General features: G+C 45.1%; 6 protein-coding genes across 8 annotated transcripts; all 6 read right to left on the bottom strand.

Moving 5' to 3' along the window:
• Window positions 1-55,857: 55,857 nt before the first annotated feature.
• LOC115465935 lies at window positions 55,858-92,851 on the bottom strand. Its single transcript, XM_030196821.1, has 4 exons — window positions 92,778-92,851; window positions 90,734-90,916; window positions 66,893-71,347; window positions 55,858-56,213 (listed from the first exon to the last, which is right to left on the bottom strand). The coding sequence occupies exons 2-3, from the start codon at window positions 90,904-90,906 to the stop codon at window positions 66,910-66,912; spliced, it is 4,611 nt and encodes a 1,536-aa protein (XP_030052681.1). The 5' UTR covers window positions 90,907-90,916; window positions 92,778-92,851; the 3' UTR covers window positions 55,858-56,213; window positions 66,893-66,909.
• Window positions 92,852-94,183: 1,332 nt separating this feature from the next.
• Window positions 94,184-170,754, bottom strand: PRKAG1 (protein kinase AMP-activated non-catalytic subunit gamma 1). Its single transcript, XM_030196820.1, has 13 exons — window positions 170,665-170,754; window positions 135,504-135,555; window positions 131,965-132,071; window positions 120,764-120,845; window positions 120,563-120,621; window positions 120,277-120,322; window positions 113,868-113,922; window positions 113,307-113,433; window positions 112,724-112,889; window positions 112,473-112,510; window positions 99,608-99,754; window positions 99,417-99,510; window positions 94,184-97,178 (listed from the first exon to the last, which is right to left on the bottom strand). Exons 1-13 carry the CDS (start codon window positions 170,671-170,673, stop codon window positions 97,162-97,164), a joined length of 999 nt encoding a protein of 332 aa, XP_030052680.1. The 5' UTR covers window positions 170,674-170,754; the 3' UTR covers window positions 94,184-97,161.
• A 17,950-nt stretch (window positions 170,755-188,704) lies between these two features.
• Window positions 188,705-780,342, bottom strand: KMT2D (lysine methyltransferase 2D). The gene is made up of 55 exons (XM_030196818.1): window positions 779,909-780,342; window positions 772,971-773,054; window positions 682,560-682,674; window positions 682,104-682,336; window positions 681,875-681,984; window positions 681,431-681,593; window positions 680,865-681,030; window positions 673,598-673,712; window positions 642,923-643,104; window positions 609,985-610,142; window positions 590,688-590,777; window positions 589,597-590,558; window positions 548,877-549,005; window positions 548,504-548,614; window positions 548,298-548,402; window positions 547,958-548,139; window positions 512,680-512,844; window positions 512,396-512,505; window positions 512,223-512,270; window positions 511,098-511,307; window positions 510,818-510,967; window positions 463,960-464,076; window positions 463,710-463,834; window positions 463,075-463,255; window positions 460,873-460,950; window positions 447,558-447,680; window positions 434,929-435,013; window positions 434,316-434,542; window positions 434,004-434,077; window positions 433,840-433,890; window positions 431,888-433,702; window positions 400,994-401,164; window positions 374,218-374,366; window positions 371,425-373,550; window positions 370,584-370,707; window positions 334,286-334,373; window positions 333,329-333,395; window positions 332,608-332,840; window positions 301,499-304,012; window positions 299,708-301,189; window positions 299,215-299,355; window positions 298,816-298,980; window positions 298,268-298,421; window positions 250,652-250,733; window positions 250,366-250,541; window positions 249,993-250,156; window positions 247,156-247,294; window positions 246,923-247,062; window positions 244,239-245,391; window positions 243,796-243,932; window positions 243,413-243,543; window positions 242,840-243,125; window positions 228,603-228,676; window positions 206,303-206,411; window positions 188,705-190,810 (listed from the first exon to the last, which is right to left on the bottom strand). The coding sequence occupies exons 2-55, from the start codon at window positions 773,017-773,019 to the stop codon at window positions 190,718-190,720; spliced, it is 16,527 nt and encodes a 5,508-aa protein (XP_030052678.1). The 5' UTR covers window positions 773,020-773,054; window positions 779,909-780,342; the 3' UTR covers window positions 188,705-190,717.
• A 17,156-nt stretch (window positions 780,343-797,498) lies between these two features.
• Window positions 797,499-865,673, bottom strand: RHEBL1 (RHEB like 1). 2 transcript variants are annotated; one of them, XM_030195250.1, is made up of 8 exons: window positions 865,304-865,673; window positions 864,203-864,274; window positions 859,897-859,964; window positions 858,986-859,068; window positions 858,169-858,225; window positions 857,922-857,969; window positions 857,753-857,837; window positions 797,499-797,715 (listed from the first exon to the last, which is right to left on the bottom strand). In XM_030195250.1, the coding sequence occupies exons 1-8, from the start codon at window positions 865,353-865,355 to the stop codon at window positions 797,704-797,706; spliced, it is 477 nt and encodes a 158-aa protein (XP_030051110.1). In that variant the 5' UTR covers window positions 865,356-865,673; the 3' UTR covers window positions 797,499-797,703. The 2 variants fall into 2 exon arrangements, with proteins under 2 accessions (XP_030051110.1, XP_030051109.1); XM_030195249.1 differs by lacking the exon at window positions 797,499-797,715 and adding an exon at window positions 852,964-854,312 and having other exon boundaries at window positions 865,304-865,671.
• Window positions 865,674-960,221: 94,548 nt separating this feature from the next.
• On the bottom strand, window positions 960,222-1,026,133 carry DHH (desert hedgehog signaling molecule). Its single transcript, XM_030195248.1, has 3 exons — window positions 1,025,738-1,026,133; window positions 965,732-965,993; window positions 960,222-961,482 (listed from the first exon to the last, which is right to left on the bottom strand). Exons 1-3 carry the CDS (start codon window positions 1,026,035-1,026,037, stop codon window positions 960,812-960,814), a joined length of 1,233 nt encoding a protein of 410 aa, XP_030051108.1. The 5' UTR covers window positions 1,026,038-1,026,133; the 3' UTR covers window positions 960,222-960,811.
• A 56,868-nt stretch (window positions 1,026,134-1,083,001) lies between these two features.
• Window positions 1,083,002-1,147,975, bottom strand: LMBR1L (limb development membrane protein 1 like). Of its 2 annotated transcripts, XR_003941480.1 has the most exons (18): window positions 1,147,727-1,147,975; window positions 1,131,438-1,131,522; window positions 1,129,130-1,129,163; window positions 1,121,424-1,121,563; window positions 1,119,885-1,119,988; window positions 1,119,657-1,119,783; window positions 1,114,701-1,114,769; window positions 1,112,880-1,112,944; window positions 1,112,399-1,112,471; window positions 1,112,227-1,112,310; window positions 1,107,220-1,107,296; window positions 1,101,443-1,101,520; window positions 1,101,023-1,101,096; window positions 1,100,220-1,100,310; window positions 1,098,466-1,098,532; window positions 1,094,812-1,094,973; window positions 1,093,738-1,094,577; window positions 1,083,002-1,083,013 (listed from the first exon to the last, which is right to left on the bottom strand). XR_003941480.1 is itself a non-coding variant. In XM_030196817.1 (17 exons), the coding sequence occupies exons 1-17, from the start codon at window positions 1,147,790-1,147,792 to the stop codon at window positions 1,094,528-1,094,530; spliced, it is 1,446 nt and encodes a 481-aa protein (XP_030052677.1). In that variant the 5' UTR covers window positions 1,147,793-1,147,975; the 3' UTR covers window positions 1,093,731-1,094,527. The 2 variants fall into 2 exon arrangements, 1 of the variants encoding a protein (XP_030052677.1); XM_030196817.1 differs by lacking the exon at window positions 1,083,002-1,083,013 and having other exon boundaries at window positions 1,093,731-1,094,577.
• Between the last annotated feature and the right edge of the window lie 5,458 nt (window positions 1,147,976-1,153,433).

Genomic DNA, 1,153,433 nt, shown 5'->3' with positions numbered 1-1,153,433 from the left:
CCTGACAGCCACCTCAGTCAGGCAGTCCTGAAAATTTGTTCGGTGTCTAGAATCCAACTCCACCCCCATAGGTCCAATTTGCTTCAGTTCCAGGCTGCACCTTCACAATTAGTGTATGAATAGTTTCAAGTTAATTGACTTTGAGCCTGGTACTAGGGATTCCCAGATGTGAAGATGTGAGAATACAGAAGGCATGCTTGACCTTGAAGAAAGTGAAGTAACTCACCTGTAGCAGAAGTTCTCCAAGGACAGCAGGCCAAGTATTCTCACATACTCGCCCTCCTCCTCTTGGAGTTTTATTCTTCACCTTTTTTCATGACTGAGGGTCCCATGCTCGCATATCAGGCAGAAAGGCACCAGCGCATGCAGCACGATAGGATGCTGCTAGAAATGTCTACAATCATCTCGCTAGTCAGCATCAGCACCGGGCTGTGTCAAATGATGTCAGCCAGATGTGAGAATACTTGGCCTGCTGACCTCGAACAGCTGCTAAACTCTGGAATTCATTGCCAGAGAATGTGGTAAAAACAGTTATCTTAGCGGGGTTTAAAATAAGGTTTGACCCATTTTTTAAAAGCAAAGTCCATAAGCCATTATTAAGCTGGCCTCGGAAAATCCATTGTTTATTTCTAGGATAAGCAGCATAAAATCTGTATTACTCTTTTGGGACCTTAAGTATTTGGACCTGGATTGGCCACTGTTGGAAATATGATATTGGGCTTGACGAATCTTCAGTCTGTCTCAGAATGGCAATGCTTATGCTCATATGTTCTTATATGGATACATATCTACTGTACCCTGAATGTAACTCACCTTGAGTTAGAACAGAAAAAAGGTGTGAGGTAAACCCCCCCCCAAATCCTTCCCCATCCTCTCTTTCTCTTTTTATACAATCATATTCTCTCTCTCACACACACACAGTTCAGAGACTTAGGTCACACCTTTCTTCTGTTCTAACTCAAAGTGAGTTACATTCAGGGTAGAGATGTGTATACCTATCTATGTTTCGCTCTTCTGAGAGAGAAGTTACTTTACTAGTAGATGACACTGTGAAACTACACCTCTGAGTATTCTTGCAAACACCTGATGCAGCCCTTGAAATGGTGAAACATGACCATGTTGGGTTTTTAAATATTTATTTACTTATTGTTCTAAGTGGTGAATAAACTGGATTTTTTTTAATCTTTGTGGTCTGCTATGTTATTTTCCATTCTGGATCTTGTGGATTGTTTGCCTACCCATTTTCTGGGAATCATAAATGCAAATTGATGCACATTGGGAAGAATAATCCAAATCATAGTTACCTGATGCTAGGGTCCACCACAGGAGTCAACACCCAAGAAAAAGATCTAGGTGTCATCGTAGACAATACACTGAAATCTTCTGCCCAGTGTGTAGCAATGTCTAAAAAAGTAAGCAAGATGCTAGGAATTATTAGTAAAGGGATAGAAAATAAGGCAAAGAATATTATAATGCCTCTCTATTGCCCCATGGTGTGATCTCACCTTGAGTACAGCATGCAATTCTGATTGCTGTATCTTAAAAAAAAAAAAGATATAGGACAATTAGAAAAGGTTCAAAGAAGGGTGATGAAAATGATAAAAGGGATGGAACTCTCTCATATGAGAAAAGGCTAAAGAGGTTAGGGCTTTTCAGCTTGGAAAAGAGATGGCTGAGGGGGATGTGACAGAGGTCTAGAAAATCCTGAGTGGTGTAGAATGGGTAAAAGTGAACTGATTTTGTACTCTTCTAAAAAATTACAAAGACTAGGGGACACTCAATGAAGTTATATGGTAAACTTTTGAAAACAAATAGGAAGAAATATTTTTTTTTCACTCAATGAATAGTTAAGCTCTGGAACTGGTTGCCTTGCCAGAGGATGTGGTAACGGTGTTTAGCATATATGGGTTTTAAAAAGGTTTGGACAAGTTCTTGGAGGAAAAGTCCATGGTCTGTTATTGAGATGTCAAAAATACAGAAGAAACCTGTCTTCGCATTGCTAGTGAACGCTAACGCTGGTGTGCAGCTATTCTAGTGAAATATATATATATATTTCTTGGACCAGAGTCTTCTATAACGATTATTGTTAAATCGTGCACACAGCCTTTTTAAAGGTAGAGTGTTTGTGAATAAAGGCGCGTCCAACTGAATACCCTTCAAGGACTGATATCCAGATAATACATACATGGTGTAACAGACTCCTGACGCAGGCCAGTTGGGCCGAAACACAGCTGTGTCGAGTCATATCACCTCAATAAATCCATTTAGTATTTTTTCATTTTGCTTGTGTCGTCTCCTTTTTTGATGTTTATATTTTATTTATAATTTTGTTTTATATTTTTTCTCCCTTCAGTATATTTTGCATTCTTTACTTTTCAGAATTTTCCTGTTTCTACTGTTTTTTTGTTCATTTTTGGTTCTTCTTCATTGTTTTCTTTTTTTCCCCTTCTTTTGCGTCATCTTCGCTGTTTTTGACTGTTATTGAGATGAACATGAGGGAAGCCACTGCTTACCCTGGGATTGGTAGCATGGAATATTGTTATTTGGGTTTCTGCCAGGTATTTGTGACCTGGATTGGCCACTGTTGGAAGCAGGATGCTGGGCTAGATGGACCATTGGTCTTACCTAGTACAGCTGTTCTTATGTTTTCACACACAGTTTGAAAAAAAACTATATGAAGCTTGTTTTCTGCATAACTGTCAAAACGACCAATTTCAATGACATTTGGGATACATCATCCTGAATAAATTTGCAATAAGCCTACATTCACACCATCCCAAATTTTATTGAAATTGGTCAAGTTTTGACAGAGGAAAATGTGTTTTAGCAGCCTCCAAAATCTCATATATTTGATGTACAATTGGCTGAAATGAAGAAGCACTCAACACACTTCCCTCCGTGTTTTAAGGATGGGGTTCTAGTATACTGCTGAGGAAGCAGCTGTCTGGGAGTGCATCAGAGAAAGGCAGTACCGATACTAAATCAACTTCTTTAAGCTGGATCTAGGTCTCTCCCGGTGCGAGGAGCCCAGGTGCAAACACTAAGGAACTGTCCAGCATCATGGTGCTGAAAGCTCTGGCGAGCAAGTCACCTCACCATTACCAGGGCTGTGGCGGCGCCTTGGGTTGGGAGGGGGAGTTACAGCTCCGAATTTTCTATAACCCTCAAGAAGAGTGAAGCAGGACGGCTCCTGATTTTCATTGTACTGTTTTCCTGGGTGATCAAATTCTGGATGAAAGGACTCCCCCTCTCACCAAATTGACTGAAATTGGTGTAAGATCAGGAGATGATCCTCCCCCTCCCCCTCCTCGCTGTTTTGTGTCACCGGAAAGGACACGGGGTGCTCAGTCTGCCTGCCTTCCCCGCCTCAAAACCAACACAGTTTACAAAAGATAGGTGCAGGATTTCCAAGAGGGCGGAGCGAAGGAATCCTTTGCAAACCGGGATCTTAAAACTCAGGAGGGAAGAAATGCAGCGCGTAGGAGCAGATCTCCCTGCTTGAGACTGTAAAAAAAGGACAAAACGACCTCAAAACAGGTGTGAAATCTGGAGCAGGCCTTGCCTTAGCATTAAACTATTAGATCATGCAGCGGGTTTATTTCTGTCGAGCTGTGGTCTCTGCTCCTTGACAGTGTTATAATAAGCATACTCACATCAGGGTAGGCTCCTCCTCTCTCTTGGGTGTGGGAGAGCGACCTTGCCCCTCTTTTCCTAAAATAAAGCTGTGTGTTTCAGCACTTTGCCACCTGCTTTCAATTAGACCCGGGCTGGAGTACAGTAGCAGATCCTTCACCCCAAGCCTGCAGGGGAAGAGTATTTCTCCTCTCATATATACTGTGGTTTCTGGGGCGCTCCCAACCTCCCCACAAACACGCTTAGCACTGGGAAACCAAAGCGATTCACCAGCCGTCTCTTTATTTTCAGAAGCAGCAGCTTCTGGGAGAGATATGCTTCGCATTTTCCAGGGCCTGACTGAGGGGCGAGGAACCTGTAATTGTGGGGTAAAAGTTCAGCTCCCGTCTTGCCATGCTGACAGCACCTTGGACGCCAGCAATTCTGAGAGAACTTGCCAGCATTCGTTTAACATGAAGCTGACTGCAACACCAAGCCCAGGCTCTCATCTTTTGTAAAGTCAGATCTGACCTATAGCATGTTAACAGGTGCTGCACCGTCGCTTTCTGAAGTATTTAGCTGGAGAGGTGTGGGAATTATTCTCTCTCTATGCAGGGCCGACTTAACCATTGGACCAGGTGAAGCTGTGGTCCAGGGTGCTGCCAATTAAGGGTGTCAAAATAAACAGCCTCTGACCTCAGCTGGTCTACAGGTTAAGCCTTTTCTTCCCCTCCATCCTGTCCAGTCTCTTCCTTTCTATCTTCCCGCCCCCAGGTCCAGTCTCTCCCCTTTTCTCTCCCCCCCCCCCCCCAATATGGCACTGCTCCCTCACTTCTCTCACTCCCCTGTGGTCTTACAAAGTTTACCTGGGTCAGTAGAGGTGGCAGCAGCATAACAGACTGCCTTCAGCCAGCCCTGGAGTCTGCCCTCTGCTGCAATTTTCTGTGGTTTGGGCACGACAGAGGGCAGACCTTGGGGCTGGCTGAAGACCGCATGTCATACTGCTGCTGTTAGCGAGTAATGTAAACTTTACAGGACCATGGGGGAGAGAGGTAAGGGAGCAGTGCCAGAACCACAAGGAGAGGGGATAGAGGAGGGGGAAAGAGACTGGACTAGGGGAAAGAGATGCCAAACCCATGGGTGGGGCACTGGAAACAATGCAGTGGGGGGGGGGGGGCACCACCAAAGCAAGTTGCCTCAGGGTGCCACTATCCCTTGAGCTAGTCCTATCTTCAGGGTTCCTCTGAACAGGATGATCAAGAGAGGAAGAGGAAGGCAGGAAGAGTTGAGGGGCAGAGATGAGACTGCCAGCAATCTGATAAGAAGAGGATAAGTATAGAATTTGGATAGAATATGGCAATGCAAAAGTATGTGGAAAAGTTTTTTAAAATTTGTTTTTGCTAGAATTAGGAATATTTTTAAACTGCCAGTTTTACACGGGATCCAGTTCCTCAAGGTATTTCCAATTGCACATCCGAGAACTTTGGTTCCCTGTTTAATCCAAGCAGCCATATAAAAAGAATGAGGGCATCATGCCACTGTGTGTCTGTCAGCGTGAGTGATAAACAATTAAGGCATGACAGAGGTCACTGAAAAGGCCTCACAACCCTGACACACTGCACGGAAAATAAATGATGTTTGGTCCAAGCCTGTCATTTAGCCTGGAAACACGCCAAAGGACACCACCTTTTCCTGCTCAGACTGACTTCTTTCTAAATTCTGTAAAATAAATAAAATAAACCATTTTTTTTTCCCTGTGGTGACGAGCAAGAAATATATAATAAGGTTCTCAGAAGTTACTCAGTTTTTCCACCAGGGAACATCACCTCTGCCAGGCAGTTGGCAAAGAATCAATAAATCGTCCAGGAGCAGAGGCTCCAGCCCTAGCCCTATGGGCCAGATTCAAAATGGGAGAAGGGGGGAATAACTTTTAGTACATCTATAGGGGAAATGCATAGTAGGTAGGACCCCCTTGTGCCTACTAGAACAATGCCTGAGCCCTCTGAGTCAGTGGCTGTAAATGGCACGATAGAGCATGTCATGTGTTAAGAATCTTAGTAAATGGCAATTTCTGGAAGGAAACCAAGGAGACCATCTTCTTCTGTTGATTTACAAATTAATTTAGAACAACAAATCCAGTAAATAAAAAAATTGGCATGGACTGGCTGAGAAATCAGAATATAAAAGACCTGAATTCTAATACACCACTTTGGGTGAATTCCTTCATCAAGCCTATTAACTAAATAAATTGATTGATTGATTGATTAATTGATTGCTTACTGGTTTGTTTGGAATGCTAGAAGAGTAGTAGTAGTACAAAGACAGAAATAATGCTTCCAACATAAAGGGCCATTTTATTAAGCCATATAGTAAGCACTGCTGCACACTTACCACAGCTTAAACTAGCATATTGTGAGACATCCTGCCGAAACTGCCAAATTCACATGCGTTAAAAAATACTTTATTTTTTCTTGGAGAGGGTATGTCAGGGGAATGTGGGCATTCTTGTGCTAATCAGTTAGTGCTGCTACATTACCATGTGTTAACTCATTAAGTGCGGGAAAAACCCACACGATGCACTAAAGGCCACTTTTTGCCACAGTTTAGTAAAGGACACCTGTCAATTTGGGTGGAATAGCTGCCTAATGGTTTCAGTGATAAGCCAAGTTCAAATCCTGTAATGGCTTCTTTTGGCCTTGGCCAAACCACTTAACTCTCTATTGGCTAGGGATGGTGTTGGCAATCTGCCTTCCCCTTAAGGCCTGCCATGGAAACCTTCCAGTTAGTGGTGCCCCCATAACTCATGTGCAGGAGAACCTGCCATACCCTAAGGCAATTTAGAGTCCTCTTCCGAAGATAAAGGGAATTATAAATGGGACTATGAAACATAAACAAACAGCACTAAAATTAGTGCTTACCTATGCTGGGACATGCAGGCTCATTTTCGAAACAGACATCCATCTTTCAACATAAATCAGAATATGGACGTCCATCTCCCAGAGACGTCCAAATCAGTATAATCGAAACCCGATTTTTGGACATTTCCAACTGCAGTCCATTACAAGGATGTCCAAATTTCAAGGGGGCATGTTGGAGGCGTGGTGAAGGTGGGACTTGGGCGTGCCTAAGACTTGGACATCATTGAGCCATAATCGAAAAAAGCAGGGACGTCCTAAAGTAAAACTTGGACGTTTTCACCCGGACGTGTTTTTTTTCTGAATAAGGTACAAAAAGGTGCCCGAAATGACCACCAGAGGGAATCAGGGATGACCTCCCGTTACTCCCCCAGTGGTCACTAACCCCCTCCAACCCTCATAAAAATCTTTAAAAATGTTTTGTGCCAGCCTCAGATGTCATACTCAGGTCTATGACAGTGCATGCAGGTCCCTGGAGCAGTTTTAGTGGGTACTGCAGTGCACTTCAGACAGGCGGACCCAGGTCCATACCCCCCTACCTGTTACATATATGGAGGAAACAGTGAGCCCTCCAAAACCCACTACAAGCCCATTGTACCCACATATAGGTGCCCCCTTCACCTGTAAGGGCTATGGTAGTGGTGTACAGTTGTGGGTAGTGGGTTTTGGGGGGGGGGGGGTTGGGGGGCTCAGCACACAAGGTAAGGGAGCTATGTACCTGGGAGCATTTTATGAAGTCCACTGCAGTGCCGTCTAGGGTGCCCGGTTGGTGTCCTGGCATGTCAGAGGGACCAGTGCACCACAAATGCTGGCTCCTCTGGATGTCTTTGGTTTCAAAAAATCACCAAAAGTCAAAGACATCCATGTCTAGGGACGTCCAAATCTAAGGACGTCCATGGTATTTTCGAAACGAAAGATGGACGTCCATCTTTTTTCAAAAATACGCTTTTCCCCCACCTCCAGATTTGGATGTTTTACAGGGACGTCCAAATCCAAACATGGACGTTTCTTTTGAAAATGCCCCTCATGGTATTGTTGCCCCATGACAACATTTCAAGATTGTATCCTCTCTACCTTGACTATTTTGCTAATATGAAGCTCTCACCTCCCTACCCCACTTTTCTGCACTTAATCTTCTGTGGTGTTGGCTAGTTTCTAGTCCCCAGTCCCATAGTTCCCAGCCAGTTTGTATGAAGAAGAGCCAGAAACAATTCCACTCCTTTCCCCCTCCTAGGACTCATCGATTCTGCTGAGTAGACTCAACAAAGTTGTAAGTTGCAGGAGGAGAAGCAGTATCACCTTGAAAAATGTTCCCTCCCACATCCCACATTTAGCGGGGAGGGGAAGGAAGAGCAAGAGAGGCAGCCACTCCTGGGGTTGCTCTGCCAGTCCTACCATTCAGGATTCAGTTCTTACAGTTTTACTGCAGCTACAAAGTGAAGCTGGCAAGCACAAAATGAACATTGAATGATCATCACTTTTTTATTTATTTGTTATATTTGTATCCCACATTTTCCCACCTATTTCTAGGTTCAATGTGGCTTACATAGTTCCGGAGAAGCACTTGCGGACTCCGGTGTAAACAAATACAAAGTGGTGTTGTGATTAAACAGTTAAGATAAAGCTAACGTGGCACAACCACATTAGGGGATCATGCAATGGAAGATTTGTGTTATGTCCATATCGTGCTTTGGTAATGTTGTGTTGCAGAGATCGGGCGTTTATGTTGGATCGATGGGGTATGCCTTTTTAAATTTTTTATGATTTTTATATCTTATGCCTTCCATATATTGTTATCCACCATCAACCCCCCAACCGCACTGAACCTGCTATTGAGCGGGAAAGGGAAAGGGGTATAAATGCCACAAATAAATAAAATAAAACACTGGGGTATAGGAAGAATATTGATGTCTTTAAATTAAGCTTCCCCTTTGGCCAGTTATCAAAGCACAAACCAGTCATAGTGGGCAAAAGGGGCAGTTGCTCAGGGTACACCAGTTTCAGTGTACCACTGTTGTGTCAAACCTTGCAAGTCAGATTCAGTAATAGAAAACAAGGCATAACTGCATCTCACCCAGCATAAATAGTGAGAACCACCATCAAGACGTGACTATTTACAAAACTGTTACAGTTTATTAACTGGGTGAGCATCAGATATGGGGAGAGGGAGAGCAAGAAGAAGGCTAAGCAAGAAATGAAATTGGACTATATTTTAAAATGTTTTTTTTTGTGCATTCTATCTCTGACCCAAACCATGCTGATCAACTATCACATGTAACAAAGTGTACTCTTGCCCTCAAAAGTTCATGTCTCTATAAAGTGCCAGCAGTTTGTCAGGAACCATTTCTGAAACGTTTGCCTCTACATTTACACATAAGGAAATCATTAGGGATGGGCACCCAGAAAGTTTTTATTTTCGTGTTCATTTTGTTTTCAGATCGAATTGAATGTTGTTAAAAGTGCACACTATCAGAAAATCGTATGCACTCTCAATGGTGAATGACACAAATTGTGTTGACATTGTAAGTAGTATACTATGCCATACTTGTATTGTTATTTGAATATTTTTACTGCTGTAATTGCCTATTGCTCATGTTTGATCTATTCTTACTGTACACCACCTTGAGTGAATTCCTTCAAAAAGGTGGTAAATAAATCCTAATAAATAAATAAATTTGAAACAACTGCCCATCCTTATAAATCATCGGTTGGCCTGGATATTAAGACACTGTCACTGGGACATCACAGTATGCTCTTAAAAGTAAGGCCAGGGTAGCCAATTCCAGTTCTCACGAGCCCCAGGCAGGTCAGAATTTCAGGATATCTACAATGAATACACAGAGATAGATTTGCGTAGCAAGGAGGCAGTGTATGCAAATATATCTCTGCATATTCATTGGGAATATCCTGAAAACCGGACCTGTCTGGTGATCTTGAGAACCAGAATTTCCTACTCCCGCACTAGTCTATACTTTGTCTAAGGCAGTGATTCCCAAACCTGTCCTGGGGGAACCTCAGCCAGTCAGGTTTTCAGGATATTCACAATGAATATTCATGAGTTCAGTTTGCATACAGTGCCTCCTTGGTATGTACAAAGAATGCACCATTTAGGCATTAAGAACACATGTAGAATGAATGCCAGTATTCTGACCAGGGTCGCCAAGAGATGAGCCAGGGCCCAGGGCAGTTTTAAAAGACCCCTGCCCCTAGTGTGATAGTCACTTACTGCGACTTCTCCCTCAGTCTGGTCTTCTCTTTTGTGCTCCTGTGTGCCGGGACCTGGGTTATTACATTAATGCATAATCTGCTCTGCCGCTACAAGCCCTTCTTCCTGCCATGTCCCCTCCCGCCTATGTGGGCACAGGAAGTACGTCACACAGGATGAGGTGGGACAGGGGTGAGGGGGGGGGCCTTATGATTGTTTGCCCTGGGCCCTGGCTCATTTCTTAGGGTCCTGGTCAGACCACTGGCATTTATGCGAATGTGTACAGTTGTTCTGCTCATTCTACATGTGTTCTTAATGCATAAATGGTGCATTCTTTGTACAATTACCCCCTTTGTGCACAACATGACTCACCACTTCATGGAATACATGATAAAAAAGAAAATTAGAAACCTAATAAAAATTACAAAGGATGAAGAAAATTGCTAAAATTAACAAAAAGTTCTAACATTCCAGGTGTCAACATTACCCCTGCACCTGAACTGTGGCATTGATCCAAACTAAATGCTCGCAGGTCTTACTTCCTGCACAAGAGCCAGACAGGTTGTTATGTGGCCTGTTCATGTGCATTCATTTAGTTCTTGTGCTCACTCACAACCTTCTGTTATGCTAAGGACCTAGTCCCTGCAGCTTTTCTGTGCTGCTATGAGGAGAGAAAGGGAAGGGGGGGGGGGGGGGGGGGGCGGGAAGCAAGAAGAGAGGCTGTGAATTCAAATGGCATGGCAAAGTTCTTGAGCCACATGAAGAAGGGAGGAAGTTTACTAGTACTAGAGATGCTACTAGTCTGTAGATTACTGAGAATTATATCACCAGCTGAAGGAGGCATAGACCGAAGGCCAGCTTTTCGGCCCCCTCCCCGGTTTCTGCCCTGGGCCCCTGAATGTCTAACACCAGCCCTGGTTGGATCTACAAATACATAATGCGCATGATTGTTTAAAAGCACTGCTTCCCAATCTTTTTCTGGCTGTGATCCCATGATTGTCACCCCCCTGGAGGTGCAGAATACTACTACTACTTATCATTTCTATAGCGCTACTAGATGTACACAGCGCTATACACTGTACAATTCTCCCTTTACCTACTAATCAAATTAAAAGCTTAACATAAAATCTTTTTAAACACATCTTCACAGATTCATTCCTTGGTCTTCATGCCAAGTCCTCAAGGGCCACCAAGTCAGGTTTGCAGGATTTTCTTAATAAATATGCATGAGAAAAATTTGCAAACCTACTACTTTCATCAGTCATTTTTTTGGAATGCTTTACCTCTACAAATTTAAAAGAGAGTTGAAGTCCATTCTCTTCCAGCAGTCATATGGGACAAATGAAGACTTTAACCGATGAACTAATTGGACTAAGTGGCATGATCTGAACTGGGCAGTTTTTGGAATTATAGAAGGTCTGACGTTTGTTATTTCAGTTGGTTTTTAGCTCTTTTAGACTGTGTATGTTGTATGTAGTGCTCTTAGAATATTAAGATATATTAAGATGAATTTATTGATTTAAAAAATTTATAACCCATACATCTACAACACCCTGAGAGGGGAACAATTTACAGTGATAATAATACACATTTCACAGACATATATCAAAACAATATCTGCTAAAAAAAACATCAGAATCTAACAATATCCAAACAGTCCAGGACTAACCCCTAAGAAGAGGTATCAAACGCTTGCTGAAGCAGAACAGTCTTCAAAAGCCTTTTATAATTCCTCCATATTTCGTAAGGCTTGAAGACGAGCAGGTAAATAATTCCAGAGTTTTGGTCCTGCAATGTAAAAGATTGAGTTCCTGTACTTATCCAGAAAAAACAGCGTTGAAAGGAGGAACATCGAGCATGTTAGAAGATCCAGACCTCAAGGAGCGAGAAAGCTGATGCAAGTGTAAACTTGCCGCAATCCCTGGAGAAATGTTATCTGTTATCACTTTGAATACCAATAATAAGATTTTATATTGCACTCTACACACAATGGTCAAACAGAAACACTAGGAGCCATCAAATTCGGGACACAGATCCTTTAATTGTATAACCTGAACACAAATCTTTCCTTAATGACCCAACATGACGCCCGTGTTGGGTCATTAAGGAAAGATTGGTGTTCAAGTTATACGATTAAAGGATCTGTGTCCCGATTTTGAAGGCTCCTAGTTTGAACCCTCTCTGTGCTGACTCTGTACACAATGGGCAGCCAATGTAAAGAAACAAGAGCAGGGATAATATGTTCAAAACAGCTCATTCTCAAAAGTACACGAGCGGCAGCATTTTGAGCAATCTGTAATAACTATAAGGCATAATTTGGTAACCCTAAAAACAAAGCGTTACAGTAATCAAAGTGAGGCAATACTATGCTTTGAACCAGTAAACAAAAATTCTCAGAGATAACATGGGATATAAATACTTGAATACAAGTATGCAAATCTCTCTCCTTCATATACATTAGAGCAGGCGTTCTCTATCCAGTCCTCTGGACATACCCAGCCAGGCAGGTTTTTAGGAAATCCAGGATGAACATAAATGCGATAAATTTGCATACACTGCTTTCAGTGAATGCAGATCTTTCTCATGCATATTTTAATTGTGGGTATCCTGACAACCTGACTGGCTGGGTATGTCCTGAGGACTGGGTTGAGAATCCCTGCATTAAGGGTATCCTGTAACCCTTGGCTCTATTCATCTACCACAGAGACGCCAAGTTACACAGTTCCAGAAGGGAGATTTTATGCCAGTCCTGGATTTCTGACAACTTGGTGCTTTATGGGATCCTCAAGATGGATTTCAGTGAGCAGAATCAGTGACTATAAATACCAGACTGCTTTGGAATAGAGATCAAAAAGGTACACCAGACCTCATTATATGTACAGAGTCAATGCTAGAGGTGTACTATGCATAGTTTTTGAATGCATATGCTACAAAAGATAAGGTTTTTTTTAATGATCAATTAATGACACTTGGAACCATTGCAGTACAGACTCAATGATTTTGAAATGTAATATCTCTGCAAGGTTTCCGAGATCATTTTTCCTCCTGTAATAATAATATATAAATAAAATAACGAAGTTTGAGTTTCTTAGTGTTCAATGGAGATTTGATTTTGGTCTGGAGCTCTAGCAAAATCACATCAAAATGACAGACATTCCTAAATGGCCCAAACAGTAATTGACTGCTGGAGTACAAAGCCAAACATTTTATGATCCTTTAGAAAATAATAATTATTTCCTGATGGGTACTTCAGCTTAAATTGAAGGCTGCTTACGGAGCACAGTTTTATAATGGAATAATTTCTTTATAAGTTTTCAAAATTCTGGTGGTGTATAAACTGTCCAGGAGTTCCTCTCCCAGACTACCACATGAAAGAGGGGGGAGAGAAAGAGTGGGAGAAGCGAGATGTGATAAAGACATTGAAATATCTCAGTATAAATGCAAAAACAGCAAGCATTTTCCAATGAAAAATTCTAGAACAAGAAGTCATGATTTGAGGTTCAAAGAGCAGTAAACTCAGGTACAACACTAGAATATTTCGGAGTGGAGGAGTGGCCTAGTGGTTTGCGTGGTGGACTTTGGTCCTGGGGAACTGGGTTCAATTCCCACTGCAGGCGCAGGCAGCTCCTTGTGACTCTGGGCAAGTCACTTAACCCTCCATTGCCCCAGGCACAAATAAGTACCTGTATATAATATGTAAGCCGCATTGAACCTGCTATGAGTGGAAAGTGTGGGGTACAAATGTAATTAAAAAAATATTTAATATCTGTATACAGCAGAAGAGTGGATGCACAGCACAACTTGCCAATTGAGGAGGTACAGACCAAAACAGTAACAGAATTCAAGAACATCTGAGATAAGCAGAGAGAAGCCTTAGCCAGTAAAGCCCAGGGACCAGTGTTTTCATTTGCAACCTCCCCACCCCCCCACCCGAGCCTCCAAGTTACCCAATTCCAAGATGCAGATTCTAGGCCAGACCTCGATTTCTGAGAACCTCACCCTTATCCTGCAGCACTGATGTCAATGGGTACAATCAGAAACACTGCTTTGGGATGTTAAATTTAAAGCCAGGACTAGCCAAAAAGTCTTTCAGGAACTGAGTAACTTGGCATCTCTGCAAAGGCCCTGTGCTAAGATGTACTGAGCCAAATTGACAAACTAAAGTGTAGTAAATCACCTGGACCAGATGGTATGCATCCTACAGTACTGAAAGAACTCAAACATGAAATTGCTGATCTGCTGTTAGTGATCTGTAACCTGTCATTACAATCATCCATAGTACCCAAAGATTGGAGAGTGGCCAGTGTAACACCAATTTTTAAAAACAGTTTTCAAGGGGGGGCACATGGTGCAGTGAGCTGAGAAATAGCATTTTTACTCAGCTCCCAGCTTATCCACACAATATCATCCCTAGCGACCATCATCAGAGTGCTTCTTGCCCCGTAAGACATTGTGCTTTATGGACAAATTCTCGAGCAGAACTGCAAAGTAGTAGTCTACCACAGCTGGAAAGGAGGAGAAGGAAAAGGTGAGGCCTACAACTTCAGCTGATGAAAAGATAGCAGCTGGTCACTCGGAGACTGGAAATATTCAACTAACAATACAGAGTATGGCATGGTATACTATTTGCAATGTCAACACAAAACGTAATAGAACATTATAATTGATAGGGAAGGGTAAGACAAAGTTTTAACATATAGATGGGTAAGAAAGTAGGAAGAGTTAGAAAGTAAGGTGACTGATTTGAAGAAAGTTGCACATGAGGTCAGAGAGATGGTTAAATATTATCGCAGTTAGGGTAGGAGTGGGTAAACATATCCCGCTGCAGTATGTGCAGCCCCGGTCACTCCTTGTGTGTGTGTGTGCGTGAGACTAACAAGTTAGTTACTTCTTCCATTAAAGGCCTGGTTGAACAGCCAAGATGTCACCTGCTTCCTGAAGTAGAGATAGTCTTATGTTAAGCGGAGACTTTCAGGCAATGCATTCCAGAGTGTAGGGGCTACTCCAGAGAAGGCTCACTTGCTGGTATCATATCGTGTAATGTCTTTTGGAGAGGGTGTGGTTAGTGAAAGTCCTTGGGAGGACCTTAGTGTCCTTGGCGGTGTGTGGAGGATCATCCTATTCTTCAGATACTCGGGACCATTTCCTTTCAGGGCCTTGAAGATCAGGCATAGAGTTTTAAATTTAGCCCTGTATTGTACTGGTAGCTAATGAAGTTTTTGCAAAAATGATGTGATGTGGTCATGTCGCTTGCAACCTTCTATGAGTCTTGCTATTGCATTCTGAATCAACTGGAGCTGGTGTAGGCCCTTTCTAGTCAGACCATTGTATAGTGCATTGCAGTAATCCAGTCTTGATGTTACCATGGCATGCACAACTGGGATAAGATTTACCTTCTCAATGTAAGGAAAGAGGCAGTGTAGCTGTCACAAATAGTAGAAGAAGCTCTTGAAGGTTGCTTGGATTTGGTGAATCAGAGTAAGTGTTGAATCTAACTGTATTCCAAGGTTCTTGACTTGTGATTTGAGGGGGAGTTCATACTTCCCAAAAGGGATTTTGATGTCAGGTATGTATAGGGTTACCATATGGCTCCAGAAAAAGTAGAAAAACAGCAAAAAAGTAGCGAGATCAACACGACACTCCCAAAACACTGTGGGTACGAGTAATAAAATGTTTAATTAAATGAGAATTTAAAAAGACACGGAGCCGTGTTTCGGCGAAAAAGACTGGTCTAGGTTCTATTTATTTGAATGTATTATAAATACTGTATATACCTCTCTTGACTTGTAGACTACTGAAGCAGGCATTTTTCGCCAAAACACAGCTCCGTGTTGAGTCTTTTTTAATTATCATTTAATTAAACATTTTATTACTCGTACCCACGGTGTCTTGGGAGTGTCGTGTTGATCTCGCTACTTTTTGCTGTTCTTCTATTTTTATCCACGTAGCAGATCCTGTTTCACCACTCTTTCTTGGTTTTTGTTTTCTCCAGAAAAAGTAGGACAGATTGAGCCAGTCTGGGTTTTACTTCCATTGCTTTCAATGGAAGCAAAACCTGGACTGGATCAATGTGTCCTCCTTTTTCTGGAGCCATATGGTAACCCTAGGTATGTATCCACTTGTGTTAGGGACCCAGAGAAGCTCAGTTTTACTTGGGTTCAGGCAAAGTTTGTTGTGTTTAGCCCATTCTTGAACTGATGTTAGACAGGTAATCAGTTTATTCAAGGCTGTAGGTAAGTTAGGTTAAATGGGTATGAGTAGCTGCACGTCATCCGCACAGATGTAAAACTGAGTGTCCATTGACCGAATCTGCTCAGCTAGTGGCTTGAGGTAGATATTGAACAGAATAGGTGACAGTATCAATCCTTGTGGTACCCCGCAGGTCAGTGTCCATGGTGGTGATGAGTTGCTGCCAAACATTATGGATTGTTGCCTGATAGATAGGATCTGAACCAGGCATGTACTGTTACATTGATACCTGTTTCTGTCAGTCGTGCTAGCAAGATATCATGATCCACAGTGTCAAAAGCTGCTGAGAAATCTAGCAGTACTAACATTGAGGCAAATCCCTTGTCTCAGTTTCTGTGAAGATCATCTAGCAGGGATACGAGGGCTGTTTCTGTTCCATAACTGGGTCTGAATCCAGATTGACATGGATCTAGCCAGTTACTCTTTTCTAGCCATTCATTAAGTTGTTCTAAGAGTTTCCCTAGAAATGGGATGTTGGATACTGGCCTGTAACTTTCAAGTTTGTCCTGGTCAAAGTTGTTTTTCTTCAGCAGAGGGCGAACCACTGCCCTTTTTAATGCTGTTGGTAGTTGCCCATTAGAAAGAGTGGTGTTCACAATTTTTGTTGCGCCTTCTATAAGGCCCATACTTGCCTGCTGCACTATCTTTGATGGGCAGGGATCGAGGAAGCAGGTAGTTGGTTGAAGATCTCTTAGGATTTTGTCAAGGCTCTCCTCTGTCATTAGGTTAAAAGTGTTCCATCTGTCTCTGTTAGGAGGGGGCAAGTTTGTGCACCGCTGGTTGACTGGTGGGGGCTGGGTGGGATTGCCTGTAAATCCTGGTGGAGACTTTTAATTTTGTTGGCAAACTGTGCAGCAAAATCATTGCAGTTCAGTTTAGTTTTTAGGGCTTGCCTGAGTCTGAAGGAAGGTGAGCTCATTGGAGTTTTGGAGAAATGGCTCACATCCTAAGAGGAGAAGAACCAACTTCTACAGAACTTGGCACAAACAAAAAAGAATACAGTGGAGATGACCAGCAATTCATCATGCACAACTTACTTAGCTTCACAGGTGACTCAACATGGGTTGTGTTTCAGCTTTGTATCGGGAGTCTAGATTCACAAATGACTCGACACAGGCCATGTGGGATGAGGTGCAGTACATCAACACAATGGGGAAATGGGCAAAAGAGTTCATCCATACCATTACATTTTATATTTCTAGGAACTAAAGGAGCCATCTCCAAACATCAGGGGACAGCAGAGCAACAAGGAAGAACACCCAGTAATCCAGAGCATCATAGGAGAGTGAAGACAGTCAATAACATGGAGGAAAAATAGGCAGGTTCCAGACAGAGCAAGCTTACAGCCATAGACCTAGGGCCAGAGGAGCACAGTTCTATGTCCTGCTGCTCCATCCTCTTTCTTCTGACTCTCCGCCTACCCCCTGCCCCTTCCTCCCAAGCTGCTAAAGGAGAAGTTACAATATCTCCCCCTAGTGGCTAGCACTCTGCAGCATTGCTACCTGCACTGCCAGCAAGCTCAAAATTCAGCGAGAGCACAGATATGCTGCAGAGCTGTGAACAGGGACAGAATGGACCCCACACTCAGCAAACAGAATGAGCACCAGAATTATAGGTGGAGGAGTGCAACAGTCCTTCACCCCCCACAGCCAGAAATAAGATGGAGAGGGGCTTGGGTCCCACCCAGCCCAGTGGGAGTGGTAAATGGAGAAGTGTGTTTGCAGAAGGCTGGGAAGAGGTAGAATGATGGGCTCAGAGATATCAGCTAGAGGCTGGTGGAGGTCTGGCCTAAGTAAAGAGCATTAGGTTTGGGAGGGAGGAGAATATGGAAACTGAGGCACGGGAGGATATGCTGAGATTGGGAGAAATTACTAGGCCTAGGGGGAAGGAAGGGGTAGCACTGTAACTGGGAGAGACTGGGGAGATCACTAGGGTCAGTAAGGGTAAAGTGCTGGGGTCATGATTGGTAGGGTGGACAGACTTTCAGACTGCATGTATGTGTAAGTGATTGGGGGAAGGTACACAGCTTGTTCTGTTACATGTTGTATATAGAATGAAAATGCATTTTTCATGTGGCCACAGATCCTAAATTACACCAACTTTTAAGTTGGGGCCACTGTAGATCCAAATGAGCTCAAGGAGAGATGCCAAATATCTCTCCATGCAGAGCTGTGACACTGCAGACCAGAATGTGTCAATCACATCCATCTGTACCAAGTCATCTTCAAACTTTTCACTATGGTATTTTCAAGGAGGTTGGCATTTCATGCATTCTCGTCTTCTGTTGAAAAATACCTTGTCCTTCAAACGTACAGCTCTTGCCCCATCCACTTCCTACTTTCTGCCATGAACTTGAAAAGAGAGGCAGAGTGTAGTGAAGAAAGAACAGAATGATAATGGGAACAACCCCAGAGGTCTTCAGGGGTCGCCGTTGGCCCCCAGCCTTGAAGAACCCTGTTATAGAAAGACATCTCATATCACAGTCTCCAAATACTGCTTCATTCCAAAGCAACCCACACACCTCCCCCTCCCCCTATCTATCTCATCTATTTGGAAGTTACCTGAAGATGCAACAGGTACAGACTGTGTTGCCTGGGGTCTGTTATACAGCTGTTCCAGCTTTCTTTAGCCTGTCTGGGGCTCTGGTGCCACCAAGTGGGCTGAAAGTGAAGTGTCAAGACCAGCCACCACGCCGTGAGCAGCTGAAAACGATTACTCGCTACTATAAATTTTCTCCATAGTGAAGGGTCTGAGAAAAACAGTTTGTGGGAAGAATATCCTCGCTGTGGGTACAGCAAACAGCAGCCTAAATTTTTTTGACTTCAGTTGTCAGTAAATACTAATAACAGTACTATTTATTCGGGAGTTTATGAGGCAGAGCACTGCTGGCATCCCAGCTGGTACTGACACTTCTATGAGAAAATTAATTTAAGAAAGGGGAGAGGGGAAGAACTGATCACCCCTAGAAACAGCATGGAGAATCTAGAGTAGACAAGTTACCTTAAAATTTGGTGGTTTACAGTTACTGGCCTGGTGAGCATGTTCTTGGAAGAAGTGCAAGGTCCAAGGGAAGGTGAAGGAGTCAGGAGTGCAGTGGGCGAGATGCCAGCTGGCTCCTGCCTTGGGTCATGTGGTTTCCTGGCCCTGAATCTGTGCTGTGGCACCGACTCAGTCTCCGTCAGCGCTATCCGCTCAAACATTTAATTGCTTGCATTCGTGGCCATGAGTTCCCGAAGATGGATAGTTCTGAGAAGGTAAATCTGCAGCACACATGGGAGCCACATGTGATGCACAGCACCAAAGAGGGGAGCAGAAGAGAGAGAGCAGAAAATGGCAATGTGTCCTCCCTGCTCCCAACCCACCAAACTACTGTCCCACCACACCGGGTTATACTGGCAGCGTGCAGAAAGAGGCTTTATACCATAGAAACAAGCTGCAAGGGACAGAGACAGGGCAGGGCTTGCACTGGCTGCCCTCTGTCTAATCGACAGATGAGATGATGACAGTCACAGGCCCAAATACTGTCTGCATTAGCGCCAGGACATGACACGGAAATGGCTCCTCTTCACTTACATTTCTCAAAGCTGTTTCAAGTTCCAGGAAATAAATAACTCCCAGATGTTGTGTGCTGGGCATATCATTAGGTATGGGGTTCAGGCACTAGGGGTCATTTACCAATGACCAGCCCATTGGGAGCCTGGCTGGCATCAGGGCCCTTCTGCTGATTTCCAACTTATTGCCAGCAAAGGGAGGTTGATGATAGGAATCCAACCATGAATTCCCAGGTATTATCACCAAAGGCCCCCTTGACACCCAGGGGTGAAAGGAGGAAGGACAGTAGGGAACCACAGGGAACAGGATCATGAATCACGCATTCCTGTGGTCCTGGCTTCACCCTCTAAATCCTTCACATTCCAGGAAAATAGTTCAGAGGCTGAACTGGGAAGGGAGTGGTGAGAGAAGAGGTTGGGGAACCAGAGCCATTATTAACTCATTCAGTACCAGAAGTAGGCTGAACTCTATCGGTGCGTATTAAACCAAAAAAAGGGGGTATGCAATCTGGTAAGTGAAATGCAAAGCTCTCTCTCTTTCTCTAGATATAAAGTGGGAAGGAAAACGTCTTAGGTACAGAAAGGATGGTGATGTGACAGGGAGGGAGCTATTGGTGGGGAGGTCTGTGTTGCATATTAAAATATAAAGGGACCAGAGCACTGCCTAAATGACTTTATGATCAGGATTAAAATAAAAAAAAACCTAAAATAATCCAGGAACATATGCCTTTTGAAATTACAGTGATCAGATACTTTGGAACAGATAAGACAGGACATAAAAGATCTGGGCTTTCTAACACATGATGAACCATAAAATTCTAGTGTCTGTCATCTCCTGATCACCATCAAACTCCCTCCAACGCCACTTTTCCCAGTTACACTATTATTGGAATGCTTCTCATGATTCATTTATATTATCTGTCACTTGCCATCTTTTGCTCATTCCTAAAGTTAGTCAAAAACACATTGCTAGCACCTCCTTATAGATTTGATTTTATGAATTAACCTTTATTTCTGTGCAGGACTCAAAGGGTGGCAGACGTTACCAGAACCTCTGTTGAATGGGACAGGAAGGAGGTTGCAGATGTTTCAACTACTTTTCTAGGCTTAAGTAACTGTAAAATAGATTATTTTTCTAATCCTTATATCTGTTATCTCAGTAACTAAAGGGTATGACGGAGAAGCAGAGAGAACAGTCCCAACCACAGGACTGAAACCAGATCTGGCCCTGAAGCACTTCCACTGCAGGGGTTCTCTCTTACTCATCTTAGGGCATGGACCCATCTGCGGTCAGCGGTTTAACATCTGGATAGTCCTGAACTGTCTCATCACAGAAATGACACCTCAGCCCGGGTCAGCAAAAAGACAAGCCAGCCAGAAGCTAAAAAAAAAGTCTCCAGTTCACAGGGAAGACTGCCCTACAGGGAAACTTATCCTAAGAGCACACTGCCTTCTAGGGTAAGAAATGAGTAAGTAAAAGATGCAACCACGTTAAATAACCTCATGATATATAAACAATACATCCCTATACTGCCTGTGAACGCCACAACTTCCAATGCAGTGACCAGTATAAAAAAAAACTGCAATACCACAGCAAATTCAAAACTAAAGTTTCAGTTAATTACATTATTTATTATTATTTATTAGGATTTATTTACCGCCTTTTTGAAGGAATTCACTCAAGGCGGTGTACAGTAAGAATAGATCAAACATGAGCAATAGGCAATTAAAGCAGTAAAAATATTTGAACAATACAAAGTATGGCATGGTTTACTACTTGCAATGACAACACAATATGAACTAGAACATTATAATTGGTAGTGAAGGGTAAGGCAAATTTGTAACATATAGATGAGTAAGAAAGTAGGAAGAATTAGAAAGTAAGGTGATTAATTTGAAGAAAGTTGCACATGAGGTCAGCGAGATGGTTAAATATTATCTCAGCTATTCCCAAAAATGAGCAATTCTTGTAATTGGCTGAGATACCTCTGCTTTTTTCATGTCATTTATGGATGGAGGGGAGGGAGATTGTACGTAAGAGCGATTTCCAGGTGTCAGTTGAAGATATAATTTTCTGTTTGGGGGCCCTTTCCACTGGCAGAAGGTACTTCCATTGAGTACGTTGGGTCCCTGCTGCCTCTCCTGGCCAGGCTACTGTGCATATATTTTTTTATTTATGTGATATAATCAATCAAAATGGCTTACAAATTTCAAATAAAACAATAAAGGAAATAAGAACAAAGAACCAGAAAAACCAGTAACATCATTCGACATGGACCATCATAGGCCCAAGAAAACAAGTAGGTCTTCAGGCTCTTCCTGAAAGAAAAACAAGGAACTACTTGCCTTTGGAGCTGAAGGAACATCAGTCCTTGTTCCAACAGTGAAGGCCAATAATCCAATCTGGCCCTCAGGCGCTTCCATTGCAGGGGTCTCTCTTACTCATCCTAGGGCATGGATCCTTCTGTGGTCAGCGTTACGGTCTTATCACAGAAATGACAAAGGTAGCAGAATGGGGTGAGTCACTGGGGCCTTAGCCAGACCAATGTTTTGCTTCAAACAGCACCAGCAAACTAGGGAGTTTGGAGAGACAGGCCGGATGCTGGTTTGTTTGGTCCCCAAAACCAAAAAGGTTGTTTGCTGCTCCTGTCAATAATCAGGCCTATGTGGGGACTGGAAGATCATTCAAGGTTCTCTAAGTAGACTTCTACTAATCCTAGTGCTTCAACTGCATTTTATGCACAGAACACGCCAGCAGGAGAGAGGCCCTTGACTAGATGAGGTACGGGCTGAAGGTACACTGTCACCATGGAGGGCTCACTGCATCCCAGTTCCTGCTTATTCTCCTGTGGGTCTTTTACCAGATCCCACACTCCTCTTTCCCCAGGGCTGGCAGAAGCACTAGACAGCCACAATTTTGGGAGCAGCAATCGAGGTGCTGTGAGAGGACTTCCAGAGCAGGACAGAACTTCACTGGTAAGTTATTTGCTGGGAAATTGTTTCTAAACTTGGGGGAAAGGTAAACTGAGTTAAATAGGTAAGTGCAGTGTCTTTATTTTTAAGTTACTTTGCTTATTTAGCAAAGGCAATTTAAGGAATAGGGTGGGCCTTTTGGGGGTTTTTTCTTTTGTTTGTTTAGCATTTAAAGTCTCTATTACAGTTTCATAGACTAGCAGTTGACTATTCTAGAGTTTACCATAACATAAGCGTAGAGCAGAGCCGATAGTCAAAGGAAACCTCAGTGTAGAGTTTAATTCCCTCCTGTCCACTCCTGGCATGAGCTCCAATTTATAGGTCCTTGAACCAATTAGAAGACTACAGTGGACTAATGGTTAATGCAGGAGGGAAGGGTTAGGACAGCCGTATTAGTTGGAGATTCAATCAGTAGGCATGTAGATAGCTGGGTAGCTGTTGGACATGAGGATCGCTTTGCTAATTGCCTGCCTGATGCAAACATGGCGGACCTCACACGTCACCTGGATAAGATTTTAGGCAGTGCTGGAGAAGAGCTAGCTGTCTTGGTACATGGGGTTACCAATGACACAGGAAAATATGGGGATGTAGGTTCTGGAAGCCAAGTTTAGGCTCTTAGGTAGAAAGCTTAAATCCAGAACTTCTAGGGTAGCATTTTCAGAGATGCTCCCTGTTTCACACACAGGACCCAAGAAGCAGGCAGAGCTCCAAAGTCTCAATGCATGGATGAGAAGACGATGGAGGAGGGATTTAGGAACTGGGCAATATTCTGGGGAAGGGGGAGCCTATTCCAAAAGGATGGACTCCACATTAACTGGGATGGAACCAGGCTTCTGGCATTAACATTAAAAAAAGAGACAAGAGCAGCTTTTAAATTAAAATGGGGGGGGGGGGGGGGGGGGGGAGCTGACAGTGGCTCAGGAGCACATGGTTTGGACTGAAGTATTCTTGAAGGAAACTATTATAACAGGACATTTAGGGAATCCCAACAGAGAGGTTTCAACAAAGGTGGAAAAGCCAGGAGTGTTTAAGGGTAGAACAGAGCAAAGGTTGCAAATTACCCCTGCCAACTTCTAAGCAGCTTGTAGATGCAAGGAAAAAACACACTTTGAAGTGTCTGTAAATAAATGATAGAAGCCTAAAAAATTAGACACTAGAGTTAATAGCACTACATGAAGAGGTAGATATAATAGGTATCTCAGAGACCTGGTGGAAGGAGGACAATCAATAGGAAACTGTGTTACCAGGGTACAAATTAAATTGTACTGATAGGGTGAATCAAATTGGAAGGGGGGTTGCACTGTATATCAAAGAGGGAATTGAATCAAACAAAACAAACTTCTGCATGAAACAGCAACATGGAATCCTTAAGGATAGAAATTCCATGTGTAATAGGAAAGAATATACACGTAGGGCTATACTACCGTCCATCAGGCCAGGACAATCAGACAGATGAAGATATGTTAACAGAAATTAGAAAAGCTAGAAAATTTGGCAACAGTGTAATAATGGGTGATTTCAATTACCCCAGTATTGATTGGCTAAATGCACATCAGACAGAGCTAGGAAGGTAAAATTCCTAGACGTAATAAATTACTATTTCTTGGAGCAACTGGTCCAGGAACAGACAAGGGGGTGGGGGGGGGATATTTTAGATCTAGTCCTTAGTGGAATTCAGGACTTTAATACAAGAGATAACTGTGTTGGGTCTACTGGGAAAGAGTGATCATAACATGATCAAATTTGACTTAATAACTGGAGTGCAATTACTAAGGAAACCTACTGTAGCTGGATTAATCTTCAAAAGGGTAACTATGTTAAAATGAGGAAAATGGTTACAAAAAAGCTGAAAGGCTCAGTGGCAAAGGTTATGACTTTAAATCAGGCATGGATGATGTTTAAATTTACCATTTTGGAAGCCCAGATCAAAAGTATTCCATGTACTAATAAAGGTGAAACGAAGAACAAATAACAGCCAGCATGGTTAAAGAGAGAAGTGAAGAGGGAGGAAGTGACGTCACGAGGCTGAATGGCCGCTTAATCCCGGAGCTCCGTTCTTACCTCAAGTAAATAGGCAATATTCGCTATAAATTAACCTCTCACTACATTCGCACGAACGGCGAACTGTTGCTGAATTAACTGACTCCAGAAAGATGAGTAAAAGAAGCGGCGCGCCGCATCGGGAGAGCGAGCGTCTGTCGGCGAAGCAGCCGGAACGAGGCCTAGCGCACCCCGTCTCCCCCAAGGTATGCCGACTCCCGGAATCGAGCCAGAGTTCGACTCGTGAAGAGCGCCACGAATCCACCCCCACTCAGGCTCCCTCACAGGACTTGACTAAATGCTTGGAGGCACTCAGGGCTGAAATTGTGGCGTCAAAAGAAGAAATCCTTGAGCACGTGGATGCCCTGAGCGTCGACTTGAGGGAGCTGGGGGGGAGGGTGGAAGCTTTAGAAGAGCGCGCAGATGAGCTGGGGGAGAGACATGACGAGACAGATAAACGCCTGCAAAAATTGACAGACCAGACAGAAGATCTGCGTTTGAAATTAGACGACCTTGAAAACAGGGGGCGCAGACAAAATCTTCGCTTTCGAGGAGTTCAGGAGAATGGAGATCAGGAAGATGTCCAGACGGTGGTGCGAGCCATATGTGCACAATTGATGGGCCCAGAGTTTGATGTCAGTGAGATAGCAATGGACAGAGCACATAGAGCGCTGGGGCCTGCAAGGGACAACAGACCGCGAGATATTGTGGTGCGTTTTACCACCTACGCCTGCAAAGAGCAAATTTGGCAAAAAGCTCGACAATCCCCCAACCTCGAGTTCAATGGAGCACGTGTTGCAGTCTATCAAGATCTTTCCTTGTACACCTTGACCTTGAGGAGGAATATGAAGCCGGTCATAGAGATCTTAACCAAGGAAAAAATTTTCTACAGATGGGCATTCCCGTTTGCAATCTGCTTCGAGCTTAAGGGGGAGAAGCTCCGCTGTCGCACTGTGGCGGTAGCATGGAAGAGCCTTTATGAGGTGGGATTAACATCTACAGAAAGTCCGCCGACAGAGCTGGCTCCTTCCACAAAAGCACGGCTGCAGAGATGGAAAAGAGTTGAAAGTGGAGCAAAGAAATCACGACCACAGACCTGAGAAGCAACAGCTGGACAGCGTGGTGAAAAGTTAGTTTTGGAGTTTAAAGCCCCAATGGGGGAAGAGACGAATTTATGATTAAGTGAGAGCGATTTAAACGCTATCATATGAAACAAAATAGTGGACTTTCATGTGTAACTGAGAAGAGAGGTGGAGGTGGGAACGTGAGAAGGGGGGGATTGGGGGGTTCTGTTTAGTTTTGGTAAAAACGTTGTAGTAAAGAAGTTGAGATTCAGCTAGTGGGGTTACTTCTTCAAAGTCCCAAGCAGTACTGTATGGTGCTGGTTGGTGGGTTATTAAGAGGGGAGGAAAGGGAGGGGGGTTGGAGGAGAGAAGGAGATAGGGTGGGTATGGGTGGGAGGGACGGGATAGTAAGAGTAGGGAATAGTAGGGGAGGGAGGGAGTTAGAGTTAGGGTCGTCTTCCCTGGTTTACTTCTTGTTGTTCTCTTTTCCGAAGTATAAATGGTGGACTTTAGGGTTTGCACATACAATATAAAGGGGCTGAACTCTCCATATAAGAGGCATGCCTTGATGCGGGAATTAAATTTGATGAGACCGCAGGTTGTTTTCTTGCAGGAAACTCATTTTCACCGAAGGCATGAGGGGCTCTTGACTTCTAAACAATACCAGCAAGTGTACTGCGCCTCTGATGTGGCTGGTTCTAAAAAACGAGGTGTGGCTATAATGTTTCATAAAGACACCCAGGTACAAGTCATGCACTCTAGAAAGGACAAGGAGGGCAGATTTTTGTTATTGCACGTGATGTTGGAGCAGGAGGAATACACACTGGCTAGTGTATATGCCCCGAACGAGAGGCAGGATAAATTTTTCATGCGCCTGCGGAGGGAATTACAGGCTTTTGTTAAGGGTAAATTGATAGTGGCTGGTGATTTCAATGCCACCATGCAGCCAGATTCGGATAGGTCAGCTCCTCCTGCTCTGACTGACCGTAAAATCTCTCGCGCTTTAAACTGTTTGGTTGATGAGATGGGTTTATATGATGTCTGGAGAATTGGGAACACTAGGGGGCGGGAAAGCGAATGCTACATACCTGTAGAAGGTATTCTCCGAGGACAGCAGGCTGATTGTTCTCACTGATGGGTGACGTCCACGGCAGCCCCTCCAATCGGAAACTTCACTAGCAAAGTCCTTTGCTAGTCCTCGCGCGCCCGCGCGCACCGCGCATGCGCGGCCGTCTTCCCACCCGAAACCGGCTCGAGCCGGCCAGTCCAGTATGTAGCAAGACAATACACTTCAAGGGAAGACACAACTCCAAAGGGGAGGCGGGCGGGTTTGTGAGAACAATCAGCCTGCTGTCCTCGGAGAATACCTTCTACAGGTATGTAGCATTCGCTTTCTCCGAGGACAAGCAGGCTGCTTGTTCTCACTGATGGGGTATCCCTAGCCCCCAGGCTCACTCAAAACAACAACCATGGTCAATTGGGCCTCGCAACGGCGAGGATATAACTGAGATTGACCTAAAAAATTTACCAACTAACTGAGAGTGCAGCCTGGAACAGAACAAACAGGGCCCTCGGGGGGTGGAGTTGGATCCTAAAGCCCAAACAGGTTCTGAAGAACTGACTGCCCGAACCGACTGTCGCGTCGGGTATCCTGCTGCAGGCAGTAATGAGATGTGAATGTGTGGACAGATGACCACGTCGCAGCTTTGCAAATTTCTTCAATGGAGGCTGACTTCAAGTGGGCTACCGACGCAGCCATGGCTCGAACATTATGAGCCGTGACATGACCCTCCAGAGCCAGCCCCGCCTGGGCGTAAGTGAAGGAAATGCAATCTGCTAGCCAATTGGATATGGTGCGTTTTCCTACAGCCACTCCCCTCCTATTGGGATCAAAAGAAACAAACAATTGGGCGGACTGTCTGTGGGGCTGTGTCCGCTCCAGATAGAAGGCCAATGCTCTCTTGCAGTCCAATGTGTGCAGCTGACGCTCAGCAGGGCAGGAATGAGGACGGGGAAAGAATGTTGGCAAGACAATTGACTGGTTCAGATGGAACTCCGACACGACCTTTGGCAGAAACTTAGGGTGAGTGCGGAGGACTACTCTGTTGTGATGAAATTTGGTGTAAGGGGCCTGGGCTACCAGGGCCTGAAGCTCACTGACTCTACGAGCCGAAGTAACTGCCACCAAGAAAATGACCTTCCAGGTCAAGTACTTCGGATGGCAGGAATTCAGTGGCTCAAAAGGAGGTTTCATCAGCTGGGTGAGAACGACATTGAGATCCCATGACACTGTAGGAGGCTTGACAGGGGGCTTTGACAAAAGCAAACCTCTCATGAAGCGAACAACTAAAGGCTGTCCTGAGATCGGCTTACCTTCCACACGGTAATGGTATGCACTAATCGCACTAAGGTGAACCCTTACGGAGTTGGTCTTGAGACCAGACTCAGACAAGTGCAGAAGGTAATCAAGCAGGGTCTGTGTAGGACAAGAGCGAGGATCTAAGGCCTTGCTGTCACACCAGACGGCAAACCTCCTCCAATGGAAGAAGTAACTCCTCTTAGTGGAATCTTTCCTGGAAGCAAGCAAGATGCGGGAGACACCCTCTGACAGACCCAAAGAGGCAAAGTCTACGCCCTCAACATCCAGGCCGTAAGAGCCAGCGACTGGAGGTTGGGATGCAGAAGCGCCCCTTCGTCCTATGTGATGAGGGTCGGAAAACACTCCAATCTCCACGGTTCTTCGGAGGACAACTCCAGAAGAAGAGGGAACCAGATCTGACGCGGCCAAAAGGGAGCAATCAGAATCATGGTGCCTCGGTCTTGCTTGAGTTTCAACAAAGTCTTCCCCACCAGAGGGATGGGAGGATAAGCATACAGCAGGCCCTCCCCCCAATCCAGGAGGAAGGCATCCGATGCCAGTCTGCCATGGGCCTGAAGCCTGGAACAGAACTGAGGGACTTTGTGGTTCACTCGAGATGCGAAGAGATCTACCAAGGGGGTGCCCCACGCTTGGAAGACCTGGCGCACCACTCGGGAGTTGAGCGACCACTCGTGAGGTTGCATAATCCTGCTCAACCTGTCGGCCAGACTGTTGTTTACGCCTGCCAGATATGTGGCTTGGAGCACCATGCCTTGACGGCGAGCCCAGAGCCACATGCTGACGGCTTCCTGACACAGGGGGCGAGATCCGGTGCCCCCCTGCTTGTTGACATAGTACATGGCAACCTGGTTGTCTGTCTGAATTTGGATAATTTGGTGGGACAGCCGATCTCTGAAAGCCTTCAGAGCGTTCCAGATCGCTCGTAACTCCAGAAGATTGATCTGCAGATCGCGTTCCTGGAGGGACCAGCTTCCTTGGGTGTGGAGCCCATCGACATGAGCTCCCCATCCCAGGAGGGACGCATCCGTGGTCAGCACTTTTTGTGGCTGAGGAATTTGGAAGGGACGTCCCAGAGTCAAATTGGAGCAAATCGTCCACCAATACAGGGAGTCGAGAAAACTCGTGGACAGGTGGATCACGTCCTCTAGACCTCCGGCGGCCTGATACCACTGAGAGGCCAGGGTCCATTGAGCAGATCTCATGTGAAGGCGGGCCATGGGAGTCACATGAACTGTGGAGGCCATGTGGCCCAGCAATCTCAACATCTGCCGAGCTGTGATCTGCTGGGACGCTCGCACCCGCGAGACGAGGGACAACAAGTTGTTGGCTCTCGTCTCTGGGAGATAGGCGCGAGCCGTCCGAGAATCCAGCATAGCTCCTATGAATTCGAGTCTCTGCGCTGGGAGAAGGTGGGACTGGATAATTTATCACAAACCCCAGTAGTTCCAGTAGGCGAATAGTCATCCGCATGGACTGCAGGGCTCCTGCCTCTGATGTGTTCTTTACCAGCCAATCGTCGAGATATGGGAACACGTGCACCCCCAGCCTGCGGAGTGCCGCTGCTACCACAGCTAGGCACTTTGTGAACACCCTGGGCGCAGAGGCGAGCCCAAAGGGTAGCACACAGTACTGGAAGTGGCGTGTGCTCACCTGAAATCGCAGATACTGTCTGTGAGCTGGCAGTATCGGGATGTGAGTGTAGGCATCCTTCAAGTCCAGAGAGCATAGCCAATCGTTTTGCTGAATCATGGGGAGAAGGGTGCCCAGGGAAAGCATCCTGAACTTTTCTTTTTCGAGATATTTGTTCAGGGCCCTTAGGTCTAGGATGGGACGCATCCCCCCTGTTTTCTTTTCCACAAGGAAGTACCTGGAATAGAATCCCAGCCCTTCTTGCCCGGATGGCACGGGCTCGACCGCATTGGCGCTGAGAAGGGCGGAGAGTTCCTCTGCAAGTACCTTCTTGTGTTGGAAGCTGTAAGACTGAGCTCCCGGTGGACAATTTGGAGGTTTTGATGTCAAATTGAGGGTGTATCCCTGCCGGACTATTTGCAGAACCCACTGATCGGAGGTTATGAGAGGCCACCTTTGGTGAAAAGCTTTCAACCTCCCTCCGACTGGCAGGTCGCCCGGCACGGACACTTGGATGTCGGCTATGCTCTGCTGGAGCCAGTCAAAAGCTCGCCCCTTGCTTTTGCTGGGGAGCCGCGGGGCCTTGCTGAGTCGCACGCTGCAGACGAGAGCGAGCGCGCTGGGGCTTAGCCTGGGCCGCAGGCTGTCGGGAAGGAGGATTGTACCTACGCTTGCCAGAAGAGTAGGGAACAGTCTTCCTTCCCCCGAAAAATCGTCTACCTGTAGAGGTAGAGGCTGAAGGCTGCCGGCGGGCGAATTTGTCGAATGCGGTGTCCCGCTGGTGGAGAGACTCTACCACCTGTTCAACTTTTTCGCCAAAAATATTGTCCGCACGGCAAGGCGAGTCCGCAATCCGCTGCTGGAGTCTATTCTCCAGGTCGGCGGCACGCAGCCATGAGAGCCTGCGCATCACCACACCTTGAGCAGCGGCCCTGGACGCAACATCAAAAGTGTCATAAACTCCTCTGGCCAGGAATTTTCTGCACGCCTTCAGCTGCCTGACCACCTCCTGAAAAGGCTTGGCTTGCTCGGGGGGAAGAGCATCAACCAAGCCCGCCAACTGCCGCACATTGTTCCGCATGTGTATGCTCGTGTAGAGCTGGTAAGACTGAATCTTGGACACGAGCATAGAGGAATGGTAGGCCTTCCTCCCAAAGGAGTCTAAGGTTCTAGCGTCCTTGCCCGGGGGCGCCGAAGCATGTTCCCTAGAACTCTTAGCCTTCTTTAGGGCCAAATCCACAACTCCAGAGTCATGAGGCAACTGAGTGCGCATCAGCTCTGGGTCCCCATGGATCCGGTACTGGGACTCGATCTTCTTGGGAATGTGGGGATTAGTTAAGGGTTTTGTCCAGTTCGCAAGCAATGTCTTTTTTAGGACATGGTGCAAGGGAACAGTGGACGCTTCCTTAGGTGGAGAAGGATAGTCCAGGAGCTCAAACATTTCAGCCCTGGGCTCGTCCTCCACAACCACCGGGAAGGGGATGGCCGTAGACATCTCTCGGACAAAGGAAGCGAAAGACAGGCTCTCAGGAGGAGAAAGCTGCCTTTCAGGAGAGGGAGTGGGATCAGACGGAAGACCCTCAGACTCCTCGTCAGAGAAATATCTGGGGTCTTCCTCTTCCTCCCACGAGGCCTCACCCTCGGTGTCAGACACAAGTTCCCGAACCTGTGTCTGCAACCTCGCCCTGCTCGACTCAGTGGAACCACGTCCACGACGGGGGCGTCGAGAGGAAGACTCCCTCGCCCGCATCGGCGAAGCTCCCTCCGCCGACGTAGTCGGGGAGCCCTCCTGGGAGGTGGCCGCGGTCGGCACCGCACGCGGTACCGACGTCGGGGACCTCAACCTGGGCGATGGGCCAGCCGGCGCCACGCTCGACGGTACCGGAGGCGCAAGCACCGCCGGTACCGGAGGGGTAGGGCGCAACAGCTCTCCCAGAATCTCTGGGAGAACGGCCCGGAGGCTCTCGTTCAGAGTGGCTGCAGAAAAAGGCTGAGAGGTCGATGCAGGCGTCGACGTCAGAACCTGTTCCGGGCGAGGAGGCTGTTCCGGGCTGTCCAGAGTGGAGCGCATCGACACCTCTTGAACAGAGGGTGAGCGGTCCTCTCGGTGCCGATGCCTGCTGGGTGCCGAATCCCTCGGCGACCCAGAGCTCTCGGTGCCGACACGGGGAGGAGACCGGTGTCGATGCTTCTTCGATTTCTTCCGAAGCATGTCACCGGAGCTCCCCGGCACCGACGAGGAGGACGTAGAATCCATCCGTCGCTCCCTCGGGGCCGAGACCGAAGAGGGTCGATCTCGGGGGGGCTGTACCGCAGGAGCCCTCAGGGTAGGAGGAGACCCACCCGAGGGCTCACCGCCACCAGCAGGGGAATGGACAGCCCTCACCTGCACTCCACTCGATGCACCACCGTCCGACGACATCAGGAGACGAGGTCCCGGTACCACCGACGTCGATGCAGCTATCCGATGTCTCGGCGCCGATGCAGAGGCCCGATGCCTCGATGCACGGGCGGCCGAGGAAGATGGTCTGGACGCTGACGACGTCGATGCACTCGAAGATCCCGGTGCCGATGCCGACGAAGAGCCCGAGAACAACACGTTCCACTGGGCTAGTCTCGCTACCTGAGTCCGCCTTTGAAGCAGGGAACACAGACTGCAGTTCTGAGGGCGGTGCTCAGCCCCCAGACACTGAAGACACGACGAGTGTCGATCAGTGAGCGAGATAACCCGGGCGCACTGGGTGCACTTCTTGAAGCCGCTGGAAGGCTTCGATGTCATGGGCGGAAAAATCACGCCGGCGAAATCAAAAGCCGAAATGGCGAAAATTGAAGCACCAAAATTTAGAGGGAGAAAAATCTCGACCGAGGCCGAAAGAGGCCTACCCCGACGACGAAAGAAAACTTATCGGGGCAAAAAGCTGGAAGTACGGGGAGGATTGACACGAAACCCGGGGAGGGTTTCCGGAGCACTTCCCGCACTAGAAGAAAGCTTTTCCGAAGAAAAAACACGCTCAAAAAAAACTTTGGACGCGCGAGGTCGACTTTCCGGGGCTCGACACGGCGAAAAAACGACCGTACCGAGTGCGGACAAAAGAAGACTGGCCGGCTCGAGCCGGTTTCGGGCGGGAAGACGGCCGCGCATGCGCGGTGCGCGCGGGCGCGCGAGGACTAGCAAAGGACTTTGCTAGTGAAGTTTCCGATTGGAGGGGCTGCCGTGGACGTCACCCATCAGTGAGAACAAGCAGCCTGCTTGTCCTCGGAGAATATACCTTCTATTCAACAGTACACCTCTCCTACTCCAGAATTGACTACATTTTTTTGGATAAGACACTGTCAGTTGGGGTGGGGGGGGGGGCAATATAGGTCACATCACGATTTCCGATCACGCTCCAGCTTGGGTCAATATCCCATCTCTGAGGGAAGAGCAGCGTGATAGGAGATGGACGATTAATAATTCCTTATTACAAGACCCGGAGCTAGTGGTGAGATTTTTCCCAGTACTAAAAGAGTATTTTGATATTAATATGGACTCTGGACCATCACTGGGTACAGTCTGGGATGCTTTTAAAGCAGTAGCGAGAGGGTATTTCCTTAAGCAGGCTGGTCAAAGGGCTCGAGTTCATAAGGAACGCCTGTCCAAATGTATGGACAAATTGGGGGATTTGGAGCTTAAATATAGAGAGACGGGGTCGGTGGCCGACTATCGGAGACTGCAGGCTATGAGACTGGAAATAACTGCCCTGCATGAAGATAGCTTGAAATTTGTACATGCAAGGGTTAATCAGGTGTATTATGCAGGTACAAATAAACCAGGTAGATTACTGGCCACTAAATTACGAAAGTTGAGATCTGACCGACACATATTAAGGATGAGGGGTGCTAGAGGTGAGGTGCTGCACAAATCCACACAGATCAGAGATTGTTTTGCACAATACTATGAAAATTTATATCGAGAGGATGCTGCTGTACAGACGGACAAAATAGATGAATATTTGGAGGCGAGGGGTTTGATGGCTCTTTCTGAGACACAGAGGTTGGACCTAGACCGGCCGGTGGGAGTAGATGAAGTGATTAAGGTTATCAAGGCACTGCCAACGGGGAAAGTGCCGGGGCTAGATGGTTTTACAAACGAATTTTACAAGGCCTTTGCAACCCAACTAGCGCCCTACTTGACTCTGATCATTAACTCGGTACGTGAGGGAGCTTCTTTGCCACCGACGATGCTGGAGGCATGGGTGGCAGTAATACCAAAGCTCGGTAAAGACAGAACTGAATGCGCTTCGTACCGGCCCATATCGATACTCAATACAGATGTTAAAATTTTGGCTAAGGTTCTGGCCAACAGGTTGGGGAGGGTGTTGCCTTAATACACCCAGACCAGGTAGGCTTTGTGGCTACCAGGCAAGCTATGGACAATATCCGGAGAACAGTGGACCTAGTATATGCAACCCAGACGAGGGCTAGCCCGGTGGTTCTCTTGGGGCTGGACGCTGAGAAAGCCTTTGACCGGGTCCATTGGGGGTTCCTTGACAAGGTCCTAGCTAGGGTTGGGATAGGTACTCAATACAGAAACTGGATTGGGGCATTGTACATGGGGCCACGAGCGTGTGTGAGGGTGAATGGCGGACACTCGGCGATGTTTCAGCTAGGTCGAGGTACGAGGCAGGGTTGCCCGCTGTCTCCCTTGCTCTTTGCCCTGGCAATGGAGCCCCTGGCGGAAGCGATTAGAGAGCACCCAGACATTGCCGGGGTGAAGGTGGGAGAACAGGAATATAAAGTAGCGTTGTTCGCGGACGATGTCCTTATGTCATTGACAAATCCGCTAATCTCCTTACCTAATCTCATGAAAGTGATAGGGGAATACACGGAAATTTCAGGGTATAAACTCAATGCTAGTAAGTCTATAGGAATGGCGGTCGGGGTACCTTCAAATGTAATGGAAACGTTGAAGACATCCTTTCCTTTTAAGTGGGAGGAGAGTGCTTTGTGTTATTTGGGGGTGAAGATTACTAGTAACATATCTGCGCTGTTTGACAATAACTACCTAGCCCTTAAGAGGGAGATACAGAGGGATTTGGACCGGTGGTTGAATATAGGTCTGTCATGGTTCGGGCGCATTGCAGCCATTAAAATGAACATTTTGCCCAGACTGCTATACTTGTTCCAGGTCTTGCCTTTGAGACTATCTAGGTCTTTCCTGTCTGGGCTTCAAGATGCTTTGATCCGGTTCATTTGGAACCATAAAAAACCACGATTGCCCCGAACATTGTTATACAAGAGCAAACGGGAAGGAGGTCTAGGAGTTCCTAATCTGACGTGGTATTATTGGGCGGCGCAGGCGAGAGGGGCTATTGACTGGTTTAGAGGGGAGGAACATAAAAGATGGGTGGCTATTGAGCAAGCTCTGGTGGGTTCGCGGCCCCTGGGTCATTTAATGTGGTTACCCAGTAAATACAGGGGAAGGACGGACAGATTTCCTCCCACAGTCCAGGCCACATTCCATTATTGGGATTCTATGTTCTCGGATCGCCAACCGATATTATCAGGTTTAGCCCCAATTGCGGATAACCCCTTCTTTGAACCAGGTATGGGCAGTAGACCCTTTAGTGAATGGGCAGCCGCAGGCCTGGATTTGTTAGGGCAACTGCATGTGGGCGATAGGGTGGTCCCTTTTGAGAATTTGAGGAAGGATTATGGACTTGGCTCCAGTGACCATTTTGCCTACTTGCAGCTTCATCATTTTCTTAAGGGGCCTGTTTATGGTGCATGTTTAAGGCGTGACACACACCCGATGGAGGAGGTGTGTGTGGACACGAAGCGTACAAGGGGTCTGATATCTTTTTTATATGATTACTTAATGAAGATTTCAAAACCATATGTATTACATAGACAGAGATGGGAGCAAGAGCTACAATTCACACTTCCAGAGGCTAACTGGTTGACTCTGGAGAAGAGTATTAGGAAGGCGTCAGTGGCAGTGGCCTTACAAGAAAATGCGGTTAAGGTGTTTTACAGATGGTATTTGACACCTGCTAGATTACATCACATGAACGCCCAAGTATCACAGAGTTGTTGGCGAAATTGCGGGGAGATTGGAACGGCAGGGCACATCTGGTGGAAGTGCCCGAAAGCACAGGCTTATTGGAGAGGAATTCAGGCACGCCTTCAAAGATGGACTGGTAGGTCTGTGCGGTGGCATCCCTCAATCTTTCTGCTGGGGGCACGGCCCGAGGGTTTCGAGCCCCATCAGTGGCTTTTGGTGCGTGCTTCTCTGAATGCGGCACGGGTGAACTTAGCTCAAAGCTGGAAATCCCCCTTGGTTCCCCCAATGGTAAGATGGATAACCAAGGTCCGGTACATTTGTGAAATGGAAAGGTTGACTGCTGTAAAACAAAGAATGTTGCCCAAATGGCAGAGAATTTGGGAACCCTTTTTGGCTAAGTGCGCAGAATAACTGAAGTTTTGGATGATAAAACAGTGGGAAGACGGGTGGGAGGGAGGAGGGAGGTTTAGAGTTTAACAGAGGGGGGTTGGGGTACAAGGGTGGGGTAGTTTCAACTGTAAAACTATAAAATGTTTGAAGTATGCTGAGCTGCATACATGACAATGTTAATCTGTTAGCAGTGTTGCTTGTTACATTGATTAGATTGACCTGGATTGACAGTGAACCACTATATTTTACTTGTATTATGTAAAGATGGTTAATGCTTGTATTTGATTGACAATACTGAATAAAGACTTCTATAAATTAAAAAAAAAGAGAGAAGTGAAAGAGGCTATCAGAGCCAAAAGAACATCTTTCAGAATATGGAAAAAAGATCTGGATGAAGATAACAAGAAGCAACGTAAGCACTGGCAGGGTTAGATGCAAAGCACTGACAAAGAAGGCGAAAACAGAATATGAATAGAAACTTGCCTCAGAGACAAACACTCATAGTAATAACTTTTTCAGGTATATCAGAAGCAGAAAGCCTGTGAGAGAATCTGTCGGACTGTTAAATCATCAAGGAGTGGACAGGGCCATAGCAGAGAGGCTGAATGAATTCTTTGACTCAGTCTTTACTGAAGAAAATGTAAGAGATCTACCTGTACCAGACATAATTTTCAAGGGTGATAATGCAGAGGAACTAAAAGAAATCTCAGTGAACCTGGAAAATATACTGAGCCAAATTTAAAAATTAAAGAGTAGTAAGTCACCTGGACCAGATGGTATACATCTTAGGATATGAAATTGCAGATCTGCTGTTAGTGATCTGTAACCTGTCATTACAATTGTCTGTAGTATCTGAAGATTGGAGGGTGGCCAATGTAATACCTATTTTTGATCCAGGAAATTACAGACCAGTAAGCCTGATGTCAGTGCTGGGCAAAATAGTGGAAATTATTATAAAGAATAAAATCAGAGAACAGGCACATAGGAGGAATAGGAGGGGTGGTAGGTGAAAGAGTGACAGAGGGAGGAAGGAAACAGCAAGGGGCTGGGGAAGGAGGGCGGTTGGGGGAAGGAGACATCAAGAGGCTGAGAAAGGACAGTTATGAGGGGCAGTAAGGGAGAGGAAAAAGTAATGGAGGGGGGAATGAGACAGGCAAGGGGGTGGGAAAGGAAGGACCATAGGAAGGAGAGGTGAAAGTCATGAAGGGGAGGAGACAGCAAGGGGCTGAGGAAGAAGGGAAAGGAAGGGTGGTGGAGGGGAGGTGAAAGTCACAAAAGGGGGAAGGAAACAGCAAGGGGCCAAGGATAGGAAGGACTAGGGAGAAAGCTGAAATAATCATGGAGGGGGGAAGGAAACAGAAAGGGGCTGAGGATAGAGAGGGTTGGGAAGAGGTGAAAGGGTCATGGAGGGGGGAAAGAAAAATCAAGGGGCTGGGGACAGGAGGGGCAGTGGGGGGAAGAGATGAGAGATGGGGGAAGCCACTGCTTGCCCTGGGATCAGAAGCATGGAATCTTGCTACTATTTTGGATTCTTCCAGCTACTTGTGACCTGGATTGGCCACTGTTGGAGATGATGGGCTAGATGGACCATTGGTCTGATCAAATATGGCTATTCTTATGATTTTAACATGGTTTAATGGGACAGAGTCAACATGGATTCAGCCACGGAACACCTGTCTCACTAATTTGCTTCATTTATTTGAATGTGTTAATAGACATGTGGATAAAGGTGAGCTGGTTCATGTAGTGTATCTAGATTTTCAGAAAGCGTTTGACAAAATCCCTCATAAGACACTCCTGAGACCCATGGGATAGGAGGCAATGTTCTGTTGTGGCTTAGGCAAATAGATGGTACAGTAAAGAGGATGAATAGTGGAGTGGCCCCAGGGATCTGTACTGGTGCTACTTAACATATTTATTAATGATCTAGAAGTGGGAATGGCAAGTGAAGTGATTAAATTTGCAGATGAAACAAAACTATTCAAAGTTCTTAAAACGCATGCAGATTGTGAAAAATTGCAGGAAGACCTTAGGAAGTTGAGAGACTGGGCATCCAATTGGCAGATGAGATTTAATGTGGAAAGAGCAAAGTGATGCACATTGGGAAAAATAATCCAAATTATAGTTACTTGATACTAGGTTCCACCCTAGGAGTCAGAACCCAAGAGAAAAATCTAGCTGTCATTGTGGACAATATGTTGAAATCTTCTACCCAGTGTGTGGCAGTGGCCAAAAAAGCAAAGATAATGCTAGGAATTATTAGGAAAGGGATAGAAAATAAGACAAAGAATATTATAATGCCTCTGTATCACTCCATGGTGCAACCACACTTTGCATATTGTGTGCAATTCTGGTTACCATATCTTAAAAAGGTATAGAATAGTTAGAAAAGGTTTAAAGAAGGGTGACCCAAATGATTAAGGGGATGGATTTCTCATATGAGGAAAGGCTTAAGAGGTTAGGACTCTTCAGCTTGGAAAGGAGACAGTCGAGAGGTGATATGATAGAGGTCTACAAAATACTGAGTGGTGTAGAATGGGTAAACGTAAATCAATTTTTAACTCTTTCAAAAAGTACAAAGCCTAGGGAAGACTCAAGGAAGTTACATGGTACTACTTTTAAAACAAACAAGAGGAAATATTTTTTCACTCAACAAATAGTTATGCTCTGAAACTTGTTGCCGGAGGATGTGGTATCAGCGGTTAGTGTTATCTGGGTTTTAAAAAGGTTTGGACAAGTTCCTGGAGGAAAACTCCATAGTCTGCTATGGGGAAAGCCACTGCTTGTCCCTAGGATCAATAACATTAATCTTGCTACAATTTAGGATTGTCAGAGACTTGTGACCTGCCACTGCTGGAAACAGGATACTGGGCTAGATGGACCATTGGCCTGACCCAGTATGGTTATTACGTTCTTCCATTGGTCCTACTTCATCATTCATGGGCAGTATGCTGGTAAATGAAAGGAAGGTTGGGAAGTCACTGCTACTACTGCTATCAGCAGCTCCCTTCCCCCATCCCATTGCACTGTGCTCTGTCTAGCACCCGGGGCCTGGTTGCAGCTACCAAAGGAGAGACTTACATTGTGCATCTGAACAAGAACACAGGAGCTGCGCTGCGTTCATGGTGCAATGCTAAAGGGTAATGGATTTGATATACCGCCTTTCTGTGGTACAGCCAAAGTGATTAACATTTATAATATGCAGATACTCTCTCTGTCCTTGGTGGGCTCACAATTTAAGTTTTGTACCTGGGGCAATGGAGGGTGAAGTGACATGCCCAGGATCACAAGGAGATACAGATAAACCAGGGGAACTGGGCTATCATTTCATTTATCGATAATTGATTCTGAAATATACTGCCTTATTTGCGATTTGCAAGTCAAAGTCGATGATATGCAGATTTTGTATGCCTGTTCTTCTGATACTACTGATTCTTCACCTTTAAACATCTGTTTATCTGCAGTTTCTTCCTGGTTAGAAGACCATAAAATCTTTCTTAATGTGGCAAAATGTGAATCCATTTGTTTTCGAAATTCCTTTTGCTCTGACCCCCCCACCCCCCCCCCCCCCCACCATTCAACAATGTATTTTATCTTACTTTGATAAAATTAGAATCGTAGGTGTAATTTTTTTGATCAAAAACTGACATTTAAAAATCATACTGACAAAGTCTTGCAATCTTCATTCTTTGCATTTCAGCATATTCATTCAGTTAAGCCATATCTACCTGTATCATGTATTCTCACATACATTACTGTAACTCATCATTCACTGGTCTTCCACTTGCTTCTGTAAAATGTTTGCAATTGGTTCGATCCACTGTGGTCAAACTTCTGATGGGGCACATAAATTTGATTATGTAACACCATTACTTAAGAATGAACACTGGCTCTCAATCTCAGCATACATTCAGTACAAACTCCTTACAGTGGTTTATAAAGGACTAAAACCTTCTGCTCCTGCTTATCTTTCAACTTCCATCAAGCCATATCGCCCCTCCCATACTTTACACTCTTCTCAGGGTCAGCTTCTACAACTCCCATCTTCTGCACAAACTGGAAAATACCCACGGGACTACCTTCTCTTATGCCATTTCTAAGCTATGGAATATCCTACCTTTTGACATCAAATCTTAACTCTCTTACCCAGTTTATATATATAAAAAAAAGTCCTCAAAACCTGGTTGTTTGTACTTTTAATATATATATTTTTTCTTTTCTCTTTTATACATTGTAAACCGCAACTGGCAACCTATCAAGCCTTTGTAAATAAATAAATAAAGCGGTTTACAATGTATAAAAACAATGCATAAGAAAGGAACTCCATAAAATAACAGAATACACAGCCATAGAGAGCTTACTATCAAAGTTTCATCCAAGATTCTGAGGCAGGATCTTTGAGCCATCAGTGTCTACAGCAAGGCAGTCCATTAAAGGGCAAAACATGAGCAAAGTAACAAAAAGAGGGACGGCTACTTTGAAACTCACTACAACCTTCGTTTGCAAAAGCAAATTTAAAAAGATAAGGGCTGATCTAAACCAATTGTAGGAGGTTTCCGCTTGTAGAGAGCGGTAAATTATTCCACAGTGCAGGTTCCAGAAAAAAAGAAGGCACTGTGCCTGGTGGACTCCCAACAAGCATGGGAGGAACCAGGGATTACCAAGCCTGTGATCGTTGACAGAGTGAAGAGGATATTAGTGCTGACCTGCTTAACGATTAATGTAACTGCGCGAGCGAAGCATGTCGTGGGGGTGCACAACAAAACAGCGGACTCTCTCCCCCGCTTCAAGTGGACCCAGAGGAGGACCCCACTGGAGCGGCAATCCCGGACCATCTGTGGCTAATCGCACTTCAGAGGCATGGGAGCTGCTCTGTCTGTCCATCGCTCCAAGCACATGGAGATCCTACTCCTGTGGCTACCAGCGGATAAAGAGTTTTGCGCTACAGGATGGAAGGGAGGCCCTTTGACAGAAGGCATGACAGTGGACTTCATCACCTCCGAGAAGAAAAATGGCTCACCCAGAGGGAGGGTTTCCTCCCACCTGTCGGCAGTTGCATTCTTTGAGCAGACGGAAGGGCACCCCAATCCCACAAAAGGGTTCTGGGTAAAGAGAGTTATGGCAGGCTGGGCGAAGGAGACAGGCCTTCACCCTTCGATAAATGGGGTCCGATTACACATAATATACTACTAGATATATGGATAGCCATGTCACAGGTGGGCAAGAGTGCCTTTGAGACATGTCTGTTCCGCACAGCCTTCTCACTGCCTTCTTCGCAGCGCTAAGAGTCAGCGAGCTAGTATCGACAACAAAGTCAAAGGGGGCAGGCAGTGGGCTGTTACTACTACTACTACTTATCATTTCTATAGCACTACTAGACGTACACAGCGCTGTACACGAACATGAAGAGACAGTACCTGCTCGACAGAGCTTACAATCTAATTAGGACAAACAAGAGATAAGGGAATATTAAAGTGAGGATGATAAAATAAGGGTTCTGAACAAATGAATAAGGGTTAGGAGTTAAAAGCAGCATCAAAAAGGTGGGCTTTTAGCTTAGATTTGAAGACTGCCAGAGATGGAGCTTGACTTACCGGCTCAGGAAGTCTATTCCAGGCATATGGTGCAGCAAGATAAAAAGAACGGAGTCTGGAGTTAGTGGTGGAGGAGAAGGGTGCAGCTAAGAGAGATTTACCCAGTGAACGGAATTCCCAGGGAGGAGTGTAGGGAGAGATGAGAGTGGAGAGGTATTGAGGAGCTGCAGAGTGAATGCACTTATAAAGTCAATAAGAGGAGTTTGAACTGTATGCAGAAATGGACAGGAAGCCAGTGAAGTGACTTGAGGAGAGGGCTAATATGAGCATAACGACACTGGCGGAATATTAGTCGTGCAGCAGAATTTTGAACAGATTGAAGAGGAGAAAGATGGCTAAGTGAGAAGCAAGTTGCAATAGTCTAAGCGAGAGGTGATAAGAGTGTGAATGAGGGTTCTGGTAGTGTGCTCAGAAAGGGCGAATTTTAGTGATATTATACAGGATGTGCAGTTAGAGGAGGACATCGTGTGCTTGCGTATTAAAAGATCTAAACAGACCAATTAAGCAAGGGCGTAGAGTTAGTACTGCACAAGGTGCAGGAGTTGCAACCTGTCCAGTAGAGAATGTCAGAATGTATTTAGCGGTAAGGCCATCATCAGGAGAGCAGCTGCTGGTGCATGAATGTGGCACACCCATGTCCAAATTCCAGTTTGTCACAGTCCTAAAAAGATGCCTAGGAGAAATGCGGCATGACCCACGAGCATTGGGAAGGCACTCATTCCGGATCAGGTCAGCCACAGCAGCAGCAAATAGGGGTTTGCCACCAGCCGCAATACAACGCCTAGGTAGATGGAAATCAGACACCTATACAAGATACACGTAAGGAAGGGCATATAGACTTTCAAGTCTGTGTTACCCTAACTGCTCTCTGTTCTCTTCCCACAGGACATGCACTACAAGAAGGGACGGTGTGGATCATAGGCCATTCTTATGTGGCTTGGGCAGGCAAGCAAGCTGGGGAGAGACCCTATTGCAGCCAGCTTGGTCTCACTGGTAAAAAGGTGAAGGTCTATTGAATGGGGCAAGGGGGAATGCAGTGGCCCCAGGTACTTCCTTTCCTCAGAGGGTACCACAAGGAGATGGAGCGGCCAAGGGTCATCATTATTCACCTCAGAGGCAATGAGCTAGGGGGAGTGGTCATATGTCCAGCTCGAGCGAGCTGCCAAGCAGGATCTCTCCGAGATCACTTCATTATTTAAAGGTACACACCTGATGTGGTCCGACATCATCCCTCGTTGGTGATGCATGCACCTGAAGATGTGGGGGCAAGGAAGAAAGAAAGAAGATAAATAAGACAGTTGGAAGTGTGGGTTCATGGGTTGGGAATCTCACACATCATGCATGAGTGGGGGGACCCCAAGTGTGAGGGGCTTTACTGGAAAGATAGGGTGCACCTGTCAGAGATAGGTAACAAGCTGTTTAATAATAACCTGCAGGAAGCTTCAGAGGTGGTATTATTGTAACCGGCAGCAGGATACAAGAGGTTGGGGGGGGGGGGGGGCAACGGTATAGTTGCATGCACACAGGCTGCAGCTAGTTATGGGGGAGCCCGGGGCAAATCCCCTGAACTATCCCAGGTTGGTGGTGGTAGTACCCGAGCCAGAAAGGAAATGGATGGACTAGAGAATCATATTGATTGAGAGGGGTGCCCTGTTCTCAGGGCCGGTGTACTCCTAGAAGAATGGACTGCTCATGCTTGAGTAGGTGCAGGACGGGGCCACCTTGCTTCATGGCTGGTGCTACCCACTTCCCCTCCCCATGCAATAGTAACAGAGGGCCTTGCTGGATAGTATGGTGTACCTACCTGATGGATAGATCAAAGGTATCAGATGGCTCAGGTACTAAGTTGTTTTAAATTGCATGCTAATGTATTAATAAAAGCTGTGGCCTAATGTTTTACAATCAATACAACGATGTGGCTGACCATTTCTCCTGGAAAGCTAACTGCCGCTTGTTGAGGCAGACAAGATAGGCAAGAAGCAAAAATAACAGGGCTGCCATGTTATTGTAAGGTAAGCTAAGTAATTGAGGACTCCAGTATGTAAAGCTTTGAAGCTTTAGGCTATTCCTCCACTCCTGTGTTGCAGCCCTTGCTAAGAGGAGTGGTGACCTCAAAGAGGATGTCATCACAGCATATCAGCACCCAACCAGACCCATAGTGTTAGTGCTTCCGATGACCCTGCCTGAGGCCTCAGGTGAGAGAAGGGTTGTGAAGCCTGTGGGTACGTGCTCCTGATAGGAAAGATAGAGGGAGAACCTGTATGTAATATGTAAGCTGCTTTGGATGTAGCACAGAAAGGCGGAGTATCAAACAAACATACTTAAGCTTCTTGTGGGGAAGGGAGGAGACTGCTCCTGAGGCTGGGAGACAGTGGCTTTGAGGGGGGGGGGGGGGGATATAGCTTAAGATCTGCCCTTATATTATCCCTACAAGTACAAGCTAAACAATTATTTTTAAAAGCACAGCAGAAAGAGGTGTGACAAACAGCAGTCTTATTAGACATTTTTAAATCAATTGGCCTAGCAGTTTCCAGCTTGGGACCATACTGGGGGAAATTAGAGCCTTCATTATCCACTAGTCAGGAATTTGTTCAACTCCTCACCACATACACTTTACCTTTGCCAATGGCAGGCACAGTTGACCAGGGACAGCAAACTGGCTCCATCAGAAATCCAGTGCTTGAAACCAGTCAACAGGGGTCCTTACTGCATAACGTGCACTCCTTCTCCATACTATATGGACACTGCTTCTGCAGTACTCCCCCCCCCCCCCCACATATATTGAATTGTTAACTAAACCAGCAGGTTTGTTACAAGTTCCTTCCTTGTAAAGTTCAAATGGGGGGGGGGGGGGGGGTGCTGGCTCTGTGCAATTATCTTGTATTGGACTAATGTGATAGAACAGCTCTGACACCCCACCATCCCTTTTGCAAGGAACAGGAGGGGAGAGGGGGACTCTGGCTGCAGAGAGACACATTGACTGTGAGGAAGAAAGCTGCATTACCTGGGGGAGGGGGGTGTTTTCTGCCAAGTGTATATGTTAATAGAATGAGCTCCTTTTTCCTGGAACAGTTTTATAAAATAACATGAGTTGGGAGCCAAGTGATTCCTGTTGTTCTAATTTTACTGTAGGTCTGTCTGTGCCTTTGGGAAGGGCCCGTCCAAGCGGAGGTAGAACCCCTGCAGCTCAGGGCTCGCCTACCCCACCCCACCTGTGTCATCCTCCCAATAATTATAGGGCTCCAGTTTAAAATAAGCTACAAATTGCCGTTTTTGTTTTGCTTTTTCATTCCAGTAGGGGATCCCCCCCTCATGTGGGGGAGGTGATTTCCGGAGTTCCACAGGGGTTTTCTGGGCTGATTCACTGAGAGGAGACAGGAAGGAGTCCTGGTCACTGAAATGTCAGGCAGCACAGAGAGAGAGAGGCTCAAGGTTAAGGTATCAAAGCAGCCAAAATAGCCAGGAAACAAGGGGGACAGGAAAGTGTACGTCTTCTACTTCGGTCATTGCGAGAACAGGGCTAAGAAACTAATCCTAGTACAACTCTGAAACTCGAGACTGATGCTGCTTAAGTACAATTTGCTTTCCTCCCTCTCTGCCAGAAACTGAGGAAGGTCTCTCTCAAACACCCAACTGCCTTATTGTAGACTAGAGCAGAGCTTCCCAAACTTTCATCCAATATAATCCCATTTTATACTTGAAATTTGAAATTAACCCAGATGACAACCAAAACAACAAACCTTTACTCTCCCTTCCATTCAGAGCCACTGAGACACACAGCTGGGCATAGGACAGGACCACCATGCACGCCCGCCCCCACCTGGGCCACCGCCGCGCCTCCGCTCCCCCACACTCGGGCTGCCATCCCCGCACCTTTCTGTCTGCTCCCTTGCTCTGTCCTCTCCTGCACTGTTCCTGTCCATGCTGGGAGTCAGATGATAGCATTAATGCAATATTGTGTTAAATGCAATCATCCGAGTCCTGGTGGCATGCAGGAGCAGGAAAGTCCAGGCCCGGGGAATTTTGCAGCCCTGCTTCCATTCCCTCCTCACACTCATCAAAAGCAGGACAGCAGTAGTAATCAGGGCATGCTCACAGCACCTCAGCATTTCCACTATGAACAGAAAGCCTGAGCAGGAGTAGGGGCAGCATCTGGGATCTGCACCTGGACCTGTGAGTACTTGCCGGTTCCAGGTACCCTTGCTTCTGTGACCCAAGAGTTTGGGACACTCTGGATTACAGAGAAAGAGGCTCTCCTGTCATTTTACACTGTGTGCCCCAGGGCTGAGAAAGGTAATAGATAGTGGAACCACTTCCTTCCTTTTGATTCCAGTAAGCACATGCTGCCCATTCAAATCCTAAGACCCCAGCGTCCAATTGCCACTGGACCCCCTTCTTCCCATCCTCCAGCCCAGATCTAGTAACCTGATGGTGTGGCAACATCTATCTTTATGATGCAGGCAATCCCATACACAAAGACTCCCACTCCACCTTGGAGATATTTCATGAAGTGCTTCCATTGGATTCAATCACCTTTCAACATGAGAGACCTTAATGGTAGAGAATGATACGAGGATGGGGACCCACAGTTAACCGCAGTAAATCCGCGGTAGCAGTAAAACCTTTAGAAGAATTACTGTGGATGTGGAAGCAAAACTTTTACTACCCCTTAGGAAGGGTAAAAAGCCTTGTTCCCACAGTAAAGAAACAAACAAAAACATATTTACCACCGATTACCACTGGTCCGATTCTGCCCCCATCATGTTCGATTTCCCCATCTACAAAGGAAACAGAACGAATCTATATCCTCCTGAGGAGCAGGGTGCAGGGGGTGGCATCATCTGCAGGATTACAGTCTCCAATCCTGGCTGGGGGGCAGTAGGGGTCCCAGGTCTTCCGATCATCACAGGACTGCCCCCCCCCCAGCAGTATGAGTATGCTGAGCCCCTGCTGGGGAACCAGGGATTGTCTCTGAATGGGCTTCAGAAGCTCTTCTGGCACTGTGTGCGCCCTCTTCCTGAACTCTGGGTGTCGAGACTCTGTCTCCTGCTGCTCCAGAGGATGGGGAGACAGAGACTTGGGCTGTCTATGCCTTGATGGAACTCTCTGGTATCTGCCTGCCTTCTCTCTCTTCACACACAGTATCCCTGCCCTCCAATCATGTCATCACACAAAGACGACCCTGGTCTCTTCTTTAGGCTACATTGCCCACCACTGCCACCACACAGCTAGATAACATGCTGCGAAAGCGTGTCATTTTGTGGGTTTCAGTGTACAGCAAGTGGCGGGCGAATAGTGGTAGTGAATGGCAAGTACAGAAACAATATATTTCTGTGGTGAGCAGAGCAACGGAGAAGGAAGGAGCTGGAAGGATCGCGGTCAGAGACCAGACAGTAAGCTTTACAGTGACTGACCCTGTATCTTAAATGGATTTGTCATAGGCACCCCCTAGCCCTGTCCCCAACTGTGACCTTCCTCCCAGCTCGGTCATTTCCTTAGTGTCTATTACTGGTCCTTGATAATCATCTTCCACCTGGTATAACAAATGTTAAAAGTCCTCTCAGATTCCCATTACCACTACTCCCGTACCCTTCCCAACATGAGACCACAGAAGCATTTGATGCTTTTCCCCTTTAAAAGTTTCTGATTAGCAAAAGCAGCATTTGTTTTTATTATGTTGTACATTTACAAATTTCCTCTTGATTTCTGTTATTGCTGTATGCCTTATATTCTATAGAGTGAAAGTACAAATATTTTTAATTCATACAAGATTAACTTTGCGCTATAGTTATGTGCCTCAGAATGGCAGACTTGCAGCGCCCTCTAGTGAACAGTTGGTGGTATGGCTAAGGACCAAAACATTTCTTAATTTTCTGTCCCAGCCCTGGAAGAAGTATCTCCTTAATTCAGGAATACGTACGTCACTTCCAGAAAGATGCATTGTGAAAGTAGTGGGACAAGAAACATACAGCAAATACAGAGCTGGAGGCAACTGCAGCCTGTGCCTGGCGCCACCGTGGTCACCATGCTTTCAAGGTAGCTGCCGAGACTTTCTGCGGTAGTCTCGCAGAGCTCGGTGGCCATTTTTATGGCACGGTGGTGCTGGGCGTGGGTGGAGTGGCAGCGGCGGGATTCTTTCCTGCCCCCGTGGAGGCCGCTGGACCGCCAGGGCCTTTCAAGGTAGGACTGCCAGGGAGGGCTGTGGTGTGTAATACCGGGAGGCTACTGGGCAGAGCCTCTGGGCCTTTGGGCACTGTCCGGTTGCCCGGTCAGTCCATCCCAGAGCTATATGGGTTGAGAATAATTTTAATACATAGTCACAGACAGTGAGGCAGTGATGAAACATGGTATATGAGATAATTATAACACAGGGAGAATAACACACACATTCCCATTAAAGTTGTGCTCTAAACACAATGAGATCATGTTGGAAGAAATCAGTGTGGATAGTTTGATAACTCTGTCTAAAAGGGTAAAAGAATCCAACCTGGTAATTGTTGATAGAGCTGTTTTAGGAATGAATTACGAATTGAGGCAATTTATAGATCTAATTGGATTAGGCTGAGCAATAGGTGGGAATGGATATGATTAAGTTGAGTGGCCCTGGTGTGAGCAAGGCTTAAAATATTCATCTTGGACTGAGAGGATGGCCCAAATAGTGCTCTGTGAATGGAGGTTGTCTATTTTATATTTGAGGGGAGACCTAAAGGGTTGTTTATTAATTCTACATGTCTATTTAGTTGGGGTGATATAATTTGTGCTTTGTTAAAATTCTGTGCACACAGCTTCTTTGGACTATTTGAGTCAATGAAAGTGTTTCATAAGCAAAACTAAAATCAGCTTATTCCTTATGACATGGAGCCAAGCGGTAATGTTCAGGGAAATCTGTCCTGCCCGGCTAACTTGATACTTTCTTTAAAAAAAAAAAAAAAGAATACCAAGGTAGGTCATAGATTGCTACAACAAAAAAATAATTTCATACGGCATCTTTATAGGAATTTTGATGCACAGAAATATGTGAGAAGTTAATATGGACCAAATAGCAACCCCCACATTCTATTATCTTGTGTGCACAATTTTATGCTTAGCATGCAACACTGCATGCACAAGTTACATACCTTAATTGATAAATTAGGCACTAATTGACACTACCAATACTTGGTTTAAATTGGTGTTAATTTGTAGTCCATAACCTTAGTGCTAGGGGGTTGTGGATGTGTGAGGGGCATACCCAGCACTCATGATCACTTTTAAGGCTTTTAGGACTGGCTTACCGCTTGACCTCTCTTCTCTCACCATTCCGTACTCTTCGCTCTCTAAATGACCACAGACTTGTCCTTCCTGGCCCTAAGCCTACCAGACATCAAGCATTCTTCTTTGCTGCCCCAGCCATGCAGAACTCTTTGCCTCTTACTATTCGCTGTAAACTGTCCCTTAAAAAAAAAAATTCAAGACTTTGGTTAAAACATGGCTCTTCCAGCAAGCCTTTCCATCATCATTCTAGGTGTTGTGTCAGTTTTTGCAGTTTGGAGCAGCCCTCTCCCTCTTGTTACCTCCTTATTCTCTCTTCCATCCTTTCTGTCGTTGTAATTCCAGTTAATGTTGTCATGTGTGCAAGGTTTCCTTTGTTCTTTCCTATCCACTATTGTAGTTCCTTTCTTTACTTTGATACTGTTTTTTGGAGTATTGTACATCACTTTGAACTGCTCATTGGCAAAGGCGGTATAGCAAGTATTAATTAATGAATAAGTACATAAATAAATAGGTTCAGCTTTGTTATCAGGTGCTAGCTTAAACCACCCACTGACCTGAGCCTTACTATTGAGACAGAGGGCAGATAATAGTAGGGGAGTGGTGAAAAGAAAGGAAGCTGGATTCACAGTGTGTACAGTGCTTGTATGGAGATACAGTGATAGGATGTTTACAAAAAATGACTGCAGCAGGAGGAAGTGACATTCTTAGGTTATCCATCATAACTTAATGCATGCCAGAAGAGATGCCGTGTGCTCTAGAATGTTTATTAATACTTAATTTTATCCCCTATTGTAAATGCCAGAGTCAAGTTAAAAAGGCAGTCATCAAAATCCTCTAAAACACAAAACTAGCTCCCCATTTTACAATTACATCATAACAGCTTAATTTCTACCATGAAAATAAAACTTCATTTCCCATCACCGTCTCCTGCTGTTACCAGCAGGCCGGCCAGTCTTGAAAGGGAGGTATGCCTTTGCTGATGGGTGACAAGCACACAAATCTATCTGTAGATTTTATTTAAATTATCTGGAGAAAACCGGGTTGTTTAAATTGCTAAACAGCCAGATTTTAATACAGATAAGAGGCTAATTTAGTTTAGGAGAGGGCAGAGGTGACACTGGAAATTCTGTTCAGCAGTGATATTCAGCCAGTAAATGGATAAGGACGTTCTGGTTCCTTTTGAGGGAAGCATAAAGGGAGAACACTTTTGTTTCATAAAATGAGTCTCCTTGCCTGTCAATGTGTCTTGCAATTTTGGACAGCAGTAATGTCTCCCAATTACTGAAATGGACAAACCACCTGCATTTGCTGATTACCTAGGAGGCAAAAGAAGCATGGTGTACCCCTAAATGTAAAAGACACTTTCTGCTAGTCTGGAATTCTTATTTACAACATTTGACCCCACTTGGGAGAAGTTTAATTTTAAACACCTTACGAGATACATTATAATTGCCCTGGCTTGAGACACATTAGTGGCTGCACTTAGATACCTTCCTGTGTGAGGTGGGGAAGGGATTAAGACTGTCTCAGGAGGCCACAAGAACCAAGGCCTTCTTAGAATGTAATTCTTCGATGGGGGGAAAACTTGGAGAGGAAGGGAATGAGTAGGGTTACCATTCGTCCGGATTTCCCCGGACATGTCCTCTTTTTGAGGGCATGTCCGGGGCGTCCGGCGGATTTTGCCTGCACCCACGTTTGTCCGGATTTCTGGACAAACGTCGGCGCGGGTGCGGGCAGGCGCGTGCGTGTGGGCGGGCGATCGGCGCCGTGGTAACCCTACTCCCGTCCCCTCCCCTTCCTTACCATGTTCCCTGGTGGTCTAGTGACGTCTTCGAGGCAGGAAAGAGCCCCCTCTTTCCTGCCTGGAGCGCTGCCTCCCCTGTCTATCATCCTCCTCGGTCTGGCTGGGGATTCAAAATGGCCGCCGAGAGTTGAACTCTCGCGAGGCCACTTCAACTCTCGGTGGCCATTTTGAATCTCCAGCCAGACCGAGGAGGATGCAGCAGGCAAGGACAGGCAGCGCTCCGGGCAGGAAAGAGGGGGCTCTTTCCTGCCCCGAAGAGAAGACCCTACTAGACCACCAGGGCTAGATAGTAAGTGAGGGGGGGAACCATGTGACGGGGGGCGGGGAATAGAGGGGCGGAACGAGGACCCGAAGGGGGCGTGGCGGGGGCGGGGTATGAGGCGTGGCGTGGCGGGGTATGAGGCGTGGCGGGGGCGGGGTAGGGGGCGTGGCATGTGTCCTCTTTTTCAGAGGACACAAAATGGTAACCCTAGGAATGAGGAGTCTTTGAGAGGAGGGAAAGGGAAATGGAACTTGATATACCGCCTTTCTGAGGTTTTTGCAACTACGTTCAAAGCGTTACATAAATTCAGGTACTTATTTTGTACCAGGGGCAATGGAGGGTTAAGTGACTTGCCCAGAGTCACAAGGAGCTGCAGTGGGAATCAAACTCGGTTCCCCAGGATCAAAGTCCACTGCACTAACCACTAGGCTACTCCTCCACTCCAGGGATAAAATGATATATGCTGCTGTACATCTGTTCTCTTTTATGTGCAAGTTATAAAATTTCAATAAAATTGTTTAAGTTAGCCATTTAGTTAAAGCCTGTGGAATCATGTCATGAGCCATGGGACCAGCAGGCCTCAGCAGATATTGCCAGTATGGTCACCAGCCACCACTTATCATGTATATTCAGTATTCCTATTTATATTGTTAGAATTGCTGAATATATATATTAAGTGCCAATGGTCAACTTAGAATAGGGATCCCACTAGCTCAATATCAGCCCCATTCTTTTTACCAATAGAGTTCCCACACCAGTCTCTTTTAAACACCTCTTTAAATTACTGTCTCTCTGCTTCCTTATGAAATATTAATAAATCCTTATCCTGTTGAAGCTCTACAGGACTTAAACAGCAAAAGCATGGTCTCTAGTATACTGCATTGTGACCAACAGTGCTTGAAAAGAGTGCCACTGCCTTTTTGGTACACAGTAGTCTCAATTATCCAACCTTCGCTGATCTGACCATCCAGCATATCCAATAGACCTCTGGTGACATCACTGCATTGCAGTTAAGAAGTGTGCGGCTTCTCTTTCTGTTTTTCGGAGTGGCACAGAGGGACGTTTTGCACCTGACACAATTAGTTTTGAACCCTGGGCCCTACTTTTAATTGTTAAACAATTCTTGAAAATCGGAAACTCTATGCCTTTCTTTATGCCCTGAGGGGGTTACCATTGTTTTCTGTATTATCTGACTTTTCACTTATCCGACAACGGGTCAATCCCGCTTACGTTGGATAATTGAGACTTTACTGCATAAGGTATTAGCAAGAACAGTAAATAATGTGGACCATTATGATACAATATTTTGGATACCAGGCACATCATCTTAAAATGGACCCTAAACTCAATAAGTAACCAGTATAAAACATAACACGGGAGTCCCATGATACCATGACTTAGTACCAGTTAACATTTTAGCAGAGGTATTCTAAATCCACTAAAAACACAACTGAGCCTTAGGAAGGTTACATTACAAACTATTGTAGTATCCCAACCTAGTTATTAAGGAATGGACCATCATCACTAACTCCTTCTCTTGTAAACATTTGACATATCTAGCATAAAAAATGAAGGTTAGCATTACATACACAAACAACTGGGCTGACTTGTTTCTCTAGGGGTACCTCCTAAACGCCTGTCTGCTCCACCTTTGGGCTCAAGACCCCTTCCCCCAATCTTTGTTTTAACAGATAAAAGGTCTATTGCATTAACTAACCCACATCACTTTACATTTATCCAGGTTTTACTTAAGCCCAGGAAACTCCAACCAAATCCACCAGGGAACCCAGACCGGCACACTTGCAAACTAGACAATCCGCTGATTGATCCAAATGTATAATCAATCAGCTGCATATCATCCACAAAAATGGGGTAATGAATTGTAAATTGCTTTGTCATCTAATGGTCTGCATTTAAACACACATGAATAAAAAGAACAGTAATAGTACTGACAACTGAAGGAAACCACAACTTATCAAAGGAGGAGCAGAACGACTCCCATTCCACAATTCAATCACTGCCAAAACCACGCCCCAAAAATCCCATTTCAGCCAAACTAGTAGGCAGTAAGGCATGATCCACTCTATCAAAAGGAAGGCAGGTCCAGGAAAACCAAGAGTCCTGATCTTCATCTGCACCTCACTCAAGACATTAAAACAGAGTCTGTGTCATGCCCTTTCCTAAATCGAAACTGGAGGAGAAACAAAACCCCTTCATCTTTCAGGCACAAACCTTTCCCATGAACTTTCCTAAAAATGCAGGTTTGATACTGGTCAACATCAATGCACCTAATCTATCATTAATCTTTTTTTCTTAAAAAGTAGTTTCACTATTTTCTGTTTAACAGACACAGGAATACATCCCTGACTCAGAGATAAATTTACAGATTCTGAAGAGGTGGAACAGGTGGTCTTTACAACCTTTCGCCAGAAGCGGATCCAATTCACAAAAAAGCGAGCTGAACTAGTCAATACTGCCATGACATTTAGGCCCAGATGCATCAACCATACGTTAAAAAATCTAAAACGTTAAAGTCCTTAACGAATTTGAAAAAACGAAGCATGAAGCAAAAAAAGAAGTCGCACATGTTTGGTGCAGTACTGAAAAGTACAATGTGTCAAAGATTCGTAATCCCCGTCGGTAATCGGCCCCTAAAGCATGCGCAGAGCAGCCAAGCGTTATGCTGGCTGCTCTGCGCATGCCACAAACGTCCAAAACAGCAACAACAACAAAAAAAAACCAAACAGTGGCTCCCCGCTTCCCTCTGCATAAAATAAAAAATGAACACAAAATCAAAAAAGGATCGGGAGGGGGCAAAGGCGCTCGTCAGAAGCGTCCAGTATGGATGGCCTTGCCCCCCCCCCCCCGAGGTCGCCGCTGCTCCCCGCTTCCGCTCGTATAAAATAAAACATTAAAAGAAAACTAAAAAGTTTAGCAGCCCCGGTCCCCCTCCCTTCCTGTCTCTCTCTGTACTCCTTCTCCCATAGCTCAGCCTCCCGGCATCCTCTGCTCCCGTGCCCCGCCCCCTGAGCTCATCGCCGTCACTCCCCCCCCTCTGCTTTACCGACCCGCGCAGCACCTCTCACCTCTGTGTGAAGGCGCTGCATGGGATGGAACAGCTGATTGGCGATCACTGCAGCCTCCTCCGACGTCTCTCTCTGTTCTTCCTGGGCCCGTCCTCCTCTGATGTTAGTTATCTATTTTATGCAGAGGGACGCGGGGAGCTAAGTGTCTTTTTTTTTATCTCACTTTTGTTTTTAAATATGCCAGCTTGGATTTTCATAGTGCAGGGGGAAGCGGGGAGATAACAGCTCAGGCCTTAACGACAAGTCTGAGCTGACGTTAAATTTCTCTCGGAAAATGATTCGTTGCAATCGTCGGTATGGTTAGTGCATTCCAAATTGTCCACATTTCAATGGTAGTTTCTTGTTTGCATTCCGTTTTCGTTAGCTGCTAGCGTCGTCGGAAAATGGCCTTTAATGCATGCTACCAGGGGCGTAGCTACGGGTGGGCCAATCTCGCCTCAGGCCCACCCAGTTTATGCACCGAAGTGCATAGTCTTTCTTCCGCAGCTCGGCCACCAAGTCCCATCTGCTTTTAGGCAGCCGGCAGCTCACCCAGACGGTCCTCTTCCTCCTACCTTCCTGAAATGTTCTTTTTTTTTTAGTGCGGTGCGGGTCGGGTCCTGAATGCGGAAGTCTCAGTACGCCATTAAGCGCTGCTACTCCCTTGCCAATTTCCGCTTTGTAAGCTGCTCTGCCTTGTTCCTCCCTGCAGTGCCGCATAGGAAAGGCTTCAGGCTGCCTAACTCCCGTCCGGTTTGGTAAGATTCTCTGCCTCGTTGCTCTTCGCAGTGCCGCATAGGAAAGGCTGCCAGCTGTATTGCGGCTCCTCCACTGTGCCGGATCATGGGTGTCCTCGCTGGATCAAGTTATGATCAGCCTTTTGTTATTGATCGATTTCCCCCCCCCCCCCCCCGCGGCCCCACAACAAGCACAGGAGCCAGCATGTGCACACATGGAGTGTAGCACAGTGCTCTGCACCATATGCAAGCAGCTACCAAGGTAAAATAAATGTGCCGGGGCTGGTGGTTGGGCGGCGGGGATAGTGCTGGGCAGACTTATACAGTCTGTGCCAGAGCTGGTGGTGGGAGGCGGGGTTGGTGGTTGGGAGGCGGGGATAGGGCTGGCCAGACTTATACAGTCTGTGCCCTGAAGAGGACAGTACAAATAAAAAAGTAGCACATAGGAATTTATCTTCTTGGGCAGACTGGATGGACCGTGCAGGTCTTTTTCTGCCGTCATCTACTATGTATGTTACTATGTTACGTTACTATGTTATTTTTAAATTTTAACATGAACGGAGTGTAATCAAAATGAATGCTGGCTGGTGGTGGGCTTCTGGGTGGAGGGTGAACTCTTCACTGCCTAGGGCAAAGAAAAGTATATTTAATCATTAAATACACCTTTGTCCTAGGCAGTGAACAGCCCACCCCCACCCAGAAACCCACCAACAATAAATTTTAATAGTGTTCAGGTTACATTTTTAAAACAGATGGCAAGTTTTTTTGTGTGGGGATGGTCTGCAGTGCCGGGTAAAAATTTAAAAAGTTTTAAATTTAATGTAGGTGGGTTTCTGGGTGGAGGTGGGCACTGCAGTGCAGCTGTTGGGTACACTACTTAGAAATCCATCATCAACTGCATTCTCAAGCATTATTTTGTAGTATTCCAAGAAACACTACTCATACTTTTATACACAGTGCCCACCCATATTAGCTCTGGGCCCACCCAAAATGTCAGGTCTGGCTAAGTCACTGAATGCTACGTTTCAAATTTTCCTCATTAGAGGGTCGTTAAAGGGTCGTTAAAGTTTTGTGCATCTGGGCCTTAGTGTTAACTGGTTCATTGGTGCTCTATAGTAAGTTACTGAATACTTCATAATACCTCTTCTACAATAATTTACCCAAATGGGATCACTAACCATACCTTTTAAAAAATATATATTACATATCATAACAGCAGATGCAATTCTTAAAAGAGTAGCAGATATATGCTGCTAAAATCAATCAAGGTGAACATGTTTATATTTGTTTGATCAACGGGTGCCATCAATGTGTGTACACAACAAAATTATCCCTACAAACTCCAAGAAAACAGGCACAGAGGAAAGATCTGCACACACTGGAATCCAAGGGAATGCTTCATTCTCCCAAAACTCTCCTGCCTTGAAGACTGAAGGATCTGTCAACCTGTGAAACAAGATAGACACAAGCGTTAGAGAAATGCTGCTAGGACTTCATCTGCCTCACCCACCAGCAACTTCTGTCTTAACGCTTTTTGCTCTTAAGGATTATTTTAATAGGTTTCTTGTTGCCATGTGTAGTAAGAATTTCAGGGAATTCAACTGATAGGGAGAAAGAAAAAAAAAAAACCAAGACTGACTCCAGGCTTAGAACTGGTGAATGAACTTGGCACATATATCATTCATACATGAGTTTATCACTCACAGTCTGATATGTGATCTAGAAGTTTCCTCTTGTTTTCTTTCTTTTCTTTTTAAAATATTTCCAGCTCTGTCAAGGACAGACATCTGGTTACATAAGCCTTTATTCACAACTGGGATTTTACACTACTTTATATCCTCCCTTTGGTCTGGTCATAGAACATTGCTGTCATACGAAGAGCCATGCTGAGTCAGACCAAGATCATCGAGCCTAGCATACTATGTCACAAATACCCAGCAGACCAAAAAAAGTAGATCTACTTCTCATAGCTTATTTCCAAGGATGAGCAATCTCTCCCAAGTCTATCTGGCTAATAATTTTCATAGACTTTTCCTCCAGTCAAGGGTCCTGAATCCAGCTATTAGGTGTCACCATTAAGCAATAACCATGACTCTTTCCCTTTGGGGAAGGGGGAAATGCTGCCTGTGCAGCAGCCCTAGACTCAGCTGACCCAAGCACTGGCAGACCCAATGGAGGGACTGAGCCACAGGACCTTTAGATGGATGTGGACTGTACGTACCACCTGAGCCACTGGACCAACCCAGTTCAGATACTTCTGTAACTGTAGGAGGTGTTCTTTGTGGACAGAAGGATACAAATCCTCACAACATAGGTGATGTCACCCATGGAGCTTGGTGTGGGATTGAAAAAGATGTAAGCTAAATCCAAAATCATTACTTTCACTCCCCCTCCCCATTTTAGCTTAGTTTCTAGAAGCTTTTGAGAAGGCCCTTAACCTTTTTCTGTCACATGTGACCACTTCAGTTCATTCTTGAAGCTTATTATAGAATACAACTCCATGAAGTGGGAGGGTATGCAAGGACTTGCATCGTGCTGTCCCAGAAGAACATCTTCTACATGTAAGTAGTTTGGTTTTCTCAAAGGACAAGCAGAACAGCAAATTCTCAATATGGGATTCCCTAGCTCCAGGTTGCCTTTAACACAAAAACAGGCAAAAACAGAACTAATGGTGCTGCTACAGGATGAGGCCAAAACTGTTTTTGGTGGCAGCAACCCCTTTCTAATATTTTATTACCTTTTTTTTCAGAAGGCAGCCTGGCACTGAAAGAAATGTGCCTCCTTGGGCTGCAGTTGGGATGCTAATCCACATAGATATTCTGAGGAACTGATGGGCCAAACCTACTGCCGTGTTGGGAGTGCTTTTCCAAACAGCAGTGGGCTGCGACTGTATGAGAAAACGTTCACATTGCAGCTCTGCAAATCTCCTCCATGGAGGCTAATGTCAAATGGGCTTCCAATGCTGCCAAAACTCTGACATGAGCTGTGTTGTGACCCTTAGGAGTCAAACGTGTCTGGGTGCGAGTGAAAGAAATGGTCTGCTAGCTAATTAGAAACTCTGCATTTACTGATGACAGACTCCAGCCTGTTAGGCTATGTTCATGTGGAGGCAATCAAAATCCTGCCCCAGCTTTGGCTGCAGAGCTGGCTGAGGCTTTTGGGCCCTCTGCTGTCTGGAATGAGAGCGAGAACCCTGTTATGCTTGAGATGAACAAGAGGGATAAGGATACCTTTGGAAGCTGTAGGATCCCCTTTGCTCTCCATTCCATCTTCTAGAAGAGGAGGTTGGGTTGGAAGTGAGAATGGAGACGGTTTTAAGAGTGTCATTATGCTGCTTGATCAAGATAGCAGCTTCTTGCAACTTAACTCTGAAGAAAATATTTCTATGGCACAGTATGTCTGCAAGCTTTTCTTGCACATCATAATTTAGGTCTAAAGCTTGAAGCCAAGTGAGTCTCCAGATGCCAATAATCATTGCAGATGCTCTCAATATGGTATCAAAAATATATATCAGGAGGATATATATTGGTTGGATATATATATATATGTTTTTTGTTTTGTTACATTTGTACCCCGCGCTTTCCCACTCATGGCAGGCTCACCAAAAATGGAGTTCATTGGCCCTCTCCAGAGTGTGTGTATCAGGAAACTTCATCACACTGTGAGAACTTATGTGGGCTGTAAATATAGCATTCTGAAAAATCTTCTTCCCAAAAGACTCCAATGTCTGAGCTGCTCTCCCCAGAGGCACCAAGGAATGAATGGAAATACTACAGATGAGCAATTATTAAAGTGATAAATTTTCAGTGTTAGCCATACAAAAGGAGACAATGAAGAACTAAGTGAGTCACTAGGCTGTGTACCCAGTGTGAAAAAAAAGTCACTACTGAGGCTTCAGTATAGCTAAGTGTTTATTCCATCTATACCAGGAAGTGAACTGTTCATTAACAAGTTGTATGAGCGCTGGGCTTTTGAAAATACTAGGATTCAAATATAATCAGCTGGCCCAAAGGGGATGTTTAGTTTTTTTTTTTTAATTTTTAGAAGTCTTTATTGTACTGATTTAGATACAGGACAAAATATAAACATCTGATAACATTTCCAAATTGTAACGGTAATATTGATACAGAAATAAACAGTGATCTCAATTCGTATCAATTCTAACTGAGATCCTCAAGTAACTTCAACTTTTTCATGTTTATACAGAAACTACTCCCTCCCGACCTAACCCCCCCCCCGTAACCCCCCGCCCCCCCCTCCCTCCCCCCATACCATACTGTAATACTCCCACCTATAGTCGGTCCAGTGACGTTCCCCCTACTTGGCATTCAGGAATGGTAGCCATATTCTCTCCCACTTAGGCAAGACCTTAGATTTAACTGCAGTCAATCTCTCCATCTCACACACATATCGCAATTTGGTAAGCCAGCGTATCAGTGGTGGCACCAAAGGCGACTTCCAACTCTGAGCCAGATTCACTCTTGCTGTCTGTAAGGCTCCCCTTGTCAGAAGCCATTCATGTTCTCTGAGACCTTCTGGTCGCTGACCCAATATAAATATTAGTGGATGCCACCGTACAGGTCTACCAACCCATTTTTGAAGGCGCGCCTGCACCGCCTTCCAGTACGCTTTTGCCTTAGGACATGTCCACCATATGTGGCCCATTGTACCCACAGCCCCACACTTCCTCCAACACTGTTCGGTAACCTGCGCAAACATATGGTGCAAACGCGCCGGAGTGAGGTACCAGCGAAAGAAAACTTTAATTGCATTCTCTTTCATGGACACTGACCTCGCTGAACGCATAGCCCCCCTTTCCAGCTGTAACCATTTTTCTTCCGTTAAAGTAAAACCTAATTCCTGCTCCCACCTTCTCCTATGTAGCAGTGAAGGCTTTTGGTGGGCGACCAAAGCCGCATATAGAAAGGTGATCATACCCCTTGTACTATGATATTGCACACACACTTCTTCCATTGGGTGCGTTTCCCTCTTAAGACAAGCTACATAATCATGCCCTTTCAAGAAATGTCTCAGTTGAAAATACACATAGTAATCACTTTGCCGCAACCGAAAGTCTTCCTTCAGGGTTTCAAAGGAAATCACGTCTTCTCCTACATGCAACTGGCCCATCATGTCCAATCCGGCTTCCGCCCAGCGCTCTAGGACAGGGTTCCCAATGCTCGGTCCGAACAACGGGTTGTTAGCTATAGGTGCCAGACCCGAGACAGGTGGTTGCCGTTCAATAAACATACGATCCCAATAATAAAAAGTGGCCTGCACAGTCGGAGGAAACCGCTCAACCCGCCCTCTATATTTATTGGGTAGCCACATTAAATTGCCCAGTTTGCGGGACCCCACCATGGATTGTTCCAAATGCACCCAGAGCTTATGGTCCTCCCCCCTGAACCACTCTACCGCCGACCTAGCCTGAGCAGCCCAGTAGTACCAACACAAATTCGGCACTGAGAGGCCGCCTTGATTTTTACTCCGATACAAGATAGCCCGTGCCAGACGGGGCCTCTTCTGATTCCATATAAAGCGCAACAGGCGATCTTGCAAACTAGACAAATAAGACCGGGGCACCCTCAAGGGGAGGACCTGAAAAAGGTACATTAGCCGAGGTAGGATGTTCATTTTGATCGCCGCTATCCGGCCCAGCCAAGACAGTCCCATATGAGCCCATCTATCCAAATCACTGTAAATCGCCTTCTGTAGTACCGGGTAGTTAACAGAAAATAACTCCGACTGTACCGCAGGAATCTGCACCCCTAGATATTGTATGGATCTGGTTGACCACTTAAAAACAAATGACGTTTGCAGCGTTTCAGACACTCTTAACGGCACTCCCACCGCCATACCTTCTGACTTATTGGCATTAAGCTTATATCCTGAGACTCGCGAATAGTCCTCTATTTCCTTTAATAGATTAGGCAATGAGGTTAACGGATTAGTTAGAGACAATAACACGTCATCCGCAAATAACGCGATTTTATATTCCTGCCCCCTCACCTCAACCCCGGATATGTTCACGTTCTCTCGGATGGCTGCCGCCAGTGGCTCCATTGTCAAGGCAAATAGCAATGGAGACAGCGGACATCCCTGTCGGGTGCCCCTCCCCAGCAAAAACGCACCCGAGTTCCCACCGTTGACCCTAACACACGCCTGTGGTTGAGTGTAAAGTGATTGGATCCAAGATCTAAACAAGGGCCCTATACCAAATCTGTGCAGCACCCTATCCAGGAACCCCCAGTGGACTCGATCGAAGGCCTTCTCCGCGTCCAGTCCCAACAGGACCAACGGACAGGCCCGCGACCGAGCCCAGTGCATCAAGTCCAGGGTTCGACGCACGTTGTCCATGGCCTGTCTCTTCGGCACGAATCCCACCTGGTCCGGGTGGATCAAGGTAGGCAACAACCCCCCTAAACGATTAGCAAGCACCTTAGCCAAGATTTTTACATCCGTGTTCAAAATTGATATGGGACGATAGGATGCACAGTCCGCGCCATCCTTCTGAGGCTTAGGTATTACCGCCACCCAGGCATCTAACATAGTTCTTGGCAATGCCTGCCCGTCTCTAACCGAATTGATAACCAATGTCAAGCAAGGCGCCAGTTCTCGCGCAAACTTCTTGAAAAACTCATTAGTAAAGCCGTCCAGGCCTGGCGCCTTGCCCGTCGGCAAGGCCTTAATAACCTGCAGCACTTCTTTTAATTGCACTGGCTCATCCAGTTCTCTTTTCTGCTTTTCAGATAGCTCAGCCAGCCCTCTGTCAGCTAAGTATTGGTCTATCCCCCCAACCTGCACGGCAGCATCCTCCCTGTATAGAGACTCAAAGAACTGAGCAAACCGCTCTCTAATTTGAGCAGATTTATACAACATTTTCCCATTCACATCTTTCACACGCACAATGTGTCTATCAGCTCTCAGCTTTCTTAATTTCCGAGCCAATAACCTCCCTGGCTTGTTAGTCCCTTCATAGTACACCTGTTTCAATCGTGCATGAACAAACTTCAAGCTCTCCTCATGTAACGCAGTCAATTCCAATCTCACATCTTGCAGCTTGCGGTAGTCTGCCACCCGACCAGATGCCCTGTATTTTATTTCTAGGTCTCCAATTTGCGCCATACATTTCAGCAGGCGCTCTCTGTGGGTCCTGTTTTTGTGACTAGCACACTTAATAAAATGTCCTCGTGCCACCGCTTTAAAAGCATCCCATACCGTGCTCAAGGATGGCCCTGAGTCCATATTGATCTCAAAGTACTCCTTCAAGACCGGAAGGAAACCCGCCACAATCTGAGGATCCTGCAATAAGCAATTGTTAAATGACCACCTGAGGTCTCTTCGCTCCCCCTCTAAAGAGGGAACGACAACCCATGCCGGGGCATGGTCTGAAATTGTAATATGGCCAATGGCGGATTCCCCTCCCCCGTCCGAAAGAGTCTTGTCTAGGAATACATAATCTAGTCTAGAGTAAGACAGGTGTGCTTGAGAATAAAAAGTGTAGTCTCTGCCTCTCGGGTGACATAGTCGCCACCAGTCACACAGACCCATTTCTTCTACTAAATTCCGTAAAGCCCGTGAAATGTTATAATCAGCTTTAGCAGGAGGAGCCGACCTATCCAGTCCAGGTTGCATGGTTGCATTGAAGTCTCCCGCCATGAACACCCTCCCCCGGGAGAAAAGTTGCAATTCCCTGTGAAGGTACTTAAAAAACCTTTCCTGGTGTTCATTAGGGGCGTAAATATTGGCCAAAGTAAACTCCTCCCTCTCAAGCTGCACATGCAGAAAGAGGAAACGCCCCGCTGTGTCTCTCTTCATATGGAGAACCTGTATGTGAACATCCCTATGAAACAGGATAGCAACTCCTCTTTTTTTCCCCCCTTTAACATCAGAGGCACAGTATACTCCCGGATACATTTTGGAAGCCAATAAGCCCTCATGCTTTGGTAACATGTGCGTTTCCTGTAAAAACACCACCTTCGGGCACATTAAGCGTAGCTCACGCTGAAGGGCGTGGCGCTTGTATGGAGAATTAAGCCCTTTGACATTATATGTAAGCACTTTGAAATCAGACATTAAGCTTACTCAATATATCACTCCTATAAAACAAAGCAAGATTAACACTCAGACCCTCATATACCCAAACCCCCATCTCTCCTTCACTGAACCTTCCGCAGATAGTATAACTCTTCATCCTCCCTTCTTTACCCCGTAACACATACATTACCTGATAGAAGACCCCCCCACCCCCCCCCTATACTCCCTCCCCCCCTCCCCCTCCCTCCCCTAATTCCACTAGCGAGGATTTTAATCCCCCGTCTAGGAATGTGAAAGGAAGAACCCATTAACCCAATCAGCTACCCAGAATCCCTCCCTCCGCCCCCTCCCCATCCTTACCCCTACTCATCCCTCTATGTTCTCTCCTCTGTATTACAAAACCCTCCCCCATATGAAAATAAATCGCCCTTTTCCCACTTCTCCTTTCATACCTTTCATATTTTCCTTCCCCCTTCACTCTTAATTATATAATTATGTTCAACATAAACAGGTTAACACGACTCTCATCTATAGATCACCGTACAGGATCATACTGTCAATTCAGGTGCCTGTCCGAGTCTTTTTCACCTTGCCCTGGACACGCTGCCATTTTTGCAGCTTGGCTCTCGTTGTCGGATCCAGTTCCGCTGGTGGGCCATCTGTGGTTACCAGCCCCTCGGATCGTAAGGTCTTCCACACTTCCTCCAGGGACCGGGCTCGATACAAATGCCCTCCCGTGGTGAAGCAAAGGGCAAAGGGGAAAGCCCATCTGTAGGGAATTTTATGTTTCGTTAGGGCTTCCAATGCTGGCTTCATCCCTCTCCTCAGTGCCAAGGTGTGTGCCGACAGATCCTGGAAGACTGTAATTTGCGCGTCGTTATACTCAATATGCTGTACTTGGCGCGCTTTCTGCAACACCTGCTCCTTTATGGTGAAAGTGGAAAAACAGACCACTATATCTCGTGGTCTGTTATCCGACCGTCTTCCTAATGCTCTGTGTGCGCGTTCAAAGGTAATGTCCAGAGAGTCTATCAGCTTGCTACAAAGCAACTTTACAATGGCGCCAACATCTTCTTGTTCCCCCGCTTCCGGAACTCCGCGAAACCGCAAATTATTGCGGCGCCCTCGATTTTCCAAGTCATCTAATTTAAGTTGCATTTCAGCATGCGATGCAAGTACCTTAGCCAGACGAGTCTCAGTATCAATCAACTTTTCGGCGTTCTCGTCAACTCTCACCTCCAAGTCTTCCACGCGGCCTCCCATCTCCCGGAGATCCACGCTCAGCACGTCCATCTTTTCCAGGATTTCCTCCTTTGACGCTTTGATTTCTTTGCGGATCTCCGATAGAAATCTCGCCAAATCTTTGGGCAGGCTCCGCTTACCAGATGATTTACTCGACTCACACAGCGAGGGAGCTGAATCCGAGTCTGAATGAGAGGCGGGTGCAGATGAGAGCACATGGCGTCGCGTGGTCCGGAGCGCTGGCTTCTCTACGGTACGATCACTCTCCTTCCGAGCCGTCGCCATCTGTTTCGACGGGGACTTTCTCTTTATGTTCCACACCCCACGGGGAACGTTATGTTGCCAAATTTAGCCCGTTTGACAAGCTGAGGAGCGCTATTATAGCTCAATTACAGAGGGTGGCGTCGGAGCTAGATCCCTAGGCAGCCATTCAGGTCCGTGACGTCACTTCCTTTTTTTTGGGGATGTTTAGTTTTAACCATCACATCTCATGAAGCAATAAGTAGCTGGGAAGAAGTAATCTAGTAATTAGAGCACTAAATCAAGATTCAGGAGACATCTTGAAACATAAATTTAAGATCACCTTATCCATTATCACCTCCAATTAAATCCCTTTATCTCCCTATGTTATTAGGCACTAGCTGAAAGCAAGATGCTTGTCTTGATCAGGCTTTCCTAGACAGCAAATTAATTTAAAATTATCGGTGGCCTTATGGTCTTCTTTCAAGCCTTCTGTTTTCAACCAGCAAAAATACAAACCAGAATTGCCAGGAATACCCCATGAGCCACTACTTGTCAATCTTTTTGTGGCCATAACCCCATGATCATGACCAAATAAAATTGTGTGAATCTCTGGAGGTGCAGAATAGTGATGCACCTATGGAGAGCCCACCCAGGTCACGAACCAAACATGAGCTTTGTTACCCCCATTTGGGTCCCGACACACAGTTTGGGAAGCTCTGCCATGAGTGTTATTTATTTTAAGACAACAGTAATGAATCTATATAATATGCTTAGGATCCTGGAAGATGGAGTCTATTGGGACCAATGATGTGCCTGGGCCCAATGCAGTGCAAAGACAATCCTATATAATAATTCTCACCTCCAACGTTCTAATGTGCCTGGTACCGTGGCTCCCTTGGAGGTGGTCTGCTAGACAGTTTAGAATGCACTGACGTCAGTGATGTCACTGACAGCTGATTCCAAGGCAAGGGGAGGAGTAGGGAACACGCAGAGCGTGTTTCCCTACTCCTCCCCCTGCTTGGGAAACAGCTGTCAGTGCCCCCCCCCCCCTCAGCGCAACACCCAAGCCCCTGCCCTGCAAAACCGCGAGCCAGGCAGGGGGAGGAGTAAGAAAACACGCTACTCCTCCCCCTGCCTACCAATCAGCTGTCAGTGCCCTCCCCCTCGGCACAACACCCAAGCCCCTCTGCCCCGGCGCACCACCCAAGCCCCTACCCCCCCCCCCCCCCCCCGGGCACATCAACTCCCTCGCCACTCGCAGCCGCCAATACTAACGCTGTCCGGCCGCTGCTGCTTCTCCTGTGGAGCAGCAGCGGCTGGTACAAAAAGAAAAAAGCCAAAAAAAGATTTTTAACCTGAAACGCGGCTCCGTAGACAGCCATCTGGCATTGGTTGTCGTCACTGCAGCCGCTCCTCCTCTGCCCGCCACGTCACTGCCCCTGCAGGAAGACCCCGGAGGAGCGCAGCGACGTCAGAGGGGAGAGGAGGAGCTTCTGCAGAGATGACAGCCAATGCCAGATGGCTGTCTACGGAGCCGTGTTTACTACTACTACTTAACATTTCTATAGCGCTGCTAGGGTTACGCAGCGCTGTACAATTTAACATAAAAGTACAGGCCCTGCTCAAAGAGCTTACAATCTTCAGGTTTAAAATCTTTTTTTGGCTTTTTTCTTTTTGTACCGGCCGCAGGAGACGCAGCAGCGGCCGGACAGCATTAGTATTGGCGGCTGCGGGTGGCGAGGGGGTTGATGTGCCCGGGGGGGGGGGGGGGGGGGTAGGGGTTTGGTTGATGCGCCGAGGGGGGAGGGGAGGGTCGCTGGACATGGGTGGCTGGAGGGGGGCAGGGGGAGGGGAGGGTCACTGGACATGGGTGGCTGCAGGGGGAGAGGAGGGTCGCTGGATATGGATGGTTGCGGGGGGGGGGGGGCAGGGAAGAGAGAGGTGGGGAGGGGATCCTGAGACCAGATGGGTGGCTGCAGGGGAGGGCAGGGGAGACAGAAGGGACGCTGCAGGGGGAGAGGAGGGTCACTGGACATGGGTGGCTGCAGGGGGGCAGGGGAGAGAGGTGGGTCGCTGGACATGGGTGGTTACAGGGGGGGGCAAGGGGAAAGGAGAGGAGGGTTGTTGGACATGGGTGGCTGCAGGTGGGCAGGGGAGAGGAGGGTCGCTGGACATGGGTAGCTGCAGGGGGAGAGGAGGGTTGCTGGACATGGATGGCTGCAGGGGGGGCAGGGGGAGAGGAGAGTCGCTGGACATGGGTGGCTGCAGGGGGGGCAGGGGGAGAGGAGAGTCGCTGGACATGGGTGGCTGCAGGGGGAGCAGGGGAGAGAGGAGGGCCGCTGCACATGCGTGGCTGCAGGGGCAGAGGAGGGTTGGTGGGGAGGGGGTCCTGACCAGATGGGTGGCTGCAGGGGGGGCAGGGGAGACAGGAAGAACGCTGCAGGGTGGGATTACCTTGCTAGCGCCCGTTTCATTGCCTACCGAAACGGGCCTTTTATACTAGTATGTTATAAAGGCTTGGATAAGGCAGCCCAACATGGTGATAATTTTACTTGGTGACTGTTAGTGTATTAATAATACTAGTAGTAATAATATACTGTTACCTTTGTAGACATTCTCATCACTGGTTGCTACTTTCCCCTGCAGGTCGTTGGGTTTCAGTCTCCAGGGCTGTAGCATGTTCCTCCTCCCGATGTATTCCAAATAGCTCAATTTCCGCCTGGGTCAGCTCCTCCAGAACTTGCTCAATGTAGCTGCTAAGGTCTGCTCTTTGTCCGCCATTACCTGTCTGTGTATATATGTCCAGATCTTCTGATCTAATGCCTAACTCCCTGCAATACTGAGAGTCTTGTGTGGGTTGTACCAATTCTACTGGAGGCTTCAATGAAATTAGCTGCTCAGAGTGGCTGCTATTCTGGGATTTTCCTTGGAAAGGTTCTTCAGAGTCCCTCAATCTTCCTAAAGTATCGGGATCTGTGCCTTGAATTACTTGCCCTGGTGCATGTTCTCTGCTGACATCTCTGGTCACACTACACATAATCACAGTAACATCAGAATCATAACTGTCAGAACTGTTGGAGACAGTGGTAGCCTTCTCCTGCCCTTCTTTCCCAGTCACATCATCTTCTGATGTCTTTTCTATCATACTCAGAGATTTTGTATCTTCATCCTCATCTGTGGATGAATCAGGAGCTGTGTGGCGCCGAATGCGGGAAACAGCCTCTTGCAAATCCTTGGCATACAACCCACGTTTCTTGGTATAGTGCTTTAGTGGTATTCTTTCACTGTTTGGCTTGTATTTGCTAAGATTCAGTCTCCAGTCAGCCTCATTGCTAGCTTCCTGTGAAAGTTTGAACTGAGGCCAAACCCTAGATTGCATGGAGAAATGATCAAGATCATTATCTCCAGGGCATCTACTGGACATCTTTATATGGCTTCCCAAACTATGGTCATGTGAGAGTTTGCCATCACTGTAGAGGCCTGACTTTGTGTCAGCCCCACTGTTTTTTTGATCTTCAAGGAGTTCTAATTGAGAGAAAACCTTTTCCTCTAAGGGCACTGGGCTAGCTCCAACGCCTTCAGGTAGTCCATCAGCCAGCTCACTTGCTTCAAATGGATCAGTGATCTTACCTTTGCCAAGACTTTGGTCTTTAGCACAATCATCAAAGTTTTTCTCCACTGGAAGCACAGTTTCGGCAAATAACGCCTTCTTCATAATCAATCTATCAGCTACCTCATGTACTAGATATGGGCATGAGGTCTTCCTATCTATGGCATAATTTGGCTCCTTTTTGGCCTCTATATTTCTTATATGTTGGGAAGATTCCATCTGAGTGCAACCAAATTCCTGAAAAGGCAGGTCAGATACAGTTCTTGCAGCTGAGTAACTAGCCATCTCTTCTACCACCACAGGATCCATGATGTTTTCTTTCAAAAGGTTTGGCTCTTCCACTACATCAATATTGTGTTCTTGGAGATTAGTTTGAGAATGGACTTTCTCCCACACATTCAAGTTTGCTTCACCCACTACAGGTAATGTACTGTCCATTGATTTAGGACTTCTCACAGCCCACTCATCAGCTGATAAATCATTTACAGTACTGCTGCTTTTTCTGTCTATTGCATTTAGCTTTGGATATCTGCATCCTTCACCTTGTTGATTATTCACATCAAGTGACGGCTTGTACACAATCCCCAGACAGAGAGAATATTTTGTGGGAGCCGCTTGATTATTTAGATCTTCTACAAAAGAACTGCAAGTCATGGGATCTTTTAGCCTAAGGTCATCTTTGGTTTTTGTCACCTGGCTCCAAACATCAGCCAGACCCTGATGAACTATGGAATCTTTCATGGTTTGAAGTGGTTCCTTATTCTCTTGCCTGTGAGTGCTATCATTCTGATGTATGTTTGCTATGCTAGTTGCATTGCTGTCCTGTTCTGCTTCCAAAGGGTTCAAGTTTGTAAGGGAAAGACTTAAAATCCTAGTTGATTTTTCCTTCACGGTCTTAGTGCTTGGGTGATGGAACATTTGCAATTTATGTGCATGACCATTTCTTGGGATACCAAGCTCTCCGTACATACTTTCACTGTTGCTACCATGTGGAAGTTTGTTCACTTGATGACTCTGATGGTTCCTTAGAACCAGCTCCCGCTGAGGAGACCTCAGAGGAGGTCTGTCATAGATCTGCTCATTCTGTTTATGAAGAGATTCTGGAGAAATTTCCTGGGTCTCTGTTGCTCCATATTCCTTTGCAACTTGTTCAGGATGTAAATATTTTACCCATTGTTTCCTAGGTGGGAAAATATATTCAGCCCTAACAATCACACAAGTGGCATCTATGATAAACATTCCATCATTCTCCACTGAAGATGCCTGAGGTGTCTTCTTTGGCTTTTGAACTAGTTCATAATGCTGCTCTGCTGAAACCTGTGGCACACTTGAAATGTCAGTTTCCTGGGTTTTGGGACTGCCACTGCTTTTCTGAAAATCTTGCTCCAAGCCATGCTGCCACCTTGAGTCTTGGGTTGGAAGACTGTTAGCTGCCCTGAGTTCTTTCCACTTTGGTAAACCAAAGGTCTGAGCATGTATTGATATTTCATGTTCCTCACCAGCCCTGATCATATTATTCTCACTAGGAAACAGATTTTCTTTTTCCAGTCCTGACCTTTTTCTATCCCATGAGCCCCATCTCATCTCAGTGTCCCTCAAGTGTTGTGGGATGCTTTGCTTGGGCAATGTATGGCTGGCATGCTGGAAGGTCTCATCACATGGCTTGCAGGAAGTTTGATCTTGGAGTCTAGCATCATTTGCATGACGTGCCTTGAGATGACTTGTCCATTCAGGCATCTCTCCATCATAGTGCTTCTGCCGGTCTACATTCTTAGATACTGTTTTCTTATCCACAGGCTGCCAACGATTAGCTGTGTAGCTGAAGCCCAACCTATAAGGCAACTTATCCTTGTGTGCATTATAGGATTTATCCACAAAAGGGTTAGAGGGGTTTTCTTTGATTTTATCTTCTTTTACAGCATCCTGGTTTTGTACATGATGGGTATTTGGTATCTTATTCATGCTGCTTCTCTTTTTCTCCTTGGCCCTATGTTCTGCATCTGGTCCACCAGCCTTGGAGGGCATGTAACTTTTCAGCCCTGCTTTTGAAGGTAAAACTAAATGCTGACTTTCTGCTTGGAATCCAGTAAGATTGATCGGTCCAGGCTTCTTGCCCATTCTGACATGGCTCTTCATCAAATTTGCTTTCTTGAGTTTTTCCTCTAGAGAATTCTTGGACTTTGGTGGTGGCCTTTCCCATTCCACAGTCTCATAAATGTTTTCTACATCTTCTTGCATTTGAGATGGTGGTGGGGCATTCTTTCTCTGGGATGTATTATCGTCAGGCTCTTGGTGTTTTAAGAATTTGCTCCACGTGCTGAAGCCTTGAGGAAACTTCCAACCAGACATTACATTTCTGTAGGTCTTTGGGTCAAACTTTATCTTCTTTTCAGTACCCGAACTGGTCTCTTCCCTTTTGGTTTCTACAAATCTACTCACATGTTCTTCAGTGATATTCTTCATGGCACGACAGGGTTTGTTTTGTTTTGGTTTGAAACACTCTACGTACTCTTGATCTTCACCCTTTTTGCTCCTATTAGACTCCTCCCGCTGAAGTCTGGATCTCATTGCTGTTCTTTCATATAAACTGGCCTTCCCCAGCTTTGCCCCTTTTGAAGGTTTCTGAACTGACCTATCAACTAGAGTTTTCTTTACTTTAAGAATCCGATGCTGAGCTTCATATGCGGGAGGTGGGATGTAAGGTGGGGGCAGTACCCATTTTTGTGGAATTTTTTGTTCATTTTCCTTTAGACTGTCTGACACACCCAGCTCTGACCTGCTTCTCATCATCATACACATCTCATAACTTGGTAGACCCTCAAACCCGTTATAGATCTCTGCATGCTCGGACCATCCTTGAGGAAATTCTTTACCATTCCTAGGTCTTTGGTACTGAAATTCTTCTTTCTTTCTCCCATCTAATCCAGATGGCGGCTTCTGACTGTGGCCCCATCTTCTGCCAGACTCCTGGCCTAATGTGGCTTCTTTTGCTTCTGCAAACTGTGCCCAAGGTGGATAGGTTAAATCCCTATCCCTATTATGCCTGTGATAAGGGAGTTCCCATCTCTCATATACAGAGTCAGGATCTTGGGACCACTCACTAAATTCTTCTCTTCTCCTGTGCTTCCCAGATTTGCCAGGGCTTCTCCAATCCACCAGTGTCTCAGAAGGTCCCTTCCTCCGTTTCCTGACTGGGTCCTTCACTTCCTTTCGAGGTTTTTCCTTGTTCTCTGGTGGTGCTGCTGCCTTTCTGTCTCCTTTTTTCACACTTTTAGTTTTCTTTTCATTCCTCCTCTTCCACTTTTCCTCCTGAATGTTTCTTCCTGAATAAGTGTGCATAGGAGCAGACTGCCAGCTGGAAGAATCCTGCATCAGTTGAGGACTGTGAACTCTAGTACCCTGGACCGGTCTGTATGGCAAGTCGGTTGTATACTGCATTTCAAGATACCTGGAAATAAAAGGAATATGTATATTAGTCCACTGGATTGTCTGCTAATCCTTAATAGGTCGAGTGAAAACCAATCATCCATATGTTTCATACTCTGCCATCTAAAATAGAGCTCATAGCACCTTACAGCATGTTATACTATACATCCAAAATACATTTATTTTAAGCTACACATCCTGGAGAAAGTCAAAACTACATCAGAGAAGGAAAGGCAGGGTGAAGTTTTCTACGCAGACAAACAGAAGAGGTGCAGGCACACTGTATAGTGATGTGTACAACAGATCCAATGAGCTGGTACTCACCTCTAACTGAAGAAGAGCCTTTTGGCTTCTTGTGAGCATGCACAGGTATTCCTGGGCTCAAACTCCCCCTCCCCTCAGTCTACCCTTTTTGCGCATTCAGACCAGTTGTAGTTCTCCACCTCTCTCCACAATTATACATACAAATTAAAGAGTAGGAAACGTAAAATAAAATAAACAAAACAGATAATTGCTTTCTGGGCAGAGATGTGAACAGAAGCAGGGCATCAGCACTGTCTCCAAGAGTTCCAGAAACCGATCCACTGCAGCAGCCCTCCCGTCCAACAGGGTGTACCATTGCTCCACCTCCACCCTGCCCAAGCACATAGCAGGTACAGGTGCAGCACTCACCAAGGAGTAGTGACTGGCCTGCGTGGATCAGCTCTCACTTACACATTCCAGTATGCCTCCTCTCAACCCCCCCCCCCCCCCCCGTGCTGCCCAGCCCAAGGAGCAAAAGGAAAGCTGAGGCATTGTAAACTGGAATTTGGGGGGGGGGGGGGGGATCCTACCAACTACTAAGGGGGAAATGGACCCTCTTCCCTCAAGATTGGGACACTGATGCCCCTCCCAAGCTGAGGCTTTCAGATGCCATACCTCTGCTACCTAGCAAACTGGGAAGACTGATCTCCACCTCCCCGCATTTCCTCCTGCTACCATGCCTCCTCAATATGCAAAGACTCTGATGCCCACAACTGGGATGGGCCAGATGATTACACCACCTTCATCAGACATAAGAATAGCCACACTGAGTCAGACCAATGGTCCATCTAGCCCAGTAACCCGTTTCCAACAGCGGACAATCCAGGTCACAAGTACCTGGCAGAAACCCAAATAGTAGTAACATTCCATGCTACCAAACCCAGGGTAAGCAGTAGCTTCCCCATGTCCATCTCAATAACAGACTATGGACCTTTCCTTAAGGAATTTGTCCAAACCATTTTTAAACCCAGATATGCTAACCACTGTCTTCTGGTAACGAGTTCTAGAGCTGACCCATTCATTGACTGAAAAAATATTTCCTTCTATTTGTTTTAAAAGTATTTTCATATAACTTCAATGGGTGTCCCCTAATCTTTGTACTTTTTGAAACAGTAAAAAATCAATTTACTTCTACTCATTCTACACCACTCAGGATTTTGTAGACCTCAATCATATCTCCTCTCAGCTGTCTTTTTTCCAAGCTGAAGAGCCATAACCTCTAACCTCTCCTCATATGAAAGGAGTTCCATGCCCTCCATCATTTTGGTTGCTCTTCTTTGAACCTTTTCTAATTCTGCTATATCTTTTTTGAGATACAGCGACCAGAACTGAATGCAATACTCAAGGCGAAGTCGCACAATAGAGAGATACAGTGAAGACATTTACCTGTAGCAGGTATTCTCCGAAGACAGCAGGCTTCACATTCTCACAAGTAGGTAGACAATCCACGTCGCCTGGGGTTGGCATGATAGCAGCAAAAAAGTTTGCGAGAGCCTTCTGGAGTGTGAGGGGTGCCCCAATGCGCATATGCAGAGTGCCTTCCCGCTCGCAAACGACTGTGCCTTTTCAGTTAAGTACAACAGCATAAAAATGAAATAAAAAGTGAAGAGAACAACTCCAAGGGGAAGTGGGCGGGATTGTTAGAATATGAAGCCTGTAGACCTCGGAGAATACCTGCTACAGGTAAGTATCTTCATTTTCTACGAGGATAAAGAGGCTTACATTCTCACGAGTGGGGAATCCCTAGTATCCAGGCTCATCCAAAACAACAAACATTGATCAATTGGGCCTCGCAACAGTGAGGACTTAACGAAGATTAACCCCAAAACAATATACAACTAGATGAGGGTGCAGCACTGACTGCCCAAACCAACTATTGCGTCGGGTATACTGCTGAAGGCAGTAATGAGATGTGAATGTGTGGACTGAAGACCACATCGCAGTTTTGCAAATCTCTTCAATGGAGGCTGACTTTAAGTGGACCACTGACGCAGCCATGGCTCTAACATTATGAGCCACGATATGACCAAAGTCAGCCCAGCTTGGGCATCAGCGAAAGAAATGCAATCTGCTAGTCAATTGGAAATGGTGCTTTTACCCATGGTGACTCCCCTCCTGTTGGGGTCAAAAGAAACAAACAACTGGGCGGACTGTCTAAAGGGCTTCGCCTGCTCCATGTAAAAGGCCAACACTCTCTTGCAGTCCAAGGAGTGCAAGCTGCTTTTGCAAGGATGGGATGAGGTCGGGGAAAGAATGTTGGCAAGACAATTGACTGGTTCAGATGGAACTCTGACACCACCTGCAGCAGGAACTTAGGGTGCGTGCGGAGGACTACTCTGTTATGATGAAACAGTATAAGGTGCATCCACTACTAAGGTCTGAAGCTCACTGACCCTATGAACTGAAGTAATAGCCACCAAGAAAACGACCTTCCAGGTCAAGTACTTCAGATGGCAGGAATTCAGTGGCTCAAAAGGAGCTTTCATCAGCTGGGTGAGAATGATGTTGAGATCCCATGACACAGGTGGAGGTCTGACAGGGGGCTTTGACAAAAGCAAACCTCTCATGAAGCGAACAAATAAAGGCTGTCCAGAGATAGGCTTACCTTCTACAAGCTGATGATAAGCAATAATTGCACTAAGGTGAACCCTTACTGAGTTGGTCTTGAGACCAGACTCTGATAAGTGTAGAAGGTATTCAAGCAGAGTCTGTGTAGGACAAGAAAGGAGATCTATGGCCTTGCTTTCACACCAGACGGCAAATCTTTCCTGGAAGCCGGCAAGACCTGGGAGACACCCTCCAAAAGGCCCAAGGAAGCGAATTCTAGGCTCTCAATATCCAAGCCGTGAGAGCCAGAGACTGGAGGTTGGGATGTAGATGCAACCCCTTGTTCTGTGTGACGAGGGTCAGTAAACACTCCAATCTCCATGGTTCTTTGGAGGACAATTCCAGAAGAAGAGGGAACCAAATCTGTCGCGGCCAGTAGGGTGCGATTAATCATGATTCTGGGGTCTTGCTTGAGTTTCAACAAAGGTTTTCCCACTAGAGTTAGAGGATACGCATACAGAAGGCCTGTCTCCCAATGAAGGAAAAAGGCATCTGACACTAGTCTGTCATGGGCCTGAAGCCTGGAACAGAACTGAGGGACCTTGTGGTTGAGCTGAGTGGCAAAAAGGTCCACCGAGGGGGTGCCCCACGCTTGGAAGATCTTGCGGGCTATGCTCATGTTTAGAGACCACTTGTGAGGTTCCATTATCCTGCTCAGACTGTTGGCCAGGCCGTCGTTTACACCTGCCAGATAAGTTGCCTGGAGAAAAATGCCATAACGGTTTGCCCAAAGCCACATATGGACGGCTTTGTAAAAACCCTGGGAGGTGACATGAGGCCAAAAGGCAATATGCAGTACTGAAAGTGATGTGTTCCCAGCCAAAATCGAAGATACTTCCTGTGAGTTGGAAGTATCGGGATGCGAGTGTATGCATCCTTTAAGTCCAGAGAGCATAGACAATCATTTTCCTGAATGGAAGAAGGGTGCCCAGGGAAACCATTTCGGACCATGAATTTGTTCAGGGCCCTTAGGTCTAGGATGGGACACATCCCCCCCCCCCCCCCCCCCCAGTCTTTTTCTGTACAAGGAAGCACCTGGAATAGAATTCTTGCCCTTCCTCCCCTGGTGGAATGGGTTCAACTGCATGGGCCTTTAGAAGGGCAGAGAGTTCCTCGGCAAGTATCTGCATGTGCAAAGTACATAAGTATTGCCATACTGGGAAAGACCAAAGGTCCATCAAGCCCAGCATCCTGTTTCCAACAGTGGCCAATCCAGGTCACAAATACCAGGCAACATCCTAAAAAAGTACAGAACATTTTATACTGCTTATTCCAGAAATAGTGGATTTTCCCAAGTCCATTTAATAATGGACTTTTCCTTTAGGAAGCCGTCCAAACCTTTTTTAAACTCCGCTAAGCTAACCTCCTTTACCACATTCTCTGGCAACAAATTCCAGAGTTTAATTACACATTGAGCGAAGAAACATTTTCTCCAATTCATTTTAAATTTACTACATTGTAGCTTCATCGCATGACCCCTAGTCCTAGTATTTTTCGAAAGCGTAAACAGACGCTTCATATCTACCCGTTCCACTCCACCCATTATTTTATAGACCTCTATCATATCTCCCCTCAGCCGTCTTTTCTCTAAGCTGAAGAGCCCCAGCCCTTTATAATTTTCGTCGCCCTTCTCTGCACCTTTTCTAATTCCACTATATCTTTTTTTGAGATGCGGTGACCAGAATTGAATACAATATTCGAGGTGCGGTCGCACCATGGAGTGATGCAAAGGCATTATAACATCCTCATTTTTATTTTCCATTCCTTTCCTAATAATACCAAACATTCTATTTGCTTTCTTAACCGCAGCAGCACACTAAGCAGAAGGTTTCAACGTATCATCAACAACGAAACCTAGATCCCTTTCTTGGTCCGTGACTCCTAACGTGGAACCTTGCATGACGTAGCTATAATTCAGGTTCCTCTTTCCCACATGCATCACTTTGCACTTGCTCACATTAAACATCATCTGCCATTTAGACGCCCAGTCTCCCAGTCTCGTGAGGTCGTCTTGTAATTTTTCACAATCCTCCCGCGATTTAACGACTTTGAATAACTTTGTGTCATCAGCAAATTTAATTACCTCACTAGTTACTTCCATCTCTAGGTCATTTATAAATATGTTAAAAAGCAGCGGTCCCAGCACAGACCCCTGGGGAACCCCACTAACTACCCTTCTCCATTGAGAATACTGACCATTTAACCCTACGGAGTGGAGGAGTAGCCTAGTTGTTAGTGCAGTGGACTTTGATCCTGGGGAACTGAGTTCGATTCCCACTGCAGCTCCTTGTGACTCTGGGCAAGTCACTTAACCCTCCATTGCCCCTGGTACAAAATAAGTACCTGAATACATGTAAACCGCTTTGAATATAATTGCAAAAACCTCAGAAAGGCGGTATATCAAGTCCCATTTCCCTTTTCTATCTTTTAACCAGTTATTAATCCACAATAGAACACTACCTCCTATCCCATGACTCTCCAATTTCCTCTGGAGTCTTTCATGAGGTACTCTGTCAAACGCCTTCTGAAAATCCAGATACACAATATCAACCAGCTCACCTTTATCCACATGGTTGTTCATCCCTTCAAAGAAATGTAGTAGATTGGTGAGGCAAGATTTCCCTTCACTAAATCCATGTTGACTTTTTTTTTTTTTATTATTTCCATTTTGCTCACACCTTTTTCAGTAGTAGCTCAAGGTGAGTTACATTCAAGTACACTGGATATTTCGGTGTCCCAGGAGGGCTCACAATCTAAGTTTGTACCTGAGGCAATGGAGGGTTAAGTGACTTGCCCAAGATCACAAGGAGCAGCAGTGGGATTTGAATCGGCTACCTCTGGATTGCAAAACCGGTGCTCTAGCCATTAGGCCACTCCTCCACTCTCATTAATCCATGCTTTTGAATATGCTCTGTAATTTTGTTCTTAATAACAGTCTCTACCATTTTGCCTGGCACCGATGTCAGACTCACCGGTCTATAATTTCCGCGGATCTCCTCTGGAACCTTTTTTAAAAATTGGCGTTACATTGGCCATCCTTCTGGTACCACGCTCGATTTTAAGGATAAATTACATATTACTAACAATAGCTCCACAAGCTCATTTTTCAGTTCTATCAGTATTCTGGGATGAATACTATCCGGTCCAGGAGATTTGCAACTCATCAGTTTGTAGAACTGCTCCATTATATCCTCCAGGTTTAGAGAGAATTCATTAAGTTTCTCCGACTCGTCAGCTTCGAATACTATTTCCAGCATTGGTATCCCACCCAAATCTTCCTCGGTGAAGACCGAAGCAAAGAATTCATTTAATCTCTCCGCTACGGCTTTGTCTTCCCTGATTGCCCCTTTTACCCCTCGGTCATCTAGCAGTCCAACCGATTCTTTTGCCGGCTTCCTGCTTTTAATATACCTAAAAAATATTTTTACTATGTGTTTTTGCCTCCAATGCAATCTTTTTTTCGAAGTCCCTCTTAGCCTTCCTTATCAGCACTTTGCATTTGACTTCACATTCCTTATGCTGTTTCTTATTATTTTCAGTCGGTTCCTTCTTCCATTTTCTGAAGGATTTTCTTTTAGCTCTAATAGCATCCTTCACCTCACTTTTTAACCACGCCGGCTGTCGTTTGGTCTTCTGTCCTCCTTTTTTAATACGCGGAATATATTTGGCCTGGGCTTCCAGGATGGTGTTTTTGAACAGCATCCACGCCTGATGTAAATTTTTGACCCTTGCAGTCGCTCCTCTAAGTTTTTTTTTTTCACCGTTCTTCTCATTTTATCATAGTCTCCTTTTTTAAAGTTAAACACCAATGTATTTGATTTCCTATGTATACTTACTTCAAAGCTAATATCAAATCCGATCATATTATGATCACTGTTATCAAGCAGCCCCAGCACCATTACCTCTCGCACCAGATCATGCGCTCCACTAAGGACTAGGTCTAGAATTTTTCCTTCTTTCATCTTCTCAAGTGGAGGAGTAGCCTAGTAGTTAGTGCAGTGGACTTTGATCCTGGGGAACTGGGTTCGATTCCCACTGCAGCTCCTTGTGACTCTGGGCAAGTCACTTAACCCTCCATTGCCCCAGGTACAAAATAAGCACCTGTATATGTAAACCACTTTAAATGTAGTCGCAAAATACCAGAGAAAGGCGGTATATCAAGTCCCATTTCCCTTTCCTGTACCAGCTGCTCCATAAAGCTGTCCTTGATTACATCAAGGAATTTTACCTCCCTAGCGTGCCCCGATATTATATTTACCCAGTCAATATCGGGGTAATTGAAATAACCCATTATTAATGTGTTGCCCAGTTTGTTTGCGTCCCTAATTTCCTTTAATATTTCTGCATCTGTCTGTTCATCCTGGCCAGGCGGACAGTAGTACACTCCTATCACTATCCTTTTCTCATTTACACATGGAATTTCAATCCACAGTGATTCCAAGAAGTGTTTTGTTTCCTGCAGAATTTTCAATCTATTTGATTCAAGGCTCTCGTTAATATACAGTGCTACCCCTCCACCAATTCAATCCACCCTATCACTATGATATAATTTGTACCCCAGTATAACAGTGTCCCACTGGTTATCCTCCTTCCACCAGGTCTCAGAGATGCCTATTATATCTAAATTTTCATTTAGTGCAATATATTCTAACTCTCCCATCTTATTTCTTAGGCTCCTGGCATTCGCATATAGACATTTCAAAGTATGTTTGTTGTTCCTATTTACATCATGCTCAGTACTTGACAGTATTAATTTGCAATCTTTTGTCTGATTTTTATTTTTATTTAAGGATACCTGATCTACTACAGTCTCTTTTGCAACCTCACTATCAGGATACCCTATATCTTCCCTGTTTTGGTGATATCTTTGAAAGATACCTTATCGCGAACCATGCACTTTTGAGCGACTGAAAGAAAGAGCTCTCGGGGGGCAATATGGAGGTTTGGAAAGCAAATTGAAGGTGTATCTGAGCCAGACTATTTGAAGAACCCACTGGTCGGAGGCTACCAAAGGCTACCTTTGATGAAAAAATTTTAACCTCCCCCCGACTGGCAAGTCTTCCGGAACGGACAATTTGATAGCGGCTATGCTCTGCTGGAGCCAGTCAAAAGCTCGTCCCTTGCTTTTTCTGGGGAGCAGCACGGGCCTTGGGCAAACGCTGTTAATGAGAATGAGTGCACTGGGGCTGAGCCTGAGCAGGCTGGAGAGCCGCAGGGGTTGTACCTACGCCTAGAATAGAAATAGGTGGCACTCCACGCTTACCAAAAAACCTCTTGGACAAGGAGATAGCTGCAGAAGACGTCCGGCAGGAAAGACAAGACATAGCCTCAGTGTGCTTCTTAATCTGGTCCGCAACCTATTCAACCTTCTCTCCGAAAAGATTATCCCCCCCCCAGGCAAGGGGCATCTGCCATCTGCTGCAGGTCCGAATGGTCCAGGTCAGAAACACGCAGCCAAGAGAGTCTGCGCATTGCTATACCTTGAGCAGAGATTCTGGGTCCCTGGCCAAGAACTTGCGACACGCCTTCTCCTACTTGAACTGACAAAAAGGCCTGCTCCGGTGGGAGCGCACTGACCAAGTGTGACAGCTGTCTCACCGAGTTCTACAAGTAAACACTCGTGAGGAGCTAAGACTGAAAATGGGCGATGAGCATAGCAGCCTGATACACCTTTCTCCCCAAAGTGTCCAGGGTTCTAGCTTCTCTGCCTGGAGGAGCCGACGCATAGTCCCTAGAACTCCTGACTTTTTTGAGAGTGGCATCCACCACCATGGAGTCATGGGGTAACTGAGGCCTCACCAACCTAGGTTCCCCATGGATCCGATATTGGGTATCAATCTTCTTAGGGACCACAGGAACAGAGGGGACACCCAGCCCCTAACGAGGAATTCCTTGAGTACCTCGTGGAGAGCAGGTGTAGTCCAGGACCTCGAGCATCTTGGCCCTGGGCTAATCCTCCACTTCTACGGGGAATGGGATGGCCTCAGCCATTTCCCGAAAAGAGGTGAAGGGAGGCTCTCTGATGGAGACAGTATCCTCTCAGGTGGACCGGAAGGCTCAGAAGGGAAACCATAGGACTCATCTGAGAAGTACCTGGTATCCTCCTTTGATTCTGATGAGCCTTCTTCTTTGGTATCGAACAGTACTTCCCTCAGTGATGTCCAAGACTGAGCCAGCCTTGGCGTCGAGGACCCATGCCCTCAAGAACGGCGTCGAGGAGCCGGCTCCTGCCTCAACTCTGGCAAAGCTTTCTCCACTGACGTTGGAGTACCCACCTGGGTGGCAATCAACACCAGAGCCGCAAGCGGCGTCTGAGACCGCACCACGGGCTAGGGGCCAGGCAGGACCACAGCGGAAGGCATGGCAGGCGCAGGCCGCCCCCCCCCCCCGATGCACATCGCTGCACCAATCCCTCCAGAAGCTCTGGGAGCAAGACCCGGATATGCTCATCGAGCGCCGCCATTGGTAAAGGCTGAGGGGCCAGTTGGAGCTCAGGTTGCAAATCTCTCGGGATGTGGGAGCAGGATCTCAGCTGCTGGGAGAGATACGTATCAGCATCTCTTGAATGAAGGAGGAGCAATCCTCCCGGAATCAACACTTCTCGGGGGCCAAGTCCCTCAGTATCCCAAAGCTCCCAGCACCGTGCATCGAAGGAGATCGGTGATGGTGCTTCTTTGTCTTTGCCTGATGCACCTCACCCAAGCTCCTCGGCGTTGATGAAGATGACGTCAAATCGTCTTGTCTCCTCAGGGTCGAGTCCAATGAGGGATGGTCCCGGTGGGCCTGCACAGCAGGAGGCCTTGAGGCAGGTGAAGACCCACTCTATGCCCCACTGCTCCCAGTGTCTAAGTCTCTCAGAAGCCATTTCTACCTCGACTCCCAATGTCGATGCTTCCCTCGACGTCGCCGACCTCAATGTCAATGTTGACATCGAAGAACCAGACCGAGCTCCAAGAAGTTTCTCACGTTGAGCTTTTCAGGAAATTTGGGTCCTTCATACAAAGACAAAGGACACAATTTGCCAGGCTATGGTCGGGCCCGAGACACTGATTACACCAAGAGTGTGTATTAGTACCCGAGATGGTCCGGTTGCACCGAGTACATGAAGCTGCTTGGAGTCTTCGATGACATGGAAGGAAAAATGGCTTTGGTAAAATCAAAAGTTGCGATTGTGCCTGAAAAAAAGAAAAAGGGCACAAAAAAGAAGGGAGACCCATGCAAGCAGGCCTGAAAGCAGCCCACACCAAATAAAGAAAGGAAACTAACACAGGCCAACAAACTACGAAATAAGGGATTTTTTTTTTTTTTTTAAACAAAAGAAAAATAATAATGAAAAAATAGTGCTGAGGCACAAAAAGGCTCTTTCCTGGGTGCATGTGAGGAGCGATGAGAAGAACACCGCCGTTCTTTACACAGAGAAAAAAAAAGAACTGGACCTAGTCTAATCCCTGTGGCATTCCACTATAAACCCTGCCTCACCTCTGAAGGGAAACGACCCAGACGAACAAACGGAGAATGACTACTACACATTTCTACAGAACATTTCCAAACTTCAGGAGCTTGACTCCACAAGACACCGTCCAACAAGCAAAGTTTTCTAAAGATACTTCAGTTCTGCAGCACTCCCAAGCAGATCATGATCCTACCTATCCATAAGATTCTGCAAGACCTACAGCTTTGAATCTGGCAAATGCCACTATCTATGCAAGCAACTTCTAGGCATTTAGAACTCAAGTACAAAGTCAGTCAGGTTCCAGGACATGACCTGCCCCACTGCTCAGTAGTCTCAAAAGCTGTGGATCAAGAAGTCCAAGCCCTCCAGAGTGCATGTTAGCATGCTGCCCAGAAAAGACCAGAAGATCTTTGACACCATAGACAGAAAGGCCTACCAAGGCACCTTGCTCACACTAAACATTGTTGGTCACCAAAAGAAAATCGTACATTATCATCACTCACTTCTACTACAACTCAAGGAAGCCTTAACTTCCACCTCAGCCGACGCCCATGACAAACCTCAGCTACATGTCACTCTGCAGGAGTCTCTTTATAATCTCATTTGCAGAGTCAAGGCAAGATGTGGCTTTTGGCCAAACAGTACTAAATAACCTCTTTGCTTATTGATTTTCTCTGTCCACCCCATCATTGTCTGGATTACCCAGTAGGCCACCAAACACCCTCAGCTTGGGAATAGCCATAATGTGTGCCTGCGCTTCCCTTGCTTTTCTGCAGAAAAAGCAGAGTTGCCTACCTGTAATAGGGGCTCTCTGTTGACAGGACAGAAATACAGCTACACTTTCCCATCCTCCATCCACAACAGAACAGTATAAGGTCAATAATTATAAGGTCAATAATTGCACTAGGTAGCAAACATATAGATTGAGGGGAGGAATAGCTCTACCGAGCATGCTCGCAAGAAGCCAAAAGGCTTCTCTTCAGCTAAAGGAGAGCACCAACACACTAGATTCATAAGAGATGTCACCTATGGAGACACCCCACCTTCCATTCCCATTGCGAAGTAAGCAACTCTGCAGTCAACTGACAGCCTAGTAGTAAAAACTTAATATATATAAAGATAATAGTGTAAGTAAAGGGAAACAGTGTGTAGACAAATAAGACCTAAAAGAAGATAAAATATTTGGATCTTGCTCACACCTTTTTCAGTAGTAGCTCAAGGTGAACTACATTCAGGTACATTTACAGTGATCAGGAATAGGTTTTGCTACATATAAGACAGCCTTCTAAGGACCAGGGAGTGCCATCTGAGATGTAGGCCTTCCTTCTGTTTATGGATCAAAGGTCACTTCAAAGAGGGTTTTTTTTTTTTTTTAAGTAGATTGGATGCTAGTTTGATTTCCAACAGAAGGGAGTTTCACAGGGTTGGGACTAATCCAGAGAAAATAATTTTCTAGTACTTGTGAGATGCAGGTCTTTGGGTGTTCACACAACTAGACTGGTCTGTGGCAGTCAGCACAAAGCCAGGAAGGAAAGTATGGGAAAAAACAATAAGTGAGATGAAGTGGCGAGAACAAAATTTGTATTCACTGAATCTTCTCTCTACATCAGGTGTACTTGGCCAGCTAGTTTCCTGGAAATCATACTGGGAGAAGTTTGTCAGGGGTTGAATATGATAACTATATAATACAGGGATTTAGATACTGAGTCAACACAAACTAAAACCACAACTGGTATTTATGAGTTCTACCAGAAATGACTGAAGCCATGTCTTGTCTCCCTTACCAAAGCCAAAGATATAATAACCACAGTGATACAAGGTCAAGACATCAACTTGTTAAATGTTATAAACACTGGGCCTCGTAACTTCCAAAGTAGATGTTACTCCAATGGCACATCTCCCATGAGACAAACACAATGAAACAGTAAAATCAAATCACTCAAGGACTTAAGGAGATCATCTTTATCGTGGGGCAGCCCATAAGTGAATGAATGAATGTTGCTGTTTGACACACCACCCCTTCTAATGCAAAATCAGAATGGTTTATACAACTGTCCAGCAATAAAAAAACATTAGACTCATACAATCACAATTATATACAATAAAATATCTTAAAACTACAAAACGGCTAAAACACAGCAATTCACAACCCAAAAGAGAGTCAATCCATTTCACAGTGTGCCTGCATACATCCTCTGACTGTTTATGAGTCCAGAACGGCCAGAATGAAAATATAAGTCTTAAGTCCCTTTTTTGAAACATCTAAGATGTTATTTCATCCAGAGGTGCTGAGGAAGAGAATTTCACAATGAAACAACTAAAGAAAAAAAAGCTGATTTCCACGTGGAATCCAGTCTAGCCTGCAAAGGGCTCGAATTACAAGGCGGTTCTGGTTCTGTGACTGCAGAACACAGCCTGGACTATAGGAGATCAGCTCGTTACTGAGGTAACCCTGTTTAAAAGGCCTTATGAGCTAGAACCAGAGTACTGAATTTCATATGAAAAAGAACATGGTAACCAGTGAGCCTCTTTCAAGTATGGTGTTACATGATCAAAATGCCAAGTGCCTATAATGAGTTTAATGGCAGTATTCTGAATCGTTTGTAGAAGATTAATAGCTTATTTCTGGAGACCATTAAAAAGTGAATTTCTATAATCCTATCTACTAAGGACTACAATGTGGAGCAACTTATGCAACAATTGCTTATCTACAAATCGACATACAGCTCTGGACAAGGCGCAGAGCTCCAAAACAAATGCAAACAACAGAGGAAATGTGCAGTTCAAAGGACAGACACAAATGCAAAGTGACCCCTAAGATTTTTAAGGTGGAGTATAATGGTAAAGTGTGCCAACCAGAAGGTAGAAAGACCCAACTGATCCATCCTATTTGGCCAATTACTCCTGTCCACTCTGCTAAGCATATATCCCACCTGCTAGTCATAGAGGGTGACCACTTGTAGGACATCGCTCCTTTCCAAGACAATTTTCGCCATCTTCTCCTTTGCATGGAGTCACGCATGATCACCTATGTAGTTCACACACAGCATCCCTCCTTGCTTAAGTCTAACCATAAAGCATTGTAACAAGGTAAAATAACTAATAACAGCACAGCTGTCACTCAAATACCTGGCTTCCTAGGTTCTTGTCATCAACACTGAGCCAGTCAACATAAGGCTTATAAAGTCTGCCAGAAAGATCTAAATATGTGAGCACCTGCAGTAATGATTAGGGAACTTCTAGTTGTTTGCCAGAATCAGCTACCAGTTAATTCTACTGTAGCCTGCCAGAGAGACCTTGATGGTGTGGTTGCCTGCATTTGCTAGGACTTTCAATATTCTAACATTTCATATTCCTTCATGTTATCATTCATTACAACACCACCATTTTTTTAAACTGTTTTTGTACGGTACTTTAAAAAAAAAAAAGGGGTGGGGGTACTTCCACTATTTCTTCACATTTTTGAAAATCAAAAATCTCCATCTTGTTGAAAGCTGTTACTGTTTTAGCCTCCACTACCTGGTCTTGGTGGCTCTCCCATTCCAAACTGAGTAGGGATTTACCCTTCCAAATTCCTATTCACCAAATTACCTTAATTATAGAAACTTTCAACCTAGGCTAGTGGGGCTTACCTATAAGGGTGTCATACCTAGAACCCCTTGTCTCTTCAGCAGAACAGATGTGCACATCGACCTGAAGTTACAGACTCGAACCTTCATCTCCTTCCCTCATTCTTGGGGATTTTAACATTCATGCTAATGATCCCTCTGACTCTTATGATTCACAGTTCCTTGCCTTAACATCCTTTTTCAATCTTCAGCTGTGCTCCACTGCCCCCACTCACCAGAATGGCCACTGTCTTGATCTTATCTTCTTCTCAAACTGCTCACTCTCCAGTTTCTGTGCCTCAACTCTTCCCCTCTCTGACCATCATTTGATAACTTTCACACTTAAACACCCTTCTCCCCAGTCCCATCCAATCTTAACCAATACATTTAGGAATCTTCAGGCTATTGACCCTTCTACTCTGTCCACCAATGTTTCAAATCTCCTCTCTACCACTATGTTATCCAAGTCTGTCAATGAGGCTGTCTCTTCCTATAATACTATTCTGTCCTCTGCTCTGGGTACTCTCGCTCCTCCCATTCCCCCGTTCTGTAAAACGTACCAAACCCCAGCCTTGGCTGACCTCTAGAATTCGCTACCTACGTTCCTGTGCCTGCTCTGCAGAACACCTTTGGCTGAAATCCCGTGCCCATGCTGACTTCATACATTTCAAATTCTTGCTGACCTCCTTCCAGTCTGCTCTTTTACTTGCCAAACAGGACTATTACATCCAGTTGACAAATTCTCTTAGCTTAAACCCTCAACGTCTCTTTGCCACACTGAACTCTCTCCTCAAAGTGCCTTCACCTCCAACTCCCCCTTCACTTTCTCCCCAGATTCTGGCTGATTTCTTTCATGATAAGGTTCACAAGATTAAACTTGAATTCTCAACCAAGTTACCTCCAACTCTCCTTCCCTTAGTCCATTCTCTCAACCCTCCAACCCCTGCCTCCTTTTCTGAAATCACTGAAGAGGAAACTACACATCTTCTTTCCTCCTCAAAACTAACTACCTGTTCCTCTGATCCTATTCCCACCCATCTACTTAACACTATCTCTCCTACTGTCATCCCCTTTATCTGTCATATCCTCAATCTTTCACTGTCCACCGCGACTGTTCCTGTTGCCTTCAAATATGCCGTAGTCACACCACTCCTTAAAAAACCTTCATTGGATCCTACCTGTCCTTCCAACTATCGCCCCATTTCCCTCCTCCCTTTCCTATCCAAGATACTTGAACGTGCTGTTCACCGCCATTGCCTTGACTTTCTTTCATCTCAAGCTATTCTTGATCCACTTCAATCTGGCTTTCGCCCCCTTCATTCAACTGTAACAGCGCTTGCTAAAGTCTCCAATGATCTGTTCCTGGCCAGATCCAAAGGTCTCTATTCTATCCTCATCCTTCTTGATCTATCTGCTGCTTTTGACACTGTTGATCACAGCCTACTCCTTGATACGCTGTCCTCACTTGGATTTCAGGGCTCTGTTCTTTCCTGGTTTTCTTCTTATCTCTCCCAGCGTACCTTTAGTGTATACTCTAGTGGATCCTCCTCTACTACTATCCCACTGTCAGTTGGTGTACCTCAGGGATCCGTCCTGGGACCTCTTCTTTTCCCCATCTATACTTCTTCCCTTGGTACTCTGATCTCATCCCATGGTTTTCAATATCATCTTTATGCTGATGACTCCCAGATCTACCTCTCCACACCAGAAATCTCAGCAGAAATCCAGGCCAAAGTATAGGCCTGCCTGTCTGACATTGCTGCCTGGATGTCTCAGTGCCATCTGAAACTAAACATGACCAAGACTGAGCTTCTCATCTTTCCCCTTAAACCAACCTCTCCTCCTCCCCCACTCTCTATTTCTGTGGATAACAATCTCATCCTTCCTGTTTCATCAGCTCGCAACCTTGGGGTCATCTTCGACTCCTCCCTCTCCTTCTCTGCATATATTCAGCAAACTGCTAAAACCTATCGTTTCTTTCTCTATAATATCAGCAAAATTCGCCCTTTCCTTTCTGAGCACACTACCAGAACCCTCATCCATACTCTCATCACCTCTCGCTTAGACTATTGCAACTTGCTTCTCACAGGTCTCCCACTTAGCCATCTCTCTCCTCTTCAATCTGTTCAAAATTCTGCTGCACGACTAATATTCTGCCAGTGTTGTTATGCTCATATTAGCCCTCAAGTCACTTCACTGGCTTCCTATCCGTTTCCGCATACAGTTCAAACTCCTCTTATTGACCTTTAAGTGCATTCACTCTGCAGCTCCTCAGTATCTCTCCACTCTCATCTCTCCCTACATTCCTCCCCAGGAACTCCGTTCACTGGGTAAATCTCTCTTATCTGCACCCTTCTCCTCCACTGCTAACTCCAGACTCCATTCCTTTTATCTTGCTGCACCATATGCCTGGAATAGACTTCCTGAGCCGGTACGTCAAACTCCATCTCTGGCAGTCTTCAAATCTAAGCTAAAAGCCCACCTTTTTGATGCAGCTTTTAACTCTTAACCCTTATTCACTTGTTCAGAACCCTTATTTTATCATCCTCACTTTAATATTCCCTTATCTTGTTTGTCCTGTTTGTCTGACCTAATTAGATTGTAAGCTCTGTCGAGCAAGGACTGTCTCTTCATGTTCAAGTGTACAGCGCTGCGTATGTCTAGTAGCGCTTTAGAAATGATAAGTAGTAGTAGTAGTAGTACAGACTGTTCTGAAAGCTTTCCAGAATCACTTGGCCAACAAAACTGTCTTAATTCAGACAACTAGGTTTTTTTTTTAACCTGAATAAGCAGAAAGGATTAAGTGCTGCCATCCTGTTTCAGGAAACTGTCAAGGTGTGGAACTGGGCTATCTCTCATAGGATGACCATAAGACTTCTCTTGTCAGCTATGTGGGAAAATTCTGGCAGAGTCAGTCAGCTGACATCTGAATTCCCCACAAATATTCTCCAAATCAGGTTATGGACAACACTAGTGTGGCACACCCAAGACAGATCTGGCTATGACAGCTCATAAAAGGTATGTGTTTTATGTTCTAAGAGATTATAAGATAGGTTAACAGCAGTCACCTTTTCCCTTCACTAGGCAACAAACATATCCTCCTATACCCTCTGGAGGCAAAAACTGTGACAAAACCCAGAACTCATTAAGGACCTAGGGTAGTCATAGCTCTTTTTTTATGACTGAGACAGATCTTTGCTCCTATGGAACCTATCTGTGAAGAAACTGATAAAGTTTGGAGATTGCCCAAACCTGGTCATCCAGAACAAAAAACACTGCTTCATCACAACATCCACTCTCTGGCCAGTGATGATTTTATAGCAAGAGAGGGCACCAGGTAAGAAAACAGGTGGCATCCACTTCGCATGCCAGTTGTGGCATAAAAACAGCACGTGACATCAGTTGAGGGGGACATAAGATGATCCCTCAGTCTGTCTGAAAGACTGTCAGAAGTCATTCTTGTCTTCTAAAAAGGAACATACTAAAAAATTTTAGTTTTCATTGAAAGAAACTTTCTATATAGTGGTAAGGCAAGCTTCTAGATTCCTCCTCCTGCCCCACATAAACACTTTCAGAGCTCTCAGAATCTTGCATCAATATCAATTCTGTTTTGAGAATTCAGCTCATTGCAAGTGGTGCCCTTGTCAGCCTCTGTCACATTTGCGTGGGGTCTGTTGCAAATAAAGCCCCCATCAAGCTTCCATCACTGTCATGGGACGTCAACCTCATTCTGACCCAGCTGATGAAAAACACCTCTGAGCAATTACTGTTCTGGGCTCAAGTTCCTGATCAGGAATGTCACATTTTGGTGGAACTTACTTCAGGCCAAGTTCCAGGCTCTAGTGACTTATCTGCTCTCTATCAGGTTTCATCACTAATGGGATGCAGCTCTGGACATATTCCAAATACTTACCTAAGATAATGGATTTCTGCCTTAACCAGTTAGCTTTTCTTCCAAATTCTGTTCCCCCTACCCCCAAAGCCAAATTTTCACAAAGAGACTCTTCATTCCCTGGTTTGCAAGAGTGTTGTTGCCTTCTGTCTGGGGCTGTTTAAAGTCCACAGAATGTTCACTCAATATTTTGCTTTTTGTTTTTCCCCAACAGCCATTATTTTTATCTGGGTACCAAATTGCATCTTGTTTTGTTATATCTAAGCTGATCTGACCTTACAGGGACAAGTTAAGGCCCAGATTATTAGGGTCACGGTGGTGGTAGTTGCCATCTTGGAATTACCTACACCGAGAAGATTCTCAAGGCTGCAATAATGAATTTAGTGCAACCATTCATATCGTATTAGTGTCATTATCTCATTATTGTTTTGACTGTCCCTTTCTCCATGGCCTCTATGCGACGAGCACAACTCCACTCCCCTAGAACCAGTTACACTATAATATTTCAAGTTGTATTACAAGTTATAAAAATATAAAAAAGGAAAAAAAAACAGAAAAGGGATTTTTCCCCAAAACAAAAAGAAATCCTCTTGGTGGCTCTTGTATCTCTCTCTCTCTCTCTATTTAAGCTAACTTTCATCAGGGAACCCCCGCCCCTTGTATGACTTTTGGAACATGTATTCAGAAAAACAAAGCGGCCCATCTGTAATGTTTTCCCTAAAAACATCAATTCTTCTATCACACAATCTCTCTCTCTTACCCTGTAGAGTTGTTTGACCTCCACTCACAGCTGCTTCATGAAGCTGCAGGACCACAGAATTCTGGGTACTGTCACTCCTGCACAGTGAAAAGTCTCTAAGCCCTTTCCAAAAAGATCCATAGAATCTGCACATTCAGTACTGAATAGAGTCCTATAACTCACTTGTGAGACTGATGAACTGATGTCTTCAGAGAACACCTGTTACAGAAAAGTAACTTTGGTAAGCACAACATCCCAAGGGGCAGCACATGATTTTATGTATTCTCACTGAGGCTACTTCCAGCCTGGCCCAGAACCCCAGTTGCCATTTGATATAATAGGGCAATCTGAAGTCCTATGCATACAAAATTGGAATCAGAATACAGTTCCTAATATCCCTACAAGTCCCTTCCTGCAATCACATATAGCATCCACTAGAATGCCAGTCTCAGCAAAAGGTCAGGGCTCAATGGTTACAGAGCCCATACTTTAGCAACTCCACTTTGAAGGAAGTACCAGCAAGGACACAACAGCAAAATGAGGCACAAAAGAGACAAAACTACAGAGTGGAGAACAAAACACATCCCTCAAGAATTCAAAACAAGTGAGCAGTGTGTCTCATGCACAACAGACACAACCAGCAAACCCTCCTCTTCAAAAATGGTGACAAAAAGCAGGTGGTAAATCAGTCCTTTGAACTCAAGTGGCAGCATAAAGTGCATAGCAATGATATGAATATTAAAGGAAGCCGAGGTTCTGTTTGAATAAAAAGTTATACGTATTTTATCATTACTGCTTATACGTACTTTCCTGGCATCTCGCTGTCTGTGATCGGAACAGTGTTGTACTTCCCCAGTGTCTCGTAGTCTGTGCCCGGCACAGTGCTGTACCTCCCTGGATCCTCCCAGCCCTTCCTTGGCATCTTGCTGTACTTCCCTGGCACAGTACCATATCTTCCCGGCCACCTCCTAGAGTCCATTCTGCTGCTGCTAGAAGATAAAAAATATTGTCATGTCAGTAAACCATCCGATTTTCATTTCTTTCACTGAACAGTAACCTAACATAAACATATGTTTTACACAGTCTACAAACTTACATGATTACAGAATATCTGCTGTTCAGTAGTTGCTGATGAGGTGTTTCTGTGCTGGACTTTTCTAGACTTACAAATCCTTCTGTACTATAACTGTAAAACAGATGTCTGTATATTACGTGGTTTGTATCATATACACTCATCTCAGCTGCAAGGAGAGCACTACAGTTAGTCTCAACAGACGGATTTCCTCTGAGCTCACAGCCCTCCATCTCCTAACATCGGGTGCACTGCTCGTGGCGACCTCCGAACTCACCTGCAGCTCACTGAGATGGCCACACCTGACCCTCTCTACCCCACCCCCTTTAAAATTAACCAATCACATGACAGTAAAAGAATTGCCATGGAAACCGCTTCAGCAGCAGCACTAGATCTCACTGTGACTAAGTGAGTCTTGTTCTGTGCTGACGCCTACGGGCAGCCCTGCAAGAAGCTGAACACAAGGCATCAACAAAAACAGAAGAAAAAACCCTCCCCCCAGTCACTTTAGAAAAAAAAGAAACAAGAGAATCATCCTTGGCTAAAGCAACGGTGGGGACTCCTGCTGATTTATGCAGACTCAGAGAAACTGATGGCAGATAGTGTTGCACAACTTGGAATGTGCAACGTGTCACTCCAGTATACAAAGTAAATCAGGTACCTCTGTGTGAAGAATCCCCTAGCTTAAGCAACTGGGGTTTCCCAGGTTAAGGGGGGGGGGGGGGGGGGAAACAAAAAATACTGTGCAGTTAGAAGCTCCCAAGACATGATTGTTGCAGCACTCTTTCAGGGTGTAAAGACAAATAAAATCTTACATGCAGAGCTGGCCTGGAGACTCAGTGTCTGTGCTATGCATTTCCATTCACAAGACCTGGTTTGGGCTGGCCAGGGCATCCAGAATAAGGGACTCCCCTCTTCATTACACACTGGATTCAGGGCCCAAGCCTACAGGATTGTGGAAGGAGCTCTTATGCATAGCCCTGGCTGAGCACTGACACTGCAATGAGAAAGCTAAATAAGCTGGGAAAGGATATAAAACAGTGGAAAAAATCCCCACTGTTACTGTGCATAACAGCTGATGGCATCAGATCTTGGACCTGGTTCTGACAGAGCAAGAGGCAATTTAAAATTGCACAACGCTCTCCTGTTATACACAGCACATACAATCAACAGGATAGGAGCAAAAATATTGTTGTACTGTCAGCTTTTGATAGCATTAATCTGTTCTTCTCTTCACCTCACCACACGTTACACTCACTAATCCCTATCTGCAGAAGTTGGAAATACTTACAAGTACCAAGAGACTGACTTTTCTTCCACTGCTCTTTCCACCCCTTTAGCACTAAGAGACTGAGCTCTTTCTTCTATCACCCTCTCAGTAAGACTGAGGTGCTGCTCTGCTCTCAGGCCTCATTTTATACACAGCCTACATAGACTTACCTTATTGAGTACACATTCATCAGAAGCTTTGCCTTCTCCTAGCTGTGGCAGTATTGCTGGGAGATTGTCCAAGCCAGTCTGAATTTCAGGATATCCACACTGAATGTGCATGACACGCATTTGTACATACCAAGTCTCCAAAGTATGCAAATCTCTCTCAATCATATTGGGGCTATCCTGAAAACCTGACTGGTGGTAGGTTCTCCAGGACAGGTTTGGGGACCACTATACTAGAATGCCACAAAATAACTAGACTAGCCCCCTTGGTATTGCCATCTCATGCAGCGATTCTCACTTACAAACAAAATCTGTCTCGGACAGGTATTTCTTCCACTTACCTGTTGACAGTCTGTGGCTAACAGCGTCTCTCACATCCGTAGCCTCTCCCTGAAGAAGATCTGGGATAATGAAGCCCATCCAAGCTGAGAATTTGGAGACTGCCTCCTAAAGGATGGGAATGACAGGCAGCTCAAAGACAAACAGTCCCAGCTCCAAAACTAATTAAACAGAAATAAGAAACGCTGAAGTCTGAAACTCCCACAACACAGAGAATGCAAATCCCCCACTCCCAATTTTGCAGGAGAAACAGCAGCCTTCCAAGCTTAGTATCATCCCAAACACTGCATTCACTGACACACAGGACCTTTTCAGCCTTTTCCCTCTAATATCCACTTTCTCCCACCTCTGAGAGCAGAAAAGGTCTAAATGTCTCAAGGATTAACCTTTAAATGGAAATTAACTGCCAGGGCCCACATTATAAGTGCAGGCAGAGGCCATTGAACTGGATTCCCCCAAGCATCTAAGGAACAGTAATTTAGATTGGTTGTTTTAGTAAACCAAAGATCTCGTAGGTGGAAGGGTTCATCTTTTCTTCTCACTCTACAGATAAAGGCAATGTACAGATTACAGTTTAAAAAACACAGGGCCTTACCAGTTACATGTTGCCCCAGGGTAACGGTTTCCAGGCCAGGTATATCCTCAGAGAACTGCAGGATCACCATAGGAATTCGGTCTCTATCCACTGTGGGTACGAATATCCTCTCAGGGTGAGAACGACAGGGTGCTGGCTCCAGACCTTGCAGGCATTCTTCTGTCCTGAGGCTTTCATCTTTTCACAAAATCCATCCAACAGGACAGAGGACTCAGTAAAGGCCACACAGCTGCTGTCTACACACAATAAATTTGCCCCCTATTCCCTAGAATATAGTGGACCTTCTCCTTCCCTTCTTTTCTCACAAAACCCAGCCCCCATTCCCTCCCTTCTCCCAGGTCCTCAAATTATAAGAGTCTTGATTGAACAGCAAATTTAAACAGCTTCAAGTTTCCACCTAGTAAAACAACCTGGTAGAGGCCAAGGGATCAAAATCTCAGGGCTGCAACAACTCCTATATCTCAGGGGCTCCCCCTTCAACTACAGAGTGGTGACAACATGGCCAAGGTCAGCAAAGGAACAGGACTCTTGCACATTTCTGTGAACCTAAAGAGTCACTTGGAGTTTATGTAACACAACAAGCTGGGGCTCCAGAGACCACTACCTTGCTATCAGGATTGAATTAAATTCTAAGTTTTCTAAATAAAACACATTCCATGTATCCAAATGTGTAAGTATTCCCATGTTTTTGAAGGACTCCTCCCTCTAATACTTTCCCACTGTTTTTGGCTGACTACAGGCCTATGTGCTGCTGGACCACTCCTACAGATATTAAATCCACAAAGTGCCATCAGGGAGGCAGAGAAACAAAGATAAAGCTTTTTCACTTTAATTACCAAATCACAATTGACAATTTGTGCAAAAGATGAAGTTTTGACATGTGTTTATAGGCTGGAGTTCATAAGAGAGGTTTAACAGCACCACAATCTTCAAAGACATAATCTGCTATGACATGGCACATACAGAAAAAGAAAAAAGGCTGCACCACATACGGAAAAACACATCAAGACCGTTCTGGATGCAGCCTCGCTCCGTCCATGACATAAAGAATAAAAAATAAGAATACAGATTTTAAATACAAAAATATGTGAAATTTTAAAAAGAAAAAAAAAAAAAACATTCAGAGTCTGAGGCTTTATACTTTGTTAAAAGTGCTCCTCTCTCAGCATGTCAAGTGCTTCAGAGGTCTTAGCTGGTGAGGAAAGTAGGGAGTAAACACTTTTTTCAGAAAAAAAAAATCCAGAAAATTCAGGATAATATCCAGGGAAAAGCATCCTCAGAAGCATCCATGGAAGAATTAGAAGGGACAGGATTATTTTTATAGTTAGGGTTATCTGGTGGACCACTGCTGGGATGTATTTGGTTTTGTATTTGCTCCCTTGAGAATGGTTAAATCTGCAAAAGGATTCTATAGTTTAGACCATGCCCAGTCAAGTTATTGAAGGAAAAAACAGATTTGTGATCTCTCTGGGTCACAAGGTTGGTGAACCAATCTTTGCAGGAAGGTAGTTTGCCCAAAATAATGGGACAAATGATTTTGTAGCCACTATTGAAGGGAAGAAAACTAGGTAATAAACTATGTTCTATAAGCCAATGGCAAATTTACTGTTTTTGGCAAAAGTAACAGAGGGGTAGTAATACCCAATTATAACATTTGATGGATTTTGATTTATTGGATAGATCTCAACCTGGTTTCCATAGTCTCTTCAGCATGAAAACAGTATTAGCTGCTTTGTTAACAGAGCTGAGGATCCTTATAGACAAAGGGGAAACAGGTGTTTGTTATACAGTTAGATCTTTTGGCTGTGTTTGATTTTTTTTTATTTATATGGATTTAGCTCTCTCATGTGTACATGGTATCATATTACTCCATTTAGGTGAAGATGGAATCACAGGATGTGTCTTGGATCAGGTCAAAGGTTTTTTTTTTTTTCTTTTAACACTAGAACTTTACAGATAATTTGTAAAAAATTATCATCAGACACTGGCACTATGAGCAGGGAGTCCCTTCCTGGATCCCCCCTTTCCCCTATTTTATTCATTTTATCCTTAAGATGAATGTTAAAAGTCTATGGAGCTGTTACATTGCTCTTATGCTGATGACATTCTTTTGATATTCAAGACTTTACAGAAAACGTATATCCACATGACTGACATTTGACTGTATACAAAATAATGGATTAAAAATGAACCCTGAGAAAACTAACATCCTTATGGATAGGCGGCAGAAATGATGATCTGCCTCAGACTGACCCAGTTCTGGCAGGATCCATTGTTTCACTGCAGAATGAAATTAAGACCTTGGGAGTGACCATTAATGCTAAACTAACCATGGAGCCTTACACTGGTATGGGAGTAAGGAAAGCTTTCTATTACTTGACGATGATCCAGAGGATCAAAGCATTTTGGAACCTAAATACCTACAAATTGTACAGGCTATGGTTTTTCCAACCTGGATTCTGGAATATTGTCCTGCTGGGTATGCTACATAAACAACTGCACAGGCTTCACACTACAAAATGTAGCAGCCAAATCTGTATCGGGGGAGGGGGGGGATGACACTCCCAGTTAAGGCAAAGATCATTTTTAAATTATTGCGGTTTATTTTTAAAATCTTTTATGGTTTGGCTCCTGAATATTTAAATCATTTTTTATGTTATATTCTTTCTCATCAGCTATAATCAGTAAATGAAATTCAGCTGTTGTTTTCATCTGCTTTTTGTATTAAGTTGCAGAGTACAAGAAAAAGGACAATTGTAGGTAGTGGACCAATAGCGTGGACTTCTTTGCCAAGTATAGTGATGGATACAAATAGGAAATTCTGAAAGGTGTTAAACATCTGGCTTTTCCGCTAATATCTATCAGAATGAGACTGCCAGATATTGACTGAACAATATTGTAATATTTTGTACCTGAAACCATCCTTGAATCAAGATGTAGTAACTGTGGATTGTTAGCTTTAATTGGATGACCAGGGTGACCAACGTCTGTAATCCGCCTTGAACTAGAGTGGCAAAGTGGAATATAAATGTCTATATCAAATTAAATTAAATCATCCACAGATGCCTACTGGATTCGAGGAGAGTAGACAGTGACCAGAGGGCGTAGATAGGACAAAAAAAAAAAACAATCATCAAAATCTCAAGGGCTACAAATGAATGAAAGGAGAAACCCTACCTGCACTGGTCCATGTATAGGCAGGAATACTGAGTGCATTTGTTAATTATCATGCACAGATACTAAGATTCTAATACCGATAGATGTAACCAGCGCTGGCTTCCTTCCACCTACCCACTCATCCCTATGTGAAATCAGAGATTCTGCCAAGGAACAAACATGGTGGATCTTTCAGCTTCCAGCATCACTTTCAACAAAAGGAAACAAAAAATGCATGTGTCAAGATGCCTTCCTGCTCCACCAGGTATCCACATCCCCCCTTCTCACAAAAGGAGATCTGAGGAGTAGCAAATACAAGACAGAGAGGGGGGGGTTGTATTCAGAAGGGTCTCTCCCTCTCAAGAAGATGCTGGTATTACCGAAGAGTCTCTCCCTCTTAGCGAAGGGTGGTACTGAAGAGCAGAGTCTCAGAGGGATGGGGTATGATACAAGAAGATACGCTCTCCCCTGTTCTCCTCTTATACGGTGGTCTTGCTGTCTCTTGCTTTGGGAGGGGCTCATTCTGCAGGTAAGAGTTTATTTTGGCTTTGTGCTGCTTTTCCAGGAGTGGATCTAGAGGCTCCACAGCAACGAGCTCTCTGGGGGTGGGGGCAGCAAGTCCCTGTACTTTTCCTTCACAAGGTATTTTCCCCTGGAATGAAGGAAAGAAGTAAGATCAGCAGGAGGCAATGCAGGATTGAAGCTGGAGGGGTACCAGTCACATGCAACCTCTCCTCAGTTAAAGCAGTGCTTATGAACCCTTGTCCCCTCCACATGACTACCACCAGGAAGGGCTGCTTTAACCACACAGAGATCTTGGGTAAACTTTTCTGGATTACTCCACTTTTATTTCTTCCAGCTAGCCCTTCCTCCAAATCATGCATCCAGTAAATGTGGAATCACCTCTCAAGGAACACTTAATCTTTACTTTTTTTTTTTTTTTTTTAATATCAAACATCTTGAACTGGAGAAGCATCCAGTACAAAGATGTTAAACAGCCAGGACAAACATACTGTGAAGCATTCAATATTTCACTTATCCCTATCTGGAAGTGCAATCTGGAGTTTGTACAGGACAGTACAAACCTCAGATTTAGTTCATAATTCCCCTACTTTAATATGCAAAAAAGTAAATACATAAATAAAATAACATTTCAAATTCTGATGTGAACTTAGTTAACAGCAACATCAACTCTATTCGTTACACAAGACACTGAGAACGTATATAACAAACCTCACATACAAAACAGCACCAACTGCCAAGACTCAAATAGCAACAACCTAACCTATGAAACACAATACTACAACAGGTTTCTTTTGGAACTCAGAAACAGGTTGGTTCTGCTACAGAGCCCTACACAATACTATATGCTAGCAAAATCCTTTACCTAGGTTATATACTGAACACGGACAGATCACACACTAATACAGAAATGGAACCACAAATTAAAAATAAATATTCAAACACAACCTGAAATAGAAACCTCAGGAAGCAAGACTATGAGCCATGTAATACTGGAAAAAGAGAAACAGACATACATTTCCTCCTCTGCTTTATAAAAAAAACAAACGCAGTAGATATGCACATTTCACAAGCCTATTTGTGAGCATTTCACAATCCTCACATAATCCAATCCCTAAAAAACTGAAAACTGAAAATAAATCTAATTTTCTACCTTTTTGATTTTTGGAGGTATTTTCTTCTTTACTAATCAGGTTGGTCTCCTTTCCACTTTATGTCTGTCTTCATCTAAGTTCTTTTCCAGGATCTCTTTTTTATTTCTTCTTCACTTTCCTTTCCCTTTACATCTGCCTTTGACACTGATCCTTTCTTTTCATCCCTACATTTCCACTTATAGTTAGACTTTACTCATCATCCTCCCTTTCTCTCACCATTCTATCCTCAAGTCTCCCTTTTACACCTCTCTCCTACCTACAGGTTTTCCATTTTCCTGTTTTGCTTCTTCCCCAGCCCTCATTTATCTTCTTTGTTTACCAACCCCACTTAATGACATCTAGCCTCTTCCTTAGCTTCTCATTCCCCTCTCACCCACTTCACAGGTGTGTCCTTTTATGCTGCCTGTTAACCCTTTTTCAGCCCCTCTCTCCAAACACACTTTCCCTTCCTAACCTTTTCCCTCCCTCCACTCTTCCCCTTTTCACACCTCCTCACCCTCTCACTCCTTCTACTTTTTCCCCTTCTCACCAACTCCCTTCATAATCTCTTATCTCCTTCACTTCCTCCCCTATGAACCTGTCTCACCCTCTCCCCTCCCTCCTTTCCTCCCTGCACTGATCCCCTTCTTACCCCTGCTGTCCCTCCAGACACTCTGACCCCTTCTCACTCCTTCCTTCTCTACCACAACAGTCTGAACCCCTTCCTTCCCTTCACACCCCTTATTGCCATCCCTCCTCTCTCCAGAAGCTGATCCTTCACCCTCCATCCCTCCAGACACTGACCCCTATCTCACCACTTTTCTCTTTCCCTCTTCATCCACTCTGACCCACTCTCCCCCTCCCCTCTTTCCCCTTACTTCTCCATCCAGATTGTCTTCCCCATGTTTTTCCCTCCACTATGACCCCCTTCTTACCCCTCTTTCCCTCCAATCTGAGCCCCTTCTCACCCTTTCCTTCTTTCCAAAGGCTGATAACCACCCCTGGTCTTTCTAGTCACTCAACATAGCTGTCCCAGTCACAATCCCCCATCTGACATACAACAGGAGATGTGCTTAACTGCAGTCACCTGCTGCTGCTGTGAAATCTGACCTCATAGTCACCTATGAAACCCCTGTTATGAACAGCCCACAGCAGCTGCCCCGTTTGCCCCTGGATAAAAGCAGCCCTGCTGACAACTGCTGCTAACACTAAGGAAAGACCTGCCTTAAACTTACCACCTACAGTCAGAACCAAAGCCTGCAGGATGTCTGAGAGAGAAACTATTCCTTTCACCACTTCATTCTCATCCACCACAACCAGCCGGTGTACCTGGCAGACAGAAGAGCGGGAGAGAATGAAAGACATCAGTAGCATACTCAGCAGCATTGAGAGATGCTCTTCACTGAAGTGCTGCCACTAGCCTCACCTCTGCTTCCACTAAGCGATCAATAATGGTCTCCAGGGTTTCATGCTTGAAGCACTTGAGCACACCCTCAAAATACTGGGAACGATGACGCAAGGCCTTCGTCACAGTCACATCCAAGTTATTGTAGGTCTTTTCAGCAGCCAAGTTCTAGGTGCAGTACAGAGTGGAAAATTAAAGTGGAACAACAAAAACTAAAGAAATTAAAAGGAGGTGAGGGAGGAGAAACAAGAATGAAGACAGGAAAGGCAGAGGCAGGCACAGAGACAGAGAGGGCCAGTGTAATCAAGTGTGCAAAGCTTAGCGGTCTGCTTTACTTCAGGTTAGGGATATTTTTTTGTGCAATAAAATTACCTTCTATGTAATAAGGATTTAATGGTGCAAAAATGTGCACTACAGGGGAAGCAAAAGAGTGAGCTACTTTTAGCACACTCTCCAAGACAATGTGTAGATATGAGCTGCATGTGCAATTACTTCCAATGCAGCAAAATGTGCTATAAAATTCACACTATTTCATCTCAGGAATAAGTAAAACAGCAGTACTCAAAAGGAAATCAAATATTAACTTCCATTTACTCAAAAAAAAAAAAAAAAAAGAAGAAGAAGTCAGTCAATCAGAGATCTGGAGACCCCTGAACAAAGGATTACCAATTTGGGGACTTCCAGACTTGAACCCTTATGCCTACATTTCACATCTTTTCTGGAATAATAAAATTAAAAAAAGAGTGCTGCTAACAGCTTTCTTTCCATCCAGTGCCCCACAGCTCCTGATAATGCTGCAAATAGGAGCTATCCCTACCCTCCTCAGCTACAGTGAGCTATAGCTGCTGGTTGTGGGCCGAGCTTATCATATATATATTCATTTATTCCCAGATTTGTCAATGAAGGGGGGGGGGGGGAACAATCCCTGTTCAGAATCTGAATGGGAACTGGTCCCTTCTTTGACACGGCAGTGCATACATTAACAAGTTGGAGAAACTGAATGAAATCTCTACAGACCTAGAGGATGTAATGGGGCAATTTGACAAACTGAAGAGCAGCAAATCTCCTGGACCAGATGGTATTCATCCCAGAGTACTGATAGAACTGAAAAATGAACTTGCAGAACTATTGCTAGTAATACGTAATTTATCCTTAAAATCAAGCAGATTGGAGGGTGGCCAATGTAACGCCGATTTTTTAAAAAGGTTCCAGGGGAGATCAGGGCAATTATAGACCGGTTAGTCTTACGTCGGTGCCAGGCAAGATGGTAGAGACTATTATAAAGAACGAAATTACAGAGCATATTCAAAAGCATGGATTAATGAGACAAAGTCAACATGGATTTAGTGAAGCGAAATCTTGCCTCACCAATCTATTACATTTCTTTGAAGGGGTGAACAAACATGTGGATAAAGGTGAGCCGGTTGATATTGTGTATCTGGATTTTCAGAAGGCATTTGACAAAATACCTCATGAAAGACTCCAGAGGAAATGGGAGAGTCATGGGAAAGGAGGTAGTGTCCTATTGTGGATTAAAAACTGGTTAAAAGATAGAAAACAGAGAGTAGGGTTAAATGCTCAGTATTCTCAATGGAGAAGGGTAGATAAGTGGGGTTCCCAAGGGATCTGTGCTGTGACCGCTGTTTTACATATTTATAAATGATCTAGAGATGGGAGTAACTAGTGAGGTAATTAAATTTGCTGATGACACAAAGTTATTCAAAGTCATTACATCGCGGGAGGATTGTGAAAATTTACAAGAGGACTTTACGAGACTGGGCGTCTAAATGGCAGATGACATTTAATTTGAGCAAGTGCAACGTGATGCATATGGGAAAGAGGAATCCGAATTATAGCTACGTCATGCAAGGTTCCACGTTAGGAGTCACAGACCAAGAAAGGGATCTAGGTGTCGTCGTCGATGATACGTTGAAACCTTCTGCTCGGTGTGCTGCTGCAGCTAAGAAAGCAAATAGAATGTTAGGTATTATTAGGAAAGGAATAGAAAACAAAAATGAGGATGTTATAATGCCCTTGTATCGCTCCATGGTGCGACTGCACCTCGAATATTGTGTTCAATTCTGGTCACCGCATCTCAAAAAAGATATAGTGGAATTAGAAAAGGTGCAGAGAAGGGTCGACGAAAATGATAAAGGGGATGGGACGACTTCCCTATGAGGAAAAGCTAAAGCGGCTAGGGCTCTTCAGCTTGGAGAAAAGGCGCCTGAGGGGAGATATGACAGAGGTCTATAAAATAATGAGTGGAGTTGAACGGGTAGATGTGAAGCGTCTGTTTACGCTTTCTAAAAATACTAGGACTACGGGGCATGCGATGAAGCTACAATGTAGTAAATTTAAAACGAATCAGAGAAAAATTTTCTTCACTCAATGTGTAATTAACCTCTGGAATTCGTTGCCAAAGAATGTGGTAAAGGTGGTTAGCTTAGCATAGTTTAAAAAAGGTTTGGACGACTTCCTAAAGGAAAAGTCCATAGACTATTATTAAATGGACTTGGGAAAATCCACTATTTCTAGGGTAAGCAGTATAAAATGTTTTGTACTTTTTTGGGATCTTGCCAGGTATTTGTGACCTGGATTGGCCACTGTTGGAAACAGGATGCTGGGCTTGATGGACCTTTGGTCTTTCCCAGTATGGCAATACTTATGTACTTGAAAGCCTAGGACCTCAAGAAGGAGTTATCGGAGGAGTGGTGGAAGATAATTTATGAAGCAGTAGGGAAAATGCCAGTAGTGCCCTCATAAAAGAAAACACATATAAAATTACTTCTAGGTGGTGCTTAACTCCAGAAAGGATTTGCTCCATTTATCCTGTGGTGTCTAATCAGTGCTGGAGGGGATGTCAAGGGACTGGAACTCTTTGGTACATTTGCTGGACCTGTCCCCAGGTATAAAAGTTATGTAACTGTGTGATAGATGAGATAAAGGAGACTGCAGGAGTACAGTTAAGGAAGTACCTGAAGGTCCAGATGTTAGCGGTGCTTTCAAAGACATTGGAAATGGACAAAATGAAGTTAATTAGGTGGGGAATAGTAGAAGCATGCTGTACGCTGGCAACACACTGGAAGAGGACTCAGGCCCCCTCGTTGAACCAATGAGCTGTATTAGTCACATGGTGTTGACAGAGGTGTAACAGGAAAGATAGAGGGTGGAGGCGGAATCTAGAAAGATTTAGCAAAATATTTGGGGGAGGGCAATTATGAATGGGAAAATGGGATCTTATAATAGAAGCAAATTAAGAGAAGGTGGGGGAGGGCGGTGTAGGAGGACTGCAATGTAAAGGTGGCTGGTATGCAAGGGGGAAGAGGGAGAAGGGGAAGCTGAAGCTATTTGAAGGGGTACAGATAGCAGGTAATATGATGAGTGAGGCATATAGAAAAGTACATAAGTAATGCCACACTGGGAAAAGACCAAAGGTCCATCGAGCTCAGCATCCTGTCCACGACAGCGGCCAATCCAGGTCAAGGGCACCTGGCGAGCTTCCCAAATGTACAAACATTCTATACATGTTATTCCTGGAATTGTGGATTTTTCCCAAGTCCATTTAGTAGTGGTTTATGGACTTGTCCTTTAGGAAACCGTCTAACCCCTTTTTAAACTCTGCTAAGCTAACCACCTTCACCAGAGTTAAAAAAGGGGTTAGAGAAGTTAAGAGTTAGTATACATCTACCACGATGTGCGGTGGTATACCAACAAGGACATGGAAGGAACATTGCTCTGGGTATTGTCATGGGGTGAAACAAAGAGATTATCTGTAACATAAGTTTTACACAGAGACGGAAAGGAGGGATCACAGGTGTTATAGGGGAAGGGGGTGGGGTTTCTGAGAATTTCAGACAGAGTCTGGGGGTCAAAAGGATAACCACTGGTTATGTAAGGTATATTTCACTGTACAGCACTACATTATACAGTTAAATGGATGGAATATGTTTTATTGAAAACAAAGTTAATACATTTCCAAGCACACTTTGATATGCTGCATGTAATTTACAGATATGGGTAAAAAGTGGGATGTTTGACCACGGAAGGACCAATCCTGGAGATAATATCTTAAAAACGTCTTTATTGATAAAAAGACTTGACACAACTGTTGTGTTTCGGCAAACAGGCCTGCATCAGGAGTCTATAAAAACATATATATAATCAAAATAAATCCTTCAAACAAATACATAAACAAAATCAAATAGACAAATAAACCATTGAAATAATGAATGTACAATGAAGAATCAACAAGTGTTAAGAACAATGAAATATAAATAAATAATGACATATGCACAAATTGTGTTGTAAAATCACCCAAACATTACATAAAGTGAATGATACATACTTGTAGCAGGTGTTCTCCGAGGACAGCAGGCTGATTGTTCTCACGACTGGGTGACGTCCGCGGCAGCCCCCACCAACCGGAAGAAACTTCGTGGGCGGTCCGCACGCAGGGCACGCCCACCGCGCATGCGCGGCCGTCTTCCCGCCCGTGCGCGACCGTTCCCGCCAGTTGAATGACAAGCAAAAGATGAAAACGCAACTCCAAAGGGGAGGAGGGAGGGTAGGTGAGAACAATCAGCCTGCTGTCCTCAGAGAACACCTGCTACAGGTATGTTTCATTCACTTTCTCCGAGGACAAGCAGGCTGCTTGTTCTCACGACTGGGGTATCCCTAGCTCTCAGGCTCACTCAAAACAAGAACCCAGGTCAATGGAACCTCGCAACGGCGAGGGTATAACAGAAATTGACCTACGAAGAACAACTAACTGAGAGTGCAGCCTGACCAGAATAATTTCGGGTCCTGGAGGGTGGAGTTGGATTTAAACCCCAAACAGATTCTGCAGCACTGACTGCCCGAACCGACTGTCGCGTCGGGTATCCTGCTGGAGGCAGTAATGTGATGTGAATGTGTGGACAGATGACCACATCGCAGCCTTGCAGATCTCTTCAATAGTGGCTGACTTCAAGTGGGCCACTGACGCTGCCATGGCTCTAACACTATGAGCCGTGACATGACCCTCAAGAGCCAGCCCAGCCTGGGCGTAAGTGAAGGAAATGCAATATGCTAGCCAATTGGAGATGGTGCGTTTCCCGACAGCGACCCCTAGCCTGTTAGGGTCGAAAGAAACAAACAATTGGGCGGACTGTCTGTGGGGCTGTGTCCGCTCCAAGTAGAAGGCCAATGCTCTCTTGCAGTCCAATGTGTGCAACTGACGTTCAGCAGGGCGGGTATGCGGCCTGGGGAAGAATGTTGGCAAGACAATTGACTGGTTAAGATGGAACTCCGACACCACCTTCGGCAGGAACTTTGGGTGGGTGCGGAGCACTACTCTGTTGTGATGAAATTTGGTATATGGAGCATGAGCTACCAGGGCTTGAAGCTCACTGACCCTACGAGCTGAAGTAACTGCCAACAAGAAAATGACCTTCTAGGTCAAGTACTTCAGATGGCAGGTATTCAGTGGCTCAAAAGGAGGTTTCATCAGCTGGGGGAGGACGACGTTGAGATCCCATGACACTGCAGGAGGCTTGATAGGGGGCTTTGACAGAAGCAAGCCTCTCATGAATCGAACGACTAAAGGCTCTCCAGAGATGGCTTTACCTTCCACACGATAATGGTAAGCACTAATCGCACTAAGGTGATTCCTTACTGAGTTGGTCTTTAGGCCAGACTCTGATAAGTGCAGAAGGTATTCAAGCAGGTTCTGTGCAGGGCAAGAACGAGGTTCTAGGGCCTTGCTCTCACACCAAACGACAAACCTCCTCCACTTGAAAAAGTAACTCTTTTTAGTGGAATCCTTCCTAGAGGCAAGCAAGACACGGGAGACACCCTCAGACAGACCCAACGCAGTGAAGTCTACGCCCTCAACATCCAGGCCGTGAGAGCCAGGGACTGAAGGTTGGGGTGCAGCAACGCTCCGTCGTTCTGCGAAATGAGAGTCGGAAAACACTCCAATCTCCACGGTTCTTCTGAGGACAACTCCAGAAGAAGAGGGAACCAGATCTGACGAGGCCAAAAGGGCGCTATCAGAATCATGGTGCCGTGGTCTTCCTTGAGCTTCAGTAAGGTCTTCCTCACCAAAGGTATGGGAGGATAAGCATACAGGAGGCCGGTCCCCCAATGGAGGAGAAAGGCATCCGACGCCAGCCTGCCGTGTGCCTGTAGTCTGGAACAGAACAGAGGCAGCTTGTGGTTGGTCTGAGAGGCGAAAAGGTCCACCGAGGGGGTGCCCCACTCTCGGAAGATCTTGCGTACCACTCTGGAATGAAGCGACCACTCGTGCGGTTGCATGACTCTGCTCAGTCTGTCGGCCAGACTGTTGTTTACACCTGCCAGGTATGTGGCTTGGAGGAGCATGCCGAACTGGCAAGCACAACGCCACATCCCGACGACTTCCTGACACAAGGGGCGAGATCCGGTGCCCCCCTGCTTGTTGGTGTAATACATTGCAACCTGATTGTCTGTCCGAATTTGGATAATTTGGTAGGACAGCCGATCTCTGAAAGCCTTCAGTGCGTTCCAGATCGCTCGGAGCTCCAGGAGGTTGATCTGCAGATCCTTTTCCTGGAGGGACCACAGACCCTGGGTGTGAAGCCCATCGACATGAGCTCCCCACCCCAGGCGAGATGCATCCGTCGTCAGCACTTTCGTGGGCTGCGGAATTTGGAATGGACGTCCCAGGGTCAAATTGGTCCGGATGGTCCACCAGAGCAGTGAAGTGCGGCAACTGGTGGAGAGGCGGATGACATCTTCTAGATTCCCGGTGGCTTGAAACCACTGGGAAGCTAGGGTCCATTGAGCAGATCTCATGTGAAGGCGGGCCATGGGAGTCACATGAACTGTGGAGGCCATATGACCCAGAAGTCTCAACATCTGCCGAGCTGTGACCTGCTGAGATGCTCTGGTCTGCGAAGCGAGGGACAGGAGGTTGTGGGCCCTCGCTTCGGGAAGGAAGGCCTGAGCCGTCTGGGTATTCAGCAGAGCTCCTATGAATTCCAGAGACTGTGTTGGCTGGAGATGGGACTTTGGGTAATTTATCACAAACCCCAGCAGCTCCAGAAGTTGAATAGTGCACTGCATAGACCGGAGGGCTCCCGCCTCCGAGGAGTTCTTGACCAGCCAATCGTCGAGATATGGGAACACGTGCACTCCCAGCTTGCGTAGGTACGCCGCTACCACCACAAGGCACTTTGTAAACACTCGTGGGGCAGAGGCGAGCCCAAAGGGCAGCACACAATACTGAAAGTGCCGTGCGCCCAGGCGGAATCTGAGATACTGTCTGTGAGCTGGCAGTATCGGAATGTGCGTGTATGCGTCCTTTAAATCCAGGGAACATAGCCAATCGTTTTTCTGAATCACTGGCAGAAGGGTGCCCAAGGAAAGCATCCTGAACTTTTCTTTGACCAGGAATTTGTTCAGGCCTCTCAGGTCTAGGATGGGACGCATCCCCCCTGTTTTCTTTTCCACAAGGAAGTACTTGGAATAGAATCCCTGCCCTTCCTGCCCGGGTGGTACGGGCTCGACCGCATTGGCGCTGAGAAGGGCGGAGAGTTCCTCTGCAAGTACCTGCTTGTGATGGGAGCTGAAGGATTGAGCTCCCGGAGGACAATTTGGAGGCAGGGAGGCCAAATTCAGGGCGTATCCGCACCGCACTATTTGGAGAACCCACTGGTCGGAGGTTATGAGAGGCCACCTTTGGTGAAAAAATTTTAACCTCCCTCCGACCGGCAGATCGTCCGTTACGGACACTTTGAGGGCGGCTATGTTCCCGTGGATCCAGTCAAAAGCCCGTCCCCGGCTTTTGCTGTGGAGGCGCAGGGGGCTGCTTAGGTGCACGCTGTTGACGAGAACGAGCACGCTGGGGCTGTCCCTGTCGAGGCCTTCGGGCCGGCTGGGTGTACCTACGCTTTGCAAAAGAATAGGGCACAGCCTGCCGGGCCCGGGAAAAACGTCCACCTGCTGAGGTGGGTGCTGAAGGCGCCCGGTGGGAGAGCTTGTCGAGGGCGGTTTCCCGCTGATGCAGTTGGTCCACCAGCTGCTCGACCTTCTCACCAAAAATATTATCCCCCCGGCAAGGGACGTCGGCCAGTCTCTGCTGGGTGCGGTTGTCCAGGTCAGAGGCACGCAGCCATGAGAGCCTGCGCATCACTATACCTTGGGCTGCAGCACGAGATGCCACGTCACAGGTGTCATAAATACCCCTGGACAGGAACTTTCTGCACGCCTTCAGCTGCCTGACCACCTCCTGATAAGGCCTGGACTGCTCCGGCGGGAGCTTATCGACCAGGTCTGCCAGTTGCTTCACATTGTTCCGCATGTGGATGCTCGTGTAGAGCTGGTACGACTGGATGCGGGTCACGAGCATGGAGGACTGGTAGGCCTTCCTCCCAAACGAGTCCAGAGTGCGAGACTCTCGTCCCGGGGGCGCCGAGGCGGTATCCCTCGAACTCCGTGCCCTCTTGAGAGCAGAATCCACGACCGCCGAGTCATGGGGCAATTGGGGCCGCATTAACTCTGGGTCCGAGTGGATTCTGTACTGGGACTCTGCTTTCTTGGGAATGGTGGGATTAGATAATGGTCTCATCCAGTTCCGAAGCAGTGTCTCTTTGAGGACATTGTGCAACGGCACCGTGGAGGACTCTCTAGGTGGTGATGGATAGTCGAGGACCTCGAGCATCTCAGCCCTCGGCTCATCCACAGAGACCACGGGGAAGGGAATGCAAATAGACATGTCCCTTACAAAGGAGGCGAAGGAGAGGCTCTCAGGAGGCGAGAGCTTTCTCTCTGGTGAAGGCGTGGGGTCCGAGGGAAGACCCGCGGACTCCTCTGAGGAGAAATATCTGGGGTCTTCCTCTTCCCCCCACGAGGCCTCTTCCTCGGTATCGGACATAAACTCATGTAGCTGAGTCCTTAACCGGGCCCGGCTCGACGTCAAGGCACCGAGGCCTCGGTGTCGTCGAGCGGTGGACTCCCGCGCCGGCGGGGACGAAGCTCCCTCCATCGACGTCGACTCCACCTGCGTGGCGGTCGAGACCGGCGCCGCAAGCGGCGGCGGTGTCGACGGCCTCGGCACCGGGCTAGAGCTCGCCGGCGCCACAGTCAACGGCGCCTAGGGCGCAAGCACCCCCGGCGCCGGCACAGCCTGGCGCATCAGCCCTTCCAGGATCCCCGGAAGGATGGCTCGGAGGCACTCGTCCAGGCCCGCTGCCGGGAAAGACGGGGGGGCCGGTAGAGGTGTCGGTGCCGGAAGCTGCTCGGGTCCAGGAGACTGCACCGAAGTGCTGGGACCCTGACGCGTCGGTACCTCTACTACCGAAGGGGATCTCTCCTCTCGACGCGGATGCTTCGGCATCGACTCCTCGCCGGTACCGAGAGCCGGATGCATCGAAGGCGACCGATGACGGTGCTTCTTAGATTTCTTGCGGTGCCCGTCATCGGTGCCAGGTGGAATGGAGGAGGAGGAGGTCGATCCCCCTCGGTCTCGAGGAACCGGGTCAGACAGGGTTCGGTCCCGAGGGCCATGGGCCGAGGGAGTGACCGGGGCCGATTGCCCACGCGGCCTCTCACCCCTACCCTCACCGGAGGACCGGTGGGCCGACGGGACCTGTGCTCCTGGGGTCGATGCCATCGGTGCCGATTTCGCGGGCATCGATACCAGTACCGAAGAGCCGGCCGTCGATACCGATGCCATCGAGGTCGACGTCGAGGGGCCGGCGCAAGTTCCGAAAAGACGGTCCCGTAGAACTTGCCTTGCAACCTGAGTCCGTTTCCGGAGACCAAGACACAAAGAACATGACTTGATATTGTGCTCCGGCCCGAGGCACTGGAGGCACCAAGCGTGGGTGTCGGTCTGCGAGATAGGCCGGCCGCACCGACCACACTTCTTAAATCCACTCGGGACCTTCGAGGACATCGACGGAAAAATCGCGTCGGCGAAATTAAAGGCATCGATGGTGGCGGTAAATCACACCTCGAAAAATAATCGACCGCGCGGCCACAAGGCCGCAACGCGACGCCCCCGCTAGAAAACGAGGGAAAACAAGCGCGTTCACACTTTTTTTTTTTTTTTTTTTTTTTAAGAAAAGAAAAAGGGTCCGGAACGCGCCCAGAAACAAACAAAAAACTAAGAAAATTCACGAAAACGCGACGGTTTTTCGGGGCTGAACAAGAGAGAGCGGCGACGCACGACTCTCTCCAGCGCGGAAAAAACAAGACTGGCGGGAACGGTCGCGCACGGGCAGGAAGACGGCCGCGCATGCGCGGTGGGCGTGCCCTGCGTGCGGACCGCCCGCGAAGCTTCTTCCGGTTGGTGGGGGCTGCCGCGGACGTCACCCAGTCGTGAGAACAAGCAGCCTGCTTGTCCTCGGAGAAAATAATCGTATAAGGGAATAATTATACGTCGTATAGTTTCTAATTCATCTTAATCTATTGTTTTTCATATTAGCATATTTTGTAAGGCAGTGCAATCTACTCATATAGTTTTGAATGTTTAGTCCCTTTTATGATTAGTCCCTCTTATAATTATTCCCTTATACGATTATTTTATGTAATGTTTGGGTAATATTACAACACAATTTGTGCATTTGTCATTATTTATTTATATTTCATTGTTCTTAACACTTGTTGATTCTTCATTGTACATTCATTATTTGTTTCAATGGTTTATTTGTCTATTTGATTTTGTTTATGTATTTGTTTGAAGGATTTATTTTGATTATATATACGTTTTTATAGACTCCTGATGCAGGCCTGTTGGCTGAAACACAACAATTGTGTCGAGTCTTTTTATCAATAAAGAAGTTTTTAAGATATTGTCTCCAGGATTGGTCTTTCCGTGGTCAAACATCCCACTTTTTACCCATATCTGTGTCTTCCCGTGGGGCATTCGAGTTCTCCGCTTGATCGCGGATTTTCTTTGAGCATGTAATTTACTACATCTTATGAACTCCAGGAGGCATCTCTACTTGGCCAAAAGCAAATGCTGAGACATGAATTAGCACCTCTGTTCAAACTTCTGCTCATTTGGGGCACATGTATTGGACATATGCGCCAATCAATGTCTTTTGGACTGACCTGAGCAGACATGTCTCCCAAATTTGGAATCATGTATGGAGACTAACTCCCAAACAACTGTTTGATCTCTTTGAGATGCAGCGGCCTGCCCCAGCAGGATTTACAGCATTCTTGAAAAGAGCAGTATTAAGAGTGTCATATTGCAGCTGTGGCTGGTACCAGACCACCCGAGTATAGAACATTGGAGGTCCGCAATGATTCAAGCATGTGCCATAGAGAAGAAAGGTATAAGAGACTTAGCCTCCAAGAGAGGTGACCAATTTTGCTGCACCTGGTTTCCATTCTGGGACACTCTCACTCCAATGGCAAGAAGCAAGATACTGAACTCTTGAAGTTGTTTGGCGGGGGGGGGGGGGGGGGGGGGGGGGGGAATAGGGTTAGAGGATATAAGGGGGGAAAGGGTGGGCAGGGTTGAGTTTGGTAAATGTTAAAAATTTTCAGGCAAGCCAAACATTGTGCTATAACTTTCTTTTGAGCTGTTTGAATATGTTGAATTGCCTTGAAATAAAAAGGATTTGAGAAAAAAAAAATTCTGCTGCACAACAGTTCTTTCACCAGTGTCGCTACACTCACACGATCCTTCTCTTTAAGTCTCTTCATTGGATCCGTATCCGCTTCCATATACAATTCAAACTCCTCTTACTGACTTACAAATGCATCCATTCTGTAGCTCCTCAGTACCTATCCACTCTTTATCTTTCTCTATACCCCTCCCCGGGTGCTCCTTTCATTGGGTAAATTTCTCTTATCTGTACCTTTGTCCTTCCAATGACAACCAGACTCTGCTCCTTTCATCCTGCTGCACTGTAAGCCTGGAATATACTTCCTAAGTTGGTATGTCAAGCTCAATCTCTGGCTGTATTCAAATCTAGGCTAAAAATCCACCTATTTGAAGCTGTTTTTAACTCTTGACCCTATTCAGTACCCGTGTCTGTAATCATCATTCCCACAATAACTCCCCAATCTCTTATGTGTCCTCTTTGTCTTGATAAGATTGTCAGTTCAGTTGAGCAGGGACTGTCTCATACATGTTTTATGTACAGCGCTGCATACAACTAGTAGCACTATAGAAATGATAAGTAATAGTAATAAGTGAAATACAGATATCTCCCACATACCCTGGTTCATTCCTGTCATTTTATGTGCTAACCTAAACCATTTGGAGATATTACCCAGGTTTAGTGAGCTCAGCTGACCCAAGTGCAACTTTTTAAATTTGGTCAACTGAAAAGGGAAGAATGAAGGGTGAAGAAGTGCAGAGTGGGTTATTGGGTGTGGTATCAACTAGACAGCAGGATGCATTACTGGGTTTGGGGCAGGTCAGTGGTGTGCATCAATGGACTGGAGACATAAAAAAAGTGCGATATTTGAACCTGGCAGTAGATTTGGGGCTCAGTGGAGTGTGCCAGTGGGTTGGAGGGCTTCATGGATGGACTGACTGCATGTAATTCAATGGCTAGGGCTACTGAGTTAAACTTAGCTTCCATTTCTCAATACTGAAGTTAACACATTTTTCTTTTTATAAGCAGTTAAAAAAAAAAATCAGCAGAGACATAAGCAGGAGGGAAGGTACAGACATAGCAACAGATAGAGGAATGGAGAATGAAGGAAAGAGAAGACTGAGAACACTAGCATGAAAACATTAACCTGAGTCCTCACAGACCACAAGTGGAAGTGGTGAATTATAAAAAGCTCTTCGCTGCTTCCAGCCTTTCTTCACACATCCACTGGCTCCCCTTTTATAATCTATCAGCTTTAATGTGACAAAATACTATTTTTGCTCTACTGAAAATGTTTGAGGGTTACTTACAATGACATCAAACTTGGAGTAGATATCAACCACTCGACCTGAAATGAGTGAAAAAAAGAGATACTGAAATGAAGATGGAAAGAGAGCGAGAGAGACAAAAACATACCAAAGGAAGCACATCTCACAGAGGCTCAGCGCCATGAAGTGGTCTATGTACTCCTTCTGGATAACGCAAGAATACTGCCAAGCTCACAGACCCAGCATGCCAGGTCTCTCGTGGCCTCTGTGCCCTCTCCCATCTTTCCCCTCACCTGACTCATCCACCACAGGCAGCGCAGACACCCGGTGCTGCACGAAGATCCCTAGTGCCACATACACGGGAGTGGTGGTGCGCACTAGTGCAATGTTGTTGTACGTGCCAATGTTCAACTCCTCCAAAGATTTAGACAGAAAGGCTGGTTTTGCTAAGTCAGCTATCTACAAAGAGAGGTGGGGTGAGTGGCAGACAGAGACAGACACTGAAATGACACTGTTATTCTACCTAAAAACTCAGAAAGTTGATCAATGGTGGTTCTCACAATTGGAACAACAGGAAGGAGGGTGATTGGATAGAAGAGAGGAAGCAGACAGAGACAAAACAATGGGGGGGGGGGGCAATATAGATAGGGCGGTGTGAGGTGATATTCACTGTAGAGAATGGACAAAAAAGGGGTGGGTAAGGATAAAGCTACATGAATAGGGTGGAAAGACATCAGAAAGAGGGAGGAAGAAGAGTGGGAGATGAGGGACTGTTGAAGTAGTGAGGAACAGAGAGGTATGTGGAGGTTCAAAGAGTGATTAGATGAGAATGTGTCACAGGACTGTGCAGGATAAGGCAGGGGATCAGATACTCACAAAAAGCTTCAAGAACTTGAGAATACGTTTGTGCGTTAGGATGTAAAGAGTATTCCCAGTATCTGGGTCAATGACAGGTAAACGGTGAATTTTGTTCTTGATCAGCGAGGACACGGCATCAAACAAACTGAAGGGGAAAAAGAGAGTATTTGTGAGACACTGAGATTAAGTGTATATATAAGAGAGAGAGAGAGGGGGAGAGAAGGTGTGTACAAAAGAGGGAGGGCGTGAGTGGGAGAGGGAGCATAAGCAGGACAAATGGAAATCTGAGCTTTGCTAGGGATCTGGGTAGAGATGCTTTAAGTTTATAGTCTTCATGAGGGGAAGAGAAGTGGAAGGGTACCAGTAACCTGAGATCCAGACCTGTAGGAAAACAGAGGCACTCTGTAGTTCCCTCTCAGGGGAAGCTGCTAATGTATAAAAAAAAGAATCATCATCTTCATCATATGCAGACTGGGAAAGAGGGAGGCCAAATGAGAGCCCCTACATCCTCCCTGTTGATCTCTGGGGCTGCACTTTGAGAAAGGAGTGGCATGTTTGTAAGAACTAAGCAGGACTCACCTGGCACTGGGGGAGATGCAGACCAACGGCTTAAAGGAATCTTGTAAATACACCTCTGGAAATGAACAAGAGAAAACCACAACACAATCATTCGCACGTGGACTACTGAGAAAAGTAAAAAGCTGTGTCCTCTTAACATCGATGGAAAGTATAATACTGGAAATTTGGGCTTACTCCTCAATTCCTGTTATGTTAGTTCTTTACACTCTTCAAATGGATTAGTTTTTTTGCACACCATGATAAGAAAAAACTGCTCTCCTAAGCAAGAGTATGTCCAGTCTAGAGATAAAGGTACTTCCCTATCTCTTCAAGCACATCACGCACTCACACATATAACACATGTGCTATATGTGTAAAATATGGTTGCCTTCTGCCAGCATTGGGCTCTCCCTGCAGTTCTCTGCACATCTTGCATCTCTCCCTTTCCCTTCCCCTCTTTCCCCCCTCCACCTCTCCCGTTCCCTTCTTCTCCTCCCCCCCCCCCCTCCTCACAGTCCTCCTTATTTCATTTCTATATCCGATTCAGCAGTGATCCAGACAGGCAGCCTTCACCAGCATCGGGAGCCTTTCCTCTGGTGTGTTCTGCCTCCTCTGTCACTTCCTGTGTCTTCACCAGAGGAAAGGCCCCCAATGCTGCTTGTCTGGATCATTACTGGATCACATACAGAAACAAAGTAAGGAGGAATGTGGGGAGAGCAGGGAAAGACAGAAAGGGAGAGGGAGAGACACAGGACATGTGAAGGGTGAGGGGTGGAGGAGGGGAGAGAGATACTGAATTCAGGTGGCCATGTAAAAAAAAAAAACTCATATAGCATGCTCATGTATATGGTGCACAGGGGAGTCTCCCAGTTTGCAAAAATGCATACTTTATATGTGTGAAAATATGGTACTGCCAAAAGCTTTCATAGCTTTGGTAACTGCAATGAGAATACACATAAAAACAAACTAATACCCTCTAATGTAACTCAGTATCAGAGAGAACACCCAGATAAACAACAGGCCTCTGGGCAGGTTTGTCCAGATCAAGATGACAAATTAGAAGCCAGGATTTCTATTGTTTTATTCTCCCCATCGGCCTGGACACAAGGGACATACCAGGTGAGAAGCAATACAGCCTGGATAACCTTCCTGTCAAATAATAATGCTTGGTAAAATTATGTAGAAAATTCCAGACTCTACAGAGACCTTTGCCTTTTCTGCAACTGATATAACAACAGCATGCATTGAGTGAGTGCCAACAAATTCAGGAGACACACTAACAAACCACCTAGGCCTCTACAATGTCCAAACAACTTATAAAGCGGCATTCTTGAGACTAGTAATTCTCTCTCATTGGTGGTATACAAAACAAACCACCAATTTAACTTTAGAAGCATTTTTGATGTGTTCAAATAAGAATTTCATGTTCTCTTTGTACTTTCTTCATGACAGCAGTAGCTTCCTTGCCTATAGCCTTCACAAGATCCTTTTGCCATCAGACCTGGGGTAAACGGGTGGCCTTTGTCTGTGCTGCTCTCAAGAGTATTTCCTACAGTAGTGTTATGTAATCAAATTTATTTGCAGGTCAGACTGGAAGCAATAATTGTCATATCATCTATTCAATGACCTATGATGGAGGCATTACACCAAAACACAAGTTGTGCTGGGTTCTTCAATAAAGCTTGATCCCTTCAACCCCTTCTTGTGGCCAATTACACTTCTTTGTTTTGTCTTTCGTGTTGACTAAAAGAGCAGACAGCTTTGGGTCCTTCAATAAACCACATATGGTAGTGTGGTAATTCCTTTCCTGCAGCAGTATCCATGTATATATCCAGGATAGACACCTTTCGTTCCATCTAAATATCCGTCAGCAAAAATTTCCAAGATCAAATCCACAGAAACCTATCATGTCGTCTTGACATCATTAAGTGAATGCTCACCAAACACTTTTTTTTTTTGCTTATATCTTTATTAAGCTCAACCATTTTAAATACAAACAGTACAAACACAACACAATCAATAGTAATACAGATGGGTGCATTGAGCCTGCCATGAGTGGGAAAGCGCGGGGTACAAATGTAACTAAAATAAATAAAATAAAAATAAATCTGTACCAATAAAACACTTTATAAACTTCAGTCTTCCTGGATATGGATGAAAAATGGGTTCCTGTCTAAGGATTCCTTCTGATAGTAGTAGATGGAAATATATATGGCTGAGTTTACTGCCAAATCTGAGCCAGTGTGTCTATTACTATTCACCGCAGATCTAGACATCTACTATAAAAATATGCTAATTTTATTTTTAATTATAGCAGACTGCTATTAAAAAATAAAAACATGCTGCAAAAGGAAAATAGTGCTTTACAATTCAATATTAGACATAACGTAACTTACTTTGAAAGACTATACTATATTATTACTGATAAATTTCCACTGGCTGCAATTCTCATTCGCCTGGATCCAAAATCTCTCAGCTCAGCTAGTTCATGCAAACATTATTCTTTCCAGGAATATGCATAAGTATGTTCTTTATTTAGAAGTTTTTTTTTTGTTGTTGTTACATTTGTACCCCGAGCTTTCCCACTCTTGGCAGGCTCAATGCGGCTTACATGGGGCAATGGAGGGTTAAGTTACTTGCCCAGAGTCACAAGGAGCTGCCTGTGCCTGAAGTGGGAATCAAACTCAGTTCCTCAGTTCCCCAGGACCAAAGTCCACCACCCTAACCACTAGGCCACTCCTCCACTCTCTTCAGGACCCACCTGTTTGACATACATGAGCAATAAAAAAAAATACCAAATCTTATTTAAAAATGAGGGGGAGGGGGCAGAGAACGCTATTAAAGCTGTAAACATAATGTCGATGAAAATTTGGTTTTGCTTGAAAAATTTATAAAACTATCCTTGAACTACAAGCAAATGTTGGAAACGGCTCTCATTTCCTGTAAAGGGAAGATTCCTCTCCTTTGACCATCAGCCTTACAATAAAGTTCTTGCTCAGGATGAATGTCATCCTGCATGACTCACATCCACAATCAGAAGGATAAACTGGATGATTCCCAACAGTTTGCCTTTTCAGTGATTCTTATCTTCAGTCACTTATTTTAAAGACTCCTTTACTACTCCTTTACTGTTGACAGGGCCAGTTTTAACTTAAATACCTAATCACATGCCTGAAATATTGTCCGGCAGTCTTAAACAGCAGGTATGTCAACAGCAGATTGCAAGAAAATGTGTTCTCCGACACTAAAGATAATAAGGATACAGCAATTAAAAAATGCAGTGTAATCTAAGGGAAAGGCAAGGACCTAGGCTATGAGTACTTTGAAAGTATGCAATATTAGAATATGTTCTCTTGGTGGGGAGGGAGGAGTTCTAAGTAGAGGAAAGGACAGTATGCCAAACATTCAAACTCCCATGATTTCAATAAGTTGCTGTAAAGCAAGCAGCAGCTGAAAGCACAGTTATCTCCCCTCTACCCCCCACCGCCTCCCTTATAAGGTAAAGGGGTGTCCGGTTTCCTATACAATAGGTTCCTGATGGACAGACAAGGAGGCAAGTCTAGGCATCAGGTAATAAATACAAATAAGTCAATTCCAGACCCAAACCAAGGCTCAATGAAGGCAACAGGCAAGTAGGACCAGCCTAGGAGCAGCAACACAGGTACAATGCAGGCAAGTAGGTCAAATCAAGTCAGAACACAGGATTGAAGTTGGGAAGCCTTTGGGTTGATGGGAACACTTTTTTCTACTGCTACAACCAATCTGATTCTTCAGGGATGTGGGCACTGGACCCTTGAGGCTATTCTCCCTGGGGTTCTGGTCTTTTCCTAGGTTCTCGGTTAGTCCACTAGGTAAGGCACCTGTCCTCTGACTGAGCTGTCCTCAGTTCAAGAGGAGTGTTCTGGCATGAAGTGTATTAGAATTAGCTGGCTAGAATATAGTACAGAAAACAGTTTCATGTTCAAAATAAGTTTTATTTTGACTAACATTGATTTGTAAAGTGTTTTTTTGGCAGCATATTAATTTTGAAAATTGTGTTTTAAAAGATGAATTAAGAAATCAATTTGATCAATGAAGTAGTTTACTTTTCTCTCTGATGGGCAGAATTAGTTTGCATTGAATGGTGGTTTTCCCATGCTGGTTTTATGTCCTCTGGTCTCTCCCATTCGCCTTTTAGGAAGAGATGTTAGTGCCCTGCAGAGGCTTTTGGAAAGGTTTTGCTGGGGTGGGAAAAACCCCAAGGTGAGATGGAGTTATCTGAGGGGCAACTGGAACCAAGGGGGGTTGGGAGTGGATCCTGGGCAATTGTCTATTTACAGATGTCACATTTGAACATATTTTATTTCTTTGCATCTTAATTACCTTATCTCACCTACCTCGGCTGTCCACCCAAGTGTGCCCACTTTGGTATCTATGGAGGAAGCTGCTTCGCTTTTGGCATCACTTGTCTACTCTTTCCAAAATACTAGGACTAGGGGGCACGCAATGAAGCTACAAAGTAGTAAATGCAAAACAATTAGAGAAAATATTTCTTCACTCACTGTGTGTAATTAAATTCTGGAACTCGTTGCCAGAGAATGTAGTAAAAAGATTTTCTAATAATAACAGATACATTAAAAAAAAATCTAGATCTGAACCAGGATTGGTGTGCTCTCAACTGTCTGGAATCTGGGAAGAACTTCACAGCACTTATCATTCTCTTTCTTGCTTTGAGGGCTTCCTTCGGTGAAAGCACTCTAATTAGCACATTCTTCCAATATAGAAAAAACAAATTATTCTTCAGTCCTGACTTTTGCGATGTGGAGCTATTGTTTTTGTGAATGTGTCAAACACACTGTACATCTCGTAGCACCATCCTAATTATACCACCCTTGGTGAAGATATTAGTATGAAAGGGAATGTTTTATACCTACAATGCTCTTTTTCCAGGATGCAGAAAACTTTTGATGCAATTCTGATTATGGAGATTAGCACCTTCTGTCCGGGGAGTATAAAACAATATTCCAGGCGCACTACAAGAATGTCAGCAAAGACTCCATTTTGAAGTGCTACTTTTCCATGTAGTTCAAAGTACAGGACTGGCCACAGACTCCGGGCAGAACACAGTCCCTTGAAATTTTCCTGTTCCAGGACCTAATAGCAGCATTCACTTTTGAAATGCTTCACTCTCTGAAGAGCGGCTAAAGCCTTCTCTGCATATCAACCAACACTGTTGCAGGATCAGAGTTCTAAAATATAGTAACATAGTAGATGGTGGCAGATAAAGACCCCTAAGGTCCATCCAGTCTGCCCAACAATATAAACTCATTAGATATGGTACGAGTGTTACATCATATGTATGCCTGCTCTTGATTTATCCTTGCCATTTTTAAGGCACAGACCGTAGAAGTCTGGCTGGCACTGGCCTTGTTCTAAAATTTCTGAAGTTGTTGTCAAAGCACCCGAAAAGCTCCACTCTGGCCCATCCAAATCTACTCAGCCTCCATCTGGGCACAGACCGCAGAAGTTAGCCCAGCACCTGTTTTCCTACCTAATCCCCCCTAAGCTTCTTTGGATCCGATTCTTCTAAACAGGATTCCTTTGTGTTTGTCCCACGCACTTTTGAATTCAGTTACTGTTTTCATCCACTTCCAGTGGGAGGGCATTCCAGGTATCTACAGTAACTGTCATTGATTGACTTCCAAAATGTTCACAACTAACTTGCCTCCAACAATGGGGTCCTGAAAGGTTTGGAAAGTCAAATTCTGTCTGTTGAACTTAGTAGAAGGAGAGAATTTTCACTTTCTTGATTTTTGTTGGAGTGTCTAAGAACATGAAATCTATGAGAAAAGACATCCTTAAAAAGTCTCTGACGTTACCCTGGTCTAACCCTGTATAAGTGATATATATATATATATATATATATCACTTATACAATTTTATTTCCTCTTTAAAAGGATGTTCCTTAAATTTGGCAGCATATAGGCTAGCATAGTGGCCCCCACAGCTTTACCCTTTATTTGCTGGGAAAAACGATGCTGAAAACAAAAGTAGTTCTTGGTCAGTGCTATCCTAGCCAAATTGACAATCGGATGATTTGGAACCCTAGGATATGTAGATCGTTTTTTCAGTTTCTTTATTGATAAGGTTTCCTCCTGAGGGATGTTAGTGTAAAGGGAATCTATATCCAGAGTAACCAGAATGATATTGGGTAAATCACTATCAAAATTTTTGAGTATATTTATCATGTGAGCTGAATCCCTAACATACGATTTATTTTTGGAACAAATGGTCTTAAAAATTGTTGACAAAAATGGATAACGGTTCAAGATCATTTAAAATATATTTCTATGTAAGTTTTATGCATTTTTTTTATTACCTGCCTTTATTTTTCTCTGTTATCTGTTATACAAGGGAATACATATGCTATGTGTACACAATAGATATTCACCTCTCCATGTCTCTATCTTATGTTCCTCTAGCTCATAAATTTGCACCTGCAAACAAGAAGCAGAAGAGTGGTTATGGTTAAGAATATATCACCCAGACATTTGAGCCCTCTTCTAAGGTCTTAGGTTTCAGTGGGTTGCAGCTCCCATTAAAAAGAGCACAAGAATCCATCATATCCACCAAAGCAAAAGCACAGAAGCCCCTCTCCCATACAAACACATATACAATGCTTCTTCCAATCAAAACCCTGGGCACCTCTCCCCTGTTAAACACACAATACTTCTTACCATAGAAGACTTATAGTAGCGATGAAGAATATAAATGAAGTCTGTAATCGTCAGCATCCCTGAAGAGTAAAGCAAAGCTCAGGTTTACATGGGATTGAGGTTGTCTCCCCAGCTTTACATCTGCTTCACTGCAACCCTCTCCCCTCCCTCTTGCTGGTGCTACATGTCTTAGTATTATAAGTGACCATGGGTGGCACTTACCCACAAAGCCTTGTTTTTTGCTGTCCCACAAAGGTGCGGCTCTCACTCCATTAGTGACCAGCGCAAAGAAAGCCTTCTTCACCTGTGCAAGAGAAAGAAGATTCGGAATACTCAGTGTATATGCACCATTATGTACATGCAGGTGCTCCATAAGTATAATGCGAACAGTGTGCTGAAACGGGTGAAAACCCACAACCTTTCCTGAACCCAATTTTGTTAGGGGCTCCTGTGTGCCCCCAACAAAACTGGTCACACACCTGACATCAAAATCCCTTTTGGAAGCTACAAACATCCCTTTAAATTACAGGTCAGAAACCTGGGGGTACAGCTAGACTCAACACTTTCACTGATCCCCCAAATCCAACCAACCTTCAAGAATTTCTTCTATCATTTGCAACAACTATGCTACCTCTCTTCATACATTGAGAAGTCAAGTCTTGTCATAGTGGTTCAAGCCAAAACAACATCAAGGCTGGATTACTGTAATGCACTCTACACTGGTCTGACTATAAGGAGTTTGCATCAGCTCCAACTGATTCAGAATGCTGCAGCACAACTGATAGAAGGTTGTAAGCAATGTGATCATATTACACCATTTCTGCAAAAACTTCAGAAGCTACCAGGGCAATACTGGGCTATTTTTTTTTTTTTTTTTAACTCTATGCCCGATCTTCAAAGCCCTTAACAGAAACGGGCTAGAGCAGTGATTCTCAACCCAGTCCTCAGGGGAAAATTCAGCCAGTCAGGTTTTCAGGATATCCACGATGAACATGCATGAGATAGTTTTGCACTGCCTCCACCGGGCTAAAGTAATTAAAGAACAGGACCTCCTAGAATTGATTATACAGGGCTTTTTTCTTCAGTACCTGATGCAGGGATAGGATCATACAATGTCTGACCACGTCTCAATGTGGTGTTCTCTTGATCTTGGAGTCTCTGGAGATAAATCATATCATTGGAAATGTTCTCCCCTTCTTTACTGGGACTCAGAATTCCAAGAATAAATACTGCACAAATGGGCGGATTATCAGCTTAATAATGTTGGTCATGTGCATACACCGGTACTTTTTTTGGGAGGCTGTTAAAAGCAGTGCTCCGGGGGAAGATTCTGGCATATACTACCTGAAGGGAAAGGGATTGGGAGATTTTGAGATTAGAGAAACAGCTGGTTAAAACACGGATTCACTATGAAACTCACCCTACCCCACAACAAAGAAATTCACTGTTTGCGCTTCAGGCCTCTCTCAATGCACTTCTTCATGAGAGAGCAGTGAAATCTTTGCAATATTACAAGTTTCAGTTCCATCTTCATGGTAATAAAACTGGGAAACTTCTGGCCAAGTTAGTTAAACAGTCTGCAGGGTCTCAAATTATTTCACAGGTAGATAAGGGAGATGGAGTATTGGTCAGAATCAAAGAAGAAACTGTGGCAGTCTTCAAACAATACTATCAACATCTTTACGCTCAGCTACTAGTGAAGGATTTGGAAGGTGAGGTGTAATTGGATAGTTTAGATTTGCCACAGCTTGCCAAAGCTCTAAAGATACACTTAATGCCCCCATTACTGAGGAGGAGGTAACTTTGGCCATTCAGGAAAGTAGTTTATACAAGATGCCGGAACTAGATGGATTCCAGGCAGAATATTACAAAATCCTCTGTCCCTTAAAGACTGTAGAGTAGGAAAAATTATTTATACAATTTGTGACAGTTGGTGGCCTACCGCGTTCGATACAATTAGCACAGATCATCTTGCTCTTGAAACCAAGTAAAGACCAGTACAGCCCTCTTCTTATAGACCTATTTCTCTTTTAAATGTGGACACTAAATTTTTTGCAAAAATTTTAGCCAATCATTTGGCACAAGTGATTCCTTCTGTGATAGCTGGCCTCAAGTGGGGTTTGTTCAAGGCCACACTATAACTCAAAATTTACATAAAATTCTTATCTTGCTGGAACAGGTGGAACGAACATATATGTCTTCTCTGTTAGTCAGTTTTGACGCAGAGAAGGCCTTTGATCATGTAGCCTGGGTTTTTTTTTTATTTGCCACATTGCGTAGGTATGACATTGGGTGGATTTTCCTGGACACCATTTGGGCACTCTATATATCTCCTTCACAACTGATCCAGGTCAATGATGTCTCTTCCCCGCCTTTTGAGATTTATAGAGGTACATGTCAAGGTTGTCCATTGTTCCCCTTACTGCTTGTCCTATCCTTAGATCCTTTGATTTGAGAGATTATAAGTAATCTGGACATCAAAGTTATTTGGATAGGTTTGTAGGAATTTAAGCTTTCTGCATTTGCAGATGATCTGTTGATACACATGGTGGAGCCCCAGGTGTCTTTAAGGATGCTGATTGAGAGCTTTGTGAAATATGGTGATTTTGGGGGATTTTAAATTGAATTATAGAAAGTCTTTGGCATTGTCAACTGTGAATTCAGTATGCAAGGGATGGCAGGGCCCTTTCCTTTGCACTGGGAGTCCATTTCTTTTTATTATCTGGGTATCCAGTTGCCTTATAAAACTTTCCTGTTTTATGAGGTCATTTGATGGGTTTATTGGATCACACTAGAACTTGTTTGGCTAAGTGGTTACACCTCCCTTTGTTGGTCCATTGTCAAATTCATCTTTTCAATATAGTCCCTTTTCCTAAATTGCTTTATACTCTGTAGTTATGATTGTTGAAGCGCAATTTAAATTCTTTGTGTAGGCTTCTCTCTCACTTTTGTTGGGTGGGCAGGAAGCCGAAAATGTCCTTTAAACATGTGCTTGGATGTTGGAAATATGGGGCTATGGGCTTCCCAAATTTACGTATATACAATCAAGTTTGTTTACTTCAGTACCTGAGAGATTGGATTCTTGAAGAGCAGAAAGCGAAGATACATACCTGTAGCAGGTATTCTCTGAGGACAGCAGGCCAATTGTTCTCACATGTGAGTCGATGTCTGCGGCAATTTTGCCAGCAAAATATAGAAAAATTTACCCAGAGTCTTCTGGCGCGTGTGCAGCGTGCATTGCGCTTGCGCGGCCATTTTCCCACCCGTTGCATGACCGTTCCCGCTCAGTTTAATCAAAAAGCGTACATAAGTATTGCCATACTGGGAAAGACCAAAGGTCCATCGAGCCCAGCATCCTGTTTCCAACAGTGGCCAATCCAGGTCACAAATACCCGGCAAGATCCCAAAAATGTACAAAACATTTTATACTGCATATCCCAGAAATAGTGGATTTTCCCCAAGTCCATTTAATAACGGTCTATGGACTTTTCCTTTAGGAAGTCGTCCAAACCTTTTTTAAACTCCGCTAAGCTAACTGCCTTTACCACATTCTCCGGCAACGAATTCCAGAGTTTAATTACACCTGAGTGAAGAAAACTTTTCTCTGATTCTTTTTAAATTTACTACATTGTAGCTTCATCGCATGCCCCCTAGTCCTAGTATTTTTGGAAAGCCTGAACAAACGCTTCACATCTACCCATTCAACTCCACTCATTATTTTATAGACCTCTATCATATCTCCCCTCAGCCACCTTTTCTTCAAGCTGAAGAGCCCCAGCCGCTTTAGCCTTTCCTCATAGGGAAGTCGTCCCATCCCCTTTATCATTTTCGTCGCCCTTCTCTGCACCTTTTCTAATTCCACTATATCTTTTTTGAGATGAGGCGACCAGAATTGAACACAATATTTGAGGTGCGGTCGCACCATGGAGTGATACAAAGGCATTATAACCTCCTCATTTTTGTTTTCCATCCCTTTCCTAATAATACCTAACATTCTATTTGCTTTCTTAGCCGCAGCAGCACACTGAGCAGAAGGTTTCAACGTATCATCGACGACAACACCTAGATCCCTTTCTTGGTCCGTGACTCCTAACGTGGAACCTTGCATGACACAGCTATAATTCGGGTTCCTCTTTCCCACATGCATCACTTTGCAGCACTTGCTCACATTAAACGTCATCTGCCATTTAGATGCCCAGTCTCCCAAGTCTCGTAAGGTCCACTTGTAATTTTTCACAATCCTCCCGCGATTTAACGACTTTGAATACATTTGTGTCATCAGCAAATTTAATTACCTCACTAGTTACTCCCATCTCTAGGTCATTTATAAATATGTTAAAAAGCAGCGGTCCCAGCACAGAGCCCTGGGGAACCCCACTAACAAAATCAACCGGCTCACCTTTATCCACATGTTTGTTCACCCCTTCAAAGTAATGTAGTAGGATTGGTGAGGCAAGATTTCCTTTCACTAAGGTAAAATTATGTATCACACCTGATAATTTTCTTTCCCTTAATCATAGCCGATCAATCTATAGACTGGTGAGTTGTGTCCATCTACCAGCAGGTGGAGATAGAGAGCAATCTTTTGCCTCCCTATATGTGGTCATGTGCTGCCGGAAATTCCCCAGTATGTTCTCTATCTCAGCAGGTGTGTGGTCACACATCAGCAGCTCTGGCTAGGTCTCCAAGCCTAATTCTTTAGGTTTTGTTGAGTACCTGGGGTTGAGGGCTCTTCGTGAGCAAGTGCAAACCTGGTGGTGCCAGGTCCCTCCTTTTCTTACCCCTCCCGCTGGCTCCGTTAAAAAAAAATATATATATTTAAAACGTTCAAAAAGGACGTACATTTGCAGCTGCTCACTGGAACAAGTCGTCGCTGCTCGGAGCAAGAAGCAGGTAATTTTTACCTTTTACTAGCGGGCAGGGGGTTCCCCGAACGGTCTCCACGTGGCTATGGCCTTGGATGGCAAGGACGCGAAAAGACGTTCCCCGGAACGCGTTCGCGTGCCTAGCGGGGAAGCGTGGGGCTCGAAGGTAGAGTCGTCCTTTTTGGGCGCCCTTTCGAAGCCGGGAGAGTTCACCAGTTTTTCCTCCGGCGGCGGTGGCTTTTCCTGCCTAGAGGCACCCTCCATCTGCACTCCCAGTAGCGGGGGAGAGGCGTCCAAAATGGCGTCCGGTGCGAAACTCCGAGAAGGAGCCGCGCGGGAAGAAGAGCGTTTTAATTTCGCCGACTTCTTACTGTCACCCGATTCAAGGGCGACCAAGCTGTTAACGTTTCCCATCTCGAGGGCGGCCCAAGAAGAAGCCGACCAAGCTGCGTGGCCGGTCACGACCGGTAGGGCGGCCAGCGGGGAATGGGCGCCTAAGGCAGGAAAGGCCACCGCCGCCGGAGGAAAAACTGGTGAACTCTCCCGGCTCCGAAAGGGCGCCCAAAAAGGACGACTCTACCTTCGAGCCCCCCGCTTCCCCGCTAGGCGCGCGAACGCGTTCCGGGGAGCGTCTTTTCGCGTCCTTGCCTTCCGAGGACATAGCCACGTGGAGACAGTTCGGAGAACCCCCTGCCCGCTAGTAAAAGGTAAAAATTACCTTTTTCTTGCTCCGAGCAGCGACGACTTGTTCCAGTGAGCAGCTGCAAATGGATGTCCTTTTTGAACGTTTTAAATATATATTTTTTTTTTTAACGGAGCCAGCGGGAGGGGGCAGAAAAGGAGGGACCTGGCACCACCAGGTTTGCACTTGCTCACGAAGAGCCCTCAATCCCAGGTACTCAACAAAACCTAAAGAATTAGGCTTGGAGACCTAGCCAGAGCTGCTGATGTGTGACCACACACCTGCTGAGATAGAGAACATACTGGGGAATTCCGGCAGCACATGACCACATATAGGGAGGCAAAAGATTGCTCTCTATCTCCACCTACTGGTAGATGGACACAACTCACCAGTCTATGGATTGATTGGCTTGATGATAGGGAAATCCATGTTGACTTTGTCTCATTAATCCATGCTTTTGAATATGCTCTGTAATTTTCTTCTTAATAATAGTCTCTACCATTTTGCCCAACACCGACGTCAGGCTCACCGGTCTATAATTTCCCGGATCTCCTCTGGAACCTTTAAAAAAATCGGTGTTACTTTGGCCACCCTCCAATCTTCCGGTACCACGCTCGATTTTAAGGATAAATTGCATAACACTAACAGTAGCTCCGCAAGCTCATTTTTCAGTTCTATCAGTACTCTAGGATGAATACTATCCGGTCCAGGAGATTTTGCTACTCTTCAGTTTGCTGAACTACCCCATTACGTCATCCAGGTTTACCGTGAAGTCAGTAAGTTTCTCCGACTCGTCCGCTTCAAATACCATTTCCAACACCGTTATCCCACCCAAATCTTCCTCGGTGAAGACCGAAGCAAAGAATTAATTCAAACTCTCCGCTACGTCTTTATCTTCCTTGATCGCCCGTTTTACCCCTCGGTCATCCAGCGGCCCAACTGATTCTTTTGCCGGCTTCCTGCTTTTAATATACTGAAAAAAATGTTTGCTATGTTTTTTTGCCTCTAATGCTATCTTTTTTTCGTAATCCCTCTTGGCCATCTTTATCTGCACCTTGCATTTGCTTTGATACTCCTTATACTGCTTCTTGTTATTTTCAGACGGTTCCTTCTTCCATTTTCTGAAGGCGTTTCTTTTAGCTCTAATAGCTTCCTTCACCTCACTTTTCAACCACGCTGGCTGTCTTTTGGACTTCTGTCTATCTTTTCTAATTCACGGAATATGTTTAGCCTGGGCCTCCAGGATGGTATTTTTGAACAGTGCCCATGTCTGTTTTTCTTTTAACCGTTCTTCTCATTTTATGAGACTCCTTTCCACTGACAGGACCTTCCTTTATGGATTAGAAACAAAGACATACAACCAGTCTGCACTGGAAAAGATTCAAAGACTGGAGTTACTTCAGAAGGCTGCCCAAGATGTCCACACTTTTTTTTTTGCTAAAAGGTGGCTGGTAAGTCGGATCCTGGCTTGTTTCACAGACGACATATGAATAGAGGCTATTGGAACCAAAAGATCCACTAACCTCGCTACGCACAGTCCACCAGGGACTCCCTCTGAAATGTGAACAAGGGAGATCATGTGGTGTTATGATCGGAGCTAGACGCGGGTGACAGCTGCTCCGTTCCTCGGGGTTCCCCGCTCCCTGAATATCGCACCTTCACTGATATTTTTCAAACTCAGAAGAAGCGCTGAAGTAGGGGACGCGCAAGAAAGTTGTTATTAATTCTCGGAGGGAGAAGATGGCAGCGAAATCCTCCCAAAAAGAAAAGGCACGAGGAAAAGACAAAATGGCGGCGCCATCCAGCCCGGCGGGCTCCTCGATATCATCTGCTTGGGTAGCGGATATAACAGCCAAAATGTCAGTGGTATTTGAGGAATCGTTGGAAAGACGATTGGCGCCTATAGACCTGAAATTGGAGACTCTAAGTGGCCAATTTGGTGAGTTTACCAAGGACTTGGTGAGCTGTCAGGAGCGAATGAACGCGGTGGAAGATCGCGCTACAAAGCTGGAAGGAGGCCACGAGCAGCTGAAGAAAACAGTAGCAGCCTTGGAAGCGAAGGTGGAAGACCTCGAGAATCGCTCGAGGAGAAACAACTTGCGGTTAAATTGGTTTGCCTGAAGAGCTGGAGGATAGAGATTTAATATCTTTTCTAGAAAAGTGGATACCTAAAGAACTGGCCCTGGCTGGGAACTTTGAATCTCTGCAGATCGAGAGGGCACATAGAGTGGGTCCACGAGGCACGAGGTCAGAGGCAAGGCCTAGAGTGGTTATTCTTCAGCTGTTGAATTTTCGCCAGAAACAGGAGATTTTGCAGGCGCTGAGGTCGGGGAAAACGCTGACATATCAATCAAAAAAAATTCTTTGCTTTCAAGATTATTCGGCCGGAGTGGCGGCACAACGCAAGAGGTTTGCACCGATATGTACACAACTATTTAAGCAGAAGGTGCGGTTCGCTTTGGTATATACCCGGCAGTGCTGAGAGTTACCTGGAATGGGACGGCACGTATCATGCATTCGGTGGAAGAAGCTAAACACTTTTTGGAGCAGCTGGACAGCAGTGGACATGCTACATGAATAGGACATGAGGGCTGGTATGACCGGGGAATATCAGGTGCAGCTGAGGATTATTGATGTAACAAGTCAATAGTAGAGGTTGGGGAGAATAAGGGAGGCGGTATGTTCGTTATGGGGTTATTGGGATTGCGTGGGAGAGCTGGATGAAGTCCAGTAAGGGGTTAATAATGGGTGCTGGGAATCGGTTTATTGTTTGTTTTCAATTTGTGTGGGGGGGGGGGGGGGACCTGGAGAGGCACTAGATGTGACATTCCAGATGTGTGCTCTGGAACAAGGGAAAGGGAGGAATAAGGGGCGGGGGAGGGGGGTAGTTATTTGATATGTCTGAGGGTTGAATGTGACGAGTGGAGAAGAGTGGAAATCTGGAGTGGGGCTAGAAAGAGGTGGAGTCTGTACAGGAGGGGGTGGAGGCTGGGCTACTTCTTCCCAAATTCACAGAGAAGATGTGTTGATATGCTATTTTGGGGTTGTTGGCAATATGGGTGCAGACCCCCATCTGTTTCCGTAACCGCTAGTATAGTCTAGAACAAAAGCTGCAGAGTTCTTCTGATGTCTTCAGGTGAGGAAGCAACTTCTCATCCAATTATTTCAACCCCTTCCAGAGGAAGGAATAAAATATCAGTGAACCGGGGGGGGGGGGGGGGGGGGAGGGAGAGAACTCGGATTCTGAATATCATCCTTGCTCTGTTTTGGAGCTTAAAGCCTCAAGTGAGGTACATCTATGCTCAACAAACCCCCGCCTCTCCAGCTGGGACAGTAGCTGCTTGGTCTGCCCAACACCATCCGCTGGAGACACAGAAATAATGAGCATCTAAAGCTGCATGATGCCCTTATTGGATGAAGCATACAAGACTTCTCTTCCCCTCTGTATATATCTGCTGGTCAATGGGCAGAAGCCACAGGTTCTTGACTGGTCTGGTGAAGACACTAAGGAAATCTGGTGCTCCTGATGTTTGTTTTTTGTGAGGAGGTTTTTGTTTGGTTGGTTTTTTAATTTAAATCTTTTTATTTCAGTTTTTCATTAATATTTTATTTTCCAAGAAATAAAAAATATACATATATATATTTTTTGGTTGCTGTCTACTGTTCCCGATATCCGTTGCTCCACAGATGGAATGTAGTGGAAAAATCCTGAGGTTAGAATATTTTAATACAGGGGTTGTGGCAAAGGGATGAAATAGCCTAAGTGTATTTAAACAAATAACAAAGGCAATTCCAAAGTACACTCATCAGCTGTTAGGCAGACTGTGAATACACATAACATTTTAAATTGTCTTTATGCACATATCAGAAATCTAAAAAAAAATATATATATTGGAAAGGTTGAAAATAGAATGAATGACATGAAGACTGGAAAGACTGACAAGAGAACGAATGACATGAAGACTGGAAAGACTGACAAGAGAACGAATGACATGAAGGTTCCTAAGTATTCTTCCAGACACAAAAAAGGCTGATGCAGTAAGCTGCACAACTCACTAGTGCAGCAGTTTACACTCAACTTTCCCGTGTTAATCTTACTCCTGAAAACGGCCAGAATCAGTGACAGTCGAGGATGATGTAGGAATACGGACTGTGCTGAAGCAGATGGAACAAATTGCTGAGCTAAAGTGATGGACAATGAGGACTCTGCTAGAGGAAGACAAATTAGATACAAGTGTACAGCGCTGCGTACGTCTAGTAGCGCTTTAGAAATGATAAGTAGTAGTAGTAGTAGATACAGTGGAAGATTAAAAAGTGAAAATAAAACTTTCTACCGAGTCTGGGGCAGCTTATTTTACGGAAGAGACGTTTTGCATTTAGATATTAATTGAAATGTGATAAAAAACACAGGTGGAGATACACTGAACCCAGAACAGAACCGGAAATGAATGGACCACCCAGGTGAATGAAAATAGAGCACATGAGTACCATGGACCTGCGCATGAATAGGACAAGATGAAAGAATGGGGTAGTAAAAGAGGAGGGCGCACGATGGAACGAAGTCGAGTCAAATCCTAATGTCTTACCATCTGGGGAAGGTAACCTCAAGGATGGATTGGAAGATAGATGCTAACCAAAACCAGTCGTTTTGGTTCCGGCCAAAACTGAATCTGTGTCTCAGTTTCAACTGAAACAAAATACGTTATGTCTGCCACATCCCCACACGCCCCCTCATGCTATCTCCCCCCCCAAGAGCATCAGCAGGCCCTACCTTAACAAGCCATGGTGATCTAGTGGCCTCTTAGGGGGCAGGAAAGAACCCCACTCTTTCCTACCCAGTGCCGCTGCTGCCTTTAAAATGGTTACCGAGACTGCGCAGGAGGTCCCGGTAGCCATATTGAGATTGCTGTTGCTTATGCCTGTGCTAATCTCCAATTGCTCTTGCTTGTTCCAGTACCTCCCGTGACAGTCTTCCAAGGCAGCCGCAAAAAGTTTTGGCAGCCATTTTAAAGCAGCACCAGGCAGAAAAGAGTGGGTTCTTTCCTGCCCCCAAAGAGGTCCACGAAACCACCAGGGTTTGTTACGGTAGGCCTGAGGAGAGCCTACAGATGGTCATGGGGGCAAGGTTGGTGGGGAGACTTATTTTCTTCGGGGGTGATCAGTCAGGTGGCCGGGGGGGGGGGGGGGGGGGGGTGGAGAGGGTGTGTGTCGAGAGTTTTGGTTTCACATTAAAACAGTGACACATATATGACAGCAAGCATTTATAGATCTAATGAGAATCATGCTGCCTTCTTTAGGGACCTCAGTGGCATTTGCTAAGGGAGCACACATTATGGAGGGGGAGTGGTGGGGGGGGGGGGGAGACAGAATGTAGATATAGACTTCTTAGGAAGGAACAAGGTTTGTCCCTGCTCAAGTGAAAGTAAATACCTCTCATTTGTTATTATTATATTACATTCATCAACACAGAGATTAAGGATCCAGGATAGCCATATCAAATTGTTCAATATAATGTTAGCTTTGGGTGTCCAGCTAGCTATTCCTCACTGGAAAGACAATACTAAACTAAATACGTAGGAATGGTGGGGTCACTTATGTCTCAAAAGGAAACAGATTTCAAAGTTGCAGCTTCTTCATAACAATGTTTCTTCTATTTTCAAACACCTCTGCCAATATCATTTATATTTCTAAATATTTATAACACGTGAAGGATTAGAATATTGCAACTCAAAGGAAACTGCACAGACAAGATGGCCCTTAGATCCCTATCATCACAATCTATTTCTTGCTGTCTTTCCTAGCGGGAGAGAAGAGGGCTGCATGTTGTGGTCTTATTCGCAGAGGGTTTCAGGGGATGCTGCACATGGTAGCCTTACCTGCAGAGAGGTGTCAAACACAACCAGCTTGGAGCTGGTGGGAATCAGGTCATAGCATCGATGAGACTTCATGAACCGAGTGTAAACACTGTCTTCAGACTCTAGGGCTATATAGAACAGAAACAAGAAGGGCCAAGACAGTCATAGACAGATTGATACAGACATGCCATTTCAAGGTCGATTCTATGGTTAAGAAGAAATATTCCACATTTCTCGGTCTTTTGCAGGACAACACTTACTGAATCAGAAGAAGCCATATTCGTTGTTGTTTTATTTCAAATAAGGCATTTATTTGTATAAGCATTTAGCTTGCATATTTTTCCAAGGTGAGTTACGTTACGGACATTAGGTATTTTATGCGTGTCAAATACATGGCTTCTATATGTATCTGTTAAGCATATTAAAAACGAATGGTGAAATTAGGCCTTACCTGCTAATTTTCTTTCCTGTAGACCCTCCAGACCGGTCAAGACGCTTGGTTTATGCACGCCTACCGGCAGAGGGAGACTAAGAACACTGAACTCTGAACACTGCATATGTAACCTGTGAGGAACCCCGACTAGCCAGTATGCCGATAACAAAGCAGAGAAAAGACAAAGGAAAAAAAGAAACACTCACAGAGCCCTGTACATGGAAACTCTAAATAAAACTGTGCTTCTGCAGACCGAATGCAAACTAGCACTCAGAGCTGCACCAGTATAGTGCCAGAAACCTAACAACTGCTAGACCGGAATTGCATAGAACATGCTACTCATCAGCCACAGCAAAACCTGGGCTCAAAGCCAAATCAGAAATATCCATAAATGCTGAAGACAGGGCGGGTTCTTGACCGGTCTGGAGGGTCTAGAGGAAAGAAAATTAGCAGGTAAGGCCTAATTTTCACCTTCCACAGCAATCCTCCAGACCGGTCAATATGCTTCGGAAGTACCAAAGCAGTACACATCTAAGGGCGGTGAAATGGAAAAGTTTTAAAGATTGTTTTTCAAGCTCTGCCTGTATGACCGATAGTGACTTTCTCTCATTAAAAGTAATGAGAGAGTAGTGGATGCTTGGAATGAGACTAAACAATAGAACGTAGCAGTGATACTGGAAAAAATGGTAACCTAATACTTAAATAAAGTTCCAGTAACGATGAGTGTACTTATTAATAAATGAAGAAAAAGCCCTCAGAAACCGCAGGTAAAATACCTTAGGTTTAGTGTACGGTCATATAATTGTTGATGACACGTATCACGGTTCGATCACAGGGCTAAAAAAACTTCATTTTGTAGGGAGCCTTAAATTTCTGGCTTCTTACTACAGTGTGAATTCTTTTAAAGAAAAAGTTTTTTTACAACAATCTATTTCTTTTTTCGCTATACAATCTATTTCATTTTTTGCTAAAAATGATCGTTTAAATATTCAATCACTTAGCTTTTGGATTTGTTTCGAATTCGGACGCTTTCATTAAGCTGATCACAGCATTAAGCTTGGAATACTGCACTCTCCATTTAGCAAAAAATGAAATAGAGTGTATAGCGAAAAAAGAAATAGATTGTTGTAAAAAAACTTTTTCTTTAAAAGAATTCACACTGTAGTAAGAAGCCAGAAATTTAAGGCTCCCTACAAAATGAAGTTTTTTTAGCCCTGTGATCGAACCGTGATACGTGTCATCAACAATTATATGACCGTACACTAAACCTAAGGTATTTTACCTGCGGTTTCTGAGGGCTTTTTCTTCATTTATTAATAAGTACACTCATCGTTACTGGAACTTTATTTAAGTATTAGGATGCTTGGAATGCCCTCCGCGGGAGGTGGTGGAAATGAAAACGGTAACGGAATTCAAACATGCGTGGGATAAGCATAAAGGAATCCTGTGCCGAAGGAATGGATCCTCAGGAGCTTAGTCAAGATCGGGAGGCGGGGCTGGTGGTTGGGAGGCGGGGATAGTGCTGGGCAGACTTATACGGTCTGTGCCAGAGCCGGTGGTGGGAAGCGGGGACTGGTGGTTGGGAGGCGGGGGTAGTGCTAGGCAGACTTATACAGTCTGTGCCAGAGCCAGTGGTTGGGAGGCGGGGCTGGTGGTTGGGAGGCGGGGATAGTGCTGGGCAGACTTATACGGTCTGTGCCAGAGCCGGTGGTTGGGAGGCGGGGCTGGTGGTTGGGAGGCAGGGATAGTGCTGGGCAGACTTATACGGTCTGTGCCCTGAAGAGCACAGGTACAAATCAAAGAAGGGTATACACAAAAAGTAGCAAATATGAGTTATCTTGTTGGGCAGACTGGATGGACCGTGCAGGTCTTTTTCTGCTGTCATCTACTATGTTACTATGTTACAGAGCAAGGACTAAAAACGGTTTATAGCCAAAGGCCACAGAAGAAAACCAATGGAATCCCTAGGGCCTACCAGACTGCAGTCTACCCTCTGCTGGAGACTGAGAAATACTGGCTAGTTGGGGTTCTGCACAGGTTATATATACAGTGTTTAGAGTTCTCAGTCTCCCTCTGCTGGTAGGCGTGCATAACCCAAGCATCTTCACTAGTCTGGAGGGTCGCTGAGGAAATGTGAATTTTATACCGGCAGATAGTACAACCAGCACAGCACCGAAACACTCAGGTTTGGCAAAGCAAGTGACCAAGTGGGCTGAACCTTCTTTACAATAATTGTGTAACACTGTCCAGTTCCCCAGGAGGGCATTAAAGGGCAGGGTGGTGGAAATGCTCCTCACCAGAGACCAGGGCTAGATTAACCATTGGACCAAGTGAGGCACTGGCTCAGGGCACCAGGTGATATAAAGGGTGCCAAAATCCTCAGCCTCTGACATCACCACTAGTGCCTCACCTAGTCTAAAAGTTAAGCCTTCCCCCCTTCCCAAGAGACCGGCATCTCCCCCCCCCCCCCCCCCCCCCCCCCCCCCCCCCACGATCCTGTACACTTTATCTTGGTTCTGGCAGCAGCATCAACAGATGGCTTTAGATTTGCCACTGCATCTTCCCTTCTGCTGCATCCCTCCTCACATGAAATGCATCAGAGGAGGCAGGACACAGGAGAGGGAAGACACAGGGGCAAGCCTGTTGCTCATGCTGCTGCTGGCAAACAACGTAAAGTGTACTGGACTGTTGTGGAAGAGGGAAGAAGGGAGGGCGTGATCAGACCACGGGGGTGTAGAGAGACACTGGACTGAGCGAGCAAGGGAGAAATGCCAGAACTGTTGTGGGTGCCAGGGACAGAAGCAATGCAGGAGAGGGCTCCAAAGCACATTGGCTTAGGGTGTCATAATTCCTTGAGGCGGCCCTGCTGGAGACTGGTCACCAATGACAGCAGGAGTGATCCTAAGGGGAATGCAGCAAGTGAAAAGAATAGCCTCAAAAACAATACTAATACTGGTAGCACATACAACATCTTTTGCATACTGACACATATCCTGTGCTGGAGTGGTTTGTGAAGCATCTTGTTGGACCTGAGTAAGACATGAACACATCCAACAGGAATAGTGTGTGTACACTCAACTTGCTTTTGTTCACTTTTTGAAAAAATATGACATTTTAAGCCTCTCACCTTCCAGGACAGAAGCACATTTCTGTGGTAGAACTTCAGCTTCAACACACACCTGCAAACACAAGGAAATTTAATTTTTATTTATCTAAAAAATATCTACCTTTTGTTGAAACTTAAGGTTTAATGACATATAATGCTCTAAAAATCATCATCAAATGAAAACATTACACAATACAAAAACCATCCTATAATAAAAATAAGCAAGCAGCAGTCAGCACCTGAGAAACACCTAAGCACAACAAACTTAAAAAAATGGCAGTATCCACTTGCCAGTCAGTCCAGCTAAGCAATATACTCAACTTATCTATCAAAATATCAGAAAAACACCCGTTTTCAAAGTAGTTGTATCTGTCAGGATCCTAATTTGGCTGCACAATTTACTTCCATTCCACTGGGACAGCAATTGAGAACACACAGCTTCTAGATTCCAAAAAATGAATTTTCCGAACAGCTAGAATAGTAAAACTGCATTCCTCTGAGAATAAAGAACCAACTGGCTGGTAAATTTTCATAAAGAAGATAAATAGGGGCATCATTTTGTAAAGCTTTTTGCACCAAGGTAAGATCTTAAACTTAAATCTACATGCTATACTGGTCTAACTACAATGGGATTTGCACCAGATCCAATTGATTCAGAATGCTGCAGTCAACTGAAAGAAGACTGCAAGCAATGTGATCACATCACACCATTTCTGCAAAACCTTATCTGGCAAACAGTATAATACAGGGCTAAATTTAAAACTCTATTCCCATTCTGTTGTATTTTGTTGCTAAGTTGTTGAACATTAACAGTGTGGTAGGCCACAGATGAAATGACGAGACAGAGACAAAGATTGGAGGAAGCAGATATTATTGGACCCAACATGGCCATGTTTCGGCAAATTTGATTTATTAGGATTTATTTACCACCTTTTTGAAGGAATTCACTTAAGGCATTGTACAGTAAGAATAGACCAAACATGAGCAATAGGCAATTACAGCAGTAAAAATATTCAATTAACAATACAAAGGATGGCATGGTATACTACTTCTCTATTTTACTTATGGGGTCCCTTGGTTCTAAATCTACCTCTATACCGTTATGCCAAGAGAAACTCAAGTGTTGTTCTCCCAGCGTGTGTCTGCCTTAGCTTCACTTATTTTAATTTATTTTAACTGGACCTCAATGCATCCACCCTTGGCACTTCACCTTTAAGGCGAGCAAGCCCTTTCATTACAAAAGGACACCAAAGTTATCAGAGCTGATCCTATCACAGGTCCTTTTTTTCTTTTTTACCCCGATCAGTAGTTCAGATACCAATGTAAAAAAACTCCTTTACTGAGAAAAACCATTGGATATCCTACTATCTGTCTCCTTGCAAATAGACACCCTGTGAGAACAAAACACGTTATAAATTGTGAACTCTAACTTTTCTCAAATATAATAACCGCGAAACCTTCCCTGAGGATCTTAGCACTTCTACTGCCCAACATCAGCCCTGTACTTATCTGATTACGCTGCTTTTATAACACTGCACTGTCCTTCATTGTTCCTGTTGCAGTCTTTTCAGTTTCTCCCAGCCGGCTGGTGCGTTCCTATCAGACTCTCTGTGCTGAGTCTTCCTTCAATGGGCATGCACAATGTTATTGTTTCTTCTCATACATATCTGTTCCTCTGATGCATTTCAGAAGGGACGCAGCAGAAGGAAGATGCAGTGGCAGACCTAAAGACGTCTGTTGATGCTGCTGCCAGAACCAATATAAAGTGTACAGCATCACAGATGGGTAAGAAAGTAGGAAAAGTTAGAAAGTAAGGTGACTGATTTGAAGGAAGTTGCACATGAGGTCAGAGAGTTAAATATTATCTCAGCTAGGGTAGGAGTAGATAAACATGTCCCGCTGCAATATGTGCAGCCCACGTCACTCCTTGTGTGTGTGAGTGAGACTAACAAGTTAGTTACTTCTTCCATTAAAGGCCTGGTTGAACAGCCAAGCTTTCACCTGCTTCCTGAAGTAGCACTAGTCTTGTGTTAAGCGGAGACTTTCAGGCAATGAATTCCAGAGAGTGGGGGCTACTCTGGAGAAGGCTCGCTTGCGGGTATCACATCGTGTAATGTCTTTTGGAGAGGGTGTAGTTAGTTAAAGTCCTTGGGAGGACTTTAGTGTCCTTGGCGGTTTGTGGAAGATCATCCAGAGGCAGCGTAGCTGGGACAGAGGCAGCATAGCTGTAGCAAATAGTAGAAGCAGCTCTTGAAGGCTGCTTGGATTTGGGGAATCAGAGTAAGTGTTGAATCCAACTGTATTCCAAGGTTCCTGACTTGTGATTTGAGGGGGAGTTTGTATTTCCCAAAAGGGATTTTGATGTCAGGTGTGTATTCACTTGTGTTAGGGACCCAGAGAAGCTTGGTTTTACTTGGGTTCAGGCAAAGTTTGTTGTGTTTAGCCCATTCTTGAATTGATGTTAGACAGGTAATCAGTTTATTCAGGGCTTTAGGTAAGTCAGGTTCAATGGGTATGAGTAGCGGCACATCATCCACATAGATGTAGAACTGAGTGTCCATTGACCAAATCAGCTCATTAGTGGCTTGAGGTATAGGTGACAGGTCAGTGTCCATGGTGGTGATGAGTTGCAGCCAAACATTATGGTTTGTTGCCTGTCTGATAGAGAGGATTTGAACCAGGCACATACTGTTCCATTGATACCTGTTTCTGTCAGTCGTGCTAGCAAGATATGTCAAAACCTGCTGAGAAATCTAGCAGTACTAACATCGAGGCGAATCCCTTGTCTCGATTTCTGTGAAGATCATCTAGCAGGGATAAGAGGAACATTTCTGTTCCATAACCAGGTCTGAATCCAGATTGACATGGATCTAGCCAGTTACTCTTTTCTAGCCAATCATTAAGTTGAACACAGACTGTTTGTTCTATGAGTTTCCCTACAAACGAGATGTTGAATACTGGCCTATAACTTTCAAGTTTGTCCTGGTCAAGGTTGTTTTTCTTCAGCACAGGGCAAACCACTGCCCTTTTTAATGATGTTGGTAGTTGCCCACTAGAAAGAGAGGTGTTCACAATTTTTGTGGCGCCTTCTATAAGGCCCATATTTGCCTACTGCACTATCTTTGATGGGCAGGGATCAAGGAAGCAGGTAGCTGGTCGAAGGTCTCTTAGGATTTTGTCAAGGCTCTCCTCTGTCATTAGGTTAAAAGTGTTCCATCTGTCTCTGTTAGGAGGGGGCGAGTTTGTGCACCCCTGGTTGACTGGTTGGGGACTGGGTGGGATTGCCTGTAAATCCTGTAATTTTGTTGGCAAAGTATGCAACAAAATCATTGCAGTTCAGTTTAGACTGGGCAGGCTGGTTCTGTTTTGGAGGTTGCAGTAGGCAGTTTACTATACTGAACAGCTGCTTGGTTGAATTGGCAGCCTGTACAATGCATAGAGAGAAATACTGCCAGCGTCAGGGGTCTATACACATAATACACATAAATATATTAAAATAGCATGCCAAACACAGATTATAATAATAAAATGTATTATGTCATATGGCATCACATATAATAAATGATATCACATTGGAAATAAAAGCTGAAAATAAATACCAGAATGTCATTAAAGTCAAGAAATTCTTGTGAGTCCTAATTGCTCATAAGGCAGGGGTATAAATATCAAATGACTACAAAAACCCATCTTTCATAGGTTATCGAAAAGTTGCCTCTTTAATACAGGTCCTCAGTAGCAACTTTTTTCACATGAGGAACACATCCTCATGACTTGCTAAATTCATGTCACGACCCCTTGTCGCTCTGGGACGTTAGCTCTCTCCGGTTTCCTGTGTTGACGGCTGGTGGCATCCTTAGGTGCGCATGTGCATTAGTATGCCTTTTCTGAGTGCTGCGGAGGGAGAATAAGTTGGACATGCCAGGCTGACATCAGCCCTCTGTGCCCATTTAGGGTGATGGGACCTTTCCTGTCACTGTCTTTGCAACAGGTCTCTGCCTTGAGTCTGCCTAGTCTCGTTTCAAGCCAGCCTTGCTTGCCCTGCATCCAGCTCCAGCCTTAACCCAACTGCTGTCCAAGGGCTCATCTTCCTTGAACTGTGACAGATTGCGAAGGCCATGAGCTCTGACGAGTCACCAGCCTTACGGCTCCTCCAGCAAGTGGCTCTACAGCTTCAGCACTTGTCTAGTTCTGTCCAGGATCTAGTTTTTTGCACAGACCAGTTCTATCAACTTGCAGAGATTGTTCAGACTCTGTCTGAAAGCTTGGACCACCAGATGTCTATGGCACCCCAGGTCTTGGCCTCTGCTTCTCCAGACCCTGCTCCAGTGCTCGCATACAGAAATCCAGGTATTCATCTCATGGTTCCACAGAAGTACGACAGGAAACCCAAAGACTACAGAGGATTCATTAACCAGTGCTGGATAATATTTTAACTCCAAACTAGAGATTTCTCCTCTAACAGGGCCCGGTTGGCCTACATTATTTCCTTGCTGTCTAGAAAGCCCTGGCGTGTGCATCTCCACTCTGGGAATGAAACGACCCAATGCTCGATGACCTCCATAGTTTCTTGGGACAGTTCAAGAGGGTCTTTGAAGAGCCTCGGAAAGTCACATCAGCAGGGGACGTAGACCCTGGGTAATTATGCTACACAGTTCTGCACCTTGGTTCTGAACTAAGTTGGAACGAGAGACTTGTTGCAGCCTTCTGGCAGAGGTTGGCCCCCCCAGATCAAGGATGAGCTGGACAGGCCGGGACCTCCCTACTGCATTAATGACTTAAATTGGCCTCTGTAATATGGTGGATATCAGATTCCAGGAGCGGGCCCAAGAGTGGCGATCTCCAGAAAAGACGCTGATGAGGGTGTTAGTTACCAGAAAACTCCATGTACTCCCAGGCTGGGAGAGGGCCTGCCTCCTAATCTTGAGGAATCTATGAAGGTGGACTGCTCCCCCATCTCTGTTCAGGAGAAACAGAGGTGTCGGGCCTTGAATTTATGCCTCTACTGTGGTGAGAGAGGACATTTCGCACTTAAATGCAACAATAAATCTGGATCTTCAAGCCTAGTTGTGGCCTGGAGTGCAGCGTTCGATCCACCCCCAGGGCTCCTAGTGCTCAATTTCTAATTCCAGAAGTACTCGAGTTGGATCAAGAGAAGAAAAGCATCAAGGTTTTCCTGGACTCCAGAACAGGGGGGAACTTCACAGACAAAGCTCTTGTCTGGCATTTCAAAATTCCTACCCAACAGTTGTCCAAGACCATTCTGGTCTCTTCAATCTATGGGACTATTCAAGGACACCTGAAAACCCGGACAGTTCCAGTACGTTTGTGTATTGATGACCACAGGGAGGATATCACTCTATATGTCCTCCAGATATCCATGAAGCCTGTCTTGGGTTTACCCTGGCTACAGAAACACAACCCGACTTTAAACTGGAAGAGGCGCAACATTACCACTTGGAATAATATCTGTCACTAATGTTGTCTGGATTCCGAGATATTTACTGTAACCCTAGCCACTACTGGTCTTCTTGATGATGTGCCCCAGGCCAGTGGGATCCAGGTCAAGGAGTGCCTCGAGCAGGAAGCAGAGATGTATCATCCCCATTAGAAGAACAAGGGGACTGTGGATCTCCTACCGGAAGGGAGACTTCTTCAGAGTAAGGCTTGCTTGCTCTTAGCATCCAAGATACAGGTTGTGGTCGACAACATGGTTAGAAACCTACAGAGGAAACCTTCCACCTTCCATGCTGTGGCTGAAGAACCGAACTATAGGGACATGGTTCCAAGAGTGACTTGTTCAAACCCAGACCCAGGAGGCGAGGGCCTTTGAGGAGGAGGTATTGTCACCTTGTCACTCTGGGACATCGCCTCTCTCCGGCTTCCTGCATTGATGGGCGTCAATGTCCTTACGCGCACATACGTGCATCAGTATGCCTTTTCTGAGTGCCCTGGTGGGAGAGTGGGTTGGGTGTGCCTGGCTGACATCAGCCTCCGGGCTCATTTAGGGTGACAGGATCTTTCCTCTCACTGCGTTCACCACAGGTCTCTGCCTTGAGTCTGCCTAGTCTCACTTCAAACCAGCCTTGCCTTGTTGCCTTGCCTGCCTGCCCCCGTCTCCAGCTCCAGCCTTGCCTGCCCCCTCTCCAGCTACAGCCTTGACTGCCCCCTCTCAAGCTCCAGCCTTGACCACCCCCCTCTCCAGCCTTGCCTCCAGTCCAACCTTGCTTACCCCATCTCCAGCCCAGCCTTGCCTACCTTGTCACCTGCTCTCCAGTTCCTGCTGAGTCTGGGCCTTGCCTGGGTGACACGCCTGCTGTCAGTTGGGGCGCGGCTAACCCTTGGGTCGATCGGGCAGTGCTAACCTGACTGCAGCCCTAGGGCTCACCTTCCTTGAAATGTGACAATTCATCATCGGTCCAACAATATCACTAACTTATTTACCATACTCCTTTCTTAAATTTTGAAATGCTTGATAGAAATTATCTGCATAGCTTCCCATGTGTAAAATTTAAATCATATAACTTATCTCAATATTACTTTCTTCATCAGGACCCCTAGCATAGGCAAAACACGGCCTATGTCAGCTAGGGGTCCTGATGGAGAAAGTAATACTGAGATAAGTGATATAATTTAAATTTTACACATGGGAAGCTATGCAGATAAATTTTGAAATGCTTGATAGAAATTAAGAAAGGAATATGGGGCTTCTTTTACAAAGCTGTGCTAGCGATTCCCGTGCGGGAAATGAGAGGAAACCCATAGGAATTGAATGGGTTTCCTCTCATTTGCCGCACCGAGCATCGGTAGCGCAGCTTTGTAAAGAGGCCCATGGTAAATAAGTTAGTGATATTGTCGGACCAATGATGAATTTAGCGAGTCACAAGGCTGTGTTCCTCATGTGAAAAAAGTCACTGCTGAGGTCCTCTTTTTCGATAATGTATGAAAGGCACTGGGTTTTTTGTAGCCAGTTAAAGCAAAGCAAAGCTTACAATTTCAGTTACAAAGTGACAGAATAATAGTATGAAATAAACTATAAGAAAAAAAATAAAGCAGTCTAGTATTTAATGAAATACAAAACTTATATTAAAGCATATTAAACATGACCACAGGGTACATAAATCCTATTGTATTCTGCTTTAAATAAGAAATCCTATATAATAAAACGCACCTCCAACATTCTGAAGCTGACTGCATGGCTGAGGCATTCCTGCTCTCTGTATCCATCTCCTGAATTGACATCACGTACTTCCGGGTTCGTCACAAGCAGAAGTGACCAACCACACGAGGTTTCTCGGCTTTAGAATGTTGGAGGTGCATTCTATTAAATAAGATTGGTCAGTTCATTGAAGCACAGCCAGAGCTCAGCGTCCTGCACAGTAACGCTCAGACACCAGAGAGAGGGGGGGGGGGGGGGGGGCTGACACCGGAGGGAGGGGGGCATCTCTGTCACACACACACTCTCTCTCTCACAGTCAATGTCTTTCTCTCTCTCACACACTCTATGTCTCACACTATCACATTCACTCTCTATGTGTCACACAGTCACTCACACACTCTCTTGGTCTCATACACTCAGTCTCACAGACAGTCTGTGTCTCACATATGCACTTGCACACACTCTCAATCTCACACACACACACTCTCTCTCACAGACACACTCGCACCCAGACTCACTCTCTCTCACATACACACTCTGAGGAAAACCTTGCTAGCGCCCGTTTCATTTGTGTCAGAAACAGGCCTTTTTTACTAGTAAATCAATAAAACCAAAAAGACAAAAAAACATAAAAATACATACAATCAATAATGATGTTTTACTCTAAATAGACTCCCCAAGAACCACAGTGACTGATAATGAACAACACATGTACATAATCATGTAAAAAAAACTCAATGAAAAGTGCATTAATATTCTATTGTGAAGGGAATCACTCCTCTTATAGCTCATATAGCACAGTGCATTGTAAGCCAGCATGGGTAAATGGAAACCTTTTTTATATTTAAATTCTTACTGAAAAACAAAGTTATTTAAATTGCAATATGAATGCATTATTTCCTGGGACACAAACATGAATGAAAATGGTCTCAACTGTCAATATGATGTAAAACCTCAAAGAGACGTATCAACCTCAATCATTTACGAAAAACATACCAATGTGAATAACTGCACACTTGGTACCAATAAAATGTGTGATGCTAGAGTAAACGCTACAGAGAGCTCAAGTGTCTCTGTTCTAACACCATTAACTGAATTTTCGCACAAAACTTGCTCGTCAATCAACTTTAAGACATAGAAAAATGAGCGGCAATAAAAATCAAAAAGCGATGTCAATGTAAGTAGATACTGCTCCAAAATGTAAAACATTTACCAGTAAGAAGCTAATTTTGACATCTTTACTGCTCGATTCAAATGAAACGAGACCACCTTTGGAAGAAAGGAAGAGAGACTGCCCTCTTTAGAGAAGAACAAGGACTACAATTCAGACACCCCACATACTGAAGCAATGGCTAACAAAAATACTGTCTTCAAAGTGAGGTCTTTCAAGGAGGAACTTCAAAAAAGGCTCAAATGGAGGATCTGACAAGACATTCATATAACCAAGTTGTTACCATTGCAGTAGAACCAAGTTGACCAAGGAACAAAACTGCTTCACCCTGTGCAAAAAATGCTGCACCACTAGGGAGACCCCAAGAACCTTGCCCCAGTAGCAAGCAAGAGTCACTACCCAGAACTTCAAGGAACTAAGGGCCAGGCCCTGTTCCAGGCTCCACTGTATAAAAAAAACAAACAAACAAGGATATAATGGACTTGCATCCACCAAACAGAAAAAGAGAGCATTCTACACACCAGCACTTGATGATATGCCAGACTTATAAGCCAGGAACGTAGACTGCTCTTAGGAGGGCATTTGGGCGTCCTTAGTTTCCATTATCGCTGAAAATCAGAAACGACCAAGTCTAAGGACGACCATCTCTAGGGACGACCTAAATGTCAAGATTTGGGCGTCCCCGACTGTATTATTGAAACGAAAGATGGACGCCCATCTTGTTTTGATAATATGGGTTTCCCCGCCCCTTCGCCAGGACGTCCTCAGGAAAACTTGGGTGCCCCTTTCAATTATGCCCCTCTACATCAACTGGCTCACCTTTGTCCACAAGTTTATTCACGCTTTCAAAGAAATTAAGCAAATTAGTGAGTCAAGACTTCCCTTGGCTGAACCCATGCTGACTCTGTCCCATTAAACCATGTTTGTCTACGTGTTCTGTAATTTTATTATTTATAATAGTTTCCACTATTTTGCCACGCACAGACGTCAGACTTACCGGTCTATAATTTCCTGGATTACTCCTAGAACCCTTTTTAAAAATCGGCGTCACGTTGGCCACCCTCCAATCTTCAGGTTCCTATGGAAGATTTTAACGACAGGTTACATATTACCTACAGCAAATCAGCAATTTCATACTTGAGTTCTTTGAGTACCCTTGGATGGATGCCATCCGGTCCAGGTGATTTACTACTCTTTAATTTGTCAATTTGGCTCAGTATATCTTCCAGGTTCACCGAGATTTCTTTCAGTTCCTCTGCATCATCACACTTGAAAAACAATTCTGGTACAGGCAGATCTCTTCCATCTTCTTCCATAAAGACAGAAAAAAAGGAATGTATTTGGTTTCTCTGCTATAGCCTTGTCCTCCATGAGCGCCCCTTTTGCTCCTTCATTATCAGTCCCACGGATTCCCTCACAGGCTTTCTGCTTCTGATGTACCTGAAAAAGTTGTTACTGTGAATTTTAGCCTCTGTGGCAAGTTTCACTTCATATTCTCTTTTAGCCTTTTTTTATTAATGCTTTCCATCTGACTTGCCAGTGCTTATGTTGCTTCTTATTTTATTGATTTGGGTCCTTATTCCATTCTTTGAAGGACAATCTTTTAGCTGTAATGGCCTCTTTAACTTCACCTTTTAACCTTGCAGGCTGACGTTTTCTCTTCTTTCCACCTTTGCAAATACATGGAATGCATCTGGACTGGGTTTTCAAGATGGTATTTTTGAATAACATCCAGGCCTGATTTAGTGTTCTAACCTTTGCAGCTGATCATTTTAGTTTCTTTTTAACCATTTTCTTCATTTTATTACAGCCGCCCTTTCGAAAATTAAATGCAGCTACAGTAGATTTTCTTTGCGGGTTCATCCTAGATAGTAGCTTGAACTCTTTAACATATAGCACAGCCCCCCCCCTCCCCCCAATTTGATCCTATCAAATACGATACACAATTTGTACCCTGTTAATAGTGTCCCATTGATTGTCCTCTTTCCACCTAGTCTCTGAGATGCCTATTATATCTACCTCATCATTTAGTGCTATATATTCTAACTCTTCTATCTTATTTTTTAGGCTTCTAGCATTTGTATACAGGCACTTCAAATTGTGTTGTTTCCTTTGATCTACAATCTGCTTAAAACTTGAAGGAGATAATGTGCACCCTTTATCCTGCTCTCTCATTAAGCAAACCTAGCTTACTTTCAGCATTGTTGAAACCGCTCTACTGGGATTCCCTAAATGTCCCGTTTCAATAGTATACTTCAAGGATACTCCATACCGAACCATATGCTCCTGGGCAACTGTCAGCTCCCCCCCCCCCCCCCCCCCCCAATTCTAGTTGCTCTATCTCCTTTTTAAAAGTTAGTGCCAGCAGCCTGGTTCCATCCCAGTTAAGCTGGAGCCCATCCTTTCAGAATTGTCTCCCCATTTACCAGAATGTCACCCAGTTCCTAACAAATCTAAATCCTTCATCCCTGCACCATCGTCTCAACCATGCACTGAGCTCTGCCTGCCTTTTGGGTCCTGCACATGGAATGGGGAGCATTTCTGAAAATGCGACCCTGGAGGATCTGGACTTCAGCTTTCTACCCAGGAGCCTAAATTTGGCTTCTAGAACCACCCTCCCACATTTTCCTATGTCACTGGTACCCACATGTACCAAGATAGCCAGCTCCTCTCCAGCATTAAGATCCTGACTAGGTGACGCGTGAGGCCAGCCACCTTCGCAACAGGCAAGCAAGTCACCAGGCAAGCCTCACGTCCACCAGCCACCCAGCTATCTATATGCCTAATAATCGAATCACCAACTACAACAGTTGTCCTAACCCTTCCCTCCTGGGCAGAAGCTCTTGGAGACATATCCTCAGTGTGAGAGCATAGTACATCCCCTGGTGGGCAGGTCCTGGCTACAGGAGTACTTCCTACTTCACTAGGGTGATGCTCTCCTTCTAGAAGACCTACCTCCTCCAAGACAGCACAGATCTGTGTACCTGGGGTAGCAAGGCCAATCCAGGATCTACCCCAGATCTGTGTACCTGGGGTAGCAAGGCCAATCCAGGACGATCAAATGCACCATGAATGGATGTCATACTATCCTCAGAAGAATCCTCTCAACTAACAGTCTAAGGGAAGATGTAAAGAGGTTCCTGCTGGGGCCAGGGCTGCATCAAAGCATTGATCCCAGCTGAGCTGCTCCCTCTCCTGCAGCAGAAAAGTTTAACTTTCTTGACATTCTGACAAAATGCATCAAGTTGGACCACGGGGAGCCCCAGAAATCCACCAGGAGCATAAACATGAACAGGCCCAACTTTCACTCCCCTGAGTCCAGTGTGTTCCAACTTAGAAAATCCACATTCTCTGTCCCAGTGATGTAAGCCACCAAAATCAGAATCATAAGCCTCAGCCTTGCTGCATATGCCACCAGCCTCCAGGGCTACAGAGCCCTCCAGTGCCTTCCTTGCTTGCTGATGTATGCTACCACCATGCCACTGTCTAAAATTACATAGATTGTCTTACCCTGAACCAAGGGGAGAACTCCTAGTGCATCAGGCGTACGGTCCTCACCTCCACACAATTGATGGGCCACCCTGATTCCGACCAGGGCCACTAACTGTAGCAATTGATTCCTGACCCCTTAGACTTGCATTGGTGGTTACAACTATCCACTCAGGAGGATCCAGAGGGACACCCTTGAGCAAGTGTGGAGAATTCTATTACCATGCCAGGCTCCAACACAGCACTCCTGAGATGGAGAGCCATTCCTTGAGCTCCAGAGACGAAGGAGCCTAGCGAGAGAGCAATGCTGATCCAACAGATACACATGAGCTCTGATCCAAATCACTCCCCTCTCCAGGGTTGCTGTCATGGATCCAAAGAGGTGCAGGTAGTCCCAAGCCAGAGAGGCCCCTTGGACACACAGAGCTTGCTTTTGAGACTGTAGCTTTTGCATCCGTTCCTCAGGGAGGTTAAATATATTGATCTGATTATTAATCCACAAGGATAAGACAGGTTTTATCAAGCACAGAAAATGTGAAGATAATGTCTGAAAGGTGTTGGGAATAGTAGAGCACTGTACTAGGGGAGGGGAAAAAAAACCTCAAGGCCTTCCCAGCATTAGATGAAGAGAAGTTATATGACAAGGTAGGGTGGCTGTATTAACTTCAAGTCCTAGAAACTTGTATTTGTGGCCCTATATTCTTAAGGGTAATCAAGACACTTCACAGCACACCAACAGCAAGGCTCAGGAATAATGGTAGACACTTCCCTGAATTTGCCCTGGGAAAAGGTACAAGATAGAATTATCACCTTTCGCTCTTACTGATTGATTGGATGTTAAAACCCTTTGCCCAAGCTAATAGGCTGAACAGAAGCATAGAAGGTGTTAGAATTGTAAAAGAGCAAAAGATAGCCTTATACACAGACAATACTCTATTCTTTTCAAGCACCCAGAAAAATCTCTAGCAAAATTTATGAAAGTCTATGAAGCCTTTAGGGGGTCTTTTACAAAGCTAAACTTTTAGACTGTGGTAAAATCAGCTGACAGTAAACGCCAAGATGCCCATTATGGGCGCCTCAGCATTTACCGCCAGCTGATTTTTACCGCAAGCTAAAAACACTAGCGCAGTTTTGTAAAAGGCCCCCTTAATAAAGTCTAAGGATACAAGAATGAAAAGTGGTCAACCATTCTGTCCATGTGCTTCCCCTTGGAGGATGAAGACAGAATCTGACAGAGATTTCCCTTTCAATGGAAGTACATATTACCTAGGGGCGATTATACTAACTAGCCTGCAGGAACTATAAAAGCTATTTTACCACCTATATTGGAGAATATTAGAAAAGATTTGGATAGGTGGAGGTCCCATAGCATCAATGCTTATAATAAGAATCAATATAATAAAAGCTATTTTATGTCATATATATTTTTCATGATGCTTCAATGTGAAATCCCTAATAGCTTTTTTGTTTTCTTCTTGCACAAGTTAAACATACTAATCTTTAGATATATTTGGAATGGTAAGTTGACCTAGAGTTAAACTTTACACACTCGTGGTTCATAGGAGTCAAGGTGACTTTCCCTTCCCAAATTCAAGGCCTATTACAGAGCAGCCCAAGTTAGAGCAGTATACTACTTGTGACAGTGTAATTTAGATCAGCACTGAATACAAACAGAAGCAGCCCAGATGGGCCCTGATGAGATGAAACTTTCCTATTTTTAAAGAATTATGGGTTGAGGGGCAGTAAAGAAAAGCCACCTACCGAGTCCACACTTAGTTTATGGGGAGAGTAGCTCTAAAGCTATGCTATGACCCCTTAACATCAATACAGTCATCAAGTTGACACAATTCTGACTTAAGAACATAAGAGTAGCCATACTGGGTCAGACCAATGGTCCATCTAGCTGAGTATCCTGTTTCCAACAGTGGCCAATCCAGGTCACAAGTACCTGGCAGAAACCCAAATAGTAGCAACATGCTACCAATTCCGGGGCAAGCAGTGGCTTCCCCCATATCCATCTCAATAACAGACTATGAACATTTCCTCCAAGAACTTGTCCAAACCTTTTTTAAACCCAGATACACTAACTGCTGTTAGCACATGCTCCGGCAGCGAGTTCCAAAGCTTAACTATTCATTGAGTGAAAAAAATATTTCCTATTTGTTTTAAAAGTATTTCCATTCAGTGTGTCCTGGTCTTTGTAGTTTTTGAAAGCATGAAAAAAAATTGATACACTTTAACCCGTTCTACACCACTCAGATTTTATAGACCTCAATCATCATCCATTTCTTTTCCACGCTGAAGAGCCCTAACCTCTTTAGCCTTTCCTTATAAAGCCAAGAATGTTTAATCAGATATTGCAGTGTAATATAACCAGGTGGTAAATTTTATCCACAAAGATAAAGTTTTATTGATCGCTGAGATATATGAAAGGTGTAAGGTAAAGCCTCACTTTATTTCTTTGTTTCAACTCAAGCATTACTTAAAAAACAGGAAGAAAGTGTTCAAGGCCACAAAATGTGCTGTTAAGGATTTTTTTTTTTTTAAGTAAACTGTGCAAAGGTGCTGGCCTAATTTTTGCTATACATCCCCGTCAATCTGGCTTCAGGTCTCACCACAGTACAGAAACCATCATGGTAGCGCTTAACAGTGAACTTCATTTCCACTTGGACCAGCATAGAAAGGTACTGGCAGTCTCGCTACATCTTTCTGCCGCTTTTGATCTGGTTGACCATTCCCTCTTACATTTATCTTCTTTAGGCATCACTGGTACAGTTTTATCTTGGTTCGCTTCCTTAGTGGAGGACTAGCCTAGTGGTTAGTGCTGTGGACTTCGATCCTGGGGAACTGAGTTCAATTCCCACTGCAGGTCCTTGTGACTCTGGGCAAGTCACTTAACCCTCCACTGCCCCTGGTACAAAATAAGTACCTGAACATATGTAAACCGCTTTAAACGTAGTTGCAAAAACCTCAGAAAGGCAGTATATCAAGTCCCACTTCCCTTTCTAACTCATTGCACATTTCAGGTCATTCTCTCTGACATAACATCTGAGTGGAGAGAACTACATTTGGGTGTACCCCAAGGGTCTACACTCTCCCCTTTTTAATCTCTTCTTGAGTCCCCTCACTGCTCTCATACAATCCTTCAGAATCTCTGCTTATCATTATGCTGATGAAATTTTGCTGCTCTTTCCTATCACCTCTTCCTCTCCTTCCCTTACTCCTTTACAGATCTATCTTGACTCAGTTGCTAGCTGGCTAAGTGATCATCAGTTAGTGCTAAATCCAGACAAGACAAATTGCCTGTTGGTTCTCTGGTTCAACTCTCCCTCCTCCATTCCCCATCACTCTATTTGGCACATCTATTACACCAGTACCTACCTTTCATTATTTAGCTATTATTCTCAATTCCTCACTTTCTTTTATGCCACAGATCTCCCACTCGACTAAAACTAATTTTCTAGTTTTCTGCCAGCTACGTGCAATTTGTCACCTCTTTGCTACTTCACAATTCCATGCACTTGTACAGGTCTTTTTCTGCCGTCATCTACTATGTTATGTATGTTACTAATCCTCTCTTTTTTTTCCCACCCGTCAATTATTGTATTGCTGTTTATGCTGGTCTACCACATCACACACTAAAGAAACTTTAATCGCTCCAGAACACAGCCATCTGATTACTCTGCCATGCCCATTGCTATGATCATACTTCACCACAGCTGAAACAGTATCACTGGCTCCCCGTTGAGCAAAGGATCACTTATAAAATTGCCACCCTCACTTTAAAGGCCTTTAGACTTGGTATCCCTGGCTATCTCTCTTGTTTAACTATTCCTTATTGCCCCTCCAGAACCGCTCCATCCATTAAACCCGCCTAGTTTTGCCTTCTCCAAAATGTGGCCACTTGGAAATCAACCCATCACAGCGCATTCTTTTTCCTGGCTCCTCATAACTGGAAAAATCTCCCCCTTTCTATCTATCTATCTACCTATCTATCTATCTTTGCAATAACTTTCTATACCACTCTAGCTGTCTGGCAGAACAGAGCGGTGTACAGAGTGGTATAGAAAGTTATTGCAAAGATAGATAGATAGGTAGATAGATAGGACCTACAGCGAAATTGGTCAGCCAGTCGAAGGGGGAAGCTGTGGAAAAATACCCATTGAGCAAGCTCATTTGGACTAGAGACTTGCACGGGAACGGGGTCCATGGGATTCCCGCGGGGACGGAAGCAGTTCTGCGGGGATCCCGTGGGGACAGAAGCAGTTCCTGTGGGTTCCCATGGAAGTGTATGCTGCACTTGCACCAGCCTCTCACCTACCGAGTACCAAGTTCTTTGAGTGCTGTCTCCTCCTCCTCCTTGCTTTAACAGCACAGATGTGGAAAGGCTCCATTAAGGAGGTGGTAGAGATACAAATGATGACGAAATTCAAAAAGGCATGGGACGAACACAGAGGATCTCTATTTAGAAAATGGAAGTTATAAAAAAACTAAACTTAAATGGCTGCATATGTGTGGATGTGTCGCGTGACACTTACATGGTGACTCTGGCTGTGAGGAACTAGGACTGATACCGGGAGACCTGTATGGTCTGTGTCTCATATATGGCAATCTGGTTTTGGATGGGCTGGAAAGGGTTTAGACAGCAACTTTAGTGGCTGAAACATGAAAACAGTTCTGGGCAGACTTTTACAGTCTGTGTCCAGCAAATGAGAAGATGAATAGGCTGAAGTGTGCTTTGAGGGCAACTCCAGTAGTTGGAACATAAGGATAGGGCCAGGCGGACTTCTATGGTCTATGTCCCAGAAACGCCACAGAAAGACCATAATCAAGTATATAATATCACATTCATTGTTGATTTAATCATGAACTGATAATGATTGTGACTATTGGGCAGACTGGATGGACCGATCCGGTTTTTATCTGCTGTCATTTACTATTAATCCTCTCTGCTTCCGGGCTGATGCGCAGATCTCAGCTCTGACATAAGCATGAGCATCAGATGTCACCTGACCTACTGGCATGTGCATGTGGTGATCTCTTAGCACACAGTGCCAGTGAATCAGAGAAGTCTTACGTGTGCGCACCAGAGTGTTCCAACTTCCGTTCCTTCCTTGCCTGCAGCGCTGCGGCTCAAACCCAGAGACTGAGAGAGCTGACAGGAATTTTTTTTAATGTACCATTAAATTCTTGTGGGTAAGGACAGGTTAAATTCTTGCGGGGACGGGTAAGATTCCCCACGGGGACGAGTTGGATTTCTGTCCCCATGCAACTCTCTAATTTGGACACTCAGTATACAATCTTCAGGATGTACTTTACCTGCCACACCTCTTAAAATTGAGCAATTGCTGATCTTTGTTGGAAGGGTTGTGGTAAACAAAGGACACATCATATGCTATGGGATTGCCTGAAAGTAAGGCCATATGGGAGCAGGTCTTTGATGTTGCTTGGATTTTCAGAGAGGTCTGACACCACTCTACTGAATAGGACTTCTACTTGGATTTTAGCAAAGCCTTTGACACGGTTCTGCATGGATGACTGATAAATAAACTGAGAGCCCTCGGTATGGGACCTAGTGACTAACTAGGTTAAAAACTGGTTATATAGAAAGAGACAGAAGGTAGTGGTAAATGGTGTTTGCTCTGAGGAAAAAGATGTTATCTGCGGTATACCGCAGGGAACAGTACTTGGGCCGGCTCTTTTTAACATCTTTGTGATTGACATTGTGGAAGGACTGTCTGGTAAGGTTTACGGATGATACCAATAGGGTGGACACACCAGAACATGTGGCTAGCATGAGGAAAGAACAAGCAAAGCTTGAAGAATGGTCCAGTAATTGGCAACTAAAATTTAAGGCTTAAAAAATGCAAGATCACGCACTTGGGTTACAAAAATCCAAGGGAATGGTATAGTACTTGTACTTAGGGAGTAGAAATCCACGTGAGAAGTATGTGTTAGGCCGTGAGAGTCTGATATGTACGGACGGGGAGAGGGATCTTGGGGTGATAGTATCTGAAGATCTGAAGGCGACGAAACAATGTGACAAGGCGCTGGCCGTAGCTAGAAGGTTGCTAGGCTGTATAGAGAGAGGTGTGACCAGCAGAAGAAAGGAGGTTTTAATGCCCCTGTATAAGTCGTTGGTGAGGCCCCACCTGGAATATTGTGTTCAGTTTTGGAGGCCGTATCTTGCTAAGGATGTAAAAAGAATTGAAGCGGTGCAAAGAAAAGCTACGAGAATGGTATGGGGTTTGCGTTACAAGACGTATGAGGAGAGACTTGCTGACCTGAACATGTATACTCTGGAGGAAAGGAGAAACAGGGGTGGTATGATACAGACGTTCAAATATTTGAAAGGTATTAATCTGCAAACAAACCTTTTCTGTAGATGGGAAGGTGGTAGAACTAGAGACCATGAAATGAGATTGAAGGGGGGCAGACTCAAGAAAAATGTCAGGAAGTATTTTTTCATGGAGAGAGTGGTGGATACTTAGAATGCCTTCCTGTGGGAGGTGGTGGAAATGAAAACGGTAACGGAATTCAAAGATGCGTGGGATAAACATAAGGGAATCCTGTTCAGAAGGAAAGAATCCTCAGAAGCTTAGCCGAGATTGGGTGGCAGAGCTGGTAGTTGGGAGGCGGGGCTAGTGATGGGCAGACGTCTACGGTCTGTGCCCTGAAAATGGCAGATACAAATCAAGGTAAGGTATACACAAAAAGTAGCACATATGAGTTTATCTTGTTGGGCAGACTGGATGGACCGTGCTGGTCTTTTTCTGTCGTCATCTACTATGTTACAATGAGGCATATTTTCAAAGCACTTAGCCTTCCAAAGTTCCATAGATTTCTATGGAACTTTGGAAGGCTAAGTGCTTTGAAAATATGCCTCTATGTGTACGAAAGGAGAGCAGGACTTGGGGGTGACCATATCTGATGATCTTAAGGTGGCCTAACAGGTAGAAAAGGTGATGGTCAAAGCCAGAAGGGTGCTCGGGTGCATAGGGAGAGGAATGACCAGCAGGAAAAAAAAGAGGTAATAGAGCCCTAGTATAAGTCTCTGGTGAGGCCCTATTTCGAATACTGTGTGCAATTCTGGAGACCGCACCTACAACAAGCAAACAAGATGGAGTCAGTCCAGAAGGTGGCTAGAAAATTGGTCAGTGGTCCCTGTCAAAAAATCATATAGGGACTTATAGACCTGGAAGAAAGGCAGTACCAGGCAGACTTCTACAGTCTATGCCTTGAAAATGGCAACGATAGATCAAGATCAGGTATACATACGAAGTATCAGATTATACTTTTTTTTTTTGTTTTTACAATATTCAATACAAACAAACAAGAAAGGCAAACATTTAACTGTACAGCTCTTTATCTGCTGACATCTACTATATTACTATGTCCTCAATATGTATAAACTGGAAGAAAGGCGGGAGACGGGATATGATAGCGATACTTAAATACCCCCGTGGCATTAATATACAGGAGGTGAGCCTCTTTCAAATGAAGGCAAACTCTGGTATGACAGGGCATAGAATGAAATCAAGAGGTTATAGGCTCAGGAGTAATCTAAGAAAATACTTTTTCACAGAAAGGATGGTGGACACATGGAACAGCCTCTCAGTGGAGGTCATGGAGACAAAAACTGTGTCTGAATTTAAGAAAGCATGGGACAGGCAAGTAGGATCTCTTAGTGGTTGCTGTGGATGGGCAGACTGGATCGGCCATTTGGCCCTTATCTGGTGTCATTTGTATCTATGTTGGAAAATGGCAAAGGCAGGTTAGGATCAAGTATACATTTTTTTAAAATCATACATAAACAATATGCATAGAAAAACAAAAAGTCTACATCAAAGGAAGAACTGAAGAAAAAGAAAAGAAATCAAACTGAAGTAATCCAGCAAAAATTATGTCCTGCTACATCAGCACCTACACAATTTAGCCTATTTTACTCTCATCTTCTCACCTGACAATACAAACATATTACCCAGTATCAAAATTATTTAGTTTCTTTATCTATACAAAAACATTCTGAGAAGGATCAAAAAAGATATAACTTAAATCAAAGAGCTCCAATATGCACTTGCAGGAGAACTTTAAAAAGAAAGTTGCCTCTATTACAAGCACACGAGACTTTAATTGAATAAATTGTTTCCTACGTAATTGTGTGACACAAGCCACATCAAGGAATATTTGAAGTTTACACAAAACAATCTTTCTTCTTAAAATAAGACTTCAAAATCAACAATTTATCCTTTTCAGATACAAAAGAGACCAAGAGGGTAGCTCGCTCCATGAAATTACCCCAAGATGTTTCAAGAAACTGAGTTAAAAGATTCATCTGGGCCTATAATCAGGCTTGCCATTCTTCTTGGAACTTTGTTTCATAGAAGAAATGTAATAGCACAGAAAAATTATCAGATTCTGGAATTACTAAGACTTCTTTCAAGTATTTCCGGAACAGAATTTCAGAAGACAGCAATGAATAAACTGGAAAATTTAATATTCTTGTTCCTATTTCTAGCCCGATTCTTCGTGGTCTTAAGCTTCCTATGAAGAAAAAGTTTATCCTTAATGTCAGAGGATCCACCATCTTTCTATTCCAGCAAATTTCTTATCCACGGCATTCACCGTTGGCACCACTTTGAAAGGAAAATTCACATAGCTGAGACACTGGACCCGAAAGGAGATTCTCTAACCCCTAACAACCCTCCATATATCAACCAAAGTCACTTCTTGAGGAGTAATCTCATATGATAAAGATCCTCTCCACAGTACTGGTTGTAAGGAAATGGAGGGGTCTTTTGGAGATGTCATCAGGAGAGCGTTAGAGGAAGAGGATTTTTCCCTCAGAAGATCAGGGTAACCTGATAAGGTATCCTTAACAACTTCTGGACTCAAAGAAGCCATAGGTGGGGGTGGGGTAGGACGTTCCCCACTGCTTAGTGAAACTCCCAACTGAGGAGCCGAGGAGGAAACTGCTAACGATTCAAATGGGCCCACCTTCACATGATTGTCCATAGGACCAGATGGCTTAACACCAACCTGAGCAAGGGACCTCAAGAAGCCTTTCCTATTCCCATAATAAGGAAAAACAGTACCTTGGAAAACTTTCTCCTGGCTCCTGGCTACCTTGGCTTCTCTTTTGGGTCCAGACCGCACCACAGAAGTGGTTGCTTTAATCTTCCCGGTCGGCCCAAAAGATTATGTCACAGGGCCAACCACGCTGCTCCACCGAGCTCTCTTGGGTTGGGTCTTCCACCTCAGGTAAGTGCTAAAGAAACCTCCAGCTCTCCACCCGAGCACAGAAACAGCTGTACTTTAATCTTCCTGGTCGGCCCAAAAGATGATGTCACAGGGCCAACCACGCTGCTCCACCGAGCTCCCTCAGGTGGGGTTTTCCACCTCGGGTAAGTGCTACGGAAATCTTCAGCTCTCCCCAAATATACATATTTTATATCATATTTATATCATATGTTATGAGTGTGTGTGCTGTGGATCTCAATTCGGGAAGGGAAGACATCTTACAATTAAAATTAGAGAGCAGGAGGAGTGGCCTAGTGGTTAGGGTGGTGGACTCTGGTCCTGGGGAACTGAGTTTGATTCCCACTTCAGGCACAGGCAGCTCTTTGTGACTCATGGCAAGTCACTTAACCCTCCATTGCCCCAGGTACAAATAAGTACCTGTATATAATATGTAAGCCGCATTGAGCCTGCCATGAGTGGGAAAGCGCGGGGTACAAATGTAACAAAAATAAAAAAAATATCATATGTTATGAGTGTGTGTGCTGTGGATCTCAATTCGGGAAGGGAAGACATCTTACAGTTAAAATTAGAGAGCAGAATTGTTAATTAGGAGTATGGTTAGATTGTTAGTTTAATCATGTATTGATAATGAATGTGACTATGCTGAGGCCATAATAAAGCCAACTATTGGCATGGTGTCATGATATCGTGGCATCATATATAACTGCCTATATGTGATTGGCATGGTGACAAATTGCCAACTGCTCTGAATTTGGATGTTAACGTCCAATCATTAAGGAGTATAAACTGCACAGTGGTGGGTGTAGCTCTGGTCACTTTGTTGGGGGAACTGGATAGACCATGCAGGCTTTCATTTGCCATCATTTATTATGTTACTGTATAGTTACATCCCTAAGGTGAAACTCAATTCCAGATGAATACAAATCAAAATCAGTTAATTATTACACTTTCATTCAACTTTATGATCGGGAATCTGATGGAAAAGAAGTTTTTGATCATTGACTAAGTAGATGGCTATTATTCTATAAAAGGTAATATACCCTCATTAAAGACAGCTGCTTGCTGTCAGGCCTGTGAGATTATGTCAACCGAGGGCAGTGCGTTCAGTTTTCTTTCCAGATCAGTTTCATGTTATAGTCCAAATGATAATCCTCTCTCATATTGATTATTGCAGTATTCCGTATGCTGGTATACATCAAAAGCTTCTAAATAGGTTCCAATTGATGCAGAACAGTGCAGCGAAACTGAGATATAGATGTAGAAAGTATGATCACGTATCCCCATTGCTGAGAAAACTTCATTGGTTGCCGGTGAGAGTACAGGTGGATTTTAAGGTGGCTTGTCTGGTTTATAGGATCATTACGGGCTGTTGCCATATTTCTCATGCCCAGCTGTAAACTTTCCCTTGTAGTAGGGTAATGGCCTGTTTCAGATCTTTGTTGAGGCTAGGTTTCCCTTCAGTTAAAGATGTATACCTTAAGCACTTTCATGATAGCTTGTTCACATATCAGTCTTGTAAGATTTGCAACAATATACCTGTTTTCATTCAGATTATCCCCATTTATTTCATGATTAGGAAGGCTTTGAAGTACTATTTGTTTGGCAAATATCTAGGTCCTGTTTAAAATTTTGCAATATTTTTTTATGTAACCTGCTTTGATTCCGTAGTTGAGATATAAGCAATGGAATGGAATCTACAATGATTAGCAGAATCACTTTTCTAAGATCCCATTCCTCCTTTAGTAATTAAAACTTGAATTACTAGGGTTTTGAAATAATTTTCTCTATACATATTTAGAGGTATTTTGATCTCTGTCTCACATATGGAGCAAATCTGGATGGTTTTATAATTTATTTGGATCTCATTGATTGTTCATCCACACCTATTCCTTGTATTGTTCTTAGGAGTATAAGTACACAAAGAAGATGAGTACCTAGGACTTTCACATATCATGATGCATAGAGGACATGGGGCAGAAACAGGCTGTTGTGGAGCAGCTGGCCAGATGATAGGAATACAAGTTCAGTGCCACACTGCAGAGGAAACAGATCAACAGAGAGAAGTAGAGAGCATACAGAAAAGAAAAATATATTGCATTTATACATTTTTGGAAAGGCACAGAGGGAGAGGGAAAGGGAAAAAAAGGGAAGAAAAAAAAGCAGTAGGGTAGGAATTCAAAATATCCCCAAAACATGGGTGTAGGTTTTTTTTTTTTTGGGGGGGGGGGGGGACAAGAGAAGGTATTTCCCCCACCCCCCCAAACAAGCTGCCCCTACCACAGGGGTAAGGAAGAAAACTGTCCTTCTCCCCTGCAAGTTCAGCATCCCTCCCATCACCCCCCCCCCCCCATGAAGGTCCGGCACCTCTTCATCACCCCCATCCTGTTGGTATGCAAACGAGGTTGTCGGCAAAGGAAGCTGAATACGGGCTACCTCTGGCCAGCCTCATCAAGGGTTTTCGTGTGCCGTGTCCCGAGTTAAGTTTGCCAATCAACCCCTATCTTCATTTTGCATCCAAACCGCTTACTTCTGACTGAGATAGCTCTCTGCATCAGCCTCAAAATGCTCCCATTGCCAGGTATAGCACCTTAAACCTGTCCATACCCAGGCTCTTTCACCATCTACTTGCCCAGTCTTTCCAAGTTAGCCTGTTAATCTTTCATATCCTTAACAGTAGTGGGCTTGCAACTTTCTTTTGTGGTTGTAACAAAATAAGCAAAGTTTCAGCAAAATTTTGAGACAGTTAAAAAAAACCTAAATATGAAAAGTACCAGCATCAAGGAAATGCTGCAAAACAACTTAGGCCAGGGGGTGGCCAATCCAGGCCCTCAAGGGCTGCAACCCAGTCAGGTTTTCAGGATTGCTACAATTAATATGAATGAGATCTATTTGCACACAATGGAGGCAGTGCATTCAAACAGATTTTGTGAACATTCATTAGGGAAATTCTGAAAACCCAACACAGTTGTGGTCCTTGAGTACCAAGGTTGCCCACCCCTGACTTAGGCAGCTCAGACATCACCAGAACAGCCAACTACTGCTTCCTAAAACAAATCTTTTATGGTGAGCAGAGGCAGGGCTGAAGAAACAAGCATTGTCCATATAAGCACTTTAAAGACAAGCAGCTTTTCATGAGCTGGAATCACAAGGAAGGAAACTCGTATCTTTTAATATAGATTAAATCAATTATTGACTGTGTTTATTCACTGAAAAGGCAAAGAGAGAGACACTTTGCCTTAGGTTCATTGTAACTATATGTTTATAATGTTTAATATTGACTGTTGGTTTACAATACAGAATTAGAGTGGAGATAGAATAATATTTGGAATCAAATTACTACTATTTGAATTTACATAGTAGAAAAGAGCTCATGGGTTAGTAATGAAGCACTTTTAGTGAAACGGGGAAGCTCTGTAGAACCATAATTTGAGCCATGCTGTGAACAATGACCAGGAGAGTGTTGTGCATCACCAACAAATTAATAAGCTAAGTCTTTGCTCTTTGCTTGTTATGAATTGCGCTGCGAGTGTCTCTCTCTTTGCCTTTTCAATGAATGAACACAGTCAATAATTGATTTAATCTATATTAAAAGATATTTTATTTGAGAAAAAAAACTTTAAAAATTCTACAAATATTATAAATAAAAGGAGGTGGAGGTTTTCCTAAAGATGGTATGTATCAGTGATCTTATACATTGGTAATTTACCATATAAGCACTGACTACTGAAGTCTTTTCCTCCATGTAATCTAACTAGTGAACAAATAGCTTTGTCGTTTTTACTATAGTAGTAGATATTTATAAAGCTATTAGCCACAATTTTGTAGTTATACTAGCAGATTAAGTAGCAACATACCTACCATCAACCCTATCTCCAGACTCATATTCATCCATAATCATTTGAGGATAATTCTGTACATGCTAAGCGCAAATTCCAGAACGATAATTATGCACATAATTGTCACTATAGAATACTAGCTTTAAGTCTACATTTACTCAACTACTTTTAGGTGCAGCCATTTTATGCCATGTCACAGGCTAATGTAAATATATGCTACGGTTATAGAATACTGTTTCCAAGTTTTATTAAAGCTCTTTCTAGGAGATTTCAGAGCAGTTCACAAAATGTTAATAAAACAGAGAAAAGGAACAAAGGAAAATTAGAGTGGAACTACATTATATGGGAAAATTAGGTTCTTACCTTGGTAATTTTCTTTCCTTTAGTCATAGCAGATTAAGCCATTACATATGGGTTGTGTCCATCAACCAGCAGGGGGAGATAGAGAGCACTCAACTTTTCACAGTGCCTCATGGCCAGCTAGCTCCACTGCCTCTTCAGTAGTTGAAGCTTCCAAAGCAGTATGGCAAACCACAATGGGAATAACATGAACTTTCCTCACAGCGAACGATGGCCCCTTAACAAGGGCATGAACTCAAAAAAGGAGGGAATGAACTCATCCTCCTGGAGGGAATAAACTCGTCCTCCACTTTGTATAAATGGAGGGAATACTTGCATCCTCCTGGAGGGAATAAACTCATCCTCCCAAAACATGAACTGGAGGGAATGAACTCATCCTCCTATAACTGTAACAAGAATCCTGAAGACTGTTTTCCGACCCCCCATCTTCAGGAAACAAGAACAGCACCTGAAATCAGAATCACTGCAATACAAACAGGGTGGGAACAAGCCACACCACGCGCTAGCACCTGTGCTCCAAAACGCGCATCCCTCCTGGCAGCCACATCCAGCCAGTAATGTCGGGCGAAAGAGAGCTTAGAAGCCCATGTTGCAGCACTGCAAATCTCATGAAGAGATAGTGCTCCAGTTTCCGCCCAGGAAGAGGAAATCACTCTTGTGGAGTGTGCCTTAAAGGCTGCAGGCGGAGCCCAGCCAGACAGCAGATATGCTGAAAAGATAGCTTCTTTGAGCCAAAGGGCAATAGTGGCTTTAGATGCTGAAGACCCTCTGCAAGGACCTGCAAACAGCACAAAAAGATGATCAGAGGTCCTGAAAGAATTTGTAATTTGCAGATACTGCAACAGAGTCCTGCGCACATCCAAAATGTGCAACTGCCCAAATGAATCTGGAAACTCCTCCTCAACAAAGAAGGGAAGAAAAACAGGCTGGTTTAGGTGAAACGCTGAAACCACCTTAGGCATGAAGGAAGGCACGGTCCGAACCGTGACCCCTGACTCTGAGAATTGCAGAAAAATGTCTCTACAGGACAGCGCCTGGAGCTCTGACACCCGTCTCGCCGAGGTAATGGCCACTAAAAAGACGGCCTTCAGTGTCAAATCTTTCTCTGAAGCACACCGAAGCGGTTCAAAGGGAGCCCCCCTGAAGGGCCTTCAATACTAACCTCAGGTACCAAGCTGGACAAGGTGCCCGCACGGGAGGACGGAGCCGAAGCACCCCTCTAAGAAACCGTGCCACATCTGGATAAGCAGCTAAGGACACGCCTTCAACCTTGCCACGCAGGGAGGCCAATGCTGCCACTTGCACCCGCAGGGAATTATAGGCCAAGCCTTTGTGTACACCATCCTGCAAAAAGTCCAGAATCGGTGAGACAGGAGCCCGTAACGGAGAAAGTGCTCTTGAAACACACCAGACTTCAAACTAGCGCCAAATCCTGGCATAAGCCACGGAAGTGGAGCGCTTACGGGCCTGCAGGAGTGGAAATTACCTTATTTGAGTGGCCTTTGTCTCTCAATTGCGCCCTCTCAATCGCCATGTCATAAGACCAAAACGGCAGGCGTCCTCCATGGCCACTGGATCCTGTGACAACAGGTGCGGAACCAGATGTAACGGAAAGGTAGCCTCCAACAGCATCTGTCGGAGGTCCGCATACAAAGGCCTCCTGGGCCAATCCGGGGCGATGAGCACCACTTCTCCTGGATGCAGCCAAATCCGCAGGAGCACTTGCCCTAACAAGGGCCACGGAGGGAAGACATACAGCAAGCCCAAGGGCCAGGGATGAGCCAAGGCATCCAACCCGGCAGAGCGAGGATCCCTCCGTCTGCTGAAGAAGCACGGGACTTTGGCACTGGAACTGGTCGCCATAAGATCCATCACTGGCTTGCCCCATTTGGCACATATCTGCAGGAATACATCGTCTGCTAGTTCCCACTCCGCTGGATCGATCTGATGCCTGCTTAGTCGGCTTGCACGTTGCTCTGACCTGCAATGTGAGCTGCTGACAGGGACTGTAGATGCAGCTCGGCCCAGTGGCAAATTTGTTCGGCCTGTGCGGCTAGAGCTCTGCACTGAGTTCCGCCTTGTTGATTTATGTAGGCCACTGCTGTCGTGTTGTCCGACATCACTCGGACAGCCAATCCTTCGAGGGTCACTTGAAAGGCCACAAGAGCCAGAAACACCGCTTTCAACTCCAGGCGGTTGATAGACCACTCCGACTCGTCAGGCGTCCACAGACCCTGGGCATGCTTCCCCTGGCAATGTGCGCCCCAGTCCTTCAGGCTGGCATCTGTCACCACCAGGCACCAATCGGGGAGCGCCAGCGGCATTCCCCGCCGCAACATGCTGTCCGAGAGCCACCACTCCATACTGAGGCGGGCCGCAGGGAGCCAAGAAAGTCTGCACTGATAATCCTGAGATACTGGAGACCATCGTTGAAGTAGAGAATACTGTAGAGGTCTCAGGTGCGCTCTCGCCCATGGCAACACTTCCAAGGTGGCCGTCATCGATCCCAACAGCTGGACAATGTCCCAAGCTCGCGGGCATGGCATCCTCAGGAGCAGACGGACCTGATTCTGAAGCTTGCACCGTCTTTGCTCAGGAAGAAACACATAGCCCAAGACTGTGTCGAACCTGGCCCCCAAATATTCTAGAGATTGCGAGGGGGTCAGGTAACTTTTGGCCACATTGACGACCCAGCCCACAGATTGAAGGACTGAAACCACTCTGGCTGTAGTTAGATGACTCTCTTTTTCTGAGTCTGCTCTGATGAGCCAGTCGTCTAGGTACGGGTGAACCCGGATACCCTCTCGCCTGAGAAAAGCAGCTACTACCACAATTACCTTGGAGAAGGTTCGGGCAGCTGTGGCGAGGCCAAAAGGCAAGGCCCGAAACTGGAAATGTTTTCCCAACATCGCAAACCGCAGAAACTTCTGGTGCGGGGGCCAAATTGGTATGTGCAAGTAAGCTTCTTTCAGGTCCAGAGACGTGAGAAACTCTCCTGGCTGTACCGCCGCAATGACGGAGCGCAGGGTTTCCATGTGAAAATGCCGCACTCTTAAGGACTTGTTCAGCTCTTTTAAGTCCAGGATCGGGCGAAAAGACCTGCCTTTTCGCAGCACCACAAAGAAAATGGAGTAGCAGCCTAGACCTTGTTCAGCGGGAGGCACCGGGGTACAGCCCCTATCTGGCACAGACTGTGCAAAGTCTCCTCTACCGCCGCCCGTTTGGCAGCAGAACCACATCGGGACTCCACAAACATGTCTCTCACCAGGGCACGAATTCTATTCGGTATCCGTCTCTGATCAGGACCAAGACCCACTGATCTGCGGAGATTTTGGCCCACTCCTCGAAAAAGAGGGAAAGTCTTCCTCCAATGACAGGAAACGAGGAGAGGGCCGGCGAACCATCATTGAGAGGGTCGCCCCTGAACTCCAGGCCTAGAACCGGCAGCTGCGGAACGTTTGTCCGAGCGAAAGGAGTTTCTCTGCTGAAAGCGGGCACGAGACGTGAACCCAGCAGCACGTCCCGGGCGGTACCTTCTAGCTTCACGGAAGCGAGGTCTGTAAAAGGAGCGGACAGCCTGACCCTTAGAGGAAGGCTTCGGCCTATCTTCGGGCAAGCGCTGAGGTTTAGAATCCCCCAGGCCTTTAACAATGTTTTCCAGCTCCTCACCAAACAGGAGAAGGCCTTGAAAGGGCAACTTCACCAACCTTTGCTTAGAGGCCATGTCCGCCGCCCAATGTCATAGCCAAAGAGTGCGGCGAGCCGCCACTGCTACAGCCATTTGTTTAGCCGAAGCTATGACCATATCATAAAGGGCTTCTCCATCCACGGAGCCACTTCAGATAAGGTCTCCGCTCCATCACCGGGCTGTTCCACTGCCTGCTGTAACCAAGCCAGGCAGGCTCTAGCAGCAAAACAACTGCATGCAGACGCCCGAACAGTGAGACCTGCCAAATCAAAGGACCACTTCAGAGCTGAATCAAGCCTGCGGTCTTGAATATCCTTCAGGGCAACACCTCCTTCAACAGGGAGGGTAGTTCCCTTTGTCACAGCTGTGACCAGGGCATCCACTTTAGGCATTGCAAAGCGAGCCAAATGTTCCTCACTCAGAGGGTATAATTGCCCCATAGCCCTGGCAACCTTCAAAGGTCAGCCCACTGAGCCGAAATAAGCTCTTGGATGGAGTCATGCAAAGGAAAGGCTCGAGCAGGCTTTCTGGTACTAGCCATCCTTGGATTAACAGAGGAGGCTGTGCCACTCCCTGGATCTTTTTTTTTTTTTTACATTTGTACCCCGCGCTTTCCCACTCATGGCAGGCTCAATGCGGCTTACATGGGGCAATGGAAGGTTAAGTGACTTGCCCAGAGTCACAAGGAGCTGCCTGTGCTGGGAATCGAACTCAGTTCCTCAGGACCAAAGTCCACCACCCTAACCACTAGGCCACTCCTCCACTCCATCGAGAAGGCTTGTAAGGCATCTGAAATAAGCGCTGGCAGCTCCTCGCGGTGGAAAATCCTTACCGCAGACGGATCATCAAGATCCTGTGGCAATTCTGCACCCGACTCTGGCTCCTCAGACCAAGAAGCTCTGCCAGACCCCTCAGAATCCTCATAGCCCGACCACGGGGGGGAAAAGGGGGGTGCGCCACACTTAGAGGGGGAATTAGCCCTTCTGCGTTTATCAGGAGGATAAGAAACAGGCAAAGCCAACTCCAAAAGGCTAGGATCCACCGGGGGGGGGGGGGGGGGGGGGGGGGGTAGGCAGAGGTTCCGAAGATCCCTGTGGAAGAGCTCTTTTAAGCATGTATGCCTTATGCTTAACTTAGAAGAAGTTTATTTAAGAAACGATTGAAAATAACAGGAGAAAACGGGTTGATCTATGACGAGGTGAACAGCACCATCGCTACAACTGCAAAGTTTCTTAGATGGTTTTTTGCTGTTATAAATTCTGATGATCCCTGCCTACCAAAATATGAAGGGGTTATTAAGTCATTAAGTTATTAATGGGTACGCTGTGAGAGCACTAAAAATGACTTGACTCTTTAGTGTTTGGGATGATATGAAGATTGTATGCCTTATGCAGCATTAAAACAAAATCAGGGGAGAAAACCGCTCCCTGACCGCCCGGATCCTGCCCAGGGCTATCAGCTCTATTATTAGCCTCACTCAGAGAACCCCCCCCCCCCGGATTCAGGGCTCTCCGTCGCCATGTGGAAAATCGAAAATGGCATCCGCTGCCAGCTCAGAGCGCGAAAGATCGCCGCTCGCCATGCTCGGGCCAGCTCTACCGTCTGTACAGCATGATTTACAGAGCCCCGCTGCTGATTTGCGCTTGCCACAGTTAGAACAGCGCTTTACAGTCTCAACAGCCATCGCCGAAAACAGCAGTAAAATTCAAAATGGCGGTTTGCGCCCAAAACATCCCGATCGTAGGCCCACCCCGGAGGAGTCAGAAAACACTCTTACCTCACTAGACCGAGTATCACTGCTCCGGTCCTGCAGAAGAATCTCAAGAAAAAAACCTCTTTTTCAAGATCGCTGCGCTAAAGCGCGACGCGACTTTTTTTTTTTAACGCTGTGAGGAAAGCAGAGGCAAAAGAGGTAAATAAAATCACTCCGGAGGCTCAGATAAGTGGGAAAGGCAGGGAAAGGCGAACCAATGTGCCTGCATCCACTGAGTGGGAAAGGACAGGGAAAAGCAAGCTAATATGTCCACATCCATGGCGGCATGGGTAAGGCAGGGAAAGGGCTGACCTATGTGCCTTCAAAGTGAAGCTGCTATAGCCTCTAACACCCCGGCTAACAACTGGCAAGCCAGGAGCCACCCCCAGGCAGATTTTTGATGGAGCTCGAAGAAGCTGCAGCCACCCTGCTTGGGGAGATGGAGAATACTGAAGAGGCAGTGGAGTTAGCTGGCCATGAGGCACTGTGAAAAGTTGAGTTCTCTCTATCTCCCCCTGCTGGTTGATAGACACAACCCATACGTAATGGCTTCATCTGCTTGATGACAAGGAAGACATTGTTACGGATCCAGCTTTCACAGTCTGGGCTGGTCCCTGTGGGAGGGGGTGGGAATTAATTATCAAAGGCATCATGAAAGAGAAATGCTTTTAAACCAATTTTACATTTCTCAAAGGATCATTCTAGGTGAAGATGCTGATGGAGGGAGCTCCAAAGGTTGGAGGCAGCCACATTAAAGATTCTTTATCTAATGAAGTTGTAGTAACTATGATGAGGGGTCAGTGAAAGAATTAGACTGTGAAGATCTAAGGCTATGAGTCGGAAAGTAGGAGATCAGTAGTTGAGACAGGTAAAGAGGGGAGCCAAAGTAGTAAACATTGAGGGGGATAATCGAACGCAGACACCCATCTCCATGGGCGACTATCTCCGAGGATGGGTCCACGAAGGGGCAGAACAGACCATATTTTCGAAAAAGATGGGCGTCCATCTTTTGTTTCGATAATACAGTTGGTGCCGGGCAAATGCATCAGATTTGGGTGGATTTGAGCTGGGCGGTATCGGTTTTCAGCGATAATGGAAACCGAAGCCGCCCAGCTCAAAAACGAACTCCAAGGCATTTGGTCGTGGGAGGGGCCAGGATTCATAGTGCACTGGTCCCCCTCACATGCCAGGACACCAACCGGGCACCCTAGGGGGCACTTGTAAAAAGTTTTTAAAAAATTTAAAATACCTCCCAAGTCCATAGCTCCCTTACCTTGGGTGCTGAGCCCCCCAGATCCCCCCCAAAACCCACTGCCCACAACTCTACACCATTACTGTAGTACTTATGAGTGAAGGGGGGCACCTAGATGTGGGTACAGTGGGTTTTGGTGGCGGTTTGGAGGGCTCCCATTTACCAGCACAAGTGTAACAGGTAGGGGGGGGATGGGCCTGGGTCCAACTGCCTGAAGTCCACTGCACCCACTAACAACTGCTCCAGGGACCTGCATATTGCTGTGATGGAGCTGGGTATGACATTTGAGGCTGGCATACAGGCTGGCAAAAAAAAAAGTTTTTAAAGTTCTTTTTTTTTGGTGGGAGGGGCTTAGTGACCACTGGGGAAAGTCAGGGGAGGTCATCCGGGCAGTTGGGGCACATTTTGGGGACTTGTTAGTGAAAAAAAGGGTCCAAAAAAAGCAGCCCAAATTCTCACTACTGCCGCCCTTCTTTTTTCCATTATCGGCCGAGGGCGCCCAGCTCTCGTCGGCCGATAAATACGCCCCGATCCCGCCTTCACCACGCCTCCGACACGCCCCCATCAACTCTGTTCGTTCCCGCGACAGACTGCAGTTGGAGGCGCCCAAAATCGGCTTTCGATTATACCGATTTGGGCTCCCATGAGAGAAAGGCGCCCATCTCCCGATTTGGGTCGAAATATGGGTGTCTTTCTCTTTCGAAAATAAGCTGGTTTGTGAACCACAGTCATTTTATTTACTAATATTTGCTGTACCGCCTTTGCCAACAAGCAGTTCAAAGCGGTGTACAATACTCAAAAAAACAGTAGTCAAAGTTAAGAAAAGAACTACAGTGGTGGATAGGAAAGAGCAAGGGAAACTTCGCACACATGACAACATTGACATTACAATGACAGAAGGGAGGGAAGAGAGAATAAGGAAGTAACAAGAGGGAGAGGGCTGCTCCAAACTGCGAAAACAAGAGGCAAAGATTTCTGCATGGCTGGGGCAGCAAAGAAAAATGTTTGATGTCTAGTAGATTCCAGAGTGGCACACTTAGAGCTGTAAGCCAGTACTAAGAGCCTTAAAAGTGGTCATGAGTGCTGGGTGTGCCCCTCATACATCTACAACCCCCTAGCACTAAGGTGTATAGACTACAAATTAACACCAATTATTGGTAGTGTCAATTAGTGCCTAATTTATCAATTATGTTATGTAACTTGTACATGCAGTGTTGCATGCTAAGCATAAAATTGTGCACACAAGATAATAGAATGTGGGGGTTGCTATTTGGTCCATATTAACAACTGTCAAACCACTTGAAAATTTTCTCACATATTTCTGTGCTTGAAACTCCTATAAAGATGCTGTGTGAAATTCTTTTTGTTGTAGCTTTTTTTTTTTTTTAAAGAAAGTATCAATTTAGCCAGGCAGGACAGATTTTCCTGAACATTACCACTTGGCTCCATGTCATAAGGAATAAACTGGATGCATACCTACATTTTAGTTTTGTTTACGAAACACTTTCATAGACTCAAATAGTCCAAAGAAGTTGTGTGCACAAAATTTTAACAAAGCACAAATCATATATCACCCAAACTAAATAGACATACAGAATTAATTAAAAAAAAAAACCTTTAGGTCTCCCCTCAAATATAAGATAGACAACTTCCATCCGCAGAACACTATTTGGGCCATCCTCACAGTCCAAGATTAATATTTTAAACCTTAAGCACACTCGCGCCAGGGCCACCAACTTAATCTTATCGCTTCCCACTTATTGCTCTGCCTAATCCAATTAGATCTATAAATGTCCTTAATTTGTAATTCATTCATTAAACAGCTCTATCAACAAGTAGCAGGTTAGATTCTTTTACCCTTTTAGACAGTTATCAGACTACCTTGTGAGCAACACACTGATTTCTTCCAACATGATTTCACAGTGTTTAGATCACAACTTTAATGGGAATGTATGTGTTACTCTCTCTCTGTTATAATTATCTCACATACCGTGTTTCATCACTGCCTCAGTGTCTGTGGCTATGTATTAAAACTGTTCTCAACCCATATAGCTCTGGATTCTCAACTGTAAAAATTACAGTCTCTCCCCCAGGGGCAGACTGACCATTCAGGCAACTGGGCAGTAGTGCCCGCGGGCCTAGAGGCTCTGCCCAGTTGACCCCCGCCACGGCACACTACAGCCCTCCCCGGCGGTCCTACCTTGAAGGGCCCTGGTGGTCTAGTGGCCTCTGCAGGGGCAGGAAAGAATCTCACTCTTTCCTGCCTGCTGTCGCTACTCTGCCTGTGCCTAGCGCCACTGTGTTGTTAAAATGGCTGCCGAGACCCACAAGACTACCGCAGAAAGACTCCCACTCTTTCCTGCTCACTACTGCTACTGTGCCTGGCACCATGGCTACTGTGTCTTCAAAATGGTTGCCGAGGAGTCTTTCCTGCTCCCTCAGAGGCCACTAACCACCTGGGCCTTTTTCAAAGTAGGACCCACTTGCAGGAGTCTGTACTGTATGGGCGGGGGGCTGTGATGTGCAGGAGGGGGGCAGCAGTGGCAAGCAGTGACCAGGGAAGCCCAATGCCCCTTAATGCCAGAGGGCCCGACCACTGTCAGTCCGCCCCTGCTCTCCCCCCGGATTCTATATATGGTGCCACCAATCCAAGATGTGCAACCAACTAAACTGGCTAATCAGCCAATTAGAGCCAATAATTGGGTGCTAATTGGCAGATATTTTGCTGCACTATTCTATAACAATGTGCACCCAAATCCCATAGCACACAACCCCAAAGGATGCATGGCCATGGGAGGTACATGAGGGAGTCAGGAGCCTTCCTAAAATTTGTGTGCACTGTTATAGAATACCAGGGATCTGCGCCCAAATTGGGCAATGGGGATTACACCTGGATTCAGAAGGCGTACATCCTGGCACCCAAATTTGGATACCGAATTCGGCACACTCTATGCTATTCTATAATGAGTGCTCATGTTTTAATGCTCTTTATAGAACAGCATTGAGTGCCAACTTTTACTGAATTTAGCTCTATGTTTGTTACAATCTCTACATAGTAAGTTCACTTTTAAATATAGGAGCCAGTTTTTTTTTAATGAGGGAGGAGCTAAATTAAACACAAATAATCCCTCCCTGAACCTGCTCAATATAGGGGGTGCTCGGCGCCCCCAGAGTTTGCTCCTATATGAGTCTCGCTTTTTCTCCCGCCCCTCTCACCGCTTCCATGACGGACGTTGTAGACTCTACTCCCAGGAATCAGCCGCACTGCGGCTCTACCGAGCTTCACTTCCGCTAACACCAACCCATCTTCCCTGTGCACAGCGCGCAGCCGCAAGACTCTGTTTGGCTCCTCCCTAGTCTTCTGATGACGTAACTTCAGCGACAAAACGAAATTCAACCAAAGAGGTTGCATAAAAACAGGAGACGGGGTGAGCTTGTCTAGTCCTCCTTTTAATTCAACTATGGAGATTTGATTTGAATTCAATCTTCAGCTCCAGCGAACGCGCTCAACTTGCGCCAGATACAGGATAAAAGATATACGACTTATGCCCCTCCCCAAGTATAGAGCAAGGAAGTTTAATAGATAGGAGAAGTGTGCCTATCTAGTCCACTGCAAGGAAGCCAATTTGGTTAATCTCTGTTTCCACTCCGCCGCGCAGCCGTCATTGCCATTCACTCAACACAAAGCAAGCAAACAAACCTATGATGAGCTACTGCAGCAACGTTGTCGTTCTTTATTGTTGGTCCATCTGCAACAAGGCTAAAGCTGTTTCAGTTGGATAAGCAGTGCCTTAAAAAGGTGGAGAAGAAAGTAAATAACAATTGAACATCACGAAAACAGCTTCAAAAGTTATTGTGCTGTTAAAACTGCAATTATAAATTCTGTAGCTTGTGCTCATTTTTCTTCACTACTTCTATACAATACAGACAGCCAGATTTCAATGAGGATATTCTTTTTCCTGATGGGTTCATCTTAACTGCCTTGGGAAGCCTGGTGTTATAAAGATGATGGAATGTATTTAAATTAAATGGAAATAGAATTAAATTCTCCTTTCAGTGGGGCACATGGAATCACATATTCATCTGTTTTGTAGAAGTTTACCTTTTAGATACACAAATGGATTATTCTGTTTTTGAACATGTTTCAGGGGCAAGTGGATTTATAAGTCAAAATAAATATTTTGTTTCATGCAGATCTCTTGTTTAAACATAAATGCGCTATAAGCCCCTAATGCAGCCCTTTGGTTTTCTTATATTTTGTTCTTGTGATGACTTATACTGTACCAAAACTGAAAACTTATCTCTATCTGGTTGATAATAAAAGGAGCTCATTGTGAACACTATTCCCCCACCCCCTCTTTAAAGGTTGTTTTGTGGATGTACATGTGGAATTGCGATATTGAATAAATAAGTGTATGTTTATGTCCCTTGTCATGCATTCTAAGTTTATATAATCCTTTCAAGAAATCCAGTTAATCGTTTAACTTATTAGTGGAACATAACCACAGAAGGATAGTATGATCACATTTTCAATATGGTAATACTAGAGCCCAGCTAAGGAAGAGGTTATTTTGAGTTAGTCTTCACTGGTCCAAACTTGTTTTCCTTGTGCCATCACTATCCAGCAGGTAGGCAGTGTCTTAAAAGGTGGAGGATAAAGGATTTTTTTTTCTTTTTACATTTATATCACACATTATCCCAAGCAAAGTAGGGTTCAATGTGGCTTACATTTGAAAATACAGCAAGACAGAATAATAGGATTCAGTTATATCATGGGAACAAATAGATGGATATGTCTGAAACATTTAACGTTGAGATTAGCATATATACCCAAGTGGGCATTTAAAAGTTTGTCCATTAATACCACATGTTCAGAAATCATAGCCATAAGTATAGGCTGTTATTCAAAGATTATCAGATGCACACACCAGAACAGGCATCCATCACATTGCAAAAGTAAACAACAACTTCTACAGAGTACATCCAAAATTTAATTTTTATTTCCTTATTTCTATTTCCAAAATTCCAGACAGCAGATGTACAGATCAGAAGGACCCAAAGCACTCCAAAACAAGTAAAGTCAGAAACAACACAGTTTATATACCTAATTATCCAACCACCCTTAGGATTCATCTTTGGGTTTAAAAAGCAAACCATGTAAGGTCTGGATAAACAAATTAAAACAAAGTTTAAAGCAAATGCCCATATGTAATACCTGGTAGCAATAATGAAACAATGATGGAATATTCACATAGCAGGCAGCCTGAGCCAACAGATTTATTTTCACTTATCATTAACTTTGTATGAACTTGGCGGTTAATAGTGTGCTGAACTGGACAACGTTGGCGCATTTAGACTGACTCTGGACTTCTGCATGAAGGTAGCTGTGCCCTCATTATTCAATATCTGTCTTTTAAATAATAGTAATAAAAATATCAAGTGCATTTTTATAATATATTTATTTGTTACATTTGTATCCCACATTTTCCCACATATTTGCAGGCTCAATGTGGCTTACATAATATCGTGAAGGCATTCACAAAACAAAAGGAGCAAGGTCCCACATTCCATCTTTTTCTTTTGATCTAGGCACAGGAAAAAATAGATTTAAAATACTCCCAGGTTTCAACCCAATTCATATTTAATGTGGGGTATAAATGTCAAAAATAAATAAATAAATAAATAGAAACTGAATGTTGAGCACCTGATTCTCATAACATCAGACCCGCCAAGTTTCCTGCATTCAGCGGGAGACTCCCACTTTGGCGGGTCATCTCCCGCACTCCCGCCAAAGGAAGGGTAGGGAGAGAAACCAGAGACATTGAAGGATGGGGGGAGAGGGGGCATGAATGGAAAAGGGTAGAGAGAGACTGGATGGAAAGAAGGGGATAGGGAGACACTGGATGGAAGGATCGGGAGAGGGGGTAGACAGATGGAAGGATAAGGAGAGAAAGAGGGAAGACAGGTGGAAGGATGGGGCGCGAAAGACGCTGGATGGAAGGATAAGGAAAGAGGAAAGACGCTGGACAGAAGGATAGGGAGAGAAAGAGGGGAGATGGATGAAAGGATGAAGAAAGGGGAGAGACTGGAAGGATGTGGAGAGAGAGGGGACACAACAGAAAAGGGTAAAGAGAGACACTAGATGGAAGGATCAGGAGAGAGGGTAGATGGGTGGAAGGATGGGGAGAGAAAGAAGAAAGATGCTGGATGGAAGGGTAAGGAGAAAAAGGAGACGATGGATGGAAGGGTAGGGAGAAAAAGAGGAGACGCTGGATGGAAGGACACTGGAAGGATGGGGAGAGAGAGGGGAGCTGCTGGATGGAAAGGGGGAGAGAACAGAGTAGTGAAAGACTGGAGAATAAGAGGAAGGGGCGTGGGGAGAACAAGGGTGAGGAAAAGATGAAAACCCACAGGTAGATGAAGTAAAAAGAAGGATATTAAAGAATGGATAGTAAGAATTAATTAAATTTGGACAGAGAGAGAGGCAAAATAATATTGAAGAAAACGAAGAGAAAAATTACAAATGGACAGGAAACCCTGGCAAGAGAGTTAAGAGAAGACAAAGGAAAGCAGAATCAAGAGACTGGGAGCAACACAATTAGAAAAAGTAAATGGCCAGACAACAAAGGTAAAGAAAATAATTTTATTTTTAATTTAGGATAAAGTAATGTAGCTGTTAATAAAGTTTAATAAATGCAAATAAAACACAAAATAGAAAATAAGGTGATACCTTCACTGATTTTAAAACATTTTTGATTAGCTTTCAGAGACCAACATTTCCTTCCTCAGGTCAGGAGAGGATACCATAACAGCATTATACTGACCTGAGGCAGGAGGTTTTGGCCTAATTTAGGAGGTGGTAAGGGCTCCTGCACTAATTGGTTAGTGCACAGTAATGTGCCCACACTACCTGATTAGCACAGGCATGCCTACTCTCTGTCCCCAGACACACCTCCTGCACTGGAAAACATTTTTTATTTTTCAGGGCTGGATTAGCGCGCGCTAAGTGGAACACTACTGCGGGATAGTAACATAGTAAATGATGGCAGATGACCTGTATGGTCCATCCAGTCTGCCCAACAAGATAAACTCATTTACACGGTATGTGATACTTTATACCCGAATCTGATTTGTCCTCGCCTTTCTCAGGGCACAGACCGAAGTCTACCCAGCACTGTTCTTGTACTAAGTTCTAGAGCTAACGTCGAAGCCCCTTAAAATTTACACTCTAGCCCAGTGATGGCGAACCTATGGCAAACGCATGCCAGAGAGGGCACGCAAAGCCCTCTCCCTTGGCACGCACGCCGTCACCATTGCTGGTCCACCCACTCTCCCTCCCTTCGGCCTCCCTCCCGCCCTCCCTCCAACCCAACAAGCATCAAGCCGCCCGCCTGTCCTCCCTCCCAGCACCAGGAACCCCCCTCCTAAAATTTAAAAAGCGTACCGTCCTCGGAGTTGGGGTTAAGGCGGCGTGCATCGGCAGCGAAACGCGTGTTCTTCGCTCGACGCACCTTCGGCCTTCCCTGTCTCTCAAGCTCTGGTCCCGCCTAGAGCTTGAGAGACAGGAAAGGCCGAAGGCGCGTCGAGCGAAGAACATGCGCTTCGCTGCTGCTGCCAATGCACGCCGCCTTAACCCCGACTCCGAGGACGGTACGCTTTTTAAATTTTAGGAGGAGGGGGGTTCCTGGTGCTGGGAGGGAGGGAGGGAGGACGGGCGGGCGGCCTGATGCTTGTTGGGTTGGAGGGAGGGTGGGAGGCCAGCCTGGTGCTGTCTGTGTGCTGCTGGGTGGGAGGGAGGCCCGCTGCTGCGTGCTGGGAGGGAGGGAGGCCTGATGTTGGGTGCTGGGTGGGAGGGAAGCCTGATGGTGGGTGCTGGGTGCTGCCGAGTGCTGGGAGGGATGGCAGGGGAAAGAGGAGGGTGGTTGGACATTTGTGGCTGGAGGGGAGAGGAGGGTTGCTGGACATTTGTGGCTGGAGGGGAGAGGAGGGTTGCTGGACATGGATGGAGGGCAAGAAATGAAGAAGAAAGGAGGAAAGTAAATAAATAAATGGAAAGGAAGCCTTGGAAACGGAGTTAAGAGAACAGATAGAGAGCAGCAGAATCAGCGACTAGAACCAATATGGATAGAAAAACAAAATCACCAGACAACAAAGGTAGGAAAAATCATTTTATTTTCATTTTAGTGTTTGGAATATGTCCAATTTGAGAATTTATATCTGCTGTCTTATTTTGCACTGGGTATACTGGAGCTGTAACAGCTTACAGAAATGATTTATAATGGAAGAAAATCATGTTATTTTTTTCTCCTATACTAGTATAATATTTTCAATGATGTCTGTTTATATGCGCCATGGCTGGTGTAAGGGGTGTGGCTATCATAGGGGTGGAGTCATATGTGGTGACTCCGCCCATAATGAGTACCGGCACTTTGCGATAAATAATTCGATTTTGGGTTGCTGTTTGGGCACTCGGTCTGTGAAAGGTTCGCCATCACTGCTCTAGCCCATCCCTATCTATTCAGTCACAATCAGGGTATAGACCGTAGAAGTCTGCCCAGCACCCATTTTGTTTCCCAATTACCGGCGTCACCACCCAATCTCTGCTAAGATTCCGCGGAACCATTCCTTCTAAACAGGATTCCTTTGTGTTTATCCCACGGATGTTTGAATTCCATTACTGTTTTCATCTCCACCACTTCCCATGGGAGGAAATTCCACATATCCACCACCCTCTCCATTAAAAAATACTTCCTGACATTAGTCCTGACCCGAGTCTGACCCACTTCAACCTCAATTCATGTCCTCTAGTTCTCCTGTCTCTGAAAAAGGTTCATTTGTGGATTAATACCTTTCAAATATTTGAACGTCTGTATCATGTCTCCCGTTTCTCCTTTCCTCCAAGGTATACATGTTCAGGTCAGCAAGTCTCTCCTCGTATAGTTTGTAACGCAAATCCCATACCATTTTTGTAGCTTTTCTTTGCACCGCTTCCAGTATTTTTACATCTTTAGCAAGATACGACCTCCAAAACTGAACACAATACTCCAAGTGAGGCCTCACCGACGACTTGTAGAGGGGCATCAGTACCTCATTTCTTCTGCTGGTTATGCCCCTCTCTATGCAGCCTAACATCCTTCTGGCCATGGCCGTCGCCTTGTTTCTTCACCTTTAGATCCTCAGACACCAACATCCCAAGGTCTCTCTCCTGAGTCGAGTTTACTAATCCCTCCCCTTCTATTCGGTATCTTTATTTTGGGTTTCTGCACCCCAAGTGCATCACTCTACACTTCTTGGCATTAAATTTTAACTCCCTATAATCCACAGGTGCTATATATATATATATATATATAAATGGCTATATATATATATATATATATGGCTATCTAGAAGTATGTAAACAATATCAACTGGTGATGAACCTAAGTCGACTACCCTTCTTGAGCCCATATGCCAGGCCCCCTCCCTGCCCATCTTCAAATCCTTGCTCAAAGCCCACCTCTTCAATGTCGCCTTCGGCACCTAACCACTATACCTCTATTCAGGAAATCTAGACTGCCCCAACTTGACATTTCGTTCTTTAGATTGTAAGCTCCTTTGAGCAGGGACTGTCCTTCTTTGTTAAACTGTACAGCGCTGCATAACCCTAGTAGCGCTCTAGAAATGTTAAGTAGTAGTAGTAAATATATATCTATATATCTTTTTTATTCCACTATAACTTATTTCTTCATATCAACTTCTGTAAGGTGGATAAATTGACACCTATGAAGATCGCATGTTAAAACCACATTTATTGGAAAATTAATTTTTTGTATGTATAACAATGCTTAAACATAAATACAATTGTACTCACATTACATACAGATAATCCCAGTATACATACCTACAGCCCCAAAGTAACTTTGCCCCTATCTATTCAGGAGTCATCCACTCATCCACTCACACCTGTTACCCCATCAACCTAACTTTTTATGATTAATCAAGTGTTTTATATTTCAATAATATGCTGTCCACGAAGAACACAAACAAGACAGAAAATCACACTGGAATTGCTCTGATGTTTCTGAATGCAGTGCCCTCCAGAGCACTCAATTATCATTCATCTATAGTTGTTGAAATCAACCATCACCAGCTAATTATCCAGTCCACTGTGTTGTTCCTGCGTGTAATCAAGCAGATTCAGTTCACTTAATGTCTCTTATAGTCGAAAGTTCCACTGTTGATAAGTACAATATAGACCCCTCAATCTTTGGGCGAGTGATACCGCTAACAAAATCTTTGCCCATGTGTGACTGCCAGACCCTCGACCATTCTTCTAACGTTCGAAGATCCCTCCTCATCATTTCTACTCCCTCCAGTGTATCCACTCTATTGGCTATTTTTGTGTTCCACAAAAAGGCACACCTTTCCTTCCAACCCTTCAGCAATATCTCCCACAAATATATTAAACAGAATAGGCCCCAGCACTGACCCCCCGAGGAACTCCACTACTCACCTTTCTTTCCTTCGAGCGAATTCCATTTACCACCACCCTCTGCCACCTGGTCAACCAGTTTCTTATCTAGTTCACCACTTTCGGTCCTAAGTTCAACCCTTTCAGCTTATTCACGAGTCTTCTGTGGGGGACCATATCAAAGGCTTTGCTGAAGTCCTTCCAAACCCTGAAGGACGACATTTACTGAGCGCCAGTGCTGGTCAGCCTGGACTTGAACTGGTCTTTCATCATGCAGACTGATGCATCAGAGGTTAGACAGGGCCATTCGGGGAAGACCACCCGGTGGCATACATTAGTTGGAAGCTGTTCCTGAGAGAGAAAAATTATGTGGTAATTGAGAATGAAGCTCTAGCTATCAAGTGGGCCCTTGAAACATTCCAATATTATTTGTTGGGGTGACACTTCCCAACCATCAACCCCTTCAAGTGAATGGCTTGACAAAGACTCAAATGAACATATGTGCTGGTTCCTTAGCCTCCAGCCCCTTAACTATTGGGTGAGACATTGGGTGGGCTCAGAATATGCAATGCTGACTGTCTCGGTAGTGTACCCTGATAAAGCAGGCACTCAATGAATCAGGGTTGAGCTGAGGGGGAGGCTATGTGAGGGGGTTTATAGAACACTGCCCCTCACCCTTAGGTAGTCTGAACCACCTTAAAACCACTAGTCCATGTGAGATGGGAGGGGTGAAGCCAAAAGGACAGGAACCAGGAAATATAAAAGGCATGGCCAGAGTGGGGTTAAGGAGGCACAGGGAAGGAAGAACTGAAGCCACAGACTGTGGTTTAGGTCCTGTCAACCACAGGCCCATGTTGAGATTTTTCATAGAATTAAGAGACTTTACCTGACCCTGTGAAGTAACAGGCTGCAGGATTAAGTGAATAAAGTGCTTGCCTTATTTTACAACCTTGTCCAGCTGTGTTATTTTGAAGGCCTGCCCTTAACCCTCACTCACAGTATCACAGTCCTGCTCATCCAAGGATAAAGTGGAGTTACCTGTAATAAAGGAGACATTAGATCTTACCTGCTACTTTCCTTTAGACATCCAGACCAGCCAAGATGCTTGGGTTATGCATTCCTACCAGCAGATGGCGACTGAGAATATTGACATTGAGAATTGTATAAGAACCCTGTATAGTTCCCAGCCAGCATTTCCACTAACAGAACAAAGGAAAAAAGGAAAAAAAAAAAAACCCATTCCAATTGCATTCCACACTATCGCTGCATGGAAGTCTCATACACGAGAGCAACTGCCAAGATTCATGTTGTGCTTATTTATTTTTTGTTTTAGTTTGGCACTGGAGATTTAAAAAATTAACAGACTGAACTGCTAGAACAACCAACTAAACTGAGCTACTCCCCAATATAAAAAAAAAAGTCTTCTAATCATATTACTATTTACTGTACTTGGTCTCTTCTCATCTTATCCTCTTTATATCTACTTTCTCCAGGTGGACTCTTGACTGGTCTGGATGACTAAAGTAAAGAAAATTAGCAGATAATATGTCATTTCTCCTTTCTTAGCAGCATTCCAGACCAGTCAAGATGCTTGGGAAGGACCAAAGCAATATTCTCATAGGTGGGACTACAAGGGGATAAACAGAACACTGTCCCTCACCCTTGATTCCTCAGGTACTGTGAGCCACCTTAGTCCTGCCCAGAGAGGAAGTGAGACTGGAGGGGTGTAACCGAAAGGCCAGAAACCAGGAAATATAAAAGGCAGGGCCAGAGTGGGGTTAGAGAGGCCCTGGAAGGAGAGAAGCCACCCTGCAGTGTAGGACACCCCTTCTTATGTGTAAGCTACCAGATCCTGGCTAAGGTAGGCTAAGCTTTAACTTTAGCTTTATAAGAATCCTGTCTTTGGGGTCTGGCTGGAGCCAGACATGTGTTCTGCAACCCTGGAAGTAGCTGTATATACTGTGAGCTTAAGACCTGTCAGCTATAGGCCTGTGTGAAGTTTTGCCTCTAAAACTAAAGAGATCTTATTCTTTGTTTATTGTACCTGTGAGGTAACAGGGTTCAGTATTTGGTTAATAAAGGAGTTTTGTTTCATTTTTCCTTTGGCTGTATTTTATGAAAGCCTCCCACTCCAACCCCGCTCACATTACCACAAGGACCCTTTGAACTCTGATGTTAATACCCTGGCACCAAAAGCTGTGTCCTGAGATCCCTGCACATCAAGCCTGTAGTGCTTCACAAAGGAATGCAACGAGGATTACACTGCTGCTTGACAAATATCTTGTGGTGGAATCAAGCTGTTTTCTGCCCAAGCCACCACTCCCCTTGTGGCATGAGCCTTGAGAACCTGTGGCACCGAGCGCCCTTTAAGATGGTAGGTAAAGGCAATAGCTTCTTTAATCCATCTGGCAATGGAGGCCTTAGAGGCTGACGCTCCCTTATTAGGGCCACCAAACACAAACAAGTGATCTGACCTCAAACTCCTCTGTAATTATACAAGCAACATGCTTCTCACATCCAGACTAGTCAACCACCACTGGTCTCTATCCCCAGAATGGGCCGGTTTTAGCAAGTGCGGGGCCCTATGCAGACCAATTTGGTGGGGCCCTATGCAGACCTATTACTCTGTAACCCATATATGCAATAAAATAAAAATGAAATGAAAAGATATACAATAAAATAAAGTGATGTGTGAAATATAATGTACAATATAAAAAAAACATATAGACCACCAAGGTATTAAAATTGTTTTAAAATATATACCACAGCTCTCTGACTCAAGAAGACTCCGACTATTTTATTTTTACTTATTTTTTTTCTGTCATCCATAATTGTCTGACAACACACAGAAAAAAAAATAAGTAAAAATAAAAGTCACAATTAATACCTTATACACCAATATACCAGCCATATGGAAAATGCAGACCGTCAACAATATGAAGCTAGCAAGGGATCATAATATCACAATTCTCATGTAGAGCCACAAAATACCCTTTTAGAGGTAGTGTGTCATGATTTAGGCTCTACACCCTTTCTGATGTTTGGTGCCACCTTAGTAAGGCCAACACACAATCTCTCCACTGCAAAACACTATACACAAACTTGTGCAAAAACACACTCATAACCTTAACAAACCATAAACAGCACTAATTCCAAGGACAGGACGAGCTACAACCTTATGCGTGGCGTGGAAAGGCAACTGTAATTACACCGGGCTCTAAAACACAAGTGCACAACCTAGTGAAAAAAACAAAAAGGGCTGCAAACTATACGCTAGCAGAATATTGCACCTTCCTTGATCACACCTGAAAAACACATGAAGGCAAAATACTGAACTGGAAAGTTACCTCAAGAAGTCAGACTCAGCAGGGCTTCCTTTCCATTTTTCTTTACTTTCCGCCTTTCTTCTTCATTTCTTGCCCTACATCCGTTAAGTAAAAGCTGGGTCCTCCGCAGACTTGACTGTCCAGTGGATACAGCTTCTGCCTATTTTCTATATCCATGTGCACTTTTTCTTCTCTCTTCCTTTTCCCTCACCTCATCTCCTTCCTCACTCTTCCCTCGCCTCCATCCATGTCCAGCATTTCTTCTCTCCTCCATCCACCCATGTCCAGCGACCCTCCTGTCCCCCCTGCCATCCATGTCCAGCAACCCCCCCGTCCCCTCTGCTCTCCCCTGCCATCCACCTATGTCCAGAAACCCCCTCCCCTGCCATCCATCCATGTCCAGCGACCCTCCTGTCCTCCCCTGCAACCCACCTATGTCCAAAAAACCCCCCTCATCCACCCATGTCCAGCGACCCTCCTGTCCTCCCTGCCCTCCACCTATGTCCAGAAACCCCCCTCCCCTGCCATCCACCCATGTCCAGCGACCTTCCTGTGCCCCCCTGCCCTCCACCTATGTCCAGAAACCCCCTCCCCTGCTATCCATGTCCAGCGACCCTCCTGTGCCCCCTGCCATCCACCTATGTCCAGAAACCCCCCTCCCCTGCCATCCATCCATGTCCAGCGACCCTCCTGTGCCCCCTGCCCTCCCTTGCCATCCACCTATGTTCAGAAACCCCCTCCCCTGCCATCCACCCATGTCCATCAACCCTCCTGTGCCCCCTGCCATTCACCTATGTCCAGAAAACCCCCTCCCCTGCCATCCACCCATGTCCAGCGACCCTCCTGTGCCCCCTGCCCTCCACCTATGTCCAGAAACCCCCCTCCCCTGCCATCCACCCATGTCCAGCGACCCTCCTGTGCCCCCTGTCCTCCCCTGCCAACTGCCATCCACCTATGTCCAGTAACCCCCCGTCCCCCTGCCCTCCACCCATGTCCAGTGACGCGACTCTCCTCATACCCCTGCTCCCCCTCCCTCCAGCCACCTGAGCCCCCCTCCTGTTTAAGCCCCCCCTCCCCGACCCGCCAAACGACCCTCTTCTGCCACCCGACCCGCCGGCACCTCACCTGACCCAGCATTTTTTAAAAATCTACAAGTGGCGGTGCCTCGCGTCTGAGTAAAAGAAGAAAAATCGCTTCGTCCATTGGCCGGCCTTCCCTCATGTCCCGCCCTTGTGGAAGTTACATCTTTGGCCTTGCATCTATTTTTCTTATCTGATATGTCCATCTTTACACTGCACCGGGGAAGATGCACAGAACTGCACCAGAAAACATGGGCTGGAACAGAGTCGGAATTATCGACCAATACTCAACTCCAACAGCATGCAAATTATAAGCACAATGTTAGTTTCCAGAATTGGTTGGTAAAGGGATGGGAACATTCCTGGTGCATGCCCACAAGAGCTGTGCGGTAGGCACAGCTCTTGTACACATGTCCATGGCTCCCGATGTGATGAATTTCCTGGTAGTCCGGTGGTCCAATGGACCCCTGCTAACCCAACCTAAAAAAATTCACGGCGGTCCAGTGGATCCCTCCTGCCCATCAACCTTAAACATCCTCAGTGGTCCAGCAGGCCCACCGACCCGACAAGCCTCCTGCTGGGCTGAGCTTGTCCCCCTAGTCGCCACTGGCCCTCGTGGTCTAGTGGAATTCCCTCCTAGCCCTCCACATACCTTTCATAGGAGGCAAGAGGAACCTCTACTCCCTCTGGGCACATTGAACAATAGGTACCACAGCAGACAAGTGACTTTATAAAGGTGGATTCTTAATAGTCATGTGATACACCACTACAATATCAGTGAACCTAGTTTAATACAAGCTTCATGTTCCACACTGTATGCTTCTGTTTTCAATGACATTGTGAGCCTTACATCAGGTTACCATGCTCCGATGCGTATTTGTTATATATTCAATCCATGTCTCTCAAGTATTATTCCTTGCATTATTTTATTTCTTTGTATGCTTTACATGGACCTTTGTGTTCTTAATGTGTTTATGTTAAGATTCATTTTTATGAAAGTGTTTATCCACCCTATCAGATTAACTGTTCACTCGTCCTCTAGATTGTTCACCTGTCTTTAGATTGTTCTCTTGTCTTTTAGATTGTAAGCTCTTTGAGCAGGGACTGTCCTTCTATGTTTAAATTGTACAGTGCTGCGTAACCCTAGTAGCGCTTTAGAAATGTTAGTTAGTTATTTTATGTGCAGTCCTGACACCCCTGAAGCAGGTGGGTGGTCCGCTGAAACACAGGTCAGTGTTGGGTCTCTGTTTTGGTGCCTCAATAAAGATTTCATTTCTGCATCCCTTCAGCTTGAGAGTCTTGTGTCACCCTCTACTCCTCCTTGGTTCTTACTAGCTGATGCCAACAGAACCTAGTTTCATGGGGGAGAGTAATCCCAACAGTACATATATCCACAGTCCTCCTTCTTGGACAAATAAGATATGTTCGTGAATTACTACTGGCTAATGAACGATTTTGGCTTGCTTTATTCCCACAAGTAGGTGTTGAAGTGTTTATCAATAGAATAAATGCTTATGCTGATATAATGGATAAGATAATGAATGAAACTAAAGATACTTTAGAAGAACTTAATGCAGAAGTTGCTCAAATATGCAAAGATTCATTATAAAACCATTTAGTCTTAGATTATATAATAGCCAAGGAAGGGTGAGTATGTGATACAATAGAGCAGGAATGCTGTACTTACATTTCAGACAATGAAGATGTGATAAAAGAGCATCAGGACAAGGTAAGACAAGGCCAGAAAGCTAGGAACAACAGCTTGCGAGTCCTTTTGGGTTTTTGGGAGAAGACTCATCACACATGCTTACAAACTCCTGCAATATATAATTCTAGGTTTACTTATTCTACTTATATTTGCTTTTAAGTGCATAACGTGTTGCATAGGGCACCTTTGCCAGCCTAACTTTCAAGAGGTGGAATGATGCAGACCAGAACAATCATAGCTATTTTGGTAGAAGTCAGGCTCAGGGCCTAAGCTAAAAGTTAGCATAACTTTACTGTTTTTTTTTCTCTGCATATTTTTGCTCCAATGAGAACTTCCAAAGACAGTATAAGAAAACATTTGTTTTTTTTTTGTATTCTTCCCTTATCAGTTAAGTGTATAGAATAGGTAGGCAACTGCAAGACACGCAGATGGGCAAAACATATACACCTTTTCTCCCAGCTTGTGCACCTGTAATAAACATGCTTTTCATATTTTATACTTCCTGGTTGTTTACAGCAGCCATCACCCCTTGGATATAAAATGTATGTACTATATGTACTATTGTTTGATCGTTTGGGTTGGGTTAGGAACATCTCCATGTATACCAGAGCGGATCTGAAACCCTATGTGTATGTGACCCTTTATGCATGCTCCACTTGGGGTCTGCGCTCTGCAGATTTAGAGAACCTGCTGCGCTGTAACTCAATTGCTGATCAGTGATTGCTGTGTGACCATTTCCTGCAGCTGATTACTTTTCTTGTTTGCAATAAAAGGTATATCATATCCGATTTCTGTGTGAGAGTGAGAGAAAAAAAAAAAGAGACATCTCTACAGCATATTCACACGTCATGCGGAAACACAAAAGAACTAAGCATTAGAGCCAGTGGCTGCTAGAGGTATAAATCAAAGTACAGGAAGGGGTGTGCGTGTAATGGGGAGGTGGTTATGTGGTAGTGTGTCTATGTATTTGGTGGGTACGGGTGCAGCAGTTAAGAAATGCAAAGTATATTGCAGATGAGTATATTTATGGAAGTGGTCATCTGTGGCACAGAGTGTATGCCTGAATGGCTGTCTGTGCATGGGACAAGTGTAGGAAGCACATCTGTCCCCTTCCCTTGTGCACTCTACATAGGGTTATCTCTACTTCAACTGCTCCCTATTCCTCCTGTTTTTCTCCTCCTCTAATGTCTCTCCAATTCCATGTTCTCTCACTATTCCCCTTCTTCCTCTTTTTTGTTTTGTTACATTTGTACCCCACGCTTTCCCACTCATGGCAGGCTCAATGCGGCTTACATGGGGCAATGGAGGGTTAAGTGACTTGCCCAGAGTCACAAGGAGCTCCTCTCTGCCCCATTCAATAATATTAACTTGCCAGTACCCTGTTACTTGCTGCCTTACTCTCCACTGCTGCTGCACGAGCCTCCTCTTCTCCTAGTAGACCTTTGGACCCATGCCGGTATCCAATGATCCCAAATTTGCATAAGTCTCTTCTGTAGTAGAGAGTTGCACGGGGGCAGAAATCCAACCCATCCCTACCCATCCCCCCTAGAATCTAACCAGTCCCCATCTGTCCCCATAGGGAATCTAACCCGTCCCCGCCAGGATTTAATGGTACATAAAAAAAAAAATCCTGTCTGCTCTCTGGGTTGAACCGCAGCACTGCAGGCAAGGAAGGAACGGAAGTTGGAACACTCTGGTGCGCACATGTAAGACTTCTCCGATTCACTGGCACTTTGTGCTAAGAGATTGCCAAATGCACATGCCAATAGGTCAGGTGACATCTGATGCTCGTGCCTATGTCAGAGCTGAGGTCTGTGCATCAGTCCGGGAGCAGAGAGGATTAATAGTAACATAGTAAATGACAGCAGATAAAAAACGGAACGGTCCATCCAATCTGCCCAATAGACATAATCAGTATCAATTCATGATTAAATCAACAATGAATGTGATACTATATACTTGATTATAGTCTTTCTGTGGTGTTTCTGGGACATAGACCATAAAAGTCCGCCTGGCCCTATCCTTATGTTCCAACTGCTGGAGTTGCCCTCGAAGTCCACTCCAGCCTATTCATCTCATTTGCTGGACACAGACCGTAAAAGTCTGTCCAGCACTGTCCTCATGTTCCAGCCACTAAAGTTGCTGTCTAAGCCCTTTCCAGCCCACCTTAAACCAGATTGCCATATATGAGACACAGACCATACAGGTCTCCCGGTATCGGCCCTAGTTCATCACAGCCAGAGTCGCCATCTGTCACTCGACACATCCACACACATTCAGCCATTTAAGTTTAGTTTTTTTCTTTTATAACTTCCATTTTCTAATTAGAGATCCTCTGTGTTCATCCCATACCTTTTTGAATTTCATCACCATTTGTATCTCTACCACCTCCTTAATGGAGACTTTCCACATCTGTGCTGTTAAAGCAAGGAGGAGGAGACAGAACTCAAAGAACCTGGTACTCAGTAAGTGAAAGGCTGGCGCAAGTGCAGCATACACTTCCATGGGAACCCCGCAGGAACTGCTTCAGTCCCTGTGGGAATCCTGCAGCAACTGCTTCCGTCCCCACGGGATCCCTGCAGGAATCCCGCAAACCCCATTCTCGTGCAAGTCTCTATTCTGTAGGCAGGGACTGGAAACCCTTGCCGGTAGGTGATTATACTGCTGCTTGAACTTCTTTGCCTTTAGTAGCTGATTTATAGCTTCCGAAACTATAGTTTCAGAAACAAGCACTATTGCTACAATAAAACATGCTTCATAAAATTTGTATCCGGTTAAAATCCTACCAGAAACTGCAAAACATAACAAGCTACTGCTACTGCTTTCGACTCCTAACCATGACTCTCTTACTCAACACCCTCACTTATCACCCCTTCCACTGCAATTTCCCCACCCCTAGCTGTCTGTTCATCTGTCCAATTTAGATTGTAAGCTCTGTTGAGCAGGGACTGTCTTTTCATGTTAATTTGTACAGTGCTGCGTAAGTCTAGTAGCGCTATAGAAATGTTTAATAGTAGTAGTAGTAGTAATAGGGCCCTTTTTCTAAAATGTAGTAAGTTTTCCACACTTTTAAAGCAAAAATGAACATTCAATAAGCGCAAAGCCTTTATGGTAAATGCAGGGGGTGTGTCCAGCATCTGCCCTGCATTTACCAGACAGGGAAGACAGTTACTACTGCATTACATATAGTAGCAGATAGCATGGGAGCATCTGCCACTGCATGAAGAGCGGTGCAGGCCCAGAAAAAAAGATGCATTAAGTGCCACTGATGTGGTGGTGCTCCCCTATTCCATCCCGCTGCTTTCTTCTCTGCCCCATCAATCTTCCCTTTCTGACCCCCCCTTATCAGTTCTCCTTTCCAAACTTCTCTGCCCCAATCAAAAGCCCCTTCCAATCCCCTCTGTCCTAGGTCCTCTGCCCCCAAGAACAAGCCCTGTACCCTGGTGCCCAAACCTTCACCTACCCCTGATCTCCCTCTTCCTCCCGCCAAACCTATCCAGGGCTCTCATGGTGGTCTTTGTAGTACCTGGGTGGCAGCAGAGCTCCCCTTCTACTGCTCAGGACTGGGCTGGGATCTAAAATGGTTCATATAGTCCCTTGGCAGTCAGTAATGCAGTTTAGTGAAAGGGCCCTAATGAAATTTAATCTGCAGAGTGATGTCCAGATTCTCATTTTAGTTTTAATCAACCCACTCTGCTGCAAACAAAAGTTAGAGTGGTGCACGTAACATACAAGGTCAAGAACCCTCAAACCCTCACCTCAATTAAAGGCGTGAAAATATTACCAATATTTAAAATGCATTTTATTTATCCTTTAAAAACAAAGAAAAGAAGCAAACTTAAATCTGCTCCCTTTATCTTTCACATAAATTATATACATTTCAAAATTATATCCAATACAAAACATGCCACGTACAATTTTTAATTTTTTTATTTTTTTATAAAAAGGAATAATTTTATTTTGTTACAAAGGACAATTTTGCTGTACAGAATGCTCACAATGCAAAAAGAAGGTCCTCTCTCGGAAGTCCACACATCACATTTAAAAATAAAAGTTTTATTTTGTTTTGTTGTTTTGCAGTGTGGGGGAGGGGGGAGGAGTAATTCTTTCTTCGGAGGGGGGGGGGGAGGTTGTAAAAAAACAAGAAAAAAACCCCCAAAACAAAGTGTGTGTACAAAGCCATAACACTTCAATGCAATTATACAGGCAGGGAACATTAAAAAAATTAAAAATAAATCAAACATTTTAGTTTGGGATTGGATAATAGTTTATATAAAAATTAAAAACTGTATAAGATCACCTAGAATCTACATTACTCTACATCTACTGTAATCTAAGTCAGACTTCCTGCCTAGCTTATCTTTTCTTGCTTTCGCCTGGCTGGGAGTTCTTTATGCTTTCCCTAAGTAATCTTTACAGAAATTTGGAAAACCAACACAAAAGTTAGTTTTTTTTTTTTTTTAAATTATATACGGATTGTTCAGACTTCCAAAAGAGCGTCCAGTGGTTTATGGGTAAAAATGGCCATTTCTCTACACAACTCCACTATTTACAAATATTTACTTTTTTAAAAAACATTTTTGCAGCTTTGAACAGTTGCGGAAGCAGCTTTAGTTAAAATGCAACAGCACTTTTTCTCTCTGGTTTCACCTGGAAGTGCTTGTGGCCTCTAGCACCTGCTGGTTCTTCTGTCTCTTGGGATAAAAAAAAAAAAGAAGAGTAAAATCCTGCGGAGGTGGAAGAGTTGAACTCCAACACAGGCCCAAAAGGTGTGAAGGTCAGTGCTGGAGGCAATTTATTTTGTGCGTTAATCATAGAGCTCATCTTTCCTAATCGTATATCCCTTTCTAAACCTTGCCCAATTGTTCCTGGCTTCTCCATGCCAGTGGCCAACAAGCAGGACAAGCAGGAGTAACCGTAGACCCTGACCTTCTCTTAACATTCAGCTTAATGAGTGTGACAGGTAATGGCATTTTTTTTTAAATGTATGGACTATGAGTTACCATACAAGAGGCAAACTACTATTATACAGAAACAAACAGAAGGGCAAAAAGAACCCCCACCGCCAACACTCAATTTTAATTCCCCCCCCCCCCCCTCCTCAGAACTTAGGAACACTCATAAGTGCATCTGAAGGATCAGAACCACTTCTCTATCCAATCAGTGCAGGATTCACTCCCCAGCCAAAAGAGCACAGGCTTCGGTGTTCCCTTTCCTTCTAGATTTCCATATATATATATTACATGTATAAATAGATAAATAACCCCCCTCCCTCTGCAATATGCAGACACTAAAAAGTCTTTGCACAAACAGTAATTGGCTGAAAGCAGCAGTGTATTTTTAATGGGGAAGGGGGGCCCAAAGCAAGGGATCCAATAAAATTAATGCCAACCATAAACCTTTGCAATGTCCTCTTCCCACTGCAAACCGATTTCCTTTCTGACTTGTCCTGAAGGATTTTGGACAAGGAGAGGATAGAATGATTCAGGTAAAAAGTAACAGAACAACTCTTTTCTCAAAAATAATAATTTATCTTTGAATGATTAATCTGCTCCACTCAAGGACCACTCTACACAGATCAAGGTAAAAGGGTCCATGATTCAAGACCTCCCCCTCCCCCACCGTTTACAAAGCTTCTGAAGAAAGCATCCTTCCAGAGGCGGTCTTGGAAGCTCCAAAGGCCTCCATTGGTCAGAAGGTGCATGATTTGCTGTGCTCTGACCAATGTCCTTTAACTCCAAGCCTGGGCTGACAAACACCCCAAACTACCAACATTTCCTGCCATTCTCCTCCCCTAACTCTCCAAAGGTTGATAAACACCCCCAAACTGCCACCAACACTTCCTGCCACTGCATACAAGCACCTCTTTGCCCTGGTTTATTCTTGATGACAGGGAGAGAACAGGGCGGGGGAGGGGGGTGTATTTGCACATTACACTCCAACACTTTGAATGAGGTAGGTATGAGTGCAGGTGCTTCTTGAAATTTATTTCTCTCTTGGTGACTTGAGTCACATGTGCCTGTCTATATCATTCACTTCGGTAGAAATATCTATCTTGTCTCCTGCAGTCTGGGATTGTCTAGCTGGATGAGTCTTTTCTTCAAAGCCTTCGTTACGTTGGTAACTAGCAAGTAATTTTTTTTAAATATTTTATATTATTTTGCTAATCTTATTTGTACACAGCAAAAGGATCTGTGAGCTTCAGAGAACAAAAAGATACATCATTCAAGAAGTTTTCTGTACAGACCTTGAGGGATTTCTGTCCTCACAGGGATTATCTACAGGCTCCATCAGGTGCTTCAGTGAGTTTTCTACATCCAATGCCAATCTTGGCCGAGTGCAATGCTGATCTGTCCTACTCATGGGAACACCTGGCACAGCAATTCTCAGCCGAGAAACTGGAGACAGTAACTGAACAGCAGTCCAGCGATATGAGCTGTGAGCTCTGCCATCAAGCTACAACCGAGGGCTGGTTCATGTGGCAGTTAGAAGCCTGGAACCCTATGCCTCTTCGAGTCAGCAGTACCTATCTTCCGTTCAAGGGAAGTTTCCTCACCTAGCAGCGACTGAGTCCCCCAGTGCACTCCAGCCTTGTGGAGGGTTTGGGGAAAGGACAGCCGTCTGCAGTAGCCAAAGACAGTGTGCCTTAGTGCAGCACCATGGTGAGGGATGCATTCTTACATGACCCACTGCTGTTATCAACACTTTAGTTCATCCATTTCCTGCAGTTCCAGGCTCCACAGTGACAGGGGATTTTATGCTGATCATCTTCAAAGTCAAACTGATAGTCATAGGTCAGCTAGGAAGACAAGAAAAGCAAAAGTATAAATTGAGAATTCACTAACCTCAAGTCTAAGGAGAAATATCCACCCTATTGTTCCCTGAACCAAATAATTAAAATATTTCCCTTCTGATATTCCTTTTCAGTATTCCTTGGCTTAGATATAAATTTGGTATGTGAACCACAGATTGAGGAAGGTCCCTTGCTGGCCTTTAGACAAAGTCTAAGAACCTGCTGCCCCAGCCCATTAAGAATAAAATATAAGTGGTATGATTAAACCATATTTCCAAGGCAGCACTGGTGTATACTGCACAGAGCAACTGTTATCAACTTAAAATGCAGTAATACAATTTGCATTAGGCCTCCAAGAAAGCATCAGGGTAACCTAAACAGAGTGACAATTACAATCTGAAACAGTGGTACAGCAGTATTTGGCTTCCAAGAAGGTTGGAGTGACCTGCATAGATGGTCTATGAGCAAAGGAAAGCAGGATCTTGCTATTTATTTTACTATTGCCTAATAGTGGCAACCATAATGATACTATAAACTTGGTAACGTAACACAGAAGGGGGCCTGGGTATTGGCTTAAAATATTTGGACTTTTAAGTAAAGCCTACAATGGCAAGGCCTGAAATAGCAAACAAAAGCAAATGAGGTAGCAAAAGAAGACGAGGATTTAAAAAAGATGATATGGAACCCTTTTAATCTTGTAAACAAATTCAATTGTTAAACATGGAACAGTCTTGACACGATCATATTTTGGCATGTGTGCCTGCGTCAGGAGTCAGAGTACCTTATAAAAGCAGAATAAAAATAAATATGACTTTTAAACAAGACCTACCATAATGATCAATAATAGGAATTCTAATGCATCACTACTTACTTGATAGTCTGACTGTTTTCTGATTTACTGAATTGATTATATCCATTATGTTACACTTGTTTTTATGTAACCAATTGTTTATCTACTCTTGAATGGCGCTTGCCATGATATAATATTGTAAGCCACATTGAGTTTGCAAATAGGTGGGAAAATGTGGGATACAAATGCAACAAATAAATAAATATATAAATACACGTGTGGTGAAAATACAAATCATGATACACAAACTAAAAAAAAAAAAAGCATAAAAAGATACTATCAAATATTGAAATGAATCAGTATATAAAAATATATAAATACATACGTGCAAATCAATATGAACATGTATTAAAAAAGATTAAACGTGTAAGCAAATAAATATATAGAAATATGTAAGGGGTGTGTTGAAAATACATAAAGGTAAGTATAAATGTCTATGGCCAATAGGAACAAAAAACAATTACAGGTCTCTGAATCAATAAAGGGCTGATGTTCTAAAGTAGACCATAAAGAACTTTTAAGAAACATCGATGAAATACTTAAAACTCATATAGTGCTAGAAAATACATAAATCGTGATGATATACCATTTTAAAACTCAACCAATGCTAAGACAAGAAATTAAACAGAACAAAAAAAACACATAGCAAAAATTAAGTGAAAGGAAGCACTTAAATCAGAACTTGTCACAATTACTGGTGTCTTATTGTCCTGTATGGATGCAAGATATACTTGCAACAACTGAAGAGATAAGAAAAGATGACTTAAAAAAAGATGTTAAGAGACTACAAAAATAAATAAATAAAATGCTATTGCAGTGGAATATCAACTGCACATGTGAGCTTACACTTGAAGAAAATAAATATCCCGTGTTCCAAGAGTACAGCAGTGAACAACAGTATGATGCCTATGGGTTATTAAACTGTAATTACACAGTATAATGGTGAAGTGCTTGCAATAAACACGGAGCTATGTGCGCTGCGAGGGAGTGAGCATGCTTAAGCCATGAACATGAAGAACAATTATAAAAACTATTGAAAAAAAACTCGAGCCCAAAAACTAAGTGGGTAATAATTCAAAGTGTGGAAATTAGAACTAGTAGTAAGACTAATAATAAAAAGACTTACCCGGCACTTGGCAGCAACAAATATAAGCAGTACAACAGAGTTTCTGCAGCGCGAGAGATCTGGCAGCATTTTGCACGCAAATGGGAACGTCAGCATGCAAAACGTTAGTTATCTGTATTACAGTATGAACATGCAATAAACTGCATAGTGGGAAGACTAAGAATGATAAAAACGTGCATCATAGAGCACAGGAGTTGTATCAGCCACCAAGTCCATTCAGTGCCTTTGTCTGAACATTGGCAAGCTGAAAATCACTCTACTGAGGATTTAAGATTTTTTGTGGTGAAGCATCTGATCATGAGATGGCGCCAAGGGGATACTGCATGATGTTCAACAGTGAGGAACAGAATAGAGAATGACATGGGGATGGGGACCTGCGATAATCAGTGGTTAAAAATAAAAATTACTGTATTTACCTTGGGTGCAGGAGCAAAACTTTGTATCGCCCCAAGGGAGCGGTAAAAATCCTTCCTCCCACAGTAAAAAAAAAACCAAAAAACAAAACCCAAACACTGCGATTACTGTGGGTCCTGCATCTCTTCCTGTCTTTCTTCCTTCCTCCTCTCCATGTGTCTCTACCTTGAAGCCTGCTCTGGGCCTTCCGTCATCTGATGCAAGGTAAAATTATGTATAATCATACCTGATAATTTTCTTTCCATTAATCATAGCTGATCAATCCATAGACTGGTGGGTTGTGTCCATCTACCAGCAGGTGGAGATAGAGAGCAAACTTTTGCCTCCCTATATGTGGTCATGTGCTGCCGGAAACTCCTCAGTATGTCGATATCAAAGCTCCATCCGCAGGACTCAGCACTTAGAGAATTACACCCACGAAGGGACACTCTGCCCAGCTCACCACCGCCGAAACGGGGGAGGGGAAATAACCCAGCTCATCCCCACACAAGTGGGGGAGGGGAATCCGTCCAGCTCATCCCCGCGGAGCGGGGGAGGGACACCACCCCGCCGATGCAGGGGGATCTGGCTTATCCTGCAACCGCAACCGCGGGAGGAGCTGACTGACCCCAAAACCGCCGAAGCGGGAGGGGTATAAAGCTGCCCTACAGCCGCACGAAGCGGGAGGGAGTGCCGGCACAATTTATGTCTCAATCCAGCCCGTAAAACGGGGGGGAGAGGAATGCAGCAGCTCACTGTAACACAAACTCGTCTCAACTCTTGAAGAATCCAAGTGAAAAAACTTGAACACGAAGTCTTTCTGAAGTAACTGAAGACTAAACTTGAACCTGAAATGCAACCAGAATATAAACAGTACAGATATCTGGGAGGGGCTATGGATTGATCAGCTATGATTAATGGAAAGAAAATTATCAGGTATGATTATACATAATTTTACCTTCCATATCATCAAGCTGATCAATCCATAGACTGGTGGGATGTACCGAAGCAGTACTCACCCAGGGCGGGACATAGAAATCCCTGACCTCAACACTGAAGCTCCAAACCGGGCCTCCGCCCGTGCAGCCACAGCCAAACGGTAGTGCTTGGAGAATGTATGAGCCGAAGCCCAAGTTGCCGCCTTGCATATCTCTTCCAAGGAGACGGATCCGGCCTCTGCCATCGAGGCCGCCTGAGCTCTTGTGGAGTGAGCCTTCAGCTGGATAGGCGGCACCTTCCCCACGGCCACATAAGCCGCTGCAATGGCTTCCTTGACCCATCTTGCCACTGTAGGCTTAGCAGCCTGCAGACCCTTACGAGGACCTGCAAACAGGACAAACAGATGATCCGATTTCCGGAAATCATTGGTCACTTCCAAGTATCTGATGATGACTCGTCTCACATCCAGATATTTAAGAGCGGAGTACTCCTCTGGGTAGTCCTCCCTACGAAAGGAAGGGAGACAGAGCTGCTGATTCACATGGAAGCGAGAAACAATCTTGGGCAGGAAGGAAGGCACTGTGCGAATAGTCACCCCTGCCTCAGTGAACTGCAGAAAAGGCTCTCGACATGAGAGCGCCTGGAGCTCGGAAACTCTTCTGGCTGAAGTGATAGCCACCAAAAAGACTGCTTTCAACGTCAGGTCTTTCAGAGATGCCCTCGACAAGGGTTCAAAAGGCGGCTTCTGCAATGCTCTTAGCACCAGGTTGAGATTCCACGCAGGCACCACTGAGTGCAGAGGAGGGCGCAGGTGATTAACTCCTTTGAGAAAGCGCACCACATCTGGCTGCGAAGCCAGGGAAGCACCCTTCAGGCGGCCCCTGAAGCAAGCCAGAGCCGCCACCTGGACTTTAAGGGAACTGAGCGACAGGCCTTTCTCCAGACCTTCTTGCAGGAACGCCAACACTGAAGAAATTGGAGCAGTGAAGGGAGAAAGTGAGCCTGCTTCACACCATGCTGCAAAGATACGCCAAACCCTGGCGTAAGCAGTAGAAGTAGAGCGCTTCCTCGCTCTTAGCATAGTGGCGATGACCTTGTCTGAGAAGCCCTTTTTCCTCAGACGCTGCCGCTCAATAGCCAGGCCGTAAGACCAAAGGGGGAGGGATCCTCCATCACCACGGGACCCTGATGTAACAGGCCCTGCTCCACTGACAGCCGCAGAGGATCGTCGACTGAGAGCCTGATCAAGTCCGCATACCAGGGACGTCTGGGCCAATCCGGACCCACCAGGATTACCCTGCCGGGATGCTTTGCCACCCGGTCTAGCACCCTGCCCAACATGGGCCAGGGCGGGAACACATAGAGGAGCTCTTGTGTCGGCCACTGTTGGAGAAGAGCATCTACTCCCAGGGATCGAGGGTCCCGTCCTCTGCTGAAAAAGCGCGGCACTTGGCAATTGGCCGATGACGCCATCAGATCTAGGCTCGGCTGGCCCCAGCGCTTCGTGATGTCCAAGAACGCCTGAGCAGATAGTTGCCACTCTCCGGGCTCCAAGGTATGGCGACTGAGAAAGTCCGCCTGACATTCATGACTCCGGCAATGTGGGCCGCTGAAAGCTGCTCCAGGTTCGCTTCCGCCCACTGGCAAAGACTCATAGCCTCCTTGGCTAGAGGGGCGCTCTTGGTACCTCCCTGGCGGTTGACATAGGCCACAGCCGTGGCATTGTCCGACAGGACCCGTACCGGCTTCAACACCAGTACCGGGATGAACTCCAAAAGCGCCAACCGAATGGCTCTGAGTTCCAGGAGGTTGATAGACCACTTTGCCTCTGCAGGGGACCAGAGCCCCTGCGCTGTCCTTCCCAAGCAGTGGGCTCCCCAGCCCGACAAAGAGGCGTCCGTCGTGACGACTATCCACTCTGGGGTCACCAGAGGCATTCCCGCAGACAACTTGTCTGTCTGCATCCACCAGCTCAGCGCCTTGCGCACCGCTGGGTCCAAGGGAAGGCGCACAGCATAATCCTCCGACATCGGAGTCCAGCGCTGTAGCAAAGAGTGTTGAAGTGGTCTCATATGAGCCCTGGCCCAGGGCACTACTTCCATCGTGGCCGTCATAGAGCCCAACAGCTGCACATAGTCCCAAGCCCGAAGAGGAGAGGCTACTAGGAACCGGTCCACCTGAGCCTGAAGTTTGACAATCCGATTGTCTGGCAGGAACACTCTGCCCACTTGGGTGTCGAATCGAACTCCCAGGTACTCCAGGGACTGAGTCGGGCGCAGCTGGCTCTTCTCCCAGTTGATGATCCATCCCAGGGAGCTCAAAAGAGCAACTACCCGGTCCACAGCTTTGCCGCACTCTGCATAAGAGGGGGCTCGGATCAACCAGTCGTCCAGATAAGGATGGACTTGTACCCCTTCCTTTCGTAGGAAGGCCGCGATGACCACCATTACTTTGGAAAAGGTCCGCGGAGCAGTAGCCAACCCGAATGGGAGGGCTCTGAACTGGAAGTGTCGTCCCAGGACTGCAAAACGCAGAAAGCGTTGATGAGGAGGCCAGATGGGAATATGCAGGTACGCTTCCTTGATGTCCAAGGAGGCCAAGAACTCTCCTGCTTTCACTGCCGCTATAACAGAGCGGAGAGTCTCCATGCGAAAGTGCCGCACTTTCAAGGCCCGATTGACCCCTTTGAGGTCGAGGATAGGCCGGACAGAACCTCCTTTCTTTGGTACCACAAAGTAAATGGAGTAACGTCCCTTGCCAAGCTGATTTTCTGGCACCGGAACGACCGCGCCCAGGCGGATCAGATTGTCCAAGGTCTGCTGCACTGCCACAGCTTTGACCGGAGACTTGCAGGGAGAGAGTACGAACCCGTCTCTTAAGGGTCGGCAGAACTCTAGCTTGTAGCCGTCTCTGATGACTTCCAGCACCCACGCGTCTGAAGTTATTGTGGTCCACTCGCCCAGAAACGAGGACAGCCGTCCTCCAATCTGCACTGGGGCGTGGACCAAGGCCCCATCATTGGGTACGAGACCCTGGGGGAGGACCGGAGGGAGCCCCTCCGGGACGGCGGTCTCTGCGAAAGGAATGCTGCTTGGGGGAGAAATTCCTCTTGAAGTAAGAGGGGGCAGAGGAACCCGACTTGCCCGGGCGGTACCGACGGACTTCCTGCAACCGTCCTCTGGAGGTACCGGGACGAGTACTAGCTCGAGCCCTGACCTCTGGTAATTTCTTGCCCTTAGACGTGCCGAGATCGGTCACGATTTTGTCCAGCTCGTCCCCAAAGAGCAGCTTGCCTTTAAAAGGCAATCTAGCCAGGCGGGATTTAGAGGCGTGGTCAGCAGACCAATGTTTCAGCCAAAGCCACCGCCGCGCAGAGACTGTCTGAGCCATGCCTTTAGCTGAAGCTCTCAAGACATCATACAGCAAGTCTGCCAAATAGGCTAGGCCCGATTCCAGGGCCGGCCAATCAGCCCTCAAGGAATGATCCGAGGGGGAAGCCCGCTGCACCATAGTCAGGCACGCCCTGGCCACATAGGAGCCGCAAACTGAGGCCTGCAAACTTAAAGCAGCTGCCTCAAAGGACGACCTTAAGGCCGCCTCCAATCTTCTGTCTTGGGCGTCCTTTAGGGCCGTGCCACCTTCCACCGGCAATGCCGTTTTCTTAGTCACCGCAGTGATTAAAGAATCCACGGTAGGCCACAGATAGGTCTCACGTTCACTCACAGCCAAAGGATAGAGGCGGGACATAGCCCTAGCCACTTTAAGGCTCGCTTCTGGGACATCCCATTGAGCCGAAATTAAGGTGTGCATGGCATCATGCACGTGGAAGGTTCTAGGCGGGCGCTTCGTCCCCAGCATAATGGCAGAGCCAACAGGGGCTGAGGGAGAGACGTCCTCCGGAGAGGAAATCTTCAAAGTGTCCATGGCCTGTAACAACAGGTTGGGCAAATCCTCTGGGCTAAAAAGCCGCGCTGCAGAGGGGTCATCCGCTCCATCCGAGCGGGGATCCGTCTCTTCCAAAGAATCCGCAAAGGACCGTTGGGAGACCTCAGACACGCTGCCCTCATCTACATCGGAGGAGACAAAGTCCTCCAAGGCCTGAAAATCAACCCGAGGGCGTTTACCTCTGGGAACCTCAACCTCTTTACCAGAAGAGGGAGCAGGGGCAGCGTTATGCATGAGGAAAGCCTGATGCAGCAGCAAAACAAACTCGGGGGAGAAACCCCCCAGACTGTGCACTTCCGCAGCCTGGGCAACAGCCCTAGACGCACTCTCAACCGGCACTCGCAAGAGCGGGGGAGAGACATGCTGCGCATCCAAAATGGCGTCCGGCGCGACACTCCACGAAGGAGCCGCGCGGGAAGAACGGCGCTTAACTTTAGCCGCCTTGTGCCGTCGCCCAAATTAAGGGCGTTCATGGCATTAATGTCTCCAACCTCAAGGGCGGCCCACGAAGAAGCCGTCCGAGCCGCGTGGCCGGCCAAGATGGCGGAGGCGAGGAGCGGGGGATGGGCGTTTATGGCGGGAAAAACCGCCACGCCAGAAGGACCGGGACATGCATCGGTCACGAAACTGTCACCCAACAAGGGCGAATCAGGCTGTAAGACCCCCGCATCCCCTCTAGAAGCGCTCAAGCGATCCGGGGAGCGACCCTTTGCGCCCTCGCCCTCCGACGCCATATGCCACGAGGAGAAGAATCGGGGAACCCCCTGCCCGCTATAAAAAAGGTAAAATTACCTGCTTGCCGCTCCGAGCTGTAACGAACTGGTGTCCCAGTGAGTAGCTGCAATGAACGTTTAAATAAACGTCGAAATAAACGCCTTTAAAGACGTTTAAAAATTTTTTTTTTTTTTTTTAACGGAGCCAGCGGGAGGGGGGAGAAAAGGAGGGACCTGGCACCACCAGGTTTGCACTTGCTCAAAAGAGCCCTCAACCCCAGGCCTCAACAAAACCTAAGGATTAGGCTTGGAGGCCTAGCCAGAGCTGCTGCTGTGTGTGACCACCACCTGCTGAGATAGAGAACATACTGAGGAGTTTCCGGCAGCACATGACCACATATAGGGAGGCAAAAGTTTGCTCTCTATCTCCACCTGCTGGTAGATGGACACAACCCACCAGTCTATGGATTGATCAGCTTGATGATATGGAACTTCCTGTTTCACAAGGGAGGGTTGACTGGAACTGAAGGGGACAGAAGCAGCGCTGAAAGGAGTGGGGGGAGGGAGGCGACAGAAGCAGCGCTGGAAGGAGAGGGGGAGGGGATAGAGGCAGCGCTGGAAGGAGAGGGGGAGGGGATAGAGGCAGCGCTGGAGGGAGGGAAGGGGGATAGAGGCAGCGCTGGAGGGAGGGAAGGGGGATAGAGGCTGGAACTAAAGGGGACAGAGGCAGCACCAGAGGGAGGGATGTGGGACAAAGGCAGCACTATTTATTTATTGCATTTGTATCCCACATTTTCCCACCTCTTTACAGGCTCAATGTGAATAGTGGAGATATATAAGAAATAAACATTTAGTATTACAGAAGGATCTTGGGTAACATGATAATGATAAAGCATGATATTAATATAACAAGCAAATAGTAAGGAATAAGGAATGTCAAGTCAAATGCAAAGCGCCGAAAAGGAAGGCAAAGAGGGAATTTGAAAAAAAAGATTGCATTGGAGGCAAAAACACATAGTAAAAACAAGAAGTCAGCAAAAGAATCAGTTGGACCGCTAGATGACCGATTAGAGAGAGGGAGCTCTGGAGAGGAGGGAAAGGGACAGTAGCAGTGCTGGAGGGAGGGCTGGAGCTGAAGGGGACAGAGGGAGAGAAAGCTGGAGCTAAAGGGGATAGAGGGAGGGAGAAGGGGACAGAGGGAGAGAGAGCTGGAGCTAAAGGGGATAGCGGGAGGGAGAAGAGGATCGAGGGCGGGATAGCTGGAGCTGAAGGTGATCGAGGGCGGGATAGCTGGAGCTGAAGGGGATCGAGGGCGGGATAGCTGGAGCTGAAGGGGATGGAAGGAGGGAGGGCTGAAGGGGACAGAGGTGAGGGGGACTGGGGCTGAATGGAAAGGATATAGGTTCTGGAGCCGTGGGGTGGGGGATGGAGCTGGAGTGTAGGGAGAGGGGTGTTGGAATCCCATGGAGGGGGGCTGAGGTAAGGGAGAGATGTGCTGGAGTCTCATGGAGGGGGGGCTGGAGTCAGGGAAGGGAGAGAGGTGCTGGACCCATGGACAGACTTGCTGGAGGGACTGGCAGAGAAGGGAAAGCAAAGAGATACTGAACCAAGGGGTTAAGGAAGAGGGAGTGAAATACTGAACACTGCAGAAGAAGACACATTGGTGTGGAGGAAAAAGAGAGGGGAGAAGCTGAACACAGGGAGGTATACAGAAACAGAGGTGAAATGATGAGCATGAAGAGGAGCATAAGGACAGGGACACAAAAGTGAGATGCTGCATGCAGACACAGAGGGGCAATGCTACACATGGAGGAGAACAGGAACACAGAAAGGAGATGCTGGACTTGGGGGGTGCATAGGGACACAGAGGAGTGATAGCGACAGAGTGGTGGTGATGGATACAAGGGAGATGCTAGATAGGGAAGTATAGGGGACACAGAGAAGGGTGATGTGGAGCATGGGGAAAGATGGGCACACAGAGATAGAAGATGGATGGTGAGCATGGAGAAAGAAGAAATGTCTAATGGGCAGAAGTCCCGGCGAGCGAGTTGAGAAGACAGAGGGAAACAGAAACCAGAGCCTGGGACCAACATGAAAAATAAAATGACCAGACAATAAAAGGTAGAATTTTTTTTTTCTATTTTGGGATTAGAATATGTGAGACTTGAAATGTGCATCCTGCCAGAGCTGGTGTTAGACGTGGCTAGCGTCCAGGGCAGAAATTTGGGAGGGGATCCCAAAGCCCACTACCAGGCCAGTATCAGGCGAGTTCCCACTCGGACAGTTCTCACCCAATTCCTCCCCTCCCACCGAGACAATTCCCACCTAGGAAAATAGCCCCTCGGGACAAATGCCACTTAAGGGGGACAATTCCCAAGGACTTTTCCCTCCTGGTCATTTCCCACCCTCCCTAGCCTTTTTTTATTTTTTTTACCGACCGTAGCTTCTTTCTTGTATCAGGTCCCATAAGTCCTGACGGTGATTTTTTTTTTTTTAATGGAGTCAGGAACAAGGAGGATAGAGCAGCATACGGATATACACAGAGGACATATAATAACAGAGTAACTTTTCATAGGTAGATTAGTAATTTGTTATAAATTGTAATCAGTGCGTCATTTTGAGGGACGGAATTAGGTTCAAACCTGTGTGTTCTCTGAGACAAGGAAATGCCTATGTTACTTGAATTGCAACACAGAATGGGTTTGGATATGGAAAATAAGTAATTTAATAAAAGAAGTAAAGCAACCACCTTAAGTCGCATCTTTCCTGTACAACTGCCTTGTGCTCTGAACTCTACGCCTATTGGCACAGACTACTATATGGCCACGGGCCTCTCCACACCCTCTCCAATTCTCAGCCTCCCGGGAGTCCATGGGAGAATCACATAATTCTACAAGGGACAAATCGATCTCCACTGCAATTTTTCGTGCATGGGGGGCTGTCACGTGACGACTTGCAAGCGCCCTTCTTCCAGGGGCTGTTTACCCGTTGCCACTTACGACTGAAATCAAAGCGTATTTTTATTTTATTTTCTAAAGAAGAAAAATGGAGTCAATTTCTTATAACATATCTACAGTGTCAGTGGATTAAAAAAAAAATTGCTCCTAGGCAGGTTGGCTGCCATGTTAGTCATAATAACCAATTGTAGCTGTGTTTGTCATTATGGTCGCTTCTGACTGGGCGCTAGTGGCGAACGCGCAACTTTTAAAGTGTGCCGGAAAGACTAAGAGACAAAGACGGGCAAGAGCAAGCGGCAAGGAAGTGCAAGGGGAGAGAGCAGAGAGGTGCTGCTGGGGGGGGGGGGGCAGGGGAGAGAAGAGAATTGCTGGGTATGGGTGGCTGGAGGGGGGCAGGGGAGAAAAGAGAATCGATGGGTATGATGGATGGATAGAGGAGGGCAGGGGAGAGAAGAGAATCGATGGGTATGGATGGATAGAGGGGGGAAGGGGAGAAAAGAGAATTGCTGGGTATGGATGGATACAGGGGGCAGGGGAGAGAAGAGAATTGTTGGGTATGGATGGATGGAGGGGAGGGCAGGGGAGACGAGAGTTGCTGGACATGGGTGGATGGAGGGGAGAGGAGGGATGCTGGACATGGGTGGATGGAAGGGAGGGCAGGGGGGAGAGGAGGGATGCTGGACATGGGTGGAGGAGAGGGAAGGGAGAGAGAAGAAATGCTGGACATGGATGGAGGGGAGTGAGGAAGGAGATGAGATGAGGGAAAAGGAAGAGAGGAGAAAAACACATGGATGAAGAAAATAGGCAGAAGCTGGATCCACATCCTACCAGATGCTTTGGTTTTCAAACTGAAAGCGTCTGGTAGGACGTTACAGATGATTAGCGTTGTTGGCAATCAATCCAGATTGTTTGAACATCTTTGATTTAGATAGATTGTGAAGATACACTTTGACCCCTGAGGCAGGCGCTTGTGCGCCGAAACACGGCACGTGTCGGGTCTTTCTCACAATAAAGGATGGCAATTATCTCTTTCTTGAAGGCCCAGTGTTGCTTTTTTGTTTTTCTGTTATATTCTTGTATGCTTTATTACCCCTCTCTTTTGTGAATGTGTATCATTTTTGGTTAGCCATAAAGAATTTGGCATTTGTGTTCTGTGTGTGTGTGACAGAGGTATTCTGTTAGCATGAATTTTCTATGTAGCATTCTGTAGTAATTTGGCTTGTACAGCTTTCTCGATAGTGGAGGAGATATTTGTGAGGAAGGAGGGAAGATAGGGGTTTTGTTGATCCTTGTTCTATATTGTTTGTGATTTATAAGACAGTTGTACAGAATACTGCTTCTTGTTATACTTTAATAAAATGATTTTAATATAAAATTATAACTGTTCGAGGCTTGTGCAGGTGGGATCAGACAGAGCTTGTGGGGACAGGGTGGAGACCACGCCTGCGGGGGACAGGGCAAACTTTGTCCCCACATTATTTTCTAGAACAGCAGCTTATATTTCAATTGAACACCCTTTGCCCTGCTGGCCTTAATTCTGAGATAGAACGTCATGTTACCCTCTCGGTTTAGCTTACATTTCAGCCATGTGGTCAATTATATACCCCTCTCGTTCATCTTTACTTTTATTTCTATTTTAATACCGAGGTCATGACATCTACTATTTTTTACTATGATGATCTTATTTTTGTTATTATTTTTTTTTTACTATGCACAGTACTCCAACATTTGGTATATCATTCATGTATCTACAGTGTTGCAGGGTCCTCTAAAATGTATACAATCCTTTTGCATATTATATCACTCATTATATTATGCTATGTTGATTTATCTCCCTTTTCTTAGTATAATACATTATATCTCTGTGTCCTTTGCTATAACATTTATGTGTCCCCTTTATTCCACTTATTGCACACTAAGGGATCTGTTTACTAAGCTAGAGACACCCATGCTGCCATTCCCATTTGTATTCGAAACGCTGCTGGATCTCTCCCACTTCAGAAACGCTGTTGTACTACTTGTATTTGTTGCTGCCAAGTCTTTTTGTTATTCGTCTTATTACTAGTTTTAATTTCCATATTTTGGTTATTACCCACGTAGTTTTTGGGTTCGGGTTTCTTTTCAACAGTTTTAATAATTGCTCTTCACGTTCATGGCTTCAGTTTGCTCACTCCCTCGCAGTGCACATAGCTCCCACTGCATGCACTTCACCATCATACAGTGTAATTACAACTTAGTAAACCGTATGAATCATGCTGTCATTCACTGCTGTACTGTTGGAACACAGGATATTTGTTTTCTTCAAGTGTAAGCTCACATGTGTAGCTGATATTCCACGGATTGTTTTGCTTATTGTTACATGTTTCTCATCTGTTCCTCAAGTCCACTGTGATAGCATTTATTTATTTTTGTAGTCTCTTAAGCATCATCTCTTTTACAGTCATCTTTTCTTAACTCTTCAGTTGTTGCAAGTTTATCTTACATCCATACAGGACAATAAGGCACCAGCAATTGTGACAGGTACTGATTTAAGTGCTTCCCTTTATTATTTTCCCCTATATGGATTTTAGTACTGTTTAGCTTCTTAGCATTGGTTGACTTTCAAAATGGTATATCATCACAATTTATGTATTCGCTAGCACTATACAAGTTTTAAGTTATTTCATCCATGTTTCTTGAAAGTTCTTAATGGTCTATATTAGAACATCGGTCCTTTATTGGTTCAGAGACCTGTAATTGTTTTTAGTTCCTATTGACCATAGACATTTATACTTACCTTTATGTATCTTCAGCACATCTTTTATATATTTATATATCTATTTATTTGCTTACACATATTTACATGTTTAATATATGTTCATACTGATTTGCAAGTACATATTTATATATTTTATGTACTGATTAATTTAAATATTTGATGGTGTCTTTTTTTTTTTTTTTTTTAGATTATGGGTATCGTGTTTTGCATTTTCATCACACATTTATTTATTACTGTCTCCGCTGGCTTTGCTCAACGATAGGTTAGTACTTTGTAATTGAGAAAAGCAAGGTTTATTTGTGAACGTGTGTGTGTGTGTACATATCTCTCTCTCTTTCTCTCTCTCTATATATGTATCTTATATTGATTTTTATTCTGCTTTTATAAAGTACTCTGACTCCTGACGCAGGCACACAAGCCGAAACACAGCTGTCTCAAGTTTCATGTTTAACAATTGAAAGTTTACAAGATTAAAGGTTCCATATCATCTTTTTGAAACCCTCGCCTTTTTTTGCTACCTCACTTGCTTTTGTTTGCTGATGCATGTTTCTGACTTTCTCCTGTTTTCTGGACTAAGGCCTGAAATAGTCCACTAATAGGAGGTGATGGGGCAATAATTAGAACACATATTTTCAGGTTTTTATTTCCTGGATAGATTATTGTAATATTGCCTATGCGGGATTATCAAAGTACAATATTAGGAGATTACAGACAATGCAAAATGCAGCCCTGAGGCTGCTAGGTAATGCAAGAAAATTTGACCATATTACCCCTTTGTACTTGAAATTTAATTAGCTGCCTGTACCTTATAGAATTAGATTTGTTCAAGTATTGTTTTTGGTACATAGGGCGTATTATGAGAACCAGGCATCTTATCTTCATGCCTTAGTGATTCTACATAAGCCTGTCTATGTTTTAAGATCTTTACAGGATAATAAATTAGTTTTACCCTGTGGTTCAAGGGCTAACTGGGAATCCACTCATGCAAACTCCTTCTTTTGGCTGCCTCTATCTATGTGGAATGCCTTGCCTAAAGAGTTATGTGCTGAAGCAAATTTTAAGAATTTAAGATTTTACTGAAAATGCTATTTTTTAAACACGCATTTAACCTTGAGATGGAGCAAATGCTCTGCAGAGCATAATTATAATTATTGGAAAGCATTACTATATGTGTATTTGTGACTGGGATGATTGGGTCAGGTCAGTGGATGAATAGCCTAGTGGTTAGTGCAGTGGACTTTGATCCTGGGGAACTGGGTTCAACTCCCACTGCAGCTCCTTGTGACTTTGGGCAAGCCACTTAACCCTCTATTACTATGTAAAGCTTTGAATGTAGTTGCAAAAACAACAGAAAGGTGGTATATTAAGTCCCATTCTCCCCTTCCCCATATATATATATATATATATATATATATATATATATATATATATATATATATATATATATATATATATAATGGCGTTCTTTTCTATTGTATTGAATATTTTTAATGTAAACCGCTAAGCTCTGTCAAAAGTTAAAGTGGTATATCTAGTTTAATAAAATAAATATAAACATTTTAGGCACGCTTAAGACTAGGTTAAATGGTACAAATAGGGCTGCATAGGGGAGGAGGAGGAGGAGGTTACTATTGGGCTACATATGGTAAGTCATACACTCATCTGTCAGAAATGAACGAATCTCAACAGGACAGACTGGATAAATCATTTTGGTCTTTACCCAACCTAATTCAATTTGTCACTACAGATCTGTAGAATGACTGAAAATAAGGATTAAATCTGGAAAGCAAATACAAATCTGTATTAACAGTCCTCACCTCCTCTCCTTTGGGGATCCTGCGGCTCGAGATGATAATGATCTTATCCTCCTTGTCAAAGGTCACAACCTCAGCCACACAGTTAGGGGCACAAGAATGGTTAATGTACCTTCCAAAAAATATAACAAAATTTAGATGTGAGACTACTGCAATGCTGAATTAATGCAAGTTCATCTGCACTGTAGAAGTAAGCACTAAGTCTTTGCAGACTATGACAGCTTTTACTGGTGTACTTTAAAGAATTTATCCAGAGCTGATACTGTGCAGGAGCTGCTCAAAGCACAAAGGAACCTTCCTCAGATAATCTCAAAGCTTCTGGGCAATATCATTCTAAGTTTGGTCTAAATAAATTATCAGAGCCTGCAGAGAATCCAGTGTGTGAAAGATTTGTATTTTATCTAGTGTGTGTGTGATATGTATGAACATGCTTTGATAGTTATGGGAATGATATTCATCGTGTATGATACCTCTGTGCGATACATCAAATATACCACTCAGATATGTGACGGTCTTTGGGAACACATCCACCAGAAAAAAACCCCAAAACAAGTTGGTTTTTTTTTTTTTTTTCTGGTGGATTTAGTCATGTTTTCCTAGAAACAGTCACATATATCCATGATGCACCTGTTTATGTAGAGATTAGTGATAGGTGTAAATAAGAAGATAATTGTCTATGTGCAATAACTGTTTTCAATAAGAACAAAACTGACTTGGTTAAGGTGCAGCATTCTATAAGTGGCCGTTTCTATAACTGTCAGCTGGGATATATTATTTACATAGATGCTAACTGGAACACGGCAGGCTGAGTGGACCAACTGGACTTTATCTGATACTATCCACTCTTTTGAAATGAGCCACACAGATGAGACATGCTACCTGCATAGGTATTGTACCCAAGTGTTGTGTGAAGCTTGGGCGTGATGAAAAAAAAGAAGACGACAACTGTCCCCAAAGTACAACACAAAAAAAAAAAAAATTGGGGGAGACCAATGTAATTCCAACCAGGGGAAACAATTTATTGATAATACTAAAAATTTGTAAGATACAAAGACTAAGTCCAAAATATAACGATGACTGAATGGACTCAATTCAGTCCTGCGTTTCAGTACGGCAAGCGTCTGCCTCAGAAGTCAGAGATATTCCAGTTTAGTTGACAATGAAAAATTGTTATCCCTGTACTGCCATTCACTGGCTATCAGCCAATAAGGCACACTATAATAAAGCTGCATCACCGTCAAAATGATGAAACATGTTTTTTGACACACAATCTCATTTCTACATGTTTCATCATTTTGACGGTGTTACAGCTTTATGTTAGTGTGACTTATTGGCTGATATCCCTGTACTTTGAAGACATTAGGCCCATGAACCACTAAAATTATAAAGGTTTTCCCTTGAAGGCGAAGCTTCAGAAGCAACAGACGCCCTTCCAGCATCTTTATATAAAGGGAAAACATCACAAAGCAAAAACTTATGGAACAACACTGCTGCAATCCCGACCCCTACACCCCTCAACAGAGGAATAAAACACCTGACCCACTCAAGAGTATTTTAATTTCTCGTGTTCTAAATCAGATAGCCTGGTCTCCTGAAGGCAAGAAACACGCACCTATTGGCGCTGCAACACCACCAGAATTTTTGTACGCTTAGTTGGTGATGTGATGACACTCATATTCTAGGTCACAAGCCTAGTCATAGCAAATGTCCCCACTAAAGAGATAACCTAGGAAATGTCAAGAGAAATAACCAATAATTTATTCCAAAATTCCTAGGGTGCCAAGCCTCCCCCCAGGAGTCCAGAGAAGCTCGAGCCATTTTGGTGCAGTATGTATAAGGAAAGGATATCCTGCTGTTCCAGGCAAAACCTACACCCAACTCAAAATCACCCCCCCCCCCCCCCCGCTTTACAAATACCCATCCCAAAACCCCCAAAATAGAAAACCCTTGGCTCATCAGCACTAACGAGCTAGTAAGCAAGACACACATTACATGCTGGAGGACTCCGGACACCCCCCCTCCCCGCCCAGACAAGTGAAATATTGCAACCCTCTAGGAAAAGCTTGAAACTTTGATGAGATCTGACACCACACCCCAATTATCTGCAAAAATAACATAAGCAGTTCATACACACATCTGCACTTCAATCTGGGGAGTAAACAAATGACAGCTAAGAAGTTCATGTGGTTGAAGCCGCCCCCAAGTGATGCCATCTATGTAATCCTGCGCTGTTTGCGGGGATTCAAATGTCCAGCATTTTCCTTCGCAAACAATTTAAGCATGGCCGGGCAGATGAGCACGAATCGATAATTAAGTTCATATCAGCAGGCACATACAGGTGTAAAACGGCACCGCTTCTCCTGTACAGCCTGTGAGCAGTCTTGAATTTTTTTTTATCTTGACCCTCTCAGTCCAAAGGAGTCCCTCTTATTTCAAAATTGTCTGAGAATAGCTAGCATGTGGAGGTAGTTGTGTATCTTGGCAATAACTACCCGCGGCCGAACTGCACCCTCCCGGTGACGGCCCAGGTGATGCACACGCTCCAGGCACATAAGGCCCAGGCCCTCAGGAGCAATAAATTATTTTTGAAGCCATGCTTCCAATAGAGACCCCAAGTGCTGCTTTAGCACTCTAAACAAAGCGCAAATTATTGACCCTGGACCAGTTCTCCAAATCCCCAAGTTCCAACGCTTGTTCCCGCAAGGCGACTTGTAAGGACTGGATCTGTGCCATAGCCTCCATCAGCAATCTTCCGCCATTCAAGTTTCCCAGTCTGACGCTTCATCTCAACTAATAAAGCTTCAGCATTGGTAAGTTATCCAGATATGGGGGCCAAACGCAGTTCTAGAATACCTGCTACCGGTTTGTATCTTCGCTTTCTCCAAGGACAAGCAGGCTGCTTGTTCTCACATGTGGGGTATCCCTAGCAACCAGGCTCACTCAAAACAATGAACATTGGTCAATTGGACCTTGCAACGGCGAGGACACAACAGAGATTGACCTAAAACCATAAACAACTAACAGAGAGTGCAGCCTGGAACAGAACAAAAATGGGTCTAGGGGAGTGGAGTTGGATTCTAAAACCCGAACAGATTCTGCAGTACCGACTGCCCAAACCGACTGTCGCGTCGGGTATCCTGCTGAAGGCAGTAGTGAGATATGAATGTGTGGACTGATGACGTTGCAGCCTTGCAAATCTCTTCAATGGAGGCTAAGTGAACTACTGACACAGCCATGGCTCTAACATTGTGAGCCGTGACATGGCCCTCCAGAGTCAGCCCAGCTTGGGCATAAGTGAAGGAAATGCAATCTTCTAGCCAACTGGAGATTGTGCGTTTTCTGATGGCGACTCCCCTCCTGTTTGGATCAAAAGAAACAAACAAATGGGTGGACTGTCTAAAGGGCTTTGCCGCTCCAAGTAAAAGGCCAATGCTCTCTTCAATCCAAGGTGTGCAAACTGCTTTCGCCAGGGCAGGTATGAGGACAGGGAAAAAATGTTGGCAAGACAATTGACTGGTTCAGATGGAACTCTGACACCACCTTTGGCAGGAACTTAGGGTGCGTGCGGAGGACTACTCTGTTGTGATGAAACTTGATATAAGGTGCATGCATTACCAAGGCCTGAAGCTCATTGACTCTACGAGCTGAAGTAACAGCCACCAAAAAAACGACCTTCCAGGTCAAGTACTTCAGATGGCAGGAATTCAGTGGCGCAAAAGGAGCTTTCATCAGCTGGGTTAGAACGACGTTGAGATTCCATGACACTGGTGAAGGTTTGACAGGGGGCTTTGACAAAAGCAAACCTCTCATGAAGCGAACAACTAAAGGCTGTCCAGAGATAGGCATACCCTCCACATGGAGATGAAAAGCACTAATCGCACTAAGGTGAACTCTTACAGAGTTGGTCTTGAGACCAGACTCTGACAAGTGTAGAAGGTATTGAAGCAGGGTTTGTGTAGGACAAGAAAGAGGATCTAGGGCCTTGTTGTCACACCAGACGGCAAACCTCCTCCATTTGAAAGAGTATCACCTCTTCGTGGAATCTTTCCTGGAAGCAAGCAAGACTCTGGAGACACCCTCTGAAAGACCCAAGGAGGCCGTGACAGCCAGAGACTGGAGGTTGGGATGTAGAAGCGACCCCTGAGTGATGAGGGTTGGAAAACAGTCCAAACTCCACGGTTCTTCGGAGGACAACTCCAGAAGACGAGGGAACCAAATCTGACATGGCCAGAAGGGTGCAATCAGGATCATGGTTCCGCAGTCTTGCTTGAGATTCAGCAAAGTCTTCCCTTCTAGAGATATGGGAGAATACGCATACAGAAGGCCTGTCCCCCAATGTAGGAGGAAGGCATCTGACGCTAGTCTGCCGTGGGCCTGAAGTCTGGAACAGAACTGAGGGACCTTGTGATTGATCTGAGTAGCAAAAAGATCCACCGAGGGGGTGCCCACGCTCGGAAGATCTTGCGGACTACGCCCATATTCAGAGACCACTCGTGAGGCTGCATTATCCTGCTCAGCCTGTCGGCCAGACTGCTGTTTACGCCTGCCAGATAAGTAGCTTGGAGAAACATGCTGTGATGGCGTGCCCAAAGCCACATTTGGATGGCTTCCGGACACAGAGAGCAAGGTCTGGTGTTCCCCTGCTTGTTGGTGTAGTACATGGCAACCTGATTGTTTGAATTAAGATTACTTGGTTGGACAGCCAATCTCTGAAAGATTTTAGAGCGTTCCAGATCGCTCTTAATTCCAGGAGGTTGATCTGCAGGCCTTTTTCCTGAAAGGACCAGGCTCCCAGAGTGTGGAGCCCATCTACACGAGCTCCCCACCCCAGGAGAGATGCATCCATCATCAGCACTTTCTCTGGCTGAGGAACTTGGAATGGTCGCCCCATGGTCAAATTGGATTGAATCGTCCACCACTGAAGAGAATTCCGAAAGTCGGTGGACGACTGGATTACATTCTCTAGATCCTCCGCAGCTTGAAACCACTGGGAAGCTAGGATCCATTGAGTTGATCTTGTATGCAGACATGCCATGGGCATTAGATGAACTGTGGAGGCCATGTGCCCCACAAGTCTCAACATCTGCCGAGCCGTGACCTGCTGAGACGCTCGAACCATAGACACCAGGGACAGAAGGTTATCTGCCCTTGCCTCGGGGAGATAAGCTCGAGCTGTCTGAGCGTTCAGCAGAGTTCAGCAGAGTTCCAATGAATTCCAATTTTTTGACTGGGGTGAGATGGGACTTGGGGACTTGGGATAATTTATGACAAACCCCAGTAGCTCCAGCACCTGAATAGTCATTCGCATGGACTCCAGAGCACCTTCCATCGAGGTGCTCTTCACCAGCCAATCATTTAGATAAAGAAACACATGCACTCCCAGTCTGCGTAGCGACGCTGTGACTACAGCTAGGCATTTTGTAAACATTCTGGGCGCAGAAGCCAGGCCAAAAGGCAGTACACGATACTGAAAATGCTGTGTTCCCAGCAAAATCGAAGATACTTCTTGTGAGCAAGCAAGACTCGGGAGACACCCTCTGAAAGACCCAAGGAGGCAAATTCTAAGCTCTCAACATCCAGGCCGTGAGAGCCAGAGACTGGAGGTTGGGATGTAGAAGCGACCCCTCGTTGTGAATGATGAGGGTTGGAAAACACTCCAATCTCCATGGTTCTTCGGAGGACAACTCCAGAAGAAGAAGAGGGAACCTAATCTGAACCGGCCAGAAGGGTGCAATCAGGATCATGGTTCCGCAGTCTTGCTTGAGTTTCAGCAAAGTCTTCCCTACTAGAGGTATGGGAGGATATGCATACAGAAGGCCTGTCTCCAATGTAGGAGAAAGGCATCTGATGCTAGTCTGTCGTGGGCCTGAAGCCTGGAACAGAACTGAGGGACCTTGTGATTGATCTGAGTGGCAAAAAGATCCACCGAGGGGGTGCCCCACGTTCGGAAGATCTTGCAGACTACACCCATATTCAGTGACCACTCGTGAGATTGCATTATCCTGCTCAACCTGTCAGACTGTTGTTTACGCCTGCCAGATAAGTGGCTTAGAGAAACATGCCGTGACAATGAGCCCAAAACCACATCTGGATGGCTTCCTGACACAGAGGGTGATATCCGGTGCCCCCCTGCTTGTTGGTGTAAAACATGGCAACCTGATTGTCTGAATTAAGATTACTTGGTTGGACAGCTGATCTCTGAAAGCCTTTAGAGCGTTCCAGATCGCTCTTAATTCCAGGAGGTTGATCTGCAGACCTTTTTCCTGAAAGGACCAGTCTCCCAGAGTGTGGAGCCCATCTACACGAGCTCCCCACCCCAGGAGAGATGCATCCGTCATCAGCACTTTCTCTGGCTGAGGAACTTGGAATGGTCGCCCCATGGTCAAATTGGATCGAATCGTCCACCACTGAAAAGAATTCTGAAAGCTGGTGGACAGTTGGACTACATCCTCTTGATCCCCCGCAGCTTGAAACCACTGGGAAGCTAGGGTCCATTGAGCTGATCTCATATGTAGACGTCCCTTGGGCATTACATGAACTGTGGAGGCCATGTGCCCCAAAAGTCTCAACATCTGCTGAGATGCTCGAACTATGGACACCAGGGACAGAAGGTTGTCCGCCCTTGCCTCGGGAACATAAGCTCAAGCTGAGTGTTCAACAGGGCTCCAATGAATTCCAATTTTTGGACTGGGGTGAGATGGGACTTTATGACGAACCCCAGTAGCTCTAGCACCCGAATAGTCATTCGCATGGACTCCAGAGCACCTTCCTTCGAGGTGCTCTTCACCAGCCAATCGTCGAGATAAGGAAACACATGCACTCCCAGTCTGCGTAGAGACGCTGCGACTACAGCTAGGCATTTGGTAAACACTCTGGACGCAGAAGCCAGGCCAAAAGGCAGTACACGGTACTGAAAGTGCTGTGTTCCCAGCCAAAATCGAAGACACTTCCTGTGAGCTGGGAAGTATCGAGATGTGGGTATAAGAATCCTTTAAGTCCACAGAGCATAGCCAATCGTTTTCCTGAATCATGGGAAAAAGGGTACCCATGGAAACTATCCTGTACTTTTCGGGCCCTTAGGTCTAGGATGGGATGCATCCCCCCTGTTTTCTTTTGCAGAAGAAAGTACCTGGAATAGAATCTCAGCCCTTCTTCCCCTGGTGGAACGGGTTCGACCACTTGGGCCTGTAGAAGGGCGGAGAGTTCCTCTGCAAGTACCTGTTTGTGCTGGGAACTGTAAGAATGAGCTCCCGGTGGACAATTTGCAGGTTTGGAATCCAGATTGAGGGTGTATCCTAACCAGACTATTTGAAAAACCCACTGATTGGAGGTTATAAGAGACCACCTTTGGTGAAAAAATATCAACCTCCCCCCGACTGGCAAGTCGTCCGGCACGGACACTTTTTTCTGAGGCTATGCTGAACTGGAGCCAGTCAAAAGCCCGTCCCTTGATTTTGCTGGGGAGCCACAGAGGCCTTAGGCGCACGCTGTTGACGAGAACGAGCACGCTGGGGCTGAGCCTGGACAGGCTGCGGAGAAGCAGGAGTGTACCTACGCCTAGTATAGGAATAGAGAGCATTCCTCTTCCCTCCAAAAAACCTCCTAGATGAGGAGGTAGTAGCAGAAGACACCTGGCGGGAGAGAGAATCCATAGCATCATTGTGCTTTTTGAGCTGGTCAACCAGATCCTCTACTTTCTCACCAAAAAGGTTATCCCCCTGGCAAGGAACATCCGCCATCCGTAGCTGGATCGAATAATCCCAGTCAGAGACACGCAGCCATGAGAGTCTGCGCATCACTATACCTTGGGCAGCGATCTGTGTGTCGAAGGAGAACAATGATGGTGCTTCTTAGCCTTCGTTCGACGCCCGTCATCGAGACTCCTCGGTACCGATGAGGACGACGTGGAATCCTCACGTCTCCTCAGGGCCAGGTCCGACGAAGGTTGGTCCCGGGGGGCCTGCATAACAGGAAGCCTAGAGACAGGTGGAGACCCACTCGATGCCTCACTGCTCCCAGCATGAGTTGGTCGTTCCGCAGCCATTATCTTTGCTACCGACGTCGATGCATCCCTCGATCTCGATGCCGCCAACGTCGGTACCGATGTCGATGTCAAAGGACCGGACTGAGCCTCAAAAAGCTTCTGTCGTTGGGCCTCTCGAGACACTTGAGTTCATTTCTTCATGCGAAGACACAGACTACAGGCGGCTGGGCTATTGTTGGGCCCAAGGCACTGGATACACCAGCCGTGGGTATCGGTACCAGAGATGGTCCAGTTGCACTGAGTACAACGCTTGAAACTGCTGGGTGTCTTCGATGACATGGAAGGAAAAACGGCTTTGGCGAAATCAGAAGACGCGATCGTGCCTGTTAAAAGAAAAAAGGGCACGAAAAAAGGGAACAAGCCGGCCGCGTCGAAAAAGAAAGGAAACTTGAAAAGGGGCAAAAATAAAGAAACTACGGGTAGTTTTTTTTTTTTTTTTTAAACTATAATTTCACAAGAAAAAAGAAATATGGCAAAAAGCCTCAAAGTGAAGGATCTCTTTCCCGGGCCTGAGAGGAGCGGGTAAAAACTCAACTGCACCTCACTGTGGAGAAAAAATAACTGCGCGGGAAGTTGTGCGAGCACCAGAAGGTTCTGGCAAACGTTTTACATTTTTTGCTTGCAAAATTGACGATTCCCGGGCCGACGCAGACCCACATGGGAGAACAAGCAGCCTGCTTGTCCTCGGAGAAACAACAATACCTTACAGTCCATCTACTGATGCCTCCCATTGCTACATAAGGTGTTAGGAGTGCAGATTTCATAGCTAGTGACAGTACTTTGACAACTTTTGCTCCAGGTCATGCAACCTTCCATATTTCAAAGCTGTGAGCTTGCTGAGCTGATAACAGGTGCTCACTTCAGTACAGTAATTCTCATAGTTAGAGTTAAGCATCTTCACTTTCTCCGAGGACAAGCAGGTTTATAATTCTCACGTGGTGAATCCGTAGCATCCAGGCTCACCAAAAACAACACATATTGGTCAATTGGGCCTCACAATGGCGAGGACATTACACAAATTAACCTGAAACTATATACAATCTGAATGAGAGTGCAGCCTGGAACAGAATAAAATGGGCCTAGGAGGGTGGAGTTGGATTCTAGACCCCAAACAGATTCTGCAACACAGTCTGCCCAAACCGACTGCCGCGTTGGGTATCCTGCTCAAGGCTGTAGTGTCATGTGAATGTGTGGACTGAAGTCCACATCGCAGCATTGCAAATTTCTTCAATGGAGGCTGACCTCAAGTGGGCTACCGATGCGGCAACGGCTCTGACATTATGAGCCGTGACATGACCCTCTCCAGGGCCAGCCCAGTCTGGGCATAAGTGAAGGAAATGAAACCCCCATCAAAAGAAACAAAAAGCTGGGTAGACTGTCTGTGGGGCCTTGTCCGCTCCATGTAGTAGGCTAATGCTCTCTTGCAATCCAAGGTGTGCAAGCTGCTTTTGCCAGGATGGGCATGAGGTTAGGGAAAGAATGTTGGCAAGACAACTGACTGGTTCAGATGGAATTCCAGAACCACTTTCGGCAGGAACTTAGGGTGAGTGCGGAGGACTATTCTGTTGTGATGAAACTTAGTATATAAGGTGAAACCACTACTAAGGCCTGAAGCTCACTGACTCTACGAGATGAAGTAACAGCCATCAAGAAAATGACCTTCCAGGTCAAGTACTTCCGATGGCAGGAATTCAATGGTTTAAAAGGACCTTTCATCTTCTGGGTGAAACAATGTTGACATCCCATGACTGGTGGAGTTTGACAGGGGGCTTTGAGAAAAGCAAACCTCTCATGAAGCGAACTAGAGCTTTTCCAGAGAAGGGCTTACCTTCTACACACTGATAAGCACTAATTGCACTAAGGTGAACCCTTATGGAGTTGGTTTTTTGACCAGACTCTGTTAAGTGTAGGTTTTCAAGCAGGGTCTGTGTAAGGCAAGCAAGAGGATTTAAGGCCTTGCTCTTATACTAGACGACAAACTTGCTCCATTTAAAAGAACAGCACCTCTAAGCGGAATCTCCTGGAAGCAAACAAGACACGGGAGACACTCTCCGAAAGACCCAAGGAAGTGAATTCTAGGCTCTCAAAATCCAAGCTGTGAGAGCCAGAGACTGGAGGTTAGGAAATAGAAGTGACCCCTCATTCTGCATGATGAGGGTCAGAAACCACTCCAATCGCCACAGTTCTTCATAAGATAACTCCAGAAGAAGAGGAAAACAGATCTGCCATGGCCAGTACGGCATGATCAGAATCATGGTTCCGCTGCCTTGCTTGAGTTTCAACAAAATCTTCCCCACTAGAGGTATGGGAGGATATGCATACAGAAGACCCGTTCCCAAATTGAGGAGGAAGGCATCTGATGTTAGTCTGCTGTGGGCCTAAAGCCTGGAAGAGAACCGAGGGATCTTGTGGTTGGAGCTGAGTAGCAAAAAGATCCACCGAGGGGGTGCCCCATGCTTGGAAGATCTTGCGGGTAATGCCCATGTTGAGAGATCACCCATGTGGTTGAACTATCCTGCTAATCTGTTGGTCAGGGTATTGTTTTCACCCGCCAGATAAGTGGCTCGAAGGAACATGCCATGTCGGCAAGCCCAATGTCACATCCAGAAGGCCTTCTGACATAGAGGGTGTGATCTGGTGCCCCCCAACTTGTTGGTGTAATACATTGCAACCTGTCTGTTTGGATGAGAAAAATTTGGTGAGACAGCGGATTTCTGAAAGCCTTTAGAGCATTCCAGATCGCCCGGAGCCCCAGAAGATTGATCTGAAGATTCGTTTCCTAGGAGGACCAAACTCCTTGAGTGTGAAGCCCATCTACATGAGCTCCCCGTCCCTGGAGAGATGCATTCGTCGTCAGCAATTTTTGTGGTTGAGGTATTTAATGGGTCCCATAGTCAAATTGGATTGAACGGTCCACCACTAAAGGGAGCATACAAACTCTGACACTTGGATGACATCTTCCAGACTGTCCTTGGCTTGATACCACTGAAGCCAGGGTCCACTGAGCAGATCTCATGTGACAGTGTGTCATGAGCATAACATATATTGTGGAGGCCATGTGGCCCAACAATCTCAACATCTGCTGAGCTGTAACCTGCTGAGAAGCACAAACCTTGAATATGAGAGTGAGAAGATTGTCTGCTCTCGTGTCCAGGAGGTAGGATCGTACCATCCGTGTATCGAGCAGAGCTCCTATGAACTCCAATCGCTGGACAGGGTGGAGATGGGACTTGGGGTAGCTTAAAACGAACCCTAGTAGCTCAAGCACCTGAGTAGTCATCTGCGTTGACTCCTGAGCACCCTCCTCCAAGGTGCTCTTCACCAGCCAATCGTTGAGATACAGGAACACATGAACTCCCAGTGATGCTGCAACTACTGCTAGACATTTGGTGAAGGCCCTGGGAGCCAAGGCCAAAAGGCAACACGTGGTACTGAAAGAGAAGTGTTCCCAGACGAAATTGAAGATACTTCCAGACCACCGGAAGTATCGCGATGTGAATATATGAATCCTTTAAGTTCAGAGAGCATAGCCAATCGTTTTTCTTAATCATTGGGAGAAGGGTGCCCAGGGAAACCATCCTGAACTTTCTTGGACTAGGAATTTGTTCAGGGCCCTTACGTCTAGGATGGGACGCATCCCCCCTGTTTTCTTTTTATTTTGTTACATTTGTACCCTGCGCTTTCCCACTCATGGCAGGCTCAATGCGGCTTACAGCACAAGGAAGTACCTGGAATAGAATCCCTGCCCTTCCTCCCCTGGTGGAACAAGCTCGACCGCACGGGTCTTCAGAAGGGTGGAGAGTTCCTCTGCAAGTACCTGTCTGTGCTGAGAGCTGAAGGAATGAGCTCTTAGTGGGCAATTTGGAGGTTTGAGATGCCAATTTAGGGCGTATCCGAGATGAACCATTTGAAGAACCCATCGGTTGGAAGTTATAAGAGGCAACCTTTGGTGAAAAACATTTTAGCCTCCCTTGACCGGCAAGTTGTCCGGGACAGACACTTTTACTGCGGCTATGCTCTGCTGGAGCCAGTCAAAACTCATCCCTTGCTTTGACTGGGGAGCAGCAGGGGCCTTAGGCGCAACATGAACGAGCACACTGGAGTTGAGCCTGGCTGGCATGCCAAAAGGTTGTACCTACGCCTAGGATAGTAATAGGAACACCTCCTTGTCTTGCCAAAAGTCCTCCTAGCTGAGGAGGCTGATGCAGAAGGCACCAGGTGGGAGAGAGAAGAGATGGTATCAGTGTATTTTTTTGATTTGGTCTACGACATCCTCAACCTTCTCTCCAAAAAGGTTATCCCTCCGGCATGAGGCATCCACCAACCTTTGCTGAACAGAATGTTCCACAGTGTCGTAAGTCTCCCTGGCCAAGAACTTTCGACACGCCTTCTGCTGCTTGACCAACTGGCGAACTGACTTGGCCTGCTCTGGAGGGAGCGTCTTTATTTATTTATGGCATTTATACCCCACTCTTTCCCGCTCGATAGCAGGCTCAGTGCGGCTTACAGGATGTGGTACAGAGTATCATAGAGATAACACAAAGTAAGGTACAAGGTGTGGATTCAAAGTACCATAGAGATAACACAGAGTATGGTATGAAGTATCACAGAGATGATCCAGTTGGAAAGAGTAGGACAATAGGGAGGGATGTGTGGGAGAGGATTGGAGTATGGGTAGTGTGGTTTGAGTTCGAGAATTAAGTTGGGTTATTTGGGTAAGCTTGTCTGAAGATGTAAGTTTTAAGCAGCTTTCGAAGGGTAAGTGTTCATTGGTTGTTCGGATGTGTCAAGGTATTGCGTTCCAGAGTTGGCTACCTATAACGGAGAAGTTGGATGCATAGTAGGTTTTGTATTTGAAGCCTTTGCAATTGAGAAGATGGAGATTGAGATTAGAAGATTTGGACCCGTTTCTGGCTGGAAGATCAATCAAATTGTTCATGTAGCTTGGAGATTCGCCATGGAGGATTTTGTGGATCATTGTGTGGGCTTTGAAGTTTATGCGTTCCTTGATAGGAAGCCAGTGAAGTTTTACACGGTGGTGTTGCACTTTCAAATCTTAGCCAAGTCGGACAACTTACACACTGAGTTTTGCAAGTAGATATTTGTGAAGAGCTGGTAAGATTGTATACGGGAAATGAGTATTGAAGTCTGGTACATCTTCCTCCCTAAAGAATCCAGGGTTCTAGCTTCTCTACCTGGGGGCACTGAAGCATAGTCCCCAAAACTCCTGGCTCTTTTGAGAGTGAACTCCACCACCATGGAATTGTGAAGCAACTGAGGCCTATCAAAACCAGGCGCACTGTGGAGCCGAAACTGGGTGTCAATCTTCGTGGGCATGACAGGGACTGACAGAGGGGCCTCCTAGTTCCTGATGAGGACTTTCTTGAGTATCTTGAGGTGCAGTCACAGCCTCCTTAGGAGGAGATGTGTAGTCCAGGACCTCGAGCATCTTGGCCCTGGGCTCATCTTCCACTTCCAAAGGAAATGGAATGGCATCAACCATTTCCTTTACAAAAGATAGAAATGAAAGTCTCTCTGGAGGAGACTTTCTCCTTTCAGGTGGAGGGGAGGGTTCAGTGGGAATTCCATAGGACTCGACTGACAAAAAGTACCTTGGATCCTCCTCTGAATCCCATCAGCGCTCCTCTTCAGTGTCAGACAATACCTCCCAATGGGTGTGTCGACGTTCATGCCAATGAACCGGACTTGGCTCCAAAAATCCTCTCTCGTTGAGCCTCTCTGGAAACCTGGGTCCTCTTTGTCATACAAAGACACAGTTAGCGGGGCTGTGGTCGGGCCCAAGACACTGCAGACACCAAGAATGGGTTTTCTTTCCAGAGATTGTCCGATTGCACCAGGTACAGCGCTTGAAGCCACTGGGAACCTTTTTGAACATGAAAGGAAAAACTTTGTCGGCTAAATTAAACGATGCGATGGTGCCTGAAAAAGGGGCAAGGCACGGAAAAAGAAAGGGAAAGTTCCTGACTGAAGTCAATTCCTGATCAAAGTTGAGGCCTAAAAGCAGCCAGATGATGGAAAACAAATGAAACTTAAAATATGGCAAAATCACTAAAAAATTAAAGGAAAATAAAGGACGGAGGTTTCAACAAGAAGAACATAAAAAACGAAAAAGTAAAAATAGACGAAAGGCACAAAAAAAAAAAAAGCTCTCTAGGACCAAGCGATGTGAGGAGACGGTAAAAAAACATGCCCTCTCCTCACATGCGGAAAAAGAACTGAGGAGACAGTATTCTTGCGGCAGGTGGGAAGGCACTTGCGGATGTGCAGTGGAGTGTGTCTCGTGCTCCACAAAGCTCTCGTTTAGCTTTGGTAAATTCCAGACCGAGCAACGGGGATCGGCATCACCCAAGTGAGAATTATAATCCTGCTTGTCCTCGGAGAATGGTAAACTATGTAGTTATACTAAAGTGTGCATTCTGGTTAATTGGGGAAGCTCCCAATTTATTTATTTTAATAAGAAAAACTAGGTGGGGTGTTCTCTTTCACCCCTCCTTTTTACACTTATAATGGAGGCTTTGGCTCAAATGATATGGAAGGACACATATGAAGGGGATAACATCACTTAAAAGAGAGCATAAAATAGCAATGTTTGCAGACAACATATTGATGACACTGATAACTCCATTTAAACTCCTTCCTGATCTCTTTAAGGTTACAGAGAGAATACGGAGGGGTTTTGAAGTTACCTTTGACAACCTTCTTGTTTAAGTGAGTGGCTGATCACACCAGGTAGTATAAATCTGATGAGCTTTCCTGAGACACTGTATGAGGAACTATCCCAGTGGTGTTTTGGCAGATTAATAGGTATCTCGAAGTGTGGTTGACCATAACAATTTCAGGGTTGGGTAGAACAGCTACAATTAAAATGAACATTTTCCCTACATTACTGTATCTATTTATGGTCCTCACAGTACAGACTCTTAAAAGATTGCTAGTTGGGATACAAAAGTGGATTGTGGAGTTTATTTGGGGGAATAAAAAGACCCCTAGGTGATGAGAAGAGTTCTGTATACTAGTAGGCAAAAAGGGAGTTTTAGTGCCCAAGTTGTAATGGCATTATCTAGTGTCTCAGGTTAGGATGGCAATTGGAAGAGTGAGTTCCAAAGTAGATAAGAGTTGGATACAGATCAGGCAAGAGCTGGTGGCAATTTTCGGCAGGTGGGCATTCTGTGGACTCCAAACAGGTTTAGAACCAACTGGGGTGAGGGAGGGAAGAAAGTCCATATATTGATCTCACCATTTGCTGTTGGAATCAATACTTCTAGAAGAATGGGGAATTATCCCCGCTTACACAGATAGCTACCACCACATTGTTTCCTCTGGTTGGCCCTCTCCTGCAAAAACAGTCCACAAAAGTGGAGGAACACAAAACACTACAAGTGCAAACCCAATCAGAAAGAGAGTGTAATCAAAACACCACCTCCAAGGGAAAACAGAAGAACTATGTGGACATTTCAAGAGACTTTATTCTTCAAAAGACCCCACATGGTACTCAGTTGAGAGTGTTTTACATTCTAGTAGGATCACTGCCTCATTTCTCTCATAGGAGAATTGTCTATACTTGCACTATCTTCTCTTTTTAAGGTTTGCCTTCGGACTCTAACATTTTGATGCCTACGCTTTTTGTGCACTATCCCACACACATACTTTATCAGTTTATATTAATATTTCACTATATCGGTGTTTCTCATGAGTGTGTGCATTTTGAAGTATGTGATAGCTTTGTGTTATCTTACATAAGCTGAGCAGTAAGTTGTCACATGCACCGCTATCTTTATAGTATTAACTTTTTCTTTTTCATAGTTTTATGGCACTTTAACACTGTTCCCCATATTTTTTAATTGAAATATTCTACGCCCCGTATAACACTGATTTATGAATCTTTCTTTACATTGTTACACACATCATCTCATACTGTATCCCGGACAACAATTTCCTCTTACTCTTTACCCAAACACACTTTTGTTTTTTTATTTTTAATAGTGGCGTCTTTTACCCTGGCCGGATTGCCGTTTCACTTTTACTTCTCTTTTGTAAGCTTTTTTCACATCTAGTCTTTTTAATGTTTGTATCTTTCATGGCTACATTTTTTTTGGCATTTTTTCACACATGCATTTTATCACTTTACACTCTATATTATTTTTTTGTTTTTAATTGTGCTCTTTCAAATATGTTTTGTACATTATATGCATACTAGTATAAAAGGCCCGTTACGATAGGCAATGAAACGGGCGCTAGCAAGGTAACCCCCCCCCGCAGCGTCCTTCCTGTCTCCCCTGCCCCCCCTGCAGCCACCCATCTGGTCTCAGGACCCCCTCCCCACCAACCCTCCTCTGCTCCTGCAGCCACGCATGTACAGCAGCCCTCCTCTCTCCCCTGCTCCCCCTGCAGCCACCCATGTCCATCGACTCTCCTCTCACCCTGCAGCCACCCATGTCCAGCAACCCTCCTCTCCTTTCTCCTTGCCCACCCCTGTAGCCACCCATGTCCAGCGACCCACCTCTCTCCCCTGCCCCCCCTGCAGCTACCCATGTCCAGCGACCCTCCTCTCCTTTCCCCTTGCCCCACCTGTACCCACCCATGTCCAGCGACCCACCTCTCTCCCCTGCCCCCCCTGCAGCCACCCATGTCGTGACCCTCCTCTCCCCCTGCCCCCCCTGCAGCGTCCCTTCTGTCTCCCCTGCAGCCACCTATCTGGTCTCAGGGCCCCCTTCCCCACCTCCCTCTTCCCTGCCCCCCCCCCCAGCAGCCATCCATGTCCAGCGATCCTCCTCTCCTTTCCCCTTGCCCCCCCTGTAGCCACCCATGTCCAACGAACCTCCTCTCCTTTCCCCTTGTCTCCCCTGTAGCCACCCATGTCCAACGAACCTCCTCTCCTTTCCCCTTGTCCCCCCTGTAGCCACCCATGTCCAGCGACCCACCTCTCTCCCCTGCCCCCCCTGCAGTCCAGTGACCCTCCTCTCCCCCTGCCCCCCCGCAGCGTCCCTTCTGTCTCCCCTGCAGCCACCCATCTGGTCTCAGGACCCCCTCCCCACCTCCCTCTTCCCTGCCCCCCCTGCAGACATCCATGTCCAGCGAACCTCCTCTCCCCCTGCAGCCACCCATGTCCAGTGACCCTCCCCTCGCCGCATCACCCAAGCCCCCCCCCCCCCCCCCCGGGGGCACATCAACCCCCTCGCCACCCACAGCCGCCAATACTAATGCTGTCCGGCCGCTGCTGCGTCTCCTATTGAGCAGCAGCGGCCGGTACAAAATGAAAAAAGCCAAAAAAAGATTTTAAACCTGAAACACGGCTCCGTAGACATCTGGCATTGGCTGTCATCTCTGGAGCCGCTCCTCCTCTCCCCTCTTCGCTCTTCTGGGGTCTTCCTGCAGGGGCAGTGTCGTGGAGGGGAGAGGAGGAGCGGCTGCAGTGAAGACAGCTAATGCCAGATGGCTGTCTATGGAGCCGCGTTTCAGGTTAAAAATCTTTTTTTGGCTTTTTTCTTTTTGTACCGGCCGCTGCTGCTGCTCCACAGGAGAAGCAGCAGCAGCCGGACAGCATTAGTATTGGCGGCTGCGGGTGGCGAGGGAGTTGATGTGCCCGAGAGGGGGGGGGGGGGGGGGTAGGGGCTTTGGTGATGCGGAGGGGCTTGGGTGTTGCGCCGAGGGGGGGCACCGAGAGCTGATTGGTAGGCAGGGGGAGGAGTAGGGAAACACACTCCCCCTGCCTGGCTCGCGGTTTTGCAGGGCAGGGGCTTGGGTGTTGCGCCGAGGGGGGGGGGGGCACTGACAGCTGTTTCCCAGGCAGGGGGAGGAGTAGGGAAACACGCTCCGCATGTTTCCCTACTCCTCCCCTTGCCTGGGAATCAGCTGTCAGTGACATCACTGACGTCAGTGCATTCTAAACTGCCTAGCAGACCACCTCCGAGGGAGCCACGGTACCAGGCACATTAGAATGTTGGAGGTGAGAATTATTATATAGGATGTAGTGCAGTACATTATTTAATGCACTATTTATTTTACAGAACTGGACAATTTTTCTTTTATCTTGCTTTTTGTGGGGGTGACATCCCAAGGTCATGCATTGTCTAGTTTAAACTGGTAACATGATCCCTGAATTTATCACTTAGAATCCTTCTTCCTACCACAGAAAAGCGTAGGCCATCATTAGAATATTATATTTTGTGTTTCCATACATTGCTCTAACCACTTATACAACGGAAACCTTCTTGTTTCCATCAGGTTTTGAACCATATATGAAGGTATTAGTCAAATGCCTCTCTTCTCCTTTTCCAAAGACAGCAGGTAGTTCTAAAAACGCAACTGTCCTTACTTAAGGCTTCAGATTCTCCCCTAGCTTCCAGGAATATCTCTGTGCTACAAGAGTGCTCTTTCTGGCCAGGTTATTTGTTCCCAGACAGATTATAACATATATTTTAGAATCCTTGCTCAAATTCTTTGAACATTCTCGGTATTTGGTTTGTAATTCTGACAAATTGATTCTGTAAGCCATTCCAAAATTTGTGAAGGCCTCATAGAAAACTAAACATTTGTGAAGGTTGAGCAAAAATAGTGCTTGAAGCCCATGACTGGAAATCAATGCAACTAGTCTTGCTATATGATGCAAGGCACTTTTTTTTTTAAACAATTTATTTTTAGGAACCATTACTTCATAGTGTGGAGAGCTTTCAACAATTCTGAGCACTAGTCTCATAATTAAAAGCAATGAAGCTTCCACTTGAGGCTCATTGTCCATGCATTTGGAGTTTTGAGTTGAGTTCAAGCTACTATAATGACAGAAGTGGAAGGACCAAGCCTCGGATTTACTCTGGAGCCTATCTGAAGACTTGTTTTCAAATAGTGCACCTATAGTTGGCCTTATTCGTTCTGCTCAGGTAGACTTATGACCTCTACTAGCTGGCTTTAGCCTCTCTCAGCAACATCTTGGTACATGAGCAGCTACATGAAGAGATATCATCGTCTTCATCTAGATACTTGAAGTACTCAATATAATGATCCAACTTTATAAAGGGACAACTTTAGTAAGCGCTTTGTATACTTTTTGAAGCACCTGGCTTGCTTATCGACCATAAAATGAAAAACAGATCATGCAAAAATGGAAGACTTTTGAAGAAAGGCAACACAGAAATAATCACTGAGCCACTAATGCCAAACACAGCACAGCCTTTGTCCAGATACACAGTAGTAATAAGAAATCAAATTATAAGCTTAAGTTGACTAAACCAAACAAAAAGCCAGTATGGAAAAAGGTGCTCATCTGTGAGGAGTGAAAGTATCTGAAAATTGCCCTTTCCTTGGAAAAACCTCCAGGGCAGATCAGGAATTCCTCTTGGAAAGCTCTAGAGCTTATAACAATGTGTGATAAGAAAATCACTAATACATGCATGTATCTTCCATTAAATCCCCTGGAGCAGTACAATTCTATAATTTTAATGTCCTGAATTGTTTTTTTTTTTTTTAACTTTTTCTAATTTTTATTTTTAAACTCAACTGGTGGAGAAAAAGGACCTCAGTGAACATACAAAACAATCCTAAACAAAATACAGGAAAAAAATCACTATCACTGGTCCGGATAAATACATCACAAAAATATAGTCCACTTCATATTCAAAAAGTAATGAGTTCTACTTATCATCAATATAATTGTAGTACTCCAAATTAAATCTTTTGTCTTTTTCTGTTGCAATGAATCATTCAACACAAAGCAAACCTCTTAACAACAGTAATCATTACTACTAATCATTTCTATAGCGCTACTAGACGTATGCAGCCCTGTACACTTGAACATGAAGAGACAGTCCCTGCTCGACAGAGCTTACAATCTAATTAGGACAGACAAACATGACAAACAAGAGATAAGGGAATATTAAAGTGAGGATGATAAAATAAGGGTTCTGAACAAGTGAATAAGGGTTAGGAGTTAAAAGCAGCATCAAAAAGGTGGGCTTTTAGCTTAGATTTGAAGACAGCCAGAGATGGAGCTTGACGTACCGGCTCAGGAAGTCTATTCCAGACATATGGTGCAGCAACATAAAAGGAACGGAGTCTGGAGTTGGCGGTGGAGGAGAAGGGTGCAGATAAGAGAGATTTACCCAGTGAATGGAGTTCCCAGGGAGGAGTGTAGGGAGAGATGAGAGTGGAGAGGTATTGAGGAGCTGCAGAGTGAATGCACTTATAAGTCAATAAGAGGAGTTTGAACTGTATGCGGAAATGGATAGGAAGCCAGTGAAGTGGGGAGAGGGCTAATATGAGCATAACGACACTGGCGGAATATTAGTCATGCAGCAGAAAAAGTTTGAACAGATTGAAGAGGAGAGAGATGGCTAAGTGGGAGACCTGTGAGAAGCAAGTTGCAATAGTCTAAGCGAGAGGTGATAAGAGTGTGGATGAGGGCTCTGGTAGTGTGCTCAGAAAGGAAAGGGTGAATTTTGGTGATATAGAGAAAGAAACGATAGGTTTTAGCAGTCTGCTGAATATGTGCAGAGAAGGAGAGGGAGGAGTCGAAGATAAAGTTCATAGTAGGGGGAACCTCTATTCTTCCAACCCTCTTTCTTTATATGTTGAAAATCCCTACAAGGGGACCTTGTTTCACCCAATAGGCTGCCTCAGGGGATATAAACTTGCCTCTTTCCTAGATTGGAAGAACAGAGGTTCCTCCTAGTATGAACTGCTGACTACTATTGATAAGAGGCTTTAACCCTCAAAGGCCTAAGAAATTTGCCATAACTTGAGTCCCACTGGGGTCAAAAGTGACCCCAAGCTAATGCTGTGCATATTTGTATTAACTAAATCAAATATCGAATTATGCATTCTTATTAAAAATTTTGAAATGATAATTTGCACATTTAAAATTCCATTACGTAAAATTGTAAAAATGTCTTCTAGAAGGACTTACATTTGAACACTTATTAAAAACTTTGAAACACTTTACAATTTGTAAATTTAAAATGAATTACTGTAAAAGTGTCAAACAGTGAGGCTTATATACATTAAAACACTGTAAAAACTGCATCCATAGCACTAGAAAAAATGATTGTATAACATTTTTAACAGTGATTAGTCAATGGATGCAGTTGGTGCATACATGTCTTTGCACTGAGTGATCTCTGCACGCAGAATTCCCACATCATGAGTTAGCATCTACTCCTATACATGAAATACCCACCTCCACCATCACAGCAATTCCCCATGCACCTTCCTACAGACGACCACCCTACTCCCATGGTGCACACACACCTCATCCACCTTTTCCAGCCTCTCCCAACTCACTCCAGCCCCTCTCCCTGTACACATACACACAAGCCACCTTTTCCAGCCCCCCCCCCCAACTCACTCTGTCCATCTTTATTCTAGCCCCCCTCCCTGTACACATTCATACCAGCCCTGTACACATTCATACATGCCTCATTTTCAATTTTTTGCACAGAATTCCCCCAGAGTAGATAATGCTACTTATTATTTAATTTGGGTCACTTTTGACCCCAGTGGGTCTCAGTGGTGAAGCAAGCGACAGGCGCCATCTAGCGAATAAGTATGAAATATGGAATTGCTAAAAGTAATTGGCACAAAGTCATAAAAAAGTCACACAAAGCACGATTTTCAAAATGTACACAACTCATCATATACCAACATAAATACCACATGGGGTTATATTTGACCCCACTTAGGGTTAATTATGTTGAATGAGACACTGCAACAGAAAAAGGCAAACAGTTTTAATTTGGAGCACTACAACTATCCTACAACTATCCTGAAGATAAGTAGAACTAATTACTTTTTGAATATTAAATGGACTATAAATATTAAGTGGATTACAAATATTTTTGGTGGCGCTTTCTCTGGACCAGTGATGGTGATTTTTCTCTCTTTTTTAATGTCCACTGAGGTCTTTTCTCTCTACCGGTATCTTGTTTATTTATTTATGAAGTCAAATGACCCAGCTGTGTGGCTCACTAACCTGAGTACAATGTACCTACTATGTGTATAGTGTGCCTCCCCCTCTGAAATAGCTCTCTTCAAGAGTTATAAGAATTCCATGTCTCTTATCACTTAATCCAGGGCTTCTCTGTATCACTAAATCACTCTTTCCTTCTTTACACAAGAAAACAGAAGTGTAATTCCTACATAGCAGTACCCATGAAGTCCACGCTCTCACTCAATGAGACTTTTTTTTTTTTAACAAGAGAGATGGCATCAGGAAGTCTGGGTGTAATGAAGCCCTTGCTTGATATTTACCTGGCAGGACCTCCAGTCAGTGTTGCATCAATCACATGCTCATTGTTAATACGGAACATGTAAATGCCTCGATTCTAAAAAAACACAAAACAAGAATAAAAATAAGAAGGGAAATATTTTAACACAAGGAATCTGCTCTTAGCCAGAAAACACAGGAAATACAAAAAGAAAAATTATTAGGACACCTTACAGTACTAAACTGATTATAAATATGAGAGTCAATTCACCTAACCAGTTTGTCAGGTGGTTCCCATCTGTGCTATTCTATCTAAAGATATATCTTAGTCATCATTTGCGTAAAGTGGTTCCCAAACCTGATCCTGAAGGCAACTCAGCCAGTCAGGTTTTTGGGATAACCACACTGAATATTCATGAGAGAGATTTGCATGTAGTGGAGGTAGTTCATGCAAATCTCTGATTGTAAGATATTGCTTCTTATCCATATCCAGTGGTGTGCTGGAGCCGGCTCGCACTGGCTCACAAGAGCTGGTTATTAAATTTATTGGCATCTTGCGAGCCGGTTGTTAGCCAGTGCGAGCTGGCTCGCCTCTGCTCCTCCGCTCGTCCATCTTCCTTCTGCAGCTCTGTTCCGCGATAGCCCTGGTTTCCTTCCTGCGCCGCTGCCCTGCCTTGAAAAATTTTATTTTCCCTCGAGGCGTGCCGGCGTTGAAGTGAAGGCAGGAGGCTCAGCTGCTCGGTTCCAGCCTGTTCCCTTCCTTCGCATCATCATGGCTCCGCCCTTGCTTGACGTATTTCCTGTTTGCGCGAGGGCGGAGCCATGATGATGCGAAGGAAGGGAACAGGCTGGAACCGAGCAGCTGAGCCTCCTGCCTTCACTTCAACGCCGGTGCGCCTCGAGGGAAAATAAAATTTTTAAAGGCAGGGCAGCGGTGCAGGAAGGAAACCAGGGCTATCGGGGAGCAGAGCTGCAGAGGGCAGACGGAAGATGGACGAGCAGGGGAGCGGGGGGGGGGGGGGGCTAGAAGGCAGATGGAGGGGAGGAGGGAAGGGGGGAGACGAGGGTTGCTGGACATGGGTGGATGGAGGGGATTGCGGGGGAGAGGAGGGTTGCTGGACATGGGTGGGTGGATGGAGGGCAGGCATTGGAGAGGAGGGTTGCTGGACATGGGTGGATGCAGGGCAGGGGGGCGAGGAGGGTCGCTGGACATGGGTGGATGGCAGGGGGAGAGGAGTGTTGCTGGACATGGATGGAGGAGAGGGAAGGGAGAGAGAAGAAATGCTGGACATGGATGGAGGGGAGGGAAGAGTGAGGAAGGAGATGAGAAGAGGGAAAAGGAAGAGAGGAGAATAACTGCACATGGATGGAGAAAATAGGCAGAAACTGGATCCACTGGACAGTCAAGTCTGCGGAGGACCCAGTTTTTACTTACAGATGTAGGGCAAGAAATGAAGAAGAAAGGCGGAAAGTAAAGAAATAAATGGAAAGGAAGCCCTGAAAATGGAGTTAAGAGGACAGATAGCAGCATTTTTACACCTCTTATTTCTTAGGGGGAGCAAGGATGATAACCTATTATTTCTATATGCCCAGTTTATAAATACTGTTCTGCCTTTCCCTTCTTTCCTCCAGAGAGTATATTTTGAGTGCATTATGGGCTAGATTCTATATATGACGCCTAAAACCACTAATCTATAAACCATGTTTAAATTTAGATGCGGTTTATAGAATGACGTTCACACCTGGAATCGCACCTAACTTTAGGTGCAGCCATTTGAACCAATGAAACGTGATGAAAATGTATGCACTTAAAGTTAGGCTTGTATCTTCCGTATTATATAACAATGTGTGTAAATGCTAGGAATGCCCTTGTTCTGCTCGTGATCTCCCATTTCCGTGTACCCTTTTTTCACTTGTGGCTAAATTTACGTGTGTAAGTTCCAATTAATTCTAATTAGTGCCAATAATTGCTTGTTAAAATGCCAACTGACACTATAGCTCATTATCCAATTAAATTGTACAAGCAAATTAGAGGTGAGCCTTTTTCAAATGAAGGAAAACTCTGGAATGAGGGGGCATACGATGAAATTGAGGAAATAGGCTTAGGAGGAATCTAAGAAAATACTCTTTCACGGAAAGGGTGGTGGATGCGTGGAATGGCCTCCCCGTGGAGGTCGTGGAGACAGGGACTGAATCACAGTTTAAGAAAGTGTGGAACAGGCATGTGGGATCCCTTAGGAAAGAAAAAGTTATTGGTTACTGAGGATGGACAGACTGTATGGGCCTTTTGGTCCTTTATCTGCCATCATGTTTCTAAGCAGTGGCTTCCCCCATGTCCACCTCAATAACATACTATTTACTTTCCCTCCAGGTTATCAATAGAAATCAAACAAAATAAAACATGGAAAAGAAAATAAGATGATACCTTTTTTTATTGGACATAACTTAAATTTCTTGATTAGCTTTCAAAGGTTGCCCTTCTTCGTCAGGAAATTGTCCAAACCATTTTTTAAACCCAGATATACTAACCGCTGTTACCCTTGTTTTGCTGTGGAACCCAGTGATAATTCCATCCCTATTGCTTAGTTTACTATACAAGTGATATCCAGATTTCTTGCATCGTTCTACAAATCCTTGCATTTGACAGGCTTTCCTCTGTATCAGTCAGTATTGAAGGGGTTAAATTTGCTTCATTAATTCAAACAATGCCAATCCTGACCCAGGAAGTTGTAATATTGTAATGTTCTGAGAGTGGTTTAAGGTTATGCAGTGTTATTGGTCAAGAAACCAGTCTTCTGGGTAAGGATTAATTATACAAAACCAGCTTGAGATCTAGCCCAGAATACATCAGAAAGGGAAAATTATTCTTAACTACTAATTTTCTTTCTTTGAGTCTCACCAGATCAGTCCAGAACCTGTGGGTAATGTCCATCATGGAGACATAGAACAACTGTTGTAAGCTGTAACCCTATAACGGCATCATGTAGTCCTGACTCCTTAATAATTTGACACCAAAGCAGTAGTATGAAACTCCACTCTGTGCCCATAAGCAGCTCCCCCCCCCCCCCCCCAAAAGTGACACAAAACTCAACTTTGAACAATTTTGAATTAACACCCAAAGAAACAACTTTGAATGAAATAGGGAAAAAAAAACCCAAACCAAACCAAAAAAACAAAAAGATTACAGGAAATATCAATATATCCTTACAATCAAAATTAACTTTCGCCCATCATATTTGAGAATCAAGGAGGAAAATACAATCCAAGGGGAAAAAAAAAGAAGAAGCTACAGAGTTCAGATGACAGCTGCTTAACGATACTTGTAGGATTTAACTAATCACAACTGATAATTCTCTTACTAAAACTAGTTGCACACCACCAAATAGGACAAAACATCTGTCCGATTTATGACACTAATTAGAGCCTGATATTCAGCTGGCAGTGAACAGCATTTTGCTGACCACTGCTGGTGTTAAACCCTGAAATTCAATACCTAATGGTTAGTGCAGTGAGCTGAAATCCTGGGAAGCTTGGTTCAATTCCCAATGCAGCTCCTTGTGACCTTGGGCAAGTCCCTTAACCCTCCATTGCACCAGGTATAAAAAAAAAAAAAACCCGGGACAGAGAAAGTACCAGCATATAATCTGTAGAATGCTGAGTACATCTACTAGCGCTTTATAGAAATAAGTAGTAGTAGGGCACTGAATTTCTGGGTTCCCAGAATCAGCTAACACATAGCTGGTTTAGTGCGATATTCAGCACTTAAACAGCTATGGATTACTGCATAAAGATAGGAGTGACTTTTATGTGGTGCTATTTATGCTATTATGCATATCGGAACTTAACAGGCCAAGTGCCAACTCATTCTCTGGAATGCCCCCCAAAATAACCAGTTTTCAGTTTGGTGCTAACCGGTTAAGTGCCGCTGAAAACTGTTAGCCACAAACAGGGGATTTAAGTAGCAAGGAGTCATTTATGGCAGTTAAATGCTTTGAATATAAACCCTTTAGTTACTCTCAAATAAGTCTGAGTACATCCAACCAAAGCAGAACTTTAAATTTGTCTCTGCAATCTTCCTGTTAAAAAAGGGGGGGAGGCTGAAAAATAGATTTATGTGAAATGATGCAACCACTTTCAGCAGGATGGAAGAACTATATGAATTTATATTCCTGATTTTATAAAACAAAGAAATAGATCTCTGCATGAGGTCTGTAAATCTGAGATTCTTCATGTTGAAGAAATAGCCAGAAGAAAATGTATCTTCAACATAAGATCCTTAAGTGTTGATTTTTCAATGGCTCAAACACTGGTAAAGTCAAAATGTTGAGAACCAAGTTTATTTAAAATTTTGTTTATTAGGCAAGTAAACGTTCAAACAGAGTGAGACATCCGTTTACAAATTGTGAGTTTACACTTATAGCTTTACTAATGTACATTTGTTGTCTCTATCATGTCTCATAACTCTCTCTACTCATCCAATTGCCCACTTCAGACTATGTGGTCTATTGTAAAGTACAAAGCTTAGGCCTAATTAAACATGCTAAGTCTTTCATTTAAACCATTCCTACAACTTCAAAACTTGAGAACCAAGTTTAAACTCCACGACACGGGGGGCTGACCAAGATGGCGTCGATGCATTGAGAGGGGTGAAACTGCTGAGAATTAGCTGGAGGATTCTACAATTTCCTTTTATCCTTTAAACTTATTATGCCACACACTAGAAGAAAAAGGATTATTAGGGCATTACCGCCTCCAGCCCTGGTATCCTCACCGAAACAGCGAACGCTGGACAGCTTCGCCTTCCGACCGCGTCCAGAGCTGGGATTCCTTTAGATGTCGGAGAAGGGAATCCGACGTTGGTGGAACTCAAAACCACGCTCTCCCCTCCGGAGCCAGCAATCCCACCATGCCCCGCCGTAACCCGGGAGGAGAAGACAGGCCCGCAAGATGCGGAAGGCGCAAGAATGGGGGCCTGTGGTGGTGGCTCTCCCCCGGTGCAACTAACAGCGAGAGATGAGAACTTGGGAAGAAAAGGATCTCTGAATCCTCCCATGGTGGTGACGCTTGATACTCTCTGGCAGGCTATTAATAACATGAACTCCTTTATTATAAAATCAACCCAGGAAACAGCGAACTTAGTTTCCACGGTAGAACAACTCTCTAAATCTATGGATAAACTGAAGCAAGACTTCGATGACCAGGTACAGCGATCTCAGAAAGATACTTCAAATATAAAAGAGAATGTATCAATGCTCATGAAAGATAATTTAAGTATTCGTCATAAAATAGAACAAATTGAAAATTACAATAGACGTTTAAACATGAGGATTTTGAATTTTCCTAAACCAGTAGGGATCCTCCCTTTGGAATTATTCAAGAAATATCTTATTGAGATTTTGAAATTTTCTTCTCAAAATATTCCTCCATTAAGATATATTTTCTTCCTGTGAAAAAGAATCAGGGAGGAATCCCTGAAGAACTGGGACAAATGCAATTAGAAGATCAGAACGACAACTTAAAAGATATCTCTTTAATATTAGAAGACTCACTATCAGAAGTTACAAATAGAGCTACACTTCTGATTTCATTTGTATTTGAGCAAGATTTCAATGCTATACTTAAATTATACTTTAAGAATATGCATCAAAAATTTTGTGGACAAAAACTATGGATCTTTCCCGATGTACTAAAGCCACACATGAAAAACGAAAACAATTTTTGGAGATGAGAGAGGAACGAAGGTTTTGGGTGCAACTTTTCTACTAGCATATCCATGTAAATGCATAGTGAGATATCTGGGAGTTAAGTATATCTTTTATTCCCCAGATCAACTTAGAGTATTCACAGACCTGAAGAAGATATTGGGGTTATAATATCATAGTGGTTAGATATTAATAGGTGGGTGGGCATTTAGCCTCTCTTTCTATTTTTCTTAGTAATATTCCTGATTTGTCAACCTCCCCCCCCCCCTAAATTGTGGTCTAAGGAAGGGACAAAAGTGAAAAACCAATTTACCTAGATGATATCTCTATATAAGAGTGTATTCTTTTTTTATGTATAATGATCTCTTTTTGATCTCTGAATTTCATGTAACAAGTATGTTGCTTGTGTAAATATTATGAAAGTATATATTAAAAAAAAAAAAAGTTTAAACTCCACTCTGGACAGGATGGACGCAAACCTCCACTCTGGAGGATGAAGATGAACCAGTCCTTAAACAAACCACATCAGGATGGGAAACCAAGGAAGACCTTTCTAATTGTTCACAAAAGCAAATCAGAGCTGTAATCTGAATCTTTACGGGTATTGACAGCAATTACCTTCTTTTGGTCTTCCTAGAGAATGTCTTAATCTAGCATACATAAATATAAAAATTTTTACTTTTTCTTCCACGTACTATCTTACTGACATCCTGGAGAAATGCCAGAATATGTGAGAAGGCTGTTATAAGTGGACACATTATTCTATCCATACATCAAGATTCAAATACTTCCCAAACCCTTGCATAAACTGCAATAAAATGTAGCAAGGTGGTAATAGCTTCCTCTGAGCAACCATATCTCTTCAGGTGTGCCCCCTCAAGAGCCAAGCTTGGGGAAGCTGTAGCAGCCAATCTTGAGACAGATCAGATCCATGTAACAGTCTTCTACCACCAAGACTACCCTGCCCCGATGTGTAACAATACTGTGGAGTAGGCAAACTACCATGAGCCATGGCAGAAACATGTAAAGAGGACCTGAATTTGGCCACTCTTAGGCTACGGCGTCCAACCCTCTGATCTAGGCTCCCTTCAATGACTGAAGAATCTGGGCAGCTTGACGTTGGCTGTCTTTGCCGTCGTCCCAATGAGCTTTTATGAGAATGAAGGCTGCTTAGGCAACTCCTATTCCCCCAAATCTAAGGAGTTCCTGCTGAGAAATTCTGCTGGAATATTTTGAACTCCAGCTATACGCACTGTTAAGAGTGCAAGGGGATGCACTTTTGCCCAGCAGAAAAGCATCAGGACCTCCTAGGCCAGCGCCATGCTCTTTGTGTTGCCCATCCTATTGATGCATGATACTGCTGTCGCGAGAACACACTCACCAGTCTGCCTTCTACCAGAGATCTGAAGGGTAGCAAAGTTTTTCAAACCGCCCTAGAAGTCGACTGATGGACCAAGATGCCTCAGTTGGAATCCACTTCCCTTGATCAACTTGCTCCTGACTGCACATTCCCATCCAGAAAGGCTGGTATCCGCTGTTACAATGAACTAATTTGAAGAGCAGGGAGGCATCCCCTTGAGCAGGTTGTTTGACTGAAGCCACCACCTTCATGCTGTGGTGGCATTGTCTGCCATTTGTATTACAGACGTGCTTTTTTGCTCTGTGACTGCAGCATTCATTTTCCACATTTGTCATTGTGACATTTATCAGTGGTGTAGTTACGTGGGGCCACGGGGGCCTGGGCCCCCCCTCAATTTGCTCTGGGCCCCTGGTTGGCTGGTGGGGGTCCCCAACCCCTGCCAGCTGAAGACTTCGTCCAGTGCTGGTCCATGGCAGCAGCGCCACCGCATTGCCTGCCCTGACCTCTCTTCCCCTCACGCCCGACATGCTTCTTTTAGTGAAACAAGGATTGAAAACATGAATGCTGAAAGGACTAAGAGCGCCCCGGTTTCTACCGTGCATTATCACAAAACTTGGGACTGGGGGAAGAACAGCACAAAGCACACCTGGGTTTGTGTTCAGGCAATCTTTGTGCTTTTGGATTGCACAAATACTTAACCAACTTCTCCAAATCCTCTCCAAACAGTAACTTCCCCCTAAATGGTATTCTGCTGAGGTACGTCTTGGAAGCCATGTCAGCCTACCTGTTCTGCAGCCATAAAAAAATGCCTGGCAAAAACAGTTACCTCCCTGTTTAGATCATCAGGGGCATCCGCTACATAAGTCAAACCCACTTCTAGGTGAGCAGACTCCACTGAGACCTCACCTTCCCTCTATAGTGGGCACAACTTGGCTTTGTTGGATCCAACAAAGAAACTCTGGAGACACAGGTACTACAGAAAACAGCTTGGAAGCCTAAAGCAGAGGAACACCTGCTTCAGTAAGGCCTCTTCACCTTTCTGTCTTGTACATCAAGCACTGACCTGCCTTCAACTGGAAGTGTGGTCTTTTTTTTACTAACCCTGGTGATGAAGACATTTACCTTAGGCAGTTTCAACCATTCTTCCTCTTCTGGTGGCAGAGGTAATGTTTACCCATGGCCCCGATTACCAGACCTGCTTCAGAAGAGCGAAGTCTGCCAAAATTATGGCTCAAATAGCCTGATACACAGAAAATGCTCTAGATTTATAGTCTTTGAAGCAGGCCACTATGTCCTTCGGCGCATTGGTTTTGCGGCCTCCCAACGCTTTGTGTGCTCTCTCGATCTGAATGGACACTGAATGGACACTGGATCTCGCGGACCCTCCGGTTCCGAAAGTAGCTGGGCTGCTATGTGCTGTACCACCATCTCACAGTTCAGATAGTCCGGGAGTTCAGGTACGCCCCCGTATCCGTATATTGGCTCGCCGGCTTCTATTCTCTAGATCTTCGACTTTGTCCAGGAGGTATTGAGTATCTGCTTTCTGTCCTTGCATACGTTGTTCAAAAGCCTGCATCACCTCCGTATTTTCTTCTAGGCCCGCCTCCACCTCCACCACGCGGCTGCCTAGTTCCGCCATTTCTCCCCAGAGCTCCGCACCTAAAGTAGCTATATCTTGGCGTACCTCTTTTAAGTCTTTCAAATCCGTGCGGATCTCCTGGATCCAGGTGCAGAGCTTTGACCAGATTTCCTGTTGTGGTAGATTCGTCACCTCGCCCTCAAGGAGGTCTGATACTTCTTGGCCGGCCTTCTGTGTTCCGCTCAGACTCGCGCCATTTTCTTCCTGATGCTGGATCGCCTTTGTGTCTTTGCGCTTGTATGCAAACGTCTGCATATCAGCTGTTTTGGCGCCTCCAGAGGTCATCTTCGCCTGCTCCCCACTTTCGCTTCACTTTTACCCCAGGGCTCGCCTTTCAGCGTGGCGTAAATCGCGCTAATAGTTAAGGCTTCGTGATTGCTGGTGCAGGAGCTCTCGTTTCAGGCCACCATTTGCAGCACTGACATCACTTCCTCCCAGAAAATGCTCTAGATGGTTTCTAATACCTTCCAAGTCAGAATCCCCCACTGAGGGATTCTCTTGGACTGGGACCTCTGAAATATTTAAAGCCCCATAGTTTTCACAATGACTGCAGATCACTGATGGGTCATCTTCCCCACCCGCCAGAAGCTCCACTTCTTCAAGTGGCTCCACAAAAGTGAAGCCCCTCTTGATATAACAGAGACCCGATGGTCCAACTCCTAGGATGAGGACAGACTGATTCCCAATCCTCCTTTTTGGACTTTTCACAATGGCATACAGTTATAAAATCACGCCCCAAATATAACATAGTAAATGATGGCAAATGTCTATGCCAAAGAGCTCAACACGGTCAGAGCTTTATTTTTTTTAAGATGAGCAGCTACTCTTTGAGGAGTGCATTTGTTTGAAAGGAACTGTCAACATCTCTCATGTCATTGGCAAATGAAAACAAGCAATTAGTGCGCATTTTTCATTTATAATACTTTTAATGGAAGAGCACTTAATTGGTATTTTGCCATATTCAGGGATGGGAAAGCCCACTGGCTTAGTGCAGTGGCCTGAGAACCAGATGGAACTGGGTTCAATTCCTATTATAGCTCCTTGTGACTCTGGGCAAATCACTTAACCGTCCACTGCCCCAGATACAACTTCAGTAACTGTATATAATATGTAAACCACTTTGATTGTAACCACAGAAAAGCAGTATATCAAATCCTATCCACTTTTTCTCCCTTTCCCCTTCTGGTTACTGTATGCATCTCTCTGGACTTCCAATAAGGAGGGAGTCTTATGAGTGAAGGAATAATCCCTGCAGCTCTCAGGATCTTACCATACTTTTTGTTCTCACCAAGGAAGCCAGAAGTGAGGCAGAAAGAGAAGAAAGGAACTCATTCAAGTTGAGTCTTTTGAGTCTGGCTCGTGGTGATATCCTGGCACAATGAAAGCATTTGAGTAAATTGTGATCAGGTCCCAAGCAGTAACAGCAAGTTTCAAGTTTATTCTAAGTTGATATACTCCCAAAGGCAATCTGGTCATGGTGGTTTACAAAACAATGTTAACAGTAGTAAAAATAATAATTTGAAAAAGAAATACAGTTCTAAAGATAAAGAATAAAATAAAATCAGACTGCTGGGTCTGGCCGCCATGCTGTTACATGACTATTAGCAATATATTAATTACCAAAAGTGTAAGTAAAATGTAATGTTTAGGCTTTTCTTAAATGCCTGAAATGAGGCCTCCAAGTGAAGATACTGTCACAAGAATTCCACAAAAATGGTGCAATAACACTAAAAAATTACAGTCTCAAATGGCGTGAAAACAAATGAGACAAAAATATGATATAACCAATTTATTTTGCTGTGAAGAATGCAATAGGTCCCTAATGGCCACCTTCCAACTGCAGAGAGGCTTTTCAGACATGGGGATAAGTTTAGAGGTTTAACTCTCAATTCTCTTGTTTTATAAAGAAGTGAATTCAAATGAGGTGATTTATGACGCAGTAGATACACAGAAGTCCCAGGTATGGTCAGAAAAACCTAGTAGGTCAATATTCAAAACCCAGGGTCAATGTTTGTTTTAAATGCTGATTGTGGCATTTAAATGGTCCACATATATTCACCGTCACTATCCACAGAATCTGCAGCACTGAAAAAAAAACCAAAAACAAAACAAAACGTGTGTGTGTGTATGTATATATATATATATATATATATATATATATATATATATATATATATATATATAGCGAAAGCTACGTACCTGTAGAAGGTATTCTCCGAGGACAGCAGGCTGATTGTTCTCACTGATGGGTGACGTCAATGGCAGCCCCAGAACCGGAATTCTCCCTAGCAACAAAGAGTTTGCTAGCCTTGCGCTCCCATGCGCATCGTGTATGCGCGACCGTCTTCCCGCCCGAACTCGAGCATGCTCCTCAGTCCAGTAAAAGCAAAGAAAGGGAAGACACAACTCCTAAGGGGAGGTGGGCAGGATTGTGAGAACAATCAGCCTGCTGTCCTCGGAGAATACCTTCTACAGGTATGTAGCTTTCGCTTTCTCCGAGGACAAGCAGGCTGCTTGTTCTCACTGATGGGGTATCCCTAGCCCACAGGCTCACTCAAAACAACAAACATGGGTCAATTGGGCCCCGCAACGGCGAGGATATAACTGAGATTGACCTAACTTATCCAACTAAGAGTGCAGCCTGGAACAGAACAAAAATGGGCCTGGGGGGAGGAGCTGATTATAAACCCCAAACAGATTCTGCAGCACCGACTGCCCAAACCGACTGTTGCGTCGGGTATCCTGCTGTAGGCAGTAATGAGATGTGAATGTGTGGACAGATGACCACATCGTAGCTTTGCAAATCTCCTCAATAGTGGCTGACTTCAAGTGGGCCACTGACGCAGCCAAGGCTCGAACATTATGAGCCGTGACATGACCCTCAAGAGTCAGCCCAGCCTGGGCATAAGTGAAGGAAATGCAATCTGCTAGCCAATTGGATATGGTGCGTTTCCCTACAGCCACTCCCCTCTTGTTGGGATCAAAAGAAACAAACATTTGGGTGGACTGTCTGTGGGGCTGTGTCCGCTCCAGATAGAAGGCCAATGCTCGTTTGCAGCACAATGTATGCAGCTGACGTTCAGCAGGGCGGGTATGAGGACGGGGAAAGAATGTTGGCAAGACAATTGACTGGTTCAGATGGAACTCCGACACCACCTTCGGCAAGAACTTAGGGTGAGTGCGGAGGACTACTCTGTTATGATGAAATTTAGTATAAGGAGCATGAGCTACCAGGGCTTGAAGCTCACTGACTCTGCGAGCTGAAGTGACTGCCACCAAGAAAATAACCTTCCAAGTCAAGTACTTCAGATGGCAGGAATTCAGTGGCTGTAAAGGAGGTTTCATCAGCTAGATGAGAACGACATTGAGATCCCATGACACTGTAGGAGGTTTGATGGGGGGCTTTGGCAAAAGCAAACCTCTCATGAAGCGAACAACTAAAGGCTGTCCTGAGATCGGCTTACCTTCCACACGGTAATGGAATGCATTAATTGCACTAAGATGAACCCTTACAGAGTTGGTCTTAAGACCAGACTCAGACAAGTGTAGAAGGTATTCAAGCAGGGTCTGTGTAGGACAAATGGTAAACCTCCTCCATAAAAAGAAGCTTTTTAGTGGAATCTTTTCTGGAAGCAAGTAAGATTCGGGAGACACCGTGTGAAAGACCCAAGGAGGCAAAGTCTACGCTCTCAACATCCAGGCCGTGAAAGCCAGGGACTGGAGGTTGGGATGCAGAAGTGCCCCCTCGTTCTGAGTGATGAGGGTTGGAAAACACTCCAATCTCCACAGTTCTTCGGAGGACAGCTCCAGAAGAAGAGGGAACCAAATCTGACAGGGCCAGAAAGGCGCAATTAAAATCATGGTTCCAGAATCTTGCTTGAGTTTCAGTAAAGTCTTCCCCACTAAAGGTATGGGAGGATACGAATATAGGAGGCCCTCCCCCCAATGAAGGAGGAAGGCATCCGATGCTAGTCTGCCGTGGGCCTGAAGCCTGGAACAGAATTGAGGGACCTTGTGATTGATCTGAGTGGCAAAAAGATCTACCAAGGGGGTGCCCCAAGCTTGGAAGATCTTGCGTACAACTCCCGAGTTGAGAGACCACTCGTGGGGTTGCATTATCCTGCTGTCGGCCAGAGCTCCTATGAGTTCTAGTTTCTGTACTGGAAGAAGGTGGGACTTTGGATAATTTATAACAAACCCTAGTAGCTGCAGGAGTTTAATAGTCATCTGCATTGACTGTAGGGCTCCTGCTTCTGAGGTGTTCTTCACCAGCCAATCGCCGAGATAGGGGAACACGTGCACTCCCAGTCTGCGGAGAGCCGTCGTTATGACAGCCAGGCATTTTGTGAATACTCTGGGCGCAGAGGTGAGACCAAAGGGTAGCACACAGTACTGAAAATGCTGTGTTCCCAGACGGAATCGAAGATACTGTCTGTGAGCTGGCAGTATCGGAATGTGAGTATAAGCATCCTTTAAGTCCAGAAAGCATAGCCAATCGTTTTCCTGAATCATGGGAAGGGTGCCCAGGGAAAGCATCCTGAACTTTTCTCGGACCAGGTATTTGTTCAGGGCCCTTAGGTCTAGGATGGGACGCATCCCCCCTGTTTTCTTTTCCACAAGGAAGTACCTGGAATAGAATCCCAGCCCTTCTTGCCCCGGTGGCACGGGCTCGACCGCATTGGCGCTGAGAAGGGCGGAGAGTTCCTCTGCAAGTACCTGCTTGTGTTGGAAGCTGAAGGACTGAGCTTTGGACACGAGCATAGCAGAATGGTAGGCCTTCCGCCCAAAAGAATCCATAGTTCTAGACTCACGCCCAGGGGGTGCCGAGGCGTAATCCCTAGAACTCTTGGCCTTCTTAAGGGCCAAATTCACCACCCCAGCGAAGCAGCATCCCGAGCCGCGGAAAAAACAAGACTGAGGGCAACGCTCGTGTTCGGGGAGGGGGGGGGGGAGACGGTCGCGCATGCGCGATGCGCACGGGAGCGCGAGGCTAGCAAACTCTTTGTTGCTAGGGAGAATTCCGGTTCTGGGGCTGCCGTCGACGTCACCCATCAGTGAGAACAAGCAGCCTGCTTGTCCTCGGAGAAATATATATATATATATTCAGCTGTTACAGATATCTATGCTGTTTCAAGTTAGGTCAGACTTCTTTCTGTCCTGTCTTTATCTGTATAACTATCTGTGTAGTAGATGAATATCACTGTCTATCCGTAGAGTTAGGCAGATCATCCTCCCTCTGCTTCAGCACTATCAGGGTTGTAGGTTTTCAAAGCTCCAAAAGAACTGCTTTATGTTGGTCACTCCACTGGTGTGGCTGATTTATCCTGTTCATAGAAGTACAAAATATATTAACACAAGGAGGAGAGCAACTTTTGGTGTGTGTTTTTTGTTTGCCTTGCTTTCTGTATCTGCTTCTTTTAACTTGCCTTTCTTCCTATAAATATTAAACAATTCTATTGCAAAGGATACACAAGATATTCTGACAAGACAGTTGCCTTGTGATCTCTGAAGAAGAGCTGGGGCCTAACAGGTTGAAGCATAAATTCAGGGATTTCTCATTCCACACTGTGATATTCTCACCTGTTCCTCGTAGATCTTTTCCCTGCGGTTAGCCACTTCATTGCGAATGATGGTACCAATGTACTCTATAACCATGGTGTGCTTTTCAATGTCTTTGGAGGCATAGAGTCCTAGCCCCTGGATACGGGAACGTGCTAGGTAAACATTGTTCTTCCACTCAGTCTTCAGCCGCCGGTACTGAGAAGACTTGGAGTGAACAAACTGCTTACTGTACGGTGTGTTGGTTTCACCTGTGAAGGTACTCTGGTATGCCTTGGACATGCTGGTGCTGTTCAGAGTGTGAGGCCTACAAGAGATGAGTTATAAAGAATTATTGGTGCAAAAAGGATGAAGTAGCAGCTACTGTGGGGTCTGCTCAAGCAGCACTCCAAAAAGAAAAGTAACAAAACCAGCATAGAAGGGCAGAACTTATATATATTAAGAATAATCCTATGAGCAGAAAACAACATAAGCCTAGCTGTGGAATTAAATTACAATTCTTACAACTTAGGAGGCTTTCCTCACTCTGTACCTTACCCTCCAGGAAACGTGACCCCTACCCCGCTCCACCCCACCCCATCTCCCATGTCTTACCGCTTGTAGTGGGTGAGAATTTTGGGCTCTGATCTTGCACAACCTGTTGGGTTGATCATCAGTGGCAGTTCCATCAGTGGATGTCGTCCATAGCGAAACAGGTAGTTTTGACAATTTTCAACCCCAGGTAACTGGAGAACAGAGAGGGGGAACTAAACATGAGTCATTTTATTAGAGATGGCTACTCCCTTTCCCTCTCATATGCAGCAGCCATATGGCAGCACTTTGCTCATGTTACAGTCCAAGTCTGTCTCTCCTGCTTCCTCTCCCCTCTGCAGTCATATCAGGTAATGAAAATCCCAGATTCTGTCTAGTACTGATATTGCTCCCAGTCCTTATGAAATACCCATTAGTTTCTGAACCTTCCTTCCAGAATAACATACCGACTCTGCAATGCGCAGCACTGCATGCACCGTAAGACCAAAGAGCTCCTCCCCTTTCAAGTATTCTGGAAAGAGCCGCAACATGTCCGTCTCTCTCCTCATCTTTGCCACAGGCTCAATGATTCGATTCCAAACAGCTAAAGAGAAAATTCACCCAGAGATTAATCTCTATTCTGATAAACTCTACTGTGAAGACTAAACAGTAGCCAGAAACTGAAACCCCACCCTCAGACTAATCTCCACCCACACACAGACCTCAAAGACCAGATTAAAGTCACAGATAAATGTCAAGCAGTGGGCTCCCCATGCCTCCCAAAAAACAAACATCAAAAGCTAAGCTTAAAGAAACAAAATGTTATTTTATTGTGTTGTGGGATTCCTGAAGCTCCTGCTCTATTTATTCCCCTTTTAATCTGGCCTCCTCTGGGTTCAAAGAATCTCACCTTGAGGAGAGGAATCCGTCAGCACTATGTCTTCATGCCCATGCTCAATCACCTGCACCATGAACTCTGGCCGGCTGTTATTCTCATAGATTCTGCAACGGTAGCAGCAGCGCCGGTTGTTGTACCGCATGCTCCAATAGATGCGTGTGGCCTCATATCCCACAGGGTATAGTGCCATCACACTGTGGAAGTCAGGCATTTGGTGTGGCAACAGCTGGCCAATGGCATGGAAGATAAGACCACCAACACGGAACATGTGGATGCGCTCACCACGCTGAATTATGCTGGCAATCTGATTCACCTCATCCCGCTCAATATAAACACGACGGAAGACTGTGAAGGAGCTGAGCTCTTGCTCGCAAGGCCCCTTCAGCTTATGCAGTGGGCACAACATGGTCTTATCTTTGAAGAACATGCATTTGGCGCGTATGGCGCAGGCAAAGTGGTAGACATTGGGGCAGCGGATGCGATTGCAGCTATTGGTGGCACCAGTCTTTTGACAGAGGATACATTTGGTGAGAAGTCCACGGTGCAATGCCACCTCCACATTGATGAGGGCACCTCCTTGAGTCTCATATACCTCAGTAGACCATAGGGCACAGTTCAAATGAACCCAAAGATCAAGGTCAAGGTTAAGTAGGCGAGCAGGTCCATCGGTGGCACCATCACCTTCCTCATGGCAGAAGCAGCACTTGCGCAAGTCCTGGGGAAGGGTCTCTGGCCGCAGTGTGGTCCCCAACTTCTCAATAAACTCAGAGATTTCCTTCTCACAGTCTCGTTTTGAGCCACCCTTCTGGATGGTGATCAGGATGCGTAGGCGTTTCCAGCGCAGCCCCTTCCACTTCTTCAGCCGAGGTTTGAAGTCCTCACCGTCCTCCGAGGGTCGTGAGCGCTGCTTGATCTTCAGAGGCTCTTTTAGCTCCTCCCTGAGTGGAGATGGGGGAGGGAGGGATGGAGGGGCTGGAGGCACAGAATCTTCCTCTGGTACTGGCTCTGACTCCATGTTTCTGGGTTCACCAGGACTGGAAGGAGAGGGGGCAAACGGAGAGAGAGGTGGGGATGATTCCTCAGGCATGATGGGAAGATGGCGTACATCCAGATTTGAAACATGGTCCACATAATGATGTTGAACTTTTTCCAGCACTGGATCTTCCTGCAATGATAGGAATGGCAAAGTTACTTACTTGGAATAGATGCTCTCCTTAGACACTGGGATATATCAGAGACACAAACAGATGATATTATCTGACAGCTAAATAAACACATGAGCTAGAAACTTCAGTATCGAAACTCCTAAAAAACGTTTCTAATGTACGGTCAAGCAGATTTGCTCATTCTGGTGCTTAAAAAAGCATATACCTCAACAGTGGAGAAAAAAAAAAGACCTCAGCAATAAGCCATCACCTGTCAGAAACAAAATCTCACTTTTGGCCCAGGAATAAGCTACAGTAAATGAATCTTGCCTTGATGAATGAAATCAATCGCATAGCTCAAAACAGGCAAAAAAAAAAAAGGAATGAATGAGTTTTGGAAAAGTGCTCTTCAATTGAGGTACTTTAGATAGTTTGTAACTTTTTAAGTTGTGAGGTTTTCAGGCTGTACAAGAAGCTGAAATAATCCAAACAGTTAACAACCAATGCAAGAACAAGATGCACAAGGCTTAAATTTGCTTTAAGGTACAAAAGGAGCCCTTACCACATTAGTTAAGAATTTGTATTTTGACTTCCACCTATCAACTCAACCATTTTACTGAGTTTTTAATTGCGATCTGAGTGCTCTTGATTTCTATTAAGAACCATGAGGGAGGAGTAGCCTTCCAAGAATAAAAAGATGGCATCCGTCTTGTTAGGATTAAGCTTGTCAATTTTAAACAACTCAGTCGGCATTTTTGGCCAGTTTAGAAGACAGTGCAAATCCAGAAAGGTGCAAATCCAAAACACACAACAGTTAAATATCGTCAGCATATATGAATAAATTCATGTCAAATAATTGGATCAAGATAGCAAAGGGAGCCTAAAATACATTAAATATGGTGGGAGCAAGGACAGAGCACTGGGGAACCCCACAGGGCAAGATCAGGAAGAGGAAATGACGTGAGATGAAGATACACAGGAGTCTTGACGACCTACTGTTTAGGTAAGATCTAAACCATTCAAAAAGCACAAACCAGAGAATCACTGTAAAAGAATGGGATGCCTTTTCAAGTCGAATGCAGCAAACATGTCCAGAGAGAGGAGGATGAAATCTTTGACCCTATCAAGATGAATTTTGACACAGTCCAGGAGATCAATGAGAGTGCATTAAGCAAAGCTGGGAGACCAAAAACCTATTTGTTTGAGATGCAGAGCATTAGTCTTGTAAAAGAATTTTGAAAATTGGGTTGCCACAATTTTCCCAGTAATTTTAGAAAAGGGAGGTTAGAAATAGGCAAAGCAGGCAAGAAAATACTGAGGGACTTCTGCACAGACCTGATGTGAGAGCATGTACATATATGCTCTGCTGCTGGAATCCCAAGCTCTGAGAGGATACTCTCTCCTGGTGATGCTGGATTTCACCACCCGCTTGTGTGGATACTTCATTCTACTTATCAGTGGAGAAAGCTTTGGACAATGCACTGTGCCCTACCTAACCATTTCTCAGTATCCTTCACCATAAAACTTCCCCTTCCTTCTGGAGTCACTTACTTGTGCAAAAAGACTTAGGATATCCACATCATTCTTCAAGGAGTAGCCAGGCAGTACAGCATCAAACTGTTTCAACCATTCTTTACTGTTCTCTGGGAACCTCTCAACTGGAAGGGAGGCCTCTTTCACATCACTAGCATCTAAATATAAGAGAAGGCCAAACGTCAGGCACAAAGTGCTGCAGAGGAGCAGGGATCTGAAGTGGCAGCAGGAAAAATGAAGTTTGTACTCACTGTCTCCAACATGATCTGCCTGGCTCTTTTTCCCTTCCACAGTATTGTGCACTGGGCTCTCTGGGAACAGCACTTCATAAGAACTTGGGATTTTGATGTTCAGAAGTTCAGCAACAGCTGCCATCACACCTGGCAAGCTCTGGAGATCAAGCAGGAAAAAATAAAAACCATCTTAAGGAACCTGCCATAGCACTCTCACAACTTACACTACACACCCTTATACCACTACTGCAAAGCCATTGACCTCTACAGAGTATGTGCATAGAAAACTACCACTATCCTAAATCCAGCTGGCTATAGGCATGGAATTCTATATTTTGACATGGATTACTGCTCTACCCTTTAATACTATTTCCTTAGCTAGGAATCTCGCTACTCCTTTTCCCTACAGCACTTAAGAAAACCATAGGTAATAGGATAATTGATTTGATATACCGCCTTTCTGTGGGTACAAGCAAAGCGGTTTACATATACTATATGCAGGTACTTTTTCTGTCCCTAGTGGGCTCATAGTCTAAGTTTGTACTTGGGGCAATGGAGGGTTAAGTGACTTTCCCAGGGGTCACAAGGAGCTGCAGCAGGAATTGAACCCAGTTTCCTGGGTTCTATTAGGCTACTCATCCACAAAGTACCCCGGGCAGGGATGAGGTGAACATGGCACCCCAGTAAGGCACCCAGATACCTCACTAACTGGGATCAAAAACCTTGAAGCCACCACTACTACTTGACATTTCTAAAGCGCTACTAGGGTTACGCAGCGCTGTACAATTTAACATAGAAGGACAGTCCCTGCTCAAAGGAGCTTACAATCTAAAGGACAAATGTACAGTCAGTCAAATAGGGGCAGTCTAGATTTCCTGAAAGGTATAAAGGTTAGGTGCCGAAAGCAATATTGAAGAGGTGGGCTTTGAGCAAGGATTTGAAGATGGGTAGGGAGGGGGCTTGGTGTAAGGGCTCAGGAAGTTTATTCCAAGCATAGGGTGAGGCGAGGCAGAATGAGTGGAGCCTGGAGTTGGCGGTGGTGGAGAAGGGTACTGAGAGGAGGGATTAGTCCTGTGAGCGGAGGTTACGGGCGGGAACGTAAGGGGAAATGAGGGTAGAGAGGTAATGAGGGGCTGCAGACTGAGTGCATTTGTAGGTAAGAAGGAGAAGCTTGAACTGTATGCGGTATCTGATTGGAAGCCAGTGAAGTGACCTGAGAAGAGGGTGATATGAGTATATCGGTTCAGGCGGAATATAAGACGTGCAGCAGAGTTCTGAACAGATTGAAGGGGGGATAGATGGCTAAGTGTGAGGCCAGTAAGGAGTAGGTTGCAGTAGTCAAGGCGAGAGGTAATGAGAGCATGGACGAGAGTACGGGTGGTGTGCTCAGAGAGGAAAGGGCGAATTTTGCTGATGTTAAAGAGAAAGAAGCAACAGGTCTTGGCTATCTGCCGGATATGCACAGAGGAGAGGGAGGAGTCGAAGATGACTCCGAGGTTGCGGGCAGATGAAACGGGGAGGATGAGGGTGCCATCAACTGAGATAGAGAGTGGAGGAAGAGGAGAAGTGGGTTTTGGTGGAAAGACGATAAGCTCGGTCTTGGACATGTTCAGTTTCAGGTGGTGGTTGGACATCCATGCAGCTTTAAACTCCAAAATTCGAAGCTGGGTCACGTCTGGGTTAACGGCATTGAATTTACGGTTTTCCTGAGTCAGCTATGGATTACCACATAAAGACAGGACTGACTTTTATGCAGTTAACCTGGCCAGTTAAGTGCTGACTCCAACCCGGAACACCCCCAAAATAGCAGGTTCTTAATTTAGTGCTAACCAGTCATTTTCAGCAGCAATGACTGAAAATGACTGGTTAGCCCCAAACAGATGATTTAACCAGCCAAGAGCTGTTTCTGGCTGGTTAAATTGCTTTGGATATCGACCCCAACATTTCACTAAACTCCTAAATTTGGGAGTATAAAAGGTAGGTGGCAACAGGGATGGATTAGGGGTAAGAAAACAAGTTAGGAGCCTAGTGGCCTAGTGGTTAGGGTAGTGGACTTTGGACCTGAGGAACTGAGTTCAAGTTCCACTTCAGGCACAGGCAGCTCCTTATGACTCTTGGCAAGTCACTTAACCCTCCATTGCCCCATGTAAGCCGCATGAGCCTGCCATGAGTGGGAAAGCACGGGGTACAAATGTAACAAAAAAAAAAAACAAAAACCATTGATTTTCAGCACTAGGCTCAAAAATTAGATCAAAAATCCAGGCAAATGCATGACAGTACCGCTTTTAAGCTCCTAATTTAAGATGAATTTTCAGCTGAAAATAGGCACAAATTTAGGAACATAAAGTTAGGAGCTCTGCTTTCTTTGAATATCAGGCCCACCCTTCTACCTGTGGCCTCAACTAAGGAAAGGATTTTTAAAGGGAAATGGAAATCTGTAACCTCTGTCTCAAAACTGTCCTCATAACAAAAAAGAAAATTGTCAATATTCAGCCCATAATAGTCAGCACTTTGGTAAAATACTGGCCGTTGCAGGATTTTTATACTCGAATGTTCAACACCGGGCCATAACCCGGATGGATACCGGGTACGGTGATATTCAGACTGGTACCTGTATAACTATCCCGATATAGTTTGCCGATCTAACCTTATCTAGACAGTTACCTGGTTAGTAGACTACCTCTTAACATGCCCCTGCTACAGACAAGTGCTGAGGAGCACATCATTCAGGAGCAAGAACCATCTTTCCATATCCTCACAGTGGACATTATCTCACCCACTGCATCACACTTCTCAGCTTTATACTCTCCCACTTTTTTCAGCATCTTCTTCTCCTCCTGTTCACATGTACTGACCTTGGCGGCTGCAGCGGAGACTGTCAGCATGACTGAGACTTCATTCCCTATCCCTTTGTCCCAAGACACACCCTGTGCTGCAGCTGCTGTCGTTGTCACCACCACTTTCCTAGAATGTTCAGGGAGAGTGCTCGGATTGTCAAAAGACTTGGTCTCTGGAAGAACTACAGGAGATGTATATATATTAAACACAAGCATGTATGTTTGGATTAATATCTCTGCACTGAACAGCAACACACAACTGAAGTACAGGAATCTCTAAATATTAACGGAAAAACATTAACTTGAAAAGGGGGCATACAATGTGTCTACAATGGTCAAACACAGACAAGGGGGCATCTCTGCCCTTATTTGGGCTGGCCTTTTCACTGACCTGGGATGCGGGAATGAGGTATAATTGGTATCACAGGGGAAACTGCTCGATCCTCTCTCTCTTCTTCCACCTCAGTCAAAAGAGGGAATTGTGGAGTTTCTTCTCCCAGAATGCTTTCAGGCGATGAGGCAGGCACAATGCTGTAAGGGCTATCGCTTTCATCATCACTTTCCATTCTGCAAGAGGAAAAGGTGAAAAACAAGTTGTGACCTAAATCTGAGACTGAAATAATACCTCCCACAGGACCTCCTGTCTTCACACAACATCCTCTACAGACCCTGCATACCTGACATCCTCAGTCTGATTATGGGGAGGCGTCGGCAAAGCTGCTAACAAATCCAAACTCTTCTTTTCATCCCCTGAAGTATCTGGGCATAAAAAAGATAAGCACAGGAACCTAATAATGCTACTACTATTTATCATTTCTGTAGGTCTGTTAGACATAAGGAGCACTATACAAATACATTGGTGATCCCAGCTAACTAGCCCTTACAATCTAGCCAGTACAGAATAAGTAAACTTTAGACATTTAGGGCTCCTTTTACAAAGCAGCGCTACCGATTACATGTGCTGAATGCGAAGAAGCCCATGAGAATTGAATAAGCTTCCTCACATTCAGCGCACTGCTAATCGGTAGGGCCACATTGTAAAAGGAGCCCTTAATATATTAAGAAAATGGTTAGAATCGACAAAGCTGTAATCATGAGATACACAATCTTCTGAATTAATCTATTTAAGATTTAAATAGTTGGAAAATGTCACTTTCCAAAAGGTTGACTACATCTGTTGACATGAAATATTAAAGATTCCTGAAAACATTTATCCCACCAATATCCAGAGCATCTTACTACTTGCCTCCTTTTTAAAACAGTGGAAAGGAGAGAGAAGTTTCTTACCTGCCCCCTCCACCTCACCACCTGTTTTCTAATATCCTAAGTTTTTCTGCCCTGGATAAAATCGAGTGAAGAGTGTCATATTTGCAACATTCTGGATTTTGAGTCATCACATACCCTTTGACCATTCCCCTCCCTGCCTACCCCCTTGCATTCTTCTCTCCTCTTGATTTTAGCCCCTTATTATTTATCATATTCCCAAACTAGCTGCCACATTTCTTCCCACAGCAGTTTTGCTTCTACACCAATCTTGCTAATTTTTCCGTATTTATAATTTGCCTAACCTTATCTAACCATGACTACTACCCCTAATACTTCTGATGACTCTGATGCATCCCTGACAGCTGAAGTCATGGCAAAATACTTCTCTGATAATCGTCCATAACCATTATGCCTCCTCCCTCCTCTCATAGTGCATGCATTTCCTTCACTTTGAATGCTTAAAATACTGTTTTATTAGCAAGTAGGTTTTTCATCCTCTAACCTTCCGTCCATAGCTGATATTAGAAGGACTCTTGATACTGTTAGGTTTACTACAGCCTCACATGATCCCATACCATCTTGTTTTATTAAACATTTTTTCTACAACACTTTCCATTTGTATTCATGCTACGGTTACTGCCAGTCTAAAGCAGGGTCTTGTCCCTAGAGACTGAACAATGCGTTTGTTTGCCCAGTTATTAAAGATGCTTCTTTCAGCATCATGAGTGTTCCAAATTTTTATCTGATTTCTAATCTTCCGTTTATTTCCAAAATTGTGGAATCTATTGTGTTAGGCTCAACTGGATGATCTTCTTGAGAAAACTAATGATCTATAGCCAAATCAAACTTGATTCAGGAGATTTCACAGCACTGAAACAGATCTCTTAGATATTACAACATTTATCACCATCTTGATCAAGATAAGTCCAAGGAGATCAATATTACCGTTCTATCTGCAGCTTTCACAATCTTTTACAGAACAGGTTATTAGATATGGGCATGGCAGGAACTGTTCTTAGTTGGTTCTGTTCTATCAGACTGTACAAACACTGTTTTATGGCAGAATTCTATATCTCTAAGTCTTTTAGTCTTCCCGGTGGTGTACCTCAGAGTTCACTGTTAGCCCCAACACTATTTAATATCTTCATTGCCCCTTTACTCGTATTATCCAATCACTAGATTTAACACCCTATCTGTACGCTGATGATAAATTCTCAGGACACTGGACTGAAGCAATCCACAAGAAATAACTGATCTTAACAGCAAACTTGATACAGTTGTGCAGTGGCTAGCTGCCCACAGGTTGAAATTAAACTATGGAAAGTTTCAGGGTTTCTGGACAGTTGGTTCGGATCTTCTGTCCCCATTATGATTGCTGGATGTCAGCTTCACATTAGCACTTTTGTGAAGGTTTTGGGTGTACAACTAGACCAACAACTCATACATCTCTAGCATTGTACAATTTTAAAAAAACGTTTTCAAAGCTTTATTGAAAAAAAGATGCACGCACTACAAAAGCAAGATCAATATAACAATAATAAAGTCAACAACCAAAGATCCCCAGACCCCTCCCTTCTCCCAGGAGTGCGTCACAAAGAGTTAAGATTGAGATCCCAGAGTTGAAGTGGACCTCCATGTTTCATAAACACGCCAAACTTTAGAAAAAAAACAGCTAAACATCCATGCCTCATTGCAGTCAGTTTGGACATCTGAAAAACAAAATCTAATTTTTGGAGAACTGGAGACATAGATGACATCGATTGTTGTTTCCAAGATTGGGCCAATGACAATTTTCCAGCAGTAAACACATCTACTGCCAGCTTGTGGTGCTCCACTGTTACCTCCAAAGGCTTAAGATATAAGAGGCAGTAATCTGCCTGTTAAGGATAAGGTTTATGTAAAATTTGTTGGACTAATTCCAATATAGAGGTCCAATAAAGCTGAGCTTTCAGGCAAGTCCACCAGATATGATGAAATGTGCTCTATCTCGGTTTCTTCAACACCGATCAAATGCTTGAGGGTACATCTTGAGCAGTCATTCAGGATTATAATACCAGCAATAAAATAATGTTAAAACCATTTAAACAAGATTACTAGCTAGAGAAACTTTAAAGAGGTATTTAAAGCCCTTCTGCCAACAGTCTGAGGCATAGGTATAATTAAAGTCAGTTTCCCACTTAGAGATATATATTTTTGCAGGAGTATGATATAGCAATAAGGCCAAATATAAGCGAGAAATAACAGCCTTACCCCCCCCCCCCCAACAGACTTTTCCAGTAGTCTCCTCAAGGCTCAGATGTCCCAAGCCCTACAGTGAATAAAATCTCAGACCTGTCTATAATGGAACAGCTCCCTCACCTCTAGGCCATAGCAGCCATGTAGGTCTGAGAAGCAAATAAATTCCTCCTCCTCCTCCCAGAAACTGCCCTAGTGTACATAATCCATTGGAGGCCCATTGTTTCTAGAACACATCCCTCAAACCCCGACGGGAAAAGGGGGACATATTGTAGTGCCATCTGAAGGCAACAGAGATGATCAGGAAAATTTTGTTAGTAAGGACCATGCATCAGGTAGTCAGGGGATGAGTGATACCCACAAGGACCCTTTGAATAAGCACCAAGAGTTCTTTTTTTGGTAACCAAAGTTACCACCCAAAGCGAGATGAACCAATCCAATCCCGCTCTTATTGGAGCAATTTTTTTTTTTTTTTGGAGTACCTGCGATCCACTCCACCAGGTTTGGGACACTCATTCACCCTTTGAGTATTGGCTGCTAAAGTATCTTTCTAATCATGAGGGGGGGGGAGGCATTTCCTCCAAAAAATCTTCCAATTTAACTGCATAGAAAAAAGGAATAGGTAGAGGAAGGGCCAAAAATAAATACAGCAGTTTAGCAGGATCATCATTTTCACTGCCTGAATATGGCTACTACTACTAATCATTTCTATAGCACTACTAGATGTACACAGCGCTGTACGCATTATAGCATTATACACAGGTACTTTTTCTGACCCTAGAAGGCTCACAATCTAGGTTTTTGTACCTGGGGCAATGGAGGGTTAAGTGACTTGTTCAAGGAGCTGCGGTGGGAACTGAACCCAGGTTGCCAGGATCAAAGCCTGCTGTATTAACCATTAGGCTACTCCTCCGGCCCATCTCTCCAACTCCTCCATTAATTCCTGTAGCTTAGGGGGGAGGTTTGCTTGATACAAACCCTCCACAGTGGTAGTGATGTGTACCCAAGATATCTCATGGACTTCCGCGCCCAGGGGAACAGAAAGCTTTGCTTCAAGCGAGTAACCTCTGGCTCCGGTATGGTAAGGTTCAAAATCTCTGATTTAGTCATACTGACTTTGAAACCAGATACCTCTCCATATTGTTGCAGAATGTCAGTGACTTGCTGAAGGGATGGTGTGGGGTCTGTTAGAGTAAGGAGAATGTCATCCGCAAATAACAATCTTGTGCTCAAAGGGACCCAGAGGCAGCTCCCTAATCCTCACATGAGCTCTTATCATTTGGGCCAAGGGTTTGACAGCAAACAGCATTAGGGAAACTGCACAACCCTGGTGCATGACATGATGTAATTCAAAGGGCTTAGTAAAAGTGCCACTGATCTTTAAGCTCGCCATAGAACACATATATAGCAAAGAGACCCAGCTGAAATAATGACCTGCTGTGCCCATTTTGTGCAACACTGAAAATATAAACGACAAACACCCTGTCAAAAGCTTTCTTAGCATCAATTTACAGCAATAGGGTAGGTGTATGGTCTGTCTAGGTCTGCTGTATCAAATGGAGCAAACCGATTATCATCAAATGTTTGCTGGCCTAAGATGAAGCCTGCCTGATCCTTGTGAATTAGCTTGTGCAAAACCTTTTGAAGCTGGTGCGCCATGATTTTTGTGAAATGTTGTAATCGGTATCAAGCAGGGAGATCAGTCGGTATGACCCACAGGTAGTCGGGCCCTTGCCCCCCCCCCCCTTTTTTTTTTAAAGAATCTTTTTATTGAAAAAGAGATTAACAGGACAATAAACACATTGCAAAGAACAGTAACATATTAAACCAAGTCTCCATCAGAACCACCCAAAAGCTCCTATCCGGAACAGCTATACAGAACACAAAATAGTGTGGACTCTTATGACCTTGAGCCACCAAAGGCCAGCCCTCCCCCCCCAACCGCATAATTCATCATGGCTATGTAGGCATACCAGTCTTATCGCAAAAACTATTGAGAACCTGGCTAAGGGCAGTCGGCGAGATAGAAGCCAAATAAAGATCCCAAATAAGAAGAAAGACCTTCTGACGTTTGGGATGAGTACTAGCCCCATAAGATTATCAAAGCATCAAGGCATGAAATTTATTGCTCTAATACCAAAACGTAGGAGGAGAATCCATCAACCAAGAATTTAAAATGCATTTCTTACCCACAGTATATGCTTTCCCTATAATACGAAGATCCCCTCTATTCCGTGAACCCAGAAATGACATTTTAAGGAACAAAATGTCCTCCAGGAACAAGACTAGCAGATGCCCCAAAAGACTTTATAAATAGGTGAGAAGAGCCACCCAAAAGGCTTTGATTTTGCTACAGTACCAAAGGCCATGGGACAAAAGTATTATCTTTAGCCCAATATTTTAAACAACAGGGGGTATCCACACAGCCTGCTCGAAAGGCACAAGATTTAGAAAAATACATAGGATGAAGCACCCTTTAGTGACAATCTTGCAATTCTGCCCGATGAACCAGTTCTGGAATTTGGGGAAACAGAGCACGAGTCAACCTGCAGCCCAAAGGAAGGACTACATCCTTATGCCAAGCCTTCTGGACAGCTGTGTAATTAGGAGCTAACTGTTGCCGAGTACGGAAACTTGGCCTAAGGCGTCACCTTCAAAGAATTCTCACTTATGAGCACCAAAAGAGAGGAGCATACTGTCAGATAGCTGAGCCTTAAAATAACTAACAAATTACATATATCCAAAATGATCTGCCAACATAAAGGAAAATCTCTGTTGAAATCAGCAGAAGACAATAAGGAATCGTCTTCGACAACAAATGTTCAACTCATTCCAGACCATGCAATCACCAATGCTGGAATATGACAGAATCCATACCTGGTTGAAAGTCTACATTCCCCACAAAGGGTAACAATACTGTGCTGTCACACAGAGATAAATTCTCTTCACAAATGCCAAAGCGGTCAAAGTAAAAGACTACACTTCAGCCTCTGGGGAATCCGAAAGGACCAAGAATGCAAAAGACCGACAGGATGCCATGGGCTAAAATTATCTTTCCGTGCCTGGTTTTAATAAGACTATCACTGCCGCAAGATGCCAAGAATAAGACAGCTCAGTAGCCTAATCAAAGGCAGCAAAGACTCGCAGCGGTAAGGGAGCCAGGAGCTTACCAAAGATTTTTTAAACTGTTTGGTAAACCCATCCAAGCCCAGGGCCTTATTATGGGGAAGGTTCTTAATAGCCCAGTAAATCTCCTCCAGCTCTATCGGAATACACCCCGATCCTCATTAGAATATACACAAATCATCATATAAAGTGTGTCTCCCAGCTGTAATTTAAGTAATAAATAACAGCCATTCTTATCCGGAGTATCTGTCAAAATTGCCAGGGATAGGCCGCAGAGAGTGCTATAAAGACAACTCTGGTTTTATTCTGAGCGCTGTTAGAGGCAAAGACTATAGTAGGATATCACTTAAGTGTCATCAGGCATTCATATCTAGATTTTAAGTTGGTCTCCTGGATGAAGGCCACGTCAGCGTGCAGATACAACAGTTCTTTAAACATCAGTTGGTGTTTAGCAGGGGTATTGAGTCCATGGACATTCAAGGTCACACATGTAAGAGCTATCATACCGTGACCTTTATTAACAAAAAGTCTAAGCTCCGCTGCCCGCTAAGCATCCATGTAAAATAAACAAGCAACAAAACCCTCCACTCCCTACAAACACAAGATATCTATTAAGTAGAAAAACAGTGCCCCTGCATTCTCTGTCAGAACCCATCCTCCCCCACCCAAACCACCCCCTTGAAACAGTGGTGGCATGTCAACTAAACAAGTGTTGGCATGCCAAAATATAAGAAAAGTGAGCCTCGCCTCAGCAAATGGAAAGCGCTCCACTTAAAGCTCTCTTTCCAGCCATCCTGAACAATGAGAGCCAGCTGTAAATAACGCACCAAGGAAAAAAAATACAATACAATAGAGAATACACTGAGACAGATATCAAGCTTCCCAGTTAAGGTTTTTAAATTTTGAGACAGCCTTTTCTCAGAGAGCTGGCGCTGCAGATAGCCCTTGACCTGGGATACCCTATGCCATCTTGGTTGCTCTGGAGCTTCAGGTCCCACAGGAGACAAAGATTCTTGAGCTGCCCCCTCGCAGCAATGGGGAGTAGCTCCTGTGTCTCATCCAAGGAGCAAATGAGATGCAATTTACCATCTTTATAGAATACCAGCGCAAAGGGGTGCTGCCACTTGTAGCCTATCCCAACGTCTCTCTGATGTTGAGTCAAAAGAGTGGGAAAATCCTTCCACATAAGTCGAACAAACAACAAACAGGGTGAAGGAATGTCCCAAAGAACACACAGAAGTCAGATATCTTCCAATAGGTTTATTCTCCTTAAAAAGTCACATGAATCAAGATGATTCATGTGACTTATTTTTTTTTTATTATCCTTTCAAAATATTTAACAAGAATAACCTTGTCAAAGCAATACAGCATATATCACAATAAAGAAAAATTTAAATGGTGTTATTTTACATTTGTTTCAAATCCAGAAAAGATTTAAGTTGTTCCGGTGAATAAAATATATATTTTGTTTCACCCAATTTTACTATGCATTTACATGGATACGCTAAAAAGAAGGAACCCCCTATCTCCACAGTTCTTTTCCTCATGGCTAAGAATAATTTTCTGTTTTGTTGGGTTTGTTTTGTAACATCAGGGAATATGCACACTTTCTGACCACCAAAGAGGGTTTTAGCATGTTTGAAATAAAGTCTCATGACTGCATTAAGGTCCTGTTCGAATACAAAAGAAACAATAAGTGTAGACCTTTCAGCTGTTTCGTCTAAAGATTGTTCCAATAGATCTGAAATACTGGTCAAATCTAGGTTTGCTTTTGGTGTTGCTCCTATCCCTCCTTTTTCCTTTCTGATACTTGGTATATAACTTATTTATAGGAGGAATTGCGATTCATGTGACTTTATAGTCCGTCCTTAGGCGTCTTTGATAGCCAAGGCTCCAGTGCTCGATGGGCTCTCTCCAAACTAATTGTCATTGGATCAACCAGAGCAGAATCAGATGACAATATGGCTGCTGCAATGCGCTGCACTACCTTCTCATAATCCACACAATCTGGGGCCTCCGGGAGTCCATGAATTCTCAAATTAGAATGCCTACTGCGGTTCTCTAAATCCTTGATTTTATCCAGAAAGTACTTTGTAGTTTATTTTCTGCAAGTTGTTTATCAATGCCTGCTATTGCCTCTGTATGCTCCTCCAAGCCTGTTTCCGCTTCAGCGACACGTCTGTCCAAATCTGCCCTAAGGGCTGCTAGCTCCAATCGCACCACATGGAGGTCCAATTTTATTTCTTGGAGCCATGTACATACAGTTGTCATGGGGTCATCCGTCACTGTTGGCTGCGGTGGGGAGATGAACAGTGAATCAGCAGTGAGGCCCTAGGTTTCTGCTCCACGTGCTCTCCACCAACATCCCTGCCACCCACTCTGGTAACGTGAAATCCTGCAGGTTTACTGCACGTGGGCGAGAAGTGCTCATACTAGCTGCTCCACCAGCACTTTAGCAGGGTATTGCTCCACTATTCAAGTGCCTTCTGCCCGGGATGGCAACGGGAGGCTGCCAATTAAATAGCGATGGTCGAGAGCTCCATTCTCAAGTGGCCATCAAGATGGTGATGTCACTTCATCCCCTGATTAGACTACTGTAATGCTCCTCTCAATGGTACCTGAACCTCTGAGATCAGAAGACTAGAATTAGTACAAAATATGGCTATGAAACTCTAGGAAATTTGATCATGTAACTCCACTGCTTCGTGATGAGTACTGGCCGCCCATCAATCACAGACTAACATTTACATTTACAAGGTTTATCATTCACGTCTCCACAGTACCTGTTGAGATTGTTGACTCTCTATATTCCCACTAGGTAGGTCATTGAGCTCCTTACAGCATTATCAATTAGTGGCACCATCTTTTCATACTATCTGCTTGAATACTATCAGGTCAAAACTTTTTAGTGCAACAAGTCCATCAATCTGGAATACTCTCCCTATTTTCCACATATCAAAACACTCCTTGGAGGTAATTAAAAAGAAACTAAAGAAATTCCTATTTAAGAATGTGTTTGGCCCAACTTGATGACTTTTTCTTCTTTGCTATTTTAGGCCCTCTCTTTTCCTGCTCACGCTCCTCGGGAGTATTGGCTGGTTCTTCTGCTGTTATTGCTTTTTTACTAATCTTTCCTAGTAGTTATTGTATTTCTCTGTTATTTTTATTGATTTGTTATTGAACTGCTCAGAAAGTCTGCTAATTGGATGATATATCAAGTGACAAAGAAACAATATGCGGGCTGTCACCTTCTCCCCGTTAGCTGCGATAACCATATGTGCTCCTAGTAGTAGGAAACGTCCTAATATATTCTTAGCATAGGCTCTCCCCATAATGGTATCATCATATCTGAGTAACTTCTTGGACTATAGTTCTGACTTGTGGCCAAAACCATTGTATCTCTGAGCAGTTTCACCATATGTACCTGAATTAGATGTTTTTTGAATTGTGGATTGTATAGCATGGATGGCTCTCTCTCTCTTGCTACTGTGGTGGTTCTCTACGAATGTATAGCCTTTACCCACAGTATTTTCAAACAGAATGTCTTTTTTTCTTGAATTTTGCAATTTAAAAGTTACAACCAAATAATTTAAACTAAACATGGCTTAAGATTTAAAAATAACCTCAAAAGAGGCTATTTTCTTTGATGGTATAAACAACAATGTGGAAACAGGTAAAGCAGCTTATATAGTGTATCAATTTTCAGAATCCATTTGAAAAAGTCCTTCAGAAAACACTCCTTAGGAAATTAACTGATCTATATTCAGATGGCAGTGGTCACTGTTAAGCTAAACTGGACCCAAATATTCAATGTGGGGCCATATCCAGGCACAAGCATTGAATATCTTGTACTACTAGGGCAAGACGACCAGACTGCTCCTGCCTGGAGGCCCATTAGACCACCAGGGAATGTGAAGGCAGGCCCCTGGGGTCCTACAGCGGGTATGTGTGGGTCCCAGAGGGGGTACTGCATTTCTTGTGGGGTTGGGACGTCCCAGAAGGGACGTTGCTGTTGCTTGTGGAATTTGGAGCTCCTTGAAGCTGCACTGTACTTGTGTGTGTGTGTGGTGGTGGGCACTGTTCTTGTAAGATTGGGGGGGGGGGGGGGGGTCCTGGAGAGTGCTGTTCTTATGTGTGTGTGTGGGGGTGGGGGGGGGAAGAGAGGTGTTGGCTCTTGTTTGGGGGAAAGGAGGGGGAAGCAAAGAACCAAGGTCCAGCTGCAACCCAAAAGCTATAAGGGTGCTGCTGATAGTCAATGCTGGCACCTGCATAGCTAAGCAACTAAAAGTTAGGGCAGCCTTTTGTGCTGTCCTATTTGATCAGTTGGCTATACTGGCTGAATATGGCCAGTACCTGCATACCTCCTGGCCCCTCCATGGCCCATAATCAGAAGAACTGCCTGGCTAAGAGTTGCTGAATATCAGCGGCCAGTCTGTCAATCACAATTTAAGTGGGCAGGAGCCTCTCCTGTTCCATTATATCACTTTGAATATTGAACCCTAGAGACATGGAATAGGAGGGGATGCCTTGTGGATCACCAGCTGTTTAAAAGATAGGAGGCAAAGAGCTGGAATAAATGGCCAATTTTCACAGTAAAAAGGGGTAAAAAGTGGAATGTGTTAGTCACCTGTGTTGGATTCTATGTTGTTTAACATACAGTGATGTGAAAAAGTTTTCCCCTCTCTTGATTTCATGCTTTTGCATATATTTATTTAATTGGGATTTATTAACCGCCTGTATGAAGAAATTCACCCAAGGTGGTTTACAGTAGGTACAATTTAACATCAAACTTACAATTTAATAGCATAACAATAGTAAAATGAGCAAGTATAAACAAATACAATGAAAGAGGAAAATCTGAAAAGAGCAAATTGAAACCTAATAATAGGACTACCATGAAACAGGATCAAAAATATACACACTTAACAGCACTGAAATTCAAATAACAGAGAGATAATACGATGTTATCTAATAATATCTAATAAGTATTGCCTTCTATCCTATGACTATTCAATTTTCTCAGAAGTCTCTCATGAGGAACTTTGTAAAAGCTTTATGAAAATCTAGATATACTATATATATGCATGCACAAATCCAAATTATTGCCAATTATTGATTGACACCTCATTAACTAATTAATTTACGTGCACATCTGTCCTGGGTGCTCATCTTTGGACATCCTATATAGAATCCAGGGATTAGTGCGAAAATTTGCACACACAAGTTACAGAATAGTGTCAATTACTATGTAATTTAATTGCTGAATTACCTGCTAAATGGCTATAATCAGCGTTAACTGAAGTTGACACTGATTTGCAGTTACATGTATAACTGCCCTTAGTTGGTATCCTATGAAGTGTGCATATAAAATCCATAGAGTGCAACTGCAAGGGGGATATGGACTTCGAAGGGGCAAGATCAGGTCCGGTGCATGCCTAACACTTTTTTAAAACTCTTTATTAAGCATCTATGAAACAACATATACAACATCCACAACAGAATACGAATAGATCAATAGCAGAATCACCATGTGAGCAAAAGAACCCTGCCCTTGGAAAATCCATAACCTCCCTCCCCCATCCACTCCCCTGTGGTGCACAACCCTTGGGCAGAAAAAGTCCAAGTAAAAGGAACAGCTACCAAAGCAAAAGAGACTCCAGGAACACAGTCCATGTTAAGGAAGCAGAACCCTCCAACTCCGGTTTGGATGCCAGAATCACTGAAAGGTCATTGTGTCATTTTTCAAATCCATCAGCTTAGACAAATAAATGCCATCAGTCTTAGTCAGTAATAGCTCCTTATAGGTAAGTCAACTTGTTTCCAACATGAGGACAACCCGATTTTAACTGCTGTAGCAACCAATATTACCAGTTCCTGTGAGTCTTCCTCCAGCCCTGGAGCTGCTGCTCTTAATAGAAAGGTCTCAACATTTAGTGGGATCAAAAGATTCAAAAAAGGCCTTCAACACCCCTGCCACCAGCATCCAATATTTATTTATTTATTGCATTTGTATCCCATATTACCCCACTTATTTGCAGGCTCAATGTGGCTTACATAGATTTGTTAACATTGTCATTGCAGGATATCAGATACAGTTAGTAATGTGTGGCGATTCGGAAGGGAAGAAAGAAGAAGGGAGAGAGTTGTTAGGGTAGTTATAGAGGGTAGGCGTTCATAATTGAGTGGATTGGTGAGTTGACTTAGTGAGGCTATAGGTTCTCATTGTAGGCCTTGTTGAAGAAGAATGTCTTCAGAGATTTTCGAAAGACAGTTGTTTCGTTGATTGCTTTCAGATCTGTAGGTAATGCATTCCATAACTGCGTGCTCATGTAAGAAAAGGTAGTGGCATGCATCAGCTTGTATTTAAGTCCTTTGCAGCTGGGGTAGTGCAGGTTGAGAAATTTGCGGGATGATCTTGTGGCATTTCTGGGAGGTAGGTCTACGAGGTTTAGCATGTAGATTGGGGCGTCTGCGTGAATGATTTTGTGTATGATCGTGCAGATCTTGAACGCAATGCGTTCCTTAAGTGGGAGCCAGTGAAGTTTCTCTCTTAAGGGTTTTGCACTTTCATATTTAGTTTTTCCAAATATGAGTCTGGCGGCCGTTTTTTTGATTGTCTGTTCTTTGCATCCGGCGTAGAGTACATTGCAGTAGTCCAGATGACTAATTACCATTGACTGTACCAGGGTACGGAAGATGTGTCTCGGGAAGAAAGGTTTTACTCTTTTGAGTTTCCACATGGTGTAGAACATCTTTTTCGTTGTGTTTTTCACGTGGGTATCAAGAGTGAGGTTTCGATCAAAGGTGACTCCAAGAATTTTCAAGTTTTGTGAGACAGGAAGGGAACAGTATGGTGTGATTATGGTGAAGAAGTTTTTTGTGTTATGTTGTGAGGTGAGTACAAGACGTGTTTTTTCAGCGTTAATTTTTAGTTGGAATGCATTTGCCCAAGTGTGCATTATTTGGAGGCTTTGGTTGATCTCGTTGGTGATTTCATTTAGATCCTGTTTGAATGGGATGTAAATTGTGACATCATCTGCATAAATGTAGGGGTTGAGGTTTTGATTGGCTAGAAGTTTAGCTAGCGGTATCATCATTAGGTTGAATAATGTTGGTGAGAGAGGGGATCCCTGGGGGACTCCACATTCAGGTATCCATGGAGGTGATCTTTCCGCGTTCGTTCTTACTTGGTATGATCTTGTGGTCAGGAATCCTTTGAACCACTTGAGAACTGTGCCTCCTACTCCGAAGTATTCTAGTATATGTATTAGTATATCATGATTGACCATGTCAAAGGCACTGGACATGTCGAATTGCAGGAGGAGGATGTTGTTACCAGTCGCAATTGCCTGTTTGAATGAGTTCATTGCGGACACTAGTACAGTTTCGGTGCTGTGATTCGACCAAAATCCTGATTGAGACTCGTGCAGAATTGAATGTTTATTTAGATATTCACTAAGTTGTTTCATCACTGTCGGAAGACTGAAGCATCGACAATGGATACAATGAGAGAAGTTATTTCAGTGGAGCAATGAGGCAGGGAGGATGTTGATTAGAGCTGCTCCCTGTTTCCCTTCTAAAAGTCTGCATATAATAGAAAATAGCCCACAAAATTTCCATTTGGGCTGATACCTACCGGGAACACTCCCTGGCGTGCCCAAATTTGCGGGAGCACTTCCTTTGTCCATATGGTTGAAAAAACCTTGAGCAAAGGATAGGACAAGGGTCGAACTGAGGAGAACAAGATGGCGCTGAATGCAAACCCGCCAAGCACGTTGGTTAATTAGGGGTGGACCACGGAAATAATTTATGAAGTGTAGGTAGCTGTTGAGGCTGCTATTGATAAGAAATTGCAACAGTTTTTTCATAAAATTGATAATGTCCATAAGCGCATAGACAGTATGGGACCTGGAAGTGGATGAGGTGCAGCAGCGGACTGGAGTGGTGAAGGACTCCCTGCATCAGGTGGAGGCCAAGCAAAGTAACTTGGATAAGCAATTACAGGCTCTTACTAACGAAGATCTGGAGAATAGAGCTAGGCACAATAATTTGCGCTTGGTGGGTACTTTGGAGCATGTTCAGGAGAGGGACTTGTTGCACTATTTGGAAACTTGGCTCTCTCAAAGCTTACAATTGACTACTCAACATGGCCTGTACTGGATTGTGCGGGCTCACTGTCTGGGAGCTTATGGACCTGAGGGCTCCAGTCCATGGGTGGCGACCTTGTGGGTATTAAATTTTGCCCATTAAGTGGAAATTCTCTGCACTTTGCATCCTGGTAAGACCTTGCAAATGGACAATCATAAGATTCTGTGTTTTCACGACTATTCGGTGGTGGTTGCCCCTATAGTCAACCATTCTGTCTCTTCATACTCCTCACCTATATCAACCACCCATAAGAACATAAGAATTGCTATACTGGGATGGACCGAAGGTCCATCAAGCCAGCATCCTGTTTCCAACAGTGGCCTATCCAGGTCACAAAAGTACCTGGCAAGATCCCAGAACAGAAAAACAGATTTTGTGTTGTTTATCCTAGAATATGCATTGGATTTTCCCAAGGCCATCTTAATAAGGGCTTATGGACTTTTCTTTTAGGAAACTATCCAAACCTTTTTTAACTCCTCCTAAGCTAACTGCTTTTACCACATTCCCTGGCAAGAAGTTCCAGAGTTTAATTACTCGTTGAGTAATTTTCTCCGATTCTTTACGTGCCCCCTAATCCTAGTATTTTTGGAAAGAGTAAACAAGTGATTCACATCTACCTGTTCCACTCCACTCAGTATTTTATAAACCTCTATCATATCTCCCCTCAGCCATCTCTTCTCCAAGCTGAAGAGCCCTAACCTCATTAGCCTTTCCTCATAGGGAAGTCGCCCCATCCCCTTTATCATTTTCTTCGCCCTTCTCTGTACCTTTTCTAATTCCACTGTATCGTTTTTGAGATGTAATGACCAGAACTGCACACAGTATTCAAGATGCGGTTGCACCATGGAGCGATACAAATGCATTATAACATTCTCTGTTTTGTTTTCCATTCCTTTCCTAATAATTCCTAACATTCTATTTGCTTTCTTAGCCAGCACTGCTGCACATTGAGCAGACGGTTTCAAGGTATCATCAATGATGACACCCAGATCCTTTTCCTGGGCAGTGACTCCTAATGTGGAACCTTGCATCACATAACTATGGTTTGGGTTCTTCTTTCTCACATGCATTACTTTGTACTTGTTCACATTAAAAGTAATCAGCCATTTGGATGCCCAGTCTCCCAGTGTCCGCTTGCAATTTTTCAACTGAATAACTTTGTGTCATCAGCAAATTTAATTACCTCACTAGTTATTCTCATATGTAGATCATTTATAAGTACGTTAAAAAGCAGAGGTCCCAGCAAAGACCCCTAGGAAACCCCACTCTACCCTTCACCATTGAGAATACTGACCATTTTACCCTACTCTCTATTTCTTTTTCCAGTTTTTAATCCACAGTAGGACATTGCCTCCTATCTCATGACTTTCTAATTTCTTCAGAAGTCTTTCATGAGGTACTTTGTCAAATGCCCTTTGAAAATCCAGATACACAATATCGACTGGCTCAGCTTTATCCACATGCTTATTCACCCCTTCAGATTGGTAAGGCAAGATTTCCCTTGACTAAATCCATGTTGGCTTTGTCTTATTAATGCATGCTCATGTATATGCTCTGTAATTTTGTTCTTTATAATAGTCCACCATTTTGCCTGGATAATCTGAAGACCCGACTGGCAAGGGGCACTCCAGGGCCGGACCTGGGAAACACTGTTCTAGATCATTCCATTCTGCTAACAGTTTTCCAGGATATATTTCATTATAATTTAGATAGGAAGTACTGATTCCCAAAACATGCCTTCTTGTTAATAGGGTTCTCCACCTTCCACATACTTATCTGCACATCCTTCAAAATTTTGCTAATAAGCACATTTGCCGCCTAGATTTGTAGATAGGCAAATATAAGAATTTTATAAACAAATTTACTTTCATGCTTTCCTTGGAGTTCAGAAACTCCCAACATTTCTGCCTCAGTCTCTTCCTGTTTCTCCAGTGTTCTCTGCCATTTTTCTTTTTGTACAAAATTTGCTAAGGAGAAAAAGGGGCAGTGCGGAGGCGGCCAGTCGACTGACTCTTCCCTTCACTGGGCCCCTTCCTTTCCTCTGGCAATTAGGGAATCAAACCCTTCCTTCACCGTGGACCTTTCTTCTTTGGATGATTGTTACTTTTAAACAGTGTATGCCTTCCAGCCACACCGTCTAGCAATCTCCGATTGCTGGGGAAACCACATATTCAGGCTACCTTGATTACAATTTCCAACAATTCCACCAGACTAAAAATATAAACCAACTAAAGAACTTTTTTTTGTTGTTTTTAAATTGCAGTGCTCAGTAGTGCTGTAGTGTCCTTTAAACCAAATGTCTCTGGACTGGAACTGCAGCCGTCTCACATCATAGCACTCGCCCTCCCTGCCTTCTAATTCTCACAGCATTAAGCACTCCCTACCTGGAAAACAAAGATGTAATACTGATGATCCTTATCTTAGCTGAATGAGGGAGGTGCGAGCAGAGTAATCTCTCCTGTTTTATTTAACAGATTTTACATATATCCCCTTGAAAAAGCTTGAAAATGTGAAACCTGGCTCCACATTTGGGATAACGACAGACAGCCAGTTGTTTTAATCACTATGCACTAATCACGGGTGCTCTGGAGGCACTGCAGACCGAGCACTCGCAGACAAACAGCTAAGATAAGTGTCATCAGTATTACATCTTTATTTTCCCGGTAGGGAGTGCTTAATGCTGTGAGAATTGGAAGGCAGGGAGGTCGAGTGCTATGATGTGAGACGGCTGCAGTTCCAATCCAAAGACATTTGGTTTAAAGGACACTACAGCACTACTAAGCACTGCAATTTAAAAACAACAAAAAAAGTTCTTTAGTTGGTTTATATTTTTAGTCTGGTGGAATTGTTGGAAATTGTTGATTTGCCCACACCAGGTTTATTTTGTTGAAACCCTTACATTTCTACTGAGTACCTTGATTACAAGCCTGACAGGCCGGGAGGGAATTCCCCTCCCCCAGCTCAGCTTGTGCAGGGATTTCTCCTGCCTCCTTCTTATAAGTGTTGGAGATTCCTTTCTTTCCCCCTTTTTCCCAGCGTGTATAAGCCCTAACACTGTCTGTATTACAGTAGGGACATATATAGTGTTCCTGTCTCCAAGTTTTCCTTTGCTCCTTGTCTTTCTATCTCTTCTTTCAGCAAGTTTAAACTGGCACTTTTGGCATTCTCCTGCATTTTCTCCCTATCCAGGGGAGCTGACAGGCTCTGCACATCACAACAGGCATAGAGACCACTGCTCTCCGCTGCACCAATCTTTGTAAAGTCTCCTGGATGTCTCCCGTTTTCTGCCTGGACAAACTCCATAAAGAGATCTGCCAAGGGCCTCACGAACTCCAAGGTATGATCGCCACCAACAGCCTTGAGCACTCACTGGTCTGACATAATCTTGGCCCAACTCCAGAAAAAAACCCTGCAACTGTGCTCCTACCGGCACCTGTACACGGGCTTTGACCCTGTCATTGGGATCCTCGGGCTACGCCTCCACCAATCTGACCGGAATCCTGACCCCCAATGCCTGCCACCGCAAAAGGACAGGGTTCTCTGAAAACACCTGCCTCTCTGACCTCCAGCTGCACACCCAGAACAGCAGTGCCTTGCCTCTTGGAATTTACAGTACCTCTGCTGGAGAAGCCTCCCACCACCTACCTTTGGCTTATCCTTCAGTAGTCGGGAAACCTTAGAATCCCCAAGGCTTTGGGCCAGCTTGTCCAACTCTTCCCCAAAGAGGAACTTGCCTTTAAATGGGAATTTACCCAGCTTAGATTTAAACTGCTCATCAGCAGACCATTTGCAGAACTACAACCGCCAAAGCCATAGACTTTGCCGATGCCTGAAGTAAATTGTACATAGCATCTGCCAAAACCGAAGCCCCCATCTCCAACATAGCGATCTGGTCCACCACCATCACTGCATCCAGTGGTCTGTCTAAGACTTTCTCTGCGCTCTTAAAACTGGCTTTAGCGACCAATCCTCCGCAAACCAAAGCCTGAACTGCCAGAGTGGAGACATTAAAACTGCTTTAACAGAGTCTACATTCTACGATCTTGAGGGTCCTTCAGAGCCATACCTCCATCTACCAGAACCATGGTCTTTTTAGTAATCGTGGACACCAACGCATTGACAGGATGTCTCAACACTTCTTTATCCTGTCCTACAAGTGATACAAGCACACCACAGATGGAGTGATGTGGAAAGGAGCATTTGGCAGTCCCACTAGCCCTGGTTAATATTCATAGTTTTGGTATGAATCTGATATGGTTTTACTTTATAAAATTGTTTTATTGTCTTTTATGATGTGATTTAAGTTGATATTTGTTATAATGTTATTATAATTTTTTTCTATTTTAGTTTTGCTTTGGACGCTGCAGTTTGGTGAAACGTGGCCACGTCCGGGATAAGTATTTTGGGTTGAATTAAATTCTTGCTACTACTGCCAGTGTTTGTTGGTCTGTTATTTGTTCTGCTGTATCGGGAAGGACCTGAAGCACTTAAGGATGCCCTTAACCAAAGGGTCCACCTTACGTGGAGGGTGTTCCAAGGGCTCTTCCTGAAACTTTTAACACTACAGAAACCTGAAATATAAGCTCCTGAAGCTCGTTTCTGTGAAGAGCACAAACCATGGAAGGATTATCTCCTGGAGGCAGATCCTCCATCCATGAACCTCACCATGTTCCTCTCGGCAAAAGGTGTGCATTCCCGCCAGGCTCTACGCATCCTCTGAAAAATCAGAGGCCTCTTCCAGGGGAAAAGGCTCAAAATCTAGGCACTGCCTTTTTGGTACATTGGGTCCTTCTCCCAGAACCTACAGGAGACCCGACTCACTCGCCACTCCCTTCCTGAGGCAGAATGTTTTGCCAAAATGAAGTCTGGAGAAAATCTGATTTCAGGAGCCACAGAGAGACCCCCCATCCCGATCCTCCGGCTGTGACTTAAAGTCATGAAGGATTCCAAGATGGTGATGGTTCCCACTAAAGAGGAAGCTGCCACCATGTCTGCTGAACATTCCAAACACATGGAACTGACTGCCCTGCAGCTCTCTGAAGCATCAAGAGGGACCTGAAACTAGAGGTGCAACAGAGCTGGATGATTAGACCCGCCACAAAATTTACAAGCACCATCAGAGGACTCCACTTCCCAGAGTCTGCAGTTCCTGCATGGCTTAAGCTTGTCAGCCCTCATTGGGTCATTCTACTTCTCCCACAAAGAGCTGACCTCCTGAAATAAGAGCGAGGACAATCACCCCTGGCAATTGGGCTGCACTGCCAGCCTTTAAGAGGCATCCTGCTTGAGCACAAACATTTTTCTTTGCCCCCTTTTTCTTTAAACCACGCCCCACAAAGGACTGTGTCCAGATGCTATGGCTCTCAAAACTGGAAGTAAGCGGTGAAGGAGGAGGGACCCAGCCTCCTGGGAGAGATACCCCTGGTGCTAAAGAGAGACTCTCGTGGGCCTCAGTTCCAAACAGACTGCAGGAAACACAGATGAAGAGCAGAGGAGGCGGCTTGTACTTTTTTTTACATTACATTCATATGCTCTTATATTCTGCAAACACCTCACAAGTTCTAAGCGAAATACAGTCGCTTCCCAGGGATTGCCTAGGTTAATTAATAATCAGTATTTACCAGGAAAAACTCAGAAAAGACAAACTGCACTTTTAAATATTTCTTTTAAAAAAGTTTTAAATGCCTTCCTAAAGGCTACATAATTCTGCATTTTTCTAATAAGAATAGGAATTGAATTCCAAATTGTCGGCACTGGATATACAAAACTGGATGTAAAAATCCCATGGTACTTGAGCCCTTTAGGATCTGGGAAATGTAACATACCATCCTGTAAATGTTGATTAATATTTTGCATGTGAATCAGTTCCAACACATAACTAGGTACTAATCCATGAAGTATTTTAAAAACCATCATACAAACTTTGAAATGGATTCGAACTTCAATCGGCAGGCAATGCAAGGTAAACAACAAGGGAGTAACAATCATATATATGGGCTGAGAATATTAAATGTGCAGCTGTAGTTTGAATAGTCTGAATTTTCCTTAATAAACCCTTATGGATACCTGCATAAATGATGTTGCTATAGTCAAGTAAAGACAGTATAATAAGCTCTGGACCACTAAATGAAAAGCTAATGTATCTAGCAAATGACAAATTCTCCTTATCTTTTTCGACGAGAACAATTTTTTCACTAGTATATTTGACTTGAGACAAAGAACCTGCAAATCTTATCTCTAAAATTTTAATGCTATTCTCAAAGGTTTCTTTACTTTCATACTTTTACTTGAGTAATTTCTTTTGATAGGACTTTCTTTTACTTCACTACTTTTGATGACAGTGCTTTTTTTAATGTTTAAATTTCTTTCTTTTCAATGTCATAAAAAGAAAAAGGAAAAATATGCAATGCGTTCCAGATTAGAATCCCGTTCATCAACATCCCCAACCCCCAGAAAACTCCCCCCCCCCCCCTAAATTTGCAGAATCAATCACTTCGAGTCTGTTCCAATTGTAACCTGCTTTATGGAGGCTTAGTAGAGTCAGAAATTCAAGTCTACTATGTGCTGAATGAGGTAATGTGAGCCAAAACGGTTCCAAAACTTCTTGAAAATTAAGACCCCATCAGGAATTGAGGTCTAAAACTGACAGTTGTTCCATACGCAGTTGTTATATCATATAGCTGCGCTAATGCTGTAAAGATGGTGGCTGTTCTTGTAGCCAAAAATAAAGAATTGTTCTGATACCAAATAATAAGGTAAGAAAATAAAATCTCTTGGAACCTCTAGGTATCGAATCACTGCAGGTGTATTGCCCAAAATGTATCTGAGGTTCTAATGTGACAATACAATTCCACAAATGAAACACACAGTGCAGGTTCTTCCAAAACCCAAATACGTGGGTGCATGTCCAAAACATATGTCCCAATGTCGCCCGTGTTGAATCACACTTTGGGCAGTGTCCACCAGATTGCATACCAGCTCTGAATGCTTTGTGTGGAGAGATAAATATTCGTAGACAAAATTTATATAGAGTTTCCTTTTGAAGAACATTTTCCATCTTCTTCTGTATGGTGTCCAGGAGCTCTTGTAACAGCAGAAGTAGGAGAGGGCAACCCAGATCTAAAGACTAAATGGCTGCCAACTTAGCATACTCTTTCTGGGGTGGTGTCCAACAAAAATCACACGTAAATATATGGGATGCATCTGAAAAACATAAAGCCATTTTGGCGCTAACATCATATTAAATAAATGTATCTTCCCCCATAATGAAAGTGGAAAAAAAACCCAAGTACGCAGTTTAATAGAAGGGTCTCCAAAAGATGTATTACACTGGAGGAGTAATAAAGGGATAAATCTAATGGGAGGTAAGTCTCCAAATAACGTAAACCTCTGTCCTCCCAGGTAAAAGGAAAGGGACCCTCCCAGTCCTCCCTTACTGATGGCAGCACTGAAAGAGCTTTTGTTTTACACAGGTTTAACTTAAAACCAGAGAGCTCTTCAAAATCCTGGAACAACCCCAAAAGCACAGTCAAAGAAGAGGATGGGTCAGTAAGTGGAGGAGTGGCCTAGTGGTTAGGGTGGTGGACTTTGGTCCTAGGAAACTGAGGAACTGAGTTCGATTCCCACTTCAGGCAGCTCCTTGTGACTCTGGGCAAGTCACTTAACCCTCCATTGCCCCATGTAAGCCACATTGAGCCTGCCATGAGTGGGAAAGCGCGGGGTACAAATGTAATTAAAAAAATATATATATATCATCTGCAAAAGCTACTACTTTCAATTCCTGCCCTGCTACTCCCTTTACTTCCTTCGTTGATTGTATCCCATGTATTAAAGGTTCTATACTTAGGACAAATAATCGGGGTGACAGTGGGCAACCTTGGCAGGTGCCTCGAGAGAGAAAAACTATTAGTCTGCTCCCAATTAACTAAAAGTTGAGCCTTTGGATTTCTATAAAGGGTTTGTATAGCTTCCTGACACCAGTCATTAATGCCAACCTGCTGAAGAACTTGAAATATAATGCCATAAGAGTTTATCAAATGCTTTTTCAGCATCCATGCTCAGTGCCAATGCAGGAATCAACGACTCAGGACAATAAGATAGGGCTAAGAGAATCTTCCTCACATTATATACTGATTGGTGAGATTGCACAAAATCAGTCTGTGCCGAGCCCACCAACTCCGGCAGGAATGCCATACGATTCGCCAATATCTTAGCGAAAAGCTTAATATCTACATTTAGGAGTGAGATTGGATGATAAGAATCTGTAAGATTGCTTTGTTTACCCGGTTTTGGGATGAGTGTAATCAGTGCTATATTAACATGAGCAGGAAATTGTCCATCTGCCACTACCTCCCGATAATAGTCCAATAGGGGACCTACCACTTTTGGTTGTAACATTTTATAAAAAGCCCCAGAGTAGCCATCAGCGCCAAAAATTACAGTTCAAAACTGCTTGAAGAACTGCTGACATGAACAGTGGAGAAAGAAAGCTAATATGGAGAAATGATATAGGACTGAGATTAAACACAATACAACACTGACAGAGAACTTAAAGAATCAACAAGAGACATGACTGGTAAAGCGATGTTTATTGGATTACAACTGCTGCCGATTTTGGATTTGAAACTTTGGACGGGAGCCTGAATGACCAACAGACCGAATTGATACACAAGAAGAAGAAGACCAATGGTCGCTAAAATGGCAACAGTTAAGCCAGTGGGATGTACAGAGGCCACAGATCTCTGAAAGTAGTTACGTAATGTTACACATAAATGCAGAATTGATTATGATGATGTTTATAATTCTGGTTTGCTTTATAAGGTTTAAGTGTTTGTATGTACAATATGCAGAAAGAGGGCTAACTCACAATTGTAGATTGGGGGGAAAAACTTAGGAGGGAGGATATAGAAGAACTTGGCTTGCGTGAGAAGAGAAGGATGTATAGGACAAACTATCATAGGGATCAAGGGGAGGTGATAAGATTAGATAGAGAAGGGCCATTAAGGATAGGGTTTCACAGGGAAAGATACGTATTGGAATATATGATCTATATTTGAACGAGGAGAGGCGTTGGAAGTGACCTTATTCCGCAAGGAATAAAGAGGGTACAGAAAGGGGGGAGGAGGGTATTTAGGGAGGGGGAGGGTATATGGGTGGAACAGGGAAAGAGAGAAAGAGCTAATCTGACACTACAATTGCTATATGAGTGGAGAGAAAGAATTCATTACTGGATAATAGGTAATGGGAAGGGGAGCTGGAGGCTGGGCTGGCTCCTCTCGGGCACTAAGATCACACAAATATGGACATAGATGGGCTACATCGGGCACATAAATTAAGGTTGTAACTTGGAACGTCGGGGGCATTCCCTCACCCATTAAAAGATCAAAAATTCTGAGACACCTTCAATGAATTCGTGCTGATATAGTATTTATACAAGAAACCCACCTGACAGACATCGAACATGCTAAATTGAACAAATGGTGGGTGGGGGAATGCTTGGCCTCTGCAGCAGCAGAAGGGCGCCGAAGAGGGGTGGCTATTCTTATTAGAAAAGGAATCACAAATCAAAAACATAAAGAGGGACGATATATTTTCTCCCTTATTACAATTAATAGACAAAAAATTCTGTTGGGCAGTATATATGCACCAAATGTCCTAGACCTAAAATTCTACAAAAAACTAGTAGCAAAAATTACGCAATTGGAACCGGTGCCCATAATATTAGGGGGCGATTTCAATATGACTTGGGACCCTCAATTAGATCGCTCCTACCCCCCTGGAACCGCTCAACGAACAAATACTAGGGGACTGCCTGATTTTTGTACAACGCTAGATCTCATAGATGTTTGGAGGACGTTACATCCTGGGACCAGGGAATATACACATATGTCGAGAGCACATGGAACCTCTTCTAGGATAGATTTCTGCTAGTCTCGCGCACACTCTTCACAACAATTAGGGATGCAGACATAGGACTGTGTGTCATTTCAGATCATGCGGAGGCATATCTGACTTGGAGTGGAGGTCAGGAAGAAGAGAGGCTAAGGGGATGGACGTTCCCAACTTATTTAGTAAAAGATGTGAAGTTGACAGAACACCTGCACGAGAAATGGGCAGAATATAAACATTTTAATGAGGGGTCAGTGACAGAAACTACTAACTATTGGGAAGCCGCAAAAGTAGTTTTAAGAGGCGAGATCATAAGCTATACTACTCAATACAAACGTTCAAGAGATCGGGAAATATTAAGATTAGAGAAACAACTTCGGGGAGCAAATAGACTATATGGTTTGAATCCTTGCCCTCGACTTAGACAAGAGATACTAGAAGTACAAACCGCTCTCAATTCTTTACTTCACGATAGAGAAGTGAAATCCCAAGTCTATTATCGCTATCAACTATATAAGCATGGGAGTAAAGGAGGTAAATTCTTGGCACGAGTTATTGCCCCTAAATATGCATCCAGAACCATTACTGAAACAGGGAGCCTGATACATACCAATCAAGAGATCAGAATGGCATTTCAAACATACTACCAACAACTATATAGGTCCACAGAGCAAGACGGACTTCCGGGGGAAATGTATATGCAAAATATCAAGACCCCGAAGTTAACTGAGCATGACCGTAGTCGACTAAATGCTGAAATTAGCGAAGATGAGATTACATGGGCTATAGGACATAGTAAACTAGGCAAAGCACCAGGCCCTGATGGGTATAAAGCAGAATTTTATAAAGTAATGGGGGAATCGATAATACCCACATTAGCTAATGTGTTTAACGAATGGATAGAAAGTGGTAGAATGCCGGAACACTTGAACCTGGCTTGTATAATAGTGTTTCCTAAACCTAACCGAAATGTGCAATTGGTATCATCATATAGACCCATATCGCTAATCAATCACGAGGCTAAAATATTCGCAAAATTTTTAGCAAATAGACTAGGCCGAGTTTTGCCTAAGATTATACATGAAGCTCAGGTTGGGTTTGTGAAGGATAGATCGGTAACAGAATATTAGATGAATTCTGACATCACTGGAACATTTGGGGCATACCAAAGAACAAGCCTTAATAGTTAGTTTCGAGGCTGAAAAGGCGTTTGACAAAGTGGAATGGCCCTTCTTGTATTCGGTGATGGAAGAGTATGGATTGCAGGGAAAGTTTATGCAGGCGGTGAGAGCACTGTATAAAGATCCTCGTGCGCAGGTAATGGTCAATGGACACCTCTCGGAGGAAATTCATATTGGTAGGGGAACGAGACAAGGGTGCCCATTGTTGCCATATTTAGACCCACTAATTAGCCTGGAGTGCCTATACAACAACAGAAGTTTAAAGTGGCAGCATTTGCTGATGACCTCTTAGTGATTTTAACGAGCCCGAGAGATGCTTTGAATAACCTACTGGAAATCTTTCGAGAGTTTGGTGAATACTCGGGATTCACATTAAATTTGGATAAATCAGAGGCCCTAGCTATAAATTGCAAAGCCCACAGCCTTTGGCCAACAGACTTCTCCTTAAAATGGGCAAACAATCATTTTAAATATCTAGGTATCTTGCTTCCGGTAAACACAAGGGATTTATATAGGTTAAATATTAAAAAGTTACGAGAACAGACAATGCAACAACTAGACTCCTGGAGTAACCTAACGGTGTCATTGGCGGGAAGGATATGTCTCGCGAGGATGGTGATCCTGCCGAGATGGTTGTATGCCCTTCAGACATTGCCACTGCAACTTAAACAAATAGACATTAAATATTTTTATAAACTAGTGATGCGTTTCTGCTGGGCTGGAAAGCGAGCTAAACTTCAACAGCAATTCCTGCTGGGTGGATGGAAACAGGGGGGAATGGGGATCCCAAACATTAAGTATTATAATATGGCTTGTTTGCTACGGCAGGTGAGAGATTGGCTATTTTCCACTCAAACCCATACTCCACTTGAACATGAAGAAGCTTACTTTGCTCCGTATAATCCTATAACGTTACTACATACTCAGAATAATATGCTTCCCAACAGAATTAGACATAGTGTATTGTTGCTGCCCATCAGAGACGCGTGGAGATTTTTAGGAAAATTACTGGGGGGTGACAGGAGAATTGAATCAGGGACGAGCTATGGACTTAATCTACTTAGATTTCAGCAAAGCTTTTGACACAGTTCCCCACAGGAGGCTCTTAAATAAACTGGAGGGGCTGAAGATAGGACCTGAAGTGGTGAACTGGATTAGGAACTGGTTGATGGACAGATGCCAGAGGGTAGTGGTGAATGGAATTCGCTCGGAGGAGGGAAAGGTGAGTAGTGGAGTGCCTCATGGATCGGTGCTGGGGCCGATTCTGTTCAATATATTTGTGAGTGACATTGCCGAAGGGTTAGAAGGTAAAGTTTGCCTATTTGCGGATGATACTAAGATCTGTAACAGAGTGGACACCCGGGAAACATGAAAAAGGATCTGAGGAAGCTAGAAGAATGGTCTAAGGTTTGGCAATTAAAATTCAATGCGAAGAAATGCAAAGTGATGCACTTAGGGAATAGAAATCCACGGGAGACGTATGTGTTAGGCGGGGAGAGTCTGATAGGTACAGGCGGAGAGAGGGATCTTGGGGTGATAGTAGCTGAGGATTTGAAGGCGACGAAACAGTGTGACAAGGCAGTGGCCGTAGCTAGAAGGTTGTTAGGCTGTATAGAGAGAGGTGTGACCAGCAGAAGAAAGGGGTTGTTGATGCCCCTGTATAAGTCGTTGGTGAGGTCCCACCTGGAGTATTGTGTTCAGTTTTGGAGGCCGAATCTTGTTAAGGATGTAAAAAGAATTGAAGCGGTTCAAAGAAAAGCTACGAGAATGGTATGGGATTTGCGTTACAAGATGTATGAGGAGAGACTTGCTGAACTAAACATGTATACTCTGGAGGAAAGGAGAAACAGGGGTGATATGATACAGACGTTCAAATATTTGAAAGGTATTAATCCGCAAACGAACCTTTTCCGGAGATGGGAAGATGGTAGAACGAGAGAACATGAAATGAGATTGAAGGGGGGCAGACTCAAGAAAAATGTCAGGAAGTATTTTTTCACAGAGTAGTGGATGCTTGGAATGCCCTCCCGTGGGAGGTGGTGAAAATGAAAACGGTAACGGAATTCAAACATGCGTGGGATAAGCATAAAGGAATCCTGTGCCGAAGGAATGGATCCTCAGGAGCTTAGTCAAGATCGGGAGGCGGGGCTGGTGGTTGGGAGGTGAGGATAGTGCTGGGCAGACTTATACGGTCTGTGCCAGAGCCGGTGGTTGGGAGGCGGGGATAGTGCTGGGCAGACTTATACGGTCTGTGCCCTGAAGAGCACAGGTACAAATCAAAGTAGGGTATACACAAAAAGCAGCAAATATGAGTTATCTTGTTGGGCAGACTGGATGGACCGTGCAGGTCTTTTTCTGCCGTCATCTACTATGTTACTATGTGACCCATCTGTCACGGAACTATTGACAATTAGGGGTAACCCGATGTTCTTACCGGGAATAGAGAACCAAACATTTGTTACTTGGGAACAAAATGGCATAGTTAATTTGCAGGATGTAATACGGGACGATGGGCATATAAAAAAAGGTAACACAGCTACAGACCATAAGGATGGCAAGTTGGAAGGATCACTTTGCGCATTATCAATTACATCATTATGTACGTACTCTTAACAGAGAAGAGCTCAATAAGAAATTAGAGGACCGGGTTAGTAAGTTCTATGAGGCAATTTCTGAGAATGCTCCATCCATTTCCAATATACATTTAAAAGTGTGGTAGTTGGTGCCTGGGAGGGAGATAGATCAGCTTCGGAAATGGTGGGAAGTAGATCTGGGAAAAGAACTGACAACATGGAATATTATTACACAAATAAAAGATATTCCCAGGATAATAGGAGGGGCAGGTCTTAGAGAATGCGCATTTCGAATGCTACCATAGAGCTTATTTCACTCAGGTGCAATTGTATAGATTGGGGGGAATCCAGACGGCTACGTGTTTGAAATGTAATTGGACAGATAATACATTATATCATGCGATCTGGGTCTGCCCATTAATACAACAGTATTGGAGACAAATAGCTGCATTCTTGTCTACTACTGTGAACAGTAGAATTGAAATGAATCCACTGATGTTAATACTGGATATATACGAGATACATATCCTAGATTAAAAGCAGACAGAATAATGTTTTGCCGCAAAGTGTGCTTGGTGGCAAGAAAATGTATAATGCAGCATTGGACTTCAACACATCCACCAACTTCCTGGCATTGGCGCAATCAGATACATCAGCTGCTGACCTGGGAAGCAAGAGAAGCGAAAGGAACACACAAACGAAAAATACATTTTCTTAAAATTTGGGGGTGTTACTTGGATGGGATGACTCAAAGAGGGAGAAGCCGAATTCTCAACACTTTGTAACAATAACTGTGTTAATTGTAGTGGATCAATATACATATAATAGGCTAAGTAGGGAGGGAGGGAGGGAGGGATATCAGTATATAGTGATAGGTTGGATATGTAGTGTTGATGGGAACATTGGACATTAAAGCGATAGAAAGGAAGAGAACGAAATTAGAATAATTAGGAATAGCATTAAAAACATGAGACATTAGTAGATGATATCACTTTATTACACAACTCTTTAATCCATGATCAACAACTTACATATCAGCATGCTAAATCCCAAAGAGGGGGATGGGTGGAGGGGGAAGGATGAGGGGGGGGGGCAATATGTAAAATGATGTTGACAGAAGTTGATGTTATACATGGTTGACAGAGATGTATATCAAGATATGTTGTAAAGTATAATTACATTGCAAATGTTCTAATAAAAAATGTTGAAGCATAAAACACAAACCTCCCACCCTAGACTACTTAAACCCTTCCCTCCTGTAAAATGATATCCAGGTGAATCCATCCATGTGTTGGATCAAAATGACCCTTATGACAATCAGCCAGTTCTTCGATATCCTTTATAACTCTACCTCTGTTGCCAGTACAGAACAGTAGGGCCCAATGAATGCTTCCAGTGTGCCCTTATTTCACACTTAGCTGCAGCCAAGCATATTCGCTTGTCTTGACTGCCACTTGTGACCTTGCTTATTTTTAAGGCCAAGCAGATAAGCTTGACGAGTCAAAGGAAAAGAAATGCCAAAGACTCCGAGGTAAGTATCTTGTAACCAGTATTCAAAAAGACTGAATAAGTCTTCAACTCCACCAGACGTGAAGAAATGTGCTCCTCTCAGAATAGCAACGCCAGCACATATCAGATACAGTAGAAACATACACCTTTTTCAACCGAACAGGACGAGTTATGATTTTATAAGCATTTTCCTTGATATGCACACAAATGGAGGCCTTTTGAACTTCCCTAAAAATACGTTTCCACTCCCCCTTAGTAAATTCTACCCCTAAATCAGGCTCCCAATTAAGCATATATTTATATTTGGTAAACTTAGTACCCTGAAAAATGTTATACAAAAGAGAAATAGGCTCCTTCTACTTCCTCTAAGTCAACCATAAATTTTCCAGGTGCTCTCTCCCCTCTGGATCCTCCCGAAGCCAACCCTGCAACATGATAAAATTTCTAACTTGTAAATAAGGAAACAGATCACTTGAGGGGAGATCAAAAGAACCCTGCAACTCACCAAAAGGGGCAATTTCCCTCACATCCAAAAACTGATGAAAACGTGTCAAACCTTGTTTCTCCCATCTGGCAAATATCCCTCCCTTCCTTCCTGCAACAAATGTGAAATCATGGTGGATAGAGGTTAATCTAGAAAGCGACTGGGGACCTCCAAATTTAGATCTAACAGAAGGCTAAATTGTTAGTAAATGTCTCATAAAGGGGCTGGAGATAAGATGAAAATAAGACTCCACTGATCGAGATCCCCACAAAGTATACTTCGGGGAAAATGAGCTTGTTCCAACAGAACCTCCGCTTTACCCTCCATAATTTCCCAATCCGATAATTGACATAATTGTGCTGCCCAAAAATACCAAAGCAAATTATGTATTTCTCTCCAATCCCAAACTGTGCCTTGCCATAAAACAGCCCTTGCAAGCCTATAAGCCTTTCCCTCCCAAATGAAAGATTGAAGATCTCTTTGCAAATGCAAAAGAATTCTCCGGGGAACCTCCAAAAATAAAGTACGAAATAAAAATAATAAGAGTGGGAGGATGCTCATTTTAATAGTGGCTATCCGTCCCCACCAGGATAACCAGACTCCTTTCCATTTGAGTAAATCCGACTTGATCTGACAGAATAGCCAAACATAATTATGATCGTACAATTGGGATAAATTCAGAGAAATCTTCACCCCAAGATAACGAATCATACCATTCACCCATTTAAAAAGGAAATCATCCCGTAAAACAGTTCTTCAATAGAAGTGGTAGTTATACCCAAGATTTCAGATTTATCAAAATTTACATTGAATCCCGCCATCTGACTAAAACAGTCTTGCTCCTGCATTATTATGGGTAAAGTTAAAAGAGGTTTGCCATTATACAGTAAGATATACAGCAAATAAACCAATTTTGTGACGAGGGCCCTGCTGATATCCAGTAATATCTGCATTTGACTGTATACATTGTGCAAAGGGTTCAAAATAGAGAGCAAACAACAAGGGGGACAATGGGCAGCCCTGCCTGGTTCCCCTGTGCACTTCCAAAGAATCCGTATAACTCCCATTAACCTTAATGTGCACCTTAGACTGTTCATATAACTTTTGAAACCAGGCACAAAAATGCTCCCCGAAGTTCATTTTCTGCATAACTTACCAAAGAAAAGCCCAATGGACCCAATCAAAGGCCTTCTCCACATCAACAGATAAAATAACCAGCTTCTCATGGGGCCTGCTGGGCTCCCGAAATAACATTCAAGGTGTGGCAGATGTTATCCGCTATCTGGCACTTCAACACAAACCTGATTGATCCATATGAATCAAGTTCAGTAATACTTGGGTTAATCTGTCTGCCAAAATCTTTGCAATAATTTTAACATCCAAATTTAAAAGAGAAATGGGCCGATACAACCCACAAACTGTGGCTTTAATAAAACTGTAAGACCTGCTTCTTGTATACTAGGTGTTAAAGAACCACCAGACAGTAAGCTATACCCCACACAACATAAGAGGCCCTACACTTATCCAACAATCAATTTGTAAAACTTCACAGAGAACCTGTCCAAGCCAGGCGCCTAACCCACTTAACTATTTAACCCCCTTCACAAGTTCTGTAATTGTAATAAGTGCATCTAAAAATTTTTTATCAGCTGGCGTCAACGTGGTAAGGTGAAAGTTGGCAAGATATTGAATACATTCCCCACCCCCCCCAACATCCTCTGCATACAGCTTCGTATAAAAGCGCAATAACTGCTGCCGGATCTCAGTTTCAGTATAATACAGTTTTTCTCCCTCCCCCTTGATTTTAGAGATAGAATAAACCGATTGCTGCACCCTAAGTCGCCTAGTCAACATTGTACCAGCCTTACTGACCAATTCAAAAAAGTGTTTAAGTATTCTTCTCATGAAATCAACCTAGTCCAGCTGTAGCCTATCTAAATCCCTACACACCTGAATAAGTTCCACTAACTGCTCCTTATGATGTCGCTCCAAATGAGCCAACTTCCTATGAAGATCCATGGAGCGCTGATCCCTTGCCCTATTTTTATGCCCCCCCCCCACCCCCACTTAATCAGCTGGCCCCACATCACCGCCTTCACAGCATCCTATAAGACAGCATCACTAACTTCCCCAGTATCATTGTCCTCCAAATACTGATGAATCACCTGGATAACATCTGACATATCTGAACATCCCCCAATAAATTTTCATTAAGCCTCCAAAATTTATTCCTCACTCCTCCTCCCCAGCCTGTCAAACAGGAGCACAGTCTGTGATTTGTATATTTCCAATAGATGCATCCCTTACCTGACCTCAGAAATGATGATGACACCAAAGAATATCAACTGTAGTATAAGTACCTCTGAGATGGGAATAGTGGGTATAGTTCTTCTGACCGGGGTGAGAAAGGCACTAGACATCAAGAGACTCAAACAATTTGATAAGAGACGACAACTGGTGCTGGTGAGCTCAGGTATACTCTTCCCCCCTCTGGAGTGATCCATCACCTAGTCTGGCACAATATTAAAAAACCCTCCAAAAATAGGGGTCTCCTGAACAAAAGGCCCCAGAGAATTTTGGAGCTGTCTACAAAATTCCCCTTGTTTGTGATTAGGAGCGTAGACATTAATTATGGAAACCTCCTTTCCATTTAGAAGTACTTTAAGAGCAAGACATCTGCCAGCATCATCCTCAAATTCCTCTTTGAGAGAAAAAGAGCATCTGGAGTGAATTACAATAGCAACTCCCTCTACCCGCCACCCTCCCCCCGAACTATGAGTAGCAGAAATCAAACATTCTTTATACCTTAATAAATGCTGATCCCGAGGTCTCATATGAATTTCCGCTAACAAAATAATGTCCCAATGGAGCTTTTTAAGCTCATGAAAAACAATACTCCGTTTATCCGGATTGTTAAGACAGTTAACATTCCAAGTCCCTACCTGTCCATGGCAGCCCCTCAGCAAAAGCCGCTTGAAAAAGCAATAATCAATATACAATACAGTCAAATAAGCAGCTTTCTTGCAGATGAGGAAGCTTTGGAGCCATACCCTGGAACTATTTTCCATGTTGGAGGCAGAGATCTCGCAGAAGCTGTAGCAGAAGATCCAGAATGCACAGGAAGATTAGCACAGCCCAGCTCAGCGAGGGCCTTCCAAGCCTCTAATGTAGTTTGAACTTTCTTAGAAGTACCCAGATACAGTAATCATGAGGCCAAAAGGAAATAACCAACAGTAACACAAACTGGCAGCGTGGAGATACTACGTTACAACACTCAAGTCCTTACATTTCAATAGTATGGTGCACTCCAGATCTTGATACATGGCCACTTTACAATTATCCTATACAATTTCCCTTTGCTGCTAGGCCTTGAGAAAAATCTCCACTTTCATGTCAAAATTACGAAAACAATGATCTCTCGGCATCAAGCCTCTGTGATTTTGTAAACCACCCACAGTTGTAGATGGCACGGGGTATAAATTTTATAAATAAAGATGCGCCCAATCCACTTTTATCTTCTGTTCCACTCCTCCTGTCATTGCCAATTTAAAGTCCCCCAAGATACAGGCACAAATATTAGTAACAACTTGCACACAATCCTTATACTGATCCGATTCAGGTACCCCTTTAAATTGCAACGGTCCTTGATCATGTCAGACAGTACCTGATTGTCCTGTTAGTATTTCTGCTTGAACTCAGAAAAGTGATGCATGTCCATTTCAATCACGTCTATGCTTTCCTCTGCTTTTTCAATACAATGTCCTCTCTCCTGCACCTTGCATTTAAGATCTGCCATAGTAGCCTGTACGTCCCTCCACACAGCTTTCATTTCCATTTTCAATACTATGAACCAGTGAGTCATATCCTACTGCGTCATTTCGCCATCACTGGCTGCAGATGCCATAAGGACATCCTCCTCTGAATCCGAGTGCTCAGGTGCCATTGTTATTCCTGCTGCAGGAGCCTTTACTGCCGACGAATGTCTATTATCTTCACGGGCTGGTGAAAAACTTAAATTTCTCCAAACGTTTCCAAGTCGCTACTACCTGCCCAACTTACAAACAGGCTTGAACTGCTCACGGAATATGAAGCCCAGATGAGGAAAAGTTGCACTTTTACACTGTGCCCTGATGGAGCTCGGTGGCTAAGCAGCTATTCCCTCGGGGTGATGTCACTTCCTCCAGCAAGCCAGATTTTACGGCGTTGTACTTGTTACGACCTCTGTAGCTGCCTTTACCTGTGCTGCCCTATAATAGTAATACACACTGGGGACTCCCCAAACCTCCAAGCTCCCTACTTTATAGAGAACCTTCCTCGGTTCTTATCATACCAAACAAAGCGACAAAATTCGGACTGTATAAATTTCAAAAAATGTTTTGGGACTTCCCCAGGTAAGACCCTGGAAAACACTGAAGCTGTGGAAGAGCAGTCATCTTAACAGTAGAAATTCTACTGAACCAGGAAAGGCTAAGCCCCTTTCATCTTTGCAAATCTTCCTAGTTAGCCAAAATAAGTCCTTAAGTTCTAGCAGTTAAATGTATCCCCAAATATCTTAAACTCCCCTTCACCCACCAAAATGGGAATGCTTCCTTCAGATGGTCCACCTCTGTCTTCTCCAAGCTAATATTAAAAGGCTCAGGTTTTCCCATGTTAACCTTAAATCTTGAGATTTTGGAATAAGCCTCAAGTTCCTTTAGGAGATTAGGAAATGTGATGAGAGGGGAGGACAAAGTTAGCAGAACATCGTCCGCAAACAGACTTACTTTATGATCTGTGGCACCCATACACATCTCTTGAATATCTCGATTTTCCTTATGGCTGCAGCTAAAAGTTCCATAGAGCAAAACGTAATGGGGACAGAGGGCACCCCTGCCTCGTCCCTCTCTCCAAAACAAACAGTGCAGAATTGCCTCCATTGATCCTGACACAGGCTTTAGGATAAAGTCCCCTAATCCATCCCATAAAGTAGCCTCCAAAACCCATTTGACTCTTGACCTCCTTCAGAAAAGCCCAATGGACCCTATCAAAGGCTTTTTCCACGTCGATTCTAAGAACATAGGAATCAACTTTTTATGGGCCACGGATATTAAATTTACCACCTGCCAGATGTTATCTGCTACCTGGCGTCCCATAACGAAACCAACCTGGTCGGAGTGGAACAGGTACGGAAGAATGCTCCCCAATCTCATTGCTAGAACCTTGGCTAATATTGTAACATCTGCATTAATAACTGAGATTGATCTGCAGGAGGAGCATTCTGAGCTATCCTTCCCAACCTTGTGGATTACAGTAATCCAGGCCTCTCTTACTGAAGCAGGTAAAGGCCCCCACCTTGTCACATTCTATTAAAGACATCTGCCATGAGAGCTCTGCTGAAAAGGTTTTCTAATATTCTACAGAGAAGCCATCTAACCTTGAAGATTTACCTGTAGGCAAAGATCTGATTGTTTTAAATACCTCAATAGGAGTGACAGGTTTCAAGTCTAGCTTTATACTCATTGGATAACCTGGCCAAATCATGAAAGGTAAGGGAGACATCAATATTCGGTAACTGAATGCTATGATCTCAAGAATACAAATCATGCACAAAGCAGAAAAATTGCTCTCTAATCTCGTGAAAGTTGTACTCTAAAGTGCCAGATCTATTCTTAATCTTAGTAATGATCCAGGAACTTCTCATTTTCTGCAACTGGACCTTGCTAGCCTTGCCATTATATATTTAAAACGCTTCTATTTGAGTTGGGCTGAATTAAACACCAGCTCATCTTGATTCAGGCTTTCTAAAGACAGGCGAGCCTTCTGTAATTCACACCAAGCTGTCAAGACACCTGTGTTTTAATGTTCTCTCTCTAAATCCCTTATAGAATACAGCAGCTTGTTCTGTTGGGCTTCTCTATCCCTTTTATTTATAGATGCACTCAAGAAAAAAGCGCTGTGATACCTGCCTTAAAAGCAACCCATATCGTGTGAAGTGGAGGGCCAGAGACCTCTGTAAGGCTGATTGCTAAGTACTCTTTGATTAGGACTCTGTGATCCTTGAGCACCCCCTAGTCATTAAGGAGGTTGGACACAGAGTCCACTTAGAGGGGCATAATCGAACATCACCGGCCAAATAGATCGCCGGCGATCTATGTTGGCGGCGGCGCTACAGCTGGCTGGAACCGTAGTATCGAAAAAGATGGCTGGCCAGCTTTTTTGTCGATAAGGAGAAATTAGATCTTACCTGCTAATTTGCTTTCCTTTAGTCCCTCCGGACCGGACCAGGATTGGACTGATGGGTTGTGCTCGCCTACCAGCAGGTGGAGACTGAGAAAAAACTCTGACTCTAGAGAGCCAATAGGAGCCCTGGCCATGTGACCTTAGCCTCAGTATTTGAATAACAAAGCAGGAAAGAAAGAAAGACCTTCTGTGCCGTATGGAATCCTAGCAGCCACAAAGCACTCGGCAATGCCAAGTATCAGAGCTCACCAGCAACTCTCACTAGAGAAGTGGTATGGCTCACTTGTACTATAGCTCACCAGCAACTCTCACCAGAGAAGCGATATGGCTCACGTGTAATATAGCTCACCAGCAACTCTCCCCAGAGAAGTGGTATGGCTCACCTATAATATAGCTCACCCGCAACTCTCCCCAGAGAAGTGGTATGGCTCACGTATAATATAGCTCACCCGCAACTCTCACCAGAGAAGTGGTATGGCTCACTTGTCTTATAGCTCACCAGCAACTCTCACCAGAGAAGTGGTATGGCTCACTTGTCTTATAGCTCACCAGCAACTCTCACCAGAGAAGTGGTATGGCCCACTTAAGATTTTATATATATTCCATCAACTGAGCTTACCAGCAACTCTCACCAGAAAAGTGGTAACTCATATTTAAGGTTTTATAGATATTCCAGCAACTGAGCTCAGCCACAACTCTCACCAGAGAAGTGGTATGGCGTATTTAAGGTTTTATAGATAGATTCCAGCAATTGAGCTCACCAGCAACCACCAGAGAAGTGGTATAGACCACGTAAAGTTCTGTATGTATATATATAGTATTGTTCCACGAATCGTAAAGGAATGAATACACTTCCTACTGAATACACTTCCTACTTAATAAAAGAAGCTAAAGAGTAGAGAGAACATGGGAGGGGCCTGGTCCGGTCCGGAGGGACTAAAGGAAAGCAAATTAGCAGGTAAGATCTAATTTCTCCTTCCTTAGCATCCCTCCGGACCGGACCAGGATTGGACTGATGGGAACTACCAAAGCAGTAATCTGAAGGGAGGGACCCTATGAAAACTGCAGAGAAATGTTCATGCTGCATAGGCCACCTGGCGACAACTAACATGTAGTGTGTCCCAATGAGCAAAATAAAATGAAACTAGGACTAAGTTGCCAACTTACCAATGTGCACCGAGAGCACCAAAAATCGCCATAGTAAGAATAGAGCCCGCTTCTGAAGTTGTGGAATATGTTGTAATACGCTGTGGAACTGCCCTCTCAGCGAGAAGAGAAATAGACATTCTCATTTCCTTGATCCTTCGCGATATAGCGGGTTAGAAACAATGAAAAACTTTTACGCCTACTGGCTAGAAGGACAAAACCAATAAGAAAAAACCGATTGGGAAAGGTGAAAACTTTAAACTACAGCAGACCGAAAAGAAGTTACCAACCGTAGAAGTATTCCACACATAGATCTACGTGCTGCAATGGCTACTGGGAAACACTGCTTGAAGAGGAAAACTTTATAGAAAAAGTTATGGCTACTAGAAAACAGAACTTTAAGAGTCTGTTCACCTAGTTCACCTAGCTGGTGGACGAAGCGGGAGGTACAGGTGCAGGACTCCTTTAAGAAACCGCTTTGACAGTGGATGCTGCATAAGCGTGCGGTTGTCAACAGTATCATGCATCACTGATAGAGCTGCCAAATGAACTCTAATGGATGAGTAAGACAGACAAGATTTCGCAAGATGCAGAAGATATTCCAAAACATGCAAAATGGATACTGTTTGTGGAATGAAGTGGCAAGAGGAGTACCACAGAGTGAACCGTCGCCACTTTGATTCATAGGACTTTAATGTAGATTTCTGTCTGGAAGCAATTAAAACTTGAAGTACTTCCTGCGAAAATATCAAAGATGTTGCAGACCCAGTAACCACGCCATAAGTTTGAGTGACTGGGGGTCCGGATGTAGAAGGGTGCCTTGGTTCTGCGTAAACACCTAGTGAGATGATGGAAGAAACGCATAAAGAAGGCTGAAAAACCCCTGCTGGACGTTGGCATCTGTCCCTGTCTCCGTCAAGACTGTTGCTGAACGGAAGAAGCAAGAAATGTTCGTGAGCCTGAAGGCAAAAAGAGATAGCCCTGAAGTGTCGCAGTGAGGAAGTAAGGCTGAAAAAATGAGAGTCCATTCACCTAAATGCAGGGTGACACAACTAAGAAAAAATGAGTACAAACTCAAGAGTATACTCTTAACTCCTCCTTGGCGGATGACATAACCCATTGCCATGGCAAGGACCAACATAGCTCTCTCCGCCTTGTTTGTCAGTAGGGAAAACAAAATTCACCCGAAGGTAAAACGAATTGCTGAGGTCCCCCAGAAAAAAAATATATACAAACAAGCTTCTGCCAAAAAGTGTACTGCACGAAGCATCCCAATGACAGAACTAAGGTTCTTGAGATAACTAGATGACACTTAAATAGTGCGATTGATGACCCTGAGATTCGCAATAGGATGAAGGAAAATTCCTTCTTGGGCATTAGAAAGTAAAATTGCATTCTGCAGAATAGAGCGAGGAAATGGTCGAAGGCCCAAGGTCACCAAGAAAAATATAAACTGGGATGTTTGCAGAGGAGACAGACTGTGCGCCAACCTGACTAAACAAAGAGAAAATCAGAGATATCTGATGAGAGATCAAATGAGAGGCCTGGCTACAATCACCACCCAACCTAGAGACTGTAAGAAATGCAACACCCAGTGCGTGACCTGAGAACTCTGCTGATAAGACTTTCTCCAATTAGGCAGTCGTCTAGGTAAGAATGAAATGACCCTAAGAGCGCAATGAACATCCTCTTAGATCTATAAAAGAACGGAAGAGAGAGTACTGCTGAAAATGACCGGTTAATGCATAAGCAAAAAACTAGCCATTCTCTGGATCCTGAGGAGAAGAAGAAGGGTGACCAAGGACACCAGTTAAATAGGGCTACAAACTCCAACCCTATCTCTATGGCGTTCCATAGTTGGGTAAGTTCTGAATATAGAAAGTTCTGAATATAGGAGTCCACCAGCTATGGTAGTACGCTCCGGACAGAAAAAAATTGTCCCAGTATGAACGTCTGATTCACCGGCCTGTAATTTCTTGGATCTCCCTAATCCACATACCACTAATCCACGTACCACGGTCATGCGTCCTCCCTCACTGAGATGTAGATTGTAAGCTCCTTTGAGCAGGGAACGTCCTTCTTTGTTAATTTGTACAGTGCTGCGTAACCCTAGTAGTGCTCTAGAAATGTTAAGTAGTAGTAGTAGTACCAGACTCACACCCAATAGATATGAATGTTGAGCTTGTTTCAGGTTAAAACACCGAACCTAGGCCCAGGGTCCCCGGTGTTCCTAGTGGTGAACAGCCATGGCAAATATTGTATGCGTTAGTTTGCAGAATTACTGCAAAGCCTTGCTTTTGGAGCAGAGATTTCTGTTCGATACTCTCGTGAGAGGTTTTTTTTTTTTTTTTCTTTTCTTTAATGCTGTTCTGGCTGTAGAAAGGTGGACATTTGAGCTTCCCCAGAATGGCAAAACTTATGTACCTATGCCCATTAGATATGAATGCTGGACTTGATGGACTTTAGGCCTTACCCAGCATAACCATACTTATGTACCTATGGTATAAATACACAGGAAGTGAGTGAATCCCCTTCCAATTGAAAGAACACTCTGGAGTGAAGGCGCATAGAATGAAAATGAAAAAGGACAAACTTGGAAATTACCTGTAACGAAAAAAGTGAAGCTGTGCCACAGCCACTTGGTGAAGGCAGTGTAGACAAGACTGTATCTGAATTCAAGAAAGCTTGATATAACATCAGGTCTCTAAGGAAGAGGAAGAGATAGCAGATGGTATGTATAGGCATACTGGACCAAACCAGGTTGTTTATAATCTGCCAATGCTGAACTGATAGAGTAGAGACAAACACGAGTAGATGGTTTGAGGACCGTCCACTATCTTTAAGTGAAAGGATGACTTTATTCTCTAAGTGACCATATGTCCTGTAAAAACCAGAAGAAAGCTAAAATGAAAAATGAGAGGCTTCAAGGCAGTTGGAAAAGAAGGGAAGACATGAATAAAGCATGCCTGCTAAGGCAGCTGAGTGACTGGGAGCTTGGTAGACAGGACTGTCCCTCAGAGAATATGAAAGAGCTGATATATCCCCATGGCAACTGAACAATATACTGTATGCCTCTAGAGAAGGATTCTTAAAGTCGGAAAAAGAAAACACTGTATAACACTACAGCCATTGAGAGTGTCTGTTAAGTTCTTAAAACACTATATAACATCATACGCATGGAGTAAAATGCTTGAAAGGAACTAAGATATTATGGTCAGAATTGCAAAGTACCAATCAATTGACTCTTAGACAATGTAGTCCTATTCACCAGGGAATGAGAAAGACAGAAATTTACTCTATGCCTATAGAGAAAGTTTCTAAAGTTCTTAAAACACTGTATAATACTACAGCTATTGAGGAAAATGCTTGAAATGAATTATGATAAGATGTAGATTTTCCACCAGGCAATGAAAAATGACTGAGCACCAGAAAAAACTAGTGTTAACAGCCCCGTGATACATAGAAATTTAAAAGAAGAAAAGCTTGTTATATATCCATATATGAAAGGAGCCCCCTTTCAACCAAATATTGCCTGCTGATGTGAAGAGCATTTTAGAATACGCCGTTCAGCACATACAAAAGTGTACACATCTTGGAGCCGAACTGCTCTATGAACTGCAGCCTTACCTTCAGCAGAGAGATCCCCGACTGATAAGATGGAGGGAGAAACAAAATGGCCGCATTTCGCTCCACTGGCCCTGTGGCGATCGTCGACAGCACGCCCGACACCTCCGAACAAGCGGAGCCCAGTGGAACGGCGAAGAAACAACAGCCGGCGAAAAAGGCCCCGAAAAAACTGGAGGCAGCACCGGACCCGAAGAAACCTTGGAGGGAGAGCAAAATTTACATGTTCCAGCTGCGTGAACTGCGCGACGCTGACCGACAGCAGCTGTTTGAACTTTTAAGCCATATCGGAAAAAACAGGTGGCCGCGCTTATGCGGTTCGCACCTTTCTTTTTTTTTTTTCATTTGTTTAAACTGCCGCCGCCAAAACGCAAGAAAATGGAGGAAATTAAATCTGACGAGAAAAATCGTTGTTTAAAGTCACAGATACTGAATTATTTTCTTCTGTTTGTTTTTTTTTTTTTTTTTATAACCCCTCAATCATAATAAAATACTGGAGCTGCCTGCTCGTTAGAAGTCTGGGGAAAGAAAGGCTGCTTCTTTGAATTTACTTTTATTTGATTTAATTCTTTTAAAGCAGCTACCTGTTAAAAGTGGCTGCCTCTCCCAAAGACGGTACACCTTTCCAGAGAAAGGGACGGCCCTTCCCTGCTAAGCCAGGGAGATGGGGAGGAAGGGGGGTGGACTCGAGACACCCGAGTTTAACACCCCCGAGGCTGTCAAAGAAAGAAGAGAAAGGAAACCCTGTCAAGCCTCTAAATAAGATTCCAGGCACAGAAGAATTATCACAAATATCTGTAATATCTAAAGAGAAAAGGAGAGAGACTAATGGGCTCACTTCCTACCTGCTGGGAGACTGAGAAAATACTGAGGCTAAGGTCACATGGCCAGGGCTCCTATTGGCTCTCTAGAGTCAGAGTTTTTTTCTCAGTCTCCACCTGCTGGTAGGCGAGCACAACCCATCAGTCCAATCCTGGTCCGGTCCGGAGGGATGCTAAGGAATATGGTTTAGCCCGGGTTTGTTTTTCAGCGATAATGGAAAGTTATGTCAGCCATCTCAAACCCCGGCCAAATTCAAGGCATTTGGCCATGGGAGGAGCCAGCATTTTTAGTGCACTGGCCCCCTTGACATGCCAGGACACCAACCAGCCACACTAGGGGTCACTGCGGTGGACTTCAGAAAAGCTCCCATGTGCATAGCTCCCTTACTTTGGGAGCTGAGCCCCCTAAACCCACTACCCACAAATGTACTGCACCCACTAAATTTGCTCCAGGGACCTGCATACAGCCTCTAGGACTTATTGCTGCTGTATAACTTTGGCACACCAGTTCACACCTGAAGACTAATCTCTCTGAAAAAGTCCTTTCTTGAAATAACCACGTTTACTCACAGTTAACTGCAGATCAGAGGTTGTGCCCCACTGGCAAAGAGTCCCCTGGTACTAAGATTAGCAGTAGGTCAGAGCTGGCACAATGGTGTACAATGCCCTCTTTCAGCACCATTCAAGGTAAGAACTACATTCTCTAACATGGGTAACACAGGAAAGGGAACTAAAACTGGCTTACAAAAATGGCCACTACTGCATGGACTACAACAGGAAACAAAACAGGGCACACTCTGACCCAGTTAGCAGGGGGGAAAAGCACCATGGGAGTAGAGCCCAGTACCCTACACCCACCACAATGCATTGCTAATGTGACTCTGCAGAGCACCTAACAGAAAAGGTGTCACACTCACCCGAGAGCCACATCGCAACCAGGGAAAGGCTGTCGGAGGATACAACACATTCTGCTGACATAGAGGTGGGTAAGGCATTTGAGGCTGGCATACAGGCTGGCAAAAAAGGTTTTTAGTTTTATTTTTTTAGTATGGAAGGGGGTTGGTGACCACTGGGGGAGTATGGGGAGGTCATCCCCCATTCCCTCCAGTGGTCATCTGGTCAGTTGGGGCACCTTTTTGAGGCTTGGTCGTGAAAATAAAAGGACCAAGTAAACCCGGCAAAATACTGCTTAATGCCGCTTTTTTTTTTCCATTATCAGCGAAAGCCGGCCATCTGGTAGCCACGCCCATGCCTGCCTTCGCTAATCTACCGACACGCCCCCTTGAACTTCCGCCGGCGAAGCGATGGGAAAGCGGCGATGCTGTCAAAAATGCCACTTTCGATTATACCGATTTCGCCGCTTTTAAGAAATCGCCGGCCATCTCCCGATTTGTGTTGGAAGATGGCCGGCAATCACTTTCGATTATAAGCTGGTTAGTCTCCATGGGCTCTAGCTGCAACCCCACCAGGTCAAGCCAACAGGGGGTGTGATCAGAAAAAGTCATGTTACCAATATTATTCGAGGCCACATTCCTCATCACAGAAGTGTCCATCAGAATATAATTCAACCTTATATATATGTTGTTAACTATGGAAAAGAAAGAATAGTAATTTCTTTTTATGTGCCTCCTTCCATATATCTAAGGCCTCCAGATTTTTAAGCATATCTCAAAATGTACAAAAGTATCTATTATCCCGGGGACAGCGCTTTCCAGGAGTCCAAATCAGGTGTGGCATGTACATTAAAATCTCCTCCCATAATAAAAGAACCAACCATGAACTACAAGAGTGAAATTTTAATATTAAAGTTGGATTGACCTATATTGGGTGTGATGTTAGCAAAAGTTACATCCACTTGCTCTATAAGCACATGCATGTATAAAAATTGGCCCTCAGGGTGGCTCTCTCAGACTTTTGCACATGAATGGTAAGGTCTTTATGCATCACTTTGCACTTGCTCACATTAAACTTCATCTGCCATTCGTCACACCCTTCGTCTTACAGCTTTTTATATCTGAAGAAAAAACTTCAATGAATATGCTTTATGATAAAGTACTGATTCATGACAAAAGTGTCTCTCCTATAAAAAACATTATACTTGCCTTCTTGGAAATCAGTTCTTTAAAGAGCACGTATTGTTTTCTAGGCGAATTGAGACCCTTAACATTCAGCATAAGTATTCTAATTGTGTCCATTTGTTATGTTACCAAGCTAAATCCTTGGTCTTCATAAACATACATATAAAACATCAACCCCTGTATATAAATCTGAAAACATTTCCCCCCCCCCCCCCCCCCGCCCCAAACCCACCTACCAATATAGAGCAAAACGTTCCATAACACAAACTAAAGTCCAAATGTCAAACCAAAACCCAACTCATAAGACCCCACACATTCCTCCCACCATTCTTTCATTCCCTGCATATTCCATTCCTTTGCATAAAGGAATGTTCCATTTGTATTTAATGTTCTCACGCTGAAGTGTTCCAAGGACTGGCTCAAATTCTCTGAACTTAGACAAGGTAAAGGCTAACAAGTCTTGATAAATCTGTACCATGGCATCTTGGAATTTAAGAGAGGTACAGCTCTGTGAGCGCTGTAAAATAAGCTCCTTATCAGTATATCTGAAGAAGCAAACCACAATATCACAGTCTATTGTTGGGTGGGGGCCCAAAAATCTATGAGTCCTTTTAAGTTCCAGTTGCACCATGGGCATATCACCACCTAGAATCTGCTCACAAAAGTTTTACTACCTTGGTCACATTATCCTGCCCTGCGCTTTCACGCACTCCAGGAACACGTATATTCTTCCTCCACCTCGGTTTTCTATGTCATCTAGTTTATAGCAGAGTTCTTTATATTGGATTCCTAAATGGCTACTCTTGTTCTTAGTCTTAACCAAAGCTTCCTCATGTTCTTCTGCTCAGTCTAGTAGAGGACTCATTTCTGCCACTTGCCTGCCACTTGTTCCACCCTGTCAGTTGATATAATTTACCATAGTCACATTGTCTGAAAGGATTCCTTGGCAAAGGCTGAAATGCCCACAACACTAGAAAAACTGCTCTCTTTTCTAATCAACTGATGGACCATGTCGCTTCCTCCAAGGACCATTGTCCCTGAGCCACTTCCACAAGAGAGTGGACACTCCAGCTTCTCAAGCTTGCATCTGTCATAACCTGAATCTAGTCTGGATTCTCCAAGTCCAATCCCTTCACTAGATTTTCCTCCCCCAACCACCACAAGCTAGATCTTGCCTTTCCCCAAAGATGAAGCCATACCCAACAATCTTGAGACTGAGCAGACCAAATGAGAAGCTATCTTTGTAGATGATGCATAAGCTTGGGCCAATGGAACAAGAACCATTGCTGTTGGCAATGACTCCAGAACCTGGATGTATCCCATGCTCTCAGCCAATCTGCCTTTAGCAAACTAAATTCTGTATTCTCAGCTTCATAATCATCTTTCCATTCCAGGTATCAAACAGAGATCCAAGTACTCGGAGAAAGGGTTGGAACCACTTGTTATTGGTAAAATTGATGACCCAGTCCAAGCCCTGTTGGAGAACCACTACCTGAGCTGTTGCCAACTTGCTCTTAACTAACCAGTCATCTAGATAGAAGTACACCAACACCCCTTTCTTCTAGATCATGGTTGCTACTACCAACACTGCCAATCCATAATGGGAGGGAACAGAACTGAAAGTACTGTCCCAAGAATCATGAAGCACAGGAAATTCTGGTGATCTGATCAGATTGGAATATGCAAATATGCTCCTGCAAGGTCACAATATTCTCCCTGTTGAACAGCCAGCAAATCACCAACCTCAGACTTTCCATTCAAAATCTAAGGACCCACATTGCCTTGACCCATTTCAAGTCTACTTTTGGATAAAATGTACCCTTCTATTTTAAGATCACAAAATGGAGCATCTTCCAAGTCCCTGCCCCTCTAGAGGGACCAGGAATGACCTAAATGCACTGTACTAGGTGATTAGAGTCTCCTGGATGGCAGGAGGGGATTCCTTAAACACTTCTGAGAAGGGTCCTGCTAACTATGATGACCTCCAGAACTCAATAGCCCCAGGTGATATGGCCTCACCTCTGGTAAAAATGTACCTGGCATCTGCCCTCAGAATGCTCTAGGGTATGGGTCTCCAAATTCTCACCGTGAACTCCAGGCTCTGCTGAGGACCTGGACACTCCTTTCACTACTTTCTCTTTGGACGCCCCCTAAAAAGAAAACTACTCTGCTAGGATTCAGTTGACTTCCTTGGACAAATACTTCCAGACCTCCTGAAAGTGTCCTCTAAGGAAGAGTCATGACTCAAGTCTTGTGGTCTATCTTCTGGAAGCCTTGAAACTTGGACCCTCCCATCATCAGCTTCTTCAAATCTTCTCAAAACAGGTTTCCTTTAAAAGGGATCTTACTGAGCAGCGTCTTGGATGCCACATCAGCTAACCAGTTCCTCAGCTACACAAGCTGACACACAATTACAACCATAGCCACGTTTTTCACAGAAGCCATGATCAATTCAGCCAAATAGGCAAAGCCCACTTTCAAAGCTTCCTCAGAGAATCCCACCAAGGAGGCCTCTGGGAGATGCTGGGTCCACTGCAAGCAGGGTAACCTCTGAAGATTGCTTCTTGCAAGGCCACAGTGGACACCACAAATGAATGCTTCAATAGTACCTCCATCCATCAGTCCTGTGGGTCCTTAACCATTCTGGTTCTCTTTTTGGTTACAGCTGGCATGAAAGCATCCATCTTAGGCAGGTGATATCTCTCCTCTTCCATGGGTACTGGGCATAGTCTAGCCATGGACCTGTCCATTTTGAGCCCTGAATCAGGTGTGTCATGTTCCACCATGCTCATGTTCTACCAACAACAGATCTGTAGCAGCAGTAAAAATGGCTGACCTTTTCCAAAATCTTCAACACAAACAGGACCTGTATAATGAGGTATGCGAAGTAATCTTTCAAAAAAACCCATATCACTGTAGAATCTTCTCTGGCTGGAATTCCTCCCTCCTTTCTTTCATGAAACTGGTTGCAGATTTAAAACAAAATGAAGAAACTGTTTTTTTCACTCAGTGATCAAGCTGTGAAGTTTTATGCCAGAGGATGTGGTCAAGGTATTTAACAAAGCTGGGTTTAAAATGGGTTTGAACAAATCCATAGAGGAAATAAAATAATCAATTATTGGTCAAGCAGATCTCGGCTAGTACAAGAATGTACTGTAACCTCTGGATAACACAGTCACCCCTACAATCATAGAATGCTCCTTGCTATTCTGCAGAGGTGGTAATAGTAGTAGTACTACCAGTAGTGGGATTTGTGTGAAGCATTGTGGGGGCTGTCTGGCTGAGGGCTGCTGTAAGTTCTACAGCTTCTTGCCCCTGACCCCTCACTTTCTGATTTGGTGCATAATATTTCCTCTCAGGTCCAGGAATATTTCCTCTCAGGTCCAGTCTAAAATCCCACTGAAGAATATAAGATATGCTATACTAGGTCAGATCAAAGGCCCAAGCATCAGTCCACAAAAAATGTCAGCCCAATATTCAGAAGGATTTATTCTTCTGAGAATAATGCTCCTAAACTGGCCTCTCTAAAAATTTACTAGGTCCGAGTGCCTAAAGTTATGCTAAAATTTAACTAAACTCAAATTTAGGTGAAAAAAACTAGGAGGCAACAGGGGGTAGATTTGGGATGGGGAAAAGAAGTAAGGAGCTTAGCAATGGGAACCAGACAAGTCAAATTTAAAGGGATAACTTAAGTTTCTAAATTAAGATGAATTTTCAGTTGAAAATTGAGGCTCCTAAGTTCCGCTAATAGTAGGGCACAAATTTAGGAACCTAGATTTTTTTTTTTTTTAATATTGGGCCCTACATCTATTTACTGATGTTCCCTAAAGACCCTGGTTATAATGCCACCCTAAATTCTTCTGGATTGCAAAGAGTACAACACAATCTCTTGGTATGTACACAGAACATAATTGCTTGGGAAAAGACCTTATACCCTAGAATCTGGCTCAAATGCTATCACAACAGTCCAAGGGATGCCTCTGCATCACCCTTACCCTTTTGTCTGTCTCGTTCTCCGGCATCATCTGAGTCCTTCTGAGGTTCAATCAGGTCGTCTGTTGTCACACCATTCACCATCTTCTGCTGGACGGAGGGAGGTGGGGTTGGGGGTAGGGAGGATGGAGGAGTTGGGGGGTTACTCAGGTTGTTCTTTGGAAAAGAAAAAAATATATATAATTCAATCTGCTTCTACGAGATCCAAGGGGGCTGCACAGGCAAATGCTTCATGGTCCTCTGTCAAGGGCAGAAGCAAGGGAGGAAGAGGGATACAATCCTGTGGGTAGGCTACCTAGATTACAAAGATGGCCTAATGGGAAGAGTTCTATTTTGGAAAACAAAAATGGTGCTTTGCATCCAGAGCAGTACTGATGCATACTAAGAATCATCTCTGCAGAGTAATTTAGAAGTTATGTCTTCTACTGACTTTTCAGGACATGGCTTGCATAAGCTTAGCATCTTTCTTCTAAACCCCAAGTTAGATAAACCAAACTGATGCCAGCTATTTCCCCTCTTTTAGGAAGTAGCTATTCATACAATGCCTTACCTTTGAAAGCAACTGGGTGTAGTAATCTGGCATGCTATCCAACACTGCGCTCCCAAATGACCCTTTCAGGGAACACTTTCCATTAATGGGGCTGCTGCCAAAGGGTGCAAAGAGACTAAAATTGGCAGTGATCACTGGCTCCATCAGCGGTAACAAAGACAGTTCCTATAATATTCAGCAAAAAGAACATATCTATTACACTGAACGAAAAAGGAATGTTTCAAATAAGCAAATACTCATACATTTTGTTTGCTTCTCAGAAGAAAGTCAGTGTACAGTGTGCTGCAAGATTAGGGACACATCACTGATGCTTACAGAAAAGTAGGTAGGTGTACCCAGCAAGAGCATTTACATGACTCATAATCAAGATGCTCATATGCGGGCTGTATGACATCGCACCTGCTTAAGCTGTTTCACAATGGCATCTGTGGACTTCAGGCAATCCTCCTTCTTAATCTTCTTACGTGAAGTAGAAACTCTCTCCCCAGCTTTCTGTGATCGCTTGGCTTTGGGAGCAGGGGTTTTCTTGCAGGACCCATCCTATGACATGGACACACAGAGTTATTTTCAAACCTATGTTTTTTGCCCTCCTCACATTCTGAAAGGCTGTCAGAAAGTCTACTGGGGATCTTTAAGGTTTGGAACATCTGGATTTCCCCACAATAACTAGTAAACTAGAAGATTTGCGAGTTGAATGTGAAACCTTAATCTCATTTTGTGTGTTCATGTTCCTGCATTCCAGGGGAGTGGCTGCACTATTTCCTACTGGTCTCTGCTACATCTCTATGTAGAGAGGAACAAAGATTATGAGATCTATTATGTTGCTAGTCTGATATTTACAATTTAGAATAAGATTACCCTGTGCTTTGTGTGTGCAGTGTCAAAGTCTCACCTCTTTGATGAGAGGCACTGGCTGCAGTTTGTCCTCTAGTACCGAGAGCTTGCTGTCGGCATGCCCATTCACCTCTGCATGCAGACCTTCTGTTGGATGCTGAGATCCTAGCTGTACATTCTTGGCACGAAGCAACTTCTGCAAGAGCAGGTGGCCTGCCTCTGACCTGCAGCCTGGTAGCAGAGGCTCTCCATTGGCTTCTCGCTTCACAGCTTGACCACTGCTTTCTTTTAGGTCCTGTTTGGTATGGTCTTTAATATTTTTTGACTGCTCTCCAGTCTCCTGTGGAGCCTTCACTGGTCCCCTTTCTTGACTTGATGGCTCTTTCCCCATGTCTCCATTCACTAGGGGACTCGTTATGTGCAAAGCTCCTGTCGTGTTCCTCTTTTCAGTTCCTACAAACAATACACTACTCTTCTCTTGCACAGATATTGATTTTGGGGATACCTTCATTTTTATATCTCCAGAGTTTGGAAGCTCCGTATTATCCAGAAGATCTGAAGCTACTGAAGCTTTGGCGATGGAATCCTCTGCAGTTTGGTTCTGGATTGACTTTTGAGTACAGGAGGGGGAGACTACTCTGAAAACAGACGTTGGTTCAACAAGACTAACCTCAGTTGTGTGTGTATTATGTTCTTTGGGACTATCATGTTGTCTTGATGGTTGTAGGGTAGCCATGGATCCCAACAGCTTCACATAAAATGGAGGAGAGTGATTCTTTGGTTCTTCAGAAATATCTTGACTAGAATTTTGATGTGCTGGCTGCTGCACATACTGAGATGCTTGTTGCTGCAACTGCTGTTGTAGGTGCCGATTGAGCTGATGCTGTTGGGGTGCCTGCTGTGGAGGTTGCTGGACTGGGTGCTGTGGCAGCTGTTGGGATGCTTGCTGTGGCAGCTGTGGGGCTGGGTGCTGCTGGGGTGCTTGCTGTGGCAGCTGTGGGGCTGGGTGCTGCTGCTGGGATGTCTGCTGTGGCAGCTGCTGGGTTGGGTGCTGCTGCTGGGATGTCTGCTGTGGCAGCTGCTGGGTTGGGTGGTGCTGGGGTGCCTGCTGTGGCTGAGGCAGCTGCTGGGTTGGGTGCTGTTGCTGCTGCTGTTGGGTTGGGTGCTGTTGCTGCTGCTGTTGAGGCAGCTGCTGGGTTGGGTGCTGTTGCTGCTGCTGTTGAGGCAGCTGCTGGGTTGGGTGCTGTTGAGGCAGCTGCTGGGTTGGGTGCTGCTGCTGCTGTTGAGGCAGCTGCTGGGTTGGGTGCTGCTGCTGTTGTTGAGGCAGCTGCTGGATTGGGTGCTGCTGCTGTTGAGGCAGCTGCTGGATTGGGTGCTGCTGCTGTTGAGGCAGCTGCTGGGTTGGGTGCTGCTGCTGTTGAGGCAGCTGCTGGGTATGCTGCTGCAGCTGTTGTTGAGACAGCTGCTGGGTTGGGTGCTGCTGTTGTTGAGACAGCTGCTGGGGTGGGTGCTGCTGCTGTTGTTGAGGCAGTTGCTGGGTTGGGTGCTGCTGCTGCTGAGGCAGTTGCTGGGTTGGGTGCTGCTGCTGAGGCAGTTGCTGGGTTGGGTGCTGCTGCTGCTGCTGTTGAGGCAGTTGCTGGGTTGGGTGCTGCTGCTGCTGTTGAGGCAGCTGCTGGGGTACCTGCTGTGGCAGCTGCTGGGTTGGGTGCTGCTGCTGGGGTGGGTGCTGTGGCAGTTGCTGCTTCTGGGGTGGGTGCTGCTGCAGTTGCAGCTGTAAGTGCTGGGGTGGTTGCTGTTGCAGTGGAGACTGGATATGTTGCTGCCATTTTGACTGTTGTATGTGCTGGGGGTGTTGCAGCAGTTGTGGTTGTTGCACCGGACTCAAACGCTCTACACTTGGAGATGATGTGATAGGCAGAGTTACTGGAGTCTGTGATGTTGAAAACTGTAACAATTCTGTAGGTCTTAGGACTGTATCGGGTACCATCTCAGCCATTTTCTGCTGGGAACTCATTGCAGGGTGCTCTGTGAGAGATCCTTGTTGACTGGTTGAAGACTGGTGAATACTGAATCCCTGTTGTGCCTGGTCTTGAACCCCTGCACTGGGTTCTACTGTCCTCACCTCAAAAACGTGGCCTGGTTGTTGCTGTGACCGTCCTATCTGGCTTTGGGCAGTTGATGGAGGTTGAGTAACAGCCTGTGTAGGCTGTCCAGAGGAGGCCTGAACCTGTCCTTGAAATGGGCTAGCTTGCCTCATAGCCTGGTTCTGCTGAAGCTGAAGTTGACGCTGTAGAAGTAGGGCTTGCAACTGCTGCTGTTGTTGAGGAGTGAGATGTCGCAGCTGCGGACTTCTGGCAATAACTCCTTGCAAATGAGCTCGAATATTCCCCATTAAAGATGTATTTTGTGGCCCCATAATTCCCTGGGCATGAGATGCCTGCTGACTCATTAGTCCTACTTTCTGCTGTCCCACTGCAGTTGGTAACCTCTGTTGGCTAATAGTCTGGAGTTGGCCTTCTATCCCCTTAGCTTGCTGCTCTATGCCAGGCAGCTGTGATTGTCCCTGTCCTATTATCCTCTGCTGCTGAATCATCATAGTGCTTTGTGGCTGGTTGGGAATGCATTGTGCTTCTCCTCCTAAACTCTGCTGAGCCAAGTAAGGAACATGAGCTATTTCTTGTAGGTGGGAATCTGATGAAGGTTGCTCTTTCCTTAAGTTGACTCCTATCTGAGGATGACCATCACTATTTTGCTGACTTGGTAGCGACTGGTGAACTATGCTACTGTTCTGCATTCTCAAAGGCGGCTGCAAGGAACTCATTATGCTTTGCTGCTGTGACAAAACTTGGCTAATATCCTGCTGGTGCTTCTGAGTCTGCTGTTCTCCCATTCGTCCTTGCTGTAGCTGCTGTGGTTGCTGCTGTGACTGCAGTTGTAATGGCTGAAGCTGCAGCTGTAATGGTGGCTGTGGTTGCTGCTGTAGCTGCTGTAGATGTAGAACCAGCTGAGCCTGATCTTGATTCACCAGAGTAGTAGGGTTCTGATTCTGAAGAACCTGTTCCTGGGCCATCACCTGTAGCTGCCCTCCAGTGTCCTGATTTATCTGGCCACCAACCCCAGGTGCTTGCAGCTGGACTCTGTGCTGCTGCTGCCCCTCTGTGGCTTCTTGTGGTACCTCATTCTCTACACCTCCATGATCTTGGCTGACCATGCTCTGTGAAGTCTGTGGCAACACCTGGCTCAAGTGCACCACTGCTGGCATCTGTCCCAGAGCAGTGTGTTGCTGGAAATGATGTGTCTGTTTAAGAAGAGCCTGCTGATGTCCGACAGCTCCCGGCTGGGATGGTTCTGCTTGGCCCATTAGAGATGAATGCTTAGATATGGAGTTCTGGGTCAGCAAAGTCTGAGACTGGTTCAAAACACCCACTTGTTGCTGGTTGTTACTAGATCCCATATGATCAGCCTTCTGCTGACCCACTGGATTTATTAGTCCCTGCTGCTGCAACTGCAGTCCCATAATCCCTTGCTGCTGTTGTGATAAAATCAACCGCTGACCCATGATGTTTTGCTGTTGCTGCTGGACAAGCTGGGGTGATGCTAAAACTCTCTGCTGTTGATTCATTAAAACCTGTCGCTGAGGTGTCTGGTGACCTATAATGCCCTGATGCTGCAATACAGACACCTGCGAGTGACCAATTAGATTCTGTTGCTGCTGAGGTGAGAGCTGCTGGACAATTTCTTGGGGGTTTCCCATCAGCCTCTGTTTGGCACCCACTGGAGGAGCCAGATTATTCTGTGGAGGTGCTGAAGTTTGTTGCTGGCCTATCATGCTTTGAAGACCTATCTGACCCACAAGACTCTGCTGATGTAGCGATGCCTGGCTTAAAATGCCCTGCTGTTGTAGCTTCTGGGCCAACTGCATCCTTTGCTGTTGCAGTTGAAGCTGCCTCTCCTGGATTAGTCGATTGTTATTTGGAAAACCTCGCAAAGTTGTAGTTGCTGGGAAGAAGCCTCCAGATGTTCCAGTAACAGTAGCACTTCCTACTGGAGTTGGGTGATGCTGCTGCTGTTGGGTCAGTGTTGAACTCATGAAGGATACACCTTGTTGAACTGGCACAGTCATCCCTGATGAGGACACATGCAAATTCCCAGCTTGGCCTACAAACTGGTTTCCCTGTGGCCCTACTGTGCCACTTTGCTGCTGTACTACATGCCCCTGTATTATCTGTCCTGGAATTTTGGCAATGACTCTGGGGCTCTGGGAAGGACTGAGTGCCATCACTGCAGTTGCCTGCTGATGCTGCTGCTGTTTGTTCCGATATTCAGCCATCAGGTTTGTATGCTCCTTCTGCTGCTTACGAACCTATGAAAAAAGACCAAACCAAGATTCAGCAAATAACAAGAAAGACAAAATAATGCCCTCAGTCTTATGCTCCTCCTGAAGCTCTATCTCAAAGCTCAGTGTTGCCAAATGTTACCCATAATTCTGGTTTCCTCAACTCTGCTTATCTAAGTTCTGACACTATCAAGCCTGAACCATCAACACTTGTATCCCAAGATACTGAGAATTATAGAGGTGGGGGAATGTCAATACTCAATGTCTACACTGTACTGCACGAACCAGGAGATGGGGATCAAATGTCTGTATACTGGCCTGTTGATGGGCAGAGGTAGGACTAGAAACACACCCACTGATGATGGAGTGAAACTGGGGGTTGGGGGGGGGGGGGGGGGCGGGGGGGATGGTGAGCATCCATCAACTAAGCTGCTCTGATTTATCCGTTGCAGAAAAGAGGTGAGATTATTATTATAGAGGTTTACAAAACCAGGAAAGGAGTGGAACAGGTAAATAGGGAATATAAAGTTACGTACCTGTAATAGTTCTCCTCCATGGACAGCAAAATAAAATTGGCTACACTTAGGTGACATCATCCTTGACAGTTACAGCCTGAATATGTTCTGCTGGAGCCCAGAAAAGCCCAGACAGCACTCTGGACTTATGACAATGCTCCTTGGCTCTTCCTCCTCAGTCTTTTGTATTTTGTAAAGAGGTGGTGGGAGGGATTGCATGGTTGATTTATCCTGCTGTCCATGGAGAGCCCATTACAGGTAGGTAACTTCACTTTTTCCGTGGTCAAGCAAGATATAATCAGTCACACACAGGTGACTCCCAAACTCAGGGTGAAAGGGATTTCAATGTAGATGAATAAACCTGGCAACACAGGGGTCTTTGCTGTAGTAGGTTGGAGCAACTTAGGCAAATATGTTTCAGAAGATGCTCTAATCAAGGAGCTGTTAGTTCTACAGGCCTGAGCAATAGTGAAATCTGGAGGTATGTACTGCGCTGCGTATGACTTGTAGCACTATAGAAATGATAAATAGTAGTAGTAATATGTACTGATGACAAGTTACAGATGGAGAAATAACATCTCACCTACTAGATCAGTCTGTAACCTGTGGATTATGACCATCAACCAACAGATGAAGACAAAGAAACAAAGTAGTTTTGTGTGATGTGCCCCCCCCCCCCCCCCCCCCCCAAAACACACACATTTTAAGGGCACCATGCAGCCTTAGAATGCTTAGTATTTGAAATGACCAAGCAATGGTGCTCATGTTTACACTTTTGGTCAAATGTTGTATTCATCCATTACCTACACAAATGGAGCACTGTTGTACTCTACTGACATATAGTTTTCCAAATGGGTCATGAGCTGCCTCAAAATCAGATGAGTTAAATGAAAACAGAAGCACTTCAACCTGAGAAATAAGAATACAGAATAATTTAAAATGGAAGCATGTTCATTAATATTAAATTAGGGTTTCTGGACTAGTCTGGTGGAAACAGAGAAAAATGAAGGCAGAACAAGACCATATGACCTATCCAATCTGTCCATCTGTCCCTTAGAGATTCTGTGCTTGTCCCAAGCTTTCTTGAATTCAGATACAGCCTTTGTCTCTACCACCTCCCCTGATAGGCCATTCTACACTTCCACCACCCTTTCCAAGAAAAACCATTTCCTTAGGTTACTCCTGAGTCTGTCTTTTTACCTTCACCCATAAAGTGCGTTTGTGAGTCTACCCACTAGGGGCCAAGGGAGAAAGACAGAGATGATCCATGGCTGGCCAAGGCTGAACCAGAGTGTAGATACTCACCACCTTGCAATCCTTTTGGTGACTGAAAAAGTACGGAACCTATCATTGTGCCTTGCTGCTATAAGGCCCAAAACCAGAAGTCCCCAATAGATTGTGCTCTTTGGCAGTGTGTGGAAAGGAGCAGCCTCTCTGGTCTGTTGGATTAAACTAGTAGTTGCATTGGCCTATTTTCTTAGAGGTCACCAGGTGCCAGAGGGTTTTGCAAGCTCATTCTATCAGGGGACTAGTAGTGTTATGGGAAGAACATTCCCTCATTCCACTCTATGGTGGTTAGCAGTACAGAACCGAGCCACTAAAGCAGGAGAGGGAAATCTCAGTTCTTGAGAGTTACAAACCAGTCAGGTTTTTGGGATTTTCCCAATAAATATGCAAGAAATCTATTTGCATACAATAAAGGCAGTGCATGCAAATAGCTAAAAGATAAGAAGCATAGCCTTGCTGAATAAGTGTTATGGTTGTGGGAACTAATTCAGGATATTTGTTCTGTGTAGGAACGTTATAACGTTTTTTGTATCTTTATTTGCAGTGATAATTGCTCCATTTAAGTATGAATGGTTATAGGATTGATTTAGAATGGATTTAGATAGATTTATTTGTACCTAGGTAGCAATAACAGGAAGTATTTCCACATGATAGTGGTTTGTATAAACATTTCAGTAAAAATGAAGAATACTAAATATAGTTAATGAATTGTGGAGTTTTTAGACTGGCACTAGATGTAATGATAAAATTGTATGCTCAGTTTGGAAAATTTACTTGATTAGTATTATATGTATATTCATTGGGGAAATCCTGAAAACCCGACTGGGTTGTAGCTCTTGAGGACCGAGGTTGTTCACCCCTGCACTAGAGATAAGAAAAACTAATTTAATTTATTTTTTTTCTTTTGAGAACAGGGGATTTTACCTTTTGGAAATAAAGAGTCATGGGGCCCAAGGCATTTAGGAACTGCAGGGTGCTCTGTTTTTATTGGTATATTCTGCTGGATGATCAATGGAGGGAAGCAAGGAGAAACCAAGTCCCAGTGGATGTGATGCTTTAGGTTAAAGGTGCAAATTTGAATTAACATAGTCCTGGAACTAATTGGGTTTTGTTCTCAATTTCAGTCGTATATGCAGTAGTAGAGCAAAGGTTGGCATTTGTCTGAGGGCCTGGAGAATACCCAGAGATCCCTAAGATGTGGTAAATTTCATTCCCTTGGTTTGTCTGAATTGGTGTCTAGCCTGGTGTACTACTGGGTGGTCCCCAAATATTTTGGATTCATCTCTCTTATTCATTTAGAAACAGAAGATAAAGTTAGACTGCAGCCTCCAATTCAGAATCTGCTTTTGGACTATATCAATCAGTTATTAAGGTACTGGGGATGTATTTCCCTATCTTGATTAGAATCTGAAGAAGAGTTGTTAGAAAACAGTTTCTCAGTTTGGAGTCTGCCTTGGCATGTTTATGGAATGTAATTCCCATGAAAGACTATTCCCATACAACTGCTTAAAGCTTCCATCAAACTGGCTTGGCAATAACAGAATGCTATAAATACAAGAGGAAAACCTTTAATAGCTTTGAAACTTCCTGTTCAAAGATCTAAATATGTGAAGAGGTAGGCAGTCACTACTGTGAGCCCAAGAGAAGCAAGCCTGTGAGCGCTGAAAGAGTGCTCATGAATAACCGACGATCAAGCAAGATTGCTCCCGAATACAGCAGGTCCAGAAGTCTGAGACCGTCTGGATATGAAGCCCTTTTGACAAATAGTGTGCAGAACCATGATACCTGTTTGCTGTGTTCCCTTCACCTTTGCTTTTTTTCTTCGGATACGGGAACTGTGCTTCCTTTCTTGCACAGCACTCAACTTACAGAGCCCTGGAGCCAACAACTATGACAGAAAAAAAACCAGGACTCCTATCCCACCAGCATGGTAATGAAGGGTAACTAAGAACTATGCAACTATAGAAAAGAGAGTCGAAGCACAAACAACAATGAAGATGCAAAAAAGCACCAAGGGTAGTTCGAGCATGGGATAGTCAAGAGGACTCTTGACTATCCCATGCTTGAATGGTCCTTAGTGCTTTTTTTTTTGTTTTGTTTTAATCTTCAACTCTAACAAGTCAGCCTATGGTATAGGTGGCAGGCACTTTCAGGTCTGCAGCAGTATGCCGCCTGGGGTCTACACAGATTGTCAGCTATTGGGTAGTTAAGGAATCCTAACCTTGTAAATAGTTTTGTTGGCCCTTCATAATTTTCTCTGGTTCCAAGGAGACCAAAGTAAAGACTCTTATAGCTGCATTTGACACAATAGATCAGGAATTCCCAAACTGTTAACTGCAACCTCAAATGGGATCATAAAGACCACAACTGGGGTTGCAACCTAGGCAGGCTGTACACAGAAACGTTACTGGTCCATTTCTCCGGGGGTCATGTGTTTTCTGTGGCTGCAAAAATGGAGATGAGGTTATTTGGTTACATTAATTGCCAGTTTGGAAACTTATTCAGTTTAAGCTTGTTTGTGCTGTTTTTAAGGTAGTGCACAAATTTGACCTTCATATTTCTTGGCCCTTCGATCAGATTATGTACCTGTCTAGTAGTTATGTTCATCCTAGTAAGATTATTTGGCTTTGCCACCATCGTTTGCAATCTTTTTTTTTTTTAACTTGATTTTATTAAATTTTTTCAAATGTTAACACTATTAAAAAACAAAACACTGAGTGGATGCACATTGTTTCTTCAATGCATCCACAAATAAGCAGCAATACTTCTCTATCCTCCTATCCCTTATTATAATTCCCCAGTCACCTCCTCTACCCCGAGAATCCAGAGCCATGTAGTCTTTAGTGATAAGTATTGTTTTGCCAATGCTGAAAGCACTGCCATCTTTGTTGAAAAAGTTCCAGTTTATATTTATGCAATACTATATTATATATATATATATATATATATATACACACACACACATACACATTAACAGCATTGCATAAATATAAACTGGTACTATTTCAACAAAGATGGCAGTGCTTCCAGCATACATTCCAGTGTGTGGCGACTACTGTCCTAGTTGCCATCATCCCCAGCTGTAGCAAGGATTCCTCTCCACCATCTAACCCTGGTACTAGGAGGTTCAACAGCACAACCTCCATTGCAAGCAATATCTCAGCCACGCCAACACCCCCTTATACTCCCATCCATATATTTTCCATAATTTCACTGGAGTATAATACAAACATAGGAGGATCTTGTACCCATTTTCAGTAATAGCAGGCTGTGATACCATGAGCGAGGTTGAGGGTGGGCTTGCGAAATAACATAGCTGGACAAAGGTGTAAAAATATAACACGTGCTTTATTAACAAAAAACCTGAAGCCTGTTACATCACAGGATAAGGAACGAAAGGTGAAAAGTCTCTTTAGTTCAGTACAGTTTTAACTAGGGCCTGTGGCTGGCAGGGCCCAAAACACAGTCAACGGCTGCCACACCCCAAACACGGCCTGTAAGATCTTTTTCTCTCTGAATTTCCAGATCTGGCCTCTCACAGACCTCAGAGCAAGGCTCCAATCAAAAGTTGGCTTACCTCAGCCAGGTTGTGATCACTAGACATAGCTTGTAGAGGCATACAGTGGGGCTTCAACTCTTCCTTCCCTGTGCCTCTTTAACCCCTGTCTGGCCCTACCTTTTATACTTCCTCTTTCCTGAACCTTCGACTCAACCTCTCCCATCTCACTTCCTCCCTTGGCGGGACTAATGGATTTAAGGTGGCTCAGGCTATCTGAGGGACTTATCCTTAAGGGTGAGGGCCAGTGGTCTGTATACTCCCTCATAGAGACATTTCCAATTTCTGCATTCTTCTCTGTACTTCTGCCCATTCCTCCATCCTCAGGACCTCCCTAAATCCTCCTCCCACTCTTACACATTTGAGTTTTTGATACCCTTTCCCATTTAAATTCCAATAAATCTGAGAAATAGCTCCCTTTGGTACAGTAGGTCCCAAAATATTTTCATTCTTCCCAGAGCCAAGATCCACTAACACTCCTGAAGTAAGGCAATAATGCTATATTTGTAAATAGGGAAGTATATCCTGAGTCAATATACCATATTTATTTATTTAGATTTTTGCTCACACCTTTTTCAGTAGTAGCTCAAGGTGAGTTACATTCAGGTACTCTGGATATTTCTCTGTCCCAGGAGGGCTCACAATCTAAGTTTGTACCTGAGGCAAGATCACTAGGAGCAGCAGTGGGATTTGAACCGGCCACCTCTGGATTGCAAGACTGGTGCTCTAACCACTAGGCCATTCCCCAAATGTCTTCACCCTCTTTTGCACCTGATCATAAAATTGCCCTCCACCTACAAAATAAAGCCTGATCCCCCCCATACAAAATTAAGCTACATTGCAGTGGAGTGTACCAAGAGTATCTCCTACCCCTGACAGCCTCTACATGGTCCTCTTCCATACCTGCATGATAAAATTCCTATATGGCCCTCCTACCCCTTTCCAAGTAATTGCTCCCTAGGCTGCCAAGGGATATGCATTAAAGATATATAGTATCCCTACTGGCTGTTCTAACTCCACCCATTGCTTTATATCCTGCGCCTGTCAAGCCATAAGGGCCTGTAGTTGGGCGGCTTGATAGTATTTCTTCACATTGAGTAAACAGGAGAGGGAGAGCTGGCTGTACCCAATCACAAACCCCCCCCTTTTCCACCCAAGGCTGCTGTCGAGCCCAGATAAACTGGGAACACTGCCATTGTATTTTAAGCAACACTCTATCCGGCACCTCAGTAGGAAGGGTGGCGAAGTGATAAGAGTTGGGGAAACACCATCACCTTAACTATCCCTTATCCTCCCCAACCATGAGCCACAACCTATCCAAATGATCTAGATCCTGACTTATCTTCCTAAGCACAGGGCCATAATTTAGATCACATAAATTAGCTCATTGTCTCCTAATATTAATTCCTAAATAACTTATGGCCTACATGTCAGACCTAATAGAACTTCCACCCAGGAACGCAAAAAAATCTTCTCGCGCTTTCCTCAACCTTCATCCACCAAATTGCAAAGGCCTGAAATACAAATTAATGCACGCATCTACCTTTTCCTATATGAGCACGCAGCTCTGGAACGCGCTGCCACGCAACTTGAGAACTGTCTATGAACTGACAAACTTCCGCAAACTATTGAAAACCTATCTCTTCGACAAGATATACAACAAAGAGCAACACATGTAACTGTATAACCTCTGACTTATCCAGAAATGTTTTATACTATCTCTTGCTTTATCACTATCATTTAATCCAAAACTCTCTGTTAATAATAAATGTATGTTCCCCTCTATTTCCCATATCCACTATGAATTATAAGCCACATTGAGCCCGCAAAAAAGTTGGGATAATGTGGGATACAAATGCAATAAATAAATAAATAAATAAATAAATAAATAAAATTAACGCACAAAAGGGAAAGTGAGAACTGATGAGGCCCACCTGATCTGGTGGAACCGTATCACTTAAAACTTCAGACTTAGCCATATTTGCATGATACCCAGAAACCCTCTCATACACATCTAGCTCTCTCACTACCCCCCTCTAGGGATTCCTAATGTCTAGTTAGGGTAAACAGAAAATCATTTGCAAACAGACTGATCTTATGGTCCTTACTTTGAGCCTGTACCCCAGTAATCTGTTCTTGCTCCATCACACACAGTGTGAGGGGTTTAATCCCAAGCGCAAAGAGAACTGGTGAAAGGGGGCATCCCTGTCTAATATCCCTGTGATGCTCAAAGTCCTCCAAGTACCTCCTATTCATCCTGATACAAACCACAAGAGTATTATACACTGAATGGATCCACCCTAACAATCGGGGTCACAGCTCCAGTCTATGCAATATCTTAAACATAAAAGGAACAGGATACCCTATCAGAAAACTTTTTCAGGATCATAGGCTTGTGCATCCTTTGTGCTCTATCTATGAAATTCAATACTCATCTAATACCTCCCACCTGCCTTCCTGTCACAAACAGACTGGTTCAGGTGAACCACCCTGGGTACTCAGCCAATATCTGTGTTAAAAATCTTTGTATCAACAAGGCCTCCAACCATGGAAGATTGAAGTCCAAATCATCGCTACTTCCATCAAGACCTCTGAGCCTTATAAGAACTGAGCTCTGCCGCAAAAAGGGAATACCAGCAGCTTGGTGGAAATAGCGCCGATTCAGGCTGCAGGCTCTGCTGTAGTTGGAGGCCTTGTTGTTGACATCAGTTGATGATGCCTCTGATCCCTATAAGAACTGTACTCTACTGTGGAACACAGTTGCTTGCCCAAAAAGGCGAGGGGAATGGAAGACTCTGCCAAAAGTCCACATAGGGAAGCAGAAAGGAGGCTGACCTCGGAAAATAGCAATGGTAAGAGGTCCAATGGATCAGCATTTGGTACAAGGAGGTGGTACATAAGTACATAAGTAATGCCACACTGGGAAAAGACCAAGGGTCCATCGAGCCCAGCATCCTGTCCATGACAGCGGCCAATCCAGGCCAAGGGCACCTGGCAAGCTTCCCAAATGTACAAACATTCTATACATGTTATTCCTGGAATTGTGGATTTTTCCCAAGTCCATTTAGTAGTGGTTTATGGACTTGTCCTTTAGGAAACCGTCTAACCCTTTTTAAAACTCTGCTAAGCTAACCGCCTTCACCACGTTCTTCGGAAACAAATTCCAGAGTTTAATTATGCGTTGGCTGAAGAAATATTTTCTCCGTTTTGTTTTAAATTTACTACACTGTAGTTTCATCGCATGCCCCCTAGTCCTAGTATTTTTGGAAAGCATGAACAGACGCTTCACATCCACCTGTTCCATTCCACTCATTATTTTATATACCTCTATCATGTCTCCTCTCAGCCGTCTCTTCTCCAAACTGAAAAGCCCTAGCCTCCTTAGTCTTTCTTCATAGGGAAGTCGTCCCATCCCCGCTATCATTTTAGTTGCCCTTCACTGCACCTTTTCCAATTCTACTATATCTTTCTTGAGATGCGACGACCAGAACTGAACACAATACTCAAGGTGCGGTTGCACCATGGAGAGATACAACGGCATTATAACATCCTCACACCTGTTTTCCCTACCTTTCCTAATAATACCCAACATTCTATTCGCTTTCCGAGCCGCAGCAGCACACTGAGCAGAAGGTTTCAGCGTATTATCGACGATGACACCCAGATCCCTTTCTTGGTCCGTAACTCCTAACGTGGAACCTTGCATGACATAGCTATAATTCGGGTTCTTATTTCCCACATGCATCACCTTGCACTTGCTCACATTAAACATCATCTGCCATTTAGCTGCCCAGTCTCCCAGTCTCGTAAGGTCCTTCTGTAATTTTTCACAATTCTGTCGTGAGTTAACGACTTTGAATAACTTTGTGTCATCAGCAAATTTAATTACCTCGCTAGTTACTCCCATCTCTAAATCATTTATAAATATATTAAAAAGCAGCAGTCCTAGCACAGACCCCTGAGGAACCCCACTAACTACCCTTCTCCATTGCGAATACTGCCCATTTAACCCCACTCTCTGTTTCCTATCCTTCAACCAGTTTTTAATCCACAATAGGACATTTCCTCCTATCCCATGACCCTCCAATTTCCTCAGCAGCCTTTAGTGAGGTACCTTGTCAAACGCCTTTTGAAAATCCAGATACACAATATCAACCGGCTCCCCTTTGTCCACATGTTTGTTTACTCCTTCAAAGAATTGAAGTAAATTGGTCAGGCAAGATTGCCCCACAAAAAAGCCGTGCTGACTCGGTCTCAGTAATCCATGTCCTTGGATGTGCTCTGTAATTTTGTTTTTAATAGCCTCTACCATTTTCCCCAGCACCGACGTCAGACTCACCAGTCTATAATTTCCCAGATCTCCCCTGGAACCTTTTTAAAAAATGGGTGTTACATTGGCCACCCTCCAATCTTCCGGTACCACGCTCGATTTTAAGGATAAATTGCATATCACTAGCAGTAGCTCTGCAAGCTCATTTTTCAGTTCTATCAGTACTCTAGGATGAATACCATCCGGTCCAGGAGATTTGCTACTCTTCAGTTTGCTGAACTGCCCCATTATGCCCTCCAGGTTTACTGTGAAGTCAGTAAGTTTCTCCGACTCGTCCGCTTGAAATATCATTTCCGACACCAGTATCCCACCCAAACCTTCCTCGGTGAAGACCGAAGCAAAGAATTCATTCAATCTCTCCACTACGTCTTTGTCTTCCTTGATCGCCCCTTTTACCCCTCGGTCATCCAGCGGCCCAACCAATTCTTTTGCCGGCTTCCTGCCTTTAATATACAGAAAAATTTCTTTACTATGCTTTTTTGCCTCTAATGCTATCTTTTTTTTCGTAATCCCTCTTGGCCTTCTTTACCTGTGCCTTGCATTTGCTTTGACACGCCTTATGCTGCTTCTTGTTATTTTCAAACGGTTCCTTCTTCCATTTTCTGAAGGCATTTCTTTTAGCCCTAATAGCTTCCTTCACCTCACTTTTCAACCAGGCCGCCTGTCTTTTGGAGTTCCGTCTTTCTTTTCTAATTTGTGGAATATGTTTGGCCTGGCCTCCAGGATGGTATTTTTGAACAGCGTCCATGCCTGTTGTACAGTTTTTACCCTCTCAGTTGTCCCCCTAAGTTTTTTTTCCACCGTTCTTCTCATTTTATCATAGTCTCATTTTTTAAAGTTAAACGCTAAAGTATTTGACTTCCTGTGTGTAGTTACTTCAGGACTCCTCTGTTGAGTCTTTGGGTGATCAAACTCCTCCCCCCCCCCCCCCCCCCCCCAGCAAACAGCTGCAATACAGGTGATGGCACTGCCTTCCGATAGTGGAGGTAATGAGTCCACTCCCAGATCCTCCAATATATCATTTTAATTTTTTTCACCTCTGCCTAGTCCCATTAAATTCTCTGTAGACTCTCTAAAGCCGGCTCCTTCAGATTCTACTGACTTGACTAGTGGTAACACATCTGAGGAATTTTCCCTAAAGGACAAGGGATAGGCCATATTTAGAATGGAAAAAGTTTTGCATGATAACATACTTTTTTTTCTAAATTCTCTGAAGATACTTTTCAGAAACTCTTTGAACAATCCTCCTTGGCTCCTTGAAATAACAAGTGAGTAAGACTGATTCTCAGCTGTTACTAATGACAATTTATTAATTCATTTGCAGATGGAAGTAATTTATTTTTTTTTATTTTTTGTTACATTTGTACCCCGCGCTTTCCCACTCATGGCAGGCTCAATGCGGCTTACATATTGTATACAGATACTTATTTGTACCTGGGGCAATGGAGGGTTAAGTGACTTGCCCAGAATCACAAGGAGCTGCCTGTGCCTGAAGTGGGAATCAAACTCAGTTCCTCAGTTCCCCAGGACCAAAGTCCACCACCCTAACCACTAGGCCACTCCATTTGTATCCCACATTTTCCCGCATAGCAGTAGGCTCAATGTGGCTTACAGGTTCCGGAGAGGAGAGTACGAAATCCGGGAATATAAACAGAGTGGAAAATAGAGTAACAGTAGGTGCAAGGAAGCTGATAAATGAGAATTCAGAAAATACACAACTTGAGACTTAAATTTTCCTATAAATTTTCCTCTAGAATTATTTAAGATGTATTTGTGAGATATTTTTGCAATTTCCTAACTTGGATACTCTGGTTGTCACAAATCTTTAATCTTTACCTAGAGGTATGAAGGAGATTAAAGATGAGGGGGGAACATATACACTTAATTCCCCACATAGTTTAGATGTTTCTCAGCTTTTGGAATTGTCTCAAAACACTATTAGAGCTACTTTGTTAGTTTCTTTAGAGAGTCAGAAGAGCAAAAGCTAGCAATTTTGAGAGCTTATTTTCTAAAGAAGAATTTACCGTTTTGTGATCAAGCAATTACGTTGTTCCCAGATGTCTCTAGGCCAAATATGCAGAAAAGCTTTTCGGCAACTTAAATCAGATATTATTGGCAATAGGTGCTTTTTTTTTTTTTCCCTTAAATTTTCTGGTAAATGCCTGGTAGACTACGAAAATTATGAGAATAATAATTATTTATTTATGGTCCATTTATACCCCACAGTTTCCCACAATTGCAGGCACAATGTGGCTTACATGAATTACAAAAGTAGAGAAGTACAACACATGAATTTTACAGCAGAATAAGGAGAGAACACTAACAACAACTAGGGTGACTAATAAGCAGAATTACTAATGGAGTAAGTTTTTTCAAAAAGGAACGTTTTCAACATCTTCTTGAAAAGGTGATGATCAGATTGAGATTTTAGGTTCAGAGGTAAAGCATTCCAAGTCTTCGGGCTGGAGTAGTGAAAAGTAGAGACAAAAAGGGGAGGAAGTGACGTCATCGGCAGAGATGGCTGCCTAAGTTTTAAGCTCTGTCGGAGCAGCGGAGAAAACAGTGAATTCCCCCACAAATACCGCGATCGCAACCGCGAAATTGAGCGGCGGAGATCGGGGACTGATGGCGACCAGCAAACGCCTGGGAAAATTTAAATTTGTAGCGGATCAGCGGGATGGAGCAGCGACTTCGAGCCGCACACCGCGCAAAGCAAAAGACAAAATGGCGGATGCGGACTCGGGCTCCGAGACAGAGGGGTTGATGGAGCAGCAGGAAAGCGAATCCGAGCTATCCAAGCAGGAGGTAACGCGATGGTTCAAAGCGCTTAAAGCGGAGATGGCGGCAGTGCGGAAAACGATTAAAGAAGCAGTGGCTGATATTCAAAAGGAGGTGAGAGATATCGGATCCAGGGTGGAGCAGGCAGAGGAGGTGCTGGAGCACGTGGAAGGGGACATAGTGGAACTACAATCTGAAGTTAAAACACTGCGTGCAGAAAAAGAAAAAATGCAACTGGATCTTGAGGACTTAGAGAATAGGTCCAGGAGGAACAATTTAAGATTTAAAGGGGTCCCTGAAACGGATGAGAATATGGACTGTGCCAGAGTTGTTAAAGAAATCTGTGCAACTATTATGGCAGCGGCTGAGGGGGCACCAATACCCGGTGATGAAACTGTGATATTGCTGGACAGAGCGCACAGGAGCCTGGGACCTCGAAGAGATAAGCAGCCCAGAGATATAGTGGTATGCTTTAAGGATTATCGGATTAAAGACATGATTTGGCGCAAAGCACGCAAGCTGGGAGAGATTCCGTGGGACAATCAAAAAGTACTAGTGTTCCAGGATCTGGCTCTGGGGACGCTGCAAAGAAGAAGGGAGTTTCGGGATCTGACCAAATACCTTCAACAGTCAAATTACAGATACCGCTGGGTGTTCCCCTTCGGCCTCCAATTCACAGTGGAGGGCCAGACGAGGCGAGTGGTTACATTGAAGGAAGCGTGGAGATGTTTGAAAGAGCTGGGATGTACTAACATGCCTCCAGAGGACGAGACAGGGAACCCAGGCACCGCAGCTAATGGACGGAGAGGAACTTCTTGGCAGAAGGCGGGACCTAGTAAAAAATCTGGTCCACAGAGGCCTGAAAAGGACAGAGTGCCCTGAAGGGAAGTATGTGAGACTGCCGGTTCTAGTCTGATAAAGTTTCAAGCTGCATGAGGCCCAGAAAGGCCACAAGGCGAGCTCTTATTTGAAATCTGTTCTGAGTTGAAATGTTGGTTGTTCACTGCACTGCACTGTTTTGATATGTGAAAGAGTTATGTATGTTGGAGGCTGGGGAACGAAGGGTTTTAGGGGGGGGGGGGGGAAGGAGAAACAGGGAGGATTGTGGGCAACAGCTCTGGCGAGGGGTTATTTCCTCAGGTCTCTAAGCTGGCGGATAGCAACACCGCTCAGCAACAAAGGGGGGTGGGACGGGGAGGGTTGAGGGTGGGGTTTTGGAACGTGAATGGGTTAAATTCACAAAGGAAAAGAAATTTGGTGTTTCGGGAACTACGGAGAAGCGGCTGGGATATTGCCCTGCTGCAGGAGACACATATTAGGCGCAGGGAAGCCCATCTTTTAAACCAGAGGGCATATAGTGAATGTATAATGCACTTTGATAAACGAGGGGGTAAAGTGGGTGGATTAGCCATCTATATTCGACGAGGGGTTGCATTTGAAATTGAAGACATCTATAGAGATGATTTGGGACGATGCTTAGCAATTAGAGGGCAACTGCATGGAATAGCTGTGACCATAGCAAATATTTATGCACCCAATTCAGGACAGGGAGAGTTCTTTGCACATATTAAGGAAGAGCTCTTTCACTTTCAAAGGGGGGGAATGATTATGGGGGGAGATTTTAACATTTGGAATACTGCCAGTGATCATTCAAAGGGGTCCACCACTCCACATATGTCCCATGCTCGGAGACTGAAGTCGCTCACCTCGACACTGGATTTACTGGAGGTGTGGAGACTTTTGCACCCGACTCAGAAGGCTTATACATTCTTCTCGCATTCTCAATGCTCCTACACGAGGATTGATATGATCTGGTGTAGCTGTTCATTCTGGGAACATATTAAGGATGCAGATGTGGGATCTATTTCCATCTTAGATCATGCTCCAGTGGAAATAGACCTGAAAGGGTTGGGAGTAGAAGATAGGCAGCGATATTGGCGACTTAACGAGGGGCTTTTAGGAGAGAAAAAGGTATGTGAGGACATCCGTAAGGTGATTAAAGATTACTGTAATACGAATGATGTAGGGGTAGTTTCAGAGGGAACATTATGGGATGCTTTAAAGGCAGTAGTACGGGGGCATCTAATTAAATGGGGGGCTAGGAAAAAGCGAGAAAGGGAGGCTAAGGAACTGGAGGCCAGGGAGAGGTTAGCATATTGGGAACACCGACATCATGAGGGGGGGTACAGAGGAGGAGCTGCGGGAGGTTCGCAAGTGGAGGGGGGTCCTGGATCAAATACAAGTAGAAAGGGTGGAGTTTATGCGAAAGCGCCTCCAGCAAAAGTTCTTTGAGTTTGGGAATAAATCGGGGAAGATGTTAGCTAATTGTTTGCGCCACAGACAGCGAGACTCTCTGATCACAAAAATTAAGGGACAGGGTGATCAGCTGTTGTATAAAGACAAGGATATCAGGGATCAATTTCTGCAATTTTATCAAACATTGTATACTAGTGAATTAGGTGTTGAAAAAGACGAAATCAGAAGAGTACTGCGTCATCTTCATCTGCCTAAGCTATCAGAGGTTGATTGCGCAAAATTAGAGGCTCCCTTCCATATAGAAGAAATTAAACAGGTCATTAAAGGGCTTAAAGGGGGGAAAGCCCCGGGGGTGGATGGGTATTCTGCCAAGTTTTATAAGATATTTGCTGGAGAGGTGGGTCCCCTATTAATGAGAGTGGGTAATGCATGCTTTCGAGGTTGCTCACTCCCAACCAGTATGCACGAAGCGGATATATCATTAATCCTGAAGCCAGGCAAGGATCCATCAGTCTGTGGGTCATATAGACCAATTTCATTAATCAATTTAGATGTCAGGATTTTATCCAAAGTCCTTGCAAACAGGGTGGGGAGGATACTACCAAGGTTGATACACCCAGATCAATCAGGGTTTGTGGAGGGGAGACAGGTGGCTGATAATATACGTAGGGCACTCCATCTTGTCTGGGAGGCCCAACAGCGAGGGAGGCTTTTGGTATTGTTAAGTACAGACGCCGAAAAGGCCTTCGACAGGGTGGAGTGGTCTTATCTTTGGGAGGTCATGAAACATCTGGGATTTGGGGAGGGCTTGATAGGATGGTTACAACACCTATATGAGAGACCCATAGCGCGGATTAAGGTGAATGGGGGCTATTCGGAAGCTTTTCAAGTAAGGAGGGGGACAAGGCAAGGCTGCCCGTTGTCTCCCTTATTATTTGCGTTGGCGATTGAACCATTGGCACAAAAGATAAGGGAGATGAGAGATGTAAAAGGAATTACAGTAGCTGGCAGAGAACATAAGTTGGCTCTATTTGCTGATGACATCCTCTTTTTTGTTATGAATCCTATACTGACCCTTCCAAATCTAGTAAAGGAGCTAAATCAATTTGGTAAGATTTCGGGTTATAAAATTAATTATGATAAATCTGAAGTACTGGGGGTGGCTATATCACAAGATCGACTTTCCGAGGTCATTAGGGGGTTTTCGTTTCGCCTTAATAAGAGGAGCATCAAATATCTAGGGGTTCAGATACCCTCGGAACTGAGCCAACTGTACCATCTTAATTATGATCCTTTATTTCAACAGGTTTGTAGGGACATGGTGGGTTGGAAAGGGACTTGGTTATCCTGGTGGGGAAGAATAGCCTCAGTACAAATGAATATCTTGCCCAGAATCTTGTTTCTGTTTCAAACCTTACCCATACAGATACCTAAAAAAGAATTACAAAGGATACAGAGAGAGATTTTGAAATTTATATGGGGGGGCAGAGCACATAGATTAAATAAGAAATTGATGTGGAGGTCGGTGGACCTGGGGGGTAGAGGTGCCAAATTTGGAATGGTATTTTTGGGCTGCACAGGTGAAATTTGTAGTGGCATGGAGTCAAGAGTCTCCATCGGTGGTGGCTATATTAGACCAAGGGATGGTAAGGGGACACAATCTAAAATCAGTTCTCTGGGCCTCAATGGAGACGAGGCTATATGGAACGATGACAACGAACCCATTTGTCAAACACTTGTTGTCTCTATGGGCCTCCTTTAGAACACGGTTTTGGCAGAATACACACCTCCACATTAGCATTTATAGGAGGGGAACCAGCTTTCCCAGCAGGTAAGGGACATCGGGTTGCGGGCTGGTGGGCGGAGGAGGGGTTGTTATGCTTCAGGGATCTTTTAGATGCTGGGGAGTTAAGGCCGCTAGATGAGATCCAGGAACAATGTGGGGGTGGGGCGGGGGATAGTTTCTTCTATCTACAAGTCAAACATTACATGAGCCAACAAGGGTGGTTGAGGAGGGATCCGGAAGATTATGAAGAATTGGAAAATTTGTGGGGGTCCATGGGGAAAATGGGCCGAGTTATCTCCTTGCTGTACAAATTTATTAGAGGTCGATCTTTTGAGAAATGTAATTACATGATGCAATGGGAACATGACCTCCAGCAGGAATTCACGATAAATGAGTGGAAAGCTATAGTAACAGAAGTTAAAAAAGCTTCAAACTGTGTATTGTTAAAGGAAAATGCTTTTAAGGTATTGACAAGGTGGTACTATACTCCACAGCGTTTACATGCCATGTTTCCCTTGGTCTCCTCACTTTGCTGGAGATGCGGTGACGAGGAGGGGACTTTTCTACATATATGATGGTCTTGTCGACTTCTGAGACCATTTTGGACACTTGTTACGAAAAAAATCTCTGAAAACACGAATAAGCAGTTCAAGTGTACGCCGCAATGGTGTCTGCTAGGACTAGGTAACAGGAGAGGTAACAAATGGCAAAGGCGTCTTAAGAGGATGTGCTTAACAGCGGCTAAGAGCATTATTGCTTTGCACTGGAAAAAGCAAAGGGCTCCATCACAACTGGACTGGATTTTGAAACTCTCCATAGTTGGAGAATTTGAGCAGCTTACGGACAAAAGAGTGGGCATGTACAACCCAGCTTCTGAACTGTGGTCTCGATTTCATCATTTAACCCAAGCAGGACAGTTGGAATAAGGGGGAGGGAGGGAAGGGAGAAATGTCTGGGATAAAACTGTTCATGTTTCCAATGTTTGTATTGTGATGTTACCTAATAAAATATTTAAACAGTAAAAAAAAAAAAAAGTAGAGACAAAAAGAAGCTTGTATTTGACACCCCGGCAAGACAGATAATGAAGTTGGAGATAGGTGCGGGCTGTGTTGATGGCATTTCTAGGTGGGAGGTCTATTAGAGGAATCATGTATTCCGGAGCTAGACCGTAGATAATTTTATGTGTTAAGGTGCAGAGCTTGAAAGCGATTCGCTCTCTAACTGGGAGCCAGTGCAGATTGAGACGTAGAGGTTGCGCGGGAACCATGCGCAATCTGCCCAGGATGAGTCTTGCAGATTATTTTTTTTAGATCCCTCTCAAGGAAAACTCATCATTAAAAAACTTGAATAATTAACTTTTTAATTGGATATTGGGGATAGAAGTAAAAAGGTTCTACATTTTGCTTTGCCTGCATCCTGTAGTTCTATATTTCCTTTTTGTTCAACACTCTACAAGTATGTGCTGTGATACGAGGGCTTGTAAAGTTTTTTTTGATATGGATATGTTAGGTTGAGATTTTTCTCTTCTTAATTAAAAAAAGAAATTTTGGGTGTGACCTGATGTTGTGAACAGGGGTGTTTTTGCCTGGAGCTGCTCTGGAATCCCCCTTAAAGCCTCACTGGGATTTCACCTACCTCCTTTGCTAGGGATGTCTTCTGATACATGTAAGGACAAATATATTACATGGCAGCTAAAACTCAAAAGAAAGGGACTGAAGTAAGTTGTCTGATAAGAAAATGGCAGAGACGCAGTTGGGCCTGCAGAGGCCTACTTCAGAAGCTTTACTATCGGAGCTCACTGCGGCGGTGGTAATGGCCCTGTATCCTAGATTTGACAAACTCTCTCCCCAAATAAACAGTATGTATCCAATAATATCAGAACTTTCAAAGAGAACTATGGAATTAGAATGTTCAGTGTCGACATTAGAGGATGATGCGCAGTCCTGTGGTGCTCAACTGAAAACATTTGTTAAACAGGTAATGAAACACACTGCCAAGTTAGATGATCTGGAAAACAGATCAAAAAGAGATGCTTTTCAGAGTTAATTACAACAGGGCGACTATAATGAAATGAGGGAAATGGTTAAAAAGAAACTAAAAGGATTGGCTGCAAAGGTTAGGACACTAAATTAAGCATGGACGTTATTCAAAAACATCATTTTGGAAGCCCAGTCCAGATGCATACCATCTATTTGCAAATGTGGAAAGAAGAGAAAATGTTAGCCAGAATGGTTAAAAGGTGAAGCAAAAGAGGGCATTATAGCCAAAAGATTATCCTTCAAAGAATAGAAAAAGGAGTCAAATGAAGAAAATAAGAAGCAACTTAAGCACTGGCAAGTCAGATGCAAAGCATTAATAAAGAAGGCTAAAAAAGAATATGAAAAGAAACTTGAGGCACAGGCTAAAACTCACAGTAACCACGTTTTCAGGTACATCAGAACAAGAAAGTCTGTGAGGGAATCCATGGTACCATTAGATCAAGAAGGAGCAAAAGGAGCGCTCAGGGAAGACAAGGCCATAGAGCAGAAACTGAATGAATTCTTTGCTTCTGTCTTTACGGAAGAAGATGTATGAGATCTGCCTTGATTGGAAATATTGTTCAAGGATGATTATGCAGAGGAACTGAAAGAAATCTCTGTGAACCTGGAAGATGTACTGAGTCAAACTGACAAATTAAAGAGTAGTAAATCAGCTGGACCAGATGGCATACATCCAAGTGTACTCAAAGAACTCAAGCATGAAATGGCTGATCTGCTGTTAGTAATATGTAACCTGTCATTAAAATCGTCCGTAGTACCTGAAGGGTGGCCAATGTGATGCCGATTTTTAAAAAGGGTTCCAGGGATGATCTTGGAAATTATAGACCGGTAAGCCTGATGTTGGTATCAAGCAAAATAGTGTAAACTATTACAAAGAATAAAATTACAGAACATGTAGACAAACCTGATTTAATGGGACAGAGTCAGCATGGGTTCAGCTGAGGGAAGTCTTGCCTCACAAATTTGCTTAATTTCTTTGGAGGCATGAATAAACATGTGGATAAAGGTGAGCCGGTTGATGTAGTGTATCTAGATTTTCAGAAAGCTTTGTTATAAAGTTCCCCATGAGAGACTCCTGAGAAAATTAAAGAGTCATAGAATAGGAGGCAAGGTTCTGGTGTGGATTAGGAATTGGTTATTGGACAGAAAACAAAGGGTAGGGTTAAAATGGTCATTTCTCTCAATGGAGGAGATGTGAGCTGCCCCAGGCAGTGCCTGTGAGGGATGATGATTCTTCAGTAGCCTGTTGTGTCCCTGAGGCAGCCCACATCTCCCTTTGGCTCCAAGAGCCCCGGGCCAAACCAGCAAGCAGCCATGGTTCCTGCATTCCACTAACCAGTACTGGAGGTTGGTGTGGGGGAGAAGTAGATAGAGGAACTTTTGATGCTGCAGTTTGGGCATCCAGGTGGTGTTCAAATGGCAGTACCCAAAAAGTCATGTGTGCCCAAACTCACATAGCCCGACTGAACACATGGCATTGTACTGAACATACAAGCAGGGCCGGTCTTAGCAAGTGCGGGACCCTGTGCAGACCAATGTGGTAGGGCCCCATCCTAGCCCCGCCGTAGCCCCACCCCAGCTCCTCCCCATTGATAAGATTATTCCATTTTTAGAAATTTTTTTTATTTATGAAATTTCAAATAAAGACAAATGAAGCTAAACTTGTACAAAAAAACTGATTGAAATAATAAGCACAATGCTATCATGAAACCTCCCTTCCCCAGAAATTATTCAGTTCAAGTCCACTACAATTAGTAGTTCCAATTCTCACAACAAAGGAGAACCGGCATCTCGAGCTCGCTTTGTTTGACTCATAATATGCTCCTTATTTGCTGAAGGACATAAGGAAGGCAGGGTTACTTCTAATTTGTAACTAAACAGAAAATTTGATATAGTAGTCAATGTAAAATTAAATGTTTACCCAGCAGCATAAAAGCAAAAATAATATAGATATATGCAATAAAAATAAAAATGAAATGAAAAGATATACAATACAATAAAGTGATGTGTAAAATATAATGTACAATATAAAAGCATATAAACCACCAAGGTATTAAAATTGTTTTAAAATATATACCACAACTCTCTGACTCAAGATGACTCCAACTCTATAAAATAGTCACAATTAATACCTTATACACCAATATACCAGCCATACGGAAAATGCAGACCGTCAACAATATGAAGCTAGCAAGGGATCATAATATCACAATTCTCGTGTATTTATTTATTGCATTTGTATTCCACATTTTCCCACCTCTCTGCAGGCTCAATGTGGCTTACAATACATCATGAATGTTGGAAATATATAAGAGAATATACATTTAGTATTACATAAGGATATTGGGTAACATGATAATGATGAAACATGATAATGGTGTAGCAAGCAAATATTATAAGACCACAAAACACCCTTTTAGAGGTAGTGTGTCATGATTTAGGCTCTACGCCCTTTCTGATGTTTGGTGCCACCTTAGTAAGGCCAACATACAACCTCTCCACTGCAAAACACTATACACAAACTTGTGCAAAAACACACTCATAACCTTAACAAACCATAACAGCACTAATTCCAAGGACAGGACGAGCTACAACCTTACGCGTGGTGTGGAAAAGCAACTGTAATTACACCAGGCTCTAAAACACCAGTGCACAACCTAGTGAAAAACAAAACAAAACACAAAAAGGGCTGCAAATACTATATGCTAGCAGAATACTGCACCTTGATCACACCTGAAAAACACATGACAACAGATATGAAGGCAAAATACTGAACTGGAAAGTTACCTCAAGAAGTCAGACTCAGTATGCAGCAATACTACAAAAACTGAAACTTACATGAAAAATATCAGAGATGCACATTTCCAAAAACTGACATATTCCAATGAATAAATCCTGACTAAAATAGTTTTTTCTACCTTTGTTGTCTGATTATTTAGTTTTTCTATTCACTTTGGAGGCATGATCAGTGAGAGCGGAAGGATGAATGAAGTTAAGGGAGCACTGCAGCAAGGATGACTAAGGCTGTAATACAGGCTACTGGGGAGATGAGAGGCTTGGACATAAATATTGGGAAAGGATAACAGGATCTGGAGTGGGAGAGCACTAAGGGAGGAAGATAGATGGGGATGTGTGGCAGCACTAGTGAGAGAATGAATGATACTGGGAGGGTGGAGGGTAACTGAGGTGTAGTGTGGAGAACACCAGGTGAGACTTGGGGTGAACCCTGGGGAAGGATGAGGCATATGGGACCACTTAGGGGAGGATGAGTAAGGCTCAGAAGGAAGAATTAATAAAATTAAGGTGCATTGAAGAAGGGAGGTAAAAGATGATTAAAAAGGATATCTATGGGTAAAGGTGGGCAGGGACTGAAAGGGGAAGAAGGGGACTACTGTGGCTCACTGGAGGCAAGGGTGGGTGGGTGGGTCCCACAGGCAAAAAAAACCTTTGACAAAATGGTGGACTACAGGCAGCTGAAACATTTCACCACCACAGACAGAGACAGACAGTACTTTAATTTAAAAAGGTTCTTCCTAGAAAAAAAAAAGCTATCATCATACCTGACCTGTAACCTGGCTGGCTTGCTGCCTTAATGGATTGATTTGGCACAACTGTTGTAGCACAGAAAGACAGTACATCAAATCTCATCCCCTTTCATAGTGTTCTCTGCTTCAAACCCAATGCCCTTCTCTCCCATTCACACTGCCAGTGCCTGCACAACTCTCCACTCTGTCCTTCAAGGCAACATTTTCTCCCTCCAGTCCCCAGTCCAAATCCTGTTCAGCCCACTGCCAATCTCTGAATCTCACTCTCTCTTCTCTCCTCTGGTCTCCCTTTCTCCCTCCAATCGCTGTTCTGCCATCCCCAGCTAAGGCCACTTTTTCTCCCTTCCATTCTCCTCCTCAAGCCTCTAGTCCGTCCCTGAGTCCCTGCTGATCCGCTCACCCTCAGGTTTCTCCTCTCCCTGTCAATTCCTAGTGCCCATTTCCCCTCACCCTCACCCTCAAACCTTGGTTCCTTTTTTCTCTCCTGCCATCACATCTTTCTCCCCCACCCCTTCACAATTCCCTTTACCTCTTTACCAATCACCTGCTAACCCAAAGGTCCATCAAGTCTTTTTCTCCTCAAGCCCCAGCCATCTCCACTTTCCCTTTACTGCCTGCCTCTTCTTTCTAATATCCATCACAATCTCAAGTCGCCTACCAGCACTCCAACAGCAGCAGCAGCAGCAGCAGCCTTCTTCACTCAATCAGTAGATGGCGTCAGCGACGATGGCTCACCTCACCACCTCCAGCTTTTCCCGCTCAGTGACTACCGCCCTCGCGGTCCGGAAACAGGAAATACATCAGAACTTCAGAAGGCGGGACATTGAGCGGGAAGCTGGAGCCTGGAGGTGAGCCGTCTGTTTGTCCTAGTCGTCGTCGCTGTCAGGGGTGAGGCCGTCGCTGCCTGGGCTGGGCCTAGCTGGCTCGCATCGCTGATTCACTGCAGTTAGTCGCCGGGGTCTGGGGAGGCGAGGACTCTCGGGAGCTGACGGCGGGCCCAAGCCGGGGGTGGGCGCTGCGCCGGTGATGATGATTATGCGGTCGTCGAGGTGAGCAGCAGCGGTCCGGCAGAGGTCTGAGCAGAGGCACGAGTGAGGCAGAGTTGAGGCGCGCCGCAAGGCCCCCTTAGGCGCGGGGCCCTATGCGGCCGCCTCGGTCGCCTCTACTTAAGACCGGCCCTGCATACAAGGATCCCATGGGATGAGGTTTCAGTCACCAGAACTGCAGACAGCAAGCTCCTTTGACAAGAGAGTTCAGCTGCTTGAACTGCAGATGCAGGACCCCTGTAATAAAGGTTCTGCTTGGTCTCGAAGTACTGAGTCTGCTTTGTTTTTCATAAGACAACTCAAAGCTACAGAATCTTGAAACTTTTCACCACCCATAGGTGATTCTGTAGATTTAAAATCGACCAAAGCCCAGATGCATTAAGATCCCTGTCACGAAATGCCATGCCTAGCCACCCGCCTGGGGTTTCCCCGCAGCCACTTTGAGGGTCTATCCCCAGCACAGCTCAGTTCTGCCTGCACCTGCTGCTCATGCTCTACTCTTGCACCCTTCTCCCACCAACTGGGTCACAACCACCTCTGGGCGAATCTCCCGCTCTCAAATTATCCCCAGCGATTTCTAGGTTACTGGAGGCCATACTCCCAGTGGTCCCACAGTTTCCAGAAAGCACTCGCAGACCCAGCACACAAACCACCAGGATTCTTTATCAGTCCAAACAAGAATGGTGAACAAACGATTATGTTTATCCTCATAAAAATATTGAACAGTGGACAGAAAAAGTGCAATCAGCAAACAGTAACAAGTAACTGAAAAATGGATCAATTAGAAAACTAACTAAACATTTGTTTACTTTCTAAAAAGTACCTGGGAAGATCAGGACTTATAACTGTTTGTTTACTGAGCCTTACCAAAAAGATCCTGCTGTCTTTTCTTCCTGGCTAACGTTGGAGTAAAAGCCAGTACTCTCCAAAGGAAACAAGCTCCTGGGCCAATCACAGCCCAGGCAAGTTTTAAAAGTATATTACAGAATGCCTTTCCAAAAAGGCTTAAACAATGAAAAACAGCCTTGGTTCTACAGCAGCTTTGAAACAAACATGCACCACCTGCTGGTCAACTAGAGAAATACACTTCAAGAATAATTAAGGCTGTTTTACAGGCTTAAAAACACACTGTTCTTTCACAATCCATCCATATTTTCAAATCTGTAAAAATTATCGGTTTGGAAATACAGATGGATTCCCAAAGAGAATTGCATGCAAATGAGCTGCTTGCTGCTTTTGCGAATAGGGCTCATTTGCATGTGATGGGGGGAAACCAGTAGGCCAACTGAGCATGAGCAGAGCATCCAATTGATAAGTGTGGCTGCTCTGTGCATGCCACAGATGGCTTTCATATAGGCAGAACAAGCTGCGTGTATGAAAAAAGCCTTTTTTTGTTTGTTTGTTTTCCGCTCAGGCGCCTGAACACTGGTGCCTGCTGCTAGCCTGTGCCCCATTGGGAGAAAGTGATCTGAACAGCCGCCACCTTGCAAAAAAGTTTGGCTTTCTTTCAAGTTTCCCCTGATTCTGCCGAACTTTTTCCTGCTGAGCCCACGCAGATCTCACCCATCCCCATGTCCTCTCGCCCACTGCAGCAGTGGACCCCACTTTCTTTCTAGTACCTTCAGGGCTCAGGGAAGCTGCTGTTTTTTTTACGTTCTGTTATGCTAAATTCCTGAAGGATTACTTGAAGGTTTTGTGTCATGCTGTGGCTCAGCTGAGGTTAAAGGCCTTTTTTTCAGTGCTTTGTCTGCAGTAGGTGGGTTGAGGAAGTGGGGGAAAAAAAAAAAAAAAAGAAGAGCTGCACTGCAAGGGTCAGGATGATTCTGATAGGCTGAAATTCTTCCCTCCACCCCTTCCCTAAGAAGAGCTGCTCTGAGAGGGTCTGGATGATTCTGACAGGCTGAAATTCTTCCCTGAACTGTTCAGCTATGATTCTAGACAGTACCGACAGCTCCTGACCACCCATTAAAATTCCGACAGTAAAGACAGGGACTGCTTCTTGCATTGGGTCGGAAAACAGCTGTGCATCACTTTGCATGCACATAAGTATAGTAATTACCTCATTATAATAGCTCTGCATATAACTTTCGTTAGTTGCTACTGTGACAGGAAAATGGCTCAGAGAACCTTTTTGTGCATGTCTTGTTTCACTCCTTGCTCGCTAAACCGGCTCGAACTGGAATAAAAACCATGTTGCTGGCTCATTAGGTTTTGTGCATCTGGGCCTGAGTGAAGACAGTGCAAATCTATTACTATACTGCTGAAGGGGAAGGATAAATGGACAAACAGGAGTGCATTCTTGTACATGCCCAGAGAGCTTTCTGTGCGTTTCTTGGCTTTAGGAGACCAGATCTGGGATGGCATCATTAGGGGTGATAGGACTAGGGGAAGCTTCATAAAACTAGTAAGTAATAAATTTAAAACAAACCAGAGAAAGAAGTTACTCACTTGAAGCAGGTGTATTCCAAGGATAGCAAGACAGAAATCCTCAAGTATAGGTAACATCATCTTATTAAGCATGGTTCAGTGAGATACATTTCTAGTGTAGTGTTCCACACATTGGTGCTGTTGTACTGGATCAAGTCAGTTTTCTACACAACTAATTATTTGGCAAAAGTCAACTCCTAGGGAGGTAGGTGGATACTATGAAGACTTCTATCCTATTTCTTCTTGGAGGACACCTGCTACTGGTAACTTACTTTACTTTCTCCAAGGAACATAAGCGTTGCCATACTGGGACAGACCAAAGGTCCATCAAGCCCAGTACAGTGTTTCCAACAGTGTCTAATCCAGGTCACAAGTACCTGGAAAGATCACAAAAGAGAAACGGATTTTATGCTGCTTATCCTAGAAATAAGCAGTGGATTTTCCCAACATCTTAACAATGGCTTGTGAACTTTGCTTTTAGGTAATTAGCCATACCTTTTTTAAAACCCTGCTATGCTAACTGCTTTTACTACATTCTCTAGAAACAAATTCCAGAGTTTAATTATATGTTGAGTGACGAATGTTTTCTCTGATTTGTTTTAAATTTACTACTTAGTAGCATCATTGTGTGCCCCCTAGTCCTTGTATTTTTGGAACAGTAAACAAGTGATTCACGTCTACCTGTTCCACTCCACTCAGTATTTTATAGACCTCTATCATATCTTCCTTCAGCTGTCTCTTCTCCAAGCTGAAGAGCCCTAGCCTCTTTAGCTTTTCTTCATAGGAACGTCATCCCATCCCCTTTATAATTTTTGTCACCCTTCTCTGTAACTCTTCTAATTCTGCAATATCTTTTTTGAGATGCGGTGACCAGAATTGTACACAGTATTCAAGGAAAAGCATAACAACTAAGTACTCACATGAATGGGAATCCCTAGCTACCAGACTTTTAACAAAATGAAAGATAAAGATTTTAGACAGTACTGGGGAGGAGCTGGCTGTTTTGGTACATGTGAATACCAATGACATAAGAAAATGTGAGAGGGAGATATCTTGAGATAATCCAGTTGAAACCAGTATGAAAATATCATCTGCATAAGATAACAGTTTGATTCCATCCTCAAGTTTAACACTACCAAGTGAACTCATAAGTTATACAGTAGCGGAGATATAGGTGAACCCCGTGCAATGCCACAGGGTGGTTGCTATGAACTTGAAAACATTCCATCCTTCATAAAAGAGTACTGTCTATTTAATAAAAATGAACTAAACTACAGCAGCACCATAGCTATAAAACCTAAGTCAGATAACATTTCAATTAATTTATCGTGATTAACTGTATCAAGGTGGCAGATATATCAAATTGGAGCAAACACTATTTATTTAGTCATGCTTGTATCCCACAATTATCCAAAAATGAGTTTCGGTTCAATGTGGCTTACATTTTTTTTATATACCTTTACCTTTACTTAATATTTGATTTGCTTCAGGTGTCAATGACAATAGCAATGTCTCAGTACTAGGATATACTCTAAAAACATGCTGAGAGTCATTAAACAAGTTAGCTTTCTGCATAAATTCAGGTAATTGTGAACTCGCCACAAATTCTATTAATTTGGGGGGTGGGGGGGGGGAGATATAATAGTAATTGGTCTAAAATTAGTCACTTGAGCCAAATCTGCCCCAGCAAGTTTTAGAATAGGAGTCAGAACAAAACTTCCTAAAGATGATGAAAACCAGCCTTGATTCAGTGTTAAATTTACCCAATAAGCTAACCAATTAAAAAAAACTTAAGGGAGGGGTTTTCAGCAGAAAAGGACAGGAATCTAAAGAACAAGATGATAGTGCAAGCTTTCTGGTTTTATCTCCTGGACAGATATAGGTTTAAAAGAAGACCATTCTATGTCTACAGGTATATTAAATAAATTATCATGCAAATATTCCATACTATTAGAAGAACCAATTGTACTAACCAAATAATCAATTTTACAAGATAAACCACAAAGATCAAAACATGTGAAACTCCCACATATATCCAGAAATGTTAAAATGCTTTCTATTATATCACTATCATGTATTCTATTACCATGCAACCCAAAATCCTTCTGTAATACCAAATGTCTATTCTCTTCTCATTTCCACTATCCATGATGTATTGTAAGCCACATTGAGCCTGCAAAGAGGTGGGAAAATGTGGGCTATAAATAAATAAATAAATAAATAAATACTATCTTTAGATGAAAAATAAGTAGCTAAATCTACCGAAGGCTGAGAGGTAGATGTCTTAAATGACCGGAAAATTGGAATAACAACACTATTAATAATCTGAGCTAATTTCTTCAAATCAGGACAGTCAATTGCTATAAGTTCTGAATAATACGTTTGCTTAGCTAAATTCACCTTATACTTAAAAATTTTATAAGTTGATCACCATCTCTCACCCTCCATACTTTTAGATTTATGCCAAATTCTTTCAAGATGACATAAATCATTGGTATTTGTACTAGACAATATCTTGGGGTACCTGGTATACTTTATGAAGCTACTAGGAAGTACTTTATTCCAGAAGTCAGCCAAAAAATAGTTGTGGTAATATCAAATGACAATGAGAAAATGTTCTGACCAATACTGCTCGATACCACCAGTGCAGACAAGGAAGCAAAATCAAACCACTGAAAAACAATCTAACTAGAAATCTCTACAAGGGAAGAGAAAGCTTCAAGGAAGTGTAAAAGCCAGAAAATATTTTTAAGAAACAAAATATATTTCCATATAGCAGCAGAAAAACACAATATCAGCACAATAACCCATACACATGTGCAGTACACCATGCTGGAAACATCTTAAAATATCAGAGCTTTGCAATGATCCTTAATGGCCCAGGCTCCAAACAATGTCATCCATGTGTTATCCTGCTTGCCCTTGGAGAAAGAAATAGATCTGTTCTCTGGGATCCTGTTAGCTATTTGTGACCTGGCCATTACCAGAGACAGATGCTGGGCTTGATGGACTTTTGGACTGAAACAGCATAGCATTTCTTATGTACACCAGGCTCACCTGATCCAACTGTTTTTGGATTTTGCTTTGTTGCTCTGTAACCAGTTTCAGCTTTTCTGCATCTGCCTCAGGGAATTCTCGGCCTGCTTTTTTGGCAGTGCGCTGCTTTGCGCAGAGTGCTTTCCTGGACTTCCTGTGGACTCCAATTTCTTCCTCCAGCAACTTTAGCTGCATCTGCAATAACTGCTGAGTGTGAAACAGCCATTCCTCATACTGTCTCTGATCTGCTTCATCTGAAGTAGGAGATCGGACAAAAGAAAATTCAGCAAGCACTAAAAGAGGAGTACCTAAGGCTTCCTGCCATCCTTGAGGTGTATGTATTGGAGAATTGCAGCCTGTGCCAACACCCACATTTCATCAATTAAGAAACACTGTCATGACAAATTGCCCAGCTGAAAATCCCCCAGACTATTCGTTATGTATTACTGTCTTCACAATTAAACTATTGTGCTGTTTTCTGTTAATATGTGAACAATCTCAAACTCAATACATTTAAAAACACACTCACTCCCACCCCCCAAAAACCCTACACATTTTTACAATTAGTACTCTGAATAACTACTGAGGTTATCTTTCAAGGAGACATCTCCACTGCTGTGGATGTGTACAAATAGATGGTGTTTGCCTGTGTGATGCTGTCTCTGTCTATACTTCGGTGTTTTGAGGAGGGGGTGTGATGTAAATTCTATGATCTGATCTGTTACAGCTGTGAAACACTTACTGATAACACCTTGAGCAAATGTTGGAGGGTTTGGGCGTGACTGGGATGAATCTGTGCCATTCTTCTCCTGAAAGAGAATTGAATAGTTGCTCAGAGACTACACAGAGCTAGAATGTTCCATCATTCATGGTTTCAAGAGTCATGCAGTTTCTGGTTAAGCAATAAGATGTGTAGGGAAAGTGGATTACAAATCTAAACTATAGCAGTTCAGTATCATAACTTACCATCCCTGGGACAAAAAACAACAACAAAAAAAAATTATTAGGCAATTGCTTCCTCACGTTCAATAACACAGACCCTATAGTAACAAAATAAAGGAGGACTGCCCTTTGATTCTATCATCTGCAAGAGAACCATGGTTCCTTAGATCAGGGCTATCTGGCTTTTATTACCATGACTTATGAGGGAATGGTTTTCTTTTCTCAACAGTTATGACAGCTATTTTCCCAGTTCTCTCTCTCTGGTCCTAATTTTGGGCATACCATCACAGTAATAAACCTTACTCCTAAAGCTAGGGTATGTGTAGTATGATCTGAATCTCTAAAATTTTATGCTAACACTCTAAAGGCAGCATTTATCTGCAGGAGTCAGCTTAATTGTAGTTAATCCTCTTAAATTTTTCATTAACTTCTGTGGTGTATTTTCTGTGCAGTGGGTCCATGAAGTACTTCACCATTGCCTATATCTGCATCAAGAATAGTATCTCTATCTGTAGGTTCTGTACTATTATTACCATCTCTAGTCCACATGCATAAGCTGTGGGTAGGCACCTTTTTATCCTGGATGACATATAGCCAGTACATATTCGTCCTTGAATACAATGGAGTCACCATGTGAAAATAGTCAGCAAGAATTTGGAAAAATAACTTATTCCCTCCCCCCTCATAGATACATAGCAATTCACTAGCTTTGCTGCTCCTGAACTTTGTGTTGTACCACTGATGACCTCCCTCTCACCTGTGTACTACCAGCAGAGATGTGGTTCTGGGCTTCATTTGTCCCCGGAGCACCTGTCAAGCGCTGGGCCAGCAAGGATACCTGCTGCCTTTAAGCACAAAAAACAAAAAAATAAGTTAAGTAACAGGGGCAGAGTATCATCACCATTATAGCCTCACAAGTATGAATGTATCATACTTTTTTTTGACAGCCCTGCGTTAAAAGCAAGGATTTTCAGTGGCAGCTTCCAGAACAGATAGTACATTCTGCAATACAATTACATTCTAGAACAACAGTTCTCAACAAGTGTCTTGTGACACAGTAGAGTCACCAAACATTTAGCATAAAAAGCAAACCTGTACAAACACTTGTAGCTGCAGGCTCAACAAAGTGCAGAAGGCAAGTCAAGTACTTGAAATTCCATCAGTGACCACTGTTACTGCTAGCCCATGCTGGAAATGTTGCGAGTCTGTTGTCCTCCTCAACCCTCAGCAATCACCACCACTGCATTCTGCACTGCTATTGCTATCACTGGGTTGGAATTGTTTTATCTTGCTCATTCCCCTGTCACTGCAATCCCCGGTGCCAATTTGCTCCCGCACTGCCCCTCTGGCTGTGATCACTGCCATTGCTGGCTGCAGAAGGGACACACCTGACAACCCCTCTGCTCGCCTTCTGCAAACTCTGATCATTGTACAGACAGGATGAGTCTTAAAAGTGGGTGAGGGGATGGATTCTGAAAGGGAAAAGAAGAAATAAGTTTGGGGGTTTTTTTGAGGGGGGAGGGGTATGAGATAAAAGGAATAAGGTGTAAGATAAAAAGGATAAGCTTGGAGCAGTGGTGCTGATGGAGAACACCAGGGGTAGTAAGTGCCCCCTCCAAAACATATGGATTTAAGGATTGCAATTAGGTAGCAAAATGGGTATAAGAAGAGGAATTCAAGATTAGGTGAGACTCAAGAAGTGGGTGTGGGGACTTAGTGATTGAATGAGTACTTGGGAATGGCAGAGAGGACAAGACACCTGATGAGCAATACAGGAAAGCATAGTTCTGTGAAAGAGTGAGTAAGGTGGAAATGGAGGAGAAGGGAAGAAGGTATGGAAGGTAAATAGGGGGTAATAGACAGAACAAAGGGCTGGAGATCAGGGAAGAGATAAATGTCAGAAAGCAGCTGGGGCTCACAAGGGGATGAAAGGCAGAAGAAAAGGGAGTAGGCAGTCAATACAGCAAGTATGAAATGAGATCAAATGAAAGGAGGAAACAAGAACATAAGAATTACCATATTGGGACCGACCCATCAAACCCAGTACCTTGTTTCCAACAGTGACCAACTGAGGTCATAAGTACCTGGCAAGATCCCAAAAGAGTAAAACTGCTATCCCCAGAATAAGCAGTGGATTTTCTCTTAATTGCTTATGGACTTATCTTTTAGGAACGTGTCCAAACCTTTTTTAAACCCTGCTAAGATAACTGTTTTTACCACATTCTCTGGCAATGAATTCCAGAGTTTAATTGTACATTGAGTAAAGAAACATTTTCTCCAATTTGTTTTAAATTTACTACTTAGTAGCTTCACTGCCTGCTTCCTAGTTCTTGTATTTTCTTTCTTTTCAAGGTAATCAATAGAAATAAAACAAAATAAAACATGAAAAAGAAAATAAGATGATATCTTTTTTATTGGACATAACTTAGTACATGTCTTGATTAGCTTTCGAAGGTTGCCCTTCTTCGTCAGATCGGAAATAAGAAAATCTTGGTAGATGACAGTATATATAAGAGAGACATCAAAGCATTTCAGTGACAATCTAACAGGGTGGGGATGGAGGTGGATGGGTGTGACAGGGGGATATGCATGGAGACAGGAGAGTGACAAACAAAGCAGTACAGTTTACAATTTTATGGCTTACAATGGGCTAGAAAGCCCAGATCTCTGTTAAGTCCTGTCTGGTGGGTGTCAAGATATTTAATCATTCTGACTTCAAAGGTCTTACGTTCCTGTATTGTTTTAAAGTTACCTTTCAGGATTCTTACTATGAAATCACTAGTAGTGCTCTTTGTAAAGTGTTGTCCCACAGGCGTGGCATCCTGGCTGGCAATGGCGTTTTTCATGTGATGTCTATGTAAGTTAAATCTTGTTTTTAGCATCTGGCTTGTTTCTCAATATAGCATCCTTGGCCACATTTTTTTACACTGGATGATGTATACCACATTGGAAGATGAGCATGTGAAGGATTCCTTTATGTTGAATGTTTTTCCTTTGCACCAATAGCCACCAGAGGATAGACCTCTCTCCTGACTGGGTGAAAGGGAACCGGTAAAATTTTACATCTCAAAACTGGTCCCTAGCTAAAGAACCTTGACCTGTCAATTTCAGGCAATCCACTGGAAGATGAGGGACTTTGTACTCACTGAGACTCTCAAACAACTTTAAGTTGCTCCCTAAATAACAATGAACCTTTGAATGGGAACTTGTTCAACTTGCATTCAGAAGCCGCATTGGCTGATCATGTCAAAAGCCAAAGGAACCTCCTACCAGCTATGCTCAGGGCCATGGATTTTGCTGATGCTCTAGGCAAATCATAGAGAGCATTTGCATGGAAGGCCAAACCCATCTCAAGTTTCGCCACTTCATGATCCACTAAAGCGAAATCATGATGTCCCGTCCAAAACTTTTTCCACCAAACAAAAACAAGCTTTAGCCATCAGACTGCCACAGATTGCCGCCTGAACTGCCAGAGCAGTGACATCAACACTTCTTCATCAGTGTCCATCCTGTGATCCTGAGGATCCTTAAGTGCAGTACCTCCATCCACCGGAACGGTCATCATTTTTAGTGACCACTGAGACTATGGCATCCACAGCAGAAGGCTTCAAGGAATCTCTATCCTGCTCTGGATTCACCTTACAGGGCTCAAGCGCACAGAGCTCATCTTAAAAATTCAAGGTCTAGGATACTACGGTAATCAGCTCCTGCAATTCCTCTGTGTGAAGCACCTGAACCACCAAGGAATCCTACCCTGGAGGCAAATCCACCATCTGAGTGTCTTCTCCTTGTTCCTATCCCAGCTCCATATCTTCCACATCTAGATCCTGGTCTAGATCCCCCAGGAAAAGCACTGGCTCCAAAAACTGGGCCTCAATGTCTCTGTCTCCTTCCTCTCACTATAGCCTCTATCTCTTAGTTTACAAGGGAAGAGCTGTTACAACTATAGCCTGCCCCTTGATTTCCTGAGGTAAAAGGCCCTCTACATGGAGAGAATTCCAGGGGAAATCCCAACCCAGCTCTGTCCCTCTACAGCAAGACCTATAGGATCCAGGCACAGAGGCTGACTGCCTGACATAGAGGGAGACAAAATGGTGGCAGTTGTCTTCAAAACTGTAACCGTCCCTGCCGCAGAAACCACCAAACTGCCACCTGCATCAGACTCCACAGGCCCCATGCACTGCCAGCTCAAATGCACCTGCTGTTGCCAAAACTTACATGTGCCTAACAAGCCTAAACCCCAGCGCTGACAAGAAGCGCATCTGTGGACCTCTGCCATGCTTATAACCACTTCAGCACACAGAGACTGCTAAAGAGGAAAAAAAACATCTCCACCCTCGCACCTGACAGGAGCTCCAGAAGACAAAGCACTGTGAGGAGAAGCCGTTTTTTTGTCCTATGCTATGGCTGTCCCTTGCGGCTCTCTAGGCTCCCATCCACCCAAGGGGCCAAGGCACAAATACTTCTTTCAAATGCTGCCCTAGAGGATATGGAGGTAGACTAAAGGGGGGGGGGGGGGGGGGGAATTGGCTACCTGAGTGTAGCATCCCCGGGGCAATAGGAGACTCCCTCAGGTCTTAGTCCCCCAAAACAGCAGGCCAAACTAAAAGCAGAGCAGGGATCAAAGCAGCAAAGCCAAAAATAAGGCAGAAATCCTTTGACTCCCCCCACTTCTTTTTTTAATCTAAAGAGAAGAAGGTCAGCCCCAGAGGGAAACCAACCTAGACCCTCCAGATAACCAAGGCTGCACAAACTTGCTATATCTACCACCTGCTGGAGACTGAGAAATGTTGGCTTCTCGAGGGTCTGCTCAGCATATATATAGTCTCACTCAGGATTCAGAACTACTACTGGAGTGAGAACTACTACTTCCTGCTGGTAGGCGTGCATAACCAATCAGCCTTCTCTGGGTTGGTCTGGAGAGATGCTAAAGAAAAATATGTTAAAAAGCAGCAGTACCAGTACAGACCCAGGGGAACCTTACTATTTACCCATCTCCATTAAGACTGACCATTTAACCCTACAATATTTTCTATCTTTTAACCAGTTCTTAATCCGCAATGGACACTGCCTCCTATCCCATGACTTTCTAATTTCCACAGGAGTCGTTCATGAAGTACATTGTCAAATGCTTTCTGAAAATCAAAATACACAATACCAACTGACTCACCTTTGTCCACTGAGGATAACATGGGTTGACTGAAGAGGAATGAGAGTGGGAGATGGAAGCTATTTTGTAGTAAGAGCTGTGAAAAAGGAGATCGAGGACTGGAGAATAAGATGGGGAAAGGAGATGTTAACTCTAGCTATGAGTGGAGAGAGGCATAGAAGAATGAAACAGAGAAAAGAAAGATATAAGAGAAAGGTAAATGCCAGACACATATATAGGTAAGGAGATGAAAAGAAGTGGTGTCTCCAGACAGAAATATTAGGGGTGGCAAGGGGGGGGGGGGGGCAGCAAGCTATGTATGGAGGGGGCAAGCCAAAGTGACATTTCTGCACATCATGCCCTTCACGTCACATTCTCCCCCTCCCCTCTTCACCCCCATTTTTAAATTAGAAAAAAATAGGACACAATGGCCTTATATGCATAAAGAAACCTTCTTCCTCCAGTAGTTTCAGCTACCAGATAAAACCACCATTATAACTGATAACAACATTCATGTCAGGCTCACCCAGTGGAGGTGTGAGCTCTTGTGCCCGATGGAGGAGGATTCCTCACCGAGCTGTCGGCCAACCCCGAGTTCTCCGTGTCCCCCTCCGTTCCTCAGGGGTTGAGCCCCCAGGTGCGGGAAGCAAACAGCAGAGAGAACTGAGTCCAGAACAAAGTCCACGGGGCACGGCCAAGCAACGGCAGAAGCAGGACCAGGAGCCAACAGAGGTCAGTACTGGGCAGCAAGCAGTAGCAGATCCAGGAACAGGCAAAGGTCAATACCGGGCAGCAAGCAGTAGCAGATCCAGGAACAGGCAAAGGTCAATACCAGGCAGCAAACAGTAGCAGATCCAGGAACAGGCAAAAGTCAATACCAGGCAGCAAACAGAAGTAGATCCAGAAGCACTGCAACTACCCAGGAAACAGAGTAGAAGCCGAAGCATGGGAGGACTGGAGGCAGGGCTTTAAATAGGACAGGAATTAGGCCCAAACATGCAAAGCTATCTTCAAGGTGGCTGCCCCCACCAGAGACGTCAAGCCCAAATATGGACTTCCTTCCTGTGGCTGCCCAGCTCCAAGATGGCCGCCCCAACCTAAGACGCCCACCTCTAAGATGGCTGCCCTATCCTGGAGATGCCCACATCCAAGATGGCCACCATCTCCTCAGATGCCCATACCTTGCGCAAGCAGGGAACATGACAATTCAATAGATTCTTCTGTGTGGTGTGAAGTCTGGATACTCTACAGAAACTCAATATAAACTCTGCATCTCTAGTTCTGTATCACAAACTCCATGTTCTCCCAACAATGGAGCTATCCCTCTTACAACACAAGAAAGATTGTGATCACCACCTCAGAAGCAGCAGATGCTCCTTCCACCGCCAGATGGGTTTTTATTTGTGTGGTTACTCTACAGGATATGGAGACCACTAGACTTGAGCATTTTTATTCTGGGTGCCAAGGGCCTGCTTTTTAAATAGGGCCAGACATTTTTCAAAATAACACAAAACCTTGAAAAAGACAAATTCAAAACCTACATAGCAAACTTACCAAACCATAGGAGCTCTAATCCACCTATGAAATGTCAGTGCTATAAATATTACACTGGGCCCTAGAGCACCAATACACCTACTACTGGGAAACTAGAAGCTGGACTGTTACAAATTCTTACACACATACCACATACTAGCGGAATCCTTAGCCTCAGTCACATATGCAGAACAGAGATAGATCCACATCACAGAGGACCACAAAAACTTAAATGGAGAGCCCCCCCCCTCCCCCCCGAAAGCCAGACTCTATAATCAGGGCAAGACTGGTAAAAGAAACAAATGCATTTTGTCCTGTACGCTGCTAGATTCTATTTAGTAAACAGAAAAACAGGAAAGATATACATTTCTCAAAGCAGACACATCGCAATTCTTAAAAAATATTCAAAAATAGTTTTGTGTTTGTTTTTTTTTACAGTTGTTGTCTTTTATTTATCTGTTTGGGCTGGACCCAATCTCTTTTTCCACTTTCCTTGTGTCAGTTTTCTCTCAAATTATTTTCCAGGTTTGCCTTTCCATTTTTTTCTCTCTCCTCTTGTCTTTTTTTTGTTGTTGAAAATATCTTTAGTGACGTACAGAATATTCACAGAAAACACACAACAAAATGGTATAACTCTAAAGCACAATGCAAAAGAGAAATAGAACTTAACAGCAGCAGAAACAATATAACCCATCGGGATATCAGCTGAATATCCTGTACCTTTTCTAATTACCCATCCCCCCCATCCCCACACCAAGGTTTCCCAACGTCCCTGAGAACAAAGCAGCATAATGTTGCCAGAGTGAATGGTATGCTTGGATACATCAACTTCTGGGTGTACTGAAACCACTCCTGCTCCCAACGAGCCACCTGAAGAATACCTGCATGCCAGTGCCGCAGAGGCAGCGGGCTTTCTGCAACCTGAGCTAAAATGGTTTTCTTGGCCAACACTAACGCCAAGCTGATTAGACCTGATAATCATGAACCCCTTGTCCATTCAATGCAGCCCCATCCCCACCACTCAGTAGAACTCAAGAGAGAGATTCGTCACTCGTTCCAAAGATGCAATTACACCAACCCAAAAATCCTGCAAATGCACACATTCCAGAAACTGATGAACAAGGGTACCCACTTAACAATGGCACCTTGTACAAGTGTCATCCTTCCACAAGCCCATTTGTTTCTCTCTAGACCTTGTAATGTACGTCCTATGCAACAAATTAAACTGCATCTCACGTAGATCAGCATTGGGTGTGACCTTAAAAGCCATTACAAAACGAGCAGCCAGCTCCTCTTTGGAGAGGTCCTCTCCCAGCTGCAGAGCCCACCAAGAGGCCAAGTGAGCAAAAGAGAGAGAGGAGCGCTGTTCCCATCCTATGGCATCCCAGGATGTGAGTTTGTTGCATGAACAGGTAAATTGACAGAAAAGCTTATCCAGCAAGGTGAAAACGTCCACGGCACCCGAGTAAGTGAGGGAAGCACAATAGTGCCACAACTGAAGGAAGGCCAAAAAATTAGAGCGGGATCTGCAAATGAAGAAAAAACAGCACCCTCTAGATAGTTGCCTAATATTCCACTCAGACACAAAAATGAGACCTACCTTGTCCTGCCTGAAAATTTTGATTATTAACCACTTCCAAAAAAGGGAAGGTACCTGAAGCACCCCCCCCCCCCCCCCCCAAGGCAAGATTGCCACCTCACCCACACCTGGCAGAGGAGGCAAAGCAAAAGGGGCAACCCCCTGTGCGGAGGCAAATGCAGTAGGTTAAAAACCGAATATTAGGGCACATACCTATAAACCCCGGTGTGCAGCTCATGAATGCACCTGAGCAGAACCGCCACATTATATAGGCGCAGATCAGGTAAATTGAGCCCACCCCACACCTGGGCACAAATAACTTTAGTGTAGCCAATCCGCACCCTGTGACCTCTACAAATAAAAAGAGCTCACAATCCCCTTGTAAAAAGCCTCCTCTTTCTTGGATATCCAAAGGGGCAGCATCTACAAGGGATAACACACTTTGGGAGCATCACCATTTTAACCAAGGCCACCCGTCCTAACAAAGAAAGTGGCAGATCCTGCCAATAGCGACAGATCGCCTCTATGGCCGCAAATTTATCCAAAATTTTTGCGATATACTGCCATGTTTCTTTAGAGAAAACCCCCCAAATATTTCAAGGTACCAGAGGACCAAGACAGAGGGAAGGTCAACAACTGCTGACATATACATGGGGATGAGATGGGCAAAGCCTTTGACTTTTCAAAATTAATTTTTAACCCAGAAAAAGAGCCAAACTGCAAAATGAGAGAAACCAACCTGGGCACTGTTCAGTGGCCCCCACTAGAAGACTCCGTATCTCAGGAGATTGTCGAATTTCGGAAAGGATTCGAAAGAGAGTACAAATAGCATAGGTGAAAGGGGGCAGGCCCTGCCTTGTGACATGTTCCAAACTAAACTCTGGAGTAAATGCGCCGTTAATCATAATTTGGGCCACTGGATTGCTATAAAGTGCCCGCCACCCCTCCCCCTAAAAACTCACCCAGGATGCCAAATAGAGGGAGGACCCAGAAAAGGTAGTCCCAGAGGATCTTGTCAAACACCTTTTCTACGTCCAAACTAGTTATAATTGCATCGCCTGGTCCATCGGCCCCAGACCTGCAAGGCCACCAAAGCTCACAGATATTGGTGGAGGTATACCAGCCTGGTACACCAAATTGGGCAACACCCTCCCCAGACTCTGGACCATGATGTTAGCAAACAACTTAATATCCTGATTTAAAATCAAAATAGGACAATATGATCCAAGCAGCTCTGTATCCCTACCTGGTTTGGGTAGCACCACAATATGAGCATGAGTGAACCTGCCCTCCACCTTCCCAGTAGTGCAAAGGTGGTGACACATCCTGAAAGGGGGTGCAATTTTCCCATCCAAAATTTTCTGCCCTGTGGCCATCACGGACCGGAGCCTTTACCAATTTGAGATGTTTAATAGCTTGGGAGATCTCCAGGGCCGCAATAGAAGAGTTTAAAGGCATCCCTTTGAATCTGGATCAACCGAGACAAACCCAAGGAACTAAAAAAAAGAATCCTACTGTGTATAATCACTGCCTCCCCCATCAGAGAGCCTTGTAAAAATCTACAAAGGCCTCCTGCACCTCTCGCATAGCACTAACTGGTTGCCCCGCCAGGATACGAACCTGCTTCGCCCACCCCCTTTGCCATACCAATGCAGACAGCAACTTCCTGGCCTTACTAGCCCAGCGATGAAGGCTGTACTTATACAAATGAATGTCTTGAGCAGCCCTACTAAAAGGTCATTGATCTGCCTGCAAAGGTCATTATATTCTCGTCGCAATCTAGCATCCCTAGACAAAATATGACCACCACGCACCCTCTGCAGTTGTGCAGTTTATGATAACAACTGTCCCGGTCCTTATGTATACATGCTATATAGGCCAAAATTTTCCCTCTCAATACCACTTTATTCACTTCCCAGTAAGTTATAGGATCAAACTCCCCAGGGCATTGTCTAGTAAATAATGATCCCAAGCCTGATGCAGGAAGGCTCTAAACTGAGGATGCAAATACAAAGTAGGATTCATATCAGGGGCATAGCCAGATCTCGGCGGGGGGGGGGGGGGGGGGGGGGGGGGTCCAGAGCCAGAGGTGGGGGGAGCACAGTTTAGCCCGCTGACTCGCCTGCCACTTTGAACACGCCGACCCCCCCCCCCCTCATTGACCCTCCTCTGTTGCCGCCAGGTACCTTTGCTGGCAGGGGTCCCCAACCCCTGCCAGCCGAAGTCTTCTTCAGCACTGGTCGACTCCGGCACCTTTGCTGCTGATCTGTTTCTGACGTCCTGACTCCTGCGTGCACGTCCTGTATGTAGCCCCGTGCAGGACGTGCATGCAGGAGTCAGGAGTTAGAAACAGATCATCAGCAAAGGCGCCGGAGTTGACCGGGGCTGAAGAAGACTTCGGCTGTCGGGGGTTGGGGACCCCCGCCAGTAAAGATACCTGGCAGCGGCGGTGGCGACGGGGAGGGTCGGCAGCGGGAGGGGGGTCCACAGTAGAGGGGGCCAGGGCTTAATCTGTGGGGGCCCCACCTAGCTACGCCCCTGATTCATATGCCACACATCTGCATTATCCCCAGGGTGCCATCTAATATCCATCCACATTAAGCAATGATCAGAAGCAGCCCCATCCTTAATGCAAGCAACTGTTGCCTGGGAAAGAAAAAAAGGTGCCAAAAGTACACAGTCCAGTCAAGCATGCACCCTGTGCATATGAGAGAAAAAAAAAAGGATAGTCGTGGTCCCCTGGGTGGAGTACATGCCAGATAACCAGCAGCCCAAGCTCGCGCAATAAAAGGCTGACTCCCTTACCCTCCCAATCAGAGGCTCGCTTCTTCGGAGGGCAAGAATCTATCAAAGGATCAATCATCCCCCCCAACAATAAGCTGGTACCCTCCCAGTGACAGAACAGTGTGTTTTAAGTCTTTAATGTATTGGGTATTTCCTGAAGTATATTTCTCTAGTTTGGCCAGCAGGTGGTGCACATTTGTTTTGAAGCTGCTGCAGAACCAAGGCTGTTCTCTTGTTTAAGCCTTTTGGAAAGGCAGTCTGCCGTATACATTCAAACTTGACTGGGCTCTGATTAGCCCTTGAGCTCTTTTTATTTGGATTGTACTATTTTTTTCCCTAGTCTTAGCCAGAAAGAAAAAAAAGAGAGCTCTTAGAGGAGGCTCAGTGAATTATATCTTCTGATCGTCCCAGGTACTTTTTAGAAAGTAAAACAAATGTTTTAGTGTTATAATTGATCCATATTTCAGTTACCTGTTATTGTTTGCTGGTTGCACATTTTTTTTTGTTCATTGTTAATTTTTACGACAATAAACAAGTTTCAGTTTATTGCCTCTGTCAGGACTGATAAAGAATCCTGGTGGTTTGTCTGTTGAGTCTGTGGGTGTTTTCTGGGAACTATAGGACCACTGGGAGTGTGGCCTCCAGTAATCTAGAAATCACTGGGGATAATCTGAGAGCGGAAGACTCGCTTAAAGGTGGTTGGGACCCAGTCGGTGGGAGGAGGGTGCTAGTGTAGAGCACAAGCAGCAGGTGGACCTGAGCTGTACTGGGGTAGACCCTCTAAGTGGCCGCGGGGTAACCCTAGGCGGGTGGCTAGGCGTTTCGTGACAGACACCAACTGCGATAGCAAATGAGAGAAAAAAGGATGTGAATATATGATGGGAATATATACCGAACACAACGCCACATGGACCCCCACGAGCTCCCCCAAGCAAATCACATCCAACCTTCGGGATCTTGCAGAAGCTTATGCAGCTTCACATGTTTTTTTATGAATCAGAATGGACACACCCCTCTGTCTCCCATTAAAGGAGGAAAAGGCCAACTCACCACCCAAGTGTGAGGCAACTTCAAATGCTCCATATTGGAAAGATGGGTCCCTGCAAGAACAGGACATCTACTTGCATTCTGGAACAGTAGGATAAGACTTTTGTTTGCTTAATAGGGGAATGGATTCCAATTACATTCAGAGATGCATATCTCAGACTACCCATTAATCAATAGGCCAGACCAGGTATGGACTGACAGTGCTCTGGGCCCCACAAGCAGTAAGGGTAATTGAATCCCTCCCAGGGCACTGCCTACACCCCCCTTCCACACACTGCCACCCCCTTCCGCACCCCACACACTAGTGCACCCTCCCCTGGTCCTACTTTGAAGGACCCTGGTGGTCTAGTGGCCTCAGCAGGGGCAGGAAAGATCCCCCCCTTCCTGCCTGCTGCTGCTGCTACTCTGCCTGAAGCCACCGTGTTTTCAAAATGGCTGCCAAGACTTCCTGCAGTAGTCTTGCGGGTCTCAGCAGTATCGCGAGACTGCCACAGGGAAGTCTCAGCAGCCATTGTGAAAATGCAGCAGTGCCAGGCACAGTAGCAGCAGCAGGAAGGAAAGAGTGGGGAATCTATCCTGCCCCTGAAGAGACCACTAGACCATCAGGGTCCTTTAAGGTGGGACCCGGGGGGAGGGGGGCTGTAGTTTGCAAGGAGGGGAAGAAAGCATCTGGGCCCTCAGGCACTGCACGGTTGCCCATATGGTCAGTCCACCCCTGGGCAAGACCAATACAAAAAGCCAAGTAGCCCAGGTAGAATCGTGAGGGCAGCATCCCAGCCACGCCACCTCCACTAGACCCTTCAAAACACAGGTCATACTAGCAATAGCACAACAAAACTCCCAGGCATCCCGGAGACCCATCCAACTTAGCCTCCCCACCCCACCCCCTACCCAGCCATCCCAGTCCCCACCCGGCCCAGAGAGACACTTATACAAAAAAAAAAACCCAAACATATGTCCCAAGTACATTCAACCATCTCCACATTCCCTAATCAACACACACACTAGAAAAACCCCTTATGTACCCCAAGAACACCCCCGGAAATACCAAGTGCTTCACACCCTACTGGATATCACCCCCCCCCCTTGCCATGAACAAACCAGTGCAGAATAACAACAGCAATTATGCAATCAAAGAAAAACAGAAACAGAGCGAAAGCAGAAGCCAGCACGCCCACAAACCAACAGTAAGTTCCAGCTTCACCATCCTGAAAGGAAAATGGGTTATGTAAAAAAGAAAAGGAGCCCCCCCCCCCCCCCAGCGGTACACCAGGACACACAATCCCAATAGGCCTGGCAGAGAGAAAGAGCACTTCCAAAAGTGAATCCAGAACACAGGCCCCATCAACATCTGTCCAAACACATCTTGTGCCCTGGTCTCCAGCAAATACAATTACCCGAAGAGAAAAATAACATAACATAGTAGATGACTACTACTACTACTACTACTAAGCATTTCTATAGCGCTACAAAGCATACGCAGCGCTGCACAAACATAGAAGAAAGACAGTCCCTGCTCAAAGAGCTTACAATCTAATAGACAAAAAATAAATAAAGTAAGCAAATCAAATCAATTAATGTGAACGGGAAGGAAGAGAGGAGGGTAGGTGGAGGCGAGTGGTTACAAGTGGTTACGAGTCAAAAGCAATGTTAAAGAGGTGGGCTTTCAGTCTAGATTTAAAGGTGGCCAAGGATGGGGCAAGACGTGGGGGCTCAGGAAGTTTATTCCAGGCGTAGGGTGCAGCGAGACAGAAGGCGCGAAGTCTGGAGTTGGCAGTAGTGGAGAAGGGAACAGATAAGAAAGATTTATCCATGGAGCGGCGTGCACGGGAAGGGGTGTAGGGATGGACGAGTGTGGAGAGATACTGGGGAGCAGCAGAGTGAGTACATTTATAGGTTAGTAGAAGAAGTTTGAACAGAATGCGAAAACGGATAGGGAGCCAATGAAGGGTCTTGAGGAGAGGGGTAGTCTGAGTAAAGCAACCCTGGCGGACGATGAGACGGGCAGCAGAGTTTTGAACCGACTGGAGAGGGGAGAGGTGACTAAGTGGGAGGCCAGCAAAAAGCAAATTGCAGTAGTCTAAACGAGAGGTGACAAGGGTGTGGATGAGGGTTTTGATAGAGTGCTCGGAAAGAAAGGGGCGGATTTTACGGATGTTGTAAAGAAAGAAACGACAGGTCTTGGCAATCTGCTGGATATGAGCAGAGAAGGAGAGAGAAGAGTCAAAGATGACCCCAAGGTTTCGAGCTGAGGAGACAGGGAGAATGAGAGAGCCATCAACAGAAATAGAAAACGGGGGGAGCGGGGAGGTGGGTTTGGGGGGGAAAATGAGAAGCTCGGTTTTGGTCATATTTAATTTCAGGTGGCGTTGAGACATCCAGACAGCAATGTCAGACAAGCACGCTGAAACTTTGGTTTGGATGCAAGGTGAGATATCAGGGGTAGAAAGGTAGATTTGGGAGTCATCAGCATAGAGATGGTAGGAAAAGCCATGAGATGAGATTAATGAACCAAGGGAAGAAGTGTAGATAGAAAAGAGGAGGGGACCAAGAACAGAACCCTGAGGTACGCCGACAGGCAGAGGGATAGAAGTAGAAGAGGATCCACCAGAGTGAACACTAAAGGTGCGGAGGGAGAGGTAGGAAGAGAACCAGGAAAGGACAGAGCCCTGGAATCCAAGTGAGGACAGGGTATCGAGAAGTATGCTGTGATCGACAAGTGTCAAAAGCAGCGGAAAGATCAAGAAGAATGAGGATGGAATATTGACCTCTGGATTTAGCCAGTAATAGGTCATTGGAGACTTTAGTAAGCGCAGTTTCGGTTGAGTGGAGAGGGTGAAAACCAGATTGTAGTGGGTCAAGAATAGCATGTGAGGAGAGAAAATCAAGGCAGCGGCGGTGAACAGCACGCTCAAGTAATTTGGAGAGAAAAGGAAGGAGGGAGATGGGTCGGTAATTAGAGGGACAAGTAGGGTCGAGTGAAGGCTTCTTAAGGAGAGGTGTGACCACAGCATGTTTAAAGGCAGCGGGGACAGTCGCAGTGGAAAGTGAGAGGTTGAGAATGTGACAGATAAAAGGAATAAGAGCAGGAGAGATGGCATTAAGAAGGTGGGTGGGAATGGGATCAGAGGAACAGGTGGTACATTTTGAGGAAGAAAGGAGAAGTGTAGTTTCCTCAATAGTAACTTCAGGAAAGGAGGAAAGGGAATGAGGGGAAGGAGAGAGAGGGGAACGGACTAGTGGAGGGAGAGGTGGTGAGGTAGAGAAAGCAAGGTTTAACTTTTCAACCTTGTTGTGAAAGAATTCAGCAAGGGTCTGAGGAGATAATGAAGGGGGAGTTGGGGGAGGGGGCACCTTGAGGAAAGAGTTCAATGTGGTGAAGAGAAGTCGAGGATTAGAGCCAAGAGAGTTGGTCAGTTGGATATAATAATCCTGTTTGGCACGTAAAAGAGCAGATTGGAAGGAGGTCAGCATGAACTTAAAGTGTAAGAAATCAGCAAGGGCCCGAGATTTCCACCAGAGGCGTTCGGCGGAGCGGGTACAGGAACGTAGGTAGCGGATATTAGAAGTCAGCCAAGGTTGGGGTTTTGTACGTCTTACAGGGCGGGTCATCAAAGGTGCAAGAGTGTCTAAGGCAGAGGATAGAGTATTGTTGTAAGAAGAAACAGCCTCGTTGACAGACATGGATGGTGCCACAGTAGAGAGGAGGTTTGAAACATGGGAGGATAGAGATGAAGGGTCAATATCGTGAAGATTCCTAGATAAATTAGATAAGATAGGACGGGACTGGGAGGGAGGAGATTTAAGTGTGAAAGTTATAAGATGGTGATCAGAGGAGGGAAGATCAGAGGCAAGGAAACTAGAAGGTGAACAGTTGGAGGAGAAGATGAGATCAAGACAGTGACCATTTTGATGAGTGGGGGAGGTGGAGCATAGTTGGAAATTAAAGGAGGACGTTAAAGCGAGTAACTTGGAAATATAAGAGTTGGAAGGATCATTAGCAGGAATATTAAAGTCACCAAGGATGAGAGAGGGGGAGGAAGGATCATGGAAGAAGGCAAGCCAGGCGTCAAAGTCACTGAGAAAGGATGAAAGGGACTTATGAGGGGGACGATAAATGACCGCTATTCAAAGAGGCAGAGGAGAGAAAAGGCGGATAGAGTGGACTTCAAAGGAGGAAAAACAGTGAGATTGAGGTGGAAGAAGGGGTTGAAATCTGGAGGAGGGAGAGAGAAGTAGTCCAACACCGCCCCCACGGCCAGCAGGGCGAGGAGTATGTGAAAATAGATAACCGCCATGGCACAGGGCTGCGACTGAAGCAGAGTCATCAGGGCAGAGCCAGGTTTCTGTTATGGCGAGCAGATGGAGGTGACGTGAGATAAAGAGGTCCTGGATATAGGGGACTTTGTTACAGATAGACGGCAGAAAAAGACCTGCACGGTCCATCCAGTCTGCCCAACAAGGTAACTCATATTTGCTACTTTTTGTGTATACCCTACTTTGATTTGTACCTGTGCTTTTCAGGGCACAAACCGTATAAGTCTGCCTAGCACTATCCCCGCCTCCCAACCACCATAAGGTCGACAATGCTGTCAACACACACAAATCAAGCAAGTAAGACAGCTTATCCGGGACCACTGAAGTCTGCCACTCCAGGAAGGCCTTTAATGCCTCTGGTGTCTCCAGAAACTAAGACTTACTGTCATGTACTATGCGCACTCGCACAGGATATTGAAAGAAAAATGTAATTCCTTTGTCGAGCAGCTGGGAGCAGTAAGGAGAGAGACGCGTCCGCAACTCTGATACTCGTGAAGAAACAGAAGCCTCGAGCCCTGGAACATTACTTCCTTGTGTTGCTGGTACTTTGCCAGAAGCTGGGCCTTCTCCACGTAGTTGAGGATGCAGGTAACAACTAGACGGGGTCGAGTGTTCTGATCACAAAGCATGCCTATACGATGGACCCGCTCGACCCGCAGCCTCTGACCATCCACATTCAGGCCAGGCTCCCGAGGGAGCCAAGTCTCTACCTGATCCCAAAGCTCTTTCTCCTTTACCCCCCTGGGCAGTCTAACAATGCAGATGTTGCAGTACCTCCTGTTTTCCTAATTATCGTCCCGCTCCTCTAATAACTTGCAGTTGCTCTTGTCGGGAGACCCTGTCCTCTGCTTGCTGGATGTGTGCTGCATGTGCCACCATGCTCTCGTTAAGTTCATTCAGTCACATGTAACTTGGAGAGTCTATCATCCAAGATGTTGGCCATGTTCCTTGTGATTTCTTTTATTGCTGCCTCCTGACGCGCCATCACATGAGGGTCCCGAGCTCCCTTAGGTGATCCGCTCTCCGTTGCCAGCTTGGCTGTGTAGATGCACCCGTGTTCTCTAGCAGGAAATGGAGTCTTGGAGGGCATATCCTGTTCGGCGCTCCACCACCAAAACGCACCCGCTGACTGCATACACCTATAGGTGTCTAGTACAGTTCACCAGCATCTGCTCAGGTCGCAACCACCACGTGATCCCCTCCTCGTCTTCTTTTCCTTCTCTACATCTGTCTGCCACTGATCTCTCTTTTCATGGTTTTTCTTCTCCATTTTTCTCTCCTCTGCATTTGTATCTGCTCATTTGATTTTCCACTAATTATTCCTTTTTCTCACCCTCTTCAGCTCTCATCCACCTACCAGCTTTTCCCAACTCCCTCTCATCCCCTTTCCAATACTCCCATTGCCCTCTCCTTTCCCAGTTTCCTATCCGCTCCCTAGTCCTCCTTTTCTATCCTTGGTGCTCACTCTCTCAACCCTCACCTACCCTCCACTGCCTCACCAGTCCAGTTCCATCCCTGCCTCTCTTTACTTCCCACCAGGCTATTCTCTCTTTTACCCTCTACCCCATCTCCCATTGCCTCTCTTTTACCATTATTTTAACCCTATTTCACTCTCATTCAACCCCTTCAGAGACCCATCCCCTTTCCCAATACTCCCATCCCGTTTCAATGCCTTTCACCCTCTCTCCTGTCTTCCAGGTTATTCACATTATGTCCCAACCTTTTCCCACACTTTCTCCCCTATCTCTTACCCCTCCCCCCATTTCACTTATTTACCCATCAACACACCCCCAACTCATACTTACCAATTACCAGGTCTTCCATGGAATTCAGGCAAAAATTGAAGAATAGAAATTGATTATCTAAAAATATATTAGTCATAAAACCCACTCAGATGCGGTCACAAAGCTTTGAAATTTCAACCAAGGACTACTGAAAAATCTACGGACCGCATCACACAAAATTTGAAACAGGAAAGAATATGTGCAATAAAATAAATCAACTTCTGATGAGGTAAAGGTTTTAACTGATAATATCCTGTTATCTGTCAAGCTAAATTCATCAATTTATTTATTTATTCGGATTTAGCTTGCATCTTTTTTAGAAGTAGCTCAAGGTGAGTTACACTGAAGTACACTAGGTGTTTCCACTTTGTTCCCCTCCTTCCACCCCAAGCCACACGGCACCCCAAATGAGCAAAATCTGCTCATCCCCCCTCCCTAACTTTCCCAATGTATCTACCAAACACGAACCTTCTTTTACCACAACAACACCTGTATTTGTTCTTACCGCAACTGGCGAACGCCGTTGCGTTACCATGTAAGCCACACTGAGCTTGCAAATAGGTGGGAAAATGTGGGATACAAATGAAACAAATAAATAAATACACTGGACTGGACTGTATGTCCATTCTCCACATAGTCATTAACAGGACTAGGCCTCTTTGCAAAACCTTATACCTCTGTCTCCTTCAATCCCAATAAGCCAGGTGCTTCAATCAATAAACAAACATGGTCTTCAGTGGATAATTGGATTGTATGTCCTGCTCCTACAGACAGGCAGGTCTCAACATCTCTAACAAGGTCTGCACTCACTGCCTCAGAATGATGATTAGCACCCTGGCCAACCTGCATTCATCCCCGCTGGATGAGATCTGTAAGGCCGCCATCCATGCTTCTACCAAACAGTACTGCCTCGATCATCTAGCATAGATCCATAGCTCTTTTGGGCACACATTTTTACAGACTGTACTATCATCCCCTGCTCTGTTGTAGCTACCAGTTGCTACTTTTCCACTGATCTATACACCCTGCCCACTGTTCTTAGCAAGTCTGAATGTTTTGTCACCTGAAAATAAAAGTGTTGTATGTACACTTGCTGTGAAACAGGGAAAATGAGAAGTGACAATTAATAAGAGTATAAATCAACACAAAAAAATTAAAATTTGAGATATTAAACAGTAATGTGGTTAAGTATCAAACAACAGTTTGGGGACCTCCAGCAAAAGGACAGAAGATCTTGTGCAGAAAGAGAACAGCTGGACACAGGTCACCAGATCCTGTAAATTCAACCCCCCAACTCCATCTTCCGTTGAACTGAAGAATCGGTTTGCAGCCCTGGAGGCAGAAGAGCTGAAAACATCTCTAGAACAGGAGGAAACAACGATCACAAATCTCAAAGACGTGGGAGCAGTGACCATTAAGAAGTGAAAGGTAGTTGTGGTTGGTGATTCTCTTCTGAGTGGTACTGAGATGCCCATCTGCCAATCGGACATGATGTCCAGGGAGGTGTGTTGTCTTCATGGTGCAAAGATTCAAAATGTAGCGGAAAGACTGCCTAGACTCATCAAGCCTGACTACTATCCTACGCTGCTCATCCATGTTGGCACAAATGATACTGCTAGGTATCCTACTGAAAATATCAAAAGTGAATTCAAGGCTCTGGGTCAGAGGGTGAAGCACCTAGGTGCGCAGTGTTCTCATAGATCCTTCCTGTTGAAGGTAAAGGCCAAATGAGGGAAGCTCACGTCCTGGAGCTAAATGTGTGGTTGCGTGATTGGTGCCAACGTGAGCACTTCAGATTCCTATACCATGGGATGATTTTCCAAGGGTTACTGAGCGGTGATGGTGTTCATCTTTCAAGAAAGAGACAAGGTGTCTTCAGTAACAAATTGGCTAAAGAACTAAAGAGGGCTTTAAACTAAATTTGCTGGGGATGGGAGAGAAAAGCTCCAAAGTCATTAATAACCCTCAAGAAGGTACATAAGTACATAAGTAGATAAGTAGTGCCATACTGGGAAAGACCAAAGGTCCATCTAGCCCAGCATCCTGTCACCGACAGTGGCCAATCCAGGTCAAGGGCACCTGGCACGCTCCCCAAACATAAAAACATTCCAGACAAGTTATACAGTGGGGGAAATAAGTATTTGATCCCTTGCTGATTTTGTAAGTTTGCCCACTGACAAAGACATGAGCAGCCCATAATTGAAGGGTAGGTTATTGGTAACAGTGAGAGATAGCACATCACAAATTAAATCCGGAAAATCACATTGTGGAAAGTATATGAATTTATTTGCATTCTGCAGAGGGAAATAAGTATTTAATCCCTCTGGCAAACAAGACCTAATACTTGGTGGCAAAACCCTTGTTGGCAAGCACAGCGGTCAGACGTCTTCTGTAGTTGATGATGAGGTTTGCACACATGTCAGGAGGAATTTTGGTCCACTCCTCTTTGCAGATCATCTCTAAATCATTAAGAGTTCTGGGCTGTCGCTTGGCAACTCGCAGCTTCAGCTCCCTCCATAAGTTTTCAATGGGATTAAGGTCTGGTGACTGGCTAGGCCACTCCATGACCCTAATGTGCTTCTTCCTGAGCCACTCCTTTGTTGCCTTGGCTGTATGTTTTGGGTCATTGTCGTGCTGGAAGACCCAGCCACGACCCATTTTTAAGGCCCTGGCGGAGGGAAGGAGGTTGTCACTCAGAATTGTACGGTACATGGCCCCATCCATTCTCCCATTGATGCGGTGAAGTAGTCCTGTGCCCTTAGCAGAGAAACACCCCCAAAACATAACATTTCCACCTCCATGCTTGACAGTGGGACGGTGTTCTTTGGGTCATAGGCAGCATTTCTCTTCCTCCAAACACGGCGAGTTGAGTTCATGCCAAAGAGCTCAATTTTTGTCTCATCTGACCACAGCACCTTCTCCCAATCACTCTCGGCATCATCCAGGTGTTCACTGGCAAACTTCAGACGGGCCGTCACATGTGCCTTCCGGAGCAGGGAGACCTTGCGGGCACTGCAGGATTGCAATCCGTTATGTCGTAATGTGTTACCAATGGTTTTCGTGGTGACAGTGGTCCCAGCTGCCTTGAGATCATTGACAAGTTCCCCCCTTGTAGTTGTAGGCTGATTTCTAACCTTCCTCATGATCAAGGATACCCCACGAGGTGAGATTTTGCGTGGAGCCCCAGATCTTTGTCGATTGACAGTCATTTTGTACTTCTTCCATTTTCTTACTATGGCACCAACAGTTGTCTCCTTCTCGCCCAGCGTCTTACTGATGGTTTTGTAGCCCATTCCAGCCTTGTGCAGGTGTATGATCTTGTCCCTGACATCCTTAGACAGCTCCTTGCTCTTGGCCATTTTGTAGAGGTTAGAGTCTGACTGATTCACTGAGTCTGTGGACAGGTGTCTTTCATACAGGTGACCATTGCCGACAGCTGTCTGTCATGCAGGTAACGAGTTGATTTGGAGCATCTACCTGGTCTGTAGGGGCCAGATCTCTTACTGGTTGGTGGGGGATCAAATACTTATTTCCCTCTGCAGAATGCAAATAAATTCATATACTTTCCACAATGTGATTTTCCGGATTTAATTTGTGATGTGCTATCTCTCACTGTTACCAATAACCTACCCTTCAATTATGGGCTGCTCATGTCTTTGTCAGTGGGCAAACTTACAAAATCAGCAAGGGATCAAATACTTATTTCCCCCACTGTACCTAAAAATGCGGAATTTTTCCAAGTCCATTTAATAGCGGTCTATGGACTTGTCCTTTAGGAATCTATCTAACCCCTTTTTAAACTCCGTCAAGCTAACCGCCCGTACCACGTTCTCCGGCAACGAATTCCAGAGTCTAATTACACGTTGGGTGAAGAAACATTTTCTCCGATTCGTTTTAAATTTACCACACTGTAGCTTCAACTCATGCCCTCTAGTCCTAGTATTTTTGGATAGCGTGAACAGTCGCTTCACATCCACCCGATCCATTCCACTCATTATTTTATACACTTCTATCATATCTCCCCTCAGCCGTCTCTTCTCCAAGCTAAAAAGCCCTAGCCTTCTCAGCCTCTCTTCATAGGAAAGTCGTCCCATCCCCACTATCATTTTCGTCGCCCTTCGCTGTACCTTTTCCAATTCTACTATATCTTTTTTGAGATACGGAGACCAGTACTGAACACAATACTCCAGGTGCGGTCGCACCATGGAGCGATACAACGGCATTATAACATCCGCACACCTGGACTCCATACCCTTCCTAATAACACCCAACATTCTATTCGCTTTCCTAGCCGCAGCAGCACACTGAGCAGAAGGTTTCAGCGTATCATCGACGACGACACCCAGATCCCTTTCTTGATCCGTAACTCCTAACGCGGAACCTTGCAAGACGTAGCTATAATTCGGGTTCCTCTTACCCACATGCATCACTTTGCACTTGTCAACATTGAACTTCATCTGCCACTTGCACGCCCATTCTCCCAGTCTCGCAAGGTCCTCCTGTAATCGTTCACATTCCTCCTGCGACTTGACGACCCTGAATAATTTTGTGTCATCGGCGAATTTAATTACCTCACTAGTTATTCCCATCTCTAGGTCATTTATAAATACATTAAAAAGCAACGGACCCAGCACAGACCCCTGCGGGACCCCACTAACTACCCTCCTCCACTGAGAATACTGGCCACGCAATCCTACTCTCTGCTTCCTATCTTTCAACCAGTTCTTAATCCATAATAATACCCTACCTCCGATTCCATGACTCTGCAATTTCTTCAGGAGTCTTTCGTGCGGCACTTTGTCAAACGCCTTCTGAAAATCCAGATATACAATATCAACCGGCTCCCCATTGTCCACATGTTTGCTTACCCCCTCAAAAAAATGCATTAGATTGGTGAGGCAAGACTTCCCTTCACTAAATCCGTGCTGACTTTGTCTCATCAGTCCTTGTTTTTGTATATGCTCTGCAATTTTATTCTTAATAATAGCCTCCACCATCTTGCCCGGCACCGACGTCAGACTCACCGGTCTATAATTTCCCGGATCTCCTCTGGAACCCTTCTTAAAAATCGGAGTAACATTGGCTACCCTCCAGTCTTCCGGTACTACACTCGATTTTAGGGACAGATTGCATATTTCTAACAGTAGCTCCGCAAGTTCATTTTTTAGTTCTATTAATACTCTGGGATGAATACCATCAGGTCCCGGTGATTTACTACTCTTCAGCTTGCTGAACTGACCCATTACATCCTCCAAGGTTACAGAGAATTCGTTTAGTTTCTCCGACTCCCCCGCTTCAAATATTCTTTCCGGCACCGGTGTCCCCCCCAAATCCTCCTCGGTGAAGACCGAAGCAAAGAATTCATTTAATTTCTCCGCTACGGCTTTGTCCTCCCTGATCGCCCCTTTAACACCATTTTCGTCCAGCGGCCCAACCGACTCTTTGGCCGGTTTCCTGCTTTTAATGTATCTAAAAAAATTTTTACTATGTATTTTTGCTTCCAACGCTAATTTCTTCTTAAAGTCCTTTTTTGCCCTCCTTATCTCCGCTTTGCATTTGGCTTGGCATTCCTTATGATCTATCCTGTTACTTTCAGTTGGTTCTCTTCTCCACTTTCTGAAGGATTGTTTTTTGGCTCTAATGACTTCCTTTATCTTACTGTTTAGCCACGCCGGCTGACGTTTAGTCTTTTTTCCCTTTTTTCTAATACGTGGAATATATTTGTCCTGAACCTCCAGGATGGTGTTTTTAAACAGCATCCACGCCTGACGCAAGTTTTTTACTCTGCGAGCTGCTCCTTTCAGTCTTTTTTTCACCATTTTTCTCATTTTGTCGTAATCACCTTTTCTATAGTTAAACGCTAGCGTACTTGATTTCCTAGTTTCACTTCCTTCAATGCCAATATCAAAACCGATCATATTATGATCACTGTTATCAAGCGGCCCTCGTACCGTTACCCCCTGCACTAGATCATGAGCACCACTAAGGACTAAGTCTAGTATTTTTCCTTCTCTTGTCGGCTCCTGAACTAGCTGTTCCATGAAGCTGTCCTTGATTTCATCAAGAAATCTTATGTCCCTTGCGTGTACAGATGTTACATTAACCCAGTCTATATGCGGGTAATTGAAATCCCCCATTATTATTGTGTTGCCCAGTTTGTTTGCGTCCCTGATTTCCTTTAACATTTCCGCATCCGTCTGTTCGTCCTGGCCAGGCGGACGGTAGTACACTCCTATCACTATCCTTTTCCCCTTTGCACATGGAATTTCAATCCACAGTGATTCCAAGGAGTGTTTTGTTTCCTGCAGAATTTTCAATCTATTTGATTCAAGGCTCTCGTTAATATACAATGCTACCCCTCCACCAATCCGATTCACCCTATCACTACGATATAATTTGTACCCCGGTATGACAGTGTAAGAAATCAAATACCTTTATAGAAAGCGGAAAAAAGAGTAACATCTGGAGAGCCTTGCATATCAGTGCCCATTAGTATGGGAAATACATTTCTAGATCTAGAGGCTGTAATGATAAAAGCAGACTTGGATTTAGTGGCAGACATGGAGAGGTGATTCACGGAGAACCGTGACTGGGGTATAGTTATACCTGGTTATAATATATTCAGGAAGAACAGGGTTGACAAAAAAAAGTTGAGGTATGGCATTATACGGCAGGACATATAGGGTAAGGAAAAAGCGCTGTGGGTCAAACATTGAGGAAAAGGAAAACGTATTTACATTGGTGTAATATACAGGTTATCTTCACAGTCAGAAGAAACGGACAAAGACTTAATTGAAGACATCCACAAGACAGCTAGGAAAAGGGAAGTACTACGGATAGGTGATTTTAATATACCGGATGTCGATTGGGGCATTCCTGCTGCACGGTCATCTAGAAGCAAAGAGATCTTGGATTCTCTACAGGAAGAATTGTTTCAGCAGCGGGTAATGGAACCGACGAGGGATGGAGTTATTTTAGATCTGATGCTTAAATCAAGGAAAATGTTTCTGATGTTAAGGTGGAAGATCATTTAGCATCTAGTGATCACTGAATGGTTGGTTCAATATTAAAACAAAAGAGGAGATGGCTTACGCGAGATTGAAGGTCCTATATTAAAAAAAAAAACAAAAAAAACCAACAACTAAATTTGCCGTGATGAGGGGATTTCTCAAGGAACAGTTGGTTGGATGGAAGCAGTTGAAGAAAGTAGAACAGCAGTGGGTGAAACTGAAAGCAGCTATTTTAAAGGTGACAAACCTTTATTTTAGAAAATTACATAAATAAATAAGAGGAAAATAAGGTCGCTCTGGTTGTCGAATGTAGTAGCTGAAAGGTAAGGGAAAGAAGGTTAGCCTTCTCAGGTTACAAGATGACTCAGAAAGAGGGAGACGGCAGAAATATCTGGAAAAGCTAAGGGAAGCTGGAAAAGTTGTTAGGAAAGATAAGAGGCAAATAAAAGAAAAGATAGCTGATACGGTAAAATTGGGGGACAAGACATTTTTCAGATATGTGACAGGAGGAATTGCCATAATAGCATTGTGAGGGTCAAAGATGAGGAAGGAGAAATAAGTAGAAGCTGATAAGGATAAAGCTGAACTGCTTAACAATTATTTCTATTCTGTGTTCACAGATGAAAGGCTGAGGGAAGGACCACAGCAAACAAATGCAAATGGGGATGGATGTATGGTAGACCAGGACCGATTCACAGAAGACTGTGTTTGTGAGGTTTTACTAAACTAAAAGTAGACAAAGCGATGAGGCCTGATTGGATACATCTGAGGGTGCTCAAGGAACTCAGAGAAGTCTTGGTGGCAATGCTTCCTTGGAGGTGGATGTGGTCCCTCTGCACAAGAGCGGAAGAAGGAGGTTGGGAATTACAGACCTGTCAGTCTGACCTCGGTGTAAGTAAACTAATGAAAATGTTTCTAAAGTGCAGGATTGTGAGGTTTCTTGAATAGAACGGACTGCAGAACCCGAGACAGCATGGCTTCACTAAAGGCAGGTCATGTCAGACAAATCTGATTGATTTCTTTGATTGGGTGATCAGAGAGATGTGGGAGATGTGCTAGATGTGGTGTACTTAGATTTTAGCAAAGCCTTCAACACGGTTCCACACAAGTGACTGATAAAGAGGACACCCCGGAGGGTGTGGATAGCATGAGGAAGGATCTGGCGAAGCTTGAAGAATGGTCCAAAAATTGGCAACTCACATTTACATAAGTACATAAGTATTGCCATACTGGGAAAGACCAAAGGTTCATCGAGCCCCGCATCCTGTTTCCAACAGTGGCCAATCCAGGTCACAGATACACGGCAAGGTCTCAAAAATGTACAAAACATTTTATACTGCTTATCCCAGAAATAGTGGATTTTCCCCATTTAATAACGGTCTATGGACTTTTCCTTTAGGAAGCCATCCAAACCTTTTTTAAACTCCACTAAGCTAACCGCCTTTACCACATTCTCTGGCAACGAATTCCAGAGTTTAATCACACGTTGAGTGAAGAAAACGTTTCTCCGATTCGTTTTAAATTTACTACATTGTAGCTTCATCGCAAGCCCCCTATTCCTAGTATTTTTGGAAAACATTAACAGACACTTCACATCTACCCGTTCAACTCCACTCATTATTTTATAGACCGCTATCATATCTCCCCTCTGCCACCTTTTTCCTAAGCTGAAGACACCCCCGGATGAAGCGCGACCCCCCCCCCCGGGGGGGGGGGGGGGGTGCTGCGCCTGTCCTTCGTTCGTTCCATGCTCCCTCTGCCCTGGAACAGGAAGTAACCTGTTCCGGGGCAGAGGGAGCATGGAACGAACGAAGGACAGGCACGCGTGTGCGGCACCCCCCCACCAGCGGCGTGCACCCGGGGTGGACCGCCCCCACCTTGGTACGCCACTGTATAGAGCATTTCCGAGCCTGATGCAAGGTAGCAATGACTGAATCAGAATAACCTTTTGTCTCAACCGAGCCCTTTCAATGACCAAGCCATAAGACTAAAGGGGAACAGATCCTGCAAGAGCACCGGACATCGCTTCACTAGGCTGTGTACCTGTGGAAGACTGAAAGATCCCCGTTCAACAGTCGAATCAGGTCCAAGTGCCACAGCCTCCATGGCCAATCCGGGGCTTACGGGAATTATTACACCCTGCTGCAATGCGATCCTTTTCAACATGTGGCCTACCATGGGCTAAGGAGGAAGACATAAGTAGATGTGTTTTCAGGACAGGGCTGCCTTAAGGCATCGATCCCCATCCCCGGTTCTTTTCAATGGCTGAAGGACATGGCATTCCTTTTAGTCGCTATCAAGTCCAGAAGCGGAGAACCCCATCAGTCCACTATCAGCTGAAAAACCTGGCTGGATAGTCCCCATTCTCCCGGGTCCAAGGAGTTCCTGATGAGAAAGTCCACCTCCACGTTCAAGGACCCAGAGATGTGAGCTGCTGACAAGCAGAGAAGATTTTTCTCTGCCCAACTCATGAAGGATGCTGCCTCCACCGCCACTGGATGGCTACACGTCCCTCCTTGCTGACTTGGACCAGGGCCCCCGCCAAAAAGGAAGCAAGGCTGCATAAGGCATTCAGCACTGCCCTGAGTTCCAAGTGATTTATCGACCACTGAGACACCTGTTCCATCCAGGTTTCCTGTGCCAGATGGAACTTGTAATGAGCTCCCCAACCCGACTTGTGCTGTCCATTGTCACAACCTCCCATTGTATTATCAGAAAGGGAGCTCTGACGGTCAAATTCCTGGATGACAACCACCACTGCATACTCCATCTGGCAACCAGCGTCCAAGGAAGATGAAGGTCGTACTTCTGTGACACCGGAGACTAGTAGCTGAGAAAACACTCCTGTAATGGCCACACATGAGCCACTGCCCATGGCATCACTTCCATCACCGCTGTCATTGAACACAAAACCTGGACATAGTCCCAGACCCTGGACATGCCTTGACTAAAGAGTTGAATTCATTCATCCATTCATTGAATTTTTTTATTTATTTATTTTATTTTTAGAAGTCTTTACTGAGTATTGAGAGACATAACAAAGAACAAGCAAGCTACAAACAGACTACTACAATTCTCAAAACTGGAACAACAAAAGTGAATTTATACTTTCAAGATTTCTAACAAAGATTTTATTATCCTCCCCCTTTTTTTTTTTTAATGTTTAAATCATTTTTATTTGAACACAACAATAACAGAGTCGAAAGCATGTGTTTACAGATTTGCTAAGATACAACTTCAATTTTCAACAATCTCACATACCTTGAGTTATTTCTTTTTTGTTTCCATGCCTCCCTCCCCTATCTCCTGTGCAATATATTCGTCAGCTGAGACAACATAACAATCGACAAATAACATATCACATTTTCTGTCTCCATTCCTAAATCTTCATACCCTCTCCTCACCCGCCCTGTTCCAACCCCAGCCCAACTTCCTCTATCCTCTCCTACAATGCAAAAGGTTTTAAAATTTTAGCAGATAACTACGTGCTGCTGGTGTCATAGTGTCCCAAAACGGATGCCATCTCTGTTGAAATTTTTTCCCCAATCTTTGAGTCAAAGTCTTTGATGGCCATACGTTCTATATGCAACAAAGATACCATACGAGTCTGCCACTGTTGCCATGTAGGATACCGATATGACATCCATTCTGATAATATTGTCTGCTTGCCAACAATTATTGTTCGCAATGCAAATGCTGTATATCCTTTTCTGGGCCTTGTCCCCAGCTTAGGTTGTCCAAAGAGCAAAGAGAAATCATAGTGCCACTGCTGACCCCATATCCTGTTCACATTAAGTATAATCTGTTTCCAAAACTTCTGGATACCCACACAGGACCAGTACATGTGACCTAAAGTTGCTCCATCAGCGCCACACTTTGGACATTCTGCCCAGGGTGATAATCCCATATAAAATGCTCTCTTCGGTGGGATATGCAGACGTAAAGCCATCTTATACTGTAACTCCCAGTGTACCGCTAAGTCTGTGACTCATCGTATCTGCAAGATATGAGTTTTCAACTGCTGTGCCGTAACCACATCTTGCAAATCTGCTGACCACTGTTGCGCCAGTCTGTGATATTCTAACTCCAGGGCCGTGTCTCGTATGTGTCTATGATGATATGACATAGGCACCTTTTGTTGGGACTCCAGCGAAAAAGCCGTCGATAGCTCCTCCTGCACGTCCTCTGTCAGTGATGTCCATGGCAGGGATGATATATAGTGCTTTAATTGTCCATAATAAAAGTAATCCCTGTCTGGCAGGGTATATTCTTCTTGTAGGTCAGAGAACGGGCTAATTTTGCCCTCTCTAGTCACCACCTGGAGCAGGTACACAATGCCTTTACCTTTCCACCTCCGGAAAACATTATATAATTGTCCCGGGACAAAGGCGGGATTATCACATATAGTTAAATAAGGTGTTATCTTTGTCGAGAAATGGTGCAAATGGCACACCCATCCCCAAACTGCCTTCGCAGTGTTCATAATCCCAGAATATTTCAGGATATTTGGCATGGGTGTGCCAGTGCTATGCAAATAGTAACTAAAATGAATCCCCGGAGTTAAGCCCAGCTCCATGGATGTATTAGTGTAGTCACTTGTATGCCTATACCAGTCATTTATGTGCCTCATGCCACTAGCGATATTCAAAAACCGTATATTTAGAAGTCCCAGCCCCCCGTATTCCACTGGCATACTTAAAGAAGAAATTGGGAGGCGAGCGTTTTTCCCTTTCCAAAGGAACTGCTGTAAAATGCTGGTTCAAAAGCCGCTCATCCCTCCTTCTCAAGTATAATGGGACTGTTTGGAATATATAGATCCATCTCGGGGCAATGACCATGTTAAACAGTGCAATCCTCCCCAGCAAGGACACAGGGAGTGCGCTCCAAGCCTGCAGCCTCAGTTTAGTTTCACTAAGCAACTTTTGCAGGTTAAGTTCGCATAATTGGGTAAGACCTGCAGGGATGCGCACTCCCAAATATTTAATGAAATTCTCTTCCCAAGTGAGGGGGAATTTGGTTTTCCATCCTTGGTGTTCTCCCCGCACCACCTCCAGAGCTGACGACTTGGATAGATTTAGCTTAAAGCCCGAAATCCCACCAAATCTCTCTATTTCTTTTAACAATGTTTCCATGGAGCTAGGCGGATCCGTTATTGTTAACAGCAGGTCGTCAGCAAAGGCCAACACCTTTACAGTCTGGTCCGCCACTGGCACCCCTGAGATAGTTTCATGGCTCATTAATGTACGTAATAGTGGTTCTAGGGACATCACAAATAGGGCGGGGGAGAGGGGACAGCCCTGCCTGGTTCCCCTTATAATCTCAAACTCTTTCTCTCTTATCCCATTTACAAGCACACTTGCTCCCGGTCTACTGTAGAGCGTTTTAACTGCCTGTACAAACCAGCCCTTTATCCCCATCGCATTCATAGTCTGAAATAAGTATCCCCATCCCACCCTGTCGAACGCCTTTTCGGCGTCCATACTTACGACTACTGATGGTTCCTTCCTTTCTTGACAACTCGACATTGCCAACAATAAGCGACGGACATTCTGTGTTGCCTGCCTATTTCGCACAAATCCTACTTGCTCTGTATTAATCAATTTTAGTAGGTACTGTGCTAATCTTTTTGCAAGTATCCCTGCCAACAGTTTAGTATCAACATTTATTAACGATATTGGCCTGAAGTCCTCAGCTCTATTCAATGGCTTTCCTGGCTTAGGTATTAACGTGATTAAGGCCGAGTTTGCATATCTCGGAAATACCCCTTTCGCTATCACCTCTTCATAATATTCCAGCAGTGCTACTTGTGCCTCCTGGGGCAATGTTTTATAATATTCCCCTGTGTAGCCATCAGGGCCTGGCGTGGAGCGCTGCTTTAGCCCTTTGATTGCCTGTTCCTCGGGTGACAGTGTTGAGAGACCCGCCTTTGTTAAGTAATCTTGTACCAAGCTATCATTTGGTGGTGCATCAGACGAGTAGAGCGAGGTATAGTATCTGGTGAAAATTTGCCCTATTTCTTTTTGCATTAAAGTCTGCCTCTCTCATCCCGTAGGGCAGCTACCACCCGGGGTTCCCCCCAGTTCTTTATTACCCTAGTCAGCAGGCGCCCCGCCCTATTCCCAAAGCGTTGTAGCTTGTATTTATAATATATCGCTGATCTAGTCTCATTTTCATGAAGTAAGGTATTCAAAGTGATTTGTACTGCTTTCAAGTTCTCTAAATTATGTGGTGTGGGTCTATGCATATGGGTACTTAATACATTTCTTGATTAGCTTTCGAAGGTTGCCCTTTTCCGATCTGAGGAAGAAGGGCAACCTTCGAAAGCTAATCAAGAAATGTATTAAGTTATGTCCAATAAAAAAGGTATCATCTTATTTTCTTTTCCATGTTTTATTTTGTTTGATTTCTATTGACTTCCTAATGAGGGGAAGCGACAGCTTCAGCTGAGGACGTCCGTCCCTGCGACAGCAGTTGAGGATGTCCAAAATGTGGATGCTTCTGTGAGAAGGACATCCATGCCTTTGCATGACTACGATAACCTCTTTATTTATTTAGATTTTGGATCACAAGTAGCAGCAGTGGGATTTGAACCGACCATCTCTACATTGTAAGACCAGTGCTCTAACTACTAGGCCACTCTGCCACTCCTCCACTCCCTTGAAATTTGGCCATCCCTGTGGGAGGCAGTTGAGGACGTCCACGCCTTCGTTATGCCTCTGCTGACACACACATACCCCGCCCAGGGACCTGCATACTGCCCCCCCCCCCCCAGGGATGGCCAAATTTCAAGGGAGTGGAGTGGAGGAGTGGCCTAGTGGTTAGAGCACTGGTCTTGCAATCCAGAGGTGGCCGGTTCAAATCCCACTGCTGCTACAAAATCCAAATAAATAAAGAGGGTGTCGGAGTCATAGCAAAGGCATGGATGTCCTTCTTACAGAAACATCCACATTTTGGATGTCCTCAACTGCCGTTGCAGGGATGGATGTCCTCAACTGCATAGCAAAGGACATACTCTTAAAAAAAAGAAAAAAAACGACAAAAGTTTTTGAAGTTGTTTTTTTTTGGGGTGGGAGGTGGTTAGTGACCACTGGGAAAGTCAGGGGAGGTCATCTGGTCAGTTCAGGCACCTTTTTGATGCTTGGTCGTGAAAAAAAATGGACCAAGTCAGCCAAATGCTCGTCAGGGACGCCCTTCTTTTTTCCATTATTGGCCAAGGACGCCCATCTGTTAACCAAGCCCGTTCCCGCCTTCGGTACACTGCCGACACGCCCCCTTGAACTTTGGTCATCCCCGCGACGGAAAGCAGTTGAGGACGCCCAAAATTGGCTTTCGATTATGCCGATTTGGGCGACCTTAGGAGAAGGACGTCCATCTCCCGATTTGTGTAGAGGATGGGTGCCCTTCTCCTTCAAAAATAAGCAGGATAGTGAGTTGGTTGTGTTGGCCTCTGAGAAATTGCAACTGATCTGAGTATATATCATCTAACCGTAAGTGGAGGGCTTGGATTTCTCACAGAGTGGAAACCCATCGAGAGGATTTATGATTTTCCTCCAACTGGGTCTGCTGGGAAAGACACTTTGCCACTTCCACAAGTCTAGCATGCGCCCGTGAGCTTTTTGTAAGAAGAATCCTCTAGTTACAGCTTCTAGTTAGAGCATCCCAGACAACCACCAAAGAGGGGCCAGAGTTCAGGTTAATGTCAAGATATTCCCACAAGAGAGATCTATAACCAGCTAGGATGTTGTCCTCTCTCAGCAGAGCTGTATTCAAGGTCCACCGCCTATCTTTTTCCTCCTCGCGAAGAGACGGAAGTTGAACCCAAGTCGGAGCATGATCTGATATGGTAATAGGACCAATGTCTGAAAGCCCTCCCCCCTGTGCCAGAGAAATGTCAACTAGAAGGTGATCAATACGGGAGTAAGAGTCGTGGGAATGAGAATAGAAGGAATAGTCTTGATCAGTTGGATGATGCAGACGCCACAAATCACAAGTACCCAAGGTTTGCGCGAGTCCACTCAGAGCCTTGACAAATTTGAAGATGTGCTGCCGCCGACCATTTCCTCCGCGTCTCACGGGATTTCTGGCTTGCACGCACTGCAACACCCCAACGGAAGCCGGCAGGTCCCACAGCAGACCACCACTTAACTGCCACCACAGGAATCGCCATTCACCCTGTCACCAGCGCAGCATAATGTGTCTCAAGTGGTGAGTCAAGAACCCTCCCCTGCACCAAGTATAACTTGGAGCCCTCCAAGCAGTTCTGAGTCAAATTTTAGACTTATCAGTGCTGGCTACTCCACCCCCAAGATCACAGTCTCCAGAAGTCATACCACAGATGAGAAATGCTCAGGACTGATACTCTGTACCACACTTTCCAGAAAACCTCTTTCCTTCGCCTTTATTTTATTTTTTAAGGTTGCCTTACTGGAAAAGATCTCCACAGGAAACAGGGAAGAGGTGGAGGGAGGGAAGAAGCAAATTCACAAGACACCACAGACCGGGATCTGAAGACCTCCAGATATGACTGCAGATTCAAGCCATCCACAAAGCTCAACTGGGGGACCAGTTGACCAATTGGACCAGGAGCAAATAACTCAGAACCAGAAGATGAAAAGTGTGTCTATCCACCTGCTGAGGATAGAAAATACTGAAGAGCTGAACTGGATGCTAACAGAGATATGTCTCAGCTCAGTTTTCAGTTCTCCATCGCCACCTGCTGGCTGATGGATACAACTATCCCATAGGTTGTGCAATAGTGGGAAGCCAAGTAATAGAAAGAGACATTTAAATACCTACACGACATAAATGCACAGGAGGCTCTTTCAACTGAAAGGAGGCTCTGGAACAAGGGGGCATAGGATGAAGGTGAAAGAGGAGAGACTCAGAAATCACCTAAGAAAATACTTCTTCGTGGAAAGGGTTGTGAATTCGTGGAATGCCCTCCCGGTGGAAGTGGTAGAGATAAAAACACTATCTGAATTCAAGAGAGTTCAAGAAAAGTACATAGGATCTCTAAGGGAGTGATAGGGAGAGTAGATATCTAACAAAGATTTTTTTTTGAAGATAAGAAATTCTGTTTGATAGATTTTTGATAAATTGTGGCGTCCCACTTGGCTCTGCTTTGTTGGCTTTGCTTTTAACCTGTTTATGGCATCATTATGTTCAGTATTTCATGAGTTGAATGTGTCTTTCAGAATGTATGCTGATGATATACAATTCTTCTTTCCTGTTGAGGAGGAGATGCAGGATTTGAGTCTAAAAATAACATTCTTTTTGGACAAAATTGCAGAATGGATGGGTCAGCATAAACTGTCCCTTAATCTGGCCGACTGAAATTATGTATGTTGGTAGATTATTAAATTCTGCATTATCGACAGTTCTAACATATCAAGGAGTAAACTTTATAGTGAAATCTTGTCTTCAAATTTAGGAGTTGTGTCAGACTCAAATCTTGCAATGCAGAAACAAGTTGATAAGGTTATGTCCACATCCTTCTTTCAGCTTTGTGTGTTGAGTAGCTGAAAGGGATTTTGTCTGCTTCTGATTTTTGGACACTTGTGCAGAGCCTGATATTAACAAAAATTGATTACTGTAACTCACTGTATTTAGGGATGTCAGCTACAAGATTCCAGGCTCTGCAGGTTGTCCAGACTGCAGTAGTACGTCTGATTGTGGGAATTCAGAGATCTGCCCATATCACTCCAATTTTGAAAGAAGTGCACTGAGTGCCAGTGAAATACAGCATTATTTTTAAGGTGTTCTTTGATTCATCAGTGGATTTATGCTACTGCACCTGTGTATTGCTTAAATGTTTTGACTATTTTTTTTTAATATTCTTTTAAATACTCTTGACTAGTACAGAATCTGTGGAGTTGTCCTGAAATGGTTTTCTGCCTTCTTAAGATCTAGGTCATATTAAGTCAAACAATCTACTTTCTTCCATTTGATCTCTTGGCTGTGGGGTCCCTCAGGGTTCCACTCTTTCCCCCATCTTGTTTAATATTATGATGATACCTCTTGGTCATCTTTTAGAAAAACATGGTTTTTCGACATACATATATGCTGATGATGTCACCATTTATATCCTATCCTCTAAAGAATTACTTGACATAACTCACATGATTAGTCTAGGGATAAAAACTTATGGAATCACGGGCTTCTAATTTCAAACTAAACCTTAACACGGATAAAACTAAATTTCTAATTATAACTAACCCTCACCACCCTATAAATCTTAGAACAAAACCTATTCCCTTTAGTCATCAATGAAAATCTTGAGAGTCAGACTAGATTGTTTCCTCACCCTTGAAAACCAAGTCTCTATCACTCACTTTGGAAGCTAAAGAGATTGAGGCCATTTTTCTATAAATCTGTCTTTCATACTTTGGTTCAATCCCTTGTCCTCACCAAATTTGATTACTGCAATTCCATCTATTCTGGACTTAAAGACAGTCTTCTCAAAAAATTACAAACCGCTCAAAAAACCGCTGCTCACCTTACATGTATATCTCCTCGCTTCACCAAAGCCACTCCTCTTTTATATGAGCTACATTGGTTATCAATAAGAGATAGAATATCTTTCAAATTATGTGTTTTCATTCACCAAATCCTGTTTGGTCAAGCCCCATCATATATAACCTTATTGAACTACCCCCTTGTAATGTTGTTTCATCATCTACAGAATATCTTGTCTTACATTTCCCTATCTATAATTATGTGATACATTTAAATTCACTCTGATAATTTCTCCTATCAAGGCACCGAAATTTGGAATTCTATTCCTAAATCAAAGTTTACAGATGATTACCTAACTTTTAGAAGTTTTCTAAAAACACATTTCTTCAGTCTGGCCTTTCTGAATACAAAGAACTGTATTTGAATTTTACCCACACCCTTTTCTTAATCTCGTTTCCCATCTAGTCCTGCTATGATCACCTATCCACCCTTAATTATTTGTTTGTCCTTGAGATAGTCTAAATTGCTGGTTACTTACTGCACATGTATTAATTTGCTTCATTGTAATTTGTATTATATTCTGTACATTATTATGTTTTATTCACTTTATTGTTTGTTTGTTTGTAAGCCACATTGAACTTGAGTCTATTTCGGGCTAATGTGGGGTATAAATGTCGTGAATAAATAAATACATAAATATGTATCAACCAAGGTGAGCCTTATGCTCTGAAATGGGAAAACAATTATGTATGCCAGCTAGTACAACATATCGTTTTGCAGAAACTTGTACACATGCTTTTTCGATTGTTGGGCCTATTATGTGGAATAAGTTGCCAGAACATTTGTGACTGAGTGCAAATAGACAACGGTGTAAGAAATACCTGAAAACTCATTGTTTTGTGAAGGCTTTCCTGGAAGGGTGACTGGACTCAAGTACTTTGAGAGATGAACTCAAATTAGTTTTGAGAATTGTCAGAGGAGCGATTGATATGTTGTATTTTTTGTCAATATTTTTAAAACATAAATGATTGTAACCCGCTTTGGTTACAAGTGTAATATAAATTTGGAAAAATAATAATAGATGGTATGGATAGGCAGACTAGATAAAAAAAAATGTAAGCAGATAAAGACCATTTGGCCTATGTTTTTATGATATCCTTGAGGAACCCATTACAGGTAAGCAACTTCACACTACCTTGTTTAGCCCATGCAAATGCAATTGGCATGTTGATAAAAGGAAAAAGGCTAGTGTAATTTTTATTATTAGTAGCAGCTATTGTAAGTAAATCTGACCTTGACCTCAAAGGAAAAACAAAAGCAGAGAGAAACATAATTGTAAAGGGGTTTATTACTACAAGGGAACTACAAATAATAATGCTTTCCCCTCTGCCTCTTACCTGTTCATCCCTTGAGACACTCCAATGCTCCCCTGGGCCATCACTTTCTTGATGCCTTTCAGTGCCACCATCTTGGCCTTGGCAATGGGGTCCATAATGTCCTCAGCAGCAAATTTATCTAGATCTAAATGAACCAATTGTTTCCATTAGTCTATCACCATGAAACAGTCTCTATTGCCCAACCCACTTGCAGCAGATCAAACTGCTTCTGCACCTTAATCCTCCATACTTGCAGGGAATGGAAGCAGATACAATGTTTGTTTGCCTGACTAGCCATCACTTTCTGGGATCCTTCCTGCACTGACCAGCAATACATTCTCTGCAAATCATGTTAGTAGTACCATGTAGCCAGCCTTCAACTGAAGCAGAAGGCAGTAATTACCAAATTATAGTTGGGGATCCCAGTTCCATGGCATTATGTTTATGAATCCAACTTTTTCAGCACTGGAGAACTTTCAATTAAAGCAGAGATAAAACCCTCATTAATGCACCTCTATACATTATGTGGCATGCTGTACGTTCTTGCAGCTCTATACACCATAAAACACATGAATCCATAACCACAACGTAAAAGCGCAACCAGGAAAAATCTCAGTGTTATCTGTAAGTTGAAGATGAAATTATTTGCAAAACGCTGAGAATCTGGCAAAACAATATTAAATGTTTTGCCAAAAATATCCAGAAAATAACCCACCCGTCCATCCCAAAAACATCTACCAAATACATTCTTGTAACTGAGCTCAAGCAGACTCATTACAAGCTGAATGCACTACTGGTCTTTACCAGGAATTACAATTCCCTCCCACCAGTAGTAACAAGGAGAACAATAGTTTTCTGGCACCTGTGTCAGGGAAGAAGTTGTTTGCAAGCTGCTGTTGCTGAACAACAAGTGGCTGAGATTTCATCCCCATCGGTTGTTGCTGAACACCAACCATCTGCTTGGGAAGCAGTCCCTGTTGCTGCGGCAGCACGGGCTGTGTTGTGTGCTGTGCTCCAACATTATGCCCCTGACTCTGGGTCACTGCTGTGTTGGGGGCCAGAATTTGACCTGCCTGAGGTCCAACCAGTCTCTGCTGCTGTGGTAGGAGCTGAGGGGCAGTTGCCAAGTTTTGCTGTCTTGCAACAATCCCCAGTGGAAGCTGCTGTTGGGGCCCAACAAGGCTGGCTGACTGCCCATCATGGGGTGGCTGTGGCTGCTGTTGTGTCTGGGGTATCTGATGGGCTAGTCCTGAAGGATGAACCATCATAGAGTGCTGCTGGACTGGTTGAAGGTGCTGAACAGACATTAGCTGCTTTTTCTGCAACTCCTTTTTCTCATGCTCCAAAAGATCTTCAATCAGGAGTGGAAGTTCACTTGCTACCAAAGAGCTTTCCATCTTGTCTAAGTCATCAACTGATGAGTTATGGGTACCAGGCAAGCTCAGGGGGCTCCCACTCAAGTCAAACTTTTCCAGTGGTGGATTGCACTGATTCATGATGGGTTTCTGAGATAACACTGGAACAGAGGAAGCATACGAAAGTGTTGAGTGTTCCTTGTTTGACAACTGTGCTGATCCACCTCTCACATTCCCTAAAGTGTCTGTGGTTCTGTTGGTAGTCAAATGGCTATTTCCAGAAACTAACAGGCTTCGTCCTGCTTTCAGACCATGAGACACAGGCATTTTATCTGCGTTCTGGGCAGCTTCAGACTTGATGATGATAGGTTGCCTCTCAATAGTGCTAGCTGAGAACTGGCAAGTAGATAACTTTAAGCCATCATCCTCCAGTTTTGGTTTTATGTCTGCTGAAATCCCCACCTTGGTCTCCATGGCGACACCTGCACCCTTAAGTTTCTTTTCAAAGCCAGTGGGACAGGATCCAGAGGATAATACGTCCTCCAGTCTGTGGTTAGCTTTGTTTTCCTGGCCCATCTGAATGTTTTCCTTGCCTTGCTCTGTGATTGCTGGGAAGTTCTGAACACAAGAGCCAGAAGGCTCCCTTTTAAGTAAGGCTTCTTTCTCTGCTTTTTCATTAGCTGATTCCACCAGCCTCAGGTGCTCATTAAAGATATCCTTTTTGTCTCCTGTGTCCAGTTCAGGATCAGTGTAAGCCAGGAGGTCAAACTCACCTCCATTGAGAAGATCATCAAGGTGGGGGTCATTGGTCTCAAGACTGTCAAGGTTACCAAGATCATCATCCCCTTTTGCAACATCAGGATCAAGGCTCAGGTTGGCAAGATCATCATCATCTTCAAGGTCCTTATGAGAATCAAAGTCAACATCCAAGTCAGGATCTACAGGATCTACACAAGAAAGCCTTGTGCTATTCATGCCAAGTTGAACCTTACTGGGGACTGTTGCAGAGTTAGAGACAGCACCAGAGTCTACACTTTCCTTTAATCCCCCAGGGCAGAGGTTAGCACTTGAAGTGGAAATGGTGCGAGGTGCATGTTGAGACAGTAGCTCTAACCCAGAAGTTAAAAGTGACATGTCCTTGGCGTGAGTACGCTGGCTACTGCTTGCCTCAGAATTCTGTGGAGATGACAATGCTGAAATCTTTTGGGACTGCAGAAGGGGGTTTATAAGCCCAGTGTTTTGCATGGGTGCCAGCTGAGCCCGCATACCCACAGACTGGTGGCTCTGATTTTCCATGTTCGACAAAAAGAAACGAGGTCTTGTTGGAAGATTCTGCTGAGCAAGAGGAACACCTGTGGCCCCAGGGACTCCTTTCTGAGTGTTGTGGCGTAGTTCTATATAAGGAGCACCCACTGTACTTGGTGAGGCTGGAATTTGTTCACTGGGCACTGCAATTCGTGAGGGAAGCCCCACTGTGCCGTTCAATGCTGGTCTACTCATGTCGAGACTCAATGGCTGCTGGAAGCGAGAAGGTGTAGGAGGCCGTTGTTGCAGATGCCATAAGTGCTGTTGCTGCGGGGCTCCCTGGAAAGCTCCTCGTGGAAAAAATGGCTGCGGAGCTCCTACTGATTGCCTGGAACAGCAAGAACAAGGAATGAAGTATAAAAACTGAACATTTCCCTGTCATTCATATTACACAAACAAACTAAATCTAATGCTTGTCTTCAGCAAGTCACTTGGAAAACAGAGACCAACAACTTGAATGAGGTCTGAACAGAGCACTCCCATTCCAACAAGGTCACTGAATTCCCTAGGGACTGTAGCAGTCAGTGAAGTACCTACCAGGGCTGCCGAGAGACAGATCCAGGCCCCCCACCACCCTTACCTTTCTGCGCCTGCTCCTCCCTCAGTCTGTCACTCACCTGCTCCTCTTGTGCCAGGACCTGGGTTATTGCGTTAATGCAATCACCAGGGTCCCAACATACAGGAGAAGGACAGTGACAGACTGAGGGAGCAGAACATTCTGAGGCTGGGCCCGGGGAATCTTGTTCCCCCCCCCCCCCCCGGCGGCCCTGGTACTTACTACCATATCCCCAAAAGAATTACATTCCATTCTTTCACAGACTAGAAGCTGCTCATCAGAGTTATGCATATTCCATAATATATAAAGAGCTCTCCCTCTAAAATGTTAACGTTCTTATCTATGAGCACATACACCCCCCAATCCTGCCACTGTCCACCACATCCAAAATTAGAAGATTCTGTGATTCTAAATGATATAATGAATATCTTGTACCTACCTGACCCCAATATCCAGGCTGGAGGGAGTTGCTGCGGGAGGTGGTCTGGACAATCTGTCGTCCTGAGAAAATGCTGCCTGCGCCATTACTGGACCTGCCAGCTTCCCACCTCCTGGGGATGAGCTCATATTCCCCAAGCTGCCCTTGTCCTGAAAATAACATGAGAAGAAAACTATGAAGAAATGAAAGCACACTCCTACGTCTACCATATCCAACTCAGTGGCTAAGTGACTGCTGGGTAAAGCTGATTCAAGCTCTCAGGGTTCCTGCACTATGGTCACAACCAACTTTTTTTAAATTTTAAATCTTTATTAAGTTTCATACTACAGAGTAACAACTTTTTCCCCAATCCCACCAAGACAAAATTAGAGTAAGGTGTACAGAATATTCTAGTTAAAAAAAAGAAAAAGAAAAGAAAATCAGCTTATATCAATGTAGTCAAAACTCAATAGTGTCGAAAGGAGAACAGATTTAGACCTACTTAAGGTCATGGGTAACTGACCCTGCCAGCCCAAAAGTTGTCATATCAAGTTGCTAATTATAGCTCTTCCTATTCCCCAGTCCAAACCAGAGTCAAAGTAGAGAGTCTTGATTATACCAATCCAAAAATTATTCCCATACTATTTCCATAGCATCTATTAGTTTGCTTAGAGTAAGCCTGCCAAAGATTTGGTTTAATGGTCAAGAAGTGTGTATCTTTTTAGTATTCCGTGGATCCAAAAAAGTCCTCTCACAATGAGTGTCTTCCTGAACAAGGTCTTTATTGACAGTAGCAGAAATGACCCGACACGTGACGTGTTTCGGCGTTTTCTTGTGTACGGTAAGCATTTTCATTGGTTTTTCCTTAGTCCTGTTAGCTTTTATTTAACCAGTGCTAATTCAATGCAGTTATAGCGGTTTGCATTGTGCCTCACACAAACGAATTTGCTTCCCAGTACTCAGCAGTCATTTAGGCGCTTTTATGGCCTGATCTTGTGCAATGCCGATAGCTATGTAGTCTGTTTTAGTAGTTTATAGCATGCCCCACACCGACTATTCCATTCATTTTCATTGTTATATATTTTATCTGCAATAATCCCCCCTTTTTTGATTTACACCTAGGGGAGCTACGTCAATATTCCCTTGGGCACAGTTTTAGACATTTTTAGATGTTAATATACATTTTTAGACTCATTTTTTTCAATATTCCGTGTTGATAGTATTGTTTCATATTGTCTTCATATGCTCTCATATGTATTAACGGGTTCTTGTGTATGATAAGCATTTTTATCGATTTCTCCTCTGCCTTTCCAACTTTCATTAAGTCTTCACTTAAATTAGTGCTGATTTAGTGCAGTTATTGGGTTTAGCATGGTGCCTTACATAAACTAGCGTACTTTTCAGTACTCAGTATTAACTTTGGCGTTTTCATGGCTCGATCGCGTTGTATCGCTGATAGCTATGCTGGCTGCTGTAATAGCTTATAGCATGCCCCACACCCATTATTTTTTCTTATTTATTTTTTCTCATTTCAATTGGCATTTACCTTTTATTTGTAATTTTGCCCCCTTTTTGTTTTACACTGAGGATATTTATGTCATCATTCCTGTGGGCACAGCTTTATTTATCTTTACATGCCAATATACTTTTGCTGACTCTTATTTTATATATATTTTTTATGGTGACAGTATCGTCTAAACATGGCCTTCAGGTGTACTCTGCCAGCATGTTACGTGGTTCTTTATGCACTTTTGCAAAGGTAATATTATTTTTCAGTTAGGTGGTTCCCCTATGTTATGGTCCATTTTTCTTAGTAGTTTATGGTCTTCTTTTTTAATATATGCTATTTTTCACAGTAATATCAGGCAATTCTTTTTTCTGTTTCTCCCATCCTTATCATTTTATGGTTCATCACCTTTGACATTTGCTGATTCATTTGGCAGCCGTGCCTTGTTTTCATTTTCATTTTTTATTTTTATTTTCATACCCGTGTGGTCTTCTTCATTATTCTCCATCATCAAAACAATTTTTTGGGATCCCTGTCCATATATTCTATGTTTCACTTTTTTCAGTATCATTTCATTTTGTTGTATATGTATGTATGGAGAGTATGTAGTGATTTATGCCTTCGCGTACATATTTATTATAGATATCGTTGTTAGCAGCTTTAGTGCTTTTTTTCATCTGATCTACAAGGTACTTTTTTCTACAGATAATACTAGGTATGTCCTCTATATTTATACTTTATTATGTTGTGTATTTTATTCAATGCCTTGTCCTCATTATCTCTATGTGGTATAATTTCATATTTTATCATATATTTTTTATTATATATACTTTGCATCTTTCATTCTGATGTTTTATTTGTCTAAATTTGTACAAGAAATTGTATATGGATGTTCAAGTTTTTATTCATGTTTTTAATCATAATTGTATTTTTATGCATGTCTTTGTATATTATATTATTTTATAGACCCCTGACGCAGGCCTCACGGCCGAAACACGTCACGTGTCGGGTCATTTCTGCTACTGTCAATAAAGACCTTGTTCAGGAAGACACTCATTGTGAGAGGACTTTTTTGGATCCACTGTGTGTTTTGCCTTTCATTGGTTTTCCTGTGGAGAGTTCACCTTCTGTGGGTCTTTTTAGTATTCCACCATCTGGCTATTTCCCTTTGGATGACAGGTAGTAAAACTTGAGGTTTATCTCTGGCAATTCCGTGGTCATAGCCAACTTACCAAAAAGTTCTACCTCAGCTTATCACACCTGTCAGGCTTCTTCCCTTGAAGCACTGGGTTTGTGAGCCCTTGGACCACTACCGTGGAGCGGCAGGCAAGGTCACCTTCAAAGCAGAGACGAGGCAAGGCTGGACTGGAACCTTGGACTGGAGTTCTGCACTGGAATACACAGGACTGGAACGCACTGGATGGGTGCGCACTGGACTGGAACCCACTGGACTGGTATACACACACTGGAGTGGAGCCCACTGGACTGGAACACACGGGACCGGAACAAGCTGGACAGGAACACAATGGACCTAGGCTTCACCTACACTTAGCCACCGTTCCCCGAGGGTTGAGCCCTCAGGTTTGGGCAGCCGGCAGGGCTTACAGGAAAACTGGAACTAGCAAGCAGGAACAACAGGAATCAGGATACAGAAGTGCCCCCAGGCACCTAGGCGAAAGCCAGGCAGACAGGCAGGGAATGTCTGGGTTCCGGCAATAGTCAGGTCTGGCCACAGGCAGAGAATATCAGGGTTCAGGCAGTAGTCGGGTCAGGCAGCAAGTATCGGGGTTCAGGCAGTAGTCTGGTCAGGCAGCAGGCAGCAAGACTATGGCTGGAGCTCCAGTAGCAAGGAGTACTGGAAGCGGACAGAGAAGCAAAGGAAAACACACACGGGAAAACCAGAAAGCTAAACACAAGAAAACTAGTAAAGCTGTACACAACCTAACAAGAAAGATATGCCCAAGCTAACTAGTCACAAGCTAGAAACTCACACTAAGCAAAACACAGGAGAACTAGTAAAGCTGTTCACAAGCTAACAAGCAACGCTATGCCCAAGCTAACTAGTCACACACTAGGAACTCACACAACACAACACACAGGAGAACTAGCAAAGCTGTACACAAGACAACAAGAAAAGCTATGCCCAAGCTACTAGTAACAAGCTAGAAACTCACACGGAACTGAACAAGGTAGCAGTGCACAGAGCACTCTAACATACCAGGGACCTTAGACGATGCAAAGGCCAAGGCTGTAGTCTCTAAGTGATTAATAAAGCCTTCAACACCTGAGGAGCAGCTGCAGCCATCAGTAAGCAACTATGGAGGCTGTCCAGGCACAAACAAGAGAGACAAGTCCGGCAGCCTGGAAGAACTGGACCGGACTACGCTAAAGTCTGGAACGGGTAGGAACAGCAAGACAAACTATGGCAGCCACTGACTCTGGCCACCAGCGGGTGAGAGGAGCACAAACCAAGGAGCAGGCAGAGCGCACACAGAATACCTAGGTGCAGCACAGAGGAGCAAACAGAGCCAGGCTGGAGTAGAGCTAACTCAGGCAGCACCCCCAGGTGCAGTAGAGTGGAATAATTAGAGCCATGCTGGAAGCAGCCAGCACACAGAAGGAAAACTACTCCAGAAAGGATAGGCAGAAGCTAGCTTAGAAGCTGACCCCCAGAAATAAGGTATGTCTGAGGGTGGTCACGGCCACAGACGTGACAACACCTCTATAAGTTCTGAGTACCATCGAGTACAGCTGGCAGAGATTTCTTGTCAGACTATAGCATCATTCAGGATTTTTTTTCATGTAAATATGTTTACTGAAACAATGTACCCAATACAAAAACCAATCAGAACAAGCCAGCAATCAATACAATCAGGAAACTAATAATAAACTTAAAAAATAAGTACTCTACAATAGAACTAATACCCCCTTGTGGGAAGTCATGTTTCCAAAAGCATAAACCTACTATGCCTTCCTTACCAAAACCTCATCTTCTCAAATTCATAGTGAATTTAAAACCAGACTTTGAGGGAGATCACATGATGCACTGAGCGGGTTCAGGCATACTCTCTGCTAGCTCTGTGGGCCCCCGGAGCCGGCCGACCTCTAGGCCTGGGCTGAACCGATTATCGCACTCAGACCTTTTCACTAACAGACTTCAAGACAAAGATCCGAACTCCAATGGGCAGTAGAACCGCCTTGAAGGCTAATCAGATCAGAGAACAGGTGGGCAACATGGCGTAGAGTCCGGGCACAGCAGTGTCTCAGTTCACTGCGACCGTGCTCTCTGAACTTACCACCGCCATGACCTTGGCCTTAGAGCCACAATTTAATCAACTGGGCCGCCGTCTGTGATAACCTATGGTTCTTAGTTCTTTATCCCCATCTGTTATGAACTGATGGAATCTGGGAAGAGAGATTACACACATGTATCCAGGGCCTATGGAACACTGTTGCGCCTTGACTGCGTGTTTTTACAGCATACACTATTTTCACAGGTGCTTGGGGTGACAGTGGGACCGGGGGGAGTGTCAGAACACTCCATAGAGTGGGTGGACATAGAATCCCTGACTTAATATCAACCGCAACGGAACTGGTGATTCCTGGCCTACCTCGCCAATGATCATCCCTTCCTTTAGTTTTTACAAGACAAATGGGAGAATTTCTTGATCACTAATGGTCAGCACTTAGACCAACCCTGCTTATTTTGGAAAACCGCAAAGGTGGAGCTTCAGGGAGAGATCATCACTTATACTAGTGCCCTAAATACAAAATGTACTCCTCCATTCTAGCATTAGGAGCGGACATGGCCAGGGCAAAAAGGAGATTAAATAGGACTCCAGATTCAGCCTCCCAAGAGCTCTATTACTCCACGTTTGCAGCGTTACATACCCATATTCGTGAGCGTATGACCCACTTTGTCTGTCCACATATAGAAAATTCCGTCTCTACCAATATGGGAACAAATCGGGTTATGATGTTAGCCCACATAGTGAAGTCTTGGGGAGGTGCTAAGACTAAATCTATGCTGCAAGACCCAGCAGGAGAGGTCACAACGAATGCATTACACTAATTTTCTTAGACCATTTTGCCTTGCTTTAATATGGCCAGAACTCAGGTGTCCCGATAGGATGGCTGAATTTCTTAGGGCAGCCAAGCTCCCCCTCATTGTCCCCAGATAATATGAGCTCTTTGAACCAGCCCATACAGGCAAAAAGAACTTCAACATGCAATATGCTTGCTTAAATCCTGCTGTGCCCTGGGACCAGATGGATTTTCCAAGGAATTTTACAAAATGCTTCAGGTCCAGTTGCTGTCGCCCTTACTATAGTACTTTTCCATGGTGACAGAAGAGGGCAGATTCCTTCATCAAGCCAACACTGTCATGATAACACTTATCCCAAAACCCAATAAACAGAGAACTGGTTTGACTCCTTGTAATGGAAGTGAATTTAAAAGATTGTTTTTCAACCCTGTCTTGAACGACCAGTGCACTTGGGGTCTGTATTGTTGATTAGAAGTAATTCTGTTTAAAAAAGATTAAGTGTTATCTTAAAGGATTGCTTTTCAACCCTGCTTTTGTCCGATAATACACTCTGAAATCTTGTCTCTGAAGATAGGACACAGCTCTAACCAGTTTGGTAAGCATAGAAGCACTCTGTAATTTTCCATAGCTCTGAACATGGGCTCAGAGCCTGTAAAAGGGAGGGCTTGTCACAGTAAGGTGGGGGTTCATCTGTAACGTACGGACTGTGCACAGGATTTGTTGTTCCTGGTCTAAAAAGCTCCTAGCTCTCGCTGTGTAACCGGGCCCCCCCAGCTGATAATAAGAGCCTGGATAATGGAGACCAGTGATGATTGTATGTATAATGTATATTCTTGCTTCCTTTCCTGGTCTAAGAACTCTTTGTATTGCTTAGATGTAGAGACCAGTGATGTAATGATTGTTTAATCATTGTGTTTGCTTCTTTTCCTGGTCTAAGAAATGTAGAGACCAGTGATGTAATGATTGTTTATACAGCTAATCCTTGTATATGAGCTAACCATTATATAACCATTGTAGAATTTAGCTCCTCTAATAAAGGTTTCATTTACTAATTACGAATCCAAAAGAATCCACGGTAATCATTGAGCAGTCTGTGTTACTGAGACAGGCTGTAAATCCATAGCATTATACTCCTACAGACCTATATCCCTATTAAATGCACTCAGATTAGGTACGATTGTACCGCAGCTTGTAGAAGACACTCAAGTGGGATTTGTACAATCTCGCCATTCAGTTCTCAATGTGTGCAAGATCCTCCTCGCAATGACCCACTGACAGTCCCGGGCAATACTGGCTATGTGAATTAGTTTGGATTCCAAGAAAGCCTTAAATAAAGTTCATTGGCCATATCTCTTCGCAGTGCTTTCTCTGTTAGGGTTTCAGGGATGGATCTTACAAGCAATTTGGTCATTATACATGGCTCCACAGGCACAATTGATGATAAATGGGGGACCCCATAGGGAGGAGTACGAGACACCCTATTTTTTTTTATTTCGCGATGGAATCCCTGCTTTGTATCCTAAACAATGACGATCCATTGCAGGGGTGGATATATCGGGCCACAAGATCAAGGGCCTGGCCTTTGCAGATGACTTATTGGTGTCCTTGATGAATCCTCAGCAATCCCTGCCTGCCTTGCTTGGATTGGTGGCCTGATATGGTGATTTGTTTCTCTCTCAATCTTTCAAAATCCAGGGCTATGCTGCTTTCCAGGGAGGTGTGTAACCGTTGAAGGGGAGTTTCCCACTGAATGGGAACTGACAGCACTCAAGATTCTGGGCATCTCCTTGCACGTGGACCTTTCGAAATTATGCGCTTTTAATATTAAAAATCAACAAAAAAAGGAGGTAAAAGACCTCACACGCACCTGCGAAATACACGACTAAGGCTATGCTTGTGGAGCACATACTCTCTATCCCCTTGGGGCTGCATCCAATTATTTAATATGATATTAGCTCCAAAACAGTAATATACCATTTAAATGCTACCTTTATTCCTGAAGGGAGATGATGAATTGAAGATTAATGGGGTGTTGAGGCGCTTCCTGTGGCAGAAGATTAAACAGGTACCGGGGGTGCATTTTTAGCAGCATACTACATGGTCTACCCTCCCTGCCTACAGGAATCTACAAGACTCGCCCTATTTTAAAAGGGGGAAGGGATATCTGGAAATGGATTTGTTGATGGTCTGCGTTCTTGGCGCAGACCACATCATATCTTTCACTTTGTAATAATATGGAGTTTCCACTACAGTGTGTTTGATCGTTGGCACAGACAGACAAGGTATTGTTTATCTGCTACACCTGGCAGACTTGGAGGGGAAGGTCAAGTCTTTTCCCAATCTCCACAATGGACAGACCTAACTGAAGACATGCAGGAGACAACTGCGGACACTTTCACATTGGGCTCTCAACAGTTGGTTCCTTTAAGATTCTACCGTTGGTATTTGCTTGATACTACATTAGATATTTACTACAAGCGTCTAGAGCGGCAATGGAGTGCAGACTTACATCTTGAAATTTCCAGTGACCATTTACAGACATTTCTACAGAACCTGAAAGCTTATTCAGATTGTGTTCTACACCGTGAAACCCTATATTACTTTGCACTATGTGTGTATATCACACCACAAAGAGCTCAACGAGTGTCTCTGGTCTCTACAGGTCATTGCCCTAAATGCCATGAACCTAGGGTCTATCTGGGACACATGTTTTGGGCCTGTCCTTATATCCAAACCTTTTGGTTCACTACCCTAAAGTTCTTCACAAAGATTTGCATTCCTCAGCTTCTTTTTGGGATTTACACACTGAACTCTTTGCACTGCCAGGGCTGTAGTCGGTTTCTGACCCAAACAGTGCTCTTTGCTATCAAGCCCATTCTTCAGAGCTGAGTAGCCCTTACTAGCCCAACTTAACAATAGCAAATTTTGATGTTGAGAGACTTATCAATGGAGATTCAAGACCTGTCCCAGAGACCGGGTGTTCTCTTCAAAGCTACACGGGAACCTTTTTGGTCCACTATTTCACCCAGAGCCCACAAGCGTTTTCTCAACCTATAATGACTGTGTGCAGATGCCTGCCTCACGAACTAGCTAACTTATCTTAAGCTATTGTTATTGCCTCAGTACAGGGGGGTAGATTGAGGGGGTGAATAACGGAGTGGGTTCAGGGGGTTATTACAAGCTCTATAAAAGTTGGTATTTTTAGAATGTCACTGCAACAATCATTTATGCCTTATGTTGCATGATTACTTTTTTTCTTCACTTGCAATAAATAGATTTGAACATAAAAAACAAACTTTGAGCCTTTGGTGCTAGAGATTGTATATAGTTCTCCCATACAGAAAGAAATTTCTTACTTTTATAAAGTATTTTGGCTCCATTACAGTCCATCAGCATTAAGTTATGCAACCTATTTATTTATTGCATTTGTATCCCACATTTTCCCACCTTTTTGCAGGCTCAATGTGGCTTACAATGTATTGTTCTTGGTGGCTAATAGATTAGGAATTGGACAGAATAGTGTTACATAGAGACCGTGAATAACATAATAGAAAATTAAACAAGCAGATTAGGCAGTTAGTGTTACATAGAGACCGTGAATAGCATAATAGAAAATTAAGCAAGCAGATATATGAAAAAGCAGTCTTAATTGTAGGTAGGGTGGAAATGCGTTTCATTTACACTTGTTGATCTTTGTAGTATGCCTTACTGAAGAGGTGGGTCTTCAGGGCTTCACGAAAATTAGTTAGTTCACAGATAGTTTTTATGTTGCACGCCAGTTCCAAAAAGAAGGGGGAATTCCACTCATCCAAGCTCCCAAAATAATCTTTTACCCACCAAGCCTGCTTTTATGATGAATAAACAGGAGCCCTTGCTCTGCATACTAAATATGTTTACCTAAAAGAACTCCTGCTGCTGAAAAAGGAATAGAATTATGATACGTAGTAGTAGTAGTTAAATATTCCATATTCCTAAGCACGGATCTCTAAAAAGTTTGGGTTATGCCCAAAAGGCATGGAAAAATGTGTTGGTATCTCAATTGCATTTTGGACATATTGGGGTATCTATCTTCCCCATTTAAAAACTTGAACTTGAGTAAGGTAAGCATGACATTCTCACAGTTCTGCACTTAATTGCTAAATCTCAGATCTGCGACATCAGCTTCACTATATTGGATCCCCATTTAGAAGCTAAAAAGGAAGCCTCTTCAGCTGGTGTTATTTTCAGAAGAATCTTATAGAGCTCAGCTATTGATAAACCATTCCTCTGACTTGTGCTATAAATTCCCTAAAATGGGCACTATATGCCTGGTACCTAAAGCTTCCTTATCCAATGAAGAAACATAATGAGATAGTTGCCTATAAGCAAAAATATCCCCAGGGTATGAAAAACTGATGGCTGCAGCTGCTCCTCAGGTGATGAAGGGCTTTATTAATCACTTAGAGACTGCAGCATTGGCCTTTGCATCGTCTAAGGTCCCTGGTATGTTAGAGTGCTCTGTGCACTGCTACCTTGTCCAGTTCAGTGTGAGTTTCTAGCTTGTTACTAGTAGCTTGGGCATAGCTTTTCTTGTTGTCTTGTGTACAGCTTTGCTAGTTCTCCTGTGTGTTGTGTGAGTTCCTAGTGTGTGATTAGTTAGCTTGGGCATAGCGTTGCTTGTTAGCTTATGAACAGCTTTACTAGTTCTCCTGTGTTTTGCTTAGTGTGAGTTTCTAGCTTGTGACTAGTTAGCTTGGGCATATCTTTCTTGTTAGGTTGTGTACAGCTTTACTAGTTTTCTTGTGTTTAGCTTTCTGGTTTTTCCGTGTGTGTTTTCCTTTGCTTCTCTGTCCGCTTCCAGTACTCCTTGCTACTGGAGCTCCAGCCATAGTCTTGCTGCCTGCTGCCTGACCCGACTACTGCCTGAACCCCGATACTTGCTGCCTGACCCGACTACTGCCTGAACCCTGATATTCTTTGCCTGTGGCCAGACCTGACTATTGCCGGAACCCAGACATTCCCTGCCTGTCTGCCTGGCTTTCGCCTAGGTGCCTGGGGGCACTTCTGTATCCTGATTCCTGTTGTTCCTGCTTGCTAGTTCCAGTTTTCCTGTAAGCCCTGCCGGCTGCCCAAACCTGAGGGCTCAACCCTCGGGGAACGGTGGCTAAGTGTAGGTGAAGCCTAGGTCCAGTGTGATCCTGTCCAGCTTGTTCCGGTCCCGTGTGTTCCAGTCCAGTGGGCTCCACTCCAGTGTGTGTATACCAGTCCAGTGGGTTCCAGTCCAGTGCGCACCCATCCAGTGCGTTCCAGTCCTGTGTATTCCAGTGCAGAACTCCAGTCCGGGGTTCCAGTCCAGCCTTGCCTCGTCTCTGCTTTGAAGGTGACCTTGCCTGTCACTGCCGCTCCACTGTAGTGGTCCAAGGGCTCACAAACCCAGTGCTTCCAGTAAAGAAGCCTGACATTCTTAGACCACAAAGTGAAGAAAAATAGGGAGAGTGAGATAAGACAAGGAGATCAATTAAACAGTAAACAGAAAAAAGAAAACATAGTATTAACCTGATTATCCCCAGATATTACTCATCTAATTCATTATTCCACATTGATTATCTGGTTGGCTTCTTGAAGACCAAATACGATGTATAGTCAATTCATTTCATTGAGAACAAACTTATTGTCCAGATTTTAGTTAGAAATAATACGTCTGATTACATTCTCTCTTTTAAAAACCAGAAATTATTTAACATACTTGAGTGTCTAATTCAAATCCCACTGACTAAAGCAATCCCAGTTTTCACAAGCTTCACTCCTTTCGAAGTAATAATTAAGGAAATATTTCTGAGGAAAACTTTAGGAGTCATACCTGGAACTCTGGGAAAAACAATAATCTCGACATTAATCACCCACAATAACATCCACCATATCATTCAAAGTTTCTGGTCCATTATCATTTTCAGGACCATAACCACTTCTAGCTTGTGTAGAACTTCATTTATTATATCAATTTTTCACTCTCAAAGGGTTCAGTCAAATTGTCCATGTAACTCTCCAATAGGATTATATCTGAAACAAAGTTATTTACTACCACCGTCAGGTCCCGAAGCGCCTTCCAGATGGCATTCAATCTAACCTCCATGGAAGCCAAAAACTCCAAGGTGATTTCTCTTGAGGTGTTTAGGAGTGGTTCCGCCGATTCAGGTTCTGCTGTAAACGTCCTCTGTTTCAGCATATGCCTCTAACTCACTCCTCCACTCCTTTGGACATGGTGGTTGAATAATTCGGGAGTGATGAAGTTGTTTTTCCAGGTCCAAGAGCGTCAACGCTCCTTCACCAGCGCTAATCAAAGTACTTACCAACCCTTTCATCTGTGGGCAGTTCAACGCGCAGCGGTCCCGCACTTGCTGCTCAGGGGACAAAACGCTGGCCATCAGCGGCTGACCGCCAGTTGTTCCCTTCCTCTCAGTTAAAGAAAGTGCAATTGCAGAGAGGGAATTTACATAAAGAAGACAAAAGAAGACAAAACTTCAGAGGGCAGCTGGGCATACGAACTTCAGGTCACCATCTTACCACTCTCCCAGTTTGGGACACTCTTTGTCTGGTTTCTCCTCAGAGGCCTGTCTGATATGGGTAACCCTTCAGCATAGCCCTCTGAGTCACTGAAACACAGAAGCCCCTCCACCACTACAAGGTGGTGTCCCTTCGGAGGGGTCTTGTTTCAGTATTATCCTTCGATTGTTCCAGAAAATTCGCCAAATCAAGTGTTTCAGTCAAATTTTCCTGAATTGTAGGAACATTTTGTTGTTGAGTTGTTTTCATGTCCAAATAATATATTTTCTGTATTGGAGGAAGGGATTGTTCTGAATATTTATATATCTCTTTTAAAAATGTTATGAACATATCTCTTGGGGCAACAAACTGAGATTTTGGAAAGTTTAATAATCGTAGATTCAAGTTTCTTGATAAATTCTCCATATTTTCAATCTTCCGATGCAATAATATAAGATCCCAAGAAATTTGAGCTTGTTGATCTTTTATTTTAGTAATTTCTGATTCCAATTTAGTCTGTTTTTATCAGAACCCCTTCCATCTTTTCTTTTAAGGAATTTATTTGAGTAGCATTATTCAAAGACACAGTTATAAAAGATGTAGAGATTCTAGGGTAGTCCAGATTGACTCCAGCGACACCTCTTGAGGTTTAACCAGTGGTCGAATCGCTAATGCGCAGAGGGAAATGTCTTCTTGTAAGTTAGAAGACTGAGCCAGCACGGCTTCCCCAGATATCATTTCAGGTTGACGCTGGACTCCCGCCACCAACCCAGTTGTCTCATCGAGTGTCGCTTTCTCCGATGGGGTTCGCCACCCCTTCGATTCCGTTCCAGTGTTAGGATTCGGCACAGAAGCTCCGTCTGGTTGCGGAGGTGGCGGGGTCAAAGGTCCCAGCGGGTTGAACGAAAACTCGCTCTCCTGAACAGGGCTCTTCCCTGCCCCGTTAGCGGTAACACCAGAAATCGGGGTAAATACCAAAACATTGATATGGACTGCTGCCCAGGTAAGGAGGGTATCTGCTTCGGGAGGGGTGGTCCCTTCGGCTTCCCCTTCGGCATGATTTTAGTGAAAAAAGGACAAACTTTAAGAAAAGAAGTTTGGGAGCGTCCATATCACGCTTCCTGCTTGGTCGCCATCTTGAATCCACATTCTTTTTTTTTATATTTTATTTATATTTATTTCAAATTTACATTTATGCAATACAACATAAATCAATCAAGATAACATTAAAGGAACTTAAATCAAAACGGAAATTATCCTACATTATATCGACCACAAATTATGATCCAAGATCTAGGAAAATAACTAAAATCAAAGAGCAATCAAATTAAGTGAACAGAGAGAGATGGCGAAGATTCGCAGCCGAATAGCGCTTAATACAGTGCCTATTACAACATTATTCTTTAGAGGTAATAAATTCTTGTAATTTTCCTGGGTCAAAAAAAATATATGATATAGATTCAATAGTAATAAAACATTTACAAGGAAACCTCAATTGAAAAGTTCCACCTAAACGGAGAACTCTTTCTTTTAGTAACAGGAAAACTTTTCTTCTTCTCTGGGTATCCTTGGAAAAGTCTGGGAAAATCTGTATTTTTGACCCAAGAAAAGTGGAGTTCATATGGCGAAAATAAAGTCTCAAGATGTTATTACGGTCTGTTTGCAGTGCAAATGTAGCAAGCAGTGTGGTTCTCTCAGTTATGACCTCCATAGAACTTTCCAGGAAGTCAGTTAAATTTAAAGCAGCTTGAGGATTTTGAGGAATATCACCCTTTCTTGCACCAGAAATATATTGTACTCTTATAATAGGAGGGAATCCCTCAGAGGGGACACCCAATATCTCATGCACATATTTCCTCAACATTTCCAGTGCTGGGATGAGTGGAGATTTAGGAAAATTAAGAAAACGTAGATTATTTATGCGAATTTGGTTTTCAAGGAAATCTATTTTACGCTGCTGAAAGTTGAAACTTTTCATCAACATTTCTGTTGAAGATTTCACTGCCTTAAAGTCATTGTCCAAAACATTCATTCTAGATGTGTGCTCTGCAACTTTAAGAGAAATATCTTTTTGAGTTTGCTTTACCTCTGCCAACTCTCCCGTTAGGATTCGGGCAATCTGTTGTACGTTGGAATTTAGGCCTTGTATCGCTTCCCATAAAACTTCTAGGGTAATAGCTGAAGGTTTTTTCAAATCTCCCAGCACGACAGAGGACGCATTCAGATTCACTGCAGGCAGTACACTTGCCTGCATCGATGTTCCTTCTGGCGTTGAGGAAGCAGCGGGGTCTCCGCAAACAAGCGCAGGGGACCGACTTCCGGATACCACGCTCCGTTCCACCGCTGAATCCTGCCTCTCTCCTGGCCTTGGGGGAACAGCCATTGGGGGTGGGCTCAACGAGACTCCCTCAGCGCTCAGGTCTGTAAGATTTTCCGGACCGCCCGTAGCGAAACCGCCAGCTCCCGGCGTCAGCAATCCCATCTCTGCCAGAGTCATCTGCCGCAACGGAGCTGGTTCCACCCTGCGCGCGGAGACAAGTGCACTGGGTTTACCCTTTCGCTTGCCCATAACGGCAAGCGAAACTCCGTGTGCAGGTTTCAATGGAGGGAGGAGAGAGCTCGGCGCACATCCGTTCAGCTAGACGCCATCTTGGATCTACACAGTTGACCTGAATCCACATTCTAGTGAAGGGAAGTCTTGCCTCACCAATCTATGCAATCTATCCCTAAAATCGAGTGTGCTACCAGAAGACTGGAGGGCAGCCAATGTTACACCGATTTTTAAAAAAGGTTCCAGAGGCGATCCGGGAAATTATAGACCGGTGAGTCTGACAGTACCGGGCAAAATGGTGGAGGCTATTATTAAGAATAAAATTACAGAGCACATACAAAAACATGGGCTGATGAGACCTAGTCAGCACGGATTTAGTGAAGGGAAGTCTTGCCTCACCAATCTACTGCATTTTTTTGAGGGGGTGAACAAACATGTGGACAATGGGGAGCCAGTGGATATTGTGTATCTGGATTTTCAAAAGGCGTTTGACAAAGTGCCTCATGAAAGACTCCTAAGGAAACTGGAGAGTCATGGGATCGGAGGAAGGGTATTACTATGGATTAAGAACTGGTTGAAAGATAGGAAGCAAAGAGTAGGGTTAAATGGTCAGTATTCTCAGTGGAGAAGGGTGTGCTGGGACCGCTGCTTTTTAACATATTTATAAATGACCTAGAGATGGGAGTAACTAGTGAGGTAATTAATTTTGCAGATGACACAAAGTTATTCAGGGTCGTCAAGTCGCAGGAGGAGTGTGAAAGATTACAGGAGGGCCTAGCGAGACTGGGGGATTGGGCATCCAAGTGGCAGTTGAAGTTCAGTGTTGACAAGTGCAAAGTGATGCATGTGGGTAAGAGGAACCCGAATTACAGCTATGTCATGCAAGGCTCTGCACTAGGAGTCTCGGACCTAGAGAGGGATCTGGGAGTCATCGTTGATAAGACGTTAAAAACTTCTGCTCAGTGTGATGCAGCGGCTAAGAAAGCGCACAGAATGTTGAGTATTATTAGGAAAAGGATGGAAAACAAACATGACCATGTTATAATGCCATTGTATCGCTTCATGGTGCGACCGCACCTTGAGTATTGTGTCCAATTCTGGTCGCCGCATCTCAAAAAAGATATAAAGGAATTAGACAAGGTGCAGAGAAGGGTGACAAAAATGATAAAGGGAATAGATTGACTTTCCTATGAGGAAAGGCTGAGAAGGTTGGAGAAAAGGTGGCTGAGGGGTGATATGATAGAAGTCTACAAGATAATGAGCGGATTACAGCAGACAGATGTGAAGCATTTGTTTACACTTTCAAACAACAACAAAACCAGGGGACACAAGATGAAGCTAGAATATGGTAGATTTACAACAAATAGGAGAAAGTTTTTCTTTACTCAGCATGTAGATTCCGGAACTCGTCGCAGAAGAATATAGTGACAGCAGCTGGCCTTACGGAATTTAAAGGGGGTTTGGACAGATTCCTGAGGGAAAAGTCCACTGAACATTATTAAAAAAAAAATTGGGGGGGGGGGGGGGGGGGGTTGCTGGGTTCTTGAAGCCTGGATTGGTCGCTGTCGGAGACAGGATGCTGGGCTTGATGGACCCTTGGTCTTTTCCCAGTATGGCGGTGCTTATGTACTTATGTATTTAGAGAGATTCAGCTTGAATCCTGCAAAATCACCCTACTCTTTAAAAGCTTCCAACAGTGCCAATAAGGAGGTTTGGGGATTTGTAATGTGAACTAACAAATCATCCGCAAACGCGGAGATTCAAAACTCAAATCGCTGAAAACGAACCCCCTGAATTTCCAAGTGCATCTTAAGCTCCCATATTAAAGAATCCAAAAATAAAGCAAAAAATCAGGGGAGACAGTGGGCAACTCTGGTGAGTGCCCCTACAGATATTAAACCATTGAGTGGATATCCCATTCACTCTTTGGATCCAAATGTAGGGTGTCCACTGCATTTCCAAAGAAACTCTCTATGCCATACTGCTTCTGTGGAAAAAAAAAATTGCGTATCTAGGATGACTCCTAGATAGCAAAGAGAGTCCGTGGGCTAGACAGAGGTATCAAAAAGGTTCAGAGAAAGAGAGAGTACAAGAAGGCCACCAGTAAACCAGAAAGCAACTGTTTTTTTTCAGTATTGAGAACTAAATGATAAGAGAGCCATTCTGATATAGAATAAAGACAGTTTTGTAGGGGGTGAATATCTAAAGCATAAGAGTTCATGGTAAATATTAATAGGATGTCGTCTGCATAAAGAATAACATGAGACGCCGGAAGACTGAATAAGTGTTGCTAGGGGACTAAGAAAGAGGTTAAAGAGGATAGACCCTTGGGGGATGTCACAAGTCAGTAGATGGGAAGAGGAGAAGGAAGGGGGAGGATAGGACTCTGAAGGTGCACCCTGAGAGAAAAGAAAAAAACCCAAGCAAGTACCGTACCTGAAATATCAAGAGAAGGAAGTCGAGCAAGAAGTAACGAGTAGTTAAACACATCAAAAGCAGCAGAAAGATCTAAGGAGATGACAAGGACAATGTTGTGTCTAAGCGAGAGTAGATCTCACTTAGAAGGGAAGTTAGAACAGTTTCCATGCTATGGTATGATCGAAATCCAGATTGGAGTGGGTGAAGGGCCAATGATTTCTCAGCAAGATCAGAGAACTGTGTAAAGAATTTTTTCAAGCAGTTTGGATAGAAAACAAATTTGACACAGGGCGGTAATTTCCCACAACTGATGGATCTAAGGACATTTTTTTAAACAGTGGACAAACCACAGCAGATTTTCATATAAATTGGACTTAATCAGATGAGAGACTTGTTAATAACTGATAGAATATAGGGAACTCAACCAAGATCTGAGCTTTTCAGCCAAGAAATGGGAAAATGATATAGTATGCAAAAAGTAGCTGTTAAGACCCGGTAGTAGTGAGCCCCTGTGCCCCGACTGAGCACGGCTGAGATGGAGTGATGCCGCACTTGGTCAGGCAGCCAGACAACCCCTAGCTTCACCTGGGAAGCGACCACCGTTCACCGAGAGTTGAGCTCCCAGCTGCAGGTGGCCACCAGGACTTCTGGAACCGGCTGGGTTGCACAGCCGCTGACCAGGATGGCAGAGAACAGACACAGTCCAGAACCAGAACGTCAATAGGAAAGAATAGTCAAAAGCAGTCCAGGGTCAAGGCAGGCAGCAAACAAGCAAAAATCCAAGAAAACTAGCCAAGGTCCGGTACACAGGAAAACAGGAACAGAAGATATTCGGTGAACAGCACTCGACAGCAACTCCTCAGAACAATTGAGGCTGAAGCAATGAAGGCCTGGAGGCAGGGCTTTAAATAGTGAAGCAATCTGAGCAAACCAAACCTCAGGTGAATCCAACATGGCTGCCCCCATAGGAGATCCTCCAAAGACCAAATATGGAGTTCCTTCCTGTTCTCGTTAATACAAGATGGCTGCCCCCTCCTGAGCTAGCCAAGATGGCTGCTACCCTTGCTCCAAGCCAGATGACGGATGCCAGACTTATGAAACTGAAACAGACCCTTCTAAGACTGAACCTTGTCCCTTTTGGACGGAGCTGAGGAATGACTTAGTCTGGAGGAGCATCGAACAGGTGAGGGACGTAACAGTAGCCTTCATAGAGGCAAGTATTTTACACAGTGAGGTCAGAGTTTGTTGTTGAAATAAGGACCACAATAAAGTTAAGACAGAACCAGAAAGTTGAGAAACAGGTAAGTTGTGTGGATTGAACAGAAGATTGGAAAGGGGTTGGAGGTACTCCTGAGGACTGATCTATGACATCATTGCTAAGAAATATTTTTATCAGTGAATCTATCTTAGAAGAGAAATAGATAGTGAGGGACTCAACTTGGGAAGGGAACAGGACCTTTTGTTGTCAGAAGGAATGGATCCTCAGGAGCTTAGCCGAGATTGGGTGGCAGAGCCGGTGGTGGGAGGCAGGGCTGGTGGTTGGGAGGCGGGGATAGTGCTGGGCAGACTTATACGGTCTGTGCCGGGGCTGGTGGTTGGGAGGCGGGGAAAATGCTGGGCAGACTTATACGGTCTGTGCCAGAGCTGGTGGTGGGAGGCGGGGCTGGTGGTTGGGAGGTGGGGATAGTGCTGGGCAGACCTGTATGGTCTGTGCCCTGAAGAGGACAGGTATAAATCAAGGTAGGGTATACACAAAAAGTAGCACATATGAGTTTATCTTGTTGGGCAGACTGGATGGACCGTGAAGGTCTTTTTCTGCCGTCATCTACTATGTTACTACTATGTTATGTCAGAGTGGCAGATAAAATATAATGCCTTAGAATGATTTAGGACCTTTTTGATTTGATCAGCATAATAGAGACCCTTGGCCTTCCTGATGTGAAAATTATAGTTCCAAGAGATATTTATATAATTTGAGATCAAGAGGAGATTTTGATTTCCTCCAACCACGTTCAACTTTCCGAACCTTTTTTCTACATAAGCGAATGCCATCGTGGAACCATGAAGATTTGCAAGAAAAAGAGGTAGACTAAAACTGCAGTGGTGCAACAGAGTCTAATGCGGTAAGTAGTGTGTTGTGCAGCTAGGTTGTCTGGTCATCCCTGTCAAACTCCCTCCATCACAGAAGAGGGTCCCCAAAGTCCTCTTCAAGAAATTGCTGCTCCATGTCCATCACATCCTCTTCTCAGTCTAACCATAGGGACCAGAGCAACAGCCTCCCCCCGGAGAACCCTCCCCCCCCCCCCCCCCCCCCCCCCCCCCAGGCTCCACATGACTGCCTGGTAGAGAGTCCAAACTCTGGAGGAAACCCAAAGTTCCATGGAGGATCAGTTGTGGCAGCAAATCTGCCCAACGGTCAGAATCCACGATGGTGGCGGATCCTGCCGAGGGAGAATAAGCGGCCCCTGCAGACCAGCACCCCAACAACAACTGGTAGAGGCAAAGGGATGTCAAGACATTTTCTAGCCTTTTTTTTTTTTTTTAACTTGAGGAATATTAAATAACTCACCACCCCAGGGACCTACCAAACCAACTCAGACTGCACAGGTTGCATGCCTACCATCTGCTGGTAGACAGAAATACTGGCTGGCTGGGAACTGAACAGAGGTCTTATACAATTCTCACAGTCAATGTTATCAGTCTCCATCTGCTGGTAGGCGTGCATAACCCATGCGTCTTGACCAGTCTGGATTGCCGCTATAGAAAGACCTCTATTTCTAGCAGACCAACATACCTCTGTTGGACAAAAAGGAACAAAGTTTAAAAGAAAAAGCAAACTGTATGGGTAAATAGGATGTACCAACTCTTCAAAATAAACAAATATCCATTATAATCTATTGCCAGGAGTGACAACACTCCTTCACATAATAAAATCCTAAGACAAGGATTAGAAGTTTAGACAGATCATTACTGCCAGACCTCCGCCGCGTTCCCTCCACAGGTCAAGACAGAAGCACAGCCCAAACTCAATGAAAGTTGAATCTGTAGTTTGATCCAAAATTAACTTTTTCCTCTTAGATCTGGCAGCTGTTCAGCAAATTGCATAGCCATTGCAGCTTGTGAAAAGAAATGAAATTTACCATCATGCTGGAGTCGGAGCTTAGCCGGATACAACAGCGTGGAAAGCACTTTCTTCTTATGCAATAAAGAACACGCAGGCACAAATACATAGTGCCTGGACACAACCACTGTGGAAAAATCCTTAAAACACAGGATTTTGCTGTTTTCACAGACCAGTGAACTGGCAGTCCTCATAGTCCTTAAGATCTCCTGGTTGCAAACACATAATTAAGCAATTTTATTATTACAGTCCTTGGCTGTTTGTCAGTCAATTTGATGGGGCCCAGCCTGTGTGCCCTCTCTATCCTCAAAGGACCTGCTGTGGATTGGAACTTCAGGTCCTGCAGCAACTACTCTCCAGGAATCCTCGAAGTTCCAGCTCCTCAATATATTCAGGCCCTACTAGATGTAAGATACATCATCTCGAACAATTTTCCATATCGTCCATTTTCTCCTCCAGCATCTCATTTTAGATTGAAGATGCAGCTGCTGAGTTTCTTGCTGTACCTTGTCTTCCACATCGGAAGGACGCTGTTGGTACCATAAGAAATCAGCATGCTTCTTTTCTAATTGTCGACTGAACCATGTTTAGCTGAAATCTCCTGGAGCTATTGCTCAATTGAAGATGCAATCATGCTTTAATTTCCAACGCCACTTCAACAACCTACGTTTACCTAATAGAGTGTTGCCCCTTCACCTCTTCATCTGCCATTTTGTGTTCACTGGCCTTCTGGCTTTCTAGGGATTTTAGATGCCATCGCCATATCACCAAGATCCTCACACCTCTGTACTCGCAATACTTTCACAGAGGGATGCAGATGTGTCGCGCTCCTCACCTGCTGCATGCGCCTTGCCTCCTACCCGGCTCCTCGGTCCTGCCTAGGAGGGGAAGCGTCGGCCATACTGGCCGGGCCGACGCTCCACCACCGCATTCTCCGCCCTTCTCGCTGCAACGACAGGCATGGCGGCACCAGCAAGGGGCTTCTTGCCTCCGTTTTTGCCCCCGCTGCTGTTTGGAGCGCCGGCCATCTTGGCAGCGCCAACAGTCTTAGATCGGCGTTCCTCTTCCGGGAGCGGGGCCGGGAACTTGGGCCACGCCTCCCAACGCTGGGATTGGCTTCTCACGTCCAGGTTCCGCCTCCTCTTGCTGGCTGGCCAATCGGGTCCCCCTTTGCCAGCTGACTCCTCTCTCCCTGCCCCTTGCCAGCTGTAGCTTGTCTCTCTGATGGGGGGGGGGGGGGGGCTGTTTAAGGAGCAAGCCTTCCCCACAAACTTGCTTCGGCTTCTACTTTGGTAGATTTGCTTATGCTACTGTGAGACTGTCTACCACTGCTTGCTGCCTGACCTCTGCTTGGAACCCGACTACTCTCTCCTTGCTGCCTGACCTGACCTCTGCTTGGAACCCAACTACTCTCTGCCTGCTGCCTGACCTGACCCCTGCCTGGAACCCGACTACTCTCTGCTTGCTGCCTGACCAGACCTCTGCTTGATCCTGATTACCCTCCGCTTGCTGCTTGACCTGACTACTACTTGATCCTGATTCTTCTTTGCTGGTTACTTGACCTAACTCTAGCTTCTGTCCAAGCCCAGTCTTCCATTGCCTACTGTCTGCGGCCGTCTGACCCCTGCAGTATCCGAAAGTCCTGCAGGCCGCATGCACCTGGGGGCTCAACCCTTGGGGAACGGTGGTCCTCTCAGGTGAAGCCTCGGGGTTTGCTCGGCTGCCCGACAGGGCGCAGGCTCAATACCTCATCGCTGTGCTCCATCTGGGCACAAGGGCTCACAAACTTGACAAGATGTGATTATTATAAAATTGCAGTTTGTGGAGGCAGATGTTTCTTGTGGGGCCTAGGCGTATTTCACAGCATGAAGTCTCTGTACTCTCCGAAGGACTCTCATTTTGCCCATCCAACAAACTGGATGAAATCCAACTATATTCAGACCAAGAAGAATTCTTTAGAAAAATGCGTCTTAAAGCACATTTCCACAATAGAGAGACCCCCAACAGACCGGAATACAGTCTGAAACAAAAGAACACTTATTTCACCCCACAGGAGGGACAAAACTACAAGCTGGATAATTGCATAGAAAGTTTCAGACATAGGGTAAAATCGCAACTTTCCAATAAACAAAAGAGGATTCTGTACAATCTTACTCCACCAGAAAGAGCGGCCATAAGAACTCTACAAACTAACGTACGCATTATCATCAAACCCTCAGACAAAGGAGGCGCAGTGTTAATTATGGACACACAAAAATACATTGAAGAGGGGCACAGACAGCTCTCAGACAATAAATAATACAGGAAACTAACTGAAGACCCCACACAGGATTATACAAAGCAGCTAAAAGACCTTATCAGAACATTTCCTACACAAGCGCAGCCACACCTGAAGAAACTCATACCAAACCAGCCTTCTGTGGGCACATTCTATATGCTACCCAAAATCCACAAACCTGGAAACCCTGGCAGACCAATCATATCAGGTATTGGCACACTCAAGGAGGAAATATTTGGATTCATAGAGGGAATTCTGAAACCTCTCATGCACAAAACTAACAGCTTCATACAAGACACCACAGACTTTCTGAATAAATTGAAAAATATCAAGCAATTACCACCAAACACCCTTCTGGTCATGATGGATGTAGAATCACTATACAGCAACATTCTACATGCGGATGGCATAGCTGCATGTGGGAGACTCCTAAAAACATCCACACTGGACCATCAATACTCACCAGAAACTATTACACAATTAATCAAATTTATTTTAACTCACAACTACTTCCGCTTCAACAATGATATCTATCTACAAATAATGGGCACTGGTATGGGCACCAGGACAGAACCCCAATATGCCAACCTTTTAATGGCTGAGCTGAAAGAGACATTTCTGAATACATACCAGACCAAAGCTCTAAAATACCACTGGTACATCAATAACATTTTTATGATTTGGACGGAAGGGGAAGAAACTCTGAAACAATTTTACTATTCCTTTAATACATACCATCCTACAATCAGATTCAAAATTGACTACTCCCCAGAAAAAGTCAATTTTTTGGACACCACGGTCTCAATCAGTGATGGCTGTATACAAACATCTATATACAAGAAACCCACAGACAGATGCAGCTACCTCCACAACTTCAGCTTCCATCCTTCACATACAAAAAGATCCATAATTTACAGCCAAGCCATAAGATACCACCGTATCTGCTCTGACCCAGGGGATAGAGACAGACACTGAGACAGACCAAAGGTCCATCAAGCTCAGCATCCTGTTTCCAATAGTGGCCAATCTAGATCACAAATACCTGGCAAGACCCTTCTCCTCCACTGCTAACTCCAGACTCCGTTCCTTTTATCTTGCTGCACCATATGCCTGGAATAGACTTCCTGAGCTGGTACGTCAAGCTCCATCTCTGGCTGTCTTCAAATCTAAGCTAAAGGCCCACCTTTTTGATGCTGCTTTTAACTCCTAACCCTTACTCACTTGTTCAGAACCCTTATTTTATCATCCTCACTTTAATATTCCTTTATCTCTTGTTTGTCCTGTTTGTCTGTCCTAATTAGATTGTAAGCTCTGTCGAACAGGGACTGTCTCTTCATGTTCAAGTGTACAGCGCTGAGTACGTCTAGTAGCGCTTTAGAAATAATTAGTAGTAGTAAGATCCCAGAAAAGCTCAATACATTTTATGCTGCTTATCCCAGAAATAAGCAGTGGATTTTATTTATTATTTATTACATTTGCATCCCACATTTTCTCGAATAGCAGTAGGCTCAATGTGGCTTACAGGTTCCAGAGAGTACCAACTCTGGAAATATATACAGAGTGGAAAATAGAGTAACAGTGGGTGCAAGGAAGCTGACACGGTTCCGGAAAAGAGAATACAACTCTGAGACGAATATATAGTAGCATATAGACAGAAGCAATCCCAATGAGGCTGATAAGTCTCTGGAGATGGGACTAAAGCTTCTATTACATAACATACATAGTAGATGACGGCAGAAAAAGACCTGCACGGTCCATCCAGTCTGCCCAACAAGATAACTCATATGTGCTAATTTTGTGTATACCCTACTTAAGGGTGGAAGTACACTTAATTATAACTGGAGTGGTAAGATTCGTACAGTTTGAAGTAATAGGATTATGTGAAAGGGGCATTGTTCATTTCTTAGATCAAAAGATGTGATGCATTGTTCATGAATTAGTTCGGCTCTGCTGGGTAGGCTTTCCGGAAGAGGTGAGTCTTGAGGTCTTTTCGAAATTTTAGATGGGTGTTCACAGTTCTAATGTTTCTAGGGAAAGCGTTCCAGAGCTGGGTGCAAATGTAGGAAAATGTATGAACTTTTCCATTAGGAAGCCGTCCAGACCCTTTTTAAACCCCGCTAAACTAACTGTCTTTACCACATACTCTGGCAACGAATTCCTGAGTTTAATTACACGTTGAGTGATGAAACTTTTCTGCAATTCGTATTAAATGTACTACTTTGTAGCTTCATCACATGTCCCCTAGTCCTAGTATTTTTTGAAAGAGTAAGTGAATGATTCATGTCTACCCATTCCACTCCACTCATTATTTTATAGACCTCTATTATATCTCCCCTCAGCTGTCTTCTCCAAGCTGAAGAGCCCTAGATGCTTCAACCTTTCCTCATAGGGAAGTCATCCCATCCCCTTTATCATTTTCGTCGTCCTTCTCTGTACCTTTTCTAATTCCACTATATCTTTTTTTGAGATGTGGCGACCAGAACTGAACACAATATTTAAGGTGCGGTTGCACCATGGAGCGATACAAAAGCATTATAACGTCCTCACTTTTGTTTTCCATTCCTATCCTTATAATACTTAACATTCTATTTGCTTTCTTACAGTGGCGTAGCCATGGGTGGGCCAGGGCCCATCCTATTTGGACTCAGGCCAACCCAAAATTTTGGCATTCTTGCTGTGGCTCGCAGAGATCCTCAAACCCCACCAGCTGAAGATTTCCTCCTCTTCAAGCAGCTGGTGCTCTTTCAAACCGCAGCTGGCAGAATTTGCCTCAAGCTGACACCTCTGCACATGCTTAGTTTTCATGCATGCACAGCCTGCTGGCTGTGGCATCAGCTCAAGGAAAGTGCTGCTGGCTGCTGTTAGGAAGAGCGCTGACTGCCTGTGCAGGAGGAAATCTTCAGCTGGCGGGGTTTTTTAGATCCCTTCTTGCTCAGGTATTTAATATTTTGGGCTTGCAGGTGGAGGGAGGGACAGAGAGCAGAGCAAATCAGAGCAGAGGGAGGCTAGGGACGGGGGAGCATGAATTCCGTGCCCACCCACCTTGGACTCAGGCCCACCCAAAATTGGCTGTCTGGCTACGCCCCTGCTTTCTTAGCCGCCGAACGTGACGACTTCAGAACATAAGAACCACTTTCTCTGAGTCCTCCTCGTTTCAATCAACACAACTGCAGTAGTCTATGGCTAAATTAGGAGGCAGCGGGAATGGGGGCCAACTCAGAGGATTCTGGGTAGGTGAGAGGCTGATGGTACACTTTCTCAGCCAATCATACTCAGAGGAATAGGGGGGGGGGGGGGGGGGGGAGAGACAGGGGCTAGGGTTTCTAAGTGATGAAACACCGGCTCGCATCTGATTGTGTCTGGACGTCCAGTCCCAGCTCAGCTGTTTCTGGAACTGGACGTCCGGTCCCAATCAGCTGCAAACCAGGTACGACATTGCCTGTAGAAGGGGAGGAGGAGAGATATGGAAAATACTTAAAAATTTTTTTTTTTTCTAAACTTGTACTTCTTTACTAAGTACAAAAGTACAGCTTACTTGTAAACAAGTTACAAGTAAAAAGTATGGCAAAAAAAAATGTAACTCATTACAAGTAAAAGTACTGCCAACAAGTACTGTAACAAAGTACAAGTACTTCGTTACTACCCATCTCTATTAGAAAAGTGTAAAAAAAAAAAAAAAAAAGTAAACAACTATCTTTGTTCTCATGAGCAGAGTCACACACATTTGGAGTAGTGCTCCTGTTTTGAAACCAATCAGCTATCTTTCTTCTATGTACGGCAATCTTAGAAAAACAAAACAATACTTCTCAATATTAACGGGTCCGTTGGCTCTTAGGCAATGCCTTCATCTCTGCAACCAAGCAACTTTTAAGGGAAGAGCACTTTGAGCTTGCATAGGGTAATTTTAAATAGCAATGTGCAATGCATGTTTAACACATGGAAACATACCGAAGGACTACACCTGTTATCCAATTGGTGCATAGGTATTCCTGGGGACACAGCTTGGGTGGAGTTGTGATGTACACATATATTTTATGAAAAAAAGCACATACATGCACAAATTTACACTTTCTTTGCAGCAAGCATAGATTTGTGCATTACTTGGGGGTAGACAGGGAAGAAAGGAAACTTTATTTTTTGCTTTGTGCACTTAAAATGTGTCATTCCTCCCTCTTCCCATCCTGAAAGTATCCTGTGTGTGAATTTATGCATTTTTCCTCCACTCCATTTAGTCAATGCCACAGATGCACTAAATGTCCTCACTACTCTACTCGGAACAACTGAGGATTCACATCAATATGCATAGATACAGAAATGAGAGGGTCTACACAATGGATGCAGAGGTGCTCTTTTACCTGTGATACCTGGTAGGGCTGCACCCCCCGGGCTGCCAGATCAAAGGCTGGGTTGGTGGCATCACTGCTCCAGGCAGCCTGGGAAGCAGTGGCTGCTGCAGCCTCCTTCTCTTGACGCAGGTTGTTCCTCTGGATCTGTTGTCGAATGAGGAGCTCCCGCAGTCTCTGGCGCTAAGAGGGGCAAAGAGCAATCAGTTTGAAATGGAGAAACCTGGAAGAGACTACTATCCCTTTTAGCATCTGTTCTAAAATGTGTCCACTTTAACTATGCCCTGCCTATGTGGGGCAGACTCTTTCATCCCTCAAGTGTGCCATGCCCAGGGAGTCAGGAAATTCAAACAACATATATATAGAAGAATAAAATCAATTAGTCCATTAAGTCTGCCAAGTTATTTCTCTCTCAAAAATTAAGCAGCTCATTGCTGTATATTTTTTTTTCTGTAGTCCACCATAAGAAAGGTGATAAATTTTAAGTATTCAACTTTCCAAATCTCAACTCAAGAATAACAGGTGCAGAAGGTATTTTCCCTGACCAAGAAAACTTACAGTCTAAGTCAGGTGTGTCCAACCTCAGTACTTGCCCAGTCGAGTTTTCAGTATTTCCACAATGAATGTGCAAGATATCTACTATGTTACTATATCCATTTTCATACAGTGAAGAACTGCATGCAGATTGATCTCATGTATATTCATTGGGGAAATCCTGAAAATCCAACTGGATTGCAGCCGTAAAGACCGATGTTGGACACCCCTAGTCTAAGTTTCGTACTTAAGACAATGGAGAGTTAAGTAGCTTGAGCCTAAGATCACAAGGAGTGTTGGTGAGAGAAGCAGGATAAAAAGTGCACCAATTTGAAGAAATCAGGTTAGTAGCTTACTGAGGCAGTTACAGTTTCTAACCCTACTGGAAATATCCATGGCACTCTGAGATTTAATGTCAAGAAGGACAGCACCATACAACCAGTTCTTCAAGCAAACCCAAAACTATCTGACCACTTGAGAATTAAGAGGCTGCCCCTTAAGATAAAGGGCTACTCAGAGCGAAGCATAACATTTATATCCCACACATACCATTGAAGTTCAGTGTGGCTTACAAAAAAATAAACTGGGCCAATTCCAGGAACAAGTACAGATCATTAAAAACAAACAACTGATAAAAGCTAATTCATTCAAACTCAAATATTCTCTAAATAAAGTTTTCAACAACTTTTCAAATGCTGAATAGTTAGATTGATTCGAATTTCTATAGGTAGATCATTCCAATTACTGGCCGCCAAATATGCAAATGAACCAGCAAAAAATCTCTTATAAACCAACTTTTTTGGATGTGGGTACTGAAGAATGTAAAAAAATGTCTGGATCGGGTGTGGCTCTATCATACTTCAATACCTTAAATATTAATCGGGCAGTCATATTTAACAGAGATTGAAGTTTCTTTACAATCATATCTGATGAAGACTACAAACTTAGTTTTATTCTTATTCATTTTAAATCTAAAGGTGGTTGTCCATTCTTCTATTTATATATTTATCCCCATAGTCAGAGAAGCAACAACAGTTAACAGATGGCCTTCAAAAGGAATGAAAACTGATATATCATCTGCATACATTAAAATTTTAAAACCGAAAGCAGCTAACCTCTTGCCCAGAGGTGCCATAATTAAGTTTAAAAGAATAGGGGACAAGGGTGTGCTCTTAGGGACTCCACAATCTGGGCTCCATTAAGTGGAGTAAGATCTTTTCACCATTACTTTATAACGTCTACTAGTCAGAAAACCCTTAAGGCCACTGAAAAACAGAACCTCCCACCCCATAATAATCCAAAAGTGATAACAATACAGAATGATCCACCAGATCAAATGCACTAGAGAGATATCACATCAAAAGAACCTTCCTACCCAAGCTAACTTCTTGCCTAAGCACAGATAAGAAGGTGGCTAGGACTGTCTCCTTACTATGACCTTTTCTGAAACTAGATTGGGACTCATGGAACATCATGATGAAACAAGTAGCTTAGCAATTGTTGAGCTACCACTCCCTCCATCACCTTCATTAAAAGTGGTATAGAGGCCACTGGTCTATAATTTGACATTATACTAGATTGTAAAGAAGAATTATTTTGGAATAGGGGTAAGAATAATGAATCCCTTTCTCCACTGGAAATTTACCCTTATCAAACATCTCCAATAATCCCTAGTGCAGGGACATCACAAACTGAGGGGGAACAATGGACATCAAATCTGCAGGACAGACATCGGATAAACAATGAGATTTTGAATATTTATAAGTAGAGCGGTGTGGTAGCCGTGTTAGTCCACTTTTAAAGGTAATCAATAGAAATAAAACAAAATAAAACATGGAAAAGAAAATAAGATACCTTTTTTATTGGACATAACTTAATACATTTCTTGATTAGCTTTCGAAGGTTGCCCTTCTTCATCAGATCGGAAATAAGCAAACGTTGGTAGATGACAGTATATATAAGTGAAACATCAAAGCATTCCAGTGACAGTCTAAAAGGATGGGGGTGGATAGGTGAGAGACAGGAAGAGTCGGGTGAATGAGGGACAGGGAGATATGCACGGAGACAGGAGGGTGACAAAGCAGTACAATTTTATGGTTTATAATGGGTTAGAAAACCCAGATCTTTGTTAAGTCCTGTCTGGTGGGTGTCAAAATATTTAATCATTCTGACTTTAAAGGTCTTACGTTCCTGTATTGTTTTAAAGTTCCCTTTCAGGATTCTTACCATGAAATCACTGGTACAGTGTTCTGGTGGGGCAGCACTTTACAAAACCAGAATACTGTACCAGTGATTTCACTTATATATACTGTCATCTACCAACATTTGCTTATTTCCGATCTGACGAAGGGCAACCTTTGAAAGCTAATCAAGAAATGTATTAAGTTATGTCCAATAAAAAAGGTATCATCTTATTTTCTTTTCCTTTATTTCTATTGAATATTTATGGAAATAACCAGAATACCTGTAGGAATTGAAAAACTGGTCCAAAATCTGTCTGCATCAGTGTGGTTTTTAACATTCAAGGTTCTGAATAAAATCTAATAAAACCTAATGGAGCAACGTACCATTAAACCTTTGAACTCCTTGATGGTCTTGATAAAGACCTTAAAGAGTATAAGCAACAGCATTGCTGACAGAATACAGGGGTTTAACTATAGGAATAGCCTTATCTTGCCAAAAACATACAAGACTTTTCTTGGCCGCTAATCCTGGTATGTTAGCTCAGTTCTTTGTAAATAAAGTTGCAAAGCTTACTTTACATAGGTTTCTATGGAACTTTGGAAGGCTAAGTGCTTTGAAAATATGCCTCATTGTATGCTCAGCATGGCACGTCATTTCCCATTAGCAGCCTCTGCTGTATCTGTGAGGATTGGGCTCTCGGGGAATGGCCAAAGATTCTGCCTCTCCGGTGTCAGCAGGTGGCTTTGGGAAGGTGGCTCAGGCTGCTCCTAGGCTCTGGTGGGCACTTTCGCCAATTTGGAGTTGCTTGCTGAAGGCCTCTCTCATTCTATAGAGCTGCTGGTGCTCACGAGGCACTGTGCTAAAACAGTTTTCGGCTCCATTTTCACTGCTTAAAAAGGCCTGGTGGTGGAGTCTTCTGTGGTTCCTCCTCCTTTTATGGATTTGAAGGGGGCCCAGGATTTCTTACTGAGAGAACCTGGAGGATGTGGTCTCCTTGGAATCAGTGGTTCCAGGGGAGAAGCTCTTGGACAGAGATGATCCCTGGGAGGCAGATCCTCTAGAGGAGAGTCTAGAGTTTCCTCTTGGGGAGGATCTGTCAGTGATGGGGATTTTCCAGCAGACGGAGCTGCCTGAGGTACTCTCTGAGGTAATGCAGTTTCTTAAACTCTCAGAGGACCAGCCTCCTGAGACCAGAAAGAATGAACTTATTTTGAAGGGTATTCACCATCCACCCCACATTTTCCTACAATGAACACTTGTGAGAGATCATGGAAGCTGAACGGCAGTTCCCAGACGCACCTTTGCATATTGGCTTTACCAGCTCTCTCTGGCTGATCTGAAGACCTTCAAACCACCCAAGGTGGACACACTGGTTACTGTGGTTACCAAGAAGACGGCAATCTTGGTGGAAGGAGGGGCGGCACTCTGCTATTCTGTGCTACCTGATTGAATTTCTCCAGTACGTTTGTTGTTTTCGTGTCTCTGGCGTCTCCCGATATTCTGTGTGTGTTGGTTTCCCTGTGCCCGCTTGCTGCGGTGTCCATTGAGGTGCCTCAGCGTTGCCCACCTGCTTATGACATCTCCTGATATTGTGTTGGCTTCCTTGTGCCCGCTTTCCGCGTTGCCCATTGGGGCACTTGAGCGCCACCCACCTGCTTCTGATGTCTCCTGATATTCTGTGTTGTCTTCCCTGTCCTCGCTTGCCGTAGCGTACATTTAAGTGCAGTAAGTAGTTTATTCATTGTGGATATCATGAAAACTTGACTGCCTCGGAGAACAGCCAGGCCAAGTTTGGGAGCCACTGTTATACAAAATTTAAATGAAATTTCAAAAAAAAAAAAAAGGGCAGCATTTGCAATCCAACCACCTTACTGGGCAGAGTAGATCACCTATTCTGGTCTTTACCTGCATTCCTATGACATTTAAATCTGCAACTCCTGGTAGTTTATTTTACTGGCAATTGGGGGCCTTTTGATTTAAAAAGCATCCTTTATTAAGCAATTGATTTATACAACCTACATGCAGATACATTCCTACACACAATACATGGGCAATATATAGTTAAACCCCTGTGGGCATGCCTTCATCTTTTGGTTATCACTATATTCCAAACATTTCTGTGGGAGATGTGTGTGTATTGTGGTGCTGGGAGGAGCAATCACAGTGCACCCATTCCACTTCTCCCCAAAGGGTTATATAAAGGAGTCATAGGAGGGATTTAGAGCTCAAGAGGGGAAGAAAACCCGGAGCAGAATTCCAAGGATTGACAGGGTTTTTACTGTTCCCTAGGAAACAGTGAAGCCACCGGAGAAGCTTCTAGTTTCCCAAAACCTCTATCTGCCAATCAAGGGAAGGAGAGGCCCCAGAGGTAGTAGTTTGAGAATTCCTGCAGTACAAAGGAGGGAGATCTAAAGAACTAGAGGGAAGAGCTCCAGCCCAGGGAATGAAAAGAAGCTTCTTCACATCTGGCCAGCAGGAGTAAACGGGCTACCCAACCCAAGGCAAAGAAGACCCCAAAGTGAATACTGGACCAGGAAACTGAGGAAAGGCCTAAGGCCCTGGAAGTAGGTGAGGCCTGAGAACAAAACGGCTGTAGGGGACAGCCCTGAAGTTATACATGAAAACTCAGATATGGAAGATGAGCTCAACCATTTTATTTGATGTCTTTTTGTCCGGAACTTTCAAGACCCTGTAGTTTTGTTTACTTAAGGCAGCAGGGGGGAAGGTCAGTGTAAAAAGATTTAACACTGTGAGGGAGGTGTCTGCCCAGCACATATGGTTAAGGACTAAAAAAGCCATGGCTGTGTTTCCATTTTGCTTGAACTGTGCTGAGTTGAAGATAATGATGGATTGAACAGTGTGTTATATTTGAAGATTTTGGTTGAGCTACTACAGAGGAAATATATGTTAAAGTTAAGACTTTGGTTGATGTTTTGGAAACTATACTAAAGCATTTTGTGATATGAGGAAAGAGATGTGCTCACAAGAACTGCTCCTTTTTGCATGTTTGGTGGGGAGAAACACAGGGAAAGAGAGCTAATCCATGTCAGATTTACCCTGCCCATAACAGTATATGCCATTTTTTTTTTAGATTGATTTTGCTGCTTGGCATACCTAATTTCTGCTTTTGCTGCCTGTAACTCAGAGTGTTTAATAATTCTGCTGAGAGTTTCCCTTAGGCTCCCATTCATCAGTGTTGGCTCTTAATATTTCTTTGACATGTTGATGATGTAGATGCTTTGTAAGCAATATTACTACCTTTGTTTTATTTACCATGTGTGAACACCTTTCTCCTGCTGTAATGGTGACTGACTGGTTTGTGTCCGTATTCTCTTTTAAGAGTATTTCTTGGGCAAGATTCCTTACCTTGTGAGTCAAGCTAAACACACAGGTTTTTCCACATGTAATTATTTCTATCTCCATTAAAAAAAAAAAAAATTTCCCCCCTGTTTATGGACCTTTCCTCTTCAAGTGATCTCTCTAATCCAGACAATGCTTTGTGAGCAAAGTGTCCTTTTTTTAAAGGGATTTTTTTAAAACTTTTTTTGTTTTAAATTGTTGTTGACTTCTCCAACTTTTTTCATAGGTTTTCTTCCCATCAATGTCCATCCCTTGCCCATAGTCTGGCATCAAACTTATTATAACTTAATCCCCCTGATGCAAGTGCTTTGCTGAAACATGTTGGGTTGATGAATAACTTCTGTACATAAATCATAACTATTTTTGTTCATGCACTCGATTTCTCCTTCCAATTTTTTAAATTGATTTTAGGCCTGATACTCAAAACTATTTAAACAACCAGGAAAGGGATTGTGACCCTTTAAACTGCCTATCCAGGTATTTTCAGCAGTATTTAACCGGGTAGCGCCCAATATTTTGGGGGGTGTTCCGGAGGTGGAGTTGGCATATAGCCCGTTAAGTGCTAATTACAGCACAATCAGCTAAGATAACTGCATAAATAGGACTGCCTAAAACACAGACCTATCTTTATGGGACTCTTCATAGCTGGTTAAGTGCTGAATATCATACTTAGCTGGCTATGTGTTTGCTGGCTCCATATACCTGGAAATTCAATGCTGGAGCCTGGACATGGCTCAGCATTGAATTTCTTGGTATAACGCCGATGGTCAGCGCTTTGTTTTCGGTTATTTACTGAATTGGTTAGTCTAATATATTTTATTCTAGCCCCACTGGCTTTTGTTATCCCTGTGCTTTAATTTGATGATATGATTTGTGCTCTTCCTCTTTGTTCAGCTAGGCCTTGAACCAGAAAGAAAACATGATTGTAGAGATTGCTCAGATGGTCGGCTGGTTTCAGCACTTCAGTGCAGCAAGAAGCCTGGAGGGACCCAACCCAGGTTTCCAGAAGCTGTTAGAGGGTATTCATAAGGAGTTTGGAAGATCCAGAAGGTGAATTCTTAACTGCCTTGGAAGTTCCAGGATGACCTGCAAGGGATCGAATCCCACTGTCCTAGTCATATTAAATAGATGTTTCTGTCCACTGCCATCCTTTTATATAGCTACCCTCAATACCTTTACCAAATCCACTGATGGAATTTCCTCATCACCAGTCTGCCTGTTTATTGACTGGGTTTATAGGGGAGGGTCTCCTATATTCTCATCTGTACATCCTTAAGAACTCTATGAATGGGCACTGTTGCAGTTTTCTGGGGTGATATTCACTGTTTCTGCCCTGGGTTCCTCCTCTATGGCTAACATAAAAAGGAATGACAACAGCTATTGTCCTGATTTTCCTTTCAACTATAGCAAGCCAGTAGAGACCTATTCCTCGGAGAAATCTGTATGCTCATATTCTGAATCCCAGGAATGCTTTGATAAAGATACAGAAAAAGACTCAAAGGAAGAAGTCTAGGTCTGAACCTAGTTAGATGCCTCAATGCCTCGGTGGAGGCATTCCTCAATTGGGACACCTGGACATCCCTATAAGCCTGTGCCCATACCAAGTGTCCTCCTCCAAAGCACTACAAACAGATATCCCTGCCCATGACTGATTCAGATGCTCTTCAAGGCCTCAGAATAGATGAATCACCTCCAGCAATAGGAGGGGTTTAGAAGATTTGTATCCCACATTTTCCCACCTATTTGCAGGCTCAATGTGGCTTACATAGTACCGAAAAGGCAATTGCCAGGTCCGGTAGAGGAACAAATACAATTAGATGTTAGGGTTGAATAAGGTAAGTTACAGGCACGTTAGGGGTCAAAGATAGGGAGGGGTAAATAGTGTCCAATATGATCTTTGGTTTTGCTGTGTTGAGGCACTTATGTTGGGTCAGTGGGGTATGCCTTTCCAAACAGGTAGGTCTTTAGTGATTTCCTGAAGTTTAGATGGTCATAGATTGTTTTCACAGCTTTACGCGGTGTGTTCCATAGTCGTGTGCTTATATAAGAGAAGTTGGATGCGTAGGTTGTTTTTTTTTTTTTTTTTTTTATATCTCATGTTTATTGAACATAATACACCAACCAGGATATTGTTCTGATCCATTATACAATGTAAACGGTGCCACATATATCCTTATTCAGTCCAAACCGCCAACTTAAACATTTTATAACATTTTCCTCCCGTCTCCCGTCTCTTTCCTTCCCTCCCCAACGCCTACCCCCCCCCCCCCCCCCCCCCCCCTCGACCTCAGGAATTCAACACTCTACTGCGAGCCACTGGAGTTAAAGTGTCCCAGAACGGTGCCCAGACAGAACAGAATTTGTCCCCCCTGGACCCTGCCAGATCCGTAATTCCACTACGTTCAAATGAGCACATGTAAATCATCGCCGATCGCCAATGCGATACTGTTGGAATGTCTGGGGTCAACCACAGTTGTAAAATTAGTTTTTTTGCCATCAACACAGCTCTGTGCAAAAAGCCTCGAGAGCCTGTCCTGGCCGCTCCCCGCATATTGTAGATACCAAACAGTTGGCCTGGAGAAATGCGCCACTTTGTGCCCCACATCGAGGAGGTTTGCAGTGCCAGTGACTTCCAAAACTTCTGAATACATATACAGTTCCAAAACATGTGGCCCAAATTTGCATTGTCTTTCCCACATTTAGGGCATACATCTGAGTCTCGCAAGGTAGCTCGGAACGCTCTTCTTGGCGACACATGAAGACGGAACAGAAACTTATACTGTAATTCCCACCAGCAGGCATTTTCTGTCAGTTTGTATGTGCCCATCAATACATTTTTGATACTCTCCGGGTTCACCGAAAAAGCCAGCTCCTTCGTCCATTGTTGTGCCATCCGGGTAAAGTCTGTGGACTGTAGGTGCTCTCTTAGGAGTGAGTGAAAGTACTTCAGCGGAATCTTTCCCTGTGCCTCAAGTGCCAACATTGCATTTAAACACTCCCAAACTTTTACAGACAAATCATTCTTAGGTAATGAGTTAACATAATGACTTAACTGCATAAATGCAAAAGGATCCCTCTTTTCCAGGTGGAATTCTCCACTGATATCAGACATAGTTTTCATCCCTCCCTGCTCCGACACCACATGTCTCAAATAAGTGACACCCTTGGCCCTCCAGTCTCTAAAAGTCCCAGAGGAGTCTCCCACTGGGAATTCCGGATTACCTCTTATAGGCAGCAATGGGGACACCGATTTATTCAGTGTGAAAAACCTACAGAGCCACCTCCACGTCTGCCTCAAGGGACCGAGTATGGCCGAAGCCACACCCAAATTCGGGCTCTGCCCCCTCACCTGATGTAGCCAGCTGGAGAAATGCAAAGGTTCAACCCAGCTCGTCTCAGCAGCCGTGAGGGAAAAATGTTCAGTGGCCCGAAACCAGTCTGAAATGTGGCGCATACCACTAGCCACCGAAAACATACGTAGATCCATCAATCCCAACCCGCCCTGTGCTCTTGGGAGAATTGCCCTGTTGATTGTCATGCGTGCCCTTTTTCCCTGCCACAAAAACACATTTAATTTTGACCTCAGCCATTTATCACCTTTGGAGGTCAGGAACATGGGCAGAGTTTGGTAAGCATAAATCCAGACAGGAAACAATACCATATTGTAGAGTGCTACCCTGCCCATCAGAGAAATGGGCAAATCCTGCCAACTCACCAACGATTGTGTCACCCTCTTTTTTAAGTGAACCATGTTTCTCTCGTATAAAGAGCCCAGGTCAATTGGAATCCTCACACCCAGATACGTCACCTCCTCCTGTACCCACTGAAGCGGAAAAGAGTCCCCCCAGGTCCCTCGTATCCTCTCCGCTGAGGGCAAGGCAAAAGATTTCTTTAAATTCAACGAGAGTCCCGAGTATAGCCCAAACTCGTCAATAGCTGCTAAGACTCTATTTAAAGAATTGTGGGGGTCAGTCAGGGTCAAAAATATGTCGTCCGCGAAGGACAAAACTTTTACCGAGTGGTTTGGCAATTGGACTCCCTCAATATCCGGGTCGACCTCGATGGTCCTCAACAAAGGCTCCAAATACAGCAGAAATAAAAAGGGGGAAAGGGGACACCCCTGTCTCGTTCCCGCTTTTATCTGAATCGGAGGGGATTTCGACTCATTGACTAAAATTCTGGCTACTGGGTCCTTATAGAGTATTTTTACCGCATCTAGAAACCATCCTCCCACACCTATGTAGTCTAATACTTTGAATAGGTACCTCCACTGTACTTTATCAAACGCCTTTTCGGCATCTAAACTAACCAGTAGGAGGTCCCGATCCCTTGCTTGGCAGTGTGCAATGGCCAAAAGTACTTTCCGTACATTAATCACTGAGTTCCTGTTTTTCATAAAGCCTACCTGATGTGCCCCAATCAACGTCCCCATGTAGGGTGTGAGGCGATCCGCCAAGATTCGAGCCAGAATTTTAAGATCCACGTTAATAAGGGAGATAGGGCGGTATGACTCCACCCTATCCCCCGGCTTGCCCGGCTTTGGAATTAACGTCACTAGCGCCTCGTTACCTCCCCTTGGGAGCCCCCCTTGTTCTATCACCTCCTCAAAATATTCAATTAGAGGGCCTATAAACTGTGGTGGGAGAATCTTATAGTATTCGGCCGAGAACCCATCGGGCCCCGGCGCCGATCCCAGAGGTAAAGCTCTTAATACTCTCTGCACTTCTTGGGCCTGTAGCGGTTTTGAAAGCGCCTCTCTGGCCGGCATGGAAAGCCGGGGGAGCCCAGCGTCCCTCAAATAGTCCTCCACTGACATGTCCGTTGTGTCCCCCTTCCCACAGTATAATTTAGAAAAATAGGCGTGGAATTCTTTTACAATCCCCTCCGTGGTACTAACTCTGGCCCCCCCGGGGGATGTCACCGACGCGATCAGTTTTCTCCGCCCTCGGGTTCTCACCATCTGGGCCAGCAGCCTACCCGGCTTATTTCCATATCTGCGGAAATTGAACCCTCTTGCTGTGAAACTTTTCTGAGTTTTTTCGTGTATTAGGGAGTCTAGGGCCACCTTTGTGGAAGACCAAAGATCACGGGTCTCCGGTGAGGGTCTTAGTAGATACCCTTTTTTGGCCTGGCGTAGCTGACGTTCTAAGTGAACTATACCTATTGAAAGTTTCTTATTTCTGGCACTCATGTACGCTATCGTAGCCCCCCTCAGTACTGCCTTTGACGCTTCCCAAAAAACTAAGGGGGACTCACAGGACTCCAAGTTAAATTCTACATATTGTTCCCATTGGGCTATGATATATTCTTTAAATTTTTGATCTTGATATAAAAAGGATGGAAATCTCCAAGCAGAACCCCCCACACCCGTGGTCGGGAACCTCATATCCACCCAAATCAACGAGTGGTCGGTAATCTCCATGGGGCCTATCTCGGCTTGAGTGATTTTGGTAAATAATGAGTGGTGCATCAGAATGTAGTCTAATCTCGACCATGATTGGTGTACTCTAGATTGATGAGTATAATCAATTTCTGATGGGTGAAGTAACCTCCAGGGGTCAATCAAGTCCAGGGAACGACTCAGGGATTGGAGTGCCCCTCCCCCCCGTGCCTCACTCCGCTGTCGTCCGGCAGTCCTATCCACCCCTGGGTCCATGACCTGGTTGAAATCCCCGGCCCACACCCAAGGGGCGTCCGAGTATCGCAGACCCAGGGATATCAAAGATTTAAAAAATGTTGGGGAGTGGGAGTTTGGGCCATACACAGCACATAGATACAATTTGTGCCCCGATAGAGTTAGCTGCAAAAGAATCACCCTACCCTCTTGGTCTTTGTATATCAACCTGGGGTCACAAAGCAGCCCCTTCCTAATCAGAATCGCTACTCCACCTCTTTTGGCTCCCGAAGAATAAAAACATTCTCCCACCCATTGACGCTTAAGCTTTTCATGCTCCAGATCAGTCAGTTTCGTCTCCTGAAGACAGGCAATAGAAACCTTGTGCCGCTTCAGTTGCGCCAATATCTTGGCCCGCTTAATCGGGGATGAAATTCCCGACACGTTCCAGGACATCAAGCGCACGCGTGCTCTATCAGAGTTTCCCGCTGTATCTAGGCATGTCCACGTTACACCATTTGTCCTCCCCCGGGAGCCCAGCCCTTCTCCCCGGGGAGATCAAGTCTCCAGTCCGCGGGTACACACTCCAGCTGCAATCCGATTGTAAACCACCCATATTCCTGAGGCTATTGTCCCCCCCCCCCCAATTTACCCCCCCCTCCCCTTCTTGCCCTTCCCACCCTTCTAACCCCCCCTACCCTGCCTACACAAGTCGTTCCCGTCTTTTACCACGGGAATGGGTCACTTCCATGCTAAGGCCCCCCCGCCATATACAAACAAGTAATGCCAAAATCAAGCCCATACCTCAGGTAATGCTTACAACAATTCAAATACCTGTTACAGACATTAATGTATTAGTCCTGCACTCTCTTTGAGTCCCAGACTTTCAAGTGGCTGCATCTGCTCCTTCCGCATTTAGCTGAACATCATCCAATTTTTTTACATAGGCATCCGCCTCTGCAGCATTGGAAAAAACCTTCCATCCATTGCCGTTTTTGATTTTCAAAATTGCAGGGTAAAGAAGCATAAATTTAACTTGTAAAGCATGCAGGCGTTGACACGCTGGGTTAAATTTTTTCCTTTTATCTTGTAAGCCAGCTGAATAGTCCTGGAAGATTCGTATGAGCTTCCCTTCATATTTTGTCGTTTCTCTCTTCTGACGATACCCCCTCAGGATTTCGTCCTTGTGGATATAGTTGTGCACTTTTATGAGAACTACTCGCGGTGACTGACGGCCATCTTGTAGTCGGCCCACTCGATGTGCCCGCTCTAAACACAGCGGGCCCATGCTGTCTGAGAGGGCAAACTCTCTTTTAAGCCATTGCTCCAGTTCCGTGGCCAGGATTCTGTCGCCCACCGATTCTGGAAGCCCCACAATGCGAAGATTTGCTCGCCGTGATCTGTTCTCCAGATCATCAACTTTGGTCAGTAGATTTTCAATTGTAGTTTCTTGCTGTTTTATCCGCGCCGCCATTGGAGCGCACATGTCTTCCAGCTCAGAAACACGACGCTCTGTTTCGCCAGTCCGTGCTGTGGTTTCGGACAAAGAAGATGTAAGTGTGGCGATTTGTGCCGACAGCTGTGCGAGTCTCGGTTCCAGCGCTAGACTCACTGCTTCCGTGATTTGTTTTAATTGTTCCGGTGTAAAGATGAAACTTTCACGTTTTGCCGGCCCGTCTTCTCCGTTCGGAGTTTTCAACTTTTCTTTCTCTCGTTTTCCGCTGCGGGTTGGCAAGCCTTTACCCTGCGCTTCCACAAATTTATCCATTGGACCCTCAGCTTCTTGTAGTATCGATTTTAGGGCTCGATTTCAGCACTTTGCAATCGAAAATTGCATAAAATTGGCGAATGGGCCTAAGAGAGCACAGAACCACGTCCTTCACTCTCTAGTGCATCACGTGACCTCCCGCGTAGGTTGTTTTGTATTTGAGACCTTTGCAGTTTGGGTAGTGGAGATTTAGGTAAGTTCGTGATGAACCAGTTCTGTTTCTGGTTGGGAGATCAATCAGGTCAGTCATGTATCCTGGGACTACACTGTATATAATCTTGTAGACCAAGGTGCAGATTTGGAAGGTGATACGTTCTTTGATTGGGAGCCAGTGTAGTTTTTCTCGGAGGGATTTGGCACTTTGGAATCGTGTTTTACCAAATATCAGTCTGGCTGCTGTGTTTTGGGCTGTCGGAAGTTTCTTTGTGAGTTGTTCTCTATATCCAGCATAGATGCCATTGCAGTAGTCTGTGTGGCTTAGTACCATTGATTGTATTAGGTTACAGAATATTTCCCTCGGGAAGAAAGGTTTTACACGTTTAAGTCTCCACATTGAATGAAACATTTTCTTTATAGTGGAGTTTACTTGGCTCTCAAATGTAAGATTGCGGCCAACTGTAACACCTAGTATTTTGAGACTATCTGAAATAGGGAGGGTGTGGTCTGGGGCGTGGGTTTGTAATTATTGTGTTGGGAAGAGAGGATAAGACAGTGTGTTTTTTCAGTGTTCAGTTTCAATTGAAATTTGCCCATGAATCCATGGTGTTCTTACCGTGTTTGATTTCATTGGAGATTTCTGATAAGTCGTGTCTGAAAGGGATGTAAATTGTGACATCGTCTGCATAGATGAACGGGTGGAGGCCTTGGTTGGATAAGGATCTGGCCAATGGGATCATCATTATATTGAAGAATATTGGTGACAATGGTGATCCTTGAGGAATTCCGCAGTCTGATTTCCATGGTAGTGACATATTTGTATTAGATTTTACTTGGTATGTTCTGGCGGATAGAAAACTCTTCATCCAACTAAATATATTTCCACCAATTCCGAAGTCGTCTAGGAGTCGCAGAAGTATATTGTGGTTTACCATATCAAATGCGCTCGACATGTCGAATTGGAGGAGAAGTATACTTTTACCTGTAGCTATTTCATGCTTGAATTTGGCCAGGAGAGTGACTAGTACAGTTTTGGTGCTATGGGAGGGGCGGAATCCTGATTGTGATTCATGTAGTAATGAGAACTTGTCTATATAGTCGGTGAGCTGTTTGGTTAGCATGCTGCCCATCAGTTTGACTACTAGTGGGATAGATGTGACTGGGCGATAGTTGGTGAGATCATTCGTTTTTTTTCTTTGTGTCTTTCGGTAATGGGGTGAGTAGAATGTTGCCATGTTCCTCAGGGAAGAGACCTTCCTGGAGCATGTAGTTTAGGTAGGATGTGAGGTCTTCTGTGAAGCAATTGAGGGTTGGTTTGAGTAGGTGGCTGGGGCAGATGTTCAGTTTGCAGTGGGTATTGGAGAATCTATGAATCACTTGGGTGACTGATTCAACGGTGAGAAGAGCAAATTTTGACCAGCTATGATCTGCTGGGCATTCTCCAGAGATTGAGTCCAGTCCATTGACGAAGTTTTCAATGTCGGTGTTGTGCTGAGGAAGTGTATTGCATAATTTTATTATTTTTTCATTGAAGTACTTGGCAAGTTTGTCTGCAGATGGGATGTCTGAGTTGGTTGTGATGATTGGAGTGGTGTCTAGAAGCTTGTTTACAACTTGAAATAGTTTCTTCAGGTCCTTGTAATCTGGTCCTATTTTAGTTTTGTAATAGGATCTTTTGGTTTGTCTTATTGCATACTTGTATTTTCTTTGTATTTGTTTTCATGTGTTGAGTATGTGCTCATCTTTTACTTTTTTCCATGCTTCTTCATGTTTCCTAGTTTGTGTTTTGAGTTTTTTTAATTAGTCATTGAACCATGGGATCAAGTTTTGTCTTTGTTATTATTGTTCTTAAGGGTGCTATTTCGTCTAATACGCTTCTGCATCTTTCGTCTCAGTCAGAGAGGTAGAGTATGGAGTCCATTCGTGCTTTCCATTCATAGTCACATATATGTTGATATATGACTTTGCAGATCAGCTGCAAAGTTCTATACATAAACATCACAGAAATCAAAGCATCATACTGAGCAAGAATTTAAACAAGCCTCTCATCTAATTTCTTCTTGAGCTCCTCCTCAAAATTTGCTGATGCCAATATTGAGGAAGGAGCAGTAGATAAGGCCATGTTCTCTTGAGTCACCAAAGGAGTGTCAGTGGCCTGGTTTCAAGTTCTTGAAGGTCGACATAATCCCTCCAATGTCACAGAAGCTGAACAGACGTCTGGGGGCATTTGAAGGATACAAGGTTCAATGGAGCTTTATGTCAACAATTCTGAATCTCCGGTAAATGCTTGACGGAGTATCTCTGGTGTCAGTGAAGATGAGGACAAAATCCTCCTCTGAGTGGGAATCAGTTGATGTCCATTTCTGGTGGTCTCTACTCACATTTGACATCAAGGGAAATATGTGCACGCCTGCTGTTGAAGCATTTCCAGCACCCTGTACAGTTCCTGAAGGCTCCCAAAGGGCGGGTTAGCAAATATTAAATAACCTTGGAAACCTGGAACTTGGAAGATACAACAGACTGAGATAGATACTAAACAATGAGTGACAATATGGATCCTTCAGGGACCCCTTGAAGCAGAAAATGTTTCTCAGACTCTACAAATTGTGTCACGACAGAAAATGTTTATTCCTGAAGAAAGGAGGTAAACCAATGAAGGACAATGCCTTTTATACCACTGTCAGAGAGTCTATTCAAGAATGGTCAATGAGATCAAATGCCACTGCGAGGTCTAATGAAACAGATAGGGCTATATTGTTATTTTCAAATGCAGCTCAGGACTAGGGACAGAACTGGTAACAAATGACAACCCTGTAACCTGATGGTCTTAGTTGAAAAAAGCAGTTAAATGTTGCAGTTCAAAAAACAACGGATATCTAACATGCTGCCACTTCATCAAACATTTATATTAATCTAGTAACTACCTTGCTCTTTTTAATTTTTTATTACATTCCTTTATTGAAAGCTTTGAACATTAAGCTTATAAAAAATTTTTTCTACAATATTGACCTCATACTTCTTCCCATTCACACCTTCATACATTCACTCCACTATATCTTTCATACAATCACATGGGTACTCTCAAGTACAATATGTTTTTTTAATCTTTTCTTTACACATTCCCTATGACAATTTCCATAAAATTATGCCATTACTCAAAATACACATAATGCATTGGTTGTTGTCATTAGTAATTGTAGAATTATTTTCTTAACAAATGTCCAACATCTTTCAATAACTATGCATCAATGTCCACATCTTATTATAGTATTGCAGCAAATACAATCACCATGAAAATCTCCATATGTCATAACCAAATCTTCCAACTGCAATGTTATTAATCCAAAGACAACCAGTCCTCCGTTCTCTCGGTTCAGTTCTTCAGTTGTCTTTGAATTAAGAACATTGCAATTGGAAGATTTGGTTATGACATATAGAGATTTTCATGGGGATAAGTGGACATTGATTCATAGTAATTGAAAGAAGTTGGACATTTAAGAATTCTGCATTTACTAATGACAACAGTAGTTGCTTTATATGTATTTTGAACAATGGTATAATTTTATGAAGTACCAATGGAAATCACAGAAGTCTGCTCCACCGAGAGCCACCATCATGCTATGACAGCTCCTGACCTCCCATAAAAATTTCCTCATTAAAGGTAGGGGCTGCATTTTGTGCATCGCCTAGAATGCACATATGAATACTGATCAGTTCATTTAAATGCATTACCATACCATTCCCGTTGTCTGCTGCCGCGAATGGAAAACAGCCCGCAGAACTCCTATGTGCATCTCCCGCTGAAAAAGCCAGCAAAACCTTGGAGACACTCTCTGGAAAATGCAAGGAAGCAAATTCTAAGCCCTTAACATCCAGAAACTGGAGGTTGGGATATAGAAGAGATCCCTTATTCTGTGTTATGAGGGTCGGAAAACACTCCAATCTCCAAGGTTCTTCGAAGGATAACTCCAGAAGAAGAAAGAACCAGATTTGCCTGGGACAATATGGGGTGATCAGGATCATGGTTCCCCGGTCTCGCCTGCGTTTAAGTAAAGTTTTCCCCACAAGACGGATGGGAGGATAAGTATACAGAAGGCCGTTCCCACAATGGAGGAGTAAGGCATCTGATGCTAGTCTGTTGTGTGCTCTAAGCCTGGAACAGTACTGAGGGACTTTGTGGTTGTAAAGAGTGGCAAAGAGATCTACCAAGGGGGTGCCCAACTCTTGGAAAATCTTGCAGGCAATGCCTATGCAGAATGACTTCTTGTGCGGTTGCATTACCCTGCTTAGTCTGTTGGCCAGGCGGTTGGATTTGCCTGCCAGGTATGTGGCTCTGAGAATTATTCCATTCCAGACAGTCCATTGCCACATCCGGAGAGCCTCCTGATACAGAGGGTATGATCCCGTAGTCCCCTCCTTGTTGGTGTAATGCATCAAAGCCTGTCTGTTTGAATGAATACAATAAGGTTGAACAGCTGATCTCAAAGCCTTTAGAGTGTTCCATATTGTACAGAGCTCCAGAAGGTTGATGTGAAGATCTGTCTCCTGAGCTGACCAAACACCTTGAGTGGGAAGCCCATACAAGTGAGGCTCTTCACCCCAGGTGGGATGAATAAGTCATCTGTTGTCAGCACCTTCTAGGGCTGAGGAATTTGGAAAGGAAGTCCCATGGTCAAATTGGATCAAATTGTACACCAGAGTAGAGATTGAACCAACTCTGGAGTCACTCGAATGACATCCGCTAGTTCCCCGAGGCTTGAGATCACTGTGAAGCTAGTGTCTACTGGGTGGTTCTCACCTGAAAATGTGCCAAGGGAGTGGCATATACAGTGGAGGCCATATGGCCTAGTAACCTCAACATCTGCCAAGCCGTGACCTGCTGGCTGGCTCAAAACTGAGTGGTGAGAGTGACTAGAGCATCCACTCTCAGCACAGAGAAAATCTTGCGCCTGCTGTGTATTCAGCAGGACTCCAATAAACTCCAATTGTTGAACAGGGAGCTGAAGTAACAGCCACCAAGAAAACAACCTTCTATGTTAAATATTATAGATGGTAGGAATCCAGTGGATCAAAAGGAGCTTTCAACAGCAGGGTGAGAATGACAATGAGGTCTCATGATGGCACTGAGGTGAACCTTTCTGGAGTTGGTCTTTAGACCAGACTCAGAAAGGTGCAGACGGTATTCAAACAGGGTCTGTATAAAACAAGAAAGGGGATCTAGGGCTTTGCCCTTACACCACACGGCAAACCTTCTCAATTTAAAAGAGAAGCACCACGTAGTGGAATCTTTCCTGGATGCCAGCAACACCCAGGAGACACCCTCTGGAAGACACAAGGAAGCAAATTCTAGGACCTTAAAATCCAGGCTGTGAGGGCCAGACTGGAGGCTGGAATGCAGAAGAAGCCCCTCGATGAGGGTTGGAAAACACTCCAATCTCCACAGTTCTTCAGAGGATAACTCCAGAAGAAGAGGGAACCAGATCTGTCGAGGACAGAAAGGAACGATCATAATATAGCACCACAATTTTGCTTGAGTTTCAGCATAGTCTCCCCCGCAAGAGGTATGGGAGGATACGCATGCAGAAGACCTGTGTCAAATGAAGGAGGAAGGCATCCAATGCTAGTCTGTCGTGAGCCTGCAACAGAACTGAGGAACCTTGTATTGATGTAAGTGGCAAAAAGTTCCACCAAGGGGGTGCCCTATGCTTGGAAAGTCTCCCAGGCAACCACCATGTTGAGAGACCACTTGTGAAGTTGCGTGATCCTGCTCAGTCTGTCATTCAGACTGTTGTTAATGCACATTAGATAAGTGGCGCGAAGGAGCATACCATGCTGGAGAGCCTAACACCTCATCCGAATTATCTCCAGAAACAGAGGGTGTGAGCTGGTGCCCCGCTGCTTGTTGGTGTAATACATTGCAACCTGATTATCCGGCTGCATGAGTACAATTTGGTGAGACAACCAATCTCTGAGAGCCTTTAGAGCATTCTAAAAAAAAAAAATTCCAAATAGCCCGAAGCTCCAGAAGATTAACCTGGAGATCTGTTTCCTGGGTGGACCAAGCACCTTGAGTGCGAAGCCCATCTACATAGGCTCCCCAACCCAGGCAGATGCATCCATGATCAGCATTTTTTGCAGATGAGGAAATTGGAATGGAAACCCCAGAGTCAAACTGGATCAAATGGTCCTACCACAACAGGGAGCAAGCAAGCTCTGGGGATATTCAGATTACATCGTTTAGGTTCCCTGTGGCTTGGCACCACTGAGAAGCTATAGTCCCATAAGGCAGTTCTCATGTGAGGATGTGTCACGGGCATCAAAAACTCTGGACACCATGAGGGGCATAATCAAAAGGGGTGCCCAAGTTTTCCTGAGGATGTCCTCGCAGGACATCCCGGTGAAGGGGCAAGGAAACCCATATTATCGAAACAAGATGGACATCCATCTTTCATATCGATAATATGGTCGGGGACGCCCAAATCGCAAAATTTAGGTCTACCTTAGCGATGGTTGTCCCCGATTTTTGGCCATAATGGAAACCGAGGACACCCATTTTAGAAATAACCAAATCCAAGCCATTTGGTCGTGAGAGGAGCCAGCATTCGTTGTGCATTGGGTCCCTCACATGCCAAGACACCAACCGGGCACCCTAGAGGGCACTGCAGTGGACTTCATAAATTGTTCCTAGGTGCATAGCTCCCTTACCTTGTGTGCTGAGCCCCCCAAAACCCACTCCCCACAACTGTACAATACTACTATAGCCCTTATGGTTGAAGGGGGCACTTACATGTGGGTACAGTGGGTTTCTGGTGGGTTTTGAAGGACTCACATTTACCACAAGTGTAACAGGTTGGGGGGGGGGGGGGGGATGGGCCTGGTTCCGCCTGCCTGAAGTGCATTGCACCCACTAAAACTGCTCCAGGGACCTGCATACTGCTGTCTTGGAGCTGGGTATGATATTTGAGGCTGGCATAGAGGCTGGAAAAAATATTTTTCAAAATTTTTTTGAGGGAGGGAGGGGGTTAGTTACCACTGGGGGAATAAGGGGAGGTCATCTAGGGCACATTTTTGTGGCTTAGTCGTAAGAAAAAAAAAAGGACCAGGTAAAGTCGTCCAAGTGTTTGTCAGGGACACCCTTCTTTTTTCCATTATCGGTTGAGGATGCCCATGTGTTAGGCATGCCATAGTCCCGCCTTCGCTACGCTTCTGACACACCCCCATGAACTTTGGTCGTCCCCGCAACAGAAAGCAGTTGAGGGCGCCCAAAATCGGCTTTCGATTATGCCGATTTGGGCGATCCTGGGAGGACGCCGCCCATCTTCCGATTTGTGTCAAAAGATGGGCACCCTTCTCTTTCGAAAATAAGTCTGCATGTGTCCCAACAACCGCAACATCTGCCGAGCTGTGACCTGCTGAGAGGTGTGAACCTGAGAAGCCAGTGCAACTAGAGTGTCCGCCCTCGGCCCTGGAAGGCTTGAACCTTCTGCATATCAAGCAGGGCTCCAATGATTTCTAGTTGCTGGACAGGAAGGAGATGGGACTTGGGGTAGTTTAAAACAAACCCTAGTAACTTGAGCACCCGAATAGTCCCCCACATGGACTCCTGAGCACCATCCTTCGACGTGCTCTTCACCAGCCAATCGTCAAGATAAGGGAACACATGAAATTCCAGACTGTGTAGCGACACTGCAACTACCACTAGACATTTGGTAAATACCTTGGGAGCTGATGCGAGGCCAAAGGGCAACACATGGTACTGGGAGTGCTGTGTTCCCAGTCAAAATCGTAGATACTTCAAGTGAGCTGGAAGTATCAGGATGTGTCCTTTAAGTCCAGAGAGCATAGTCGTTTTCCTGACTCATGGGAAGAAGGGTGCCTGGGGAAACCATCCTGAATCTCTTTTTAACCAGGAATTTGTTCAGAGCCCTTAGGTCTAGGATGGGACGCAGCCCCCTGTCTTATTCTGCACAAGAAAGTACCTGGAATAGAATCCCCACCCTTCTTTCCCTGGTGGAATGGTTCGCATGGGCCTTCAGAAGGATGGAAAGTTCTTCTGCAAGTACCTATTCGTGCAGACAGCTTAAGTAATGAGCTCTTGGTGGGCAATTTGGTGGTTTTTGATGCCAATTCGGGGCATACCCGAGATGGACTATTTGAAGAACCCACCGGTCTGTGGTTACAAGGGGTCACCTTTTGTGGAATAACTTCAGCCTCCACCCCCCCCCCCCCCCCCCCACCCGACTGGCAAGTTGTCCGGCACGGATACTTTTACTGCTATGCTCCACAAGAGACAGTTAAAAGCTCGTCCCCTGCTTTGACTGGGGAGCAGCAGGGGACTTAGGTGCACACTGTTGACATGAACGAGTGCTCTGGGGTTGTGCATGCTGAAGCAGGCGAGAGGAGTAGCCACCCCTTCTCGACTTGCCAAAAAACCTCCTAGATGAGGAGGTAGATGCAGAAGGTGTCCGGCGGGAGAGAGAGTGCATGGTTATCAGTGTGTTTTTTGATCTGGTCAGCGACCTCTTCACTTTGTCACCAAAAAAGGTTATCCCTTGGCACAGGGCATCAACCAATCTATGCTGAACTGCACAATCTAAGTCAGAGACACGCAGCCATGAAAGTCTGTGCATCACTATATACTTTGGGCATAGAAATCCTGGAAGCCACATCAAAAGTGTCATGGGCGCCCCTGGTCAAGAATTTATGACACACCTTCTGCTGCTTGGTCAACTGGCGAAGTGACTGCCTATCCGGTGGGAGAGAGTCTGCCAAATCCAGCAGCTTGCGCACTGAGTCCCACAAGTACATGCTCGTGAAGAGCTGATATGACTGAATACAGGACACAAGAATAGAGGCCTGAAACATCTTCCGCCCCACAAGAGTCCAAGGTTCTAGCTTCCCCGCCCGAGTACGCCGAAGCAAACAAACTCTAGAACTCTTGGCCGTTTTGAGTGCGGATTCAACCACCAGGGAATAATGAGGCAGCAGAGGCCTATCAAACCCAGGGGTACTCTGAATCCGGTACATGGTCACAGCCTCTCTAGGAGGAAACTTGTAGCCCAGGACCTCAAGCATCTTGGCCCTGGGCTCGTTCTCCACCTCCAAAGGAAATGGAATGGCAGCTGCCATTTCCTTGACAAAACAGGGAAAGGGAAGACTCTCTGGAGGAGATTTTCTCCTTTCCTATGGAGGGGAGGGGTTAGTAGGGATACCATAGGACTCCTCCTCCGAGAAATACCATGGCTTCTCCTCAGACTCCCATGAGTGCTCCTCATCGGTGTCAGTCAAAATCTCTGCATGGGAGAGCCAAGACTAAGCCTGCCTCGACTTGGGAGGAGCCATGTCCTTGAAAGGGGCGTTGAGGAGTCAGCTCCTGCATCTAATTCAGGCAAAGATTCCTTCACCGACATCAAGGATGTACCGGCTTGGGTGGCAGGCGACACTGGTGTCAGAGGCCGCACTGCAGGCAGAGGGCCAAGCGTAGCAGCAACAGGAGGCATGGCAAGCACAAGCATCCCCAATGCCGATGCAGTCTGATGCATGATGCCAGTCAGCAGCTCAGGGAGCAAAGCCTGGATGCGCTCGAGGGCAGACACCAGGAAAAGCTCGGGTGTCGGCTCAGAGACAAGTCTGCGGAGCTTCTGGGGTCGAGATAGGAGGTTGGTCCTGCCTGTAGGGAGACTGGTGCATCGGCGCCTCCTATAAGGAGGGGGACAGTCCTACCAGAAACGATGCTTCTCGGTTGCCAAATCCCTCGACACCCTGAAGCCTCTGGCACTGTGAGTTGAGATAGATGCCAATGCTTCTTGGCCTTCGCCCGAAGTCGGTCATCGAGGTTCCTCACTGCCAACGAGAACACTGAATTCTCACGTCGCCCTGGTGTTGCATCCAAAGCAGATAGGTCCCGGGGCCCTGCACAGCAGTCGGCACAGAGGCACATGGAGACCCATGATGCACAACTGCTCCCAGTATCTACAGGTCTAGCAGCTCCAATGCAACATACAACGCCCATGCCAGCACAGCCTATGCCAATGTCGACACTGATGATTCGGATCGGACTTCAAAAATCTTCTTAAGCTGGGTCAACTGGGTCCTTTTCTTCATGCAAAGACACAGGACATAGTTGGAAGAGCTATTATCAGGCCCCAAACACTGAAGACACCAAGAATGGGTGTCTGTGACAGTCCTATTTCACCAGGTACAGCACTTAAAGTCACTGGGAGCTCTCATGGACATGGAAGGAAAACCTTCTGTGGCCAAATCAAAACTCAAAGGGGGCTGAAAAAAGGGCAAAGCACCAAAGTAAAAAAGAACGGGAAAATCCGACCAAAGTCAAGGCCTAAATGTGGCCTAATGATGCAGAAAAAAAAAAGGGAACTAAAATGCTAAGGGAAAATCAAAAAGGAGTAACCCGAACCTGGGTACACAAAAGAACAGCAAAAAAACGCCAAAAAGGCAATCAATAATGCTTTTTTGGATCGAGCTGCGAGGAGCAGAAGAGAAACACAACCATTCCTGACCACATTTAAAAAAAAAACTGAGGTAATCATGCTCTCGCAGCAGGCGGGAAGGCACTTGCGCATGCACAGTGGAGAGTATCTCGTGCTCCACAAAGCTCTTATTAGCTTGTTATAAGCTCCGGATTGGGCAATGTGGGATCAAGATATCCATGTGTGAGAATTATGGTAAAATTATGTATCATACCTGATAATTTTCTTTCCATTAATCATAGCCGATCAATCCATAGACTGGTGGGTTGTGTCCATCTACCAGCAGGTGGAGATAGAGAGCAATCCTTTTGCCTCCCTATATGTGGTCATGTGCTGCCGGAAACTCCTCAGTATGTCGATATCAAAGCTCCATCCGCAGGACTCAGCACTTAGAGAATTACACACACAAAGGGACACTCTGCCCAGCTCACCACCGCCAAAACGGGGGAGGGGAATCAACCCAGCTCATCCCCACACAAGTGGAGCGGGGAAGGGACACCACACCTGCCGATGCGGGGGGATCTGGCTTATCCTGCAACCGCAAACGCGGGAGGAGCTGACTGACCCTAACACCGCCGAAGCTGGAGGGGTACAAAGCTGCCCTATAGCCGCACGAAGCGGGAGGGAGCGCCGGCAGAATTTAGGTCTCAATCCAGCCCCGTAAAACGGAGGGGAGAGGAATGCAGCAGCTCACTGTAACACAAAATCGTCTCAACTCCAGAAGAATCCAATTGAAAAAAAACTTGAACACGAAGTCCTCCTGAACAGGAACTGAAGACTAAACTTGAACCTAAAATGCAACCAGAATATAAACAGTACAGATATCTGGGATATTGGATTGATCGGCTATGATTAATAGAAAGAAAATTATCAGGTATGATACATAATTTTACCTTCCATATCATCATGCCGATCAATCCATAGACTGGTGGGATGTACCGAAGCAGTACTCACCCAGGGCGGGACATAGAAATCCCTGACCGCAACACTGAAGCTCCAAACCGGGCCTCCACCCGAGCAGCCACAGTCAAGCGGAAATGTCTAGAGAAGGTATGAGCCGATGCCCAAGTTGCCGCCCTACAAATCTCTTCCAAGGAGAAGGACCCGGCCTCTGCCATCGAGGCCGCCTGTGCTCTAGTGGAGTGAGCCTTCAGCTGGATAGGCAGCACCTTCCCCGCAGCCACATAAGCCGCTGCAATGGTTTCCTTGACCCATCGTGCCACTGTAGGCTTGGCAGCCTGCAGACCCCTACGAGGACCTGCGAACAGCACAAACAGATGATCCGACTTCCGGAAATCATTGGTCACTTCCCAGTATCTGATGATGACTCGTCTCACATCTAAATATTTGAGAGCAGAGTACTCCTCTGGGTAGTCCTCCCTACGAACGGAGGGTAGACAGAGCTGCTGATTCACATGGAAGTGAGAAACAATCTTGGGCAGGAAGGAAGGCACTGTGCGAATAGACACTCCTGCCTCAGTGAACTGCAGAAAGGGCTCTCGACATGATAGCGCCTGGAGCTCGGAAACTCTTCTGGCTGAAGTGATAGCCACCAAAAAGACTGCTTTCAACGTCAGGTCCACAAGGCGGCTTCTGCAAGGCTCTTAGTACCAGATTGAGATTCCACGCAGGTACCACTGAGTGCAGAGGAGGGTGCAGGTGATTAACTCCCTTGAGAAAGCGCACCACATCTGGCTGCGAGGCCAGGGAAGCACCCTTCAGGTGACCCCTGAAGCAAGCAAGAGCTGCTACCTGGACCTTAAGGGAACTGAGCGACAGGCCTTTTTCCAGACCTTCTTGCAGGAACGCCAACACTGAAGAAATTGGAGCACTGAAGGGAGAAAGTGAGCCTGCCTCACACCACGATGCAAAGGTACGCCAAACCCTGGCGTAAGCAGTAGAAGTAGAGTGCTTCCTCGCTCTCAGCATAGTGGCGATGACCTTGTCTGAGAAGCCCTTCTTTCTCAGACGCTGCCGCCAATAGCCAGGCCGTAAGACCAAAGGAGGAAGGATCCTCCATCACCACGGGACCCTGATGCAACAGGCCCCATTCCGCTGGCAGCTGCAGAGGGCCGTCCACTGAGAGCCTGATCAAGTCCGCATACCAGGGACGTCTGGGCCAATCCGGACTCACCAGGATTATCAGGCCCGGATGCTTTGCCACCCGGCCTAGCACCCTGCCCAACATGGGCCAAGGCGGGAACACACAGAGAAGCTCCTGTGTCGGCCACTGTTGGAGAAGAGCATCTACTCCCAGAGATCGAGGGTCCCGTCCTCTGCTGAAAAGTCGCGGCACTTGGCAACTGGCTGATGACGCCATCAGATCTAGGCTCAGCTGGCCCCAGCGCTTCGTGATGCCCAAGAACGCCTGAGCAGTATTCATGACTCCCGAAATGTGGGCCGCCGACAGCTGTTCCAGGTTTGCTTCCGCCTACAGGCATAGCTTCATGGCCTCCATGGCTAGAGGGGCGCTCCTGGTACCTTCCTGGCGATTGACATAGGCCACAACCGTGGCATTGTCCAACAGGACCCGTACTGACTTCAGCGCCAGGACCGGGAGAAACTCCAAAGGCGCCAACCGAATGGCTCTGAGTTCCAGGAGGTTGATAGACCACTTTGCCTCTGCAGGGGACCAGAGCCCCTGCGCTGTCTTTCCCAAGCAGTGGGCTCCCCAACCCGACAAAGAGGCGACCGCCGCGACGACAACCCACTCCGGGGTCATAAGAGGCATTCCTGCGGACAGCTTGTCTGGCCTCAGCCACCAGCTCAGCGCCTTGCTCACCGCTGGATCCAAGGGAAGGCGCACAGCGTAATCCTCCGAAGCTGGAGTTTATCGCTGCAGCAGAGAGAGCTGTATAGGTCTCATATGGGCCCTGGCCCAGGGCACTACTTCCATTGTGGCCGTCATAGAGACCAACAGCTGCACATAGTCCCAAGCCCGAAGAGGAGAGGCTGCTAGGAACTTGTCCACCTGAGCCTGAAGCCTGACAATCCGATAGTCTGGCAGGAACACTCTGCCCACTTGGGAGTCGAATCGAACTCCCAGATACTCCAGGGACTGAGTCGGGCGCAGCTGGCTTTACTCCCAGTTGATGATCCACCCCAGGGAGCTCAAAAGAGCAATCACCCGGTCTGAAGCTCTGCCGCACTCTGCATGAGGGGGCTCGGATCAACCAGTCGTCCAGATAAGGATGGACTTGTACTCCTTTCTTGCATAGGAAGGCCGCGATGACCACCATTACTTTGGAGAAGGTCCGCGGAGCAGTAGCCAACCCGAACGGGAGGGCTCTGAACTGGAAGTGTCGGCTCAGAACTGTAAAACGCAGAAAGCGTTGATGAGGAGGCCAGATGGGAATATGCAAATAAGCTTCCTTGATGTCCAAGGATGCCAGGAACTCTCCTGCCTGCACTGCCGCTATAAGAGCGGAGAGTCTCCATCCGGAAGTGCCGAACTTTCAAGGCCCGATTGACCCCTTGAGGTCGAGGAAAGGCCGGACAGAACCTCCTTTCTTTGGTACCACAAAGTAAATGGAGTAACGTCCCTTGCCAAGCTGATCTTCTGGCACCGGAACGACAGCACCCAGGCGGATCAGATCGTCGGAGACTTGCAGGGAGAGTGCACAAACCCGTCTCTTAAGGGTAGGCAGAACTCTAGCTTGTAGCCATCTCTGATGACTTCCAGCACCCAAGCGTCTGAAATTACCCTGGTCCACTCGCCCAGAAACGAGGATAGGCGTCCTCCACTCTGCTCTGGGCCATGGACCAGCGCCCCCTCATTGGGTACGAGACCCTGCGGGAGGACCGGAGGACGCACCTCCGGGACGGCGGTCTCTGTGAAAGGAATGCTGCTTGGGGGAGAAGTTCCCTATGAAGGAAAAGGGGGCAGAGGAGCCCGACTTGCCCGGGCGATACCGACGGGCTTCCTGAAACCTTCCTTGGAGGAACCGGGGCGGGCACTACCGGCCCGGGCCCTGACCTCCGGTAACCTCTTACCCTTAGATGTGCCGAGATCGGTCACAATCTTGTCCAGCTCGACACCAAAGAGTAGCTTGCCTTTAAAAGGCAACTTAGCCAGGCGAGACTTAGAGGCGTGGTCAGCAGACCAATGCTTCAGCCAAAGCCACCGCCGTGCAGAGACTGTCTGAGCCATACCTTTAGCCGAGGCTCTCAAGACATCATACAGCAGCCTGCCAAGTAGGCCAAGCCCGATTCCAGGGCTGGCCAATCAGCCCTCAAGGAAGGATCCGAGAGGGAAGCTCGCTGCACAATAGTCAGGCACGCCCTGGCCACATAGGAGCCGCAAATTGAGGCCTGCAAACTTAAAGCAGCCGCCTCGAAGGACGACTTTAAAGCCGCCTCCAATTTCCTGTCTTGGGCGTCCTTTAGGGCCGTGCCACCTTCCACCGGCAACGCCGTTTTCTTAGTCACCGCAGTGATTAAAGAATCCACGGTAGGCCAAAGAAAGGCCTCCCGTTCACCTTCAGGCAGAGGATAGAGGCGGGACATAGCCCTAGCCACTTTAAGGCTCGCTTCTGGGAAATCCCATTGAGCCGAAATCAAGGTGTGCATGGCTTCATGCACGTGGAAGGTTCTAGGTGGGCGCTTCGTCCCCAGCATAATGGCAGAGCCAACAGAGGCTGAGGGAGAGACGTCCTCCGGAGAGGAAATCTTCAAAATGCTCATGGCCTGCACTAACAGGTTGGGCAAATCCTCTGAGCGAAGGATCCGTGCTGCAGAGGGGTCATCCGCTCCATCCAAGCGGGAATCCATCTCCTCCAAGGAATCCCCAAAGGACCGTTGGGAGAACTCAGATACGCTGCCCTCATCTACATCAGAGGAGACAGAGTCCTCTAGGGCCTGGAAGTCCACCCGAGGGCGTTTGCTTCCGGAGGCCTCAACCCCTTGATCAGAGGGGGGAGCTGGGGCAGCGTTTAGCATAAGAAAAGCCTGATGCAGCAGCAAAATGAACTCAGGGGAGAAACCCCCTAGACTGTGCACTTCTGCCGCCTGGGCCATGGCCCTAGACGCACCCTCAAGCGGCACTCGCAAGAGCGGGGAAGAAACATGCTGCGCATCCAAAATGGCGTCCGGCGCGAAACTCCGAGGAGCTGCGCGGGAAGAACGGCGCTTAACTTTGGCCGCTTTCTTGCCGTCGCCCGAATCAAGGGCGACCATAGCATTAACGTCTCCCACCTCGAGGGCGGCCCAAGAAGAAGCCGTCCGAGCAGAGTGGTCGGCCAAAATGGGGGGGGGGGGGGGGGGGGGGGGAAGCGGGGGATGGGCGCTTATGGCGGGAAAAACCGCCGCACCGGAGGAAAAACCGGGACACTGACCAGACTCCAAACTGACGCCCAAAAAAGGCGAGTCAGGCTTTGAAAGCCCCCGCATCCCCGCTAGACGCACACAGGCGGTCCCGGGGAGCGAATCTTCGTGCCCTCGCCCTCCGACGCCATAAGCCACGTGGAGACCGAACGGGGAACCCCCTGCCCGCTATAAAAGGTAAAATTACCTGCTCCGAGCTGTAACGAACTGGAGTCCCAGTGAGCAGCTGCAATAAACACTGATATAAACGTTGAAATAAACGCCCTTAAAGGACGTTCAAATGTTTTTTTGGTTTTTTTTTTAACGGAGCCAGCGGGAGGGGGGAGAAAAGGAGGGACCTGGCACCACCAGGTTTGCACTTGCTCAAGAAGAGCCCTCAACCCCAGGTACTCAACAAAACCTAAGAATTAGGCTTGGAGACCTAGCCAGAGCTGCTGCTGTGTGTGACCACCACCTGCTGAAATAGAGAACATACTGAGGAGTTTCTGGCAGCACATGACCACATATAGGGAGGCAAAAGGATTGCTCTCTATCTCCACCTGCTGGTAGATGGACACAACCCACCAGTCTATGGATTGATCGGCATGATGATATGGAAAGGCCTGTTTGTCCTTGGAGAAATGGTGCTATACTACATGATCAACTGGCAAAAGACTTACAAAAAAAATTTGAAACTAAAAGAAATTAATTTTTCCAAGTGCCTTGATAACAAGATGCTAATCAACCAGCCAATATTAATTGGTGAAGAATAAATGTGTATCTGGCTTTGAATTATCATCACTAGGATCTCTTAATTGCTCCTAGATGGCACAGTGGTACAAAGGGTGCTTCGTACAGGAATCAAATATAGCTTATACTTAAATCACATTTATGATATATACTAGCAAGATTTAACAATTAATAAAGTTCAATAGAAGAAAACAGACTGAAAGGATAAGTCATCTCATTTCAGGCCAGCTCACGGAGAATCACAGGGACCACCATAACTGGGGTTGCTGTGAATGCAGAAATCACAGCCATCTCAAGATAACACTGCCATCAGACAAAGTGAGCACACAGGTTCCAGAGAGAACTGTGGTATGTGACCCTTGATCAAGGACTCTTCCCTTCAATGGCTGGGCTACAAAAAGGGGACGTGGATTATTGGAGGATAAACCTCATCAAGCATGAAAGGTGGTCCAATAGAGTCGATGAGGAAACCAAAGGGCTCAATAAAAGAAAAAAAAAGTACTTTTAGGAAAATCATCAACATGACCAGGAGGAGAGGACCTAGGAAGACAGAAATAAGGCAAAAAAAACAAACAAACATAAAATCAACCCTTCCTCCCCCCACCCCTTCCAAAACATGTCCTGGATTCCTTGGAAAAATTTTATCTGCGGTGAAGTGATACTAGACCAGGCTTTCATTTCCCATAAATATGCTACAGTGTTTTAGCCACCTGTCTCCACCTCGTAATGTTAAGCCATACTGTCCTTACCTGCCTCTGCTTCTCCAGCTCTGTCTGACTGATGCTGTTGAGCGCTGTTTCTGGAGTTCCCTGTAACTCAGACACCTCCCTGGTAGGGCCTGCCAGGGGACTAGAGTGACCAGTCGCTTCTTCCCGCTTCTCTGCTGGCGATGGGATTCCTGTGCGCTGTCCAGAGCTATGACCAAGGTAGGGCCCATCCTGCTGAAGCACGGAAGGAGGCCGCAGTGGAGACAGACTGTAGCTCTCTGTCCCAGGGCTGCCAGCCTGGTGGAATCTGGGTGAGGAGGAGTAGCTGCTACTCTGAAGTTTGTTCATAGGCTGTGTGGGAGTAAAATGGCTGTTCAAACTATTAGACTGAGGGAGGTTGGGCTGGTGGGATGGCGAGCCCTTAGCAGATTCTGCAGGAGACTGAGGAAAGGTGAAGCAGAGTTGGCCTTGGGAGCCAGGGAACATACCAGCACCTGGAGACCTGGCATAAGAACCTTGCTGTGGGCTGGCTGGCACTTTGCAGTGGGGCTCAACTGGCTGTGGAGGGGGCAGGCCTTGTTGAAACCCCACACTACCTGAAGAGTTATAGATCTGCACAGGTCTGAAGACTGACTCTGCTATCTGAGCTCTTGGAGGTTTGTGCATGGGGGAAAAGGGGTCTCGAGACTGAGGGCGTGAGGGGGGCCTTGAGTAAGATTCAGGGGACTGAAAGCGGGGAGTAACTGGGGATTGACAAACAGACTCACTGGACAGTGGCCTGGGAGTCACTGGTGAGCTAGCCTGAGACTGAGGACTAGCAGGTACTCGAGAACAAGGGTCTGGCATAAGTGACCTAGGAGGAGCGCAGCTGCCTTCAGTGGGCTGAACATATGGGTCAGAGTAGGAAAGAGAAGTGTAGACCTCAGGATGCTGCTGTGGTGAGGCAGCCTGTGTTGGCCCGTGGGGCTCCAGTGACCTCTGTACTGGTGCTGGACTGTGAGGTTCTACCTGAGCAACCCGTGGGGTTAAAGGTGCTTTAAAGATACTAGTGGCACATTTCATCTCTGTCCCAAGATGAGTGTTAGAGGGGGAGTCAGCAAAGCATGTCCCTTGCACAAACCCAGGAGACATCACTCCCAGATCATGTTTTGCTTGCAGGCTCACATCTTCTTTTTTTACAGGCAGCAGGATACTATCTATTGTTTTCTTCTGCTCCCCATAACGTGAAGGTGACAGTAAGGGCTCAATAGGCTTTGATCCACAATCTCCTAATGAGGATGGTCTGGAACCTGGGCTCCCAGGGACCACCAAGTTGTCCAATGACCCACCTGAATAGCGCTGTTTGAAGAAGGGATCTGGTGTGGAGGGCTGATTTCGGGGAGTCCCAGGGGGTGTTGGGTGGAACTCTACGGGCTGACTTGCAGGGCGTGAGCTTTGAAAAAGTGAGGGTCCAGCTGAGGCATACGTCTGGAAGCCATTGGAGGCTGAATTTTGAACCAAGGAAGACTGGAAACGAGACTCCAAGGAAAAAATGGGGGTACTTCCAAAGGGTTCGTGTGAAGGCACTTGAGCAGGGGACTGTGGGGGAGGCTTAAAGGAGTCACTGGGAGCTTCAGCTCCAGCTATGCCTGTGGAGGAAGGTTTCAGGAATCCATTGGATGAGGTAGACAACCTAGAGCTGGTGTTAAAGACAGACTGTCCAATGGGTAAACTGCCTGCCAGCTCTGTCAAGGGAGGGACCTGTGAGGAACCAGACTGGGGCCCCATATGAGGGGGAATTTGGAGATGAAGAGATGGCCTCTCTGTTTTCCGTCCCCCTTCACCTTTGGGCTGCTTGTTGATCTGGTTCTCTGCCTGCTGTATAAAAAAAAATAAAATATAAAGTAGTGACAAAAATAACAGACAAAATAGTCAGCAGCAAGCACAGATAAGCTATTACACACAGAGGAAGTCAGCAGGAAGCGCAGGTTGAGATGTAGCTCCCACTCATGTACCTTTTGCACTTTGCTGATACGATGTGCTGCTCGATTATCTTTGGCTTTTTGCTACAACAGATAAAAAAAAAAAATCACGACAAATTAGAAGGGTTTCTCTGAGCTCATAAGCTTAAATGAACATAAGATCCAAGAGTGCAGGATATTATTAGCAGCAGCCTCACCAGATAAGGAGCTTTGTCTGTGGCGGGGACTTTACGCCACAGCTTCATAATCTGCTTGCATCGAGTGGACCAATCTAGAAGGAAGAAGGAAAAAGTAAAGGTTTGTGTTATGACAGTGTATTAATGGCAAAAGGAAGAAAATCCAGTGAAAGTCCTTTCCTATTATGAATAAGCCTCCACTCATCAACACCACTGTCTTTAGCAAAAAATTATGAATCTCCTCACATATCTGAACCTAGGTTCAATGAAGTTGGGAGTTCTGTTACAAGATTTTGAGTGGAGTTAGCCATTATGAACATTAATATTGCTTACCTGGGTAGTCCTGCTTCAGGTTGGGGAAATTCATGTTGGCATAGAGAACAGGAGAGATGGTTGATAGTTCTCCCAGTTCCTCATCCTTCTCCCAGCGTTGCAGACTCCGCTGATTATATGAGAGTCCTTCTCCCTCCCCTTCTGTTGGTGTGGTAGGTGTAGATGGGGTGGTCCAGGGACTGTCCGTCTCACAATGCTCAGGACTGAAGAATCCACTTCGGTCCCTGCTGGGAAGTGGAGAAGAGGGGTGGGGGAGAATCCAAATTAAATCAGTTCATATGACAAGGGAAAATGAAGGACAGAAGACAATCATTCTGGTTAGAAGTGGCAATCTAGGATAGGTTTGTTAACATGGGAACTGTAGCAGGCCTAGGCAGAGCTGCTGCACTCCCAGAAAACAAGTCCCACTTACCACAGAAAATCACAAGTGTGTCTTAATAACCCTCACAAAACACCACTCCCTTATCAGGGTGATCAGCCCCCCTTCCCTTTCTCCCTATTTCCCCCAACTCTAGTATCTGTAGGGCAAAACATAACAAAATCTTTTCTGTCTCTGACCCATAAACATTTTCCTTCCCTACACAATCCTGAGTGAGTCTAAGCTCATACTTACCTGCCTTCCGCAAAGTGTGGCTGACCAACCCCTTGCGAAGGCTCAACTGAAACAGCGGAGGGAAGAGATCTCAGAGGAACAGCACCTATGAAAGATACCCCAAACAAGCATTTGTACAGAGATGGGCATGACAAATAGTCTTCTCAGTCCACCTCCAAACTCCATATCACTAACTCACATCACATCCAGCACTGCATAAAGGAAGAACTGAGAACAAATTACACGCATTGCAGTCTATCCTTCAGGTAAAAATGCAAATATTTATTTATTGCATTTGCATCCCACATTTTCCCACCTCTTTGCAGGCTCAATGTGGCTTACAATACATCATGGATAGTGGAAATAAGAAGAGAATAGACATTTGGTATTATAGAAGGATTTTGGGCTGCATGGTAATGGAATACATAATAGTAATATAACAGAAGGCATTATTAAACATTTCTGGATATATGCGGGGAGTTTCACATGTGTTGTGAAATACCAAAGCAGACTAGGAGTCCAGAAGATTCTTTATTGAAATAGTCCTGACGTGGCCACGTTTTGCCAACAAGGCTACATCAGGAGTATTATAAAAACACTAACAAACTAAACATGAATATGTGATGTAAATATAAAAATATAAAAACAAATAACATACATGTACAGAAACGGGCATAAAAAAAACTAAACAGATGCAGTAAAATAATGTATTTTTGAAAATTGCCAGAAAAGGTACAGATAGAAATCAAAAGTGCTTAACTAGATCAAACACATACTAATGTGCCATTGTGTGTATAAAGCAGCCCTTGTTTTTCAATGTAGCCATTTCCACATTTTACACTGTGAGGAGCGAGGCTGGAAGCTGTTGTACTGCTGAGCGTTTTTAAGTATTTGAGAGCTGCTGACTGTGTATAATACTTGTTTTATTTAGATGTGCCTTGAGGTATTTTATTTATCTAACCTTTTATATAGATGTGTTCTGAGGCTGTTTTTTTTTTTGTTGTTGTTATTTACCCTGCACATGTTTTAATTTGTCAGGTAACCTTGGATGTTTTTTTGCTGAAGATCATATTCTTTCAACCCCTAGTTAGGTATGTGAATTGACTTCTATTGAGGAGTATTTTAACACACATGCACTATGGTTAGAATATACATCTTTTTATAAGCATTTTGAATCTTGTCACATTTTGGATTGCTGAGATTCCACACTTGTTTATGGCTTTCTTGATTCTGTTCCCTGGTTTGGCACATTAGAATGTTTGATCTTGTTAAGCTCTTTTGATTTCCATTTGTACCTTTTCTAGCAATTTTCAAAGATACATTATTTTATTGCATGCTTTTATTTTTTTAATGTATGTTTCTATACATGTATGTTATTGATATTTTTATATTTACATCATATATTTATGTTTAATTTGTTATTGTTTTTACAATAGCCCTGATGCAACCTTACTGATAAACAGTGGCCACATCGGGGACTATTTCAATAAAGAATCTTCTGGACTCCTAATCTGCTTTGGTTTTTGCGTTTGTATCTTGCTGCAGACTTGAAGAGCCTCTTTTTGTGCTGATGCTATCCTTTAGGTATTCCAGCTATTATGGGACTTCACCCAATCTATACTGGTCAGTCAACATGCCAGCCTGTGAAATTATTATACTACTAGTAAGCCCAGCTCCTTAGATATTTTCCATCAGCAAGACGTTTAGATAAATCTATTGTTGGATCCATCAGAAACGCAAGCTTACACCCATTAGGCTAATTTACTTGAGCCAAGCAATACAATGCATGAGCATGTAATATTCATCAATCTATGATTTTCTAAATTTTTACTTTGTTTTTTCACTTTTAAGATAATGAATTAGTTAATAATAAGTACTTAGCTCAATTTCTTTATATTTCTCCATCAAAGGCTATATATAAAATCAATACAGGAGACCTATCACCACTGACATGAATTCGTGTTTCACATAATGCTGTTTCAAGGTTAGTTTCCTGAAAGTAAAAACATCCTAGTTACTCATCAATTCTCCAAACTTATCAGTATATCCAACAAAAAAATATTAACTATAAAGATTTCTTATGTGGCAGCTTCCAAGATGGCTGCAGCGTTTTTGTTATTCTTATATACCTAATTCAACGTCTCACGACTACAAGAGCACCAAAGACTGGAGGCAGAAACCTTTCACCCAATAAAAAATACCAAACCCCAAAGAAGTTTGAAAATATAAAGCTATCTTTATGTCTCACCCTCCTGTAACCTTCAGATTTCAACCAGGAAATCTCTAGATGAATTTTAAACAACTGGAACCTCAAACGCCTCCCGACAGAGAAAATACCAACAGTATACAAAATCCACTATCCAAATTGGGAGTGAGGTACTATCATAGGTTCCTTTTCATATTTAGAGGTTACCCAATAAAAAATGCCATTCAGATCAACGTCATCCATTCAATTTCACAATTTAATCCTCCAGGCGCAATAGTGTTCAATGTAAAAAATCCCAAACTGTTCTCCATAGTTAAGTATTTTATCTAAATTTCCACCCTCCCACCCTTCTGTCACATGATCAATAATCCGCCATCTGATTTCAGAAATCCGATGTTGATACCGAATCCAATGTTGGATGAAAGGGGCTTCAATTCTTGCAACTAAGGAGGGTTTGCTCCTCCTTGGATGACTTTAAATATTAGGCAGATTGCTTTTGCGGCAGTTTTTTCATTCGGTGCCAGGGGAGCGTCTTTCCATTTCGGGTTTGCACAAGGAATTGGGAAAATGCCTAGTTCATAAAGATTGGGAACCAATTCAAAAGCGGGAGGCAGGAGACTTGTTGAGGCCACATCTTTCCTTGGACTTTAGTGTCTTGACATCCAGAATACCTAGGTTGACGGGAAACACAGGGCTCAGAGAGTGTCAATACCGGATTTTGCATAGGGCCTACCTTATAAAAACTCAGATTTTTAAGATGGGAAGGACATCTATGCCTTTGTGTGAGAAACATGGAAGACTCCCGGGATCCTTTTTTCATTGCTTGTGGGAGTGTCACAAGGTGGGATATTTTTGGAATTCCATTGTTCACTATCTGGAATCACTTTTGGGGTCGAGGGTCATGTGCTCCCCGATGGGGATTTTGCTGGATCAACATGAGCTTTTTATCTTACAAGGCACAGCGGCCCGTCAGTTGATTCGGAAAGCTTGTCTGATAGGTAAAAGGCTGACTATGAGTCAGTGGGTTGGAGATTCCCCCCCTCCCCGGACTTTTGGCTCTGGAGGAACAACCTACATGAGTTTATGTTATTTGAAAAGAGGGGGGTGGGTAGTTCTCCTAGGCGGCAAAGGCAGTTTCTGGAAGTTTGGGGGCCATATATACAAAGTTTGTCTGCCAGAGGGAGAAGTTTGGTGGTAAACTCCCTTTAGATACGATATACAAAGTGACCCATTCATTGGGCATGAATATCGAAGATTCAGGCATTTCCTCAGGGGGGCGGGTGGGCTGAGGGAGGGTGGAAGTGGGGGGGGGGGGGGGGGTTAAGATATCCTGATTATGCTCTTTTAGGTAAAATATTATTGCAAAAAGTGTGATGGAGTTTGACTTGTAACGGTAAAAGGAGAGATGATGGCGAGGACAGGGTAGGGAGGGGAAGGGAGAAATGAAAAATTTGTTGATAATAAGCTAGTTTCTTTATTGTTATATAGATTTCACATTGAGTCTGCGGGTCCACCCATGTCAGTTATGTAAGGAGCTTTGAGCTTGTTCTTTTTGATATGTCATCAATAAAAATTGTTGAAACATAAATATTAAGCAGAATGTTTGACTATTAGATTTTTGGAGCGGGGATACCCTTCAGCCATCATACGGAAAGCATATCTGAGAGCAAAATTCTCCTGAGAGTTATTGCTAAATTATAAAAATCATGAACATCAAGACAGATTAGTCTGGGTGCAACCATACTCATCTATCTAAATATATTGTGCATTCTATTATGTCTCACGGGCATATGTTACAGATGGATCAGATCTTTAAAGATAAACCACTTATAGTATTTACAAGAGCAAAAAATATTGGAGAATTATTGACAAAAAGGAAACATTATGACAAGGTGAAAGTGAACTCTCCTCAACATATTTGTGGACATTGTCAATGGTGCTCCAGTTCATTTGTAAGACCTACATGGGTGGACCCGCAGACTCAATGTGTGATTAAATCCCATATGATTTCAGATTGCTCTACAACAATGGTGGTATATATCATACAGTGCCCATATGATAAGATCTACGTGAGAAGTAAAAGAGCAGTTAAAGTTCGTCTTACAGAACATAAATCCAGGATTTTGAGAAAACAAATTGAAGCCCCTTCATCCAACATTGGATTCAATATCAACATCAGATTTCTGATATCCAATGGCGGATTATTGATCATGTGACAGAAGGGTGGGAGGGTGGAAATTTAGATAAAATACTTAACTATGGAGAACAGTTTTGGATTTTTACATTGAACACTATTGCGCCTGGAGGATTAAATTGTAAAATTGAATGGATGACGTTGATCTCAATGACATTTTTTATTGGGTGAAAGGTTACTGCCTCCAGTCTTTGATTGGTGCTCTTGTAGTCATGAGACGTTGAATTAGGTATATAAGAATAACAAAAAAAACACCGCGGTCATCTTGGAAGCTGCCACATAAGAGATCTATATGGTTAGTAATTCTTTTGTTGGATATACCGATAAGTTTGGAGAATTGATGAATAACTTGGATGTTTTTACTTCCGGGAGACTAACCCTGAAACAGCATTATTGTTATGATTCTGCCGGTTTGGCTGAGGGGGAGGAGGGGACGTCTCTTCTGATTGGCTGCCAGGGGTTGTGCTGATGTCAGGGGATAGTACTTTAGCCTGCAGCTGAAGAGTTTCTCTGCTTTTGCATTACTTACTTGGTGGTAACAGGAAAGCCTGATAGCTTTCTCTCAGAACGTGCTCTAGGTTCTGACAGGGATCTGTGTTGTATTGGAGTATTCTTTTCCTTCCCTCTGGGTTAGCTGCTGCTGTGTGTGTGTGCGTAGCTCTGTAATCAGGGTCAGCTGCTCGTTTGTTTAGTGGGGGCTGGGCATTGCTCAGCCTCAGGGGCTCTGGGCTGAGTGAGAGCATTCTCCTTTGTTTGTTTGTTTTAAGGATTTCTCTTCCCAGTGTCCCGCCTGCTGACTCAGTGAGTTTAACCCTTTGTGTACTGTGTGTATTGTATTCCTGCCTCTGCCAGTGTGTTTGTTGGATGGGCCCCGCTCCCTCTCAGGAGGGGAAGCATTCTCTCTGATTGTTTGTTGATTTATGGCACTCTCTCTCTGCTGGCTCTACAAGCTTAACCCTTTGTGTTCTGTGTGCCTCTGTCTACAGTGGGTTTGAGGCAAAGGCTTTCTGCCTTCCTTTTGTGTCTGGTTCCTCTGGCTTCTGCCTGGGGCTCCTACCCTGGTGGGGGGGGGGGGGGGGGTTGCTGTGTTAGTTCCCCTGTCCTGCGCTAGTCCCCTGGGTGGGCGTGGCCTGCTCTGGTCCTTTGTTTCCCCCTCTGCCCTATTGCTGGTGTTCAGTGCGTGTCTGGCATCTTGGGGCCCTCTGGGTTCTTTCACCCCTCCCTGTGTGTGATTGGGTTCCAGTTCAGCCGTGAGGCTCGCACGAGTGGCTCTGTGTGCGTGGGTTCCGGTTCGGCCGCGAGGCCCGCCTGTATGCCTATTTCCCTTCTTCCTGAGGGACTGTGGGGAGGGGTAGCTTAAGGGGTATTGTGTAGCTGGGGTGTGCGGTGGTGGGTCGGTCTCCCCTTGGCCTGATTCGGCGCCCTGCTGGCCTCGGCCAGGGCCCAAGGGCTCATGACCAACGCAACGGATTACAGAACGCAAAAGCCATGAGCTCGACCGATCCATCCCCCATGCAGCTGCACCAGCAATTGCATGCTCAGCTACCACAGGTATCGGAAGTCGTGAACGCACTGTCTCAACGGGTAGACACGCTGACTGTCACGGGGGCTGCGGAGGGCCCGCCAGCTTCTACTCCGCCGGGTTCCCATGCATGCGGCCGAGGGATTCGGGTGGCTACGCCCCCGAGGTACGAGGGCGACAGTAAGACCTGCCGGGGGTTCCTCAATCAATGCCAAATTGTCTTCGAGTTGCAGGCCCGGGATTTTCCTTCGGATCGGGCGAAGGTGGCTTATATTATCTCTCTACTGGCAGGCCCCGCTCTGGCCTGGGCTTCGCCCTTATGGGAGAAGAAGGATCCCCTTCTGGATAATTTGGCAGAGTTCTTGAAACAATTTCGGCTCATCTTTGAGGAACCCGGGAAGCCCTCTTTGGCGGCGACTCAGCTGTTGAACCTACATCAGGGGCGACTCTCTCTGGGTGAGTACGCCATCCAGTTTCGGACCTTGGCCGCGGAGCTAGGTTGGGATAACCCGAGCCTGACTGCGGTATTCTGGCATAGGGTATCGGCCAACATTAAAGACGAACTCACAGGCCGGGAGCTGCCCTCAGATCTGAACGACCTCATCCGTCTCTGCACCCAGGTGGACATCCGGTTCAGGGAGCGGGCCTGTGAACGTTGCGCTGGTCAGCAGGTTGCAGGGGCTAACTCGAGGAGCTCGCACAAGAGCCCTGCTTCCCCGTCGCTGGGTGTGCCCGACGGGTCTGAACCTAGGCAGGTTGACCGGGCGGCCCAGGAGAGACAGCGGAGACGCTCTAAGGGGCTGTGCCTGCATTGTGGAGTGAAGGGGCACTTTGTCCATGAGTGCCCGAAGAGAAAGAAGTCGGGAAACCAGCAGCCCTGATACCGGCTAGGGAGACCGGGTCAGGGCCAAAGTCCGTCTCCCCTTGGATGCAGGTTTTGGTGCCAGTTCTACTGGCGATTAAGGAAACCCCTTTTTTGAGGCGCTAGTTGACTCGGGGGCGGGAGGCAACTTTATCAGCGCGGACCTGGTGCGGGTTCATCAAATTCCTACGATGGAGTTACCTCAGTCCATCACTGTCTCAGCGGCTTGGGGACTGGTTCGGGGAGTTCTCCGCTCCAGGACCGTGCCTATGACCATACGGGTAGGAGTCTTACACAAAGAAGTTATCTCCTTCTACGTCCTTCCGTCGGCCACTGAGGCCATAATCCTGGGATTACCCTGGCTTCGCCTGCATAACCCTTGCATTGATTGGGCCCGGGGTGAATTGACGGCGTGGGGCCCGGGCTGCCAGAAGGTCTGTTTGGATAAGATCTCGCCAGCCCCAGTGACGCTTCCTTTGGATCGAGCCAATGTTATGTTACCGGGGCCCTACAGATCCTTTGGAGATGTTTTTTCCAAACAGCAAGCAGAGATTCTGCCTCCTCATCGCTCCTATGACTGTGCCATAGAGCTACTACCTGGCACTGAACCTCCCCGTGGCCGCGTATACCCCCTATCCCGGCCAGAGACGGAAGCCATGTCCCAGTATATTCGAGAGAACCTAGCTCGAGGCTTCATCCGGCCCTCTAAATCGCCCGCGGGGGCTGGATTCTTCTTCGTGGAGAAGAAGGATGGGGTGTTGCGCCCCTGTATTGACTACAGGGGACTCAGTGCCATCACACGGAAGGACAAATATCCCCTTCCCTTGATTTCTGAGATGTTTGACCGCCTCCAGGGGGCCCAGATCTTCTCCAAGCTCGATCTCAGGGGGGCCTACAACCTTGTGCGGATCAAGAAGGGGGATGAGTGGAAGACGGCGTTTAACACCCGCGATGGGCATTACGAATATCTGGTAATGCCGTTTGGACTTGCTAATGTTCCAGCCAGTCTTCCAAGCTGAGGGGGAGGGGGGGGGACGTCTCTTCTGATTGGCTGCCAGGGGTTGTGCTGACGTCAGGGGATAGTACTTTAGCCTGCAGCTGAAGAGTTTCTCTGCTTTTGCGTTACTTACTTGGTGGTAACAGGAAAGCCTGATAGCTTTCTCTCAGAACGTGCTCTAGGTTCTGACAGGGATCTGTGTTGTATTAGAGTATTCTTTTCCTTCCCTCTGGGTTAGCTGCTGCTGTGTGTGTGTGCGTAGCTCTGTAATCAGGGTCAGCTGCTCGTTTGTTTAGTGAGGGCTGGGCATTGCTCAGCCTCCGGGGCTCTGGGCTGAGTGAGAGCGTTCTCCTTTGTTTGTTTGTTTTAAGGATTTCTCTTCCCAGTGTCCCGCCTGCTGGCTCAGTGAGTTTAACCCTTTGTGTACTGTGTGTATTGTATTCCTGCCTCTGCCAGTGTGTTTGTTGGATGGGCCCCGCTCCCTCTCGGGAGGGGAAGCATTCTCTCTGATTGTTTGTTGATTTATGGCACTCTCTCTCTGCTGGCTCTACAAGCTTAACCCTTTGTGTTCTGTGTGCCTCTGTCTACAGTGGGTTTGAGGCAAAGGCTTTCTGCCTTCCTTTTGTGTCTGGTTCCTCTGGCTTCTGCCTGGGGCTCCTACCCTGGTGGGGGGGGGGGGGGGGGTTACTGTGTTAGTCCCCCTGTCCTGCGCTAGTCCCCTGGGTGGGCGTGGCCCGCTCTGGTCCTTTGTTTCCCCCTCTGCCCTATTGCTGGTGTTCAGTGCGTGTCTGGCATCTTGGGGCCCTCTGGGTTCTTTCACCCCTCCCTGTGTGTGATTGGGTTCCAGTTCAGCCGTGAGGCTCGCATGAGTGGCTCTGTGTGCGTGGGTTCCGGTTCGGCCGCGAGGCCCGCCTGTATGCCTATTTCCCTTCTTCCTGAGGGACTGTGGGGAGGGGTAGCTTAAGGGGTATTGTGTAGCTGGGGTGTGCGGTGGTGGGTCGGTCTCCCCTTGGCCTGATTCGGCGCCCTGCTGGCCTCGGCCAGGGCCCAAGGGCTCATGACCAACGCAACGGATTACAGAACGCAAAAGCCATGAGCTCGACCGATCCATCCCCCATGCAGCTGCACCAGCAATTGCATGCTCAGCTACCACAGGTATCGGAAGTCGTGAACGCACTGTCTCAACGGGTAGACACGCTGACTGTCACGGGGGCTGCGGAGGGCCCGCCAGCTTCTACTCCGCCGGGTTCCCATGCATGCGGCCGAGGGATTCGGGTGGCTACGCCCCCGAGGTACGAGGGCGACAGTAAGACCTGCCGGGGGTTCCTCAATCAATGCCAAATTGTCTTCGAGTTGCAGGCCCGGGATTTTCCTTCGGATCGGGCGAAGGTGGCTTATATTATCTCTCTACTGGCAGGCCCCGCTCTGGCCAGGGCTTCGCCCTTATGGGAGAAGAAGGATCCCCTTCTGGATAATTTGGCAGAGTTCTTGAAACAATTTCGGCTCATCTTTGAGGAACCCGGGAAGCCCTCTTTGGCGGCAACTCAGCTGTTGAACCTACATCAGGGGCGACTCTCTCTGGGTGAGTACGCCATCCAGTTTCGGACCTTGGCCGCGGAGCTAGGTTGGGATAACCCGAGCCTGACTGCGGTATTCTGGCATAGGGTATCGGCCAACATTAAAGACGAACTCACAGGCCGGGAGCTGCCCTCAGATCTGAACGACCTCATCCGTCTCTGCACCCAGGTGGACATCCGGTTCAGGGAGCGGGCCTGTGAACGTTGCGCTGGTCAGCAGGTTGCAGGGGCTAACTCGAGGAGCTCGCACAAGAGCCCTGCTTCCCCGTCGCTGGGTGTGCCCGACGGGTCTGAACCTAGGCAGGTTGACCGGGCGGCCCAGGAGAGACAGCGGAGACGCTCTAAGGGGCTGTGCCTGCATTGTGGAGTGAAGGGGCACTTTGTCCATGAGTGCCCGAAGAGAAAGAAGTCGGGAAACCAGCAGCCCTGATACCGGCTAGGGAGACCGGGTCAGGGCCAAAGTCCGTCTCCCCTTGGATGCAGGTTTTGGTGCCAGTTCTACTGGCGATTAAGGAAACCCCTTGTTTTGAGGCGCTAGTTGACTCGGGGGCGGGAGGCAACTTTATCAGCGCGGACCTGGTGCGGGTTCATCAAATTCCTACGATGGAGTTACCTCAGTCCATCACTGTCTCAGCGGCTTGGGGACTGGTTCGGGGAGTTCTCCGCTCCAGGACCGTGCCTATGACCATACGGGTAGGAGTCTTACACAAAGAAGTTATCTCCTTCTACGTCCTTCCGTCGGCCACTGAGGCCATAATCCTGGGATTACCCTGGCTTCGCCTGCATAACCCTTGCATTGATTGGGCCCGGGGTGAATTGATGGCGTGGGGCCCGGGCTGCCAGAAGGTCTGTTTGGATAAGATCTCGCCAGCCCCAGTGACGCTTCCTTTGGATCGAGCCAATGTTATGTTACCGGGGCCCTACAGATCCTTTGGAGATGTTTTTTCCAAACAGCAAGCAGAGATTCTGCCTCCTCATCGCTCCTATGACTGTGCCATAGAGCTACTACCTGGCACTGAACCTCCCCGTGGCCGCGTATACCCCCTATCCCGGCCAGAGACGGAAGCCATGTCCCAGTATATTCGAGAGAACCTAGCTCGAGGCTTCATCCGGCCCTCTAAATCGCCCGCGGGGGCTGGATTCTTCTTCGTGGAGAAGAAGGATGGGGTGTTGCGCCCCTGTATTGACTACAGGGGACTCAGTGCCATCACACGGAAGGACAAATATCCCCTTCCCTTGATTTCTGAGATGTTTGACCGCCTCCAGGGGGCCCAGATCTTCTCCAAGCTCGATCTCAGGGGGGCCTACAACCTTGTGCGGATCAAGAAGGGGGATGAGTGGAAGACGGCGTTTAACACCCGCGATGGGCATTACGAATATCTGGTAATGCCGTTTGGACTTGCTAATGTTCCAGCCGTCTTCCAAGCTGAGGGGGAGGGGGGGACGTCTCTTCTGATTGGCTGCCAGGGGTTGTGCTGATGTCAGGGGATAGTACTTTAGCCTGCAGCTGAAGAGTTTCTCTGCTTTTGCGTTACTTACTTGGTGGTAACAGGAAAGCCTGATAGCTTTCTCTCAGAACGTGCTCTAGGTTCTGACAGGGATCTGTGTTGTATTAGAGTATTCTTTTCCTTCCCTCTGGGTTAGCTGCTGCTGTGTGTGTGTGCGTAGCTCTGTAATCAGGGTCAGCTGCTCGTTTGTTTAGTGAGGGCTGGGCATTGCTCAGCCTCCGGGGCTCTGGGCTGAGTGAGAGCGTTCTCCTTTGTTTGTTTGTTTTAAGGATTTCTCTTCCCAGTGTCCCGCCTGCTGGCTCAGTGAGTTTAACCCTTTGTGTACTGTGTGTATTGTATTCCTGCCTCTGCCAGTGTGTTTGTTGGATGGGCCCCGCTCCCTCTCGGGAGGGGAAGCATTCTCTCTGATTGTTTGTTGATTTATGGCACTCTCTCTCTGCTGGCTCTACAAGCTTAACCCTTTGTGTTCTGTGTGCCTCTGTCTACAGTGGGTTTGAGGCAAAGGCTTTCTGCCTTCCTTTTGTGTCTGGTTCCTCTGGCTTCTGCCTGGGGCTCCTACCCTGGTGGGGGGGGGGGGGTTACTGTGTTAGTCCCCCTGTCCTGCGCTAGTCCCCTGGGTGGGCGTGGCCCGCTCTGGTCCTTTGTTTCCCCCTCTGCCCTATTGCTGGTGTTCAGTGCGTGTCTGGCATCTTGGGGCCCTCTGGGTTCTTTCACCCCTCCCTGTGTGTGATTGGGTTCCAGTTCAGCCGTGAGGCTCGCACGAGTGGCTCTGTGTGCGTGGGTTCTGGTTCGGCCGCGAGGCCCGCCTGTATGCCTATTTCCCTTCTTCCTGAGGGACTGTGGGGAGGGGTAGCTTAAGGGGTATTGTGTAGCTGGGGTGTGCGGTGGTGGGTCGGTCTCCCCTTGGCCTGGGTCGGCGCCCTGCTGGCCTCGGCCATGGCCCAAGGGCTCATGACCAACCCAACGGATTACAATTATGCGAAACGTGAATTCATGTCGGTGATGAAAGGTCTCCTGTATTGATTTTATATACAGCCTTGGATGCAGAAATACAAAGAAATTGAGTTAAGCACTTATTATATTAAATAATTATCTTAAAAGTGAAAAAAACAAAGCAAAAATTGAAAGTAAAAATTTAGAAAATCATGGATTGATGAAGGTTACATGCTCATCCAATGTATTGCTCGGCTCAAGTAAATTAGCCTAATGGATGTAAGCATGCGTATCTGATGGATCCAACAATATATTTATATACTTAACATCTTGCTGATGGAAAATACCTAAGGAGCTGGGCTTACTAGTAGTATTATGATTTTTGGCCCCCTTCATTGTATGAATGTTAAACGGTGCATTTTGGATAACCGGAGTTACCTTGTCAAATTAGGCACCATATCACCCATCCAATGCAAAAGCAGTATAATTTCATCCAAAGCCAGTCACATTACCTAAAATGTACCAATACAGTCATCATTTTATCTGAGCTACATCAATCTAGTTGCCATACTAACTCACTTAATGTCAATCCAGTCATTACTCCACTTCAATGAAGCAACATCACACAAGAAATATTAACCCAGCCAAATCATGTTTTAAGAAAACAAATCCAGCCTCCATGTCAACCTCACCCAATACCAAATCAGTTGACCTGCTACACTCACACCACCAAAGTCAGTCCAGCTTTCACACACCTGAGCAACACCAAAACAATCACTGCATCAAATCACCCATGCAAAACTAGTCTCACTGACACTCAGACGGTAATGTCTATATAAACGGACACTTACCACGGGTGTCACCTTTATCCAGATCAGAGCTAATAATGTCCTCATGTGGTATGACAGTAGCTTTCTCCTCCACACTGGAGACAGTGTTGGCAACTGTAGGTACCTTGGCCTCTAATGAACTTACTGCAGTTAGAAATAGGAGGAAATATAATCCTTACCAACAGTTTAGTTGTTTATATTTTAAATTATTTTTACTGAAAGTTTTTTGAGATACATAAGAAAAACTGTATTCAGTAAAGAAACTAGAACTTATAAAACATGAAGAATATGAACAGATGAGCAATGAAAATTTTAAAGAGACAAAAAAATCATAAGCATATTTACAGATAAGATGTTGATGATGAATTAACATTGGATAAGAAAGTATCTAGATTTTTTCACTTGTGATTATGACTATGTAACACAAATTTATGTTCCAAAATACTTACATATTTCTTATACATAAGAACCCAATTCCACTAAATATAAATAGATTAGAACTATCTTTCCAGTGACTGATCACCAATTTTAGAGCAATAGAAATTTAAAAAATCAAAAACTTTTATCATCATCAGAGAAGAAATAGTCTAAGATTAGGAATTTCAAAATATGTTTGAGATACAAGGATGCTTTAAAGTTTAATACAGCAAGACTACTGTTCCAGACATCCATCTAGAAAAATGAAGGTTACTGCACTCAAATAAAAGGTAAGAGTGCAGTGTCCTTTTTGACAAAACCAACATGGACAATTGATAAAGCTAAGATACTTACCTGTAAGCAGGTGTTCTCCGAGGACAGCAGGCTTTATATATTCTCATGAGTGACGCCGACCCAAGTTGCCCGGTCCATAACTTATAACAAGTATAAATATAGCTTTGTGGAGCTTGAGACACGGTCCACCGCGCATGCGCGAGTGCCTTCCTGTCCACCCCGAGAACACGGTCTCCTCAGTTTAATTCTAAAGCAAAAATAAAGTAAATAACAGAGGAGACAACTCCAAGGGGAGAGATTGTAAGAATATAAAGCCTGCTGTCCTCGGAGAACACCTGCTACAGGTAAGTACCTGTGCTTTCTCCGAGGACAAGCAGGCTTATTTATTCTCAGAAGTGGGAATCCCTAGCATCCAGGCTCACCAAAAACAACAAACATTGGACAGCTGGGCCTCACAACGGAAAGGACATAACAGATTAACCTAAAACTATAGAAGTCTACAAGATAATGAGCGGAGTAGAGCGGACAGATGTGAAGCGATTGTTTACACTTTCAAACAACAACAAAACCAGGGGACACAAGATGAAGCTAGAATATGGTAGATTTAAAACAAATAGGAGAAAGTTTTTCTTTACTCAGCGTGTAGACAGACTCTGGAATTCATTGCCGGAGAATGTACTGACAGCAGCTGGCCTTATGGAATTTAAAGGGGGATTGGACAGATTCCTGAGGGAAAACTCCACTGAACATTATTAATTTTTTTTTTTTTGGGGGGGGGGGGGGGGGGGGGGGGGGGTTGCCGAGTTTTTGAAGCCTGGATTGGCTGCTGTTGGAAACAGGATGCTGGACTTGATGGACCCTTGGTCTTTCCCAGTATGGCGGTGCTTATGTGCTTATATACAATCTGAATGAGTGCAGCCTGGAACAGAATAAAACAGGCCTAGGAGGGTGGATTCTAGACCCCAAACAGATTCTACAACACTGTCTGCCCAAACAGACTGTCATGTCGTGTAGCCTGCTCGAGGCAGTAGTGTGATGTGAATGTGTGCATTGAAGACCATTTTGCAGCCTTGCAAATTTCTTCAATGGAGGCTGACCTAAAGTGGGCTACCGACGCAGCCATGACTGACATTATGAGCCGTGACATGACCCTCTAGGGCCAGCCCAGCTTGGGCCTAAGGGAAGGAAATGCAATCTGACAGCCAACTGGAAATGGTGTGTTTCCCCAATGGCAACACCTATCCTGTTGGGATCAAAAGAAACAAAGTTGGGTGGACAGTCTGTGGGACATGGTCCGCTCCATGTAGTAGACCAATGCTCTTGTGTGCAAGTTGATTTTGCTAGGATGGGCATGAGGTCGAGGAAAAAATGTTAGCAAGACAATCAACTGGCTCAGGCGAAACTCCGACACCACCTTCAGCAGGAACTTAGGGTGAATGTGGAGGACTACTCTGTTGTGATGAAACTTAGTATAAGGTGCATCCACCACTAAGGCCTGAAGCTCACTGACTCTACGAGCTGAAGTAACAGTCACCAAGAAAACGACCTTCCAGGTCAAGTAGTTCAGAAGGCAGGAATTCAGTGGCTCGAAAGGAGCTTTCATCAGCTAGGTGAGAACAACATTGAGATCTCATGGACACAGGTGGAGGTTTGACAGGGGGCTTTGAGAAAAGCAAATCTCTCGTGAAGCGAACAACTAGAGAATGTTCAGAGATGGGCTTACTTTCTACATGCTGATAAGCACTAACTGCATTAAGCTGAACCCTCATGGAGTTGGTCTTGAGACCAAACTGATAGGTGTAGAAGGTATTCCATGCAGAGTCTATGTAGGGCAAGCAAGGGGATCTATGGCCTTGCTCTCACGCCAGAAACTAAACTTCCTTCATTTGAAAGAATATCACTTCTTAGTGGAGTCTTTCTTGAATAAATAGGAGAAAGGTGTCCAGGGAAACTATCCTGAACTTTTCTCTGACTAGGAATTTGCTTGGGGCCCTTAGGTCTAAGATGGGACGCATCCCCGTGTTTTCTTCTGCAAAAGGAAATACCTGGAATAAAATCCCCGTCTTTCTTCCCCTGGTGGAACAGGCTCGACCACATGGGCCTTCAGAAGGGCAGAGGGTTCCTCTGCAAGTACCTGCCTGTGCTAAGAGTTGAATGAGTGAGCTCTTGGTGGGCAATCTGGAGGTTTTTTGATACCAACTGACTGTGCACCCGAGACAGACTATTTGAAGAACCCACCGGTTGGAGGTTATAAGAGGCTAACTTTCGTGGAAAAACGTTAGCCTCCTCCCGACCAGCAAGTCATCTGGGATGGACACTTTTATTGTGACTATGCTCTGCAGAAGCCAAAGCTCATCCCTTGCTTTGACTGGGGAGCAGCAGAGGCCTTAGGCTCACACTGTTGATGTGAATGAGCACACTGGGGCTGAGCCTGAACAGGCTGGCGATCCGAGGGGCTGTACCTATGCCTCTAATAGTAATAGGTACTCCTCCTTGGTTTGCCAAAAGTCCTCCTAGCTGAGGAGGTAGATGCAGAAGGCGCCTGGTAGGAGAGAGAACAGATGGTATCAGTATATTTTTTGGTCTGAAAAAGTCATCCCCCCGGCATGGGGTATCCGCCAACCTCTGTTGAACAGAATGTTCCAAATCAGAAACATGCAGTCATGAGAGTCTGTGCATTGCTATACTGTGAGCAGAGATCCTAGATGCCACATCAAGTGTGTCTTAAGTGCCCCTGGTCAAGAACTTTCGGCACGCCTTCTGCTGCTTGACCAACTGGTGAACTGACTCAGGCTGCTCCGAGGGAGCGTCTGAGCCAGGTCCGACAACTTGTTCACTAAGTTTCGCAAGTGGATGCTTGTGAAGAGCTGTTACGATTGTATTCGGGAGATGAACACTGAAGCCTGGTACATCATCTTCCAAAAAAGAATCCAGGATTCTAGCTTCTCTACCTGTTAGTGCCGAGGCATAGTCCCTGGAACTCCAGGCTCTTTTAAGAGCAGATTCTACCACCATGGAATTGTGAGGCAACTGAGGCCTATCAAAACCAAGCGCATTGTGGATCCGATACTGGGGGTCGATCTTCTTGGGCATGATCGGGACCAACAGAGGGGACTCTCGGTTCCTAATGAGGACTTCCTGGAGTACCTCATGGAGAGGCAGTAACAGCCTCCCTAGGAGGAGACATGTAGTCCAGGACCTCAAGCATCTTGGTCATGGGCTCGTCATTCACTTACAAAGGAAAGGGAATAGCATCAGCCATTTCCTTAACAAAAGAAGAGAATGAAAGGCTCTCTGGAGGAGACTTTCTCCTTTCAGGTGGAGGGGAGGGTTCAGAGGGAATTCCATAGGACTCATCCAAGGAAAAATAACTTGGATCCTCCTCTGAATCCCATGAGTGCTCCTCTTTGATGTCAGACAATATCTCCTGATGGGAGTGTTGAGATCGAACCTGCCATGACGTGGAGGAACCATGCCCTTGAGAACGGCGTCGAGAAGTTGGTTCCTGCCTCGGCTCCAGTGAAAATTTCCTCCACCGATGTTGAGGGAGTGCCGCCTTGGGTAGTAGTCGACACCGGAGCCGCAGGCAGCACTGGTGTCGAAGACCGTACCGCAGACTGAGCCAAGCGAGGCCACAACAGTAGGCAGGGTAGGTGCAAACACCTCCAATACCAACGCACACCGTTGCATTAGGCCATTCAGCTGCTCAGGGCGCAAGGCCCGGATGCAATCATCAAGGGCCGACACCAGGAAAAGCTGGGGTGCTTGTTCAGGCACAGGTTGCAGAGCTGCGGGTGTTGATGTGGGAGCTGGGTCTTTGCTGCTGGGAAACAGATGCATAGGCATCTCCTGTATGGAGGGAGAGCGGTCCTCCCAGCATAGACGCTTCTCAGGTGCTGAATCCTTCGACACCCCAGAGCTCCTGGCACCATGCATCAAGGGCAACTGATAACAATGCTTCTTGGCCTTCACTCAAAGCGTGTCACCGAGGCTCCTCGTTGCCGACGAGGATATCATCAAATCCACGCATCAGGTCCGATAATGGCCGTTCCTGGGGGCCCTGCACAGCAGGAGGCCTCAAGGCAGGTGGAGACCCACTCGATGCTTCACTGCTCCCAGTGTCTAAGGGTCTTGCAGCAGCCATGCTTACAGACGCTTCTGATGCAACGTTGATGCCGAAGTCAAGGAACCAGACTTGGCTCCAAAAATCTTCTCTCATTGAGTTACTCTGAAAATCTGGGTCCTCCTCTTCATATGAAAACAGAGAACACAGTTAGAGGGACAATGGTAAGGCCCAAGACACTGTAGACACCAAAAATGGGTGTCCTTGCCAGAGATCGTCTGTTTGCACCAGGTATAGTGGGAACCTTCGTGGACATGGAAGGAAAAACTTACTCAGCTAAATAAAACAAAGCGATGGTGCCTGATAAAGGGGCAAGAAACGCAGGGAAAATTCCTGGCCAAAGTCAAGGCCTAAAAGCGGCCGAACAACGATGAAAAAGAAAGGAAACAAATCAGGCAAAATAAACTAAAAATATATGGAAAGACAAAAAAAGAGGGGGATCCAGAACTGGGAACATAATTTTAGATGAAAAAAATCACCAAAAGGCACGAGAAAGCTCTTTACGACCGAGCGTTGTGAGGAGACAGTAAAAAAAAAAAAAAAAAAGAAGCATGCCCTCTCCTCACCGCGGCAGAAAAAGAACTGAGGAGACCACATTCTGGTGGTAGAGCGTGTCTCGCGCTCCACAAAGCTGTACTTATACTTGTTATAAGTTCCGGACTGGGAGATGCAGGTCAGAATCACCCATTTATGAGAATAAATAGCTTGCTTGTCCTCGGAGAATTCACTTTTCAAAAATTTCAATGGAGTCCATAAAGAACAATGTTGAAGAAAAAACAGTGACTGAGTAATCAAAGATAATGAAGACCTTGGACTATGAAGCCAAAAAGATTCACATTATTTTTCTAATTAAGGGTATTATCAGAATCCTTTTCACAAGCATTTTGGGTACTTAAACTAACTCCTCTTCCTTGGTTGAAGGATTTATAAAAGAGAAGCAAGATGGGGGAAAAACATAATTATCCTTATGAACAAATCTAGTAGGCAATCACTGGAAAGAGCTTTGACACTAATTTTATTTTGAGGATTTGAAGCCAAGAAAAAAAGTTGTGAATCAGGTAAATTATATTCAAGTTGTAGCTGTGAAAAGAGTTTGAATTTATTATTTGACACCAACTGATTAAGAAACCAAATATTGCATTTTTCCAAATAGAACAGTTTGTAGGATTTTTTTTGTCTATTAAGATATTAACCATATTAATAAACATATTGTAGTTTTAGTAGTTTGTCTCAGTATAATTCTGCTCAACTTGTTAAAAGCAGAAAGAGTAGTGGATAAAACCAGATGAGATTTATACTTATAAAAATGTTTAGTTTATTTATTTATTACATTTGTATCCCACATTTTCCCGAATAGCAGTAGGCTCAATGTGGCTTACAGGTTCCAGAGAGGAGAATACCAACTCCGGGAATATATACAGAGTGAAAAATAGAGTAACAGTAGGTGCAAGGAAGCTGATAAGGTTCCGGAAAAGAGAATACAACTCTGGGACAAATATATAGTAACATATAGACAGAAGTAATCCCAATGAGGCTGATAAGTCTCCGGGGACGGGACTACAGCTTCTAGTGAGCAATAAAGAGTAGGATAAGGGTAGAAGTACAGCGAATGCTACATACCTGTAGAAGGTATTCTCCGAGGACAGCAGGCTGATTGTTCTCACTGATGGGTGACGTCCACGGCAGCCCCTCCAATCAGAATCTTCACTAGCAAAGTCCTTTGCTAGCCCTCGCGCGCCCGCGCGCACCGCGCATGCGCGGCCGTCTTCCCGCCCGAAACCGGCTCGAGCCGGCCAGTCTCATATGTAGCAAAAGAGATACAAGGGAAGACACAACTCCAAAGGGGAGGCGGGCGGGTTTGTGAGAACAATCAGCCTGCTGTCCTCGGAGAATACCTTCTACAGGTATGTAGCATTCGCTTTCTCCGAGGACAAGCAGGCTGCTTGTTCTCACTGATGGGGTATCCCTAGCCCCCAGGCTCACTCAAAACAACAACCATGGTCAATTGGGCCTCGCAACGGCGAGGACATAACTGAGATTGACCTAAAAAATTTACCAACTAACTGAGAGTGCAGCCTGGAACAGAACAAACAGGGCCCTCGGGGGGTGGAGTTGGATCCTAAAGCCCAAACAGGTTCTGAAGAACTGACTGCCCGAACCGACTGTCGCGTCGGGTATCCTGCTGCAGGCAGTAATGAGATGTGAATGTGTGGACAGATGACCACGTCGCAGCTTTGCAAATCTCTTCAATGGTGGCTGACTTCAAGTGGGCTACCGACGCAGCCATGGCTCTAACATTATGAGCCGTGACATGACCCTCAAGAGCCAGCCCAGCCTGGGCGTAAGTGAAGGAAATGCAATCTGCTAGCCAATTGGATATGGTGCGTTTCCCCACAGCCACTCCCCTCCTATTGGGATCAAAAGAAACAAACAATTGGGCGGACTGTCTGTTGGGCTGTGTCCGCTCCAGATAGAAGGCCAATGCTCTCTTGCAGTTCAATGTGTGCAGCTGACGTTCAGCAGGGCAGGAATGAGGACGGGGAAAGAATGTTGGCAAGACAATTGACTGGTTCAGATGGAACTCCGACACAACCTTCGGCAGAAACTTAGGGTGAGTGCGGAGGACTACTCTATTATGATGAAATTTGGTGTAAGGGGCCTGGGCTACCAGGGCCTGAAGCTCACTGACTCTACGAGCTGAAGTAACTGCCACCAAGAAAATGACCTTCCAGGTCAAGTACTTCAGATGGCAGGAATTCAGTGGCTCAAAAGGAGGTTTCATCAGCTGGGTGAGAACGACATTGAGATCCCATGACACTGTAGGAGGCTTGACAGGGGGCTTTGACAAAAGCAAACCTCTCATGAAGCGAACAACTAAAGGCTGTCCTGAGATCGGCTTACCTTCCACACGGTAATGGTATGCACTGATTGCACTAAGGTGAACCCTTACAGAGTTGGTCTTGAGACCAGACTCAGACAAGTGTAGAAGGTATTCAAGCAGGGTCTGTGTAGGACAAGAGCGAGGATCTAGGGCCTTGCTGTCACACCAGACGGCAAACCTCCTCCATAGAAAGGAATAACTCCTCTTAGTGGAATCTTTCCTGGAAGCAAGCAAGATGCGGGAGACACCCTCTGACAGACCCAAAGAGGCAAAGTCTACGCTCTCAACATCCAGGCCGTGAGAGCCAGGGACTGGAGGTTGGGATGGAGAAGCGCCCCTTCGTCCTGTGTGATGAGGGTCGGAAAACACTCCAATCTCCAGGGTTCTTCGGAGGACAACTCCAGAAGAAGAGGGAACCAGATCTGACGCGGCCAAAAAGGAGCAATCAGAATCATGGTGCCTCGGTCTTGCTTGAGTTTCAACAAAGTCTTCCCCACCAGAGGTATGGGAGGATAAGCATATAGCAGACCCTCCCCCCAGTCCAGGAGGAAGGCATCCGATGCCAGTCTGCCGTGGGCCTGAAGCCTGGAACAGAACTGAGGGACTTTGTGGTTGGCTCGAGATGCGAAGAGATCCACCAAGGGGGTGCCCCACACCTGGAAGATCTGTCGCACTACACAAGAATTGAGCGACCACTCGTGAGGTTGCATAATCCTGCTCAACCTGTCGGCCAGACTGTTGTTTACGCCTGCCAGATATGTGGCTTGGAGCACCATGCCGTAACGGCGAGCCCAGAGCCACATGCTGACGGCTTCCTGACACAGGGGGCGAGATCCGGTGTCCCCCTGCTTGTTGACATAGTACATGGCAACCTGGTTGTCTGTCTGAATTTGGATAATTTGGTGGGACAGCCGATCTCTGAAAGCCTTCAGAGCGTTCCAGATCGCTCGCAACTCCAGAAGATTGATCTGTAGATCGCGTTCCTGGAGGGACCAGCTTCCTTGGGTGTGAAGCCCATCGACATGAGCTCCCCATCCCAGGAGAGACGCATCCGTAGTCAGCACCTTTTGTGGCTGAGGAATTTGGAAAGGACGTCCCAGAGTCAAATTGGACCAAATCGTCCACCAATGCAGGGATTTGAGAAAACTCGTGGACAGGTGGATCACGTCTTCTAGACCCCCAGCGGCCTGATACCACTGGGAGGCTAGGGTCCATTGAGCAGATCTCATGTGAAGGCGGGCCATGGGAGTCACATGGACTGTGGAGGCCATGTGGCCCAGCAATCTCAACATCTGCCGAGCTGTGATCTGCTGTGACGCTCGCACCCGCGAGACGAGGGACAACAAGTTGTTGGCTCTCGTCTCTGGAAGATAGGCGCGAGCCGTCCGAGAATCCAGCAGAGCTCCTATGAATTCGAGTTTCTGCACTGGGAGAAGATGGGACTTTGGATAATTTATCACAAACCCCAGTAGCTCCAGGAGGCGAATAGTCATCTGCATGGACTGCAGGGCTCCTGCCTCGGATGTGTTCTTCACCAGCCAATCGTCGAGATATGGGAACACGTGCACCCCCAGCCTGCGAAGTGCCGCTGCTACCACAGCCAGGCACTTTGTGAACACCCTGGGCGCTGAGGCGAGCCCAAAGGGTAGCACACAGTACTGGAAGTGATGTGTGCCCAGCTGAAATCGCAGATACTGTCTGTGAGCTGGCAGTATCGGGATGTGCGTATAGGCGTCCTTCAAGTCCAGAGAGCATAGCCAATCTTTTTCCTGAATCATGGGAAGAAGGGTGCCCAGGGAAAGCATCCTGAACTTTTCTTTTACGAGATATTTGTTCAGGGCCCTTAGGTCTAAGATGGGACGCATCCCCCCTGTTTTCTTTTCCACAAGGAAGTACCTGGAATAGAATCCCAGCCCTTCCTGCCCGGATGGCACGGGCTCGACCGCATTGGCGCTGAGAAGGGCGGAGAGTTCCTCTGCAAGTACCTGCTTGTGCTGGAAGCTGTAAGACTGAGCTCCCGGTGGACAATTTGGAGGTTTTGAAGCCAAATTGAGGTTGTATCCTTGCCGGACTATTTGAAGAACCCACTGATCGGAGGTTATGAGAGGCCACCTTTGGTGAAAAGCTTTCAACCTCCCTCCGACTGGCAGGTCGCCCGGCACTGACACTTGGACTTCGGCTATGCTCTGCTGGAGCCAGTCAAAAGCTCGCCCCTTGCTTTTGCTGGGGAGCCGAGGGGCCTTGTAGAGGCGCAAGCTGCTGATGAGAGCGAGCGCGCTGGGGCTTAGCCTGGGCCGCAGGCTGTCGAGAAGGAGGATTGTACCTACGCTTGCCAGAAGCATAGGGAACAGTCTTCCTTCCCCCGAAAAATCTTCTACCTGTAGAGGTAGATGCTGAAGGCTGCCGGCGGGAGAACTTGTCGAATGCGGTGTCCCGCTGGTGGAGATGCTCTACCACCTGTTTGACTTTCTGTCCAAAAATGTTGTCCGCACGGCAAGGCGAGTCCGCAATCCGCTGCTGGAGTCTATTCTCCAGGTCGGCGGCACGCAGCCATGAGAGCCTGCGCATCACCACACCTTGAGCAGCGGCCCTGGACCACGCCTTCAGCTGCCTGACCACCTCCTGAAAAGGCTTGGCTTGCTCGGGGGGGAGAGCATCAACCAAGCCCGCCAACTGCCGCACATTGTTCCGCATGTGTATGCTCGTGTAGAGCTGGTAAGACTGGATTTTGGCCACGAGCATAGAAGAATGGTAGGCCTTCCTCCCAAAGGAGTCTAAGGTCCTAGGGTCTTTGCCCGGGGGCGCCGAAGCATGCTCCCTAGAACTCGTAGCCTTCTTTAGGGCCAAATCCACAACTCCAGAGTCGTGAGGCAACTGAGTGCGCATCAGCTCTGGGTCCCCATGGATTCGGTACTGGGACTCAATTTTCTTGGGGATGTGGGGATTAGTTAATGGTTTTGTCCAGTTCGCCAGCAATGTCTTTTTTAGGACATGGTGCAGGGGAACAGTGGACGCTTCCTTAGGTGGAGAAGGATAGTCCAGGAGCTCAAACATTTCAGCCCTGGGCTCGTCCTCCACAACCACCGAGAAGGGGATGGCCGTACACATCTCCCGGACAAAGGAAGCGAAAGACAGACTCTCAGGAGGAGAAAGCTGTCTTTCAGGGAAGAGAGTGGGATCAGAAGGAAGACCCTCAGACTCCTCGTCAGAGAAATATCTGGGGTCCTCCTCTTCCTCCCACGAGGCCTCACCTTCGGTGTCAGACACAAGTTCACGGACCTGTGTCTGCAACCTCGCCCGGCTCGACTCCGTGGAGCCACGTCCACGATGGGGGCGTCGAGAGGTAGACTCCCTCGCCCGCATCGGCGAAGCTCCCTCCGCCGACGTAGTCGGGGAGCCTTCCTGGGAGGTGGCCGCAGTCGGCACCGCACGCGGTACCAATGTTGGGGACCTCACCCCGGGCGATGGGCCAGCCGGCGCCACGCTCGACGGTACCGGAGGGGTAGGGCGCAACAGCTCTCCCAGAATCTCTGGGAGAACGGCCCGGAGGCTCTCGTTCAGAGCGGCTGCAGAGAAAGGCAGAGAGGTCGATGCAGGCGTCGACGTCAGAACCTGTTCCGGGCGAGGAGGCTGTTCCGGGCTGTCCAGAGTGGAGCGCATCGACACCTCCTGAACAGAGGGTGAGCGGTCCTCTCGGTGCCGATGCCTGCTGGGTGCCGACTCCCTCGGCGACCCACAGCTCTCGGTGCCGACGCGGGGAGGAGACCGGTGTCGATGCTTCTTCGACTTCTTCCGAAGCATGTCACCGGAGCTCCCCGGCACAGACGAGGAGGACGTAGAATCCAGCCGTCGCTTCCTCGGGGCCGAGGCCGAAGGAGGTCGGTCTCGCGGGGGCTGTACCGCAGGAGCCCTCAGGGTAGGGGGAGACCCACCCGAAGGCTCACCGCCACCAGCAGGGGAATGGACAGCCCTCACCTGCACTCCCGACGATGCACCACCGTCCGACGACATCAGCAGACGAGGTCCCGGTACCACCGACGTCGATGCAGCTATCCGATGTCCCGGCGCCGATGCAGAGGGCCGATGCCTCGATGCACTCGATGCACTGGCGGCCGAGGATGAAGCTCTGGACGCTGAAGACGTCGATGCACTCGATACCCTCGGTGCCGATGCCGACGAAGAGCCCGAGAACAAAACGTTCCACTGGGCCAATCTCGCTACCTGAGTCCGCCTTTGCAAAAGGGAACACAGACTACAGGCCTGAGGGCGGTGCTCGGCCCCCAGACACCGAAGACACGACGCGTGTCTGTCAGTGAGCGAGATAATCCGGGCGCACTGGGTGCACTTCTTGAAGCCGCTGGAAGGCTTCGATGTCATGGGCGGAAAAATCACGCCGGCGAAATCAAAATCCGAAATGACGAAAATGAGCACAAAAAACTTTTACGGAGAAAAATCTCGACCGAGGCCGAAAAGAGGCCTACCCCGACGACGAAAGAAAACTTACCGGGGCAAAGACTGCAAAATACGGGAAGGGGCAAAACGAAACCCGAGGGGCTTCCGGAGTACTTCCCGACAATTTTTAAGGATTTTCCGAAGAAAAAAACAACACGTCAAAGAAAAGGACGCGCGAGGTCGACTTTCCGGGGCTCGACACGGCGAAAACACGACCGTACCGAGTGCGGACAAAAGAAGACTGGCCGGCTCGAGCCGGTTTCGGGCGGGAAGACGGCCGCGCATGCGCGGTGCGCGCGGGCGCGCGAGGGCTAGCAAAGGACTTTGCTAGTGAAGATTCCGATTGGAGGGGCTGCCGTGGACGTCACCCATCAGTGAGAACAAGCAGCCTGCTTGTCCTCGGAGAAACATAATTATAACTGGAGTGGTAAAATTCGTACAGTTTGAAGTAATAGGATTATGTGAAAGGGGTATTGTTCATTTCTTAGATCGAAAGATGTGATGCATTGTTCATGAATTAGTTCGGGTCTGCGGGGTAGGCCTTCCGGAAGAGGTGAGTCTTGAGGTCTTTTCGAAATTTTACATGGGTGTTCGCAATTCTAATGTTTCTAGGTAAAGCGTTCCAGTGCTGGGTGCAAATGTAGGAAAAGCTGGATGCATATGTTGATTTGTATTTTAGTCCTTTACAGCTTGCATGTTTAGAAGCGTTCTTGATGATGTTTCTAGTTGGTAAGTCAATAAGTTTGCTCATGTAGGTTGGGGCCAGACCATGGATTATTTTGTGGACCAGAGTGCAAATTTTGAAGGCTATTCGTTCCTTGACTGGTAGCCAGTGCAGTATTTCACGTAGGGGTTTAGCACTTTCGAATCTTGTCTTTCCGAAAATGAGTTTAGCTGCTGTGATCTGCGCGGCAGCTAGACTCATTTTCAGTTGTGATGCCTTAGGCTATTGCGGCCCTTTACTACAATGCACTGAACCTTATGTTGCAACCCCTCTCTCAGAACAAGAAACATAGTTCTTTTATCATCACTAGATCTTTTCCCCAATATCAAGAAAATCCTTTCTACTACTGTATCCCCTCCTCTGCATACACACATGAGCATTAAACAAACCATAAGAAATGCAAATTTTTCCTAAGGGCAATCAAGAATAGATGCTAGAGACTTACCTGATGTTTCTCTTTTCATTTCAAAAGTTTTAGGCACCTCATGTCCCTGCAGAGCACTGGCCATCGAGTTGTCATCTCCTGTGAACACAACAGCACACATCAGGCTGATCTTACATGCAGAAGGGTATGAAAGCACCCTGAGACTTTGTTTGGATTTTGTTCAAAGCAAGCTATATTCTAGTACAGTAGTTACCTCTGTGTTACCAAAGGGCTTATAATTCCCTTCCACTTAGTGCAAGAGGGACATTTCTCCCCTCTATCCAGTGCTTTTTTTGTAGAAAAAAAGGTGCTGGTACTCATTATGGGTGGGGTCACCACATATGGCTCCACCCCTAAGACAGCCACACCCACACCCACAATAGCTACACCCCTTATACCAGCCATGGCGCATATAAACAGACATCATTGAAAATATTATACTAGTATAAGAGAAAAAAATGTGATTTTCTTTTATAAATAATTTCTGTAAGCTGTTACAGCTCCAGTATACCCAGTGCAAAATAAGACAGCAGATGTAAATTCTCAAATTGGACATATTCCAAACACTAAAATGAAAATAAAATGATTTTTTTTTCTACCTTTGTTGTCTGGTGACTGTTTTTCTATCCATATTGGTCCCTGTCTCTGATTCTGCTACTCTCTATCTGTTCCCTTAACTCCGTTTCCAGGGCTTCATTTCCATTTATTTCTTTACTTTCTTCTTCATTTCTTGCCCTATATCCATAAGTAAAAGCTGGGTCCTCCTCCGTGGAATTGACTAGAGGTATAACGTGGATCCAGCTTTTGCCTATTTTCTCCATTCATGTGCAGTTTTTCTCCTCTCTTCCCTTTCCCTCATTTCCATCCATGTGCATCTTCTTTTTTTCTTTCCTACCCTCCATCCATGTCCAGCACTTCTCCTCTCTCCCTGCCAACTCCTCCACCCATCCATGTCCAGCATTTCTCCTCTCTCTTCCCTCCCCTGTATCCATATAAAGCAATAATTCCCTCTCCCCTCTCCTCCATCCAAGCCCAGCATTTCTCCTCTCTCCCTGCCAACTCCTCCACCCATCCATGTCCAGCATTTCTCCTCTCTCTTCCCTCCCCTGTATCCATATAAAGCAATAATTCTCTCTCCCCTCTCCTCCATCCATTTCCAGCATTTCTCCTCTCTCCCCTGCCCTCCCCTCCCATCCATGTGCATCTCCTTCCTGTCTTCCCTTCCCCTCCATCCATGTCCAGCATTGTCTCCTCTCTCCCCTCCCCTGTCCAGCGATTCTCCTCTATCCCTTGTCCTCTCCTGCCATCCATGTCCAGCGATTCTCGTCTCTCCCCTGCCCTCCCCTTCCATCCACGTCCAGCGATTCTCTTCACTGACCTCCCCTCCCATCAATGTCCAGCAATTCTCCTCTCTCCCCTGCCCTCCCCTCCATGTCCAGCGATTCTCTTCTCTCCCCTGCCCTACCCTCCATATCCAGCGATTCTCCTCTCTCCCCTGCCCTCCCCTCCATGTCCAGCAATTCTCTCTTCCCTGCCCTCCCCTCCATGTCCAGCAAGTCTCCTCTCACCCCTGCCCTCCCCTCCCATCCATGTCCAGCGATTCTCCTCTCTCCCCTGTCCTCCCCTCCTATCCATGTCCAGCAATTCTCTCTTCCCTGCCTTCCCACTCCCTTCCGCTTGTGCACCCGTGCTCCCTGAGTTGAAATCTTTTCTTTACCTGAAGTCGCGGCAAACCGGCAGTTAAAGCAGCAGGCAGGCTCTTCTCCTCGTCGCTTCCCTTCCCTCTCAACGCGTCCCACCCTCGTGGAAAGGAAATGACAACAGAGGAAGGCGGGACGCGCTGAGAGGGAAGGGAAGCGACGAGGAGACGAGCCTGCCTGCTGCTTTCATTGCTGGTTTGCTACGACTTAGAGTAAACAAAAGATTTCAACTCAGGAAGCACGGACGGAAGGGAGCAGGCAGGTGAGCCGGACGACAGAAAAAAGGTCACTCCAGAAACTAGCAATACAGAGCAGCTCTTCCCAAAGACACCTCATAACACACTGTCGTCAGATGGAGGCGGCCTCAGCCATGAAAAAAAACACTGGTATGTAAAACCTCCAAAATTTGCAGCTCTACAACACTATTATTCCACATCTTTAAAAACAAAATATTCCACCTTTCATAGTCGATAAGAAACCAAATTATTTCACTGTCTCCCTCTCTGTAACCTCTCCTGCTTACCTCTCTCCTGCCCTGGCGTTTCTGTCCCATTCATAGCTCCCTTTTGGATCATACCAGAAGCAAAGATGCCAGCTTTGGTGCTCTGGCCTGCCTGACCCATAGATGGGCCAGTATTTTTGTCTCCTGCTGCCAGTAATGCTTTCCGACTCAGGTCAATCAGTTCTCGGCCAAAGAAAGCTTCCTGTAGTCGATGGAAACACAGAACAGATGATAAAACAAGAAATGGTATCAAAGTACAAACAAACTACATATGCAAAGGGTCCAAGCAAGTCAGCACATTATAATCCTGGCAGACATACGTGGACCTCAAAGGACAAGTGCATGTCTGCTGATTTTCACCCTTCTGTGATACTCAGACATGAAAAGATGCACATGCATCAGCAAGACTAACCCTGGCAGGGGTACTCAAATCCCAACCCAAGCCAAACCTAAAGCATCAATACGCTGTTTCTTAGAGAAAGTGTACAAACATATATACAAAAATACATGTATATGCTTTCCCTAAGAGCATATTTATTGATTTGAGTATGGTTTTGCTTCAGTTTCTAATGCTTCTGTTCCAAACAGGTTTTTTTTTGGTCTGCTAAGAAGATTCAGATGTCAAGACACAAGTATTAGCCACTCTATTCTCAGACCTGAAGATATGTAGGGAACATATCCTCCAACTTGCTCTTCTTCCTTCCACGCCTCTTCTTCTTATCATCCACTTCTGCAGTGCTAGACTCCATGGTTCCCTCTGTCACAGGATCTGCAGATGCAACTGGAAAAAGCAGCCTCATTACAGCCACCAGAAACACAAAAAGCACACAAAGTTTGCGATTTCTATTCAGACCCACAGTGGGGTGAGGGGACTGAATCAACAGTATCCCTAAAATCCAACCATACCCTCTTCGGGATGCATCTCCGTGTTCATGCTTTCTCGGCATGCTTCCAGTAGTGCAGCCAGGCCTCTCTTTGTTCGTGTATGAGACTTCCTCTGCCGCACCATGAAACCACCAATACCTTCAGGAAAGACATTTTTAAAATCCAAGTTCATTATTTCCACATTTGTACCCTCAATAAGGCCTATCCTTTGACATTCTCACTCAATACTATCCCACTGACTTCTTTTTCCTCAAACTTTCATTTGTTGAAAACTTAACACACTGTCCTGTATGACCAAACAGAATAAAATTAACAGTCACACAAATAAAATATAATGCCAAATAAGAACCATAAATATCTGTCTAATCTGTACAACTCCATTCTTGCTGCAATGACACATATAAAATCAATTGATGTTTAGCTTTCCTAACTAGGGATCCTTTGTGCTTATTCTAGACTTTTTTGACTTCCTCGACTGTTTCTATTTCCACCACCTCTACTGGAAGACCATTCCACGCATCTATCACCTTTTCTATAAAGAAATATTTTCTGATATTACTCAAGTATACCCCCACCCCTTAGAGTCTCATATCATGACCTCTTGTTCAAGAACAGGGTCTCAAGTTCCAGTCCTCGAGGGCTACAAATCAGTTGGGTTTTTAGATAACCCTAATAAATATGCAACAAAAATCTGCAAACCTCTCTTAAACATCTCCATTAGGGATAGCCTAAAAACAAACAACTGGTTTGTGGCCATCAAAAAATGGAGCTTGAGACCCACAAACAAAAGGTTTGTTGCTTGTGTAGAACCTACATTTTATTTATTTATTTAGATTTTGCTCACACCTTTTTCAGTAGTAGCTCAAGGTGAGTTACATTCAGGTACACTGGATATTTCTTTGTCCCAGGAGGGCTCACAATCTAAGTCTGTACTTGAGGCAATGGAGGGTTAAGTGACTAAGCGGGATTTCAACCGGCCACCTCTGGATTGCAAGACCGGTGCTCTAACACTAGGCCACTCCTCCACTCTCTAGTATCTATATTCTTGATGCCTCTATTTAGAACACACATCTAGATCCTCTGGTAGCCTCTGTGGAGCACTGTTGGGACATTTAACTTCCAGAACTGAATACAATATGCTAGTCGCAGTAAAAGCTGAAAAACTGACCCCATGCTAGCAGATGATTTACATTTTAAACAATTTTCCTACTGTCAATGCAGCTGGGGGGCCAGAGCACTACAGCACAGAATTAGCACTCCAATAGGGCAGGGAAAAGTGAGAAGACCTTGAATTACACAGATATCTCACCCATCTACAAAATTCTTAATTTCTCTTTTCATGCACATCTTGGACTTAAAAAAAAAACAAAAAAAAGTCTGGAAACAAGACCTGGAAATAACTGATCAAACTGTAAACTTGGAATACTTTTGGTATAAGGTCAACAGACCTACACAATCAGTTAACCTATCCCAATCTCTATATTTTCTAGCCCAATGGGCAATATAGACTCCGGTTTGAAAATGGAGGGTGAACATTGCCAATACCAAACTTTACTGGCATTGTAAACAAAATGACACCTTAACTCAAATGATCTTTGACTGGATTCTGGCAAAAGATATGGTCAACTATCCAAAAAAAAATCTGAAAATCAACAATTTAATTTCGCTATCATCCTACATTCAGTACATTTTTCTTTACAACTAGATGATACATGCCTGCCACAACTCTGAATGATTTTTTTAGTAGCATACAATTTGTCTTATCTATAAATAAGAACTTAAGACAGAAAAAAAATGATACCATAAGATTTGGAAAGCTCTTGAAACTTATCTTTTAAGGATTTAATATACTCTTTAATCAATGGATATTATGATTGCTTTTCTGTTAAACTGATTATGACGATATAATTCTGTTTTATTTATATTTTATGTTTTACATAGTTCTCAGTTGTATTTTGTTATAAAAATTCAATAAAATGCTGGAACTCAAAATTACACAGATCATTAAGTTAGCCACTTATAAACAAAAGATGGGGAAAATATCTTTTCCAACTTTAAACACCCTTTTTTTTTTTTTTTTAAACTCATTTTCAGTTTAAGATCCTTCATATAGTGGTACTCAACTGGTCACATGTGCAACTATACTGATTTATGAGCATAACTGAAATATGATATTTTCATAGGTTTCAAAAGTAGTCCCTTGTATGCAAGTACCAAGATGTGAATGATTTATGAGGGCCACCGCTTACCATCATAGTTTCATATTAGTGGGCTGGTTTGCTACTGCACTCCCCAGGCTGGTTACTCGTTTACCAACCAAAAGTGAACAGATAGCTGAGTCGGCCAGAGGCTAGCTACCTGACAGAGAACCTACTGCTGGACTCAAACTCGGGTTGTGGACACAGTAGGCAAGCAACCAACTGTGACTGCACAACAAGACCTAAATATATTCATAATTACAGTTAAACTGAGAAAATGTTATTGCCTTATAGGATATATTTTTTTAAAGATCACTGCAAGAATTGGGCTATTCTGTGAGGGTGACAGGGAAGAGTTTGGAGGGATGAAGGTAACTTACATGACAGCAGGAGGAAGAGACAGAGAAAATGAGGGCTGAGGAGGAGGATTCTTAGCAGGAGTAGAAAGCTGGTAAGGTGGAGGGGGAGGGACAGGAAATGGGACTTGATATACCACCTTTCTGAGGTTTTTGCAACTACATTCAAAGTGGTTTACATATATTCAGGTACTTATTTTGTACCAGGGGCAATGGAGGGTTAAGTGACTTGCCCAGAGTCACAAGGAGCTGCAGTGGGAATCAAACTCAGTTCCCCAGGATCAAAGTCCACTGCACTAACCACTAGGATACTCCTCCACTAAAGAAAGGGAAACTGAAGACAGGGTGTGCACAAGGGGGATGCATCTGGGACTATGTACATATGTAAGAAGGGGATGCCTTGGGGGAGGGGGGGCATAAAGGGCATATCAGTGCATGGGGTACATATTTTTTAGTACTGTTTTGTGGTTTAGGATTGGAATGATTTGTCTGGTATATGTGTGTAGTCCTAATGGAGTTCTTTTCTCTTTATGTATTTGAAGGATTGTAAACCGCTGTGATCGCTTTGGTGAATCAAATTTAATAAACCATAACTACATACATGAAGAGAGAGACATTGTGGTGTGTGTGTGATCAGTTCTTAATCAGTGTGTCGGGTTAGGCTGGTGAGCCACCAAAAATTTGACAAGCCCATACTATCCTTAATAACCATGTACGCCTACAGGCTGAAGACAGCACGTAGCAGGGAGCCAGGTACATGAAATCCCCTTAACCACTTCCAATATCTGTTTCCCATCCTCCCCAACCTGAAAATATTGCAGGTGTTGCTTCCCTCCTACTGGCAAATCAGCAACATTGCATACTGAACCTAACTGCTTCCTCCACAAACATTACTATCATCTGCCCAGGTTGGAAATACTGCATCTTGCTCCCTCCTCCTAGTTGCAATCACTGCTGCCAGCCTGGCACAGAAATGCTAGCTCCTGCCCCATGCCCTGTGGCTGTGATTACTGCTGCAAGCCTAGCCCAGAAATACAGGATCTTGTTCCCACTATTACTGCCACTGTTGGCTGCAGTGGAGAAGATGGCCTGAGAACACACCCCAAGACACTCTCCTCCTGCCAACTGATTATTGGATAAAGAAGGTATGTTTTTAAAAGGGGAACTGGTGGTGTTGAAATGGCAGGTGGCTATAGGCCTGCACTTTAAGCCTTCTTTGCTTCAAAGTGGTAGTCCTGATTCCACAGGCTGATGAAAGAATCAGAATATACTGAACTTATTTCATTGTACCTAATAAAGGAGGTACATTTTGATTAATCAACTGTAAGAAACACGTGGCAATGTACCGTCAAGCCATTATAGCAGTCAAAAAATAACATTTTCATCAACAGATAGAATAAAGCGAAGATACTTACCTGTAGCAGGTATTCTCTGAGGACAGCAGGCTCATGGTTCTCACATGTGAGTCGACGTCCACGTCAGCCCAGGAAACTGAGAAAAAGTTTTGAAGAAAAAATAAATGTTTTGCCCGGAGTCTTCTGGTGCGTGAATCACGCGCACCGCGCATGAGCGGACAACTTCCTCCCCATCGTGTGATCGTGCCCCTTAGTTAAATCAATAGCATACAACTCCAAAGGGGAGGTGGGCGTGCTTGTGAGAACAATCAGCCTGCTGTCCTCGGAGAATACCTGCTACAGGTAAGTATCTTCGCTTTCTCCGAGGACAAGCAGGCTGCTTGTTCTCACATGTGGGGTATCCCTAGCACCCAGGCTCACTCAAAACAATGAACATTGGTCAACTGGGCCTCGCAACGGCGAGGACATAACATAGATTGACCTGAAACCAGGGAGTGTAGCCTGGAACAGAACAAAAACCCGAACAGATTCTGCAGCACTGACTGCCCAAACCGACTGTCGCGTTGGGTATCCTGCTGAAGGCAGTAGTGAGATGTGGATGTGTGGACTGATGACCATGTTGCAACCTTGCAAATCTCTTCAATGGAGGCTGACTAAGTGAGCCACTGACGCAGCCATGGCTCTAACATTATGAGCCGTGACATGACCCTCCAAAGTCAGCCCAGCTTGGGCGTAAGTGAAGGAAATGCAATCTGCTAGCCAATTGGAGATTGTGCGTTTTCCGATGGCGACTCTCCTCCTGTTGGAATCGAAAGAAACAAACAACTGGGCCGACTGTCTGAAGGGCTTCGTCCGCTCCACATAAAAGGTCAATGCTCTCTTGCAGTCCAAGGTATGCAAACTGCTTTCCCCACGGCGGGTATGAGGACGGGGAAAAAATGTTGGCAAGACAACTGACTGGTTCAGATGCAACTCCGACACCACCTTTGGCAGGAACTTAGGGTGTGTGATGAAACTTGATATAAGGTGCATGTACTACTAAGGCCTGAAGCTCACTGACCCTACGAGCTGAAGTAACAGTCACCAAGAAAATGACCTTCCAGGTCAAGTACTTCAGATGGCAGGAATTGAGTGGTTCAAAAGGAACTTTCATCAGCTGAGTGAGAACGACATTGAGATCCCATGACACTGGAGGAGGTTTGACAGGGTCTTTGACAAAAGCAAACCTCTCATGAAGCGAACAACTAAAGGCTGTCCAGAGATAGGCTTACCCTCTACACGGCGAAGAAAAGCACTAATCACACTAAGGTGAACTCTTATGGAGTTGGTCTAGAGACCAGACTCTGACAAGTGTAGAAGGTATTCAAGCAGGGTCTATGTAGGACAAGAAAGAGGATCTAGGACCTTGCTGTCACACCAGACAGCAAACCTCCTCCATTTAAAACAGTAACACCTCTTCGTGGAATCTCTTCTGGAAGCAAGACTCGGGAGACACCCTCTGAAAGACCCAAGGAGGCAAATTCTAAGCTCTCAACATCCAGGCCGTGAGAGCCAGAGATTGGAGGTTGGGATGTAGAAGCGACCCCTCGTTATGAATGATGAGGGTTGGAAAACACTCCAATCTCCATGGTTCTTCGGAGGACAACTCCAGAAGAAGAAGAGGGAACCAAATCTGACGCGGCCAGAAGGGTGCAATCAGGATCATGGTTCCGCAGTCTTGCTTGAGTTTCAGCAAAGTCTTCCCTACTAGAGGTATGGGAGGATATGCATACAGAAGGCCTGTCCCCAATGTAGGAGAAAGGCATCTGATGCTAGTCTGTCATGGGCCTGAAGCCTGGAACAGAACTGAGGGACCTTGTGATTGATCTGAGTGGCAAAAAGACCCACCGAGGGGGTGCCCCACGTTCGGAAGATCTTGCAGACTATGCCCATATTCAGTGACCACTCGTGAGATTGCATTATCCTGCTCAACCTGTCGGCCAGACTGTTGTTTATGCCTGCCAGATAAGTGGCTTAGAGAAACATGCCGTGACAGTGAGCCCAAAACCACATCTGGATGGCTTCCTGACACAGAGGGTGATATCCGGTGCCCCCCTGCTTGTTGGTGTAAAACATGGCAACCTGATTGTCTGAATTAAGATTACTTGGTTGGACAGCCAATCTCTGAAAGCCTTTAGAGCATTCCAGATCGCTCAATTCCAGGAGGTTGATCTGCAGAACTTTTTCCTGAAAGGACCAGTCTCCCAGAGTGTGGAGCCCATCTACATAAGCTCCCCACCCCAGGAGAGATGCATCCATCGTCAGCACTTTTCATGGCTGAGGAACTTGGAATGGTTGCCCCATGGTCAAATTGGATTGAATCGTCCACCACTGAAGAGAATTCCGAAAGTCGGTGGACGACTGGATTACATCCTCTAGATCCCCCGCAGCTTGAAACCACTGGGAAGCTAGGATCCATTGAGTTGATCTTGTATGCAGACATGCCATGGACATTAGATGAACTGTGGAGGCCATATGCCCCACAAGTCTCAACATCTGCCGAGCCGTGACCTGCTGAGACGCTTGAACCATGGACACCAGGGACAGAAGGTTATCTGCCCTTGCCTCGGGGAGATAAGCTCGAGCTGTCTGAGCGTTCAGCAGAGTTCCAATGAATTCCAATTTTTTGACTGGGGTGAGATGGGACTTGGGATAATTTATGACAAACCCCAGTAGCTCCAGCACCTGAATAGTCATTCGCATGGATTCCAGAGCACCTTCCATCGAGGTGCTCTTCACCAGCCAATCATTGAGATAAAGAAACACATGCACTCCCAGTCTGCGTAGCGATGCTGTGACTACAGCTAGGCATTTTGTAAACATTCCGGGCGCAGAAGCCAGGCCAAAAGGCAGTACACGATACTGAAAATGCTGTGTTCCCAGCAAAATCGAAGATACTTCCTGTGAGCTGGAAGTATTGAGATGTGTGTGTAAGGATCCTTTAAGTTCAGAGAGCATAGCCAATCGTTTTCCTGAATCATGGGAAGAAGGGTGCCGAGGGAAACCATCCTGAACTTTTCTCGGATAAGAGATTTATTCAGGGCCCTTAGGTCTAGGATGGGATGCATCCCCCCCTCTTTTCTTTTGCACAAGGAAGTACCTGGAATAAAATCTCAGCCCTTCTTCACCTGGTGGAACGGGTTCGACCACTTGGGCCTTCAGAAGGGCGGAGAGTTCCTCTGCAAGTACCTGTTTGTGCTGGGAGCTGTAGGACTGAGCTCCCGGAGGGCAATTTGGAGGCTTGGATTCCAGATTGAGGGTGTATCCTAACCGGACTATATGAAGAACCCATCGGTCGGAGGTTATAAGAGGCCACCTTTGGTGAAAAAACATTAACCTCCCCCCAACCGGCAAGTCCTCCGGTACTGACACATTTACTGAGGCTATGCTGAACTGCAGCCAGTCAAAAGCTCGTCCCTTGCTTTTGCTGGGGAGCCACAGTGGCCTTAGGCGCACACTGTTGACGAGAACGAGCGCGATGGGACTGAGCTTGGGCAGGCTGCCGAGAAGCTAGAGTATACCCATGCCTAGCATAGTAATAGGGAGCACTCCTCTTCCCTCCAAAAAACCTCCTAGATGAGGAGGTAGTAGCAGAAGACGACCGGCAGGAGAGAGAATACATATCATTGTGCTTCTTGAGCTGGTCAACTAGATCCTCTACTTTCTCACCAAAAACTTTATCCCCCCAGCAAGGAATATCCGCCATCTGCTGCTGGACCGAATGATCCAGGTCAGAGACACGCAGCCATGAGAGTCTGCGCATCACTATACATTGGGCAGCGATCCTGGATGCTACATCAAAAGTGTTGAACGTACCCCCCTGGCCAGGAGTTTTCGTCACGCCTTCTGCTGCCTGACCACCTGGCAAAAAGGCTCGGCCTGCTCCGGAGGGAGTGCATCAACCAAGCTGGACAGATACCTCACCGAGTTCCGCAAGTGGATGCTCATGAAGAGCTGGCAAGATTGAATTTTGGCGGCGAGCATAGCTGCCTGATACTTTTTCCTCCCCAAAAAATCAAGAGTCCTAGCTTCTCTGCCTGGGGGGCGCCAAGGCATAGTCCCTAGTACTCTTGGTTCTCTTGAGGGCGGAGTCCACCGCCATGGAATTTATTTGTTGCATTTGTATCCTGTATTTTCCCACCTATTTGCAAGCTCAATGTGGCTTACAATACATCATGAATGGTGGAAATATGTTAGAAAATAGACATTTAGTGTAACAGAAGAATCTTGGGTAACATGATAATGAAAAAGCATGATAGTAATATAACAAGTAGATATTATAAAACAATTCTGAATATATGTGGAGGAGTGGTGTATGTTCACCTTTGTTGATCTGGGAGGTATGCCTTATTAAAGAGATGGGTCCTCAGTAGTTTGCAGAAGTTGGTTAGTTCGTAAGTCATTTTTAAATTGCGTGGCAATGCGTTCCATAACTGTGTGCTCAAGTAGGTAAAGTTTGATGCATGCATTAGTTTGTATTTTAGACCTTTGCAGTTGGGGAAGTGCAGATTAAGGAATGTGCAGGATGATTTTTTAGCATTTCTGGGTGGTAGGTCTATCAGGTCTGACATGTAGGCTGGTGCGTCTCCATGAATGATTTTGTGAACTAGGGACCTATTTTAAACGTGATGCGCTCTTTAAGTGGGAGCCAGTGTAGCTTTACTCGTAGAGGTTTAGCACTTTCATATTTTGTTTTACCGAATACGAGTCTAGCTGCAGTGTTCTGAGCTGTCTGAAATTTCTTGATTATTTGCTCTTTACAGCCAGCGTAGAGTGCGTTGCAGTAGTCTAGATGACTGAGCACCACTGATTGTACCAGGTTACGGAAACAGTCCTTGGGAAGAAAGGTCTCACTCTTTTTAATTTCCACATTACGTGGAACATCTTCTTGGTTGTGTTTTTCGCGTGGCTCTCAAGTGTTAGGTGTCGATCGATGGTGACTCCAAGAATTTTTAGGGTATCCGAAATTGGAAGGTTCAGATTTGGTGTGTTAATGGTGGTGAATTTGTTCGTGTTATGTTGAGGGTTAAGTATTAGGCACTAGGCTTTTTCTGCATTAAGTTTCAGCTGAAAAGCATCCACCCATGAATGTGGGGGTAACTGAGACCTCATCAATCCAGGTTCACCGTGGATCCAATACTGGGATTCAGTTTTCTTCGGAATCATGGGATTAGACAGAGGGAACGACCAGTTCCGCATAAGAACGTCCTTCAGTACCTTATGTAGAGGAGCTGTCATAGCCTCTCTAGGTGAAGAAGGATAATCCAGGACCTCGAGCATCTCAGCCCTAGGCTCATCCTCAACCTCCATAGGGAAAGGAATAGCTGTAGCCATTTCCCGGGCAAAATATGTAAAGGACAGACTCTCTGGTGGAGATAGTCTCCTTTCTGGTGGAGGGGAAGGGTCAGAGGGAATCCCAAAGGACTCGTCAGAAGAAATGTACCTGGGGTTTTCCTCTGATTCCCACGAACACTCCTCTTTAAAATCGGATAAGACCTCCCTCAGGGCACTCCGAGACTGAGCCTGCCACGACGCCGAGGAACGATGTCCTCGATGGCAATGTCGAAAAGTCAACGCCCATCTAGACTGCGGTGAAGATTCCTCCACGTCGAAGGGGAGTCAACCCGGGTGGCAGGTGGTACCGAGACCGGGGACGTCTCCGCAGGGGAAGGGCCAGACACCGCCGCAGCCGGCGGCATGGAAGGCACAAGCACCCCCTACACCAAAGCAGACTGGCACAGCAATACCTCAAGAAGCTCTGGAAGCAGGGCCTGGATGCGTTCGTCGAGAGCCGCAATTGGAAAAGGCTGCGGGGTCGGTGGAGCAGCCGGTGGCAGAATCTGTCGAGGCTCGGAAGGAGGAATCAGGCTGCCACGAGATTGACGCATCGGCACCTCCTGTATAGAGGGGGAGTGGTCCTCTCGACACCGACGCTTCTAGGGTGCTGACTCTCTCGACGCCCCAGAGCTCTCGGCACCATGTGTCGAAGGAGAACGATGACGGTTCTTCTTAGCCTTCGCTTGACGCCCGTCATCGAGACTCCTCGGTACTGATGAGGACGTGGAATCCTCACGTCTCCTTGGGACTGGGTCCGACGAAGGTCGATCCCGGGGGGCCTGCATAACAGGAGGCCTCGAGGCAGGTGGAGACCCAATCGACGCTTCACTGCTCCCAGCATGTGGTGGTCTCAGGGCACCCATTAACTCTCCTCCTGACGTCGATGCTCCTGTCGATGTTGATGCCACCGACCTCGGTACCGATAATGTCAAAGGACCGGACTGAGCCCCAAAAAAGATTTCTCGTTGGACTTCTCGAGATGCTTGTGTCCATTTCTTCATACAAAGACACAGACTACAAGCAGCTGGGCTATGATCGGGCCCAAGGCACTGGATACACCAGGCATGGGTATCGGTACCTGAGACGGTCTGGTTGCACAGAGTACAACGTTTGAAGCTGCTGGGTGTCCTCAATGACAGACGAAAAAATGGCTTCGGCGAAATCTAACGACGCGATCGAGCCAAAAAAGCGAAGGGCACAAAAAGGAAGAAACCCGACCGTGCGGCGTTGAAAAAGAAAGTAAACTTAAAAACAGGTCAAAAACTAAAAGAAATTATGGGTAATAATTTTTTTTTTATGACAAAAAAGTCGTCAGTTCCTGGACCCAAAATATGAGATTAGAAAAAAGCCTGTTACCTCGTCGCAGACGAAAAAGAACTAAGGGTCATGCATACGCAATGGGCGAGAAGTCGTCCGCACATGCGCGGTGCGCGTGATTCAAGCGCCAGAAGACTCTGGGCAAAACTTTTTATTTTTGCTTCAAAATGTTGCTCCATTTCTTGGGCCGACACAGACGTCAATTCACATGTGAGAACAAGCAGCCTGCTTGTCCTCGGAGAAGCTGCAAATTCAACCAAACAGCTATTTAAAATAGTAAACAGTCTACTACAAGCCTCACTACAGAAGCAGCCTTCCCAATCACAACTAATCAGCAATAATTCTGCCACTTACTTTGCCAACAAAATTAAAGGTCTCCATCAGGACCTTTCCACTCTTACCAGCTAATGAAGAGAACATTCCCCCCACCATGCACTGTCATCTGGGACTCATTCAATCAGGTCACACAGGAAGCTCTTGAAAACATCTTGAAAGGTCTACGGCCTACAACCTGCCTTCTTGATCCCTGTCCAGCAAGGACTGTACAATGAGCGAGCACAGGCCTCACTGGATTGTAAACTGCTGCGATCGCTTTGGTGAATAAGTGGTATATCAAATTTAATAAATCATAAACTACATACGAGGGGAGGGGCACTAAAATTGTTAACGTCTTTCTTATGAAAGGGCAGCTGCCAACAACACTAAAAAAAAGCTGTGGTGGGGGTCACGTGATGCCAGCAGGCTGAGAGGACGTTCATCAGCCCTGCTCCGCTCCATTTGATTTTTACCTGCTATTTTCTCTGCCCCTCCATCCCCCCTCGGGGCAAAAGTTGCCTGAGCGAGTGTACTAATTGCTGGAGCATCGGTTGACGTGGTCTACTGTCTGGCTGGCCCAGAACTCTGGGGTATGCCAGCGAAAACACCACAGCCCTCTTGAGACCGCGTGGTCATGAGCCCTAAGATGGCGACGCAAATTAGCCAATAGCGCAGTGGTAACATTGCAATAGGAAGCGATAAGGGAGCTGACTAAGTAGCTCACTGCTGTGCTTGATGATCGCCTCTCGAAACTACAAGCTTCAGTTGACAATATAAAAGAAAAACTGGAGCGACAAGCAGCGCGAATTCAACACGCCGAGGAGCGCATTAGCAGGCAGGAAGACAAGTCAGAGACTTTGGAGTGTCGGGTTGCGACGGTGGAGCTACTGTCAAAGCAATTTACCCAGCTAACAGATGACTAAGAGAACAGAAGTAGACGTAACAATATAAGGATAATCGGAGTACCAAAATCGGTACAGGATAAGGAACTGCGGGACTTTATTACAAGATGGCTCCCAGAACATCTGAATGTTGACCAATCTCAGGGTCTGCTGCGTGTGGAGCGCGAGCACCAAGTCGGGGTCATCAGAGACATGGACCAGCGCCCGAGGGCTATACAGGCTAGAGTTTTGGATTATGCTGAAAAAGAAAAATTGATGCAGGCATATCGGGTGAGCTGATCAGTGGGCTATAAAGAAGCTTGCATCCTCTTGTTCCAGGACTACTCTGCACATGTCTCTGAACAACGGCGGCGAATGGGTCAGCATTGTAAAATTCTCCATGACAAAGGGATCCAATTCGCGATGCTTTATCCAGCGAAGGTATGGGTAACGCAGAGACATTTTTCTTTACTGATCCCCTGGACCTTAACGCTTTTCTGGATAAAATATAGCAGAGAACCATTAATAACCCGGTTTGCTTTGAACTGTTATGTTTTGGATTCCTGAGGTAGTGGTCTCAGCTTGCATTTTGAGCAAGGGCTGCAGAAGTCCGGGTCAACCAACAGTGGTTTATGGCAAGACAAGCGGCAGCCGTGGTAAGCCTTATCGTGGGACAGACCAGAGAATTTGGCTGCATTGATTTTTCAATACTCTTCAGAATTATCATACAATCATATTGATTATTTTTGCTGTTAATGTTTAAGGGAACAGGGTATAGGAAGCTCTGGTGACAGTGTTGTAAGCTACAGTGTTGTGGTGAATGCTCCGGGGGGGGGGGGGGGGGGGGGGGGGGAGGGTTGGTAGGTGTGTTCAGTTGGTTGGGGTATGAATGTTGGGGTGTTAGCTTTGGTGAGGGATTGGTTGTCGTTGAGTAGGGGTGATTCAGAGGGGAGGGTGCCTACTTCATGAGGAGGAGCGGGATTTCACCTTTTTTTCTCACCCACACATGGTCCATGCTCGCTTGGATTATGTGCTGATATCCGGCGCCCTGTTGGGGAGGCTGACATGTCGGATCATGCCCCGGCGTGGGTAGACCTTGGCTGGGGCATTTGTGCTTGGCCAGCACGTTGGCGCATTAATCCGGCTCTCTATCAAAGCAGTGAGTTTAAAGTTTACCTAAGAAAGGATTGGTTGGATTAATTAGCCGAAAACAGCGTAGAGGATGTTGGGCCGCGGATATACTGGGAAGCAGCTAAAGCAGTTATCAGAGGAAAAATCATTGCATATACAGCATCAATGCGTAAGAAGTGGGATCACGACATAGTGGAAGCGGGGGGTCGTCTGGGCGATGCCCGCTGGAGGTGTATGTCTCGTCCGGTGGAGCAGAATAGGCGTGCATATGTGGAGTGTAGAAAGGAACTACACAGCCTCCTGAACGCTCGTGCCATGTACAGTATTAGGCTTTATAAGTATAGATTGCACAGGTGGGGTAACAAGACGGGGAAACTGCTGGCATCCCTGATGTGGCCGCGCTCTGGAAAAAGTTTATTTATTACATTTGTATCCCGCTCTTTCCCCACATACAACAGGTCCAGTGCAGCTTACATAGTAAGAGAACACATCTTACATGGTAAAGAATACAGTAAAACAAGGAAATGTAGGAACAGTATTATAAATTGTGATGATCATTAACTACTTACATTATGAAAGGCATTACAAAGGACAGGTGAAAGAACGTAATGAACTAGAATAGGGAAGGTAGACAAGGATATGATAGGTGAAAGGGAAGGAGAATGGGAGGGAAATGGTAAAGGATGGAGGTAAGAAGATGAGGGATTGAATATAACATTGAGGTCAGAGTAAGTGTCGACGTCTTAGCAGGAGTATCGTAGGTGATCTAGTGGAATTAAGCTGGTCCATTAGGGTAAACTTGCTTGAAAAAATGGGAGTTAAACATTTTCCTGAAAGGTCAATAGTTATTAATAGTTCAGATGGGTCTTGGGAGAGCATTCCAAAGTTGACTACGCAGGAAGGAGAAACTGGATGCATAGTATGTTTTGTACTTGACACCTTTGAAGTTACATTGCCAGGATGAAGAATAACGCAGGGAAGATCTATACTCAAACAGACATACAAGGGGAGTTTTCGCATTTCTACGATTCTTTATATGACACAGGTTCCTTTTCGGGCCCACTATGCGAGGCCTTTTTTCAGCATCTGCAATTCCCAAGCCTCACTGTGGAGCAGGTAAACAAATTAAATGCGGCATTATCGGGCAAAGAGGTACAAGAGGTGGTTAAACATTTGAAGTTGGCTAAGGCACCGGGTCCAGACGGGCTAGGGACAGAGTTCTATAAAATTCTTCAGGATCTATGTATACATCCGTTTATAGGTATGTGCGAGGATATCCGAGCATCTCAAAGGGCCCTACTTTAAATCATGTTTTTATTACAGTGTTGCCGAAACCAGGGAAGGACCCAGAGTTGGTGGGCTCATACAGGCCTATTTCCCTTCTAAATCAAGACCTTAAGATTCTGGCAAGTGTACTGGCTGTGCGTTTGGGGGAGTTTCTCCCCTTACTGGTTCACCCAGACCAGGTGGGATTGTGTCGGGCAGATTTGCTTTGGCCAATATCCTGAAGGTTTGTCGCATATCACGGGAAGGAGCGCACAGTTGAGCTGGTGCTAGAACGGCATAAGGGGGAAGTCCTTGACACAGCCTATCAGGCAAAACATGCATGTCGGACAGCTTTCAGCCCCCAGTCCGAAAACACTTAAGAAAGTGCACCAAATATATTAATATGAAAGTGTAGAAGCCAATGAAGAACTTAGTGCTGTTTGAATTGCCAAAAATTATTACTGGACATTTAAGCACTACTGAGGCAAGATTTAAAAAGTTTGTGAATATTGCAATATGAAATTTTGAGGTATATATTGTGGTGGGAGAAAAATATGATCTGGGACTGATAATAATAGAGACCCACATTTGAGGTTCAAGATGAATATGGACGACCATCAGATCAGCTTTCTAGATCTATTAATACAGAAGAGAGAATATGGCTTTGTTATGACTCTATATAGGAAAAGTACAGATAAGAATGCATTTTTACAATACACGAGTTTCCACAATTCATCACTTAAACGTAATTTGCCTTACAGTCAATTTTTAAGACTCAAAAGGATATGTACAGAATTTGAGAAATATGAAAAACAATCTACAATTATGAAACAAAGATTCCGCAAGAGAGGTTATCCTGAGAAACACATAGAAAATGGTTACACTAAGGCGAGCCTCAAGACAAGAGGTGAACTGTTGGAACAACAAAATGTGAAGAAAAATCTGATGTCGTCTGCACTTTTACATATTCTTACTTAGCAAGCCAAATATAAAGGACCATCAGGAAACATTGGCACATTTTAGAAGGGCATGAGTGTTTTAAAAATAAAGATTTTGGGGTGGCCTATTCTAGGAATAGGAATCTCAAGGAGAAGTTGGTTCCATCTACACTTCCAGAAGACACGATGGATTCTTTCCCTAGACTCACACTTGGACATAGACAGTGTGGTCATTGTAGCGTATGCCCACATGCCATAACAACTCTTATATTTCAACATCCGTTCAACTTGAAAGAATACAAATTATCTCATTCTTCAGACTGCAACACCAGCGAAGTAATTTACATTATCTTATGTCCTTGCCTGTTGCTATATGTAGGGAAGACCAAACGAACGGTTAAAAAACGCATTATAGAACACAGAAGCTGTACCAGCCGTCAAGTCAATAGTGCCCCCCTAGTCCAACATTGGAAAGAGAAAAATCATACAATTGCAGATTTAAAATTTTTAGTGTTCAGAGTCATGAGAAAATCATGGAGAGGCAGAGACTTCGACAACCAATTACTGAGGGAAGAACAGAGAGTTATTTTTGAATTACAAACAATGAGCCCACAGGGATTAAATGCAACCCTAGAATGGGTACACTTTCTCTAATCATTAACACATTTTTTAAAGAAAGACTTGTCAAAAAGGTTGCTATTTACTTTTTATTTTTCATTAATTCATTCATTTTTTATTATTTTCATTATTTTATTATTTAAAAAAAATTGTTTATTCTCATTTTTATGTTTTATTTTTCATTTAATATTTATTTTTCATTCTTTAATTCTTTTTTACAAATTTAGATTTGATTTAATAACTTTATACAAAAAATACATTATAATGCAATTTAAACATTCTGTTGGTCTCAAAATACATACATTATTCATCACCAAAACTGTAAACATTTTACAATAATTTAGCAGTTTGCTTCATATAAAAGTATTTTATCAATTGGATTTTTATATAGTCAGATTTAATTTAATAATTTTATACAAAAATACATCATACAAAATTTAAACATTAAGTTGTTTTTAGATACATTTATAAGTTTACAGTATTCATCAGCAAAACTGTAGTTGTCTCAATACTTTAGCAGTTTGTTTATATAAAAGTATTTTATCAATTGCGTTTACCAATATAATTTCTTTAATTGTATAGAATTTAATAATTATATTTGTAAAGGTTTGCCTTAATGCAGTGTGATATTCACTTTACAGATATGCGCACAATATATTACAACCACCAGTAATGTCTTTATTTGTACAAATCAATGTGATCAAGATGGTTTTATGCATCATGACATGAATACACCATCAGTTCATTCTTTCACTTTGAGCTTAAAACAGAACCATTTCAATATTTTTTCATGGGCATATGATATATAATTCAAATATATCTTCGCTTGATTATTTAAAATTTTTTAGACATTTTTTTATTATTTTTAATTTTTACTTTTTTCATTTTTTATTATTTTTATTATTTTTAATTTTTTCATACACTTTTATATATTTTTTTATTTTTATGTATTTTTCTTTTCATTTCTTATTTTATCTTCATTATTATCTTTATGCTCATTTTCATTCCATACCTGAGTTTTTTAACAATTTTTTATTCTTATAACTTTTCAACTTTATCATTTCACTACTATATAAACCTTTTTGACGCACCTCCGTCTTCAGATAAACAGTTGTTGATTGACATACCAATGTCAATTACAATTCCGGCTTCCACAGGAAGTAGAATTATGCATTATTCATTTTTGGCTCATGCATATGCAATGTATGCACTTTAAATCCGCCAACACTGCTGTCATTTCCTCTTTTGCAAATTCTGTTCCTGCAGTCGTTGCAAGTGTTCATCCATTGGGTAAGCGTACAATCCTACTTTTACAAATATAGTATAGATTGAACGTCTGGGCTTAGGCATGTTGGAATGATATAACACGAAAACTGTCTTTTTGACATCAGTTGCCGGCGTCTTCCTTTTATGATTTTTTGGTGCGCTTTTTCCTCATTATGTGTGACAACAATATTTGTCTTTATCCATTGGAGTAATCTTCTTCAAAACACCATAGAAACATTTCTGATAGTCTGTGGTTTAAACATCTCATTTTTTATAGTTTTTAGTGTTAACACGTTTTGAAAGGTGACAGCTTCGCATACCAGCAGAGCTGTGGCTCCGGGTAAGTGCAGCAATCAAACTGATAAAAGAGTACAATTTTATCGAGTAGTCTAGATTCTCCGCCGTCCATATCTTTGGCTTCAGTAACATTAAAATATAATTTTGATGAGTGCGTAATAGAGAAGGCGCACTGCATTTAGAGTTATATCTCAAACTTTCAGGCAAAAACTACAGTTTAACATATTTGGCTATCAGTACTTTTTTAACAATGTATGGAACACCCATAGTTACATTTTGGATGGGGTTTTTCTTTTTCCGTTTTTTTTTTCTTTAACCAAGTGTCACCAATGTGTTGTTCAGTCTACAATATATAAACAATTACAATTCTCAATTTTAGTAAAATTGTTCCGTGACCATACCGCTTCTCTTTAGCACATTATATTATGTTTTCTAGCCAAACACTGTTCAAGTTAGCACAAATGTTTCTCAACTACGATTCTGTTACATTGTCTAATGTCGTTTTTCGGATAGATATCATTGTGAGATAATGTTTTATATCGGTCTCATCTTGTTTTTTAATAAAAAATGTTTTTTTAATTTTTAGATTTTACACTGGTATTAATTTCATTTAGCAGTTCTCATTTCTCAGTGTTTCAATTTATTTCATTGTTTTTTATTTTTCATTTTTGATATTTCATTACATTTTGTTGGTCTCTCTACGTTTACATTTTTAATTCAAATATGTAATTTCGCCAGTACTGTACTACATGCACTAGTGGATTGAAATCTAGCAAAATATACTATTATGCTTTAGAATGGCTCATCAACACGACACAAATGCCATTCATGGCCTCAATTATTATTATTTCTCATTTTTTTGAAAATGTTTATTAATATCTTTTATAGCCAATTACTACTTAACATTTCTAAAGCGCTGCTAGGGTTACGCAGCGCTGTACAATTTAACATAAAAGGACAGGCCCTGCTCAAAGAGCTTACAATTGTTGTGGATGTCTCATTGATTCATAATTATTTTATTAAAAATTTTCATTTTTTTCCCAAAATTTAACATTTTTTATTTTTTATTCAAAGATACATATGTGCATTTATAGTTTCACATCAATTATTAAATCTTTTCCATATGATTTTCAATCTACATGTTGATCATAATGTACATTGTTTAAATTTTAAAACTCAATATTCACCCCTCCGAAGGGACACCACCTTGTAGTGGTGGAGGGGCTTCTGTGTTTCATTGACTCAGAGGGCTATGCTGAAGGGTTACCCATATCAGACAGGCCTCTGAGGAGAAACCAGACAAAGAATGTCCCAAACTGGGAGAGTGGTAAGATGGCGACCTGAAGTTCGTATGCCCAACGGCCCCAGCTGTCCTCTGAAGTTTCGTCTTCTTTATGTAAGTTTCCTCTCTGCAATTGCAGTTACCTTAACTGAGAGGAAGGGGACAACCGGGGTCAGCCGCCGATGGCCAGCGTTTTGTCCCCTGAGCAGCAAGTGCGGGACTGCTGCGCAACGAACTGCCCACAGAAGAAAGGGTTGGCGAGTCCTTTGATTAGTGCCGGCAAAGGAGCGTCGACTCTCTTGGACCTGGAAAAAACAACTCCATCACTCCCGAATTATTCAACCACCATGTCCAAAGGAGTGGAGGAGTGAGTTAGAGGCATATGCTGAGACGGAGGACGTTCACAGCAGAACCCGAATTGGCGGAACCACTCCTAAACACCTAAGAGAAATCAACTTGGAGTTTTTGGCTCCCGTGGAGGTTACATTGAATACCATCTGGAAGGCGCTTCGGGGCAGTAAATAATTTTGTTTCAGATATAATTTTATTAGAGAGTTACATGGACAATTTAACTGAACCCTTTGAGAGTGAAAAATTGATATAACAAATGATTCTACACGAGCAAGAAGTGGTTATGATTTTGAAAATGATAATAGACCAGAAACTTTGAATAAAATGATTATTATAGATGATTAATATCGAGATTATTGTTTTTCCCAGAGTTCCGGGTATGACTCCTAAAGTTTTCCTCAGAAATATTTCCTCAATTATTACTTTAAAAGGAGTGAAGCCTGTGAAAACTGGGATCACTTTAATCGGTGGGATTTGAATTAGAGACTTAAGTATATGTATTGTTAAATAACTTCTGGTTTTTAAAAGAGAAAGAAGGTAATCAGATGTATTATTTCTAACTAATATTGGACAATAAGTATGTTTTCAATGAAATGATTTGACTATACACCGTATTGGTCTTGAAGAAGCCAACCAGATTATCAATGTGGAATAATGAATTAGACGAGTAATATCGGGGGATAATCAGGTTAATACCACATTTTTTTTTTCTGTTTACTGTTTAATTTATCTCCTTGTCTTGTTTCACTCTCCCCATTTAGTGGTCTAAGGAAGAGAATAGAATTACCTGACTGAAATAATTCCTATATATTACTTTCTCTGTATTTCCGGCAAGTTGTTTTATCGCTTGTAAAAATTTAAATGGTTATAAATAAAAATTAAAAAAAAAAAAAACAATATTTATACTCTTTTGAAAACCGCTATACATGTTTGCTTATGGATATTTCATGATTACTTTACGATCTTTCATCCATAGAGTATATTATTTGACCCCTGATGTAGGCGCTTGCATGAGTCAAAACACGGCCTGTGTCGGGTTCATCTTTTAATTATACTAATAAAGACTGTTGGATTCAAGTCTCCAGTGGTAAATCATCTTTGGTCAGCCTCTACGTTTTCCTGCTGTGATACCTGCAAGCGAGCCTCCTCCGGAGTAGCCCCAACACTCTGGAATGCATTGCCTGAAAGGCTCCGCTTAGCACAAGACTATCTCTACTTCAGGAAGCAGGTGAAAGCTTGGCTCTTCAACCAAGCCTTTAATGGAAGAAGTAACTAACTTGTTAGTCTCACTCACACACATAAGGATTGACTCGGGCTGCACATACTGCAGCGGGACATGTTTATCCACTCCTAGCCTGAGATAATATTTAACCATCTCTCTGACCTCATGTGCAACTTTCTTCAAATCAGTCACCTTACTTTCAAATTCTTCCTACTTTCTTATTCAACTATATGTTACAACTTTGCCTTACCCTTCACTACCAATTATAATGTTCTATTACGTATTGTATTGTGTTGTCATTGCAAGTAGTATACCATGCCATATTTTGTATTACTTCAATACATTTTCTGCTGTAATTGCCTATTGCTCATGTGTGATCTATTCTTACTGTACACCGCCTTGAGTGAATTCCTTCAAAAAGGCAGTAAATAAATCCTAATAAATAAACATTGTTATGCTATAAACAAAATTGTAAGTTTTATGTTAAACAGTACCTGCTGTACACCACCTTGGGTGAATCTCTTCAAAAAGGTGGTTAATAAATCCCAATAAATTTAAGGTTATAAAAGTATAACTGTGCTTTATGTTTAGTACATCCAGGGACAATGGTATAATTTGGACCGCAAGGAAATCTAACTGTATAGGCCATTTGGTCACCACATCAGAGATTCTTGATATTTGTGATACTAGGGCAGCAATCTAGCTTACTTGTAAGGAAGGTAATAGTTCAGGACCTGACAGCAGACACAACCCACTAATGAATTTAATATACTGCTGCAGAGGTTCTCATGACCAAACTGAGTTCCAGATAAGCAGCTCTAGCTGACATTCCAACTTTTTGGAGATGTACCACAGTCCTGAATGCAGGGGACCACTATATATTATTAGACTGGCCACCCCCTAGCTAAAGAGCCAGGACTGAATTGGTAAATGCCAGCTTTCCCCACTTCATACATAGGAATCAAGACTCTACCATCTGTTCTAGAGCTAACAGCTATCATGCACGAGCCAGCCTTTAACCTGAAACCTTCAGGTTGAAACAATCTTCCAATGGGAGCTTCTCTGTTTGCTAAGGTGATCTTAGAGAACAGCTGAGAGCAAGATTTCCTCATGAGGGTGTCTCATCTTCATTGAAAAACCACATAGATCATAATTCATGCACCATTAGATCTTCCTCCAAAATTCCCACTCTGGGAACATGTGCACTTGCCTTTGAAATAGTGGTGAGGGGGGGGGGGGGGGGGGAGACTAAGAAAAAGTAACTAAAAAATATTAAAGAAAATAAAAATATTATAATTAAATGTTATGGTCTTTTTTGGCAAACTGATCACATAAATGGTCTTTTTAAACCTATCTTTGCAAAATGTTACCTCTCCTCTGGTTGAAATAAGCTAAACCATTATACTTTGAACAACTTATCGTTTATGTTGGGAAAAATAATGGAATTCTTTTCGAGCCAAAACTGTCCCCCACCATTTTTGTGACACTCCACTCCTCTCTATTTTGCCATTCTGTGCACCGGAAGGATTATGTTTAATTTTAATTTCTTTCCATTGACTCTGTTTAGTGTTGCGATATTTATGTTTATTAGTATTTGATAAATCGCTTTTTTAATATGTAAATCAAGGCGATGTACAAAAAAAATGACACTTAACAGAAAAGGAACGCCATTAAAAATAGGACAGGGAAACAGTCAAACAACAGAACATCTATAACCATCTAAACAAGAGCAGCAAGTTTTCTGGAAGGGTGTTAATTTTTTCTTTTTTTCATATTTCACCATCTTTAGAACCCTGTGGTTTCAATGGTTCTTAAAATCCAAGAAAATAACAGATTTTGAAACCAATCTACCTTTTGCAATGAAGATTCTGAATGCAAAGAGTATGGGAGATTATTCCAAAGAAAGAGTGCCAAAAAATAAAAAGCACTCTTTCTAGTCTATTTATAATAAGATGGGAGATGGGTTGGGAAGAATTAACATGCGATCTTTATGAGAATGGAGAAGGCAGACTGGAACACAAGGGATCTTTGTCTAGCCAGTCTGGCTGACCTGTATGAAGTACTTTGAAAGTATGCATAAGTATCTTAATATAAATTCTAAATTTAATAGGTAACCAATGCAGTTTAGAAAGCAAAGGGGAGATGTGATCTCTCCTTTTGGTTTGAGACAGAATCCGTGCCACTGTGTTTTGTAGTATATGTGTGGTTGAAAGAGATAAATTACATATTTAACCATAGTTTCTGGAGTGGACATTTCTAATGGATGAATACCTGAGCGATAAGCTGAAAGCCACACAAGATGGAGTCGCCCATGAGTTAGGACCTTTAAGAACTCTCTTCTCTCTACCAATCAGACCCACAAAATGAAGTAAGGATGACTCTCACCTTCCACAATCTGTAGCCTCTGGAGTTGCATGCACATAGGGTGGTCAAGACCCTTGATCAATGTTGCAAAGCGATATAGTAAAAGCAGTTAACCTAGTTGTGTTTCAAAAGGTTTGGACTGCACCTAATCTAATAATTTGCTCCTCCAATGTTCCAATGAGGCTACCTGCGACTGTAACCATCTCCTGACGTCACTATCCCGCAGTAGAAGCCTGCTTGCCTGACGTCAAGAGATGGTTACCGCCATGAAAGACATTGGAACATTGCAGGAGCAGCTTCAGCCCTTCTTCCACAAGCACCAATATCTCCACCCAGGGCCGCCGAGAGACTGGGTCGGGCCCGGGCCCGGCCCCTGTCACCACGCCCCTCGAAGTCGCCGCCTCCACTCCCCCCTCTAAACCCCCCCCCCCCCCGAGGTCACCACGGCCACTGCTTCCCCCCCCCCCCCCCCCCCCGAGGTCGCCGCCCAGGCCCAGCCAACACAGACCTGCCAAGTCTCCTGCAGCGCCAGCTCCCATTTCCGGCCACTGCTGCTTCTCCTGTTGAGCGGCAGTGGCCGGTACAAAACCAAAAACAGCTATTTAAAGCACCAAACATGTTTTTAAAAAGCGCGGCACCGCAGGCAGTCATCAGCCATTGGCTGTCGGCTCTGCAGCCACTCCTCTCGCCTCTCACGTCACTGCCCCTGGAGCAGACCCCGGAGGAGCGCAGCGATGTGAGAGGTGAGAGGAGCGGCTGCAGAGCCAACAGCCAATGCCTGATGGCTGCCTGCGGTGCCGCGCTTGCTTTTTAAAAACATTTTTGGTGCTTTAAATGGCTTTTTCTTTTTGTACCGGCCACTGCTGCTCAACAGGAGAAGCAGCAGTGGCCAGAAATGGGAGCTGGCGTGACGCGTTTCATGGGAGACTTGGCAGGTCTGTGTTGGGTGGGCGGGCCTGGATGGAAAGAAGGGGAAAGAGAGAGAGACACAGGATGGAAGAATCGGGAGAGGGGGGTAGACAGATGGAAGGAAAGAGGGAAAACAGATGGAAGGATGGGGAGAGAAAGGGGGAGATGGATGAATGGATGCAGACAGAAAGGGGAGAGACGAAGGATGTGGAGAGAGAAGGGACCCTGAACAGAAAAGGGTAGAGAGAGAGACACTGGATAGAAGCAGGGGGAGAGAGACATTAGATGGAAGGATCAGGAGAGAGGGTAGATGGATGGAAGGATGGGGAGAGAAAGAGGGAAGACGCTGGATGGAAGGGTACGGAAAAAAAAAAGGAGACATTGGATGGAAGGATGCAGAAAGAAAGAGGGGAGACATTGGGAGGGGGTCCTGAGAGGGGGAATGGAGGGGGTCCTGAGACCAGGGAGGGGAGAGGGGGTCCTGAGACCAGAGGGGAGGGGGGGAGCGAGTCCTGAGACCAGAGAGGGAGGGGGGAGGTATCTCTGTCACACACACACACTCTCTCTCACAGTCAGTGTCTTTCTCTCTCTCACTCTCACACACTCTATGTCTCACACTGTATCACATTCACTCTCTATGTGTCACACAGTCACTCTCAAACACACTCTCGATCTCATACACTCTCTTGGTCTCACAGAGAGTCTGTGTATCGCACACATCCTCTCACACTATCTGTCTCACACACTCTCTCTCTCTCACACACACTCGCACCCACACTCACTCTCTCTTTCTCTGTGTCACACACACACACTTGCACATTCACTTTCTCTCACACAGTCACTCACACACACACACTCTCAAACATACACACTCCAAGGAAAACCTTGCTAGCGCCCGTTTCATGTGTGTCAGAAATGGGCCTTTTTTTTACTAGTGTGTAATATTTCTGACTTCAGATCGTAAAGTTTTCCAAAGTTCATAACATTTGCCAAATAGTGTACTCTTTTTATTACCGACTAATTGGAAACAAATAATTGATGGCAATGCAAGTAATAATTCCTGTGAAGATTGCAAATGATGAAGTGGTTTATAAGTGGTTACCAAATTTGTCAAATATTCAGGACTTAGACCATGCAAAATCTTAAAAATAAAACTCAAAGCTTTAAAATCAATTCTTGCTTTAATAGGTAGCCAATGTAATTCACGTAAAAACTGTGTTGCGTGGTCAAATCTATTCCATGTAAGATCAACAGCGGCTACATTTTGTAAGACCTGGAGTCTTTGCAGCTGGCAAGTTTAACAGATAAATTTTACAAAAATCAAAACATGTAAGAATCACTGCCTGGATAAAGTCGGAAATACCAGTTTTCTAAGAAAAAACAATCTGTGCAGTAATTTCAACTTGAACAAAATCTTTTGTACCAAACAGTTCACATAAGTTTCCATAGTTAAGCTAACAACTATACACCTAAAAGCTTTATTTCTGATTTTACCACTATATCAACATCATGCAGTTGTACCACATCCATACCAGCAGTCAAATTATTTATACCATCAGATTTTAGGATGAATCTATAAAACATTTGTTTTATCAGGGTTAATCTTCAGAAAATGTTGAGAAAGCCAGGAGAAACGTTCTATAAAGATATCATTCCATCAGTGACTTCACAGAATTAAAATCTGATAAAATGGGGAACCGCAGCACAATATCATCCACATAAGAAAAATATTCTAGACTTCTTCTTTGTAACAAATCTAAAGCACTCATGTACAGATTGAAAAGAATGGGGGATAACGGAGATCCTTGAGGAATACCCTCTCTCATACACCATGGATCAGAAAATCCATCTTGCCAACTAACCTGCAAGGATTATTTCTTTAAAAAAAATAAAATAAAAAAACCTCCAAACCACTTCAACACTTTCCTCCCACCCCCACCTCTCACAGCTTGTACATCAGGTTCACTATATCAAATGATGTGGACAAATCTAATTGCATTAAAAAAAAAGCTCTTATCCAAATAACCCCAGAGAGTAGATACCAGTGCCAAAAGCATCACCTCCATGCTGAATAATGGGTGAAAACCCGACTGAAAAGGATCTAACAACTCAAAATGATCTAAATGTTCCTGTATTTGTAAAGTCACTATAGCTTCCATCATTTTCATTAATGTAGGAATATTTGCTACTGGGCGATAGTTATTACAAATCGAGATATCCAGTTTGTCTCCCTTCAGTAAACGTCTAAGGGTAATGACTCCCATATTATCTGAAGTCACCATTTTGTAAGAGAAAATTCACCATACCTACAAGCCAAAGGTACAGCTCATCTGGCAAAGATCATAAAAGGTTTGCTGCACAGGGATCTAATACACAATACCCTTTGGCAAAACGTTTCACTGTATTACATACGCAGTCTATATCCACCAGTCCTAAATGACAACCACAGGCGATCTACTGGGATATCGTTCAAGACTCTTTCAGCCTTCCGATGATCTACAGCTGGTATAAGTTCCACCTGTGGTATCATATTCAATATCTCTATTTTAAGCTGAAAGAAATCAGCACAATCCTGTGCTGAAAGAGTATTAATGGATTTACCCAGTGGGGCTTGTGTTAAGCTCCGAGCTAACCAAAACAATTCTCTACTAGGATTAACAATCCTCTTTATAAATTCAGAGAAAATTTTTCCCTTGACAAATCCTTTTACAGTAATACAGGCTTTCCAATTTACATAATCATTTTCTTGAGATTTAACCCAGTGCCTCTCAAGCTGCCTACATTTACGTTTCAATTCTGCTTAATTCATAGGAAAACCACCGATCTCTTTCTTCTCTAATCCTCTTAAGTCATATAGGTGCGATAGTATCCAAAACTTTCCTAATCGTATTGCCCAAAGTCATAAATTTATAATTTAAATCACAATCCATCAATAATTGAGATAACTGACTACCTCCCTCCCTCCACAGAGAGTGGTATCTATTAACCCTCTTGTCATGACTACCCTGTCAGATTTTGAAAGCAGACGTGAACTTGCCATCATATAAATTTTAAATTCTTGCAATAAATGATCTGACAGGGAACCACCTGAGAGTTACAGTTGTCCAACTCCATAAAAAGAAGCCACAATATCCAACATGTGGCCAGCCAGATGAGAACTGCCTTGGTTATCACATGCAGACCTATATCAGAAAATAAATTGCCTCAAGGAACAAAAACATCTGTGTTAGAAGTCAACTAAAAATGAAAATGAAAATTTCCAAGTACTAAAAGATAATTTTTCTTCAACTTTGCCTGAACAAAAGTAAAAACAACTGCTCTGCAACACACGCCCACAAACCAGGTGGTTTATAAACCAAAATTATCCCAATACTGTTTAAAGATGACAAAAATTTCAGACGTGCAAACACTCCAAACCAGGCAAACTGGAGTGAATCAACCATCTCCAATTCTAAAACATTTTTATAGATTATAGCAATATCCCCTCCTTGCTTCTCTATCCTAGGTAGAGAATGCATCGTATAACCCCAGGGGTATATACAATTTTGAATCATAATTTCTTCTCACTTTAATCATGTTTCTGTAACAAAAAAGGCTAATCCCAGACCATGTTCCTCTATCAAATCCTTAATCAAATCACATTTATTGCATAACCACCATACATTTCCATAAATAACAGAATAGGAGTTACATCAGTATTCTGTTTAGGGAACACCCCCATATTACTCTCATCAAAACCAGTTGTTGTTTATCACAGGTGATTTTTTTTATAATATCCAGGACGATGGCCTATTTGTACTTCAATCATTTTACTAACCTGCAAGCAGTGAGCAAATATGTGCAATTTTGGTCACCACATCTCAGAAAAGATATAGCAGAATTAAGAAAAGGTTCAGAGAAGGGTGATGAAAAAGATAAAGGAGATGGGACAACTTCCCTTTGAGGAAAGGCTAAAAGAGGTTAGGGCTCTTCAGCTTGGAGAAGACACGGCTGAAGGGAGATATGATAGAGGAATATAAAATACTGAGTCGAGTGGAATGGGTAGACATGAATCACTTGTTTACTCCTTCCAAAAATACAAGGACTAGGGGGCACACAATGAAGCTACTATAGTAAATTTAGAACATATCAGAGAAAATTTCTTTACTCAGAGTAATTAAACTCTGGAATTCATTGTCAGAGGATGTGGTAAAAGCAGTTAGCTTAGATGGGTTTTAAAAAAAAGGTTTGGATAATTTCCTAAAAGAAAAGTCCATAAGCTATTATAAAGATGGACTTGGGAAAATCCACTCTTTTTTCTAGGATAAGCAGCATAAAATATGTTTTACTCTTTTGGTTACTGTTGGAAACAGGATACTGTGCTTGATGGACCTTTTGTCTGTCCCAGTATGGCAAGGTTAATGTTCTTATGCCTGGCCTAAAAAATGTTTAAACACTGCCATAGTACTTTTACATTTGGATTCCCATCCAAAGCCAGCTCTTGGCATTCAGAACATGTAATACTTTAGACTAGTAGAGACACAGAACTATGAAACATGTCTACAACCTCACGAACTTACCTCAACCTACACTACCCCAATTGCAAAGGACTCAAGTACAAAACCTATTATGGATCCAACTTCTCCTTCTTAGGCAGCCAACTCTGGAATGCCCTCCCCAGACCAATCCGATCACTCAGTGACCATCTGCCCTTTCGGAAATCACTAAAAACCCATCTGTTCTGACAAGCCTACCCAAAAGATCCAGATTAATTCCCACAAACCCAACTATTCATCACATATCCAGGAGACAATGACGACCTAGAATACATCTCCCGCCTCATTTTCCCCTGCTTATCCCCTGTTCTATCCCCTTCCGCCTCATCGACCCCTCCCCCAATGCTCACCTACCCTTACTAACACCTCTCCTACTCCCTTCACTCTTGCCCATTCCCCTCCGCCTCATCTACCCTTCAATTGCTCACTTACCCTTGCTCATACTTCTCCTACTCTCCTCATCCCTGCATTTCTACATTCCTATTTCTTTTATCACTCCGATAATACTCAACTTATTTCTCTCCACCAATACTTTGTAATCCCAATTACTATGTAAGCCGCACTGAACGGGAACGCGCGGGGTACAAATGTAATAAATAAATAATAAATAAATAAATCAAAGGGATACATACCCCTTCACACAAACTGAACTTCCTAACAGCCAGTTGGTCTGCTAAGAATCCAGTTCTGGAGGGTAGAGCCTCCACATGACTAGAAACTATGGCTGAAACTCAGACTAAAACCCTTAGGCATGTAGCAACATAACCAACTATATTTAGCTGCTTGTAGCAGATTTCCAGGATGAAGGGAGAAAATGCTCCAAACTCAGATGCTTGATTTAGAGCTAGCTGGACTGTAAGGCAATAGGGAATGCCTACTCCCAGAGATTCCTCAGCCATGAATGCGGAAAACAGCCAGCTTTCAAGAAACCTTTGAGAATGGTTGGGTGTACTCAAAAAAACATCTACTCTCCCCTGAAGCCTGGGCATCTCAAGCTATAGCTCCTGAGAAAAGGCTGCCTGCAACATACCAAGACACAGTTAGATGCTCTTTCCTACAGGTCTTGAGCCTGGTAGGCTGTTGAGAAAATCCAAATTTTTTTTTTGTTTTAAAAGACGAGAATATGTCACTGCTTAGCTGCTTCTATCAGAAGTAGGTAAATACTGTTCAGAAGAATTGCGCTGAACATTGAAAGGAGGAGTGCAAAAGTCTGCTGAAACAGGGGCCTCCCATTTTCACTACCTCAGGCTCTAACACAGGTGCAAGGATGCAACAAAAATCAAGACCTGTGCTGCAGCCTAATTGGTCCCAGGACAAGTTGTTCCACAGTAGAAACAATATATGAAAACAGACCCAAGCTCCCTCAAGGAAGGCTTAAGCAGAGGAAGACACCCTATTGTCAACTGTAGAGACAGCAAACAAGTTCCCTTGCCACCATGGGCACTAGAATAGGGGAGGGACATTCAGAACACTTTCCAGGCATACCACACTGTCCTACACTTCACCTGTAGCACTAAACAGTACCCACCCGGTCCCCATGTGTCTTTTTGGCCACATTCAACCTCAGATGTGTCAGCCATGAAATTGTAACTCTATGTTGTGGCCTGTGGCTCACTCCCCAAAACAAGCAGATGACTCCCTGCGCTTCCTCAGAGCAGGTCGGTATATCAGGACTTTTCCCCTGTGTTGAAACTATGGAAGGATTACCTGCCTACTGCAGAATTAGAATAACGACACTGTTGGAAGAACTGCAGGTAAGCAGACTCAGACTCCTCAGATATCCCCTTAGCTCAACAGAAAAAACATGTTTCTATTAACTCCACAGGCCACATCCTTGTCCCTTTTAACTTCCAAAGTTGTATATGGTTAAGGATAGGTGACACTGTAATCCACAATTTTCTAAGACAGTAACTATAAGACTTAGATAAATTAAAGAACAGTGAGGATAACACTGAACTTTATAGAACACCACAATAAAGAAATATACTTTCTGAATTCTGGCCATTCCAAACTATCTGCTGAGACCTATCAGATAAAAAAAGAATGGGTCCAATTTAAAATCTTCCTCTCAAGTCCTAACTCCAATAATTATTTTATCAGCAAATGATGGTTTACGGTATCAAAGGCTGCTGTTAAACCAAGTAAACGGAGCAGGACATCCTTCCCTCTATCCATACTGAATCTAATATCATTGACCAAGAAGACCAATACTGTTTCATCTCATTGATTTTTTGAAAGCCAGACTGTGGATTTAAAACTTCAAGTAGTTCCACATAGTCTAATAACTGTTGATAAACACCTTTTTCAATAAACTTACTAACAAATGGCAACTGAGCTAAATAATAAGAGTAAAGAGAACCCTTAACATTTATTTACTAGGATTTATTTACTGCCATTTCGAAGGAATTCATTCAATGTGGTATGCATTCCCTCCCAAAGCTGGACAAAAGCATGTTTCAAAGTCTTAGGCATAACATCCTGAGACAAAGGAGCATCAACAAAACAGGTCAACAAAGGATTGACATGAGATAGCTTTAGCCCCTGCCAACACATCTTCTGTTTCCGCTACTGTCATTAGCCTAAATTGATCTAGCTTATTATTGAGTCAGTAGAAGAGAGAGAGAAAAAAAAAACATTCTCGTAACCTCTGATGACAGCATAACAAAACTGTCTAGATGAGAAAATGGGGGGTGGGGGATACTATCTTCCTTAAGGATTCCTATAGAATTAGAGCGAGTATCAATTAAATTCCCAACGTGATGGCAAACCTGACTGGAATCATATGTCACCCCATATTTGTTGTCAATTTGTTTTTCTTAAAAAAAAAAAAAAAAGAGCGAGCCAAACAGATCTGCAAAAAGATCCGATCCTCCCTTTAAATTCAAGCCAGAAGCATTTGTAAAATTTTTCAAAATCTCAAATGTTTATATTTATCATCCTCAGCATTCAGCTGATTACTAACATTTTTTTAGCCTTTTGAATTTATTTTCTATAAAGACTATGACATTCCTTAAACCTCAACAAATTTTCACCTCTAATCCTTTTCCATGAACTTCTAATCGTCTAATATTTTGTTTCAATAAAGTAAGAGAAAGGAAAAGAAGGGAACGACAAAGAAAGATAAGAGAAACTGAAATGAAAACATGACTTTTGAAAAGGACCTCTGAGAAGAACTAAAGGAAGAAAAGTAGAAAGACTGGGAACAACATATTATGAAGACTAAAGGTAGGGGAAAATCGCTTTATTTTCTAGTTTTGGTGATTACGAAGTCAACTTTGGGAAAGTACATTTTTTGTATTTTGCTTAGTAAAGAAAGTGCCTTTTCATTTCTATTTCTAGGTTTAGAGGAAGATGCTGGGGTTGGGGGGGGGGTGGGGTAAAAGACAGGCAAGGGGGAGGATGCGGGGGGGGGGGGTGGAGAATAGGAACACAAGCTGAGGATGGGAAAGGGAGGCAGAAGGATAAATGTTGGGACAGGATGGATGGTAGGTATGAAAAAACAGGCAGATACTAGGGAAAAACAAATACACCGACTTGAGTGAATTCCTTCAAAAAGGCGGTAAATAAATCCTAGTAAATAAATAAATAGATAAATAAATAAATAAATAAAGAGCTGTTGATGGGAAAGGGATAAGAACGGAAATGGAGTCTAATGGATGAGGGGTGACGCAGATGGAGAAATACAGGAGGGAATCACGGGACAGAGACAACAAATTGAAGATGAAGAGAAAAGAAGGAGAAATGAGAAATATTTTAAGAAACAGACAAGCAATGGCACCCGAGGAGATGATGATGGAAAAAGCAAAGAAGAAAAAAAAGTTTGGGTTACTGGTAATTGGCTGGCAGAAGAGATAACTAATGGCATTAGCGTAGAAATAGGTGGGGAAGGGGGCATGACTGCCCTCACTCTCATTTAAAAAGTTATGTGCCCAATGGTAGCCCAAATCCACTAAATCCCCAGAAAAAAAAAAAGACAGAGAGAACATTTCTGATTATGCACTATAGAATCCCTGTGGCCAATACCATAACCACACTGATTCACTACCTTGATCACCTCAAAATCTCCCTCCAGTTACAGCGCATCAGTATCTCACATACTGCTCTACACTACTGCCTTGAATTTCTGCACCACAAATATACTCCCGTCAAACTGATTGCCAAGCTTTCTTAGATCACAACTCATTTTTCCTATTCTCCATAAACAAACAGGATGAGTCAGCCACACACTAGGGACATCATCTGGTGGTACCATTAACAGAATAGCTCTCCTAAAGTTCAAAAAGACTTGACAAGGGGGTCCTTCTGAGTACGTGTCAACCACCCACAATCACAGTGCTCACTCAACTGTGCTCCAGGTTCTATCTACCTTGCTAGATGAACAATTCCTCTTAAAATTTTTCACTCTGACTTACTTCCTTCTGCATGGACCCACGACGACCAGCAAAACAAAAATTCAAAAAATGGGAGACTGAGAACACTTAACTTTAAACATAGTACAAATAACCTGTGCAGAACCCCAACCAGACAGTATACCGATAAACAAAGCAAAGGAGAACAAAAGCTCCAAACAAAGAAAAACCTCACAGAACCCTGTACTCGGAACTCCTCCCCAAACAAGAGGCAAGCTTCTGCAGATGGAACACAACCTGCTCCCCAATCTGACTTTAGCATGTACCAGGACAAAATCCCAGAACCTACTAGCACAGAAAGTACAGACATGAACCCTGCAGCAGTTACATCAACTCTGGTTCAAACAAAAACACAATATTCAAATACTGAAATACAGACATACAGGAATACAGAAATACAGGACGGGCTCTTGACCGGTCTGGAGGATCTAGAGTAAAGAAAATTAGCAGGTAAGGCCTAATTTCACCTTCCTCAGTAACCCTCCAGACCGGTCAAGATGCTTGGGTAGTACAAAGCAGTAAAGAACTAAGGGTGGGACCTCCGAATCCCAGAGGTCAAAACTGCTGCACCAAATCCAGCATCCTCTTTCGCCTGTACATCCACCCTATAATGCTTCACAAAGGAGTGCAAAGAGGACCAAACCGCCACTCTGCAAATGTCCACAAGTGGAATAAAACTGCTTTCTGCCCAGGAAGCCGCTACTCCTCTAGTGGAATGAGCCTTGAGCACAGAGGGCATAGAGCGACCCTTAAGCAAGTAAGCTGAAGCAATCGCCTCTTTTAGCCACCTCGCTATAATTGCCTTAGAAGCAGCTACACCTTTCTTAGGCCCCCCCAAACAGCACAAACAACCTGTCCGAGGAAGGAAAATCCTGCGTCCGTTTCAGATAAAATCTCAAGACTTGCCGAACATCCAGTTTTGCGAGATGTCGTTGGGAAGTATCCCCTGCCCTGTCTCCCAACACCAGCAACGAAATTACCTGATTCACATGAAAAGTAGACACCACTTTAGGCAAAAAGGAAGGCACCGGATGCAGCGAGACCATTTCCTTGGAAAACAGTAAAATTGGAGCTCTACACTATATAGCCTGCAACTCCGAAAACCTACGGGCAAAGGAAATAGCTACCAAAAAGACCAACTTCAGGGTGAGATCCTTGTAGGTGCAGGATTCCAAGGGTTCAAAGGGAGCACCAACCAGGGCCTCAAGAATGAGATTCAAATCCTGCTGAGGGACCAAAGGACGTTGTGGAGACAGAAGCAATTTTACTCCCCGCAAAAACTGCAAAACGTCCAGAGAAGAAGCCATGGACATACCCTGCACCTTCCCCTGGAAACAGGCCAAGGCTGTAATCTGCACCTTCAAAGAGGACAAAGGCCAGACCCGTCAAAACCATCCTGCAAGAACTCCAAAATCTCCGAGAAGCACGAAGAGGTAAACAACATCGATCTTGGCACCAGCTCTCAAAAATGCGCCAGACGCATGCATAAGCCAACGAGGTGCAGCACTTCCGCGACCGAAGCATAGTATCTATAACGCTGGAGGAAAAACCCTTCTTTCTCAGCTGGTTCCTCTCAAGAGCCAAGCCATAAGCGAGAACAGAGAGGGGTCTGGAATGACTATTGGACCCTGACACAAGATGACCGCCTCCCCCAGAGGAAGAGGCTTGTGCTCCATCAGACGCACCAGATCTCCAAACCACAGAAAATGTGGCCAATTTGGCACCACCAGAATCACTGGACCCGAATGGCGTTCAATATACTGGAGAACCCGTCCTATCAGCGGCCACAGAGGAAACACGTACAGCAGCACTTGAGGAGGCCACGGAAGAACCAACACATCAATCCCTTCTGTCCGAGGTCTCGCTGGCGACTGAAATAGTGAGGCACCTGAGCATTGTCAGCCGACGCCATGAGATCCCATCACCGGCTGCCCCCATCTCAACACTATGCGATCGAAAACTGAGCGATGAAGGAACCACTATCCAGAATTCAGAGTGTGCCTGCTCAGAAAATCCGTGTTCACGCCGTCCACGTGACCTGCCGAGAAATCCTCTGCAACTGCCCGGCTTCTTGTTTCCCCCTGCCGGTTGACATAAGCTACTGCCGTTGCACTGTTGGACAGAACCCTTACCACCCTTCTGACTAGAAGAGACTGGAAAGACGCCAAGGCCAACCGAATCGCCCTAGTCTATAACCGATTGATGGACCAATGAACTTCCTCCATCAACCAACGGACCTGAGCTACCCGGCCAAGGCACTGAGCATCTCACCCCACCGGACTGGCATCTGTGGAGAGAACTATCCACTCTGGAGGCTCCAGAGGCATGCCCTTCTCCAGATTCGGAGTGTGCAGCCACCACTGCAGACTGCGGCGGGGGGCTCCTGTCAGAGACAGCCGAACCTCTAAGTCCTGCGACTGTGGAGACCAATGAGACAGAAGAGCCATCTGCAGCTGCCGCATGTGTGCCCTGGCCCATGGGACCACTTCTATCACTGCCGCCATCAGACCCAGTACCTGAAGGTAAGAACGGAATGGACAAAAGCTACCTAATCTGAAGCTGGAGACTGGAAATCCAAGCTGGAGGTAGATAGACACGGCCCACTAACGTTGAAGCGAACTCCCAGGTACTCCAGCATCTGCGACGGGCACAAGTGGCTCTTGGCCAGGTTCACCACCCAGGCCAAAGACTCCAGGAAGTTTATCGCCTATGCGGTTCCAGCTTCACTCTCTGACCGAGACTTTGCCCGAATCAACCAATCATCCAGATATGGGTAGACCAAGATACTCTTTCCGCAGAGCAACCGCAACCACCACCATGACCTTGGAAAATGTCCATGGTGCCGTCGCAAGCCCGAACAGCAAAGCACAGAACTGAACTGAAAGTGTTTCCCTAACACAGCAAAGCGAAGGAAACGCTGATCAGCTACACGGATGAGAATGTGCAAATACGCTCTGTCAAATCCAAGGACTTCAGAAACTCCCCTTGCCGAACCGCAACAATGACCAAGCGCAAAGTTTCCATTCAGAAAGAGGGAACTTTTTGGGCTCCTTTGACCCTCTTGAGGTCCAGAATGGGACGAAAGGAACCCTCCTTTTTGGGCACCACAAAGTACATGGAATAGCACGTCATTCCCTGGTCCCGACGAGGCACAGACACTACTGCCCCCAGACGAATGAGATGCAGGAAAATATCTCGAATCGCCCCCGCCTTGAGACGAGAGTGGGAAGGAGACTCGAGAAACAAATGTGCCAGAGGGTGATCGAACTCGAGAGCATACCCCTCGCGTACCACCTCTAGAACCCACTGATCCGGTGTGATTTGGGCCCACCTCTGGTAAAACTGCTGCAGCCACACACCTATCCGTACCAGAGGCTGGACCCCCGTACTCTCACTGTGATGTGCGAGCAGATCCGGAACCCCCTGAGGAGTCACGCCCCCCATGGCAGCCTCCTCGAAAGGAAAAAATGGTCCCTGGGAGCTCCGTTTGACCTGCCCAGCCTATAATGCTGCGAGTCCCTAAAATGACCCTACAAAGAAGTCCCCCAGCTTGTAGACTTAGGACGCAACTCCGGAATCCGTGGAACCTTAGCGTCCCCAAGCCCACGAACCAACTTATCCAGTTCCTCACCAAAAAGCATGGAACCCTTGAAGTGAACAGAACATAATTTAGCTTTGGACGCCACATCTGTGGCCCAACCCCTTAGCCACACAACCCGATAAGCCGCAACTCCCAAGGCCATGTTCTTTGTGGATGCCCTGAGCAAATCATACAGCGCGACAGCTAAAAAGGAAGAGCCCATCTCCAATTTCGCCAATTTTTGCACCAAAGCAGCCCTATCTATAGCAGGCTCCTTCAGGAGCTTCTCAGTCCAGCAGAAACAAGTATTTATTTATTTTTATTTATTGCATTTGTATCCCACATTATCCCACCTATTTGCAGGCTCAATGTGGCTTACATAGTTTTGTTAACATTGTCATTGCAGGGTGAAAGTTACATTTATTATTGTGCAGAGGTTAAATAAGGGTAGAAAGAGAAAGGAAAGGAGTGATTAAGTTAGTTATTTAAGGTGAGCTATCTTGACTGAGTGGGTTGTCTGGTGAATTAGTGTGGCTATTAGTTCTCATTGTATGCCTTGTTGAAGACATATGTCTTCAGAGATTTGTGAAAGATATTTGTTTCGTCGATTGTTCTCAGGTCTGTAGGCAGTGCATTCCACAATTGCGTGCCCAGGTACGAGAATGTGATAGCATGCATCTGCTTGTACTTTAGTCCTTTACAGCTGGGAAGTACAGGTTGAGAACTTTGCGGGATGATCTTGTGGCGTTTCTTGGAGGTAAGTCTACGAGGTTTAGCATGTAGATTGGGGCGTCTGCGTGAATGATTTTGTGAACAATCGTGCAGATCTTGAACGTAATGCGTTCCCTAAGTGGGAGCCAGTGGAGCCTCTCTCTTAAGGGTTTTGCACTTTCATATTTAGTTTTTCCAAATATGAGTCTGGCGGCAGTATTCTGGGCAGTTTGTAGTTTTTTGATAGTCTGTTCTTTGCAGCCCACGTACAATGCGTTGCAGTAGTCCAGATGACTTATTCCATTGACTGTACCAAGGTACGGGAAGATGTATCTCGGGAAGAAAGGTTTTACTCTTAAGTTTCCACATGGAGTAGAAGGTAAAATTATGTATAATCATACCTGATAATTTTCTTTCCATTAATCATAGCTGATCAATCCATAGACTGGTGGGTTGTGTCCATCTACCAGCAGGTGGAGATAGAGAGCAAACTTTTGCCTCCCTATATGTGGTCATGTGCTGCCGGAAACTCCTCAGTATGTCGATATCAAAGCTCCATCCGCAGGACTCAGCACTTAGAGAATTACACCCACGAAGGGACACTCTGCCCAGCTCACCACCGCCGAAACAGGGGAGGGGAATTAACCCAGCTCATCCCCACACAAGTGGGGGAGGGGAATCCGTCCAGCTCATCCCCGCGGAGCGGGGGAGGGACACCACACCCGCCGATGCGGGGGGATCTGGCTTATCCTGCAACCGCAACCGCGGGAGGAGCTGACTGACCCTAACACCGCCGAAGCGGGAGGGGTACAAAGCTGCCCTACAGCCGCACGAAGCGGGAGGGAGTGCCGGCAGAATTTATGTCTCAATCCAGCCCCGTAAAACGGAGGGGAGAGGAATGCAGCAGCTCACTGTAACATAAACTCGTCTCAACTCTTGAAGAATCCAAGTGAAAGAACTTGAACACGAAGTCTTTCTGAAATAACTGAAGACTAAACTTGAACCTGAAATGCAACCAGAATAAAAACAGATATCTGGGAGGGGCTATGGATTGATCAGCTATGATTAATGGAAAGAAAATTATCAGGTATGATTATACATAATTTTACCTTCCATATCATCAAGCTGATCAATCCATAGACTGGTGGGATGTACCGAAGCAGTACTCACCCAGGGCGGGACATTGAAATCCCTGACCTCAACACTGAAGCTCCAAACCGGGCCTCCACCCGTGCAGCCACAGTCAAACGGTAATGCTTGGAGAATGTATGAGCCGAAGCCCAAGTTGCCGCCTTGCATATCTCTTCCAAGGAGACGGATCCGGCCTCTGCCATCGAGGCCGCCTGAGCTCTCGTGGAGTGAGCCTTCAGCTGGATAGGCGGCACCTTCCCCGCGGCCACATAAGCCGCTGCAATGGCTTCCTTGACCCATCTTGCCACTGTAGGCTTAGCAGCCTGCAGACCCTTACGAGGACCTGCAAACAGGACAAACAGATGATCCGATTTCCGGAAATCATTGGTCACTTCCAAGTATCTGAAGATGACTCGTCTCACATCCAGATATTTAAGAGCAGAGTACTCCTCTGGGTAGTCCTCCCTACGAAAGGAAGGGAGACAGAGCTGCTGATTCACATGGAAGCGAGAAACAATCTTGGGCAGGAAGGAAGGCACTGTGCGAATAGTCACTCCTGCCTCAGTGAACTGCAGAAAAGGCTCTCGACATGAGAGCGCCTGGAGCTCGGAAACTCTTCTGGCTGAAGTGATAGCCACCAAAAAGACTGCTTTCAACGTCAGGTCTTTCAGAGATGCCCTCGACAAGGGTTCAAAAGGCGGCTACTGCAATGCTCTTAGCACCAGGTTGAGATTCCACGCAGGCACCACTGAGTGCAGAGGAGGGCGCAGGTGATTAACTCCCTTGAGAAAGCGCACCACATCTGGCTGCGAAGCCAGGGAAGCACCCTTCAGGCGGCCCCTGAAGCAAGCCAGAGCCGCTACCTGGACTTTAAGGGAACTGAGCGACGGGCCTTTCTCCAGACCTTCTTGCAGGAACGCCAACCCTGAAGAAATTGGAGCAGTGAAGGGAGAAAGTGAGCCTGCTTCACACCATGCTGCAAAGATACGCCAAACCCTGGCGTAAGCAGTAGAAGTAGAGCGTTTCCTCGCTCTCAGCATAGTGGCGATGACCTTGTCTGAGAAGCCCTTCTTCCTCAGACGCTGCCGCTCAATAGCCAGGCCGTAAGACCAAAGGGAGAGGGATCCTCCATCACCACGGGACCCTGATGTAACCGGCCCTGCTCCACTGACAGCCGCAGAGGATCGTCGACTGAGAGCCTGATCAAGTCCGCATACCAGGGACGTCTGGGCCAATCCGGACCCACCAGGATTACCCTGCCGGGATGCTTTGCCACCCGGTCTAGCACCCTGCCCAACATGGGCCAGGGCGGGAACACATAGAGGAGCTCTTGTGTCGGCCACTGTTGGAGAAGAGCATCTACTCCCAGGGATCGAGGGTCCCGTCCTCTGCTGAAAAAGCGCGGCACTTGGCAATTGGCCGATGACGCCATCAGATCTAGGCTCGGCTGGCCCCAGCGCTTCGTGATGTCCAAGAACGCCTGAGCAGATAGTTGCCACTCTCCGGGCTCCAAGGTATGGCGACTGAGAAAGTCCGCCTTGACATTCATGACTCCGGCAATGTGGGCCGCTGAAAGCTGCTCCAGGTTCGCTTCCGCCCACTGGCAAAGACTCATAGCCTCCTTGGCTAGAGGGGCGCTCTTGGTACCTCCCTGGCGGTTGATATAGGCCACAGCCGTGGCATTGTCCGACAGGACCCGTACAGGCTACAACACCAGTACCGGGATGAACTCCAATAACACCAACCGAATGGCTCTGAGTTCCAGGAGGTTGATAGACCACTTGCCTCTGCAGGAGACTAGAGCCCCTGCGCTGTCCTTCCCAAGCAGTGGGCTCCCCAGCCCATCAAAGAGGCGTCTGTCGTGACGACAATCCACTCCGGGGTCACCAGAGGCAATCCTGCAGACAACTTGTCTGTCTGCGTCCACCAGCTCAGCGCCTTGCGCACTGCTGGGTCCACGGGAAGGCGCACAGCATAATCCTCCGACATCGGAGTCCAGCGCAGCAGCACAGATAGCTGTAGTGGTCTCATATGAGCCCTGGCCCAGGGCACTACTTCCATCGTGGCCGTCATAGAGCCCAACAGCTGCACGTAGTCCCAAGCCCGAATAGGAGAGGCTACTAGGAACTAGTCCACCTGAGCCTGAAGCTTGACAATCCGATTGTCTGGCAGGAACACTCTGCCCACTTGGGTGTCGAATCGAACTCCCAGATACTCCAGGGACTGAGTCGGGCGCAGCTGGCTCTTCTTCCAGTTGATGATCCATCCCAGGGAGCTCACAAGAGCAACTACCCGGTCCATAGCTTTGCCGCACTCTGCATAAGAGGGGGCTCGGATCAACCAGTCGTCCAGATAAGGATGGACTTGTACTCCTTCCTTTAGCAGGAAGGCCGCTATGACCCCCATTACTTTGGAAAAGGTCCGCGGAGCAGTAGCCAACCCGAAAGGGAGGGCTCTGAACTGGAAGTGTCGTCTCAGGACTGTAAAACGCAGAAAGCGTTGGAGAGGAGGCCAGATGGGAATATGCAGGTACGCTTCCTTGATGTCCAAGGAAGCCAAGAACTCTCCTGCCTTCACTGCCGCTATAACAGAGCGGAGAGTCTCCATGCGAAAGTGCCTCACTTTCCAGGCCCGATTGACCCCTTTGAGGTCGAGGATAGGCCGGACAGAACCTCCTTTCTTTGGAACCACAAAGTAAATGGAGTAACGTCCCTTGCCAATCTGATTTTTTGGCACCGGAACGACCGCACCCAGGCGGATCAGGTTGTCCAAGGTCTGCTGCACTGCCACAGCTTGACCGGAGACTTGCAGGGAGAGAGTACAAACCCGTCTCTTAAGGGTTGGCAGAACTCTAGCTTGTAGCCGTCTCTGATGACTTCCAGCACCCACGCGTCTGAAGTTATAGAGGTCCACTCGCCCAGAAACGAGGACAGCCGTCCTCCAATCTGCACTGGGACGTGGACCAAGGCCAAGTCATTGGGTACGAGACCCTGGGGGAGGACCGGAGGGAGCACCTCCGGGACGGCGGTCTCTGCGAAAGGAATGCTGCTTGGGGGAGAAATTCCTCTTGAAGGAAGAGGGGGCAGAGGAACCCGACTTGCCCGGGCGGTACCGACGGGCTTCCAGCAACCGTCCTCTGGAGGTACCGGGACGAGTACTAGCCCGAGCCCTGACCTCTGGTAATTTCTTGCCCTTAGACGTGCCGAGATCGGTCACGATTTTGTCCAGCTCGACCCCAAAGAGCAGCTTGCCTTTAAAAGGCAATCTAGCCCGGCGGGATTTAGAGGCGTGGTCAGCAGACCAATGTTTCAGCCAAAGCCACCGCCGCGCAGAGACTGTCTGAGCCATGCCTTTAGCTGAGGCTCTCAAGACATCATACAGCAAGTCTGCCAAATAGGCTAAGCCCGATTCCAGGGCCGGCCAATCAGCCCTCAAGGAAAGATCCGAGGGGGAAGCCCGCTGCACCATAGTCAGGCACGCCCTGGCCACATAGGAGCCGCAAACTGAGGCCTGCAAACTTAAAGCAGCTGCCTCAAAGGACGACCTTAAGGCCGCCTCCAATCTTCTGTCTTGGGCGTCCTTTAGGGCCGTGCCACCTTCCACCGGCAACGCCGTTTTCTTAGTCACCGCAGTGATTAAAGAATCCACGGTAGGCCACAGATAGGCCTCACGTTCACTCACAGCCAAAGGATAGAGGCGGGACATAGCCCTAGCCACTTTAAGGCTCGTTTCCGGGACATCCCATTGAGCCGCAATTAAGGTGTGCATGGCATCATGCACGTGGAAGGATCTAGGCGGGCGCTTCGTCCCCAGCATAATGGCAGAGCCAACAGGGGCTGAGGGAGAGACGTCCTCCGGAGAGGAAATCTTCAAAGTGTCCATGGCCTGTAAAAACAGGTTGGGCAAATCCTCTGGGCTAAAAAGCCGCGCTGCAGAGGGGTCATCCGCTCCATCCGAGCGGGGATCTATCTCCTCCAAGGAATCCGCAAAGGACCGTTGGGAGACCTCAGACACGCTGCCCTCATCTACATCGGAGAAGACAAAGTCCTCCAAGGCCTGGAAATCAACCCGAGGGCGTTTACCTCTGGGAACCTCAACCTCTTTATCAGAAGAGGGAGCAGGGGCAGCGTTATGCATGAGGAAAGCCTGATGCAGCAGCAAAACAAACTCGGGGGAGAAACCCCCCAGACTGTGCACTTCCGCAGCCTGGGCAACAGCCCTAGACGCACTCTCAACCGGCGCTCGCAATAGCGGGGGAGAGACATGCTGCGCATCCAAAATGGCGTCAGGCGCGAAACTCCGCGAAGGAGCCGCGCGGGAAGAACGGCGCTTAACTTTAGCCGCTTGTGCCGTCGCCCAAATTAAGGGCGTTCATGGCATTAATGTCTCCAACCTCAAGGGCGGCCCACGAAGAAGCCGTCCGAGCCGCGTGGCCGGCCAAGATGGCGGAGGCGAGGAGCGGGGGATGGGCGTTTATGGCGGGGAAAAAACCGCCACGCCGGAGGAACGACCGGGACATTCATCGGTCACTAAACTGTCACCCATCAAGGGCGAATCAGGTTGTAAAACCCCCGCATCCCCTCTAGAAGCGCTCCAGCGATCCGGGGAGCGACCCTTTGCGCCCTCGCCCTCCGACGCCATATGCCACGAGGAGAAGAATCGGGGAACCCCCTGCCCGCTATAAAAAGGTAAAATTACCTGCTTGCCGCTCCGAGCTGTAACGAACTGGTGTCCCAGTGAGTAGCTGCAATGAACGTTTAAAGAAACGTCGAATTAAACGCCTTTAAAGACGTTTAAAATTTTTTTTTTTTTTTTTTTTAAACGGAGCCAGCGGGAGGGGGGAGAAAAGGAGGGACCTGGCACCACCAGGTTTGCACTTGCTCAAAAGAGCCCTCAACCCCAGGCCTCAACAAAACCTAAGGATTAGGCTTGGAGGCCTAGCCAGAGCTGCTGCTGTGTGTGACCACCACCTGCTGAGATAGAGAACATACTGGGGAGTTTCCGGCAGCACATGACCACATATAGGGAGGCAAAAGTTTGCTCTCTATCTCCACCTGCTGGTAGATGGACACAACCCACCAGTCTATGGATTGATCAGCTTGATGATATGGAACATCTTTTTCATCATGTTTTTCACGTGATCATCGAGAGTGAGGTTTCGATCAATCGTGACTCCAAGAATTTTCAAGTTTTTTGAGATAGGGAGAGAACAGTATGGTGTGGTTATGGTAGAGAAGTGTTTTGTGTTATGTTGTGAGGTAAGTACAAGACATTGTGTTTTTTCTGCATTAAGTTTTAGTTGGAATGCATCTGCCCAGGCGTGCATTATTTGGAGGCTTTGGTTGATCTCGTTGGTGATTTCATTTAGATCATGTTTGAACGGGATGTCGATTGTGACGTCATCTGCATATATGTAGGGGTTGAGGTCTTGATTGGCAAGCAGTTTGGCCAAAGGTATCATCATCAGGTTGAATAAGGTTGGCGAGAGGGGGGGATCCTTGGGGAACTCCACATTCAGGTGTCCATGGGGGTGATCTATCCGCGTTCGTTACTTGGTATGATCTTGTGGTCAGGAATGGTTTGAACCATTTGAGAACTGTGCCTCCTATTCCGAAGTGTTCTAGTATATTAATAGTATTTAAAGATTAACCATGTCAAAGGCACGGGACATGTCGAATTGTAGGAGTAGTATGTTGTTGCCAGTTGCAATTGTTTGTTTAAATGAGTTCATTGCGGACACTAGAACAGTTTCGGTGCTGTGATTTGACCGAAATCCTGATTGAGAGTCGTGCAAAATTGAATGTTTATTTAGGTATTCAGTGAGTTGTTTCGTCACTATGCCTTCCATGAGTTTAGTTGTAAGTGGAATAGATGTTACTGGGCAGTAGTTGGTTAGGTCCATTGTGCTTTTCTTAGCATCACGTTACCAAGTCCCCACACACCGACACTTGTAAAGCAAGAGCCAACAGATCAAAACTGCGTTTAAGAAAAGTCTCAAGCTTCCCATCCTGGGAATCATGTAATGCTGCACCCCCATCCACAGGAATGGCTGTAGCCTTAGTCACTGCTGTAACCACCGCATCCACAGTGGGGGGGGGGGGGGGGGGGGGGGGGGGGGGGGCTTTAGGGAATCCCGATCTTCCTGAGGAAAGGGATAAAGTCTAGCCATAGCCCTAGACACCTTACAAGGGGCACCTGGGAAGGACCACTCCTGCAACACCATGTCGCTGAGATCTTTATACACAGGAAACGACCGCGAGGGATGCCTAATCCCTTTAACCAGAATGTCAACCTGTGTAACCTCCCCACAGGGGGTGTCCACAGTGGAGGACACCTATTCAATTAATTCCAAAAGTTCGTCCCTGTGAAAAATGCGGACTACAGAAGGGTCCTCCCCTGGCAAAGAACCCTTCTGCTCCTGGGACCCTTCTGGAGGATCTTCCTCTCCAAGATCACTGAATTACTCAGAACATGGAAGAGAAAGCACCTCAAGATCCTCAGACCAATCCACCCGAGGCCGCTTAGCGACCACCGGGCCTGCCCCTCCACTGACCGGGCTAGCCCAGGTCGAACCTGACCTCCAAGCTTGATACAGGGACCAGACAAAACTCAGGAGGGAACCCCATCCCCCCTGAGCTATCAGCACTGAAAGACGTTCCCACAAAGCTACCGCCCTGAATGTGCTGGAACGGCTCAGCAATGCGGGAAGAATCCAACAGGGCAGAGATTCTACCAAGGAACCCGCCTGTGGCTCCATTTCGCCTACATTCGGGCTCACCGTGGGAGGTTCCGCGGTCAACTCCGGAGGTGGCAGCAAAGGAGATTTCGGCTCTCCACAATAGTAGCACTGACTGCCTGGTGCTTCAATACTGCAGCACGCACAGGATCGGCAAAGGAACAGCTTAGACATAACCACCGACAAAAGGGAGGGAATCCCCGATCCTGCGCCCAAGCCAACCAAACTGCTCTTCAGACCAAAGCAAAACCTGTGCTCTCCCAAACAGCTGTAAGAAAAAGACGCCGGCAAAGAAACCGGAGCTTTTTCTTTTTTTGCTTTACTTGAACCCTGTTGCTGTCAAACTGACCTGGCACTCAAGGCTCCCGTCCAAACCCGGCAGCCGAGGAACAAATGCTGTCCACTCAAGGACGAGCACCAGAGGGGTAGGGACCCAGCCACCCGGGTGTAGCACCCCAAGGGGAAACAGGGGCTCCACCGGACCCAGATCCCAGAAGCACCTAGAGATCCCAGTACAGGGCGACCTTGCCACACCGAAAATTGAGGACACTAAGAATCCACAAGGGCCTACCAGACCGGTCAGGCTGCACATCTACCCTCTGCTGAGACTGAGAAAATTCTGGCTGGTTGGGGTTATGCACAGGTTATTTATACTGGGTTTAAAGTTAAGTGTTCTCAGTCTCCCTCTGCTGGTAGGCATGCATAACCCAACCGTCTTGACCGGTCCAGAGGGTTGCTGAGGAACAGGAAGTTGCATCAGAGTAGGCGGGATGCAGCATAGAGAACCCCTCTGGAGCCAGTCAGCAGTGGCCTGCCTGAATGACTAACACTGCAAGCAATGTACCAAAGGTTGGAGGGGGGAAGAGAAGGAGAAAGAGGAAAGGAATAGAGAGGAGGTCCCAGGCTATGTCAAAGGGAGGAGGGGGGAGGGGAGAAGGGAGGAGAGGGGAGGGGGAGAGGGAGAGGGAAAGATACCTGACCTTGGGGGGGGGGGGGGTACAAGGTGCCAGGTAAAATTGGGGTAGCAAGTCATTTTGCTGTGCCTGGGCTGTCCCCATCTCATAGCTCTGCTCCCTCCAAGCACCCGCTCCACATCACATTACATACCACCTAGCCAGTCAACCCACTGCCTCCTGGAATTCCACCAGGGGACTCACACCAATCTTCCTCACATGAGCAGCAATGACCACTTGCCAAGAACTTGCCTGGCAGATGTCACAAGTGAGCAACACTGACTGTTCACTCGGAGCTGCCATATGCATTGTGGCTTTTCCATCAGTGACAGGACTTGTGCTGGTTATTCAAAGAAACATTGTGGCCTCTGATACAAGTATGTGACCAAATGTTTGATCTAACTTAAAACAGTGTGATTGGATTGTGGACGGAAATCGTTATCAAGTGTAGGCCTGGGCAGGTGGCTACAGACTTCAGAATAGGCATAGCATGAGGAGCCGCTTTTGGGAAAAAATTGTATAATAAGTAAAAATTATGGTTACTCATGTTGTGACTTCCTGGAGAAGTTCACCCATGTTGAGGATTGTCTGAATTCTCACATGGGAGTACTGACACACAGGGACTCTGACTACACCTCCACTTTTACTCTATGTAACTTCAGAGATTTCCTTTCTCTCCACTCTCACCCAATGCAACGTGAAACACCTCAGTTCTCTAAATGACTTTCTCGAAAGCACGGCTGACCCTGCCACTAAGCATCTGCCTATGGCAGCAGTGCAGCCTTCCCCTTGGCTGGCTTGCTGCTGCCACTTCTCACCTCTTCCCAGGCCAGGCCAGTCCAGAGCTTATATACTGAGTGCTGTGTGGGCCCTGAAAGTACAGGCCTACAATCAAGAACTTCTGCATCCCCGTTCCCTCAAGACAGACTTCCTAACTGAGGGTGGTGGGACATGGCAGTGCTTGAGCAGGCCCATGCAGCGCCCAGTCTCATTTAAATGGGCCCAACTGGGAGGAGGTAGAAAGGTGCTGGCTACAGCCCAGAAAAGGGTAGGGAAGAGGATATGAGATGCTGGCCACTGGAGGGATGTAGCAGGGGGAGTAGAGAGTAAGGAAAGAGGCTAGAAATCTGGATGGCAGGGGGAATTAGAGAATGGAACAGGAGATGTTGGTGATCTGAGGGAGGGGTAGGGGGCATATGGTTGAAGGTTTGCAAGGGCATCAGATATCTTTGATTAACCCCATTGAACAACAGCTTTTGTTCAGGTGTAGGGAGGGTGTTTAGGTCATCAATTAATCATTGCATGCAGGATTAAAACTAAGTTACAGTATCCACTGCCAGATGTTCACCCCAAATTTTATAACAGCCAAAAGGACTCCTCACCAGGTCGATAAGGTTTTCTTTTCCTTTTTTTTCCATCTTCCAGCTCATCAAGCCCTTTGCCAGGCTCCACGTCAACGCCAGCTTCTCGCTCTGGACTCCCTGGAGTTTCCATTTTTATTTCGCAATCCATTGGTTCAACACCAACAGGTACTGAAAGGAAAGGAAAATGATGCACATAGACAAGTCATACATAAGCAAGCATGCATAAATGCAAAGGCAAGGCTCATATATCTGTGATTCAAGCCAGGCAGGCGGGCAAAGAGCTATCTATGTTCTGTACCTTCTGGCTTAGGTTCTTCTCCTTCCAGCTCTCCTTCCTTTCTCTCCTCCTGTCCAGTGGGGTCCATAGCCTCCATTCCCAGCTCCCCTGTGGTAGAGAGTCTAGAGCGCCGCTGGCGCTTCTTGTGAAGAGGTGACATGGAGAGACCGCGCAGTACTGACATACCTGCTTCTGTCAGCCACACATTTTCAAAGCAGTAATACTGGGGTTCTATGGGAAAAGGGAGAAAAAAAATCAATCAATAGTAGGCAGTGTAGCAGAGCATATGGTACATCAACAGAACACTGCAGAGGCCCTGTCACTTAAGATCCTCAAGTGCCATAAAAATAAAAATACAGCAGTGGTGGCTGACCCAGTGGCTCATTGGCAGTGCTGTGTATTGAAATGCAGAAGATTATGGGCACAATTCCAGGCATACATGCAATGACAACTAATGGCTGTATTTAGGATCCAAGATTACTGGTGCATGGCCCCCAAAGCCAAGTCGATGAAGTGTTCTGCCTACAATAAGACAGCACGGAATATAAAATAGGGGGGAAAACTCCCCAGGCAATTGTAAATAAAAACTCATGGTGCTAGATCCCAGGCCTAGCTTCAACTGAATTGCAAGCCCAAAAGAATGAAGGGGTGTGGGGACAAAAAAATACAAAAGCAAGCACTCAGAAAGTGCAACATTCTAGATATATGCATTCCTATTTAAACAGTGACAACTTTAACCAATCTGTGCTCCTCACAATCACTCAAATCAGTATTCAACCTTAAAAGTAGAAAGTCTGATGTCCCTTTAATGGCTTATATTTATTCTAATAGTTCACATCCCAGCAACATGACACCAACCATTCTGGTTCTCGAGATAACCACACAAAGAATATGCATGAGTAATCTGCATACAAAGCTATCTCACAATTTCATCATTGATAACCTGAAAACTGGACATGGCTTAGAACTCCTTTTCCACACAATAACTAGGTCTTGCTGGGAAGGGAAATAGACATTAACATACAAACAAAATGGTCAGCATGAACTCATAAGCCTTTGTGTTCTATCTATCCAAGGATAAAAATCACACACCTCTCAGTGTTGGGCATGTAAGTAGCTGAAACCTGCTCAAAGGCAGAAGCCTACCTGGCTCCTTTATTTTCACTGGAATTATTTCAGGTAGGACAGCAGGAACTGTAAAGATCAGAAAGTCAACATATAAATATTCAGGGTGAGAATAATTCTAGATGGATATGTTCCCTGAAAAGAAGAATCATAACAGACACACTTGCCACCCCCTCCAGATCAACTGTACATACCAACTGGTTTGATGATATAAGGCTGACAAGAGGTGCAGTCAAAGCCCTCATCTGCTGCCTGTTCTACCTGCTCTTCAGTAAACAGATTCTCACAAACCGCATGGAGCCACCTACAACCAAGACAGAAACCTTTGTTACGAGCATATAAAATCATGTGCACTGTCCAGGCCTGTTCCTTATCCCTAAGGCAGCACTGTCCTCGCTTCCTCAGGCCATGACACTGCCCATGCCTTCCAACTGGATTGCTGTTTCTGCAAAGACTGTCATTAAGGCTTCAGGCTCACCGTTCACAATGCCGACACTGAATGAGAAGGTCATCTTCCACATATTTCTCTCGGCAGATGGGGCATGTGACCAGGCTGGCACAAGGGGCACAATGTGTATAATTATTCTGCCACTCAGCATGAAAGCCCGGGGAGACTGTGCCACATTGCATGCAGCACACGCACCTGAGAAACAGATGACAAGTATCACCTACACTAAAAGAGTGCACAAGAGATTTACACAAAATGCAACAAGTCTTGGATCTTAGCTTGGGCTTCTGATTTTAGGTTTTAACTGACAAATACACTCAATGCAAATAAATAAATAAATAAATAAATAAATAAATAGGTGTTTATCAGATCAGCATCATAAAAACATAATTTCCATTACTACTTTCAGCTCTCCCTGGCTTATCTTGAGTCCTCCACTCAATTTATGTCATCCTACACTAACACTGCTTAGGTGACATAAGCATACATACTGCACTGAGTGAATTAAGTGAATTCCTTCAAACAGGCAGCAAATAAGTCCTAATAAATATTTGATTTTACCAGAGATGTCGTCCTGCGATACTGTCTGTGGAGTGAAAACACAGATAAACATTGATTTGTGTACCCTTAAATAACCCCTAATTAGCTACAAAATAAGCACTTAGGGGGCGGTATCCAGTGTGGTTTAACAGGGCAGGAGAGGTTCCTGTGTGGTTAAATCAATCTGACCAGGCCAGGAACAGATATGCAATGACACTTAACCAGTGTGTGTCACTGAGTATCTGCTCTGACCACCACAGTGCTCTCTGGTTAGTGCTGGGGTAGTCTGGGGGTGGAGTCTGAAGTTATCCTGGACTTGCTGACAATCAGCAGCATTACCCCAGATGACTACCTGGTTAACTCAGGACACCAAGGTGGCTGTCCTACGCTAACCAGGTAACTAAACAAAGTTACTTACCTACAGCAGATGTTTTCTAAGGAAAACATGGATACAAATCCTCACAATATGGGTGACATCATCTGACAGAGCACAGGAACTTTTCTCCAAAACTGATACCCAGAGCTTCGGATTTGGTTCAACCTTCCATGCATGCCCATCTCTCACCTGCCACTGTTGCTTGGAACCAAGCCAGTTCATTACTTAAGAAGAAAAAAAGTCATTGTGGAGGTGGGTGGGTATGTGAGAATTTGCTTTCTGCTGTTCTTGAAGAACACCTGCTACAGGTAAGTCATTTGTTTTCTCCAAGAAAAAGCAGGATATTATAATCTTACAATACAGGACTCTCTAGCTATAGGCTGCCTTTCACAGGGAAAAAAAAAAAAAAAGGAACATAACTTAACTTGCGGTATTGCAACAGGCAGACACCAAGCCATTATGTCTTACCCATTTTTATTTTTTTCAAGGCAGCTTGGAATGAAAGAGATGGACCTAGAGGGAATGGAGTTGGAAATCTAATGCCCAATAAATTCTGGAGAACTATCTGGCCAAATCTACTGATGTGTAAGTCTCATTCTAGTCAATAGTGTGAGGTGAATATGTGGACAGATGTCCATGTTGCAGCTCAAACATTCTCTTCTATGGAGGCACATCACGTGGGCTACAGACACTGCCATAGCTCTGACATTATAAGCTATGACATGATCCTCTAGGGATAGGCCTGCCTGGACATAAATAAAGGAAATTCAATCTGCTAGCCAATTGGAAAGTGTAAGTTTGCAAATGGCAGCCCCCCATCCTGTTAAGAGTTCAAAGATACAAATACTTGGGTGGAATTTCTAATCGGCTTTAGTCTGCTCCAGACAGAAGGCGAAGGCTCTCTTGCAATTGGAAGCGTGCCATGCACTTTCACCTTTGTAGACTGCTTAAGATGGGACGATGACACTATCTTAGGAAGGAACTTTCAATGGGTGTGTAGAACCACTCAAACAATTTAGTACAAGGTGGATCACTTACTAAGGCTTGGAACTCACATCCTGCACCACCAAAAACAAAACTTTCCATTAAGGATATTTCAGATGGGAGGTTTTTTAAGCATCTCAAAAGGAGCTTTTATAAGCTGAGTTAATAGAACGTGGAGGTTCTTCAAGACTGTGGGTGGCCTAATGGTAGGCTTCAATTCAAGCAAGCCCTGCAAAAACTGGACCACTAAAGGCTGTTAAGAACATGGGTTTACTTTTTACATAATGGTGACAAGCACCAATTATACTAATGTGTACCTAATAGAGTTTGCCTTGGGATCTGACTCAACAGATATAAGAATGTAGTTAAGCAGCTTTTCTGTGTGACAGGAAAAAGGATCTAGGGACTTTCTGTCGCACCACACACCAAACCTCATGCATTTAAAACTATAGAAAGCCCGAAGTAGGATATTAAATACTTAACTATGGGGCCCTTTTACAAAGGCACATAAGGGCCTACGAGCGTGCAACACACATCAAATTGGCATCATCACTCGGCTAGCGCATGCGCCTTACAGTAATTCCAAGTTTGCCACGTGTCAAAAACCCACGGTACAAAATCATCTTCTATTTTCTACCGCAGGGGCGTTCCTGGCGGTAATCAGCAGTTGGTGCACTCTGGACTGTTACCAAGTAGGTAACGGGTGTGCCCTTACCGCTAAGTTAATGGGTGGCATTAAAGGTTCAGACCATAAACAGATGTCCACTGGTTTTAATTTTGATGCACGTCCATTTCACGGCCCCAAAAAATATCCCCCTTTTTCCAGACACGGTGGAGAAATGGTCCAGCGCGCATCCAATACACACACCCATACTACCAAAGGCCATTTTGTGGCACGTCTTTGTAAAAGGACCCCTATGTTAGGTTCTATGCAAGGGCCAGAACGCTGTTTGTTTTGTTTTTTTGTCCATGGACACAGGAAATAAGGGCTTTATTTGAAAATGGGCATTTAGATGTTTAGCTGTTTAATGTTATATTTTTCTATGTTGTTGACTGATTAATAAAGTTCATTAACCATAAAATTATACAACCTTCTGGAAGCCAACAAGACCTGAAAAACACTGTCAGCTATGTTTAGGAAAGCCTATTCGAGCCCCTCAACATCCACGCTCTGCAAGCATGAGACTCAATGTTGAGAACATGTTCTCCTGAGAGGAGAACACTGCAAACTGAGGCAATTTCTTTTGGCTTTTTTGCATCAAGTGCTCTGATTTATTTTATTTTTTTAAAGAGGGGGGTTAAATTGTAATTCTATATTACTAGATTAGCTGTTGACGTTATATTTTCTAGCTTTAGTAGAAAGAGCTTAGTTTAAGAAGCTTGCTTGCTCTAGCGATTTCTTTTTTACCTCCATTTCAAAGAAGAGGTAATCTAACTAAACTCCTTGAAGTCCTAGCACTTCTGAGGTGTTAGTTCCTTCCCCAACATCCACCACCCCATCTTTCAAATCTTGCTAACTCAATTATCTCAATTGAATTAGATAGAAGTACTTGCTATTGGCTGAAAGGGAATTCAAGAAAGTAAATAAGCCCAATAAACATCTAAGGTTAACCTATATAAGGAACCGACTAGATTTCACACATCAGGTACATAAAATACATTTCTGAGGTTTGAATGGGTAAGATAATCAATATATATGCCCACAGGTGAGGAAGCAAGTAGAACTACACACAAGAAATCAGAACAGGGACTTAAGCTCATATAAAAGGAGGGCAGCTGCTTTCTTTGGCTTACAAAACAGCTGAGGAAAAGGTAGGGGCTTTGATAGGGCTTTTTAGTTTCTTTTCTGTCAACAGGTGAAAAACTTCTGCAACTGAAATATAGCTAGAAACATTGGGACACCACTTACAGCTTCTGTCTCTGTCAAGAAGGAAAGAATGATACAAAGTGAGGAAGAATTGTTCTATGTGTAAGATATCTGCAGCTTGAATCCCTCATGAAAGAAGTGAAAGAACAGAGAGGAGGTGGCAAGTTTGATAAGAATCCATGACAATGAGAAATATATCAATGAAATGCTTCATGAGGCTTCAAAGAACTCCAGGACAGGGGAAGAAGTTGTGCAGAAAGAAGAAAACTTGACACAGGATCACAAGACCCTGCAGGATCAATATCATAACTCTACCTGCCCTTGAAGTGAAGAACTAGTATGTAGCCCGGGACGTGGAGAGGATAATAGAACAGCAGGAACCAGTGACGACTAGGAAGCAAAAAGTAGTGGTGGCTGGCAATCCCCTTCTGAGGGGTACAGAGGCATCTGCTTACTAGACGATGTCCTGGGAAGTGTGCTGTCTGCTAGATGCTGAGGTTTGGGATGTTATGGAGAGTTTGCCACAACTCAAACCTTCTATTATCCAATGCTGCTCATCCATTTTGGCACACATGATATTGCTGGGTACCATTCCAAACATATCAAAAGTGACTTCATGGTTATGGGAGAGAAAGTGAAGCAGATAGGTGCACAGGTGGTGTTCTCGTCAATCCTCTCTGTCATGAGATGACTTTTCAAGAGCTGCTGAACAAAGATGGTGTCCATTTATCAAATAAGGGAAGTGGTGTCTTCAGAAACATACTGGCAACCCTATTGAAGAGGGCTCTAAACTAGAATTGATAAGGGCTGGGTGATCAAAGCCTCTGGTAAGTAAAAGGCCTCAGGTAAGTTAAACATAATATACCTCTATAGAAATAAGGGGGAGGGGAACATTATTTTTGCTTTGCTCAGACATAAGCCCTAGATGTCTGAAAATAGACCTTGTTAAGAAAACACTCTAGAAAGCCTACCTACTGAATTCCTTATGATTTTGGCTGAAATTGCATTTAGAGAGAATTACTTCTGCTTTGATAAGGTATTTTTAAAATAAAGAAATCATAGTAACAGCAATGAGTTGTACCATGCCCCTTCTTTGTAAATTTGTATATGGCAGAGTTTCAAAATGAGTTCTTGTCGAATTACCCATACTCCGATTGCTATTAATTTTATGTTTAAATCATTTTTATTGATTGTAACTGACAATTAGACAGTTCCTTGTCGAAGAAGATACATACAAAAATTGTCATCCAACAAGTTCAATCAACATATCAAGTTACAGTGTGGCATTTGTTTTTTCTCCCCCTCCCACCCTCTTGGTACCCACTGATACTCCTTGTACATTGTCACACTCCAATATTACAAGTAAAATGAGAGCAACAGCTAACAATCATCTGGCTAGATTACTCTAGAATAAACTCTTTTATTTCACTGCAACGTGTGTGAGTAACCTAAACTATATTAACCTTAAGGTGTATCCCCCCCCCCCCTACCGACCTACCCTACCCTCCCTCTACCCTTCCCCCCCCCCCCATGCTCCATTGTGAGTTCAACTATATATATTGTTCTGGTCTCTCAGTGGTCAATGTCAAATGTGATGGTGTCTCTCACTGCATACTGCATGCCTAAAAAGGGTTTTTATACTGTCAGAGTGATACGGTCTGGACCAGAGGCCCCTCTTAACAGTAGGTATTATACAACCTGCACCGCTATCAACAGGCTCTCTGCTTAGTGACCGGACCCACGGGGCACCAGGGAAGAATCAAAAATTCAGCAATAGACTTCGTGCCCTGGACGGAAGAGTGACCCAAAGCACCTCCCATTGTGCCCTAAACCTAAGGCCCGCGGGGCTTTCCAAATCAGTCACTCCACACCGGTCTATTCTCATTTGTTTCACTAACTGTGCGCGCCATGTCTGTAAGGGGGGGGGGGGGGGGGGTATTTCCTTTGCCCTCCAAAACTGCAAAATTGTAGTTATTCCAAAATACATAGCCATCTTTGCAAATGCCCTAAAGCCCTCTGGGGGTTCTGCAGTGTACTTAAAATTATTAAATAAAATTAGAGGTTCACAAACAAGGGTACAATTCCATAATTGGTCTACCCCCCTCACAACCTGCCTCCAGAACCACTCCACAAAGGGACAACTCCAGAACATATGCCCCAGAGTGGCCGCACCTTGATTGCATTTTGGGCAGGTTCCTTCGGCAGCAAACCTCGCCCTTTGTGCTCTGTGAGGAGATATGTGTGTTCTCAGCAGCCATCGATATAGCCTCTCTCTCTGTGGTATGGAAAGTCGCTGCTTGTAGATAGATTTCAAATATGATCTACACTCTTCTTCTGTAAATGTACAGCCCAAATCCCTTGACCACTCCCGCACGAGCTGCCGGAAATCTAATTCTGCTGTCGTATCCTTAGGTTGTTGGTGGTGGAATCTCAGTGGTATTAGAAGCTGTGCTCCCAGAGTAAACTCTTCTGAGAGAACCTCCACCACATCCTCTGTAAGGTCTGTCCACTCTAGGGAAGCAACATAATGGCTCAGCTGGTGATACGCAAATTGGTATGTCGGGGGAATCCCATACCGGGACTGAAGTTCTAGGTATGGGAGAATTTGTTCCTGTTCTGTGACTATATGTGCCAGGTATACAATCCCTTTTTTGTGCCTATCTGCTAAATATGCTAACCCCTTGGCCTGGTGGAAATGCTGGATTGTCGCATATTGATAGTCAAGGGGATGTACGGGAGGAGAAGTGATAACGTCTGCACACCCACCTCCAAGTTTCCCTGAGAGATTTCAAAAGAGGGTGTCTCTGAAATGCTGCAGTAGGCAGGGGAGTCCCGGAGTGGAGCAAATGGTTGAAATGTATATCTGGGAACACCGAGGTCTCCACCGGTGTAATAGAGAAATCAGATGTCCCCCGATACCAGTCATTTATATGTCTCATGGAACTTGCAATTGCCAGAAATTTGATATTTAAGAGCCCCATACCACCCCCCTCCCTTGGGGCTATCATCTGATGGTAAGTTATTCTGGGTTTCTTCCCCTGCCATAGATACGTTTGTATCAGGCGCTGCAACAGCTTTTCCTCTTTGCGTTTCAAGAACAGTGGTAGTTGTTGAAAGACATACCTAGGAGCAACCACCATATTGAATAATGCTATTCTACCCCAAATTGTAAGTGGCAATTCCTTCCACATGGACAATTTGTTTCTAGTCATCTCTATCAATGGGCCTATGTTATCTCTGTACATGGAGGACCCGTCACTAGAAAAGTACACCCCTAAGGTAAAATTATGTATCATACCTGATAATTTTCTTTCCATTAATCATAGCTGATCAATCCATAGACTGGTGGGTTGTGTCCATCTACCAGCAGGTGGAGATAGAGAGCAATCCTTTTGCCTCCCTATATGTGGTCATGTGCTGCCGGAAACTCCTCAGTATGTCGATATCAAAGCTCCATCCGCAGGACTCAGCACCTAGAGAATTACACCCACAAAGCGACACTCTGCCCAGCTCACCACCGCCGAAACGGGGGAGGGGAATCAACCCAGCTCATCCCCACACAAGTGGGGGAGGGGAATCCGTCCAGCTCATCCCCGCGGAGCGGGGGAGAGACACCACACCCGCCGATGCGGGGGGGATCTGGCTTATCCTGCGACCGCAACCGCGGGAGGAGCTGGCTGACCCTAACACCGCCGAAGCGGGAGGGATATGATGCTACCCTACTGCCGCACGAAGCGGGAGGGAGCGCCGGCAGAATTTAGGTCTCAATCCAGCCCCGTAAAACGGAGGGGAGAGGAATGCAGCAGCTCACTGTAACACAAAATCGTCTCAACTCCAGAAGAATTCCATCAAAATAAACTTGAACACGAAGATCCTCCTGAACAGGAACTGAAGACTAAACTTGAACCTAAAATGCAACCAGAATATAAACAGTACAGATATCTGGGAGGGGCTATGGATTGATCAGCTATGATTAATGGAAAGAAAATTATCAGGTATGATACATAATTTTACCTTCCATATCATCATGCTGATCAATCCATAGACTAGTGGGATGTACCGAAGCAGTTCTCACCCAGGGCGGGACATAGAAATCCCTGACCGCAACACTGAAGCTCCAAACCGGGCCTCCGCCCGAGCAGCCACAGTCAAGCGGTAATGACGGGAGAAGGTATGAGCTGATGCCCAAGTTGCCGCCTTACAAATTTCTTCCAAGGAGACGGACCCGGCCTCTGCCATCGAGGCCGCCTGTGCTCTAGTGGAGTGAGCCTTCAGCTGGATAGGCGGCATCTTCCCCACGGCCACATAAGCCGCTGCCATGGTTTCCTTGACCCATCGTGCCACTGTAGGCTTGGATGCCTGCAGACCCTTACGAGGACCTGCGAACAGCACAAACAGATGATCCAACTTTCGGAAATCATTGGTCACTTCCAAGTATCTGATGATGACTCGTCTCACATCTAGATACTTGAGAGCAGAATACTCCTCTGGGTAGTCCTCCCTGCGAAAGGAGGGTAGGCAGAGCTGCTGATTCACATGGAAATGAGAAACAATCTTGGGCAGGAAGGAAGGCACCGTGCGAAGACACTCCTGCCTCAGTGAACTGCAGGAAGGGTTCCCGACATGATAGCGCCTGGAGCTCGGAAACTCGTCTGGCTGAAGTGAGCGCCACCAAAACGACTGCTTTCAACGTCAGGTCTTTCAGAGATGCCCTCGACAAGGGTTCAAAAGGTGACTTCTGCAAGGCTCTTAGCACTAGATTGAGATTCCACGCAGGCACCACCGAGCGCAGAGGAGGGCGTAGGTGATTAACTCCCTTGAGAAAGCGCACCACATCTGGCTGCGAGGCCAGGGAAGCATTCTTCAGGCGACCCCTGAAGCAAGCAAGAGCCGCTACCTGGACTTTAAGGGAACTGAGTGACAAGCCTTTCTCCAGACCTTCTTGCAGGAACGCCAACACTGACGAAATTGGAGCAGTGAAGGGAGAAAGAGAGCCTGCCTCACACCACGATGCAAAGCTACGCCAAACCCTGGAGTAAGCAGTAGAAGTAGAGCGCTTCCTCGCTCTCAGCATAGTGGCGATGACCTTGTCTGAGAAGCCCTTCTTCCTCAGATGCTGCCGCTCAACAGCCAGGCCGTAAGACCAAAGGGGAAGGGATCCTCCATCACCACAGGAGCCTGATGCAACAGGCCCCGCACCGCTGGCAGCCGCAGAGGGCCGTCCACCGAGAGCCTAATCAAGTCCGCATACCAGGGACATCTGGGCCACTCCGGACCCACCAGGATTATCCGACCCAGATGCTTTGCCACCCGGTCTAGCACCCTGCCCAACATGGGCCAGGGCGGGAACACATAGAGAAGCTCCCGTGTTGGCCACCGTTGAAGAAGAGCATCTACTCCCAGAGATTGAGGGTCCCGTCCTCTGCTGAAAAAGCGTGGCACTTTGCAATTGGCCGATGATGCCATCAGATCTATGCTCGGCTGGCCCCGGCGCTTCGTGATGTCCAAGAACACCTGAGCCAATAGCTGCCACTCTCCGGGATCCAAGGTATGGCGACTGAGAAAGTCTGCCTTGACATTCATGACTCCCGCAATGTGGGCCGCCGACAGCTGTTCCAGGTTTGCTTCCGCCCACTGGCATAGATTCATGGCCTCCTTGGCTAGAGGGGTGCTCTTGGTACCTCCCTGGCGATTAACATAGGCCACGGCCGTGGCATTGTCCGACAGGACCCGTACTGGCTTCAACGCCAATACCGGGAGGAACTCCAAAAGCGCAAACCGAATGGCTCTGAGTTCCAGGAGGTTGATTGACCACTTTGCCTCTGCAGGAGACCAGAGGCACAGCGCTGTCCTTCCCAAGCAGTGGGCTCCCCAGCCCGTCAATGAGGCGTCCGTCATGACGACAACCCACTCCGGGGTCAAAAGAGGCATTCCTGCGGACAGATTGTCTGGCCTCAGCCACCAGCTCAGCGCCTTGCGCACCGCTGGATGCAAGGGAAGGCGCACAGTGTAATCCTCCGACACTGGTCCATCGCTGCAGCAGAGTGTGCTGTAGAGGTCTCATATGGGCCCTGGCCCAGGGCACTACTTCCATTGTGGCCATCATAGAGCCCAACAGCTGCACATAGTCCCAAGCCCGAAGAGGAGAGGCTACTAGGAACTGGTCCACCTGAGCCTGAAGCTTGACAATTCGATTGTCCGGCAGAACACTCTGCTCACTTGGGTGTCGAAACGAACTCCCAGATACTCCAGGGACTGAGTCGGGCGCAGCTGGCTTTTCTCCCAGTTGATGATCCACCCCATGGAGCTCAAAAGAGCAATCACCCGGTCTAAAGCTCTGCCGCACTCTGCATAAGAGGAGGCTCGGATCAACCAGTCGTCCAGATAAGAATGGACTTGTACTCCTTCCTTTCGTAGGATGGCCGCGATGACCACCATTACTTTGGAGAAGGTCCACGGAGCCGTAGCCAACCCGAATGGGAGGGCTCTGAACTGGAAGTGTCGGCCCAGGACTGCAAAACGCAGAAAGTGTTGATGAGGAGGCCAGATGGGAATATGCAAGTAAGCTTCCTTGATGTCCAAGGATGCCAGGAACTCCCCTGCCTTCACTGCCACTATAACAGAGCGGAGAGTCTCCATTCGGAAGTGCCGAACTTTCAAGGCCTGATTGACCCCTTTGAGATCGAGGATAGGCCGCACAGAACCTCCTTTCTTTGGTACCACAAAGTAAATGGAGTAACGTCCCTTGCCAAGCTGATTTTCTGGCACCGGAACGACTGCACCCAGGCATATCAGATTGTCCAAAGTCTGCTGCACTGCCACAGCTTTGACCAGAGACTTGCAGGGAGAGTGCACAAACCCGTCTCTTAAGGGTCGGCAGAACTCTAGCTTGTAGCTGTCTCTGATGACTTCCAGCACCCAAGCGTCTGAAGTTACCCTGGTCCACTCGCCCAGAAATGAGGATAGGCGTCCTCCAATCTGCTCTGGGCCATGGACCAGGGCCCCGTCATTGGGTTCGAGACCCTGGGGGAGGACCGGAGGACGCACCTCCGGGACGGCGGTCTCTGCGAAAGGAATGCTGCTTGGGGGAGAAGTTCCTCTTGAAGGAAGAGGGGACAGATGATCCCGACTTGCCCGGGCGATACCGACGGGCTTCCTGAAACCGTCCTTTGGAGAAACCGGGGCGGGCACCACTGGCCCGAGCCCTGACCTCCGGTAACCTCTTGCCCTTGGACGTGCCGAGATCGGTCACAAACTTGTCCAGCTCGACCCCAAAGAGCAGCTTGCCTTTAAAAGGCAACTTAGCCAGGCGAGACTTAGAGGCGTGGTCAGCAGACCAATGCTTCAGCCAAAGCCAGCGCCAAGCAGAGACTGTCTGAGCCATACCTTTAGCCGAGGCTCTCAAGACATCATACAGCAAGTCTGCCAAGTAGGCCAAGCCCGATTCCAGGGCCGGCCAATTAGCCCTCAAGGAAGAATCCGAGGGGGAAGCCCGCTGCACAATCGTCAGGCACGCCCCGGCCACATAGGAGCCGCAAACTGAGGCCTGCAAACTTAAAGCAGCCGCCTCGAAGGACGACTTTAAAGCCGCCTCCAATCTTCTGTCTTGGGCGTCCTTTAGGGCCGTGCCACCTTCCACCGGCAACGCCGTTTTCTTAGTCAACGCAGTGATTAAGGAGTCCACGGTAGGCCAAAGAAAGGCCTCCCGTTCGCCTTCAGGTAGAGGATAGAGGCGGGACATAGCCCTAGCCACTTTAAGGCTCGCTTCTGGGAAATCCCATTGAGCCGAAATCAAGGTGTGCATGGCTTCATGCATGTGGAAGGTTCTAGGTGGGCGCTTCATCCCCAGCATAATGGCAGAGCGAGAGATGTCCTCCGGAGAGGAAATCTTCAAAATGCTCATGGCCTGCACTAACAGGTTGGGCAAATCCTCTGAGCGAAAGATCCGCGCTGCAGAGGGGTCATCCGCTCCATCCGAGCGGGAATCCATCTCCTGCAAGGAATCCCCAAAGGACAGTTGGGAGAACTCAGATATGCTGCCCTCATCTACATCAGAGGAGACAGAGTCCTCTAGGGCCTGGAAATCCATCCGAGGGCGTTTGCTTACGGAGGCCTCAACCCCTTTATCAGACAGGGGAGCAGGGGCAGCGTTTAGCATAAGAAAAGCCTGATGCAGCAGCAAAATGAACTCAGGGGAGAAACCCCCCAGACTGTGCACTTCTGCAGCCTGGGCCACGGCCCTAGACGCACCCTCAACCGGCGCTCGCAAGATCAGGGGAGAAACATGCTGCGCATCCAAAATGGCGTGCGGCGCGAAACTCCAAGGAGGAGCCACGCGGGAAGAACGGCGCTTAACTTTTGCAGCTCTCTTGCCGTCGCCCGAATCAAGGGCGACCATAGCATTAACGTCTCCCACCTCGAGGGCGGTCCAAGAAGAAGCCGTCCGAGCACAGTGGCCGGCCAAAATGGGGGGGGGGGGGGGGCGAGCAGCGGGGGATGGGCGCTTAAGGTGGGAAAAACCGCCACACCGGAGGAAGACCCAGGACACTTACTGGGCTCTAAACTGACGCCCACAAAAGGCGATTCAGGCTTTGAAACCCCCGCATCCCTGCTAGACGCGCACACCCGGTCCGGGGAGCGATTCTTCGCGCCCTCGCCCTCCGACGCCATAAGCCACGTGGAGACCGAACGGGGAATCCCCTGCCTGCTACAAAAGGTAAAAATTACCTGCTCCTCGCTCCAACGAACCGGTGTCCCAGTGAGCAGCTGCAATAAACGCTGATATAAACGTTGAAATAAACGCCCTTAAAGGACGTCCAAAATTTTTTTTTTTTTTTTAACGGAGCCAGCGGGAGGGGGGAGAAAAGGAGGGACCTGGGACCACCAGGTTTGCAATTGCTCAAGAAGAGCCCTCAACCCCAGGTACTCAACAAAACCTAAGAATTAGGCTTGGAGACCTAGCCAGAGCTGCTGCTGTGTGTGACCACCACCTGCTGAGATAGAGAACATACTGAGGAGTTTCCGGCAGCACATGACCACATATAGGGAGGCAAAAGGATTGCTCTCTATCTCCACCTGCTGGTAGATGGACACAACCCACTAGTCTATGGATTGATCAGCATGATGATATGGAAGTATTTCATTTTTGTTGTCTCCCATCTAAGTGGAGCCTCCCCTTGCCAGCATAATTTGGTATCAGTATCCATGGGCATCGCACAAGATTTGGAAAGGTTAAGGCCAAACTCGGACAGCCGCCTGTACTCCTTGATCAATGTCAGGGCAGCCTCAAAGGACTCCTGCAGGTTGGTCAGAACCAGGAGGACGTCGTCGGCATAGGCCAGAGCTCGGACCTCCCGCTCTCCCAACCGTACTCCCTTAATTCTTGGGTCGGAATTTAGAAGACGTAATAGTGGTTCCAGTGTTAAATCGAACAGGAGTGGGGATAAGGGGCAGCCCTGACGCGTTCCCCTGCCTATCTGAAACCTCGTTGAGAGCCCCCCATTTGCTGTTACATATGCTTCCATACCAGTATATAGAGCCTCAATTGCTTGCCTCACTCCGGTAGGGATTCCTATCCAATCCAGCATATAAAACAAGAAATTCCACCCGACCCTGTCAAAAGCCTTGGTGGCATCGAGGCTCACCAAAATCCCAGGGTTCTCCTCATGCCGGCACTGCGCCATTGCCAGTAAGACTCTCCGAATATGCAATACAGAGTGCCTCCTGGGGATGAATCCCACTTGTGCGGGCTCAATCACACTGGGGAGACAAGTGTTGAGCTGTGTGGCCAAAATCTTTGCTAAGAGTTTGATGTCAACATTAATTAGCGAGATAGGCCTATAGGATTCTGGCTCCTCTACGCTTTTCCCCGGCTTCAGAAGTAGTGATCTGCAGGCAGTATTTTCATACAATGGAAATTTCCCTTCCTGTATTACTGCCTGGTGATATTCAAATAGCGGGCATAGCAATTGGGGTTCTAACAATTTATAAAATTCTCCCAGATACCCATCCACCCCTGGTGCCGAGAAAGATTTTAACCCTTTTATTGCCTCTGATAGTGCCTTAAGCTGGATAGGGGCCTCTAGGCGTGCTATCTCTAACTCTCCTAGCTTTGGCATTTGTGCCCTGTTGAGGAAGTCACTCATATGTGCCTCCCTGACAGGCCGGTCGGCACTGTATAGCTGAGCAAAATGGTCCTGCAGTATTTGAAGGATCCTACCTGGGTCATTGGTAAGGCCTCCCGTCTTTTCTTTCAGAGCCGATATAGCTCTGCCCCCTCCCCGTTTCCGGACTATCCGAGCCAGCATGCCCCCTGCTCTGTTTCCAAATCTATGGAACCTATATTTTTGAAAGATCCTATTCTTTAACTTTCTTTCATGCAACAGGGAGTTGACAGCAGCCTGCACAGACAAGAAGGCTTCCCTGTTAGCTGCGGTTTGCCGCTCCGTGTAACGGCGTCTAGCCTTCTGTAACTGCCTATTCAGATGCAAAAGGCTAGCTGCATTCTTTTTCCGTTTATTTGCTACATACGCTATCAGGTCCCCTCGGAGTACCGCTTTACCAGTGCACCAGAACAAATGGGGGTTCGATTTATGTTCTCTGTTAAACAATTCATATTCTTCCCACTTTTTCACCAAGAATTTTTGAAAGGATTTATCTTTTACTAAGTAGTAAGGGAACCTCCACCGTCTGGCCGGCTGGAAGCTACCTGGGGCCTCCAACTCCAACCAGACAGGACTATGGTCGGATATCAGAATTTCTTCGATTTTGGTGTCTCGAACACAATGGAACAAGGCTGTTGAAATAAAAATATAGTCTATTTGTCCCCATGTCCCGTGCGCCCTGGACCAATGCGTGTAATCTCTTAAGTCAGGGTGCAGATTCCGCCATGCATCTACCACAGAGAGGGAATTGGTAAATTCTTTTAACATCTGTGACCCCCTTCGACCCTCCATCCCTCTGCCTCCCTCCCCTGAATAATCAATTTTGGGGTCTATCAGTACATTCATATCCCCTGTTATGATCAAGTGTTTGCCTTCATAAGGGAGCAGTCGCCGTAATAATCCAGGGAAGGAGGAGTTGTCAGGAGGGGTGGGAGCGTAGACATTTAGCAGATATAGTTCCCTCCCCTGTAACCACAATTTAACCAGAAGGAATCGCCCCTTAGGATCCTGGAGGACTGTTTCTACCGTGCAGGCCAGTCGCCGGTGAATGCAGACTGCTAATCCCCCTCTCCGCCCATCTGGGGATGCGTAGATCACCTGGCCTACCCAGCCCTGTTTGAGCTTTTCATGCTCTGCAGCTGTCAATTTTGTTTCCTGCAGACATGCTATATCCGCATTGAGGTGTTTTAAATGTGCCAGGATCGTTTTCCATTTAATGGGAGACGTAATGCCTCCCACATTCCAAGTGACTAATTTACAGTGTGCTATTGCGTGGGCATACTAGCTCCATGAGAGTAATCTCGGAAGACTCAGCCCCTGGGTCCCAGCCCTTCCCCAGCAGCTGTACATATTGCCCCCTTCCTCCTCACTCCCTCAATCAGAAGCATACAGTACCGACATGTTTCCTTCTTTTGCATGACCTGTTTAGGAGACCCATCCCATGTATATCTGGAGCCCTCCCCGCCGGACATTGATTCTCTTCCGATCTCCGTCTTCCCCTCCCATTACCCATCCCGTTGCTTGAAACCCCCTCCCTCTTCGCCCTATCCATATCTTCTCTCCTTCCAGATGACATTGCACCGCTACGAGGGTCCTCTTCCCCCCCATCCCTTCAACCCCCCCTACCTTAACGGTAGTCCCCCCCCCCCCCCCCCCCCCCCCGGGCGATCAAGTCAGATCTAGTATGGTACTTTGGTATAAGAACTCCCTCAACAACCGCTAATACTGCTGGAACATAGAACCTGGTAACCCTTTATCAACATTTGCATAAACAAGAATTATATAACCTTAATAGTTCACACCATCGTCACTTTCTCGTGAGGTTGAAGATGGTGCGAAAACCTTTGCTCTAGCAAGAGTCTTCAGGACATGTAATCAGGGCGGTGCAGCATCTGGCGCCTGCAGTTCAGCATCTATAAACTGTTGGGCCTCCGGGACCGAGTGGAAAAAGTGCCATCTATTTTCATGTTGGATCTTCAAAACAGCCGGATAAAGCAGCATAAATCTTGCTTTTCTGTTTACCAGTGTTGTACAAAGCGGATGAAACCGGCGTCTTTGCTCTTGTACTCCTGCCGAGTAATCTTGAAAGATTTTTATCTGGGCCCCGTCATATCTCAAAGTGTCCCTTTTCAGTCGAAAGCCCCTCATACTTTCTTCTTTATGCAGGTAGTTGTGCACTTTGATTATCACCAGTCTGGGCCTTTGTTGCCCTTGTTGCCAACGGCCCAGCCTATGGGCCCATTCTATGCACAGTTCTCCATAGCTGTCTGACAGGGCCAGCTCTTTTTTAAGCCATTGTTCCAGCAGGTGCCCCAGTGATTTCTCGGGGATTGCTTCTGGCAGGCCAACAATCCGCAGGTTGCATCTCCGTGCTCTATTCTCCATGTCTTCGATCTTGTGTTGCTGCGCCTTGAGTTGTTCCATCATCCGGGTGACATCTTGTACATTCTGCGCCTTGGTATCTTCCAAAACTGAGATTCTGCTTTCCGCCTCTCCTAGTCACTTCACTGTGTCTGCCATAGTAGCTTCTAGGCTGCTCATTTGGCGTTCTAGTAGATCAAATCTTGGGTTGAGTGCGGCACTTACTGCCATGGTGATCTGTGCTAGTTGTTTATCAGAGAAATCACCGAGCTTTTCAAGCTTCCCTTCTGCCATCATGGCCCCCGGGGGTGATGGGGGTTTTTTCCCTTTATCGTATTTAGTGCCGCTTCGAGTTGTACCAGCAGACTTGGGTCTCAGATATTGCTCCATACAGCACGTGTTTCACCCTTTTGCTAGGCTCAGCGCATCGACCTTGTGGTGCGGGCACCTTTACCTGGGGGTGGTGAATGTGCAGTATATCCCGTTGCCAGTGATAGTTACTGCGTCACTTCATATAGTTGTCTGGTTACTGCACGCGAGGTACCAAACTCCTAATTGTACTCAGTATTGGCAAATCTGTGCTGTAGTATTGGTAATAGCACTGATCCTCTCTACTGGCAACTGCTATCTCAGCTGGAAAGTTCAATAGAGCAGCAGTGGTAGACTCTCTTGAATTACAGGAGCTATTAGTGCAGCACCTGTTTTCTGCTCTGTTGCGGGCTTGAGTTCACCTCTCCCCCGATAATGGGGATTTGTTACAGGACAATCTGACGTCTCTAGCGTTCCTGCTGTGCTCTTTCGTCGGGGATTAATACCTTTCAAATATTTGAACGTCTGTATCATATCACCCCTGTTTCTCCTTTCCTCCAGAGTATACATGTTTAGTTCAGCAAGTCTCTCCTCATACGTCTTGTAACGCAAATCCCATACCATTCTCGTAGCTTTTCTTTGCACCGCTTCAATTCTTTTTACATCCTTAACAAGATACGGCCTCCAAAACTGAACACAATACTCCAGGTGGGACCTCACCAACGACTTATACAGGGGTATCAACACCCCCTTTCTTCTGCTGGTCACACCTCTCTCTACAGCCTAACAACCTTCTAGCTACGGCCACCGCCTTGTCACACTGTTTCGTCGCCTTCAAATCTTCAGATACTATCACCCCAAGATCCCTCTCTCCGCCCGTACCTATCAGACTCTCCCCGCCTAACACATACGTCTCCCGTGGATTTCTATTCCCTAAGTGCATCACTTTGCATTTCTTCGCATTGAATTTTAATTGCCAAACCTTAGACCATTCTTCTAGCTTCCTCAGATCCTTTTTCATGTTTTCCACTCCCTCCCGGGTGTCCACTCTGTTACAGATCTTAGTATCATCCGCAAATAGGCAAACTTTACCTTCTACCCTTCGGCAATGTCACTCACAAATATATTGAACAGAATCGGCCCAGCACCGATCCCTGAGGCACTCCACTACTCACCTTTCCCTCCTCCGAGCAAATTCCATTCACCACCACCCTCTGGTGTCTGTCCATCAACCAGTTCCTAATCCAGTTCACCACTTCAGGTCCTATCTTCAGCCCCTCCAGTTTATTTAAGAGCCTCCTGTGGGGAACCGTGTCAAAAGCTTTGCTGAAATCTAAGTAGATTACGTCCATAGCTCGTCCCTGATTCAATTCTCCTGTCACCCAATCAAAGAACTCAATGAGATTCGTTTGGCACGATTTCCCTTTGGTAAAACCATGTTGTCTCGGATCTTGCAACTTATTGGCTTCCAGAAAATTCACTATCCTTTCCTTCAGCATCGCTTCCATTACTTTTCCAATAACCGAAGTGAGGCTTACCGGCCTGTAGTTTCCAGCTTCTTCCCTATCACCACTCTTGTGAAGAGGGACCACCTCCGCCATTCTCCAATCCCTCGGAAACCTTTCCCGTCTGCAAGGATATATTAAACAAATCTTTAAGAGGACCCGCCAAAACCTCTCTGAGCTCCCTCAATATCCTGGGGTGGATCCCGTCCGGTCCCATGGCTTTGTCCACCTTTAGCTTTTCAAGTTGTTGATACACACTTTCTTCCGTGAACGGTGCTCTATCCACTTCATTCTCAATTGTATTATTTCCAGTCCATCGCGGTCCTTCTCCAGGATTTTCCTCTGTGAAAACAGAACAAAAGTATCTATTTAGCAAATTTGCTTTTTCTTCATCATTTTCTACATAGCGGTTAGCAGTATCTTTTAGTCTCACAATTCCCTTTTTAGTCATTCTCCTTTCACTAATATACCTGAAGAAATTTTTGTCACCCCTCCTTACATTTCTAGCCATTTGTTCTTCCGCTTTTGCCAGTCGTATCTCTCTCTTGGCTTCTTTCATTTTCATCCGGTAATCCTCCATGTGTTCCTTTTCTTGAGTTTTTCTGTATTTCTGGAACGCCAACTCTTTAGCCTTATTTTCTCAACCACTTGCTTGGAGAACCATATCGGTTTCCTTTTTCTCTTGCTTGTATTTACTTTCCTTACATAAAGGTTCGTGGCCCTATTTATAGCTTCTTTCAGCCTGGACCACTGTTCTTCCACTTCTCGTATTTCCTCCCAGCCCATCATCTCCTTCCTCAGGTATTCCCCCATTTTACTAAAGTCAGCACGCTTGAAATCCAGGACTTTGAGTTTTGAGTGGCTGCTCTCCACTTTAGCTGTTATATCAAACCAAACCGTTTGATGGTCACTGCTGCCCAGGTGGGCACCCACTCGGATATTTGACACGCTATCCCCATTTGTGAGCACCAGATCCAGTGTCGCTCCCTCCCTCGTGGGTTCCATCACCATTTGTCTGAGCAAAACACTTTGGAAAGCATCCACGATCCTTCTACTTCTTTCCGATTCCGCAGACGGAACCTTCCAATCTACATCCGGCAGATTGAAATCTCCCAGCAACAGCACCTCTTGCTTTCCAACGTTTGAATATCTGCGATCAGGTCTTTATCTAATTCCTCCAATTGTGTCGGAGGTCTGTAGACAACACCCACATGGACAGAGGTTCTATCATCTCTTTTTAAGGTGATCCATATCGCTTCTTCCTTTCCCCAGGTCCCTGTCATTTCAGTCGCAGTGATATCATTCCTCACATACAGAGCTACTCCGCCAACTTTACGACCCTCTCTAACCTTCCTAAATAGATTATAGCCTGGTATGTTTGCACCCCATTCATGGGAACCATTTAGCCATGTCTCTGTGATTGTAACAACATCCAAGTCTGCCTCCAACATCGGGGCCTGAAGGTCATGAACTTTATTGCTTAGACTGCGAGCATTTGTGGTCATCGCTTTCCATCTACATTTCCTGGTATGCGTTTCAACATTAGTGATTTGGGGGTTTCTTTTCTCTTTGGGTACCTTCATATCTTTTTGTTCCACTTTTATTATTTTTTCTTTGGCTTCCGTTCTGTTTTCAAGAACATCACAGTGCTGTAATGGAGTAAAATAATTTTGTAGGGGTAACACTTGTGAGGTCGGATGTTTTCTTGTCACATAATGAAGTCTGCCTGAGCCTACAGTGATCCATCTATTTTTAGGTGGTTTTATCCTTTGTGGTAGTGGTGATAATTTGGTATGATTCTGTGCAGTATGATATTGTGCGGTCCTAGATGCTGCTTTAAGTGCATCTAGTTCCTGTTTTACTTTACTGAGCTCGTGTTTTAATCTAGTGAGTTGCAGACAGATAGGACAAGCCTTAAGTCTCCAGATAATTGGTCTTGAAACTAAAGCACCACAATTATTACAGAGAATAAAAGTCATCCTGATTGATTGAAATGGGTATCAACAGGTATGATATAGTGAGAACAGCAGCCTATGGGTCTGTTGGCTGAGATTCTTATTTTTAGAGCAGTAATCCTTAGCTGCTGAGTAGAAGACTGGGGATTCCTGTGATAATGAGGGGTTTTCTTTTCAGAGACAGTTGTAATATGGGTGGAGTTAAATTGTGATAATTAGTGTATTTGGGGAAGTTATTTATAAGAAGTGTCCGTCTTGGGGTGGGTGGGTTGAGGGGCAGGGTGGGTGGGCTTAAGCTTAAGACTGTAGGAATGTCTCCTCTGTAACCTATCTGAAGAGCGGCACTTAAATTAACCAGAAGAAATTTGCAGGTGTACAGCTCTAAGGATTGGGACATGCAAATCACTATTTTAGCAGAGTATGTAACAAAACAGGAAAGATATAAAGATATAAATGCAGAATTAAGCCAGAATTAAGATATAAATGCAGAATTAATCCAGAATTAAGGCAGAGCAATTCTTATCTGTGTGCATCTTTCAGGCAGGAGCCAGTGAAGACCATGTGGTTTAACTGCTCCTCCTACAACACAACCTCACCTTAGCCTACAGATTTACAAGCCAGATGGGGGAAGGGTACACTTTTAGGGAGCAAACAAAAGATCTAATTCTTTTGCTAGTTTTCAGATTAAACAGATATCAAACCAGTTTAAAACACAGCAAGTAAATCACAATATTAGCAGATATACAGGTTTTTTTTTTCTTTTTTCTAGGGAAGCTTAAGACTGTAGGAATGTCTCATCTGTAACCTATCTGAAGAGCTGCACTTAAATTCACCAGAAGAAATTTGCAGGTGTACAGTTCTAAGGATTGGGACATGCAAAAAGGTGAGAGGTAGGGGTGTATGACTGGTGGGAGGAAAAAAAGAGGTAGGGGTGTGTGCCTGAGAGGGAGAGAGATTAAGAGTTTTGGCATTGATTGCAGGAGAAGACCATGGGGGCTGAATGATGGGTCTTGCTGAGTTAGAGGGAGAGAAAACTGCAGCTGGAGTGAGAAATGGAATTGGGGAGGCTGGAGCTTAAGAAGGGAAAAGGAAGGAGGGAATTTCAGACCTTAGAATGGGGAAATTCTGTGCAAACACACTACAAATAAACAGCGCAGAAGTTTTAAAAATTTTGTGTAGTATTCCACAGGAGTAAAACTTGAAAAACGTTTTGGTCCCCTCGGCTTTCCAAAAAACTTTTATAACACTAGGAACCAACTGCAACAGGCTATTACCCCTGTGCAACTGTTCTGTCTGCGCTGTTAATGTCACTATTAAAACTTTCAATCAGAGCCACAGGAAAATTGTTCCATTTAACACACTTTTGTAACTGCAGAACTGAGAAAGTAATTTATGCAGGGATATCCATGTGCAAAAAGGGCATTCAGTGCCATAAAAAGAAAACATCTAGAGAAACCTCTGGTACAACAATCCAGTTTAATCATGCTTTTGAAGATTATAAATTCTTTGTGATGAATAAACCTCAGATTCCGTGGACAGGAGGTGACAAACAACATTTTGCTAAGAATAGAGCAAAGATTCATTTTCAAATTCAAAACTGTAATCCCAAGTTGGTTAATTCAAGAGCTGGACCTCAATTCATTTTTGTGAGATATTTTTAAAATATTTGATCTCTGTACACTCATCCTCAATTTTTTTTTAATGGCCAGTTAATTTTTACAAACTTGCATATTTTTATATTCCTGAACAAGCCAAGTTCTAGTAATTTTATTTGAATGATCACATATATGTTATTTTAGCATTATTTATTACTATCCTACTTACCGACACAAGATGGACACCTACACTATGGCCAGACCACCACAAAGCACATGTCTCCCTCTACTGGCGAAAAACACACATAAACGCAATCAACAAACTTGAGCGAACAACATACACCACGAGAGGAAAAATAGACCCCACAATATTCTGGCAACAGATCAACCAGAACAAATGGTCAACAAATGCCGACACCATCCAATTCCTCCTAGAATGGGACGATATATGCACAACAACATTAGACAAAATTGCCCCAATCCAAACCAGAACATCACATAGGAAAAAATCAAATCCATGGTTCACTGAAGAGCTGAAAAAACTTAAAACACAAGTCAGGAAACTAGAACGTGCATGGAACAAAAAGAAAGATGAACACTAAATGCCTGGAAACTACTTCGGAGGAAATACAAATATACCATAAAACAGACTAAAAGACTACATTACAAAACAATGATAGGACCAAACTACAAAGACACTCACAAACTCTTCTACCTCGTGAATAAACTGTTAGACACCACACCAGTTACAAACAACAGCAAAGACATACTAGATGTCGACAACCTTGCGAAATACTTCAAGGAGAAAATTATACAATTACGACTTAAAATACCCGCCAGCCCTATTGAATACGCCACACTTCTAGACTGTCTAGACCCAGAAGACAGAATATACCCAGCAGACAGAACCTGGACCGAATTCGAATTACTATCAGAAGACCTCATCTCTGAAACACTTAAAAGATTTGCCAAATCCCACTGCAAACAACCTCATGAAATCAGCTCCTCAACAATTCATAATAGACCTAACGAACCACGTAAACTTCATGTTACAAAACGGACTTTTCCCAAAGGAAAAATTCTACTCACCCCAATACCTAAAGATACAAAGAAAAGCGCAATTACAGACCAGTAGCATCTATACCACTAATAACCAAAATAACTGAAGGGATGGTAACAAAACAACTCACAAACTATCTAAACAAGTTCTCAATACTGCATGATGCCCAATCAGGATTCCGGTCGAACCACAGCACAGAAAAAGTATTAATTACCCTAATGACTAAATTTAAACAAATGATTGCAACAATATACTCCTCCTACAATTTGACATGTCAAGTGCCTTTGATATGGTTGACCACGGAATCCTATTACACATACTTGAATATTTTGGCATCGGAGGAAATGTCCTAAACTGGTTCAAGGGGTTCCTAACCCTGCGCTCATATCAAGTCACATCAAACTCAACTACGTCTGCTACATGGACACCTGAATGTGGAGTACCGCAAGGATCACCCCTCTCACCAACTATTTTCAACCTAATGATGATCCCCTTGGCAAAACTCCTATCAAACCATAATCTTAACCCATACATATACGCTGATGATGTAACAATATACATCCCTTTCAAACAAGACATTAAGGAAATCTTCAGTGAGATCAACCAAAGTCTACACATCATGAACATCTGGGCAGACGCATTTCGATTGAAACTAAACACAGAAAAAACTCAATGCCTGATACTCACCTCCCAATACAACACGAATGAATTTACTGCTATAAACACACCAAAAATAAACCTTCCAATCTCAGAAACTTTAAAAATCCTTGGAGTCACTATTGACCGCCACCTAACACTCGAAACTCATGCAAACAACACAACCAAAAAGATGTTCTACTGCATGTGGAAACTGAAAAGAATAAGACCATTCTTCCCAAGATCCGTCTTCCGCAGCCTAGTGCAATCCCTCGTACTCAGCCATCTGGATTACTGTAACTCACTATACGCAGGTTGTAAAGAGCAAATACTGAGGAAACTTCAAACAGCCCAGAACACGGCAGCCAGACTCATCTTCGGAAAACCAAAATACGAAAGTGCAAAACCCTTACGAGAGAAGCTACACTGGCTCCCACTCAAGGAACGCATTACTTTTAAAGTATGCACATTAGTCCACAAAATCATTCACGGTGAAGCCCCAGCCTACATGTCTGACTTAATAGACCTACCACCCAGAAACGCTAAAAGATCATCCCGAACTTTCCTCAACCTCCACTTCCCTAATTGCAAAGGCATAAAATACAAAGCGCTGCACGCATCAACCTTCTCTTATATGAGCACGCAATTCTGGAATACACTACCACACAACCTGAAAACGATCTACGAACTGACCAACTTCCGCAAATTATTGAAGACTCATCTCTTTGATAAAATTTATTTAAAGGATCAAAACACATGAAGTCCACACACACTGTCAGTAATGCATCAATACACTCTCTTGGAATTTTCATCCCCCTTTAATATTACCACATTTATAGCTTTACTTACAGAAAAATGTTATACCGAATGATCTTCTACTATTGTTTTGTTGCCCTATCAGTTTCCAGTTGTCTCTTTCCATTGTTCCATTGTTCTTTTCCCTCAACGATACTCTGACTTTGTCTTCGCATAACTCCTCACAATGTAATCCATAACCGAGTTGTAACAAATTGTATTTCCATCATTTACAATGTATTGTAAGCCACACTGAACCCGCAAATAGGTGGGAAAATGTGGGATACAAATGCAATAAATAAATAAATAAATAAAATATAACACTTTTATATTTTTAGAAGAGCCTTTTATGTTCTATATGTTAAAATGTTTTTTTTGGGGGGGGGGGGTGGGGATTAAAGGGTTTTTTTTTTTGTAGTTCGATTGTTTGTATTTTAATGTTTAAACAGCATTAATAGGACTTCACTGTTGATTTTCAATGTGCCCCAATTCCGATGATGTCAGTGTCACATCATTGTAATGCACAAAATGGCTGCTGGAACGTACAAGACACCAGCATTTTTAGAATTTTGAGAAGTTTTAAGCAGCGATTTTGCACAATTTTAGCAATTTCAGGTGAGCATACCTTGCTCAACTGAATGCTGTGATTATTTTTAATTAAAATGGCATGATTTTGTGATTTTATGACCAGCAATGTTATGATTTGGGCTATTTTAATAAAATTATTTTAAATTCACTTTCCTGTTATCTGCTTTCCTCTACTGATACACTGATGTGACACACAAGTCTCCTTCACAGGCAGAAGTAGTAGATAGAAATTAAACTGAAGGCATTCAAAATATGGCTATGAAAAGGGAAATACTACCAAATAGGTGATTTTTTTAAATCCTTTATTTATGCAAACAGAAAACTGGCTAACACCCAATATATAAACCGCCAAACAGATAAAAAAAAATTCACAAATACAATAATTCCAACATACTAGAGATAAAATAACAAAAGAGGTCTCACTCTCTCTGGTTGTGTCTTATCCAGGGGAGTCCTTAACAATTAGCCAGCTGCCGTTAAGATTTTTTTTTTTTTAATAAAATCCCGAAGACCCCCAATCATACAACCAATCAAACCCCATACACACCACACACACACCCTACACCCACCAAAAAAAAAAAAAAAAAATTTAAGAGAAAGAACAATATGGGCAGCAGCTCATGCACCATACAAGGTTCAATACAATAACATGCCAGAGGTCCAGAAGCATCAGCTGAAACAGAATAGTCTTTTGTCAAAAGGTTCAGCAAGTGAGTCCAAAGTCTTTTTTTGAGAAAGAGCATCACCCCCACCGTACCAGGTCAGATGTCAAAGTTCAAACTGGGCCACCTGACACATCTGATGGAGCCAGCAGAGAAAAAGTGGGTGGTGGTTCTTCTTTAATCCAATATTGCAAAAGAAGTTTATGCACAGTAAACACCCCACACATGACGACTCTCTTCTTCCTTGTGGCTACCTGCTCCTGTCCCTCCCAATTACCCAACAGTAAATCATATGTCCACTCCATTCCCCCATCTACCAATTGGCCCGAGAGTACCTGAACATGGTCCGGAGTTCATGCAAAGAGGGACAATCCAAAAAAGTGTGCACGCAAGTGCACGCATCTACTTTGCATCGCAAACAGGAGTTATCTGGCCAGAGTGGCATTTGGCAACCATGCTCCCTGGTGAGATAGGCTCTATGTAGTATCTTAAAATAAGGTTTCTTGCAAAGACGCACCAGCCAGCAGCATAGTAACATACATATAGGCATATTTTCAAAGCACTTAGCCTTCCAAAGTTCCATAGGTTTCTATGAAACTTTGGAAGGCTAAGTGCTTTGAAAATATGCCTAATAGTAACATAGTAGATGACGGCAGAAAAAGACCTGCACGGTCCATCCAGTCTGCCCAAGAAGATAAATTCATATGTGCTACTTTTTCATTTGTACTGTCCTCTTCAGTGCACAGACCGTATAAGTCTGGCCAGCCCTATCCCCGCCTCCCAACCACCAGCTCTGGCACAGACCCTATAAGTCTGCCCAGCACTATCCCTGCCTCCCAACTACCAGTCCCGCCTCCCACCACCAGCTCTGGCACAGACCGTATAAGTCTGCCCAGCACTATCCCTGCCTCCCACCACTGGCTCTGGCATAGACCGTATAAGTCTGCCCAGCACTATCCCCGCCGCAAAAACCACCAGCCCCGGCACAGCACGTATAAGTCTGCCCAGCACTAGTCCCGCCTCCCAACCACCAGCCCTAGCACAGACTGTATAAGTCTGCCCAGCACTAGCCCCGCTCCCAACCACTAGCTCACAGGCATATTTTGAAAGCACTTAGCCTTCCAAAGTTACATAAGTTTCTATGGAACTTTGGAAGGCTAAATGCTTTGAAAATATGCCTGCAAGTGACCCACAATTTAGATAAGTCCAGCCCATTAAATGATTTTCACCAATTCATTCAACCACACCCAGGTCAAGTGTTCCAGAACAGTGTCCTGTCATCCCAACTGACCACCCCCACACCAAATAATCAGGCAAGGAATCAAAATCCTCATACACCTCCCCCTTCTGTATGACCTCTGCACCATCCTGCTTAAACACTAAGGTCTGGTAATAGTGACAGATTTGCAGGTAAAAAAAGAAGTACTATTTAGGAATAGCCCATTTCTGCCAGATCTTTCGAAAGGAAGGAAAAGCAGCCGAGTTCAGCTTTATGAGATCTCCCAACCACTTACGACCCCTTCTGTGCCCAATGGTGAGATTCTCCTGGAAAGACCACGGTCAAAATCTAAATTCTCAACCAAGGTCAAAAATTGAGAAATTGTAGCTGAACGCTTCAAAACTTCCGCTACCAAGACCTTGCTTTCCGCAGAGGCACAACAAAAGAAACAAAGCTTCATCGCCAGCCTCTACTGCATCTACTATGGAGTAAGGTCAGAAGAATACCTGCTACAGGTATGTATCTTTGCTTTCTCCGAGAACAAGCAGGCTGCTTGTTCTCACATGTGGGGTATCCCTAGCAACCAGGCTCACTCAAACAATGAACACTGGTCAATTGGACCTCGCAACGGGGAGGACAAAACAGAGAGTGACCTGAAACCATAAACAGCTAACTGAGAGTGCAGCCTGGAACAGAACAAAAATGGGTCTAGGGGGGTGGAGTTGGATTCTAAACCCAGAAACAGATTCTGCAGTACCGATGTGTGGACTGATGACCATGTTGCAGCCTTTCAAATCTCCTCAATGGAGGCTGACTTTAAGTGAGCCACTGACGCAGCCATGGTTCTAACATTGTGAGCCATGACATGGCCCTCCAAAGTCAGCCCAGCTTGGGCGTAAGTGAAGGATATGCAATCTGCTAGCCAACTGGAGATTGTGCGTTTTCCGATGGTGACTCCTCTCCTGTTGGGATCAAAAGAAACAAACAACTGGGTGGACTGTCTAAAGGGCTTTGTCCGCTCCACATAAAAGGCCAATGCTGCCTTGCAGTCCAAGATGTGCAAACTGCTTTCGCCAGGGAGGGTATGAGGACGGGGAAAGAATGTTGGCAAGACAATTGACTGGTTCAGATGGAACTCCAACACCACCTTTGGCAGGAACTTAGGGTGTGTGCAGAGGACTACTCTGTTATGATGAAACTTGATATAAGGTGCATGTACTACTAAGGTCTGAAGCTCACTGACCCTAGGAGCTGAAGTAATAGTCACCAAGAAAATGACCTTCCAGGTCAAGTACTTCAGATGGCAGGAATTCAGTGGTTCAAAAGGAGCTTTCATCAGCTGAGTGAGAACGACGTTGAGATCCCATGACACTGGAGGAGGTTTGACACTGAGGACCTCCGAAGTATCAGTAAAGCCTCATCCTCAGATGCACTGGAGATCGACACTCGTGTGGCTGACAGACTCTGATACCCTTCCCAGGTCTCTGTGTCAAGGTGTCTTCTGCAGGCAATGCATCAGTCTCTAGGGCTGGCTGGACTGCCTCTGTTCTTGAAACAGTTCTACAAAGCAGTAGAATTGCATCGAGTAAAGAAGCACTCCACCCTCTCTTCAAACTACTTCATTCCTCAAAAGCTTCCACTGACAAATGAATGGGCATCACAGTAGGAAGAGCCAAACATCCTCCTGAGCTACTTGGAGTATATAGGAAGCAGGTTCCCAGTTCCTTGCAGGCTGCTGCACCCTCTCCAGTGCTACAAAATTAGCTGTCCTCACAACGGCAGCACCTGAAGGACACCAGCAAAACTGGTGCCTACTATGTCAAGGTGCCTCTGCCTCCATCTGATGATCAGCACTGCTGTCTGTCAGCATCAAAGAAGACAAATCTTTCCTCTTCTTTGGGTGGGAATCTTAACAAATGATGATCCTGATGGCCTCTACTGATGCTCAATGTTGAGGGTGACCAAGACACTCCCATGTCATCCCCAGTGCCCACTACAACTCTGGTACACAAAGAAACCGTTACTTCTAATACAGAGATCGATGGATAGAACTTTTCTGTCGTCTGTAAACACAGAATATAATGAGAGGAATTGTGGCTAGGCCCCGTGTATTGCAGGCACCAAGGGAAAATTAGGTTTTTACCATGATAATTTTCTTTCCTTTAGTCATAGCAGATGAAGCCATTACGTATGGGTTGTGTCCATCAACCAGCAGGGGGAGATAGAGAGCACTCAACTTTTCTCAGTGCCTCATGGCCAGCTAGCTCCACTGCGTCTTCAGTATTTGAAGCTTCCAAAGCAGTATGGCAAACCGCAATGGGAATAACATGAACTTTCCTCACAGCGAATGATGGCCCCTTAACAAGGGCATGAACTAAAAAAAGGAGAGAATGAACTCATACTCCTGGAGTGAATAAACTCGTCCTCCACTTTGTATAAACGGAGGGAATACTTGCATCCTCCTGGAGGGAATAAACTCATCCTCCCAAAACATGAACTGGAGGAAATGAACTCATCCTCCTATAACTGTAACAAGAATCCTGAAACCTGTTTTCCGACTCGCCAAGGAAGGAATATAACTTCAGGAAACAAGAACAGCACCTAAAATCAGAATCACTGCAATACAGACAATCATACAGGGAGGGCTCATGGCTTCATCTGCTATGACTAAAGGAAAGAAAATTATTATGGTAAGAACCTAATTTTCCCTTCCTTGTCATCAAGCAGATGAAGCCATTACATATGGGATGTAACAAAGCAATCCCTAAATAGGGTGGGAACAAGCCACACCAAGTGCTAGCACCTGTGCTCCAAAGCGCGCATCCCTCCTGGCAGCCACATCCAGCCTGTAATGTCGGGCAAAAGAGAGCTTAGAAGCCCATGTTGCAGCACTGCAAATCTCATGAAGAGATAGTGCTCCAGTTTCCGCCCAGGAAGAGGAAATCACTCTTGTGGAAGGTGCCTTAAAGGCTTCAGGCGGAGCCCGGCCAGACAGCAGATATGCTGAAAAGATAGCTTCTTTGAGCCAACGGGCAATAGTGGCTTTAGACGCTGAAGACCCTCTGTGAGGGCCTGCAAACAGCACAAAAAGATGATCAGAGGTCCTGAAAGAATTTGTAATTCGCAGATACTGCAACAGAGTCCTGCGCACATCCAAAAGGTGCAACTGCCCAAATGAACCTGGAAACTCCTCAACAAAGGAGGGAAGAAAAACAGGCTGGTTTAGGTGAAACGCTGAAACCACCTTAGGCATGAAGGAAGGCACGGTCCGAACCGTGACCCCTGACTCTAATTGCAGAAAAGGGTCTCTACAGGACAGCGCCTGGAGCTCTGACACCCGTCTCGCCGAGGTAATGGCCACTAAAAAGACGGCCTTCAGTGTCAAATCTTTCTCTGAAGCACGCCGAAGCGGTTCAAAGGGAGCCCCCTGAAGGGCCTTCAATACTAACCCCAGGTTCCAAGCTGGACAAGGTGCCCGCATGGGAGGACGGAGCCGAAGCACCCCTCTAAGAAACCGTGCCACATCTGGATGAGCAGCTAAGGACACGCCTTCAACCTTGCCTTGCAGGGAGGCCAATGCTGCCACTTGCACCCGCAGGGAATTATAGGTCAAGCCTTTGTGTACACCATCCTGCAAAAAGTCCACAATCGGTGAGACAGGAGCCCGCAACGGAGAAAGCGCTCTTGAAACACACCAGACTTCAAACTGGCGCCAAATCCTGGCATAAGCTACGGAAGTGGAGCGCTTACGGGCCTGCAGGAGAGTGGAAATTACCTTATTTGAGTAGCCTTTATCTCTCAATTGCACCCTCTCAATCGCCATGCCGTAAGACCAAAGTGGCAGGCGTCCTCCATGGCCACTGGACCCTGTGACAACAGGTGCGGAACCAGAGGTAACGGAAAGGGAGCCTCCAACAGCATCTGTCGGAGGTCCGCATACCAAGACCTCCTGGGCCAATCCGGGCGATGAGCACCACTTCTCCTGGATGCAGCCGAATCCGTAGGAGCACTCGCCCTATCAAGGGCCACGGAGGGAAGACATACAGCAAAGCCCAGGGGCCAGGGATGAGCCAAGGCATCCAACCCGGCAGAGCGAGGATCCCTCCGTCTGCTGAAGAAGCACGGGACTTTGGCAATGGAACTGGTCGCCATAAGATCCATCACTGGCTTGCCCCATTTGGCACATATCTGCAGGAATACATCAGTTCCCACTCCGCTGGATCGATCTGATGCCTGCTTAGATAGTCGGCTTGCACACTGCTCTGACCTGCAATGTGAGCTGCTGACAGGGACTGTAGATGCAGCTCGGCCCAGTGGCAAATTTGTTCGGCTTGCGCGGCTAGAGCTCTGCACTGAGTGCCGCCTTGTCGATTTATGTAGGCCACTGCTGTCGTGTTGTCCGACATCACTTGGACAGCCAATCCTTCCGGGGTCACTTGAAAGGCCACAAGAGCCAGAAACACCGCTTTCAACTCCAGGTGGTTGATAGACCACTCCGACTCGTCGGGCGTCCACAGACCCTGGGCATGCTTCCCCTGGCAATGTGCATCCCAGCCCTTCAGGCTGGCATCTGTTACCACCAGGCACCAATCGGGGAGCGCCAGCGGCATTCCCCGCCGCAACATGCTGTCCGAGAGCCACCACTCCATACTGAGGCGGGCCGCAGGGAGCCAAGAATGTCTGCACTGATAATCCTGAGATACTGAAGACCATCGTTAAAATAGAGAATACTGTAGAGGTCTCAGGTGCGCTCTCGCCCATGGCAACACTTCCAAGGTGGCCGTCATCGATCCCAACAGCTGGACAATGTCCCAAGCTCGTGGGCGGGGCATCCTCAGGAGCAGATGGACCTGATTCTGAAGCTTGCACCGCCTTTGCTCAGGAATAAAACACATAGCCTGAGGCTGTGTCGAACCTGGCCCCCAAATATTCTAGAGATTGCGAGGGGGTCAGGTAACTTTTGGCCATATTGACGACCCAGCCCAGAGATTGAAGGACTGAAACCACTCTGGCTGTAGCTAGATGACTCTCTTTTTCTGAGTCTGCTCTGATGAGCCAGTCATCTAGGTACGGGTGAACCCGGATACCCTCTCGCCTGAGAAAGGCAGCTACTACCACCATTACCTTGGAGAAGGTTCGGGGAGCTGTGGCGAAGCCAAAAGGCAAGGCCCGAAACTGGAAATGTTTTCCAAACACCGCAAACCGCAGAAACTTCTGGTGCAGGGGCCAAATTGGTATGTGCAAGTAAGCTTCTTTCAGGTCCAGAGACTTGAGAAACTCTCCTGGCTGTACCGCCACAATGACGGAGCGCAGGATTTCCATGTGAAAATGCCGCACTCTTAAGGACTTGTTTAGCTTTTTTAAGTCCAGGATCGGGCGAAAAGACCCGCCTTTTCGTGGCACCACAAAGTAAATGGAGTAGCGGCCTAGACCTTGTTCAGCGGGAGGCACCGGGGTCACAGCCCCTATCTGGCACAGACTGTGCAGTTTCCTCTACCGCCGCCCGTTTGGCGGCAGAACCGCATCGGGACTCCACAAACACGTCTCTCATCAGGGCATCGAATTCTGTTCAGTATCCGTCTCTGATCGGGTCGAAGACCCACTGATCTGCGGAGATTTTGGCCCACTCCTCGAAAAAGAGGGAAAGTCTTCCTCCGATGACAGGAAACGAGGAGAGGGCCGGCGCACCATCATTGAGAGGGTCGCCCCTGAACTCCAGGCCTTGAACCGGCAGCTACGGAACGTTTGTCCGAGCGAAAGGAGTTTCTCTGCTGAAAGCGGGCACGCGAAGTGGACCCAGCAGCACGCCCCAGGCGGTACCTTCTAGCTTCACGGAAGCGAGGTCTGTAAGAGGAGCGGACCGCCTGACCCTTAGAGGAAGGCTTCGGCCTATCTTTGGGCAGGCACTGAGGTTTGGAATCCCCCAGGTCTTTAACAATGTTTTCCAGCTCCTCATCAAACAGGAGAAGGCCTTGAAAGGGCAACTTCACCAACCTTTGCTTAGAGGCCATGTCCGCCGCCCAATGTCGTAGCCAAAGAGTGCGGCGAGCCGCCACTGCTACAGCCATTTGCTTAACCGAAGCTATGACCATATCATAAAGGGCGTCAGCCAAAAAGGACAAGGCCGACTCCATTCGCGGAGCCACTTCAGATAAGGTCTCCGCTCCATCACTGGGCTGTTCCACTGCCTGCTGTAACCAAGCCAGGCAGGCTCTAGCAGCATAACAACTGCATGCAGACGCCCGAACAGTGAGACCTGCCAAATCAAAGGACCGCTTCAGAGCTGAATCAAGCCTGCGGTCTTGAATATCCTTCAGGGTAACACCTCCTTCAACAGGAAGGGTAGTTCTCTGTCACAGCCGTGACCAGGGCATCCACTTTAGGCATTGCAAAGCGAGCCAAATGTTTCTCACTCAGAGGGTATAATTGCCCCATAGCCCTGGCAACCTTCAAAGGTCCCTTGGGGTCAGCCCATTGAGCCAAAATAAGCTCTTGGATGGAGTCATGCAAAGGAAAGGCTCGAGCAGGCTTTCTGGTACTAGCCATTCTTGGATTAAATGAGGAGGCTGTGCGCCACTCCCAGGATCTTCAATCGAGAGGGCTTGTAAGGCATCTGAAATAAGCGCTGGCAGCTCCTCGCGGTGGAAAATCCTCACCGCAGATGGATCATCAAGCTCCTGTGGCAATTCTGCACCCGACTCTGGCTCCTCAGCCCAAGAAGTTCTGCCAGACCCCTCAGAATCCTCATAGCCCGACCATGGGGGGGGAAAAGGGGGGTGCGCCACACTAAGAAGGGGAATTAGCCCTTCTGCGTTTATCAGGATAAGAAACAGGCAAAGCCAACTCCAAAAGGCCAGGATCCACCAGGGGGGCAGGCAGAGGGTCCGAAGATCCCTGTGGAAGAGCTCTTTTAAGCATGTATGCCTTATGAAGCATTAAAACAAAATCAGGGGAGAAAACCGCTCCCTGACCACCCGGATCCTGCCCAGGGCTATCAGCTCTATTACTAGCCTCACTCAGAGGGCCCCCCCGACCCCCCCCCCCCCCCCCCCCCCCCCGGATTCAGGGCTCTCCATCGCAACGGAGGCCGCACCATGTGGAAAATCCAAAATGGCGTCCGCTGCCAGCTCAGAGCGCGAAAGATCGCCACTCGCCATGCTCGGACCGGCTCTACCATCTGTACAACACGAATTACAGAGCCCCGCTACTGATTTGCGCTTACCACATTTAGAACAGCGCTTTACAGTCTCCGTAGCCATCGCCGAAAACGGCGGTAAAATTCAAAAATGGCGGTTCGCGACAAAAACGTCCCGATCGCGGGCCCACCCCAGAGGAGTCAGAAAACACTCTTACCTCACTAGACCGAGTATCACAGCTCCGGTCCTGCAGAAGAATCTCAAGAAAAAAACCTCTTTTCCAAGATCGCTGCGCTAAAGCGCGACGCAACTTTATTTATTTATTTATTTATTTATTTTTACGCTGTGAGGAAAGCAGAGGCAAAAGAGGTAAATAAAAACACTCCGGAGGCTCAGATGAGTGGGAAAGGCAGGGAAAGGCGAACCAATGTGCCCGCTTCCACTGAGTGGGAAAGGACAGGGAAAAGCAAGCTAATATGTCCTCATCCACGGGGGCATGGGTAAGGCAGGGAAAGGGCTGACCTATGTGCCTTCAAAGTGAAGCTGCTATAGCCTCTAACACCCCGGCTAACAACTGGCAAGCCAGGAGCCACCCCCAGGCAGATTTTGATGGAGCTCGAAGAAGCTGCAGCCACCCTGCTTGGGGAGATAGAGAATACTGAAGAGGCAGTGGAGCTAGCTGGCCATGAGGCACTGAGAAAAGTTGAGTGCTCTCTATCTCCCCCTGCTGGTTGATGGACACAACCCATACGTAATGGCTTCATCTGCTTGATGACAAGGAATGTGTATATCCATGATAGATATAGTCCAGTTGGACCAGGAGCACTTTATGAAGCAGCTGAGTGCCTTCTTTTGGGACATTTTGTTCAGAAAAATAGCTGCAGTGCAATCAAAGAACTCGATGATGAAACTCAAATGGGAGCTTGAATCTTAAAGAGGCCTAAACAGAGATGAAACAACAATAAGGTGAAAATAACCAAAATATTAGCTAAGAGAGCTACCAGAAAGAGTACCACACAACAGTGACAGGAATTTACAAACTTTGAACAAAATCTGAGAGAAGACAGCAAAGGAAAACTGTGACAATGTGTCACAACAGCTCCTCAGAAAACGTAAGACTGGCATGGTTCCACAGGACATCATCAAGCGGAGGCGGCACAAATGCATAGCTGAACCAACTTAAATTCTTATGTTAGCTGTGGAGAAAAGTTCTTGCGCAGAGCTCCGTCAAATGATGTCACCCAAGTTTTGAGGATTACAGTACCCTGCTTATCCTTGGAGAATCTGGGTACCACTGCTGAATACTAGTGGCACGCAGAGAACTCCCAGCAGCCACCCTAGTCCAGGATATTGAATGCCATTCCTGAATCAGGGCCAGCATGTAATATCTGGGTATAATTCAGCCAGCAGTGGCAGTATTTTAAAAAAATGTTTACAGCCACTGGTTAAATACTGTCTCATGAATTTACAATTTATAAACTTCTAAGAATAGAATCCACTAATCTTAGTCCAAAACCTCAAGCTTCTCAGGATGAAGGATCTTGGAGCTGCTCTCACCATTTGCATTTCCATCCTCCTTTTGGCACTGTGTGCAGAGGCGGCTCCAGGCAGTATGTGTGGTAACTGATGTCACAGTCATCGCAGAGCAGCAATCTAGAGGGGTCTGAGGCTTTTCCACAGACCTCACAGACAATACATTCCACACAACGCCAGCCTTTCAGCAGCATCACCTTTGTAATCTGCAAGAACAACCAATACCTCACCACAAGGAAGAGGAAAGGAAAAAAGAGGAGATAAAGCACAAGAGAATCTAATATAGGGAATCATTTCCCTTATCAGCGAATAGGTGTCAAATGACGCAGTCTCCCGCAACAAGAAAGCAGATTCTGAATCTTACCTTGCTGTTGACACAGTATGGATGATAGCATTGGGCACACTGAGAGCATGCCAGGAGATGCCCTTCAGACCCACGACCAAAGCTGCCACAAACCACACACATATCCTGAAAGCAGAGGAGATAAAATAAAAAGAGGGGGTTAAAAATGTTATGCTGTGTGAATCAGAGCTATACAACATACCCAAGTATATAGCACTACTCCCTACCTGCATAAGGACAAACTTATCAGTGTTGGAGAAGAGCACCACTGTATTCTGCATAGTGTCATCCTCCTCTTCCTCCTCCTCTTTACTTGGGGAGCTGTCAATATCTGCTAACTGGGGAACAAAGAATACAGATCAAGAACCAGACAGGAAAATATGGACCATGACAAGAACAGTATAGAGGACCTTCAGGAGATATCAATGCAAATTGCTACATACAGACTTAAACAACCTGCCCTCAGCCAAACCTCAATAGCTCAAACAGCCCATGAGTGATAGAGACCCTCCCTCCCCACACCCTTGCATTAATAGTCCCTTCCCTTCGAGTAACTAGTTCCAGTGAGCAATCCAGGAAGCTGCAATCTGCATTTCTTACTGCTAGTGTTTCAATGGAGGAGGTTGTGGATTTTAACCGTGATCTTCCTCTGCCTCTCCCATGTGCTCCTCCTCCAGCACTGGTTCCACCTCGAGGCCGACGCCTCCCAGGAAAGCTGCTGCTACGACCCTAGGGGACAGAAACAAAGCCACAAGGCTCAGCTATTTCCTCCAATGATCCCCAAACCATCTGCATCTCCAGTAGCCCCTAAAATCTTCAAGGTTATATTGAATCACCTAACGGCAATGCTGTCAAAGCAATTTACATATAATAAAAACATCACATAATACATTATGTCTTACAATTTTACAATTTAAAAAAAAGCATAAAAATTACAATAAAACAGTAGAAGGAATAGGAAACAAGACCAAACAGAGCACAAACAAGTACACAGGCTGTAACTCACAGGACCCACAAGTTTAATTGGCAAACGCTGACCAAAAAAGATGTGCTTTGAGTAAGGCCTTAAATGAGGGAAGAGAAGTCTCCAAGTGTAAAATTATGGATAGGTTATTCCACACTGTAGGTGCCACGACACTAAATGTCACTTTCTGAATTGTGGAAGCTGGAATGGTGCGCAGCGAAGGTACAGGTAACAATAGCTGTTGGCTAGAATGAAGGGATCACCCAGGAATGTAAAACTGTAGACAGAGTGACAAAAATGCAAGTAGCTGAGCATGAAAAATTTTGAACACCAACATCTTCCATTGGCTCTCCTTCAGTAAGCTTCTAAAACTTAAAATTACTCTGCAATGATACCTGAAACCTCTTTCCCCCTTCAAAACCTCTCCATTGCTGAGTCTGCCAATGATCCTAAAACCCCCTTTCCCCATACCTCCAAGTCATCCCCATGAACCCTGAAATCCCTAGCTCACTCCAGAGGAGAAAACCAAATAAAGAGTGCAATCATCGGGACCAGTGAGTAATGTCTCTTAGGGGAATGTAACAAATTAGCAATCTTCCCCCATCACCTGTGATTAACCACAGGAAAGCAGTGCATTGTGCAGTGACAGCATTGTTAAGCACTGAAGAGAGCAATAAAGAGTTTATGGTATTAAAGTGTTCTGAGTATCTTTTGCAGTTAGGTCTCCATACATACCAAGTCACATGCATTTGGCCCAGTTCTCATGTTAAAAGACCCTCCTCTCCTAATTTGAATTGTAGTCTCCTCCCATGGTGCCACATCTCTCCTCAAAGAGCTCCTTTCCTGCTGTGGCTTCAGTATCTACCTAGACCATTACAGCAAGGATAGCACTAAGAAGCAAATAAGTTAACCTGCTGAGGATTAAAGTACCTGCGCTCAGCAGAGTATATGCCAAGAGGCAGGATGCCAGCAAAACCTCACTAAGTGCACATGTTGGAAGCCTGTGAAGGGCCCGTAATATTTCTCAGCACGGTTCTTGCAGCTGCAGACTGGCTAGACAAAGGAGTCCAAAAGGGAGAGAGCATTGATGGGAGAGAAATAAAGATGCTGCTCAGCAGCAGCAAGGAGAGAAGTAAAGATGCTGGACTGGTTGAAGCAAAGCGGAAAGAGTGAGGATGGTGGATCAGAAGAAAGAAAGAGGTGAAAATACTGGAATGGAATAAAGAGTAGAGAGATGGAAATGCTGGACTGGAAGGATGTGGAGGTGCAGGACTGAGGGGAGTGGAGAGAGAACAGGGAGATGCTAGACCATGGGGGTGGAGGGAAGAGAAAAAATAGAGAGATGCTAGACTGGGGGGAGGAGGTGCAAGGCATGATGGATCCATGAAGGAGAAGCCAAGGGGGTGGTGGTTAAACAAGGAGATGCACAGAGGACAGAATCAGCTGGGGAAGTGATAAAAGGGGATGATCAACATGAAAGGACCTGGAGCTGGTGAAGGGATAAGAGGCAGAAATATGTAGGTGAAAGCTGGAGGGTGGGGATGAGTACAGAGGTTTGAATTAGGGTAATGAGGAGTAGGTGATAAAACAGTTGGGAATGAGAGGCTGAGAAAGGAGTAAAAAGGAAATAGGGCGGCTTGGGAGAGGGTGAAAGTGGAAGACGGGATTCGGAAGGAGGAGATGGAAAGTTGATAGGTAGGTGAAAGCTAAAAAGTGAGAGAGCTCGGGGATGATCAACATGAAAGGACCTGGAGCTGGTGAAGGGATAAGAGGCAGAAATATGTAGGTGAAAGCTGGAGGGTGGGGATGAGTACAAAGGTTTGAATTAGGGTAATGAGGAGTAGGTGAAAAACAGTTGGGAATGAGAGGCTGAGAAAGGAGTAAAAAGGAAATGGGAGGGCTTGGGAGAGGGTGAAAGTGGGAGACGGGATTCGGAAGAAGTGAGAGGAGGAGATGGAAAGTTGATAGGTAGGTGAAAGCTAAAAAGTGTGAAAGCTCGGATGAATTTTGAGTGGATAGAGAATCAGAAAATAAAAATCAAGGGAAAAGTTGAAAGAGAAAGGTCAACATTAGAGACAGATGTGGGAAAGAAATGGAAGCGTCCCCCTGCAAAAGAGACGATTAACACCATTGGAGAGCTTCTCTGCCCAGTGGGCCACAAACACAGCAAGATGATCCTGTCCACTACCCCCGCAGAAGTGACATCAGTATTTCACAGTTCAAGAGCAAGCTGCCACTGCTGCGCATGCTGCAGAAGCCAACCTAAGAAGGGCACATAAGGAGCAGGATGTGCTCCTTTGTGTGCGCACTATTACAAGCCAGACTATTCTATCCACACTTTTATTAATATTCTAGGTTGATTCTGCTTCTTGCTGACCCTGTTAGCTTTGTCTGTAATGTTCCCAGCACCTATACCAGTTTTCTGGGGGGTTTGCCCCTATCAACCATTACCTTGACTACGCCCTCAGACCCAAAAACTGATTCCTACTCCTCATACACCTACCTGATTGCCTGATCATCCTACAGAACTCAATGAAACTATGTCTTTTGAACATTCAGTCCTTACGAGGGAAGCATGCACTTCTACATGATTTGATTCTCCGTCAATTCTTGGATATGCTTTGCCTAACAGAGACCTGGCTCTCAGAATATGATAATTGCTTTTTATCTCAATCTCTTCCCCTGGGCTACTCCTACCTTTCCTTGGTGATTAGAAGATAGGTGTAGCCCGGGGGAAGAGACTGAGATAAAAAGGTCCGCCGGGTATTCACCAGAGGGTGGGTCCAACTCATTAAAGAAGTTTTCAAAGTCGATGTTGTCTTGAGGTAGTGTGTTGCGTAGGTTTATAATTTTTTCATTGAAATACTAGGCAAGTTTATCTGCAGATGGGATGTCTGTGTTCGTTGTAGTGACCAGGTTAGTAACAAGGAGTTTCTTCACGAGTTGATATAGTTTTTTCGTGTCTTTGTAATCAGTCCCTATTTTAGTTTTACAGTATAATCTTTTGGTCCGTCTTATTGCATATTTGTATTTTCTTTGTGTTTGTTTCCAAGCGTTGTGTGTATGATCATCTTTTGTTTTCCCCCATGCTCGTTCGAGTTTCCTCTACTGTGTTGTTTTTTTAGCTCCTCGTTGAACCATGGTAAAGAGTTGTGGTTATGCGAGGTTCTTGTTCGTAAGGGAGCTATTTCATCTAGCATGCTTTTGCATCTTTTATCCCAATCTATGAGGTAATATATGGAGTCCGTTTTTGCTGCCCATTCGTTATTGTACATTAGTTGCCAAAATGTTTTCGTGTCTACTTGACCTCTTGTGCTGTAGGATGTGTGTTCTTGTATTCGTTGTAGACCTTTCTTCCGCCAGTGTAGGGATAGGTTTAGTTTTAGTTTGTAGTGATAGGACCAGGGTATTTCTGTCCATTTAACATAGGTATTTGAGGTAATGGTCTAGCCTGGATACAGTCATTCCTGCAGAACAGATCTAATCAGGTTCATCATTATGAATCCACCTCATCCCCTTATACCGCCCCTTGTGGAGTTCCACAGGGTTCGGTATTAGCTTCACTGCAGTTTAATGTACTCCTTTCACCACTATTGTTCTTTGTCAAATCCCTATATCTGAATATCTTTGCTTATGCAGATGATATTCAAATTCTTATGCAAGAACATCCCACCAATCTCTTCTCTATCCAATATCTCAATGCTAAGCTAGACCTGGCTCCACACATACAAACTCACTCAATTATGGAAAATATACTGGAACTATGTTTACCCACCTAAACCCTTCTTCACCCATTAGCTCTATCACTACAGCAAATCACTCTGTTTCTTTGGTGACTTCGGTTAGGTTTTATACATCATCATGGATGATGCATTAACCTTTCACCCTTACATTTCCAAGATTATACACACCTGTTTCTCCAAACTGAAAATGTTTATTCAGGTTGCCATCTATTTACTACATCAGCACTTCATCTTCTTCATTTGTTAGTACTCTCTGGGCTTGACTACTGTAATGCGCTGCTAACAAGGCATTCGAGAGAAGGATATCAGGCACCTACAACTGGTCCAAAATACAGCCATACACCTCCTGACAGAAGCAAAAATGATTTGATCATATTACGCTACTCCTCCGTTATCAGCACTGGCTACCTGTTTCATCTCGAATCTCATACAAATTACTCCGCCTGGTTGACAAGATCTACAACTCTAGTCAATCCTCTTATTTATCTCAATAGCTGATCCCTTACTGCCCCTTTAGGGCGCTTCACTTTTCAAAGGATTGTCTGTTGGAAATTCCCTCCTTTTGCTCAGTCTGCCTTTCTTCCATACGTTCTTGGGTATTCAGTGTGATGGGCCCTTCTCTTTGGAACTTACTTTATCCATTTTAAAGGCCCATCTTAACGCCCATCTGTTTGGCTCCTGCCCTACTTCTCCACCCCCCTGGCTTGACCGAGGCCACATGATGATGTTTTCTTTGCTTACCTTACTGTTTCCTCTCTGCTGTTTAAGTTTTCATCTTATGTTTTACCTTTGCCTTTTGCTTTTCTCTTCCCATTGTAATTCCTTTCCACTCTCTGCTATTAAGTTTAAACTTTGTATTATAAACCACTTTGATAGAATTCCCCCTTAGACGACAGAAGAGAGAGAAATGGCAAATGGACAGCAAACCCTGGAAAGTTAGGAAAAACAGAGAAAAGCAGAACAGACACTAGGAACAAAGCAAATAGAAAAATAAAATGCACAAACACAAAGGTAGTGAAAAAGGTATTTTATTTTTAATTTAATAATTAGAATGTCAGCTTTTTTTTTTTTGGGGGGGGGGGGGGGGGGGAATATGGCTGCCAAGTAGGCACATTGAGTGATTCTCCTTTGACAAGTTCCATTTCCTGTTATACTTATTTACCTATTTGATTTTCACGATGCCAAAGAAAAAGGGGAAAGCAACAGCAGACTCCTGTCTGCCAACATCGGCTGCCCTTTGTCAAGTGGAAATCACCAGCTAACAGCTTCATCTCAGGGCGAACCAATAGATCAGGGCACGAAGAGCTTGGACCTTAGAATCAATTCGATGCTCAGCCTAAAGGGTCCAACAAAACCTCCAGCGCTGTGCAGTCCAATATCTGCTGCACAACAAGCGAATGATACATACCTGTAGCAGGTGTTCCCCGAGGACAGCAGGCTGATTGTTCTCATGACAGCCCCCACCAACCGGAAGAAAACTTCGCGGATGGTCCCGCACGCAGGGCACGCCCACCGCGCATGCACGGCCGTCTTCCCGCCCGTGCGCGACTGTTCCTGCTCAGTTGAATGACAAGCAAAGGAATGAGTAAAACACAACTCTAAAGGGGAGGAGGGAGGGTAGGTGAGAACAATCAGCCTGCTGTCCTTGGAGAACACCTGCTACAGGTATGTATCATTCGCTTTCTCCGAGGACAAGCAGGCTGCTTGTTCTCACGACTGGGGTATCCCTAGCTCTCAGGCTCACTCAAAACAAGAACCCAGGTCAATTTAACCTCGCAACGACGAGGGTATAACAGAAATTGACCTACGAAGAACAACTAACAGAGTGCAGCCTGAACAGAATAAAATCGGGTCCTGGAGGGTGGAGTTGGATTCAAACCCCAAACAGATTCTGCAGCACCGAATGCCCGAACCGACTGTCGCGTTGGGTATCCTGCTGAAGGCAGTAATGTGATGTGAATGTGTGGACAGATGACCACGTCGCAGCCTTGCAAATCTCTTCAATAGTGGCTGACTTCAAGTGGGCCACTGACGCTGCCATGGCTCTAACACTATGAGCCATGACATGACCCTCAAGAGCCAGCCCAGCCTGGGCGTAAGTGAAGAAAATGCAATCTGCTAGCCAATTTGAGATGGTGCGTTTCCCGACAGCGACCCCTTTCCTATTGGGGTCAAAAGAAATAAACAATTGGGTGGACTGTCTGTGGGGCTGTGTCCACTCCAGATAGAAGGCCAACGCTCGCTTGCAGTCCAATGTGTGCAACTGACGTTCAGCAGGGTGGGTATGCGGTCTGGGAAAGAATGTTGGCAAGACAATTGACTGGTTAAGATGGAACTCCGACACCACCTTTGGCAGAAACTTAGAGTGAGTGCGGAGTACTACTCTGTTATGATGAAATTTGGTATAAGAAGCATGAGCTACCAGGGCTTGAAGCTCACTGACTCTACGAGCTGAAGTAACTGCCACCAAGAAAATGACCTTCCAGGTCAGGTACTTCAGATGGCAAGAATTCAGTGGCTCAAAAGGAGGTTTCATCAGCTGGGTGAGGACGACGTTGAGATCCCATGACACTGCAGGAGGCTTGACAGGAGGCCTTGACAAAAGCAAGCCTCTCATAAATCGAACGACTAAAGGCTCTCCAGAGATGGCTTTACCCTCTACACGATGATGGTAAGCACTAATCGCACTAAGGTGATTCCTTATTGAGTTGGTCTTGAGACCAGACTCTGATAAGTGCAGAAGGTATTCAAGCAGGTTCTGTGCAGGACAAGAACGAGGTTCTAGGGCCTTGCTCTCACACCAAACGACAAACCTCCTCCACTTGAAAAAGTAACTCTTTTTAGTGGAATCCTGTCTAGAGGCAAGCAAGACGCGGGAGACACCCTCAGACAAACCCAACAAAGCAAAATCTACGCCCTCAACATCCAGACCGTGAGAGCCAGGGACTGAAGGTTGGGGTGCAGAAGCGCTCCGTCGTTCTGCAAAATGAGAGTCGGAAAACACTCCAATCTCCACGGTTCTTCGGAGGACAACTCCAGAAGTAGAGGGAACCAGATCTGACGGGGCCAAAAAGGCGCTATCAGAATCATGGTGCCGTGGTCTTGCTAGAGCTTCAGCAAGGTCTTCCCCACCAAAGGTATGGGAGGATAAGCATACAGGAAGCCGTTCCCCCAATGGAGGAGAAAGGCATCCGACGCTAGCCTGCCGTGTATCTGAAGTCTGGAACAGAACAGAGGCAGCTTGTGGTTGGTCTGAGAGGCGAAAAGGTCCACCGAGGGGGTGCCCCACTCTCGGAAGATCTTGCGTACCACTCTGGAATGGAGCGACCACTCGTGCGGTTACATGACTCTGCTCAGCCTGTCGGCCAGACTGTTGTTTACGCCTGCCAGGTATGTGGCTTGGAGAAGCATGCCGAACTGGCAAGCCCATCGTCACATCCCGACGGCTTCCTGACACAGGGGGCGAGATCCGGTGCCCCCCTGCTTGTTGATATAATACATTGAAACCTGATGTCTGTTCGAATTTGGATGATTTGGTAGGCCAGCCGATCTCTGAAGGCCTTCAGTGCGTTCCAGACCGCTCGGAGCTCCAGAAGGTTGATCTGAAGATCTTGTTCCTGGAGGGACCACAGTCCCTGGGTGTGGCGCCCATCGACATGAGCTCCCCACCCCAGGCGAGACGCATCCGTCGTCAGCACCTTCGTGGGCTGCGGAATTTGGAATGGACGTCCTAGGGTCAAATTGGTCCGAATCGTCCACCAGTGCAGCGAATTGTGGCAACTGACAGACAGGTGGATGACATCTTCTAGATTCCCGGTAACTTGGCACCACTGGGAAGCTAGGGTCCACTGAGCAGATCTCATGTGAAGGCGAGCCATGGGAGTCACATGAACCGTGGAGGCCATATGGCCCAGGAGTCTCAACATCTGCCGAGCTGTGACCTGCTGAGATGCTCTGGTCTGGGAAGTGAGGGACAGGAGATTCTGCGCCCTTGCTTCGGAAAGAAAGGCCTGAGCCGTCTGAGAATTCAGCAGAGCTCCTATGAATGCCAGAGATTGGACTGGCTGGAGATTGGACTTCGGGTAATTTATCACAAACCCCAGCAGCTCCAGAAGGTGAATAGTGCACTGCATGGACCGAAGAGCTCCTGCCTCTGAGATGCTCTTGACCAGCCAATCGTCGAGATACGGGAACACGTGCACCCCCAGCTTGCGTAGATACGCCGCAACCACCACGAGACACTTCGTGAACACCCGTGGTGCAGAGGCGAGCCCAAAGGGCAGCACACAATACTGAAAGTGCCGTGTCCCCAGACGGAATCGAAGATACTGTCTGTGAGCTGGCAGTATTGGGATGTGAGTGTAAGCGTCCTTTAAATCCAGGGAACATAGCCAATCGTCTTTCTGAATCATGGGTAGAAGGGTGCCCAAAGAAAGCATCCTGAACTTCTCTCTGACCAGATATTTGTTCAGGCCTCTCAGGTCTAGGATGGGGCGCATCCCCCATTTTCTTTTCCACAAGGAAGTACCTGGAATAGAATCCCTGCCCTTCCTGCCCGGGTTGCACGGGCTCGACCGCACTGGGGCTGAGAAGGGCGGAGAGTTCCTCTGCAAGTACCTGCTTGTGATGGGAGCTGAAGGATTGGGCTCCCGGTGGGCAATTTGGCGGGGTAGAGGTCAAATTCAGGGTGTATCCGCACCGCACTATTTGGAGAACCCACTGGTCAGAGGTTACGAGAAGCCACCTTTGGTGAAAAACTTTCAACCTCCCCCCGACCGGCAGGTCGTCCGGTACGGGTACTTTGTTCCCATGAATCCAGTCAAAAGCCCGTCCCCGGCTTTTGCTGTGAAGGCGCAGGGGGCTGCTTAGGCGCACGCTGTTGATGGAAACGAGCGCGCTGGGACTGTCCCTATGCCTGAGGAGGCCTTTGGGCCGGCTGGGTGTACCTGCGCTTGCTGTAGGCGTAGGGTGCAGCCTGCCGGGCCCAGGAAAAATGTCCACCTGCAGAGGTGGATGCCGAAGGCGCCCGGTGGGAGAGCTTGTCGAGAGCGGTTTCCCGCTGGTTTAAATGTTATCCCCCCGACAAGGTACATCTGCCAGTTGCTGCTGGGTGTGGTTGTCCAGGTCAGAGGCACGCAGCCATGAGAGTCTGCGCATCACTATACCTTGGGCCGCAGCTCGAGATGCCACATCACAGGTGTCAGATACCCCTGGACAGGAACTTTCTGCATGCCTTCAGCTGCCTGACCACCTCCTGAAATGGCCTGGACTGCTCCGGGGGGGAGCTTGTCGACCAGGTCCGCCAGTTGCCTCACATTGTTCCGCATGTGAATGCTCGTGTAGAGCTGGTATGATTGAATGCGGGTCACGAGCATGGAAGATTGGTAGGCCTTCCTCCCAAACGAGTCCAGAGTGCGAGACTCCTGCCAGGGGGCGCCGAGGTGGTATCCCTCGAACTCCGTGCTCTCTTGAGAGCAGAGTCCACGACCGCCGAGTCATGAGGCAATTGAGGCCGCATCAACTCTGGGTCTGAGTGGATCCTGTATTGGGACTCCGCTTTCTTGGGGATGGTGGGATTAGATAGTGGCTTCTGCCAGTTCCGAAGCAGTGTCTCCTTAAGGGCATTGTGCAACAGCACCGTGGAAGACTCTCTAGGTGGTGATGGATAGTCGAGGACTTCGAGCATCTCCGCCCTCGGCTCATCCACAGTAACCAGGGGAAAGGGAATGCAAATAGACATATCCCTGACAAAGGAGGCAAAGGAGAGGCTCTCAGGTGGCGAGAGCTTCCTCTCCGGTGAAGGAGTGGGGTCGGAGGGAAGGCCCACAGACTCCTCTGAGGAGAAATATCTGGGGTCCTCCTCCTCCCCCCACGAGGCCTCCTCCTCCTCGGTGTCGGACATGAGCTCTCTCAGCTCAGACCTCAACCGGGCCCATCTCGACTGCGAGGAACCACGTCCTCGATGATGGCGTTGAGCGGTGGACTCCCGCGCCGACGGGGACTCCACCTGCGTGGCGGTCAACACCGGTGCCGCAAGCGGCGTCGGAGGCCTCGGCATCGGGCCAGAACACACTGACGCCTCCATCAACGGCGCCAGGGGCACAAGCACCCCCGGTGCCGGCAGAGCCTAGCGCATCAGCCCTTCCAGGATCCCGGGAAGGATGGCTCAGAGGCACTCGTCAAGGCCCGCTGTCGTAAAAGGCAGGGGGGCCGGTGTGGGTGTCGGTGCCGGAAGCTGCTCGGGTCCAGGAGACGGTACCGAAGTACCCGCGGACTGACGCAGCGACACCTCTTCAACCGAGGGGGAACGCTCCTCCCGGCACTGCCACTTCCTGGGCGTCGTCCCTCGAAGTACCGGAGCTGGCAGTCCCGTGCGCCGTGGGCGACCGATGACGGTGCTTCTTTGCTTTCTTTCGATGCCAGTCATCGGTGCTCGGCGGAAGAGACGAGGAGGAGGTGGACCCCCCCCCCCGGCCTCGAGGAATCGGATCCATCAGGGTTCGGTCCCGATGGCCCTGGGTAGAGGGAGTAGCCGGGGCAGACTGCCCGCGCGGTCGCTCACCCCCGCCGCCAACAGTACCTGTACTCCTGGGGTCGGTGCCAGAGTCGGCGCCGATTTCGTCGACATTGGTACCGGTACCAAAGACCCGGCCGTCGACACCGATGCCGTCGATGTCGAAGGGCCGGCGCAAGTTCCAAAAAGACGGTCCTGAAGAACTTGCCTCGCCACCTGTGTCCGCTTCCTTAAGCCGAGACACAAGGTGCACGTCTTGGAATTATGCGCCGGGCCGAGGCACTGGAGGCACCAAGCGTGGGTATCGGTCTGCGAGATCTGCCGGCCGCACCGATCACACTTTTTGAATCCACTCGGGACCTTCGAGGACATCGACGGAAAAATTGTGTCGGCGAGGTCAAAGTCGTCGATGGTGGCAGTGAAAAGCACACCTGAAAAAGTAACGACCGCGCAGCCACAAGGCCATGACGAAGTGCCCTCGCGGCTAAGGACGAGGACAACTTTTTTTGTTAATTTCCTAAGAAAAAAACCACGCGAACGCGAAACAAGAAAAAACCGCGGCTAGGCCGCAATCCGGTTTCCGGGGCTGACAAAGAGAGAGATGGTAACACGTCTCTCTCCAGCGCAGAATAGAAAAAAATTGAGCGGGAACGGTCGCGCACGGGCGGGAAGATGGCCGTGCATGCGTGGTGGGCGTACCCTGCGTGCGGGACCACCCGCAAAGTTTTCTTCCGGTTGGTGGGGGCTGCCGTGGACGTCAACCCAGTCGTGGGAACAAGCAGCCTGCTTGTCCTCGGAGAAACATGAGTTTATAGAATTAGTGGTACCAAGCGTTTCAGCGGGCGGAACCTAGCCATCAGGAGCTTTGGCGGGAAGAACTGCGGTGTTGGAGTCTCTGTTACAACATAGTACCCCTAGATGAAAATGAGCCAGAAAATAAGGGAGGGGGGGGGGGTTCTTTGACAGCAACTTTATCCCCACTTATTAGAGTACCTCAGATATTATTGGAAGTGATATGGACAGCTCTTGAATCAATATACAATGTAGGTGCTAGTTTGCCTCCATTGGTGCAGCACAATTTTGAAATATTCTCTAAGTTGGAGCTATCCACTGTTCAGAGAAATTCCAAAGTTGAAGATTTGAATGTGCAAGTCCAACAACTGAAACAAAGTCAGACTTCTTCAATACAGAGAAAACTTGAATTATACCAGACAGCAAGATTTGAGGATTCTAAATTTGCCTAATTACAAGTACTCCTCAAGAGACATTTTATAGCTTCCTTAAGGATTGTTTAAAACACTCCAATTCTACATTTTCCACCTTTGCATAAAAAGTTTATTATATTCCTATTACACATTCTACTATAGAAGGTACTCAAAACTTTTGGAAGAGGCTTCAACTGATAGTTTAGACATTTTAGCTGTTTTGGACAGCTCTACTGAGGTGGTTATGGAAATATCTGCCTTGATGGTTTCCTTTGTTTTCTATCAAGAAATCTGCTCCTCAACAATTCACAGTAGACCTAACGAACCACGTAAACTTCATGCTACAAAACGGACTTTTCACAAAAGAAAAAGGAAAAATCTTACTCACCCCAATTCCTAAAGATACAAAGAAAAGCACGAGCGAAATAACTAATTACAGGCCAGTAGCATCCATACCACTAATAACCAAAATAACTGAAGGAATGGTAACGAAACAACTCACAAACTATCTAAACAAACACTCAATACTGCATGATGCCCAATCAGGATTCCGATCAAATCATAGCACAGAAACGGTATTAGTCACCCTTATGACTAAATTTAAACAAATAATAGCAACTGGAAACAATATACTCCTCCTACAATTTGACATGTCAAGTGCCTTCGATATGGTTGACCACGGAATCCTATTACACATACTTGAATAATTTGGCATTGGAGGAAATGTCCTGAACTGGTTCAAGGGGTTCCTAACCCAGCGTTCGTATCAAGTTACATCAAATTCAACCACATCTAATGCATGGACAACTGAATGTGGAGTACCACAAGGATCACCCCTCTCACCAACCATTTTCAACCTAATGATGATCCCTTTGGCAAAACTCCTATCAAACCATAACCTCAACCCATATATATACACCGATGATGTAACAATATACATCCCTTTCAAACAAGACATCAAAGAAATCTACAACGAAATCAATCAAAGTCTACACATCATGAACACATGGGCAGATGCATTTCGTCTGAAATTAAATGCAGAAAAAACTCAATGCCTGATACTCACCTCCCGATACAACACGAATGAATTTACCGCTATAAACACACCAAAATTAAACCTTCCAATCTCAGAAATGCTAAAAATCCTTGGAGTCACTATCGACCGCCACTTAACACTCGAAACTCATGCAAACAATACAACCAAAAAGATGTTCTACTGCATGTGGAAACTGAAAAGAATAAGACCATTCTTCCCAAAATCCGTCTTTCGCTGCCTAGTGCAATCCCTCGTACTAAGCCATCTGGATTACTGCAACTCACTATACGCAGGTTGCAAAGAGCAAATACTGAGGAAACTTCAAACAGCCCAGAATACAGCAGCCAGACTCATCTTCGGAAAACCAAAATATGAAAGTGCAAAATCCTTACGAGAGAAGTTCCACTCAAGGAACGCATTACTTTTAAAGTATGCACATTAATCCACAAAATCATTCACGGCGAAGCTCCAGCCTACATGTCTGAGTTAACAGACTTACCACCCAGAAACGCCAAAAGATCATCCCGAACTTTCCTCAACCTCCACTTCCCTAATTGCAAGGGCGTAAAATACAAGACGCTACACGCGTCAACCTTTTCTCACGTGGGCACGCAGTTCTGGAACGCACTGCCGCGCAACCTGAGAACTATCTACGAGCAAACCTCCTTCCGCAAATTATTGAAGACCCATCTTTTTGAAAAAATTTACGGAAAGAACCAAAACAAATAAAGTCCACACTCACTGTTCACTAATGCATCAATACATCCACTTCTGAACTCTCATCCCCCGTAATCTCACCTCACTCATACCTTTACTCACAGAAATAAGTATATCATACATAATGCCATTTTAGCTTCCCGCTGTCTCCTTCCAATGTTTCAAGGTTTTGTTCCAGTGTTATATTCCTTAACAATACTTTGATTGTCTCGCATAACTCTTCACAATGTAATCCATAACCAAGTTGTAACAAATTGTATTTCCATCATTCATATCATATTGTAAGCCACACTGAGCCCGCAAAAAGGTGGGGAAATGTGGGATACAAGTGCAATAAATAAATAAATAAATAAATAAATACTCAGTCTATTTTTTTGACTTGGAGACTAATTTTCTGGGAGGGAGAATTTCTATTTTTTCTGGTGTGTGTAAATGAACCTAGAATAGAAAAAGAAAGTTTTTGACTTAACAAGTATTATCCATTGGGGCAAAATTTCAACTAAGATATTCATTTAAATGCCTTATTTCTTTGGACAATACTAGGCCACTTGGGGGGGTGTGGTCTATCCCCAGCACAGCTCAGGTCCACCTGCACCTGCTGCTTGTGCTCTACACTAGCACCCTCCTCCCATCAACTGAGTCACAACCACCTCTGGGCGAGTCTCCCACTCTAAAAATTATCCCCAGTGATTTCTAGGTTACAGGAGTCACACTCCCAGTGCTCCCACAGTTCCCAGAAAGCACTCACAGACCCAACACACAAACCACCAGGATTCTTTATCAGTCCAGTCAGGCAGAGGCAATAAACAATTGTTTATTGTCTTTAAACAAATATATACTGAACAAGGAACAAAAAATGTGCAATCAGCAAACAATAACGGGTAACTGAAGTATGGATCAATTATAACACTAACCAAACATTTGTTTAATACCTAGAAAGTACCTGGGGAGATTAGGACATATAGATGCTCACCGGTTATCAAATATAACTGTTTTTCATAGGCTTCAGCAAAGAGCTTTCTCTCTCATCTCCCAGGCTGAAACTGAAGCAACAGCCAGTAACTGCAGCATAATATCAAACTCCAGGCTAATCAGACCCCAGAACAACATTTGAAAAACGCTGGTTACATCACTACAGGCATTTCCTTTATCTATGTGCTAAGGCCCAGATGCATCAACCAAACGTAAAAAAAGCAAAAACGTAAAAGCTGTTACCGAATTTTAAAAAACGAACAATGCAGCAAAAAAACAAGTTGCACATGTTCGGTGCAGTATTGTAAAGTACAATGCATCAATCTGGTGGAATCCCGGTCGGTAATCAGCCCCTAAAGCATGCGCAGAGCAGCCAAGCGTTATGCTGGCTGCTCTGCGCATGCCACAAACGTCAAAAAAACAAAAACAAAAAAACCCCACAAACACGTGGATCGGGAGGGAGCAAAGGCGCTCGTCAGGAGCATCCTGTATGGATGGCCTTGCCCTCCCCCACCCATGGTCGCCGCTGCTGCTCCCCCAGCATTAAATAAAAACACAAAACAAAACTCAAAGCTTTAGGAGCCCTGGCCCCCCTCCCTTCCTGTCTCTAAACTTTTTCTGCATGCAGCTCCGCCTCCCTCCGCCCCTGTGCCACATCCCCGTGCCCCGCCCACACACCCCCTCAGGTAGTCACCGCCGCTCCCCCCCCCCCCCGCATTACCGGGCCCGTGCAGCGCCTCTCACCTCTGTATGAAGGCGCTGCACGGGCAAGAAGACCATCAGATCGCTGCAGTCTTCAGGACGTCTCTCTCCTTCGTCTTCCCTGACCTGGGCCCGCCCCCGTCTGACGTAGGTTTCTTACGTCAGACGGGGGCAGGGCCAGGTCAGAGAAGGAGAGAGACGTCCTGAAGACTGCAGCGATCTGATGGTCTTCTTGCCCGTGCAGCGCCTTCATACAGAGGTGAAAGGCGCTGCACGGGCCCAGTAATGCGGGGAGGGGGCGACGATCTCAGGGGGGGATGGCGGGGTCGGGGCACGGGTCGGAAGGAGGTGGAGCTATGTGGAGAAAGTGTTTAGAGACAGGAAGGGAGGGGGGCCAGGGCTCCTAAAGCTTTGAGTTTTGTTTTGTGTTTTTATTTAATGCTGGGGGAGGAAGCGGGGAGCAGCAGCGGCGACCACGGGCGGGGGGGGGGGGGCAAGGCCATCCATAAAGGTCACTCCTGTCGAGCGTCTTGGCCGCCTCCTGAACCTTTTTTTTTCTTTTTCACTTTTATAGTGCTGCAGGGGGAGCGGGGAGCAGCAGCGACCTTGGGCATCAATAAAAGACACCCCTGACACGCGTTTTTGCCTCCCTCGCTTTTTTTTTTTGTTTGTTTGTTTTTTACATTTAAGTTTTTAGTCTGATAGCCCTAACGACAGGTACAGACCTGTCGTTAGCTTTCCGGCAGTTTTCCTGCGTTAGGGCAGTCGGAAAACTTTGATGCATCTCGTTTCAATGGGGTTTCTACTCAATTTGCTCATCTGCATTCCGTTTTCGTTTTCTGCTACCATGGTCGGAAAATGGCCTTTAATGCATGCCACAGTTCAAAAATTCTTCGTTAAAGGGTTGTTAAAGGGTCATTAAAGTTTAGTGCATCTGGGCCTAAAAAAAAAATAGAGGTCAGTCTTCTGTAACAGCTTTAAGCATATGAACCACCTGCTGGTCAAACTAGAGAAATACACTTCCAAATTAATTTAGGCAGTTTACAGGTTTAAAACACACTGTTCCGTCACAGAAGGATTATGTTAATAATTTGCATCTTGAATGTATTACTATGTTGATCTGTACATCGCTTTGGACCCATAGAGGAATTAGCGGTTTATAAGCGCTGGATTACATTAGATGACCCTCCTCAACTGCAATATTTTTTTGGATTAAATGACCCTCCTCAACTGCAATATTTTTTGGAAAGTAAAGGTGGTGTTGTAGCAGAAGTATCATAACCATAGTTCTGTTGAACCTGGACATTATAATATTGACTTAGCAGTACCTGATTTATTCTAGAGAGAGAGAGAGAAAGAAATCAGGTACAGCTAAGTCAGTCATCTTCCTTTGGCTTTAGGATTCTTGCTCCCACCTCATTTACAAGGTCTAGATGAGTGTGAGATTATTAACATAGTAATTTCCTCCAAGTTATGCTCTCTATATAAAAAAAATGTATATGCACACTTTCCTTTCAAGTATATCTAGATCATTACATTTGTTGCATAAATAAAAAATAAAGAATACATCAGTTTTTGGAAATGCACATCTACGTCATCTTTGTATTTTGCTCAGTACAAGAGGAAATGCATTTCGTTTTTTATTTCTCTGGTATTGCTGTTCATGCAGAGTGTCTTCTAGAGGTTTCCAGTTCAGTTTTGCCTTCATATCTTTAATACTAATCTGTGGTCCCTTTTTTCGTATTTGTGATTTGAATGCATGGCCAAGGTACAGTATTCTGCTAGCATGTAGGTTGTGTGTAGAAACCTGTAGCGGACCCTTTTTGTTCTGTTTTCTCATCGGGTGGTGTATAAGAGTTTTAGTACCCGAGTAGCATTTGTAATGCTGCCTTTACAAAGATAAAGTTGCTGCTCTGGGGCGTGGGAGTTAGTACTGTTGTGATACAGAATGGTTCAGAGTATCATTTTACATAAGGTTGTGTACAGTGTGACAGTGGAGGGACTGTGTGCTGTCTTTACTGAGGTAACTTCACAACTTTAATACCGTTTTTAGTTTGTCATAACATCAGACAGGGTTTTAGAACATTTTGCAGAAGTTGGTATGCAAAGGTGGTAGTCTTTATAGCAAACTTATGTCTAGTCAGGTTTAAATTAAGTTATAGGACAATGCCTCTTGAGGCATTTTTAAATACAGCTGAATTGTTAGTACTAGGTAAGTGCTTGAAAAAAATTAGCTTTTCCACCACAGAGGGGAATAAGTCACTGTTTTTTGAAATCTTATTTTAGATGTCTTCCTTTGTTGATTCACATTCCAAATTTTCCAGACATTCCTAGGGTCACTCAGGTGCACCTATAAGGTGGTTTCTGGGGTTAAAGACCTGGGCACCTGCAACTGGGGAGTGTTTTTTGTTGTTTTTTTTTTTTTTTTAGATTTCCTTGCAAATGTCTTATTACCTATACAGAAAATTTGTATGCAATTTTTTATTCTAAACAGTAAAATTTTGAGGCAAAGAGTGGGAGCTGAAGGACAGTAAAGAAGTTTCAGGATAATGTGGGGTAAGATTTTTTTTCCCTCTATAATATCCATAAGATGTTTTTATTTGCTTGTTTCAAGTCACTTTGAGTATTATTTTGTAATGATACAGTCTATAAATCTAATTTTAAAAAATATGATATAAAGTGTCATCCATTGTAGAGGAAACCATTTTAAGGTGCACACGATGGTATTATCTATCAATAAGAGTATAATTAGTATGTCTCAGACCTGTATGCCTACTGCCCCCAACATTAACCTTGGACCACCTCAAAATATTACATGTGTATACCACCGCTCTCAGATTTTAAAGTAACTTGCCATTGATTCACAAGAGTCCACATTAGCCTCCCCAAACTGTTGGGTTACCGATCACCTACGTCAAAACAGCATGCAGACCTAGGAGCTCCTTTCTACCACCGTGACTTGCCCTACATCATCGTGAGGAGCCTCTGTAGGAGGATGGTAATGCCCCACTGTTGAGCTGGTCACATCTCAGAGCCCTTGAGAGTCCTCATTTAGCACATGATCAGCCTCGTTAACTCCAGTTAGGGCATTTAGCAGGGCAGCATAGATTAGGACTGTTGTGTGGTGTGCTTGAGATGGTATGTGTGCTATCCCATCTGATGAGCTGTTGCTGCTTCTTTTTTTTTTTTTTTAAGGGGGAGGGGGAAGGTTCAGCCAGCAACTCTCAGAGACTTCGGTCCCTCCACCACTGCACCAAATGCCAAATTTATAACTCAAATGTACCATGAGAAAAATATCACTATTTATTTGTTACATTTGTATTCCACATTTTCCCACCTATTTGCAGGCTCAATGTGGTTTACATAGTATCGGAAAGGCGTTTGTAGATTCTGGTGTGAACAAATTCAATTTGATGTTGTGGTAAGATGAAGTTTATATGGCAGAGCCACAATAAGAATCGTAGAGCGGAGGAGTAGAGTTATATTCATTACGTGCTTTAGTTTTCATGTGTAGCCGAGGTCAGGCATTTAGGTTGGATCGGGAGGGTATGCCTTTTTAAACAGGGTGGGTTTTAGTATTTTCCGGAAGTTTAGGTGGTCGTTTTCAAGGCTTTTGGTAGCACATTCTACAGTTGTGTGCTTATGTAGAAAAAGCTGGATGCATAGGTAGATTTGTATTTAAGACCTTTACAGCTTGGGTAATGTAGATTTAGATATGTTCGTGTTAGATCAGATGCGTTTCTGGTTGGTAAGTCGATTAAGTGTGTCATGTATCCAGGCGCTTCACCGTAGATAATTTTGTGAACCATGGTGCAGATTTTAAAGGCAATGTGTTATTTGATTGGGAGCAGTGTAGCTTTTCGTGGAGAGGTTTTGCACTTTCAAATCTCGTTTTCCCAAATATAAGCCTAGCTGCTGTGTTTTAAGCGGTCTGAAGTTTCTTTAAGGTTTGTTCTTTGCATCCTGCATAGATTCCATTACAGTAATCTAGGTGGCTTATTACCATTGATTGTATCAGGTTGCGAAATGTTTCCCTTGGGAAGAATTGTTTCACGCGTTTGAGTTTCCACATTGAATGGAACATTTTTTTTGTCGTGGATTTTACTTGGCTCTCCAGTGTTAGGTTACGATCCATTATTACGCCAAGGATATTCAGACTTTCTGAGATAGGAGGGGTGCGATCTGGGGTGTCGATGCTTGTGGGGTTGTCCGTGCTATGCTGGGATGAGAGGATAAGACAATGTGTTTTTTCTTTATTGAGTTTTAGTTGAAATACATTAGCCCATGAGTCCATGATGTTGAAGCTTAGCTTGATTTTGTTGGTGATTTCTGTCAGTTTGGTTTTGTAAGGAATGTATATTACGACTTCGTCTGCGTAGATGAAAGGGTTAAGGCCTTGGATGGATAAGGACATGGCTAGTGGGGTCATCATTAGGTTGAAGAGGGTCAGTGATAGCGGTGATCCTTGTGGTACTCCACAGTCTGCTTTCCATGGTGATGATATGTTTCAGTTTGACTTTACTTGATATGTTCTTGTGCTTAGGAAAAACCTTGATCCAGCTGAGTATGTTTCCACAAATCCCGAACTTGTCTAGTAGTCTTATTAATATATTGTGGTTTACCATGTCGAAAGCACTCGACATGTCGAATTGGAGGAGGAGGATGCTTTTGCCTATTGCTATTTTTTGTTTGAATTTGGCTAGGAGAGTAGTACTGTTTTGGTGCTATGGAGGGGATGAAATCCTGACTGTGATTCATGTAATATTGAGAATTTGCTTATATTATCTGTAAGTTGATTGGTTACCATGCTTTCCATCAGTTTGACTACCAACAGGATAGACGCTAATGGTCAGTAGTTGGTGATACCTGTTTTTTTCTTGGAATCTTTTGGTATTGGGGTGGGTAGAATATTGCCTTTTTCCTTGGGGAAGAGACCTTGTTGTAGCATGTAATTTAGGTGGGATGTGAGGTCTGTTATGAAGCGATCCGGGGTGGATTTCAGTAGGTATCTGGGACAGGTATCTAGTTTGCAGTGTGAGTTGGAGAACTTCCTGATTACCTGGGTAACTGTTTCGGTGGTCAAGAGGTCAAAGTTCGACCAGGTTCAGTCAGCCGGGTATTCACCAGAGGTTGGGTCCAGCTTGTTAAGGAAGTTTTCAATGTCAGTATTGACTTGTTGTAGCGTGTTGCGTAGGTTTATGATTTTTTCCATTAAAATATTTGGTGAGTTTGTCTGCAGGTGAGATGTCTGTATTCGTTGTAGTGACCAAGTTGTTGTCTAGGAGTTTATTCACGAGTTGGTATAGTTTTTTTGTATCTTTCTGATCATTCCCTATTTTGGTTTTATAGTATAATATTCTGGTCCATCTTATTACGCATTTGTATTTTCTTTGTATTTGTTTCCAAGCATTGTGTGTAAGATCATCTATTGTTTTTTCCATGCTCGTTCGAGTTTCCTGTATTGTGTTTTACATTTTTTCAGTTCTTCATTAAACCATGGTATTGCGTTGTGTTTGTGAGAGGTTCTTGTTTGTAAGGGTGCTATTTCATCTATTATTCTTTTGCATCGTTTATCCCAATCTATAAGGTAGTATATGGAGTCTGTTTGTGCTGTCCATTCGTTATTGTACATCATTTGCCAGAATGTTTTCGTGTCTATTTGACCTCTTGTGCTGTAGGATGTGTGTTCTTGTAATTGTTGTAGTCCTTTCTTACGCCAGTGTAGGGATAAGTTTAGTTTGTAGTGGTTGGTCCAGGGTATTTCTGTCCAATTAATGTCTGTTATTGTTAGGTTCTGGTCTGTTAAGAGTTTGTGTGAAATGAGATCGAGTGTGTGCCCTTTGATGCGGGTCACTTGCATTTGTAGCCAGTTGAGATCCCATAGGTAGAGCAATTCTTTGCATTCTCGTGTGTTAGTAGAGTTTGTGTCTTCTAGGTGTCTCCTAATACTAGTATATTAGAGTTAGTTACACATGTGTTTGAAATGAAGTCCATGAAGTTTGTCTGGCTTTCGTTTCAATTACCTGGAGGTCTATAAAATAAGACACAATTCAAATGATCACGTAGGGTTTTGTTGTGGATTCTGATTGAGGCAATTTTAAGTTGAGGTGTTTTGGACTCAGCAGTGGTTTCGGTGGTGAAGTGGGATTGAGAGATTAGTGCTATGCCACCAACTCTCTTTTCCTTTCTGGTCCAGTGCGTGATTTTATATCCTGGTGGGCACAGGTCAAGAATTATGGGGTCCTTTTGGCCATGGATCCAGGTTTCAGTGATGAAGAGTAGGTCAAGGTTTTCTGACATGATCCAGTCTGTGAGTATTTCTGTTTTATTTATGGTGGATCTGGCGTTAATGTAGCCCACTTGGATTGTTTGGAATGGGTCTACTGTGTTTGGTGTTGTATGGACTTTTATTAGCTGTCTTGTCTTTGTTAAGGTGGGTTTGTTAGGATCTTTCTTTCCTTTTTGTTGTGTTTGTCCGCATGTTGGTGTTCTTCGTTTGTTACAGCTCTCGTCGGTATGATGAGGTGAGATGTATCGGGCCAAACTTTGATGATTGTGTAATATTGGTATAATGTTGCTTTCTGATAATGGGGTGGTTGCTATTAGGTGGATCTGTGTTAAAGAGTAGATTGTTAGGAGTAGTTTTATGGTATTCATATTGGTTTCTGCTCCCTGTGAACTACTGATAGGACCGTGTTGTGGTGATTGGGTGCGTGTTAGATCTTAGGATGAATATTAAGATGGATATTAAGAAGAACTTGGGAGAATCGGCTGTTGGTACCTGGGATAGTCAACATAAAATCTGTTTTACTCCCTTAAGGTGTTGTCAGGTATTCGTGGCCTGGATTGGCCACTACTGGAAACAGGATCCTGACCTCCATCTTCGATGGGACTACAACTCTTAAGGAGGACAAGATTACTATGTAAATACGAGGGTCCAACGCTGAATACAGCAACAATCTTCTTCTAAATACTACTGAAATATCATAATGAACACCACCAAACTGCTCCTTACAATCTACTCCTTATCCATGATCCACCTAACAATGACCACCCCTATCGCAGAAATCAACAATATATCCAGACTAATCAATAGCCGAATACTGACCAGACACACATCACACCAAAGCGACGAAAACAAAGGAAAAGAACCAACAAGCATACAACCTTAACAAAATAAGATCATAAAAAACCCACACAAACCAAGAAACAGCAACTAACAAAAGTCCACATAACACCGAACATAGATGACCCATACCAAAAAATTCAAATAGGCTATGTCAACGCCAGATCTGTAGTAAACAAAACAACAATAGCAACAGACTGGATCACGTCAGAGAAATTTGACCTACTCTTCATCACTGAAACCTGGATCCATGACCAGAAGGGCCCTATCATCTTAAAGCTATGTCCTCCAGGATATAAAATCACCCACTGGACCAGAAAAGAAAAAAAGAGGAGGGGGCATAGCACTCATATACCGATCTCACCTCAGAATTGAAACCACTGCGGAATCTATAACAACCCAACTTAAAATAGCCTCAGAGTCCACCATAAAACCCTGCTCGACCACCTAAATTGCATCCTATTCTACAGACCACCATGTAACTGGAACAAAAGCAAGGCGGACTTCATGGACTTCGTTTCAAATACATGTGTATCTAACTTTAATACACTAGTATTAGGAGACATTAACCTTCACCTTGAAGACCCAAACTCTACCAACGCACGAGATTGCAAGGACTTCCTTCATCTATGTGACCTTACATGGCCAAACATGCAAACAACCCACGTGAAGGGTCACACACTCGACCTCATCTCATACAAATTGTCCACTAATCAGAACCTAACCATAACACAAACTAGTTGGACAGAAACACCATGGACTGACCATTACAAACTAAACCTAGCCCTAAAATGGCGAAAAAGGGGTTTCTCCCCACACACGAGAACACATCTTATACCAGAGAGGACAAGGGAAAATTAGGTTCTTACCTTTAGTCATAGCAGATGAATCCATTACGAGTGGGTTGTGTCCATCAACCAGCAGGGAGAGATAGAGAGCACTAAAAACCAATGCCTAATGGCCACCTAGCTCCATCTGCCTCTTCAGTATTTGAAGCTTCCAAAGAAGTGTTACACCGCAAAGCATAATAACATAAACTTTCCTCACAGCGGATGAACGCCCCAAAACTGGAGCTATAATTCAAAGGAGGGAATGAACTCATCCTCCTGTAACTGAACAGAAATCCTGAAGACTGTTTTCCAACTTCTCCCAATGAGGGAACATATCTACAGGAAAAACTGAACATAAAAGTAACATAAATCACATAACGAACCACTGAGGGAGGGCTCATGGATTCATCTGTTATGACTAAAGGAAAGAAAATTACCAAGGTAAGAACCTAAAAATTCTTGGAGTTACCATCGATCGACACCTAACACTCGAGAACCACGTGAAAAACACAACCAAGAAGATGTTCCACTCCATGTGGAAATTAAAAAAAAGACCTTTCTCCCCAAGGAATGTTTTCCGTAACCCAGTACAATCAATGGTGCTCAGTCATCTAGACTACTGCAATGCACTCTATGCCGGCTGTAAAGAGCAAATAATCAAGAAACGTCAGACAGCCCAGAACACTGCAGCTAGACTCATATTTGGCAAAACAAAATATGAAAGTGCTAAACCCCTACGAGAAAAACTACACTGGCTCCCACTTAAAGAACGCATCACGTTCAAAATATGCTCCCTAGTTCACAAAATCATTCACGGAGATGCACCTGCCTACATGTCAGACCTGATTGACTTACCACCCAGGAATGCCAAAAGATCATCCCGCACATTCCTTAATCTGCACTTCCCTAACTGCAAAGGTCTGAAATACAAACTAACGCACGCGTCAATTTACCTACGTGAGCACAGTTATGGAATGCATTGCCGCGCAACTTAAAAACAATTTACGAATTAACGAACTTCCGCAAACTACTGAAGACCCATCTCTTTAACAAGGCATACCACAAAGATCAACCAATGTGAATATACACAACTCCTCCACATATATTCAGAGCTGTCTTACAATATATGCTTGTTATACCACTATCATGTCTTATCATTATCATGTTACGCAAGATCCTTCTGTAACACTAAATGTCTATTTTCTAATGTATTTCCACAATTCATGATTGTAAGCCACATTGAGCCTGCAAAGAAGTGGGAAAATGTGGGATACAAAAGCAATAAATAAATAAATATATAAATAAATAAAATAAACCTAATTTTCCCTTCCTTGTCATCAAGCAGATGAATCCATTACGAGTGGGATGTATCAAAGCAATCCCTAGATAGGGTGGGAACAAGCCACACCACGCGCCAAAATGCGCGTCTCTCCTGGCAGCCACATCCAGCCTGTAATGTCGGGCAAACGAGAGCTTAGAAGCCCAAGTAGCTAAACTACATATCTCTTGAAGAGAGAGTGCTCCAGTTTCAGCCCAAGAAGAGGAAATCACTCTTGTGGACTGTGCCTTAAAGGCTTCAGGCGGAGGCTGGCCAGATAGCAGATATGCTGAAAAGATAGCTTCTTTGAGCCAACGGGCTATAGTGGCCTTAGACGCTAGAGACCCTCTGAGCGGACCTGACAAAAGAACAAAAAGATGGTCAGAGGTCCTGAAGGCATTTGACATGCGCAGATATTGCAACAGAGCTCTTCGCACATCCAGAAGGTGCAACTGCCCACAGGTTTCTGGAAACTACTCTTTAGAAAAGGAGGGCAGGAAAATAGGCTGGTTTAGGTGAAACGTTGAAACCACCTTAGGCATGAAGGAAGGCACCATACGTACCATTACTCCGGACTCTGAGAATTGCAGAAATGGGTCTCAACAGAACAGCGCCTGGAGCTCAGATACCCATCTCGCCGATGTCACGGCCACCAAAAAGATCGTCTATAAGGTCACATCCTTCTCCGAAGCTCGCCTAAGCGGCTCAAAGGGCAAACACTGAAGGACCTTTAAAACTAACCCCAGGTTCCAGGCTGGACATGGAGCCCGCACGGGAGGACAGAGGTGAAGCATCCCTCTAAGAAACCGTGTCACATCCGGGCAAGCAGCCAGAGAGAGGCCAGAGACCTTCCCTCGAAAATATACTAAGGCTGCCACTTGAGCACGCAGGGAATTATAGGCCAAGCCTTTTTGTAAACCATCCTGCAAAAAGTCAAGTATAGGCGAGACAGAAGCCCACATGGGTGTAATCGCTTTAGAAGCACACCAAGCCTCAAATTGGCGCCAAATCCCGGCATAAGCCAATGAAGTGGAACGCTTGTGGGCCTGTAGGAGAGTGGAAATGACTTTACTGGAATATCCTCTCTCTCTCAATTGCGCCCTCTCAATAGCCATACCGTAAGGCCCAATTGGCAGGCGTCCTCCATGGTCACTGGGCCCTGTGACAACAGGTTCGGTACCAGAGGTAACGGCAGGGGATCCTCCACCAGCATCCGCTGGAGGTACGCATACCACGGCCTCCTGGGCCAATCCGGGGCAATGAGAACCACCTCTCCTTGGTGGAGCCGAATCCGCAGGAGTACTCGCCCTATCAAGGGCCACGGAGGGAACACATACAGGAGCCAAGGCATCCAACCCTGCCGAGCGAGGATCTCTCCGTCTGCTGTAGAAGCACGGGACTTTGGCATTTGTGCTTGACGCCATAAGATCCATTACGGGCTTTCCCCATTTGGCACAAATCTGCAGGAATACTTTGTCTGCTAGTTCCCACTTCGCTGGGTCGATCTGATTCCTGCTCAGATAATCGGCTTACACGTTGCTCTGACCTGCAATATGAGCTGCTGACAGAAACTGCAGATAAAGCTCGGCCCAGTGGCAAATCTGCACGGCCTGCACTGCTAGTGCTATGCACTGAGTGCCTCCTTGGCGATTTATGTAGGCCACTGCTGTCGTGTTGTCCGACAGAACTCTGACAGCCAATCCTTCCAGGGTCAATTGAAAGGCCACCTGGAAAATCGCTTTCAACTTCAAGCGATTGATGAACCACTCCGACTCCTCGGTGTCCAAAGATCCTGGGCATGCCTTCCCCAGCAATGTGCACCCCAGCCCTTCAGGCTGGCATCTGTTACCACTAGGCACCAACCGGGGAGCGCCAGCAGCATTCCTCGCCGCAGCATGCTGTCGGAGAGCCACCACTCCATATTGAGCCGGGCCGCAGGGAGCCATGTGAGTCTGCATTGATAATCCTGAGATATTGGAGACCACCATTGAAGCAGGGAACACTGCAGAGGTCTCAGGTGCGCTCTCACCCAAGGCACCACTTCCAAAGTGGCCGTCATCGACCCCAACAGCTGGACTATGTCCCAAGCTCGCGGGCGAGGCATCCTCAGGAGCAGACGGACCTGGTTCTGAAGCTTGCTCTGCCTTTGCTCAGGTAGGAAGACCATCCCCGAGGCTGTGTCGAACCGGACCCCCACATATTCTAGAGATTGATGGGGGGTCGGGTGACTTCTGGCTATATTGACGACCCAGTCCAGAGATTGCAGTACTGAGACCACTCTGGCTGTAACCTGATGACTCTCTTCTACAGAGTCTGCTCTGATGACCCAGTCGTCTAGGTACGGGTGAACCCGGATACCCTCTCGCCTGAGAAAAGCAGCTACTACCACCATTACCTTGGAAAAGGTTCGGGGAGCTGTGGCAACGCCAAAAGGCAAGGCCCGAAACTGGAAATGTTTTCCCATCACCGCAAAATGCAGAAACCTCTGGTGCGGGGGCCAAATTGGTATGTGCAAGTAAGCTTCTTTCAGGTCCAGAGACGTGAGAAACTCTCCTGGCTGTACCGCCGCTATGACGGAGTGCAGGATTTCCATGTGAAAATGCCGCACGTTCAGAGACTGGTTGACTTCTTTTAAGTCTAGGATAGGCCGAAAAGACCCTCCTTTTCGTGGCACCACGAAGTAAATGGAGTAACAGCCAGAGCCGCATTCAGCAGGAGGCATGGGGGAAACTGCCCCTATATGAATCAAGCCTTGTAAGGTCTCCTCTACCGCCGCCCATTTGGCGGCAGAACCGCATCGGGACTCAATAAACATCTCTTATCGGGGCATTGAATTCTATTCTGTAGCCTTCTCTGATCAGGTCCAAGACCTGAGATAATCTTGGCCAACTCCTCGAGAAAAAGGGAAAGTCGTCCTCCTATCACAGGAATCGAGGGGGGGGGGGGGGCCGGCGCACCATCATTGAGAGGGTCGCCCTTGAACTCCAGGTCTTGAGCCTGCTGCTACGGAACGTTTGTCCGAGCGAAAGGAGTTCCTCTGCTGAAAACGGGCAAGCAAAGTGAACCCAGCAGAATGCCCCGGGCTGTACATTCCAGCTTCACGGAAGCGAGGTCTGTAAGAGGAGGCCTTTCACAATTTTCTCCAACTCCTCACCAAACAGGAGAAAGCCTTGAAAGGGCAACTTCACCAACCTTTGCTTAGAGGCCATGTCAGCTGCCCAGTGCCGTAGCCACAGAAGACGGCAAGCCGCCACCGCTACAGCCATCTGTTTAGCCGAAGCTCTGACCAGATCATAAAGGGCGTCAGCCAAAAATGACAAGGCCAACTCCATCCACGGTGCCACCTCCGAAAGGGGCTCCACTCCATCTCCGTGCTGTTCCACTGCCTGTTGTAACCAAGCGAGACAGGCTCGGGCAGCGTAGCAGCTGCATGCAGACGCCCGTAAGGATAGGCCTGAAATTTCAAAGGACCATTTCATAGCTGCCTCCAGGCGACGGCCCTGCATGCCCTTCAGGGCAACTCCTCCTTCCACTGGGAGGGTAGTTTTCTTTGTCACAACCATGACCAGGGCATCCACTTTAGGCACTGCTAGGCGCACCAAATGCTCAAGTGAGGGTATAATTGCCCCATAGCCCTGGTGACTTTCAAAGGCCCCTCGGGGTCAGCCCATTGAGCCGTGATAAGCTCTTGAATGGAGTCATGCAAAGGAAAGGCTAGAGCAGGCTTCTTAGTACTTGCCATCCTCGGATTACCGGAGGAGGTCTCAGTATTCCCAGGGTCTTCTATAGAGAGGACCTGCAAGGCATCAGTAATAAGCGCTGGCAGCTCATCGTGGTGGAAAATCCTCACCGCGGAAGGATCCTCTGGATCCAGTGGCAATCCTGCACCTTCTTCTGGCTCTCCAGACCACAAAGGCCTGCCAGACCCCTCAGAGTCCTCACATCCTGACCACGGGGGGGAAAAGGGGGTGCGCGCCACTCTCTGAAGGGGAATCCACCCTTCTGCGCTTGTCTTGCGGCCATCTGTCAGGGGAAAACGCGCCTGACGGTAATCCAAGGCCAGACTCCACTGGAGGGGAGACAGAAAGCAGGGCCACAGGGGACCCCTGCGGAAGAGCTCTTTTTAACAGGTATGCATTATGCAGCAATAAAACAAATTCAGGGGAAAATGGCTCACCCTGGCCTCCCGGTTCCAGTCCGGGGGAAACAGCTCTTTTATTAGCCTCCACACGAGGCGCCCCTCCAGGCTCAAACCCCTCCGCCTCAACCGGGGTTGCGCCATGTTGTTCCAAAATGGCGCCCACTGCCAACTCCACGGAGCAGGAAGGAACATCGCTCGCCATGCTCCGGCCGGCTTTACCATCTGAAAAGCACGTCTTACAGAGTCCTGCTGCAGATTTGCGCTTGCCACAAATGGAACAGCGCTTAACTTTCTCAGCAGCCATCGAAAGCGGCGGAAATTCAAAATGGCGGATTCGCGCCAAATCGTCCCAAACACGGGCCCTCCCCGGAGGAGCTACAAAATGCTCTTACCTCACCAGACCGAGTCTCCAAGCTCTGGTCACGCTGTACAATCAGAAGAAAACCTCTTTTCTGGGATTGCAGCGCCAAAGCGCGACGCAACTTTTTTTTTTTTTTTTTTAACGCTGTGAGGAAAGTTTGAGGCAACAGCGAAAGAGGCAAATTTCCAACTCCGGAGGATCAGTAGCGTGGGAAAGGCAGGGAAAGGGCGAACCTATGTGCCTGCATCCACAGCGTGGGCAAAGACAGGGACAGGGCTTGCCTATTTGTCTACTTGCACATTTGGGGCCGGGTAAGGCAGGGAAAGGGATAATCTATTTGCCTTTAAAGTGGGCACCATCAGCCACAACACCCCTGCTACAACTGACAAAAGCACAGGAGCCACCCCAGGCAGATTTTCTGAAGGAGCTTGAACAAGCTGCAACCACCCTGCTGGGGAGATAGAGAATACTGAAGAGGCAGATGGAGCTAGCTAGCCATGAAGCACTATGGTTTTTCAGTGCTCTCCATCTCCCCCTACTGGTTGATGGACACAACCCACTCGTAATGGATTCATCTGCTTGATGACAAGGAAATAGACCCGGATACGTTCTGGTAACAAATATACAACAACGATTGGACAGCACAAACGGAATCCATATATTACCTCTCAGAATGGGACAAAAGATGCAGACACATACTAGATGAAATAGCACTCTTACAAATAAGAACCTCACGCAGACACAACTCAATACCGTGGTTCAATGAAGAACTGAAAAAACTAAAAACACAAACTAGGAAACTGGAACGTGCGTGGAAAAAAAATAAAAGACGAACACTCAACGCATGGAAACAACTACAAAGGAAATATAAATACGCAATAAAACAGACCAAAAGGTCGAACTACAAAACTAAAATTGGGCCGGACTGCAAAAACATGATGAAACTATATCATCTTGTGAGCAAACTACTAGACACAACACTGGTTACCACAACCAACCCTGACATCCCATCCGCAGACAGCCTTGCTAACTATTTCAATGAAAAAATCATAAACCTACGCAAATCCCTACCTCAGAACAACATGGACACAGAAAACTTCATTAATGGTCTAGACCCAATCCCAGGTAAACACCCTGCTGACCGAATATGGTCCAATTTCGCTCTACTCACTGCCGACACAGTTACCCAGGTGATTAAACAATACTCAAACAGCCACTGTCAACTGGACACCTGCCCCAGCTACCTAATACGATCTATATATCAAAATCTATGTCTCTGCGCTGTGAAGGTCATCACACTCCCTGCAATGACAAAGAGAATGAGTGGTCCTCATGTCAGCAGTGATTCAAGAGCACCAGCGATCTCAGAGCCTTGATGCTCTTGGTACTGTACTTTGAAGGAGACTGATGTCAGTGTGCCTTGGAGTTTGCTTGGTGTCTAGCATCTGTCCTTCAACGCTGATGAGGTCAAGGACAAATCTTTCCTATTTCTGGGGAGTGGGTCAAAGGATGATTAACCTCAATGGCTTCTACTGACGCTCGATGTCAATGTCTGATACATCTCCGGATGCCAATGCTGATGGATCGGACTTATTTGCAACAAAAATAATTTTGCACTGCTTCTGTCAACCCTGGATTCCTTTTTTTGACATCTGTGAACACAACATACAAGAGGAGGAATTATGATCGGCTCCCAGGCATCCATAATGTATATCTGTAATGTATACGATATATCTGGAGGAGTAGCCTAGTGGTTAATGCAGTGGACTTTGATCCTGGGGAACTGAGTTCAATTCCCACTGCACCTCCTTGTGACTCTGGGCAAGTCACTTAACATAGTAACATAGTAGATGACGGCAGAAAAAGACCTGCACGGTCCATCCAGTCTGCCCAACAAGATAATTCATATTTGCTGCTTTTTGTGTATACCCTACTTTGATTTGTACCTGTGCTCTTCAGGGCACAGACCGTATAAGTCTGCCCAGCACTATCCCCGCCTCCCAACTACCAGCCCCTCCTCCCAACCACCGGCTCTGGCACAGACCGTATAAGTGTGCCCAGCACTATCCTCAACTCCCAACCACCAGCCCTGCCTTCCAACCACCGGCTCTGGCACAGACCGTATAAGTCTGTCCAGCACTATCCCCGCCTCCCAACCACCAGTCCCGCTGCCCACCACCGGCTCTGGCACAGACCGTATAAGTCTGCCCAGCACTATCCCCGCCTCCCAACCACCAGCCCCACCTCCCGATCTTGACTAAGCTCCTGAGGATCCATTCCTTCGGCACAGGATTCCTTTATGCTTATCCCACGCATGTTTGAATTCCGTTACCGTTTTCATTTCCACCACATTCCGCGGGAGGGCATTCCAAGCATCCACTACTCTCTCCGTGAAAAAATACTTCCTGACATTATTGCCCTTGGTACAAAATAAGTACCTGAATATATGTAAACCACTTTGAATGTATTGCAAAACCCTCAGAAAGGCAGTATATCAAGTCCCATTTCCCTTTCTAAAGCCACTGGGAACATTTTTTCTGGGACATCAGGAAAAACAGCCACGGTAAAATCAAACAACTTGATTCTGACTGGGTGCCCAAGGCCGATATGATCTAAATGGGCCATCGAAAAGAATGACCAATTTGTAGGGAAAATGAAAAGGGATTTGCGAATGGCCGCCGTATGACAGATGACAGGACACTTGAAGAAAGAAAAACTGTAAAACTTATGGAAACCAAATTTTACATAAGTTGAAGGGAGCACAGAAAAGTGGAACCAATTCACTCTGCAGAAAAGTGATAACTGACTAGGTCCTACACGACAGTGGCAGGCAGGAAGACATGCATGTATGCATCGTGCAAAATTCTTAAAAGTCAAGTAATTGATGACAGATGAAGACTCAAATGGTCCATCTAGTCTGTCCAACAATCTAGCTGCAGCATAACTTAACCATACAATGTTACTTGAGGTCAACACAAACATTGTGCTACTGTATCCACCCCGATACTATGCCTAATTATCAGAGCTACATGATTTCAATACCTAAAATCTGCCATTTGGATTCTTTTCCAGAATTGTTATAAATGTACACCTACAGACCATAGAAAAATTCTTTGTACGATGCCACATTTTCACTTAACTGAGCTAGCTGTTATAGCACTAGTCACACAATCAGCCACTTTATCCATGCCTTCATCTGCTCACACCTCCTATTCCATTCAAGTCCGGGCATTATCAAACCCTTTTTTTCCTCCACGCTGTGTCCTTGGTCCTCATCCTTAAAAGATATGGGCCGACTATTCCACTGGCAAAGGCTTACAATTTTGTTGTGTGTAGCCTTTAGATAAATGCCAGTTCAAACTAATTGCAGCCAGAGTTGTACCTGCTGCTCCATGCTGTTTACCCCCCCTCTATGTGACAAAAATATGCCTAATGGTTAGTGAAGCGGTCTTTGATCCTGGCAACCTGGGTTCAATTCCCACTGCAACTCCTTGTGACCCTGGGTAAATCACTTAACTTTCCATTGTCCCAGGTACAAAAAAAAAAAACCCACAAAAAAAAAAAAAAAAAGACTGTGAGCCCTCTAGGGTCAGAAAAAGTCTGGTAGCACTATAGAAATGATTAGTAGTAGTAGTGATTAAAGCTGGAAGGACACTTAGTTTTGCTTTGATTCCATGCTCTTTTTATATAGAAATTCTCTGTGTATCCCATGCATTTGTGAATTCAGTCACTCTTTGTTCTCGCCACCTCCCCTGGGAAAGTATTCCAGGCATACACAACCCTCTCTGTAAAAAAAAATATTTCCTGATGTTACTCCTAAGTCTGCTGCCCTGCTACCTCAATTTACATCTTCTAATTCTATCATTTCCCTATCTCTGAAAAAGATATGTTTGTATATTAATATCTTTCAAGAACTTACAAATCTGTTTCATATCTTCCCTGGTATACACATTCAGGTCTCGTACGTCTTTTGATGCAAACCCAATACCTTTAGTTGCCCTCTGCTGAACCACTTAAAGGTGCTTTTTTTAACGTGTTTAGTGAGATACAGTCTCCAAAATTCAATACAGCACACCAAGTGGGAACTTATCAATGATCTATACAGGAGCATCGATAATTCCTTTCTTCTGCTTGTTATGACTCTTTATACAGCCTAGCATCCTTTTGGCTATCACCCCAAAAACCCTCTTTCTTGATCTCTGTTTATCAGCTTCTTCCTCCTATCACATACAGCTGGAGAGTATACCCACATGTAAGGCTATTATATCCTACTTGTCCTTGGATAAAGAAAGCTGGATGCTGAACCTACCAACAGAGGGGAAATAGTTCAATCTAGGTTGGGGTTAGAGAAAGCTGGGCATGGTAGAACCTGGAAAGAGATATTACCGGGGAGGGTCAGGCCTGAGAAGCACTCAAGCCATACAGCATTCTGCCAAAAAGAAGAAAGAAAAAAAATTTAAAGTAAAGGATGCAGACTTTTAAAAATATTGTGCACAAGGTGTATCAATGGTGGGGTGGGAGGTAGACAGTAGTACTCTGCTCTGCAGAAGAATCACATGGAGCAGAGAAGTGATGGTCAGAAAGGTAACCATTGAGCAAGAAGGTGGGAGAAGCTGGAGGACAGGGGTAAAATACATAAAATAAAATGAATACAAAATCATGTTACTGAAGTGAGAAATAATGTGTATCGTGTACAATGGTCAACTGTATTGTTTAGTAATAATGAAAAACCTAAATTTGTGGTTTAATATATGATGATCCATGGTGAGTGTAATATATTAGTTACATGTGATGAAGATTTAATAAATATTTTTAAAATAATGTGCACAGACGTTTTAAAATTTTTGCACCAAATCTCTCCAGAGTAACTGTTTCCATCCTCAATTCTCATAACTTTGTTCCTTCCTTTCTTATGCTTTTAGTTTTATGAATTTCTCCTTCCTATTACAGACTGCTCTCTTCTCTCATTACTCTCTATTTGTTCCATTCACATCTTTCTCCAAAGCCCTGTGCCTTTTATTTATTTCTCAGCTCTTTTTCCACCACATTCTACCTCTCTCCATATCGTTCATTCCACTGCCTTTAAATCTTTGATCTCATTCAACCATCAATTCCAGCCCTTCATCTCCTCTTTTCCCACCGAATCCTTCACCTTCATCAGCCATTCCTTCTCAGCCTTGTTTCCTCACTACTTCAGCCCTCAATCTCCCTAACTCCCTCAACCTACTACCTCCTAATATTATAGGTCTCTCCCTAGCCTATTTGGAATGGGCCTGAGTTAACAGCATACACAAACATGATGGGACCATGGTTCACAGCGTGTTGTCATCATGTTCTTTCCTCTTCATTGTCAGAGTAATACCATAGCTGCAGGAAAGACAACCTGAAGAAGCAAGGCAGAGACACCAACTGTGTATATGAAGAAAGAAGAAGAAAAAAAAAAAAAGAGGCAGCAATAGGAGGTATAGCGGAGATACTTACCTGTAGCGGGTATTCTCCGAGGACAGCAGGCTTCATATTCTCACAAGTGGGTAGAAGTTGATCCACATCACCCAGTCCGGCATTTATGCCAAAGTAAAAAAAAGTCAGAGCTTTGTGAAGAGCGAGCCACACTCCACTGAGCACGCACGAGAGCCTTCCCGCCCGCCACAAGAAATCAGTTCCATCAGTTTAATTTTAAAGCAAAAACAAATAAAAATAAAATAATGAAAGAGAACTCCAAGGGGAGGTGAGCAGGATTGTGAGAATATAAAGCCTGCTGTCTTTGGAGAATACCTGCTACAGGTTAAGTATCTTCACTTTCTCCAAGCACAAGCAGGCTTGCATATTCTCACAAGTGGAGAATCCCTAGCATCCATGCTCACCGAAAACAGCCTGAACAGAATAAAATGGGCCCAGGAGGATGAAGTTGGATTCTAGACCCCAAACAGATTCTGCAACACTGTCTGCCCGAACCGACTATCGCGTCTGGTATCCTGTTCAAGGCAGTAGTGAGAAGTGAATGTGTGGACTGAAGACCACGTCGCAGCCTTGCAAATCTCTTCAATGGAGGCTGATCTCAAGTGGGCTACTGATGCAGCCATGGCTCTGACATTATGAGCCGTGACATGACCCTCCAAGGTCAGCCCAGCCTGGGCATAAGTGAAGAAAATACAATCTGCCAGTCAAATTGAGATGTTGCGTTTCCCGATGGTGACCCACATCCTGTTGTGATCGAAAGAAACAAAAAGCTGGGTGGACTGTATGTAGGGCCTTGTCCGCTCCATGTAGTAGGTCAATGCTCTCTTGAAATCCAAGGTGTGCAAGTTGCTTTCGCCAGGATGGGTATGAGGTCAGGGAAAAAATCTTGGCAAGACAATCAACTGGTTCAGATGGAACTCCCACACCACCTTAGGCAGGAACTTAGGGTGCATGCAGAGGACTACTCTATTGTGATGAAACTTAGTATAACGCTGACCCTACCCAGCTGAAGTAACAGACACTAAGAAAACAACCTTCCAGGTCAAGTACTTCAGATGGCAGGAATTCAGCGGCTCAAAAACGAGCTTTCATCAGCTGGGTGAGAACGACGTTGAGATCCCATGATACTGGGTTTGATAGGGGGCTTTGACAAAAGCAAACCTCTCATGTAGCGAACAACTAGAGGCCATCCAGAGATGTGCTTACCTTCTACACATTGATGATAAGCACTAACTGTACTAAGGTGAACCCTTATGGAGTTGGTCTCGAGACCAGACTTGGATAGGTGTAGAAGGTACTCAAGCAGGGTCTGTGTAGGACAAGTAAGAGGATATAGGGCCTTACTCTCACACCAGACGGCAAACCTCCTCCATTTAAAAGAATAACAGTGGAATCTTTCCTTGAAGCCAGTAAGACTCAGGAGACACCCTCCAAAAGACCCAAGGAAGCAAATTCTAGGCTCTCAACATCCAGGCCATGAGAGCCAGAGACTGGAGGCTGGGATGCAGAAGCAACCCGAGTGATGAAGGTCAGAAAACGGTTCTTTGGAGTATAATTACAGAAGAAGAGGGAACCAAATCTGACATGGCCAGTACGGCGCGATCAGAATCATGGTTCCGTGGTCTTGCTTGAGTTTCCACGAAGTTTTTCCTACTAGAGGTATCGGAGAATAAGCATACCTGAGACCTGTCCACCAACTGAGGAGGAAGGCATCTGACGCTAGTCTGTCGTGGGCCTGAAGTCTGAAACAGAACTGAGGGACCTTGTGGTTGATCTGAGTGGCAAGAAGAACCACTGGGGTGCCCCACACTCGGAAGATCTTGAGGGCAATGCCCATGTGAACAGACCACTTGTGTGGTTGCATTATCCTGCTCAGCCTGTCGGCCAGTGTGTTGTTGGTGCCCACCAGATAAGTGGCTCGAAGGAACATGCCATGTTGACGAGCCCAATGCCAACTCCGAACAGCCTCCTGACACAGAGGGCGTGAGAAGGTGCCCCCCCTGCTTGTTGATGTAATACATTGCAACCTGATTGTCCATTTGAACAAGAATAACTTGATGGGACAGCTGATCTCTGAAAGCCTTTAGAGCGTTCCAGACCGCTCGAAGTTCCAGGAGGCTGATCTGAAAATTCGTTTCCCGGGGGGGGGGGGGGGGGGGGGGGGGGAAGACAATTTCCTTGAGTGCGAAGCCCATCTACATGAGCTCTCCATCGCAGGAGAGATATATCTGTCGTCAGCACCTTTTGTGGCTCAGGAATTTGGAATGGCAGTCCCAGAATCAAACTGAATCGAAGAACTGTCCACCACTGAAGAGAGCGAACAAGCTCTGGGGAGTCTGGAGGATGACATCCTCCAGCCCCCTTGGCTTGATACCACTGAGAAGCCAGGGTCTATTGAGCTGATCTCATGTGAAGACGTATCATGGGTGTAATGTACATTGTGAAAGCCATGTGGCCAAGCAATCTCAACATCTGCCGAGCTCTGACCTGACGAGAGGCACGAACCTTGGATGCCAGCAAAACAAGATTGTCTGCTCTCGTTTCTGGGAGGTAGACTCAAACCTTCTGTGTGTCAAGCAGGGCTCCTATGAACTCCAATTGCAAGACAGGGTGTAGGTGGGACCTGGGGTAGTTTAAAACAAACCCTAGTAGCTCTAGCACCTGAATAGACACCTGCATGGATTTCCGAGCACAGTCCTCTGAGGTGCTCTTCACCAGCCAATCGTCGAGATAGGGGAACACATGGACTCCCAGTCTGGGTAGCAATGCTGCAACTACCGCTAGACACTTGATGAACCCTGGGAGCTGACACAAGGCCAAAAGACAACACGTGGTACTGAAAGTGATGCATTTCCAGCCAAAGTCTAAGATACTTCCGGTGGGCAGGAAGTAATCGGGATATGAGTATATGCGTCCTTTAAGTCCACAGAGCATAGACAATCGTTTTTCTGAATCATGGGGAGAAGGAAACACAGGGAAACTATCCTGAGCTTTTCTCGGACTACAAATTTGTTCAGGGCCCTTAGGTTAGGATAGGACGCATCCCCCCCCCCCCCCCCCCCCGTCTTTTTCTGCACAAGGAAGTACCTGGAATAGAATCCCTGCCCTTCTTCCCCTGGTGGAACAGGTTCGACTGCATGGGCCTTCAGAAGGGTGAAGAGTTCCTCTGCAAATACCTGCCAGTGCTGAGAGCTGAGTGAATGAGCTCTCGGTGGGAAATCTGGGGGTTTGCCTAGAATAGTAGGGATGAGGTGTTTGCAGAAGGTGCCCGGCGGGACAGGAGATAGTATCAACATGTTTCTTGATCTGGTCTGCGACCTCCTCAAATTTCTCTCCAAAAAGATTCTCCCCCCAGCAAGGAGCATCCGCCAACCTCTGCTGAACAGAATGTTCCAGAGATCCTGGATGCCATATCAAAAGTATCATAAGTTCTCCTAGCCAAGAACTTGACACGCCTTCTGCTGGTGAAAAGGCTTGGCCTGCTCTGGAGGGAGCATATCAATCAAGTCTGACAGCTGTCTCACCAAGTTTTGCTGCTTGCGGGCCCATTGTCGACTGCCAGCCAGGCCAGTACCCCTTCGATGTCGGTGGAGGAAGCTTCGCCGGAGTAGAGGCAGGAGCCGGTCTCTCAATGCCACGGCTCCTCGGCACTGAGGCAGGCTCGGTCTCGGAGATCTTGTTTGACATTCGTGAAGAGCTCGTATGACTATATACGGGCGATCAGCATTGAGGCCTGGCTCATCTTCCTCCTAAAAGAATCCAGGGTTCTAGCTTCTTTGCCTGGGGGAACCGAGGCACAGACCCTAGTACTCCTGGATCTTTTAAGAGCAGATTCCAACACCATGGAGTCATGAGGCAACTAAGGCCTTACAAACCCAGGCTCACTGTGGATCCGATACTGGGTGTCAATTTTCTTGGGGACAACAGGGAGAGAGGATGCCTAGTTCCTGACAAGGACTGACATGAGTACCTCGTGGAGAGGAGCCGTCACAGCCTCCCTAAGAGAAGATGTATAGTCCAGGACCTCAAGCATCTTGGCCCTGGGCTCATTCTCCACCTCCAAAGGAAATGGAATGGCATCAACCATTTTCTTTACAAAAGATGGGAAAGAAAGTCTCTGCCAGAGAGCCTGTCTCCTTTCAGGTGGTGGAGAAGGCTCATAAGGAATCCCATAAGACTCGTCTGAGGAAAAGTATCTGGGATCCTCCTCTGATTCCCATAAGCATTCCTCCTCTGATGTCTGAGACCGAGCCTGCCTCGATGCCGAGGAGCCATGACCTCAAGAGTGGCACTGAGAGACTGGCTCCCGCCTCGACTTTGGCGAAGCTTCCTCCACCGACATCGAGGAGATACCGACCTGGGTGGCAGTCAACAACGGGGCCGCAAGCAAGCAGTGCCAGCGTCGGAGGCCACACCGCAGGCTGAGGGCCAGGTGGGGCTACAGCGGAAGGTATGGCAGGCACAAGCACCCCCAATAACAAAGTACAGCGCTGCATACGGTCATTCAGCAGCTCAAGGAGCAAGGCCCGGATGCATTCATCAACTGCCGACATCAGGGAAAAGCTGGGGTGTCAGCTGAGGCACAGGTTGCAGAACCGCTGGGGCTGATACAGGAGCAGGATCTCGGCTGCCTGGAGACAAGCTCATCAGCAACTCTTGTATGGAGGGAGAGCGGTCCTCCCGGTGCCGACACTTCTCGGGTGCCGAAACCCTCGGCGCCCTGAGTACCATGTACTGAGGGCGACTGATGATGGTGCTTCTTGGCCTTCACCTGAAGCACATCACACATGCTCCTTGGTGCCGACGAGGACAACGTTGAATCCTCACATCAGCTCGGGGTCGGGTCTGACAATGGATGGTCCCCTAGGGGCCTGCACAACAGTAGACCTCGAGACAGGTGGAGACCCAGTTGATGCCTCACCGCTTCCAGTGTCTAGAAGTCTCGAAACAACGTTTACCGATGCTCCCGATGTGACACTCGACATCGATGCTGGCGTTGAGGAACCAGAACTGGCTCCAAAACTATTTTCACATTGAGCCTCTCTGGAAACATGAGTCCTCTTCTTCATACAAAGACAGGGAACACAGTTAGCAGAGCTATAGTCAGGCCAAAAACACTGGACACGAAGAATGGGTGTCCTTCCCCAAGATGGTCCGGTTGTACCAGGTACAACGCTTGAAGCCACTGGGAGTCTTCATGGACAGGAAAACTTCGCCAGCCAAATGATTTGATTGCGCCTGAAAAAGGGGCGAAGGCACGAAAAAAGGAAGGGGCTCTGGTTGGGTATTCCCTTCCTTTTTTTAGGCACCATCGAGTTGCTATTTGGTTGGCAAAGTTTTTCTGTCCATATCCATGAAAACTCCTAGTGGCTTCAAGTCTAAAACCAGCCCTCATCAAAAATAAAGAAAACAAACACAGGCAAACAAAAATCACTAAGAAAATAAGGTTGTTTTTTTTTTTGTTTGTTTTTCTTTAGACAACCCTCAATAAAAATAAAACACAAGAAAAGAAAGGCCGAAGGAACTCAAAAAAGCTCTAAAGCCAGGCGTGTGCAAAGATACAGAGAAAACACTGCTGCTCTTCACACGGAAAAAAACAAAACTGAGGGAAATGCGTTGTTGCAGCAGGCAGAAAGGCACTCGCGAACGTGCAATGGAGCACAGCTCGCACTTCAAACTTTTTTTTTTTTTTTTACTTTGGCATAAATGCTGGACCTGGCAACGCGGGTCGACATCTACAAACTTGTGAGAATATGCAAGCCTGCTTGTCCTCGGAGAAGTCTACTTTCAGCTACCTACAGTCTCTCCCCACGCCCATTCCTGACTTTGTATCACAAGAGGGGATGAGTTGCTTCTGGAACACAAACTTCTCAGCACTGCATGCCAAGTGCTTAGCCTTCATGAATTTATAGCCAGATCAGGGCCTTTGGAAGACTTAGGCTGTCTATCTGTACTTGAGGTAAGAATTTGTTATGGTGTACTGTACCAAAAGGAATACGTTCCAGCCTCAATAAGTGCTTCAGACAAATGTCTGTAAAAATATTTCCTGCTGTACTGGTCAACTGTATTCATTAAGAAGCAGTACCCCTATGATCTACTGGAGGAGTAAATAGAAAACTGGCAGTAATAAAATCATTGTGCTTGCAGACACTCAAGATGGCACAAATTTGCCCTTCCTAATAATTTCTATTCAAACTCCCCAACCTCCGGCAATGGAAACCAGGAGAATACCTGTTTTACCCGTGATCGGCCAGGGGAGTTCCTGCGTCGAGACTTTTCTCCTTCCATCTTAGTTCCAGAGGAGTCAAAATGCAGAGAGTCATCTGTTTCCACCAGGGAATCCCCACACAGCCGCATTGAGCTATCATCCTTTGATGCCAAGCATAGGTCCATAGAGAGTGACCCCCCATCATGGTCTGGAGATCCCATAGGGTCAGAGCCATGAAAGCTGCCTGAGGTATCTCCCTGGCTGAGATTTGAGATCTCATTCACAATGTCTGATTTTATGAAAAGGTCCAGAGTCCTGAGAGGGGTCTCTGGGTTGTCACACAAAGACTGCCTTTCTGTCCTGCTTAGCTTATAGTCTGCAAAGACCTCCATAGGGGTCGTACTGATACTTTCCTCCACATCTGAGGACTTATGCTCAGAGAAGAAACTTAATGGGGCCTCACACTCCCCACTGCTGGGGAGCAAATCTCCGTCTGTGCCATCAGCACACACTACTGAAATCTGTTGGTTGTCACTTTCAGCTGGAACACCAGCCTCTCTCTGCTCAGCAAGAGTCACTGGTGAAGCTTCAGATACCGGAGCTAAGCTGTGAACAGCAACAGACAAGTCCTGGGAGGAAGATGGACTATCCATAGAATCTACATAACTTGGACTCTTCAGACTCTTTGGCAGTTCTTGCTCTTCAGTGTTCATCTCCTGTGGCTCCACTAGTTGCTCCTTCTCAGTTTCCTCCTGCTCTAGTGAAGCAGATTCAGAATAGAACTCCACTGCTGGAAGCTGTGTATCCAGTGCATGTGGGGAAGGAGAGGGATCACCTGGTTCTGCAATGATCTCAGGTATTTTTCTTGGGGAGGGACAGTCAGGTATCACCTCTGCAAGAGAAGCTTGGTCAGAGCCCAAGCACCCTTCAGCATCATGCAGGACCTCCTCTTGCTTGGCCCTTGATGTGCTGTTACTATCATGCTCTGAGGAAGAAAGCAAACAAAGAAAGAAAGAGGTGAGTGATCCTGAGAAGCAGACAACTGGCAGTCCCTGTCACTTGGTGTGAGAGGTCCTAAATTACTTTTCTATCCACATTAGATTGTACATCTCACCTGTCTCTGCAGTACTAAGCAACTCCTCTATTTGTGTGTCTTCTTCTAATTTTTTCTCTTCTGGTGGTTCTGACTCTTTCATTGGATTCTCTGAATTTCAAGAGAAACAACAGACAGTTCACAACAAACCACTCCAGAACCCAATCCTCTTTTAAAACTCATACATAACAGCCCTTAAGCTTTTCATCATCATGCTTCTGAAACCCCCTTATAAACCAGGAATCCATGTATACCAATATGTCTGAAGACTCATAGTTTTCTCCATAAAATGTGAGGAGTCACACAAAAAAATACTGGGCTACTGGTGGGAATTCTATTGTACACTTTGACAATATTTATGGACCTCTAGCAACCCACTGCTTTATTTTATATGTGATGTGATTTTTTTTCTGTTTGCTTATTAAAACATGTTTTTATTTTATTTTTTTACCATTTTCTCTAATTATATTCCCAGTTGATATTGGTTTTACATAAAATGTGAGTGGCTAAGAAAGCTCCTGGAAAATTAAAGGTAAAACATGAGAAGTTCTTACCATCTGAGAGCTGCTTAATCACTGTACAATGATCAGGGAGCTCCAGTCTAGCTCCTAGTGGACAGGTGTCAAAAATAAATGGAACTATCATCACAACTGACATTAATTGGCTCCCATCTTGGCAATCAGAGCAGGAATACCAAGGTTTGAAGAACCATGGAGAACGAATCACCCTTTGAGCCTTACAAGCAATATCTATATAATGCAGGACTGAAAAACACATTAAGGGGGTAATTCTGTCTAGTTTTGGGTGGCAGAAGCATGTGTAAATGGCAGCATTCTAGTCACTTACATGTGCAAATGACCTCTTATAGAATATCAACTAGCAGAAAAGTACACACACCATGATTTGATGGCTCAAACTTTGCCGGTGGGCGTGCACATGGGTGGAGTTTAATTAGGTGCATATTTATGTGCTCCAACCAAAGTATTCTATACAGTCACTGAGCTATGTGAAAGGTGTTCTGGTTAACATCTAGGTATGGCCATTGTGATCATGCCATAAATGTTAAGTATATCTTCTGCTTCTTATGCTAGTACTCTACAAAGAAAAATAGACGCTTACATTAATTTATAGAATAGGCTTGAAATAGGCACCTGCTCAACCTCTTATCACAGGCACCCTGCTACAGAATTACCCTCTAAGTACAGCAGCTGGGCCTTAAGTGTGCATGTGTCCTAGCAAAAGACACTGCACTGATTTTCCTTATTTCTGCTGCAATTCCATCAGAAGTTCTTCATAAGCTCCAGGTTTGTTATGGCACCTTGTTAATTCTTAATACCCTTTTACATTTTTCACATTCTACTATCTAAAAATAACATTCACTGATCTGTACAACAAACTTTATTCTTTCAACGTGAAAAGAAAAATTTGGTCTTCCCTGTTAATTTCCTTGAATTCTGCCAGACCAATCTATACATACAGGTTTATGCCACTTGCCAGCAGATAAAGAGAACATAACTTTTCCAATGAAATCGATGTACTAAAGAGTGATGCAGCAAGGCACTTGCTGGTACACCAATGTCAGATCAAAGAAAACTACCCAAAAAAACTATCGCAGAAAGGATAAACTAACATTTTCTCACCTCCAAAGGTCAGCAAAACGAACAGGATCAAATGAGATACTGAGATCCTTGGGTTTCATTGAGAGAAAGGAATGCTGCAATAACCGGGAAAAAAATTTCATTGAAGAGCATCACTTAACAGATAAGAAAATATTTCTCCTTAATATTCTGTTAGCCCAGTCCAGATGAGTCAGAAATACCAAACCTTTAAACCAGGCGGTATGAAAATATGGCTGCACTGAGAACACCTGCCCTGAAAGCAGCGTGTCTCCTAACTTGAATATCAAAACTGATATCTGACAAAAGAATGTATGGTGGTCCAAGTAGCCACTCAGATGTTCTCTGGAGGTGGAACATTAAAACTCTGCCAAGGAAGAAGTATGAGCTCTCATGGAATGCACTCAAAGGGCCTCCCGAGCCTGAAAACCTTTTAATAAGTATGCCTAAGTGGTTACCCGATCTTCAAGGCCCTTAAAGGAGATGGCCCTGAGTACCTGAAGAATAGGATGATCCTCTACACACCGCCAAGGACACCAATGTCCTCTCAAGGACTATCACTAACTATACCCTCTCCCGCAAGCAAGCTTTCTCCGGAGTAGCCCCAACACTCTGGAATGCACTGCCTGAACGGCTCCGCTTAACATAAGACTATCTTTTATTTCAGGATGCAGGTGAAAGCTTGGCTCAACCAGGCCTTTAATGGAAGAAGTAACTAACTTGTTAATCTCACTCGCACACAAGGAGTGACATGGGCAGCACATACTGCAGCAGGACTCCTACCCAAGCTGAGATAATATTTAACCATCTCTCTGACCTCATGTGCAACTTTCTTTAAATTAGTCACCTTACTTTCTAACTCTTCTTGTTCCATCTTTTTTTTATACCATTCACTATCAATTAAAATGTTCTACTATGTATTGTGTTGACACTAAGTAGTGTACTATGCCATACTTTGTATTTGAATATTTTAACTGCTGTAATTGCCTATTGCTCATGATTGATCTATTCTTACTGTACACCGCCTTGAGTGAATTCCTTCAAAAAGGCAGTAAATAAATCCTAATAAATAAATAATCCTACTGTAGAGTCAACTTCAAAGCTGCCTCCCTCTTGCAAGAGCCAGAGAACAAGACAAAAATGTCTGTCAGACCTTTAGCTATCTGAGGGCCACAACATCCAGGAAATGAAGAATTAGAACGTTTAACATTCTTTTCTCAGAACAGACTAAGATAAATAATCTCATTCAAAAGGAAGAAAGAGACAGCTTCAGGCTGGCAGGCACTGGCTAGAAAGTGACCTTCTCTTTGTAAGATACCAAGGTGGGTTCTTGCAGGGTAAGGAATGCAATTCGGAAATATAGTGAGCTGAATATTTTGAGAAATAGATCCTTCACAAAACAATGTTTATGAGACTCAAAAGATGAGGGGGAGGTTTATACAAAGGACTAAGTACCAAATTAGGGTTATATTGTGGCACACCAATTCATTCCCCTTTTTAGGTTCTGCAAACTCACTGCAAGAACCAGATATCATCCAGATAGGATGCCACAGGCAAATCCCAAATGAGACCTTTAGTACCATAGTAAATGATGGCAGATAAAGACCATCTAATCTGCCTAGGAAGATGGCTCGCCTAATTGCTACTCTGTGAGGGTTACTCCCCCCATTCTATGCTTGGTGAATTGTGAGATTCATTTATGTTTTGCCTTGAGCAGAAATACCCCACACATTCTGATTCCATCTTCTTGCTGAATAGGGATTAAATTCCATCACGTTTTTGTCCCTACCACCTATACAGGAAGGACATTCCAAGTATCCATCACTGTAAATACATATTTTCTGATGCTGGTTTTAATTTTCCTTCTTTCATATCCTCTAGGGTTTCTACAGCTTTCCCATCTTTGAAAAAGATTAATTTGTTCATTAATACCATTCAAGTATTTGAAAGTCTGTATCGTACCTCCCCTTTCCCTTCTTTCCTCATATATATTTAGGTAGTCAAATCTCTTCTCATGTGTCTTCTAGCACAGACCCCACACCATATTTGTTGATACCTCTAAGCCACTTCCAAGTCTTTATATCCTTAACAAGATGCAGCCTCCAAAACTGTACTCGTTAGTCTCACCAACGACCTCATGGGTAAAATAATTTTTAACCCTATGCAGAAAACCTCAGAGGTGCCAGACTCAAAACGTATGCTAACAAAGCAATGAACTATGGTTCTCTGGGCTAATCTGGAGCCACCACAGAATGATCCTCTGTTCTTCGGAGCATATTGCCAATAAAAGGACCATAAAGAAGTAGAGGAAGTAACGTCACTCACCAGGATGGCTGCTTAGTCTGATAGCTCCGTCGGGGCTTATATAATTTTGTGTGATTCTCAATGTTCTTCTTGCTTGAAGAGAAGTACATCTGCATCCTATTTAAAGTAGTCGGTATGCCACCCCGAAAAAGCTTGGAGAAGTTCGGTTTCACTCCAAATCAGCAGAATAAACAGTGCTTGGGGATGGTGACAGGTGCAGAGGAGGTGAAAAAAATGAAGACACAGCTATGGGCAGCTCAGCAAAGAAAGACTCCAACAGCTCTCATGGCATTAGACGCTGAAAAGGCCTTCGACAGGGTGAGCTGGCCCTTTCTACAGGAAGTGATGAGAATGGGTTTGGGGGATCACTTCTGTAAATGGGTCGCAGCATTTTATACACATCCCAGGGCATGTCTTCATATTAATGGGTCATATACCTCCTTCTTCCCTATTGGCAGGGGGACCCGCCAGGTATGCCCACCGTCTCCCTTACTGTTTGCCCTTGGCTATTCGTATTCATGAACGCCCAGATATTCGGGAGGGGGGGGGGGGGTGGAACATCGGGTAGCCCTCTTTGCGGATGACGTTTTATTACAAAGCAGAGATCCAGGTCTGATAATACCGATTATTTTGGAGGTCTTCTGAGAATTTGGAATAGTATCGAAGCTTCAGATTAATAAGGACAAAAGTGAACTGTTAGGGGTCACCATCTTAGTCGGAGAAGAGGAACGATTGCATGAGGCCTTCCCTTTTCGTTGGGTATCCACCCATTTTCATTATCTATGGATTCAGATCCCACGGGATTTGCAGACTTTCTACAGTCTTAACTATGACACGATTTTAGATCATATTCGGTTGGACCTGGGGAGATGGAAGGGTTTGTGGCTGTTCTGGTGGGGTTGAATAGCAGTTGAGAAAATGAATGTTCTGCCAAGGCTTCTCTTTTCTTTCTCAATCCCTTCCGGTCCCGATTCCACGGGTAATGTTACATCTTTGAAAATCTTCAAGAGAAATATGATCTAACGTAGGGGGATTTTCTTCCTTACATGCAGTTAAGGCATTTTATAGCACAACAGGGCAAGTTGCGGGAGGATCCCTGGGGAAAAGAGTGTCCGGAGAATCTTTGACTCCTCTTGAAAAAAACTCGGCCTATCTCCCTGATTTACAAATTTATGAGGGGCTTGGAATGGTCTAAGCATACCTTTATGCCTAATTGGGAGAAAGACTTCCAATGCAATTTTACTGATTTAGAGTGGGAGAGTATTTTGTGGAGTGGTCCATAAGGCCTCAGTTTGTGTATTGGTACAAGAAAATTCTTATAAAGTGCTTACTAGATGGTATTACACACCTGATCGACTGCGGAGGATGTTATTATTATTATTTATTGCACTTGTATCCCACATTTTCCCACCTATTTGCAGGCTCAATGTGGCTTACAAATACCTGTAATGGTAGCACCATTTCAGGGTACAGAAATACAATTGTTGTTACAAGGATGACAGGAATAGTAGTCATAGCATATTGATCTAATCAAACAGTTCTAGAAAAAAAGACATTCGTAATCAGGGATGCGTGGTGATGTGATGTAGTTAGCTATGGGTTTTCGTGGTAAGCTTTGGTGAAGAGATAGGTTTTCAGCGATTTGCGGAAGTTAGTTATTTCATTAATTGTTTTTAGGTGTTTCAGAAGTGCATTCCACAACTGTGTACTCATGTAGGAAAAGCTGGACGAGTGTGTCAGTTTGTATTTTAATCCTTTGCAGCTAGGGAAATGTAGATGAAGAAAGGTACGGGCAGATATTTTTGCATTTCTGGATGGGATGTTCACTAGGTCAACATGTATGACGGGGCGTCTCCGTAGATGATTTTATGGACTACCGTGCAGATTTTGAACGTGATACGTTCTTTAAGAGGGAGCCAATGTAGTTTTTCTCTTAGGGGTTTTGCACTTTCATATTTTGTTTTTCCAAATATTAGTCTAGCTGCGGTGTTTTGGGCAGTTTGAAGCTTCTTGATAATCTGTTCTTTACAGCCAACATAGTGCATTGCAGTAGTCCAAGTGACTTAATACCATCGACTGTACCAGATTTCGAAAGATGGCTCTTGGGAAGAAAGGTTTTACTCTTTTGAGTTTCCACATGGAGTGGAACATTTTCTTGGTTGTATTCTTCACGTAGCTTTCAAGTGTGAGATGTTGATCTATGGTAACTCCTAGAATTTTCAGCGTGTTTGAGACGGGAAGGGAGAAGTTTGAGGTGGTTATGGTGGGGAAGATATTTGTTTCCCCAGACGTCAAATCTATGTTGCATGAAAGGCACAGGTACATTTTTGCATGTATGGTGGGAGTGCGCCTTAATTTTCCCCTTTTGGTTTGATGTTATACAAGCACTATCGACAGTCACTGGTGGGGAGGTTCCCTGTACCCCCCAGTTTTGTCTGTTCGGTCTGCAATGGAAAGGTTTTCTTTGGTGGCAAATCAAGCTGATTTGTTGGGGCATAGCTGTTGCGAAATATCTCATTGTGTTTCTTTGGAAGAAGACTACACCTCCCACTGTAGAAGAATGGAAGGAGAGATTGCATCGTTTATACCAGATGGAACGTCTGACTGCACAGAGAAAGGATTGTTTTTGGTCACATAAGAGAAGCTGGGATACTTTACAGACTTACTTTGCCTGTGCTTAATTGTTATTGGAGTGGGGGGGGGGGGAAATAAAGGGGTAAAGGGGAGGGGGGATACAAGATTTGCAGATTTAGAGGAAATTTGGGGGGATTGTTGGGGAGGGATTTAAATGGAGTAGCTGACAACTGTAATTTACAAATGCTTGGACTAGGAAATGGTTATGAGTTAGAAGATACTTAGTTAAGAAGGGTGAGTAATTGTTTGGGGTGGGGGGGAATTCCTATAATGAGTTGTGTGAGGTATGAATATTGACACATCTTGTTTACAAGTGCTTTATTCAACTGTTTGCATACGTAATGTGCTATTTGTTGGGCAATAAATTCAATAAAAATTTATTGAAAATAAAAGACCATAGAGAACTACTACTACTATAAATCACTTCTATAGCGCTACCAGTCGTACGCAGCGCTTTACAACTGAACATGAAGAAGACAGTCCCTGCTCAAAAGAGCTTACAATCTAAATCAGGAAGACAGGACCAAAAAGGATAAGGGAAGGACAGACAGAAGGACACATAAGGATAAGATAAAAGTTACAAGTCAGGAGTCGAAAGCAGCATCAAACAGGTAGGCCTTTAGCCCGGATTTGAAGGCAGCCAGGGATGGAGCTAGATGTAATGGCTCAGGAAGCCTATTCCAGGCATAAGGTGCGGTGAGATAGAAGGAGCAGAGTCTGGAGTTAGCAATGGAGGAGAAGGGTGCAATTAGGAGAGATTTGCTTAGTGAACGGAGTTCTAGGGAAGGAGTGTAGGGAGAGATGAGAGTGGAGAGGTAGTGAGGGGCTGCAGAGTGAATGCACTTATAGGTCAACAAGAGAAGCTTGAATTGTATACGGAAACGGATAGGGACCAGTGAAGTGATTTCAGGAGAGGGCTGATATGGGCATAACGACTTTGGCGAAATATTAAGTCGTGCGGCAGAGTTTTCAACAGATTGAAGAGGAGAGAGATGGCTGAGTGGAAGACCTGAGAGAAGCAAGTTGCAGTAGTCTAAGCGAGAGGTGATGAGAGTGTGGATGAGGATTCTGATAGCGTGTTCAGAAAGGAAAAGGCGAATTCTGGCGATGTTATAAAGGAAGAAACAACAGGTTTTAGCAATCTGTTGAATATGGGCAGAGAAGGAGAGGAAGGAGTCGAAGATGACCCCAAGGTTCCGAGCAGACGAGACAGGAAGAATGAGCGTGTTGTCGACAGAAATAGAGAATGGGGGAAGGGGAGAGGGTGGTTTAGAAGGGAAGATAAGGAGTTCAGTTTTGGACATATTGAGGGGTAAGAGGATTGGGAGAGTGGACTTAAGGGAAGAAGGGGTGGAGGAGAGCTGGTTGTGAATTCAAGTTTTATCTTGTGAACCTTATCGTGAAAGTAATCAGAAATATATAGAAGCTTGTCCATTGGTCATCACAAAATGACAGCAATCAGCTCACTGGAACTTCACTTTCTTCACTGACTAAAAAACCTGTCGACCGTAGAATTCTTGCATGTGGACATTAAATCCATGTTAGAGGCTTCCTATGGACTGCAATCTTCCAGAAAACTGCCCAATTTAGCTCCCATCCCCTAGGGATTCTGTTGAGAAACTGGCTAGAATATAGTTCACTATGTGTATTGCAAGCGATAGAGTCTGTGTTCTGGCCAAACAAATCTCTCCAAAGCCACCATTACACTGCACGTGCCGCCCCACCTTGCCTGTTCACTTACGTTTAAGTCCGTGGTTTTGTCAGAGCGCATCTGAACTACCATTCCCCTCACTATGGGAAGTTCAACAGGGCCAGACCAACAGCTCTGGTTTCTGGTTAGATGATGAGTAAGGCCTCTCTCCTGGACCAGACCTTGTGCCATATGACCTGGAGAACTAGACAGTGGGCTCCACAGTCCTCCAGACCTAGGTCTAACGTGACCACAGCCCAAGCAGAGGCCACCAGGATAGATTCTCCTTCACAGGCTTGAGATGCTGCATCTGGGATTACCAATGGGTCAACAGTGAGTACTGTAGGCCTCATGTGAACTCTTGACCAGAGAACCAGCTCTAACATGGCTGCCACTGAACCCAGGAGTTGTAGAAAATCCCAAATCCTGGGTGCTTTGAGAGAAAGAAGACACAAAGATGACTCAAAGGTTCCGATATCTTAGCCTGAGATAATAAGAGACTTGGCCAACCTTGATGAAATTGTTGGCCAAGCTGCTTCTTGAAAGCTTTATTGGTGAAACCACTGCCCAGGTCGGAACGGCACGCATTGCTGGAGGGAACAGTTTCCGCTCTGGGTGATTGAGATGAATTGCAATCCTCATTCACCATTGCAGGAGATAATCTTGTATGGGTTGAAGAAGAAATTTTATGTACATCAAGAAAACAACAACAAAAAGATATGATTTGTTTTGGGCAGAGGCTGTGATGAAACATCTACCATGATGAGTTGGCTCCCTTGGTTGGGTATATACATAAGTGGTGTAATGATTTTTGAGCCATATAGATATATTCTGTACACACACTGAGAACGATCATTTGCATAAATATTATTCACAAGTTTTGGGGGGAGATTGCTTTAAGTTTTCTATGTGGACACAGAGTGACATTTTAGGTAAGTAGTCCAAGTCCAAATTGGGATATTTTGCCCATTACATCCAACCCCCCCCCCCCCCCCCCTCGCCAATCTTAGAACCATTTTTGAACAAGAAAAATGTCTGAGTTTCACTTTCAAAGATGGGCATGCACAGAAGGCGTTTAAAATGTCCAACTTTTGAACACCAAACAAACAGGCACAAAAAAGACTGTCTGGCATGATTTGTACCAAAATGGCCACAGACATCCCTACAGAGCAGAGGGCCAGCCTAGTGGTCAGTGTACTGGACTTTAACAATTGGCACTCGGATACAAATCCCACCTTAACTTTTATTATGTATTGTGAGCCCTCCAGGCCCAGAAGAAAACCTGGTGTACCTAACTGTACCAAAACAAAATACTGTGCTAATAGACTTTAAGTGCTTTGGAAATGAAATGGGGAGGAAGGACCTCGGGGGCCCATGGTGTTCAGTGACCATGCACGGACAGTTGAGCACTAGGAGGGCAGTTGTTTCATCATAGGTCAGAAAAACCTCCTTTTTATTTATTTATTTTTATAACTGCACTTTCTTCAATTGTGTATTTAAAAACAAAACATTATGTAGACATTAATATCTCTTTCCAGACTTCTAGATATAAACAGCATGAAAGGTACTTGGCTTATTTGCACAGGGGATGGAGAGGGATACAAAGATGAAAAATTGAAAAATGCAGGGCAGGGTGACAATAGCTTTCAGAAAATGTGTACTGTTCCTGTTCTTGACTCACCCGTCTGCCCTTCCAACTCAGAGCTTACCACTATTTTCTATGTGCATCTGCAGATACACGGTTCACCATTGCTGCCTCTGTAATTTGAAAGTCTCAAGTTTTTTTCTGGATAGCTATCAGGGGTATTATCCACCACTAACCTTCCAGCACTTGGTGAGAGGTAAGTCAGAGGTCCTTCTTATCTGTTCCCTTCTCCACTACTGCCAACTCCAGACTTCGCTCCTTGTCTCGCTGCACCCTATGCCTGGAATAGACTTCCTGAGCCCCTACGTCTTGCCCCATCCTTGGCCACCTTTAAATCTAAACTGAAAGCCCACCTCTTTAACATTGCTTTTGGCTCGTAACCACTCGCCTCCACCTACCCTCCTCTCTTCCTTCCTGTACACATTAATTGATTTGATTTGCTTACTTTATTTTTGTCTATTAGATTGTAAGCTCTTTGAGCAGGGACTGTCTTTCTTCTATGTTTGTGCAGCGCTGCGTACGCCTTGTAGCGCTATAGAAATGCTAAATAGTAGTAGTAGTAGTAGGTCTTAATGCTGTAGTTCTAACCATCCCAACAGAGCCTCAGCCCTATTATGCCATACCCAGCATCGGCATCTCTATTTTGGGTTTTGTTTTTAAGTCCTTTAACCAATTCCCTATCCACATTAGCCCCTAAAGGAGCCACTTTTCCTCCAGTACTGGGCCGCTTCTAGCATTACCTCAACTGTTAACTTTAGACATGCACAGGGAGGATACTGTCTAGAAGATGAACACTGTCAGCTCCTCTTTATGGAACAGCCTAACAGAACTCTCTTTCCCTTCAGAAGAGCTCTGCTTCCGCCATACTGTCCATGAGGGTATGATCCCAACTGACTTTTCATTCAAAGAACTAAATCAGGACCCTAGGGAAGGAGGGCCCTGTAATGATATACCCCCTGGATCACCTAGGGTGGTTAGATGAAGTCGAGAGTCTGCCATGTGTAGAGTTGGAAATAGGGATTGACTTTAGGACTCTGTTGCCCTCTTCCCTTCCCACTCTCGCCAACCAGATTTCTGCATTAGCACATCATATGGTGTTGTATTTGCACAGAAACATTTAAGGGACACTTCATGAATAAAGATCAAGGAAAAGGAGGGTGGTACTATGTAAAGGCAAATCATGAAGGCCAATGTGTTCCATCTGCCTTAGACCCAAGACTGAGAAAATCCACCTTTCAGCAGGATATTAAGCACAAAGCAAAAGCAACAATGAAGTGACTCAGCAAGAAGAAAGTGGATGCCCTCCAGTGGCCCAGTGAAAGCCCAGATGTAAATCCTTTGGCAGGATTGTAAGACTGCAAACTGATTATCCTCAGCCAACTCAAAAGGCTCCATTTTGAGTACTGTGTTCAACTTTGGAGGTCACACCTCACTAAGGACATCAAAAACCTTGAGACAATTCAGAGGAAGGTTACAAAAATGATTTGAGGCTTATAGCAAAAGACATACGAGAAGAGACTTGAATATCTCAATAGAGGAAAGGAGGGTTGGGGGATATGATACAGATGTTTAAATATTACTATGCAAACTAATCTTCTTCAGAGACAGGGAAGCGGTAGAATAAATGTCATGAACTGAGGTTGCAGACTTAGAAGCAACATCACGAAATACTTTTTCACAGAAAGGTATGTGGATGTCTGGAATGCCCTCACTCAAGACATTGTGAAGACAAAAACAGTGGGATAAACACAGAGGAACACTATATATAAAAAGGATGAAATCCAATTAAAGCAAAACGTAAAATGACTGAAGTGAGCTTTGACAGCAGCTTCAGGGGTTGGGAAGTAAGACCAATGCTGGACAGACTTCTATAGTCTGGGTCCAGAAAAATGGCAAAAACAGATCAGGATCAAGGCTGAAGTGGGCTTCGATGGCAACTCCAGTAGTTGAGGAGGAGGACTAGTGCCGGTCAGATTTCTACAGTCTGTGCCCCATAATTGGCAGGGAAAGACAGAAATTAAGTATATCAGTGTTTAATCATGAAGAAGTAGAACCTGTGCAGAGTGCCAGATTCAACTCTGGCTACCTTGTTGGGCAGACTGGGTGGACCATGCAGGTCTTTATCTGCCGATATTTACTATGCTGCCAGTCCTGAATGAGATCTACCTTTCAGTAGGATACTAAGCACAACGGAAGAGCAACAATGAAATGACTCGGAAAGAAGAAAAGTAGATGCCCTCCAATGACCCAGACAAAGCCCATACTGGAATCATTTGGCAAGACTGCAGGACACATTCAGCAGTTACAGTACTTCTCATCACCCTTTCATATAGCCTATGTTTGCAGAATAATCTTGAAATTGTTCAACAATGAACATGTTCCCCAGTCTCAGCCAGACACCACAGTTTTTTTGGGTTTGTTTTTTTCTTTTAAAGGGATCTTAAGGCTCTGTAACCTTCCTCAGAGCCTCCTTAACCCATGGCTACTGATTTTGGAAGGATAGCCAAAGGCAGAATCTTGGTGGTTATCAAACTTCCCATTTTACAATGAGACACCTGATATTGCTCCAAATGATGTTCATACTCAATGGAATTTTCTGATACTTTTCCCCTTCCTGATTTAATTGAAATCAAAAAAGCAATGTACAAGTACCATACCATTCACTTTATCCAAGAATATCTGAATCAGCTCAACTACTGTGACTGTAAACAGGTGGCCTCTTCTATTATGAGCTCATTAAGGCAAGTTCTGGAAACTAAGATAATTTGCATTTGCTAAGACAAAGGTTGTGAAGATTTATGCAAGCAAATTTTTACAGTTTCTTAGTGAATAATGTTTTGAATATGTCTATAACTGCTCACTCACATTTATGGTGTTACACATGGTGTGCGCATCAATGAAAAACTCCTATTTTAATGAATTTGAACAGAATTATTTTTAGATAGCAAAATGTGAAAACGTACAACAGCAGAAGACTGTAGTTCCATTTGATTTCCCTTATAAGCCAGAAAGCAGGTTACAGTTCAATAAAAAAAATATAACATCAAAACTGCAACCTGAAGACAGCTGCTGCTAGGTGCAGGTTCAGTCAAACCAGGTGAGAGAGTGTGAGAAGAGGATCTTAGGAGGACCCATGGAGGAGAACTCTCACCTCCCCCAGTTCGCAGCACAATTAGAGGCTGACCTCTTCCTCCTTCCAAATTTCTGGAAGGGGATACAGATTAGTTCTAGAGCAAAGTTTCATAACCTTTTCAGGCCATGGTATAAACACATGACCAAAAATGTAGTATAGAGTAGGGATATGAAATGGGTTATTACATTTCAAAACAGTTAAAGATGTATCTTGGAAGACCTAAAAAGAGGCATGTGTTTATACCAGTATTTCCCAAAACGTTTTCTAATGTGACCTCATTTTAGCAGTCAAATACACAGACCTCAGATGTTAACCAATGAAAATTATTACTCAAGCACATTTGTGTTCCTAAGTTTCATTAACACAGCTTTGCTGTCTGCTTCCTCCATTAACTCCCTGACAGGCTTCAGTCCCTAAGTTGATGAGTATGGGGGAGCTTTTCCCATTGGTCAGGCTGCACTTCATTCTTCTGTTTATTGTGCCTAGTGTGTTAGGAGTCATAATAATTCAGGACTAGGTGAAAGTGTGTGTTATCTTTACTCCACCTTAAACAGGTACTTAAAGCTCAGTACTTTACCATCATTTTGGGACTGCATAAGTGAATTGTCTCTGACACTGTTTCACTGCTACACGATAATAAGCCTACTGCTGCCAATATTTCTAATAAACCAGCTTTTCTATTTTTATTATAATATCTGAGTCTTCTGTCCTATCCTGTTATCTTGGACTAAGAATTCGGATCTCTAAGGAAGTGGTTGTGACCCATCCATTCCAGAGTGCTAAATTTCTGCTTTCACAGTTTTTTTACCTTCCCTCATTGCCTGCTCTCTACCTGAGGCCGGATCATTGTGATTAGTCCCCACAGATGCAGGGTGTAAATTTTTCCTTTTCTATTTCTTCTCCTTGTCCTATTCTTCTCTCCAGTCTGCTTTCACACTGCTCCCTCCTTCCTTCCACTTCTCAGCTTCCTTCCCAACTACCCCTTTGCATTCACCCAGAATTACCACTCATACAGATGTCTCTTTAGGGTTTCCAACTAGATCCAGATTCACCCGACAGGGTTGATCCGGTCCTAGGCTTATCTCCTTGCATGCAAGAACTTGTGGTTCTGATTTTACCATTAGATTCTCTAAGAAAAGCAAGGCTCTAAGTCCCTGCATTCACTGGTGTAAGCTGAGGACTGGATCAACCTTGTCTGGTGAATCTGGATCTAGTTGGCAATCCTGTTTCTCTCTTACACTCCCAGGCTCACTCCCTTAGGGCTCATGCCCAACACCCATTTCTGCTTCATTCCCTTTCTCTCACTCCTCCCCCGACATATTCCCTGTTTCTGAACCATCACCACAGATTTGCTTTCTCCCTTTTTTAATCCCTTCTTCCCACCGAGATTCATCTAATTTCTGTCCCCTACCCCATCGCCCTAGCTCATCCTTTTTCTCCCTCCTTTCAGGTTCATTATCTTTCACTCATAAGGCTTACCCAGCTTCCCAAATCTCCAGGTTCAGTCACTCCCTGCCCATGTCATCCTCTCTCTTTCATTACCAGGCTCCCCATCTCATTCCTTACCCAGAGATTCTTCTATACACCTTCTCCAGGTTTATAAGTACATAAGTATTGCCATACTAGGACAGACTAAAGGTCTATCAAGCCCAGCATCCTGTTTCCAACAGTGGCCAATCCAGGTCACAAGTACCTGGCAAGACCCCAAAAAGTACAAAACATTTTATGCTGATTATCCTAGAAATAAGCAATGGATTTTCCCAAAGTCCATTTTAATAATGGTCTATGGAATTTTTCTTTAGGAAGCCATCCAAACCTTTTTTAAACTCCATTAAGCTAACTGCTTTTACTACATTCTCTGACAACGAATTCCAGAGTTTAATTACACATTGAGTGACAAAACATTTTCTCTGACTTGTTTTAAAATGTACTACTTTGTAGCTTCATTGCATGCTCCCTAATCCTAATACATTTGAAAAGAGTAAACAAGCAATTCACGTCTACTCGTTCCCCTCCACTCATTTTATAGACCTCTATCATACCTCCCCCTTCAGCTGTCTTTTCTCCAAGCTGCAGAGCCCTAGCCACTTTAGCCTTTCCTTATCGGGAAGTCATCCCATCCCCTTTATCATTTTTGTCGCCTTTCTCTGTACCTTTTCTAATTCTACTATACCTTTGCAGTGACCAGAATTGAACACAACATTCAAACTGTGGTCGCACCATGGAGCAATACAAAGGCATTACAACTTTCTCATTTTTGTTTTACATTCCTTTCCTAATAATACCATTCTATTTGCTTTCTTATCCGCCGCCGTACACTGAGCAGAGAATTTTGACATATCAACCACGAAGCCTATATCCCTTTCCTGGTCGGTGACGCCTAATGTGGAACCTTGAATTATGTACCTATAACTTGTGTTCCTCTTTCCCACTTGCATCACTTTGACTTGCTCACATTAAATGTCATCTGCCATTTAGATTCACAGTCTCGTAAAATCTTCTTGTGATTTTTCACAATCCTCTTGCAAATTAACTTTGAATCTTCAGCAAACTTAATTACCTCACTAGTTACTTCAATCTCTAGATCATTTATAAATATGTTAAATAGCAGCAGTACCAGCACAGACCCCTGCGAAACCCCACTATATACCCTTCTCCATTGACATCATTAAACCTTACTCTCTGTTTTCTACCTTTTAACCAGTTTTTAATCCACAATAGGACACTACTTCCTATCCCATGACTCTCCAATTTCCTCTGGAGTCTTTCATGAGGTACTCTGTCAAACGCCTTTTGAAAATCCAGATACACAATATCGACCGGCTCACCTTTATCCGCATGTTTGTTCACCCCTTCAAAGAAATGTAATAGATTTTTGAGGCAAGATTTCCCTTCACTAAATCCATGTTGGCTTTGTCTCATTAATCCATGCTTTTAAAATAAGCTCTGTAATTTTGTTTTTTATAATAGTATCTACCATTCTGACCGGAAGACGTTAGGATCATCGGTCTATAAATTTCTTGGATCTCCTCTAGAATCTTTTTTAAAAATCGGCGTTACATTGGCCACCCTCCAATCTTCCGGTACCATGCTTGATTTTAAAGATAAATTACATATCACTAACAATAGTTCCGCAAGTTCATATTTCAATTCTATTAGTACTCTGGAATGAATACCATCCAGTCAAGGCAATTTGCTACTCTTCAATTTGTCAAATTGCACCATTACATCCTCCAGGTTTAGAGAGATTTCATTCAGTTTCTCTGAATCGTCAGCTTTGAATACCATTTCTGGCACCGGTATCTCTCCCAAATCTTCCTCGGTGAAGACCGAAGCAAAGAATTCATTTAATCTCTCCGCTATGGCTTTGTCTTCCCTGAGTGCCCCTTTTACCCCTTGGTCATCTAGCGGTCCAACTGATTCTTTTGCTAGTTTCCTGCATTTAATAAACCTAAAAAAAAAAAAAAATGTCACTATGTGTTTTTACTTCCAACACAATCTTTTTTTCAAAGTCCCTCTTTGCCTTCCTTATCAACGCTTTGCAGTTGACTTGACATTCCTTATGCTGTTTCTTATTATTTTCAGTCAGTTCCTTCTTCCATTTTCTTTTAGCTCTAATAGCTTCCTTCATCTCACTTTTTAACCATGTCAGCTGTTATTAGGTGTTCCTCCTTTTTTAATACACAGAATATATTTGGACTGGACTTCCAGGATGGTATTTTTGAACAGCATCCATATCAATTGTAAATTTTTGTCCTTCGCAGTTGCGCCGTTTTTGTTTTTCAACATTCTTCTCATTTTATTATAGTCTCCTTTTTTGAAAGTTAAATGCTAACGTATTGGATTTCCTGTGTGTACTTATTCCAAAGCCGATATCAAGTCTGATCGAATTATGATCACTGTTATCAAGCATCCCCAGCAGATCACGCACTCCACTCAGGACTACGTCTACAATTTTTCCATCTTTTGCTGGCTCCTGTACCAGCTTGCTCCATAAAGCAATCCTTGATTTTGTCAAGGAATTTTACCTCCCTAGCATACGCTGTTACATTTACCGAGTGAATAACGGGGTAATTGATATCGCCCATTATTATTGTGTTGCCCCGTTAGTTAGCCTCCCTAATTTCTGATAACATTTCTACATCCGTCTGTTTATCCTAGCCAGGTAGACGGTTGTACAATCCTATCACCATCCATTTTCCCCTTTATACGTGGAATTTCAATCCATAGGGATTCCAAGTTTCGTTTCTTGCAAAATTTTCAATCTATTTGATTCAAGGCCCTCCTTAACATACAATGCTACCCCCCCTCCACCAATTCGATCCACCCTATCATTATGATATCATTTGTACCCCATTACGACAGTTTCCCACTGGTTATCCTCCTTTCACAAGGTCTCAGAGATGTCTATTATATCTAATTTTTCATTTAGTGCAATAGATTCTAACTCTCCCATCTTATTTCTTAGGCTTCTGGCATACACATATAGACATTTCAAACTATGTTTTGTTATTTCTATTTACATCTTGCTCAGTAGCTGACAGTGTTAATTTGCAATCTTTTGTCTGATTTTTATTTAAAGTCACCTGATCCACTATGGACTCTTTGGATCCTTGCTATCAGGATACCCTATCTTCCCTGTTTTGCTGATATCTTTGATAGATACCTCGTTCCAAACCATGCATTTTTGAACAACTGTCAGCCTTCCCCCCAGATTCTAGTTTAAAAGTGGCTCTACCTCCTTTTTAAATGCTGATGCCAGCAGCCTGGTCCCACCCTGGTTAAGGTAGAGCTCATCCTTTCGGAATTGGCTCCCCCTTCTCCAGAATGTTGCCCAGTTCCTTACAAATCTAAAACCCTCCTCCCTGCACCTTCTCCTCATCCACGCATTGAGATTCCAGAGCTCTGCCTGTCTCTTGGGCCCTGCGCATGGAATGGAGAGCACTTCGGAAAATGATACCCTAGAGGTTCTGGATTTGAGCTTTCTACCCAAGAGCCTAAATTTGGCTTCCAGAACCTCTCTCCCACATTTTCCTATGTCACTGATATCCACCCACATGTACCAAGACAGCTGGCTCCACCCCAGAACTATCTAAAATCCTATCTAGGTGACGTGTGAGGTCCGCCACCTTCGCACCAGGCAGGCAAGTGACCAAGCGATCCTCGCGTCCACCAGCCACCCAGCTACCATTCTCCCTTTCTTTCCCTGGTCTCATAATCTCTACTATCTCTTTCAGTATACCCCCCATGTCCTTTCAATTCCCTTTTTAAATTGTCATTTTTGACTTGATCAGTGCCAGGAGGAACGGGAGTATAACAAGGGTGCCCCATTTTGTAGTTTTAGCCTAGCAATTATCAAGGCTAGAGACCCACAGTTTGGGAAGCCCTGATTCAGACACATTCGACATTCTTCAGGAGGTAGGATGTTCTTTATTCCTAGGTTGATTTTCAATTTTAATTTTTGTAGGAATTATGAAAACTGTTTTTGTCTTGCTTTATATTGTTAACCTATTGAATATTAGTGTGTGGGATATAAAAATCATTAAATCCATAAATGAAGAGCTATGGAAGCACTGAAAAACCCTGAAAGAGGCTGGAAGAGCTAAAAGAAAGAATTCTGTGCAACGTGTGGGCAGTCCAAAGCACAACCCATTCTGAAATGTTGCCCATTAGTTCCCACACCATGGGGCTCAGACTATACGTGACTACACATGTCCTTAGAAAAAAGCTCCTGCATGTTTAATAGCTGTTACTGGTCTCTAATTACTATGAAACATTGAAAACAGGGTCCAAATCCTAGTCTAGATCTGAGCAGAAGGGAGTGGTGACCTTTCCACAGCACACCTGATCAGGTCTGCCTGAAAGGCACACTGTTTAGGAGACAAAGGTGTCTCCCATGTCTGATCCTAGAGTACCCCTTGCCAGTCAGGTTTTCAGGATATCCACAATGAATATGCAAAAAACAGATCTGCATATAGTGGAGACACTGTATGGAAATCAAGTTCCTGTATATTCACTGTGGATATCCTGGAAGTCTGACTGCTAAGGGATACTCCAGGCCTGGACTTGGAAAACACTGGTCTAAAGCTAGCCCTGTATGCTGGAGTATGTGAGGGAAGGTTGTATTGCTGTTGATTATGCAGCAGTCTGTGTGAGGGAAGTCTCTATTACAAAAAAAGAGCAGGTGTGTGTATATGTGCAAGTGAAAAGAGTTTGCCTGGCTGCTGACCATGCTGTACCTGTTACCTAGACAATTTTGTTGCTAAATCAGTCAAAGTTTCTTGTTCGACACTCACCTAGTGGTTTAGCTTCACATTTAGAACTTTTTGTTTCTTTGGGCAATCCTTCCGTCTTCTCCTCCTGTTTGTCCTTACATGTTGTGCATACAGGATCAGTCAACGAGAGTGCCAGGCAAGGCGCATCTGCCACATCACCACTTTCCGTAGGTGAAGCCCTGAAAGCATGCAACAGTTTATAGGTTTTTAAACACACATATGCCAGCAAGATTGGAAGAATAGAGAGTAGAAACAGGAATTTCTTGCTAGCCTTCATGAATCTTAAGGATGAAGAATGGAGACCCTAGGTCAGCCCAGTGCCAGGACCAACGTAAGGTGTGTGCATGACATGTGCAGCTGCATTGGCAGTTGCTGCGTCAAGGGTGCTGCTGATCACTATTCCACAAAGTACTCTAGAGGACAGGAGAGACCTATGCCAGGCAAGGCACTACTTTTGGTTTGAGCACAGAGCACTACTGGCACTAAAGTTATCCCTGCCAGTAACTCAGCGACAGTGCTGTGCATTGCAATGCAGAGGGGCATGGGTTCAATTTCTCATTCAGATCTTCTGCTCCCTGGGTTGGCTGGGACAGTTGCACAATGGTGAGTCGGGCCTGGATTCAAGGCCCATGACTGTAGAAAGAGTCCTTGTGGCTGGGCTCTGGTCAAAGACGGTAACTGCAATGTTTGGGACGGGAAGCAAAACTGCTTACCAGTAACTGATGTGGTTCACAGACAGCAGATAGATCAGTCACACATGTGGGTGATGATATCCAAGCTAGGAAAGTCTTAGGCTTTATGGTATACTGTAGACCCCTCAGTTATATAATACAGTTTAAGATTAAAAAACAAAAAAAAAAACCCTTAACTCCCAGGAAAGGTGGGAGCGTGTGTGTATGACTGACATCCCACTGTCCGCAAAGAAAGTCAGTTACAGGTAAGCAAACTTTGTTTTCTCTATGGACAACCAGGCTAAACCAGTCCTACATGTAGAGACTCAAACTAAGGGCTAGTCTGACATCCCTTTTTATCCTGTACATAAGGCAACATACAATTGCAGCCATTTGCTGGGAAAGAGTTGAACAAAATTTTGAGTCCATTTTTAAATAGATCCCTTAGAGCCAAATGCCAAAATTTACTATTACAGCACGAGTCAGACCCTAAGTATTAGTGAGCGGTAAATGCATTTACTGAATTTCATGAGGCAGCTTTATCAATTTCATCAATAGTCAAGATGAGCTGTATAAGCTGCTGTTGTGATTACACTATGTGCCTTTATATGGCTTAGAGAAGGTTGCTTTGTCACAGCAAAACAGATATACAAAGATCCACTTTGCAACTGTATGTTTTGTGACACCTATCCAGGTCTATTAGAGTCACAATAGCAAGAATTGGAAGCAGTCACTAATGTGAAATCCGATTACTGTAAATACAATATATAAATAAGAATGGAAATGAATACAAGGCCAATTCTGCTGCAGAAATTAAAATGAAGCCTTAGGGAAAAAAAATCACCCAAAAAAACAAACAGAACTTCACTATAGTATTCTTAAAGAACATCATAAACATAACTCTGCATTTCAGCTTATAGATAACAAACGGTAATTTTATATACATACTTGATCTCTATAACAAAATTTGAAGAAACTTTTGTGCAGAAATCTCTTTTTTTTTTTTTTTTTTTTTTTTTTAGCTGTGTGAAAATCTGGCCCAGATTTATAGTTGATATATTTATGATCTGGCCAGGCACTAAGGCTGAATAAGATGATTTTTTAGCCTACCTGAATGGTTGTCATGAGGAAGGATCTAGTGAAGCTTGAAGAATGGTCCGAAAATTGGCAACTAAGATTTAATACTAGCAAATGCAGGGTCATGCACTTGGGTTACAAGAATCCAGGGGAACAGTACAATATAGGGGCCTGAAGAGCAGGACTTGGGGTTGATTGTGTCTGATGACCTTAAGGTCTCCAAACAGGTAGAAAAAGTGACGGTCAAAGCCAGAAGAATGCTTGGGTGCATAAGGAGAGGGATGACCAGCAGGAAAAAAAAAAGAGGCAATAGTGCCCTTCTATATGTCTTTGGTGAGGCCTCATTTCGAGAACTGTGTGCAATTCTGGAAACCACACCTACAGAAGGATATAAACAGGATGGAGATGGTCCAGAGGGCAGTTATTTGTTTATTTATTACATTTGTACCCCGCGCTTTCCCGCTCATCGCAGGCTCAATGTGGCTTACAATGTAACAAGAGAATACAATCTGTAGTATCAGAATCAACAAAGGAGGTATGTGATAGGACAAATAAACAAGGAGTAGATGGGATAGAAGAGGTGTAAGAGAAAGGACAGGGATAGAAAAGGAGGTGGGACGATAAAGGAGAAGTTGGGAAGAGCATGGAGGGTAAGAAGGTTGGTAGGAAATATTTTCTGAGTCATTGTTGTTAATGATTAGTTGAACCAATAAATAGATGGGTTGCTTATGTTTGCTTATGGTATGTCAAGTCATTCGGGTAAACCTATTTGAATAGATGGGTTTTCAATAGTTTCCTAAAGGGAAGATATTCACTAATTGATCGAATGTATCTGGGTAGAGCATTCCAGAGTTGGGATCCCAGGTAGGGGAAGTTAGATGCATGGTAGGTTTTGTATTTTAGTCCTTTGCAATTGGGAAGGTGCAGATTAAGGTATGATCATGAGGATATAAGTGCATTCACTCTGCTGCCCCTCACTACCTCTGCACCCTTGTCTCTTCCTACACTCCTTCCTAGGAACTCTGTTCACTAGGCAAATCTCTCCTAGTTGTACCCTTCTCCTCCATCGCTAACTCCAGACTCCGTTCCTTTTATCTTGCCGCACCTTATGCCTGGAATAGACTCACTGCGCCATTACGTCAAGCTCCATCCCTGGCCGCCTTCAAATTCGGGCTAAAGGCCTACCTGTTTGATGCTGCTTTTAATTCCTAGCTTGTCACCTGCTTGTAACATGTCCTGTCTGTCCTACCCTTATCCCTTATTTGTCCTGTCTGTCCTGATTTAGATTGTAAGCTCTTTTGAGCAGGGACTGTCTTTTCTTCATGTTAAATTGTGAAGCGCTGCGTACGACTGGTAGCGCTATAGAAATGATTTGTAGTAGTAGTATATTGACAAGTTTCTGGTCGGGAGGTTTAACAGATTGACCATGTAACTTGGTGATACTCCATGGATGATCTTGTGGATTAGTGTGATGGTCTTAAAGTTGACTTGTTCTCTAATAGGGAGCCAATGAAGTTTCATACGGAGGGGTGTGGCACTTTCGAATCTAGGCTTCCCACAGATAAGTCTAGCTGCCATGTTCTGGGAAGTCTGAAGTTTTTTTTATGATTTGGGCCTTACATCCAACGAAGATACTATTACAGTAATCAGTTGGGGGGAGTACCGTGGAATGTACCAAGCTGCGGAAGGTATTCAATGGGAGATAAGTTTTCACAAGTTTCAACACCCACATCATAGTGAACATTTTCTTCGTGACGGATGTTGCGTGGTCTTCAAGGGATAAGTATTTATCCAATGCAACTCCAAGGACTTTCAGATTGTTGGATATAGGAATTGTGACATCAAGAGTGGTGAGAGTTGTTGGATGGAATGTGGAATAGTGGGAAGAGAGGATTAGGCATTGAGTTTTGTCTTTGTTCAGTTTCATTTTGAAAGCATTGGCCCAAGAAGTTAGGATATTCATACCAGTGGTTATTTTGTCGGAAATTTCTGCTAGGTAGATTTGAAGGGAATAAAAATGGTAACGTCGTCAGCATAGATAAAAGGGTTGAGACCATGTTTGGAAAGGGATTTAGCCAGAGGAATCATCATAAGGTTGAATAGAATTGGGGATAGTGGAGAACCTTGAGGCACACCGCAATCTGATGACCAGGGAGATGATATTGCTCTAGATGATTTGACTCTATAGGATCTAGAGGTAATAAAGCCTTCGATCCATTTATAACATTGCCACCAATTCCCAACTTATCCAGAAGTCTAGTAAGAATACAATGGTCGACCATGTCAAATGCTCCAGACATATCAAACTGTAAAAGGAGTACGCTATTTCCTAATGATATTTCTTGTTTGAATTTGGATATTAAAGTAAGCAATACTGTTTCTGTACTGTGGGAAGGACGGAAACCCGATTGAGACTCATGAAGGATGGAGAATTTTTGTATATACTCAGTGACTTGAAAGGTCACTCTGTTTTCCATCAATTTAGTTAATAGGGGGATGGAGGCCACTGGTCGGTAGTTGGTAACATCACTTATAGGTTTCTTGGAGTCTTTGAGTATAGGTATGAGTAATATGTTACCATGTTCGGTAGGGAAGGAACCCTGCTGCAACAAGAAGTTAAGGTGGGCGGTGAGATCTTTGATGAAGCGTTCAGGGGTGTCTTTCATTAAATGGCTAGGGCAGGAGTCAAGATAACAATGGGATCTGGAGAGTTTGGAGATCGCCTTGGAAACTTCTTTGGTGGTGAGGAGGGTAAAACTTGTCCATGAGTGGTCGACCGGAGTTTCATTAATGTTGGGATCCAATTCATCGAGAAAGGTATCTAAGTAGTTACCATCATCGGGAATCGATTTGTGAAGATATAATTTTATTATAGAAGTGCTTAGCCAATTGGTCTGCAGATGGGCTACTTGAAGGTGAGAGGGTAACTAGATTGGTATTAAAGAGGTTCTTTATGAGTTGATACTGTTTCTTTTATCTGTGCCATTGGTTGTGATTTTTTTTGAGTATAGTAGGTTTTTTTGCTCTTTTAATGGTGTTCTTATAATTTCTCCGTGACTGTTTCCAAGCGTTAAAGGTGAGATTGTTTCTTGATCTACTCCATGCTTTTTCTAGTTTTCTGGTTTCTGATTTTAGGTTTTTTAGTAGGTCATTAAACCATGGTGATGGTTGACGTCTACGTAAAGTTCTGGATCGAAGGGGGGCAATTTCATCCCGGAATCTGTGAGGAAGGAGAGAGAGTTAGGTTGTGCTGACCAATTGTTGTTATATATATGTTGCCAGAAACTGACTCTGTCAATCCATCCTCTAGTGGTGATTGTTGAAGGATTTTGAGTTATAAGCATATCTTTTGTGTGCCAATATAAGGTTAGTGTCGATTTATGATGATCAGACCAAGGGATATTAAATCATTTAATATCGGATATAGTTATGTTTTGGTTGGTGGAGAATTTGTAAGAAATTATGTCAAGCAAGTGACCTTTAATATGAGTTGGTTGCACTGGAGGAAGGTCAATATTGCAGAGTTGAAAGAAATCCATGCAATCGCAGGTATTTGGGGAGTGGGAGTCTTCTAAATGTAGATTTAGGTCTCCAATTAATAATACATTGGAGTAATTGGTGCAGGCATTTGCAATAAAGTCCATAAAAGTGGATTGACTGTTATTTCAGTTTATTGGCGGTCTTTAAAATAGAATGCAAGTTAGTTGGTCACATAATTTAGGACTATGGAGTTTGAATGAAGCAATTTCAAGCTGAGCTGTGATTAACTCTGATATAGATTCAGGGGAGAAGTATGATTTATAAATAAGTGCTATCCCTCCACCTCTTCTTTCTTTTCTTGGCCAATGTAAGATCTTATATTCAGGAGGGCATAAATCAATTATAATGGGGTCTTTTGAACTATGGGCCCAAGTTTCTGTAATGAATAGTAGATCAAGTTTGTCTGATTTAATCCAGTCTGTAAGAATTTCAGTCTTATTAGCTGCAGATCTGGCGTTGACATAACCCACTCGGACGGATAGATAAGGTCCAACATTCGAGGTTGAAGATTGAATGTTGATAATTTGTCTTGAGATGGATTTGGGTGAAGGAGTTTCATTGTTTATTGATGATTGGTAGGTAGAAGGGAGGTTTCTTTTGAAGTCGCCAGTTCGATGAGATGAAATTATCCTGGATGTTTTTTTATGGTGGTAAAGGACTGGAATAATGTTAATTTCTGATGGTGAGGGAGCAATAAGTGTTGAAAAGATGATGGCATATCTGTGCGAAGGACTGAAATATTACTGAGTTGTAGTAACACCGAGGTGTGTCAGGAATTGTATAGGTAAAGATAATAAAAAGACAGCAGCCTCTAGCATAGAGCAGGTTAATAAAACTAAGTAGTTGGAACAGTAAGACAATTAGCTTATTATATAAATTAGCTGTAACTGAGAATACTAAGCAAAGGGAAAGTGACAGTACTTAATAATTGAACAACCACAATTGAAGATCTGCAGTAAATAAAATGGAACAGTAAGACAATCAGCTACTTACATACATTAGCTGTGGCTAAGGAAGATTGGCTTATTACATAGATTAGCTGAACTGAGAAAGCTAAGCTGAGAGATAGTGACAGTACCTAATAGGTGAACAACATCAATTAAAGATCTGCAGTGAATATCTTGGAACAATAAGACAATTAGCTACTTACATAAATTAACTGTGCCTGAGGAAGCAATTGAGAAGTAGCAGTGAAAACAATGAAACAGTAGGACTATTAACTTTACAAAAGTTGGTTGTAATTGGGAACTCTAAACAGAGTAAAAGTGATAATACTTAATTGAACAACAACAAATAAAGGTTATAGTGAAAACCATTTAGATCTTATGGTGATATGATGCAATGATGCAGGCCGAAGGGAGAGAATACAGGCAGGAACAGATAATGCTGGTTGGAGCAGACAATGCAGGTCAGGGCATTTGAGTTAGAACTGAGCAATATACAAATCCAGACTATGGTAAAAACTAGATCTTGAGTCTTCACTTCTGCTACAGGCCACCGGATGACTAAAGTCTCCAATGACCTATTACTGGCTAAATCCAGAGGTCAATATTCCATCCTCATTCTTCTTGATCTTTCCGCTGCTTTTGACACTGTCGATCACAGCATACTTCTCGATACCCTGTCCTCACTTGGATTCCAGGGCTCTGTCCTTTCCTGGTTCTCTTCCTACCTCTCCATCCGCACCTTTAGTGTTCACTCTGATGGATCCTCTTCTACTTCTATCCCTCTGCCTGTCGGCGTACCTCAGGGTTCTGTTCTTGGTCCCCTCCTCTTTTCTATCTACACTTCTTCCCTTCGTTCATTAATCTCATCCCATGGCTTTTCCTACCATCTCTATGCTGATGACTCCCAAATCTACCTTTCTACCCCTGATATCTCACCTTGCATCCAAACCAAAGTTTCAGCGTGCTTGTCTGACATTGCTGTCTGGATGTCTCAACGCCACCTGAAATTAAACATGACCAAACCGAGCTTCTCATTTTTCCCCCCAAACCCACCTCCCCACTCCCCCTGTTTTCTATTTCTGTTGATGGCTCTCTCATTCTCCCTGTCTCCTCAACTCGAAACCTTGGGGTCATCTTTGACTCTTCTCTCTCCTTCTCTGCTCATATCCAGCAGATTGCCAAGACCTGTCGTTTCTTTCTTTACAACATCCGTAAAATCCGCCCCTTTCTTTCCGAGCACTCTACCAAAACCCTCATCCACACCCTTGTCACCTCTCATTTAGACTACTGCAATCTGCTTCTTGCTGGCCTCCCACTTAGTCACTTCTCCCCTCTCCAATCGGTTCAAAACTCTGCTGCCCGTCTCGTCTTCCGCCAGGGTCGCTTTACTCATACTACCCCTCTCCTCAAGTCGCTTCACTGGCTCCCTATCCGTTTTCGCATCCTGTTCAAACTTCTTCTACTAACCTATAAATGTACTCACTCTGCTGCTCCCCAGTATCTCTAAACACTCATCCTTCCCTACACCCCTTCCCGTGCACTCTGCTCCATGGATAAATCCTTCTTATCTGTTCCCTTCTCCACTACTGCCAACTCCAGACTTCGCGCCTTCTGTCTCGCTGCACCCTATGCCTGGAATAAACTTCCTGAGCCCCTACGTCTTGCCCCATGCTTGGCCACCTTTAAATCTAGACTGAAAGACCACCTCTTTAACATTACTTTTGACTCGTAACCACTCGCCTCCACCTACCCTCCTCTCCTCCTTCCTGTACACATTAACTGATTTGATTTGTCTATTAGATTGTAAGCTCTTTGAGCAGGGACTGTCTTTCTTCTATGTTTGTGCAGCGCTGCGTACGCCTTGTAGCGCTATAGAAATGCTAAATAGTAGTAGTTCTCAGCTTTTGCGTAATGAAAGCAATTACTCACATTCAATAAGAGTTGTTGTAGTAATCAACTTGTGGCAACAGGTAGATGGGTCAGAATCATATGTCGGTATTCTTGCTTATCCGCAAAACGTCCGCGTGAAGCCGTATACTCTTGACTGATTCGTCGTTCTCTCTCGTCGACCGGTAATTCTCCCAGCGTCGGTAGTCCGATGTGAAACCAGTGCGGGCCTAGCAAAGATCAGCCACCAAGGATGATGACCTCAGTAAGCGTATGGCAGTCTTCTCGCAAGGCTCAATACCCGCCAGCAGCCGACAGCACAGGGGCAGGTGTTTCCCGGCAACCATTAGCGATCATCAGTGCAGGAGGCAGACACGGTCCGTGAGACATTTGGCCCAGTGATGCTCAGCAGCCGGTATTCACTGCAGATCTTTGGTAAGCGGTCTCGGCCATAAAACATTTAGGGACAGGCTTAGTAACCTCAACATGTATACACTGAAAGAGAGGTGGGAGAGAGGGGATATTATAGACACATTTAAACACCTCGGTGGCATTAATATACAGGATGTGAGCCTTTTTCAAATGGAAAAAAAAAACTCAGAGGGCATACGATGAAGTTAAGAAGAAGTAGACTTAGGAGGAATCCAAAAAATACTCTTTCACAGAAAGGGTGGTGGATGCGTGGAATGGCCTCCTGGAGGAGGTTGTGGAAACGAGGACTGTGTCAGAATTTAATAAAGTGTGGAAAAGGCATGTGGGATCCCTTAGAAATGGAACAGTTAGTGGTTACTGAGGATGGGCAGACTGGATGGGCCATTTGGCCCTTATCAGCCATTCATGTTTCTGTGTTTCTACCATAAGATTTGTGATGACTTTTCATAACGAATCTCATTTCTTGATGTTTTAGTGTCAAAAACTGGACAAGATTTTTCTACACGTTTCAGAAACACCACAGATCACAACATTTTTATTTTTTAAGAGTTGCCATACTGAGGTAAAGAACAGTTTACTGATGTCACAGTTTTTGTGCTATAGACGTCTATCCTCATCAAAAGACGATTATAAACAGTCAAAGAATCTACGGAAGAAACTATTAAATAGAGGTTACCCTAATCAAGTGGTGAAAAATACTTATAAGGAAGCTCTATATAATGACTGTGATTTATTATGCACCTGAAAGCAGAGATCAGATGAAAACATTGAAGATGAAGCCATAATCTATGTATTGAAGTTTGGAGGTAGGAATAGACAAGTGGCTAAGATTTTGAGGAAATACTGGGGAGGTCTTACAATTCTCTCCTGGTTTGTTGATAAGAGAATTCGACTAGCATTTAAGCAGCGCAAAACTTTGAAAGAAATGTTATCCTCCACTTTATTTAAGTGCTCCCCCTTTATGTATCAGATAATCGACAAGGAGGCTATAGTGTCCATCATAGCTGTTCAGTATGCAAAGTTGCTCTAATGATTACAAAGTTTATGAACCCTGGAGACAAGAATATACACTGAGACATTTAACTACTTGTGATTCAGATTTTGTGGTATACATTATACAATGGACAAAAACACAAAAGAACCCTCCACTCATGTGAGTACAAACAGTAGATACATTCTGCATACCTTATAACAACAAAACATGTGCTTCAACGAGAGGAAAAGGACTCAACAAACTCCCAAACAACCGATATTACTTAAGTAGTGACTGAGTTCTTACTGTCACTTACTGTTTTTCCAACCTTCATCACTGCATCCGGGAGCGTCTGGTACAATCCATCACAGACTTGAACATCTTTAACAAAGGACAATCTGGATTATTTCTAATCTAAAGGAATACTACATTAACCCCTGAAGCAGGCGCATTTGTGCGCCAAAACATGGCCTGTGTCAGGTCCATCTTATTAAAGATTGTATTACCATAAAAGGGTACTACCATAAATGCTATTCTTGACCCACTACAATCTGGTTTTCCGCCCTCTCCACTCAACCAAAACTGCGCTTACTAAAGTCTCCAATGACCTATTACTGGCTAAATCTAGAGGTCAATATTCCATCCTCATTCTTCTTGATCTTTCCGCTGCTTTTGACACTGTCGATCACAGCATACTTCTCGATACCCTGTCCTCACTTGGATTCCAGGGCTCTGTCCTTTCCTGGTTCTCTTCCTACCTCTCCCTCCGCACCTTTAGTGTTCACATCTGATGGATCCTCTTCTACTTCTATCCCTCTGCCTGTCGGCGTACCTTAGGGTTCTTGGTCCCCTCCTCTTTTCTATCTACACTTCTTCCCTTCGTTCATTAATCTCATCCCATGGCTTTTCCTACCATCTCTATGCTGATGACTCCCAAATCTACCTTTCTACCCCTGATATCTCACCTTGCATCCAAACCAAAGTTTCAGCGTGCTTGTCTGACATTGCTGTCTGGATGTCTCAACGCCACCTGAAATTAAATATGACCAAAACCGAGCTTCTCATTTTCCCCCCCAAACCCACCTCCCCGCTCACCCCATTTTCTATTTCTGTTGATGGCTCTCTCATTCTCCCTGTCTCCTCAGCTCGAAACCTTGGGGTCATCTTTGACTTTTCTCTCTCCTTCTCTGCTCATATCCAGCAGATTGCCAAGACCTGTCGTTTCTTTCTTTACAACATCCGTAAAATCCGCCCCTTTCTTTCTGAGCACTCAACCAAAACCCTCATCCACACCCTTGTCACCTCGCGTTCAGACTACTGCAATCTGCTTCTTGCTGGCCTCCCACTTAGTCACCTCTCCCCTCTCCAGTCGGTTCAAAACTCTGCTGCCCGTCTCATCTTCCGCCAGGGTCGCTTTACTCATACTACCCCTCTCCTAAAGACCCTTCACTGGCTCCCTATCCGTTTTCGCATCCTGTTCAAACTTCTTCTACTAACCTATAAATGTACTCACTCTGCTGCTCCCCAGTATCTCTCCACACTCGTCCTTCCCTACACACCTTCTCATGCACTCCGCTCCATGGATAAATCCTTCTTATCTGTTCCCTTCTCCACTACTGCCAACTCCAGACTTCGCGCCTTCTGTCTCGCTGCACCCTACGCCTGGAATAAACTTCCTGAGCCCCTACGTCTTGCCCCATCCTTGGCCACCTTTAAATCTAGACTGAAAGCCCACCTCTTTAACATTGCTTTTGACTCGTAACTACTCGCCTCCACCTACCCTCCTCTCTTCCTTCCCGTTCACATTAATTGATTTGTTTTGCTTACTTTATTTATTTTTTGTCTATTAGATTGTAAGCTCTTTGAGCAGGGACTGTCTTTCTTCTATGTTTGTGCAGCGCTGCATACGCCTTGTAGCGCTATAGAAATGCTAAATAGTAGTAGTAGTAGGTAGCAAACATCAGGGTGACCTATGTACAGATAATAAGCTAAATTCTCTGGAGTTTTTCTGGTTTTTTTTTTATGTTCTTTTTAAGTACATTTTTTTAAAAACTTCCAAATTTTAATTTGTTAAGCAAATGATTGATGAGCACAGGTGTAATGTGTAAAGTCCACACAGACCTGTATATGTCTAAAGCTTTTTCATCCTGATCAAATAAAAAAACCTAAAATGTATAAAATAAAAAATCTAATGGAAATGAGGTGGAAACCTAAACCTGAACAGTTAAAACTGTGCCTGACGAGTGTGAATCAGGTGACAGAGAATGTGGCATGGCAAGAAATGCAATACAAATTCATTTTACGACTACATTTCACCACACTGGGCTTTCAGAGCGACATTGAGGACTACAGATGATTGCCCCAAATGTGGACAGGTGGGCGCCTCCTTGGGACATATGTTTTGGTTCTGTGCAGTGGTACTTCCCTTTTGGATTAAATTGGGGCACCAAATATCACAAATGTGGAAAGTACAATGGTACCCAACACCAGCTCAGCTCTTTGATGTGTATAACCTCCGCGGCAAACCACCAGATGGGCTGAGAGCTTTCTGAAAAGAGCGATTTTGATGGGGAAAAGAACAATCATACAGTTGTGGCTACAACCAGAGCCACCTGGAGTGCCGCAATGGAGAGGATCTATGATGCAAAGCTGTATGGTGGAAAAGAAAAGAGTGGGAGACCTAGCCTCAAAGAGGGGAGACCATTTTGTAAAACCTGGTCACCATTTTGGGACACTCTAACGCCTGTTGCGAGTAGTAGAATTTTGAACTGCTAACAGGACCAGTAGGGGAGGGTAGAGGGGTGGAGGGGATTAGAGAGAGGGGGGGAGGATTGGGGGGGGAAGTGGGGAGAAAAATGGAAACCGATGATACATATTGTGTGAGGTTTAACACGTCTTGTAACCTGTGTGTTGCTATATTGTATTCCTTTGTGTCATCAATAAAAATTGTTTAAAAAAAAAATCTAATGGAATCAGTATATACATAAAAAATTACCATTCCGCATCTATAAGCTCAAATGCAGAGACATATTTATAATGGTCTATAAGAATACTAAACATTGATATAGTGAAGTTCTGGTTTGTTTATATCTACTTCACTCCTCTTTGGGGGTACAGGTGCCTTAGGAAAAAAAAAGTCAGAAGAAAATATTTCAGCAAACAAAAAAAAAAAGTCAGAATTTTTTTTTCAAAAATAGTTTAGGATGTATATTCAAAACTACTCTGTTGAAGAATTTTGTGTACAATGAATAAGTCACTAAGAAGCCCTTTTATATCTAATGGCTTCTTAGTATTTAGCGTGTGCTAAGCTTTAGTAAATGGGCCTCTTATGCCTGATACTTACTGATTTGCCTGGCAGGGGTTAACTGTCACAAGGAACACTACCTTTAACATTAAATGTTTGAGATAAGTATCAGCTGACTTCCCATCATCTTCTTTATGGTAGGCAGATAGAGCAATTCTATAACAAGGTGCCCATGTTTAGGTTATCACTTGAGTGCATAAGTGAACATAAGAATAGCCATACTGGGTCAGACCAATGGTCCATCTAGCCCAGTATCCTCTTTCCAACAATGGCCAAGCCAGGTCACAAGTACCTGGCAGAAAAACAGTGGCAACATTTCACACTACCTATCCCAGGGCAAGCAGTAGCTTCCCCACGTCTGTCTCTATAGCAGACTATGTACTTTTCCTCCAGGAATTTGTCCAAACCTTTTTTAAACCCAGATACGCTAACCTCTGTTACTACATCCTCCTGGAAAGAGTTCCAGAGCTTAATTTGTTTTAAAAAGTAATTCTATGTAATTTTCTTGAGTGTCCCCCAGTCTTTGTACTTTTGGAATAAGTAAAAAAAAAGTTCACTTAAACTCGTTCTGCACCACTCAGAATTCTGAAGACCTCAACTCAATCATATCTCCCCTCATCCGTCTCTTTACCAAGCTGAAGAGCCTTTACCTCTTCATCATTCCTCATATGAGAGGAGTTCCACCCCCTTTATCATTTTGGTCTTTTCTTTGAACATTTTCTAATTTCACTTTATCTTTCTCGAGACATGGCGACAAAAACTGAATGTAATACTCAAGGTGAGGTCACACTATGGAGCAAAACAGAGGCATTACAGTATTTTTGGTCTTATTCACCATCCCTTTCCTAATAATTCCTAGCATCCTGTGTGTTTTGGCTGACGCCGCTGCACACTGAACACAAGATGTTAGCGTATTATCTACACCACCTAGATCTTTTTCTTGAGTGCCAACCCCCAATGTGGATCCTAGCATCAGGTAACTATAATTCAGAATATTCTTTCCAAGGTGAACTACTTTGCATTTGTCCACATTAAATTTCATCTGTCATCTGGATGCCCAGTCTTCCAATTTCCTATGGTCTTCCTGCAATTTTTCACAGTCCACATGTGTTTCAACAAACTTGAATAGTTTTGTCTCAATTGCAAATTTAATCACATCATTCACTGTTCTGATTTCCATATCATTTATAAGTATGTTAAATAGAACCAGTCCCAGTACTAATCCCTGTGGCACTCCAGTTTTTATATTATCCTCCATTGAGAGAAACAGTAACGTAGTAGATGACGGCAGAAAAAGACCTGCACGGTCCATCCAGTCTGTCCAACAAGATAACTCATATGTGCTACTTTTTGTGTATACCCTACTTTGATTTGTACCTGTGCTCTTCAGGGCACAGACCGTATAAGTCTGCCCAGCACTATCCCCACCTCCCAACCACCAGCCCCGCCTCCCAACCACCAGCTCTGGCCCAGACCGTATAAGTCTGCCCAGCACTATCCCTGCCTCCCACCACCGGCTCTGACACAGACCGTATAAGTCTGCCCAGCACTATCCCTGCCTCCCAACCACCAGTCCCGCTTCCCACCACCGGCTCTGGCACAGACCGTATAAGTCTGCCCAGCACTAGCCATGCCTCCCAACCACCAGCCCCGCCTCCCGATCTCGACTAAGCTCCTGAGGATCCATTCCTTCTGCACAGGATTCCTTTATGCTTATCCCACGCATGTTTGAATTCCGTTACCGTTTTCATTTCCACCACATTCCGCGGGAGGGCATTCCAAGCATCCACTACTCTCTCCGTGAAAAAATACTTCCTAACATTTTTCTTGAGTCTGACCCCCTTCAATCTCATTTCATGTCCTCTCGTTCTACCACCTTCCCATCTCCGGAAAAGGTTCGTTTGCAGATTAATACCTTTCAAATATTTGAACGTCTGTATCATATCACCCCTGTTTCTCCTTTCCTCCAGAGTATACATGTTTAGTTCAGCAAGTCTCTCCTCATACGTCTTGTAACGCAAATCCCATACCATTCTCATAGCTTTTCTTTGCACCGCTTCAATTCTTTTTACATCCTTAACAAGATACGGCCTCCAAAACTGAACACAATACTCCAGGTGGGGCCTCACCAACGACTTATACAGGGGCATCAACACCCCCTTTCTTCTGCTGGTCACACCTCTCTCTATACAGCCTAACAACCTTCTAGCTACGGCCAGCGCCTTGTCACACTGTTTTGTCGCCTTCAAATCCTCTGATACTATCACTCCAAGATCCCTCTCTCCGTCCGTACCTATCAGACTCTCCCCGCCTAACAAATACGTCTCCCGTGGATTTCTATTCCCTAAGTGCATCACTTTGCATTTCTTCGCATTGAATTTTAATTGCCAAACCTTAGACCATTCTTCTAGCTTCCTCAGATCCTTTTTCATGTTTTCCACTCCCTCCCGGGTGTCCACTCTGTTACAGATCTTAGTATCATCCGCAAATAGGCAAACTTTACCTTCTAACTCTTTGGCAATGTCACTCACAAATATATTGAACAGAATCGGCCCCAGCACCGATCCCTGAGGCACTCCACTACTCACCTTTCCCTCCTCCGAGCGAATTCCATTCACCACCACCCTCTGGCGTCTGTCCATTTAACCCTCCCCCCCCCCCCCTCTGTTTTCTGTCCAATAACCAATTCCTAACCCACAACAGAACACTGCCTTCTATCCCATGACTAATTTTCTCAGGAGTCTCCATGAGGAACTTTGTCAAAAGCTTTCTGAAAATATACACTACACCAACAGGCTCATGTTTATTCAAATGCTTATTCACGCCATCAAAAAAAATGAAGCAAATTGGTGAGGCAAGACTTCCCTCAGCTGAACCCATGCTGACTCTGTCCCATTAAACCATGTTTCCACTATTTTACAAGACTGACGTCAAGCTTATCAATATGAAATTTCCCGATCACCCCTGCAACCCTTTTTAAAAATCGGCATCACAATGGCCACCCTCAGTCTTCAGGTACTATGGATGATTTTAATGACAGGTTACATATTACTAACAGCACATCAGCAATTTCATGCTTCAGTTCTTTTGAGAATCTTTGGATGTATGTCATCTGGTCAAGGTGATTTACTACTCTTTAATTTGTCGATTTGGCTCAGTACATCTTCCAGGTTCACAGAGATATCCTTCAGTTCCTTCGCATCATCACCCGTGAAAACCATTTCCAGTACAGGCAGATCTCTTACATCTTCTTCTGTAAAGACAGAAGCAAGAATTCATTCAGTTTCTTTACTAATGCCTTGTCCTCCAAGTGCCACTTTTGCTCCTTCTTGATCTAACGGTCCCATGGATTCCCTCACAGGCTTTCTGCTTCTGATATACCTGAAAAACTTGTTACTGTGAGTTTTACCCTTTGCAGCAAGTTTCCCTTCATATTCCCTTTTAGACTTCTTTGCATATGGCTTGCCAGTACTTATGCTGCTTGTTTTCTTCATTTGGGTCCTTTTTCCACTCTTTGAAGGACATTCTTTTGGCTGTAATAGCCTCTTTCATTTCACCTTTTAATCATGCTGGCTCTCGTTTTCTCTTCTTTTCACCTTTGTAAATACGTGGAATGAATCTGGTCTGCGCTTCCAAGATGGTATTTTTGAACAACGTCCATGCCTGATTTAGTATACTAACCATTGTAACTGATCCTTTTAGCTTCTTTTTACCCACTTTCCACACTTTATTATAGTTGCCCTTTCGAAAATTAATGCAGTTACAGTAGAATTTCTTTGTGGCTTCATTCCAGATAGTAGCTCAAACTTAAGTACATAAGTAGTGCCATAGAGTGACAGACTGAAGGTCCATCAAGCCCAGCATCGTGTTTCCAACAGTGGCCAACCCAGGTCACAAGTACCTGGCAAGATCCCAAAACAGTACAATATATTTTATGCTGATTATCCTAGAAATAAGCACTGGATTTCCCCAAGTCCATTTTAATAATGGTCGATGGTCTTTTCCTTTAGGAAGCCATCCAAACCTTTTTTTAAACCCTGCTAAGCTAACCACTTTTACTACACTCTCTGGCAACGAATTGCAGAGTTTAATTACGTTGAGTGAAGAAATATTTTCTCAGATTAGTTTTAAATTTAGTACTTTGTAACTTCATTGCGTGCCCCCTAACCCTAATATTTTTGGAAAGAGTAAAGAATCGATTCATGTCTACCCATTCCACTCCAATCATTATTTTATAGACATCCATAATATCTCCCCTCAGCCACCTCTTCTCCAAGCTGAAGAGCACTAGCCACTTTAGCCTTTCCTCATAGGGAAGTCGTCCCATCCCCTATATCATTTTCGTCGCCCTTCTCTGTACCTTTTCTAATTCCACGATATCTTTTTTGAGATGCGGCGACCAGAATTGCACACAATATTCAAGGTGCAGTCGCACTATGGAGCAATAAAAAGGCACTATAAGGTCCTCATTTTTGTTTTCCATTCCTTTCCTAATAATACCTAACACGCTATTTGCTTTCTTAGCCGCCACCACACATTAAGCAGAAGGTTTCAACGTATCATCAATGATGATGCCTACATCCCTATCCTGGTCGGTGACGCCTAATGTGGAACCTTGCATTACGTGGCTATAATTTGGGTTCCTCTTTCCCACATGCATCACTTTGCACTTCCTCACATTAAACATCATCTGCCATTTAGATGCCCAGTCGCCCAGTCTCGTAAGATTCTCTTGTAATTTTTCAAAATCCTCTTGTGATTTAACAACTTTGAATAACTTTGGGTCGTCAGCAAATTTAATTACCTCACTAGGTACTCCAATCTCTAGATCATTTATAAATATGTTAAAAAGCAGCAGTACCAGCACAGACCCATGCGGAACCCCACTATCTACTCTTCTTCATTGAGAATACAGACCATTTAACCTTACTCTCTCTGTTTTCTGTTTTTTAACCAGTTTTTAATCCACAATAGGACACTACCTCCTATCCTATGACTCTCCAATTTCCTCTGGAGTCTTTCATGAGATACTTTGTCAAACACCTTTTGAAAATCCAGATACACAATATCGACCGGCTCACCTTTATCCATGTTTGTTCACCCCTTCAAAGAAATGTAATAGATTTGTGAGGCAAGATTTCCCTTCACTAAATCCATGTTTGCTTTGTCTCATTAATCCATGCTTTTAAATAAGCTCTGTAATTTTGTTTTTTTATAATAGTATCTACCATTTTGCCCGGAAGACGTTAGGATCACCGGTCTATAAATTTCTTGGATCTCCTCTAGAACCTTTTTTAAAAATCGGCGTTACATTGGCCACCCTCCAATCTTCCGGTACCATGCTTGATTTTAAAGATAAATTACATATCACTAACAATAGTTCCGCAAGTTCATATTTCAATTCTATTAGTACTCTGGAATGAATACCATCCAGTCAAGGCAATTTGCTACTCTTCAATTTGTCAAATTGCCCCATTACATCCTCCAGGTTTAAAGAGATTTCATTCAGTTGACTCGTCAGCTTTGAATACCATTTCTGGCACCGGTATCTCTCCCAAATCTTCCTCGGTGAAGACCGAAGCAAAGAATTCATTTAATCTCTCCGCTATGGCTTTGTCTTCCCCGAGTGCCCCTTTTTACACCTCGGTCATCTAGCGGTCCAACTGATTCTTTTGCTAGTATCCTGCTTTTAGTATACCTAAAAAAAAATTTCACTATATGTTTTTGCCTCCAACACAATCTTTTTTTCAAAGTCCCTCTTTGCCTTCCTTATCAGCACTTTGCATTTGACTTGACATTCCTTATGCTGCTTTTTTATTGTCAGTTCCTTCTTCCATTTTCTGAAGGATTTTCTTTTAGCTCTAATAGCTTCCTTCACCTCACTTTTTAAACCATGCCGGCTATCGTTAGGTCTTCCTTCCTCCTTTTTTAATACACAGAATTTGGATTGGGCTTCCAGGATGGTATTTTTGAACAGCATCTATGCCAGTTGCAAATTGTTGACCTTCGCAGTTACGCCTTTTTATTTCAACGTTCTTCTCATTTTATCATAGTCTCCTTTTTGAAAGTTAAATGCAAACATATTGGATTTCCTACGTGTACTTACTCCAAAGCCGATACCAAGTCTGATCATATTATGATCACTATTATCAAGTGGCCCCAGCACCATTACCTCCTGCACCAGATCATGCACTCCACTAAGGACTACGTCTAGAAATTTTGTTCCTGCTGTTGGCTCCCGTACCAGCTGCTCCATAAAGCTGTCCCTGATTTCGTCAAGGAATTTTACCTCCCTAGCATACCCTGATCCATTTACAAAGTCAATAGCGGGGTAATTGAAATCGTCCACATAATGACTGCACACTGACACTGAGCAGAGGATCCTGATCTCAGTTCCGCTCATGGACCCCCTAGCTCCACATTTTTACTGCCTAACATTGAAAAGACCCTTACTGACTTGAGGAACAAATTCTAAGAGCATCTGGTGCCTGTGGAAGATGGAAAGGTGATTTCTAGAAGAAAGGCAGCCCAGAACGCCACTCAATATTACATGACCTGACTGGGAAAAGAGTAGAGGGAGACTGGCAAGATGCTGTCTGAGGCAATGGTGCCAATTTTTACCATCAAAGAGAAGCAATTAGAGAACTCACCCATAATCTCTCAGCAGTCCTTGATGACAAAGCATCCAAGTTCCAGACCTCCACAAATTATATCAAGGAGAGCCTGGAGGGCCAGGTTAACTGAATCAGACATGAACAGCAACTGCTCTCACAGCAACAGGACAGAATGGGGGCTTTGGAAGCACAGGTTCATGGCCTCAAGGAGAGATGCAAAGTGCTGGGGTCACCGCAATAATTTATAGATAGTAGAGCTACGAGAGATTATTGAAGTCCAAGAGTTGTGGAGTTTGGTGGAATCTTACTCCCAGAGAAGGTAGGCCTCAGCCCAGTGGGCATGTGTGTCAATGTGGAGCACATCCATTAAACAGGCCTCACACACAAAGGAAATGGTCAGCTGAGACCAGTGGTGACCCATATATTGAACTATGCTGAGAAAGAAAATTAAGATGCTTTCCCACAATCATCAGCAACTGGACTATCAGAGAGCACAGGTGTTATTCAATGGTTATTCTGCTGCTGCCATGGCCAGCCACAAAGAATTGGGCTGCTGTCATGGCCAGCCACAAACAATTGGTACCCTACAGTATTGAGCTTCATACAGTGGGAGCATCAGATTCACTGTTCATAGTCCCACAAGGGAGATTTTTACATGTGCCAATTGCTAAACAATGTTATGAGACAGTGGAGGAATTGAGGGCCTTTCTGGACAGACTTCTGTGGCCTTAGAGACAGACTACATGGAAAACCATAAAGGCTGAGCACTAACTGGAAAGGAGACATGCACTAGCAAGCCTGGCAAGTCAACTGACCTGGGATCATACATAAAACAATCCAACAGCTACACTGGTGAGAAAAGTGAATGGCCAGGATGCTGGTACAACTGGGCTAGCCCCTCAGTCTTAGTGGGGACCAAATGTCCACAAATCTGCAGTAGCCTTGATCATGCACATAGGGGAGTGTGTCAGCATATGTGCAGCGAGAAGAATGCTAAGCTAAAAGAGTTGTGGCCAAGAAAATAGTACTTAATGAATGACTCGGCACTGAAAGGATAGGCTTATGTGGGCAGTGTGGTCCTATTAGCTTAATATTTGTTTTGATATTATAAATAACTAAATGTGCTGATGACAAGGGTATCAGCTATCATAGGGGTGGGGCTAGGGGCAGAGTGATCATGGTCTTTTGTATGGCTGATATGGGGATTGTTGGTTGGAGAGGGAGGGGGTAGATGAAGGAAAGTGTGTGCAGAATGCATGGGGTTCCAAAAAGGGATGGGGTGAGTAGAAACAGGGGGTGGGAGGGGAAGTATAAGGAAAAGAGATGAGTTGCTTTGTTTCTGCGCCAAAATAATCTTGCAGAGTCTGGTTGGGAGGCCCAAGGACAATCAAACTGGGATAACAGAAAGAGCAAACCATTAAGGAAGTGTGGACTAGGCTGACTTCAAAGGTAATGACGCTCAATACTTCTGTTCTGTGTACATGAAAGAAAATCCTAGAGAAGGACCTTGGCTGGCTGACAAAGGTATACATGGAAATGAAGCAGCTATCACACCATTCACTGAAGAAAGTATTTATAAAGAACACGAAAAACTAGAGTCATGGGAATGGACAAAGTCATAGAACCAGACAAGATCCATCCCAGAATACTGGCAGAGCTCAGAGAAGCTCTAGTTGGTCCTCTTAAAGATTTAATAAATCTTCGGAGATGGGAGAAGTTCCGTAGAATTGGAAAAGAATGAATGCGGTCCCTCTTCACAAAAGTACTTACAGAAGTTGGTAAACCTCACTTCAGTGGTAGGAAAAATAATGGAGGCTCTGCTGAAGGAAAGGATAGTGAACTTCCTAGAATCCAATGGGTTAAAAGATCCAAAGCAATATGGTTTTACCAAACGAAAAGGAGTGCCAAACAAATACGACTGATTACATTGAGCACGTATCTCCTTTATCCAGTTCTCTAGTTACCCAGTCAAAAAAGTCTACTTGGATTTCAGCAAAGCCTTTGACACGGTTCCTTATAGGAGACTTATGAATAAACTTAGCAGACTGAAGTTAGATCCCAAAATGGTGAACTGGATTAGAAACTGGTTGACTAACAAGACAACAGAGGATGGTGGTAAACGGAATTCTTTCAAAGAAAAGAAAGGTGAGTAGTAGAGTGCCTCAAGGATCAGTACTGTTGCCAATTCTGTTCAATATATTTGTGAACAAATTGCTGATGGGTTAAAAGGAAAAGTTTGTCTTTTTGCAGATGACACCAAGATTTGCAATAGAGTGGACACCCCGGAGGGAACAGAAAACGTAAGACAAGATCTGCAAAATTTAGAACAAGTCTAATGTTCGCAGTTAAAATTCAACATGAAGTGCAGAATGATGCACTTGGGGAGTAAAATTCCAAAGTAGCTGTATGTGCCAGGGGGCAAGAGGCTGCTATGCACAGACCAGGAGAGGGACCTTGGAGAGATAGTGACTGAGGATCTCAAGGTGGCGAAACAATGTGACAAGGCAGTGGCTGTAACCAGATGGATACTAGGCTGCACAGAGAGGCATTAATGCCCCTGTCCAGGTCATTGGTGAAACGCCACTTGGAATACTGGGTTCAATCCTGGAGGCTGTTTCTTGCTCATGACCTAAAATGACTTGAAGCGGTCTGGAGGAAGGTGACAAAAAAAAAAATATTAGGTTTGCACCAAATGACATATGAGAAAATAAGACCTGAATATGTATACACTAGACAAAAGGAGGGATTAAGGAGATATGATACAGACATTTAAGTACAAGAAAGGTATTAAAATACAAGCAAATCTTTTCCAGAAACAGGAAAGCAGAAGAACTAGAGAACGCAAACTAAGGTTGCAGGGTGATGAACTTAAGAGTAATGTCAAAGTAGTGGATGCCTGGAATGCCCTTCCAGTGGAGATGGAATTAAAAAATGTGTGGGATAAACACAAAGGGAAAAGGTTAGTAAAAGTGGATGTTATCAAAACAAAACTTAACCAAACAGCAGCTATGAGTTCATTTATGATGGGAAGGGGTGATGCTGATGCTTAGACTGCAACTCCAGCAGTGGAGAAGTAAGGCAGTACCAGACAGACATCTATGGTCTGTGTCTCATATACAGAAGGACAGATCAGAATGGGCTAGAGTTGGCTTCAATGGCAACTCCAGTAGTTGGTAAGTAGGGCAGTGCCAGGCAGATTTCTATGGTCTAAGTTCCAAAAACGGCAAAGACAAATCAGGATCAAGTATGCGTATTTTATACCACATTCATATCGTATGCTACGAGTGTGAGCTATGTATATATCAGTGGTGGAAGGGAAGTCATTATAAAGTGGAACTTATTAAGTAATATTGTTAGTAATACTATTGGATTGTTTGTTCAATCATAAATTGATAATGAATGTGGCTGTTGGGCAGACTGGGTGGATCATACACCGTCATGTTAAGTAGTAGTAGTAGTAGTACACCGTCATTTACTATGATTATGTGCTTTGAAAATACTCTGTGCCTCTTTCAGGGGGTCTTTTACTAAAGATTAGCTCGAGTTATCTGCAGCAGGGCCCATAGTAATAAAATGGGCCCTGCTGCAGGTAACTCGAGCTAATCTTTAGTAAAAAGACCCCCCTCAGTTATGGCTCCCACACTATGGAGTCAGGAAAGTAGTGTAAAGGCACTTCCAAAAGACAGAGGGAGACTAACGTTGTCAAACTCAATATTTATTCATAGAAAGACTCGATAACCTTCGTCTCCCTCAGTCTTTTGAAGTGTCTTGCTGACTAAACTACTTTCCCGAATCCATTTACCTGCTCGTCATGTTCCACATTCCTCCACCTCTGTGGTAGATCCCACACTATGGAACCACTTGCCATGACACACTAGACATGAACTTTCTTTACTTAGGTTTAAAACTCAACTCAAAATTGAGAGGGCTTTATGACCTCCTCCTCACCATCACTGCTGAGAATAACTGATGGTGAGCATCGATATCTACCCTCCCATGTTCCCTTCCATTTTTTTGCTTTTAATTAAAATTTTGCTACAGATTTTATTACTTATGTTAATGTATATACATTTTCCTGTCTGCACTTTGTCCTTTGAATATATTTATTTTCAATTCTATTCTCTGTTTTGAATACCGCCCACATTCCAATTAGGATTCATCGCAGTTCACGCTAAGAGAATCAACATGCAAGGGAAATATAATCCACAACGAATTGTACATAATTCATTAATTTTCAAACAGGTGTGTTTTCAAAGCCTTTCTAAAACACAAATGGGGCGGCATTTGTCTTAATATGCAGGGTAGAGCATTCCAATTCTTGCACACTGAAATAGAAACAAATGCTCATGGACAGACATTAAAAGAACATTTCTAAGTGAAAGGTATTCTATTTGTCGAGTTCAAAGAAAAAAAGTTATGTATATAAGGAGGGATAGCAAGTAGTTCAGTAATTCCCCCTGAGTTTTGATCATAAATTGATTTAAAAACTAAACAAGCCAGCTTATACCTAACACATTTGTGAACGGGTAACCGATGAAGATCTGTCAAAAGCAAAGCAGCACTATCAAACTTACACTTAATAAAGAATAATCTAGCAGTGGTATTTTTGTAATAACTGCAACCTTTTCTGAAGTTTAATTGAAATATTGCAATATAATGAGGTGCAGTAATCTAGATATGGAAGGATAATTGCCTGTACTATGGGTTCTAAAGCTTTGTGGATTTAACAAGGGTCGTATAGCTCGAATCTGTATTAATCTAAAAAAAAAAAAATGTTTAATGTTAATTCATTAATTTGTCTCTCAAAAGACAGATTAGTGTCTAGAATTATCCCAAGAATGTTAGAATGATCCTCTATTTTTAAATTCTCACCACACGATAGGATAAGCTCTTTACATGGAATATATTCAAAGTTCCCATACGTTAGAATTTTCGTTTTTTCATTTCAATTTTTAAAAAATGTTCATTAGTCCAATTATCTATAAGCGAGATATGTTATTTTAAAGAAGTTGTCTTCAAATTTTTGTAAAACTGGACTAGGCAGAAAAACATCAACTGCATAAAACTATAATGCCCAATTCCGAAAACAAATTGCCCAAAGAGATAAATAGATGTAAATAAAAGCATTAAGAATGGTGAGCTCTGTGGAACCCCACAACCCGGGGTCCATCAAGATGGCAAAAACAGATAAAACAGGGAAAGAAAATACTTTCTAGTCTAAGTATAATAAACGATATATCAAATGTACCAGAACCTTGAAGAGATTTTTTTTTTTTTTTGTACAGCTGGGGTCGGCTGGGGCATGGGTACACTAGACTAGTGGTTCTCAACCCGGTCCTCGAGGTACACTCAGCCAGTCAGGTTTTCAAGATATCCACAATAAATATGTATATAAAATATATAACGACAACTATGATAATCTCCAAACACTTTATTATATACTTGAAGAGCTTATGCTAAAAATGTATCAAAATAGTCAAACTCCTGCTTGTAGTAATGCTGTCATAACAAATACTGCCTACACCCAAACTGTTCCACAAGGACGTATGTCAAACCCAGGCTCTGTAGGATAGAATATATCTATCTCAGAGGTGTCCTGGTAATTTGTCCCCAGTAGGGAATCCTTGTTGATCCACAACACTGCAGCTGTATTAAAAGTTTTCACAGAGCAGCAAAACTTACTCCATATAATGTCTTCTTCAGGAAAACAACCATCCAAAGGCATAAAAGGTACAAAAGAGTCTTGTGTACAGTCGGGCGCCAATGAACCATATCACTCCATAAAACTATAAAACAAGATATTAAGACTTGAACCCGTGCCAAATATGTAATCATCTCAGTACGAACACGGGCATGGAACCATAGGCGCCAATCTAGTTGCTAAAATCTTTGCCGTAAGTTTCAGTTCAAAATTCAGCAAGGAGATTTGTCAGCACAAGTCGAGTGAAAATACAACCATTATCGAATGATTTGCATGTGCCAGAAATGATCTAGCTTGATATATCAGTTCATAGTGTACCTCTAGTGATACCGAGATATGCTCTTGTAATATTTTGTAAACTTCTGCTGTCATGCCATCAGGGCCTGGAGCCCTGTGAAAACTGGGAGAAAGATCATCCCCTTGAGTAGATGAAGTTAAAATGCTGGGAGTAATCAATAAAAAAAAAGAAGGGACTGGCCCAAAACAAATTTCTAATATTACTAGAACGGCCTTTAGTAAGCTTAAATTGATTAGACAATTGCAGCCCTTCCTAGAAGTATGGGTATCGCGGATGATTACATATGCACTTTTGTTAAATTTGTTGGATTACTGCTGTGTTCTCTACTTAGTAATTACCAGAAAACCTTTACAACAACTAAGTAGTACAACATATAGTAGCAAGATTGCTTAAGGGGAAAAGTAGACAAGAAAGTACTCACCCCATCCTTAAAGAATTACAATGGTTACCAGTTAGAGAACAATGTTTATGTTAAAGGTTTGGATATTTAAGTTAAACACTGGGATATTTATTTGGTATGATTCGTCAGTAGGAACCTACCCGGATGCTCAGATCTGCTAATCAAAGATTGTTGTAAATTCCTTCATTAGGACTCTGTCCCAGAGTGAACTGGAGAAAAACAGCTTTTAGTGGATAGGCCCTTTATTCTGAAATAAGCTGCCTCAGAATTTGAGGGATATGCCTGATAGTTAGTGCAGTGGTTTGAGAACTAGGGGAACTGGGTTTGATTCCCATTGCAGCTCCTTGTGACTCTGGGCAAATCACTTAACCCTCCATTTCCCCAAGTACAAAATATATATAATATGCAACTGCTTTGACGGTAACCACAGAAAAGCAGTAAATCAAATCCCATCACCTTCCCTTTAGTTTCATTTAAGAAAAGCTTAAAAACCTTGGTTTAAAATGTAGGATTATTAGTAACTTAGGTTATGTATCCACTGGCTGTTTCTTTTTTCTTCTTTTTATTTTATTCTATTTGGATATAAACCACTTTGAATGGATTTAACCATAAAAGTAGTATAAAGCCCGATGATAATGCTGACTACATCCTATTATTAAAAAGGTATCTTCTGCTCTGTTGGTTTACCAAATGCAGACTTTTTGCATAGGAATCAGAGAATATTTCTTCTTAGTCATAAGGAACCCCAGGAGTGTAGACATGTGGACATGCTATGGACGTAATCTACTTAGATTTCAGCAAAGCTTTTGACACGGTTCCCCACAGGAGGCTCTTAAATAAACTTGATAGGCTGAAAATAAGACCCGATGTGGTAAACTGGATTAGGAACTGGTTGACGGACAGACGCCAAAGGGTGGTGGTAAATGGAATTCGCTCGGAGGAGGGAAAGGAGAGTAGTGAAGTGTCTCAGGGATCGGTGCTGGGACCGATACTGTTCAATATATTTGTGAGTGACATTGCCGAAGGGTTAGAAGGTAAAGTTTGCATTTTTGCGGATGATACTAAAATTTGTAACAGAGTCGACACCCGGGAGGGAGTGGAAAACATGAAAAACGACCTACGGAAGCTAGAAGAATGGTCTAAGGTTTGGCAATTAAAATTCAATGCAAAGTAATGCACTTAGGATGTAGAAATCCACGGAAGACGTATGTGTTAAGTGGGGAGAGTCTGATATGTACGGACGGGGAGAGGGATCTTGGGGTGATAGTAGCTGAGGATCTGAAGGCGACGAAACAGTGTGACAAGGCGGTGGCCGTAGCTAGAAGGTTGCTAGGATGTATAGAGAGAGGTGTGATCAGCAGAAGAAAAGAGGTGTTGATGCCCCTGTACAAGTCGTTAGTGAGGCCACACCTGGAGTATTGTGTTCCGTTTTGGAGGCCGTATCTTGTTAAGGATGTAAAAAGAATTGAAGCGGTGCAAAAAAAAGCTACGAAAATGGTATGGGATTTGCGTTACAAGACGTATGAGGAGAGACTTGCGCACCTGAACATGTATACCCTGGAGGAGAGGAGAAACAGGGGTGATATGATACAGACGCTCAAATATTTAAAAGATATAAATCCACAAACAAACCTTTTCCGGAGATGGGAAGGCGGTAGAACGAGAGGACATGAAATGAGAATGAAGGGAGGCAGACTCAAGAAAAATGTCAGGAAGTATTTTTTCACCCTCCGACCAAATCATAAAAATGTCATCGATGTACCGGTAGTACGGAGGACGGAGGGTGAAGAAACTCTGAAACAATTTTATTCTGCCTTCAATACATACCATCCTACAATCAGATTCAAATTGACTACTCCCCAGAAAAAGTCAATTTTTGGACACCACGGTCTCAATCAGTGATGGCTGTATACAAACATCTATATACAAGAAACCCACAGACAGATGCAGCTACCTCCACAACTCCAGCTTCCATCCTTCACATACAAAAAGATTCATCATTTACAGCCAAGCCACAAGATACCACCGTATCTGCTCTGACCCAAGTGACAGAGACAGACACCTTAAAAGCCTGACTGCATCCTTCAAACAGAAAGGCTACAACCCCAAAATAATCTCCAAGAATATTGCCTCGTCCCTCAAAACACCCAGGGAGAATCTGCTACAGTACAAGGAGAAAAAATCCACAGACAGAATCCCCCTTGTAGTGACATACAATCCAGAGCTGGGAAAACTGAGGAAAATCATAAGAGATCTACAACCTATACTCCAGGAGGATGAATTACTGAAAGAGATATTCCCATCCCCACCAGTACTGGCCATCCGACAGCCACCCAACTTAAAACACAAGCTAATCAGAAGTAAACTTCCATCACAGACTGAAAAGGAACAGAAGGGCACACTTCCCTGTAATTTATCCAGTTGCAAACTATGCCAAAATATTTCACAGGACCCCACAGTCATCCACAAAGGAAAGATATTCAACATAAAGGAATCTTTCACTTGCTCATCTTCCAATGTGGTATATATCATTCAGTGTAAAAAATGTAACGAAGGATGCTATATTGGAGAAACAGGCCAGATGCTTAAGACAAGATTCAATTTACATAGACATCACATGAACAATACTGGTGCCAGTAGGGCTCCCACCCCTGTTGGTCAGCATTTTACAGGACCGGGACACTGTACCAGTGACTTCACAGTGAGAATCCTGAAAGGTAACTTTAAAACCATACAAGAACGTAAGACCTTTGAAGTCAGAATGATTGAATATTTTAACACCCAACAGAAAGGACTTAACAAGGATCTGGGGTTCCTAGCCCATTATAAACCATAGAGCTGTATTTCTCTGTTGATCACCCCACCCCTCACCTATGCACACCCATCCTGTTAGAATATCAATGATATGCTTTGATGTCCCCATGCATACCTCCTACCCACCCCCATCCTCCCACCCTGTCAGACTGTCATAGTAATGCTTGAATGTTTTCACTTATATACACTGTCAGCTAGCACATTTGCTTATTTCCGATCTGACGAAGAAGGGCAACCTTCGAAAGCTAATCAAGAAATGTATTAAGTTATGTTCAATAAAAAAGGTATCATCTTATTTTCTTTTCCATGTTTTATTTTGTTTGATTTCTATTGATAACCTTAAGAGTTGACTAACACGGCTACCACACTCCTCTACCAAAGTTCCATAGAAACCTATGGAGGAGTGGCCTAGTGGTTAGGGTGGTGGACTTTGGTCCTGAGGAACTGAGTTCGATTCCCGGCACAGGCAACTCCTGGTGACTCTGGGCAAGTCAGTTAACCCTCCATTGCCTGCCGCATTGAGCCTGCCATGAGTGGGAAAGCACGGGGTACAAATGTAACAAAAATAAATAAAGTCAGTTTCTGTAGGAATCTGGGTAAGATGAATCTTCAAGTCTGTGCCTTTAGGTCTCCCTCCAGTAGAGATTCCATGGCCTCTGCTGGCTCTGAAGCACCCAGGCCACCGGTCATATTATCTAGTTCTCCTGGCTCTAGTGGACTTTGAAATTGGCCCTACTTGGAATATGAGAAGGGTTCAGTCAGATAGATTAGAAAGAAGAAAGGACTCCCATCTGTGTCCAAATGACAGAGGAGAGTCCTAGAAGTAATAGCCTTTGATTGGATAGGATCTGTGCACTGGCTGCCCTAACTGGGCACTGGAGATAACAGTGCTGTGGTCTGCAGCAAAGGGGAGATGTACTGCACAAAACTTGAACTAACTGGAGGAGCAAGGCATTAGTTGAAAAAGCTGCTAAACAGCGAGCAACAGAGCTCCCCCAGCTCAAGTAGACTGAGCATGATGGGGTGGTCAGCACCATGTTTTCTGGAGGCCACAAGCAAGTCTGCCATGGAGGAGGGGACCTTTGCAGACAGACTACCCTCAAGGTCTATTTTGTCCTTCACCACCATGAACTTGATCTGTGCCTTTAAGGCTGGCACACTATTGCTTCAAATTAGCTTTATGACTTCAGATGTGAATTGTGTCAGCTCTGAACTCAAACAGGGCTTTTTTTGTGGTAACCCAACCTCATATCTTTGGGCCTTACCCGTGGATCTGGCTGGATTCAGGGCTGGTGGAGCGAGGTGGTCACTGCATGGCTTGTTTGTTTTGAGAACTTCCTACATTAACTCAATGAGGATTGCAATGGCTCACCAGAGCGGTTTACAACAAAACAGTAAAATATAAGATACTAGTAAAAAAGGCCCGTTTCATAACAAATGAAATGGGCGCTAGCAAGGCTATAGAGAGAGTGAGAGTGTGTATATATATGTATGTGTGTCTGTGTGACACAAAGTGTGTGTCTCTGTGTGAAAGAGAGTGTGCACAGGTAGGGTGAAAATGAAGAGACAGCAGTGAAATTTTACATAGGACAGCTGAACCATTTGAGCCGTGTTTGTGTGTCTGTGTGAGAGAGTGTGTATATGTGTGTGGGTGTGTGTGTGAGATACAGACTGTAAGTGTGTGTGTGTGCGTGAGTGTGAAAGGGTAGGGTCAAAATGAAGAGACAGCATTATAATTGTACATAGCACAGCACAAACATTTGAGGCAGTTCTTTCCTTATCTCCCCTGCCGCCCCCCTCCATACCCAATGATTCGTTCCTTGTCTTCCATCCCCTCTGTGTCCCGTGTGTACGTGTGTGTGTGTGTGTGTGTGTGTGTGAGAGAGAGAGAGAGAGAGAGAAAGAGAGGTGCTAGCAGTCCCTGTGATAGTGGCAGGTCAGTTGCTCATTATAGCCAGTTAAGAGTGAGAGTGTGTGTGTATGTGCTGGGTTTTTTTCCTTCCCTCATATGCCCTCCGTGTCCATTGTTTGTGTGGTTAGCAGAGATCTATATGGTCCTTTTAAGCGTTGCTGTTGACGTCGTGTAGCAACTGTTGCTGCTGCTTTTCATGGTTCTGCGATGTGTCTTATGTCACGTTCCGTCGCTTAGTAATGGGTTCGCGATGCGATTGGTTGAGTGTCATTGGTCCGCCCTCGACGTCATGATGTTTTAACGTGGGGGGCGGGGCCAACACTCATGGCGAATTCCTGGTTTCACCATCATGCATTTAGAACGTTGGGACTTGTGGAGGCTTCAGAACGTTGGAGGTGTGTATTATATAGAGAGATGTGCATTGAGGACACCATGTTCTGAAAATCAGATTCCTGCCGAACATGTTCAAAATTTGTGGATCCTTTGCTAGAATAACTAGTGCAATCGACTTTAATTTTTGGACTTCTTTCCAGCTGGTTCTATTGATACCAATTAGTGAGATAAGCAGCTTGCAATTAATAGTTTTCATCCAAATTCACATTGACAATCCATTAGGATAGGATGAGATGGAAGAGCAACAGTTATCTTTAAGGTATAGAATTCCCACACTGGAGTCCTTGAATGCACTTTTTCTAATCAATTGCAATATGCTTTGAAAAAAACTGGGCAGAAAAGGTCTTCCGGAAAGAAATTAAAAATAATAATAAATAATAATAAAAAAAAAACAAGAGAGTCAGAAGGTGTGACCCAGTGAGTCATCTCTGTCAGAATCCTAATCACAGTTCAACTCCATGTGTGCTTATTCAGATCAATACAAGAGTGGCAGGACATAAATGAACTGGAGAATGGAAAGTGTTTCCTATAGGCTATGGTCTTTGATGCCACCCTATGAGAAAATGGAGATAACACTATCAAAACTTAATGACTTCTGATGACCTGTATTGAGCCAGATCAAGGATGAATTGAAGATTAGAAAATAAGTCAATATGGGGTCTTTTACATTGATTCTACCTGAACTGAGATGGTGGAAATGGGAAAACACAAGTCAGTGCAGTGGAGCTTTTCTGAAGCATAGCTGGTGACTGGCATTTTGTCTTTTTTATATACTATTTCAGGCAACTGCTCTGGATCAGCTACAAGAGACAGTATATCCTCCTGTATTATGAAAGTAAACACAGGGCTCAAGGAAAGGCAGACAGGTTGGTGAGGTACAGTATATGTTCTGGATGAACATGCATTGACAAATTCCTTATGCCTGGATTTATTTTCAGAAGGAAGAATTCAACATCCTCACTGTTCTCACTGAATTGAGACAACAAGACTCACACATCAAAGCTGCAATACTGGAGTACAGTGCTTGGCCTCAATAGCTCACTCGCACACTCAACTGCGTTTCCTTTATCGAGAGAATAAAGTAGAGTTATCGCACTAGACAATGGCCAGGCTCAAGATGTTTTATGAGTAGCTTCAATGTCAACATGACACAATAGTTAGAATATGTCTTAGAGACAAGAAGGCAGATTTTCAAAGCACATAGACTTACAAAAGTTGAATAACAACCTATGAAAATTTGTAAGTCTGAGTGCTTTGAAATGAGCCCCTAAGTCTCCTTAGTTTTATGGCACTACGAGACAATTAGAATCTAACAATATTTGGTAGTGTAACCACTGCCTCAGCAACAATATCATTATGAGGTTCAATGATAAAACAGTTTACTGCTGCAAAGAAGGCACCATTTAAACTCCATGGCTTTTTGGTCAGTCACAGTGGGGAAAACAGTATCTATCAAGTCAAATAAGAAAATGTCCAAAATCAGCAGCCTCCAAAACTTCAAACTGAGAAAGGACAAAACAGAGTAAGCCATTATTGGTTAAAAAAAATGACTGCAGAGGGAGATTTGTGACTGGAAGAATTCAGTAAGTGTGGGACACGGGACATGTCTGATGTATTCCATTCCAGCAGAGCTAGGCTTTTCTGACTTTTAGAATAGTGCATGCTCTGCATATTCAGTGCCATCAGATCACATCGCCCACACGTGTAACAGATTTACCCACATGATCATGGAAAATATAGACCAAAATATGAAAATATTCAATCAATTGTGAATGAAGGCTCATGGCACCAGATTCTAATCCTGGTTCCAACTGAGGTAAAAATCCAAGCAAGAGGATACTACGGTTTAAAAAAAAAAAAAAGAAAAAGGCCTCTCCTTTGATAAGGAAACATCCCTCCACTCCTTTAGCAATAACAAAAGAACTTTAGATCCAGAAGAGATATTACACCACCACCTCTCCTCAATCATGGAGAAACCTTAAACTCTTATACTTACTTTTGGTAGGTCTGGCTGCATGACACACTCCCTGACAGCTCTGACTTAGTACTTGGAGCACACTCCACAGTTCCATTGCGCTGTTGTTGGCATGTCTCACACATCGTGTAATTCTGGTACCAATGGCAGGCTGGTGGCAGCTGAGCTGGCCGGTAGCCGCAACCACTGCATATACGGCAATTCTGAAATGAGACCAGGACAGTTAATGGATACCTCACCTCTCCAGAACACCCCCCCCTAAAACCCCACCTCAGCAATCCCCACCCAATTATTCTCAGGACCCCACCCTGAAAAGTTTTTCCAACATATGCATACGCCCAAGAAAACAATCTGACTTTCCACACTGAAGCTCCCTAATGTACAAGTCTTCCATCTAAAATCTGATCACAAGTAGATGCCTGTCAACTTAATGATAGTTGAAGAAGTCACCTGCTGAATTATTATTTTTCATTCATGTTTGTCTCCTTTATTATAGAACTTTTTATTAACTAAAATTGACCAACCTATACAGAACAAATCATAGAGAAACAAATCAACTATTACATACAGCTATATGAGAAACAAACAAGATAAAAACATGTATCACCACCCTAACTTCCTCCCACCCTCAAACACACTCCCAAGTAGACCGTTATACAAGGATTAGCTAGATAGTAACTCCAATTCACTGATACCAATAACTCAGGGCAGTATGAATACTAAAAGCCCTAAAGTATAGTAAGGATGGGGGAGTTGGGTTCCTATACCCCCCTCCTTAAAAGGAACCACCATAAATATATATCATCCAGCTAACTCTAAACCCATCTGCCTAACCCTCTCCCCCCCCCCCCCACAAAAAAAAACCCAAAATAAATTCACACCTAAGACAGCACAGAATGGAGATTACGTCATTGATTGTATATAGGCATCCCATGTGAATAGAAACATTTTTCTTCAAAGAAAATTTAGCATGCTTCTGCTCCAGCACCATTAATCCATTAAATCTATTCCACCAACTCCAAAAGGTGGGTGGGTTATTAAGGTCCTTGTTTACGAAGGTGAGCTAGCGTTTTAGCGCATGCTAAAAATTAGCACGTGCTAACCCCGTATAGACGCCAATAGGAATATTATGGGCATCTACACAGCGCGCACTAAAACGCTAACGCGCCTCTAGCACAGCTTAGTAAACAGGGCCCTAAGTATCCAAACACTGAAAATGTTTTTTCCCCTATCAATCCAGCCTTACTGCTTAGATTGATTGCCACTGCCCTGAATCCCCAAATCATGGGCGTAGTTTGACTGTTTCATTTGGGGAGGGGGGGGGGGGGGGCAAAGGGTGGGGCGTGGCACATTAGCATATTCATTTGCATACATACATCATATACATATTAATTATGGTTATTCAAAACACACATAAGCCTAAAACACTGAATATGAAGCTATCATATATATCATTTTTTTATTTTTTTTTTACTGAAATAAGTCAGCACCATGGGAATATTATGCCTCCTCTCACATTCACATAACACCAGTACACCTACTGTAAAACTAAACAGGCCAGATTAGTACATATTGTCCTGCATAGGCATTCAGTGCCAGCAGAATACCTGGCCTCTTCCACACCACACAGAATGCAGATCAACCCTCACCAATATAGAATATGTAACTACAGACTAAAAACAGAAATATGTGGACACAAATTAAACTGAACTCCCAAGCAGCCAGACTTTCTACTCAATACACCAGAAAAACAGTAATGTGTTCCCTCATACTGTGCAAAATATAAAGACAGCAGATGTAAATTTCAAAACCTGACATTCTATATACATTACAAATTAAGGGTTTCATTTACTAAGGTGTGCTAATGGATCTAGCACAAGCTAAATGATAAGATGACCATTTATATCTATGGGCTTCTTAGCATTTAGCACATGCTAATCATTATCATGTGCTAAATCTATTAGCTTACCTTAGGAGAGGGACCCCTAAGCATGGTATACTGTCCGAACCAGAAGAAGGTGGTTTAGGCTTTTGAAAGCTAACTGAAAGATGTATTCATTTAGTCCAATAGAAACTATTACCTTATTTCCACTTTGCATTGTTTGTAATATGCTAGTTTTTAAATTAAAAATATATTTTTTCTACCTGTGTGGTCTGGTCGTTTATGTTTCTAATCGTGTTGATTCCAGTCTCTGGTTTCTACTAACTCTCTTGCCAGGATTTCCTTTCCATTTGTCATTTCTCTCTCTCCTGTCTTCTTCACTTTCTTCATTACATCCATATCCAGCATTCACCTTTTTCTTCCAGTTTCTTCCATTTATTTTTCTGCCTTTCTGTCCAGATTTCATTATTACTAACCAGCCTTCAATTTCCTTCTTGTTACTGCATCTACCTAAAAGTTTCCATCTCTTTCCCTCATCTCTGCCCCCTTCCACATATTCCCCTGACTTTCACTAACTGTCCTCTCCTTCTTCCATCCTCTCTCCCCCTATTCATCTTTTTTCTTTCCATACCCTTCCCCCTTCTATCCAGTCTCCCCCCTCTCTCCCTCTTCGCAGCATCTCCCATCTCTCTCATTCCTTTCCATTGTGTTCTCTTCTCCTTCCATTCAGCATCTCCCCTTCATCCCTCCATTGAACATCTCCGCCTCACCCCCTCCATCGCGCATCTTCCCTTTCTCTCTCTCCCTTTTGCAGCATCTCCCATCTCTCTCATTCCTTTCCATCCAGTGTCTCCACTCTCCCTTACCTCCAGCCATCTCTCATCTCTCTCATTCCTTTTCATCCAGTATCTCCCCTTCCTCCTTTCCATCAGTATCTCCCCTTCTCTATCCTCTTCACTTCACTGCCTCTCCAGGCTTTCCCCATTCCATCCAGTGTCTCTCCCTTCCATGTAGAATGTCCGCCCTCATTTCCCTTCCCTGATGCAGCCATCCATGATCTCATCTCCCCTACCTCACCTGTCCTCTCGCTCACTCTGTCTAGCCCCCCACCCCACCCAACAAGGTTAGGGACATAGACACCAAACTACTCTCCTCCCGGCTGCTGCTGTAGCAGCCTGGAGGAACCACGAGCTTCTGTGCTTTACCCTGCCCTTCCTGCCTCTCACTCACTCCATCCCACACACCCAACGCGACTACAAAAACAAAGAGGCAGATGCACTAAAGCTTAATGAGCCTTTAATGACCCTCCAACGAGGAAATTTTGATCCGTTGCATGCATCAAAGGGCTTTTACCGAGGAAGCTAGCAGCTAACGAAAACGGAATGCAGATGAGCAATTAAGTGTACAAACCCCATTGAAACGAGATGCACTAACCTTTTCCGATTGCCTTTACGCAGGAAAAAGGCAGGAAATCTAACGAGAGGTCTGTACCTCTCATTAGGGCTGGTCTGCTACAAGTTACAAGTGAAATCTATTAAAAAAATAACTAGGGGGCGAAAACGCGCGTCAGGGGCGTCCTTTATTGACGCCCCAGGTCGCCGCTGCTCCCCTCTCCCTCAGCACCAAAAAGAAAAAAAAAAAAAATCGGGGGGGGGCAAGGGCGCTCGTCATGAGCATCCTGTATGGACGCCTTGCCCTCCCCCTGCTGCTCCCCCCCCCCCCCCACATGAAAATCTCCAATTTTAGCAGCCTCGGGCCGGCCCTCCTCCCTTCCTGTGTATTCTCCCACACTAGCTCCGCCTCCCGCCATGCTTCGGTCCCGTGCCTCGCCCCCGCCGCCCCCTTTAGGTCGTCGCCGCCGCTCCCCCCCCCCTCCAACGACCCCCCCCCTTGCCTTACCGGCCCGTGCAGCGCCTCTCACCTCTGCTGCATGGGCAAATAACAGCTGATCGGCGATTCAGCAGGCCTCCCCAGACGTCCCTTCTTTCTTCCTGGGCCCGCCCTCCTCTGACTGCGGATTTCTCAGCCACCACAATAGAACTACGGTTGTTTGCACCCACTCACTTTAGTAGTTGCCTACATGGGAGTGGAGGGGCCTCTCCAGTACTACGCATTTCAAACCTTTTGCCGCAAGCACAGAGAGCCTGGAGCTGGATTTGCAGATTACATCAATTTTTGCCAAAAGTCACCCCACTGCTGCCAATCTGCGGGAACCCTGAATTTCAGCCTGGTTTGATATATAAAATTTTTGAACAATGGAGAGCGCGAGGTATAATCTACCTACACCAGATCTTAACACGAGAAGGAAAGTTGCAATCGTTTCAGAAACTGCAGGATCGAGGGCTGCTCCGCCCTAAAGACTACTTTCATTATTGGCAACTATTGCATTATACGAAGAGTTTGACTTGGGAGGCCTTGGCTGAGGATGTACAGGAGGAATTACCACTGGCATTCTCGCTGGGATCACAACAAAAAGTCCCATTGAGGGTTTAACCTCCGACATATTAAAGGACACGGCTGTGGAGCCAGACTTTGGTAAATATGCTGAGGCCTGGAGCAGAGACCTGAAGGTAGACATTTCATCAGGCTTGCTTAAAGAACATGTATTGGCCCTTTACAGAGTGTCACCCTTAACTGATCATTGGGAACTACAGTATCGTTTTGTGTTTCGGATGCATATGCCGCCTCGACGGGCGTTTCATGTGGGGGTTTCCCCTGATGGGGCTTGCCCCAAGTGCCATACTGCGGGAGCGACCTTGGGACACATGTACTGGACTTGCCCTGCAGTGAAGAATTTTTGGACGACTTTACTACAACGGGTTTCAGCCTTGTGGAGGACTAGGTGGTCTTGTTCTCCGATGCTGTTGTTCGGGAAGCCCTGCCTGCGGCTCCCCGGCCAAAAAGGCTCACTCTCTTTGTACAGCGAGCCATTATGATTGCAAAAAAGACTATTCTGGTGGATTGGCTATCCCCAAAAGGTCCCTCACTCCAGAATTGGCGAATGCGGATGGTGCAACTGTTACACTTTGAGAGAATGATGATAAAAGATGGAAATCCGACTGAGTTGGACAAATTCTGCTCGAGATGGGGTCCGTTTCTGGACTCTATGCCCCCAAGAGCTAAGAGTTCCCTCTTGAACATATGACTGGCTCATGGAGCCCCGGACATTCATTCCCAGAACTAAATAATGAGTCACAGGGAGGGGAGGGAGGGAATAAGTAGATAATAATGTGCTGGCCTGGGGAGTCTTGGGGGGACATCAGAGTCCAGTCCCCCCGGGACTACCCCATCCGGAATTTTGCTTTTAGACATTAAATCTTGTTATTCAAGGGAGGGGAGAAAAAATGTTAAAGAATTGATGATGCTGTTTAGAGAAAGCAAAAATGTGAAGTATCTATGATATGGTTAGAATGTTACTTAACTGTTTGTGTGGACTTCTTTTATATGTCATCAATAAAAATAATTGACGATAAAAAAAAAAAATGTCATTAATGGACTTCCAGTGGAGATAAGGAGAGGAAAGGCCATTAGCTTCTCAGATCCTGAACTGACCCAGACAAAATCAGCAGTTTATCAATGAAATACTACCACCCTTATCCACAGCTAAATCACTCAGTCTGGAGCAACACATACACACTGTGTAGAGACAGAAAGAACCATCAGGCGAATGGCTATGAAATAAATGAAAACAGTGAAAGAGAAAGGATAAGGGGGTGAAGCCAAAATGGTACAGAGAAGCAAACCTCCATCCCCTACAGTAAGGTTGGAATGGGCTGCAAAAATTGTAGCAGAGGTATGAACTGTTACACACTCTCTGGAGAAGCAGCTGCAAGTTGTCTTGGATAAACTGGATTTGACAGAAAATCAATGTATCTCCCTAGCCAAAGAACTACAATTGGTGCACCACAGTTGAAACTAGGCACAAGAGACCAAAAAGCTAAGAGACACGTAAACATGTTAGAAGAGAAAGTTGGAAAACTGTTCCTGAATAATGCAAGATTAATTGGCTTACCAACATTTCTGCAGGATTCGGAGCTCAGAGGCTTTTGGAATTGTGGCTCCCTACAACACTGCACAAAGCACAGTGGGGCCTTTGAGGATTGAGTGTGCATACCGAATGGGGGCTTAAGTGACGGAGATCAGAGGGTGAGTGGTGATCTTTAAATTGCTAAACTACATTCACAGCAAGAAATGTTACAAGGGCTGAGAAAGTGGCAAACAATTAGAATATAATGGGACATACAATTATCTGCTTTCAGGATTACTCTGCGCAGAAAGTTTTCATCACTGTGACCTCGACTATTTAGAGCCGTAGTCCGTTTCAATTTGCAATATCCAGCTAAGCTCAAGGTGTCGCACAACAGGGTCACTAAGTGGATGAGGAAGCAGCAGCTTTTGTGTTTCCACGAGGGCGGGAGGGCCAGAGCTGAGAGAGAAGGCTGAAGATGAACCTCCTCACCTTTCACTGCCACTGTGACCTGAGGTAAAAAGAGTTTTATTCTGGGCGGCAGGAAGGCGAGGACGGAGGACTGTTGTGAGAGAAGAGGTCAGGCTGGGATTAGAAATGAAAAGGGGCAGGTGGTGTTTGGGGGTGAGTTACTGTAGTGTAACAGAGAGGGAATGAAGCACAAAGGGCCTTTAAAAACAAAGGGACACGGTGCTTATGTTAAAAACCTTTAATAATCCAATTTGATTGAAGGGAGACCCGACACGGGCCGTGTTCGGTGCCAGCACACCTGCATCAGGGGTCTACATGGAACACAGTATAACAAATATCCAAATTAGATTGAAAATGCTGACATAATCAACTTAAGTATATACATATAAATACAAGCATATATAAGTCAGCATTTTCAATCTAATTTTGGATGTTTGTTATACTGTGTTCCATGTAGACCCCTGACGCAGGTGCGCTGGCACTGAAAACAGCCCGTGTCGGGTCTCCCTTCAATCAAATTTGGATTATTAAAGGTTTTTAACATAAGCACCGGTGTCCCTTTTGTTTTAAAGGCCTTTGTGCTGTTTCCTTGCTTGGGGTGAGTTACTGGACATGGAGGGGAGGGCAGGGGAGAGAGGAGAAAATCTCTGGACATGGAGGGCAGGGGAGAGAGGAGAAAATCTCTGGACTTGGAGGGGCTGGGAGAGAGAAGAAATCGCTGGACATGGAAGAGAGGGCAGGGGAGAGATGAGACTTATTGGACACAGATGGATGGATGAAGGGAGGGGAGCCAAAAAACACAAGGCAAACGATCTGCAAAATCCAATATGGGAAAGAAAGCCAGCAGATCAATATCACAACAAAGGATTTTATTGAAGATACCGTGTATGAACAAATCACCCGACACAGGCCATGTTTCGCCCACCTAGGGCTGCGTCAGGGGCTACAATGAACAGATATATAATAATTATCATAGATCATAATAAATAAAATATAACACACATACGAGGATAATATATCAAATATATAAATTGACAAAAAACAAAATAATAAAATATGGAATATTACTAAGTATACATAGAGAGTATACTAGAATAATTACATGAATAAGCATATCGCTACGCACTGTCCAATACATATACATTACATAAAAGAGCATATATAAGAAAATATATATATATATAAAAGACAGTGTATGTAATGCAACAATTGTATGACAGTGCATATAAACATATATAAAAGCATAATAAAATCTGACAACATAACAGCAAAGCAAGGGCACTGGTATAGGTTACGAACTTCAATACAAATATGTATAAAAAAATGTATAAATGAGATAATAAAAGGGCACATACCTAATTTGAAACCTTCGTAAAGGGGCAACTATAAAAAAGTGAACATGGACACAATCAAATAATACTCTATGTTACCAAAAATGAGAAATGGGGTAGTATGAATTGAACTAAAAAAAGGAAAAGGAATTAAAAATAAATAAGGAAAAAGAAAAATGACAAAATAAAAATGAAGATAAATAATGAAAATAAAAATAAATTAAGATAAAAAATGAAGATAAATGTAAACAATAAAAATGTTACTCACATATGGTGCATAAAAGTCAAGAAAAAACCAGCTCAAACGGGAATCCCTATAATCATAAATCAAAAAGAATTAATAAAAAAAATAAAATTAGAGCGGATCAAGACTAATAATATGACATTAGTTTAGGTATCATAGGGTGTATTGACACTACATTGTGTACTGACATGACTAGTGCGATGTGTTTATAAAAAATACTATATACAAAACGTCTTGCAATCAAAACAACGTCATGGCACAGCATGTCACATATATAAACACTAAGTGCGATATAATGATAAAATATCTAAAATGTTACAAGTGCTGTGTTATAAAATGATGCACTTATTGTTATGTATGACAAACAATTATCAGTGCCCTTAAAGGCTGACAGAAGCACAATGAAATATTAATACAGCATCGGAGAATTAAACCACCACGTTGCCAGTAAACTTCCTGCTATACTACTTTGAGTGATTATATATAAAAACAGGGACGATTACAGCATTAAAGCAGGGACCACAAAAAGTGTGGATATCAATGTCTCTAAAAAGCAAAACTGCTGCAGTCTGAAGATTAAAAACAAAAGTGCAATACTGCTTCGAGTGAGTATGTATGAAAACAAGTGAATGCAAATAGTGCAATGATGCGTATACATAAAAATGTGTCTCAAAACAAAAATATACTTACTGTGGTCTCTAGCATACACAAATGGACACACCATTATTGAAGCTGGAAAAACTATTGCAAGTGTCCTGTGATGTTTATATGCATCATTTCCGGGTCAAAGTTCAAAAAAAGCGGCACATTAAATTAAAGAACGCCAGAGACTAAAAAAAAGGGAAAATAGCTATGAATCAAATCAAATTTATATGCAATGATTGATTAATAAATGTGGTGAAGAAAATACTGAATGAAAAACAACAATGAATGTGATCTGATGTAACACAGGATATGTAAATTATATTGATGATGGGACTATGTTCGGTAAAGAATTAAAAAAATGAAAATGAATTGAATTAAAATTAAAAAATATAAACTTATACACCTCTTCTGCTGTGAGACCGTTTGATCTGTATAAAAACCGCTGAAAGCAAAAATATAAAAAATATGTATGTGAATACCCTAAGTAAAAAAGAGTATGTCAGTGAGCCATATATATAGAATGCACAACAATAAAAATATAAGTACAAATTAAAAACAAAAAAATATATATTGTGAATAAAAATTAAAAATGAAAGAATAAAAGAACAATATTATTTCACAGGAATACTGATAGTTCAGTCTCCATGTTCAGACCCTGAGGATGTAATGTTTGTAACTCAAAAATGAATTGTTGTTCCTTTCTTAGGAGGAGAGTGTCTACTGGTCCCACCTCTCCAGTTCTTTTTGTGCACAAATAAACGCAAAAACGCAGTTCTTCAAAAAGATGTCCTAAGGTTTTGAATGTTCCACCAGTGGTTTCTCAAGCGCATTCCCTTTATAGCACTTTTATGCTCGATTATTCTGGTGTTAAACTGTCTCTTGTTATGCGATGTCAGATTTTATTATGCTTTTATATATATGTTTATGTGCACTGTCATACAATTGTTGCATTACATACACTTCTTTTATATATATGTTTTCTTATATATGCTCTTTTATGTACATGTGTGTGTGTGTGTATATATATATATATATAATTTATATTGGACAGTGCGTAGCGATATGCTTATTCATGTAATTATTCTAGTATACTCTCTATGTATACTTAGTAATATTCCATATTTTATTGTTTTTTGTCAATTTATATATTTGATATATTATGCTCTTATGTGTGTTATATTTTATTTATTATGATCTATGATAATTATTATATATCTGTTCACTGTAGCCCCAGCCCTAGGTGGGCGAAACACGGCCTGTGTCGGGCAATTTGTTCATACACGGTATCTTCAATAAAATCCTTTTGTTGTGATATTGATCTACTGGCTTCTTTCCCATGAAGGGAGGGGAGGGGAGGGCAGGGAGAGAGGAGAAATCTCTGGACATGGAGGGGAGTGCAGGGGGGAGAGGAGAATTGCTGGATATGGATGGAGGAGAGGGCAAGGAACAGAGGAGACTTGCGGGACATGGATGGATGGATGGATGGACAGGAGAGAGAGAAGAAATCGTGGACATGGAGGGGAGGGCAAGGGAGAGAGGAGAATTGCTGGATATGGATGGAGGTCAGGGCAGGAGAGAGAGGAGAATTGCTGGATATGGATGGAGGAGAGGGCAGGAGAGAGAGGAGAATCCGCTGGATATGGAGGGGAGGGCAGGGGAGAGAGGAGAATCGCTGGATATGGATGGAGGGGAGGGCAGGGGAGAGAGGAGAATCGCTGGACATGGATGGGAGAGAAGGGCAGGGAGAGAGGAGACATGGATGGGAGGGGAGGTCAGGCGAAGAGAGAATCGCTGGACCACCTGTAAAAAAAAAATTTTCAGCACCCCCAATCATTTTGAAAAGTTGTCTCCTATGCTGGTAACATGGTTGAGTGGAAGGCAACAGGTTGTGTAAACAGAGCTCATTCTGAGGAAACCAATGTTATCAGTGGTGTTCTTGGGCCAATTCTTTTTAACATTTTTGTAAACTATATTGCTGAAGAGCTGTCTGGTATGGTTTGTCTCTTTTCAGATAACACCAAAATCTGCAATAAGATAGACAACCCTGATGGTGTGGACAAAATGAAGGGCACAGTGAAGCTAGAGAAATAGTCTGGAATTTGGCAGCTTAGATTTAATGCTAAAAAAAAATGCATGATCCTGCATTTGGGCTGCAAAAACCTGAGAGAACAGCAAAGTTTAGGGGGTGAAGAACTTTTATGAATGAAAGAGGAGTAGGACTTGGGTGTAACATAAATGATAATCTTAAGGTGGCCAAACAGGTAGAAAACGAAATATAGCAAAAGCTGGAAGGATGTTTGGGTTGCATAGGGAGAAGACTGGCCAGTAGGAAAAAGGAAGTGATGATGCCCCTGTATAATACACTGGTGAGACTTCATATTGTTATAACAGGGAATATTTTGAGCTGGTTTAAAGGTTTTCTTACTGAGATCTTACATGGTTAACATGAAGGTGACCTATTCAGGCAAATGGACTGCAACTTATAGTCACACACAGGGATCTCTGCTATCACCTATCTGATGTACTGAGGTTTTCATTGGGTATTAAATTAGAAGCAGGATTCCAGGTTTTTATTTTTGCTGACATCACTGTCCTCATTTCCTTACTTAACTGATGTAACAGATTTTAAACCTAGAATAAACATATGTTTTTTTGTTAGCCGTCTGAAATTAAAAAGGGATAAAACAAAGTTCCTTCTTGTAGGAGTTAAGAACAAGAAAGATTTGGAGAACTCTCTAACCATAGGGAATCAAACAAATAGGTTGAACTATCAATCTTGGGGTATCACACTTGATCAAACTTTAACAATGGAACCTCAAGCAAATTCTCTATTCAAAAGCTGTTTTTGGATTTTAATGAAATTTAAAGGAGGATTCAGAAATATCTAAACCTGGAAAAGTTCAGATTGGTTGTACAGGCCTTGTTGCTATCCAAATTAGACTACTGTATGTGGTTTTATTTGGGCCGCTCAAAGTACTTACTACAGAGACTTTAAACTCTACAAAATACATCTATTTGATCTGTTCCCTGAAACAAATCTGATACAGTTACACCATAGTATATTCAAATATACACTGGTTACCTAGCCAGAATTTATTATAAAAACTGTAATGTCTAATATTTAAAATTGTTCAGGGAATTTCACTGCCTTGTATGTATAGATTAATCAATTTCTCAAAAGACACATGGATCTTAGGAGACTGGAAGACCATGCATCCAAATGGCAGATGAAATTTAATGTGGACTGGTGCGAAGTGATGCACATTGGGAAGCAAAATCCAAAATTATAGCTACATAATGTTAGGTTCCACTTTAGGAGTCACTACTGATCAAAATGGATCATCGTGGACAACAAGTTGAAATCTTCTTGCTCAGTGTGCAGCAGTGCCCAAAAAAAAGCAAAGAGAACATTAGAAATTACCAGGAAAGAAACAGAGAAAACAAAGACTATCATAAAGCGTCTATTGTTCTATGGCAAGACTACATCTTAATTACTGTGTGTAATTCTGGTTGGTGCATCTCAAAAAAGATGTAGTGGAATTGGAAAAGTTACAAATAAGGGCAGCCAAATGATTAGGGAATGGAACGACTCTCATATGAGGAAAGGCTAAAGAGGTTAGGGCTTTTCAGCTTGAAGAAGACACCTCTCTCCTACCTCCCCCCTCAGTGGTCTATAAATCCTGAATAGAGTGGAACAGGTTCACACAAATCATTGTTTACTCTATCAAAAGTATAAAGGCTAGGGGACATTCCATGAAGTTACATAGTTGCACTTTAAGACAAATAGGAAGGACGATCATGTGATGCAGTGAGCAGAGGTTATAAAACCTATACATTCTGAAGCCCCCCCCCCCCAATAATCCTTCTTAAAAATATGACAACACAATATGCTTAATTCTTTTTCTTGCTTACTGAAACAGCGATTAGAACTGTATAGACAAATATCTGACCCACAATACTGATACAATGTGGCAAGAGGCACCAAGAAAGACAAAGAAAGGGTGAAAGGAGCAGAGGACAAGATGGCAGAGGCCTTATTGAATGCGGGGTCATCATTCACAGAGGAACAATTAGCGCAATTCACAGCAGCTATGGTGAAAGCTTTTGATCCTGCTTCGTACACTTCTGACCAGACTGAAAACTGCTGGCGGAGACAAACTGGACAGCTGGAGCAGTGGGTTTTCTGCCACTGAGAATTACACCCACAATCCGTGCACAATGGTGACCTCTCTGCAGGATCGGCTTACAGAATGTACAGCAAAGCTCAAAGATCTTGAAAACCACTCAAGACAGAGCAATATATGGGTCTTCCAGAGACTACACCAAAGGCTAAGCTGGTGATGATTTTGGAGCAGTGGCTCTCTTTAGAATTTCCTCTGGATGTGGGTAAAGGCTCCCTTTGTATTGAGAGCGCCCACAGGTTGGGCTGCAATGCAAGATGGAGCATCTCATCCTCGGGTTGTTATTCTCAAGATACACAACTATGTGCGCAAAGTTGAACCTACTTCATCAATAAAAGCAGAAGAGGGACTCTCTTCAATATGAGGGGGAAACAATACATATTTTTCAGGATTATTCCTCAGTTCTCAGAGCAATGGTGCTGTTTTGTGCCCCTAGGCAATATTCACATGAGCGTAAGATTTACTTTGTTTCTTTACCCAGCAATATTAAATGTTTTTCTTAGATGGGAGACGGCTCTCCATTGACTCTTCAAGAAGCCCAGGACAGTATTAATGGATTGCTAGCTTCAGCAACTTATACCATCCCCACCCGAGGGGCTGACCAAACCCCACCCACCCACCCCACACACTTTTCTGTATATTGTTTCTAATCTTGTGGAAGTTTCCCCTCTCTAATTTTAGAAAATTATACTGTTGTGGGGGTCTTTGGGAGTACTTTGCAATTATTATAGCTGTTACTGTATATCACAAACCGATTCTACAGTTTGAGTCTTAACAGTTTTTGTTTTTGCTGTTTGTGTTGCTTAATGGAATCGGGGGGTGGGGGTCTCCAAGCAACTCATGTGTCTTAGCATTTCCCTGCATTTTGTGTGCTGGAGGAAAGATTAAGGAGTTCAGTGGGAATTGGGTTGTAGAGTTGGTTTAGGGAGGGGGAAACTGGAGATGGGGAGGGAGGGACAGGAGATTGGAGGGTGTTGGATATTGCCATTAGGAGAAACATAGGACTTTGCAGAGGAGGCTAGGTATCTACACAGTTAAGGCAAAAAAATGTTTGATTTGCTCATTTCTGTAATTGTTGCCCTCTGGGTGTATGCTGGGCACCTGGCAGGGGAGGACATTTTTTTTTATCCTGACCAAGATGGCTTTGCATGGTAGATGACTGAGTGTACAATCTACACAAATTATCTCATGGAACGTTGGAGGGCATTACTTCCCCAAATAAGCATAGTAAATTTCAGCATTAAAACGACATGCAAATATAGCCTGTTTGCAAGAAACCAGAATGTTGCAGAACATAGGAAACTATAGCTTTATTGGGGTGAGGGGAAGTGTTCTATTCTCATCTGGTAAACATAGGGGAGGGGTAGCTGTCCTCATACATAAGTCTTACAACGTAAAGCAGAACTTCTTTTAAAGAACGGAGAAGGATGCTATTTACTACTGAAATTGTACCTCCAGGGCTGTGAAATAATTTCATTGGTACTTATGATCCTAATTATTTATCGTCACTTAATTCAGATTTGTAACCCTTATGTGGGGAAATCTCTCTCGATCCTGCAGGATATGAATTTAGTGAGGACTCCTTCTCTTGATCGTTCCTCTATCTACTTGCAGTTGGGGTAGGGGATAGAAATAAAGATCTACAATCTTTTTCTTGGATTCTTGGTTTTGTGTACCCCTAGATACTTTCACCCAATGGGTAGGACATTATACTCACCTCTCCAGGGCCCACGACACTGTCTCGGCTGGATTATATCTTAGTGACGAGGGTCTTTTCTCTAATATCTCTTTTGTGTCGCTGGCCCTGAAGAGGTTTCAGATCACTCTTTGGTATTGGTGGACCCGGGTGCAGCTTCCTATATCAGAAACCTAAGGGTTGGAGGTTTCCCTCTTATTTATTATCTCATGAAGAATGTTTTAAGTGTCTGGTTACTAAGTGGGAAGATTTTGCAACAGAGCAACAACAAATATGATCCAGTTTTATTTTGGTCCACGGTCTGAAGGGGAGACATTACAGCATATACCACTGTTCATACTAGACGTACTACACCGGGAAGTTTCAATCTGGAAAAACACTGAGAGCAGCTGAAAAGTCCCTCCCCTCTTGCAAATGAGAATCTATTATTCACTCAGGTGGCATTAGATTAATACAATGATCATACTTCCAAGTCCCTATTGTATAGAAGATATAAATTTCATCGATTTGGGAATAAAAACAGGGAAGCTTTTGGCTAACTTGATGAAAACTTGGGGCACATCTCATCATATTATTACGCTTAGGACTGCATCTAGGTCTATCGCTTAAGGAGGGTAGCAAGTTTTTTTATGACTATTTTTCTAAGATGTACGCCACCAAGGAGGCCGAGTCTCCATCGCCTGAACATCTTTAGGTTATTTGCAGGCCTCTGGATGCCACATTTTTCATCTGATGTCATAGCTTTATTGAATAAGCCATTGTTGGCAAAAGAGCTTCAGGTCGCCATAAAATCCTTAAAACCTTTCAAAGCATCATACCCAGTGGGTACATGGATGAATTTTAAAAAACTTCTTCAGCAGCAGTTGATTGGTCCTTTACTGGATTACACTTTGCTGTAATTGAAAGTGGTACATTTCCTTGTTACGCAAATAAGATGTTAATTACTTTACTGCCAAAGCCCTGGTGGCAGAGTGAGCTCCCTGGCTCCTATAGACCAATTTCCCTTATCAACAATGATGTAAAACTTTTGTTTCAGATTCTGACAGATTGGCAGTACATCTTCCACAGGTGGGGGAAGGGTAGGGTGGGGGTTCTCAAATGGGGAGGTGGAGAGGGGGTTCACGGATGGGAGAAGGGGGCAGGGAGGGGGGTCTTGGATGGTTGAAGGGGACGGGTGGGGAGGGGACTGGGGTTCTTGAATGGGATAAGGGGACTGAGGTGGGAGGGGTATTCACGGATGGGAGAAGGGGGTGGGGGGGGGGTTCTTGTATGGTTGAAGGGGACTGGGGATGGGGAGGGCATCACGGATGGGAGAAGGGGGCAGGGAGGGGGTTCTTGGATGGTTGAAGGGGACGGGTGGGGAGGGACTGGGGTTCTTGAATGGATAAGGGGGACTGAGGTGGGAGGGGTATTCACGGATGGGAGAAGGGGGTGGGGAGGGGGTTATTGGATGGTTGAAGGGGACTGGGGTTGGGGAGGGGGTCACGGATGGGAGAAGAGGATGGGTGGGGAGGGGACTGTGTTCTTGGATGGGATAAGGGGACTGAGGTGGGAGGGGGTATTCACGGATGGGAGAAGGGGGGTGGAGTGGGGGTTCTTGTATGGTTGAAGGGGACTGGGGATGGGGAGGGCATCACGGATGGGAGAAGGGGGCAGGGAGGGGGGTTCTTGGATGGTTTGAAGGGGGGAGGGGGGGGGAGGGGACTGGGGTTCTTGGATGGGAGAAGGGGACTGTCACTGGGGTCTGAGAAGGGGCCATATGGGGCCTGGGCTGGTGGGAAATGGGGCATGCGTGGGTCAGGTGGGATAATGGTTCTGAAAAGGGGGCCCTAATACAAGGCATGTGGATGAAGGGGGCTGGAACTGGGGCTGAAAAGGAGGGTAGGTGGGATAAGGGGGCTAGTACTGGGACTGGAGGCTGAAACTGGGGGCTGAAAAAGGGGACAGGGAGAAGTGGCTGGGGGGCTGAAGCTTGGGACTGGTGGGATAGTGGGGCTGGAACTGGGGGCTGAAAAAAAGGGGCGGAGAGAGGGGCATATCCTGGATGGGGAGCGAGAGGGAGGGCAAACCCTGGATGGATGGCAGAGAGAGGGCAATTGTGGATTGAAGGAGCCGAGAGAAAGGGCAGACAGTGGATGGAAGGGATAGAAAGGGCAGACAGTGAATGGATGGGGGAGAGAGAGAGGGCAGACAGGGGCAGATGGTGGATGGATCATGGAAGGGGCAGAGATAGAGGGCAGATGTGGATGGAAGAGGCAGGGAGAGAGGGCAGACATTGGATGGTGACAGCAGAGAGGGCAGACACTGGATGGCAGAGAGAGACCGAAGACAGATGCTGGATGGAAGGAAGACAGTGAAAAGAAGATGAGGAAAGGAGAAACCTGAGACAACAAACTGTAAATAAAATATATATTTTTTATTTTTTTGCTTTAGGATAAAGTATATTGTAGATGTGTTAATAAATGTTTATAATATAGAACATGTAAACAAGGTAATCTTTTGATTGGACTAATTTTAATACATTTTGTCTAACTTTCGGAGAACAAAACCCCCTTCCTCAGGTCAGGATAGGATACTGTAACAGTACTATACTATATTGACCTGAGGAAGGATGTTTTGGCCTCTGAAAGCTAAATCTATTAGTCCAATAAAATGGTATTATTTTATTTTTTATATTTGTTTATTTCTATTTGTTAATTTGTAAAGTGGTGATTGGTATTGTTAGGTTTTTTTTTTCAAATTTACATCTGCTGTCTTTATATTTGCACAGTACTAGGGACATTTTCTGTTTCTGTGGTGTTGCATTGTATGCAGAGTCCTGGCATCTTGGGGGTTCAGTTTAATTTTTGTCTAAATAGAAAGTTTTAATATTACTACTTATTCTATCGTGGATTAGGGTGTATCTGTGTTTGTGAAAAAGACATGGCTTCACTTGGCATTGACTGTGTAGGATCGACGACGATCTGTACTATTCTGTCTGGTTTCATTTTACAATAGGTGAATTGATGCTCTAGTGCTCACTGTAGTGTTTTAAGATGTTTTCCTTTTCTTTGTGTGATTTAGTAGAAATGACTGCTTATGGTATGGTAGAATTGCTCTATAGGTCCTGAGTGTTTTGTATTCTCGGCATACCTAGTACTGGATTTTGGAGGGGGATGTTAAAAAATGACTGGGAGGGAGGGAGGGGGGCCTTGAGCTGGGAGGGAGGGAGGCCCTGGAGCTGGGGGCCTTGGAGCTCGGAGGGAGCGGTCTGGAGCTTGGAGGAAGGGTGGCCGGCCCTGGATCTAGGGAGGGGGAGGAGCTAGGGGGCGGGGCTAGGGTGGGGCCCATCAAATTGGTCTGCATAGGGCCCCCGCACTTGCTAAGACCGCCCTGCTCCCACTTGTATCATATAAAGGAGCCTTAGGAGGGATAGCAAGGAGAGAAAGAAAACATGGCGTGGAATCCCAAGGATTGATGAGGTTTAGTGTTCCTTAGGAAACAGGCAACCACCTAAAGGGAGAAGCTTCTAGTTTCCCTAGACTCCTGGCTACCAATCAAGGGAAGGAGGAGTCCCAAACGAGGGGTTTGAGAATTCCTGAGTAGAAAGGAGAGAGCTAAAGAGGCAGAGGAGAGAGAAGGAACTTGAGTAAACTGCCCCAGCTCTGGAAGAGGAGCTCCCTTACAGCAACTGGTCAGCAGGAGTAAACAGCTATCCACCCATCACAAAGGAGGACCGCTAGACTAAGGAGTAGTAGGTGCTGGTAGCCAGCACACGTAAACGGGTTTCCTAACCCGCGCACGAAGGACCCCAAACAGGAAGCTGAATCAAGAAGCTGATGAAGGCCTAAGACCCTGGAAGGAGATGAGGTCTAGCTGCTGAGCCGACAAGACTAAGCTCTGAAAGTCAAAGGTGTATTTGCTTTATGTTTAAACTGTGCTGCGAGGAGGAAGAAAGGGTGACTACACGGACTGTTATGTTTGAAAACCTTGTGATGTTTTGGACACTGCACCAGAAATATCTCTGCCAAAACTGAGCAGGGTTCCGTTTGGAAACTACAAAGAATATATCTGCCACAAGTGAAAGCTGTGTTTTGTTTAAGAACTATAATAAAGCTCCTTGGCGCATTTCTAAGAACTAGTCCTTGTGTCTAGGAGGAAGAGAAACCTAGAGAAAAAGCTATGCCATGCCTGATTCCCCCTTGCCATGACAGTGGTTAGCCTTGATGCAGAAAGGCATTTGACAAGGTGTGATGGCTTTTCTCTTTTGCACTATGGAATAACGTGGTACTTAAGGGATGATTTTATCAGGCAATACATCATTGCATTGTGTTCCTACTGCATCTTTATTGGTAAATGGGGTGCGGATGGAGGCTTTTCAGGTCTCATAGGGGACACGGAAGGTTTGCCCCCTTTCCCCTTTGCTATGAGCCCTTGCTGTGTGCTCGGAAAGAATCTTCAGAGGGAGTCCATAATGCAAAATACTTCATTTAAAAGTCTGGCATTTGCTGATGACTCCTGTTTGTTACTGATCCTCATTACTCTTTAGATAATATATTGCACTTTATAGCAAACTATGGGAGAGATTCTTACTGATCCTCATTACTCTTTAGATAATATATTGCACTTCATAGCAAACTATGGAGAAATTCTTACTGATCCTCATTATTCTTTAGAAAATATATTGTACTTTATAGCAACTATGAAGACTGGCAAACTTATGCCTTAATTTGCTGAAATCTCAGGCCCTCCCAGCGATTCCTTCAGTGCAGACAACTTAGGTGGGTGGTTTTTTCCTTATCTTGGGCGTTGAGAAAATTAAATATTTAGGGAAGTATATATGCCAACTAACTTGGCTAAAGGAATAAAGGGGCCAGGGCTGTTCAGCTTGGCGAAAAGACAGCTGAGGCCTATAAAATGAGTGGAGTAGAACGGGTAGAACATGAATCGATTTTACTCTTCCCAAAAAATACTAGAACTAGGGGGGGCAAGCAATGAAGCTACAAAGTAATAAAATGAATTGGAGAAAAGTTTCTTCATTCAACGTGTAATTGAACTCTGGAATTCATTGCCAGAAAACCATCTATTACATTTCTTTGAAGGGGTGAACAAACATGTGGATAAAGGTGAGCCAGTTGATATTGTGTATCTGGATTTTCAGAAGGCGTTTGACAAAGTACCTCATGAAAGACTCCAGAGGAAATGGGAGAGTCATGGGAAAGGAGGTAGTGTCCTATTGTGGATTAAAAACTGGTTAAAAGATAGAAAACAAAGAGTAGGGTTAAATGGTCAGTATTCTCAATAGAGAAGGGTAGTTAGTGGGGTTCCCAGGGGTCTGTGCTGGGAATGCTGCTTTTTAACATATTTAAAAATGACCTAGAGATAGGGGTAACTAGTGAGGTAATTAAATTTGCTGGTGACACAAGTTATTCATAGTAGTTAAAATCGCGGGAGGACTGTGAAAAATTACAAGAGGACCTTACGAGACTGGGAGACTGGGCATCTAAATTGGCAGATGACGTTTAATGTGAGCAAGTGCAAAGTGATGCATGTGGGAAAGAGGAACCCGAATTACAGCTACATCACGCAAGGTTCCACGGAATAGACTTCCTGAGCCAGTACGTCAAGCTCCATCTCTGACCGTCTTCAAATTTAAGCTAAAAGCCCACCTTTTTGATGCTGCTTTTACCTCCTAACCCTTATTCACTTGTTCAGAACCCTATTTTATCATTCTCACTTTAATATTTCCTTATCACTTGTCTGTCGAGCAGGGACTGTCTCTTCATGTTCAAGTGTACAGCGCTGTGTATGTCTAGTAGCGCTATAGCAATGATAAGTAGTAGGAGGAGGAGGAGGAGTCACCGACCAAGAAAGGGTCTCAAAAAAAGATATATTGGAATTAGAAAAGGTGCAGAGAAGGGCGACGAAAATGATAAAGGGGATGGGACGACTTCCCTATGAGGAAAGCCTAAAGCAGCTGGGGCTATTCAGCTTAGAGAAAAGACGGCTGAGGGAGATATGATAGAGGTTTATAAAATATGGGTGGAGTGGAATGGGTAGACCTGAAGCGTCTGTTTACACTTTCCCAAAATACTAGGACTAGGGGGCATGTGATGAAGCTACAAAGTAGTAAATTTAAAACGAATCAGAGAACGTTTTCTTCACTCAACGTGTAATTCAACTCTGGAATTCATTGTCAGAAAATATGGTAAAGGTGGTTAGCTTAGCAGAGCTTAAAAAAAGGTTTGCCAGCTTCCTAAAGGAAAAGTCCATAGACCATTATTAAATTGGACTTGGGGAAAATATTTCTGGGATAAGCAGCATAAATTGTTTGTACTTTTTTAGGATCTTGCCAGGTATTCGTGACCTCGATTGTCCACTGTTGGAAACAGGATGCTGGGCTTGATGGACCTTTGGTCTGTCCCAGTATGGCAATACTTATGTACTTATGACTGGATGAGAGAGAGAGAGAGAGAGAGAGAGAGAGAGATGGGGCAACACTGGATAAAAGGGGGGGGAAGACACAGAGGCTATGGGTTGGGGAGGAGAGAGATATGAGCAAGACTGGATAGGTAGGGACCATAGGAATCAACTTTTCAAAATGATGGGGGATGCTAAACCCAATAGAAATGATTCCTCCCGGACACAGTCAAAGGGTCTGCTCAATATTGGGTGTGCTCAGCACCCACAGCACTGGAACAGATCAGTGTTGGAGTTGGTTATAGTGAAAGATGTGAAGAACACAGAAGGGGGAAAAAAAAAAACGACATGTGGACAGCAGACCCTTAGAAAAGAATTAAAAGAAGAAAGGACAACAATAACCAGACACTGGGACCAACACAATTAGAAAAATTAAATGGCTAGACAGCAAAGGTAGAAAAAAGAATTTTATTTTTAGTTTAAGACAAAATAATGCGGTAGCCATATTAGTCCACTTTAAAAGTTAATAATATAAAGAAAAAAAAAATTAATAAGGTGACACCTTTATATTGGACTATATATACTTTTATGACTAACTTTTAGAGACCAAAACCTACTTTTCAGGTCGGGACAGTATACTGCTGTAATAGTATGCTTGTCCTGACTAAGGAAGATGTTTTGGCCTCCAAAAACTAGTCAAAAAATGTAATGTTAGTCCAATAAAAGGTATCACCTTATTTTCTGTTTTTGTTTTATTTATTGTTAATGCAGCAATTGGAATATGTCAATTTTTGAAATTTACATCTGCTCTCTATGTTTTGTAGGTACAAAAGGACATGTCACTGTTTTATTTTTGGTTTTGCACTGTATGCAGAGTACGGCTTATTGGGGATTCAGTTTAATTTTGTCTACATTTTTTAAAAAAATTTTTATTGGAAACCAGTCGACAATAATATATCCAAAGGACTTATATCCATTACCTATTAAGTAGCTATCCACAACTTTCAACTTAGCCCGTACCCCACATCCCAGTATAAGACATCCATCAACAATACACTGGGAGAACTCCTCCTAAAGCACCCACAGATTTCTCAACAAAAGAGGAGACCAACTGTCCCTCCCATACCAATCAACAGGTTTTTATTTTGTTCTCCCCCCCACCCTTATTTCCCCCAACAGCAGCAAAGGTAAAGTCCCATTAAAATCCTCTCCCTACCCACTACTCTAAACCACAAACACTAACTGTGTATAAGATAGAGCTATGTGCAAACAAGGGCCATATGAGAGCCCTAGGGCTTTACCTAATGATAAGTCTTCGCCTCTAGGCCCAGTGAAGGTCTAAATGAGTCCCTGCTATCCAAGCATTCATTCAGCGATCATCTCCATTTATTTTCATATTCTTGCCCCCTTACCCTTCATCTCAAGAGATATTTTGTCAAACATGCGAATTTCCATTATGGCCATTTTCCACCCTGAAAAGAGTAGGGCCTTCAGCACTTCTCCACCCCCTTGCAATACCCATTTTGGCAGCCAGGATTAGGAGATGCGCCACCCTCTTCAATGGGATCCCTGGGGTAGGAGCCCCAACATGCATGCCTGTTTGTTGTCCTTCCAATCCTCTCCCGTCCATTTCCAGATCCATCCCAAACAGATCCCAATATGTTGAACTACCGGGCAATCCCACTATATGTGTTCCAACATACTCCTCTGCCCACATAACCTCCAGTAATCTCCTGTCTTTTCCCTTCCCACTCTCCCTTCTCTGCCTGGCATCCAGTATGTTCTATGGATAATCTGATATTGCATCTAATTGTATAGTGATAGCGGTACATTTTTGTGCGCGTACCAATACATCTTCTCCCAATCCTCATCCTCCAAGTGGGACCTTACCTAGTAGGGCCATATCTCTCCCCCCCCCCCCCTTAAAGAGCGGGAAACAGGGGGAGAAAGCTCCGCATATATACGGAAACGAGTTTCCTTCTAGATCCAGTTTTAAACAGAATCACTTCCATTTGGGTTGGTTCTCAATGCTCTACATAGTTCTATTTTTAGATTGTAGTCTGTTCATGTGTGAAAAGGGCTGGGTATGTTAGCATCAGTGTCTGGTGTAGGAATGATCTGTACTAATCCAGCTTGTTTTGTTTCCAATAGGCGTATTAATGTTCTTCTGCCCACTGCAATGATCAGGGTGTTTTTGTTTCTATGAAGGACCTTGTGTGACCCCCTGGAAGTTTGCTTGTAAATATATTAGATTCTGTGGTCCACTTAAGAATACTTTTTACTTGTAGTAAAAAAAAAAAATACTTTGTAAGAGCTGTACTTTATTACTTTTACTTGAGCATTTTTTGTTTTTGGATATGACTTTCTACTTTTACTTCACTACTTTGAAGCCAGTACTTTTACTTACTTAAAATTTATTTATTTATTTGTTATTTGTTACATTGTATCCCACATTTCCCCCTTATTAGTAGGCTCAAGTGGCTTACATAGTTCGAGAGTGGTTTACAGACTCCGGTGTGAACAAATACAGTATAGGGGTACATTACAGTGACAAGTAAAGTAAAGAAGTAGCAGTAAATAGGCTGGGTGATTCAGACAAAATCTTAGGTTGCGATCATGCGTCGGGGTAGAAATGGTGCTTTGAACTAATCATACCCCTTTAATTTATCAACTCAGTGTTAATATGATGGGCAAAAGCTAAACCCATTCAGTTAATTTTTAAATAGCTTCTGCTTTGTACTAGTTCACTGGCTGTTATAAACTTGATGTGGCGAGAACAGAATAACCTGCAATCACTACACGGCTCAATTTCCCTTCTGCTTACACAGTATGTGTCTGCTGCATCCTCAAGACTCCCAGTAATTCCAGCCTATCAGCATGAAGAAGAGACGCAGATGAGAACTGCTTGTATGTGAAGGCAAAAATATACAAATCCCAGCACATCAATATATTAAACAGGTACTGTCTTCAGAATGCTCCACAACCCTCACCTCAACATCCACTGCACAGCAAAATATAAGTTACAAAATAAATAATGATGGAGCTTTAAAAACAAAAATGTTGAAAGTTTAAAAAGGACTAATGAAGAAATATGGGGGTTCCTTTTATTAAGGTGCGCTAAATGATAAGATGCCCATAGGGAATATAATGGGCCGTCATCAGTTATGTATGCTAATTAAAAGGACCCATGGTAAGCGGTTAGCCCCTTTAAAAGTTGGAGGCAATTTTGAATATGCCACCTCTGAATCGCCAAAAAAATGATTTTGTAAATTATATTTGTCCATACAGAGGAAACAGAGTCGAGAGTTGCAAAGCACTCTAGAGACATCTACTAAATACTATAAAAAGTAACAAACCCATCTCTGTATTATTGTTTTCCGTTCCTAATACCTAACATTCTATTTGCTTACTTGCTGCCCGCAGCACACTCAGCAGAAGGTTTCAATATATCATCAACGACGACACCCAGATCCTTTCCTGGTCGGCAGCTCCTAATGTGGCACCTTGCATCACACAGCTATAGTGCATGTTCCTCTTTTCCACATGCATCACTTTGCACTTGCTCACATTAAACATCATCTGCAATTTGGATGCCCAGTCTCCTAGTCTTGTAAGGTCCTCTTGTAATTTTTCACAATCCTCTTTTAACAGCTCTGAATAACTTTGTGTCATCAGCAAATTTAATTACCTAACGGCTATTCCCATATGTAGATCATTCAAAATATGTTAAAAAGCAGCGGTCCTAGCACAGACCACTGCGGAACCTATCAACCCTTATCCATTGAGAATATTGACCATTTAACCCTCTGTTTTCTTTTAACCAGTTTTTAATCCACAATTTTAAAAAAACTACCTATCTCATGACTTTCCAATTTCCTCTGGAGCCTTTCATGATGGTACTTTATCAAAATGCCTTTTGAAAATCCAGTATACACAATATCAACCGGCTCACCTTATCCACGTTTGCTCACCCCTTCAAAGAAATGTAGTAGATGTCCCTTCACTAAATCCATGTTGGCTTTGTCTAATTAATCCATGTTTTATGTATATGCTTTGTAATTTTGTTCTTTATAATAGCCTCTACCATTTTGCCCCAGCACCGACCTCAGGCTCAATGATCTGTAATTAAGTACATAGTACATAAGCATTGCCATACTAGGACAGATCGAAGATCCATCAACCCGGCACCCTGCCTCCAAACAGCGGCCAACCTAGGTCACAAGTACCTGGCAAGATCCAAAAAAAGTACAAAAACATTTTATGCTGCTTATCCTAGAAATAAGCAGTGGAGTATCCCCAAGTCCATTTCAATAATGGTCTGTGGACGTTTCCTTTAGGAAGCCATCCAAACCTTTTTTTAAACCCCGCTAACTGCTTTTACTACATTTTCTGGCAATGAATTCCAGAGTTTAATTACATGTTGAATGAAGAAAAATTTTCTCCAATTCATTTTATTACTTTGTAGCTTCATTGCGTGCCCCCTAGTCCTAGTATTTTTGGGAAGCGTAAAATCGATTCATGTCTATCGGTTCTACTCCACTCATTTTATAGGCCTCAGCCGTCTTTTCTCCAAGCTGAACAGCCCTAGCCCCTTAGCCTTTCCTCATAGGGAAATCGTCTCCCTTTCCTGGTCAGGGACTCCTAATGTGGAACCTTGCATTATGTAGCAATAATTTGAGATCCTCTTTCCCACATGCATTACTTTGCACTTGCTCACATTAAACGTTATCTGCCATTTAGATGCCCAGTCTCGTAAGGTCCTCTTGTAATTTTTCACAATCCTCTTGCGATTTAACAACTTTGAATAACTTTGTGTCGTCAGCAAATTTAATTACCTCACTAGTTACCCCCATCTCTACGTCATTTATAAATATGTAAAAAGCAGCAGTACCAGCACAGACCCCTGTGGAACCCCATTATCTACCCTTATCCATTGAGAATACTGACCATTTAGCCCCACTCTCTGTTTTCTATCTTTTAACCAGTTTTTATATCCACAATAGGACACTACCTCCTTTCCCATGACTCTCCAATTTCCTCTCTAGTCTTTCACGAGGTACTTTGTCAAACGCCTTTTGAAAATCCAGATACACTATTTATTTTATTACATTTGTACCCCGCGCTTTCCCACTCATGGCAGGCTCAATGCGGCAGGCAATGGAGGGTTAAGTGACTTGCCTAGAGTCACAAGGAGCTGCCTGTGCCGGGAATCGAACTCAGTTCCTCACAATATCAATCGGCTCACCTTTATCCACATGTTTGGTCACTCTTTCAAAGAAATGTAATAGATTGATGAGGCAAGATTTCCCTTCACTAAATCCATGTTGGCTTTGTCTCATTAATCCATGCTTTTGAATATGCCCTGTAATTTGGTACTTTATAATAGCCTCTACAATTTTGCCCGGCACGGACGACAGGCTCATCAGTCTATAATTTCCCAGATCTCCTCTGGAACCTTTTTAAAAAACAGCATTACACTGACCACCCTCCAATCTTCCCGGTACCATGCTTGATTTTAAAAATAAAATACGTATTACTAACAGTAGTTCCGCAGGTTTGTTTTTCAATTCTATCAGCACTCTGGGATAAATACCAGTCGGTCCAGGAGATTTGCTACTCTTCAATTTGTCAAATTCCCGGATCACCTCTAGTTCAGACTAATGGGACGTAGCAAAGCAGTCTCCCCATTAGGATGGGAGAACGAATGAACAAAACAGAACGATTAAACTAAGTACCAAGCAACACTCAACCCCTTTCCAAATTACCCCTCTCTTGCAAACTGTATGGGATATTTCACAAAATCTATTTAACTGTACAACTACTCTGTTTTGTAAACACTTTTGTACTACTTATTGTATTACTACTATGTATCGTCCTCACCTCTCCGGAACCTTATAAGCCACATTGAGCCTACTATATGCGGGGAAAATGTGGGATACAAATGCAACAAATAAAATAAACAAAGGCACTAGAAAATGTGAAGCAAAACAAGCCCACGTCTGCACGACAGTCTGATACAGCAGAAGCAAATACCGGAACACCTGGGAAAGAAGGGCACTAAGCTACCACAGTAGACTATCACTCGTGACCGCCACAAAGGCACAAAGCAGTACCCTAAGAACAGGGCCGGGAAAAACTCTGCAAGAGCACTCCAACTGTGCAGAGATGCCATTCGCAGCGGACATGCTGGAGACCGAAGAATACTGCCCGAGCCTGAAGATCCAGATGAGCTCTGCTTTGCTACAGGAACAGAAGATGCGGCGCCTCCAACTGCGACTGCAAGGAACCCAGTCAAGAGCCTGCAACTGCTTACAGGAACCCAGGAAAAGTTCCAGCCCACTAGAAGCCTAGTAGAGTATCAGGAGAAAGGTATGTGCCACCGGCCGAGAAGCAGCCTGCCATAACCCTGCCACAGATCCAGAACGGGACCAGCAGAGACAGAGAGGGTCCTGTTTGTACCCACAGAAAAGGGTCCATGTGCTATGTACGGGGATGGAACCAAACTAGAAAATGAGAAGTGTCTGTTACGCCACCTCCAAAACAGAGCCCCCATTATCCATGGAAACATAGAACCATGTTCAAATTCTGAGGTGGAGACCCCTTGTCTCCCTGGTCAGGGAGAGTATCAGTGCCCCCATAGATATAGAGACTGAATCAAGGCCATAAACACAAAAGATGGTGCCCAGCGGCAAAGCGCCGCATGATGCCCAGTGACGGAGCATGTCCAACAGCCAACACTCCTCAACTTTCAGTGATGGAGCACTGTGAGAGATCCAGCTATCGAGGAAATGTCAGACAGCCCCGATGGAGCAATGTTTAACCTCCATTGAAGGAGCAATGCTCCACATCCACACCAGAGTGAAGCATCACAGCCTGCATACGAATGATGCCCTGCTCCACTACTGCCACTCTAGACTTCGCGCCTTCTGTCTTGCTGCACCCTACGCCTGGAATAACGTCCTGAGCCCCTACGTCTTGCCCCATCCTTGGCCACCTTTAAATCTAGACTGAAAGCCCACCTCTTTAACATTGCTTTGATTCGTAACCACTCGCCTCCACCTACCCTCCTCTCCTCCTTCCTGTACACATTAATTGATTTGATTTGCTTACTTTATTTCTTGTCTATTAGATTGTAAGCTCTTTGAGCAGGGACTGTCTTTCTTCTAAGTTTGTGCAGCACTGCGTACACCTTGTAGCGCTATAGAAATGCTAAATAGTAGTAGTAGTAGTACAGCTGCAGCTAGGCCCCACTCCCAGAAATAAAGCACCTCGCTCCTTCCAGAGATGAAGCTTGCATCCATAGACAGGCCTATGAAATATAGCCAGCTATATGCAGGAATGGGCTACACTCAAACTACAAAGATGGTGGCGCCTCTAAGATGGAGATGCGTGGCCGCACCAGAGTACAGAGATGTATTGCTCTATCCTGTAGAGATGTAGATACAACCAGGTTGAAGCGAGCAAACCATGCAGCACTCATCAAGGAGTAGCGGCAGGAAACAAGTAGAGATGGGGCTACAGTCATCCCCTCAAAATGATCAGAGCTGCCTAGACAGAGATGGTGAAACTCTCCAGCAGCAGAGATGACACCAACAAGTCCAGAAGGAAATGCGCACCCCTTAAAAGAGAGAGTCGTGCCCCGACAAGACCAGTCCAGAGCTGGGACCCACATGGAGAAAAGGAGCCAAGCTCCCCCCACCCAACAAAACGAAGGATTGCAAACCCTGCAGGAGTAGAGGAGCAGCTATCCACAGAAACCTGCAGGCCAAAGAAACCAGCCGTGAGAAAGACTCTAACGTAGACGAATACAGATTCGCCCAACCCAAGCTGCGCCCCCCAAAGAAAAGAAGGTGTTGCTATCCTACAGGAAGGATGCTGAAGGGAAAAAGAAGCAAGGAAACTGTCGCACTGGCAGAAGAGTTGCTGCTACTAAACCGATATGAACCGCAATCAGCATGGAAAGGAAGCGGCACTCCCACCGCAGAGATAGTGCTGTAACCAAGATTACTTGTAAGGAAGAAATGGTGCCAAAAAGGAGCAGCGCGTCATCGGCAGAAAAGCAGCAAAGTTTACAGCCCAGACAAGAGCAAGACTGAAAGCAGGCAGTACCAAAACCAAGGAGCAACAGAGCGCGAGAGAAACTGCACCCACACAGTCACCCAAAAAAGGCTGAGGCATGTCGCTCGAGGCTTTGGCACGATGCAGCCGCAATGAAAGAACCGAGAGGAGAATAATAGCTGTATCGGTAGCAGGCAGAAGGCGACTGCCCCATGCACCGAACACCGCAGCCGTCCATAACAGTAAGGCGGTCCAGCCACAGACTCCGGGCCACAGGAACACCGCCTAGGTCTCCCAGGAACAAGACAGGACAGAAGCTAAGTCAACAAGCCAGGCCCCAAGAATCCAGAGTTCTGCAGGAAGCCAAAGAAGGGAAGGTGGCTGCTCGGAAGGTCAGAGCTCCAGCAGTTGCTCCACTGTCTGCCCAAAAAAAAAAAAAAAAAAAATTCGGAACAAAGCCCTAAGGGCAAAGACTCCAGCACAAGCTGAGACGTGCCATCATACAAACACCAGGACCGGATGCTCACCACCATGCTCGGCAGAACAGAAGGGCGAAACTGCTCCAGCTAGAGCAGCAGGGACAAGTGGCCCCCTGAAACCACAGAGAGCAAGGCAGGAACAAGATCCACAGGGCTCCAACACTGAGAAACTGTCCTGAAGGAAGGCGCCAAAAAGCAGAAAACAGATCAATCAAGAGCCATCAGAGACACCAAGTGCCTCACTGCCATAAGGAGAAGAAAACCACTTTGGTCCGGAGAAAAGAACCAGAACATAGCTCTCAAAATACACAGGGGATGGAAAAACCACCACCATGACAACAGTGGAAAATGCCATGAAAAGAGAAAGGGGAATTAAGAAAATAGAAACCAAGTGCTTTTTTATTTTTACTTTTTTTAAGACCATAGCCTTATATAATCCAAGGAAAAACTCCAATAAGCATCCTCCCAGTAAGGGAAATAAAAAGAAAAATAGCTTACCTCACATGCAGAAGAAACCATTAGTCATACCTGCCGCAAACTAAAGAAAGAGAGCTCCACAGGGCAGGTAAACTTGCTCCATACCATCAACAACCATCGCCTCACCTCAAAGGCCGACTGGCGAGGTAGGAAGTACCGGATGTCACCCTAGCTGGCAGATGAGGGGACCCAGGACCACCGAGTGTCATCATAAAATACCCAAACCTAGCCTACCAGCACACTGCTGGCTCCACTGTCAGCCAGAAACAACCTGGAACAGGAGCTAACTGCCACAATCAAGTCACCAAGAGAAGCTGCACAAACCATCGACCATCTGATAGGAGACAAAGAAAATACTGAAAAATTCCAAGCTGCATGATACCCTTAAGAGGGCGAATTACTTAGAACTATTTTCTCTGTCTCCCTCCACAATTAGTCTGGACTGGTCTGGTATAGATGACAAGGAAGGCTGCATTCAGCACCTATATGTGCTTGGTCCATTGGTACCTCCCATGAAGACCTGTGAAATCAACACATGCAGAGTAGTTGTCCACCATGTCCCCTTTTTTAGAAGGGTAATGTAAGTCCAATGCAGGTGGTGAATAAGAGATTGAGGGAGCTGAATACAGAATAGTAGAGCAGGAACTCCTGCACACGCCCCCCCAATAAAAACTCTCAAATGGTTCTAGCTTTGGGAGAGCAAATTTCCATCCCAGAAGCCATCAGATGGCATTACCTAAGATGTGGCTACAGTATTTGGATTGTCTTGTTTCCACTTACAGCCATGGACCATACAGAGATAGAAGCAAGATTTTTTAAAAGTGCTAACTCTGTATTTCTCCTACCTATAATCAGCTCTCACATACCTTACATTTCCAGGAGTCTGTGGGCAAGCTCTCAATAGCAGGCTTCAAGCAGAAGGTGTGATAACCCTTATCACAGGCATCACACACTAACATCATGGAATCTTCCCCAGGCCGCCTACAAGGCAGAAAAAGGAGGATAAAGGGATCAGCATCAATAAAGCATCTGCAACAGCAAGCAAACGGTTTCTGCAACCAGAAGTGGGGCTAAGAAGCAGTAAGTTTTGGTGCCACTTCCTGCTGTCCCTGGATCTGCTCAGTACTTTCCACATAGATCATTCAAAATGTAGCTAACCAGGCGCTCTGCAACCAAGTCACTGCATGAAGAGGGGCTAGTTCATCAAATCATTTCTAATCATATTACATAAACTGCCGGACAAACCCAAACATGGTGGAGGCAGGAGTTACAACAAAAAACATAGGGAGGATATCATATGATTACAGCTGAACCAGCTCTCAGAATCTCTCACTAATCAACTATTAAGGAAACATTCTTACCTGATAATTTTCTTTCCATTAGTCCAACAGATCAATCCAGAGACTTGTGGTTGTGTCCCTCTACCAGCAGGTGGAGATAGAACCTCCAAGTTTGCTATAGGTGGACCTGTGCAGCCACTGAACCTCAGTATGAACGATACCAAAGCAGTGGCAATGGAAACAATAGAAACTCTCCTGACATTGTCAGACCAATTGCCCAACATACTTCCACCACTTCTATATTTATTTATTTTATTTTTAATCAAACGAAGGAACATTCAGAACAACGGAACCCGAAAAAAAACTAACCACCGCAACAAAACCGCAGACAGTAAACCCAGGGGGGGCCTCTGGATTGATCTGTTGGGACTAATGGAAAGAAAATTATCAGGTAAGAATTAATTTTTCCTTCAATGGCGTCCCACAGATCAATCCAGAGACTTGTGGGATGTACCCAAGCAGTCCTCAAGTAGGGCGGGACACCCCAACCCGGCAGAAAATCACAGATGAGCCAAACACCGCATCTTGACAAGCTGCCACATCCACCCGATAATGACGAGTGAATATATGGACCGAAGCCCATATAGCTGCCCTGCAGATTTCTTCCAGAGAAACCAAACGGGACTCTGCATAGGAGGAAGCTTGAGCTCGCGTAGAATGAGCACAAACTTGCAAAGGGGCTTGCGTGCCCAATGCCATGTATGCCGAAGAGAAGGCCTCCCGCAACCAATGGGCTCTGGTGTCCTTGGACACCATATGCCCCTTCTTATTGCCTCAAAAAAGGACGAAGAGATGGTCAGAAAGACTAAATTCATTCGCCACCTCCAAATACCTGAGAAGAGCCTGTCTCACATCGAGGCAGTGAAGAGCCCGGAATTGCTCAGGGTAATCTTCCCGGCAGAAGGCTGGCAATGCAGCGACTGCCCCAAGTGGAAACGAGAAACCACCTTGGCAAAAATGAAGGAACTGTCCTAATCGATACCCCCACCTCCATAAAACACAGGAAGGGGTCTCTGCAAGAAAGGGCCTGCAACTCTGAAATTCTCCGAGCGGAAGTAACGGCTAATAGGAAAATCGCCTTCAAGGTGAGATCCTTAATCGTAATCCCCGATAAGGGTTCGAAAGAAGGACACTGAAGCGCTTTGAGAACTAGATTAAGGTTCCAGGATGGCAGAATTAGCACGTGAGGAGGGCGCAAATGATTTCCGCCCCTCAAGAAACAAACCATATCCGGGTGGGAGGCAATGGACGCCACCTGAAGCCGGCCTCTAAAAAATGCCAGAGTTGCCACCTGCATCTTAAGAGAACTCAGCGAGAGTGATTTTGTACAGCCTCCTTAAGAAATGCGAGGAAAACCAATACTGAAGCCGACGCTGCTGACAATCCCGAACTCGCACACCACGAATCTAAGGTACGCCACACCCTAGCATAAGCTATCGAGCTGGATGTTTTCCGAGCCTACAGCATCATAGCAATAACCGCGTCTGAATACCCTTTTCTTCTCAACCTCGCCCTTTCAAGGGCCAGGCCGTAAGACCAAAGGGGAGGGATCATCCATCGTGACTAGCCCCTGCAGCAGGAAACCGTGCTGCGTCGGAAGCAGAAAAGGACGATCAAAGAGAAGCCTGATCACATCTGCGAACCAGGGTCATCTGGGCCAATCCGGGGCCACTAGGATCACTCGACCAGAATGACTGGCAATGCGAGTCAGTAACCGGCCCACCATTGGCCACAGGGGAAAGGCACAGAGCAGGCCCCTGGGCCAAGATTGAAGAAGGGCATTGATGCCTTCTGAGCACACCTCTCGTCCCCTGCTGAAGAAACGTGGAACCTTTGCACTGAATGCGGAGGCCATTAAGTCCATCTCTGGCATCCCCAAACGGGCACTTATCTGATCGGCCAGAGGGGAGAGCATCCACCACCCCCTCCCGGTTCCAACTGGTGGCGACTGAGAAAGTCCGCTTGCACATTCTGTGACCCCGCTATATGAGCCACTGTCAAGAGAGAGAGATGGGTCTCCTCCCAACGACAGATCAGAGTCACCTCGCATGCTAGGGGTGCACTCCTGGTGCCCCCCTGACGGTTTACATAGACGACCGCCGTCGCATTGTCCAAAAGAACTCAAACTGGGCAACCGCGAAGAGACAAACTCCCGAAGGGCCAGACGAATCCCCTGTAACTCCAAGCGGTTGATGGACCACGACGCCTCCGTCGAAGCCCAAACGCCCTGGGCCGTCTGTTCCAGCCAATGAGCCCCCCAGCCAGACAGTGACACATACGTCGTCACTATCTTCCAGACCAGGATTGCCAGAGGAATGCCCAACACCAGATACTTTTGAATGAACCACCAGTGCATGATTGTGTGAAGAAATGCCAAACATGGCACCCAAACCTCGTAATCCTCCGAATGAGGAAACCAATGGCTCAGAAGGTGCCACGGGAGGGGGCGCATCTGAGCTCTGGCCCACTACCACGTCCAAGGTGGAGGCCATGGAACCTAGTACATAGTCCCAAGCCCGCGGGTTCAGAGTTTGACACAGCGCTCGTAACTGAGCCTGTAACCGCTGCGCTCGAGCTGAAGGAAGAGAAACTATCCCTGTTCGAGTATCGAACACACCCCCAAGTATTCCAGCATTTGGGAAAGCATTAGGCTGCACTTCGGGAAGTTGATCACCCAATCAAGCGACTGAAGCAACCCGACCACTTTGTCGGTTGCCTGCCGACTCTCCTCAAAAGAAGACGCCCACAAAAGCCACGCATCTAGATAGGGATGGACCTGAATCCCTTCCTTCCTGAGATAAGTTGCCACTACTACCAGGACCTTGGAAAAGGTCCAAAGCACTGTGGCTAGACCGAAAGGCATCGCTTTGAATTGAAAATGACGACTGAGCACTGCAAAGCAAAGAAAGCGCCTGTGGGGAGGCCAGATAGGAATGTGTAAATAGGCCTCTGAGATTGAGAGAGGTCAAAAACTCCCCTGGCTATACCGCTGCAATCACCAATCGGAGGGTTTCCATGCAGAAAAGCTGAACCTGTAAGGACTTGTTGACGCACTTGAGATCTAAGACCTTTTTCGGCACTACAAAATAAATGGAGTATCGATCGCACCCTCTTTCTGTTGGGGGTCCAGGTTGGACGGCACCCAGCCGTTGTAAGTTGAGGAGGGTGCGTCAAACAGCCCGCACCTTGGCGGGACATTTGCAAGGAGATTCCAGAAAACAGTCTACTATCTGACGAGCCAATTCTAACTTGTAGCCGTCTCTGATAACCTCCAAGACCCATTCGTCGGATGTTACCCTGGTTCACTCCACCAGGAATAGCAACAGTCTGCCCCCAATAACCGGCTGGATATGGACCAGGGCCCCATCATTGGGCGGACCTGGCTGTGGGCTGGTTTCTGTTACCAGAAAGGAAGGCACGCCTGTCACCTCGAAAGGGCTGAGGCCTCTAAGAAGACCTTGCCCTCTGAAAAGAGGCCACGCGACCTGGATGGTAATGCCATGTATACCTAAACTTAGGTCTAGGTCCCGCCGGTCGTATAAACTTGGACCTGTCCTCCGGGAGGCGATGGCCCTTAGAGTCACTGAGGTCCTTCACAATCTGTTCTAAGTCTGTCCCAAACAAAAGCTTTCCCCTAAAAGGAAGCCTTGCTAAACGTGACTTTGAGGCTACGTCTACAGCCCAATGCCGCAACCACAGCCAGCGACGCGCGGTGACCGCTAGGGAAACCTCCTTCGCCGAAGCCCTCAAAAGATCATAAAGAAGATCCGCCAGGAAGGCTAAACCAGACTCCAAGGCTGGCAAAACAGCCACGAGATCTTCCGGAGAGGAGGCTTTCTGTACCCACGATAAGCATGCCCACGCTGAATAGGAGCCACAAACTGAGGCCTGCAGGGAAAGGGCCGCTACTTCAAGGACAGCTTCAAGCAAGTCTCCAACTTACGATCCTGAGGATCCTTGAGTGCTGTGCCACCCTCCACAGGGAGAGTGGTTTTCTTAGTGACCGCTGTGATTAAGGAATCCACCGTAGCAACCTTCAGCAAGTCTAAGTCAGGAGCAGGTAGCGCGTAAAGACGCGACATAGCTCTAAGCAACCTTAAGACCACTGTCCGGCGTATCCTACTGCGCTGAAATAAGGATCTTCATGGCCTCATGCACATGTACATAAGTACATAAGTATTGTCATACTGGGAAAGACCAAAGGTCCATCGAGCCAAGCATCCTGTTTCCAATCCAGGTCACAAATACCTGGCAAGATCCCAAAAATGTACAAAACATTTTATACTGCTTATCCCAGAAATAGTGGATTTTCCCCAAGTCCATTTAATAACGGTCTATGGACTTTTCCTTTAGGAAGCCGTCCAAACCTTTTTTAAACTCCGCTAAGCTAACTGCCTTTACCACATTCTCTGGCAACGAATTCCAGAGTTTAATTACACGTTGAGTGAAGAAAATATTTCTCAGATTCGTTTTAAATTTACTACATTGTAGCTTCATCGCATGCCCCTAGTCCTAGTATTTTTGGAAAGCGTGGACGCTTCACATCTACCCGTTCAACTCCACTCATTATTTCATAGACCTCTATCATATCTCCCCTCAACCGCCTTTTCTCCAAGCTGAAGAGCCCTAGCCGCTTTAGCCTTTCCTCATAGGGAAATCGTCCCATCCCCTTTATCAATTTTCGTTGCCCTTCTCTGCACCTTTTCTAATTCCACTATATTTTTTTTCAGATGCGGCGACCAGAATTGAACACAATATTCGAGGTGCGGTCACACCAGGGAGTGATACAAGGGCATTATAACATCCTCATTTTTGTTTTCCATTCCTGTCCTAATAATACCTAACATTCTATTTGCTTTCTTAGCCACAGCAGCACTATGAGCAGAAGGTTTCAACGTATCATCGACAACACCTAGATCCCTTTCTTGGTCCGTGACTCCTAACGTGGAACCTTGCATGACGTGGCTATAATTCGGGTTCCTCTTTCCCACATGCATCACTTTGCTCCTGCTCACATTAAACGTCATCTGCCATTTAGACGCCCAGTCCTCCCAGCCTCGTAAGGTCCGCTTGTAATTTTTCACAATCCTCCCGCGATTTAAACGACTTTGAATAACTTGTGTCATCAGCAAATTTAATTACCATCACTAGTTACTCCCATCTCTAGGTCATTTATAAATATGTTAAAAAGCAGCGGTCCCAGCACAGAGCCCTGGGGAACCCCACTAACTACCCTTCTCCAATGAGAATACTGACCATTTAACCCTACTCTCTATTTTCTATCTTGTAACCAGTTTTTAATCCAGAATAGAACACTACCTCCTATCCCATGACTCCAATTTCCTCTGGAGTCTTTCATGAGGTACTTTGTCAAACGCCTTCTGAAAATCCAGATACACAATATCAACATGAAAGGAACGAGGTGGGCATTTGGTGCCAGACATAATAGAGGGCACCGGAGCTGTTCCCCCTGATTCATGGGAGAAATGGCCAAAACCTCAAAAGCCCTATCAGGGAGGGAAGCTCTTCCCTGTGAAAAAGGCAGGTAGCCGTTGGATCATCGCCCTCCTCAGAGGGCAGGGTGACCTCATCTGCCAAATCCAAAGATTGAGAGCCCGGAGACAAAACCGGGCTGTGTCAGATAGCTCATCGGGATCCAAAATCTCCACCCAGGGACGTTTTGGCAGGAAAGACTGAGAGGCTGCAGAAACCGAAGTTTGCTGAGGAAGAGACGGGGCTGCCTGAAAAGAAGCGCCTGACTTCTTCAAAGGAAAGGCATTGTGCATTAATAAAACAAAATCCGTGGAAAAAGGAACCGCAAGGGACTCCCCTGCTCCCTTCACATCGCTTCCCTCCATTGGAGCCTTTGCCACAGAAGTGCGCTGCACTTCTTTGTCTATCAACCGCCACGTGTGGAGGTCACGCCCGCCAACACGCGCTGCACTAACTGTCCCGAGGAAACCGCCAAAACTATCCCATGTGCTTCCGACTCACCGGACACCTGAGGGGAACCCCCATCGTGGGCTGATGGCGGCAGGACTCATACTCCCCCGATGCTGCTCTCCGGCCCCCACATCAGGAGCAGCGCTTAGCCGCCTCAGAAGGCACTGACATGCTCCACAAATGCCTGCCCCAAAACTGACTCGGCAGAACGTCTAGTTCCTCCGTATGATTAAACAAAAACAAAGTCTCTTACCTTTTTTTTTTTTTTTTTTTTTTAGTCAGGAGAGAAAGGAAATACCCAATCAGGCCAACAGCCCCGGGCGACAGAGGAAAGGTAGGGGGAAACCGGGAGGGACCTGGCACCACCAGGTGTACACCACAAGCTGCAAACAGCCACTCAACCCCTGTCTGTGCTAAACTAGGCCCAAAGGACACCAGTAGCCAGATCAAACCAGAGCTGCACAGAGATTTCCCTCCACCTGCTAGATAGAGAGAATACAGAGGTTCAGCTGGCTGCACAGGTCCACATATAGCAAACCTAGGAGGTTCTCTCTATCTCCACCTGCTGGTAGAGGGACACAACCCACAAGTCTCTGGATTGATCTGTGGGATGCCATGGAAAGAAAACACATTTTAGAAGTTCTTATGTATTCAGAATGCAAGAAAAACTGAAAAATACAAGTACCTAGTTAGCAGAGTGCAATAATGTTCTTTATTAAGGGATTAATACTGAAAGCAGTGTACAGGGTACTCTGTTCTCACACTCAACTTCACATGCATACTTATAGTTTATTCCAAACAATGACAGCACGAGTAGCAAAATCATTTATAGATATGAGGTGGCACTTACCTGCAGGTCTGGCATACTTTACACTCTGGACACTGCCAACCTGAGCGTTTCAGCGGAGTCACCACAATTTCCAGGCATGCACCATGATAATGCAAACCGCAACTGGTGCAGAACAGGAGGTCTCGGAGGTCCCCAGGTGCATCACAAAGCATACAGCGTGCATCATCTGACAACAAACATAGTACAAAAATCACTGCAAATGTCTTGAATGAACATATGTATAATGTCCTGTGACACAATAACTCAGAAGATGGAATAAGGACAAATGCAATCATTAGTAATATGCATAGAAGCAAATGCACAAGTGTACATATTCTCTATGAAGAAAATACAATAAGGTAACATAAGTGCAGCTACCAAGGAAAAGGCGGAGAACGTTTCACAACTAAGACGCTATTATGTGAAGGGTCACAAATGCACCAGTGTTTCAAGTGCTCCCAGACTCCATGAGAGTACACAACTCTTAAAAATTTCAAAGCACACCGACAGCCCCCTCTTTCCTTCTCCCTCCCCCACTAAAAAGCAGTACAGAAACCAAGAAGGCATACACCCAACACTAGACTTACCCATCTCAGTTGCCTCCTCCACGTGATTTGTGCACAACAGATTTAAGGTCTTCATGGACTGAAAAGATCCACTTGCAGCTGCACAGGGGAAGTGATAGAATCGCAAACATCCCTTCGAGTGGCACTGAATGGTAGCACCCATTCGTTTACAGTATTCACATTTCTATCATAAAGACAAGAATTTAGTAGCCAGATTTAGAACTGGGAACTTTAGTGCACTGTAAATGTGGTAAATGTGATGAACACAAGCCCTCACCCTGTACCAACCAAGAATTCAGGACAGAAAGAAATCAGCAGAATTTTAGCAAATGCTCCAAAGAGTACTATCTAGTCCTACACAATGGCAAATAATGAAAGGGATGGGGGGGGGGGGGGGTGGAGAGTGCTTAAAAACTGGAAAATTTAGGAAGTGTATTGGTGGACAGGGGAACGTGATGCACTCACCTGTGAGATCCCTGAGAAGACAGCTTTGTCTACATTGGTCAGCTCTGCTCCATCATCATGATGAACACCAACTGACCATGATGCACACCAATGATGAACCCAACAGTGCCCTAAGGAAAAAAGAAAAGGCTAGATAAACATGTCACTTACCTATGCTACCCACATTGGCACTTCAGGATGACCGAGATGGCACAAACATGCTACCACAAACATCCTACAGCACTCTCACCTGTCGATTCAAAGAGCTCTTTCGGCAACACACTCTCAATGAATCCAATACGAGACAGTTCATCCCCACATAACATCTCCTGGGGCACAGGAGAACGGGAGTTAGACCTGTCCAGGAAGCGTGATGTCAGCTCCATCCAATCAGCTGAAGGCTGGTAGCGATGCAGCTCCCTCTGCCCATGGAGGCTCCACTCACCACAATTACAGAGTGCACATCGTCGGTACTCCACATTGCTAACCAGCAACAAACAAAAAAAAAAAAAAAAAAAAGTACAAGATCAGACCAACCTCTGCCACACTAAAAACAGAAGTAGACCCTACCTCATTGATAGCAAAACTTCCTAATGCAGTTTACAAACTTAAGAACAGCTAGAATACAATAAACTATATATATCATAAAACAAAAGTCATAATACAACTCAAGCATCTTCTTTTGCTTCTCCCCAAGATTCTGTACCTGGACTGTGCTGTAGGCTGCTGTTGTATTTGAGGTGGTGCAGCGTTTCGCCCACACAAGATGACATTTTCACCTTCATTAGGGTCACTCTCTCCAGAGGAAGCATTTCCATCTGCTGTGTGAAAAAGAAGAACTGTCATTTTCTTGCATTAAGGATCACAGAGAGAAAAACAGATCAATGGTTGAATAGAGAACAGAGTAGTATGTTCCAGATCCTTTCCTATTTACAACATTGCATACGGAATTGGAAGACCAAAGTGTTTAGCACTAAATTTGCGAGACTGAGACCATATGCCTAATACCCTGGCTTAGGAGTGAGGTTAATTAACATAGTAAATGACAGTTGATAAAGACATGAACGGTCCATCCAGTCAGCCCAACAGTCATACTCATTATCAATTCATGATTAAACCAACAATGAATGTGATGGTATTTATTTATTTTATTTTTGTTACATTTGTACCCCGCGCTTTCCCACTCATGGCAGGCTCAATGCGGCGGGCCATGGAGGGTTAAGTGACTTGCTCAGACTCACAAGGAGCAGCTGCCCTCAGTTCCCCAGGACCAAAGTCCACCACCCTAACCACTAGGCCACTCCTCCACTCACCCACTCCTCCACTCAATGAATGTGATGGTATGCACATGGTACGTGCAAAAAGAACTCATTTAGAGCTATTACCTCCCAAGAAAGACAGAGAGTAGGAGTGAAGTAGCCCTAGATGAAGCTATAAGCCCCATTCTGCTACAGGAACTTGTTGTATGTATTACTCTGATATGAGGCAAAAGACAAGGAAACCATTCAGAGTCTCCAGTACTTTTCAGGCTTCCTGATGACAGCTGGATAGGACTCAACTGGAAATATATTTATCAGTTGATATTCAGCACACAGCGGTCAGCTTTTTTTTTTTTTTTTTTTTAACACTGACCACCATGGGCAGAATTAGCCCCAGATATTCAATGCCAGATCATGTCCAGCCACCGGCATTGAATATCTGGGACTAATTCACCATGTGCTAGCTGCCAGGGATTATGCAAGCCCCAGCTGAATATCATCCAGGACTCGCACAAGTATATGGATCCCCTTTTCGATGCCTGCTTCCACTCCCAAGCAACAGAAGACCCTTCCCTGATACCCCTGGCTCCTCCCCCCAGAAATACAAGCCCCTCCTTCAATGTCAGTAGGCTTACCTGCCCATTTGCCTGGTGGTCAAATGGGGGAAATGGGCAGGAGCGAGCTCCACTCACTCGAAGTACCATGAGGCTGCTACTAGAGGTCACAACAACCATACTTAGGAGGCTGCCAGGCAGCATCAAGTGAGAGGTATTCCTACCATTTCCTCCACTGGGTCACCAGTGCGGGTGTGGAGGAGTGGCCCGATTGTTAGTGTAGAGGATTGCGGACCTGGGGAACTAGGTTTGATTACCACTGCTGCCTGATGGTTGGCAGTGGGTTGAGATCCTGGGGAACCAGATTCAGTTATCTCTACAGCTTCATGTGACCCTGGGCAAGTCACTTAACCCTCCGTTGCCCCAGGTATAACAGTAGTACAATGTACTACTTAGATTGTTAGCCCACTAGGGACAGACCCAGTACCTGTAAAATGAAACTAAACTGCTTAGGTCTAAGCGGTACATAAATACATAAATGAATGAATGACAGATAAGTCTGCTGATGTTGAAAGGAGGTGCTTGCATTTCCTGGGATAGGGGAGGGTCATCAAGAGTGCTGGATGTTCCAGGCGGGTTGCCAGGGAGAGAAGGGGGTGACACAACATTGGACGAAGACCCGGAATTTAACCAGGCACTAGCCAATATTCATACCGGTGCTTGGTTAACTTTACTGCATAAAGTTAGGACAGCCTATTTTCTGTCTTAACTTTCTACAATTCCTCAGCCAAAATGGAAATCTCTGCTGATCAGCTAGGTTATTGCATAAGAATATAAGCACAGCCATACTGGGAAAAGACCAAGTGTCCATCAAGCCCAGCATCCTGTCTCCGACAGTAGCCAATCCAGGCTTCAAGAACCCAGCAAAACCCATTAAAAAAAAATTTTATTAAATTTTTAATAATGTTCAATGGACTTTTCCCTCAGGAATCTGTCCAAACCCCCTTTAAACTCCATAAGGCCAGTTGCTGTCACTACATTTTCCGGCAACGAGTTCCAAAGTCCAACTACATGCTGAGTAAAGAAAAACTTTCTCCTGTTTGTTTTAAATCTGCCATATTCTAGCTTCATCTTGTGTCCCCTAGTTCTATTGTTGTTTGAAAGTGTAAACAAACGCTTCACATCTGTCCGTTCTACTCCACTCATTATCTTGTAGACTTCTATCATATCACCCCTCAGCCGCCGTTTCTCCAAGCTGAAGAGCCCTAACCTTCTCAGTCTTTCCTCATAAGGAAGTCATTCCATCCCTTTTATCATTTTCGTCACCCTTCTCTGCACCTTCTCCAATTCCTTTATATCTTTTTTGAAATGCAGCGACCAGAACTGGACACAATATTCGAGGTGCGGTCGCACCATGGAGCGATACAATAGCATTATAACATCCTTGTGTTTGTTTTCCATCCCTTTCCTAATACCCAACATTCTGTGCACTCTGTTAGCCGCCGCAGCACACTGAGCAGAAGTTTTTAACGTCTTATCCACGACGACTCCCAGATCCCTTTCTAGGTCTGTCACTCCTAACGCGGAACCTTGCATGACATAGCTGTAATTCGGGTTCCTCTTACCCACATGCATCACTTTGCACTTGTCAACATTGAACTTCATCTGCCACTTGGACACCCAATCCCCCAGTCTCGCGAGGTCCTCCTGTAATCTTTCACACTCCTCCTGCGACTTGACGACCCTGAATAATTTAGTGTCATCTGCGAACTTAATTACCTCACTAGTTACTCCCATCTGTAGGTCATTTATAAATATTTTAAAAAGCAGCGGTCCCAGCACAGACCCCTGCGGGACCCCACTAACTACCCTTCTCCATTGAGAATACTGACCATTCAATCCAACTCTCTGCTTCCTATCTTTCAACCAGTTCCTAATCCATGACTCCTCCGATCCCATGACTCTCCAGTTTCCTCTGGAGTCTTTCATGAGGCACTTTGTCAAACGCCTTTTGAAAATCCAGATACACAATATCCACCGGCTCCCCATTGTCCACGTTTGTTCACCCCCTCAAAAAAATGCAGTAGATTGGTGAGGCAAGACTTCCCTTCACTAAATCCGTGTTGACTAGGTGTCATCAGCCCATGTTTTTGTATGTGCTCTGTAATTTTATAACTAGTTAAAAAAAAGCCCGTTTCTCAATGAAATGAAACGGGCGCTAGCAAGGTTTTCCTTGGAGTGTGTATGTTTGAGAGTGTGTGTGTGAGAGTGACTTGTGAGTGAGAGAGAGAGTGAATGTGCGAGTGTGTGTGTGTGACAGAGAGTGAGACTGAGTGCGAGTGTGTCTGTGAGAGAGAGAGTGTGTGTGTGAGAATGAGACTAGAACAGGGGCCCCCGCTCCCAGTTCCAGGGGCCCCCCTCCAAGTTCCAGGGTCGTCTGCCTCCCTCCCTCCGAGTTCCAGGGTGTTGTCCCCCCCTCCCTCCCTCCGAGTTCCAGGGTCATTGTCCCCCCCTCCCTCCGAGTTTCAGGGTCCCTCCCTCCAAGTTCCAGGGTCGTCGTCCCTCCCTTCCATCCAGTTCCAGGCCCCCTCCCTCCAAATTTTAAAAGTCATCTTGACTTACCCAGTCGGGGTTACAGCGGCCGGCAGCAGCGGTAAAAGGCGTGCAGGCTCAGCCCTTCTCTCTCTCTGAGCTCTGGTCCCGCCCTTGCGGAAACAGGAAATGAAGATGGGACCAGAGCTCAGAGAGAGAGAAGGGCTGAGCCTGCACGGGTTTACTGCTGCTGCTGCTGCCGGCTGCTCAACCCCGACTGGGTAAGTCAAGGTCAACGTTGCTGGGCTGGTGAACTCGGAGGGGACTGCCGAACTGAGAGGGGGTGGCAGGGGGCTTGGAGGGGGGTCACCGTTGCAACTGGGAGGAGGTGGCGGAGGGCTTAGAGGGGGGGTCAGCGTTGCTGGGCTGCTGAACACGGAGGGAACTGCCGAACTGGGAGGGGGTGGCAGAGGGCTTGGAGGGGGGGCAGCGTTGCTGGGGGTGGTGTGGCAGACGCTGTGTGTGAGAGAGTGAGTATGTGTAAGAGAGCGAATGAGTATGCAGCCTTCCCTTCCCTCCGAGGGCGGGGCAGTGAGAGCGAGTGCGATTACGAACCCAGGAACACTACACGGCTTCACTGCCACGGAGTCAGCTTCAGTACGTTGGAGGTGCGAATTATTATATTAGATAATAGCCTCTACCATTTTGCCTGGTACCGACGTCAGACTCACCGGTCTATAATTTCCCGGATCTCCTCTGGAACCTTTTTTAAAAATCAGCGTAACATTGGCTACCCTCCAGTCTTCCGATACCACACCTGATTTTAGGGATAGATTGCATATTACTAACAGTAGCTCTACAAGTTCATTTTTCAGTTCTAGTAATACTCTGGGATGAATAACATCCAATCCTGGTGATTTACTACTCTTCAGTTTGTAGAACTGACCCATTACATCCTCATTCGTTTAGTTTCTCTGACTCGCCTGCTTCAAATACCCTTTCTGGCACCGGTGTCCCACCCAAATCCTCCTCGGTGAAGACCAAAGCAAAAAATTCATTTAATTTCTCCACTACGGCTTTGTCTTCCCTGATCATCCCGTTAACACCATTTTCGTCCAACGGCCCAACCGATTCTTTAGCAGGCTTCCTGCTTTTAATGTATCTAAAAAAATTTTTACTATGTGTTTTCGTTTCTAACACTAACTTTTTTTAAAAGTCCTTTTTTGCCCTCCTTATCTCCGCTTTACATTTGGCTTGGCATTCCTTATGTTTCATCTTGTTATTTTCAGTTGGTTCTCTTCTTCACTTTCTGAAGAATTATTTTTTTGGCTCTAATGGCTTCCTTTACCTTACTGTTTAGCCACCCCGGCTGACGTTTGGTCTTTTCTCCTCTTTTTCTAATACACAGAATATATTTCTCCTGTACCTCTAGGATGGTGTTTTTTAACAGCATCCATGCCTGATGCAAGTTTTTTACCCTGTGAGCTACTCCTTTCAGTCTTTTTTTCCACTGTTGTTCTCATTCTATCGTAATCACCCTTTCTAAAGTTAAACGCTAGTGTATTTTATTTCCTAAGTTCACTTACTTCAATGCCAATATCAAAACTGATCATATTATGATCACTGTTATCAAGTGGCCCTCGTACCGTTACCCCCCCCCCCCCCAAACTAGATCATGAGCTCCACTAAGACCTAATTCTAGTATTTTTCCTTCTCTTGTTGGCTCCTGAACCAGCTGTTCCATGAAGCTGTCCTTGATTTCATCAAGAAATTTTATCTCCCTGGCGTGTACCGATATTACATTAACCCAGCCTATATCCGGATAATTGAAATAACCCATTATTATTACATTGCCCACTTTATTTGCTTCCCTAATTTCCTTTGACATTGCTGGCTCATCCGTCTGCTCATCCTGGCCAGGCGGACGGTAGTACACTCCTATCACCATTTTTTCCCCCTTTTTACGTGGAATTTCGATCCACAAAGATTCCAATAGTGGTTTTGTATCCTGCAATATTTGCAACCTGAGTCGAGGTTCTCATTAATATACAGTGCTACCCCTCCTCCGATCCTATCTACCCTTTCACTACGATATAATTTGTAGCCCGGTATCACTGTGTCCCACTGGTTATCTTCCTTCCACCAGGTCTCAGAGATGCCTATAATATCCAATTTTTCATTGTGTGCAATGCATTCCAGCTCTCCCATCTTATGTCTCAGGGTCCTTGCATTTGTGTATAGACAATTCAATGCATGCTTGCTGCTCAGTTTTATATCACGTTTAATACATGGCATTATTAATATGTTATCTTCTGCCTTCCCCCCCGTTTCTAGTTTAAAAGCTGTTCTAATTCCTTTTTAAATGACGCCAGCAGCCTGGTCCCACCATGGTTAAGGTGAAGCCCATCAGACCGGAATAGGCTCTCCCTTCCCCATAATGCTGCCCAGTTCATGACAAATCTAAAACCCTTGTCCCCACACCATCATCCACGCATTGAGACTCCGGATCTCTGCAAGGGCGATAGGGGCGTTGGTGGTCTTATCGCAGCTTCAGAACCCCACTCCGAGTCGGAACCCCCCCTGCTCCGCCCCACCTCGCAGCCTTGGTAACCAGCAGTCCTCTTCATCAGAATCATCCAATTAGGAGTGCCATTTTAGGCGCCAGACAGGCTCCCTACAACCAATCACAGCTCACTGCAGTTGTAGCTCAGCCAGGTGAAAAAACTGCCTGAGGCTCGAGGCAATTGTGATTAAATGTCGAACCTGAGTGCTGAGTTGCGAGTAACCCCGGCAGCTGCTGCTCTCTTCAAACAAATAAAGTCGGGTCAGTGGCCGCTTTCTTCCTCTCTGCCATCCTGTTGCAGCCTTAGCTCAGCTGTGCTTGGACACTGACTGCTACTCCTGCTCCACACTTGTTTGGGAAGTTCCTAAAAATACCGTCCAGCTAAGAAATCACTTTTCATTGCTTTTATAATGCTCCTTTCACTACTTGTTTGTAGCAATTCGTTATGAGAGAGGGAAAACAAAAAGGGAGAATAAATTATGGGTGCCGTTTCCCGCCATTAGAAATAGCGGCAGGTAAGTTAAATAATTAGTTTTTGGTTTATTAAATACAGTTATATATTACAATTATACATTTTTGTTATTTAAACTATAAATATCGCGAAATTATGGGGTTTTTTTCTCGAAGTGACACACCACCCGAGTTATGCTTGGTTTTTTTGGCGAATTTTGACATACCAAGCTCAAAAGGTTGCCCATCACTGGTATAGAGAGATGCCATGATGGCAGCTTTGGCCGCTTTGAATGTCCTTATCTATAAGACTAAAAAGCGCTTATTTTTCTGACCACCAATTTCATCGCTTTGGGAATAATACAGGTAAACTTTTAGTTCGCTTAACCACCAAATTTATATCAACTACTTTAGCACAGGATGGCTCTCTTGTGCATCAGCCGGAGGCCACTGCATGGGTACTTTCAGCCTATTTTTCCCACATGCACGCTGCCACTCCTAATAATCCTGCCCCCATCATTGATTACCTGAAAGACTCTGGCCTCCCTCGACTGCCCCCTGAGGCATGGGCACAGTAGTGTTCCCCTTTGCACTATGGAAGTCCAAAATGTAATAACTTGACCTGAGGCATTCCCCAGGCCACAATGGCTTCTCTACCGAGTATTACAAACTCTTGTCCCCCCATATTTGTGACCCCCCTCAACAGTTTTTTTTATGACTCTGAGGTGGCTCAGAGTGGAGTTTCCCCCTCACGCTAAGGCTTTAGTCACTTTAATACCAAAGCCAGGTAAACCACCTGACTGGCCAGAGTATTACTGGCCCATTTCCTTGTTAAATAATATTGATATAAAAATTTTAGAGTCTTGGCTGATAGACTGGCCTCTCATATTCCTAGTTTGGTGGGTTAATACCTCTCACATCCCTACTTCGGTGGGCTTCATATTGTTTGTCCAGCTCTCCCTCATTTCCCACTTCTTGATTTGTTCAATTTTGACTGGACCATATGGGGTGGCTTGTTAGACACTTGAAGACATTCACTTTCTTCTCAATGAGCCACTACATTGTCATTTTTGTTTTGTGCTTAGGCTCTCTCTCAAACAAAACAATTCTCTTCCCTGTTTATCCCCAGTGATTAAGTGCCTTATAAATCTACCATCTAACTCATTAGAGGTAGGGATCATAGTAAAAAAAAAAAATTTAAGTAAAATACATAATACAAAGAAAGTTCCAAACAAACAAAATCATTAAAACTCTTTTTACAACTTTGTAAAAGCTCAACATAGCATCTTCATATTTTTCCTTTTTTACCTCCAAACTTTCCTGTCCTTCAATTTCTTTAATGATACACAACAACTGAAGTATATGAAAGGTAAAACCAATTTTCAAACTGCTGAAATACCAATGAACCAAAATAATTAATCTTAATCTTCCTTTCCAACCATTAACTTTTCCCATAACTACCCCCGCCTCCCCCACAAGCCAATCTATACCACATTTCAACTCCTAGACTCTTAGATATACCATACCAATCTTAGGAAAGGCTTCTACTCTTATGGCCTTCCCCAACGTTTTTAGGAGCCTCCAGTTCTCACTTCCCTCCTAATCACCCTTCCCATACTGCATCAAATTGGGGTCATGTATTTTACTGCAAATTCTGTTAGGAATAAAATTCAATTGTTACATGACTTTGTCCCATCTCCTACGCCAGACATCTGTTACATAAAAAGTCATGACATACTGAAACAGACTTATTTTAAATAAAGTATTTCGCAGCAACTATTAAGTTGATCATCAAACTAGGATATAAAAATTATCACCCAAGGGAAAATTAGGTTCTTACCTTGGTAATTTTCTTTCCTTTAGTCATAGCAGATGAAGCCATTACGTATGGGTTATGTCCATCAACCAGCAGGGGAGATAGAGAGCACTCAAACTTTCACAGTGCCCTCTTGGCCAGCTAGCTCCATTGCCTCTTCAGTATTTGAAGCTTCCAAAGCAGTATGGCAAACCGCAATGGGAATCACAAGAGCTTTCCTCACAGCGAACGATGGCCCATCACAAGGGCATGAACTCATAAAGGAGGAAATGCACATTCTCCTGGAGGGAATAAACTCATCCTCCTTATTGTATAAGTGGAGGGGAACACACGCGCCTCCTAGAGGGAATCACACATCCTCCCAACACACTGGAGGGAATGAACTCATCCTCCTATTTATAGAACTGGAGGGGAACACACGCGCCTCCTGGAGGGAATGAACACATCCTCCTAAATTTAAACTGAACATGAAACCTGAAGATTGTTTTCCAACTTTCTCCCAAGGAAGGAACTTCAGGAAATTAGAACAGAACCTGAAAAACAGATTCACAGCATACAGACAATCATACAGGGAGGGCTCATGGCTTCATCTGCTATGACTAAAGGAAAGAAAATTACCAAGGTAAGAACCTAATTTTCCCTTCCTTGTCATCATGCAGATGAAGCCATTACGTATGGGATGTAACAAAGCAATCCCTAGATAGGGTGGGAACAAGCCACACCACGCGCTAGCACTTGTGCACCAAAACGCGCATCCCTCCTGGCAGCCACATCCAGCCTGTAATGTCGGGCAAAGGAGAGCTTAGAAGCCCATGTTGCTGCACTGCATATCTCTTGAAGAGAGAGTGCTCCAGTTTCAGCCCAAGAGGAAGAAATCGCTCTAGTAGAATGTGCCTTAAAGGCTACAGGCGGAACCCTGCCGGCCAGCAGATAAGCTGAAAAGATAGTTTCTTTGAGCCAGCGGGCAATAGTGGCTTTAGACGCTGGAGACCCTCTGCGAGAACCGAATAGCAAAACAAACAGATGATCAGAAGTCCTGAAAGAGTTAGTAACTCGCAGATACTGCAGCAGAGTCCTGCGCACATCCAAAAGGTGCAGCTGCCCAAAAGATTCTGGAAACTCTTCCTCTGAAAAAGAGGGCAAGAAAATAGGCTGGTTTAAGTGAAAGGCTGAAACCACCTTAGGCATAAAGGAAGGCACGGTCCAAACCGTGACTCCGGACTCTGAAAATTGCAGAAATGGGTCTCTACAGGACAGCGCCTGGAGCTCTGACACCTGTCTCGCCGAGGTAATGGCCACCAGAAAAACAGCCTTCAGTGTCAAATCTTTCTCCGATGCTCGCCGAAGCGGCTCAAAAGGAGATGCCTGCAGGGTTTTCAAAACTAGCCCCAGGTTCCAAGCTGGACAGGGTGCGCACTGGAGGTCGGAGCCGAAGCACCCCTCTAAGAAACCGTGCCACATCCGGGTGAGCAGCCAAAGACACGCCCTTCCACCTTACCACGAAGGGAGGCCAACGCTGCCACCTGCACCCGCAGGGAATTATAGGCCAAGCCTTTTTGTACACCTTCCTGCAAAAAGTCCAGAATCGGCGAGACAGGAGCCCGCATTGGAACAATGGCTCTGGAAGCACACCAAGACTCAAACAGACACCAAATCCTGGCATAAGCCACGGAAGTGGACCGCTTGCGGGCTTGCAGGAGAGTGGAAATAACTTTATTGGAATAACCTTTATCCCTCAATTGTGCCCTCTCAATAGCCATGCCGTAAGACCAAAGCGGCCGGCGTCCTCCATGGCTACCGTCCCTGAGTCAACAGGTTCGGTACCAGAGGTAACGGCAGAGGAGCCTCCAGGAGCATCTGTCGGAGGTCTGCATACCAAGGTCTCCTTGGCCAATCCGGGGCGATGAGGACCACTTCTCCTGGGTGCAGCCGAATCCGCAAGAGCAGGCACCCTATCAAGGGCCATGGGGTTGAGCCAAGGCATCCAACCCCGCCGAGCGAGGATCTCTCCGTCTGCTGAAGAAGCACGGGATTTTGGTATTGGCACTTGTCGCCATTAGATCCATCACGGGCTTGCCCCATTTGGCACAGATCTGCAGAAATACTTCGTCTGCCAGATTCCATTCTGCTGGATCGATCTGATGCCTGCTCAGATAATCGGCCTGCACATTGCTCTGACCTGCAATATGAGCTGCCGACAGACACTGAAGATGCAGCTCGGCCCAGTGGCAAATCAGTTCGGCCTGTGCGGCTAGTGCTCTGCACCTTGTTCCGCCTTGTCGATTTATATAGGCCACCGTTGTCGTGTTGTCCGACATCACTCTGACAGCCAATCCTTCCAGGGTCACTTGAAAGGCCAGAAGCGTCTGAAACACCGCTTTCAACTCTAGGCGGTTGATGGACCACTCCGACTCCTCGGGTGTCCATAGACCCTGGGCATGCTTCTCCTTGCAGTGTGCGCCCCAGCCCTTCAGGCTGGCATCTGTTACCACTAGGCACCAAACGGGGAGCGTCAGCGGCATTCCTCGCCGCAGCATGCTGTCCGAGAGCCACCACTCCATGCTGAGACGGGCCGCAGGGAGCCAAGTAAGTCTGCATTGGTAATCCTGAGAAATAGGAGACCATCTCCGGAGTAGGGAATACTGTAGAGGTCTCAGGTGCGCTCTCGCCCAGGGTACCACTTCCATCGTGGCTGTCATCGATCCCAGCAGCTGGACAATGTCCCAAGCTCGCGGGCGGGGCATCCTCAGGAGCAGACGGACCTGATTCTGAAGCTTGCACCGCCTTAGCTCGGGTAGGAACACATAGCCCGAGACTGTGTCGAACCTGGCCCCCAAAAACTCTAGAGATTGTGAAGGGGACAGGTGACTTTTGGCCATATTGACGACCCAGCCTAGAGATTGCAGTACTGAGACCACTCTGGCTGTAGCTTGTAAGCTCTCTGTTGCAGAGTCTGCTCTGATGAGCCAGTCGTCTAGGTACGGGTGAACCCTGATACCTTCTCGCCTGAGAAAAGCAGCTACTACCACCATTACCTTCGAAAAGGTTCGGGGAGCTGTGGCGAGGCCAAAAGGCAAGGCCCTGAACTGGAAATGTTTTCCCAACACCGCAAACCTCAGAAACTTCTGGTGCGGGGGCCAAATCGGAATGTGCAAGTAAGCTTCTTTCAGGTCTAGAGACGTGAGAAACTCTCCTGGCTGAACCGCCGCAATGACGGAGCGCAGGGATTCCATGTGGAAATGCCACACTCTCAAGGACTTGTTCACTTCTTTTAAGTCCAGAATAGGGCGAAAGGACCCACCTTTTCGCGGCACCACAAAGTAGATGGAGTATCGGCCGCAGCCTTGCTCGGCGGGAGGCACCGGGGTCACTGCCCCTAACTGAATCAGACCTTGTAAAGTCTCCTCCACCGCCGCCCGTTTGACGGCAGAACCGCATCGGGACTCCACAAACACGTCTCTTACTGGGGCGTTGAATTCTATTCTGTATCCATCTCTGATCAGGTCCAGAACCCACTGATCTGAGGAAATCTTGGCCCACTCCTCGACAAAGAGGGAAAGCCGTCCTCCGATGACAGGCATCGAGGAGAGGGCCGGCGCACCATCATTGAGAGGGTCACCCCTGAACTCCTGGTCTTGAGCCACCGGCTGCGGAACGCTTGTCCGAGCGAAAGGAGTTCCTCTGCTGACCACGGGCACGAGAAGTGAACCCAGCATAACGCCCCGGGCGGTACACCTTCTAGCTTCACGGAAGCGAGGTCTGTACGAGGCGTGGACCGCCTGGCCCTTAGAGGAAGGCCTCTGCCTATCTTCGGGCAAGCGCTGGGGTTTTGGATCACCCAGGCCTTTCACAATTTTCTCTAACTCCTCACCAAATAGGAGAAGTCCTTGAAAAGGCAACTTCACCAACCTTTGCTTAGAGGGCATGTCCGCTGCCCAGTGTCGTAGCCACAGACGACGGCGAGCCGTCACTGCTACTGCCATTTGTTTAGCCGAAGCTCTGACAAGGTCATAAAGGGCATCAGCCAGAAAGGACGTGGCCACCTCCATCCGCGGAGCCACATCCAAGAAGGGCTCCGCTCCATCTCCGGGCTGAGCCACTGCCTGTTGCAGCCAAGCTAGGCAGGCTCTCACAGCATAACAGCTGCAAGCAGTGAGACCTGCAATTTCAAAGGACCGTTTCAACGCTGTTTCCAGCCTACGGTCTTGAACATCCTTCAGGGCAACACCTCCTTCAACAGGGAGGGTAGTTCTCTTTGTCACCGCAGTGACTAGGGCATCCACTGTAGGCATTTGAAAACGAGCCATATGTCCCTCACGCAGAGGGTATAACTGCCCCATAGCCCTGGAAACTCTCAAAGGTCCCTCGGGGTCAGCCCACTGAGCCGAAACAAGCTCTAGGATGGAGTCATGCAAAGGGAAGGCCCGAGCAGCTTTCTTGGTACTAGCCATCCTGGGATTACCCGAGGAGGCCATGCCACTGTCAGGATCTTCAATCGAGAGGGCCTGCAGGGTATCTGAAATAAGCGCTGGCAGCTCATCACGGTGGAAAATCCTCACCGCGGAGGGATCATCCAGATCCTGTGGTAAACCCGCACCTGACTCTGGTTCCTCAGACCAAGAACATCTGTCAGAGTTCTCTGAATCCTCACACCCCGACCACGGGGGGGAAAAAGGTGCACCACAATCTGAAGGGGAATTAACCCTTCTGCGCTTATCTTTAGGCCAAGCATCGGGGAAAAAAGCCTTACTGGGCAGTCCCAGGCCAGAATCCATCGGGGGGGGGGGGCAATCAGAGGAGCCTCAGGCGACCCTTGAGGAAGGGCTCTTTTCATCATGTATGCTTTATGCAGCAAAAGCACAAAATCCGGGGAGAAAATCTCACCCTGGGCACCCAAATCCTGTCCGGTGCTAGCCACTCCTGAAATAACCTCATCTCGAGGTGCCCCACCCGGCTCAGGTCTCTCCGTGTCCACAGAGGCCGCGCCATGCGGTGTAAGCAAAATGGCGCCCGCTGCCAGCTCAGAGCGGGAAGAAACATCGCTCGCCATGCTCGGGCAGGCTCCTACGCCAATACAGCACGATTTACAGAGCCCTGCTGCTGATTTGCGCTTGCCACAAGTGGAACAGCGCTTTACATTGTCCGCAACCATCGCCGAAAAACGGCGGTAAAATCCAAAATGGCGGTTTCGCGCCAAAATCGCCCCGATCGCGGGCCCACCCCGGAGGAGTTGGAAAACACTCTTACCTCAAAGGATCTAGTGTACAACTATGATCCTGCTGAAAATCAGGTCAAAAACCTCTGTTCCAGCGTCTCTGCGTTTAAAAACGCGACTCAACTTTTTTTTTTTTTTTTTTTTTTTTTTTAAAGCTGTGAGGAAAGCAGAGGTATTGAAGACTCCGGAGGCTCAGATGAGTGGGAAAGGCAGGGAAAGGGCGAACCTATATGCCTGCATCCACTGTTGGTGGGTAAGGACAGGGAAAACAAGGCAATATGTCCACATCCACAGAGGTATGGGTAAGGCAGGGAAAAGGCTAACCTATGTGCCTTTAAAGTGAAGCTGCTATAGCCTCCAACACCCCGGTTAACAACTGGCAAGCCAGGAACCACCTCCAGGCAGATTTTTCTGGAGCTCGAACAAGCTGCAGCCAACCCTGCTAAAGGAGATAGAGAATACTGAAGAGGCAGTGGAGCTAGCTGGCCAAGAGGGCACTGTGAAAGTTTGAGTGCTCTCTATCTCCCCTGCTGGTTGATGGACATAACCCATACGTAATGGCTTCATCTGCTTGATGACAAGGAAACAACCAATCCAAATGAAACGTATGATATTTATTAATTATGTGAAGGAAGGACTCATGCAATATCTGAGTCATCTATGCAGCCTTAGATCTTAGATGCTGTTCAGACTCATATTTCAATATACTCAGTCTTCCTTGTGCAAATAGTTTCAATAGTGTTGAAGTGAAACAGTGCCACAATCTCAAACTTTCAAAACAGTTTAGGTGTTCACAAAACAGCAGCTACATCACACACATACACAGTGTCCAAAAAAAAATGGGACCCCCTTAAATAGTTTCAAAATATTTCACAATTTTTTTAAGATTTAATATCACCTTTGAAAATACATTAGTATAGCAGGGTTTCTGTCTTAATTCATTACACTAGTATAGCAGGGTTTCTGTCTTAATGCATAAGGTTATCAATAGAAATCAAACAAAATAAAACATGGAAAAGAAAATATGATACCTTTTTTATTGGACATAACTTAATACATTTCTTGATTAGCTACCGAAGGTTGCCCTTCTTCGTCAGATCGGAAAATGATCTGACGAAGAAGGGCAACCTTCGAAAGCTAATCAAGAAATGTATTAAGTTATGTCCAATAAAAAAAGGTATCATCTTATTTTCTTTTCCATGTTTTATTTTGTTTGATTTCTATTGATAACCTTAAGAGTGGACTAACACAGCTACCACACCTCTCTGTCTTAATTCATAATTTGTATTCAAAGCGTCCTCCTTCAATCTCGACTCAATCATGAAGTCTTCAATGCCACTGAACTGACAACGAATTCTGGGGTTTCATCACGAGCTCAACTATTTTGCTACAATGCACTGGAGCTCCATCCTGTTGAAAAATGAAGTCCTCAGAAATGTCTCAAATTTCAGGCAGACATTTCAGCTGAAAAGCGAGGTTACTAACCTGTAGCACGTATTCTCCGAGGACAGCAGTCTGATTGTTCTCACGATTGGGGTGACATCCGACGGCAGCCCCAGGATCGGAAGATCTTCCTAGCAACAAAGTTTACTAGCTCTCGTGTGCACATGCACAAACCGCGTATGCACGACCATCTTCCCGCCCGCAACGCGAGCGAACTCCCCACTCCAGTGAAAAGCAAAAAACAAGGGAAGAAACAAGGGAAGACAACTCCAAAGGGGAGGAGGGCAGGTTTGTGAGAACAATCAGCCTGCTGTCCTCGGAGAATACCTGCTACAGGTTAGTAACCTCGCTTTCTCCGAGGACAAGCAAGCTGCTTGTTCTCACGATTGGGGTATCCCTAGCCCCCAGGCTCACTCAAAACAACAAAGATTGGTCAATTGGCCCTCGCAACGGCGAGGACATAACTGAGATTGACCTAAACAACAACAACTAACTGAGAGTGCAGCCTGGAACAGACTAAAAATGGGCCTAGGGGGGTGGAGTTGGATTCTAAACCCCAAACAGATTCTGCAGCACCGTCTGACCGAACCAACTGTCGCGTCGGGTATCCTGCTCTAGGCAGTAATGTGATGTGAATGTGTGGACAGATGACCACGTCGCAGCCTTGCAAATCTCTTCAATAGTGGCTGACTTCAAGTGGGCCACTGTCGCTGCCATGGCCCCAACACTATGAGCCGTGACATGGCCCTCAAGAGTCAGTCCGGCTTGGTCATAAGTGAAGGAAATGCAATCTGCTAGCCAATTAGAGATGGTGCGTTTCCCGACAGCCACTCCCCTTCTATTGCGGTCAAAAGAAAAACAATTGGGCAGACTGTCTGAAGGGGCTTGTCCGCTCCAGATAGAAGGCCAATGCTCTCTTGCAGTCCAATGTGTGCAACTGACGTTCAGCAGGGCTGGTATGAGGACGGGGAAGGAATGTTGACAAGACAATTGACTGGTTCAGATGGAACTCTGACACCACCTTTGGCAAGAACTTAGGGTGAGTGCGGAGGACTACTTTGTTATGATGAAATTTGGTATAAGGAGCATGAGCTACCAAGGCTTGAAACTCACTGACTCTACGAGCTGAAGTGACTGCCACCAAGAAAATGACCTTCCAGGTCAAGTACTTCAGATGGCAGGAATTCAGTGGCTCAAAAGGAGGTTTCATCAGCTGGGTGAGAACGACATTGAGATCCCATGACACTGAAGGAGACTTGACAGGGGGCTTTGACAAAAGCAAACCGCTCATGAAGCGAACTAAAGGCTGTCCAGAGGTAGGCTTACCCTCTACACGATAATGAAAAGCACTAATCACGCTAACATGAACTCTTACAGAGTTGGTCTTAAGACCAGCCTCAGACAAGTGCAGAAGGTATTCAAGCAGGGCTTGTGTAGGACAAGAACGAGGATCTAGGGCCCGGCTGTCACACCAGACGGCAAACCACTTCCATTTGAAAGCGTAACACCTCTTCGTGGAATCTTTCCTGGAATCAAGCAAGACTTTGGAGACACCCTCAGAAAAACCCAATGAGGCAAAGTCTACGCCCTCAACATCCAGGCCGTGAGAGCCAGGGACTGGAGGTTGGGATGCAGAAGCGCCCCCTCGTTCTGAGTGATGAGGGTTGGAAAACACACCAATCTCCACGGTTCTTCGGAGGACAACTCCAGAAGAAGAGGGAACCAGATCTGACGCGGCCAAAAGGTAGCGATCAGAATCATGGTTCCATGATCCTGCTTGAGTTTCAGCAAAGTCTTCCCTACCAAGGGATGGGTGGATACGCATACAGGAGGCCCTTTCCCCAATGAAGGAGAAATGCATCCGACGCTAGTCTGCCGTGGGCCTGAAGTCTGGAACAGAACTGAGGGACCTTGTGATTGGTCTGAGTGGCAAAAAGATCTACCAAGGGGGTGCCCCACGCTTGAAAGATCTTGCGTACTACTCTCGAGTTGAGAGACCACTCGTGAGGTTGCATTATCCTGCTCAACCTGTCGGCCAGACTGTTGTTTACGCCTGCCAGATACGTGGCTTGGAGAAACATGCCGTGCTGGCGAGCCCAAAGCCACATTCTGACAGCTTCCTGACACAGGGGGCGAGATCCGGTGCCCCCCTGCTTGTTGATGTAATACATGGCAACCTAATTGTCTGTCTGAATTTGGATAATTTGGTTGGATAGCCGATTTCTGAAAGCCTTTAGCACGTTCCAGACCGCTCGTAACTCCAGCAGGTTGATCTGAAAACCTGTCTCCTGGAGGGACCAACATCCTTGGGTGTGAAGCCCATCGACATGAGCCCCCCACCCCAAAAGAGATGCATCCGTAGTCAGCACTTTTTGCGGCTGAGGAATTTGAAAGGGACGTCCCAAAGTCAAATTGGAGCGAATTGTCCACCATTGCAGGGATTTGAGAAAAACTGTGGACAACCGGATCACGTCTTCTAGATCCCCCACGGCTTGGTACCACTGGGAAGATAGGGTCCATTGAGCAGATCTCATGTGAAGACGGGCCATGGGAGTCACATGAACTGTGGAGGCCATGTGGCCGAGCAATCTCAACATCTGCTGAGCTGTGATCTGCTGAGACGCTCATACCCAGGAAACAAGGGACAGAAGATTGTCTGTCCTCGCTTCGAGGAGGTAGGCATGAGCAGTCTGGAAGTCCAGCAGAGCTCCTATGAATTCTAGTTTTTGCACTGGAAGAAAGTGGGACTTTGGATAATTTATCACAAACCCTAGGAGCTGCAGGAGTTGAATAGTCAGCTGCATGGACTGTAGAGCTCCTGCCTCCAAGGTGTTCTTCACCAGCCAATCGTCGAGATAAGGGAACACATGCACTCCCAGTCAGCAAAAAGAGGCCGCCACTACTGCCAGGCATTTCGTGAACACTCTGGGCGCAGAGGCGAGACCAAAGGATAGCACACAGTACTGAAAATGCCGTGTTCCCAGACGAAATCGAAGATACTGCCTGTGAGCTGGTAGTATTGGAATGTGAGTACAAGCATCCTTTACGTCCAGAGAGCATAGCCAATCGTTTTTCTGAATCATGGGAAGAAGGGTGCCCAGGGAAAGCATCCTGAACTTTTCTCGGACCAGGTATTTGTTCAGGGCCCTTAGGTCTAGGATGGGACGTACCCCCCCCCCCCCCCCCCCCCCCGTTTTCTTTTCCACAAGAAAGTACCTGGAATAGAATCCCAGCCCTTCCTGCCCCGGTGGCACAGGCTCGACCGCATTGGCACTGAGAAGGGCGGAGAGTTCCTCTGCAAGTACCTGCTGGTGCTGGAAGCTGAAGGACTGAGCTCCCGGAGGACAATTTGGAGGTTTTGAGATCAAATTGAGGGAGTATCCTAGCCGGACTTTTGAAGAACCCACCGGTCGGTTACAAGAGGCCACCATTGGTGAAAAAAACTTTAACTTCCCTCCTACCGGCAGATCGTCCGGCATGGGCACTTTTATCTCGGCTATGCTCACCTGGAGCCAGTCAAAAGCCAGTCCCTTGCTTTTGCTGGGGAGCTGCAGGGGCCTATGGAGGCGCACGCTGTTGACGCGAATGAGTGCGCTGGGGCTTAGCCTGAGCAGGCTGGCGAGCAGGTGGATTGTACCTACGCTTATTATAAGCGTAGGGAGCATTCCTCCTGCCCCCATAAAAACGTCTACCTGTTGAGGTAGATGCTGAAGGCGTCCGGTGGGAGAGCTTGTCGAATGCGGTGTCCTACTGGTGGAGCTGTTCTACCAGCTGTTCGACGCGCTCACCAAAAATGTTATCCCCCTGGCAAGGTGCATCCGCATTCCACTGCTGGACTCTATTCTCCAGGTCAGAGGCACGCAGCCATGAGAGTCTGCGCATCACTATACCTTGAGCAGCGGCCCTGGACGCAGCATCAAAAGTGTCGAAAACACCCCTGGACAGGAATTTGCGACACGCCTTCAGCTGCCTGACCACCTCCTGAAAAGGTTTGGCCTGCTCCGACGGGAGCTTATCGACCAAGTCCGTCAGCTGCCTCACATTGTTCCACATGTGGATGCTCGTGTAGAGCTGGTAGGATTGGATCTTGGACACGAGCATAGCAGAATGGTAAGCAATCCTCCCAAAAGAGTCCAGAGTCCTAGACTCCCGCCCCGAGGGTGCCGAGGCGTAATCCCTAGTTCCCTAGTACTCTTGACTTTCTTGAGAGCCAGATCCACAACTCCAGAGTTATGAGGCAACTGGGTCTTCATCAACTCCGGGTCCCCATGGATCCGTTACTGGGACTCAATCTTCTTGGGAATAGTGGGATTAGTTAAGGGTTTCGTCCAGTTTGCCATCAATGTCTGCTTCAGGACATTATGAAGGGGAACAGTGGACTCCTAAGGTGGTGAAGGATAGTCCAGGACCTCGAACATCTCATACCTGGGCTCATCCTCAGTAATCACTGGGAAGGGAATGGCCGTAGACATTTCCCAGACAAATGACGAGAAAGACTCTCCAGGGAAGAAAGTTTTCTCTCTGGCGAAGGAGTGGGATCAGAAGGAAGACCACAAGACTCTGAAGCCGAGCCCGTCTCAACGTCGAGGAACTAGGTCCCCTATGGCGGTGCAGAGAAGAAGACTCCCGCGCCTCCGGCGATGAAGCTCCCTCCAGCGACGTCGACGGGGAGTCAACCTGGGTGGCAGCGGAAGCCGATGCCGCAAGCGGTACCGGCGTCGCTATCCTCACCATGGACAGGGAGCCAACTGCCGCATCTCTCGATGGTATCGGCGGCGCAGGCACCGACGGTACTGGAGCAGGTGGTCGCAGCAGCCCTTCCAGGATCTCCGGAAGTTTGGTTCTGAGGCGCTCGTCCAGAGTGGCTGTCGAGCAAGGCAGTGGGGCAGGTACCGGCAACGAAGTTAGAACCTGCCTGGGGCACGGAGGCGGTACCGGGCTGTCCGGAGCAGAGCGCATCGACACCTCCTGTATGGAGGGTGAACGGTCCTCCCAGCGTCGACGCTTCACGGGTACCAAATCCCTCGGTGTCCCGGAGCTCTCGGTACCGTGACGGGAAGGTGACCAATGACGGTGCTTCTTCGCCTACGCTCGAAGCACGTCAGTGGTACCTCCCGGTACTGAAGAGGAAGACGTGGAATCCAGACGTCTCCTCGGGCCAGGTCCAAAGGTGGTCGGTCCCGGGGGGCCTGCAAAGCAGGAGCCCTCAAGGCAGGTGGAGACCCACTTGATGGCTCACTGCTACCAGCATGGGAGCTCTGGACAGCCATCACCTGCACTCCGGACGTCGATACCGGCGATGACCTCGGTACCGCTGGCTCCGTCGATGTCGAAGGACCAGAAGAGGCTCCTAACAGAATGTTCCACTGAACCAATCTCGCCGCCTGGGCCCTCTTCTTGAGCTGGAGGCACAAAGTACAGGCGCTAGGGTGATGACCAGCCCCGAGACACCGAAGACACGAAACATGCCTATCAGTGAGCGAGATCGTCCGGCTGCACCTCGTGCACTTCTATTTTTTCTTTTTATTCAATTTTCAAATTACAAGTTTACAAACTTGTTTAGGAAAAATTGTATATTGAGGATACATTGTTTAAAGAAATCTGTTATATATATAGATTTACCTCTCACCAATATCAAACGTTATTACTAGTTGGAACTGCTGTTCCAACAGTCCTTCTAGATATTATAAAAGACTCTAGTTGGGATGGTTCAAAAAGGACAAATTTTTCGGATTGGTAGGTGACTAAACATTTGCAGGGAAATTTTAGAAAGAAAGTTGCTCCCAAGTTAACCACTTCTTGCTTCTTCTGAAGAAACTTTTTCCGGCGCAGCTGTGTTTCCCTCAATACATCTGGGAAAATATTAATTTTTAAACCCTTGAAAAGTTTACCACGATTTTTATAAAATAGTCTTAATATCCAAAGTTTATCTGGTGCTAGAACCACCGTAGCCACCAAAGTGGCGGGTACAACTTGATCTGTATCCAACATCTCTAATAAGGCAGAAACATCAAGGGGTTGATTTTCAAACTGTTGTTGTTGTTGATTCCCAGAAGGAAGATAGAATACTTGTGTAAAAGGAGGTATATTCTCCTCATTTACTTGTAGAATCTCTTTAAGGTATATTTTTAACATCTCTTTAGGAGCCATAGTGGACATATAGGGAAAATTTACAAACCGCAAATTATTATTTCTAGTAAAATTTTCCATAATCTCTGCTTTTTTCTTAGATTAACTAAGTCTTTTAACATAGTATTTTGCACTTCTTGAAGCCGCTGGCAGGCTTCAAGGACATGGGCGGAAAAATCGCGCCGGTGAGGCCAAACGTGATGAGGCCGGAAAAAAAGGCACCAAAAGAAGGAAAAAACCCGCGCGGGCTGCGAAAAAAGCCGCTCACGCCAAAGAAAGAAAACTTACGGGGAAAACTCTAAAAAGTAAAGGAAAAACAAAAACTACTTTTTTTTTTAAATAACACTAGAGTACTTCGAAGAACAAGCCAAATTCCGCAAAAAAAAACGCGGCGAAGAACGCAGCGCGGGCCTCTCTGGGGCAGAGAACGACCGATACACAGCCATTCCGAACCGTGGGAAAAGAGAGACTGGGGAGCACGCTCATGTTGCGGGAAAACGGTCGCGCATGTGCACGCGAGAGCTAGCAAACTTTGTTGCTAGGAAGATCTTCCGATCCTGGGGCTGCCGTCAGACATCACCCCAATCGTGAGAATAAGCAGCCTGCTTGTCCTCGGACAATATGATGTTTTTTTGGGTTATTTGGAAAACTGATGGGGGTCCCGTTTTTTGTTTTGTTTTGTTTTCAGATACCATATATATGTATGTGCATGCATGTATGTGCGTGTGGGGGGGGGGGTGGAGGGGGATTTTTGTGACATGGCTTTTATATCAATCTAGGATAGGCAAATATGAGAGCAGAGTCAGTCAATGATTACAAGAACATTTTAACAGGTTATCAGATTTTCTTAAGAAATGAAATTAATTGGGAGAGATTATTCATACATTAGCCAAATTTGTTTGTATTTTTATTTTATCAACTGCCAGATGGTGCCATAGTTGACCCGTTAATTTCAACAGTAGGGTGTTATTCTTGAATCTTACTATTGATTGATTCAATCCATACCTGGAAAATCCACCAAACCTGCAAGTTGATATTTTTATGGCAACCATGTCCACTTTGAGTTCTGAATTTGTTCTGGTTCCCTCTCAAGCAGGACAATAGATCAAATGTTCATTTCTGATGGGGGGAAATTATTTTTGACACTGTATAGTGCTGTCTAATACTATGGTTCCATAGACCAAATTACCATGTTTTGTTTTTTTCAATTGCCAGCTAATCTGAAGTTTAGATTGCTCCCTCTTAAATCTAAGGGAACAGTATGCCCACATATAGATATTAGTAAATTTAAACAGTGGAAGAAGAAGAATGTTATATTGAGTAAATCAAATGTAGAAAGACAAAATATAATTCAGCTCCTGTGAAGCAGATTATTAAATTTCTTCAGCACATAAAGGCATCTAAATGGTTCAGGCTGTCAAAAGAGAGGCCAGACATATCAAACAGACCACTGCAATGTGGTAGGTCCACCTGACCTCCAGCCCTTTGCAATGGTCTGTTTGACTTGGCTTCCTACTACTGCAGGACCTGTGGGATGTTTAAAAGCAATCCCTAGAGTGGGTGGGATCCTGGAGCCACCTCCCTGAGGGTCCAAGCCCCAAAACTGGATTACAAGTGTGCCGCACCGTCCACCCTGTAGTGTTTGGCAAAAGTATGCCCTCGAATAAATCTGCAAAGGCCTGATAAAGCTTGCTTCCCCCAAAAGCACAGTCTGACTGATTTGTGAAGCTCATTCATGACTTCCAGATATCTAAAGAGGACTCTACACAAATCAAAAAGCTTCAAGGAAGAATACTGAGCCTCTTCATCCTCTGCGAAAGGACAAAAGCTCCAAAGATTGAAGAAAGGAAGGAAATGTGCACAGGGAGACCCCCTGCCTCCAAAAAGCAAAAGAAAGGGATCCTGACAAGAGAGCCTGAAGCTCTGAAACCCTGAAACCCTATCCACTGATGTAACAGCACCAAGAACACTATCTTTAACATAAAATCTTTCAAGGAGGCCTTCTGGAGTGGCTCAAAAAGGAAGCTTCTGAAGAGCCCGAAGGACTAAATTAAAGTTCCACTCTGGACACAGCGTACAAAAGGGATGCCGCCTGAATTGAACGATTTCCGGGTGAGCTACAAGAGATGTCTTCAGTAGTTGGCCCCTGAAACAGGCCAAAGTTGCAACCTGAACATTTAGAGAACCCAATGCCAATCCTTTCTGAAGGCCTCCCTGGAGAAACGCTAGTATGTGAGCGTTCTGAGCAGAGAAGGGAGAATGTCCACTTACAAAGCACCAGCCTTGAATGTCCTCCACACTCTCCCATACGCCATAGATGAAGAATGTTCCCAAGCCTAAAGCAAGACAGCAAAGACCAAATCAGAATAACATCTGCCTCAACCAAGCCCTTTCAATGAACAAGCGATAAGACCAAAGGGGCATGGATCTCCCACGAGCACCAGACCTTGCTTCAGTAGGCCGTGTATCTGCAGAAGACGGAGAGGATTCACATCCAGCACTCAATTCAGGTCCGCATACCACACACCTCATAGAAAATCCGGGGGCTACAAGAATTATTCAAACCTGGTGCAATGCAATCCTTTTCAACACACAACACACCATGGGCCAAGGAGGGAGGACAGAAGATAAGTCTCCGGCCAGGGCTGCTGCAAGGCATCGATCTCCATCAAGCCTGGCTATTTCTGACAGGAGAAGAATTTGGGCACTTTTGCATTCTGTTTTGTCACCTTCAAGTCCATTAGCGGAGAACTCCGTCGGTCCGCTATCAGCTGAAAATCCTGGCTGGATGGTTCCCATTCTCCCAGATCAAAGGAATGCCTGCTGAGAAAGTTCACCTCCACATTCAAAGACCCAGCGATGTGAGCTGCCAACAAGCAGGGAATATTTTTCTCCGATCAGCTCATAAGACAGGCTGCCTCCACCGCCATCGGATGGCTGCAGCTACTGCCTTGCTTGCCAATATAAACCACTGCCATTGCACTGTCAGAGAAAACTCATACCAGGACCCCCACCCAAAAAAGGGAACAATCACATAAGGCATTTCGAACGACCCTGCAATTTGACAGACTCGTGCTCCGTCCATGTGTCCTGTGCCAGATGGAACCTATAATGACCTCCCCAATCTAACTTGCTGGCATTCGTTGTCACCACCTCCTATTGTGTTAAGGGAGCTCCAATGGTCAAATTCCTAGGTGAAAACCATCACTGCATATTCCATCTGGCAACCAGCATGCAAGGAAGATGAAGGTCGCAAATCAGTGGCAGCGGAGACCATCACTGACCCTAGAACCTGGACATAGTCCCAGACCCTAGGCTTGCCACGACTGAAGAAAAATCTGTTAAACCAGCTTAGAAATCCTGTTCTGTGAAAAAGATCCTCTCTCTTGCTGTGTCAAATAGAACACCCAGATACTCCAGTGTCTGCAAAGGAGTTAAGTCTGCTTTTCCAGAAATTGATTACCCACCCCAACGAGTGCAGAAGACTGGCAACTGTCTGTCACCGCCACACTATGCAAATAGGACGACACATGAATAAGCCAGTCGTCAAGATAGCGAAGATACTTACCTGTAGCAGGTATTCTCCGAGGACAGCAGGCAGATAATACTCACAAGCGAGTTGGCGATCCGCGCCGGCCTTGGAAGCGGCCCTCAAAATAGCAAAAAAAAGTTTGCTAGAGCCTTCTGAGCGCGCTGTACGTCCGACTGCGCATGCGCCGAGTGCCTTCCCGCCCACTGTGCAGTTGGGCTCCTCAGTTCAGTCAAGAGTAAAAGAGAAATAGAGGAGACAACGCCAAGGGGAGGTGGGCGGGTTTGTGAGGATTATCAGCCTGCTGTCCTCAGAGAATACCTGCTACAGGTAAGTATCTTTGCTTTCTCCAAGGAAAAGCAAGCTGAATAATCCCCACAAGTGGGGTATCCCTAGCATCCAGGCTCACCCAAAACAACAAATGCTGGTCAATTGGTCCTCGCAATGGCGACAACGTAACATAGATTAACCTGAAACTATTTACAAACTAGCTGAGAGTGCAGCCTGGAACAGAACAAAATGGGCCTAGGGGGTGGAGTTGGATTCTATACCCCAAACAGATTCGGTGATACCAGCTGCCCAAACCAACTGTTGCGTCGGGTATCCTGCTCAAGGCAGTAATGAGATGTGAATGTGTGGACTGAAGACCATGTTGCAGCTTTGCACATCTATTCGATGGAGGCTAAGTGAGCCACCGACACAACCATGGCTCTAATGTTAATTATAAGCTGTGACACGGCCCTCCAGAGTTGGCCCAGCTTGGGAATAAGTGAAGGAAATGCAATCTGCTAGCCAACTGGAGATGGCGAGTTTACCGATGGTGACTCCCCTCCTGTTGGGATCAAAAGCAACAAACAACTGGGTGGACTGTCTGAAGTGCTTTGCCCGCTCCATGTAAAAGGCCAATGCTCTTTTGCAATCCAAGGTGTGCAAGCTGCTTTCGCCACGGTGGGAAGGATGGAAAAAAAAATGTGGGCAAGACAATTGATTGGTTTAGATGGAACACCAACACCGCCTTGGGCAGGAACTTAGGGTGTGTGCAGACTGTGGAGGACTGCTCTGTTGTGATGAAACTTAGTATAAGGTGCATCCACTACTAAGGCCTAAAGCTCACTGACCCTACGAGCTGAACAGCCACCAAGAAAATGACCTTCCAGGTCAAGTACTTCAGATGGCAGGAATTCAGTGGCTCAAAAGGAGCTTTCATCAGCTGGGTGAGAATGACGTTGAGATCCCATGACACTGGCGGAGGTTTGACTGGGGGCTTTGACAAGAGCAATCCTCTCATGAAGCGAACAACTAAAGGGCTATCCAGAGACTGGCTTACTTTCTACACGTTGATAAGCACTAATTGCACTGAGATGAACCCTTACGGAGTTGGTCTTGAGACCAGACTCTGATAAGTGTAGAAGGTATTCGAGCAGAGTCTGTGAGGTACAAGAAAGGGGATCTATGGCCTTACTGTCACACTAGACGGCAAACCTCCTCCATTTAAAAGAATAACACTTCTTAGTGGAATCTTTCCTGGAAGCCAGCAAGACCTGGGAGACACCCTCCAAAAGACCTAAGGATGCGAATTGTAGGCTCTCAACATCCAGGCCGTGAGATCCAGAAACTAGAGGTCGGAATGTAGAAGCAAACTCTCGTTCTGAGTGATGAGGATCGGAAATCACTCCAATTGCCACAGTTCCTTGGAGGACAACTCCAGAAGAGGAAACCAAATCTGATGCGGCCAGCATGGCGCAATCAGGATCATGGCTCCGTGGTCTTGCTTGAGTTTCAGCAAAGTCTTCCCCACCAGAAGTATAGGAGGATACACATACAGAAGGCCTGTTCCCCAATGCAGGAGAAAGGCATCTGAAGCTAGTCTGCCGTAAGCTCGAAGCATGGAACAGAACTGAGGGGCCTTGTAGTTTAGTTCCGTGGCAAAGAGATCCACCGAGGGGGTGCCCCTCGCTCGGAAGATCTTGCGGGCTACGCCCACATTCAGCAACCACTCGTAAGGTTGCATTATCTTGCTCAACCTGTCGGCCAGACTGTTTTTTTTTATTTTTTTTTATCTTTTAGTTTGTTACATTCACAATAACCATCATAAATGTACAGAAAAGGAAATTTCCATTAAAAAAAAGCAATAAATTTTACCCCCACATAAACTATTTTAAAATAATTGACCTCAAGCGTGGGGATCCAAGAAAGAAAATAACTAAGAAAAGAAAAATCACATGAATAGAATTAACTATTCTTTCAGAGGGAGGAGAGTCTATCAGAAGTTACAGCCGGTAGCGGGATAATTACAGGAAGCTGTTGAAGAGGCTTCTTCATTTGTTCTCTTAATTCCAAAAATTCTTGTAATTTCTTGGGTTCAAGAAAAAGGTAATTATTTAAATCTAGAGAGATAAAACATTTACAGGGGAAACGGACCAAAAAGGTCCCACCAAGGGCTACCACTCTCAATTTAAAAGCCAAGAGCTCACGGCGCCTGGCTTGTGTTTCCCTCGAAATGTCAGGAAATATTTTTAGCCAGACTGTTGTTTACGCCTGCCACTTGGAGAAACATGCCGTGATGGCACGCCCCAAGCCACATCTGGACGGCTTCCTGACAGAGGGTGAGATCCGGTGCCCCCCTGCTTGTTGGTGCAGTACATCGCAACATGTCTGTCTGAATTAAGATAATTTGGTTGGATAGCTGATCTCTGAAAGCCTTTCGAGTGTTCCAGATCGCCCGGAGCTCCAGGAGGTTGATCTGAAGATCTGTTTCCTGGGAGGACCAAGCTCCCTAAGTGTGAAGGTCATCTACATGAGCCTCCCACCCCAGGAGAGATGCATCCACCGTCAGCACTTTCTGCGGCTAAGGAATTTGGAATGGGCGTCCCATGGTCAAACTGGATCAAACTGTCCACCACGGAAGAGAATCTGCTGAGTCGGTGGACACACAGATGACATCTTCTAAATTCCCAGTGGCTTGATGCCACTGAGAAGCTAGGGTCCATTGAGCAGATCTCAAGTGCAGACGGGCCATGGGCATAATATGAACTGTGGAGGCCATGTGCCCCAAAAGTCTCAACATATGCCAAGCTGTGATGCTAGGAACAGAAGGTTGTCTGCCCGCTGCTCAGGAAGATAGGCTCAAACCGTTCTTGTATCGAGCAATTCTCCAATGAACTCCAATTTCTGAACTGGAGTGAGATGGGACAGGGTAATTTATTACGAACCCTAGTAGTTCCAGCACCTGAATAGTCTTCCACATGGACTCCCGAGCACTGTCCTCAGAGGTGCTCTTCACCAGCCAATCGTCGAGATAAAGGGAACACATGAACTCCCAGCTTGCGTAGTAACGCTGCAACTACCACTAGGCATTCTGTGAACATTCTAGGAGCTGACGCTAGGCCAAACGGCATAACGCGGTACTGGAAGTGCAGCATTCCCAGCCGAAATTGAAAATACTGCCTGTAAGCTGGAAATATGGGGATGTAAATATATGCATCTTTCAAGTCAAGAGAGCATAGCCAATCATCTTCCTGAATCATGGGAAGAAGGGTGCCCAGGAAAACCATTGTGAACTTTTCTCGGACTAGGAATTTATTGAGAGCCCTTAGGTCTAAGATGGGATGCATTCCCCCCCCCTCCCCCCATTTTCTTCTGCACAAGGAAGTACCTGGAATAGATTCCCAACCCTTCTTCCCCCGGTGGAACAGATTCGACCGCTTGGGCCTCTAGAAAGGCGGAGAGTTCCTCTCAGTACCTACTTGTGTGGAGAGCTGAACAAATGAGCTCTCGGTGGGCAATTTGGAGGTTTGGATTCCAGATTGAGGGTGCATCCTAACCGGACTATTTGAAGAACCCACCGGTCAGAGGTTATGAGAGACCACTGAGTTCCGCAAATGGATGCTCATGACAAGCTGGTATGACTGTATACGGGCAACAAGCATGGCGGCCTGATACACTTTCCTCCCAAAAGAATCCAAAGGTCCTAGCTTCTCTGCCTGGGGGCGCTGAAGCTTAGTCCCTAGGAGACCTCAACGCAGGTGAAGGGCCTGACATAGCTGCAGCAGACAACAAAGTAGGCACAAGCATCCCCAAAGCCGATGCAGTGTGGTGCAGCAGTCCGTCCAGAAGCTCTGGAAGCAGGGCCCGAATGCACTCGTCAAGAGCCGCCATCAGAAAATGCTGTGAGGCCAGTAAAGTTGGTGGCAGAGTCGCCTGGGGTTCGGGAGCAGGAACCGGACTGCTGGGAGACTGACGCGCTGGCACCTTTTGTATGGAGGAGGAGTGGTGCTCCTGCCGCCGACACTTCTCAGGTGCCGAATCCCTCGGCGCCCCGGAGCTCCTGGCACCATGTGTTGAGGGAGAACGGTGTTGGTTCTTCTTAGCCTTCGCTCGATGCACCTCACCGTAAAGGACGACGTCGAATCCCCACGTCTCCTTTACGGGGTCAGGTCCAACAGTCCCGGGGGGCCTGCATAGCAGAACGCCTCAAGGCAGGTGGAGACCCACTTGAAGCCTCGCTGCTCCCACTGTGTCGTGGTCTCATGCCTACCTCCATTCCTGGCGTTGATGCCTGCCTCATTGCCGATGTCAATGCAGATGTCGAAGGACCGGACCAAGCCCCAAAATGCTTCTCTCTGGGCTTCTCGAGCCAGCTGAGTCCTTTTCTTCATACGAAGACAAAGAGCACAACGAGATGGGCTATGGTCGGGCCCAAGGCACTGAATACACCACAAATGGGTATCAGTGCCCGAGATGGTCCGGCTGCACCGAGAACAGCGTTTGAAGCCACTGGGAGTCTTCGATGACATAGAAGGGAAGACTACCCTAGACAAATCAAAAACACAATTGTGCTGAAAAAGCCAAGCAGGCCTAATGACAGCTGCGACTAAAAAGAAAAGGAAACTTTATGCAGGTCAGACAAAAAACTAAAATTAAAGAGGAAACTTTTTTTGTTTGTTTTTACACAACACGAAGAAAAAAAAAGAAAAAAATAAAGGCTAAACGCTGAAAAAGTAGGGCACTGAAGGCTCTCCCAGGTGAAGAAGCGGAGCCAAAAAAGAACTGCCGCTCCACATGCAGAAAAAAAAACTGAGGAGCGCGGTCGGCAGGAAGGCACTCGGCGCACGCGCAGACGCGTGGCGTGCTCAGAAGGCTCTAGCAAGCTTTGTTAGCTATTTCGAATGCCAGTTCCCGGGCCTGCGCGGATCACTGACCCACTTGTGAGGATTGTTCAGCCTGCTTGTTCTTGGAGAAACAGGTGAACTTTGATTCCCTGGTGCCAAAGGAAGACCACCGCCACCACCACCATAACCTTGGTAAACATTCTTGGTGTGTCGTGTCAAGGTTGAAGGGCAAAGCCCTGACCTGGAAGTGATGGCCCAGCACTGCAAAACTCAGAAACCTTTGATGTGGAACCATACGGGTATATGCAGGAACACCTCCTTCAGATCAAGGATGGTCAGAAATTCTCCCACTTGAGCCAAAGCTACAACTGCTCTTAGCGTTTCCATGCAAAAGGAGAACACTCAAAGTGGTTTAGACCTTTGAGATCTAAGGCTGGAGAAAAGGATGTCTTCCTTCCTTGGGACATTGAAATACCTGCCTTGTCCTTGTTTGGCCTGGAGAACTGGAACAATGGCCCGGAGTGCCAGCAAGGAATCTTTGATGGCCTGAACCATGACCACCTTGGATCCCCCTTTTGACAAGGAGACTGCAAGAAGAGAGGAACAATCGGGCAGGAGAACTGCAAATTGTAACCTTCTGTAAGAATATCCAGAACCCACTGGTCCGGTGTGATTTTGGCCCACTCCTCCTGAAAATGTCTACCCACTGAAGGAAGAGAAGACTGGACCAGCTCAGGAGGCACTGGGCACCCTAGCTGGCTAAAAAGAGGACTTCCTGTCAGCATGAAAGGAAGACTGACGTGCCTGAAAGTGGGACTACTGACCATATTGCTGACAACAAGGCTGGTATCATCTGCTTTCTCGGAATCGAGTTAGAGAGCCCCTTAAAGTTGGAGAACCAGAGGATCCTCCAGCAACCACTGTGCCTTACTTTCCTCCAAGTTACTGAGATCTTCTCCAAATAGTCACTTGCCCCAAAAGGGCAGTTTAACTAGACATGACTGACGCTGATTCTGCTGCCCAATGCTGCAGCCAGAACTGCTGACGTGCCATGACAACCAAAGACATACTGTAGGCCGAAAACTCGTAATGTTATAGATAGCATCTGTCATGTAGATCAACCCCACTTCTAGCTGAGTTTTACGGTGCCCGTCTTGTGCTACAGACTGCTCATGCCACTTCAGGCATTCTCTTAATACAAACAAGCTGCACACTGTCGATAGAAAGCACAAAGAGGCCACCTCAAAGGCTTCTTTCAGTAAGCCTTCTAGCTTCCTATCCTGTAGGTCTTTTATGGCAATGCCCCCCTTTCAACAGCAATCTGGTCTTCTTAGTCACTGCCATAACAAAGGAGTCCACCCTCAGAAGCTGCAATTTTTCTTTCTCCTCCAGAACCAACGGGTAGAGGAGAGCTATGGCTCTTTCCACTCTCAAACCTGTTTCCGGTGAGATTCATTCTGCCGTAATCAGGTCCTGAATGTCAGGATGCATCGAGAAGGCCTTAAAAGGATCTCTAACCCACTCATGATCGACAAAGATAGAACCTCCTGACACCGAAGCAGAAGGCTCCTCAATGGAAAGCACCACCAGTGTCTCGGAAATAAGAGTACTGAGCACCTCTTTATGATAACCCAAAAGTCCTGGGTTATCTCTCTCCTCTAACAGCTCCTTCAATGATGGCTCTTCTGAATAGACCGAGGCCACTCAGATAAGGAAGAAGCAACAGAGATAGCCCACTCCTGGAGGACTAAACAAGATCTCTTAGGAGCCGGAGGGGCAGTGGACCGAGACACTAAATACCTTGCAGCAACTCTGACTTTCCCTGTTTCAGTCAATAAGCCTGTTGCAAGAGCAATATAGACTCCTGAGAAAACAAAGTGCTCCGTGCGTGATCAGAGGCTGCTCCTCAATGCAAGTCAGTCACGCAAAATGGTGCTCGTTCCAATGCTCTCCTGCATCAAACTGCGCACCGGTCCTACCAGAGAGCCCGTCCCCAGCATATTGGAATGTTGCACCAAATTTGAAGACGTGCCAACACCAACCATTTCCTGCTCGTCCTACGAGACTCCTGGCTTGCATGCACTACAATGTCCAGACGCTGGCCGGCAGGACCTACAGCAGAACACCACTTAACTGCCCTTACGGGAGTCGCCATTCATCCTATCACAAGCGTTGCACCAGGCAGTGCCAAATGGCGCGTCAGAAATCAATCCCCTACACCAGGGAGAATCTGCATCCATTCAAGTGATTCCGAATCAAACTTTAGTCGGACTTACCACTGTCGGTTGCTTCCCTCCAAGCTCAGTCTCTTCCTTTTTTTTTTTATATAAAGTTTGTTGTGTTGGAAGGAGAGCTCTACAGGAAAAAGAGGCAAGGTGAAGAGAAGGAAGAATTAAATTCGCAAAGCACCAGAGACCAGGATCTGAAGACCTCCACATATGACTCTGAATACTCAAGTTACCCATAAAGATCAACTAGGGACCAGCTGACCAACCGAACCAGTAGCAAATTACTCAGAGCTAGAGGCTGAAAAATGTGTCCCATCCATCTGCTGAAGATAGAGAACTGAAAACTGAGCTGAGACATCTCTCTCTTGGTATCTAGTCCATCTTTTCAGTATTTTCTATCTCCACCTACTGGTTGATGGACACAACTATCCCAAAGGTTCTGGAATAGTGGGAAGCTATGTAATGCAAGAGAGTGTTATCCCTTCCTGCCAGCAGATGAAGGTAAAGAAACTGATCTTTTACAGTGTCATCAACTGTATAAGGGGGCTAGTGCTCACTGGAAACTCCAGTATGCATCTCATAAAATAGTAGATGGTCCCTTTTTTATGTTTAAATCTGTTTATTATTATAAGAGCATGTCTTATACACATCCACCTGAACAGGTAACCTGAAAAACTTACAACATCAACTGTGTGTTGCTTACATTATATATTTTCCATTATCCCCCAACGTCCCTCCCCCTCCCATACCCAACTGCCGCCCCATTCTGTACAGTGAACATTAATGAATATCTGTATAGCACCCCACAAACTTTCCGCTGCTCAGGTCAGACAGCACAGCCAAAGTCATATCATAGGCAGCACAATTCCATTCTGTATATTCTACCACAAAGGGCCTTGTTTCTTATAGCCCTTCGCCAGCTGCCACCTCCTCTAATAGCTCTCTGTTAGTACATGTATTGTGTCTCAATCTTTGGCTCGAAAAAGAATTCACTCTCAAGTACTACGCAGCATAGTGAAGTTTATCAGATATTGTGTCTTTTATCCTCCCCCCTCCTCTTTGCCTACCCCTCATCCTGTCCCCCCCCCCCCCCCCCCCCCCACACACACACACAGGAGTAAGTGCCATCTCACACAAATAAACAATGACAGAGGCCCGCCATCCCTAATTTAGTATTCTGCTTCGAGCTGTGGGTTGCAAAGTGTCCCAAAAGTTCGCCCATGTCTTCTGAAGGTGTTCTCCCTCCTTGGAGGACATGTCGGAAATCCCACGTCTTTCTAAGTTCAATAACTCGATCATTTGAGATCTCCATGCTCCCACAGTTGGACCTTTTTCTTCTCTCCAGTGCAACAAAATGGTTCTCTTTCCCATCAGTATAGTTCTTCGCATGAAAGCCCCAAAGCCTGGAGGGGCAGGACGAACCCACCTATAATCCCCAAACAACATCAGTGGCTGGCTTTTGATCTGGCGACCCCAGTACCTCTGTGTCTCGCCAAGCACCCGAGTCCAAAACAATCCCACTTGATGGCAAGACCAGAACATGTGTCCTAATGTTGCTGGAGCGTGGTCACACCAGGGGCATGCAGCTGAGTCCCCAAAGCCAGCCTTGAAGGCTCGTGCTGGTGAAACATGCAGTCTAAGAGTAAATTTGTAATCCATCTCCCAATAGCGGTTGAAGATAGAGCGTGTCCGTATGGTGGTCAAGTAATTACGCAGGCGCTCCGCAGTCACTTCTAGCTTCAGATCTGTGGCCCAACTCTGCGCTCTTGCCTGAAAATCTATGTCTTCAGTCGAATCCTGCAAAAATCTGTGGTGAAATTTGAGCGGTACTGAGTTCTGGGCTCCCAAAGTCAATGCCATATTCAAAGTATCCTGCACGTCCTCACTCAAATTAATCCATCCCAGCGCTGCGACATAATGACTCATCTGAAGATAAGCAAAACGATCGCTCTCTGTGAGTCCAAACTCCTGTTGTAGTTCTGCGAAAGATCTCGGTTTCCCTTCATCTGACACCAGCTGATATACATACTGGATCCCCAGCATCCTCCATCGACGAAATGCCACCGATGAGGAGCCTTCTGGGAAATCTGGATTATGATGCAGTGGCAAGAAAGGGGTGGCCCGCTAATCAAATCTGTGTCGTTTACATAGCCATTTCCAGGACTCTCTCGCTGATGTAACCAATGGGTTCTGACCCTCCCCTGTACTTAACCCCCCTCCCGGGACATGCAATCTCCATCCCAAATGCACAGTAGGGACCAGAGCCTTCTCCAAAGCTATCACTGAAAAATCGCCTGTTTCCACTAGCCAGTCCCTGATGTGCCTCATTGCACTTGCTATGGTGAGATATCTTATGTTGAGCAACCCCATCCCCCCCTGTGACCTCGGCTTCTGAAGGATATGAATTGGGAGCCTGGGTCTCTTCCCGTTCCACAGAAAAGTCTGCACAGCACGATGTAAAGCCCGCTCCTCCCCTCTCTTCAAGTATAAGGGCAGCATCTGAAACAAGTATAGCCATTTAGGGGCTATCATCATGTTAAACAGGCCTATTCGGCCCGAGAGTGATAAAGGGCAGGCTCCCCACAGCCTCAACAGACGTCTAGTTTTGGTCAATAAGGGTCTTATGTTTGCCTCATACAGTGTCTCCAGGGCTCTAGGGATGACCACCCCCAGATATCGCAGTTGACCTGCCGCCCATTGTAATGGGAAGCTACCTCTCCAGTCTGATTGCAATGTATCATCTAAAGCTATGGCCATGGATTTATTAAGGGAATAGCCCGAAAGGTCTCCATATTCAGTAATAGTGTGCAGGAGACACTCTAAAGAAGTCTGTGGGTCGCTCAGAAGTACCATTACATCATCTGCGTAAGCAAGTACCTTTAGCTCTCTCCTGCCAACCCAGATCCCCGCTATCCTGCGCTGAGCTCTGATCTTCACTAAGAGGGGCTCCAATGTTAAGAGAAAGAGCAGTGGAGACAAAGGGCAGCCTTGACGAGTGCCTCTCCCAATGTCGAATCCTGGAGTTCTAACCCCATTGACTCGAAGCATAGCCTGTGGGCGCGAATAAAGTGTTTCTATAGCGTTAAGATACCACCCGTGTAACCCTACGTCTCTTAGTGTTCCAGACAGGAACGGCCACTCTACTTGGTCAAATGCGCATTCCGCATCTAGGCTTACCACCATTTTCTGCGTACCTGGAGGGGAGTTAGCCAATAATGCGAGGATCAATTTACGTGTGTTTAGGACCGATTGACGTCCCCGGACGAAGCCTACCTGACCTTCATGAACAAGACAGGGCATCAGAGGCGCTAATCTTTCTGCCAAAATGCGCGATAAGAGTTTAATCTCCACGTTAATCAGGAAGATGGGTCTGTAGGAGTTTGGATTCAGTAAGTCTCTGTCTTTTTTGGGGATCAGACTTATGAGTGCCGTGTTTGCATGTGGGGGGGAAATGTCCCATTTCTACCACCGTGTTAAGATATTCGGTCAGAGGCCCTACAACCTGTGTATTCAGCAGTTTATAAAACTCTCCCAAGAGGCCATCTGGCCCCGGCGCTGAATATAATTTCAGCGAGCCTATCGCCTTTTGTAGTTCTTTGGCTGACACCGGGGCACTGAGGAGGCTTGCTTGGTCTGTGGAAATTTTCTCTAGTCCTACATCTTTCAAATACCCCTGTATGGTCTCCCGGGTTCCTATGCGCTCTTGCTCCCCTTTATACAAATTTGCAAAATGCTGGTAAAAAGTTTGTGCAATCTCCTGGAGATCATGTGTTATTCCTCCAGCCGTTGTGCAGAGCGCTGTTATGAAGTGTGGTCTGCGCGCACCCCTCACAAGTCTAGCTACCATCCCTCCCGCCTTGTCTCCAAATTTGTGTAGTTTGTATTTTTTATACATGAGGGACCTCATTACCCGTTCATGGAGGAGGCTATTAAGTGCCACTCTGGTGGACATAAGTGTGTCATAATTTGTCTGTGTCGGTGCCCCGGCATATGTCCGCCTCGCCACTCTAAGCTGTTTCTCCAAGATAATTATTCCCCGGGCGATTTGCCGATTCCGCTTACTGACGTAAGCTATGGTCTCACCCCTGAGCACAGCCTTTGCCGTGGACCAGAACAAGACCGCGTCCTCCCGATGTTCCTGATTATGCGTGACAAATTCCTCCCACTTCTGTTGTAAGTGCTTTTTGAAGTCACTAGATGTGTACAAATATGCAGGAAACCTCCACCCCGGGGATAGTTGAAAAAAGGGGGCTGATTCCAGATCCACCCAGATTAAAGAGTGGTCCGAGATTTCCTCAGGGCCTATAGAGGCTTCTGTTACCCTGGGGAATTCGGTCTGTGACATGAGAACATAATCTATTCTGGACTGTGTCCGATGAACCCTGGATGTATGGGTATAATCTCTCTCTTCTCCGTGTAATATTCTCCAGGGATCCACCAGTCCCATTTCCTGACAGAATGTTTCCAATACAGAAGGTGGAGCGGAGGATCGCGATTGTTGGTATTTGGAGCGGTCTAAAGCCGCGTCCATAACTTGGTTCATGTCCCCAGCCAAGATCAATGGAAGTGTACTATGCCCCCTGCATCTCGCCAGTAACTGCGCGAAGAAGTCTGTGGGTGTTGTGTTGGGACCATAAGCTGACACCACTAGCATCTCCCTCCCCTGTAAGTTGATCTTTATCCCTACCATTCTCCCTTCAGCATCTCTAAACTCAAGTTTAGCAGAACACATGAGTGATTTATGAATTAATATAGCTACTCCTCCTCTCCTTCCCGTGGCTGGTGAGCAAAACACTTCCCCCACCCAGTGTCGGTTCAATTTTTCATGCTCCTCCTGGGACAATCTCGTCTCCTGGAGGCAGGCTATCCCAACCCCATGTCTGTGTAAAGCTGTTAGAATCTTGGTTCTCTTGATTGGGGAAGAGATACTACCCACATTCCAGGATATTAAACGCACATTATTCTGAGCAGGGCGGGATCCGTGACTGGGTACCTACGATGCACTGCCAACCTGAGTCTCCCGGGCACCCAGCCTTACCCAAGGGACTTTCCATATTCGCTACTGCTTTGCCCACTGAGCCTCCCACACCCCAAAGTATGGGCAGCCTACCCCTGTCAAAACCTCTATAGTGTACATGTGTCTCCTGTGTGTGTCCCTCTCCCAACAAAACCCCCTCCCACAACTTCCCCTTATCCCCCCCTATCCCTTGAAACCAGCCTAGTTCCTTTACCCTATACATCCAGTTCTATTACTCAAAGAGGAGCCCCTTCCATGCCCGAGGCCTCCCCGCCCTAGAAGGTGCAAAACTTTCGAACCTCGCCTCTTAAGGGATGAAGACACTGAAGAAAGTTCACTCTCCCCCCATCTGCCCGTTCCGATCTGCTGGGCGCTGCTCTAGTTCAGTGATGTATGTGTGCGCCGCTTCTGCGGAGTCGAACATTTTCCAGCGGCCCTCGTGGCGAATCTTAAGCACTGCTGGATATATCAGCATAAATCTTGCCTGTAGCGCATGAAGTCGGCGGCACAGCGGCGTGAATTTCTTCCGACGTTCCTGAAGGGAGGCAGAATAGTCCTGAAAGATTCTGATCTGGTGCCCCTCATATTTTGTATCATCTCGCTTGATGCGGTATCCACTCAAAATCTCTTGCTTATGCAGATAGTTGTGCACCTTCAGTATCACCGCACGTGGGGCCTGGCGGCCATCTTGAATTCGGCCTACGTGATGCACCCTCTCCAGACACAGGCCGCCCGCATGATCAGACAAAGCGAACTCTGTCTTCAGCCACTGTTCCACAACTGTTGCCAGTACAGAATCCCCAATCGACTCAGGTAGGCCAATCAACCGCAGATTACTGCGCCTACCTCGGTTCTCTAGTTCATCCACCTTATCTGTAAGCGTTGTCACTGTGGTATGTAGCTGGAGGATCTGCTGCTGCATTGGAGGGTTTGCGTCTTCCATCTCAGACACCCTATGCTCTAGGTCTCCAATCCGACGCGACTCCTCTGCAAGTCGTGTTTCAAAGTTTGCGATCTGCGTCGATATTCTTTCTAGCCTGGGTTCCAGCGCTTGGACTACTGTCGCGTTCAGTTGTGATAATTGCGCTAATTGTGCCTCCGAAAAAGGCGGCCCGCTTTGTTTCTGTGGCGAATCCATGTCCGGGCCAGCCGCCTTCAGCGATTCTTTGTCTTTCCTCGCCCCGCGCGCCGGCATAGTTTTAGCTGGTTTTTCCATAAACTTATCCATCACTTAGTTAGCTGATGTTTTATGCCTTCTATTTAATCCGAGGCGAGGCGAAATCACAAGTTATTTGGCGATATCGGGCGTTAGGCCTCGGAGAGCAGGAACTCACGTCCTACTCCCTCAGCGCATCACGTGACTCCGTAGATGGTCCCTTTTATAAAGTACACCCATGCCCCATCAACCACTGCAGCTATCATGAATCGACTTTCAATGCCACGTTTGTTTGTTACACTCTTACTTTTAATTAAAAAAAAAAAAAAAGAACTATACTGAAAAGAAAAGAAAGCAGAGCATCCCCAGAGTCCCAGGCCTTAGTCTTCCAAGGAGTGTCCCTTTATGGAAAAGTCAGACTAAAGGAATGTAAATTAACACATATAACTAAATTTCACCTTCCTTAGCATCTGGGCTGTACCATCCTGGACAAGCAGTATGTATCCAAGCAAACTTACTGGGTGGAGGAAGACATGGCCCCATGAATAACAGCTCTGCCAAAGTCTGAATGGGTTCTGGCCAGCATATCCAGTCCATAGTGTTTCACAAAGGAATGAAGTGATGACCAAGTCGCTGCCCTACAGATATCCTTTGGAGACTGCTTGGGCTTCCACCCAGGATATCACATAAGCCAAAGTCAAGTGAGCCCTAAACCTAGGAGGCACTTTCTTGTTCTGCAAATCTAAGAGGCTTTAATGGCTACCTTCATCCAACACGTAGCGGAGGCCTTGTGTGCCATCTGGTCCCTCCAAGGTCCATGGAAGAGAACAAAGATGATCCAAGAGGCAAAACTCATTTGCCTCCCAAAGGCAATGGAGCAGAAACCTGTGGACATCCAAATTGTGAAGCCTCCAATTTGAAGCGACTGAACCCCCCTCCACAATGGAGGACAAGCATATCTTCTGGATCATATAGAATGGTGAGATCACTGTGGGCAGAAAGGAGGGAACAGTGTGTATGGCCACTGAATCACCTGAAAATGAAATATAAGGTTCACAACAGATGTGGACTTAGTATCTGCCTACAACACTTCCTTGACCATCTGCTCCAAGACATGGAGCCAAAAAGGGTATAGTACTACTGCTACTACTTAACATTTCTAAAGCGCTACTAGGGTTATGCAGCGCTGTACAATTTAACATAAAAGGACAGGCCCTGCTCAAAGAGCTTACAATCTAAAGGACAAGTGAACAGTCAGTATAGGCCCCCCACAATTGGGCCCAAGGAATGTATGGAAGAATTTCCGCCCCACACAAAATAAAAAGCCCCAATGGGAGCTAAGAGACTGCTGCAGAAGAGCAAATGGCTGCCTGCTGGACATTCTGGGAGGTCTCCATGACCCCCCCCCCCCCCCCCCCCCCCCCCCCACCGGGCTGTTTCTAAAGTCAGAAACAGTCTGTCACAGGAAGGACACAAGGACCGGGAGCTAAACTCAGCTGCCGGCTCCCAGAGATACTGCAGCACCAGTTAGCAGGCATACCTGGCCATGTGTCTGGGGCACACAGACCTGCCAGTCCACTCAGGCCAACCTCAGCCTATGACTCAAACCTCTCTGCGGTTGTGCTCTGCGGTTTGTCTGTCTGTTTTGGTGGGGGGGGGGGGGGGGTGAACCGAAAAGCAGTTGCTTTGTTTTTCAAAATTAGCTTTAATCTCTGTGCAAGGGAATAAAGCTTTTTTTTTTTTTTTTTTTGCCTGGGAGCTACAGAGGATTCCAGGAGAGAGCACCCAAAGATGCACAGGCAATATGGGGACCCGCATGCCTTCTAGCAGGATCCTGCTGGGCTGGGCTGAGCCAAGCATCTCACCCAGTGGATGCCATCAATCATGAAAGGGGGGGGGGGACAGAAAAGCAACCCTCCATGCTCTTCCAGTCTGATCCAGTCTACAAATCCGAGAATGTGGGAGACAGCCATTAGGCTTCACCAGGCTTGCAGCCTCAAACAGAAGAGCCGGGAGCACCGGCCTTAAGAACCTATCATCTGCTGGAGGTTGAGAAAATAGTGGAACTAAGCAATGAGCACCAGCCCCTTTATACTGGTGATGTCCCTGGAAAAGATCAGTTCCTCTACCTCCATCTAATGGCGGAAGAGAATAGCACCCACTTGTCCAAGCTGTTACAGCCGAGGTGCTAAGAAAAGGGAGGGTTAATTTTATAAATTTCATATGAATCACATGAAAATAATACAGGAAATACCAGTACAGATCACAAAGGTAACCATTTTAAGCAGGCATACAAAGGAATAAAAATACAACTAATCTCTAGTCCTCATTATGAAAAGGGGAGGAAATAATCAAGAAAAACAAAACAGCAAGTACTATTACCACCTAACTATTCAAAACCTTTTACTGTCTTCATTTAAACACTTCCTTAAAATAAATATCAGAAGAGAGCAACTTTCCTTCCTAACTGAGAAGCTCTACAAACATCTGGGAAATATATAAAACAGGCCACAAAAAGGATTAACTTTTTCTCTCTGAATAAAAAAAGCATTCAAAAACACAGGTTATCTTCAGTAAGAAACCACCAAAAGAGTTGCTCCATTAGGTATATTATCAAAAGAATATTCCATGAAAGCAGAGGCATCCAGGGTGTCAGGAGTTACATGTGAAGGGCAGGACGTTCCTGTACCTCCTAGAATCTTTTTAACAGGTAAATAATAAAGTGTAGAAGTTACAATAGACAGGAGGCGGAGTTGGCAAGCAAACAGAGGACACACAAAGCAAGCACTCCTCCACTGCGGCCTATATTATATGCTAGAGTATCGTACCTTCCCAAATTTTCCTTTTAGCTTTACTGCACATTATACACGTACCTTAAAGCTCTACTGACGGCCACATCTAAATCTCCTAAAGCAGATTTGTCATTCAGTTTCTTCTGATCTGAAGCGCCATAAACCAGAGCCAGTCACGCCAGACAAAATGGCGTCCAAGGCAACAGAAGCACAACTTGATTTTGTTCAGGAAATGTGCTCCCCTCAGAGTTGGAAGCTTTAAATACTCAATTCGCAGAAGATGCCACATTGAAAACTGGAAGGAAAGAGGCAGTATAACAGCAAAATTAAATAAAGTGGAAAAACATCAACGTGAAATTCAACAGTTGCAAAGAGATCTGGAAGACCTAGTAAATCGTAGTAGGCGAAGTAATATTTGAATACTGGGCCTAATGGAAGGTGCACAAGGAAAAGATATGCTAGTGTTTCTCACCAAAAAATTACTGCAACTACTAGGCCTTCAATTGCATTTCAACATGCACAGAGTGCCCTCCAGACCGACACCTGATAATAAACATCCGCAGGCAGTAGTTGCCAAGTTCTGCACTATCAACAAACTCTGTTAATTCTGACGACAGCCAAAGAACGAACAAAATTTCCTTTTCAATGTCTGCGACTTCTCATTGTTCCGGATCTCGCTAAATCAACTGCCACTCAATGAAAGGAATTTCTACAGATAAGACAACCTCTTGAGGATACTGGTGCTAAATTTGGCCTTTTATATCCAGCCTATATGCGTGTAACTTATAATAATTGCACGCATACTTATGTGGATCCTGTGAATTTAAACTTATTATTTCTTGAGTCAATAAAGATGCAGTGAATTTGTGGCTGTTATACATCAGGAAGAATTTTTAATTGCTCACTTCTAATCAAGGCCAGCAGTGACTGTAGCGTTTTTCTTTGCTGTGTTCCCTCAGAAGCATATCCAAGCACACATTCATTTCTACTTGATGACTGTTCTCCACTCAGTGTCCAGTTTGTTGCATGGACCCATGCTACCAGACCTTCAGAGGAATTAAGTATTTATATTATTTTGCTTATGTATATAATAAGATTTATCATAAACTGATGATATATTCTAGCATCTTTTTGTAAACTTTTCTGTTTATTGTAATGACTGATTTGCATACTATTTCTATTACTTTAAACAGTTTTTACTGAACAAATAAAGAGCTTTCAACGTACAAAACAAGTCTGTTATTCATATTTCAACAAGGTTAACCCTCCCCTCACCCGTACTCAATAACGAGTAATGTAAACGTTGTACTAACAGCAAAAAGGAAAGCAAGCATAGCAGAACAAAATCATACAAGGTACGAAAACCACCGAGTGAGGAGAGTCTAGGCTCTTATAACTCCCCACTAGTTAAGGACAACATGACAAACAACGAGTATGAGAACATCCTTAACAACCCCGCCCCCCCATCTTTCCTCCCCCCACCCTTCAGCAGCATCATGAAGGCAGCAATGCTAGAACGGCTTGGTGTCACCAGTTATAGGTCCAACTCATTAAGTTTCGTGCTCGAGGTGGTAAAGATTGCACATGACCTCCTCAAACTGACCAAAAATCTCTTCTTACACTAGAGTGAAGCAAGCATTCCAAATTTCCATCACCATAGGATTATGGAACACATTTTTCCAAAACCAAAAAGTTGATAAGTGAACTAAAACCCCAGTACTGCAATAAACATTTTTTACCAATTATACATGCTTTATAAACCAAAGTGCGTTCAAACCAAGCAAGCGATCGACGATGTTCTAGTTTCCCCAAACAGAATGGCCAACAGAGATGGAATGATGGCTTCCCCCAATGTCTCTAGAAAGCGTAATAATCTATTCCAATATCTCTGAACCAAGGAGCATAGCCAGAATTTATGGGACATAGTATTATCCTGTTCACCACATATCTATATATAAAACGCACCTCCAACGTTCTAATGAAGCAGGAACTTCCGTAGTTGTGTAGATCGGCTTTTTCCCCATGAGAGTCTGCCCCGCCTTCACGTCACAACGTGATGACGTCGAGGGCGGAGCACTGACACTCAACCAATCGCATCGCTGAGCCACCTCGCCCCGCCCTCGCGTCAAACCGTCATGACGTCGAGGGCGGGTAATGAAAAAAGAAAACACATTTCCGGAGCAAGGCTCGGACCACGTCACCGTTTTTTCTTCTCTCACAGGATCTCACCCGCATGCTGCGTTTTCACGGGGCACTGTAGTGGCAGTTGCACACACCTGGCGATGGCGCTGCAGGAACCGCCACTAACACACTGCACGCTGCTGGAGGGAGGCAGGGACGGGGGGTGGCAGGGTGGCTGGGAAAAACCTGGAACTGGGACGCAAAATCCTGGAACTGGGAGGGAGGACCCTGTAACTGGGTGGGAGGGAGGGAGGGGGGAGGGAAAACACTGCAACTGCGAGGGAGGGAGGGGGAGGAAAAACCATGGAACTGGGACCCAAAACCCTGGAACTGGGAGGGAGGGAGGGGGTGAGGACCCTGGAACTGGGAGGGAGGGAGGGACAGCACCCTGGAACTGGGAGACAGAGGGGGGGAACCCGTCGAATTGGGAGGCAGGGGAGGGGAGGCCCTGGCAAACACTCTCATTCACACACACTTGCACCCAGTCTCAATCTCTCTGTCACACACACTCACACACTCACTCACACACACACACTCTGTCAAACACACACACCCCGAGGAAACCCTTGCTAGCGCCCGTTTCATTGCTTTCTGAAACGGGCCTTTTATCCTAGTTTAGAATATAAAAAAGCAGCAGCACAACCAGCATAATAGGCTTGTGTGGTGAAACAGAATTTTCCTGCTTGTAAATTGTATAGCTATTTTTTTTCTGATGTGCATTTCCTTTGTTTGGCCAGCAGAAGGTGTCTGTCCTTTGTTTGTAAAGTTGTTACAGAAGTGACAGTCCCCCCCCCCCCCACTCTAAACTGAGGAGACAACATCTGAACTGCTGGTGGTCAGAAGCCCCTCAGTGTTTATGCTCCAGGCTCTGATTAAATCTGCTGGAAATCTTTAATCTCAGAATGGGAGTGTGGAAGGTCCAGAGACCTCTATATTGAGACCCTATTCAAAGACTGTGAGCAGTTAATTTTCCTGAACTCCACAGGAGTTGTTCACTACTCTGATAGTGAATGTGTTTAATTAGTTTAATCTTGATTTCTGTTTAAATTTACCTGTTATTGTCTGCTAATTAAAGTCTATTCATCTGTTCACTGTTCTAACTTGTTATGACAATAAAGCAATTAATTTATTAACTCTGTTTGTCCCGGACCGACTAAGAATCCTAGAGGTTTGTTTTAGGTCTATGGGTGTTTTCTAGGAACTGTGGGTGTGGCCCCATTGTCCTTACAAACCACTGGGGAATTAAGTTGTGGGCAGGAGACTCGCCCCGAGGCGAGCATACCCCAGCAAGCGACAGGAAGGGTATGCCAAGAGTAGAGCATGTACACAGATGGTAGTGGGCCTCAGCAGTGCTGGGAAAGATCCTCTAGGTGGCCGCAGGATTAGCCCCAGGTGGGTGCTAGGTGTTCAGTGACAGTTTGCTTCTGGGAAAAATAGGATCTAGTAAGTATGTGAAATTGGCACTCTGTGAATAGCATTATGTATCAAATGGAATAAAGCTATAAATCATCCCCCTGTAGGCAAACCCCAGGCTCATTCCATTTCCGTATGACAGCATCACGAAGGCTTGAAGTTAGGGCTCTTCAGCTTGAAAAAATGGACAGATGAGGAAAGATATGATTGAAGTCTACATAATCCCGAGTGATGTAGAACGAATAGAAGTAAATCGATTTTTTTACTCGTTCCAGAAGTACAAAGATTAGGGGACACTCCAGGAAGTTACACAGAAATACTTTTAAAACAAAAAGGAGGAAATATTTTTTCACTCGACGAACAGCTAAGCTCTGGAACGTTTTGCCAGAGGATGTGGTAACAGTGGTTAGCATATCTGGGTTTTAAAAAAAGTTAGGACAAGTTCCTGGAGGAAAAGTCCAGCGTCTGCTATTGAGAAGGACATGAGGAAGCAACTGCTTGCCCTGTGATTTGTAGCATGGAATGTTGCCATGATTTGGGTTTCTGCCAGATACTTGTGTCCTGGCTTGACCACTGTTGGAAACAGGAGACTAGGCTAGATAGAGCATTGGTCTGACCTACTATGATTACTCTTATGTTCTTCTTCGGTAAGATTGTATCAATGATTTTATAAAGACCAGACACTGAGACTTGTAGTTCACCCAAGGGGCCAAAGAAATTCAGGATACAAGCCAGGTCCCTTGCACGAGGACCTCTAATAACATCTAATAACATATTGACATAATGAGAGATTTGTAAAGGAGAAATTAGATCTTACCTGCTAATTTGCTTTCCTTTAGTCCCTCCGGACCGGACCAGGATTGGACTGATGGGTTGTGCTCGCCTACCAGCAGGTGGAGACTGAGAAAAAACTCTGACTCTAGAGAGCCAATAGGAGCCCTGGCCATGTGACCTTAGCCTCAGTATTTGAATAACAAAGCAGGAAAGAAAGAAAGACCTTCTGTGCCATATGGAATCCTAGCAGCCACAAAGCACTCGGCAATGCCAAGTATCAGAGCTCACCAGCAACTCTCACCAGAGAAGTGGTATGGCCCGATATGTATTACAGCTCACCAGCAACTCTCCCCAGAGAAGTGGTATGGCTCACATGTAATATAGCTCACCCGCAACTCTCACCAGAGAAGTGGTATGGCTCACTTGTCTTATAGCTCACCAGCAACTCTCACCAGAGAAGTGGTATGGCTCACTTGTCTTATAGCTCACCAGCAACTCTCACCAGAGAAGTGGTATGGCCCACTTAAGATTTTATATATATTCCATCAACTGAGCTTACCAGCAACTCTCACCAGAAAAGTGGTAAATCATATTTAAGGTTTTATAGATATTCCAGCAACTGAGCTCAGCCACAACTCTCACCAGAGAAGTGGTATGGCGTATTTAAGGTTTTATAGATAGATTCCAGCAATTGAGCTCACCAGCAACCACCAGAGAAGTGGTATAGACCACGTAAAGTTCTGTATATATATAGTATTGTTCCACGAATCGTAAAGGAATGAATACACTTCCTACTGAATACACTTCCTACTTAATAAAAGAAGCTAAAGAGTAGAGAGAACATGGGAGGGGCCTGGTCCGGTCCGGAGGGACTAAAGGAAAGCAAATTAGCAGGTAAGATCTAATTTCTCCTTCCTTAGCGTCCCTCCGGACCGGACCAGGATTGGACTGATGGGAAGTACCAAAGCAGTAATCTGAAGGGAGGGACCCTATGAAAACTGCAGAGAAATGTTCATGCTGCATAGGCCACCTGGCGACAACTAACATGTAGTGTGTCCCAATGAGCAAAATAAAATGAAACTAGGACTAAGTTGCCAACTTACCAATGTGCACCGAGAGCACCAAAAATCGCCGTAGTAAGAATAGAGCCCGCTTCTGAAGTTGTGGAATATGTTGTAATACGCTGTGGAACTGCCCTCTCAGCGAGAAGAGAAATAGACACTCATTTCCTTGATCCTTCGCAATATAGCGGGTTAGAAACAATGAAAAACTTTTACGCCTACTGGCTAGAAGGACAAAACCAATAAGAAAAAACCATTGGGAAAGGTGAAAACTTTAAACTACAGCAGACCGAAAAGAAGTTACCAACTGTAGAAGTATTCCACACATAGATCTACTTGCTGCAATGGCTACTGGGAAACACTGCTTGAAGAGGAAAACTTTATAGAAAAAGTTATGGCTACTAGAAAACAGAACTTTAAGAGTCTGTTCACCTAGTTCACCTAGCTGGTGGACGAAGCGGGAGGTACAGGTGCAGGACTCCTTTAAGAAACCGCTTTGACAGTGGATGCTGCATAAGCGTGCGGTTGTCAACAGTATCATGCATCACTGATAGAGCTGCCAAATGAACTCTAATGGATGAGTAAGACAGACAAGATTTCGCAAGATGCAGAAGATATTCCAAAACATGCAAAATGGATACTGTTTGTGGAATGAAGTGGCGAGAGGAGTACCACAGAGTGAACCGTCGCCACTTTGATTCATAGGACTTTAATGTAGATTTCTGTCTGGAAGCAATTAAAACTTGAAGTACTTCCTGCGAAAATATCAAAGATGTTGCAGACCCAGTAACCACGCCATAAGTTTGAGTGACTGGGGGTCCGGATGTAGAAGGGTGCCTTGGTTCTGCGTAAACACCTAGTGAGATGATGGAAGAAACGCATAAAGAAGGCTGAAAAACCCCTGCTGGACGTTGGCATCTGTCCCTGTCTCCGTCAAGACTGTTGCTGAACGGAAGAAGCAAGAAATGTTCGTGAGCCTGAAGGCAAAAAGAGATAGCCCTGAAGTGTCGCAGTGAGGAAGTAAGGCTGAAAAAATGAGAGTCCATTCACCTAAATGCAGGGTGACACAACTAAGAAAAAATGAGTACAAACTCAAGAGTATACTCTTAACTCCTCCTTGGCGGATGACATAACCCATTGCCATGCAAAGGACCAACATAGCTCTCTCCGCCTTGTTTGTCAGTAGGGAAAACAAAATTCACCCGAAGGTAAAACGAATTGCTGAGGTCCCCCAGAAAAAAAATATATACAAACAAGCTTCTGCCAAAAAGTGTACTGCACGAAGCATCCCAATGACAGAACTAAGGTTCTTGAGATAACTAGATGACACTTAAATAGCGCGATTGATGACCCTGAGATTCGCAATAGGATGAAGGAAAATTCCTTCTTGGGCATTAGAAAGTAAAATTGCATTCTGCAGAATAGAGCGAGGAAATGGCCGAAGGCCCAAGGTCACCAAGAAAAATATAAACTGGGATGTTTGCAGAGGAGACAAAAGACTGTGCGCCAACCTGACTAAACAAAGAGAAAATCAGAGATATCTGATGAGAGATCAAATGAGAGGCCTGGCTACAATCACCACCCAACCTAGAGACTGTAAGAAATGCAACACCCGGTGCGTGACCTGAGAACTCTGCTGATAAGACTTTCTCCAATTAGGCAGTCGTCTAGGTAAGAATGAAATGACCCTAAGAGCGCAATGAACATCCTCTTAGATCTATAAAAGAACGGAAGAGAGAGTACTGCTGAAAATGACCGGTTAATGCATAAGCAAAAAACTAGCCATTCTCTGGATCCTGAGGAGAAGAGGAAGGGTGACCAAGGACACCAGTTAAATAGAGCTACAAACTCCAACCCTATCTCTATGGCGTTCCATAGTTGGGTAAGTTCTGAATATAGAAAGTTCTGAATATAGGAGTCCACCAGCTATGGTAGTACGCTCCGGACAGAAAAAAATTGTCCCAGTATGAACGTCTGATTCACCGGCCTGTAATTTCTTGGATCTCCCTAATCCACATACCACTAATCCACGTACCACGGTCATGCGTCCTCCCTCACTGAGATGTAGATTGTAAGCTCCTTTGAGCAGGGAACGTCCTTCTTTGTTAATTTGTACAGCGCTGCGTAACCCTAGTAGCGCTCTAGAAATGTTAAGTAGTAGTACCAGACTCACACCCAATAGATATGAATGTTGAGCTTGTTTCAGGTTAAAACACCGAACCTAGGCCCAGGGTCCCCGGTGTTCCTAGTGGTGAACAGCCATGGCAAATATTGTATGCGTTAGTTTGCAGAATTACTGCAAAGCCTTGCTTTTGGAGCAGAGATTTCTGTTCGATACTCTCGTGAGAGGTTTTTTTTTTTGTTTTTTTTTTCTTTTCTTTAATGCTGTTCTGGCTGTAGAAAGGTGGACATTTGAGCTTCCCCAGAATAGCAAAACTTATGTACCTATGCCCATTAGATATGAATGCTGGACTTGATGGACTTTAGGCCTTACCCAGCATAACCATACTTATGTACCTATGGTATAAATACACAGGAAGTGAGTGAATCCCCTTCCAATTGAAAGAACACTTTGGAGTGAAGGCGCATAGAATGAAAATGAAAAAGGACAAACTTGGAAATTACCTGTAACGAAAAAAGTGAAGTTGTGCCACAGCCACTTGGTGAAGGCAGTGTAGACAAGACTGTATCTGAATTCAAGAAAGCTTGATATAACATCAGGTCTCTAAGGAAGAGATAGCAGATGGTATGTATAGGCATACTGGACCAAACCAGGATGTTTATAATCTGCCAATGCTGAACTGATAGAGTAGAGACAAACACGAGTAGATGGTTTGAGGACCGTCCACTATCTTTAAGTGAAAGGATGACTTTATTCTCTAAGTGACCATATGTCCTGTAAAAACCAGAAGAAAGCTAAAATGAAAAATGAGAGGCTTCAAGGCAGTTGGAAAAGAAGGGAAGACATGAATAAAGCATGCCTGCTAAGGCAGCTGAGTGACTGGGAGCTTGGTAGACAGGACTGTCCCTCAGAGAATATGAAAGAGCTGATATATCCCCATGGCATCTGAACAATATACTGTATGCCTCTAGAGAAGGCTTCTTAAAGTCGGAAAAAGAAAACACTGTATAACACTACAGCCATTGAGAGTGTCTGTTAAGTTCTTAAAACACTATATAACATCATAGGCATGGAGTAAAATGCTTGAAAGGAACTAAGATATTATGGTCAGAATTGCAAAGTACCAATCAATTGACTCTTAGACAATGTAGTCCTATTCACCAGGGAATGAGAAAGACAGAAATTTACTCTATGCCTATAGAGAAAGTTTCTAAAGTTCTTAAAACACTGTATAATACTACAGCTATTGAGGAAAATGCTTGAAATGAATTATGATATTATGATAAGATGTAGATTTTCCACCAGGCAATGAAAAATGACTGAGCACCAGAAAAAACTAGTGTTAACAGCCCCGTGATACATAGAAATTTAAAAGAAGAAAAGCTTGTTATATATCCATATATGAAAGGAGCCCCCTTTCAACCAAATATTGCCTGCTGATGTGAAGAGCATTTTAGAATACGCCGTTCAGCACATACAAAAGTGTACACATCTTGGAGCCGAACTGCTCTATGAACTGCAGCCTTACCTTCAGCAGAGAGATCCCCGACTGATAAGATGGAGGGAGAAACAAAATGGCCGCCGTTCGCTCCACTGGCCCTGTGGCGATCGTCGACAGCGCGCCCGACACCTCCGAACAAGCGGAGCCCAGTGGAACGGCGAAGAAACAACAGCCGGCGAAAAAGGCCCCGAAAAAACTGGAGGCAGCACCGGACCCGAAGAAACCTTGAAGGGAGAGCAAAATTTACATGTTCCGGCTGCGTGAACTGCGCGACGCTGACCGACAGCAGCTGTTTGAACTTTTAAGCCATATCGGAAAAAACAGGTGGCCGCGCTTACGCGGTTCGCACTTTTTTTTTTTTTTTTTTCATTTGTTTAAACTGCCGCCGCCAAAACGCAAGAAAATGGAGGAAATTAAATCTGACGAGAAAAATCGCTGTTTAAAGTCACAGATACTGAATTATTTTCTTCTGTTTGTTTTTTTTTTTTTTTTAATAACCCCTCAATCATAATAAAACACTGGAGCTGCCTGCTCGTTAGAAGTCTGGGGAAAGAAAGGCTGCTTCTTTGAATTTCCTTTTATTTGATTTAATTCTTTTAAAGCAGCTACCTGTTAAAAGTGGCTGCCTCTCCCAAAGACGGTACACCTTTCCAGAGAAAGGGACGGCCCTTCCCTGCTAAGCCAGGGAGATGGGGAGGAAGGGGGGTGGACTCGAGACACCCGTGTTTAACACCCCCGAGGCTGTCAAAGAAAGAAGAGAAAGGAAACCCTGTCAAGCCTCTAAATAAGATTCCAGGCACAGAAGAATTATCACAAATATCTGTAATATCTAAAGAGAAAAGGAGAGAGACTAATGGGCTCACTTCCTACCTGCTGGGAGACTGAGAAAATACTGAGGCTAAGGTCACATGGCCAGGGCTCCTATTGGCTCTCTAGAGTCAGAGTTTTTTCTCAGTCTCCACCTGCTGGTAGGCGAGCACAACCCATCAGTCCAATCCTGGTCCGGTCCGGAGGGACGCTAAGGAATAAGTAAATATATCTGAGTTTTGTATACCATGGTTCTGCTGTAATGTAGCAAAGGTTTTCATCGCCCCGTCCGGAATCAAGAGATCAGCCACGGATACTAACCCTAGAAAAGCCCAGCAGCGGAATACTGCATTGTCCATCCCTGGTGTAAAATCCAACTTTCCCCAGAAGGAGCAAAAAAATCAGAGTGGGTAGAATCCTGATGGAGACGTCTCCAAAGAGTATATCAAGTGTCACGCATTGGTTTCAGAAGTACATGGTGTCCAAGCTCCAGAGGCAGTTTAGCAGTAGTAGCATTTAGTAAATAAGGGTGGTAGGGAAAAAAATAAATATTTTTCTATGCTCCAAGGACTCTGATCCCTGCACTCAATCACCAAGATGTTGTAAAAGGCATGCTAAATTATACTTCTGTATATTGGGAACCCCCAACCCACCTTCAGTACAACTGCCAAACAAAAGCTCCAGTTTAGTTTTGGGCTTCTTCCCCTTCCAACAAAACCTTGCTACTGCTCAATGCAATATCTGTAAATCATTCTTTGTCACCCAAAGTGGGATGTGTCCAAGAACATAAAGCCACCTTGGAAAAGAAAATCAAGCGGAAAAGGTTAATACAGCCATACAGTGATAACAGTAGAGTATTACATATAGTTAGTTGTTGTGTAGTTTGCTGTATAAGGGCGGGAATGTTTTTGCGATAAGAGTGACCTAGGATTTGCAGGTAGAAAAATGCATGAATATCTAAAGCCCTCTACAGCCCATTTTAGCGGGAAAATTACCCACTCAGAGTTCCCAGAGAGATATAGATACACCCTCAGATTTATCCATATTAAGTTTAAAGCCCAAAAAGCACCATATTCCACAAAACTCTCCAGTAGTATCTGGAACAAAGCCGTAGATCGAGACAAAAGCACCAATAAGTTGTATGCAAAGGCTGAGATTTAAAAATCAGAGCGCCCTATCTTAATACCAGCGATTTCAAGATTAGCAAGAATCTCCCTAATAAGCGGGTCTAAAGTCAGAACAAACAGCAAGAGTGAGAGAGAACATCCCTGCTTGGTACACCAAAATATCAGAAAAGGATCCAAGGTGATCCCATTAACAGACACCATGGCTCTAGGTACATGATATAAAGCTTGACTAGTATCCCCAAATAATCCCCCAATACCATATTTAAGTAACACCTTAAACATAAATTCCCAACAGACCCATCAAATGCTTTTTCAGTATCAAAGCTGATAAGCAGGAACGGGATATGATTTGTGCAAACTACCTCAAGGATGGCTAAGATTTTCTGAATATTCTTCACCCCGTGACTGGCACGAATATCCTACTTCACCTTGGCATAACATGACAGAGAGAAGACATCGGTGTCAGTTGCAAGTAGCATGTGGGAGTCACTGATGGGGACCCTATGAAAGCCAGATAAATGTTAAGAAAATGCGGGGGGGGGGGGGGGGGGGTCAGCAGTAAGAAAGGAGCGAAATGGGTGTCTGTGTGACAGGGGTAACAGGTTTAGCAGCAGAAGGGGAGCTGAAGGGGAAGGATGCAGCAGGAAAGGATAAAGGTAGGTACCTGTATGGAGGACAGAGGGCGCAATGTGCAGTAGGAAGGAAGTGTATGTATGCAACTTTTCATTATATTCAGCAGGTTAAAAAAATTTCTATGCAGTGGGAATTTACCAGTAGCAAGCCATCCAGTCCAGAGGTTCAACTAATCATGTAATTAAAATTTTAATACCACGATTCATTTTGATTAAAATTTCTAATTGTTGCCCACCCCTAATTGAATAGCCTAAAAATACTTGGAGTCACAATCAACCACAACCTTACTCTTGAGAGCCAAGTTAACTCCACAACAAAGAAAATGTTCTATGCAATGTGGAAACTTAAAAGTGTAAAACCTTTCTTCCCGAGGGATATATTTCGTAACCTATTACAATCTATGGTTCTAAGCCATGCAGACTACTGCAACGGTATCTATGCGGGATGTAAAGAACTATTCACAAAGAAACTCCAGACAGCCCAAAACACAGCAGCCAGACTGATATTTGGTAAAACACGATTTGAAAGTGCTAAACCCCTTCGAGAAAAACTGCATTGGCTCCCAATCAAAGAATGCATTATCTTTAAAATCTGCACCCTGGTCCACAAGATTATCTATGGCTAAGTCCCAGGATACATGACAGACCTTATAGACCTACCAACCAGGAACAGAAACGGATCTTCACGAACATACCTAAACCTCCATTACCCAAATTGCAAAAGTCTCAAATACAAAACAACCTATGCATCTAGTTTCTCCTATATAAGCACTCAACTATGGAATGCTCTGCCAAAAGCTGTGAAAACAATCTCTGACCATCTAAACTTCAGGAAATCACTAAAAACCAACCTGTTCAAAAAGGCTTATCCTACAGACCCAACTTAAATCCCTACACCCGGCAACACAGCTAAACCAATGATCTGACTGGACAATTTACAACTTCCCTCTTTTTGACCCCCCATTGTGCCTGAATCGCACCTACCTATTCGTCCTCAACATAACCTTGTACTTCTTTCTCTACCGGACTTGGCAAATGCCTTTACGGTATTATGTAAGCCACACTGAGAATGCAAATTGGTGGGAAAATGTGGGATATAAATGTAAATTAAATAAATAGCATGCTGTAAAGGATAATCAGCCACGCTGAGCATTTGTTCAAAAGGATGCTTGGGTTCACATTCAAAAAAAAAATTGAAAAGGATAATCAGACATGCTGAGCACTTGTTCAAAAGGATGTTTGGGTCAACATTCAAAAAAATTGAAAAGCATGTGTCCAAAATGCATGCCATGATTAATCACGATTAATAGCACAATTAAAATGTTTTAATTGCATGATTAATTATGATTACAATTCTTAATCTGTGCCCACGCCATTAACAGATTCTCCCAATTTTGTTAGATCATTGTATTTAATATTGTTGGAGCATCAGGAAGGTCATCTAATTCATGGTGGGGGACTTCAGTCAACATCTAGATATGTCACTAGATAAAACATCTAATTGTAGACCATCCAAATCTTGGATGCATAACCTAATGTGGAATGCTAGTCTGACTGATGCGTGGCACTTGCTCCACCCTACAGATAGGGAGTACACTCACTTCTCTGCGCCACACAATACTTATGCAAGAAGTTTTTTTTCTGGTTTCAAATGCTCTATCCACTGATCTTACCAAAGCAATAATGCATCCCATTCACATCTCTGATCATGCAGCTATATCCTTATTTCCATTTGACAGGGGATGAAGTTCCTCCTACACAAGAATCCAAGATGGTGATTTGTACCCACTCTTTCTTCTGTAGGATTCTTTCTGCAATGCCAAAACGCAGGGGCCAGCCATCTGTCGCAGCTCTCAGCAGCCAGCCCCGCTGCCATTTGGCATCTTTAATTCTTTCTTGCAGAGACCGGGATGCCATTGGGGTCGGAGGGCAGCCTGCATGTGACACCCACAGTGAGTGGAGACTCCGGGGTGTCCTTGGGGCTCGATGTCACCTTGAGCCCTGACCACAGAGCACTTTCCCACAGCTGTAGAGCAGCAGTTCACCGCTGACAGTCTTCGCTCTCGCAGCCAGGAAGTGCTGTAAAATTGGAACAATCGGAGGCACCTGTACATCAAGCGATGGACTTAGGGGCACCAGTTCTCTTGGGCTCCCCATCTACTGTAACGGGTATTTTAACTGCGGGCGAATCCTTTGCTGCAGATGAGGAGCAGGCAGTTACCTCTTTGGATAACCAGCAGGTGCATACTTCACAGTGTCTTCCTTTTTTGCATGAGAGGCATCTGAGGTTACTCTTGACAGTTTGTGGGCCCTAATAGCTAACCTGGGTAAGGCCTTGTGCCCCATAGGTTCAGCAACTGAAGGAAGAAACACAGTTTCTTAAACAGAAGCTGGAGACTTTACTCTGATGTTAAAAAGTAGTTGAATGTGTAGAGACGCAAAAAGAAAGAATTGGATACTGTTCAGAGGATTCAAACAAATGTGATAAAGGACGTAGTAGGTCTCAGAGGCAATAACTTGCGTTTCTTAAATATCCCTTGTATTTTTTGTTACCCCTACAGGCATGCTTAGAAAATATATTAAAGAAATACTGGGCATGTGAAGAATCTATTCCTCCTTTTAGTCAAATCTACTACCTTTCAGTTAAACCCACTGCGGGTCAACAGAATTTGGAATAGAACAATTTACCTTTAGATATATTGGCTGTTTAGTTTTTGGATACTGAAGTGGCAGTGCCTTCAACTTTGTTGGCTACTGTTGCTTTAGCACTAGATAAGAACTGGTTATTTAAGATGTTCTTTATAAATAAGGAGAAGATTTTCATGGGTCTTAAAATTCATGTTTTTCCAGATGTATCATGACACACTCAGAATAGACGTCGCCAGTTTCTACTGCTTAAACCAGAAGTACTCCAGATAAGTGCTACCTTTTACCTACATTATCCTTGTAAATGTGTAGTTCAATACTCATCTGTAAAATATGTTTTTTTTTTAAACCTTCTTGTCTTACTGATTTTCTATCTACACTTCTTCCCTTGGTTCATTAATCTCATCCCATGGCTTTTCCTACCATCTCTATGCTGATGACTCCCAAATCTACCTTTCTACCCCTGATATGTCACCTTGCTTCCAAACCAAAGTTTCAGCGTGCTTGTCTGACATTGCTGCCTGGATGTCTCAACACCACCTGAAATTAAATATGACCAAAACCAAGCTTCTCATTTCCCCCCCCCCCCCCAAACCCACCTCCCCGCTCCCCCCGTTTTCTATTTCTGTTGATGGCTCTCTCATTCTCCCTGTCTCCTCAGCTCGAAACCTTGGGGTCATCTTTGACTCTTCTCTCTCCTTCTCTGCTCATATGCAGCAGACCGCCAAGACCTGTCGTTTCTTTCTTTACAACATCCGTAAAATCCGCCCCTTTCTTTCTGAGCACTCTACCAAAACCCTCTTCCACACCCTTGTCACCTCTCATTTAGACTACTGCAATCTGCTTCTTGCTGGCCTCCCACTTAGTCACCTCTCCCCTCTCCAGTCGGTTCAAAACTCTGCTGCCCGTCTCATCTTCCGCCAGGGTCGCTTTACTCATACTACCCCTCTCCTCAAGACCCTTCACTGGCTCCCTATCCGTTTTCGCATCCTGTTCAAACTTCTTCTACTAACCTATAAATGTATTCACTCTGCTGCTCCCCAGTATCTCTCCACACTCGTCCTTCCCTACACCCCTTCCCGTGCACTCCGCTCCATGGATAAATCCTTCTTATCTGTTCCCTTCTCCACTACTGCCAACTCCAGACTTCGCGCCTTCTGTCTCGCTGCACCCTACGCCTGGAATAAACTTCCTGAGCCCCTACGTCTTGCCGCATCCTTGGCCACCTTTAAATCTAGACTGAAAGCCCACTTCTTTAACATTGCTTTTGACTCGTAACCACTTGCCTCCACCTACCCTCCCTCTACCTTCCCGTTCACATTAATTGATTTGATTTGCTTACTTTATTTATTTTTTGTCTATTAGATTGTAAGCTCTTTGAGCAGGGACTGTCTTTCTTCTATGTTTGTGCAGCGCTGCGTATGCCTTGTAGCGCTATAGAAATGCTAAATAGTAGTAGTAGTAGTTTTGTTTTTGTTACATTTGTACCCCGCGCTTTCCCACTCATGGCAGGCTCAATGCAGCAGGCAACGGAGGGTTAAGTGACTTGCCCAGAGTCACAAGGAGCTGCCTGTGCCGGGAATCGAACTCAGTTCCTCAGGACCAAAGTCCACCACCTTAACCACTAGGCCACTCCTCCACTATATCTATATATAGTGGGGATTAACATATCTGTATTTGCGCTTTTTTAGGTATTCTGTATCAAGTTAGGTCTATTTTTCTTGGTATAATTTTTCCTTATAAAATAGTACCACTCTACATAGTCTTGGATTCATATTATGAGGACAAATGTAACTATTTTTCTTTTGGTGTTTTTGGAAGGTTTTCTTATTATATTAAGCTTGGTTGATAGTGTTCCTTTTCTGTACAAGTATCTACTTGGTTGTAAGATTTTAAAATTATTTAAAAAAAAAAAAAAGTAAATGCACAAGGGAAATCAGATAGAATTTGGAGGTTTAATTTTTGGATATTAGGTGAGCCTGATCTTGTAGAACGTCTTGTTCATTTCTGATCTAACTTCTTTGCAATGAATACCAATGCAGAGATCTCTCCCCCAATGGTTTGGAAAGTTTTTAAATCTACATTACGAGGAGAGGTAATAAGTATAATGGCATAGAAACAGAAGAAGGATCTTGAACAGAGAAATGTCTAGAACAGGATTACTGCTCTCCTGGAAACTAGGAATATCATGAATCCTGGTCTGCAAATTTATCACCAAATTTCTCAGTGTTGTTATGCTCATATTAGCCATCTCAAGTCATTTCATTGGCTCCCTATCCTTTTCCGCATACAGTTCAAACTCCTCTTATTGACTTAATAGTGCATTCACTCTACAGCTCCCCATCTCTCCCTATACTCTTTCCTAGGAACTCTGTTCATTGAGTAAATCTCTATTATCTGTACTCTTCTTCTCCACTGCCAACTCCAGACCGTTCCTTTTATCTTGCTGCACCATACACCTAGAACAGACTTCCTGAGTCAGTATATCAAGCTCCATCTCTGGCCATCTTCAAATCTAGGCTAAAAACCCACTTTTTTTTAGGCTGCTTTTAACGCCTAACCCTAGTCACTTGTTCAGTACCCATGCCTGTTTTATCATTCCCACCTTAAGTAATTCCCTTATTTGTCCGTCCTGATTAGATTGTAAGCTCTGTTGAGCAGGGACTGGTCTCTTACATGTTCAAGTATACAGCGCTGCATATGTCTAGTAGCGCTATAGCAAAGATAAGTAGTAACTCTCTCGTGTCAGCTAGAGCCAGAAATAAGATTTTTATACCATCTTTCAGGCAATATTCAGGAGCTAACAAAATGGGACGTCAGTTAGCCAGATACTTAAGAGGTAAACAAAGAGTTCATAACTCTGCACTTCATGACGACTTAGGACAAGCAGTGTCCATCAACCAGCAGGGGGAGATAGAGAGCACAACTTTTCACAGTGCCTCATGGCCAGCCAGCTCCACTGCCTCTTCAGTATTTGAAGCTTCCAAAGCAGTATGGCAAACCGCAATAGGAATAACATGAACTTTCCTCACAGCGAACGATGGCCCCTTAACAAGGGCATGAACTCAAAAGGAGGAAATGAACACATCCTCCTGGAGGGAATAAACTCATCCTCCTTATTGTATAACTGGAGGGGATACACGCAACCTCCTGAAGGGAATAAACTCATCCTCCAAAACATAAACTGGAGGGAATGGACTCATCCTCCTATAAGTGAACATGAATCCTGACGACTTTCTCCCAAGGAAGGAACTTCAGGAAACAAGAACAGAACCTGAAACAGATTCACAGCATAAAGACAATCATACAGGGAGGGCTCATGGCTTCATCTGCTATGACTAAAGGAAAGAAAATTACCAAGGTAAGAACCTAATTTTCCCTTCCTTGTCATCAAGCAGATGAAGCCATTACGTATGGGATGTAACAAAGCAATCCCTATATAGGGTGGGAACAGGTCACACCACGCGCTAGCACTTGTGCACCAAAACGTGCATCCCTCCTAGCAGCCACATCCAGCCTGTAATGTCGGGCAAAAGAGAGCTTAGAAGCCCATGTTGCTGCACTGCATATCTCTTGACGAGAGAGTGCTCCAGTTTCAGCCCAAGAGGAAGAAATCGCTCTGGTAGAATGCGCCTTAAAGGCTACAGGCGGAGACCGGCCGGCAAGCAGATAAGCTGAAAAGATAGTTTCTTTGAGCCAGCGGGCAATAGTGGCTTTAGACGCTGGAGACCCTCTGCGAGGACCTGATAGCAAAACAAACAGATGATCATAGATCCTGAAAGAGATAGTAACTCGCAGATACTGCAGCAGAGTCCTGCGCACATCCAACAGGTGCAACTGCCGAAAAGATTCTGGAAACTCCTCCTTATCAAAGGAGGGCAAGAAAATAGGCTGGTTTAGGTGAAACGCTGAAACCACCTTAGGCATGAAGGAAGGCACGGTCCGAACCGTGACCCCGGACTCTGAGAACTGCAGAAATGGGTCTCTACAGGACAGCGCCTGGAGCTCTCACACCCGTCTCGCCGAAGTAATGGCCACAAGAAAAACAGCCTTTAGTGTCAAATCTTTCTCCGATGCTCGCCGAAGCGGCTCAAAAGGAGAAAGCCTGCAGGGCCTTCAAAACTAGCCCCAGGTTCCAAGCTGGACAGGGTGCTCTCATGGAAGGCCGGAGCCGAAGCACCACACTAAGAAACTGTGCCACATCTGGATGAGCAGCTAAAGACACGCCTTCAACCTTACCACGAAGGGAGGCCAACGCTGCCACTTGCACCCACAGGGAATTATAGGCCAAGCCTATTTGTACACCATCCTGCAAAAAGTCCAGAATCAGCGAGACAGGAGCCTGCATGGGTGTGATCGCTTTTGAAGCACACCAAGACTCAAACTGGCGCCAAATCCTGGCATAAGCCATGGAAGTGGAACGCTTGCGGGCTTGCAGGAGAGTGGAAATGACTGTGCTTGAATAGCCTTTGTCCCTCAATTGCGCCATCTCAATCGCCATGCCATAAGACCAAAGCAGCTGGCGTCCTCCACGGCTACCGGGCCCTGTGACAACAGGTTCAGTACCAGAGGTAAAGGAAGGGGAGCCTCCACTAGCATCTGTCGGAGGTCCGCATACCAAGGCCTCCTGGGCCAATCCGGGGCGATGAGGGCCACTTCTCCTAGGTGCAGCCGAATCCACAGGAGCATGCGCCCTATCAAGGGCCACGGAGGGAACACATATAGTAGGCCCGGAGGCCAGGGCTGAGTCAAGGCATCCAACTCTGCCGAGCAAGGATCTCTCCGTCTGCTGAAGAAGCACGGTACTTTGGCATTTAAACTTGTCGCCATAAGATCCATCACGGGCTTGCCCCATTTGGCACATATCTGCAGGAATACTTCGTCTGCTAGTTCCCATTCTACTGGATCGATCTAATGCCTGCTTAATCGGCTTGCACGTTGCTCTGACCTGCAATGTGAGCTGCCGACAGAAACTGAAGATGCAGCTCGGCCCAGTGGCAAATCTGTTCGGCCTGCGCAGCCAGTGCTCTGCACTGAGTGCCGCCTTGTCGATTTATGTAGGCCACTGCTGTCTTGTTGTCCGACATCACTCTGACAGCCAATCCTTCCAGGGTCACTTGAAAGGCCAGAAGCGCCTGAAACACCGCTTTCAACTCCAGGCGGTTGATGGACCACTCTGACTCCTCGGGTGTCCATAGACCCTGGGCATGCATCCCCTTGCAATGTGCGCCCCAGCCCTTCAGGCTGGCATCTGTCACTACTAGACACCAATCGGGGAGCGCCAGCAGCATTCCTCGCTGCAGCATGCTGTCTGAGAGCCACCACTCCATGCTGAGTCGGGCTGCAGGGAGCCAAGAAAGTCTGCATTGATAATCCTGAGAAACTGGAGACCATCTTTGAAGTAGGGAATACTGTAGAGGTCTCAGGTGCGCTCTCGCCCAGGGCACCACTTCCAATGGTGAGGTCTATAAGAGGAGTGGACCGCCTGGCCCTTGGAGGAAGGCCTCGGCCTATCTTCGGGCAAGCGCTGGGGTTTTGGATCTCCCAGGCCTTTAACAATTTTTTTTCCAACTCCTCACCAAATAGAAGGCCTTGAAAGGGCAACTTCACCAACCTTTGCTTAGAGGCCATGTCCGCTGCCCAATGTCGTAGCCAAATAAGACGGCAAGCCGCCACTGCTACTGCCATTTGTTTAGCCGTAGCTCTGACAATATCATAAAGGGCATCAACCAAAAAGGACAAGGCCGACTCCAGCCGCGGAGCCACATCCGAGAAGGGCTCCGCTCCATCTCCGGGCTGTTCCACTGCCTGTTGCAACCACGCCAGGCAGGCTCTAGCAGCATAACAACTGCATGCAGACGCCCGAACAGTAAGACCTGCAATTTCAAAGGACCATTTAAGTGCTGCTTCCAGCCTACGGTCTTGTATATCCTTCAGGGCAACTCCTCCTTCCACAAGGAGGGTAGTTCTCTTTGTCACCGCAGTGACTAGGGCATCTACTTTAGGCATTGCAAAGTGAGCCAAATGCTCCTCACGCAGAGGGTATAATTGCCCCATAGACCTGGAAACTTTCAAAGGTCCCTCGGGGTCAGCCCACTGAGCAGAAATAAGCTCTTAGATGGAGTCATGCAAAGGAAAGGCTCGAGCAGGCTTTTTGGTACTAGCCATCCTAGGATTCACAGAGGAGGCCGTGCCACTGTCAGGCTCTTCAATAGAAAGGACCTGTAGGGCGTCTGAAATAAGCGCTGGCAGCTCATCACGGTGGAAAAACCTCACCGCGGAGAGATCATCCAGATCCTGTGGTAATTCTGCACCTGACTGGCTCCTCAGACCACGAAGGCCTGCCAGAACTCTCCGAATCCTCACAGCCCGACCACGGGGGGGGGGGGGGGGGGGGGGAGGAGGTGCACCACAATCTGAAGGGGAATTAGCCCTTCTACGCTTTTCTTTATGCCAATTATCAAGAAAATAGCCTCAGCGGGCAGTCCCAGGCCAGAATCCACTGGGGGGGGGGGGGGGGACAATAGAAGGGGCCTCAGACGACCCTTGAGGGAGAGCTCTTTTCAGCATGTATGCTTTATGCAATAATACCACAAAATCAGGGGAGAAAAACTCGCCCTGGGCACCCAGATCCCGTCCGGGGCTAGCCGCTCCCTGAATAGCCTCAATTCGAAGTCCCCCCCCCCCCCCCCCCAGGCTCAGGGCTCTCTGTCTCTACAGAGGCAGCGCCATGCGGAGAATTCAAAATGGTGTCCGCTGCCAGCTCTGAGCGGAAAGAATCATTGCTCGCCATGCTCGGGCCGGCTCTTACACCTGTACAGTATGATTTACAGAGCCCCACTGCTGATTTGCGCTTGCCACACCGGGAACAGCGCTTTACATTCTCTGCAGCCATCACCGAAAACGGCAGGAAAATTCAAAATGGCGGTTTTGCGCCAAGAACGCCCCGATCGCGGGCCCACCCCGGAGGAGTTAGAAAACACTCTTACCTCACCGGACCGAGTATCACAGCTACGGTCCCATAGAAGAATCAAAGGAAAACCTCTGTTCCATTTTTTTTTTTTTAACGCTGTGAGGAAAGCAGAGGTAATAAGAACTCCGGAGGCTCAGATGAGTGGGAAAGGCGAACCAATGTGCCTGCATCCACTGAGTGGGAAAGGACAGGGAAAAGCAAGCTAATATGTCCACATCCACGGGGGCATGGGTAAGGCAGGGAAAGGGCTGACCTATGTGCCTTCAAAGTGAAGCTGCTATAGCCTCTAACACCCCGGCTAACAACTGGCAAGCCAGGAGCCACCCCCAGGCAGATTTTTGATGGAGCTCGAAGAAGCTGCAGCCACCTTGCTTGGGGAGATAGAGAATACTGAAGAGGCAGTGGAGCTGGCTGGCCATGAGGCACTGTGAAAAGTTGAGTGCTCTCTATCTCCCCCTGCTGTTTGATGGACACAACCCATACGTAATGGCTTCATCTGCTTGATGACAAGGAAGAGATCATCGGCAAACAGTGCCAATTTATATTCATGATCGCCCTCCTGAATGCCAGAAATATTCGGGTCACACCACACAGCTACCGCCTGGGGTTCCATAACTAGTGCAAATAACATGGGACAACCCTGACAAGAGCCCCTGGTTAAAGGAAACATTTGTGAGTTACCCCCATTGACACAGACACACACTCGGGGAGAGTCATACAGAGTTTGAATCCCATTCCAAAAAACAGATCCAAGACCAAGCCTATCCAACACCTAAGCCATAAACAGCTAGTGAACTCTGTCGAATGCCTTCCCAGCATCCAATCCAAGAAGACAAATTGGGAGAGCAAAAAGTAACCATATGGAGGACACTGTCCATAGCTTGTCTTTGGAGGACAAAGCCTACTTGGTCAGGATGAATCCATTCCAGAAGCAGTACTAACAACCTTATTGGATACGACTTTAGCTAGTATCTTAATATCAGAATTCAGTACCAAAATAGGACGGTATGATGTACAGACCATTTTATCCTTTCCTGGTTTTGGAATAACTGCAATCCACACCTCCATCACTGAAGGAGGAAGATGCTCACCAGCTAGCAAAGGGGCCAATTCTCCCGCAAAAGGTTTATAGAATTCATTGGGTGGTCCATCAAGTCCCAGAGATTTCTCTACTGGAAGCTCTTTAATAACCTAACGGGCCTCATCTACACATATTGGACTCTCCAAGACAACACGCTGCTCCTCTGACAAGGTGGGGAGTGGGTGAGCAGATAAACAGGAGTCAGTGACTTCCAAACGAATGGAGGAATCCAAAGTGTAAAGGGACTGATAAAAAGTTTGAAAATGTTTTCGAATTAATGAGGAGTTAAAGAATGACCTCCACCATCCCCCACTTTAAGAATAGTACGGTCCACCCACTGTTGCCGCAATTTAAGTGCCAGGGAACGACCTGGTTTATTATTATATACATATTGGGTCTGCTGTTGTTGACCTCTAAAGAACTGGAGCTGGTCAGTGTTAGATATTATCTAACCACAAGTGCATGGTTTGAATTTCACGCAGGGTGGATATAGAACGAGAAGCTTTATGAATCTCCTCCAGTCGAGTTAAACTGGGAGAGATACTTAGCCACCTCGGCACGGCAAGTATGAGCCTGTGCACTAGCCTTTTGTAAAAAGTAGCCCCAAGTAACTGCCTTAAGTGCATCCCAAACAACTCCTATAGATGGGCCCATAGTCAAATTATTATCCAAGTATTCCTGAACAGTGGTTCTATACCCCAACAGGATCTCCTCGCTCAGTAACAAACTAGTATTCAATGTTCATACTTTATCCTTTGGGCTCATTTTCGAAAGAGAAGGATGCCCATCTTTCGACATAAATCGGAAGTCCTTCTCACAGAAACGTCCAAATCGGTATAATCGAAAGTCGACTTTGGACGTCCCCAACTGCACTCTGTCGCAGGAACAGCCAAAGTTCATGGGAGCGTGTCTGAGGTGTAGCGAAGGCAGGACTTGGACATGCCTAACACTTGGTTGTTAACCCCCTCCCACCCTCAAAAAACATCTGTAAAAATATTTTGTGCCAGCCTCAGATCTCATACTCAGGTCCATGACAGCAATATGCAGGTCCCTGGAGCAGTTTTAGTGGGTGAGTGCACTTCAGACAGGCGGACCCAGCACCACCACCCCCCCCCCCCCCCACACCTGTTACATTTGTGGAGGAAACAGCGAGCCCTCCAAAACCCACCGTACCCATATCTAGGTGTCCCCCTTCACCTGTAAGGCTATGCTAGTGGTGTACAGTTGGGGGTAGTGGGTTTTGGGGGAGCTCAGAACACAAGGTAAGAGCTTGTGTTCCTGGAAGCATTTTATTAAGTCCACTGCAGTGCCCCCTAGCGTGCCCGGTTGGTGTCCTGGCATGTCAGGGGGACAAGTGCACTACAAATGCTGGCTCCTCCCTCGACCAAATGGCTTGCATTTGGTCATTTCTGAGATGGACGTCCTTGGTTTCGAAAATCGCCGAAAATCAGAAACGTCCATGTCTAGGGACGTCCAAATCTAGGCACGGCAAAATTTAAGGATTTGGACGTCCCTGGCGGTATTTTCAAAACAAAAGATAGACAACCATCTTGTTTCGAAAATGCAAGTTTCCCTGCCCCTGGATTGGGATGTTTTGCAAGGACGTCCCTTTCGAAAATGCCCCTCCTTGTCTTCATCTCAGAGAAGGGAGACGTGCCCACACAGGAGCATGATCTGAAACAGTAATAGCTCCAATAGCAGACTCACCCCCTGAGTGTACTGCGACATCTACCATAATATAATCAATCCGAGTGTCTCATGGGAATGAGAATAAAAGGAGTAGTCCCAGGCAGTGAGGTGGTGTACCCTCCACAGGTCACAAATACCAAAGTCCCAAGCCAAATTAACCAGGACTAGAAATCTTAAAGTTGGCTCCTGTTGGTACACCAGTTTGATCCACAATAGGATGAAAGGTCACATTAAAGTCACTCCCCCCCCCCCCCCCCCCCCACTATTATCTAACCATTGGGATGTGAGGAGAATACCCTTCTAAGCCTGCCAGAAAAACCCTATCGTCTGGAGCATAAACAGATGCTAGCGTAAAAGCTTTATTATCTAATAAAGGGTTCAGAAGCAAAAATCTACCCTCTGGATCCCGCTTAACGCCAACCACCTGAATCTGCAATGAAGAATGAAGCAAAATAGCGACCCCTCATATTTTAGATGGTTTAGCCGTAGATGCACAGAAAATATAAGGATATTGGGGATGCGACAAGAATCTTTCATGTTCCTTCTTGAAGTGCATCTCCTATAAGAAAACCACCTGGGGTTTATTGTGCAAATTTTCCTTAAATAGCATTTGACACTTCTGAGGCAAGTTTAGTCTCTTGACATTATATGTCAGTATCTTCATGTCAGCACTCATAAAACTGACAGACTAAATGAGGGGCAACAAACAGCAAAAATAAGGAAGTGACATCATGAGGCTGAATGGCCGCATGAGCTTTTACTCACAGAAAATGTATACCAAGTGTTTTCCTGTTATCATATATTGCCCCTTTTTGTCTCCCTAGTTTCCTTCCAATGTTTCAGTGCTTTTTCCATGACTATACTCCTTATCGATACTTTAACTTTGACTCAAAAAACTCATCACAATGTAATCCATAACCAAGTTGTAACAAATTGTATTTCATGACTCAATGTATTGTAAGCCACACTGAGCCCGCAAAGAGGTGGGAAAATGTGGGATACAAATGCAATAAAATAAATACACTTCCCTGCTGCTAACTTGCAATATCTGCCGATATCGGATCCCGATTTACTTTTGAATTGCACGGGGGGCCTCATGGTGAGCCAGAGATTGAAAATGAGCAGAAATCCCGGGTTGCAGAATCGGGAGGGCGAGCGCTGTTCAACGAGAAAGGTAGCGAAGGGCCTCTCAAGACACGTGTCGCCTGCGCCTGGCCATCCGTCTGGTTCAAACTTGGCCTCTTCTCAAGTTGATATAAGATGCCCGATCCCTAAAAAAGGTATTCCGAAGGATCTAAGTGCCTGGAGGAAATTAGAGCCGAAATCAAAGCGTCTCGGATTGAGATCTTAGAGCATGTGGACTCTATTAGCATAGACCTCCGTGAATTAGGAGGTCAGGTTGAGGCTCTGGAGGAGCACGCAGACAAGCAGGCTGAGAGATTTGCTGCGGTGGATACCCGACTCTTGCACTTCTCAGAACAAGCCAAGGAGCTGCAATATAAACTCAATGACCTGGAGAATCGGGGTCGGAGGCATAACCTCATGTTCCACGGGGTGCCAGAAAATGAAAATATGGAGGACGTCCCTGCAGTAGTCCGTGTGTTATGTGTGAAAATTATGGGCGATTCCTTGGATGCTGAGGATGTAGAGATTGACCATGCACACAGGGACCTTGGGGCAACAAGAGATAATTGACCTCGGGACATAATAGTGCGATTCTCCTCTTTTGCATTTAAAGATAAGCTATGGCTGAAAGTGCGCCAATTACCTCCCTTGAATTACAATGAAGCAAAGGTGACTGTTTTTCAGGACTTGTCGTTGTTTACCCTGGCCCAGAGGAGAGCCATGAAGCCAGTATTAGAAATCATGCAAAAAGAGAAAATTCAGTACAGATGGTCGTTCCCTTTTGCACTGTGTTTTAACAGCAGTGGGAAACAGGTCTGGTTCCGAAGAATCGCGGAGGAATGCAAGTTCCTGCATGAGGCGGGTCTGGTAGCTATGGCAGCACCGCCGGGTGACTTGGCTCCTTCAACGAGGGTGCAGTTGAAGAAGTGGAAAAGGATTCCTCCGAAGGCTAAGAAGCAGAGAGCTCAGACATGACTGTTTTATTTGGTTTCTTTATTTGTTTGTGCTAGTTTCCCAGAAGTCACATTTGCTATAGAATTGTTTTCTACATTTTCTTGGGTCAATGGTCAAAGGGGGAAGAGGTGTGAAGAATGGGTTCCGATATATGGATAGAAGATATTCATGTTGCTATCTTAAGCGTGTGGGGGGGTGGATGGGGGGGCGAATGTGAGTTGGGAGGGGGTCAATTTAGCCTTAGGGAGGATCTTCCTGTGATTCCTATTCAGGCCCTATGGGTGCTGTCTGGTGCGGGTATGAGTGATGAGTGGGTTGTGAGAGGAGGGGGGATTGGAGAGGGGGGTTGTGTAATATTAGTGGCTATCGGGGGCTTCCAGGATTGGTGTTTCTCTATATATGCTTGTTAGCTAAATGTTTGCTATGGCTACTGACCTAAAATTCTTGTCTTATAATGTGAAAGGCCTGAACTCTCCACAAAAACGCCAGAAGTTGTTTAAAGAACTGATACATCTTAAACCACAAGTGGTATTTCTCTAGGAAACACATCTGAGAAGGGACCATGAAAAGTTTCAATACCATCCTCAATATCCCCACGTTTTCTGAGCCTCTGCGTTTGATGGGTCTAAGAAAAGGGGGTTGGCCATTTTACTTCATTCTTCATTACAGTTCCGGGTGGAGAAAGTGAAACGAGATAGAGAGGGGAGATTTCTGCTGTTGAATGTGTTATTGGGAGATCTGTCTGTCACATTGGCATAGATTTATGCACCTAATGAAGGGCAGAAGATTTTTCATCACACTGGTGGGACATTTTCTTTCTTGTGTACCTGGCAAATTAATTGTGGGGGGGAGGACTTTAATGCAACGTAACACCCGGCCTTGGATCGATCAGGTCCACCATATGGCGCTGATGTCACGATTTCTCAGGCTTTGAATAGGTTTGCTAGAGACTTGGGTATATTAGATGCTTGGTATGTGTCGCATCCGGGGGTCCAAGACTATTCATTTTATTCTCATTCTCATGATACTTATAGCTGGTTATAGACAGACTTTGAAGGAGGTCAATGTTGATTCCGGACACTCCCTGGGGGTGGTTTGGGATGCGCTTAAGGCGGTCACCAGGGGTTATTTTCTACAAAAAGCTAGTTTTAGGACTAGGCAGCAAAGGGCTGAGGTTGCGAAGTGTTTAACGCAATTGTCTCTTTTGTCTGAAAAACATAAATCCTCTCACTCTGTAAAAGTCTTGCAGGAAATTCAGGCATTGCGTTTAAAACTTGATCAGATATAATTAGATCAGCTGAAGTTCCTTAATGATCGGCAGAGTCATTCCAAATTTGTCTTTAGTAATAAACCGAGTAGGGCATTGGCGGTGATCAAGGCCCTTCCAACGGGAAAGCCCCCTGGTCTGGATGGGTTACCCAATGAATTTTATAAGGCCTTTAGGGGGGAACTGGCTCCCATTTTGACAGAAATTATTAATGAGATCTTAGTGGGGGATGAATTCCCTGCTTCTATGATGGAAGCATGGCTAGAAGTAATACCCAAACCTGGTAAAGATGCGACTGAATGTGCCTATTGTCCTATTTCCATATTAAACTCTGATATAAAAATTTTAGCAAAGGTCTTGGCTAATCGATTGGCAAAAGTTATGACGGATTTGATACACCCAGACCAGACGGGCCTTACTCCTTATAGACAGGCAATGGATAATGTTCGCAGAATGATCAATTTGCTCCATATTGCTAAGAAACGTAATCTTCCTGTTTGTTTACTGGGGTTGGATGCAGAAAAGGCCTTTGACAGAGTTCACTGGCCTTTCATGTTCCAGGTGTTGGATAGCTTTGGAATTGGTTCCGGTTTTATCAGATAGATCCAGGCAGGCACTGTATACATCACCTAGGGCTTGTGTTAGGGTTAATGGAGGTAATTCTCCAATGTTTTCTCTGTCTCGTGGGAATAGACAAGGGTGCCTTTTATCATCGTTGCTTTTTGCATTGGTTATGGAACCTCTTGCCATGTACATTCGGTCAGACTCTAACATATCAGGTATTCAGGTGGGAAATAGGGACTACAAATTAGCCCTGTTTGCTGATGATGTGCTTCTCTCTTTAACTAAACCTTTGATTTCATTGCCAGATCTGATGAGAGGCATATCATTGTATTCAGCAGTTTCAGGCTTCAAATTGAATGTCAGTAAGTCAGAGGCTTTTGCTACTGGAATATCTAACAGGTTTTGGAATCGTTCCAGCAGTCCTTTTCTTTCAAATGGGTAATGGGGGGTATAGCCTACTTGGAGTTACTATCATTCCTCACCCCACAGAGTTGTTTTCAGCTAATTATCCACCCCTTTTAAAAACCATCTACAGAGATTTAGAGCGGTGGGATATTACAGATTTGTCCTGGCTGGGTAGAATTGCGGCTTTAAAGATGAATGTGTTACCGCGCTTGATGTATCTGTTCCAAGTGCTTCCAATTCGGGTTTCTTGGCGGGTGTGCAGGACAAACTGGTTTGTTTTGTTTGGGCCAATAAGCATCCTCGATTGCCTAGGTCACTTACTCTATAAGACTAGAAAAGGGGGGGTCTGGGGGTCCCCAATGTTATGTGGTATTATAAAGCAGCCCAAGCACGGGCGGCATTTGAGTGGTATCAGGATCATCCTCACAAGCTGTGGGTAAAACTGGAACAGGCTGAGGTAGGCTCTTGTCCGCTCCGAGCTATGATATGGATCCCCGTAAACATAGGGTGTTGCGTACTGATGTGTCCCTCGATACTTTCAACCTTCTTTTATTGGGACGGACTGTTTGCTAGGCCGGACGCGGTGTTATCTAAACTATCGCCGATGGCGAATAATCCTCTTTCCTCTGGGTGTTGCTGTTGGACCTTTTCATCATTGGAGGTGCTTGGGTCTGGCAACATGGGGTCAGTTATATGAGGAGGGTAGTTTGCTTGCCTTTGAATCTTTGAAGGAAAACTACGCTATTCTACCCAACGAGTTGTTTGCTTATGGTCAATTGACACATTTTCTTAGTTCCAGGGAGATCCAGGCCTCTATAATGAGGGAAGATTCGTTTATTGAAGATCTTTGTGAAGATTCTAAAACTACCAGAGGTCTTATTACTTGCTTGTATTCCTTTCTACACGGAAAGTTGGAACCGCACTATGTTCATAGGGAGCGGTGGCAACAGGAATTGGAGGTGACTATTGATGAGGGTGACTGGTCCTTCTTTGAAAAAAATTGGTTTAAGATTTCAATCTCCATTCCATATCAGGAGAATATAGTTAAAGTACTTTACCAGTGGTATCTGACTCCGGTTCGGTTACATCATGTGTTTCCTGGAGCATCTCCAATGTGCTGGCGTGGTTGTGGACAGAGGGGTACGATGGGCCATATCTGGTGAACTTGTTTTAAAATTCGGGCATATTGGAAAGCAATACAAAATAGATTGCAACATTGGTTTCAAAGGCCTGTTAAGTGGTCTTCTGAGTTTTTTCTTTTTGCTAAAAAAACCACCAGGCCTTACTAAGTCTCAGGCTTTGTTAACCCAGCAAGCAATGGTGGCGGCGAGAGTAGTGCTTGCTGCTTGTTGGAAATCGCCTAAAACTCCACCTTTGACGAGCTGGTTAAACAAGCTATGGTATTTAAGTGAAATGGAGAGACTTTGGGCAGTGCAAGGTCATACGGAGGCTAAGTGGAAGGCAATCTGGGAGCCCTTCTTGAAACATTGTAAATACTAGGGGGCGGAGGGAGAGGGTTAACTGGTTCTAATCAATTTTACAAAACTTGAAAAAAATGGGGTCACAGTTTGGGTTGTTGTAGTAGTTGGAATTTCTGTGGTTATTGTACTATTGCAAAGACTACGTATGAGAGATATGATGCATAACTATGTTTGAACACTTGTATGTTGCTCTTTGTGTAGTAGTTTCTTTTGTACAGGGATTCTTTAAATCTTAATAAAGACCTTTTATAAATTAAAAAAAAATAGAGACCTCCCACATTATATATAAACTGTTAAGACCCTACCTCCAAAGAAAAACCCCAACTCTTGAACCCCCATACCCGCCCCCCAAAGAAAACCCCCAACTCTTGAACCCCCCCCCCCATACCCTCCACCCTCGACCTCACCCCCCATAGAAAACCAAACAGATGTCCCCAAGAACCTCTGAACAGGAGACTGAAGAAAGGTAACATACAGCACCAGACACATCACCCAAGTCCCTTTCCCACATTCACACTAAACCCATCAACCCTAGTGATGTCATACAACCCTTCAACATCCAGACATACATAAACCTTCACATAACTTGTCCCCGTCCCTCCTCAGCTAACATAAAGTCATTAGCAAAATAGCAAAGAGGAAGCATACAGGCTAATATACATATCCTGACAAAGCAATGAACACAAAAATCAAGCAGATACAGAGTTTTTCTTAGCTTTATAAGGAACTCTCTCCCATTTCTGGAGTTTAGCTTTAGTTGAGGGATTCACACTCACTGGGGGGACTGAGCCAGCAGAGAGACCGGCATCCTGCAGAATCTTCACGCTTCAGTAAGCTGATGAACCCGGTGCTGTTTTCCATCGATGGTAAAACAAAGAATGGAGGAGTGGCCTCCTAGTGGTTAGGGTGGTGGACTTTGGTCCTGGGGAACAGAGGAACTGAGTTCGATTCCCACTTCAGGCACAGGCAGCTCCTTGTGACTCTGGGCAAGTCACTTAACCCTCCATTGCCCCACGTAAGCCGCATTGAGCCTGCCATGAGTGAGAAAGCACAGGCACAGGCAGCTCCTTAACCCTCCATTGCCCCACGTAAGCCGCATTGAGCCTGCCATGAGTGAGAAAGCACAGGGTACAAATGTAACAAAAAAAAAAAAATTGTCCAATGGTAAGCAATCTTTTCTTTAATTAGGATTTCCAGAATAGGCTTCATAGCACGTCGCTGAGACAATGTAAACTGAGATAGGTCCTGGTAGACCAAAACCTTAGCTTCATTATATTCCACCGAAGACACTCGGTGACAACGTTGCAAAAAACTCGCCCACATGCAGTATTTTCAAGACCGCAGGATATACCAAGTATAAACAGCATAAAAGGTCCTCCCAAGGGGTATCCCTAACCACACCCTCTCCAAAAGACATCAAATGATATGATACCCGCAAGCGAGCTTTCTCCAGAGTAGCCGTCTGGAATGCACTCCCTGAAGGGCTCCACTTAACACAAGACTATCTTTACTTCAGGAAGCAGGTGAAAGGTTGACTCTTCAACCAGGCTTTTAATGGAGTAAGTAGCTAGCTGCACATACTGCAGCAGGACATGTTTATCCTCTCCTACACTAGCTGAGATAACATTTAATCATCTCTCTGACCTCATGTGCAGCTTTCTTTAGTCACCTTATTTTCTTACTCCTCTTACTCTTTTACCTATCTATAGGTTCCATCTTTGTTACCTATCTATAGGTTCCATCTTTGCTTATACTCTATGCTGTCTATTAAAATGTTCTATTACATATTATGTAGAAATAGGAGAAATTAGATCTTGCCTGCTAATTTGCTTTCCTTTAGTCCCTCCGGACCGGTCCAGGAACTGACTCGTGGGTTATGTACTCCTTCCTTCCAGCAGGTGGAGACTGAGAATTCTGAATCTCTAGAGCCAATAAGAGCCCTATGCAACTAGCCTTAGATTCCGTAAACAAGTAACAAAGCAGAAGAAGAATAAAGAGAAAGAATATTTACCCTTCCTCTGTGCCACTGTGAATGATAGCAGCCAATTCATGCCAAGCAAGATAGCGACACCTCCGTGCCGAACTGCTCAATGGAAAAAAAAAAAAAAAACAAGGAATTTAAGTAGAAACTACAAAACAGCTCCTACTGTAAACCAAAATGAAAAACCATATGCAACACCTATATACAGCGTACATTTATCTGGGAGGGATCTGGACCAATCCGGAGGGACTAAAGGAAAGCAAATTAGCAGGTAAAATCTAATTTCTCCTTCCTTAGCGTCCCTCCGGACCGGTCCAGGAACGGACTCGTGGGAAGTAACAAAGCAGTACAATTTAAGGGAGGGACCCCAGCAAACCTGCCGTGAGAACCCTTGCCACGAAAACTGCTTCCTGACGGCACTGCACATCCAATCTGTAATGCTTCGAGAACGAATGCAAAGACGACCAAGTTGCTGCCTTACAAATGTCCAACAGAGGAACCAAAAAACGTTTGACCCAAGACGCCGCCTGCCCTCTAGTAGAATAAGCCTTGATTCCCCACGGAACTTGCATACCAGAAAGAACGTAGGCAGACTGTATCATCTCCTTCAACCACCTAGACAGAGTTGGTTTAGAAGCTGCTAAACCTTTACGGGAACCTTCGATAAGAACAAACGATCTGAACGTCTGAAATCCTCCGACACTTTCAGATAATGCCTAAGAACTCGTCTAACATCGAGAAACTGCAATCTGCGTTGATCCTCCGAACCCGAGGAGGAACCTGGCAAAACTACAGACTGTGAAAGTTGAAAACAAGAGAGCACCTTAGGAAGAAACTAAGGCACTAGCCACAACACGACACGCTCCTTAGAAAACTCCAAAAACAGCGATGTACACGAAAAAGCCTGTAACTCCGAAACCCATCTGGCCGAAGCAATGGCCACTAAAAACACAGTCTTGAGTGTCAATTCCTTAAGAGAACTGTCCGTCAAAGGTACAAATGGAGGTCTAGTAAGAACCGACAAGACCAAATTAAGATCCCAAGCCGGAAATACCACTCTCAAAGGAGGTCGCAGAAGACCTACTTCTTTCAGAAAACGAGACACATCTGGAAGGCTCGCCAAAGATTTGCCCTGTACACATCCCTGAAAACACAATAAGGCCGCAACTTGAACCTTAAGGGAAGCAAGGGCCAAACCCTTATCAAAACCATGCTGTAAAAAAATCCAACATCTGTGGGACCAAAATATCTTGATCCACACACCAGGCTTCAAATATTCGCCAAATTCTGATACAATTAAGAGAAGTGGAACGACGACGCGAACGAAGCATAGTAGAAATGACTTTGGAAGAATAACCCCTCTTTGTCAAACGCGCCCTCTCAAAAGCCAGCAAGACAAAAATCGAGCCGGATCTGGATGAAGAATCGGCCCCTGAACAAGTACACCGGGATGATCCGGCAACTGAAGAGGAGCATCTAAGAGACGCAGACGATCCGCGTACCATGGTCGACAAGGCCAATTTGGAGCTACCAGAATCACCTTTCCCTCTTGCGTGTTGATTCGCTGCAGAACTCTCCCCAATAGAGGCCACAGAGGAAACGCTTATAGAAGACCGTGGGGCCACAGCTAGAGAAGAGCATCCACCTCTTCTGCCCGTGAATCCTTTCTGCGACTGAAGAAACGACTTACTTTGGCGTTGAGTTGAGTGGCTAGTAGATCCATTACTAGCCACCCCCACTGATCTATTATCACCTGAAAGGCTCGTGATCTCAGAGCCCACTCTCCGGGATCTAGAAGATTTCAACTGAGAAAATCTGCTTGCACGTTTTCCGTTCCTGCCACATGTGACGCCGAGAGAGCACTTAGATGAGCCTCCGCCCAGGACATGATTCTTGATGACTCCAGATGTAACATGCGACTCCTCGTTTCTCCCTGCCAATTGACATAAGCCACAGCGGTCACACTGTCCCAAAGAATGCGAACTGACCTGCCCTTCCCTAGGGAAGAAAACGCCACCAGACCTAGACTGATCGCCCTGGTTTCCAGGAGATTGATCAATAACGATGTCACCGACTGAGACCACTGACCTTGAACAAACCGTCCCAGGCAATGGGCACCCCAGACTTTGAGGCTGGCATCCGTAGTTATCACTGTCCAGCTGGGCTGATCTAATGGCATGCCCTTGATCAAATTGGATGTCCTCAACCACCAAAACAAGCTGCTGCGCTCTGGCATCCGCAAAGGTAACTTTACGTGTACTGAATCCGTCTGAGGAGACCACTGGGACAGGAGGGATGCCTGAAGACTGCGCATATGCGCCATGGCCCAAGGAACCACCTCTATCGTTGCTGCCATGGAGCCCAACACCTGCAAATAATCCCGAGCACACGGAATCTGGCAGCAAGGCAGAAATCTGAGATTGGATCTTGAGAATCCTTACCTGTGGAAGAAAAACGCGACCCTGAACCGTATCAAACACAACTCCCAAATATTCCAGGGTTTGAGACAGCACCAACCGACTCTGGGCTGAATTGACCACCCAACCAAGGGACTGCAGAACCTGGACCACTTGATTCGTGACCTGAAAGCTCTCTTGATATGATTTTGCTCAAATCAGCTAGTCATCCAGATATGGATGAACCAAAATGCCCTCCCGTCTGAGCGCCGCTGCAACAACTACCATAACCTTGGTGAAAGTACGTGGCGCTGTGGCTAAACCGAAGGGAAGCGCGCAGACCTGAAAGTGCTTTCCCAGAACTGCAAATCGGAGAAATCGCTGATGCGCTTCCCGAATTGGAATACGCAAATAAGCCTCCGTCAAATCCAAAGCAGTAAGGAACTCTCCATTCCTGACTGCCACTACCACTGAGGGCAAAGTTTCCATCCGAAATCTGGGAACCCGAAGCAATCGATTGACCGCCTTGAGATCTAAAATTGGCCGGAAGGAACCTTCTTTCTTTGGAACTACAAAATAAATCAAATAATGACCTTGCTTGACTTCGGATGGAGGTACTGGGCAAACCGCCTGCAGCTGGAGAAGCCTTAACAGAGTGGCCCGCACCGCCCCTGCTTTTAGCCGAGAACGGCAGGGAGACTCTAGAAAGGCATCGGATAGAGGACGAGCAAATTCCAAGGCGTACCCGTCTCGAATAACCTCTAAGACCCACTGATCTGAATTGATTTGGATCCACCTCTGAAAGAACAGAGCTAAACGAGCTCCAACCAGAACCAGAGGCGAGGCCCTTGCACCTTCATTGGGCTGGACAGGAAGAGGACTGAGAGGAAGAGAAGGAATCTTTACCTCCCCTACGGAACCTGCGAAAGGACCGATTCCTCTGAAAGAAACGAAAGCGCTGCGGCGGAACAGCTCTGACAGACCTAAAGCGACGGAAATCTCATCCTCAGCCCTGACTAAATCCAGAATAATGCTGAGAAGCTCTAGGACGATCCTCTGGCAGACGAGGCACCTTGGTATCTCCCAAACTATTGACCAGTCTATTCAATTCAGGGCCAAAAAGAACCCCGAAATAGGAACTTACTCAATTTAGACTTAGACGCTGCATCTGCAGACCAGCCTTTCAGCCACAAAGACCGACAAGCCGCAACTGAAAGGGCCATAGACTTAGACGACGCCCTCAACAAATCATACAAGGCATCTGCTAAAAAAGCTGAACCCGTCTCAATCTTAGCCACTTCCGAATCAATAGCCGAGAAGTCATCAGAAGATCTGTCCAAAACTCGCTCAGCCCAACGAAAACAGGCTCTAGCTACTAAAGAACCGCAAATGGCCACCTGCACAGCCAGAGAGATCAAAAGTACTCTTCAAAAGAGCATCAAACCTACGCTCTTGCGCATCCCGAAGAGCGGTACCACTATCCACCGGAACAGTATTGCGCTTAGTCACCGCCGAAACTACAGCATCCACAGCAGGCACCTTCAGAAGAGATCTATCCTCTTCAGGAACTGGATTAAGCCGAACCATTGACCTAGCTAACCTAAAGGGAGCATCCGGGAAATCTCACTGAGCCTGGATAATATCCCTAATGTCCTGATGCATAGGAAACATTTTCCCAGAATGTCTAATTCCCTTAACCAGTAAATCAACCTTACGCACCTCACGAACAGCGGAGAGATCTTCCTCAAAATGCAAAGTGTCGGCCACTAAAGAAATTAACTCCTGAAGGTCCTCTTTGTGAAACATACGCACCACCGAAGGATCTTCATCTGGAAAAACAGAATCTGACCCTGCCTCAGCAGGACCATAGTCCTCCAACTGAGACACATCTAAGAACTCTATATCCTCCAAAGTGGGCATATCCAAATCTTGGTCCAAAGCCTGATCTTCCTTGAGACCCCCCCCCCCCCCCCCCCCAACTCTCTCTCAACAGAAATACGCTTGGGCGGAGGATTCCCTGGAGAAACCGAATGAAGCAAATGGGAACCTGACTGCTTGAGAAGAAAATCCTGGTACATCTGAATAACAAATTCTGGAGGAAAACCTCCCTCCTGAACTCCAGAACAAGGAAGCCCTGCAGCAGACTGTCTCTCAGAAACAATGACAGGCCAGTCCTCCCCAGAAGCTTCAGCCAACAAAACGGGAGCGCAAACCAACTCAGAGGAACGGGGCCGGACTGCCGCCGATGGACCCGAAGCCTCGCCCGAACCCGCCGAAGAAGAAAGAGCCACGGGAACTGGCAAATCAGCTGATTCTACGGCGGTGCAGTACTTGCAAGCGCCGGAGGCCGGCGCTGACACACCTGACAACAGCGCAGCTTCTCAGCCATCCCTTGGCTCCAAAGCTTCAGGTCTGGTAAATTTCCTTTACTTTTTCTAAAGAAACCGAGCTCAAACTGACAACAGCCTAAAAACGCCCAGTCCCAGAGCTGTTGTGCCGTTTGCTGCCAGAAAACGGACCTCTGCCGATTCTTGTCTTTATTTTTTTTTTAAGGGGCTGCCTCTCCTGATGCTTCAGTGCTCTTCCTCCGAAGAGTCTGAGCTGTCCCCCAAGAAAACAATAAAATGTCGGGACTCAAGGAGGTATAGATGGGGAGGGACCCGGTTACCCCCTGGGTGTAACACCCCAAGGCTGACTGAGGTGTACACTGCACCCAGTCACTACAAAGCCTAAACCCAGGGCAGAGAGAGAAAAGAAAAAGAAACACAGCCTCTGTCCAAAGAAAAATCTACCTTTAAAAAACTTAAATACAAAACCTAATAAAGAAGACAGCGAGAGACTAAAGGCTCACCTCCTTCCACCTGCTGGAGACTGAGTTTACTGAATTTAAGGCTAGTTGCATAGGGCTCTTATTGGCTCTACAGATTCAGAATTCTCAGTCTCCACCTGCTGGAAGGAAGGAGTACATAACCCATGAGTCAGTTCCCGGACCGGTCCGGAGGGACGCTAAGGAAGTAAGTAGTATACTGTGCCATACTTTGTATTGTTGTTTGAATATTTTTACTGCTATAATTGTCTATTGCTTATGTTTGATTTATTCTTACTGTACACTGCCTTGAGTGAACTCTTTCAAAAAGGTAGTAAATAAATCCTAATAAATAAATAAACGTTCTTTTAAGGCATATGATGTAAAATGAACTATAATCTTGAAGGGTTGATTAACAAGTGGTTTTGACAGAGCCCCATGTGCTCTATCAATCGCAATGTTGCTGACTTCACGGTCCGCTTCTAGCAGTTTTCCACATATCACCCGTACCACTTTAGGCACATCTTCTAAGTCCCCAGATTCGGGAACACCGCAGAACCTGAGGTTATTGCGACGCCCCGTTCTCTAAATCAACAACTTTATATTGTACCTACTCACATTGAATAGTAATATGCCTGAGATGTAAGTCTGTGCTAGTCAGCTGCTCGGAATGCTCCTCAAATCGCACCTCTAAATCTTCCACGCGCCAGCCCAATTCATGGAGATCAGCGCTAATGGCATCCATGCGCCCGAGAATTTCCTTTTTAGATGCCTTAATATCAGCATGAATGCCCTCTAAAAATTTGGCTAGTTCTTGCAAAATTCCCTGATGGGGAGGCACAACATGCACTTCTGCTTGAGACGGAGTAGAGACAGAGTCGGAAGGAGAGATGGGAGCCGGTGACACATGGTGATGAGGGCCCTTACCAGACTGCTGGGCAGAGCGACACTCTCCTTCCTTACGTAGCGAAGATACAGCTTTACTCATGGCGCCCAGGCTTCCAGGTTTCTCAGATGACAAAAGAAGAAGCGGTTACGAGACAGATGGTGACGGATTCTGCTACTGAAGGTAGGGAAGTGCAAGAGCTATTGACTTAGGCAGACATCAAGCGCCGTGATGTCACTTCCTCCCATGGTTTTCTTATATTTTGTTCTTGTGATGTCTGTGCCAAAACTGAAAACTCTCATTTCTATCTGGTCAATAATAAAAGAAGCTCATTGTGAATACTATCCACCCTAAAAGGCTGTTTTTTTTTTTTGCTGTACATGAGGAATTGTGATATTGAATAAATAAGTGTATGTTTGTGTCCCTAATCACACATACAAAGTTTATATAATCCTTTCAAGGAAGTCAGTTTAACTTACTAGTGGAACATAACCACAGAGGCACGGTATGGTCACATTTTCAATATGGTAATACTAGGGCCCAGCTAAGGAAGAGATTATTTTGAGTTAGTCTTCAGTCGACCAAACTTGCTTTCCTTGTACCATTACCATCCAGCTGGATAGGCAGTTTCTTAAAAGGTGGAGGATAAAGGATTATTTTTTTAACATTTATATCACATATTATCCCAAGCAAAGTTGGGTTCAATGTGTCTTACATTTGAAAATACAGCGAGACAGAATAATAGAATTCAGTTATATCATGGGAGCAACTAGATGGATATGTCTGAAACATTTAACAAAGTTCAGATTAGCATATATATCCAACTAAGCATTTAAAACTCTGTCCTTTAATGATGCCACATGTTCAGAAATCATAGCCATAAGTATAGACAATTATTCAAATATTATCACATGCATACACCAGAATTGGCATCCATAGACATTGCAAAAGTAAACAACAACTTCTACAGAGTACATCCAAAACTTAATTTTTATTTTCTCATTTTCGTCTTCCAAAATTCCAGACAGCAGATGTACAGATCAGCAGGACCCAAAGTAGTCCAAAACTAGTAAACTCAGAAACAACACAGTTTATACCTAATTGTTCTACCACCCTTAGGATTCACCTTTGAGTTTAAAAAGCAAAACGATGCGCATGTACAGACTGGATACATGAATTAAAACAAAGTTTAAAGCAAATGCCCTTAATATGTAATACTTGGTAGCAACAATGAAACAGTGATGGAATATTCACACAGAAAGCAGCCTGAGCCAACAGAATTATTTTCCATTGAACATAATTAATTTTGTATGAACTTGGTGGCTAATAGCGTGCTCAACAATGTTGGCACATTTAGACTGACTCTGGACTTCTGCATGAAGGAGCTCTGCCCTCATTATTTAATATCTGTCTTTTAAATAGTAGTAATAAAAAATATCAAGTGCATTTTTATAATATACCACTGCAATCCATAAGAGAAAAGGATCAAGTTCCCACATGCCATCTTTTTCTTTTTATCTAGGCACAGGGAAGAAAATACAAAAAACAAACAAAAAAAAGATTTTAAATGCTCCCAGGTTTCAACCTAACTCATGTTTAATGTGGGATATATGTGTCATAAGTAAATAAATAGAAACTCTAAATGTTGAGCACCTAATTCTCATAACATGATGTCTCTTTTAATGGCCCTCTACCAGGAGAAAAAAAAAACTCTGCACGAATATAACACATGCTAGGGTGTCCCTATAACCAGCTCTTCCAAATAACACATCGATTACGATTTATAACAAATTACTACTCTACCTATGAAAAGCTATTTCGTTATACTTCCTCTGTGTACATCCGTATGATGCACAAGTTGGCATGTTTGAAAATATAAGTGAGATTAAATAAAAATGCTACCATCAATAACGAACAACATGGATGCAGTAGTTCATAGGTTTGTTTGTTTGCTTTGTTTTGAGTGTACTGGGATGACGGCTGCGCAGGAAATGGGAAACAGGCTAACCTGACTTCAACTTTTTTACATCATCCCGTCTCCTGTTTTCATCCAACCTCCTTTTAGGGGACGATATATAACTATTAGTGTAATGGCACGGCTGCCACACAGTGGAGTACACTATTCCTAATCTGACTCCCAGACTGGGAAAGGGGTAAGGGAGATGCATCAAGGGGGCCTAAGGCGGGTACAGGGGTCTATAACTGCAAAAATGAGTACCTTACAATGTCAACGGTTTAAATTCACCAACTAAGTGGGGACTTTTATTTAAAGAAATGAAAAGACTAAACTGTGATACTGCACTAATTCAGGTAACGCACCTGTTACGAAAAACAGAGTGATCATTGTAAGATAAACAGTTTTCTCAGATCCATTATAGCTCCAACACTCAGCAAAAGAAAACAGCAGGGGTTGCAATTCTTTTTTTTTTTTCTCTTTTTAATAGCTTTTATTGAAAGATGTAGCAAATCACAACAATAAATAGCCAGCCTGGGCACATCATCAACCACAAACACAGCAAAGCATATCTCCCCACTGGCAAGCTATACAGATATTCCTTAAATCCCCTTCCCCAATCAACTCCCCCCCCCCCCCCCCCCCCCCCCATACTCTACAGTCTCTATATGGTAAGAAGGGAGAAGTCCGGACAGGCAGACAATTTCACATACAAGTCTCAAAACTTATGGTACAATAATAAGTGTCCAGTTCGCATGGCTGTTAACTTAGACATCAAATGAATGTTGTCCAACTTGCGCAATACCCCTGCCTGTAACGCTGTCTGTTTCCAAGCCGCGGCCAGCACCAGCTTGCTGGCTGCAAACACAAAAGTAACCAAATGATGTATATGAGTCTTTACTCCCATCGGCTTAACGTGCAAGAGACAGTGTTCCATCTTCATAGGGTATGTGAGCTTTGTAAGGCTGTAAACAAACTTCAAAATGTTAGACCAATACTTCTGAGCACTGGGACAAGCCCACCATATGTGATACATATCTCCCTCCATACCACATTGACGCCAGCATAAAGCTGACATCAAAGGGAACATTTTATGCAATCGCTTAGGAGAATAGTACCAACTATACAAGATCTTGTACCCATTTTCCATTAAAGTGCTAGAAATAGATACTTTAAGCAATGATCTAAAGATCAAATCCCACTGTGAGAATTCATAAGACACACCCAAAGCCCACTCCCATTTCAGCAAATAATACATGGCAGGTTAACTATGTGAAAGGAAAGCCCTATATAATCTAGAGATTCCCCCTCCACTAATCATCGCCCTTTCCAAATTTGTTTCTGCTAAACTCCAATCCTCTCTAGCTTTTCTAAAAATAAAGTCCCACACTTGGTAATATTGAAATGTCTGAGAGATAGGGATCCCATATTCCTCACGAATATCCTTAAACAAAACAAAATCCCCCTCTTCCAAAATTCGTGCAAACCCAGTTTTTCCCATAGCCCATACCCAGAGGCCACATCCCCTGGGGCAAACTGGGGTGCAAAACGAATAAACATATACAGAAAATAAGTGCAGCCCAGAAAAAAACTTCGTCTGAATGTCCCTCCAAAGTGACAAGGGTCTCTGGAGCAATGGTGGTGTCCCTCTAACCAGACTCCATATAAGTATGTCGGGCAACCAAGGGACTGCCGCCAACGAGAATGGGTCCAGCCATGTCTGCTCAAGGGATTTCCACAATTACCCACCCCCTGCACCCATTCTGCCAAAATGCGAAGATGGGCCGCCTGATAGTAAGCCAGAAAAGAGAGAACACCCATCCCTCCCAAAGCTCGCAATTGATGCATCACCTCCCTCCTTACTCGGGGTGGTCTCCGCTTCCAAATAAATGAAAAAACTCTATGCCTCAAGCCCCGAAAGAACTTTTCAGGTAAGAAAATAGGAATGGCCATAAACAAATACAGCAGCTTGGGTAGCAGAATCATCTTAATCAGAATCATCTAGCCATAAAATTGTCAAGTCCTCCCAACGCTCAAGTTCCAGAAAGAGCTCCCGGAGCTTCCCCGGGAAATTTGCCTCATAAATCCTTAAACCTTTTTGTCAGATTTACCCCAAGTTACCCAAGACCTCTAGATGCCCATCTAAAAGGAAATCTAATCTTTAATCTAGCTACTTGGTCCTCAGGGATAGTCACATTCAAAGCTTCTGACTTATCCATATTAATTTTAAAGCCTGAAACCTGACCATATTCATATAGAACAGAGGTTAAAGCTGAAAAGGAAGCACTCGTGTCAGCTAGAGTCAGCAATATATCATCCGCAAACAACAAAATTTGAGTTTCAATCCCCCCTCTTCTTATTCCTTGGATCTCTGGATGCATGCAGATGTATTCTGCAAGGTTCAACCACCAGCGCAAAAGAAGAGGGAATAGGGCGTACCTCGAGACAGAGGAAACGAAGGAGACCGCTGGCCATTAACTGGAACTGAAGCACAGGGAGCCGTATAAATAAGATGAAGCCAATGTAGGAAGGAACCTTCTATTCCAGCTCTCTCTAGAACTGCAACATAAACAGCCAATGTACCCTAAGAAACGCCTTCTCTGCATCAAGCGATAGTAAACATAAGGGTACCTGTGCAGATTCAGCATAATATAAAAGGTGTAGGGCGCGTTGTATATCATCAAATGTTTGACGACCATGAACAAACCCCGCCTGATCTTCATGAATCAATAAGGGGATTCATTATTTTAGTGAAAATCTTATAATCTACCCCCAAAAGAGAGATTGGGTGGTAAGAGCCACACACCTGAGGGTCCTTACCTGGCTTGGGTATAACTACAACGGTCACCAAATTCCATGTCTCTGGAAGGTTCTGGCCCTCACTGAAGGAATTAAAAACCCGCAACAGCAAGGGGGCCAAAAGCTTACCAAAAATCTTATAAAACCTATTAGTAAAGCCATTCGGTCCCGGTGCCTTCGCGGGAGACAGGGCTTGAATCGCTTGAAGAATCCCATCTAATTCAATGGGCCTAAAAAGCCGTTGTTGGGCCCCGGGACTAAGCCTGGGTTGGTGAATTTGTTCTAAGAAGGCAGATATATCCCTCTCTGAAGGGGAAATATCTATCATATAGAGTCTCTCATAAAACTGTCGAAATAACCACTGTATGTGCAAATGGTCTGAAGTCTTTCAGACTGACAACATTCTAAATTTTATGTTTTGAAAACTTGTGGCTATTGGGGGGGGGGGGGGGGGAGGTGCTGCTGTACAGATGCACACAAAAGTTTCGCAGTAAGTGCAGCTTCTTGTGCACGTGTCCAAACAAAAATTGAAAGTATTGGCACATGTTGGCACGTGTTCTTCCGTTCCTAAATATGAGCCGTTCTAAAATGGCTTGCACATACATTTTTTTTTTTTGTGAGGCTTGTATTTAGGCATAGAAGGACGGGTGCTAATGTGTTCTTTCACTTTTGTTCAGACGTGCAATCTGCTACCTCCCATCTGCCGTTGACCTTGGATGGGCTTCCTGCTGGTTGCAAAAGGATTTTTTTTTTAAACCCAAAAACCTGGCAATAAAATCTTTTCTGCACAGCCTTGTATGCTACCCTGGTCCTGGCAAGAAAATTCTTCCAATAACTGTGCGTCTACAGCTCTTCTACCTGAAACTTGTGGTAATTTCCCCCAGTACTGTATAGCATCGCTTTCATCTTCCAGAGCACTGGGACCCTTGGGTACTCTCTCTGAGCCCCTAGGAGGTTTTGGCTCTTTTATGCCCAAATGTGAAAACTGCTTTGGGCACTTTTGGTCAGCACATTTAGTAAGTACTTAAGTAATGCCACACTGGGAAAAGACCAAGGGTCCATCGAGCCCAGCATCCTGTCCATGATAGAGGCCAATCCAGGCCAAGGGCACCTGGCAAGCTTCTCAAATGTACAAACATTCTATACATGTTATTCCTGGAATTGTGGATTTTTCCCAAGTCCATTTAGTAGCGGTTTATGGACTTGTCCTTTAGGAAACTGTCTAACCCCTTTTTAAACTCTGCTAAGCTAACCGCCTTCACCACTTTCTCCAGCAACGAATTCCAGAGTTTAATTATACGTTGGGTGAAGAAAAGTTTTCTCTGATTTGTTTTAAATTTACTACACTGTAGTTTCATCACATGCCCCCTAGTCCTAGTATTTTTGGAAAGCGTGAACAGACACTTCACATCCACCTGTTCCACACCATTCATTGAGGGTTATTGGGGGTTATTGTTGATCAGCACTTAGCTTTTGAATCACAGGTGTCCTTTGTAGTCACTAAATCTTTTAAGGTACTTTGGAAGCTGAAGTGAATTAGGCCCTTTTTCCCCCCAATAGATATTTTCAGAGTACTTGTCCAGTCTCTAGTCTTGACCCAATTTGATTATTGTAATTCTATCTACTCTGGTTGCAAAGAATGTGTTTTAAGGAAGCTTTAAACTGCCCAGAATACTGCAGCCAGGTTTGTCCTGAATATGCCACGCTTTGGAAGGGCCACTCCTCTGCTGATACAATTGCATCGGCTTCCTTTTAAGGCCTTTGCTCTCATATTTCAGATTTTATATGGTACTGTCCCTGATTAAATGTTGAGCCTTGTCACTTTGACTTCTCGCAATGCAGTCTTTGATGTGAGAGACTACCTGTGTCTTCGTTTCCTACTTGTAAGAAAGTAGTCTATAAGTCAATTTATTCTACTACTTTTTCTTACCAAGGTACTAAATGGTGGAATTCCTTGCTGAAATACATTAGATCCCAGAATGATTACTTGGTTTTTTGCAAGTTTTTTACATTTTTCCTTTTTAAAAAAATGTGTTACTTGATGCCAATGCCTAGTTTTTCCCTCCCTCCTTCCATTATATCTGTATTTATGACTTTTATTGATGTGTGGGATTATGGATTTATTTAATATTTTATAATGTCTCCTTGTAGCTTGTTAGCCACATTGAACTCAAAAATTGTGTGGAAAAATATGAGGTATAAATGTGATAAATAAGAAATCATCAAAATTCTCTTTTCTAAAGTTTCAATTAGGTAAAGAAAGAGAGAGAGCATAAAATCCATTACTGCACTTTAGTGTTGATGAAGTAGACTGGGGAGAGAAGCAATGATCATATAGGCAAGAGCACTTACATAGTGCTCAAAAAATTTTCCAGACTTTCTTGGGTTATGAGAGAGGAGTCAAAGCTAGCACGACCATAGATGGTGTCACCTATGTGTGAATGATTATGTCCTACTTGCCCATGGAGAATTATATGAATACCCGTAAGAAATATCTTGCTAAATAACCATGGGGGGGGGGGGAAATAAATCAGTTCATGCAAGGACATTATAACTAGACCTGCACTGCCTCAACTGAGGGAAGGGGGTTACAGCAGCGTCACAGCTGATGCCACATAAAACCTTGGAGCAGCTGCATAGACCGCAAGGTAAGACTGGGGATCACATGGTTGACCTTCCCCATCGTGGAGAGCTAACTTCCATATAGGACTACAAAATCTTGTACTAGGCGATAACTACTCATATGGAGCCCAGCATCAAACATCTATAGTCAGGACCATTTTTCCCTATCATTTTGCATTTGTCCACATAAAATTTCATCTGCCACTTAAATGCCTAGTCCCCCGGTCTTCTAAGGTCTTTCTGCAGTTCCTCAGTCTGCTTATGTTTTAGCAAACTTTGATCCATTTTGTGTAATCTGTATATTTGATCACCTCACGCACTGCTTCCTTTTCTAGATCATTTATATACATGTTATTCAGATCGCCAAGACACTCCACTACCCACCTCAGAAAAACCAACCATTTAATCCAACTATCTTCCTATATTTTAACCAGTACCAATCCACAGCAGAACACAGTCATCCATCCCATCACGTTTCCTAGAAAGTCCTTCATAACAAGCTTTGTCAAATGCATTCTTGAAGCCCAAAGAGGCTATACTGTATGGCTCACCATTATCAACACCTTTAATTCTACTAGATTAGTAAGGAAAGACTCCCTTTGCTAAATACATGTTGGCTCTTCCCCATTAAAAATCATGTCTATCCATGTGCCTAACAGTTCTGTTCACTGGTCTATAGCTTCCCACATCTAACCTACAGCCCTTTTTTAAAGGATTGGCTTTATATTGCCCACCCTCTAATCCTCAGACACAGTGGCTCATTTTAATGATCTGTTACAGAATGCTAGTAACAGGTCTAAAATTTCATATATAAGTTATTTTAAAACTCTCGGATAAATGCCATCTGTTCCTGACGATTTGTTACTTTTTGTTTGTCAATTTGTTTAGTTTTTCTGCTATGGCCTTGTCGTCCCTGGATGCCTGCTCTTCAGACTTGAATTAAGCTTACGAATGCTAGATCAAGGCCAAAACCCTTCTAAGTGATATACAACAAAGACATCAAAAAATATACTATAAAAAACCTTGCATACAAGAAAAGCTCCCACAACCCCACATCCATAAACATAACACAAATTCTATTGAAACCCACAAAACAAACAAATAATTTAACCTTTTTTGTTGTACCCCTACTTGAGCCTGCTTAATACAATCTTAATCATAAAACAATACATACAAAAGATAACTATCAACAAAGTGTTTCACTCAACCTCCTGGGTATCACTTCTGTAACTTTATCCACAGAACTCTTTAGACTCAATATGCCCTACAAAGGTGTTGGTATGATGCAATGGGTCCTCGGGTTACAGAGCCCAAAATTACTTCGTGCTATGGGTTGTACGCGCCAAGCAATGCGGAAAGGATTGAATGAAGGTTTTAACTCACGCAGAATACATGGCCGTACACTTCACTAAAATGAATGCTAATCAGGCTATTGAGTATTCCACGGCAATGCAGAGAGTTACACAGGAGCTGTAGACGAACGGTTATTGCAAGAATTTTCTTGCAAGGACCAGGGCAGCACACAAGGCTGTGCAGAAAAGATTTTATACCAGGTTTTTGAGGGTTTTTTTTAATCCTTTTGCAACCAGCAGGAAGCCCCTCCAAGGTCAACATCTGATGGGAGGTAGCAGAATACATGTCTGAACAAAACCGAAAGTGAAAGAACACATTAGCACCTGCTCTTCTATGCCTAAATAAAAGCCTTACAAAAAAAAAACTATGTGCAAGCCATTTTGGAAAGGCTTATATTTAGGAACAGAAGAACACGTGCCAACATGCGCCAATATTTTCAATTTTTGTTTGGACACGTGCACAAGAAGCTGCACTTACTGCGAAACTTTTGTGTGCATCTGTACAGCAGCACCTCCCCCCCCCCCCCCCCAATAGCCACAAGTTTTCAAAACATAAAATTAGAATGCTATCAGCTTTTTGCATGGCATGGTATTGAATGCATGATAGAAGCCATGCACTCAAATCTACACAAGAACCTGTGTCAACCCTAAAGCTCTTTACAGAAACTCATCACACTTTACATCACTCCAAACATATGGAATTTGCCACTGGGGATAACTGATCATCAAGGACTGAAATGTTTTCTGAAAAAGTAAAACCTACACCTTTGTGACTTACTGCTCCTACAAAACAATGGACTTTCTTCCTTAATCAAGGGAAATAGTCCATGTTTGGTTTGCACACAAATTTCATCCTTACCAAACACATTTCCTTTCCTTAGAGTCCAAAAGTAAGTACAAATCAGAATCCAAAACCGACAACTAAGTCTAATTCAGTATTTCAGAGTCCAGGACAGAAAAGAGACAACCCCTAAGGATCACAACAGTCTCAAAGAGGCCAAATGGTAAATCCACAGGACTTGGGGGCTGTCTTCCTCTCAAAGGAAAGCAGTCTCACTTGACTGGTCCAGACCTTTATGTGCAGGATCCACCAACACGGTTAACAGAGCTCAGGACAGTTCTTGCAACAATCTTAACAGACCCTGCGCACCTGACACTGCACCATTCACCAAAGGAAGAGCTCCCTGTCCATGCTCATCTGTTCACAGAACAGGTACATGGAGGGATGAAGCTGTGGTTGAACAGCATCATGCTTTGTCAGAAAATTGCCTCTCTCAGTCATCTTGCTGTTGAAAAAACAAAACAGCTCTTGAAAGAAATTATGGAGAAAGGACTCCTGAGAGCCTCCTCTGCAATTAGGAGGCAACAAGGGAAATGGCTTTAACACAAGACCCCAAAAATAACGTGTCACCTCTGTAGAAGCACAGCTATTTTTTTTTCTAAAATTTGTTAAAAGGCTGTTCTGTGACCATGGCTCCCAAGTACCCCCCCCACCCCATCCCCAGGCAGCAGCTATGTCCCTTGCACAGAAACAAAATGTTATAGTAGAAAAGCAAACAGACTAAACAAATAACAAAAAATGGCAATAAACTGACAAAAATGTTTAAAAGTTTCAGCCAAAGGGGAACAAAAAAGTTACTTCCCAGCAAAATCTGCCTTTTCCTTCTCCATTGGCTGCCACACCTCATCTCCTAGTGTAGTACCGCTACTGACAGCAGACGAAATCACTGTAGCATCAAACACCTCAAGAACCCAATAAACATAATTCAAGGCTGCAGGATGCCCTATAGCAGATGTTCAGAGCAGGGCATGAACCCTGCAGAAACCAACATCTGACTAAAGGAGACGCAATGCTTCAGCGTCTTTTAACAGTGGAGAGGAGCTACAAATTTGCAAGTTTTAAGATTCAAAAGCAATGGCTTCAGCCCTATTATGAAAGTAATACCCGGCTACCTACATGAGTAAAGTATGCATTGTGGGCACACAGACATCTCCAGTGAAAAAATCCTGCTACCAACTTTAAGCCTTGCATCTAGGACAGCTTCCACAGTGCTAAATTATCAGCAACACTTTCAAAATACATTTAAATGAACCGAGGTATAGAGAGGTTAAGTAGCTTACAAAAGCTCACACAGTTTGCAGCAGAGAGGAAATACGAACTAATATTCCAAGAAGTTCTCCTGATCCTATTTCTGTGATCTAACTACACCTTCTCCAGAGATTGTCTTTCAGGCTTGGAGCTACTAACAGGATCAGTAATGCATGGCACACATACCACCGAATGACCAGAAGGTTGTCCCTGATTGATTTAGAATGTCTTTCCCTATAAAGGTTCACAAATAATGTTTCTTTTTGTACTCTGCCCAAAAAACTTTGCCAACCCCTATAGTGCAAAGAAGAATATCCAATGAGAAGTGCAACAGCACACAAATTAGAGGATAGTTATAAGCAAAAGTAGACAGGGTTCTCTTATCAGAACAGCTAAGGAACATGCCCCCTTAAGTCAGCAGCACTGTTCCCAGTTTAGTGCCATATGGTGGCAGGTTCAAATCTTGAGATGCCCAATTGGAGAGAGTAAAGCTTTCACAAAATGCAATTATAGTAAGTGGATATGGCACTTAAATATCTGCTCAGAGTGCAACAAGCAAGATGGCCACATTCATTATGGAGCACCAGTGGGATAAAACTGATGCAAAGAACAGGTCACAATCCCGCTGGACTTACCCGATGCCTCAGAGTCTTTCTCCTCATTGGTGGGTTTCTGATCCTCCATTCCTATTCCAGACTTATCGTCCGTCACAGAGAGACCTAGGAAGGAAGAGAGGGAAGGATGTCAATCTAGGGAGGAGACAGAGAGAGAGCTGGGCACTGCCATACTAAACAGGATATAACATGGACAGGGGTCCCTGCTGCCAATCCCTACAAGCAGAAAAGAACTGGAAGATGGTTACATTAATTAAAATCAACCATATATTTTCCAGGCATGCGTTACCTAACCAATAGCCTGTTTGCCCTAAGCCAGAAGCATTAGGCCCACTTTATCCACTTAAAGTCAAAATGTACTTATTACGGATATTCAGCTGTGAATCGATTCATCATTTACAACTTGGGACGACTGCACACTTGGGAGGGCATTATTAACAACTGTATAATATTTATTGCTAAGAAGTGTTCAGAACCTGCAGTGGTCACAGATGCAGGCAAATTTTGATGTGGTGTGTCCCAATGTGCAAAGAACCAAAAGTCAAACAGAGCAAGTTCAACTGGGGTGGCACCAGTCCATTCCACCCCTAACATCCCTGGCATCCTAAAGCCTTCATAAGAGAACATAAGAGTAGCCATACTGGGTCAGACCAATCGTCCATCTAGCCCAGTATTCCGTTTCCAAACAATGGCCAAGCCAGGTCACAAGTACGTGACAGAAACCCAATTATTAGTAACATTCCATGCTACCAATCCTGGGGCAAGCACCTGCCTCCCCATGTTTGTCTCAATAGCAAACTATGGACTTTTCCTCCAGGAACTTCTCCAAACCTTTTTTTAAACCCAGATATGCTAATCAACGTTACATCCTCCCTGGGGACAAAAAGGTCCAGAGCTTAACTAGTCGTTGAGTGAAAAAATATTTCCTATTTGTTTTTAAAGTATTTCTATGTAACTTCCTTGAGTGTCCCCTAGTGTTTGTACTTTTGGAATGAGTTTTAAAAAAAAAATCAATCAATTTACTTCTTCTCGTTCTACACCACTCAGGATTTTATAGACCTCAATCATATCCCCCCCTCATCTCTTTTCCAAGCTGAAGAGCCCTAACCTCTTTAGCCTTTCCTCATATGAGAGGAGTTCCATCCCTTTTATCATTTTGGTTGCTCTTCTTTGAACCTTTTCTAATTCCGCTATATCTTTTTTGAAATACGGCGACAAAAACCAAACGCAATACTCAAGGTGCGGTCACACCATGGAGCGATACAGAGGTGGTATAGTATTTTCGGTCTTTTTCACCAATAGTCCTATCCTAAGTATGGCATCCCCTTTCATGAGCCCATACTGTACCACAGATGTCAATAAAACTAGTCAATTACCCAGCAAACTTCCTGAATAAAAAATATGACATTTATCTGAGGGCCCCAACTCCAGCTCAGTATAATGGACACTACAGCTACATTCACAATTTCATTTCCTATATTATGTAATGCTGTCACATACACAAATGAGAGAAATCAGCTGTAATTAGTGATGTGAAAAAGTTTACCCCTCCCTCCCGATAGCCCCTTCTACTGCATATATGTTGCACTGAATGGTTTCTGATCTTTAAACAACATGCAATATTAGGCAAAGGGAACCTAAGTAAACGCATAATACAATCTTTAAATTATTACTTCATTTATTTAAGGAGCAAAGTTTTCTCAACATCTATATCATCCATATAAAAAGTAACTGACCCCTAAACCTAATATTTGGGTGCACCACCTTTAGCAGCAATACTTGCAATCCAAATGGAGGAGTAGCCTAGTGGTTAATGCAGTGGACTTTGAACCTGGGGAACTGAGTTCGATTCCCACTGCAGCTCCTTGTGACTCTGGGCAATTTACTTAACCCTCCATTGCCTCTGGTACAAAATAAGTACCTGAATACATGTAAACCGCTTTGAATGTAGTTGCGAAAAAAAAATCAGAAAGGCGGTATATCAAGTCCCATTTCCCTTTCCCTATAATTTGATATCAGTCTTTCATAGTCCTGTTGAGAAATCTTACTACCCTCTTCTTTGCAGAACTGCTTTAATTCAGACACATTTGTAGGTTTTCATGCATGAACTACCATCTCTATTGGGTTCAAGTCAGGACTTTGACTAGGCCAATCCAAAACTTTAATTTTGTTTCTCCTCAGTCATTCAGGTGTAGACTTGTTTTTCTGTTTTAGAGACTTGCTGCATAATCCAATTATGCTTCAGCTTACACAGATGACCGGATGTTCTCCTTAAGAATTTTCTGCTACAGTGCAGAATTCATGGTTCCTTCAGGTCCTGAGGCAGCAGCACCCCCATACCATCACACTACCACCACCACGTTTGACTGCTGGTATGATGCTCTTACTGTGGAATGCTGTAACTGCTTTACGAGAGACATAATGGGACCTATGCTGTCCAAAGAGTTTCACTTGTAACTCAGCTGTCCCTAACATTATCCCAAGCAACTTGGGGATCATCAATGTGTTTTACACATTTGAAATAAGCCCTGACGTTAATCTAGGATAGTAGCAGTTTCCACTGTGCTACTCTCCATGAATCTCATTTTTACTCAACCTCTTTCTTATTGTGAAGTCACAAACACTTACCTTAGCTAAAGCTAGACACCTGCAGTTCTTTGGATCTTCTTCTGGGAAGTTCTGTGATGTCCCAGATGAGTTGTCGCTGCACCACTGAAGTAATTCTAGCAGGCCAGCCACTCCTGGGAAAATTCACCCACTGTTCCAAGTCTTCTCCATTTGGAAATAATGGCTCTCGTTATGGTTCGGTGGTGTCCCACAGATTTAGAGATATCTTTCTAACTTTTTTTTTCTCTCTCTTCTGGAATTTTCTTTGATCATGTAGAAACTTTGTGGAGACTACCACATTTTTATGTATATAACGCATACATCATACACATTTTTTTTACAAATCAACCATGCACGCTGTATCAGTGTACTTTTTACTAATATGCGCTCATTGCAAAATTAGCACATTTGTTAAGGCTTTTTATTTTTTTTGCAGGTTTCATGCACTAATGCCTGCAAAAACAAAATATGTTAATTTTGCAGTTAGCATGCTTTAGAAGAATAAACTAGTACAGCACATATATGCATGGGCATGTTATACACATAAAAATATAGTACACTCTCATGGTAAGGTTCAAGATATAGTGAGGTTTAGATTCAACAGCTATAAATCAAGTCTGCCTGTGTTCAATCAGTTGAATTTTAATCATCAATTAAATTTGGTCAACTGATCGATCAACCAAGGGGGCAGTTACTTTTTCCACATAGCAATATGAGTGTTGGATAACTTTGTTCCTTAAATAAATTACATAATTTTAAAACTCAGGTTCCTTTGTCTAATACTATATTTTGTTTAAAGAACAGAAACCATTCAGTGTCACATACAAGCAATAATAGAAGAAATCATGAGGGGAGAAAAACTTTTCACATGATTGTGTGTGTTTACTTCACTCATTGACCTGAAATGACAGACGGTTGGGTCCTGTTAACAACCTATGTACTCTGCTGTCACAAGTCTTACTTGGCCTGTGGTTCACTCCCTCTCTGACTTACCCATTGCATGGATGATTGAAACAAATGGCCTAAAATGCTAGGATTTTCCCTCCTATGTCAATGAGGAAAAAGTCTCAAAACCCATGCCCTGAAAAGCAGCAATCCCCTTTTATTTTCCCTAATGTGTGCATACACCCAAACAGGAACCACATTTACACCACCAGCACATGCTTCTAAATGATTTTCTGCTATTTGTCACAAAGCCCCCACATCTTAAAATCTCACTTTAAGAAAAGGAAAAGGCACAACTACAAACTTCATAAATTCCAGACCATGAATGCCAAAAGTTAGAAGGGATGATATCTTCACACCCCACAGTCATTACCCCACTCTGATGACAGTCCTTGGAGCAAGGGTGGGTGGCTGGACCTACAAACCAATACACTTTCTGCTACCACACTTCTGACCCCCCCCCCCCCCCCCCATTTCGGTTTGTTTATTTTTTTTTTACAAAACAAATATCCTACAAGTGCAACTGAAGGATCCTGAGCAGTGCAAACACAAAAAGTCTAAATTAAAAACAAACAACAACAACAAAAAAAACATACGAAGGAAGAGCAAAAATAGTTTAGAACAAAATAAACAAACAAAAATACTGTACACCACCACTCTTCCCAACACTCCATGGCCACAACTTAACAACCGCGAATCTCTGGAGTTCTATAAGATGGAACAAATGCAGTTTGTTTGTTTTTTTTAATGTAGTTCTACAGAAGAACAGTCTGTTGAATCCAGGGAAACTTTTGCAGATAGAAAGATCATATGGGAGAGGGTTAAAAATATATATATCCTTTACACCTGCAACAAACCAGGTTTTTCCTAAGTCCCAGTATTCCTATGCTACTGCATCAAGCCTTCTCCTCTGAGAGATGCCAGACATTAAAACTAGTATTAAAAACAAATCCAACACCCTTATCTGCCATTCAGCACGCGAGCACATCCTAAATCCCAATTCTGCGCTTCTCACATCAACAGCCTGTGAAGTGTCTGCTTCAGTTTTTATAACAAAGTCCATATAAACAACAAGGAACCTCAATACTAGTATTATAGGTTATAAACGTAAAAGTCATTGTCATGCCATTGGCTTGCCTGCTGAAAGTGCAAAGCCACCAAGATCTGACAACCACCATCCTGTTATGCTGTCCACTACAGAAACGTCACCAATTTAGTAACAAAAACATTAAATCCTGCCACAGTATTAAATGTAATGTCAGAAATACTACTATATCAAAGTCTGCAAAAACAGCAGCTTTTCACCACAAAATAACATACCCTCAAACCAACCTTTCACCCACTTTTTGCAAACGTGCATACAATACAAACACCCATCCAACCAGACATTAGAAGTGAATACTTTAAGGGGTTCCTTTACTAAGGTGCGCTGAAAAATGGCCTGCAGTAGTGTAGGCACGTGTTTTGGGCGCTCGCAGATCCATTTCTTAGCGCGCCTGCAAAAACTGCTTTTTTAAAAGTTTTGCCAAAAATGGATGTGTGGCAAAATAAAAATTGGTGCACATCCAATTTGGGTCTGACATTACCGCCATTGACCTAGCGGTAAAGTCTCACATGGTAACTGGGCTGTAATGCATGCATAGCGGACGCACACCAGAAATGAAATTAACGCAACAGCTACACAGTAGACGGGCAGTAACTCCAAACTGGCGCACATTGGGCGTGCATAGACGCTTATGCGGCTTAATAAAAGAGCCCCTAAGTGTCCTTGTCTATCATGCCTGTACACAGATCTGCATGCAGTTGACACAATATAGTTTAATGCATACATTCTTCCATACACTACAATAAAACATCGTTCATACATAAGGGAACTGGAGGAAATGTTAATCAGTTTTTGCCAATTATGAATGAGAAGGAACCTCTAACATGCCCATACCATGATCAGTAGTTTAGCTCACATTGCTGTCCTTCTGCCCTTTGGTAGAGTCCCTCACAGTACCAACATAATTTATTGCAATATAAGAACAAGTTTCCCTGATAGAGACCTTCAGAAGCTGAAAAAAGGCTACATTTGACCTGTCTGCAAATGCAGACCAATGACAACTGTTCTGAGATACAAATCTGAGCCTGGTCCACTCCAGCCTTACCCTAAGAGGGATGTGGCAGATCTAGCTTAGAAAAAGGTTGAGGCTGGGCTAGACCTCAGCATCTCATAACAAATGCAGAAAGCAGGGCCAAAAAAAAGAGCAGAAGACATGTGGTGTCCTACCTTCAGAAAGAAGGGAAGAAAAATAAAAGAGGAAGTGAGGAAAACACCACAAAATTCAAAGCTAGGACAGGAGGCATTAAATGGTCCTCTGATGAGCAGCACAGCGTTCTCTCATGCACAAACTTCAACATGGTTATTAAGGTGAAGCATATCCAAAACCTCCACATCCACCACCCCTGCTAGAATGAGATTATAAAGCAGGCCAAATGCATAGGGAACATGTGGCTCCAGATATCCCATTTCTCAAGCACTATTGGGCCCAAAGAACACAAGAAAACATCCCAAGTACACAGTAAACACCTCACAACCTTCCAAAGTAAGAAGACTTAAATTACCTTTAAACTACTCTTGAACACTACTCCTCTCCCCCCCCCCCCCCCCAAATAAAAAGGAAAAACACTGCTACCCTACACAATCATCATTACAAACGTTAATAGGGCAAACAGCCAGTCAACAGGCCCAACAAAAACACGAGAGCTGCGAAAATAAAGCACAATGTGCACTGCACACACCCCCAAACCAGGAGAGGGGGTAAACAGTAGTATACAGAAGGCAAACACTTAGACATCAGTAAACCCAAAAGTACCACCCCCACCCCTCAACAAAAACACACAACAGCTTACACGCTCAATTATATCAAGCGGTAAAGGAGAGAAGACGAGGAGGTTAGATTGAGAAGAGAGACACAGTCACGATGCCCCCCCCCCCTCTCCGAGCCATATTTCTAATTCCCCCTTCACTGCGGCCCCAAGCTAGTAAATCAATTTACAAACCCACTAGATAAACCCTTAGAAAATGTTTTACACATATATATATAAATAGATCCACACACACATGCAAACCTTAGCTTGAAATCTCCCAGAACTTGAACACCAACAAAAGCCCTCACCGTTCAGCACCCCAAGTTAGGCCCTGCGTGCAAAAGGGGGGAGGAAAAAAAAAAGTGAAGCCTCTCTTCTACCCCCAATGTGTTTTCACTGCCCCCTACAAAGAAAAGCAGCGCCAGCGACCACAAACCCCCAAGTCAAGGGCAGAAACTCCAGCAGCAACTACCTCTCGGGTACGAGAGAAGTCGGGTAGGAAGAGCGGCGGCGGCCTCGGCGCCACTCCCCGGCCCCCCTCGGCCTCTCCTCACCTGCCGGACTCGGAGCCCCTCGCCGGGGGAACCATCGCACGGAGACAAGGCGGCCAGCGGGGCCCGGAGCCAGGGCTCAGCGCGCTCAGGCCCCGCCGCGGCTCCTCGCCGCCACCATGGCGGCCCTCCGGTAGGCGACTGCTATGGAGAAAAGGGAAGGAGGCTGAGCGGGAGGATGCAAGGCCTCAGGACTCCCCGGGCGGCGGCGGCTTCAGGAAACAGAGCTGGGAGCGCGCACCCAGGCGGCCATCTTCGCAGCCGGAGAGAAAGGAGTCCCGGCGCTGGGCCTGTGCACTAGCGAACGAGGAAAGGGGGGTCCGTAGTCGGGTGCAACGAGCGGGCGTACGACCGAGTAGGACGCTCGCCGCGCGAAGGACGCCGGCGTAAACGAAGCTACGCCGCGCGGCTCCCCGGGAAGCGGTGGGGAAGGACACGCGCGGCCTCGTCGGCGGTGAGGCGACGACCGTGTAGCGGCCAGCGATCCCTCCGCCACTGCCTTAACCCCTTGCGTCCCGGAGAGCACGTGGGAAGGGAGGTGACCTGAGCCGGGCCGTGCTTGTTGGGAAAGCAGGGGTGGGAAGACGTAATGTAAGCTGGTCTGGACGCTGTGAGTTGGAGAAGAAGAAGGATGCACTGAGCCTAGTCAAAAGGGCCTAATCCAACATCTAAGTTTTTACTGTACACAACTCCCCCTTCAACTCCTGCCTGCTTCATTTGGCTTTCTTCCGACCTTGCCATTGTTGAATTAAATGATTTCTCCTTCTTTTTTTCTACTGCTCCCTTATCATTATGTTGCAGTTTAAAAAGCAGCATAAATTACTATTATAACCGCAACTTTAATCTATGTGAACACGTTCTGTGCAACTTCAACAGCACTCTGTATATTTACTTCTGTATTGTATCTATCTATATGTTTGGAAGAGTAACTTAGAGGTTAGAGCACAAGGCAGGATTCAATTCCCACCACTGCTGCTCCTTGTTACCTGGGATATGCCATTTCATCTTCCATGATCTCAGGCACAAACTTGAGATTTTAAGCCCTCCAGGGGCCAATGTTACCTGAACATAACGTATACTGAAGTATTGTTGAAAAGGTTTGAAGTTAATGATTGGTATATAGCACCATAAACCTTGACTGACTATATTAAAGTATGAAACTTATTAAAGTCAAGTCTGCAAAGTTGCATACTTGTAATGGAAGTTCTCCATAGACCGCAGGGAAATGCAGACACATTTGCCAGTGATGTCCTTCTGGGCAGTAATTTCCTCTAGCTCAGGTAACTTTTACTTTCCTGCCCCAGCATACTAATGGTGAGTCCTCATCCTCATCCTCCCTCCAGTTTATACCTTAGTTGATCCTGAGTGGGGTCAGAGGATGGGAAAGTGTATCTGCATTCCCTAGCTATCAATAGAGAACAGCCCTTACTGCACTTTTTCCATTGACAAGTAGGGATTATGCTGACATACTTGCTCGGGCTTGCAATGAAAAAGGGGCTGCAATGATAGCCACCCAGAAGGAGAGGAAGGTGGAAAAACAAAGTGTTCTTTTAGGATAGCAGGACTTTTTCTTCATTTATTTTTATTTATATCCCGCATCAGCCCGAGAAGAACTCAGGTTCAATGTGGTTTACATAAGTAGAAAAGCATGAACAGAAAATAAAATACATCATATAATGTCAGACCAGTAAAACTTGAGTTAGAAGCAGATGTAATTAAATACTTAGGGGCATGTTTACAAAATAGCACAGGTACACATAGTGTGGTTTTTAACTCCCGCTTGTGCCAAAATTAACATGTCGTGGCAATAGCGCATGGTGGACGGATACGTGCTACTATGGTTGAGGTGCGTTACGAGCACGTTATTGACTGGCACGTTAAGCAGTGTGTGTGTGTCAGTAGCGCATGCCAATGATCTTAATTAACGCGTTCTAATGTTTCAATGCATGCATGCAGGAAAGTAGTCTTGCAAAGGAACTAGTGTACTGGGAATGCTGTGTGGTATGAGTGAGTGCTGTGTGGGTGGCACCCTGTCACCAAGCTTCAGTGACGGAGTACTGCTTTGTGATTTGAGCACATGATAGGACTTGCCGTCTGTGCTGGTTTTTTCTTCTTTTACTCTTTCTTGTCCTTATATGAGTATTGCAATTGTTCCTTTCGGGAGGATAACATTTTAGCCCCTGACGCAGCCCTCTGTGGGCGAAACACGGCCTGTGTCGGGCAACTTTCTTATATACGATATCTCTAATAAAATCCTTTGGATGTCACTTTGATCTGGAATTACCACACAGCCATGGTGGGTTTTCCCTTTGGTGGTCAAAAGGTGATTGTAACAGTGCTGTCAGCAATGGCTGTAAGCAACGTACAAATGACTATGTGGCTAGTACTGTGTTTGCTCCTCTGTCCTGGCAAACAATCACTAGATGGTAGAGGGTCAAATCCTACTCTGGTGGCTTATCACGATGGACACGTGCAGGCAGATGAGTACTGGCCATGCCTTCTCACACAGGACACAAACTAGTTGCTTTTGAGTAATCCTGTAAATGGCATGCGGCAAGAGCACGTCTGCACCTGGCAGTAGTACAGCTTTGGTGGCGCATCGCCCTCCAGTACCCCTGTTGGCTTTTCTTAATATGTCTTCTTCGAGTGGGTAAAATGCAGCGGCCACCGCAGAGAAGAGCTGCAGGGCTCATATCAACCACAGAAGAGAGGAGAATGAAAATGATATGTCAATGGGGAAGCTAGCTGACATCAGGGCTGGGTGTACTGTAGAAAGTCTGTACATAGTGAAAGGATAGAACATTTCCATATAGTATCCCATACAGGGAGCAGAACATCAACACCTTTGTGCTACCCTCGAATATTGTGTTCAATTCTGGTCGCCATATCTCAAAAAAAGATATAGTGGAATTAGAAAAGGTACAGAGAAGGGCAACGAAAATGATAAAGGGGATGGGACGACTTCCCTATGAGGAAAGGCTAAAGCGGCTAGGGCTCTTCAGCTTGGAGAAAAGGCGGCTGAGGGGAGATATGATAGAGGTCTATAAAATAATGAGTGGAGTTGAACGGGTAGATGTGAAGCGTCTGTTTACGCTTTCCAAAAATACTAGGACTAGGGGGCATGCGATGAAGCTACAATGTAGTATCTAGCAGCTGCTCGCTGAAGATGTTGTTGACCCTCGGTGAGGGTCTGTTAGAGCTGAGGCGAGGCTTGGGTCTGAGGGATCGGAAGTGGTAGTCATGGGTGGCACCCGTATACTGTAAAAAAATGGTGACGTACGAGAGGCAGTGTGGAGACCGTTGTTATAGGCGAATTCAGCCCAGGAGAGTAATGTGGACCAATCATCCTGTCGGTTATTAGTATACATTCGCAGGAAGTTCTTGAGAGTTTGATTGACCCATTCCACTATTCCATTGGTCTGTGGGTGGTATGCGGATGAAAAATGGGTGGTGATGCCAAAAGTGGAGGAGTGGCCTAGTGGTTAGGGTGGTGGACTTTGGTCCTGGGGAACTGAGGAACTGAGTTCGATTCCCAGCACAGGCAGCTCCTTGTGATTGTGAGCAAGTCACTTAACCCTCCATTGCCCGCCGCATAGAGCCTGCCATGAGTGGGAAAGCGCAGGGTACAAATGTTACTACAAAAAAAAAAAAAAAAAGCAGAACACAGTGCTCTCCAGAACCTAAAAGTGAATTGAGATCCCCAATCACTTATGATCCGAAGGGGTAGACCATGTAAACGAAAAATATGCTGGATGAAATTCTTGGCAAGAGTAGTGGCCAAGGGGAGAGATTTCATGGGAATGAAATGGGCCATACGGGAAAATCAATCCACCACTACCCAAATGACTGTGTGACCTTGGGACGGTGGTAAATCAGTAACAAAGTCCATGGATACTTCCTGCCAAGGGAGCTGTGGAACTGGCAGTGGCTGTAAGAATCCCCACGGTTTGCCAGGAGAGGATTTGTTTTGGGCACAGATGGGACAGGTGGAAACAAAATGTAAGACATCCTAAGCCATGAGTGGCCACCAATAGTACTGAGAGATTAAATAAAAAGTCTTGCGGAATCCGGAGTGACCATCAAACGTGGAGGAGTGTCCCCATTTGAGAACCTTCTTCCTGGACTGGGGTGGAACAGAGGTCTTTGTGCTGACGGAAGAAACTACAGCTGTGGAGGCAACACAGACAGGATTAAGCATGGGGTAGGATTCCTCGGGTTCTTCGGGAGGGTTCAAGGCCCTGGATAGCACATCAGCCTGAATATTCTTTTCAGCAGGTCGAAATACCAGGCGGAAGTTAAAACGGGCAAAGAAAAGAGACCAGCAAGCCTGTCGCGGGTTTAGTCTCTTAGCATCCTGAAGCTATAGGAGATTCTTGTGGTGGTGATTACTGTGATGGGGTGCAAGTCCCCCTCCAGGAGATATCGCCATTCCTGGAGAGCCAATTTAAGGGCCAACAATTCCCCAATGGTGTAGTTACGCTCTGCCAGAGAAAATGTTTGGGAGAAAAAGAAACAGGAATGATGCTTGCCAGAGTCTGAGGTTTGAGACAGAACGGCCCCTGCCCCCAGCAAAGAGGCATCCACCTCTAAAATGAATGTTTTTTTTATATCCAGGCTTCGAAGTACAGGAGCAGAGAGAAAGGCTTGCTTTAAGGTGGCAAAAGCCTCCTGGGCCTCCGGTGTCCAGTTCCTCACATCAGCACCCTTCCTGGTCAGTGCGGTAAGAGGGGCAGCGATAAGGGAGTATTGATGGATGAACTGCCGGTAGTAGTTAGCAAACCCCAAAAAACGTTGCAAGTCCCAGAGATCCTGGGGCATGGGCCAATCCCGGATGGCTGAGAGTTAGGTGGGTCCACTTGGAGCCCCTCTGGAGAGACAATATATCCCAAGAATGGAATAGACCGTTGAAACGAACACTTCGTTTTTTGAAGAGACAGTAGTCCCAGAGGCGTTGGAGAACGGTGCGAACATGACAAGGGTGGTATTGATCAGAAGCAGAAAAAAAAACAAAATATCATCCAGGTAAACTATGACTGAGGAGTACAGGAGATCTTGAAAAATTAAGTTAATGAATTCCTGAAAGACCGCAGGTGCATTACAAAGGCCAAATGGCATGACCAGATATTCGCATTAACAAAAGAGAGGGTAATACAGCATACAAATATACAACAGAAAAACAAAAAGCAACACTGGGCCTTCAAGAAAGAGATAAATGCAGTCGGGTCTTTTCCACAATAAAGGACGGCAATTATCTCTTTCTTGAAGGCCCAGTGTTGCTTTTTGTTTTTCTGATGACTAGATATTCGAAATGTCCTTCATGGGTATTATAGGCGGTCTTCCATTCGTCCCCATGTCGGATTCAGACCAGATTGTAGGCGCCTTGGAGATCCAGCTTGGTAAAGATAGATGCTCCCTGCAGATGGTCAAAAAGTTCTGGAATCAGAGGGAGTGGATACCGGTTCTTAATGGTTATTTCATTAACACCCCGGTAGTCTATACAAGGTCGCAGAGAGCCGTCCTTCTTGGTTACAAAGAAGAAACCTGCCCCTGCCGGAGAGGAGGAGGGTCTGATGAATCCCTTTTGGAGGTTTTCTTCAATATATTCCCGCATGACTTTAGATTCCTCCTGGGAGAGGGTATACAGCCGACCCCGAGGTGGTGTCTTGCCCAGAAGTAATTCGATAGGGCAGTCAAAAGGACAATGCGGAGGAAGGGAATCAGCCTCCTGGGCATTGAAAATATCTTGGAAATCTCGGTATTCCACAGGAAGGGAAGCATCACAGGGAAGCAGGCCCACAGGGGAGGCAGAAATAGTCCTCGTAGGAGGAACCACCGGCGTGAGACAGGAAGCAAAACATTGGGAACCCCAACTGTCGATATCACTAGTGGTCCAGTTAATACTTGGTGTATGTTGTCCTAACCAAGGCAGACCTAAAATAACAGGATGGATGGCCCAGGGAAGAACCAGAAGCTGAATCTCTTCCTTATCTAAAATTCCTACTTGCATCTGCAATGGCCGAGTGACATGGGTAATGGAGTAGGGTCGAGTCAGTCCCTGAATGGAGGTCACTTGTAACGTAGGTTTACAGGCCATTGAGGGAGTTCCAAACTGGACTAGGAGACTGGCGTCAATAAAATTCCCTCCAGCCCCTGAATCAATCAAAGCCATGATGCTAATACAAAGTTCCTTCCAGCGCAGGAAAATAGGGACGGAGACAAGATTATCTGGAAGAGGTGAGAATTGACCCAGGGCCACCCCTTTCAGAGGCCTTGGGTCAACGCATTTCCCGGTTTATTCGGGCAATATCTCAGGAAATGGCCAGCCTGCCCACAATAGAGGCAGAGTTGATTGTCCCGACGGTGACCCCTTTCCTTCTCAGAGAGGCAATGCTGCCCAATAACCATCAGAAATTCCAGAAGTGACGCTGAGCAGAACTTTTCTGTGTCCTTTCTTGAAACCGAACATCGATACGGACGCAGAGAGTAATCAGGGCATCCAATGTGGTTGGAAGTTCCCGGCCTGCCAACTCGTCTTTGATTCGGCCCATTAACCCCTGCCAGAAGATGGCCGTGAGGGCCTCCTGGTTCCATCTCACCTCGGAGGCTAGGGTTCGAAAGCGTACGGCATATGCCCCTACAGAGCAATTGCTTAGTTGAATCCATAGAAGTTCTCTGGTTGCCGAGGAGGGACGTCCAGGCATGTCAAAAAACTAACCTAAAGTGGCAAAGAAATTCCCCAATATCAGTGAGTAGAGGATCCCGCTGCTCCCAGAGAGGAGAGGCCCAAGCCATGGCTGGTCCGGAGAGCAGGGAGATTATATAAGTGATCTTGGGTTTATCGGAGGAAAAGACTCTGGGTTGCATTTCAAAAAACATAAGACATTGGTTGAGGAACCCTCGGCAGGCGGAAGGGATACTGTCAAACCGGGGAGGCTCAGGGAGCCTTAACCTAGGAGTGGGTAAAACTGGTCCGGACAGTGCAGCAAGAACTTGCTGTTGGGATTGAAGAGTAGACAACTGGGAACAAATGTACTGCAGGACTCCAGACAGACAATTGAGCTGAGCCCCTTTTGACTTCACAAAATTGCAATTGAATACGCTGAGCTTTTTTTCCTGCATCGGCAGTGGATTACAATTGTAGCAGAAGCCTTGCTTTCATTCTCTTTGAGCTTAATATTCGTATATTTATATATCACAAGACTCCTGAAGAAGGCGTCTGTAGCGCCGAAACACGGCTGTGTTGAGTCGAGTGTATATTTAAATAAAGAGATTGTTCCTAATCTATGTCGCCTACTAGTGTTGCTCAAGAGCCTACTCCTTCTACTCCCCCTTTCCTCAGATTCTACTTTTCGTAGGAATTTGTGTACCTCCACCCTTGTGGTGGTTTGGCTTGCTGAAGAACCTGGGCCATATTCGCCAAGTTGGGTTTGTCCAGCGAACTCATGGCTTCAGCTTACTGTCAGACCTGTGAGTTCTTGTACCAAGTAGAGCGCTGCCGAGCCCGGTACTCGGACCAGGTTCTGCTTGGCGGCCGGACAACCCCGGGTTTCACCTGCGCTGACCGCCGTTCTCCAGAAGTTGAGCCCCTAGGTGCGGGCGGCCTGCAGGGCTTACAAGATGGAGCAGGAAGCGGGATGATGAACGTGACGGCCAGACAGGCAGCAGGCAAGAGAGTGATCCAGGTACAGGCAGAGTCAGTAGGCAGGCAGCAGGTCAAGAGCGTAATCCAGGTACAGGCAAGGTCAGGAGGCAGGCAGCAGACACAAGAGTAATCCAGGTACAGGCAGAGTCAGTAGGCGGGCAGTAGACACAAGAGTAATCCAGATACAGGCAGAGTCAGTAGACAGGCTGCAGACACGAGAGTAATCCAGGTACAGGCAGAGTCAGTAGAGGAGAAGCACATTACTAAGCAAGTAACACCTACCAAAGTAGAAGCCGAAGAAAGGAGTCTAGGGAGAGCTCAGCTGATAAAGTGCTGGCATCTGACATCAGCAGGGAGAAGGGGCTCAACCATAGGACAAGAGCAGGGGAAGGAGGAACCAGAAGACCAATAGGAGAGAAACAAGAGAAGCCAGGCAGAGGAAGAGCAGACCCAGGTGGGTGGAAGCAAAGCAATCAAGGAGCCTGGAAGCTAGGCAGAGAGCAGAGCCAGGTGCATGGAAGCAAAGCAATCAAGGAGCCTGCAGCCAGAGAAGAACTACACACAGATGGCTCAGGACTGTGCCAGTCAAGTGTGCGTGTCGACGGGACCCTGCGCAGCCTGAGGATGCCGCTCACATTGAGGTAGGGGACTTGACAGAGCAGCAAAATAAAAGGAACAGAATCTGGAGTTAGCAGTGGAGGAGAAGGGTGCAGATAAGAGAGATTTGCCCAGTGAATGGAATTCCTGCGGAGGAGTGTAGGGAGAGATGAGAGGTACTGAGGAGCTGCAGAGTGAATGCACTTGTAAGTCAATAAGAGGAGTTTGAACTGTATGCGGAAATGGATAGGGAGCCAATGAAGTGACTTAAGGAGAGGGCTAATATGAGCATAGCAACGCTGGCAGAATAGAAGTCATGCAGCAGAATTTTGAACAGATTGAAGGGAAGAGAGAAGGAAGTTGTGTTAGTCTAAGCAAGAAGTGAAAAGAGTGTGGATAAGGGTTCTGGTAGTGTGCTCAGAAAGGAAAGGATGAATTTTGGTGATATTGTAGAGAAAGAAATGACAGATGTTAGCAGTCTGTTGAATATGTACAGAGTAGGAGAAAAAGGAGTCGAAGATGACCCCAAGGTTACGGGCTCTGGATTCCTGCTGAAATTTCTGGTGTGGAATAGATTTGGGAGTCATCAGCATAAAGGTTTATACTGAAAACCACGGGATGAGATCAGAGTACCAAGGGAAGAAGTATATATGGAGAAAAGAAAAGGTCCCAGGACAGATCCCTGAGGTACACCAACTGATAGTGGGATAGAAGTGGAGGAGGATCCACCAGGGTATGCACTAAAAGTACGATGAGAAAGATAAGAAGAAAACCAGGAAAGAACAGAGCCCTGAAATCCAAGTGAGGATAGTGTATCAACGAGTAGGCGGTGATCAACAGTGTTGAAAGCAGCAGATCGAGAAGGATAAGGATAGAATAGAGACTTTTGTATCTAGGCAGGCACAGGTCATTGGAGACTTTAGCAAGCACTGTTTCAGTTGAATGAAGAGGACGAAAGACAGATTGAAGTGGATCAATAATAGCTGGAGATGAAAGAAAGTAAAGGCAATGGCAGTGAACAGCACATTCAAGTATCTTGGATAGGAAAAGGAGGAGGGAGATGGGGAAATAGTTGGAAGGACAGGTAGGGTCCATTGAAGTTTTTTTGAGGAGTGGTGTGACTATGGCATGTTTGAAGGCATCAGGAACAGTCGCAGAGGAAAGTGAAAGATTGAGGATATGACAGATAAAAGGGATAAGAGTAGGAGAGATAGTGCTAAGTAGATGGGTGGGAATAGGATCAGAGGAACAGGTAGTTAGTTTCAAGGTGGAAAGAAAATGTGCAGTTTCCTCTTCAGTGATTTCAGAAAAGGAAGAAAAGGAGGGAGAGGTTGAAGGAGGGTTGAGAAAATGGACTAAGAGAAGGAGAAGTGGAGGTGACTTGGTTTAGAATTCAAGTTTAATCTTGGGAACCTTATCATGAAAGTGCTCAGCCAGAATCTAGGGAGAAAGTGAAGGGGGAGTTGGAGGTGAAGGCATTTTGAGGAAAGAGTTCAGTGTGGCAAAGAGACATCAAGGGTTTGAGATAATAGAATTTGTCAACTGGATATAGTAGTCCTGTTTGGTAAGTGAAAAAGCAGACTGAAAGGAGGTCAGCAAGAATTTGAAATGTATGAAGTCAGCATGGGCACGGGATTTCAGCCAAAGACATTCAGCAGAGCGGGTACAGGAACATAGGTAGCGGATTCTAGAGGTCAGCAAGTGAACTGTTTCTATATGGTGTCTTGGAAAGTATACTGACTAGAGCAGGATCACAACAAAACACAGTGGTAGATACCGCATTAAAAGGCCCAGTAATAACCATTAGGCTAATGTTGTACCTGGAAAGACCAGCTTAACAGCTGGATAGCTGTGTTCAAATCACAGTGATGACGATGTGAAGCTCAGTGCTCTGTGTGTGGTGGGGTTTTTCCATGGTGGCTCATTATTAGGTGATTCTGGGAAAACAAAGTGAGAATGATTGACATTAACATGGCTTTTGGAAGCACTGTTGCCAATGTCTTTATCCTCCAGTATGTGTTTGGCCAACATTCATCAGTGGTGGACATATCTCCAGAGAGCCACACTTTCCAGGGCATCAGTGGCCTAATGGTTAGTATACTGGGCTCTAAGATCAGCATCCTGCGTTCAATTCCCACTGCATCTCTTCAGCACCTTAACAAAGGTACATCACCCCCATTATGTCAGGTCAGGGAAGTCCTACTGTGATGGCCCCAGGAACCGACAAAGTACCAGTAACTATTGGTACGCGCGTATATAGACATTGGCACATACGTGTACTCACATACACCAATCACGCATGCGCCACGAGGTTACTTTCAGTTTCATTTTTTGTTTTCCACATGTCAAAATGCCTCCCAGGTTACAGGAAAGGATGGTTTTCCCCAGCTGACCTATGCCTGCTGGCCCAGCTCATGATTAAACATGAAGACTCACTCTTCTCTGGTTCCTCCATGGGATATGATGTGGACCAATATAATCGACGATGGAGGAGAGTTCACATTCATTTCAACAGGGTGGCTTCCATGGGTCATGAGGTAGGTTGTGCCCTACAAGTGGCATTGTGGCTCCCTTGTGTCAATGTACTACATTGGAGAATGTATGCACCCATGAGGGACTGAATGGTTGCACTGAGTGTCAGTTTTGAGCATAGGTTTTCTGTTTGGGGGGGGGGGGGGCATTATTTAACCCCTTTAGGAACAGATTCACCCAGGGTGGTGTACAGCAGGTACAGTTAACATGAAAGTTACAATCTTGTTACCAGCATAACAAATTTTAAATGACCAAGTAGAAACATAAATACTATGAAAGCATAAAGCTTTAAAAGAGCAAACTGAAAACTAAGAATAGGACTTGATCCAATGTATACCAATTTAACAGCAGGGAAATTCAAATAACAACGATAATAAAACAGTGTAAGCATAACAGTGATGGAATGTATAATATGCACGATGAATGAGGTAAATAAAGAATGGGTCTGTGGTGTGCCAAAATTCACATCAAGAATAGACTCTCAGTTGTGTGTCACGTAGACCCAGCTTGATAATACATCCTTGTTATGGTGTTCACAGAAATCACATAGGACATCATTAAAGTAAGAAATTGCCATCATCATAGCTTATAATGATCACCAGATGGCAGTGGCACTAAACATAATTTATTTCCATAAGGCGGCCTACAGACTGGTTGTTGCTTGAATGAGTGTGTGGCCCCATATCATTGTTGCATGGCATGCAAATGGTTTTGTGTGGCAAATTTGTCTACCAGTGTGCCTATTTGCACATTTGTGAGTGGCTGTTAATGGGGGAAGTCCTTACTGCCACATCTCATTGACATGGGAAGGGCAACAGTGCTTCCTGTGTGTTGACCTCCTTAGTTAGTGATAGGTACTGTGACTGGTGTACCCCAGTCAGCTGACCATGCCTATTGTGATCCCCTAGACACTGCCTCAGTTTTGTCACCTAAATTCATATCTCAAGGCGGGAGTTCCATGTGCTGCGGGGAAAAACTACTGTGGGATGTAACCAGGGGAAGACTGACAGTGGTCAGGGCAGTAAAGGTCATTGAACCCACCACTCCACTACTGTGCCAACGCCCCCTCCCGCACCACCGCCACCGCTCTCCCCAGTTCTACCTTGAAGGTCCTGGTGGTCTAGTGACTTCTTCGAGGGCAGGAAAGAATCCCACTTTTTCCTGTCTGCTGTTGCTACTCTATATGGCGGTGGCGCTGCCGCTGCCGCCGTCTTTTTCAAAATGGCTGCTAGACTTACCACAGTAGTCTCAACAGCCATTTTTAAAACACAGCAATGCCAGTGCTGTCATGTAGAGTAGCGGCAGTGGGCAGCAAAGAGTGGGAATCTTTCTTGCCCTCAAAGAAGCCAATAGACCACCAGCTAATGAGGACATGAGACACATGTTTCAGGGATGTAGTGTACTACAGTGTGTGTTTTTCCAATGTCAGCTTGAAGACATTAAGAAAAAAAAAAAAGGCACAGGAGATCCGGTGCAAGAGGCCTCAGTTGATGGAGGAGGCTCGAGGGGAGTACGAGGCTGGCAGGTGAGGGCAGGAATTATTTGGCATTTTTGAATGTGTCCCAATAAACAGGCTGCATACATGCCCCATAGCCCACAAACCTTCCTTGGGATTGTATTGATATAACTGGCTATGCAGCACCAGCCTGTGTAGGTGGTGGAAAATGGTATTCAATGTCTAACTTACAAAAAAGACAAGTGTCACTATGGTGCTGTGATGAGTATGGCATCAGAGTGACTACACAAATTCAAGTCAATTCTTTTATACCGCTAATATCCCCTTTCCAGGGTTCAATGCGGTTTACATTCTAGGTGAGACAAAAGCAAATAGTGTTAGTGTGAGATTTGAGAAACATTAGAGACCATTGGATTAATGCATGAGACTACAAACATTAAGGAAAGGATAATGGATGATACCAGGAGTAGAAGTCATGATGGATTGTTATGAAGCAGTCTTTGGGAAGAGAAAGGTTTTTAGCCTCTTCCTGAGGTAGCTGTTTTCTGTTCTGATGGGAATAGGTAGAGAGTTCCATGTTTTGACTCCAAGAACAGGGAATAGAGAGCTGAAAATTTGATTTCTAATTGTCTTTTGGAACAGTGATGCTAGATGAGTTGAAACACTAGTATATTTATTTATTTATTTATTGCACTTGTATCCCACATTTTCCCACCTATTTGCAGACTCAATGTGGCTATTCAATCTGTATATTAGTCAACAAAACAACCAACTTTCCAACTTCTGGTCTCCTCTCTCCCCTGCCCTTCCCTCCATCCATGTCCAGCAATTCTCCCCTCTCCCCTGCCCTTCCCTCCATCCATGTCCAGCAAATTCTCCTCTCCTTCATCCATTCATATCCAGCAATTCTCCTCTCTCCCCTGCCCTTCCTTCCATCCATGTCCAGCAATTCTCCTCTCCCCTGCCCTCCACTCCATCCATCCATCCATGTCCAGCATTTTCCTTTCTCCTGCTCTCCTCTACATCCATGTATAGCAATTCTCTCTCCCCTGCCATCCACTCCATCCATCCATGTCCAGCAATTCTCTCTCCCCTGCACCTCCCCTCCATCATCCATATCCAGCAATTCTCCGCTCCCCTGCCCTCCACTCCATCCATCCATGTCCAGCAATTCTCTGCTCCCCTGCCCTCCTCTCCATCCATCCATCCATGTCCAACAATTCTCCTTTCTCCTGCTCTCCTCTACATCCATGTCCAGCAGTTCTCCTCTCTCCCCACCCTTCCCTCCCCTCTATACATCCATGTCCAGCATTTCTTTCTTCCCTGCCCTCCCCTCCGTCCATCCATGTCCAGCAATTCTCCTCTATCCCCTCCTCTCCTCTCCCTGTCCAGCAATTCTCTTCTCTCTCCTCCTCTCCATCCATGTCCAGCAATTCTCTCTCCCCTGCCCTCCACGCCATCCATCCATGTCCAGCAATTCTCCTTTCTCCTGCTCTCCTCTACATCCATGTCCAGCATTTCTCCTCTCTTCCCCACCCTCCCCTCCCCTCCATACATCCATGTCCAGTATTTCTCCTTTCTTCCCTGCCCTCTCCTCCATCCATCCGTGTCCAGCAATTCTCTCTCCCCTGCTCTCCTCTCCACCAATTCTCCTCTCTCCCCTGCCCTCCCCTCCTCTCCATCCATGTCCAGCAATTTTCTCTCTCCCCTGCCCTCCCCTCCTTTCTCCCCTACCCCTCCCTCCCATCCATGTCGAGGCAGCGATTCTCCTCTCCCCCCCCTGCCCTTCCTCCTTCTCCCACTGCCTGCCTGCTTGAGAGTGGGCCCCCGGGCTGTCAGTAATCAGCCAATGCAAGGCCTGGCACCTGCGCTTAGGATCCTTTGCACCCAACACCATGCACTCAGGAAGGCCCTGTTCCGCCCTCTCTGACACGTATGTGTCAGAGGGGCGGTACCAGCAGGGCCTCCATGAGCTGATAGGCTGGAACTAAGGCTGAGTGTACAGGTGCTGGGTCTTGCTTGTACTGACTGCAGAGTGATTGTGGGTCTGGACTCTCAAGCAGGCAGCGAGAGGAAATGGGGACAGTAAATAGGAGGTTAAAAAAAAAAAAGCACTGGACCTAGCTTCCCAGTCCAGCATCTTCCTATTGTAACATAGTAGATGACGGCAGAAAAAGACCTGCACGGTCCATCCAGTCTGCCCAACAAGATAAACTCATATGTGCTACTTTTTGGGTATACTTTACCTTGATTTGTACCTGTCCTTTTCAGGGCACAGACCGTATAAGTCTGCCCAGCGATAGCCCCGCCTCCCAACTACCAGCCCTACCTCCCACCACCGGTTCTGGCACAGACCGTATAAGTCTGCCCAGCACCATCCCCGCCTCCCGCCACTGGCTCTGCCAACCAATCTCGGCTAAGCTCCTTAGGATCCATTCCTTCTGAACAGGATTCCTTTATGTTTATCCCACGCATGTTTGAATTCCGTTACCGTTTTCATTTCCACCACGTCCTGCGGGAGGGCATTCCAAGCATCCACTACTCTCTCTGTGAAAAAAATACAGGCTTTGCATGTACCGCACATGGGAAAATTAGGTTCTTACCTTGGTAATTTTCTTTCCTTTAGTCATAGCAGATGAAGCCGTTACATATGGGCCGTGTCCATCAACCAGCAGGGGGAGACAGAGAGCACTCAACCCCCCATAGTGCCTCACGGCCAGCCAGCTCCACCGCCTCCTCAGTATTTGAAGCCTCCAAAGCAGTATGGCAAACCGCAATGGAAATAACATGAACTTTCCTCACAGCGAACGATGGCCCCTTAACAAGGGCATGAACTCAAAAGGAGGGAATGAACACATCCTCCTGGAGGGAATAAACTCGTCCTCCTTATTGTATAACTGGAGGGGATACACGCAACCTCCTGGAGGGTCACATGAATAGCACTATAACAAAAGTCCAGTGGTTACTGGCAATGATAAAATCATTTGCCCAACACTATTTTGGTAGGTTACCAAACGGCCAGCAGGTTTTAGATCTGCTGCTCTTTATTTTATTGCTGAGTTACCACACTTGTTTGGATTATATATTAACTGTATTAGCTGTACCTAATGGTTAGATAAGGAGGCTGAGAACCAGGGAAGCCAGGGTTCAAATCCTATTGCTGGTCCTTGAGATCTTGCACAGGTCACTTAACCTTCCATTGCCTCAAGTACCAACTTTGACTGTAAGCCATCCAGGGACAGGAAAATACTTAATGTACCTGAATGTAACTTGCATTGAACTACAGTTGAGAATGCTGTGAGCTAAATTCAAATTCAGCATATTGTGAAGTAATACAAAACCTTACAAAAATCACTCAAGATCTATAAAGCAAATCTACTGTACCATAGTAGCACTAACTTCTATGAAAAGGCAGCTCTGTAAACACTGTGCAACAGAACATCACAAAGAAGTAAAAAAAAACAGACAACGCAAATCTTCCCCAAAATCGCACAAACTGCAAAAAGAGTGGAATGAGACAACCAGTGTCCAAAGAAGACCAAATGTTATTCCTCAAAAGAGATGCGCTGACACAGCAACCCAACATGGGCTGTATTTCAATATAAAAAGCCTTTGTCAGGGGTTCTTTGGAGCCAGCAAAACAACTATGAAAAAGATGGTCACATTCAAAATGCACTCAGTAAAAATAATAAAGAGAAAACAAACTGAAACTCTAAATATCCTCAAGTAACTGTGTAATAAAAAGGGTTTTAGAGATTGCTTTTCAACTCTATCTGCCTTGACTAACAAGTGCACTTGGGGTCTGTATTGTTGATTAGAAGTAATTCTGATTAAAATGATTGTTTAACTTTGATTGTGTGAACATAAGTTGGAATGCAGAAGATAAGACACAGCTCTAATTAATTTGGTATGTGAAGAGGAGGATGGTGCTTGTTTTTGACAAGTTCAAACTGGCCACCTGAACTTGGAAACATGTGACCACATTCCCACAGCATGGCTTATTTATCTATTCTCAAGCATTCTGTAATTTTCCTTGGCTCTGAAAATAAGCTTTAACAATAAAAAGGGGGGCTTGTTGCAGCAGAGATTTGAGGCTCATCTGTGGGTGGATACATTGTGCAGAAGACTTGTTCCTGGTCATAAGGAGACTTAGGGCTTTCACTGCAATGGGCCTCCCGGCTGATGAGATAAGGGCCTGAAATTCCTGACCAATGATGTTGTACGTATAATATGTACAGTATATATCTGTCTTATAGCTTTCTTTTAGTTAGACGATTTAATCATTGTATATATCTTCATCATTGTAGATTTTAGCACCTCTAATAAAGGTCTAATTTACCTAATATGAATCCAAAAGAATCCACAGTAATTATTGAGTAGTCTGTGTCAGTGAGACAGGCTGTAAATCCATAGCAGTACAAACTGACAGCATAGTGAAGAGTCCAGTAATAACACCATGTAATAAAAGTTAATTTTAAAGATTGTTTTTCAACTCTGTCTTGACTGACCAGTGCACTTGGGGTCTGTATTGTTGATTAGAAGTAATTCTGTTTAAAAATGATTGTTTAACTTTGATTGTGTGAAAATAAGTTGGAATGCAGAAGATAAGGCACAGCTCTAATTAATTTGGTATGTGAAGAGGAGGATGGTGCTTGTTTTCAGAGTTCAGCCCGGCCACCTGGACTTGGAAAACATGTGACCACATTCCCACAGTATGGCTTGTTTACCTAAACAGAGAAGCATTCTGTAATTTTCCTTAGTTCTAAGACTTATAAAAAGGGGGTCTTGTTGCAGCAGAGTTTTGAGGCTCATCTGTGGGTAGACGTATCGCGTAGAGGACTTGTTCCTGGTCATAAGGAGACTTTGGGCTTTCGCTGCAACGGGCCTCCCAGCTGATGAGATAAGGACCTGAAATTCCTGACCAATGATGTTGTATGTATAGTGTATTATTGCTTCTTTTCCTGATCTAAGAACTCTTAGCATTGCTTAGATGTAGAGACCAGTGATGTAATGATTGTGTATATAGCTAATCATTGTATATATCTTAATCATTGTAGATTTTATCACCTCTAATAAAGGTTTCATTTACCTAATACGAATCCAAAAGAATCCACAGTAATTATTGAGTAGTCTGTGTCAGTGAGACAGGCTGTAAATCCATAGCAGTACACACCAAAATATATGGTCACTGTTGAATAATAAAACACGAGGAAAAGACCTCAAAACACCCAAATGGCATCCTCTACTGGGGTTGTCATAATCATTATTGGTCTACAAAAAAACCTTGTGATAATTTAATTTAATTTATTACTTTCTTTATTACTTTATAAAATCCTTTTTACTTATAAAACATTGTTTTTAAACTTTACATTTCTGTTCAAGGATAGCTCCTGTTTCACAGCACAATAATTCAGCTATGTTCTTGTTTCATACAATTGTATTCATAACATGTGAAACAAGAAAAGTCAAGCACTTAACTGACACCCGATGGTGGCCAGACCCGTTTCACTCAAATGGCTTCTTCAGAGGTTGTGCCTCGACATTAGAACATGAAAGGATAGTTTCATACATTCAGTTGATAACCTGTGGACCATATATAATTTGAAAACATTTAAGAGGGCAAAGTAGAAAAACTGACTTTTCCTTTATGATATTATTCAAGCTTGCAGATCATCTTACTGCTGTTATCACATCAATTGTTTTAGGTTTAACAAGGTCAATAATAAAACATTTCAGTTGCTCAAACTTATGATTATGTTCAATTCAATGATTAACTAAGGTGCTTCACAACAATTTCTTTTCATATTGCTCCAGTGTTCATTGAGTCTTATTTTAAAACTCCTTGTAGTCTTTCCTATATATAATTTACCACGAGGGCAAAGAATTATGTACACTGCATGATCACTATTGCAATTGCTGAAATGTTTTAGATGGTAAACTCTGCCATCATTCGGATTTTTTAAAAAATGTTAACTGTAAGGTTCCAATCACAGTTTTTACATCTTCTGCATTTGAAATGGCCCTGTAACTGTTGATTTTCTTGACTGATGCAAATGGCAAATTTGACAAACTTAGAATCTCTTTCAAATTTTTCCCTGTAAATAGGAAATTTGTAACAATGTCTCCGAGAACATTTTATGAGATTTCATAATATGCCACTGATTATGAATTATATTGGAGATCCTTGGGCCAGCATTGTTGTGCTAATGAATGTAAATGCATTTTGTTTATTGAGTAATTTTCCCAATCTGTTCAATAACCAATCTCTCTCATTGAACTTAGCCCTATGAAATGCCAGGACACCAACCAAGCACCCTAGGGGGCACTGCAGTGAACTTCATAAATTGCTCCCAGGTACATAGCTCCCTTACCTTGTATGCTGAGCCCCCCAACCCCCCCGCCCAAAACCCACTACCCACAACTGTACACCACTACCATAGCCCTTACGGGTGCAGGGGGCACTTAGATGTGGGTACAGTGGGTTTGTGGTGGGTTTTGGAGGGCTTGCTATTTTTTGAGGGTGGGAGGGGGATTAGTGACCACTGGGAGGTCATCCCCGATTCTCTCCAGCGGTCATCTAGTTAGTTTGGGCACCTTTTTGTGCCTTAGTCATAATAAAAACAGGTCCGGGTGAAAACGTCCAAGTGTTCATCAGGGATGTCCTTTTTTTCCATTATAGGTCAAGGACATCCAAGTATTAGGCACTCCCAAGTCCCCCCTTCGCTACGTCTCCGACATGCCCCCTTGAACTTTGCCCGTCCCTGCAACGGAGTGCAGTTGGGGATGTCCAAAATCGGCTTTTGGTTATACAGATTTGGACGTTTCTAAGAGAAGGACGTCCATCTTCTGATTTATGTTGAAAGATGGGCGTCCTTCTGTTTCGAAAATGAGCCCATTAGTCATCTACCTCCCAAACAGATGTCATTTCTTGTGACTCCATAAGAGAACAAGAAGAGGGGAGAAAAGTAAGAAAGAAAATATTATTAGTGCTACACTACAAAACATAGTCTCTTGGAACTAGTTGTTAGAGTTAAGGTCCATCACAGTGAAATCCAATAAGTCTCAAAGAGACCCTTTTAATAAACGTTGCTAAACCCTAATGCACGAAAGTATCTTGCAGTTGTTTTCCTGTTTGAACATGCTAAGCGCGTTACTTAAATTTTTTCTATTTTTTGAAGGGGATGTGGACGGGTTAAACCGTTAGTCGCACACATTAGCGTGTGCTGATTAACATGTCCATAACATGAGATCCCTTACCACCTCCTAAATAGGAGGCGATAAGGGCTCCTGAGTTAAATTTTTTTTTAAGTTGATGCACACAAATACTAATATTAGCATACAGCCTGAAAAAAATAATGGAAAACGGGTTATTTTATACACAATACTAGAAATGGGTTTAGCATGTGGGAAACTCCGACATTATGATGCGCTAAGACCATTTCTTAGCGCACCTTTGCAAAAGGGCCCTAAAGTGACTTCTCAGCTATAAAGGCCCTCAACACCCAAAAAGCCATGTAGCATCATCCTTTATAATTGTGGGCTCCCCTACTCATAGGGAGGACTCAGGTTAATCCACACATAAGTAGGGCTCAGAAAGTGTTGAGGAAGGACACCAGGACACAACTTGTAAGATTGTTCACTCTAAAGGTAGCTCCCATTAGGTCCTATGGCTTTTGGGGAGACCACTGCAGTAAAGTACCAAAGTGGCTAAAAAAAAAAAAAACATTTCAACAACTTTTTTTAATATAAATTTTTATTGATGACAACTTTAGAACACAACAATACAACTTAACAGTTTTCCATTTCAATAATTTTATAAATTTAAAGTAAAATTCTCAGCTGTCAGGTAACATAACAATAGGTCCAGGTAACCAATCCTGCCCCTCCCCCCCCCCCCCCCCCCCGATTTGAGTTGGAGAGACTTGCTCTTAGAAAGGGGACCCAGCCTAGACTCATCACAAACTTGATAGGCTGCTATACTGGAGGAGGACTCCTACTTGTGATAATGAAGAACCGAAAGCTCCAGACCAACCGTTAAAATTTCCACAGTAAAGGTAGGGCTTCTTTTGTGCATGGGGTTGGAAATGGCTGTGCATCGCCTTGCATGCACATTATAATAGTAATTAGCTCATTATAATAGCTTTGCATTCCATTTTCGTTAGCTGCTACCGTGACAGGAAAATGGCTTGGACAACCCTTTTGTGCATGTCCCAGTTTACTACTTGTGTGCTAAATTGGCTAGAACTAGTTTAAAAACCACGTTGCTGGCTCGTTAAGTTTAGTGCATTTGGCCCCAAAGGTCCATCAAGCCCAGCATCCTGGTTTCCAACAGTGGCCAATCCAGGTCTCAAATATCTGGTAAGATCCCCAAAAAGTACAAAACATTTTATGCTGCTTATCCCAAAAACAGAAAAAATCAACGCTGGGCCTTCAGGATGGAGATAAATGTAGTCCTTTTTATTCTGAAAATGACCTGACACGGGCTGTGTTTCTAACCCTTTTGTGCATGTCCCAGTTTACTACTTGTGTGCTAAATCGGCTAGAACTAGTTTAAAAACCACGTTGGTGGCTCGTTAAGTTTAGTGCATTTGGCCCCAAAGGTCCATCAAGTCCAGCATCCTGGTTCCAACAGTGGTCAATCCAGGTCACAAATACCTGGCAAGATCCCCAAAAAGTACAAAACATTTTATGCTGCTTATCCCCAAAACAGAAAAAAGCAACACTGGGCCTTCAGGATGGAGATAAATGTAGTCTTTTTTTATTCTGAAAATGACCTGACACGGGCCGTGTTTCGGTGTACAAACGCCTGCCTCAAGGGTCAAACGTTCTTATAAGTGTAATCACAAAAAGTTGGAAAGAACCAAAACAATCAGGGTATATTGCCCAGAGCGTAGTCACTATCCATGCAATCGTCAACAACCGCTGTCGATGAAAGAAACGCCAATATACTGCTTATCTCAGAAATAGTGGATTTTCCCCAAATCCAATTTAATAATGGGCTATGTCTTTAGGAAGCTGTCCAAACCTTTTTAAAACTCTGCTAAGCTAACCGCCTTTACTACATTCTCTGGCAACGAATTCCAGAGTTGAATTACACGTTGAGTGAAGAAATATTTTCTCTGATTCATTTTAAATTTACTACTTTGTAGCTTCATCGCATGCCCCCTAGTCCTAGTATTTTTGGGAAGTGTTAGCAGACACTTCACGTCTACCCGTTCCACTCCACTCATTATTTTATAGACCTCTATCATATCTCCCCTCAGCAGTCTTTTCTCCAAGCTGAAGAGTCTCTGCCGCTTTAGCCTTTCCTCATAGGGAAGTCATCCCATGCCTTTTATCATTTTTGTCGCCCTTCTCTGCATCTTTTCTAATTCCACTATATCTTTTTTGAGATGAAGCAACCAGAATTGAACACAATATGTGAGGTGCGGTCGCACCATGGAGCGATACAAAGGCATTATGACATCCTCATTCTTGTTTTCAATTCCTTTCCTAATAATACCTAACATTCTATTTGCTTTCTTAGCCGCCGCAGCACACTGAGCAGAAGGTTTCAACGTATCATCAATGACGACACCTAGATCCCTTTTGCTACTCTTCAATTTGTCAAATTGCCCCATTACATCTTCTAAGTTTACAGAGATTTGATTCAGTTTCTCTGACTCATCAGCACTGAATACCATTTTTGGCACTGGTATCTCTCCCACATCTTCCTTGGTGAAGACCGAAGCAAAGAATGAATTTAATCTCTCCGCTATGGCTTTGTCTTCCCTGAGTGCTCCTTTTACCCCTCTGTCATCTAGTGGTTCAACAGATTTTTTTTTTTTTTGCCTGCTTCTTGCTTCTAATTTACCTTAAAAAGTTTGTATTGTGTGTTTTTGCCTCCAATGTAGTCTTCTTTTCAATGTCTCTCTTTGCCTTCCTTATCAGTGCTCTGCATTTGACTTGCCATTCCTTATGCTGTTTCCTATTATTTTCAGTCAGATCCTTCTTCCATTTTCTGAAGGATTTTCTTATAGCTGTAATATAGTTTTCTTCATCTCACTTTTTAACCATGCCAGCTGTTGTTTGTCTTCCGTCCTCCTTTTTTAATACATGGAATATATCTGGCCTGGGCTTCCAGGATGGTATTTTTGAACAGCATCCGCACCTGGTGTACATTTTTGACCTTCGCAGCTGCTCCTCTAAGTTTTGTTTTCACCGTTCTTCTCATTTTATCATAGTCTCCTTTTTGAAAATGAAATGCTTATGTATTTCAATTTCCTGTGTATACTTAGTCCAGAGTTTATATCAAATCTGATCATATTATGATCACTGTTATCAAGCAGCTCCAGCACCATTGCCTCCTGCACCAGATCATGCACTCCACTAAGGACTAGGTCTAGAATTCTTCCTCCTCTTGTTAGCTCCTCTACCAGCTGCTCCATAAAGCAGTCCTTGATTTCATCAAGGAATTTTATCTCCCTGGCATGCCCTGATGTTACATTTACCCAGTCAATATTGGGATAATTGAAATCACCCATTATTATTGTATTTCCCAGTTTGTTAGCCTCCCTAATATCTGATATTTGTTTTTACATTGTCTGTTTTTCCGGTAGTACACTCCTATCACTATCCTTTTCCCATTTACACATGGAATTTCTATCCATAGGGATTCCAAGATGTGTTTTGTGTCCTGCAGAATTTTGAGTGTATTTGATTCAAAGCCCTCCTTAACATATAATGCTAACCCTCCACCAATTTGTCCACCCTATCACTGCGATATAATGTGTACCCTGGTATGCCAGTGTCTCACTAGATATCCTCCTTCTACCAGGTCTCAGAGATGTTTATTATATCTATATTTTCTTTTAGTGTAATATATTTTAACTCTCCCATCTTATTTCTTAGGCTTCTGGCATTTGCATAGATATTTCAAACTATCCCCCCTATTTACTAAGCTGCTCTAGCAGCTACCATGCATTAATGCTGACACAGCCCCTTCACTTTGAATGGACTGTGTCGGCATTGCCACACAACTTAGTAAATAGGGGGGGGGGGGCATGTTTGTTGTTCCTAAATACAAGGAACTGTCTCTCCATGTCCAGTGTACATCTCTGTGTATGTCTAGTAGCGCTATAGAAATGATAAGTAGTAGTAGTAGTAGTAATTTGCAATCTTAAAAATCTGTCTACTTATTTTTTAAAGACACCTGGAGGGGAATAATCGAATGGTGCCGGCCATCTTTATGGGTGGCCATCTCTGGGGCTGGCTCCGTAAGTGGGCGGAGCCAACCGTATTTTCAAGAAAGATGGCTGGCCATCTTTTTCTTTGCTAATACGGTTGGGCCTGGACAAATGTCAGAGATGGCCGGGTTTGAGATGGCTGGCATCGGTTTTCACAGATAATGGAAACTAATGTCGGCAATCTGAAACCCGGCCAAATCCAAGGCATTTGGTCATGGAAGGAGCTAGCATTTGTAGTGCACTGGCCCCCCTCACATGCCAGGACACCAACCGGGCACCCTAGGGGGCACTTCTAAAAAAAAAAATAGCTCCCAGGTGCATAGCTCCCTTACCTTGGGTACTGAGATTCCCAAATCCCCCCAAAACCCACTCCCCACAACTCTACACCACTACCATAGCCCTAAGGGGTAAAGGGGGCACCTATCTTTCTTCTGTCTTTCTTCTGTGTTTGTACAGCGCTGCGTACACTTTGTAGCGCTCTAGAAATGTTAAATAGTAGTAGTATATGTGTGTACAGTGGGTTTTGGGGAGAGGGGGTTGGAGGGCTCCCATTTACCACCACAAGTATAACAGGTAGGGGGGGTGGGCCTGGGTCCACCTGCCTGAAGTGCACTGCACCCACTAAAAACTGCTCCAGGGACTTGCATATTGCTGTCAGGGAGCTGGGTATGACATTTCAGGCTGACATAGAGGCTGGCAAAAAACATTTTTTTTTTGGGTGGGAGGGGGTTGGTGACCACTGGGGGAGTAAGGGGAGGTCATCCCCGATTCCCTCCGGTGGTCATTTGGTCAATTGGGGCTCCTTTTTGAAGCTTGGTCGTGAAAAAAAGGGACCAAGTAAAGCCAGCGAAATGCTCGTTAAGCCCGGCTTTTTTTTTTCATTATCAGATGAAGCCGGCCATCTCGTAACCACGCCCCTGCCCTGCCCCCACACCGCCCCCGTCCCGCCTTCTGTACCCTGCCTTGAAGTTTGGCTGGCTCCGGGATGGAAAGCAGTTGGCGCTGGCCAAAATCGGCTTTCGATTATACCGATTTGGCCGGGTTCAGAAGATGGCCGGCCATCTCCCGATTTGTGTCGGAAGATGGCTGGCGATCACTTTTGAAAATGAGCTGGCTGGTCTATTATGGTCTCTATTGGAACCTCGCTATTGGGATGCCCTATCTTCCCTGTTATGTTAATATCTTTGAAAGATACCTTGTTCCGAACTATGCACTTTTGAGCGACTGTCGGATTTCCCCAGTTTCTAGTTTAAAAACTGCTCTATCTCATTTTTAAATGCTATTGCCAGCAGCCTGGTTCCACCCTGGTTAAGGTGGAGCCCATCATTCTGGAATAGGCTCCCAGTTCCCCAAAATGTTGCCCAGTTTCTAACAAATCTAAAAACCTCCTCCCTGCACCATCGCCTCATCCACACATTGAGACTCCAGCGCTCTGCCTGTCTCTTGAGTCCTGCATATGAAACAGGAAGCAATTCTGAAAATGCCATCCTGGAAGTTCTAGATTTGAGCTTTCTACCTAAGAGCCTAAATTTGGCTTCCAGGACATTCCTCCCACATTTTCCTATGTCATTGGTATCCGAGTAAACCATGACAGCAGACAGAATATGGACCAGTGACGACAACCACACCACAGCAGACAGAATATGGCTCACGTTCAAACCACCCCAACTAGATACAGTAAAGACACTATTGACAAATACGCGCATGCATACCGCCTACTTGACAAATGCCCCAACCACATGATGAAAACCCCACCAGACTGGTTCATCAAGTACCTCACCAAACACATCACATACATGTTTGAAAGAGGTCAATTTCCAACAAAGGCAAGATAGTACTCACACCTATCCCCAAAAACACTACCAGCAAGATCAGCGATATCAAAAATTACAGATCAGTAGTCTCAATACTACTACTGAACAAAACGATGGAAGGTCTAGTAACACAGCAGCTAATGGAATACTTGACAAAATTCTAATTTCTTCATAAATTCCAAGCAGGTTTCAGACCACAACACAGCACCGAAACAGTCAAAACCACCCTGATAACAAAATTCAGAAGCATAATATGCCAAGGACAAAACGTATTACTACTACAATTCGACATGTCAAGTGCATTTGACCTAGTTAGACCACACCACACTAATGACACTGCTCGACAACATAAGAATCAATGGTGCAGTGTCAACATGGTTCAATGGCTTCCTAAAGACCAGATCCTACATTGTAAAGATGTCCAACCAAACATCAGCCTAGTGGATCTCGTGTGTGCAGGGTACCACAGGGATCGCCAACATCACCAAATACTGTTCAATGTAATGATGGCACCACTTGGAAAAAAAAAACTGGAATTAATGGGTTTCAATCCATTTATATATGCAAATGATGTCACCATTTTCATACCTTTCCAAAACAATATCACAAACATATAGGACAAAATAATAAAAAAAAAGATTGGACCTCATGGAAGAATGGGCAATAAATTTCAAACTCAAACTTAACAGAGACAAAACCAAATTCCTAGTACTATCCAGCCCACACAACCCAACATCCTACCAAAATTTCACAATCAACCAACAAACATACCACATCAAAACACAACTCAAAATACTAGGAATCATTCTCAACAAACACCTAACACTGGACAATCAAATATCAGCAGTAACATCAAAATGCTTCAGAACACTATGGAAACTGAGAAGAATAAGAGACTATTTCCCTAGACAATCTTTCCGAATACTGGTCCAATCAACGATACTATCGCAACTAGATTACTGCAATGCAGCATAAGTAGGGTGCAAGGAAAACACACTAAAATTGCTGCAAACGGTCCAAAATACAGCAGCAAAACAGATTTTCAAGTAATTGAAATATGAAAGAGCAACCCCACTGCTTGTAACACTACATTGGCTACCAGTCAAGGCAAGAATATTTTTCAAAGTGAGCACCCTAATTCAAGATACTATTTGGAATGGCACCCGAATATATGCTTAACGTGATTGAACTATCCTCAAGAAATGCCAGCTAAGAAAAGAGAAACTGCCTGCTCCCACATCTACCCAACTGCAAAAATACAATCTACAAAACTATCTACACAGCAGGATTTAGTTACCTGGGTTCCAAATGATGGAACTCAATACCAAACACCATAAGAAGCATCACAAATTTCCTCCCGTTTAGAAAATAAATGAAAACCTATCACTTCAAAAAATTCTACAGCTAATCACAAAGATATTGTCGCCTTCCTTTCAAATCTACTTCTTCAAAAACTATATGAATAAATATCACCAAAACTCTACAACTGAACATAAAAGCTACCACTACCTTTTCCACCTCAAATCTATCTTCAAAAACTCTATGAATAACCACACAAACTATAGATGCCCTCTCCACATTGCACACTATTGTAATTCCACCAAAAAGTAAATTGTAAGCCACTTTGAACCAAAACTTGTTTTTAGATAATAGTGGGATACAAGAATGCATAAATAAATAAATACATACATACTGTTGACCCCTGGGAGGAGATCCAACAGGTATTTATAATAATGGGTTAATTTCACCTTTCCCCTTTCTATAATGTGTATGTATTTATCACAGACTTCTATTTTAGCTATGGTTATGTTAGGTCTCCATTGTTTGAACACATACTGCTGCAATTGCAAATAAACAAAATTTGATCTACCTGAGGCAGGTCATATGGGGACTGTCTCAAGAAGAAATTTATTAAAGAAAATCTGATGCAGACTGCATTTCAGCACCTTGATGGAAGAGGTAGACTTCTACTGTTCAGAGGAGCAATTAGTTCCTTCCAGTCAAGATTCCGAACAGTAATGAATAATGTGGTTTGACAAAAAAAAATTGTTTGTAAATAATTTTTTATTGGAACAACCAAACCAAAACAAGAAAAGCAGCATAAAATATGTTCTAGATATTTTTTTAAGGTATACCTCCCACCCACCTGACAAAAATAGAAAATCCATCAGACCTAGTTGACGCTTACCCAGATCTGAGGATGAGCAATACAGCATACTTGATGTCACATAGCTAACTAAAAAGGCTCCAAATGCTTTGAAATCTTGTCCAACAGCCAGGACGATCCCAGCCTGCCCAATGTCGTTCTAAAATCATAAGTGCATACACCATATTGAGCCATTGGGTGCACATTTAGCTAAAAGGAACAAATAAACCAGTAGGATGTTTTATCTTATTAGGATGAACTGAACTGTGTGTATAATCATCAAACAAAAAAAAATCTGTAGATGCAAAAGCAAGCAGAATCCAAAAATGCATTGAACTTGTAGCTGAACCGCTTGCCAGAACTGTTGTATAAAAGTACAGGCCCCAAACAGAGTGGCCTCTGGCTTGTGAATATTTGAGATATTGACTAGGTTGAGTTAATCCAACTTGAAAGACCACCGAGCAACGTTCATCCTTAATCAACTAAGGCAGTGGTTTTCAACCTTTTTTCCACTGGCAGACCTGCAAGGGGCTGAGAAAGTTTCACAGACCAGGGAGGTGGAAACAAAAAAAAAAAACTTACTTTGGATATTATAATCAGACTTTAATACTTTGCTCAATAAATGATGACTTCGTCCACAGTCTACAGCTACACATCTTAAAGTACGCAAATCATATACTTAAAACAATGTAGGCCTAGGTTTCTTTGTTTATATTTTTCAGTCTTTAGTGCAACATCTGCTGCTCCTTCTCTTTTATCTTCGAGTTGTAATGTGCAAGGCACAAAGCAGCATCAGTTTTAATTCGGTTTCTATAACTTAGTTTTAATGACCAAAACTGCCAAAAAACAGTTTTTCACATGGGCACATTATTGAGAAATGTAACAATTTTACAGGTTGGCACTGAGGCTCAGGTATTCTTTTTTTCATAGAAAGAGAGAAAATATCCGCCAGAAGGCGGAGAACTCTAGACGCCCCATGGACAACAACAAGAAATGAAATAAAAGTGGGAGGGTGACCAAGGATTCCAAAGACTGAAAGGATATATAATAATAAAGATGTTTATTGAGGTGTAAAGACTCGACACAACGTCGTGTTTCGGCCGTTAGGCCTGCATCAGGAGTCTTAATGCCAAATGCCTTTGAGAACTATTTGATGAAGGCAAATCCTCAACAAAAGAAGGTCTTTCGAAAGACCGTTGTGAAGGTGAGCGTGCTTTGTTGTCTCCTCTGACACAACGCTTGTATAGAATGCTGCAATAAACAAAGAAACCTAGGCCTACATTGTTTTAAATATATGATTTGCATAGAAATCCTGAAATGGGCTAAAACGTACATGTGAAGAAACCAATAGTGTTTTAATTATTTCTGAAGTGTATTTCTCCTGTTTGGCCAGCAGATGGTGCATGTTTATGCTTGAAGCTGTTACAGAGGACTGACTTTCTCTTTCTTTTATTTGGCACACAGATAAAGAGTAGTTACTTACCTGTAACAGGTGTTCTCCGAAGAAAGCAGGCAATATATTCTCACATATGGGTGACGTCACGTCGGCCCGGAGGACTTTCTAGCAAAGTCCACATCAAAATCAAAAAATGTCCCCCGTCGCGCGGGCAGATGCAGTGCGCATGCGCGCGTCCGTTTTCCCGCCCGTCGCGCGGGCACATTCCTCAGTTAATTTACAATAATTAGAGGAATACAACTCCAAAGGGGAGGTGGGAGGGTTGTGAGAATATATTGCCTGCTGTCTTCGGAGAACACCTGTTACAGGTAAGTAACTACTCTTTCTCCAAAGACAAGCAGGCCAATATTCTCACATATGGGTATCCCTAGCCCCCAGGCTCACTCAACATAACAAAGAATGGTCAATTGGGTCCCGCAACGGCGAGGACAAAAACAAAATTGACCTAAAACCAAACACAACTAATTGAGAGTGCAGCCTGGAACAGAATAAAAATGGGCCTAGGGGGGTGGAGTTGGATTCTAAACCCCAAACAGACTCTGCAGCACCGACTGCCCAAACCGACTGTCGCGTCGGCTATGCTGCTGAAGGCAGTAATGTGATGTGAATGTGTGGATTGAAGACCACGTCGCAGCTTTGCAAATCTCTTCTATGGTGGCTGACTTTAGATGAGCCAGTGACGCCGCCATGGCTCTAACATTATGAGCCGTGACATGGCCCTCTAAAGTCAGCCCAGCTTGGGCGTAAGAGAAGGAAATGCAATCTGCTAGCCAATTAGAAATGGTGCGTTTTCCGACAGCAACTCCCCTCTTATTGGGATTAAAAGAAATAAACAGATGGGCGGACTGTCTGAAGGGGCATGTCCGCTCCACGTAACAGGCCAGTGCTCTTTTACAGTCCAAAGTGTGCAACTTGCTTTCGCCCGGGCTCATGTGAGGAGGGGGAAAAAATGTTGGCAAGACAATTGACTGGTTCAGATGGAACTCCGACACCACCTTCGGTAGAAACTTTGGTTGCATGCGGAGAACTACTCTGTCATGATGAAAGACAAGGAATGGTGCATGAACTACCAGGGCTTGAAGCTCACTGACCCTACGAGCTGAAGTAACAGCCACCAAGAAAATGACCTTCAAGGTCAAGTACTTCAGATGACAGGAATCCAGTGGCTCGAAAGGAGTTGTCATCAGCTGGGTGAGAACGACATTGAGATCCCATGGCACTGGAGGAGGTTTGACAGGGGGCTTTGACAAAAACAAACCTCTCATGAAATGCATGACTAAAGGCTGTCCAGAGATAGGCAAGCCATCAACATGTGAATGATAAGCACTGATTGCGCTAAGATGAACCTTGACCGAGTTGGTCTTAAGGCCAGACTCGGATAAATGCAGAAGGTACTCAAGCAAGGTCTGTGCAGGACAAGAGAAAGGATCTAGACCATTGCTGTCACACCAGACGGCAAACCTCCTCCATTTAAAAGAGTAACACTTATGTGTGGAATCTTTCCTGGAAGCAAACAGAACTCTGGAGACACCCTCAGAGAGACCAAAGGAAACAACCTCTATGGTCGCAACATCCAGGCCGTGAGAGCTAGAGACCGGAGGTTGGGATGTAGAAACGCCCCCTCGTTCTGAGTAATGAGGGTCGGAAAACAGTCCAATCTCCATGGCTCTTCTGAAGAAAGTTCCAGAAGAAGGGGAAACCATATCTGATGGGGCCAAAAGGGCGCTATCAGAATCATGGTTCCCTGGTCTTGCTTGAGTTTCAGGAGAGTCTTCCCCACTAAGGGGATGGGAGGATACGCATATAGGAGTCCTGTCCCCAAAAAAAGAAGGAAGGCATCCGACGCTAGTCTGCCGTGGGCCTGAAGTCTGGAACAGAATTGAGGAACCTTGTGAGTGTCCTGGGAAGCAAAAAGATCTATCGATGGAGTGCCCCAAACTCGAAAGATCTTTTTGGCAATAGTCATGTTCAAGGACCACTCGTGAGGCCGCATAACTCTGCTCAGCCTGTCGGCCAGACTGTTTACACTGGCTAGATAAATGGCTTGGAGAAACATTCCGTTTTGATATGCCCATAGCCATATCTGCACGGCCTCCTGACACAGAGGACGAGATCCGGTACCCCCTTGCTTGTTGGTGTAATACATTGCCACCTGATTGTCTGTCTGAATGAGAACAATTTTGTTGGCTAGCCGATCTCTGAAGGCCTTCAGGGCGTTCCAGATCGCTCGCAATTCCAGGAGATTGATCTGGAGATGCCTCTCCTGAAGAGACCAAGCTCCTTGAGTGTGAAGCCCATCTACATGCGCTCCCCACCCGAGGAGGGATGCATCCGTCGTCAGCACTTTTTGGGGCTGAGGAATTTGGAATGGGCGTCCCAAGACCAGATTGGATCGAATGGTCCACCAATTGAGGGAGTTGAGAAAATTGATGGACAGCCGGACAACATCCTCTAGATTCCCCGTGGCCTGAAACCACTGAGAAGCTAGGGTCCATTGAGCAGATCTCATGTGTAAACGTGCCATGGGTGTCACATGAACTGTGGAGGCCATGTGGCCAAGCAATCTCAACATCTGCCGAGCTGTGATCTGTTGAGATGCTTGCACTTTGGAAACCAGAGACAGAAGTCTGTCCGCTCTGGGTCCTGGGAGATAAGCACAAGCTGTCTTTGTGCACAACAGAGCTCCTATGAATTCTAATTTCTGAGCTGGGACGAGATGGGACTTGGGATAATTGATGACAAACCCCAGCATCTCTAGCACCTGAATAGTCATCCGCATGGACTGCAAAGTTTCTTGCGGGGAGGTGTTCTTCACCAGCCAATCGTCCAGATAAGGGAACACATGCACTCCCAGTCTGCGTAGCGACGCTGCCACAACTGCCAGGCACTTTGTAAATACCCTGGGTGCAGACGCCAAGCCAAAAGGCAAAACACAGTACTGAAAGTGCTGTGATCCCAGCCGAAATCGCAGATACTTCCTGTGAGTTGGAAGTATCGATATGTGAGTGTAAGCGTCCTTCAAGTCCAGAGAGCATAGCCAATCGTTTTCCTGAATCATGGGAAGAAGGGTGCCCAGGGAAAGCATCCTGAACTTTTCTCGGACCAGGAATTTGTTCAGGGCCCTTAGGTCTAGGATGGGACGCATCCCCCCTGTTTTCTTTTCCACAAGGAAGTACCTGGAATAGAATCCCAGCCCTTCTTGCCCTGGTGGAACGGGCTCGACCGCATTGGCGCTGAGAAGGGCGGAGAGTTCCTCTGCAAGTACCTGCTTGTGGTAGGAGCTGAAAGACTGAGCTCCTGGTGGGCAATTTGGAGGTTCGGAAATCAAATTGAGAGCGTACCCGTACCGGACTATTTGGAGAACCCACCGATCGGAGGTTAAGAGAGGCCACCTTTGGTGAAAAAATTTTAACCTCCCTCCGACCGGCAGATCGTTCGGCACATGTACTTTGATTTCGGCTATGCTCTGCTGGAGCCAGTCAAAAACCCGTCCCTGGTTTTTGCTGGGGAGCTGCAGGGGCCTGCTTCGGTGCCCGCTGCTGACGAGAGCGAGCGGGCTGGGGTCGAGCCTGAACCGGCTGACGGGAATAAGAAGTGTACTTGCGGTTCCTAGAAATGAAAGGAGCACTTCTTCTTCTCTTAAAAAACTTCCTAGCAGTGGAAGTGGTTGCAGAAGGCGCCCGGTGGGAGAGAGAATCCATAGCGTTGTCACGCTGGTAGAGATGATCAATCATCTCTTCTACCTTCTCTCCGAAAAGGTGATCCCCCCGGCATGGGATATCTGCTATCTTCCGCTGAGTTCGTTCCTCCAGGTTAGAGGCACGCAGCCATGAGAGCCTGCGCATCGCTATACCTTGAGCAGAGAAGCGAGATACCACATCGCAAGTGTCAAAAATGCCCCTGGACAGGAACTTGCGACACGCCTTCTGCTGCCTGATCACTTGACGAAAGGGTTCGGCTTTCTCCTCAGGGAGTGTATCTATCAAACTCTCAAGTTGCCTCACAGAGTTTCGCAAATGAATACTCGTGTAGAGTTGGTACGACTGGATCTTGGCAGCGAGCAGACCAGTCTGATACGCCTTTCTTCCAAAAGAGTCCAAAGTTCCAAACTCCCGCCCCGGGGGCGCCGAGGAGAAGTTCCTGGAACTCTTGGCTCTTCTGAGAGCGGAATCCACCACCGCTGAATCATGAGACAATTGAGCCCGCATGAGACTGGGTTCCCCGTGGATCCGGTATTGGGACTCTACTTTTTTGGGGACGGTTGGGCAAGAAAAAAGCTTCTCCCAGTTCCTCAGCATAAGTTCCTTGAGAGTCTCATGAAAAGGAACTGTGGCAGAAGATGAAGGTGGAGATGGATAGTCCAGAACCTCAAGCATTTTGGCTCTGGGCTCATCCACAATTTCCACGGGGAAGGGGATGGCCTCAGACATCTCCCGAACAAAAGATGAAAAAGACAAGCTCTCGGGAGGAGACAGCTGTCTCTGTGGCGAGGGAGTGGAGTCAGATGGAATGCCTTGAGAATCCTCGCCAGAGAACTCCCCATGCACTCCATCATCATCCTCAGATGAGGTATTGTCAGATGGGGCTAAAAGCTCAGACAGAGCCGCCCGGATCTGAGCCTGTCTCGACGAAGAGGCTTGACAGCCTCTATGACGATGCCGAGAAGTTGACGGTCCCTGAGACTCCGGAGAAGCTTCCTGCCCCGACGTCTCGGGAGAGCCAACTCGGGAAGTCAAAGACACCGGCGCCGGAGGCGGCACCGGTGAGACAGACCTCACCACAGGCTGAAGGCCTGATGCAGAAACATCCGGCACCGGCAATGTCGATACCTCCGACGCCGTCGGCACCGGTGCCTCTGAAATCATTGACACCGGCACCGCCGACGCCGTCGGCACCGACAACCTCGATGCCGACTGCCACTGCTGCATCATGTCCATAAAAAATGGAAACATGGCCTGCATATGCTCATCCAGAGTTGCTGCCGGAAGATGCTGAGGGGTCGGTTGAGGCATTGGAGGCAAAGTCTGCTGAGGTTGGGGAGTGGGGACTCGGCTGCCAGTGACCCCACGCGTCGGAATCTCAGTAATAGAGGGAGAGCGGTCCTCTCAGCACCGACGCTTCTCGGGTATCGAATGTATCGATGACCCGGAGCTCCCGGTGCCGTGACGCGAAGGAGACCGACGACGATGCCTCTTGGCCTTCACCCGACGCATGTCGTCGAGACTCCTCGGCACCGGAGAAGAGGACGTGGAATCCACACGTCTCTTCGGGGCCGGGTCCGACGCAGGACGGTCCCGGGGGGTCTGCAAAGCAGGAGGCGCCGAGGCGGGTGGAGACCCACTCGATGCATCACTGCTCCCAGCGTGCATCGGTCGAAAGGCAGCCTGTCCCCGGTCTCCCGGTGCCGACGCTTCCTTCGACGTCGACCTCGACGACACCGGCTTCGAAGACATCATCCTCGACGGCACCGACTTCACCGGCGCCGATTTGGACAGCGCCGACTTAGACGATGTCGACGGCACCGACGCCGAAGCACCGGGCCCAAAAATCTTCTCTCTCTGGGCGTCTCGAGAGAGCAGTGTCCGCTTTTTCATGGCGAGACACAGTTTGCAGCCAACCGAGCGGTGGTCCGGCCCAAGGCACTGAATACACCACGAGTGTGTGTCAGTGCCGGAGATGGCCCGATGACAGCGGGCACAAGGCTTGAAGCCGCTGGGCATCTTCGTTGACATCTCGGGAAAAACTGTCCCTGCCAAATCAAAAGACGCGATTGTGTCGATAAAAAGAGGACACAAGACAAAAAGGGAAAATAAACCCGAACGAGCGATTTAAATAAAATCGCAGGCTAAAAGAAAGGAAACTTAATAAACGAAAAAATACTAATACAATAGTAAGGATACTTTTCTTCTTTTTCTCACGAATCTTCACCTCCGGGCACAGCAACACGAAGACGATTTGTCGAGCTCCGTGTCACCTCAGACGCGGAGAAGAAAAAACTGAGGAATGTGCCTGCGCGACGGGCGTAAAAACGGACGCGCGCATGCGCACTGCATCCGCCTGCGCGACGGGGGGACATTTTTTGATTTTGATGTGGACTTTGCTAGAAAGTCCTCCGGGCCGACGTGACGTCACCCATATGTGAGAATATTGGCCTGCTTGTCTTTGGAGAATAGGAAGTGCTTGCAGACAGTGATGTAACTAGTTTTTATTGGAAACTTGACTGTTCTGGTCTCTGATTGTCCTGGAGTTTTGAAAAAAATGACCCAGTAGTACTGGCTGTTGCTTCAGTCTTAAACAGAAACAAAAATCCACAATATGAAAATGTTTAGAAAATATATATTAAAAAAAGGAAGGAAAAAGCCTCAAAGAGCTCAAAAATGATAACGATGTACAGAGCTAAATAGATCAAAAGATCTTCTCTTCATTACCGGCAAAAAACCTTCCACATGAATGTCCTTTATAAAGCTTTTTAAATGTCTCTTTTTATATAAATGTCGCTGAGAGATAGAACATCTTGCAAATCTGATCATGTTGTTTATTATCTTAAATGCCCCTGTGATAAAATATATGTTGGACAGACATCCCGAAGATTAACTATCCGTTTGACAGAACACAAAGTGCCTTGCACACTTGCAGGATAGGCTTGCCTTTGGTATCACATTGTGTAAAGCATCATCATTCTTTCAATGACTTGAAATGTGTGGTTTTGCAAGCCGTGCCATGCTTTCAGAAAGGAGGAGACCGTCAGCGTGTTTTGCTACAACAGGAGCAAAAGTGGATTTTCAGATTGCGTTCCCTTGAGCCGATTGACCTGAACAAATGAATAGAATAGTGCCATTTTTTCAAACTTAATTTTGATAGGCTGAGACAGGGCTGTGCCAATGCGGTAAGCCGGGTAAGCAAGGCAGGGGGGCTCCTGCCTTCGAGGGGCGCTGCTGCCCTGCGGTCCCTGCCTTCCACTCACTTGCAAAATCTTTTACCTGAAGTTTGCCCCTGCCCTCCTTTTCATGGCAAACCGGAAGTGAAAGCAACTGGAAACAACGCAGCAGTATTCACTGAGGCAGGCAGGCTCTTCAAGTTATTTAAGAGAATGTAACCAAATTGCTATATATGCTGTGGTTTGGGGCTAACTCCTTACTCAGGGTGAGCTTCAGAGCTTGAACAGCATTCAAATTAGAGAGAACCTGAAATTTTAAAAGTGCTAAAAATAAGTTTTAAAAGTATTTGTATTAAATCTAATTGCAGAATTCAGGTGCTGGGAGTCTGTACTTGGTTGTCATATGCTCAGATTTGTTTAAATCATATGCAAATTAGTCCGTTTTTGGGAGGTTCTCATTTGCATATTTATGAATAAAAATGATGGAAGTGTTTACAGCCTTAATGTTAGGGCATGGCTTTGATCAAAAGTGTGAAATTTGGTCCAAAAACGAAGGGTTTATCTAGTGTTTTTCACTAAAAATTCCCATTACAGTGTCTGTATGTTAATCTGCATTCAAATAGAGCTCTCTGATTGGATGATCAGCTTCTGTTAGCAATCTGCCGGAAGGGAACAGAGTGAGACAGCAACTGACCGTCGGTTTGGCCAAGAGAGACATGCAGCTGTGAGTTCCTGTGTGTGTTGACTGAAATTATAAAAGACTGCCAGATTATGTGGTAAATGAGAAAATATGAATGAAAAGAGGTTGGTGGAGATTGAAGTTTGAGGTTTCTCTAGTGAAAAAGGATCTGAATATTTCAGGATTACTTGAAGTTTATGAAGAATAGAAAAGGGTGAATTTCAGTTTAAGAGTGTTTAAATCCTATAAGCTATATAAAGGCTAGGTAGATTTAAGTGACTGTAAGCAAGGAAACCTTAATATTTGATCTGAAATAAATATTTGATCTGAGATAGTTGATCAGAGACAACTGTTTGATCTGAATTATAGCCTTTGGTGCAAAGGAGATTAGAAAAAGAATCTTTGGAAACTAAGAGGACTTTGCTCACATTTTGAATTAGCATTCCTATTTTGAGTTGGAAATCTTTCAAGTGTTATGAAAATACATTTTGCTTTAATGAAATTGCTAAACTTTAGAGTCAGAGACTTATCAATGAGGAATGCATACAGTGCTATTTTTTCCTGAGGTCCGGCTTACTTGCCTGCTCCCTTCTGTTCCTGCTCTGCTAGACGGAGGGGGGGGGGGGGGGGCGCCAACTGATAGTCTGCAGGGGGGCACCAGAGACCCTAGGCACGGCCCTGGGCTGAGAGAGCAACAGCATCTGACATCACTTTCCGAACTTATAGGTGGCCATTTTTCTCCAGCGGAAGTGTTAAGCACTTAGAACCAGATGCGCTGTCGATGCTAGTATGAGACTGTCTGTGCTTTATAATTGGAAGTGCGGCTGTGTGAGCTTTCAGTGATTTTTTTGTTTTTCTTTGTCCCTGAAGCAGCAGAGCGAAACGCTGGCCATCGTTGGTCTGGGGCGTGGAGAGACATCGGCACAGCACAAGTCCTATAAGGACCTTGCAGAGATAAGTGCTTCACTTTTTGCATTTGTGGTGAATGCTAGTGGTAAGTCACGGTGCTTTCTTACTGCTTTATCTTGTCACAGTGTTCTACTTACTGCTTTATTTTTGTAGTAACTTAAAAGGCTTGGATTCTGTTAGTCTGGTGGAGCTAAACATAGCACTGATTGCAACACTGAAATCTGGATTAATCTTATATAAAAAGAGACATTGAAAAAGCTTTGTAAAGGACATTAATGTGGAAGTTTTTTGCTGCTGATGAAGAGATCTTTTGATCTATTTAGCTCTGTAAATGAGCTCTTTGAGGCTTTTTCCTTCATTTTATTAATATATATTTTCTGAACATTTTCCATTTTCCTTTTTTGGATGTTTGTTTCTGTTTTAGTCTAGCGATTAAATATATCCACACCCCCAATTTTTTAAATTTTGGTGGATTCTGTTGCTTCAGTCTTAGCCAGGAAGAAAGAGACAGATCTCTTTGCTGAGGCTCGGTGAATTATATATTCTGATCTTCCCAGGTAGTTTGTGCAGATGAACCTGAGCTGTGCTGGGGATAGACCCTCTAAGTGGCCTTGGGGTAACCCCAGGTGAGTGGCTAGGCATTTTGTGACAGTACAGTTGAATTTTAATGACAGGGTGATGTCAGAAGAAAGGTCAATACGATTTTTTTTTGTGGAGTGAAACTGGCAGAGCTCACACCTTCTGTTATTAGATCAGAAATCCAAACATTCCCTTGATGAAGATCCTCCTTTTCGGATAATACTGATAAAAATGTTAGCCAGTGCTGTAAAATGTTGACTCACTAGGCAGGTGACCTTCCAATTGCCAGATCATCTTCCTGCAAGCACTGCTTCCACAGTGGCGTTTCTTTTTTTTTGAATGTGTCCATTTTATTCCAAAGAGTAAAAACATTTTTCATATTTCCTTGATGTCAGGCTTGTGAGTTCTTGTATCAAGTAGAGCGCTGCAGAGTCTAGTGAAGCAGACCCGGATTCTGCTTGGTGGCCGGGCAACCCTGGGCTTCTCCTGCAGTGACCGCCGTTCCCCAGAGGTTGAGCCCCTGGGTGCAGGCGGCCGGCAGGACTTACTAGACAAAGAGGCTGGGAGAGGGGTGCCGAGAGAGCCAGGCAGGCAGCAAACAAGGCGTGGTCCAGGTACAGACAGCATCAAACAGGCAGGCAGCAAAGAGAGATATCCAGGGACTGACAGGGGACTGGTAACCAGGAAACTAAGAGAGAACAATAGCACAACTAAGAGCTACCAAAGTGATACTAACACTTTTCCACTACTCATGATGTATTGTAAGCCACTTTGAGCCTGCAAAGAGGTGGGATAAGGTGGGATACAAATGCAACAAATAAATAAGTAAATAAATAGATGCCGAAACCCCGAGGCAGAGAAGAGATCACCAGAAATAGTGCTGGCTTCTGACGTCAGCAGGAATCAGCTGGGAGGGAGAGTTGCCAAAAGACAGAGAAAAAAAGAGGGGAAGACAAGCCCCCCAATGAGAGACAGACAGCCATAGCCTAAGGAGGCAGAGAGAGAGAGCAATCTGGAAGCTGCTCGTGGGACTGGCCAATCCCAGAAGAGCAAGGAGGTGGGTCAGCAATTCCGAAGCAGCGTCAGGCGTCGCCTGATCGGTGCGCACTGGAACATGGGGAGAAGCGCTGAGGATGGAGAGAGCACTGCCTGGCGCTAGCAACGACGGCGGAATTCCTGCACTGTCCGAGGTGAGGGGCGTGACACTTGAAGATTCTAGTTAAATTCATTGAGAAGAGAAAATATGTCCACCAAGTATGTAAGCTTAGCTATCCATTCCTCATCTAGTAACTGGGCTAAGTTTTCCTCACAAAGAAATGTTTCTCTCTTTTTTGCAGTTTGGGAAAAGCAAGACAGAACCTTGCCTCTTGACAGACACCTCACTTCAGTGTGGAGAAAGAGATGCTGGTGTTCCAAACCTTGAAAAGTCTGTGCTCAACATTGAATTTTATTTACAACCTTTACTGTGTTGTTCAGTACTGTATTTAGTTCAGGATAAAGTCTTTTTTTTTTTCAGGTAGGTGCTCCGCTCCCAGTGGATGATTCAGGGGGTCTTTTACAAAGGCTCGCTAGGGTTTTTAGCGCACACTAAACGCTAGAGATGCCCATAGAAATATATATATAACAATGAGGCAGACCTTGTAAAAATGATTATCTAATATAATAAAACGCACCGTGAACGTTCTGAAGCCAACGTTCTGTGAAGCCGGAAACTTGAAGCCGGAAGCCTGAGTTCTGTGAAGCCGGAAACTTGAAGCCGGAAGCCTGAAGCCTTGAAGCCTGAAGCCTTGAAGCCATCTGACGTCACTCCCAGGCTGAGGCTGAAGGGTTCAGCCTGCCGTCTCTGCCCCGCCCTCGCGACAAAACAAACAAATCCGGAAGCGAAACGTCAGGGAAGGAGGCGGCGCTCCCGACGTCTAGCCTTCCCTTCGCTGTGTTCCGCCTTCAAAACAAGGCGGAACACAGCGAAGGGAAAGCTAGACGTCGGGAGCGCCGCCTCCTTCCCTGACGCTTCGCTGCACGAACCGCCACGGAGGTAAAGTTAAAAAGAATAATAAAAAAAAAAAGGATGCATGGATGCGAAGGGGGGGGGGCATGGATGCGAGGCAAGGATGCGAAGGGGGGGGGGCATGGATGCGAAGGGGGGGGGAGAAGAGGGCGGGCGGGCCAGGCTGGGACATGGGAGAGAGCGTAGCATGGATGCGAGGGGGGGGGGGGGAACATGGAAGGGCGAGAGGGGACTTGCTGGAAAAGGATGAATGGAGGCGGCAGGGGACAGAGGAGCATGGATGGGCATGGATTGGGAGGGCAGGACTCAGGGAGAGAGGGAAATTGCTGGATAGGGAAAAATGGAGGGGCCAGGTGACAGATGAGCATGGATGGGCATGGATTGCAAGGGCAGGACTCAGGGAGAGGGGAATTGCTGGATAGGGATGAATGGAGGGGACAGATGGGCATGGATGGATATGGATTGCAGAGCAGGCCGCAGGCAGAGAGGGGAAATGCTGGATAGGGAAAAATGGAGGGACCAGGTGACAGAGGAGCATGGATGGGCATGGATTGCAAGGGCAGGACTCAGGGAGAGGGGAATTGCTGGATAGGGATGAATGGAGGGGACAGATGGGCATGGATGGATATGGATTGCAGAGCAGGCCTCAGGCAGAGAGGGGAAATGCTGGATAGGGAAAAATGGAGGGGCCAGGTGACAGAGGAGCATGGATGGGCATGGATTGGAAGGGCAGGACTCAGGGAGAGGGGAATTGCTGCATAGGGATGAATGGAGGGGACAGATGGGCATGGATGGATATGGATTGCAGGGCAGGCCTCAGGCAGAGAGGGGAAATGCTGGATAGGGATGAATGGAGGGGGCAGGTGACAGACAAACATGGATGGCCATGGATTGGGAGGGCAGGGCTCAGGGACAGAGGGGAATTGCTGGAAAAGGATGAATGGAGGGGGCAGGGGACAGATGGCCATGGATTGGGAGGGCACGGCTCACACTCTCTCTCTCATATACAATGTCTTTCTGACTCTCACTCTCACACACTCTGTCTCACACTGTATCACATTCACTCTCTATGTGCCACACAGTCACTCACACACTCGCTTGGTCTCATACACTCACTCAAACAGAGAATCTGTGTCTCACACACACTCTCTCTCTCGCCCACACACACACACTCTCACTCACACTGTGTCTCACATACACACTTGCACACACTCTCATTCTCACACACACACTCTCTCACAAACACACTCACACCCAGACTCACGCTCTCTCTCACACAATCACACTTTCACTCTCTCAAACAGTCACTCTCACATACACTCTCCCAAACATACACACTCCGAGGAAAACCTTGCTAGCGCCCGTTTCATTTGTGTCAGAAACGGGCCTTTTTTACTAGTTCAACATAAAATGCCCGACATGGCCATGTTTCGCCAGTATAAAAGGCTTTTCACTGCAACCACAGCGGTTTTTTTTTTTTTTTTTTTTTGAGAGGCTGTTCCCAGAATCTAGTTTTCTATGTTTTACAATCACACCAGCTTGGTTTATTTTGAGGTTTTATATCAGCTGGTGACCTATTGCCCCTGACGCTGCCATTTTTGTACTGGTGAAACATGGCCATGTCGGGCATTTTATGTTGAATACCTGGGAGCTTTGAATCTACAAATAAAGACATCGTTTTTTACAAGGTCTGCCTCATTGTCCATATTGGGTTTCGCAGGCCAACTGCCTTGTTGCTTTCTGACATAGAAATATATAGGCATCTCAAATGTTTAGCGTGTGCTTATTTTTAGCACACGCTAAAAATGCTAGCGCGCCTTTGTAAAAGGACCCCTCAGTGAATGTATAGGATGCCAGGATGAGCCATGTCCTTTGTGTTCACCAATGACTTGAGCAGTGTCTAGGGATGCTTGCAGCACTGTCTATGGCTATGCATACTCCAATATACTTGTCCCAGTTTTAAGCCATGCTCCTCAAAAGAACCTTTCAGAGCAGGGGCGTAGCCAGACAACAGATTTTGGGTGGGCACCAAGTATTCTCCCCTCACCACCACCACCACCAAAAAATATCTCAGCTGGTGTGAAAACGCTTCTTTCCACCTTAGCACTCTGCAGCAGGCATGTGCTGAAAACTGAGAATGCACAGGTGCCAGTATCGTGGATGGAGAGTAGCATTTTTTGTTACCATCAGGGGAAAGACTTCAGCTGGTGGAGCTTGGAATCCCCACCAGCTACTGCTAAACTAGGAGTCACTGGTGCCATTATGAAACCCAGGACCAGATAGGATAGGAGCAGAGGGGGACTGCTTCTGCCCCATCTCACTAAGGGCTCTTTTCACTAAGGTGCATTAATGGATTTATTTAGCACATTTAGCACTGTTGGGTGGGCTTGAGCCCTAAGTGGGTGGGTGGGCCCTGGCCCACCCAGGCCCACGCCACTGATTCAGAGTGGCTGATAATGCGACTAGGTAAGCCAAGGTCCAAACTGATAATGTGGCCAGGTAAGCAGTTCTTCCCTTATGGTCTCGTCTTCCTCATATCTTGTGAAGCAAAGTGGCATAGGCAGTCGGTGGCACAACTGTTTGGGGAGGCTCAAGTGGGTGGGCCTGGGCCTGGGCCAGGCCTTAGTCTGACGACATGCAGAAAGAAGAGTCAGCAAAGTAGTTGCAAGTAATACCTTTTTAATTTTTTAGATATAAAATCTGTATCAAATGCCAAAGAATAAAATGGTAAGAAAATTAAACAGTGCAAAGTTCAGTACATATTATATAATAGGTCTCTTAGGCAATTGAATTAAAGCAGATTGAAAAACATGCTTGTAGGTGATGCCTAGGCCAGTCTGCTTCTAAGCTGTTTTACACATCTGACTTGCCCTCAGCGATAAGATCCTATCAGATATTATGACAAACTAAAATTATATTAAAATTTTGATGTATTACTTAATGATTTACCATAAATACCTACCTAAAAGGGGTTAAAACAGTACACCCCTACAAGTTAACTTATAACACAACCTGAAAACAAAATAAATATAAGTTAACTTGTAGGGGTGTACTGTTTTAACCCCTTTTAGGTAGGTATTTATGGCAAATCATTAAGTAATATGTCCCTGTTGAAGCACTGTGCACTAGAAATACATTTCTATATTCATCATATGTTTCAGTGGTTATCATTTGCTAGTGAAAGAATGCATGAAACACTGATGCACTTACTGATTCTAAAGATGTATTATTTCATTTTCCAACACATGTCACACTGAGCATACCTGTCCTCTGTATGAAAGTATAGATTTTCATATTTGAAGTTAATTTGTTTTTATGTATTATATTTTAATGATTATGTTTGTTAAGAATGTTTATTTTGTATGTTTTTATTTTAGTTTTTACCTGAGGGCGAAACACAGCCATGTTGGGTAACTGCTTTAATAATCCACTTCTCATTTTTTATTTTGATCTGCCTTGTTGGCATTTTCTGCTTGTTTCCATAAACTGATCACTGATAGTGAGAGTATGTAGGTTCACTTAGGCTACTTTTATTTCTCTGGTTTTAAAAAGTCTCAGATTCAAAATACATGTTCACTTATTTTTCATGGACCAACAAAAACATTTTTGCAGACTGGTACCTGTCTATGGACTGGCAGTTGGGGAACACTGATCTAGGGTATCCCCAACCCACCACAGGTAGGAAAAAAATTGCATTATCCAAGCTAGGCCTAAATTCTAAGTTCCCAACCTGCAGCAACAAGGGGGAACCCAATGAACAGCCACCTAATCTTTTACACAGTTTTTTCCACATAAACCTCAAAATTCCTTAGTACATGTTTCTAGCTTTTGTCAAGTTGTGTGAATTTGGCATTAATATGTATGGTCCTGCCATAGAAGAGAACAATTCTGCTTTCAGGGCCATTGGCATAAAGTTTGAAATATCTTTCATCCAATCTCACACGCTGCACGCACCACAACCCACATGTCAAATTATTAAACTTGGGAGATCCAACAAGCCTCTTTGAAGGCATGAATAAACATATTGATAAAGATGAGCCAATTGATGTAGTATATCTAGATTTTCAGAAAGCTATTGACAAAGTTCCTTATGAGAGACTCCTGAGAAAATTGAAGATTTATGGGATAGGAGACAATGTTCTGTTGTGGATTAGGAATTGGTTATTGGACAGAAAACAGAGGGTAGGATTAAATGGCCATTTTTCTCAGTGGAGAAGACTGAACAGTGGAGTGCCGCAGGGATCTGCACTGGGACCAGTGCTATTTACCATTTATAAATATTTGGAAATCGGAATACCATATGAAATGATTAAAAAAAACTCACCTGTTCAAGAAGGCATACCCCACAGTATCTGACATAAACACCGAATAATGAAATACGGCATTTTAATCAGGAAACGGACAGTTTTCAACCCCGACGCATGATCACACCCTAACATTGTCTGAATCACCCCAACCTATTTACCGATACTTCTTTACTGTACTTGTCACTGTAATAGTACCCCTATACTGTATTTGTTCACACCGGAGTCTGTAATCCACCTCTCCGGAACTATGTAAGCCACTTTGACCCTACTAATAAGTGGGGAAAAGGTGGGATACAAATGTAAAATAAATAAATAAAATAAATAAATAAATATAACTCACCAAACCCACCCCTGCTGATTTATGCAGTTTTAAATGATGAATAGTGCCCTAGATCTGCTTCCCAGTTATGAGTGCATTACGTTGTTCCTGCTCTATGTTAGATAACTATGTTAAGGTGATAGATTTGAGAAATTGCCTCAGTTTGTCCTCCATACATTCAATCTCTGAACTATAATCGCTTTTGGTAAAATTCAACAAACTGCCGTCCTTTCCTCGGGCAGAGAAATTACGTCAAATTTATTTATAAGGACTGACATCTGAGCAGGATCCATGCTATTTTTAGAAAGATTCACTAACAGTTTACTGGGTTTTGTTACCATACTTGTAAAGAATATACTTAAAAACAAGTGTCTGTCACGTCCCGTGACCTTACCTGCTCTTCCGCTGTGGGCAGCGGGAGCCAGCGGCAACCACGGACGGCAGGAGAAGGCCCCTGGAGGAGCCGGCGTTGCCGCGGGTCAGGCCGAGACCGGCGCCCCGCTGGGACGAACGCCGGCCTCGGGGGAAGGGAAGGTCGGCAGGAGGTTTGCGCCAGCCAAGATGGCGGCGCCGGGCCAACGTCTCTTGTGCGTCGGAGCTGAAGGGTTCCGGAGCTCCTCCCACCTCACCCCGGATTGGCGAACCCGAGCGATGACTCCGCCCGGAGTTCGCGCAGAGCCAATCCAGGAGCTCTGCCGACTCCCCGGGGCCGGATTGGTGGGTTTCTTCCCGGGGGGCGGGATGGCGCGGGATTTAAAACCAGGAGCCTGAAAGACCTCGTTGCTTCCGGTTCTGTTCCTGAAGCAGGTCCAGTGGTTTCGTGTCACGGATTGCTAGCCGCCCTTGCTAGCCGGTATCCAGAGACTGGGCTGAGGTTATCCATGGAGTGCTAGCCGCCCTTGCTAGCCCCTATCCAGAGACTATATTGATTCCATCCACGGAGTGCTAGCCGCCCTTGCTAGCCCCTATCCAGAGACTATATTGATTCTATCCACAGAGTGCTAGCCGCCCTTGCTAGCCCCTATCCAGAGACTATATTGATTCCATCCACGGAGTGCTAGCCGCCCTTGCTAGCCACTATCCAGAGACTATATTGATTCTATCCACAGAGTGCTAGCTGCCCTTGCTAGCCACTATCCAGAGACTATACTGATTCTATCCACGGAGTGCTAGCCGCCCTTGCTAGCCACTATCCAGAGACTATATTGTTTCTATCCACGGATTGCTAGCCGCCTTGCTAGCCATTACCCATTGACTGTGTTCGCTGACTGCCAGCCAGGCCAACCGTCAACCCCGCGGTTCCAGCAGTCCTGCTGGCCACCTGCAGCTGAGGGCTCAACCCTTGGTGAACGGCGGCTGCCGCGGGTGAAGATTCGGGGTTGCACGGCTGTCCTTGGAGGTCTTTCGGGGCCTTAGGGGACCTAAGGGCTCACCAACAAAGAAGACAAGACAGGAACCAGAAGCCATGAGCTCGCCTACGCAGCCTGATCTACGGGACCTGGCTAAGGTCCTCCAGCAGCAGCAGGAGCAACTGAACGCCCTGTCAGGGGCACTCCAGAACGTGTGCTCTCAGCTCTCGACGCTTCAGGTACAGAACCAGGCCGCTGCGGTCCAGGGGGCCACAGCGGCTCCCCGTCCGGGAGGGTTCCGCACGGGACCTCGGTTCCCTGAGCCTGCACGATATGATGGGGCCCCCAGAGGCTGCCGGGGTTTCCTCAACCAGTGCAACCTGGCCTTCCAGATGCAACCGGAGGCATTTTCATCAGACCAAACTAAGGTGGGATATATACTTGGCTTGTGCGAGGGGAAGGCCCTGGCATGGGTGTCCCCGCTACACGAACAACAGGACCCCATCTTGGACGATTACGCTGAATTTCAGCGCCGTTTCCGCATAGTGTTCGACCTTCCGGGCAGGCCATCATCCGTGGCATCGGAACTGCTGTGGATTCAGCAGGGCGAAGGGACGGTGGCAGATTATGCCATTCGTTTTTGGACCTTAGCCACGGAGCTACGTTGGAACCAGGAGTCCCTGGTGGCAATCTTTCTGGAAGGATTGCAAGAACGAATCAAGGACAAATTGGCAGGACGGGAGGTCCCGGGCCAATTGGACGCCCTGATTTCGCTCTATATTCGGGTGGATACCCGGTTCCAGGAGAGAGCTAGGGCCCGGGCAGAACGGCAGAAGTGGGCGAGAGGAGCGTCCCGGACAGGCAAGGGCCCATCCCCCCGCCGCGGTACCCGGGATCCTAAGGAAAATGGGGAGGAGCCGATGATGATTGGCCAGCAACGATTGGCCCCTGCAGACAGGAAGAAGCGCTTGTGGGACGGACTGTGCCTATATTGTGGTGAGGCCGGGCATTTTGTCCGTTCTTGTCCCGCACGGGCGGGAAATGCTTCCCCCAAGACGCCTTGAGGGGAGGGGTCTTGGGGCACTCCGCTCCCCTACCGGATTCCCTGGTAACACTGCCAGTAACTCTACGTTGGCACGAGACCATGATCCGGACCCGGGCCCTGGTGGACTCCGGGTCGGGAGGCAACTTTATTTGCCACGAAATTTTGCAACAGATGGGTTGGCCTATGCTTCCCCGTTGACCGGCGCTGCAGGTAACAACCATTCAGGGAACTACCTTACTGCAGCCGGTCATGGAGATCACCCCTTTTTTGGAACTTCAGGTGGGGGAGGATCATCGGGAGGAGGTTCAATTTCTGGTACTATCCCGGACCATTCATCCGGTGGTCCTGGGCTTACCGTGGCTACGACGCCATAGTCCCATTATTGACTGGACCGGGGGAAAGATCCGGTCTTGGGGTGACGCATGTCGGGAAACCTGTTTGAAGGGCCGGAACGGCAGTTGTCCCGCATTAGCTATTGCGCCCGGGATGGCACTAGCGGGTCTGGCCGCCCTACCGATGGACTATCGGGACTTTGCAGATGTATTCAGTCCAGTGGAGGTGGAAGTCCTACCGCCTCATCGATCCTTCGATTGTGCCATTAGGTTGATGGCGGATACCATGCCACCCCGGGCCCGGTTGTATACCTTGTCCCGAGAAGAATCCAAAGTGATGCAAGAATATATCCGGGAGAATCTTCAGAAAGGGTTCATCCGCCCTTCCACGTCCCCTGCCGGGGCCGGGTTCTTTTTTGTGACCAAGAAGGATGGCTCCTTGAGGCCCTGTATTGACTATCGAGGGTTAAATGCCATCACGGTGAAGGATCGATTCCCCCTGCCGCTCATCCCAGAACTCTTTGACAAGCTGCAGGGAGCCCAGATCTTTACCAAATTGGACTTGCGGGGGGCTTACAACTTGGTCCGGATCTGGCAGGGGGACGAATGGAAAACCACATTTAATACTCATGAGGGACATTTTGAGGCATATTTTCAAAGCACTTTGGGAGGCTAAGTTCCATAGGTTTCTATGGAACTTTGGGAGGCTAAGTGCTTTGAAAATATGCCTCTTTGAGTACCGAGTAATGCCGTTTGGCTTATGTAATGCCCCTGCAGTGTTCCAGCGATTCATCAACTTCGTACTCGAGGATCTGTTGAGCTCCACGGTGATTGTATACCTGGATGACATCTTGATTTTCTCCAGGGATCCCGCCGAGCATGTGAGCCATGTTCGTGCTGTGCTGCAGCGTCTACGGCAATACCGTTTGTTTGCCAAACTCAGTAAGTGCGCTTTTCATCAGCAGTCTCTGCCTTTTTTGGGACACATTCTGCTACCCGGGGGGTTGCGGATGGATCCTGACAAACTCCGCGCCATTCGAGAGTGGCCTCAACCGCTGGGATTGAAAGCGCTACAATGATTCTTGGGATTCGTGAACTACTACCGGCAGTTTATTCCTCGGTATTCGCAATTGACAGCGCCGTTGACGGCGCTCACGAAGAAACACGCGAATGTCCGGGACTGGCCCCCAGAGGCGCAAGCTGCATTCCGCCAGGTAAAGGAGGCTTTCGACTTGGCCTCCATCTTGATGGCCCCGGATCCAGAGAAACCATTTATTGTGGAGGTGGACGCGTCCACTCTGGGGGCAGGGGAGGTCCTCTCTCAAGTCAACCCCAAAGGGCGGCGCCAACCTTGCTCCTTCTTTTCTCGGAAATTCTCCCCAGCGGAACGCAACTATACGGTGGGGGATAGAGAACTCTTGGCATTGAAATTGGCCTTGCAAGAGTGGAGACATCTGCTGGAGGGAGCCGAGCACCAGTTTACGGTGATCACTGACCACAAGAATCTTTTGTATCTTCAAGAGGCCCAACGGCTGAATCCTCGACAGGCCCGTTGGTCTTTATTTTTTGCCAGGTTTCACTTTCAACTGGTTTTTCGGGCGGCGACTCAGAATACCCCGGCGGACTCCCTCTCCAGAGCATTTGAGGTCCCGGAGGAGACGGAGGAAGTTCATCCCATGTTGGACCCGGCCTGTCTCTGTGCGGCCACAGGAGGGGTGGCTCCGCTGAAGGAATTAGTTCCGCACGCCGATCGGAGAAGAGTCATGCAATGGGGACATTCGTCTGTGTGGGCCGGTCATTTCGGATAACAAAAGACTCTCCGTTTAATTGCAAGACAGTATCGGTGGCCCCAAATGAGACGAGACATTCTCCAATTCGTCACAACCTGCCCTGTCTGCGCCCGGACCAAATCAGTAATTGGGCACCCCGTGGGGGACTTGCAACCGCTGTCAGTGCCGACAGCCCCCTGGAAGGAGTTGTCAATGGATTTCATCACCGACCTTCCCAGATCCCGGAGACACACAGTGATCTGGGTCGTGGTTGACCATTTCTCCAGGATGGCCCATTTCGTTCCATTGCCGGGGCTTCAAGCGGCGGCCTCCTTAGCCCAACACTTCATTCAACACATTTTCCAGCTTCATGGGCTGCCCACTCGGATCATCAGTGATCGAGGACCCCAGTTTACCTCACGCTTCTGGAGAGCCTTGTGTAAGGCCTTGGGGGTTGAAACCCACTTTTCATCGGCCTACCATCCCCAAACCAATGGGATGGTTGAGCGGATTAACCAAACGTTGAAGGGGTTTTTGCGGGCTTTCGTCAATAAGCGTCAAGATAACTGGGCCTCTTTGCTTCCATGGGCCGAGTTTGCCTATAACCACAGTGACCACTCGGCTTCGGGAGACTCTCCCTTCTTCCTGGTATATGGACGACACCCCCGGCTTCCAGCACCATTCCCTTCTGAATCTCCTACACCCATGGTTACGCAAACTCTGACGGACCTGCAAAGGGTCTGGGAGATGGCACGAGATCAGTTGCAGAGGACAGCTGCCAAATACAAGGTCTTCGCGGATCGTCACCGGCGACCCGCCCCGGTATTCCAGCCGGGCCAAAAGGTATGGCTAAGCACAAAATACCTAAGACTCCGGATACCCTCATGGAGGTTGGGACCCCGGTACATTGGACCGTTTGCAATCCAATCACGGATTGGAGCAGTGACGTACCGGTTGCGGTTATCGAGTACCCTACGGGTGCATAATGCTTTCCATATTTCCTTGTTGAAGAGTTTCCGGGATTCCCGATGACATCCACAACGTCAGAAGACCGAGGTTCTAGAAGCGGACCCTGATCCGGAATATGAAGTAGAGGACGTTCTAGACTCAAAGAAGCGGCGGGGAAGGCTATACTATTTGCTATCCTGGAAGCATTTTGGTTCCGAAGACAACTCTTGGGAACCCGCAGCGAATGTACATGCTCCAGATTTGGTCAAAGCTTTCCACACCCGGTTTCCTTTCAAACCCAGCCCCGGGGGAGAGGGGGCATCCGGGGAGGATACTGTCACGTCCCGTGACCTTACCTGCTCTTCCGCTGTGGGCAGCGGGAGCCAGCGGCAACCACGGACGGCAGGAGAAGGCCCCCGGAGGAGCCGGTGCTGCCGCGGGTCAGGCCGAGACCGGCGCCCCGCTGGGACGAACGCTGGCCTCGGGGGAAGGGAAGGTCGGCAGGAGGTTCGCGCCAGCCAAGATGGCGGTGCCGGGCCGACGTCTCTTGTGCGTCGGAGCTGATGGGTTCCGGAGCTCCTCCCACCTCGCCCCGGATTGGCGAACCCGAGCGATGACTCCGCCCTGAGTTCGGGCAGAGCCAATCCAGGAGCTCTGCCGACTCCCCGGGGCCGGATTGGTGGGTTTCTTCCCGGGGGGGGGGGGGGGGGGGCGGGATGGCGCGGGATTTAAACCCGGGAGCCTGAAGACCTCGTTGCTTCCGGTTCTGTTCCTGAAGCAGGTCCAGTGGTTTCGTGTCACGGATTGCTAGCCGCCCTTGCTAGCCGGTATCCACAGACTGGGCTGAGGTTATCCACGGAGTGCTAGCCACCCTTGCTAGCCCCTATCCAGAGACTATATTGATTCCATCCACGGAGTGCTAGCCGCCCTTGCTAGCTACTATCCAGAGACTATATTGATTCTATCCACAGAGTGCTAGCCGCCCTTGCTAGCCACTATCCAGAGACTATACTGATTCTATCCACGGAGTGCTAGCCGCCCTTGCTAGCCACTATCCAGAGACTATACTGATTCTATCCACGGAGTGCTAGCCGCCCTTGCTAGCTACTATCCAGAGACTATATTGATTCTATCCACGGAGTGCTAGCCGCCCTTGCTAGCTACTATCCAGAGACTATATTGATTCTATCCACAGAGTGCTAGCCGCCCTTGCTAGCTACTATCCAGAGACTATATTGATTCTATCCACGGAGTGCTAGCCGCCCTTGCTAGCTACTATCCAGAGACTATATTGATTCTATCCACGGAGTGCTAGCCGCCCTTGCTAGCTACTATCCAGAGACTATACTGATTCTATCCACGGAGTGCTAGCCGCCCTTGCTAGCCACTATCCAGAGACTATACTGATTCTATCCACGGAGTGCTAGCCGCCCTTGCTAGCCACTATCCAGAGACTATACTGATTCTATCCACGGAGTGCTAGCCGCCCTTGCTAGCCACTATTAAGAGACTATACTGATTCCGCATTTTTAGGTATAACTTGTCTGGAATGTTTTTACGTTTGGGGAGCGTGCCAGGTGCCCTTGACCTGGATTGGCCACTGTCGGTGACAGGATGCTGGGCTAGATGGACCTTTGGTCTTTCCCAATATGGCACTACTTATGTACTTATCCACGGAGTGCTAGCCGCCCTTGCTAGCCACTATTAAGAGACTATACTGATTCTATCCACGGAGTGCTAGCCGCCCTTGCTAGCCACTATTAAGAGACTATACTGATTCTATCCATGGAGTGCTAGCCGCCCTTGCTAGCCACTATCCAGAGACTATATTGTTTCTCTCCACGGATTGCTAGCTGCCTTGCTAGCCATTACCCATTGACTGTGTTCGCTGACTGCCAGCCAGGCCAACTGTCAACCCCGGGGTTCCAGCAGTCCTGCTGGCCGCCTGCAGCTGAGGGCTCAACCCTTGGTGAACGGCGGCTGCCGCGGGTGAAGATTCGGGGTTGCACAGCTGTCCTTGGAGGTCTTTCGGGGCCTTAGGGGACCTAAGGGCTCACCAACAAAGAAGACAAGACATGTCTTAGTTTTTCCATGGATCAGATTAAGTACTGTTTGAGCTTTAAAAAAAAAATTAGGGTCACATGATGCCATGCTAGGGAGGACGCTGATTGGCACCTCTCCTGCCACCTCTTAGAAAACCCTGATTTAGTTGTACAAGTGATCCCTCTTTTACCAATATCGGCTGTCTGAACGGTGTTTGAGTTCTGGAGTGGTGAGGCCCTTTAATTTTGATGGTATGGCCTCAAAATCTATGCAAAAAGAAAAGGGTGTACACTCCACTAGCCGAAGACAAGATGGCAGCTCCCCATAGCCCTGAGTATCGGAGGAGGCTAAGAACATAAGAATAGCCATTGTGGGTCAGAGCAATGGTCCAAAAGTGGCCAAGCCAGGTCACAACTACCTGGCAGAAACCCAAATAGTAGCAACATTCCATACCAATCCCAGGGCAAGCAGTGGCTTCCCCCATGTCTGTCTCAATAGCAGACTTTGGCCTTTTTCTCCAAGAACTTGTCCAAACCTTTTTTTTTTTTTTTTTTTAACCAGATACACTTACCGCTGTCACCACATGTAGCAACAAGTTCCAGAGGTTAACTATTGAGTAAAAAGATATATACAGTGGTGTGCTGGTAAATTTTAATAAACTCTCTCTGGGCATAGCCCTGCAATTTATTTTTTTTTTTTTTTTTTGGGGGGGGGGGGGGAGTGGGGGAAACGCATTTTTCTCCCCGCCCCACCATAAAGGCACGCTAGGCATTCCTTTGCTGGCATGGATGCTGAGCCTCGCAACCTAATAAATGGACTGCTGCTGCTCCCCACTGCTTGTTTCTAGTTCTGAGCAGCATGCTGGGACTTCTCACGCATTCTCAGAGAATGCACAAGAAGTCCTGGCATTCTGCTCAGAGCCGGAAATAAGCAGCGGGGAGCGGTGGAAGTCTATTTGGCTGGCGGGGCTTGACAAAACCAAAAAACTGTATATATGTATATAACTTTATTATACATTAAGTACATAAGTATTGTCATACTGGGACAGACTGAAGGTCCATCAAGCCCAGCATCCTGTTTCCAACAGTGGCCAATCCAGGTCACAAGTACCTGGCAAGATCCCAAAACTGTACAATACATTTAATGCTGCTTATCCTAGAAATAAGCAGTGGATTTTCCCCAAGTCATTTTAAGTCAATTATATTGGTACAAAGGATGTGTGTAGCAACCAATTTAAAATCTGCATGTCTTACCAAATAAATACTCCAAATAATAGCAAATACAATCTGAAAGGGTCATACAAAAATGCATTGCTGTAACACATTATAAGAAAAAAAATTACCTTAAAATACTGCTTTAAAAACTGGCTTTAAAATGCCATAGAACAGACTGAATATCCTGCTTTCTGTGCTCATATTGCAATCTTCACTCCTAACCCCCCCCCAACAAAAAAATGTCTAATAATACTGAACACGTAATTGGATAGCAAGACAAAATAAATAGGCACCAGATGATAATTGCGCTGTGTATGAAAAACGAAGCACCACTGCGCTACCGCTTAATTAACTTTGTCGCATAAAATTATTAGCCATTTATAAAGCTCAGCAAAGAGTAACTATTATTATTATTCTTAAAAGACTTCTCGAACGTGCTTGTAAAAATACTGTTCAATAGGGTAAACAAACCACATGATAAAATATACAAAAAACAGGTGTATATTTAATTATTATTATTTAAAATGATCTGAACATATATAACAGATAAGGCTCACAAAATAATCTTTAAACAGCTTACTTTTGTGATTAGCAGTCCAGCAAAACAAAAAGTGTATTGTTCCATATTCAAAGCTTCTACTGCTGAAACATAAGGTATCTACAAGCGTCGCTGGTGGTGAGGAGCCTTGAGCATGCCCATCCGATCCTGCAGGCCTTGAGCATGTGCAGTTGCGCAAGGCCCCACCCTGGCACAGCTTGCAGTTACCCTAGTTCTGTGACAGTGGTAGCTTCAAGTTCAGAGGCAGCTGTGAGACGGTAAGGAGAACTGTGGTCACTGCAAGGGGCAGGGATAGGGGAGGAGAGAAAGACCAGAGATGTTGCGCAAACTCGACTATAAGCCCAGATCCCAATTTTTGGGCTTTTTTTTAAAGCCCCAAAATCTCGACTTATAGTCAAGTAAATATGGTAACAACTGGCTCGCAAAATTGCTCTGAAGTTAACAACTGGCTCTGTAGAGCTGGTGCAAGCGGTTCCAGCACACCACTGAATATTTCCTCCTATTTTTTTAAAAAGTTTCCCCATGTAACTTCGAGTGTCCTCTAGCCTTTGTACTTTTTGAAAGAGTAAAAAAAATCAATTTACTTCTACTTGTTCTACACCACTTAGGATTTTGTAGACCTCAATCATATCTCCCCTCAGCTGTCTTTTCCAAACTACATTAATGGAAGCTCTGCTGGACAAACACGTCGCGCCTCTGGAGGATGAACTTGAAAAGGTAAAGGGAACCCTGGAAGAGTTTACCTGTGATGTAGCTCAGTATCGGCATTGGCTGGGGGAGCCTGAGAATAGAGTCCAGGTGGTTGAACACTCTCATTCAAACACTCATTCTTAGATGCAAAAAAACACTAGCAGCCGGCCAAGAGAAGCTGGAGGATTTAGAAAATTACTCCAGGAGGAGCAATCTCTGGATAGTTGGGTTACCAGAGTCTGTTTTGGAGAACAAATAGGAGGAAATATTTTTTCACTCAACAAATAGTTAAGCTCTGGAACTCATTACCAGAGGATGTAGTAACAACGGTTAGCGTACCTGGGTTTAAAAAAGGTTTGGATAAGTTCCTGGAGGAAAAGTCCATAGCCTGCTATTGAGATGGACATGGGGGAAGCTACTGCTTGCCCTGGGATTGGTAGCATGGAATGTTGCCACAATTTGGGTTTCTGCCAGGTACTTGTGACCTGGCTTGACCACTGCTGGAAACAGGATACTGGGCTAGATGGACCATTGGTCTGACCCAGTATGGCTACTCTTATATTCTTATGTAACAAGCTCAACGGTTTTCTGGAAGCATGGTTCCCATGTGAGTTGGGCCTTTCAGCTCACTTAGGCCCGCTACACATCGAACATGTGCATAGGATGGTCTCCCAGAAATTGGCAAATGCAAGGCCTCGAAGCAGCTATTATGCAGGTGCTTTACGGTGGTAAATCGTTGACTTACCCACATTACTTCTGTTTTTAAAAAATGTACATTGATTACTGAAAGAGCAGCGAATAAAATTTAAAATTGTCTATGTAGTTTATAAGGTTCTTCATCAAATGCTTTCACCTATTCTTACATCTGGCTTATGTCTTTACCAACTGGCTAGACTTCTTCGTTCTGGTTCCAAAGATTTTCTTGAGGTTCCTTCTTTTTCATTTTTTTAGACTTTAAATAAGTAGGAAAACAATGTTCAGAGTTATGGGACCGAAACTCTGGAATTAATTGCCTGTGTTTTTTCATAATATTGCTTCTTTTTGTTCAGTTTAAGAAAGAGCTTAAAACATGGTTATTTCAAGAGGCCTGTTGTCATGAGACTCATTAACTGTTGTACTTCTCCAGATTATCAGGTTTTTAAATGTTATTATTGTATGTGAACTGTTTGTTAATTATTATGTATGTTTTTTGTAACCCGCCCAGGACTGTGGATGGAGCAGGATAGAAATTTGTAGAATAAATAAATAAATAAATAATAAGATTTTCTGCTTTCAGGATTATTCAGTGGGGGTTGCTTCTAAGAGACACACAATTTTGTGCAGATTTGCTCCAAAAGTCCGCTTTCCTTTGATCTATCTGGCTCACCTCCAAATTTATTTATTTATTTGTTACATTTGTATCCCACATTTTCCCACTTATTTGCAGGCTCAGTGTGGCTTACATAGTACCATAGAGGTGTTCACCAATTCCAGTATGAACAAATACAAAGTGATGTTGTGGTAGAATAAGGTCAAACTTATTTGTTTGATATGGTAGAGACAGATAAAAGATTAGTCGATGGACATGCAATCAGGGCCGTGCCTAGGGTCTCTGGCGCCCCCCTGCAGACTATCAGTTGCCCCCCCCCCCCCCCCCGTGTGGCATCTCCTCTCTCTCAACGCGGTACGGCACGGTTTATTTTTTTGAAATAGAACTCGACTGCCAGCAGGCACCCAGTACTAAAGCCATGAGTCACAACCAATATAATAAACTCAAACAAAATCTAGTTGCACAAAATAATAGTAAAATTAATAGCACATAAACGAACAGTTAGTCCTACCTGTCAAAAATGTCAACTGTATGAGTGCAGTGGTTGCTTGAGCATCACCACTATAGCACAAACTTGTTCAAGCGTGTCCAGGAAAGAGTACTGTCAGCAGAGTACAAACTTGTTCACTATGTCCAGGGAGACGTACTGTCAGAAGAGAGTTTGGCAAGTTGGTTTGTGCTTTGTGTCACCCCCAATCCCCCTGCAGACTCACAACTGCAGGAGCCGGAGTTGCTTGGACACTACAGGCCTTCCTCAGGGCGGACCCTTCCCTCCCCCGATACCCACCTTGTCACACACGGAGCCCACATTGGCTGTGACAAGCAGCAGCTCCACCCCACGGCCCCCCATCCGCTCCCGGTCTTCCTCGACTCGGTCAGAGTGAGAACTTGCCACACCGCAAGCAACACCTGCCCCGATACTAGTTCAGGAAACAGCAGCAAGGAAGCTAAGGCCGTGCCTTCCCGCCCGCTAAGCAAAGCTGAAGAGATAAATCGTGCCCCTCCCCGAGCAGCTGGAGATAGATTCCCTGCTTTACTTACCCGGGTGTAGAGCTTGCAGGCAGACATGTCTAGGTGCTGATGGGGAGCCATGGAGGAGAGCAGAACCCGAGCGCTGTGCGCGGGAAGGCAGCAGCGCATGCGCATAGGCGCCAACGCGGTACGGTACGGTTTATTTTTTCAATTTTGAAATAGAACTCGACTGGCAGCGCCGCAGCCAGCGCAGTGCCCTTGAAGGCAGGCGCCCCCCTGCGGTGCTTACCCCGCTTACTGGGTTGGCACAGCCCTGCATGCAAGCAGAGTAAGCGCTGAGGCCAAAACAGTTCTGAGAATCATAGTAGAGTGGGAGAACCTTTTTTGTGTTACCCCAGGTTGGGACTCTCACTCACATCTCAGATTATTCACTAATATGGATTATGTGCTGTCTCGGGGTCCCTGCAGTGACTGGCTTGTCACTTTTATTAAGATTATGGCATACCCGATGGACATGGTGAGTCGGGTTTGGTAGGGGGACCTATCCACTCCGGAACTTGCAGAGAGGCCCCAGCATTCCTGATTCCTGGGTACTCCTACACTTGTCATAAGAACATAAGAGTAGCCACACTGGGTCAGACCAATGGTCCATCTAGCCCAGTATCCTGTTTTCCAAACAGTGGCCAAGCCAGATCAAAAGTACCTGGCAGAAACCCAAATCATGGCAACACTCCATACTACAAATCCCAGGGCAAGCAGTTGCTTCCCATGTCTGTCTCAATAGCAAACTATGGACTTTTCCTCCAGGAAGTTGTCAAACCTTTTTTAAACCCAAATATGTTGACCGCTGTTACCACCTCCTCCAGCAAAGAGTTCCAGAGCTTAATTATTCATTGAGTGAAAAAATATTTCCTCCTATTTGTTTTAAAAGTATTTCCATATAACTTCCTCGAGTGTCCCCTAGTCTTTGTACTTTTGTAACAAGTAAAAAATTGATTTACTTCTACTCGTTCTACACCACTCAGGATTTTGTAGACCTCAATCATATCTCCCCTCATCCATCTCTTTAGCCTTTCCTCACATGAGGGGAGTTCCATCCCTTTTGCCATTAGTTGCTCTTCTTTGAACCTTTTCTAATTCCGCTATATGTTTTTTGAGATATGGTGACCAGAACTGAACGCAATACTCAAGGCGCGAACGCACCATGGAGCAAAACAAGGGCATTATAATATTTTCAGTCTTATTCACCATCCCTTTCCTAATAATTCCCAGCGTCCTGTTTGCGTTTTTGGCCACCGCTGCACACTAAGCAGAAGATTTCAGCGTATTATGTACAACGACACCCAGATCTTTTTCTTGAGCGCTGACCCCCAAGGTGGACCCTAGCATCAGGTAACTGTGATTCGGATTATTCTTTCCAATGTGCATCACCTTCCAATTTCCTAGGTCTTTCTGCAATATTCCACAGTCTGCACAATCTTGTATCTTCTGCAAATTTAATCACCTCATTTGTTCTAATTTACATATTTATAAATATGTTAAACAGTACTAGTCCCAGTACAGATCCCTGCGGCACTCCACTGTTCACTCTCCTTCATTGAGAGAAATGACCATTTAACACTACCCTCTGTTTTCTGTCCAATAACCAATTCCTAATCTACACCAGAACCTTGCCTCCTATCCCGTGACTCTTTATTTTTCTCAGGAGTCTCTCATGAATAATTTTATCAAAAGCTTTCTGAAAATCTAGATACACTACATCAACCGACTCACCTTTATCCACGTTTATTCACGCCTTCAAAGAAATGAAGCAAGTTGGTGAGGCAAGACTTCCCTTGGCTGAACCCATGCTGACTGTCCCATTAAACCATTTTTGTCTATGTGCTCTATAATTTTATTCTTTTGCTCGGCACCGACATCAGGCTTACCAGTCTATAATTTCCCAGATCACCCCCTAGAATCCTTTTTAAAAATCAGTGTCACATTGGCCACCCTCCAATCTTCAGGTTCTATGGACGATTTTAATGACAGGCTACATATTACTAACAGCAGATCAGCATTTTCATGCTTCTTTGAGTACCCTTGGATGTATGCCATCTGGTTCAGGTGATTTACTACTCTTTAATCTGTCGATTTGGCTCAGTACATCTTCCAGATTTCTTTCAATACCTCCGCATTATCACCTTTGAAAACCATTTCCAGTACAGGCAGATCTCTTACATCTTCTTCCGTAATGATAGAAGCAAAGAATTCATTCGGTTTCTCTGCTATGGCCTTGTCCTCCCCGAGTGCCCCTTCGATCTAACGGTTCCAAGGATTCCCTCACAGGCTTTCCGATTCTGCTGTACCTGAAAAAGTAGTTACTGTGAGTTTTAGCCTCTGCGGCAAGTTTCTCTTCATATTCTTTTTTAGCCTTCTTTATTAAGGCTTTGCATCTGACTTGCCAGTGCTTAAGTTGCTTCTTATTTTCTTGTTTTTCCATGTTTTGAAGGACAATCTTTTGGCTATAATGGCCTCTTTTACTTTACCTTTTATCCATGCTGGCTGACTTCTCTTCTTTCCACCTTTGCAAATACATGGAATGCATCTGGACTGGGCTTTCAAGATGGTATTTTTGAATAACATCCACGCTCGATTGATAGGCCTAACCTTTGCAACCGATCCTTTTAGTTTCTTCTTAACCATTTTCGTCATTTTATTATAGTTGCCCTTTTGAAAATGAAATGCAGCTACAGATTTCTTTGTCCTTCTTAAAACGATTTTTTGGAACATTACGATTATCCTTGGGCAGCTCCAGATGGCCATAGATGGTCTTTTTGGAAATAACCCAAGTACAACTGAAGTATGTGTTGCCTGGGACGGATGGCAGAAGGCTTTCTCCGCGATAACTGCCTAACCTTACTACTACTACTATTTAGCATTTCTATAGCGCTACAAGGCGTACGCAGCGCTGCATAAACATAGAAGAAAGATAGTCCCTGCTCAAAGAGCTTACAATCTAATAGACAAAAAATAAAGTAATCAAATCAATTAATGGGTACGGGAAGGAAGAGAGGAGGGTAGGTGGAGGCGAGTGGTTACGAGTCAAAAGCAATGTTAAAGAGGTGGGCTTTCAGTCTAGATTTAAAGGTGGCCAAGGATGGGGCAAGACTTAGGGGCTCAGGAAGTTTATTCCAGGCGTAGGGTGCAGCGAGACAGAAGGCGCGAAGTCTGGAGTTGGCAGTAGTGGAGAAGGGAACAGATAAGAAGGATTTATCCATGGAGCGGAGTGCACAGGAAGGGGTGTAGGGAAGGACGAGTGTGGAGAGATACTGGGGAGCAGCAGAGTGAGTACATTTATAGGTTAGTAGAAGAAGTTTGAACAGGATGCGAAAACAGATAGGGAGCCAGTGAAGCAACTTGAGGAGAGGGGTAGTATGAGTAAAGCGACCCTGGCGGAAGACGAGACAGGCAGCAGAGTTTTGAACCAACTGGAGAGGGGAGAGGTGACTAAGTGGGAGGCCAGCAAGAAGCAGATTGCAGTAGTCCAAACGAGAGGTGACAAGGGTGTGGATGAGGGTTTTGGTTGAGTGCTCGGAAAGAAAAGGGGCGGATTTTACGGATGTTGTAAAGAAAGAAACGACAGGTCTTGGCAATCTGCTGGATATGAGCAGAGAAGGAGAGAGAAGAATCAAAGATGACCCCAAGGTTTCGAGCTGAGGAGACAGGGAGAATGAGAGAGCCATCAACAGAAATAGAAAATGGGGGGAGCAGGGAGGTTGGTTTTGGGGGGGGGGGGGGAAATGAGAAGCTCGGTTTTGGTCATATTTAATTTCAGGTGGCGTTGAGACATCCAGACAGCAATGTCAGACAAGCACGCTGAAACTTTGGTTTGGATGCAAGATGAGATATCAGGCGTAGAAAGGTAGATTTGGGAGTCATCAACATAGAGATGGTAGGAAAAGCCATGGGATGAGATTAATGAACGAACAGAAGAAGTGTAGATAGCAAAGAGGAGGGGACCAAGAACAGAACCCTGAGGTACGCCGACAGGCAGAGGGATAGAAGTAGAAGAGGATCCACCAGAGTGAACACTAAAGGTGTGGAGGGACAGGTAGGAAGAGAACCAGGAAAGGACAGAGTCCTGGAATCCAAGTGAGGACAGGGTATCGAGAGGTATGCTGTGATCGACAGTGTCAAAAGCAGCGGAAAGATCAAGAAGAATGAGGATGGAATATTGACCTCTGGATTTAGCCAGTAATAGGTAATTGGAGACTTTAGTAAGCGCAGTTTCGGTTGAGTGGAGAGGGCGAAAACCAGATTGTAGTGGGTCAAGAATAGCATGTGAGGAGAGAAAATCAAGGCAGCAGCAGTGAACAGCACGCTCAAGTAATTTGGAGAGAAAAGGAAGGAGGGAGATGGGTCGGTAATTAGAGGGACAGGTAGGGTCGAGTGAAGGCTTCTTAAGGAGAGGTGCGACCACAGCATGTTTAAAGGCAGCAGGGACAGTCGCAGTGGAAAGTGAGAGGTTAAGAATGTGACAGATAAAAGGAATAAGAGCAGGAGAGATGGCATTAAGAAGGTGGGTGGGAATGGGATCAGAGGAAGAGGTGGTACATTTTGAGGAAGAAAGGAGAAGTGTAGTTTCCTCTATAGTAACTTCAGGAAAGGAGGAAAGGGAATGAGGGGAAGGAGAGAGAGGAGAACGGACTAGTGGAGGGAGAGGTGGTGAGGTAGAGAATGCAAGGTTTATCTTTTGAACCTTGTCATGAAAGAATTCAGCAAGGGTCTGAGGAGATAATGAAAGGGGAGTTGGGGGAGGGGGCACCTTGAGGAGAGAGTTCAATGTGGTGAAGAGAAGTTGAGGGTTAGAGCCAAGAGAGTTGGTCAGTTGGATATAATAATCCTGTTTGGCACGTAAAAGAGCAGATTGGAAGGAGGTCAGCATGAACTTAAAGTGTAAGAAATCAGCAAGGGCCCAAGATTTCCGCCAGAGACGATCAGTGGAGCGGGTACAGGAACGTGGGTAGCGGATATTAGAAGTCAGCCAAGGTTGGGGTTTTGTACGCCTTATTGGGCGGGTCATCAAAGGTGCAAGAGTGTCTAAGGCAGAGGGTAGAGTATTGTTGTAAGAAGAAACAGCCTTGTTGACAGACGTGGATGGTGCCACAGTAGAGAGGAGGTTTGAAACATGGGAGGATAGAGATGAAGGGTCAATATCATGAAGATTCCTAGATAAATTAGATAAGATAGGACCTTACAGCCCATCTGCCTAAGCACAGAAAATGCTACCCTAGAGGATCTGGATTTGAGCTTTCTACCTAAGAGCCTAAATTTGGCTTCCAGAACCTCTCTCCCACATTTTCCTATGTCATTGGTACCCACACGTACCAGACTGGGCGGCTAAATGGCAGATGATGTTTAATGTGAGCAAGTGCAAGGTGATGCATGTGGGAAAAAAGAACCCGAATTATAGCTACGTCATGCAAGGTTCTACGTTAGGAGTTACGGACCAAGAAAGGGATCTGGGTGTCGTCGTCGATAACACACTGAAACCTTCTGCTTAGTGTGCTGCTGCGGCTAAGAAAGCGAATAGAATGTTGGGTATTATCAGGAAAGGTATGGAAAACAGGTGTGAGGATGTTATAATGCCGTTGTATCGCTCCATGGTGCAACCGCACCTTGAGTATTGTGTTCAATTCTGGTCGCTGCATCTCAAGATATAGTAGAATTGGAAAAGGTGCAGCGAAGGGCGACTAAAATGATAGCGGGGATGGGACGACTTCCCTATGAAGAAAGACTAAGGAGGCTAGGGCTATACAGCTTGGAGAAGAGACGGCTGAGGGGAGACATGATAGAGGTATATAAAATAATGAGTGGAGTGGAACAGGTGGATGTGAAGCGTCTGTACACGCTTTCCAAAAATACTAGGACTAGGGGGCATGCGATGAAACTACAGTGTAGTAAATTTAAAACAAATCGGAGAAAATTTTTCTTCACCCAACGTGTAATTAAACTCTGGAATTCGTTGCCGGAGAAAGTGGTGAAGGCGGTTAGCTTAGCAGAGTTTAAAAAGGGGTTGGACGGTTTCCTAAAGGACAAGTCCATAAACTGCTACTAAATGGACTTGGAAAACTCCAAAATTCCAGGAATAACATGTATAGAATGTTTGTACGTTTGGGAAGCTTGCCAGGTGCCCTTGGCCTGGATTGGCCGCTGTCGTGGACAGGATGCTGGGCTCTATGGACCCTTTGTCTTTTCCCAGTATGGCATTACTTATGTACAAAAGAAGGTTTCAATCCTGTACTCAAAAGGGATGTTCCACTGGAGCAATCTATAGCAGTGGAATGTAGTTCAGTTAGTGTCAGCTTATCCCATGGAGTTTGGACTTTATCTTTTTGTTTGGAGGGGGTGCCAGAGGCTGGGATAGCTCCCCATTTCACTGCTATTCTATACCATTTTTTAAATCCTCATACAGATGTATTTTGAGGCCACTCTGGGTTTTTACTTGGAATGGAGGAGTGGCCTAGTGGTTAGTGTGGTGGACTTTGGTCCTGGAGAACTGGGTTCGATTCCCACTGCAGGTACAGGCAGCTCCTTGTGACTCTGGGCAAGTCACTTAACCCTCCATTGCCTCAGGTACAAATAAGTACCTGTATACAATATGTAAGCCGCATTGAGCCTGCCATGAGTGGGAAAGCGCGGGGTACAAATGTAACAAAAAAAATGTGGAAAATATTTCATCCCCTATTAAAAGTGGAAAATCCTGCACAGTCTATAAAAATACAATCATCTATAGTCATGCTTCAGGAGACCCATCTCACCACAGCAGAACACAAGAAATTGAATACCTGGAGGATGATATAGAAGCACCTGCCAGTGGTAAAAAGGGTGGCGTTATATTTTTTCATAAACATCTTACCGTGGGGAAAAAAATCTATCATACAAGACCCTGTAGGTCGATACCTAGTACCTCAGGTGATCATTGATAGTTTTTTTTTTTTACTCTGCAATATCTATGTGCCCAATGTCTACCAAAAACCATTTTATTATAAATTGATCGGTATTGCTGACAATCAGGCCAGATTTCCTAAACTGGTGGGTGGTGATTTTAATTATGTAGTGGACCCAGACATGGATAGAACCCATAATCCTCATAACCATAAATCTGACCCCCCACTAAGGGGCAGTGTTGTTCAAAGTACTAGGTCAACGTACTTAAGTAAAAGTGAAAATAAATGTATATTTTAGTATTTAAGTAAACATACAGTGAACACATTAAAAAATGTACATAAGTGAAAGTAAAAGTTATTGCCTAATAAAATATTTTTTGAGTAAAAAGTACAGCAACTACAATTAATGCAACTATTGCTGTTTTTATCCCCAAAACTTTAGTGCTTATTCAATCTACTTTGCTTCTACTAAAACTAAATTTTGAAAATGATTGTCGCTCATCCACATGCGCTTCTGAGTCATTAATCCAGCACAGCTAAAAAGGTGTTCTCCAGTTAGGCTACCTGTCAGTTTTAGATATTGATTTAAGGTTTTACACCTAGCCATAAGGCTTTATAGCAGTGGTTCCCAAAGGCACCCTAGTAAGTCAGGTTTTTAGGTTAGCCACAATATTCACGAGAGATTATTTACATGTAGTGGAGACAGTGTGTGCAAATCTCATGAATATTCATTGTGGATAGCCTAAAAGCCTGACTAGTAGGGTAGTTCCAGGACCATTGGGAACCACTGCTTTACATCTTGGTTTCCTACTATCTCTTTCTTCTGTCATCATTCCCTATACAGCATCACTGTGTTCACTAGACTCACACGGTCTGGTCTTTCCATCAACCAGAAACACTCATTACATCCATGATTCAGCTTATTTCTAGGAACAATTTGCCTCTGTAGCTCAGGACCAAAATATCCTTCCCCCAAATTTGAGGCCCCTTTAAAGGCTCATTTTTTTTTTCAAACAGATGTTTGGTGTCCAGTGAAGTTGGGTTCCTCTGATTCCAGTGGGTCTGCATTGCCTCATTGATTGGGATATGGGCCAGAGTCAAGGTTGGGTTGTTTGACTGATTTAACACCCTCTCTCAATTTGATGTTCTTTTCGAAACTAATTAATTTCTTTATTTATTTTTCAACTTGTAAGCAGCTAAGACCTGTTCTCAGAATTGGCAGGTTATCAAATATTGAATAAATAAACATGGTAAGTAGGAAGTACTCCTGTAGCCAGGACCTGCCCAACAGGGGATGCATTATGCTTTCGCACAGAGGATATGTGTCCAAGAACTTCTTCCCTGGCAGGAAGGGTTAGGACAGCTGTTGTAGTTGGTGATTCGATCATTAAGCATGTAGATAGCTGGGTGGCTGGCAGATGCGAGGCACACCTGGGCACTTGCCTGCCAGGTACAAAAGGTGGCAGACCTCATGTCACCTCTATAGGATCTTATAGAGTGCTAGGAAAGAGCCAGATGTCTAGGTACAGGTGGGTAACAATGACATAGGAAAATGTGGGAGAGGTTCTGGAAGCCAAATTTAGGCTTAAGTAGAAAGCTGATCCTCCAGGGTAGTATTTTCAAAAATACCCCCCCTTTCCACAAGCAAACCCTAAGAGGCAGAGTGCCAAATTCGCAATGTGTGGTTGAGACGATTGTGCAAGGATAAGAATAGCCATACTGGGTCAGACCAATGGGCCATTTAGCCCAGTATCCTGTTTTTCAACAGTGGCCAATCCAGGTCACAAGTATTTATTTATTTTTATTTATTGCATTTGTATCCCACATTTTCCCACCTACTTGCAGTACCTGGTGGAAACCCAATTACTGTCAGTTACTTCAGACGGCATTTGCCACAGTTTAAATCTTTATTCCGTGACAGTTCAAAATCTCCAGAAGCAGATCTTTTGATTGAAACTCTGTATGCCATAAGAGCATCAGCGTCAGGCACAAGAACTCTTTAGCCAGCACTGAGCCTGCTAATGCAGCATAAGTAGTCGTTTATTTTCTCTATTCTTTAGGTAGTTGTTGGTTGGGACTCCTGTCATATATGAAGTAGCTACAGCCATTACTTGTGTACACTGATTCTTTTTTGTTCTAAAACAAACTTGTTATATATTTACAATGAAAAATGTAAATAAAAAGTTAATACATAATTTAGAGGCTTTGGTCTCTGGCAGCATGATTGATTACATGCAGAAAGCTCAGGGGGGATAGAACAGCTTTGTGCTATAGGAGAGACCTGCCTCTAGCTCCTTTATTCTCTTTTTTTAGTGATATGGCATAGTGTTCTTTGTTCCCTTGGGAATATAGCAATTCTTGTGGCGCAAGGTTTTTTGAAAAAATGTTTTCGCCTTTCGGTTCAGAAACCCAATTACTAGCAACATTCCACACTACCAATCTCAGAGCAAGCCGTGGCTTCCACGTCTGTGTCAATAGCAGACTATAGACTTTTCCTGCCAGTGTGTCTCAGCGGACAGACACCATTGCCCCATTGGCAGGAAATGGGCAACTGTTTCAAAAGGATGGACTCCACCCAGCCTGATAGCACTAGCTTTTAAAAGAGAAAGGGGAAAGGATATACCACCTTTGTGTTTTTTTTTTTACAACTACATTCAAAAGGACCAAGAGAAGCTTTTAAACTAGAATGGGAGGGGGGGCATCACCCAGGAGCATATGGTTCAGTATGGGAGTATCCTTGAAGGATACTATTGAAATAGGGCATTCAGGGGTTTCAACAATGCTGCAAGAAAAACAGGTATATTTAAGGGGAGAATAGGGTAAAAGATGCATATTAGCCTACTCAACTTCCAAGTAGCTTGTAGATGTAAGGAAAAAAACAAGTCATATTTGACGTTCCCGTAGAAGCCTAAACATTAAGACGGGAGAGTTTTAGAACACTAAATGATGAGGTAAATATAATAGGCATCTCAGAGACTGTGTGTGGAAGAGGACCATCAGTGGCACACTGTGAAAATAGGAGCAAATTGGAGGGGGGTTATACTATATATTAAGAGGGAATTGAGCCAAATAAAATAAACATTCTACATGAAACAGATGGCAGCATGGAATCATTATTGACAAAGTCCATGAAGGAATATTCTTTTAGAGCTGTACTGCTGCCTTCCAGGATCAAATGAAGAAGTGGTTACAAAAATTAGGAAAGCTAGCAAATTGGGCAACAGTATAAAATAATGTTTGATTTCAATTTGCCCAGTATGGACTGGAAAAAATGTTACATCAGGTAGCTTAAGGGAGATAAAATTCCTAGATGTAATAAATGACTACTTCTTGGATCAACTGGCCCAGGCACCAACAACAGGGGGAGCCATTTAAAATCTAATCCTTTATGGCATGCAGGGTATAGAATGAGAGGTAATGGTGTTGGGTCCCCTGGGATCAGTGATCAGAACATGATCAAGTTTGAGCTAGTATCTAGAATGAAGCCACAAAGCAAATCTACTATTGCGGGATTTTTGAAAGGGAGACTATAATAAAATGAGGAAAATGGTTAAAAAGAAGCTAGAAGGATCAGCTGCTAAGGTTAGGACACTAATTCAGGCATGGATGTTTAAAAATACCAGCTTGGAAGGCCAAACGGAGATGCATTTCATGTATTTACAAAAGATGGAAAGAGAAAACGACAGCCAGCATGGTAAAAGACTGTCCTTCAAAGCATGGAACAAGGACCCAAATGAAGAAAATAAGAAGCAACATAAGCACTGGCACGTCAGATGCAAATCATTGATAAAAGGATAAAATAGAATATGAAGAGAACTTGCCGCAGAGGCTAGAACTCACAGTAACCACTTTTTCAGGTACATCAGAAGCAGAAAACCTCCTCAGGAGCTTAGCCGAGATTGGGTGGCAGAGCCAGTGGTGGGAGGTGGGGATAGTGCTGGGCAGACTTGTTATGGTCTGTGCCCTGAAGAGGACAGGTACAAATCAATGTAGGGTATACACAAAAAGTAGCACATATGAGTTTATCTTGTTGGGCAGACTGGATGGACCGTGCAGGTCTTTTTCTGCCATCATCTACTATGTTAGGACCGATGCTGTTATATCGTATATATATATATCATATATATGGAAATCGGGATGACAAGTGAGGTGATTAAATTTGCAGATGACACTATTCAAAGGTTCTTAAAACACATGCAGAGTGTGACAAATTGCAGGAAGACCTTAGGAAATTGGAAGACTGGGAATCCAAATGGCAGATGAAAAATTTAATGTGGACAAATGCAAAGTGATGCACGTTATCTGCATCATAAGTTACCCGATGCTAGGGTCCACGTTAAGGGTCAGCACCCAAGAAAAATATCTAGGTTTCATTGTAGATAATACACTGAAATCTTATTTGCTTTGATTGTTTTCCTGATCTTGGATCTTCCAATTGTGGACAATTATGTAAATATATATTGAGAGAAAATGTTTTCCTTTTTATATTAATTTCTGTATTTCCTTACATTTATGTGATAAATGGGAATGTAATTAAGTAAAATGATAAATAAAACAAACAAAAAAAAAAAGAAATCTTCTGTCCAGTGTGCGGTGGCAGCAGCAGCTAAAAAAGCAAACAAACAGGATGCTAGGAATTATTAGGAAAGGGATGGTAAATAAGACTGAAAATACTAGAATGCTTCTGTATCGCTCTATGATGCAACCTCACCTTGAGTACTGCATTCAGTTCTGGGTCACCATATGAGTGGGAAAGCACGGGGTACAAATGTAACAAAAAATAACTCCTCATATGAGGAAAGGCTGGGTTCTTCAGCTTGGAAAATGGACAGATGAGGGGAGTTATGATCAAAGTCTACAAAAGCCTGAGTGGCATAGAACAAGTAGAAGAAAATGAATTTTTTTACTTGTTCCAAAAGTACAAAGACTAGGGGACATAATTGCCGGAGGATGTAATAACAGCGGTTAGTGTATCTGGGTTTAAAAAAAAAAAAAAGGTTTGAACAAGTTCCTGGAGGAAACATCCACAGTCTGCTATTGAGACAGATATGGGGAAGCTACTGCTTGCCCTTGTACCCCACGCTTTCCCACTCATAGCAGGTTCAATGCGGCTTACAAATAAGTACCTGTATATAATTTGTACCTGGGGCAATGGAGGGTTAAGTGACTTGCCCGTGCCTGCAGTGGGAATCGAACCCAGTTCCACAGGACCAAAGTCCACCACACTAAGCACTAGGCCACTCCTCCACTGTTGGAAACAGGATACTGGGCTAGATGGACCATTGATCGGAACCAGTATGGCTATACGTATGGGTAGCAGCTTTCTTAACAGATATGGGTCTAGTACTTTTCATCTTTTATTACAAACTCCAAATATATGCTCAGATGTCTTTTCATATATGCAGGTAGCCCACTATCATCTCCTTAAGCCTGATTTTCTATAGGAATATTGGAACTTTTGCATTTGTTTTATTTAAAATTTAGCAGCTTTTTGAAAGCAATTCACTCAAGGCAGTGTGTAATAAGAAAAAAAAAATCAAACATGAGAATTACAGCAGTAAAAATATTCAAACAATACAAAGTATAGCACAGTATACTGCTTACAAACAATACGTAATAGAACATTTTAATTGACAGGCTGATTGTCAAAAGAAAAGGACATCAGACATCCATCTTTCAACACAAATTGGAAGATGGACATCCTCACCGAAACGTCCAAATCGGTATAATCGAAACCTGATTTGGGGGCATGTCAGAGGCATAGCAAAGGGGCATGCCTAACACTTGGATGTCTTTGACCCATAATCGTTTTGCAAAGACATTCAAATCGCAACTTGGATGTTTCTTTCAAAAATGCCCCTCTGTCTCCTGGATAGACCAGGTCTCTATCTGGATTACATCAATCTTTACTTATGCTTCAGCCAAAGAAATAATTTCATATAATAGAATAATGGAACTTGGCAACTATTGTAAATATATCCACTACTGTAAGTTGAAGACTAAACTCCATTGGTAGTCCATGGCACTTACAGGGAATATCATTTTTTGAACATTGGCAAGGGTCTATTTTTCACCAAAACAGGCCTATTATGTTGGATATGTGAACACACTTGTGTGTTCAATGCAGAACCGAGGATACCATATCTCATGCCTTATAGGCTTGCAAACAATACAAGCTTTTTGGCAATAGGTGCCAACTTATTAGAAATTTATTACATAAAAGGCACCACTTTCCTCATAAGGTCTGTTAGAGCATCCCGCCGCCGCTGGCGAAAACCACCCACCTGGCAACTTTAGTAGCTTCCCAAAACAAATGCGCATTTTGATACCTGGTCTGTCTATGTGTATTACTCCTAGCCTTGGATACTCTTCCCCCCCCCCATTTTTGTAAAGATTAGTAGGGAACTTCCAATTAACTTTTTTTTTTTTTTTTAAACAATGTTTCCTCACCTCAATCTCTGTTCAGCTTGAAGTATATGACCTGGTATTGGGTCTATGGTAGAAACTTGCATGGGAACGGGGTTTGTAGGGTTCCCATAGGGACAGAAGCCATTCCTGCAGGGTTCCTGTGGCAGTGTATGCTGCACTTGCAAGTCACTTACCAAGTACTTTGAGCAGTCCCCTCCTCGCTTTAAAACAGCAGAGATGCAGAAAGTCTCCATTAAGGAGGAGGTAGAGACAAATGGTGACAGACTTCAAAAAAGCAGGGGATAAACAGAGTAGAACATGGAAGTTATAATAAACCTAAATGGCTGCATGCGTGTGGATGTGTCAAGTGACGCTTAAATGGTGACACTGGCTGTGATGAACTAGGGCTGATACCGGGCAGACGTGTATTGTCTGTATCTTATATATGGTAAGCTGGTTTAGGATGGGATAGAAAGGGCTCAGACAGCAACTTTACTCACTAAAAGTGAGGACAGGGCTGGACAGACATTTACAGTCTGTGTCCTACAAATGAGAAGACAAATAGGCTGGAGTGAGCTCTGACAACTCTAGCAGCTAGTACAGAATACGGCCCAGGAACACCAAAGAAATACCATAATCAAGTATATCATATCACATTCATTGTTGATTTAATTATGAATTGATAATATGCATGACTATTGGGCAGACTGGACCATTCTCTGCTACCAGGCTGATGCTCTGACAGGCAAAAGCATCAGACAGCACTTTACCTACTGGCATGTACATGTGGCAACATCTCAGCACCCAGTGCAAATGAAGCAAAGAAGTCTTACATGTGTCCCTGTGCAATTCTAGTCTATATCAGAACCAATCATGTTTGAAAACAGATCCCTGCCTATATATAGCCAATCTGCAAGCTCATGTTATATACTTTAAAGATGAGTATAACCATCCTAGTGGGCATAAAGGTGCTGCATATGTCCAATAAAATAAAACTTTAGCCATCACTGTTGAAGTCTTCTGCCTGCTGTGCAGCCTAAGCAGAAAAAAAAAATTAAGAGGTTAAGCCTCTAACTTGGAACAGCCAGCTGAAGGGGGAGGGGGGTGGGGGGGCGATACTGACATCTACAAAACCCTGAGTGGAGTAGAACAGGTAAAAGTGAATCACTCTCTCAAAATAGTACAAAGAGCAGAGGACACAATGCAACTACATGAAAATTATAAATGGGAGGAAATTTGTTTTCACTCAAAGAATATAGTTAAGCTCTACAACGCTTTGTCAGAGGACACATACCTGGGTTCTTAAAAAAAAAAAACTTGGCCAAAGTTCCTAGTCTGCTATTGAGATAGAGATGGTGAAGCCACTGCTTTCTGCAGGACTGATAGCATAAAACATTGCTACTAAAGTGGGTTTCTGCCAGGTGCTTGTGACCTGAAGTGGCCACTGTTGGAAGCCAGGATACCAGGCTTGATGGACCACTAGTCTGCCATAGTATGGCCATTAGTGTATTGTACAAGAATCAAATCGACAAATTAGTTCCTGTTTAGAAATTTTCCTGTGAAAGCCATTCACAGGTTACATTGTTAAATTTGTTACATGTAACAAAGCAATGTCAAAACAAAAAAAAAAGTGAAGCTTCTTGACATTGGCCTAATAAAAGCAGCACAGGTTGTAAGTTAAGTTCATGCAGTACGCTTCCATTCAGCTGCTAAACTAGCTTTAGCTCGAACTCTGCCATCAGATCAGGGGCGTATCTGCGTGGGGCCTCAGGGGCCTGGGCCCCCGCAGATTTCGCCCTGGACCCCCCTACCGCTGCCAACCCTCCCCCTCCGTTGCTCGCCTACCTTCGCTGGCGGGGGACCCCAACCCCCGCCAGCCGAGGTCCGCGTCCTCCTGCCGCTGCCGGCTGCCTTTGGTCCTTTAATTCTTTCATTGAAGCTGGCGCCGACGAAAGTTTCTTTTGAGTCTGACGTCGCTGCACGTTGTACGTGCAGGACGTCAGACTCAGAAATTGTTTCTGAGTCTGAAGTCCTGCACGTACAACGTGCAACGTGCAGCGACGTCAGATTCAAAAGAAACTTTTTCGTCGGCGCCAGCTTCAATGGAAGAATGAAAGGACCAAAGGCAGCCGGCAGCGGCAGGAGGACGCGGACCTCGGCTGGCGGGGGTTGGGGTCCCCCGCCAGCGAAGGTAGGCGAGCAACGGAGGGGGAGGGTTAGCAATGGCAGCGGCGGGGGGGGGGGGGGCTATAATGTGCCCCCCCTCTCTGGCCCTGGCCCCCCCCTACCGCCGCAGTTCAGATACGCCCCTGCATCAGATCACAGCTTCAGGAAATGTATTTCTTGACCTCGTTCACCTTTGAATTTGGTCAAACTATCTGAAACAAGCTGAGATTTGTATGCGCTCTAGAAATTAGCATTATTTCACAGTAAAAAAAAAAAAATTGAAATAAAGGTTCATGTGCATGTTAACATCACAAGCTTAGCACTTACAACTTTTGTTCAAGAACCTGAAGTCCACTCACCTTAAGCAGCTGCAGATTCTTGGTTCCCATGTTCATATCGGAGTCAATGCTGTGACACCTATTTTATCATCATTCCTCACAGATACGATGTCTGATTCTGTTGAAAGTATTTGCTTACTTTGGTCCTTTAAACCATCCATAATCACCGCCATAAGGCTGCTGTGGTATTGACTGTCCTTTTTCCATTCACAAGTTTCTCTCCCTTCATAAGTTATAATTTGTTTCTAGTTACTGTTATGCTTTTGTTTTTAGTATTTTGGCATGAGAATGTGACACTTTCGCTTACAAATGCAAAGGATAGCTTTGTCTTTTATCGTTGAGACGTACATAACCCTCCCATTCAAGCTAGCACAGGTACCACCCATCTGACTAAATTCCATTATTGAAATAAGTGACCCTGGCAGGAAACCTTGCACAGAAAAGATTTTATTTACATACAAAACAAATCTGCTCATTTTAAATAAATCATTATGTAAACAGTAGTTCAGCCCTCCCAAAGAGGACATGTTGTAAACGTAACCTTTAAGAAAATACAAAAAAAATTCTAAACTAATGTTTTCACATTCATAACATTTCCTTTCTCAGCCAAATGCTCTAAATCAGACTGTAAACAAAAATAAGGCACCAAGATTTTAACTTCACAGTGCCCCCTTGTGGACTGGGGAGAGCACTGCAACTTAACATAGCACCTGCAAGGCAGCTCACTTGAGCCATTAGTCCAACACAAGAATTCTGGTGGACTGTCTTGGCATACACAGGATCCACTTGTAGCAGCAATAAGTTTTACCCTCACCCTCTCCCCCATTACTCACATCCATTGAGAGCAGAGCAATAGCAGCAAAACATGGAGGCAAAGAGACCCTATTAATTCTCATATCTGGATTAAACATCTAATATCCCACAGTACCCATGATGTGCAAGACTGGGCTTCTCTCCCTACCCCTGGGTAGTTCAAGCTTTAAACTGGAGATTTAAAAAACAGAAAAAATACCAACTGTTCAGGGGTAGGAAGGGAAAGTGGTGGTATGGGGTAAGCATACCAGAAATTCAGCATGCAAGGCTGCATCTTTAATATTTCAATTCCATGACCCAGTCTTAAAACTCACTTAAGTTGACACTCAAAAGTACAAGAGGAATATGAAAAAAAAAAAATGTAGGTAGATACATGCCTGTACAGCAGGTAGGGACTGGGTCCTCATTTCTCCCTTTGGTCCAAAGGAAAAAAAAAACCCCACCAAGTCCATTGCTTCCCAATGACATGAAAAATTTGAATTTAAGAAACTCATAGTAACAAACACCCCCCTCACATCAAGTCTATATATATTTAAAAAAAAAAAAAAAAAAACCCTAACAGATAAGAATTTTTGCAAAAAAAAAAAAAAAAAAAATTTTGTCAAAACACTGGTGTGCAACTATGGACATGGCATGTAACATGTGCAATTGTGTCAAAGCCTGCCACAGATCAGTAATTATCTAGTATTCACTACCAGTGCAAACTATGTACACAGTAGTGAATCTAGCACAGATACAGGGTGTTTCACAGATCTGAACCAGCAAGACAGCTGATCTATTTAGTCATGGATTCATTCCTAGCATAAGTTACTACAGTAAACCAGGCAGGCACTGACTCATGCCTTCCAGGTCCCGGGTGAAGTCCTAATCTGTGTGAAAAAAAATTACATTAGGGCACATTTTCGTTCATCTCCAAAAGATTTCTCCACACGGTCAATCTCCTCTATGATCTTGGTGAAGATACTGTGACATTTCTGTGAAGAAAAGCAAAGTTTTTTTTCTCAGTAAAAAGGCTCCAAAGAGCGAAGATACTCACCTGAAGCAGGTATTCTCAGAGAACAGCAGGCCTTATATCAACACATACAGCTAACATGCACATGTTGCTGGTCCGGAGATTTAACCTTAAAATAGGCCTTTGAGTACAAGCTACCTCCAAGTATGCATGTATGAGTGCCTTCCTGCCTGCTGTGAGACCACAGAACCAGGGGGTGGGAGGGTACATGAGAATACAAGACCTGCTGTAGGTATCTTTGCTTTCTCCTAGGACATGCAGGCCTATAATTCTCATATGGCTCACCAAAACACCCACTAGTGGTCAACTGGACCTTGCAATGGCAAAAAGTACTTCAGATGACAGGAATCAAGTAGCTCAAAAGCTTTCATCAGCTGGGTGAGAATGTTTGAGGTCCCATGATACAGGTGGAGGTCTGACAGAGGGCTCTCAACAAACCTCTCATGAAGTTAACTAGAGGCTGCCCAGAGATGGGCTTACCCTCTACATGTTAATAAGCACTAACTGAATTGAGATGAACCCTTATGAGTTGGTCTTGAGACCAGAATCTAAGAGATGCAGACTGTATTCAAGCAGGGTCTGTGTACAGCTAGAACTACTACTACTATTTGACATTTCTAAAGCGCTACTAGGGTTATGCAGCACTGTACAATTTAACATATGACAGTCCCTGCTCAAAGAGCTTACAATCTAATGGACAAATGTACAGTCAAGTAGGGGTAGTCAGAATTTCCTGAAAGGTATAAAAGGTTAGGTGCCGAAAGCAACATTGAAGAGGTGGGCTGTGAGCAAGGATTTGAAGATGGGTAGGGAGGGGGCTTGGCATAAGGGCTCAGGAAATTTATTCCAAGCATAGGGTGAGGCGAGGCAGCATGGGCAGAGCCTGGAGTTGGCTGTGGTGGAGAAGGGTACTGAGGAGGGATTTGTCCTGGTAGCGGAGGTTTCGGGCAAGAACGTAAGGGGAGATGAGGGTAGAGAGGTAATGAGGGGCTGCAGACAGTGCATTTATAGGTAAGAAGGAGAAGCTTGAACTGTATGCGGTATCTGATCGGAAGCCAGTGAAGTGACTTGAGGAGAGGGGTGATATGAGTATAATGGTTCAGGCGGAATATAAGACATGCAGCAGAGTTCTGAATGGATTGAAGGGGGGATAGATGGTTAAGTGGGAGGCCAGTGAGGAGTAGGTTGCAGTAGTCAAGGCGAGAGGTAATGAGATTTAGGACCTTGCTGTCACACCAGACAGCAAACCTTCTCCATTTAAAAGAGCAACATCTTAGTGAAATCTTTTGTGGAAGGCAGCAAGAATTTGGAGACACCCTCAGGAAGAAGCAAGGAGGCAAATTCTAAGCTCTCAATATCCAGGCCATTAGTACCAGAGACTGGAGATGTTGGGCTACACAGATCCCTTGTTCTGTGTGATGAAAAAAAAACTCCACTCTCTACTGTTCTTCACAAGATAACTCCAGAAGAGGGAACCAGATCTGTCGGGGCTAGTAGGGCGCGATCAAGATCATGGTCTTGCTCAAATTTTAGCAAAAAGTCTTCTCCATAAAAGGAATGGGAGGATACGCATACAGAAATCCTGTCCCCCTAATGAAGGAGGAAGGCATCAGACACTAGTCTGTTGTGGGCTTGGAATAGAACAGACTTTGTTATTGGACTGAGTGACAGAGATCCACCGAAAAGGGTGCCCCACACAGAAGCGATCATGGGCAATGCCCATGTTGAGGGATCAATCGTGCAGTTGCAATGACCCTGATTAGTCAGCCAGGCTATTTAGTTTGCCTGCCAGGTAAGTGGCCTTGAGGACCATCCCATACTGGTGTGCTCAACGGCACATACAGCCTCCTCCTGTACATGGCAACCTGATGGTTAAATTTTGGTTGTTCAGTCAATCCCAGGGCTGACACTCCAGGGGTATGATCAGGCCCCACACTGCAGACATCAAGAATGGGCGTTGTCAGATATGGTCCTGTTGCACCGGAGTGCAGCACTTTAAGCCATTGGGAACCTTCCATATGAAAAGAGACAGCTGTGTCCAAAATCAAACCACTCAATGGTGCTTTTAAAAAAACAAACAAACCCCCCCCATTCCTCCAACCCCCCCCCCCCCCCCCCCCAGACTGGGATCAGGTCTAAACACAGTCTAGCAAGTGTGGTAAAACTTAAGTGGCAAAAATCTTAAAAAAAAAAAAAAACCCCAACAGAGAAGGAGTAAAAAACCCTAAAACGCATTAAAAAAAAAAAAAAAAAAAAGGGGAAGACAAAAATACCAAGTTTTGAACTGCAAGGAGTGGAAACAAAACACATCCTTTCCTCACTGGGGGGGGGGGGGGGGGGGGGGGGGGAAGAAAACCCAGAAACCTGCTATCCCATGTTCTCATGGTAGGTGGGAAGGCACATGCATGTGAAGTGAGTCATCTCAACATTCGAAGACCTAAATTTAAGCTTGTTACAAGCTCCAGACTGGTAACCTGGGCCCGCATTAGCCATATGCAAGAATTATAGGCCTGCTTGTCCTCTGAGAATTCTTCAAACCTTGCAAAGACACCAAAACAAGAAAAGAGAGCAAGGTATTGCTCAAAAAAACACCTCTCACTCCCATCTTCTAACTCTTCAGATAACCCTTGGTAAAACAGGTTTCAAAACAAAATGCACTGTGGGAATTGTCAGGCACAATAAAAAACTTTTACGATTGTCAAATAGTCAAAACAGACATTAAGAGCTTTTAGCCTTAGAAGCCTCTAGTAGTATGGGAGTAGAACAGCTGAACATTTTAACTAAAAACAAAATTGAGGACTAGCACAGAGTTGTCACTTAAAGGTACTGAGAACAGCAACAAAAACAACAATAAGGGGGGGATGACTTCCCTATGAGGAAAAGCTAAAGTAGTTAGGGTTCTTTAGCTTGGAGAAAAGATAGCTGAGGGGTGGCTATGAGAAGAAGTCTACAGGTAGAGGTGAATCGCTTGTTTACTCTTTCCAAAATGACTAGGACTAGGGGGCACGCAATGAAGTAGTAAACTTAAAAGTCTCAGAAAATTTCTTCACTCAAATGTGTAATTAAACTCTGGAATTCTTTGCCAGAAAATGTAGTAAAAACAGTTAGCTTAGCAGGGTTTAAAAAAAGGTTTGGATATGTGGAGAAAATCCACTATTTATAGGATAAGTAACAAAATGTACTTGTACTGTTTTGGGATCTTGCTAGGTACTTGTAACATGGATTGGCCACGGTTGTAAACAGCATGCTGGAGCTGGGTACTTGTAACCTGGATTGGCCACTGTTGGAAACAGGCAACAGGATGCTGGGCTTGATGGACTTGGTCTGTCCCAGTATGGCAATACTTATGTTAAGGACCAAGCCACAAAGTTGCTTCCCCTCCATCTTTCAGGATGTATTTACCTCTCCATCCTTAGCTGAAGCCTCCATGAAAGCTGCACCCCACTTATCTGCCAGCTTCTTTCCATCCTCTACCTTAACCTCTCGACTGAAGAGGAAAAAAAAAAAAGTGTTAGGTGTGATCACATTAAAAGGTCTTCAAAGCTTAAGCATACTGTCTACTCATACTTACTTTTGAGAAGCAAGGTCAGTCTTATTTCCAACCAGGACAATAGGCATCCTACAGACAAATACAATTGCATAATGTCATCCAGATCAAGGGTACTAGTTCCTTCTTTCAGCTTGCCTGTCCTAACACCTAAATTAATGCCAGTCCCAGCATATTGTTTTGTATATTCAAGCTGTGTAGACTCGAGGTGTTTTTTAATCTCACTACATTATACTTACAATCAAGCCAGTGACAAGAAAAGAAAACTTACAAGCCTTTGCCTCTACGGTCCTGCAGCTTGCTGTGAATGATCTTGGCAATTACAAAGCTACAAGGAAAAAAAACAAAAAATTAAACCAAATTCCATGGTTGCATTTAACACCCTTTTGAACAGAGCAATTTAAACGCAGAGCTTGACCAAAACTGAATCCTAACTGAAACTGGCCGCAACATTTTGGCAGATACAGAAACTCACACCCCCACCCCCTTTCTGCATTGGCATTTTTGGCTGAAACCATAGTTTCAGTGCTTAATATGAAATCTGGTCCACCTTTGACTCCTCCCTGTACAAAGTCAAGTAGTGCTGTACCCCAAGTACAGTTCTCAGGACTGAACACAGAATATAGACCGAGCCAAAAACTTAGAACAGGGAAATGTTCTGAAGGTTCAGGGTCAGCAGAAAGGGAAGGCCCTCAGGCAATCCCTTGTAGGCCCAGGGGCCACAAAACATGCAGCTTCTTTCTGGTACAGCTGTTTGTTTTAACAACGCCCCACATGCAAAGGCACAATACCTTTCAACAGAAATATTCTTGGCACAGAATTTTTTTTTGGGGGGGGGGGGTGGGGGGGAGGAAGACAAACACAAAACTACTGAAGCAGCTCTCCCTGAGCATCCCTTTCCATTTTTTATTTCTATTATGCCTCCAGCCACACCTGTGCATCTCACAAAGAGCAGTCTTCCACAGGCCTTCATTGGCTGCAGGCAGATTTTAGAAGTCTGGAAAAAAAATTCCCACTCCTGCAATCTTCCATGAAATAATCTGAAGTGTTAACTTTTCTGTTTTAGAAGAGGTGCAAACAGTTCTTACCTTTTGAATGAAGTGACAGAGTAAACCAACACATATCCATGGATACCAAGGACGAAGGAATGAGGCAGCAAGCTATACTCATCCTAAGAAGAGAAGAGAAAGCAGCATTACTAAAATAGTTAGTCTGATCTACAGTATGTCTAGATAATGCATCTCTAATGTGGAAAAGGCATCTACCTTTGAAAATACTCAGTCATACAGGCATGAGACTCATTCTATACTCTCAAGCTAGATTGCACATATCACAAAGCTGTAAAAGACTCCATGTCATAGCCCTTATCTAATACTAGTAAAAGAGGCCCGTTTCTGAGCAAATGAAACGGGCGCTAGCAAAGTTTTCGTCGCCAACAACCCCCCCCCCACCTGCCCAACCCCTTCATTGTTCTGCCATTGCTCCACCCTCAACGTCATGATGTTTGACGCGGGGCCCAGAGCGATTTCACAACCCCCCGCCTCCCTCCCTGTGAACCCCTTCGTTTTTCTGCCATCAAGGTTTTCGTCAGCAACACCCCCCCGCCTTCCTCCCTCCCCCTTCGTTGTTCTGGCATTGCTCCGCCCTCAACATCATGACCCAGAACAATTCCCCCCCCCCCCCCGCCTCCCAACCTCTTCGTTCTGCCATTGCTCCGCCCTCGAGGGCGGGGCCTGGAGTGATTTTGGTGGCTTCACCACCACGAACTTTTCTGAAGGAAGTCAGGGCTTGGCTTCACTGATGTCACTGTCTTCAGAACGTTGAGGGCGAGTTTTATATATATAGATGAGCTATGATAATCTCATTTACAACTAAAATAGAAAAAAAGCTAGACATGACAGCAAGCCTGCACCACAAATTATGCTGTTGACTGAGCCAGAAGGTGGAGTTTATAACTCAGGTTAGTCCAGCCCATCATCCCATAAACCTTCAAACTCACCTGCCCAGCTGTGTCCACCAGCTGCAACTGGAATTCGTCTTCACCTATCATCAAACTCTTGTTCAGGGCTGAAAAACAATTTAAATGATATTCATGAAAAATTAGAAGTCTTACTACTAGTTCTCTAGCTATCTTCAGCTTGTTTCTGGGGCTATAACTTGACACAGGAATCAAGTATTCAAACAATGTGAGTGGAGATATTTTCACCATGTCCAGGGATGGGTAATTTTTTTTTTTATACCAGGGATGGGCTGTTATGCACAGACAAGTTTGGAAAGAGCTACACATTTGGAGTATGAAATGCTAAATGCATTCTCTGAGAGCTCTCGCATCAGAGGTGATTACAGAAGCAGTTCTGTGTGCAGAAGTCCTTCAGTATAGGCCAGTGTTTCCAAGTCCAGTCCTGAGTACCCCTTGCCAGTCAGGTTTTCAGGATATCTACAATGAACATGCATGAATTTGATCTGCATGGAAAACGAGCCAGATCAGTATAATATCCAAAATATTTTATTACACATACCGTATATAAGACAGTTGCCCGACACAGGCCATGTTTCGCTCAAAGGCGGCTCTGCGTCAGGGGCTATAAATAAACATATCAAATTATAGAATCTGATTATAACAAGTAAATGTGATTAAAAATTACAAATATGTAAAAAATATATATGTGTAAAACAGACATGAATTATTAACAATGAGAGTTAAAAATGGATAAAAACATTTGAAAAAAATATATCGATCAAATGAAACAATGACATAAGAAAATATATATATATATAGCCAGCAAAGAAAGGGCACAGGTGCAACATATCTATTCAAAATGTATAATAAAATAATAGAAAGGGAAAACACACATACCTAATCTGTATCTTTATGAATAAGAACTAAAAAAAACAAAAATATATATAAATATGTAAATATTTTGCTTGTACTACTAGATAAAATTAAAAATAGGAAAATATGAAAAATAAATCAATGCAGGATAATGAATGGTGAATAAAAATAAAAATATAAAACAAGAAAACATATGAAGTTGAAATTAGTGTATAATACTTACAAATTGCATATCAGGACAAGGAAATAAGTAAAAAAAAAAAAAAAAAAAAAAACAGCACAAACAGCGTGTCCCTAAATGACAAAATTAAGAAAAAAAAAATAATCGTAACGTGCAGATCTGTGAAACACCTCGAATATGAAAATGCGATTCAAATGCCAACAAACCGGTGTCATATAAACTTGATTTATATATCAATAAGCACATATTTGATTACAATCAAGTTTATATGACACCGGTTTGTTGGCATTTGAATCGCATTTTCTTATTCAAGGTGTTTCACAGATCTGCACATTACAATTTTTTTATTATTTTCTTATTTTTTTAACAATTTTGTCATTTAGGGACACGCTGTTTGTGCTGGGTTTTTTTTTAAATTTTCTTATTTCCTTGTCCTGATAAGCAATTTGTATTATACACTAATTTCAACTTCATTCATATGTTGTCTTGTTAGGTTTAGTTATATTTTTATTTACTATTCATCCATCATCTTGAATTGGTATTTTTTTTATATTATTTTTTTCATCGTTTTTATTTTTCATATTTTCCTATTTTTAATTTATCTAGTGATACAAGCAAAATATTTACATAATATTTATATATTTATATTTTCCTATAAATTTTTTGGTTTTTTTTTTAGTTCTTATTCATAAAGATACAGATTAGGTATGTGTTTTTTTTCCCTATTATAAGTTTTGAATAGATATGTTGCACCTGTGCCCTTTCTTTGCTGGTTTTATATTATATATATATATATATATATATATATATATATACATACACATATACACACACATTTTTGTGTTATATTTTGGTATATTTTTCTTATGTTAATTCATTTGATCAATATATTAATATATTTTGTTTCAAATGTTATCCATTTTTAAATTGAGTTAATTCATGTCTGTTTTACATGTATATTTTATTAATTTATATTTTACATATTTGTAATTTTTAATATCACATATTTACTTGTTTTTATAATGATCAGATCCTATAATTTGATATGTTTATTATAGCCCCTGACGCAGAGCCTTCTTTGGGCGAAACATGGCCTGTGTCAGGCAACTGTCATATACGGTATGTAATAAAATATTTTGGATGTTATACTGATCTGCTGGCTCATTTTCCACGTTGGATTTTGCTGATCGTTTGCCTTGCTGTTTTCTTGAACTTGATCTGCATACACTACATCCATTATATGCAAATTTCTTTCATGCATATTGATTGTTGATATCCTGAAAACCTGCCCGGCAAAGAGATATTCCAGGACTGGTCATGTGCATGGATGTCTCCCCTTTATGCCAACACATTAAAGTAAGACCACTAATTAGTTAGCTCACTCTAGGTGACTAGAAAACAGAAGAGCTGCCTTATCTCCTTGTCCGATTTTATTTTCCGTGGTTGTATTCTAAGTTGTCTTATATGATACTTTGTAATTTGATTTACTAATAAGTAAACTAAAATTGAGTAGCTGGGAGAGAGAAGGAAGAAAGCAAATTTACTGATCTGTAACAGGGGTTCTATGCAAGGGAAATGCAGCCACACTTGCTGGTGAAATCTCACAACTGAGCTTTGAAGAAAATATTTTCACACACACTTGATATTCTATGACTCGCTGCTAAATTTTTTGTACCAATATTAGTGTAACCACTAGTAGACACCATTTCAAATCTCTGATTATCTATAGATATTTGGCCATCTAGAGTCATAGAAAGTCAAATGCCTAAAGGGGTGTGGGTAAAATCCAGATTCTCAGAGTACCACCTTGAAATAGGATCACTAGTTTGTTTGCAGTGTTGCAGGCCTTCTCCAAACAAGGGAAGCCTTCCTGCTCCACATTCCACTCATTTTCATAACCCCAATGTGCTGTACCTAAAACATTCTTCTATAAAGGGCAAGAATCACCTTGGACCAGCATTGGTTTCCTCTCAGAAGGGCAGCTCTCCCCTGGATCCACCATTCATCTCCCAACATACCTGGACTCAACACTCATTCACCCCAAACATTGCTGCATCTACCTGGATCACTGTATTCTCTCACAAAGGATGTAGCCTTCTGGATCCTGCACTCATTCACCTGGATCAGGAACTGTTTTCTCTCGGTGGGGCTGTATCCACCTGGATTCTGCACAGTTTCTCCCAGGAGGAATACATGTCCCTGGATCCAGCACTCATTCGCTCCCAAAAAATGACATCTACCTGGATCCTGCACTGTTTTCTCTAAGAAGGTCAGCATCCCCCAAGATCCAACACAGTCTTCCCGCTGAAGGGCTACATCCAATTGAATCCAGCACTGTTTTCTGTCAAAAGGGAAGCTTCCACTTGGATCAAGCACTTTTCCCCCTCACAGCACTCATTCCACCCTAGAATGGCAGCCCCTACCTGGATCCTGCAAGTTTTCTCTCAGTAGGGCTGCAGGCAGGCTGCAGCCAGCACTAGTTATCTTTAGAAGGGCTGCAGACTCCTGGATCCAGTACCAGTTCTCTTTAGAAGGTATGTATCCTCCTGGATCCAGCAAAAATTCTTTTTAGAAGGGCTGTTATTCTCCAGGGCAATGATTCTTTTTAGGGCTGCAGCCACATGCATTCAGCACTCATTCCCCTCAGATAAAAATGCTGGATCCAGGTGAATGCAGCCCCCTGGGGGTAATGAGAGCTTGATGAAAGGGAATAAATGCATGGATGAATATGGCTGCAGCCCTTCTAAAGAGAATCAGTGCCTGGAATGCACCCTTCTAAAGAGAATTGTGGTGGTGTGTGTGTTTGGGGGGGGGGGGGGGGCGCGTCCTCTAGCACTTCTGGGACAAAGTGTGTTGGGGGGGGGGGGCGTCCTCTAGCACTTCTGGAACAAGAGTGGTGGACTCAAGGACATGCAACCCTTCTGGGGGGGGGGGGGGGGGGGGGGGAGGGGAGAAAGAGGGCGTGCCAGATCCAGGAGGATGCAACCCTTCTGGGAGGAATGGAGGAAGTGCTAGGTCCAGGAGGATGCAACCCTTCTGGGAGGGAGGGGGGAAGAGGAGAAGGGAGGAGTGCTGGAGCATAAAGGCTCCTTCCTTTTTTGGAAGAGGACTGATTTTTTGAGAATCCGGAGATCTGGGTTTTACCTTCTTCCTACCTAAAGCCTATTCAAATTTTGTATGCTCCATGCATCAGAATGCACTTTTCCACAGTTTGAGGAGAGCTGTACCTTTCACCCATATACCAGATTTAAAAAAATGTACATGTTCCATAATAACTAACTTAAAACTTACTGTTTTCAATAGTTGGATCATAATCATCAGCAAAATGTCCTTTAACAAACTGAAGGGCCAATGAGGATTTCCCTGCAAGGAAGAAAAAAAAAACCGAACTAAACAAAATCTCAATTATCTAGAAAGCCCATCCTCCAAATATACACAAGTGATTGTTTAACAGCAAACTTTGAGAAAATAACCCTTCTGCTCCACAGCCGTAGAAGCTCTAATCATACTTCACGTGCATGGGCGCTCTGATAAATAAACGTGGACTTTGAAGTATTAGTGTTCAGCTATTTTATCTTTAACACAACACATGTTTTCATGATAAATACAACGCTCCCCCCCCCCCCAAAAAAAGGGGGTGCTGTGAATAATCATTGCCATTCATTTCTGACCACCGCGGCGAGGCAGTAAGGAGAAGCCTCCGCACGCGTTCAGGACAATCTCGTTTCCGCGAGGAACCACAAATTTAAACCCGCTATGCTCTGGTAAGCAGAGCATAAAATGTTCTTTGGGGGGGGGGGGGGGTGGTAAGTTAAATATCCTGCGGCCTCCAGGATATCCGTCATCTTCCCCCCCCCCCCTTCCCCGGGCGAGTGTTCAGCAAACATTAGCATTTTAAAACAGCCAGAACCCAAAGGAAACTAAGGCCAGCGCCCAGGATAACCTCGAGGTAAAGGTCATTTCCTCTAGCCTCTCGCAGCAAGGAACTGGACCCCTCAGAAAACAAGGGAGGGGACGATTAGAAGCCGAGGCACAAACCATGCGTGCATATATAGCAGCAAAGCACATTTAATGGCATAAGATAGTAAGTCCTCCTTAGGCAGCTCATCCCCTCCCGGAATACCTCCTCACCCCAGTGAGAAAGCGGTAAAGGCATCGTCCCTCGCATCCTCTACTGCCTACAACACAAGACTATTAGAGCATGGAAATTAAGTAACTCGTGCCGGGAAGGGGCGAGTCACGATCTAGTAGACGCTAAACGCAGCCCAGAAAAGGAGGAGCAATGAAAGTGATAGTAGTACTCTCCTAGTACAAGGCCACATGGACACGCCGAGTACGCTTTGAGACTTCCCCAGCCGCCCTCTTACCAGAGACATACACGGCGTTACTCACCCACTGAGCGGTATCCTAGGATCACCACCTTACGGAACTTCGGCATAGGCATGTCCGCAGGACGGCGGCGCGAGACGCTTCCCAACCGACAAGACCAACCGCTGGAGGCGCAGGCGCCAAACTCCCACCGGCCGAGGGAGGAACGCAAAAACAAAATAAAAGCAGAGGCGGCTAAGCCAGGCACCTCGCGGCAGGGTCACGTGATGACAACAAACGGCACTCTCGTACTACCCGTGCGACGCACCGACGACTCGTGCTCACGGACCCAGCTAATGCTCCAAATAAAGAAGACGCTCCTGCCGCAGGTGTATTCGTTAGTCTAGCCTAAAAGCTAACTACTATTACTCAGATTCTTCGACGCCGGCCACCCGGCTCGCCATGAAATACCCAGCCGCGGCTGGCGGGGTTCCGCCTCCTCCTTCTCCTCATTGGTCTGCTTGTCTAGTGGAGGCGGGTGTTGAGGCAGCATGGCACGAAACGATTGGCTTTTTTCTGGAGCCAATGCGCCTGCGCGGTGAGAGTCGCCTTTTGCTACCTTAAACCCATTCATTGTTTGGAACAGCAGACTGTGGTGGGTGGGGCTTGTGGGAGAAGCAGCGGCGGTCATACACTCCGGCGGAAAGAACAACAAATCCTGGATGTAGTGCAAGGCTACGTATGTGAAAAACCACCCAACGCCATCATTATTATGTAATGCACACTATGTAACACAGAACACGCATGAGTAAAGCAAGCCAAAATATGCAGTCCAAATATATTGCAAGAGACGGCATTCGAGCTGTGTGCAGCAATTCAAAATATTTGGGAGGGGGGGGGGGGGGTAGCCGGGCAGTTATTTTCTTTTTGTGAGCGTGTTATGCTGTATTCGGGGTTTGTGTTATGGGGGGGGGGGGGTGATATTTCACCTTGGACAACTTTTGAGCCTGCTATCTTGAAATTGTGCTTTTATTAGTGCCAGGCCGGGCACTTTTTTTCAGTTTCAAGATCTCGACCACAGTCTAGTGATGGACTTTGAGGCGGTTTGTGAGGCCTGTGTGGCTGTGGTCGAGACGCTAAAAAAAAAAAGTGCCCGGCCTGGCACTGCTAAAAGCAGAATTTCAGGTCGGTCGTTCTAGAGGCAGGACTGGAGTAATCTGAAGAACTGGTTTTCTTGAAATTCCGTCTCTGTTTTTAGTCCCATGCATGCATTAAACATTGCATCCCAACAGTCTGACTGCTAGATAAGTATGCCGGCCTTGCATAGTAATTAGGTTTTCCTGTCGTGGTGTGTTTGTTTTCTTTACGAGGGACACAAAAGTCTCGCTGCTAGACAAAGTTCACGGTTCGCGAAGAGACCTTGAATAAATACATAAAAATAACAGATAAGGATTTATTGCCCTTTATACTTGAGATTTAAAAGGATTAGGGAGATGTGTATCGTGTAGATAGGCATTGCATATATTGGAAATATGTAATGTATACTGCATAGGCAGTAATATGCATGTACTAGTCGCATATTCAGACAATAGGATGAGCAATGGTAAGATATGGTGAGTTAGTGAATGGTATGTAGGAGCTGTTTGTGATATAGATAGCACATTAAGCACAACTAGTATAGAAGTCTCTTGTTTTTGTTTGGCCATTGAGTCTGTTTATGTTTGCCAGCTTGGGAGGGTTGTGTGTTGAGGTGGGTAAGGAGGGAGGTCACATTCCTGAAGATTTTCTCTTGAGAATCAGAGTTGCTAAATAACTCTGGAAGGGTCAAAAGAGTAAAGTCAAAGGACCTTTCTAAAAAAAGAAAAAAAATCCTTCTCTTCGCCTTAATACTTTATAGATTGAGTTGCCAAGCTTTAGTGAAACTATATTGGTCAACATATGTTTCTTGGTTTAGTTATCCTCTGGGGCCAATATAATAAACCATGCATTATAGTTGTGCAGTTTCAGAATGCATGTGTAAAAAAAGAATGCTTACACCCAATGCAGTTTAAAAAAAATTGTAAATGTGTGTGCAAAAACTGCGGGCAAACTTGAGAGAGTACATTGGTGGCTGTGGAAACGTGCACTCACCTGTGTGTTAGTAACAGAACCAATATTTTGCAATGACTACATCAACACCAGAAGGAGTGTTGAGTGCATATCTTATGCATATTAGATGTGATATCTAGTGTCTAAAATGCAAAATGTATATTCCACATATTGATATTATTGGTATAGTATCAGCTGATTTCTGCAGTCAAGCGCATTGCCCATTATTACAACTGTGGGTCATCCTTAACCCTTCACTTGATGACATAATCACCTCAGCTCTTCATCCTGGTTTGTTTTTTTTTTTGTCCATCCACACCCTTCTAAAAGCCAAGAGAAAATTTGTAGGTAGTTCAGGCTGGTGCAAGAAAATAAACTGGCACAAAACCTCACTAACACTAGCTACAGAAACTGTGCAAACTTTTTATCCCTCCTTAGACAAAAAAAAAAAAAACAACAACAACCTAGCATTAGAAAACCATGATTAAGCCTTTTAAGTTGTGTTTGCACACGTATGCATCCAGATTTAAAAGGTAATGCCCTTACTACTGTTGCATTTAAATTAGCAATGCATTAGTGTCTACCCAAGTCTTTTTACACAATTTTCATGTGCACTAAACTGCTTTGACATAATCACGCATAAAATTGTGCAAAAACCCTGTGCTAAGCTGTGCACAAAGCCTCCTGCAGTTTATTTCCTTGGCTTTTGTATCTCTCTTTTCCTCACTCCTTCCTTATTACCTCAGCTCTATTGGGAGGTTACATTGTAAGCATTTTGCCTTCTTCCTTGCTTTTTGCAACTACCTAAGAAAAACAGAGACTTTGGAGGGAGGATGATGGTGACCTCAAAGACAGAATTAAAAAGCAAACTTTTCAGCAACATATAGTTGAGGTTAGGTGCATAAAAAATATGCATGAGACACCACTGCTTTAGATAGTCCATAAAAAGGTACCATACACAACTTATTTATTAGAGGAGGGAATGTATTTAGAATACATTAATTTTTATAGTCTGTGATGTGACTAGCAGGAATACCAAGTAGATTAGTGTGCTAGGGATTTTGTACTGTAGTGTATTAATATTGCATTTTATTAGATTCTTTAAACTGCCTTGGGTCCCTTTTTAGGGCGAAAAGGGTACAGGAGAACAAATGAAATGAACGTCAATCTTTTTATTTTAAAATTTTGTACACAGAAATCAAGAGAGCAACAGCAATTGCATCAATTAATGACTAAACATGCCATTAGAAACAAAATTCATGCCATCGCTCTTTGGTACAATACAACAAGTAACCCAGACACTGCAATGTATGCTCAAATCCCAGCCCCTCCTACCCGCAGAACTAGTTGCTCTAGGTAGGTACAGCTGGCTGAGATAAAAAAAATCATCAAAGGAAAAATATCAGTCACCCATCCCCATGTTCCCCATGTTCAGTTCGCTAGGTGGTAAACGGCTCCCAAACCTTGATGAAATTTTTTACTTGGTTGGGTCGCAAGGCAATCAAGTTAGACATAGGGCAGACATAATCTACTTTTAGCAGAAGTTGTTGGTGGGTGGGTAGAGTAATTTGCTTCCAGGCCGCCGCCAAGGCTATTTGGCCTATATATCTGCAGGTGAGTGGCTAAAAGTTTTGTGAGCACCTTAGTTTCTAATAATGAGATTGGCCAATATGAACCACACTGAGTGGGATCCTTGCCCAGTTTTAAAATCAGTGTCACCCTGGCCAACCGCCGTGAATGGGGAAACACATCTCCATCCTAAAAGCTATTAAATATTCTTGTTAAGGGTTTCACCAAAAGTCAGTGGAAACATTTATAAAAATGGTTAATAAACCCATCAAGGCCTGGACTTTACCAAGTGGCAGGGACTTGATAGACTTTAAGGTCTCATCCTTTGTATTGGGCGCTGAGAATGTGACCTCTCCTGGGGTTAACCGTGGCAAATCCACCCAGTGCAAATAGTCGTCCACAGCGTCTTCCATCAGCTAAAGACTCGGGGGGGGGGGGGCTATATAGAGTTTGGTAAAAGTGGGTGTATATCTCACTAATTTGTTGGGGATCGCTATGCTCCATACCTTGGTGGGGGGTCCTTGATCATGGTAATATAATTCCTGGTTTTCCACTGCTGCCTGCCTGCTCTGTTGCCAGTTTCAAAATATTCCTGTTGAAGAAATTGGATTTGTTCTGCTATCTCCTCAAGCTTCAGATCTTGAAGGGTATTGTGAGTAGTTTCTAACCAAGTAAGGAGACACCCTCTGCACACTTATGCTGTTGTTCTAACTGGGCCAGTTGATGTCTCAAAGCTTCTTGCTTTTGCATTCACAATTTGAGACAGTGGGCCCCCAAAGAAATAATCTTCCCTCTCATTACAGCCATCATGTCTTCCCAGAAAATGCTAGGGGAGACATCTAGCTGATCATTGAATTCTATATATTCCTTAAGGGCTATCTCCAAGTGTTTTACATTCTGTGGGTTCAACAGGAGACTTTCATCAAACCTCCAATACGGAGTACCATGCACCTTTGAGACCTCTTGAACAGAGATCCAGACGGGGGCATGATCGGACTATGGCTGAGGCTCAATGACCACAACCCGAACCTGCAGAAGAACTGATTTATTAACCCCCTCCAGAAATCAATGCGAGACTGCAAATCATGAACCCACAAATAACAAGTGTAGTCACGTTCTCTCGGGTGGTAATGCCTCCAAGGGAGAAATGAACAATCTTAACAGAATGTTTAAGTAAACCAAGGTAAAGCAGTTCTCCCTGCTGACTGGAAACCACTTAGGCATTACAAAGTGTTATTAACAGGTGTGTAGTGTCAGAGAAATAAACATAAGTACATAAGTATTGCCATACTGGGACAGACCAAAGGTTCATCAAGCCCAGCAGCCTGTTTTCAACAGTGGCCAATCCAGGTCACAAATACCTGGCAAGATCCCAAAAAAAGTACAAAACATTTTATGCTGCTTATCCCAGAAATATTTCCCCAAGTCCAATTTAATAGTGGTCTATGAACCTTTTCTTTAGGAAGCCATCCAAACCTTTTTTAAACTTTGCTAAGCTAACCACCTTTACCACATTCTCTGGCAACGAATTCCAGAGTTTAATTACACTTTTGAGTGAAGAAAAATTTTCTCTGATTTGTTTTAAATTTACTACTTTGTAGCTTCATTGCATGCTCCCTAGTCCTAGTATTTTTGGAAAGCGTAAACACACTTCATGTCTACCCGTTCAACTCCACTCATTATTTTTATAGACCTCTATCATATCTCCCCTCAGCCGTCTTTTCTCCAAGCTGAAGAGCCCCAGCTGCTTTAGGCTTTCCTCATAGGGAAGTCGTCCCATCCCCTTTATCATTTTTGTTGCCCTTCTCTGCACCTTTTCTAATTCTACTATAACCTTTTTGAGATGCGGCGACCAGAATTGAACACAATATTCGAGGTGTGGTCGCACCATGGAGTGATACAAAGGCATAATAATGTCTTAATTTTTGTTTTCCATTCCTTTCCTAATAATACCTAACATTCTATTTGCTTTCTTAGCCACCGCAGCACATAGTGTCACTGAGCTGTGTATAGTGACATAAAGCTGCTGCATAGGGTGCTACTCAGGCAGAAAATGCTGCACTTTCAGAGAGATCTTTAAATGAGCTTCCCTGGACTGTTGCAGTTTGAATTGAATAGCAGCCAATCAGGAAGTAGTTGCAGTCGAAGTGACCAATCAGGAAGCCACTTATACAGAGCTGCTCTCTGGCTGATGTATTTGGTTATAAGGTAATCGATTTTAAGCACTAGAGCAGAGAACAAAACATCTCTGCATTGTGTTTTCCCTTTATTTTCTCATTCCATATCACAAAGCAGTGCTGTGCACACTTTCTGGCACATTATCATAATTTGTATTTTTAATCACACCTGTCTAAAAAGTACTCAAGGCATCTTACAGCTCAGTGAGAAATGTAGCATGTAGCCTAGTTCCCACAGCATGGCCTCCCAGGGAGGGAGACAGTGCAGATAAAAACTGTGACAGTATTCAAGAAATACAGGTTACCAGATAAAACCAAACAAAAAATATAAGGTGATGCCTTTTTATTGGACCAATGGATCAAAATGGAATAAACAAAATATGGCATTTGTTTCCTTTATGGTGAGCCTGCTCTTTTTGCTTATCTCTTTCTGACCTGAGGAAGGGAATTTTATTGCTCCAAAGCTAGTCAATTGTATTTTATGTGCTTTGAAAATTAGCCTCTATATTTTTTTCTTGTTTTTATTTATCAATCTTTGCTAATGTGCATTCAAGTGCAACCACACTACTTTTATCCAACAATTCAAAAAGCTTTGGATGAGCATAGTGGATTCCTATGAAGATGTGTTAGGAAAGTCTGCAACTAACTGAGGTCCATGGCATTGCAGCAGCAGGAATGAAGTTGGGCAAACCAGATGGGTTCCGAAGTCCTTATTTGCTCTCAGATTCTATATTCCTATGTTCAAGCAGCAGCACCCGTTTGACTGTCTCAGATACAAGCTTGCCTTTTTCAAAGCTACCTCTTTAGCTACAGTGGAGAAGATTTCAGGTGTTTGAAACTTATGAATAAAAAAAAAAAGGGGTCAATATTTAAAGTTAGTTTTCCAGGTAGCAATACCTGTGGCATCTGGATATCATGTCTCACTGCCAGGGCACTATCCGGGTAGTGCCAGGTAAAGCTAAGGTACCTCTGATAGTCAGTGCTGATACTTGGATAACTATCCAGGCAAGGTAGGTCAGAAAAATAGCTGTCCTAACCTACCTAGATAGATTTCAAACATAAGAACATAAGCCATGCCTTACTGGGACAGACCAAAGGTCTATCAAGCCCAGTATCCTGCTTCCAACAGGGCCAATCCAGGTCATGAGTATGTTTGTTTATTAATACCTGGCAGAATGCCAAAAGAGTAGTGGATTCTGGATACCTTCCAGCAGCTGCTAAATACTTGAGTGTTCAGCACCAGTACCAGGGTTTGGTCCATCATGAATATTCAGGTATAGAAAAACCTGAGGTGACCAGCGTTTAAAAAATGCTGACTGCTGTGGGTTTAATATTATCCACTAAAAAGCAAAAGTGGGTCCTAGTGATTTTGTCTATTTTAATAGCCAGCTGAACTATCTGAATCAAAAACACTGGGCTGGTTCTTTAAAGGCACTTAAATGTTTAGCAGCGACCGCTAAAGGTGTAATTTCTTGATCTTCTGTTTTCAATGGCACTATACAGATAGTGTCACTAAAAATTCATACTGACCATCCTTGCACTATCCCCTGGATTCTGTATAGGTTGCAGAACATTGGGCGCTGGAATTTGCAAATGGATCCGAGATCCACGTGCAACTTAAAAAAGGAAATTGGCACCAATCGGCACCCAAATTTAGGCATGGATCGGTACTATTCCATAACTTGGCGCCTAATTTTTCCTGTGCGCAACTGAAAAGGGTATGTGGCCATGGGAGGGGCTTGGGTGTTCCCAAACGTTAGGCACCAAGTTATGGAATAGTACCGATCCATGCCTAAATTTGGGTGCCAGATTTTCGCCTGTTTCTATCAGGTGTAAGTCCAGTGCCCAGAGTTAGGCATGACCTATGTGCTATGTGCATCTGTTCAGCACTATTTATAGAATTTCCCCCTATCTGTGTAGTATGGGGCAGAGTGAAGGAATTCTGTCTTGCTATATGGGTACTGGCGATACTCCTGTCCATATAGCTAAGCAATTTAAGTGAGGCAGAAAAAAATGCTGTTGTAACTTAAATCACTTAGCTATTTATACAGGAGACAATTAAGTGGACGTCTCCAGAGAGCCAGTTCTGTAACAGAGTCTGGGAGCCTAGATACCAGTGTAACTTGGCATTGGTTTATCTTACATTTAAGCCCCCACAGATACACCAACCATAGACCAGTATTGTATGAGTTATGTGCATAACTGGGAGTGCTGCTCATCCTCCGCTGACATTACGCCCCTCTTGCAGTTCTGTGCTATAGTACACATGCCCTTATAGGATGTGCTGCATTCCCCTACATTTATGCATATAAAGAGTCATATAACCATGAGTAGCCTAGTGGTTAGGGTGGTGGGCTTTGGTCCTGAGGAACTGAGTTTGATTCCCACTTCAAGCACAGGCAGCTCCTTTTGACTCTGGGCAAGTCACTTAACCCTCCATTGCCCCAGGTACAAATAAGTACCTATATACAATATGTAAGCTGCATTGAGCCTGCCATGAGTGGGAAAGCGTGGGGTACAAATGTAACAAAAAAAAATGGCCCTTATCGCAGCTGAATATTGTCATTATCCATGTGGCTTATTTGGCTATATGTACAGACTAGGAGAAACTGCCCAAAACTAGGAGAAAGAGGCAAGATGTGAAGAACTGAGAATGGGCTGCTGGAGCTGGCAATGAGGAGATAGAAACTTAGATAATCTTTACCCTATGAACATTAGAATGTAAAAGAGGAGAACAGACAGGAAGGAGAAAGTTGGGTGGGACTGTTATTTTTGCAGGCAGAGCTTTTAGAGTGAGAAGATTTTGCTTCTGTGAAGATGGACATTCACAGTCCTAGCACCAAGACAGCCTGCTAATAAAAGATTTTGTGAAAGACTTAGAGAACCCAGCAGGAGACCAAGTGTCTGCAAAGCTGTTAAGAATCTACTCAGCACCTATTGTCTCTGACTGTGAAACATGAACAGCAGTCCCACCTCAGGGCTGGGATCCTTTCTGTGATGCTTTAGGGTGGACATGGTCTCATCAATCCTGTTTTCCATAGGTACAGAATGTGAGAAAAGACTTGAGAAAAGTCCACTTGCCCTGCTTTGTATCATTGTCTCCATATCTAGTGGATGTAAAATAGCTTCACAGCCAGGGCTTAAATTTGTAGACAAAAGAGAAGTAGAACTGTGGAGCCCAGGGAGCTCTGCTCACTCCCTCCCCATCCTGCAGCCTGCCAGGAAAAGATGTTCTAGAGTACAATACCCCCCCCCCCTGCCACTCTGGAGTCTGAAAAGCTTAACTGCACCCTAGCCAGAAAGTAAACCCTGCCACTTGGTAAGCTAGGCATGTGCCTAGGGTGGCAGAGCTTGCAGGAGTCAGTGTGATACTGGCAAGGCAGCAGTGGTTTATTTATTTAGATTTGCTCACACCATTTTCAGTAATAGCTCAAGGTGAGTTACATTTAGGTACAGGATATTTCTCTGTCCCAGGAGGACTCACAATCTGTTTGTACCTGAGGCAATGGAGGGTTAAATGATGCCCAAGATCACAAGGAGCAGCATTGGGATTTGAACTGGCCACCTCGGGATTGCAAGACTGGTGCTCTAACCACTAGGCCACTCCTCCTGGCTTTTAAGTATCTGCATGCATAAGGCTGGCTGCATCTCGCCCTCTCCAACAGGCGTTTGCATTAGAGGGGACAGGATGCTGCAGGCCTTGAGAGTATGTGGGTACTTTAAAGGCCCAGTGCAGCATTTCTTGTTTAAGCACAGAGTTTGGAGTTAAGATTGTGATAGCAGGGGGAAGGAAAGATGCTGAATATGGAAGGCAGGTAAGGGGGGGAAGAGAAATGCTGAACATGGTGGAGAGGTAAAGTGGAGGGAAGGAGAGATACTGGACATGGTAGGGGAAGAGGGAAGGAAGGGGAGATGCTGGACTATGGGGTGACTGTGGGTAATCTCTAGCCTTACCCACAGCTAATGGTAAGCAATCCTTATTTCATCCCTTTCCTCACTTCTCCATTGAGTTCCTTGTCAAGGAGGTCATGGCATGCTATGCAAATTTCTTTGTTCCCAAGGGGCAAACTATATGCACTTATACCAGTGGAAAAGAATGGGTCACCATATGCAACAAGCTTAATGTCTACCATGCAAATAGGGAGGTGAAAGACTGTAAGAGGAAATGTAAGCCGCCCAGACATCTCCATGATGGTTGGGGTAGTAAATATTGCAATAAACTTGAAACTCAAAGAGGTTTGTGAGGTGCAAGGCTGGGGTCAACCTGCTGGGTGCAGACACTGTAAACCTCACCCCTATGGAGCCCATGGTACACAGTCTTCGTCTCCAGGAGGGCATCCATAGCCTGGGAAACCAGGACACCTCAGCACAGGCTGGGGAGTCAGGTTAGTGTCGGCGAACAAAGCTGTGCTGGCTGTTCTCTCTGTTTCACCCTCTTTTCCTCAAGCAGGGACAGTGTGGGGGGCCTCATTGATAGCATTCCCATGTGTAGTACAGGTTCTCGGAGAGGTGGGGGAGAGGTTAAGAAGGTACACTAGAATACATGCTGAAAGTCTGGTTATTAGGGGCCATGTCCCAACAATTCAATGGAATACTGGTTAGTGGGCAGGTGTGGGGCCACTCAGCTTGCTAGGTGGAGGGCCTCTGTATCTGTAATGCTTAAGTGCCTTCTTTCCCCTCCCCCCCCCCCACCTAGGCCCATCATCAACCAGCGTCTATTTCTGCTTTCTATGCCTCTGTGTTCCTCTTACTGTACTCCCCCACCCCCCCAACAACACCACTTCCACAATCAGGGCCGGTCTTAGCAATTGCGAGGCCCTGTGCAGACCAGTTTGGTGGGTATCCCTGCCCCAGCTAGCCCCGCCCCACCCCACCTAGCCCTGTCCCTTGTTGACAAGATGTGTTTTAAAAATTTGTATTTCAAATAAAGACAAATCAAGTAAAACTTGTACAGAAAAACTAATTCAAATAAGCACAATGCTATCATAGGAAACCTTTGGGTTTAAAAAGCAAAACCATGTGCATCTAAGGACTGGATAAATGAATTAAAACAAATGCCATTAGTATGTAGTACTTGATAGTAATAATGAAACAGTGATTGAATATTCCCATAGCATGCAGTCTGAGCCAACAGATTTATTTTCCACTGAACATAATTAGCGGCATGCATGCAGTTAATGACACCTATGACCGAAGGGAAGTGGTCCATGGCGTAGAACTGAACCACGTTCTGGACTGCATGGACGGTAGTGGGGAAGGTAATATAATATGAGTTGTGGGTGAGGAAGGCATTGAGGAACTTGACAAGACAGTTGGAGATGGTGGACTGGGTGAGGCCTGCATTAACTGCTAGCACTGACTGGAAAGTGCCGGTGGCTAGAAAGTCCAGGGAGTCAGTGACCTTCAGGTGGACTAGACTGGCACAGGATTTTTCCTGCATGTCCTGGGCTGGAGGAGGGGTTGTAGCTGGTTACAGAAGTGTTGTATGTCATTCCTGTCAAACCAGAACCTAGTAAGGCATTCCTGGTCAATGAGGTCCAGGTAGTGGGTGCAGTGCCTGAAGACTTTCTGACAGGGATATCTCTTCCGGGCCTCCCCTCTAAACGCTCATCCACCTCCATCAAAGTGTGAGCCTTCAAAGCATTCAGCGCATCAATGATTGCTGTGCAGGTGTCCCACCACCACAGCTGCAACCCGCTGACCCCAGAAACACCACTGCACACACCCACCTACTGCACTTCTTGAAACCCAGCACCCGCACCAGCACACAGTTATCAGACGCACACCTTAATTGCAGAAGATTTAGAGGCTACTAAGTTCAGAACCCATTCATTTCACATTGGGGTTCTCTTGAGTGTGGCAGAAGTCAGGTTGGTAAGGTAAATTATTCACCTTTACTCTCTAACTCTCCCTACTTTCTTACCTAGCTATATGTTCCATCTTTGCTTTACCCTTCACTATCAATTATAATGTTCTATTACATATTAAGTAGTATATCATGCCATACTTTGTATTGCTGAATATTTTTACTGCTGTAATTGCCTATTGCTCATATTTGATCTATTCTTACTGTACACCGCCTTGAGTGAATTCCACCTCCAAAAAGGCGGTTAATGAATCCTAATAAATAAATAATAAACAAGATGGTTATAAAGAGTGTTGAACAGTAAGCATTCCAATGTGTATAATGGTTACATCTGGCAGGAAAGGGAAGGGAGGGGGGGGGACAAGGGGTCAACTTTTTAAATCTTCTATCTGTTTTGCTGCTCAAAGGCAGAGCATGAGTCTAGTTTGTTTAGTTAGCCATTTGTTTGTGTATCACATCAATCAATGAGCAGGCAATTGGGAACTTATCTGGGCCTGGTGACCAGTGACATAGCTAGGTGGGGCCACAGGGGTCTGGGGCCCCCCCAAAATTTCATCTGGGCCCCTTGATTTGCTGGTAGGGGTCCCCAATCCCCACCAGCTGAAGCCTTGTCCAACGCCGGTCTCCAGCACCACCGCATTCCCTGCCCTGCTGTCTCTTCCTCCTCGCATCCTACATGCTCCTTTACGTGAAACTGCTCAGTTTCACTTAAAGGAGCATGCAGGACGCGAGGAGGAAGAGAAAGCAGGGCAGGGAACGCGGTGGCACCGGAGACCGGCACTGGAGAAGGCTTCAGCTGGCTGTGGTTGGGGACCCCTGCCAGCCAAGGTATTTGCTGCTGTGGGGTTCGGCAGAGCGGTGGGGGGAGCAGAGAGGTTGTGGTGGAGGGGTGGTGGTGGGGCAGCAGACTAAAATGTACCTCCCTACCTTGGGCTCTGGACCCCTCCCACTGCGAGGTCTGGCTACGCCTCTGCTGGTGACTGAAAGAGTTCTGATACCATAGCTGGGAAATCAGGGAATAATACCATGCCAGCCACTTCCTTATCTTCAGTGCCAGTTCACCCTCTCCAATGTTCCAAAAGTGCTGAAAACATTGATGGAAATGATTTGACAAAAATAGACATGCAAGTGGTTAATAAGGGCAGTAGAGCAGGACTTTGAGACTTTTTTTTGGATATGTTTCAGAGGGTTACGTTTTGCTGTTCTGATATTATTCCAATGTGTCATTTTAGGGACCAGAAGCGGTGAAACAAGGGATTAACTAAGGTTAACAAACAAATTTGAAGATGAGTGGAGGTACCCAAGCCAGTGCAGAATTATAATGCAGTTTCTAATGTGAAGTTTGTATACTCCCACCTGGCTGGTGGACTTGTAGGCAGGGCCGCCAAGAGACTGGGCCGGGCCCGGGGCAAGGCTGCCCTCGGGGCCCCGCCACTGCCCCCCACTGTCCGCCACCAGGCCGGGCCCCCTGCATTGAAATCACAGCGCTTCTCATCTCTGTGTGAAAGCGCTGCAGGCAGCAGCAGATTGCCTTCCTTTGGGCCTCCTTCCCTCCCTGTGTCCCGCCCTCGTGGAAGTTACGTCAGATGAGGGCGGGACACGGGAGCGAAAGAGGCCTGAAGGGAGGCGATCTGCTGCTGCCTGCAGCGCTTTCATACGGAGGTGAGAGGCGCTGTGATTTCAATGCAGGGGGCCCGGCCTGGTGGCAGACGGTTGATGACGGAGGGAGGGTGGGACTGCGGCACCGGGCCCCCCTTGGAGGCCCGGGCCTGGGGAATTTTGTCCCCCCTGCTCCCCCCCTCTTGGCGGACCTGCTCATAGGCATTCAAGTGACTGCCCTAGTTAAGGTTCTTCAGCTTGGAAAAGAGATGGCTGAGGGGGGATATGATAGAGGTCTACAAAATCCTGAGTGGAGTAGAACAGGTAAACGTAAATCGATTATTTACTCTTTCAAAAAGGGACTAGGGACACTCCGATATTTTTTCACTCAATGAATAGTTACGCTCTGGAACTCGTTGCCAGAGGATGGGGTAACAGCAGTTAGCCTATCTAGGTTTAAAAAGGTTTGAACAAGTTCCTGGAGAAAAAGTGCATAAACTGCTAATAAGGTAGACATGAAGAAAGCCACTACTTATCCTTGGTGTCAGTAGTATGGAATCTTGCTACTCTTTGGGATCCTATCAGGTACTTGTGACCTAGATTGGCCACTGTTGGAAGCGGGATGGCCCATAGGTCTGCTCCAGTATGGCTACTCTTATGTTCAAATCTTTTTATTTAAAGGGGAAACACCATCTGTACTCAGAGCACTAAGTTTATACAAACTTAAAGGAGCACGGTGTGAAGTGTTTGTATATTCTTATGTTCAGCCAGAGTGACTGACCAAGAAGGATAGCACCCTTGGTGATAGGGCACTTAAATGTCTTGATGTTTTTCAGCTAAACAAGTGGCCTCTAGAGAGGGACCATTCAACTAATAATAAGAGGAATGGTTCCTGAGGCTGGATATGTTTGTCAAAGGCTCAGGTATGTTTGCAGGATTGCATCTGCACTAAGTTATGTTAATAAGGCTGCAGTCTACTAAACTCCATCATGTGGCTGGACTGTTAATTCCTTGGGGGGGGGGGGGGGGGGGGGGGGGATAGCTTGCGTAGGAGAAATGGCATTTTCCCAACCATGAGGTCTCTGTACTGAATACCTCATCCTTACCTTCACCCTCTCCCTCCACGTACTGCTCTTTTGGACTTCTGCACCAAAAATGCGTAACGCTATACATTTTGCATTAAGTCTTACAGCCAGATGCACTAACTCCACGGAAAGAGCCCTTCCCTTACTGATCCCTTAGCGCTGTGATTGGCTGAGAGAGACCTGGAGGGGCATAATTGAAAGGGACGTCCAAATAGTTTTGATTTGGACGTCCTCACACGTCCCGATCCCTGATTCTCTCCGGCAGTTTTCGGGCATGTAAGAAAAACACGTCCAAGAGAAGGACGCCCATCACAAAACCTGAAGGGAAAAATGTCCAAGTGTTCTTCAGGGACGTCCTTTTTTTTTTTTTGAGTGAAGGAAGTCCAAGTGTTAGGCACTTGAAAGGATGTCCCTGACGAGCACTTGGATGTGTTTTTTTTCTTCCGATTTTTGCGATGGGCGTCCTCCTCTGCATGGGTCCCGCTCACAGCAGCCCCAACGAGAGGAGCAGACCTCCTGTTAGGTTTTCCCACGGTGCATGCGGTCGGAAACGGTAGTGCATCGCATTTGCATTCCATTTTCCTTAGCTGTTACCATGACAGGGAAATGGCTCAGAGAACCCTTTTGTGCATGTCCCAGTTTACTACTTGCGCACTAAACTGGCTAGAACCAGTTTAAAAACCACGTTGCTGGCTGGTTAAGTTTAGTACATCTGGCCCTCAGTAGAGTCTGAAGTGGGTGTTTAAGGTGTATCACAGGCACTTCTTTATTTTGGAAGCTTCCAAGGAGGGGAGGGGGACAGGCTTCAGCTCCAGTTGGGTGGGCTGCCTGCAGTTTGTTTTTCCTGCAGACAAAGGGTGAGAATGGCAGGACATTCCTGCATTATCTCACCACGGCAATGGGATAAAACAGGGGGAGGGTGAAGAAGCCAACACACCCTGGAAAAAGCCTGACCCCCCCCCCCCCCTCCCCACTAGCAAGTAACAGGGGTTCTGAGTTTTGCAGTGATGGAGAAATTGCCCCTATGGAGCAGACCAACAAAATCTATGAAACATTTAACTAGAAGGGATTTAAAGTCTCCTGCCACATCCAAACAAGGGGTGGGAACTACAAGTGGCACAAATGAGAATCCAATTAAGATAAATTTCTATTATGGATGGGATTTGATATACTGCCTTTTTATAATTACAATCAAAGTGGTTTACACATTAAATACAGGTACCTATTTTTAGTAATTTGTCCAGAGCCACAAGGAGCTGCAGTGGGGGTTGACCCTAGTTCCCCAGCTTCTCAGGCTGCTACACAAACCACTAGGCCTACACCTCCCCTCCATTTTATTTATTACTGTTTTATTTGTTTTGGATCCTTGTTTTAGATTTTTTACAAAGAACATAGTACTAAGTAAGAAAAGAGTGTCTATTGGGTAAGTTGTGTCCATCTCTCTGAGTGGGACCTTATTTCAGTTTTGTTGTTTCTGCCCTCTGCTATGCCCAGCTGATCTGGAAGCCAGGAGTCAAAGAACTTAAAAAGATTTTTGTCCAGCACCGACTCAGGGAGATCCACCACTCTCAAGTTGTTTTGTCGCGCTCAATTTTCCTGCTCTTTCAGGCGGTCTCTCAGCTCTCCTGTTTCTTTTTGAAGTTCAGAAATTTGAGCCGCCATTTGCCGAGCCTCGTCCTCTCTCGCCGCCACTCGATTCTCCACTTCAGCAATGCGCGTGGCCTGTGCATCAAACTTTCAGTTTATTTCATCCACAGCCGTTTGCAGTTTGGTAAGTCTATTTTCCAGCGCTGCCGACACCGACCTTGTTATTTCCGCTATCCATTCTGCCTGCGGTTCTGTGTCGCTCCGCGCGGGCTGCATTGTTGTTTCCGCCATCTTTTTCGGCGCCTTGTTGTTCAGGGTTTTTGCTCCTCTCTGGGCTTTCGTGGGCATTCCTCAGAAACCCTCTCTGAAACGTGACAAATTCTGGGCTCTGTTCTGTCGTCTAACAGCCAACACCCTCAGAATTTGCGTATAGCCAGCAAAACTGGCTGTTTTTAGCGGAATGTAGCAGATCTCTCGGGGAGCCTCTCTCCACCAAGTCCCCTCAGGCAGCAGGCATCACGTGACCCCCTCCCCCTTATTTCAGTTTTGAGACAGGGAAAAGTGGGCTGCCGCTCTTTTTCTACTACTACTACCTATCATTTCTTTAGCGCTACTAAACATATGCAGCTCTGTAAACTGAACATGTAAGAGACAGTCCCTGCTCGACAGAGCTTACAATCTAATCAAGACAGGACAAATAAGGGATAAGGGAGTTACTTAAGGTGGGAATGATAAAACAGACATGGGTACTGAATAAGTGATTAGGGGTTAGGAGTTAAAAGCGGCCTCAAAAAGGTGGGCTTTTAGCCTAGATTTGAAGACTGACAGAGAAGGAGCTTGATATATTGCTTCAGGAAGTCTGTTCCAGGCATAGAGTACAGCAAGATAAAAAGTGGAGGAGAAGGGTACAGATAAGAGAGATTTACCCGGGGAGGAGTGTAGGGAGAGATAAGAGTGGAGAGGTACTGAGGAGCTGCAGAGGGAATGCACTTGTAAGTCAAATAAGAAGAGTTTGAATTGTGTGAGGAAACAGAGAGCAAATGATGTGACTTGAAGAGAGGGCTAACATGAGCCAGGGCCACCGAGAGGGGAGGGCAGGGGGGCAAAATTCCCCGGGGGCCCAGGCCTCCAAGGGGGGGCCTGGCACCAGGGTCTCTCTCTCTCTCCTGCTCCTGACAGGAGCAGGAGAGAGAAAACTGTGGGGCTGGGCCCTACTTGCAGGCTGGGGAGAACCCAGAGGAGCAGACACTGCAGGTCTTCCTCCAGCGCTGCTCTTCACTCTGTCCATTGCTTGCTAAGCGGCTGCTTTTCCTCTCAGGCCGCACATGCTCAGTTTTGAAGCCAAGCTTGCACTGAGAAAAAAAGCAGCCACAGGGGCAGGCAGTCGGCAGAGTCAAGAGCAGCACTGGAGAAAGACATCTGCTGGTGGGGCCTCAGGATCCCCGCCAGCCAAGGTAACATTGCAGATGCGGCAGCAATTCGGGGGAGTGGCAGTAGCAATGATCATGGTGGGGGGGGGGGGGGGAGAGAGCAGCAGCAGCAACGATTGTGGGGGGAGGGCGGCCCTGACATGAGCATAGTGTCACTGGAGGAATACAAGTGGTATAGCAGAATATTGAACAGATGGAAGGGGAGAGAGATGGCTTAGTGGGAGACCTGTGAGAAGCAAGTTGCAGTAGTCCAACAGAGATGTGATAAGAGTATAGATAAGGGTTTTGGTAGTGTGCTCAGAAAGGAAGGTATGAGTGTTAGTGATGTTATAGAGAAAGAAGCAACAGGTTTTAGCAGTCTGTTGGATATGTGCAGAGAAAGAGAGAGAGAGGAGTCAAAGATAACCCCAAGGTTACTAGCTGATGAGACAGGGAGAGAGAGAGAGAGAATGGGGGAAGAGGAGAGGTGGGTTTAGGGGGAAAGATAAGCTCAGTCTTGGCCATGTTTAGTTTCAGATGGCTGTGAAACATCCAGGCAGCAATGTCAGACAGGCAGGTAGGTTATGGGGGGGGGGGGGGGGGGGCAGTGTCTTGAAATAGGTTAGTTTTGTGCATATTTGATAGTAATGAACATGAAGTCATTCCTAAGCCAGGGATAGTAACTTAGTAGATGATGGTAGAGAATGACCTGTACTAGGAGTGGCCTAGTGGTTAGAGCACCGGTCTTGTAATCCAGAGGTGGCCAGTTCAAATCCCACTGCTGCTCCTTATGATCTTGGGCAAGTCACTTAACCCTCCATTGCCTCAGGTACAAACTTAGATTGTGAGCCCTCCTGGGACAGAGAAATATTCATGGTACCTGAATGTAACTCACCTTGAGCTACCACTGAAAAAAGTGTGAGCAAATTCTAAATCAATCAATCTAGTCTGCCCACAAAGATAAACTCTTAGCATAAGGTATGATGTGATACTACATATGCATACTGGATCTTGATTTGTCCTTGCCATTTTCAGGGCACAGACCATAGATGCCTGCCTGACATTGGCTTTGCTTACAGTTTATGGTTTATTTAAAATTTCATATATCACCCTTCCTGAGAACATCACAGGGCAGTTTACAATAAAACCACATAAAGGAAAAGAACGCCAAATTATTACAAGAATAAGAAGCCACTCATAGAACAGAAGATAATAAAGAAAAAAAATAAACCAGAACATACAGTTAAATTACATTTATCCATCCAATCCAGTCAGGTCAACGTCAACATTTGCCACTGCATCTCCAAATGCTTTCTGAAAGCAAATATGTTTTCAATGCAATGCCATCTAAGTACTGCTAAGTTTGTTTGGATCCATTCTTTCCATACAGGATTCCTTTGTGTTTATCCCACACATTTTTTAATTCTATTACCATTTTCATCTCCATCACCTTCCACAGGACGGCATTACAGGTATCTACCGCCCTCTCCATGAAAAAGTATTTCCTGATATTCCTGAGACTGCTCTCCTGCAACCTCAATTTGTGCCCTCTAGTTCTTCCCGCCTTCCCATCTCTGGAAAATGTTTGTGTGTATGTTAATACTTTTCAAATATTTGAATGTCTGCATCATATTGAATGTCTATGTAATCCCCCAATATATTGTGGATTGCCTAAACTAATGAGGGACCCCTCCTTCAGAGTTACTGGGGGAGGGAGCGGGGTGAGATAAAGGAAGCCCAGCCCCGAGGGGAGTGTTTATGGGAATGTTGCTGTGGAAAATGTTCCTGGGTTTAGATGGCTAGGAGATATCATATAGGGGTGGAGTTTAGAGTTAATAGAAGCTTGTTGTGCAGAGCACATAGTCTTTCATTGTCTTCTTACTGGCCAGGACCCGTGAGGAGAGGGGGTGTCCTGGATAGGCCCAATAACCTAAGGCTGAAATAAAGAGGAGGTTTTTGCCAACTAAGCAGAAGCGGAGCCAGGTTGACAACACGGGGGGGGGGGAGCGAGAGTGGACTTCCGCCGGCGCTGGCGCACATTTTCAATGCAACACATTGAGAAAAATATAGGCACCGGAGCTGGCAGAACTCCTTTTGGGGCAGCGGCCGCTCCCCTGGCACCCCCCCTGGCTACGCCACTGCAACTAAGGGCTAGATGCATTAAACTTAATGAGCCAGCAACGTGGTTTTTAAACTGGTTCTAGCCAGTTTAATGCGCAAGTAGTAAACCAGGACATGCACAAAAAGGGCACTGTCCTGTCACGGTAGCAGCTAACGAAAACAGAATGCAGATGAGCAAATTAGTATTATAATGAGATGCACTATCGTTTTCCGATCCCGGTACCGTGGAAAACCTAATGGGAGGTCTGCACTTCTCGTTGGGGCTGCTGTGAGGGAATCGGAAGGCGCAGCTCGCGGGACTCTGCTCTCTACTCTGATACAGTGAAGTGATCCGCTCGGCACTTACGTTTGATTTGCCTGTTTCCTTCTTGACATCTCTCTCTGCGATCAGTTCACTTTCATCAGCGTGTGGGATTCCCGGGAAGTTGCAGCTGGAGGCAAGGACCAGATCTCATGCCCACGCTCCATCCCCAGGGGTGTCTTGGAGTGCAGACAGGGAGGGCAGGAGTAATACGAGGGATGGTGACAGCTGGTCTGGATCCAAGGCGAAGACTTTATTCTTTGCTTTCCATCTCTCCTGGTACAGCTAAGCCCTTGTGTAGCAAATCTCCTGGACCGGATGGTATTCATCCTAGAGTACTGATAGAACTGAAAAATGAGCTTGCAGAGCTACTGCTAGTGACATGCAACTTATCCTTAAAATCGAGCGTGGTACCGGAAGATTGGAGGGTGGCCAATGTAACGCCGATTTTTAAAAAAGGCTCCAGGGGAGATCCGGGAAATTATAGACCGGTGAGTCTGACGTCAGTGCCGGGGAAAATGGTAGAGGCTATTATTAAAAACAAAATTACAGAGCACATCCGAGGACATGGATTACTGAGACCGAGTCAGCACGGCTTTTGTGTGGGGAAATCTTGCCTGACCAATTTACTTCAATTCTTTGAAGGAGTAAACATACATGTGGACAAAGGGGAACCGGTTGATATTGTGTATCTGGATTTTCAAAAGGCGTTTGACAAGGTACCTCATGAAAGGCTACAGAGGAAATTGGAGGGTCATGGGATAGGAGGAAATGTCCTATTGTGGATTAAAAACTGGTTGAAGGATAGGAAACAGAGAGTGGGGTTAAATGGGCAGTATTCACAATGGAGAAGGGTAGTTAGTGGGGTTCCTCAGGGGTCTGTGCTAGGACCGCTGCTTTTTAATATATTTATAAATGATTTAGAGATGGGAGTAACTAGCGAGGTAATTAAATTTGCTGATGACACAAAGTTATTCAAAGTTGTTAAATCGCGACAGGATTGTGAAAAATTACAAGAGGACCTTACGAGACTGGGAGACTGGGTGGCTAAATGGCAGATGACGTTTAATGTAAGCAAGTGCAAGTTGATGCATGTGGGAAAAAAGAACCCGAATTATAGCTACATCATGCAAGGTTCCACGTTAGGAGTTACGGACCAAGAAAGGGATCTGGGTGTCTTCGTCGTCGATAATACACTGAAACCTTCTGCTCAGTGTGCTGCTGCGGCTAGGAAAGCGAATAGAATGTTGGGTATTATTAGGAAAGGTATGGAAAACAGGTGTGAGGATGTTATAATGCCGTTGTATCGCTCCATGGTGCGACCGCACCTTGAGTATTGTGTTCAATTCTGGTTGCCGCATCTCAAGAAAGATATAGTAGAATTGGAAAAGGTGCAGCGAAGGGCGACTAAAATGATAGCGGGGATGGGACGACTTCCCTATGAAGAAAGATTAAGGAGGCTAGGGCTATTCAGCTTGGAGAAGAGACGGCTGAGGGGAGACATGATAGAGGTATATAAAATAATGAGTGGAGTGGAACAGGTGGATGTGAAGCGTCTGTTCACGCTTTCCAAAAATACTAGGACTAGGGGGCATGCGATGAAACTACAGTGTAGTAAATTTAAAACAAATCGGAGAAAATTTTTCTTCACCCAACGTATAATTAAACTCTGGAATTCGTTGCCAGAGAAAGTGGTGAAGGCGGTTAGCTTAGCAGAGTTTAAAAAGGGGTTGGACGGTTTCCTAAAGGACAAGTCCATAAACCGCTACTAAATGGACTTGGGAAAAATCCACAATTCCAGGAATAACATGTATAGAATGTTTGTACGTTTGGGAAGCTTGCCAGGTGCCCTTGGCCTGGATTGGCCGCTGTCGTGGACAGGATGCTGGGCTTGAAGGACCCTTGGTCTTTTCCCAGTATGGCATTACTTATGTACTTATGTACCCCTTGTTTTTTGAGTGAAGGACGTCCATAACGCTTGGCTGCTCTGCACATGCTCAGCTGGCCGACTGGCTTGGAAGAAAATCGCATGCAAAGCAGCGAGCAGCTCATTTGCATGTGATTTCCTTGATGCATGCCCGTTTCTTACCGATTCGCTAAGGAATCGGTAAGGGAAGGGCTTTAACGTTTTTGTTAGTGCATCTACCCCTAAGTGTGAGAAGAGCTCCGGGTGAGTAGAAGGGTTAATCCAGCCCAGGAGCAGAACAGACAAAATCATGTTTGATACCAGAAGTAGCAGCTCAGAGAAGTGTTCCTTTGGAGAGAGGAGTCAGGGAGGTTTGATCCTAAGTGGAGATGGCTTGCTGCATAAAGTGCTGCAAGCACAGCTTTGGATTATTTTGTCCAAAAGGATGGGTATTGGTAGGGTTACCATATTTTGTCCCCCAAAAAGGAGGGCACATGCCCCGCCCCGCCACACACCCTATCCCCGCCCCTTTCACATCCCACCCGTCCCCTTTCACGCCCTCGCTCCGCCCCTGTCACATTTTCCCCTTTCCCCTGTCACACACCCTGTCACACCCCCCTCCCCTTACCTTACTACTGCCCCGATGGTCTAGTGACCTCTTCAGGGCAGTAAAGAGCCTCCTCTTTCCTGCCAGGAACGCTGCCCTGCATGCATCCTTCCTGTTGCTGATCTCGTAGCCGATTCAAAATGGCCGCCGAGAGTTGAAGTCTCGCGAAGTCACTTCAACTCTCGGCGGCCATTTTGAATTGGCGCCGAGATCAGCAACAGGAAGGATGCATGCAGGGCAGCGCTCCGGGCAGGAAAGAGGGTTCTCTTTCCTGCCCTGAAGGCGGAAGAGGTCACTAGACCACTAGAGCAGTAGTAAGTAAGGGGAGGGGAGGCTAGCAATCTGCCCGTTTGTCCGCCCACCAGCCTGCCCGTTTGTCCAGAAATCTGGACAAACGGGCAGATTGGCAAAACCCGCCCGGTTGCCCGGACATACCCTCAAAAAGAGGACATGTCCGGGTAAATCCGGACATATGGTAACCCTAGGTATTGGACTGGTGGAGCTGTAAATGAGTGGCGTAGCCAAGGGTGGCCCAGGCCCACCCAGTAGCAGTAGGGATCCCCAAGCCCCAGCAGTTGAAAACTCCCAACAACTGTCTCTCCTGCATACCTTGTAAATAGCAGAACTTCGCCTGCAGCGAACGACTGATACATACTGTTTGCACTGGGCCCACAGCCTTCCCTCTGATGTATTCACGCCTATGCGGAAACAGGAAGTTGCATCAGAGGGAAGGTTGTGGGGCCAACATGAGCAGTGTGTATTAATTGCTGCTCCCTGCCTTGAAAATCTGCTACTTAAAAGGTATGGGGGAGGGGGGATGTTTGAGAGACCATTTGGCATGCAGGTCAGAGAGGGAGAGACCAAATCACTTGTGGGACAGGATGGAGTTCTTCTGACCGCCCATCTTGGGTGTCTGGCTAGGCCCCTGCAATAAATATATACATATCTTAGGATTTATAAATGGACTATTAAATCACACCAAGAGCCTTGATCGGGCACTTAAACCTCTTTCAGCTATAAACTGTTTGGATACAAATTGAACTTTGATATCGAGTGAACAGGAAGTTTGGATAAACTGCCTGTTGCAGCATTCAAGTAAAATTTATGTTTGGTTAGAAAACCTGGACTGGAGAATATCTTTGGAATGAGAATGAAGTTTATTTGCTCCCAGATTAATAAAGAAATAAGAATAAAAGTGTGCTTAAAACCCTACAACCGACCAGATTTATTTCGGCCCCAGCCTGCGCCCAGCTTGGAAAGAAACTAAAACTTTTGCTGTGACCCTGGTTTTGAGTTGGGGGGGGGGATGGGGCTTGATATACTGCCTTTCTGTGGTTTTTGTAACTACATTCAAAGCAGTTTACATAGTATATATAAGTACTTATTTGTACCTGGGGCAATGGAGGGTTAAGTGACTTGCCAAGAGTCACAAGGAGCTGCAGTGGGAATTGAACCCAGTTCCCCAGGATCAGTCCACAGCACTAACCACTAGGCTACTCTGATTGCTCACTGCTGACCCAACAAGCTAACTAGTGCCTGGAACTTTATAGTGAGACCAGAATTAAATCTTTATGTGGTATATGATCTCACATCTCCTTAAATTTTACTGCCAGCAGTGGTATGCATGTCAGAATGCAGAAGGTTAAGACCTGCATGGTCAATCCAGTCTGCCCAACAAGACAACTCATATGTGCTACTTTTTGTGTATACCCTACTTTGATTTGTACCTGTGTTCTTCAGGGCACAGACCGTATAAGTCTGCCCAGCACTATCCCCGCCTCCCAACCACCAGCCCCGCCTCCCGATCTCAACTAAGCTCCTGAGGATCCATTCCTTCTGCACAGGATTCCTTTATGCTTATCCCAAGCATGTTTGAATTCCATTACCGTTTTCATTTCCACCACCTCCCGCGGGAGGGCATTCCAAGCATCCACTACTCTCTCCGTGAAAAAATACTTCCTGACATTTTTCTTGAGTCTGGCCCCCTTCAATCTCATTTCATGTCCTCTCGTTCTACCACCTTCGCATCTCCGGAAAAGGTTCATTTGCGGATTAATACCTTTCAAATATTTGAACATCTGTATCATATCACCCCTGTTTCTCCTTTCCTCCAGAGTATACATGTTTAGTTCAGCAAGTCTCTCCTCATACGTCTTGAAACGCAAACCCCATACCATTCTCGTAGCTTTTCTTTGCACCGCTTCAATTCTTTTTACATCCTTAGCAAGATACAGCCTCCAAAACTGAACACAATACTCCAGGTGGGGCCTCACCAATGACTTATACTCTTGAACATGAAGAGACAGTCCCTGCTTGACAGAGCTTACAATCTAATTAGGACGGACAAACCAGAGAAGGGAATATTAAAGTGAGGATGATAAAATAAGGGTTAGGGTTCTGAACAAGTGAATAAGGGTTAGGAGTTAAAAATGCAGCATCAAAAAGGTGGGCTTTTAGCTTAGATTTGAAGACGGCCAGAGATGGAGCTTGAGGGACCGGCTCAGGAAGTCTATTCCAGGCATATGGTGCAGCAAGATAAAAGGAATGGAGCCTGGCGTTAGTGGTGGAAGAGAAGGGTGCAGATAAGAGAGATTTACCCAGTGAATGGAGTTCCCTGGGAGGAATGTAGGGAGAGATGAGAGTGGAGAGGTACTGAGGAGCTGCAGAGTGAATGCACACACATTGAGAAAGAGACCTGGTGCTACAGCACAGTAGCGTAGCAGGACATAACACCCACTGCCAGGCAGGCACAGACAGCTAAAGAAAAGGAAGTAAAAGAAGCACAGGACTACTTAGAACAGGAAGAGGAAATGGCCAGTGTAAAAAAAAACCCAGAAAAAAACATTCTCTCTAGTACAGCACTAATGGAGAACACTTTTTATACTTGTTGTTAAACATTGTTTTAATGTCTAATACTTTTGTTTCTCTATGGAATGCTTTCCATACATTTTGTAACAAAGAACAGTTATACACAGGGGTGGGAGTGGGGGCTGATTGGCCAGTAACATTTGAGGCACAGAGTCACTGACAGATAAGGAACATGCCTAGCAAACCTGGAATTTATTTATTTTTGTTGCATTTGTACCCCGTGCTTTCCCACTCATGGCAGGCTCAATGCAGCTTACATGGGGCAATGGAGGGTTAAGTGACTTGCCCAGAGTCACAAGGAGCTGCCTGTGCCTGAAGTGGGAATCGAACTCAGTTCCCCAGGCCCAAAGTCCACCACCCTAACCACTAGGCCACTCCTCCACTGTTGCTACTATTTGCAGATCACCAATGTGGCCGCGCAGGCTTCTACATGGAATGTTGCTAGTGGAATAGCAACATTCCATGTAGAATCTCCAATTGTAGCAACATTCCATGTAGAATCTCCAATAGTATCTATTTTATTTTTGATACATTTGTACCCCGCACTTTCCCACTCATGGCAGGCTCAATGTGGCTTACATGGGGCAATGGAGGGTTAAGTGACTTGCCCAGAGTCACAAGGAGCTGCCTGTGCCTGAAGTGGGAATTGAACTCAGTTCCTCAGGACCAAAGTCCACCACCCTAACCACTCAGCCACTCAAAGTATATTCCAGGTAGGGTTGCTAGGCATGTGCCTTATCAGTGATTCAGCACCCAAATGTTACAGTCTTTACAGTGGCCATTCAGCCCCCACTCCCACCCCTCTGTATAAGTGTATAACTTTATTCTAAGGGGGTGGGTCCAGCAAGACTCTGCCACTTAGCTGACTGTATGGCAGCACCGGAGAGGGCCACTGGACAGAACCAACATAGTGACCAAAACCCTCTCTCAGTGGCATAGCTAGGTGGGGCACTAGAGGAGTGACTGCTCCCCCAAACGGACTTTGGATGCTGCCAGCACCTATTTCTCAGGTGGTCTGTTGGCCTCTCTGCTCCCCCTGCGTCACAACCTGGCTACGCTTCTGCCCTCTCTCACATCCTTCCCTTCTGCATCCCTGGGCTCTCACATCTGCAGGTGGGGAGATTTTCCCTCTCCCCCAGCTCTCAGATCCTTGGAGGGACAATTGCATTTTTGTACCATCCAGTCAGTGACACCTCTAACTGTAAAGGAGGAGTAGCCTAGTGGTCAGTGCAGTGTAAACCGCTTTGAATGCAGTTGCAAAAACCTCAGAAAGGCAGTATATCAAGTCCCATTTCCCCAAATAGGGAGCACTTAATGATAGCATACTCCAGGTAGGAAATACACACTGAGAATGGAAATGTTAAAAATTACAGCAGGAAAAGACCATATGGCCTATCCAGTCTGCCCATCCAAACCAACAGCCCTCTTTCTCTAATCTTTTTCTCCCTTATTGCTTGTCTCATGCTTTCTTGAATTTAGATACCATTCTCCTTTTCGCCGCCTCCGCTGGAAGGCTGTTCCACACATTCACTGCCCTTTCAGTAAAGAAATATTTCCTTGGATTATTCCTGAATCTGGCCCTTTGATTCTTTGGAGAAAAAAGCTTGATTTCTGTATATATGGAGGTATTGAAGGAGCATCGTTTACTAAAGTGCAGCTAGAGTACGTTTTACCCTGCAGTAGACATTAGTGCAGACCTGTCCTAAGCTAAAACAGCCAGCATGGTAAAAATCCCATGCTAGCTGCTTAATACAAGAAGGGAGTAGTTTGCAGGCAGGATAATCGTAGGTGGAGTGGTAGAGTGGTCAACTGTGACAGCTATCAGGGGAGTCAGTACAGCATAGTAACATAGTAGATTATGGCAGAAAAAGACCTGCATGGTCCAGCACATTTTAGCCCCCCCCCCCCGGCACCGCCGCCCCCCCCCCCCCCCACCATTGCCGACCCCCCCCCCGCCGCTGCTGCCACCACCATCAACAACAACAACAACTTTGACCCCCCTGCCGACGACCCTCTTGACCCCCCTCCCGCCGCCAACCCTCCCCCGCTGCCAACCCTCCCCCGCCGTCGCCTACCTTTGCTGGCAGAGGACCCCAACCCCTGCTAGCCGAGATCCTCTTCTTCCTTCATTCTGTTTCTGAGTCTGACATCCTGCACGTACAACAGAGCAAAGATAGCAAGCAGACGGTGACGGCGGGTTGGCGGCGGGAGGGGGAGGTTGAGAGGGTCGTCGGCCAGGGCCAAATCTATGGGGGCCCAGGCCCCCATGTCCCCACATAGCTACGCCCCTGCTTTAAGACTGTCTCCACATGCTTTATGATGAAGACAGTTGACCATTTTAGTAGCTAGTCTCTAGATCATCTCCATCCATTTTATTCTTTTGTGAAGGTGTGGTCTCCAGAATTGTACACAGTGCTCCAAATGAGGTCTCACCAGAAGCATATTGAGAGGCAGTATCGCCTCTTTTTCCTTGCTGGCCATTCCTCTCCCTATGCACCCAAGCATCATTCTGACTTTTTCTGTTGCCTTATCGCCTGTTCATCCACTTTCAGATGATCAGATTATATAACATCCCAAGGTTCTGCTCTTTTGTGCACAGAAAATCTTCAACTTGTATGTTATACCAGTTCCTTGGGCATTTACAACCCAAATGCACAACCCACCATTTTGTAAAATCATTAACAGTAAAACAAAAACAAACAAACTTAGCTCCCAAACTGCAGACCATTCCTCACGCTTTGCTAGATCACGCTTCATGTTTTCCACAACTTACAGGATGTTTACCTTATTGCAAATTTTGGTATCATTTGCAAAATTTCCTAACATCTCCACAGTGTCCCAAATAAATTGGAAAGAACCAGGCCAAAGACCAATCCTTGCAGCAAACAACTAAAACACCCATTTACCACTTAGCAATACCTTTTGTTGGAGGTATAGCCTAGTGGTTAGTGTAGCGGACTTTGATGCTGGGGAACTGGGTTCGATTCCCACTGCAGCTCCTTGTCACTCTGGGCAAGTCACTTAACCTTCCATTGGCCCAGGTACAAAATAAGTACCTGAATATATGTAAACCACTTTGAATGTAGTTGCATTTAAAAAACACAGAAAGGTGGTATATCAAGTCCCTTTCCCTCTCACTGAACCAGTCTCTAACCCAGCCAGTTGCTTTAGGGCCCATACTAAAGATGCTCAGTTTGTTAATTAATCATGTAAGCAGGACCATGTCAAAGATCTTAAAAAATCTGCAGCTCAGGGGAGGAGAGGCAAAGAGTCAGATCGCGGCAATAGCAGGGATTGGGAGGGAGTGCCACGGGGACCCTGGAAGCGTGAGGCCCTGTGCGACCACCCCTGTCGCCTCTGCCTAAGACCGGCCCTGATCACATCTAGCACGCTCTCTGAATTCAGCTTTCTGGTCCCCAGTTACAGAAATTGATCAAATTCATCTGACAAAACCTACCACTGGTAAAACCACACTGCCTTGAATCCTGCAGTTCACTAGATTCTAGAAATTGCATTATCCTGTACTTTAGTGGCATCTCCATTAGTTTACTCACCACCAAGATCAGACCAGTAGAGTAGCTATGGGTGGGACTGATTAGGCACAGGGCCACCCATTCTTGGCTGAGACCTACCCTGTCTGCCCCCGCAAAACAGTTCATTGGTGGCCGCTTCACTTCCCTCTCAACCATCTCTGGATCCGGCATTCGCCCCCCATCTGCAGCCTGGCAACTCTTCCTCACCGGTGTACCTTATCACCTTTGCAGATGGCGGCAGCGACACACATCAACCCCATAGGCTTCCCTCTGCTGCATCCCGCTCTTGCTGATGTCACTTCCTGTTTCCTCTCTGGTGGGACAAGGAAGAGAGAAGCCTATGGGACTGGGGTTGGCACCAGATGTGTGTCGCTGCTGCTGCCCATGAAGGTGATGAGGTACCCCAGGGAGGGGAAGTTGCTGGGCTTTGGGAGTGGGAGTAAATGCTGAATTCAGGGGTGGAGGAGAGGGATAGAGATGCAGGCAGAACAAAAGGGGAGGGGGTTGGAAGGCCTTCCCATCTTAAATGTGGGCCCACCCAAAATGAGAGTCTGGCTACACTACTGGGTTAGACTAACCAGGCAGCTCCTTGTGACTCTGGGCAAGTCACTTAACCCTCCATTGCCCCATGTAAGCCGCATTGAGCCTGCCATGAGTGGGAAAGCGCGGGGTACAAATGTAACAAAAAAATAAAAATAAAATAAAATAACCAGCCTGTAGTTCCCAGGCTAATTACGTTCACTTATTTGGAGAGGGACCACATTTGCCCATCTCCAGTCCTCCAGAACCACTCCCAACTCTAAGGAAATATTAAAAAATCAGCCAGCAGAGCTGCAGAACCTTTCATAGTTCCCTTAAAACCCTCATGTATCTTGTCAGGCCCCTTTGCTTTGTCTACTTTTAATTTAGCTCCTTATGAACACAGTGTTCTGAAATTTGCTTGAGGTGTGTACCTCATTTCCATGTACTACTACTACTACTATTTAGCATTTCTATAGCGCTACAAGGCGTACGCAGCGCTGCACAAACATAGAAGAAAGACAGTCCCTGCTCAAAGAGCTTACAATCTAATAGACAAAAAATAAATAAAGTAATCAAATCAATTAATGTGAATGGGAAGGAAGAGAGGAGGGTAGGTGGAGGCGAGTGGTTACAAGTGGTTACGAGTCAAAAGCAATGTTAAAGAGGTGGGCTTTCAGTCTAGATTTAAAGGTGGCCAAGGATGGGGCAAGATGTAGGGACTCAGGAAGTTTATTCCAGGCGTAGGGTGCAGCGAGACAGAAGGCGCGAAGTCTGGAGTTGGCAGTAGTGGAGAAGGGAACAGATAAGAAGGATTTATCCATGGAGCAGAGTGCACGGGAAGGGGTGTAGGGAAGGACGAGTGTGGAGAGATACTGGGGAGCAGCATAGTGAGTACATTTATAGGTTAGTAGAAGAAGTTTGAACAGGATGCAAAAATGGATAGGGAGCCAGTGAAGGGTCTTGAGGAGAGGGGTAGTATGAGTAAAGTGACCCTGGCGGAAGACGAGACGGGCAGCAGAGTTTTGAACCGACTGGAGAGGGGAGAGGTGACTAAGTGGGAGGCCAGCAAGAAGCAGATTGCAGTAGTCTAAATGAGAGGTGACAAGGGTGTGGATGAGGGTTTTGGTAGAGTGCTCGGAACGAAAGGGGCGGATTTTATGGATGTTGTAAAGAAAGAAACGACAGGTCTTGGCAATCTGCTGGATATGAGCAGAGAAGGAGAGAGAAGAGTCAAAGATGACCCCAAGGTTTCGAGCTGAGGAGACAGGGAGAATGAGAGAGCCATCAACAGAAATAGAAAACAGGGGGAGTGGGGAGGTGGGTTTGGGGGGGAAAATGAGAAGCTCGGTTTTGGTCATATTTAATTTCAGGTGGCGTTGAGACATCCAGACAGCAATGTCAGACAAGCACGCTGAAACTTTGGTTTGGATGCAAGGTGAGATATCAGGGGTATCCATTTTCTGCAGTCCGAGCTGAAATTGCACAATAGTAGGAGGTCATGTTAAACAAATCCGATCAACTTTTCAGCTAGGTAACCAAAGAATCAGAGCCAGTTGTTGTGTCCCTGGATTTCAGGAAAATCTTTGATACTGTTCCATACAGCTGGCATATACAGTAATAATTAGCTGAGCCATCTAGGGTTTAGGTTACAAGCTGGTAAGTTGAGTAAGAATTGGTTGAGTTGTAGACAACTAAGTTGGAAAATAGCAAGGTACTGATGCACACCATACAGGAGAGAAATGTGAGGTTTATCACATCCGATAATCTCAAGGTTGCGAAACAGCATGACAGAATGGTGACCAGATCTAAAGGAATGTCAAGGTTCATAGGCAGAGTTACTATCAACAGAAAAAGGAGGTGATAATATCTCTACTTTGCTGAGACTTTTGTAGAGTATTTGTCCAACTCTGGAGTCTGCAGCTCCAGAAGGATGTGGACATAGTGAAATAGTCCAAAGAAAGCCTTCCTAGATGATGCAGGAATTACATCACAGCCCTGTGACATGAGATTTAAGAACCTGAATATGTATTTCTCCCAGAGGAGAAAAGAGAGAGATGCATAAACAAAGCAAACATTTTTTTAGATGAAAAAAGGTTGTAAAACACATGGTCATGAATTTACAGTTCAAGGGGGGAGAGAGTAGACCTGCCAATATAGCTATTGGTTAAAATGTGCACTGGAAGAGTGTCTCTTCCCCTCTGACAGACATAGAGGGGCATAATTGAACCTCTATGGGCGGCCATCTCCGGGGCTGGCTCCATAAGTGGGCGGAGCCAACTGTATTTTCGAAAAAGATGGCTGGCCATCTTTTTCTTCGCTAATACGGTTCGGCCCGGCCAAATGTCAGAGCTGGCCGGGTTTGAGATGGCTGGCATCGGTTTTCGGCCATAATGGAAAATAATGCCGGCGATCTCAAACCCGGCCAAATCCAAGGCATTTGGTTGTGGGAGGAGCCAGCATTTGTAGTGTACTGGCCCCCCTCACATGCCAGGACACCAACCAGGCACCTTAGGGGCCACATCTAAAAAAAAAAAAGCAGCTCCCAGGTGCATAGCTCCCTTACCTTGGGTGCTAAGTCCCCCAAATCCCTCCCAAAACCCACTCCCCACAACTCTACACCATTACCATAGCCCTAAGGGGTGAAGGGGGCACCTACATGTGGGTACAGTGGGTTTTGGAGGGCTCCCATTTAGCACCACAAGTGTAACAGGTAGGAGGGGATGGGCCTGGGTCCACCTGCCTGAAGTGAACTGCACCCACTAAAAACTGCTCCAGGGACTTGCATACTGCTGTCAGGGAGCTGGGTATGACATTTATTTATTTATTTATTTGTAGCATTTGTATCCCACATTTTCCCACCAATTTGCAGGCTCAATGTGGCTTACATTTGCCTTAATGGCAGTTGCCATTTCCGGGTAACAGAATTACAAATGGTATTGCATTAAGGTGCATACATGCAAGGTAACATACATGGAACATAATATATATGGAACAGATCATGGTATATATTTATACCATGTGCATACATACATGGTAAGGAAGAATACATTATGGTATTGTAAGAAGGTTCCTGAGTAATAAATTGGATTGTAACATACATTATGTCATCGACTATAGAGAGACCCTATTCAACATAGGTTTAAAGTGGTATTACTTGATTAATGATCAAAGAGGTTAAGCAGTCATGCGATAAAAGTTCAGTTTTTTATAGATCGTGTATAATGTTATTATTTAGTATTTAAGATGGATGTTTATGGCATGCCTTCTTGAAAAGATCTGAGGCTGGCAAAAAAGGTTTTTTGGGGGGTGTTTTTTTGGGTGGGAGGGGGTTGGTGACCACTGGGGGAGTGAGGGGAGGTCATATCTGATTCCCTCCGGTGGTCATTTGGTCAGTTGGGGCTCCTTTTTGAAGCTTGGTCATGAAAAAAAAGGGACCAAGTAAAGCCAGCGAAATGCTCGACAAGCCTGGCTTTTTTTTGTCCATTATCGGGCGAAGCCGGACATCTCATGAGTATGCCCCCATCCCGCCCCTATCCTGCCTTCACTACCTTACCAACATGCCCCCTTGATGTTTCACCAGCTCCGTGACGGAAAGCAGTTGAATTCGGCCAAAATCGGCTTTCGATTATACCGATTTGGCCGGTGTCAGGAGATCGCCGGCCATCTCCCGATTTGTGTCGAAGATGGCCGGCAATCACTTTCAAAAATGAGCTGGATAGTAACATTGAGGATGATGACAGAAAAAGACCTGCACCGTCCATCCAGTCTGCCCAATAAGATAAACTCATATGTGCTACTTTTTGTGTAAACCTTACCTTGATTTGTATCTGCCATTTTCAGGACACTGACCGTAGACGTCCCCCCACTGGCTCTGCCACCCAATCTGCCAGACAGCCTCAAAGAAGCACTACGCCCAAATGCTGAATAAACTACAGTGCCAGCACTGAGAGCATGGCCAAACCTGTTGTTCGGCTGCACTGATGTGCTGAACTCATGCCTCACCACATCAGCAATGCTGGTCATCAAGGTTTGAACATGCTCCAGTGCTCGCATTGTAGATCAGTCTGCAGAAGTAGCCTGCATGCCAGGCAGGATGTTATAACCAGGGTTGCCTATCAACCCCTGGAGTAAACTTCTGAATAATGTTAAGAAACATTTCTTCACAGAAAGGGTAGTAGGTCATGAAACAGCCTCGCAGTAGAGGTGGGAGAAGCATAAAGAGTAACAGAATTCAGGAAAGCCTGGGATAAGCACAGAGCAACCCTAGTTGAGAGGAAGTGATGATAAAAAAAAAGAGAAGCTCTGGGCTATTAAACATAAAAAGAGATATTGGGCCGATTAGATGTGCTTTGCAGCCTTTATTTACCCTTGTATTCTATGTTTCTATGATATCATACTCTAAGCAGGGACTGTTCAATACCAGTTTCCTGTGGATCTACCTACTAAAACAATGTTAATTTGTATAAAACACAGTAGTTTTCTGACATTTCTTATGTGTCTGGTTAATTTATTTCATTCTTGTTTTAGGCAAGGAGGAAGCAGTATTCGTGATCAATGCTAGAAAGAAAAGGAATAGAGGTGGGGAGGGATCTGGGGAATGGGGAAGGAAAAGGGATCTCAGGGAGGAAAGATAAGAGACTGAGGGGCCGATGCACAAAGTTTATCCTGCTAGCAACGTCCAATTTAGACTGGTTCTAGCTAGTTCAGTGTTAATGTTATTCCACGAGTAATGCACAAAGGGGTTCTGCATCAATCTTACTGTTCAAGGTAACACCCAATGATAATCCTATGCAAATGTATTACAATGAGCTGATTAGTATTAAAATGAATATTCTGAGCAATGTACAGAATGGACCACCTAGCATACCAGCTGACGCAGTAGCGTAGCCAGACCTCAGTTATTGGGTGGGCCAGGGGGTGAAGCGGGTGGATGTGACCCATATTTCCTCTCTGCCTGCTTGGCATACCCATTTTTTCCTCATCACATAGCGGATCTGAGCATCTTTCAGTCTTATAAATCAATTTCTAGCCTTCCTCCTTTCCCCAGCATACCTGCACATTGGCTTCCTAATATCGTGTCACCTCTCTTTATATCTGTAGCCAATTATTTCTGCTTTTGCCAGCCATATTTTTCTCTTTGCTTCTTTGAGTTTCATCCAATATTCTTTTCTGTGTTCCTCTTCTTGCGTTCTTCTGTTTTTCATGATTGCCACCTCTTTTGCCATTATTTCATTAGCCCTTTGTTTGGAGAACCATATTGGTTTCCTTTTTCTCCTGCTTTTGTTTACTTTCCTTATATAAGTTCTATTGCCATTGTTATAGCTCTTTTCAGCTTGGACCACTGTCTTTCCAGTTCTCGTATGTCATCCCATTCTGTCAGCTATCTTTTTCAGGTTCTTCCCCATTTTATTGAAGTTGGCATGTTTGAAATCCAGGACTTTGAGTTTTGTGTGCCTGTCCTCTATTTTAGCTCTAATATCAAACCATATTGTGTGACGATGACTACCTGCCAGGTGAGCACTCACCCAGACTTTAGACACAAGATCCAGTGTTGCTCGTTCCCTCGTGGGTTCTGTCACTATTTGTCTGAGCAGAGCACTGTGAAAGGCATCACAATCTTTCGACTTCTTTCTGATTCTGTAGATGGGACGTTCTAATGCATGTCTGGCAAGTTGAAGTCTCCCAACAGCAGCAGCTCTCCATTCCCAGGTTGTGGATATCTATGACCAGATCCTTGTCCAGTTTCTTCACTTGGGTTTGAGGTCTGTAGATGACACCCCTGTGGATAGAGGTCCCATTAGGCTACTCCTCCCTTATGCCCCTGCAGGCAATCTTTTTTTTTTATATGCCCCCAATTTTCCCTCTTATCCTCTCTCTTATTTTTTTAAAACCTGCTAAGCTAACTGCTTTTACCACATTCTCTGGGAACAAAGCAGAGTTTAATTACACATAAGAAATATTTTCTTACTCCTGTTACTCTATCTTATCTATCTATATGTTTCATCTTTGCTTATACTCTAGGCTGTCTATTAAAATGTCTTATTATGTATTATGTTGATATTGTAATGTAGCATTCTATGCCATACTTTGTATTGTTGTCTGAATATTTTTACTGCTGTAATTGGCAATTGCATATGTTTGACTTATCCTTGCTGTACACCACCTTGAGTGAATTCCTTAAAAAAGGCGGTAAATAAATCCTAATAGATAAATAAATAAATAAATAAATAAATAAATATACCCAAAATCCCATCTCACCCCTGCAGCAGCAAAAGCTTTCTCCCACCAGTCCTGCTCTCATACCTCTGACATTGTACCAGTCGGAAAGGGAGTAACTATCTATATCCCCCTTTCACTGGGAGTAACTGTCCCCTTTCACCTGAGAGTAACTGTCCCCTTCACCAGGCGGGGACTGCGCCAAGTAATATTATGAAGGAGAATATATATTATTTTATGGTTGGAGCTTCCGAGAAAACCCCCCAAAACACTAGTGGAATAGATGCTAGAAATCCAGAAATTTAGCTAGTTTGTTCCTCCCAAGCTTGTCCATACAGATAAAGGGACTCAGTCCCCAACCATCCTGTCCCTCCCAGGCCTGGTTCCCTTCAGATACAGAGACATAGACAGTGGAGTAGGCCAGCAGGCGGGACCAATTTTAACTCTATAGAGTATCATCAACAAGTAGGGAGCAGAGGTTTGATTGTTTGGACACCTCCCTCCCTCCCAGTCAAAGAGGTGTTTTGCTGTCTCAGCTCTGGTGTCAGCTAACTTGTTTTTGATCTTTAACCCTTTGCCTTTGTTTACACCCTCTTTAGGCAGGGCCAGTGTAAAACACCAAGGCCCAGATGCACAAAACCTAACCAGCCCACAACTTGCGTTTTAAACTGGTTCCAGCCAGTTTAAAACGCAAGTAGTTCACCCCGGGCATGCACTAAGGGCATTTTCCCTGCCACGGTAGCAGGCAACGAAAACGGAATGCAAATGATTGAAAAGCTATTATAATGAGCTGCACTACCGTTGCAGCCCATTATAATGAGATGCACTACCGTTTTTCCGATTCCCTTACCGTAGGAACCCTAACGAGATGTCTGACCTCTCGTTAGGGCTCCTGTGAGGGAATCGGAAAGGAAAAAGGCCCCCAAAAAAGGTAAAAAAGAAAAAAAAAAAAAGCAGGGAGCGCATGTGAGGGGCATCCTTTAAGGACGTACTCTCCCTGCGCTTCTGAGAGACGTCTTTTTTTTCCATTTTTTTTTAGCTCTGCCGGCGCTGGTGTTTTTTCCCCCCTTCTATTTTGTCTTCGCCGCCCCTCCACAGCAAAATTTTTATATTTTCCTGGTTGCCGGAGAATCGGGACGTCCCTTTAGATTAGGCTCCTCTTCCTGGTCTCTTCAGCCAATCAGAGCGCGTTTCGCTGACAACAGCCAGCTAAGCCCGCTTTGATTGGCTGAAGAGACCAGGAAGAGGAGCCTAATCTAAAGGGACGTCCCGATTCTCCGACTCAGGTACCGAAGGAATAGAGAATGCAAGTGAGCTACAACGAGTAGCTCATTTGCATTCCCTATCGTTGATGCATTCCCGTTCCCTACCGATTCGCTATGGAATCAGTAGGGAACGGGAATTACCGATGCCTTTAATGCATCTGGGCCCAAGTGCCCAAGGCAGAAATTTGGAATGGACACCAAGGCCTACTAGACAAGGGAAAGGGGGGTGGGGGTGGGATTTGATATACTGCCTTTCTGTGGTTACAGTCAAAATGGTTCAAATATTATGTGTAGGTACATATTTTATACCTGGGGCAAGTGACTTGCCTAGTCACAAAGAGCTGCAGTGGGAATTGAACCTGGTTCTCAGGCCACTGCACGAACTATTAGGTTATTCCTCCACTCCAGCTTGGGGTCCTCTCGGTTAGGTTGGGAGCCCAGGGCAATAGTCTTGTTTTCACCCACCTAATGCCAGCCTTGTCTCTACTGCTCTACCCTCGTATTCTATGTTTCTGTGATATCATATTCTAAGCAGGGACTGTTCAATAGTCACAGCCCCTAGTTTCCTGTGGATCTACCTACTAAAACAATGTTAATTTGTATAAAACACAGTCCGATCCAACCTAAAGAACTGACCTTGGCTACACAAGAAAACCGAAGCATGTATGAACACAGCGCTACTCTCCCACCTTACGACTATTACTGTGACTTTAAATGACATCTTATCACAACATCACATTGAATTTGTTCACACCGGAAACAGCAAACGCCTTTCCGGTACTATGTAAGCCACATTGAGCCTGCAAATAGGTGGGAAAATGTGGGATACAAATGTAATAAATAAATAAAATGTTCCTGGACACCCCATTACAAACAGTAAGAATTTCTGCACAGAACCTGGGAATTTTCTGGGTGCAAATGGGTTAGATTTGCACATACCGTGACAGTAATGAATCTCACTCCAGGGCATGTGGAGTATGGTCTCAGGGCTGACCCTTAAAGCTGGGCGCTAAAGCCCACAACACAACAACACTGCCAAAAAATAGCTCAAGGATGCTCAAAAGAATCAATATGCAAATGATATGCTTAATTTGCGCTAGTAAACGGAAAGTAGGGGGAGGAATGTGCCTGGCACGTGTGAACAAAGGATTTGCGGTAAGCACGGCCCTTGTGTGCACGTCCAGACAGAACCGGAAGGGTAAGCACCTAACATTTTGAAAGGCTCATATTTATGTGCAGGACAATTGGCGCCAATGAGTGCTTTCACTTTTGATTTTGCTACACATCTACTTCAGTTTGTCTCTGGTGTACATTCACGTTGATATTTTTCCATTGACCTACAGTCCGGTCTATACTCTGGGTGTCTATGTCCTTGCTTTATGGCAATATCTGAAGCATGGAATTCTTTCAGCATAGATGGTACATGTATGGTTATCTATATAGGTTTTATGATGGTCTGCCTATATTTTAATCCCATGGACTTTACTTTCCTGTTTTGCTCATATATGACCATTTTTTGTATGTTATTGTTCATTTTCTGTTTTTTACTTACTTCTATTTTATTTGTTCTTATTTACATTTTATATCTGGTCCTCATGTACAGCCTATTTTTTGATCATTTTTATTAAATATGTACTGTTTTACATGCATATGATGTTGATGTATAATATGTATGTATATGTTTTTTTAGAACATCACTGTGACCCCTGAAGCAGACATTTTATAGTGCCGAAACACGGACCATGCCGGGTCCTTTTATACAAGCAGCGAATAAAGCATCCCTTAAGCACTATTTCCTGTGTTGGAGTGTCTGTTGGCCAGCCTCTACTTTGGTTTGGTTGTACTCTCTACGTGGAGGTTCTTCCTGTTTGCCGTTCCTTTGCTCAGACTCACACGTGTGCTTGTTTCTCGCTTTTACAGCTTAAAACCTGCACGGTCTTCCTTCCACTTGCAAGAGAGGACAAAACCCCACAGTTTAATGTGACAAATTGATAAGAAATCTTCTCCTGAAAACCGTCTCACTTTCAGAGCTGACGGTAAATTGTTGGCATTAAAGACCATCGTTTGCTTCTGCGCATTGCAGTGCTGCCATTTGAGCACTGGGCAAAAATACTGGCCTCATTTATATCCATTTAAATATGATTTCAAACCAATTTGTGGCCATCTTTGGTCCACATGTTAACACTGGCGCTCAAGCCTTCTGAGCATTCGGCGCTGTGTACTGTGCTTGCAAACCCCAGGCTAACAGGGGTGATATGATACAGACGTTCAAATATTTGAAAGGTATTAATCTGCAAACAAACCTTTTCCGGAGATGTGAAGGCGGTAGAACGAGAGGACATGAAATGAGATTGAAGGGGGGCAGACTCAAGAAAAATGTCAGGAAGTATTTTTTCACGGAGTAGTGGATGCTTGGAATGCCCTCCCGCGGGAGGTGGTGGAAACGAAAACGGTAACGGAATTCAAACATGTGTGGGATAAACATAAAGGAATCCTGTTCAGAAGGAATGGATCCTAAGGAGCTTAGACGAGATTGGGTGGCAAAGCCAGTGGCGGGAGATGGAGATGGTGCTGGGCAGACTTATACGGTCTGTGCCAGAGCCGATGGTGGGAGGCGGGACTGGTGGTTTGGAGGCGGGGATAGTGCTGGGCAGACTTATACAGTCTGTGCCAGAGCTGGTGGTGGGAGGCAGGGATAGTGCTGGGCAGACTTATACGGTCTGTGCCCGGAAAAGGACAGGTTCAAATCAAGGTAAGGTATACACAAAAAGTAGCACATGTGAGTTTATCTTGTTGGGCAGACTGGATGGACCGTGCAGGTCTTTTTCTGCCGTCATCTACTATGTTACTATGTTAATGCCAGTGGTAGTTTTGAACATCGGCCCCTAAGTTTCTCAAATGTATTGCTGACACTCCCTGTAGTATTGTGTTCCCTCTGGACTTCATACCTAGTATAGGCAGTGGCTTTGAGTAGATTTGGGTGTCCATGTTCCTAAGGAAGCCTGTGTCCCCTGCAGGGGACTCATATGTGTACCAGATCCTTATGAGTTTACAAACAGGATGAGGGGGGGGGGGGGGAAGAGAGGCAACCCCTGCTTATCTTTCTGAAGGGAAGAGAGAAGAATGAGCAGGACAAGAAACTGATTAAACCTGCTGTTTCATCTTAATCAAATTAGTGTATCAGCCTCTTCATTTGTGAGTGAATAGGAGGGTGGAGTAGAAGCCATAATGGATGAGAAAAGGGTCAGAGGATGGGGGCAGGAAACAGGCAGAGTTTGGAATGCCAAGTATTTGGGGGGTGGGAATAGCAACACAGCTGGGGTTGAGAAGCTGAAGGGACACTTTACATGGGGGGGTTGGGGGGGCTGTTCTGCTTTCTTTTGTTGTTGATCTCACATGTGATACTTGTTTGGAATTGATTAACACCTTTTTGTTGGTAGATCAAGGCAGGTTACATTCAGGTATTTTGCAAGGTATTATTACTCTCTCCCAGAAGGGCTGAGGCAGTGTTAGCACAGCTTTAGCACATAATTTTGAGGGCCTGCTACAATGCAAAAAAGAGGGTTTGGAGCACAAGCTAATATCCTACACAAAGCTCTTGTCTTTAGACACTAACATGCAGCATATTTTAAGACTATGGAGTGGAGGAGTGGTCTAGTGGTTAGAGCACTGGTCTTGCAATCCAGAGGTGGCTGGTTCAAATCCCACTGCTGCTCCTTGTGATCTTGGGCAAGTCACTTAACTCTCCATTGCCTCAGATATAAACTTAGATTGTGAGCCCTGGTGGGACAGAGAAATATCCAGTGTACCTGACTGTAACTCACCTTGAGCTACTACTGAAAAAGGTGTAATCAAAATAAATTATTTGAGATTCTACATGGAATGTTGCTATTCCACTAGCAACATTCCATGTAGACGCCTGCCCTTGCAGATCAGCAACGCGGCTGTGCAGGCTTCTGTTTCTGTGAGTCTGATGTCATGGCAGCACCTTGTCCTGTCACTAGGGATTTGGAGGTTTTTTAAATATTGGTGGTGGGAGAGCGAGGGAACAATCTGAGTAGGATGGAAGAGAAGGAGGTCAGGGGCTGGTGCAGATCACTGGAAATGGTTTTTTTTTTTTTTAAATGTCACCCTTCCTATCAGTGCTTGAGCCAATCGCAGCTCAGTCACTGACAGGAAGGGTGACATTTGGCAATGAGCTGCGGATTGCTACTGCAATTTTAATGTGGCAGTAATTTACATGCTAATTGATTCTTGCATGCCGTGGCAATTTTTTTCCGGGAACTGTGTGTGGTCAGCGGCTCTAATGCACTTCTTTCTGCATCAGCCTCTCAGGAAGCCAGTATTAACCTGATCTTATAAAAGACACCCAAAATGGCATCTGTTTTATAAGGTGAACACAGGTGCTTATTTACAAATTATTTATGTGCCTTTATGTTTAAATCGTTTTTATTAGCAATAACAGATATAACATATGTTCTTTCAGAATGTACATAAATTGGCAGTCATTATACCACTGGATCTACATATTTTCCATTATACATTTCCCATGTGACCATATTATAACCCCTTAACCCCTATGTAACCATCTGTCTTCCCTACCCTTCCTTAACTACCCACCCATCCCTCCCTATCCTTCCCCTATCCCTCAAGTTCTGGGATATACTCAGTTGGTTAATCTAAAGGCTGCTAGTATTAGAAGTTCAGCAGATGACTCCTAGAAGCAGAGGGTAATGTCTCTAAGAATGGACTCCATCTCTTTAAGAATTGTTGCAAATCGGGCTCAGGTTTACCCTGACACATCTGTCTTTCCAAACGCATCAAAGTCACCATTTGCATTCTCCACTTCTGTGCTGAGGGACCATCAGGAGAGAGCCAATCTGTAAGAATAGTTGCCTTTGCTATAACAGTAGCTCGTTTCACAAAGGCTACACATCCCCCTGGGACTGGGGGGCTCAGTACAGGCTTACCAAACAACAGCAACGGAGAGTAACGCCAGACTGTGGCCCACATTTTAGAGATCTGTTCCAAAATACTCTTCCAGAATTTCTCCACCTGTGCACAGCGCCAGAACATATGTCCCAAAGTCGCTCCCTCTCTCCCACATTTGGGGCATGCCCCATCAGGGGAAGCTCCCATATGGAACGCTCGCCGTGGGGGGATATGAAGTCTAAGAGCAAAGCGATACTGCATCTTCCAATGTGCCGACAGCGGAGAGGTTCGGTGGATGGTCAGGACATGATTTTTGAACATTTCGAGCGTAACAGCTACATTCAGATCTTTCTCCCATTCCCCGGCATATTTTGCGTATTCCAGTTCCAATTTATGATCTTTAATATGTCTGTGGTGGTATTTCAAAGGCACCCTCTGTTGGGAGTTAAGTGAAAATGCCTCCGCTACCTCCACTTGAACATCTTCTGCCTGGTCTTCCCATTCCAGGCTAGACACATAGTGTTGTAGCTGCCAATAGTGGAAGTAGTTCCGCGGAGTTAACAGTTTTAACCTTTGAAGTTCTGCGAAGGTTTTTAGTCTCCCTTCCTCAGTAAGTATCTGATGCATATAAATTATTCCTTGTCCTTCCCATCGCTTGAACACGGCATATAAATCTCCAGGTGGAAAGTCCGGGTTCCCTCTCAGTGGTAAATACGGAGTAGTTTTATGGGAGAAATGATGCATTTTGCAAATCCACTTCCATGTTTTTTGCGCAGTTTGTAAGATGTTAGTGAACTTCAAAACAGGGGAAGCTCCTCTATCCAAGCCATGCAAGGCACTGCTAAAATGAAGAGGGTTAAATAAATTTTTCTCCATTTGGGTTGCTGAGAAATCCGTAGTATTGCGGAACCAGTCATTAATATGTCTCATTGCACATGCTACCGTCATATGCCGCATGCTTAGCAAACCCATTCCCCCGTACTCCTTTGGTATCTGCATCACTTCCAATGGCAATCGTGGTCTTTTCCCCCGCCAAAGGTACCTTCGTAACATTACATTCAGTTGTTTCTCATCTTTATTAGAGAGATACAATGGTAAAACCTGAAAAACATACAACCAGCGTGGAACTATCATCATATTGTACAACGCTATGCGTCCCATGAGAGAGAGAGGTAGCCCCTGCCATTGACCCAGCCTTATTGCCGTTTCAGACATCAGCTTTTGAATGTTCAAGCCATAAAGCTGGGACATGTCACTCGGAATCTGCACCCCCAGGTACTTAATGGCTCCTTCTGCTCTGCGTAATGGGAACTTAAACCCCTCCATGCCACCAGGACTGGATTGAATGTGCATGATACGGGATTTCTCTAGGTTAACTTTGAATCCCGAAAGCGTACCAAAGTGAGAGACCCTATCTATTAGCACATTGAGGGACGCTGCTGGTCTGGTGGTCATTATCAGTAAGTCGTCTGCAAACGCTAAAGCTTTCACCGTCTCTCCCCCTACCTCCACTCCAGCTATCTCCCTTTCCCTTTTTAGACTCCTCAACAGGGGTTCTATCGAGAGAAGAAACAGGGCCGGAGACAATGGACAGCCCTGTCTCGTACCCCTCGCTATGGGGAATTGAGTTGTTCTTGAGCCATTAATCAGTACTGCAGCTGTAGGGCTCGAGTACAGAGATTGGATCGCCTGGTACGCCCATCCCTTAACACCCATATGTTGTAACACTGCGAACATGTACTCCCATCCCACTCTGTCGAACGCCTTCTCGGCGTCCAGACTCACCAATATTGCCGCTTTATCTGCACAACAGCATTGTCCCATTGCCAAAAGAAGACGCCTCACATTTACTACAGCATGTCTGTTGCGTACAAAGCCCACTTGCTCTGGCTCTATTAAAATCGGCAGCAATCTCTGTACTCTGTTTGCTAAAAGCTTGGCCAGGATTTTTGTATCTACATTGATTAGTGATATGGGCCTATAAGAGTCTGCCTGTATTTCCTTTCTGCCTGGCTTCAAAAGCAACGTAATTAACGCTTCATTAGCGTGGGCTGGAAATTCTCCAAGTTCCACCACCTCCTCATAGTATGATAACAGCGGCCCTATTACTGCCTGACCTAGTATTTGATAAAACTCACTAGAGAACCCATCGGGCCCCGGGGCTGAATGAGTAGGAAGGGCCTTAATTGTCTCCTGCATTTCTTTCCCGGTTATTGGTTTATTAAGCTCGTCTAGCTCTGTCTCGCCTAGCCTGGCCAGACCTGCACGCTCTAAATACTGATTAATGGAACTCGTAGAGTGGGGCAATGGCGCCGAATACAAATCTTGGTAGAAGTCTTGGAATACCTTCGCTACCTTTTCTTTTTGATTTTGAATGTGGCCCTCTTTGTCTTTAACTGCCATGATTGCTCTATTTCCTCCCCAGGTTTTAATTACTCGTGCCAACAAGGCCCCTGCCTTGTTCCCAAAGCGCTGTAGCCGATATTTCCTATATACTAACGCCCTGGAAGCTCTCTCATGAAGAAGGGTGTTCAATGCTATTCGTGCTGACTGCATTTGTTCTTTAAAGTAGGAGTTAGGGTTGCTAATATACCTACGTTTTGCTTTTTGGAATCTTTTTTCTAGGTTGGTGATCGCCCCAGTAATTTGTCGCTCCCGCTTAGCTGTGTAGGCTATGATTGCCCCTCGTAAAACTGCTTTAGCTGCTTGCCAGAACAGGGATGGTTGATTTATGTGGGCTGCATTAAACTTCACATATTCCTCCCAACTTTCTTGTATATATCGTATGAATTCCTTGTCAGCAGCTAAGTATGCTGGGAAACGCCAACCCGCCCCGCCTCGAGATGTTTCTGGGTCCATCAAGTCTATCCATGTCATCGCGTGGTCGGAAACCTCTTCAGGTCCAATCACTGCGTCTACTACCTTGTGAAACAAGCATTGGTCTACAAGGATATAATCTATCCTTGACCAGCTACCATGTGCCCGCGACAAGTGAGTGTAATCTCGCGAGTCCGGGTGCAGGGTCCGCCACGTGTCCACCAAATTTAGCGCTTGCATAAACTGTGGGAGGGCTCTCGATCTTGTTCCCCCCCTGCTAGCCCGTCTAGGTGCTGAGCAATCTAATGTTGGATCTGCTACAAGATTAAAATCTCCCATTATAAGCAGTGGGACAGCTCTATGGGGGGTACAGCGCTGAATCACCCGATCATAAAATGATTTGTCAAATAAGTTCGGCCCATACATTGCCACTATCAGATATTCTCGGTGTTGAAGCCACAAATGAACCATCAAGAATCTCCCCTGGGGATCTCTCTCTATGACTTCTGATTTGGCTGCTAGTCCCTTGCGAATTAAGATGGCCACTCCTCTACTTCTCCCCTCAGCAGGAGCCGCATGTACTTCCCCCACCCATGCACGCTTCAATTTCTGGTGTTCTTCTGCGGTGAGGCGGGTTTCCTGTAAGCAGGCCACGTCCGCTCTGTGTTTTTTAAGGGCCGCTAAAATTTTTGTTCTTTTAATTGGGGAGGAAATACCTCCCACGTTCCATGTAAGGAACCGGACTGAGTTACTCTTAGTCATTGCTATGTCCAGTTGTCATATAGCGGTGAAATTTCCTTGATATGCGGAACTCCGGGGCCCAGCTCCACCCGTGTCCCTTTTTGTCTATCCCATTAGCTCCTACGTCTTGTTCTATTGACCTTTCCCCCTCTTTATGTCCAGCATTTTGCCGCTTTCTAGAGTTATCCCAGAAATCTTTTCGTGGTGCTTCCCCTCCCTCTACCCCATCTCGCTTACCACCCTTCCCTTCCCTCCAACCACCCTCCCTCCCTTCCCTTCCCCTCTCTCTTATCTCCAACCTTACACTCCCCTCTCCTATCCTAGATCGGGGTGTGCAGAGTCAACAATGGTGGGACTTCCTCCCTCCCCCAGCCCCCCTCCACATTCCGCTAAACACAGTAAAACACAACAGAAACATAGCCATCTTCCCCTGTAGCGAAAGTACAACACTGTGAATTGCTTCATACGTTACTTACAGTTTATTACTTAGCTATTCAACCAACATTCTGTTGTCCAACTGGGACTTAACTTTTGGTAAACAGGGCATTCTAGCTCCTGAAGCATAATATTATGTGATTCGAACTATAAGTTCACCCCTGTTCTGAGCTTTTGCAATCCTGGCCTTGAAGGGCTTCCTGGGCTTCTGCTGGAGAGTTAAAGATTCTCCAGGTGCCGTCCATATTAATTTTAAGTTGCGCAGGGTAGAGCAGCAAAAACCGCTGATTCCTCTCTGTAAGCTGCCTGCAGATTGGGGTGAAAGCTTGAGAATAGTCCTGGAACACTTTAATGCTAGCTCCATCTAAGTTTAGGGAGTCCCATTTTAAACGCGCCCCCCGTAGAATTTCTTCTTTGTGCACAAAGTTATGCACCTTGACAATCACGGCCCTTGGTCGAGTTCCATTGTTAAGTCGCTTCCCCAGTCTGTGAGCCCTTTCGAGGCAGAGCGGCCCCATGCTGTCAGAGAGGGCGAATTCTGATTTTAGCCAGCGTTCTAATTGTTCTGTCAGGGAGCGGTCCGGTATCGACTCCGGGACACCGATAAGCCTCAAGTTGGACCTTCGAGATCTATTTTCGAGGTCATCCAGCTTCGCGGCATGAGACTTCAATTCTTTTTGCATCTCTTGCATTGACGCTGCCACTATTACTGCCGCGTCTTCTACCTCCGACACTCGTACCTCAAGCTCACCCGTTCTCTTAGTTGTTTCGCCAAGCTGTGTCTCCACACCTGCCAGCCGCTCGGAGATTTGTTTTAGCTGTGGCTCTAATGCGGTCTTTACCGCTTCTGTGAGTTGTTCCAGTTGCGCTTGATGAAACCGCGGTACTGGGTCTGCTGCCGGGCTTGGCGCCATCTTGCTTTCGCCGAGCCCTCGCTGTTTCTCGGGTTCTTTTTTCGATGTTTTCCCGGTCATCGCTCTGGTTTCTCGAATTATGTAAGAGTCCATAAGTCTTAAATCTGCTCCTATTAACGCTTCCTTGTTTCTTAGCGGATCAGGCCAATTTTTGGGGGATCTGAGGGAGGGAGAGCCCGAGAGTGAAGAAGGCTGCGACCTCTTCCCTCAGCCCATCACGTGACTCTTTATGTTCCTTTATAAAATTGACTCCCAGAATGAGTCCCAGTAGCACATAAGCAATGGCCCACACATTTACACCTGCTCTGAAGACGTGCAAATGGGGGTGTGCACTTTACTTGTTTACTCAAGTATTTTATACAATAAAATTCATCAACGCACCACCTCCACTACTCCCTTGGGAGCACCAACCTGCAGATTGTGTAAAAATAGGTTACACACTTTCCATGCACACATATACGATTGCTATTTTCCACAGGCGTAAAGGACAGGAGGAAAGAGGATTTGCTCTCAGTGGTGTTCCTTGGTTGCCTGGCACCCGGGGCGGATTGCTGCTTCGCACCCCCCCCTCCGATGCAGTGTCGTCCCTGGAGTATCATCTCAAGACCCCCCCCCCCCCCCGGTGCATTGCCTCATACCTCCTGGGGTGCTGAGAGCTGCTATGTGGCTGTCGGCTCTGCCAGTTCCCTGCTCCCTCTGCCCCGGAACAGGAAGTAACATCAGAGGGCGCAGGGAACCGGTGGAGCTGACAGCCACACCGCTGCTCCCTGCACCTCCCCTGCAGCATGCATCCGGGTCGGACTGCCTCCACTGCCCTGCCCTTGGTATGCCGCTGTGTGCTTCTGCCCCCATTGCCCCCACTAGGACCACCAGGGCTATCAAGTAGGCCCGAGGGTGTTGGGGGAGAGGGAGGAGGGTGTTGAGTCTCCCGGGCTAAGGAGGGGAGGGGATAAGAAGGAGGGGGGCTGGGGGGGAGGAGAGTGTTGAGTCTCGTGGGCTGGGGGAGGATCAGGAGGACTTAAAAATTAAAAACTAGTTATGTGGGTCCCAGGCAATATTCAGCCAGAGCCTTAATAACTGTCTTATGCAGGCCCTGGCTGAATATTGGCCAGGACCCGCATAAGCACTGACAGCCAGCCCCACAGGATTTACCCCCAATATTCAATGCTGGTGCCTAGACAGGCCAGTCACTGAGTATCCAGGGCTAATCTAGCTGGCGATCTTCAGTGTTAAAAAAAAATACCTTGTGAAGCTCAAGGAGATACAACCTACTGGTAGGACTGGATTACATTAGATTTATTCTGACCAATATTCAGCTGACTGACAGCTGCTGAATATTGACTGGAATAAATCTAATGTAATCCAGTTCCAGTCCTACTAGTAGGTTGTACCTCCTTGAGCTTCAGGCAGATTTATGGCCCCCTGTTTCATACAGGCCCGCGGCGACTGCTCTGTTTGCACCCCTCTAATGCCCTGGATGTCTTTGTTGTGTGATGGAAGAGATTTCTTTTCCTACCCCTTGGCATAAAAATGGAAGGGCCTGACCCAGGAATCAAGGCTAGGCACTGCCTAGCAGCACACATTTGCTAGTGAGCAACCATGCTGGCCCTGAATGATGCTTTTTAAAGCAGAAAAAGTGAAACAAATTCTGCTACTGACACACCTTGTGAATTTGACAAGTCACATTATTTCCCAGGTACCCACTTTAGAGTCGGTGTAACAAAGTACACACACACACACACACACACACACACACACACACACACACACACACACACACACACACACACACACACACACACACACACACACACACACACACACACACACACACACTTTTACGCTACTGTGATTGCCTAGTGCTAAAAGGAATTTTGCACAGAACGAAACTGTGCACAGAGACTCGTGCTGACATCAGTGCACAGCTCATTTGAATGCCATGATAATGAACTGTGCAAAAGACCTGGAGGCTCAGCATATGGATTCCTAAGGTTGGGGCTTTAAAACCAGGTTTGAAGAGGGATAAAGCTAGCTCTTTCTTCTCTGACTGGCATTAAGTGGGAGTTAATGTCTGTTTTTGTGAGCATGAAGGATACGAAGTTTTTCTTAATTTCTTGAAATGCATGGATGAATAAACCAGAAGGAGATGAGGAGCTGAGGGGGAGGTGTTGCAGGTATGAACAGCTGAGCGCTGGACTGATCACTTTTTTGCAGAATAGCATTCCAGCACATGCACATATGTATTTATTATGCAATGCTGAGTGCTGATACAAATTTTCAAATCCCATCAATCAAACATATTTAAGTACATTAGTACTAGTACATAAGTATTGCCATAATGAGACAGACCAAAGGTCCATCAAGCCCAGCATCCTGTTTCCAACAATGGCCAATCCAGGTCACAAATACCCGGCAAGATCCCCCCAAAAGTTCAAAACATTTTATGCTGCTTATCCCAGAAATACACAACACTGGTCAGATTAAGATCTATTGCAATAGAAGACTAGTTGGCTACGGAGGTTGTCTCATAGTATCTCAAACGTCCATATATACCATTTATTGGTCTGGTTCTAAGGACTGTATATGTTTCTAATCATTGATAGCCTCCAGCCATCCAGTAGTACAAAAAAATGCTCATATACATATACAAACTTAAATCGAAATATGTACTACTGTTCAAATATTTCAAAAATTCAACATTATTGCAAAAAAACGCAACGGCATCGGAGTTGCCAGTTAAACTTTATTAAGTTATGATGAAACTTGGGAAGCTCCAGCTTCAGAAAACAATTGGATTTAGCCTGGAGCCCGCAAGCTAAGTACCTTTAGTGCATTATTTGCATTTTTTTGCAATAATGTTGAATTTTTGAAATATTTGAACAGTAGTACATATTTCGATTTAAGTTTGTATATGTATATGAGCATTTTTTTGTACTACTGGATGGCTGGAGGCTATCAATGATTAGAAACATATACAGTCCTTAGAACCAGACCAATAAATGGTATATATGGACGTTTGAGATACTATGAGACAACCTCCGTAGCCAACTAGTCTTCTATTGCAATAGATCTGAATCTGACCAGTGTTGTGTAGTTATACAAAGTCTTTTTGAGATTAAGTGCAGCCATTCTTTTGTATTTTTGTATCCCAGAAATAAGCAGTGGATTTTCCCCAACTCTGCTCAGAATGGCACATACAGTACGTCCACATGCTGGAACACTGATGCAATACCGACAATCAAATTTATGGGCAGAATGGTACATACAGAGGTCCTGAAGAGGTGATGAGAGAGGACCTGTTGAGGGGAGGAAAACTCACTCTTTGAGTAAGAGGGACACTGTGCCCTTGTGAAGAATAAGCAGGAAGATTTTGCATGGCTTTTTTTTTTTTTTTGTTACATTTGTATCCCACACTTTCCCACTCATGGCAGGCTCAATGCGGCTTACATGGGGCAATGGAGGGTTAAGTGACTTGCCCAGTCACAAGGAGCTGCCTGAAGTGGGAATTGAACTCAGTTCCAAAGTCCACCACCCTAACCACTAGGCTACTCCACTTGTTTGATTTGACTTCAGCTGGTTTCTTCATTCTAGACAATTATAATCAAAGGACCCCTGCTGCAGGCACTTGGTGCCGATACACAGGCCATGTCGGGTCAATGGTACAAGATTTATATACAAGACAATTGATATGCAATTAAAAGTTTGTCCCGCTTGTGAAGGGTCCTGATACTTTTTTTTTTTTTTTTTGCTGTTTGTATCTTACCTGCTGGAAATTGCATTCAAACTTGGGAAAAGTTAAACTTGGGCTTGAATAGTTAATTTCATTGTCCTTTGTTTGTTAAATTACTGTATTTATTGAGCAAAGTCAGTTTAGACAATAGTATAGCCTTTAAGTCTCTGTTAGGGATTTTTGTAAGGGAAAGGGGATGGGATTTGATATACCACCTTTATGTGGTTACAATCAAAGTGGTTTAAACATTAAATAGCAGTGTTTGAGTCTAGTTTATTATTTTAGGTTGCATTTTAGAGCTTGACATAACATCGGTTTAGATTTTAGAACACAGTTGAGGCAGAGCCTAAGGTGGGTGGGCATGGAATTCACCCCCCCTCCCGTTTGCTCCTCTCTCCACCCCTCCCTGCCCACAAATCCCAAATATTAAATACTTGAACTGGCGGGGATCCCCAAACCCTGCCAGCTGAAGATTTCCTCCTCCTCCTCCTCATGCAGCCAGCACTCTTCCAAACGGCAGCCAGCAGCACTTGCTTCAAATTGATGCTGCTGCCGGAAGGCCGTGCATGTTCAGTGCTTTTGCATGTGCGAAAACTGAGCATGTGCAGAAGGGCCAGTCTCAGCCTCCGTTCAAGGCAAGTGCTGCTGGCTGACATTTGGAAGAGTGGGGACTGCCCAAGGACAGAAAATCTTCAGCTGGCAAGATTTGGGGATCCCCATCAGCCACTGCAAGAGTGTCACAATTTTGGGTGGGCCTGAGTCCAAAGTGAGTGGGCCCCAGCCCACCCAGGCCCACCTGTGGCTACGCCATTGAGTTGAGGGAAGCTGAAGGGCTGTCTGGGAAGTATAAAAAGTACAACACAAAGTTTGGTTCCCAAACAGCTACAATACAGCATACATTTGAGTTTTTTATGGTTCAACATTTTTATTGATGACAGTACAAAATGCACTCATTTAACATGAGAAATACATGAAAACATTAATGCGACTGTTCTCTACAATTTGCTATTGTCCATCATCAAATCTACATTTGAGTTTTAATATTTTTACATCCTCTCACAAACCCTCAACCATCCACCCCCAAAACCTCAAAAAGTCTCCCAATCATACATCTGTACTCCCCCTTTCCAACCTCCCCCTGCAGTGCAAATTAAAAGAAATGTAACAGAAACCTAAGCAAATAAATCCGCAAGACAATTCCCACCATGGTGTCACCAAAATGAGCCAAAGGATTCACCCAAACCCAGAAGTGCTCATCAAGCGGGACCAGATCTTTTCCCATATAGGCAAAGTATGCCTGTTGACCACTATTAAACATTCCATTTCACACACGTACCACAGTTTATTATATCATTTAACTATTGATGGAGTAGAGGACTTCTTTCAGGCGCTAGCAATAATCAAATAAGCCTCATTAAGGCTATGGCGAACTAATTGTTCCTGGACTTTTTGAACTGGTTTGTTAAAAAGAAAGCAGGATCCGAGGAGATCACTATAGGCAATCATCATTGAACTCGAGTTTGGACTGTTCTTCAGTAGAGGAGTGTGGTAGCCGTGTTAGTCCACTCTTAAGGTTATCAATAGAAATAAAACAAAATAAAACATGGAAAAGAAAATAAGATGATACCTTTTTTATTGGACATAACTTAATACATTTCTTGATTAGCTTTCGAAGGTTGCCCTTCTTCAGAAAGCTCTCACATTGCAGCAAGACCGCCATATATGGCCCATGGTACTCCGTTTACCACAATGCTTCCAACACAGTGGGGACACATAATAAAGACGTACAGGAGTCAGATACCAGAGATACAGAACTTAACACAGTTCTCCTGAATATTAACAGCCATTGAGGCTCGGGGCAAGACCACTTCAAAAGCATCCCTCTGGGAATCCTCATATACAGTATCCAATTATTTCTGGTGATGTCCAAGTGCAGTCAGGAAGTCTATTTCAAAGGTGGCAGTACAGGGTCGAGATTATAAACTCTGTACCATGAAAATCTTCACAAAATCTCTCCAGAAAAGTCTCCTCATGAGTCAGTTGCAATTTAATTTCCTTGGAAGACAGAAAGTGTAGCAGTTGACTATAAGCAAAATTATCAGATGCAGGTAGCTGATAGTCTCTAGATAAGGCAGGAAATAACACAAAGGCCTCATCATCCCATAACTGACCCCCATGTATGAGAACACCATCTAGTAAAAACTGAGGCAACCATACCTGGAGGAAATAAAGGATTAAAAGCAATGGGTGAGAATCTAGACAACCAAAAATCTTTAGTAGTATCCATGATGTCTCAATGTTTAAAAGTATTTAAAATGGTCAAAGGAAGGCCTTCTGGCAAATTTCGAAACCTCAGGAGCAACCAGAGCAAATGCATCAACTTTAAGCACCTCCCAAGCAGCTGTTGCTCAATTTGAACCCACAGCTTATGAGGCTCATTTTGGAACCATTCAATTACAAACTTAACTTGAGCAGCCCTGCCCATGACTGAATCTTGACCACTTTCTTCATCCAGAGGTAGAAGTTTCTGGATTAGGGAATGGCATGATGAATGTGAAAGCAAAAAAGCATCTAGCATGGTCACCCAGTCTTTGGACTACTAATGCTAATTTAATGCTGGATAATCGTTATGCAGAACTGCTCAAAGTTGTCCCTACAGATGGTGTTTGTTTCTTTTCCTTGACATATTATTTTCCATTTCCTCACAGCGCTGTTGACAGAGACCCTTGAGGAAAGCTTGTAGCCAAAACACAGCCTATGTTAGGTCCAGATTATCCATGCATCTTGTGTATTTGGAGAATAACGATTTTTAGAAGCACTGGACTTCTGTATTTCACTCTGGGTTTTCATCCTAGAACATTTTTTTTGTTGTCGTCCACCCCTTCTCTTTTCACCCAGCATTATTTGTGTAGTCTCCACCTAGACTACCAAATAAGAGAAAATGTTCCCCCTTGGTGCATCCTGCAAAAGATCTCAAAACAGCGTAAAACCCTTAAAAAGCGTTTAAGGTTACTGAGGGTTCTTCCGTGGTTGGAATGCATTCATGATGTCACTGGAACATATGAAATTGGTCTCAATGCATTCCACCACATTTTAAAGGTTTTAAGTGGTTTTGAGATCTTTTTATATATAATTTTGCAGCGTATTTGGTGAGTATGGAAAGGCAAACATCTCAGGACTTATGTTTGCTACTTAGCTTTCAGTTTTCAGTACATTTTTCCCCGTTGGACATCTTGATTAACTGCGTTGCCACGGACCTCCATATGTACACTACATGGATTTGAGACCTTTCAAAAGTCATTTTTATTGATCTTTCACAATTTTTATGCTTTGGTGACAGCATTTTAGAATGTTTTGAAGGTTTGTATATATATATATATATATATATATATATATATATATTATCCTTTTTCTATTTTTTTTAGGAGCAGATCATGATGCATATTTACATAATTAGAGTATTTAAGGTAGACTGTCACAGCAAGTTTGTTTTTATGGTTTCAAAACGGACCCAGGAAGAGACACATGTAAGTCAGCAGTTTTGTCTTTGTTTCCTTGCCCATTTTATGTATGTATGAGCCTGAAGCAACTGATCCAAGAATGCCAAGAGCAGAGGAGGAGCTATTTTAGATCTAGTCCTTAGTGGATTGCAGGGCATGGTATGAAAGATAATGGTGATCAAATTTGAGCTGATATCTGGAGTGAAATCACTAAGGAAATCTACTGTAGCAGCATTTAATGTTTGAAAGAGTGACTAGGACAAAATGAAGAAAATGGTTAAAAATAAGTTAAAAGGGTCAGCCACAAAGGTTATTTTTATTTATTTATGTTACATTTGTACCCTGTGCTTTCCCACTCATGGCAGGCTCAATGCAGCTTACATGGGGCAATGGAGGGTTAAGTGACTTACCCAGAGTCACAAGGAGGTGCCTGTGCTTGAAGTGGGAATTGAACTCAGTTCCTCAGGACCCAAGTCCACCACCCTAACCACTAGGCCACTCCAGGACTTTAAGTCAGGTATGGATGTTATTTAAAAATACTGTATTCCACATATTAATACAGGTGGAAAGAAAAGCAAACGACAGCCAGTGTGGATAACAGGTGAAGTGAAAGAGGCTATTAGAGCCAAAAGAGCATCCTTCAAAGAATGAAAAAAGGATCCAAACAAAGAAAATATGAAGCAACATAAGCAATGTCAAGCTAGATGCAAAGCATTGATAAAGAAGGCTAAAAATGAATACGAAGACAAACTTCCTGTGGAGACAAAAACTCATAGTAACACCTTTTCCAGGTACATCAGGAGCAGAAAGCCTGTTATGGAATCCATGGGACTGTTAGATCATGAAGGAGCAAAAGGGGCACTCAGGGAGGACAAGGCCATAGCGGAGAGATTGAATGAATTCTTTGCTTCATTCTTTATGGAAGAAGATCTACCTGTACTGAAAATGGTTTTCATGGGTGATGATGCGGAGGAGCTGAAAGAAATCTCCGTCAACCTGGAAGATGTACTGTCCCAAATTGACAAGTTAAAGAGTGATAAATCACCTGCACCAGATTGTATACACCCCAGGGTACTGGAAGAACTCAATCATGAAATTGTTGATCTGTTATTAGTGATCTGTAACCTGTCGTTAAAATCGTCTGTAGTACCTGAAGATTGGAGGGTGGGCAATGTGATGCCGATTTTAAAAAGGGTTCTAGGGGTGATCCGGGAAATTACAGACCAGTAAACTTGACTATAGTGCCGGGCAAAATAGTGGAAACTATCATAAACAATAAAATTAAGGAACACATAGACAAACATGGTTCAATGGGACAGAGTCAGCATGGGTTTAGCCAAGGGAAGTCTTGCCTCCTCAATTTGCTTCATTTCTTTGAAGGCGTGAATAAACATGCAGATGAAGGAAAAGGGAAAGGAAAATGAGACTTGACATACTGCCTTTCTGAGGTTTTTGCAACTATATTCAAAGTGGTTTATATATATTCAGGTACTTATTTTGTACCAGGGGCAATGGGGGTTAAGTGACTTGCCCAGAGTCACAAGAAGCTGCAGTGGGAATTGAGCTCAGTTCCCCAGAATCAAAGTCCACTGAACCACTAGGCTACTAGGTGAGCCAGTTGATCTAGTGTATCTAGATTTTCAGAAAGCTTTTGCTAAAGTTCCTCATGAGAGACTCCTGAGAAAATTAAAAAGTCATGTGATAGGAGATGATGTCCTTCTGTGGATTAGAAATTGGTTTGACAGAAAACACACTGTAGGGTTAAATGGCCATTTTTCTCAATGGAGGAGGGTGAATAGTGGAGTGCCACAGGGATCTGTAAATCAGAATGACGAGTAAGGTGATTAAGGGGTCCTTTTACTAAACTGTGGTAGAAAGAGGCCTGTGGTAGTGCGAGTGTGTCTTTTGGGCCTGCACTGGGTCATTTTTTACTGTGTCTGGGAAAAAGGGCCCTTTTTCAAGGGGCCGGAAAATGGACGTGCACTAAAATTGAAACCAGTGCATGTCCATATTAGACCTGAGATCTTGTCACTACCCATTTACATAGCAGTAAGGTCTCATGCGCTACACATGCGATAAGTATGCAGCACGCACCAACTGCTGTTTTCTACAGGGTAAGCGGCCAGCGGTAAAAAATATTTTGTAATGCTGACATTAGAGGGAAAGAGCTGGGAGCAGCAAAGGGTGATTTGACAGATGAGGAAATGGAGGGATGGATGAGGTGAAAGGGGTGCAAGTGCTGGACTAGGTCAGAAGTAGAGAGAGAGATGGAGATCTCTGGGCTGGAAGGAGTGGGGTGACCACAGAGGGAGTTCAAGATGGATGGACAGAGGAGGAGAAATAAAGAGGACGAGATGGTTGGGTTTACTGCAAGGGGGAAAAGAGAGATGGAGATGGCTGGACTGGAAGGGTAAAAGAGAGAGTGATTGATGAACTAGAGGGGGGTAGGAGAGAGAGATGTGGAGGTGTCTGGGTTTACTGGAAGGGCAGAGGAGAGAGATGTGGAGATGGTAGGACTAAAAGGGGGAAATAAAGAGAGAGAGAGAGAGAGAGAGAGAGAGAGAGAGAGAGAGAGAGAGAAAGAGGTGGAGAAGGCTAAACTGGAAGGGTAAAGGAGAGAGATAGGTGAAGATTACTATTTCTTTTGGTGGAAAATTGCCATGGGAAGGCCCCGACCTGCCTGACCCCACCCTGCCATGCCCATCTGACCCCATCCTGCCCCACCTGAACTCACCTGACCCCACCTGGGTGTTCCAGATTTGCAAGCCAAAAATTTGGTAACCTTAGAATGTGGGGGAAAATATCATGAGTGGAGTTGAGAAGGGAGGGGGATTCTCTAGTGAGGGGAGGGTGGAGAAAAATAAGGAGGGAGCAAAAAATGGAGGGAAGAACTTCTAGATAGAGAGATAGGGAGGGAGGGAGAGGTGAATTGAGGAAAAGAAGCATCTCAAGAGAGAGAGAATGAGGGAGAACAAAGCTTGGAGTGAGTGGGAGAGAAGAACCAGGGGAGAAGAGCCTCTAATGAGGAGGAAAGGAGGGTGGGAAGAGAGAAGGGAAAAAGTGTGTTTGGAGGAAGTGTGGCCAGATGATGTGAAGGATCAGGGGACTGAGGGTCTAGGAAGCACTGTGAAGAAATGGGACTATGAAGAGCAGAGAGAATATGGAAATTAAACTGGAGAAAACTTGAAGAGGAGAAATGGGAAGCTGAATAGGGAGTATGAGGAAGAAGAAATGGTCTAGATATCAGAAAGGGAGTTACAGTGAAGAAACTGGGGCTGGTGAGGAAATGAGAGTCAGAGAATGGTGAAGGAGGGCTAGGAAGGGGGTGAATGCACACAATGGAAATATGGATCTAGAAAGTAAGTGAAAAGACAAAGGAGAATAGGGTGGGAAGAGAGAGAGAGAGAGAGAGAGAGAGAGAGAGAGAGAGAGAAGGTGAAGGCTGAGGAAAGGGGGGGGGGGGGGGGGTAAGAGAGAGAGAGAGAGAGAGAGAGAAAATGGACTAAAAATGCTGAAAAAAAATTAAGAGAAGAATCACACAAGGAAAGTGAAAAATAGAGATTGCAACCAACCCGGTAAGAAAAATAAAATGCAAAGACAACAAAGGTAGAAAAGACCTCCCCCCCCCAATTATTTTACATGTTTGGGACCTGGAATGTATCACTTTGGGAAAACTGCATCTTCTGTGTGGGTTTCGCTTCTTCCTCTTTAACATCAACAAAATTCGCCCTTTCCTCTCTGAACACACCACCCGAACTCTCGTCCACGCTCTCATTACCTCTCGCCTGGACTACTGCAACTTACTCCTCACCGGCCTCCCACTTAGCCATCTATCCCCCCTTCAGTCTGTTCAGAACTCTGCTGCACGTCTCATATTCCGCCAGAACCGATATACTCATATCACCCCTCTCCTCAGGTCACTTCACTGGCTTCCGATCAGATACCGCATTCAATTCAAGCTTCTCCTTCTTACCTACAAATGCACTCAGTCTGCTGCCCCTCACTACCTCTCTACCCTCATCTCCCCTTACGTTCACGCCCGTAACCTCCGTTCACAGGATAAATCCCTCCTCTCAGTACCCTTCTCCACCACCGCCAACTCCAGGCTCCGCTCATTCTGCCTCGCCTCACCCTATGCTTGGAACAACCTTCCTGAACCCTTACGCCAAGCCCCCTCCCTGCCCGTCTTCAAGTCTTTGCTTAAAGCCCACCTCTTCAATGCTGCGTTCGGCACCTAACCCTTACCGTTCAGTGAATCCAGACTGCCCCAATTTGACTGCCCCTATCGGACCGACCGTTCACTTGTCTATTAGATTGTAAGCTCTTTGAGCAGGGACTGTCTCTCTTTGTTAAATTGTACAGCGCTGCGTAACCCTAGTAGCGCTCTAGAAATGTTAAGTAGTAGTAGTAGTAGTAGTTCATAGGGTACAGAAGGAAATGCTTTTCTGATTCTCATTTACTGGTACTGCACTGCTTTTATAGAGTCTGGTTTCCTTAGATGTTTCTTTCTAAGTTATGATCTCTTATGCTGTATTGGATGAGGGTCTGTCTGTGTTCTACATGTGTGACTGAGGTGAAGGATTTTGCTAACCATTGTAGTTCAATCCAGCTTGTTCTAGTTTCCCAACAGTAGCTGTATTGGTGCTCCAGGACCTGTTGTAATATTTACAGTGTTGTCTTACATCGGAAGGAAAGTGACTGATAGGGAAGCAAAATTAAAAGAAGAGTGGAGAGGAGATGACAGGAAGAATAGGGGAAATGATTATATGTAGTTCTCATCCATCTCTGTTGTCATCAATGTAAATAAGGTATTGTATGGTACGGTTATGGAAATGAGGTGTGCCGGGGGGGGGGGGGGGGGGGGGGGGATGGAGCCAGGAGTTGGATTGGGCAGAGCTGGGGACATACATTAAAATCTCTCAAAAACTGGGCCCCCTTGGCAGCTCTGCGTCCACCCAGGCTGAGACTGCAGCAAAAGTAAACTCAGCATGGCGTGGAGCCCTGAGGAGAGGCCTGCACTCAAGATCTACCATGTTCTGCCTCCTCCAATGCAAATTTCCTGTCAGAGGAGACATGACAGCTGAGACAAGCCTGAGCTGAAAGCTTCTGTGTGCTGTTGCATTGCCACTGCCCTCCAAATTCTGCTGCATTAAGCAGACACCGTGGAGGGCATAATCAAATGGGGACGACCATTTCTAAGGGCGCCCATCTCTAAGGACGTCCCAGTGAAGGGGTGGGGAAACCCGTATTATCGAAACAAGATGGGCGTCCATCTTTTGTTGCGATAATATGGTCGGGGACGCCCAAATCTCAGCATTTAGGTTGACCTTAGAGATGGTCGTCCCCGGTTTTCAGCCATAATGGAAACTGAGGATGCCCATCTCAAAAACGACCAAATCCAAGTCATTTGGTTGTGGGAGGAGCCAGCATTTGTAGTGCACTGGTCCCCCTGACATGCCAGGACACCAACCGGGCACCCTAGGGGGCACTGCAGTGGACTTCAGAAATTGCTTCCAGGTACATAGCTCCCTTACCTTGTGTGCTGAGCCCCCCAAACCCCCCCAAACCCCACCACCGACAACTGTACACCACTACAATAGAGCCCTTACGGGTGAAGGAGGGCACCTAAATGTGGGTACAGTGGGTTTCGGGTGGGTTTAGAAGGGCTCACATTTACCAGCACAAGTGTAACAGGTAGGGGGAGGATGGGCCTGGGTCCGCCTGCCTGAAGTGCACTGCACCCACTAAAACCGCTCCAGGGACCTGCATACTGCTGTCATGGAGCTGGGTATGACATTTGAGGCTGGCATAGAGGCTGGGAGGGGGTTGGTGACCACTGGGGGAGTAAGGGGTCAGTTTGGGCAACTTTTTGAGGCTTGGTCGTGAAAAAAAATGGACCAAGTAAAGTCCACCAAATTTTATTTTAGTTACATTTGTACCCCGCGTTTTCCCACTCATGGTGGGCTCAATGCGGCTTACATATTCAGGTACTTATTTGTACCTGGGGCAATGGAGGGTTAAGCGACTTGCCCAGAGTCACAAGGAGCTGTGCCTGAAGTGTGAATTGAATTTAGTTCCTCAGTTCCCCAGGACCAGAGTCCACCACCCTAACCACTAGGCCACTCCTCAGGGACGCCCTTATTTTTTCCATTATTGGCCGAGGATGCCCATCTCTTAAGCACGCCCCAGTCCTGCCTTCGCTACGCCTCTGACACGCCCCCGTGAACTTTGGTCATCCCCGCGATGGACTGCAGTTGAGGGCGCTCAAAATTGGCTTTCGATTATGCCGATTTGGGCGACCCTGAGAGAATGTCCCTGTTAGTCTACTAGTGGTAGGGCTGGTCCTGGATCCACTGTTCAGGATCTTGCTATGTACTAATATGAACTGGACTGGGCATTGCTAGAGACAAAATAATGCTGACTGCTGCAGTAAGCTAGATGGACTGTTGGTCTAACCTAGCGTGGCACCTCTTATTTGATTTTTGTTTTTTTAACTCCTTAAGAGTCATAAAATTGTATTGTCTATTACCTTCTGATTAGCTCATCCCCAGCACATAGAGGCCCTTTTACTGAGGCGTGTAAGCGTCTATGTGCACACAACGTGCGCCAAAATGGACTTACCGCCCGACTACCGTGTGGCTCTTGCGATAATTTCATTTTTGGCACGCATCCGCTACGCACATCTGAAAAATAGATTTTGTTTCTGGCGCGTGTAGCGGACGCACACCAAGTAGCATCTGACACACGTAGTCATTACCGCCCAAATTCTTTACCGCTAGGTCCATGGCTGGCGGTAAGGTCTGAGACCCAAAATGGATGTGCGGCAATTTTGATTTTGCCGCACGTTCATTTTTTTTGGGAGGGGGGGGGGAAGAGGCCTTTTTTACAGGCACGCTGAAAAATAATTCTGCGCGGGCCCAAGACCTGCGCCTACACTACTGCAGGCCACTGTGGCTTACTGTGGCTTAGTAAAAGTACCCCAATGTTTGTCAATGAGTGGCTTAGTGGTTAGAACACCAGTCTTGTAATCCCGAGGTGGCCAGTTCGAATCCCCCTGCTGTTCCTTGTGATCTTGGGCAAGTCACTTAATCCTTCATTGCCTCAGTTACAAACTTAGATTATGAGCCCTCCTGGGACAGAAAAATATCCAGTGTACCTTAATGTAACTCACCTTGAGCTACTACTGAAAAAGGTGTGAGCAAAATCTAAATAAATTAAGCATCTTATTGAAAATCTATTCTGAAATGATGTGTGTTGCCCCCTCTAGTGGGTATAGCCTGAAAACACATATGGGACATCAATCCTTGCACTAAAAGAGTGCCCTCATTGAGGGGCAGATGCAGAAAGCTTGCCTTAGAGCACTAATGGCTGACTGCATGGCTTCTAAACAGAAATGTAACACCAAATTCTTGCTCGCCAATACAGTAGGCTAAATTATATGTCAATTTGATGTGCAGAGATCTTGTGTGTTAAACAGGGAAAAGCACACCAGAGCATGTGTTTGAGGAAAAAAACACATTCTGCTCATAAATATCATCATTACAAAAGTAATTTTTGAGAGGTTGATATTTCTGCACAGAATAACATTCCAGCATATGAAGAAATATATTTTTTCCTCTCTGACCTGTGTATAGACTGTCACGTCCCTGTTCCATCTTTTTATTTTTTTTTATCCCTGCTCATGATGGAGGCCATGAAAAAAGTTGCAGGTACTGCTATCCTCACACCAAAATGAAGAAACAGGCATTAAATCTTGCTTGCCTAGGACTACAGTTTAAACTTTACATGGATGATCTTCAGTTTTATTCACAGTGAAGAATTCTAGTGATGATTCAACATCTTTCTATGTGTCTAGAGATGATATGTACTTGGATGCAGGGCAGGTTTTGGGGGGTGGGGGCAAACAGGGCAGCTGCCCTGGGCCCCACAGATCCAGGGGGCCCTGTGGTCCAGGCATCTCTTCCTCTTCTCTCCAGACATTTCTTCCCCTTTTTTCCAGGCATCTCTTCCCCTTCTCCCCACCACAGTCTGTCTCCTCCTCCTTTCCTGATCTTCTCCAAAAATGTATTTCCTTCTCAGAGGGGCCCCGGTGTGGCAGCCATTCTCACAAGCTGCCTGCGGATGCCCCAAAGCTTTCCCTTGCTGCCGAGATCCGCCTCCCTCTGATGCAATTTCCTGTTTCCGCCTGGGCAGATCATGGCAGAGAGGGAAAGCTTCGGGACAGCTGGAGGCTGCTTGGGAGGATGGCTGCTGCACTGGGCCCCCTCTGAAAAGGGAAATAAAAATTTAAAGAAGACTGCAAGGAGGGAGAGGGACTGTGGTGGGGAGAAGGGGAAGAGATGCATAGACAACATAGTAGCAATGCAGGTGGGTAGATCGGGGCGGGGGGAGGGAGCAAGATGGGCCCCACCATGTCTAAAACTGGCCCTGCCTGGATGTGTGCTAAAAGGTTTACATTTAATATGACAAGGGGAGTGGACAAGATGGCAGCATGAGTCTGATGGCTTCTGGTCTCTGTCAACTTGCTGTGGTTACCTTGCATGTCTGCTCTCCATTATGTCCCATACCAAGAGGAAGGGGGTGGTCAAGACCACTCCCTTTGGCAAGCTTGACATCTTTTCCTGTGCGGCAATTGATGATTCGATACACCTTCAGTACTCCATCTAGATCCGGAGAGGTTCCTGCTGTGACCCTGAGTGGAGGAGCACTTGAGGCTGTAGGATTGGACGCTACTCTTTCTTCTCCGGTTCATGTCCTGCCGCCATGTCCATCGGCCCTGGCAACTTCAGAGGGTGAACCTGGGACTGGGGAAGTTGGTTAAGCGGCTCTTTTTGAGGACAGAGGAGTCATTGGTGCCGTTGGAGGTTTGAACACCGTTGGAGCCTAGCTGAGCCTTTGAGACAGAGGAGAGGCACTTATGGTGGTCTCTTTGGAGAGCATTTGGTTAGCTCTCCAGAAATTGGACATTACAGTAAACAAGTCTGCTGAAGATGTATCATCACTCGTGAATAAAATCAATTCACTTGCAAACAGTTTGGAAGGGGTTAAAACTGACTTTTCAGCTGGGATTGAAAAAGCTAAAGATGATATAAAGTCATTTTGAAATCTAACTACTGTTATTGTTAATGATAAGAATGTATTACATAAAAAGTTAGAAGCAGAAACAACAGAACAAACTAAGGGGCCCTTTTACTAAGGTGTGCCCAAAAGTGGCCTGCGCTGGAATAGGTGCGTGTTTTGTACGTGTGCTTGTCCATTTCCTGGAAGGGGATTTTTTAATGTGCCAGAAAATGGACGTGTAGCAAAATGAAAACCAGTGTGTGTCCATTTTCGGCCTGAGACCTTAATGCCACCCATTGACTTAGCAGTAAGGTCTCACGCGCCGTAAAGGGGGTACCGCTTCCTTCGCTCTGGGTTGGGGCCGGCAGCCCTGTTAGGTTCACAGGTTTCCAGCAAAGAACCAGACTGCCATACAGACTTAAGACCAAAGTGCTTTATTCTCAATTCAGTTCCACTCTCAAAATTAAAATGCAGTTCACAAACAGGGCTCAGGCCAGGTTCAAAACTCCAGCCAACATTCAGTTCCTTAACAGTTCAGGCCCACTTCCTTTGCACTACCTTCCCCTCTCCCTCAGAAGGGCTCAGTCAAAGTTCAGCCTGCTGTTCTATACATCCCAATAATTCAACCCTTTCACAAACAATCTCTTCAAAGGAAACCACTACTTAATGCCCCTGTCCTCTTCACAGCACCCAGAAGGACCCTGTACCAGTGCTGAGGATTTTCAGGCTGTCTGAGATAGGGAGGGTGTAGTCTGGGGTGTTGATGCTTGTGGGGTTGTGCGTGCTATATTGGTTGTGCCCCTTTTTGTTCTGTTGCTTCTCCTTGGTTAGGTTTTTGCAAAGGGGGTACTTCAGTTTTGTTTTGTTTTTTAACTAAAATGTTAGAACAAATTGAGAACTTTCATGGAAGGCTTAATCTCCGCTTCTTAAGTTTTCCTAGGTCCCTGGAACTTTCTCCCCTTGAGGTTTTTAAGAGATTCTTAAACACCCCTTAGAAACGATTCCTCCTGTAAATACAATTTATTATATTTCCTCTGTAATAAGGGGGGGAGGGGCACCAGCGAGGGGCTTTGAGAAGACACAAAATTGGAAGACAAATGTATCAGCGATTCTTGAAACATCTCTGTCTGATGAGTCAGAGAGAGCAACGTTACTCGTGTCATTTCTGTTTGAACAGGATTTAAATGCACTTATGACACTTTAAAAGCTCAAATTCTTTATTTTATAGTAAGAAGATTTGGATCTAACCTGATGTCACCAAGCAAAACACAGGATCGCAGGGAAGCATTTTTGGCCCTCAGACAGCAGATTATGGTGCTCATTTTCCAAGCACATAAACTTGCAAAGTTATTACACATTGTTCCCATTTATTGTAAGCCGCACTGAACCTGCTATTGAGCGGGAAAGAGCGGGGTATAAAATGCTACAAATAAATAAAATAAATAAATAAATTACATCTTTGGGAGCCTCTTTATTTGTTGGCTTACCCTTACAATATTTACAGGTAAAATATGTGTTCTTTGCTCCTGAGCAGTTAAGGTCCTTTTTGGACCTAAAGAAGATTGTTTATGAAATGTTTAATTTCCTGTTAATAGAAGGTCATTGTGAAGAAACAGTGTTTTAAACCTGTAAAATGTATTGGATATTTTCCTGCATTGATTATGTTCTGAAGTGTATTTCTCCTATTTGGCCAGCAGGTGGTGTTTCTTTGCTCTAAAGCTGTTAAAGAAAACTGAGTGTTGTTGTAGTTGTTGTTCTTTTTTTTTTTTTTAGTTTGACACAAACATGAAGCAAAAAGCAGTATATATTTGAATTCTTGTTGACTGGGCTCTGATTGGCCCAGGAGAGCTCATCTCATTTGGATTTTACTGGTTTTGAGTTCAGTTTCAGTCCAGGAGAAGAGAGAGAGCTCTTTACTTAAGCCCTGTAAAAACAGTTATATTTGATAACTGGTGACGTTATATAAATCCTGATCTCCCCAGGTACTTTCTAGGAAGTATGCAAATGTTTAGTTAGTTTTCTAATTGATCCATTTTTCAGTTACTAGTTACTTGTTACTGTTTGCTAATTGCACATTTTTTGTCCACTGTTCCAAGTTCTGAGAATAAACACATTTGTTTGTTCTGCCTGTCTGGATGGATAAAGAATCCTGGTGGTTTGTGTGTTAGGTTTGTGAGTGCTTTCTGGGAACTGTGGGATCACCGAGAATGTGGCTCCAGTAACCTAGAAATCACTGGGGATAATTTGAGAGCAGAAGACTCGCCCAGAGGCAGTTGTGACCCAGTAGGTGGGAGGAGGGTGCTAGTGTAGAGCACAAGCGACAGGTGTAGGCAGACCTGAGCTGTGCTGGGGATAGACCCTCTAAGTGGCCATGGGATAACCCCAGGCGGGTGGCTAGGCGTTTTGTGACAGTCATGTAAAATGAATGGGATATAACATTTCTGCTAAATTGTTTCCTTATTGGATATCCTATTTTAATTTCGTTCACTCCCCTAATTTTTGTGGTCTAAGAAAGAGATATGATTTTTCTTATTATTTCTCCTATACTAGATTTCTTCTGTTTTGCTGTAACAAGTGTTTTACTTGTGATATGTTTATTTTTGAAATTATAATAACAAAAATAATTAAATTCTGTTTATATCTGATGAACTGTCTTCCATTGTTATTCTGTCAGAAATCAGTGTTGAGGATATTAAGAGTCCCATTGCCATGGAGGTTAAATATTATGGGGTTTTAGCAGATTAATATTTATCTTTAAGATCACAAATCACCTTTAAAAGATTTTTTATCAGTTGACAACAAGGTATCCCGAAAACCTGACTGGCTGGGTGTGTCCTGAGGACTGGGTTGAGAACCCCTGGTTGACAATTTTAGGACAGTTGTGCAGTTTTTGGTTACACCTTTACTAGATTTACTGTAACTCTCTGTATCTGCATCTTCCCGACTATATGTTTCATGCACTAGGAATTATGCAAAACGCAGTTGCTTGTCTTGTATTTGGCCTAACACAGCTGGCTCATATCACTCCTGTAAAGAATTACGTTGGTTACCTATTCAATGGAATGTGGAATTTAAAGTATTGAAGACAAACGAAACGGTCTTGAAAAAGGACCTTAGAGAAATCTTTAGGTTAATATCGCAACAGCGCGTCATTCAGTGCAGTGAGCGGTGTTGCGATATTAACCTAAAGATTTCTCTAAGGTCTTTTTCAAGACTGTTTCATTTGTTTTCAATATACATTGACCTACTTGTTTTAACAAACCATTGAGACTCCTGAGGCAGGCCTGTGGCCGAAACACAGATCTGTGTCGAGTCATCAATAAAACATTTTCAGTTTCTGATTTAACTTTCCCAGTCTCTAAAGTTCTTGGTCCACTTCCCACTTATCCCTGCATTCTGTTTGATCCCGTGGGACTTCGTTGTCCATCCACCCTGCTGGATTTTTCTTCCTTGTTATTATTGTGACCCATCTACAAGGCTTTTTTTTGTGCTGGTACACACCGGTACGGCGTAACGGCACCTTTTTTTCCCTGCAGCTGGCCTGCACCCTTCCTTTCGCTCCCCTCTTCCCCGTGACCCTCCTTTTCTTTAGCGGCTTAGCAGCAATTAAGAGAGGCTGCCGGTGTTGGGGCCTTCCCTCTGCGAGTCCCGCCTATGCGGAAACAGGAAGTTGAAACAAAGTAGGCGGGACTCACAGAGGGAAGGCCCCGACACTGGCAGCCTCTCTTAATCGATGCACTGGCTGATGCTGGGGTCCGAACTTGCAGGCAGGCAGGTAGCGGAAGAAGGAGGATGGGCAGGGGGAGAAAAGAATCGCTGGACATGGATGGCAGGGGAGGACAGGGGAAGGAAAATCGCTGGGCATGGATGAGAGGGGAGGGCAGTGGAGAGAGGAGAATCACTGGACATGCATGGGAGGGGAGGGCAGGGTAGAGAGGAGAATCGCTGGACATAGATGGGAGGAGAGGGCAGGGAACAGAGAATAGCTGGACATGGATGGGAGGGGAGAGCAGGGGAGAGAGGAGAATCGCTGGACATGGATGGATGGATGGAGGGATGGACAGGGAAGAGAGGAGAAATGCTGAAGTTGGATGGAGGAGAGGGGAGAGAGAATTATTGCTGAATATGGATACAGGGGAGGGAAGAGAGGGGAGAAATGCTAGACATGGAGGGGAGGAAAGAGAAAAGAAGATGCACATGGATGGAGATGAGGGAAAGGGAAGAGAGGAGAAAAACTGCGCATGGATGGAGAAATAGGCAAAAGCTGGATCCACGTTATACCTCCTCCAGTCAATTCCATGGAGGACCCAGCTTTTACTTATGGATTTAGGGCAAGAAGTGAAGAAGAAAGGAGGGAAGTAAAGAAATAAATGGAAAGGAAGCCCTGGAAACGGAGTTAAGGGAACAGATAGAGAGCAGCAGAATCAGATACTGGGACCAACATGATCAGAAAAACAAAGTCACCAGACAACAAAGGTAGAAAAAAATCATTCCTATAATGTTAGGTATTATTAGGAAAGGAATGGAAAACAAAAATGAGGATGTTATAATGCCTTTGTATCGCTCCATGGTGCAACCGCACCTCGAATATTGTGTTCAATTCTGGTTGCCACATCTCAAAAAAGATATAGTGGAATTAGAAAAGGTACAGAAAAGGGCGATGAAAATGATAAAGGGGATGGGACAACTTCCCTATGAGGAAAGGCTAAAGCGGTTAGGACTCTTCAGCTTAGAGAAAAGGCAGCTGAGAGGAGATATGATAGAGGTCTATAAAATAATGAGTGGAGTTGAATGGGTAGATGTGAAGCATCTGTTTACGCTTTCCAAAAATACTAGGACTAGAGGGGACATGTGATGAAGCTACAATGTAGTAAATTTAAAACGAATTGGAGAAACTTTTTCTTCACTCAACGTGTAATTAAACTCTGGAATTCATTGCCAGAGAATGTGGTAAAGGCAGTTAGCTTAGCGGGGTTTAAAAATGGTTTGGACGGCTTTCTAAAGGAAAGGTCCATAGACCATTATTAAATGGAATTGGGGAAAATCCACTATTTCTGGGATAAGCAGTATAGAATGTTTTGTACTTTTTCGGGATCTTGCCAGGTATTTGTGACCTGGATTGGCCACTGTTGGAAACAGGATGCTGGGCTTGATGGACCTTTGGTCTTTCCCAGTATGGCAAGACTTATGTACTTATGTATTTTCATTTTAGTGTTTGGAATATGTCGAATTTGAGAATTTACATCTGCTGTCTTATTTTGCTCTGGGTTAACTGGAGCTGTAACAGCTTACAGAAATTATTTATAATGGAAAAAAAAATCACAAGTTTTTTTTCCTCCTATACTGGTGTAATATTTTCAATGATGGCTGGGATAAGGGGTGTGGCTAATGTGGGTGTGACTATCATAGAGGTGGAGCCATAGGTGGTGACCCCACCCATAATAAGGACCGGTACCTTTTTTCCTACAAAACAAGCACTGCCCATCTAGAATTGTTGGATGGAGTGGGACAGAATTACACCTCTCTTACACCTCCTCAGACCTGGCATTCAAGAGCTTGTGTTGTGCTCATCTGTGTATACCACTTTGAACTGCTTGTTATCAAAGGCGGACTTATCAAGCCTAAATAAATAAATAAAGTCAGTCCTATGTGCACTTCTCTGCAAATAGCTAACAGCCTCATTACCATTCATTTTAATATGCTGTGTGCTGGTGTCTAATGAGGATTTGTGCAGAGTTGGCTTTTGTGCAAAATACTTTTCTGCATTGTGCATTCAACAAATTATGTGCAGACTTTGCGTTAACCACATGCTTCTGTCAGCACTAGCCTTCTGTATTGGCTCCTCAGAGCTGAAGTCTCTCTGTCTAACTGAAATGTTGAAGGGCCTTGAAATTTCTTATAGGGCTCCAATGAGCTGAGCAAGAGACCCAACACTTTTGAGGCTTTATTCAAAAAGTATGTTTCCTATCCTCTGCTTAAGGAAAAATATCTTGCTGGAATAAGCTCCTTGGTCTTTGTTTTGTTTCATCCTGTGACTGGTAAAGCAGACCCAGTCTCTTGAAAGTGCGGCACTTGATTTTCCCGGCTACCTTTGGCGCCTATCCCATTTCTCTGTTTGCAGTAGTTCCTGTTTGGGCCACTGGGGGGGAGCAAACTCCAGGCTGTGAAGTCACAGGTGCTTGCTGACACTAGCAGAACAGTAGTTCCCAAACCTGCAGCCGGAAGATCAATTTCCTGTGCTGTTCCGAAACAGTGCCCTAAAAATAGTGCCAGAACAGCACAGGGAATTGACTCCCCAATGATTATCGCTAATAACATGAAGATTTAAACGCGCTATTAGTGCTGATCATCCGGTGAAAGTGCTGGAGGATTGTGCCTGAATCCTCTCACTTATTTGACAGGTCCAAACAGAGGAGTTGCCCCCCCCCCCCCCGGAGAAGCAAGGCCCTGATGGTCTTGTGCCCCCCAAGCCCCCACACCCCCCTGGGACAGCGACAGAGGGGGCTGGAGGCCCAGTGTATTTCCATCCTCCTGACCCCCACACCCAAAACAAAAAGTGGGCTGCCAAACCCACCCCACTTGCCCTGGAGGTCTAGCGGTCCCCATCCACCCCCATACCTCATTGTAGGAGGAGGGAGCAGTATGCCCTCCTCTTCCAGTGCCACCTACAAAATGGTGTTGCCCTGCCCAGTGCATCCTGGGATGTGCTGGGCTGGCTTCCCTACCATATAAGGGAGGCAGTGCATGCAAATCTCTCTCATTAATATTCATTGTGGATATCCTGAAAACCTGACTGGCTGGGGTGCCTCCGGGACCAGGTTTGGGAACCACTGCCTCAGAGGACAGCAGATCCATCCTGTAAACAGCAACAGGTGCACCTACTAAAAGAGCATCATCCCTGTTTCCCAGATGGGTTAATTTGCTCTCAAACAGGGGTTCTCAACTGAGTCCTCATGGCACACCCAGCTAGTCAGGATTTCAGGACATCCACAATGAAAACACATGAGATAAATATGCATACCGTTGGAAGTAGTGTGTGCACATTTACCTTGTGCATAATCATTATGGAAACCTGAGTAGCTGGATAGGTCCTGAGGACTGAGCTGAGAACCCCTGCTCCACTGCATAATGGCAGGCTGGAAAATTCCAGGTTTGTGAGCCCTGTGTGCCTCCTATGAGTTGTGCTGAAACCCATTTAGTTCCTTGTTTACCTGTCAGCTGCTCCTTCCTTCTGTTTCCCCTGTTCTGTTTTTGCAGTTTTCAATCATTAACCAGGTTGCAGTGATGGTTAAGTGAAAGGGGAGGGGTGATTTCCATTGCAGAGCTGTTGCTGCTGCTATTTCGTGGACATATTCTGAGACCCTGTGGTACGTTGTTGCACTTTGGACCTGCATGGATGGGATAGGTGTTTCTTTTATTTTTTATATAAGCTCTTGATCCAGATAAAACTGCATAACAGGGTATGCACACATAGCAGACAGCAGCCTCCAGCACTATAGCCCACACTCCAGCACCCTTCCAACTTTCAAACTCAGGAATCTTTATTGGCATACATGCATGACAACTTACAAGTGTTGTCAAAGTAATACATTATGACAGTGGTGTGTGACAGGGGGGAGGGGAAAATGTGACAGGGGGTGGAGCGAGGGCGTTAAAGGGGTGGGGTGGGGCGTGAAATGGGGCGGGGCATGTGTCCTCCTTTTTGGGGGACAAAATATGGTAACCCTAGGTTTTTAGGATATCCACAATGAATATTCATGAAAGAGATCTGCATACACTGCCTCCACCTCATTCAAATCCCTCTCACGAATATTCATTGTGGATATCCTGAAAACCTGACTAGTTGGGGTGCCTCCAGGACCAGGTTTGGGAACCACTGCACTAAGGACCAGATTCAGTAAATGGTGCCCAAATTTGGGTGCCACAAAAAAATGAACACTGAGTACTATTCTACAAATGGCAGTCCGAGTTGAGAGCCGTTTAAAGAATAGCGCATAGCGCTGGGATCCATGCCCAACTTTGGGCATGAAGATTTACACTACCTGAAACCTGCTGTAAATCTTCGCTTATAAATTAGGTGCAGATCCCCTGAATTCTATAATACTGCATGCAGCTTTAGTGAACAACTTCTGATCTTGCTGTGCCCCTCCCATGGCCACGCCCCCTTTTCACTTGTGCGCTCAATGATTTACACTCACATATTTATAGAATAGCGCCTAGCAAAATGCGCACATTAATCCAAATTGTGCTAATTAGCACCAATAATTGATTGGTAACACCCAATGGGCCTTGTTTATTAAGGCGCGCTATCGTTTTTAATGCGCCTACAATTGGAGTGCGCTAACTGTGTAGGTACCTATAGGGATGTTGTAGGCATGCACACAGTTAACGCGCGCACATGGTTAACGTGCATTAAAAATGTTAACGTGCCTACAACGCAGCTTAGTAAACAGGGCCCAATTGTTGCCACTAATTTGCTTGTTAATCAATTAAATTATGCACTGTGGAGCGCCCTATATAGAGTTCTCCCATAAGTGGTTAAATAAAAAGGGAAAGAGAAAATTGCATAAGAAAACAGTTTACAGCATACAGCATGCAGAGGAAATAACAACTGGACACCAATTCCACAGTTCTGGTGCTGATCCATCTTGTTCTGGCTCAGATTGCATTTCTGGGCTGGTGGCTGGCTACTGCACATTGTGCTGCTCTAGCTGCTGTCTTCAGGTTATAAAAGCACCTCAGATGCACCTCAGCCTTGTGATCCCTCTCCCCTCCATTTTAGTTATTCGTCAGGCCCTAAGGTCCCCTGTGCTCAAGTCTTTGGCTGTAGTGTGCCAGGGGTGGAGTGGTAGGGGCAGTTTGTCCCAGGTGCAGGCAGCAACGGGGTGTACAGAGCAGTTGCATGGCTGTCGTCTCTGCCGGCCTCCTGCCTCCTCTGATGTTACTTCCTGTTCCAGGGCAGGGGACCGGCAGAGCTGACAGCCGTGCGACTGCTCCATGCACTAACCAAACAGAGAGGGTATACAGCATACATAGAAAGTACACAAAGAAAAAGCAACACTGGGCCTTCAAAACTGAGACAACAGGAGTATTTTATTGATACGTGACCCGACATGGGCCGTGTTTCGGCGTTAAACAACACCTGCCTCAGGGGTCAGGGTTTTGATTGATAAAGTATGTAAAGTTAGCAGGGCCGGTCTTAGGCAGAGGCGACCGAGGCGGCCGCATAGGGCCCCGCGCCTAAGGGGGCCCTGCGCGGCCCGCCTCAAGTCTGCCTCGCCTGCCCTCCATGTCCAGCGACGCGACTCTCCAGTCCTCGTTACCCTGCTCCCCCTCCCTCCAGCCGTCTGAGCTCCTCCCCCGTCTGAGCCTCCCTTGCCCGACCCGCCAAACGACCCTCGTCTACCACCCGACCCGCCGGCACCTCACCTGACCCAGCATTTAAAAAAAAAACTCCAAGCGGCAGTGCCTCCTCGCGTCTGTGAAAGAAGAAAAGTCGCTTCGTCCATTGGCCGGCCTTCCCTCATGTCCCGCCCTTGCGGAAGTTACATCAGAGGGCGGGACATGAGGGAAGGCCGGCCAATGGACGAAGCGACTTTTCTTCTTTCACAGACGCGAGGAGGCACTGCCGCTTGGAGTTTTAAAAAAAAATGCTGGGTCAGGTGAGGTGCCGGCGGGTCGGGTGGTAGACGAGGGTCGTTTGGCGGGTCGGGGGGCTCAAACGGCTGGAGGGAGGGGGATCAGGGGAACGAGGAGAGTCACGACGCTGGACATGAGTGGAGGGCAGGGGACACAGGAGGGTCGCTGGACATGGGTGGATGCCAGGGGAGGGGGTTTCTGGACATAGGTTGAGGGCAGGGGGCACAGGAGGGTCGCTGGACATGGGGGGATAGCAGGGGAGGGGGGCTTCTGGACATAGGGGGAGGGCAGGGGGCACAGGAGGGTCACTGGACATGGGTGGATGGCAGGGGAGGGGGCTTCTGGACATAGGTTGAGGGCAGGGGGCACAGGAGGGTCGCTGGACATGGGTGGATGGCAGGGAGGGGGGTTTCTGGACATGGGTAGATGGCATGGGAGGGGGGGTTCTGGACATAGGTGGATGGCAGGGGAGGGCAGAGGGGACTGGGGGGGTTGCTGGACATGGGTGGCAGGGGGGACAGGAGGGTCGCTGGACATGGGTGGATGGAGGAGAGAGAAGAAATGCTGGACATGGATGGAGGCGAGGGAAGAGTGAGGAAGGAGATGAGGTGAGGGAAAAGGAAGAGAGGAGAAAAAGTGCACATGGATATAGAAAATAGGCAGAAGCTGGATCCACTGGACAGTCAAGTCTGCGGAGGACCCAGCTTTTACTTACGGATGTAGGGCAAGAAATGAAGAAGAAAGGCAGAAAGTAAAGAAATAAATGGAAAGGAAGCCCTGGAAACGGAGTTAAGAGGACAGATAGCAGCACTATCGGATACTGAGCCAGCATGATCAGAAAAACAAAGTCACCAGACAACAAAGGTAGAAAAAACTATTTTATTCAGGATTTATTAATTTTGAATATGTCAGTTTTTGGAAATGTGCATCTGTGATATTTTTCATGTACGTTTCAATTTTTGTAGTATTGCTGCATGCTGAGTCTGACTTCTTGAGGTAACTTTCCATTTCAGTATTTTGCCTTCATGTGTTTTTCAGGTGTGATCAAGGAAGGTGCAGTATTCTGCTAGCGTATAGTTTGAATCCCTTTTTGTTTGTTTTTTTTCACTAGGTTGTGCACTGGTGTTTTAGAGCCAGGTGTAATTACAGTTGCCTTTCCACGCCACGCATAAGGTTGTAGCTCGTTCTGTCCTTGGAATTAGTGCTGTTTATGGTTTGTTAAGGTTATGAGTGTGTTTTTGCACAAGTTTGTGTATAGTGTTTTGCAGTGGAGAGATTGTGTGTTGGCCTTACTTAGGTGGCACCAAACATCAGAAAGGGTGTAGAGCCTAAATCATGACACACTACCTCTAAAAGGGTGTTTTGTGGCTCTGCATGAGAATTGTGATATTATGATCCCTTGCTAGCTTCATATTGTTGACGGTCTGCATTTTCCGTAAGGCTGGTGTATTGGTGTATAAGGTATTAATTGTGACAATTTGTTTTTACCTATTTTTTTTCTGTGTGTTGTCAGACAGTTATGGATGACAGACAGAGTCGGAATCTTCTTGAGTCAGAGAGCTGTGGTATATATTTTAAAACAATTTTAATACCTTGGTGGTCTATATGTTTTTATATTGTACATTATATTTCACACATCACTTTATTTTATTGTATATCTTTTCATTTCATTTTTATTTTATTGCATATATGGGTTACAGAGTAATAGGGGAATTTGAAAGTACTGAATCTTTTCTTAATATTTTTCCTTTATTCTCCTTTGTTATGAGAATTAGAACTACTAATTGTAGTGGACTTGAACTGAATAATTTCTGGGGAGGGGAGGTTTCATGATAGCATTGTGCTTATTATTTCAATCAGTTTTTTGTACAAGTTTAGCTTCATTTGTCTTTTTTGAAATTTCATAAATAAAGTTCTAAAAATGGAATAATCTTATCAATGGGGTGGAGGTAGGGGCGGGGCTACGGTGGGGGCGGGACTACGGTGGGGCGGGGCTAGGATGGGGCCCCACCAAATTGGTCTGCATAGGGCCCCGCACTTGCTAAGACCGGCCCTGAAAGTTAGTGTTTATCCAATGCCTTTGAAGATCTTTAAAATTGAACGTTCCTGTCGGAAGGGACTGTCACAATGCAAGAAAAAACTCCTGTATCAGCCTTGTCTTCCGACAGGAACATTTCATTTATCAATAAAATACTCCTGTTGTCTCTGTTTTGAAGGCCCAGTGTTGCATTTTGTTTGACTGCTCCACGCACTCCCATTGCTAGGAGGAAGGGTGGTGGGGGTAGGGGTGATGCACTTCGGGGGTGGGTGTATGATGTGCCTCATGGGAGGGGGGGGCGCAGCAATGACCCACCCCGGGTGACAAGCAAGCTAGGTATGCCACTGGTCTTTGGTAATTGTCAACATTATCATACAGTACCTCAGAGGAGGCTGACAAATAAACCAAGCAGGTTGAAGTTAGGGCCCAAAAGGGGTGAATTGACTGACAGAGGGTGGTGGTAAATGGAATTCACTCCAAGGAAAGAAAGATGAGTAGTGGAGCGCCTCAGGGATCGGTACTGGGACCGATTCTATTCAGTATATATGTGAGGAACATTGCTGAAGGGTTAGAAGGAAAAGTTTGCCTTTTTGCGATGATATGAAGATTTGCAACAAGGCAGACATCCCAGAGAAAGTGGAGAACATGAGAAGTGATCTCCAAAAATTAGAATGGTCTAACGTTTGGCAGTTAAAATTTAATATAAAGACGTGCCGAGAGATACACTTAGGAAGTAGAAATCCAGTATGTGCTAGAGGGTGAGAGGCTGATATTGGCTGGGAGAGGGCCCTTGGGGTGTTAGTGTCTGAAGGGCCAATGATTACTACTACTACTACTACTACTATTTAGCATTTCTATAGCGCTACAAGGCATACGCAGCGCTGCACAAACATAGAAGAAAGACAGTCCCTGCTCAAAGAGCTTACAATCTAATAGACAAAAAATAAATAAAGTAAGCAAATCAAATCAATTAATGTGGACGGGAAGGAAGAGAGGAGGGTAGGTGGAGGCGAGTGGTTACAAGTGGTTACGAGTCAAAAGCAATGTTAAAGAGGTGGGCTTTCAGTCTAGATTTAAAGGTGGCCAAGGATGGGGCAAGACGTAGGGGCTCAGGAAGTTTATTCCAGGCGTAGGGTGCAGCGAGACAGAAGGCGCGAAGTCTGGAGTTGGCAGTAGTGGAGAAGGGAACAGATAAGAAGGATTTATCCATGGAGCGGAGTGCACGGGAAGGGGTGTAGGGAAGGACGAGTGTGGAGAGATACTGGGGAGCAGCAGAGTGAATACATTTATAGGTTAGTAGAAGAAGTTTGAACAGGATGCGAAAACGGATAGGGAGCCAGTGAAGGGTCTTGAGGAGAGGGGTAGTATGAGTAAAGCGACCCTGGCGGAAGATGAGACGGGCAGCAGAGTTTTGAACCGACTGGAGAGGGGAGAGGTGACTAAGTGGGAGGCCAGCAAGAAGCAGATTGCAGTAGTCTAAACGAGAGGTGACAAGGGTGTGGATGAGGGTTTTGGTAGAGTGCTCGGAAAGAAAGCGGCGGATTTTACGGATGTTGTAAAGAAAGAAACGACAGGTCTTGGCGGTCTGCTGGATATGAGCAGAGAAGGAGAGAGAAGAGTCAAAGATGACCCCAAGGTTTCGAGCTGAGGAGACAGGGAGAATGAGAGAGCCATCAACAGAAATAGAAAACGGGGGGAGTGGGGAGGTGGGTTTGGGGGGGAAAATGAGAAGCTCGGTTTTGGTCATATTTAATTTCAGGTGGCGTTGAGACATCCAGGCAGCAATGTCAGACAAGCACGCTGAAACTTTGGTTTGGATGCAAGGTGAGATATCAGGGGTAGAAAGGTAGATTTGGGAGTCATCAGCATACAGATGGTAGGAAAAGCCATGGGATGAGATTAATGAACCAAGAGAAGAAGTGTAGATAGAAAAGAGGAGGGGACCAAGAACAGAACCCTGAGGTACGCCGACAGGCAGAGGGATAGAAGTAGAAGAGGATCCACCAGAGTGAACACTAAAGGTGCGGAGGGAGAGGTAGGAAGAGAACCAGGAAAGGACAGAGCCCTGGAATCCAAGTGAGGACAGGGTATCGAGAAGTATGCTGTGATCGACAGTGTCAAAAGCAGCGGAAAGATCAAGAAGAATGAGGATGGAATATTGACCTCTGGATTTAGCCAGTAATAGGTCATTGGAGACTTTAGTAAGCGCAGTTTCGGTTGAGTGGAGAGGGCGAAAACCAGATTGTAATGGGTCAAGAATAGCATGTGAGGAGAGAAAATCAAGGCAGCGGCGGTGAACAGCACGCTCAAGTAATTTGGAGAGAAAAGAAAGGAGGGAGATGGGTCGGTAATTAGAGGGACAAGTAGGGTCAAGTGAAGGCTTCTTAAGGAGAGGTGTGACCACAGCATGTTTAAAGGCAGCAGGGACGGTCGCAGTGGAAAGTGAGAGGTTGAGAATGTGACAGATAAAAGGAATAAGAGTAGGAGAGATGGCATTAAGAAGGTGGGTGGGAATGGGATCAGAGGAACAGGTGGTACATTTTGAGGAAGAAAGGAGAAGTGTAGTTTCCTCAATAGTAACTTCAGGAAAGGAAGAAAGGGAATGAGGGGAAGGAGAGAGAGGGGAACGGACTAGTGGAGGGAGAGCTGGTGAGGTAGAGAAAGCAAGGTTTATCTTTTGAACCTTGTTGTGAAAGAATTCAGCAAGGGTCTGAGGAGATAATGAAGGGGAGTTGGGGGAGGGGGCACCTTGAGGAGAGAGTTCAATGTGGTGAAGAGAAGTCGAGGATTAGAGCCAAGAGAGTTGGTCAGTTGGATATAATAATCCTGTTTGGCACGTAAAAGAGCAGATTGGAAGGAGGTCAGCATGAACTTAAAGTGTAAGAAATCAGCAAGGGCCCGAGATTTCCGCCAGAGGCGTTCGGCGGAGCGGGTACAGGAACGTAGGTAGCGGATATTAGAAGTCAGCCAAGGTTGGGGTTTTGTACGCCTTACAGGGCGGGTCATCAAAGGTGCAAGAGTGTCTAAGGCAGAGGATAGGGTATTGTTGTAAGAAGAAACAGCCTCGTTGACAGACGTGGATGGTGCCACAGTAGAGAGGAGGTTTGAAACATGGGAGGATAAAGATGAAGGGTCAATATCGTGAAGATTCCTAGATAAATTAGATAGGATAGGACGGGACTGGGAGGGAGGAGATTTAAGTGTGAAAGTTATAAGATGGTGATCAGAGGAGGGATGATCAGAGGCAAGGAAACTAGAAGGTGAACAGTTGGAGGAGAAGATGAGATCAAGACAGTGACCATTTTGATGAGTGGGGGAGGTGGAGCATAGTTGGAGATTAAAGGACGATGTTAAAGCGAGTAACTTGGAAATATAAGAGTTGGAAGGATCATTAGCAGGAATATTAAAGTCACCAAGGATGAGAGAGGGGGAGGAAGGATCATGGAAGAAGGCAAGCCAGGCGTCAAAGTCACTGAGAAAGGATGAAAGGGACTTATTAGGGGGACGATAAATGACCGCTATTCGAAGAGGCAGAGGAGAGAAAAGGCGGATAGAGTGGACTTCAAAGGAGGAAAAACAGTGAGATTGAGGTGGAAGAAGGGGTTGAAATCTGGAGGAGGGAGAGAGAAGTAGTCCAACACCGCCCCCACGGCCAGCAGGGCGAGGAGTATGTGAAAATAGATAACCGCCATGGCACAGGGCTGCGACTGAAGCAGAGTCATCAGGGCAGAGCCAGGTTTCTGTTATGGCGAGCAGATGGAGGTGACGCGAGATAAAGAGGTCCTGGATATAGGGGAGTTTGTTACAGATAGAGCGGGCATTCCATAGGGCGCAAGAGAAGGGCAGAGAAGAGGAGGGGAGTAGAGGAATAGAGATGAGGTTAGAGAGGTCACGGTGAGATCTGTAGAGTTTGGATAATAGTTGGTGAGGAGGGCCAGGATTGGGATTGATGTCACCAGCTGAGAGTAAGAGAAGGAGTAAAAGAGAGTGGAGGAGAGTAGGAGAGGTGTGGCCACGAAGGCGTCGAAGGCGAGAGGTATTTAGGTGGAATGGGGAAGGCAAAATGGAGGGAAGAAAGAGACGGAGATTAAAAGCCAAGAGGGAGGAAGAGGGTAGGAGAGAAGGTGAGGTGATGAAGTCAATGGATGGGAAGTGAGTTCCTGTAGTGGAGAGAGGTAGGGGGTGAGGGAAAAGATTAGGAAGGGACAGAGCTAGGAAGAGAATGTGAATAGGGGCCATAAATGATTAAGGTACTTTAGCAACTGGAGAAAGATTAGATACAAAGAGAAAAATGCCCTAGAGCGGAGGCCCTGAGTGGATCGGGGTGGACCTGGGTGTCACCCCGGAGAAGGCTGTAAGGATATGCAGATGAGCTGCAAGTCCTCCACAGCACCTGAAAGGCAGCCGGTGGTAGAGGTGGGCACCTCTCAGCTGAGGAAAGGCTTACCAGGGGTTAGGCCGAAGCCAGCATTCCTCCCCCTGAGGGTCGCCTGATCCTAGCCAAAAAGCACCTGGAAACTCTGTGCACTTGGAGAGAAGGCCCTGGGAAGATCGGGGTGGAACTGGAGTCACCCCGGATACAGCTGTGAGGAAATGCAGAAGGGCTGCAAGTCCTCCACAGCACCTGGTGGGAGCGCTGGGCACCTAGAGCGGAGGCCCTGAGTGGATCGGGGTGGACCTGGGTGTCACCCCGGAGAAGGCTGTAAGGATATGCAGATGAGCTGCAAGTCCTCCACAGCACCTGAAAGGCAGCCGGTGGTAGAGGTGGGCACCTCTCAGCTGAGGAAAGGCTTACCAGGGGTTAGGCCGAAGCCAGCATTCCTCCCCCTGAGGGTCGCCTGATCAGAAGCAAACGCAGGCACTAGAGGCTCTTAGCACCATACTAGTGCCTGTGTTTGCTACCGCCCCATGATCAGAGTCCCCGAGCACGTGAAATGTGCTCACAGGCTCTAAACGCAACTAGCATGCAAATGCATGTTAAACTTATTCATCTCCAATGATCAGCAACCAGAGCGCCAAAGATTGGCTTGCTGGCCGCGGCAAACCCTACGCCAGCTCGGAGCTGGTGTTAGGGTTTGCAGACCATTGGGGACGAATGGTGAGCCCTGTCCCCCCAATGCAGCAGCCCCCCCACAGGAACACCAACCTGACCCCCCCCCTCCCAGCGATAGGGGACTGGAGGTCGGGGGGCTGGAGATCCAGTGGCTCTCCAGCCCCTCTAAACCCCCCAGCATCCCCTCAGATGTCCCTGGTGGCCCAGTGGGCCTCAGGTCAATCCCCCCACCTGGTGGTCTAGCGGCCTGTCCACACCCCCTACCTTTGGTTGGAGGAAGGAGGTGGCCTCCCTCCTCTTACATCAGCGCTGCCTAGAAAATGGCGGTGCCCAGCCATGCCCAGTGCATCCTGGCATGCACTGGGCGGGGCTTCACACCTTATAAGGATGCACTATGCAGGGCTGGGCACTGCCATTTTTGAGGCGGTGCCGATGGAAGAGGGGGGAGGCCACCTCCAACCGAAGGTAGGGGGGTAGGGAAGGGCCGCTAGACCACCAGGTGGGAGGGGGATTGACCCACAGCCCACTAGGCCACTAGGGACATCTGAGGGTATGCCGGGGGTAAGTTAGAGGGGCTGGAGACCCTCCCGGATCTCCAGCTCCCTTGAACTTGTATTAGGGGGGTCAGGGGGACCGGAGGTCCTCTGGACCTCCGGCCCCATTTTACTTGGCTCAGAGTGTGGGTAATTGGGGTCTGGTGGTCCCATGGACCTCTAGCCCCTGTGTTTGACAGGTCTGGGCTTTTGACAGCCCAGACCTGTCAAACAAGTGCAGGAGGATTGTGCCTGAGTGCATGATCAGGCACAATCTTCCCGCACTTCTACCCTATGATCAGAGAGAATTGCGTGCTTAAATTTGCATGCAATTATCTCTGATCATAGGGGCTGTAAAGCCCCGTGTTGTTCCAGCGCTATTTTTAAAGCACTGTTTGGAACAGCACGGGGCTTTTGATCATCTGCCCATGAGGATCTTAAGGCAGTGAAACAATGCGACAAGGCAGCGGTCATAATCAGAAGGATGCTAGGCTGCATAGAGAGATGCATGATCAGCAGAAGAAAGAAGCTGTTAATACCTCAGAACAAGTCATCAATGAGACCCTTCAGTTTTGGCAGGGCTGCCGAGAGGGGGGGACAGGGGAGACAAAATTCCCCGGGCCAGGGCCTCCGGGGGGGGGGGGGGGGGGGGCCCGTCACTGCCTCCGCAGTCCGGCCTGCCTGCCCTCCATTGCTCCCTGGCATTGAACTTAAGAGCCTCACCATCACCTTCGAAAGCGCAGCAAGCAGCGGCAGACCACTCCTTCCTTCTGTGTCCTGCCCTCACCTGACGTAACTTCTGCGAGGGTGGGACACGGAAGGAAGGAGTAGTCTGCCGCTGCTTGCTGCGCTTTCAAAGGTAAGGCGCTTAAGGTCAGTGCAGAGGGCCCGGGGGTGGAGAGAGGGCCCGGCACAGTGGCGGGTGGCAGGGGGGCCGGTGACCTCAGGTGGGGGGGCCCCGGGGGCAGCCTTGTCCCGGGCCTGGTCCAGTCTCTCGGCGGTCCTGAGTTTTGGAGGCTGTATCTTACTAAGGAGATAAAAAGAGTTGTAGCAGTTCAGACTAAAATGACATAGAGTTTGTAAATACCGTAGAGCAAGGGGTCTACAAATCCAGTCCTGGAGGTTCACAACCCAGCCTGGTTTTCAGGATTTCCACAATTAATATGTATGAGATCTATTTGCATGCAACGGAAGCAGTGAATGCAAATAGATCTCATACACAGTGGCGTTCCTAGGGTGGCTGACACCCGGGGCAGATCGCTGATGCGCCCCCCCCGGGTGCAGCACCCTCCCCACCCCCGGCGAAAGGACACCCCCCCAGGTGCATTTTTACCTGCTGGGGGGGGGGGGGTGCCGCGCGCCTGTCGGCTTCGCTCGTTTCATGCTCCTTCTGCCCCGGAACAGGAAGTAACCTGTTCCGGGGCAGAGGGAGCACGGAATGAACGGAGCCGACAGGCGCGCGGCACCCCACCAGCAGCGTGCACCTGGGGCGGACTGCCCCCCCCCCTTGGTACACCACTGCTCATACATATTCATCATGGAATTTCTGAAACCCAGGCTGGGTTGTGGACCCCTACTCTAGAGGAATAGGAAGGATACGGGAGAGAGATACATTTAAAAGGTATTAATTTGCAAACTAATCTTTTTACGGAGATGTGAAAGTGATATAACTAGAGGACATTAATTGAGGTTGCAGGGTTATAAACTTAGGAGCAAGATCAGGAAATACTTTTGCATGGGGATGGTGGTGGATGCCTGGAATACCCTCCCGGTGGAGGTGGTGGAGACTAAAACAGTGACAATTGAAAAAAAAAAAAATGTGTGGGATAAACATAGAGGATCCCTAAATAGAAAGAGGATGGAATCAAAATAAAACTTAAATGAGCTCATGACTGTTGATGTGTTTTGATGGGCAGGAGTGGTGCTTAGCAACTCCAGTGGTTTGGAAGTAAGGCCAAGGCCTGGCAGGGCCGCCGAGAGCGGGGGCAAGATTCCCCCGGGCCCAGCCTCCAAGGGGGGGCCTGACACTGGAGTCTGTCTCTCTCCTGCTGCTGATGGGATTCGGGTGATTGTCCTGATAGGAGCAGGAGAAAGGCAGGCTCTGGGCTCCCCCTTAGAGGCCAGGGAGAATCAGACAGGATTCCCAATTGGATTCGGGGCCCCTGGTTTGGCTGGTGGGGGGGTCCCCAAGCCGGTTTCCTCCAGCGCTGCACTGTTCTCCGCTGCATTGCCTGCCCTCCTGCTCAGTGCTTTCCCTCATGATGTGCATGCTTGGTTTTTGAGCATGCACAACATGAGGGGAAGTACTGAGCAGGGCAGACAATGTTGTGGAGAACAATGCTAGAGGAAGGTTTCTGCTGGCAGGGCTTGGGGACCCCCACCAACCAAGGTATATGGAGTTGCAGCAGGGGCAGGGAGTAGGGGCAAAATGTGCCCATCACTTTCGGTTCCGCCCCCCCCCCCAATCTTTCAAGTTTGGCAACACGTATGCAGGGTTGGTCTGAATGAGACAGCGAGGGAGGGGTGGCAACTGCAACTGCGTCCTAAGTGGGGGGGGGGCCTGGGGGCAGCGGCGATTCTGCCCCAGCTCTGTCTCACGGTGGCCCTGAGGCCTGGTGTCCTGGTTTGTGTCCTGAAAATGGCTAATACCGATCAGCATCAAGTGTACATATTTTATATCACATGCTACAAGTGCAGGTCCTGTGTATCAGTGGGGGACGAAAAGATACATTAAAGTTGAAATTAGGAAGTAAAATATTGTTAGTTAGCAATATCATTGGTTTGTGTATTGATAATTCTGGTTCGCAAAATCATTTACGGAGAAGCCTCATGATACATGACAGAGCTCATAGACCTACCAACCAGAAACACATCAAGATCAACACGAACACGCCTAAATCTCCATCACCCAAGCTGCAAAGGACTCAAATACAAATCAACCTATGCATCCAGCTTCTCCTATATAAGCACACAACTATGGAACGCATTACCAAAAGCCGTGAAAACAACATATAACCACCTGAAATTCCGGAAATTACTAAAAACTAACTTGTTCAAAAAGGCATACCCAAACGATCCAACTTAAATGCCTTAACCCAACAACACAACAAAACCAAAGATCATACTGGACATAATGGACATTACCTAACTCTTCTTCTTACAACTCCCCAATGTCCAATGTGTCTATCACTCATGAACTTTACTTTACCACAACCTCACTTTGTATTTGTTATAACCGGTATTGGCGATCGCCTCTACGGTACCATGTAAGCCACATTGAGCCTGCAAATAAGTGGGAAAATGTGGGATACAAATGTAACAAATAAATGAATAAAATAATGAATGAAACTATGCCTGCAGCCATAATATAGCCATTCTTTGGACTAATGGTATGATGTGGTGGTGTTGTGTTCAAAGATTGCTTGGTATATAACGGCCTATGTGAAGCTGGCATGGTGGCAAATTGCTGACTGCCCTGCTTCTGATGCCAGTTTTTAATCAAGAATGAGCACAACCTGCACAGGGTGACGGGGGCAGCTCTGACCACCTTGTTGGGCAGACTGGATGGGCCGTCATTTACTATGAATGTTACTATGTATAGCGTGCTTTAAATATTAAATATTTGTGCACACACACACACACGGCAATTTCCAATAATTTACCCAGGTAATAGACTATTTAAAACTTGGCTATCCTCCCTGCTTTTACAAGTAGACTTTAAAGGTTTTTTGAGTCTGTGGCTGACTCAACCCTATCTCTCACCTAACCCACACCAACCTCATCCTGTGAGACTGTCACTGAAATGCTTTGATGTTTCACTTATACAGGGCTTTTTTTGAGGGGGTACTTGGGGGTACTGAGTACCGGCACCTTTTCCACTGACTGCTAAAATTGACCCATGGACCCCAAGTTATAATGATAGATCTCAGGCTCTACACACCAATTCTGTCTTGTCATAGATTCTGTGACTGGTTGCAGGGGGCCTGGCTATTATGGGGTGGGTCCCTCAGTGATCACCCCACTCCTGAAGGGTGGCCTAGCATTTGAGTACCAGAATCTTTTTTGGTAAAAAAACCCACGCTGCACTTATATATACTGTTATTTATCAACATTTGCTTGTTTCTGATCTGATGAAGAAGGGCTACCTTCAAAAGCTAATCAAAAAATGTATTAACAGGGCCACCGGGGGTGGGGGGCAAAATTCCCCAGGCCTCCAAGGGGGGCCTGGTGCTGGGGTCTCTCTCTCTCTCTCCTGCTCCTGCTGGGACACGAATGATCGCATCCTGACAGGAGCAGGAGAGAGAAAACTCCAGCGCCTGCCCCCCTTGAAGGCTGGGGAGGACCCGGAGCTTTCTCCAGCACTGCTGTTCTACCCATTGCTGAGCGGTTGCTTTTCCCCTCAGGCACGCATGCTCAGTTTTGAAAAGCAGGCGCAGGGGCAGGCAGTCTGCACTGGAGGAAGACGTCTTCTGCTGGTGGGGCCTCGGGATCTCTGCCAGCCAAGGTATTTCAGCAGCGGCAGCGATGGGGGTCGTCAGCAGATGACGATTTAGGGGGGACGCAGAGCAGAGGCCCTGTCCCAGGCCCGGTGGCAGCAGCCCTGCCCCGGGCCCAGTTCAGTCTCTCGGCGGCCCTGTGTATTAAGTTAGTCCAATAAAAATGGTTTCATTTTATTTTATTTTCTCTGTTTTATTTTATTTCTATTGATTACCTTTTTTTTTTTTTTTTTAAATCTGGCTGCAGTTGCTATTGCCATGCTTGGTGACTCCCTAATCCAGCTAGTAGTTAAGGTAACCCTGGCAGTTTCTCTCCTTTCCCCCAGGATTATAGAAGGTTTTTTCTGCTCATTATTTAGTGGGAAGTATTTGATTTTCTCTGTCTGCTCTGGAAAATGTGCACCTGTAATACCTGTGCATACTGCATAGTACAAGAGGAAATGCATTTCTGCTTCCAATTTCTCCACTGCTGCATTGCAAACAGGGTTTGGCTTCTTGGGGTTTCCAGTTCAGTTTTGTCTGCATAGTTCCAATCTGTCTTCACTTATTCTGTGTTTGCTGAAGAAGGTCTGTCTGTGCTTTGCATGTGTGGCTAAGATGAAATAGCAGTCCAACATGTTCTTGCTTCCAATCCACACCTCCCAATATGAGGCTTATTGGAGAACACATTCCAGTCTTTGCACTGTTGCCTTTCATCGGCAGGGCTGTTGCAGCATGAGGTTTAGGAGTTAGTGCTGTTCTGCTACATAGGTACCGAGTGTGTTTTTTTTGCTGAATTTTTATATTACTGTTACAATTCCCTATGCCCCAGCTCCGCTCTCTTAATGATTTCCGGTTCGTTTTCCCAAGTTCTAGAAATGCACAACTTGAATCAACCAGGCACTGTGCTTTCTATTCTCTTCCCCTTCCTATTCCATTTGAGCAATGTTTTAAAACATTTATAGAAGATTTAACTCTTTAAAAGAATACAAATTTGAAGTGGCTGATCCCTGTTGCCCTTATGGTTTGTTCCTTTTTTCCTTTTCTTACCCAGACTTGCCCTTTTCCCATATTTACTCTTAGGTATGGATGAGTATGATATGACTGTGTATTCTTTCCTGTCACGATTTGTAGTTCCTTTCTGATTATCTCTTTGTATTTTTAATTTTGGAGGCCGCTGTGATCTACCAGTTAGGTCTGGTAGTATATCAAGCACAAATAAACCATAAAGGAGTTTGTGTTGCTATTACTGAGATGACACCAATATTAAAAAAAAAAAAAACAACACCCCCCCCCCCCCCCAAACACGGGAAAGCATCTTAGTTCTAGGGGGTATGAGTGGAGCTGGAGGTGTAGAGTTTCTACTGGGGTTCTCTTCTCATTCTGTATAGGTTGCGATTAGGGATAGACCCCAGACCTCATAAGGCAAAGACTCCTACACCCTTTTACACAACAGCCAGCCCTTCTCTACAGGAGCTTATCACAGCAAGGGGTCCTTCCCCCTCTTCCACCCTCATCCAAGCCCCATTATTATAGCACAGGCTCCCTCTTTTACAGATCTCAGTCATCTGAAAATCTAGTGTGCAGTGCTCCTGGGGAAGGAGGGCAGGGTGCATGCTGATGGACTCTGCCCCTGATCTGGGTCCCCACTCTCTTATCACGTTGGGATTAGGGGCTGTAAATCTACAGTTAGCTTTCTTGCTGTACTGGCTAATCACCTTTACCAGTCTTTAGATAAGTGCATTCCTTTTGGGTTTAAATACTGCTTTGCTTTGGAAGAGGGGGAAGGGTTTTATTTCATGGACTTTTCATCCTTGGTCTTATGCAGGCATGTATGGAGGCTAAGACAGGACAAAGGAACAAGAGACTAGGCCACAGGAGCAGGCTGTGCTGGATGGGGGTTCCTTAAGACTCAGGGCCTAATACACAAAGCTTCTCGGGCCAGCAACGTGCGTTTTTGACCAGCTCTAGCCAGTTTAGAGAGCACGGTATTCTGCAAGATATGCACAAAGGGGTTTTGTGGGCTGTTTTCTGTTCGCAGTAGCAGACAACAGAAGTCATACGTGCATGAGCTGATCAAATGTGCATACCGAGCAATGCACAACCGTTTCTGAGCGATGCAGAGAAAGGAACGCTTACCCTTTAATGCTGAAATTTTTATGGGAGGGCCGGAGCTGTTATTTCAGTGTCCAGGACTGCAAAGATGAAAGGAGGTGGTGGCTCAGAAGTCTCTGGTCTGGCTTTATCTCTCTCTAGTCACCTGTTTTTGCCTATAACCAATGTCCCTCTCTTTGCCCTTAGCCTTCCCTCCTCTTCTTGCTGCTGTGCCACATGTGTCCACTACAACCGGGTCCTGCCTCTGCCATGCACCTCTCTGCAGGGGAATCCTCATGTCCGGGGGAATTCTGGATCCCTGCCCACTTGCAGCATCGTTCCACTGGCTCCCTGGCTGTACTGCTGCCGAGGGACAGATTGGGCAGGTTCAGCTGCAGGTCTTTAGTAGCTGTGGGATTTTTGAGCAGGGAATGCGAGTGCTGCTGCTCGGCCCAAGAAACACCTGGGGAGACAGACGGAAAAAAAAAAAAAAAAAAGCTACTCATGGGGTTATATACGTGTATGAAAGTCATGATGCTGTGGAAGGCTGTTCTGGGCATGTGCAAGGCAGCCACCTTTAGCTATTGGCTTGAACCTGCACACTAAAAGCCCATGCAGTTCATTTGCGTATGCTTATTTTTGAGAATCACCCGCTATTTCCACCTCTGTAATTGTTACTGGGGTGGAAATAGCGGGCGGTTCTTTCTGGGGACATCGGGTTCTCAATCCTAAATGTCTATGAGCAAGAAAAGGGTGAACAGTGCCATCTTTGCCCCAGGCAAGCTAATCATTACCAGGACCCGAGAGTGCCCCATCCCACTTCCTTGCACTGTTCCACAAACATAAACATATGCTGTAAGGAGGCCACAAGAATTTTGCCCATGACCTGCTCTCATTATCCCCCTGCTCTTCAAAGCTATTTAGCCAGCCAGACCGGTCAAATAGTATATCGGCAGCTAACTGCTACTATTCAGCAGGACATGTATATATAAGTACATAAGTAATGCCACACTGAGAAAAGACCAAGGGTCCATCGAGCCCAGCATCCTGTCCACGACAGCGGCCAATCCAGGCCAAGGGCACCTGGCAAGCTTCCCAAACGTACAAACATTCTATACATGTTATTTCTGGAATTGTGGATTTTTCCCAAGTCCATTTAGTAGTGGTTTATGGACTTGTCCTTTAGGAAACCATCTAACCCCTTTTTAAACTCTGCTAAGCTAACTGCCTTCACCACGTTCTCCGGCAACGAATTCCAGAGTTTAATTATGAGTTGGGTGAAGAAACATTTTCTCCGATTTGTTTTAAATTTACTACACTGTAGTTTCATCGCATGCCCCCTAGTCCTAGAATTTTTGGAAAGCGTGTACAGACGCTTCACATCCACCTGTTCCACTCCACTCATTATTTTATATACCTCTATCATGTCTCCCCTCAGCCGTCTCTTCTCCAAGCTGAAAAGCCCTAGCCTCCTTAGTCTTTCTTCATAGGGAAGTTGTCCCATCCCCGCTATCATTTTAGTCGCCCTTCGCTGCACGTTTTCCAATTCCACTATATCTTTCTTGAGATGCGGCGACCAGAATTGAACACAATACTCAAGGTGCGGTCGCACCATGGAGCGATACAACGGCATTATAACATCCTCACACCTGTTTTCCATACCTTTCCTAATAATACCCAACATTCTATTCACTTTCCGAGCCGCAGCAGCACACTGAGCAGAAGGTTTCAGTGTATTATCAACGACGACACCCAGATCCCTTTCTTGGTCCATAACTCCTAACGTGGAACCTTGCATGACGTAGCTATAATTTGGGTTCTTTTTTCCCACATGCATCACCTTGCACTTGCTCACATTAAACATCATCTGCCATTTAGCCGCCCAGTCTCGTAAGATAACTGGTTATCTCCACTGAATATTGCTGGTTAGCACCTAGTGAATAACCGGCTATATCACGCGATTTATCCTGTTAGATGTCGATATTCAGCGCCTAACCAGATAAGTTTAGCGGTCAAACAGGATCCCATAAATAGCTGGCCTATCTTTAACTGCTAAAAAGTTAACCAGTTAGCGGTGAATATTTTAGCGGTTTAAAATACTCCTGATATTCAATGCTGGTCACCGGAAACACTGGGTTTAACGCCAGCAGCAGACAGCAAAAGTGCTGCCTGCCACCGGCTAAATATCGGGTCCTATCTGTCCCTGATACAGAGAACAGGGCTCTGTATAGTCCATTCAGAAGCAGAGCAAAGTGCAACACAGGCATTAGCCATTGCAGAAATTCTCCGCCTCTTTTCTGTCCCACTCCTTTTCCTCTGTCCTTTTCTCTCCCTCGCCCCCTCCACTTGACCTTCATCATGTAAATGTGAAAAAGGAATGTAAAATGAGATTAAAACTGCAAAGCGATGGCCGAAAGCCAGAAGAGCATGGAAGGAAAAGGACGCCAGGTCAGAGAGGCAGAACTCTGGGCAGCATTTCTGGAAGAGCGAGTCAGAATCCCAACCAGGAAATATCTCTTTGCAGTACAAGAAACAATGGATGCCAATACCAGAGGGGGTTACAGGAGGACAGAGGGAGCTCTAGGCCAGGGGCATAACCTTGTGGTTGGAGAGGCCAAACAAACCAATCTCCAGCCCCACCCTCAAGCTCTCTAGTTGCTGCTGTGTTGGGCAAAATATTGGTGGGACCGTAGGGTTACCATATCGCTCCAGGAAGAGGAGGACAGATTGAGCCAGTCTGGGTTTTACTTCCATTGCTTTCAATATAAATAAAATTTGAACTGGCTCAATCTGTCCTCCAGTGGCGTAGAAAGGGGGGGGGGGGGCGGTCCGCCCCGGGTGCACGCGCTGGGGGGGGGGGGGGGTGTCGGCTCGCTGGTTCTCTGCTCTTTCTGCCCTGGAACAGGTTACTTCCTGTTCTGGGGCAGAGAAAGCAGGGAAGCAGCAGAGCCGACGCAGCTCCCAGTGATGTGCACTGGGGGCGGATTGGCCCTCCCGCCTGCCCCCCGCTGCAAGGTAGGGTGTGTTTCGGGGAGGGGTGGGTTTAGGGGGGGGGCGCCGCGCCCTGCATCTGGGGAGGGGGGGGTGCGCAGCGGTGACCCACCCCGGGTGTCAGGCACCCTCGTTACGGCACTGCTGTCCTCTTTTGGTCCTCTGGCACAGCACATTTATTGCCTGTGCTCTGGGGTGAGAAAGAGGATGAAGTCTCTTTCAGTTTGGCAGATAAGCAGCAGCAAGAAAAGAGGTTCATCACAATGTGAACAAGAAAATAGCACACTGGGGGTAGAGCCAGTGCAAGAGTATTGGACGCCCTAGGCAAGCTATGTTTTACCCCACCCCCTCAAATAACTTTCAGGCCTGCGGCCTGCCCCCCAACAAACAAAACTTTGATAACTGAACTCAGTCATGAGCATTCCAAATCCCACAATCCTGTAAAATTGTAGAACCAGGTATCTATTGTTTTGCTTTGACTGCAGCTGTTCTTTGCTGCTGCTGCTGCTCTAGGCAACCACCTAGTCTTGCCTAATGGTTAAGCTGGCCTTGACTGGAGGTGAAAAGTTGAGAGACAGTTCCTCCTTCTATAAAATTAAGGCGCTGTAAGGGCATTATGACATTTATGGAGTAGTTGAAAGTGAGAGGAAGGGAGCAGAGGCATAGCTAGGTGAGTTGCCAGGGGAACAGCCGCTCTCACAAACTAACTTCCGACAGCACTGGTGCTTATTTTTCATGTGATCTGTGTTTAAAATACACGCCTGCGCCGTCAGCAGTCCACTCTCAACTCCCCCCCACCATGCCCTCAACCTGGCTACAGCGGCATACCAAGGGCGGGGCGGTGGGGGCAGTCTGCCCCAGGTGCATGCTGCTGGGGAGTGCAGAGAGCAGCCGCGCGCCTGTCGGCTCCGCTGGTTCCCTGCTCCCTCTGCCCCGGAACAGGTTACTTCCTGTTCCAGGGCACCGGGGGGTGGGGTGTCATTGCGCCGGGGGGGGGGGGGGGGGTGTCGTGCTGCACCCGGTGGGAGTGCACATCGGCGATCCGCCCCGGGTGGCAGCCGACCTAGGATCGTCACTGCCTGGCTATGCTACCGGAAGGGAGGCACACAGGGCAGGGAGCTCTGAATATAGAAGGGAGGGAGATAGGCTGGGTCCTGGGACATGGACTATTTGGGTGTATGTGTGTGTGTGTGGGGGGGGGGGGGGACAGGGATAGAAGTCTTCTCTCTCACCTCAGAGTTCACACCTTGTCAAATCAGCCCCTCATGGTCCCACTGGAGAACAAATTACTTTCCAAATCTGTTTCCATTTTCTTTTTTTTTTTGTTCCTGGTCACTCCCGTCCCTCAATTATGAGGGTCAAATGTAGTTTTTAAGAAGGGTGAAAGTGCTTGATGTGCATTGCACTGTAGGACAGGGGCCTTGGCTTTTGTCTACAGAAGGGATGGAGTTGATACTCTTAAGTAATGGTATATCAGAAGTTAAGATCCATGGTGGAAGAGACGGGCTCCAGGCACCTTAGAATTAACCTTTACTGTAATTCAGTTTTATTAAAACGAATGCATGAAATATTAATTGTTAAAATGTCACATTACATAAAGACAAACATTTCATCTTTAAATCCAGTGAGAGCCCAGGTCACTTAAATTATATTACAATTTATAAGTAGAAAAATAAAAACTCTTTAAGTGATTCAGGGCCAGAATGGGTTAAAAGTTCTATTATACAGTTTTATATTAAGCAGCAGCTAAAAAAATATACTCTTCATATTTTCCTCAGGTGAAAAGAGAACACATTGACTGAGTCCCCATCCCAAAAGAGGGAAAAGAATTTGAGATTATGTTTCAGTATCACCCACTGCACACATGAACAGCCCTTCTCCTTTGCACCTCACAGACACAGACCTGAGCAAGCTGGAGTCAGAGATACAAGACACATAGACAGCTGTATTTATACAACAGAGTGCTAAAATTTAAACCCTTCCACTTCTTAGGGTCACGCCATCACCAGTGTCTCACATACTCAAGTTTATCCTTGTGCTTATGAGCATCAAGATTGTTAAATAATTTATGAGGATTGCAACTGGGCTTTCTGGGGGGGGGGGGGGGGGGGGGGGGGGGATGTCTAACACACAGAAGTCACCTCCCCACTCCCACCCCCCAAAAATAAAATTGAAGTTGTTATCTGCATCCAGTGTCTGTTCTTCTGACCCTTTCCCATCCCTCAGAGTCCCTCTCATTCAGGTAGCCAATATTTATTTTAATTTTAAAAAGCCCCAGCACACTAGCCTTCTGTTGTACTCTGTAAAATCTTTAGGTTTTTTTTTTTTGACATATGACATTACTCAATCCTGCATTATCTCCCCGAGGAGTAGCCTAGTAGTTACTGCAGTGGACCTTGATCCTGGGGAACTGAGTTCAATTCCCACTGCAGCTCCTTGTGGCTCTAGGCAAGTCACTTAACCCTCCATTGCCCTTGGTACAAAATAAGTACCTGAATATATGTAAACTGCTTTGAATGTAGTTGCAAAAAACCTCAGAAAGATGGTATACCAAGTCCCATTTACCTTTCCAAGTGCTCCATCCCTGGTCCTTGCCTTAAACTGTCTCACCCTTTGTGCTTCCTTTTGGTTTCTCTGTCCTTGCCTGTGTTTTGATCTAGATCTTTCTCATTTCTCCACTTATGGTTAGAGCAGCAGGCTGAGGAGCTGACGCTCAAGGGGTTGTGGTAGAGTCTTCACTCAACCACAAAACTAACCCAGAAAAATTGCCACAGCATGCTCAAAGTAATGCTGTATTAAAATCACAGCAGTGGTCTGCTGCTCAGCCCTAAATGTCAACTTTCCTATCAGTACCTGGCTCAGGCACTCAAGGAAAGCTGACAAAGAAAAAAAACACACACACACACTCATGAGTCCCTTACCCCCAACCTGACACCTCTTTCCATCCCCCCAAACATATACTTGGTGTCTAGTGGCCCCTACAAAGCCAACCTCTCCTTATCCCCAGACATTTAAAAATAAAAATACCTGGTGGTTCAGTGGCTGCCCCTGCCCATGTGCAAAAAACAAAACTAAACAAAAAAAGCCCTGGTGGTTGAGTGAACCCCTTCGGGCACAAATATGCCCTGCTGGTCTAGCAGCAGCCCACCTCCAGACCTCGTATGAGGCAGCAGTGATGCCCACTCACTCCAGGCACCATCATATTCAAAACTGCCCCACACAGTGGGACGCACACTGGATGGCTGGCCTCCCTGCCGAGCCTCGGTGGGCTCTTCCCAGCCTATGATAAAGGCTGGCTGGCTGGCTGGCTCCCCCGCCACCCTCGAGCCTCAGTGGGCCCTTCTCAGCCCATGGTAAAGGCTGGTTGGCTCCCCCACTGCTCCCGAACCTCGGTGGGCCCTCCCTATGCCTAACTGAGCATGCCCTGGTTGAGGGGTTTCTTCGGGGCAGGAAAGAACCCTACTCTTTCCTGCCTGCTACTGCTCTCTGGCTAGTGCCACTGCTTCTTCAAAATGTCCACAGAGACTTCAAGCGGTAATGTCATGAGACTGGCACCAGCCCAGAGCAGCGGTAGCAGGCAAGAAAGAGAAGGGAAGGAGTTCTTTCCTGCCTCAAAAAGGTACTCCCATGCAGCTCCTCCTCCTCTTCCTCTTCCTACCTAGGGTTACCATATTTGCCATGACAAAAAAAAAGAGGACACAAAATATAATTCAGCCACGCCCGTCACACCCCCACCCTATCACACCCCTGCCCCCTATCATACCCCACCCAGTAGTGTTCTGACCCTAGCTGACACCCGAGGTGGATCGCCGATGCGCCCCCCCCCCCCCCCGTCGAAATGAAACCTCTCCCCCCCGACCCCCCCCCGTGTGCACGCCGCTGGGGGGGGTGCCGCGGCGCGCGCCTGTTGCCCTGTCTCCAAGTTCGCAATTCGCATGTGTTCACTGCTCCCTCTGAGTCTGCCCCGGAACAGGAAGTAACCTGTTCCGGGGCAGACTCAGAGGGAGCAGTGAACACATGCGAATTGCGAACTCAGACTGAGACAGGGCAACAGGCGCGTGCCGCAGCACTCCCCCAGTGGCGTGCACCCGGGGCGGACCGCCCCCACCGCCCCCCACTTGGTACGCCACTGATCTCACCTCCTGTCACACAGTGTCGTCTTGACCCCACAAAGAAAGCCAGATTCCCTCCTTCTCCCCTCATGCATGTCCCCTGTCCAATTTTTTTCCACCTCCCTTCACCCACCCACATGACTCCATTCACACCCCTCTGCTCCTGTACCTTATCGTTGTGCCCTGGTGGTCTAGTAGTCTCTTTGGGGCAGGAAAGAGCCCCCTCTTCCTGCCTGGCACTGCTTCAACATGGCTGCCGAGAGTATCAAGTGGTGACCACACAAGACTTCTGCGGAAGGCGCACAAGGCCGCCACTTGAACTGACTGGAGGTAAAAGGTTGGGAGAGGGGGAGGTCAGGTTAAAGGGAGAGAAAGGGTGCTGCTAGCCACCTCTCTTCTCAAGCAACCCTTCTATGCAGTCGTGAAGTTTCCTACACTAAACACACATAAGAAACTTACTTTTTTTTTAAAAAAAGCATAGCTGTAGGATAATTAATAACCAAATTAAAATGCATTTTAACGTGGGCTGCCGTAATGGCTTCAGCACAAATCAATACCTACACTGAAACCATTTGACCAGTCCGTGCACAAGACCATGAGTGCAAACCCATGGTAGTTTTGTGTATTGGTCCCTGTGAATAAGAGAAACCTGATTCGAATCCCATTGCAGCACCTTGTGATCCTGGGTAAGTCACTTCACCCTCCTTTGCTTCATCTACAGACTCAGAAAAATAGCTCCTGTACCTGAATGTGCACCACTTCAGTGGCTTTCGGGCTTGCAGATGGTATATAAGAAGAATAATTAAATTGAATAATATTGTAGGATGGAAAACAAAAGGAGCAGATCGTGTAGAAATGAAATGCAATTTATTTAAACAATATAACAATATAGAGCCAGTGCTTCGGTTGCGTATCTCTGAATTTGTAAAATCAGAGATACGCGACCGAAGCACTGGCTCTATATCAGTGGACTATGTTTTGAAATCTCTGACCCAGCTGTTTTTTTCCAAACCAACCCTTGATGCATTTCTGCATTTTGCCTTCTATTTGGCAACAAAGGATTTTCTGTATAGCCCCTGAAGCAGCCCAGTTGGGCGAAACACGGCCTGTGTCGGGCTGTTTTGTACTCATATAAATATTGTTATATTGTTTAAATAAATTGCATTTCATTTCTACACGATCTGCTCCTTTTGTTTTCCATCTTGGAGTTTGCAGACCGTCTGCCTTCGTGCTTTCTTGGACCCTCCCTTTTGGGTAATATTGTAGGATACCATGGGCATTCTGGAGAAGGCAACGTTCAGTACCTGGACACTTGACCAGGTGACATTTGCTAGAGACCAAGGTACCAGTGCTTCCTGAGTATTTCTTAGTTGAGGGAGAGGGGAAGGGGAATGGAACGAACACCAAACTTTAGTGCATGTGGGAGCGGGGACTGAGGAACAGACTTCTCCAAGCAGAGGTCAGATATGGCAGGACAAGTTGACAGTGTTCTCTCCCAATTCTGCTAGAAGCAAGCCAAATAAATTAACAGTAGTAAGATCAGCAAGATTAACACATACCTGGGGAGGGCACTGCATTTCAGGAGATACCTCACATTAACCCCTGGCTAGTGATCTGCACCAAGCCAAGTTCCTTCCTAACACTTGCTCACAGGTAGGATGGTGCATCTTGACAGGATCACACACAGAGCTCCTTGCACCTGCATGCACCTCCCACCTCCACCTCTCCTCTCCCTTTCCTGAGCTGCCAGCTCCATTTTGTCTAAGCCAGATCTCCTGGATCATCTGATACAAGTGTGGTATAATTTCCCTAGGGGTAAAGCATATCCCTCCCTAGAAGCTTCTCTGCCAGTCTGTACAGAAATCTTGAGTACCAGTGCACCCCAGTAGTAGGGGGGCAGCCGTTCCCTGTTCCAAACACCCAGGCTGGAAGTAGTGACCTTATGGTATACAACAGCCTCAGAGGAGCAAAAGCCCAGTGTGCCCACTGGTGATTTTCCATCACTGCATAGCAGGATGCCAGCACACTGTTGACCAGCAGTGTGCCATGTGAGGTAAGTGGAGCATATACCCCCTGCCCTTCCTCCTGCCATACCCCCATAACTCGCACAGGATATGCAGTCCTGCTCCCTTCATGGTGCACTAGTACCAAATCACCCACTCGCACCCGGCTGGCAAACACAGGGTTAAAGTCTTCAGAGCTATTGGCTGTCCCACTAGCCACAAAGACCAGGTGTGAGGGCGTCAAGATCAGTGTCTGCCTGGGTCCCTCTGGCTGTATAGCAATAAAGGACATCCTAAGCTGAACGTCCCAGTCCAAGAAGAGCAGCACCTCTGTTGGAACTAGCCGGCCTGTTCCATCACTGGTGAGGATCCAGTCCCCATAGCGGAGATCAGCCACACCCTTCCTCGCTCCATTCTGCAGCGTCACCATCGCAGTACCAGGGAAACAGCCCCCACTCCGGATTGCCACTGAATTGTCTGAAAATAGGAGACAGCAATGAGGAAACTCAGAGAAAAATCTGTCCTGCAGAAGGGTTATAAGACATTCAAAATTTTCCGTCCAGGCTCATCCAATAGCTCAATCTACTAAAGGGGAGGAGAGGGGACAGGATGGGACTTGAAATATTTCCTCTCTATGGTTACAATCCTTCATTCTTATATCCTACACACACATATTATAAAGGTACTTATTTTTGTACCTGAGGCAATGGAGGGTTAAGTGACTTGACCAGAGTTACAAGGAGCTGCAGTGGGAATCAAACCTGGTTCGCAGGCCACTGCACTAACCATTAGGCTATGCCTCCACTCTTGAGCTGGGCTTGGGAATACTGCAAAAGCTGTATAAATGCCTCTTTTGGGGGTGGGGGTGGGATGGTTTCAGCCATAGCTATCGCTACACCTCCCAAAATAGCTTGCATTGCATCAGGCAAGTGGTTCAGTATTTTTCACCTGCCTTCCCCTGGAGGTGCAGCATCTTTCCCTCTCTCTCACTCCCCCTCCCCCATAGTCTGGTAGCTCTCTATTCCCTTCCTCCTCCCCCCCCAACCTTTGGGTATGTTGGTGGCAGCATCAGCCATTGAGGCAGGCCAGTAGTATACCAAGGGTAGGGAAGTGGGGGTGGTTCACCCCGGGTGCAGGCAGCAAAGGGCTGCACGGATCAGTCAAGTGGCTGTCGGCTCTGCCGGTTCCCTGCCCACTCTGACGTTACTCCCTGTTTTGGAGCAGGGGACCAGCACATCCGACAGCTGGGCAACTTCTCTGTGTATCCCCAGGTGGTGAGGATGATGTGCTTCCGGGGGGGGGGGGGGGGGATGTAGCAGCAATCTCCCCCAGGTGGCAGCCAACCTAGGTACGCCACTAAGGCAGGCTATTGTTTGGCAGCGCCAGAAATCCCACCTCTGATGCAACTTCCTGTTCCCATGGAGGTGGGATGTGGCCCAGAGACCAGTTCTGGAGATAACTGGCAGTGGCCTGTCTCAATGGCTGACACTGCACCCAAAGATTGGAGGACCTACAAGGGGGGAGTGAAGAAGGAATGGAATAGAAGGTTACTGAACCATATGAGGGGCAGGAGGAAGTGCATCTACTCTGTGGGGGGGGGGGGGGGGGGGAAACAGAACAGAAGCTGGATGGGATTCATGGGTGGGGGTTGTAGAGAAACAGCACAAAAGATGACAAACTTTGTGATTGAGTGGGAGAATATTTGGGGGGGGGGGATAGAGTGGAAATTTCAAGGGGATAGTGAGGATCTAGTAATTGGGGGATAAGAGAGGGGATAAAATGTGAGGAAAGGTTGAGGATGAACGGCATTGAAAAGGGATGGGATACTGGGGAAGAGTACGGGAGGTTGAATGTGGGAAGAAATGGAGTTATGAGGGTGAAAAGGCAACAGGAGATGGGGTAGAGGGTAAGAGATAGAACAATGGCCTAGAGGAAAGGGAAGGGAGGAGAAAGATAGGATGTAGCTGGACTAGTGAGGGGAAGATAGGCAGTGGAGGGTAGGTGAGGGCTAAGGATGAGTACAGAGGATAGAAATGGAGGACCTGGGATTGGGTGAAAGATATGGGGAGACGACTGAGAGCAATGAGAGGGAGATGGGAAAAGGTGGTAGGTAGATGAGAGGTGAAAGGAGGAGTAGAGACTGACCAAATTTCGTTTTCAGATTCAGCACTGAAACAGACCAGACATCTGTGCATTGTCAGCTAAAACTGAAACTCCCCATAACCAGCAATCACTGTCCCACTCTCCCTGTAGGCCCTCCCTTAGTGAAGCCCTGGTGGTTCAGTGGCCTCTTCAGGGGCAGGAATGGACCCCACTTGTTCCTGGCCCCTGCTCCAATCCAAATGGCTGCCAAGACTGCTGTAGGAGATTCCAGAAACAGTTTTCCAATTAGGACTAGCACAGGCAGAGGACTCGCTCCTGCCCTTATTGGTTCCAATTAGAAAATGGCTGTGACAGTCTCGGCAGCCATTTGGACTGGAGTAGTGACAGGGGGGCACAAACAAGTGGGGTCCGTTCCTGCCCGTGAAGAGGCCACTAGACCTCCAGAGCTTCACTAAGGTAGGCCCAAGGAGCAGTGGCGTAGCAAGGGGGGCTGCCACCCGGGGTGGGGCGGTTCACCGTTGCACCCCCCCGGGTGCAGCACGATGACACCCCCCCCCTCCCGACCCAGTGCCTACCCTCCTCCGTGCAACCAGCTCCCTACCTTTAAAAAAATATCGGAATTCGAGGCGAGGCGCAGCGCCTCGCGCCTGCACGTAAAAGAAATGTGGACCGTCTCATTGGGCCTTCCCTCGCTCTATCTGTCCCGCCCTCCACTGACGCAACTTCCTATTTCCGCAAGGGCGGGACAGATAGAGCGAGGGAAGGCCTGATGAGACGGTTCACATGTCTTTTACGTGCAGGCGCGAGGCGCTGCGCCTCGCCTCAGATTTCGATATTTTTTTAAAGGTAGGGAGCTGGTTGGACGGAGGAGGGTAGGCACTGGGTCGGGGGGGGGGTGTCATCGTGCTGCACCCGGGGGGGGGAGCTGGCAGGGAGCACCCCCCTGAGCTGACACCCGGGGCGGACCGCCCCTCCCGCCCCCCCTTGCTACGCCACTGCCAAGGAGGGCCTATGGGTGGTCAGGCAGGAAGGGAGGATGCAGGAGAGAGTGATCGTTGGAGGGGTGGGGGTTTAGTTTTGTTTATGGTTTCAGTTTCTCCAAAACAGAGTAACCAAATTTGGACGCAGATTTGGTTTCGGTAGAAACCGAAGATCCTAGGTTTGGCTGGGCTCTAAGGAGACTAAAAGGGTAAGAGAAAGGGAAAACTGAGGTAAAATCAAAAGGGCAAATATAAATGCAGAGAAAAATGGGGCCCCCCTCCCCCCCAAATAAGATCAATAGCAGACAGATGTAGAGATGGAAAGATAAGAGGAGAGAAGAAATGGAAAGGCAAACTTGGAAAAGTTTGGGAGAAGACCGTCACAAAGAAAGTGGAAAAACGAGTGGGACCAGCCCAATCAGAAAAATAAAATGCTCAGACAACATATATAGAAAATAAAAATATTAAATACTTTAAGGATTCAGAAGTGTCCGCTTTGGGAAAATGTTCATTTTTTTTTCTATTTTCTAGATTACAGGAGAAAATACATTTTTGTTTCTTTTACCAGTATTGCCCTGCTTTCTGGAGCAGAGGAGGGGGAGGTCTCCATTTCAGTTTTGTATGCATGTGTTTTCTGACGCATCAGGTGAGGATCTGTCCATGTTCTGCACATGTGACCGAGGTGAAAGATTCTGCTAGCATGTAGTGTGTGTAGGAATTTAATAGTCCAGCATGTTCTAGCTTCTCAGTACTAAGTATGTTGGTGCTCTAGGGCCCAGTGTAATATTTATAGCATTGTCATTTAATAGGTGAATGAGGGCTCTTATGGTTTGATATGTTTTCTATATAGGTTTTGAATGTGTCTTTGAAGGGTTTTGTGTTAATGGTCTTCACATCCTGTAGAGTCACTACATAAACAAAATCCCATCTGATTTTATCAAAAATGGTCTGGCAGTGGAAGGAGTACCTGCTGATCCTTAGGTGATAATCACAATATGGATATTTTCTATATGACATGTTGTAAGATGGATAGCTCCATTGTTGCGGAATATGGAGTTTGATATAGAACTGGAGGTACAGGGTTTTATATTGAGATTCTGTTCAATCCTGTAGAGAATCCAGACTTCACGCCACACAGAAGAATGTATTGATTAATGCTAATTATAATGGCGGTTTTACCTGATAGCTGAAACTAGCTGAAGGGGGAGGGTTTCTTTATGCATAGAAGGCCATGGTGTCTTATTTTGCCAATTTAAAAATGGGGTTGGGAGAAGGGGGTGTGATGTAGTGGGCAGGATGTGCGGAAATGTCACTTTGGCTTGTCCCCCTCCATACCACCCCGAATATTTGTCTGGATACACCACTGATTCTAGCCATTATACAGGGTCAACATCTAGCAGCCTGAGGTGAGGCCTTTTGATTTCAGAGCTCCAAAGGGGCCCCTGGTGCAAGGCCTAACTGTGATGACGGGACTAAGTGAAGAGAGGCATGGAAGAATGTAAAACCAGGGAATTGGACACAGAGGCTCGTGGTGCTGTTACTTAACATAGGTTACGTCCAGCTAAGCAGAAAACCCAAAATAGAGCAAGCAGAAGTTACCATTCCTAAAACCCCTCCTGTCCTTTCTCTGGATACTCCCTTACCTGCTTTTACAGATACGTGAATATGTGCCTTGGACTCATAGTACACCCAGTCAAATCCAGCTTCCGCTGCCAGTCGAGCCAGCATGCCATATTTGCTTCTGTCCCTGTCTGAGGTGGTGATATCCAGGGCACGGCCCTCATAGTGCAGGGAGTCATGCGCATGATGGCCATCCTCATCCCAGCCCTCGGTGACCCGCAGTTTCACCCCTGGCCACATGTTCATCACAGAAATGGCAAGGGCATTCACCCGGTCCTTGCAGCGCTGCAGAGAGGGAAAGGAGAGCTAAGCAAGAAATAAACCCAATGCAAGTGAGCAGGATAATGCTGTTATATAGAAAGGGAAACCCAACAATAAAAAAAGGGCAGCAAACTCAGCATTTACAGATACAAATTAGTTACAGGTTTAAGCAAGCAGCCTCTGTAGATTGCTGTTAAAAAGGTTTGATGCCCAGGTCTCTGTCCCTTGCACAGCCCCTGAGAGGGGAGAGTGTAGGCCACTGCTCAACAGCGACACCTAGTTGATAGTCACAGGAGAGACAGGAACCAGGATTCATCAGAAGGAGCTGTGTAATGGATTCCTAACCAACAACTGGTGCTGTAGCAGTGGAGCTAAATTGTCAGGGGATATACAGATGCCAAGGGTAGCTCATCCCAAAGCCAATGAGTTAAGGCCAATGAGTGAGATCTCTGCCCAGGGGTCCAGCAGGTGTTCCTATTCCCTCACGCTGATTCTGTCTCCCCTTTGGAGGTCCAGCATCTCTCCCTCTTCTTTCTTTCTGGCATATTTTCCTCTCTCTCTCTCTGTCTCCCTCCTCCCACCACCACCCTCCTGACATCTCTTCCTCTCTCCACCCCCTCAAATCACCATCCTGGTATCCTTTCCTCTCACCTCCCCCTACTTCTCTCAATTTCCTTCCCCTGCTCCCCAGAGGCCCAGCCAGCCATCCCCCACTTTCCTGGCTCCCGCGCTCCACTGACCTTGCATGAGGCTGCTGCCAGTAGTGCTGAACAGACGCTGCTTCCAGCCAACACGGGGCCTTCTTCTGCTGCTCTTGCCTCCTTTGATGCTACTTCTGGTTTCTGGAGGCAGGAGCGACAGAAGAAGGCCACGTGTTAGCTGGAAGCTGTTCAGGGCTACCGCCGGTGGCCTCACATAAGTACAGAGGACCATAGGAGCTGGGAAAGTGGAAGATGCTAGGCCAGGCTACGAGAGGAGGGGCAGGAAAGGGCGAGAGACCATCAATGTCTCACTTTTCCTCTTCCTCCACTTTCTATCTCAGTTGATAACACCCTCATCCTCCCCGTCATCTGCCCGCCACCTCGGAGTCATCTTTGACTCCTCCCTCTCCTTCTCTGCGCATATCCAGCAGATAGCCAAGACCTGTCGCTTCTTCCTCTTTAACATCAGCAAAATTCGCCCTTTCCTCTCTGAACACACCACCCAAACTCTCGTCCATGCTCTAATTACCTCTCGCCTTGACTACTGCAACTTACTCCTCACCGGCCTCCCACTTAGCCATCTATCCCCCCTTCAATCTGTTCAGAACTCTGTTGCACGTCTTATATTCTGCCAGAACCGATATACTCATATCACCCCTCTCCTCAGGTCACTTCACTGGCTTCCAATCAGATACTGCATTTAATTCAAGCTTCTCCTTCTTACCTACAAATGCACTCAGTCTGCTGCCCCTCACTACCTTTCTACCCTCATCTCCCCTTACGTTCCCGCCCGAAACCTCCGTTCACAGGACAAATCCCTCCTCTCAGTACCCTTCTCCACCACCGCCAACTCCAGGCTCCGCTCATTCTGCCTCGCCTCACCCTATGCTTGGAACAACCTTCCTGAGCCCATAAGCCAAGCCCCCTCCCTGCCCATCTTCAAGTCTTTGCTTAAAACCCACCTCTTCAATGCTGCTTTCGGCACCTAACTCTTACCGTTCAGTAAATCCAGACTGCCCCAATTTGACTGCCCCTATCGGACTGACCGTTCACTTGTCTTTTAGATTGTAAGCTCTTTGAGCAGGGACTGTCCCTCTATGTTAAATTGTACAGCGCTGCGTAACCCTAGTAGCGCTTTAGAAATGTTAAGTAGTAGTAGTAGTAGTAATGTGTGAGATTACTATAGTTGTGTGTGAGCTGGAGAAGTCTCTGTCCAGAGGTCTTCTAGACCAACTTGTTCCGCAGAAGTGGCATGGATGCGTGTGACTTAGCATATCTGTATATGGTAAAGTGTGTGGTGGAAGTAGCTGCAAATGAAGGCTTGTGCAGATGGGCCTCTAAAACCCATCAGAACTAGCCTCTGTTAAGCTACAAAACAGAACAGAAGAAAACTGCAAAATCCAAATAATCCCTCCCCCCCCCCCAAAAAAAAAACAAAAAACCAACAACAAAAAAACAACCCTAGAGCAGAAGTGTAAAAGTTCAGTTAGGGCCAGAAACAGGTCAGGTTTTCAGGATACTCCAATAAATACACATGAAAGATCTGATACAGACTGTGGAAGTAGTATGTAAGTTACATTGGAGAGAGGTCTGGCTGCCTGGACAGAGGCACCTATTGGTCACCAAATCTTGTGTTCCACTAAAGACTAGTTAGCTTCATGTTAGAAAATCCTGATCTTTTTTTTTATCAAATTGTAAAAATCCATAAATGACTTTGGCAGTATATAAGATTTTATAAATATTTATTTATTTGTTGCATTTGTATTCCACATTTTCCCACCTATTTGCAGGCCCAATGTGGCTTACGTGGTGCAGTAGTGGCAGTCGCCAATACCGGCACGAACAGATACGAAGTGAGGTTAAGACAGGCTAATGATCAGATTTGATAGACATATTGGGGGTCAAGGGGAAGAGTAGGTTAGGTTATGTCCAACATGAACACTTATATTGATGCATTGCGGGATTAGGCATTTAGGTTGAGTTGTTGGAGTATGCCTTTTTGAACAAGTAAGTCTTTAGGAGTTTCTGGAAGATTAGGTGGTCGTATGTTGTTTTCACAGCGGTCGGAAGCGCGTTCCATAGTTGTGTGCTTATATAAGAGAAAATAAAATTAAACTTCTCATCCTGACCTATTTGCAATCTTTGAGGACTGAAAGTACGCACCCCTGCTCTAGAGAATGATTAAAGGCAATTAGATGGTCACTGAATCCATTTTTATCATAGCTGCATGAAAGGAAGAGAAGAAAACCTCAAAGCAGTGGCGTACCGAGGGGGGGGGGCGGTCCGCCCCGGGTGCATGCCGCTGGGGGGGGAGGTGCCACGCCGGTCAGCGTCGTTGGTTTCCATGCTCCCTCTGCCCCGGAATAGGTTACTTCCTGTTCCGGGGCAGAGGGAACATGGAAACCAACGACGCTGACCGGTGCGCGGCACCCCCCCCCAGTGGCGTGCACCCGGGGGGTTCTTTCGCCAGGGTGGCGGGTGTCCCTTCGCTGGGGGGGGGGGGGATCACGCTGCACAAAGGGGGGCGGGGTGCATCGGCGATCCACCCCGGGTGTCAGCGCCCCTCGGAACGTCACTGCCTCAAAGTCATAGTGGCCATTTTCATATTGCCATGAAATCTGGGAATACCTTTAACCTGTGGACCTACATGTGAAACTCTGCATGTACTAAGCGGGGCGTAGCTCGGTGGGGCCACAAGGGCATGGGGCCACCAGGGCGTGGGGCCCCACAGATTTAGTCCTGGCCCCCTCCACTTTCAACCCCCCCTTGCCGCGCCGCTGCCAGCCAACATTGCTGGCGGGGGTCCCCAACCCCCACCAGCCTTAGTTTTCTTCACCGCCAGTCTCCGGTGCATTCGCTCACTTCGCCAATCTGTGCTGTGAGTCCTGATGTCCAGCACTGGACGTCAGGACTCACAGCACAGATCAGCGAAGTGAGCGAATGCGCCAGAGACCGGCACTGAAGAAGACTGAGGCTGGTGGGGGTTGGGTCGGCGGCTGGGGGAGGAGGGCTAAAATGTGCACCCCCACTTTGGGCTCTGGACTCCCCTCCCACTGAGGTCTGGCTACGCCCCTGGTACTAAGAGGAAAACGTATTCCACACACATTTGTGCCCGCCTTTTGGTGAAGACACTCCCCCTTCCCAAACTAACACACACAGTGTAGGAATGGTCTGCCCTAACCCTGCTCTGAGGAATGCCTCCACTTATTATAATAAAAAGCATACACTTCACCCACACACAGAGTGAGCAATAGCTCATTTCCACAAATAAAATACTATTTAACAACAGAATAGCTTTGTAAATTGCCCCTGTTTTCATATGAATGCTGAAAACAAACAAACAAACAAACCCTTAAGTCCCCAGAAACCTACTTAATTCAAAGTTCTGGTTAAAAAAAAGAAAATACCAAAACCTTAGGGTTGAAACTATTCCAATATAGCTGTAAACCGCAGCAAAATATGTTGAACCAACACAACTATATATTATTGCAAAATTATTTATTCATCTACTTATCATACCATATACATGGATGTATCCTTTTCAGGGCTTTTTTTAAGGGGGTACCTGGGGGTACTGAGTACTGGCACCTTTTCAATTGTCTGCTAAAATTGACCCATGGACCCCAAGTTTTAATGAAAGAGCTCAGGCTCTACACACCAATTCTGCCTTGTTATAGATTCTGTGACTGGTTGCAGAGGGCCTGGCTATTGTGGGGTGGGTCCCTCAGTGATCACCCCACCCTTGAAGGGTGGCCTAGCATTTGAGTACCGGCACCTTTTTTGCTAGAGAAAACACACTGATCCTTTTACTTAAAACCACTCATCAAATCACACTCCTCATGCTCACATACCACACAAACTCATCCAACTACTCGCAACTCTCTTGGACTATCAGCCAAATATTATATCATCAATATTATATCATCTGGGTTACAACACGACCTATAAACAATATTAATTCAAAAAAACTCCTGTTGTCCCCGCCACACCAGAAACTGAGTTCATACACAGTCAATGATGTTCACATCCCTTTATCTAGCATTACCGCTTCTTGTTACTCATCCGTATCCGTATGCACTGCAAGATGCTTCTGAAGCTGGCGCGAGTATAATGGTTCAATCGGACAAATTTACAGCAGTTCTTCTGAATTTTGTAGAATCTTCTATATTCACCTCACATCACTTGTGATTGTAAATCAAACAGCTGGCTTGTGTTGGTTAAGCATAAAATTGGTTTAAGATTTCAATATCAGTTCCATTACAGGAGAATGTGGTTAAAGTGTTGTATCGATGGTATTTGACTCCGGTCAGATTATCCCGTATGTTCCCGGGGACTTCACCATTGTGTTGGAGGGGTTGTGGCCAATTGGGTACAATGGGGCACATTTGGTGGAGGTGTTTTAAGATTCGGGCTTACTGGAAAATCCATACAGCATAGATTGCAATTCTGGATTCATAGGTCTATTAAGTGGTCCCCTGAGTTTTTCAGCTTTGCCAAAATGTCCCCGGGTCTCACTAAATCTCAGGCATTGTTGGTTAGGCAGGCTATGCTAGCTGCATGTGTGGTGTTAGCAGCCTCTTGGAAGTCTGCAGCTGTCCCTTCTCTGGTAAGGTGGTTGAATAAATTATGGTACATATGCGAAATGGAGAGACTTCGGGCGGTGCAGGCCCACTCGTTGTCTAAATGAGAGGCGATCTGGATGCCCTTCTTGAATAACTGCACCTGTTAGTAGGTTCCGTAGGGGGGGGGGGAAGGGGTTGGGAGTGGTTTTGGATACTAGATGGAGGGGGGGGGGGGGGGTTGGATGGGAGGGTGGTTTTCTTATATAAACCTAAACAGGTGTTGTCACTTTGTATGCATTTTTGAACATTACCAATTAATGTGTTGTATTGGGGGTGATAATTAAGCTGTAGGGGTGATTTTCATGATATACCCTGATTTGTTTGCTTATTTGTTTAAATGTTCAATAAAGACCACTTAAATTAAAAAAAAAAAAAGCCAATTCACTAGTTGATTTCTAGAACACATTTGTTATGTGATGCCTCAGGTACTACTCACAGGTATAACCCTGTGGATACATCTGGCAGGTCCTGCCCCAGTACTGCTCATTCTACCTGCATGTGTGTCCCTGCCCTAGGATTCATCCAATCACTGGGTTTCCACTTTCCTTTGATCAAGTGATTTATTCTGGCACCTGTTCCATGGTGGATCCTAGGAGGACACAAAACCCAAGGTTCCTAGAAGTTTGCCTACAGACCAAATCCAAAATGCAAGTGGTGGAGCATGACTCGTGGAATTCTTTCCAGTCCCTTGTGTGTATAGGACAGAGGGGAGAAGCATTTTGAATGGAGCAATACCCACATGCTTCATTGTTTTGGAAAGAATAAAATAAAACCAAGCGTGATAATAGATCATTAGAGGTCATTATACATAAGTACATAAGTAATGCCATACTGGGAAAAGACCAAGGGTCCATCGAGCCCAGCATCCTGTCCACGACAGCGGCCAATCCAGGCCAAGGGCACCTGGCAAGCTTCCCAAACGTACAAACATTCTATACATGTTATTCCTGGAATTTTGGAGTTTTCCAAGTCCGTTTAGTAGCGGTTTATGGACTTGTCCTTTAGGAAACCGTCCAACCCCTTTTTAAACTCTGCTAAGCTAACCGCCTTCACCACTTTCTCCGGCAACGAATTCCAGAGTTTAATTACACGTTGGGTGAAGAAAAATTTTCTCCGATTTGTTTTAAATTTACTACACTGTAGTTTCATCGCATGCCCCCTAGTCCTAGTATTTTTGGAAAGCGTGAACAGACGCTTCACATCCACCTGTTCCACTCCACTCATTATTTTATATACCTCTATCATGTCTCCCCTCAGCCGTCTCTTCTCCAAGCTGTATAGCCCTAGCCTCCTTAGTCTTTCTTCATAGGGAAGTCGTCCCATCCCTGCTATCATTTTAGTCGCCCTTCGCTGCACCTTTTCCAATTCTACTATATCTTTCTTGAGATGCGGCGACCAGAATTGAACACAATACTCAAGGTGTGGTCGCACCATGGAGCGATACAACGGCATTATAACATTCTCACACCTGTTTTCCATACCTTTCCTGATAATACCCAACATTCTATTCGCTTTCTTAGCCGCAGCAGCACACTGAGCAGAAGGTTTCAGTGTGTTATCGACGACGACACCCAGATCCCTTTCTTGGTCCGTAACTCCTAATGTGGAACCTTGCATGACGTAGCTATAATTCGGGTTCTTTTTTCCCACATGCATCACCTTGCACTTGCTCACATTAAACATCATCTGCCATTTAGCCGCCCAGTCTCCCAGTCTCGTAAGGTCCTCTTGTAATTTTTCACAATCCTGTCGCGATTTAACGACTTTGAATAACTTTGTGTCTTCAGCAAATTTAATTACCTCGCTAGTTACTCCCATCTCTAAATCATTTATAAATATATTAAAAAGCAGCGGTCCTAGCACGGACCCCTGAGGAACCCCACTAACTACCCTTCTCCATTGTGAATACTGCCCATTTAACCCCACTCTCTGTTTCCTATCCTTCAACCAGTTTTTAATCCACAATAGGACATTTCCTCCTATCCCATGACCCTCCAATTTCCTCTGTAGCCTTTCATGAGGTACCTTGTCAAACGCCTTTTGAAAATCCAGATACACAATATCAACCGACTCCCCTTTGTCCACATGTTTGTTCACTCCTTCAAAGAATTGAAGTAAATTGGTCAGGCAAGATTTCCCCACACAAAAGCCATGCTGACTTGGTCTCAGTAATCCATGTCCTCGGATGTGCTCTGTAATTTTGTTTTTGATAATAGCCTCTACCATTTTCCCCGGCACCGACGTCAGACTCACCGGTCTATAATTTCCCGGATCTCCCCTGGAGCCTTTTTTAAAAATGGGCGTTACATTGGCCACCCTCCAATCTTCCGGTACCACGCTCGATTTTAAGGATAAGTTGCATATCACTAGCAGTAGCTCCGCAAGCTCGTTTTTCAGTTCTATCAGTACTCTAGGATGAATACCATCCGGTCCAGGAGATTTGCTACTCTTCAGTTTGCCGAACTGCCTCATTACGTCCTCCAGGTTTACCGTGAAGTCAGTAAGTTTCTCCGACTCGTCCGCTTGAAATACCACTTCCGACACTGGTATCCCACCCAAATCTTCCTCGGTGAAGACCGAAGCAAAGAATTCATTCAGTCTCTCCGCTACGTCTTTGTCTTCCTTGATCGCCCCTTTTACCCCTCGGTCATCCAGCGGCCCAACCGATTATTTTGCCGGCTTCCTGCTTTTAATATACCGAAAAAATTTTTTACTATGTTTTTTTGCCTCTAATGCTATCTTTTTTTCATACTCCCTCTTGGCCTTCTTAATCTGTGCCTTGCATTTGCTTTGACACTCCTTATGCTGTTTCTTGTTATTTTCAGACGGTTCCTTCTTCCATTTTCTGAAGGCGTTTCTTTTAGCCCTAATAGCTTCCTTCACCTCACTTTTCAACCAGGCCGGGTGTCTTTTGGACTTCCGTCTTTCTTTTCTAATTCGCGGAATATGTATGGCCTGGGCTTCCAGGATGGTATTTTTGAACAGCGTCCACGCCTGTTGTACAGTTTTTACTCTCTCAGTTGCCCCCCTAAGTTTTTTTTTTACCGTTCTTCTCATTTTATCATAGTCTCCTTTTTTAAAGTTAAACGCTAACGTATTTGACTTTCTGTGTACAGTTACTTCAAGGTTGATGTCAAAACTGATCATATTATGGTCACTGTTATCAAGCGGCCCCAGTACCATAACGTCCCTCACCAGATCATGCGCTCCACTAAGGACCAAGTCTAGAATTTTTCCTTCTCTCGTCGGCTCCTGCACCAGTTGCTCCATAAAGCTGTCCTTGATTTCATCAAGGAATTGTATCTCTGTAGCGTGTCCCGATGTTACATTTACCCAGTCTATATTTGGATAATTGAAGTCACCCATTATTATCACATTGCCCATTTTGTTCGCGTCTCTGATTTCTTTTATCATTTCTGTGTCTACCTGCTCATCCTGGCGAGGCGGACGGTAGTACACTCCTATCACCATTTTTTTCCCTTTTATACATGGAATTTCAACCCACAGTGATTCAAAGGTGTGATTTGTGTCCATTGTCAGATTGCAAAGGATAGACTAGACTACTAATGTTTCCGGTACCGCTGTGCTTCTCCATCACTTGTTGGCAGTATACACATTTTCGATATGACATCTAATTGAGGCATCTAGCTCACAGCCATAATTAAACCAGAAAAACCATCTACATTTCTGGTTTGATTATGTCTTTCAGCTAGATGTTTTCATGCTCAACATCTATAAGTACCATTTTTTTTTTTGGGGGGGGGGGGAGACCCAGGGAAAAGTGTAGAAAAACAAGCCATAGGGAGATCTGTCTGGAAGCATTCATAGACAGCTGACCACAGACATCTCAGCAGTGCAGAGGGACAGCCTAGTGGTCAATGCAGTGGACTTCACATCAGTGGCATGCCAAAGGCGGGGCCACGGGCATAGTCCACCCCAGGCGCAGGCAGCAAGGGGCTGCACTGAGCAGTTGCATGGCTGTCGGATTTGCCGGTTCCCTGGCCCCTCTGAAGTTAACTTCCTGTTCCGGGGCCAGGGACCGGCAGAGCTGCGCGACTGCTCAGTGCACCCCTTTGCTTGGAGAGGGAGGGCAGGGGGTGACACACCTGGAGAAGGGGAGTGCTCTGCCCCAGGTGGCAACCAAGCTAGGTATGCCACTGCTTCACATTAAGGGAGCCAGGTACAAATCCCACCTAAATCCTTTCATATTGTATATTGAGCCCTCCAGGAACAGAGAAAACCTACTGGTGCTAAAGGTCCACCAATATACTAGCCCTCAGGCTTACAAGTATCATATATTTAGATACAGGAGCCCCAATGCTCAAAATTCCAGCACTGAGAAATGGCGCCAGAACAGTGTGTCTGAGCTTCCTAGTGCTCAAGGCTAATGAGATGCAAATATAGGCATGGTCTTATTTATTTATTTATATTTTTGCTCACATCTTTTTCAGTAGTGCTCAAGGTGAGTTACATTCAGGTACACTGGATATTTCTCTGTCCCAGGAGGGCTCACAATCTAAGTTTGTACCTGAGGCAATGGAGGGTTAAGTGACTTGCCCAAGATCACAAGGAGCAGCAGTGGGATTTGAACCGGCCACCTCTAGATTGATTGCAAGACCAGTGCTCTAACCACTAGGCCACTCCTCCACTCAGCAACATTCCATGTAGAATCTCAAATATTTATTTAGATTTTGCTCACACCTTTTTCAGTAGTAGCTCAAGGTGAGTTACATTCAGGTACACTGGACATTTCTCTGTCCCAGGAGGGCTCACAATTTAAGTTTGCACCTGAGGCAATGGAGGGTTAAGTGACTTGCCCAAGATCACAAAGAGCAGCAGTGGGATTTGAACTGACCACCTCTGGATTGCAAGACCAGTGCTCTAACCACTAGGCCACTCCTCCACTCCACTCTTAGCGTTGATCATTAGGAAGTTGTTTGGAAGCTAAGGAGAGGATAGTGCCTGGCACATGTCCTCCAGATGTAGCTCTTGAGCACATGCCCATACCACCTGAGGGGGAGGAGGAAGAAGTGCCAGTTACCCAGCAGTAAAGAGGAGATGGAGGTATTCTAATGCTCCTCTCACCCCCGAGGAAGCCACTCACTGCTGGCAGGGCCGGTCTTAGGCAGAGGCAACCAAGGCGACCGCATAGGGCCCCGCGTCTAAGGGGGCCCCGCATGGCACGCCTAAGGGGGCCCCGCACAGCGCCTCAACTCTGCCTCGCTCGTGCCTCCGCTCCGACCTCCGCCACTGCTCGCCTTAGTTGCCTGAGATGATCCCCATTCCCGCGGCTCGGCCACTCCGCTCCCGCCACCCCCGGCGTGGCATCCACCCCCGGCTTGGGTCCGCTACTAATTGTAGTGGACTTGAACTGAATAATTTCTGGGGAGGGGAGGTTTCATGATAGCATTGTGCTTATTATTTCAATCAGTTTTTTTTATGTACAAGTTTAGCTTCGTTTGTCTTTATTTGAAATTTCGTAAATAAAAAAATGTTCTAAAAATGGAATAATCTTATCAATGGGGTGGAGCTAGGGTGGGGGCGGAGCCAGGGTGGGAGCAGGGCTAGGGTAGGCGGGGCTAGGATGGGGCCCCACCAAATTGGTCTGCATAGGGCCCCGTACTTGCTAAGACCGGCCCTGACTGCTGGAACCATCAATTTAGTGCAGGCGCTGGGAAAATGCTTCTACAGAATGTGGGGGCCGGTTCCTCACCAGTTGGCTCCACTGGTGAGTGAAGCTAACAGGGGATGCAGGGACTGGCTGTACCTCGAGAACCCGCTAGCAAACATGTTCATTTCCAGCAGATTCCAGCCATTTGGGTAGCCCAGACACCCTAAAGCCAGCTCCGAGCTGGCATAGGGTTTACAGCGGAAAGAAAGCCCTTGTGAGGTGCAGTGTTCTCTGATCACCAGACGGGACTAAGAGATGACCCGATATACATCTTTCTGCCTACATACGCATGCTATTTGAGCTGTTCCTTCCTAAGCTCGTTTCTTGCAGTGAGGGCCCCTGACCATAGTGTGCTTGTAAATGCGGGCGCTAGCCTGGTGCTAATGGTCTCTAGCATCCGTGTTTACTTTTGAGCAGCTGCCTCAGGAGGTATTTCTACATTCCAGGAATGCTCACATATTTGTACTAAAATTAAGAGTTAAAAGTTGGAATTGAACCTGGGTCTCTGTCCACTGCACTGACCGCTAGACTACTCCATCCATTTGCTTGCTGCTTTCTTAGGAATAGGCGCTGTCATAAAGCCTGGTATCTACTGTCACATCTTTGGGGGGCTGGAAGGGTGTCATTGAGGGCACCTTTTTCTGACTTAGTTGTGACTGAAACAGGCCTAGATAAAAATGTATTTTGTTTTTGCTCTGGACCTTTAATTTTGTTCCATTGTTGCTGAAAACCGTCCGATTAAGCCCCTTCTAAGCTCCACCTTCAACACCCACCTTTGCAATTTAGACAAACCGCAGAGTAAAACTCCCCAATTCTGAGTTTCGAAAATTGTGACTTGGACGTTTTTTCATGCAAAAACATCTGCCACTTTGTGCCGCTTTTGAGATGTTTTTCTCTTTTCAAAATGAGCACCAGGGCAACCAGTAGCAAAACTACATGTATCAGTCAGTAGGGGTCACCATTCATAGCAGCCATTAAGTGAACGATAAAGGTACAGCAACTAGGTTTCACAGTATAATCTACAAAGAAAATGAAACACATCTAAAATTACTAATCGGGTGATGCTCAGAACTCCTGTGGTAAAGCCAACGCAGACCGCCAGAACAGCACAGAAAACTAGCTCAAAGAAAATAGTATTCAAATTATATGTGGGGGGGGGGGGGGGGGGGGGGACATGCTTGGTGCATGTGCAGAAGTTTTGCCGCAAGCTCAGCTCTTGTGCGCATGTGCCAGACAAACCTGAAAATGAAGCACACATTAGTGCCAGCTTTCTATACCTTTAAATATAAGCTTTTCAATTTTCTTTTATTTATTTTTTATTTTTAACTTGGAAGGCTTATATTTAAGTGCAGGAAACAGACACTGATGTGTGCTTTCACTTTCAGGTTTGCTTGGACTCCCACACATTTATTTCTTAGTACGGCGCGCTTACAGGCTTGCATGGGCTTCCTTCTGCTTCCAAATTAAATAAAAACCCGACAGATGCTAAAGCAAGAATCGTGAGAAACACTAATGCCTTCTCCGAGCTGGTGTTATTTTTTCAGCGGTAAGTGCAGCTGTGTTTGGGGCGCTGTTCTCCGAGCATTGGGAAGGAATAGGAAATGACCTCATTATCATCCGTTTGACTACATTTGCATGCCATTTGCACTAACCTTTGATGCACACATTTTCCCCTGCACTACAGCCCTCTGAGCATTCTGTGCTCACTAACGCTGGCGCTAGTCTGGCGCTAATTGCGTCTAGCTAGGGTTACCATATGTCCGGATTTACCCGGACATGTCCTCTTTTTGAGGACATGTCCAGGCAACTGGGTGGGTTTTGCCAATCTGCCCGTTTGTCCGGATTTCCTGTTCGTGATCTCGGTGCCGATTCAAAATGGCCACCGAAAGTTGAAGTGACCTCGTGAGATTTCAACTCTCGGCGGCCATTTTGAACCAGCGCCGAGATCACGAACAGGAAGGATGCATGCAGGGCAGGAAAGAGGGGGCTCTTTCCTGCCCCAAAGAGGTCACTAGACCACCAGGGCAGTAGTAAGGTAAGGGGAGGGGGGTGACAGGGAGGGGGAGTGACAGGGTGTGTGACGGGGGGAGGGGAAAAATGTGACCGGGGCGGAGCAAGGGCATGAAAGGGGGCAGGGTGGGGCGTGAAAGGGGCAGGGCATGAGCCTCCTTTTTGGGGGACAAAATATGGTAACCGCACGTCTAGCGCTGGTGTTATGTTTTGAGCATCGGCCCATACGGGCTGGCCCAACAGGGATAGGGGTGGGGCAGTAGTGTGAGGAGGGAGGGAAAGTAGGGCAGTTAGTGAGAAAGGGCAGGCACGCATAGCATGTCCTGTGGAATTAGTTCCAATCCATGCCTGTACATATGTGCCTGTTAGAGCTGCATCTGACTAGGAGAGCTGAGAGTAGAGAATTATACAGGGACAGAGCTTGCAGGGCCAGGGCAGGCACAGATCCCACGGGGACATATTTTGATTGGACCGTTATTTATGTTTGAGTGATGCAGACAACAATATTTTGATTTTTTGGAAAAACAAGCAAACATGCTGGCCACAAGTAGCAAAATTTGCCTGGGGGATCCTGTACATCCTGCTACCAGCACATCTTCTAAGAAGACATCTTCTATTGCAGGAAGACAGGAGAGCTAGACTGAATCCTGAGATTGTTGATGACTTCTTATTCGTGCACAGATTAAAAAATCATAATAGTGCTTCATAGGGCATATTTCTCCCTTCTAGGGGATACAGAATGGGTTGTATTTTGTACCCCTGGACATTTTAACTGGGTGGATTAGGATTTCTTGGGGTAGTAGAAATCAGCTATTGTTGGGGTTTGAAAGGTAGAGGGTGGTGGAGAGGAAGGTTATTATAGCTGTTCACTGTTATTATTGTTGTCTATTTGTAATTTATACACAATAGTTGCACAGCATATTGTTCTTTTTATAATTTAATAAAAAGATTTAAATATAAAATTATAATTGTTCGAGGCTTCTGCAGATGAAGACAGAGCAGGGCCGGGGACAGAACTGGGTGGGGACGGAGACAGAACCTGCAGGGACAGGTTCTCTAGTTGAGGAGCAATTTAAAAGAAGCAGTCCCTTAACTACGATGTTGCAGTGCTTCTCAACCTGCTCCTGAAGACACACCTAGCCACAGCAGGCTATCAGTATTACCCCAGTGTATATGTAGGAGATAAAACCCGCATGCATATTCATTGGGTGTGCCTTTAGGAAAGGGTTTAGAAGCACTGTTTTAGTGTATCAAAGTTTCTATTCTACTGAAGGTGGAACTGCTCCATCCACAGAAATGCATGAGGCCATTTTTTTTATTTGGTGGTGGTAGGGGGGCTTTGTCTCTGGAACCCCAGGTATCATCTGCCCCATTTTCAAACTGTCTTTTTTTGTTCCCCTCCCCCCACTTTGGTCCCATTCCATTAAATTTTAAGGAGCTAATTTTGGCCCCAGATATTCTGAACCTCATGTATAATTTTCTAACATTCACTGGGTTGGAAAGAATAAAAAAACTGGGACCACTAAATATCAAACAGAATAAACCAGGGGTCTCCAAGTTCAGTAAGTCACATAATCAGAAATCCATGTGTGTTCAGGCTACATTAATATTTTTACTATATTACAGCACGATTTACACTCAAAATGTGTGAATTTCTTTTGAAATTTTGACTTCATAGCCACCAAATAGCTCAGTAATGCTTTAAAATCTTAAGTGAGGTACATTCCAGTGTTGGGTTGGCTGCATTTGGTACACAAGTCACATGTTGAATGCTCTAAATAAACCGAAAAGTTAACAGCCAGAAACTGAACAAAATAAAAAAAATAAAAAAATAAACTCGGAGTACTGCAAACAACCAGGAGGTAAAAAGGTGTTCATACAAATATTATCTATACAGGTTTTTATTGTACTTAGCCAGTACCAGGGAAGTTCAGGTTAGCTTGTCCTCACTAGACATGCAAAGCTGGTACAGGGCCTCCTTGGCACAGGTCTGATCCCTCTGTAGTCTCAAGGCATGGCTGGAGGATTCTAGTGAATTCTGGACTAGTTCCCTCTAGAACTTGGACGACACAACTAATGATAGCCCAAAAGGTACTTTATTTCCTTACCACCTGAAACGGAGAATATCGCAACCTTATATTCCCTGGTATCCTTTGAAAGTTGTAATTGGTCTTATTCCACATTGCGAGGGGCCAGAACACCTACAGAAAATAGCACAATGCTCCCAATTTAAGTTGATGTGATCCCCACATTTTAGCTCTTTACAATTCAGATGATCCCAGACTACCAAAGCAAAATTTGATTTCCAAAACTCTGGAGAAGCTTGTGGGTGTTCCCTGAAGGCAAGGATAATAAACTTTCTAGAATACAATAAGTTGCCAGATCCATGGCAAAATGGTTGCACCAGATCCTTCCAACTGAATCTGGTCGATTTCTTCAGCTGGTTGACCTAAGAGCATTTGTTGGATGGTCTACAAAGATTTCAGAAAGCCTTTCATATTGTACTTATAGGAGGCTTAGGACTAAACGGAACAGCCTGAGGATGGGTCCAAATGTGGTGAAGTTGGTTGAATTCCAGGAGAGATGGACATGCTGATTATCTGGTTGGAGTTGCTGCTGCTACCTATAGACAACCATCACTGGGCATGCTGTTGTGGGAACCCATAGACAGAGAGAACTTTGTGACCTGATTGCATGAGGACTCCTATGGCCTTGAAAAGATTGTGATGGAGGAGCAGGCAGCTACAGATGTGTGTTCAAAGGGAAACACCCCTACAGAGCTCCTGTGGAATCCCAGTGGCACTACAGCAGAACTCTGGTAAGCTCCAGGGAAGTTTATGAAGCCAGTTGAAATTTATGATATCGTGTTTGCTTTTATAGACCCCTTGACTTGGAATTTCATTCTTGATTGTGGTTGGTAGTCAAGGATGGGGAAACAAAATCAAGAATGAGATGGGGGGGGGGGGGGGGCAACTGAGGGCTTTCACTTGTGCCATATGATCGGCTTCAGCAACTGCACACTAGGAATGCTCAGTTCTGGTGTATCCATTGGCACCAGCAGCAGACCTACATCTTCAACTCCAATACCCTGAATTTCCCCACAGGGCAGAGTGATCCATTGTTCTAGGAGAGAATTTGAATCATGATATGGATTCAGTTTTTATTTATATGGAATCTAGGATAAGCAAGACAAACTTTTGGAGCTGTACCTCCACCAACAGAGGTGGATTTGTTTACTCAGGCTAGCTGAGAAGTCTCCTTGCAGGACACAGCAACTGATCTCACCTGAGAAACTGTTAAATGGATCTGTAACCCAGTTATGTGATTTTTGTAATAAAATGGTAAGTCAAAATTATCTATGTGAAGCATTTATCTAAAATAGCAAATCAGGGTAAGGTAGTGGAAGCTCAGGCTGCAACTCTTCAAGCAACAGGGGCTTCTGGAACATGGGATAGTTTTTCTTGCATTATAAAATGGAAGCCCTCAAAAATCAGGTTAGCGCTAGACATTAACTTTTTTTTTTTTTTTTTTGCAGGACCCCATTTTCATATTTTTTCAGGCAGTACTTCAAAGTATTGGCTTTATTCAACTCAGTTAAGTTTGATTTCTGAATACTGCTATCTTTCTAGTAATGCTGTTTACTGACAGCTAAGAGGAGGAAGGCCTTAATGTTTCCTCAGCTAAATTTTGATCTGATTTATTTTTTTGTTAGTAATCTATGGCTAAGATTAATATTTTCTGAGAGAGGTTACTAACAGTGTGACAAAAATAGTAAATTAATTAAAATTTACTTTAAGAAAAGGAGTTTCTGGAAAAACAGTTGGTTCTTTTTCCTAATGTTCATTCCACACCGTTGTGGAGGAAGACTTCTTCAAATGAAGATTAAAGCCATTACTTTAGGTGCAGCTTTGTAAAGTTCCCTCTTAAGTGTCTTCATAAATTATATCAGGGTTAATAAATATACCGTTGACCCTTCCCATCTTGATGAATGTTTGAAAGGTAAAGAGTTTATTCTCCAGTCTGTAAATTAGAACCAATTTGTTTGTCCAATGTTACCTCTGTTTTCCACTGAAGCTTTTTCTCCCCAGTATTGTGGGAAGCAGAGATTAGAAATTATTTCTTTTGGGGTTTAATTATTCTGTGTGTCCAATTTATTTGCTCTGCTTCCCTTTTTCCTTATTTTACTATTGAAATGTTATTTTGATAAAAAGGAAAAAAAAATTTGGTTGCCTTGCATAAGATGGAAGGTACTGATAAATGGGATTCACTTAGGGATTGTTATTTTTGGGACATTGCCAAAGGATTTGAAGAAAAACAGTTTGTCTTATGGGCGATATGAAGGTTTGAAATAGAATTTTTGTTTCATTTTTGATACTACCTTTCTGTAGTACAACCAAAGTGGTTTACATATAACATAGGAATTTTCTCTGTTCCTAGTGGGCTCGCAATAGTTCATAGTTCACCTTTATTTGCTATACTGCAAGTTACATAGAATACCTAAGTGGCTTACAATAAGTAAATAGGAGGGAGAAAAAGATACAATAGGAAGCCTAAGTTACATCCATATTGTTAAAATGATGGAAAGGGGTGGTGGACATACAGCAAAATTAGACACAAATAAAATATCGCAGACAAATATTCACGCTTACTACTTAGTAAAGTGTATGCGTTGGGGAAGAAGTTCATACTTAAGCATTGGATGCAAGAAGAACCTCCCTCTTTTTGGTACCAGAGAAACAGATTGCATGTCTTTATGTTATGGGAGGTAAAGGGCTGCTAGGAATTCTCCAATGGGAAGAAAGGTTTTCATCTGTGTTTGGTTATCAATAGAAATCAAACAAAATAAAACATGGAAAAGAAATTAAGATGATACCTTTTTTATTGGACATAACTTAATACATTTCTTGATTAGCTTTCAAAGGTTGCCCTTCTTCCTCAGATCGGAAATAAGCAAATGTGCTAGCTGACAGTTTGGAACTGTTATTTGCACACCATCTCCTATAAATCAGGAAGCGCTGTACTGAATAGGTTTCAGAGTGTTTCCTAGGTCGATGCTGTTCTGTTAGGGGTTATTTTGGGGTTCTCTGCCTGGGTAGAAGAGGGTAGACTGGGAAGAATGGATATTATTCTTTCAATAGATGACCTGGGGTCATAAGAGTCCAGGCGTCGTCGGGTCATCTCAGTTGTCTGTTTAAGATATGGGTAATGATAGGGCTAGGGGGAGGGGGTTGATTCTGCATACATTTGTTACACTTGAATGGAGAATAGAGTTGGGAGGTAGGAGGGCAGCGGGAGGTGTCTCACAAAATTTAAAAAAGGGATCGTATGATATCTAGTCTTTTTTTTTTTGCTGTAAGATGTTTTTGCTTGTTCTTTTTATGCACGCTCATTGCAATGTAACCGCTTGATGTCTTTGTTTAGACTTGTTTCATTGTTTGATGGTGGGTGTTTTGATCCTGAATAAAAACCGTTAAGCCTTAAAAAAACACAAATAAAATAACATCAAAATTATAAAAGATACAAGGGTGGGGGGAGGATATGCAAAAATGACAAGACTACATTAGTGGTGTTGTATTGAGGTAGAGAAGGACAGGTAAAAGGAGAGTAATTCAAGAGTTGGTGTTGGATTGAGTGGATGGGTAGGAGTTCTGAAAGGGTGTGTTTTGAGCAAAGACTTACATCTAATGATAGTTCTGAACAGAGGTCAAGGCTGGGGAAGAATTCCACAGCATGGGAGCAACACAGACAAGAATGAGCAAGATGTGAGTAATTCCTTCTTTTCTATAGAAACACTTAAGAGGTGCTGATTAACAGAACAAAGATTACGAGCCGGAAGATATGGAATTAGAAAACTGAAGAGAAAGGATGGGATATCAGAACACAGGATATGATGGGTTAGCACGAGGATCTTATAAATAGTCATATCAGGGCTGTGGTGAGCTATATGTGGGCAGTGTGATTGCACAGAGTGCAAGAGAGGCAGGGGCTCCAAAATTGTCCTATCCATTGCCTTCCCTGATTGGCTGCAACACCAAGTGGGATAAAAGCTCTACATGGTGTAGCATATGGCACATTTCCAGCTCAGGACGGTCCAAGGTCCTTTAGTAGACAGGCAGCTAGTGTTTTTTTTTTAATAAGGAGTTCAGAAGCACTGTTGTACTTTGTAGCACCATATATTTGACAGTGCTATTTTGGATCACCTGTAATCTACAGAGATGTTACTGTGGAAGACCGTGAAGGAGAGAATTACAGTAGTCGATGTGATACAACTAGAGTGAATTAGTAGACGAAGTAAGCAAATATCAAATAGGGAGCGGGCAGTTCAAACCTGTCAAAGTGTATAGAAAGATTTTTGTACAACGGATAAGATACGAGCAGAAAAAGAAAGGTGATCAGAGCAACTGCCAATATTTTGACTGAATCCTTATGAGGGGCCTGTGTATTAAATATAGTGAGGTAGACAAGGCACTGAGGGGGCACCACAAAATGGGAATATGACAGCCACAGTGTTTGTACCTGGGGCAATAGAAGGTTAAGCGACCACAGTGAGAATCACCAGACTCTGGAGCTGAACACCCTGGAGTGAGTGGACAAACAGGAGAAGTCATCTACGAAAATTAAAAGCATGGTCTAATGCTTGGCAGTTAAGCATTAATATGAAGAAATGGAGCTCCTGGGCCAGAGTGCCCAGAAGACAAGAATAACTGGGTGCTGTTGCTCCTCCCCAGGGAACATCCCCCTCTTCTTGGAGGATGAGTGGTGGTCACCTGCCACTGGGCACCAAGGGCAAAGGAGAAAGGCAACAGGTGGGGGTCTGGTCAGCCAGGAGATGGGCATGTCCATAATATCTGACCTATTTGGGTTATGCTGACATGATTATCCAGGGCTACAGAGAACAGTTTAGCCACCTCTACCCCTTTGAACAGAATTCCTTAGGCATATGGAGGATCAGAAAGACCTGACCTGGAGAAAAACAGACATTGGCTTGTTGGATGAGGGCAATGAAGGGGCAGGGCAAGGACTGATAGCCTAATGTCATGATCCTTTCAGGGGACAAATGCAGCTGTTAGAATCTAGCTGTAGGAACATTGGCTATACACTCAGTGCAACCTGCCTGGACCAGGACTTGTTGGTTCATGCATCTCTGTTCAGTCTATGCCACTACAAAATGTAGCAATTGATCCAGAGAAAAGACTGTGCAACAGTCCAATTAGGGGTTCTGGTATAGGACTAGCCTCATCCAAATACAGCTCTTTAGCACAGCACCAGGGCTAGCAAGATACAAATCTGGGGATGCTTTTGACACTGTATGTAGAGTTGAAATTAGGATTTAGAATCCCATACCAGGGTCTGTTCTGACCCACTTCAGTGTGGAAGGCACCTTCCATTCAGCATTGTGGGGAAGCAGGGAGGTGGCTCAGGATAAGCTCCAGGCCAAGCTGGGATCATACTTTTGAAAACTTCAACTCCTTGTGCATTGGGGGATAGCTCAAGGGTTGGGTAATGCTCATTGCCTGGTTGCCTGGGCGTGATGTTTCAGGATCTGTCTGAGCTCCTAGTCTGCAGCCAAGTGGCCAGGCAGCTAGAGGAAAAAGAGGTGACCAGGAACATAACCTTCCTGAAATTTCCTAATAGTCACTCACAATCTGAGGAAGGAAGCTGGCAAATAAGGTGATGGTATTTGGGTGGGGCAGTCTGGTGTGGTTGAATAAGCAGGCCCTATAAATGTAGCATGGTAGGGAGACTCCTTAAAGAAGCCATAATTTCAAGGCCTGGCCTTTAATAGGGCAATATGGGCGCAACGTGTTCTAGGGGTATACAATGGGATTTCTAACTCACTCTCTTGGTACAAGCTTTCATTGCAAGGAACCAGCCCTGCAAAAGAGGAAGGCACACCGGTGCTGGGGGGCCTGTTGGCATTTTAGGACAGGGCAGCATGGGATTCACTGAATGTATCACTGCTACAAGAAACCCGGAGGGCCCTCAAATGGGGTACAGAGATATATACATATTCCTAAGGAACACGTGCGGTGATCTTAAACATAGGCCTTGGTGTCTTATATTATGCAAGCCAAAAGCATAGGGAGTCATGGGACAGAATGGTTTAGGTACATTTAAGGGATTTTATCTTTTGCAATGCTTCTGCGTTGGGGGGGATGGATTTCAGTGTAAGTTCTATCATCAGATGGTTATTTAAGGTAAGGGGCACAAAAAGAAATCCCTAGAAATGTCATAACGTACCTGGCCTCACAACATTCTGGTTCAGTTGTGGCATTCCCTAGCTGGGGCTGTAACTGGGGGCACGGGACTTTATTCTTTGCTGGCATGCTGGTCACACGGTGGGTTAGCAAGTCGGGATGCATCTTCTAGAAAAATAAGGCTCACAAGATTGGAGTACATAACATGGAGATCCAGGGAGTTATGCTCTGGGTGAAGGGGTACAGGTCTGAGACAGAAGGTAAAGAGAAATCTCCAATTCTGGAAGCAGCCCACCTACTCAATGAATTTGGTCAGCAATCCATTGAGTAGGGGTGGCTCCCCCTGTCCAGGTTCCAGTTTGCACTAGTCCTAAAGGTCATTGGGCCAGGTGTCAGATGCCAACATATACAATACACATCCTGTCCACATAGCAGTGGCAACTAAGGTAGCCTGGAGGGCTGGGAGTGTAGCTCAGGACCACTATTAGAGGATTGGGTGATGGAAATTCTGTCTATGCATCTTATTGTAGGGACAAATGTGGGGGGGGGGGGGGGGTCCCTCCCACAACTCCTATTTCTATCATGTTCAATTGTTTCCATGCAGGTGCAGTGCCAGCGGAAGAGGTGTGAATTGAAACCAGCAATGGCCTGTGGTAAATAAATAGGGGTCTCACATTCTGTGGGCCAGTCAGAGAGCACAACTAGGGTTGGGTGAGAAGAGGAGTAAGGGTGGAATGGTATGGGAATAGCAGCATGCAATGGCATCAACTATTCCCGATACTGACATTGGAGAGGTGATTATCCATCTTGGCAGGAAATAGCTTCAGTAAAGTGCTGACTATGGCACAGATAGACAAAGAGCTTGGAAATCCAGTGTGCCGCACCCCCTCTATAAGATCCACATGGTTTGATATACTACCTCTGCCTGTAAGGTGTAAGACGACAGGAGGGCTTCATTCGGGGGGGGGGGGGGGGGGGGGGATGTTCAGCACTGCCTGAGGGACACAGGTAGAGGTGCAACAGGAAGGGATGTGGGTTGATTGGCACAGTCGTCCACATCATGACATCAGCCTGGTTGACTCCATGGATGGTGGGCTGAGCCTCCATAAATGTAATTAACACCAACCTATATCCGTCTCAAAACAGGTTATTTTGATATGTACATCCAATAAAGCTGCAACCTTGTATTGCCAGATTGTGTGATTATTAAGGGTACAGTGGGTGGGGAGGGTGCAAACGGTTGCCTGAGTTAATGTGATAGGAAGAAAGAGGCGGTCCATGGACCAGGAGAGGGACCTCAGGATGATAGCATCCAAGAATCTCAAAGTGGGGAACCAATGTAGTAAGGCAGTGGCCAAAGCCAGTGGGAATCTAGGCTGCATCAAGGGGTATAACCAGAAGGGAGAAGGTGATAATATCCTACAAGTTGTTGGCGAGGCCCTACTTGGAATACTGTGTTCCATTTTGGAGGCCATATCTTACTAAGGATATAAAAAGAACCAGTTCAGAGGAAAGCAACAAAAATGATATAGGGTGTCACGGCCGTGGTTGTGCCCCATGTCCAGACTCACCTTTCCATCCGCGCTCTAAGGGCTCTGCGGCTTCTCCCAGAGATGCCAAATTACCCAATTCCAGGCTGGAGATTTTGGGACAGTCCTGGATTTCTGACCATCGCATCCTGATGCATTAAGAGACTTGCAGCGTTGGTTTCAATGGGCAGGATCAGGCACTACAAATTGCCACACTGCTTTGGGATGCAAGTTCAAAACCAGGACTGTCCCAAAATCTCCAGCTTGGAACTGGGTAACTTGGCATCTCTGTTCTCTGGACTGCCTGCTCCCTGCACTGATGCCTCTGTTTACCAAGCCTCAGTGGCGTTCCTAGGGGGGTGGACACCCGGGGCGGCGTTCCTAGGGGGGTGGACACCCGGGGCGGCGCCCCGCCCCCCCAGGTTGCAGCACCCCCCCCCCCGATGCAGCACGGACCCGCCCCGGGTGCAAGCCACTGGGGGGGCGTGCCACAGCGCGCGCCTGCTCAGAGTTTCCTGACTTGACGCGTTTGCTGCAGCTCCCTCTGACCCAGAACAGGAAGTAACCTGTTCCAGGGCAGAGCAGAGGGAGCTGCAGCGAACGCGCAAAATCAGCAATCTCAGAGCAGGCGCGTGCCGCGGAACCTCCCAGCGGCGTGCACCCGGGGCGGACCGCCCCCACCGCCCCCCCCCTTGGTACGCCACTGCCAAGCCTCATTTCAGAGACTATCCAAGCCTCAGTCTGATGTCCAGTATCTTAGCCTCGCACAGTGTCTACCAAGCCTCATTCCTGGGCACCAGAGTTTGTGAGATCATTAGTGAGGGCCTTTATAATGAACCTGGGGACTTTCATGGATTGCCTTCACAATGGAGTGAAGGACCGGCCTAGTGGTTAGAGCACTGCTCTTGATATCCAGAGGTGGGTGGTTTAAATCCCACTGCTGCTTCTTGTGATATTGGGCAAGTTACTTAACCCTCCATTGCCTCAGGTACAAACTTAGATTATGAGCCTTAGCTCACCTTGAGCTACTATAGAAAAGGTGTGAGCAAAATCCAAACAAGTGAGCCTTGTTCCTAGTTCCTGCTCCAGCCAAGCCCTGTTCCTGTCAGAGTCAAGCCTTGTTCCTGCTGTGCCTAGTCCAAGTGGCTCACCTTCCTTGAGTTTGTGACATGGGGGTCTGTGCCAGAAGATGTATGAGAAGAGATTTGAAGTCCTGAATATACATAGTAAAGGAAAGAAGGGAGATATGATACAGATGCTTAAATATTTGAAAAGAATTAATGAACAAAAAAAGGGAATAAAATGAAGCTGCAACAATTGTTAAAATGTTGAGATGGGGGGGGGGGGGGGGGGGGAGGAGGCTCACCCTGTCAGTGGAAACTGTCACCTTCTGTAGGAGATTGAATCCCTAAGAGGGGGGAACTTGAGACTATTTTTAAAAAGTTTAAATCACCATGAGAGTGTTCTTCAGGGCTGGTATTGAGTGGAAGGATGTCAGATTGGGGGCAGTGTGTGTGTGTGTGTGTGGGGGGGGGGGGGGGGGGGGAAGGGAGCATTAGGGGTATGATTACACTGGAAAAGTATAAAATGCTACAATGCCCTCTGTATGATCTTTGTTAATCTTGTTTACGCATGTTAGTTTTCTTGTTGTTTTCGGTATTACAGTAAAAAAAATATTACCAAAAATTAAGCTGCAAGGAGGTGAACTCAACAGCAACATCAGGAAACACTTTCACAGAAAGGGTGGTGAATGGCTTGAGTGTCCTCCTGGTGGAGATTGTGGGAGCAAAAACAGTGAAAAAATTTAAATAAAAGCATCAGATAAAACTGACGCTCCCTATATAATGAGAATGGAATCAAAGCAAAACGTAAGTGACCCACACTTCACAAAGGGGGAGGGTGGAAACCTGCACAGAGTGGCAGGTACACTTCTGGCCACCTCACCAGGTAAACTAGATGGACCATACTGGTCTTTTTTTTTTAGTTCAAATCTTTATTAATTTTTTTTAAGTAACAAAACATGTATACAAAATGATGTTTCATCAGAGAAGTACATTACATGCTTAAATGAACATAAAAATTATGGAAAAAATACTAAAATACTTTAAAAAAAATAAAATAAAATAAAGAGATGCTATATAGAGACATAATAAGCTGGTAGTTTTCTATGAATATCAAAGGATATGAGTAGATATAAGACAAATGGTTGCCTTGAGCCTTTATATATCCATACAAAGAATGTCAATCTGATTACAAAATCTTGCTTTAAATATGTATCCAAATGTTTGCAAGTCTGAAGAATGGTCTGTTGGTTATTTATTTGCTCATCAAATTTTAATATCCTACACACTGTTTCACCAGAATGTAGAATCTAACATGTTTCCATTTTTCCAGTTGCCTAGAATCATCTGCAGGGAAACAGAGATTAGAATATGAAGAAGCTTGAGATCAGATTCCTGCACATCTAATTGAGGATGTGCCGAACGCAAAATTATTATATCAACTGAGGGCTTGGTTTGACAGTGAAATAGTTGAGCCTCTATCCAAATTTACTGATTTTTTTTCTTCCTTCAACTTGTCATTCCAAAAAAGAATTCCTACATAAGAGATCTGGCACTTGTCCAGCATCCTGAAAGATATTCATATGGACCTTTTTCCTCACATGATCCTGGTCACGCTTGATATAGAATCACTGTACACCAATATTCTGCAGGATCAAGTCCTATCCATTGTCCGGTCCTTGGAAACAAATTCTGTCAGGATAGCAGAGTTGATTATAGAATTGGACAATTTAGCATTAACAAAACATTTCTTCAGTTTCTATGGTCTTTTTTTTCAGCAGATAAAAAGACCCTGCTAGGGGCACCATGGCACAAGAACTAGCTAATCTATATGTAGAGAAATTTATGGTGAAATATATATTTTTGGTAAATAATGAGATTCAGCTAGCATAAATATAACAGCAAAGTATGCTCCAAACGCCCCCCCCCCCAGTTCCCCCCAACCCCTTGAAAACTCCAACCCTGCAAAGTGTCCCAGCTCAGGATAAAGTCTCTGCCAATTTAAGTCACGGATTCAGGTAACCTAACAAACCAACACTGGTTGCATCAGTAAGTCACAGTTCCAACGTATTCAAGAAGACAGACTGCACATGGGCATTGAGTTGTTAAATAAGGCATTCAAATGCGAAGGAGGCATTTCTTAGCTTTAAGACCCTTGATATCTACTGACATGCTCCATAGTGAGAAGTTTGTACATCTGGTTTTGCCATTGAAGAGTGGGTGGGTCAGGGTGAATCCACTGAAGCACTATACAGCGCTTGGCAATCAAAGATGCTTTATAGAGAAATAAACTAGAAACCTGAGTACCCTCCACTATCATGGACATATCATCCAAAAGGCATAGCTAAGGAGTAGCATCCCAGGTTCGATGATGCATGCAGCTCAAATGTGTCCATAATGTTCTCCAAAAAGCCTGAACACTAGGGCTATTCCAAATATGTTTATATGACACATCGGCAGTGTGACCTTTCAGACAAGTCCCATCTGAATGGAGACCCACCTTCCTCACTCTGGATGATGGATATACATACACATGAGGAATTTATAGTGAAATTCTTGAAGCTGAACACTTTCTGCCGAGCAAGAATCTTCATAAACAGTCATCCACAAAGTCCTGAGACCAACGATCAATGGTCCTCTGAAAGTTGTTCATAGTCAATGACTTCTGCAGGCCAGCATAATACCAATCCACCAGCCATTTACATATAGCAGGAAGGAGCCATTTTTTGTTGAAAATAGATTCGGCAAAGTTAGCTGATTTGGAGCGTAAGAGGGACTTGATATGACATATATGTATATATGCATACCAGTCTTGTGGCAATACAGAACATAAGTCATCTGCAAGGTCTAATAGGTTTAACATTGGAGGCTCATCCTCCTCAAAGGCATGTTGCAACAGGGCCAAACTTCTAGAGGCCCTGCTCTGAAAGCTAGCATCATGAGGCCTTGGGGGGGGGGGGGGGGGGAGGGGGAGGGTTGCAAATTAGCAGTCCAATATGTACAGAAATTTAAAGATCATTTTGATATAGAAAAGCAATACAGCAACAACATTTTCCTTTGGAAGTCAAGATATATTTTTATTTATTTTATTGCATTTGTATCCCACATTATCCCACCTATTTGCAGGCTCAATGTGGCTTACAGAGTTTTGTTATGACATAGTCATTACAGGATATCAAATACAATTGGTAGTATACAAAGATTAAGTAAGGGAAGAGAGAAGGAGGTGTTAGGGAGGATAGTATAGAGGTGGACTATCATAGCTGGGTGGATTCGTGGGGTAGTTTTGTAAGGCTATGGGATCTCTTTATAGGCCTTGTTGAAGAGATGTGTCTTCAAGGATTTGCAAAAATTCATTAATTTGTCAGTAGTTTTCAGGGCTGTAGGTAATGCATTCCACAACTGCGTGCTCATGTAAGAGAAGGTGGTGGAGTGTATCAGCTTGTATTTTAGTCCTTTACAGCTGGGGAAGTGCAGATTGAGAAGTTTGCGGGATGATCTTATGGCATTTCTGGGAGGTAGGTCCATGAGATTTAGCATGTAGATTGGGGCATCTGCGTGAATGATTTTGTGTATCATTGTGCAGATCTTGCACACAATGTGTTCCTTGAGTGGGAGCCAGTGAAGTTTCTCTCTTAGGGGTTTTGCACTTTCATATTTGGCTTTTCCAAATATGAGTCTGGCGGCGGTATTCTGGGCTGTTTGGAGTTTTTTGATAGACTGTTCTTTGCAGCCTGCGTATAGTGCGTTGCAGTAGTCCAGATGACTTATTACTACTACTACTTAACATTTCTAGAGCGCTACTAGGGTTACGCAGCGCTGTACAAATTAACAAATAAGGACAGTCCCTGCTCAGAAGAGCTTACAATCTAAAGGACGAAATGTCAAGTTGGGGTAGTTAAGATTTCCTGAGAAGAGGTGTAGTGATTAGGTGCCGAAGGCGACATTGAAGAGGTGGGCTTTTTTTTATTTTTTTTATTTATTACCATTGATTGTACCAGGGTACGGAAGATGTATCTCGGGAAGAAAGGTTTTACTCTTTTGAGTTTCCACATGGAATGAAACATCTTTTTCGTTGTATTCTTCACGTGGGCATCGAGTGTGAGGTTTCGGTCAATGGTAACTCCAAGAATTTTCAGAGTTTGTGAGACGGGAAGAGAGCAGTATGGTGTGGTTATGGTGGAGTATTTGTTTTTGTTGTGTTGTGAGGTGAGTACAAGACATTGTGTTTTTTTCTGCGTTGAGTTTTAGCTGGAATTCATCCGCCCAGGAGTGCATGATTTGGAGGCTTTGGTTGATCTCGTTGGTGATTTCGTTTAGATCTTGTTTGAACGGTATGTAAATCGTGATGTTTTGATTGGCTAGAAGTTTAGCTAAAGGTATCACCATTAGGTTGAAGAGAGTTGGAGAGAGGGGGATCCTTGGGGAACTCCACATTCTGGTATCCATGGGGGTGATATGTCCACGTTCGTTATTACTTGGTATGATCTTGTGGTCAGGAATCCTTTGAGCCATTTGAGAACTGTGCCTCCTATTCTGAAGTATTCTAGTATGTGTAATAGTATTTCATGACTAACCCTGTCGAAGGTGCTGGACATGTCAAATTGTAGGACGAGTATGTTGTTACCAGTTGCAATTGCTTGTTTGAATGAGTTCATTGCGGACACTAGTACAGTTTCGGTGCTGTGATTTGACCAGAATCCTGATTGAGACTCATGCAGAATTGAGTGTTTAGTTAGGTATTCAGTGAGTTGTTTCGTTACTATGCCCTCCATGAGTTTCGTTATGAGTGGAATCGATGCTACTGGACGATAATTAGTTAGGTCCATTGTGCTTTTCTTAGCATCTTTTGGCAGTGGAGTAGGTAGGATGTTCCCTTTGTCCGTGGGAAAGAGACCATTTTGAAGTCTGTGGTTTACATGATTCGTGAGGTCTTTTTTGAATTGTTTGGGGGCGGATCTTATTAAGCTAGTAGGGCAGATGTCTAATTTGCATTGTGACTTGGCGTATTTTCCATGCCATTGTGAAATTTCTTCTGACGATAGCGTATCAAAGTTGGTCCATGATCGGTCTGCTGGGCATTGATGACATCCTTTTGTTATGGCAAGGACAATGTCAGCAATTGAACTGTTTTTTTTTTTTTTTGTTTGTTTTACCAATGGCTTAACCAGTCGGATGTTAACTTGAAATTTCAAATGGTCTGTAATGATCGGGACGTTTTCTACTTACACATTTTGATCAAAAAAGGCCATGTTGAAATCAGGTTTTTGTAAAGAATAAGTAGCTACACTACCAGAGTTTTCATGTAAGGAGCTTAAAAGAATTTGCCAGAAAGCCAATTTTTATGTATAAGAAAGCTCTGTGCCACTTTAGAAGAATTTGAAGTTCAGGCCACAGACTTGGAACAGAGAAAGGATTTCCAGACAGATGTATTACTTGAGCACGCACAAGAGCTAGATATATAGATCACCTCTCAACCACACAGCAGAGTAGCAGCATGGATAAATTTTTACTCTTCACATTTGGCCGGGAACATCAACGATTAAGAAAACACTTGTATTTACTCCAAAGTCTCAACTTTTTTTTAAAGACCAATCACCGAACATACCAGAGGTCAAAAATCTGAGAAAAATTGATCCCGGTGGCCCTTCCTACTCCAAAGGTTATAAATAAAATCTGGGCATTTCAAAATCTGGCAAATGCATGTTTTGTAAACAAATGATTGAGTGACATCTTTGTATCCCCTGACAATCTTAAGGTGACACTACAGTTTACCAATTGCACATCAGAGTTTTTGTTCGTTGTCTCTGTAGTCTGTTATACACTGGAAAAGCACCACAGTTCAAGACTCAAGACTTTCAGAGCATAAGATCTGTATAATGAGAGCAGCTGGAGGCCCCTTTAGTTGATCAGTCAAGAAAGAATCACATGTTTAAGGAACTACAATTCTGCATATTATGAAAACTTTCTTCCTCATGGAGCGGTGGTGATCTTAACAACCTTCTACAGGAAGAACACCATATTTTTGTTCAACACTGTTCAATGTTCAGGACTCAATTCAGTTTTAGATTTGTCCGTTTTCATTGTCCAGAAAAAAAGGGATACTATGCCACATCCTTTTATGGAGATGTTTTATAAATTTTTTAAAAAAATGTGACCCCCCCCCCCCTCCCGAATCTGTTTTTGTTGACTGTTCCTTCCACTTTGCATTGTGCTGCCCTACTGCTCCTTTTATTCTTATTAATTTTCTTCACATTCCTAGGCTCCCAGCTGTTGCCTTCTCCACCACCCTGATTTCTTAAGATCTGTTTGCTGCTATATAAGAAAAAGGAATCTGTGGCTGTTCAGAATGAGTTGAGTTCTCTCCTATTTTGGTGGCTGGCTTAGAAAGGATTACATGAAAAGGATTCTGGACACAAACATATTACATGCAGGGATTCTGAATAAATCCCAATAATTAAGGACTTTGCCACCTTTTTGAAGACATTCTTCTAAGGTGGTGTACATCAAGACTACCACAATACATTTGTATGGGAGAAGCAGTTTGAACAGCTGCAACAAACATGATTCACTGTAACAGTGTTAAGGATTTGCACCTTTTAAAACTGCCCTCCTCTCCTCATTGCAGACAGAAAGCTTATACAGATATAGTCATCCATGCACACACACACACACTCTCGCAAAAGTTGTGGGAAAGCATTCCCTGAGCCATGGTCTGCAAGCTTTTCCCTACTTGCTGTATTTTGCAATGCATGATTTCAAGTTTATTCTTTAAGTTTATGATTATATAATGTGAATTAATAAAGTTTAGAAACATATTTCCTCCATGTATACACATCATATCCCACAACAGCCACATATATTCCAAAAATTCCGGAATATAGTTTGGCTGGATAAGTGTCTGCCTCCCTTATACTTCTGTAACAAATACTAAATATTTAAGTTCTGGCGTAACCGGTAGCCTTCAGAAGCGGACACCAAGTGAACTGGCCAAATGTGTTAAACAATACCGATTCATATAATGAAAAGGATACATTCTGCAGTTCCTGTTGGTTCCCTCTATGGGACAGAGCATGTCAAAGCAATAACCCAATCAAAGAAAAGTTTATTGAATGACAACCCAATAAACAAATCATCTAGCAGAAACTGCAGGCCAAAGTAATGAAAAGGCACAGATCAGGGAATAGGTATAAAAATGGGAAACATCCCTCAGCACAATTTAGATAACTAAATGGAATGTGTATGGCACCACTGGGACCCTGTCTAGATCATGTCGTTCTAAACTGGAATGACCAATTACGACGACTGGGATCAGGAAGGCAACCTGGTCATGGAAGCCTGCAGCTCTTTCAGAGACTGGGCAACGTATACATGTGGTCGGTATCATAAGCACTCCACAATTGATAGTTTCATTCGTGTTGCCCTGTTACTCAAGGAAGTCCCATCTTGAATCCTATTTGTAATACACAAAGGTACGCTCAGATACTGTAACCAAGTGGTCTGAAAAGAAAAAAAATTATTTAGTCTGAATGTGACGTGCTACATTTGGCATGCACTCAAGGTGGCAGGCTCATGTTATGGGGATGTTATTGGCAGGCACTAGAGCGCTTATCAGGATAGAAGGGACAATAAATGGAGAGAAGTCCTTGAGGAAAACCTGCTGCTCTTTGCAAGAAAGCTGAAACTAGGACAGAGTTCACTTTTCCGCATGACGACCTAAAGCACGTAGCCAAAGCACAGTGGTTATGGAAGAGTGACCTTACTTCAATCCAATCAAATCTGTGGCATGACTTGAAGTTATTCAAGGAACTTAGGAGGTTGAACAGTTTTCTAAATAGGCTAATCTTGGCAAATCTAGGTGTACAAAGTTGAACCTATCCCAACAGCTTTACAGCTGTAATTTCTGCCAAGGATGTGTGAAAATCTGATGCACCTACAACAAAATGCAAACAGTGTTCAAATGGGGAGTTGACTTTCTACAGCCACTGAAGTTTACATTATTCAAGCACCAAATGTTAAAGATACCACCCAGTTAGGGTTACCATATTTTCATATTTTGTCCCCCAAAAAGGAGGACACATGCCCCGCCCCCATCCACACCCTCGCTCCGCCCCTATCACATTTTCCCCTCCCCTCTGTCACACACCCCGTCACCCCCCTTCACCTTACTACTGCCCTAGTGGTCTAGTGACCTCTTCAGGGCAGGAAAGAGCCCTCTCAAAAAGAGGACATAATGGTAAATCCGGACATATGGTAACCCTACACCCAGTTAGCCTGAAGTTTATTCTGATGCAACTGGGATCTACACAAGCGCCTACTGGCCCTACTTACAAGCTCTATTTCAGACTTTGCAATCATACCAGTTTTGGCTTAGTAGGGACTGCCTGAAAGGTCTCGGACAAAATTCTTCCAGATGCTTCTGTATGTTGGACATCTGTTTAATTGAATACAGTCCAGGTATAAGGAAAGGGAAATGAGACTTTATATACTGTCTTTCTGTGTTTTTTGCAACACATTCAAAGCGTTTACATAGTATATACAGATACTTATTTGTATCTGGGGCAATTGAGGGTCAAGTGACTTACCCAGAGTCACAAGGAGCAGAAGTGGGAATCAAACCCAGTTCCCCCGGATCAAATTAGTTCACATGAGGAAAATCTGGTAGACTTCTGGGGCACATTCAATAGGTCTGATTTCTTCCAATCCCACTCTGACTCCAGAGTCTTTAATATTTAGGCTGGCCCTATACATAGGCAGGGTTTTTTCTTTTTGCACAGCCCCACTCTATGCAGGAGCCCAGCTGTCCCTTCTGCATGGATGTTGTGGCCCACAGGTTCCATGCCCCAAATTCACTCATCTGTGCTCTGAATCTTTGGCCAAATGCCTCTGCAAATTTTCCCCAGTCTAGGGTTACCATGTCCCATTTTACCCAGACATGTTCTTTACTTGAGGACATGGCCTGACATCCGGGCGGGTTTTGCCAGCCTGCCCGTTTGTCCAGATTTGTGGACAAACAGGCAGGTTGGTGGGCGGATGGGCAGGCAGGTGTCCTATCCTCCCCTGCCCTCGTTTACCTTAGTGTGGTGCCATGGTGGTCTAATGACCTCTTTGGGGCAGGAAAGAGCCCCCTCTTTCCTACCCTGCACGTCTGCAGACTATCTTGCTCCTGGCGCCACTTCAAAATAGTTGCTGAGTTCAAACGGTGGCCTCGTGAAACTTCTGCAGAAGTCTTGCATGGTCACTGCTTGAACTCTCGGCAGCCATTTTGAATCGGTGCCTGGAGCAAGAGAAATCTACAGCCACACTGGATAGGAAAAAAAAAAAAAGTGGGCTCTTTTCTGCCCTGAAGAGGCCACTGGACCACCAGGGTACTACAATAAGCTACAGGAGGGGAGAGGAGGGGTAGTGAATGGAGTCATGTGTTGAGGGAGGCTGGAAAATTGGGGCAGGGATATACATTGGGGGGGGGGGGGGTCAAAGTGACAGGGGGGTGGGACATGTGTCTTCTTCCTTAGGACAAATATGGTAACGCTACTCCAGTCCAGCATGCTTTTGACTCCTGAGCCTCCTTTATAGAGAGGATGGCGGCAGGCCGCTGCCATTGCTACTAAAGGAAATCTTGCCTTCAAGTCCTGCACGCTAGTCTCCTGCCAGCAGAAGTACTCATTCCCTGCTGCTGTCTCCTTCTCCTCCTCTTCTGCATGCTTCCTTCTGAAATCAGAATCATGCAAGGCCAGTAGGGTCTCAGGCGACTAGGGATCCCTACATGTCTCTAACTTCAGGAGGAAGCAAAGAGAGTGCAACAGGGCAGACGTGGTTAACAAGAGGTCTGTGTGCACATTACTGGGCACACAATGCATGGGTTCAGCACAGAAGCTAAGAAACCATAGACATTGGTGCACAGCATATTAAAATGCATGGTCCTGCTAAGCATGGCTACAAGCCCCACCATCATCTCAAGTAGTTCACTGATAATTGATGAAGCTTGCATAGGGATGGTATCTGGCAAGAATCATATGCACTACAATAAGCTGCTGCTTGAGGTGCTGAAACTATTAGCTGTTCCGCCCCACTGCAGAGGAGTACACAGAAGATTAAGGTGAGCACAATGCAAGAAGTCTACTACCAGGTCTTAAGAGGCAAAAAAAAAAAAGAAAGGGTCGGCTTGCCCTAATAGCCTTGTTACCATTCATTCTTCCTGATCCTCCACCCCTCCCCCACTCACTACTCTCTCTCCAAGACCCTCCTAAGATAGAAAGAAAAATAGCCATAAAGTCTCATGGCACCCCCAATCCCACAACCAAATAGTGGCACCCATGACCTCCATAGGTAGTCAGTTTTTCAGGATTACCTGAATGGATGTGTGCTAGATGATTTGCATATATTGAAGACATGTTGAATGTTTAAACCTCTCATCTCTATTCTTGTGGTAATCTGAAAACATGACTGGCTTGGCGTGCCACCAAGAGAGGGTTGAGAAGCACTGATCTAGACAACCAGCACTTGGGAAGCTTCAGGACAGAATGGTTATCATTCGAACGTCTCAACTTGGGACAGGATTTGGCACACATCTGAACCCTCTAGACTCCCAAGCTATGCCTGGAGGGGTCTAGCAAATTTCAAACCAATAGTTTCCTGACCAATGACACTGCAAAATGTTACCTTACAACTTCGAGGATACTGGGAAATGCTGCCCAAGCCACATCGTTAGTGCTACAAGGGAGCAGTGACCACACAGCGAAGAACACCAAACCACAGAAGTTCCATTTGCTAACACTGTTCTGGAGAAGCTACCACAGCAATTCTAGAGCTCTTTACGTGATATTCGTGTTAACATACAGCCAACAAGGATGGGATATGTCATCAGTTTTGGACCCTCAAGGCAGACACTTCAGCTGAAACATGGCCATGTTGGATCACCACTACCTTGATACAGTCAATTTTGACTTCATATCTGGATCTGAATAAAAAATTCTTGTGAACTTGTGGTTTTGTGTCTATATTTGCAAGGGTCAGATTATGGACATATCCTTCTGTAGAATGCTTTTTTTGTGCTTTTATTATGTATGTTTCTTTTTGTATCTCCCTCTTTGGATAAAGGCGGTTTCTATATACAATCTAATTGATTAAAAACATGCTGTATTCTTTCCTAGTCACCTCTTTACATGCCCTCTGGCACCTGCAGCTCATCTGCTCTTGCCTTTCACAATCATGTTACTAAATGGGCAGTTTGCTAGGCACAACTCTGCCATTTCAGTGCCTGCCATTCACTTTTAGTCATGTGCTTTGACTCAAGTGACATGGTGTGGCCCCCACTCAGCTTGGTGCCCAGAGCAGTCACTCTTCTTGCCCAGCCCCTGCTGCCACCCTCTATAGCGTATTTAATGGGAGTCCGATACAATGTTTAACAAGTAGACCTTTAAATGCATACCCAGCCTGGCTTCCACCTACCTTTCCTTCTCTATTGTCTTCCTCATACCCTCCATCCCCTATGCTAGGGAGCTACCTCTTTGTGCTCAGATACCTAGGAAAGTCTAAACTTTACCTTCAACAGGGAGGATTGAGGTTAAGGCCAAAAGCAGAGAACATCCAGGAGATGAATGCATGGTTGCAATGGTGTTCGTGTGTTTTGGTGTCCTAGACCATGGGACAATTAAGAGCTACCACGTAGAGATGTGTCCATCTAACAAGGGATGAAGCAATTTCCACAGAAGACTGGCTAACCTACTGAAGAGAGCTTTAAGGTTTAACGGTTTTTATTCAGGATCAAAATAAAATATGTCCAACATGAAGCAACTAAGCAACAAATCCAAACAGTTGCATCAGATAGCTACAAACAATGAGCAAGCAAAACAAATAGTAAACAAAAACATCTTACAGCAACAAGTGTGTAACTTATGACCCTCTTTTTGTTGTGATAAACCTCTTACTACCCTCCAACCGCGTAACCCTCTGTACCATACAACTTTACCCTACCTAATCCCTTACCAAAACTCACATGAAGAGAACTTTAAACTAGAACTATTAGAGATGGGTGCACAAAGACCCCCGGTAAGTAAAATCCTTCAGTTAAGCAAAACATTAAATACCTTTATAAGGGGGGGGGGGGGGGGAGCCAACATCTAGAAAGCTGTTTATATTAATGCCCATAGTATGGGAAATTAGGTTCTGGATCTGGAGGCCGTGATGAAGAGGTTGACTTGGATTTAGTGGTGGTTACAGAGATGCAGTCCACACAGAACTATGACTGGGCTGTAAACTATTCAAAAAAGGAGAGGGTAGGAAGACAGGAAAGAAGAGTGGAGGTATATATTAAAGTGACAATTGAAGAACTTATGGAGTAAGAGGCACTATGTGTTACTCTGGAAGGAGGAAATGGAACATCTGTTTACACTGGTGGGATACAGGGCTCCTTCACAACAGAGGAAATGGCCAAAGACTTAACTAGACAATCAAAATATAGCTGTGAAAGGGGAAGGTGATTGTGTCTCAGATGTTGATTAGAGTATCTCTATTGTGGGGTCTTTTAGAAGCATGGAGATCCTGGATTCTCTACAGAGGGGGACTATTCCAGCAACTGGTAATGGAACCCATGCACAGGATGGACTTAGTGCTTATGAAGTTACAGGGGGTGGTTATCTGGCAGCCAGTGATCACCGAATGGCGTGATTCAATATTAAGATAGGTGTGTAGAGGGTTTATTTAATAGTAACAAATATATACCGCCGAATGGACAACCACTACAGAATCACCCCAATTCTTACAAGAATGGGATAATAGATGCAGAACAGTCCTAGACAATATAGCCCCGCTCCAAACCAGAACCTCGCACAGGATCAGCTCAATCCCATGGTTCAACGAAGAGCTGAAAGAACTAAAAACACAGGCCAGAAGACTAGAAAGAGAATGGAGCAAAAAAAAAAAAAAAAAAAAAAAAAAGATGAACACACACTTAAAGAATGGAAACAGTTACAAAGAAAATACAAATACAGCATCAGACATACCAAAAGAATGTATTACAAAACCATAAAAGGACCAGATTACAAGGACACACACAAACTCTTTTCACTCGTAAACAATCTCCTAAACACCAAACGGGTCATCTCGAACAACACAGACACCCCATCGGCAGCCGACCTAGCGAAGTATTTCAATGAAAAAATCACAAAGCTCCAACGCATGATACCAAGTAACACCATTGAATATTCAAGCATCCTTGAATGCTTAGACCCAATACCTGGGGAATACCTAGCTGATCGATCATGGACCAACTTTGCCTTAATTTCAGTAGATGAACTCACACACTGGCTCAATAAATACGCCAAATCTCAGTGCAAACTCGACATTTGCCCTACCAGCCTAATAAGAGCTGCACCCAAACAATTTAAAAAAGACCTCACGAACCAAGTAAACTATAGACTCCTACATGGTCTCTTCCCCATGGAAAATGGAAACATACTACTCACTCCGTTGCCAAAAGATGCCAAGAAAAGCACAATGGACTTAACCAACTACCGACCAGTCGCCTCTATCCCACTCACTACAAAGTTGATGGCAGGCATAGTGACGAAGCAGCTCACGGATTATCTGACCAAACACAATACTACACGAGTCACAGTCAGGATTCCGATCAAATCATAGTACTGAAACCGTACTAATATCTGCAATGAACTCTTTCAAAAAAAAACAATTGCAACCGGCAAGAACATACTCATATTACAATTCGACATGTCTAGTGCCTTCGACATGGTGGATCATGGAATACTATTATACATACTAGAATACTTCGGAATCGGAGGCCCAGTTCTCAAATGGTTTAAAGGATTCCTCACCACTAGATCCTACCAAGTTATAACGAATACTGCCAGATCACTGCCTTGGACACTGGAATGTGGAGCCCCTCAAGGATCCCCCCTTTCACCCACAATCTTTAACCTAATGATGATACCACTAGCCAAACTCCTGGCCAATCAAAACCTTAACCCCTACATATATGCCGATGACATCACAATCTACATCCCGTTTAAGAATGACTTAAACGAAATAACGAGATCAACCAGAGCTTCCAGATCATGCACTCATGGGCTGACTCATTCCAGTTAAAACTCAACGCAGAAAAAACCCAATGCCTAGTTCTCACCTCCCAAACAACTACTCCACTATAACCACACCTTACTGCACACTTCCTATCTCAGAAAACCTGAAAATTCTTGGAGTCACCATTGATCAAAACCTCACACTCAATACCCACGTGAAGAACACAACGAAAAAAATGTTCCAATCGATGTGGAAACTCAAAAGCATTAAACCTTTTATCCCAAGAAACGTCTCTCACCCTGGTACAGTCACTAGTAATAAGCCACTTGGACTACTGCAACGCTCTGTACGCAGGCTGTAAGGAACAGACCATTAAAAGACTCCAGACAACCCAAAACACAGCAGCCAGACTCATCTTTGGAAAACCTAAATACGAAAGTGCGAAGCCCCTAAGAGAGAACTCCTTGCGACTCTGGGCAAGTCACTTAACCCTCCATTGCCCCAGGTACAAATAAGTACCTGTATACAATATGTAAGCCGCATTGAGCCTGCCATGAGTGGGAAAGCACGGGGTACAAATGTAACAAAAATAAATAAAATACAATGGCTTCCGCTCAAGGAACGTATTGAGTTCAAGATCTGCACAACCGTGCACAAGATCATTCACGCAGACGCCCCACTCTATATGCTAAACCTAGTGGACCTACCGCCCAGAAACGCCAAAAGATCGGCCCGCAAATTCCTCAATCTGAATTTCCCCAGCTGCAAAGGAGTGAAATACAATCAGGCTTATGCTACGACCTTTGCATACAAAAGCACACAGTCTTGGAATGCGTTACCCAAGGCCCTGAAAACCATGAACAATCTAACCAGCTTCCGCAAAGCTCTGAAAACTCACCTCTTTAACAAAGCTTACAAAAGTCACCCTCAATGATACAAATCATCCCAAACCACCCAAACACTCCTAAAACACTTCTCACACAACCGATCCAACATCCACCCATCTAAATTCCTCTGAGGGTTTCACCTCAGCTTATGATCAACTGTATTTAAATCATGTACCGACTTTATCATAACCTTACTCTATAAGCCACATTGAGCCTGCAAAAAGGTGGGATAATGTGGGGTACAAATGCAATAAATAAATAAATAAAGATTCTAGACTTCACAAAACAAAAAACAAAAAAAAAACCTCAACCTTTTTTTCAAGATGGGGGATTACCTCAAAGTTGTTGTTAGCTGGGTGGAAACATATATGGGAAGTAGAAAAGCAGCAGACAAAACTGAAAGGAATTATTTTAAGGGCAAACCTTTTTGTTAGGGAAGTAAACAAGTTAAAACAAACAAAAACAAAACAAAAAAAAAGGTTGTTTTGGTTCTCAGAAGTAGTAGCTGACAAGACTAGGAAAAGAAGGTAATCTTCATAAACACAAGAGATCATAGAGGAAGATGGGCAGTGGTGTGCTGGAGCAGGCTCTCACGGGCTCGCGAGAGCCGTTTGTTAAGTTTTTAAGAATTTTGGGAGCCGGTTGTTAAAGTAGGCCTCCCCATGGCTACTTTAACAACTGACTCCCAAAATGTGGGCTTGGGCCCCTTCCTGAATTCATTTTTACTTTGCTGGCAGTAATGCTGGCCCCACCAGCCAAGTAAATAGACTGCTGCTGCTCCCTGCTCCTTGTTTCTGACTCTGAGCATCAGGCTGAGACTTTTCATGCAAGCGCAAGAAGGTTCCATCATGCTGCTCAGAGCCAGAAACAAGCAGCAGAGAATGGTGGCAGTCCATTTATTGGCTGGTGGGGCTCGACAAAGGTATGCCTAGCGCGCCCGCACAAGGGAAGGGAGAGAGGCATGTGTCTTTCCCCCCCCCCCCCCCCCCAAAAAAAAAAGAGAATTTCAGGGCCAGCTATGCCCGGAGAGAGAGCCCGTTGTTAAAAATTTACCAGCACACCCCTGAAGATGGGTGACAATATCTGGAAATGCTAACAGAAACTGGTAAAATAGAAAAGAACAGAACAAAATGGAAAGAACAAAATGCAGTAAAACAGTGGGATGACACCAAGTGATAGGTGGAAGTGCAAAAATGGCATTGTGAGACTCAAGGGTGAAGAGGAGGAATAAGTAGATGCTGATAAAGCTAAACTGCTTAACAAAATTCTGTTCTATGTTCTATGATGAAGGGCCAGGAGTAGAACTACAGAAGAGATACAAATAGGAATGAAGTGAGGTAGACCCTGAATGATTCAGAGAACTGTTTGCGAGGAGCTACCTAAACTAAAGGTAGAACAAGCAACGGGGCCAGATGGGATACATCCGAAGGAAATTAGGGAAGTTCTGGTGGCTCTACTGGCTGACCCTTTTTAATACTTCTTTAGAGTCATGAATGGACCTAGAGGACTGGATAAGGACAGATGCAGTCCCTTTCCATCCTCTATGGTGAGGGAGTTAATGGAAAGGCTTCTAAAACTGAGGATAGCCAGGTTTCTGGAATGCAATGGATTGCAGAACCAAAGGCATACATAAAATATATGTTTTAGAAGAAAGGTGGGAGAGAGGAGATACGATAGAGACATTTAAATATCTCTGTGGCATACATGAAAGGAAGCTCTGAAATGAGGGGGGGGGCATAGAATGAAGGTGAAAGGGGACGGAAGTAATTTAATGAAATACTTCTCTGTAGAAAGGGTGGTGGATGAATGGAACAGCCTCCCAGTGGAAGTGGTGGAGATGGGGGACTGTATCTGAATTCAAGAAAGCATGGGACAAGCACAGTTGATCTCTAAAGGAGAGGAAGATTTTATGGATGGGCAGACTGGGTAGGCCATATGGTTTATCTGCTGCCATTTTCTCTGTTTCTCACCTATTCTGCATTATAACTTTGGTATATCTACAACAATCAGAGGTATTATCCCTTTTACCACTTTCCTATATCATTTTTGTGCTGTGCTTTGTGTCACTGTAAGGCACCAGATACTATACAGAATAAGTTGCCGTATGATATAGTCCAAATTTACATTTGGTAGCCTATAGACACGTTTTTTCCATCTTAAGGATGTGATAAACTTTTCAGCTAATCTGTGTAATTGTATGTTATTGTAAACCACTTTACATGACAATTTGATTAGGACAGTATAACATTTTATAAAGAACTAAGTTAGACATGCCTGAAAATCATGACTCAGAGGCAATGAACTCCTTATCAGTAAATAGACGGGGCAATTTCAACATTTTCAGGTTTCTTGATAAAAATGGTTTAAGTGACAATCTAATGGACTTCTGCTAATCAGTGGATTTTCTTCTGTAAAGAAAGACAGTTAACACCATAGCAGGATCTATTAACAGCAGTATTAACATTTTTCCACTCTAAATACCATCATGGCCACTGAGTAGGTCTAGTTTGGGCATCACTTCAAGGAGGATGTGGAACATGTCCAGAGGAAAAGCAACACAAATGATTGGGTGGCTGACAAAAAAAAAAAAAGCCATTGGGGTAAGTTGAAAAAGCAGAGTTTATTTAACCTGTAAGAGAAGACCGAGGAGTAACTTTATGGCCTTGACAGCAAATAGGAAGAGGCCTGAGGGACACAGTTTATAAGGAGGGTAGTGAGCTCTGTTCTGCCATATCTGCTGATAAAAACCAAGTGGTAATGGAATTAAATTACAGTGGGGGAGATTTAGCTTCGCAATTAGAACACCAAGGATAGTTCAGTACAGAGGGAGAGGTGGAGGGTGATGGTGAGGGGGCACCGAGTTTAAGAGCAGGTTAAACAAGTCGGACACAGGGGTCCCAGGGTAACAGGAGCGATTGTGTACCAACGACGTTCATAGCCACATCTAATTCCTATTCTAACAAGTAAATAACTTTAATTACATCAAAACCAAACATCTTGCAGACCACCCCAATTTTATTTATATACATATGAAAAAGTTTATACACCACAATTTCTAAACATTTGAAGGAAGGCTGGCCTTCATGTACAGCCAACCATCCTTCACCTGGAGAATGTGGGGAGAGGCGCCACAGGGATGGAGGATTGAAGGGGGGCATGGAGAACAAGTGTCAGTGAGTACGGGGGCCCTTTTGATTCCTGTGCTTGATTGAGCAGGGGAGGTATACAAGGCATGAGGGTTCAGCTCAGCTATAATGCAATGGGTGGGGGGGAGGTCTCATGCTGCATTCATGGCAGTATGCTAACTGCAATCACCTGGGAAGGTGCAAAAATTGATGGGTGAATTGCTATTCATTTTTCTAGGTCGTGGGAAAATTGTCATGTAACAGGTTTGTTTGAATGTTTGTGTGTGGGCAGGGGGATGGAAGGGAATGGAGCATCAGACTGATCTCAATGACTTACATTATTGGGGGTGGGGGTGGAAAAATGTGAGCAAAGTCCTGTGCACCTATGTTAAATGGAGTCTATAATAAATGCATCATATGCAAAAAGTAAAAACAGTCTGAGAAACCCTGGACTGGGTGACCTCCTGGGAGCCACCTAATCCTCCTTTATGCCCGTTATTTCTCTGAACAGGTACTGTACTAATAACTCCATTATTCCTGTCTTAGCTATTACTGGAAACAAACTTGTGGCCAGAGGCAACTTTCTCTCACGTGATCTCTGGGTTGTGCGTGGTCAGAGGTGTGTGTACTTACAAGGCATGAAGATGACAACACAAATGATCCTTAAATGTGTAAACGAGCCACGGGAACAGTTTTCTCAAGCTCTGTAGTTGCAGTGTGTGGTGCGCATGAAGATGGACTTGTTTTGTTCATGTACCGATGGAGTTAGAATGGTATAGCAGTCAGGGAATCTCCCTTAAGAGACATGTTCCACCTCTCTATGCAAATACCGCTCTCTGGCTAGTTGTTAATGCATTCACTTATGGGACCTCCAGAATTAAAATTCCGTATATCGTAACTGGTTCCCACTAACTAGTTCTTATAACCACACAATGCTTTCATGAAATCCTTTTACTGCTTTTTCAACGTTCTATTTATCTTAGTGACCTCAGTTGTACACATTGCCCACTAAATGTTGTGGCAATGGATCATGCACCCAGATCTTCATCGGTTCACTGTATTACCAATTTTTTTTTAAATTTTAACTCAATATTAACTTTTTTTATTACTGGATACTCATCTTGTTTAGATGTATCGGACCAGGGGTTGATGTTAATGTCCGACATGTGAGGGCACAACCCTGTAATCATTTAAGTAGCTGACACTAAGACGGCAAAGGGGGTCAGTCCTTGAGACAGCCCTAGGAAAGGGTGAAACATGCATGTCGGACATTAACATCAACCCCTGGGTCCGATACATCTAAACAAGATGAGTATCCAGTAATAAAAAAAAGTTAATATCGAGTTAAAATTAAAAAAAATTTGGTAACAGTGAACCAATGAAGATCTGGGTGCATGATCCATTGCCACATTTAGTGGGCAATGTGCACAACTGAGGTCACTAAGATAAATAGAACGTTGAAAAAGCAGTAAAAGGATTTCATGAAAGCATTGTGTGGTTATAAGAACTAGTTAGTGAGAACCAGTTACGATATACGGAATTTTAATTCCACCTCTCTATGTGTAACAATAATGCCTGCTTATAAACACTCAGGTCCTCAGTTACTGACAGTAAGAGCTGAGTGGCCTTCAAGCCTCAAGTGAAACCCAAACATATTTCTCAACATATATCAGAGTTTACTGTGTCAGCACTTTGCCATTCCTACTGCAGCTCCCCCAAATCCCAAGCTCGTCAGAACTAGTAGGTTTCTTTTGCATCAACCCAACAGACTGAGGTGGAGATGGGAGGATGAGGGCTGTGTGAAGGAGGCAGTGATGTAAATTCCACTCCAGCAGCCCCTACAATTCAGGGGGGCCTCGTTGTCACTCCTGTTTCTTCTAAAAGGTGTCTCCCTCCCTGTTCTGAGGGCTCTTAATTTGAACTTCTCTGAAAGGATGAGTAGGAGAGACGAGACAATAAAGGGATGGAAGTGTATGAGGAAAAAAAATGGAGTGGAGATGCTGATAAGAGTTAAGAATGAGAAGACAATTAACGAAAGATAAAAACTAAGCTAGAGAAAGTGAGTGAGAAAGGAGGTCCCTGTTGGCTGTAGCAGTAGGGGGTAGTATCTCAGCAGAAATAGATGGAAGGGGCTGGACAGAAACAGTAGCGTATGGACCCTGCAAAGTTCAGTGCAACTGGAGTGCACGCTAGGGATGGGTTGTCTTCGTTTGACAGTCATCTGCCGATAAAAGCTTGCTCTCTTTCCTGACAGGGTGCGCATGTGCAATGGTTTCCACATACGCCTTGAGGGTGGTGGTGGGGGGAGTTGTGCACAATCATACATGCACACCCTATCAGGAAAGGGTGTGTACTGTGTACAAAGAACAAAACATGCACTGAGACAGCGACGATGACCCAAGGATGAGCGGACAATATTCCAATCAGTAAAGACAGTTTATTGCAAATGGTTCTGGACTCGACACAGCTGTGTTTCGGCCAGGTAGGCCTGCATCGGGAGTCTCATGTATCAAATAGGAACATCCACTTTTTGAATTGTTCGTCAAAATGTTAGAGAGTAATGAAGCAAATGCTCCGGTCTTGAGGAACCTTGATTAGCAGTAACTCCGAGCATTTGCTTCATTACTCTCTAACATTTTGACAGACAATTCAACAAGCTGATGTTCCTATTTGACACATGAGACTCCTGATGCAGGCCTACCCGGCCAAAACACAGCTGTGACAAGTCCAGAACAAATTGCAATAAACTGTCTTTACTGAGTGGAATGTTGTCCGCTCATCCTTGTATCATCTTTGCTGTCTCAGTGCACGTTATGCACATTTTCAGGGTGCCCATCTCTACTGCACACCCCCCTCGAGCAGTACACCAACAGGGGAGATGCTGAGACTGAAAAAGCTTCAATCCTCCCGCCCCATCTCCAGCACCATTGCTGCTGAGAGGCTGGAATTGAAGGATCTGTGAACCTCTCCTACACAGCACTCTTGTACCATTCCCTACAGCATCCATGGCTGACCCTGCCACTAGGTGAACTAAGCCTCCACCTGGGGTGGGGGGGGATAGACAACATGATTAAGGCTGCCAACTGGATTCAGTCCTGTATTTATCCCACTGCATGAAGGGACTTTTAGTTTTGATGTCCCCATTCCCTAAGCAAGACTACAAGTCCCTGCATGCAGTGGGGTAAATGCAGGACTGATCAATCCTGTTCTGCAAATCTGGATCCAGTAGGCAGCCTTAAACATGATGCCAGTAGAGCAGCGGCACAGGCCTGCAGTACTCACAGGAACTCAAAGGCCTTGTGCTGTGTTTCCTGTTCCACCATGGAAGACGAAGGTAGGGTGATGGCACTAGTAGATAGGGGAAAAGGAGAGATACTGGATGATGGGGGGGCATAGATGAAGTTAACCTAGGGCTGGCTGGGACACAGCTTGATTGCACTGCTATTTTCAAGGCACTGTGCGTAGCTAAGGCACCTACATAAAAATATCGAAGTTATTAAAAACACATGAATACAAGTCCGACAGAGCAGCAAAACAAAAACACCCCACAACTGTGCTTATTTTTTTAAAAAGGTGAGTTAAACATTAAATGTGTTCACTGAACATACTTATTTTTCTGTGCTTCAGGGATATGTTCACACAGATACAGACCTCCTGAATACATTGATCTGCTTGGTCCAGCTTTTCCCCTCCACCCACAGAGGGTTTTTTTTTTTTTTTAAACTGTAGCAAAATCTCTTCGCTTTGTGATTGTGGCTGGAAATATTTTTCTCGGGTTCTGGCTGGGTGCCCTGCATTCTCTCCTTTTCCTTTTAAGACTGTCTCATTAACCCTGCCATGCCCTGCTACCACCCTATGAATGGTGCCCATACAGCACCTCACTGGTCACCTCATTCCTCTTAGTCACAGAGAGAGAGGGGAAAGCAGGGACCAGCCAAAGCACAAAAGGCACTAGTCAGATGAAAAAGGCTCAAGCCAGAGAGGGAGGAAGAAGAGGGTGACAAAAAAAGGGGGTGGAGGGGAAAAAAATGCAGCAAGACAAAAGATTTCTGAAAGGCGAGACATTAAAACATGGAGGGGCATCAATAAATTTGCTTCATTTCTTCCTCCTCAGAAACAATCCCCAGAATTACTTAACTCAGCGAGAATTTGAAATCCAAGTTCAGCAGCGAAATACCAGTGAGTCTTCAGCTTTGCCACAAAGAGCCTTTTCAACAACACAACTCTCGGCAAGCAGTGTCAGGAGAGGAAGGCACAGAGACAAAGGACACTGCAGGGAGGAACAGGAGACTACTTCCAGGGAGCTGCTACAGGACCTTCCCCTTCTGCAAGTGTCAGTTCTCCCCACCTGCCAGCCCCTAGAGGAATGAGAGGAGCTCATACACACTGCCAGAGCTTCCCTGTCCACCAGGATCAGAAGGTTGGCATCACAATGCCTCTGCTGGCGCTACCTTCAACCTCATTCTGAGGATAAGCCTCAACCATTAGGAACCTTTTATTATGAAAAAAGCAACATTGCTCAGAAACCTGTATTCTTGACAGTCCCATCAGTAAAAGGAACATCAGTGAACTGGGGGTGCATATCATGTTCATCCACCTAAGTCAGACTATTTCTGCTGAGGAACATGCCTTCATGCTTGCAAGTTGATCTCAAAGATCCTGCATCATGCGCAAGTCATCCCTGAGCAAAAAGGCAGATTAGAAAGCATAGTGTGGGCTGCGAAAGCATCTATCTTTCACCCGCATGGCTGTTGGCCTACCAACTTGTGGCCAAAAGCAGAGACAATTTAGGACTTTCCGAGTGATCCATTTATATTCTGCCATGGCAGGAAGCTGCTCAGTTCTTCCGGTAAATTATACTATGGCAGCAATCAGATCTCAGAGTCACACCTGCCACATCTCGGAGTCAAAAGGTGTGGTGTTCGTTGCCTGTTAAGAGGTTTGTGTGACTTTAGGAATATCTTTACAGTAACAGTATAGAGGGTGTCTAACATCCTCTGCCACGTTTGTCTGGCCACAATGCAAAGGATGTCTGCTGGTGCTATTCCAGCAAGAATATTCAAACTGTCAAGATTAGTTGACATAAGGAATCTGAATTTGGCAGCTGCCACTCAAGAGAGGAAAAAAAAAAAAAAAAAAAAAGAAGAGGAAATCTCCGCAAAACACACCAAGACAAAAAACAGAGCAGAGACGGCAAAGCAGTGGAGATGCAGGCACAGGTGAACAAATATAAATCCTTTTATTGTAAAGCTGGCCTGACATGGCTGTGTTTCAGGTCGGCTTTATAAGGAGTGGAGGAGTGGCCTAGTGGTTAGGGTGGTGGACTTTGGTCCTGGGGAACTGAGGAACTGAGTTTGATTCCGGTCACAAGCAGCTCCTTGTGACTCTGGGCAAGTCACTTAACCCTCCATTGCCTGCCGCATTGAGCCTGCCATGAGTGGGAAAGCGTGGGGTACAAATGTAACAAAAATAAAATAATAATGCCTGCATCAGGGGTCAACCGAGGTCTCACCTGCACCCAGAAAGTATCCAGTCATTTGGAGAAGTCTGGCTGCTATGTTTCAACCACTATTGCTGCCAGATTCATACACACCAGTGCAGTTCATGATTTTGGACTGGCTACACAGGTGTAAGCAGCACAGCTGTGTCTTATTTGGATTTATTTGAAGTTGGTTAATATAGTAGTGCAGTCATGGTGTGCTCCTTCTAGCTAGGAAAACGCTACAGGTGGTGTCTGAGCTCATTCGATCCTCTATCGTAGTCAGTTGCAATGTCACACACCCCTTTGTTTTGTGTTTGACTTTAAATGCATTGCATTGTGGGATATTTTGCCTGTTAGGGCTCTGGGATACCTCCCAGCTAATCCAACTCACCAAATCAAAAGATATTTAGCCATCTGGTTCATGCAACACAACTCACCATTGGGTTAGTGTCTACCAGAAATAAACAGACGGCTGTAATGGAAAAGTCTTGTGTCAGCAAAGTGGGATATGTACTGAAACTGGTGTCCAACTCTACTCAAATTCTCTTCAAATTGTTTGTACATAATTATGCTTACTGTCGAGCAGTACATCGAGTTTGACAAATTCAGATTTTTTTTTTTAATAAATAAAAATTTAAGAAGAAAAAGATGCACGTCTGGATGCACTGGTTGTCGATCAGTCATACAGATCTGTGTTTCCCCAACCACTATACCATGGCACGCTGAGCAGGTGCACCTCAAGGAATCACTACAGCCTGATGTTCAGGTCCAGATCAGTAAGTAGGGCTTGCTTTCAACACCTTGGAGGGACAGGAGACACCAGAAGTGGCTTTGAAGGTACAGAAACTTCTCTGGGCACAGGTGTAGTGATGTATATCTTTCCTTCTAGCTGAAGGCATGAAGCAAGATGGTAGGAATTAATAGGCCTCATGTAGAGCAAGGATAGCCGAGTCCTGCTGTGCACAATGCCTCTTCCTTATCGCCCTCCTCTGCATCCTTCCAGTTTGTCTTGGCTCTAAGCTGAGTGAGAGAAGCAACTGCTGAGCAGCTCTGGCAGTCCCATATAAGGTAACTGACTACACAATCTCTCTGTTCTTCTACGCTCAACCTACGGGCGGGAGCTTATGATAGGGAGAGGGCCAGAGAAACACCCCAAGGAACCTCAAAGCTTAGTGGAGTTTTCAGTGCTTCCTTAGCTCGTTCAGTCAGAAAAGAATCAGAGTTAAAAATCACACATTAAAAGTATGAAACAAACATCTGTACCAATTTGTTGGATTTCCTTATTTTGTTTTAGTTCTAACCATAGAGGCCAAAATTGAGCAAACTCGTCAATCATGTCCAGGGAGGATAATTTCCATTGAGTTTAGCACCCCCAATCATTTTAGAAAGTCAGCTGCTATGGTTGTAGAGTTTTGGATCAGAGGTTCTCAACCCAGTCTGGGTTTCAGGATATCTTATGTGTGTTCATTGTGGATAAATGTACATACGCTGCCTACATTGTCTGCAAATCTCTCTCTTGCATATGATTGGAAGTATCTTGAAAACCTGACTGGCTGGGTGTCTCGACGACTAGGTTGAGATTCCATCAGATGTACACAGAACCTGTTCCATGTGATATTTGTGAATGTACTCTAGGTGTAGACTGGGCTTGAAAAGGATGAGAAACTGATTTAGATATTAATAAGGAGAAGCCAATACATTTCTTCATGCCTACTATGCAATGGCCTGCTGCAAGAGCTGTGTTTCTCCAAGTTCATCAAAGCAATTTTCTATGAGTATGTTAATGATGCGCAGTTCGATCTGCTTTGTTAAATGACTTGGGAAGTGTAAACCGGGACCTATAATTTTGGTGTATAGGGAAGGAAACTGAGAACAGAGTTGGATCAACCTTGGGAAGGGTATGAGGGGGAGGTTCTAATAAAAACAAAACCTCATTACCTTTTTATTCTACATTCTGTTGTTGGTTTGCATAATGTTTTGTCTCGTGCATTTATTGCTGTATGGTTGAGTGACTTAAGACTAACGCAAGAAAAGAAAAGCAATTTTCTAGACACGTTTGGCTCATGTGTACTAGGTTACTGTTTTCCAAGTCAGTCCTAGAGTACCCCTTGCCAATCAGGTTTTCAGGATCTCCACAATGAATATGCATGAAATTGATCTGCATACACTGCTTCATTATATGGAAATCTTTCATGCCTATTCATTGTGGATATCCTGAAAACCCAACTGGCAAGGGAGTATTCCCAGACTGATTTGGGAAACACTGCAATAGCCAACAGTAGCTGACAATGTCAAATGCTGGTATGCTGATGACTATCTGTACTAATTGACGTCCGCTCCTGTCCAGCCAATCTAATTTATTTATTTACAGCATTTCTATCACACATTTTCCCACCCATGGGCAGGCCCAATGTGGCTCACAATAAATTACAAAAGCATACATTAAATCTTCATCAATCAACAGCAATGTAGGGAAAGGGGCAAGTGAGTAATAGCAGAGGTGGGAAAATAAGGATAGAAATAGAGTTCAATAGGTAGCGGGGCGGGTCAAGAGCGTAGGCCTTTCCAAATAAGTAGGTCTTAAGGTATCCTTTGAAGGCTGGATGGTCAGAGATAACTGTCACGAATTTAGGTAGGCCATTGCACAGTTGTACGCTAATATAGGAAAAGGTGGAGGCATAAGTGGTTTATTAATTTGAAGGGCCTTATGCACTAACTGCACATGTTCACAGGTAGTACATTTTTGCAAAATTTAGCTATTAGAGACAAATGAGTTCATGGCTCATCTACTTCCCATAGCTAAGTTTCAGATGTTGCCATAGCCAGGTTTTCACACATTCCTGTCAGCGGCACTTGTGAAAGGCACTTCAAGTGGCAGCAGCTGCTGTTCAACCCTGGCGTTTTCAACTCAGTCCTCAGGGCACGCCCTGTCAGTCCGGATATCCACAATGAAAATGCATGAAATTCATATCAAGGAGGCAGTGCATGCAGATCTCTCTCATGCATATTCATTGTGGATATCCTGACTGGCCGGGTGTGCCTGTGCTGCAATGACTGGGTTGAGAACCCCCTGGTTTAAAGGGCTTTCCTAAATGGGGGTGGGGGTGGTGGAGGGATGTTCTTCCTTGTTTGAGGGTCTGCTTTTGTAATTACTACTACTATTTAGCATTTCTATAGCGCTACAAGGCGTATGCAGCGCTGCACAAACATAGAAGAAAGACAGTCCCTGCTCAAAGAGCTTACAATCTAATAGACAAAAAATAAATAAAGTAAGCAAATCAAATCAATTAATGTGAACGGGAAGGAAGAGAGGAGGGTAGGTGGAGGCGAGTGGTTACGAGTCAAAAGCAATGTTAAAGAGGTGGGCTTTCAGTCTAGATTTAAAGGTGGCCAAGGATGGGGCAAGACGTAGGGGCTCAGGAAGTTTATTCCAGGCGTAGGGTGCAGCGAGACAGAAGGCGCGAAGTCTGGAGTTGGCAGTAGTGGAGAAGGGAACAGATAAGAAGGATTTATCCATGGAGCGGAGTGCACGGGAAGGGGTGTAGGGAAGGACGAGTGTGGAGAGATACTGGGGAGCAGCAGAGTGAATACATTTATAGGTTAGTAGAAGAAGTTTGAACAGGATGCGAAAATGGATAGGGAGCCAGTGAAGGGTCTTGAGGAGAGGAGCAGTATGAGTAAAGCGACCCTGGCGGAAGATGAGACGGGCAGCAGAGTTTTGAACCGACTGGAGAGGGGAGAGGTGACTAAGTGGGAGGCCAGCAAGAAGCAGATTGCAGTAGTCTAAACGAGAGGTGACAAGGGTGTGGATGAGGGTTTACCTGCACTGTGGGGGAGCTCTAAGAGTCCAAGCTCTCTACAAGGGGATTTTGCTCACTGATCTCTGTTTTAACAGTTTTTGATTGTACTGTTTGTTATAAAATGTTAATAAACAGATTTCAACATAAAGTGCTTTCCTAGCCTGAATTGAAAGGCTATGCCGCCTCCTCCCCCCATCCTCTGGCCAGGGAGCCTCCATGCCCTGGTTGTACAGTAGCATAGGAGCCAACTGTGGGTGCTTGAGCACACCCAGTGTTGAGAAAATTCCTTGTATGTGTCCAGGGAAGGGTTATTTCCACTAGGCTTAGCACCCCCAATAATTTTGAAAAGTTGGTTCTTATGAACAGCAGCACCCACAGGGCTAAAATAAGAAACTCTGAAGTTCTGCCTCCTTTACCCCTCCCTGGACTTTTACTCACCTAATGAATATGGGGGGGGGGGGGGGGGGACAGGATCAATTCCCATGTATCCCTGCCCTGAGCTTTCTAAATCAAAATGGCTGCTGCCATAAACTCCAGCTATCCCCATTTGCTCTTGACCCACATATCCCCAGACCCCCTTAATGAGTCTGGGGCCCAAGAGTGAGGAAGTGATCTTACATTTTAGCCCTAAGGTAGGATTGGTGATGTGGATTTTAATTGCAGATGTCATCCTACCTATTCAGGTCACAAGGGTCCTTTAATACCTGCATTAAAGTACCTTTTTTGGAGCAGCTCTAAAAAGGCTACACTTCCAAAAGGTGAAGTTATTCTGCAAACAAGTGGGGAAAACATGCAGAACATGGCTCATGATAATACCTGCCAAGTCTCCCGCATTGGCGGGTCATCTCCTGCACTCCCGCCAAAGCGGGAAAGTCTCCTGCTGAATTCTGCTGCTGAACCACTGCTTCTCTCTACAGCTGGCATAAAAACAAAAACAAACACGGGGCCAAGCAGCCTTCAGGCATGCGCTGTCAGCTCTGCCGTGTTCCGACCCCGTTCACGTCAATTTCCCATTCCGGGGGCAGAGGACTGGCAGAGCCCACAGCACATGCCTGAAGGCAGCTGTGGCCCCGCGCTGCTGCAAAGAGGCTGAGTAGCCTAGTGGTTAGAGCACTGGTCTTGCAATCCAGAGGTGGCCGGTTCAAATCCCACTGCTGCTCCTTGTGATCTTGGGCAAGTCACTTAACCCTCCATTACCTCAGGTACAAACTTAGATTGTGAGCCCTCCTGGGACAAAAAATATTCAGAGTACCTGAATGTAACTCACCTTGAGCTACTACTGAAATAAGGTGTGAGCAAAATCTAAATAAATAAATGGAAAAGAGCCCCTGGCTGGTCAGATAGAGAGATAAAGAGGAGAAATGCTAGATAGAAAGAGGGAAAATGCTAGAAAGAGGGGGCAGAAACAGAGAAGATGCTAGATGGAAGAGAGGTACAGAGAGCGAGATGAGTGGAAAGATGGGGAGTGAAAGAGGGTACATGGAAAAAGGGCAGGAGAAAGAGAAGCTGCTGGGGAGAAACTGGGGGAGACCCTAGCTGGTCAGACAGAGAAATGCTGGATGAAAGGAGGGAGAAAGAGGGAAAATGCTGGAAGGAGAGGGCATAAGGAGAGAGGAAGACGCTGGATGGAAGGGTAGGGAGAGAAAGAGGAAAGACATTGGAAGGGTGGGGAGAGAGAGAGGACATGCTGAATGGAAAAGGGAAGAGAGAGAACTGTCTAGAAGGAAGGGGAGACAATGGATGGAAGGATGGAGAGAGGAAGAGGGATGACACTGGATGGAATGGAAGGGTAGGAGAGAAAGATGGAAGGTTAGAGAGAGAGAAAGAGGAGACGCTGGATGAAGGATGCAGAAAGAGAGGGGGAGACACTGGAAGGATGGGGAGAGAAAGAGGGGAGATGCTGGATGGAAAGGGGGAGAGGATAGAGTTAGTGAAAGACTGGAGAAGAAGGGGCATGGGGAGAACAAAAGTGAGGAAAAGATGAAAAGCCACAGGTAGATGAAGTAAAAAGAGGGAAATTAAAGAATGGATAGTAAGAATGAATTAAATCTGGACAGAGAGCGAGGCAGAAAAATAAATTGAAGAAAACAAAGAAAAAAAGAGAAAATGACAAATTGACAGGAAACCCTGGCAAGAGAGTTAAGACAAAAATGCAGAATCAAGAGACTGGGACCAACAAAATTAGAAAAAGTAAATGGCCAGACAACAAAGGTACAGAAAATAATTTTATTTTTAATTTAGGATAAAGCAATGTGGTAGCTGTGTTAATGAATGTTAATAAATGCAAATAAAACACAAAATAGAAAATAAGGTGATACCTTCACTGATTTTAAAAACACTTTTGATTAGCCTTCAGAGACCAGCACTTCCTTCCTCAGGTCAGGAGAGGATACCATAATAGCATTATACTGTCCTGACCTGAGGCAGGAGGCTTTGGCCTCTGAAAGCTAATTGAAAATGGTGTGAAGTGCTGCGTACGACTGGTAGCGCTATAGATTTGTAGTAGTAGTATTAGGCTAATAAATAAAATTTTCTGAAATGGCTGTGGGATTGAGGTGTGTCAGGGGTGGAGCCATGTAGAGTGGGTGGAGCCAAGGCAGAGTGGGGGTAGGACTGGGGGCATATACTAAAATGAGACCCCCTTGGCAGCTCTGTGATATTCTTTCCTGCCCTTTGGCATGCATGTGTGTATCTATTCAATGTGTGCAGTACACACATAGGGAGGGATATTCAGCCAGCCAGGGCCGGCTCAAGGGATTGTGGAGCCGTGAGCCATCTTTTGTATCGGCACCATCCCCACAGCTCCCAATCAGCCAGCTCTCCCTCCCCCAGCATCACCTGCCTTCCATCCAGCCAGCCCCCTCCCCAAGACAGCTGCATGTCCTGACTCACCCCAAGAGTGATCCCCAATCACTCCTGCTCTGGTGACTGCCTTCTTCAAAATGGTGCCACTGACCCTTAGTAATATAGTCTCACAGTACTACCGTAGGTGTCTCAGACTACCATAATAAGGCAATCTCCAGAGCAGTAGTGAGAGGGGATCACTCTTGCCCCCATTGTCTCTGGGACCCATCTCCTTCTCTCACCCCCTAGCTCTCCCATTTCCCACCTCACTCCTTCCTCGGCCTCCTGTTCCCTTCCCTCTTTCATCTACTCCTAATTACCGCATTTCTACCCTCTGTACTCACTGTCCTCCTCGACACACCTCCCCCATGACCTCTCCCTCATGGCTCCACATTCCCAGCATCTCCCTTCCCTCCACTCTTGTAACTCAGCCTCTTTTCCCCCTCCCCCACTTGTAGCCTAATATCTCCCTGCCCCTTTTCCTCCACTCCTCCCCCAAAGCATGTTCCTTTCACACCTGTCTTCCCTCCTGCCTCCTGCTATCTCCGTGGTCCAGCATCTCATTTCTCCCCAGTTTACTTTCAAATCTCTCTCACTCTCTTCAGAGGTTGCTGGCAACAGCAGTAACATAACATAGTAACATAGTAGATGACGGCAGAAAAAGACCTGCACGGTCCATCCAGTCTGCCCAACAAGATAAACTCATATGTGCTACTTCTTGTGTATACCTTACCTTGATTTGTATCTGCCATTTTCAGGGCACAGACCGTAGAAGTCTTGCCCAGCACTAGTCCCGCCTCCCAATCTCAGCTAAGCTTCTGAGGATCCATTCCTTCTGAACAGGATTCCTTTATGTTTATCCCACACATGCTTGAATTCCGCTACCGTTTTCATCTCCACCACCTCCCGCGGGAGGGCATTCCAAGTATCTACCACTCTCTCCGTGAAAAAATACTTCCTGACATTTTTCTTGAGTCTGCCCCCCCTTCAATCTCATATCATGTCCTCTAGTTCTACCGCCTTCCCATCTACGGAAAAGGTTTGTGATACACATACTGCCATTGATGTGACCCAGAGCCTTTCCTCTGATGGCCCCACCTACACAGAAACAGGAAGTTGGGTTCAAAGGGAAGGCAGCGTGTGTGCATTGCTGCTGGTGACCTCTAAAGACAGAGATATTTGAAGGTTAACTGGGGGGGGGGGGGGGGGGAGGAGATGAACTTAGGGTGAGGCTCTGAGAGAGTGGGTGGGACGCTGTACTGTGGGCATGCAATGGAGGACCACGGCAGGGGAGTGGGTGGCTTGAAGAAGGTGTATGGTGTATGAAAGCACAGCAGTGAGAGCAAAACACTCTTGCTGCTGTGAAGGCTGAGCTGGTGAGGCAGGCTTTTGGTGCCCTTCAGCCTTGGCACCCTGAGCTAGTACCTCATCTGGTCAGGGGGTAATTTGCAGGTGTTGGGACAGTTGTGAAGAGCAGGGCTACTGAGAGAGAGCTGGCCCCAGGGTAGGGTCACCGTAGCCACCAGTGCCACCACCTCTCTATTGGGGCCGCAACTGCTCTTGCCCCCCACTTGGGCTGTCATTGTCCCCTGCCCCCCCCCCCCACTGGTACCGCTGATGCCCGCTGCCCTCCACCCCCCCCCCCACTGAGGCCGCCATTGCACCCTTACCTTCCTGTGTCTGCTCCTCCCTCGGTCTGTCATTCTCCTGCTCCTGTGTGCAGGTACCAAGTTATCGTGTTAACGCAATCACCTGGGACCCGACACACAAAAGCAGGAGAAAAACAGACCCTGGAGCCAGGCCCCAATTGAAAGCTGGGCCCATGGAATCCTGCCCCCCCCCCCGACTCCCCCCTCTCGGTGGCCTGGTGAAGAGGTCATTTAGGATGATGGGGTTTGCAGTGGTAGTTTTTGGGGGGGTGGTGGCAGTTTTGGAGATTTGTAAGAGTAGGGAATTCCGCTCTTTAACACATTACCAAAAGATGTGAAAAACCAACCTGTTCAAAAAGGTATACCTCATCGACCCAACATAAATACCTACAGCCTGCAACACAGCAAAACCAAAGCTCATAATGGACACTAAATAACCTTACCCCCTCTCAACCCCCATTGTACCTGAAACACATGTACCTTATCTGAGCACAATATCACCTTGTATTTGTTTCTCTGCCAGACTTGGTAAATGCCTTTACTGTATTATGTAAGCCACATTGAGCCTGCAAATAGGTGCGAAAATGTGGGATACAAATGTAACAAATAAACAAACTTCTACACTTCACTCTAAGTGTCTAAACCAGTGGTTCCCAAATCTGGTCCTGGAGGCACCCCAACCAGTGAGGTTTTCTGGATATCCACAATGAATATTCTTGAGAGAGATTTCCTAGCACTACCTTCACTGCATGCAAATCTCATGAACATTCCCTGTGGATATCCTGAAAACCTGACTGGCTGGCGTGGAGGAGTGGCCTAGTGGTTAGGGAGCTGGACTTTGGTCCTGGGGAACTGAGGAACTGAGTTCAATTCCCACTTCAGGCACAGGCAGCTCCTTGTGATTCTGGGCAAGTCACTTAACCCTCAATTGCCCCATGTAAGCAGCATTGAGCCTGCCATGAGTGGGAAAGCACAGGGTACAAATGTAACAAAACAAACAAACAAACAAAAAAAAAATTCTAGAGAAATTGGGTCACCCATAGAAATGCATTGAGCAATTTTTTTTTTTGGGGGGGGGAGGGGGCTATTTCTCTGGAATTCCCATACCAATTTGGCCCATTTGAGCTCATTGTATATGTTTACGTGTGTGTGTGTGTGTGTTTATCCAGTTTTCCCCTCGTGCCAAGTTTAATCCCCTTCTGTTAAACTTTTAGAGAGTTATTTTGCCCCTAGACACACATTCTTGGCCCCCTTTTGTATAATTCTTTCCAACTTCAACTGGGTTGGAAAGAAGAAAAACGGCACAAAGCCTTTTTTGTACACTTGTTTTCACAATTGTGGGCATTAATGAGCCGCTTTGTATGATTTTGCAAATGTAAATAAATCTCTCATGAAGTAAATTTACTGGGACATGGAGTTTTGTGAACTGACTGCAAAAGTTCAGGTCACATGAAAATAGCAGCAAAAGGGCCTCAAAAAAACATTCTGCACTTTTGCAGGTTTGGAGACAATTTTTGCTATTGTTCCCACACAGCGCAATTAGCTAACTCATTTATGACAGTCATGTATTTAGTACACGAGACTGTCGTATAGCTAAGAGGAGTCAGTTCAGTAGGTTGTTAAAGCCGGTGGCAAAGCAAAAGCAGTTGATAACAAGCGTTTTGGATCTAACGGGTCCTTGTTCAGTTTCAAAAGCACATGTGTAGTTTGTGTGTGAAAATTAACCGGCTTGTCTTTTTCCACTGCTTCACTATAAACAAAGCGACTAAGGATGGTCCTTGTGCGAGAGAGGGGAAGGATAATAACGGGATATGTTGTAGTAGAGTTTAGGAGAAGGCAGGGGCCACTGTCAAAGCCACCGAAGTACTGCCAGGCACATAAATGGATTAAGGCCCAACATCAGAGTAAAAGGTGAAAAGGTGTTTTCCACTGCAACAACAGCATTTCCTCATGCCACTGTCTGACCTCCAGTTTCCAGGCCCTGGCAGTGTGCCCTGTGACACCTTCACAGGCCTGCTCCAGAGACTCAAGAGCTTTCTCTCTGCTACTATAAGCACAGCACCAAGACAAATGCTTATTGAAATCAGTTTGAGGCACACAAACACTGTTTGTTAAAGGCCTTAAAAGTTTAAGGTGGTACTAACACTGAATAAGGAAACAGGAACAAATACTCATGCTGTCTCAGGAACACAGGTTCTGCCATGTTAAAAAAAAAGTGTGGTGGCAAGGAACGCAGTATGGCCACTGCTCAGATTAGATGTAAAAAAAAACAAAACAAATCTTTTTGGCCATGTGCATGTATTTTGGGTACTTGTAAGTTAGATAAATCCAGCCATATAATACATACCAGTGGGTTATTAGCTGGACATCTCATATGCCCCATAGGGGGCACTAGTCTGACTACTCACATTGATGCAAACTGCAGACTAATGGCTCTGTAGGTAGGGCATAATTAGATAAATAATTTTGCTTTGATCATTACACCTGGGAGAAGAGTACCTATGCTAGCACTTTCTCAAAGCAAAACATATGCATATTTTACCTATGCAGAGGGTGGGCAATTTTCTACAAGTTCATTGCCACAGGTAAAGGTGCTTTACCTAGAGAAACCAAAAATCCCACAAATTTAAGACATTCTAAAACCTACAAATCATTGTATAAACAAGGTTCAAAAACAGTATAGCAAGTCTCTAATAAATGTATTTAGAGTGCTCATGCCCCTTAACAGGACTTTATTCAATAAATTAACAAGGTTCTAATTCTATTGTTGTGTGTTATGATTAAATCTTATGCTGCCATGAACAGTTGACAAGATCAGGGTCTGTGGTGGTCCCATTTCGGGGCACGAGCACACTAGACACATATTAATGACTTGCTATACTGTTTTGTTTATACAAATGATTTATATGTTTTAGTGTGTTTTACTTTGTGGGATTTTTGGTGCCGATTATTAAGCCTTCCTCCACAATTATGCATTTTCCTCTTATTTTTGGTTACCTATAGAAACGGCTTTGAAACTTGCCACGGTGATGAGTATTCACAACGCTATGCAGCTCTTCAGTACATTTGGACACTGGTTAAGTTATATTGGCCGTATATAACATAAATGTGAACTTTCAAACTAATAATGATGGGTAAAGGTTCAGTGTGCTTCTAATTTAAAATATATTTCTACTTACTTCTAGCGGGTCATTAGTGTGAACTGGCACACATGCACTAAAACTGTGTATTGAAGTTTCATTTTCTGATCCCAAGAGCAGGATTTTTTTTTTTGTGTGTTCACATTCTTGGCAACGTGTCATAAGAGCCAGCTTTCCAGCATCCCTAATGACATTGAAACATTGTACAGTAAACTCAGGGTCAGTGTTTGCCAGGAGTGAGAAGACCGAGTACTTTTCGGGGGCATTAAGTAACAGGTCTTACAGTGTGGTGCTGTCTAATCAAGACAGAGCTAAAATCTGTGCTGGATCTCTGTTAGCAAACACCTGTAATCCTCATAAAAAAAAACTATACAAAGCAGTGTTCTGAAGCCCAAGGCTGAAGTGTGGCTTAGGCTAAGGTACAGTCGGGGGTTCTTACTAAATTTGCAAGAAGGGGGGAAAGAGTCTGGCTACTGGCCTGAAAGGAGCTACTGTAAGGCAGCCAGTTTGCTAGTCTCTTAATAATTCGTTCCTGTTAATTCCTAGCCACTGCACTTGTCACTGTATAACCAAGTCTAGCACGAGCTGGTTTTTACTACATCAGCTTGAGCTAGGGATTTAAACTGATTTAGCAGCTCATTTGAGCAAAGGTCTGACTGGAAGTACTGTTTTTTGTGGGGTGGGGGGTTGTATGTGCGCTAGTAGCCAGGGAAGTTTGATCCCCTCTTTTTAGGGTGGGCAACCCTACCCATGCTCGAAATTTAGGGACGGTGATTGAGTTTGGGGCAGAGGGCAAAGTCCGGATTTGAATCTCATTGGTTGATAACTTTTTATTAATTTTATTTATTTATTTGGGGGGGGGGGGGTCGGTTTGGAAGGTAGTGTTTTGACATAGGTCTGTACAGCTTTGAAGTTGAGGAACTGATGCAAGCCAGAATTCAGATGTGCTAGAATAAAGTCGAAATACTGCAAATCCCATCCTCCCTCCCCCTCCAAAACCCTGCAGCGGTACCTCGGTCATTAGCCGGTCCGCTCCGCTGTTCTCCTCGTCCTTGAAGATGATGTCCGGGTTGTAGTTGGGCACCAGCTCCCTGAACCTGTCCGAGCTCCGCGTGATTTTGGCTTCTGTCTTGCCGCTGGCTCCCAGCGTCTTCTCGGGCATATTAGGCACGAACTGCTTGTAACGGAGCGGCTCCAGCTTACGCAGGTACCGCCGCCGACCCACGGGGCCCCTACCGGGACCGCAGCCCAGACCGGGGGCCAAAAGCAAGAGCAACAGCAGCAGTCTGCCCCGGGCCGGCGCCAGGACCATCGCCGATGAGTAAAGGAATCAAGCCCTTACCTCGGATCTGTTCACCAGCCCTGTGCGCAGCACTTAGACATCCTGCGCTGCAGCGCCCGAAGGATCTCCGCGCACCTCCTCCCGCTCTATCTCAAGCCCCTACCCGGCGCGGCCATTCCCCGCGCTCTGAGACGAGCCGGCCATTGCGGCAGCTCTTATAACCAGGCACGCTGCGGCCCCGCCTTCCCGCCGCGGCCCCGCCTCCGTTTGTACGCCCACATCTCCAAAAAAGGACAAAAAAGGAGGAGAGCTATGAGCTTGAACACATCTTCGAGTCTTGGGGCTCTTTGGTTTCGGGAGGGGGGTGGGGGGGCGGTGACCTCCTGCTGCGTCACCGTCTATCTCGAAGAACCTGGGTTAAGGTAGAGAGAACAGGATTTAACCTGCAGCTAGATGGTGATGAGCACCACCTAGAAACGAAGGACCACGTTGAAAATATATTTAAAAAAATGTCTTTGGCCGGCTACCTTCTAACCACCCAAAAGTAGCAGGGAAAGCCGACTACATGTGGCAGGTCGGAAGCTACCTGGCTAGAATCTAGCTGGTCAGAATCTGACCAGTTAGACGTAGCCTGCTAGGTTCCAGCCGGCTACATGTGGCCGGTTAGAAGGTGGTCAGCTAGGTATGGCCAGTTAGAAGGTAGCCAGTTGAAATTCCCTGGTTTGACCATTTTATTGTTTATTTTTCAGTTTAGATTTGTATGATTTTAATCAGACTTTTTTTTTAGTCTTAATATTTTGTATTGATTTTGTAATAAAGAGAAAGCATCAATAACAATTGTACTACAATATGATATATATATATATATATAAAAAATCAGACTCCTTTTAATCAAATGGAGTTTACTCGTAGAAAGCATTATGCGATTGCTGATCTAAAATCAACGTTATTATCTCATTTACATTCTCTTGATTTATATGATGTTTCGCAAGGTGTTGATACTTGGAACTTTACTCTTCTGACCTCCCCCATTGAATTAATTAGAACTAAGAGGTGGGATCAGTGTTTTTCGGCAGTATTAACATTTTCCTGCTGCCACTATGTAAATTGTTGAGACGCTTAGATGCATCCTTTAGAATGTATGCAGACGCTATCCGGTTCTTGCTGAGGATTCAGAATTCTATCAACAAGACTTTTGAACATTTGCAACTATGTTTATCTAAAAACTTAATATCCAGAAAACTCGAAAGTTGTTACTATCTAGTTACCGTAGTTCAGAAATGCCTGATTTTGTCTTTAAAACGTGTAATCTAGGTGTTATCCTCGATACTGCATTATCTACAAAACATTATTAGCATGCCATCCCCCCCCCCAAAAAAAAAAAAAAAATTGTGTCTTGTAAGACGTCTGACAGATCTATTGAGTCCATTTAATTTCAGAAATCGGGTGCAGACTTTGATTTTTCCCTGCTTTGATTATTGCAACCGCCTTCTGCTTGGACTCTCAAGAAACTAGCTGAAACAAGCCAATCTGCCTAGAGTTCTATCAGGTGTACCTTATTCTCTTATTACTCCAGTTCTGAAAATTTTTCATTGGTTGCCCATTGAGCAATGTTTAAAGTTTAAAATTGCATGTCTTGTCTTTAAGGCCCTCTATCAGTTGATTTCTCCTATACTTGTATCTAGTCGGGGTCTATATCGACCAGTTAGAACACTTCATACTAGTAGCCAGGGCCTTCTTGAAGTCTCTTCTTTTCATCTGATTAAGGGGTCCTTTGACTAAGGTGCACCAAAAAAATTGCCTGTGCTGTTGTACTTGGAGTGTATCGGACACACGCAGGTCCATTTTTCGGTGCGCCTGCAAAAAAGGCCTTTTTTTTGGCCCAAAATGGACATGTGGCAAAATAAAAATTGTTGCGCGTCCATTTTGGGCCTAAGACCTTACAGCCACCTATTGACTTAGTGGTAAGGTCTCATGTGTTAACTGAGCGGTAATCATCTGTGCGCATACAATGCCAATTACTGCCCGGTTAACGCTGCGTGCTGGAAAAATAAAATACAGTGATACCTCAGTTTTCGGTGAAAACCGAGGCAATTATTTCCATATATGGTAATGAGGTCACTGTTGGCTTTGGTGCAATTCGCAGCTATATACCGCGATCACTAAACTGGTTCTAAACAATCGCTCCTGACTCGGTAAGTTTGATGCATTTGCCTGTCAGTGCCCAGGGGCCCAGACCACCCTCAGTCCGCCCCTGGTTTTGGCTGATCAGTTGTCCACTGGAGGGATTAAGGCATGACACCTTCTTAATCTGACAAAATTGATGGCAAAATTTCCCAGATTTTCATAAAAAAAGGATAAGAAAGTCAATGAATCATTGATTTAATTTTCTTATATAAGTTGCAGGAAGCGAGTAAAGACTACAGTATGGTTTTACCTAGCACATTATATCAGTGACTGAAGTCTCCTCCTGTTGTGCCACTTTGTACAGATCTCTCCATTGTATTCCAGAGCCTAGCTCAAGGGTTTCCAGCCAGGACCAACAGGTCTGATCTAAAGGCTATCTACAAGGAGTATCCAGTGAATGTTTACATGATACATTCAGTCTAAGTACCGTACTTAATTTGCACAGATGTGTTCCAGAACATCAGACCTGCCTTTGGTCTCCAGGACCAGAGTTCAGAGTCATTGACTAGTTTAGCATCAAAGAACACCTGCTCGAGCTTCATCTGTGCCGCAGCAAAGTGAATTAGAGTGCATTTTCCCTTTCAACGAACAATTAAGCAGTGGAATTTGTTAAAGGAAGAACTGGTCAAGGCAATTAGCATAGCTAGGTTTTAAAAGGGTTTAGGTAAGTTCCTGGAGGAGAAGTCTATAAACTACTAGTAGCCAAGTAGACTTGGGAAAGCCACCGTTTTTCTCTAGGTTTGAACAATAAGGAACAGGTTTAACGCCCGATATTCAAAACCATTTAACCGGCCAGGAACAGCAACTGGCTGGCTAAATGCCCCTTAACTGGCTAGCTGGAGATAGGTAGTGGGGGATAGGTGGTTATCCCCTGCTGGATGATCCCGGTTAGTGCCTAGGAAATAACTGGCTCTATTGCACAATATAGCCGGCTATCTCTAAATATTAAATCCATATCCGGCTATTATAAGCGGCTACATCGGGCCGCTTAAGTAGCTGGTGTATCTTTGGCCGGTTTAACGTTAACTGGCTATCTTTCAATACAGACCTAGCTGGTTAGCTCTACACCAGCTATAAATAAACCAGATATTCAATGCCGGTCACTGGAAACTGCCCAGCACTGAACGTTTGGGCTGACCACCGACTGTGAGAGTTAGCCGGGTTCCATTCCCTGGTCTGAATATCGGCCTCTTACCATTTGGGATCCTGCTAAATACTTGCAACCTGGATTGGCCACTGTTGGAGGCGGGACACTAGGCCCGAGGGGCTTTTGGTCTGATGCTATTTTGGAAGGGATCAGGTTTTGAGTTTATTTCAGATGTAGCATCCCGCCCATTAGATATGCTATCTGGGTGGCTTACAATCTAATCAGCACAAGATGGGATGGAGTCCTTGAAGTACAGTAGTAGAGAGGGGAGGGCAGTACATGAGGTGCACATTTGTGCATCCAGTTTTCACTGCTATAGCTTGCTGAAAGTAACTAGTCAAAAGCGTCTTTAAAAGGAAAGTCTTGAGGTCAGTTTTGAATTGATCTAATGAAGCCTGTAGTCTGATATGGGTGGGCAATATATTCCACAATTCAAGGCCTTGGACAGCAAAGATTGAGCATCTAGTGGACTCCTAGACAGTTTCCCCATAGGTGGGGGGCATAGGCGCCCCATATAAGAGGCTTGGGGAGGCTAAGCCTCCCCAGTCCAACCGTGACCTTCCCCTGCTGCCCCCACAAGCGCAGGGCTCCTTCCCTCCCAACTCAGCTCCCCAACCAGCAGCCCTCCTCCTCTCCGTTCCTTCCCCCCCCCCCATGCGCGTGCGTATTACTTTCCGTGGCAGCGACATCAGTGAGGAAGAAGGAACTACGGGCTCGCCTCCTGCTCCAGCTTCTCCCTTTCCTCTTCACACAGTGTCCCGCCTTCTGCGATCATGCATTTCCTGTTTCCGCGAGGGTGAAGCACTGTGTGAAGAGGGAAGGGAGAAGCTGGAAGTGAGCCTGCAGTGCCTTCTTCTTTACTGACATCACTGCCATGGACAGTAAAAGGGTTAAACGTTTGGGGGGCAGGAAGAATCGCTGGAAGGAGAGGGGGAGAGAACAGATCGCTGGACATGGAGAGGAGGGGAGGGCAGGGGGAGAGAATAGATTGCTGGACATGGAGAGAAGAGATCACTGGAGGGGAGGGCAGGGGGAGAGAAGATATCGCTGGACATGGAGAGAAGGGGAGGGCAGGGCGGGAGAGAAGAGATCGCTGGAGAGGAGGGGAGGGCAGGGGGAGAGAACAGATCGCTGGACATGGAGAGGAGGGGAGGGCAGGCGAGAGAGGAGAATTGCTGGCCATGGATGGATGAATGGGAAGGCAGGGGAGAGAGGATAATTGCTGGACATGGATGGTTGGAGGGGGCAGGGGAGAGAGGAAATTTGCTGGATATGGATGGATGGAGGGGAGGGCAGGGGAGAATGGAGAGTTGTTGGACATGGATGGATGGATGGAGGGGAGGGAAGTCAGGAAGGAGATGCACATGGATGGAGAGGGGAAGGGAGGAGAAATGCTGGACATGGATGGAGTGGAGGGCAGGGAAGAGAGGAGAAATGTTGGACAAGGATGGAGGGAAGAAAAGACAAAGGAAGGAGATGCATACGGATGGAGTGGAAGGGAGAAAGGAGAAATGCTGGTCATGGATGGAGGCAGGGCCGTGCCAATGCGGTAAGCCGGGTAAGCAAGGCAGGGGGGCGCCTGCCTTCGAGGGGCGCTGCTGCCCTGCGGTCCCTGCCTTCCACTCACTTGCAAAATCTTTTTCCTGAAGTTTGCCCCTGCCCTCCTTTTCATGGCAAACCGGAAGTGAAAGCAACTGGAAACAACGCAGCAGTATTCACTGAGGCAGGCAGGCTCTTCAAGTTATTTAAGAGAATGTAACCAAATTGCTATATATGCTGTGGTTTGGGGCTAACTCCTTACTCAGGGTGAGCTTCAGAGCTTGAACAGCATTCAAATTAAAGAGAACCTGAAATTTTAAAAGTGCTAAAAATAAGTTTTAAAAGTATTTGTATTAAATCTAATTGCAGAATTCAGGTGCTGGGAGTCTGTACTTGGTTGTCATATGCTCAGATTTGTTTAAATCATATGCAAATTAGTCCGTTTTTGGGAGGTTCTCATTTGCATATTTATGAATAAAAATGATGGAAGTGTTTACAGCCTTAATGTTAGGGCATGGCTTTGATCAAAAGTGTGAAATTTGGTCCAAAAACGAAGGGTTTATCTAGTGTTTTTCACTAAAAATTCCCATTACAGTTTCTGTATGTTAATCTGCATTCAAATAGAGCTCTCTGATTGGATGATCAGCTTCTGTTAGCAATCTGCCCGGAAGGGAACAGAGTGAGACAGCAACTGACCCTCGGTTTGGCCAAGAGAGACATGCAGCTGTGAGTTCCTGTGTGTGTTGACTGAAATTATAAAAGACTGCCAGATTATGTGGTAAATGAGAAAATATGAATGAAAAGAGGTTGGTGGAGATTGAAGTTTGAGGTTTCTCTAGTGAAAAAGGATCTGAATATTTCAGGATTACTTGAAGTTTATGAAGAATAGAAAAGGGTGAATTTCAGTTTAAGAGTGTTTAAATCCTATAAGCTATATAAAGGCTAGGTAGATTTAAGTGACTGTAAGCAAGGAAACCTTAATATTTGATCTGAAATAAATATTTGATCTGAGATAGTTGATCAGAGACAACTGTTTGATCTGAATTATAGCCTTTGGTGCAAAGGAGATTAGAAAAAGAATCTTTGGAAACTAAGAGGACTTTGCTCACATTTTGAATTAGCATTCCTATTTTGAGTTGGAAATCTTTCAAGTGTTATGAAAATACATTTTGCTTTAATGAAATTGCTAAACTTTAGAGTCAGAGACTTATCAATGAGGAATGCATACAGTGCTATTTTTTCCTGAGGTCCGGCTTACTTGCCTGCTCCCTTCTGTTCCTGCTCTGCTAGACGGAGGGGGGGGGGGCGCCAACTGATAGTCTGCAGGGGGGCACCAGAGACCCTAGGCACGGCCCTGGATGGAGGGAAGAGAAGACAGGTGAAGTAGATGCACATGAATGGAAGGGAGGGGAGTGAGGAGAAATGCTGGATATGGATGGAGGGGAAATTGCTGAATTGAAGGGCTGGATTGGAACACTTTGAGGGCAGATGTTGAAACTGGAGAAAGGATAGGGACAGGGCTACAGATGGTAGACAGGACGCATAAGGACACAGAAGGATGGTGGACATGGTGAGAGAAAAAATATCAAATGGAAAGAAGACACTGCATAAAAGAGAAGACACTGGGCTGGGACCAAAGCTAATAGAAAAACTAAATGCTCAGACAGCAAAGGTAGAAAACATTTTTTAAATTCAGAATTTATTCATTGGAATGTCAGCTTTTGGAAATGTGCATCTGTGATATTTTGCATGCAAGTTTCAATTTTTCTAGTATTGCTGCATGCTGAGTCTGACTTCTTGAGGTAACTTTCCAGTTCAGTATTTTACCTTCATATCTGTTGTGTTATGTGTTTTTCATGCGTGATCAAGATGCAATATTCTGCTAGCGTGTAGTATTTACAACCCTTTTTGTTTTTTTTTTTGTTTCACTAGGTTGTGTATTGGTGTTTTTAGAGCCCAGTGTAATTACAGTGCTGCTTTTCCACGCATAAGGTTGTAGCTCGTCCTGTCCTTGGAATTAGTGTTGTTATGGTTTGGTAAGGTTATGAGTGTGTTTTTGCACAAGTTTGTGTATAGTGTTTTGCAGTGGAGAGATTGTGTGTTGGCCTTACTGAGGTGGTACCAAAACATCAGAAAGGGTGTAGAGCTTAAATCATGACACATTACCTCTTGAAGGATCTACATATGGTTGTTAATAAAAGGAGCTCATTGTGAACACTATCCACCCTAAAAGGGTGTTTTGTGGCTCTACATGAGAATTGTGATATTGTGATCCCTTGTTTCAAATTGTTGACGGTCTGCATTTTCCATATGGGTGGTATATTGGTATATTAGGGTCTGCCCAGTGTAATATTTATGGTACAGTAAGGTTCTGAGTGTGTTTTTGCACAAAGTTGTGCATCATGTTTTGTAGTTGAGCGATTGTGGTTAGTACATGCTTTGAGCAACCACTTTATTCTTTGACATATGATACATATCTAATATCTAAATTTAATGAAAGGTATTAATTGTGACTATTTTATTTTTAAATTTTTTTTCTGTGTGTTGTCAGACAATTATGGATGTAAGCTCCTCCCCTGGCCCCACCCCCTTTAGCCTCCCCAAACAGTTGGGCCACCGACCGCCTATGCCAGTTTTCAAAAGCATGTCATCAAAAACTACTAGCATTGTACTTACTGCTTCCTCATTCAATTTTAGCATACTGAGCACTTTCAAGATGGCGGCTTGGTGTCTGTAAATCAGTATATATACTCAACTTGATCCAATCAGAAATCAGCACTCCAGAATAGTTAATTGGCTGAAAAAAGGGTCCATCAAACTGAAGCAAAAACATCATTGGTTAAAGAAAACTGAGAAAATCTTCAATAAAAATTATTCCATAGATGTAACATCTTTATATACAGTTATACCACAAGGAAAAGCCTTGATGGTTTTGCGATATTTCCTGGATCTAAGGCCAAGTCCTCAAAGAGTTCCTACAGAATTTCTCATACATCTGATAGAGATTGCAATGACAAAATTTTCTTTTTATTTGATGGACTTTTTTCTCAGCAAACTTCGGGGGTGACCATGGGAGCCACTTTGACCATCTCAGTGGCCAACTTCTTTATATCAAATTTTGAAGAGAGGTTTGCTTTGACTTCAAGTTTCTATAGTTTTGTGAAAATATGGGTCAGGTTTATTGAAGATATATTCCTGATCTGGACAGGCTTTAATATCTATCTTGAAGAGTTTCTAGTCTATCTAGATGGATGCCATTCCGCTATAAATTTTGTGATGACCTCGTTCTTAGACATCCTGGTGCAGAAAACAGATTAGAATAAATTTTGCACAACGGTCTTCAGGAAGACCACTGACCATAATACTTAACTTAGACCAGTTCCTTATATCTTGTTTAAATGTACAAAGAACTTGCCTAGAGTTTAACCACCCATCTATTTATCCCAACTGACTCTGTACCATCCATCTTGTCCCCATCTATATATCTGCACTTGGCCCCTCAGCTATATGATAAACTGTATTGTAGAAAAGCATTAGCATCATATTTATGTTAGCTGAATGTTCTAATGTGTGCTTATTAGATTTTTCATTAGTATTATGCTGACATTGTATTATCTCTCTGTTATTTGAATTTCAGTGCTGTCAAATATGTATATTTTTGATCCTGTTTCATGGTAGTCCTTTTATTAGGTTTCAGCTGGTAGTGATAACTTTTTGTGTGTGTGTGTGTGTTTTTTTTACAGCTATCTGTTTGAAGCTTTTACCCACTGAAGCAGCCAGCAGTTGTGGCATCGCAAAACTGTGGCCAACGTCAGGATGTGTCAAGCAGAGCTGAAAATTTTTAAAAAGCTAAGTTATTCACCATTTTTAAAAATAAAAGTTGACAAAATGAATAAACACTTGTATATGGAGGTTTTTTAAGCCAATGATTGTAGGAGCAGACAGATGTTAAACTGATTCACACCTGCACAATTTCTGAGGCTTTTTCCTCCCGTTTTATCAGACTGGTTTATATAATCTTATTTTATAATCTATAAGAAGTGTCAACTACATTATAAAATGACTGCATATTGTGTTTGTAAGATATAGAGGGGCATAATCGAACGGGGGAGCCCATCTATAAGGGCACCCATCTCTAAGGACGGCGCTGAGAAAGGGCGGGGCAACCCGCATTATCGAAATAAGATGGGCGGCCATCTTTCATTTCAATATGGTCGGGGCTGGCCAAATCTCAACATTTATGTTGACCTAAATGTTGACATCCCCGACCTTAGAGATGGCCGGCCTTGGTTTTTGCCTATAATGGAAACCGAGGACGGCCATCTCAAAAACGGCCAAATCCAAGCCCTTTGGTCGTGGGAGGAGCCAGCATTCGTAGTGCACTGGTCCCTCTCACATGCCAGGACACCAACCGGGCACCCTAGGGGGCACTGCAGTGGACTTCACATATTGATCCCAGGTGCATAGCTCCCTTACCTTGGGTGCTGAGCCCCACAAAACCCACTACCCACAACTGTACAACACTACCACAGCCCTTAAAGGGTGAAGGGGGGCACCTAGATGTGGGTACAGTGGGTTTCAGAGGGCTCCCATTTACCACCACAAGTGTAACAGGAAGGGGGGGATGGGCCTGGGTCCGCCTGCCTGAAGTGCACTGCAGTACTCACTAAAAACTGCTCCAGGGACCTGCATATTGCTGTGATGGAGCTGGGTATGACATTTGAGGCTGGCATAGAGGCTGGAAAAAATGTTTTTTAATTAGTTTTTTTGGGTGGGAGGGGGTTGGTGACCAATGAGGGAGTAAGGGGAAGTGATCCCTGATTCCCTCCGGTGGTCATCTGGTCAGTTCGGGCATATTTTCAAGGCTTGGTCGTGAACAAAAAGGGACCAAGTAAAGTCAGCCAAATGCTCAGGGACGCCCCTCTTTTTTCCATTATTGGCCGAGGACGGCCATCTGTTAACCACGCCCCCGTCCCGTCTTTGGTACACTGCTGACACACCCCCTTGAACTTTGGCTGTCCCTGCGACGGAAAGCAGTTGAGGCCGGCCAAAATCGGTTTTGGATTATGCTGATTTGGCCGGCCCTGAGAGAAGGCCGCCCATTTCCCGGTTTGTGTCGGAAGATGGGCGCCCTTCTCTTTTGAAAATTAGCTGGATTGTGCACATAATTAATGAAGTTTTTGTGTGTGGGTGGGGGTTTGTGTGGGTATGATAGTAATGGCAGCTGGGAGATTGGAGTGGAGGCAGGGAAGAGAGGGGATCAGGAGGCCCCCTCTTTTATTTTCTGTCCTGGGCTCCAGCATGTTTAACACCAGCCCTGATCCTTGCTGTAGCTGGTGGGGATCTCCAAGCATCGCAAGCTGATGACTTCCTCCAAAGGTGGCCAGAATCCTTTCTGCCAAGTTCTGCAGTGCAAAGCAGACACAGGGTTGAAGAGAACCAAGTGACCAGCCCAAACACAGAAGTAAGAGCTCCAAACAAAGTTTATTGGGACCCTACAGTGCACCATCCTTGAGTCACCGATAACAACACAGGCATGGGGTGCCGACATTGGTGGCTCAGGGACATTGCTGCTGCCTGCCAAACTTGATAAAAGGGAGTTCTGGCCACCTTCAGAGGAAGTCTTTAGTTGACAGAACTTGGGGATGTTCATTAGCTAAAGTATTTATATTTTGAGTTGTGAGGTGCCAGGGGAGGGGTGAAGTGGGGGAAGGGCAAAGAAAAAGTTGTGCCCACTCAATTCGGGCTCAAGCTCACCCAAAATTGGCTGTTTGGCTACGTTATGCTACTAAGATTTTTGTTTCTAACAAAATCCCTTATTCATGTTCAGAGTGGGTTGGTTACATATAAAAATCAAGACACAAATGAAAAGATAAAAAGCCTCATTTTCTCTATACACTAGTGGAACCCAGCCCGTTTCTCAACAATGAAACGGGCCCTAGAAAGGCTCTCTTGTAAGTGATTTTTTGTCTCTCCCCTGCCCTCCTCTCCATGTCCAGCAATTCTCCTCTTCCCTGCCCTCCCATCCGTGTCCCGCGATTCTCTCCTCTACTGTCCTCCCATTCCATCCATGTCTATCAATTCTCCCTTCCCCTTCCCTCCTGACGTCAGCTTGCCTCCAGCGTTCCCTTCCCTCTTACTGTTCTGCCCTCTGACGTCATTACGTTTTAACGCAAGGGCGGGGCAGTGAGGGGGAATGGAACGCTGGAGGCTGGCTGACGTCATCAGATGTTACGAACCCAGGCAGCCAGACAGCGATGGAACGTTGGAGGTGCAAATTATTATATAGGATATCATTTTGTTTTCAAAAAACTATCAAATAACCATGTCTTAACGTTCTTTCTAAAAGCATGATAAGACAATCTATGATGAATAGAGAAAGGCAGTGAATTCCAAATCTTAACTGCAAAATAACAATAAGACTCTTGATATATCTGTTTATATTGCATACCTTTAACAGGTGCAAACTGTAAAAATAAACGACCATAATTACAACTCCCAGATGACCACCCAACAGACCAATTAAAGAAGGAAAGTTGTCAGGCACATTTTCATATAATGCTTTAAAAAGCAGACAACATAAATGAAATATGTGAATCCACCGGCAACCAGTGTAAGTCCAGAAACAAAGGCATAACACGATCAGATCTTGATTTCCGATATATCAATCTCGCAGCCATATTCTGAAACAAGTGTAATTTCTTCATAATCTTCATAGGTAACTCAGGGGTCCATTTACAAAGGCGCGCTGAAAAATGGCTTATGGTAGTGTACGCGTGGGTTTTGGGCACGCGATGATCCATTTTTTAGCGCGCCTATAAAAAAGGCCTTTTAAAAATTTTTGCTGAAAATGAATGTGCGGCAAAATGAAAATTGCCGCGCGTCCATTTTGGGTCTGAGACCTTACCGCCAGCCATTGACCTAGTGGTAAAGACTCACGCGGTAGCCGGACGGTAATGACCTTCGCGCGCCAAATGCCACTTGGCGTGTGTCCATTACGCTCATCCAAAAATAAAAAATATTTTTCAGACACACGTATCAGACGCGTGGCAAAAATGAAATTACCACAAGAGCCACGCGGTAGTCGGGCGGTAACTCCATTCTGGCACGCATTGGGCGTGTGTAGACGTTTATGCGGCTTAGTAAAAGGACCCCTCAATATACAAAGAATTACAGTAATCCAAAGAGGACAAAACTGTTGATTGAACCAATGCCCTAAAATGCTGTTGATTAAAAATAAGAAAGGCTCAATTATAATTGTCTTAATTTACTGACTGACTTTTGAACCACTGAATCAACTTGTGCCTCAAAATTCAAAGAGGAGTTCCAACAGAACTCCCAACACTGTAGAAACAGTTTTGATTTTAAAACTCATACCATCAGACAATCCAACAGAAACTGGAATAACATCTTTCTTTAAAGCAGACCAAAAAACGTTGGGGTCCTTTTAGAAAGGCGCGCTGAAAAGTGGCTTGCGGTAGTGTAGGTGCAGGTTTTGGGCATGCACCAATCCATTTTTCAGCACGCCTGTAAAAAAAGGCCTCTTTTTTTTCTCCCCCGAAAATGGACGTGCGGCAAAATCAAAATTGCCGCGCATCCATTTTGGGTCTCTGACCTTACCACCAGCCATAGACCTAGCGGTAAAGAATTTGGGCGGTAAGGACCTATGCACGTTAGATGCCACTTGGTGTGCATCCGCTGTACACGCCAGAAAATAAAAATGATCAGACGTGCACCAAAAATGAAATTACTGCAAGAGCCATGCGGTAGTCGGGTGGTAAATCCATTTTGGCATGCATTGGGCGCACATAGACGCTTACGCAGCTTAGTAAAAGGGGCCCTTTGTTTTCTCAGTATTTTTAGTCTATAAAGCAGTGCCCAATGTTTAATCTGTTCCACAACCTCTGATAATCTAGATATAAACTGATTCATATTTAAATGAACCGGAATCAATTCAAGTATATCATCAGCATAGGAAAAAATATTTTCCTCAGAAACTAATGAGATGATACTCAATGTGGTCATATAAAGATTGTACAATAAAGAGGATATCAGTGATCCCTGTGGTACACTACATGGAGGTACCCAATGATCTGAACAAATACCATCTTTTAGCACCCTATATTGCCTGTTTTTAAAAAAAAACCCTCAAACTACCGCAACACAGTGCCAGACGCCTCTATCTTTGACAATCTACATTGTCCAACGCATGCCACATAACGAAAGATCATGGTTAACGGTGTCAAATGCCGGAGATACATCAAATTATAAACATAGTAAATGACGGACCTGTACAGTCCATCATTTGAACTCCTTTACTTAATTGTGCTCGAACACTTGATACCAACTCTATTAACAACATTTCAGTACTATAAAAACTTCTACAACCATGTTGGGATGACTGTGAAATACTTGAATCCAAAATAAAACTATTTAATTGAGAAGCCATCACAAATTCAATTAATTTTGTAATAAATGGTATAAAGAACCACAAAGTGGAGGAACGTGGACCACTACAGAAACAGCACCAGCAAGAAGAGCAGTGTGACCAATATGACAGTCCCAAAGACAACAGGAGGATGGAGTACAGTGATACAGAAGACTTTATTGTGTAAAAGGCTCAACACAGCACTCTTTTTCGGCAATGATGACTGCCTCAGGAGTCTAAAAACATATGCACGACATATGAAATTAATACAAGAAAATAAAACCTAAATGTAAAAACATGGCATTTTAAGCTAAATAATATAAAACATAGGGATAAAAATACAAGAAAGCATAACATAGTAACAAAGTAGATGACGGCAGAGAAAGACCTGTACGGTCCATCCAGTCTGCCCAACAAGATAAACTCATATGTGCTACTTTATGTGTATACTTGACCTTGAATTGCATCTGCCCAGCACTAGCCCCGCCTCCCAACCACTAGCCCCGCCTACTACTACTACTACTACTTATCATTTCTAAAGTGCTACTAGACGTACGCAGCGCTGTACACTTGAACATGAAGAGACAGTCCCTGCTCGACAGAGCTTACAATCTAATTAGGACAAACAGGACAAACAAGAGATAAGGGAATATTAAAGTGAGGGTGATAAAATAAGGGTTCTGAACAAGTGAATAAGGGTTAGGAGTTAAAAGCAGCATCAAAAAGGTGGGTTTTTAGCTTAGATTTGAAGACGGCCAGAGATGGAGCTTCGGGGGGGTCGCATAACTAGTTAGCATGGAGGAGTTTAGTTCGTTACCACCGGCTCTGCCACCCAATCTCCGCTAAGCTTCTGAGGATCCATTCCTTCTGAACAGGATTCCTTTATGTTTATCCCACGCATTTTTTAATTCTGTTACCGTTTTCATCTCCACCACCTCATAAGAATGACCAGGATGAATACAAGGATAAAATAAAAAATAAGACCATAAAAACTGTAAACATATGAACATACCTAAAAGTAAATCATTGTAAATAAGAATCACAGTAAAAAAAAAAATGTAACACATAAAAAGCAATCACATTATAGTAACATGAAGAAAAATGGAATATGCATAAAAAAAGATGAAGCATGCAATAAAGTTACTGACCTTATGGTGTAAATGAAAACAATCTTATAATATGTATCCAAAACTGAGCGATGAGATAACTAACAGTCTATAAATAAGCAGATGAAGATAGACATAATGAGAAGTGGTAAGGATCAAAATGAAAAAGAGATATAGCATATATATCCATACACAATATGAAAGGAGAAGGGTAATGGTACTGGGAACAAAAAAGAACGTATAACAAATAAATAAAACTATAAATAATTAAACACATGGAAAGTAAAAAGCAAAAATCTAAAAGAACTGACTACAAAGTATCTAAATCCAAAAATGCAGTGTAAAAATTTTGTGTAAAGAATAGACCGCATTTATATGCAAATATATAAATAAACGTACAGTTGATTCATTCTATTAATCCTGCAAAAAAGCTCTAAGCTGTGTTGTCTGACTTAACGCACAGGAAAGCCAATCTCCTTCCTCTTCTTGTCTGCCATCTACTGAGGACTTTCCATGTTCACTCTCCACCTCTATTCCTTTCACCCTGCACTCCCTTCGTTGCCCATCCCTGCTCTACTGCTCTACTGTGGAAGGGAGTCAGGGCTAGAGATGAGATAGATGAGTGCAAGGTGAAGGTATAGGAGGAGACCAACCTGAGGTGAAAGGCATATCTCACGTTCCCTTCTTTTTGTTCTACTCCCACTATCACCTTGTCATGGCCGTGGCTGTGCCCAACACCCTGGCTTACCTCCCACCAGCGAGGGGCGTTGGGAGCAGGTTCTGTGGCTTGTTCCGGGGCTCCAGGCTGCTTTTCCTGCACAGTGGGCTGCCCGTGCTGCTGCCTCCAGCACTTTGGGGTGTCCTGCTGGCTGTGTGGGCTGCTCTTTCATGGTTCCCTCTGGCTTCAGCCGACGCTAGTTTCCCTAGGTGCACACGTGCACTTTGGGACTGAATTTAAATGGTCACCAGCAGGAGGATCATCTGAACACCCAATGATGACATCACGAGCTAGGGCCCATTTAAGGAACCATGGGACTCTTTTGCTTTGCCTTTGCAACAGGTCTCCTAGCTTTTGCCTGGTGTGAGTTGTTACGCTTGGTTCCTGTTCCAGTCTGTGTCTCCAGCCAGCCTGTCCTTGTTCCTGCTCCCTTCCTCAGATTAACTTCTAGGCTCTGACCCCGGCATGCCTCCTCGATTCCTCTAAACTGCCGCCTGCCCTGACCTCTGATATTGTTTGAACTTTCTTGGGCCTCTTCAATACCATTGCTGGTATCCAGACCAGCTTGCCTGCTGTTGGCCTCCATTTCAGTACTCTCTACTCTCCTGGAACCTCTATTTATTTATATTTTGCTCACACCTTTTTCAGTAGTTCCTGAGGCAATGGAGGGTTAAGTGACTTGCCCAAGATCACAAGGAACAGCTGTCACGGGGTCAGAGTAGTGAGCCCTTGGGCCACTGCCGGTGACCAGCAGCAGCAGGCGAACCACTCAAACAGAAAACGAGGCTGAAAACAGACAGGGCTGGTACAAGCAGGATTGGAACTGAAGCTGTAGATAGGCAGGGCTGGAAGAGAAGCTGAAAGCAGACAGGGTTGGAACAAGCAGTGGTAGAACTGAAGCTGAAGACACAGGGCAGGAACAAGCAGTGGAAGAACTGAAGCTGAAGACACAGGGCAGGAACAAGCAGTGGAAGAACTGAAGTTGAAGACTTGCAGGGTTGGAGTACAAGTTGAAGACTGGCAAGACAAGAACTAGCAGGGCTGGAACTGCAACAAACAGACAAAAACTCATCTGAAGACCTCTGTTGCAAAGGCAAAGCCTGAAACTTCCCAGGTGCTTAATAAAGGCAATTACAGATGATGTCACAAGTAAGAGTGAGGCTTGGCAGCAAGAACACCAGAGCGAGGCTTGGCTGCAGGAACCCCAAAGCAAGTCTGGAATGCTGGAACATCAGAATAAGACTGGATTGATCTCTGGAACACATTTGGGAAACAGAAAGAAGGCAGTCCACAGCAGCCACAGGGCCTTGTCACCAGGAGGCGAGGTGAGTGTAGGCATGGGATACAGCCACAACCGTGACAACAGCAGTGAGATCTGAACTGGGCACCTCTGGATGTCAAGACCGGTTCTCTAACCATTAGGCCACTCCACTCCTTAGACTTGGCCAGCCCTGATCCTAGTCTGGCTGTGACTTGCCTGCTGCCATTTTGGGCCTGTCTAGCCTCAGCTACTGCCCAAGGGCTAACCCTCCCTGGCCCGTGAAAAACTTTACCCTGCTTTCCACGTACCACCTCTTCATTCCAGACTCCTCCCTTTACTCCCACTCCTTCAGTCCAAGCCATCTCTCTTTGCTCCAGCTGTCCCTGTTTTCTACCTCCCACTTCATCTCTCTAAACTCTTTGCCTCCTTCCTTCTCTCTCCCCCATGCCCTCTCTCTGCCTCCCCAAATGTACCTACAATCCATCGCTCTCTGCCCTCCCTTCCTCGCTTTCTGCTCTGCTTTGCTGCCATGTCTTCCAGGGGTGTGGAGGGCAGAGAGAGGGGAGCACAGGTTGATAAGCATTGGTGTAGTTGGGGGGTATGAGGTGGGGACACATTACTGCTAATGTTCACCAATTTGGAAATCATGGGGGTAAGATTTAGCCTGTGGTGGTCAGCATTTTTTAAGCAGCTGACAGCCGCGAGCAGAACTGAGTCTGGATAATCAATGTCAGGCTATGTCCAGGTTCCAGCTTTGAAAATCCGGGTATGTGCGGTCAGGGCCGCCGAGAGGTGGGGGGGGGGGGGGCAAAATTCCCCGGGCCCCGGCCTCCAAGGTGGGCCCGGCACCGGGTCAGGCCGCTGGCACTGAAGTCCCTGGTTTCACCTGCCTGCCTGCCTACCTACCTCTCTAGGCACACAGAAAGTGACAGAATGACAATGAGAAACCACCAAATTCTTCACTTTCCCCTTATCCAAGGGCAAGAAGAGACTTGTGCCATTCGACAAATCCCTTGCCATTCAAGCTGCCAGACTCTGGAAAGACATTGCTGGAATATATTCCCTGTATACAATCTTATCTCATGTTCAGAAAAAAAATATAAAAACGTCCTTATTTAAGAAATATGTATTGTAGTTACAATTCTGCATATCTCCAAAGCAACCATTGTAATTCTCAGAGGAATGTTCTGATCTCTGTATCGTTACAAAAAGCTTGTAAACCTTTTGAAACGGAAAAGGTGTTAGCGGGATATAAGCCCAAATGTAATGTAATGTCAGATTCTGAGACCTGCAAAGAAAATGAAGATGGCAAAGGGTTAGAAAGATAAGGAAACTTTCCTTTAAATAGGTCAGGCTACAGATGCTGCACGAGGGGAAGTTTCCAGCCACACAAAGTGGTCACCCATTGTTGCTGAGGCCTTGAGAATCTCTTGGGGAGTTCAGCAGAGCCCCCTGATGTTCGCATATCAGATCTTGCTGGATTGGAATCATGTCACACATACTTTGGCAGTGAATGACTTTCAGCATCTCTCCAGCTTCCAGCATCTATTTTGGACATCTTAAATTAGAGGTTCCACTATGCTTACATGCTGACCCAGCCCAGATACACTGCCAAGAAGCTCACACTATGCAACTGGAAGCACTGAGAGTCTGGACCTTACTCTGACCCAGGAATGATCATCTTGGGATAAAAGAGAAAGTGTTATTACTTAACTTGGGGGGGGGGGGGGGGGCGGGGGAGGAAAGGAAGAAGCAATAGGAGGAGGGATGGAGACTGTGAGTAAGAAGTCTTGACTAGAAAGTTAAGGCTTCACTGACCTTCAACTCGGTTTGATGAAATCAAAGTGGGTCTTGAAAGTGTAGGGAAGATAGAGAACTTATGAGGAGCATTTCTATAACTGCGCAGTGCAGTTATGTGTGCCATATGTGTGTGAGATAATTGGTAAAGAGTCATGGATTTGATATACGTGGAAGAGAATGACGCGGGGACAAAGTTTGTCCCTGTCCCCACCCTATTCCCGTGAGCTCTTCTGATCCCATCCGCAGAAGCCTCGAATGGTTAGGATTTTATATTAATAATTTTATTAAAGTATAAAAAGAAACAATGTTCTGTACAACTGTCATTTTCAGACAAGAATAAAACAAAACAAGGATAAAAGAAAAACCCTGTCTCCCCTCCCCCTCACAAATATCCCCTCCACTACTGAGAAAACCAAATTACTACAGAATGCTACATAGAAAATTCAGTATACCTCGGACACACACACAGAACACATATGCCAAATACATAATAGCTGACCAAAATTGATAAACATGTATTAAACCAAAACCCAAAGAAGCCACACCAAAGAAATAGAAGGAGATGCATTTCCTCCTATACTGGTCAAAATATAAAGATCATACATGCCAGGGATAGTGTTAGGGGAGTGCAACTAGGACAACTGCTCCTTGGCCAGAGAGAGTCCTAAGACTGTTGAAAGCTGAAGAAGGCATGGCCTGCTCGTGGGCTTTAGAGTCCCTCCCAAATTTTCTGCCCTGGGCCCTAGCCACGTCTAACACCATCTCTGGCAAGATACACATTTCAATTGATATATTCTAATCAGAAAGTACAATTTTTTTCTACCTTTTGTTATCTGGTCATTTTATTTTTCAAATCATGTTGGTCCCAGGCTCTGGTTTCTGCTTCCTTCTGTCTTCTCAACTCACTTGCCAGGGTCTCATGCCCATTTAACGTTTCTTCTTTCTCCATGCTCACCACCCATCTTCTATCTCTAGGTGTACCTATCTTTCCCTATGTTCAACATAGCTCTTCTCTGTGTCCCCTATACTTCCCCCTTCAGCATCTCCCCTGTGACATCTCCCCGCATTCATCATCAGCACTCTGTGTCCCGATCCCCTCCCCCTATGTCTAGCCATCACTCCTGAGTCCCCATCCCCCCCAAGTCTAGCATTGTCCCTCTCTGTCCATATACCCCCTCCCATGTCTAGCATTGTCCCCTCTGTGTCCAGTCCATATACCATCTGCAAGCAGCATCTCACCCTCCCTTCCTTCACTCCCCTCCAGCACTGCCTCTGTTCCCTTCAGCTCCAGCCCTCCCTCCAGTGCAGCCTCTGTCCCCTTCAGCTCCAGTCCTCTCTCCCTCCCTCCCTCCATTCAGTTCCAGCCCTCCCTCCCTCTAGCTCTGCCTTTGCCCCTTCAGCTCCAGACGTTCCCCCCTCATTTTCAGCCCCCTCCTTCCCTCAGTTCCAGCTCTCTCTCCAGCACTGCCCCCCTTCCCCTGCATGGGTCCAGCACTGCCCCCTTCTCCAGCATGGGTTCAGAACTGGCCCCCTTCTCCAGCACAGGTCCAGCACTACCCCCCTTCTTCAGCGTGGGTCCAGCACTACACCCCCTTCTTCAGTGTGGGTCCAGCACTACACCCCCTTCTCTAACGTGTGTCCAGCAGTACCCCTCCTAAAAAATAAAAACTGCGATTACTTTGGGATTGGCATCCTTCCTTTGTTCTTCCTTCCCTTTCCTTCCTCCTCCAGCTCGCCTACTGCTGTAACTTCCTGTTTCACAATACAGGAAGTTGTATCAGAAGGCAGGAGTCAGCAGAGGAAGGAAGGGAAGGCCCCGGAGCAAACCTATGGGAAATCTCCTTGCATTGCGACGGGGAGGAAGGTAAGGGAGGGAAAAACAAAAGAAGGAAGGAGGGAGGAGACACTGGACCCACTGTAATGATGTTTTATCTTTTACTGTGGAAGCAAGGCTTTTTACCGCTTCCTGGGGTGGTAAAAGGTTTTGCTCCCACACCTGTAGTAAACCTTGCTAAACAAAAATTTTTTTAGCATGGGTTTACTGCAGATTACCACGGGTCCCCGTCCCTGTGTCATTCTCTAATACGTGGATTTGGCACTTACATGTGTATATGGACTATGCACTATTTTATAAAATAACATGTAAGTACATTAACGCATAACTGCAAGGGGTGTACACATGGGCGGAGCAGGGGAGAGCATGGGGTGTTTACACCTTATGAGGTAATTCTCAAAACGCTGCCTAAAGTTAGGAGCCAAACGTGCATGCGCTAAGCGCAAATTCTCTACTAGCAATTCTGCATGCAATTGCCCTTAGAGAATATCAGTTTTCAGGGCTTTTTTTTGAGGGGGTACTTGGGGGCAGTGCTTTATTTGTAGAAAAAAAGGTGCTGGTACTCATTGTGGGTGGGGCCACCACATGGCCCCACCTATATTATAGCCACACCCACATTAGCCACACCCCTTATACCAGCCATATAAACAGACATCATTGAAAATATTATACTAGTATAGGAGAAAAAAATAATGTGATTTTTATTCATTATAAATAATTTCTGTAAGCTGTTACAGGTCCAGTATCCCCAGTGAGATACTGGACCTGTAACAGCAGATGTAAATTCTCAAACTGGACATATTCCAGACACTAAAATGAAAATAAAATGATTTTTTCTACCTTTGTTGTCTGGTGACTGTTTTTCTGATCATGCTGGCCCAGTATCCGATTCTGCTGCTATCTGTCCTCTTAACTCCGTTTTCAGGGCTTCCTTTCCATTTATTTCTTTACTTTCCACCTTTCTTCTTCATTTCTTGCCCTACATCCGTAAGTAAAAGCTGGTCCTACTCCGCAGACTTGACTGTCCAGTGGATCCAGCTTCTGCCTATTTTCTTCATCCATGTGCAGTTTTTCTCCTCTCTTCCTTTTCCCTCATCTCACCTCCTTCCTCACTCTTCCCTCCCCTCCATCCATGTCCAGCATTTCTTCTCTCTCCCTGCCCTCTCCGCCATCCACCCATGTCCAGCAACCCTCCTCTCCCCCTGTCCCCCTCCAGCCACCCATGCCCAGTGATTCTCCTCCCTCCCCTGCCCTCCCCTGCCCATGTCCAGCATGTCTCCTCTCCCCCCTGCCCTCTCCTCCATGTCCAGCAAGTCTCCTCTCTCCCCTGCCCTCCCCTCCATGTCCAGCGATTCTCTCTCCCCTCCCTGCCCTCCATACCCAGCATGTCGCCTCCCTCCCCTGCCTTCCCCTCATCCATGCCCAGCAATTCTCCGTCCTCTCTCCCCTGCCCTCCCCATGTCCAGCATGTCTCCTCTCCCCCCTGCCCTCCCCTCCATATCCAGTGAGTCTCCTCTCTCCCCTGCCCTCCCCTCCATGTCCAGCGATTCTCTCTTCCCTCCCCTGCCCTCCATACCCAGCATGTCGCCTCCCTCCCTTCATTCATGCCCAGCAATTCTCCGTCTTCTCTCCCCTGCCCTCCCCTCCATGTCCAGCGATTCTCTCTCCCCTCCCCTGCCCTCCATACCCAGCATGTCGCCTCCCCCCCCCTCATTCATGCCCAGCAATTCTTCGTCCTCTCTCCCCTGCCCATGTCCAGTATGTCTTCTCTCCCCCCTGCCCTCCCCTCCATGTCCAGTGATTCTCTCTCCCCTCCCCTGCCCTCCATATCCAGCATGTTGCCTCTCCCCTGCCCTCCCCTCATTCATGCCCAGCAATTCTCCGCCCTCTCTCCCCTGCCCTCCCCTGCCCATGTCCAGCATGTCTCCTCTCCCCCTTGCCCTCCCCTCCCTGTCCAGCGATTCTCTCTCCCCTCCCCTGCCCTCCCTGTCCAGCATGTCCCCTCTCTCCCCTGCCCTCCCCAAGTAGCGGCGAACCGGTCCGGAAGTGAAGGCAGCAGTGAGGCAGGCACGCACTCAGCAGGCAGGTTCGTCTTCGTCTCCTCTCGCGTTGCTTCTGTCTCAGTGCATCCCGCCCTCGAGGGTGGGACGCGCTGAGAGGGAAGCAACGCGAGAGGAGATGAAGACGAACCTGCATGCTACACACAGGGAGAGGAGGGGAGAGAGAATTGCTGGATAGGGAGGGCAGGGGAGGGGAGAGAGAATTGTGGGAGCAGGAACGCAGGAGCAGGAATGGACGGGAGCAGGACCTGAGGAAAAAGGTGCTAGTACGCCGTACCGGCGCGTACCGGAACAAAAAAAGCACTGCTTGGGGGTACTGAGTACCGGCACCTTTTCCATTGTCTGCTAAAATTGACTCATGGTCCCCAGGTTTTAATGGAAGAGCTCAGGCTCTACCAGTGGCGTACAACGTGCAGGACATCAGACTCACAGAAACAGAATGAAGCCTTGCAGATCAGCCAGCAACGCGGCCGCGCTGGAGACGAGTACTTCAGCTGGTGGGGGTTGGGGTCCCCCACCAGCAAAGGTACCCAATGGTGATGGTGGGGGGGGGAAGGGGGGTCAAAAGGGTTGGCGCCGGAGGGGGGGGGGGGGGTCAAAGTTGGTGGGGGTGGGGGTCGGCGGTGCTTGAGGGGGGCTAAAATGTGCCCTCTCACACCGAAGTCTGGCTACGCCCCTGGGCTCTACATACCAATTCTGCTTTGTTGTACATTCTGTGACTGGTTGCATGGTCCTGGCTATTGTTGGGTGGGTCTCTCAGTGATCCCCCCACCCCTGAAGGGTGGCTTAGCATTTGAGTACGGGCACCTTTTTTGCTAGAAAAAAAAGTACTGTCAGTTTTACTCCGCAGTTTCTAGCTCAGTGACTGGTATCCATGCCCTTGCCTAATGGCTGTCATTGATACACATAACCGACAGTATTCTATAACTGCAGTGCGTGAGGGCCTGACGCCCATGACCTGCCCACGCTCTTTAGCAGCTGCGCGCTAAAGAAATTATCTGCTAAGGATATAGAGTACCAACCCCAATTCCCAAATCACAAGGTGCTGATTTTATCAGTTGTTTCTAATTTTCGACCAGTGGCAGGTATCCCGTGGATGCCAAAACTCATGGAGTCAATAGTAGCAATACAAGTTACATCATATCTGGAGTCTTCTCATTCTTAACACTGGTTTAAGGTCAATGCATAATACTGAATCACTATTTTTATTTTCTAAATTTTGAGAATTTCTTAGTTTGGGGGTTTGTTCAGTCTTCCTCCAATTTGATTTTTCTGGAGCATTTGATACGGTGGAGCATGATATCCTGATGTGCAGACTGAATTGATTTGGATTATCTGGTACTGTTTATAAATGGATAGAAGATCTTCTAAGAAATAGGAATTATTTTGCCAAGAAGAATAATGTCTTTTCATTCACATGGAGGTCAGACTTTGGTGTTCCACAGGGCTCACCACTGTCTCCGATCTTGTTTAATGCATATATGAGCTCACTGGTCTCAGTTTTGGAGACATCAGGCTACTGTGGTTGCTCATAAGCTGATGACATATTTGTTTTAATTCAAGTTACATCAGATTTCTTAAGATTACAGACTAATATCTCTGATTGTAAAGCCCTGATTCAATCTTGGGGCTTAGTCAGCATCTTTTAAAACTAAAAACAGCCAAGACCAAACTGTTGTATTTTTGTAATGATACTACTTTGGTCCCTTGCAGTATGACTATCAGGCTTATTTTCGAAAGAGAAGGGTGCCCATCTTTCGACACAAATCGGAAGATGGGCGTCCTTTTCACAGGGTCGCCCCAAATCGGCATAATCAAAAACCGATTTTGGGCGTCCTCAACTGCTTTCCATTGCGGGGATGACCAAAGTTCACAGGGGCGTGTCAGAAGCATAGCGAAGGTGGGACTGGGGCGTGCTTAACACATGGGCGTCCTCGGCCGATAATGGAAAAAAGAAGGGCATCCCTGACGAACACTTGGACGACTTTACTTGGTCCTTTTTTTTTTTAATGACCAAGCCACAAAAATGTGCCCTAAATGACCAGATGACCTCCCCTTCCTCCCCTAAAAAAAATTTTAAAATATTTTTTCCAGCCTCTATGCCAGCCTCAGATATCATACCCAGCTCCATGACAGCAGTATGCAGGTCCCTGGAGCAGTTTTAGTGGGTACTGCAGTGCACTTCAGGCAGGTGGACCCAGGCCCATCCCCCCCTACCTGTTACACTTGTGGTGGTAAATTTGAGCTCTCCAAAACTCACCACAAACCCACTGTACCTACATGTAGGTGCCCCCATTCATCCCTAAGGGATATGGTAGTGGTGTACAGTTGTGGGGAGTGGGTTTTGGGGGGGGGGGGCTCAGCACACAAGGTAAGGGAGCTATGCACCTGGGAGCTTTTTCTGAAGTCCACAGCAGTGCCCTCTAGGGTGCCCAGTTGGTGTCCTGGCATGTGAGGGGGCCCAGTGCACTACGAATGCTGGCTCCTCCCACGACCAAATGGCTTGGATTTGGTCATATCTGAGATGGGTGTCCTCGGTTTCCATTATTGCCGAAAATCAGGGACGAACATCTCTAAGGTCGAAATAAATGTTGAGATTTGGGTGTCCCCGATCCTATTATTGAAATGAAAGATGGACGCCCATCTTGTTTTGATAATACGGGATGCCCCACCCCTTTGCGGGACGTCCTTAGAGATGGTTGCCTTTAGAGATGGTCATCCCTGTTCGATTATCCCCCTCATAGTATACTACTTACAATGTCAATACAATAAGTAATAGAACATTTTAATTGACAGTGAAGGGTATAAGTAAAGATGGAACATATAGATAGGTAAGAGAGTAAGAGGAGTTAGAAAATAAGGTCACTAATTTAAAGAAAGGTGCACATGAGGTCAGAAATATGGTTAAATATTATATCAGTTACTTTTTCCAGAGACGGGAAGGCGGTAGAACTAGAGAACATGAAATGAGGTTGAAGGAGGGCAGACAAGAAAAATGTCAGGAAGTATTTTTTCACGGAGAGAGTGGTAGATACTTGGAATGTCCTCCCGAGGGAGGTGGTGGAGATGAAAACGGTAACTGAATTCAAAAAAACATGGGATAAACATAAAGGAACCCTGTTCAGAAGAAATGGATCCTTAGAAGGTTAACAGAGATTGGGTTGCAGCAACGGTGGTTGGGAGGTGGAGCTAATGCTGGGCAGACTTCTATAGTCTGTGCCCTGAAAATAGCAGATACAAATGAAGGTCAGCTATACATATAAAGTAGTACATATGAGTTTATCTTGTTGGGCAGACTGGATGGAACTATACAGGTCTTTTTCTGCCGTCACTTACTATGTTACTATGGTAGGAGTGGATAAACATAGGCGTCATTTTTTTCTGCTTGGATTTTTCAGGTGCTATATATAGAGTCTAGCCCTATGTGCATAAGTTACACATGTATTATAGAACACATACAGTGGGGGAAATAAGTATTTGATCCCTTGCTGATTTTGTAAGTTTGCCCACTGACAAAGACATGAGCAGCCCATAATTGAAGGGTAGGTTATTGGTAACAGTGAGAGATAGCACATCACAAATTAAATCCGGAAAATCACATTGTGGAAAGTATATGAATTTATTTGCATTCTGCAGAGGGAAATAAGTATTTGATCCCCCACCAACCAGTAAGAGATCTGGCCCCTACAGACCAGGTAGATGCTCCAAATCAACTCGTTACCTGCATGACAGACAGCTGTCGGCAATGGTCACCTGTATGAAAGACACCTGTCCACAGACTCAGTGAATCAGTCAGACTCTAACCTCTACAAAATGGCCAAGAGCAAGGAGCTGTCTAAGGATGTCAGGGACAAGATCATACACCTGCACAAGGCTGGAATGGGCTACAAAACCATCAGTAAGACGCTGGGCGAGAAGGAGACAACTGTTGGTGCCATAGTAAGAAAATGGAAGAAGTACAAAATGACTGTCAATCGACAAAGATCTGGGGCTCCACGCAAAATCTCACCTCGTGGGGTATCCTTGATCATGAGGAAGGTTAGAAATCAGCCTACAACTACAAGGGGGGAACTTGTCAATGATCTCAAGGCAGCTGGGACCACTGTCACCACGAAAACCATTGGTAACACATTACGACATAACGGATTGCAATCCTGCAGTGCCCGCAAGGTCCCCCTGCTCCGGAAGGCACATGTGATGGCCCGTCTGAAGTTTGCCAGTGAACACCTGGATGATGCCGAGAGTGATTGGGAGAAGGTGCTGTGGTCAGATGAGACAAAAATTGAGCTCTTTGGCATGAACTCAACTCGCCGTGTTTGGAGGAAGAGAAATGCTGCCTATGACCCAAAGAACACCGTCCCCACTGTCAAGCATGGAGGTGGAAATGTTATGTTTTGGGGGTGTTTCTCTGCTAAGGGCACAGGACTACTTCACCGCATCAATGGGAGAATGGATGGGGCCATGTACCGTACAATTCTGAGTGACAACCTCCTTCCCTCCGCCAGGGCCTTAAAAATGGGTCGTGGCTGGGTCTTCCAGCACGACAATGACCCAAAACATACAGCCAAGGCAACAAAGGAGTGGCTCAGGAAGAAGCACATTAGGGTCATGGAGTGGCCTAGCCAGTCACCAGACCTTAATCCCATTGAAAACTTATGGAGGGAGCTGAAGCTGCGAGTTGCCAAGCGACAGCCCAGAACTCTTAATGATTTAGAGATGATCTGCAAAGAGGAGTGGACCAAAATTCCTCCTGACATGTGTGCAAACCTCATCATCAACTACAGAAGACGTCTCACCGCTGTGCTTGCCAACAAGGGTTTTGCCACCAAGTATTAGGTCTTGTTTGCCAGAGGGATCAAATACTTATTTCCCTCTGCAGAATGCAAATAAATTCATATACTTTCCACAATGTGATTTTCCGGATTTAATTTGTGATGTGCTATCTCTCACTGTTACCAATAACCTACCCTTCAATTATGGGCTGCTCATGTCTTTGTCAGTGGGCAAACTTACAAAATCAGCAAGGGATCAAATACTTATTTCCCCCACTGTAGGTGGAACATTTACACCTGCAATTGACCTGTTTGTGCCTAACATCGGGCATGTTAATGCTGACTCACACCAGTGTTTATATAATGGCATCTTATTATTATTATTTATTTGGATTTTGCTGACACCTTTTTCAGTAGTAGCTCAAGGTGAGTTACGTTCAGGTACTCTGGATATTTCTCTGTCCCAGGAGGGCTCACAATCTAAGTTTGTACCTGAGGCAATGGAGGGTTAAGGTACTTGCCCAAGATCACAAGGAGCAACAGTGGGATTTGAACCGGCCACCTCTGGATTGCAAGACCAGTGCTCTAACCACTAGGCCACTCCTCCACTCCATGTTCTTGTATGATTGGAGCTCAGCACTTGGCATTAGCGCACCCACCTCGAGGTGCCCAGTTATAGAACCGCCTCCAAAGTCTTTCCATGTGGGAATATTGCTAAGGATTCGCTGATCTTGGATTTAAGTTATCTGTCTTTCTAAATCCAAGCTCAGGACGAGTTACAATTCAGGTACAACAGGGAGGCCTTGCAATCTAATATGCTAACGTACAAGATTGCAATTTAATGCAAGCTCTGTTATTCTAAAGGTGGTCTATTTACTAACCCAGGGATTCTATATAAGGTGCTGCGAGTTGCAAGTGTTAAATTAGGTGCATGTCCAATTTACACGCGCACCATAATTGAGTAACGAGCCAATCAGGGATGATAATTGGACAATAACAACCAATTATCGTTACTAATCAGCAATAATTGGAATATACATGCGCATCTTTTTAGGCGTATTCTAAAATAAGGAGTGTGTAAATTCTAACACACATAGCTGGAAAGAGGGCATGACCACAGGAGGAGTAAGGGCGTGTCAAGGCATTGCTCAAATTTACGCGTGTAGTTATAGAATTCAGAGGAATAGGCCTACATTTAAGCGCAGGTATTTTCAGAGACATAAATGGCCGTGCTTAAATGTAGGTGTGCTCCACGGCCCTATGCGCTAATCTGTAAAGGCACGGTTTAAAGAATAGTGCTAGGTGTGCCCATTTTTTTATACACCATTTACAGAATCTGGCCCAAGGTACACAAGTTGCCTCAATGCATGTTAATAAATCTAGCCCTAAATTAGGGGGGTCTTTTACTAAAATGGGGTAGCATTTTTAGCTCGCGGTAGAAAGCTGGCAGTAAACGCCGTTCTACCGCAGCTTAGTAAAAGACCCCCTTTGTATCACGTTTTTACAAAAGCAGGAACTGGGTTTGTGAGCCCTTGGGCCACTGCCAAGGAGCGGCAGTGGCAGGCAAAACCACCCCACACAGGGATAAGGCATAACTCTAACAGGGCCAGCTAGACTTCACCTGCACTTAGCCACCGTTCCTCAGGAGTTGAGCCCCTGAGTGCAGGTGGCCGGCAGGACTTACTGGACAAGGTTGGAACTGGATACCAGCAGGATACACACAGGGAGGCTAGGCAGAAAACTAGGCTAGGACTCTCAGACAGACAAGGGACAGATCTGAAAACTGCAAGCAGCCACTGAAACAGGGAACAAACACAGATAGTTAAGAGACAGAACTGAAAGCTGCCAGGCAGCCACTGAACAAGAAACACAGACAACCTAGCACTAGACAAAGACATACAAACAAAAGCAAGACTGGGAAACAAGCAGTACAGAACACAAAGCTACACAAAGACTAAACTAGAATCAGGCAAGAATACAGACTATAAACTTTACTAGGTAGAAGTGCAGCAAGCACCAACAAATCAGGGCCTTAGGCGATGCAAAGGCAAAGCAGAGAGTTTCAAAATGGCTAATAAGCCCAGCAGCAGCTGAGGCTCACTGCAGCAATCACCAGGCAACTATGGGTGCTGTGCAGGTTCAAACAAAACAAGCAGGTCTGGCAGGCCAGAAGATCCAGATCGGACTGGGCCAAAGTCTGGAACGGGAAACAGCACACAGTCAATCCAGTGCAGCCAGCACACATAGACAGAGACAGAACTAACACAGGAAGAACAGACAGGAGCCAGCTCAGAAGCCGAGCGCCGCAAATATGGTGAGTCTGAGAGGGGTCACGGCCACAGACGTGACACTTTAAATACAAGCTCATTTTCAAAGCACTTAGCCTCCCAAAGTTCCATAGAAACCTATGGAACTTAGCCTCCCAAAGTGCTTTGAAAATATGCCTATTTGTATCCAAGGGAAAGGAAGGTGAAATGACTTTTCCAGTGGTTCCCAAACCTGATCCTGAAGACACCCCAGCCAGTCAGGTTTTTGGGATATCCACAATGAATATTCATGAGAGAGATTTGCACATAGTAGAGGCAGTGCATGCAAATCTCTCTTATGAATATTCATTGCACATATCCTGACAACCTGTCCGGTGGTAGGGTTACCATATGGCTCCAGAAAAAGGAGGACGGATTGAGCCAGCCGGGTTTTACTTCCATTGCTTTGAAAGCAATGGAAATAAAACCCAGCTGGCTCAATTACTTCCATTGAAAGCAATGGAAGTAAAGCCCGGCTGGCTCAATCCGTCTTCCTTTTTCTGGAGCCATATGGTAACCCTAGTTGGGGTGCCTCTAGGACCAGGGAATCACTGGACTTGCCCGAGATGGCAAGTAGCATTAGTGGAAGAAACATAATTTGAATCTAGTGTCCCTTCTCAGCCTGTACTAACCACTACAGCACTTGCCCACTCAACACAGTTATTGGCCATGAAGGTACTTGAATTCTTAACCTGTTGATCCAGTTTCAGATGTCTTATCCATTAGGATCACATGCCCACACTGAATCTCTTAATCCACGATTTACCTCTGCTGTGACTGTAGAAAAATAAAGGCACTAGATAAGTGAGAAACATGGGAGAACTGCCTCTGGTGGAAGATACTCCTCATTGCCATTCATGGAGCTTCCACTGTGGAGTACCATCAGTGCTGGCTCCTGGTACCAGCAGGCTGGGAACGGAGCTTTAATCACTTCCTCCAGGTCTTAATTCAAGAAATTAAAACTGAGATTGGGGTTGGTGTTATACACATTGGGATCCAGTGTACACATTTTGGAGGGGGAACCCAAAGCACTTTGCCAGGCTGTTCTTTCTTCAGCTTTGAGCAGGCTTGGGGGCCCAGGACAGTTGCCCAGCTTGCACCCTCCTAATGCCAGTCCTGACTGAAATTGGGGGTTTAAGGCTGCAGGGCTGCACCAATGTGGATGTCATTGGAATCTCATGTTTCAGATCGGGCCACTCCTGAAGGTTATACAGCTTGGCACATGTGTACATACAATGTATCTGTGTGGTGTTTATGTGGGTAGGGAGGATAAGATACAGGGGACAGTGCAAAGTGAAGGGAGAAAAGGAGATGAGAGGGGGCATGAACTCTAGGATGGGAGGGAAAGTTTCTGAGGAAGATGGCTTTCTCTGCAATCAGAATGAAAGAAACTCAGACATTCTTTGGCTGGGAAAAATAAACACACAGAAATGTCAAATAAAGGAAACAATTCCATCAGAGGGAGACATCTGAGGGGAATTGTGCTAGGAGTACACATGAGAAAAGCCTTCATTCCCCTTTTGTGTTCTGGGAATACACATGCCATGGCAGGGCCAGCAGGGCACTTTTGATTGGAGGAGTCAAAACAAACCATTTTTCAGTCCTACCCCCAAAGCTCTCTAGTGGCTGAAACTGCGTTGGGTCCGTGACCCCTGTGACCCATCCCATTCCATTGCCTGTGTGCCACAGCAAGCTATTTGTTTAAATCTTCAGATAAATTAGAATAAAGTCACGTGTCTATGTGTGTAGGTATGTTCATGTCATGTGCTTTTGAGCAAATTTATTGTGTGTTGAATGCTGTTTTGATTAAGAACAAGTGTTGGTGTCAAATACAGTGTTTTGAGCCATGATCTGAGGAAGGTCCCTTCTTAGCCTTTTGACTGAGATTGATTGAGGGGCTTAGTTATCAATGTGGGCTACTGATAATATGTGCTATTTTACCACTAACCTGTGCTATTTTAGCATAGGTTCTTTTTTATGCAGTGAGACTAGGGGCTCATTTTCAAAAGAGAAAAACATCCAAAAAGCGGCATAAATCAGCATTCAGACATTTTTCTCACAAAAATGTCCAAAGTGGGTTTTTTAAAACCGATTTTAGACGTTTTTCTATGAAGTCCGTCAGAAGTGCGTTAAAATCACAAGGGGGCATGTCAGAGGCGTGTTAAGGGTGGGATCTGGGCGTTCCTAACAACTAATGGAACAAAACAAAAACATTTTGGTCTAGACCTGTTTTATTAATGAATAAGTCAAATGACCAGATGACCACTGGAGGGAATCAGGGATGACCTCCCCTTACTCCCCCAGTGGTCACTAACCTCCTCCCACCCCCAAAAAAATGTGATTAAAAACATTACTTACTAGACTCTAGAGCAGCATGCAGGTCCTTGGAGTAGTCCAGTGGTCAGTGGAGTGCACTATAGCCAGGTGAACCCAGGCCAATACCTCCCCCTACTGTTACACTTGTGGTGGAAACTGTGAACCCTACAAACCTCACCAGAAACCCACTGTACTGACATATAGGTGCCCCCTTCACCCATAAGCAGTGGTGTACCAAGGGGGGGGGGCAGTGGGGGCAGTCCGGCCTGGGTGCACGCGCTGGGGGGGTGCCGCGAGTCTGTCGACTTCACTCGTTCCCTGCTCCCTCTGCCCCGGAACGGGTTACTTCCTGTTCCAGGGCAGAGGGAGCAGGGAACAAGTGAAGTCGACAGGCGCGCAGCACCCCCCCCAGCAGGTAAAGATGCACCCGGGGGGGGGGTTGTCGTTTCTCCAGGAAAAGGTTCTGTTGTTTCGCTGCTGGGGGGGTGGGGGTGCCGCGCATCTGTCGGCAATGCTCGTTCCCTGCTCCCTCTGCCCCGGAACAGGAAGTAACCAGTTCCGGGGCAGAGGGAGCAAGGAACGACAGACGCGCGGCACCCCTCCAGCTGGTAAAGATGCACCCGGGGGGGGGGGTGTCCGTCATTTCGCCAGGGGGGTTGCGCTGCACCCGGGGAGAGGCGCGCATCGACGATCCGCCCCGGGTGTCAGTGACCCTAGGAACGCCACTGCCCATAAGAACTATGAGAGTGGTGTACAGTTGAGGGTAGTGGGTTTTGGGGATCTCAGCAGACAAGATAAGGGAGCAAAGGTGAGGTGCATACCTGGAAGCGTTTATTTGAAGTCCACTGCAGTGCCTTCTAGGGTGTCCCATTGCTCTCCTGGGATGTCTGTGTGTTTAGTCTACTAAGAATGCTGGCTTCTCCTACATCCCAATGGCTTCATTTTGTTCGTTTTTCACTTGGATTTATTTTTTTTAATGGTCCAAAAAGATAAATGCACAGAGCACAAGAATATCTAGCAAATAGCCATTAAAAAAAAAAAAAAAAAGATAGACGATGTTCTGTTTTGAAAATGGCTATATTCCCCACTTGAATTTTGGACGTTTATAGAAAAATGGCCAAAGTTGGACTTAGATGTCATATCGAAAATGCCTCTCCTGGGGTTAACAGGAAAATAACACATCTTAACGGTAGCCCATGTTGGTAACCACACCCATGCTGAATATGGGGTGGGGATTAATGCCTTCCTACTTGATTTCACGATTGAATCTCATGTTAAAAGAAACAATTATACTGTACAAGTCCATAGATGTTGAAATATTCTGTGAAGACACCATGTACAGGATAGATAGATGAATATTTATTTATTAGGATTTATTTACCGCCTTTTTGAAGGAATTCACTTAAGGTGGTGTACAGTAAGAATAGATCAAACATGAGCAGTAGGCAATTAGAGCAGTAACAATATTCGAACAACAATACAAAGTATGGTATGGTATACTACTTGCAATGACAACACAATTAGAACATTATTTGTTATTTAGATTTTGCTCACACCTTTTTCAGTAGTAGCTCAAGGTGAGTTACATTCAGGTACACTGGATAATTGGTAGTGAAGAGTAAGGCAAAGTTGTAACATATAGATGAGTAAGAAAGTAGGAAGAATTAGAAAGTAAAGTGATTGATTTGAAGAAAGTTAAAGATGGTTAAATATTACAGTTGAATAGCTTTCAACTGTAACTTGCAAACCCTTTGGTTGCGAGGAGGCAAGAAAGTGATGGAAAGCCAAAGAGCAACTAGCACTTGCAGCCTTTCAGAAGGGCCTTCTGATTCTTAGGTGATCTCATTTTCTCTGTTTCTGTATTCTCCTTTAGATCATTGCCATGACCCATATTGATCTGTGGACCAACAGTACAAGACAGGGGTTCCTACTGTGACCACTATTGCAGTCCCTCGCTGCTGATATGAACTGAATGGGGTAACGTCATTTCTGCTTGCAACGTGATAGCCTCTATGAATATGTTTGTGCTACTGCTTACTATTGGTTTTTCTGTGTTTCCTATAGGCTTCACCTACCAAATTGCTCCTGCTGTTCCCACTGTTTCAGTCTGTCCCTGCTGCTGTGAACCACTTTGAGTGGAACCACTTCCACTGGACATTAAAAGGCCTGGGGCTTCAAGGTGTTTGCGTTGTGGGTATGTGCTGAAGGAGCACCCAAGGAGTAGGTTGGGCACTGCTTACAGCACCTCCAGATTTGCAAATATTTTTGTCTTATTAGAGACTACCCTTTCTCGTTTTATTCTGATGGCTCCGCCCCTGTCTGTTATAACTCCTTCTGCAATTCCAACTTGGTGAGGCTGTTGTCCTCAACATCTTTTACAGTAAGTTTTCCTGAATAAAATGCTGCCTGATGCAAATTCCTCTCTCATCTTCTGCTAAGTCTCCTTACTCTGTGCTCGTTGGGGGTCCCTTAATGCCCATTCTATGCAGTACAAGGTCCCCTTATAACAGAATTCATCGCATTCAGTCCACATTTTATGCATCACTGAAACTTGTCATAGGCCGTGAAACTGCCCCTCTTCTTCGAAGCAGCACCACCAGAATTTACGTTTTTACGTTTTCATAATACTGTTGTCCAGTTAAACATGGAGGTGGAGTGGCATTACTCTACTCCTCCTCCTTCAATGCCTCTCTCTGGCTCGCCAAACCTATCTCATTCAGACATCTGGGTCCTGCGTTTTTTCTCTGACCTGTCCTTCTTTCTAGCATTAGTCTACCATTCTCTCCCACTGTTCAAGACCTCCCTTGATGAGTTCACTACATTACTTGCAGACCACTGTATTCCTTGTTCTCCATTCATGATTCTTGGAGATTTTAATCTCCCCCTCCCCTGCCCCTGGTATGACCCCAGACTTTCTCTCTCTGTTGGAAAACCTAGGATACATTCAATTCATCGCTTTCCCAACCCATACCCTGGCTCCCACACTTGATTTGGTCTTCTCTTATTGTTATTCCTCTCTACGGCCTTGTTCTTTTCTGGTGTCCCTTAAACCCTGGTCTGACTATGCCTTCATTACTTTCTCCCTTCCTTGCCCTCCTCCGATCCCCTCCTCCTAGCCTTCCTTCATGAAGGGATCCCTAACAAATTTTGTTTATGACTGATTAAGTCACTAACTTTCTATCATTCCACTTCTTCAGCTGGATACCCCTCTGTATCTCCAAATATCCTCATTAATCTCTCATGTCTCTTCTTTACACAGTAAGGTACATTGCTCTATTATTGTAATCTGATCTGTTGTTCTAACCGTCTACAGGTAATGCAAAATACAACAGCTAGATTAATTTTTGGTTTATCAAAATTTGAGTCTGTTAACAGTTACTACCTGGAGCTGCATTGGCTACCAATTCTAGCTTGAATACAGTTTGTTAAATATTATGTTTTTAAAAATTATTTATTGAGATTCCCCTACCTATATGATGAAGTTAGCTTTACCATTACGAGATACTGTTTCACGTTATGCTGCCCAAAATCAGTTTACACTAGGTTTTCTAGACGCTGTTAAATTTTATCAGTTTGCTACATGTTGGAACACCTTGCGTTTATTATTAAGATCATGTCAGCACTATGTAAAATTTAGGAATATTCTAAAAGTCTTTCTTTTTCAAAAGTCAGGTTTTATATTTTCTAATCCACTATAATTGCAATGATAATGTTTAGTCTTTTATTTTATTTTATTTTTTTCTTTAGAATTGTTGTAATTCCCAGTTTTCTGTTCTGGTACTCTTTCTAATTGTAATCCGCCCTGAATTGATCAGGTAGAGGCAGATTAGAAGAGCTAAAATAGCATAACTTAACATAACATAACATAACATAACATAACATAACATAACATAACATAACACTCTGGCTTTTCCCTCTACTCCATCAACAGATAGTGTCACACCAGCTGGACACAATTGCCCTTAAGCAATATGGGAAACATTTCATCCACTGGTCACTGTAGCACTGACTAAAATATCTAAAACCTTGAATATCACTTCCTCCCCACTGGATCCTTGGCTGGCCACTCTCGTATAAAATGGCAGGATGTCATTTTCCAGGCCACTCTACCTCAGGCTACACCCCTAGCATCTTGAGCACACCGTGATATCTCCTATTCTTAAAAAGCCCCATTTTGACCATGCAGATCCTTCCAGCTTTAGGCTAATTTCCAATCTCCCATTTTTTTTGTTGCAAAACTATAGAAAAGTAATTGTAGACCAATTTTGTTCTTCCTTGACAACACATTTGCCCTACATTTTTGCCAAGCTGAATTCTTTCCATAGCACAGTACTGAAACTCTGCTGACTGCATTGCATAATGAGATTAGGACTTCTTTGGATGAATTGAATTCTGTTATCCTCATGCCTTTGGACCACACCTCCTACTTAACTGCTTATGAAGCTTAGGAGTTTCAAGCATTGTGCATATATGGCTCCAATCTTATCTTTCTGATAGATCCTATCAGATCCAGGGTGGGAACTCATATTCCCATTCTTACAGTTCAACTTGTGGATTCCCCAGGGGTCCATTCTCTCACCAACCCTTTTCTATATTTTTCTTTCACCACCACCTCTGCTTATTCAGTCACTGGGTTGTAATCCATATTGTTGTGCTGATGACATTCAGATCTTGTTCATGGTCCCACTATCCACTTCAGATATCACTCCTTTCAATTCATATTTACAAGCAGTCTCCACCTGACTTTTTAAAAAATTATATTCCTCTAAATGTAAATCCATCTATTTCCCAACCTCAGAACAGTCTGCTGTACCCGGTATCATTCAGGATTACCCACTTCCCTACAGCAATGCTGCTTGTATACCATAGTTGACTCTAAGCTTACCATCAAAGCTCAAATTGACCTAGTAATTTTATCTTCCTTTGCTCTGTACCGGATATGTGCAATCAAATCAGTTTTGTTGCCCCCATCACCTCAGGACACTTAGAGGGGCATTTTCGAAAGAAACATCTAAGTCGGAATTTGGACGTTTTACAAAGATGTCCAAATTCGGAGGCGGGGAGAAGGTCATTTTGAAAAAAGATGGACGTTCATCTTTTATTTTGAAAATACCAAAGATGTCCTGTGATTTGGACGTCCTGTTTTTGGTCCATTTTCGAACAAAAACGTCCAAATGCAAGACATCCAATGGTTAGTGCATCAGGCTTTGATTCTGGCAACATGGGTTCAATTCCCACTGTTGCTCCTTGAGACTTTGGGCAAGTCAATACAGAAAGGGCATTTTTGGATATGACATCTAAGTCTGAAGTCAGAACAGGAAGGTCATTTTCTAAAAAAAAAAAAAAAGTCTATCTTTTCCTTTTGAAAGTGCTGTTTGGAAAAATGTTTGTGATTTGGGGGAGTAAGGGGAGGTGATCCCCGAGTCCCTCCAGTGGTCATCTGGTCATTTGGGGAAGTGGAGTAGAGGAATAGCCTAGTGGTTAGCGCAGCAGACTGGTCCTGGGGAAGTGGGTGCAATTTCCACTGCAGCTATTCATTATAAAAACAGGTTTAGCTCAAAATGTCTAAGTTTTAGTCTTGGACGTCTTTGTTTTGTTCCATTATCGCTGAAAGATGTCCATAGAAACATAGAAACATGACGGCAGATAAAAGCCATATGACCCATCCAGTCTGCCCATCCTCTATAACCCCTAATTCTTCCTGTTCCTAAGTGATCCCACATGCTTATCCCATGCCCTTTTTTAAAATTCTGGAACAGTCCTAGACTCCATCACCTCCACCGGGAGGCCATTCCACGCCTCCACCACCCTTTCTGTGAAATAATACTTCCTTAGGTTACTCCTAAGCCTATTCCCTCTTAACTTTGTCATATGCCCCCTCATTCCAGAGCTCTCCTTCATTTGAAAAAGGCTCTCTTCCTGTACATAAATGCCCTTGAGATATTTAAATGTTTCTATCATGTCTCCTCTCTCCCTCCTCTCTTCCAGCATATACATGTTGAGGTTCATAAGCTTGTCCCTATAATTTTTGCATTCAAGACCACTTACTAATTTCGTGGCCGCCCTCTGGACCGACTCCATCCTGTTTATATCTTTCCGTAGGTGTGGTCTCCAGAACTGCACGCAGTACTCCAAATGAGGCCTCACCAGAGACTTATACAACAGCACTATCACCTCCTTTTTCCTGCTGGTCATGCCTCTCTTTATGCACCCAAGCATCCTTCTGGCTTTGGCCATCGCTTTTTCTACTTGTTTGAAAGCTTTAAGGTCGTCAGACACAATCACCCCCAAGTCCCGCTCTTCCTTCGCACACTGAAGCACTACACCCCCTATACTGTACTGTTCCCTCGGATTTTTGCGACCCAAGTGCATGACCCTGAATTTTTTTTGGGATTAAACCTTAGTCGCCAATATTGGTCCATTCCTCCAGCTTTGTTAGTCCTTCTTCATGTCATTAGCACCCTCCAGGGTGTCCACCCTGTTGCAGAGTTTAGTATCATCCGCAAAGAGACAAACCTACCAGACAGCAATATCGCTCACAAAGACATTAAAAAGAGCCGGCCCTAGGACCGATCCTGTGGTACTCCACTGATGACATCCTTTTCTTCAGAGCAAGCTCCAGTTACCACCACCCTCTGTCTCCTACCATTCAACCAATCAGTTATTCTAGGTCCCACACCAAGGGCACTCAATTTATTTATCAGTCGCCTGTGCGGAACCATGTGAAAGGCTTTGCTGAAATCCAAGTATACCACATCAAGCGCCCCTCCCGCATCCAACTGTTTGGTCACCCAGTCGAAGAACACAGTCTTAGGAACACTCAAGTCCCACCTTGAACACACCCCTGGCATGCCCCCTTGAGATTTGGACGTCCTTCTGACGGACTGCAGTTGGAGACATCCAAAATCGGGTTTTGATTATACCGATTTGGACGTCCCTGGGAGATGGACATCCATGTTCCGATTTATGTTGAAAGATGGACGTCCATCTCTTTCGAAAATGAGCCTATTAGTAACCTACTTAGATTATTGTAATTCCCTGTACAATGGCCTCCCTTTAACAACCTTGAAATTTCTTCAATTAGTCTACGCAACTGCAGTTAAAATGTTATACTATGCCCACCATCAAAATCATGTTACCCTTTACTGTGGGCTGAGCATTGCCAGACTTTAACTCAAGATCCTATGTCTCATCTATAAGGATCTCTCATACGGTGCCCCAAATATATAGCAGATTTGCTGTTTCCGTATACCCATCCTTACCTCCTCTGCTCTTTCCAGGCTGCACTTTTAATTCTTCTGTCTTTGTCGTGTTTATGACAAGACTCAACATAGTGTCCAGAGATACTGCTTTTTCCCACCTGGGGGGCATCACTTCTGGAACTTGCTCCTGTTGGACATTCACTGAGAATCTATAGCCCCCCAATTGGCAAAATCTGTGAAGACATGGCTTTTTCCCCTGGCATTCAGAAGATATCCTAGATTCAATCCGTGACCCCACTCACAGCACCCCAACTACATTATTCTTCCTTTTCCCTTCTTCTCACACTCCTTCCCCCTCTGTGGTGCTTTTCTTTTGCTTTTCCCACTTGCTGTCCTGTCAAATGTTGTAATTTCCCTTCTGTTTTCTAATATGATTGTTAACCACTCAGTAGTACATTCCATTCGATGCACAGTATATCAAGCAAACATAAATTAATAACTAAACAAATAAACTCAGTTGTTCTGACACACCCAGCCAGTCAGGTTTTCAGGATATCCACAATGAACGTAATGGGGCAGTTCAGCAAACTGAAGAGTAGCAAATCTCCTGGACCGGATGGTATTCATCCTAGAGTACTGATAGAACTGAAAAATGAGCTTGCGGAGCTACTGCTAGTGATATGCAACTTATCCTTAAAATTGAGCGTGGTACCGGAAGATTGGAGGGTGGCCAATGTAATGCCGATTTTTAAAAAAGGCTCCAGGGGAGATCCGGGAAATTATAGACCGGTGAGTCTGACGTCAGTGCCGGGGAAAATGGTAGAGGCTATTATTAAAAACAAAATTACAGAGCACATCCGAGGACATGGATTACTGAGACCGAGTCAGCACGGCTTTTGTGTGGGGAAATCTTGCCTGACCAATTTACTTCAATTCTTTGAAGGAGTAAACAAACATGTGGACAAAGGGGAACCAGTTGATATTGTGTATCTGGATTTTCAAAAGGCGTTTGACAAGGTACCTCATGAAAGGCTAAAGAGGAAATTGGAGGGTCATGGGATAGGAGGAAATGTCCTATTGTGGATTAAAAACTGGTTGAAGGATAAGAAACAGAGAGTGGGGTTAAATGGGCAGTATTCACAATGGAGAAGGATAGTTAGTGGGGTTCCTCAGGGTCTGTGCTAGGACCGCTGCTTTTTAATATATTTATAAATGATTTAGAGATGGGAGTAACTAGCGAGGTAATTAAATTTGCTGATGACACAAAAGTTATTCAAAGTTGTTAAATCGCAACAGGATTGTGAAAAAATTACAAGAGGACCTTACGAGACTGGGAGACTGGGCGGCTAAATGGCAGATGACGTTTAATGTGAGCAAGTGCAAGGTGATGCATGTGGGAAAAAAGAACCCGAATTATAGCTACGTCATGCAAGGTTCCACGTTAGGAGTTACGGACCAAGAAAGGGATCTGGGTGTCGTCGTCGATAATACGCTGAAACCTTCTGCTCAGTGTGCTGCTGTGACTAGGAAAGCGAATAGAATGTTGGGTATTATTAGGAAAGGTTGGAAAACAGGTGTGAGGATGTTATAATGCCGTTGTATCGCTCATGGTGCGACCACACCTTGAGTATTGTGTTCAATTCTGGTCGCCGCATCTCAAGAAAGATATAGTAGAATTGGAAAAGGTGCAGCGAAGGGCGACTAAAATGATAGCGGGGATGGGACGACTTCCCTATGAAGAAAGATTAAGGAGGCTAGGGCTAATTCAGCTTGGAGAAGAGATGGCTGAGGGGAGACATGATAGAGGTATATAAAATAATGAGTGGAGTGGAACAGGTGGATGTGAAGCATCGTTCACGCTTTCCAAAATACTAGGACTAGGGGCATGCGATGAAACTACAGTGTAGTAAATTTAAAACAAATCGGAGAAAATGTTCTTCACCCAATGTATAATTAAATTCTGGAATTCGTTGCCAGAGAAAGTGGTGAAGGCGGTTAGCTTAGCAGAGTTTAAAAAGGGGTTGGACGGTTTCCTAAAGGACAAGTCCATAAACCGCTACTAAATGGACTTGGGAAACATCCACAATTCCAGAATAACATGTATAGAATGTTTGTACGTTGGGAAGCTTGTCAGGTGCCCTTGGCCTGGATTGGCCGCTGTCGTGGACAGGATGCTGGGCTCGATGGACCCTTGGTCTTTTCCCAGTATGGCATTACTTTGTACTTATGTACTTATGAACATGCATGAGATTAGATTGGCATACAATGGAGGTAGTGCATGCAAATTGACTTCATGCATATTCATTGTGGGAATCCTGAAAACCTAACTGGCTGGGTGTGTCCTGTTGCTGACAGTCATGAAAACATAGAAGAAATGTAGGCAGGTAAAGACCATATGGCCTATCCAGTCTGCCCATCCATGCCATCTACTCTGCCTATCACTCCCTTAGAGATCCTATGCACTTGTCTCAAGTTCTCTTGAATTCAGATACTGTTTTCATCTCCACCACTTCCACTGGGAGACCATTCCATGAATTCACCACCACTTCGGTGAAGAAGTATTTCCTCGGGTTATTTGTGAGTCTATCCCCTTTCACTTTCATTCTATGCCCCTTCATTCCAGAGTTTCCTTTCAATTGAAAGAGACTCGCCTCCTGATCATTTATGCCACGTAGGTATTTAAATGTCTCTATCATATCTTCCCTCGCCTGCCTTTCTTCCAAAGTATACATATTGAGATCTTTAAGTCTGTCCCCACCTAAGGTCATCACATACATCACACCTAAGTCCTGCTCCTTTTTCGTGCACAAAAGTTCTTCATCCCCTAAACTGTACCGTTTCCCCTCGGGTTTTTTGCAGCCCAAATGCATGACCTGCATTTTGTAGGCATTTAAATTAAGCTGCCAAATTCCCACTTGCTTCTTCCACAGAACGGGGGTCGCATGATTTCTTCCAGGCTAGTTTGGGTCTTTGTAGTAGAGAATCAGATAAATCCTTGCTTCCTGCCTCCATGGGTGGGTGCTACAAGGCAGCAGGACAGTGGAGTTTCCGGTGTGGAGGGAAGCAGGAAAGACTCTGTCAGCAGGCCCTCCGATTTTAGGATTGTTTGGGGAATGGACTGTGGTCTTGCCTGGTGCCTGCATCCTGAGCTTCTGCACAGACCAGTCTGTTAGCAACACTATGGCTGCATGGCAGGATTACTATCAGGAAACAGACTTTGCCTGGCACAGGACAGGAAGACCCAGCCCTGAGCCCTCCCATAGTCAGTGGCTCAGATAGGCACAAACGGACCAGTGCATTAACCTGCACACGTACTTGGATGTCTCCCATTTCAAAAGCCCAAAGACAGAACAACCCTCCAACGCTAAGTTTCAGTCACCAAAATCCCAGATGGGCATTATTTATCTATTATTTTTCCTGTAATCCGCAGAGAACTATTATTGTTATAGCAGAATATAAATCCACCTATCAATCAATCCTTCCAGTTAATTCACAGATGAGAATTCAGTGGTGAGGGTACTGCAGGAAACTGGGCTAAAGGAGAGTCAACCTTGTAAATCATCAGTCAGGGGGACCTCATCGACTGCTATTGTGAGGGACATTTTATGATCTGCATGGTGGAATATGACATGTGTTAAAGCTGTAATGAAGTGCACTGGAATGGATTTATGCAGCACTGAATTAAAGCTGCAGGGCTGCTGGATGGGATTGTGTTGAGAGCTTGCAGTTTCTCATTGGTTTTGCTTTCTTCTGCAATCACATTAGGGCCTCAGCAGTTCTGCATGCACTCAGATTCATTCCATACCAGTGGCATAGCTACGGGGGGCCACGGGGGCCTGGACCCCCCAAATTGGCTCTGGGGGCCCCCGGTGTGGCTGGCGGGGGTCCCCAACCCCCGTCAGCTAAAGCATTTGTCCCACACTGCTCACACATTGCCTGGTGCCCTGTCCTGTTTTCAGTCAATGTGCACGTTTAAACGAGCGTGCACAGCAACTGAAAACCTCCATCTAGATGATCTCACTTCTCCCTCTACACAAGACTCATCTACACTCATTTTGGATTTAAATCTTTTGCAACACATCCAGGCTCCCACCCACCTTGGGGGGGCCACACATTAGACCTTATACTTTTGCCTTGTAACTGTGACGCACTTATTGACTAAATTCTCAATTCTTCCCTTGCCATGGACGGATCACTTTTTCCTATCATTTGATTACACCACAAACATCTCTTCAATTACCCACTCGTCATCAAGCTGCAATAACACTGCTGAATCCTTCCTTACGCAACCTGGACTAGACCTCAAACTTTTGACATATTCGCCCTTAGATGACAATTACATGGACAACATCTCTTTGTACTGCCTCCGGATTCTCAGGCACCTGTGATCCCATCTCCCACCTCTCATCCCTTCTGGCTGCAGGGAATCCCGGTTTACACCTGATCTCCAATGCCTCAACAACAGCTCAGACAGGCAGAATGAAGATGCAGACGCCTACACACTCCCACTGCCCGTGCTGCATATAAAGACATGGCTAGCTCTTATAAGATAGCTCTCCTCACCTCTAAAAAATCCCTTCTATACTAAGAAATCTCCAGTGCACCCAATACCGTATCCTCTATAATGTTCTTAAAACCCTTACTTCTCTTTGCATCCCCCCAAGGACTCTACAGGTCTCTTGCCAACCTCCCAAGCACTGGCTGCTTACTTTGAGCAAAAATTCCTAGCTCTGCACCAAGTAAAAGATCTAGGTGTCGTTGTAGATAATACGCTGAAATCTTCTGCTTAATGTACGGCAGCAGCTAAAAAGCAAAAGGATGCTAGGCACTAAGGAATGGGATGGTAATTAAGATCAAAATACTATAATGCCTCTGTAATCGCTCAATAGTGTGGACCTCACCTGAGTATTGCATTTAGTTCTGTTTTGCCGTATCTCAAACAGATATTGTGGAATTAAAAAAGGTTCAAAGAAGACAACCAAAATGATGGGATGGAACTGCTCCCATATGAGGAAAGGCTAAAGAGGTTAGGGCTCTTCAGCTTGGAAAAGACACGGATGAGGGGAGATATGATTGAGGTCTACACAATCCTGAGTGGTGTAGAACGAGGAGTGTGAAACAAGATGGCGTCCGAGGAGGATGTTGGTCTCTGAGCTCCAGACTCTCGCTAAGCTCTAGGTTGAGATTTCCCTACCCGACGGACATCATGGGTAAGAGGAAAGGGAAGACGGCGATGCTAACCTCCTCAGCTCCCGTAAGCTCTACTCCCCGGCAGCTGACACTCAAGAGTTGTGGAGTACAGAGAATTGAGCCGCAGACACACACGAAGGCCAGTTCCGACGTTGGATCGCCGGACTGCAGTATCGAGGGGGCATCGTTAAGCCCGCCATTACTCTCTGCACCTCCACGACCCGGAAGCAGTTTGCTTGCAGCGGGATTCCAGCCTGTTGAGCCGTCCGAAGAGGCAGGCCGACAGACTGTGAGAGGAGGGCCCTCTACAATGGCGACCCCAGTTACGACTACTACCTGGAAAGAAGGGGTAGTAAACCCTCTCTACACCAGTGAATCGGGAAGTGCCTCCGGGGGTATTCGTGGACCAGTAAAACCTGCAGTGATTACTCTTGAGAGCCTATGGGACGCCATTCAGGGCATGAACAACAACCTACTCCAGGTAACTGATGTTATGAAAGAGGATATAAATTCCCTTAAAACTTCTCAGAATCTTACGGCTTCCCAAGCACAGAAAAACGAAGAACAAATTGGGACAATGAACGGTGAAATTAAATTTCTCCATAAATTTAACAACTACAATGCTTAAGGATAAGGAGATACTGGTTAAAAAAGTCGAATACCTTGACAACCAAGCAAGAAGGAATAACCTTAGACTTCTTAATTTTCCTAAAATACCGTTAATTCCGCCAGTTGACATGTTTAAAAGATATTTGGAAGAAGTCTTAAATATTCCTAAGGATGCTTTACCACCGGTTGCCAAGGCGCAGTATATTTTTGGAATTAAATCTGGTTTACCAGAATCCCCACCTGACTTAAATATATCCGCTTTTTTGGAGAATTCTTTAGATACAGTGACACAAAGATTGGACTCTTATAGTTTCCTTTGCTTTTGAAGTAGATAGAAATATATTTTCCGTTTGTATTTCAAGCATATGCAAACCAATTTATGGGGGATAAAATCCAGATTTATCCAGACCTCAACAGGGATACTCAGAAAGACGTCGTGACTTTTTAATTTAAAGCAAGGGATCATTGCCTTAGGCGGATTGTATATGCTGAAGTACCCCTGCAGATGTTGGTTTACACTTGAAAATGTTAGTATGTTTTCTTAGACCCTCAAAAAATGGCTGTATTTATTAAAGCCAAGGAAGAGGGGAAGGTTCAACCCTGAATGACAACATAGAAAATGATACTGTTAATGCCTGCTTGTGTGTGGATAACGCTCTCCACCTTGACTGATTGAATTTATTTCCTTTCTATTTTTCTGATATCTTGTTTTCCCAAATATGGTGGTCATTATGTATATGATTTAATTTTCCTTTTTTATTGATATGATAAATATTGTTTAATTTAATCTTAAACCTTGCATTTATAGTGATATGAATTGTATTATTTCAAAAGCTATAAATAAAAATTAAAAAAAAGAACGAGGAGTGAATCGATTATTTTACTTGTTACAAAAGTACAAAGACAAGGGGATACTTGAGGAAGTTATATGGAAATACTTTTAAAACAAATAGGAGGAAATATTATTTTCACTCAACAAATAGTTAAGCTCTGGAACTCTTTGCTGGAGGATGTAGTAACAGTGGTTAGTGTATCTGAGTTTAAAAAAGGTTTGGACAATTTCCTAGAGGAAAAGTCCATAGTCTGTTATTGAGATGGACACGGGGGACGCTACTGCTTGCCCTGGGACTGGTAGCATGGAATGTTGCCACTATTTGGGTTTCTGTCAGGTACTTGTGACCTGGATTGGCCACTGCTGGAAACAGGATACTGGTCTAGATGGACCCTTGGTCTGACCCAATATGGCTATTCTTATGCTCTGTCAGGATCATCTATATTGTGATAGATAAGTGCAGTTGAGTGCATTCCCTTTTACTTAAGTGGGCTAGTTTCACCAATGAAAAAGAAGCAGGATTGGCTGTTCCTCAAGGTTCACAGGTGCAGACTGCTTTTCTGCATGAGACACACTTAATGATGAAGGAACATATAAAACTGGAATGGGACTGGCTGGGTGAAGCATACTTTGCTTCACATAACCCTCGGAGCCAGGGCTTACACATAAAGCCCTGCCTATGGCAATCCAAAGATCATGGCCAGACACAGGGGGGAGATATAAAAAAAGAGAACAGTCTAAGATGACATGTTTTTACTTGCAATTTCTATGGGCCTAAAGAGGAGCAGAGGTTGTTGTTTGTTTTTTTTTAAGAATGCACTGGTGGACACTTTTATTCCATTGGCAATGGCTAAAATAATTTTTGGAGGTGATTGGAGAGGTGTGGTAGCCGTGTTAGTCCACTCTTAAAGGTTATCAACAGAAATCAAACAAAATAAAACATGGAAAAGAAAATAAGATGATACCTTTTTTATTGGACATAACTTAATACATTTCTTGATTAGCTTTCGAAGGTTGCCCTTCTTCCTCAGATCGGAAATAAGCAAATGTGGTAGCAGATAGTATATATAAGAAAACATCAAGCATTACTTTGACAGTCTGACAGAGTGGGTGTTGGTAGGTGAGAGGAGGGTAATAAACAGAGAAATACAGCTTTATGGTTTATAATGGGTTAGAAAACCCAGATCCTTATTAAGTCCTGTTTGTGGAGGTGAGTGGAATATCTGCTTAATTCTGGTGCTGGAAAACTATTAGGGCCCTTGTGGGCTGTGGTTCCCGATGGTCTAGTCTGGATAATTATTAGGTTTGGTTTGGTGGATATCTGGAGATATTTCTACTCATCCAGCAGGGCCATCACCTACTTCTTACCTAGGCCCACGCTTACAGTCTGTTGAATTTTCTTTGCGTGGAGGTGGTGCTGCCCATGGTCACGTGTAGTGACACCCTCCCTTGCTATCTTTCCAATCACCACCTTATGTATGTTCTTTTTGCATCTGGTTTTGGGAGACAGGGGTAGAAAAACCTGATGTTTTAATTATCTCTGCTTGGTGTGGCTGTTTTTTCCATTCTGATCTGCTTTGCAGTAGTAGCTTAGCCAGACATGAAATTTTTTTGGGGGGTGGGGGTGTTTCCTCTGCTTCCTCTTGCTGTCCCTTTTCTTCATCCTCCCCACCTCCATCAAATTAAAAATAGCTTAGCTGATGAGTGGGAAACAAGTGGCAAAATAGACGGTGCATGTTTTGGCCCTCCAAATGTTACAAAATCTAAAATGTGGCCCCCGATAGAAAAGGTTGGATGAGCCTGCTTTAGAGGCAGTTCAAAATTGGCTTGGCCGTAAGAGAACATGGAGGTCAGTATGCATTGTCTACTAAGCCTCTGCATGGTCTGCTGCTGAGGACTACCTGCTCCCTTCCCCAGACTCCAATACTTGATTAAGGTCATCTGTTCTGGATCCTTGGCTTGGCTATCACATACTGGAAAGGTGAAGTGCATCTAACTGACTAGGTAAAGACTACTTTGGCCTAAGCAAGGCTGTGTGAAAGTAGTATACTGCTATTCAATTTTACAGTCACTGTGCTACATTCCAGCGCCTCATGGATGTGGTGCTGGCTGATCTTCAACCCAGTTTCTTGCTCTACTACCCTCTTTAGTACTATGGAAATAGAAAATAGATAACATTATATTTCTATTTCCATAGTACTAAAAGAACCACTCAGGAAAGAAGTATCTCTATTAAACATATATATATATATATTACCAAAGGAAACAGTATGACTGTATGACTGATGTGATGTGTATGATTGACATATTTAATTGTTTTTGTCCTCTTGGGTATGGAAGTTTTTGTTAGTGTCATTATCATAAAATTGATTTCTTAATTTTTAAATTGGAATTCATTGTATTTTATTTGTATATTTTTAAGATGTAAATGGTTCTGATTTGCCACACAACAAGTGACGTGGTATAGTAAATAAATAAACGATCCACTGCTGCTAGCTGAAGCAGTCATATGTTTCCTCATAAGTACATAAGTAATGCCATACTGGGGAAAAGACCAAGGGTCCATCGAGCCCAGCATCCTGTCCACGACAGCGGCCAATCCAGGCCAAGGGCACCTGGCGAGCTTCCCAAACGTACATTCTATACATGTTATTCCTGGAATTTTGGATTTTTCCAAGTCCGTTTAGTAGCGGTTTATGGACTTGTCCTTTAGGAATCCGTCCAACCCCTTTTTAAACTCTGCTAAGCTAACCGCCTTCACCACTTTCTCCGGCAACGAATTCCAGAGTTTAATTATACGTTGGGTGAAGAAACATTTTCTCTGATTTGTTTTAAATTTACTATACTGTAGTTTCATCGCATGCCCCCTAGTCCTAGTATTTTTGGAAAGCGTGAACAGACGCTTCACATCCACCTGTTCCACTCCACTCATTATTTTTATATACCTCTATCATGTCTCCCCTCAGCCGTCTCTTCTCCAAGCTGTATAGCCCTAGCCTCCTTAGTCTTTCTTCATAGGGAAGTCGTCCCATCCCTGCTATCATTTTAGTCGCCCTTCGCTGCACCTTTTCCAATTCTACTATATCTTTCTGAGATGCGGCGACCAGAATTGAACACAATACTCAAGGTGCGGTCGCACCATGGAGCGATACAACGGCATTATAACATCCTCACACCTGTTTTCATACCTTTCCTAATAATACCCAACATTTCTATTCGCTTTCTTAGCCGCAGCAGCACACTGAGCAGAAGGTTTCAGTGTGTTATTGACGACGACACCCAGATCCCTTTCTTGGTCCGTAAATCCTAACGTGGAACCTTGCATGACGTAGCTATAATTCGGGTTCTTTTTTCCCACATGCATCACCTTGCACTTGCTCACATTAAACATCATCTGCCATTTAGCCGCCCAGTCTCCCAGTCTCGTAAGGTCCTCTTGTAATTTTTCACAATCCTGTCGCGATTTAACGACTTTGAATAACTTTGTGTCATCAGCAAATTTAATTACCTCGCTAGTTACTCCCATCTCTAAATCATTTATAAATATATAAAAGCAGCGGTCCTAGCACGGACCCCTGAGGAACCCCACTAACTACCCTTCTCCATTGTGAATACTGCCCATTTAACCCCACTCTCTGTTTCCTATCCTTCAACCAGTTTTTAATCCACAATAGGACATTTCCTCCTATCCCATGACCCTCCAATTTCCTCTGTAGCCTTTCATGAGGTACCTTGTCAAACGCCTTTTGAAAATCCAGATACACAATATCAACCGACTCCCCTTTGTCCACATGTTTGTTCACTCCTTCAAAGAATTGAAGTAAATTGGTCAGGCAAGATTTCCCCACACAAAAGCCATGCTGACTCGGTCTCAGTAATCCATGTCCTCAGATGTGCTCTGTAATTTTGTTTTTAATAATAGCCTCTACCATTTTCCCCGGCACCGACGTCAGACCTCACCGGTCTATAATTCCGGATCTCCCCTGGAGCCTTTTTTTAAAAATGGGCGTTACATTGGCCACCTTCCAATCTTCCGGTACCACGCTCAATTTTAAGGATAAGTTGCATATCACTAGCAGTAGCTCCGCAAGCTCGTTTTTCAGTTCTATCAGTACTCTAGGATGAATACCATCCGGTCCAGGAGATTTGCTACTCTTCAGTTTGCCGAACTGCCCCATTACGTCCTCCAGGTTTACCGTGAAGTCAGTAAGTTTCTCCGACTCGTCCGCTTGAAATACCATTTCCGACACCGGTATCCCACCCAAATCTTCCTCGGTGAAGACCGAAGCAAAGAATTCATTCAGTCTCTCCGCTACGTCTTTGTCTTCCTTGATCGCCCCTTTTACCCCTCGGTCATCCAGCGGCCCAACCAATTCTTTTGCCGGCTTCCTGCTTTTAATATACCAAAAAAAGTTTTTACTATGTTTTTTTTGCCTCTAATGCTATCTTTTTTTCATACTCCCTCTTGGCCTTCTTAATCTGCGCCTTGCATTTGCTTTGACACTCCTTATGCTGTTTCTTGTTATTTTCAGACGGTTCCTTCTTCCATTTTCTGAAGGCGTTTCTTTTAGCCCTAATAGCTTCCTTCACCTCACTTTTCAACCAGGCCGGGTGTCTTTTGGACTTCCGTCTTTCTTTTCTAATTCGCGGAATATGTGTGGCCTGGGCCTCCAGGATGGTATTTTTGAACAGCGTCCATGCCTGTTGTACAGTTTTTACTCTCTCAGTTGCCCCCCTAAGTTTTTTTTTTACCGTTCTTCTCATTTTATCATAGTCTCCTTTTTTAAAGTTAAACGCTAACGTATTTGACTTTCTGTACAGTTACTTCAAGGTCGATGTCAAAACTGATCATATTATGGTCACTGTTATCAAGTGGCCCCAGTACCATAACGTCCCTCACCAGATCATGCGCTCCACTAAGGACCAAGTCTAGAATTTTTCCTTCTCTCGTCGGCTCCTGCACCAGTTGCTCCATAAAGCTGTCCTTGATTTCATCAAGGAATTCTATCTCTGTAGCGTGTCCCGATGTTACATTTACCCAATCTATATTTGGATAATTGAAGTCACCCATTATTATCACATTGCCCATTTTGTTCGCGTCTCTGATTTCTTTTATCATTTCTGTGTCTACCTGCTCATCCTGGCGAGGCGGACGGTAGTACACTCCTATCACCATTTTTTTCCCTTTTATACATGGAATTTCAACCCACAGTGATTTAAAGGTGTGATTTGTGTCCTGCTGAATTTGTAATCTATCTGAGTCAAGGCTCTCGTTAATATACAATGCTACCCCTCCACCAGTCCGGTCCACCCTATCATTACGATATACTTTGTACCCCGGTATGACAGTGTCCCACTGGTTATCCTTCTTCCACCAGGTCTCAGTAATGCCTATTATATCCAATTTTTCATTTAGTACAATATATTCCAACTCTCCCATCTTATTTCTTAGACTCCTAGCATTTGCATATAGACATTTCAGAGTATGTTTGTTGTTCTTATTTGCATGATGCTCAAATATCCCACTTTGATACAGAAACATAAATATAATGCCAGATAAAGGCCCACTTGAGCTCAAGTTTACCCCTCATTTTCCCCTTCCATAGAAGATCTTTTATGCTTGTCCCATGCTTTCTTGAATACTACTGGTTTTGGTTTCCAGACATAGAGGAGAGTGAGAAACCTGCTCTGCCGCATATTAAGATGCAAGGATTCAGTCATAGAAACATATTTCATGATACAGTCCCTGCAACATTTGTACAAGCAGCAGGCTCAACTCCAAAGCCACAACAAAGGAACTGTCTTGCGCCTCTCAAAACAGACTACATCCCGGAGCCAGTGACGGGTGCCTCATCCTTGCTCCTGCCACAGTTTCCTGCTTTGTGGTAAAGAGGTGGAGGAAAGCTACACCATAAAAGCCAAAACACTCTCTTAGGCACAGACACTGTAATTAAAAGAAATGACTGTGGGAGGAAACCCATCCCCCCCCTCCAAAGAAGTTTTTCAATCTCCATCTTTTCATCATTTCCTTTAGTCTCGATTTAGGAACTGCAGTGCCACAGAGATGGAGGATGGAGCGTGGAAGCAGCTGGTAGCTTGATTTATCACCCAAGTAAACTACACACACTTTACATACATGCTATCTGCAGCTCATGGCCCCATTTCATTCCTGGAAGCAGTATTGCACACCTTTCTTTTTTCTCTGTCTCCTTTTTTTCCCCTCTCTCTGCTTCTCTGTTCTCTATCCCCAAGCTCAGCCAAGGCCAACCGTTCTCCCTGCCTATCTTAGTCCTCTCTCCTAGCCAGCACCACAGCCTTTTCACCTGCCTCTCAGTTCAAATTCAACACCGGGACTCTGGGCGGAAAAGGAGAATAACATGGCTTGATGTGTAGCCACTTTCCCCTTGCAGACAATTGGAAAGTGGTCAAGGTAATACCATTTTTTAAAGAAGAGTTCCAGGGGTGATCCAGGAAACTAGCCTGATGTCAGTGCCAGTCAGAATGGTAGACATAATGATTAATAAATAAATTACTGAACATGGTTTAATGGGATAGAGTCAACGCAGATTTGCTTCACCAATCTGCTATATTTTTTTGAAGGCATGAATAAACATGTGGATAAAGGCAAACCATTTGGTGTAGTGTATCTAGATTTTCAGAAAACTTTTGACAAAATCCCTTATGAACATAGGAGCTAATTTTTCCAAAAGGAGTGAGGGTGCTTAACCCAATGGAAATTACCCTTCCTTGGACACAAAGAGTTTTCTTAACATTAGGGGTTCTCAAGCAGCCTCAGAACTGGCACGTATGCTCATGTAAGACTCCTGATGAAATTAAAAAGCCATGAGGGAGGGGGCAGAGCAAGATGGATGACAGCAAACAGCTGTAGATTTCCTCTTAGTAAAGAAAGGGTTGTAACCAAGCGACTCAATCAGCCTTACTTACTTCTCCGGCTACAGGTCTGATGTACTGGCATGTGCAGTGTCCCTGTTTGGAATTTCTGCCTGGGCCTGCTACCGCTGGGAACTCCCAAGGAGTGTGATTCGGCATCTGCTCTAGTCTATGAAAAGTCTATGTATCTAGTCTTAGATATATGACTGCACCATCATTAGCTGGCCCAATTGCAATGTCCAGTGTCCCCACCGCCTGGACAGAAACATTTAAGGTTTTAGGTGTTACACTAGATGAAAGCTTTACTTATACAGCACATAGTTCTACACTGATTAAGGCCCAATATTACTATTACTACTACTACTTATCATTTCTATAGTGCTACTAGATGTACGTAGTGCTATACTCTGGACATGAAGAGACAGTCCCTGCTCGACAGAGCTTACAATCGAATTAGGACAGACAAACAGGACAAATAAGGGATAAGGGAATTACTAAGGTAGGAATGATAAAACATGGGTATTGAACGAGTGAGTTAGAGTTAGTAGTTAAAAGCAGCTTCAAAAAGGGCTTTTAGCCTAGATTTGAAGACGGCCAAAGATGGAGCTTGACGTACCAGCTCAGGAAGTCTATTGCAGGCATATGGTGCAGCAAGATAAAGGAACGGAGTCTGGAGTTAACCATGGAGGAGAAGGGTGCAGATAAGATTTACCCAGTGAACAGAGATCCCAGGGAGGAGTGTAGGGAGAGATGAGAGTGGAGAGGTATTGAGGAGTTGCAGAGTGAATGCACTTATAGGTCAATAAGAGGAGTTTGAACTGTATGCGGAAACGGATAGGAAGCCAGTGATGTGAGTTGAGGAGAGGGCTAATATGAGCATAGCGACAATGGCAGAATATAAATCTGTAGCAGAATTTTGAACAGATTGAAGGGGAGAGTGATGGCTTAGTGGGAGACCTGTGAGAAGCAAGTTGCAATAGTCTAAGCGAGAGGTGATAAGAGTGTGGATAAGGGTTCTGGCAGTGTGCTCAGAAAGGAAAGGATGGATTTTGGTGATATTATAGAGAAAGGAACGACACCAGTCTGTTGAATATGTGCAGAGGAGTCGAAGATGACCTCAAGGTAATGGGCTGAGACAGGGAGGATGAGAGTGTTATCCACAGAGAGAATAGGGGAAGAGAAGAGGTTGGTTTAGGGGGAAAGATAAGAAGCTCAGTCTTGGTCATGTTTAGTTTCAGATGGCAGTGAGACATGCAGGCAGCAATGTCAGACAGGCAGGCTGATACTTTGGCCTGGATTCCTGCTGATATTTCTGGTGTGGAGAGGTAGATCTGAGAGTCATCAGTGTAACGGTGATACTGAAAACCATGGGATGAGATCAGAGTACCAAGGGAAGAAGTATAGATGGAGAAAAGAAGAGGTCCCAGGACAGATCCCTGAGGTACACCAACTGATAGTGGGATAGAAGTGGAGGAAGATCCACCAGAGTATACACTAAAAGTATGATGGGAGAGATAAGAAGAGAACTAGGAAAGAACAGAGCCCTAAAATCTGTGTAAGCCACATTGAGCCTGCAAATAGGTGGGGGAATGTGGGATACAAATGCAATAAATGAATAAAGTGAGGACAGTGTAACAAGGAGTAGGCGGTGATCAACAGTGTCAAAAGCAGCAGATAGATCGTGAAGGATGAGGATAGAATAGAGAATGTTGGATCTGGCCAGGAACAGGTCGTTGGAGACTTTAGCAAGCACTGTTTCAGTTGAAGAGTGCGACAGCCAGATTTAAGTGGATCAAGAATAGCTTGAGAAGAAAGAAAAAGTCAAGACAACGGCGGTGAACAGCACATTCAAGTATCTTGGATAGGAAAGAGAGGAGGGAGATGGGGCAATGGTTGGAAGGACTGGTAGGGTCCAATGAAGGTTTTTTGAAGGGTGGTGTGACTACGGCATGTTTGAAGGCCTCAGGAACAGTCAGTGAAAGATTGAGGATATGACAGATAAAAGGGATGACAGTAGGAGAGCTAGTGCTTAGTAGATGGGTGGGAATAGGATCAGAGGAACAGGTAGTTAGTTTTGCTGTTCTCTGTCTTCATCTCACACCCTGCCGCTTTCTTCTCCCGATTTCTGTTTCCTGTCTCTTAACCCTTCTTTCTCCTACCTTCCTCCCCCTCCTCCCAGCTCAGTAGCTCCCATCTCCCTTACCCACTTCTCCCTTCCAGTAGCATCACTCCCCTTTCTCCTGCCTATAGGGTCTTCCTCGCTTCCCTCACCAACTTTCTCTTCTTTCCCTCTCATCCCCCCTCCTGCCCAAAGGACCTCTCCTTCCCTCACAACATGACTAGGGTTGCTAATCTAGCTTATTTCCCGCGAGTCTGGGTTTGTTATTTTTGAAGTTGCCTTTTTTTTTCCTGAACTCACGAGTAGCTTGTTTTTAGGCTTGTTCTTTTTTTTCTTTTATTTGACTTGATATACTGCCCATTGCCCACAGTTGTCACCGTGATAACATTGCAAGTAAATGTGACGCTCAGTCCTGCCTTTTCCTGTCCTCTTTCGTTTCCTCATTGGCTATGGAAGGAATTAATAACAACATTTCCCGCCCCTGTATTAGGGCCGCCTTCTATCACCTGGAACATACTTTATAAGACACACAAAAAAAATTGGGCTTATTTTTAGGAACTGATATTGCTGGTTTTTTTTTTTTTTTTAGCAAAATGTGCTTATTTTCCCATGACTATCTGACAACACTGAGTGTGACCCCTCTCCCCCAGCTACCTGTGGTTTTGCTTTAAGTATCTCTCTACCAATAACTAGTCAATGCTGGGATCCACTTGGCTACCCTCTTTGTGGTGAAGACTTCGCTGTGGGCTCATCTGGCAGCAACATCAATCCACCGTCTTTGGTTCCAATGCAACTGCTATGAGCATGCTTCCTGCCACCTTTAGAATGCACTATGTGCATTTTCAAAACATAGGCTGGCATTTCTTCTCCTTGCTGCTGATCACACACACATGAGTGCAGCCAATGACTTGTGTAAGTGCTCACAGGACCAGCACAAAACGATTTAGAGAGAATATTACTTCTTGAAATTGAACAACAATGTTTTGTGGTCCAGATTGTAGCCCTTAGGCCTTACATTGTGAAACCCTGCTCTATCCTGACAACTATGCATAGCAAGAGGGAAGAGAAGGCATAAGGAAGAAGCAGTGGGGACTGAGAAACAGTATTCATGAGTGACCTCAGCATTTGTCCCAACCTGGTAAAGGGTGGATGGGGCACACTTGACCTGCTATTGGGGTTTCCTGTTGCATTTGTCCATAGTATTTTTTTATTTATTTATGGATTATTTGTTAGGGTATGGATGGGTTCAGTGAGGGGTTGTGCTGCACACATTTAGTTTATCAGATTTCTTGATATAGAAGTAAATTCTAGCTATGGTGCTGGTGGTGGGAGGCGGGGCTAGTGCTGGGCAGACTTCTACGGTCTGTGCCCTGAAAATGGCAGATACAAATCAAGGTCAGTATACACAAAAAGTAGCACATATGAATTTATCTTATTGGGCAGACTGGATGGACCGTTCAGATCTTTCTCAGCCATCATCTACTATGTTACTATGCCAAAAACCCCTGCTTACACAATGTACTATAAGCAGTGTCAAAAGTTCAGCAAAGTTTATGGAATACATACTTAATTGGAAAGCTGCATGTAAATTTAGGTGTGAGCATTTGCACCAACACAAGTGTGGTGGAATACCCGTGCCTAAATTTACATGCAGAGCACCTGTCATTACAAGTGTAATTTGAAGCCACGCCCCAAAATGCCCATGACCCCTCCCATTTCTGTGCCCCCTTCTTTTGGGACGCGCATAAGTTTTAGGCATGGATCCCACTCTTAACTTTACGCACATTAGTCACAATTAAATCTAATTAATACCAATAATTGCTTGTTAAAAAGCCAATTGTTGGCACTAATTCTCTTGCTATTCAATTAAATTGCACACGCAAAGCAGTAATACGCCTAAATTTGTGCACTCAATTTTTGGCGACCTTTACAGAATCAGAGGGATAGTGCCTTTCAATATAAAAGTGGAGGTAATACAGTCCGTGACAAGTATCAATACAGGAAATGCAACTGCAAACCAATCTTCCATAAGAAACGAAACTAGAGAAAAATAAAACTGACTCACTCAATCACAGCTTCCCATCTCTTCAAAAGCCAATGTAAAAAAAAAAAATAAGTCTAATACTGTCTTGAATTAGGCACAGTTGGTTTCCCCTCTTAACTGAGGGGTGGCAGAGTTCCGCTTATGGGTAGAAAAATAAGAGAGAGAGCAGTATATTGAGCTGTCTAGTTGGAACTTGGAAGGGGCAGAAGAGTGGGCTGGTTTGTGTATTGGGAATGGGTGGGGGTGGGGAGAAGCAGGGAATAAGTAAGTTGAAGAGAAAGTAGAATACCAGTGACAAACCAATATTTTTGAAGCAAGTCAGCTAGGAGATAGGGGACAATAAAGATCAGCACGCACATTCTTGAACCTCCACTACCCCAGTTGCAAAGGACTCAAATATAAATCAACATATGCATCTAACTTCTCCTACATCAGCACGCAACTATGGAATGCACTACCAAAGGCCTTAAAAACAATGCACGACCTAACTGCCTTCCAGAAATTACTAAAGACCAACCTGTTCAAAAAGACATACCATAATGAGGCATCATAAATGACTTAACATCAAAACTCTACCAGAACCAGATAAAACCAAATTCTTTACACCCAATTGCTTCAATCAATTTGTCACCAATGAACATTAACCTCCTACCCCCCTATCTCTCATGCCTGAAATGAACTGTTTATCCAACTTACTTTATAATTTGCTTCAACATTTATGAACTTTAATGTAATAATACGTTGTATTTCTCATTTCGGAAATGGCGATCGCCATTACGGCATACTGTAAGCCACATTGAGCCTGCAAATAGGTGGGAAAATGTGGGATACAAATGCAACAAATAAATAAATAGGAAGAGGGGAGGCATGATCAAATCTGCTTGAAACCATGAGAAGTTTGTCTGCAGTATTTTATAAAGTTGTAGTTTATGGATGGAGTATTAGGGATGACCCACGATCCAGGGTATTGCAATAGTCCAGGTGTTTCAAGACAAGCGTGAAAGTAAGTGTTGTCGGATTTTCTGAGGTAAAATAAGGTCTTACTGAGCGACTTGTCTAAATGCATAGCAACAAGATCTAAGGACCGAGAATTTGAATTTCTAAAGTTTTAGAAGGGAATTAATTACATATCCAAGAACTGTGATGGTGTCAGAGAGGGGTACTGGGTGTCCTTCAATGAGGCTGAGAGGAAGTGACGCTGACAAAACCCACATTGCCTTGGAATTTGGACTCTATTGCATATGATGTGGGACTAAGCAGCTAAGCTACACGTTACTAAAGCCCAGGTGAAACATGAGAGATCTGGCTTGTGATCAGTAAAAAAAAAAAAAACACTATTTGAATATCATCTGCAGATATAACTATTGAGGCCTAAGCTTTGAATGCTGGTAGCCAAAGATGTAATATTTTTTTAAAATATAGTGGGAAGCTGAAGGGAAGATAAGTCAGGGAGGAGAACTTATCTTATCCAGTTTGTATATTTACATTCTGTTTTGTAACTGGGATGTGTAGTTTGGGGCTTTTTTCCCCCCCCCTTCTATTAACTTTTTTCAGCCTGGCACATTTAGAAAGAAGTCACCTGGGCTAGACAAGCTGTCTTGGACTTGCGGTCACTATATCTTAAGTAGCATATGAGAAAGACAAGCTCCCAGGGGTCCTTAGAGCAGCTAGAAGGGCACACCTAAAAGAAGAGGCTGGACATGAGCAGTGTTTCCCACAGCCAATGGTCTAGTTGCTTTTGTATCTTAGTTCTTTCCTGACTGGAAAATCATATCTGTGCTAGAGAAGGTAACAAATCAAGTTTAAGTATGGATATGTAGTATTACTTCATACCTATGAGTTTATCTTGTTGAGCAGACTGGATGGACCATACAGGTATTTATCTGCCGTCATCTACTATGTTACTATTGGGCTCATTTTCAAAACAGAAAAACGTCAAAGAAGTGGCATAAAGCAGCGTTGCATTTTTGAAACCTATTTTTAAACGTTTTTCTTTGAAGTCCATCAGAAGTGCATCCAAATCTCAAGGGGGCATATCAGGGGCGTGTGCAGGGTGGGACTTGGGCATTCCTGAGACTTAGATGTTTTTCAGTCATAAGGGAAGAAAACAAAACCGTCCAGGACTAAAACTAAGACGTTTTGAACTAGACCTCTTTTTATAACGAATAAGGCACAAAAAGGTGCCCTAAGTAACCAAATGACCACTGGAGGGAATCAGGGATAACCTCCCCTTATTCATCCAGTGGTCACTAACCTCCTCCCACCTACCCCAAAATGCGATGAAAAACATTATTTGCCGGCCTCTGATGTTATACTCAGGTCCATTAGAACAGCATGCAGGTCCCTGGAGTATTCTAGTGTTGGGTGCAGTGCACTGCAGACAGGTGGCCCAATGCCCATACCTCCCCCTACCTGTTACACTTGTGGAGGAAACTGTGAGCCCTCCAAAACTCACCAGAAACCCACTGTACCAACATATAGGTGCTCCCTTCACTCATAAGGGCTATGGTAGCGGTGTACAGTTGGGGGTAGTGGTTTTTGCGGGGCTCAGCACACAAAGTAAGGGAACAATGGTCAGATGTGTACCTGGGAGCATTTTATGAAGTCCACTGCAGTGCCCCCTAGGGTGCCTTATTGCTTTCCTGGGATGTCAGGGGGACCAGTGTACTAAAAATGCTGGCTCCTCTGACACCCCAATGGCTTGATTTTGTGTCTTTTGCACTTGGCCTTTTTTTTTTTGTTGTTTTTTTTCGAAAATGGACCAAAAAATAAAACATCCAAATCACAAAACCGTCTATTTTCAAAAACAAAAGATAGACGTTTTTCTTTTTTGAAAATGACCTTCTTTGATATTCAGATTTGACGTTTTTGCAAAATGCCCAAAGTCAGACTTAGTCATCATATCGAAAATGCCCCTCCACATAACGCTGTAGACACTCCCTTTGAGAGACAGGTAGACCCATGGGCATGTAAGACTCACAATCATAGATCTGGAAAATCTTCACCTTAAAATATAAAAAAGCAGCATTCCACTTTTAATGTACTTTCACATAGGGAGAAGATGGGTTTCTTAAAGCATAAGTCTCATCTGCTTAACATAGAAAGGGGAGTGGAGGAGTGGCTTAGTGGTTAGAGCACTGGTCTTGATATCCAGAGGTAGTCCATTCAAATCCTACTGCTGCTCCTTGTAATCTTGGGCAAGTCACTTAACCCTCCATATTCCCTCAGGTACAAACTTAGATTGTGAGCCCTCCTGGGACAGAGAGATATCCAGAGTACCTGACTGTAACTCACCTTGAGCTACTACTGAAAAAGGTATGAGCAAAATCCAAATAAATGTGAACTGGAGTTTGGCAACTCTATAATCCCCAAAGGCTCCTTAAAATGTTGCTGCATATTCTGAAACTCTTCAGTTACGTCTGATCTCCACAATATTATTAAGTTATTCTGCATTAAAGTATATTAAAAGTGGAATGCTTGTTGGATATTTTCGAGGAGTTTTTCTAGACCTACGCTGCTGGTTTCTTTTGTTTGCTTTACAAAATACTGGACAGTTGCCAAGGTCCTTTTCTCCACCAAAAATAAAGCTGGCAGGGTACAGATATTTAAGTTTCATTGTTTTTCTTTGTGTTTTCTACGGTTTGATGATCTTGAGTTAGTTGCCATGTAATGCCCACCCAATCTATTCTGCAACTGACAAAGACCACCAATAAAGACCTTGGGCCTGATATTCAACCGCTGGCGGGCAGCGTGCTTGTTGTCCACCGTTGGTGTTAAACCCAAATATTCAATGCCCGGCTATATCCGGCAACTGGCATTGAATATCCAGCTTTATTTTGGCCACTAAAAAAGTTTAACTAGCTATGCTGATATTCAGCGCTAGCCTGTTAACGTTTTAACAGTCAAGGATAGGCTGCTTAAATAGCTGGCCTATTTTGGCCACTCGACCTAGCTGGTTTGGCGCTGAATATCAACACCTAACTGGCTCTAGTCACACGATATAGCCGGTTAGCAGCTAGCTACTAACCGGGATAGTCAGCAAGAGATAACTGGTTATCAGGCTGCTGAGAGAGGGGGCCGGGGTATAATTCCCCAGACCTGGCCTCTAAGGGGAGGCCCGGAGCCGGCTAGCTTCTTCCTGTCTGCCTGCTTTAACTGTCTCTGTCCTGCTCCTGTGTGCCAGGACCCAGATGACTGTATTAACACGATAACCTGGGTAACCCCGGACTATCATGTTAATGCAATCATCCAGGTCCCGGCACACAGGAGCAGGAGATGACAGGCCAAGGGAGCAATCACACACAGACGGTAAGGGTGTGGGCCCCAAATGGGGTGTGTATGTCTGGTGGGGCAGCCCAGGTGGGAGGGGGGCAGTTGGCAGTACTGCCCCGGGCTTGGCTGTGTCTCTCGGCAGCCCTAATGGTTATCTCCTGCTGGTTCAAATCCCACTGCTGCTCCTTGCGACCTTGGGCAAATCACTTAACCCTCCATTGCCTCAGGTACAAACTTAGATTGTGAGCTCTCCTGGGACAGAGAACTATCCTGAGTACCTGAATGTAACTCACCTTGAGCTACTACTGAAAAAGGTGTGAGCAAAAATCCAAATAAAATAAATAAAAAAAAATAAACACTGTTTAACCAGCCAGGAGTCATTCACGGACAGTTAAAAGGTTTTGAATATCGTGGGGCTTGTGCCTAAAGGCCTCAGATCCATATGGAACAGAAGGATTGCCCAAGCTATATTGAATCCTTTGTGTAGAGAGTTCTGCCACCCCTGCACTGCACGTTCTAGAGAGGTGAAGTGGAAGCAAGAAACTACAAACCAGTGTTTCACTGCCTTCTGCTCAGCAGAGAATCTTCTCTCCCCCCCCCCCCCCCCATTCACCTCATTTATACTTCCTCAAACTAAAGAAAAAATGCATTTGTTTTAAAGGAATTATAAGGCGTTAGTGAACAGGAAGGAAACACAAAAGGAACCCTACACATAGTGGTGAGGGGGAGGTCGTGTACCAACAATCGCCCCTTCCAAGCCTGCTTCCTGCTATGAATACACTGCTTAGAGCCAGGAGCGAGGAGGGAAGAGGGCCCTGCGATGACAACTTCAGTGGCAGATGACAGGAGACACCCAACTCGCTGCCTCAACTGCTGAAAGCTCTTACTCTACAAAGGGAAAGGCATTTTCCATCAGAAGCACAAGTTACTAATTTCAGGTTTCCTTTTTTATGGAGGGGGGGGGGGAATTGCTTCTTGTGGGATATTTAGAGTGGAAGCCATCCCTGCCCATGGACATCAAAGGGTATCTGTAAGAGCGTGCTCAGAACCCTTGCAAGTGACAGATGGATAAAGGGAGACTTAATGTTTCCTCTCAGGGTCAGGCTAGAGGTACAGTACATCCATCGCCCAATGAGGGAGGTACTGGAGGGTATGGCAGGGCATCCTAGGAGATACTTTAGTACAGAACGTATTCTGAAAGTCAGCACCATTATTCCACATTGTCAATCATAATTCTGGCTTCTGCCTGTAGATTTTAAACACTCCCACTACAAAGAAAAATAAAAGAGGGGTTTATTGAATAACACGGCAATTCCCTTTGTATTCTTTCATTCCTCTCCTCCTTCCACCATCTTAAACCCCTTATGAACTTACTTTAAAGATCAGTACATGAAAGAATGATAGAGCACCGTTCACGCATATCAGCGCAACACATGGGGGCTCCTCTGGTTCAACATTGTGTTAGAAATAATCACATGTTTGATGAACTTAGGTGCATGGTCATAAAGCAGGTGTCTCCATCCAATCGGGGTGGTGATTTTTAACAGAAAGGTGTTGCAACGAGAAACTTTTTGGATACATACATTAGATACGATTGAGCCCAAGGGTTTGAATACATATACACATTGGGGATGTTTTTTCTAAAGTTTTTCTAAAGTATTTTCTAAAGTTTTTCCCAATTTTTTCAAAGTTTTTAAAGTTTCTTTAAAGTAAGTTCATAAGGGGTTTAAGATGGCGGCAGCAGCGGTCAGCTGCTTCCAGTTCTAGAGAAGTTAAAAAACGCCAGCGCCATCTTTTGTAATGTAATAGAGGCAGCACACATAGACGCTGAGGCTAATAAGTCGGTAAGAAGGGAGCATGAAGTGATGAAAGAAACAAGTAAGCGATTAATGAATAGAATGGTTAGTTTGATTTTTATAGTTTATTTTTGTTGTTCCTTTCCTGACAGATTTGGTGATACTCCCCCTTGACAAAGTGAAACGAAACGGGGATCTGTCGGGGTATAAGAGCTCACCAACCTGCCTAAGATAAGTGTTGTGTGCATAGATAAGAAAACATGTAAGGAACCATAAGTAAACATATGAATTAGGTTATAATGCAATAATAAATGCATTATTTGGAGGCGGTGGATGAGTCTATGATTAATTTATGAGCACAAGTGAGTGATTCACCTTAGGGTGAACGGAGAACAATCATGCCAATTATATGAGACTCTACCCCATTTAGCTGATTTATAGAGCTAACTTGTTCAACACTTGGTTAGCAACTTTTTGATATTTCTAGGATAAGCAGCATAAAATGTATTGAGCTTTTTGGGGGATCTTGCCAGGTATTTGTGACCTGGATTGGCCACTGTTGGAAACAGAATGCTGGGCTTGATGGACCTTCGGTCTATTCCAGTATGGCAATACTTATGTACTTATGAGGCACACTAAAGATCAAGTTCTCCCCATCACCCCCCCCCCCCCTCAAAAAAGGAGAAAAATAATAATAAACTCAAACTGACTTACAAATAAGGAGGTTTATATTGACATAACACACTGCTCATATTGTTCATGTTTACACAGTAGATGCAGATCATGTAAACCTTCACACAAAGACAGCAGACAAACTCGAATGACACAACTGCAACCAGGTAAAATCCTACAAATTCAAATCTGTAGCTCCAGAATGTTCTCCTAGAGAGGAGAAGGAGAGGGACCAGGGGCATTCATCTGCAGAAGCTTTTGTTTGAAGGATGAGGGGCAGAGAGTTCGACAAGTTTTAAAAACAGATTCTTAGCATGCTGTCACAATCAGCACACCGTAGCCCTGTCACTCCAAACCCCTCAGGAAAATGAGGTGCCTGGGGCTGGGAGCGCAGTACATCTGCCCTTGCTGGTTAGAGTCACCCTGTGCTATACTGTTATACAGGGCTAGGGCAGGCAGGGCAACTGTCCTGTATATCAAGATGTGGCCTCATAATGCTCTCTTGAGCCAGACTGAGGGCCTGATGCAGTCACTTTTCAGTAGAGCCATATGCAAAAGCTCAGCAGGCAGTATTCTAACACAAAAGTGTAATAAATAGAAATAATACAAATCAGAAATGAGCAAATATTGACAAATATCTATGTGGCATCAGTTCAGTGTTCCCAAACTGTGCTGCGTGGCACCCTGGCACGCCGCAGCAAACTCACCAGGGTGCCGCTGAAGGAGATGCACAGTGGGTGTGCTGGAGCCAGCTCGCAAGAGCCGGTTGTACATTTTTCTGAATTGTACAAGCCAACTGTTGAACCGTCCAGCGCAACTCATGCGGCAAAAGGAGAAGGAAGAGACCTACTGTGCAGCTGGTCATTTCCTCCTTGCCATAGCCAGCAGGGAAGGTGAAATATCCCTCTCATGGTCTGGTGGCTAAGCTCCCCCCTCCTGTGTTTACTGGTAAAGGCATCTTTCTCCCTTCACACACAGCTGCTGGCACCAGTCCTGAAGCCAGAAAAGGTAGGACTCCATGCTGCTGGGGGGCGGAGAGACCTGTGTAGCTGGGGGGAGGGGAGAGGGGTGACCTGTGTGGCTGGGAGGGGTGCCGCATGTCCTGTTTGGCCTGTGGGGGGTACCACAAAAAATTACTTGGACACTAAGGGCACCATGAACCAAAAACGTTTGGGAACCTCTGAGTAAAGTACATAATATCACACTTAACGGCATAAGAGATAGCCGACCGCATGAACCTGGATATTCAGGGCCGATGCCTGCACATGGCACAGCATTGAACAGCTGGAAATATCAACCCCTTAATGCACAGCATATTTAAAATCCATGCCCATGAAACTATTAGCAATTCTGTCCCGCTGCAGCGAAGTGCACAGAAAGCTGAGCGCAACGGTAGGGCTTTAACACAAGGTCTGAGGAGTCTCACAGGAAGAGGATGGGACAAGTCTGTGAGACTGTCCTTGGAGTGCTTTTGTGTTTCACTTATATATTCTGATATTTGTCAGCATTTGCCAATATTTGCTTATTTATGATCGGAAGAAGGGTTACCTTCGAAAGCTAATCAAAAACATCAAAGTCCATAAAAAAGGTAATCATCTTATTTCCTTTCTATGTTTTGTTATATTTCTACTCATGACCTTTAAAAGTGGACTAACATGGCTACCACGCCACTTTACTAATAATGCGCGTAATGCAAACAGCTCCCAATACTGCAAGCAAACGGATCAAGACCAAAAACTACTCACCAATATGGGAAAACACAGTGGACACATGAGACTGCTGCTGAAAACTGACTTGCACACAGAACAGCTTTAAGCAGCACTCCCATCAGGGCCAGTGCTTGGGTCTCTGGCAACCCACTGCAAACTATCAGTTGGTGCCCCCACCCCCCCCCCCAGTCCAGCATCTCCTCTCTCTTCTTCCTCCCCCCCTACACCCTTTTTCAGCCCAGTGCCTTAAAAGGTGAAGAATAATAATTTTTTTTTTACTTGACGGCTTTTTAATTTATTTGAAAGCTTCCCATATATAGATATAAATATCATGAAATAAAACTGAATATCACTAAAACTGCTTAAAAATTTATTGTAGCTGGTGGAAACAGCACTAATACAGGCTGTATTTTGTGCTCCTTTTTCTACACTGTTCTATACAATATAGTAATATATGGCCAAATTTCAGTGAGGCTATTCTGTTTCCTGATGGGTTCATCTTAATTGTTGTAACCTGCCTTGGGAAGCCTGGTGCTATAAAGACTGGAAGTAAATTTAAACTCGGGACATACGGAATCACATCTTCATATCATCTCTTTTGTACAAATGGGTTATTCTGTTTTGAGCATGTCTCAGAGACAAGTGTTTTTCATAAGTCAAAATAATTAAAAAAAAAATTTTCTTTCATGCAGATCTCTCATTTGTTTTAACATAATTAAATGGGCTTTAAGCCCCTAATGCAGTCCATTGGTTTCCTTATATGTTGCTTGCCTCCCCCCCCCCCCCCCCCCCCCGCAACAGTAATGCCATCAACCTCCTCCAGCACACTAGAGTCCTACCTTGCCGCCCGCCCTGGTGGTGTAGTGGTTTTTGCGACTGCGGGAGCAGGAAAGAATCCCACTTTTTCCTGCCTGCTGCCACTACTCCGTCTCGCTCTGCTTTTCTCTTCCGTTCTGCGGGCACCACCACCGTGTTTTCCCAAAATAGCTGCCAAGACTTTGCAGCCATTTTAAAAATACGGTGGGGCAATCCGCGGCACAGAAAAGTGGAGAGCGCCAGAGATGAAGTAGCGGCAGCGGGCAAGAAAGAGTGGGATTCTTTCCTGCCCCCCACAGAGGCCACTACACCATCAGGGCGGGTGGCAAGGTAGTAGTACGCGGGAGGGGGATGGTGGCACTGCTGCGGCAGTGGGGAGAGGGTAAGCATGGCAGTCTTTGGCGCCTCCTGAATGCTGGTGCCTCCCTGCCATGCATACCCTGATAACCACGTTCCGCTGGCCCTGACTCCCATCACGTGCCCTGGAAAGCTATATGCATAAAAGGAGGAAAGAGGCATTAAATGCTCCTTAGCGCTACTGAATGAACAAGCTAAGCTTTTACAACTCCTCCGTCCTTGTGTTAAATCCCTGCCGTTGCGCTCAGCCTTCTGTGCGCTTCGCTGCCGTGGGGCAGAACAGCTAATAGTTTCATTGGCATGGATTTAAAATATGCTGTGTATTAAGGGGTTGATATTTCCAGATATTCAATGCTAGGCCAGCTGCAGGCATCGGTTTATGCGGTCGGCTATCACTTATGCTGTTGTGTGATATTAAGTATTTAACTGACACTGCGTGGAAATAGGACTGCGTTTTAAGTGGTCTGATTTGACTTATGCGGTTAAGTGCTGAATATTGACACTTAACCACATTAATGCCAACTCTGCCCCCCGACAGATCCCACGGGGTGGGGATGGAGGAAGGCCCGCAGGGATGGGATGGGGACAGACAGAACCCACGCGGACTGAGCCAAACTTTGTCCCCATGTCATTCTCTACCCCAGACCACCCACAAAATAGCTGGCTTTGAGTTTAGCAGTCTGTGGTGATAGTCAGCAGCACGAACCCAACCGGATAATTACCAAAGAAAATTAGCAGATAGTCCCAAACAAGCAATTTAACCAGCCAGGAGCGGTTTCTGGCCGGTTAAATCGCTTTGACTATTGATCCTTAAATGTCTGCTGGAGGTTTTGCACAGTCAGATCCTGTGCAAAACTCCTTTCTACATAGGGTGAATACAAAATTGTGTGCAAAAGCAGAGCTCACCTGGACCCAAAGTCTAATGCGCTTTACTAGGTCAGGCCCCGAGAATCTGGAAACAGGAAAGCCTAAAGGGATAAAGGGGGGGGGGGGGGGGGGGGATGGAGGCACTAAAAAAGCAGCAGTTACCCTGCTGTTAATACTGGAGAAGCTTCCTGCTCCTGATGGCAGCAGCTGACAGAACAAGGTGATAACAGAGGGAACAGCCAGACATGAAGGGCAAAGGCCTTCCCCTCCCCTCCAGTGTTCCAGATATCACCTCAACTAAAAACAAGGCACAGTCACAACAACCACTGCAGAGACACAACCTCTCCTTCAGCACATAATAAGCAGTTAATGTCTGCTTTGTTGCACCTAGTTACTCACAGCAGTGCAGGGCTCAGTCATGTGACTTTCCATAGCCAATCAAATCAGGTCCAACTTGTGCTGCACTCTGGCTCCAATGGCTGACATGTCCTGAAGCAGCCGATTGGTTGCAAATGTCTGGAAGGCAAAGGCCCATACTACTACACAAAACCAGGCTCCCACTGCACCAGAGATGATCGGGATGCCCTAGAGGGTGGCAAGGCCATAGGTATAGTTTGATCGCAGCCACTAACCCTCATGAAGAGAGTTCATGCCTGGTTGGCTATTCCTTGGAAAGGCTATTCTGCTCCGCCCGGTACCCTCTTTCTCTCAAGTCTAGGAGAGAATTTCCTATAAATTAAAATGGTTCCATATGCACTGCTACAGCTGTCCCTTAGCTCTGAACAACCTCTGGATACAGAAATCTAGGAGGACAGCTTGACACCCCCCCCCCCCCCCCCGCTCTTGCAGAGCACAATTCCCCCCACCCCCGACTCCTGACATGAACAAACATTCCTCTCTTGCAATGCTGCTTGAGAGCTGTAGTAATACAGAAATGCACTAACAGCAAACAGATTACATTTTTTTTCTTAAATGTGCAAAATCAGTTAGTAAGAATGACAGGCTAGGATGAAAGGGTACCAGAGACTCTGCTACAGCTAGTGCTCCTGTACCACCTCTTACAAAACAGTGGGAAACGGAGGAGCTATAAGCGTCTCATTTGGTAGCAATTCTGCACCAATCCCTACAGCGCCTCCACCAGGGAGAGGCTGGGATCAGACGATCTGCAACTTCTATTCCACCTGTGCACCCCAACTTTCATCCTTTCCAGTGCTAACAGAAATGGCTACAGACAGCAGGAACTGTATTCAAGTTAAAACGGAGTGAGAACATCACTGCAAGTGTGGCTCAGGTAACAGTGATGACAAGCAGCAACAGCCAGCCCTCACTTCTTTCTCCAAGGAAAGGTCCGCGCTAGCTGCCCCTGCCACAGAGGGGAGCTCTGGACACACAGTCACTGGAATGGAAGACTACAAGGAGCAAGAGCCACAGCTACGATATTCTGGCAGGGGCAAAATGGGATGTACCCCGCACCCATTACAGTCCTGCCCCCTGCAGGTGGCATAAGGCGGCTCCACAAGCATCTGCCAGGGCTTCCAGTGCCGAGGCCTGAGAGAGGGTGACAGAAGGAGGTAGATTTTCCCCCTTCTGCAGCAAGTGAGTTTCTGTCCATTACTCGCCTCGGGCGCCCGCTATCTTCTGGTATCAGTACAGGACATGAAGAGTCTGATTTAGCTGATTTTTCCAGGGCGGCTCACAGGGAGGGGCAGTTTGTCCAAACCTGAGACAGAAAGAGGGAAGAATTAGATCTACAAGGGAAAAGGGTAGTGTACTGTAATGTTTAGCATTATACACCCTGTGAGGAGCAGGCGGTAGCACCGGAGACCCCTGCTTTAAGGCAACATGAATGGAAGGACAAACAGCCCTGAAGGTGAAGCCAAGAATCAGTGGTGTAGAATGCTAGGATATCCGGTCAGAAGAAATACAAACAGGACAGGCAGTGCCACACACTTACCAAAGGCTCGAATCAGCTCTGCTTGCACAGCCCAGGTAAATTTTCTCACCAGACAGAGTGTGGTGAGGCCAGCAAACAGCATATTATACACGAAGATCAGGTAAAAGTTCCCCAGCCAGTTAAACCTCCCAAAATCTCCCAGAAGGTCAAACCGTGTGATTCCTGGAAATAAAAAATAAAGAGAGTTTCAGTTAGCACACGGCTGAGGGAGGAGGTGTGGCCGTGATACATGGCTGTGTTCCTGGAGCGCAGTCAGTCCTTCTGTATCACAACATAGAACCTATTTACCATCCACAAATGACCTTTTCTATACAGACATCAATGGCAAGCTCTTGGGGGCAGGGATGCTAATATTAATTGTTTGAATTACATTGCACAGCATTCGTACAAGGGAAAAGGAAATGGGACTTGATATATCACCTTTCTGAGGTTTTTTGCAACTACATTCAAAGCGGTTTACATATATTCAGGTACTTATTTTGTACCAGGGGCAATGGAGGGTTAAGTGACTTGCCCAGAGTCACAAGGAGCTGCAGTGGGAATCGAACTCAGTTCCCCAGGATCAAAGTCCACTGCACTAACCACTAGGCTACTCCTCCGCAGAACCTAGAAGCAAGTGCTCAGAAACTGTCCTTTTTGCCATGGAAATATGGTACTGCATAAGTTGCAATCAGCAGTGCTACAAGGTGCCCAGGAGTCAAAGGGCTAAACAGTAGCAATTGGGTGTGTGTGTGTGGGGGGGGGGGGGGGGGGGGGAACCAGCAACACTGACAGGAGGGAAAGGCTGGTGGCAAAGGGAGGATGCTAGCTCCTGAGAGGAGGGGGAGAAGGCTGAGGTGGAGAGTAAAGCAACAGCTTTAGAGGTGGTGGAAAGAGGAGAGGTGACAAAATAGAAGCCAACTTTTCAAATGATTGGGAGTGCTAAACCCTCCCAAGACACAATCAAGGAGTTTGCTCAATATTGTGGGTGCTCAAGCACCCACTGAGCTGGCTCCTATGGGTGACAGTGAAGAGAAACTAGAGAAGACAGGTGCAAAGATAATGGAGAAAAACAAGAGGAAGATTTAGAGGAGAAAGGATGCATCATGGGAGTAGTGATGCAGCCATGGGTGGGCCTAGGAGCTGTGCTGTGGCTGGCAGGGATCCCCAAAATCCTACAGGTGTTCATGTCTTCCCCCCCCCCCCCCCCCCCGTACCTTTAAAAGCCTTCAGTTCTATACTTGCTGCTTGCACCAGCCCAGAGCCTTCCCTCTAGCACAACTTCCTGTTTCTGCATAGGCTGGACCAGGTCAGAGGGAAGGCTCGGGGCCGGAGCGAGTAGCGGGTATGAATCGCTGCTCACTGTCAGCATAGGTGCAGACTCTGTGGGTGCTCAAGCACCCCAATATTTTACGGACTGGAAGTTCCCTTCCAGCCCAGCCAGAATTTTAAAACTACTATTACTACTACCCTCCGAGTTCCAAGGCCACCCCTCCCTCCGAGTTCCAATGCTACCTCTCCCTCCCTCCGTCCGTACAAATTTTAAAAGCCCTCTTCTTACCTCAAGTCAGTGAAAAGCGTGCACTGCAGGCTTGTCGGCGCTTCAGCCTTCCCTTTTCTCTCTCGGCTCTGGTCCCGCCCTCATTTCCTGTTTCCGCAAGGGCGGGACCAGAGCCAAGAGACAGAAGGGAAGGCTGAAGCGCCGACGAGCCTGCAGTGCACACTTTTCACTGACGCGAGGTAAGAATAGGGCGGAGGGACTTGGAACTCGAAGGGAGGGAGGGAAAAGGGAGAGGGAGAGGGAGAGAGAGAGAGGGAGAGGGGGGCCTTGGAACTCGGAGGGAGGGCAATGAGAGAGGGAGGGACTGGAACTGAGGGAGGGAGAGGGGGGCTGGAACGAGGAGGGAGGGGGTGGGGAATGCACCACCTGTAAAAAAAATTTCAGCACCCCCAAATCATTTGAAAAGTTGGCTCCTATGACTGTCAGCGAAGAACTGAAGGCTTTAAAAGGTACCAGGGGGTTGGTGGATTGGCGTTAAGAGATGTCTGATTGCCTGGGGGGGGGTTGCGTGTCAACCCACTTTGGGCTTAGGCCTGCCCAAAATTGGGTGTCTGGCTAAACCACTGCTTGGGAGGAGGGGAAACATCCACTGAAAGGTCAAAGAAAGGAAGAAAAATGAAGAACAAAAATGGGTACTCACGTAGCATAAAAGTTACTCCTGAGTTTATAGGAAAGGAGGAATACTGAGTGGTAAGTCCCAAAAGGTGTCTATTTCCAGCTCATTTTATAAAAGGTACATGCAGGGCAATTCCATAATTGAGCACCACTGCATACATATGATATACAGATACCAGCAGCTGAGCTCAGGTGCTCACTTACCCACAAAGCGCCAACAGGGCGCCCGAGCACTATCCTGTAACAGCAAATGTGAGTAGCTGCAAATGCGTACGTAAATGCAAGGGGGTATATACATGCATGGGACGCAAGTCTGTCTCCTGCCTCTGTGCCTTCAATCTGGGCACGATTTCTGCTGCTTTGCTTAGTGGAAGTACACACGGCTGCACTCACTTTGTAAAAACACAAAGAAAACTGGGACTCCGTCCATGCGCAGCCCAAAGCATTCCTACACCAGGTTCGTGTAGAAGTATGCACATTCATGTGTACTTTCACATGCATAAACCCCTGAGGGAATTTATTAAAAGCCCTTTTAAATAAAATAAAAAAAATGACCTCTTCAGTATATCACAAATGAACAACTATAACAAGTTTCAAAAGGTTAGGAAATAGGGTTTATTGAAGTGGTCCCCAAACTTTTTCGGTTCACGGCACCCTGAGCTTCCCCTCCAGGCCACATAGATCTCCACCCCCACCTTCACTACATAGGTCTTCCTTTCCCTGCAGCCCCCTCCTCCCATAAGTCCAGCACACATCTCCCTTCCCTCAGATTCCCTCCTCCCATAAGTCCAGCACACCTCTGCCTTCCCCAAATCCAGCATCGCTCGCTACCTTCCTTTCCGCAGGTCCAGGATCACTGCCGCTTCCTTCTCCTTCCCTCACCTCTGCTGCAGTGCTTGAAGCTTACATTTTCGGGCCGTCTGCGATTCACAAAGGCACTCCGGAGCCTTCCCTCTGCCACGTTCAGCCCTTCCTGATGCAACTTCCTGTTGTGAGGGCCTGGACGCGGTAGAGGGAAGTCCCCCTCAGTGCCTGTGTGAATCACGGACGGCCTAAAAATGTAAGCTGTAAGCACTGCAGCAGCAGTAGTGGGGGAAGAAGGAAGAAGCAGCAGATTATGGACCTGCGGGAGGGGAAGTAGGGAGCGATGCTGAATTGTGGGAGGCGGGAAGGAGGTCAGGATTTGCCGCAGCACCCCTGAGAGTTTGCTACGGTGCACATTTTGGGAACCGCTGGTTTAGTGTATTCAGTTTTGCACATGAGCTGTAACCACTGGATATAAACCTGCTACACAGTTTCAAGCACTGAGCTACCACAGGAGATTGTAGGCTTCGCTATAATAAATGTAAACCGCTTTGGTTGGACCACAGGCGGCATGTCAAATCCACGACCCTCTAACAATATTCATCTCTTTTGTAGTCTATGGGCAGAAAGAAGAAAGACGTTGGCGCCACCTTGTGGAGAGATTTGGAGAGTGTTGCTTTCCCTGCATTACTCACCCAGTGTTCTGGAGAAGACGGGCAGTGCAGAGCTTAGGACTAGAAGCGACACACAGTTACCGATGATCTAGGGGTTAAAAGAAAAAAAAAAAAAAAGAAAAGAGGATTGGAAATGAGAACTGTCCTTTCCATACCAAGGTTAGCCTTTCCTCCTTGAAGGAGGCAGAAGGTTTAAAGGTCCACAAATGTGTACACGTTCTAAAGACCAGCTCAGACCAACCCTTAATCTCCCCGGGATAAACTTTTAAGCCATTTACTACCACAGTGCCCAGTGTGCAAGAGAATACATCACGTCATCACCCAGTTACCATGCTAGTGGTAGCTACAGATTCATCAATGTCACTGGATTACCTTAATCTTTACTGTAGTGTCTGTATACGTGACAGGCTCCACGAGGGTCTGGGGCTGGCTTAGTCATTAGGCAAACTATGTTGGTGGTCACTAGGTACATGAAAACAACAAATCAAGCGGAAGATATCCAGAAAGACCAGACTGAAGTCATAGATGTTAAAAGCCAAAATGATTTATTAGGACCCAACACAGTCCGTGTTTCGGCCAAAAAGGCCTTCCTCAGGCCTTTCACTTGAGAGACTATGCTGCATTTGGATAGCACTAGTGCATGTGTTTTGTCCAGATTGTCTCATTTCATAAAAACGTTTTGGAAGGATTATCCATATATGCCAATTTGAAGACCCCTGAGGAAGGCCTTTTTGGCCGAAACACGGACCGTTTTGGGTCCTAATAAATCATTTTGGCTTTTAACATCTATGACTTCAGTCTGGTCTTTCTGGATATCTTCCGCTTGATTTGTTTTCTTGTGTGTTTTTTGCGGGAGTTTGGACTCTCCTTGTTGTTTTTGGTCACTAGGTACATGACATATACTGTGATTAAACTCCCACAAGGTATATAAATAGTTCACCATGATATATCCAATAACTTTGTATAGAAATGTGCTCACGACTGTAATGGGACTAACACTGACCAATAAGGTCAACTATATGTCCAATGTTCTTTAATCATTGCACACTTGATTTTCAAATAAATTAACACCATGTTTCTTGTGCCCTAGTCAACTGCTTTCAAAAAATACTTTCCAAAATTTCAAAAGTTTGTGTTGCTTATCTTGAGTTCGCTATTTCAAAGAACCCAAAATATATTTCACTAGACACTCTCCTGTTTGCACCGTATTTTAAGAGTGTCTAGTGAGGGACTGGCACAGTGAAATGTATTTTGGGTGCTCTGAAACAGCGCGTGGTGAAACACGGTCCATGTCAGGACCCAAGAGAACTCAAGATAAGCAACACAAACTTTTGAAATTTTAGAAAGTATTTTTTTGAAAACAGTTAATTAGGGCACAAAAAACTTTGTGTTCATTTTATTTGAAAATCAAGTGTGCAATGATTAAACAGTCTTGGTCAGTGTTAGTCCCGTTACAGCTTATGAGCACACTTCTATACAATTTTTCTCACAGGAGCCATTTTGACTGTGGAGATGGCATGGGCATGAATGACTGGAGATTGTACCTGCCCTGACTAGAACACCTGGGTGGTAAGATAGGCCTGGGCTGGGGGAAGTGGGAGCTTGATGGAGGAAGTGGGGCTGTTCCTTCTGGGGGCTCAGCCAGCTTTGATTTGTTTGAAAAAAAAAGAAAAAAAAACCCACCCCACACACACACCACTACCACAACAACAACAAAAAACAAAAGTGGTCGCCCTCTAATTTACAGGCAGCTCACTTGTATCAGAGCAAATTACCTTGGTCATGGCTGTGTTGTGTCTCTGTGGCAGGAGTTTGATGAACAGTGGGGAGCTGTAAAACCCAACGAGGGAGGACACCATCAAATAACTGCAGTTTGTGTTAAGGAAGACAGACCCTGGAACTAATGAAGCTATAGATCACCCAACAGGAAGCAACAACAAACTTCAACCTTACCTCCTAAATGTCAGCAGAGATGTCCGGTGCTAGAGGCATAGATAATAGGGGATGGGCAGTGCTTTCAAACTAATATCATTCACTGGTAAGAGCATGCATTATTTGTACATAGTACACACATGTGCGTGCATGTGTAACTGTTCACGCATGCAGGAAACAGCGTGCAAACAGAGCGAGCTCCAACATTCAGAGCGAACCAAAACAAAACCTGACAATTTTCTGGCTGTTCATCCCTAAGGCAGCATTGTGTGTGGAGCTCAGACACCCAATATCATGCATATCTGTACTGAGCTACCAATATCTGTAAATGGTTATAGTACCCTCCACAGCATCCTCTGACAGCCTTCTAGTAGCTGCCTGGTGCTACAGCAGCCACCTTGCAGTTTAACCCATACAGAGCTAGCTGTAGTGGGCCCAGGAAGTCAGAAGCCCACCAAGCAGGCCAGTGGGAACAATACAGGCCCAGCTGCGAACTGAAGAACACACAGACGGCAGTTTCCAGAGCTATCCATCTACTGCTGGGGGATTCATCTTATTCATTCTGGGACCGAAAGTGAAACATGCTAGAAGAAGTTGACAGCAACTGATACGTGGCAGCAGTGGTGAGAAGATATCAAAAGGATACAAAATGAGTACGACCTGCATAGCAGCTCCAAAGGAGCCAAATACAGAGAAGGAGACTTTTCCCAGAGGTGTATCCTGAAAGGAACAGAAAGGGTTAATGAGCTCTGGAGACAAGATGCACTGGAGCACCGAAACCCAAGCCCCCACCCAAGCCTAGAGTGTGCTGTACCTTGCAGCTGCAACATCTTTCCACCCTCCACATTAAGTTTCACTGAATTTCAACATTCATGGACATCGGCTAGCCCTGCTGAGTGAAGCTGCTCACCTGCCCACAGTAGCCATGCAGGGGCAGAAGCGGAAGACTGATCCCTTTACAGAGGAAACTGGCCTAACAGTCTCTTGTATTCAACATTACTCATTGCTCTAAGGCTACTCAATGCAAAATGATCAAACCTTCCTCCTGAAATGTCTGTAAACATACTTGGATCCCGTTGGGCATGGCGGCCTCATCGATCAGCAGCTCCAAGACGTGGAAACACACAACTAGCACAGCAATACCCTGCCAAAGAGAAGTTACACCACCATCACAGAAGGCCTCATTCGCTCAGAATACCCACGGGAAAATGACCCTTGCAAAAGCCGGTGTGTGTGCTGTCTGTGGGTCTTTGGTTGAGGTGGTCATCGGGATTTTGAATTTGAGTATTTTTTTCTGGATTGAGATGAGGTATCAAATGATATATCTTGTTTTAGAGAAAGAGAGAGAGAGAGGCACTGGAGCAGGGGCGACTGACAGTGATCTGGTACCTCGGGCAGTAAAGGTCATTGGCCCCCTCCCCCCAAGGTGCCCCCATCCCATCCCAGATTTCAACTAACAAACTGTGGCAATATCTGTCAGTGTCCCGATCCCCTCTGTACTCTCATGGGTGGCCCAGATAAAAGAAAAGTGTCACAGAGCCAAGCCTTGCAAATGTTCTGCATAGCTCGGCATATCTTGCATCCCTCCGACACGCACTTGGGGGCGGGACTGGCCAAAAGGTACACAGAGTGCCTACGCAGCTGGCTCTGTGACAGTTTTCTTCTTTCTGGGCCGCCCTCAGGAGGGGATGGGGACCCTGACAGTTTGCAGTTGGGGGCTCCTCTCCCACGTCATTGGTTTGGAGCCAATTACATGAGAGAGGAGCACTGGGCCCCCTACAGCTCCTGGGCCCTCTGGCACTTCCCGGTTGCCCATATGGTTAATCCGCTCTTGTACTGGAGTCTCTTGGGTTGAGAATGAAGAGAGGCCAGCAAGCTGTTTAGCTCTGCCCTACCTGTGACTGATTTCATTCATATTACTTCTTACAGGACTCTTCACTGGGCATTCAGCATGTGCTAGAACCACACTGGAGTTATTCATTACTAAGTCATGGATTATGACATTCTGTCTTGAGACCTGCTCTTATTCTGGGTCTGCTATGTCCCTCGGTGTGTCATTCATCCACCCAGGGTCATAGCAGCCAACTTTTCATAAAGACTGGGAGCCAGATACATAAAGGTCCCGTTAAGGATCCATCTGTGTTTCCAAATCGGTAAAAATTTACCAATTTAGAAACACAGAGGGATTCACAAAGAAAATCGCATGCAAATGAGCTGCTAGTTGCTTTTGTGACCCAGCTCATTTGCATGCGATATGGGGAAGCAAGTCAGTGAGCTGAGCATGCGCAGAACAGTCAATCGCTATGTGTGGCTGCTCTGCGCATGCTACAGACGGCTCTCAAACACAGACAAGCTGCGTGTATGATAGCAGTAGATTTACCCTTTTTTTTTTTTGGCAAACACAAAAGTGCTTTTTTTTTGGATGGGCATACCTGTATTGCAGCTCCTTACCTCCCGCTGCTCTCCGCTCTTCTGTGAGGAATCAGCAGCATCAGGGATGTGAACTGATTGGATCCGAACTTCCTGGTGTCCCCCTCCAGTAATGAGTGAGCGGGACATCCCAGGCTGATGCTGTCCAATTGGTTTAGCCCCTCTCTGTGGAGGGGGACACCAGGAAGTTCGGATCCAATCAGTTTACAGCTCTAAAGTGATGCCATCAGGCAAGCCCTGCAGGGAAGAGGAGTTGGGACAGCAGCCAGCCAATGAGAGTCCATCTTCAGGGAGATGGGCGTTCTAGGATGTCAGCCGGCCAATAGAAGGAAGCAGCAGGAACAGCTGGGGGTGGAACCAAGACCGTTTCCCACAGACGCTGTTTTTTTGATGGACCCTTGTCTTCCTTGCATTTTTGGTAAGTCACCATTACTTTTATGCTTTACATTTTGGTACTGCCCCCACCCCCCCCCCAATTTCTTGCCAGTAAAATGTAATTTGAAAAAGAAACATATGGCACAGCTTTCATACACGCAAAGAAGCTGCATGTAAGCTGGTATACTTTTTTTTTTTTGTGCTCCATCTTCCCTGTTTGTTTCTCCCCTTCTCCTACTTGTGATAATGAGGAACCGGCAGGTCCACACCTCCCGTTAAAATTTCCACGGTAAAAGGTAGGGACTGGTTTTGTGCATGGGGTCGCAAACGGTAGTGCATCGCATTCACATTATAATAGTAATTAGCTCATTTGCATTCCATTTTCGTTAGCTGCTACTGTGACAGGAAAATGGCTCGGAAAACCCTTTTGTACATGTCCCGGTTTACTACTTGCGCGCTAAACTGGCTAGACCCAGTTTTAAAACCACATTGCTGGCTCGTTAAGTTTAGTGCATCTGGCCTTGGGGGTGCTAAACCCCTCCTTGGACAATGTGAAGGCGTGTGCTCAAACAGCCACAGCATTCACAGAGCTGGCACCTATGCCCAGGGCTGTCTCTAAAAGGTGGGGGATGGGAAGTTGATAGAACTTTCACATGTTACATTATGATTTTCTGGCTGCAGACCCAGCAGAGGGAAGGTATTGAATCCCTGTTGCTGCCGTTTAGTAGAAGAGGATGATTTGGGGTTACTCACTGTATCCTGCCCCTCTGAATTATGATATATCTGGTGCATGCGTGGATGTCTCTAGATTAAAAGGGGTAGGTGATTTTAATGACAGTTCAAATTCAGCTCAGCAGAAGATCTTACAAACAATGGAGTTATGGGGGTTTAGGCAGATTATATCCCAACCAACCAAGATTGTCATATAATTAACCAGATTTTTAAAAACTCTAGTCCATATTCACTAATGCCAGGCTCTGTTAATGTTTCTATTAATGCTTTACACGGAATGATTCCTTGGTCTGATTACTCAATTTTTCAATTTGATGTTAAGGGGGAAGATATGGAGAGCAAGGAAATGTTATGAAAAAGAACATTATTTCAGACTAGGTCACTAGGAAGTGAAGTTTGGTAAGGAGCTAATGAGTTTTTCTAATCACTTGGTGCAGATCTCTTTGGAATTCAGAAGTCTCCAATGCTGTTCCCTCCCTGGGGTCTGCAGTTTTGTAATACTTCCTGCTTCAAAGAGGAATTTAAAAAAAAAACCCATTGAGCAGGATGGGGCTGTTGAAAGGAGATGGATTTAATCTGTTAAAATGGGAAGAGTATAAAACTAAGCTGCACCATGTGCATTGTTTTATTTTTTTTTTAATTATACTAAAGCATGATGTTTGTTTGCATAGTAATATTTATAATTCAATATAATTTCATTGATTTTTTTTGTGTGTTTTTATTACCTCTTGTTTTATACATTGGTTATATATTCTTATTAGGCCCATATAAATTCAGGAGAGTACTTTTACCTTTGACACCAACTAATGCTCTTTCATCTGTTTTTAGTTTAAGTTTTTATACAGAGCTTTTGCTGAGCCTTCTTCTATACTATCCCCCCCACCTCCCCCCCCCCCCACCGATTACGCAGCCTATTCAAAAAGTGAATGGGCTGTGACGGCATTACCGCATTGACAGCTGCTAGCATGGCTTTGTAAACCTATGTGTGTCCTATTTTGTTATTTTCTGTTATAGCATTTTTTCTGTTTTTCACTTGTTCTATAAATTTAAATTTCATAGCGTATACTGCCGAAATACGGTCCCAGGGTCTTTTATACGAGGTGCTTCAACAATCAAATTTCTTTGGCATTTGCATTTGGCTGCTGGAGGTTTGTCGCCTATCCCTACTCTTTTTTAGTATACGGTTGAACTGTCCAACAGCATTAAGGCCGATATTCTGCCCACCTCAGTGCAGCGATCGGTGCCGACCCCAGATATTCAATGCTGGGCTGTTTTCAGTGACCGGCATTGAATATCTGGGTTTTTTTTGGTCAGCTTCAACTTAACTGGCTATGTCAATATTCAGTGCCGGCCGGTTAAGTTTATAGCGGCCAAAGATAGACTGCCTAAATAGCAGTCCTATTTGGCCACTAAATTTAACTGCTAAGGGTCAGGACTGACCAACTATCACATGATATACTTAGTTATCTTTTCTGTGCTAACTGGCAATATTCATCGAAGATAACCAGTTATCTTGCACTGAATATTGGCGGTTTGGCACCGAAATGCTATTTAACCTTCAGCGGCTGTTTCTGGCCAGTTAAATAGCGCTGAATATTGGCCAGATTGAGTTTGAAAATAGAGTAGATTAGACTGGGGGAGGGCACATTTTAGCCCTCCCCCCCCAGCGCCACCGACCCCCCCAACCATTGCTGACCCCCCCCCCGCCACCAACTTTGACCCCCCCCTGCCATTGCCGAACCCCCCCCCCCCAACTTTGACCCCCCCCCAGGACATCAGACTAGAATGAAGCCTTGTACGGGATTGTAAAGAAGAGGACCTCAGCTCAGCTGGCGGGGGTTGGGGGTCCCCCGCCAGCAAAGGTAGGCGACGGCAGGTTGGCAGCGGGAGGGGGGAGTCGGGCGGGTCAGCAGCAGGGGGGTCCAGGGGCAAATCTATGGGGGCCCAAGGCCCCTGTGGCCCCATACTGGCTACGCCACTGGTCGGCACTAATGCCTGCACTAATGGCTACCATGCTCTAAAAACCCAACCCTAGCTGCTTAGCATGGTGTGGGGCAGGAACTGGAGGGGGTTGTGGGTAGAGACTGGGCATGGATTGCACATTGCAGTTAGGACATGGGTATACTGAGTCATGTCCAGAGGCATGAAGAGCAGGTCTAAAATCCAGGTGCCTGCAAAGGCTGCACTGACTGAGGGCATTAAAATGCAGGCACACAGGAGCTGGAAAGGTATTAATCCGCTATCTGCATCCTTTTCTCATGTGCTAAATAAAATGTTTCAGGTCTGATTTTATCTTTTAGTTTAAATATATGAAACAAAGAACAAATGACATGACTTCCAATTGCTGGAACTCACTTTGGGCTAAACAGGGAAGGTGAGATATTAAATGCGGAGGATGAGGAAAAAGTCCAACTCTTCCACCCATCAGGCCTGACTAGCTGCTGCCCATCACTGTATTACTCATGGCCAGGGGGTCTGGGACAGGGGCGTATCTGCGTGGGGCCTCAGGGGCCTGGGCCCCCGCAGATTTTGCCCTGGACCCCCCTACCGCCATCAACCCTCCCCCGCTGCCGTTCTTACTTTTGCTGGCGGGGGACCCCAACCCCCGCCAGCCGAGGTCTGCTTCCACCTGCCGCTGCCGTAAAAACTTCTTCTCCAGCCGGCGGGGGACCCCAAACCCCCGCCAGCTGCCCCGCGGTGTTTAAAATTCATCTTCGGCCTCCGTGGCCGTGCTGCTGTGATAGGCGCTGTTGAAATCCACTTCGGAGTCTGACGTCGCAGCACGTACAACGACGTCAGACTCCGAAGTGGATTTCAACAGCGCCTATCACAGCAGCACGGCCACGGAGGCCGAAGATGAATTTTAAACACCGCGGGGCGGCTGGCGGGGGTTTGGGGTCCCCCGCCGGCTGGAGAAGAAGTTTTTACGGCAGCGGCAGGTGGAAGCAGACCTCGGCTGGCGGGGGTTGGGGTCCCCCGCCAGCAAAAGTAAGAACGGCAGCGGGGGAGGGTGGAGAGAGTCATTGGTGGCGGTGGGGGCTAAAATGTGCCCCCTCCCTCTGGCTCTGGCCCCCCCTACCGCCGGAGTCCAGATACGCCCCTGGTCTGGGATAGTGAAAGGGTCAACCTGCGGGTGTGAGTTTAATTCTACTGATTTCCAGGGTCAGCATTACAAGTGTCAGATTGTCATGCAGTAGTGCAGAAATAAAAACTCATCAAATGTTAAACTAAGCAGCATCCAGTCACATCTGCTGCAAAGAGAACCATCACCCCTGGCCCAACTCTCACAGCTGAGAAAACACTTACCGTTAAAGCCAGGAGCAGTGTCATCACCAAAGGGTACTCCAGATTCCTCTGCCAAGGGGAAGCCTGCCCCCTCATCTCTGCAAAAAGAGAACACAGATCAATCCACGCTCTTTCCATCCTGACTTTCTGCCCTTACTTACAGACAAGTTTCTACGCAGTTTTAGACTAATGCTCTAGGAGAGAAAAAATAGAAGGCAAAACAATGAAGAATATCACTTTAAAAAAATAACCCGTTCTGAGAGCAACACAAAACTGGGAGAAGCCTTTTGCCTGCATTAGCCCAGCATCCTCCAAAAAGATTCTAGAATCAGTAGCTTCAAAGGAGAACTAAATATTCAACTAATTACCAATTTCTGTAACTGATATGATCCAAGAGCTCCACTCCTAAAATGGTTTCTAATACCCCCTTTCCCCTTAGACCCAGCAGAAAACAAGGCTTTTCTTAATCTGGCATTCCTTCTCAGCTTATTACATTATGCAAAGCAAATCCATGCACTGAGTGACCTGTATCCTCAGTAGAGGATGACATGGGGACAAAGTTTGTCCCCACCCCCACCACGTCCCCGCAGGCTCTGTCCCCATCTGCAGAAGCCTCAAACACTTCAGATTTTATATTTAAATCTTTATTTATTAAAGTATAAAAAGGAACAGTATTCTGTGCAACTGTTGTTTATGAAATCAGAAATAGAAAACAATAATAACGAGCAACTATAATAAATCCCCCGCCTCCCACCCTCTTCCTTTCTACTACCTCAAGGAACCGTAATACAACCTGTTAAATGTCCAGGGGTACAAAATACAACCCGTTCTGTATGCCCTAGTGGGGGAGAAACATGCCCTATGAAGCACTGCTATGATTTTTAAATCTGTGGATGAATCAGAAGTCTAGCTCTCCCTCTTCCACAGTCCTTCTCGCAATAGAAAACTTCTCAGAGAATGTGCCGGTAGCAGGAATGCACAGGATCCCCCCTGCAAATTTTGCCAGTTGTGACCAGCACTTTTGCTTGTTCCCCCCCACCCCCCAGAAAACATTGTTGTCTGCATCACTTGAACATAAATAACTGTCCAATTCATTAACAGACCCCCCCCCCCCTTCAAAGTTTGTCCCTGTCTCCGCAGGCTCTGTCCCTGTGCGATTACTGTGCCTCACGTCGTGTTCATGCTTGCGACATGAGAGGAAGCAGGGCAGGCAATGCGCAGAGCGCAGCGCTGGTAAAAGGCTTCAGCTAGCGGGGGTTAGGGACCCCGCCAGCCAAACCAGGGGCCCTGGATCCAATTTTGGGGGGGGGGGGGCAGGCCCCCAAGGTCCCCCCTTAGCTACACCACTGGCGAGCACAGATGCCCGCAAAGACCTGATATAAATGCTGGCACCCAACTAATGGGAATCAGGTCAGGATCTGGAGGTATTCTATGACACTGTGCCTAAATTCTGGGCATGCCCCTGACCCTTCCATGCTCCTTTGGAGTTGTGTACCCTAGATTTAGGCACACATGGTATAGAATAGCGTGCAGGGCAGATCTGTGCATAACTGCTAATGACTTGCCAATTATGTGCCTGTTAATGCCAACGATTCATTATGTACATCTCCCAGCAGAAATCAAGTGCAGAACGGATGTTGCATGATAAACGAAGCACTTCCCTGAAGTAGTATCAAAACACTGGCCATGTTGGCAGTGGGACCATGCACAAAAGTTAAGTGAGACTGAAGCTGCTAAAATGACTCAAGTACAAAATCAATCTACTCATCTCGCTTCTCCTATATGAGCATGCAACCATGGAATGCATTACCAAGTGCCATGAAAACAACATATGACCACCTTAACTTCTGGAAACTACTAAAAACCAACCTGTTCAAAAAGGCATACCCTAATGATCCTATTAAATGCCTTAACCCTGCAACATACCAAAACCAAAAATCGTATTGGACATAGCTTAACTTTTTCTCCTTTATAATTCCCTAATGTGTCTATCACACATGACCTTTATTCTACCAATAACTTCACTCTGTAATTGTTCATACCAGTATGGGCGATCGCCTCTACGGTACTATGTAAGCCACATTGAGCCTGCAAATAGGTGGGAAAATGTGGGATACAAATGTAACAAATAAATAAATAAAAATATTAAAAAATGATTAAAAAATGATTAAAAATGTTAAATGTGTAGATTACTCAAGACCAATGATGACTTTAAGCACAAAAATAGTGGTTGTTTTGATTGCATTGGCAGGATTTTTCTGCATGTTTGAAACAAGTGCTTCTGAGGGTCCTTTAAACATTAAAATAACTTAAATAACTATCCCCCCGCTGTTTACTAAGCCACATTAGCAGCTGCTATGCAGCAATTCTGGCTGTGTCTGAATTAATGCACGCAAGCCGCTAGTGCAGCTTAGTTAACCCCTGGGGGATTATATATCTAGTAATTTCTTTAAAACAGAGGGCTGACTGTTAAATTGTTGAATCCTTGACAATTCTTTAAAACAAAGATTTTGAATCCTTGACAATTCGATTTTTGATACTTTATATGATAAACTACATTGGCTCCCAATCAAAGAACGTAGCGTACTACTTTCAAAATCTGCACCCTGGTCCACAAAATTATCTATGGCGATGCCACGGGATATATGATTGACCTCATAGACCTGCCAACCAGAAACTCAACCAGATCATCATGAACATACCTAAATCTTCACCACCCTAGCTGCAAAGGACTCAAATACAAATCAATTTATGGATCCAACTTCTCCTATATAAGCACGCAACTCTGGAATGCACTACCAAAAACCATAAAAACAACGTACGACCAAATATGTCTGTAACACATTTATCTCACTGACAATATTTTTTTTATTTTTGTTACATCTGTACCCCGCGCTTTCCCACTCATGGCAGGCTCAATGCAGCTTACATGGGGCAATGGAGGGTTAAGTGACTTGCCCAGAGTCACAAGGAGCTGTCTGTGCCTGAAGTGGGAATCGAACTCAGTTCCCCAGGACCAAAGTCCACCACCCTAACCACTAGGCCACTCCTCCAGCCACTCTGTATTTGTTTCATCACCGGAGGTGGCTAACGCCTCACGGTACTATGTAAGCCACATTGAGCCTGCAAATAGGTGGGAAAATGTGGGGTACAAATGTAATAAATAAATACATAAATAAATAAATGATTTATGCTGGGAGAGTGAATAGTGTATGGTGAATTCCCTCCACTTAAGCTAATTAGAGGCATATTTTCAAAGCACTTAGCCTTCCAAAGTTCCATAGAAACTTATGGAACTTTGGAAGGCTAAGTGCTTTGAAAATATGCCTCTTAGTTTATAGATCCGCACCCAACTTTGGGTGACCTATGTAGAAACAAGGAAAATGTGTGGAAGGTCTGAGCTCAGACTGCTGCTCCTCCTCCAGCTCGGGGATCTAGCAGCAGATAGGAGACACTCGGTCAGTGGCGTACCAAGGGGGGGGGGGGGGGGGTGCTGCACGCACCTGTCCGTCATTCGTTCCATGCTTCCTCTGCTCCGGAACAGGCTACTTCCTGTTCCGGGGCAGAGGGAGCATGGAACGAACGACGGACAGGCGCGCGCATGACACCTCCCCCCCCCCCCCCCCCCCCAGCAACGTGCACCCGGGGGGTCCTTTCGCGCTTCCTTCCTTCCTTCTCGTGTGCTTCAGCTGTGTCAGAAAAGCTGCCCAAGTCTGCATGGTTGTTATCCTCCCCTTTCCAAAGGGCAAAGCAAAGCAGCATCCAATGGCGTGAGCCGATGTGAAGCCCCCTGAAGGGTAGCTCCCTGTCTCCGTGCAGCAGCAGGCGGACAGTGAGCAGAACCTCTCCCTGCGAGGAGGCCAGTCGGTGGTAGCTTCCGGGCTGTGGGGATTGGCCGGTTTCAGCCCTTTCCCGCCCTCCGCCTGCTTTTCATTGAGCACAGCTGCAGCGGAGGGAGCAGGGAGTGCAGAGGTGCTGGGGGCGACTCGCGGGCGGCTGCAGAGACTGTTCAGCACGCAGAAGGGGGGCAGATCGCGCTGCATCCGGGGGGGGGGGGGCGCATCGGCGATCCGTCCCGGGTGTCAGCCCCCCTAGGAACGCCACTGCACTTGGTGCAAGTGCTGATAACGGAACAGTGCTCTAACCAATGACCCAAAGTCCAGAAGGGGGCAAACAGACCACTCAGCATGACCAAGATCCAGTGCCAACCTTGAAAGTCACCTTCTGTTTTAGTCAAGGCAGTCTGTTTGCAGAATAATTAAAATATATAAAACTAACCTGGTCATTGTTTTAAGATGTAAAAAAAAAAAAAAAGTCTCAAATGCATACTCAATGGCAGCCATCCTAAAAATTAGATTTGGGCACTTGAGACTGAGCCAGTGTTAAACAGCTGTGCCCTAAACCCTAAGTAACCTGGGTTAGAATTAATTAAGTACTTGTCCTTAGCCTGGAACACAGCTAATATTCCCCACACACTATAAACCCACCAATGCAGCTGTTCTGTAGACTGCTCCTACCCAGGGGCATAGCTAGGTGGGTCGACGGGGGCATGGGCCTCCCTGCTTTTACCCCCCCGCCGACCCTCCCCCACCGTTGTCAGGTACCTTTGCTGGCGGGGGTCCCCAACCCCCGCCAGCCGAAGTCCTCTTTAGTACTGGTCTCTGGCGCGTTGCTGATCTGGATTCTGTTTCTGTGAGTCCTGACATCCTGCAAGTAAGAACGTGCAGGATGTCAGGACTCACAGAAACAGAATCTAGATCAGCGAACGCGCTGGACTTGGAGACCGGCGCTGAAGGGGATCGGCTGATGGGGGTTGGGGACCCCATCCAGCAAAGGTACCTGGCGGGGGAGGGTTGGTGGCGGCGGGAGGGGGAGTCAAAAGGGACGGAGGAGGGGTGGTGCCGTGGAGGGGGGGGCTAAAATGTGCCCCCTCACCTCGGGCTCTGGACTTCCCTCCCGCTGAAGTCTGGCTACGCCCCTGCTCCCACCACCTCACTGCTCACTCAGTCTAACTTCTGCTCAGCTTACCCAGGGTTTTTTTCTGAGCCCGGATAGCAAGGAACTGTTTCTTCAGCACAGCCATATTCAAATTCAGCCAGCAGGACGTTTTACCTATGAAAGACAGACAGTGCAATTTAACATGTCAGCCTAGGCACCCAGAGGAACAGAACAAAGCAAACTGTTTAGGGCTTTTCCATACCAGAAATTTTGCGGTATACAGCAGCCTCCTCGAAAGCTGTACAGCTTAGTCGCTCATCCAAATCCTCCAACAGCTGTGTGGGGAAAGATCAAATCCATCATCTCTCAGACACTAAAGTTTGCATGCACCCAGCAGAGTCGAGCATATGACTCGGTGTAATGTTTCATTGTTAGGGCTGAAAGTGGCTCCTTTACCCTCTCCCCCTCCCCCCCCAAATCTTAAAACACAATGGCAGAAATAATAGTAATAAAAATAAATAAATAAAAAAAAGTCAGCTATATCACCAAAATTTTGTCCAAAATTTTGTTACAGGATATTTCTATACCAGAACAAAATAAAGAACCATTAACATATGAAGTTACTGACATTGTGTAAACTCAGATTTTACCACATGCTGCCTGATCGACTATGCTCACCACTTGGGAAGTATGGGACAGCGCTCAGGCAAGCCCCAGCAACAAGAATATCAAAAAGTCCTTACCCGAGGTTTCACCAGTAGTGTCCCTGTTACTGTAAACATGCGGGATAGGCCCAACGGAGTACAAACTGCGGATACAAGACACACACTTCCTTAGTTATCAGCCTCCACTAGCCACCAGGTGGCACTGTATACCTCTTCTGCTTCTGTTCTGAGCACACAGGGGGAGGACTCCGCTTTAGCAAGTATGAAGAACTAAACCCATGCCTCCCCCTCAAGAACACTGCAGCCTTATGTAGAGTCCATGAAGGATAAGCAGAGGCCCACTGAGCCCAGTCCTTGAATCTCTGAACATATGGTTAGAGCAAAATGGGAAAACTACTTGACTCCCTTTACCATCTCTGGCCTGCAAATACTATAGACCTAAGGTCACTGCTAGCTCCTGAGGCTATGTAGAGTGCTGTAAGTTCACTGGAGAAAGGAGCAGAGCTTCCTGGGAAATTCAGACACTGATGCAGCCAGGGCCGGTCTTAGGCAGGGGCGAGTGCACAACAGGGGCGTATCTGCGTTGGGGCCACAGGGGCCTGGGCCCCCGCAGATTTCGCCCTGGACCCCCCTACCATCAACCCTCTCCACCTCCCCCTCCATCCTGCACGCCCGCCACCAACCCGTCGCCGATCTTTGCTGGCGGGGGACCCCAAGCCCCCGCCAGCCGAAGTCCTCTCTTCCGTGCAGGATGCAAGTTGCAACGCTTCCTGTTCTTCTGAGTCTGACGTCCTGCACGACGTCAGACTCAGAATTTGGAACTCAGTCTGACGTCCTGCACGTTGTACGTGCAGGACGTCAGACTCAGAAGAACAGGAAGCATTGCAACTTGCAGCCTGCATGGAAGAGAGGACCTCGGCTGGCGGGGGGTTGGGGTCCCCGGCCAGCAAAGGTAAGTGACAGCAGCGGGGGAGGGTTGGCGGCGGAGAGTGTCATTGGTGGCGAGGGGGGGGGTCTGGCAGTGGCGGGGGGGTCCGGAAATGGCGGGGGGGGGGGGGGTAAAATGTGCCCCCTCCCTCTGGCTCTGGCCCCCCCTACCGCCAGAGTCCAGATACGCCCCTGGTGCACAGGGCCTCGTGCTCAAAGGGCCCCCGCGGCACGCCTCAACTCCGCCTCCTCCCATCCCGCTCCAGGTGCTCTCGTCTCAAGTCCGCTCCGATGACTCCCACCAGATCCATCCAACAGTAGTGAGTGAGTGTGAGCCAGAAGGCTCTGCAGCAGTGCTCCCCGCTTCAGCGCCACGACAGCACACGCGCACCTAGACCTGGTCTCCTGGCTGGCCTGGCCACACCACCTCACCTGACCCCAGCCGTGAAAGAGACTGCTGTCTGCTGCAGTAGTTGCTCCGTCCTCTGATGCCTGGCCTGCCCACCATGACCTGGTCTGCTGTGTCTCTCCTCTGCAGCCACTGTGATGCGCGCTGGAGGCTGGACATGGGATGGGAGGGCAGGGCAAGGCAGAGGAGAAATCGCTGTTCATGGATGGGAGGGGAGAATCGCTGGACATGGAGGGGAGGGCAGGGCAGAGGAGAATCGCTGGAGGGAGGCTGAACATGGATGGGATGGGAGGGCAGGGCAAGGCAGAGGAGAATCGCTGTTCATGAATGGGATGGGAGGGGAGAATCGCAGAACACGGATGGGGTGTAGCTAGGGGTGGGCGTGGCTAGGTCAGGGGTGGGGCTAGGATGAGGCCCCACCAAATTGGTCTGCACAGGGCCCCACACTTGCTAAGACCGGCCCTGGATGCAGCACATCTTTCTCCGAGGCCCAAATGTTACGCTCTCACTACTTACTGTAGGAAGACCCACCACCAAGCATCCACTCTAAAACAGATACTTACACAGGAGCAGCAGCACCCCAAAGAGGGAGATACAGGAATACAAATAAGGAAGGTAATACTCCCACAGATCTGAAACAAGAACAGATAATAGGTCACAATGCTGACACAACACTCAAACAAAACTCTAAAAATAAGTTACCTGTACTGAGTGTTCTCCAAGGACAGCAAGATAAAAATCAGACAGAGGTCATCACGACAGCACTAGTTTGAATCTGCTCTTCTAGAGCTAGGGACAGACTGGGAAGGGGGGGGGGGGGGAGGAGGAGCAATCAGTGACACTTCCTGTCTGCCTGAAGTTGGAGACACTGCCTGCTAGTAGCATTTGGGACCCCCTCCCAAGTTTCTGCCCTGGGCTTCAGCATGTCTATCACTGTCCCTGCCCCCCCCCCCCTCAAAAAAAAAAAAAAAAAGCTTAGAATGTTTTCTGGGCACGTGCAAGTGTTCCTGCCTGTGTCTCATTTGATTCCCAACTCAATGTATGTTGAATAGATGTAAACTGCTTCAATCACAAGGCAGAAGTGGGAGGAACTGTGAGGCTAAGTTATCCTACTGTCCAGAGAACCCCCAGTACAGGTAAGTAACCTTGCCTTCTCTATGGACAAGCAGGAAATACATTGGCCATATATGGGTAACTCCCAAGCCAAGGGTGCAAGGGTGGATGGTATTCGGAATGTTGGTAAGAAACTGAGCTGCTGTTGCTGTGGTAGCTTGAAGTTAGGCAAAAGAAAGTTCTAGAAGACACTAACTAAAGGAACTTTGGTTCTGGAGGACTGACCCAAGGAATGGCTGTCTGAAAGTACCTTTGCAGATGTCAGTTATGGTTTAGGAGCAGAGAACGGCTATGGACATGGCCATCAGCCACAATTAAGGAACTTTCACTATTGAAAGTATTAGTAGAAGAATGCCATATAATCAGAAGTCCATGTTTGCTGACAGCAAGGCCAATCTCAATTGAGGTCATAAGACAGGATGCACTGAAAGCTCTCCTGTGAGGCTGTGTTCCTCATAAGGAGTACAGCAGTGCACAATTTAGGACAGGGATGGCAACCACAGTCCGAGGGCCACAACCCAGTCGGGTTTTCAAGATTTCCACAATCAATATGCATGAGATCTATTTGCATACAATGGGGGCAGCACAGGCAAACCAATTTCATACATATTCGCTGTGGAAATCTTGAAAACTCAAGAACTCAACTGGGTTGTGGCCCTGGAGGTCCAAGGTTGCCCACTCCTGGTTTAGTTAATGTACCCCATCCTTCTGCTTTGTTCTGTGGTGAAGGGGAGAAGATGGGAAGTACATGGGTTGGAAGATGTGAACTATTGGGATGACTAAGAATTGAGGATGGATTTTAAGGGAGACCTTATCAATGTAAAACTAAGTAATGTGGATAATGGACCACAACTTTTGTTAATGTGATGATGAAGATGCCACATCTCAATAAAAGCCCAACATAGATAAATCTCAAATTGCTAGAGTGGTAATAGAACACAATGGGGCTCATTTTCAAAGCACTTAGACTTCCAAAGTTCCATAGGTTACTATGCAACTTTGTAAGTCTAAGAGCTTTGAAAATACGCCTCTATATGATCCAAACCTCAGTGGTGACTCATTTCACACGAACACCACTGGCTCGTGATTCACCTGGATCATCATCAGTTTGGCAGACATTAGTGGCCACTATTTTATTACTCAAAATATTTATTCATACTTTTTTTTGTCCTTTTATAAACTTTTTTATATTTATGTTTAGCAGTCTTAAAATTTTGAGACTACTGTAAGTGCACTTAATTCAGTAGTCGATCTGCGAGCATAATGGTGTTATTCTTCCATTCCGCGTCTTAAGACGCAGAGAGGCATATTTTCAAAGCACTTTGGGAGGCTAAGTTCCATAGGTTTCTATGGAACTTTGGGAGGCTAAGTGCTTTGAAAATGAGCCCCATACTGTATTCATCAACTACTGAATTAAGATAAGTGCATTTACAGTAGTTTCAAAGTTTTAAGACTATAATACAGATTTAGATTACTGTATATACTCAAATATAAATGAACATAACATTTTCCCCCAAAAAAGGGGAGAAAAAGCTTAACCCAAATATATATCAAGGGTCTATATTCCAGCGTTCCTTCCCTTTCATGCTCCCTTCCCTCTCTCCCCCATGGTGTCTGACAATTCCACCCTTCCCTCCTGATGTCCCTCCTCCTTTTTCACCCCCCCAAAACCAGTCGAGCTCTCACTTATGCCCTCCCTCCCCTTGAACAGACAAACACCTCTCCCAGACCCACCAGTAGGACCATCCCCCCCCCCCCCCCCCCGGGCCTACTGTACCACCCTGGTGGTCTAGTGATGCGTTGGGGCAGAAGCGATCTCCACTCATTCTGCCCATGCTGTCTCTATAGTAAAAATGGCTGTCACAACTTCCAACGGCACCTTCGTGAGAATGCTACTGGAAATACTGGATAAGACAATAACATGCTGGTTCACTGGTGGTCTATCAATTCCTTCCTTATCCTTAAACCTCCTTGGTCATACTCTTTTACCAGTTAGTTCTTTTAGGTATCTTGGTGTAACTCTCGACTCTCAACTAAATTTTTCTCAACAAATTTTTAGGTTATGTAAAACAGGCTTTTTTATCCTTCACAAACTTCGGTCGGTCCGTAGCTTCTTTGATTATGACACTTTTCATGCTTTGATCCCATGAGCGTAGCCAGACACCCAAGTTTGGGTGGGCAGCACTCCGTCTTGTCCTACAAGTGATTTGGTTTCTCCCTCTCTTGCCTGCATGCCATATGGTCTTTCAAACATCCCCTCTCACCCGTATACATATAAATAGCAGATTTTCACTGGCAGCAAAATGTTGTTGGGAGTTTTTGGCTGGTGGGGTTTGGGGTACCTGCCAGCCACATTATAGATGTGCTGCTACTTGGTGGGCCTGGGCCCACCCCAGCTCACCCTTGGCTACGCCACTGATCCTCTCTCCTCATCGCCAGGCTACATTATTGTAATATCATCTACCTTGGCTGCTCTTCTTCACTTCTTGGGAAACTCCAGACTCTCCAAAATACTGCACTTAAGTTGCTTCTCCATGCCCCAAAATCTATCATGTCTCTCGTCTCTCTCTCAAATCACATTAGCTCCAAGTTGATCAACAGATCATTTTTAAGACTCTCACAAGTGTCTTTAAAGGTTGGGACACTCCCCCGTTATCTCTCTAACCTTACTATTCCTTATTCCCCAGCATGTCTTCTTCGTTCTACAAAACGACCACCGATTATATCTCCCTAGTCCCCATTATGCACAACTGGAGTCTACTCAGCATTGGGCTTTCTTCTTTGCTGCCCTTTTCCTCTGGAACTCTATTCCTCTCTCAGTCCATTCTGAACTGTCATTTAAAAAATTCAAAACGATGCTCAAAACTTGGCTGTTTCAGCAAACATTTAATTCCACATAAGGCTTTATTGTTTCCTACCTGGTTCTTGCAATATCCCCTTCTTTCCCCCAGTGGCGTTCCTAGGGGGGCTGAGACCCCCGGGTGCAGCGCCCCCCCCCCCCGGTGCAGCGCGACCCCCCCCCTGGCGAAAGGACACCCCCACCCCAGCGAAAGAAACCCCCCACCCCGGGTGCCGCGCGCCAGTCAGCTTCCTTCGTTTCCATGCTTCCGCTGCCATGGAACAGGTTACTTCCTGTTCCGGGGCAGAGGGAGCATGGAAACGAAGGAAGCTGACCGGCGCGCGGCACCCCCACAGCGGCGTGCACCTGGGGCGGACTGCCCCCACCGCCCCCCCCCCTTGGTACGCCACTGCTTTCCCCTTTCTCCTGCCTTTTACTGTATGTGCAATTCCTTTTTGAATGATTGGTATCACGGAACACTGTCCAGTCAATTTTTGTAGTTCTTTTCCCATTTTCTTTGTTTTTAGAATTGTACACTGCTGTGATCTGCGAGTTAGTTAATGGGGTATAACAAACCCAAACTATAAATCATGGCAAAAAGCCACTTTTTTTACTACTGACAGGGCATGGGCAAGAATGAGTGGGGATCATTCCTGCCTCAATGCATCACTAGATCACAAGGGTAGTATGGTAAGCCCAGAGGGGGGAGGGAAGACAGTGGCAGCAGGGAAGAAGGAGGGACAACATAGGGAAGGAGGGAACAGAAAAGCCTGCTGACACTATGGGTGGAGGTGGGGTAGGTCTTGAATACAAACAGATTTAATTTTTAATTCCTTTTTTGGCCAAAAAATCTTGGTTTATATTCGAGCATATATAGTAGCTCTTCTAGGAAGGGAAACCATACTTGCTGAGGACAGAAAGAAACTACAAAAGGATAATTTGGCTGTGTCCTACTTCAGTTTTTGTATAGTTTTTTTTTTTTTAACATTTAATTGTTTTTATTGACAAACTCAAAATTGTACAACCAATATAAAAACTTTACAAAATCTTTTATACCCCCCCCATCCCCTGCCCCAGAATCCCTCCCTCATCCACCCCCTCCCCATGTTTTTGTATAGTTTTGTCTACCAACGGACTGGGGGGGGGGGTGAATATAACAAAAAGTTCATAGTGAATTCTCTAATGCCCAGCAATAGTTAATGCAGGCTACTGAGCAGAAGTGAAGGAATTTATGTTTTCAGAACCTGAAAGGACACCACAGATTTGGGGGGTGGGGGGCACAGACATAGTTGGGAACACTTGCACATGCTCACAAAGCTTTCTAGACTTTTCTGGAATCTAGGAGAAAAGATCTGATCTGGTGCTGCTGTGGCATCACTACCTGCATGGCTGGCTTACTGTTTGTCCATGGAGACCTTGTACTACAAGCCCTTCACCAGCTCAATAGGAAACGTCTCATCCTGACCCAGCAATTCTTCTCTCCCTCCCTCCCCCCCCTTAATCCCATATCTATGTCCAACTCCCTTCTCCTAATGTCTCCCTCTACTTCTCTGACCCAGGTACCCACCGTACAGGGATTCTCTGCTGGCCGCGCTGTCATCCACAATCGCCGATACCACCCACATAATCCCCAAGAGGAGCAGAGTCAGCAGCAGCAGAACGACAAAGGTCTCATAGACACGGGCCATGATCCCCTGCAGGGCAAGAATAGAAGCATGTCACAACATAACCTCAGGAAAAAAAAAAAAAAAAAAAAAAAAAGACACCTCACAAGTCATGTTACACCAATCCGTACCTTCTTAGAGCCTGCGAATCCTTCAGCTTCCGTGAAGAAATAAGCAAAGGGCATGAGGAAGATGAGGGAGAGGTTGGAGAACAGAAAGATCAAATTCCATAGTCCTGAGAAGATGGGATGGGAAAAAAAAAAAGAAAAACACATCAAGGATGCACACAGAAAGCACCTTCCAGTATAACACTGCAGGCTGCTGCAGAGTGGCAAAAGCATGGAGCCCCACATCATATCCTATCGACTATATGGAAGGTTTCTGGGTCTGGGTTCAAGTATCAAGTATCTTTTATTTCATATACCACTAAATCATACATCAGCATTTTGCTGACTGCTGCTGGCACTAAACATGGAAATTCAAGGCCAGGCTAGTTCCAGGCACTGGAATCAAATTTCTGGGTTTGCGTAGCCAGCTAACACATAGCTGGTTAAGTGCAATATTTACTCATGCCGGAATTCTGAGTAACTGCGGAGCGCAGAATTTGCAAAGAATTCCCCCAGTCATGCAAAATTCACAATTTGTCCGCAGAATGCCGCCCGCCCACTCGCCCTACTTGAGCACTGAACACCCCGATGGTCTAGTGGCCTCTTCAGAGGGCAGAAAAGAACCCCACTCTTTCCTGCCCCGCTGCCACCGCTCTCTCGCTGGTGTTGTGCTTTTTCAAAATGGCCACCGAGACTTCAAGTAGTAATCTCTGGAGATTTGAAGTCTCAGTGGCCATTTGGATAAAGCACAGCACCAGCGAGAGAGCGGCGGCAGCAGTGGGGCAGGAAAAAGTGGGGTTCTTTCCTGTCCCCAAAGAGGTTCTCCCGCTCCAGCTCCTCTTCCCCTACCTCACGGGTGAGTGCAGGGGTGGCTGGCGGGAGGGGCTGTAAAAAAAAAAAAAATGAGGATGCTGTGGGAGGGAGGGGGCTGCAAAAAAAATTTTGAAAGTTCCGTGTGCAGAATTTTGCATAATTTACAAACTTTGTCTGCAGAATTTTAAAATTTTGTTGCGCAGAATTCAGGCAGGAATAAACTGGGTATGGGTTACCACATAAAGATAGGAGGACTAACTTATGCAGTTAACCTAGCTTGCTGATTCCGCCACCAGAATGCTCATAAAAGAGACAGTTTTGAGTTTGCCACTAACCAGTTCAGTGCTGCTGAAAATGACCAGTTAGTCCCAAACAGGAGATTTTAACAGGCCAGGAGACATTTCTGGCTGGTTGAACTGCGTTGAATAGACACCAAAATATTTAAGCAGTGCACAAACAATAAAATAGGAGGAACAGAAAGTATGACATAGGAAATAGCTACAGTACAGATTCATATTTAGACTGTCATGCTCATAGGCCAAATATTTGTTTAAATGTTGTTTGTACTAAGACATCAGGAAAGACAATAAGGATGATCCTGGGTGCTACTTCAGCCACAAGCTGTACTATTAGATTGTCATGAATCACCAAGGTAAACAGTAAGTTTGGTTCCCATCTCTAGAACAAATTACTCTCTCTCTGCACTTACAGAGTGGAGGGGTCTGAGGCAATCTGAAAGCTAAAGCTCACCGTGGATGAGAGAGCCGTTCAGCCACTGGATGTAGTAGTTCTGGGGCAGGGAAAGCAGCACCTCATTACTGATGATGGAGAATGGAAGGAGGAGAACAGCCCCCAAGGACACAGCCAGCGTGAAGGTACACATTCCGAGCCTGCAATGGACGCAGAACATGCCCCGGTAAGACATTCAGAAGCAAAACTACACCAAATGCACACATGATCCGTGAACACCCCTCCCAAACCAAGAGAAGATAGATGACTACGTCAAGATTTTTGGTTATTTGTTTTTCTTGCTCTGGAAATTTGTTAGGAAAGCAGGATGGGAGACAACTGGGTAGCAAAAAGCACAGGATTGGAAAATGACTGTATTTAACCCTGGCACTAGACTGAGACAAGCAATTCCCCAGAATTCTCTCAGCTCTCCTGAGGCATCCCACACGGGGAACGCAGGTAGCTCTGCGTGAACAGGAGCTTGTTACTATGGTTCCACCCTCATTCGAGACCCATAGGGAATGTACAAACAGCCCTGTGACACACTACACACAGGATGTGAGCACTTCATTTGAGGCCATTTGCCAGCAGGCTGAGGTGAAAAAAAAAAAAAAAAGATGAAAAAGGAAGGAAATAGTAACAAACAGGCCTGACTGGCTTAGGCAGTTCAGCACGTTTTATGTCCTGCTTTGAATTCCTGTCTGGGACAATGATGATGAAAAAGGATTTTAGGAGAGAGGAAACTAAGCATTGTGCCCCAGTCCTCATAGGTGAGGCTCACAGGACAGGATCACTATGGTTTAGTCATGACCATCATCATGGCTGAAGGCTGAAAAGCAAAATGTCTGGATGTGAAATTTCCACTGCCATATTCACCTCAGTACAGCTCCCTGGGGCCTCTCTCTAGGGCTGCATGGCTCAGGGGAGGGTTCCGGTGCCAAACAAGGATCAAAAAGGTTAATCTCTCCCTTACAATGCCTGTGGCTGCCCTTTGTTTGAACAAGTGTTTTCAAACAGCTTTTTGTTTCTTCAGGCAGTGTGAAACGTCAATGTAATAGCTGCTAATATGGGAAATGGGACCGGTCTCTTATTGTCACCCGCCCAGCTAAGAAACAATGCAATTCTAAAGATTCCATCTTGCTCTTTGGTATCTAATCACTTCCCTGTTATCCTAAAATGTCAAGCTATTGTGGATGCAGTGCAGTCCAATCTGGTTTCTGCCCTTTACCTCCTAGAGAGACAGCTCTTGCCACAGACCTGCTTCATATCCTAATCCAGGAGAACCTTCTTCGCTTTGTCCTCCTCAGCCTAGTTGCTGATTTCAGGCAGCACTGTTGATCATTTACTTCTTGATGTTGCCTTTACTTGGATTCTGGTATCTCCTCACTCTTCATATCTTTAGGGCTTGATTTTATAATTCAGCTCCTAGACGGGAACTCCAGAAAGGGGCCTGCTTTAAGGCTCTTTTGTAAGGCTGTGTCTTTATAAAACAGGCTCAGAAGCAGCCCTGGGAGTGTGCAGATGCTCAGAAGCAGCTATAAATGTGTGCTTATGCACATACACTCATCTTATAAAATATGGGATACAGCACAACTGGCCTAAAATACACCCAGAGGCCCTAGGAACACCTTCACACAGGCTGAGTATAAGCCTGCCTTAAGAAGGGGCAACAGGACAGTCACACAGGGCTCCAAGCTTCTAGGGGCCCTGCGTTTAACCCAGTCATCACCTCCATTTCCCTCCCCTCCACCCCCAACAATGGTCCAGTGTCTCTGCCCCTCTCTCTGACCTCTCCCCAAGTTTACAGCTCACAAGTGGTAGAAGTGATTCACCTGCGTTGCTGGGGACCAGTTCTGGAAGCTTCCCTCTGCAGCATCCCGCTCCTTCTGATTTTCCTGTTTCCACAGGGATGGGATGCTACAGATGGAAGGTTCCAAAACCAGTCCCCGATAGCGCAAGTGAATCGCTTCTGCCACTGGCAAGCTGTAGACTCAGGGGCCCAGATGCATTAAACTTTAACGACCCTTTAACGAAGAAAATTTCAACCGTAGCATGCATTAAAGGCCATTTTCTGACGACGCCAGCAGCTAACAAAAACGGAATGCAAACGAGTAACTACCATTCTAATGTGGACAATTCGGAATGCACTAACCATACCGACGATTGCACCAAATCAGTTACCGTGATAAATTTAACGTAAGTTCAGAGCTGTCCTTAAGGCCTGAGCTGTCAGACACGCATCAAAACAAAAATGAAAAAAAGGATTGGGAGGGGGCAAAGGCGCTCATCAGGAGCGTCCTTTATGAGCGTCCTTGCCCCCCTCCCGCCCGAGGTCGCCACTGCTCCCTGCTCCCCCATGCTTAAAATTGTGCCTTTTGTAGGCAGCCCCGACTCCCCCTCTCCCTCCCTTCCTGCTTTTTTACAAAAAACAGCTCCTGCCATCCTCCGCCCCGAGGTCCCCTTGCGCCCCTCCCCGCCCGAGGTCGCCACTTCCCCCCACTTCCTAAAAATCAAAACTTTAAGCTGCCCCAGCCGGCCCCCTCCCTTCCTCCCCAGCTCCTCCTCCCGCAATCCTCCGCCCCGTGCCCTGCCCCCGCCGCCCCCCCTCCCCAGATGTCATCGCCGCCGTTCCCCCCCTCAGTCTTACCGGGCCGTGCCTCTCACCTCTGTGTGAGGGCGCTGCATGGGGAAGAACAGCTGATCGCCTCCTCTGCAGTCTCCGACGTCCCTCCTCCCTCCTGGGCCCGCCCTCGCCTGACGTAACCAGGTGAGGGTGGGCCCAGGAGGAAGGAAGAAGGAGGGGTATCGGAGACTGCAGAGGACGGAGGCGATCAGCTGTTCTTCCCATGCAGTGCCCTCACACAGATGTGAGCGGCGCTGCACGGCCCGGTAAGACGGAGGATGGCGGGAGGTGGAGCTGGGGAAAAAGAGAAGAGAGGAAGGGAGGGGGCCGGCCAGGGCAGCTTAAAGTTTTGATTTTTGGGAAGTGAGGGGAAGCGGGGAGCAGCGGTGACCTCGGGCGGGGGGGGGGGGGGGGGGCGCAAGGGGACCTCGGGGCGGAGGATGGCAGGAGCTGTTTTTTGTAAAAAAGCAGGAAAGGAGGGAGAGGGGGAGTCGGGGCTGCCTACAAAAGGCACAATTTTAAGCATGGGGGAGCGGGGAGCAGCGGCGACCTTGGGGGGGGGGGCAAGGACTCTCATAAAGGACGCTCCTGATGAGCGCCTTTGCCCCCCTCCAGAAACATGTGTTTTTGGGTTTGTTTTTTTTTGCTGTTTTGACATTTGGGACATGTGCAGAGCCGCCAGCATAACGCTTGGCTGCTCTGCACATGCTTTAGGGGCCGATTACCGACGGGGATTACACCAGTTTGATGCATTGTTCTATACAATACCGCACCGAACATGTGCGACTTGTTTTGTCGGTGCATTCTTCGTTTTTTAAAATTCGTTAGGGACTTTTACTTTTTAGTTTTTTTTTAACGTTTGGTTGATACATCTGGCCCAGGGAGACACCATTTAAGGTACAATATGTGTGTGTGTGTGTGTGTGTGTGTGGAGGGGGGGGGGGGGGGGCAGGGGTGTTTCAGTGAGAGAAGCAGATGCCACACCATGCTGGCGGTGATTGATTTGAACTCTTATGTCAGAGGGCCCCACCCACCTTGTCCGCATAGGCCCTGCTATTGCTAAGGTTGGCCCTAGGTGTACTTTACACAAGGGTGGTCACGTGGAGGGGCATTTTTGATAGCGCATCTAAGTCGGACTTTGGATATTTTGCGCTAAATGCCCAAATCCGAATAGAGAATATAACCATTTTTGAAAAAAGAAAAACATCATTTTTTTTTTTTTTTTCAAAAATACCATTTTGAACAAGGTTTTGTGAATTTATCTTTTCAGGCCAGTTTTGAAGAAAAAAAAAAAAAAAACCTGCACAAAATCAAGCTACTGGGATCTAGGAGGGACCAACATTTTTAGCAGACTTCACCCCCAGTCATCCCAGGAGAGCAATGGGGTACCCTAGGGTGCACTGCAGTGGACTTAAAATAAATGCTCCCAGGTACACACCTCACCGTTGCTCCCTTATCTTGTCTGCAGAGCCCTCCAAAACCCACCACCCCAACAGTACACCACTACAATAGACCTTATGGGTGAATGGGCACTTATATGTGGGTACTGTGGGTTTCTGGTGAGTTTTGGAGGGCTCACAGTTTCCACCACAAGCGGGACAGGTAGAGGGAGCTAGGGGCCCGAGTCCCCCGCTGCATACTACACTACTCCAGGGACCTATATGCTGCTCTAATAGACCTGGCTATAACATCTGAGGCTGGTGAGTCATATTTTTATTTACACTGGTGGGGGGGCGGTATTAGGTGATCACCCCTAATTCTCTCCAGTGGTCATCTGATTATTTAGGGCACCTTTTTGTGCCTTATTCGTTCTAAAATAAGGTCTAACTCAAGACAGTTTTAGTTCTGGGCGGTTTTGTTTTGTTCCATTATGGCTGAAAAACAAATAAGTCTTAGGAACACTAATATCCCGCTAATAACACACCCCTTTGAGATCTGGACACACTGCAGACGAACAGCATAGAAAAACATCTGAAAAAAAATAGGTTTAAAAAATACCAGTTTGTACGTTTTTGTGAGAAAAACGCCCAAATGCTGATTTATGTCACGTTTTAGAGGTTTTTCTCTTCGAAAATGAGTCTCATGTTATAAAACCCCCTGTATATTAAGAGGCTGTACACAGGGAAAGCCTATTATAAAAGTTACCTGCTTAGCATATCCTCTGGTGGATTCTCCTCTCTTGCTATACTATTAGCAGGGGAGCCTCAGGGCCCTCACTTCAAACTCATTTCCTCAGTGCTCCAATTTCTCACAGCTTTCCGTGCGACATTTAGGCTCATGATTCCCCCACTGACCTCTTAGCCAGAATTTTCACCCAGAATCTAGTCCCAAATCTTAGCCGGCTTCTCCAATACCAACATCTTAAGTTTAGCATGGCTAAGACGCAATTCTAATCTTTCCTCCCAAACCCAGGTCCCCCTTTAACGCTATGGATAAGACTATTATTCTTCTAAATCACCTCCACCCACAAACCTTGGTGTCATCTGACTCTGCACACATGCAAAATTGCTTCAAATGCATTTCTTGAAATCAATGCATTTCTTTCTCAACAGTAAGAAAACCGTTCTTCACTATTACCTCCTGTGCCTCTCACAGGTCGTCGTCCCCCCCCCCCCCCCCCACACACACACTTTACAGTTCATTTAAAATTCAGCCTGGCATGCTCATGAAGTCTTGTCTTTTATCAGTGTTTCCCAACAATTTGACACAGAAAAGTCACCACGGCCTCTCAGGGGGCAATTTTTCCAAATGGCACTTAATGTGCCAGCTTCATTCCAGCCCAGCTGAGGGCCAATCATACAGTCTGCCTGGCTCATATGGCAAGATTTGTGCTCCCATCTAATTAGAGTATGGCCAGAGTGAGGAGAGTGCATGGATCTGGTTTCCCCACTCTTGTCAGAGTCCTCATGTCCCTCTTTGATATATCCTGATACCTTGGAGTAGGGCCACGGGGGTGGGGGGGGGGGTGGGGGGAGGCAAAATTCCCTCCAAGGGGGGCCCAGCACCGGGGTCTCTCTCTCCTGCTCCTGACGGGACCCAAGTGATCGCATCCTGACAGGAGCAGGAGAGAGAAAACTCCAGCCCGCGGGCCCTCCTTGAAGGCTGGGGAGGACCCGGATTTACTCCAGTGCTGCTCTTCTGCCCATTGCTGCTTTTCCTCTCAGTTGCGCATGCTCAGTTTTGAAACTGAGCATGCCCCATCAGACAAGGTATTTAAATCTTGTTACGGCAATGGCAGTGATGGGGGGGGGGGGGGGGGGCAGCGGCCCTGCCCCGGTTCAGTCTCTCGGCAGCCCTGCCTTTGAGCAAAAAAACCCAAATTTAGGGAAGGACCAATGGACTTCCAAAACAAAACAAACAAAAAAAGAAACAGACCCAAAGGTCAAAAGGAATGTCTAATGTATTAACTATAATATACAACAGATTAGATTTGGGAGGCTGTATATCTGAAGAACACTGTTTTATCAAACAAGCTGCCTCTAATCCCTGGAAGTCTTATGTAAAGCTTGAATTTAGAGAGCTGTTAGCCTAGCAGGGTTTAAAAAAAGATTTGGATAGTTTCCTAAAAGAAAAGTCCATAAGCCATTATTAAGATGAACTTGGAAAAGTCCACTGCATATTTCTAGGATAAGCAGCATAAAATCTGTTTTACTGTTTTAGGATCTTGCCAGGTACGTGTGACCTGGATTGGCCACTGTTAGAAACAGGATACTGGGCTTGATGAACCTTTGGTCTGTCCCAGTATGGTAACTCTTATGTTCTTATGAGGCTACAGTTTACATTATATGCAGGTACTCTCCCTGTCCCTAGTGGGCTCACAAAGTTTTGTACTTGAGACAATGGAGGGTTAAGTGATTTGTCCAGGGTCACAAGGAGCAGCAGTGGGAACTGAACCCAGCTCTCCAGGTTCTCAGCCCACTGCACTAACCATTATGAGCATCCCACCCTTCACAACTCATTGCCCCGATATTCACTACAAACTGCTAATTCAAATCTGGTCCGGGACATTAGAAACACAGTAAGCCATTGCCTTCATCACATTCAGCATCAATCAATATCCTTCACTATCAATTAAAATGTTCTATTACGTACTGTGTTGACATTGTAACTAGTGTACAATGTCATACTTTGTATTGTTAGTTGAATATTTTTACTGCTGTAATTGCCTATTGCTCATGTTTGATCTATTCTTATTGTACACCGCCTTGAGTGAATTCCTTCAAAAAGGCGGTAAATAAATCTTAATAAATAAAGTAAATAAAATTGGCTCCTAAGGTTACTGATAGCAGAAAGGCTAGGTCTAAGGCATCATAATGCTACGTAATCAGCAAGCTTAACAAAAACACACAGACAGCAGGGCAAAGATCACGTACACCTGGGATTTGACCACTGAACATGTTCAAAGCTCAGAAGAACAGAGGGCATTTTGCTGCAGTCTGAGTAAACAGGAAGGGGTGGGCCACCAAGCAGAGTCCCCACCGTACTACACATCGGGTCCAGCATGACACAGACCATCACCAGCCACCGTCTGCTCAATTGGTGCCTTTCTGGCATATTATCCGTCTCACAGAACATGCAGAGCAGTGGCGTAGCTACGTGGGGCCACGGGGGCCTGGGCCCCCGTAGATTTGGCCCTGGACCCCCCTGCCGTCAACCCTCTCGACCCCCCATCCCGCCGACAACCCGCCGTCGCCTACCTTTGCTGGCGGGGGACCCCAACCCCCGCCAGCAGAGGTCCTCTTCTTCCAGCGCAAGAAGAGGACCTCGGCTGGCGGGGGTTGGGGTCCCCCGCCAGCAAAGGTAGGCGACGGTGGGGGTGGGGGGGGTCGAGAGGGTCATCGGCGGGGGGGGGGGGGCTAAAATGTTCCTCTTCACCTCTCTGGACCCCCCTCCCGCCGGTCTGACTACGCCCCTGGTGCAGAGGGGCAGAATCCCAGGCACCAGTGTGCAAAAGTGCATTTCCTAATCTGTGTAGACCCTGAGGGAGCCCCCCTTATTGTGCCCTATCCACAGGCACCACTGCAGTCCCATCAACTTGTTTGGAACACATATGGGGGAAAAAAAGGAAGGAAGGGACAGAACAGAACAGAAAAAATGCACTTACGCAATTCTGTTAACTGCTGCGTCTTCATCGTCCACTGCAAAGAGAAAGCAGAGACCACCACTCTGAACAGAAATCCACAGCTCAAAGGCAACACATATACACTGGCTGAGCACAAGCTCTGGACACGAAATGGGATAAGGGAACAGACTGCTGGGAAGAGCCGAAATGGTCAGAGATGTATTCTGCCTTATCCTGAGCAGTAACGGGAATCTCACCGGGAAGGAACAGAAACAGGCTATAACAAACGCTAGGACAAACATCTTATTCTGTCCTGCAACCTTGGGGGGCCAATATTTAGACCACAGGAGGTAGCCAGGCTGCCTCCAGTGGTCGGCGGTCAGCCCCAATATTCAATGCTAGGCCTTTTCTGGTGACCGGCATTGAATATCCAGGTGTTTTTTGGGCCGGTTTCAACTTAATTGGCCAAGCAGATATTCAGCGCTGGCCAGTTAAGTTGAAACTGGCCAAAGATAGGCCTGCTATTTCAACAGCCTAATATGTCCGCCAAACTTAGCTGGCAATGCACTTGATATAACCGGTTATCCACTAAGTAACTGGCGATATTTAGTGAGAGAAAACCAGTTATCATCCACTGGACATCGCCGGATAGCTGGTTAAGTACCATTTAACTGGCTAGGAGCTGTTCCTGGCCAGTTAAATGGTTTTAAATAATCCACCGGTGGGTGTCTAAACAGCAGAGTCATGGAAAAGCTCCCTGTAGGGAGACTGCCACTGCTCCTTGCATCAGCTTCCAAGTAATGTTTACAGCCTTGCATCATTAGCAGGGGGAAAAAAAAAGCTACTTCTCCTCCTGGGAAGCCAATTTCAGACACTGAATACATCTCTGGGCTCAGTTCTGAAATTCCTTTCTCCTGGCCACAGATCAGAAGAAATGTTTATATATCTCTCAGTGTTCCAAGAATAAGGTGAATGCTTACAACACCCTCCCCTCGCTTCCCAGCACTGAATCTGGAGACCTCCCTCTGTAGACACAGATGAGGAGGCACTGGCAGTACTAGTACCAAGTCATCCAGAGGGGTAGCCATGTTCGGTTCACGGCGATAAACCGTACAGGCTGGTGATGTCTTACAGACTAACCAATCTATTAAGAAATGCTGAGGACAAGAGCCATTTAATCACATATGCACAACAGCTCCTGCACCCAAATCAACCAAAAGACCAAAACGAACAGCATGTGAACAGACCTTATAGGTATAATTTACTCCTGGGGTAAATCCTGTACAAAATTTTTAAATTTCTGTACAGTTCTACATTGCTTAGTTGTAGTGCTTTTGCACAGATTTTCCCCCATCATAAGGACTGAAATCCCCTCCTGCCCAGGCTCCAGCTTCCCTTGTTCCATGTGCCACTCCAACTGCAGTTCTTTTCCCTTTAACTCCCAGAAAAGCCCCCAAAGCAGGGTTGCCAGATGGAAAAAGTTTGTCAAGCCAGCCCAAAACCAGCACAAAGTCAATTTGCATGTGAATGACATCATAAATATTAATGCATCCATTTGCATATGAATTACATCATTAATGAGTCCATTTGCATACAAATGACATCATTAAGCCCACCTCCTGTGGGGCTTCTACTGGCTGGGGCCAGGGGAAAACCAGGCAAAAACCATGGTGGGCAAAAAAACCCGCCAGCGGGGCTTAAAAAAAGCCACCCAAAATCCTGCAACCCGCATACGGCGTGAAAAATCCGCAGCGGCTCGCAGAAAGGAGCCCAATTGGGCAAGAAACCCGCAGCCCTGGCAATACTACCCCAAAGTCTTCTGCATGCAGTGCCCAAACTTTCATTCTTCTTCTCCCCAGGCACACCCCTCCCCAAATCTCATTCTTTCTTTCTTCCCCTTTAACAAGCTATCATGCTGCCTCTCCCCTCCTCCCTGTAGCACACCCTCAAGCTTGATTTCTCCCCACACCAGTGGCAGTGTCAGCTTTCTAAGCCCCACCCCCACTGAAAAAATCCCCAAGACACACAATTGCCTTGCTCTGAACCCCCCCCCCCCCCCCAGTTGGGTTTAAGCCGGCTGAGGAGAAAGAGGAGGAAGTGACCTGATATGTAGTGGTTCAATTCTTCCTCCCTCTGCTGCGTGATCGTGATCGCTGTGGGAGAGTGAGAGAGGGACTCGATGCCGGCAGCTTCTTAGAATTCTGTGCCTTCTGCAGGGGTGGGGAATTCTGTGGCGAGCAATTGTACAGACTTTCCGTAGGAGTAAATGCTACCAACAGGTGCCATCTGCATACTCATAGAGCTACATGCAGCTATAACAGAGGGGGAAGGGGATGGATCACAGGCTTACCTGTTGTGAAGTCAGCATGCTTCTTAAACAGGGTGATGAGGAAGTAAGACAGGAGGTAGAGGATGGCAAACAGCAGGGAGCAGATCTGAGGGAAAAGAAAAGAAGGCAATAAGAGATTTCCCAGTAGTGTTTATATTGAAACCAACCTGCCCCTGCCCCCCCCCCCCCAATATAGGGGGCTGAACGCAGTACAAGAAGGGGGGGGAATGGAAATGGGACTTGATATATTGCCTTTCTGAGGTTTTTGCAACTACATTCAAAGCGGTTTACATATATTCAGGTACTTATTTTGTACCAGGGGCAATGGAGGGTTAAGTGACTTGCCCAGAGTCACAAGGAGCTGCAGTGGGAACTTAACTCAGTTCCCCAGGATCAAAGTCCACTGCACTAACCACTAGGCTACTCCTCCACTAACAACAGTCCATGTAGAAGCCTGCCCTTGCAGATCAGTAATTCAGCCGCGCAGGCTTCTGTTTCTGTGAGTCTGACATCCTGCACATACGTGGACGTTGTCAGACTCACAGAAATAGAAGCCTGCGCGGCCGCGTTGCTGATCTGCAAGGGCAGGCTTCTACATGGAATGTTGCTAGTGGAATAGCAACATTCCATGTAGAATCTCCAATAGAGAAAGAGAAATGGGATTTCATATACCGCCTTTCTGAGGTTTTTTCAACTACATTCAAAGCGGTTTACATATATTCAGGTACTTATTTTGTACCAGGGGCAATGGAGGATTAAGTGACTTGCCCAGAGTCACAGGGAGCTGCAGTGGGAATCGAACTCAGTTCCCCAGGATCAAAGTCCACTGCACTAACCACTAGGTTACTCCTCAAGGAACATAAACCTTTAGTCTAATGCAAAAAATCTAAAGCAGTGGTTCTCAAACCTGTACTAGGGGGGCCACTAGCAAGTTGGGTTTCAGATTTGCATATGATAGACGGAGGAGACATGCAAATCTCATGCATATTGATTGTGGATATCCTGAAAACTCAACTGGCTGGTGCCCCTCAGGATACATTTGAGAGACATTGCACTGTGCAGCCATGAGCCGTCCATCAGCGGCGTACCAAGGGCGGGATGGTGGGGGGCAGTCCGCCCTGGATGCACGCCGCTGGAGGGGTGCAGAGAGCAGCCGCGCGCCTGTTGGCTCTGCTGGTTCCCTGCTCCCTCTGCCCCGGAACAGGTTACTTCCGGGGCAGAGGGAGCAGGGAGCCGCACGGCTGCTCCCAGCAGCCAAGAGTGCACCGGGGTGGGGGTGGGGTTAATGCGCTGGGGGTGTGTGCGCATAGGCAATCCGCCCTGGGTGGCAGCCGACCTAGGATCGTCACTGCGTCCCATACATAGAGCCCTGAATCTGATCCAGATCCCTATCCTCACCCCAAACAGGCCAGCAACATTTCTACATGAAACTAACTTTCAGGACAAGAAGAGATGTTCTTCTAGGAGACATCTGAGCTGGGGGACACTGAGAAGGGAATTTCACTGCTACAGTACATAGTCAGCCACACAACCATCCTGACCAGCAGAGGAGTAGCCTGGTTACAGCAGTGGGGCCGAGAATCAAGGAAGCCAGGGTTCAAATCCCACTGATGCACCTTGTGACCTTGAGGAGGTCACTTCACCCTCTGTTACCCAGGTACAATTAAGATTGTAAGCCTACTTGTGCAGGGAAATAACATGTGTTCCCAATTGTAACTCACTGACTTCACAATTGCAAAAAGGGTGCAAAATTAAAAATTTTAAGTTCCAACCCAGTAGCCCAAACTAAATCGGCCATTACATCAGTTAGTGCTTCTTCTCCCACCCCTCCATGCTGCTGATCACCTCCTGGGATGTTTCTAACCAACAAAGGCACTTTTTAAATTGTTTGAGAGTAAAATCTTCTAGTATGAGAGGAATAAGTTATCAGAGCAGATAATGTCCGCCAGTCAGAATTGACAAAAAGCCACACAGTGGGTATATTGTTGTCACTTTCAGCCCCACAGTTGACATCAGTTGAGCTGAGCATGTATCCAGTATCACAGGTTGCAGCTGAGCTTGTCAGGCAAGTGGGAACACAGCGCTATCATAGCTATCATAGCCGGGCAGGCAGGAAGGGAGATAGCACAAAGCCAAGTGCTTCCGTGACTGGCAGTAACCCTGGAGCCTTCACATGGCCAAACAACCTCTGAAACACAGCAAGCTGCTAACCACATTCCAGTGCTTTGGTGTGTGGGGGGGGGAATACCTCTGCAAGGTGGGGTCTTCACTGTTTCCTATTCACCCGATAGCAGCTGCTCAGGGTCTCTGGGGAGGGGGAAGGTTCAGCCAACAGATCCTCTACAAAACCCCACCTTTGGGTACAATTCTGTGCTGCCTGCACCCTTGACTCCCCCCCCCCCCCCCAAATCAGCAGATCTGTAACACTGACAGCACAGTAAAATCAACCCAGTAGCTTCTCTGTCAAATCTTTGACCAGTTGAAAGAATCTTACAGCTAAAAGACAGGTCTCCGAAAAGCCCCCAGCCACAAGAGAATGGTTCTGTTCAGTCTGTTGTGTCCCTCACAAAATCAGATGAATTCTCCATGGGACACCCTATGAACTCACTACCCCCTCATCCCCCACCACAAAGTCAGCTGCACAGGCCAGTAGCTAATTCACCCTTAAGTTGGGGCACATAATATTTCCACAGAAAGCAAAGAATACCTTCAAAGCTGTTTATTTTTGCAAACTTGAAATCATACGAGAACAAGTTAAATTCCACCCCAGATCCTGTACTTCTGAACTCTTCTATCAGGAAAGAGCTAAGAGTTCAGAACCATTTTTAAGCAAGTCCAGGCAAAATCTTTAAATTAAACCTCAAATTAGATTTATTTGTAGCATTTGTATCCCACATTTTCCCACCAATTTGCAGGCTCAATGTGGCTTACATTTGCCGTACTGGCGATTGCCATTTCCGGTTAGCAGAGTTACAATGGTATTGCATTAAGGTGCATACATACATGGTAAAGAAGATTACATCAATTACAGAGAAATCTTTTCGACATAAGGATGAAAGTGGTATTGCATTAAGGTGCATACAAACTTGGTAAAGAAGAATACGTTATATTATTGTCTGTAGGTTCCTGAGTAATAGATTGGATTGTATCATATGTTAGGTCATCAATTATAGAGAAATCATTTTCGTCATAGGATTAGAGTGGTAGTGCTTGTTCGTTAATATCAGTGAGGTAGGTCAGTCAAGTGATAAAAGTTCGGTTTTGTCTCTTCAAAAGGCAGGTCTAACGTGACACAACCATCTCCAGTCGCGCCAAGAGAACACGTTTTAAACCAAGGCATGGCTCTGAACCCACACACCTTCCTCTCAACTCCCCCCCCCCCCCCCCAATCCATCCATCCTGTCTGCCCCACTGGGAAAAGAACAGGAGAGACCAGGAAACTCAAGAGGTGGACTGTAGCAGCAGGTTACTGTGCACACTGCTTCCGGATCATTTTGGAATTAGGTCTAATCACACACCCAATGGAAACAAAAACAGCCAGAAGAAAACGTGTGACCAGTCAGCATCAAAGCATGCTGCAGGCGGACAGCAACAGGACTAATGAATCCTACTAATCTGCTTTTGTCATGCCTGCTCTGCAGTCCAGTGAACACTCACTAATCCTGGAAGCACTGTTACCGAGAATGCTATCTTATGCTATACAGATCTTCTATTCAGCAGTTACCAAATTTCGGTTCAATGTGGATTACAATAAGAACTGGAAATAACAACCCAGGAGATTACATTCCTTCAGATTCCTGGTCCTAGATGAATATAAAAAAACCTAACAGCAACAATTCTAGATAACAAATCAGTGCATTTTGTCTAGCAAAAAAGGTGCCGGTACTCAAATGCCAGGTCACCCTTCAGGGGTGGAGTGATCCATTGAGGGACTCACCCCACAATAGCCAGGACCCCTGCAACCAGTCATAGAATCTATGACAAGGCAGAATTTGTATGTGGAACCTGAGCTCTTTCATTAAAATACAAGAACCATGGGTCAAGTTTAGCAGACAGTGGAAAAGGTGCCGGTTCTCAGTACCCCCAAGTACCCCCTCAAACAAAGCCCTGTAACAAATAATCCTAAATGTTGCCATATATACCAATGTAAACTAATTTACAGATGTTAAGTATTTAGAAAACAAACAAAAAAAGTCTTAACAGCTTTTTGGAAAACCAAATAGTTAGTATGTGGATCTCCAAAGGCAATGAATTCCATACTGAGGCAGCTGGGTAGTACAGAGGAAGAGTCAAATAATCTTTGCACTTTGACCTGATTACCGGTTTTACATGCCGAGATAATACGTAAACATTTAATGAGATCGCCCATGTATAGCGATGCTACACCATACATGATTTAAAAAAATAATAGTACACAATTTAAACCATACCCTAGAGTCAACAGAATGCCAATGCAGCAGAGTAGCTGACTCGAACCTAAAGGCTGAGTATATCAGCTGTGCTGCAGTGTCCTGAATGAGCTGCAATCCCTTAATCAGGGTCTTTGAGCAACCAATATAAATAACATTACAATAGTCTAATCTGGAGAGGATCAACACCTGGACTAAATAGTCTAAACTTAGCTGGTTCAGAGTAACTGTGTACTGTCCTCAATTTCCTCATCATGGGGAAAGACTTTCTAATTAATGATTTCACACGAACATTAAAAATTAACAAGTTAACAAGAAGACACCAGAAAGATTAGTGAACTCACTAATTACAGACCAGTGGCATCAATACCACTGCTGACCAAAACAATGGAGGGACTAGTAGCACAAAAATTAATGGAATACCTAATGGACTACTCAGTCCTTCACAGCTCTCAATCAGGCTTCAAACCATGCTATAGCACTGAAACAGTCATAACCACCCATATCACAAATTTTAGAAGAATAATAGGCCAAGGCCAGTCAACACTACTACTACTACAATTTGACATGTCAAGTGCCTTCAAACTAGTAGATCACACAATATTAATGACCCTGCTCAACAACATAGGAATAAATGGAGCAGTAGCAGCCTGGTTCAACAGTTTTCTAAGAACTAGATCCTACCTTGTCAAGATGTCCAATGAGTTTTCAGTCTCCTGGATTCCTGAATGCGGGGTCCCTCAGGGTCCCCGATATCACCAATATTATTCAATGTCCTGAAGGCTCCACTTGGAAGAAACTGGAAAACCTGTGTTTAAACCCATTCTTATATGCAGACAATGTCACCAAATACATACCTTTCAACAACAGCATCACAGAAATATTGGATAAGGCAAAAAAAAAAAAAAAGGACTCGACCTCATGGAAGAATGGGACACAACTGTCAAACTTAAAATGAACTGAGACAAAACCAAACTCATGGTTCTATCCAACCAGCACAATCCCACCACTTACCAAAACATCATAATAGATCCAGAATCTTATAGAGTCTAAACATAAATAAAAATACTAAGAATAATTCTCGATAAACATCTGACCCTTGAAGACCAAGTTGCTGCAATCATGTCAAAAAGCTGCAAAAACACTATGGAAACTGAGAAGAATCAGAGACTATTTCCTCAGTCATTCTATCTTATAATACAGATGCTGATATTGTCCCAACTAGACTACTGTAATGCAACATATGTAGGCTGCAAAGAAAGCCTACTATGATTCTTGCAGACTTTCCAAAATACAGTAGCAAGACTGATATTCAAAAAGTTGAAATATGAAATGCTGCAAAGAAAACCTACTACGATCGTTGCAGACCATCCAAAATACAGCAGCGAGACTGATATTCAAAAAGTCAAAAAAGGAACTCCACTACTCATAATGCTACACTGACTATTTTTCAAAACTAGTACAATCATCGTCAAAATACTGTTTGGCATGTCACCGGACTACATGCTAGACATGATCAAACTAATCACCAAGAAATGCAAACACAGGAACCAGAGGTTACCTACTACTTCACCTCCCAACTGCAAAAACATACTATACAAGTCCACCTACATGGCGGGATTTAGCTACCTGGTGGAACTCAATTCCCATAGTCATAAGAAGCATCACGAACTACCTCCAGTTCAGAAAAGAGGTAAAGACCTACCTCTTCAGGAAATTCTATGAGTAAAATATGCACTAATCACTCTGGAACAACAATACACAACACAACCCCCTAACTGTAACACATCTTTTCATTTAAGAAAAGAACTAAGACATACCTTTCTCAAGAAACCCAATGAGTATTCCATATGCATTAATAGTTATCTTGCCAACCACTGTAAAACACAGCATCATACAACCTTGTAAATGTAATTGAATCAATGTAATCTCTAACAACTGAAACAGAAACTAATTTTTGATAATTGTGGGATACAAGTATGAATAAATAAATCTACTACTCCCACCCCCAGAACTTTAGAATACAGCCAGTCTGATGTCTACGTACAATGCTGGCAACCCTCACATGTACAGAAAGTGCAGCTAAGGAAACTACAAGTTTCTGTACACAGAAAAGGAGAAAAACAGCTCTCATATTCCCAACACCCCTTTCATTTAGTACTGACCAGTTTTGGGGCTGGCTACTGAACTATTTATACGCCCATGCTGCTTTTGGTGAACCTCTCCTCAGCAGTAAACGGTAAGGGTCAAGGTCAAGGATCTGCTATACTGCCTTTCTGTGGGACTACCGAGCTGGTTTACATTTATTATTTTCAGGTACTTTCTCTGTCCCTAGCAGGGGAGTAGTCAGCCTAAAGCATCGCTCCCACCTCCTCCTCCCCCCCCCCCCCCCCCCCGTGTGTCAAAAGAAGCCCCACCAGCCAAACAAACACAGTGCTGCTGCTCCCCTCCTCCTCGCAGTTCCTTAAGGAAGTGGTTGGCGGCATGCCTTCAGCCCCCAATGCCGGACTTGTTGTGCATGCCATCAACTTCTGCACTATTTATTTGGCTGGCAGGCGTTCAGCATCTCCTCCAGCAAACAGGATGGGGTGCATCAGTTCAGGGCCGCTGAGATGGGGGGACAGGTGGGACAAAATTCCCAGGGCCCGGGCCTCCAAGGGGGCCCGGTGCCGCAGTCCCACCTGCCACCGGGCCCCTTCCACCCGAACCTCCGCCAGCATAAGTGCTGTCTTCTGTTCTGACTCCGGTGTGCGCGGCCCACACAGACGCACTCCTCTCAGCTGATCTTCGCTGTACTCTGCAGGGCTTCTGTGCATCTTGACGTGCAGGACGTCAGATGCACAGAAGCCCTGCAGAGTACAGCGAAGATCAGCTGAGAGGAGTGTGTCTGTGTGGGCCGCGCACGCCGGAGTCAGAAAACAGCACTTCTGCTGGCGGGGATTTGGGTGGAAGGGGCCCGGCCCGGTGGGACTGTGGCGCCGGGCCCCCCTCAGGGGGGGGGCCATGACAACCTGGGGGGGTGGTGGCAGTGGGGGCGGCCTTGGCCCAGTCTCTCGGCGGCCCTGCTGCAGTTCTGGAGGTGCTCCAGTCTCCAAGGCCCTTCCATGGCTATATCACTGGTCTCCAGTGGGATCACAATCTAAGTTTTGTACCTGAGTTAATGGAGGGTTAAGTGACTCAGACTCACCCAGAGTCACAAGAAGTTGCAGTAGGAGTTGAACCCAGTTCCCCAGGTTCTCAGTCCACTGCACTAACCATTAGGCTACACCTCCACATAAAAACATTTGAATCACTTGGCTGCCATCAAGGACCCCCTGGGCAGATGAGTGGAGATCTCTCCACAGTTAAGGCTGCAGAGGATCATCTCAGCAGTATCAGAACCCAGGTCCTGCAATTCATATAGCAGGTCAGGCACGTCAAAATCTACAAAAGGGAAGGGCAAAGGGTTTGGGGACATTCTGAAATTCAACTTTAATTCAAATGCCTCATTTTAAACTAGGTCCAGAAGGCACCCAAATATAAGAGTTGCCCAAGGTCACATGGCATTTGTCAAATGAGACTTCGGTACTAGTGTCCCCTTTATGGTGGGGTGTCTTGTAGTCCAGTGCTCCAACCATACCACCATGAGCGAGCTCTGTGCCAGGAACGCTCTGCAAGTGGAACAGGTTAATCAAATGACTAGTGCCAACGGTGCAAAGCTTTCTGTCGCTTGGGAGCATTGGTGCCTCCATTCAGGGCTGCCGATGCCACACACTGAGTGTCAGTTCTATTACAGCATCCATGCGCCAAGACACTGTTATGGAATACTAGCAGAAACTTAAAAACTGGCGCACCAAAATTTAGGCAGTTTGATAGCAGGCGTAAATTATAATAGTCTATAAGTTACGTGTGTATGTTGGAGACACACCTATAGCTCACCCATGCTCCGCCCACAGTTGCAAACTATAGAACTCAGGCATGACTCTATTTAACAATGCCTGGTGCTCTTAAGCCCCTAACTGCAAATTTTGGTGCCTATGACATAGGTTAAGTGTAGAGGGTACTTGCCAAGTTAAAGAATTACCCTTATTACAGCTGATATTCAGCCAGCAACGGTCAGCATTTTTTTAAACGCAGATTCTGGCCGGCTATATTAGCTCCCAGTATTCAGAGCCAGGTCATGTCCTGGCACTGGAAATGAATAACTGGAACTAACAGAAAGGGCCCTGGTTGCCAGAGCTTATGCAGGTCCCGACTTAATATTGGTTGGGACTCGCATAACTTTTTTTTTTCTTTCAGTGCCACAAGCCCCCTCCTGTCTCCCTAGAAAACCCCCTCCTTCCCTACCACCTTCTCCCCACCCATGCCATGTATAAGCCACACCCTCAGCAGTCTAGGTAGTACCCCGCAAGGCTGCCACGAGAGGTCACATCAGCCATTTCTTCAGGCCAACCGCAAGGGGCGAGGGGGCTGTGCTTCTGCCCCCAACGCCCCCCCTGGAACACCAGAGAGTAGAGATATGCCCAAGGGGGCCTACCTAGACCACCGGAGTGAGGGATGAGGGATTTATGCATAGCGCAGGCAGAGGGAGGGAGCTGGAGGAAGATCACAGCACTAAACTAAACAAAAGAGACCCCCCCCCCCAAAAAAAAAAATAAAATAAAATTAATTAAAAAAATGTTATGCAGTTGCTGGTCAATATTCAGTGCCAGCACCCGCATAGCAAAGCAGGTCGAATTAGGAATGCTTTTGAGCTGTCCTAATTCACCCGGCCAGCTATGCAGGTGCCAGCACTGAATACTGTCATCACGCACATAACCCTGGGATCCTCCCTAACGCCACCACCTGTACTACCCCTGACCTGTCCACTTTTTCTGGGGCTGATCAGAGGTGATATTCAGCAGCAATGCCTGCTTTACTGCCGCTGAATGTCGTGGGGAGAAGCAGGTGCTTAAAGCACTTTGAATAGCAGCCAGATTGTGTTTTACAACATTTGGCCTTTGCTGAAAGGCCCCAAAAGCTGGCCATAGTAAGAAAACACGTACCTCAAAAAAAGATACATGAGCTTGCTTGTTTGTATTTAGCACAAGGGAGTAGTAGCTGAAGGTGAGTTGCATTCAGGTACACTGGATACATAAGAACTGGGTCAGACCAATGGTCCATCTAGTTTTCCAAACAGTGGCCAAGACAGATCACAAGTACCTGGCAGAAACCCAAATCGTGGCAACACTCCATACTACAAATCCCAGGGCAAGCAGTTCCTTCCCATGTCTGTCTCAAAAGCAGACTATGGACTTTTCCTCCAGGAATTTGTCCAAAACTTTTTTAAACCCAGATACACTAACCACTGTTTTCACATCCTCCAGCAAAGAGTTCCAGAGCTTAACTAGTCGTTGAGTGAAAAAATATTTCATCCTATTTGTTTTAAAAGTATTTCCAGGTAACTTCCTCGTGTCCTCTAGTCTTTGTACTTTTGGAATGAGTAAAATATTGATTTACTTCTACTCCACTCAGGATTTTGTAGACCTCAATCATATCCCCCCCACCTCATCCATCTGTTTTCCAAGCTGAAGAGCCCTAACTTCTTTAGCCTTTCCTCATACAAGAGGAGTTCCATCCCCTTTATCATTTTAGTTGCTTTTCTTTGAACCTTGTCCAACAGGTATTTCCCTGTCTCCAGAGAGCTCACAACCTTGAGCTTGTACCTGAGGCAACGGAGTGTTAAGTGACTTGCTCAAGGTCACAAGGAGCCACAGTGGGATTTGAACTGGGTTTCCCTGGCTCTCAGCCCCCTGTTCTGCCATTAGGCTACAGCTTAGAGGCTTAATCATGGGGGTGCTGCATGATGGCTCCGGTAACCTTTCATTCTGGTCAAAACCACCATCAAAGTTGGAAATACGAGTTCTCCAAGTGCTCACTTTTACATCCTTATTTGTAAACCAGTTCCTTTTCCCCCTCACAAAGCACTTAGATTAGTTTTGGCTGATGTGAATTGTAATAAGGGTAGAATAATTTACTGCACGAGGCAGTCTTGTGTAATAGAAACAAAGTGCAAAGGGTGACAGAGGAGTTCCACGCTGTCTCTGCTGAGGCAGCCACCACTGAGTAAAGCATGTACACTGGGGTCAGGGTATAAGGCTCAACATGTACACACCTCATAGACCATTCAAGTTAGAATGGAATGGACTCCAGACAGGGGGAGAAGTGTGAAAAAGCGATCAGACGGCTGATAAACAGTACAAGTTAATGTGATAAAAAATGTATTACTTATGTAAGCCACAGAGAGCTGCATAATTGTATTTGGATAATGTGGGATACAAGTATGCATGTATTGAAGGAAGGAAGGAAGGAAGGAAAGCCAGAGGAATTCACACATTTTCAGCGAGAGCCTTAGGACTGTGCAACTCCACACAAGGTGCTACTGTTTTACAAGGCTCTAAATACGGTATCACCGTCCGGCTTAAATGCCGAGTTAGAATGGATGTCACTAATTGGTTAGATTAGTGAGATTCAGTTTTACAGGTCCAATAGAGTCCAGGGGAGGATCCATGATGTCAGAGATAATTAAAATATTTAAGTAAGAGAAGAGAATGCCGGCGCCATCTTGAGAAGGGGTAAACCCGCTATAATAAAGTAGAGCTGATGCTGGAAGAGACTGTAGGTAAGAGTTTTTGACATGTAGAATTTTAAAACTGCCTAGATTTAGAAAATTTATGAAGGAAGGTTTTCCAATTGCTAGGAAAATGTATTAATACATTGGGTTTTCTATTATAGGGGACAGCCCTTGACACAGCTCGGTGCAGAGCGAAACATGAATGTCGGGCAGTTGAACCCTTTGGTCTGACTACAAAAGATAAGAAGTAATTAAATTGATAAAAGTAAAAGAGTTTGAGATTTAAAAATAAGAAAATCGGCTGAACCGATGAAGAAGTGGGCGCTAGTTACATTCCGAAGTACTCGAGAATATGTAGTAGTCTTCCATGATCGACCATGTCGAAGGCGCTAGACATATCAAATTGTAGAAGTAGTATGTTCTTGCCCGTTGCGATTGTTTGTTTAAATTTGTTCATGAGAGTAACTAGTACTGTTTCCGTGCTGTGATTAGATTGGAATCCTGACTGGGAGTCATGCAATATTGAGAATTTGTTTAAATAGTTTGTGAATTGTTTGGTTACCATCCCTTCCGTTAGTTTGGTTGTTAAGGGAATGGATGCTACTGGTCTGTAATTGGTTATTTCACTAGCACTCTTCTTTGCACCTTTGGGTATGGGGGTGAGTAGAATGTTTCCTTTCTCCTTCGGGAATAGTCCATTTTTTAACATATAGTTCACGTGATTTGTGAGGTCTGTTATGAATTGTAGAGGGGCAGATGTCATAAGGTTGTTTGAGCATATGTCTAATTTGCAATGAGATTTGGCGAATTTTTTGAGCGTTTGGGAGATGAGATCCTCCGATGTCTCGAAGTTGGTCCAGGTACTGTCTGCTGGGTATACACCAGGTTCAGGATCTAGACAGTCAAGGAGTGTGGCGTAATCGATGGTACTGATAGGTATTTTAAGTCGCAATTGTACGATTTTCTCATTGAAGTATCTCGCGAGATTGTCTGCTCCTGGTGTATCCTTGTTATTGGTTGTGATTGGTGTGATATCTAGTAGTTTATTTACGAGTTGGAAGAGTTTGTGTGTATCCTTGTAGTTTGGTAGTATAATCTTTTGGTTTGTCTTATGGTATATTTATATTTTCTTTGAAGTTGTTTCTAGGCGTTGTGTAGGGTCGTATTTTTATTCCATGCTCGTTCTAACTTTCTGACTTGTGTTTTAAGTTTTTTCAGTTCTTCATTGAACCATGGTATTGAGTTCTTTCTGTGTGAGGTTCTGGTTTGAGTTGGGGCAATTTTGTCTAATATTGATCTGCATCTATCGTCCCATTACCAAGATCATAACATAGTAGAAGCCAGTTAGCAATTGACTTCCCATCAGCAGGAAAATAAAGTATAAATAATTTTTCATTATGATGATCTTATATTCAGTTACAAAAATCTGGTCCATTCTTTCTAATGACATCAGACTGGAGTTTCACTATCGGACTTTTCACAATATGTTAAATTCTTAAATCTATTTTGACTACTGTAACTTTCCCAGCGACTGGTTTCTTACACTGTTACACACAATGAGCCAGTAATTTCATAAGTGTATTGCATTCCACCTGCTAGCAGGACATTTTCTCCCCAGTGATTATGAGCTTTTCCCCCTCTTTCTCCCATGGTTCAAAGTTTGAAGGATACTGGCCCCTCCAAAGGCAACCAATGCAACTAATGGAGAAGAGGAGTAAGTTCAAACCTCCATGCACAACTACTTAGTCGTGGGAAGTTGGATTTTTGTATTAGTTTTGGGAAATGTGCATCCCAGATCGTGATGTATGGCCACATCTTCTTGTTTCTCTGGTGTTGCAAAGCACAGAGCCAGGCATCATGGGTGGAGGGTGGCGGGGAGTCACCTCATTTTTGGGTAGCAAAGTAAAAATTTGTGCATTACTGTAATCTGGTTTCTTTTCTTTTTCTCAATGTTGTGCTCCCGTTAAAGTGCTTAACAAACAGGCAAACAGTAGGGATTGACCACATTTTCCAACAGAGAAGAGGCACCAGAGGTATAGTGTCACTTAAAATGTAGTTTAATCCTCAAGTGCAGTAATCAAAATGATATTTCTCTCATTGCTGTACAAAGTCTATCAGAGAGGGATTCAACAAAACTCTAGGACCTGACATGGATCCGTGTTTCGGCATCAAACGCCTGCCTCAGGGGTCAAACTATCGCCAGTTATTATGTGTAACTCTAACAACCAAATCTCATGTGCAACAAACAACTTTGATTTAGAAAACAAAAAACAAAACAAACTATGGCAAACAAAGAAACCACAAATGAGCAGCGGTCCATCCCTACTCTGTTTGGTGTGGCAACAGACGCCATGTGTGCACACTCAATAATGGAAGCCGTTGTCCATCCCTACTCTGTTTGGTGTGGCAAGACGCCATGCGTGCACAATCAGCAAAGGAAGCCGTTGTCCATCCCTACTCCGTTTGGTGTGGCAACAGACACCATTGAGTATGCACTCAACAATGGAGGCCGTGGTCCAGCCGTATTCTGTTTGGCTGTTTTGACAGTCTTCGCGTATGGTGGCTTGTCTCCTTTTGTTTCCGTTTCCTTAAAGCGCCTAACAGAGGAGGACATTTGTGTTGCTGTTGAGATGACACCAAACTATGAAATGTTCTTCTGTATATTGTGTGTCTGTGGATGCAGGGTGCTTTGCAGAACTGAACTGGAAGTGCTGAGCTTCTTATGGGGCTCTGTCCCACTGGGTATAATTTTTTTGAGCTTGGGTTTTGGTATGGACGGATATTATTGAAGTTTCTTAGTAGTTTTACAGGAAGCTGAAACTGGCCACAGGTCAGGTGTCTTGTATGGAATATGCATAGGATCTATTAATCATGAATAGACAGATGCACTTAAGGGCCTAGATACTTAAAGGTTTCTTTCCATTTTGTGGTCAAGGGAAGATGTTTAATATCAGGCAAATGCATGCACAGTCCAGGATGTGTATCTCTTCAGCACAAATTTACATTTTCCTATACAAGCAGAGTATTTCTCTTTTCCAGGTTTACTGATAGGATCCACGATTTGTAGTAGGTCTCTGGCAGCTTTTAAGCTCTCTCACAGGGGATGAGCTGCTCAGATCTCAATAGAGGAGGGATCTAATCTCAGATTCACTTCTGGTTTCTACATGAGTGTCAGTGTGGGGTGGGAAATCACTTAGAAAAGGGTTGAAGTTACATTTCAGTGTTACTTCTTGCTGCTGCCAGAAGATGCCTGGATTATCTATATTTAAGAGTGGAGGAGTAGCCTAGTGGTTAGTGCAGAGGACTTTGACCCTGAGGAACTCGGTTCAGTTCCCACTGCAGCTCCTTGTGGCTCTGGGCAAGTCACTTAACCCTTCATTGCCCCAGGTACAAATAAGTACCTCTATATACTATATAAACCGCTTTGAATACAGTTGCAAAAACCACAGAAAGGTGGTATATCGTCCCATTCCCTTACCTTAAATCTAGATATGTATACTATACATCTTATTTTCCCTCCCCCCTCAAATCCAGTGTGCAGCAGTCTGAGGTTGAAGCCAGGGTAGAAATCCAATAAAACAAATCATATTTACAGGCTTGTGGTCCTGTGCTTTGGAAGGAACCCCTCTACGTCGTGTACAGGCTTCTGCTGTTTGACAGAAATACTGATGCTTGTTTGAGCAATGATCAAGCTGCAGAACAGTTTGATAATACTGCTATTGACAGAGATCCTGCTGTAACTTTTAATGTTAATGATATCCCTGAGTTTATAGGCTGGTATACTTAGCACTTCTTATCATGTCCCAGAGAAATGGCAAGACTATAAAAATCAGAGTAACTAGATTAATTTCCCAGAATCATCTTACATTCTCTTAAAACAGGAGAATAAGGAGACAAGAGTGTCACAATGCAGTTCTAGTGCAGTTAATACAGGGGTGGGCAATATTTACACACAGTGGGCCACTTGAATGTCAGTACTCTCCTTAGCAGGCCAAAATATTACATAATGTCAGAAAAAGAAATGCAAAGAGCTTCATAGACTACCTGTTATAAATACGTAAACATTTAATTTAAAACAATAGCAGGTAATCAATAGAAATAAAACAAAACATGGAAAAGAAAATAAGATGATACCTTTTTATTGGACATAACTTTACATTTTTTGATTAGCTTTCGAAGGTAGCCCTTCTTGGTCAGATTGGAAATAAGCAAATGTTGGTAGATGACAGTATATATAAGTGAAACATCAAAGCAGGTAGAAGACAGAGGAAAGATGTTGGCACACAGGCTCAGGACCTGCACATGTTTTAGTCCAGAAATAAAGGTTAACAAATATATAAAAAGTATTACTTTAGGCCAATTAAAAAAAGTGTGTGTGTGTGTGTTGGGGGGGGGGGGGGGGTCTCACAGAAGGCAATAAACAAAACATACCATTGTCACAAAAAATTATTAGGGAGCAGAGGAGCCCAAGAAATCCATTGGTGAACCTTTTAGATTTGACATCACGCTAGTATTTTTGCAATAACCACATATCCTTACAATTAAGTAACTCTACCAGTTCTTTGCATAAGACAAAATGTTGCTGTCTGCAATTTTTAAGTTTCATAAAAGGTTCCTAAGTCAATCACCTTTCACAAAATAATATATCTATCAGTTTGCAAGGTAGCCCCGTTTCCATCTCTTCCTGCCAAATTTGTATGAGGTCCTTAGGTTCTACTCTTGTATTAAAGGTAGCACATCTCCCAGAACCACATATATTTCATACATATTATGACTAGAAGCACTTCACAAAAGCCAAAATAACGAAAAATAATGTTTCTTAGGATTGCTGCGAGGTGTGTAGTGTAGGCATCATAGTCAGATACTGGCCCAGAGGGTTCTTTTGACAACTAAGGCAAATCTGGGGCCTGCAGCATATCAGTTAGGGAGAATGAAAATGTCCATTAAGGCCACTCAGTCTGACAAATGTCATTCCTGGAGTCCAAACCTGGCGCTGATAGTGGATCTCCCGTTTTACTCTTTGCCTCTGCTTGGGGTTGAAGTCACACAGCCGGAGCGCCGCATTGCGGGCACCAGTTCACCTTAGTGTAACAGGACAGCAGGGAGCTAGGAACCAGCCGTTAACAGAGCTTGCCACCCCTCATGGGACCAGTACTGGATTACCGCCGAATGCAGCAGCACAGAAACCCCTTTCCCTTAACAGCTCATGGTACGAAACAAGCATCCAGCACCATTTGATACACGTCTCCTCTCACTACACCCGACCCCCGACCCTTATCTCTTTGGCACGGGCCGATCCCGGTACTCACGATGCACTCCCGGACTCGCTCATGGAAGAGCTGCTCTCTGACTGACACGTCCTCGTTCCCTTCCATCCTCCGGCAGCATAGCGCCGTCACTCACGGTGACCCTGGACCGCTGCTCCTTCCATCTCGAAGCCTGGCTCAGTCCCTTTCTCCGGTGCTGTTTGCGGAGGAGGATGTTCGGTGCCCGCACCGCTCCTTTCCACGTTACACGCACACCACCTTCATACTCCCTTCTCGACTACCCGCTGCAGTGAGCAACTTCACCTCAGGTTCACTCGGCAGCACTCTATTATTAAAGGGCCTCGGGAACCCCGCCCCTTCACCACTGCCAGCCAATAGGGAATGAGAGGGAGGCAGGGCGAGACGGCAGGAAGAATCCCTCCAGCGGATGCTTCATTGGCCTGCTGCTTCCGAATGCGTCCAGGGTGATTGGTGGAGGGAGGACACAACTGGCTCGGGATAGGCGGAGATGTGGCCAGCGCCGCGCGGGGAGGGGATTAAAGATGATCTTTGACTGGCCTGGATCTGTTCGACTTTTGTTGATGTGGTTTGGGGCTGTTGCCATTGATATATATTTTTCAAGTAGATGTACTTTTTTTTATTTTTAACCTATCTATGGTTCTATCTGTTTCAATAGGGAATCTATTAGTTTCCCCTCACAGTTGTGCTTTGTATTATTTATTTACTATTTTAAGTGGCTTTTAGCCAGAACTCCAGTTTCGAGGGTCCTGAAGGTGGGGCGTATCCACACCTGACATTTTTTTTCGGGGGGGGGGGGGGGGGGGGGGAGGGGGCACTAGGCATATAGGTGTAAGGAGTGCTTGGTATACGCCTAAGTGATGTCTTAAAGTGCAAGTGGCCTAGTGGTTAGTGCAGTGGGCTTTGATCCTGGCACTTTGGGTTCATGGCTCATTGCAGCTCCTTGTTACCATGAGCAAGTAACTTAACCCTCTATTGTCTCAAGTACAAAAACCTAGATTATGGGATAGCACCTGCAAATGTATACACTGCTGTGTATGTCTAGTAGCAGCACTATATGATTAGTAGTACATAACAGATTTCTAAGTAAACTGTGAGGCATATTTTCAAAGCACTTAGCCTTCCAAAGTTCCATAGAAACCTATGGAACTTTGGAAGGCTAAGTGCTTTGAAAATATGCCTCTGTGTGTCCTACATAAACCTCATGCACACTTTGGAAAGACTGACATTATTTTTTAATAGTCACATTATCCCATAACTTAAACTTTGTCATTATGGTAGACTCGAGTCTGGTCAGCCTCAGTCTCAACACACATCACAGTATCCTGCAAAATAATTACTGCAGTGGCACATATCCCTCTATTTTGTTTTATAACAACTATAAAATGCCTTAGAAAATACCTTTGAAATTGTCTTCTCTCTTCCTCTGGTTCTACTGCTTACTCTCCTTTATGAGGCTGACATTCACCAGTTCAAGTCCCTGTTCTATCCCCTTCTAGACATGTTATTTTGTTTCTATCTTCATCCTTGTCATGATCTTTTAGATGTGTGTTTTTTTTTAAGTAGGTTAGCAAATAACTATTTTGCCATGATGGGGGGTAGACTAAGGAGCACCATCAGGAAATTCTTTCTTTTTGGGAACACTGTCAGGAACTTTGTCTCTAATGGAAGCTATAATCATAATGAACTTCTAAGATTTGTGATAAACACAGGAGATCCTTACCTCCTAAAAAATGGGTAGTGGAAGCATAATGACACCATGGGAAGAAGGAATTGCATGCACAAAACAGAAGTTTTGAACCTGTCAGTGTTTCCTCTACCCAGCACTCACCAGATATGCTGGCAGCACCTCAATAATAAGAACACAAAAACTGTTCAATGCCACATACTTTATGAAGTAACTAGTAAGAAATGCCCGTTTCTGGCAAAAATGAAACGGGCGCTAGCAGGGTAATCCCCCCCCCCCCGTCCTCCCTCCCGAGTTGCAGACACCCCCTCCGTGCCTCCGTTCCGAGTTGCACACCTCTCCTCTTCCTCCCTTCGTCCCTCAGTGACGTGGTTGCGAGGGCCGCCCTGCCCTCAACGTCATCGCGTTTTGACGCGAGGGCCGCCCCGCCCTCAACATCATCGCGTTTTGACGCGAGGGCAGAGCTACAGTGACTGGAGCCTGCAGGCCAAACCGGATATCTCGGGCGCCTCAAGTTTCCGGCTTGAGGCTTCAAAGTGCCTTTTATATATATAGATAGTAAATCCTGCAAAGATGCTTCTCAGAGCCCATATAGCAAACATAATGGCACCAATTCTGAACACACAAATATCAATAACTCTAATTTTATAAAGGCAGCAGTAAAAATACAGAACAGCAATATGCATCCTATCGGAAAAGCCACACAAGTCAGACTCTTATGGATCCCCAATCTCTCACCATGGACACATGCAGAACACAGATCAACCTTCTCCAAGTACAGAATAAAGGACCAAAATTAGAACAGGAAACACTGAGAAATCACATTCTCTATAAGCAGGACAACACAGGAGAAATGCAAATTAAATGGCATTATCTACTGTAGGGAGCAAAATGCAAGATTACTTTCTACCCCAAAATAAAACCCACAAATAAATTAATTATCTGGATATCCATGAAATGTTAAAAAAAACTTGTAGGACACTGTCTCCAGCCACAGTGTTTAAATTTATTCCGCAAAGATGTGCCATGTGAGTTAAGTGGGTTTTTGCCGAGAGCTGGGGGAACAGAATGGTGCGGATCAATATTACCCCCTCCTTTCCCTTAGCACCAACACCAATGAAACATGAATATAGAGACATAAATAAAATCTAGATACCCCAGATCCAGTAGACCCAGTCTATATCACCTTAAATCAGGCTTTTACCCATTCAGCCACATCCCCAGATCCTTTGCTGCCTCAGCGAAGCCTTGCTATGCATCGGGTTATCCTGCCCAGGAATCTTGGCATTTTTTTTTCTTCACATTAAAGGTGGATCTGAAAGTCTCCTCCAGATCTGACTTTATTGCTAAGAATCAATCTACCTGGGGATGTTCAGAGGCAGGTCAACACAGGATCCGGAGACCTCCAGATTCAACTTTAATGTGAAGAAAGCAAAATGCTTACGTTCCTGAGAAGGAAAAGCAAGCACAAAGCAGGCCATGGCAGCAGAGGGTGCGGGGACATGGCTGAGCAGAGAACTGGGAAAAAGCCAGATCCTCTGGATTTAAGGTGTTATAGACTGGATCAGATGGATCCAGATCATCTGGTTTTTATCCAGTACCTAAATATAACACCCAACAGCAGATGAGGTGTTCTTCAGAGCCCTGAGCAGGCAAGCACATTCAATAATAATAATAAAAGGTAGCAGGAAGATACAGAAATTATCCCATAGCCCAGCATCTCCCCTGCCCTTCCATACCCTCCAACACCACCTCATATAAAGCCCAGCACCTCCTCTGCCCTTGCATAACCCCTCATTGTAAGGAGGAGGAGTCTAATGGTTAGTGCAGTGGGCTGAGAACCTCAGGAACCAGGTTCAGTTCCCACTGCAGCTCCTTGTGACTCTGGGCAAGTCAAGTAATCCTCCATTGCCCCAGGTACACAATTAATACCTGTAAATGTAAACTGCTTTGATTGTAACCACAGAGAGGCAGTATATCCCATCCCCTTATCCTTTCATATAAAGTCCAGCATACCCTGTGCCCTTCCATAACCTACAACCTCCTTATTTAAAGCCAAGAATCTCACCTGCCCCTCCATACCCACCCACCCTACCCTCATAGCTCAGCATCTTCCTTGCCCTTCTCTATACCCCACCTTCTCATAGCCTGGCATCTCCCCTGCCCTTCTCTATTCCACCCCCAAAAACCCAGCATAAGAAGATCTTAAAATTGTTTTTTTTTTTTTGTCACCTGAGCAGTGGGCATTGACAGTAATGGAAGGGAGGGCTGAATTGAATGCAGCAGTAGCAGCAGCTCTTCTGTTCTGTGGCTCTGCTCATTCTCCCGCAGCGGCAGCTTCATGAGCTCAGCAGATCACTCTCCCTCAGTCAGCAGAAGCTTCGCAGGCTTTTCAGCAGTGAAGCACTGACCTCTGGTTTTCTAAATGACGCTGAGCCTGCCCCTGCGGCCCGTATGCGCTGGCTCCTGCACCATAACTTTCCTTCTTCCCGAATCCCTCCCATTGACATTTCTGCTGGGCCCACACTGGTAAACAACCAGCAAAGATGTGCAGGACTGTGGCTCTCTTTGTTCTGCTACTGCTTCCTGGGACCTGCAGAGGAAGCAACATTAACCTTTCAAACAGAGACCCACAAGATTGGAAATTATGTGGAATAAAATGGCTGTCTCAAGTTTGTTGTAAATCGTATACTTGAACAGTGCGATGCTCTACTTCTGTATTTTCATCAGAAAGCTCTCTGGATAAAGTTGATGGAGGAGCCCAGAGACAGCAAACAATGAGCACAGCTGGTATGAAACATATGTTACTATTTCTCAGTAACATTTTTCCTAAAGTTAACGATAGGAATGTAGAGTTCTGGAAAGAGAACTTTGGAATTCACAGAGTGTATGACACCGTATGTGATGAATATCATTTGACATTTCCCATTATTAAGAGTGATATTATTAATTCCAGACAATTATTTGAAGTTGACCCGCTTGATGTCAAGCTGCATAAGAACTGAGTGCAGTGGATGTAGGTGGAAGATGTGCTGTACAGCTGGGGAGGCGGCCCCTGGGGGGATAAGGGAGATCAGTTTTGAACAGACGTAAAATTTCTAAAGAGCTTTTTAATCAAATATGCTGACAATTTTTCTTCTCGGAAGAAAATGTAATTGCAAAGCTTCGCCTTATGGATCCCAAATATATTACAAATACTGTTGAAGGCAAAGAGGGATCAGTTTAGCTCATGATTCATTTCCCATCAATCCTGAAAGAGAAAGAATTGGATGAACTTGAAAAACAGTACTGCATTTTGTATTTTGCTAGGGACTCCACAAGCTTGGAATCCATTGTCCCTATTCAGGCCTAGGTTTATGGTGTCAAGCTTTCTGATGGGTTCTCAATCAGCAGTTTCACTCTGAAGTGCCCCTTTGAAGTTCCCTTGCAGGGGTATGGCAAGGCCAGTTAGAGAATGCCCTGGAAGGTTGAAATGTACACCTACTGATTTTTGAACATTGCCTGTTTCTAATATCAGATTTGTGTCCATTTTTTCTTTGGCTTAGTGTAACTCCCTTGTTCAGGTGATCGCTTAGGCAACTGCCTAGTGCATGCCCTGAGTGGTGGGAACTGAGTATACAAACAAATATATTGATTGTGTGACCAAAGCCAGGACTGGAATGATCCTGGAGGCAAATAAGCAGTTCAGACTTTTAGCAAACTCCACTCAATAATGCAGTCAACTCAAAATGTGTTGTTCTGAACCAAGAATTTACTTTCAATCCAGTTTACTAACCAGTGCTAGTAGTTTTCCATGTGTTAGTGCCAGGGGCATAGCCAGACTTTGGCGGGAGGGGGGTCCAGAGCCCAAGGTGAGGGGGCACATTTTACCCCCGCCACTGCCACCACCACCAACGACAACAACTTTGACCACCCCCGCCGATGACCCTCTTGACCCCCCCTCCTACCGCCAACCCGCCGTCGCTTACCTTTGCTGGCAAGGGACCCCAACCTCCGCCAGCCGAGGTCCTCTTCTTCTGGCGCAAGGCTTTGTTCTGTTTCTGA

Source organism: Microcaecilia unicolor, chromosome 3 (genome assembly GCF_901765095.1).
Source record: "Microcaecilia unicolor chromosome 3, aMicUni1.1, whole genome shotgun sequence".
Taxonomy (NCBI): domain Eukaryota; kingdom Metazoa; phylum Chordata; class Amphibia; order Gymnophiona; family Siphonopidae; genus Microcaecilia; species Microcaecilia unicolor.
Note: the sequence above shows the minus strand (reverse complement) of the source record. Positions and strands in the feature narration are given on the sequence as shown.

Excerpts from the sequence above, each read along its gene's own strand:
- LOC115465935 (XM_030196821.1), bottom strand. The coding sequence starts at position 90,906 with ATGGACTCTAGGAGGTGGCCGGGAAGATATGGTACTGTGCCAGGGAAG. Across the intron at positions 71,348-90,733 it reads GACAGCGAGATGCCAGGAAA|GTATCTTGAAATGCAGTATA; the intron begins GTACGTATAAGC and ends TTTTATTTCCAG.
- RHEBL1 (XM_030195249.1), bottom strand. The coding sequence starts at position 865,355 with ATGCCTATGCCGAAGTTCCGTAAGGTGGTGATCCTAGGATACCGCTCA. Across the intron at positions 864,275-865,303 it reads CCTAGGATACCGCTCAGTGG|GGAAATCCTCATTGGCCCTT; the intron begins GTGAGTAACGCC and ends TCTTCCTTGCAG. Across the intron at positions 857,838-857,921 it reads ACTGACCTTGCTTCTCAAAA|TCGAGAGGTTAAGGTAGAGG; the intron begins GTAAGTATGAGT and ends TTTCCTCTTCAG.
- LMBR1L (XM_030196817.1), bottom strand. The coding sequence starts at position 1,147,792 with ATGGAAGGGAACGAGGACGTGTCAGTCAGAGAGCAGCTCTTCCATGAG. Across the intron at positions 1,121,564-1,129,129 it reads GCAGCAGTTAACAGAATTGC|GCTCGGAATGTGTACCTTCA; the intron begins GTAAGTGCATTT and ends CGTCCATTGCAG. Across the intron at positions 1,107,297-1,112,226 it reads GGCTCAGAAAAAAACCCTGG|AGATGAGGGGGCAGGCTTCC; the intron begins GTAAGCTGAGCA and ends CTCTTTTTGCAG.
- DHH (XM_030195248.1), bottom strand. The coding sequence starts at position 1,026,037 with ATGGTCCTGGCGCCGGCCCGGGGCAGACTGCTGCTGTTGCTCTTGCTT. Across the intron at positions 965,994-1,025,737 it reads CGGACCGGCTAATGACCGAG|CGCTGCAAGGACCGGGTGAA; the intron begins GTACCGCTGCAG and ends CCCTCTCTGCAG. Across the intron at positions 961,483-965,731 it reads TCACGTATCTGTAAAAGCAG|ACAATTCAGTGGCAATCCGG; the intron begins GTAAGGGAGTAT and ends TCCTATTTTCAG.
- KMT2D (XM_030196818.1), bottom strand. The coding sequence starts at position 773,019 with ATGGAGGATCAGAAACCCACCAATGAGGAGAAAGACTCTGAGGCATCG. Across the intron at positions 512,506-512,679 it reads CAGTGTCGGCATTGTGAACG|GTGGCTCCATGCGGTTTGTG; the intron begins GTGAGCCTGAAG and ends TCTTGGTTGTAG. Across the intron at positions 370,708-371,424 it reads CAACTTCTTCCCTGACACAG|ATCTAGATAAATTTGCTGCT; the intron begins GTGCCAGAAAAC and ends TGGTTCATTTAG.
- PRKAG1 (XM_030196820.1), bottom strand. Across the intron at positions 120,846-131,964 it reads TGTTTGACACCTCTCTGCAG|GTGAAGAAGGCTTTCTTTGC; the intron begins GTAAGGCTACCA and ends TCTCTTGCACAG. Across the intron at positions 113,434-113,867 it reads TGCATCTCCCCCAGTGCCAG|TTTGTTTGATGCCGTGTCCT; the intron begins GTGAGTCCTGCT and ends TTTCCCCTTCAG.